The sequence below is a fragment of the Vulpes lagopus genome, chromosome 1 (genome assembly GCF_018345385.1).
Source record: "Vulpes lagopus strain Blue_001 chromosome 1, ASM1834538v1, whole genome shotgun sequence".
In the NCBI taxonomy this organism is placed as follows: Eukaryota; Metazoa; Chordata; class Mammalia; order Carnivora; family Canidae; genus Vulpes; species Vulpes lagopus.
Window position 1 is genome coordinate 52,881,272 of NC_054824.1, and position 1,153,433 is coordinate 54,034,704.

Consider the following 1,153,433-nt stretch of genomic DNA (forward strand, 5'->3'; position numbering starts at 1 on the left):
ACCCATTCTTAGGTCCTTGCCCCAGCCCGAGGACTTTTCCCTCTTCCTCCAATGGTTGGGGCTGTTCTACTTGATTTCTTCAATGATCTCTATTATTAAAATTTGAGTATTTTCACTCCTTCCTTCTCTCATGTTTCTTCTCCAAACACACTCCAATACCAAAAAATAAATGTAATTTAAAGATCCTTCCTTAGATCCTCTATATCCCCCAAGACAACATCCATTTCCCTTTTCCTCACCAAACATCTCAAAAGAATAGATTACGTACTCACCTCCTTTTCTCATCTTCTACCCACTGGTAAGCCCACTCCAATGTCCAATTAAAAATGGGCTCTCAAAAAGGGGGTGCTCTCAAAGGCCATAAGAGGGGCTTCATTTTATTTGCATCTTGCCTGATTTACCCTACCCTTGTGAAAAGCCTGCGTCATGGCTTTCTACACTGTCCTTTTTTTCCTCCTCCCTTCTCAGCTCGGGGTTCCCTAGCATGCTTCTGTCCTCAGGCTTTTTCTCACTCAGCACACTCTCCCAGGATCACATACTTAACCTCATGGCTTCAACAGTCCCATTGCAGATGAACCACAAATACCTTTAATTCTGGGTCCCCCCCACCCCCGCCCACACACACCAGTCCATCCATATTTTACCTGATCTGTCAAAGTGGAGATCTGGATGTCTCGTGATTCCTCAAGACCAGCTTGTTCATAGGCGAGGCCATCTTCTCCTCTCCTAGGCCTGCTCTTTCTCTGTTGTTCCACATAGATTTTTTTAATGGTCCCACCATTATTTATGTCATCCCAGCCTTAAGTTTTGACTCCTTTAACTCCTGTAGATCTTATATTAAGCAGTCACGAAATCTCACTAAAGAGGTCAGCTGGGACTACGGTCATGTGGGACTGCGGTCATCTGGAGGCTTGACAAAGGCTAGAGGATCTGCTTCCAAGGTGGCAAACCTGGAAAATTAGTGCTGGTTGTTGGCAGGAGGCATTGGTTCTTGACCATGTGGGCCTCTCTATAAAGTTGCTTGAGTATCTTCACAACATGGCAGGTGGCTTCCCCCAGAACAAGTGATCTAAGACAGAAAGGGGAAAACCAAAATGTCTTTCATGACATTTGGGATGTCTTGGGAGTCACACACCATCACTTATGCTGTATTCTATTTGTTAGAAGTCATCTGCTAAGTCCAGCCCACATTCAAGTGGGGAGGGATTAATTGTTGCTTCTGGAAGGGAGGTATATCAAAGAACTTGAGGATGTATTTTCAAACTATCACAGATGGATCGTCTTTTCTTTCTGTCCTTGGTAACTAGCGCAGTGGCGCTCAGTAGGTGCTCAATAGATGTCTCTAATGGAATGATGTGTTATACCGGAAGCAGGGTATCTATGGGATTGGTGTGGGCCAGGTGAAGAATGATGGAGGTGGGGTTTGTTGGGAGGTTGTTCTGAGGTGCTGAGATTCCTAGGATTCATGACTGATTGCATGAGGGGTTGGGAAGAGGTCTTGTTTGGGGTTTTGAAACTGGGACTTAGAGATGCCTGAGGTGGTTGAAGTAGGCATCTAGTGCTTCCTTCATGGGTTGCAAGGTAATGAATATGGAACCAAGCACCTAAGAACCCTTTGTCAAAATTGTTTGATTGCATTTGAAAAGACTCAGGGCTGGCAATCATCAGTATGAACACTAAGCTATCCCCCTTACTTCAGGTTTCTCATTTATAAACATGGCAGTTATAATACCTAACTATCTCTCAAAGACTTTTGGCCTGAACACAATGCTAAGAGATTGGCAATATCCCACTTTTTTGCAAGAAATTCCCACCATGATATCCTCTACAAATAGTCATGGGGAAACACAAGGAAAGTATTAGGTTGAACTATCTGAAACGCTAGTATTCTGGTTTTGACCTATAAAGAAACTGATCGCATAGGGTTCAACCTAGTAGATTTGGCTGCAGTTTGAAAATGTGAACACCTTTGACAGATGGAAAATTAAGATGCTCTAGAGTTCTTGATCTTTCTAGTCCTCATGAGACTCGGGTCTGACTTTAAGAAAGTTCAGCCTTGGGGGGATCCTTGGGTGGCACAGTGGTTTAGCGCCTGCCTTTGGCCCAGGGCGTGATCCTGGAGACGGCGGGTCCCACGTCGGGCTCCTGGTGCATGGAGCCTGCTTCTCCCTCTGCCTATGTCTCTGCCTCTCTCTCTCTCTCTTTCTCTCTGTGTGACTATCATAAATAAAAATTTAAAAAAAATTAAAGAAAAAAAAGTTCAGCCTTGAAATTAAATGAGGTTTAGTCCGACCTAGGCATTACTTTCACATTTCCTGAAGTCAGATAAAGAAGCTAAAAGACCGAAGCCTCTATGCTAAATACTGCCAAGTGAAGAAACTTCAAGTTTAAAATTTATCTAGAAGGTCAAGATCCGTCCAGTCTCAATCACATTTCACGCATTGTGCCATGTTTAAGAAATCATATTTACTCAGACATGAAATAACTGTGCACTCAATGAGAGAGAGAATAGGAATTAAATAGTTCTGTGTTCATTTTGCATTTTTTGCACATCTAGAAAGCGATTAGTTGACTCCTTCATTACTGGTAGGAATAAATCCAATATTTGCCTATATAAATCAATTGATTAAAAATACATTTTGTCCTTCCCAGGAGTAGTCTTAAAAACTTAATATTAAACAGAAACTTTTCAAGAGAAGGGGGCCTTCTTCTTCTTCTTTTTTTTTTGACTTCTTCAGTGTTTATTCTTCAGATCAATGAACATTTAAGGTAGACTCTGGGTAAGGCGCGTAAAACTCATTTAGAGTAGCACAAACGTCTCACGAGTTGGCAGAACTGCACCCACCACCCATGCACCCATCCGTGCCCTCCACTCCCGTAACTGGGACACAGGCTCCCCCGGGGCGGGCACGTATGCATGTGTTCTGCGTGTTGGCTGCGGGCCCCCAGCAACCCGAACCGTGCCCAGGTCACTGCAAGCGCTCAGCAGCCACCTGGTCCACGAGACGCACCGGCGGTCGCGCCCCGCGCGCGGCCAGCGAGGGCCCCGCCTGCAGCCGCGCTCCCTGCGCTCCGCCCGCCCCGCCCCGCCCCCGCCCCGCCGCTCGCGGCCCCGCAGCCCCGCAGCCCCGGCGGATCCCGTGCCCCGCCCACCCCCCGGCCCGGCCGCGGCCTCCCGGGCCCTTCCCTTCCCGCGGAGGAAGCAGCGGGCGCCGCCAAGAGGGAGACCCGGGCCCACTTCCTGTGCCGGCCGGTCGGGCGGCGGCGTCCCCGCGGCCTGCTCCGGGGCACCGGCGGCCCCGCCCCGCCCCGCCCCGCCCCCGCGCGTCCCGGCGGCGCGAGGGTTAAGCGCGCGGGGGCGGGGCGGCGGCGAGCCCGGCGCGGGCGGAGCGGGCGGAGCGGGCGGAGCGGGCGGAGCGGGCGGAGCGGGCGGAGCGGGCGGAGCGGGCGGGGGGGCCGCGGCCGGGGGCGGTTCCGGCGGGGGCGGGGGCGGGGCGGGCGGAGGAAGGGGGCGGGGCGGGCCCCAAAGTTGTTGGGCGCTGGGCCGGCGGCGGGCGGCGGGCGGCGGGCGAGCGGGGCGGCGGGCGGAGCGGGCCGCGGCTGGGAAGTTTGCGCGGCGGCTCGAGAGCGCAGGGTGCGGGCCCCGCCGGCCGCTGCGCGCCCGCTGCCATGGCTTTCCGCAGGAGGACGAAAAGTTACCCGCTCTTCAGCCAGGAGTTCGTCATCCACAACCACGCGGACATCGGCTTCTGCGTGGTGCTCTGCGTCCTCATCGGGCTTATGTTCGAGGTGAGCGCGGCCGCGGACGGCGTGGCGGTGGCCCGTCCCGTGCGTCGCCCGGCGCAGCCTGCAGCCCCGCGGGCCGCGGTCGGGCTCCCTCGGGCGCTCTGCGCAGCCCGGCTCCGCGCCCCCCGCGCCCCTGTGCCCCCCGCGCCCCCCGCGCCCCCCGCGGCCCCCGCGCCCCCCGCGCCCCCCGCGCCCCCCGCGCGCCCCGCGCCCCCCGCGCGCCCCGCGCGCCCCCGCGCCCCGCGCGCCCCCCGCGCCCCCGCGCCCCCGCGCCCCCGCGCCCCCCACGCCCCCCTGTGCCGTGCGCGGTGCCGGCGCTGCCCTGCTCCGCCGCCCGCTGCCGCGCTCCCTGCAGCCCCGGATCCGAAGCCGGGCCCCACACCGACCGCGACCGCGGCGCTGCCACCCTGGCCCGACCACTGGGGTTTCCTTTCTGGTGTCCGGGAGCCAAGCCCGGAGACTCCCGGACCCGCGGTCATTGCACAACTCCCCCTCCCAGCCGGTGGCTGCCAGCTCCTCTGGGCTTTCCAGTGGGAGGGACCCTGACTCTTCCACGTCCCACCTGGTTTTCCGGGTCTCATGCATCCTCCCCTCTGGACCACGCTCTGGGTGCTCACGTGCGGCCCGGCCCCATCCCAGCAGGACCATCCTCCTGCTATTCCCTACCCCCCCCCCCGCGCCCCTATTTTTTGGCCCTTGCCTAAAGGCCAGGTTTCATATGCCCCTTATTACCCTGTGGACTGTTCCTTTAGATCCATCTGAAGCGGGCCGAGAGCTTCTTCCCCGGTACAGGGGCAAGGAGAAGGACAGGAATATTCTCTGCTTTTAGGGGAAAGGTGGTTGTCTCCGAGCTGTCGGGGGTCAGGGGGCAGAGAGGATGGGGTCCCACGGAGGACAGCAGTGCCCTGGTGTAGGCCTCAGCAAGCAGAGAGTTGTAGTCAGCCCGCCCGGGGCTCAGAATCCAAGGGGGCTGATGGGAATGACTCTCTGCCCCGGAGAGGGAGAAAAATGTGATATCCAAAGTGGGAAGGACTGGGGGAAAGTGAGTATAGGGCTCACTGTGGTGTATCTCATCTCCAGAGCGAGATTACGGGAGTGACACTCCCCTCTCTCTTTCCGACTGTCTCCTTTGAGGCATGCCTCGTCCTCCTTGCTGGGTATGGTTGCTTATCTGTTTTCTCAGGGATGGAGTAGGAAGCTGTAACCTTCAGAAACTGCCTTGCAGATGGAGCATTCCCAGTGTGGCTCGTTGCTCCTTCAGTGTCCCTGTCTCCTCTCTGAGGATGGCAAGGGTTCTCCTTGGCTGTGAAGCTGCCCTCAGGCTGGGGACATTCCTGTGGGTTGGATATGCCAGTGTGTCCTTGGCTGGGCTTCAGCATCCATGGGAACTCAACCTGGACCTGGGACGGGGATTGGGGATGGCGGTCTGCGCTCCAGCTTTTGGTAGTGCTCCTCTGCTTCTGTTCCCCCCTGCTTCCCTGCACCCCCACAGCTCTCATGGTATATGACCCTAACTGTGTCAAGCCAGGGCCCTCCCTGGGTCCCAGACTCTGCTCTGTCACTAGTCAGACTAAAAAAATTGCAGCCTCAGTTTCCCCTTCGCTAAAGAGGTTAGGAAAATCTGTCATCCTCACAAGGTTATTGGACGAGGTTTAAGTGAGATCACGTAAGCAACAAAAGCCAGAACAGATTCTACAAATGTGAAAACAAGCTGCTTGCTCCTGGAGCCCTGTGATTATTGATCATCTTACTAGCTTAATGAAATGAGAATTTTGTTTTGTCCAGCCAATACCCACGGTATCTGTTTGCTGTCCTCTGTTCTCAGAGGTCTCCCGGTGCCCTGTCACCAGTCTTGGAGGGTGTGGTTGGAAAGACACACGTGACAGCCGTAGCCCTCGGAGCCACACGCTCTTCAGCGAGCAAGGTCTGTTGCAGAACATTGTGGCTCTCTCCTGTGTTTTCAGGCAAATGCGGCTCTGTGGGTTTTATCTTTGCTTAAAAGAGCTGCCTAGGGTTTGAGCTCGATGCCTCCTTCCCTCTCCTCCCATTAGTTCCGTGGAAAGTCCTCTGCATATAGCCTGGAACTTTGTGGGAGTTGAAAAGTGCTAGGAGCCCTTACTGCCACTACCTGACAGAAGAGAAAGGTCCAGAGTGGAAGAAATAACAACAAACGTGCCTTCCCCCTTTCCTGTCTCGGGATGGGCCTGGGGAGTGTGGCAAGGGCCCTGGCTGCAATGCCTGGGATTGTTGGTGTTTGCCCGTGGGTGAGAAAGAGGGCCATGCCCAGACCTCCCTTATGAAGGACACACGTTCTGCTGCGTTAGGCACATAGGTCCTTGTCTCCACTGAGATGGGAGAGGGAGTTAGGTTTTTGGAGCTCTGCTCTCCCTCCCAAATGAGAACAGAAATAGCTCAGTCCTCAGGACCTCAGAGAAACACATGTGGGCATCTTCACATTTGGAGTAAAGTCAGGGGTGACACCTCATAATCCAGCACAGGACTTACTAGATTTTACTTAGGGCCTTCTGGGTTCTCCCCTGGAGCTATAGTGTGTATGTAGGGATGCAGATGGGGTGGGGGGGGCAGTCCAGCACTTAACAAGTTTTTTCCTAGAAGTGAGAACAGAAGGAGGTGGAAAGGGAAGGGAGAGACAGGGAGAGAGGATGTTAGTTAGGCTCTTGGGTTTCTAATTTGGGCAGGGCTAGAGTTCCTTCATTCAGAAGCTGAGTCAGGAAAACAGAGTTATGATTCTTCCCACAAAGAGTGACTCCCCTGGCTGCTCCTCCCTCTGGGGTCCCTGCCCAGCCTCGGCCAATGAGCTGGACCCCTCTGCCCCCACCCCAGGCAGCCACAGGCCCTCGCATCCCCTCCACCCCCCACAGGTCTCCATCTCATCCCTGCCTTGCCCTTCCCCACCTCACCCTCAGCTCGACAGCATTTAGGGGGGCTTTCATTCCCCCCACCCCCAGGGACCCTGGGACTTCAGTTCTATCTCCTGGGAGATGGTGACTCCAATTCTCCCCTCTGGGGATCACTTCCTTTGGGGAACACACTTGTAAGTGCCCCTCCCTCAGCCTTCTGGTTGAGTTTTGGGCCGTCCCAAAATTCCTTCTCCCATTTCCAAGGCAGGGGGCAGGTTCTTCGCCCTGCACCCAGGTTTTCTTTCCACCCTGTAAGGCTGTTTGGAATAGAGCTGTTCTATGCAGCCACAGCACTTGGCTAAAAAATGTCAGGAATGTGGAGCTTTATTTTCCCCCTCCTTCCCTTCCAGCTTTCTCTTTCTTAACTCTGCTTTCGGGGGAGTTGGTGCAAGTGGGATTTTTCTCCCCGGCGGTTTGGATCTTCAGTCCTGGCTGCGGTGGAATGGAATCGGGCCTGACCCTTCTTCAGGGGGCAGGCAGCCAGCTTGGGGGTGTGTGAGTGCGTCAGATCTGAGAGCAGCCTTCTCCTCCCCTGTCCCTTTCCAGTGGCCTGTCCAGTGCCACGTATCAAACTGAAACAGGCAGGGGAAGAGGAAAACTCTCTCATTAGTGAATGGAGAAGGAGAAAAAGGCAAGGGTGGAGGGGGGCATCAAACAGAGAGGAAGCAATTATACATTACCTCTAAAATGTCCCTTTGAAACAAACTTTTTTTTTTTTTTTTTTTGGTTTTCAAGCTCGTTTGCAGGCTCTGCTGGCTCTGCTGGCTCTGCGGCAAGAAAGTGTTTCTAAAATTCTAGGCCTGTCACTTGTAGGTTCGGTTCCTGTTTGGTCTACGATGATTTAAGGGTTCAGGTCCCAGAGAACTTTCCTGGTAGGGCTACCTTCTTTCCTGTCTCCGACACCGCGATTGACTTATTGGGATGATGTGTCTGCAGCATATACAATGGGAGTCCTGTTAGTGCATGGATTCCATGGCACCAGTTCACATCCTCCCAGACATGTGTGTAGGCATGATAACCTGAAGCCAGGCTGCTGGTCCTGTTGTGAACTAGTTCTGCTTCTGTTGTGTTTATATGGAGAAGAGGTATGTAAATGGCACAGACATGCATCTGTGGACATGTTATTTCTTTGACCAACTTCTTTTTTTTCTTTTAAAGATTTTATTTATTCATGAGAGACACACAGAGAGAGGCAGAGACACAGGCAGAGGGTGAAGCAGGCTCCATGCAGGGAGCCCGATGCGAGACTCGATCCCAGACCCCGGGATCACATCCGAGCCAAAGACAGATGCTCAACCGCTGAGCCACCCAGGCGTCCCACTCTGACCAACTTCTAATGCACTTTTGAAGATGTTTCTTGGCCAGCTTTTATAGATTTTGACTTTATGCATCATCTTCTCTAGGCTCTGCCATCACCCTTTAGTGGTGTTCTAGAGAAACTAGTCAAGAGAAGCTGAGAAGGGTTACTTATTCTCTTGGGTGCCCTTGCTCTGTGGTTGGATTTCTACACATCACTTAGTGATCTGAGCAACGGAGCAGAAATTTGGAACTAGTTTTTTTCCTGGTCAGGCCTCAAGTGTAAGCCTACCCTACGGGATGTAATGGCCTATCAGCCCTCCGTGTTTCTTCCCATGGCAAAAATGTGATATCTAGAAAGGTGGTGTTGATCAGTTAGTGAGTTTTTATTTTTTAATTTTTAAAAAAGATTTTATTTATTTATTTGAGGAGGGAGAGAGAGCAAGAGAAAGAATACAGGCAGAGGGAGGGGCAGAGGGAGAGGGAGAAGCAGATTCCCTGCTGAGCAGGAAGCCCGATGTGGGGCTCCATCCCAGGACCCTGAGACCATGACCTGAGCTGGAGGCAGACCCTTAACCGACTGAGCCACCCAGGTGTCCCACTTAGTGAGTTTTTAACTCTGACTTCAGAATGAAGACTAATACCTGTAAAAATGCCAGGCCCTATGCTCAGCACATGGGCACTAGATTGATGGTCTCAACAACCACACTGATCACTGCTGATCTTGGCTTCGTGGTCTAGTCTGTGAGTACATCTTCCACCATTGTATTGGCTCCCTGTGCACCGGGGCTGCATTTCATTTTATTTAATTAATTAATTTTTTTTGCCAGTGACATCCACTTTATTGCGTTGGGGCAGCGCCGACAGCCCGGCTGGGGGCAGAGCCACCCTCACAGGTTGCTGAGCTTGGGTCTCGTCGAGAGTCTGGTGAATCTCCACATTCTCCTCCTTGGCACTGGCCAAGGTCTCTTCCAGGTCATCGATAGTCTTCTCCAACTTTGCCACAGACCTCTCGGCAAACTCTGCTCTGGTCTCAGCCTCTTTTAGCTTTCTCCTCCAGCAGTCTGATCTCCTCTTCATATTTATCTTCTTTGGTGGAATACTCCTCCTCTGAGGCCATCAGGGACTTGAGGGCCTGGTCCATGGTTCGGAGTTCCTCCTCCAGCTGCCTGGCTCGGCTTTCAGCCACCTCTGCTCTCTCTTCTGAGCGCTCCAGCTCTCCTTCCAGGATCACCAGCTTCCTTGCATTTCGTTTTAGATGTGACATGTTTTGCAATGAGACCTTGCCCCCAGGTTCTCCAGTGCTGGTCATCTGCTCACCAAAGGGAATGATTGCTTTATACTGGCTGGGTCCCTCTTATCCCCAGGGAGCCTGTGGGACAGCTGCTCTTCAGAGAACATCTGTTTTCTCTCTGACCTCCCTCTCGTTAGAATGAGGGCCGTGGGTCTCTGTGCAGCCACTGTCAGCCATGTGGAGGAGTAAAAACCGGGAGGAGACTGCCCCGCACACTAACTAGGTGCCACTTTTCTCTTGCTCACTCTGTTGTCTGAGGCCTGGGTTGCTCGTTTCTCGGGGGCACTGTCCGGACCAGTCACAACAGAGCTCCTCAGTCCTGGCTGTTTGTAGAGTACATGTGTTGCTATGGTGAAAACTTCACTCTGGCAGGCATGAACTCCCTTTTGATCTGCTTCGTCGTGGGCAGGGGCCCCAGAAATCACTCTGTGGCAGAGCTGATGTCCCTCCGGTTCCCACCCTGATAAATGACGAAGCCAGAGGGTTGATAAGACCGGATTAGAGTTTCCAAATGACAGAAGTGCTTTCTAATCAGCCAGAGCGCTATTAGCAGGCTTCGGTGGGAAACTGCGCCGATGCTATCTCTTCACCTTTTCATCCAGTGCTCTGTATCTGGTATCCATTGGTACCTAATGGTTAAAGAAAGGGGGGGGGGGGGAGAAAAAGAGGAAAAGAAAACAGTAAAACTACTAGCATGGCTCCTGACACAGCCCTTCTTCTTTTAACAAGCAGACCTTTATCTTTTACACAGTCTCTTGCTTTGCCTTGATTTACCTCCACCGTCTCAGATGTCCCACAGTAGAGGAGAACCCAACCCAACCTAGTCACAGCTGGTTGATGTTGCAAGTTCACCTTATGGTTTAAAGAGCTTTGCAGGCAGCTCTTCTGGCCAGTGTAGATTCACACCGTGTTCCTTGCTTTTCAGCAGAGGAAATGGAGCCAGATTGTGAATAGGGGGGCTCAGAGGCCCCCGAAACCCTCTGGTGAGTTTGCGGGAGCCCAGGGTTAGGGGAGGCGCTGCTCTGTGGCTCTGTGCCCGAGCCACGTTGCCTCTTGACGGCTTCCCTCATTTGTCTTGAGGGGTTGGCAATATTTTACATCTGTGAAATGCTTTACTAGCCTCACCCTGTAATCTGGATGGTTTATGGGGGTTGTCATACCCATCCAGAGCCTGGCTTGCCGAGGAGAAACTTGGCCAAGGACCATTCCCTCCTAGTTACAGTTGGAGCCAAAATAAGAATTCAGCAACGTCTGGCTCACATTTAGAGCTCAGCCCTAATGCTTCCATGAACGGGGAGTCTGTGGAATGTAGCCACAGGCTGCTTTATTTTTCTTTGTCTGAGTGGAATCTGTTTATTACCTGGAAGTAATGTCTGCAGGTCATTGTTCCACTTGGAGGCTTTTCTTCCTGGAGCAGTCACCGAAATGTGCGTCTCCCTGAGAGAAACTACAGAGAATGACCCAAATGTGTGTATCACATGTGAACATAAGCGAACGGGCAGGAGCTTTACCTACCATGAAAGTTACTACCTGTCGTTAGCCTACATCTGGGTAAGCGTCGCTGCCTCTGGCTGTTCTATTTTCATCGTCCTCACCCTCAAGTTAATATTGTGGCCATAGCTCAGAGGCACATCTTTCCTTTGCGTTTCACAAGTTGAAGGGCTAGAGGGAAACCTAGAAGTCATCTACTGTGTTTATAGAAAAGGAAAATCAGACTCTCAGAAGTTGGGAGATTTGCCCAGGGCAGTAGAGGGAATTTTTGGCAAATGAGGGGCTGGAGCCTATATCTTCTGACTCAAGTCTGGAGAATTTTTTACACGTTTGCCCACTGGAATTCTCGATGCTACCTTCTAATGCAAGGGTATGTGTGGAAGCCTTGCAATTGATCTTTCTTAAGGGTGCTACATTCGTTGTTAACTTGGCAGCTGTTACTGAATTCTTGCTGTGTGCCTGTGTTGAGCCCTGGGAATGCAGATGAATAAGGCGGGGTCCTTGTCCTCAAAGAGGTCACCACGTGGTAGCTTCAAGCTGGTCAGCTGTTTGTGGAGGGGAATCAGGTCTTGAACTTGACGTAAGTGGCAGGTGCAGCTTGCAGAATGTTGGGCCTCAATCTCAAGCTACTGCTGTTGGTGGAAGGAAGTAGTTTATTAAATTGACACCCAGTGCCCTGAGTGTGGGGGTGTCCGTAGTTAGACGACAAGAGAGGTGGTTATTTCTAAAGAGCTTTAGAGCTGATACTCTTATACTTTGTAGCTTTGAGAATAAGTGAACTGATCAAAGGCTGTGTGTATGTGTGTATGTATGCTCGTGAGTGCATGTGTGCACAGATGTGATTTCTAGTAGTAGGAGGTCTCTTTTTTTAAAGATTAATTTATTTATTTTAGGGAGAGAGCGTGGGGGCAGGGACAGAAGGAGAGGGGGAAGAGAGAATTTCAAGCAGACTCCCTGCTGAGTGTGGAGTTTGATCCCAGGACTCTAAGATCTCTTAAATGATTTCTTGAGATTTTGACCAGATTCCAATATAATGTGAAATGTTCCTTTTGGGCTAGTGGAGGTAGCGATCATATCTGGGGTATGAAGGACATAATACTATGAGTCTCAGTTGTCCTCTCTTTGAAGAAAGGAGGGCATTTCTTAATAAAGCTCCTGAAGTTTGCAAAAGCAGAGTATTTTCTTCTTTATTTATTCATTTTATAGTTTTTTAAAAGTAGGCTCTATGCCCAACATGGGGCTCGAACTCATCTGGCATGCTCTACTGGCTGAGCCAGCCAGGCGCCTTAGGGCAGGGTATTATCAATTAGTTTGTTCCTTCATTTTTATTATAAAGATATAGATACACTCTTTTTACAGAGACTAAGAGACTTTTTGGTGACCCACCACTATTATGAAGCTTTCTGTGGCTTGTGGGGAGGCAGAAGGGTGTACCTCCTTCAAGACAAAGGACAGAGGTGTGATTTTTACAAATACGCTTCTCCTTCCTCTGTTGCCCCCCTCCCCCCCACCCCTCAACCCTACTTGCTTTGAAGAGTGCTCAGGCCCACACTGGTTAGTCAACAAGTGTTTATAGCTTGGTCTGTGTGCCTGGTCAGTGTGGGATCTGCCAAAGGATAGCGTTGTGAGTTGGTGAGAATGTGGCGTAAGGTTTAGAAGTACCAGGGAATGTATTATTGGCTCCTCTCCTGAATGTTACGAGCAGTCTGGGGGCTCCTGACCTAAAGGAGCCATCCTGGGGTAAGCAGGCCTCCCCTGCAGTAATTCCTGGAGTCCTACAGGAAATCACCGGGCTTGCTTCACAATGCCTGGTTTCCTGCTGAGAATTCCTTGGAACTTGGAGCAGAATTGAACTGTTCAGACCCAATGCTTCTGGAGTTTAGAGTGTATTTAGTTTGTAGTCTGACTTTGCACTGGATCAACTTTTGACCTCTTGGGCAAGGAATCACTGGTTCATATGGATTTAGTGACTGTTACCCGGAAGCTGGGAAAGAATAGTTGATAGCTGATTTGTTTTTTGTTTCTGTTTTTTTTTAGTTACAGTTTGCTCTCTGGTTTGGCATTAAGTGTGAACACGTGCTCCTCTTCCAGAGTCCTCGTTGCTTGAGTTGTGACCCGAGCATGGAAGCCCGTGCTGGCAAGGGCAGGGATGAAGGCTGGGTGCCCTGGATTCTCCCCTGGGCTCTGCCACTAAATAGCTGTGGGGCCCATGCAAGCCCCTCAGCTTTCTGAGCTCCACTAGCTTCCTGGGGTGTCAACTATTGTGTAGCTCAGTCACACCTTTTCAACACAGTTACACACACAGAACAGGGCTGGGGATGTGTAGACGACATAAGTTGCCAGTGAGAATTGGGAGGGGAAGGAAGGAGGCACCTTCCCTCCCCTCCCCACCCAGCCACATAGGTTTAGGATTAGACAGGCTTAAGTTGTGCCTCCACTGGGTTAGGTGGTCTCCACCTTTAATCTTGGTTTTATTTCTAATTTGAGTGGAAATCAGGGTCTAGCCTAAATTTGGGTTTGATGTGGAGTCCAGCTTAGTGGAACCAGTGTTGGGGAAGGAGAAAATCCTTCTATTAGGCAGGAATCATCTGGGGCCGGGAAGAGAGGGTATGTTTTGTTTGTGACTCTCCAAGGCCAACCAGGGAGTGGGGAAGAGCAAGAAGAGTGGCCTATGTGCTTTTGCTCTGCCATGTGGGTTTTACCATTCTAGTCCTCTGAGTGTGGTTGGAGGCCCTGCCTTTGAGCAGATCTTCATATTCAGTGATGTGATTGTCACATGCACATGCACCCTTATCTCTGGCTTTTTTTTTTTTTAATTTCCTGATCAGTAGGGTGAACCTAGCGTCTGAAACCTGAACTATGCTCTACCACTTTCATCACCCCGCCTCCAGCAGTGCTCTCAAGGCTTTTCCTGGCCAACTACAACCACTGCAAGCTACTGCTTCATTTAGAAGCCTCTTCCAGCACTCTGACCAAATAGCATACTTTCTTTCTCAAAATTACGAGTGAATTAAAACCCATACAGGGTGGAGAAGAGGTTGTGCGAGATGTGGCAGGGCTTAATGACATTCTTCTGATGCCTAACTCCAAGTAGGAGTTACCCATGACATTTCACATTTTAAGTTCAGTGTTTGGCTCATCAAAAGTGGTCCACATTGATGCCATCCAAAGGTGACCACCAGCCACGTGTGGCTGTTCCAGTTCACTAGACTGAAACAAAATTAAAAATTCAGTTCCTTTGTCACACTGGCCATAGTTCACATCTTAGGAGTGTAGATAGAGATAGAGCATTTCCATCACCGCAGAGTTCTGTTGGACTGCGCTGGTGTACACTTTGCTTTCTGAGTGCTTGTTTCTGGTTTTTTTTTTTTTTTTTTTTTTTTTAGTAGTAAGCAGTATCTTGTGGTGTGGTTCTGTGGGGGAACTGTTAGAAGCCCCGGATCACTGTGGCTAAGGTCAGGGTCCTACCTCTAGTCTTCCCAACTTTGAATTCTGGTTTTCCATGTCCTCACCTTGTCCTCTTGGTAAATGCTTAATCTCTCTGTTCTGTAGTGTATTCATCAGGAAAAATATGCCGTAGAGTTGTTGGAAGGATTAGAAGCATTGATATAAAATATGTTAGAAATGTTGATATAAATACAGTGCTTGGAAGAAGGCCTGACACAGGGTAAGTGCCCTGTACCTGCACCTGTTGTTCTCACTACACTTGACCACTTGGACAGCCTTCGAGTGACACCTTGACTTTGCAGAAACCCCCTTTGCTGCTGCTTTATCTGTTTGGAACATAGCTACATAGCTGAGAAACAGGATGGTATGTGGAGGTTGCAGAGGGAGGTCCCGTAACAGCCCAGTGATGGCCCCAAACCTTTGTCTTGACACACACCTAGGCTAGTCGCTCAAAGCCCACTCATACTTACTTTCCATACAGTTATATGAACCTTGGTTACCTGGTTCCCAAGATTACAGAACAAAGAATAAGTTAAAATGGGAGAAGTGGCTGGGGTAGCTGACAGCTAGGAGGACTATCCATTACTAAATAAACACTTAAGAGTCATAAGAAATGAGGGACCCCTGGGTGGCGCAGCGGTTTGGCGCCTGCCTTTGGCCCAGGGTGCGATCCTGGAGACCCGGGATCGAATCCCATGTCGGGCTCCCGGTGCATGGAGCCTGCTTCTCCCTCTGCCTGTGTCTCTGCCTCTCTCTCTCTCTCTCTCTCTCTCTGTGTGTGACTATCATTAAAAAAAAAAAAAAAAAAAAAAAAAAAGAGTCATAAGAAATGAAAAAAAGCCATGCAGACTTGGTGTCAGTATATGCACAAACAATTTCTGTAGATTTTGAGGTTACCATGATAGACTAATGCAGTATGGTACTTGACCATAATGATTATCTGCAGAAAAAGTGAAAGGTATGCAGTATGCTCACAAACATTTTTAGAAACATTTCTGTCCACAAGGACTAATGTTAAAGTTTTGGTACCTAAATCTTTAGCAATAGGGAAAATTTGGATATCCAGAATGATCCAGCCCCAGAAATTTCTGGCAAGCCACAGTTTGTTGTGGGTTGTTTTTTTTTTTTTTTTACAGTCCTGCAATAAAAGGCAGAGTGGGCCTGTTGTGTAGTGCATGTTCTTACCCAAGAAATGTGAAAGAAACTTTTTTGACATTCTTATCATCTAGCCTGGGAAATACCTTCATTCAACACTATTCAACCACCTGCCATTCCATTTTCTTCTTTTTTTAACCATTCAGTAAGGACATCTATTCCATGCAAGATTCTGAAATCTGAAATGGAAGCCAGGGCAGCCCCGGTGGCCCAGCGGTTTAGCGCTGCCTTCAGCCCGGGGTGTAATCCTAGAGACCCGGGATCGAGTCCCACGTCAGGCTCCCTGCACGGAGCCTGCTTCTCCCTCTGCCTCTCTCTCTCTCTCTCTCTCTGTCATGAATAAATAAATAAAATCTTAAAAAAAAATGAAATGGAAGCCAGCTAACATATTTGCTGCCATGACTTGCTCTCCTGTGGTCATTTTCGGAGTTTTGAAACAAAGGAAATGAGGTGCTTTTCAGTCACTGTTCCTTGAGTTTCATGGGTCCAGATACTCCAGGTTGACAACTGTGACTTCATCAGATTGTCACTGGCAACTTACCACACCTTTAGCCTGCAGCTTTAGCCAAGTGTAACTTGACCAACGTTGCTGGCTTCTCAGTCCTATCATTTGGCTTCTTGCTCACATGGCCCAATGGATGTGAATCTGGCCTGAGCAACTTTTGATTTCTTGCCTCCTCTTTCTACAAACATTGATTAGAGAGCGCTTTTTTTGTGAGGCATTGTTCTAGAAGCTGGGAACACAGGGGAAGGACATGTTGCCCAATTACAGGGAACATACCTTACCATCTAATAAGGAAGACAGATAAAAGGAAATGAGTATAGTCTCTTGAAGATGGGTGCTCCAGCTGAGCTGCCATATTGTTTTTTTGTGTCTAGTACACAGTGGTGTTCATTAAATAGTGGTCTTCTAGAGGGGATGCTTTGGGAACATGGTGAAGGGTTCCTTGTCCAGAATAGGGGTAAGTGGATGCTGGGTCAGGCCAGGAGAGAAGAGGATGTGAGAGGACAGAGGCCAGGGGAATCAACACATTCTTGTGAATGCACAGCTGGGGCTGGCATGAAACATTCATGTACTTACTCTTTGGGCTAGTGTCATAGGGTGCTTTGGGTGAGATTGGAAACGAGGAGTCTAGTCAGGAGGCTGTGGCACTGATCTTTGTGAGAAACACCCCCCATCACAGAGTTTCAGTCTCCACTCCAACCAGGAGGAGGGACCAGGACCCCCACATCTAAATTCTCTGATGTTGATTCAGAGGCTGCTGGAGTGGCAAGGCCTCTTCTCTCTCAGTTCTCTTTCTCCAGGCATTTGATGTGACACAGGCAAGCAGCACAGCAAGGACAGCTAAAGCTAGGAGAGAGGAGCAGCCTTTCCTTAGACCTTATTATAACCCTTGCATTGTCCCCCCACATCTGACTCCCAGCAGTTTTATCCTCGATGTGCTCCCAAGTCCCCTCGCACTCTTAACTGTTCTTTGGCCTTAGCTCAGGCTCCTGAATGGTTATGTGGGTCCTGTCTTGGACCTCAGCCTTTTGTCTCCTCTCTGGTCCCTTTCCACTTAGCTACCACTGATTGTCCTCAGACACAGAGCTGAGCCTGGGGCTCCCTTACTTAAAGTCCTTCCATGGTGCCACCTAAAGTCCAGGCTGCTTAGCATGGCATTCTAAGCTCCCCCGAGGTCTGACCAGCCTTTGGCCTGGATCTCCTGTACTCTTCACTCAGACCTGGCCCCTGCCCTGCGCTCCCCTACCCCACCCCTTTCATTGCAAACCACCTACCTGAGTTCCAGATCATCCTCTTTCTATGCCTGCCTTTGTTCATGCCCCGCCCCCCCCTTTCTCTTTCCCTCTCTCAGGTAAGCCCTCCTTCTCCTTGAACACCTGCCTCCCATATCACACAGGCACCACCTGCTCCGAACCTTGGCCCCAGCCCTTCTTCCCTAGCAGAGTGCACTCCTCCTTTCTGTCTGTCTCTGTATTTCTCTTGTTTATCATTCAGCCAGACTCAGGCCTAGCATTTCTCTCTGCCAAGCACTGTTCTTGGAGCTAGGATAAAAGATGAAAAGGTAAAGATTCTGTCGTCATGGAGGCAAGAGTCCTTAGGGAGGTGACAGTGTCACCACCACTCTTGTGGGTAGGAGGTGAGGGTCAGAGAGGGGAGCATAGTTCTCCTGGGAGGATTAGGGACAGTTTATTTGCAAATGGAGAGGAAGTTTGAGCTGGGCCCTGAGACCTGAAGGGCATTGGCCAGGCAGAGAGTGGACATGTGTAAAAGGACAGAGAGGTGCAGTGGGGATGATGTGGCGTGTGACTCCATGCTACCAAAGAGGGGTGCAGGGTGGGGGTCAAGGAAGGAGGTGATGGAAGATGAGCCTGGACTGTCAGGCAGGGTTTTGCTCAGGGTGGCCCTGGCTCAAAAGTTTGGATCTACTTCTTAGCCCAGGTAATAGCTTCAATAGCTTCAATAGCCATTGAAGTTTTCCGAGCATAGGAGTGACTTCATCACATTTGTTCTTAGGGGTCGCAGGCAGTTGGGCCGAAGCTTGCTCCTTGCACTTGCTGTGAGCTCCTGAAAAGAAAGAGTTGTGTAATGTTTTCTCAGTATCCCCAGCACCTCTGTGCCTAACATGTAGCTGGTGTGGATTGATTGAGGATGGTCTAGTGCACACAGGATAGTGTGTGTCTTGGGTTGCCTTTCTGCTGCTGGTAGTCATTTGCAGTTTTTCTATCCATGCTGTCTCCTTAGGGTTCTTGGGTTTCCATAAGAGATGCTTGTGAGCATATTAGGAGTGCCTGCTACTCTAGCGTGTGCATGCAGATAGGGAATCCTATCCATTTAACTTTCTTTTTTTTTAATAGCATTTGGCAGTACAGTTACATTGTTCAAAAATAAAAAACATAAGAAAAAGAGCACATTGAAGGTGTCCCTCTCTGGCCTTTTCTCATCCAGCTGCCCTCCCCTGCTCCCAGGTACCATTTTCATTAATTTTTGTGTATCCTTGTGTTTATTTGTGCAAATACAAGCAGCTATAAATTATATGATAGATTTTGCATATATATATGTAATATGCATACAGATATAACACACGCGTATATATGTGTGTGTGTATACATATATATGTGTGTGTGTATGTGTGTATTCCTCTCTCCTTTCTTGTGAAAAACAAAGTATATTATCTATGTTGTTCTGTACCTTGCCTTCTTTGGTTAACAAAATATCCTAAAGCTCTTTCCATGTCAGTACACAAAGCATTTCCTCATGGCTGTCTAAGGTTGCATAGTCTTACATCGTGCAGGTTTGCTCTAATTCATTTAATCAGTCCCCTTTCGATGGATACTTGGGTTGTTTCCAATCATTTCCTCTTATAAACAATGCTACAATGAATATCTTGGTACATAGGTCATTTCATGCCTGTATAGCCATATATCTCGTGGCATGTCTTTACTGGAAGTAGGATGATTGGGTCCAAGCCATAAGTGCATTTGCATTTTTGATAGAAATTGACAAATTGTCCTTGTCCTTGTTAATACCATGCTGAAACCAAGGAATCAGCCATAGACTCTTTACCATGTCTCACTGGAAACGTAATAACAGCATTCTGCATTGATCTCGTTCAGTGTTGTATTCTCAGCAATTAGCATAGTGCACATCATAGGAGTCAAATACTTGTTGGATTTATAAGATTACATTATTTGGCACATTTGGGTAATGGTTATCTGGCTATTGGTTATCTTTCAGCTCTTCTATGCTGTTTGTCTCCTTGTCTGGCCACCCGCCCCCCACCCCCAGAAAAAAATCTTTTAAAAGATATTTTGTTTATTTATTAGAGAGAGAGATTGTAAGAGCACAAGCAGGAGGGAGGGAGAGAAGCAGGCTCCTCACTGAGCAGGGAGCCAGATGTGGGGCTTGATCCCAAGACCCTGGGATTATGACCTGAGCTGAAGGCAGACACTTAACTGCCTGAGCCACCCAGGCATCTCTGTCTGTCCCTTTATTCAAATATTTCTGTCAGGAAGCTCTCCTGCTTTTACTCGGCCTCTATTCCTCATTCCTGAGGCCACAGCCCACTTTTTCTGGAACGCCCTCCTTTGCCTCCCCTGGGTAGGGTACCTCTGCGTCAGCAGTCAGTTCCCTGGGCTCCCCTGTCCCCTCTCTCTTTGCCCTGCCTCTGTGGTGTGTGGCCTTGCCACTCTGCAGGGCTTGACCGTGTGATCTGCTGGGGCAGGAGAGGATCTTGCTCACCATTCTCTCTCCGGGGCCCAGCACAATATGTGGCATGCAGGTGGTTCTCCTATAATATTCTTGCAGTAAATAGGTGGCAAAGTGGAATTACCCACTGACAACCAGTTTTCGAAGGACTTTTGTGTATTTAATTGAGATATAATTTATATGTCATAAAATTCACACATTTAAAGTGTACAGTTCAGCAGTTTTTAAGTATATTCACCAGGTTTTACAACTGTCACCACTATTTAATTCCAGAACATTTCCATCATCCACCAAAGAAACCAGTGAGTGGTCACTTCCTGTCAGTCCCTTGCCCCCAACCACTCATCTGCTTTCTGTGTTTGGATTTGTCTATTCTGGCCACATCATGTAGATGGAATCATATGATGGCTTTCTTTTACTTAGCATAATGTTGTCAAGGTCCATCCATGTTGTAGCTTGTGTCATTCCTTTTTATGACTAATATTCTGCTGTATGCAAATGCCACATTTTGTTTATTCCCTCCTCAGTTGATGGACATTTGGATTCTTGCCACCATATTACATGAATAATGCTGCTGTGAACATTCATGGACAAGTTTTCATGTGGACATAATATTTTCAGTTCCCTTGGGCCTGTATCTAGGGGTGGAATTGCCGGGTCACCAAATAATTTTAATACAGGAAAGGAGCCAGATTTGAAATTATAATTTGAACAGCTTGTCTTTTGGATCTGAGAGTTGTTATCTCAAGGGCCAGCACTGCAAATATTGCTCATTCTTATCCAGGCTTCTCACAGTGGTGTTGGCTATTGAGAGTTACATTTAATCGACTGTGGCTCAATAATCATCTGTGATTCTGAGGCAAATATTGTCAGAGTTTACACAACACAATTTACTGAATTCTTACCACGTGTACTGCGCTAACTCTATGGAGATGCCAAAACACACAGGACACAGCCCTTGCCCTAAAGCCATCATTCATTTGAAACAGCCTAAATATCCATCTAAAGTGAATCAATTAAGTAAATGATGGTATAGTTGTACACTGGAATCCTCTATAGCTGTTTAAATGAGGATAAGGTTAATCCTTAGGTAATGACATGGACTGATGTGTGAGGAAGAAAACGGGCTGGAGATTAATATGTACAGGGACAGCCTGTTTTAATAAAAAACTGGTGTTTATATATACACGGTCAAAATCTGGAAAGATCACAGATGACTGTCAACATTTATTATGTATCTAGATGGTAGGTTATGGAAGACTTTAACTTTCCAGTGTAACTTGTTTCCCTTAAAATTTTTTTTTTTACATTAGGCGTATAGAGCTTTTCAAACTTAATTAAAGTCGTTAAGTTAATTGAATAGAATTTGCCCAATTCTATTTTGGAAAAAGAGCTTGAGGTAAGAATTATATGGGAAAACGCTAGAAAGGAGTGTAGGATCTGATATGACACATCAGCATATGACTGAAGCTGAATAAATTTGTGAATAAATAATCTCATGAATGGTATGAGAGGACACTGAGACTCTGAGAGGGGAGCTTCATGAGAAAAGGGTGGGCCTTTGCTGGGGCCATAAGGGATAGTGACATTTATATAACACTTCACAGTGTCTGGGGCCAAAGAATAAATACATTTCAAGTGCTGTAGTAAGTCAGCACTTCACCTACCTTCTCTTACTCAGTCTGCAGTGTCCCTGGGGGGTGGATACCATGGTTACTCCCATTTTACAGATGAGAAAACTGAGGTTTAGAACGACAGTAACCTGACCAGGCCCTCATTGGTCATTATGTCAGAATCAAAATTCAAAGCCTGTTTGTTGGACTTCAGAGCCTGTGTCCTGGACTCCATTTTAAAGGGGAGACACTGAGGCTTAGAAAATTCGAGTAAGTTGCCTAAGATCACGCAGTTAGGAAACTCAGAAAATTCCCCTGAAATCTCTGAGGGTGGGGGCACCTGGGTGGTGGTTAAGCGATGAAGTGTCTGCCTTTAGCTCAGGTCATGATCCTGGGGTCCTGGGATCGAGCCCCATATCGGGCTCCCTGAGCCTGCTTCTTCTCCCTCTGCCTGCCACTCCCCCTGCTTGTGTGCACTCTTCTCTTTCTCTCTGTCAAATAAATAAATAAAATCTTTTTTTTTTTATAAAAAGAAATCTCTGAGGGTGGCAATGGGAGGGTGGGGGGTTCTGGGTCAGAGAGGTGTGTGAAACTCTGCATATCATGCCCCCTTTGGAGAGTCACGTACCATGTACACTTACTAAAGTAGCGTCCTACATTTCTGACCTACCTGACCATGTCTCTCCAGCAGTATTTAGTAACACCCCGCAGATCTCACTTTGTGAGATACCACCCTCCCATCCTGTCAGGAGGCACGAGGGAAGGTGGGTTTGTGAGCAGCTTTCTCTCTCAACTTTAATAACTAGGAGTGCCAGCTTTCAGGTCAGGGTTGGAAGTGCCCGAGGAAGAGTGTATTTGTTGGAATGAATGCAGTGGAATTCCCTGGATGTATCTGAGGCCACCTCTCTACCCACCTACACAATTTACCGACCCTTCCTGCTTTCAAACACCTGGAGGAACCTACTGAGTGTGTCATCTTTGCCATCTTTTTGTGACTTTTTGTTCAGTAAACTGTTTTGATAACAGCTACCTCATTAAGCCTTCCCCCATACTTCTTAATACTCAGATCACCCAACCCACACTCTGTTCTATCAAATTTCATAAAGCATTAGAATTAATGTGTGCCACCTCCCCTCCACCCCATGATATGTACTATTATTTTTTCTAAAAATTGTACTGAGATACTCATAACATAGATTTTAGTATGTTAACCATTTTTTAAGTGTGCAGGTCAGTAGTGTTAAGTACCTTCACATTGTTGCACAATCTCCAGAACTCCTTTTAATTCATTCTGCAAATATTTATTGAGCAACTGCTCCTTGAAGGTGCCTGGGACACTCTGATGAGGAAGATGGTTAAAAAAATCAGTGGTTACAGTTTAGTATGGTCAGAGTCTTGACGTGTTCCTTATAGGATTGGGTCCCTGGGGGGCTTCTGTGCTTTGGGATGGGACTGCATTACTCAGTGATATGACAGATACGACATAAAAGCACACAGATATGACACTCAGTGCTTTAGGGCACCTTCTCTTCTGGTTTCTTGATGGCTACTTGCTGGTTGTCTCTTGCCCAGTTGCTCCCTCGAGTAGCTTGCAACCTCTGCTCTCCAGAGCTTGGGGAGAGGTTGGTAGACGGTGCCTCTGTGAGGGCCAAGCTCTGTAGCTGAGCCCATGTGGTGTGGAGTGGGGGCAGGGTGGGAAAAGGGTGCTGTTGCCAAAACCAGAGCTGTACCAAACCCCAAATCAACGGTTTGCCCAAATATAGTATTCTAGACCTTTTCCATGTGGCGTGTTTAAACCAAATGTGCTGTCCTGCAGCTTGGGAGCTCAGCATCCTCCAGAAATGACTTATGTGATTATGCCTAAGTGCTATTAGCCCGCTTTACTTTTAAAAACTGACCACAGTGACGTGGCCGAAATCCCAGACTGAGGGCACGTCAAAAACTAAACAGATTGGCTTCAGGTCGTGTTTGGTTTTGTGCATTTCCATGGAGACCTCTTGGAAGTCAAAGACAGCCCCAGCATTCTTGTATAGTCCATAGAGCTCCTTATAGAGAAGAAGGTTTATGATGATGATTAACTCATAGGCTCTCCTTCCTCCAAAAAATAGACTGCGGGTTTGAGGCTAGTTGCCTTAGCCATCTGCATATGCACCCCGATTCCCCACTGCACGGTGCCAGATTGTATTGGGCTCATAAATACTGTGATGTGTGTACACATTGGGAGTGCAGGCTTTGAAATCAAATTGCCTCATTCTTTACCAGCTCCCTCACTTCACTAGATAACTTGATTAAGTTACTTAACCATGCTCCATTTTTTTTTTTTTTTTTTTTTTTTGGTCAGCAAAACAGGAGTGAAGATAATTGTGCTTACCTCACGAAGTTTTTGGAAGCATCAAGTAAGCTAGTAATGCACATATAGCACTTTCATGTAGCCTAATACCACATCAGGAATTCACCGATGTTAGTTATTCATGAATATTAATTAGTCAATTCTATGACAATTTTAGCCATCACTAGTTAGCCCATTTTTCTGTGCCTTCATTTTCTAATTCCATATTAGTTATGTATAATCTATACATTCTGGTTTATCCATTCTGCACCAGATACACCTTTCACACTCAGACTTTGCTGCTTGGGCCACCAAGACTGTTAAGAAATGTGGGGATTGAGTCCATCTGAGGGCTTCTCCTTGGGAGGGAGGCTCTGAGCCTGAGCCCCCAGTCCAGGGTTCTCCCTATGAATGCCTTTCCTGTCCAGAATTACATCTCCCCTTTTCCCTTTCTCAAAGATCATATGGCTTCAGTACTTCTGTCTTCCTTTGAAAACTAAGGTTAAAAATAAGGTTAAATAAGTGGTTAAATAAGCTACTTGAAATATTTTACATTGAGGCGTGACCTGTCGTAGTATCTTTTTAGACAATAGGGATTTCTGCATTTTATGAATTACTTCTGTTGAAAGACTTCTTTGCTGTTTGAATACCACCTTTATAAACAGATTTCCTCATGTTTTTCCACAGAACACAGTTGATTTAACTTCTGTTCTGTTCTTATGCCCAGACACTATGGTTTTTGTAATTGTAATAAAAATAAAACGACCAGATTCTGATTTTTTTCCACTTGACATTATGTCCAAATAGTTTGAGATGTTAGCATTTTTTAAAAGATAAGGTTGTTCCCTAATGCCTCCTGGTAAGGAATTGGTTAAATTTCAAATGGTGACATACATTGATATGCAGTGTCATTGAACAGTGTCCAAAACATATGGCTGTGCTTTTTCAAAAACAGATTACAGAATGCCATATTGTTGTGGGATTTTTTCTGTAAATGTTTGGATTTGTTTTATTTTTATAAAAAGATATCTATAAGGATAATCATCAAAATTTAATCAATGGTTTTCTCTGTGTGGTAGAGTTACAAGTAAATTTTTTCTCTGTACATTTCAATTAAAGGAATATTATTTTGATCATCAGGAAAGGCATGTGAAAGCTGTTTTCATTTGGAAATAGAAAGATGGAAAGGTGGGATCAGTGACAGCCTGTTGCTTGGAGAGCAGGAAAGGTGAATGGAGAGAGGGAGGGAGAGAAGCTGGGATATGGAATTGGAGCTGGTGTGTGTGTGTGTGTGTGTGTGTGTGTGTGTGTGTGTGTGTGTGTGAAAGCAGGAGGAGGAGCTCCAGCAGAGCAGCTAGGGGGATGCTGTAAAGATTAGCCCTTGCTCTTGATCTTAGAGATGTCATTCCCACCTGCTATAAATAAAAGCTTTGCTTTTCAGAAACCTTTTGAAGAATGGGTCAGAGGGTGAAATAGGGATATTTTAAAACCATTCAGAGAAGCTTATACAAAAGCATCAAGAAAAACGCAAGTCAGGATTGACTAGAAGTGGAAATGAAACTTCTCAGTTCCAGATATTAACTGGAAAAGTCACATGAATGAAATGGCCTCTGTTGAAAATTTAAAGTTTGTTTATTTATTTTTAAAGGATTTTATTTATTTATTCATGAGAGACACAGAGAGAAGCAGGAGCATAGGCAGAGGAAGAAGCAGGCTCCCTACAGGGAGCTTGATGTGGGACTTGATCCCAGGACTCAGGGATTATGCCCTGAGCCGAAGGCAGACGCTCGCTCAACTGCTGAGCTACCCAGGCATCCCGAAAATGTAAAGTTTAAATCCCAGTACAGCGGCCCCTTGTTGCCCAATTGTGGGGCTGTGGAGATGGGCCACTCAGGCCACTTTTGGGTGACACCTGTTCACTTTGGTTTACAAAGCCCATCCCCCCCCACCCTTCCTAGGGCCTAGTAAACCAGTGTTGGGGGGCAGAGCAGGACAGCACAGTCCAGGAGGTTCTGTGAAGTTATAGGAGTCTACTGCCTTGCAGAGTCTCTGTACTGACAGCTTCTTGCTCAGTTCTGAGAGTCTGGGACTGGTGGCTCTATTTCCCTGCTGTAGATATACATTTACCTGCTGTCTGGTGGAGGATGGAGCTGTTGGTGGTGGTTGCCTTATCAACACGTATTTGTTAAACCTGATTTATATGTAGAGGGAGAGGTAGGCAAAGGGACAGCACCTAACTGTGGGGCTTCCGGTGACTTCCCATCTAGTAGATACACAGAAAATAATAAGTGACAAAACCATGATAAAAAAATAAGAAAAATGACCAAATGTTACTTATTGAATACTGTGATGTGCCAGGCCTTGTGCTAGACTTGATCTTCTTATCCTGCTAATCCCCTCAATAGTTCTCTTTAGTAGATTCTATTATCTCTGTCCACACCAAACAAGCTAAACAACTCCATCTCAGAGTTAGTGAGGGCAGATTTGGGATTTTAATACAGGTCTTTCTGAATTCAAAAACCAGGCTCTTAACCGTTGTGGGCCCCTGCTTCTCAGCAAGGAGGTACAGAGAGCAGGTGCTTCAGATGAGAAGGAAGGAAGCAGCATGGGTGCTGGTGGTAGGATGGGGGAGAAGGAAGCTTCCAGGGGAGGTATGGTGAGAACTGGCCCCCCAAAAAAGGCAAAACAGAGACATAAATGGAAGGCAGAACAGAGGCCTAGTATTTCAGGCAAGAAAGGGTATTCTGAGAATTGAAGAAAGCAGTTAATATAATGCTAACAATAAGTTCTTGGGCCATATAGGCTTGGGAAATGCTAAACAGGTTGGTTTACTGCAGGACTTGTCAGAGCCTTTAATATTGTAGTAATGAATATTGTATATCTGCATCAAACCTATTTGTTGACTTTGGAGAGTATTTCATGGAATAATAATCTAGCATATCCTTTGGGACACCCGGGGCAGTTGTACCTGAGTTTGTTTAGGGGAGTTGTGATAATCAAAGGAGGAGTGGGAAGGAGGTTCAGGAATGTCAGATTAAAGAGATATTATCCTGTAAGCAGCAGGGAGCCTTGAAGGGGGTGTCTGTTGTTTATATTATGTGTGGCCTGACTGTTCTGTCTAGGATGGTGGGAGGGGCTGGAGGGGGTGGAGTACTGAGGCAAACCGTCTGTCCAGTTAGAAGCCTCTTCTATAGGCTGATGTGAGATGAGGGAGTGAGGCTTTCTAGTAGCAGTGTGGGTGGAAATAATGGATTTACTAAAATAATAAAGGAAAAAGCCAACAGGTGGCTGGCTGTAGGGGAAGATGGGCAGCCTGGGACATGGGCATGTAGAATTATGTTTCTTAGGCACCAGCTTTTGGAATAAAGATGCAAGGTTCAATTTGGGGTGTGCCGAAGTTGGCTGTGTGCTGTTTTGGTAGGGATGCAGGACTATCCTCCAGGAGAAAGATCTGAGTGGGGAAAGGTGGATTTGAGAGTCACTGGAATAGAGGCAGGGATTTCCAGGGGAGCAAGAAGGGCCTGGGCTTGAACTCTGCATCTGGAGGTGAATCCCTATCCTGGAAGTGTGTGGAAGCAGAGGCACTTCTGTGAACACCAGTTAAAAAATAAGAACCCTGAGGCCTAGTGAGGGGGATGGGAGTAGCCTGAGGCCTCACATCTGGTTTGTGGCCCAGCTTCCCCAGAATGGGTCTCCTGCCTCCTCCCAGTGCTTTTTTCTCTTTTGCTCTTCAGGGCTGCTGACTTCCTCTTCTTAGTAATATATATATAGCCATCTGGGGTTAGAGACCTGCAGGTGCTTCAGAAGGGCTGCAGGTGGCCTTCCTAACAGGTGTGGCCACAAATGCCCACCAGGACTTTTGACTTTTCTGCTTTTGTCCTCCAAGCAGGGACAGCAGAAAGGCCCGCGTGGCCTGGCGGTCTTGCTTGGCGGGCGGTCTCCCCTGAAGCCTTGGCCCCACTGCCCACCGCCGCCGAAGTGTCCGTCCCTCGGGCTGGAGACCAGGAGGGCTGCCCGGACCGCTGGCTCTCTGTGCCCTCCACCGCGCCTGGCCCCGTCTGAGGCGGAACGTGGCCGAGAGCCGGCTTGTCAGCACGTGGCTTGGGTTTCCGTGTTAACGTTCCCAAATTGGGATCCAGAGGATTGAGTGTCCGCGCTGTCTGGTCACGCTGAGCCTTCTCGGGCAGGCAGCTGCGAACCTTTCAAAGGGCCGTGTGTAATTGGTTTGGGAGCCGGTGGCGGGGGAGGGTGGGGACCGAGATGGGGACAAAGAAGTCAGTTTTTAAAAGAAAAAAAAAATGAACATAACAGCCTTGGGACATTGGGGTGGGGCGTGGCGCCTGGATACATTGAAACCCCTTTCTTCTCACCTTCCTATTTTTCCATTTCCAGAGCTCCCGCCTCCCTTGGCCATTGCCTTACTGACCCCTGCAGGCCCCCTCTGTGTAAATACGGCCTCTGCCTCCCACCCCCTCACTCATTACACATTCCTTTAATCTGACCCATCTCCAGGTCGCCAGCTGGCAGAGACTCAGCAGATTCCAAACCCCAGCTGGTGCCAGAGTGTTTACACGGGCGGGCGGGGAAGCTTGGCAGACAGCTTGCCCCCAGGCTACTCAGCTGTAGGAAAAGGTAGAAAGACATCCCAGAGATGAGTGGCCCGTTTGTTTGCACACTTACCCTCCTCCCTCATTCACCTTCCCCCCTCATGCGCACCCTTACTCCAATTCTTGTTTTATCCTGAAAAAATAAAAGGAAAAAGGATCTCTTTGTGTCGGAGGAGGTACTGGGCTAGGGCTCCCCTGGCTTCCCCCCTTCCATCTCAGGAACCCTCAGGTATCACCTTGAGCGCATAAGGCAAAGACCCTTTTACTTCCTGACCAGAGCAGGTCAGATATTATTTAAAAAGACATTACTTGTCAGTATAAAGTCAGTCCCCATTCCTAGTGGATGTGATTTTCCACAATCGATCCTAAAAGCTGTGTGGTGGAGTGTTTGTGATGCCAGGCCTGGGATTTGAACGTGCAGCTTGAGGTCGGTGGGGTCCTCAGGAGCCTGTGTTTTCCTCTGTCCTCAGTAAAGGTGTCCTGAGACAGGCAGGTGGTCACCGATCCCCAGTGCAGCTTGTCTCAATCCAAGTTTGTGAGAAGTTAATTCCAGGCCACCCTGAACAGATAAAGCTAGACGTCAGCACTTTTGGGCATTCAGCACTCATCTGGCCCTGAGGGAAGAGCTGGTTTCCCCTGGAGTAGTCCTGGTATGTGTGCCTGGGAGAGAATATTGCTGATTTGAAGTACCCTGTTGCCGGTGGTTGTACAGATGAGGTTCATTATGATCATGTGCTGTTAGTATTATTCGTTTTTTTTTTTTAAGATTTTATTTATTCATGAGAGACATGGAGAAGCAGACTCCTCACAGGGAGTCCAATGTGGGACTCGATCCTGGGACTGGGATCACACCCTGAGCCAAAGGCAGACAGTCAACCACTGAGCCACCCAGGCGTCCCTATTATTAGGTCTTTTATTTGAGAAACATAACTGCATTAGCCAGGGTCCTGCAGGAAATAGATGAGGTGATTAAAGGAAGGTTAGTGGAGGCACTATTAACAAGGGGCATAGACAGGTTCAGGGGAGGCCGATAAGGGATGGTAAAGCACCCCAGGGTTTGCAGAAGTGGGGAGATAGCCCTAAGCCTGAAGGGCCCAGGGATGGAGTGGATACAGAGCTTCTTAAGATGTAAGGAGTTTCGAAAGAAAGGATGAGCAGGAGGTAATGCCAGGAGCTGTGGCTAAAGTCTTGAGAGGGCTGGACCTGTGAATCTAGGTCAGAAGGCTGCCACGTCTGCCCATCAGGCAGGGAGCCAGGTAAGGAGTGCCCTCCTCTTGCCCTCTGACCTCCTGCGGATTCATCTGAAGCCAGCTGTCCGGGAAGCCCATTGATGCGCTCCAAAAAGGTCATCTGTTCTCTGCTCTGGGGCACAGGGCAGGATGGAGAGTGGACCTGGAGGGGCAAGTGGAGAAGTGTCCAGCCCAGTAGCACGTACAGGCTCTCTATTTCCTATTCGAATCCTGCCTCATTTATACCCACAGGCAATCGGAAAAGGTGGCAAAGCAAGACTGGCGCCCCTGAAATACTTGCGAACTCTGACAACAGGCTTTCTGGACAGATGTTTCCTGATTGCAATAAGCCAAATAGCGTAACATGTCCACTTTCAGCTACTAACTGCTCTGGTCTCCGGTGAGACCAGGATCACCCTTGCTTCTTAAAAGTGGCAGTACATCAAATGCCTCCACTTCCATCTTTTGCGGCTAGCTCAGATAATACTCAAGTACCACTTAAACCCATTTCCTTCTCTTACCCAGTGCTTTGCATGCTCAGCCCTCAGGGACCAAGAGGAGTTTCCAGTGTAGCATTAATGGGATTCTAATCGCGAGTCCAGTTACCACTAGCCTTTGAATATTGGTATCCCAACAGGAAATTACTTTCTTAACAGTTTCACATGGAGGAGCTCAGAATCACTTGTCCATTAGGTAACTGATAAAATTTAATTGGTAAATTATGAAATATGGGAGAGCTTTTAGAGTTTTGTGGCTGGAAAGGAAAGAGTTTGAATCTTTATGTTACAGTGTTGCTTCCCTTACTATGAGGGAAGCAACTGTTTCTTTATCTGGGCTTGAGTGGTTTGGGGAAGCATGGTTTTGAAATGTATATAGTGGGGGAATGGGCACATCTCTATTGATGAACTCAGTAGATGGAGTTAGTTGACTTTGGGGCCCAGTGGCCTTTACAATAAATGAATGGATGAATGAATGGATAAAAGCTTTAAGGAGTCAGAAGGCCAGGTTTCCTTCTCTTTTCCCATTTTAGATGTGTTTGAAACAGATGAGGACGGCTGAGATCTGAAGTTGGCCCACACAGTAGATGGTCCCTGCAAACCACCATGACTACATTAAGCTGGAAGGTTCCATCTGGAGTCCTCCTCTTGTACTTTCTCAGCACAGTAGTGACTCTGTTCTAACCCTGAGCCCTCCTCTTTACTTAGCTGCAATCTGTATCTTCCCCGGCCCCACACTTTGTGTCTTGCTAGTTTAGCTCAGTCCCTCTCAGAAGTCTTCTCAGAAGAGATTCATAAATCTCCAAACCCAGAGCACTCAACTGATATTTTTTGAGTCCCTCTATTGTGCCAAGGACTGTGGGGTTGAGAAATGAAAAGAACCTTCACTTGTCCTTTGCCTAATTGTGTCCTGCTCCATGACATCTTTACTTGGCTTAAAACTAACTTCACAGAGCAAAGTCTTGCTCTGATCATTAGTTTTTAGAGACATTGCTTAGTAGCTTACCTCCCATGGTAGGTAAGAATCCAGACGTCACAGCCCAATGGATCTTGAGATCCAGACAGCCTCTGGGCTTATTAGCTGTGTGCCTTTGAGCAAATGTCTGAAGCTTCCTGAGCCTAACTTGTTCTGGACAGTATGGCCTCTGGGAGGGTGAAATGAGATAATTTCTGTAAGAGTTTAAAGCAGTTCAGTAAATAATAGTAATTGTAGCAGACGTGGCAGCAGTTTTTCTAGAGTGGGAGATTAAATGAGGTAATCCTGTTTGGTGTTTAGCACAGTGCCTGGCATTTTTTTATTCTTTTTTTTTTTTTTAAATTTTTATTTATTTATGATAGTCACAGAGAGAGAGAGAGAGGCAGAGACACAGGCAGAGGGAGAAGCAGGCTCCATGCACTGGGAGCCTGATGTGGGATTCGATCCCGGGTCTCCAGGATCGCGCCCTGGGCCAAAGGCAGGCGCCAAACCGCTGCGCCACCCAGGGATCCCAGTGCCTGGCATTTAATAAGATCTCACACATAAGTCTTTTCTTCCTGGAGTTGTTGAGGGTTCCGTGAGGTAATCATCTAAAGTGGTCAGTTTTATCAGTTCTGAAATGAGGGAGCTGGACTTGATTGATGACCTAGCTCGTGATTTTGGTCTCTGAGGGAAGGAAGTGGGCCTTAGAAGTCTGTCTCCTGTAGCACTGTGCCTTGCCTAGAACATGCACTCAAATATTTTGTGATGGAAGGGTTGAGTTATATATTTTTAATTCTGGTTTTCTAGAGATGTCACTAAACAAAGGTGTGTTTCTGGAGTGTGAAAAAATGTCTTAGCATCTAGATTTGTTTGCGTGTGTGTGCTGCTTCCCTTGACACATCCGTTTAGAAAACCTGGTGTGGCCATTATAAGATCGAGGAAAAAGCCCCAGAATCACCCCTGTGGCTGTGGCAGCGGTCACTGCAGGTCTCAGAACGTGGGCCCTGGCCCATGGCCAGAAGCTTATCTGTGTGTCCGTAGGTTCTGATTCCGAACCTGATCAGTCCGGCCAGAGCCAGCTCAGGCTGATGAGATGATAGGAAGCCAGAGGCCTCCTCATGACCCTCTGGCCAGCACTGTAACCATTTCCCCCTGGGAACCCACAGAACAGCCATCCTCTTGTAAATCCATCCAGGTGGCCCGGCCTCTCCCTCTTGGGAAATGAATGAAAGTTACGGCCACTGTGAGTAATAGGGTAGCACTGGTTCGGAAGAATTGATTAGGGGAGCCTGGGTGGCTCAGTCCGTTGAGTATCCGACTTGTGGTTTACCCTCCGGTCATGATCTCAGGGCCCAGGGATCTAGCCCAGGGTTGGCTCCATGCTCAGCCAGGAGTCTGCTGGAAATTCTTTTTTCTCCTCCTCCCTCTCCCCTTCTTCTCCTTCCTCTGCAAGCGCGCGCGCACACACACACACACACACACACACACACACACACACACACAGTCTCTTTCTCTCTCTCTCCTGGTCTCTCAAATAAATAAATCATCTTTGAAAGAAAAAAAAAAGAATTGATTAAATAGAGGGCAGAAACATTTTCTAATCTTGCTCTGAATATAATAGGGGGATTAATTTTGGTTTTGCCCCCCCCCCTAAGTTTTCGGTTGTCTTCTTTCACTTCTGTTTCCCTTCTGAGTTACATCGATTTGAGGCATACTGATTGAGCATCTTCTCTATATCTGGTATTTGTATCTAGGCTCTGTCAGAACTTCAGAGGGAGGGCAACCCTGGGGTGGCTCAGTGGTTTAGTGCCACCTTCATCCCGGGGTGTGATCCTGGAGACCCGGGATTGAGTCCCACGTCGGGCTCCCTGCGTGGAGCCTGCTTCTCCCTCTGCCTGTGTCTCTGCCTCTCTCTCTCTCTCTCTCTGTCTCTCATGAATAAATAAAATAAAATCTTTAAAAAAAAAAAACTTCAGAGGGAGCGGGGATCTTGGGGAACCGGGAGGTGTGGGGCCTGAAGGGGAACCCGCTCAGGGCCAGTGCTCCTCCTCAGGCATCCCTCTCCTGTGGTTCTAGATGCTGTTTCCTAAAGAAATTTCCCTTGGGTTGATGTATTCCTCTCCAGCTCCCCCTACTTTTCTGCATATCTGACCACTCTTCTCTCCATGGTCTTTCTCCTTACCATGCTTAGATTCCAGCTTCTCCCAGCCCTCCCTGACCTCCCACCCCCTTCCCACCCCTGCCTCCTGTCTAGCTCCCAGCCACCCAGACAAGCAGTACGGACCCCAGTCTGCACTCTTCCACTTCACATTCACCCGCGTACAATGACTTCCGCCCCTCCTTTTCTATAACATTTACTCTTTAGAGTCCTCAGTCACCTTCTGACCCCCAAATCTGATGGACTCTTCATGCATTCATTCATTCATTCCACAGACACTTACTGAAACCTCACTCTGTGCTCTGAGCATCATTCCCACCGCTTGGGACCCATCAGAAAAAAAAAAAAATGAAGATTCTGCCCCCCCGTGCAGCCTGCATCTCAGTCCCAAGTTGCCTTGTTCTCCCTGAAGGTCTCCCCATGGTGAGCATGGACTCCTTGCTGCTCACTTTCCTTGGCTGCTGGGGCCCTTTGGGCTTCCTTTGGCCTCTGGCTGGTCTTCCTCAGTCCCCCCTACTAGTCCTGGACTTCTGCTGTTTCTTTCTTTCTTTTTTTTTTTTTTTTACTTCTGCTGTTTCTTGTTGATGATACCACCAGCTATGATATTTTTTAAAAAGATTTATTTATTTATTTTAGAGAGAGGGAGAAAGAGACAGCATGCACACGTAAGTGCTGGGAGGGGGGTGAGAGGGGCTGAGGGAGAGGGAGAGAGAACCTCTAAGCAGACTCTGTGCTAAGAGCAGGGTGTGGAGCCCCACATGGGGCTTGATCCCAAGACCCTGAGATCATGACCTGAGCCAAAATCAAGAGTCAGATGCTTAACCTACTGCATCACCTGCTGCCCCTACCATCAACAACATTTTGAGTAAATATCATAACACCTTGCATATATTTATTTATTTTTAAATATTTTATTTATTTATTTATTTTTAAATATTTTATTTATTTATTCATGATAGTCACAGAGAGAGAGACAGAGAGGCAGAGACACAGACAGAGACACAAACAGAGACACAGAGGGAGAAGCAGACTCCATGCAGAGAGCCCGATGTGGGATTCGATCCCGGGTCTCCAGGATCGCACCCCGGGCCAAAGGCAGGCGCCAGACCGCTGCGCCACCCAGGGATCCCACCTTGCATATTTTTAATAAAATTATGTTTGTGTATCTGCTCCCTGAGCATGACCTGAGCACCACTCTTGAGTACTTTTTCACCTTAATCTATTGCACCATCGAGTCTTTGGAAGATCGCCCATTGCTGTCTTGTGTCTGTGCTATTACCATCATCCAGGCCCGCATCATCCCTTCTAGCAGCCCCCTTCCTAAGCTTCTCGCATGGCCTGGCTTACCTCCCCTTCCCTAGCCCACTTTTCACACTCAGAGTGCAGTGTGCTCTCTGCTGTGCAAATCTCACTGTACTATCCCATTAAAAATTGTAGTTGGCTATCTCCTACATGTAGGAGAAGATCCACTTTTTATACCTGCCATAAAGGACCCTTCACAGGCCTGTTTCCTGCCAGCCCTCCAGCTGCATCACCTTGTACATACAGACCATTCATTTTTCCTGGGAATCCTATTTCCCCAACTTCTCTGCCTTAGTGCAAGTAGCCCCTTTTCTGTCTTCTCTTGGCCCATCTATTCGTTCAGGATACGGGTGATACAGAACCTCACTGGTGATGTTTTCCATGGGACAAGGTGGTTAGGGGGGAGCTCAGTCCCGTCAGGGGCCCTCCTCTGGTCTCCTGAACTGCTTGTGCATGCAGTAGTTTCCCCCATCTGTGTGGTCTTAATTATCCAAAGTCTGAGGCAGTGCAGAAGCAGGTGATCCTCAGACCAGCATTAGTAGCCTAATGCTAGGGCACAAGGCCCACATCATTCCCCTCACTTAATCTCATTACATAGGCATTTTATCATTTCACGTCATCACAAGAAGGAGGATGAGTACAAAACACTAAGATATTTTGAGAGAGACCTCATTCACATAACTCTTATCACATATTGTTATAATTGTTTTATTAGTTATTGCTGTTAATCTTTTATTGTACCTTATTTCTAAATTAATATCTATCCTGTGATGCCAGGCAGGGAGCTTGAGTCTCTCCTAGGCACTAGGGAGTCATGGGGGACTGTAGAACAAGGCCTGCGGTGCTTTAGGAAGATGGATCTGTCGTCTTTGCCAGTGTAGTCGGGAAATGGCAGAAAGAGCATTTGAGGATAGTCCTTTAATCTGCCCTCTGCAGGCTATGGCCTTAGTTCCTGCTCAGGGCGAACAGAGCGCTGGCTCAAACTGTGAAAGGAGCAGACCCACACCCCCACACCCGAGGCTGTTAGGGGGGCGTATTTCCTCTTTGCCTCCTACTTTGTATGTGTCTGTGTGTGGCTATGTCCTCCCCTCCGTCAGCTCTCACTGTGTGATTGTCTTGCATGGAGATTATCTGGGTTTCTTGGCCAGAGCTTAAGGTCGCTGATGTCCCAGGCAGTTCTGTTCCTTTTTGTGTTCCCCTGAAAGAGAGCTGCCCAGTAGGCCCTGGACAGGGGATACCTGGCCTCTTGGCTCTTGCTCCAAGGCCTGGATTTCTTAGCAAATGGGGTGTTGCACATCAAGCCTTGGATGAGGGTGCCTGCAGCCTCCTGTTAACCTCTGAGTTAATCAGCTAACCAGCTGTGAGTTCAGACTGGGGTCCAGCCTCTCCCTCTGATGCTTGGTTTTCGTCCCGGGCTATCTTTACCCTGTGTGAGGTCATACAGGCTCCTGGGGTGCTGAAAGGCTGGGCAGAGAAAAAGCATACCAATTTTTAGATATTATTTAAAACTCATTCTTTTCTTTATTCAAGATTTATTTATTTATTTGAGAGAGCATGAGTGGGAGGGGAAGAAGGAGAGAGAGAGACTGAGAATCCCAAGCAGATGCTGCGCTGAGTGTGGAGTATGACCCGGGGCTCGTTCCCACAACCCCGAGATCACTACCCTAGCCAAAACCAGCCATCCGTGCCCAACTGACTGTGCCACCCAGGTGCCCCTAAAATATTACTTCCTATTAGTAAAATGAGTTCTGTAGTAATGTATAGAGCAATTATCTTAGTGTGTGGCGTGGGTGGGAGGAGACAGAGAGGGAAATATCTTGGAATATGACATTATACCTAAATATTGACATTGGCCCAGATTTTATTAGGTTTACGGGTATGGAGAGATTGGTTGGTGGCACGGTGTGGGTAGTGTTTACCCCAGCCTATGCCTTTGGGGTTAGATTTGTGTTTTCTGTTTATCTGTAGCACATTTTTCTGGGAACTCTTGCCTTTTATGTGGTTATTTTCCTCTCTGCTTTGAAGATGATTTGGAATATCCCCTGTGAATATTATTTGCTGACAAATAGGGATATTTGAGTGCTAGATGTTTTTCATTAGCCTGGTTGGCCTTGATTTAATCCACTTGAATCAAATCATCATCATTAAGCTCTGTTCATCAGGTGCTCTCTCATTCAGGTGGTCCTTGACAGGTCTTTGTAGACTCATGCAAAACAAACTGGATGCGAGCCTAGAATGGAGGTATAATGAATGTCCCATAGGAGTAGGAGGCATTGTTGTAACACAGAGAATGGTAGGAAATAAAGGTGATGCAGAATCAAGGTGATGCACATAGCAAAGGCCTTGTGTGGAAGGGTATGGTTCTTACTGGTAAAATGGCCCACTTGCTGGGACCCATCATCTAATCTCTTTTACCTCTCAGTGGAGTAGGGGTGTGCAGAAATTGGGACAGCAGAGGTGATGCATCTGAAATTCCTACAGAATGGCTTACTTTAAAAACTCATTTATTTGCCTTTTAGTCCTGGTTGGCTCAGTTTAAATATGGGCAGTTTAAATATGGGCCTCCCTTCAGGAGCCCTGACACGAATAACTAGAGGAATCTGAAGGCTCCCTGGGGGAATCAGCCGTCAGCCCCCTGATAGAACTGGTTCATGGCCCCGGAGGTGGCTTCACTTCACTCCATCCCTGTGAACTCACAGTTCATTTTTCTATCAAGCTCTAATCCACATGCCTGGCTCTTCAGACAAAACATGGGGATCGACACACTGCTGTTCTGAGTAGGAAACTTTCCAGATGGTGGAGAATAATTAAAAATGGTTGCTGCAGATAGATCACTTTCTGTTCTCCTTTTCCTTCCCTGAGTGTAAACAAACAGGTGAAGGCAAAGTCACCTGGGCCCTGCCTGGCCCAGTTATCGCTGGGCTTTGGAGCGCCTGGGTAATCCTTTCATTTCCTGAAATACCAGGAAACGCCGTAAGTGCCTTGAAGATGATTCTCCCTGGCACCCACTCTTGACGATTGACAATGATTAGTGACTTGCTGTCGCAGACACATCCGTGACCATTCGAATTACCCCCTCTTTGTGTGTCTTGCTTTATGGAGCTCAAGCTTCTATAAAAACTGTGGTTGAGACGACACTGTGGCACTGGCGGGGACCCCTCTTCTGCAGTCTAGTCTGAAATGTTACCCAGTCTTCACTTGCAACCTGAAATCCCACACTCCAAAACCTCTTCATTTTCCTGTTTGGATTTTTAATCTTTATCTATTTGTTTAATATTTATATTGTCTCTTGGGATTACATTTAAAAATATTTTATTCAGACCAGTGTGTGTGTGTGTGTGTGTGTGTGTGTGTGTGTGTGTGTGTTAGGAATATCCACAATGTGGCCAGTAATTTGAACTCTGCCAATGTGGCATGAGAGAAATACATCTGAAGAACGGTGATTTTTAAGCGATTATTTTGTGTGCATACTTCTTTTTCTTTAGTTTTTTGCTTCCACAAGGAATGGTTTATGAATATGCCATGCTGTCCAAATGCAGGGAAAGCTACTGGAAAGGGGGTGAGGAGAGTGAAGTATGTAATCAAATAGGATACTAGAAATATTGATCTAGGGGTCTTTTTTGGGGGGCAGGTGAGGATATATATAATTAAGGCCTTGAGAGAAGAAATACATTTTATGAGAAAGTATATGTGCTATCTAAGGCTGTCTGTAAGGCACCTCGGAGGTCAACATATGCAAGCTTAGATTGCTTAAATAATACAGTCTTCTTGAAGTTATCATTCAGTTTCGTTGTAAAGGCAGTGGGGAAGAGCTGTCCCTAAGTCACCTCCTATTTTTCGGTATATAATTAACTTCCTAAATTGGGGATGGATAGCATGACAAATTCAATCTTCAGATGCATCTTTTTTTAAAAAACCCAACTTCAATGATTTTTAGAACTCTGTAAGTGACCCTTTCTAAATTCCTATTTATCCCAATAGAAAATTTATATCTTGGGCCTGATGTGTATAATAAAGCAGGTAGAATAATTTTATCATGGCCATTCTGATTATGGACTTTTCTCATAAATATTGTCATTTTTTACTCCAATAGAAAACTGTGATCGTGACTGTTAAGGGTGAGTCTGTTCAGCCTTGTGAACATGGGCTTTGTAGAAAATCTGTTGTGTGTGTATTTGTGTAGCTTTGCTAAATTCTTATATCAAGGCAGTTTTTCAAGTGAGAAAACCAGAATCTCTAGGTGTTGCTCAAAACCACACAGAAAGGTACTGTCAGAACTCTGCCTCCTGGTTTCAGACGCCCGGCCCTTCCAGCCAGCTCCTGGTCATCCAGAACGGAGAATTTCAGAGAGCCGGAGTGAAAAGCATCTTTGTTTCAGCTGTATCTGCCTTTTCTTGAGTGACAGAGGGGCTGCAAACCGGGTACATCGAGTCCCAGTCATGAAAACGTGCGTGCAGGTGACCAGCTGGCCTCCTGGGGTGCTCCCGAAGCAGGAGCCTCAGGGAAGAACCCTCCAGGAAAGAGGGGCTAAAAGACTCTTTATTTAAAAAAAAAAAAAAGTCTTCCCCACCAATTGGGCGTAACTTTCAAATGTTTTCCTGTCTGACTGAAATTTTCCTATCCACTGCCTCAGCAGAGAGATGCAAAATCACTTTTGGGAAAGTCTGGGTTGAGACCATTTGGCTTTCAGCAAGCCAGCTGAGCTGGGGGACCAGGATGTTTTGTTTGGTCCTCCTCTTGCTCCCCAGGAGGAGGGACCCTGTGCCCACTCTCCCCCTATGGGGTCAGGGTTCCCCACGTACTGCTCTGTGTGTTGTCCCCCTAGGTGGGAGTAGTGGTCGTGGGGCAGCAGCAGCCTTTGGAACAGAGCTGCTTCTGTGAAACAGGCCCCACACCCTCTCCCGTCCTCAGTGGCTCGTCTTCCAACCCAGCCCCTTCCAGGTGCCCATGTGTGGTTGTGTCTGCCAAGAAATGAAGAGAACCAGCCAGACCTGAGCATGAAATGTTCCCTAAGAGGAAAATGATGAGTCTGCTTTCATTGCATTTCTTCTCTCTTATCTTTGGTGCCTGGATATCCACTTGCATGGAATAGACAACAGTTCGGGGCATTCGGAAGCCCAGGTGCTCCTGGGGACCTGTGGCTGGCAGGCTGGCGGGTTAGCTCGTGAGGACTTGCTCCCTTGCTCTGTCAGATAGAAATGACACCCAGGTGCCATCTCCACAGGGTGGAGAAGCAGTAATATAGTTCAGACTTTGGGGATTAACTGCAGCAAGTTGTCAGTGTTGCTCTTGGGGATCGATGATAAGTGGGATCCAGAAATGATAGACTTTTGGAGCTGAGGGTGGAGAGAATCTCTCAGAACATCCATTCTACCTTAGTTGGCCTGATCCTTTCCACCTTATCTGTAAAATGGGAATATTACTAGTTTTTATCCTGTAGGGTAGTTGTGAGGATTCCATGAAATAATTTATGTAAAGCCCTTGGAACCATGCCAGGTGCCGACTAAGCGCTGGATAACTTTAACTGCCATAATTGTTGTTAATGGATGAAAACACTGGGGTCCAGAGAGGTAAAATACCTTGCCTGAGGTCACCCAGCTGCCCTGGAGCAGAAGTGGGACTGGAATCCAAGTCCAGTTTGCTTTGCCAGAAGCAGCTATTTGGCTGGCATCTGTGGTCTGGTTGCGACCAAGAGCTCAGAATCATGTGCCCCTAATAGAATATGGCATGTGGAATGGTTTTAGTTTTGTTATGGCTACACAAGCATGCTCAATGTCACTGCCTTTGTGCATGATGCTCTGTTTTAGTTAAAAGTTCAGTGAAGCTTTCTGTGTGTGTGCGTGCGTGCGTGCGCACGTGTGCACGTGTGTGTGTGTGTGTGTGTGTGTGTGTGTGTGTTTGAGAGAGACGGAGGGAGGGAGATGTGGTTCCTCCTACATAATTTAGTGTTCTCCTTTTGCATTAGTGTGTTAGCACGTTTTCACTTTTAACCTTTCACCCACTGAGCCTGGCATTTAAAATGCTATTAAACTCAATAATGTTTCCTATAAACAGCCTTAGAGGGATGGGAAATAATTGGAATGACATTTTTAATAGGCTCCTGTTTCTCAGCCCTGTGTGCTGTCTGAACCCAATGAGAACTTGCAGAGAGGAGCTTGTTAGTTGTTTTGTCCTTGCTCTGAGGTTGGCGGAAGGTTATGGAGTGAGGTTTTGGGGTGCCAAAGGACCTTTTAAAGCACAGAGAGTGGTTTTTATGCTGGAGAAGTGGAACTGCCTTTTTTTTTTTTTTGAGTAGTCTTTTTGTTTTTTAAATTAACAAACATGGTGAATGAAGGAGCAGATCACTCCTTCCTCCTTCAGATGGCTTCAAGAAAAAGCATAGAGCCAAATTTCTGGCCACGCTTAGCCAATGAGAAGGACTTCCTGGACTGCATTTTTGTGGATCAGCTTTGTTCCTTACTCCTTCTCTTTGCCTTCAGTAGATATTTTTTGGTCCTCTCCTGCTTCTGTCTTACATTGTCATTCTGTGTTCTGTGCCACATATCCTAAATTTGTTTTGGAAACAGATTTTTCAAGAATCAAATTGAACGTGCCTTTTCTGTCTATAAAGTTCTGAGGTCTTGGGAGGCCACTGTATGTGTGTGGGCCCCACGTTTATCTTCATCTATAAAATAAGGAAAGAAGACATGAGCTTGCTTAGACATAGTAAAATGGGAACAAGCAGGGCTGCCTACAAAGAAAGGTGCATGGCTTAGAATGGCTTCTCCTGCTGCTACCCAGGGCTTAGGGATGGAAAAACACTGGAATTTTGTGTTTTTGCCTTAATCAAAGTGCTAGATCCTATTCTCTGAGAATCGTGTTCAGAAAACATTTGTTAAGCATTCATCTGTAGTTACTATGATGGCTGTTTGCAGTATTAGTTCATCAAATAGGTATTTATGAGTTACCCTACTACAGGCCTAGCCACTGGGGACCCCAGGGAGGGAGCGAGGACATGGATAAGAGTATAAATGTGGGCAGTTGTTAGGCTGGGGGTCAGCTAACTGAGCACAATCCTGGCTACCCTGTTTAATTGTTGTTTTTATTTAACAAGTGCTTGCTGAATGCTGGCTGTGTCCAAGGCACTGTTTCAGGCTATCGATTGAAGATAACCAAGACAAGTAAGATCCCCACTTTCCTAGACCTTCTATTCCAGTGAAGGAAGAGTTTAAAAACAAGTAAAGATATACCCTATTAAGTTGTCCCCTTACAACAGGTAAGGGTAAATTTTATGGTCTGTAAATTATATCTCAAAAAGGTGTTAAAAAAAAGAAAAAATCTTGGCCCTCATAGAGCTGGCAGTCAGGTTTGCCCCAACACAGTTGATCCTCATTCTTCACACATTTTGCGTCTGCCGTTGCTCCTACTTGCTAAAATTTATTTGTAAGTCTAAAATCAACACTCAGCAGTTCTGCAGTCACTTGTGGACATGCACATAGCAGTGGAAAATTTGAGTCACCCAATGAGCACGGCTCTAGCTGAAGTCAAACAAGTTTGACTTCTAGTTTCAGCTTTCCTGCTGTAAGCAAGTGTCTTCTTTGTGGTTTCTGTAGTACCACATCTCTTTTGCATTTTTGTGTGTTTTGTTGCTGATTTTGGTGTTTAAAATGGTCCTTACCCCGGGTGCTCAAGTGCTGTCTATCGTTCATAAGCACAAGAAGGCTCTGATGTGCCTCACAGAGGACATACGTGTGTCAGATAAGCTTCCTTAGGCATGAATTATAGTGCTGTTGGCCATGAGTTCAGTGTTCATGTTTCAGCAATATATATTAAATACAGCATCTTTAAACAAAAACACACATAATCAAGGTTGTATATTGATTGGCTGATGGAAATATTTGTGACCAGAGATTGTAGGTACCTAACTCTGTATTTCCCCTGAGAGCAGTGGTCCAGTGTCACACTGTATCTGCAGTGACTTCATTGAACACAACTACTCTGAGTAAGAAGAATTGACTGTATCTTCAGGACTAGGGAAAGAATGTATGTACAGCCCATATACCAAATGTCTATCTTCCTCAAAGAAAAAACAGGATGATTCTTTGAGTAGTTAGAGTAGTGGACTCTAGACATTTATATACACTCTCAGATCCTGTTTTATTTAGCTGAGCTTTTTGGTGTCAAATATTAGTTCCAAAGGAACATACTAATGAAAAGTACTAGAATGTGTAAGGAAGTTTTTATTATATAACCAGTTATTTGTATGTTGGCATTAGCGAACAAAAGTTGACCTACACATTTTCCATGTAGCTAACTATATACTTCAAATACTTTGATGTATGTTGCATAGATTTGTAACTTGGTCTACGACATACTACAATAATTATTTCATTAACAGAGCTAAAAATATGATTTAAATGTTATTTATAAGGTGTAGCTCTTTTTAAATTTTTCACTCTCTCATCCCTTGTGTCAAATTATATAAACACAGTTCAAGTTATGATGTCAAAATAAAAAGAAATAAATTCCAAATGGATACACGCATAGGAAAAGCTCTCAGAGAACTGGCATCAAATATGTGGAAGGAGATGTGAATACCAGCTGCAGAAGGGAGGAAAGCAAAGAACATAGAGGGGATTTAGGTTTTTTTTTTGTTTGTTTGTTTGTTTGTTTGTTTTTTTTTAAATTTTTTTTTATTAATTTATGATAGTCACAGAGGGAGAGAGAGAGAGAGGCAGAGACACAGGCAGAGGGCGAAGCAGGCTCCATGCACCGGGAGCCTGATGTGGGACTCGATCCCGGGTCTCCAGGATCGCGCCCTGGGCCAAAGGCAGGCGCCAAACCGCTGCGCCACCCAGGGATCCCGGATTTAGGTTTTTATGTATTTCTCAATTGTTCAGTTTTTCAAAGTATTTGTGTTTCTTTTGAAGTTAAAAACGTACTCAAGACACATTTTTAAACAAAGATTTATTTATTTGATAGAGACACACAGAGAGAGGCAGAGACATAGGCAGAGGGAGAAGTAGGCTCCCTGAGGGGAGACCGAATGGGGGCTTGATCCCAGGACCCCAGGATCATGACCTGAGCTGAAGGCAGATAGATGCTCAACCACTGAGCCACCCAGGTGCCCCAAGACATGAATTAATTAAATAAATTCTATGAAGGGCACAGGAAAAGTTCCAAGACAGAGACTGGCCTAGTAGTCACTGAGAAGTTGGTGAGGACTAGTCTCTGCACGAGTGGCTTGCAGACGTGCTTGCACATGGGAACGCTCCGGGGAGCTTGGGGACATGCCGATGCCCCAGGGGATCAGGTTTAATGGGCTGGGGTGACCCAGACATAAAGATTTTTTTTTATTTTTATTTTTTAAAGATTTATTTATTTATTCATGATAGACATAGAAAGAGAGAGAGGCAGAGACACAGGCAGAGGGAGAAGCAGGCTCCATGCCGGGAGCCTGATGCGAGATGCGATCCCAGGACTCCAGGATTGTGCCCTGGGCCAAAGGCAGGCGCCAAACCTCTGAGCCACCCAGGGATCCCCAACTGCTGAGCCACCCAGGGATAAAGATTTTAAAAGCTTGCCCAGGGATTCAAATCCACGAGCTAGAGTTGGACACCAGGACTCTACACACAGAACTATATTACAGAAGTAGACTCTGGCCAGCTTAAGGAGGCTCTCTAGGGGGTTCACACAATTGATGGGAGCCTGGGGCACCCTAGGGCAGGGCTGTGGGCACTGCAGAGGAAGAACCTGAGTAGGTATACGGCACTGACCAGCATGTTCCTCCATTCCTGCCCCAAATTCAGAGTCTAGGATAAGGTGTCTGATTGGCTGGTCTTCTGTCCTGGCGAGAGGACCTGGCCCCATCATCATTCCAGGAGGAAGCTGGTCATCAGAGTAACCACTTCCCTCAAACACATGCACATGTGTGCACACGTGTGCGCACACGTGTGCATATACCTAGCTGGGGAGAAGGGGAGAGGTGTTTCCCCAGGAAATGCTGGTGCCTTCAGGAAGCAGGTCAGCCAAAACCTCATGGGGGCCCACTCTGCCCCATGAACTTGAAAGATGGGTATGTTTTCCCGGATGAAACTGAATGGAAATCTGTGCCTGGAACATGTGCAGTGTTTGGCAAATACTTTCTTCCTGCCTGCCTGCCTTTCCCCTCTCTTCTCTTTTCCATTGCCACTGGCTTCCATGTCTTCTCTCTTGGGGATATCAGCCTGAGGAGACAAGGGTTACCCTCAAAGGAGTCATGGTGGACAGTAGAGAGTCAGGCAGTTGGGTCAAGGGTGACCAATGTGAGTGGCATTCAGGAGGGGACACCACTGTGGCTGGAGTGGTTGTAGTGTGGCTTCATGCTGGTGTGGGTGCAGGTGGTTTAGCAGCCAGATGGTGTCAACGAGAAGGCCGTGGTGACAGCGAGGTGATGATGAGTATAGCCAGAGTGACAGCAGTGGGTCAGCTCCTGCTGAAGAGTAGGCAACAAAAGAGTTGAGTGAAGCAAGCCAGCACAGACTCGGCTTTTGGTTTTCTATCTTGTCCATTGAGTAGTAACTGAGCCCTTCCTGTGTTAGTCCCTTTGTGCAAGGAGTGGCACCTGAGAAGTCCAAGGAGTAGACAGAAAGGGTGGCATGGGGGCCATGGTACAGGACGCTTTCCATGGAAGGAGGCGTCACACCCTATGAGCAGTTAGGGAAGGCTTCGTGGAGGGCCACGGGTGAGCTGGGTTATGATGGATAAATGCGATTCTGATCAATAGATTTTGATTGTGTGTGTGTGTGTGTGTGTGTGTGTGAGAGAGAGAGAGAGAGAGAGAGAGAGAGAGAGAAGTAGGATACAAAATGAGAGGAGCTAAAACCCCCAAAGGAAATAGTGAGCAGCATGTTTCAGCTCAAACACTGTCCATCTGTTCTAAAGGAATACAGGCAATTGGGCTAGAAGGGAGGCTGGGAGCCCCCTGAGGAAGGTCTTGTGGATCACCAGTAGTAAGGTTTTGGGCTGGAGGTGGGGGGAGACCTATGTGTTTGGATAGGGCTTTGTGTTTTCCAGAGCGCCTTCTTACCCTCAGTCCCATTTGACTTTTTCCCTGTGAGCGTGACTGAACATGTCCCAGACGACAGCACAAACACATGAGAAGGCTCACACATCGCTGTGTACAAAGGGCAAATGACACCTCGCTGCAGAGAAATAGGGTTGTTGACAAGGGCAAGTGGCCGAGGATGGTCACCTCTAACTGGGTGTGTTGGGAGTCCACCCGGGGAGGGTCTGCGGTGTGTCATTCGCTTGGTTCCACACTGCTGTGGTCGTGGCCAGTATGTTCCCCCCACACCCACAGTACAGCCTGCACACCTTTTTGTTTAGAGGAGAACCGGTGAGTGTATTGCTGAGGTGTATCCAGGGGCCTCCTGGAGAAGGCCTGGGTCTGGGCCTCCTCCTCACCTGGCCTCCTCCCCTGCTTCTGAACATGTGGGTGGTGCTTCTCAGCCCCACCTGTACATCAGAAACATCTGGGGAGCTGGACCTCACTGGCAGCTGGGCCAGTGCCACCCAGACCCACTGGGGTGCTACACATGTCTCCAATCTTGTGGACAGGGAGACTGAGGCCCGGCGTGTCAGATTACACACCTAGCAAATGGCAGAGGCAGCCTTTGAATCCAGGTAGCTGGTCCTTAAATCCAAGCCTTGAACCCCTACATTTGGTCCCCTCTTCCCTGCAGGCTGAATTGCCAGAGTCTGGATTTGGCTCTTGCTAGCCAGGTGACAGCCATGGACTTGGCCCAGCACAAGTGAGATTTTCAAGGCAGCTTTCGAAATAAACAAGCCAGCAGCATGGGCTGTTCTGTCTTGCCCCGTGCCCCCCAGCACAGCAGATGTGAAATTAGCAGCTGCAGGGCTCTGTTTCTGAAGCTCAGGGGTAGACTTTCAGGGCTGCTGTCCAGTGTGCAGTTAACCGGCTTGCCGGGGAAATGTTAACCAGGTCGAAGCTTCTTAAAATCTTGAGTCCTCATTTTCTACCAGGTTCTGTCCTCCACAGGGCCAGGTGCCTAGGACTAACTTCCTAAATACTTGAATGGTGGCCTCAGCTTGGGAGCACTTGGCTTGGTTTCATCTGCAGCAGTACAAGTCTAGATACCACCCAGGGACCAGCATTGTTTTGTTTGTTTGTTTGTTTGTTTGTGTAGGTATTGGGAGGCATGTCATTAAAGAAACGTGGGGCGGGACGCCTGGGTGGCTCAGTGGTTGGGCGTCTGCCTCTGGCTCAGGTTGGGATTCCGAGGCCCGGGATTGAGTCCTGCATCGAGCTCCCCACAGGGAGCCTGCTTCTCCCTCTGCCTGTGTCTCTGCCTCCCTTTATGTGTCTCTCATGAATAAATAAATAAATCTTTAAAAGAAGAAAAGAAACATGGGGAAACAAACAAACAAATGAGGCTGACTCCTCATTAGGTAGAAACCTTTGTGGGACAGGTCTGTGGGTCTGAGATGCAAAAGGGAAGGGCACCCGGGGCTGGTAGCAGGACTACTTGTTTTTTTTTTTTTTTTTTTAATTGATGTGACCCAGAAGCAAAATTGGAATGTTTTTCCTTTATTTTACAGGTCACCGCCAAGACTGCCTTCCTATTTATTTTACCTCAGTATAACATTAGCGTGCCTACAGCAGGTAAGAAAAGCACGAGTCTCTGTCTTGCCCTCGTCCCGTTAACACTGAAGGACTCAAAAAACTTCCTTGTCCTGTGTCCATGCATGATCTTTTTAGATATCAGAGCTCAGCCTGCCGCATCGTAGCCCTGCTAAGAGACAGCCTGGGGCCATGTGAGGCCCTTGGCCCATGGTTCGGCCTCTCGGGGTTCCCAGGCCCCACCGTCAGGAACCAGGCACTGCACCTCTCTTTCAGTTGCAGAGCGCTGGGCATCCTCTTAATGAATAAGGGAGGAATTTTTGTTTGCTGATTCTAGTTCATTCTTTAGTACAGAGGTGAATCATCTTGACTTCAAAGTGAGAGTCTCCCCTTTGCCTCACTCTCCCAGGGACTAGCTGAAGGGTTCTGGGGGCAGAGCCCTTAACCCATGGCCTGCAGAGGACGCAGTCCCTGTAGCCAGACTCAGGGGAAGCGGTGCTTGGGGGGCCGCCAGTCAGTTCCTACATCTGAGACTCAAGCTGAGGTGTGTTAGCAAGAGAGGAGGAGAACTCTGGGCTCATGAGAGAAGAGACAGGAACTGCCATGGCCAGGGCAGGTGGTCAGGAGACAAGACCAATGCTTGCTCATCCCCAAGCGCCCTCCGGCCCTGGCAGGCACAGTGGGTTTCTGTGCCCAGTGCCATGTGGCCCAAGGTCTGGTTCTGTCTTCTCCATTCCTGCCCCTCCGCTCTTTTTTAAAAGACTGAAGTAAAATTGGGATGCCTGTGTGGCTCAGTAGTTGAGCGTCTGCCTTCGGCTCAGGGTGTGATCCTGGAGTTCCTGGATGAGTCCCTCGTCGGGCTCCCCACAGGGAGCCTGCTTCTCCCTCTGCCTGTGTCTTTGCCTCTCTCTCTCTCTCTCTGTGTGTGTGTGTCTCCCATGAATGAATAAATAAAATCTTAAAGAAAAACATAAAAATAATAAAAAATAAAATTGAAGTAAAGTCAACACATTGACAGTACATTAGCTACTCCTGTCTCTTGAAAATCCTAGTAACTAAGGCACCTCTAGATCAAATGCGGCTCATTTAATTATCTTTTTAAAAAGATGTATTTATTTTAGAGAGCAAGAGAGTGTGTGTGAGCAGGGGGAGGGGCAGAGGGAGAGGAAGAGAGAGGATCCTCAGGCAGACTCTATGCTGAGCACAGAGCCCAACATGGGGCTTGATCCCAGGACCCTGAGATCATGACCTGAGCCAAAATCAGGAGTCAGATGCTTGACCCACTGAGCCACCCAGGCGTTCCTTTCTTTTTCTGTTTTTAAAAAAAATTGTGATAAAATACACATAACATACAATTTAGCATCTTAATGCTTTTCAAGCATACAGTTCAGGGGCGTTACGCACATTCACACTGTTGTGCAACCATCACCACCACCCTTCTCCAGAACTCTCTTCAAAACTGAAACTCTGAGCTCATTAAACAGTAACTCCCCACCCTACCCCCATCCCCAGCCCCTGGCAACTATGGTGCTGCTTACTACTGCCTCTATGAGTTTGACTATTCTAGGTAGCTTATGTAGGTGGAATCATACAGTATTTGTCTTCTTGTGTCTAGTTAAAGTTTATATTTGTCTATAAACATTTTTCAATATGCATTTGTGTGATACATGACCCTCAGAGGAAATTTATAAAATGCAGATAAGCATAGGAAGATAAAAATCACACGATACCACCACCCAACTAACCACTCCAGTTAGTATTGATTCATAATGATCCACTATTTTTGCTCTTAGTATATGATGAGCCTTTTTTTCCATGCCATTAATTATTATTCTTTTCAATAAGATATTTTGGAAAGTTATAGTGTGTTTCTTAATAGGGATTACCACAAATTATCTATTCAATCCCATATTATTGGATATTTAAGTTTCCAGTTTATGTTGTAAACAGTGCTACAGTAAACATTCTTGGGACTAAATTTTTACATGCATTTATGGTTATTTTCTCAGGATAAATTCCTATTACTGGAATTTCTGGGTCAAGTACTATGTATATTTTAAAGGTTTTATATATGCATTGCCAAAATATCTTCTGTCATCTAATTCTTATGACCCATAAATTCTAAGTTTTTAAGTTTTTTTGCAAATTTAAAATGGACAGGCTTTTTAAAATGTCAGAATGCCAGTGTATTAGTTTATAAAGAGAGGTCCAGCTATTGAATATTGTGTTGATATTTTCATTGCATTTCTCCCTGAAGTCAGTTTATATGGGATGCAAGATCATAACCCAACACTGCTTTATTAATTTACCATGAGAAAGTGTTGTCCTGGGGGCTGCAGCAGCTGATATGCATGTGACCAGGGCATGCTTTTATTATAGGAAGGGCCTCTGAGATACTGTGGGTTCGGTTCCAAACCATTGTCATAAAATGAATAGTGCAGTAAAGCAAGTCAGATGAATTTTTTGGTTTCCTGGTGCATATGAAAGTTATGTCTACACTCTCCTGTAGCCTGTTAAGTGTGCAATAGCATTATACCTAAAAAGCAGAGTAGACACCTTGAATAAAAAGTAGTTTATTGCTAAAAAATGCTAACCATCTTCTGAGCTTTTAGTGAGTTGTAATCTCTGATCACAGATGGCCATTGCAAGCATAATCATAATGAATAACTTGGAAATATTTTAAGAACTACCAAAATGTGACACAGAGACAAGTGAGCAAATGCTGTTGGAAAAAAATGGCACCGATACACTTGCTTGACACAGGGTTGCTGTCAGGCCTTTGGTTTGTAAAAAAAAAATGCAGTGTCTGCAAAGTGCAGTAAAGTGAAATGCAAAAAATTGAGATATGCCTGTGTTTGTAAAGCCAGATCATGAGCAGAGGGTTAATTTTTGAGTTTGCAGCTTTCCCAGAGAAATTAGGAGACAAGTGATATCCTAAGAGAAATCCATCTCCAGCTGGGATGAGAAGGTAGACTTCATGCTCCAGAGCTGAACCTGGAACCTCTGAGCATAAGAGCTTCCCACTAGGGTTTGGAAGTATGCCACTATTGATCATATCATGCTCTCATTTGGTTTTTCGGTTTTTGTTTTTAAAAATGTTTATTTGAGAGAGAGAGGGAGAGGGAGAAGGAGAGAGAGAATGAGAGGCAGGGAAAGGGGCAGAGGAAGAGGAAGAGAGAATCCTTAACCAAACTCCCGGCTGAGTGTGGAACCCGAGTTGGGGCTCGGTCCCAGGACCGTGGGATCATGACCTGAGCTGAAATCAAGAGTCGGACTCCTAACCAACTGAACCGCCCAGGCACCCCTCATTTATTTGTTTTAAATAACTAATTGATCAATCCAGACAAATGTTCATGTGCCTCCTGTGCTCCAAGCACAGGTGTTACGTAATTTATAAAACAGGTCTGATTTCTTTCTTCCTTTTTTAGAAGAAATTATTGTTTTAAGATTATTAAAAATCAATCTGGGAGGGGTATGACTTATTTATAGATGAGCAAAGAGGTAAGAATTATGTCTGAGTTCTCCAAAACTATGAATAAGCAAGAAGAGAGTGAAGTGAAATAAAGTTTTTAATTTTAATTTTCAACTTTAATTTTTCAATTTCTTTTACTTGGGTACAGTTGACATTGAATGCTACATTAATTTCAGGTGTACAACATGGTGATTTGACAAGTTTATACATTGTGCTAGGCTCATCACAGGTGTGGTGCCACGTGTCACCATTCAGTGCTGTTACAATATCACTGACTGTATTCTCTTTGCTGTGCCTTTTATTTCCATGACTTATTCATTCTGTAACTAGAGGCCTGTGTCTCCCCTTCCCCTTTATCCGTTTTGCCCCATACTCTTCCCTTCTCCATTCTGGCAGCCATCAGAGAACAATACAGTTTGTTCTCTGTATTTATAGATCTGATTCTCCCTTTTCTCTCCCCTTCTTCTTCCTTCTTCCTTCCTCCTTCTTTTTCTTTCTTTTCTGTAGGCTCCTTGCCCAATGTGGAGCCCAGCATGGGGCATGAATTTAAAACTCTGAGAGCAAGACTTGAGCTGAGGTCAAGAAGCAGATGCTTAACCAGCTGAGCCACCCAGGAGCCCTTGATTCTGCTTTTCGTTTATTCATTTGCTTTGTTTTTTAGATTACACATATCAGTGAAATCATATGGTATTTGTCTTTCTCTGACTTACTTCACTTAACGTAGTACCCTCCAAGTCTGTCCTTGTTGTTGTAAATGGCAAGATCTCATTTTTCTTTTTATGGCTGCATGGTATTCTGTTCTCTCTTATATTCTGTTTATGTATATATTCACCACATCTTTCTTATCCCTTCACCTATGGATGAACATTTTGGTTGCTTCCATGTCTTGGCTATTATAAATAATGCTGTAATAAACATAGGGGTACATATATGTGTTATTTTTGAGTGTTTTCATGTTCTTTAGGGAAATCTCCAGTAGTAGAATTATTGGATCATATGGTATATTTATTTTTAATTTTTTGAGGATCCTCCATGCTGTTTTCCACAGTGGTCGGACCAATTTACATTCCCACCAACAGTGCACATGGGTTCCCTCTTCTCCACATCCTTACCAATACCTGTTATTTTTCACCATTCTGACAATGGTGATGTATTCTCTCATTGTTCTGATTTGCATTTCCCTGATGTTTAGTGATGTTGAGCTACTTACCACGTGTCTGTTGGCCATGTGTATATCTTCTTTGGAAACATGTCTATTCAGGTTCTCTATCCAGTTTTAATTGGATTATTTGATTTTTTTGGCATGGAGTTGTAGGAATTCTTTACGTATTTTGGATATTGACCCCTTACCAAATAGATCATTTGCAAGTATCTTTTCCCATTCTGTAGGTCGCCTTTTTGTTTTGTTGACGCTTTGGTGTGCAGAAGCCTTTTATTTTGATACAGTCCCAAGAGTTTGCTTTTATTTCTCTTGCCTTAGGAGACCTATCTAGAAAAATGTTGCTATAGCACATGTCAGTGAAATTATTGCCTGTGTTCTCCTCTTGGATTTTCATGGTTTCAGGTCTCCATTTAGGTCTTTAATCCATTTTGAGTTTATTTTTGTGATGTGAGGAAGTGGTCCAGTTTCATTTTCATTCTTTTGCATATGTCTGTCCAGTTTTCTCAGCACCACTTATTGAAGAGATGGTCTTGCCTCCATCGAATATACTTGCCTCCTTTGTCATAGCTTAATTGACCATATAAGCATAGGTTTATTTCTGGGCTCTCTATTCTGTTCTATTGATCTGTGTGTCTATTTTTTTTTTTTTGTTCACAAAACATGTCTGATTTTTTACTCCTAGAGCTCCTCATTTATTAGGGGAGGATAGATAATAAACAAGTAAACATTAAAAAATTACAGTTGTGGTAGGGGTAGTGAAGGGAATAGACAAGCTTATGTGTGATAAGGAAAAATGAAAAAGTAAGGACAGAGATGTCGCCAAGAAGCTGACATTGGAGCTAAATATGTGTGGCAAATTGTGTTGGGGACATAGGGAGAGGGTCCAGGCAGAAGAAAGAATGTTCCAGGCACAGGGATTAGCATGTGTGAAGGCCTCAAGTGAGAAACAAATATCTTGGCACATTCTAGTGACTGAACAAAGGCCAGTGTGCCTGGAGCCAGCTGGGTTTGGCATCTTTCTAGGGTGGGGTTATTGAATTCTGTTCCTGGCATCGTCCTCCAGGCCTGGGTAAAGGTGAAGGTACATTATAATCCATACTGAAATGAGGAGGATTCAGTTACATTAGAACGAGAGGATAAAGTATTGTTAAGTAGCCTATCTCTTGTTTAAATCTTGCCATTTGGGGCTATTCGAAATATGACAAGCAAATAATCAAGAGAGGCAGTGAAATCGGAATAGCCTGCTTCATTTTGTATTGGGCCTCCTTAAGCACCAGCTCGGTATGGTCATGTTTGGTTTGTAAGTATGAGAGGAAAGCAAACTTTTCATGGGAAAACAGCAGTTCACAATAATGGGTCTGTTAAGGTTGTGATTTTTTAGAACCCTCCTCCCAAATCTCTTTAAGGCTGAGCTGAGGGTGCTTGGGCACGTATCCTTTTTGCATAACCTGGGTAAATTCTGATTTCTAAGGTTTCTTCTTTAAATCCTCTGTAACTGGCTCAATTCATCATTTATCTATTTATTTTTCAATTTGGCATTTAAATTTGAATCTTAGTAGAACCGTGGCTGTGTTCCTACAAAGCGGTCTACCATTTCTGAATCCCCACGTCTTTCCTTGCCAAGGTTTCAGGTTCGTTTCATGGTAACGTTGATGAGTTTCTCACCTCTGTCCTTCTCTCTTCCCTCCTCCCAGCTCCTTGCATCTGTGTATAGGGCTAAGGTCACAAAAGTGCCACAAACTGAGTGGCTTAACAACAGAGTCATTGTCTCACAGTTCTGGAGGCAAGAAGTCTAAGATCAAGGCGTCAGCAGGGCCATGCTCCCTCTGCAGGCTCTTGGGAAGGGTCTCTTCCAGCTCTTAGTCCTGCCTGCTGGTTCTCTGGTTCATGGCAGCAGAAATGCCAGTCCCCGTATGGCATTTGCTTTGTGTGCGTGTCAGTCTCCACGTCCGTGTTTCCCGTTTTTATAAGGACATCAGTCACATTAGATTAGGGGCTCATTCTACTCCATTGTGACTTCATCTTAGTGCACCTGCTACAATGCTATTTCTAAATAAGGTCACATTCTGAAGTGTTGGGAGTTAGGGCTTCCAACATATGAAGTTGCCGCAATGTTTTTCAACTCATAATGCTAGCCATAAATGTATGATTTTGTCACAGTATAATGAGCTGGTTATGAAGATTAAGCCCCATTCAGAGGGATGAACTAAAAGAGGAAGTAGGCATTATTATTGTAGTAATAAATTGTTCATCCTGATGGCATGCCAGCCATCCTTGTTTTTCTTTAGGGTCAACAGCAATGAAGCAGGAAGTGTTCCTTGTTACCAATGAATCCATACTATCCTTTTTCCCATTACTACCTGTTAGGGTTACCAGACTTAGCAAACAGAAATCCAGGACCACCAGGTAAATTTGAATTTCACATAAAGAGTGAATATTTTCTTTTTTAGTTGAGTATATCCCAGGTTATACATGGGACATAATTATACTAGAAAATTATCCTTTATCTGAAATTTGAATTTAACTGGTCTTTTTTTTTTTTTTTTTAAAGTAGGTTCCACTCTGGGCAGGGCTTGAACTCATGACCCTGAGATTAAGACCGGAGCTGAGACCAAGAGTTGGACACTTAACTGACTGAGCCATCCAGGTGCCCCGGTCATCTTATATTTTGTCTGGAAACCATACACTCTGCCCAGCTCTGGCAAAAAATAAAATGTCTAGTTTCTGGTCTTACTAGACACTGAGTTTTCTTTCTGAGGAAAATAGCACAAGGTGTTGATGTTAGCGCCAGAAATATATAGAACCTAAAAGCTCAGAGAAAGATTTTTTATACAGATTCTTCCATCTGATCGAGAGCAGGTAACTCCAAATGGGTTGAGCACTTGCAAGATTGTTTTGGGTTGTGCTACTAATTTGCTGAATTGTCTTGGGTGGACCACTTAACATTTGTTGTGTGCATCCTTCATCTGCAAAATTGACAGCTATGGTCTCAGTCTCAATCCGAAGTGTTTCCTGAATACAGGAAGTCCTGAAAGTCCTCTTAAGTGTTTGCCACTCAGATTGTCTACAGATCCACACCATTCACATCACCTGGGAACTTGTTAGACATGCAGATTCCCAGGCCCCACCCCACAACTATTACATCAGATCTTGCCTTTTTTTAAAAAAAAATATGTTTATTTGAGAGGGGTGGGGGAGGGACAGAGGGAGAGAGAGAGGATCCTCTGGCAGATTCCCTGCTAAGCATGGAGCCCAACTTGGGGCTTGATCCCAGGACCCTGAGATCATGACCTGAGTGGAAACTCAGAGTCAGCCACTTAACCAACTGAGCCACCCAGGTGCTCGCAGATCTTGCTGTGTAAGGAGATCCATAGGTGATTCCTGTGAACACTGGAAGTGCTGTTCAGCGCCCTGCATAATAAAGTACCAGGCAGGCTTTCAAATGATCCTGTGCTTCCGACCTCAAAGGTAACACAGGGAGACCCACTAAATCCTGTACCTTGTTTGTGTTTTCCTGTTTTCTTCCACTTTTAGTTTCTCAAGGACTCTGTGGTCTGAGAGGTGGAGGAAGGTGAAGAGTACCACAGGGTGGATTTGGTTTCGAGCTGGACCGCAGCTCCCCAAGAAGTCACAGCTAGGTTTGTAAGGCAGTGTGGGCAGGGGTCATGGTAGCTTTACATTCCTGGGCCTGTCTGTTGCTGCACACCTCGAACAAAAAAGCTGAGATGAGGGACCCCTTCAGGAGAAGGGTTTGTTTTGTAGTCCTCACAGGTGACAAGGACACATTCCCTGGCTCATACGGTCCTAGGTGGCTTTATGGCAGCATTTTGCAGCTAGTGATGCAAAGGCCAGGGACCTCCCATACCATAGCTTGGCTGTGGTTCTCCTAGTCCCTGGTGGGACGAGACACACTGCCCCATAAAACCACCTCAGACAGATGGTTTTCAGGCCTCATTCAGCTGAAAGCCTTTGTCCAGGGCTCAGAGTGTGTTTTTGTTTCTTGCGCTGCCTGGCAGGAATTCATCTTGTCTCCTGCTTGTATCATGTACTTGAAAGCCTGGCATCACATATCGGACTGAGCCCCAGTTTGTAAGATAAGCTTGTGGGGGACAAAAGGGAAGAGACAGGTGGGCAGCAGTGGCTCTGGCAATGGAGCCTTGCTTGATTACAGAGCAAGCTACCCAACCTGGACCTGCGGCCTTCCCAGATGGAGGGTATTTGAGGCTTACCTAGCCTGGCCCCATCCTTTTCCCGCTGAGGGGGCTGAGACAACTTCCCAGGGACATGCCACAGGCTGGGCTGGTCACACCCCATGCAGCACCAGGACCCAGGCAAGCCATTGGAAGACTGGGTTTGCTAAGTGGGGCAGGGTGGGGGGGACCTAACCAGGGAGGCAAAGACTTAGCTCTGTCCTGGCCTCTCTGGCGAAACAACCACCAAGGTTCCCTTTGGCCCTCAGGTCCTGTCTATATGAATAAGAAAAGAAATCACATCCCCCAGTGTCCCTGGCCTTATTGGTCAATCATCTGAAAAAGAGTGGGAAGCCTCTGACCAGGACTTATAGCCAATCCTGGATTTGATTCCACCTCCCTACAGTAAACCAAAACTTGTTATTAAACTTACTGCCTTCCTATTTGGTCTGCTCAAACAAAGTAACAGGGAGCACTGTGGGTTCCCTTATAAGCCCTAGTCTCATCCAGGAAGGCTTCACCTCGTGATCTAAGCCTCCCTAAGGCCCCTACCTATAACATCGTTGCATTGGCTGTAGGGTGTTAGGACTCCAACATGTGAATTTAGAGGGGTGGGGGGACACATTCAGACCAGGGCACCTGTTATTAAGCATCACAGTTGTGTAGAAAAGTCGATGGACCATAAGTGGTCAGCTCAGTGAATTTTCACAAGGTGAACCAACCCATCAGCACTTCAAGTGACCCCTTCCAGTTTTTTAAAAGCTCACGCTTTCCGTCCCAGTAGGCATTCTCTCCATGTTGTATGTTGTCTGCCCAGGTGGGTTGTACATAGAAGCCTCATATTTGTGAACTGTAGTGTGGGCTGAGTGTGTGCTTGGCATCTAGGAGTTACTGCTGTATTTCTTCCCTGAAGGCCCTGGGGGCTGGGGTGGGAAGTGGGGATTGCAGCCTTGTAAAAAAGGAATGGTACATCAAGGAAATAATTCCAAAGTTAGGCCCTTTGTTTCCGGCTTCTCTTTACTGCTTCTCTCATTTTGCTACATCTTTTTACATCATCAAAGTATTATTTCCTTGTCTCTCTTACTAGAAAATTGGGGAAGATCTATCCCAAGTCATGTAATCATCCGTGATGATTCCTTGGCTAGATCTTTGGTTAACTGGGGTGGCGGTGGGGGGTGAGGAAGGATTGTATAAGGGTATATATTTTTTGCTAGGGCTGCTGTGACAAAGTACCACAGACCAAATAGTTTAAATAACAGAACTTTATTGTCTCACAATTCTGGAGGCTAGAAGTTCTAGCATCAGGATGTTGGCAGGCTGATTCATTTGAAGGCTCTGTTCCAGGCCTCACTCCTTGGTATATTGATGGCCTTCTTGCCTGTGTATGTGTCTGTCTCTATGGCCAGTTTTGCTTTTCTGTAAGGACACCAGTCAAATTGGATGAAGGCCCACAGTAATAATCTCATTTTAACTCTATGACCTCTGTAAAGACCTGTGTCTCAATGAGGTCATATTCTGAGGTGGTAGAGGTTAGGACGTAATCATTTTTGGGGGTGGGGGAAACCATATTTCAACTCCTAACTGCTGAGTGCATGTGAGAACCACGGTGGTGGGTGTAGTGCAGGTGCCACTGGCCACATCTTCCGTCTGGAGGTCAGGGAGGGCGTGGCCTGGCAGCGTGGCCAGACAGAGTAGGGGTGGAGGTCCGAATGCTGCCCTTCGAGGCTCTGTGCCCCCTGCCTGTCCTCAGCCCCACTCTCTCCAGCACCTCGGGGAGAAGCAGACCTGCAGGGTTTAACGGATACACCATCTGTGTGATTTGAAGGGGAGTCTGGAAGCCAGAAGGCATTGGCCCTGTCATTGGCAGCATGGTTGGGGTCTTGGCCCACCCCTCACTAGTTGCTGGCCTCTAGCCTTCAGCTGCTGTCTGTGTAAAATGAGAAGAATACTCAGGATTCCTGTGAGAGGTGAATGACGTCACTTACAAGATATATTCACTACAGCGCCTGGCAGAGAGCATGTGTTCAATAAAAGCCTCGTGGTTGTCGTTTGTGATCTTTACCCTAAATAAGCACCCTAATGGGAGTACTTTTTGTGTGTGGTGCATGGTGACACTTCTGTTCTTTTGCCTTCTGATTCTGAGGGAAGTGGTCCTAATGATGCCATCTGTTTGTGTAGCACTTTACAGTTTATAAGTCAGTTATCTGTTTCATCCTTATAGCTTTGTGAGAAAAGGTAGATGGTATTATCCTCCTTGTCCAGGGGGGTAAGTGCAGGCAGGGAGACCCTGGATCACTTGATGGACAAGTAGCTGCTCCAGAAATGAGCTTCAGGTCTCTCCATGCCTGGTCCGGGTCCCTGTGGTTTAAAAAAAAAAAAAATCAGTGAGGTGGGAAAGACATCACATTTTCATTTTATCCATACAAAGCAGAAGAATTTGAACATTTAGTTACTTAAAGATTATTTTTTAACTAGAAAATACATTAACCTGTCCAGAAAAGTCAGTGTGACAGTTTTGTTCCTACCTTGAACTCTCTTCCTTTGACACCTGCATCCCCTGTGGATAGTCCCTGTTGTTTCCTATGTGCCCTTCCTGGATTTCTCCTCTCACCTTCTACTATTTCTTTATGCACACACAAATACACGTTTCTTTTCTCTTTTTCCTCCTATAACCAGTAGAATACTGTATGTTCTATACTTTTTTTCCCCCACTAAAGTAATTCATCCCAGATACCTTTCCACGTCAACATGTGGAGAGCTTCATTGTTTTCTTCACAAATGTATTGGGGTATAGCACATGCAGCGAAACACACATGTTCTTTAGGGGTACAGCATGTGCATTTGTACATAGGTGCACACCCATGCCACCATCCCCTAGATCAAGATATGGTGCTCCCAGCTTCCTCCTAGCCAATACCCCTTCCCAAGCCACCATTATTCTGCTTTCTTAATCTCCTGATTAGTTTCCCCCATTCTTGATCTTTGTTTCTTATTTTTAAAAAGAGCTCCATTGTTTATGTCAATACTTCTTAAATTTCGGTGTGCATCAGAACCACCTGGAGATGTCATTAAATGTGAAGTCCTGGGCCATCCCTGGCATTTTCTGACCCAACAGGCCTGGGGTAGATCTGCACCAGCATTCATTTTGGAGCTTACAGGTGATGCTGGCGTTGCTGGTCCACAGCCGCAGTCTGAGTGCTCCAGTGCCTTGGAACCATCATCTACTTAACTAGGCCCCAATAGATGAAAACAACTTGGATTGCTGCCATTACTTTATTGTTAAAAACAGTACTGTGGTGCATAACCTTGTACGCATGTCATTTTGAACATGGCAGGTATTACTAGAAGATAAATTCCCAGAAGTGGAGTTGCCACATCAAAGGGTTGATACACTTGTAATCTCAATAGAAATTGCCAAATTGCCCTTCCAAAGAGGGGGTCCATTTTGCATTCCCATCAACAGTGTGAAACAGAGCCTGAGTATATTGTCAAGCTTTGGATTTTTGCCAATCTGATAGGTATGAACTGGTAGCTCACTGTAGTTTTAATTTGCATTTCTGTTCTGCATAGGGTTGAGCATCTTTTTAAATGCATAAAGGCCTTGTATCCTTTCTCTGTGAATGGTCTGTTCTTATCCCTTTGCCCATTTTTCTGTTGCAGTTTTGATCTTTTTATCTCACCCAGCTTCAAATGCTGGGTGCTCTTTACATATTAGCAAGATTAGAGCTCTTCGTTCTGGGACACCTGAGTGGCTCAGTGGTTGAGTGTCTGCCTTTAGCTCAGGGCGTGATCCTAGAGTTCTGGGATTAAGCCCCACATTGGGATCACCCACATTGAATGATCATTTTGCCTCTTGATTTTGATTGTGGCGTTTTTTTTTCATATCTAAATTCTTCTTTTATTTTTTATTTTTTTAAAGGTTATTTATTTGAGAGAGCAAGCGAGCATGAGAGAGCATGAGCAGGGGGTGGGGAGAAGGAGAAGCAGGCTCCCCACTGAGCAGGGAGCCCAACATGGGCTTGATCCCAGGATCATCACCTGAGCTAAAGGCAGACTCAACCAACTGAGCCACCCAGGCACCCCTGAGTTCTTCTTTTACAACTTCAAAATAACATGGAAACAGAGTTGGCCATATGCACAGAAACCAGCAGAAGTTTTGTCAGTCTGGATGTGCAGGCATTAGGAAAGGCATCAAGAACCAAGAGACAGCCAGGTTGTGCAGTGATGCTCTTTGAGCGGCCAGCTTTTCACACAAAGATACAAGTCTTGTTGGCAAATGCCTAGACTCTAAGGATCTGAAAGATGGGCAGGATGGCTGCAGGTGGCCACCAGTCAGCTCAAGTATACAAGGAGGAAGTGCGAGACCATGTGGGAGTACCCAGATGAGATGGGAACACATAAGGCAGACAAGAGAAGCTACTTACAGGTGACACCAAAGGAAACAGGAATGTGCCTCTTAGTCATAGGAAGCAAAACAGGATGTCCGTAAGAATATTTCTTCTGCCGAGGGACAGCTGCTGACAGAGGTGGTCAAAACAGCCAAGGCTCATATCGATAATTCTAGCTCTCTTTTGAAACTGTGATCAGAGGTAAGCCAAGCAAATGCCACATTTGATGGGAGATGAATAACTCATCTACAGTTGGAAGATCATTACTGAAGGTGCTTTCTTCCAAAGCCAGATGAAAGCCTACAGAAGGGCATATTGACCTACTCTGTGGGGGTGTGTAGGAAGGGAGGTGTCAGGATCATGTAGGCTGGAGGCTACATATTGGTGGCTCATGGTCAGAGATGGCCTGCAGATCTATGTTCTTTGGCCAGTCTGGTATTGGCCCATAAAGTATTTTTTTGAAATCGCAGATTAGTCCCCAGTATTTTTTCTATTTTATTATTTTTTGATTTTTTAAAATTTAAATTCAGTTTGCTAGCATATAGTAAAAACCCAGTGTATATCTCATCATGTGCTCTCCTTAGTGTGCCAATCACCCAGTTACCCCATCCTCCCATCCACCTCCCCTTCTGCAACCCTTTGTTTGTTTCCCAGAGTTAGGAGTCTCTTATGGTTTATCTTCCTCTCTTCTTTTACCCTGCTCAGTTTCCCCCTTCCCTTATGGTCCCTTTCACTATTTATTATATTCTACATATGAGTGAGACCATATGATGATTGTCTTTCTCCAGTTGACACTGACACTCAGCACAATACCCTCAGGTTCCATTCACATCATTGTAAATGTAAATTCATCCTTTCTGATGACCAAATAATATTTTAAAATCAGATGATTTCATGTAAAAAATGTCTCTTTGTGTCTGGAATATCAGGAATCCAGCCACACTGGGCTGCACCCCTCCCATAGCCACAGTCTCTGAGGAATAACTTCCCCACTCTCTCATCACCTCCGGGGGACACAGGGTCTGCAGCCTCCCACTGTCATACTCCCCCCTCTGTGACACTACCTGTCAGTTACTGTGTGTTCCAGTTTTAACTGTTTGCTTTCTAGTAAGGTGGAAAGTGGATATTTCTTTTTTTCTTGTGCTGAGAACTCTTTTTTTTAGATCTAATTTTAGTTAGTGAATATACAGTGCAGTATTGGTTTCTAGAGTAGAATTCAGTGACTCAGCACTTATATATAACACCCAGTGTGCAGCAGAACAGGTGCCCTCCTAAGTCCCCATCACTCATCTAGCCCATCCCCCAACCACCTCCCCTCCAGCAATCCTTAGTTTGTGTTCTATCAGTAAGAGTGTCTTATGGCTTGTTTCCCTCTCTCCTTTTTTTCTTTCCCTACCTCCCATAGGTTCATCTGGTTTCTTGCATCAAATTCCACATATGAATGAAATCATATGGTATTTGTCTTTCTCTGACTGACTTATTTCACTTAGCTAAGTACCCTCTAGTTCCATCCGCATCATTGCAAATGGCAAGATTTCCTTCTTTTTGATGGCTGAGTAATACTCTGTTGTATGTTTATACCATGTCTTCTTTATAAGAAAGTAGTTATTTCTTAAACTTATCCCTCTCTCAAGGTAGAAATGTGAACAATAGACCAAGAAAAGTGCCCCAGTAAACATAGGGGCACTATGTTTAAAGAAAATCTGCAGGAGGCATACTGTGGAAGTGGAGATGTTACCTGTGTAATGCAGCAGACCTCTGTGCTGAAAGGTTTGAACTTATGAGACCTGGGCTGATTTGCTCATTTGGTTGTCCACCTGGTACCTGTAAGCATTTTGCTATGATTTGTGACTAGGGTGGCCTCTCTGAGCTCTCTCAGAGATGTGCTGCAAGTGACTTTTCTGAAAAACTATATAATAGGTTACTGCCAGATTATTGCTTTCTTTTTTGAGAGCTCATGCAAGACAGGGCAGTCCTTCAAGGGCAGGAGCTCCAACTTGGTTAGTGAGAGGATTTTTTTTTAAGGTTCTTAAATTTAGATTGTATTTATTCATGAGAGACACAGAGAGAGGCAGAGACATAGGCAGAGGGAGAAGCAGGCTCCCTGCGGGGAGACCGATGCAGGGCTTGATCCCAGGACCCCAGGATCACGACCTGAGCTGAAGGCAGATGCTCAACCACTGAGCCACCCAGGTGCCCCATGAGAGGATTTTTATAAGCATTAGTGAGCAACCAAAAATCTAAAAAGGTATATCAAAAACATCGATTTCTTGATAGTCTCCTGGAAGATCACAAAGTTCTAGCTTCCTTTGCTCTGTGGAGAACAGAAGGAGCCAAACCAGTTTCCTTTGTTTTGATCAAAAGTGGGGAGAGTGGGTCAGGGGAAAGCACCAGAGGTAACGTGTATGAATCAGAGTACAGCTTTCGAGTATTTGTGGATGCTACCACTTGTTACCATAGTAGGAGAAAGGCCTCAGAGGAGCAGGTTATGCTGTGGCCCTCCCAGACCCCCGCTCCCACCTCCTTCCCTTTCGTTCCAGCCTCCTCTGCCTGGGGTCTCTGCCGTAGCCTGGGCTGGCTAGCTCTGCTGTGTCTCCTCCTCCAGCCACTGTCTGCCATTGTCCCTCTGAGCGATGCTTCTGCTCCCTGCTCCCTCCCCTTCAGCCTTCAGTCCACTCCTGAGCACTTCTTATCGCACTTGCCATGGGTGGTATTTTTTACGTTTAAATATACATAAGATAAAATTTACCACTGCAACCATTTTTAAGTGTACAGTTCTGTAGTGTTAAATATGTTCATGTTGTTGTGCAACTCATATCCAGAACCCTGTTGTTGCAAAACCACAACTTGGTAGCTATTAACCAGCAACTCCCTACTCCGCTCCCCCTCCCCCTCCAGCTCCTGCTACCCAGCATTCTGGTTTGGGTACATGAATTTTACTACATTCACCTTCTACCTTGTATGATGGAATGCTACAGTATTTGTTGTTGTTGTTGTTGTTGTTGTTTTGTGATTGGCTCATTTCACTTAGTGTCACGTCCTGCAGGTTCATCTGTGCTATAGCATGTGACAGGATTTCCTTCCCTTTTAAGGCTGAATAATATTCTGCTGTGTGTGTATACTGCAATTAGTTTACCCATCTGTCAGTAGACACCTGGGTCATTTCCACCTTTGGCTATTGTGAAAAACGATGCTGTGAACATGGGCGTACAAATACTTCTTTGAGATCCTGCTTTCAGTTGTTTTGAGTATATACCTAGAAGTGGAATTGCAGGATCATATGGTAACTCTATTTTTAATTTTTTAATGGAAATATACTTGACATACAATGTTATGTTAGTTTCAGGTGTATAATGTGATTTGATAATTCTGTACATTATGCTTTGCTCATCACCATAAGTGTCGTCACCATCTGTCACCATATGATGTTAGTACAACACTATTGCCTCTGTTTCCTATGCTGTACTTTTCATCTCCATGACTTATTTTAACTGGTAATGTGTACCTCTTAATCCCTTTCACTTATTTCATCCATCCCCCACTCCCACCCTCAGGCAAACACCAGTTCTCTCTATATAGGAGTCTGTTGCTGGTTTTTTGTTTTTTATATGCCACATATAAGTGAAATCATAAGGTATTTTTATTTCTCTGACTTCACTTAGCACAATACCCCGTAAGTCTATCCATGTTGTCACAAATGGCAGGATCCTTCTCCTTTTTTATGACTGAGTAATATCCCATTATATGCATACCACATCTTCTGTATCCATTCATCTTATCAGCGGACACTGAGGCTGCTTCCATAATGTGGCTATTGTTAATAATGCTGCGGTAAACATAGGGGTGCGTATATCTTTTTGAATGAGTGTTTTCATTTTCTTTGAGTAAATAGTAGTAGAATTGCTGGATTGTATGGTATTTCTATTTCTATTTTTAATTTTGGAGGGAACCTCCACAGTTTTCCAGAGTGGTTGGAACAATTTACATTCCCACTAACAGTACACGAGGGTGCCTATTCTCCTCATCATCACCAACACTTACTTCTTGTCCGACTCTAGCCATTCTGACAGACATGAGGTATTCCTCTCATTGTGGTTTTGATTTGCATTTCCCTGATGATGAGTGATGTTGAGCATCTCTTCATGTGTTTCTTTGCCATCTGGGTGTCTTCTTTGGAAACATGTCTATTCAGGTCCTCTGCCCATTATAAATCAGATTATTATTGTGTGTGTATTGACTTGTATAAATTCTTCATATATTTTGCATATTAACCCCTTATTGGATATATCATTTGCAAATATCTTCTTCCATTCTGTAGGTTGCATTTTTGTTTTGTTGATGGTTTCCTATGCTGTGCAGAAGCCTTTTATTTTGGAGTAGGCCCAATAGTTTATTTTTGCTTTTGTTTCCCTTACCTCAGGGGACATATCCAAAAAAATGTTGCTAAGGCTGATGTCCAAGAGATTACTGCCTATGTGTTTGTTTGTTTAGGAGTTTTATGACTTCAGATCTTTTAGATCTTTCATCCACTTTGAGTTTATTTTTAATTTTTTAGGAACTGCCATACTGTTTTCCACAGTGACGGTCCCATTTTACATTCCCCACAATCAATGTACTACAGTTCCAATTTATTTGTCTCCATCAATACTTGATATTTCCTATTTTGGGTGTTTTTCTTTTTAACTGTAGCCATTCTAATGGATGGGAGATGGCATCATGGTTTTGATTTCCATTCCCCTAATGATAGTGATGGTGGGCACCTTGTCCTATACCTGTTGTCCATACACATGTCTTTTTTTAAAAGACATTTTAAAGATAAAATAAAAATAGACATTTTAAATATCTATTCAAATTCTTTGTCCATTTCTTAATCTGGTTGTTTGTTTTTGTTGTTGTTGTTGTTGCTGTGTTGTTTTATTTTTAATTTTTTTAATTAAAAAAAGTTTTTTAAAGATTTTATTTATTCATGAGAGATACAGAGAGAGAGAGAGAGGCAGAGACACAGGCAGAGGGAGAAGCAGGCTCCATGCAGGGAGCCTGACATGGGACTTGATTCCCAGTCTCCAGGATCCCACCCTGGACTGAAGGCGGCGCTAAACTGCTGAGCCACTGGGTCTGTCCTATGTTGTAGTTTTAGCCTCTGGTTTTTTAGTGTGAGAATTTGTTGTGCACCCACTAAGTTCCAAGAAGGCAGGGCTGTGCCCACCTTGTTCACGGTCTTCTCCTGGCACCCAGAATGGAGCCCTGCCCGTGGTTTATTTTTGATGAAAAACCATGCATGTAGCTCTCAACAGTGAAGGGACAAAAGAATGTATTAATTCATGCACTCATTCTTGTTTCAAGAGGGATCTAAGGCTATGGTCACATCTCTTTGGAACCATGGTGTTTGGGGTGAAGAATGGCAGGTGACCCTGAATAGGCTTTAAAGAGGATAATCCAAAGCCCTGATAGGTGTTCTCTCTTTACTTTTGGACCATGCTTGTTTGGTTGAGCATAAATCCTACTTTGCTTGGTAATGCTGGCCTCCATGAAACTTTGCATGTGTTTAGTTATTTTCTGGTTTCAAAATATGCTGCTATCAAGTTTGTCTCCTTTGGTCCTCCCTCTGCAGGAGGCAAGGCACATGTCATCCTAGCTGTCCTTCTACCTCCTGTGCCTTCTCCTCCGGCCCCCATGCCTGATGCACACCCCCACCCCCCCAAGCCCTCAGCCCCTAGGTGAGCCTGTCATTGTGTGCTGCTCGTTCTCTCACTGACAGTCCTCCTCCCTACTTCTCCTCTCTCCTCCTGCCTTACTTCAGGCCTCATGGTTCCTTAGGTGGATCACTGCACTGGCTCTCTGACTGGTGTCTTCACCTCCCGGCCTGACACTGTTCACTGCTGCCAGAGTAAACTTCCCCAGACTTATATTTCATCATTTTCCTGTTGAATCTGAATTCTTCAATGTGTCTGTATTGCCTTCAGGATAAAGTCCACCCCCTTTCACATGGCACACAGACATTCACAGGGGCCACCCCAGCCTCATCCTCTGCATCCTTTGCAGATGCCACTGCCTCTGCCTAGATGCTCCTCCCCCACTTGACTACCTGCGCTGATCGCCAGGTCCCGACATCCTCGACATCCTCGTGTTCACCCTAAGCAACACCCCACCACCACCTACCCCAGCCAGTGTTGGGCTCTGGCCTGCCATTGCTTGCTGGGGCGCTCTGTCTACCTCTTGGCCCCGTGTGCCCATCTGTAGGCTAATTGCAGGTTTACTTGTGCATCTCCTTACCGGTCTGTGTGCTCTGAAGCTGGGCCAGTGTCCCTTATGTCCACACTTCGGCAGCTGGCTCAGTGCCCGTCACAGAGCAGGTCTTTAGGGGTTTTTTTGTTTTTGTATATTTTTTTATTGGAGTTCGATTTGCCAACATATAATATAACACCCAGTGCTCATTCACAGCGTATCTTTGTGGGGAGGAGGGCAAGGAAAAAGCCTGTCTGACTTCAGAGTTCCCATGTTCACTGCCCTCCTGCCGCTCGGTGCCAGGGACCATCCCATTCTCCCAGTCCAGGGTGGCAGGGGGCGTGGCTCGACCCCCAGAGCGACCCAGTCAGTTCTGCTTCATTCTGTGGCCACCCTGAACCTCACCGACCCAAGTCTACCTTCTGGTAAACGCATCCCGGCAGAGAGCGATGACTCATGTGTGTGTGACTCAGCGTGAATGCAGCACAGCTGGAAAGGCAGCCAGTGTGTCTGCTTGGCCGAGTCAGGGGGGCCGTTTCCAGAGCAGCAGAGATCCAGGCCTGGGTTCACGAGCCCTTGCAACCCTAGCCTGCTAACTGGAACGAAGGTAGAAATGCTCCTCTGTCCGTGGAAGACGAGGCTGCCACCGCAGAGCTTTACAAGGCTTCTGTGCCTGGGGTTCTGTCTAGTTCATTACTATTAAATAGTATTTTAATCAACAACCATTTATTGCATGCTTGCCATGGGTGTAGACAACTGTGATCAGCATCTTGCATACAAATTATTTCACTTGATGCTCACACTAGCCCAACAACAACAAAAATAGTAACAAATACAGATACTGCACTTACGACATGCTAGAGTTCTGAGCACTTGCATTGAAGTCCTCTGCTTCTCACAGGAACCCTACAATACAGAAACTGCTGTTGCCCTCATTTTATAGATGAGGAAACTGAAGCACAGAAAGGTCACAGAGAGAGGTACCCCAAAGTCACATAGGAAATGACAGAGCTCTGATATAAACTCAGGCTTTGAGTCCACACTCCTCCCCATCACTCCATGCTTCCCTGATGAAGGCTGTAGTCCCATCCTCCAGAGAAGGAAATTGCGACTCAGAGAGGTCGGTCACTTCTGCATAGTCACACAGCCAGCGTGTGCGTGAGATTGCTGTCTCCTCTCCTAGCTCCTAACCACTGTGCCCTCCAGCCCAGAGCCAGAGGAGGTGGTCATCATGGTATACCCTTAATGCTCTCCATTGGCACTCCCCAAGGCCATGTCCAGAGGTTGGGTAGGATTCTAGGGAAGAAACTTGCTGCCTTGTCTAGGGGTGTAGTGCAGCACATTCTGCCTCAGAGGTCTCTTCATTTTGGGGTCCCACAGCATGTCATCAGCCCAGGGATGCTGACCTGGCTCTTCTTACCTCCACAGACGGTGAGACTGTACACTACCACTATGGGCCGAAGGACCTGGTCACCATCTTGTTCTATGTCTTCATCACCATCATCCTCCATGCTGTGGTTCAGGAGTACATTTTAGATGTGAGTGATGTGTCTGGGTCCCGAGATCAGAAGCTGGAGAGATGCCATGGGTGGTGGGGCCTCACCTCGGGGGAGGCTGCGGCTCTGGGCCCCTTTGCCTCCTCTTATTTGTGTACTTTGATTGGTCCTATTAACTGGACATCCCCCACCACACACCGTGGTTTCTGTCCTCTCTTACAGCCTTCTTAGCATGTGGGACGGCAGCATTTATGATGGAGGGCAGAGCTGCCTGAGATGGCAGGACAGCATCATTATGGGTCTGTCCTATGCTGCCTGATTGGGGGATGTTTTCTTCACACCTAGGCTGAAGACCTCCATCTTGCCACTCTCTCAAAATGCTTGCCTTGAACTGAGTGCTCTGCGCACACAGCAGGCTTACGCTGGATAGCCCGGGGTCATGGCCAGGAAACTGCCCTTTCGTGGGTAGAAAATGGAAGTTTGAAGCCTGCCCATTACCAATCCACCTGCGTACATTAATATGCAGGATTCTCTTTATTCCTTAGAAAATCAGCAAACGGCTTCACCTCTCCAAGGTCAAACACAGCAAGTTCAACGAATCTGGGCAACTGGTCATCTTTCATCTCAGCTCGGTGATATGGTGCTTCTACGTGGTGGTGACGGTGAGTGGCCCTGGGGACTGCTGGAGCTCAGAGCCTCGGCTGCCGGCCTCGCGTCTCTTCTCCAATTTCTAATAAAACAACCGTGCAGGGCTGAGCAGGGAAGGAAAAGAGGAGCAGTTTATAAAAACTTTGAGCAGTTTCTTGGAACTGAAGCTATTTTTGCATCCTCATGGTAAGAGAGGGGCTAAATAAACCTATGCCAAAGGGGTATAGATGCTCTTTTGTAGCTGGAGAGAGCCTTCTTGTCCGAAAATAAACCCACATTATTGTTATTCTGTGATGGTACGGTAATGATACCATACATCTCCATAGGGCCACCTCATTTGACAGGGCCCTCCACCCATGCCATCCAGTGGATGAGGCTTATGTTTATTCTGATTCCCATATTAATGGATTGAAGACATCTAGGATGGAATTTTGCTGTGTCCGCCTGCCTGGTCACGGGGTTTGGGAGCAACAGGGACCACACTTGGACTTTGGAGTCTGGTTTCAGGTCTAGCACACTTTCCGTTTTACCACATTGGCCTCTTGCAAGTAAGGCCAGAATCCTCCTGTCCGCACATCAAATCCTGTGAGAGTCTGGGCCATTCCCATGAATGTCCGGAGGACCAGACAACTGATCTACCTCTCCTTTCTACACAATAGGACTCTTATTTCGAGCAGCCCTTGGTAGCATAGAATTCCTTTGTAGCAAGGAATGTGGACAGCCCTTTGAGGGTCACCCGTAACAACACCTGGCCTGTGGTACATGATGTTAATTAGCAGCCCCCCCACCCCCCCCACCCCCCCACTGGGAGCACCTCCTGTCTCTTTCCCTAGAGCTAGAATTGTCCTGTGAGAAATACAGGCCTGAGCCTTGGAAAATTCAGTAACCCTGTGATCTTTGAGAAGTTCTCTTCCCTATCTTCCACTGACCTCTCACCCGCTTCCTCTTCCTTCAGTGATCGTGATGAGCTCTCACATCCTAAGGAACTCCAAGTCCAGAGCTGAATGCAGAATTCATACCCTGAAAGCAGGAGTCAACATGTCCTTTCGTATCTTGCTTGTGTTTCTATCATCATTTAATCATGGAACAGCTTTCCTAGCCAGAACATTAGGAGTTTTAAATGCCAGGACCTAAGGCTTTTGTCCTCTCAGGAGGGACTGCCCTGTTGCACTGTCCCTGGGGGGAAGACCTGCAGAGCGCCCCCTGCCATTGTGCAGTGAACGTCCTGACCGTCTCGGATCTGGGTAACGCTGCATCTCAGACCTCTTCCGCCAACCACTCTGTGTTTGGTTCCTGTAGCCTGCGAAGCCCATGGGGGCTTTGAGGCAGAATGGCCTCAGATCTTTCAGAAGAAGCCTTGCCTCATCTCTGGATCACGTATACCCTTCCTGCCTCACCCCCAGACATTCCACCTGAGCTGTGATGCATTTAGGCTAGATTCTGGAGGCCAAAAGCCATGTCACTTAAACACCCTTTCCAGAATGTTAAATGCCCAGTTGCTCTGTCTATGCTTCTGTCAGGCCATTGAGGGCTTGAAAATGATGATGCTTGTTAGTCTGGAAGCATGTAGCACTTTACTTGGGGAAGCTCATGACAGGCTTTTATTACGGGGACGGCCATTTCCCCTGCTCAACATCTTCAGTAGGAAGTGGATACCAGGGGGACCCTGGAAAGCTCCAGTGAACCCCAACTCCTAATAGCACCATGGTGCCCTGGGCCCTCATCTCCTCCATCTGTACTGTCCCGTGGGGAATGAAGGTGATTAAAGAAGAGGAGAAGGTAGTTATGTAAAAGGAGTGAAAAATACCTAGTATTTTTTTAAAATGCTATTTTGCTGTTAGGATGAAATCTTTTGGGATTCTTCTCTTTCTTTCACCATCCGCATTCAGTCCATCAGTGGGTCCTACCCACCCCCCACCCCCTGCAGAGCCCATGGGGTGGGGGGTTCTGCACTGCTTTCTCCCCCACTGTTGCCTCAGCCCGCAGTTCTCCGCAGGGGACATTTGGGCCCCCAGGGACACTGGCAGCACTCCCAGCATCGGGCTCGGGGAAGCCAGGGATGCTGCTGAGAGCCTGCCATGAGCAGAATGGTCCCCACAACCAGGAATTATCCGGCCCCAGGCATTGGTAGTGCTGGCGTTGGGAAATCCCAGCCTGCAGTCCAAGCTGCCATCATCTCTTGCCTGGACCCCTGACCATCATCCTTCTAGAAGGAGGCTGTTTCTGTTCCTGTAGCTCACCACCCAAGTCCATTTCCCACTCAGCCAGACAGGTGTTTTTAGGACATCAATGAAATCCTGCACCCTTCTGTAAAAGCCCCTATCCTACTTTCAGTGAAATCCTTTCCTTCCTCACTCCTGTGACCCGGGTTCTCCTCCTCTTACCTCTCCTGGCTCTCGGGCTCTGCTTGGGCATTTCCTCTGCTCAGACGCTCGATTCCCCTGAATCCCGTGGCTGGCTCCTCCCATCCAGGTCTCCACCTAAATGTCCCCCTCCTCGGGGAACCCTCCCCACCCCAGTTCCTACTGGGTGCCCTACAGCCATGGCTTGTTCATGTGTGTGTTCTCTGCTGTCCGCTTCACTAGATCCCACGCAGCTTGTGAACAGTCCGTGCTCACTGCAGTGTCTGGTGCAGAGCCTGGCAGGTACTAAGTGCTCCCTAAGTAGCCCTTATGAGAATGAAGGCATAAACTTGCAGGTGCATCTTCTTGCTCTGACCCTTAACGGTTATTAAAATTATGAGTCGCTTGTTTTTATAAACTTCTAGATGATCATCTATAAAAAGTGAGCAATACACAAAGTTTTTTTTTTTTTTTAAGATTTTTTATTCACTTGAGAGAGAAAGAGAATGAGGAGCAGAGGGAGAGGGACAAGCAGACTCTGCAACAAGCACGGAGCCCTATTCTGTGCTCCATCCCAGGACCCTGAGATCATGACCTGAACTGAAGGTAGCTACTTATCTGACTGAGCCACCCAAGTGCCCCCAGGTTTTTTTTGTTTTGTTTTGTTTTGTTTTTAAAATAAAAATTTGCCCCAGATCCCCCCCTAGAAATAACTGGGTTTTGGGAGGGTGGTATTTGATTCAGACCTTTCTCTCTACATTTATACAAGCAGAGTGATGAGAGTATGGCCAGACCAACCAATAACGTATGAGTATGCCAACCTACTTTTAATCTACCTTTGAACTCCTATTGATTGTTCAGAAGACAAAATAAAACGTCAGCACTCTACTGGGGGAAGCAGGGTGGGCAAGCATTGGGTTTCCCTGCCTGATTTCCTTAGGATGTCTCACTTTGTATTTTAAAACCTGGAGTCTGGGGGTACCTGAGTGGCTCAGTGGTTGAGCGTCTGCCTTTGGCTCAGGTCATGATCCCGGGGTCCTGGGATCGAGTCCCACATCGGGCTCCTCATGGGGAGCCAGCTTCTCCCTCTGCCTGTGTCTCTGCCTCACTCTGTGTGTCTCCCATGAATAAATAAATAAAATCTTAAAAAACAAACACCTGGAGTCTGGTGCTCCATGAGAGCCTGGTAGAGGGAACGCCTTTCAGGCTGGACTGATTTCTATTAACAGCTTGGCCACTTAGAGCAGAGCTTGAGTAAATGATTGTTCCTGAAGGACAAATGATGTTGGTATGTCTGAGTCTAGGTAGCAACTGGCTGTGTTATGACTGGATTCTGCTGTTTCTGTAGTTCTGTTTGCCCGTTCACCAAAGAGGAAGGCTGCTGGGGCAAAGGGAGAGATTGTTCCAGTTTGCTCAGTCCTCCCCTTAGTTCTTAGGAGCTAAAGAGATAACGAAGGATTTCAGGAGTTCCCCCAGCCCCTCTGCCAGTGCCTGTCGGGGACCCAGATTCAGGCATGGTTGCCGTGCTCTGCCCCCTGGGACCTGAGGTACTCGGCCTGCTGGAGCTCAGAGGGCACCCCAACCCCTGGCCGCCCTCAGGCAGCTGCCTGGCCCGAGGTCTGGAAAAGGCTGTTCTCAGAGCAATGAGTCACCTTCCTCTGCCTTTCCCGCCCTCCTCCCTGCAGTCCCCGTGGACTGGACAGTCACAAGCAGGCCGCATTTTTCTGGGGAGTTTCTTTGCTTGTTGGCTTCAAAGTTCTGACCTCCTTGTCCCCTGAGGAAAGAGGCCAAGCCGAGGAGGCTTCCTGTTTAAAATCACAAGATCATCTGGGCTTTACATTTCTCTCAGTGCTGCTTATGTTGGCCAGTCTCTTTTTGGGCAGAAATTTCACTCCCACCTGAGTCTCGGATGTACCATTTGCCTCCTTACGTACATCACTGCTTCCTCTAAGAAGGGATGTTCCCCCCGGAGATGTCCCTGAAATGAGGTAGAGAATGGAAGACTGTGTACACTGCGGTGTACCCCGATCCTTGTGAGCAGCAGAGAGGGCAAGCAGAGCCCGATAGCTGGAGTGTAGGAAAGCCCTCCTGTCATCCTCCAGAGGCCCCAGAGCCTTCCCTCAGTGCCTCAGCCTCTGTGTGACCAAGGGAAGAAGGCAGTGGTAGAGAGAAAGGACTGGGACCGAGGCCACGAGAGGCTAGGGTGATCTAAGCCACCATGACCACATTGGGAGGACATGTGACTGACTGGGCCTGTCAGTTTGGTCACAGCACTAATGGGGCCCCAGGTTGTGGGCTGGGGGCCAGGGACCATACCCGAAACGTCCAAGGCATTTAGTGACTCGTGGGTGGGAGGATCAGCCTTCACTTGGAAATCCAGCTGAGGATCTATTAGGCTGTAAATCAGTGTTCTCCCTGAGACCCATGCTGGCTTCCTCCTTCTCCAGAGCACTGCTGACCCCCTGACCTTAGTCCCAGGGTGTGATGTTTGTGTCTATCTCCTCATCAAAGCCACCAGCTCAGTGGCTGACTTCTTGAGGAACCTGGCTTGACGTTACTGTCCTCAATTGAGGCTGGTGGCCCAGCTCAGATTTCAACCTATGTTGCTGAAAAAGCATCTCATTTCAGGAGCTACTTTCTGTCTTTTCCTTCATTTCCCTGTTTCTGAAATGGAGTCATACTGTCCTAACCTCTCAGGGACAAATCGAGCCCTGCTCTTCCCTTAGAAGAGAGAAATTGCCTGAAGCACTCATCATTGATTCATTCATTCAACCAACAAGTTTTTATTGGGTTCTTGTAATGTCAGCCAACTCTTGCTTGTGGAAGAGTTTTTCCTGTTACGTTTTGTAATTTTGGATCATAAACTCATCCTCAGCAAGGTTTTATGCATGAGAATCTTGTGCATCTTTGGATGAGAGTATGCCCCAGTGGTATCACTGGCCCACAGTATTATTAATACTAATTTCTTAGCTTGGTGGTGCTCGAACCATACAAGTTGTATAAATTTGAACTCTAAACCTATGTGAAAGTAAACCTGGGGTTACGGATTTTCAAGGGATGATATATTTTGCTTTTAATCCTAAGCCCAGGATGAACAGAAAGCTTAACTCCCTTTTTTGGTTGTCAGACTAAAGTCTACCCTTTCTCTAGTCTATCCCAAACTAATGCAAACTCTAGTCTAACCTTCTTTTGAAGTTTATAGCCTTTCAGGGGTCCTGATTTTATACAAGCGTCTCAGGTTCCACCTCTAAGGGCTCCATCTTCTGTTCCCACATGGGCATGAACACCCTAGTGTTCAGACTAGTGGCTTCTGTGTTGTCCCAGCCTCCCCTTACTGCTCTGGCTTTTAGCCTTCTATCCCTTTGAGATCCCTTTGCATGCAAAAACCCGTTGCATTTAAAAGATACTTGTTAGATTTCATCCAGCATTTCTAGATGTTTTGCTAAGGGAGGGTTTTTCAGGTTACCTCCCCTACTCCATAAGAGGCCCCAGGCTAGGTGCTGAAGGTATAAAGAAGGGCATAAGACCCTGGCATGAAGGCACTTGTTGAGTAATGGAGACATCTCTTGAAAGTGACAAAGTGTGGTAGGTGTTACACCTAATGAGGCCCATGGGATGAGGCCTCCTAGGGAGGCCTGTGCAGTCCTGTGTTCTTCTTATTCATAGTGATGTAAAAAGCCAAACTAGGCTTTTTGCTTTTCCAGTGGATGGTGATTCTAGAGTCTACTTGCTTATTCATTCTACAGGCATTTCCTGAGTGCCTGCCTGCATGCCAGGCATAATGCTAGATGCATAAACATAAGCTATCACATTTATTTCTAACAATAACCCTGCGAGGGTATTTTTATCCTCATTTTCAGATGAGCCAACTGAAGCTTAGGGAGACTAAGTTTCCCAGAGGGTACAGCCAGTGAGTGATGAACCCACATCCAGACACAGGTCTTCAGGCCTCAGACTAGGGCTCTTCCTCTTATATTATGGCTTTTTCACAATAAAGAAGCTGGCTGAGGGCCGGGTGGCTCCCATGCAGACAGATCCTTCCTTTTTGTGATTCCTATCCTATCCTCTTTCTGGCAGCTTGGAATTGGGTGAGCCCCTGACCCCTGGCCCAGCAGTCTCATATCCACATGTCTAAATGCTGTCTCTCCTTGCCCACTACAGGAAGGATATTTAACAAACCCAAGAAGTCTCTGGGAAGACTACCCACACGTGTACCTCCCGTGAGTATTCTCATGACTCAGTCTCCAGGGAGAAGGAAGCTGGTCCACTGGCTTCCTCATCCCAACATGTGGCCAGAAAACCATGGGCCAGCTGGCATGAGGATCAGCTCATACCCTGAGCTTATTTTAGGGCGAAGGATTATAGAAGGCAGTCTTGTCTGGGAGCCACTTGACTGGAGAATCTCAAAATGGAATGTCTCTTGGGCTAGCCTCTATCACAGAGATAACATCTTGGCTTGGCCTGCTGTAGCAAAACACCATAGGCTGGACGATTTATAAATGATACAACAGAAATGTATTGCTCATAGTTCTAGAGCCTGAAAAACCCAAGATCAGGGCATTGGCAGATTTGGTGTCCACTGAATGTCTGCTTCCCAGTTCACAGAGTCCTCACGTGGAGAAGGAGCTCTCTGGGGTCTCTTTTCCAAGGGCATGAATCTTACTGATGAGCTCCTGGCCTTCATGACTAAATCACCTCCCAAAGGTCCCACATCCAAATACCATCATGTTAGGATTGAGTTTCAGTGTGAATTTGGAGGAGACACATGCATTTGGTCCATAGCAGGCCCCTCCACCATCGGAGATGGAGAATGGAAGCAGAGCATCTCTGTAAAGTTCTCTGGGCCTTGTACCTCCTTGATGACTCACACACCTTCACAGCACGTCTTCCTCCCAGCCTGGCATGGCTGGTGCCCCTTCAGAGGCAGCACCTCCTTCCTTTCCTGCCCCATGCTGCCCAGACACCAGGAGGCTCAGCCTCCCACAGGAGACCCTCCCTGCCTTTCCCAAGACCCTTGAGAACACCAGCACCAAAGGGCTTCAAGCTGAGTGAGAGGCCGCCTTTGCTTCTTGGCTCTGTTCACTCATCAGTATATTGACGCTCCATCCTCATTGTCCATGCTCCACCTTCCCTTCTCCGAGCCAGGGTATTCTCACCATTTTTGTTACCCTCCATGGACTCTGTGTCCCCTGAAATGTTCTCATCTGTGGAGCGGGGTTCCCTCAGCTCAGGGCCTCCCTCTGGCTCCTGGACTGGCTCTTCCCACAGTGCTCCCCCCGCCCCTCCCCCATGCATAGGGAGTACCTGCAGGGAGTTCACTCATCCCTCCCTTGTCTCCAGCTTCCAGGTGAAGTTTTTCTACCTGTGTCAGCTGGCATACTGGCTGCACGCACTTCCTGAGCTGTACTTCCAGAAGGTACGGAAGGTGAGTATTCCCCATCCAGGAAGCCCTGTGACCTCCCCTCCCCCCGGCCCCATGCTATTCCCAGTGCTAAGCTGTGGAGCCTTCCTCTAGGAGCAGGGAGCTGGGTGGTAACCCGAGGCCTGTCAGCGGGTTGTGCAAAGCGCTGAGCCAGCAAACCCTCCCTGAGAACAGGCCACCACTGCCTCTCCTGCCTCCCACACTGGACACCTCTCTTTAAAGAGGTCTGCCTCTTGTCTTCTGGATAGCAGAGCAGAGGTTTTTTGCCTTTCTCAGTCTTTATTTATTTATTTATTTATTATTTATTTATTTATTTATTTTAAAGGTTTTATTTATTTATGAGAGACAGAGAGAGAGGCGCAGAGACACAGGCAGAGGGAGAAGCAGGCTCCTTGCAGGGAGCCCGACATGGGACTCGATCCCGGGTCTCCAGGATCAGGCCCTGGGCCGAAGGCGGTGCTAAACCGCTGAGCCATCTGGGCTGCCCTTATTTATTTTTTAAATAGCCTCCTTCTGAATTACTTCCAAGAGCCCTGTTCCCTAGTCCCTGTCTCTGCTTTCTCAACCCCATCCAACCCCATGGACCTGAAGCTGGTGCCTTACCCTCTCACTTTCCAGCAGCCTGGCACATGGGCCTCTGGCATGATCTAGGACTGGCTATGTCAGAGCAGCCCTGCCCGGGCCCCCCTCGTCTCCCTGGACCTCCCCTCCATTCCTGCATCTTCAGTTAGGGAATGAGCACATTCACCGTCTGCTTCTCTTGTTTGCAGGAGGAAATTCCCCGCCAGCTCCAATACATTTGTCTGTACCTGGTCCACATAGCTGGAGCATACCTCTTAAAGTGAGTATGACCACGGAGCTGGTCACATTTCCATGCCCTTTTATGTCCGTGTGTCTCTCCACACATGCGCTCAATTAGGAGGCATTTATTAGACCCCTTCTGTTTGCCAAGCACTATGCTAAGACCTGGGAATGCACAGGTGGTGATTCCTGTATCTTTAGTGCTTCATGCCTAGCCCAGCAGGAGAGACTGCTATAGGCACAGGTGAGGACTGCTTAGTGGGACAGGTGCCATGCTACAGTATGTATCCTCTGCCATGGGAACCCAGAAGCGTGACTAACTCATCCTGATGTGGAGCCAGGGAAGGCTTCGAGGGACGTTGGCACTTGAACCAACGCTTTAAAGTTGAAGGAGCTGCTGTAGTGTTTGGCCTTAAATGTCGCTTAAAAAAGAATACTATTGATGAGTAGGATATGTCGTTGGTAACTTGGAATTTTCTTAAGCTTTATCCATGTGGGATAGGAGAACACTCTGCACTTTCTCTGGGCCAACATTTTGAGGGTTGTATAACTTTCTGCGAGGCTCCCTGGAGGTCCTCGGGTCCATCGTCCCCAAGGTCCTCACAGCTGGTGTCCTGTGAGGATGGCCGACCTGGGGTGATGGAGTTAAGAGGAAGGCAGCTCTTGAATCTGCTCTCTTGTCTCTGGAGGCTGAAACGGCGTCAGCTCCTGGTTGGGCCTTTGGGGGCGCAAAGGCTATATGGGGGGACCAGTTCTGCTCTTGTGCTATGCCCAGCAGCGTGTGGCAAGGACACAGGTGAGGCTGTGCAGGCAGGACCTTGGAGAAAGCTGCCTGCTATCAGGTCCCTACTGTATCATCACTCTTCCTCCCAAAGTAAAGTCTGTTTTTTTCCACATCTGACGTGTCCTAGGGAAGGAGATGGATAGGCATTTGACCCTGTTTGGGCAGAGTCCTGTGATCCTTGTTTTGGAATCAGAATAGAACCAAGAGGGCAGAGAGCAGCAGATCCTCCAAAATGAGGCCCATTCCATTCCCCAGAGATGCTGGCACAGCCGCCTCTGTGCTCACGTAGGAACCATGACCTTTCTTCTCTTCCATCCTTGTTCTGGTTTGCAGAAGTGAATGTGGGGAAAGGAGAACCCCTTAACTACACGATTTCCCAGGGAAGACCGATCTTTGACTGATGCAGGGCCTTGATTTGGTGAAGAGCTTAACTTTTAGAGGCCTTCCCTCACTCAACATATCCGAGCTCCTCCCCTGGGCCAGGTGCTGCTTTAGGAGCTGCTATCACATCTGGGTGAACGCAGTCCAAGGTCTTGCTCTCCTGGGGTGTCCGTTCCAGCAGGTGGTAGGCCATTAAGAAAATTGAGTTTCTGAGCACCTGGGTGGCTCAGTTGGTTGAGTGTCCAGTTCTCAATTTCAGCTTAGGTCATGAGCTCAGGGTCGTGAAATCAAGCCCCACATTGGACTCCATGCTGAAAGGAAAGAAAACAGTTTCCTATGTTGGAAAGTGCGATGAGAATAATAGAGCTGGGTAATGCACGAGATTGACTTGTCTCCTTGGCACCTTTGTCATGGGGAGGGAACTCTTGAGAGGTGACTCAGGTTTGAGGTAAGGTCATAGGCAAGACCATGTTGGACTTTCCAGGTCATGTGAAGACATTGGCCACTTTTCACATCCTTCTTTCCACCATCCTCAGGATCTAGCCACCCTCCCAGTCAGCCTTGCCCTGCCTTGGTCTTGTTGGGTGGAATTGGCGGAAGCCGTAGTTAGCGCTGCCTGTCAGAGCGCTCCCACATTATCTTACTTCCTGAAGCCCCTGCATGTTCAGCAGGATCTGCAATTGGACTTTGCAGTCTTTCTGCATTTCTTTGAACTACAGTTGACTGTCGGTAGCCAGCTGCCTAAGAAAGTAACAACACCGTGCCAGGAATTGAGCAGAGGGGGAATGTCTGAGTGGGCGGTGCTCATTTTTTAAGAGGTTGGTTCATTAGCACATATTTTTGCGTTATGTCGAGTCTTGCTTCTTCGTGTACCTCTTAGCCATGAAGACTTGGATAATGAACAGCCACACAGTAGGAATGCCTTGTATTTCTACATGCAAAATTCAGCCACTTGTTCTGAGCACCTTTTATGTGCTTGGTCCTGGGGCAGGGTGCATGCAAGGTGACAGGTGCCGTGAGAGCCTAAGCTAGGTTCACTGTGGGGGCAGGGAGGGGCTCCTGACCCAGACAGGGCAGGTGGATGGCCAGGGGATTCGGTATTATCTTAAAGGTCAGACAGCAGAACTGGATCCTACAGGATGAGGAGGGCCAGCTGGGGAAAGCAGGCGTGGGAAGCATGGAACCCAGGGTGCTGGGCCATGGCCTGGCCCCTGCTCTCTGCGGCATCCTGGGGGGACTGTGAGGCCTGTCTGTTTCTCCCAGCCTGAGCCGCCTGGGCCTCATCTTGCTGCTGCTGCAGTACTCCACCGAGTTCCTCTTCCACATGGCTCGACTCTTCTACTTTGCAGACGAGAACAACGAGAAGCTGTAAGTGGTGTGAGGCAGGCGTGCCTGCTCGGAGGTGCCATGGGCGAGGCCTGGCTGATGGGAGGGTCCTGCCCTGGGTATAAACTGCCCCTTACCTGTAGGCGGCACCCCAAGAGTAAGATCCTGAGACATCCTACTCAGCTACCCTTGCATGATCTTTCCACTTAGAGTTGCTTCTGGAGAAGTGGGTGACATTTCCCTCCCGGGCCCTAAAGGCTGACAGTCCCTTTTCTACCTCCACGAGCAGGTTTAATGCCTGGGCTGCTGTATTTGGAATCACGCGCCTCTTCATCCTCACACTCGCCGTGTTGGCCATTGGCTTTGGACTTGCTCGTATGGAGAACCAGGCCTTTGACCCCGAGAAAGGGAACTTCAACACCTTACTTTGCAGGTGAGCTGGGAACAAGCCCCAGGGAGGTAAATCAAGGCCCCCGAGCACTGCCAGAAGCCTCCTGAACTCGGCACAGCTTTGGAAAGACAAGGGGCAACAGACCCCCGAGTCTCCCACACACGGATGTTTAGCTGGAGATCTCTAGCCAGCAGGCCTGAGGGGAGAAGGAATACCAGCCTTCTGCTTCCAGCAAAACCATCTCCACTGCCGGGCCGGGCCTGGGGGGGACTGCAGTCAGGGTCCCCCCGGGGGAGTCCCCTCACCCTTGTCCAGCACCTCCTGGGGCACCATCAGGATCACGTCTAGCTCCCAATAGATCGTGACAACCATGCTGGGGACTCTTCACAGTGATGTGCTCAGCACTGGGCCGGTGGCCTTCCACAGTGGCAGGGAGGAAGCCATTGTGTTTCCATACCAGCCTTGGGCCTGTGATTTGTCCCGTGTTGCTCAGCTTTTAAGTGGCATATTAGATGGGAAGCTGCTCCTCTAGAATCATTCTGCTGTATCCTAATTCAGTTCATCTGAATTCTTTCACTATATAGATATGGAGCTTAAATGAGTCCTCTTCTATGCTACCGGTATGAAAGAGGCCAGGGAGCAGTGTGTCTATGGAGCTGGACGTGCGTCTGTCACCTCCTCCTCCGTAGTCTCTATGCCTCCCCGCCCCCCAATTTGTCACCAGTCCCAAGGTGTGCCAGAGCTGAGGCTGGCTCTGAACCACTCTCCCTGGTACTGGTGGTTGGATAGGGGCATGCTGCTGCCCAGGGTGATGGCCACGGGAGCTGCAGGGTTCCTGCCTGATGTCTCTCCCCTTCGGCTCCCGGGGCCACTGTGTCCCCCCGCAGGCTCTGCGTGCTACTGCTGGTGTGTGCCGCCCAGGCCTGGCTCATGTGGCGCTTCATCCACTCCCAGCTGCGGCATTGGCGGGAATACTGGAATGAGCAGAGCGCCAAGCGGAGAGTCCCAGCTGCCCCCAGACTGCCAGCCAGGCTCATCAAGAGGGAATCTGGTGAGTGCCAGGCCCACGGGCAGGTAGCAGCAAAGTCTGTCTGGGATGGATGGGGAGGAGCCCAGACCTGGCACCTCAGGCTCTCCCCAGACCAGTCCTGCCGCTCGTCTGTCCTTCCCGGGGCCCAGGCTCTTTGGCTCCTGCCAGGGCCTGACTGGCACGTGGCTGGGCATGGGCCAGGGCCCCGTTGTGGGTGAGGCTGGCCCTGACTAGGCAGGGAGCCCTCCTGGCCACGGTGGGGCAGGGCAGCAGCTGGGCGGGGAGCTCTGGCGGGAAGCGTGTCCTCGAAGTGGCTTCTGAACACCAGCCAAGATCTGTCGCCTGTTCTCTGCACGGCACAGCGGCTCTGTCCTCGCCTGCCCTCTTGCTCTTCATCTCGGCCTGCGCCTGCCTCCCAGGCCGCTGGCTCCTCCTCTGTCTCCACGAATGACTCAAGGTGACACAGTGTTGGGTGGGCAGCAGGGGTGGGACACCCACTTCTCCTTTGGCCCCGGCCACACACCAGTAACCACCTGTCCCAGGTCCCAGGTCCCAGGCCACTGCCAGCCTGGCCCTTTCTGTCCAGCCTGGGGGCCTGTCTGCACCAGGCTCTGTTCTCTGACTCACCTGCCCTGCTCCAGGTGTGGCCTGCTTGGCAAGAGCTCCTGTGTGTTTGAAGCAGACACGTGCACGGCTGGGTGTGATGCGTCAGGCCTGGCTAGGAGTGGATGTGGGGCGCGAGGCTGCAGCCCGAATGACTTTGAGCAAGCACAGGGAGGGGTTTTCGACAACAATAGAATGACAGCACAGTTTTTTCTGCCAGAGGAGTACTGGGCCTCTGAGTAATACCTGTCCCTGCAGCCTCTGCTTCCTCCTCTCTGTTCTCTCCTCCCCGGGAGTGGTTGCCAAAGTGGCTGGTGCCCTGTGGGGCGCCGAGAGAAATAGAGGCCACTGGTGGCATCTGTGGGATTCCACCTCAGATCTGGCCCAGCCTGAGGCTGGGGCGGGCAAGCGGACAGGCCCCAAGCCTGTTCCTGGGTCACCACTGAATGTCACCTCTGCCCACTTCCACTAAAGGACAGAGACCACCCACCTCTGGCAGAGTCACCCCGTGGGAAGCAGGACCCCCCAGGAACCGTGTGCTGGTTTCTCTTTTCGGGGGGAGCCACCTCAGACACCTCCTGACCTGTCCCGTGTGTGCTGCCCCCGCCCCCAGGCCCCTCTCCGTGTGCGCGGAGCCCGGGGGAAACACCACGTCTGTCTGTCCCCTTCACTTCCTAGGTTACCATGAAAACGGAGTGGTGAAAGCGGAGAATGGGACCTCCCCACGGACTAAGAAACTCAAGTCTCCTTGAGGCCAAAGTGCCGGAACAGGGATCCTGTCGTGGGCGCCCAGCAGGAAGGTGGGGAGCCCGGCCCCCGCCACTGCCTCCCCCCGCCTGCTCCTGATGCTGCGTCTCAAGCAGCAGGAACCTGTCTTCGAACGGGGCTTTTCTTCTTTCTTCTTTCTTGGTTTTCTCTCCTTCCTCTTCCATAAACCATTCTCAATAAAACCAAAACTCTTCTTCTTTCTCTCCCTCAAGCCACCTCATGTCCTCACCTCTGTGCTGTGTTGGGTTTCTAGAAGCCCAGGTTCTCGTTGTCTCTCTGCTTGCCTCCTCTTTCTCTTCCTTCATGGCTGCTTCCCCTGACTTTTCACCGTATTGTGCAATTTTTCTGTGTCTGATTTTTACAATGAGAGGGAGCTCAAATTGCAATCCCAGCCATCCAACACCCACCATCAGTCCCCAGGACCTGTCAAAGTCAGAAGCCTCGTGCCAGTGAGCCTCCACCCGGGGCTGGTCGCAGGCCCCTGGGGGGCCCTGTGTTGGGGCGAGGAGAGGAGAGACCAGCCCTCTGGGATCATTATCTCCAGGTGCTGATTAACCCAGATGTATGGTTCCAGTCCAGAGGCCTGGTGGCGCCACTGCCCCTTGGCAATGCCGGGGCATTTGACTGTTGGGCATGGCGACCTGTGACTCCTGAAAGGTGGTGGTAACTGTGTTGGGTCCCGTGACTCAAGACTGCTTCCTGGTGGCCAGTCCTGGATGGAGGCCAGTCAGCCCCCACTCTGCTGGGGAGGTGCCGAAGGAGGACAAGCCTTCCCACCCTCTAGAGCAAGAACAAAGTGGACAGGGCAGCAGGCTCTTCTGGAAAGGTAACGGTGGCAGAGATGATGGAGTGGTCGACCTAGGCCTCTCTTCAGCCCGGGCTGCTTTTTCAACTGTTCACCAGCATTCAAACCCCAATTAAACCACAGTTCACAGAGCAGTCTGGAGATGCGGGTCCTGAAGCCCACATGCAGGCGGCCCTGCGAGGGGCTGGCCTCACAGCCTGCCTTCGTCTCTCTTGCTGCAGGAACACCAAGGTCCCCCCACTGGCCCCCCTGGTGCCGCAGGGAGGGTCGCCCAGCTACTTACCTGCCCGCTCATCTGTTAAGTGGTCGCCACCCTGTGATGTTTGCTGAGCGTACCTGCAACGTTTTAGGCTGTACGAAAGCAGGACTGACTCAGATGCATCCACAGGGTAGATGAGCAGACACAGCGGTGCCACAGGGAGGCCCCCGCCCTGCCCCTCACATAGTCCTTCCCTCTTCTCCACCCAAAGACAAGGCCCCCAAGTCTGTATGGGGCCTGGGGAGGACTTCTAGAAGGGGTCAGGCTCTTAGGCTCTTAGAGTTGTTAAGAACTCTTGAACTCTGCGCTGAGGTGTGGGGAGCAGTTTTCAGTGGGTGTAGAGATGTTGGTGTCATTTGATGTGCTGGTCCTCTATTCTGGTATCACAGTAGAAGCTAAACCTTGGATTATTATCCTCAAAAGGGGGAGATGGGCCTTTTCATCATGGCAACTCCCCTTTCCCATGTTGCTTGTATCAGAGATAGATTTAATTTTCCAGGGTCTGCAGGATTTGTACCCGAACACCATCGTATACCCTCCTCTCTGTCCAGGATAGGGGTGTGGAAATGGGAAGAGCTACCCTTGGCCTCTGAAGAGCCTTAGGAAGCAGGATGGCATTTTTGGATAGATGCATTTCTCCCATCTTCTCTGACGCTTCTCTGGGCCATAGAGCAGAACGCTGCCAAGCAGGTGGCTTGGTGTCAACCCGGCAGATGAGCCAAGACCCCCTTTAGCCACTTGACCAAATATCCGCACCCAGGCTGTGGTTTTGTTCACACCCCCTACCTTGCCCTGTGAGGCCAGCAGCCTCCACACCTGCCCCATCGGCCACACCGCCCATCCCGGTTCTCCCCTGGCTGCGTCCCGGCAGCGTGCTGCTCCCCGCCAGGGGCCACTCCCCCAGGTGAGCCCCCGTTCAGCTTTGGCAGGTACACATGTGCTGCAGGCCAGGAGGTGGGGAGAGCGGCTTGAGGCATGCTGTCAGACGGCCTCTTTCTCACGTCCATAGACATACTAAATATTTGTTGTTTGAGACCACATGGCCTCATGTTTCCTAAGTCTCCTGCAAGCGTCTGGTGCTGTGGCATGTGTGGTTCAGAGGTGGCACCCCTCCCCCACCCCCCCAAGTGGCTGGGGCCAACATAGGCTCTGTTTCTTAAAGGACGGGTGTGTGCTGGGCTGAGGGGTCATAAGATTTTTTTTTTTCCAGCCATGTCAACACCCCTGAGACTATGAGTAAGGCTCCCATGTCACCAGCTGGGCCTTAGGCATGATTAGAGGGCAGGGGCGAGGAGAGTGACTGTAGGGTGCTTTGTCACCCCACTGGCATCCCCGCCACGTTTCAGAGCAGAGCCTGGGCTTGGCAGGCTGGCTCCGAGCAGGTTGCCAGGGGCGGAAATAACCCCAGTTCGTCCTGAGCTGCTTGTGCTGGCTTGTCCTGATTGGGCCACCTTGGCTGTCTTCGTGGGTCTTCAACACGCTGTTCTGTGCCCAGGAGGCCAGGCCAGCTCCAAGTTTGAGAGGAGGGCTCGGCAAGAGCAGGAGAACAGACGCTCATCTACCTCAGCACCAGCCGCCTCTCCCCAGACCTCCCCTGACCAGCCCGGGCACGGAGGCGGCTGAGCAGGTGGCAGTGGTGGGAGAGGCAGGCCATGTGGTGGGGCTGGGGGACCCTTTGCTGCTGGGGTTCGGTGGTGAGAGAGTTATTTTACCATCAGGCTCTGATAACTGCACTATTAATAAGTTACACGTGTTCTTTTTGAAGGTAGAGAAGTTTCTGGAGGAGAGGGGTGCAAGCAGAGCCAGGAGGGGAGCTGCTCTGCCCCCATCCTAGTGCTTTCTCACCCTGTGTGTGCTGGGGGCAGGGGGAGGCCACCAGACCTAAACGGTTGCCAGGAGCCTTTTCTGTTTCTCTCCCAAGGCAGGGCTCACTAACGTTTCAGAAACCAAAATAGACCTTGTGGCTCTGGCCACTTTGCAGGTGCTTCTCTTGACTGGAATCCCTCGGCACCTAGAGACCCCTGAAGCCTGGCCTGGGTGTTCTCGGGGGAGTGCGCGTCTGGGTTCTCCTCTAAAGACCTCCTTCCTCAGTACCCTTGGGCTTTTTCCCTAAGTGGTGAAGGAGAGGTAGGGGCAGAGGATACCCCCTCCCAAGATTCCACAGGAGCAAATTCTGTTCCCTGGATGCCTTTTAAAATTTGCAGTGGCTTGCCAGGCCCCATGTGGCTATGGAAGGCTTGGTTTGGATTTCCTTCACAGGTTTTAGCCTTCCTGGTCGAGTGTTCCTCCCCGGCCGCAGGCCTCAGAGACCCAAGGGAACGGACTTCATTCCCAAATGTCGAATGTCACGGCTCCCTGTTCCTCCCTGACGGAGGCAGGACAACAGAGTGGTCTTTATTCCCTCCTGCTGCCTCCCCCGCCCGTGGCCCTGCCCCTCAGTAGGAACTGTGGGCACGACTGGGGACCCGGGTCATTGTCAGATCGTGTGAAACTTCAATAGAGGCCCTCCCCGGCCCAGCTGGCCCCGGGAGAAGTCTTCACCGACTCCCCTCCCTTCACTCTGGTGTTCCCAGCCATGGAGGGCAGCTGCCTCCCCTCCGGCCCACTCCCTCTCTGTAGAGCGGCCTCAGAAAAGCATTGGGACTTCTGTGTCCTGGGCTGACCCTGTGCTCGGTGACCCCTGAGGGCTCCTTTCCTGAGCAGACCCTCAGCCTTTTTATGTAAGAAGTGCCTTACTTGCTGCACAGTCTTCCAGCCTTGGCTTGTGCTGGGTGACCTCCCCACACCCCCCTACCACAGCCAGGCCTCGAGCATGGTTTGTCACGTGACCCTGGACCCTGGTACATGTACTCGAAGAGGGGACATGGACTGTGACAGTTTGGCCTCATTGGTCTTGGTCCCCTCCCTCCATGGTGTTGGGGTCCAGAGTATGTTGTAGGTTTTGTTCCTGGTTTCTCCCTCGTGTCGGCTTTCTGGCCCACATGGGTGGCTGCAGAAGCCCCGACAGCCCAGCTGCAGGCACCCGCACCTCCTACCTGGGGTGGGAGGCCCAGAGACCTCGGGGAGCACTAGGCCTCAAGGGGCCAGCGCCCCCCCCCCCCCGCCCCGCCCCAGCACACCGGATTAAAAAGAAAGGTAGCCTGGCTATAACCTCCTCTTCCCATTCAACCCCCAGCTGATACAATAAAGGTGTTTACTTTTTACTTCCCAGTCACAAGTGTTTGCTCACAGAGCCTGGGCTGACCGTGGGTCTCATCTGGCTGTTGCAGAATTCCTTGGCGCTCCTAATTCAGTGTTCCCTATGTTAGCAGCAGCTGCCTGCCTTGCTCCTCCGGGTTGTGCAATAACTCTCCCAGCCGGTGGTCTTTCCACGGGCCCCACTGTCCCCAAACACCCTGCGGTCGGGGAGGGAAGGGCCCCGGGGGAGGCTGGTCGTCATCCCCTACAGAAGAAATGGGTGCCACTTTCCCTTCGTTGCTGTCATTGTCTTCGTCCTGGCTGGGTTTCTGTGGCACTCTACTAGAACACTGTAGCATCATCATATAGTTTAACAAAATTCTGATGAAAAGGAAAAAAAAAAAAAATCCCACCATACTTACGATGGGGCATTAAATAGGTGTCTGGGAATAAGATCTCTTGTCACACCTGAGATGTCACCGTCATTCTGCCTAAAAGCATTCTAGAGTTTCTTGTTTGTGTGGAGAGGAAGGAGGTTGTTCTGAGAAGCAGCCCTGTTCACCTGCTAGGAGCTGGCTGGGCCTGAAGTACCACCGTTTCCTTGGGTACGGACGCGAGTGTTTATGTGATGAGACCACACACCTCATTTTTCACTTCTTGTTTATTAAACACCTGAAGGATGAGCTGAGGCTGCTGGTGCCATGAGCAACTCATAATGCAAATGTGGACAAGTTGTCTCTTTGTTTTTCTACTTTAGCCTGTTCATGTTATGGACCAAATTTCAACAAGGAACTCAAGGAAAATTTGTACCTGCCGTATTTATGCTTTCATGTAAAAGGTTTTGTTTTGTTTTGTTTTTTTTGGGGGGGGGTTCTTTTTACTTTCAGTGAACTTTTTTCAAAAGCCTTTTCCACGGTTTCTGTCTGGTTTTAAAACAAATTACAGTTTTGTATGGATTTTTTTTAAATGTACATTTTGAAAAATCAACAAATATTTTTGAAATAACTGAATAAAAGGCATAGAATTATCAGTCTAATTGTCTGTTAATATTTCCTTCTCTTGCTTTTTAATCTGGATGCTTCCATTTGCTTTCACTTGAAAAATAATTGTCAATTTTAGTCTCATTTACATTGTTTTTCACTATGAATCCTTTCTTGTAGATCTTTCTTGAGCTGTATTTGTTCATTTTGGTCATGTGGATGAGGGAATTAGAATCAAGGATGGAGAAAAGTTATCTCGAGTGCTAGGTAGTGATAGGCAGTTTTGAGTCTGTAATTATAAAGCAGAAGAGTGGAAAGGAGTTTTGACACAAGGTTTGCAGACAAGCTCCCCGGGGAAGCACCGCAGACTCATGCCTGCTGCCTTGTGAGGTCCCAGGCTTAGAGATGGAAGCAGGCATGCGTGTAAAATATTAGCGTTGGTGCCAAATAGTATTAGTAATGACGGGGGGGGGGGCGGGGGCGCGGATTGCTGGTGTCAGTTCTGTGGCCTACTCTTGCCTGCAGCAGTCTGAGCTTTCCAGAGCCATCTTTAGAGATCTCAGGAGAGGAGTGCAGTCATAGGTGGTGGTTTACACCCACCGCGCATGAGGATTCTACAGGATGCGTTCACCTGAGGTGAAGGTGAATGACACCCACAGAGGCCAAGCTCTGGGGCAGACTTGGGTTTCCGTGTCACTCTGCCATAAGCAGCTAGGTGACCTTGGGCAGTAAACCTTTCTGAGCCTGTTTGCTCATCTGTGTTCCACAGTTCCGGAGGCTGTGTACTTGCTGCTTGTTTTTGCAGGGAGTGGTGGTGGTGAGATTTGAGGGATAGTGAGGCTCAGTTCATGGTATAAGTAAAGCATTTAATTTTTTTTTTTTTATGAACACATGTACTCAGGTGCCAGCAGGATATTAATGAGTCACTCACCCTAGGGACCCTTGATTCTCTGGAAACATTTAGAGATCTCTCCACCTGTTGGTCCCAAATACCCTCCAAGCCTATAGCTGTGGTCTGATACACCATAATTAGATGGTATTTTCAATGCCTCCTGGTGCGGCAGACAGTTGGGTCCAGGCCCAAGGCCCGAGCAGTGGTTAACTCGGAGCACTCTTTGCCGTCAGGGCAGCTTTTGCTAGCCCCAAGTGCATAAGCCACTCTAAGTGAACCAGTGTGCACTGGTTAGAGTGGGTAGCTGCACTGTTGGCCTCTGGGCCGGACGCTAGTAGTGAGGTCGCTTGTCTCCCCTCCCTGGTGACCCCTCACACGGGGCCAATGCTCCTCCCTACGATACTGCTTGCTGCAGGCCAATGCTCCGCTCTTCTGTCACCTGAGCCAGGACCCCAGCTGGGTGCTGGGTGGGACTGTCGCCTGGATGACGTCCGATGGCTGCGGCACCACCAGAATTCACTAGGAGAAGGATGTACGAGTGTGGCTCCTCCACTCAGCTGTCGTGTGGAAATCAGCGGGTCTGAGTGGGGAGCGTGCAACCCCAGCATGACCTGCTGGCTCTGGTCTTCTGGTAAGTGGTCTGTCCCAGGAGACAGAGCAGACAGATCCCAAGCATCTGTCTTGGTTAAGGCTGGAAGCGAGGAGCAGACCGTGAGCTGCAGCGACGTGTGTGAATGCTGCCTCTGGGGCCACATCTGACCTTCACAGTGGGGCTTACATTTTTTCATCCTGCTCCCCGCTGCCATGGGGCTGGGACAGGGAACCAAAGGGAGAACTGTCAGACGAGGTTAGATGGGCTCAGAGCCTGGACCACAAAAGGTGGTAGGAGGGCCTTTTCCTGAGGTCTCCATCTCAGACAGATGGAAGGCGGTGGGGATCTCTATGTGCTGCAGTCGGTGCCGGTCCATGGAAGACTGAGGATCCAAACTTCTGTGACCTTCCCTCTTGCGAGGGCTGTGGGGAAGTTACTGGGGTGTGGTTTCTTGAAAGGGGCTGTAGAGATGCTGTAGGGCTACAAGCTGAGTGAGGGAGGTGCTTTGACAGACTCTGGGTTTGACACGTGTCCCCTGGAATTCAGAGCATGTGAGATTTAGGGTATCTGATTCCCACCTATGGTGCATCTCCAGGAGAGGGACCAGCTGAGCTGAGCCATCTAGATGGACACACTGGGTCAGGGTGAAGGCCCTGGAAGGGTAAGCCCGCGGGGACCCCCATGCATAGGCCTCCAAGGGGATGAGGAGGAACCTGGAGGGAATGTACTGCTGGACCAGGTGCGCTGGGGACTGGGCATCTGTACCGAGAATGGTGCACTGGGAGGTTCCTGTGGGAAAGGGTCCTAAGAACTCACAAAAGCTGCCCTGGGAGAGAGCAAGAGCCAGCCTTTCGGCACATGACATGCTCAAAACCCTGACCCAGATTAGGGCTCCACCTGCCACAGAAATGAGACTTTGCCCTCTTCCTCTTCTGGTATCCCCTTCCCTCCCCTTCCCTCCCCTTCCCAGGTACTGCAAAGGCCAGAAGCAGCGGGACAGCCAGATGGGGGCAAAAGGAACAGAAACCAGAAGGAAGAACAAACCCACTGTACCTATCCTACTATCCTAGCACCCACCCTCTCCCCTCCCCCCCCCCCCCCCCCCCCCCCCCCCCCCCCCCCGTCTCACACACACACACACACACACACACACACACACACACACACACACGCTTCTCAGCTTGGGCAAGCAGGGTATAGAGCTTAGTATTTTTACCTTAGACTGAAATGGACTTCTGAATACTCAGAGCTTAGGCTTTCAATAGTTAAGAGACTGCAGGTAACATTTAAAAATGAGGTCTTGAGATACCGACCTGGAGTAGGAAAGAAGTCACCATATATCGTCTTGCAGTCCTTTTAATAAGCTAGAGGTAGTTTGGCTCCTCAGCAGAAGGAGAATGGCAGGAAAGGTCCCCACCAGCTCTGAGAGGACAGCTGCCCCTCGTTTACACCACTGCCCAAGGGAGGAAGAAGGGAGGAATCTGGGCTAGCATTTATAAAGATGGGGGTAGTGGTGGACTTTAACTTGGAAACAGCCCTGCTTCTAAAAAGCTGAGGCAGAGTTCATTAGATAACTATTTTTCCTCCCATCTCAAGACCAGGTTCTTGAAAAGCAGCGTTTTTCTATCTATATATATTTTTAAACTATAATTCACATCAAGGAATATGTTTTCTATTAGGACCCAATAAATACACGCTCAGTTGAAACAAAAGTTTCGTGAAACAATGTATAACCTACTATTTGTACCACACTCCTATTCTTTTCCATTTTCTACTAGTGAGAACGTGAATTTCCCTACAATATTGGGGTAAGCAGGCACGTGGTGGTGGGGCGGGGGTCATCGGCTCGCAGCAACAGCAGTACTGAGTGCTTATTTCCAACACCCCAAATGGTGCTTCTCTTAGCTTTCCTTCTGCTCTTAATCATTCTATACCTGTATTAGGCATTCTATACCTTAATCATTCTATACCTGTATTCTATACCTTTCTCCAGAGAAACGGAACCAGTGGAACATATGAGTAGAGAAAGAAGTTTATTATAAAGAATTGTCTCACATGATTATGGAGGCTGACAAATCCCAAGATCCACACTCAGCAAATTGGAGGCCCTGAGAGCTGACAGTGGAGCTCTAGTCTGCAGGCCAGGCCAGCAGGCACCAGACCTAGGATGAGCCACTGTTTAGTGGGAGTCGTAAGGCAGGAAGAAGTTGAGGTCACAGTTCAAAGGCAGACAGGAGGGATTCTCTCTTCCTTTGGGAATGACCAGCCTTTACTATTCAGGCTTTCAACGGATTGGATGTGGCCCACCCACGTCCAGCAGGGAGGGCAAGCTGCTTCACTCAGCCTACTGATTCAAATGTTAATCTCATCCAGAAACAGACACACCCAAAAAAAATGTCTGAGTCTGGGCACCCCGTGGATCGGACAAGTTGATGCACAAAATTAACCATCACAATACCCCCTCCTCCCCCTAAATAAAGCACCAATCTTAGCTCTTAAAAGACCCAATTTTAATTTAGACTTAGGTAGGATTGAAATCTAAGAACCAAAAAGCAGAATTTTAAGAGCCCTGTAAACGCCTCTATGAAAAGCACAAGGGGTTTCAAAACGTAGGGCTAACCTCAAAGCCTCGTCCTGCGTTCTCTCGTCAGCCAGGTCAGTTTGAGAAGGCACGCACGAAGTCATAGTAGTTAATCTTGTCTTCTCCGTGAGAGCAAAGCCTGATCAGCTGCGGAGAGAGCAGAGAACAGGTGACGCAGAGCTGCAGGGTGCGCTTAGCAATAACCATCCGCAGCCCTTGGAAGCCAGGCCAGACTCCCTATCAGCGGTCTCTAAGATGCTCCTGTGCACCGCGCAGGGAGGCCTGACGTAATCCCCATCTTCAACTTAATGAAGCTGAAGCTCAGAGGGAGGCAATGGCCCGCCTGAGACTTCAGGACTAACATTTATGAGAACATTGTCATTTCTAGAGCACTTTTAATTATTTTTATATTCAAATATGAGCTTTGTCCACCAGTCTGCGCAGAGTAAAACTCATAAAATAGCAAGCTGCTGTGATCACAGCCTAACAGAAGGATCTAGTTAGGTCACTACTCACTTGGTCTTAGTCAAAAGGCCGAGAAGCAGTGCATCACTGCTCAAACCATGTCCCCTGATGCTCAACTGTAGAGGGTAGTGGTAGTGACCTGCTGTGGTTACCTTTATGTGTGCAGATCCTTGCCACCCACACCTTCCCCACCTCGCTGCCCGCTGACTGCAGTTCCTCCTATGTCAAGGTCACAGCACAAATGAATTAAAAATCAAAAGCGGGCAAGCTGTCAATGTGAGCTTTGGGAAGCTAAATGGGCATTTTCCCAAGTGAACACATCTCTTCTGCCATCTTCGCCCCTCCCTTGCTGATGTTCCAGTATCTGAAAAATCCTCATCTCCAACCTAGGCCCTACAGCCCCACAGGACAGACTCCCCTAAATGAGTCTTCACTTCTAAACATCCCCTTTTTGCTAAAAGATCTTTAAGAAGGTCTACAGCAGTGGTTTTTATCAGCGAGAAGTCTCCATGATAAGTCATAGTCACTGGCAATTGTGGGAGAAATTTTTTTCTGGGTTCCAGGGAAGCTCTGGCTAAAGGGATTTCTAATGAAACCCTCTTCCACTCACTCATGAAAATTCTAGGAGAATGTCCATGACCTTTCTCCATTTGCAGCTGGCCATGTGTGTCCCCTTACTGGCAGAAACCACTGCCACCTGGCAGTGGTCACACCTTCTCCCAGGCTAGCTATCCTGCTGGGTTACATAAGCACTGGCTGTCGAGGGGGTCATAGGCTCCTGCTCAATCTAGTTTCCTCTGAGTCTCCCTTCAGGGCTGCCCCTCTTGGATCACCTCTGTAGCCCTCCTTCAACCGGATATGGCTTATCAGCCACTGTGTGCCATCTAGCCCATACCCACTTAAAGAGAGGCCCTTCAGCAGCCATTAGCAAAGAACCCCAATGCGAGAATCCAGGGGAAACATCATAACCAGGGCCGAATAAGAGATCTGATTTGAACATCTTAAATTTTCCTGTTAAAATATACAATTGCCTCTGGAAGAGAACAAACAGGTGTTCACAGCCTCTGCAATCTACCCAGAAGAATAATTCATACTGACCTCCTTAATCAAGGAATCATCAATCGGGAGGTTGAGAGAGTCACAGATTTTAAAGAATCTTTCTTTGTCAACAAATCCTGAAGCTTCCTGGTCATAAATTTGAAATGCTTCGTGAATGTTATCTTTGCACGGGTGATCTTTCAGTTGCTTCTGGATTGTGTCTATTAATGCTTCCAATTCCTGCACACCTGGAGGATCCTCTCTAGTTTGCTTGCTGTGGAAAGGAAGGAAATACCTGGGCATCTTATTTATTCTTGACCAGTCTTCTCTCAGTGACCAGAGTTCTTCTCTGGTGATGTTGAGGAAGCTTCTAGTGACAAATGGCTTTGACACTGAGCTGACCGGTAACTGACCACCTGCCTACCGGGTTTGCTGATGACTGGGGAGCCTGAGTAGAGCGTTTCTGAACTCTAGCTCCATTCCCCGGCTGCCACCTGTTAAATCACTGCACCCCACAGAGCCAAATCTACTGCCTCCACCTCCCTAAGGTCAGGTTTTGTATGATTCACCTGCTGCTGCTTAATGCTATTGCAGATCCATACCATCTATGTTACATCATCTAAAAATAAGTGTTTTAAAAATTTACACACACGGAGTCAGGAATCTCTTATACTTTTAACATTCTCCAGTTTACTCCTAATTTTATGAAAGATGATAGATTGAGAGGTGTAGGCTTAGCATTTATTGAAATGAAAAGAGATTAGTAACACAGCTTTATAAAGAAGGAGGTTGTCCCTTCAAAACACAACCAGGATAAGCAGAAACCCACTTTTTATTTTCTCTGAACACTTTGTGTGTACTGTTTGTACTGTTCCAAAAGATAAAGAATTTTAGAGCTGGAAAAGACTCACATTTCATCTTTACAAACCTGCTTTGGGAGAAAATGAGGGCCTGAATAAACTCAGAAAGCACTCCTCCTCCTTTCTCGATGATGAAGGAACAGACTCAAAGACCTTAGAGACTTATTCCAGTTGTCCCTTCAGAGGCAAGACTGGAATGGATATTTCACTTGGGTTCTGATGTGTTCTTTCAAGTATGCCCAACCACCTCTTGCTGACCCTTCTCCCTCCACACCATCACAATACCTGTCCACCATGGCTTTCTTGTTCCTACTTCCTTCTGCACATAATATTCAAAAGGTTCACTGTTCTAAATGGCCTCTTTCAACTTAATTCCCTCTTGACCTGTTGGCAACCCTTGGTGGGAAAGGTATAAATTGCTAGGACATTTCAGAAACAATTTGAAAAACATGAAGCAAAAGCCCAGCGAAGAATTTAAAATAATTTATCCTAAGGAAATAATCATGAGTTGTATATAAAGTTGGATACAATCTAATAAAGCTGTTTTGAAACAGCTAAAGGTCTAAAAAAAATCATCCAAAAATCAGGAATTAAGTTAAGCAATATCCAAAAACAGACAATATAATAATAATTCAATATGGACAATGTTGCAGGAAGATTAGATGGATTTGTTAGTGAGAAAAATCAAAAGTGGATACAGAAGGCTGTATTTTGCATAAAAGTTGGGAAGGGAATAAGAACATATATTTAAATTTGTTTATAATGTGCAAAGAAACTCTGGGAAGATATTTTAAAACCAACAAAAAGAGGTAGTTACCTATGGAGAATAGAGAATAACAACCAGGTAGATGCAAGACAGAGTGGGAGTAAAACTTTTCATTTGTCCCTTCAAAGATTTAATTTTTAAAATTTTAAAATTTTGTTATATATATATATCACATATTTTATATATTTTATTATATATATAACATCCCATAAAACATCAGAAATATTCGTGATATACTAGCAAGTACAAAAAGCTAGTTAAATACTAAAGGATTATTCTATTTTATATGCATATTAAAGCAATATTGGAGGTAATCATCTCTGGGTTAGATTTTAGGAAATATTTTTATTTCTATTTTCTAAATGTTTATTCCCTGGATATTATTTTGAGCATATGTTACTTTTATAAGAAAAAAAAACTATAAGTTCTAATAAAAATCTCTAGTATCTAAATGCTGTCTGGCATTATTATTGAAGCAGAACATGCGTATCTGATGGGTATACCTCCAATTCTATATACTACACTAAATTATGAATGACTGCCAGGGAGCTATTTTAGTGGCAGAAAGCAGTCAAATCTCAATCTTCCATATCTTCCCAAGAGTAGAGCCATAGGACATATATATTTAAAATGTGACTTCTCTGGGGCACCTGGGTGGCTTTGGCTCAGGTTGTGATCCCGGGGGTCCTGGGATCAAGTCCCGCATTGGGGTCCCCACAGGGAGCCTGCTTTTCCCTCTGCCTAGCTCTCCCTCTTTCTAGGTCTCATGAATAAGTAAGTAAAATCTTAAAAAAAAAAAAGGGGGGGGATCCCTGGGTGGCGCAGCGCTTTGGCGCCTGCCTTTGGCCCAGGGCGCGATCCTGGCGACCTGGGATCGAGTCCCACGTCAGGCTCCCAGTGCATGGAGCCTGCTTCTCCCTCTGCCTGTGTCTCTGCCTCTGTCTCTCTCTCTCTCTCTCTGTGACTATCATAAATAAATAAAAATTAAAAAAATAAAAAAAAGTGATTCTCCAATCATTTTGGGAAAGAAAAGATAACTCCCTTTTCTGAAGGGGCCAGATGTTCACACTGCTTCATACAATAGGGAAAATGCTTATGGCATCTGCTGCCTTTGAGTATGATGGAGTTAATTCAAACAGAGCTTGCTATTTAAGACAGCTAGTGAAAATTACAGCCCCTATTTTATTGGTCCAAACCAGGACCATTCTCTAGAAAAGCTGTAATACCCATGTGTTAACAAAGGACCACAGGGGCCCAGTAGTTATCCTTAACAGGGACTGCCAACAGAGAGGTGGCTGGGTTCCCATCACTCTAGGTGCAGACTGTGTACCAATCCCTCCAATGCCCTTCTTTTACTTTCCATAAAGCAAACAGGAGTTTTATAGGGTGATTGATCTCCCGTAGGTAAGAAAGACATCAGGGTTTCCATTCCACTCTTAGAATGTTTTTCTAGGAGCAACTTGGCAAAACCCTCTACTTAGCAAAATGTAATGGAATTCACATATTTTCTTCAACAGCAGAGAGCCTTCAACCTTGTTTTTTTTCTTTAATTAAAGATTTTTATTTATTTATGAGAGACATAGACAGAAAGAGGCGCAGAGACACAGGCAGAGGGAGAAGCAGGCTCCATGCTGGGAGCCCGACGTGGGACTCGATCCCGGGACTCCAGGATTGCACCCTGGGCCAAAGGCAGGTGCTAAACCGCTGAGCCACCCAGGGATCCCCAACCTTGTTTTTTCTTATATTGGAGTGGGGTTGGTTAGTGGGCAACTCTTTGATGCATTAGAACTTTAAAGTGTGGCCATTTCACTTGCAAAGGTTCAGCATCAAACCTTTGGTCTGACCTTAGCTCTTGTTCCACGCTCCAGGGTCTCTCCTTGGCCCCAGTGAAGGTAGACCCACTCTCAGGACAGGCAGTCCCTTGCCCAGAGAGTTCTGGATAATCAGGAAGCTGAGCAACATTCTCGATTTCTTGGTGCTTTTCTCTGGTGAGACAGAAGAAATTGTAGTAAAGAACATGAGCTCTAGAATCTCACTTGTTCAAAAGCTGTTTTACCACTTAAAGTCAACATGATCTTGAGTAGATTGCCTAATTGTTCTGTGCCTCAGTTTCATTATCTGTCATATGGGAGCTTTGAAAAGAAGCCACCTCATAAAGATTGTTGTTAGAATTAAGTGATTACATTTGCAGCACTTAGTACTTAACATAGATACATGCAAATGTCAGCTTTGAACAAAGTTCTTTGACAGTCTTAGTAGAAATATTCTCTCATCTCACAACTATTTATTGACATGTATGGCTCAATGTTAGAAGGAACTTGTCTCTAGTAAGGATCTCTGCTTTCCAGAAGGAAATTAGGACATGGACTTTAAAATCATTCACTGAAGGGAGAAGATGACCATTACCATGTAGAGGAGGTACAAAGCCTGAGAGGATCAGGAAGGGGTGAACTAGGAGGTGGCATTTGACCTATAGCCTTGAAGGATGTGAGGGCTTGGACCTACAGCATGAAATGTAAGGAACTGCGGACAACGGGGAACAGCCTGAGAAAAGGCATGAAGAAAGGAATGCTGGGGCTTAGTATAATAAAACTGTTTATCTGGGGTGTAGAATGTGGAAAGGTAAGCTGGAACTCAAGTTACATGGGCATACGGAGACACACTATGGAGGTTCTCAGATACCAGATTAAGAGCTTTAGAGTTCAAGTGATGGAGATCTCTTAATAGTAGTATGATGAAGAAATCAAAAGAGATCAAAGGGAAGTTTAAAAAATCTTGAAACAAATGTAAATATGACATATTAAAATATGGGATGCAGCAAAAGCCATTCTAAGAGAGAAGTTTATCACAATAAATGTTTACACTAAGAAAAAGATCTTGGGGCATCTGGGTGGGTAACTCAGTCAGTTAAGCATCTGCCTCTTGATTTCGGCTCAGGGTTGTAAGATCAAGCCCTGCACTGGGCACCATGCTGGGTGTGGAGCTTGCTTAAGATTATCTCTCTCCTCCCTCCCCACTTCCTGCTCATGTGCTCTCTCCCTCTCTCCCTCTTGCTGTCTCTCAAAACAAAAAACAAAAACTCAAAATACCCTAACTTTATACCTCAAGAACTAGAAAAAGAAAAAACTAAGCACAAAGTTAGCAGAAGGAAGGAAATGATAAAAATCAGAGCAGAACAATGAAATATAGACTAGAAAAATGATAGAAAAGATCCATGAACCAAACAGCTGGTTTTGTGAAAAGATCAAATTGACAACCTTTTAGCTACACTGAGAAAAAAAGAGAAGACAAAAATCAGAAATTAAAGGAGCTATTACAACTGATATCACAGAAATACAAAGAATCATAAGAGATCATTATGAACAATTATATATCAACAAGTTGGATTACCTGGAAGAGATTAATAAATTCGTAGAAACAAAGCCTAATAAGACTAACTCATTGAGCTAGAAAATCTAAGCAGACCAATAACAAGTAAGGAGGTTGAATTGGTGATAAAAAGTCTCACAAAGAAAAGCCTAGGATCAGATGGTTTCACTGATGAGCGCTACCAAGGATTTAAAGAAAAAACTTAAAAAGCAATCCTCCTCAAACTCTTCCAAAAAACTAAAGAGAAGGGAACATTCCTAAATGCATCTTATGAGGCCAGCATTACCCTGATACCAAAGCCAGACAAAGACACTACAAGAAAATTACACATCAATATCTTTGGTGAACTTAGATGCAAAATTTGTCAATAAAACACTAGCAAATCAAATTCAACAGCACATGAAAAAGATCATATTCCATGATCAAATGGTATTTAACCTTTGTATGTAATGATGGTCTAACATATACAAAGTCAATAAATGTGATACGCCATATTAGCAGAATGGAAATAAAAAATCATATGATCATCTCCATGAAGAATAAAGCATTTGAGGGGATCCCTGGGTGGTGCAGCTGTTTGGCGCCTGCCTTTGGCCCAGGGCGCGATCCTGGAGACCCGGGATCGAATCCCATGTCGGGCTCCTGGTGCATGGAGCCTGCTTCTCTCCCTCTGCCTGTGTCTCTGCCTCTCTCTCTCTCTCTCTGTGACTATCATAAATAAATAAAAATTAAAAAAAAAAGAAAAAGCATTTGACAAAATACAGCATTCTTTCCTGATAAAAACTCTCAACAAATTAAGGATAGAAGAAACCTACTTCAACATTATACAGGCCACATATGACAAACCCACAGCTAACATCATATCCAATAGTGAACAAGACAAGGATGACCACTCTTGCCACTTGTATTCAACATAGACCTAGCCAGAGCAATTCAGTAAGAAACAAAACGCCTCCAAACACAAGAGAAAGGTAAAACGGTCTCTGTTCACAGATGACATGTACTATGTGCTGAAAACCTTAAGGACTCCACCAAAAAAACGTTAGGACTAAATCAACAAATTCAGTTAAGTTGCAGGATTAAAAAAAAAAAAAAAAGTATAAAAATCAGTTGTATTTCTATACATTAAGAATGACTTATCTAAAAGAAAAAATTCCATTTACAATAGCACTGAAAACAATAAAATGCTTAGGAATAAATTTAAGGACATGAAAGACATGTACACCAAAAACTGTAAGACATTGAAAGAAATTAAAGAAGGTGCAGAAACGAATGGAGAGATATCTTGTGTTTCTGGATTAAAAGAATTAATAGTTGTTTAAATCTCCACACTATGCAAAGCGATCCACAAAGTCAATACAATCCTTATCAAAATTCCAATGGCATTTTTCACAGAAATAGAAAAAAAATCCTAAAATTTGCATGGAACCACAAAAACCCCAAATAGCCAAAGCAATCTTGAGAAAGAAGAACAGAGCTGGAGGCATCACACTTCCTGATTTCAAACTATCATTGCAAAGCTAGAGTAATCAAAACTATCTGGTACGGGCATAAAGAGAGACACATAAGCCAATGGAACAGAATAGAGCCCAGAAATAAACTCATTCATGTATAGTCAACTGTCTTTGACAAGAGTGCCGTGAATAAGCAATAAGGAAAGGACAGTCCCTTCAATAAATGGTGCTGGGAAAAATAGGTATCCATGCAAAAGAATGAGACAGGATCCCTATGTTATAGAACTCACAACAATGAACTTAAAATGATTAAAGACTTATAAGACCTGGGACTGTATAACTCCTAGAAGTAAACAAAGGGAAAAAAGTGCCTTAACATTAGTCTTGGCAATGATTTTTTGGATCAGACACCAGAAACACAGTCAACAAAAGCAAGAACAAACAAGTGGAACTACGGCAAGCCAAAAAGTTTCTGCACAGCAAAAGAAATAATCAACAAAATGAAAAGGCAACCTATGAAAAGGGAGAAGATATTTACAAATTGTCTTAGTCCACTCGGGCTGCTATTACAGAATACCAGAGCCCAGGTAGCTTATAAACAACAGAAATCTAATTCTCATAATAATGGAGACTAAAAAGTTCAAGATCAGGGCACCACAGATTCCATGTAGTGGCTGGTGAAGGCTCTTTTTGGTTCATAGCCAGTATCTTCTGTGTCTTCACACAGTAGAGGGAGGCTAGCAAGTTCTCTGGAGCCTTTTTTTTTTTTATAAAAGCAGTAATCCCATTCATAGGGTTCTTATGACCTAATCACCTTCCAAAGGCCCTCCCTCTTAATACATGACATGGCCTGTTAATATGGACCAGGATACCAACATATAAATTCTAGGGGACACAAACTATCAAACCACAGTGCAAACCATGTATCTGATAAGGGGTTAATACTTAAAATATATAAGGAACTCCTACAACTCAATAGCAAAAAAAATAAACAATCCAATTAAAACATGGGCAAATGACTGGAGTAGACATTTTTCCAAAAAGGATATACAAATGCCAGTAGATATATATCAACATCACTAATCATGAGGGAAATTCAAAGCAAAAACCACAATGAGATATCACCTGTTAGGATGGTTATCATCAAAAAGAGATAATAACTTGGGGAGGGTGTGGAGAAAAGGAACTCTTGTACATTCCCACTATAGGTAGGAATGTAAATTAGTATGGCCATTATAGAAAACAGTTATGGAATTTCCTCAAAAAATTAATAGGGGCACCTGGGTAGCTCAGTTGAGCATCTGTCTTAGGCTCAAGTCATGATGCCATGGTCCTGGGATTGAGCCTTGCACTGGGCTCCTTGCTCAGTGGGGAAGCTGCTCCTCCCTCTCCCTCTGTCCTGCTTTCTCTTTCAAATAAATAAAATCTTTGGAAAAATTAAAAATAGAACCATAATAAGATCTAGGATCTAGGCCACAATAGCCAAACTGTGGAAGGAGCCTCGGTGTCCATCGAAAGATGAAGGGATAAAGAAGATGTGGTTTATGTATACAATGGAATATTACTCAGCAATTAGAAATGACAAATACCCACCATTTGCTTCAACGTGGATGGAACTGGAGGGTATTATGCTGAGTGAAATGAGTCAATCGGAGAAGGACAAACAAGTGTATGTTCTCATTCATTTGGGGAATATAAATAATAGTGAAAGGGAATATAAAGGAAGGGAAAAGAAATGTTGGGAAATATCAGGAAGGGAGATAGAACATAAAGACTCCTAACTCTGGGAAACGAACTAGGGGTGGTGGAAGGGGAGGAGGGCGGGTGTTGGAGGGGAATGGGTGACGGGCACTGAGGCGGACACTTGACGGGATGAGCACTGGGTGTTTTTCTGTATGTTGGTAAATTGAACACTGATAAAAATTAATTAAAAAAAAAAGATCTAGGATCTAGCAATCCCACTTCTGGATATATACCTGAGGGAAATGAAATCAGGATCTCAAAGAGACATGTGCACTCCCATATTCACTGAGCATTATTCACAACAGCCAAGATTTGAAAACAACCTAAATGCCCATAGATGGATGAGCAGATTTTAAAAACATGACACATACATAAGAAACATGGCACAATGGAATGTTATTCAGCCATAAAAAAGGAAATCCTGCCATTTGTGACAACATGGATGAACCTAAAGGATATTGTGCTTAGTGAAATAACCCAGAGAAAGACAAATAATGTATAATCTCATCTATATGTGGAATCCTAAAAAAATTAAAAAAATTTAAAAAAAGGAACTCCTAGAAACAGAATAGAAGGGTGGTTACCAGGGGCTGGGCGAAGGGGATGATGTTGGTCAAAGAGTACAAACATTCAGTAACAAGATGAGTAAGTACTGGAGGGCTAGTCTACAGCATTGTAACTATTATTAATAGCATTGTACTGTATACTTGATATTTGCAAAGAGATCTTAAGCATTCCCACCACATACACAAACACATACTCCTAATAAATGATAGCCATGCGAGGTGATGGATGTGTTAATTAACTTGATTGTGGTAGTCATTCACAATGTATATCAAATCACCACGTTGTAGATTTTAACTATACACAATTACACCTCAAAAAGTTGAGGGGAGAATAGTCTGATGAATTTGGAACCAAGTTCCAGGGTGACTGGTCTGATAATATATGTAAAATGGATTAAGGGAAAGAGTAGATGTGGGCAGATACACGAGGAGATATTGTGGAAGCCCAGGTAAGCAATGATGGAAGTATGGCAGACACCAGTGGTTCCAGTGCAATGCAACATTCAGCCTCTCCTTTTCCTAACAGTGCCCTTATCTTGTTTGGAGCAGCAGTTAGGAGTGGCTGTGTGACAGTCCAGAGAATGAGATGTCAGCAGAAGTTGCTAGGTGGGGCTCTTGGATAAACCCTTTAAAAACAGGAAAGACATGGTGAGATTGGCTGTTCAGTCTTTTACCCTTTGTCCTTCCCCTTCTTCCTGCCTGGACTACAGATGCAATGCTGGAGATGGAACATTCACTTTGTGGAAAAAGAGTGAAAAGTAGAAGGACAAAAACTACTTGCTATGGATATCTGAGGAGAGAGAGAGAGAGAGAGAGAAAAAAAAAAATCAAGTCTCTATTGGCATTGCAGAGCCACCATACTAGCTCTAGACTGCTTCCCTCCAGATGTTGTATTCCAGGAGGAACATAAAACTCCACTGGGTTAAGCTAATATAAATCTGTTTTTGTTGTTATTATGTGCAGAAAATGCAACTCCTAACTGATTGAGTGCTTTAAATTAGGAAATGGTGGGGAGAATGAAAATGAGAAGTCAGAGGCAAGATCTATTATAGAATAAAAGAATTTAACATATTGAATATGGTGCAAAATAAAAGAGGTCAAAGGTACCTCCAAGGTTTCTAAGTTAGATGGAACACTGATGTGATTAAGAGAAAGTGGGCAATTAACATTTAGTGCTTGCCTTCTGTGTGCCAGACACTATACATATGTATCACAACTCATTGTTATCACCACTTTGAGACAGAAAGGAAGAAAGAAAGAAAAGTAGTGTGCTAGAAAGATGAAAAGGATAATGGCCTCATTTTTTGTGTGTTGTACAAACTGTGAGGTACTGTGGCTCAGCTTGATGAGGACACTGAACAGGGCAACAGGAATCTAGGCCTAGAATCAGGAGAATGGTCAGGATGGAGAGCAATTTATTTAGACACTGTGCAATGACGTAAGATTGTCAAGAGAGTTTAGCAAAAGCAAATAAGAGGACCAAAAATAGGATCTTGAGAAACACCAATCTAGCAGACAAAAAGTAGCAAAAAGATACAAATAGGCTTCCAGAGAAGTAGCAGGAGTATCAGAGACTCTGACTTTCCAGAACTCAAAAGATGGTTTCAAAAAAAAAAAAAAAAAAAAAAAAAAGGGGGTGATAAAAGACTTCCAGGGAAGATGGTGGAATAGGAGGGTCCTAGGCTCACCTCAACCCATGGATACACCTAGATAATACCTATATTAATGTAAATAACCCCAAAATGACCCAAAGAATGGCAGAACAGATCTCCACTGCTATATGTAGAAAAGAGGCCACACTAAGAGGGTAGGAAGGGCAGAGATGTGGTTGGGAGCTAAAAAGACCCACGTGACTATCCTTGGGAGGGAGGGACACCATCAATGTGGACAGAGAGAGAAGACCCCACCCCAGGCAACCAGGCACAGAGGACTCACAGAGGGTTAGAGAATCCCCATAACATTTGGTTTTGAAAAACAGAGGGCCTAATAACCATTAGGGCTTAAATTTAAAGATCAGCAGCTTGGCTCTGGGAGAGCCAGGAGGGCAATAGGTAACTGAGTCTCTGCCCTTAAAGAGACAGCACAACAAACAGCCCCACTGAAATACAGCATAGAAGCAGCAGTTTGAAAAAACACCTGGGATATAAATGAGGGGGATTTGTTTACTAATCTCAGAATGTGCTAGAGGAGTAGGGATGTTTGAGAGACTTCCTTAAGAATAAAAGGGGAGTGGGGCCCCGGTGGCTCTGTCAGGTAAGTGACTGACTTCAACTCATGCTTCAGTTCATGACATCATGAACTCAGGGTCTTGGAATCAGGCCCTGCATCGGCTCCAGGCTCAGTGAGGACTCTGCTTCTCCCTGTCCCTCTGACTCCCTATCTCCGCTCATGCCACACCCCTTCAAATAAATAAGTAAAATCTTAAAAAAAAAAAAAAGAGAGAAGGCACCATTCTCCTCCCCATACCCCCACCCAAAATAAAAGGACACCTGTGGGAACCAGGGCAGCACGAGCACTCTCCACCTAGTTTGCTAACAGCGCACCAGATCTGTGGGTTCTCCTGCAGAAACTACCTTTCCAGCCCAGGCGGGGCAGGAGTTTTAAGCTCCAACCCCTTTACACAGAGGACCAGCATGGACTTGCTGGCACAGTACAACCTGTCCCCTCCAACCTGACCTTGGCAGGAGTTCATCCAAAGTTGTGGCACAAGCCTGGCAAGGTGCAAGCAGCCCTAAGAGTTTTCTCTCAGCACCACTCCAAAGTGACTTCTCCTGCTCCAGGGAGAGGAGAAAATAACCACACACACCATTTGCACTATGATCCCAGCAGTGGGCTGGGGGCAGACATCTGATCTGACTATATAGGTCCTGCCCATCAGTGAAAGTTTCTCAGTATACAACAAAGGAAGAGTGCCCTGTAGTTTAGTGCTACTGAATCTTTGGCAAACACCTCATCTGACTCAACTCAAGCCCAAGGTGGCCCCAGACTGGCCCACCACAGGGACCAAACATTGTATACAACAGGCAAAGAGAACCACTGCAGACAAATGGACTGAAGAAACAGAGTTAGACAGAATGAGGAGACTGAAGAATATGTTCCAAATGAAAAAGCAGATAAAAATCACAGCAGGAGAGCTAAATGAAACAGATAGGTAATATGCCTGACAGAGAATTTAAAATAATGCTCATAAAGATATTTGCTGTACTTGAGTGGATGACCTCAGTGAGACCCTCAACAAAGAAATAGAAAGCATAAAAAAGAACCAATTATGGATGCAGAACTCAGTAACTAAAATTAAATATGTATGTTTATATAATACTTCTATATTTATATATTAATATTATATATATTTTATACACTAGAAGGAATAAATACTAGACTGAACAAGCAGAACAGATGAGCAATCTGGAAGAGAGTTACGGAGCACAATCAAGCCAAACAGGAGAGAGAAAAAATAATAAAAAATGAAACTAGACTAAGGAACAGAAGAACACCATCAAGTGTAATAATGTTCACATTATAGGGATCCCAGAAGGAGAAGAGAGAGAAAACATGGCAGAAAATGTATTTGAAGAAATAGCTGAAAACTTCCTGAATTTGGGGAAGGAAACAGAAATCCAGATTCAGGCAGCATGGAAAGCCTCCAACAAAAATCAACCTAAGGAGTCCACACCAAGGCACGTAGCAATTAAAATGGCAAAAAGTAAAATAAAAAAATAAAAAATAATAAAATGGCAAAAAGTAATAAAGAGAAAAATCTTAAAAACAGCAAGAGAAAAGAAAAGTTATATACAAAGGAATCCCTATTAAGCTATCAGTTAATTTTTTAGCAGCAATTTTGAAGGCCAGAAAAATATTCAAATTACCAAAAGGAAAAGACCCTGCAGTCAAGAATATTCTATGCAGCAAGGCTATCATTCAGAATATATAGATTAAAAATTTTTCAGACAAACAAAAGTTAGTAAAATTCATCACCACTAAACCAGCCCTGCAAGAAATGTTAAAGGGTACTCTGAATGGAAATGAAAGACTGTAAGTAGGATTAAGAAAAGTGGGAAGCACAAAAGCAGTAAAATTAAGTATATCTATAAAAATCAAAGAAAAGGGATGTAAAGTAAAGTAGAATGGATTCCAACTTAAGTGAACATCAACTTAATATAGACTGCTACCTGCAGAAGATGGTATAAACAATCTTAGCAGTAGTCACAAATCAAAAACTGGTAATAGATATGTAAGAAATGAAGAGAAATGAACCCAAGTATATCATTAAAGAAAGTCAGAAAACCATGAAGAGAGCAAGAAAGGAGCGAAAAAAAATACAAAAACAATCATAAAACAAGTAACAAAATGGCAATAAGTACAATAATCACTTTGAATGTAAATGGACTATGCTCCAATCAAAAGACAGGTTGATGGAATGGATAAACAAGCAAGACCTAGAGGTGCCTGGATGGCTCAGTCAGTTAAATGTCTGACTCTTGACCTTATCTCAGGTCTAGATCTCAAGGTTGTGAGTTCAGGCCCCACACTGAGCTCTATGGGTGATGGGAAGCAAGATTTATCTATATTATATTGCCTATAAGAGACTCATTTCAGATCTAAAGACACATACAGACTGAAAGGGAAGGAAGGGAAAAGCATTTATCATGCAAATGGCAGTGAAAAGAAAGCCAGGGTAAAAATACTTACCTCTGGCAAAATAGACTTTATTTATTTTTTTATTTTAGAGAGATAAAGAGAGAGTGTGTGTGTGTTCACATGTGTGTGAACAAGAAGAGATGCAGAGGGAGAGAGGAAGCAGATGCCCTGCTGAGTGGAGAGCCTGATGCAGGGCTTGATTTCATGACCTTGAGATCACGACCTGAGCCAAAACCAAGAGTTGGATGCTCAACAAACTGAGCCACCCAGGTGCCCCAGAAAAAAATAGACTTTAAAACAAAGACTCTAACAGGAGATAAAGAAGGATACTATATAAAGGGAATAATCCAACAAGAAGGTATAACAATTGTTTGTTATTAACTGCTTTTTGTTATGTTATGTTGGGGGCCTAAATATTTACAAAGGAAGTACACAGTAGTAAAGCAATGTAATATAAAGGACTTTAATACACTACTTACATCAATGGATAGATTATCCAAACAAAGTCAAGAAATAGTGGCTTTGAATGATACACTGGCCTACCAGATGGACTGAAGAGAAATATTCAGAGCATTCCATCCTAAACAGATTATACATTCTTTTCAAGTGCATATGGAATGTTCTCTAGATAGACTATATGGTAGGCCATGAAACAAGTGTTAGAAAATTCAAAAAGACTGAAGTCATACCATGCATCTTTTCTGACCACAACACTATAAAACTAGAAATCAACTATAAGAAAAAAAACCTGAAAAGAATAAATACATGGAAGTTAAATAATATGATGCTATTAAACAATGAATGGGTCAACCAAGAAATCAAAGAGGAAATAAATACGTAGAGATGAAAATACAATGGTTCAAAATCTTTGGGATGCAGTAAAAGCAGTTCCAAGAAAGAAGTTCATAGCAATACAGACTTACTTCAAGAAGCAAAAGAAATCTCAAATAAACAAATTAACCTTAAATCTAAAGGAGCCAGAAAAAGAACAAACAAAACTCCAAACCAGTTAAAGGAAATAATAAAGATTATAGAAGAAAACCAAAATAGAAACTAAAAAACAGAACAGTATAATGAAACCATGAGCTGGTTCTTTGAAAAGATCAACAAAATTGATAAACATTGACAGACTCATTAAAAAAAAAAAAAAGGCCTAAATAAATAAAATGAGAAATGAAAGAGGAGAGAGAGAATGGACACCACAGAAATTCAAAGGATTGTAAAGGCATAGCATTTATTATAATATTCTAACAAATTAGATTACCTAGAAGAAACAAATTCCTAGAAACTTATGAGCTCTCCAAACAATCAGGAATAAAAATTTGAACAGACTGATCGCCAGCAATAAAACTGAATCAGTAACCAAAAGCCCTCAACAAAGAAAAGTCCAGGACCAAATGGCTTCACAGGTGAATTCTACCAAACTTTTTTTTTTTTTTTTTTAAGTGAGGGGAAAGTAGGGGCAGAGGGAAAGGGAGAGAGAAAATCTTTTTTTTTTTTTTTAATTTATTTATGATAGTCACAGAGAGAGAGAGAGAGAGAGAGAGAGAGAGAGGCAGAGACACAGGCAGAGGGAGAAGGCAGGCTCCATGCACCGGGAACCTGATGTGGGATTCGATCCGGGGTCTCCAGGATCGCGCCCTGGGCCAAAGGCCGGTGCCAAACCGCTGCGCCACCCAGGGATCCCAGAGAGAGAAAATCTTAAGCAGGCTCCACACTCAGCCCCATTGACATGGGGCTCAATTTCACAACCCTGAGATGATTACCTAAGCTGAAATCAAAAGTTGGACACTTAACTGACTGAGCCACCCAGTCGCCCCAATTCTACCAAACATTTAAAGACTTCTCAAACTATTCCAAAAAGTAGAAGAGGAAGGAATGCTTCTAAATTCATTCTATGAGGCCAGCATTACCCAGATACCAAAATCAGATAAAAACATTACAAAAAAAGAGAACTACAGGCCAGTATCTCTGATGAGCATAGATGCAAAATTCCTCAATAAAATATTAGAAAACTCAATCCAACAATATATTTAAAAAAAATCATTACCCGCAATCAATTTGAATTTATTCCCAGGATGCAAGGGGTGGTTCAATATTCACAAATCAACGTGATACATCACATCACTAAGAGAAAAGATAAAACCCATAGGATCATTTCAGTAGATTCAGCAAAAACATTTGACAAAGTACATCTATGCATGATAAAAATCCTCAACAAAGTAGGTTTAGAGGGAACATACTTCAACAAAATAAAGGGCATTTATGAAAAATCCACAGCTAATATACTCAGTGGTGAAAAACAGAGCTTTTCCCCTAAGATCAAGAACAAGACAAGGATGTCCACCCTCACCACTTTTATTTAACATAGTACTGGAAGTCCTAGCCGTAGCAGTTAGACAAGAGAAAGGAATAAAAGGCATCCAAATTGGTAAGGAAGAAGTAAAACTGTCACATTTGCCATCACATACTATTTATAGAAAACCCTAAAGACTCCATTAAAAACTACTAGAACAGATACAGAATTCAGTTAAAAAAAAAGTCACTGGATACAAAAATCAACAGAAATTTGTTGCATTTCTATGCATTAATAATGAAGTAGTAGAAAGAAAAATTAATAGTCCCATTTACAATTGTACCAAAAATAATAAAATACCTAGGAATAAACCTAACCAAGGAGATGAACAGTCTGTGCTCTGAAAACTATGAAACACGGAGGAAAGAAACTGAAGATCACACAAACAAATGGAAAGATATTCCATGCTCATGGATTGGAAGAATAAATAGTGTTAAAACGTCCATACTACCCAAAGCAATCTACAGATTTAATGTAATCCAATATCAAAATACCAACCACATTTTTTGCAGAACTAGAATAATCCTATAATCTGTATGGAACCACAAAAGACCCCAGATAGCCAAAGCAATCCTGAAAAAGAACACAACTGGAGCTATCACAATCCCAGATTTCAAGATATACCATAAAGCTGTAGTAATCAAAAGTTTGGTACCAGCACAAGAGTAGACATATAGATAATGGAACAGAATAGAGAGCCCTGAAATAAACCCACAATTATCTGGCCAATTAATCCTTGACAAAGCAGACAAGAATATGCAATGAGAAAAAGACAGTCTCTTCAATAAATGGTGTTGGGAACACTGGACAGTTACATGCAAAAAAGAAAAACTCAAAATGTATAAAAGACCTAAATATGGGACCTGAAACCACAGGCAGTAATTTTTGTGGGATCAGCTGTAGCAACATTTTTCTAGAAAGTTCTCCTGAAGCAAGGAAAACCGAAGCAAAAATAAACTACTGGGAATACATCAAAGTATAAAAGCTTCTGAACAAGAAAACAATCAGCAAAACCAGAAGACAACCTACTGAAGAGAGAAGAATTAGTAAATGCCATGTCCTATAAAGGGTTAGTATCTAAAATATATAAAGAACTTATAGAACACAAAAAAAGCAAATAATCCAGTTAAAAATGTGCAGAAGATATGAACAGATAACGTTTCCAAAGACATCCAGATGGCCAACAGACACATGAAAAGATGCTCAACATCACTCAGCAGAGAAATGCTATTCAAAACTACAATGGGCTATCACTTCTCACCTGTCAGAATGGAAAGAAAAAAAAAAAAAAAACAAGTGTTGGCAAGGATGAAGAAAAAAAGGAACCCTCCTGCATTGTAGGTGGGAATGCAAACTGGTATAGCTACTGTGGAGGTCATACAGTATGGAGGTTTCTCAAAAATTAAATAGAATTAACATAGTAATTACCCAAAGAATATGAAAACACTAATTTGAAAAGATTTATGTACCCCTATGTTTATTACAGCATTATTTATAATAGCCAATTCATAGAAACAACCCAAGTATCCATCAATAGATGAATGGATAAAGAAGGTGTGGTATACACATTCTCTCTCTCCCTCTCACGCGCATACACACACACACACACACACACACAGGAATATACTCAGCTATAAAAAAGAATGAAATCTTGCCATTTGCAACAACAGAGAGAGCTAGAGAGTATAAGGCTAAGTGAAATTAGTCAGAGGAAGACAAATACCATTTGATTTCACTTATACGTGGAATCTAAGAAACAAATGAACAAAAAGAAATTTAAAAAGAGGACTTTTAAATTTAGACAACAGACTGGTTACCAGAGCAGAGGAGCATGGGGGATGGGTAAAACAGGTGAAGGGGATTAAGAGTACCTTGTGGTGATGAACACTGAGAAATGTATAGAATAGTTGCATATACCACACACCCGATACTAATGTAACACTCTATGTTAAATTTTTTTTAAGAAAAGAAAAGAAAGTAATGGAATCTAAAAAGTGGGAATTTAAAGAGTGACTTACATGTAGATCAAAAAAGACTAAACATTAAACCAGGGACTTGGCAAACTACAACAGCTCAAAACCAACGTGCTGCCTATTCTAAATAAAATTTAATTGGCATTCAGCCAAACCCTCATTTACACATTGTCTATGACCACTTTCACCCTGTAAGGGCACAAGTAAGTGGTTCCAACAGAGACGGTATGGCCCACAAAGCCTAAACGATTTACTACCTATCTCTTCACTAAATATATTTGCCATCCACTGTCTTACACTACGAGCTCCCTCTTCTCTCATATACTTGCCTGAGCGTTTATAAAGATCTGGCACAAGGTGCAAGCTCACGTATCTGAGGTAATGAATGAATGAATAAGAGACCATTAGATTTGGAAGGAATTGATGACCTTTAAGAAAGCAACTTTTGAAGCATGGATTCTAAAGGAGACAGAAAAGAGGTGGTTATAGATCCAAAACAGAATTAAATTTGGAGAAATGGGATCTACTTATCTTTGACAAGAAGGTAAAGAAAAGATGAGTAACAGTTTGGAAACTTTCTAAGGTGAAGAGTGAGAAAATTGAAGGAACTTACTACCTTGGATCATTTGATCTTATATTTGAGACCAACTGCAAATTGAATATGGAAGGGCTTGGGGCATAAAGAAGATAGAAAAAAGACTATTGGGGAATGCCTATATGGGAAAAATGGCTAAAAGTGGAAAATCATGAAAAAGCTCACTAAGCAGGGGAGGAGGGTCCTCTCAAAAATGAAGAGCACAAATGGGATGCTAATTAAGTGATAACATATGAACGCGTGGAGATGTCACATGGAGGGGTGGATTTATGAGCATTTTTAAAGCAAGTCTGAGTTCCATATACCTCAATGAGGACCAAAAACCCAACAAGAACTTCAGATAAAGTCAATGCTCAATTACCTGTGCACTTTTTAATTTTCTGGCTCAGAGAAAGAAAATGGCTAGCTGCAAATATTATCCTCCTGTGACTGACACTTGACATAAGTACTCAGGTCTGACAGATACTTGAGATCCCCTTTCATTATTCTTAGCAATGATTAGTCAAATAAATGATCTGTATCTCTGTAGAGTGGGTTCTTTACCAGATGGGAGGAGTTAGGATCCAAAGACAGAATGGCTAGAAGACATGGAAGGGGCGGCACAAGGGTTCATATCACCTTCAAGCACTTTCTGTCACTTATTGGTCTAACCCATCACAGAAGAAGAGAGGGAGGATGAGATGAGGGTGAAAGCAAGGACAGCAATGGAACTCAACCTAGAACTTGAATTTCTCTTTACTTTTATTGGCATTTTATACTAAGTGCCACACACTATCTTTTCCTCATTAGAAAATCAGAACGAAAAGGGAGAGAGATTCTACGGGTAGTGTGCCAAAGCAAGAAGCTTCCCAGTGTTGCTGGTATTTGCACAGACATGGGGAAATTACAGAAGAAACTTTGGAGAAGCACCTGAATTAGATATAGGACCATGAGTCTCCCCGTGGCCCCGAATGCTGTGCAGTCACTAACACATGCTTCTCTAGTCCATGCAATTCCCAATTTCCTAGACAGCTGCCATATTTCATTAGGCCTGTGGCATTTGTTTCACATTTTTTAATATGTCTGGAAGTAGGAGGAGTTTTTTAATTGATGATGAATGACAATTATAATTATTTCTTAGATAAGTTATGCATTTATTTTTCATTTTTATATTTTGTTGATATGTAGTCAATAGAATGGTACAATTCACAACTCCTCCTCTCTCCTGAAATCTCCCATCCTTATTCTTCCTATGGCACTGCTACTCTGAAAAGGACACACTTGGTTAGATCCATCATCCATATCCACCCACCTCCCAGGAGCTACACCCACACACTCCACTCGACCTTCCTGCTTCCTGCTTGTTGCCATACGTCAAGGTTTTTTTGTTTTTTGTTTTTTGGTTTTTTTTTTAGGTCAAGGTTTCAAAGAGTGATTCCAGGACTCCCAGAGGCTCCTGAGATCCATTTGGGGTCTGTGAGGTCAAACCTATTCTCATAATAACGCTAAACCAGTATTTGCTTTTTAACCTTTGTTTTCTCACAAATGCACAATGGAGTTTTCCAAAGGTTACATGATGAATGAGATCCAGCAATCTGAATACAGAGGCAGATGAAAATCCAGCTGTCTTCTGTTAATAAAGTCAGACATTAACGTGACTTGCAGAAATGTAAAACAAGGCCATTCTTCTATTTTTTTTTTGGGAGGGGGGGTTTGGAAAATAGTTATTTTTTATAAAACACTTGTTCGTGTTAACATGAAATGAGTTTATTATTTTTAAAAACTGATATTTTTAAATTTCTCAAATATAATTTTCAACATGGTAAATATCAATAGATATAAAACCACACAAAGACTCACTGTGGTCCTCATTAATTTTTAGGAGTATATAGGTGCTCTGAGACCAAAAAGTTTGAGAATTGCCAGAAATGAATGCTTGGTGTTTCGATCTTAAAGCCCATTCCTCCACCAGGTATGGAGTCCCATCCTTTCACACATTTGTCAGTTTCCCTCACTGCAAAATCATTCCCATTTATGTATAAACAGGCTGTTTTTTATTTTTATCTTAAAAATAAAAACTTCTGCTCCTCTGTCAACTACCGCCCATGTCTCTTCCCCTTTGCAACAAACTTCCTCAAAAGAGTTGTCTATAACTCTGGTCTCAATTCCTCTCTTCCCACTCATTTTTTTTTTATTTCAATATTATTGACACATGATGTTTGTTTCAGGTGCACAACATGGTGATTCAACAAGTTTATTCCTTATGTTGTGCTCACACAGGTAGCTGCCATCCTTCTACTCTCTCTTAAATCCCCTCCCTGGGGCAGCCCGGTGGCTCAGTGGTTTAGCACCGCCTTCAGCCTGGGACCTGATCCTGGAGACCCAGGATTGAGTCCCACGTTGGGCTCCCTTCATGGAGCCTGCTTCTCCCTCTGCCTGTGTTTCTGCCTCTCTCTGTGTGTCTCTCATGAATAAATAAAATCTTTAAATAAATAAATAAATAAATAAATCCCCTCCCATCAGGTTTTCCTGCCCTTCCCATTCCACTGAAATGGGGGGATCCCACCTGGATCCCCCCACATTGCTAAATCCCCATTTGACGCAATGAATCATTCCTTGATATACAGGCAGCTGTCCCTCTGCAAGGCTCTGATGAGTGTGATTTTCAGTTAACACTGTTTAGTTAAATAACCCAGTCCTTCAACAACAAGGTTCAAATTTCAGTTACCACAGTTTGTGAACAGTGAGGAACTGCACAAAGCACAAACTCACTGTTGGCTGGTCAGTGTACGGATCAACACAAAAACAACACGTGCACATCGACTGGTGACAATCAGCTCATGTTTTTCAAAGTCTGTCAGTGACTGGTCACTTGGCAAAAATGTGTATCATTGAAAAAGGAAATTGGCAAAAAAAAAAAAGTGAAAGTGAAGCAAAGACACAAAAAGTGCTAGCACTGGAAGTAAAATATCGCCTCTAACATAATGGAGGTATAGCAGTAGCTGATGGGTGCCATGGTCCCCACCACCAGTGGGATTCCCAGGGCAGCGCACAGCTAGGGGAAAGGTGACTTAAGGCCTGCATGAGGACAGAGGGTGCGTGGAAAGGACAAGCAGCTCTCAGGTGCAATGAGAAACTTCCCATTGATAGAACTCTTGGAGGCACTTCATGGTTATTAAAGGAACAGGAGGAGGTATTTCACAACATGGAGAGCAAAAATAATAAAATGATGAAAGCTGATCCAAAATTAGAAAGGAATATGTCAATTTGCCAATGCATAGGAAAGATATTTGCTCTGGTTATGTGACAAGAACGAGGCAAGTACTGTTCAACCTTGTCTCAGCAAGTTGTTTCCCCGCCCCCCTCCCTCGCCCAAAGAAGTAAAGCACTTTGATTCTTAATGTTGCCAATGTTTTATTTTTAGATTTATCTTAGAGCAAGAGCACACACATGTGCAGGCATGCGAGTGGGGGCAGGGGCAGAGGGAGAGACTCTCAAGCTGACTCCCTGCTGGAGTGTGGAGCCTGATGAGGGGCTGGATCTCATGACCCTGAGATCATTACCTGATCCAAAACTCAAGAGTCATACACTTAACTGACTGAGCCACTCGGGGGTCCTGCCTTTGTTTTAAATTACGGTGTACCAAATAAAAATTGGTTTTACTATTTTTTTTTCACTTCTTACACGTATATAACCATGGAGTTTTTCACGTTTTGACAGAAAATTTTAAAGGTCACAGAATAGTTAACTTTACCATTGATTATTAAGATTTTTTGCCTGGTTGTTTTCAGAGTTCCGAGCTCAATGCAAAGGGAGAATGGCCTACATTTCCTTGATCTGACTTCAGGGCACCACACCCACTTGATTTTCATCCAGCCTCACTAGTTGACTTCCCAGTCTCCTCTCTCAATGCTCACAGTTGGGGGACATCAGAGCCCAGTCCTTGGAGCTATTCTCTTTATTTGCACTGCTCCCTTAGCCAGCCCTGTGGCTTAAAACATCATCCGCTTGTGTCAACAACTTCCACATTTACATCTCCAGCCCAGACCTCTTGCCTAAAACCCAGGTTTATATATCCAATGGCCAGTTGATACCTCTACCTGGATATCCAATAGATACCTTAAATCTAGTGTATCTATTAGAAGATGGAGAGTCAGTAAAACATCCTCTATAACGGAAAGGCACTTTAAGACTGAAACACAAAGCAAGTGATTCCATACCATTTGTGCAGTTCCTTTCAGGGTAACTTATGGGAGAATCGAGTAGACTGATCCAGACAGGATGGTCCAGGCCACACGCAGCTATTCTCTGCCCCTATTCTCTGCCCAGTCAGGACTTCAATCCCCAGCTTTTATGGAGCAAGGAGCGTGGTGGTGAGGTCACAGGGTAGTTATCTAAAGTGGTGTCATTTGTGCACCAAAGGATCTCTACTAGTTACCTAAAGTGGGGCCTTCTGTGCACCAGCCATCTCTACTAATTACCTAAATCGGGGCCCTCTGTGCACCACTTTGGGGAGGATCAGAATAAGCCTTCTTGCAATCCCATCAGGGCAGACATTAGCCTCCCCAAGGGCCAGGAACATATAGCCTCGAAGAGGGACACTGTGTGAGAATGAACAAGATGGGGGGCCTAAGATGGAATCACTGTGGTCAGCACTCCTATAATAACCAAAGCCAAAATCCTTCCCCCAACCAAAATAACCCTCCTCTACCCACAGTACACATCTTCCCCATCTCAGCTGATGGCAACTCCTTCCTTCCGGTTGATCAGCCCAAAGATCTTGGAGTCATTCTTAATTACTGCCTTATAGCCTCTGTATAATCTGTCTGAAGTCCTACAGGCTCTACCTTCAAAATTCATCCAGAATCAGACCACTTTTCCCCACGTTCACTGAGGCACCTGGTCCACACACCCTCATCTCTTGCCTGGATTTCTATAACATGGTCCTAACTCGTTTGCCTCCTGATCTAGCCTCTGCACAGCAGCCATGGGAGTTCTTTTAAAACACATGTCAAATCTTGCCATTCTTCTGAGAAACCCGCCTCACCCCCTGCCCTGCGGCTCTCATTTTACAAAGAAAAGTCAACATATTTCCAAATGGGGACCCAGTGGGTCCTACCTCATCCAGCCCCTTCTTACGGTGCTATGTTCTAATTCCATCTCCTCCTCTTCCACTCACATCCTCAGTCTCGCTGTTCTCACCAGCCTGCTTCTTCCCAGTACTCTAGGCAGGCTGGGCCTTCACACTCACCAGGCCCTCTTCCTGAGAAGCTCCTTTTCTTTCAAGTGTTTGCTCACGGTCACCTTCTCAAGGTGTACTCGGCTCCCCAGATCAACTACAGCCCACCATCACCCTCCAGAAATTCTTATCACTCTTATTGTTCTCCATTTTTCCATTGCACTCATCCCCTAAGGTACTGTATGATTTACTTGTGTTGTTTATTTGTTGCCTCTCTCTCCTGTTGCTTAGAAGGCAAACTCCATGACAGCAGAAACTTTTTGTCTATTCTGTTGACTGGCAAAAGCCCAAGGGCCTGCTGATAGTATCTGATACATACCAGGCATTCAATAATTATTTGCTAAATAAATGATGTTACTATAATGGACCCAGAGAACCTTCCTTGTATGTCTGATAACTCCCATCTGGTGAGGGAAATCTGAAAATCTAAAATGTGATTACCCACTCATCTTATCCAAAACTATCTCCTAAATGTCTTACATGTTCCAAAGTCAAATTGGACCTTAGAGAGTCAAACATACTTTTCCAATTCTGGTGCAGGAGCTTCTTGCTTTTGAATCCGGTTCTGAATAGACAAGAGTGCTTCTGGCGAATACTGGGCAGCATTGTTCTCCATGTACTTCAGAACATAGTCGTCTGTATCAAGGATGATGAACCGGTGGCCAAACACTGGGGAGAGGGTGGGAATACACTTAGCTTGATTATGATTTTAATCATGCAATTAGGGGTAAAATAATACTGATCCTCCAATGACAAGTTCACAGATAGGCATCTGTGACCTAGACGAATGAACTTCCAACAACTCTCTAAACTAATAGGCAGTAGTCCACTCAGTGTTTAGGAAGCTTGAGGTTTCCATCTATAGCCCATGAATGTGACCAACTTACAATTTAGTTGATATGAAGGGGATCAAAATACTGTATCACACATACAAGAATACTGGCTTCATTTCAGGTGGAATGCAGCCTGATGCCCTCTTAAAAGAGTTAAATGAATTAAATTCCCACAAGGAAGCACCCATTCACCTGGTAGGTAGGAAAGGCTATGCTGTGCTTAGACCTACCCTCAATCACAGCGCCAATGAAGAAGTCAGTTGGGCCATAGTAGATGGGATCTTCTGCTGTTGAGGACGGTTTAGCAACCTTAGTTCTGCCAAGGTACTTGCCACCGATGATGCCAGAATTTCGAACAGGAGGTTCAAAGATACTAATCATATCACTGGCAAGAAAATAAGAGAAGACAAATCGGCGGTCTTTGTCTTCTGGGATGGGAGATTCCTAGAAAGGAGAAGAAAGGAAGCAAAAGGAAGGTACATGGTCTACTCAGATGTTCTAAATTTAAGTATCTATAGGACTAGGTAAAAATAGACACCTGGGTGGCTCAGCAGTTGAGCATCTGCCTTTGGCTCAAGGTGTGATCACGGTGTCCTGGGATCCAGTCCCACATCAGGCTCCCCACAGGGAGCCTGCTTCTCCCTCTGCCTCTCTCTGCCTCTCTCTCTGTGTCTCTCATGAATAAATAAATAAAATCTTTTTAAAAAAGGACTACGTATAAAATATAAACCAAATATACAAAGTATAATGTAAGTGAACAGTATGGGGGGAGGGGAGGGGGGACTCTGTTGGCCTGGAAAGGACATGCCTCATCTAAAGGAGGCTGCCCCAACTCAACTCCTTGTCTGAACGTAAGCCCTATGTTGCTAGATCTTCCCATTTCTCACGGGAAGACAGAAATCCAGGTGTTGTATGTAAGTGATGAATCACTAAATTTTACACCCGAACCTATACTACACTGTATGTTAATTAAATGGAATTTAAACAAAAACTTGGAAAGAAAAAAAAACTCTGATTTTAAATGTTGAACTTAACTCTTTTAAAGTGCCATGTGGGCCAAAAACAAAAACAAAAACAAAACAAAACAAAACAAACAAACAACAACAACAACAAAAAAAAACGTGGGCTACATTCTGCCCACAGGCTGCCCATAGTTTGAGACCTCTTGGCTGATACGATCAACTTCACAGACACTAAGATGATTATGCAAAGTTTAGTTCTTCAAAGAAATCCATTTATATACATAATTTTAAAAAGAAAAGTTAAGAAAGGTTGGATGAGTAATATAATGTCATAGAGTTGAAATTGATTCTGAGATACTACCTTGTAGATAAGACTGTTCCTACATCTAATCACTGAAGAATGATCACATAACCCTAAGAAACCAATTCCAGGTTGAACAAGCCTAAATACAGACATGCTTATTCTTGACTAAAATTCTCTCAAATTGCAACTTCAGCACATATCTTTTCATTTACAATATGGAATTTCTTGTATGATAATTTCTCCTTTATCAAAGAAAGTCACTGGGTTTCCTCTTCACAAAATAATTTCCTATACCATTCCCAAATCCAATATTCTCCAAACTTTTTTGATTAGACACTCTAACAACACAAAAAAAATTTAAACAAACATCCACAATGTAGTTAATAAAAATCAAATCACATCACCTCTTGGCTCTCAAACCCCAGAGGATTCCCATCACACTGAATAAAATGCAAAGTTCTGAACACAGCCACAGGCAGGGTTGTATCAAGTGGGGGAGGTTTAATGATTTACCCTGGCAGGAGTACTTTAGGAGTATTTTAAAAGTTAAAAAAAAATCTTTGTTTTTATTTAGAACTGAAGACTTAAAGTTGCATAAACAATATAGAATTTTCATATACTCCTCACAAAACTTCCCCTGATATTAGCACCTTACATAACCACAGTACAATTATCAAACCCAGAGCAATGGTACAACAGTAATAGTAAATAGTAATGGCACAATACTGTTAAATAAATTGCAGTTCTTACTCAGATTTCACCTGTTTTTCACTTGTGTTCTTTTTCTGTCTCAGGATCTTATCCAAGATCTCACATTATATTTAGTTATTCTTTGACCTCCTCCAATCTGTTACAATTCCTCATTCTGTCCTTATCTTTCATGACCTTGACACTTTTGAAGAGTAATGGTCAATTATTTTGTTGAACGTCCCTTGTGGATCTGATATTTGCATCTTTGGCAAAAATACCACAGACAAAATATCGTGTCTTTCTCAGAGCATACCAAGGAGGACACAGTATTGATGTATCTTACTATGGGTGATGTTGACCTTGGTCACACGGATAAGAAGATAAATCCTGGGTTTCTCCCTTTTAAAATTACCATCTTTCCCTTTGCAGTTGATAAATATCTTGAGGAACACACCCCAAAACTATGAAAATCCTGTTTATCCTCAAAGGTTTTCCTGTATTTAGCAACACTGATGGATCTTCTCTACAATTCTTGCTGTGGTGTGTGCTTGATGGCAGTTTTTTATTGCTCTCTTCTGAAATTCTACTGTATGGAGGCACGGTCTCTTTGAGGATTAGTATTGTATTGCTAATATTTAGAATTACAGGCACGCAGTGACAGTAAAGGCAGATCAACTTTTGGGTTTATTTTTAAGTTGTCTGCAGGCTTGTTACCTAAATCCCTTGTTGCCAGCACCATGGGTGACTACTCCCACCACTCTATCCCTCGGGCCTTGTTAGACCACTGGCTGCAAAGCTCTGAGCTGGTTCCTGATCTCATCTTTGTTTCTGTCTTTCTACCCTCCATTCCCTGTCTATGACCTCTGCATGAAATGCAGTTTCCTCAGATATGCTGCTGGCTAGCCCCCTTGGACATTTTTTCTGGTCTCTACTCAGCTGTGCACTCTCCGCCCCCAGCATTTCTCTTATTTACCAGTATAAATGATCCCCTCCCCATCTTTTTCTCCTGCTTTACTTTTTACAGCATGTTTACTACTTGTTCTTTGATGATATATTTACTCTTGACCAGAATAACCTCAACTGGAATGTAAACTCCATGAGGCCAGAGATTTGTCTGCCTTGTTTTTCCATTGTACCCTCAATGCCCGGAACTATGCCAAGCCCAAAGTAGTTCTCCTATATTTGTTGAATGAATGAATGAATGAATGAATAATTCAATATATGTTCTGCATAAACATGTTCTGTGCCCTACAAAGCAGATATAAATATCAGGTGCTATAAAATAAATGTACTCATATAAATTATGAACAGAGGCTATACTGTTTTCTTCACATCCTGCATGGATTACATGCTGTCTGCAGGCTCCTTGGAAGGCCAAGCCTGCTGCTGTGCAGACCACTGCTCAAGTGGCATTCTTGAGCTTTCCCAAGCCCCCTAGGTGGCACTTCACCCTGAGCCCCAAATACTTCACTAGCCATAGTTTCACTTGGGCCCCAACCCCCTGGCTGGGTTTAGCAGACTTTATTTCCTCATAACACGTACAGGGGGATTGAACTCTGAACTCTGAACTCAAGAGGATTCCATTGAATTTGTCTCCGAGCATTTCTACAATAGACTTCCCTTCTTTTGAACTTCCATCTTTTCTTCTGAAGTCCCCAGCAAAGCCCCTTCTTACTGTCAGCCACCCTTCTTTCATCCTCAGAGCTTCATGATGAATTTGTCTCCGAGCATTTCTACAATAGACTTCCCTTCTTTTGAACTTCCATCTTTTCTTCTGAAGTCCCCAGCAAAGCCCCTTCTTACTGTCAGCCACCCTTCTTTCATCCTCAGAGCTTCATGATGAACTAAATGAAGACACCCTCTACTTTGCTAAATAGGTCAGGGAAAAACGTTTAAAAATTACCATGACCAGAATATCACCTCTTTCTTCTTGCCTGTGGGATGATAACCACTACTGCTTTACTAATAGTTCTGCTGGTGTATGTATGTATGTATGTATGTGTGTGTGTGTGTGTATATATATATATATATATATCCCCCTTTTATTTTCCTTTAGTGCTCTAGCTAGGGCCTCCAGTACAATGTTGAATACAAGGGGTGATAGCAGTCTTGCCTTTTTTCTAATCTCAGAGAGTACACTTTCAACCTTTCATCACTAAGTGTGCTGTTTGAATACTTAGTATATTTTTGGTAGATACTCTTTATCAGACTAAGGAAATTCCCTTTTATACCCTATTTACTAGAGTTTTGTTTTGAAGCCACAGTGGATGAATTTTATTAAGTACTTTTCTACATATAATTTTCCCCTTTATTCTATTACTGATAAATTTTCAAAACTGAAATACTTTGTTTCTTGTTCTCTGTTAGAATCTTCAATCTTATCCTTTTATCTTCTTAAACATAGTAAATATTGATTTTTTTTAAATTTGAATTTGGTAACATCAGTATTTGAAGCCCCTATGGATCAATTTCTATTGTCCGTTGTTTTTGTTCATTTTCCTTCATGTCATCTTGCTGTACGTCTGTACACTGTATTGTTTACATATTTTAAAAATAAATAAACTATATTTCTTACATTGTTTATAGAAATAGAAGCCTTTGATGATGCTGTCTTCAAAGAGTTTATATTGACTTCTGTCAGATACCTTGGGTCATCAGTTATCCAGGATCTTAATCTGATTTCTGGAACTGAGACAACTCAGGGACTGAGATCATTCAAAGCCAGACAATAGTCCCTTTAAGGATTATCCATTTATGGATTAAAGCACAGAGGGTTGACCAGATGCTTCTACCTTTAACAGGCCCAAATTACAGTGTTTGCACTCATAGAGGAGGCTTCTGTAATTAGCAAAATTCCCTGAGGAGAAAAGGCTCCATCCGCCAGGCTCACCCTCTGGTTTTCAATATTTTCCTGGTTCTTGCTCAGTGATTCTTCACATCTTGTTGTCCAGCACCTTTAAGCAGTAGTACATAAACACACACGCAAACACGCACACATGTACACATACACACTGGTTTTTCTAGGTACCCTCAGCAAGAGGGAAGATCCGAATTACCCAGTCATTATCATTGCTTCTACTGACTCTTCAACCTTTTGCGATATATTACATTTGCCCTGATTATTTGTGAGTATAGATACTGCAGTCAATATAAATGCATTTTTTTCTCCTCACTTAGCAATATTCAACATTATTCATAGTAATTTTTGTACTCAATTATATAATAATTTTTCCATGATTTGTGGGTATTAGACATAAGCTTAATACTATGTAGTTTACAAACTCATGTAAGTTCTTTTCCCTTTTCGTAACCTAAACATTGTACTGGCTCTTGATTAAAAAAAAAATGCAGGACTGAGGATTCTCAGAGCTGCAGGAATAAGATTTGTTTTCCAACTTCCTTTCTTACAGTGACTCTTCACGTTACCTTTTTGAGGACTTTGTTAACTTTCTCTACAGGAAAAATACCTGTGATATTCTCTTCTACTGCCTCACTCATATATTAATTTGATCATTGTATTATAATTGCTTATACTGAAGGTACTGTCATATTTCCAAAATTATTTACATTGTCACTGCAAAATAGAAATATACTGCTAGAAAAAAAGAATGCTGGGTTCCAGTTCTGCCTCTGCCAGTTCTCAGCATGAGATTTCATGCATGAGGTCTCATGCTGAGACCTGGGACAAGCCAACTAGCCTCTTTGGTTCTTATATTTTGAAACATAAAATGTGCATATTATACTGCCTAACTCATGGATAGTGTATGTGTAAATAAACTCATTTACCCATTCAACCAAAGTTATTGAATACTTAAAATTGTAGAAAGACCTGATCCCAGCCTCAAGGAGCTTACAGTTACTATATATCATAATTCAACAAGCCTCTTAAACTTTAACAGTAACTGAGAGGACTTGGTGATAATGTAAAACATTCATTAAGTAGAATTTTTATGGTTTGGAGTATACTAGTTGGCCTAGAGTTTGCTAGGATTCCTTTTTTATTTAATGCTTTGTTCAACATTTTTCGAAAATATAGTAGTCAACTATGTCTTGATTTAATTTTTATTTTTTCAAATATATGCATACAGTTTGAAAAATCACTTGGCCCACCTCTCCACACTCCCAATTCCTATTCCTGCAAGTAACTTATTTCAATTTCTATTGTTATCCGTATTTCTAAATAAAATTCTGATATCCCTATTTCTACATATTTTCCATTTTAAAAAACATTGCCCATTGTCCTATCAGTAATTTGCCTCAGGTAATTCAGCCAATGAGTGGAGTATTCAGTATTTAAATTTATGTCTGTTTCCAAACACATGCTCTTAATTTACCAGCCATATGACTTCTCAAAGGCAATACCTATTAAATTGGTCTGATTCCATTTATTACATTTAATGAATACAAAATACATCAAGCTAGACGTCAAAGATAATGATAGTAAGATATGATCCCTACTCTCAAGGAAATCACAGTACACTCAATTGCACATAAGTACACAAATAATTCTACTATGTCAGGCTTTCATAATTATGTAATAAAAAAAGGTAAAAAGTCAGTCAAAATTTGAGGGGTAGAAGGGAGAGATTAATGATCTAACAAAGATGTTTACAGGAGATAGGACTAGAACTAGGTCTTGGTTTAGGACACTACCCCCAGTACTATCCAACCTGTCCAAAGGCTGGGGACTGGATCCCACAGCTGTTTAAGTAACATACAACTCTAACAGCTGTTACTCAACAGCTTACAAACAAAAAGATAACTGGGCACAGTAGTGAGACACAATGGAATCTTAGTACATGAAAGTCATCCTCACCAGTGCAGCCAAGTAACGAAGCACCTTGTTATCGTTCACCAGCATTTTAATAACATCTTTTTTTGGAGCCTTTGGAATGAGAACGAAGCAATTCTGAACAGAGTCTTCAATGAGTCCAAAACCATTGTAAGGAGGTAATTCCTGAAGAAATACAAGAAGTGAAGTAAATGTTGTTTGTGTTAAAATTACATTAAAGGTAGCAAAGTTTCTTTTTTAAAAATATAGAAGACATTTATTCAAAACCATTTCTATATATACAAATGCATAGTAGTCAGAAAATATTACATTATATATTTCATTCCTTTTTATATATAAACTTTACACCATGATCACTGCTCATAGGAATGACTGATGATGCCACAGAGTAACCTTCAGGGCTACAGTGGAAGTACAGTAGTGCCCCTTACCCCAAGATTCCCCATGGATGCCTGAACCCTATGTACACTATGCTTTTTCCGATACATATGTATGATAAAATTTAACTTATAAATTAGGCACATTAAGAGATTAACAATAACTAATAATAAACTAGAACAATTATAACAACCTACTGTAATAAAAGTTACGTGAATGTGGTCTCTCTCTCAAAATATCTTACTATGCTGCACTCACCCTTCTTCTTGTGTTGACATGATGATAAAATGCCTACGTGATAAGACTAAGTGAGGGGAATGACATAGGCATTGGGACCGAGTGTAGGGCTACTATTGACTTTCTGATTATACATCAGGAGGAGGATCACCTGCCTTCAGACTGGGGTTGACCGCAGGTAACTGAAACTGTGAAAAGCAAAACCATGGATAAGGGGGGACTTGTGTGTTGCTGATGTCCACTGATCCCTTACCGCCAGAGCAGGACCTGGCCCTACTCCTGGTCCCAATCCTGGTCCCTGTAGTCATCCTACCATGGAAAAGTCTAAGGTCTGTGACTTCTTTGTTCTGGGGCGTGGGCCTCAGCCTAAGGAATCTGGAAACTGATTTCTCAGTTTACCCAAAGTGTGTATGTGTGCGTGTGTTGGTGTTGGGGGAGGGCAGGATTTAGTTCGTGCTACTTTTTCTCCTATTTATCTCCATATTCCTAAGATTTTTATTTCTTGATTTTTGCCTCACAAAACAGGGATGGCAGCCATTCTTTACTGAAAACTCAGACTCCTTGTCTACACAGAATTCTCCTCTCCTAATGAAGAAGCAAACTCAAGAGACCAAACTTCTACCAAGAAGGTTTTTGGTAAGTTAATGTGAAAGTACAGAATGAGCTTTTATTTTTCATGTGGTCTCCATGAAGAGCTGAAAACATCACTGTAGGAGTCTAGGATTTGTTGGTCTACAAACTTAAGTAGTTCAGTGGCTGTTTTCCTCTCCTTAAGGCCAGGCAGACTGTAGCAGAGCTCTTTCCTTTGGACTTCTTCTTACTAGGCTTTCTCAGCAAAGTCAGCTTATTCCATACTTTTCACTTGTAGATACCTTCCCCAAATCTTTTTAGATACTGTATTCAGGCACTTTGACAAATTAGTCTACATGGTCCATCTATAACAGAGTATTCCCTCAAATACCTGTGACTACTATGCTCACCCAAGGTGTAGTGCCTGGAACACTACCTCTTTGCCCACTTCCTGGGGCTGTAGTTAATGTGATTATCGTGGTGGAAATGTGACTATCAGATCCAGTAGATGGACAATGATCTAACTTGCTCCAAATGCAAAACCACTTCTCACTGAATATACAAATTGCTATGGACAGAGGGACCTTGGGTGAGACACCACATGCTGGGCATCTGAGTTACTCTAGAGGACAGAAATACACAGTGGTGGAATCTAAACTTCCTCCATAAGCGCATCAACATATTCTGAGAGCAGCCTGGTTGGGGGTTGGTGGTGGAAGTTGAATTTTGAAATAGGGAGGCAAGCCTCCAAGCACCTTCCTCTTAAATTCCTTTTTGTGTTTCAACAGAGTTCAACCTATTTTTTTCTGAATTGCACCTCATGCCCCCTGTTTGAAATGAAGACCTTCCCTCAATATCAGCCCCTGAGCTTGGGGTCCTGGCACCATGCTTCTTGTACTCCCAGCTACTGTCTGTGTCCTGTTCTAAACCAGATGAGCCACTCTTCTGACTGTGGACATTATCACTCCTAGATAATCCTGCTCTCATGACCCACCCACATTATCTTAACAAAGCAAGTACACATGGAGCTTGAGAGCCCCATAATCCTTCAGATAAAGCTAGAGGCCAGGTCCATAGCAGATTGGCTCTCCTACTTCTGGATTCTTCCTCTTCCCCATGGCAGGTCTCCAGATGGAGACTCTGAGATGGAACAGTAGATGCATGTTTACTTATTCCTAATCTAACAGATTAGCCTGACCTAAGTGTCATGGTTGTTGAATTGAATATATCCACTTCATATCCATTCTATCCCTGATCATTGCATTGGCTTTATCCCGCTAGACCCAGCTACAGCTTCCCATCTCTGCTTTCCCACTATGTTGCTCAGGGTTTAAATGACTGAAGCGTGATGACTAAGGAGAGCCGAAAGGTATTTGCTGTTTGGTTAAGTGGTGCTCTCCTACTCATTTCCAACTAAGACTTTCATGGACAGAGAGAGCTTACTTGTAACTGTTTATTGTAGAGAATTTACTGAAAATAAACTGACCAAATGCTATGACTAATATGCTATATGGATGGATGTAGAATTGGTTTTATTATACCAGGTGACTGAGACAGGGCAAAACAAACAAACTAAAATCTACAGTGATTCTTTGGTTCACTCCGTTTTCTACTAAGCCTTTTCTTTCCTTTCTTTAGAAGACAGGTTAGGAGAAAAAGATGATAATAAAGGGATGGGTAGCAGGGGTGTTCTAGGACCCAAAACTTTTATCAGCTTCAAAAGATGGATCAAAGCCTTTTCACTAAGAAAAATGTATTGTAATCCCTCCCCATCCTACCTCCTGGTTAGATCAGATTCTTTCTTGTAAGAAGGTTTGACATTTAATAGATTCACCCTTGTACTTTGCAGTGTGACTTTGGGCAAGTCCTTCGGACTGCTATCTCATACTATACCTATCTATAAACTAAAGTGATGGAATAGTTTGCTTGATCAAAATCTAGATCTGCCCTGTGGTACTTTTTCCTGTATATTGAAACAAATGGCACCCCAAAATTTGGGGATAGGAGCAAGGGCTTTATAATTCTTAATCAATGAGCCCATTCATTGGGAAGGAATCCTATCAGAGAAAAAACTGACAGCACTTCCTTCCAAAAGTTTTATTTCCCCTGGGAAACTCATAGCACACCAAAATCCAAATCTTTCTTTGTAACTGTTTTTATGAAATGTTGATTCTAAAAGGCTTGCCTAAGATATCACTTGCCTCCTTGGGAAACAAATACATACATTCATAGTCAGTCTTCTTATCTAGTTCAAAAAACATACCACGTGGGTCCTATTTGCTAGGCACTGAGTTAGGGGCTCCTTGCCCCCAAGGAACTTACAGGCCAGTAAAAAAGATTCTTTGACAGATACTTTAATATAGTAAACAAGTGCTAGCAGAGGGAGGCACAGACCCCAGGAACACACAGGGGAGAGGTGATTAACCCTGCTAGGAGTTTAGAGAAGCCTTCTTGGAAGACGGGAGGCCTATACTGAGTGTTGAAGGATAAGAAAGGCTGCGTAAAGAAATGATGGTAAAGTGGTTCAAGCAAGTGGAAAAGCATCAACAAAAGTCCAGGAGAGTGAAGCAAGATGCTGTATTGGCAAAACCATACCTACTTTGCGTAACTGGAGGCCAAGTACAAAAAGCAGGGCAGCCAATCAGCGGAAAGCAGAAGCCTGGGCTGGAGGAATTCATTAATTCCATCCTTCCATTCACATCTTTCTTTGTAAAAGAAAGAGCCATGGCATTATTTTACACACAGAAGGGTAATATAAAGTTAGGTCACGGGTATTAATATCCAATTTTATACATAGGCAACAGACCAAAGAGATCGTATGCATTGCTCCGGACCCAAATGCATGTAACAGGAACCTGCGCTTGCAGCCTGTGATACTGTGCTGCCTTAACACATCAGATACTTCTTGAATTTGCTGTATAATGTGTAATTTTTAACACATGCAATTTTTTTTTTTGAGAGAGAGAGCACATGCACAAGTGGGAGTTGGGGGTGGGGAGAGGGGCTGAGCCTCACCTGGGGCTGGATCCCAAGACTGAGATCATGACCTGAGTCGAAATCAGTCAGTTGCTCAACCAGCTGAGCCACCCAGGCACCCCTACATGCGATTCTTATTTGAATTTCTAAAATATGGTGCTGAATCACATTGAAGGCACAAGACTATCAGATTACTATGTTGGTGCATTTAAAAGCACCACGGCCTTACTCTCAGATCAGAGTGGACTTGGTACGCAGAACCAGATTTTATGGTTAGTGTAATTCTAGGGAAAGCTATGTTGCAATGAAAGAAAGCCACCTTCCAACATCTTCATTAGTCAGCTTCTATTTGCTCCCCATCAGTTTTTAAGTAAAAGGTTCTGATAAATAGGCAGGGAACAGTGAGATCCCCTCGCAGTCTGAAATTTTAAGAGATGTCTTTTTCTAATCAAAATTTTAAAAATTATAAAAGTAATATGAGATTTGGTATAAAAGGAGAAGTTCAGAGCACACAGAATATGAAAGGAAAGGTCCCTTGTCATCTCATACTTCCCTACCTCCCCCTTCCCACATGCTGGACTAACCACTGTGGACAGTGTAGGTGGTCATTGCTCCAGGCCTTCTCTTCAGCAAATGCAAGCAGGTACTATATGCAGCAATTGACACAAATAGGGCCATATCGCATAAGTGCCTTCATTCACTTACAAATGTGATGGACATTTTTCCATGTTAATATGCAGAGACTGACTTCCTCTTTTTTCTTTTTAACCAGTCTTACAGCCTCACAGTCTTCTCATTGTACTGTAGTTTATTCTCCCAATTTCCTTACACTTTCTCATAAGTAGTACTACAGTACACGTCCTTACACATATCCTTTTATAGTCCCCATGCCAGATTTTCTAGGTCAAGAGATAGGTAATATTTTATTTTGAAAAAATTAAAATGATGACACTGCCCTCCAAAAAGGTTTCTCCTTTGGCTCTCCTACTAACAGTATATGAAAATGACCATTTCGGAGTATCTGGCAGGCTGAGTCAGTGGAGCATGGGGCTCTTGGTCTTGGTGTTATGGGTTCAAGCCCCACAGTGGGTGTAGGGATTACCTTAAAAAGGGGGAAAAAAAAGAAATTTTATCCAATTTTATACATAGGCAACAGACCAAAGAGATCGTATGCATAAAATTCCCTTACCTTCACATTAAGGTAAACACTGGATATTGTGAGTCTTTTTAAATCAAATTGATCCAAAACCTCATTATTTTCATCTCTATTTTCTTTGATTACCAGTTAAGTTGAGGGTCTTTTCTTTCTTTCTTTCTTTCTTTCTTTCTTTCTTTCTTTCTTTCTTTCTTTCTTTCTTATAGTCACAGAGAGAGAGAGAGAGAGAGAGAGAGAGAGGCAGAGACACAGGCAGAGGGAGAAGCAGGCTCCATGCACCGGGAGCCCGATGTGGGATTCGATCCCCGGTCTCCAGGATCGCGCCCTGGGCCAAAGGCAGGCGCCAAACCGCTGCGCCACCCAGGGATCCCGAGGGTCTTTTCTTTTAAAAGATTTTGTAAAACACTTACTTATTTATTTGTCCATTTTTAATTGGGTATTTACATGAGAGTCTTTTTTTTTCTTTTTCTTAAACCTCTATATCGAAAGATTAATTCTCACACTACACTTGGAACGAATGTTCCATTACCTGTTTTACAGGAGGTGGTTCCTTCTTGCTCACATCAATACGTGGTAAATCAGAGATTCCAAATTTTTCTTTGTAGTACTGCCGAGTAAAAGGATCGCAATCATAGATGAAGAAGGTTCTCCCAAGGATAGTGAGTGGTTTCCCCACGATGAAGTCTTTGGCAGTATACCATTCCAATACTTCTTGATCAGAGATCTCCAGCACACACTGAGGGAAGTTCTCTAACATGAGATAAGAGGGACAGCAAAGAGAAAAGAAATGAGGATGAGGAGAAAGACTGACACACAGCAGCCAGGCACTCTTGAGAATTTGAGGGAGCATGGCTTCTAGCTCTGGTCAAGGGTCAGGGAGTCCCCTATTCTTCCAGCACAAAATAAGGCTGCATACTTCCATCTGTTGACAGGACACAGAAATCATATCCCAGATGGTTTTTGTGAAGTCTCTCTCCCATATTCAGCTTGAACTATCAATACAAGGTCCCTAATCTTAGGAGAACTCATGCTTAGGGGAAATTACCACAGGAGGAAAGAAGAAATGCCTTTCTGTAGAGTACTAGATCTAAGGAGGGATTCAGGTCATTCAGTTCAACCTTCTATCCATTTACTAATTCACCCAACATATTAGCTATAATCACATATATCATGTACCAGGTTCCCTGCTAAATACTGAGATTATAACAATAAATAATGTAGGTGAAATTTCTGCCTTGATGGAGAAAACAGAATGATTCTATTTCCTTAATGGTTAAAGACATTTGGTTTCTATTTATTATTGGACAAGGTAAATTTTTCTAAAAATTTGCTCATTTCACAAAGAAAAAAAAGAGACAAACCAAAAAAACAGACTCTTAACTATAGAGAACAAACTGATGGTTAGAGGGGAGGTGGATGGGGGGATGGGTGAAATAGGTGGTGGGGATTAAGAGTGCACTTATCTTGATGAGCACTGAGTAACACATGGAAATGCTGAATCACTATATTGTACACCTGAAATTAATATAACACTATATGTTAACTATACTGGAACTTTAATTTAATTTCATTAAAATTTGTTCATTTCATCTAAGTGAAATTAATTTCCAAATACATGAATTTTTTATAGCTCTAAAATTGAATTCTAACTTGTGTTAAAATTAGAAAATATGGTATAAGATGCCAGTCTTTAAAAATTTGTTAAGACTGACCCATTTTTATAAGTGTTCTATTTGTGCTTGAAAAAAATGGGGATTCTCCAGGTGTTGATAGATATACATATTCATTATATCAACACTGATAATTCTATTTTTTGATAATTCTATTATTTAAATCCTATACATATGTACCTATTGACTTATCTTTTTGATCTAACAATTATAAAGAGAAATGTTGTAATGATTCCTTCTACTTTAATGAATTTTTCCATTCTCTCTGCATAATAATGTTATACATTTTTGTCTTATATGTTTGGAAGCCATGTTACTACCTGCATTCAAGTTTAGAATTAGTATATTTTCCTGGCAAATACAATTCTTACAATATGTAATGATATTCTTTACCTCTAGCAAGGCTTTCTGCCTTAATATCTATTGGCATTTTAGTAATATAGCCTTATCAGTTTCTTTGGCTATTCGCTGGTACATCTTTTTAAACTTTTCTATGTTTCTGTATCTTATGTTTGTTCTTAAAAGTAACATTTTTCAAACTTTGTTGTTTTTTTAATCCTATTACTTCCTTCTAGGTCATTATTGTAATATATCTCAGTTCTACCTTGATATTTTTTAACTCCCAGAAATTCAACACTGTTCCTTTAGTTTGTATAGTCAGTGTTTATTTAGATTTACCCATACTTTGCCATTTTCTTCTTTTTTTAAAATCACTTCTTATATCTCAGACCTTGCTTCTGGTATAATTTTCCTTCTATTAGAAGTACACTCTAAAATTTTACTAGTAAGTGTCTTTTGTTAGTAAAATCTACTTTGTTTGCTTGGAAATATATTTCACTTTCTTCTTCAAAGATAATTTCTCTAGGTATGAAATTCCATCTTCTTCTCAGCACTTTGAAGGTATTATTACGCTGTCTTCTGGTAACTAGTGTCACTACTGCGAGGTCAGCTGTCATTGTAGCTGCCTTCCTGTATGGATAACCTTGTTGTTTGGGGCTGCCTTTATGATCTTTTTGAATTTGGTGTTCTTAAGTTTGAGTATAAATATCTAAGTGTGGATTTATGTTGTTACAACAGTATGGAGGTATAATCTACTACAGTAAGTTGTACATATTTAGAGTATACAATTTTGTTATTGTTTAACATTTGTATTTACCAAGAGAAAGGCAAGATCAAAGGATGCAATCCAGTCTAAAGGATAATTAACAGACTTTCAGAACCTAGAACCTTAGGTTCAACAGCTGAGTAGAAGGCTTTTGGTGACCTCCTTTTGATATTACTCACCGCATACTGGTAAACAGAGATTATGCTCAACAAAGGAAGAACTTTTATGATTCCTGAAACTTTAACTCCATCCATTATAAAAATAAAATTTTAATTCATCTTTTTTTAAAGATTTTATTTATTTATTCATGAGAGACACAGAGAGAGAGAGGCAGAGACACAGGCAGAGGGAGAAGCAGGCTCCATGCAGGGAGCCCGACATGGGACTCAATCCCAGGTCTCCAGGATCACACCGCAGGCTGCAGGCAGCACTAAACCACTGCACCACCAGGGCTGCCCAAATTTTCATTCATCTTAACTACTTAAATGAAGGCACTGGCAGAGAGAACTTCTGAAAGATACTCCCCTAACTGCCTATTACTGTCCAACACAAACTTTGCCTAGCCACTGTCTCTTGGATGCCCCCAAATGTAAAGACTTGTTCCTAAAGCCCAACTTCTGCTCTTGTTCTTCCCCAAAGTGTACTTAGTTTCCCTTTGCTCCCTACCATGCTAAATCTGGGTCCAATCTCAGTTCTCCCACAAAGCCTTCCTCAGTCTTTCTAGGTCACATCTCTTCTTCTGAGCTCTGTCTACATGACATAACTAATTATATAGTCAGATGATCTGGTACACTTGTGTTATTGTTACACAGCTTGTATATTTATATGACTTGGCTCCCTAGGCACTAGAAGTGACTGAAGGGCAGGGATTCTAGATCTGGAAGTTACATTTTGATTTTATCCTCCGCAGCGCCTTACCACATAAAATAGTTCCCTTGGTAGATATTTAACTCTTGTTTAATTGAATGTAATTAAAATAATCCATGCCTGTGAGAGTCAATTAGATGCTACCTCTTCAACATCACAGCTCTAGTTAGGAATTATTCAGCTGATAGAAGCTTAGCTTTTTCTGTCCTGCTGCTGCGTGACTAACAATAACTTTTATAAAAAGATATGTTTCCTGTCTCTTAAAAGGACCTTACAGCCACCAGACTGCCTCTCCATATAACTTTGGTAAAATTTTTGTTAAAATTTGAGAAGTTATAGGGGTGCCTGGCTGACTCAGTTGGTAGAGTGTGCAACTCTTGATCTTTGGGTCATGAGTTTGAGCCCCATGTTGGGTGTAGAGACTACTTAAAAAAAATGAGGACGTTATAAAAGAGGATGATTACACATTTAAAATTTTAAACATAGGCCACATTGATAAGGCAGAGACAAACATAGAACTCAAGTTTTTAAGGGGTTCAGTTTCAGTGATACTTTTTTCATGCCTGAATAAATTCCCATTCTTTCTCTTAATCTACTGTGAATCTAATAGTTGTTAGCTCTAGATGGCAGGAATTTCAGGCTCATTGTAAGCATTATGGAAGGCTTAAATTAGTACAGTAGTCCCAGTATCCTAGAACTCTAAGAGGGTTCTACAGGAGGCCAAGAATAAGAATATGGTTGACAGCAGCCAGACTATGTTGAACTGGGGCTCGAATCCAGTTGCTGCTGAGAATGCAAGCTATGATAGCAATTATTCTCCTTTCTCTTAAAGAGATTTTTACTGTTCTCTTAGTTTTAAAATCAAGACTATTTTTACCATTTTTAAATCCTTTTCCCGAATCTCGTTCTCCTCTACCTCACAGACAACTATTCTAAGTGCAGCTTTTTATGTATGTACTATATAGTTTTATTTGTATTTCACTTTACAGAAATGTTACTGCATCATATCTCATCTTCTTTTTTCTACACAGCACTATGCTTTAAAGTGAATCAATTTGCTTTCTTTACATTTAGTTATTGCTTCTAACTACTATTTATCAAGATATATCTTCACTACATTTTGTTTATCCACTCTCCCAATGATGGAAATCTCTACCTCCTTGCCTCCAAGTAACACTGCATTAAAAAAATACTATATAGGCAAAGTAATATGTGTAGGTAGATTAAATTTAGCCTTCAGACTGCCAATTTGTGTATAACTTCTAACCTCAACTTGTTTATAACCTCTCAAACCTCTTGCACAATACCTGAAATTTCTTATCTCCTAGTTCCAAAAAAACAGGGTAAAGAGAAAAAGAAAACTAACAAAAGTATTTACAGAGTTCTGTCAGCTATCCAAATGTGAGAGATGTCATTACATGTGACCAAGATGACATTTTTACAAGAGAAAATTCTTAAACTACTAAGTCAACAACCAAAGTTAAGTGTACTTAATTCCAGAGCGTGGTGGGTGTCAGCTGCACTTAGTTGCATTCTCCCTCTCCAGTCACTAGGTTATTTTACACCAGCAAAGAGAGCAGGAACTAACACAACGGGGCCCCGCCTCTATGAGTCATAGACATGCTTTTTTTTTTTTTTTTTTTTTTTATTTATTTTTTTTTTATTTTTTTATTTTTCATAGACATGCTTTTTTCCAATCTTAAGTTATCCCACATACAAACTTCCTATTTAGGAAGTATTGAGGTGAGAAGGAAAATCAGGAAAGAACATAAGGAAATGGTAACCTATACGAAAACAAACTTGTTTAAAAAATGCATTAAAAATCTGATATTAAGTTGCTTTACTTCAGAAGCCTTGCTCTTTGGCACTTGAAATGAGCCTCCCGCTGCTGTTTTGGTTGTTTCCTTGATTTGGGTATCAGTCATCTCCACCAGACCATTTTGGAGGCAAGCCTGGACTGTGGGGTAAGCAATGAGGGGAGTTACGGGAAAATTATTTTTTGAGTACCTATGAGAACACAGCAAGAGCCTCCCAAGTGTAAAGGGAATGACCATACTGATTAAGTAACTCCTATGAGATCCAAAAGATGTCCCAATTATGGAGGATAAACTAAATCAAACATACTTGCATTCTTCACCAAAACCTTTGGCATGCGCTGGCGGTTCATCAGGAGTGGGAAAGGATCTCGCCCATTATTCCGTTCATGGACTTCTCGAATTTCAACTGTATCATCCATAAGATAGTAATGAATGACGTAAGTTCGACATTCACCAAACATGCTGTCTGTATCATCCCAGATTGCATAGAATCGAAGGACCTTTGAAGAATCCAAAGTAGTGACTTAAGTAAGAATTCTACAAGTGGAGAGATTAACTTAGTCATTTTGGCATTCATATATCAAACAATGATGAAAAGATTAACTACAAAGACTATGAAGTAATCTCACGTGGTTAAAAAAAATTCACCAAAGATACAAAAACATCTGAAATTATATACCAGATGTCAACAGCTGGAAAGTATTAAATAACAGGCTTATAAGTTTGTACTGAGAAAGCAGAATTCACTTTGATCCAAAAATATTAGTCAGTGAAAGAGAAGCTGGATTAAAAGAGCAATGGAAACTATAAGACACTGATGAAAGAAACTGAAGAAGACACAAATAAATAGAGAGATATTTCATGCTCACAGTAAAAGAATTAATATTCTTAAAATGTCCATACTACTCAAAGCAATCTGCAGATTTAATGCAATCCCTATCAAAATTCCAATGGCATTTTTTTAGAGAACTAGAATAAATACTTCTAAAATTTGTATAGAACCACAAAAGACCCTGAATAGCCAAAAAACTCTTGAGAAAGAAGAAAGGTAGAGGTTCCTGCTTCTTGATTTCAAACTATTCTATAGCACTATAGTAATCAAAACAGTATGGTACTGGCATAAAAACAGACATATAGACCAACAGAACAGATTAGAGAGTCCAGAAAGAAACTCATACTCTCTGGTCAATTAATTTATGACAAACGAGGCTAGAATATACAATGGGGAAAGACAGTCTCTTCAATAAATGGGGCTGGGAAAACTGGCCAGCTACATGCAAAAGAATGGAACTAGACCAGTTTCTCACACCATACACAAAAATAAACTCCAAATGGATTCCAGACCTAACTGTGAGACCTGAAACCATAAAACTCCTAGGAGAAAACATAAGCAGTAAGCTTGCTGATATTGATCTGAGCCATGTTTCTTTGGATGTGACTCCAAAGGCAAGGGAAACAAAAGCAAAAATAAACATATGAGACTATATCAAACTAAGAAGCTTCTATACTATGAAGAAAACTATCAACAAAATGAAAAGAAAACTATCAACAAAATGCAGCCTACTGAATGGAAGAAAATATTTGCAAATCATATCTGATAAGGAAAGGGTTAGCACCTAAAATATATAAAGAACTCCTACAAATCAAAAACAAAAGAACCACACATTCTGATTAAAACAAAAACTAGGGCAGCCTGGGTGGCTCAGTGGTTTAGCGCCTGCCTTCAGCCCAGGGCCTGATCCTGGAGACCCGGGACTGAGTCCCATGTTGGGTTCCCTGCATGGAGCCTGCTTCTCCCTCTGCCTGTGTCTCTGCCTGCCCCCCCCCCCCCCCTCTCTCTCAAATAAATAAATAAATAAACAAATAAATAAATAAATAAAAATCTTTAAAAAAAAATAAAACAAAAACTAGCAGGTCTGAATAGACATTCTTCCAAAGAAGATATACAAATAGCCAACAAGTACATGAAAAAATGCTCAACATCATTAATCATCAGAGAAATGCAAATCAAAACACCAAGGAGATATCACCTTACACTTGTCAGAATGGCTGTTATCAAAAAGACAAGAAATAACAAGTGTTGGTTGGAGAAAAAGGAGCTCTCATAGACTGTTGGTGGAAATGTAAATTGGTGCGACCACTATGGAAAACAGTATGAGGTGCCTCAGAAAATTAAAAATAGAAATACCATATGATCTAGCAATTCCACTACTGGGTAGCCTCCAAAGAAAATGAAATACACCCTATGTCCATGGTAGTATTATTTACAATAGCCAAGATTTGGAAATAACCTGTCCAGCAATGGATGAATGAAGGAAGAAGATGTGGTTTATACATAAAATGGAATATTACTCAGCCATACAAAAGAATGAAATCTTGCCCTTTGCAACAACACGGATGGACTTTGAGGGTATTATGCTAAGTGAAAGAAGTCAGACAAAGACAAATATTGTATGATGTCACTTATATGTGGAATCTAAAAAAGTAAAACAAACAAAACCAAACCCAGCTCATAGATGTGGAGAACACATTGGTGGTTGCCAGAGGATAGGGAGCTTGGAGTGCGGGTGGTGGGGAAATTGGTGAAATAGATGAGGGGGATTAAGAAGTATAAACTTCCAGTTATAAAATAAGTAAGTTGTAGGAATGTAATATACACCATGGGGAATATAGTTAATAATATTAAATTAACTTTGTAATCTGACAGATGGTTACTAACTTATGGTGGTAAAAATTTTGCAATGTACTGTGGAATCACTATTGTATACCTGAAGCTAATATACTATTGTATGTCAATTATACTTCAATAAACAATGAAAAAACAAAAGCAAAAAGAGTGATGTGTTTTATACAGGGGCTCACATATTAATAAAGGTATATGCAAAGATTTTATATGTAATTAATATGGAAAGAATTTTCATTTATTAATCAGTCTTTTTTTATCCATCAACATACACCTTCTAGTAACAGCATCAACAACACAATTTTAAAGATAAAATAATAACAGATTATATGATTGATATGAAGAATATCCTTGAAAGATGATGCTCGTGGTAGGCAAATTTTTCTTAACTAAAAGGAATTACATTTCTGAGAGAAAACTGGCAGCAAAGGAACACTGAAGTTGATCTCTCCATCTTCTCTTTCCCTTTTGTAAAGAAAGGAGAAGACCAAATCTGCCCCCCCACACCACCTCACAATGGGAAGGATGGGATAGTTGGAACAGAGCTGAAAAATACCCAGAATATTCTGTACTCAGACATTCATATAAAATTTAACAAGGAAGCATCTGCAATAGGATTTCTGTGAAATTACCATTTTAATATTAGAAACCTACCTATATGCAATAGCTTTGAAATTTCCTAATAATTCACTTAGGGTTTCCCAAAAGAGGCTATGAAATTAACTTCTATTTGGGAAAAGAGATAGTTGGTTGGAAATGTAAGGTGGAAGCAGACACAACTCTTGGAATTGCTTTGATATTGAAAAGTTTGGTGGAACTCCTAAGACTTAACTCCACAACTTCCTTTGGGTCTCTAATACAAAACTTGAGCATTCCTGTATCTGTAACTCTAGATGAAACCAGAAAGATAGCACTGTCTCCAGATGGTTAAATTACAAATGTAATATTTTAAAACACACATCTACCAGAACAGCTTGCTAATAAACATGCACCACATCTGGAAACGAGCAAACCCAGTGAGATGCTATATCACTTACTTGTTTGTCAAAGGTAAGAAACTGCTTCAATTGGTCAAAGTCTGATGGGGTGACATATTTACGAAGAGGCTGTTTCCGGAGTTCAGTGTAAGGATCAAGAGCCATCTTCTCTGGTGGATTTAATTCAATTCCTTGACTTTCCAAAAATACCTAACTCATGCAAAAATAATAATGATCATCTTTCTTGAAGCTTCTGAAGTATTAACTGGTGGTGTAAAGATAACTGTAAAAATAATTTCTATGCCATTGTCCAAATTAATCATTAATTTTCAGTTTGAGGTACATCTTAGCAGCACCAAACCTCCAACTGACCCAAACCATAATGCAGATAACAACTGGTAATTACCGTAAGTCTGCTGTATTATAAAATGGCTAGGCAATATGCTAAGCTAACGGGAAGACATAATAGTAAGGTAACTGGCTCCAAATATGAATTTAGACCAATGAAATTTAATTAAGTGCCCAAGAACAGAGTTAAGTCCTAGGACTGCCTACATACACACATCTGAAATCCAACCACAGTTTCAAACAATATGTAATTCATATCAGGGGGCAAGCTACACAATGGCAAAGTTAAGCTGAAATCAAATTCCCAACTTTCCAACTCTGCAAAAATAAGTATGTGATGAAACCCCCATCTCCAACCCCCCGAAAGGGAAAATAATCACTGGTTATTTTAGACCAGGAAATATTTTAGCAAAATAGGAGACACAAACGAAGTACTCAAGTCTCACCAGATAAAGTTAAAGAAAACATCTGAATTTGATATGATCTTGTTTAATTTGCTAATTATAAGTAGATATATTTTCAGTAACTATATCTTTTAATACAACTTGGCATTTCTTCTTCTTTTAAGCTGTACTTTTTTTGGTAATCAGAAAAGAACAATGTGATGGGATCTGTTTACATCCTGGAGCTAGAAATTAATCTGAAATCTAGGTTTCTCTGGGGAATTGTGTGATTTGCTTTTGGATAATTCAATAGAAAATATATAGGACTCAGGGCCAAAATATTTGGGTTCTAATATTAGCTCTGCTGCTAACTGGCTTGTATCTTAGTATTTAAAGTTTCACTAAGCAGTCTCCAATATCCTTTCAATATTAAAATATTGTGACCTCAATATCTATTAAAACTACTGAGCTGAAGATAATGACTAATAATATACTCCTCTCCCTTGAGATGATGTATTAGTGTAGCAGGATTATTGATTGAGGTATTTAATGAGGGTTTTACTCCTTTCTGTTGCTTTCAACAGATAACCAGGCCCTTCGTTAACCTTACCTTAGGGATTTGGGCAGGAATGCAGAAGCTTCCTGAAGCTGACTATTCTTCCTGTCTTTTAGAAAAAGCCTAACCTCTTTGAAGAGATTATTCTAAAGTATCCCAGAAGGAGGGGAAAGAAGGAAATGTCTTTGAAGGCAAGGAGAAAGAAAGGAGGAAATTCTCCCAGTCTGGAAAGCAGACACAAGTTGATGGGTCTCAGAACAGCAAGATCCTACATGTGCTCTTAGGGATGCTCAGAGCACATGTGCAAACAATCAGGCATGTCAGTCTCAGGCATTTGGGGTCTCAGTATATGACCTCGCACCAGAGCACAGAGCATCAGGGAGGTGCTCTTGGTCATTAACAGCCTATGTACCCTGCCTACACGACCACATTAGGCCTGGGTGCGCCTTCATGTCTGGCATAGGGCTTGGAATTTTTGGCAAAGCTGAGGGTGAATAGAAACAGCAGCCCAATTGAATGGGGGAGGGGGGCTCAAGTAGGTTTTAAGTTATTTTTAAAACACAAAACAATATTTCCTGTACACTTGCTTATGTGGAGAATTCATATCTGCTATACTATTGGTAATACTCTAACAAAGATAATAAACTCTTGATCTCTGATTTCTGAAGTTTATTTTTGTAATATGTTTATTCTGTCTATAGGACTAACATTTATTTGGAGCAGTGAAGAGGAGGTGAGAAGGGAGGTGTTGGTGATATATTTGATTAGAGGTGGCTCCTCGTTCAAACCTACACCGTGAAGACAACCATCTTTTTTATCCACTCATAGATCCATCCCTAATGAAAACCACCAAATTGGATGTGTATAAATTTTAAACTGTTATAGGAGCCAATTTCTAACAAATCGATTACTGAAAACTTTCCTCTGGGTATTTCAATGTAGTCAAGTTAAGATGTGTGAGAAAGCGTACAAAACAATTCTTGGGGCACCTGGGTGGCTCAGAGTCTGCCTTTGGCTCAGGTCGTGATTCCAGGGTTCTGGGATTGAGTTGTACATCAGGCTCCCCACAGGGAGCCTCTCTCTGCCTATGTCTCTGCCTTTCTCTGTCTCTCATGAATAAATAAATAAAATCTTTTTAAAAATTCCAAAAAAAACAAGGTTATAGAAACCTAACTCAGTTACTTCTCTTAGAAGCAATGGATTCATGTTATAAGGAAGCAATGGATCCATGTTTGCCAATTACAGTTTGTGGAACTATAAGGAATTATAAGGAACTATGCTATGTTCTGTTCTGTTCTAGAACAGAACTATAAGGAAAAATGAGAATTGACTCACCGACCTAGACCACCGCTCAGTAATGAACTGCCAACATTCAAATTGTTCATAAAGAGATGATTGTAAAAATAATCATGATACCTGAAATTTACATAACATTTTATAATTCCTCATTTTAGGTACAATTCTGAAACTGCCTATGATAAAAGGACCTCAAAAACCTAAAAAAATGAGAAATCAAAACATGTTTTTTCCAAAGATGGTCTAGCACCCTACCTTCTACACTGTTTTTCTCTGTTGCTCTGGAATGGCATGGATGCCAGCACTCCTTTCTTCACTTCCTTGAGGTGCCTGTCCATCTGTCTCTTACCAGTGAGGCCTTTCCTGACTGGCCTCTATGCACAGCAGTCCCTTCACACTCTCCTCCACTTTCTTCAGCTCTAGTTTCTTCTTCTGCAGCTCTAATCAGCATTTAACATGTTATATATATTTGTTGGCTAGTTTTTGTCTCCTCCAGCCAAAATGTAATAGCTTTCATAAGGGCAAGTCTAGGTACCTGGCACCTAAAACCATGCTTGGCACAGAGCAGGCACTCAGTAAGTATTTGCTAAATAAGTTACTAAATGCAAAACATAATTGGCATGAATTCAAGGAATCGGTGCATGGTACAGATTAATCACATGTGGCATTTGGTAACATGGGATTAAAGGCATGAATAATTCAGGAACTATATCTTGGCTTCTAGAAATTTTTTAGCAAGACAAATTTAGAATTGACTTTCTAATACCTACATTTTGTGTTAAAGAAAGGACTCTCTGTGTTTATATATATATATATATATATATATACACATAACTTTAAGAAAAGTTGTCAAAGGGATGCTTGGGTAGTTCAGTGGTTGAGCCTTTGGCTCAGGTCATGATCCTAGGATGCTGGGATGGAGTCCGGCATAAGGCTCCCTGCAGGGAGCCTGCTTCTCACTCTGCCTATGTCTCTGCCTCTCTCTGTGTGTCTCTCATGAATAAATAAATAAAATCTTACAAAAAAAGTTGTCAAAAATCCATACTTATGAAATAGATGAAATGGAAGATTCTTCTCAATATAAATAAGCGTTCTCCTTTAAAAATGGTTTTATTTCAGGAATTCTTTAGATAGCAAGTTTCTCCAGAATATAGCAAGTATGATTTAAAGGAAAAATATGAACTGCACAAAAAATGTTAAGCTCGTAACTGCTAATAAAAGTAAGACCACTTTTATAGTCCGAACTTCAGATAAATCGTCCAATGCCTCTTTCGTATTTCTATCCCATCAAGGGTGCTACCTCCACTATCCTCTGCTTGCATGGGCATGGGAACTGGTTTCTTATCAAATGATTCAGCCACGATGTGAGTTTAATTTTATTTGAATGGATATGTATTGATGTCCCTGTGAAAAAAGTGATGTCACCACACAGTGTTGAAACACATAACGCCCACACAAACACCGAATTAATCTACATAATAATCCATACAGGACAGATTACCAGTGTCCTCCTCTTACCCTTATATTTTTATGTTTAAAGATTTTATTTATTTATTTATTATTTATTTATTATTTTTTATTTTTTTATTTTAGATTTTATTTATTTATTTGAAAGAGAACACAAGTTGGCGGTGAGGGAGGAAGGGAAGAAAGAGAGGGACAGGCAGGGAGTCTGACACAGGGTTGAATCCCAGGACCCAAAGATCATGACCCAAGTCAAAGGCAGATGCTTCACTGACTGAGCCACCCAAACACCCCTCCTCTTACCCTTATAAATGAAATGTATCCTTCCATAAATTAGAATGATGCCTCAGACACCACAATTTCCAGTACTTCCAGCATATACTTCCAGAAGTATATACTATACCTGTGTGAATCGGTCGCAGTCAACAACGCGGAAAGTTCTGCCATAAATTGTAAGGTTTATTCCTCGATTTAGGTCTTTCCAATGGTAATGGTCTCCCTGGTCATTCTTGGTTAGCCGCTGGCGTTTGATTAACTTGCCTTGAGGGATCCCAGAGTTTTCCACAACAGGCTCCATGACAGACATGCTGTCATCTTCCAGGTAGTAATAAATGTTCACTTGACGAATCCTATAATGTTCCTCAGTTGACATAGGAACATCTTCTTGGAAATAGGCATCAAATTTCAGCACCTAGACCACATGAGGCAGGGAGAAATGGCATTATTAGTCTCTCATCCAAAAAAACATCCAGTACCCTCCTATAAAGAGAACCACTCCAGAAGAACTAAGTACTCATCACTCCTATTTCCTAAATCGAAGGTTGCTAAACTATGGTCCGTGGGACCCATCTATCCCTGCCACCTGATTTTATATGACCTCCAAACTAAGAATGTTTTATCTATATATTTAAATGGTTAAAAAAATCAGAAGAATAAAATTTCACAACACATGGAAGTGACATAAAATTTGAATTTCAATATCCACAAATAATTATGTAAATAATTAGCAGATACTTGCCAATGGCTGCTTTCCCATTACAAGGGCAGGATTGAGTAGTTGTGGAAGAGACCACATAGGCTACTTAAGACTGAATTCTGTCCCCCCCCAAAAAAATTTGTATGTAAAAGCCCCAACCCCTAATATGACTGTGTGTGGAGACAGTCTTTCTTTAGGAAGTAATGAGGTCCTAACAATGAGGCCCTGATCCAACTGAACTGGTGGCTTTGTCAGGAGAGGAAGACGTCTCTCTTAGCATACCCACACTAAGGAAAGGCCACATGAGGATATAGAAAGAACGCAGCTATCTAAAGCCAGGAAGAGAGCCCTCACCAGAAACCCAATTGGCAGGACCCTTGATCTCAGACACCCAGCCTCCAGAACAGTGAGAAAATTAATCTCTATTGTGTAAGGCACCAGTATATGGTATTTGTCAGCTCAAGTAGGCTTAAGATAGCTACAAAGCCTCAAATACTTACTATTTGGTCCTTTACAGAAAAAGTTTGCTGACCTCTGCTCTAGATACTCAAACTACATATAGACTACATAGTAATGCGTTCCATGATGAGACGGCTTAAGGACCTTAACTCTACTAGCTTAACTTCTGTGTCAAAAATCTCTCTTAGAATTTGGGTAAGACTATAATGTTTGGTTTCAAAATGAAAATGAAGGCTCGGGCAGCCCAGGTGGCTCAGCGGTTTAATGCTGCCTTCAGCCCAGGGCGTGATCCTGGAGACCCAGGATCGAGTCCCATGTCGGGCTCCCTGCATGGAGCCTGCTTCTCTCCCTGCCCGTGTCTCTGCCTCTCTGTGTGTGTGTCTCTCATGAATAAATAAATAAAATCTTAAAAAAAAGAAAATGAAGGCTCAAGTCCATTTCTTTAGGAGAGTCCCCTATAAATGTGTATTGACATTCATTGTTAGAGAATATATATGAATGAGGCTCAAATTATCAATCCACCACAAAATCTTTGGGTGGCATGTAAATACACCCTCATTGTACTCAGAAACATATATGACAGATGGAACAAACTCTAGGTCCTCTGGGGAGCAAGAGTGGGAAGTCAAAATGGCACATTCTATTGCACATTTAAAAATATTAAAAGCTTGTGTTGAGAAGCTTTGGGATTAATTTGAAATTTTTCTGTTATCCTGTCTTTATTTTTAATATTTCCTCTCATGAAGAGAAAAGATTAGAACAGTGTAGATAGGCAAGAGTGTTAACCTAAACCTCCATTGGAATTAGAGGAACAAACCAAGACAACCTTTTAGTGAGGACACAAAAATGGCTTGATGAATGGGAAGACGAATAATTTTATACATGAGTGCTGTCCTTAAAAAGGTTTGGTGTCTACTGTGGAAAAACAAAATTAAAAACCAAAAGAGATCGGGCAATCGCATAGGTGAAATATGAATATAATGGAATAAAACCTTAAAATTCTTAATAAAAAGATTAAATGCATGAATGGAATAGAATGTTTAAAGGAGAAAGATAATACAGTAAAAGCAAAAGACAAAAGATATTTTTTTTCTTTAAATATTTTATTTATTTATTCATGAGAGACACAGAGAGGCAGAGACATAGGCAGAGAGAGAAGCAGGCTCCTGGAAGGGAGCCCGATGTGGGACTCGATCTCCAGACTGGGATCACGCCCTCAGCCAAAGGTAGATGCTCAACCACTGAGCCATCCAGGCATTCCAAAAGATCATTTTCAAAAAATATTTTAGATCGACTGCAAAGAATTGAAATGGAGACATAATCACTATAAATGGGGGCACAATCAGTAATTCATGCATGAAATGGTCTGTATTTGAGCTACACATATATACATACACAAAATGTGAGGGCCAGAAATGATCAGCTAATTGAGCCTCCCTCATCTTAGGGAGACTCAAGGTGGTAGAGTGACTTGCCTGAGGCCAAACTCAGGGTTAAGGGCATAGCTAGGGCTAAAACTATCTGTAGAGTGATAGAGAAGCAAGAAAAAGGTAAAGAAATACCCAACCATATAACTGATACTGTTTAGGTTCAGCCTCTGCATGGATATATGAAGGTGTTCCTATTGGATGAGTTCACTGGGATGGGGAAAGGAGAATGCTATGGAATCTGGCTGACACATCAAAAAAAAATTAAAACTAAGTGATTATGAATGTAAATGGTATAGTTCCACCACCAGGTTATTTTGTAACTTCCAGCCTCTGGTTTCAATAGGTACTCAATAAAAGTTGACTAGTTGGATGAACACAGTACAGACATTTAACAAAAAGAATAAAATGAAAAGAAAGACCAAAAAAAAAAAAAAGACAGAAAATAAGCTAGGAGTAAATTAGAAAAGCTATCTTGTAAAAACTGGTCAGTAATTCTCAGACTCAGTTATACATAAAAACTATCTGGAAATCAGGATTGATGAGGGTTAGGGTGACATCCCAGTTTCTTAAAAATCCCTAGGGATTCTGTTGCATGGCCAGGGTTAGGACTACCTCATCTTAGTTAAAAGAGTACGCTCACTGACAAGGAAAATCAAGGATGATATGGAAATGTCAACAGATGGAAATAAAATAGCTCACATTAAAAAAGCATAAGGGTAAATGAGACACAAACAAAAATGTTACACTATCCTTTGGTTACATTATGCCAAACCTGAAACATTCCCTGAAAAATAAAAACTTATGGAGACAGCCTGGAGAAAACTGACAAAAGATGAAGTTGCTGTTGTGATGACATTTTGCATTTCATAGAGGCTAAGGATTTGCCATCAGTACAGATAAGGCTTTCAAAAAATAGCACAGAGCAGGTAAACGTGGAGCAATATGAACTCAAGAATTCAGAATTCATCCAACTTTTCTTTAACTGTATTTGGAAAATATTTCAGTGAAGTCTACAGGGAATTATTTTCTGTAATAGGCTTCCTGACTAAAGAAAGCCTCTTTCAATCCTGAGTTCAGCTGTCTATGACTAAAGGTTGAGGCATTTGAACAATTTTCTCCTCAGAGCACTCTGGAAAACCTGTGGTTTGCTGTTGACTTTTCTGCAAACAGTTGGCTCTCAGAAATCTGAATTCAAGGGGTACCCTGAAATCCCAGATGATACCTTTTTGTCAAAAGCTACATGTGCAGGAATAAATTCTGCCGGTGGGGCCTGCTTAGGCTGGCCATAAGTTAGAATTGGTGCCTTGTTGGCCAACTCATCCAGCTCAGCCTGGGACAGCTGGTTGACCTGAAGCCTCTCCCCGCCTATCCCAACTGTTGGACGTCGAACAACTGCATAGCCATTCTTGTAGCTCAGCGTCTGGCTTCTATGAAATGCTGTTTTCTGAAGAAGAAAAGAAATGTTTCATTAATAATATTTTATAAATATGTGTTAGTTAAGAGAGCTAACTTTCAAAAACATCGTAACTTAACCCTTTGCTTATAAACATCACAAATCTTATATCAAAAAGCTTACTTATATTCGAAGATTCTTATATTTTAAGCTAAAACACCTGGTCAGGAACATGGAGAAAAGCAGCAGCCTGACCTTAAAATAAAACTTAGAGCCCTGCTCCAGAATGCCCAATTTAATTACCAGCTCACTTTTCATAAGAAACTAAAATATTATCTTATCTATATTTTTAATCTTTCACTTAATTCTTTCCATGTTTTTAATCTTATCTAGTGCTCATAAACAATGGAACCTAGACCTGACTAGGTGAAATGAATTTTCACCTTAAAAAAAGTTTCTTCTTGTTATAGTAACACTGATACATTTATACAACTCTTTGGAAGGTGGTGAGTATTTTATATTTAAAGTCTTAAACTCCATAATTCCACCCCTGATCCTTTATTTTAAAAATATAATACAAAATTATGGGAAAGAATTATGCCTAAAGCTGACCATTATAATGTTAATTATAATAGTAAAATGCTGGAAACAATATAAAAGACAAACGTATGAGTTAATGATGGAAAACTCACTTAATGGACTGTGATGCAGCCATTAAAATATTGGTTTTAAAGATCATGTGTTAATCTGGGAAAAATGTGTATGATTTAATAAGCCCAAAAAAGCAGCATATAAAATTATAAGTATACTATAATTAGAAGCATGCAAACACATGAACAAAAAGAAACTGGATTTGGACAATGTTTTCTGTATTCTTCCTGAATTATGTTGTTGTTGTCTTTTTTTATAATGAACATATTTTTCTTCTGGTAATGGAAAAAACCCAAAAGATTAAATAAGAAAAGAAAAAAGTGGAAAGGAAGTATTTTTGAAGACAGAGACCAAAATGGTAACATAAGACACCCCAGACTCCTTACCCCTCCACAAAGTTCAACAATTAGAGTTATCCATGGAGAAAAACAGCTCTGGAAGAGTTCTGGAGTCCAGTTAGGAAGTTTTAGGAACACAGTGGAACAAAAATCCTGAGAATAACTACACAAGGAGAGAAGGAAGACTTCATTTTGTCTGCAGCATCTCATCCCCCAAGCCAGCACTGTTCAGTGTCAAGAGGGAACTTCCCAGCCAGGAAGAGGTCCTCTGGCCAGGAAAGAAGAGTAGGGTGAGCGACCAGCTTCTCCACTCTTTTGGAGCAGTCCACTAAGGTCCCACTTCAGTTTCAGACCAGCAAAGCTGAAGTATATTAAGTCCAGCTAGGCACACAGAAGCAAATAGGGGCTACTGATAGCAGCTCTCAGTGGGAGTGCCTGTGGTGTACAGACACCTGCTCTACAGACAAACCCAGCAGATCTTACCACTGACTCAAAGCAAAGGGCCAGGATAGCTGCCACCACTGGGTATCCCCTGCCCACCACCAGCTTTCATCCCAAAGGCATTCATTATGCCAGGCATTGGAACCCCTTCCCTTCCCCACCCTCCCCATTTCCCCACCAGAGCCTGGGAACCACACTGGAAGCCAGCTCTGGCCTCTGCAGCTGCTTAAGTGCAAGATGCCAGCACAGACACCCTCTGGCTGACCCCTCCCCCATTCATACACTTCAAACCAGCCCCTCCAGCTGTGCATCTGCACATGGGCCTCATCACAGGCCTCATCACAGGCCTCTACTGCAGTGTGCATGTGAGGGGAGAGTGTGCAGCCACAGGAGGACATGCCAACAACCAGCACCTCCCACAGCTGCCAATGAGTCCATAGTTGGCTCTGGCCCTTTACTTCTCTGGCTCCCACCACTATGTGTGTGCCTGTAAATGGCCCCTGCCACTACACAGGCACCCATAGCTGGCACCCTGCAGCCAATCATGTGTATCCCTACCTGCTCCAGCTACCATTACTGCTTGCCCTGGTCCCTAACTGCTGGACCTAGAGGTACTGCTAAAGACCCCAACAACCCTTGCAGCCACTATGGACCCCCATCACACCTGTCAAAGACTACACCATTATCAATGCTGTAGACCCCAGTGGCAGGAGCCAAAGAGACATGATGCTCCCCAGATCTGAAACCAGTACCACCATACATCCCTGCACTGGGTGCCCTACACTACTAGGTCCAGAATCACAGCAAGCTTCAGCATTCCTCCACCCATACGGGAAAGTCATCCCTTACCAAATCAATCCATAAAGTCTGGAAGAGGTAGCTGCATCCTCATGTGAAGACACCTATACAAGATACAGGAATCATGAAGAATCAGGAAAACATGATTCCACCACCTATAGCACTGGCCCCAAAGAAATGGAGAACCAAGAATTGCCTAATGAAAAAATATCAAAATTGTCCTAAAGATGCTCAGAGACCTACAAAAGAACACAGGCAATTTAATGATATTGGGAAAACAATAAAGGAACAAAGTGAGAAGTTCAACAAAAGATAGAAAACATAAAAAAAGAACCAAGCAGAAATTTTGGAGCTGTAGAATACAATGACTGAAGTGAAGAATTTAACTATAGCTTCAAAGGAAGACTTGAACAAGGAGAAGAAAGAATCTGTAAGCTAGAAGACAAATAAGTTGAAGTTAACCAACTGGAGGAACAAAAACAAAAAGGAATGAAAAGGAATGAAGAAAGCCCATTGACTTACATGACACCATCAAGAAAAATCATGTATATATCACTGGACCCTTCTCTAGGAGGAGAAGAGAGAAAGGGGTAGAAAGCTTATTTAAAGAAATAATGGCTGAGAACTTCTCAAACCCAGGGAGAGATTTGGACATTCAAGTTCATAAAGCTATAGGTACTCAAAATTTCAATCTAAAATAGTATTTTCCTGGGGATCCTGGATGGCTCAGTGGTTTAGTGCCTGCCTTCGGCCCAGGGCCTGATCCTGGAGTCCCAGGATCGAGTCCCACATCAGATTCCCTGCATGGAGCCTGCTTCTCCTTCTACCTGTGTCTCTGCCTCTCTCTGTGTCTCTCATGAATAAATAAATAAAATCTTAAAATAAAATAAAATATTATTTTCCAGGACACCTGGGTGGCTCAGTGGTTGAGCGCCTGCCTTCAGCTCAGGGCGTGATCCTGGAGTCCCAGGATGGAGTCCCACATTGGGTTCCCTGAATGGAGCCTGCTTCTTTCTCTGCCTACGTCTCTGCCTCTCTCTGTGTGTGTTTCACATGAATAAACAAATAAAATCTTAAAAAATAATAATATTTTCCAAGACACATAATAATAAAGCTGTCTAAAATCAAAGACAAAGAAAGAATTTTAAACGCAGTAAAAGAAAAAAACTCCCTTATACAAGGGAACCTCCATCAACTTTCAGAAGATTTCTCAGCAGGGATCTTGCAGGCCAGGAAAGAATGGGGACCATCCATTTAAATGCTAAAAGAAAGAAACTGCCAACCCAGGATACTTTATCCAGATAAAATGTGCTTCAGAAAGAAAGGTAAGATAAAGACTTGCCCTAATAAAATATGAGAGGATTTATCACCACTAAACCTGCCTTACAAGGAATGCTGAAAAAAGTTCTTCAAGCTGAAACAAGAAGGTGTCAATTAGTAATATGAAAATATACAACACATGGGTAAAGGTGAGCATATAGTTGGATTCAGAATACTCTAATCCTGTAACATGATGATATGTTCATTTCTTAATTCTAGTATAAAGATTAAAGGACAAAAGTACTGAAACCCTCTCTAGTTCCAATAATTTGTTAGTGGATACAAAATATAAAAAGATGTTAAATGGGGACATCAAAAAAAACATAAAGCAAGGGGGATAAATAAGGGCAGGATGTTTATACGTGATCAAAGTTGAACTGCTATCAGTGTAAAATAGACATATATATGTTTCACATGAGTCTCATGGTAACCACAAAACAAAAAACTACAGTAACTTCACAAAAAATAAAGAGAAAGAAATCAAAGATATTACTACGACCAATCATCAATTCACAAAGGAAGACAGCAAGACAGAATGAAAGGAACAATGGTACTACAAAACAGCCAGAAAACAATGAAGTGGCATTAGTAAGTCCTTATCTGTCACTAGTTACTCTAAACGTAAATGAACTGAATTATCCAATCAAAAGTCAAAAAGCTGGATGATTTTTAAAAAACCCCACAAGATCCAACTATATACTGCCTATACTATAAGAGACTCACTATGGCTTTTCACAGAAAAGCTGAAAGTGAATGGATGGATAAAGATAATCAATGCAAGTGGAAACCAAAGGAAAGTACGGGTAACTATACTTATATCAGACAAAACAGACTTTATGCCAAAAGTGGTAAAAGAGACACAGATGATCATTTTATAATGCTAAGGGGATCAATTAATCAAGAAGCTATGTCAAGTATCTGAAACTAATTTAACACTGTGTGTTAATTATGCTGGAGTTAAAATAAACAAATGGGAAAAAAGATACAATGATCATAAATATATATGCACCCCATATCAAAGGACCTAAATATATTAAAGAAATGACATGACATGAATGAACATGACATGACATGACCTTACATTCAAAAATCCCTGAAGACTCCACCAAAAAACTAATCAATGAATTCAGTAAAGCTGCCGGATACAAAATCAATATACAGAGATCAACTGTGTTTCTATACACTAACAATGAACTATCTGAAATTGAAATGAAGTAAACAATTCCATTTACAATAGCCTAACAAACAATAGAATACTTAGGAATAAATTTAACTAAGAACATGAAAAACCTATACACTGAAAACTATGAGACACTGACAAAAGAAATTAAAGAAGGTACAAACAAATGGAGAGATATTTTGTGTTCTTTGATTGGAAGAATTAATACTGTTTAAACGTCCACACTATCCAGAGTGATCTACACTCAATGCAATCCTTATCAAAATTCTAATGTAATTTTTCACAGAAATAGAAAAAACAACCCTAAGGGACCCCTGGGTGGCTTAGCTGTTGAGCGCCTGCCTTTGCTCCAGGGCGTGCGTGATCCCAGGGTTATGAGATTGAGTTCCCCATCTGGCTCTCTGCGGGGAGCCTGCTTCTCCCTCTGCCTGTGTCTCTGCCTGTATCTCATATAAAAATAAATAAATAAATAAAAAGAAGAAACAACCCTAAAATTCACATGGAACCACAAAGACCCAAATAACCAGAGCAACCTTGAGAAAGAGCAAATTTAAGGACATGAAAGACATGTACAACAAAAACTGTAAGACATTGAAAGAAATTAAAGAAGGCACAAACAAATGGAGAGAGATCTTGTGTTCCTGGATTAGAAGAATTAATAGCTGTGTAAATGTCCACACAATCCAAAGTGATCTACACACTCAATGCAAACCTTATCAAAATTGCAATGTCACTTTTCACAGAAATAGAAAAAACAATGCTAAAACTGACATGGAACCACAAAAACCCCAAATAACCAAAGCGATCTTGAGAAAACAAAGCTGGAGGCATTACACTTTCTAATTTCAAACTATTGTAACAAAGCTAGAGTAATCAAAACTTCATGGTACTGGCATAAAAAGAGACACATAAGTCATGGAAGAGAATAGATGGTCATGCATATATGGTCAACTGTCTTTGACAACAGTGCCAAGAATACACAATGGGGAAAGGATAGTGCCTTCATAAATGGTGCTGGAAAAACTGGGTATCCACACAAACGAATGAAATGGGATCCCTATTTTATAGAACTCACAAAAATTAACTCAAAATGATTGAAGACTTGAGCATAAGACCTGGAACTGTAACACTCCTTGAAGAAAAAAAGAGGAAAAGCTCCCTGACATTGGTTTTGACTATGACTTTTGGATGTAATAGCAAAAGCACAGTCAGCAGAAGCAAAAATAAACTAGTGGAACTACACAAAATTAAAAAGCTTCTGTACAGCAAAGGAAGTAATCAACAAAATGAAAAGGCAACCTAGGGAATGGGAAAAAAATATTTACAAACTGTCTTAGTCTGTCCAGGGTAGTCTAACAAAATACCAGAGACTGGGTAGCCTCCCTGCCCCTCATGGTCATTATGGTTCACCCTCTGAATGCTTTGAATGTTAGGCACACCTACTTCTTCAGGGCTGAATAAAGATAGTGACTATGTTTTCCAAATTTCAAAAAAGGCAAATAGGTTGACACTTGGCCAGTGTATTTAAAATAGAATATAAGACCAATGCACAGTTTATCTTATATGAAGTAGAGCAACGTATATTCTCAGAGCCTGGCAACTCCAGTCTACACCCTTGTAATCCCCCAAATCGACTCAACTTTGCCTTGTGGGTAACCCACACTCACCAACACCAAATGCTTAGGCTGCTCCTGCACAGGGCAGGAATGTGCCTACATTTTACAACTTACATAGAATGGAAAAGTCCACTGAAGGAAAAGTTCTGATGCCGTGTCTTAATGCAGGGATAATTATGAAGAAGAGACTCAGAATCCAAACTCCCTCACCAAAATTTCAATTTCAATTTCAATTCATCCGCCCAGAGAAAATAGATTACATATTTTATCTTACCTTTATACCCATGGAAAGGAGCTTATAGCTTAAATTATTAAACTATACAAATTAAAGTATTATTCTCTGATTTATGATAGTCAGCTTACTAAATCTCAACATTGATCTTCAAACATATATTTCAGTAGCCAGGTTAAAATTAAAACAAAAACTTAATAATTTTGTCAAAGACTAAGCTATGTCAGGAGGAAAAAAAAATCAAGCTTTTATTTTTTCCTCTTCAATTTTGTCTACAGAACGAAACTAAAAACAGTTAAAGTAGGGAAGGAGCAAAAACAATCTAATCAGGCATCTTTAATTAAAATGTTAGAAAAGAATAGGACTAGGAGAAGAAAAAAAATAGCTAATCAATTGTGGTTGAAAGACTGGAATGGAATTATCTCCTACAGGGCATGGAGGGATGTTTTGGGGCAAAATAGGCAAGTGTTGGGGTGCATGGGTGGCTCAGGCTCAGGCAGTTATGCATCTGCCTTCAGCTCAGGTCATGATTTCAGGGTCCTGGGATCAAGCCCTGTGTCTGGCTTCCTGCCCAGCGGGGAGGGGAGTCTGCTTCTCCCTCTGACTGTCTCCTCAGTTGTCCTCTCTCTCTCTCTCTCAAATCAAACTTTTTTTTTTTTTTTTTTTTTTTTTAAAGAAGAAGATAGGCGGGCAGCCCCGGTGGCTCAGCGGTTTAGCCCCTGCCTTCAGCCCAGGGCCTGATCCTGGAGACTGGGAATCGAGTCCCATGTTGGGCTCCCTGCATGGAGCCTGCTTCTCCCTCTGCCTGTGTCTCTGCCTCTCTCTCTCTCTCTCTCTCTCTCTCTGAGTCTCTCATGAATAAATAAATAAAATCTTTTTTTTAAAAAAAAGAAGATAGGCAAGTGTTGAAAATCTAATTTTTGAAGGAACAGCAATTGAGAAGGAATATAAAACAGGACTGGGGAGAAAGTGGGGCTAAGTTGTAAACAAGTCAGAAGTGCTGAACCGAATAGGGATGGGGCTAGGTAGAAGCATAAATGCAGAGGGCAGAGAATGCATAAAAGAACCTGGTGGAGGGGCGCCTGGGTGGGGCTCAGTGGTTGAGCGTCTGCCTTTGGCTCAGGGCGTGGTCCAGGAGTCCTGGGATCAAGTCCCGCATCAGGCTCCCTGTGAGGAGCCTGCTTCTCCCTCGCCCTCGCCCTCTGCCTACCACTTCCCCTGCTTGTGCTCTCTCTCTCTCTGTCAAAATAAATAAAAGCTTTAAAAAAAAAAAAAGAACCTGGTGGAAAGAAGAGAATGAGTGGAAATGATACATATATGTAAGACAGGAAACGGAGCTGGGAGGGGGCGAGATTAGCGGGTCCGGGATAAGGAAGAGGAAGAAGGCGAGCAGGCAATGACGGGCGCGGGGGATGGGTGGGATGGGGCTGCGGGAAGGAGGACGAAGATGCAGGCAGGCTGAGTGGGAGAAGGGGCTAGGCTGGGGGCTGAGGGCGGTTACGAAGGGAGCGGGGCGGAGAGGAGTACAGTGTGGGAGAAAGAGCTGGGGGGGGGGGCGAGCCAGAGCTTGCGAGGAGAAGTGGGGAAACAGCGCTCTAGAGGGAGAGGAGGCAGGGGCCAACGGCGCCGCAGGAGGAAGAACGCGGCCAGGACGACGAGAACCAGGGAGGCCCACACACTGCCCGGATGGAGGGAAACCACCAGAGAGGCTGCAGCGGAGCGCAAAGGATGAGGCTGGAGCGGGAGGCCGACGGAACTGCGCGGCGGGCAGAGAAAAGGTGGGGGTCTGCAGGGAGAGCGCGAGGTTGGGTAGAGAAGGCAGGTGCACTGCGGGGCGAGCCCTCCGAGGCCGCCCGGGCCGGGGCCGGCTGGGGCGGGGCACAGAAGTCCTCACCGTGGAGTCCTTAAAGGACGTGCCGGGGAGAAAGGGCAGGCCGTGCACCGGGTTGGACACCATCGCGGCCGCCGCCGCCGCCGCCGCCGCCTGGGTCTGGTGTCCGCTTCCTCGGTTGCCCCGGCGACGAGCCGCGTCCGCCGGCCACGCGGAGCTCCATGGCAACGCCAAACATCCGGAGCGTCGCGCGTGGGGGCGGGGCCAGAGGCGCGGGAGCGACGGGTCTGCGCGTGCGCCGCCCGCGGGCCAGCGTTCCGGGGGAGACGTGGGAGCTGGTGGGCGGGGTGGGAGGAGGTGGCTGCAAAGCGGCCGCCGTCGTCGCCGTGACGTCCGGGGGTGGGATCCGGCTCTCAGATGAGTTACAGTTGGGGGCGGGCGGGGAGGTGCTTCCTTCCGTCCACCCAGTCCTCGCCGGCCCCGCCGGCGCCGGGAACTCCAGCCCTGTCTCTTCTCCGGTCCCGATTCTCACTAAAGTGTAAATGGTTGGCTCTGGTTGAAAGTGGCACTCCGTGCTTCTTGGGGGCAGGGGCTGCAGATTATTCGTGGGTGTCGCTCTTGCTCAAGGATGTTCAAAGAACTAATGCAACCGTCTCGTCCCTGCTGTTCCCCCTGCCGCATTGTCATTTTCCATCTTCACCGCTCTATTCTACGGTCGGCCGCTGCCGCTCTGCAGCCTCTCAGTTCTGGAAGGCTGCGCCTTGCATACTCGCCCCCGGGACGCTCAATATTCGTTGACTGTCAAGCTACAGGATGCTTATCTCAATTCTCCAGCTCTCTTTGCCTATTGGCAGCTGCAATGTAAAGATCAGAACCACAAGGGGAAACGCATCTCCTTCAAAGAGAGAACTAAGTCATAAAGAAGCAAACAAAGTAGGGTGAAATAATTGTCAGGATCATAGGTATTCTCACCTTTGGTGATTTTTATAAAACTTGTTTCAATTATTATGCCATAAAAGAAACATAATTCTGTTCCTGAAACATTTTCAGGAAAGAAAGAAAGAAAAAAAACCCTATCAGCACCGAGGAGCTAAAAAAAAAAAAAAAATAAATAAAAAGCAAACAAAACCCAAGTGCCCAGACATGGGATTCATTAGGTCTGAAATAGAGCCCAGGAATCTGATTTTTATAACAGCTGTTTCTGATAATGAGCTAATTTAGGAATATGATAGAGTAGCAAGCCTGACACAAAGCATAGTGTACGTCATGGGTAGTTTACTGCTAATGCAGACAGCAGCTTTAGCTTTATTGCTGCATGTCAGAGCAAATCCCCCTGTTGGGTTTCCCTAATGCGCATGAACCTCAGGGGGCCCAGGACATGAATCCACTGGTGGCACCTGAAGCAGTTATTGGTGGCTGTCTACCACATCCTGCCCAAACAGTTTTTCTGCTAACCCCTCCCCTCTCTTGACTACTTCTGTTTCCTGTTCTTGTCCTCTCCTCCTCCCTTTTATTACCTTTAAAATTTTTGTCTGTTTTCTAATAGTACCATAATGCAAGCATTTAAGACTTTCAAAAAAAATCAATGAATTACCATTGTTGAACTTATTAAAAACTTTAAAAGAATATCTTAGCCACTGACCTAGGATGCAAGCCAGCTATTCATTTCAAAATGACAAGTTCAACCTTCAAAGAGTGAAGATGTCTCTGTCACTTCTCCCCACCTCATTGATGCTTAGTACCTAGAAACACTGGTAGCTATAATCCTTACTGACTCTTGATGATAAACTTACATTCTTACCAGTTATATGATCCTGCCTTTCCCTCTATCTTAATAAAACTAAATCCGTGGCACTAGGATACATTTGAAAGAGCCCCTCTGGACTAACTGCATGGTTGCACTTGGGTCTATATTCCCTAGATTGGGTAGGAAAGGAGTTCATGGGGGCTGGAAAGGGTAGGTCATGCCTAAGCCCATTGTCCATGTGGCACCTGTTACTGTTTGAGGAGTGGCCTCGGCTCAAATGCCTTTCTGTTCCAGAAGCACACAATAGTTAAATGGTTAACTGTGTTTTAACTGCTTTCAGACCCTAGATATGCATGGTGAGGAAAACCTTTCTTGTTCTATGATCTCCTAAAAATGCCACAACCTCTGAGGAGAGGAAGCCAAGCAGTGTTGCATCAATCCTAAAAAGCACAGGGACAAGTTTGTAAAGAAGGGGGAAAGAAATAAAGGTAGGGCTTTGGAAAACTGCTTGAACCATGAGGTTTTGTGTAATGAAGAGTTTATATTCCATTTCTCCCAAATAGGACTCCTCAGCATGGATCACACTTCGGTTTGCACTCACCATTTTTAACTGTGCAATATATAGGAGAGAGCAGGAACCTGACTATCCCTGGCAGCTAAAGTAAAAAGTGGCATGGTCTGAAGGCTGTGCATTAAGCCTGGACTCAGAAGAGCACAGAGACATTGCATGACTTTAGAAGGTGTTTCAAAACATGGGGAAAGAAAAATATGGAAAGATCAGCCAGCCAGCAGACCAAACCTGAAAGAGGGCCTCATGCTGGATCATACCTCCCATGGAACTGAAAGAGGCTAAAATAAAGCAGTTGCTTAAAATAAGCATCTCCTTTTCAGCACTTTTCCCCAGAGCACTGACTTTACCCAGAATTTGTTTTCAAACCTATAATATTATTCTTCAGGACCTAAAGTCACAGGACATATATTGAGCAGGTGTGTGTGTGTGTGTGTGTGTGATAGTGTGCAATGATTTTGGGTGCTCTATTTCCCTCTGTTGGATAAAAATGGTACAGCATGGTTTCTGAAAAACTCAATTATACACACCCGTAAGTTTGAAAGTGTTAGGGGTGTGGCTAGTTGTGTGCGCATAGTGGTAAGACCTTGCAGGGGAGTGTCTCTCACTCAGAATGCCATCTAGAATTCATTTCCACCACTCACTTCTTAGTTTCTGGAATCCGTTATCTAAAAAGAGTACCCAGTCAAGCCACCTCGATCTTTGCAAAGTATGGTAGAAGGAGAGAGAAACATCAAAAGGGATTTCCAAGTAGTTACAGGAACAGATTTAGGACCTCCAGGAAATCTTCATTTGATACAAATTCATACAATTTAGGTTTAGACTGTTTTGGCCTTGCAGTGGGTTCCTGACAGGGATTTAGAAAAACTTAGGTTTCTGCTGTTTTTTTTCTTCCTTAGGTCAAACCCATTCTATGACTTTAGCTGATTCAGTTGGATTTTCTTCTCTCCAAAAAAGCCTACCAAACATTACCTCACAGAGTCAGATATTTCACAGGTTATAAGCATCATAAAGATAAGTTCTTTGTTTTGTTCATTGCCATTTTCCTGGATCCCATTACAGTGCTGACACTTCATAAATACTCAACAAACAGTTGTGAAATGATTGCCCAGGTAAATGAGTGAACGACTTGGAGATCACCTAGTATTTTTCAAACTACCAGTCTCCATTAGTCGGTAGTAAAATCAATTTAATGGATTGTGACAACAATCAGAATTTCTTTTATTAAGGAAGAAATAGAATGCAAATTATTGGGATGCATCCCATGTTATAAGGGTAAGAATAATTTACTGAAAAAGTTTTTGAGATAGATACATACACATTCATATTCTGGGTAATTTTTTTCATGGTCACAATAAAAAAACTTGGAAATTGATTGAAACCATCCAGCCTATTCATTTTACTGATGAGCAATCCCCATACCAAAAGAGATTAAGAAACTATCAACTAATGACTGGTTCCCAGTTGAATATTTCTTACATTCTACCTCAGTCTTCTTCTGGAAAATGGAAAAGATATTCCTCCTGTGGCACATGAGGGATCACTGACCTTGCCATCCTGCTTGTGAGATATCTCTGATCCAATCTTATAATAGTACGGACAAAGAGAAGTATGAGGGCAATGAGGCAGTAATGTCCACTATAGTTGTAGATTCTGATTGTGGACAGGCAAGTCCATTAATTCAGGTAAATGGTAACCTTGAAACAATGGGAAAGTATTTTTGGTACCCTCTCTCCTGCTGCATTCCTCAAACACTATTCATTTTTCCCATAGGGAGCATGGAACAGAAAATGAAACACCAGGTTGGGGTCTTGAGACCCACAGTCATGTCCTCACTGTGTCATGAATATTTGTGTGAGCTCAGAGAACTTACCTACTTGAGATTCTGGGGTTTTTTTTTTTCATCTCTAAAATGAGAAGCCTAAACCAGAATTAATGATCGTTAATTGTTTTGAGGTCATGAGGTCATCTTGAAAACCAAGTGAAAGCTATGGATCAAAACATATGCAGAACCCCAGGAAAATAAAATGTGTATTGATCTGTTATGAGTGGAGAGAAATCCCTCCCAAGGGAAGAGAGCTCCCACTCTGGTGAGCTACCTCTGAGAGCCCATGGAAGGGGTTCTGTATAGAACCCACAGCACCCTGCTCCGCATGAAGTGATAGAAATACTGATAATTATTACAGTGCTTGCCACTAGTACTTATTGAAGGTGAACTTTATGCTAAGGTATTTTTCCCACAGTACAATTAGTCAGATTCCAAAATGATTTATTCTTGTTGGAAAAAAAAAAAAAGAAACACTGAGTGGAGATGCTTTGCATGTTTCTATAGTTGTCCTTGAGAAAAAGAAATTGATTTAGTCCAGAGTGGTGCTCAAATTCACTTTAATGAGGAATAGGATATATTTAATAGGTCCTGAAGACGAGGAAGGATTCACTAGAGAAATGTAGGGAAATAATCAAGGATAGTCTGTGGTTCTTAGAGCTGGTTTGAGTCCTCGAAGTTCTTCCAGATGGTCACAGATGGCTTCTGAGACAGACATTTGTAATGTGACTAGGGCTGCATTGGATTTTAGCAAAAAAATACAATTAAGAATTTCACTATCCATACTGCTTCAGCAGTAACAGCCTAAGGACATATGCTTGACCAAAGTGTTTAGAAATGAAATAAGAACTGCATCTTTAGGTTGATTTCATTTATGAGGGCAAAAAAAATTCACATTACATTTCCTTCCCAATTCTATACTTCTAATGCACACAACTGGCAGTGGGGAAGCTAGACCAAAAGACCTTCTACGTTCACTTTGTTTTGGTTGTTAAGAATATGGACTCTGGATTCAAAGGCCCAAGTTTCTGTGAGATTGCATTACTTACTGGCCAGGTAGTCCTGGGTAAGTTTACCTAATCTATCAGTTTTCTCATTTGTAAATGGAGGCAACAATATCTATCTCATAGGGTTGTCTGATGGGTTAAATGAAAGAATCTAAGAAAACAGCCTGGCTAAGGACTGGGCAAGGAGTGAGCACTAGCTAATGTGAACTGTTAATGTTATTATTATTCCTAGCTTATAGACCCCACCCTGAGTGTTTCGTTGCATTTTTGCCCAGAGGATTATCCAGAGTCCAAACCACTGTTAGTAGAACAAGGATACATTCAAAGCCTATCTGGGAAGTGGAGGTCAGCATTCAGAGCTGACTTGAGAAAATGCTAAGAATCTGGGAAGAATCCTGCAAGCACCAGAGTGTATCCACAGGAACACACAGAGTCCATGTTGCCAGGACCACAGACAGAATAACCTAATGATGATAACCTGGTTTTGTGTAGACTGAAGGACAGGATTTACTCTATTTTCTATGTGCAAGGTAATGTGTAATTAGTAATTAATTAGTCCCTGTAGGTAAACAACAACCCTGAGTTTTCTTGAACAGAATTCTTCCCCAGCATACACGGTCCTGAAGTCAGAGTAAGGGCCAAAGTGCTTACAAGGCTCTCACGATCTGTCTGCATCTCCTACTGCCCTCCCTCTCTCCGTTCATGCTGGCCTCCTGCTATTCCTAGTGTGCTCTGGCCTCAGGGCCCTTGCACTTCTTCCCTCAGCCAGGGAGAGAAACAGAGCCGAGCCAAATCCCTTTCCTCTTTGAAATTCCTGATCCTGTTTGAAATTGCACACCCGCCCTACCCCTCTGGGCTATTCTTCCTTGCTTTCTATTTCTCCTTGGCACCATCCCCTTCTAACAGACTGTATAACTTGCTTCTTTAGCTCATCATCTCTCTCACCCCTACCTGCAACCCTTGAATGTAAGCTCCCTAATGGCAAGGGTTTGTGTGTTTTGTCCATTGCCATATTCCTGGTGCCTAGAACAGGGCTTGGCACCTGGTGGTGTTCGGTGTTTGTGGAGTGGTTGTCAGTGAATCCATATACTCACCAGTTCAGCAGGCTAGGCCTCCCCTCCAGTGAAGGTCTTTCTAGCAGAATACTCTCAGAGGGTTGGCTTCGGGAGAGGCATTTCAAAGGATTCTTTCAACACAAGATAATGTATCATTGGCCTTGTCGCATGAGCCAGTATCTCAGCCACAGCATCATCAAATCCCCTACATAGTGTAATGTCAGAAGGGAGTATAATGTTACTATATTGGTATTCCTGTAAACTGAGCCAGAGACCATTGATTTTGTATTTCATAGCATGAAAGTATTAGGTTGCTTAAAATTTATGGCTCCCAATTTCCGTTTTTTTTTTTTTTCAGGAAGCTTTATGTGACACTTCTAATTTACTTATAATTGATGACATCTCACCATACCCTTCTTTTTCCTGTGAAGAGATTTACTTTAGTGGTGGGTCCATGGATTATCATTTTCCTCTATTTTTCTACATTTTCTTTAAAAGCAGATGTTACTTGAACTGAGAAATAAGGGCTTTTGGGGGACTTTCTGCTAAGACTGTATAACTTTTATAAGGCAGAGAAGAATTTTTTTCGAATCCCAAAGGTCATATCACTTGTCAAAATCCCTGGGAGAACCAATTGTTCGAAGAACTGATAATCCCAGTGAAAGATGAAAGGGAGGGCTTGTATAATCTTGGCAAGATTATCAATACTAGATGTTTCTTATCCAAGGAATCAAAGTATTTTCAAGAATCTGTGACTGGAGAATGAGATTTGATGTTATACTCTAGGCCAAGTGCCTGCTGCCAATGACCTTTTGGGCTCTGAGAAGATTGTGAGGTGCAGAGAATGCTTTGTTTGGCACCAAGGACATGGTGTGAAGTAAGTCACTTTAACCTGCAAAGAAAACAATACAACCCTAGCTACTGGTGAGGTATTTAGGAACAAAAGTTAAAATGAGATTAGGTTAAAGTATGCCCAATAGTAAAAGTGCTTCACACACTATAAAGGGCTCTGCAAATACTGGGTGTTGATGTCTGAGCCCTGGACTTATCTAAAAAAAAAGTGCATTTGAGTTTAAACATTACAACTAGTTATGTGACTTTGAACCAATCATTCCACTTTCTTAGTGTATTTCCTAGTTTAGTGGAGATCTTTTTGGCCTTACTTCACACAGTTATTTAGAAGCTTGAATGGATGTGGAAATGTTTTGGAAAGCATAATGCATGATAAGATCTGAGGTGTTACTCTATAGAGTTGATCAATGCCTTTTGAAGTCTAAAATATAGTGCATATCTCTTCCTATGAGATCATGTTAGGTAAGAAAACCCCTTACCTTAGATACGCTCTCAAAGTTAATATTTAAATGAATTTTTTTTATTGCAAAGCTTTTCCTTTCATATTATTTTAATAAAAAATTCCTTAAGGGATGTTTGTTTGTTTGTTTTGCTTTTGGTTTGTTTTGTTTTTTTAAAAGAGGCAGCCAGAGTGCAACATGCTGTTTCCAATACACTAAATCAGGAAGCTGTACTCAGGTTGGAACCCTACATGCCCTTCCCTGAAGGATGGGGCTTTAATTACCTGGGACTTTAATTACTGCCTGTGGAAATATAGGGCTCCTCTGTGTCCAGATGTGTCAAGATGTCTGAGACTGAATTAAACACTAGAGGACAGTGTAAAGGGCTAGAGAAGCAATGGAAGTAGAGTTGAAGTGACCATACGTGACAACCTTGTTAGTGGGAGAAATAGAGGACAGTGTAAAGGGCTAGAGAAGCAATGGAAGTAGAGTTGAAGTGACCATACGTGACAACCTTGTTAGTGGGAGAAATGTTTCTAGGGGCCAAAGGGAGAGAGCTCAATCCCTTTGAAAATGTTCTGGCACAAAGCAAGTCCCAGCCTCCCCTGGGTTTGGCCGGCCATCTGGCCCATGGATTGTGACTAGGACCAAGATCTAGAGGGGGATCCTCTGATAGTATACAACATGGGAAGATACTGGTTCTCATTTAGCATAGTGAAAACTCTCTGTGGAAGGGTCCCTGCTCCCCCCACCCTCACTGTAGTATCTCCAGAATCAACATGGGTACCTGCTACCAATAGGGGCTCATAAATACTTGATGAATAAGTAACTGAAGAATGGTTAAACCATTAACAGTGACAACAGAAGCATTTGCAAACTGCCTATGGCCCCTGTTGATCATAAAAAGGATTTGGGCAAGGGGTATATCCATAATTCTATCAGTGGCGCCTCAAGCCAGACAGCTGCTGTTTTCTTACTGCTATGATAGTATTATGGCCCAAAGCTGGAGCAGTTTGGAGAATGACTTTTTTTCACAGCTATGAAACCTAACAGGCTACAAAATCCTTTGGTTGATAGGTGCCACATTTCATGACATATCCATTATAGTAGCTGTTATAGTATAATTATAATTCATAATTTTTGTATTTAAGAAATGTGATTCATAAATTCAAAATTTTGGAATCTTTAACACTATTTTCCATGAAATTAGAAGTATTTATTCAATTAGATGGAAATCCTCAGAAAAAGCAACTCTACAGCTTTTGGAGGGGGGTTGGGGGCAATGGCATTAATGATCTTTTCACAAGTGGGGATTTACAGTGCATGTGTGTGTGTATTTGGGGGCCTGGGGTATGGAGATTTTTAAAGAGCTTGTACTTTTCTACTTCTAGGTGGATATAAAGTGTCCTGATCTCCTCCTGGCAATGTTTGTCTAAATAAAACCTTTCTATAAGGTAGGCCTTATCAAAGAAACAAGATAGCTGTTGACAGTACAACAATCCATATATACAAAATCTGTTTAATGGTCATTCATGTTAGTAGATTTATATAAACAGAAAACAGTTCCATTTTTTCTTTGAGAAGCAATCAAGCAAAACACTAGGACCAATACAATTAATAGCTCAAAGACTTGGATACAATGGCCACGCTGAGTAAGACATGAGCGCCATCTGGAGGATCCACTTGAAACTACAGTGCAGCATCTGAAGAACCTGTGAAGTATTAAGGTACCATTTGTGGATAGAGTTAGGAATGAGCTACCTTTATGCCACAACCTGAACTCCTATTATTTCAAGCTTCCACAAGAGGACTGAGAATATTGTGACTGAGTGAAGTGCTTTTAGCAGAGATGGGAAATGAAATTTTAACATCTGAGGAGTACTGACGTTAGCTCATTAGTAAATATAAGTCAGAAGTACTAGGCAAGAGGGAAATTGGTAAATGAGTCCCCAACCTACTGTATCCTGATGCCCCATCTCCTTGCCCTGAGTAGGGCCTCATACAAATCCATCAGAATTTTTAATCACAAGATGTAAATGACTCATAGTTTAAGTTTTCCAGAGGCATTTACATTTTAATATAGAGAGATAATGGGGAGAATCTCCAGATGTCAACTGTTGGGGAGGCTATGGTGGAGCAAAACAATCACCTCCTATAGCAAATACTTAATTCTTTTAAATAAACTAGGCCTGTTCCTTGCTGATACACTCATTTTAATGAAAATGTTCTAAAAGGGAACTTAATCACTCAAAAGTGTGAGTTTAAAACATTTTCATTTTCTATGTTTATATATTTCTAACAAGACACAAATTATTCTATTTATTTGTCTGTTTGGTTTTTTTTAAAGATACTGGTATTTTAATGAGATACCTAGTCCCCAAAGCTGTCAAATAGCTCTGGTGAAAAACTTGATTTTTAAAAAACTTCCTATCACTTGAGGGACCAATACCTGTGTATATTAAAGTGATAATTTCATGGCAATATCTTAGAGCATAGTCTATCTGAACTTGTCACAGACTGTTTAGTGTGTGTCAACTGGCCTTAGTCTGTCGACTGCATGTGAAGATCATTGTTGCTGTCCTATTTCCTATTTTCTAAAAAAATACCTGCATATGACCGGAAAATCTCTGTCCATCAGGACCATCACTATATTCAAGAGCCTGACTTACACCTTCCTCCCAACTTTTAGAAGAATAAGGCTTTTGAATCCATAAAAAAGAACATTTCAAACATTTTCTAGTCTTCATTTTAAAGTGACCCTCTTCTTGTGATGTGTTTGTACAACTCTAATTCCCTTGTTTAGTTCAACTGTCTTCAGTTTTGCCAACTTTATTTGTGATGAATTTGGCCTAGACACCAGGGGATTATGTAAGTAAGACACTTGGGTAGCACAGAATTTCAGGTATTTAAATATTAATAGGGAAATCCATCTAGGAAATCCACATAGAAGACATATACTTTCTTGATACGAAGATTATAGGAAAGCTTCAGTTGAGGTTGTATTTTTTTTTTTAATTTGTTTTGCCAAGATGCAGATCGACAGTATCTTTTCTTTCTTTTTTGTTGACAGTGTCTTTTGATAAGTAATTTTGGTTTTCTGAAATTTCTCACTGGTTCAAATCAATGAATTCTTTTTTTTCTTATCCCAATAACCCAAAACTGAAAATTCCATATTTTACATATATATATTAAGGTGTTCATATGTTTCCATTTATAAGGCATAAAATCCACAAATCTCTCAGAGAGAAAGGAAGAAAACAAAGACCTGAAGATAACAAAATAACCTATTAATAGTTTCATCAAACTGGAGTGAAAACAAAGTACTTCCCTTTGTAGTAAAAGGGACCTTATACTGATAGGAAACAGCCTCTGAGAAGGCTCCTATGGCTCCTCTGTCAACACACCCCCCTTCACTGGATTAATAAGTATATAAATCAGTCCTCAGAGAGGGCTATGTGACCAGAACACATCAATCACTAGTACCACTTATCCTATAGAAGCTACGGGGCAACAGAAAATCCTAGCTACAGGGCACCTTGTTCACCATTCTTACCCAAAGGAGCCTTCAGGGACCAACCCATAGTGAGCACATATGCTCATCTGTCCTGGGGCTTGATTAAGGAATTATCTCTAAGTTGCAGCATAACCTCCTGCCTGAGGACCCTGAACTAGGATAGTTACGTGGGTCCTTTACGTGGTAGCATCTAGTCAAGAGGTTGGACCCTGGGTTCCTCTTGAAATAATCAGATCCCTAGAAGGACCAGAACCAGTTCACTCTATTAGGGTTTTGGGGTTTTTTTTTTTTTTTTTTTTTGGTCTTTTAGAAACATGCTGGTTCAAATCTGGAGAAGATTGCCTAGTGCAAGCCCCAGATTTTCTGGCCTGCAAGGCAGCCCTAATAGATCTCAAGTACTGCAGTCCACAGGTATAATAAAACAGAAGGGTCTGGTGACACAAAACATTATCCATGGTTGTTGGCTGGGCATCCTGATGGCTCTTGGCACTGTACTTTCTAGTACCGTTTAGTAGTAGAGGAGAATAAGCTTCCTGAAAATGTCCACATGGATCCAAGCATTTCCTGGAAATAGGGCTGCTTCATAGTCCTCTATATTACCATGCAAGGTACAGATGGGAGTGAGTGCACTGTAGAGAAAACAGCCAGGCAGCAGTCATCCTGAGAAAAGGGTCAGTGTCAGAGTGGGCGAGAGAGAGGGGACCAGAAATCAGACGAAGCGAATAATTCATTATGTCTAAGGGTTTCACTGAATCATCTTGAAGATTCTGACTTCTCCACCCTGGACAATCTGAAAGCCAAATGAAATCAAGTTCTTGGGACAGTATACTCAATCAATCACCAAAGACCAACATAGTACAGTGGCCATTCCAATTCGGTGTGGACCAGCCACGCACTTACTTTCCAGTCCAACTTTATCATCCCTTTAGCTCCAGGACTTGCCCCTGGAGGCCACAGTCAGAATTCCACTAAATTTTCAGGCAGAATGATCGTCCTTAATTCAGTGTCCCATGAATCCCAGCCCACGTCCCTTCCTTTCCTGTATCTTGTAAGGCTATGACGCGGAGGGAAAAGTAATACTCCTTTTGTTAGCAACAACCGTGAACAACGAAGTTCTTGAATCCTTTGGCTTTCCAATGCCGTAGCATACCCTTGGAAATGTGTGTTAATTTAAAAGCGACTCGTAAAAACAAAAAGTCAACTCCTAACTGTTGTACTGAGTTCCCCATCCCCCCACCCCTCCAAAGTCTCCACAGGCTGCCTCCAGGCCTCACCCCACCTGCCAGCCTCAGGAATCTTTCTTGGTCAGTCTGGCCTTGACTTTGTGTCTCAGGAGGGCCGCAGTGGCCGCGCTGCAGGCTGCCAAGAAGAAGAAAGACAGGCAGGCCATGTAGACAGACAGGGGGCCGTGGCGCTGCAGAAAGATCTCCTGCCGCCCCTGGTAGTCCAGGAGGATGGCCTCCAGCTGGGAGAGTGTGCAGACAGACAGAAAGGCGTGGAAGATCTGATGCCCGTGGCCCACAATGTCACAGGAGCCCGGGAAGTACTTCTCGGGCACCGGGCAGGAGAAGAAGTAGGCGCTGACCAGGAAGAAGAGGATCTGGAGGGTGTGGTACCAGGCCGCCTGCTCTTGGCAGCCAGCCAGGTGGCACAGGGCCACGCGGTGCGCCACGGGGCTGATGTCCAGGACGAAGGCCAGCCCCGCCGGCACCACCTGACACAGCTTCCTCATGACCGGGTAAGGCCTGCGGTAGCGGTATTTGGCGTAGCAGCAGCCCGCGCAGGACAACCAGCCGCAGAAGGCGGCGGCCGGCAGGAAGAAGAGCCAGAAGAGCTCGTACCAGGCCTGGTCGGAGCTGTAGAAGAAGTGCGCCAGCGCGCTGCCGTACTGGTAGACGCTCACGCCCACGTAGTCCACGAAGTAGAAGGTGTAGTGCGACAGCTCCGACTTGGACTGCAGCAGGTGCGCCAGGAGGCTGCACGTGAGGTACGTGAGGGACGACAGGATGAAGAGCAGCAGCGGCAGCGAGCGCGTGGCGGCCCACGGCAGGGCCTCGGCCTCGGCGAAGGCCCAGAACCGCAGGAGCACGGCCAGGGCGGCCAGCAGGTGCGTCCACACGTTGACCACCTCATTGTGCTTCTGAAAGAGGCTGAAGAAGTAGTAGCGCCACTCGCGGCCCGTGGGGCGGTAGCCGGTGCGGATGTAGGGCTCCCGGAAGAGCTGCGGCACGTCGGTCTCGGGGACGGTGCAGGGCATCTTGGGAAGGCCGTCCTCCAGCAGCTTGGGCAGGCGGCGCAGCTGCTGCCCGCTCACCGACAGCGTGCTCAGGCGCTCCAAGATGGCGGTCGTCATGGCTGCGGGCGCGGGCGCGGGCGTGCGGAGGACGCGGAGGACCAGGACGGGGCTGGGGGCGACCTGCGGAGGACACAGGAGAATGGCACACCGGGCGCCTAGGCCGTGAGGGGAGCCCGGGGCGCAGCGTCCCTGGGCCTCACGTTCGCTTCATCTGTACGCAGTGAGGGGGACCAAGAGCCCTTCCCACCCGACACGCGCGCGACACGCGAAGGTTGCGGTTTCCTCTCTGTGGCCCACTGCAGCGGGAAGCGATGGCGCTGCTAGCCAGCCTGGTTTGCCCATAGCCACCGGGTAAGTGAGGGCGCCCTTAGAGGCCTCCAGCTTCCCTAGAGGTCATTAGGGACGCCTGGGAGGCTCAGCGGTTGAGGGGCTCAGGTCAGGATCCTGGGATCCTGGGATCCAGTCCCGCGTCAGGTTCCCCACAGGGAGCCTGCTTCTCCTTCTGCCTGTGTCTCTGCCTCTGTGTGTGTGTGTGTGTCTCTCTCATGAATAAATAAATGGAATCTTAAAAAAAAAAAAAAAAAAGTCATCAGACAGGCCCTAATAGTGTGAGATATTATCTTGAAATATAAAAATTGTAAGTACTGATGTTACTAATGATGGCCTACGTTTCTTGAGCACTTCATCTTAAAATATACACTAACTTCACCAGTAACTTGAAATTCTGAGATAAGCAGTACTAGCTTGAACTTCAAAGCAGTGACAGGCAAATGACCCGCGAATCTGGTTGGTAAAGACCAATACATATTCTGGGAAATACTTTAACAGTTAAAATTAACACGTGGCCTAAATTTAACATAAAATCTAATTGTAGGGATCCCGGGATGGCGCAGCGGTTCGGCGCCTGCCTTTGGCCCAGGGCGCGATCCTGGAGACCCGGGATCGAATCCCACATCGGGCTCCCGGTGCATGGAGCCTGCTTCTCCCTCTGCCTGTGTCTCTGCCTCTCTCTCTCTCTCTGTGACTATCATAAATAAATAATAAAAATAAAAAGTAAAAAAAAATCTAATTGTAAAGATTGGGGAAGGGAAGTACTTTTTGTTTTCTTTTTAAATTATGCTCTGGAAAGTAAATAGTTTTGGATTTGTCTGTTCTGAGTACCTCAATCTGTATTCCATGAATTTCAGACCTCAGAAATGCTTACCTTACACTTGGAATTTTTACATGACAGATGAGCCATATGAGCATACCAATTATTTCAGGAAATATTTCATAAAATAGCTGCAAAATTTCATGTGATTTTTTTTGGGGGGGGGTAAAGAAATAGATTTTCAGCATATATGCAGCTGCCTTCTGTACTTCATATTTCTCAGCCTCTTTTCCTCAGAGAAGTCCAAACCTGATTGATTCATCTAAATGGGCCCCTTGCTTCAGAGCCCTTCTGCTGGGAGAGATACAGCAAGTGCTACTCAAGGCACCACTAAGTTTAGTGAAGAAAATTTCATCTTTCTACTCATATTTCTTATTATTGAAAAAGAAAAAAATATGTCTAAAATGTAAGACCTAAAAATTTATAACATGTCAAAAAAGTTCAGGGAGACCTGGAGTCAGTCCTTGGTTTGGTGCCATTTCCTGTATAACCTTGGCAAGTTCTAGAACTATCTAGGTTTCAATTTCTTCATCTGTAAAGTGAGAGTAATGATTCTGCATCAAGTATGGGTGGTTATGATGGTTAAATGTGAGACTCTAAAATATAAAATGATTGTTAAGGATTATGGAGTCAGAAGGACAAAAAGAGGGAGAGTGGGAGAGAGAAAAAAAAAAAAACCTGTCATCAGAAATACTTGAATTTATTTTAAAACAAAGAAAAAGCTAAGAGTGCTTCTGCTGGCAGCCAGCAGGGGGATCCAAGAGCCTGGTAGTTAAGTTCTAGATGGAGACCTCCAACTGACCTCTGTGGCTGTTGGTGACAGAGCATAGAAGCCGTCAGGGAGAGGGAAGGGAAGGTGGGAACAGGTGGAGTATGCTGGCCCCAGGATCAAGTGGATCCACTGCATGACTGTGCCTGGGACATGGGACAGTGTTTCAAGTTGTCCTGTGGCTACTGGCTGAGAGGTATGTGGCCTAGGGGAACTGGGTTCTCTTGGAGCTCCAGGGAATTAAAAGCTCTATTCTTTAGATACAGGCTTTGACCATCTTTTGTGAAGTAGAGGGTTAAATCAGATAGAAATATTGGTCTGATTTAGTCGTTGAGAGAAAGAGAGGTTGAGTCACTGGAGATACGAGCTACAGAGAAGGAATCCCCAAAGATGCTCCTGGATAGGCCCCACCGTAGTATTGCTGTCTAAGATCAAGGGTGTTTCCATCATTTCTGGGTACCCAAACCAGCTGGAGACAATTCCACGCTTAAGTTAAAGGACACATGATTGCACAACTTCTGCTCATTTTTGTCTCCTAATACAGGGTTTTTAGGACAATAGCAGGTTCTTATAAACTGACAACGCAAGTAAATTTCTAAAGACTGAAAACTTGGGTTTTTGGTTGTCTGATGGTTGGAATAGAGCACAGGGCAGATGTGGGAATCCACTGGCATCTGTCTGTTCTGAGGGAAAAAGGACAGATGCTGCTGTTGCTTTATTGTCAGTTTCCAGAAAACCCCATCTGCCGAGCTCTGACCCCAGGGGTTCCTCCAGTCTTCATATCACCATCCTCACCTCATGGCTTTATGTTGACAAGTCCTTTTCAGAAAATTATTTCTACTTCTCTTACTTACGGAAAATAAACTAGAAGAGGTTTATAGAACTAAGAAGCAGAGAAGTACGAGATAGAAGAGTTTTAACCAGCTTCAAAGGAAAAGATGCACAGGAAAAAAAAAATTGGCAGAATCATCATTTCTCTTGCAAATGAAGCTTTCTTTTTCCAAGGATCTTTAAAATGCCATCATGCCAGTATCAGGGTCTCCTTAATAACTCCATCCTCCAGAGTCTGTAGCGCAACACCCACAGAGAGACCTGGTTGTTGCAGGGACACTACCACAATGGCCTCTGACTCAAGATACGATCTCTTTATCTCTGTCAGCGATGAGGGTGTTACAAAGATCTAAATCATCTGTCTGTGGGTGAAAAGATCTGAATTCCTCTTTGGAAGTGCAGGGTCATGAAAAATTCTAAACTAATGGTCAGAAAGAGAGGGAATTATTTGTCCTCTGTTGAGCAACTGCTCCTTCCCCTGCTATAAAATTCTCCCTTCTTCTGAGAGCAGCCCCCACAGCAACAACAATGGTGATAAGGTGTAATTTTTTCTTATCATCAACTTCAGAAGCCCCTGTCCAGTGGAGTCCCCCATTGTCTGCCCCCGTAGACAGCACTTACTTTCACTGAACCAGAGTGTTCTGTGTTTCCAGAAATAGGCTTCAAAGAGCCAGCTGTAAAGTTTGAGAGCCTGTCTGGGAGGAAACCACATATTGGTCTCATGACATTGGTGCAGGCACACACCTCCAGCTTTCCTGGTGCTGGCTCTGAATAAGGGTCTTCCCCTCATTCCTGGCCTCTGTTCCCATGCACTCCTCCCTGAGCTGATGTGGTCACCAGCAACCTTAGAATAATCTCTTGTGCACAGGGTATGCTCCAGCTCCTCTGCTGAGACAGCTGAAATGTAATCTTCCTGAAGAATCCTTATGAACTGGCTAAGCTCAAGTCATATTTTGGTCAACCACAGAGCTCTTCTGGAGCAAAGATTGCCTGCTCAACAATACTTCAGACTACAAAGGCCATGAAGGAAGAATAAAAATAAGACCCCTTACCTCAAACAGCCTATAGATTCAAACTTCCTGAATCTGTAACCAATACCGCCAGACTGCATATAATTGGGTATTAAGTAGAGTGAAATATAAACAGGTCTCCAGAGCAGAGCACGCTTAGGGCACGCTGGGGCTTAGATACAAGGAGCAGGGCATTCTGGGAAAGAGGGGACTATGAGCGAGGGAATGCAGTGGCTTCTTTGTGGGTCCATGAGCAAAGGGGCCGTTGGAGAGTAATAAGGCAGTGAGTGGGGTCGGTGCAATGGTAATAGGAAAAGGAGTTTAGATTTGATGTTGCAAAAACCTTTTAGCTTGTTCAATCATCTCACCTCGGCTGTGGGGATTCATGCTGCTGACCGATGCCCCCCTCTCTTGGCTTAAGTGACACTATCTTCTCTGGTCTGTTTTTTGTCCCACCACCTCTCTCAACTGTGGGGTTCCCAGCCATCCACCATCTGCCCCCTTTTCCACATCCACAGTCTCTCTCACGTGGTTACTTCTCCCACACCTTTGGTTGTCTTCAGCTAGCACCTGTTATCAGACGATTTCCACACATACATCTGCAGCCAGATCTTTACTGAAATTGGATTCAAATTCGTAATGGTTCTGGATTTCCAAGTAAATATCTCACGGGCACTTCAACATCTTCAAACTTTTTCAACCCAGAGTTGACCCTCCCCCTACATCTAATCAGTCATTTAGGCCTGCTGTTTTATCTCAACATTTCTGGAATCCGTTCATTCTTTCTACTTCTGCTCTCCACTTGGGCCTTCAAAATGAACTTATGCAGAGGATGAAAACAGCAGTATCATAACTGATCTTTATTCCTCAAGTGATGGTTGCCCTGCTTCATGTCTCCCAGACCCTCTCTTCTCCAAACCACTTCAGGGTGATAGTTTAAAAATGGAAATCTGACCACCACTCCCCTCCCCATATTCCCCAGTAGCTCACCATTGCTTATTTATAACACAGACTCCAGGCCCTTAACAGGCCTACTTCTGTTGAACTCCTTCCTCTCCTAGGCGAGGACCCACAACCCCTGGCCACATTGATGGCCTGGATCATAACACTGGTTTTTCAAAAATGCCACACTCTTTTTATCTCCAGTGCATGCTTCTGCACATGATGACAACCATTCAGTCCAGCAACCCCCACTCATCAACATTCTGCCCAGGAACCAGCTCTGCCAGGAAGCCTTTCCTAACCCCCAGGCCAGGTTTAAGATTTTCCCCAGCAACCATCTACCCTAGCCTTGCCTCTCCCAGCACACTTCTGTCCTGGGGTTCTAATGGTTGTTTTACTCTGCTCACTCCCCCATTCATGCCCAGCTCCATTTGGGACAGGGACTGTGTAGTGTGCAAGTTCCCATGTCAAAAATGGCATGCAGCATATAAAATAATTATACCCTAATCATTATTTACTGAATGAATAGTTCTTTAGGCCCAGACATATGGCACCAATTTCCTTCTGTTGAGCAAGGTTAAGGGAACAGAGAAATAATGGTTTGGGAGTCAGGGGGTCTGACTGTTCCATATTTGCTCTCCTCAATTAGTTGTGTGGCCATGCCCAAGACATTAGACTACTCACTGTGGGATGCCTGGGTGGCTCAGTGGTTGAGTGTCTGCCTTTGGCTCAGGGGGTGATCCCAGTCCCGGGATCGAGTCCCACATGGGGCTCCCTGCAAGGAGCTTACTTCTCCCCCTGTCTGTGTCTCTGCCTCTCTCTGTGTCTCTCATGAATAAATAAATAAAATCTTAAAAAATAAAGTACTCATTGTAATTTTCTTCATTAAAAAAAGGTGGGAGGTGATTTCTTGTCTTTCCATCTCTCAGAAAAATAAGAGGATAATGATTAAAATGGGCTGTAGTTGGATAGTGCTTTGAAGAGACAAAACATGCACATTAAAGTACTAGTAATAAAGAACTCACAAAAGGATTATAACTTAGCAATATATCATTTTTCTGCCTTATATTTTATTTAATTCAGTCTTTAAAAACTGAAAAGGAACTTAACATTTTTGGTTCCTTTCTAGAGAGCCTCATAAAACCTTCCCCAGCTGCTTTCATAGAGTTTGAATTAGACTCAGATTATAATGTCATTGGAACTTGAAGTTCTATCTTAATACGAACTATTATTTAACTCTATTTTAATAATAGAAGTATGATATCTGTACCATGAATTCAGGTAATATTTGTACAAGAAAGTGTTTAAAAGTGTTACATCATGTTTTGGATTATTTAGGAGTCCAATCTTAAAGTTTTATTTCAGATGCTCTTTTAAAATTATTTAGAAAAATTAAAGATAATTACTGTTAGACAAATTAGAAAGAGAAGAACAAGTAAAGCCTGTTTAGGTTTGTGGCAGCACTGTATCCAGCAAGTCTGTCAGCACTATTCTTTCCAACAGCATTTGCTCACTTTGTGTATGTTTCAATTGGTAATTCTTGTAATATTTCCAACTTTTTCATTATCATATTTGTTAAAATGATCTTTGATCAGTGATCTTTGCTGTTACTATGGTATTTGTTTTGGGGTGCCATGTATGGTCCCCATATAAGACTGCAAACTTAATCAATACAGGTGTATATCGATTGCTCCATGGACTGGCCAGTCCCTAGTCTCTCTTCCCCTCCTTGGGCTTGCCTCTCCTCTGAGACATGACATATTGAAATTAGGCCAATTAATAAATCTACAGTGGCCTCTAAGTATTCAGGTGAAAGGAGGAGTCACACATCTCTCACTTTAAATCAAAAGCTAGAAAAGATTAAGCTTGTGCAGAAGTTGAAAGCCAAGATGGGCCCAGAGCTGGGCTTCCTGCACCAAACAGTTAGCCAAGTTGTAAACGCAAAGGAGAAGTTCTTGAAGGAAATCAGAAGTGCTACTCCAGTGAACACCCAAATGAAAAGAAAGTGAAACTGCCTTATTGCTGATGTCGAGAAAGTTTCAGCAGTCTAGGTAGAAGATCAAACCAGCCACAACATTCCTTTAAGCCTAAGCCTAAACCAGAGCAAGGCCTTAACTCTCTTCAATGCTATGAAGGCTGAGAGAGGTGAGGAAGCTTCAGAAGAAGAGAAAAAAAGTTTGGAGCTAGCAGAGGTTGGTTTTGAAGTTTAAGGAAAGAAGCCATCTCCATAACATAAAAGCGCTAGGCGAAGCAGCAAGTGCTGATGTAGAAGTTGCAGTAAGTTACCCAGAAAGTCTAGCTAAGATAAAGAAGGTGGCTGCACTAAATAACACATTTTCAGTGTAGATGAAACAGCCTTCTATTGGAAATTCCATTTAGGATTTTCGTAGCTACAGAGAAGTTAGTACCTGGCTTCAAAGCTGCACAGGACAGTCTGACCCTCTTGTTAGGGGCTAATGCACCTGGTGATTTTAGATTGAAGCCAGTGTTCACTGACCACTCCAAAAATCCTAGAGCCCTTACGAATTATGCACAGTCTACTTTCCCTGTGCTCTATAAATGGAATAACAAAGCCTGGATCATAGCACATCTATTTATAATATGGCTTATTGAATATTTTTTTTAAGATTTTATATTTATTTATTCATGAGAGACAGAGAGAGAGAGAGAAGCAGAGACACAGGCAGAGGGAGAAGCAGGCTCCAGGCAGGGAGTCCGACACGGGACTCGATTCCAGACTCTAGGATCATGCCCTGGGCCGAAGGCAGGCGCCAAACCGCTGAGCCACCCAGGGATCCCGGCTTATTGAATATTTTAAGCCCACTACTGAGATCTGCTACTCAAAAAAAAAAATATTCCTTTCAAAATATTACTGCTTATTGACAATGATCACCCAAGAGCTCTGACAGAGATGAGATGAACAGCAAGGTTAATGTTCTCATGCCTGCTAACACAAGATCCATTCTGCAGCCCATGGATCAAGGAGTAAATTTAATTCTCAAGTCTTATTATTTAATTCATAATTAAATTCTCTAGTTTGTAAATAAAGTTATAAAACTGATAATATAAATTAAATTATATATTATTTAATTCACATTTCATAAGGCTATAGCTGCCATAGATACAAATTCCTCTGATGGCTTTGGGCAAAGTAAACTGAAAACCTCCTGGAAAGGATTCATGATTCTAGATGTCATTAAGAACATTCATGGAAAGAGGTCAAAATAACACTATTAAACAGAACCACATGCTATAGAGAAATCGTTCATGAAAGGAAGAGTCCGCTGATGAGGCAAACTTCATTGTTATCTTATTTTAGGAAATTGCCACAGCCACCCCAGCCTTCAGCAGCCACCACCCTGATCAGTCAGCAGCCACTGAGCAAGACCTCTACCACCAAAAAAGATTACAACTCACTGAAAGCTCAGATGATGATTAGCAGTTTTTAGCAATAAAATTTTTTTAAATAAAAGTATGCACTTTTTAAAAAAAGACATAATGTTATTATATACTTAATAGACAATAGTATAAATACAACTTTTGTATATGCTAGGAAACCACAGAAATCATCTGACTGACCTTATTGCAGTACTCACTTTACTTTGGTTGTGTGGAGCCAAATCTGCAATATCTTTGAGGTGTGCTTGTATAATCTCTGTCCAATAAACTGTAAGACCCTTTGAGGGCTTGAGAATCTTTTATCACCTACCACTATGCCTAGCACATAGATGTGCCAACAAATTTTTGTTGAATATATGACTGAATGGAATGAAAATGTCAGAATAATAACAAACACTTACTGGTGTGTTTATCACATGCCCAACAGTATTCTGGGTATGCTGCAAATATTAGCTCATTTAAACTTCCTAACAACTGGGAAGCCTGGGTTTCTCAGTGGTTGAGTATCTGCCTTTGGCTCAGGGCATGATCCTGGAGTCCCAGGATCCAGTGCTGCATTGGGCTACCCTCAGGGAGTCTGCTTCTCACTCTGCCTGTGTCTCTACCTCCCTCTCTATCTCTTTCATGAATAAATAAAATCTTTTTATATATAAAAAAATAAGCTTCCTAACAACTATCTGGCATTAGTACTATTGTCATCATTCCCATTTTACAGTTGAGGAAATAGAAGCACAGAAAGATTAAGCAATTTGCCTAAGGCTATACAATAAGTCCCAGAGCCAGCAGGTAACCGAAAGCAGTTGTCCCTAGAGTCTGAGCCCTTAACCATTATGCCCTCAAAAACTGCACTCTAAATCCAGATTATGATATGAAACTTCAGATATGCTGCTGTAAAACTGCTCTGCTCCATTAACAAAGATAATTTGTAGTTGGCCTTACAAAAGCAATCAGTATCACAAAACTCATTGCATTGCCACTGAGTTTATTTGTAAATCAGATTCTAAGAGAAGAAAATGTAACTTCCATAAAATCTAACTGAAATCCATCGGACAATCCAGGTAGGTCTGTAACCCAGATAAAAGTGGTCATAAGCCCAGTGGGCCTCTTTCATCTTATGTCTGGCTTTGCAGAACTGGTGTGGTGAGACATTCAAATCATAATGACCATAAACTAAGGTCATTTATCAAACTGTTGGAGGAAAGCACACAGATATTGAGAATAGTCACTGAATTCTGTTCTATCTGTAGCATGTTAATCTAAAAAGTCTTTCCTTAAAAAAAATAAAAATAAAAAATAAAAAGTCTTTCCTTGATTAACAAAGTAGAGGATTAAATGAAAAGCTCTATATTTGGCAAACAGACATAGTACTGATGATATGGTATCTGGAGGCTAAATAGAAGTGCTTCAAAGCAATGGTGTTGCCTAGTCTATTACCTACTTTAATGGAATCCAAGCTTGGAATAGCTGATTCCCTAGAAAAGCACCAGATGAGAATGTAGAAATCCCAATTTCTAGGGGTGCCTGGGTGGCTGAGTTGGTTAAGCTTCTGACTCTTGATTTCCACTCAGGTCATGATCTCAGGGTTGTGTGATTGATCCCCAGCATGAGCTCTCCACTTAGTGTGGAGTCTCTTGAGATTCTCTCTCTCCCTCCCCCTCTACCTCTCTCCCTACTTATGTGTGTGCTTTCTCTCATGGATGAATGAATGAATGAATGAATGAATGAGTAAGTGAATGAATGAAATTCCAACTTCTAGTTCCAGCTCTACCCCTAACTATGGGACTTTAAACAAATCACACAACCTCTCTATACTTGGTGTCCTTGTCCATAAAAATGGGGTTAATCTCTACAAGCTGTAGAATTCTGCAATTCATCTAGGCTATGTTTTGCTTTGTATGGGAGATCAAACAGTGTGCTGAAATCACCAACAAACAAATCCTATGACATCACCTCATGTCACTGTGGGGGGGTGGGGCTCCCACAGATGGCAGGAAGGTGGCCTGCTGGTTGCTGGACAGAGAACAAAAGAGTGGCAATTTCCATCAAAGAGCCGAAGAAATGCTTCCAGAATCCACAGAAGCCCAGCGTCACACATCAATGCATAACTATAAAGGGTTGAGGAAGAAACAACAGCCAAAACTCCAATTTAGGGTCCATTTGTAAGGACTAGAACTTTGCTTTGAACAGCCTTTGGCCTAACAGACACAGACGTGAAGTTGCAAACAGCCTCAAACACCTCCAGGATTTCCAGGCATCCATCAAGTGAGAGGCTGCTGGCCCCACATTGATCTATGTAGTCACATCTGCCATGTAGCTTATCAGTGTTTATAAAGTCATTTTAAAGAGTGGCACTAGCAGCAGAATCTTGTTATTAGCAGAGATAATTTTGACATGAATTCAGATTCACAAACGGTCAATGCATATTCTCTCCGTATTTAAGAAAACCTAACAATCATAAATAACATCTCAATATCTAACAATAAGAGATCGGACTTCATAAATTCTGATAAATCTATACAATAGAATACTATACACCTATTAAAATAATTATGTAAATATTTAACATTTATTGTTCTAGAAAGATTTATGTGAAATATGAATGTTTTCCCTTGTTTTCTCCCTGTAGTCTCCCCTGCACTTAGAACAGGGACTGACTAGCACACAGTAGGTGCTCAACAGGGATTTGCTGAATAAATAGAATGAATGAAGGACATTGTTACAAGGGAGAAGAAAATAAAAAGAATATGTCCCCTTTTTTGTAAACATATACATGTAGCACAGAATAAGTATGCAACTGCAAATAATCAAAACATTAATACAGACATTGTTAAGTGGTAGGATTATGGGGAATTTTACTTCTAGGGTAGATACTATCACTAGAGTATTTTAAAGATTTATTTTTGAGGGAGTGCACACGTGGATGTATGAGTGGGGAGGGGGAGGGGAAGTGAGAAATCCTCAAACAGACTCCGCAATGAGTGTGGAGCCCCACATAGGGGCTCAGTCCCAGACCCTGAGATCATGACCCTGAAATAAAGAATCAGAAGCAACCGACTGAGCCACTCAGGCGCCCCTCGTTACAGTACTTTTTAGCAATGAACATTTACTACTTTTGTAACTGGAAAAATGGTTAATGCTATTCTACACATAGGAATATTTGACATAAATATGTAAACTTGGTAAGACATGTTTAATTAGTACAATACATCTTAAGACACTCTCCCTTCCCCCTCCCCCCAAAACACCTCAGTATTACAGAGAAATATACACTTATTTGCAGTATTCTGTGGATTTTGAGCTCTAGTACTAGTTAGCATTCCATACAAATAAAACTATTATTAGAAGCAACCTATCTATACTTGCCATAATGTAAGCTAATGGTTGTATGGGATTTGAAGGGGGAAAATATGTAACCATCTACTGTTAAGGAGGCAATCATGTTCTCTTAGATTGGGAAAGGCTGCAATATTGTCTAACGACTTTATCATAGCACACAAATCCAAATGGCTTTAATATGTCAATCCCTGACCACATGGGAACCTGGCATGGCTGAACCCTGCCTGTAAAAAAAGGAGGTGCTCCTGAGTGCCACAGATAAGCCAGAAACATGTGTCACCTTCTGGGATCAGTGACCTTTCCACCTCTGAATCTCTTCTTCTGTGGATCCCCATAATATTGATAGGAGAAAGAAAAGACAACATTCATTTGCTGCTGTGCTCTGGGGAAGATGAGCAGACTGTATTTCCTCCTAGTTTTTCTTTCCAGCTGAAACCCTCTGGCTGGGATTCCTGCATTTTCTTTATTGTTACTTCCTATACTTCCCAAGTCTCAGGTCATCTTCTCACTTGAACAGGTACTGTTTTCACAATGCATCATTACAGACACAGAACACCCCTTCCATAGGCAATAAATAGTATCTGTGTTTAATTCTAGTGGGAGGATTTGAGGGGAGCTGGGAACAGTTTAGAACACATCAAACAGTCCAAAGTCAATCAACAGGTTAGCTGGGTGTGATGCTCGCTTTTCTTCAGAGACTTCTTGTTTGGGTAGAGGTAAGCTCTGCTGTCTGAAATGCCTGTTAATTAATGCCTAGGGACAGGAGTCCTCCCAGACTTTCTGTTAAGAGTGTAACTACAGGCTTTGTTAGGTATGGTCTGGCACAGTAACGCAGCCTCTCAGCTTGGTCCAGCCTCTCGCCTGCAGGAAGCTTCATCACCCACCCGCAGTTCTGCTGGGACTGGGGCCAACCCAGGTGAACCCTGAAGAGAGCTGCAGATTCCACTGGCAGGAAATAAATCTGGGAAATGTACTTTCCATAGCAGAAGAATCTGATAACAAATTAAGCCCGGGTTGGAGCACAGTATAAGGAATGCAGTTTCCCTAGCAATGAAACATTAACCCTTTTGCAGCTAATGCAGTCCACTCTCTTGGTAGTCCCAAGACCCAGACTTTTTATTTGCTCCCAAGCAAGTCACGTTGTTTTTTTTTTTTTTTTTGGCAAGTCTCTTCATTCTCAGTTTCTCTTTAGATATTCTCAAGGCCTTAATTCAATTCTACATTGACTATGAAGGTCAACCTCCAGGCCACCTTGATTTCTCCCTGAACACTTATCTATCTATTCCACACATTTGGTAAGCAGAATATCCAGACCCAAGCACTATTTCACTGCTGTGTGTATAGAAAGCCTTGTCTCTCCTATGTATTCAGTTGCAAGCTCCTTGAGACAGGAACACTGACTTACTCATCCTTTCTCCTATCAGCAACTATCACAGTAAAGGTGCCCCAGAATGTGTCAATAGATCATTGTTTAAGACAAAGGGAAATAAGATTCTCCTTTGGCCCTCTTTGCTTCTAAAAGTAAAACCAGTGAGATCTTTGATAACGGAAATGTGAAGTATTTTTCAAAAGGAAACAACATTTGAGTTGGATGTTGCATATCTCTGTGTGGTTCATCTACGTGGTAGGTATCCATAGCAGTGTTTAAACTATTAACTGATTTCTAGTCACCACGTCACTCTTGGTCTATCTCCTCTTACCACTGGTACTTTTGTGCCCAAGAATACCTAAGCAAAGATGCTGGAAATAGAGAGCCCACGCAGAAAAAAAGATAAAGTAAAATAACATTGGAGCAAGAGTTAGCAGATTAGGAAACCTACTTTTTTATCCTTGTTGCATACAAGAAGCCAGAACAGACTGTCCTGGTTCCCTGAACAAGCACACACTTTGCCAGTGTTAGCTGTACCCCTCTATGCCTGGCAAAGCCTCATTTCATTTCTACCTTGGCCAGCACTCTTCACCCTCTAGCCTTTCGCTGGGTCAGCCCCACCATGATTATACCATATTTCTCTCTTTCCTCACCGGCTACTATGTACCACTAGAGACAGTCATGAAGTATTATGAGACCATTATGAATCCATGCCTTTTAACCTCCACCAAGACTCCACATTATACATTTGGATGTCCCACATTAAGCATTGTGTGTTTAAAACCAAACAACTGATGTACCTAGTTTTGTGACTGGTATGACCAGTCTCCCAGTCACCTAGCCTTGAAATCAAACTGGAATATTTCCTTTTCCTCCTCCTTCCTTCAAATCTGTCATTAACCTTCTACCCTACCCAACTTTTTTTAAGTTGCTGCATATCCAAAACCTATTCCTTCTTTTCATTCCCCTGGAAGCTCATATACTCTCCCCAAAATATTATGGTGATAAGTTCCCAACTGAGCTTGCATCCTCCAGTCTCTGGCCCCAGTTCCATATTATTTGACTTGACTAAAGTTTGGTTCTGATGATGATATGCCCCAAAGCCACTGGGAGTCTTCTCCTCTCTGCCAATGAGAGCTCAAATTCCCCAGGCTGGCAGTCAAAGCTTTCTGTGCCCTGATTATAATCTACATCTTCAAACATCATTCACTGCTTCAATTCATGCAGAACATAACAGAGTAAATAGAATAGAACATGTCAGAGTGCAATTCACATTAAGGATAAGTACCGTCATGCAACTCCTGGTTCCTAAAATAAAGCATATTTGTTACCAAGGGTGATGTTGAAGTTTGAAAACCACTGATCTATGCCATTTGCTATTCCTAAGCATGCCTTGTGACTTTCTTTCATTTTGAAATTATGAAATATTTAAAGTATACAGACTAATTTGGAGGATAATACAACAAACAATTGTCAAATCTTAACATGTCACATATACTTCAGATTTTAAAATGTATATGTGTATTTATGTGTATGGGTGTATACACGACTGTGTTTATGTGGAAGTGTCTATATATATATATAGACATATATATGCATATATATGCATATAGAACATGTATATATATATATATATATATATATATATATATATATATATGCATATAGAACAGGTAAAACTGAGACTTAGCCTCCTGAGTCTACCCACTCCATCCTCCTCTCCCACCAGCAGTCTCTATACACTAAATTTGGTGCAGATATTTGCCCAGAGCAGATCCCAGGGAATGCTGATTGAAGAAGCCACTGAGCTTCCCTTCTTTTGGTACCAAGCACTGCTATCACCATCTAATGACATATAGATCTCATGACAACAGTATACACCTAGTGGCTGCTGCATTCCTGTGCATTATCATTTCACCATGAGGGTAAAGAGAAGCCCATCACTACCATCAATACTGTATATGTTGGGAGAAAATGGAAGTACAATTTACAGACTTAGACACAGGAGGCTAAGTCTCAGTTTTATGTGATATATATATATATATATATATATATATATATATATAAAACCTTAAGCTTGATAACTTCTTGGGGCTAAATGACCACAGGCAGCATCTGTGTATAAAGATCAAGGCAAATACATTCAGATGTAAAAGAAATCAAACATTGAGCAGATAACTACGTTACAAACCGGTCAACCAAGGCTTACTGCCATCAGTGTTGGCAGGACTTGGGAAGGAATCCATTTCTCCTCTTTCTATCTAGTCCCCAATAGTCCCTAGACCTCAGCAATCACTGCACAACTCTAGCTTGGGGAGAGAGGCAAAGATAGCATATGTGTTTCCAATGGCTGCCAGTGTAGCTCTAGAATCCTTGGCCAGGGACAGGATTGTGGTGAGACAAGGTGCCTGTCCACCCATAGATCCAAGTTCAGTGGTGTGGGGATGAGGGCACTGTGAAGGACTCTTCCTGATTTCAGAGCAGAGATACATCCTGATTATACTTCTTTTGTTTTTACTAGCCATGGAAAAGATTAACAGGTGAGATGTGGGAAAATCAATTCAAGAACCCAATGCTGTAAACCTCTTTGCATTTTACTCATGAGTACAAAGTATTGGTTTAAATGATAGCAAGTTGATACCTATTTATAACAGCCTCATAAATTAGTAATAAAACATGTCCAGGTCACAGGATTTTTATAAGCAGCTCACCATTCCATGCCATATGACCTACCAGAGAGACAGTAACTAAAATAAATACTCTTGAGCTACTCCCCCCCGCCCCACCCCAGTTATGGGTTGACAGAAAGGTCAGCTGAAGCCCTGAAAATTCTAGTCCTGTGAAGGAGCTTAAAACTCATATTGGAAATGGGCTAAACAACACGCAAACTTAGGAGACACTAAAAACTCAAACTCCTGATTGTTGTTTCTAGGTTATGGAGTTTGATTTTAGAAAGGACCAAGCATGAGAACAACCATTTCTCTTTACTGTAACATGACCTCGAGTCTCAGATGACATCTGATTATAATCTGTGCAAGTGCCACCTGAGTGCCTGGATTGTTTTTCCAACTGAGTTGAAATGCCCACAGCCATGGTTTCTGTGTCAGCTGCCTGCCACCATAAACTGTACAGCTATGTACCACTTGGTCACTGCGTTGGCATAGCCACACACCACCTGTGGGCCCTGGAAGACATAGACTCTGACTATAACAGCACCAAGAGAGAATTTCTCCAGTCCTTGCTCAAATTGCTCCTTCTTAAAGAGGCATCCCCACCACACTACTGATTTAATATCATTTGCATTCTCCCCAGCCCTCTAGAAGCCCTTACTCTGCTTTACTTTTTGTTTTCTGTAGTACTTTTCACTTCGTACATTACTTTCTTTCTCATAGATTTTTAATTGTGGCAAAATATACCTAATGAGAATTTCCAGCTTAACCCTTTATAAGTGTATAGTACAGTAGGCTAAGCACATTCACATTGTTGTACACCCAATATCCAGAACTATTTTCATCTTGCAAAACTGAAACTCTATAGCTATTAAATAGCAACTCCCCATTCCTCCTTCCTCCAGCCCCTGGCAAACACCCTTCTACTTTCTGTCTCTATGAATTTGCTACTCCAGATACTTCATATACATGGAGGCATGCAGCATTTGTCTTTTTGTGACTGGCTTATTTCACTTAGCATCATGTCCTCTGGATTCATCCATGTTGTAGTGTTTGTCAGAATTTCCTTCCTTTTAAAAACTGAATAATATTTCATTGTATGTATATACCATATTTTGGTTATCCACTCATCTGTCAGTGGACATTTGAGTGCTTCCACCTTTCAGCTAAGGTGAGTAACACTGCTATGAACATAGGTGTGCAAGTATCTCTTTGAGAATCTGCTTTCAGTTCTTAAGAACTTGCTTTCTGCAGTTTAAGTTTTGGCAGTCAACTGTGGTTCAGAAGCAAATGATTATCCTTCTGATGTATCCTCAGAAGGTCCATAGGAGCCTAATGCTACATCACAATGCCTGCGTCATTCACCTCACTTCATTTCATCACGTGAGCATGTTATCCTCTCATATTACAAGAATGCTGAGGACAGTACCACAAGGTATTCTGAGAGACAGAACACATTCACATAACTTTGTTATAGTATATTGTTAAAACTGTTCTATTTTATTAGTTATTGTTCATCTCTCTGCCTAATTTATGTTAAACATTATCATAAGTATTTGTGTAGAGGATATACATGGAGTTCACTATGTATAGTGACCAGGCAGTTTCAGGCATCTACTGGGGGTCTTGGAATGTAGCCCCTACAGATACGGGGGAGGGGAACTACTATATACTCAGAAGTGGAATTGTTCCATCATTGGTAATTCTATTTTTTTGAAGATTTATTTATTTATTTGAGAAAGAGAGACAGAGAGAGTCGGGGGGAGAGGAAGAGGGAGAAGGAGAGAGATAATTTCAAGCAGACTCTCCACTGAATGTGGAGCCCGACATAGGGCTCAGATCTCATGATCCTGAGATCATGACCTGAGCCAAAATCAAGAGTCAGATATTTAAGTGACTGGGCCACCCAGGCACCCCAGTAATTCTATTTTCTAATTTTTTGAAGACCTGCCATACTGTTTTCCATACTGCCTGCACCATTTTACAATCCAGGGAATAGTACACAAGGGTTCCAATTCTTCAGCATCTTTGGCAACATTTGTTATTATCTGGCTTTTTTTTTTTTTTTTTTGTAGCCACCTTAATAGTGGCTACAAAATAATCTATTATTTTTATTTATTATGTTTCTTGTCTGTCCTTCCTGGCCTGGCTACTAAACCAGCAGGGGGATTTTTGTCTATTTTGTTCATGGATGTATCCCTGAACCTAAAACAGGATTTGGCATATAGTAAGTAAGCAGTAAATATTTTAAGAATGAATAAATGAATTGGTGAAAGAAAGACACACTGACAGTATACTAGTCTTAAATTTCCTAGTTTCTATGTCAACATCTCAATCTAGCTATCTATCTGTCTATCATTCCATCCATCTATACATCCATCTATCCATCCATTCGTCCACACATTACCTTTATGCAAGCTACTTAGCACCTTATGAAAGCAATTATTCTTTTAAAAAATCATTGGCCGAGTGTCCACTATGTGCCATTATTTTGTTCAATATTGTTCAAATAGAAATTCTGAAGCACATGGAATTCAGTGTTTTTGGAGAGCTCACAAGAAATCCATAAGAAAACCAAGGAGAGGGATGCCTGGGTAGCTCAGTGCTTGGGCACCTGCCTTCAGCTCAGGTCATGATCCCAGGATCTGGGATCAAGTCTTGCATTGGGCTCCCTGTGATGAGTCTGCTTCTCCTTCTGCCTATGTCTCTGCCACTTTGTTTCTCTGTGTCTCTCATGAATAAATAAATAAATCTTAAAAAAAAAAAAAAGAAAGAAAACCAAGGAGAGAATCTGTAGTACACAGAAAACTTAGTTCTTATCTGGCATGTCCATTTATTCTCAATGTCCATTTGATACCTCTGCTCATTTGTGCATACCTCAAAATGAACACAACTAAACAGAACAGAGCTGCTTCCTCCACTGACCTTCCTTCTGTCCCATGCTCCTTGTTTCTATCTCACTGAGTAGCTCCCAGAAACCAGATATATATTTTTCCCTCAGTTTAACCTGGTACTCCTTTTATCCAGTTGCCAATAATAACTATTACTGACACGTATGACTGACATATAGTAAGCTCTTACTCTATGCGAGGAACACTTCTAAGTTCTTTGCATCTTATTAACTTGTTTATTCCTCACAACTCTATGAAATGGAGTACAGATGAGGCAAAAGGTCAAATCTCTTGCCCAAGGGAAAGGACCACCTGGCTGGGAAGTGGTAGAGCCAGAATCTGTACCCAGATGGTATTGCTCCAGAGGCTATGCCCTGAACTTCTATACTACTCAAGAAATGCTGTTTCAACCTCATTTATTCTAAAATGTATTAGCTAACTTTCCTAAATGTGTAAGTGAAAATAATTTGTATAATTCAGAACTGTGCAAGTCCTTTAGCTCCTTCTAGATATCAGTGATCATTAGATAGCTTGGATAACGAAGGTACCAATGATCAGAAAGATTGTGGACAGTGTCTACGGTGTGCCTAGAGCCTTACTGGGAAGTTGCTTTCAAATAAAAGTTCTCGTAGGACTTTATTTTCCTGTTTTGATAGTTTTTTTTTTCAAAGTGGAATGTGTCAGTAACAATTAGCTTAACTGAAGATTTTGATTAGTCAAAACTATATTGCAGTAGATACATTATCATTAATCTAAACAAGGCATATCCATTATGTAACTACTATTTAAAAATGGACAATTTTTTCTACTTTGAGATTGTATTGATCTTGGAGGCCAAGGGCACCAGAAGGCAGAAGGCCCAAATCCTACTCAAATTAAATGAATCACATACTTAAAAATAAACCACAATCCTTCTGGCACCAACAGTGCCATCTGTAAACGGAGAATAATAAAGGCCAACAACTTGAGATTCCTGAATTAAAGTTGAAAAAATAAAAAAAACAAATGTAACTATAAGCCTAAGACAAGATGACTGCAGGTCCAGAAAGTGTCACTTCCAAATTTCAAGCTGATTTTGTGTATAACAGCCCACATTATTTAAGTTCATCCTCCATTTCACATTCAAACAAGATCCTTTTAAATCAGATGATTTTAACTCCAAAGGGATGCACTTTCACACCCCAAGAGTGCCTTTAGAAAACAAAAGATGCAGTACCAGCCAGAAGCAATTCAGGCAAGTTCCATAGATCATATGGTCTTAGGAAGAGACAAGCACTGATTGTTACCAGAAAACTCAAGGTCAGTACTTGCAGTTCCATTTCCACCACCCCGGCGCTCCCTTCCACAAAGGACAGTAGTATCTACTGAAAAGTTGCAATTATCCCCCAGGCTTGCTATTATTTCAGCCTCACCAGCCACTCATCCCAGGCAGAGAATTCAACTACTTTGGACATTCCCAAAAACAGCAAATGATGGTTTTTGGCCTCTTTTTATATGACATCCAAAAGGATGGAGGAGGTAAAGAATGGTTGTAAACAAGAAGTGATTTCAGTTGAAGTATGATTTTTAGATAAGCATTGCTAGATAAAAGCAGGAAGCAGGGCTCTAAACCTAACCTGATTTTTAAAAAATACCTTTAAAACACTGGGCCAGAGTAATGCTTTGTTGACCTATGTGGTTTTTCCCTTTTCCCTACCCCCTCATATCCAGTTGTGATTTCTGAGGTAGAAAAGGGCCTCTGCAGATCTGCTAATAAATCAGAGCATTCCAAAATGAACCTTGGTTTGACTTTTGCTTGCAAAAGAATGTACTGTTGGTTAAAACAAGAGAAAACCACACTTGACACATACAGCCTGCTCTTGACCACCCAGAGGGCAGCCTGGCCCTCTGTCAATCTTCCTAGAGATGGCCAGGCCTGGAGCAGCCCTCACAGCCTCTGCCCACACGGTTTATCAGAGGGTAATTTTTTCTAGTGACTATAGAATGGCCCAGGCTATTCCTACTGTTTAGTACATTATCTATAATATGATCATGAGTACTTAAAACATCTGTCAAGGAAGTCTTGTCGCTTCACAGGCATTAACTTAACAACCTCCAAATTTCTTCAGAAGTAAAAAGGATTGTTAGCTGAGAGTAAGTTAATTACAATGAAGCACAAAGTTTCTTGTTTTCACTTCTCATTCACTAAATTCAGCTTAATACAACTGCTAGATTAGGAACTCTTAAGGACAGGCTCTGGGCTGCCATTTCCTTTCTATGCCCCTTAAGCATTAAGCATTCCATTTCTCCCATGAAAAGAATGATCTTAATTAGTCTTACTGACTAACCAACAATCTACAAACTGAATCCACTTTGGGTTTGTGTTATGGAAATCCACAGGAACCTACTATGGATTGGAAAGTCACCACCTCCAAATCTTCCATGAACCATCAACATTTAAAACATTTTCCATTATCATCTGTTTTCCAGATGGAGAGGTGGTAACCTCTCCCTCCTGACCTTTGATCTGATTCTGGCTGAAAGAAGAGAGCTGGTCCCTAACTGTTAAAGACTGAATGTGACCCAGGCAGAAAGGCCCAAGGGATTGTAGTGCAGGGAGAGCTTTAAAGACCATTTACTTTGGAGACAGCAAATAGATTTCAACTCTCATGCCAACCTCTTTGGTAAGGGCTTCCTAGAGTCCTGTGCTGAGAGACATTCTAGGCCTGAGCTGAACTCAGAGGGAAAAGTGCTGTGTTTGATTTACAGCCATAGGCTCTGAAGGGACACCAGGCTCAGGCGGGAGCCACGGCACAGAGCCATGTCTTTGCCATCCCCAAGTTGATTCTACAATAGAGAGCTAAGAGATTTGCAGTCCACCACTTTCCCCGCTTGACTTTTTTTAAAAAGTATAAGTTGGAGCAATCATGAAAAACTGTTTTGAAATATTGATGAAATAAATATTTAAAGAAAATCCATACGCCCTGAAAAGGACATCAGCTGAAGTCCTTGCTGGCATGTCCCAGAGAAAGCCAAAGGAGGAATTTATTTTTTATTTTTAAAAGATTTTTATTTATTTGAGAGAGAGAAGGGGGCGGGGAGGGGAGAATCTCAAGCAGACTCCATGCTGAGAGTGGAGTCTGACCTGGGTTTCAATCCCACAACCCTGAGATCACAACCTGAGCCAAAACCAAGAGTCAACGCTCAACCAACTGAGCCACCCAGGTGCCCCCAAGGGTGGAATTTCTAAGCTCTTGCTCACCGACACCCTGATAGGTGTCATATTTTAGAGCTCCACTGTGAGACGATTAAGTAGGAACTGTGTAGTTCTCCATGGGTTATGTGGCTTCTGTGATAGGACTGCATGGGGAATGATGAAGAAAAAAAAAGACAGGTTTGAGAGTCAAGTAAACGTCAATGATTCCCAAAGACAAAGGAGAGTATTAAGCAGAAAAGTCAATGTGATGCTTGTTTTGATAAGAAAAATAGGGAATCAGTTTCTTGAACTTGAACCAGCGAAGCTCTCTTCTTCACACAATCAATAGTATTTACTTGCTTTCTGCTCTGCTCCTAACACTGATGGGCCAAGTGGGTGCAGACAAGGCAAATAGCATGGTTCCTTTCACAGCCAGCTTATATAATTTCTCTCCCTCTCCCCTGAGGTGGGCTTGGATGCCAGAAGCCAAGTTAACCCTCTGGAGAGACAGAGTTGGCCTCCCAACATCTACTCTGTGTTGTCAGCCAACTGGCTCCCAGGTGAGGAGAACATTTTTGGCAGTAACTGTAGTACAAAGCAAGCAAGAGACCTTAAGAAAAGGCAAGGGAGAGGAGGCAAGCATGTGATTCTGAAGACAAATAAACACAATTAGCTGTGCTAGAAACAAACTGAAAAGCCTCAGTGGGAAGACTGAATCCTTCTGCCAAGAGAAAAACCAAAGGGAAATTCATTAAAAAAATTAAAAAACACCCTTTTGCTTCCCTTGGCAGCTGGGGTCCAACGACAGTCATATTTTCTATCAAGTCCTTTCCCTTGTGGGTTTCTCCAACATCTCAAATACTATGGCAATAATGGTGCTTTATCAGGTTTGCTGCCCAGAGAGAATCCACTAATGTTTCAGGCTGATCATGTCATTCAATGGAGATGACAATTCCAAGCCTTTTAGAGCCATTCTGTCCCTGTGTACCGAAAGAGAACCCAATTTGCAGCAGTGGTCAGGTGGGTGAATTCACAGAAATCAATAGTTATATCCCTGAACATCTGTTCTTCCACCCCAAGATCCAATTGTGTAGTGTAGGATTGGCTACAGCAGAGAGGTTTAGAGGCAACCACCTAGCATGGCGGTTAACAGAACAGGCTCTGGAGTTAGGCAACTTGTAAGACCGCCACTTACACCTTGGGTGACCCTGGGCAAGTAATTTAATCTCCTTGTGCCTCATTGTCTCCATCTATAAAATAAGAATATAATAGTACCTGACTAATAAATTTAATTGTTGTGAATTTTAAAGAACTATAATGAAAGAGTCCTTATCTTTTAGAATTTCATTATCTTTTCCTTTCTCCAAACACCCAACTACCCAATCTTTTCACCATCAAACCTACTTTAAATTATTATTCATTTCCTATGCTTTGAAAGTTTACAAAACCAACTACATCCAATAAATATTCATTATCCCCTATATTTTAGTTAGATACACAAGTCAGGGTTTGAGTCAGCTTTAGATGAGCTGATGATTGGCTCCAAACTAAGTTGCCATCACCCCAGCCCACGGCAAAGCACTTCCAAGCTTTAAGGGCCTGAGCAGCACACATATATGCAGTTTTGCAGGTGTATGAGATAATGAAAAAAATGCCCAATGTATACCTCCACCACCACCTCTACCCCTACCTCTCACCCCCTACCACCAGAGTCTATGCCTCCAATACGTTCAGGAAACCGCATATATAAATTCAGAGTCAGTTCCAGAAACTTCCAGTTCCTGGAATCCCTTAGATAGGGTGATGAGCTGGATGGACAGGAAAACCCACCCTGGACCAATTCCAGGCTAGATATACACTCTAAGGGAGTCCTTAAGTAAACTCACACTCATCCAATCCATGCCCTCTTACAAACAAGGAATCATCCACCCCAGCTCTGACATTTACTAACTATAATGGCCTTGGGCTAGCCATTTCATCTTTGTTTTCTCCTTTGTAAACTGGGATTATCTCCCTTCCAAGGCTGTTTTAGGGATTAGAGATAATGTAAACAAACTGCATTGCACGATGCCTGACACAGGTAATTCCTCAGTACAGTAGCTACTTTATGTTGCTCTATGCCTGTGTGTATGCGTGGGTGTATTATTATGCACCCATATCCTTTGGAATTTGGTTTGTATTTTAGGCCCAGTGGTTCCCCAGGCCATGAGACATACCGAGGCCACATAATTATAGTTTAATATTTTCTGTCTCTTTCATTTGACAAAATTTTGATGCAGCTGCATTCAGTCTCCTCCACAGAGCTAATGTATAGGTAACTATATTACTGTCATCAATACCTACATGTCCTCTCCTGCTTGATTCGCTTTTTTCCTTCCATAAACATCTTGTGACAATATCTTTTATTTGAAAATATTATAAAAAGTAAAAAGGAGAAAAATGTGGTACAAGTCTAGCAAGGCCATTCTTATTACTATTGTGAAGTGTTTGCTAAATGTCCATGTCCACTATATATATATACTGTGTAAAGTCAATGGATGAGATGAATATTAATAATAAAGCCAGAACTCCATTAGCAAAGACTTCAGTAATGATCCAGTAGCAATCCAGGCTTCTCTAGGGAAGTTTGGGGCTAATCGGAAATCTTTATTTTATTTTTAACCTTACCTAAAACCAGCAATCTCTTTCCCCTCCTCCTGAGTTATTTTTCTTCATAACATTTTTCACTACCTAAAAGAATATATTTCCTGATTTTGTTTATTGTCTGTCTCCCCACAAGAGAATATATGTTACATGAAAGGGATCTTGATCATGTCTGTATCTCTAACAACTATAATAATGCCAACCACAGAGTAGGCCCTTGAAAAATATTTTGTAATTATTTCATTATCATTTCCTTTCTCCAAACACCCAACTACAAAAACGCATCTATCTAGATGCGTCTATATGCGTCTAGATGCGTCTATATGCAATCCTGCCATATGTTTTCCTCACATAGCTGACCACTGCGACCCACTGCAGAAGACAGGGTATAAACACCTAAGCACAGAGTGTATGAAGTGGTACCATGTGAGGTGAAGAAAAATGAAGCAGAATGAAGTGATTCCCTTAGGGCCTTATGTACACCGCATAAAGGTATCATTCTGATTTTTGGCCTTGTGCTATTGGTTAAGCTTTCCCCCATCAGAAATACCTACCTCTGTAACCTAACCTAACCTAAATGTTACCTCTCTTCAAGATCTCACTTAGGTTGTTTCTCCTGAATTATACTGACTTTAAGAGCTCACAGTGGCTCTGCCCTTTGCTATCCAGTGCTTTACAGCCCTGTGCTTAACTATAAGCAGTTTAAGGTTTTCTTTCTTTCTTATATGAGGAAAAAACTGTTTCTTCAAATGTTTTACTAACTATATTACAGGTTCCTTAAGCACAAAATCATGTTTTATCTTTCTCTTAAATCCTTCAAAGTAATTAGCACAGTGTTGGGCACTTATTGTGTCGTCAAAACCCTATACATGAACTGACAGATTTCCAATTTGAATCCCACCTCTGCTACTCTGGCATGATTTCATTTACTTCCCCAAGTATATGTTTTCTTTTTTTCCCTCATCCTTCCAAGTGCTCCTCTATCATAATGATTCTCCAGTTGCAAAAATCTAAAATATTACCATCTTAGATAAGACAAAATTGTTGAGGACCCTGAGAGCAGCAAGTCAGAAGGTGCCATTACATTCTGAGTTGTAAGCCATAAACAACAAAGTCATCATCATTCAGAATGTTTTAAGGGGGGGGGGGAGGGAGAAAAACGCAAGAAATACCTATAGCACCTCATGAATTAACCTGAACCCTTCACCAAGCCAAGATCTGATGAATCATTTTCTACCTGAAATGCTGCCCAGTTTCAATGACATTCCTGCAGGTTTACCTGAACCTGCCTGGGTGACATTCTAGTACCACAGCCAATTCCGACCACGGCATCTGTGTATGTAGGAAACTAACTTCATGTTCTGAAGTCCTCAGGGCTCCTGGCAGCTCGAGAGAACAATAGCAGCGTCTTTATTTTGTTTAAGTGCAGGAATAAAAAAAAACTAAGCTGGAACTCTTGGAATGAATTCTTTGGACAGACTTGAATAGACTATGGAGAATATAAATTTTCTAATTCAAGAGCCAATACACTTGATATGCATTGATTTTACATCATCCTCCCTTTTCGTCCTTTTTTTTTTTTTAATTCCTTACCAATCCTCTGCAGAGTCTAAAAGAAAAATGAGAAGGTAGTTTTCACCAACAGAAGGTTTATTTCTCACAAAAGTATGATCTATAAGCCATATTCAGCAAGTGTTTTAATTCGTCTTCAATTGGTTGGAGTAGGTGCAGCCCTCCTCCAGTTTTACACCTGTAGACTTATCTTTGACCTCTTGGGTATCCTCTTAGACTCCAAGAGCAGGTGTTAAGGATAAAGTAAATACAGGGGATCCCTGGGTGGCGCAGCGGTTTGGCACCTGCCTTTGGCCCAGGGCGCGATCCTGGAGACCCGGGATCGAATCCCACGTCGGGCTCCCGGTGCATGGAGCCTGCTTCTCCCTTCCCTCTGCCTATGTCTCTGCCTCTCTCTCTCTCTCTCTCTCTCTCTCTCTCTGTGTGTGTGACTATCATAAATAAATAAAAAATTAAAAAAAAAGGATAAAGTAAATACAGAGTTTGAAGCCACTGATGAAAAGCAACAAATTCTCTATTCCTTGAGAATAGAAACATGTTTTCTTCTCTGCTTTTCTTAATCTTGGATTGCATCACCCTGGAAGGATAAATGTCACTGCCCTTAATGTTAGCTACATCTCAAGACCAACAAAAAAGTCTTAACATCAGCAACCTTTGCTTTGAACCTCAAATCCTAGGAGTTGGGAACTGGTTAAACTCAGACATCAGCTCAGCCTGGGGATCCTTGGTACTTCTCTGGGTATACTCATCTCAAAATTTTGACATCTCCAATTATCTCTACTATATATTAACATTCATTGTAATTATGATTAATTTACTCACTCAACAAATTTTCTTCTTATATAGTATTGAATCCTCTTCACGTAAGAAAATACTTTATTGACTGTCTAGATGGCTTGGAAGCTTGTACCCTCCTGGACATGCAGAGAAGGAAATTCTTCCTGAAGCCCCAGGCTTAACTCAACCTGATCATCCAACCCCATTGACTTACAACAGAGAGCAGCAGTTCCCCACTTCTGCAGAAGTGTGGTTTCTCAATGTCACATGGGATAATATGAAGTCTAATTCTTCCACTCTAAGCTTATCAGGAGGTAACCAACCAGCCCTCTCCTATTTACACTTGACCTGAACTTTGCATTGCTCTGGTCATTTTACCCCCGTGTAAAGGTATTAGAAAGACACAATAAATACTCCCTCCTCCTCAATCTTTAAAGGGGAAGGTCATCTCTAAAACTTACCTGCAAACTGCATCCTCCATTCGGGCAGGGACAGCATTTTTTGCTCATCATTCTATCTCTACTGTTTAGCATGGTCCTTAGTATTTGATGAATGAATGAATGAATGAATGAGTGCATGCATGAACAAGATGTCTTTGGGTTCCAGACCACTGAGAAATCCATCAAGATCTCACTCCAGGGTTAGTGTTCAGGTTCCTTTGCAGCCAGGACTACCAAAGCCCCATCATGAAATTTCAGCAATCATGGCACTGAGCATCATCAACAGTCTGAACAAGGATCCATAAAGTAGCTCAGGTGGCAGAGAAGGCTTTCCTCACTTCATCACTGTGGGTGTAGACTTCTAGCCACATGCACAAGGAAAGCTGAGCGGAAGCTACAAGTACTAGACTGAGTGTTTTGTTCCCCCAAGTTCCATTTATGTGGAAGCCCTAACCTCCCATGTGATGACTGATATTTGAATGTGGGGCCTTTAGGAAGTAATTAGGTTTAGATGAGGTCATTAGGACTCGGTCTCCATGATAAGATTAGTGTCCTTACAAGTAGAGGAAAAGAACTCTTGCCCTTGGGCTCTCTTTCTTTCTCTCTCTCTCTCTCCCCCCCCTGCCATGGGAACACACAGCAAGAAGGCAGCCATCTGTGAATCAGGAAGAAGGAGGGCCCTCACTAGGAACTGAGTCTGCTGCACCTGGATCTTGGGCTTCCTAGTTTCCAGAACTGTGAGAAATAAACTTTTGGTGTTTAAGCCACCCAGCCTATGGTATTTTGTTATGGCAACTTGAGCAGACTAAGAGATAGAGCCATTTCTCTGTTATTTAAACAATCCCTAGAGGCTGGAATCTAGAAGTTAGAGAAATGGCAACAAACCAGTACTGAGGCAATAAAGAGCACACATAAAGAGTGTGGGTTTGCTGTCAGGGCTCAGTTCTGCTCCTTGGGCAGGTCACAACCTGTATCTTCATCTGTGCAATGGGGCTAATCATAGTACCTATCTCATAGGATTGTTTTGAGAATTAAATGAAGTAACACAAACACATTTCTTGACACTAGCAAGTGCTAGTCAACAGTTATTATTTTTACAATGTTGAAGCCGACTCATGCTCTAGTTGTATCTTTCTCCTAGGGTCTCCTAATCAGAAGAAGCAGTGAGATGTGGTGGACTGAGCCCTGTAGCAGTCATCAGAAGCCCTGAAAGTTTGAGTCCCTGTTTTAGACATTTTCTCATTGTGATTTTGACAAATGGCTTACCCTCACCAACCCCAAGTTTCCTTCATCTGTTAAAAAAAAAAAAATATGATGATATCTGTTCTCTAGGCCTCCACTGGACGGTTGCAAAAGTTGTATTTGACAAGAAACATAAAAGCATTTTGAAATCTGTCCAGCAGGTGCTCACACAGGAATATTGAGAGAGGTAAATTTGTCAATATTCTAAAACAATGTTTTTCAAACTTTTTGACTGAAACCCATTAAAAGAAACATTTTACATTGCAAACAAACATCCATTGCTAAAACAAAAGCTTAACAAAATAATTCTTATGTTATTTTGATATTTTTAATTAGACTCTCTTTCTTTCCCTTCCCTCTTCCCTCCCTTGTTTTCTTTCTTTCTTTCTTTCTTTCTTTCTTTCTTTCTTTCTTTCTTTCTTTCTTTCTTTTTCTTTTTCTTTCTTTCTTTCTTTCTTTCTCTTTCTTTCTTTCTTTCTCTCTTTCTTTCTTTCTTTCTTTCTTTCTTCCTCTTTCTTTTCTTTCTTTCTTTCTTCCTTTTTCTTTTCTTTCTTTCTTTCTTTCTTTCTTTCTTTCTTTCTTTCTTTCTTTCTTTCTTTCTTTCTTTCAATGCAGACCATTAATTTCATAAGGCATGGTCCTAACTTTCAGCTCTCACTAGGCATCATAATAATTTCAAAAATCTGATGTTTATGCCCTACCTGTTGAAATTCTCAATCAATGGTTTGTGGTGGGATGGAGGCATCAGCATTCTTAAGAAATCCCCAGTTGATTTTACTGTACAACACAACTAATGGTTTCTAGCTCACAGCTTAAAAAACCACTGTTTTATTTACATCCTGGTCTGCTAAATACTCTCTGCACCCAGAATGGCTGCCCCACCCCCACCCTGTGGAGGCTTCCTTGCTTACAGTGAGCTCATTACTCACTCAGTGGCTCCAGTGTGCAGGAGGAAAAACACAGAAAGGCAAGAAGATCAAAACAGAGCCTGGGCTTTATGGGAGGTCTCCTATCTCCTTCCAGATGGCTGGTAACTCCACACAGAGCAAAAATGAGTGGACTTAGATGATTCCTTAAAAAGCAAAGGGACCCCTACAAGAACTTGTTGCTTGAATAGAAGAGGCTAAGGAAAATAAAGGGAAACTGCCAGACCTTGCTCATAGCCTGCTAATGCAGCAGAGAAAGCTTTGACCAGGCATATACAAGGGTCTGAGTAGATCCTGAACATGAGCTCAGTTGAGGGGAGTTTCCCAGCTTGGCTACCTCCTTCCTTGTTTAGCCCAGATGTAACAGAAAAGGCCTCCACCCACAGTGAGCCTTTCCTCTACACAGGGGAGGTGTGCGGGACTGACTGTCCTGTTCATTTGGTTAGAGTTATCCTTAGCCTATACTTAGCTGCCCAGCAGAACCAGGGCAGAACCTGGGCCAGAATGCAGAAGGAACCACGGGGACCAGAGACCATAAGTTTGTGTCTCTGCCCTACACTTGGACACATAGATGGGATCAGGAAGCCTGGACTGGTTCTGTATACAATGGATTAAATAACCAAAGCTGTCTGTTTGAAGTCTAGTCTCTAGATTTACAAAACAGATGTAATACTAAGAGTTACCATTTACTGGGCACCTTCTGTATACTAAGCACTTTATATACATTATCTCATTTAATTCCACAATATCTATCTCTTCAGACACGAGTTTTACAAAATCTCAGGTTTAAAGAACTTGCCCAGGGATATGCTAGGATGCTAACGCAGGTTGATGCCCACTCCAGATCCCATGCTCCAGTCCAGAGTTTCTTTCTTAGCACTACTAATGTTTCAGTTGGTCATTCTTCGTTTTGAGGGCTGTCCTCTGCATTACACTGTGCTTAGCAGCATCTTTGGCCAGTAACATCCCTCTCCCCTCCAGCTGTGATTATAAAAAATGTCTCCAGACATTATCAGATATGCAGAGTGGGGGAGGGGACCATTAGAGTAGAACCTTTACTCTGATCTAAACCACCTTGCTGTCTTGTTTCCTGGTACTTTATAAATACATCAACCACTACTCAGAAGACAGACAGAGCTGGAACCAAACACTACTATGGAGGTGATAATTAGAACACTCTAGAACAGTACTGTACAACTATAATACCACCTTATGCTATAGTTATATATCACTTACAATTCACTAAGACTTTTATAGCCATTATCTCCTTTCACGGCATATGACTGCACAGCAGGATCTAATTCTGAAAGAGTTAATTCACTTCAAAAATATGAACACTGTTAAGAGATCCATATATTTAACCTTCTCTAAGAAATTGAGGGAAAAGAACATGTAGTGAAATCCACATTAATCCTTAGTCCCATAAGCCATTAGGAGAAAAAACTTTTGCTACCGCATGGTCCTAAGGGAACACCTTATGTGAACTCTTAGAGGACAGATCTGTTTCGACCTTTATCTTCTGCACACACCTGCCTAAAACAGACAACTCTCACTGAATGTTGAACATTTCATGAAACATGTATTTCATAGTAACCCTTAACTATCTGATTGATTAAAACTAAGATAAAATTCTTTTCCCAAAAAATAGGGAGGAAGACAAACCATGAGAGACTCCTAACTCTGGGAAACAAACAAAGGGTTGCAGAAGGGGAGGAAGGTGAGGGGATGGGGTAACTGGGTGACAGGCACTGAGCAAGGCACTTGATGGGATAAACAATGGGTGTTATATGTTGGCAAATTGAATTTAAATTTAAAAATAAAAAATAAAATTGTAAAAAACAATCTTTTCCCACATTTTTATATCTCCCTAATTTATATTTAAACAAAAATCACAGAATCAGAAAAAAATTAATGTCAATATTTATGAAAGAGCCGAGACCTTAGTGCCAAGTTATTCTTCCATTTAATTTAACAAAGCAGATTGAAATTTAAGTTTAACTAATACAAATGTGCACCAGAATCATCCCTTTTAATAGAGGCCCACAGAATGGTACCTATTACATTAGAATAGTAATTCACCAATCAAGGAAAATAATTATAGGAGGAGCTTTTAAAGTTTTTACTTCAGATTTTCACCAAACTGTTATACCTAACGTACAAAAAAAGTAAGAATGTTGGTTTTTTAAAAAATCTAAACTCAAAAAAAGCAGGTAGCAATGGTTTTTAAGGTTACTTTAAAAACTCTTGAGAAGCTAGGAGAGTAAAAACAAAATGTTCCCATTCACGTATTCATTTGCAAAGCCCAGCAAAATTACCTGGGAAATGGTAAATTTATACATGGCTTCAAAGGAATCTTAGTATAAAACTATCAATAAACAATATTAATAACAAAGATAGCTAGACTCTCTTGAGCACTTATGTGTTGGGCACTGGACCCAGTGTTTTACATGCAGAAATCTCATCATAACCTCCTGGGGTGCACACTCATTAGCATCTTCATTTTAAGGTAAGAAAACTAAGGGTGAAAGAGATGAAATCACTTGCCCAAGATCACAGCTAGATCAAGATTCAAGCCCTGGGTGTATGAAGCTTCATGTTATAGAACCTTAAAAAAATTGATAATTTAGGGAATAAATGGAAAAAGGATATGTTAATTTTTCACATTGTGTGCCCTGGAGTCCCAAAACTGAAATGGATTTGCAGAACTCACTCTCCTCTCCTTACTTCTATATAGATCCCTTTCACATAAAAGCTCAAGTACCAGGCATTAACTACATGTGAGGTAGGTGACCCTCTGGGTACCATATTTGTGTGCATGAGAAAACAACTCTTTGTTTGTTTTGTCTTCTGTAAAAATGCAGTGATAGGACCTGCCTGGTAAAGAATACGTTGAAAGAGAAAAGAAAGGCTTATTTTCTCTAGCCCAATAGCCATAAAGTATAACAAGGGGTGACAGGACCAGTTTTTTTACACACATATGAGAGCATATATACCCCAATAAAGGTTGTAATTCAAAACAATTACTTTCCTATCCTAAACACATTCACATACCTGTACTGGATGCCCCTTCTAAGTCCACCAGTCAGTCCTTCAAAAGGACTTTCATTACTTTAATAGGCATACTTCCTATTACAACCTCAATTCCTCACCTCAAAAACCAGAGTTGGTCCCACTTGCTATTTGGCTGTTTCCCAACTAAGGAAGGTTTGCCATCATGGAGGCAATTCAGTAAATGTGTTACAAATTCTGAAGGCAACTGCAAGGTAGGAACTCTAAAATTATGCTCAGCAATGACAGCATGACTAGAATCAGGCCACAGCTTGCCAAGATGAGTCTTCTGAAGGGGAGAAATATTCATCTGAATGTATAAAGACTGGCATATTTATTTTAACATTTGGATAAAGAATAGAAAGAATCAGCTAGCTATGTCCAAGTAAATAAATATGCTGTGCAATAATGATAATGCAGATTTTGGTGCAAGGTTCTGACCACCCTCTTAATGAGAAAAAAAAAGCCTGTCCTGAAATGATACTTGTAAAGTGAATAAATCACTTTTCCATTAACTTGGATAATTATTGAAGAGATTTCCTTCTCATGAAGAAAAAAAAAAAAAGAGTCCCAACATAAGCTAGTTGCCAAAATAGCCCTTGGTCCTCCCAGGAAGCTTAAATCTTAGTATATGTCATAATATGAACCTATATCTATAGCACAGAAGAAAAGGAGTGGGGATCATCTCTTTCCTCCTGCCCCTCAAAGCCCAGGATACGTCCGTGGATAAATGAACTGAATAGGATTCCTGTCCACCCCACCCCACCCCATCATCCTGAATTAGCTGTTATGTGAAATAATTAAACTAATTACTATACAAAACTAACCATATGGATAAGTTATTATACAATGTCAATATTATTTAGCTAACTGAAGAGAGACAGAGACCCAAAACAAACAACAGGGGAAAAAAAAAAAAAACAAAATGTACCGGTCATTTGTTTATCTTTAGACACACATTTGGACACCCCATTCACTGAGGTCCTAAGCAGCCTAGTGTCCTGCCAGGTGACCTTGGTGAAGCAGCTCAGGGCTGGGTACAGACTGTGAGCACATCTTAAGAGCTAGAGTGCAGGTAAGGGCAGCCCACCTTCCAGGCAGGTAACTTCCTACTAACTTCAGTAAAGGAAGCCCTCCCCAACACACACAATCCCAAACTGTACAATATTTCTCATGTCTACTCGGCTGCGGAATGCAGTGCGTTTGTGGGCAGTGTGTGTTCCTGCGTGTGCGCGCGCGTGCACGCCCCCCCCCCCCCCCCCCCCCCGCCTGCTGATTTCCCTCCAGTTTTTACTCAGAAACAGCTTCTCCCAGAGTATAGGGGAATGGGGAGCAAGTGCCACCCGTGGATCTAAGAATTAAATGCACCTTTATTATGAGTTGTGCCCAAGGCGCACACACAGGTAGAGCTGCTCTGCAGATCTGAAATCTCACTCCTTAACGACTCTTGGAAGCCCCGCCTGTGCTCAGTGGGTCCCTGGGCAAGACGCCTTCTAACCCAGCTTGGAAACGGGAGGTGCGGCCAAGGCCCCGTCCGGGCCGGCGGATCTGCCCCGGCGCGTCCCGCCCCAGGTCCCACACGGATGCCCGGGAAGCCGGCGCCCCCGCGCGGGTCAGCGACGTGCGCCCCTCCCCGGTCCCTCCCGCCCCCCGGCGGCGGTGGCCCGGCCCTGCTCGCCCGAGCGAACGCCGTCTCGAGGCTTCCATGACCCGGTTCCGCCGAGAGGGCGCGTCCCCTAGGCCGAGACGCTCCGCGAGCCCTGCCTGCCCCCCCCCCCGGGCACCTCCGATGCCCGCCGCGCCGTCCCTTCCCCCGAGCCCCGGTGCCCCGCCACTCGGCCCTGGGCCCCCGCACAACTCCGCTTCCCGCGCCCCTTCCCCGACAGCCCCCCTCCATCCTTCTCCCCGAGGAGCCCCGACCTCTCCGGGGCCCCCCTCCCCCCCGGCCGCCCCGGGCTTCCTCCCCTCCGCCCGGGGAGGGCGCCCCCAGAAGGCCGACAGGACGCCCCGGTTCCGGCAGCGAAGCTCTCCCGCGTGGCGGTGCTGAGCCCCCTCGGTGCTCCAGGCTCGGGCCCCGGAGTCCCGCACGTCTGGATCCTGACCTGCAGCCTCGGGCCCCAGGGCTCGGGCTCTGGGACTCCCCAACCCCGGGGCACTGACCCGGGCCCCCGCGCTCGGCTCCTGCTCGTCGCGATTCTGGACGCCCTCGGGGTCGGGCGGGGGTCGGGGCCGGGGCCGGGGTCGGGGCCGGGGCCGGGGTCGGGGCGCCCCACCCTCTGGAGGCTGACCTGCCCGCCCCCTCCACCCGCCCCGCCCCGCCCCGCCCCGCCCCGCCGTACGCGAGCCTGGGGCTCCCCATCCGCACGGTCCCGACCTCTCGCCCGGCCGGCGCGGCTCCCCCGACTCACCGCAGGGGCGGCGGCTGAGCCCGCGAGCGAGCCCAGCCCAGCCCAGCCCGGCCGGCCCGGCCCGCACTCCGGCTCGGGTCCCGGCTCCCAGCTTCCCTCCCGCAGGCGGCGGCGACTGCGGCGGGCGCAGCTCCGGGGAGCGGCCCGGGGGCGGGGACCGCCCGGCTCCGCCCCTTCCCGGCCGGGGGCGGGGGGGGGGGAGCAGACCCGCGCGCCCCCCGCGGCCCGCGACGCCGCCTCGCCCCGAGGACGTCGAGGACCCGGTCCCTTCCCCCGGGGTCAGGCCGCACAGTCCCCTTTCAGCTGGGACTCGAGAGGTGCAGAGGACTCGTTACAGAGGGACAGAGAGACGCGTTAACTGCTGTCCTGTCGGTTCGAAGAACCCACTCCAGGGGCCCGTTTCTGATGGGATTTTTGCTTTCTTGTTTTGTTTTGTTTTTTGGGAAGGTGTTTTTGGAGGACGGTGAGGGCAGCGACAACAAACTTCATCTTCCATCCCAAGAGCGATTCACATGCTGGCCTCTCCACCACCCGCGTCTGCACCTTCAGGGCCATCCTGCCTGTGAGATCATGTTGTAGCACACCCAGGAGGGCCCTGGCAGACACACATTTTCACACCCCTGAGATACACCCGTGAAGTTCTCTCCTGTGACTTAAGCACCACACAAACACACCTCTTGCACTGTCATGCTAGGAACCCACGTCCATACCCCTATATGCTCAATCCACAGCTCCCTAGCCAGTCGGCAGTATCCGTGACCTACATCCACAGGGCGACAGGGCAGGAGGTGAAATTCCACATGTAGACCCAGACCTGCCACCCTTGCCCGTAATTTCTGGACCTTTTACCAGGATAACAATACACTTAAGATGTAAGAGCATCAATTAACAAATCAAATTGGCTTTGCTATTAAAAAGCAGTCTCCATTATCTGGAAAAAAGAAAAACCGATCAGATCCTGAGAACATGGCCTGAGCCGGTGCTCCTGCAGGAGATTCATTTGATTTATGTTATTGCTTTTCTGAGACACTGAGGCCTAACTCTGGTTTGGTGATACCTGGCAATTTGCCATTATACCACCCTGCTGAACAACAACACCTCACTTTTGTACTGTGTTTTCACTTTTCAAAACATTTTAAAATCCATTATTGTCTTTATCTTCAGCAAAACAACATGAAGCAAAGATAGGTTTTCCAACAGAAGTTATTTGAATTTCATAAATGGAAGACTTAATAGATCCAGCAGTTCAGTGACCAGGTTTGAAGCAGAGTCAGGACTAGGAAAGAGTAAGGGGCCTGGTCTTCAGGTCCACTGCTCTTCCCACAGAATCACAGGCCCAACACACATAGATACTGGTGGAAATGTCACAGTAGGCCCTTGGCAGATTTGCCCTCTCCATCTCTGCTTTACCTCAAAGATGTCAGGGAATTCTCTATTCGCAAAAATGAAACCGCTCAATATTAACAGGCATTTATTTTTCATCCAAAGATCATAAATGTACAGCAAAGCTGATTGACAGGGGATAAACAGTCCTTTTTTCACCCTCTCTCTGCCACTCTAAAAACAAAATTACAGGTCAGCAAATATGAAGGCCCAACCACAGGCTCAGTCTAACTGAAGTGAGCTATCAGTGAGAGCTGATGAGTCTGTGAGATGCATGCTGATTATGCTTGCAGCTTTTCTTCTCCCCTGAGACTCCCTCCACCTGGAGCATAGAGAAGGGTTCTCTTGTCTTAAAAGAAGACCAACAAGTCCTTTAAGGCTTTCTCAGTGTCACAGCAAGAAAATGGTAAATGTTCCTTTCCTATGAACCTTTATCTAGGGAGCAGGCATCAAAGTGCAGCATGAAGTGTAACGGGTGTCAGGCATTTTTATCTGTGGGCAGAGGGTTCTGTTTACAAGCGTTGCCATCCAGAGCCACTAGATAAAAGACATGGTTCCTCATTCATCTTGCCTCTTTTTCTTTTAAGTGTGGTAAAATGCTCATAAATGTTACCATCTTAACCTTTTGAAAAAAAACTTTTAATTGTGGTAACATAAACATAATATAAAATTTGCAACCTTAACCATTTTTCAAATGTACAGCTCAGTAGTGTTAAGTACAGCCACAACCTTCATGCCTTTTAAAACTACTTGGATCTTACACTAGCTTCTTCCATTTTTTTACTCAGAGGTGATGGCTCACTGATGGCTCACTTCAGTTTGGGCAGTACAAGTGACATCTTTGGTAATTCTGGAAAAAAGAGTCCAAAAGTGACCTTACTATTTTTGAGTTAATAAAAGCCTTCTGGATTTTTCATAAAGGATAGTAAGGATGGCCTTTAGTACATAGAAATTCACAGCCAACCTCCCTCCATGTAATACTTTCATCTGGCAACAAAATTTAGACTTTTGGTTTTTCCAGAAGCTGAAAATAGGCAAGATCTGGGATATTACAGAATTTCCTCTAAAAGAGAATGCTAAACTGCTAACCCAATCAACATTCTATCAGACGCATTTCCCGTTCAGATTGCCCTTGAGAGCCACAGATGCAGCCAATATACAGTGTAATTAAAAAATAAATATGCAAGATTAAGGAGCTACTTTTGTACCAAACTCTTAACAAAATAATTTGGTCCATTTTATGTTGTATACATACCACACTGACACTGTTTTTCTATTGCTTTCACAGTGTGTTTATAAAGCATTGTTTTCCAAGAAGCTCCAAGTGCATGCGATGACATCGTATCACTAAACTTCTTACATTTTATGTGAAGTAGGAAAGGGGTAGGAACTGTTAGCCTTACAGTGACATGAAGAAATGAAAGTACGGTATAGTTAAAACATCTGTTGGAACATCTATTCTGGTTTATACTGGTCTACCCTGAAAGACCTACTCCTGAAAACTCATACAAGAGAGTGTTGTTTAAAAACACTAGTTATTTTTATTTTCTTTTTACATCTTATGGGCAAACAGAGGGCCATGAGTGTTTTCACTATCTTGGCAGAGAAAAGGAGAAGCACTTTGCACTGTGGACCACTATCCTATACCATACACAAAAAATTACTCAAAAAGAAACTAAACTACTAAAAGAAAACATAGGCAGTAAGCTCCCTAATATGGTTCTTGGCAATGTTTTTTGGATCTGACTTCAAAGGCAATGGCAACAAAAGCAAAAATAAACCAATGGGACTAGATCAAACTAAAAAGCTTCTGCAAGGCAAAGGAAACCATCAACAAAATAAAAAAGCAGCCTACAGAATGGGAGAAGATATTTGCAAATGATATATCCAATAAGGGGTTAATATCCAAACAACATACAACTCAGTAACAACAACATCCAAGCCCCAGATGGTCCAATTTAAAAATGGGATTTAAAAATGTGAAGATCTGAATAGGCATTTTTCCACAGAAGACATGTAGATGGCAAACAGGCACACGAAAAGATTTACTAATCATCAGGGAAATGCAAATTCAAATTCACAATGAGATATCATGTCATACCTGTCAGAATGGCTATTACCAAAAAGATAAGAAGTGGGATCCCTGGGTGGCGCAGCGGTTTGGCGCCTGCCTTTGGCCCAGGGCGCGATCCTGGAGACCCCGGATCGAATCCCACGTCAGGCTCCTGGTGCATGGAGCCTGCTTCTCCCTCTGCCTGTGTCTCTGCCTCTCTCTCTCTCTCTCTCTCTCTCTCTCTCTCTCTCTGTGACTATCATAAAAAAAAAAAGATAAGAAGTAAGAAATGTTGGTGAGGATGTAGAGAAAAGGGAATGCTCTTGTGCTGCTGGTAAGAATGTAAATTGGTGCAGCCAGTATGGAAAACAGTATGGAATTTCCTGAGAAAACAAGAAATATAACTGCCCCGTGGTCCAGCAATTCCACTTCTGGGTATTTCTTCAAAGAAAATGAAAATACTCATTAGGAAAGACATATGTGTTCCTATATGTTCATTTGCAGCGTTATTCACAATAGCCAGGATGTGGAAACAACTGAAGTGCCCATTGATGGATGAATGTATAAAGAAGATGTGATATATATATATATATATATATATATATATATATATATATATATATAAAACAGAATACTACTCAGCCATAACAAAGAATGAAATCTTGCCATTTGTGACAATATGGATGGATCCTGAGGGTATTATGCTAAGTGAGGTAAGTCAGGCAGAGAAAGACAAATAGTGTAGGATTTCACATATAAGTGGAATCTAAAAAACAAAACAAATGAACAAACGAGCAAAAACTCAAAGGTGTAGAGAACAGATTGGTGGTTGCCAAAGGGGAAATGGGTTTGGAAATGGGTGAAATGTGAGAAGGGGTCCCAGGGGTACAGACTTCTAATCATAAAATAAGTAAGTCATGGGGATGTAATGAACAGCATGGTGACTATGGCCAATAATATTATATTGAATATCATGTAACTTTATATGGTGATAGAGGAAACCAGACTTATTGTGGTGATAATTTTGCAAACTATACAAATATTGAATCATTGTGTTGAATACCTGAAATTAATATAATATTTTACATCAATTATACTTTAATAAAAAAAAGTATGGGCTTGAAAGTCAGACCAAGACCATCTTGAGTCTGAGCCCCATTACCATCACTTAGAGTCTTTGGTACTGTACTTCAGTACTGTAAAATGGAAATAAAAATTGTACCTGCTTCATAAATTTATTGCTAGGATTAAGTGAAACAACATACATTAAACACTCATCATTGTACTTATCACATAATGAGGGCTTGATAAGTGTAGATAAAAAAGCAATGGCTTCATGTAAATGGTTCTTTATAGGATCCTTGTTCTAATACTTCCTATTTGATGAGAAGATATACTTATTCCAGAGGACTGCATAGGAGTAATTTGGAGAAACTTGAATATCTCTATTTTTAACACTGAAGTCAAACCTATCCATTCCTTAATATTCCATCATCAGACAGACATCCATACTTAGCTTGTGTGCTTGCTTGCTTTCTTCCTTCTTCCTCCCTTCCTTCAGCAGGCACCACACCCAGCATGGAGCCCAACACAGGGCTTGAACTCATGACCCTGGAATCAAGACCTGAGCTGAGATCAAGTGTTGAACACTTACCAGAATTTCTCAGGAAATTTTTTTTTTAAGCTTTCACAATTTTTATTAAATCCTAATCTAATATAACAGTATCTGATTTTTTTATAGACATCATCCCATGGTGAACAAGTTTAATAAGTGAAAGCAAATCAGACAACACCCAGGTGCCCCCACACTCAGCTTTTCTATTTAGACCCACTGCCAGGTGGAGAAACAACCATGGTACTAATTTCACACACAGAATTCTAACGAGCTGTGGTTGGATCAAGTTAAAAATTAAAATAAGAATAATGGTTTTCCTGTATTGTGTGTCTATATTATCTTATTTAATAGTGGAATGGTAGGGGTTCATTAATTTGATTTCATCTGGAGTGGTTTATCCCTGTCTGTCCCTAGAATATTTCTTAATGATAACAATCAATTAACAATTCAGGGAGCAAACCAATGAACACATATAGACAAGAGAGACAAAATGCAGCAATTGCTCCTGGGCATGTGTGAGGTTGTGTCGCCTTGCATTTGACTTCCCACTCTGTTGCAACTTGTGCCTGGCTGAAGAGCTTCAGATGGGAAAGTGCAAGGAGCATGATAAAATGAGCAACCAGTTACCCTTTATATAATCAATAATACAATATAAATTCCTACATTCCAATAAGGTTTGATGTGTATAAGTGTTAATTTTAACATTTGTTCTAAGACTTGAATTTAGAAAATACAGTTTATAATTTGATCATAATAATCTAATGGCAAATAAGAGTGTGGATATTAAAATATGAGGCCTTTACTTATTCTTTAGAAGAATGAAAAGACTCAGAGTTAATCACCCAGTTGCTCCCCTCTTGAAAGGTCCTAACAATTATGTTTCTTCCCTTCACTTTGCTCCTGATTCTTAGTCATTATATTAAGGGGGAGGGAGGAAGATGGGGGCAATCCCTAACCCAGGGGAAAATCAGAGGAATTGAACTTCAAGGACTGAAGTCAAGGGATGCCTGGATGGCTCAGTGGTTGAGCATCTGCCTTTGGCTCAGGGTGTGATCCTGGGATCTGGGATTGAGTCCCACACGGGCTCTTCCTGGGGAGCCTGCTTCTCCCTCTGCTTATATCTCTGCCTTTCTCTGTGTGTGTCTCTAATGGATAAGTAAGTATAATCTTTAAAAAAAAACTGAAGCCAAAAATTTGGAGGGGTAAACATTTTTTAGTCTGCTCAACTCCAATTCAATCTGAACTGTGTTCTTTTTAAAAAATTTTTTATTTAAATTCAATTAACCTATAATGTATTATTGGTTTCAGAGGTAGAGGTCAGTGATCCATTAGCCTTATATAACACCCACTGCACATGACATCATGTGCCCTCCTTAATGTCCATCACCCAGTTATCCCATCCCCTGCCCTCCCCTCTAGCCAACTATGTTCTAAAGGGAGATTAGGACATTTCTCAGCTTTAGGACTAGAGAAAGAGCCATGAGAAGTCACTCAGGATGGAAAACAGGCTTGTATAAAAACCTCTGCCTTTGCCACGTCTCCCACTGGTGTGTTGCAGGGGGAAGTATACAACCCCTTCTAGCTCATTTCTTTCTATTATCTGTCATGTAAGTCAGGTTGATGAGCAAAGGCACAGACCATCCTCTGTTAAACAGTGGTGGGGTAGGGCCAGAATCCCTTACTGTGGCAGAATGTTCCATCCATTGCCTTTTAGTTCATGTTTATCTAAAAGAGACTTATCCTGGCTCTCAGTTCTTTTTTTTTTTCTCTCTCAGTTCTTTTAAAGAGCACGGAAGGATGAAAATGGCAATCTTGGACAACATGACTAACAATTGCATTATTGATGCTTGCTTCTGACTTGGTTTCAGGGTTTTAATGATTTTAAAAAGGAAAAAAAAAAATCAGTGCAACAATTAATCAGTTTAAGCCGGCTCATGTTCACTGAGTCTGTCTTTACTGCATAGGGGTGAGCTAGGGATCCAGAACTGGCCCATTCATTTGGCCATCTAGAGATCTAGAGCTATACCCAAAGATATGTATAAGGGAGAAAAGAGGAGATCTAGGTTTATACTCAAGCCCAGACCTCAGGAGTAGAGTAGACAAACTGGAGTCTTCTCTAGTTCATGTATATACCTCTCTGAATAAGCCCAGTGACCTGAATGTTGAGCCAGGCTTAAAGTTATAAGTTTGGTCAAAAGTGACCTTTAGTCTAATGAGACAAAGCATCTTGATTGGGCTGACCTCTCTTACATCATTACATCATTTTGTAATTCCCTGTCTTTTTTTTTTTGGCTTCTTCACTAGACTGTAAGCTCTTAGGCAGCAAGGTTTGTGGACATGTCATTTGCTGCCACACCCATAAATCTAGCCCATAGTATGTGCTGGAAAAAAAAAATCACCCAATAAGTGAATGAATAATGTGAATGCTCTGCATATTTGGAATCCAGTTAGCCCAGGAGTCCATGATCACTTACTCTAGATCCCTTAGAGGATGGTAGAATAATCTAGAAATGGACTAGAAAAGAACATGGCCCAGGGATGGGAACAATGAGGACAAGAAAAAGAAACTGAGGAGAAGCATGTTTTCCCATTTGGAGAGAGAAGGAAAAAGAATGAGCCAGGGTAATTCTGGGTCCCCAGCAGGACATGCTACAGAAATAGACCACTCCAGTTTTTTAAATCAAACTGGATTGAACTGAAGTAAACGGAGTTGCAGGAATTCATCCTATGGAGGGGACATCTTGAAGAGTTCAAACTAAAGTAAAATTCTTGGGGTCTGGCTCAGTAGCTACAGCATATGTCTGGCTCAGTAGCTAGAGCATATGTCTGGCTCAGTAGGTAGAGCATATGACTCTTGATCTTGGGGTTATAAGTTCAAGCCCCACGTTGGGCATAGAGATTACTTAAAAATCTTAAAAAAAAAAAACCATAAAGTAAAATTCTCCCCCTCCTTTATTCTCCCTCCCAATTAAATTAAATTTCTCTGGTTACTCTTCCCACTAGACTATGACTCTCCAGCCCTGAAGATATCCAGGGATGAACCTGGAAGCCACTCTAGGCATAGAGATATAACTTTATTGGGTCTTTCTCCCCAAATGTTCCTGAGAGTCTTCAAGAATTACCTAACAGCCTGTGTATTTTGACCAGAATCTTAGAATCCTGTTAATGCCAATGGGAAGTTTCAGCAGGAATCACATAGGGCAAATAGTCTCTGGGGTAAAATATGATATCTGAGTCCTGACCAAATTGACTAGGGTCCATGCATGAGATGGAATACTGTACAGTCTTCAAAAATCATGCAGACCGCATGGCATACAGAAACTTGCAGTCTGCAGTTCTGTGATTCAGTAAAACAGCAAGTTATGTAGTGTGATCCAACTTTATAATAAAGACATATATGGGGGCACCTGGCTGGCTCAGTTGGTGGAACATGTGACTCTTGATCTCAGGGTTGTGAGTTTGAGCCCCACATTGGGTGTAGAGGTTACTTAAAAATAAAATCTAAAATAAAATAAAATAAAATCTAAAAGAGAGAGAGAGAGAGAAAGAGAGATGCACCACAAGAAAAAAAAAATAAAGAATGAAAAGAAAAAGAAAGTTGTACACTCATAATGGTGATTTCTCAATGGTGATATTCCAGGAGAAAATTTTTAAAAATAATTTCCAACATTTTTCAAAATATCCTTAATTAAATACAAACATAAACTGATGGCTGTTGTTCATTGTTCTGCACCTAAGTTTAATTCTAATGGAATATAATTAGTTGTAGATTACAGTAGGACAAAAATGAAATGAAGTTAATTGGGACATGTTGGTGCTTCTGAAATCATAACAACAAATGAGTATTCTTATTCTCTTTTTAAAATAGGTATTAAAAGAGGTAACTTGCTCAAGGCAATCATAAACTGTGTCAGAGTCACTCCATCATCAGTGGTACTGGGGAAGCGGGTGACAGGGAGGTCAAAATGAACATGCTTAGATTCCAAGAACCCAAGGTTCTTGGAGGGGACACTGAGTGCAAAAGGCAATGTGTCCCATCTCTTAACAGCCACTAATAGGCATGACTGGCTCCTTTGGCCAGCTCCTTTGGATGTAAACAGTTTCTCTTCCTGCCATGCTCCTCTTTAATGGTGCATTTGACATCTCTTGTCCCCTCTATTAAATCAGGGCTGGAAGAGAATGGTGCTAGCTGATCCAATTTTATGGAGATTGAGTCCAGTAAACTTTGCAACAAGATGAGGCCTGGCTGCTTTAAGTCTCTCTCTCTCTCTCTTCTCTCTTCCTCTTTAGACAGATCCAATTAGCCCTGATCCCTCTACATTTTTGACAAGGGGGTCAGCAAATCGTTTAGGGCAGGAGGGAAATACCTTATTTGGATGCTATGAGGACACTAAATAAGATTTAGTCTGGAGACAAAGGGACATGTGCCTATTATCCAATATGCAGTAGTCTGTTATTAATTCTTTCATCTATTCAGAAAATATTTATTGAAGACTGCCTTGCCTCCGTGCTAAGAGCACTCTGCTAAGACCTAAGGATAAAGAGATAAATTTGATGCAATCCCCATCCTCCCATCTAGCAGAGAAAATATTTATACAAATAATTATGAAACACTGTGGCAAGGGTGGTTAACAGAGGGATATGGGATGATTTTCCCTGTATGAAAAAACAGGGGAGGAGCACCTAGCTCCCTTAGTCATCTAGCTTTTTAGTGTTGGGAGGGTCAGGAAAAGCTCAAGGTAAGTCATGAAGGATGAGGTCTAATAAGCAGACAAGAGGAGAGGGAAACATTCTGGCCTGAGGGAACAGCAGGGACAAGCTGAGAGGCACACAACAGCACCACACTAGCAAGGGATGACAAGGGCACATATGCATGCAACCCCTGCTTATAGCCTTCAACGAGGATGGAAGAGACGGTACAGTCCATAACCTAATAGTTTTACTGTCATTTAATCAATCACACACATGGAATACTAAAGAAAGTAAAAACAGCCCTTTACTTTGGGTTCAAGTGGCATGTTCCAGAACATATAAAATCCTCAGGGGAAGAGATATTCCGGAGCAGCTCCTCTTACCTCACCAGTTCCTCTAACTAGCACCAAGACTTAGTATCAACATTCGCAGTGGCCATGTGATCTGTACCCGGAGTAAGTAAGGACAGGAGGGTTATTTCTCCCCTTTGGACTCTCTTCCTCCTCTCTTCAGTCCTCTTTTTTTTTTTTTTTTAAGATTTATTTATTTATTCATGAGAGAGAGAGAGAGAGAGGCAGAGACACAGGCAGAGGGAGAAGCAGGCTCCATGCAGGAAGCCCGATGTGTGACTCGATCCCGGGACTCCAGGATCATGCTCTGGGCCGAAGGCAGGCGCTAAACCACTGAGCCACTTTAGCCCTCTTTCTTTGGTACATTTAAATAGTTTCATTCTCCCCATGCCCTGCTCTACCCAGCATCCCACCTCTTCTGGTTCTTAGTCTTGGGAAGGTTGTCAGTCACTCCATCCACTTCTGTTGCTGGACTGGGTCAGGGGCTTCAAATCAAGTGAGTGGTGGATAGAGCCCAAGAATTGGCCTCAGGGTCAAATATCTGAAAGATCTTCAGACATTTCTTGTGGCCTCATTTATCCATTTGCTAGCAAAGCATTTATAAATTGTTATATTAAGCCTGTCAACTTCTCTGCTTTGGGGGGCAGTCTCAGCTTGGCAATGTGTAGACCACGGGGTTTGGGAAAGTTGGAGAAAGAAAATCCATCGTACTCCATGAGAGGGGCCACGTCAAGGAGTGAGACTGGAGAAGGAAGCAGGGGTCACATGATAAAGGGCTATGCATGTCCTGGGAAGGACCTTGAACTACACAATGATTCTCCACCAGAGTCAGGGTTGGGGGGCAAACCCCCTTCATGTCATCAATCTCTCTGCTATCATGGGCTCCTGTTGTGGTGGGAGCATGGTATGGCCCCCAGGTGTGTTGGGTCACTACAGTAGATAAGCAATTATCAACAAGGAAATTATATGAGATATTTTCTTTTTGAAAGATCTTTCTGGAGGCAATGTAAGAGAAGGAATTGAGACTGGTGAGGCTGGAGGCATGAGAAACTGGGACAATGAGACTGTTAGGAAGCAGTTGCAGTTATGTAGGCATGAGCTGCTGAGGGCTTGAAGGAAGACAAGAGTATTGTGGTTGAAGAGCAAACACCAGATTTAAGAAGTATTTAAAAGGTGGTTAATTGGAGGTAGGAGGTTGGATCCCAGGAGCTGTGTGCTTGCATACAGATACACATCCCTATATTTCCCAGGTATTATTTCTCATCTCACTGTGTTGCGATTCTTGATTAAATAGTCTTCCCAGGTCCTCTGCAAAGGTTAAACCCATGTACATCTTGTTCCCAGCACACAGAACCATGCCTGATACATAACAGGTCTTTAAAAACATTCACTGAAAGGATAAATAAGCAAATGAATGAATGACATAAAGAATGGCCCACACGTGGATGGATTAAATGACTGGATGGTTAGGGGAGCTATCAACTAAAGGAGGAAATACAGGAGGAAAATGAGAGCCAGTTCCAGAACTGTAATTTTATTCTCCTTATGTTGGGTTTGAGGTGCCTGTGAGATCTTTGGGGAAGATGTTCAACTGCAATGGGAGCCCAAAGAAGGGTTCTAGTCTGGCATTGTAAATTAGGTGGTTGTCAGTGAATAGATAGACATTCACAGCATAGATATAGGAAGGATAAGTATACAGAGGGAAGCAAAAGGGGCTAAGAACAAAAAAGTTCTTTCTAACCAGAAGGCTGGTGGATTTTTTGTTTGTTTGTTTGTTTGTTTTTCTTATTGTTTGTGTTTTTATTAAGATATAATTCACAGGGCACTGGGGTGGCTCAGTTAGTTAAGTGTCTAACTCTTGGTTTTGGCTCAGGTCATGCATGATCTCAGGGTCATGAGATCAAGAGCCCTGTTTTGAGCTCCATGCTGTGCTCAGTGGGAAGTCTGCTGGAGATTCTCTCCCTCTCCCCTCCTCCCACTTGCCCACATGTGCTCTCTCTCTTTCTCTTTTTCTAAAATAAATAAATAAAATCCTTTTTTATAAATAAAAATCTTATACATAAAAAGTATATAATTCACATACCATACATTTCAGCATTTTAAAGTGTGCATTTAAGTAGCTTTTAGTGTATTCACAATGTTGTACAACCATCACCACTATCTAATTCCAGAACATTTTTATCATCCTCAAAAGAAACCCCATCTTTATTAGCTATCACATCCCATTCCCTGTTCCCTCCAGCTTCTGGCAACCACAAATTATCTTTCTGTTTCCATGGATTTGGTTATCCCAGATATTTTATGTAAATGGAGTCATCTAATATGTGGCTTTCATGTCTGGCTTCTTTCAGTTAGCATAATGTTTTCAAGGTTCCTCTATGATGTAGCATGTATCAGCACTCCATTCAGAGGACTGTTTAATCTTTGCTAAAGATTAAGCACCATTCCCATCTTTGCATTCCCATCTTTGATTTGTAAGGCTCTCTCAGACCTTTTGAGTATATTCCTCAAAGTTGAAATGGTAAGTCCCTTCATTAATCTACTGAATTTCCTGAAAGGAGCCATAAAAAGCATCCTCAGCTACTCCCTGAAGGCATCCCTGACTTCTCTAGCTCACAAGGATGTCTTCTTTTTCTGACTCCCAGGGCACACACTGTGTGCACTATGCAATTAAATGCCTGGTTCTATAAATTTTCCATCTTCCTTCTCAAATCAGAGTGAAAACTTCTGGGGACAGAGGGTAGGGAGTGTCCTGTGCTATATTTTTCTTCTATTGTTTGCAACACTTAATACAGCATTCTATGGAATTATTCCTACAATCAAATAGAAACCAAAATAACACTTACATTATTCCTCTAATTGCTAAAATGTTTCCAGGGACACTATTAATTTTTAAAATGGATTTGACTTTTTTTTCTCAGACTCTAATAGACCGCTCTTATGACTGTCCAGTTCATGATTATTTCCCATTCTCTAGAAACTGGTTCTCTTCTGTCCCCATCCCAGGTTGATATCCATCTAGCATGCCCTTATCCAGCTATAGTGATTCTTCATGGCTGATGTTCATTCTCAGTGGTTGATGCTTATCCCATAGTAACTGTTAAATATTTTCAATACCACTTCTGTGCTACCATTTACACTGTAGCCACAATGGTATACAGCAGGGTCCCCTCTGCCCCCCACTGCAACATGACTATGTCACTTAGTTAGATAGGCCAGGAAAAGCCACCTGACCCAAACTTTGCCAATTAGTCCCCTTCATAAAGAATTCGGATTTGGTTCATTCTTAATCTATGTGATGTTTTGACCAACAAAAAAAGTAAATTCAGGAGATATTGGCAGCATGCAAACTGAAAAACTATACAAAGCCAGTTAGAGAAATGAAAGAAAAAGAAAAACACAGTGAGGGAGTCCTTCCTACAGAGAGGAGCCTGCAAAAGATGGATCTAGAGTCTTAATGCTATCCAAACCCTTGATTTTAACTCATCCTTATAGGCTGACTATATCTCTGCCCTTGAGTTCCATTAAAAGTCTATGTATCTTTGTGTGTTAATTTATTATTCAACATTCTTGTTGAAAAGAACCAGAAAGGAGAAGAGCTACTTTTGTTTCATTCTTTTCCCCTTGCTCCTTATTTCACCAGCTCCCAACCCCTTCCATGCAGACTGACGGTTCAGCTGGTTTGCACCTTTTTGGCTGTAGTGGGTATTAAATATTTTGTATCATATTGCTTCTCAAATCCTCATCTCTAAACCCTCACATACCCTATCTTGCATATTCCTGCTGGCACAATGGGATGAAAGATCAGAATCAGATTTTGTTTGAGTCAAAGGAAATCTACTAATGTGCCATTCCTTGCATACTACAGTTTCCAACAAATGTCTCTTTTTAATTTTACCTAGTTCCAGTGACTTTGTTATTGATAACAAAGAGTTCTAACTGAGAATGCTTTTATTTTTAATTTTTAAAAATATTTATTAAAAATTTGTTTAAAGATTTATTTATTTTAGAGAGAAGAGGTGGGGGGAGGAGGAGAGGGAGAGAATCGTCAAGGAGATTCCCCACTGAGGGCAGAGCCATCATAGGGCTTGATCCCATGACCCTGAAATCATGACCTGAGCCAAAATCAAGAGTTGAATACTTAACCCTCAGGACCCTGAGATCATGACGTGAGCTGAAATCAAGAGTGGGGCGCTTAACTGACTGAGCTACCTGAGTCTCCCAACTATTTTAAATATAAACATTATTTTTTTAAAAATGGAGTTAGAAGAGACTTTAGAAATCATTCTAGGGAATCCCTGGGTGACTCAGCGGTTTAGCCCTGCCTTCAGCCCAGGGCCTGATCCTGGAGACCTGGAATCAAGTTCCACGCCGGGCTCCCCGCATGGAGCCTGCTTCTTCCTCTGCCTGTGTCTCTGCCCCTCTCTCTCTCTATGTCTATCATGAATAAATAAATAAAATCTTAAAAAAAAAAAAGAAATCACTCTATCATTTGACAGATGAAAAAACAGATTCAGAAAGCCAGAGAACTTGTCTGGCATCACACTGATATGTGAGACTGGAGACTGTAGATCCCAATTGTATTCACTTGGGTGTCTTTCCCTTCAACTACTCCCTCTCCTTCTCTGCTTCACACCCCTGGCATCATGCATCATTTAATGGCAGAAGAAATTACAGTAATCAGTGCTTGTGTTACTTGCCCTGATAACTGCCACTGATAAGGAGAGTACAACTGCATTTTGGAGGGGTGTGGGCCACTTTGAAACTATCAACGATCCTGGTTGACCTGCTAGATCTTGACTGTGGCTGACAAACAGAAATTGATGCATACCATATGGTGGTTTAATTCAGTAATTACCAAATAAAGACAACTCTTAACTGCCTAGCACACATTAAGAGGATTTTCTGCTCTTTGTTTTGATACTGCAAGCTCTCTGACCACCCCCACCTGACAGCACCACCATATCATAACACATTCTCTTCTCCTTAGTATTACCACTTCCACTTTTTTGCATCCTCTGTCCTAGTCTACACTTGGCAAAGAAAAGTGAGGAAACCTAGAATATCTCAAATAATCAAAGATGTCCTGTATCACTGGTTGTGAAATAGTTCTTTGATTGGCCAAATCCCAGCCAGGCTGCAGGCAGCATGTGTTGCCTGGCACAGCAAAATGTCTCACGTCTAGCCAGATGCTTTGAGCAAGCCAAGGTGAAACATGATCAGAGTCTGTAGATACTCTGCATGTCTGCCAAGATGGAGTACCTTTCATCTTAGGGCATGAAACACCAAGCTGGATGGACTCAGAGGTTTAGTCCATGCTCCAAGGTAACAATCTGTCTTTTGACCCCACTTCTGTCACTGTTTTCAGTACAGCTGCAGATACATCATTTAAATCTTCTCCATTTCCATTTGTTTATGCAAAAGCACACTACTGACTTACTTCTGAGTCTCTGTTATTCAAAATCTCATGGCTTTGTCCATGCTATTTATTTTGTTAAATATTTTTTTAATTTGTTACCAAAAGAATCATATTTAGCCAAGTAACCAATGTCTACCCTAGGCTGTAAATTTCTTGAAGGCAAATACTATCAATTATTTTGTATACTGCCAGGAGCGCAGCATTTATAAATCCATGAAAACCTTGAGTATAACTACTTCATGATACTTCAATTCAATTTAGCAGCAATGTAATGACTCTCTTCTGCAGTGGCTGTTTCTGCCAGCATCTTTTCCTTTGAGAACTCACCTTCCCTCACATGCTAGTGCTGACAATCACATTGCCCCCTTCCCATGGGTCCCGTGAGTCAAGAATAGACCCAGAATGGTTGATTAGAGTTTCTTAATCCCTTGGCAATAGGCATGAACATATAACCCAAACTGGACCATTTGACGTTTTCTCTGGGACTGGCAGGAATCATTAGTAAAGAGATACACATCTGCCTAGTAAGGACCATTCAAACCCAGTGCTTGAGGGACTCTGCCTGAGAATGAAACCATAGACCTAGTTCTGGCTATGCAACTTAAAGAAAATCTGCTGGACTTGGCTCTGGAAAAATTTCTGTTGGTAGGGGAGATAGTCATGGTCCTTTTTATTTTTCTTCCCTTCTGACTTGCATGCATACGTCATGTTTGGAGCTGAAGCAGCTATCTGGAGACCATGAGGGAAAGACAAAGAGAATCACAAAGATGTCAATACTGACATCTTCAAACCCTCCAAACAATAACTAGCAATTAGCTTACTCCAGCCAAGCATTGGCAAACTAAGATCCTCAAACATAATTTGTGTTTGTATGGCTCAGGGCCACTGCCTAAGCAGGCTAGCATGGTAAGCTGAAGAGACCAAACCAGGGCATCCTCCTCTGCCCCTACTTCCCCTCTCTGGTCTTGGTACTTGGCTCTCTGGCCAATAGGCAGGTATGCATCACCAGTTTCTAGGGTCTAGCTGGCCATCACCAAGATATTAAGGACTCCACTGTTGGCAACAGATGGGTACTGAGTGGTGGACTCTCAGTCTAGGGATTGGTGACCGTTAGTCCCCTTGTCTCTGGCCAGCTGCCCAAGTTGATATGCTGGGTTCACAGGAGTATAAGATGCACAGGACTCTTGATGTCACTGGGGCAGAGTGATATTAACCAATGAGGTGGCCATCCCTACTACCCATTGGACCAAGCCCCTCCCACTTATCGGAAGAGCCGATAAGCTCTTCCTCTCAAGAATGTCTGCAGCAGAAGGCAACTGGATGCAAACTATGCCCACTACCCACATGGCCCCTGCGAAAAAAAGTGGAGCAGGCAGGAGTTTTCTCTTTTGTTATAGAAGTGCCTACATAATATCTTTGATTTTACTTTTTAGCCCACAAAGTCTAAAATATTTACCATTAACTTTTTCTATAATATTAATAGTTTTTTTTAAAGTTAGCAAACTTTTTCATAATATTAATAGTTTTTTTTACTATTGCTCTAGGCAATATCTGTTATGGGAGAGAGAGGGAAAAATCCTGTAGTCAAATTTCTTGTGATTCATAGCCAAACACATATCTAACTTATTTTAGTAAGTAGGACTTCACTAGACAAAGATGTTCTAGGTAGAGCAGTTGGGACACAAATGATAGCCTAAGCAGGGATAGAGAAATAGGAGCTTATGAGCCAGGTGTGAGGAAATGAAGAGCTCTAGGGTGGCTTGAGAACCAGGTTAGTAGTAGGGCCAAGTAATTAAAGACATCTTTTAAAATTGTATGTCAACCCATTAGTGGATCATGACATCAATTTGTGGACTGCAACCAGCATTTGTTTAACTTGGTTTTGTTTTTCACACAAGTGTTCTTAGAAGCTTTATTCATTATAGATAAAAACTGGAAAAAATCCAAATGTCCTTCACCAGAGAATGGTTAAATAAACTGTCAGACATCTATATTATGGAGTACCACTCAACAATAAAACAGAATGAATCATCAAGGCAGGCAACAGTTTGCATGGATCTCAAGAGAATTATGCTGAGTGCAAAAAACCCCACTCAATCTCAAAAGATTATAGACCAAATGGTTCAATTTATATGATATTATTGAAATGACAAAATTATAGAGATGGAGAACAGATGTGTAGGTGTTATAGGCAAGGGCATGAGGGAAGGGCAAGAGCTGGCTGTGGCTATTAAAGGGTAGCACAAGAGTCTGCATGGTGGACTGTTCCTTATCTTAAATATGATGGCGGACACACAAATCTACACCTGTGGAGTAGCCTGGGTGGCTCAGCGGTTTAGCACCGCCTTCAGCCCAGGGTGTGATCCTGGAGTCCCGGAATCGAGTCCCACGTTGGGCTCCCTGCATAGAGCCTGCTTCTCCCTCTGCCTGTGTCTCTGTCTCTCTGTCTCTCTCTCTCTCTCTGTGTGTGTGTGTGTCTCATGAATAAATAAATAAAATCTTTAAAAAAAACTACACCTGTGACAAGCTGTATAGAACTAAATGCACACACACGCAAATAGATGAACACAAAACTGGTTAAATTTGAACAAGGTGGGTGGATTGCATTTGTGTCAATATCCTGGTTGAGATATTGCACTCTAGTTATGCAGGATGTTACCACTGGGGGAAACTAGATAAAGGGTATATAAGATTCCTGTGATATTTCTTACAATTGATGTGAATCTACAAATATCTCAAAATAACAAGTCAAAAAATACACAGAAAAGAGATGGTAGCCTTAGTTTGGCAGGGTCTATGAGAAATCAGCACAAGATGTTGAAGAAGGGTGGAAGAATGTGTTCATAACAGAAGTTGGGAGTGCTAAGAATCTGGATACATGGCAAGCCAATCCTTTTCAAATAGAACTTGTTTTATCAACACTACTGCAGACTTCATTCATATTCACTGAACTCTATTTCAAGTATTTGAGGACCTGTTATATTTCAGGCAACTTGATAGAACATTTTCTACTGGCTTCCTTTGAACTAAATTATAAAATGAGCTCTTTTGGGGGAAAAAACTTTTAAGATACAAGAACATTGATTTATATCGAATATGCTACTTAATTTCCTGCTCATGTATGTAGAAGACAAAAAAGAAACTTTTCTAAAAATATTCAATGTCAGTCACTAAGCAAGTGATTCTTAGAATTAAAGACAAAAGGGAACCCCCATTACTATAATGTTTCTCAAGGTGAGGTATGTTCTCTCAATGTTTTTGCATCAATTGAATATAAAAGTTTAAAACTTTGTTGCAAATCAATAATAAAAAGTAGCCCTGTCTCAGGGCCTTTCTTGCTTAAAGAAGATGAAGTCTGCGTTTTTTTCTACCTTAAAATACCTAAAACACTGTCTGTAGAAGGAATATTGGCAATTTAAAAAGATTACAATAGTTCTTATTTGTGGTCTATATAATGGCTTTCCCATGAACTTCCAAAATTTTCAATTATTCTACATACACCACAGTTAACTATAAAGTAGTAATTTTAGAGGATGCTAAATATCAGCTCAAATTATCCCCACAAAGAGAGTGAGGGAAATGTTTGTGTATAAAAATACATTTTCATGATTATTAGCTTAAAAATAAAAGAATCCCGGAATGATATAGTGTAGCAGTACATAAAATGTTGTCTTTGCAAATACTATGTTCTGTTTTACATGCTTTGCAAAGGCACTGCCTTTTCATTCTCATCCTCATCCAACAAGTCACCAAGTCTCTTGCTTGCTCTCACGTGTGGTTATTGTACATGTTTATCTTTCTTTGCTTTCCAAACTTGCTCTCTACTTCAAATGTAGATGTCTGGTCATCAAAAGTATACTGTCCCATCTGAACATCCTTAAAATGCTACTGGGGAACAGAAGAGGGAGGATTATGTAGATGCCTATGAGTTGAGGTCTGGTTCTCTCCTGCTTTGGAAGCCAGTCCTTCAGGGAGAAATTCCTCTCTCTTGCTGAATTCTTTTCATCTAGGATTGTTAGCAGGTTCCCGAGGAGCAGTTATTCAGTATTTGAGCATCTTGGTGTACCCTGGGGGTCTGTCCAAGAGAAGCTGATTGAAATCATCCCCTGTTCCTTGTCATCCATTTCTGAGCCACAGGGGCTTATAGTTTCTGCCAAAGGCTCAACCTCATCCTCAGCTGCAAACTTCTTAAATCTAGAGGCAGGAAACTGGACTCCAGATTCTCTCCCCATAAGAAAAGCCCTGGTTTTGGGGCCCTCATCATGGCATAGAATATCTCGAACCCTCTATGGCCATAGTGACCACAGGACAGAGCACAAAGCAACTGCCACTTCTCACTCTGGTGAGGAGAGAAGCACATGGGCTGCAAGCAGCATTTTAAAAAAGAATCAATCAATCAATAAATAAATAAATAAAAATGAAAAAGAATCAATAGAGTAAAAAAGAAGGAAAGATAGTGTATTATAAATAGTAAAGATAGGTATAATTTTGTAAAATGTTTGTTTTAGTTATATTTGTGTATATATATATGTTAGGTCATAATGTAAAACACACATATATTACATATATACTATATAATATAAACTATATAATATTGGATATACTATATATACAATATAGTATATATAGTATATATAGTATATAATTATATAAATATTTTTACATTTGATCAGGAGGGTAACAGCATAATCAGATGCAGAGAAAGAACAGATTAAAGAGTGAGAGACAGCAACTGGTAGGCAGTAAATTAGGCAAGTACTATCAGGGCAGAAGACTTTCTTACAGGGCAAGTGATAGATATTCAACTTAAACTTGAGTAAACGAGAGTTTATTTCTGGGCTGGCATAGCTGAGAAGAATGTGAGGTTATTTTACAGAACCAAACGATAACGAGCTATAGGAAAACAGAGCTTGGTGGCAGCGTGGGAACTCATGACTGCTCTGCCCCTCCCTAGTTTGGCCTCATCGTTTGCTGCACAGAGGCCCTCTCAAAGTGGTGGTAAAGACAGCCTCTAGCAGCTTAGGATCCGTTTCCTCCTCCAGCTTAGCAAGTCTGCTGGTCTTTGTCCAGAACTTGGACATCAATCCCAGTGAATGACTCTAAAAGACCCTATACCTATTCCTTGTTCTTTTTTTTTTTTTTTTAGATTTTATTTATTTATTCATGAGAGACACACAGAGAGAGGCAGAGACACAGGCAGAGGGAGAAGCAGGCTCCACGCAGGGAACCCAACATGGGACTCGATCCCAGGTCTCCAGGATCATACCCTGGGCTGAGGCCTGCGTTAAACTGCTGAGCCACCTGGGCTGCCCTCTATTCCTTGTTCTGAACCTTTTACAAGGTTTTAGTTAGAGTGCTCTTAGCTGGGAGCTATGGAATACCCATTTAAAAGCAGTTTAAAGGGCAGTCCTGATGGCTCAGTGTGGTTTAGCGTGCTGCCTTTGGCCCGGGGCCTGATCCTGGGGACCCTGCATGGACCCTGCTTTTCCCTCTGCCTGTGTCTCTGCCTGTGTGTATGTGTCTGTCATGAATAAATAAATAAAATCTTAAAAAATAATAATAAAACTAGTTTAAATAATGAGTATAATGAAATATTTTTATTATAGTTCCAAGTTGGTTGGTTAAGATAGTGGTGCAACAAAATTAGTTAGGGTCTCAGGTAGCTTCTTCACTATTCTCTTGACTTTCCCTTCAAAGGCAAGATGGTTGCTGCATTTCCCAGGATCACCTTGTTACAAAACAAAGTTCAGGGGAGAAAGAAGCAAGTCTTTGACTTGCATCGATTATTTAGAATGAGGAAAGGTTTCCCAGAAATGTCCTCTTAAATTTCTTTGGTTGTGATTGTGTCCTATGTAGGCATATTTAGTCCATCAGTGGCAAATGGGATAAACAAGACTGTTAAGACCAATCAACCAATACCCCCTAGGGTTGGAGATACCCACGAAGCACATGAATGCCACCATCTAAAACACAATTAGTGTTCTGAAAGAGAGAACAATGGTTAGTAAACAAGCAACTAGCATATCTACTAAGCAATGAGAATGAAATACTGTATTAGTTTTCTATGGCTGCATAAAAATTTGCCACTAAAATAGTAGATTAAAACAAGACATGCTTCTTATTTCACAGTTTCTATAGGTCAGAAGTTTGAGGACAGTATACTTGAGTTTTCTGCAAGGCTGCAGTCAAGGTCAGACAGCACTAGGTTTTCTTCTAGAGGCAAAACTGGAACAGCGTCTACTTCTAAGCTCACTTTTGTTAGTAAAATTTATGTTCTTGCTCTTGTAGGACTGAGGTCCCTGACTTCTTGTTGATTGGAGATTACCTTCAGCAACTAGAGGCTGCCCTCAGTTCTCTCCCAAGTGAGCTTCCCCATCATAGGCACTTATTTCATCAAACCAGCAAGAAAAATCTCTAGAGTGAGTCTTCTAGCAAGATGGGTCTTACAAAATATAAACATGGGAGTGATACTCCATCACCTTTGCCATAGTCTGTTGGGTACAAGCAAGTCATACATACTACCTCTACTCAAAGAGAGAGGATCACACAGAGGCATGAACACTACAAAGTGGGAATCACAAGGGGTCATTCTAGCAACTTTCTGCTGCAGATAGCTTGGATAGCAAGGCCTTGGTCATATACCAGCTCAGTTACCAGAAGATGGGGATGGGAAAGCTTTCTGGAAAATTAAAGATGTAGCTTCCAGTTAACATAAAAATTAAAGAGACATTCTGAAAATAGAATTATTAAGATATGGCAACCATTTTGTATGGTATAGGAAATGGAAGAGAGAAGCATGACTCAAAGGCTTTAGAGCCAGTGACTGGAAAGAGTACAATGCTATTACTGCACCTGGAGACTCAAGCAGAATGACAGAGAAGGGAGGAAGGTGAAGAGATTCATTGAGGTTCTCATAGGTGTTCATCTGGAGCTCAGGGCAGAGAAGCATAGGCTTGGATATCATCAATCTAGGGGTAGATGACATTGACACCTGTGGGAATGGATGGTATATTTGTGTATGTAGCAGCAGGTAATCATGGCCACACACTCTTCTGCTGAAAGCCTTTCACATTTCCAATCAAACTCCTCAAACTTCCAAAGTCCTTCATGGTTTTATTCTTGCTTACCTCTCTAGACTCTTGATAGACTTTTTCCTTAGAACAGTATTCTACTTTTTATGGATCTCCAAAATGTCCTGTGCTCTGTATTTTCTCTGAGACTTTTCTTGTTATTTTCCACTGCACAAAACCCTCTTCATACCTTTCTATATCATTGCCTGGCTATGTATCTTTTGGGTTTCCATGCAGATTATGCTCCCTGGAAAGTCTTCCATCATTCCCTGAGACGTTGAAGATACCCCTCTTTGTGCTTCCAGAGCAGGCTATACTACCTCTTTCTGTAGTTTTAATGGCACTATACCATCTTTACTTACTTTGTTGTCTCTTACTAGCTTCCTTAAGGCAGAGATGGGTTTCACTCGCAATTGTACCTCCAGTTCCTAGTACAGTCTTTAGCACACAGAAGATGCTCAACAAGCACTTGTTGAATAAACAAGGAGTTAATGCTAACATATTTCTTGGTTAAAATTTGTTTACTTATAAGTATCAGAAAACTCAATCCAAAAAGGGGATTAGTGCTTAAGCAAAAGCAGGACTTAATGAGTAAACAGAGAAGTCCCGGTGTTATGTTGTTTTTAGATGTGACGTGGTGCGGAGGCCCAAATGATTTCACCAGGACAAATTTTCTTTCTCTATCCTTTGGTTTTGCTTCCTCTAGCTTAGCTCTATTCATAAGCTGGGTCTCTCTTGTGGTAGCAGGATGGCTTCATTTGCATTCAGTTTTATATCTTCATGCTTTCAAGCCCAGGGGGGAGAATGCACTTCACTCCCAGAAGACTTAGCAGAAATCTCCTAGAGTCTCAGTGATTCTGAGTGGAGGTCTCCTGTCCACTCCTGAGCCAATCACTGTTTGTCCAAGCGAATGAAAGACTCTGCTTGGTCAGGCCTAGGTAACATGCCATGCTCAGATCTCCTGGAGCTGGAAGTTGGGAAGGTGTAGACTCTCCAGACAGAAATCTTGGACTTGTGCTGGAATTTTGTGGAGGAGATCCCCGCAAAAGCAAATTTCCATTAAAGCGATTCCTATCATTCAAGGGATAGGGAGGATAAATACCCAGGAAAGAAATTCTAAGTAAGAGACATAGCCAAAAACTAAAAAGAATGTTTAGTGTTATCAAAGGGAAGGACACTATTAGTTATTTAATACCAACTACAGGAGAGAAACTTTTCATGTAATATCTCCACTTAATCCTCACAATAATCCTGGTACATAGACTTTTTAAATTCTTGGTTGACAGAGTCTCAGGGTAAACTGAGCCTGAGGGGATCTGTGACTCACCCAGACCACACAGCTAGTAAGTGGTGTAGCTGGGAACAGGGACTCTCTGTCTCCAGAATACCAGGTTGCTACAGAAGTTCAGTAAGATGTCAAATCCAGCAAAATGGCCAAGATAAGTATTATGATGAGGACTGGATATTTGGAAATAGGAAGTTCCAGCAGAGTCATTGTGTCTATTTCAGAAGAGTTGTGAGGGCCACAGGGATTGAGAAACAAAGAGGGGACTATTCTTCCAGGAAGTTTGACAATGAAAAGAAGGAGAAAGAGGGCATATATATATATATATATATATATATATATATATATATATATATAAATGTGTCTTCCTAGCCACAAAGAGTGCTCCTCAAAAGCAAAGACTTTATTTGTTTTTATGTCTCCAGCCTAGGAGAGGCCTTGCCCACACTGTCAATCACTGAGCATTTGGGAAATTAATGAATAAATGACTGCATGAATGGAAGAAAAAAAAAACTATATCCCAAGAACAAAAGAAGATAGAGAAAGAAATGTAAAGATAGAATAGATTTGAACATGTTTCTAGGGCAAGTGCAAAGAGGTTGACAGTGAAAAAGAGTTGATGAATGAAGCCAAGTCCCCTGTGTGGTTCAAATCCCATGGAAGAATGAGCCTTACATAAAGATTTAATTTTTCTTTCCCCAAGGCAAAAGAGAGGGAGGAAAGTATAGGCTATGATCTTCAGAAAGTCTAGGGTGGAGGGGAGAACCAAAAGCACTTTTATCTATTTCCCTCAGTGTTCACTGTGAAATAGTCAAGGTGCTTATCTCTCTAACTCTATTGAATGTACCTTCAAGGCAGTCCCAATGTTTCAATTCATGTCTCACCCCCAGAGTCCCAGGCATAGAATAGGAGCTAAAATAAATGTATAAACTTGGTGGGCTGAATTGAATAAAATTAAATTATCTTTTAAAAGAATTTGAGCACAGCCTACAGAAAGGACAGCCACAATATATAATCTTGATTTGGTGGCTTGTGGGGGTTTAGTAGGGTGCTGTGGGAAGATGGAGGAAGGCAGTACAATGTGTACATGTGATCTGCTCTACAGAATGTATTTGCTGGGTAAATACCTCCTTATCTTTTTCCTTTTAAATACAAGCTTACGCCCCACTTCTTCAGAACATCTGGGCTTGGGCAGTGATGATTAGGTTGAGTGCTTGTAATCACAGGTCTATTTTGGGAAATTATAAGGTGTGAAGTCTCAGAGGTTAGCAGTCAGGAGTGATTTACTGATCCTCCCATGGGCCAGCACCAGCCCTCCCTCTTAGTGGATTGACTTAGCCAGCACTGACACCTGTTCAGCAGGCCACACTGCCTCTGACCACATGCCTCTTCTGCCCTCTCTCAAAGAGACTATGACAGCAGTCAGGTGAATAAGGCCTAGGGCCACCAGGGGTGCCTCCAGCTGCAGAAGGTAGCCTGACCTTGAACTCTAACACAGCTTTAATTCTTCACTTTACAGAATGAGTTAACAGAGAAAATGGATGATTGATGATTTGAATAATAGTGAATGGAAGAAATAAAATGATCCACGGAGAAAAACGCACTCTCCTATCTGTATTGAGTCTCTGATGGGAATAAGGATAAAGTTAATGGATGTGGTAGAGTAATATAGGAGGTGGGTCGAAAGTATCAGGAGGTCCCTTAGCCATCAGTAGGCACTCTTATGGCTGTATTCCTGTGAAGAGAAACAAAGAAAGGGGGGCTGCAGAGAATGGAAGGTAATTCCACCTCTTTGCAGTAGTGGAGAGCCAAGAGTAGGGCTGGTCTAGGCAGGGAGGCAAGAGGAACTTACCTGTCCATTTCCAGGGATTTCTGAGCTTCCTATTTGTACAAGCAGGTGGTCTATCTCCACGTACTGTGCAGAAGGCCAAGTGGACTCAGTATGTCCGTTTGCTAAAAGATCTTTTTTCTTTTTTAAACGTGGAGGTTTGGAGACCTATTTTACAGAACTAACAGAGCTGGGGTTACAGCCTTCTTGAATAAATGAAGTCAGAAGACAAATTCCTACCTCTGGAGGGATTTGACTGCTATGCTGGATTTTCAGGCACAGTAATAAGCATGAAATAATCTTCCTAATATCCAACTATAATACCTGACTCTTACTCCATAAATTGAGACCAAATTAAATGAAAAAACCTCCTAAATCTCTTGCAATCTGGCTTCCTCTCCAACTATTCCACTGAAATTGTTCCTGTCGAGATTGCCTGTGAATTATTTTACTTTACATTTGTACCTGTCTTGGCTGCTCTGCAGCATTTAACTGCGGACCACGTGTTGAAATGCTCCCTTCCCTGGATTTTGGGGCAGCAATCTTTCCTGGTTTTCCTCCCATTTCTCTAGCTTCTCCTTCTCAGATGCTTGCAACAGGCTCAGATTTATCTGACTATATCTTTTCTTGGTTTAGGTACAAAGGGAGGAACCCACCCTTGTCAGTTTAGGTAGAAAAGGATAATTAGAAGGTACTAATTGGCTTACAGAATCAATGGAAGAGTTGAAGAAGTAGATTCTAAGCAGAGTTACTAGGAACAAAACCACACTCAGGACCAAGTTGCCAAGGAAGCTGCTGCTTCTGCCACAATCGGGAAGTGCTTGCTGAGATAGGAAACGTAAGCTATAGTGGCCCACCTGGGGTCCAGAGTCACTACACTCCATATCAGCAAAATGGATACCTTCTGCTCTGCCTGGTCCCCCATGAATTCAGCTCTGAAGCTGGAGTCTTAATGTGAGTGTGTCTAATTGGCAGAACCTAAATCACATCCTTGGAAACCCTAGAAGCAGGGAGTCTCAGAAGTGTTTTTAGCTTTCCAACTTTATAGCACAGGAAGGAGCACTAAAAGGAGATTGAAATAGATGTTGAGTCATGTAGTCCCTTAAATTTCAGTGTTCGTCAGAGTTATGTTCTTGGCCCTTTTCTTTTCTGGTGCTAAGACTATCTCTCAGCAACTCATGGCTTCAACCATCCTGTGGGTTGTCTCTAACTCTGAGCTCCAGACTTGAATGTCCAGCTGGCTGCTAGACAGCTCTGTCTCCTCTAAAGTCACTTCCTCCCCCATATCTTCTATATCAATGAATGGCGTCACCATCTATCCAGTAATCCAAGCCAGAAATTAGGGACATTGCTCTGCCTCTCATCTGCCTTGCGCAAATGGCTGTTGAGGTATGCAATTGGCCTATATTTTCTAGTCTTCCTGCAATGAGGTTGGGCCATGTGACTGCATCTTGGCCAATATAATCTGAACATAGGTGATGTGAGCAAAGTCCAGGTGAAGCCTGTGGAAACCTTTCATATATTATCTGTGTTCTCTTTCCACATCTGCCAACTGAATGAATAGAACTTTAGGATCCTAGAGGAGGATAGAGCCATAGATATAAGCAGCCTGGGTCCCTGAATGACTCAGTGGAGCTTTGCAACTCCCAGAACTGATCTGCATTGTACTACGATGTGTGGGTGGGCTGGGGAGGGGAGTGGGGTCATGAGAGTGTGTCATTCAGATCTACTGCAGGGAGAAGGAGACAAGATTTACTATGACCCCAGCTGCTGCCACACTGGGCCTATCACTGTGTTTGTGCCAAGGCTACATTTCCCATGAGCTTCTACCAGCCAAGGACTGAGCATGGTGAGTGTAGGAATTCAGACCCGTTTCTGCAAGACTCAGGATTCCTCCAGCAGGTAACTCTGACTCCTGGAGTCTCCACTGGCCTGGATGAATTTTTCTTGGAACTACAATGAAGTCTGGGTATCTTGCTACCCAATTCTTCCTTCCTGTGGCTCTTCTTCGGTGGTGTCAGGTCTGTACTGTGGTCTGAAAGCTCTCCTCTCCTCTCATGACATCTTTCTATTTATCCTTCACAAGTGTTTCCCCTAATCAACCAAGTCTTGTACAACTAATCTCATCCGGGCATCTGCTTCTCAGTAGCCCTGAACCAGCACAGGGGAGAAATGAACCTTTAATGTATCATACCACAGAGATTTGGGAGTTGTTTGCTACAGCAGTTAGCATATTCCAGTTAACCACCAAGTTTTGAATATTTCTAGAAGTTAGTTTCTCTCCTCTTTGCAATCGTGTTTTTTAGGCCTCCTGAGCTGACTGCTCATCTTTCTGAGTGAGTCTTCTGTGCCTGCTCTTGGTAAGCAACCCTGTTTCAGAAACTACCACCTTAACACAGCATTCTTACAAGAAAATTATTAACCTCAATTTTACACAAAGGGAACTGAGATTTAGAGAAGGTAAATCTTCCCCAATGCTATCTCAGAAGTAACAGAATTGGGATTTGAATCCAGATCTGTTACCAAACTTTGTGTTCTTTGCACTACCCCAGTGAATTGGATTTAAGTATTTTTTCCTGTGCAGTAAGTATATCATGACATTCATATGCATAACCACTTCCTTGAGTTTATCTAAGTTCTGATGCAAATTTACCTAGAAAATGAAGCAAACAGATCACAGACTACTCAGCGAAGAGGTATTATATTAATAAAAGCATATTCTAAATATGTAAGTAGAATATCCACTTAATGATATTGATACTTCTCTGCATGTTCTCTTCATTTCCATTTTCTCTCCTTTTTAAACTAAAAATATAATTATTGGAAAAATAAAGATAAAAATATAATTATTGGAAAAATAAACATAAGATTATAAATAAAAAATATTTTAATCTCCACTGGTATTAGAGGTTATATCAGGAGCCTCTCTGAAGGTTAGAACTTGGATAAGCTGGGCAGGGAGTTATGCATGCTATTTCCACAGCTCTGGAGAAAATGCCATTCAAAATAATATTTAAAAGCAAGTGGCTTAGAGTGCTATCATATAAACATTTAGTCAAGTACGTATTTTAATTTATTTAAAACTAAAATTTATTAAATTTAAATTTATAATTTTGTTTATAATTTCAATTCTTTATTATCGTTTACAAATTTTAAATGCAATTGACATAGAAGCAATCTTCATGCATGAGTGTGAGGACTCCCACACCTCACCATGCTACATGCAAATCTGATTATGTCATGCCTGTTAAATAGCTTTCAGAGGCTCCACAGCCTATTGAGGATAAGGAGCAAATTCCTCAACCAGCATTCCAGCCCTTCTGTGAACTGGCCCTTGTTTCACCTCTTGGGACTGTCTCCGTATCTACCCTCCACTGCAGCCCTAGTAAACCAGTGACGAGCTCACCAACCCACCATGCTTCCTTGTGTCTCTCTGTCTTTACAAATGCTATCCTTTTTGGAGGGAACATCTTTCTCTTACTCTTGTCTTCTGAAATACTAAGAATTTCCCAATATACGGTTTATGTACTACCTTCTCCCAAAAGCTCTCCCTGAAATCACTCTCAGCCATACCTACCTCCTAGGCTGAATCAGGTGCCCTCTCTACCACCATCTCCCCTTCCCTTTCTTCCCTGAGGCTTCCACAACGTCCTCTGTCCTATCACACTAGTGTAATTGTCTAATTATATATCAGTTCTCCCCATGAAGTGGCTTCATTCTTAAAGTTAGAAATTGATTTTAAATAAATACATTACTCCAAAATAGTAAGTGCTTAGCAAACAAATGCTTGTTAAATTCATTTAACAGAGGAAGGAAGGAGGAAGGAATAAAAATGTTGGCTTCTCTAGTATACAATTTATGTATCCTCTATGTAATTTATAAAGATGAATCATTTGCCATATAAAAAAATGGAGTTTGTATCCTGTCACAGGCATCAAGTGTATTATTGGCTTAGCTAAAATTTAGGGGTCAGAATTTTAGGAACTGAGAGTTAGGGAAGGAAACTAATTAAGTGGTTATTAACAGACTTACTGAAGAGTCCATGAACTCACCAAAGTAATATGCAAAACTTTGTGCGTCTATGCACAACATTTATGTGTTCTCCTCTATCAGGCAGGTGGGCAAGTTTCTTTGAAAGGACAAATGGAGGGACACCTGGGTGGCTCAGCAGTTAAGCATCTGCCTTTAGCTCAGGGCATGATCCTGTAGTCCCAGGATCGAGTACCACATCGGGCTCCCTGCATGGAGCCTGCTTCTCCCTCTGCCTGTGTCTCTGCCTCTCTCTGTGTGTCTCTAGTGAATAAATAAATACAATCTTAAAAAAAAAAAAAAAAAAAAAGGAAGGACAAATGGAAAGCAGCCTGATTTATTCCAGACAAAGCACCATGGAAACATTCTGATGGGCAATGAGGGGAGAAGGAGGGATAGGCCATTATAAGAATAATGAGATGGCAGCTCCAAAGAAAGGGTGATTCATACATTTTAATTTATTATTGGGTTCTCATTTGGTGAAGTGTTTCACCATCAAATAAAGTATTAAAAATATAGTATATTTACCAATTCAAGTGTGACAGGTCAAATTTTACCCCCGCCCCATCTCTGTTCATGAGTCTGTTCTGTCCTATTCATCTACTGAGGGTAATGAGGACAAGAGAATTGGTAAGTGCAGAGAAAGACAAAATTGATTTACATACATAAAATTGATTTGTATTTATACTTGTGAAAGAAAGGACTGAATCCAGAGGTGAAAGAAAGGGTCTTCTAGAGTTTTGCCAGCAGGAGAAAGGAGAGATTCAGAAAGCAGCAGCTTGAAGACATGAAACCTAGGAATGAGCTGTCCCCACATGATTTTTAGGAAGTGTGATTTTTTTAGGAAGTGTGTCCTTGACACATTTTCGCCAGGCTCAGTAAAGACATGAATTGCTTTTCAAGGTCTTAGGCATCAGATTTATGTTTGTTTTTAGTGTGGGTGCTATGTGACAACAAGCTTTCAAGCAAGCCTCAATTTATTTGTTCAGGTTACACAGGTTTGCCTGCCTGTTCTGCTGTGAAGTAGCCTGAAGTCTACACTTGACACACCTTTTGGGTCTGGGTTGGGTAGGTTGGGGGATGGTGAGTCACGAGAGGCTAACTGACCCCCTATCAGTAGTTTCACTGACCAAGCCACTCCCAAGTTTCTATTTGTTTTATGGGACGTCTGGGCCATTCTTCAGGTGGGGAAATCTGCCCCAGGAAAAACCACTAGGTCTCTGGACAAAGGTACAGAAAAGATGAAGCTGTTCACTTCAGGCCTCTTTTCCTTTAGATAGCTGCAGGGAGGGTGGATAGCTGACAGTTCCCAGCTAACCCTCTCTGCCTTGAGATTATCCTCTGCTGAAGTGAACAGCTTCATCCAAAGTTTTGTTCCCTTCTCGGAGGCAGCCCATACCCAATGGCTGGTCAATGTCCCCAGAGTAAGGGTAACCCTTTGGGGCCATCTCAGTTCCAGAGACTCTCTTGCAATCTGTGGAGGCCTATGTTGTGACAGCCTCACAGTCAAACTTCTCTGCTCAATCCTGCTTCTTTACACTCCCACAGATGTTGATCCAAGAGAGCCCTCCAATAAGCTTCCTGCATGCTGCTCTCCACTGCAGATGCTGTCTCCCTGGAAGCCCAGCTTGTGACAGTTGACTGGAGGAACAGTGCAAGAAAGCAGATGTTAAATCTGCATCATCCGCTAGTTATCTGGAAATAAGGACCCCATTACGTTGGTTGGTAGAACATGGATAAAGCCAGGTCCACAACAGCAGTGTGATCACTGAGATTCTGGAATGATACACTTTTGGAAGGGAATGCATTGGCTGGGGCAATGGAACCAGTTTTTGAGAAGCATGAGGAAATTGGTAATTAGAAGGGCAAAAGATGCTCTGGAGAAAGACAAGGAAAGGCTGAGTGTGATTAATTAGCAATTAAAGGCTAAACATAAAAGTCAGAGGAGAGGGCCTTCTTGTAAAGAACAATGAGACTCTCATCTCCAATAGCTGGAGGGCATCTAAAACGGAAGATCAGGCTCAGATCTAACCATAAACTTAGCAGAGCTCCAGAAAACCTGAAATTCTCAGTGGCAGGTCTGCTACACTTAGGTCCAAGCTCTAATTGGGAAAGAGCAGGATTCTGATAAATGAGAGGTAGATATTTGGGTTGATGGAAATCTTGAATATGCATATTCCCCTGAAGCCTCTAGGTATGCAGAAAGAACCCACTCCTCCCTGTCAAAAGCTGGTACTCATCCCCCCATTAAGGATGGTTACTTAGGCCTCTGACTTGCCAGATAACATGTGTTCCCATGTGAATCTGCCACCATTTCCCTTCTTGCCACCAGGACCATCATAACCCATTACAGTCAATAACATAACCCATTAAATCACAGCAAATGCAGTCATGGATGCACTGGGTCTGTGAGAGGAGGAAAGGAACTACACCCTGAAGGAGCTGCAGGTCCTGGGCAATGCATACTAGCAGAGCTAAGAGAGGATGTGGAATCAAGGGGAAGTAGAATATAAAGTTGGCTAACAGAGTGTTAATTGATATGGGAGCATTCTCCTGGGCTATATAGGATTATTAGACAATGGCAGGGACCCCAGTGTACACTGCTAAGATGGCTCTCAGATTCTTGGAGAAAGTGATGCTCACATTCAATGAGGAGTGAATGCCAAAACTTGTCTTGCAGACAATGGAAAAATGGATCAAATGTCTCATAGAAGGAAGCATGCTTGAGTGGATTTGTTATGTGGGGCTGAAAACTCCACCAGATGACTGTTTTTCATGTGAAGGCTCAGAGGAAAGACCAAAGAAGTAAGGAAGGACCTGGTAAGAGGGACATCAGATTCACTGAGGAACTCACTGGTGGCTCTCCTTTATAGTCCAGAGCTTGTGGTTAGAGACGTCATTATAGAACTGGACCCTTGATAATGATAGGGATGATAACAACCTGAAATATCAGAGGCAGTGACAGTGCTTAGCTTTTGCTTTTAGAAGCCAAATGGGTTCAATCATTAAAGTGAGAGGCAAGGTTGCAGATGTGGCAAGAGGGGCTTGATCCATAGAAAGCTATGGAGAGGGTTATCAGAAAAGATTATCCTTATGGGCAAAATAGATGGACAGCCAATAGGACTATTATTCAATCGACTCAATAAAAATAATTAAGGATGAAAGATCAAGAGGCTGAGGGCAGAAATACCAATAAGAATTCATGATCCTTTGCCCAGCTTCCATATCTAGGTTATTTTACACACCCAGAACTCTTACCTGAACCACAGAACACAGTAAGCATTAAGTAAACAGAATGGCTCAGGCAGTTGACATCAGCTAGCCTTTGTGTTGTGACTCAGTGTTGGTACAACAAAGTAGCCATGGCGACAGGAATGGGAGATACATATGGGCTCAACAGTAAGGGTTCCCACTCACCAAGACTGCTTAAGCTATTGCCACTACCAAATTTCTGATCTTCCAACAATAGAGGCCAATCCTATATTCCTAATATATCCCCATCACTTACAGGAGATCAACCAGTCATTTGGTGTCAAGTTAACTTCATTGGACTCCTTCCACCCTGGAAGGGGCAATAATTTATCTTGACTGAAATCAACAAGTACTCCAGCTATTAGTTTATCTTTCCTGTTTACGGGCCCCTGGACAACACCATTATCCAAGAGCTCATAGAGTATTTGATCCATTAATAGGGAGTTCTACAAAAGATAACGTAGGAATAAGGTGAGCTGTAGTAGTGAGTATATGATCATAGGATCCACTGGCCCTATCCAATCCCATACTGCACCACACAGATAAAGCAACAGAATAACTTGTTGAGGTACAACTGAAAGACCAGGCTGGAGGTGATACCTTACAGTATATACCCTAAATCAACAACTACTGTATGGTGTGGTGTCCCTCGTGGTTAGAAAACATTGGTCTAAGAAAGAACCAAGGAGTAGAAATAGAAGTGTCCCTGCTTACTTACACTCCCAGAGACCTACTGGGAGAATTTCTGCTCTTGTTCCTGAAACTCTGGGCTTTATGAATTTAGAGAGCTTAGCTCCCAGGGAGAGGATGTTCCACCAGGGTGCACAGCAGGAATCCTATTCAAGTTTTGTCTGCTGCCTTGTCACTTCAGTTTCCTCATGCCAAGAAATCAGCAGGCATAGAGAGAAGTCACTTCCCTTATGGGGGAAATTGACTCTAAATATCTGGAGGATATAGGGAGGCTTGGAATAATATATTTGACCCCAATATACTGGTAACCACTTGGTACTCTCTTGCAGCAGCTTTAACTCAAGGAGGGCAAGGTGACCAGGAAATCAAGATCCTAATGCACAAGAGTCTGGGTGACGCTACTTAGGAAAACCACCTAACCCAGAAAAACTGCTACCTAAGGGTAAGTGAACTTCATCATGGATAGTAGAAGATGCAGTTAATGAGTACTAGCTGGGACCTCGAGACCAGGTGCAGTGGAGAAGACTAGTTTTTAGTTCTATGTTAATGAACCTTCCTCTAAGTTGCCCCCAGGTGCTGATCACAAGGAGGATCAAGAGGTAGAAATGTCTTACATTCAAATCTCCATCTCAGACTCTGCTTTCTGGGGAACTCAAATTGTGGCAATTTTTAATTATATCAGTTCCTAATACATCTATTTTATTGTTTTCTGTGTTTCTCCCTAGTTGATACATATTTTTGCAGGGTGGGTAGGGGGCCTGATTATCTTCATGTACATGTGCTTTTGTGTTTATTAACTTAACACTGTCATAAAGCACTCTTTCCACATATTATTACACAGTCTTCATAAATCTGATTTTAATGTGGATATAACATTCCCTTCAATTGATGTAGCATAATTTTCAAAAACCATCCTTCTATTGTGGGTCATTCAGTTTTATTTTTATTATAGACTATATCTTACATAAAATTAATATCTTCCTTCAGATGACTGTCTTATTCAACTGAATTAACTCCTTATATCAATCCTGAGTAGTAGGATGATGGAATAAAAGGGGGTAAACATCTATTTTTAGGTCTCTTTTTATCTGTTACCAAATTGCTTTCCAAAAAAATTATAGCATTTATACTGCTGCATCAAGGAGCATTTCAACACAATCTTCTGTCATTAGAAATTATTACTATAGAATTTGTTAGTAGTTTAATAAATGTGAAATAGTACTTCATTATTGTATTAACCGGGTATCTATTCTATAAATTCTGGCTGAGATTTTATTGTTTATTATTACTGTAATTTCCTTTTGTGTGTTAATGTTCCTGGGAATATTGACAACATTTTTGTAAACTAGAAGGCACTCGCCACCATCACCAAAATAGAAGAGAACTGAAAGAGTTTTTGATGAGTTAAATTCAAGTAGAAACAACATGGTAATCTGCTAGAAAGAGCACTGGACTTGGAATGAGTACATGTAACCTCCAGTTTCAGTTGAGTCTGTTACTACTTATGGTATTTTGAGAATATTTTAGATTAATAAAAGAAACTGAGAGACCTCAGAGTAGTAGGCCAGATCCTATTTTGATTTTTTTTTTTTTGCAAAGATCTTTAAAAACAATAGATCCAAATATAAAACTTATCTGAAGGATTTCAGTCTCCGGTTTATGCTCTCCAGAATTACTCACATTACATCTGCCCTACACCTGGAGGGTGGAGTGTTCAATTCTCCAAGTTGTCCAGGTCACTGGAGCTGACCAGCATGGCTCACTTGTCTCAAGCAATTGATATTTGGTGATAGAGAGGTTACCAGGCTTCTGAGGCCTACACTTGGTTGGCAGAACAGAGAACTAGGCCAAGGAGAGGTGTTCAGACCTGAAAAACATTATTTTATGTTCCATGGTTTAGAAAAGTTTAAGAGAAATAGGGCTAGTTGACATTAATAGACACTTTGGAAATCATAGTTATTTTTACCTGTTTAGGATTATTTGGTTTTACCTGTTTTTGGTTTGTGGTTATTAGATTATTGATTTTTCCTTAATTTTCCAACATTTATTGAGGCACTAAACTAAGTGCCAGGGATATAAAAGTGAATAATACAGTCCTTGCCCTTAAGGAAGATCATGATTTACAATGGAGATAGCCACTTACAAGATTATAACTACAATATGTAATTATAGGAGTATGGTAACCACAGCTGTAAAAGTATACTCAACAGCTTTGTTCTCCTGTTGTGAATGATGTGTTTCAGAGTTTTAGTGTTTTAAAATATCTTATACTTTTGCTTATTAAGTAAAATAAAGAGATTAGGGACTGAAAGCTGAAGCAAAAATGTCATTATTTGAAAGTTATAAAACTGCAAATTTGAAAACCCCAAGAATATCAGCTAAAAAATTACCAGAGCAGTAAAAGAATATAGTAAGGTGGTGGCATTCAAAATTAATATACAGAAATAGTTAATCTTCATACAGACAAACAACAAGTCAGGAATACACAGGAAAGACCCCATTTATTACAAAAATTAAGGATAAAACCACCACATATAAATTAAACAGTAAAAGATGCATAATACCTATAGAAAAAATTTTTTAGAACACCAGTAAGGAACACAAAAGATAATTTGGAAAGTCAAAACACATTCTTGGAGAGGGTGATGGCTCAATATCATAGATATGTCTTTTTTCTCTAAATTAATCTATAAATTTAATCCAGTCATCCTCACCCATCCAAATTTAATTAGCAAGCTGATCTAAAGTTTATATAGAAAGACAAACAAGCAAGAATATCCAGGAAATTTTCTTTTCCAGGAAAAATTTGAAGTTAATGAGAAGGGACTAGCTCTTGCATATATTAAAGCATATTATAAAACTATAATTTTTAAACCAGTATACTAATGATGTATGAAAAAATTAATCAGTGGAATGGAATAGAGAAATCCAGGAATGGACCCAAGCATATATGGGATTTTGCATATAATAAAGTTAGCAAAGAGATGCATTAGTTACTCATGTTAGGAAGGCAGTGTAATGGATGCTGTGGTGTGCCATCTATATTCCTGGTTCAGGGCCAAGGCACTGATTTCCCCAGCTGCTGGGAGTGCTGTTCACTGAGGCTCCTGGCTGAGCCCCTCCCCAGAAATTGCTCTCAGCCAAAGGCAGCTGCCTCATTTAAAGTATACCTTAGGGTCAGTAATATCCAAGGACTGGTTGATGCAGGAATACAAAAGCCTGGACCTCTTTGCTCAATTTAAGACAATTCTGTAAGGACATTCCATATCCAGAGCTCATGGAATCAGATAAAGCTTTGTTGCCACTGAATCTTTTTTTTTTTTTAAACATTTTTTTTAAAATTTTTATTTATTTATGATAGTCACAGAGAGAGAGAGAGGCAGAGACATAGGCAGAGGGAGAAGCAGGCTCCATGCACCGGGAGCCCGATGTGGGATTCGATCCCGGGTCTCCAGGATCGCGCCCTGGGCCAAAGGCAGGCGCCAAACCGCTGCGCCACCCAGGGATCCCGCCACTGAATCTCAATTCAACTTCTTCCTCTGCCCAGTTCTGCTTCCTTCATTGCCTTACAGGTATGATTCCTGAGAGTATTTCCCAACAAACTTTTCGTGTTCAAATCTCTGTCCCAAAATCTGTCTCTTGGGGAACTTGATCTTCAATATGACTTTCTTCTTTGTTGGATGTAAACCTTGCAAATTCAACTAGAATAAATTTCAGCTGAATCAGAGCTTCAAATGTAAAATTTTAAAAATTAAGCTATAAATGTAGAACAAACTAGAGAAGAATTTGTATACCCCTTATTAGCATAAATATTAGAACTCATTAAAAAGATGGATTTTTCCACATTAAAATAAAATTCTGATGAATGGATAAACAAAATGTGACATATGCATACAGTGGAATATTATTCAGCTTTAAAAAGGAAGGAAATTCTGACTGATGCTACAACATAGATGAACCTTGAAGATGTTATACTAAATGAAATAAGCCAGTCACAAAAGGATGAGTACCATGATTCCACTTATATGAGATCCCTAGAGTAGTTAAATTCACAGAAACATAAATTGGAAATAGTGGTTACCAGCGCCAGGGGTGGGAGGGTAGTGGGAAAGGAGGAAAGGGAAGTTGTTATTTAAGGAGTTTAGAGTTTCTATTTTGGATTTCTGTTCTGGAAATGGATAATGTTGATGGTTATACAACATAGTACCTGTGCTTGATGCCACTGAATTATACACTTATAAATGGTTAAAATCATCTATTTTATGTTACATATATTTTACCATGATAAAAAATAAATAAAATTGTTTGTCAAAACCCACCAAAGTGAAAAGAACATTTGCAACTTCTATCAGAACAAAGGATTAATTGTCCTATGAAGCAATACGGAAAAGACCCAAAGTACAAAAGAAAAATGGGAAAAATTGTAGGAACAGAGAATTCATAAAAGCAACGAAATTGGCTTTTAGATATATAAAAGTATACTCAACTTCACTCATAAAAAGAAATACAATTCAAATTACAGAGATACTACCTTACACCTGTACCATTCAAAAAGCCAATGAACGTATGAGGAAATATGCATGCATTGCCACCCCATTGAAGGAACATTGGCAATATTGATCCAAATTATAAAAATGTATATTTTTGACTCCAAAATTCTACTCCCAGGAATTTACTCTACAGACATACTGTACTTACATACTGTACTTATTATATAAGAATACAAGATTACACATTGCACTGCTTTTTAAATGATAATTAAAGTTTAAAAACAATTTGAATATAACAATCAATTTATAGCAGCATTATTCATAATAGCTCCAAATTGCAAACTATCTAAATGTTCATCAAAGTTTGTGAATGGATAAACCATGTTATATATAGCTATACAATGCAAAACTACTCAGCATTAGAAAGGATCAAATTACAGATGAATCTCAAAAACCTTATGCTCAGTAAAGAAGCCAGACACAAGCAACCACATGGTATATGATTCCATTTATATGAAACATCTGTAAAAAACCAAGCTATAGGGACAAAAATTAGGTATGTGGTTCCCCAGTGTGGAGAGCAGGGAATTAACAGCAAACGGACATGAAGAATCTTATTGGGGTGATAAAAATGTTCCAAAGTGGATTTATGTTCATGGTTGCACTATTTGATACATTTACTTTAAAAATCACCAGATTGTACTCTTAACGTGCAAAATGCCTCAGTAAAATTATTTTGAAAAAGTTCCAGTGGAAGATGGTGTTCAGTTGGGTGGCTTGCATACCTTTAGAATGAGGAGGCTCAGTTGAGGCCCTTTCCTTATTCTCCTACCTTACGTTTTGCTTTTTTGCCAGCTAGAATCAGCCTGAACAAGGACTGGTGGATCCCCAGAAAGGGTCAAGGAAGAGGGTGGACTTCCTTGGAGTGTTGAAGACTCTCCTGCTCCTGAAGGAGAAAATAGGAAAAGGCAGAGTTAGTTCAGAATCACCTGAGCTTGGGTGGGGTATCTTAGGAGCTTCAGAAGAAAAACCCTTTATCAGCCAGAACCCAGAGCTGGAGCAATGCACGTAGGGACTAAGGGCCCAGCGGGAAGTATAAACCCAAGTTGAGGCCAAAGAGGAGCACTCTGCCAGATAAGCAAGGAAATGGATTCCCCGTATGGCTTGGGGTCGGTGAAGTTTCCAGCCTGGTTGTGTCTTCCTTTGGTGTGGTGGAGGGAATAGCTCTGATACTGAGCCTGTAGAGGTAATACTATGCTAGGCAACTCTACTAATGATATATGACACAAATTCAGAGTGGATGAAGCAGAAGATGCATAAAGTTCTCTCTCTGTAGTTTGATAATTTCACTATTCTGTGGCTGATTCTGCAAGGTTCCAGTTAGAACATAGAAGCTCACCAGTAATCATTCTAATAATTACACTCCCAGGACACTTCCATGGAACTAAGTGGCAGGTAAGAGAGAGATGTGAAGGGGAGTGGAGGATGTTGAGAGACATTAAGAAGAATGCTAAGAAGGAAAGAAAGGCCAGGATACCATCAGAAGGGCACAAGGTATAACATGGGAACTGGGCACCCTGGCTTTGCCATCACAGACTGGATTCTAGGCCAGGCTACCTCTCACTATTATGTGCTTGTCCTTGAAGAAGTTGCATAAAGTTTCAGATCTTCAGCTTCCTCACGTGTGAAATGGAGACCTGGCAGTGCCTTCTACACAGAATTCTCATGGGGATAAAGCATCCAAGTGCTTGGCACAATCCCAGGCACATATTGTTGCTCATTAAGCGCTAGAAAGTTGTATTATTATAAGTTCTCATCTCAAGAAAAAAAAATTAGTGACTATGTGTGGTGATGGGTGTTAACCAGACTTACTGTGGTGATGGTTTGGCAGTGTATACAAATATTGCATAATTATGTTGTATACCTGAAACTAAAGAATGTTTTATATATGTCAACTATACCTCAATTAAAAAAAAAAAGCATTATTGAAAAAATGCATTTACCACGTGGTAAAAAGCTGATGCCTCTTGCCTAATAGCTAGGACCCATTTGCCATCCAGATGGGCAGGCCACTTTGAGAGCAGATCTTCCAGCCCAACTCAAGTCTTCTGATGGCAACAGCTCTAGCGATTAGCTTGACAGCAACCCCACATGAGACTTTAAACCAGAACCATCCAGCTAAGCTTCTACTGAGTTCCTGACTCAAAGACACTTTGAGATAACAAATATTTATTTTTTAAGCAAAAAAAAAAAAAAAAAAAAAAAAAGGTAGTAAGATCATGTAGTGGGGGAACATTAGTGAGCCATCTCCTCTTTCACAAGCAGCAAATAAAAGTCAAAGCACACTTCTGGTTAGGGTTGATGTTTCTGGTGGGTATACCAAAGACTATGTCTATTTCTCACCCTGTCTCTCTAACCCTGAAACAAGTCAAAGTGAAGGTATCTTGCTGACTTATAACAACTATCTGCAGAGGGGACAAAAGTGCTTTCTGCTTTGGTCAGAAGAAGAATTCATGAGCTGTTTGTATCGCAAACTGCTTAATTAGACTGCTAGCACTGGCTCCTTGCCTGATGCCTGAACTGTTACCAATAATCCATTTTAACCCCTCTTAAGTTCCTAACGGCAGCTTCAGTAACTGTGAGAGTTTGGGGGGGGGCAATTTTTGAGCCTTAAATATGTACAAATAAATCAGGTGACTTTAATATTGAGCATGTTAATCTGTACTTGTAAAACAACAGATAGAATATATGCATTATTTACAATGTCCTGTGGACTCAATTTTTTAAGATTTATGAGACGGTGGATGTTTTCGTGCTTAAGTTAAGTTAGGAATAGCAGTTATCATCTGTATCATGTAAACTTAATTTACCTGTAAGGCCATAATATCCCATTTTTATAGTTAAGTATGCCTTTATCCCTCAAAATCATGCCAAGGTCGCCCAATTGTGCCCTTGCTCAGCCAGGACATTTTCACTAGCTGGTTTCACTTGGAAGGCAACTGAATCTGAACTTCATCAGGGATGTCAGTTCTGCACTGTGGCCTCCAAATTCAGTTTTCACACCCTGAAATATTCTATGACCTTCCCAATACTTTAAAAATAAACCCAGGGGTACCTGGGTGGCTCAGTTGGTTAAGAATCTGTCTTTGGCTCATGTTATGATCTTAGGGTCCTGAGATCAAGACTCACATTGAGCTCCACATCAGGCTCCCTGCTCAGCAGGGAGTCTGCTTCTCCCTCTCCTTCTACCCCCACCCTTGCTCATGCTCTCTCTCTCAAATAAATAAAATCTTAAAAAAAATCAATTTATAGGAGGGTTGTGGTGGGATGGGCAAAATGGGTGAAGGTGAGTGGGAGATACAGGCTTCCAGTTATGGAATGAAAGGCACAGCGTAGGGATATAGTCAATGATATTGTAATAGTGTTGTATGGTGACAGATGGTAGCTACACTTGTAGTGAGCATAGTGTAATGGATAGAGATGTTGAATCACTATGTTGTATGCCTGAAACTAATGCAACAATGTGTGTGAACTACACTCAAATAAAAAATAAAAAATTAAAATTAAAATAAACAAAAAATCTATTTTGTATTTAAAATAGCCAGAATTTGGGATGCCTGGATGGCTCAGTGGTTGAATGTCTGCCTTCAGTTCAGGGCATGATCCTGGAGTCCTGGGATTGAGCCCCATATCGGGTTACCTGCAGGAAGCCTGCTTCTCCCTCTGCCTACCTATATGTCTGCCTCTCTCTCTCTGTATCTCTCATGAATAAATAAATAAAATCTTTAAAAAATAATAAAAAAATAAAATAGCCAGAATTGGCTACTTTTTGCTCACTATAGAGAGCCCTGACTGATATATACTTCTCACACATCAGTTATCTCATGCAAAATGTGAGTAGTATAAATTACACATTATTAGCCCTAAATTAGATTTAAATGTTAAATAAGTAATCTAAATATCTCTCTTGCAAATAATTACCAGGAAAATTATCTCACATTTAAAAATGAAATCAGACTGCTTGCTTCTTTCTCCATTTTTTTTCTTTCTTTCTTTCTTTTTTATTTTTTTATTTTTAGTTTTTTTTCATTTTTTTTTCTTTCAAAGAAATTTACATGTATTAAAATAAGAAGAAAATGTCTGGGTGCCTGGGTGGTTCAGTTGGTTGAGCGTCCAACTCTTGGTTTTAGTTTAGGTCATAATCTCAGGGTTGTGAGCTTGAGCCCTGCAGCAGGCTCCATGCTTAGCATGGAGTTAGCTTGAGATTCTTTCCCTCTCCCTCTGACCCTTCCCTGTGCACATGTGTGAGTACAAATGCACATTCCCTCTCTCTCTCTAATAAACAAATCTTAAAAAAAAAAAAAAGAAAAAATGTCTGTGGGTGAGTTGGAAAGTTATTTTCTTTAAAAAAAACAGCTTTCACATCCTTTGGTAATAAAAATATTATAATATCTTGAACTCTATGGATATTAAAATTTTAATTAATGCAAGATATTATTTTAGAAAATGTATAAGAAAACTTTGATCTTCTAGGAAGAAAGATGATATAAAATATAAGATACCATCATTAAAAGATATTACAATAGGCATATAATGGACTTAGACATATGTGCACAGCCAGCTGGAAGAGATGGCAGGAAATGGAGTCTGTTCCAAGGGGCCAAGTGACCAGCTGATCCCTGAGAGATGTACAATATGGATGAAGGATAGCATGCACATGTGGGTCTCTGTGACAAGGGCTTCTTCCATATCAAAAAATACAGATATTGTTATTTTTAACAATGCACAGACATTTATATTTCACATTCTCTTTTAACTTGAGGTCATTTTCAACCTAGTTTTATGTAAGCATTTTTCTCACCTTGTTGGAGTTCTATTTCAAAGAGAAACTTTTAAGGAACTAGACAGGATGAGGCAATACATGGAGAGGCCAGGGGTAAACCCAGTGTCATTCAGAACCTCTATAAACTAGTGATTAGTGCTCAGTAGGCAAATGATGCTGTATCAGAGAGCATGAGGCAAATGACAGTGTTATCTGGGCAAGAAACACAAAATATAGTCCTGATACTCTCCCTCTGTGCCCCTATTCTCCATATATGCATGGAGTCTGAATAATTATTTCTTGATTTAGAGAGGAAAAAAATGCAAACTTATGCTCTAATTACCCCAGATATTCAATGATAAAAAATAGAACAAAATAAACTCATGGTTGAACTTGAAATTTTGAAGGAAATGTATGCTTGTGTTTTCACAGTTTTTTTCCTTCTAATTTAAAGATTAATTAGTGTATCCATGTCAGATTATCTCAATTTTCTTATCTGTGGTTCAAACTTGAATACTTAGAATTTAATAAGGCATAGTGATGAATATAAAAGAATAAAAAATAGGATTCCTGCTTTCAAAGAGCCTTTAGAATCTCAACCATGGATAACTGCAAGGGTCTGCTGGTCCATCTTCCTGAACCCTGTCTTTGTTCTTTGCTGAGTTTACCATCTACCCCACAGTTGATCTCTACTACTTCCATCATGTCTCACTGCTACTGCCAATGACTCCGTATGACTCTTAAAACAACTTTCAAGCCCCTCCACAGTATGGTCTGAACCCACTGTCTAATTTAGTCTTCCACCATTTTCAAGTGGGAATCAGGCAGTCAAGCTAGCGTTTCAACTGTTCTGAGACCAGTAAACCTATCTTTACAACCAGGCTCCTCTTCATGCTGCTCTCCCAACTCAATGCTCAGTCCCCTTCTCCATGTAATCAAATCCTGTCTATTCCACCTCTCTCTACTCAATTGCTTCCTTATAGGTCCATGTCTTATTTCCAATTTCCCTTTTTTTGGGGAAGACTTCATTTTTTGGAGAGCAATTTTAGGTTCATAGCACACCTGAGCAGAAGGTACAGGTATTTCCCATATATCTTCACATAATGCATAACGACCCTCATTATCAACTTCCCCCACCAGGGTGGTACATTTGTGAAAACTGAAGAACCTATGTTGACACATCATAATCACCCAAAGTACTAATTTACATTAGGGTTCACTCCTGGGTGTTGTACATTCCGTGGGTTGTACAAATGTATAATGACATGTATCCACCATTCCTATATCATACAAAGTATTGTGATCTCCTTTCAATTCTAGACACTTTCACATTGCTATTTATTTACTTTAGGAGTGTGTGCTCTTTCAGTTATTAAGCAAATATTTCATAAACACTATTGTCTGACAGTGTAATTGACACTGGATGTATAGCTATGAAAAAAACAGACCTAGTTTCTACCCTCCTAGAACTTATAAATGAATGAGGCAAGATAGACTGTAAGTAAATAAATAAATGAATGCAAATAATTCAAGTGATAAGAGCTGCAAAGGCAAAAAAAAATAGAAAATTATGAATAACAGAGGGGCCTAAATTAGATGGGGTAGAGGGTGGGGACAGGGTGTGGTCAGGGAGGGTCTCCAAGGAAGTGACATTTAAACAGATCCTGAAGGATGGATTAGGCAGCAAGAAGGGTGGCAGTTATCTGCAAAGGCCCTGAGGTAGGAAGGAGCTCAGTGAATTTGAGGAAGTGAAAGAACCCAGGGGAGGCAAAGGAAAGTGGGAAAGATGAAGCCCTTTCTTGCTATCTAGACCTGGAACTCCTTAAGCCCAGAGACCCCATTTTGTCTTTCATATATTACCCTTCATTCCTACCCTGAGGACCAGGCACAGTATTTAACATATAGTAGATACACCAATACATTGATAGATTTGACTACTTTACTTATTTACATTCTTACTAAGATATCAAGAGTTTACTTAGGGAATTAGGATAAGTTTAAAATAATGCATAATCAAGTAGAGTTTTTTAAGACTTTTTTTAAGACTTTAAGGGTAGAAACTAGGCCTGTTTTGTTCATAGTTTTAAGTCTTTGTTTTAAGACTTTGTTAAGTCTTTGTTTTAAGACTGGGGTAGGAAAAAAAAAAAAAAAAGACTGGGGTAGGTTCCAGGCACTCTCATTTTCAGAGGCCCTACTATCCCCACATTATTCCAAACGTGTTCAAATGGGCCCATAGTTTACATCAAACATTGTTTATATGTTACCACCTAAAAGTAGAGTTGAGTCAAGTTGTTTTTCATGATGATAAATTTGTGGACATTTAAAGACACACATATTAATTTTGATTATGCAAGGTTTTTTTAAAGTTGATTTACTTTCAGAGATCTCAAACATTTTTTTAGACCCTAAAAAGAACTGTAGGTCCTAAGCATTTTGCATAAGAGGTACAGCCTGCAATCAATGGTTGAACTGGTTATAAAAACAAATGCACAGGGATTTTGAGATAGGAAAGATGAGGGAAAGGAGATGTCAGCAGAGCAGGTCTCACATGCGGCTTCTGGTAACCTGCTGATTTGCCTGGCCAATACTACTACTCCCAGGAAACAGGAAGTAAGAGGGCATTTGGATCCCAAAGCAGATGCTAGTGAGTCAATTGAAAGCACTAGGAGTCTTGGTAAGAAGTAACCATATCTTTTTAAAAATTTTGGAGTATCCAAGGACAGACAGTCAGATTTTATGAAGGCAAATGTCAAACCATTCAGGAAAAAAAGTTAGGTCTGATTACCTGGCCAGAGACACTGAACAGAAAGATATCTCTAGAAGGTGAGAGAGCTGTCAAAAATCTGATACCGAGGACACAATGAACAATGTGGATGGCAGGAAGCTGAGAGCTACAGACACTGTGCAGGTTGAAATCCAAGCTCATTGAGGTCAGATTTGGAAAAGACCAACTGGGAAAGAGAAGGCATAGATACAAAGACAGCGTCTTTGTTCAGACTGCCAGAACATAACACCATTGACCGGGTGGCTTACACAACAGACATTTATCTCTCACAGTTCTGGAGGTTAGAAAAGAAGTTCAGGATGAAGGTGCCTGCAAAGTAGGTGTGATTCTGAGGCCTCTCCTTTTGATTCTAAGTTGCTCGCATAACCTCCTCTTTGTGGGCAAGGAGGGGGTGGAGAGCAAGCTCTCTGGGGCGTCTTCAAATAAGGGCACTGATCCTATCATGAGCACTCCACTCTCATGACCTCATCTAACCCTGAGTATCTCCCATATACAACCACTGGGGAGGGGGTTAAGGCTTCAACATGTGAATTTTGAGCAATATAATTTAGTCCACAGTGGAAGGGTACACCTAAAAGAGGAGCAAGGGGATGAGCTGAGACTTGAGAAAAATAAGCACAGTTCTTTTTTTAAAAGGCAGTGTAATAATGAAGAAAAGAATAGGGACTTCAGATTCACACAGTACTGACTAAATCCCATTTATTAACTATGTAGCCTTGGACCAATTACTTAACATCTCAGTTTCCACAGCTGTAAAGTGAAGATAAAAATGCATACAATATAGGGTTGTGGTAAAAATTAGGAGATTGAGGGGTTAAAGTGCCTGACACAGAAAAAAGGCCCTTTGAAGCTTTTGATGGAGCATGGAAGGCACAGGAGTGTGCATCAAGAGCAGAAGATGTGGTGGTAATGCGTGACAGAGAGAAACTGTTGAGTGCTGAAATGCACTGTTCACGAGTACCAGTTCTAGTGAATGGGAGGCAGGACTGGGCAGCTTCTCTAGTACCTTCCAACTCTGAAGTCCCATAAATCCATTTACCTGTGAAGAAGCAGATCTATTCATCTCACCTACTTTGCTGTAACTATCAATCCATTTGTCTCAGCACTCTTCCAAATATCTCTTTCAATCTTCCTTATGGTCTGACAACCTAATAATAGTAGCTATTATTATTCCTATTTTACAGAGGTACAAACTGAAACTCAAAGAATTGGATCACTTACTTAGCCCAAGATTATACTGCTGGAGAGTAACAGAATCTGGATTTGCATCCAGGACTTCCTGGCTTCCACCTCAAAACACCAGCTTTCCTGATCCAACTTTCGTGAAGTTGAATGTTCGTCAGACAAGAATCAGTAGGAAGACACTGGAGCACAAAATGAGTGGGATATTGTAAGAGAACGCCCAGCTTCGAATGAGCTTATGTCTCAAAGGTTGAACAAATTCCATTTGGGGTACCAACAGAATTTATATATGAAAAGACTGTTGGCAGTTGTTCAGGGACTGTGGAGCCAGGGAGGGGTGCCAGAAGGCTGGATGGGTACACACTGTTCCAATTTGTGAAAAGGGGAAGAAAGTAGATTTTGCAAACTATAGATGCCAGTCCTGGGCAAAGTTCTTGAAGGGCAAGTTGTGAACATAAAAAAAAAAAAAAGGAAGGAAATAATTATTAGGTGCCAATGAGTTTTCAGTGAGAAGAAATTATTCTAGATAAACCTTTCTCCCCTCTGTGATAAGGTAAAATACCGCTATGTTTTTATTTAGACAAGTCATTTTGTTCATTCTGATGAACAAGTTAGAAATGTATATACTGGGGGATAGACAAATGGAGTCATAACAAGTTAAAAACCATTCTTTTCAATTTAATAAATAATTTTAAATGTTATTGTTTCCATGAAAAATATAAATTTTGGCTATTCATTTTTTTCATTTCTTTCTATCATTCTTTCTCTTCTTTTTTTCTATCATTCTTTTCTTCTTTATTTCTGTCACTCAATAGTTTTTGAGCATCTCTATCCATCTGGAGAGCCACAAAAAGGCTGACTCAGTGCCCTAAACTCAAAGTGTTTCAAGACACTAGGGTTCCCACTCTTAATTCAAATCCTGGGCTCAAATCCCACCTCCATCAGCTCACTAGATTTGTGACCTGTGGAAATAACTTGACCTCTGTAAGCCTCAGCTTCCTCATTCACAAAATGAGGATAAAAACAGTACTGGCGTCATCAGGTTGCCTTGTGTACAGTAAGCATTCAATAAATAGAGCTATTTTTATTTTCAATAAACTGTTCTAAGTTATGGCACTTAGGGAAAAAAGCAGCACAGGATCCCAATGTTAATCATGGCCATGTCCTTTCCTATGTCTTTCGAGATTCTTTTATCAGCTCCTTTTTATTTATGTGGATAAGTAATTTGTTTAATTTTCTAGGCCAAACTTACTTCCTTTTGTGGTCAGTTTCCATAGGTTTTATATCAACTGAGGGCTTCAACTTGGCTTCCTAGAACATTATTTTCTTATGCTTACGAGAGGCAGATCAAGGCTCCAGTGTGGCCCTATGAAGTACAGGAGGAGACTAAGTAGAGAAATCAGGGTCAGCCTTCTGGGAATGAGTGCTACCTGGGGTTAGACTGGGGGTAGAGTACAGGCCCAGTCTCAAATACCCATGGACACCTGACATGTAGGAATGTGTGAATCTGGCTTGGTAAAGACTGTATCTAGTAACTGTCTTTTGTTGATTTGTGCAAAATGTAGGTCCAGTGTTGATGGCATGTATGAATCTTTTTTTTTTTAAAGATGAAAATACAGAGTTTTATAAGAAATCTCCTAGTATTTCACTGTTAGCAACTAACTTAAAAACGAAACAAGTCTGAGAAGCAAGATTCAGCCCACTGGCCATGAGCTTGGCTCCTGAAAGTGTTCAGTGTTCCACGGGCTAACAGCCTCCCCAGTCAGATCTACGCCCTCCCCTACAGAGGAGAAAAGGGACTCTGGAAGTCACACAGCTAATTGTAGAAGCTAGGAGACTAGAACCAAGCTGACAGAGGCAGAGTAACCTTGTAGTTACAGGTTGAATTTAAGCATTTATTTATCAGTCAAAATCCTCTAGTGGCCAGCTTCTTGCACCAAAGAACCAAGTTTCTGTGAACCTTGTTTTGGAATTACTGGGGAGAGTCTTTACTGCAAAGAGAGGAAGTGGGAAGCCAGAACTTCTAGGTTTTATTTTTATTTTAAGGGTTTTAAAATTTCTTCCACTCTCCTCTCACTTTTGCCTATCTTTTTCATTTTGAGAGCCAAGTCCCCAAACTGCAGAATCCAATTCAGGTGGTCCCTTCCAGGTGTCACTCACATGGTGGACCTGTCTCTGCTTACCAACTCTCCTTTGTTGCAAGGATCTGTTTTCAGCTAAGAGTGTGCTTGGAATAAGTCTGATAAATTCACTCACTTCAAGTGTTAATAGCAGCAAGGCCCAGGTATCTGATAAGAATAAGAGCCCGCAGTCACCTGTTATCTCTTCTGGAGGGTTTTTGCGTTTCACACTCTTTTAACTTCAAAGTCAAAAAGTCTGTCCCTGTAAGGGCAGACCCCTAGATAGCTGGCTGGGAGAGATCCTTTCGTCCGCCTGGGGAGTGAGAGAACTGTTTTCCCACAGAGGTTAGAGCGTGGCCAATCCGGCAAAAGAAGACAATTGAGGATTTTCAGGAAATGCAGATAGGAGTCCCTCCAGCTATTTTTAAAACGTTTCCGCAAATTGGACATATGTATATATATTCATATAGCTATATGATATATATTAATAATTTGCATATCTATACAATATAGAGTTATATATAAATATATTTATATAATATAAATTATATATGTGTGTGTGTGTGTATATATATATATATATATATATATATATATATATATTTTTTTTTTTTTTTTTTAAAGCAAGTAGACGTGGCTTGGAGGAAGCAAGGAGGAGAGAGGGGCCTAGAAGAGCCAGGGAGGAGGGACGGTGGGCGGGCGGAGGGCGAGCGCAGGCGGGAGGGGAGGCCTTGGGGCCCGCGCAGTGGTGAGAGGCGCGCGCCCTGCGCGGGGTTCGGGCAGCGCGTAGGTCCGCGGGGCTGTCCCCCAGCAGCGCTGCAGGGGAGCTCGCGCTAGGGCAGGGCGGCTCGCTGGCCCAGCGCTGCCGGTGACCCCGCCGGGGCTGGGGTCCGCAGGTTCTTACCTGTCTCCGCTCAGAAGCCGAAGTTCAGGTTGGGTGAACAGAGCCCGGCTCAGAGGTGAACCAGCGAGTCAGGTCAGTCCTCGGTTCACTGCATCTGCGCTGCAAGGACCTGGTGCAGGTTTTCGAATTTATCAAAACCCCCTTTTCCTGTAGGGACGGCCCGGAAGCCGTAACGTGGGCGGTGCTGGCGGAGAGGTAGAGCAAACCTTGGGAGAAGGGACAGAGTAGAGCAGTCAGTAAAGGTGATCTGGGGGCAGCTTCTGTGAAAAAAGCTTCAAACCAGAATGGAAAAATAAAATTTTTAGACTGTCCTCATCCATGTACTGTCCTTTTTTTTTCTTAAAAGTTATGTGTTGCTGGGGGAGGAGGCATTGGGAGCATTCATTTTTCTTCCTTTCCACTTCCCACCAACCAGTTGATAGCAACTAATTAGGAACAGGACTTGCTCAAAGGTAGGCAATGGGATGCTGAGAAAATCAGCTGGAAACTCCTCTTGCCTCCATCTCTCCTCGTGGGGTTCAATGGGACCAGTCTATGACTGCTAAGGAGAACTTTAAATGATTTGTGAAAAGACCTGACATCTAAGGTGGTAAGTTGAGTTAATGATAACAAAGGAGGAAGCACTAGGCACTCAGTTTTTAACATGTTAGGAGGAGGTATTACTAAAGACTGATTGTGAAGATGTCTTACATCAAAGGAAATAGGCAGAAAACGCAGAATAGAAACTCACATTTCCTCTTGATCGATGGGGGTTGGTTTAGCTGTTATTTCCAAGTGGAAGATGCCAGAAAGTTTAGTAAGAGAGCAGTTTTCCAATAGGTGGACAGAGAATATACTATTAAAATGAGATTACAGTGAGCCCCAAGGTTGTGACCGTAACTAATAAACTTCTTCCCATTCAGATAGGAGATATGTTTAATTACTACATGGAAGGATTCATCTAAGTTATAAAACCCCGAGTGCCAGAATATTCAGTCCTGCCCAAGTCAAGAATCAGCCACCAATAGCAAGCACAGACTTTCCATTTACAAACAGCCACCTAGAAAGGGATGAGTAGTCACTGCATTTTCTTTCTCTAAACTGCTGATCTAATAACCAAGGTGAAATGTAATCCCTTGTGCCTGTTGGAATTCCTAGCACATAATAAGGCTCAATAAATATTTGTGGAATGCATTGCTGAACTCATAATGTTTACTACATTATATATATATATATATACATATATATCTTAAGATTTTATTTATTTATTCATGAGAGACAGGGAGAGAGAGAGAGAGGCAGAGACACAGGCAGAGGGAGAAGCAGGCTGTCTGCAGGGAGCCCAATGCAGGACTCAATCCCGGGACTCCAGGATCATGCCCTGAGCCCAAGGCAGGCGCTAAACCACTGAGCACCCAGGGATCCCTTACTACATTGTATTAATTAGACTTGCTTAGAAATAAGCTCCGAGATGCAGTTTTAGCCATCTTTAGCTGATATGGGATCTGGCCTTTTAAATTAGTCCAAGGAGGGGAGCCTGGGTAGCTCAGTTGGTTAGGCAGCTGCCTTTGGCTTGGGTCATGGTCCCAGGGTCCTGGGATCAAGCCCCAAGCCAGACTCTATGCTCACTGCAGAGTCTGCTTGTTCTTGCCCCTGCTCATGTTCTCTCTCTCTCTCTTTCTCTCAGATAAAGTAAATAAATAATCTTTAAAAAAAGATATAAATTAGCCCAAGGATGTAAGAGCAACAACGTTAGGGTTAGGTGAGTCCACCCTATTTGCTTTACAAGGAGAACACTTGACACGCACTGAGAGGAGGTATCTTCCCTAGGCACATACAGCCTATGGAGCTGGGATATGAACACTCCTAATCCTACGTAGGACGGACACCAGCTCTTAGAAAAAGATCAGCCCAAAGGACACGTGACGATATAGAAGTAGATTTTCATTAGGGAAAAAAACATCAGAAGAGGCATTGCAGTGATGTGTGAAGTCCTTAACAGTCTCTCAGTCCTGACATTAAGCCCTCATAGGGTCATTAGAAGTGACTTGGCAATGTGGAACTCTCAAATCTAGAACTATAAATGCTAATGTTAAAGTTATTCTGTCTTGTGGTTGTTCATTCTGAAAACTCTAAGGAATAACTGATCTTTTATTGTGCTTCTGTGAAGCAGGTCCTTCATAATAAAGAAGTTGAAATCCAGGGTGTAATTTTTAATTAAAAGCCAGGCGCCTGAGATTGAAAAGCATTTTATCTTCTTGCCCTCCAAAAGATTAACTGATCATTTCTTCAGGTACTTCCTTGTGGGAGCATCAGATGATCAAGACAAGTGAAGGTCTTTGTATTTTCGGAGTAATCCTTGATTTTAGTGTGTGGAAGGGGACTTCCCATAGAATTTCACCAGTGTGTTTGCTTTGTGAAGAGATCCAGAAGCCCAAGAGAAATGAAAAGTCCTCCAGAAGGAGTCATTGAGAAGTCTTGTCTGTGAAGAAAAGAAGGCACACTAAGAACCTTGTCTAATTTGCTCTGAGCTCTTTTACCATAGCTGGGTTGCTGACTCAGTCTGCAAGAAAATGAACAGAAGTTGCTGATGTGTGGTTACACGGATGGAATTACATTCGTTACATCCAGTTCATAATGGCAGGCCTGATATTCATCAGCTAACTCAACCTTGAGCTTCCTGATGCCCACACCTACATAGGGGATAAGAATTTCATTGGCCATCATTAGGAAAGACATATACAGCAACATATCACTCTGCCTAACTCAGCTCAGTGGCACCCACAAGCCCCAAAGCACGCTCTGTGAATTCAGCCCAGGGGGTGCTGCCGCTGATTATGTAAGCCACCCTGCAAATGGGAGCCACTGTTGCCATGCTTGGCTGAGAGTAAAGAGGCTGACAAAGAGGCTGCCCTGGCCCAGGCCATGCAGGTCCACCTGAATCAAGCTGTCCTCCATACCTGGATGACCCATGCAGTCATCCACTCTCTGCTCAAAAAGCCACCGAAGCCTGCTATGTCCCAGTCCTTTGGGAGAAGAGCACACAGGACTGGGGCTCTCCCTAAACAATCCATCTTTGGCAAGAACTCTAGGCAGACAGACTTAGCCTTCACAGATGGAGGCAAGCCTTCTGGATGTCTCAGGAGACATTTTATGGTATCTGCAAAATCTGGTCCCGAATCTTCAAAGGGAAGCCACCCACACGAAGCTACCTTCCTCTGTGTCTCACAAAGTAGCTATTGGAATGTATCTGCTGGCCTCCCTGGTGCCTCTGGGCTGTGTAAATGAGCTCTCTGAAGTGGGCAGAGCTAGTTTTGGGTGTATTGTCCACCAGGTTGTGGATGCCATCTGTGCTACCTTTCGGCACCTCCAAGAAAACCAGTCTGACTTGGAGGAGGTCATGGAGAGGTTCTGGACAACAATATGGCTTCCTGATGTGTGCCGGGGCTACTGGAGGCACACATATCGAGGTGTCCTGCCCCAAAGGGCAGAAAAAGAACTATACAAATAGGCATCTGTACTTTTCAGTAATTCCTCAAGCTGTGGCGGGTCCTGATCTTCATTTCAGCCAAGCATTTGTTGGCTGCTCAGGGCAAGTAAAACTGACTGGATCCAGCCTTAATTCACATGTATTGAAGGCAAGTTATTTTTGCCCTACGGGAGGTGCAGGCACTCTCCTCTATCCAAAAAGAAATGGGGAAAGCCTTGTGGCCATAAAGCTTGTCCTTATGGGTGAATAGAACATACCTTCTCCATCCATCATGGCTGGCAGCCTCGTAACACCAAATGATCACTCATTGTATTTCAGTAAGTGGCTCTTGGCTTTCTGGGGGCACTATGGAGCAAGCCTTCAGGAACTTGGAAGGGTGGTGACAGTGTCTCCAGGGTAAGGTATATGTCAGGCACAGAACGTTTATGATATGTTCACTGGCTGTGACTGGCTCCATAATCTGTGTATCCACTGACATGAGGTCTTCCACCTAGAGTGGAACCAGTGCCTCCCACCCTGACTGTGGCATGGAGTAGAACTAGACTGCAGCCTGCCATGCAGACAAAGAGGCACAAAAGCAGCAGGAGTTCCAGGTGGGTCAAGTCATCAGGGCACCTGCTTGTCCCAAACCCAGCCAATTCAAGGTGATGACTATCTACTCTGCTTTTTCACTTGAATTTCTCCTTTAGGCCCTTTTTCTTCTTTCCATGTTAAGCTTCCCCTCTCCCAAAGGATAAAGCACTGCTATTAATGTTTGTCACACTCCAAAGGTGCTGTATCTTTCTATAAAGTGCCTGGAAAGGCCATGTAGGCTGGTCATCTCCAGAGAAGAGGAACAAATTGTCTGCACTGTCCCAGGGGCACTGTCACAGAAACTTGTTTCAGGTGTGTGGCTGATATACAAGCGCTGAGCAGTTTATAGTGGCAGATCTGCTCACCTGCTGGTCCTGCTTAAGATTTCCTTAGTGCTGCTTTTATCATCAATAAAGGCATAATGCATTTTCATGTACATTTACAGTGATATATACACACACCTATGCTTCTCTGGATCCATCCTATTCAAATAACAATAATCTATATTAATTTTCTATTGCTGCTGCAATTGCTATTGCCACAATCTTGGTGGCTTAAAACAACACAAATCTGTTATCTTGTAGTTCTGAAGGTCAGAAGTCCAAAATCAGCCTCAGTGTGCTAAAGTCAAGGTGTAGGCAGGGCTATGCTTCTTCTGAAGGCTCTAGGGTAGAGTCTGTTCCTTGCCTTTTGCAGCTTCTGGAAACCACCTACATTCCTTGGCTTATGGCCCCTTTCTCCATCTTCAAAATTAGCTGCAGAGCATCTTCTCTCCTTTCTGACACTGCTTCTATTGTCATATCCCCTTCCCCATCCTGCTTCTCTTGAGCTCTGAAGTCCTTTCCATATCTAACAATGATTCCATGTTCCCAAACTCAGAGAAAGTGCTTACAGCCAGGAGAGGATAGACATGTGCTAAAGTTGCCCAGGGACCCTTCAAGGCATGAATTCATCTTCCAAACAATGTCCTGGGCAGCACATGTACTGTTGAGTTCATTTACTAAAAGTTTTTTTTTTTTAATTTTTTAATTTATTTATTCATAGACACAGAGAGAAAGGCACAGAGACACAGGCAGAGGGAGAGGGAGAAGCAGGCTCCATGCAGGGAGCCCGATGTGGGTCTCGATCCCAGGTCTCCAGGATAACACCCCAGGCTGCAGGCGGCGCCAAACCGCTGCACCACCGGGGCTGCCCTAAAAGTTTTATGTGCTACAATGTATTAGGCACTAGATATACAAAAGTGAAAAATATATAGTCCTTGCCTTCAAGAATTCCAGTGGGATGAAAAGCCAAGCAACTGGACAGTTACACACAGTAAGAGAACTGTTGTGGAGGTAAGATCTGGGCATATGGCTGCAGAAGAGGGGCAGCCAATTGCGTAGACCTGTAAGAGTTTGCCCTTGAGCTGAGTGGTAAAGGACAAGCATGGGAGAGGGAGCTTGAGAAAGTAGGGCCTGCAGAAGGCACAGGAGTGAAAGCAATGTGTTGCTCCAGGAGAGTTGCAGGTAGTTCTGCAAGCTAGAGGCTGGAGTGGGGTGGCAGAGGCAGGTGGGGACCTGCCTGCCAGGCTAAGGAGGCTGAACTTCCTGTAAGCCAAAAGGAATCATTGATGGAATTAAGCAAGGCGTGACATGGTCAGTTTAGCCTCTTTTTTTTTTTTTTGGTAAGAATTTATTTATTTATTTATTTATTTATTTATTTATTTATTTATTTTAGAGAGGGAGAAAGAGAGTGGGAGAAGGGGCAGAAGGCGAGAGAATCTCAAGCAGACTCCCTGCTGAGGGAGGAGCCCAATGAGCAGGGCTGATCTCAAGACCCAGGAGATCATGACCCATAGATCATGACCTGAGCCAAAATCAAAAGTCAGAAGCTTAACCAAATGAGCCACCCAGGCGCCCCTCAGTTTAGCCTTTTAAAAGACAATCCTTTGTAGCACAGAGGAATGAGTTAGAAGGGGAAGAAAGAGGGCAGGAGAATCAGCTAGGAAATCAATGGGGAATATATGAAAGCTGGAGGCTGAACTGTATAGCTGTGTGTGTGTGTGTGTGTGTGTGTGTGTGTGTGTGTATAGGGGTGGGGTGGAGTGCACTTTATTGGATTACCCAGAAAGTTTTGCTTTGTTTAGCATCCACCCTCTTCTACTTGTGATTGGCTAGTGTAGCTTACTGGATGATGCAGCTGTCCATTCTCTGCTTTGGGGACTCCGAAGAAGATAGAGTTTCAGCAGCTGCCCTGACCTTTCAGGCAGTTTTCTAAAGGCAAGTATCTCCCCCCACCCCCCAAGCTGCCAGAGTCCTCTTCTATGCTGAGGCTCACCCACCCGCAGAGGCTGGAGCTGGCTAGAGTGAGAGGCAAACTGGGGACTGGAATTCCATAGAACTGGAGGAGGAGCCTCAGCCTCTCCATTTTAAGAAATGTAGCCAGACAAACCCAGCCATGTATCCAAACCCAGCTGTGATTTTGCTTGTTTTTGCCCTGTGCCCCTCCATTTTTCTCTTCCTCCCTCACATAATTTCCTGGAAGTAAAAAACCTCACAAGAGTCCATGTGGGGTGAGGGGTAGGTGGGGAGGATTTTAGGGTGGACCATGAGTGTATGAGCAAGCTCTACTAGTTAAAAAGTGTTCTTTAAAACAAAGTTTTGAATAGTCTTTTGAAAGATCTCTTTTAAGATTTGAGGGTCACCTTGGGGGTGGTGGTGATAGGTAATTTAAAAATGCTTTTTAATATTAATGATAATAAGGCAGAGAGGAAGCCTTTGTTTTGGTTGGGGGACATGAGGAGATAGGACAGAAGTTCAGTTATTTGTTAATATGGGGGTGAGAAGGAAGAGGAAATGACATGTTCTTGAGCTGTTTCAGGCTTGAGGGGTGAGGGAGGCTGGTCTTAAGGCCCCAAGAATTCTAAGCAATTGCAACCAGTGACCAGAGGAGAGGGCGTGGCACTCAAACCGTGGATGGAGAAGAGTAAAATCACAACTCAGGCCCATCTTTTGCTTACTTCTGCATTCTACCAAGAGATTACTGCTAGAAAGATAGTGGTGGGGCTCTGGTGAGATTAAGGTAAGCTTTGGGTGAAGCCTAAACATAGAAAAGTTCTGGAGTCCATCTCCTAGGACTCCATGGTCTTGGAACCTCTTCAGGTCTCAACTTCTTCCTCTGCCTGAAGCTTTAGCACTGCTTCACTTCTAGTGTGAAAATGTCATTGTCCTTGCTCATTGTAGACCTAGCAGCATTCTCTGAGGCCTCAGACAAGTTTATGATGATCAGGTGATCAGATCAGATCAGATCAGATCACCCAGTTCCTGGGGTGGAGACTTTTCAGCTACGTGGTAGGAAAGGAAGAGGGAAGGAGGCCTGCTTCTCCTGTCCCCTGCCATTCTTAACTTTCTGGAACCAAGGAAGGCAGGTGCTTACCCAGAGGCCGGGGTCATGGTGACAGCATGGCCCTGGGCAGAGGGAGGAGCTGAGCAACTGAGTGGAGGTTGAGATCATCAAAGGTACAGAAGGAGAGAAGCTCCACCAATGGTTTTATCATTATTTGGTGAAAAAACATCAAAGGTAAACCCTCTTACCTCCAGGAAAAAGGACAAGTCTTTTCAGGGAGTTTGAAAATATCCACTAAAACACCCACCTCCAAGGATTAGTTGGAAATGGCTAGAGAGAAGCACTTATGAGTTAAGTGTGTGTGTGGAGCTCCTACTCTCTGCACAATAACTGTAAATGAGATACTAAAGATGTTTTGAGATACTAAGGCAGTATTCCTGCTTACAAAGACTAAAAAAAAAGTCATACACAAAAGACTTAGCATAATACCATACAAAAAAAGAATGCTCTGGTGTAGGCTCAGGCAATTGTCACCCTCAGCCCACTCTGTGCTGTGCAGAGGGAGAAGGGTTAGTTGGCCTGTGTTTGCTAGTGGGAGACTTGCTACCACTGCCATATGTCACCTGCAGTGACCAGGGTGGTGAATCTGACTACTTTAGATACTTCATAGAAACAATCATATAGGGCAGCCTGGGTGGCTTAGAGGTTTAGTGCCGCCTTCAGCCCAGGGGGTGATCCTGGAGATCCAGGATCGAGTCCCACGTCCGGCTCCCTGCATGGAGCCTGCTTCTCCCTCTGCCTATGTCTGTCTGTCTGTCTGTCTGTCTCTCTCTCTCTCTCTCTCTCCCCATGTGTCTCTCATGAATAAATAAATAAAATCTTTAAAAAGTTAATCAACAATCATATAGCACTTGTCCTTTGGTAACTAGCTTATTTCACTTAGCACAAAGTCCTCCAGGTTCATCCATTCCATAGTATATGACAGGATTTCCCTCATTTTAAGGCTACATTGTATTCCATTGCATGTATAGACTGCATATTGTTTATCTATTCATCCACTGAGGGGCATTTATTTTGCTCCAATGTCTTGGCTACTGTGTATAATGCCAATGAACATGGGTATGCAAATACCTCTTTGACATCCTGATTTCAATTCTTTTGGATATATACCTAGAAGCAGGATTGCTACATCACATCGTAGTTCCAGTTTTAATGTTTTAAAACTGTCCTACTGTTTTCCCAAGATGATGTGCATTTTTATCACTAATGAATACCAAATCCTGTACTTAAGATAATGGTTGGGCATAAGGTAGACCCTCAAATGTCTTCGAATGATAACAAAAAGGACTTGAGGTTAACAAGAAAATTGACCTAAGCTTCACCACCATGGCCTCTCTTGGCTAAGGCCTGATTCATTAGAAGCCCTGATCCAGAAGCTTGTCCACCATTTGCTATGGGGCTGAGATAGAATGAAAACATAAGGAAGAAACCTAAAACACTAGCTGCTTTTGAATCAAGATCTTTTTATTAAAATTCTAAGTTTCTTTACTTCTTATTCACATTTTTATCTACCCCTTTCCTCTATTTAATTTTTGAATTTCTTCTAAAAGAAAAAGGAGAAAAAAGAAGCAAGAATCCAAGTCCCAATGGAGAAATCTTCCCAAAGTCCTGAGTACCTGAGTATGGCAGAGGCTGTGGTCTGTAGGTCTCATTCCTGGCCCAAGTGGCCTAGAGATGTCCTTAGGAGGGCTCTTATGGACATCCTCCTGGTGCTAGGTATAACTCTGTCTAGCCAGCTGGACCAGAGCTGCCATGTGGGTATTGTGCTATTCTAGCTAAGCAGCTGGCTCCTGGGCGAGTTCTCTGTTCACTGCCATTTCAGCCACAACTGTGCCACCACAGTTTGATGGTGCCTGAAGGTCCTGGCTGTGCTGGAGCTTGTGTACTTGGGCCACCTGTGCTTCAGGGTATACTGTAGACACCCCTGGAAATTTGGGGGCTGCTAATGGAGTCTTTCCAGGAGGATAGTTTCGGTCTGGAGACTCTGGCCTCCTCTGGAGTTCTGCTGGAGAAACAGAGAAAATATACCTACTCTGCTCATCCCATTCTTTTCAGACCCCAACTTTAAAACTAAAAGATTACCATGATGACCAGTTATCAACTATATTTAAGACAAGATCCAGTTAAAAGCCAGTGGAAGGATCACTGGACTTGGGTTTTAGTGTCAGCCTTAACACTGACTGGCAGTGTCACCTTCTGCAAATTACCATCCTTTGGCTAGGTTTTCTCATCTATAAAATGCTAGGGTTGAAGATAGTCTCTAGCTATTCCTTAGAGCTTTAATATGTTGACTCCAACATGTAGTGAAACCAGGCTTTCTTAAATTTTCAGGAGCTCTGACTCCTTTGAGGGGATCCCAACTTTTATCACTTATGACTTCCTTCTCCACCCAGTCTCATGTCATTAGGGCTCTGATAGAAGATACTTGGCTACTTATATGCCCAGTCCCTTGGTCATCCCTTGGGTATCCTTCATCTCAGTTGTCTTATTGGTCTCGGTACCAGCTGGGCTTCCAGGGCTGAGGTCACGGGACAGCTCTAACACTTCTACTTCCAGCTTAAACTGATACTCTGTCTCTATCTCCATTTGTGGTTCTGGTGCCTCCAGCTGCTGCTACCTGGGAGAGTATCCTTCTGCTAATCCATATTTCTGCTCATTACCTTTTCTCCTCCCCTGGGTTGGTAGTGGTTGAGATCCCATGGATCTGGTCTGCTCCCTGAGGTTGTCAGGCTGCTGTTGCCCATGATCTGCCACACCTGACCTATCACTAGTGCAGAATGCCATGTGGGCCTTCTTGTAGGCCCCGAGGGGTCCTTGAACTTGATAGAGCCCTGTGCATGCTAGACACATCCCTGCTCCTGAAGGTACCTGGCCACATCTTTGAAGATCAAAGTATTATAGTGAAACATCTTCAGGCACCTCTTGATGGCAAGCTCCTTTATGATGGCAGTGGATGGCCAGATGGATCCTGCTGTGGTGTCTGGATGGTTCCACTGGCTCCTGGCCTGGGAACATGAGGGTTGAAGCCATCAGTGGAAGTCCTGGCCTGGTATTACCAAAAATAAAGAGCACTAGATACTTGTTAAAGGTGGCAAGGCAGATTTTGTTCAGACTACCGCAATAGGGAAGAGAGACTCCACTGTAAAGTGAGCTCAATTAAGACTGAGGGTTTTTTTAAGGGGCTAAAGGGAATTAACCCCTTAGAGGTAACTGAAAGGGGCTACTTGATAGTAAAAAAGCAGGAACACAAGGGGAGTAGGACAGACTATGGGGAACTAAAAAGGGGGCCACAGGGAAATGGAGAATTAATAAAGTGGGTAAGTGGAAAATGGTTGAAAATAGTTTGGCAATGTGGGTTGGGACAAAGTACATTTTCAAGTTTGGCAGAGTTTCATTTTCTTGAGCAAAGACTCAACATGGGGGCTGGGGTCACGTTTAGGCACACAGCCTAATGTAGGCAGAGCCAGGCTAAAGTTTGATCAAGTTTCTTAGCACAGTGTTTGGGCAGATCTTTTCTGCTGTGTGGGAGTTCAGAGTCCATTGTTGCTTTCCCGGGCATAGCATTTCTATTGGAGCAATTTGGAAGCTAGGAGGACAGTAGGCTGGGATCCCTTTTCTTTCTTTACAACCCCAATGGGTGATGGGATAGTCAGGGTGGGCTATACTGAGGTCAGCTAACATGAAAGGCCCTGTACTCTGTTTCTACCCCAGAGTGCTTGGAATGGAAATAGGGGAGAGACAATGTTATTGAGGAAAGAATGCCCAGAGAAGCCCCCCACTCCTGTAGAATTCGCTATGGTTGCTGTTTTTTGTTGTTGTTGTTGTTCCTTTAGCTGCTGGAGATTATCAGGGACGTGCCCTGTACAATAGATGATGCTATGGAGGTTTCAAGATAGTAGAGCTTTCTAATGTTGTAGGCCCTTGTACTCTGCCCTATTTTGCTCAAGCTAGAGCTTCTGGCAGGGAGGGACAGAACCTACAGAGACGGTTCATTCACCCAGATGAATCAGAGACCCCAGACCTGCCCAGGATCTAAGAAGACTGGATATGAGGTGAGGAGTTAACTTGGCCAGCCACAGCCATCTCAATCTCAATCTCAATCCTTGTTGACAAGGAAAGGTAAGTATGCACCTGCTGTCTTGTGCCCTCTTGAAGCAAACAGCAGGCTTCCTCAAAATAAACCAGGGGTGCACTGCCCATGTGTTTGTTTCACTGCAGTGTGCAATTCTCTGAGTTACATTCAGCTATCCTGCTTATTTGCCTCTGCTTCAATATGGCTCCTGTAGAGCTCACTGCTGAAAGACACTAGCTGGCCAATAAGCAAGCAGGCCCAAGGCAGGGCCAGCTACCCCCCAACAGACTGTTTGCACAAACATCTTTTTTTTTTCTTTCTTTTTTTTTTTTTTTGCACAAACATCTTTGTAGGAAAATCCCTTCAATGACAACCAAGCAGAACAGACCTGTTTCCACAGCATAGATGATAGAAATATCTTGCCGGCCAGACTGCTGTCTCTGTTAAGATAGTACCACCCACAGCTGTAAGGAAGAGCTGTTTTGTCTTGAAAAGAGAGGATTGTTATCATGAAGACAAAGGCTGGCTTTGGGAAACCAGAGCTGGGAGTGAAAAGGTGGGTGGAGGACCCACACTTCAGCCTGGGACACAGGGGAAGAACAACATGAACCCTAGGTGTCAGGGACTGCCACATCCCTGTCCTTTATCCTCTTGACCATGACTCCCCGACACGGTTCCCACAAAGTAGAAAAGTCAGGTTCAGGATTCTGTGGCACTCCTGGAACATCCCCAGAAAATCCTCATTTCCAGACATTGTTCCCAGTCTATCTCCCTTGTCTTCCTGATAAAGCACTCACTCTGTGGGCCACCTAGGTGTGGGTTTCTGTCCCAGCTTAGAGGTGGGCGGAGGCTTAAAGGTTTCAAATTTTGAGAGCCTGAAAGAGAACCCAAGAAGGCGGTAAAGCAAAAGACAAAGGCTTGGAAAGCTTAAACAAGAAGCCAGGAAATCACTTAAGATCTGAAATTTTGTATTCAAAGTTAATTCAACGACATTCACTAAGACATACTCTGTCAGGCATGTGCTAAGCACTCAAGGTAAGAAGTGGAATAAGACTTGCTCCATGGGGACCAATTATGTAAACTGTAATTTTAATACAATGAAAAGAGAACTAATAAAAAAAATGCCAAAGCAATGAGATGAGGTCGTTCCACCCTGCTTTCTTCTATAGGGATATGCTGGGGGTGGCTTCCATGTAAGCAGTCAATTGGTAGCCCTCTACCATAACTGTTTCTCCTCCCCCAATTCCTCCCCCTATTCTTTTCCTTTACTTCTCTCTGCTTTCTTCTTTCCCCACAGCCACCAGTGGCACCCAAGAGTACTCACTCATCCCACTAATAGAAACAGTGCCAAATAAGTTCTGACTCCTGTCCTAATGAAACAGAACTTTCCAGTGGAATTAGATTGTCTAGCTCCTTGGTCCTATGGTGTGAGGAGGACTCGTTATGTTAGATTATTATTTTGTGGATAGAAGTTTCCTAAGTGACAAAAAACCAAGTTCAAGTCGTAAGACCTAAATGAGTCAGATAGAAACAGTCTAACACAGAGAAAAGAGGAAAGGATCTGGGTGGATATGTTTCTTTTGAACTTGAATTTTTATTTATGAAAAATAGTTTCAAACAATATAGTCTAAAACCCAGATACTCACCACCCACATTTTATAGGTTGACACTGTCATATTTGCTTCAAATATTTTCTTAAAAATATTTAGATTCAACTAAAGATCTACTCCCTGTCCTTTGACCCTCCTCCAGAGCAAATCATTCTTCTAAAGTTGAGTTGTGTCATTCATTTCCATGCATATTGTTATAGCTGACATATTTATATGTTAATAAAACATAAATACTACTAGTTTATGTTTTAAAATTTTACATAAAAGGTTTACTACTGTACATATATTTTTCTACCTGATTTTTTTTTTTTTTTTTACTCAATATGACCTGGATATATGAGGTTCCATTAAAATTCTGTATTCCACCATAAGAAGAAACTGGTATAGTTCTTATTTATTTCTATCATATTTCTTATGCTTTCTATTTACTATGCTTTTCTTTGATTTCTTTTTTTCCATCTCTTTTTCCTATCTTCTGTGTATCAATAGTGTTTTCTTTATTCCTCTTTCCCTCAACTAATTTGGAAACGATACATTCAATTTCAATTTTTCTAGCCTCTATCCTTAAGTTTTTATCTTTTTTTTAAGACTTTTATTTATGCATGAGAGACATAGCGAGAGAGAGAGAGAGAGAGAGAGAGAGAGAGAGAGAGAGGCAGAGGGAGAAGCAGGCTCCATGCAGGGAGCCTGACGTGGGACTCCATCCTGAGTCTCCAGGATCATGCCCTGGGCTGAAGGCGGCGCTAAACCACTGAGCCACTGGGACTGCCCTATCCTTAAGTTTTTAATATGAATAACTCCTTCCAAAATGTCCCTTCTCCTTCCAAACAAACAAAGACCTTAGAATATTTACCTTTGATCTGCTCTAGCCACTTGCCGTGTTATTATTGTGTAATGCTGTGTTGTCTAATGTGGTAGCCATTACCCACATATAGCTACTTAAGTTGAAATTAATATTAAATATAATTAAAAATTTTCTTGGTTGCATAGCCATGTTTTAAGTGCTTCAGAGCCACACGTGGCAATTGGCTACCATATTGGACAGAGCAGATATAGAACATTCCCATCATTATAGAAAGTAGTATTGGACAGTGCTACTTGTTTACATATAGTTTTAGCCCTCTCCAAATTAGTTATTAGTAGTACTGATTTTTAGATTTACCTTTGTGTTTACCAATTTCTTTGCCTACCTTTGTTTTTTTTTTCCTTACTTTTGTATTCAATTTCCTTCCTTCTGAAATTATCCTATAGGAGTTTGCTATGGACTGAATTGTGTCCTGCTCAAAATTCATATGCTAAAGCCCCAACCCCCAATGTGATTATATATGGAAAAAGGTCTTTAGGAGATAATTATGGTTAAATGAAGTCATAAGGATGGGGTCTTAATCCAATAGGACTGGTGCCCTTTTTAGAAGATGTTCTGTAGGAATAGATGTTTTTGTGATTTGTCCCACATAACCAACCACCTGGACCAGCATATACACAAGTAGGCTAAGGAGTATTGTTTGTGATACTCATGTTGTGTGAATAACCTTGGGAGCCTAGTTCCTTGAAATATATTATGTAGCCTCCAGGTCAGACTGGCCCTTCTGTTCTGGACACCAAGAGCTACAATTTTGTCTCACATCCCCTCCTGCTTCAGTCTGGGATGGCCCCCAGAATGGCATCAGGGAGGGGAGGCAGATACCTATAGCTCAGGGTCCTCAAAAATACAGAAACATGATAACATAGAAATATAGCTTGCTCCAAACTGCATGTAGGTGAACAAATATTTAATTTTAAACCCTGTTGTCTGCCATATGAATATGGGCCTTATGGGGACGATCAGTTGGAAGTCTCACCTGAGGGGAGAATGCTCTGCCCAGGCCTCTCAATTGGTACTCTAACCTGCTGTTTCCACAGAGTTTCCCCAGCTGAGGCTGGATGCTGTATCTGATCTGATGTAACTTTGTCTTATTTTCGTTTCTTGCCTTCATCTATGTATAGACTCCTTTCCTCTTCTGTCTCTCTTAGGTTTCAATAATAATAAAGTTTTCTTACCTTTTTGAGACTGAAATATGACTATTATGAATCTATTATTCGGAACAGAAGAGGAAGAAAGACCCTTCTTTCCTTCTCTCTCTCAATTTCTCCTTCTCCCTCTACATATGCTTATAGGAAAGGTCATGGGAGGACTCGACAAGAAGGTGGCCATCTGCAGGCCAGAAAGAGAGATCTCACCAGAAACTAAACCCTGTCAGACCTTGATGTGGGACTTCCAGCCTCCAGGACTGTGAGAAACAAGTTTCTATTGTTTAAGCCATCTAGCCTGTGGTATTTTGTTATGGCAGCCCTAACAGACAAATATAGTCTGTTCAACAAAGGTCTCAAGTGTTATTCTGAAAGTCTTTATTTTGCCCTAACTCTTTAATAACAGTTTAGCACGGTATAGGATTCTAGGCTGTCAGTTATTTTCTTTGGGAATTGAAAAATATTATTCCATTGTTTTTTAGCTTTTGTTGTTCTAGTTGAGAAATTTGTGGCCAGTCTAAAAATTTTTTTTGGATTGCTTTTAATATTTCCCCCATATTTCTGGGTTTCATTACAGTGTGTCTAAGGGAAGATGTGATTTCATATTCCTTGCTTCAGGTTCATTGTGATTCTTTAATCTGAGGATTCTTATTTTTGATCAATTCTGAAAAATTTTCACATATTATTTATTTTCTAAATTTTTCTCCATCTAGAATTCCCATCAAATATATTGAAACTTTTCATTCTACTATTAATTTCCCTTAACTGCTCTTTATATTTTTCATTTCCTCTACTCTTCTGCATTATGGCAATTTCTTTATCTCCACCTTCTAGTTTACTAATTCTCTTTTCATATTTGTCTATTCTGCTTTTAACCAGTCCATTAATTATTCCTTCCAATAACTCTATTTTGCAATTCTAAGAGTTTGGTTTGCTCAAACCTATCTTTCTTTCAGGGTCTTGTTGTGTACTGAGCATTTCTCTACCTATTTATTTTAAGTGTATAGATTTTAGAATATAATTGAATTTCTCTGGACTTTAGTTGTCTAGATTATGAACTGTGGCTTTAAATTAAATAGCCTCTACAACTCTGCATTTCCAATCAATGAAGGTGGCATTGGAGCCTGGCAGTGAATAAAGAATGATTATTTTAAAAGCCACCTTCCCCAGACCTCTAGGGCTTTGTGCCAACATCTTCCATTTTCTCATCTCCCCTTCCTATATTAGCACAGAAAGAAACAGGTGGCCAACCAGCTGAAAACAGGCCAGGAAAAATATCCATCTGGGTTTGGTTTCAGATCAGAGATATTTTTTGGAGACTCATCAAAGAATCCAGTTGAAAGGCTGGGGAAAAGAGATAAACACTATACCTCTCAGCTTTTCAGAGATTTTTGGATTGATTGTTGTAGTACTTAAAATATAAAATTAGAGTGTTCGTGGTTTTTCTACACTCTCTGGAATATTGGAAGGCTCAAGGAAGGATAATGAAGGCCTGTATTTCTTTTTATCTAAAGATTACCACAATTGAGCTAGAAGAATATAAGGTGCTGGAAGTGAACTATGGATTATAAATTGGGGTGAAGAACGTAGGATGTGATCTTAATATATTTCTCTAAAGGGAAAGTGAGTGATCAATACAACCATCTCTGCAGCTTGTATCTCAGAGTGCCTCACAAGCATTTCAGATTCTGCTCCTATGATGTCAAATGTTCAGTGAGTAGAGGATGCAATGAGACTCAATCTGTGAATGCTGTAGATACGACCTGTAGGTTCTTAGGCAAATGGAATAGAGCCAATTAAAACTGATGTTTGGCTTACTTCAAAAGGCACTGGCTTCCCCCAACATCCCCCCCACCTGACTGGATGCAGTCATGCTGCTTTTATGATTTATTTCCTCTGCTTAGATTTTTAGAATAAAGTTGATTGAGGCATAATTTATGTACACTTTGCTTTACTGAGGTATAGTTTATATATACTTTGTTTTAAGATTCAACAAATATAATTTTCCTTTCTGTTCCATGCTGTACTAGACAAAGTTTTGGAACTAAACGTCAAAGTTGTATTCCTCTCCTACTGATGTTTTGGAAGAGGTGGCTGCCTCTTAAATTTCTCTGTGTCTTAACTGTGAAACAATTATTCATTCTAAACAGAGATCTAAATAAAGATCATTAGCAACTAAATGCTTTTTATAAGCCCTTGAGACATTGTGTGTGTGTGTGTGGCATATGTGTTTATTCTAAACCAAGCACAGCCTTACTCTGCTGGTCAGTGTCCTCTACAGTCAGGCCCAAAGCAGCCCTGCTTCTAGTCCTACAATGAACTCACTTGCCTTTGTACTTTGCTTAAAATGTCATTGCTGTCACATTTCCCTGCAGGAAATATTGCCCACCTGTTGAGGCTCAGATCAAATCCTATCCCCTTTCTTTAGCTTTCCATCATCACTCTTATCCAAATTCATATCTGCCATTTTGAAACTCCTATGGCACTTTGTACCTCGCCTAGAAGACATGTTGCCTTTTCCCATGATAATTTATGCTTGTGCCTTATTTTCCATACTAGACTGTAACCTTGTCATCTTATTCATCTTGGTATCCTCCTAAATACCTTGCATATAATAAAATACTGGTAGTATTATTTGTAGTATGAATATTCACATCTCAAAGCTCTTTTGGCTGAATAAAAACAGGCATTTAAATAATTTGAAACTTCAAAATTATGATATACAGTTTCTCTGTAAATTAAATAAAATAAATTTAATTTATTATTAAATTTATCTGTAAATAAATTTATCTGTAAATAAAAACTGATGACAAATAACATCTAATTTACTGTGCCATACATAACTGACACATAATTGATTAAATGAATGAATAAACGTTATAGGACACATATAGACACTAGCCTATCTGTAAACTAACACAAGGTATTCATCATGTCCAGAGAAAGTCTCTTTGTACTTTAAACAAAGATGAATAAGAAAAAGTATAATGCACTATGGAAAAATATAATACACTGTCTTTTTAACTCAAGTGAAGTATTTTAAAATATAAAATACTTGTTTGTTTATTTTTTTTAAGATTTATTTATTTATTTATTTATTTATTCATTCATGAGAAACACAGAGAGAGAGAGATATAGGCAGAGACACGGGCAGAGGGAGAAGCAGGCTCCATGCAAGGAGCCCGACGTGGGACTCCATCCCGGTCTACAGGATCACACCCAGGGCTGCAGGTGGCGCTAAACCACTGCGCCATCGGGGCTGCCCTACTTGTTTGTTTAATATTTAAATAAATTCTACTGAGTCTGCTGGGTCAGATTCTGCATTTGGATCTTAACATACTCATTTGTTCTTAAATGAGTATTCAATATAGCCATACAGGCCTGGGTTTATATCCTACCTCTATCCCTTACTGGTATGGGATTCTGGGATCCTTAAAGCTGTAAGTCCTCTCACCTGTAAAATGAGGATTAAATATAACCACATTACAAAGTATTTTAAAGATTAAATGAGATTATATAGTAAAGTGCTTAGCATAGTGTCTGGCATATAGTGCATGTTCAATAAATGGTTGCTATTCTTTTAAGTTAAATTAAATTAAATTAAATTAAATTAAATTAAATTAAACCTATTTCAAGAGATAGATTTTTGTATTCTAAAGTTGTGCTGTCCAATGTGGTAGACACTACCCACATTTGGTAATTGAGCATTTGAAATGTGGCTAGTCTGAATTGGGATGTGGCTAAGTATAAAAATCACACTGGATTTTTTTAAGACTCAGTATTAAAAGGTAAAATATCTCAGAAATTCTTTTTATATCAATTACATATTGAACTGATAAATTGGGTTAAATAAAATGTATTGTCAAATTAATTTTCACCTCTCAAAAGTAAAAACTGTTTTTTTTTTTTTTTAAAATTTTTTTTTTTTTTAATTTTTATTTATTTATGATAGTCACAGAGAGATAGAGAGAGAGGCAGAGACACAGGCAGAGGGAGAAGCAGGCTCCATGCACCGGGAGCCCGACGTGGGATTCGATCCCGGGTCTCCAGGATCGCGCCCTGGGCCAAAGGCAGGCGCCAAACCGCTGCGCCACCCAGGGATCCCTAAAAACTGTTTTTAATTAAAAAATAGGTACTAGAAAAAACCTTACATTCTATATGTGTCTTGTATTTCTATTGGGCAGCACTGAGCTAAAGTCTCTGGTCAAGAAGAGAATTAGGTATACAGATGTTCCACTAATATTTGACTGGTTAGTCGATATGGCTAAACCTCTTCATCATTTCATTACAATGGCACAATTAAAAGCATAAGAAACTGTATTTTTTAAGTGCCCACAAATCAAGACAGATTTACAGAATGGTTATTATTAGAGAATCTCATGTGTAAATGAGTTATTTACTCAGTAACTTTTTGGTGATTTTCTCCTGCAAATCATTAAGCACTGAAGCAAAACTCTTCGAACAGCTTTAGTGAAATTTTTGCAGTTAAGAATGGGAATGACGTTTTATTTGTCAATAATACCTCAGTAAGGCTGAAAAAAACAAAAACGAACAGAGATGACCTTTCCAGGACTAAGAAACCCAATTGCTGAAATTAACTTTGGCCAATGACAATGAATCACAAATTGTCAGCAGGCCAGCTATGTTGTCAAACCTAATAGGCAAATCAGGATCACTGAATGGCCTCTGGCTCCTGTATTTTCCTGATCTTTATAGCATGTCTAACTGGAAGGATTCCAGGAAGCAAAGGATGGGGGAAAATGCTGAACACTCTCCTGTCAGTATAAGACATACTGGCTAACTCCAGAGACCATTTGGTCTTCTTCCATAATGTTCCTTAAGCATGGAGCATGCCTCTGATGGTTTTCAACACAGGCAGAACTGGAGCCAGATAACATCCTATGAATGTATTACTCCTTTAGCCGATTGTATTTGCAGCAAACAAGGTCTCACTGAAAGAAATGCCTGGATTGGTTCCATCTAAGCTTTTGCTGGGAGTGGAAACGGGCTTCAATATGATTGTTTGAATTGTTACAGAATGCACCAGGGTGCATGCTCCCCTTTCCCCCCAACATCTCTTGACTCTTTCCCAACCACTAATGCCTCTACCACCATCTCACCACCAACACCAGTGGTTAACATTTACTTAATGCTTACTGCATGCCAGGTACTTCTCTCTCTCTCTCTCTCTCTCTCTCTCTTTCTCTCTCTCTCTCTCTCTCTCTATATATATATATATATATATATATATATATAATCTGGTTATTACCTCACTGAATACTCAAACTGTTCTTTAAACTAGATACCAGGGCAGCCCAGGTGGCTCAGTGGTTTAGTGCCGCCTTCAGCACAGGGTGTGATCCTGGAGACCCGGGATTGAGTCCCACATCAGGCTCCCTGCATGGAGCCTGCTTCTCCCTCTGTGTCGCTGTCTCTCTCTCTCTCTTTCATGAATAAATAAAATCTTTAAAAAAATTTAAACTAGATACCACTTCTAATTTTCAGGATGAGGAAACTGAGGTACACAGTAGTTAAGGAGGCTGCCCACAGTTGCACAACTAGTAATTAGAGCAGCCAGAAAGAGAAATGAGCCTGCTGATGGAGGTACTCAAGACCCTAGACCACAGCAGCTGGAGAAGATTATGACTAGTCCACAGAACAGAAGAGGACAGATGGGCTTCATCAGGGCAAGCCTGGACCTGTAGATTATTCCTTAGGCTGCTCTGGCACCTAGAGGTGTAGGGTTTTTGACCTCTGGTCTTTTGTGGCCTCTGAGTGAGTGCCAAAGTTCTATGATGGTATATGCTATTTTCCTGAATGCCTAAAGCAGAGTATGGTTTCAAGTTTTGCAACACATGATAATTACTCATTGGTTTGAAAAGAGGTACATATCATTTAGTGAGAATAAATCATCTTATTATGGTACCTTTGGGTGCCATAATATCCCAAAGTTTTGTGTCCGTCCCTAGGACATGGAAAATGGAAGTATTACATACACTTTGCAATCTTTCTTTCCCACCATCTTCCTGCATGTTTTTTCTCTCCAGGGAGCCCCCTAGTGTTTCTTTAGCTTGGAGACTGGCAAAGGCCCATCATACAATTGGGTGGAGAGAAAATGGAAACAGAGGGAAAGCATGAATGTGAGCAATAATAGAAACCATTGATCCACTACTTCATCAGGTTACATGTGCTTCCTCATTCTGAGTGAGTAGTAGAGGAAGGCCATTGGCTAAGCTCAGGTAGGCTCTGTATGAGATGTGTTATAAATGCTTCTAAATTATTTTTTTTCAGTAACAACCTGATTGATTTTTCTTTCAGAGTAGTTTAGAGGAGTAGGGAATAACAAATGAAACCCTTTCTTTACTCAGAGATATCATGCCCTCATGAAAGAGAAAAACACCAATTAAATATCCACATGTCCTTCATGATGGAAGATTATGACATTAAGGCAAACGAAGTCTGTATCAAGGACCACAGCATGATTAATTTTAAACTGAATTGTCTTTACAGTTTCCAAGTTTGCCTTGGGCTCATGGAATGTTAGAATGGGATAAATCATTAGGAATTTTCTAATTTCCTCATCTTTTATATGAGGAAACTGAAGTTGGCAGAAAAGTGTGTTAGAGCCGAGGATATGGTTTTCATACTCCCACTCCTTTGGGCTTTTACTTTGAAAATGAAATTATTTGCTTAATTTGCTTGCTTCAGCTAAGCATCCTGGTTCTTTTAGTATTAATTTCAACTTGTTTCCAGAGCTGAGAATATTGTCAGTACCACCTTCAATATATTAATAAAATGATAGCTATGATCAAGGGATAAAGGCACTCTTAAGTTAATAAGTAATTATTTCTTACTGTATAATTGCGAACAGATCCTCATATAGAATTTCTAATTTTTTTAAATTTTTGCCTGTTAATATATACAAAAGCCAGCAGTCAGATGACCATCTTTTTTCCTTGATTAAGGATCAATGTATCTACCCTATGATGACACCAAACACATAGAAACTATAAACTGTAAAATAACTAAAAATGCATGTTCACATACAAATAGGTGCCATATATATTTTTTTTGTTTAGGCAGATTATACTTAGAATACTTATTAGGTAGGACACAGTGAGTCCTGAGACCTTTGAACATAAGCTGATAATTAATTGGCTGACATTTCAGATATAGAGTTAACAGGTGTCTCGTCAGTTCAGTAAAATTAAAAACATTCTGGAGACAACGGGACTGTTCTTCACCGTGCACCGGGTGGGTATACACATAATAAAAATCATTGAACTGTACACAAGATTTGCCCATTTTATTGTATATAAGTTATGGCCCAAGAATAAACCTAAAAAATATAGACCACAAAAGACTAAAAACAAGCAACAAACAAACACAAATCTTGGACATGCAATTGATCTTCTAGTTGTTTGTCATTTCAGATTTTCTGTCACTTAGTTACGACAGATACCTAAGAGTGGCTTGAAACACTTTTCTGTTTCTTCCGTGTAATTAGGTGTCAATGAAGTAAGTTACATTTAAAGATCTTGTGATCTCCTTAGAAGGAGAGAAAGGCTTTAATTTACCCACTTGCAAGTAAGATGGTGCAATGATCCTGTGCAGAATTTTGTGGACTAACACGAGGCCATCCCTAGGGGGCGGAGTACAATACTGGAAATGTTTCCTCACCTCGCCCTCCGCCGCCGCCTATTTTTACAGAGTCCTTCAGGCCACAGTATTAAGACACAGCAAATGGAACGCTGAACTGAAGAACCTTTCCCAAAGATGCTATCATTCTATGTCCATCCCACAGAGTCTCAAAATTCACTTTTTTTTTTTTTCTCGGAACGCTACTTGCGGCCAGTTGCTTGAGAAACGCATCCAGCACACCTGATTTGAATACGTTTAAAAAACGATTTGCTTTTATGTTTTTATCTCCTTGTGTATAAATTCCCATTCTCTGACGTTTAGGTTGCTTTTATTTTATTTTTTTTTACATTTTTAAATTTTTTTAATTATTTATTTATTTATTTATTTAGAATAGGTTACTTTTAGTAAAACCGCCAGGCTGGGGTCCTCTGCGGCAAGTCAAGGTACCGCATCTTGAAAAAACAAAAACAAAAACAAAAAACTACAAAACTTCCGGCAAATGGGGGAAGACTACGACTCCCAGAATGCAGCGCGCGCCCCGTCTGGCCCGGCGGCCCAATGACCAGCCTCCGCGAGTCTCCTCTCCCCCCCATTGGTCAGGTTTCCTGTTCGTGAGGGGGCAGAAACACAGGGCTCCGGAGGTCCTGTTTCCCGCCACCGCGAGGCCGGGCTCGGGAAATGCCGAAGAAGAGCAAGTTCTCGATTGGATGCCTGCTATTCTCGCGTAAGAGGAATCAGCCAATCAGAATGTGTATATTCTCCGTGAACCCCTCGCCCCTTCGCGACGTAGCCTCTGGTGGCGGGAAAAGTCCGCAAGTTTTCGCGCCGGGGCGGGGCCGTGTGGAGACCCTCGGCGCGGAGCTGGAGGAAGCGGTTCTGTGGCGGCGGGCATGGCGGGGACTGTGGTGCTGGACGACGTAGAGCTGCGAGAGGCGCAGAGAGATTACCTGGATTTCTTGGATGACGAGGTGAGGGAGGCGCGGGGGCGCGAGACCCTGGCGCTTGGAGCCCCTGGGGACGCTGACGGGCTGTGGAGGCCACGGCCGCTGCTGCTCCACGCCGAGCCGGGTCAGGCCCGTGAGCCCCCGGGAGGTCCGCCGGGGCCTCCGGGCTGTGGCGGCCGGCCCGCGCCTCAGGACTCTTCCACCGGCGACCGCCTCACGTCTCGAGGGGGAGTCGGTCGGTGGTTGGTGTCGTGGGTGCAGCCTTGCGGGGGCCATCCTGTCTCCTACGTGCCGGTGACCGCGGGGTCTCGCGAAGGGCGAACGGTTTCTTTCAACTGCAAAGAAGGTGGCAGAGCTCCCTTTGACCTTTCCTAAATCCCTCCCCACTCTGGATTTGGAGGGAGCGTGGGGGAAAGAATGCTGTAGAGCGGTAGTGACCAGCCACCTTAAAGACCCGCAGGTTTTGAGGACGGACTTCCGGGCGGAAAAGACTTCCTCATTTGGCCATATTCCTTTTCAGTGCCCAAGAAGGTGCAGAGGAGCAGTGTTTGCTAAGCTGGGAAGGGGGGGGGGGGGGTTGTACGCCACCCAAGATTGGAGGCCGTAGAATATTAAAAATTTTTTCTTATTGGAGTTCAATTTGCCAACATGTAGCATAACACCCCGTGCTCATCCCGCTGAGTGCCCCCCTCAGTGCCCATCACCCAGTCACCCCATCCCCTGCTCACTTCCCCTTCCACTACCCCTTGTTCATTTCCCAGAGTTAGGTGTCTCTCATGTTTTGTCACCCTCACTGATATTTTCACTCATTTTCTCTCCCTTTATTCCCTTTCACTAATTTTTATATTCCCCAAATGAATGAGACCATAAAATGTCCTTCCCCGATTGACTTACTTCACTCAGCATGATACCCTCCAGGTCCATCCACGTCAAAGCAAATGGTGGGTATTTGTCGTTTCTAATGGCTGAGTAATATTCCATTGTATACATAAACCACATCTTCTTTATCCATTCATCTTTCGATAGACACTTAGGCTTCTTCCACAGTTTGGTTATTGTGGACATTGCTGCTATAAACATCGGGGTGCAGGTGTCCCGGCGTTTCACTGCATCTGTATCTTTGGGGTAAATCCCCAGCAGTGCAATTGCTGGGTCGTAGGGCAGGTCTATCTTTAACTTTGAGGAACCTCCACACAGTTTTCCAGAGTGGCTGCACCAGTTCACATTCCCACCAACAGTGCCAGAGGGTTCCCCTTTCTCCACATCCTCTCCAACATTTGTTGTTTCCTGTCTTGTTAATTTTCCCCATTCTCACTGGTGTGAGGTGGTATCTCCTCGTGGTTTTGATTTGTATTTCCCTGACGGCCAGTGATGCGGAGCACTTCCTCATGTGCTTGTTGGAGGCCGTAGAATATTGGTGGGTAAAGCACCTTGCAGCGTTGTTAATGCTGTGTCTGTAGACAAATAGGAAGGCTCCCTATTCCTTTAAGTCTGGATGTGAGCGAACTCTTTCCTTTACCACACAGCTGATGGGAAGAGAAAGTATTTTAGTTCCCTACATAATTCTTAAATGAAAAGGCGCTTTAATATGCAAGGTAAGGTTTTGACAAGATTTCTACTTGTCCCTTTAGATTTCTTGTGAGCTTGTTTTAATTCTCCACTAGAAATGGAAAAATGACTGCATACAGGAAAGCTGCAGATGATAATAGAAAAACAATAGCATGGATGTTGAGGAGATCATTATAACTCCTGCAGCTGCATTTGGAATCTCAGGCTAGTGAGTGAAAATGTGAAGAAATCGGAGGTCAGTTCTTCTGCAGAGATTGATTGATTGATCTTGCTGTGGGAACCGCCTCTGTGTAAATACTGTCTTTTTTTTTTTTTTTTTTTTTTTTTTGATTTGTGGCTGTGATACGTACTGGTTATTTTGCAGGAAGACCAGGGAATTTATCAGAGCAAAGTTCGGGAACTGATCAGTGACAACCAATACCGGTTGATTGTCAACGTGAATGACCTGCGCAGGAAAAATGAGAAGAGGGCTAACAGGTAAGTGGCAGGGCTTTCCAAGAGGATATCCTGGCTCTGAGTGATAGTGGCTCCCTTTCTCTTCCCCAGATTGATTGGAACAGGCTTCCCAGGAGAGGACCTGGATGAAATGCTTTTGATTTGTTGCCTCACCAGCTTCTGTTTTTTTTTTTTTTTTCCCTTCTTCCCAAAGTAGGTGGTGGGTGTTTTCCTCTCAAAAGCTCCGCCTTCCATGTTTAACTGAGTATCGTTTCTGCATCTTTGAGAAGTTGAATTAAAGTTAACTGTCAGTTCTGATGTATTTTCCCAAGTCTTCTAGAACGGCAGGAGAAACTAGGAACTAGATTTTCTTACCACTTCTGGTTTTGACGGTCAATTTTTTGAAATTTTCTCTCTGCCTAATTATTCTCTCTCTTGCCGATGTGCAGCCTCCTGAGCAATGCCTTTGAGGAGCTGGTTGCCTTCCAGCGGGCTTTAAAGGATTTTGTGGCCTCCATTGATGCTACCTATGCCAAGCAGTATGAGGAGTTCTACATAGGATTGGAGGGCAGCTTTGGCTCCAAGCATGTCTCTCCTCGGACTCTTACCTCCTGCTTCCTCAGCTGTGTAGTCTGTGTGGAGGGCATTGTCACTAAGTGTGAGTGGCTTCAAGTGGGACCAAGGGAACGGAGGTGGGATAGACTTAGAGGGCTGGGAAAGCAGGAAGGTAGAGCTACTGAGTAGAGCTAGGTAGTGTAGAGCCTTAAACTGACAGAGGGGAGCTGGAAGCAGCTGTGAGCATATACAGTGATGAGGGGGTCCAGAATGGTGAATACTGCTGAGCGTAGGGGAGTTTCGGCCCTTGGCAATCTCCTCATTCTTAACTCTGAACTATTATTTCTTGGTCAGGATTGGTTGTACTTGAGGTTTTATATAGATATGTTGATGTTCTAAATATAAAAATGAATAAAATAAATATTATGGAAGTAGCTTAAACTAGTCAGAAGAACACAGTATTTAGAGTCAAGATAGACTTGCCTGGGTCAAGTTCCACCTCTCTTGCTTTCTTGTTGCATGACTTTATATGCATGTGTTCCTTTGCTAGGCTCTCTAGTTCGTCCCAAAGTCGTCCGCAGTGTCCATTACTGCCCCGCTACCAAGAAGACTATAGAGCGACGTTATTCTGATCTCACCACCCTGGTGGCTTTTCCTTCCAGCTCTGTCTATCCCACTAAGGTGAGGGGAATGAATCACTTGGGGTTCTTGGGAAGTTGGAATCAAAGATGTCTGTTTTAATGCAAATAATTGATATCTGAAGTCTTCTAGAAATAAATCAGATGAAAAGTAAGGATTAATCTAAAGGAAAGATTGATTGCTAGCTAGAGTTTAATATGGAAAGTCTTCAATTCTTTTTTTTTTTTTTTTTTAAAGAGAATAAAGATTCACTTTAGAAAACCTGGCAAATTATAGAAGGATTGAAAAAAGACGCTCATCTACATTGATCTTTTAGCAGGGTTATATATAACTTTATCATCTACCTAAAGTAATATGGGAGAGTGTTTATGCTATAATGTTACCATGAAATCTTTGCAGATATTTTATTTTGGGTTTGAGAGAAGAATGGCATTGGGAATAGCTTTTTACTTAAGTGTTCAGATTGACCTGAACTGAGGACAATGGGAGGCTCTCTTAATGAGACAAGATGATTAATGTTGGATACTTATCTGAATTCATTCTATCAAAGAATACCTGTCCCTGCCGTCAAATTTTAATTGAGAGCCACTGTATCCAAATAATTATTAAGCACTGTGGAGGATACAAATACGAATGAGACCCAGTTCTTATTTTCAACTCAATTGGTGCAGGAATCTTAACATAAAACAAAAATGAGTATCTTAGAATTATAACTAAAGCATACTTTAGAATCATTGAGTCTGTCTGCAGGTGAAATGCTGAAATTCAGAGAGGTTAAGTGACTTGCACATGGTTCCAGTTAGTGATGACCCTAAGGACTAGGATTCATGTCCTTTTACTTTCAGGCCATTTGCCTTTTTTAAGTCATCCTCTTTTTCATTAAGATCCCTCCTTCTAGAATGTCTTCATAAGTACTCAGAGAGTACTCTTCTGATGATTACAGGGGCCAGGCTCCTTTGCTCAATACCTGAAATACGTTGGACTCCTGGAGGTCGTCTAGTGTGGTATTGAAGAATATGGCTTTGGAGTTAGACTTGTCTCGAGTCCTGGTTCTGCAATTTCCTATGTGACTTGGGGAACTTACTTAAACTTTGCCAGCTGCAGTTTCCTTATTTGTTAATGTGAAAAATATCTGCTTTACTGAGTAGTTGGGATGATTACATGAGATCATCTCATAAATAACAGCACAATGCCATCTACATAGTAAGCACTCAGTAAGTGACAGCTGTTTTATTTTTAGAAAATTCAAATAGCAGGCAAGTAAAAGTTTATAATGTTTTTTACTAAAGTTTAATATACATACAGGAAAGTGTATATAAATATACACTAAATATATACCTATAAAATCAGCATCCAAACCAGGAAACAGTACCTTCCTAGCACTCAGGTATTTGAGGACCCACACTCCCAAAGGTTAACCTTATTCTGATATCTAGCAACATGGAGTACTTTTGCCTGTTTTTATATTTTATCTAAATACTCATATATTGGGCTTCCTTTGTTCATCAGATGTTTTTGAGATTCATCCATGCTATTATAGGTGTATTTTATACCTTTTCATCACTGTATAGTATTTTTTTTTGGGTGGATATACCACATTTATTTAACCATTCTGTTGATGGCATTTGGATATTTTCTAATTTTTGGCTATTGGGAATAATATTGCTATGAACATTGTAGTATGTGGCTTTGGAAAGATGTTTCTGTTGGGTATTACCTAGGAGTGGGAAATACTGTGCCATAGTATAGGGGGAACAGGAATCTTAATTTAGGTGTTAATAGAGCCATGGTTCCTTTAGGATATGTCCCTTCCATTAGATGATTTGTTACTAGAACAGATGGGAATGGAAAAAAACTGGAGAAGACATTTGGCTTTTTTTGTTCCTAGATACTAAAATCTCCGGAGGTCATTTCCAAGTTATATTTGCTTCCTATAAAAAATGAGTACGGGGATGCCTGGGTGGCTCACCAGTTGAGCGCCTGCCTTTGGCCCAGGGAGTGATCCTGGAGTCCCTGGACTGAGTCCCACATTGGGCTCCCTGCCTCTCCCAGGCAGAGAGCCTACTTCTCTCTCTGCCTCTCTCTGTCTCTCTCTCTCTGTCTCTCTCTGTCTCTCATGAATTAAAAAAAAGAAATCTTTAAAAACAAAAAAGTCAGTATGGCATTTCTAAGACTGGGGTGAGATAATGATGCTTTTCTGTGTGTCTGTTTCAGGACGAGGAAAACAATCCCCTTGAGACCGAATATGGCCTTTCTGTCTACAAGGATCATCAGACCATCACCATCCAGGAGATGCCAGAGAAGGCCCCAGCAGGCCAACTTCCCCGCTCTGTGGACGTCATTCTGGATGATGACTTGGTAGATAAAGTGAAGCCTGGTGACCGAGTCCAGGTGGTGGGGACCTACCGTTGCCTTCCTGGAAAGAAGGGAGGCTACACCTCAGGGACCTTCAGGTAAAGGGGCAGTTGTGAGGTATTTGACATGCTGCTGGCAGCTTGCATTTCTGGTAGTATTCTTTTTTTTTTTTTTTTTTTTTCTGGTAGTATTCTTGCTCCAATTTTGCCATATTCTGGAGCATCACAACAGACAGGTGGAGCAACCTTGCTACATGGGAGATGGGATACCTCTTTTTCATCAGATAAAACTGGTAATAGTATCTTATGCTAAAAGTGGGAGTTACTGGTAACATGGTCATAGCCTCATGGCTTACCTGGGAGTTCACGTATTCCCACCTCCGTCTCATCCACACTTCTGTCCGAAGATCTGTGGGGCAGCAGAGGATAAATTCTGAGGTGAAGAATTATCAGCATATTTGTGTCACAGACTAAGATTAGTCAGTTGCTGAATTCAGAACAATTTGTCTTTTTTCTTTATTGTTTTCCGAATTGCTATTGGCTCTGATGTTAGGATTTGAAAACCGCAGGCTTCCTCTTATTCCTATCTTTGTCCCAGGACTATCCTGATTGCCTGTAATGTGAAGCAAATGAGCAAGGACGTTCAGCCTTCATTCTCTGCTGAGGATATAGCCAAGATCAAGAAGTTCAGTAAAACTCGTTCCAAGGTCTGAGCATCTTTTAGGAATTTGAGGGTGGGGATTGATTTGTTAGGGTTGTGTTTGGCATAGGACACCTTTTATCTTTGCACTGGATCATGAGGAGGGTCAGGATTTTTTCTCTGAAGCATATGGTCTTAGCTTTTAGTTTGACCCAGTCAGTAAGCAAGAGGGTGTTTTTGCTGTTCAGTATTTCTTTTGTGTTACCTGCTGGGTTGCTAAGTGAACCTAAGACAAGTACTAGAATAAGAAAATATCAATGTACCAATAAGTCCATGCAGAAGACAGTAGTGATGCATTGTTACCGAAGTTTAAAATAGGTTATTTTTTTTAGTTCTCTAATTTGTTTTTCTTAAAGACAGAATGTCCACATTTAGAGTTGAAGAATATACAGTTGACCCTTGAACAAGAGTTGAACTGTGTGGTTTTGCTTACTTGCAGATTTTTTCTGATAAATACAGTGCTATAAATGTATTTCTCCTTCGTATGATTTTCTTAGTGACGTTTTCCTTTTTCTGACTTACTTATTATAAGAATACAGTATATAGTACATACCACACAAAATACATTAATTGACTGTTTTTATGTCATTGGTAAAGCTAGTCAACAGTAGGGTATTAGTAAAGGTTTTGAGGAATCAAAAGTTATTTCTCATTTGTAGTCTGAATTTTTGATTACATGGGGGATTGACACCCCTAACTTCTGTGTTGTTCAAGAATCATCTGTATATGCCTGTGTGATAAAGGTTACTGAAAAAACAAACCCAAACCAAACCAAAAGGTTATCGGAATCACAATGCACATTCTTATTAAACCGAAAATGTTTTGAACCCGGCAATACTCTTTTCCTTGAAGATTAAACCTCTAAGCAAGTTTTGGAATTCAGACTTTCTCTATATATGTTCTGTTAACAGTCTGATCAATGTGATTTGTCATAAGAAAAGGTTTTACAATTAGAAACAATGTCTACATTTGTGGATTTCTTCAAGCATTTTTATAGACTGAAGTATGAAGCAGAGTTCAGCTTCATTGAATCTCACCAGGCTTTTGATGCCTCTGGTAATTCCTTCTTAGGATATCTTTGATCAGCTGGCCAGGTCATTGGCCCCTAGCATCCATGGGCATGACTATGTTAAGAAGGCGATTCTCTGCTTGCTCTTGGGAGGGGTGGAACGAGACCTTGAAAACGGCAGCCACATCCGTGGAGACATCAATATTCTCCTGATTGGTATGGCATTGGAGATTTACATCAGACTCTTGGTCTTCTCTTGTGGAGTGTGGTTGTGGGAATCTATAATCTGTAAGATTGTGTATTCTCTTCCTTTTTTTTTTTTTTTTTTTTAAGATTTTATTTATTCACAAGAGACACACAGAGAGGCAGAGACACAGGCAGAGGGAGAAACAGGTTCTATGCAGGAAACCTGACGTGACTCGATCCCGGGTCTCCAGGATTACGCCCTGGGCTGAAGGCGGTGCTAAACCGCTGAGCCACCTGGGCTGCCCCTGTATTCTCTTCCTGGTGTATTTCAGTTCCATCAGAGGGCAAAGGGCTAAAATGAATCTTTTCTTATTATTATTCTCTATTTTGGGGTTTCTTTATTTATAATGTCTAGAATATATTCTTCCATGAATGTTAAAGCGAAAGTGAAAGGATACTATTTACAACCAGTTACTGTAAATTTCTATTATGGCAGGAGCTGTGCTAGAAAAGTAGAACTTGCTGAAGTAGGGGTGGGAGTGGGGCTGGGGGAGGGGTTTCCTAGCAAGTCATCTTGCCCCCACCCAATTACAGGGGATCCATCGGTTGCCAAGTCTCAGCTTCTACGATATGTGCTGTGCACTGCTCCCCGGGCTATCCCCACTACTGGCCGAGGCTCCTCTGGAGTGGGTCTGACAGCTGCTGTCACCACAGACCAGGAAACTGGTAAGAGTTTAAGGGTCTTTGGCAAAGGTCTCACAGTGAAACAAGTATAGTTTCTTTGAGTTTGCTCTCAATACTAACTTGTACTGGGAAGATACACTAGTAAGGTTAGTTTGAGCCAGACTGTAGAGGATTGAGTATTCTCGGGCAATAGGGCACGAATGATTTAAGTCTTTGGGTGGCCCTCTATGGATAAGAATGTCTCCTAAGAAGATACTTTTTGAAGGAGAAAGCTTTGCAAATTGGAAAGAAAAAAGAAGGTTGTGCTATTTTATAAATTAGAGGAAGGGATTGGAAGACTAGTGAAGAGAGAGCAGAGATCCAGCTAGAGAATCACTTGAGGATGAACATAAAAAAAAATCTATGAAAGAAGTTTGTTGGAGGCTGACTGCTTGGGGATCATTCACATTGGAGCTAAAACGGTTGACCCACTAGGGTATTTCTCTTAGTCTCTGGGAACTATTGCTCCTCACTATGTTCTCATGAGCTGCAGTGAGTGTTTAGGAAGGAGATTGAAATCTCTCCCCTGGTCCTCTACAACCTGAATAGTAACACATATCTTTATTTCCTCATTTTTCCAGGGGAGCGCCGCCTGGAAGCAGGGGCCATGGTCCTTGCTGACCGAGGTGTGGTTTGCATCGATGAGTTTGACAAGATGTCTGACATGGACCGCACGGCCATCCACGAAGTGATGGAGCAGGGTCGAGTCACCATCGCCAAGGCTGGCATCCATGCTCGGCTGAATGCCCGTTGCAGTGTTTTGGCAGCTGCCAATCCTGTCTATGGCAGGGTAAGTGGAGTCAGGCACTTCACTGTTGTCCTCACTTTTGGTTTTGCTGATTAGGTGGGCCATGAAGTTGATTCTTGGTGCCTGGGAGGAATAATAAGCCAAGGACTAATAAGCTCATCCAACGTTTTGTTACTGTCCTTGATTTAGGGCAGTGGTTCCTTACCTTTTCATCCACATCGGAATCCCCTGGAAAGTATTTAAAGTAATTTTAAAAATACAAAGAAGAAAATAAAAGCGACCTGCAGTCTCAACCCAGTAACCTGTATTGTCATTACAACAAAAATACCACCTGCAGATGGTAGGATGTATAAAAAGAATATAGAGTGCAGTATAGACATTAAAAGCCTTCCTTTTCTCTCCTATATCTTCCCTAAGAGATAACCGCTAACAACTCTTGATGTGTTTGGAAACAAAAACTTAAGTGGGTACCAACAACTACACTGGCTCCTTGTTAACAAATTAGTTTATCTTTGTTTTTTACTATGATGATGATTTGCTAAGGTGTATCTTTTATCTAGCTTTGGGGTTGCTGAATTTTGCCTTTATTTTTTCTTTTGTGGGGGGCAACTGTCTTATATTCCATTGTATGGATTTATAGTAATTTGTTTAACTTGTTTCCATTTGATGGGCATTTGGGATTTTCCCTTTTCCCTCTTGCTAATTATGAAATGGAGTTGCAGTGAGTATTCCTTTATGTGCATTTTGTTATACATTTAGGAATATATCTGTATGATATATACCTAGTAACAGAATCACTAGATTAAAGAGTTACATGGATTTTCATTTTGGTAGAGATTGCCAAATTGTCTTCTTTTAAGATTGTACCATAATAGGGATCCCTGGGTGGCGCAGCGGTTTGGCGCCTGCCTTTGGCCCAGGGCGCGATCCTGGAGACCTGGGATCGAATCCCACATCAGGCTCCCGGTGCATGGAGCCTGCTTCTCCCTCTGCCTCTGTCTCTGCCTCTCTCTCTTTCTCTCTGTATGACTATCATAAATAAAATTAAAAAAAAAAAAAAAAAAAAAAAGATTGTACCATAATAATACTTTTAAGTAAGACTTACAAATACTTTATATTTATCAACTTCTTTTATCTTCACAGTAACATTGTAGGTGGTAGTTATTATTCTCATCTTACAGGTGAGAAAATGGAGGCATAAAAGGTTAAATAACTTACTCAAGAGTCACAAGCTAGAAAACAGCTGAGCCAGAATTTGAACCCAGAACCTAACTGTGCTTTGGCAATTTATGATTCATTAGTGTATGAGGATACTGGTTTTGGTGGAGTTTGTTTATTTATTTATTTATTTATTATTTTTTAAATTTAGCTTTATTATTTTTTAAAAAATTTTATTGGAATTCAATTTGCCAACATATAGCATAACAGCCAGTGCTCATCCTGCCAAGTGCCCCCCTCATGCCTATCACCCAGTCACCCCAACCCCCTGCCCACCTCCCTTTCCACTACCCCTTGTTCATTTTCCAGAGTTAGGTGTCTCTTATGTTTTGTCACTCTCACTGATATTTTCACTCATTTTCTCTCCTTTCCCTTTATTCCGTTTCACTAATTTTTATATTCCCTAAATGAATGAGACCATATAATGTTTGTCCTATAATACCCTCCAGTTCAATCCATGTCGAAGCAAATGGTGGGTATTTGTCGTTCCTAATGGCTGAGTAATACTCCATTGTATACATAGACCACATCTTTATCCATTCATCTTTGATGGACACCGAGACTTCTTCCACAGTTTGGCTATTGTGGACATTGCTGCTACAAACATCGGGGTGCAGGTGTTCTGGCGTTTCACTGCATCTGTATATTTGGGGTAAATCCCCAGCAGTGCAATTGCTGGGTCGAAGGGCAGTTCTATTTTTAACTCCGAGGAACCTCCACACAATTTTCCAGAGTGGCTGTACCAGTTCACATTCCCACCAACAGTGCAACAGGGCTCCCCTTTCTCCACATCCTCTCCAACATTTGTTGTTTTCTGTCTTGTTAATTTTCTCCACTCTCACTGGTGTGAGGTGGTATCTCATTGTGGTTTTGATTTGTATTTCCCTGATGGCTGGTGATGCGGAGCATTTTCTGATGTGCTTGTTGGCCATGTCTGTGTCTTCCTCTGTGAAATGTCTGTTCATGTCTTTTGCCCATTTCATGATTGGATTGTTTGTTTCTTTGCTGTTGAGCTTAGTAAGTTCTTTATAGATCTTGGATACTAGCCCCTTATCTGATATGTCAGTTGCAACTATCATCAACCATTCTGTTGTACAAGGTTGTCTTGTAGTTTTGTTGACTGTTTCTTTTGCTGTGCAGAAGCATTTTATCTTAAGTCCCAATAATTCATTTTTGCTTTTGTTTCCCTTGCCTTTATGGATATATCTTAGAAGAAACTGCTTTGGTCAAGTTCAAAAAGGGTGTTGCCTGTGTTCTCCTTTAGGATTCTGATGGATTCTTATCTCACATTTAGATCTTTCATCCATTCTGAGTTTATCTTTGTGTATGGTATAATAGAATGGTATAGTTTCATTCTTCTGCATGTGGGTGTCCACTTTTCCCAGCACCATTTATTGAAGAGACTGTCCTTTTTGCAGTGGATAGTTTTTCCTGCTTTGTCGAATATTAGTTGACCATAGAGTTTGAGGATCCACTTCTGGATTCTCTATTCTGTTCCATTGATCTATGTGTCTGTTTTTGTGACAGTACCACGCTGTCTTGATGACCACAGCTTTGCAGTACAACCTGAAATCTGACATTGTGATGTCCCCAGCTATGGTTTTCTTTTTTAATATTCCCCTGGCTATTTAGGGTCTTTTCGGATTCCATGCAAATCTTATAATGATTTGTTCCAACTCTCTGAAGAAAGTCCATGGTATTTTGATAGGGATTGCATTAAATGTGTAAATTGCCCTGGGTAGCGTTGACATTTTCACATTCCACGGCATATGGGGATACCTGTTTTGGTGGAGTTTTTAAACATGCAGGTATCTAACTCCAGTCCATGGTTTCTGAATTCACTTTGGGTTGGGGCTATTGGTCGCTATGGTTTAGAAAGGCTCCATAAGATAGGTAATAATGCCTAGCTTAGTTTGAGAACCTTGGTTTTTAGATTAATGGTAACATATTTATGTCATTTTGAAGAATTATATTGGGAAATTTGGGGAAAAAATTGCAAGTCCTGAAATGGGAATGTGGTCAGAATCATTACTAATGTTACCCACATGGTTGTTAGGCCCTCTGACTGTGAAGTTTCTGCAGGTGGGTAGCCTCATAGGCCCAGAATTGAAAGATGAAGAGGTATACAGGTTCTTGAAGACATGATTTAAAGATTGTTGTCCATTTTTTTTTTTTAATTTTTATTTATTTATGATAGTCACAGAGAGAGAGAGAGAGAGAGAGGCAGAGACATGGCAGAGGGAGAAGCAGGCTCCATGCACCGGGAGCCCGATGTGGGATTCGATCCCGGGTCTCCAGGATCGCGCCCTGGGCCAAAGGCAAGCGCCAAACCACTGCGCCACCCAGGGATCCCTGTTGTCCATTTTTGTTGTGATTTTACTCATTCTTTTCTGAGTAAGGGACTCTAAAGTTTCCAAATGTTTTTGGCAGAGCCAGCTTATCAGCTTTATAACAGATAGAGGAGAAGGAATCATCTTTCAGGGGTAGTCCTATCCTGGGAATGACAGGAGCAGAATAAAGCTTGGGAAGGAGGAGGCTGGTTTTGAGATCTATGATCAGCCTGTTAGAGGCACTTCAGCTAGGAGGTGGGGCTCTTGAGTTCTCACAGGTCTCCCAAACTTCCTTGAGAGAAGGGTTGGTTGCAGGGAGACGAACTGAATTAAGTATTTTAATAGCTTTAAATAGCCTCCTTTTCCTCTCCCAATTTGATTTTGCCTCCACTGTCCTTTTTCCTTCCATTTCACAGTATGATCAGTATAAGACCCCTATGGAGAACATTGGGCTGCAGGACTCACTGCTATCCCGATTTGACTTACTCTTCATCATGCTGGATCAGATGGACCCAGAGCAGGATCGAGAGATCTCAGACCATGTCCTTAGGATGCACCGTTACAGGGCCCCCGGGGAACAGGATGGCGATGGTGAGGCCATGGGAAAAGTCAGGCTGATTAATGGAGGGGGACGTAAACGGTTGTGGTTATCTTAGACTTGGCCCAGGTCGTGATGGGTGTTGCCCTTTCTGGGTTGATGTTGAAGGTGTCCTTGCCTGCATGGCCACTCTCTTCCTACTCGCTGGAAGTTATCCTGAGGTGTATCTTTTGTCCATTTCTGGGTCTAGGAACAACTCTGAGCATCTTATGTGTGCCGGGTGGTTCCACTTTTCTTATTTGTGGGTTCCACATATCTGTGTGACTTTGCTTTGTTAGTCTTTTCTCTCTTCAGAAGAAGCAAATTCTTACTGTCCTTTCTCCCAACTTGGGTTTTCCAGCCATGCCTTTGGGTAGTGCCGTGGATATCCTGGCCACAGACGATCCTGATTTTAACCAGGAAGACCAACAGGACACCCAGATTTATGAGAAGCATGACAACCTTCTGCATGGAACCAAGAAGAAAAAGTGAGCGTTCTTCATACTTTCTCCCTTGAGGGAACCTGAGATTTGTGTCATATTTGCATGTTTTTATGTGCTGCCCAGGCGAGGTCATGCTTAGATTCATAGCCATGTGAGCTTGTTTTCTTTTCTGGATCCCACACTTAATATACCCTTTTCCCTGGCCAGTTCCTTATGTTTGTGGTAATTAGGCTTAGGTTCTAATCTTTTCCTAAAATGAGAAGTTTTGATAACATGTGCTCAACCGATGGTGGGTATTTATGTTGTCTTCGTATATGAAGTATTGCACAAGTCTTGTAGCTGTTTGTGACAAGCTTATGTTGAAGGGACAGCAGATAACAAGCCCTGGGTGCTGTGTAAGTAGATTTGGATAAAGGAGATAAGGGATCAAGTGTTTAAAGCATGAAATGTGAGATCTTATACCTCTGTTTAGGGTTATAGTATGGTAGAAAGCATATAGTTTCAAACCTATCATTTAAGAAAATAGAATTTAAAGTCAGCAAACTGAATTTGAGTCTTTTCTGAGCCATAGTTTTTACCGATTAAATAAGGCAGATAATACCTAAACTCCTATCTGTACTGTTTACCTCACAAATAATATCTAAGTAATAGCCACAGAATTCAATAAATATATGTGAAAAGGTCTTATACACGTTCTGTATGAGTGGGATTTATGATAATGGATTTTAGATTGAATCTCTACCACTTGACCTTGACTTCTGAGGAGAGGCCAAGCCCCCAACCCCCAGTCAGGTGCCAAGGTATCGCAGAGAAGAAGAATTCACTGTGTGTGCATCCAGGGAGAAGATGGTGAGTGCAGCATTCATGAGGAAGTACATCCATGTGGCCAAAATCATTAAGCCCATCCTAACTCAGGAGTCAGCCTCCTACATTGCAGAAGAGTATTCACGCCTGCGCAGCCAAGACAGCATGAGCTCGGACACTGCCAGGGTGAGTCCCCACAGGGAAGATGGGCCTAGGAATTCCTGAAGTAGAAGGCTGGGGAGTCCCTGTTATCTGGGAGCTCTAAAAGCATTTTAACTTAGTGGTTCCTTACCTTTCTCTTTCTGGTCTGAAGGACTTCCTGTTCTATAGTTCTAATTTTACAAAGGAAAATGAAGTGAGAATACCAGAGTTACCTATAACTCATTAATTCAGATGACATTGGCCTCCAGAAGCTATGATTCATTCAGTAAACATAAGGAGCAACTTTTGGGAACTGAACTGGTGTGTGTTCTTACATGCAGGGTTAAAATAGGAAGAACTATCCTCAGATACCCAGAGAGCTCAGATCTGGGACTAGCAGGCAGGAAGGTAGATGGAAAGATCTTATATGCATATTTATAAATATCTACCACAGGGTGGTACCTAAAAGAGAATGAATGTGAAAGATGATTGGAGTATAGATGAAGAAACTATTAGTTTTTCCTTTAGATTATAGAAGGGGTATGAATTTGAGGGAAGAAAGGGTGATATTTGAGCTAGACTTTGACAAGTGATTAGTTCGGTAACCATAGTGGTTATCCAAAGTCATTTCTAGAAATCTGCCTGTGAATTTATCTAAACTTTTTGGGGCAGTATAGTTCACACTGGATTTCATGGCAGCAAGACCCAAGTCTAAGACCATTATTAGGTGCTATAGACATAGACCCTTGGATTTAGACATGATCCTAGGTCACCTATTCCACCTTCACACCCAGACAGGACTTCTACCTTCTGGAATTTCTGCTAAGACTTCTTGACATCTCTAGTGGCAACATGCCTGGTACATCACTGCATTGAAATGTTATAACATTCTATTTATTGGGCTTAAACTTACTTCCACATGACTTAGACCCATGGGTCTTAATTTTGTTTTCTGGGGATTGTGTATGACCTGTCTTCTTCAGGTTAAGCATCCCCTTTCTTTTTAATTGTTTCTCTTGCCACGTGAACACATTCCAGTGTGTCAAAAAGCCTTCTCATTGAACGTAAAACACTTGAAAGGAGAAATGACCAGATCAAGGATCATACAATGCGAGATGTGGGTGTGACAGAAAGAAGTAGCTCTCTGTACTGGTCCCAGGTCTTTTCAGCTAATATTTGGGCCTTACACAAGTCTCTTCACATCTCACAGGTCATAGTTTTTTTATCCGTAAAGTGAGGATGTTGGATAATGTTAGGGATGTTTAACTAGGTGGGCACATCACAATCACCTGAAACTTAAAAAGAATACATGTGCAGTCTGAAACACATACATTCTGACTCATTAGACCAGAGATGCCGTTCAGCCAATAACATGTAAAAACGAAAGAAGCACACCAGTTTGGTATGCATCCACCCCCATGAGAACCGCTTGATGAGAACATGCCAGATTTCTGCTCCTCCTCTGCACTTGAATTTATCCAACTTCAGATGACCTCTTTCACACTCCTCCCCTAGTGTGACCTTGCACAAATTACTTGAAGCCCTGAGTCCCATTTCCCTCATCCAGAAAACTTGGAGAAGTTAAATGGCACAGTTGATATAAAAGCAAAGTTCCTGGAGCGTTGCAGGCAGACAGTAAAGGATTATTTTTCTTCCTTATTGTAGTCTTTCTAGCCTTTTCTCTTTCCAGCTATAAGATGCCTCATTTTCTTCCCTGTTCAACTATCCCTTTATCCCTTAACACTCATGTTTCCTTGGTTATTTTTATCTGTGAATTTTATGTGGTGTTTATACAGAATACAGAGGTCTGAATCCTTTGCTTTACTTCCTAGAATCATTCTGGTACTATCTTGACATTTTCCGTACAGTGGGAATGATGGGCATGCTTAAGGAATTCTGGACAAATAATCGTCCCTTGTTTTCTTCCCTAGACATCACCAGTTACAGCCCGGACGCTGGAAACTTTGATTCGATTGGCCACAGCCCATGCCAAGGCTCGCATGAGCAAGACCGTGGACCTGCAGGATGCAGAGGAAGCTGTGGAGTTAGTCCAGTATGCTTACTTCAAGAAGGTGAGGGTTCAGATGCTTGTGCGTGAGAGATTCTTCTGAGTAAATGTTGGTGCTTGGGCTGCCCAGCCCTCCCTGGTGACACTTGCATTTAGGTCATCAATGGAAAGCAGCATCTAGCTGCATGCCAGGACCAGCTGGAAAGCTTTAAAATACTGATGCCAGATCCCCTAGTGGTCCCAGAGATTCTGATTTAATTGATGTGTTACATAGTCAATTGACTGCTTCTCTGTCTACTCATACTTCCTTTGTCTCTTAAAAAAGTGGATATTTCCAGAGGATTGATGTTGGTGATCTTCCTCTTCCCTCTATACCTTTTGCTTTGCCAGTCTCTTCCAGTATCCCACTGGCATCTCAACAACTCACATCAAAACTCTCAATTCTCAAACATGGCCTGTCATTCTGTTTCTGCTTATGACAGACATTGTGTTTCTGTCATTTTAGACACCAAGCTTTGAGGCCTTCATTATCTTTTCATTGTTGCCCATCCCCTCCCCAATTTAGTGAATTGTAGCCCTTAGAGGTTTAGTTATTGGTCTGATTGGCTTTTCCTGCTTACTCTTTTTTTCTGGGGTGGGAGTTGTCTTAAATTTAAATTAACTACCTGATCTATAAAGAAATGAATTATTTTCCACTTAACCATTATGGGCTGAACTTTCTTTTCATTCATTTCTTTGTTCCTTAAACCATTGAATACCTACTATGTGAAAGGAATTGAACATTCCTCTCAACATTTTTTTTTTTTTTTTTTTTTTTTTATGATAGTCACACACAGAGAGAGAGAGGCAGAGACACAGGCAGAGGGAGAAGCAGGCTCCATGCACCGGGAGCCTGACGTGGGATTTGATCCCGGGTCTCCAGGATTGCGCCCTGGGCCAAAGGCAGGCGCCAAACCCCTGCGCCACCCAGGGATCCCCTCTCAACATTTTTTTTTTAAAGATTTATTTATTTTAGAGCACAAGAGCAGGGGCAGAGGGAAAGGGAGAGAGAGAATCTCAAGCAGACTCCCCACTGAGTGGGGAGCCCCAAGTGGGGCTCCATCCCACAACCCTGAGATCATGACCTGAGCCGACAATAAGAGTTGGATGTTTAACTGAGCCATCCAGGCACCCCACCTGTCAGTATTTTTAAAGATAGGTATCAGCCTGTTCCTCTGCCCCTGGTTCTGGGATTCAGGGACAAAAGAGGCTCAGCCATTAGACCCATGGAAGTTATTTCTGCTGATGGTGTAGAAGGGACTCTTACTCAGAGTTCTTCATTTAGTTTCTTGGCATGATTGACCCTTTCCGCCCACTCATACTTGGCTTGGTCTTAGGTTCTAGAGAAGGAGAAGAAACGAAAGAAGCGAAATGAGGATGAATCAGAGACAGATGATGAAGAGGAGAAAAGCCAGGAGGACCAGGAGCAGAAGAGCAAGAGGTAAAACAGAGCAAAGAGAAAAGAGGTAGACTTCAGTTGGGGTTGAGGACAAGGGAGAGGAGTGGATCTGTACTGCTGGTTGACATCAAGTTTGTTTTGGGAAATTCGGGTGCCAAAGACAACCTAGGCAAAGTAGAGAGCTTAGCTAGCTCCTCTATTCTCTGGTATGATGCTTTTTTTTTTTTTTTTTTTTTAAGATTTATTTATTTATTCAAGATAGAGCATGTGCATGTGTATTGGCGGTTGGGGGCAGAGAAGGAGGGAGAGAGAAACTTTAATAGACTTGTGCACTGAGCATGAAGCCTAATGCAGGGCTCGATCCCACAACCCTGAAATCAGGGCCCTGAGATCACGACCTGAGCAGAAACTAAGACTTGGATGCCTACCTGACTGTGCCACACAGATGCCCCTGGTATGATGCTTTTGACCTCTTTCTGCTAAGGCAATGTTTAGTGGCAGGAGCACTAACTCCCACAGGTTTTTGAGTGTATCTTTCAAAGCCCTTTCCTCATGGTAAGGGTTTCATGCCTGTGGTTGAATTTCTAAGTGGATGATAGAGAAAAAGAGCACTGGGAAGTGGGGCCTGTTTGTGTTCTGGTCCAGAGACCTTTGGTCTCTTTTAAGAAAAAAATTTTTTGTCCTAGCATTTCACTTTGATTGTAGATCTAGTTCTTTTTCTCTAGTCAGAGGTACATGATGGGTTTCCCAAAGCCTTTCTCTTAACTGCTGTGGGTATTCTAGGAGAAAAACTCGTCACCCTGATGCTAAGGATGGGGGCTCCTATGACCCCTATGACTTCAGTGACACTGAGGAAGAAATGCCTCAAGGTGAGTGAATGTCTCCTATTGATAAAGAGTTGGTTCCTTGGACTGCTGACCTTAGTTGCTTGTGTACTGCATTTTCTGGTGGGTTCACATTTCGTTCCCTGCTCAGGGCCCTGTGTCCAAGAGGTTTGTCCCAAGAGAACCTCAGGAAACCCAATCAGAACTTTGGAAACTGGGCTTTGCTCAGTTGTTTGCTTCCTTCTTGATGAACTGTGCTCTTTGCCAAGCCTGGCATAAGCATCCCAGATAACATGTTGAGGATCTTTTGTGTGACTCAATTTCTTTACCCTGGCTGGCTCCAGAAGAACCCTAGGAAGTGAGGCTGGGCAGACTCAGTGAGGTATGGGCAATGGAGATTACTTGTCTGGTGTTTGTGGAAATGGCTTCACCATATTGTCTTCCCATTATCTGCAATCATTTATCATCTAAAGTGCACACTCCAAAGACAGCAGACTCACAGGAGACCAAGGAGTCCCAGAAGGTGGAATTGAGTGAATCCAGGTGAGTAGGAAATGAATGCCACATGCTGCTGAAGCAAGGACTTATTTCTGGGGAGAGGGTATGAAACAAGCTGGCTATCAGCAGAGCTCAAAATAGTAGGCCCAATGATTTTTAGGACAGTTTATATTCTGATTATAATTTTGAACTTAAAAATTACCAAAAAAAGTGGCAAAAATAGTATAAAGAACTCTTCTGTACTCTTTACACAGAATCTCCAGTTGTTTACATTTTACCATTTGCTTTATAAACAGTTCTCTATGGGAATTTTAAATATAATGTCCTTGGGAGTTCAGGTAGGAGGAGAGTAGAGTCTTGAAGCAAGGACAAATTTTTTGTCTTACTGTAACCTTGGGTTCTTTCAGTAGGGTATACACACACATACACACACACATTTTCTTCACTGAATTGTTGTCCTTTGTTCTGGGGTGAAAATTCTTTACCACTAGAGGTTCAGAAACTGTTTTATATAAACATTTTTTTTAGAGCTTTTTTTGTTTATTTTAGAAAGTGTACATGGGTGGGGGGAGGGGCAGAGGGAGAGAATCTCAGGCAAGCTCCTCACTGAGCACAGTGCTGGATGTGGTCCTGAGATCATGACTTGAGCTGAAACCAAGAGTTGGTCACTTAACCGACTGAGCCACCCCTTATATATAAATTTTTGTGTTTACTGAATACCAAACAAAATCTATGCTTAAGGTTCGCTTTTTTTTTTATTATTTTGAACTATATTTTAAAGCACTTTCTGAGTCAGCTTATGTAGATTTTTTTTTTAATGACTGCAGTTTTTTCCATAGTATGGATATATAAAATTTTATTTGAATTTTCTAATGATAGGCTCTTAGGTTCTATAAAGCTGGTATTGACAGTAAAACATACTTATCACTGTATTCATGCAAATGTGTAGCTATAAAGTTATTTTTAGAAATGGACTTCCTGGGACAAAGCATATGTACTTAAAATTTTTAGTGTGTGCTGAATTGCCTTTCAAAGGTGCTGTTCCAGTTTATGTCCCCCCCCCCCTTTTTTTAAAGATTTTATTTATTTATTTATTTGAGAGAGAGAAAAAGAGGGCATGTGCTGGGGGAGAGAGGATCAGAGGGAGGGGGTAAGAATCTCAAACAGACTGAGTGGAGTACAACTCGGGGCTTTTCACAACCCTGAGATCACGACCTGAGCCCAAGAGTTGGATGCTTAACTGAGACACCCAGGTGCCCCCCAATATACATTTCTATGGAAACACCAATTTCCCACATCTTCATAGGCCCCTGGTTTTTAAAATAGTATTATTTCTTAGTATGCAGGAAGCTCTTTAATAGAATGTTGAGGGGATGCCTGTACTATATTAATACTTAGATAGATCTTGCCTGAGAGCATTTGGGTTTGTTGACTTTTCACCCTCACCCATCTTTTCCTGACTGGGCAGGTTGAAGGAGTTCAAGGTGGCGCTCTTGGATGTGTTCCGGGAATCTCATGCACAGTCGGTGGGCATGAATCGCCTCACAGAATCCATCAACCGGGACAAAGAAGAGCCCTTCTCTTCAGCAGAGATTCAGGCTGCCCTGAGCAAGATGCAAGATGACAACCAGGTCATGGTCTCTGAGGGCATCATCTTCCTCATCTGAGAACTTTGGGGCCCTGCCAAGAATGTTTTTTCCATATTTCCTCTCCCTGTTCCCGCCAGTCTTTGCCTTCATTCCCTGGATAACAGTGTTAATTGAATGGAAATTGAGGGACATGTGACAAAGCTGAGCTTTGGGAATGGGTAATGAAAGCTGCTGTAGGATAAAAAGAAGAAAGTGGGCAAGGACTACGACTGTTTTATCTTCATTCATTCATTCTCCCTATCTCCCACCCAGAACAAATCAAACTATTGTTTGCCGTAAATAACATCTAACTTCTCAGAATATGGGGGGAGCACAGCTGATTTCTGCTCATCCTTGTTTGTTGGTTGTTTTCACTTTCCTGGGCATGTCCATCTAGAACAGGTTTGGGGGCAGCCCTGGTGGCTCCGCGGTTTAGCGCCTGCTTTAGGCCCAGGCTGTGATCCTGGAGACCCAGGATCGAGTCCCACGTTGGGCTTCCTGTGTGGAGCCTGCTTCTTCCTCTGCCTGTGTCTCTGCCCTCTCTCTCTGTTTCTCATGAGTAAATAAATAGATAATTAAAAAATAAAAATCATTTAGAACAGGTTTGGGCTGTTCTGTGCTGGTAAAGTTCTGAGGCAAGTCACAAAGGCCAAGAACACTTGCTTTTTTGTAGCACCAGTGAAAACTAATACATACTTCTGACCTAAATATCTGATACACTGAATAAACTTACCTATTTTTAAATTATACACATGGCCTTAATACTTTGTGCTTTTGTGGTCAGGTTTAATTTTGTTATCCTTGAAAGCTCTGCCCTGCAGGATTTGCTCCTTCCACGTTTGCACCAAGTCACCACATGGTGGCAGCAGGCTGCTGTGCTGTCCTTGGGGGTTAGGTCTTTAGGCAGTTTTCTTCCTCAGGGACACCAGCATTTATCAGTTAAACTTGTGCAAGCCAAACTTTGCCAATTCGGAATACCTAAATGGCTACAGGAGGCCAGTGAGTGAGAGTCCAGGAGAATTGACCCTTTGCCTGCCTTTTTTGAGCATGGATCAAAACACATATTCATTACTTCACAGAGAAGTAATACCTGGTATATCAGACATCTCAGTATTGTGAGTTCTTACTCATAAAAAGATCCCCCTATGGGGTCTTTTTGAAACCACTTGCGCCTGGATGTTCAGCTCTTAGTCTTTTTGCACAGAAGTTTATGGAGGGGTCAGGATGGGTTCTTCCTGCTGTAATCCTTTGAGTAGCTTCCAAGGTACTTTTTAAGATTACTTAAATTAAAAAAAGAAATGTGACTTTATTGGGGCCTATGTCGCATGAACTGGAGGCTGCTCTGAAAAGGAGGTTGTGTTGCTTCTCCACTCTAAGATTGGTGTACTTCCTCCTTCCTTTTTGATGAGGGGAACATCTTACCCTGAAACCATGGGGCAGAAAATGGAGAGTTCTAGTTTCATCTTTGATTTTTTTTTTTTTTTTTTTTTTGCTGATGTGAAAATCCAGGTCCTATCAGAAGTAATCTGGAGAGTCACGAGAGGGCATTTGTATCAGGGTGAGGAATCTGAAATTAATTGAGCACTGGCAATGAGTCCTATGTTGTGCTGTACTGAGCAGTGGGTGCAAGTATGGGACTATGCTCTTGAGGCCTACCAGTTGGGGATTCATATCTAATGTGACCACAAGAAATTTTAAAATATAATGAGAGCATATAAAATAACTACAGGAATTGAGGGGGCTATGAGAGTATCAGGAAGGGGTGCAGACTACCATGGGGTACTGGTGTAAAGAAAAGCCTAAGGGCTTTTAGGGATCTCCTCAAATGATCATTTCCAGAAAGGTCCAGCATTTTGTCAGTAATACTGACTCTTGCTCTCTGTCCTTCATGCCTGGAGAAAGTGAAGTAGAGTAGGAGAGTAGGAGGACCCAGCAGTCTGAGATCGCTATAAAGGCAAGTTTCCCTTGCTAACGTTTCAGTGCTCTACAAGCTAACCAAAAGAATTGAAGGAGAAGACCATGTATTCTGCAGCCACAGTAGATGCTAATTGTGTTAAATTGACTGTTAGGAACTCAGTAACTCTTTACACTGGGTTTTTAAAAACGTGTGTGTGTGTGTAGTTTCCCAACTTACAGAAACATTAAAAAGGTTGGTAAGCATTTAAAGGATATGTTCCTATTCAGTGTCCTTATGTCCTTGTTCTGCTGCAGGAACTGACAGGCTGCTTGTACAGACATTGACTTGTCTGCAGGTCATTCCCCCTGAGGGTGTCGCTGTGCCACACAGCACTGAGATGTAGGGTGGCCCAGATTCACCAGGACAAAAAAATACACACTTCATTATCTACATGCTTCCCTCAAAAAGAGATGTCCGTTTGCATTTAATTTTGCTATTGAAATAGTTAAAATAATTTGTGGGCCTTAGAGAGATATGTCCTATCTTGGAAAATTTTATGCTACTTTATCCCTTAACTCTCCTGGATAGGTGAAGTGTCAATATGAAAAGATAGTTGTCAAAAAAGACCATTTATTTATTTATTTTTATTTATTTATTTATTTTTTTAAAAAAGACCATTTAGTAAGAGTTGCTGGAATGGGGTCTCTCCTCTGCCACATACCAAATAACCTAGGGTAAGTATTGAGCTGCTTGTTATTTTATCTGTAAAATGGAGGTACTTCATGCCTTGAAGGGTGCTTGTAAGACATAACAGCAAGTGGTAAGTGCCTGCCAGCATGGAAATACTCCATAATACTTCTGTTATTACTGTAAATTCCAACTTTCACTAAAAATGTTTCCTTTTAGTATGTTTGCAGAAAATATCCTTTGGTCAAAGCCACTTAAAGCAATCACCCTCTTGTTGAGTTCCTAAATTATGTTCCTTTCCCTGCCCTTCCATATGTGGCTCTGACTCAGATACTTCTCACAGGGATGACCCTTACCTCTAGCTCATGGCACTGGGTTCATTAGCCTTCTCCCAAGGATGAGGATCCATCTGCCTGGTGTGGGCAGTGTTTCCTTAGCCCTCCCAACAGCCCTGTGAAGTATAGTCATTAGGAAAACAGAGTAGGAAGGTAAGGAGGAGAAAGGCTCACAGACACCAACAATAGGTTATGCCCTTCTCATTTTTCCTGAGTTTTCATACTATACTCAGTGGTCCTAATGATGCCAGAACAGTTTTTTTTTTTTTTTTTTTTTTAAGATTTTATTTATTCATGAGAGACCTAGGTAGAGGGAGAAGCAGGCTTCCCTGTAGGGAGCCCAATGTAGGATTCGATCCCAGGACTCCGGGATCATGACCTGAGCCAAAGCCAGACACTCAACCACTTAGCCACCCAGGTGCCCTGATTCCAGACTTTTTGAGGCCAGATTTATTCTGTGGGTTTGGTTGGTGGAATAAGGCAGGTCTGAGTCCCCTGTGTGCTGGCCACCTCCCTAATCCGTCCTGTCAAGAGCTCTGTGGGAGATGTCTGCCTCCCCTCCCATCATCGCTCCCCAGGAGCCAGGTATCACCACTTGAGCTTCAGAGTCGGGAAGTAGGGAGTTGAAGTGCTGTGCACAGTTGCACAGGAGATCTCTTCTGAAAGCCTAGACACAGGAAATGAGCCCCCTCTGGGAAGCAAGGGAACTCCCTTCAAGTCCCTCTTCTGACAGCATGTGGCTGAATTAGTGAGCCAGGCTGGGCAAGCCACTTCCTTAGAGGGAAATGCTTGGTTTCTTTATCTGGGAAGGGAGGTGGTTGAAATAGGTGATCAGAGGTCTCTTCTGGTAATGCATGACTCTTAACACCCAGTGTCAGTTCTACCCACAAGACATGCTCTTGGCCCTGGCACCACTTGGAGGCAGGTCAGAATGAGTCTTCTATCCTCTTGTTAAATATCCTTTTTGAGGGTAGTGATTTTTGGGTTTCTCTGTTTTGTGGGTAGAACGCTGGATGTTTCCATTTATCTGAAGGGGTTTTATTTAATTCCTAGAAAAGTTTTAGAATAAAATCAGTTTTTGTGTAATTTCATTTTAATTTAATGAAATATAAACGTAGTTCACGTTCTTTTTCAGATCTGGTGCCTCAGTAATGAATGCTGGTTCCTGCCTAGTCCATTATTAACCAGCATATAATCCTGGCTCATTCTCTTCAGTCTTTTCCTCAAGGGAGGGAATTAAGATTCTAAATTCTTTTCCTAAATATTTTTACTATTAAACCCTGAATATGTTCTCACAGCCTGTAGGAGGATATTAGCCTCTGCTGAGATCTACCATACTGGTAATAGTTCTCCCAGCAGGTACTTTTGATAGTAAACTTAAGCCTTTCTACCTTTAAGTATCAACATTTAACCTTCACATAGAAAGGTCGGCTCATGCCATCTTACATATGTGTGCTGCTATTCTATTTAAGTGGATGGAGTCCTGAATGAGTTGTAATAAAGCTGGATAAAACCTGCAAAAATATAGCCTAAAGTTGGAGTTGAACTATGTGTATAGATTTATTTTTTAAATATGTTACTGTGACTAATAAAAGATAATAGACTGTTTAGGAAAATAGAGAAAAAAAATTATTTTACCATCTTACTATAACTATTATAATTTATTCTTGATAAATGTTCTTTTTTAAAAAGATTTTACTTATTCATGAGAGACACAGAGAGAGGCAGAGACATAGGCAGAGGGAGAAGCAGGCTCCCTGCAGAGAGCCCGATGCAGGATTCAGTCCCAGGACCCTGGGATCATGACCTGAGCCAAAAGCAGACATTCAACCACTGAGCCACCCAGGTGCTTCTATTCTTGATGAACTTTAAAACCAGTTTTGAAAGTGACACTCTTCCATATACCCAGCAGTACCAGCAAGTTACAGAGTAGGCATTTGAGATTGAGATTAATGAATAGTGGTAGGGATTTAGGGAGTAAGAATGTTTTGAAACTTTGATTTTAAAGTCAGAGTTCTGAAAATCCTGCAGAAGAAGTGAAAATACATGTCACATTTAACTCTAGTGGATAATAAAAAACTTAACAAATTAGATTTAACATAGGGATGCTGTGTACAGGTTCCAACCTCCCAAGCAAACTAACTCCCAGAGACAGCAATTCCATGCACTTAGTGATTGTGGCAGTTGAGGAGGGGTGGCCCTACTAATAGTGGTCATTTGTTAAGAGTTTACTATATGTACTAAGTACCATGTAAATCATCTCATTGAATTTTCCTTACCATCCTCTAAAATGAGTTTTACTCTCCCAATTTTTCCAAAGAGGGAGTGGCCTTAGGTCAGAGAATTAGCCCAGGCCCCCTTAGCTAGTAGCCAGCAGATTCCAGATTCAAATTCAAGGCCGTCTTGATTCTTATTCTTTTTCTTTTTTTGTAAAAATTTTATTTATTTATTCATGAGAGACACAGGCAGAGACACAGGCAGAGGGAGAAGCAGGCTCCATGCAGGAAGCCTGATGCAGGACTCAATCCCAGGACTCCAGGGTCACACTCTGGACCAAAGGCAGCACTAAACTGCTGAGCCACCCAGGGATCCCCTTAACTACTGTATTCTAACCATGCTATTGTTTTGCTGCCTTCAAAGGGCTGAAAACGGCTCTAGGGAGCTGGAGGTAGCCACAGTGACATCTGTTAGTGGAGCTGGTGTGACAGCCCAGGTGCCAGTGTGCGGAGTTGAAATTGAAGACTTTCCATTATTGGTGATACTCTCAGCAATTTGCCCTTGGAAGTCTATTTGGTAATGATTGGTATTTGCTATTTCCTACCATCTCACAAAGTTTGCTCTGTGGTGAGCCCTACAGTTGCCAGGATATTACTGTTCTGGAACCTGTTTAAAAATTTTTTTAACTAAAACAACTAAAGTATCATTTTTTTCTCATTATGAAAACAATCTTGTCATTAGAGAAATCCTAGAAAACAACTGTAAGAAGTAAATAGGAGCACTTGTAATCTACCCAGAGAAAATATATTTTGGGTTCCTCCCGGACCAGATAAGTCTATATATATGCCTATGCAGTTGGGCACTTGTTAATTAATTTTTCAGGATTATATATATATATTTTTTTAATTTAATTTTATTTTTTTAATTTATGATAGTCACACACACACACACACACACACAGAGAGAGAGAGAGAGAGAGAGAGAGAGAGAGACAGGCAGAGACACAGGCAGAGGGAGAAGCAGGCTCCATGCACCGGGAGCCCGACATGGGATTCGATCCCTGGTCCCCAGGATCGCGCCCTGGGCCAAAGGCAGGCGCCAAACCGCTGCGCCACCCAGGGATCCCAGGATTATAAATCATACTGTAGTGAATAGCCCTGTTGCCAAATTTTTATGTACCTACTTATTTCCTTTGGATGATTTCCTAGAAGCTGGATAATATGAACATATTTAAAGTTTTTTGATATATTTCATTAAGTTATCAATTTATACGCCCACACATATCCAACATCCTTGCTGACATTGGATATCTTGCTCACGCCCACCCACACCCTTTTTATTTATTTATTTGTTTGTTTGTTTGTTTTTCACACCCTTCTTAAATTGCCAAATTTACTCTGGTTAGGATTTGAAATTACCTTTTTAAGCTCTCATACTATGTACTTACCATATAATATCTTTAGTAGTATTTGCAATTCAGACTTAATAGAATAGTTTAAAAAATTCTCCCTATCATTACAAGCAGTAAGTGCAAAGAAGGCAACTTCCCACTACCATCTAATCTTTGAGAACTAGAGATGAAAAGTTGGTAGAGCAAGGCATCTTAAGAGCTGACACCAAAACCATCTGGCCTTCCCTTGTTTCCATTTATCTTGTTTACATCCAGATAAATGTGTGTAAGACAATGTACAAAGGCTAAAAATAAAAAGGGCAGAATAAAAAAAAAAATCAAAGACTGATTTTATTTCTTCTCCTCTTCAGAGAACTAGCAGAGTCACTCAGGTGTCCTGCTTCCAGTCCAGATATCACTTAGAAGATGCTGCTCACTCTTCAAGTCTTATCCTCTGACAACTGCTCTCTTCTCCACTGTGCCTTGGGCATCTTTGTTTTAAATTTTTCTCCAGCCTGCCTCTGCACTGCTTCTCTGGGCTTGGGGTCAGAAGCCCTGGTTTGTATTTCAAACTCTGTTATTTGATAGCTGCATGGCTTTGGACAGTTGTCATGCACTTTTAGGTCTCAATGTCTTAAACTTGTGAAATGGAGAGATTTATAATCTTTTCCTCATGCAACTGTGAGAATCAAATAAAATCAAATATATGAAGAGGCTTTGTGAGCTGCATGGCTTTACCTACAATGTTAAGGCTATCAATATTATAATCATTTTCCTTCCTTGACAGCACTTTGTTAAAGAGAAAAATGGCTCTAGAAGAGTTGGAGAGAGGGGCCCCTTTATTTGAAGATAGATAGTGGAGGGAATCAGGAGGCCTTAGTCCAGGCTGGGCTCCTCCAGCAGAGGGGGTCTGGAGGGAAGCCATCCAACCTCCATCATCAGCTGAGAGGGTTGGACTTGATTACCTCTAAAGACCTGCACAGCTCTGGAAATCTGTGATGCAGGCCAACAGCAGAGGTAGAGATGCTTCCCTGCCTTAATGGCTACTGTAAGTTGGCTGTTAGGTGAAGGGGTGCTCTGGACACACACATTTGCAGATGTGACAGGTGTCATGCAATAAGAAAGTCAGCAGTTTTGTTCTCTGGGTTATTTGCTAGCATAAAACCTGGGTAATGGGGGCACCTGGGTGGCTTAGTGGTTGAGTGTCTGCCTTTGGCTCAGGGCGTGATCCCGGGGTCCTGGGATAGAATCCCACATCTGTTTACCTGCAGAGAGCCTGCTTCTCCCTCTGCCTTTGTCTCTGCCTCTTTCTCTGAACTGTCCCTTGCAGGAAACCCATTTCATCCTGCCATTCTACAGTGTTTCTTCCAAAATGAGGGGAGCCCTGAGATAATTCTGAGTCAGCCAGTCACTGAGTGAAAGTAAGACATTTTCCAGAAGTGTAGTTGTTACGGTGCTCTTTCTCTGGTCTTTCCCCCACCCCCAAGTTATTCTCTTCTTAACTTGGATCTTTGTGGGAAACATACTTAGGAGTTTTAGCATTTTGGAGTCATGTGATTGTTTTCCATAGAAAGAGGAAAAAACTGAGGAAAAGGGTAGAAGATACATTACTGTATTCACCCACATACACATTCATAAATACCCCTACTCCAAAGGCTGAGATTGTGGGTATGTTTAATTAAAATATCTATCTTTTCTTTCTTTCTTTCTTTCTTTCTTTCTTTCTTTCTTTCTTTCTTTCTTTCTTTCTTTCTTCTTTCTTCTTTCTTTCTTCTTCTTTCTTCTTTCTTTCTTTCTTTCTTTCTTTCTTTCTTTCTTTCTTCTTTCTCTTTCTTTCTTTCTTTCTTTCCTTCTTTCCTTCTTTCCTTTCTTTTTCTTTTCTACCTTTCTACCTAGTTTTCATAGGATCCCAAAATTGAAGAGACCTTGAAGGAGATCCAGGGTAAAGAGCCCCCTGATATACAATTGCCCTCTGGAATGTCTCTACCTGATATTCACCAACATCTTGGTATGACCTTCTGGTGACAGTCTAATCTCTCTCCATTTTATAAAACTTCCAAATACTTGAAAACAATATTATGTGCCTGTAAGTTTTCTCTTGTTCAAAATAACCCTCTTTAATAATTTATTGGGCAGCCCATCTGATCTATTAGGAATTGAAAGTAATATAGAGGAGGAAAAACTTTCTTCTGCACCCTCTTAGGTTCTTGTCCCGGGTCCTGTAATTTAAACTGACAAAAGACAGATTTTTTTTTAGAGATTTTATTTATTCATGAGAGACACACACACAGAGAGGCAGAGACACAGGCAGAGGGAGAAGTAGGCTCCATGCAGGAAGCTGATGTAGGACTCAATCCTGGGACCCCAGGATCATGCCCTGAGCCAAAGGCAGATGCTCAACCGCTGAGCCACCCAGGCGTCCCCAAAAGACAGATTAATAGTAGAAGGGGTTTGTTATTTATGCATATGGAGGCCTTCATAGAAGAGATACGAAAGACCAAAGAAGTGGTCAGACCTGGGGACTCATTCTATTTTAACGAAGAGTGACAAACTATGGAGAAGTAACTAGACCAAGGGTTGGATTTCTAGGGGAAGTAAATTTTGGGAAGATAGGTATATGAGGGAAACTAATAAAATATGAGGATAATTAGTAGGTTTTGTTATGCAGACTCAAGTTGCTACCTTCACTATTGATAAAAGTTGCCTCCCATGATTAAGAGTTATCCTCTCTCCCTAATATGAGAGAGGGAGACAGCTTTACAAAGGGAAAAATTTATACCCTGCTTTTAGACAGGGGGAGGGCAGAGAATTTTTCCTGCATTTTATAGTGGCATACTCTGATCCCCTTCATTAGCAAGAAACTGGAAAGAAATAATAAACTAGTGTCAACATCAAATTAAATCCAGTGAATAAGCACTCAGAGTACTAGCTATGAGTAGGATATTTTGCTAGGGATGTGGGAGTGGAACATAAAGCAGAAGTCACAGTTGTCTCCTTTAAAGAGTTTAAGATCCAGAAAATGCATAAGACCCAATAAACACTTGAAAACTTAAAAAGCCAAAGCACCTACAAATAGCTGTTCAAAGGGACAGTAGGAAAGTTGTCTCTAAGTAAATGCAAAGTGAAATGCCATGAGAGTAAGTTGAGAGATCACAAAAAGAAAAGATACCAGTGGGTTACCAGTCAGAGGTGATGGATTTTGAGGAAGAGGCTAAGAATTTGCGGAGAACCTAAATGCTAAGCAGAAAGAACTGAAAGTTCAGTCCAGGGAAAAGGAACTGGCCCAGAGAAAGCAAGGGCTCAGAAACAAAACATTCTGTGGAGCAGAAGCTGAAAATCGAGTTTCCCCTCATGTGGCAAGTTTGGGAAGGTGACTTTATTTAATGAACTGGGCTGGGTCCATGCATTAGACTTAAGCCAATGTCTAAGGAATTGGAAATTTAAACTAGATGCAAGAAAGGAGGGCAAGGTCATCTTTCTGGCGCTAGACTTGCCATCCCAATTCTCTACTCCAGAATACTGCTGGTTGTCAGTGTGACAACAATGGGGAAGTCCAGGAGCAAAAGTCACTGATCCCTGGTTCCTGTATGACCCTGGTGGAAAGAAGCTGAGGAGAAATTTTAGTGAGAGGAAGCCAGGAAAATTCGACAGCATTTGATAGACACTCACTCGGGCTTTCCCCAGGCATCGGCACCCGGGTCTTATGTTGACTAATTCCATCCACCTCGATGCAGGAAATCAGCTTGGCTGCTGAGTAAGTGAAAGTCTGCACGAAACCTGAGTTGCTTACAGCTAGCCTGTGGGTAGCTTGGTTAGGCCACCCCAAAGCAGCTGTTACTGAATTATGACATGGTACAATCTCACTGTCCTGTATTGCCTTCATCCTACCCTCACCAAGGAACGTTATGGTTCTTAGCCATGAGAGTGTACAGCTTTGAGATTTAAGGCTCAGGTTTTCCTATCCCATTCACTTTTCCAGGGCACTTGACTATTTTTGTTTCAGTGAACGTAATGCATCTAGTGACCCCACTATGATTTTACGGCAAGTCTCGCATTTCTTAAATGTTCTGTCGTAAAGCAGTGTGTCCCAGACTTTCATGTGATGTGATTCTTGTGAAAAATACAAAGTCTGACTTAATGGGTTTGAGGTGGGGGACCGAGATTTTACATTTTTTTGCATATATTTTTAGGCACTTTTCTATGTACCTTTACACTTCTGTATATACACGTATACATATATAGTATGTATGTATCTATACATACAAGGTAAGGTCATGCATTATATGAATTGTGTCTTGATATTTTCAACAAATGTTAGAACAGGGGTATTTTTAAAGTTATTAAGTTCTCTTGGAAAACAATTTCTTTTTTTTTAAATATTTATTTATGATAGTCACACACACACACACACACACACACACACACACACACACACACAGGGAGAGAGAGGCAGAGACATAGGCAGAGGGAGAAGCGGGCTCCATGCATCGGGAGCCCGACGTGGGATTCGATCCCGGGTTATTTCTATTTCAGTTTCTAATGGTTGAGCATCTGCCTTCAGCTGAGGGGTCCTGGGATCTAGTCCCACATCAGGCTCCCCACAGGGAGCCTGCTTCTCCCTCTGCCTATGTCTCTGCCTTTCTCTCTTAAAAATCTTTAAAAAATCTTAATAAAATTAAGATTTAATAAAATCTTAAAAAAAAAAAAAAGGAAAACAGAGAGAGAGACACGCACAGAGAAAAAGGAAAAGAGGGCTTTTCCATGTTTTTTTTTTTTTTTAAATTTTATTTTTTTATTCATGAGAGACACACAGAGAGAGAGGCAGGGACACAGGCAGAGAGAGAAGCAGGCTCCACGCAGGGACCCTGACGTGGGACTCGATCCCAGGACTCCAGGATCACGCCCTGAGTCTAAGGCAGAGGCTCAACCACTGAGCCACTCAGGCATCCCAGTTTTCCGTGTTTTGTTTTTTTTTTTCATCCCGTTGTCCTAAGCCCCACATAATTTGTATGCCCACAAACATTAGTGTATGAGAACCCTGGTGCTGTATTTTCATCTGACAAATGATCATTATTATTAGCCCTTTCTGGTGGTTAAGTCAAAAGTAAAGTTGTTTTGTTCTTGAAAGTCTTTCACAGTAAAAATTTGTTCAACTTAAAAGAGGGGAGTTGGTTGCTATGAAGTGTGATTTTCTGGAGATTCTAGAAAGCACATAATGAGTCTGAATTTGACTTCAAACAAAATAGGTAAAACTCAATTAACAGGCACAAAAAATCCTGGAGCCAGAAATAACCCTTTGCATTCAAAAGGGAGAGGATTATGTGGAGTTTGTAGAGTCTGTAGCTTTACATCTGTAACAGATGCGGTCATATTACCACATGGTTTTCTTCAATAGGGAACAGAGAAGTAAGGTTATAAAAGGGAATGGGGCATGGACTTTCTGAATGATCTAGAGGTTAAAAAGACAGATAAACCATGTTATCTGATTAGTTTGAATAGCCTAAGCAGAGGAAGAATTTTTATGATGAGGAGAAGAGCTACAAGAAATTTGAGGTTTGGCATTAAAAATCATACTTGAAGGCCATTCTGACCCAGTGTTTTTAACCTATATTCAGTAAGGTCTGACTGTCATATAAATAAGTGCTTCAGGGAAATTAGAAAGAAGTGTTTTAACATCATTTGGAGATAAGACTGGGGTTAAAGTAAATTATAAGACTAATAGCCTGTGTTTAGTGAATAAGTTATTGAATGATGGTCTCAGTTTATTTTTTGTATTTGATTCCTTACAATATTCTTTAGATTTAGTGTATTATAATATTGTTTAACTGACTATTTTGATAAGGAGTCAGAGCGCTGATAAAAAATGAAAATAAGCAGAAAAGTCTGTAAAATTATTTAATATTCCTATCAGTCAGTTGAGACTGGGATAAAATACTTCGATTTGGAAAGAGAAAGAATGGGAGGTACGTAATAGTTTTGGTCTGGGGGTGCCTGGGTGGCTCAGTGGATGAACATCTGCCTTTGGCTCAGGTCATGATCCTGGCGTCCTGGAATCGAGTCCTGCATTGAGCTCCCTGGAGGGAGCCTGCTTCTCCCTCTGCCTATGTTTCTGCCTCTCTCTGTGTGTCTCTTATGAATAAATAAATAAAAATAAAATCTTAAAAAAATAGTTTTGTAGTAACTTTGAAGACCTGCTTGTGGGGATCCCATAGCCAGCGCATGTGGGATGTTCTCTGATTAGACCCTGATTTTGTTTTTTGAGAGGGGCTTACCTCCCAAGTATTCATATAGTCCCCGGCTCTACCTCTCGAAAGTATTTCTCCCCCAATAATATCTGGCCACAGCTGAAATAGTATGGTGAATAAGCCTTCCTTGGGGCCATACTTCCTGCTCCTAGATGCTTACAGGACTGAGAGTTGGTTTGTGACTAACTTTCAGAACTCTCTCGAAAACTTAGTAAACTTTATGTAAGTCAGTTCTTTTTGTGGTAGAATTTCCAGGACATCGCCATTTCTTTGCTTTTTCATTCCTGGAAATCTCTCTCCCTCTTTGATTTAGCAGTGGATTACTAGAACTATACCCTTAAATACTCCACAAAAAGAACTGACATTACCCAATTGAAAGGAGTTATTAGATGCTTCATTTTGATTTTTGCCTGTAGGAAGTTTATTTGGTTGAAAGGTGTTACTGGGCATTACTCTCTTAAAGCCTGTTGCAATCTCATCTTTTGTTTTTGGGGGATAGATGTAGTTGGGCTTTTTTTTTTTTTTTAAGGCTTGAATTCTGGACTCTCTTCATTCTCTTGCCTTTTGTACACTTGCCAACTCTTTCTTGTATTACCTTGTCAAATGCAGACAATAGTATCTAACATACACAACTGACATTCTGATTTCCAATATCTTCTTCTAGAGCTCTTATTGTACCTCCAGGTAACTGCAGGTAATAATTTTACTAAATGTTTTGCCATTCCATAACATAAGTCATGTAATGTTATGCAATGACCTATGCCCTGTCATCGCATCCTGGTGCCGGACCATTAGTGATCATGCCACTCTTTTAGCTTTCTGTTGTGGTACTCCTGACAACATATCTTGATCAGAGCCAACTTTTTTGAGGATAAAATCTCTCCAATGTAAACTAAATGTGTACATTTAACTATCAATATCCCCAACAATCTCATGTTATTATAGTATTGATTAATATATGTATATTTACTTTCTTTCCCTAACTAGATTTTTTTCAGGATTTTATTTATTTATTCATGAGACACACACACACACACAGAGGCAGAGACATAGGCAGAGGGGGAATCAGGCTCCGCGTGGGGAACCTGATGCGGGACTCAATCCCAGGACCCCAGGATCATACCCTGAGCCGAAGGCAGTTGCTCAACCACTGAACCACACAAGCGTCCCCGCAACTAGATTAAAAAAAATTTTTTTTTAAATTTTTATTTATTTATGATAGTCACAGAGAGAGAGGCAGAGACATAGGCAGAGGGAGAAGCAGGCTCCATGCACCAGGAGCCCGATGTGGGACTCAATCCCGGGTCTCCAGGATCGCTCCCTGGGCCAAAGGCAGGCGCCAAACCACTGCACCACCCAGGGATGCCCCTGGTGACTAGATTTTAAACTCAATAAGGTAGAGATTATAATAGTACAGTCTATTTCCTCTAACAGTAGCCCCAACAAACATGTAGCATGGCTTCTGTCACATGGTAGGGCATAAAAAGCCTTGCTAGTTTGGATGTTTGACCAGCTATAATATTTTACCACACGTGAGTCTATAACTCATTTTTGGAACTACGACATCTTTTGCTGTCTCCTTCTGTGGGTTCTTGGACTTGTGTGTAGAGTGTCCTGGTGGTCAGTGAGTTAAATAACAGTTCCACTTGTATCATTGAAACTCTAAAGGTGGTAACAGCTTTGGTCATGGGTGGTACAGGGATAGTCAGTGAAGGGGTTCCACCATAACCAGCTGTGTGTTAATCATATATTCATTATTGTGTCCCTAGTATTAGCACATAATTTACAGTGTAAGAAGTAATTAGTAAATGTTAGATGAGATAATGTTCTGGATCTGTTGATTAAATTTGAACTTGGGGATAGATGGTTACTAGTTTGACATCTTGATGAGTTACTTGTTTTTACCTTAATGAGGGAAAACTTTGCGACTTCTTGGGTATAAAAGGTCAGTTTCCTTCTTACATAAAGGGCCATTTAATTCTCTGCAATGCAGCAAATCCTCTTGTGTTGAATCAGGGACTTTTAAAAGATTTAATTAATTTATTTACTTAGAGAGTGAGAGAGAGAGAGAGAGAGAGAAGGAAAAGGGGTAGAGGGAGCTAGAATTTCAAGCAGACTCCCTACTGAGCCCAGAGCCTGTCTTGGGGCTCAATCTCTGGACCCTGAGATCATGACCTGAACTGAAATCAAGAGTCAGATGCTCAGCTGACTGAGCCACCCAGGTGCCCCAAATTAGACATTTTTAATTCAAAGTGACTTACTTGTTCCTTCTTTCAAGAGAGCTAATGTAGTCTTCTATGTATTGAGATACAGCTCTGTATACAGAGACCACCAAAGAAAGCGAGTCACTCAATACACTCAATTTAATATGCTCTTAAGGGTCTATTGCATATATTGCTGTGGTAGCATGACTGATAATTAGCTATTTTGAAAACATGGCTCTTGATTTCTAGCTTCTCTGAGTATATGGAAGGGCCTTGGAAATTCTCTATAAGTGGGCTTAGGGACTTCAATCTGCTGGAAGGGCCTGTCTAGGGGACTCATCTTGAATCTATATATGCATAGAAAATGCACTGTTTTAATTTAGGTCTTAGACTTGGGGATGTATATTTAGAGAAGAAGGCTGGTAGAGATCATTGAGAAGGAGAAACTGAAGTTACCCTAAGTCCATGAAGACCTCAGAAAACCATTCTAAAATATATACACAAGTAGGAGAGAGACTAAATATGAGCACCCGAAGTAACAAGGAAGGGAAAGATACCTGAGGGGATAATTCAAGGAAACATTCTTTGGGAGTTAAACTTCTCATTGATCCAGAGGAGAGGTGCAGAGAAGAATCTACAGGTATGGGAAGGAGAAATATGGATTAAAGGATGAAATATGGATAGAAGAATTTCTATCAGTATTAGAGGGGCTTCCAGTGAACCCAAGAACTACTGCCTTTTCATTGCCTTCATTTAAAGAAAATGGAGGAAAGTTGTTCAAACATGTTGTAATAGAGGAAAATGACTTGCCCTGCTAGAATGTACCCTGCCTTTTAAAAAGAGCATGTGCAATCTTCCCTGATCTTACTGGGGATAAAAAAAAAAAGGTAAATTACTGTTATTTCAGAAATATCTACGTATCCCTAGAATACATATACGAGACATAGAGTATGTGCATAATAAATGTTTGTTGACTTAAACAGAACTGAGAAAAATTAACTTTCTGTAGGTCATTTAAAATTATGTTAGAGCATTTAAACGTTCCATGTGCTAATTCATTTTTGTTAAAAAAATCTTCAATCAGAGAGGGCCAAGATAATGGTCATTTATATGTTTTATGAAAATGATTATTTATTAAGCATCAGCAGGATTTTAAGCATGGGTTAAAATAGAATTTGTTCAAGGAGCCTATGAAACTACCTGCGGATATAATTCTGAATCTCTTACTGATGTCATGAATTTCTTTGGATTTGTTTTCCCATTCATAAAATGGAGCCAAATATAGTCCTCTCATTTAATACTAAGGACCCTCTAAGGATGACATATCTCCCACTTAAGTCATGGTTCATATTGCATGACTGGAAAGTAGAACATACGGTATGTGATGAGAGTCATTAGCCATTTGTGGAAGAATGTGAAAGATCATTACAGCAATTTGTAATTTGGTTAATCTCTGTAGTAAATTAGTTAAGAATTTTGCTGTAATATGAGGGCAGTGGGGGTGGAAGAAAAGGACCAAATCTTCCTTTGGTCCCTCTCTGATTCCCCTTCAGGAAGTGGAATAGAAAAAAAAACCAACTACATTCGTCAGTAACTCTGGGGTAACCACAACTTAGACAGTAAGCAGGTCAATCGAAATAAGGACAGTGATTGCTATAAAACCATCAGATACTCCAATTGACACAGCACAAGCATATACAGCCTGACACACACACACAGGAAGGATTTACTAACAAAGCAGACAACCAGAGCAAAATGACAATGGCCATCCTGCGCAACACAGCTTTGGTGAGTAAAAATCGTTCCTGTTTAGTAGCAGTCATCCCTAGGATTTTAAGAGAGCAGATTTCTAAGGAATTAGGCTTGATTGGCATCTTTTTTGGGATTATTTCTTAAAAACAGAACTAACTTTAATTTTGACCCCTGTCTAGTGGAGAAAAAGAAAAAATAACTAGAAGTTATAATGGGGTATAAAACATAGCTCCTAATATGGTGGCTTTTGCATAGGTAGTTGATAGCTTGTTCACCTCTGGTGTCACAGACGTAATCTCCCCTGTGGCTGAACATGATCTCCCCTAAGGATCATGATCTGAACATGCTCTTCCCCGTGGCCATCATTATAGAGTTAGATTAGCCTAAACTCTTATCTCATAGTGAGGACTTCTAGCCTTTTAGGATATGTACATATGTATTTTAGCCAAGGAAAGTGGGGCCCCAAAAGTTTTAATGATTCCCCAAGACTACAAGTAGACAAAGAGTGCCCAGGATGAAGGAAGTAAAATCACTCAAAGCTGAACTTTGGATAGCTCCCAGAGGAAGGAAATTTGCAGTGTCTCAGCTGATTATTTTGTCTTAGTCTTCATGGAGGAGAGAGGGATGTTAGTATGATGGAAATTTAACTCTCCTGGGCCTAGAATCTTGCCTGGCATTAGTCAGGTAAAGCCTGGGAAGAATCTAATTTAGAGGAACTTGAAAACACAGTTTGGGAGGGTGCCTGGGTGGCTCCACCAGACGGGGGTCTGCAAAATATAAAAAGGAGGTCCTTTAAATAGACATGTCTAATTACCTCCCCTCCCCTCCCTTAACCTGTAAAAAGTATGAGCCTGAGTAACATTAAGCCCAGAGAATAAAAGCAACTTACTTTCAGCTCTTGTTCTGCATTACGTTGAGAGTGGGTGATGGGCTTTATCCGTCTCCAGTAAGAGTTGGTAGTGATGGTGGGGTGAGTAGAATGTGGTTTTGACAAAGGGAAACTGGGGAGATTTTTAGCTCTTCTTTTAGGTCTTCACAGAGCACTTTCTTTGTGCATTACTGTAACATCAGATAGACCAATATTTTGATGTAAATATAAAGAATATATGTTCCAGAGCTAAAGACAAAGAGTTTCCATATTTTCTGTGGTTGTACATAATTAGTGGCCCTGCTTCTTTCAATTAGCATGGATAATTGGAACTTTGCTGTAGTTGGTTTTGTGCAGTGTTTTTCTTAATACTTTGGGTTTAACTGTATTGTTCATTCACTCACCCACTCTTCCATTCATCAGAAAGTATTTGTAGAACATCTGTTCTATGATACATTCTCCTGCAGGAACTTACAATCCAGTAGGTGTCTGTCTGACCTGAACACAAATAGTACCTTTCCAGACAATAAAGAAATGGCACTTGAATGCTCTGGCCTTCAATGCTAGATGGCAAGTGCTTTATAATTCAAGGAAAATGAACATATTCCTAATTGAATGACTTTAGAGGCAGTTCCTGGAGAAGACCACTTCTGAGTGGGGCCTTGATGGAAGGGTAGAATTTGGATAGGTAGAGGTGAGGCAGTATATTCTAGGTGGACAGATGGCTGGGAGGAAGGATTTTGTGGGAAATTCATGAAATATGAAGCTGTGAATAAAAACAAGAACTACCATTAATCTCTTATTTTTATTAGATACATTTATTGGTTATTTACATAGAATGTCACACTTCATCTTGTGAATATTATTATAAAGCAAGTATTATAATCCAGTTGGAAAGAAGAGAAATCCAGAGGTTCTGGGATGAGGCCAAGTCAAGATTAAACCCAGTCCTAGATCCTGATACCTTTCTATCCCACTGTTGAGGAGCTTTCAGACTGTTGGAGGCTCAGTTACCAGGCTAATGAATTTACAACTCAGAGAGGCACTCTAGTACCTTCCAGTATGACTGTTCCCATTTCCAGGTGAGGACCTAAGAGAGCCGTGGTCCCATAAAAGACTGAGGATCCTGAGTTCAACTAGAAATGGGGTGCCTCTTGCCAGGAAATAACACCAGGGTCTCTAATCCACTCAACCGTTTCCATTTTCCAGGCCAAGTCCCTGCTACTGTTGGTGTTGGGGCTCACCCTTTTGAGTGAGGTGGCAGCTCGGAAACATCTAAAGGCAGGGGAAACTGCTCTGTGCCCTCCTCTGGAGGATAATAGTGTGAGGGTTGACATTCGCATCCTCAGGCAAAACCGGGGTATTTCCATCTCAAATGATTTCCAGAATCGCTCCAGCTCCCCCTGGGACTACAAGTAAGTGTTAATGAGACTGATCTTCACATTCTTTTGAAAAAATATGTTAACTTATTCTAATCATAAAGTAGAAAATTTAGAAAATGTAGAAAAAAATAAAAGCCCCAAGATTAACTCTTAAATACAGGAATCTCACTTTGCCTGGGAGCTCATAATTTTTTCCTGCTGTTTTGGGTGAGGTCCTCCTATGTGGTCAGAGGTCCTGCTATTTTGCTTCCAATTTCTCATTGACTCAAATGCCTTTTCCTGCTTCGTGAATTCCCAAGTTGGAATTTACAAACTTTCTGTGTTGGGAGAAGGAGCTCTTTAAAGCAGCCCACATAATGATCTTTGCATGGGGATATGTGGGAAGCAGAAAAGTCAGTGTGGAATGATCCAGTCAGATTAGAAATCAGTCTTCAAGGAATGGGGAGCAGGGAAGAGTGGACAAGAAAGGCCAGTCTGGGAAAGGGGATGGGAGATGGGGATGAGATATTTGGGTACTCTCCGGTGATATCATCTGATGTGTCAGATCTTAGAATACCAAGCACTCATCTATATGCTCCAAATAGAGGCACAAAAACACATTCCAGGGATAATTAGAAGTGCTTCTGGGGCTGCCTGCATGACTTCCTCCAGGAAGGAAGTGTGTATGGTGGCAAGTTGGCTGGTGAGGCTTTGCTCCCTTCTTGACTCTTGGTAGAAAGGGCTAAGAAGGGAGAAACCTAGAGAATGTGCTGGATTCACAGGACCTCTGGGGCTTTGTTTTTCCTTTCCAAGCAACAGGCTTTGCAGGCTGTATATTAGGAGACCCACTCTTATTGTCCATAAATCTACGCAAAGGATGAATAATAATTATAACAGTGTAATGAAAAATGAAAGATCTGCCATTTATTGAATGCCAACATGTAGTTTTTCGTGTGCATTTACATCACTGAATATTGTCAATAGTCAGATGAAAGAGACCTGTGAGAATCCCCATTCTAGAGTGGAGGAAACAGGCTTAGGCAGTTAAGCACCTGCTGGAGGGCAGTCATGAATCCAGGCCATCTGGCTGCAGCCCTGGGTTGCTTGGAAATGCCTCCCTGCAAGCGAGTGCCCAGTGCTGTGGGGCACCCCTGTCCATCTTTCTCTCCCTTGTCTCACCATCTGCTTTTGTCTGCTCTCCCTGCAGCATTACCCGCGACCCCCACCGGTTCCCCTCAGAGATTGCGGAGGCCCAGTGCAGGCACTCTGGCTGCATCAATGCTGAAGGGCAGGAAGACAGCTCCATGAATTCGGTTCCCATCCAGCAGGAGTTCCTGGTCCTGCGGAGGGAGCCCCAGGGCTGCTCTCGCTCCTTTCGCCTGGAGAAAGTGCTGGTGACCGTAGGCTGCACCTGTGTCACCCCCATCGTCCGCTATGTGCGTGCCTGAACGTCAGCTTGGCTGAGGAAGCCCTGAAATGCCCCTCCTTACCCAGCGCTCTGCAGCAAGTCCAGTGTGGTCCCAATTCTCTCCCCTTCATAGGCTTCTTGGTAAGACCTGCCTGGAATTCTCAAAGCTCTGTATTAGATATAGTGTTAGCTTCTGAATCATCACGTAGTCCTGAGCTGTTCCATTGTCCCAACCCCTTGAAAATGAATGGAGCAGAATGAAGACGCCCATGCCCTCTCTGTTTGTGGGCAGTGATAACTACTGCTTAGCGCGGCAGTCACTGTGATATGGGGCCATCTCCTGGGAATTCTGTTGGGAAAATGGGGCTCTGTATTCTGTGTGGATGAAAATGTAGAAAATGTAACCACAATATGGGTATGTGGGAGGGCCGGTGCAGGGTGGGGTGGGAAGGATGGGGATAAGGATCTAGTACACATGTTTATTCAGAGTTGCTAAGTAAAGAGGTTGGCCTGATAACTATAACTCATATTTGTAAGGAAACTGTCCATCTATTTATGGTATATTGTTATATAAAATTTTAGGAGAAAAATTAATATATCAAGTACTAATATAATAAAGTATTAATGATTGAAAAATTCTTCAAGTGTTTGTTTCTTGTCTTGGCTTGTATTCACAGAGCTCATACTGCTCAAGATTTTGAAATTCTAAACTTGTCTTTTGTTTTTCATATTTTCTCATCAATTCCTTATCAGAGGACTACTGTTAGAATTGTTTTATTATTATTATAAATATTATATTATTATTATTATTAATAGTAGTAGTATTATGTGGATGTGTGTGTGTATATAGTGAGAACATTTAAGATCCACTCTCAGCAAATTTCAAGTATACAATACAGTATTGATAACTATAGTCACTATATACACTAAATCCCAGAACTTAATCATCTTACAAATAAGTTTGTACCTTTCGACCAACATCTTCCCATTTCTCCACCCCCACCCCCCAGCTTCTGGCAACTACCATTCTACTCTGTTTCTGAGATGGAGAATGATTTTATTATTAATAGTACTTGGGGGCTACATGGAGAATTAAGGAAAATGGTGTAAGCAGAACTCAGTTTCCCTGGTAACTCTTTACTGCTCCATGTTCCTGGCTACCTTATTTTACAAAGTGAACATTTATTGGCCACTGAGCTAGCCACTGGAGATATAGAGACAAGTAAGAAATGCATATGGAAGAACCACAGTGTTGGGACTGGCCATCCACAGAGCTCCGGGTCACTGGGGCCATGCAATCTCTTTGTGTTCTCCTCATTCTGACCTCTGGGACCTTAGGGTTACTAGTTGTCTTTCATTAATATCTTATGCTTCCTGGGGGCACAGGAGCTTCCAGATTCTGGTCTTCGTGACATTCTGGGGGAAAATTCAGAGGTTCTCTCATACAACCTTTGCTTCTTTGTGGCACAGCACATTTTCTCCTTAATGCTACCACTGGCTCAGAATACAACTACATTGCCTCTGCTTTTCAGATCCAAGAGAGGAAGTGGGGCACAAGTTCTCACTCTCACCTGAAACTTGGCTTGAGAATAGGCAGGTGGCAGAAGCCTGACACCTATTTTTAACTGGGGTGTGGGCAACTTTATTCTAGTCTAGGTGAGAGTGGGAATAGAGTAGCTGGGTATGCTGGGTCTTCACCTCTTGGCTGCAGAATCTTTTGCTTATGGTATAAATATTGATATTTGTACTTAAAATATTCAGGCTCTTGAAATCTAAAAAACATTTCCTGTCATAGCTTGCATCTTCATAAGTTTGCTATGAATCTCACATGTCCATTTTGGTGCTCAGATTTGTGTAATGAATCCTCCTTTCTCTGTTGATTTTAGCAGTAATTGCCTTATCCTGAGGGTAGCACATATAAAAAGCCTCCGAGTGGTAGAAGTATACAGAGGAAGGAAATTATAGAGGGAAAAATTACACCTCTGAGTGTATCAAGATACTATCATGTTGGGGCACCTGGGTGGCTAGGTGATTGAGCATCTGCCTTTGGCTCAGGTTGTGATCCTGGGGACCTGGGATCGAGTCCTGCATCAGGCTCCCCACAGGGAGCCTGCTTCTCCCTCTGCCTCTCTCTGTATCTCTCATGAATAAATAAATCTTTTTAAAAAAGCTATTACCTTGTTACACATATACACATGTCACTTTATTTTATTTTATTTTTTTTAAGATTTTGTTTATTCATGAGCTACACACAGAGAGAGAGAGACAGAGACACAGGCAGAGGGAGAAGCACGCTCATGCAGGGAGCCTGTTGTGGGACTCGATCCCGGGATGCCCTGGGCTGAAGGCAGGTGCTAAACTGCTGAGCCACCCAGGGATCCCCCGACACATGTCATTTCAAAACAATGTGCTACATACTATGATCAAGGCATGAAATGTTAGGAAGACACAGAGGATGATAGCTCTCCAGGAAATTTTGGAAAGGAAAAGATGTACACTGAGATGAATATGTGTCAGTCTGGTGGAAAATGGGAGAAATGAATTCATAGCACAGGGAACAGTATAAGCAAACAAAGAGGCATACAGAAGCCTGGCATGTTAGGGGAACAGTGAGTAGTCCCATGTGCCTGGATAGTGTGGACAGGGGGACGTGGTGGGGAATATGTAGTAAATATCTCTTGAAAGAATGATTGAATGAATGAATGTGGAACAGTAGGCAAACGGCCTGCTTATGAATGGTTTCGTGTGCTGTATTACAGATGTGATAAGAGCATAGCTGTATCTTATAGTTTTAGCAGGAGTGAACAAACAGGATCAGAAGCTGAGGCCAGTTAGAAAACCAGAGAGGTGGCAGTGTCTCTCCTGTGGTAGATTCACACTGTTAGAACTGGATGGGCTCTGGCAGATCACCTGGTGGACCTTTTGCATTTGCAGATGAGGCAGGAGGAATTAGGTGACTTGTTCAAGGTCACGTGGAGTAGTCAGTGGCAGAAAGGAACTCAATGACTCCAAGTTCATGACTTTTTATGTTGGATTTGCAGTACTCGATCATGTTTCCAGTAAATATCCGTGATTTTTCTGTGAGGCCTAGGGCTGGCTCTGGGAGTGGGTGCAGAAGTACCTCCACATCTCACACTTCCAAGTATGTTGCACACAGTGCCCCCTGGGGTCTGAGGCCTGCCTTACAGCTGCTCTGAGGGCTGGATGTCATTCAGGAAATTGCACATCGTCTCCAGCTCACAAGGTGGCACAACACACCCATAGGTAAATGGCACCCTTTGTGGGGCAGAAATCTGTCTCTGGTAGCCAGCTGAGGCACTGCTGAGACAGAATGAACAGCCTGTGTTCTTCAGGCTGAGCCTCGCTTTGTTTTGAATGCAGGAGAAAAGGTCTACGTTGAGCAGTCTAGATGTTCTAGAATACTGCATTGCCATCATAACGTGCAGAGAGAGGAACTTCTCGTTCACATGGAACTTGAAAGCATATAGTCTTTTCTTTCGATATCCAGTTCTTATTTATGACGGCTTGGCTGAGGGGAAATACGTATTCTCTCTGTCTGCCCTTCCCTCGCCCTCCCTCCCCTACTCCCACATCCAGACAAAAATCACCTATGTTTGTAATGCTCCAGGGGCGAAATTTAACTGGTAATATACAGTGAGGAAAATGGTCACAAAATTGGTTTTCTATTCATTCATTCATTCATTCATTCATTCATTCGAGACACAGAGAGAGAGAGGCAGAGACACAGGCAGAGGGAGAAGCAGGCCCCATGCAGGGAGCCGGACATGGGACTCGATCCCGGGTCTCCAGGATCACGTCCTGGGCTGAAGGCGGTGCTAAACCACTGAGCCACCCAGGCTTCCCTGGTTTTCTATTTTTTTCTTTTTTATAGAAAAAAATGCATTTAATACTTAGCTTTTGGCTTTGAATCCTGATTCTGTGATTTTCTGGTTATATGAATTTAGGCAATTTAGTTCTTCTGAGAATCAGCTTATTCATATGTTAAATGGGGAATAATCTATTTTAAAGAGTAGAGTGTCGGGATCCCTGGGTGGCGCAGCGGTTTGGCGCCTGCCTTTGGGCCAGGGCGCGATCCTGGAGACGCGGGATCGAATCCCACGTCGGGCTCCCGGTGCATGGAGCCTGCTTCTCCCTCTGCCTGTGTCTCTGCCTCTCTCTCTCTCTGTGACTATCATAAATAAATAAATTAATTAAAAAAAATAAAGAGTAGAGTGTAGGGATGCCTGGGTGGCTCAGTGGTTGAGCATCTGCTTTCAGCTCAGGGTGTGATCTTGGGGTCCTAGGATTGAGTCCCACGTCGGGCTCCCTGCAAGGAACCTGCTTCTCCCTCTGCCTATGTCTCTGCCTCTTTCTGTGTATCCCATGGAAAAAAAAGAGTAGAGTGTAAAGTAATTGAAATTAAAAAAAAAAAAAAAAAAAAAAGACGGGATCCCTGGGTGGCTCAGTGGTTTGGCGCCTGCCTTCCGCCCAGGGCGTGATCCTGGAGTCCCAGGATCGAGTCCCACATCAGGCTCCCTGCATGGGACCTGCTTCTCCCTCTGCCTGTCTCTGTCTCTCTTTCTTTCATGAATAAATAAATAAATAAATAAATAAATAACCTAAAAAAAAAAAAATAAAAGACAAAAAAAAATAAAAGACTTAATATAGTACCAAGGAAATAATAGGTTCTTAGTACCTGGTTGTCCTTAGCCCAAGAAGTACAGAACTTATGTTTCCCATTCGCTTGGCCCCAGGAAACTCACAACCAACTCTTTTGCTTAAATACCACAGCTCTATTATTCCTCGTGGTTATTAAGTTTTTGCTCTTCATTTAATCTCTCTATATACACATATAATTTAAGGTGGTTTAAACAAAAGATCTAGACATTGCTCATATTATTATATAGATCCTTTGTTCAATCCACTTTAAATTAATTTGACAGGAATAGAGGAACCTATAGATTTGAGACATTGAAACAAAATTCCCCTTGGCCCAAAATGTTCATTGTAGTGTACTCCACTGGTATAAATTGGAAGAAAAGCATTTTTTGGTCCAATTAGTCCCAGGAGCTGTACACTTTCCTCAGGGTATGAAACAATACACCATTTCTCCAACACTGAAACATTCTTTTCCACAGGCTGTTTGGTGCCACAAGAATCGCTGAGAAAGTGGTAGCTTCTGAACCTTGTTTGTACCTCTCCACGTGTCATAAAGGACTACAAAGACCCAGCCCTTCCTCCTTGAAGCATGCCTAAGAAGACAGAATTCCTTCAGTTAATGAGAGAAATCACATGTGGGGTGTTGGCCCGCTGGCAGTGAGGAGAAACAGTTATGTATGGAGGGTTTTCCTTCACTTGTTCCTTATGTTCGTGAATATGGTTACCAGGGAGGTGGCACTTACCAACTTATAACTCTGCATCTTCTTATGTTCAAGGCAGGATTAAATTGCATTTGCAACAGAACCTTACTTTCCTTTTTCTTTTCTTTTCTTTTCTTTCTTTCTTTCTTTCTTTCTTTCTTTCTTTCTTTCTTTCTTTCTTTCTTTCTTTCTTTCTTTCTAAGATTTAGAGAGAGTGCTCACACCCCTGTGCAAGCAGGGCCAGGGACAGAGGGAGAGGGAGAAGAGAATCTCGAGCAGATTCCATACTGAGTGTGGAGCCCATTGTAGGGCTCCATCTCATGACCCTGAGATCATGACCTGAGCCAAAATCAAGAGTTGGATGCTCAACCAACTGAGTCACCCAGGAGGCCTGTCAGAACCTTACTTTTCATGTCTGGAGTACTAGTGTGGCCCTGGGGGCCAAATTCAATAACAGTTCCATTGAAGGTTATTAAACATAACAACAATAGCAGCTCATATATCCTCAGTGTTGGCTATGTATACTGTTTTATATACATCTTAATCCTCACATGGCATGAGTTTGGAAAGATTATTATCCCCATTCTACAGACGAGGCAACTGAGGAATTAATTACTTGCCCAAAGTCACAAGAGCTAGTAAATATTAGCCTCAAGGTTTAAACTTGTATCTCCTGGACTGAAGACCCTCTATTGCCTGATCATCTCATTGTTCCATTTGTGTAAAGTTGAATAAATTACCTAGTACTTCTTCACTTGATTTTTTTCTGTCAAAAATTAAGAACAATTACATTTCTTACATAAGTCACTCACTGGAAGTTCTCAAGATTCATTCTTGATTTACAAAGAACATTGGAGATCCACTACTTACTGCCTTTCCAGAAATACATATCTTTTTAAAAAATTATTTATTTATTTATTTATTTATTTATGAGAGAGAGAGAGAGAGAGAGAGAGAGAGAGAGAGAGAGAGAGAGGCAGAGACACAGGCAGAGGAAGCAGGCTCCATGCAGGGAGCCTGACATGGGACTTGATCCCAGGACTCCAGGATCACGCCCTGGGTCGAAGGCAGGTGCTAAACCACTGAGCCACCAGGGATCCCCAGAAATACAATCTATTTACTAGTACCAGATGCTTGACCTTGATCTTGTAACTTTATAATAGGAATTATGTGAAGTGTGTGGTTTAAAAACTCTGATGTACTGGGGTGCCTAGGTGGCTCAGTGGGTTAAATGTTGGACTCTTGATTTCTGACTCATGGTCTCAGGGTTGTGAGATCAAGGTCTTCATCAGACTCCACACTGGGCATGGAGGCTGCTTAAGATTCTCTCTCCCTCTGCCCCTCCTGACCTTAAAAAAAAATTGAAAACTGTGATGCACTACTCTCTCACTAATAGCCCTTAGTGGGTGCTGATTTTAAGAATTTTGCTCAGTAGTGAAAAGAACATATGTTGAAACTAAGATGAAATTTTAAAAAAAGGATAACTCCCATCTGAGCATTAAGGTGTTCTTGCCTACACAATGGCCACCCCTTCTCTTAAAATGTAGAGACATCACAGCAGTATCAGAGATCACAGAGTAATGGCTGAGCACATGGGCGCTGGGGCTAGATGCCAGGTGAAAATGCCAGCTCTAGCACTTACTAGCTACACCATTACTAGTGACCTTGGGCAAGTCATCTAACCCCTCTGTGCCTTTCTTTTCTCTACTGTAGAATGAGGATGATAGCAGTACCTACTTTTTAGGGTTGTTGAGAGGCTAGAGTGAGATAATATACATAAGGTGCTAAGACTAGAACCGGTATGGTACATGTATTGTCCAGTATGTTATTTAAAAAGTGAAAAGTCACCCAGTATCGCACCTCAATTATGTATTAGTTTTTATATCTTGTTTTCTCTTCTGCTCTTTTGTCTCATCTGCTTTATACACTGTAACCATAATGTATCAATGTATTTGATATTTTTTACGTTACATTTTACACATTTTCTATGTTTCTGTATAGTGTTCAAAATAATTTTTAGTTGTTTCATACTACTCTTACAGATTGATGAACCAGAATTTATTCCTTTTTTTAAACCTTTATTTTTCCCCTTACAAAAGTAGATGCTTGTTGCTATTTTAGTGTCTTTTTATGATGAATTATATAATGTGGATGGAAGAGTATATCTTTATATATGTACAGTTGCCTTCCATGTTAAAATTTTATGTGTGTGCATTTTCATGTCTACAGGCTACGTTGGGCCAGTTACTTAATATATTTGAGCCTTGTTTTCCTCAACTATAAAATGCAGATGACAATAATACTTGTCCCCTAGGGTTTTGTGGTGTAGATTAAAAAAATAAATATAAATCATTGCAGTAGTTCTAAGTTTAAACTAGCTGTTACTAGTCTTACTTACTGGTTTAATACAACACCTTAAGCAGAGCCTATGGATACATACTCTCACCCTTTAATTCTTGTTAAGAATTAAGTAAGTAGGGATCCCTGGGTGGCTCGATGGTTTAGTGCCTGCCTTTGGCCCAGGGCGTAATCCTGGAGTTCCAGGATTGAGTCCCGCATCAGGGTCCCTGCATGGAGTCTGCTTCTCCCTCTGCCTGTGTCTCTGCCCCTCTCTCTCTCTCTCTGTGTCTCTCATGAATAAATAAAATCTTAAAAAAAAAGAATTAAGTAAGTAAATCAATGCATTGGACAAAGATGGATTTATGAGTTGTTCTGGGGTTGTGGCTGTCACAAAACTTACAGACTTCCTACTCCACTGGCTTACCTCTGTGGTTTCCTTACATGCTGTCTGTAGGTGACATACCACAGCCCTTTGCATGGCCTAAAGGCAAGGGCCAGACCTTGTTTATAGTGGTGACAACACCAGAAGCCATGCAACCATCTCCCACAACCACATTCTCGTGACTTTGACAGAGATCAGATCTGGAAGGCACTGTTCTGGATGGGCTACATGTGCTGGATGTTGGAGTGATTGCACCTTGTTTCTTCAGATGGGATACCTTGCTCATGGGAAACTCCAAACTTCTGGGATCCCAGGCATTTGCCAACTCCACACTCCTGGGATTTTCAACATCTAGGAGAAAAAAAGACACAGATTTATTGTCAGATCACTCGTCAAAAACCTAATTGCCTTTGATGGTCACTCCAAACCCTAAGTGAGATCCATTAAGAAAACAAGATTTGCCTCTACCACTTGCTTTGGACTGTGTGTGCATAGGGAATGCGAAGCTTCTGGATACTATATTTGAAAACATGTAGAAAATAGAATGAAGTATAAAAGAAAACACATCCTTTGGATCTATGGATCTAAGCTGCTCAGCTTTTGAAATCTACTTCTATAATTTGGGCTTAAGAATGTAGATGAATTGAGGTTGTCATATGAGAAGGCATTTACTGGGTGAAGAAATGGTTGAATTACTTCCACTGTACAAAGGTGAATACCAAGAAATTCCCAATTATTCTCATTAGTAGCAGAACCCTTTATAATGAAAGCTAAGATTTGTTGAATAGAATAGACTCTCTTCTAACTTATATACATTTACTCATTCAATTATGAAAATGCTTTGATTTAGGAACTATTAATTAGAAGTGTAATTGTACAGAGGAGAAATGAAGGCACAGATTGGGTGAATACCTTTTATGAGTTTACAACAGACTCTTGTCTGTCATCACTAGCTACATTGTATCTCTGTAAGAGATCCACCAGGAATCCCTTGCCTGTACTGAAATGTCTCAACCATGGAATCTTCTCAGAGGATCCTTTTCTGCAAGTGGTCAGAAAGAACAGGTGAATTACAGTATTTGGTCATCCTATTATAGAATTTTATGGGAAGCTCACTGGAAATGTAATCAATAGATCCTTGACTTTACTAGCTTCCATGAATACCTCACATTGTAATGGCTTTCATCTTGTTTGTGTATAGGAATTCTAGTCCTTTACCAGGTCTTCTTCCTCAGAGGTTCCTGGGAATCTCTGAGCAGCATCCTCATGTCTCTCTAATGTTTCCTGAGGTTGCTTACTTACTTTGGTCAATTGTCTGGCTTTGAACAACCAATCTCTGCCCTCCCATCCTCCCCTCTTCTCAATGCCCCCTCTCCCCACCAGAAGAGGCCTGGTAACTTCTGTCAGGCTTTATGATTTTCCAAGGCTAGGCTATCAAAGGTTATGCAGCTTCCATCCGGTTTTCTTAAGAAGCTGATTCCAGTGGAAGGCAATCGCCATGTAAGAAGTCAAGCTACCCCGGGAATGCCATGCTGGGAAGGCCATGTATAGATGCTCTGGTTGACAGGCTTGATGAGCTCCCAGCCAACAGCCAGCATCAACTCCTAAGCATGTGAAAGAGCCACCTCAAGCACTCAGCCTAGCTGAGATTTTTTTTAAAAATAACAATCAAACTTTATTTCCTTGTACATAATATTGATTGACAGGAAGATTTCTAAGTAATCATCCCTTTATTTGGTTTAGATAAAGACTTCCAGTACAGAACACTATTAGAAATTAACCATTAGGAACCATGTAAAAGAGATGTAAGGCACGTACTATATAATGACCAAATAGATAGAAGTAGTTTTAATTTTTCTACAGAATTTACTGCGAGTTACCACGTAATGAAAACAAAAGTAGGTTACTCTAAATGTGTCGAATTTGTTTAGTAATTTAAATAAAAATACATGGCTCCCATTACACAGATAATTCTAAATCTACTCTGAAAAATAAATCAAGAAATATCTATCAGAAGATGACATACCTATCATAGCATACCAAAAATAAGGCTGCTCTCTTCACAGAATATATGGAGAATGAGTAATCAACCATCAACACAGTGAAAGTTCTAATATTTGGGGGAATATTGGAAAATTATTTGTTAAAAAACAAATTTCTCTCAATATTGTTTATCTCGTCCTTGTAAATCCAGATGAGATTAGTCTAGAAAAGCAGTCTTCTTGAGTCCAGAAAAATCTTCAGTCCAGGATAGTTCCAGGCTAATCAGATACTAAAGAATCTTTACAAAGACAAACAGGCTTGGAAATCACATAGTCTTATTTTGAATTAGCTTGCTTAGTCAAAGGTCTTGGAATTAATGATCAAGTACCAGGATTTTCTGTAACGCACCCAATGCCAAATGACTACTGATTGACATTCTACTTCCTACCATGATGAGTCTTTGATTAGAGGTAGGTGGGAGGCATAAAGAATATGGTGAACTAACTATAAAATAAATTGTGCTCCAATGACCAAATCTCTAAAGATAAATCTTGTTTTTTAATATAAGAAATTCACTGAATCTAATGAATGCTGATTAGAGCAAAGGTAGTGTAAGTATAACAGGGGCAGGAGATCTCTAATTGCATTGGAAATATATGAAAGAATGAATCATTGTAAGAGAATCATTCTAAGAGAAGAATCATTTTCCCAGTTGCCCCACTGCTGTGGATGATATTTTTGTGAGCCTGGGCCACCTTCTCCAGTGAATACTGAGAACCTATCACAGGTTTCAACCAACCAATTTCCATTCCAGCTTGAAGGGCCATTGCAAATTTGCTAAATTCCTCCTTAGTTGATGAATAAAGAGCAGTTTCAATTATACTGGTTTCCTTTGGGATGGTATCCCATGGGTTTAAATCAATAGGACCTCTGCTGCCAACAACTATTATTTGTCCTCCATAGGACAGACAATCCAAATCATTACTAAGATTTAAATTAGCTAACATTTCAATGATCACATCAATGCCTTTTCTCACCAACAGATTTCTTGATTTTATCAATATAATTAAGTTCTTGGTGATTAAACACTTCATGGCCTCCATTCTGCAAGACAGTGTTTTGTCATTCCTCATTACCAGCTGTACCCAAAACTTTTAGGCCATAAGGCCATAATTTGGCACACTGCTATTCCAACTCCTCCACTAGCCCCATGAACCAGAACACTTTCTCCAGCTTTCACACGGGCACTGTGGAGCGGAGCTCGGTAAGCAGTAATATATGGGATGCCGATGGCAGCTCCTTGTTTCAAGTCCAGTTTCTCCCGCAGTGTGTACACAGTGTGATATGAAGCAAGCGCATACTCAGCATTGCTCCCAGAGATGGTGGCGGTAGTGAAATCTCTATCACCTTTCTTGAAAGTAGATACATTATCATCAATATTATCCCAGCCACATCTGAACCCGGTGAGTAGGGTAAGAGTGGTTTTTTTCTGTAAGTACCAGACCGAATATATGTTTCCATGGGGTTTACACCACATGCGTGGACTTTGATTAGAACCTGATGGTCTTTTGGAATTGGTATTGCAACATACGACCGGAGTTTCAGCACTTCTGGTCCACCAAATTAAAAAACTCCAGTCGCTCTCATCAACTTCCCTCCAGTTGCCATGGTGATCTGGTTCTAGAGTGGGGGAGGAAACCTGCGGATGGCTCACTGGGTGAGATCCCACCTAGCTGAGATTTTTAATTCACTGCAGCCCCAGTCGATATCAGAATGTAATCTCATAAGTAGGCCCGGTGAAAAATTAAAGCACACAATTCCAAGATGTCAAGCAGAGTATTAAGCCAAGTGTGGGGTCCATTTAAGAACAGGGTCCTATGCAACTTCACAGGTTGTACACGCATGAAGCCAGACTGCTCACAAGATCTCCGGAGAACTCCGCTGAGCCTTTCCCAAAGTTTTGTGATCAAAATAAATCAGCACAGATTTATGCTGTGCTGATTTATTATAGGGCCACAGTAATCACATTAGCCCTAAGGATAATTATTTCAGTTCACCATTGTTAAACTTTCTAAAAGTTCATTTAGCCTTAAATTTGTGAGTGTAAGTGAGCTAGGCTATAAATATAGTCCAATTCTTTTTATTGTTCTGTCCTCGAGTGGGAATTGAAAATTGTGCTTTGGTATCTTTACTGCATTTTTGACTATTTCAACAATATTACTAGTTAAAAGCTTGCAAACACACATTTGTATGGTAACAAGTAACAGTGCACAGCAGCCCAGGATATTGATAGTTCAAAAGGCATTTTTTTTCTACAAAGGACATAGTCTACAGAGATACAACTCTGCCAACGAGATAAATGGCCTTAAAAATCACCTTCTACAAAGAGAAATTTAATCCCCAGGTACCACAGCTTCCCCAAGTTGTTCCACTTTATAGCTGCATAATTAAAAGGCCTAATTGCATGCATTTCTTAGAAAACAAATGGGAGTTTCAAGACACATCTTGTGCAAGGCAAAAAAAAAAAAAATTAAAAAAAGCTTGCCTCTTGGAAATGCAGATTTCTAAATTCTACTATTTGCACTAAGTTTTCAAAGATTTTAGGGAACTCTTATTGAAGGAAAACATACCTTGTAGTTTATTCTGAAATCGAATAGAGCTGACTCTCTGGTTTTATTTATTTGCCAGAATTCTGCATTAATAAGCACTTTTGTGACCTTAGAATCTGATGGTAAATTAATATTCATAGAGAGAATAATTTTAGGTGTTGCTTTCTTTCTTTTTTTAGGTGTTGTTTTCTAAATAATCAAGAGATTATTATATTCCATTGTGTTAGGGTGCTGTAGAATGTCTCTGATTGCTTTCTTCTCAGAAAATCTTGCATGGGAAATAGGCTCAATATTGACCTCCAAATATATCCATGTCCAAATCTCGAACCTGTACTTGTTACCTTACATAGCAAAAAGGTCTTTGCAGACATGGTTAAATGAAGGTTGTTGAGATGTGAAGATTATCCTAGATTTTTATGGTAGACCTGAAATGTAATCACAAATGATTTTGTAAAAGGGGTACAGAAGGAGATTTGACAACAGAAGAGGATACTGTAATGGATAGAGGAAGGGGCCACTGATCAAGAAATGAAGTTCTGGAAGCTGGAAATGGCAAATTCCCTGGAGTGTTTGAAAGAAGCATATCTCTGCTGACAACTTGATTTTGGCCCAGTGAACTGTAAGGGAATAAATATGTGCTGCTTTAAGCCACCATGTTAGCGGTAATTGGTTGTGGCACTGGTAATAAACTAACAGAGTGGGTGTCTGATTGCTTATTTCTTCTTTGAAAATTTTTCTTGCATGGGAAACTCTTCATCAGCCTGATTGTTTGCCCCTAAGCATTGTATTCCTGGGCTGGAAGAGCACACATTAGGAATTATTAGGCGTGATTTACCTGTTGGTGATCTCTGGGTCACTATCCTTGATGCAGAGCAGGAATTGAGTTTCATTGTGTTCAGGCCTCTTGTTAGCCTATTCTGGACAATGTATTTTATCTCATGGCCAACGCAATTGAACAGTGTCTTGGGTGACAGCAGGAGGTGCAGACTGGGAAATGCCTCTGACTCACCCCTGTGGTGGGTCAGAAAAGGTGCAGAAGGATGCTGTTTCAGGTTGACTGCTATGTGCCCCGTGTGGGAGATGTATGAAGAGCATTCTGGGACACAAAGTTGGCTTCTCACCATCTGATCGAAACGAGCAACTTCTTACAGTAAGCTCAGGGGAAGGAAGTCAGTGTTGGTGCAGTGCTCCTTCCACGAACTTAAGCCCAGATGTCTGACCTACATTTTCATCCTCCAAAATGACCTTCCTTCTACTGTGGTGGTTCAGGGTTCAACACAGAGAAGTAAACAGTGCATAGTAATCATGTTTGATATTAAGATTATTTGAAATTCTTTGGCTTCTCAAACTCTTTGAGTTTGATATATTAAAAGGCAATAGGGCAAAAAGTTGAGTGGGTCATTATTTGTCTTGGTGGGTGTGATTTCTTTTTAGGAAAACTTGCCTCCCTCCACTTCCAGAGCTTCTCATTCTTTGTTTCTGACCTCATGTGGGATTGTCAGCTACGATTGGGTCTCAGGCTTAGCAAAACAGACCATTTTCTATGTATTGTGGTTTGTGGAGCACTGTGAAGGCATTCTGCCTCCAAAATAGATCTTTGTGTTATGCTCAAATCCTCTCTTCGAAAAATCACTTTTGAGGGCTCTCCTTTTTTTAAATACACACCTCCAGGAGGTTGATACATTGGGGTGGTAAGGTAGGTTAAAGTTTTGTGACATCCTCCCCAAACTCTCCTCTTAAGGGTCCAGCACTGTACCAACCCAGTATCAACCCAGTAGGGGAATCAAAGATCAGGAAGCCAAAATTGATCTCTTTGTAAGAGATCTAATGTGCTTTTTGTTTATTGGTTTGTTTTTGTTTTTTCTTTTTTAAAAAAGATTGTACTTATTTATTCATGAGAGACACGAGAAAGAGGCTGAGACTTAGACAGAGGGAGAAGCAGGCTCCTTGCAGGGAGCCTGATGCAGGACTTGATCCCTGTATGGAGATCACGCCTTGAGCTGAAGGTAGACACTCAACTGCTAAGTTGCCCAGGCACCCCTGTTTTTGTTTTTCTCCAACAAACTACTAGAAATAATAAGGGTGAAAGAAAATGACTATATATGATAGAAGATAGAGAAAATAGATGTGGCTTTTTTGGGAAAAGGGATGGTATGAAGGGTGAAGTTTCTCTTTTTTAAATTTATTTTTAAAAATATTTTATTTAAATTCAATTTGCCAACATATGGTATAACATCCAGTCCTCATCCAATCAAGTGCCCTCCTTAATGCCCATCACCCAGTTGCTCATGCCCCCACTCTCTTTCCCTTCTGCAACCATTTGTTTCCTCTCCAATTTTTCCCCACTCAGTTTCCCTTCCTTCCCTTATAGTCCCTTTCAGTCTTTCTTATATTCCACATATAATTGAAACCATAAGATAATTATCTTTCTCTGATTGACCTATTTCACTCAGCATAGTACCCTCTAGTTCCATCCATGTCAAAGCAAATGGTAGGTATTCATCCTTTCTCATGACTAATACTCCATTGTGTGTGTGTGTGTCTATATATACACAACATCTTCTTATTCATTCGTCTGTCAAGGGACATTGTGGCTCCTTCCACAGTTTGGCTATTGTAGACATTGCTGCTATAAACATTGGGGTGCAGGTGTCCTGCCATTTCACTGCATCTGCATCTTTGGGGTGAATCCCCAGTAGTACAATTGCTGAGTCATAGGGAAGTTCTATTTTTAACTATGGAGGAACCTCCACACAGTTTTCCAGAGTGGCTGCACCAGTTCACATTCCCACCAACAGTGCAAGAGGCTTCCCCTTTCTCCACATCCTCTCCAACATTTGTTGTTTCCTGTCTTGTTAATTTTAGCCATTATCACCGGTATGAGGTAGTATTTCATTGTGGTTTTGGCTTGTATTTCCCTGATGGCAAGTGATGCAGAACATTTTCTCACATTCTTGTTGGCCACGTGTATGTTTTCTTTGGTGAAATGTCTGTTCATGTCTTCTGCCCATTTCATGATTGGATTGTTTGTTTCTTTGCTGTTGAGTCTAATAGGTTCTTTATAGATCTTGGATACTAGCCCTTTATCTGATATGTCATTTGCAAATACTTCTCCCATTCTGTAGGTTGTCTTTTAAGTTTTGTTGACTCTTTCTTTTGCTGTGCAGAAGCATTTATCTTGGTGAAGTCCCAATAGTTCATTTTTGCTTTTGTTTCCCTTGTCTTCATAGATGTGTCTTGCAAGAAGTTGCTGTGGCCAAATTCAAAAAGGTTGTTGCCTGTGTTCTCCTTTAGGAGTTTGATGGATTCTTGTCTCACATTTAGATCTTTTAAAATTATTTATTTATTTATTTATTTATTTATTTAAAATTTAATAATACATTTATTTTTTTATTGGTTTTCAATTTGCCAATATACAGAATAACACCCAGTGCTCATCCCGTCAAGTGCCCACCTCAGTGCCTGTCATCCATTCACCCCCCACCCCCCGCCCTCCTCCCCTTCCACCACCCCTAGTTCGTTTCCCAGAGTTAGGAGTCTTCATGTTCTGTCTCCCTTTCTGATATTTCCTACCATTTCTTCTCCCTTCCCTTCTATTCCCTTTCACTATTATTTATATTCCCCAAATAAATGAGAACATATAATGTTTGTCCTTCTCTGATTGACTTATTTCACTCAGCATAATACCCTCCAGTTCCATCCACATTGAAGCAAATGAGAGACACAGAGAGAAAGGCAGAGACACAGGCAGAGACAGAAGCAGACTCCATGCAGAGAGCCGGACGTGGGACTTGAACCTGGGTCTCCAGGTCCAGTATCACACCCTGGGCTGAAGGTGGCGTTAAACCACTGAATCACCAGTAGTACCCGGGCTGCCCGCACATTTAGATCTTTCAACCATTTTGAGTTTATCTTTGTGTCTGGTGTCAGAGAATGGTCTAGTTTCATTCTTCTGCATGTGGCTGTCCACTTTCCCCAGCACCATTTATTGAAGAGACTGTCTTTCTTCCAGTGGATAGTCTTTCCTACTTTGTTGAAGATGAGTTGACCATAGAGTTGAGGGCCCATTTCTGGGTCCTCTATTTTGTTCCATTGATCTATGTGTCTGTTTTTGTGCCAGTACCACACTGTCTTGATGATTACAGCTTTGTAATACAACTTGAAGTCAGGCACTGTGATAACCCCAGCTTTGGTATTCTTTTTCAACATTCCTCTGGATATTCAGGGTCTTTCTGGTTTCATACAAATCTTAAAATGATTTGTTCCAACTCTGTGAAGAAAGCCCCTGGATTTTCGCAGGGATTGTGTTGAATGTGCAAATTGCTCTGGGTAGCATAGACATCTGCACAATATTTATTCTTCCAATCCATGAGCATAGTATGTTTTCAATCTATTTGTGTCTTCTTCGATTTCTTTCATAAGTGTCTGAGTTTTTAGAGTATACATCCTTTACTTCTTTGTTTAGTTTTATTCCTAGGTATCTTATGCTTTTGGGTGCAGTTGTAAATGGAATTGACTCCTTAATTTCGCTTTCTTCAGTCTCATTGTTAGTGTATAGAACTGCAACTGATTTCTGGGCATTGATTTTGTATCCTGCCACACTGCTGAATTGCTGTATGAGTTCTAGCAATCTTGGGGTGGAGTCTTTTGGGTTTTCTATGTACAGCATCATGTCATCTGCATAGAGGGAGAGTTTGACTTCTTCTTTGCCAATTTGAATTCCTTTTATTTCTTTTTGTTGTCTGATTGTTGAGGCTAGGACTCGTAGTACTACGTTGGATAACAGTGGTGAGAGTGGACATCCCTGTCATGTTCCTGATCGTAGGGGAAAGGCTCTCAGTGTTTCCCCATTGAGAATGACATTCACTGTGGGTTTTTCCTAAATGGCTTTTATGATATTGAGGACTGTTCCCTGTATCCCTACATTTTGAAGAGTTTAAATCAGGATGCTGTATTTTGTCAAATGCTTTCTCTGCATCTATTCAGAGGATGATATGGTTCTTGTATTCTCTTTTATTGATGTGATCTATCACACTGATTGTTTTGTGAATGTTGAACCACCCTTGCATCCCAGGGATAAATCTCACTTGGTCATGACGAATAATCCTCTTAATGTACCATACAATCCTATTGGCTAGTATGTTGGTGAGAATTTTTTGCATCAATGTTCATCAGAGATAGTGATCTGTAATTCTCCTTTTTGGTGGTGTTCTTTGGTTTTGGGATCAAGGTAATGCTGGCCTCATAGAATGAGTTTGGAAGTAGTCCCTCCATTTCTCTCCTTTGAAACAGTGTTAGTAGAATAGGCATTATTTCTTCTTTTAATGTTTGGTAGGATTCCCCTGGGAAGCCATCTATCCCTGGACTTTTGTTTCTTGGGAGGTTTTTGATGACTGCTTTAATTTCCCCACTGGTTATTGGCCTGTTCAAGTTTTCTATTTCTTTCTGCTTCACTTTTGGTAATTTATACATTTCCAGGAATGCATTCATGTCTTCCAGATTGCCGAATTTGGTGACATATAGTTGCTCATAATACATTTTAAAAATCATCTGTATTTCCTTGGTATTGGTTGTGATCTCTCCTCTTTCATTCGTGATTTTATTGAGTCTTTTTTCTTTTTAGTAAGTCTGGCTAGGGGTTTATCTGTCTTATTAATTCTCTTGAAGAACCAGTTCCTGGTTTTGTTGATCTGTTCTACAGTTCTTCTGGTCTCTGTTTCATTGAGTTCTGCTCTAATCTTTATTATCTCTCTTCTTCTGCCTGGCTTGGGTTTTATTTGCTGTTCTTTCTCCAGTTCCTTTAGGTGAGAGGTTAGCTCGTGTATTTGAGATTTTTCCAATTTTTTGAGGGAGGCTTGTATTGCCATGTATTTCCCTCTTAGGACCACCTTTGCTGTATCCCAAAGATTTGAACAGTTGTACTTTCATTTTTGTTAGTTCCTTGAATCTTTTAAATTCTTCTCTAATTTCCTGGTTGACCCATTCATCTTTTTGTAGGATGCTCTTTAACCTCCAAGTGTTTGAGTTCCTTCCAAATTTCTTGTGATTCAGTTCTAGTTTCAAAGCATTGTGATCTGAAAACATGCAGGGGGTAATCCCAGTCTTTTGGTACTGGTTGAGACCTGATTTGTGTCTCAGTATGTGATCTGTTCTGAGAACGTTCCATGTGCACTTGAGAAGACTGTGATTTCAGTTACATTAGGATGGAATGTTCTGTATATATCTGTGACATCCATTTGGTCCAGTGTGTTATTCAAGGCCCTTGATTCTTTGATGATGTTCTTCTTAGAAGATCTGTCCTGGGATCCTTGGGTGGCGGTTTAGCGCCTGCCTTTGGCCCGGGGCGCGGTCCTGGAGACCGGGGATCGAATCCCACGTTGTGCTCCCGGTGCACGGGAGCCTGCTTTTCCCTCTGCCTATGTCTCTGCCTCTCTCTCTCTCTGTGACTATCATAAATAAATAAAAATTAAAAAAAAGAAGATCTGTCCTTTGCTGAGAGTGCTGTTGATGTCTTCTACTATTAATGTAGTATTACCTTTTTTTAAATTTATTTATGATAGTCACAGAGAGAGAGAGAGAGAGAGAGAGAGAGAGAGAGAGAGAGGCAGAGACACAGGCAGAGGGAGAAGCAGGCTCCATGCACCGGGAGCCCGATGTGGGATTCGATCCCGGGTCTCCAGGATCGCGCCCTGGGCCAAAGGCAGGTGCCAAACCACTGCGCCACCCAGGGATCCCAATGTAGTATTATCTATATTACCTATGTATCTCTTTATTTTGACTATCAATTGGTTGATATACTTGGCTTGTTTGATTATGGGCATAAATATTCATAATTGTTAGGTCTTCTTGTTGGATAGACCCTTTAAGTGTGATTTAGTGCCCTTCTTCATCTCTTATTACAGTCTTTGGTATAAAATCTAATTTATCTGGCATGAGGATTGTTACCCCATTTTCCTTTGGAGGGCCTTTTGAATGGTAAATGATTCTCCACCCCCTCATTTTAGGCCTGGAGGTGTCCTTAGGTCTAAAATGAGTCTCTTGTAGATAGCACAGAGATGAGTCTTGCTTTTTTTATCCAATTTAATACCCTGTGTCTTTTGATTGGGTCATTTAGCCCATTCATGTTCAGACTAACTATTAAAATACATGAATTTAGTGTCATACAGTCCCTGTTCCTGCAGATTTTTCTTGGTTCCCTCCTTCGCTTACAGGGTCTCCCTAGATATTTCTTACAGAGCCAGTTTGGTGGTCTTGTATTCTTTCAATTCCTGTCTATTCTTTCAATTCCTTCCTCTTTAGAGATAAAGGGATCTCTCTTTATGTCTCCTACTATTCTGAATGACAGCCTTGCTGGATAAAGTATACTTGGCTGCATGCTGTTCTCATTTAGTACCCTGAATATATCATGCCAGCCCTTTCTGGCCTGCCAGGTCTCTAGAATGGTTTGTTGTTAATCTCATATTTCTCCCCATTAGGTTAGGAATCTCTTGTCTTGATCTGCTTTTAGGATTTTCTTTTTATCTCTGAAATTTTCAAGCTTCACTCTTATATGTCGGGGTAATGATTGTTTTTTGTTTATTTGGGGTGTTCCTCTCTATCTCTTGGGTATAAGTGCCTATTTCCTTCCCCAAGTTAGGGAAGTTCTCAGCTATGATTTGTTCACATATACTTCGTGGTACTCTCTTTCTGTACATATTCTGGAATCGCATAAGATGAATATTATTTCTTCTCAAGCTATCATTTATTTCATGAAGCCTCTCCTCATGCTTCTTAATTTTTTTTTTCACTTTTTTCCTCAGCTTTCTTCCTTTCCATCAACTTGTCTTCTATGTTATTCACTCTCTTTTCTATCTCCCTAACCCTAGCAGTTAGAGCATCCAATTAGACTGCATCTCAGTTAAAGTATTTTTAATTTTGAGAATCTCCAGAGTCCTTTATCCATTTTTTAAGAGCCACCAGGAATTTTATAATTTACCTCTAAAGTGTATCTCTGATGTGCTCCTTAAATCCACATCTATTAGGCCTGTGGCAGAGAGTATTACTCCAGTTCTTTCTTTTGTGATGAATTTTTCCTTCCAGTCATTTTGTACAGTGCAGAATAGATGTATGAGTGAGCAGAGTCAAAAATATCAATCACGACCTAAGAAAAATACACCCTAGACAATTCTAAAGAAGTCAGGGACCAAATAAAAGTGAAAGAAAGGAAAGAAAAAAAGACCATTAAAGTGAAAAACAATTTTTTTAAATAGTAAAAAAAAGAAAGAAAGAAAGAAAGAAAGAAAGAAGGAAGGAAGGAAAGAAAGAAAGAAAAAGAAAAGAAAAGTGATGGAGGAGAGAGAATATAGTGTCACAGAGCGACCAAGAGGGTGATCCTCTTGGTCTGAGTGTATTTTGTTCTGCATGTTAGAAGGTGCTAAATTCTATATTTATATCAATCAGCACAATAGCAACCACAAGAACGAAAACAAGATAAAAGAAGGAGGCAGAATGAGAAGGAAAAGAGAATATAATTTCACAGAATGGATCAACAGTGTGCTCCACTTGGTTTTGAGTGTATTTTGGTCCATATGTTAGAAGGTACTAAATTCCAAAATTAAAAAACAAAACAAGACCGAAAAAACTCAAATCCATAACATGTATCTACAAATTTAATTGAATACTTTGAAAGGAATTCAAAAATAAAGATATATCTATGACATATAATTATAAAATATGAAAGCCAAAAAGGAAAAAAAACCTTAAAAATGAAAAGTTGATAAAATATTGTAGTTAAGGCAGGAAAAAAGAAATAATACTGGAAATTTTTAACCCAAAAGAAAAACCTCGCGTTCTATTTGCTGTTTTCCCTCAGTCCTGGAACTATCCAGGGCTGCTTGGTCAGTAAACTTGCTCTTCCCCTGTTCTTCCAGCACTTCTTCTGGGAGAGGAGCCAGCTGCACTGATTCTCAGGTGCCTGTGCCTGGCAGAGATGCCGTGCCCTTTGCCAAGTGGCAGGACTCCATGTAAAGCTGCTTGTCCTGTGAGGCCTTTGTTCCCTAGAGGCTTTCCTCTTACAGATGAAAGGAGAAAAAAGAAAGAAAAAATGATGGCAGCCAGATCTCCAGCTCCAGAGCCAAGAGCTCCCCTCATGTTCCGAACTACAGTCTGTCAGTGCACACTGGCTTAGATTCCCCCCGGGGGCAGGTTCAGGGGCACTGATCTATACCAATTGAAGGACACCTAGTGGTGGGAGAGCTTTCACCATCTTGAGCCCTTCCTGGTTCTGCCTGTCCTGAAGGGAACGGGAACAGAGCATAGTCCACTTCTGTCCACTGCCAGGCTCTTGTAAAAAGCAATCACTTTTGATCACTTTTCTCTCTGTGGGGTTCCAGCTGTTCTCTCTTTACATCTTAGGTTGAATTCCAGGTGTTCAGGATGATTAGAAAGTTATCTAGGTAATTTGGGTACCATATGAAATGAGGATCCCTACTCTTTCGCCATCTTGCTTTCCTCGGGTGTAGGTTCATTCTTTCTCTTCTCTCTCTCTCTCTCTCTCTCTCTCTTATTCTCTCTCTCTCATTCTCTCTCTCTCTCTCTGTCTTCTCTTTCTTTCTTTCTATAAGGAAAAAACAAAGTAATTTTGTCCTAAAGTGAAATGACTGACCCAGGATGGAAAAAGTATACAAGACAAAAGCTGAATGGATATGGAAATTTACAGATGGTTTGTGGAAAAAGAATATATATATATTTGTGTGTGTGGAAAAAGAATATTGATAAAGGAATATTATGTGCAGTTAAAGTAAGATTGGAATGGGTTTGTATAAGTTAAGAAGAAAAAGAGTTTTAACATCAAATGCATACTGATACCAAATTAGAATTTTGTTTCCTCCCTGTTAAAGGACAAAGTTTTCTTGGACTATTGGTCTGCTCTTGGTAAGAAATTGTAAACAAAGGTTTTTCTTTACCTTTAATGGTATCTACCTAGGAAACAAAGGTGCTGTGTTTTGTCTTTACCTGGTCTTTGATTGCTTAAGAAACTGAGTATTTTCTATTAAAAAAGGTCAAGTTTTTTTTTTTTTACAACTATGAGACTTTTTGTATAGGTTAAATTTCATGGGAAACCTTGTCTAATAAGAAACAATGTAGACTTTCTTTAGAGTATATTTGTATGAAATTCCTAAATCTGATATGCCCTGGTATCATGTGTCAGTCATCATTTGAAAATGTATGTCAAAGAAATAACCAAATTTCTTGCCAATTGGGACAATGAGGAACTCTCATCAGATCTTAACCATGGACATTTTAAGGCTTCTGTCATTTGCAGACAGTTATTGCTTTACTCTGATGCTTTGGCAAAAAGTATTTCTGCAGAAGTGCCTCATCTTCAAGGAGATTCATGGAAAAGACTTTGACAATTACAGGTTTCTGATAATTAAGATAAATTTGCCTTCTTTTGGGAGGGACACTAATGAACCTTTCAAGTATTTCCCCAAGGCTACCTGCATAGCCTCCCAGTACCCATGTGATGGTAACTTAAGATGTGTCCCTATTCGCTTTCCCTATATCTGTCAAATGGACCCATTATATCAATGATATAAAGTTAACATGTGAATGTTTGTCTTTGTTGCAGGACAAAACCCTGCAGGCTTTGCTGGAACATCTGTGAGGGAGAAGATGTGTCAAGAATCCACAGAAAATTCAAGGCCCAGGCACTGCCATAAGATTTGAGAGTTGTGTGGTCAGGTAGGATGCATGTTGTCCGGAAGTTGTGTTTTATAAGATGCAAACTTATCCAACCCCTATGAACATAAAGAAGATACAAGTCTTTGTAGGGATTTTAGGGGTTTAGAGGTCTTTTAGTCAATCAGGAAACTGATGCCATTGAATATCTGGATACAAGCCCTAGCTAACCCTTCAGTAGATACAGGAGACTGAGTGCATAGGAAGACTGGCCACCACAGTTCCTGGGTGGGATGGTGTTTTGCCAAAGAAGCCAGATGGCCCTTGAAATACAGTGACTTGTTTAATGCAGTAACAATATGTTCTGTATGTTCCAAACAATGTCCAAGGCAACTGTTAAAATGGTCTGTGGTCATCCACTAGAATTCCCAACTGGTAAGGGATTGGTAAATTGATTATATTGGTCACCATCCTTGTGAGTGAGGATTCTAAATATGCCTTGGTCTGTGTGGACACTGCATCTGATTTAACTCAAGCTGTCTTTAGTCACTGTGCAAACCTGGCTGCTGCTATGAGGGGATTAGAGAAGCTAAGGACCATGTACAGATACCTTGTTGAATAGACAATGATAGGAGGTCACATTCCAAAGGTCATGATACACAAGACTGGGCAAAAGAACTTGACATTGAATGGAGGGTCCATCTCCCCTATAACCCTCAAGCAACAGAGTTGTAGAAAGGACAAATGGGATATTAAAGCAGGAGATTAAATTACTAAGAGTTAAAACCACCTTGGCCTGGTGGATTAAAGTATCATCCCAGGCTTTAGTACATTTGAATGATCATCCAGTAGGACTTCATATGCCAGACTTCAGATCTCTGCCGAGGCCCCATAAAGACATGGAAGTCATGGAAAACATGCATCACCCTGAGTCACACCATGGATCAAGGTGCTATACTGCTGAGAACACTGAGCCCCATCATGCCTGGGAAAGACCGTATCTACTGGAATTTGCAATGAAATGTCCTACTGGGATAGGTGTTATTTCACACCCATGGGTGGGGGGGAACTACTTTTTCTTACTGGGATCCAGTTGTCCTGCTACAAGTTAGGCCTGTTGAAATGTACCATGCCTGGAATGGGACACATACCGTTGGAGAAGGCAAGAAGGTGGGGGTCTCATTCTTGCAAACCCCACTCCTAGGCCACTGCCTCATGTCTGATAAGGCTGTCTTCCCCAGCCAACGTGTATGGTATATACAATCCGGTCAAGTTCCTAAAGCTGCCAACTTCCTTCTCCTCAAGGCCACATTCTGTTTTCCATTGGTATTCTTTCTCTTCCCTCCCCTCCTCTCCCCTCCTTTCCTCTCCTCTCCTCTCCCCTCCCCTCCCTGTCCCCTCCCCTCCCTTTCCCTTCCCTTCTCTTCCCTTCCCTTCCCTTCCCTTCCCTTCCCTCCTTCCTTCCTCCCTCCCTTCCTCCCTCTCTCGCTCACTTTCTTTCTTTTTTGTTTAGGGCCTCTTTGAACTTGCTGATATGCCAGTGTTTGAAGAAATTTAGAAAAATTACAACTACAGTAGCAACTCAGGGGTATTTCAGGTTGGGCCATGATTGTGAAAGCTTTAACTTTTTCTAGAAGTAGAGAAAAGTTATTTCTGTTTAATTTTTTCTTTAGCTCTGAACTTGAAGCTGATGCTGAGGGCAGGCAAAGGGTTCTAAAAGGTGGGGGAAAGGTCTCCAAAGAGATGGGCACCAGACTAGCTCTCTTTCTGGCTGTGCTAGATTCACTCATATTATTATTCAAGATGAGAATTTTGACTTCGCTGCAATGAAGACAGCACAAGATTTGTTTCTTCCTCTTTCTCTCTGGATCTGAGAGAAAGGGTTATCACCTTCTTGTGGTAAGCAACACTATGGTGAGGCATCAACTAGTCAGGAGGGTGTAGACAGTCTGGTTAACCACACAGCTTACTGAGACACAAGGTAGACAAAGCCTGGAGAGGACAGGGCTTGTGGGAGGAGCCTTTGTTGTGACACAGAGATAAAGGCTAGATTATCTGGGACAGGGGAGAACTTTATAAATACTCAACAACAATATCTATTCAAGGACAAAAGTGAAAACCAGATCCTGTACTGTGTAGTCCTCTGTCATTTCAGAAACTTTGGCAAATCATCTGAAACCCTTGGTTAAGGAAATATTGAACAGATGTGTAAGTTTAGTTGCAGATACTGCACTCCTGATAGAAAACTGTAATTTATAAAATTAAGTGTAACCTGCAAATATTTCTGTTCTTCTTTTCCAAAATTTTCCCTGGGGCAAAATTCTTTGCTCATCACAGTCACAGTGAAATGGTAGACTGAATGCATAATTTCCAAATATAATTACAATGACAGAGCTTCTGCTAAAATTTGAGCAGCAGGTAATATGAAGGTATATTCTTCAGCAATTGGCTACTTTCATGTTAGCATGATGCTTTTTAAAAAAATATTTATTTATTCATGAGAGACACACAGAGAGAGGCACAGGCACAGGCAGAGGGAGAAGCAGGCTCCATGCAGGGAGCCCCACGTGGGACTCAGTCCTGGGTCTCTAGGACCACACCCTGGGCTGAAGACAGTGCTCAACCACTGAGCCACTTGGGCTGCCCAGCATGATGCTTTTAAGATTCATTCATATTGTTGTGCATCAGTGGTTTGCTCCTTTTCATTATTGAATAGTATTCCGTTGTATGCCTGTGCCAAAATTTATTTTTTCTTATACCAGTCAATAGGCATTGAGTTGTTTACAATTTTTGGCTACTATGACTAAATTTTACACCTAAATCTTTGAGTGGACATACATTTTCATTTCATCCTAAGAGTAGGATTGTTGGGGCTTATGGTAGTGTATGTTTAACTTCTAAGCTATTTTTAAAATGATTGTGTCACTTTGTATTCCTGCCAGAAACATATGAGAGTTCCAGCTGCCGCCACATTCTTGTCAGCACTTGGTATTGTTAGGTTTTAAATTCCTATCTCTCTAGTGGGTGAGTAATGGTATTTCAATGTGCTTTTATTTTCTATCTATCTATTATGTATCTATCATCTATCTATCTATCTATCTATCTATCTATCTATCTATCTATCATCTATCCGTCTTATCTTTTTAAGCAGGCTCCACGCCAAATGTGGGACTTGAACTCATGACCCTGAGATCAAGAGTTGGATGCTCTACCAGCTGAACCACCCAAGCACCCCATGAACATGCTTTTATTTTGCATGTCATACTATATTGATTTAAACATTTGGGACACCAAAGAGCTCTGTCCTTTCATTTAGGTGTTACTGTTTATAGTAGCTTGTAAGCACAAGTAGTCAATCCCATGTACCAGCAATTCTGTCTTAGAAAATTCTTTATCAGAAAAGTTGATTTTTCATCTTTTATGTCAACTTGTCCCGATCTTGTGAGGATTCCTTTGAGCTTCTTCACAGAATACATTGCATCTTGTCATGTGTCCTTCAGTGATCAATCTGGTTCCAGTTTCATCCTTTTTAAGTATAAGTATACCTTTCGCCTTTATCTTTTCTCCTGATAGACTGGCATTTATCTTATTCTGAACTCACCCAGGTGATACAGGGCTTTTCTGGCTTTCATGTTTGTGCCACAGTCACTCCACCATAGTCCTATATTGAAAGCTTCAGTCAGTCATCACTGATTCTCTTTACTGATTTGGTGTTATTCACAATGCCCAGTGACCCTAATGGATCTGCTCCATTAAAAATAAAATCTTGAGATGGGAAGCCTAAACAATAGAGTCCTGGACAGCTGAAGTCAGATAATAGGGACTGAAATGTAAATTTATTTTTTTAAAATTTTTATTTATTTATGATAGTCACACACACACACACACACAGAGAGAGAGAGAGAGAGAGAGAGAGAGAGAGGCAGAGACACAGGGAGAGGGAGAAGCAGGCTCCATGCACCGGGAGCCTGACGTGGGACTCGATCCCGGGTCTCCAGGATCACTCCCTGGGCCAAAGGCAGGCGCTAAACCGCTGTGCCACCCAGGGATCCCTGAAATGTAAATTTGAATGCCATCTTTATATAGAGACAGCTGAAGTCACAGATCTTGGGAGTATATCCACATTTAGGGCACAAGACAAAGAAGTAAAACTGACATGGAAATAGAAGAAATTAATAGGAAGATGAGGTCAAATGTCACAGAAACCAAGCCAAGGGAGAGTTTTAGGAAGGAGAAGGTGTTCAATAGGGTTAATCCTGCGCAGAGGCTTAGAAGGAGAGAACCAAGAAGGTGCTGCTGAATTTGAAAGTGGGAGGTTATTCAAGATTTTAGAATGTGCAGTGACAGCAAAACAGTGGAGTCAGAAGCAAGAATGCATAGGATCAAGTAATGAGAAAGTGGAGGAAATAAGGACAGACATGTCTTTCAATAACCATGGCAGACATAAAGATACTTCCATCTGAGCCATCCTTTGCTTCTTCCGATAGGGGAAGAGGTGGGCATCTTTCAGTGCTTTGGATTTTATTTTCCTTTGCCTGAGGAAACTTACTCTCCTAAACTGTCCTCTGTCTTCAACCTTTTGTCTTGAACTCACAACCCTGAGATTTAGAGTCGCATGGTCTACTGACTTAGCCAGCCAGGTTCCCCTCATATTGCTTTTGATCCATGGCTCTATGTATGACAGTTGTTACATATGAGGAAAAAAGTAAACTGTGTTTGGTCATTTGGATTTGCCTTCAGGGAGAATAACCAAGAAGAGCTGTTCAGTTGAAGAAAGCAGCTGCTCTGTGACACTTTGTAAGCTCTGCTCTACCACCAGTGTTCTAAGATGCCTCCATGTGGTTCCAGCCCTTGTTGTCTGGGCCCATCAGTGTGCTTTCCTTATTCACTTCTGTTTTCTCACAGTGCCCCACCCTCCATCCCACCCGAAGACACAAGAGCACAAGAGGTCTGAGATTTGGATCTCCACGATGGATGTTCCCCATGAATGTGAAGGGAAGAGTCATCGTTTTTGTTGCAGAACACAGAGTCTGGGGCTTGAAGTGTGAGGATAGGAATGAACAAAAGCAAACACAAGAATGTTTCTTTTTTTTAATTTTTATTTATTTATGATAGTCACACAGAGAGAGAGAGAGAGAGGCAGAAGGAGAAGCAGGCTCCATGCACCGGGAGCCCGACGTGGGATTCGATCCCGGGTCTCCAGGATCGCGCCCTGGGCCAAAGGCAGGCGCTAAACCACTGCGCCACCCAGGGATCCCCACAAGAAAGTTTCTTACAGGGCCCCTGGGTGGCTCAGTTGGTTGAGCATCTGCCTTCAGCTCAGGTCATGATCTCAGGGTCCTGCGATTGAGCCTTGCCTTGCACTTCCCAGTTAGTGGGAGTCTTCCTGTCCCTCTGCCCTTCCCCTTGCTCATTCTCTTTCTCTCTCTCAAATAAATAAGTAACATCTTAAAAAAAAGTGTTCTCAGAGAATCTGTCATTCCTTCAGCATAATCCATCTGAGGTTCTCAGTGACTGAGCCTTGGAACTTAAAGGAAGGAGATGCTATATTGAGACAGGCCCTTCCCAATCTCAATCTATATCATATTTTCTATTTAGTTCAGAGTAAGTTGGCTGGGGACTCTGTGTACTTTAAGACTCTGAGTGAGAAAATTTGGAAAAACAATTAGTCATTGAACTGCTTTTGGATGAAAGTAGTGGGCTCAGAGCCTGCTAAGTTATGTCTGATTGGGTTCATTTGACTGATAAGATGATTGATGTTCAGAGAATTTAAGTAATCTACCTAAACTCATAGAGCTAAATAACAGATAGATATGGGCTAAACCTAATCCAGCCAGGGCCGTTTGTCGTTTAAGCTCTAGTACATAGTGCTCAGGGTTTATAAACTAAAAAATGTTGAGATGTGATAAAAGGAGTTAACTGGCTCCAAAATGTTAAAGGAAACTGATATCAAAAAAGCAAAGTTAAATTTTATATTGTCTTTTTTTAAAAAAAAATATGTGCCTTCACAGAATCAAGCATCATGTCAATTGGTCAGTTGCATTTTATCACGTTAAATAATTCTATGTAAATTATATTTATTGTTGGATATAGATGAATTTTTATGGTTGGATCTCATGTGCAGTGAGGCTTCAAAAGGAAGAGTGCCTAAGGCTTAGGAAAGTTGTAACATGGACCTATCTATTCACCCTAGCCTCTGGAGAAGCTGTATCTTTTGCCCTTCTTGGAGAGATTTTATTTCAGACAAACAAAAAGAAAGCAAGAAGGAGAAGATGAAGTAGGGGCAAGGGAGGTGAGGGATAGGAGAAAAGAGAGGGAGACCTAGGCACAATCAACTCTAGGAAGATGGTCTTATGTTTCCTTTTTACTACCATAAATGCTTAGTTCAAATTAGGCACAGATTAAGCATCTAACAAAAATACATGAAAGAAGGAGAAAACATTGATAAAAAAAAAATTGATGCGTTAAATCTCCCAGTTCCTCTTACTGGAGTTTGATCAGGGTTGAGAAGAGGGCAGCATTCATGGTGCAGACTGACCTCCAGATGGGACCCACATCCAATTAGAAGGGAGATGAAAGGCTTTTCCAGCAGAAGAGGAAAACCCACCCAAGGAACAAGACCAAACATATAATGGCACACATCGACTCAGCTGTTTCTTAGTTTCGTCCCTGTACTCCACCACAATATTAGTGGGGGTTCAGAATTTTCTGTTCACTTTTATATATAGTATAGCCAGGTGGCCAGTCAATATAAAAAACAGATGCAATAGCAAATCATTTAAGTTTATTGAGCCATTTCTATACCCTAGACACCATGACCATGCCAACAGTGTAATGAGCATTATCAAGGATATCCAGAATGACTAAAGCTGAGGCCAGGTGTCAACCAGGGCTGCCAAAAGCAAGTTTACACTTGTTATCATATGCTCTGAAAAAGGTAGATAATTATTTAATGTGAATTTATTTGATTATTAATGTTGGTTAATGTTTCTGCATTGGTTTCAAAGACATTTTGATCCATTATTATTTTTTCAGTTTACATCTTCTGTCCTTTGAGGAGATGATCTTAATGCTTGCCTTATCAATTAACATGAGCTTTTCATATTCATTCAGTCAACAAATGTCTACTTGTAGTACAGTATAAGTGTCTACTAGAGTTGTAGCTGGGATGCTTCTGCTCATGCAGGGGTCTCATTTCCCAGCACCCTCAGAATCCATCAGAGGGCAAGAAGACTGGGTTCCCAGATCTCCACATCCAGGACCACATGGAGGTCCACCTGCAAGGTGCCAGACATTGTTCAAGGCACTGGGGATATAGCATTGAACAAGGCAGACAAATATTCCTTCCCACAAAGAGCTTTGATTTCTAGTGAGGAGAGAGAAACAAAACCAGAATAAATAGGTGACACAGTACACACCATGGAGAAAAAGAAGTCATAGAATTTGGAGGCAGAGTGCCAGGGTGGTCAGAGAAGCCTTCACTGAGAAAGTGACATTTGCCCAAAGACAAATTCTTTTTTTCTTTTTCCAAAGACAAATTCTAATAAGGGAAGAGAAGTTCATGAGGAGGAAGAGTGTACTGGGAGAGGGAACAGCAAGGATGAAACCCTGAAAGTGGGAGTGTGTTTACTTCTTGGACTAATAATCCAGCTATTAATGTCTTGCAGTATTTGTGACAAATATTTTCTCAATTTGTGGTTTTCCTTTCAGTTTAACGTTTCAACATATAAAAGATTTACAGTTCTGTGCAGCTGAATCTATGACTTTTCTCCTTTGTTTTTTCCCATATCTTTAAAAAACTTTTAATTGTGAAATACATAATGTATGCAAAAGAATGAACAAAATAGTATGTGTACAATTTAAAGAACTAAATAAAAACAAACAAAATCCCAACACCTGAAATCATGGTACCCAAGTTCAGAAGTGAAATATTACCAGGACTTGAGGTTCTGGTGCCCGTCCCCTCTTCCTCTTTTCCTCTAGAAGGAGCCGGATTTTCATGTTACTTTTGTTCTTGCTTTTAAAAATAGTTTATCACACTTATGTTTACATCATATATATATATATTTTTTTTTATTTTATTTATTTTTATTTTTTTGTAAATTTATTTTTTATTGGTGTTCAATTTGCCAGCATATAGAATAACACCCAGTGCCCATCCCATCAAGTGCCCCCTTCAGTGCCTGTCACCCAGTCACCCCCACCCCCCTCCCACCTCCCCTTCCCCCACCCCTAGTTCATTTCCCAGAGTTAGGAGTCTCTCATGTTCTGTCTCCCATTCTGATATTTCCCACTCATTTTTTCTCCTTTCCTCTTTATTCCCTGTCATTATTTTTTATATTCCCCAAATGAATGAGACCATATCATGTTTGTCCTTCTCCGATTGACTTACTTCACTCAGCATAATACCCTCCAGTTCCATCCATGTTGAAGCAAATGGTGGGTATTTGTCATTTCTAACGGCTGAGTAATATTCCATTGTATACATAAACCACATCTTACTTATCCATTCATCTTCCGATGGACACCGAGGCTCCTTCCACAGTTTGGCTATTGTGGACATTGCTGCTAGAAACATCGGGGTGCAGGTGTCCTGGCGTTTCATTGCATCTGTGTCTTTGGGGTAAATGTCCAGCAGTGCAATTGCTGGGCCGTAGGGCAGGTCTATTTTTAACTCCTTGAGGAACCTCCACACAGTTTTCCAGAGTGGCTGCACCAGTTCACATTCCCAACAACAGTGCAGGAGGGTTCCCCTTTCTTCACATCCTCCCCAATATTTGTGGTTTCCTGCCTTGTTAATTTTCTCCATTCTCACTGGTGTGAGGTGGTATCTCATTGTGGTTTTGATTTGTATTTCCCTGATGGCAAGTGATGCGGGGCATTTTCTCATGTGCTTGTTAGCCATGTCTATGTCTTCCTCTGTGAGATTTATTTTATTTTATTTTATTTTATTTTATTTTATTTTATTTTATTTTATTATTTTATTTTATTTATTTTACTTTATTTTATTATTTTATTTTACTATTTTATTTATGTTTTTAATAATAAATTTATTTTTTATTGGTGTTCAATTTGCCAACATACAGAATAACACCCAGTGCTCATCCCGTCAAGTGCCCCCCTCAGTGCCCGTCACCCATTCACCCCCCCCCCCTGCCCTCCTCCCCTTCCACCACCCCTAGTTCGTTTCCCAGAGTTAGGAGTCTTTATGTTCTGTCTCCCTTTCTGATATTTCCTACCCATTTCTTCTCCCTTCCCTTCTATTCCCTTTCACTATTATTTATATTCCCCAAATGAATGAGAACATATAATGTTTGTCCTTCTCCGATTGAGTCATTTCACTCAGCATAATACCCTCCAGTTCCATCCACGTTGAAGCAAATGGTGGGTATTTGTCATTTCTGATGGCTGAGTAATATTCCATTGTATATATAGAACACATCTTCTTTATCCATTCCTCTTTCGATGAACACTGAGGTTCCTTCCACAGTTTGGCTATTGTGGACATTGCTGCTAGAAACCTCCGGGTGCAGGTGTCCCGGCGCTTCATTGCATCTGTATCTTTGGGGTAAATCCCCAACAGTGCAATTGCTGGGTCGTAGGGCAGGTCTATTTTTAACTCTTTGAGGAACCTCCACAAGTTTTCCAGAGTGGCTGCACCAGTTCACATTCCCACCAACAGTGCCAGAGGGTTCCCTTTTCTCCGCATCCTCTCCAACATTTGTTGTTTCCTGTCTTGTTAATTTTCCCCATTCTCACTGGTGTGAGGTGGTATCTCATAGCGGTTTTGATTTGTATTTCCCTGATGGCAAGTGATTCTGAGCATTTTCTCATGTGCGTGTTGGCCATGTCTATGTCTTCTTCTGTGAGATTTCTCTTCATGTCTTTTGCCCATTTCATGATTGGATTGTTTGTTTTTTTTGCTGTTGAGTTTAATAAGTTCTTTATAGATCTTGGATACTAGCCCTTTATCTGATATGTCATTTGCAAATATCTTCTCCCATTCTGTAGGTTGTCTTTTAGTTTTGTTGACTGTTTCTTTTGCTGTGCAAAAGCTTCTTATCTTGATGAAGTCCCAATAGTTCATTTTTGCTTTTGTTTCTCTTGCCTTCATGGATATATCTTGCAAGAAGTTACTGTGGCCAAGTTCAAAAAGGGTGTTGCCTGTGTTCTCCTTTAGGATTTTGATGAAACCTTGTCTCACATTTAGATCTTTGATCCATTTTGAGTTTATCTTTGTGTATGGTGTCAGAGAGTGGTCTAGTTTCATTCTTCTGCATGTGGATGTCCAATTTTCCCAGCACCATTTATTGAAGAGACTGTATTTTTCCAGTGGAGAGTCTTTCCTCCTTTGTCTAATATTAGTTGACCATAAAGTTGAAGGTCCACTTATGGGTTCTCTATTCTGTTCCATTGATCTATGTGTCTGTTTTTGTGCCAGTACCACACTGTCTTGATGATTACAGCCTTGTAGTACAACCTGAAATCTGGAATTGTGATGCCCCCAACTAAGGTTTTCTTTTTTAATATTCCCCTGGCTATTCAGGGCCTTTTCTGATTCCACACAAATCTTAAAATAATTTGTTCCAAACTCGTTCTATGAGGCCAGCATCACCTTAATTCCCAAACCAGACAAAGACCCCACCCAAAAGGAGAATTATAGACCAATATCCCTGGTGAACATGGATGCAAAAATTCTCAATAAGATACTAGCCAATAGGATACAACAATACATTAAAAAGGTTATTCACCATAACCAAGTAGGATTTATCCCCAGGATGCAAGGCTGGTTCAACCCTCATAAAACAATCAACGTGATAGATCATATCAACAAGAGAAAAAACAAGAACCATATGATCCTCTCAATAGACGCAGAGAAAGCATTTGACAAAATACAGCATCCATTCCTGATCAAAACTCTTCAGCGTGTAGGGATAGAGGGAACATTCCTCGACATCTTAAAAGCCATCTACAAAAAGCCCACAGCAAATATAATTCTCAATGGGGAAGCACTGGGAGCCTTTCCCCTAAGATCAGGAACAAGACAGGGATGTCCATTCTCACCACTGCTTTCAACATAGTACTAGAAGTCCTAGCCTCAGCAATCAGACAACAAAAAGAAATAAAAGACATTCAAATTGGCAAAGAAGTCAAACTCTCTTTGCAGATGACATGATACTGTATATAGAAAACCCAAAAGACTCCACCCCAAGATTGCTAGAACTCATACAGCAATTTGGCAGTGAGGCAGGATACAAAATCAATGCCCAGAAGTCAGTGGCATTTCCATACACTAACAATGAGACTGAAGAAAGAGAAATTAAGATGTCAATCCCATTTACAATTGCACCCAAAAGCATAAGATACGTAGGAATAAACATAATCAAAGAGGTAAAGGATCTATACCCTAAAACCTACAGAACACTTTTGAAAGAAATTGAGGAATACACAAGGAGATGGAAATATATATATATATATATATTCCATATATATATATTCCATATATATATATATATTTAGATTTTATTAATTCATGAGAGAGAGAGAGAGAGAGAGAGAGAGAGAGAGAGGCAGAGGGAGAAGCAGGCTCCATGCAGGGAGCCCGATGTGGGACTCGATTCCACGTTTCCAAGATCACACCCTGGGCGGAAGGCAGGCACTAAACCACTGAGCCACCTAGGCGTCCCCTTATGTTTATATCTTAAATGACGTATTGTTTAGTTGTGAAAAACCAAGGGGCAAACACAAACCTAGCTAGTGAGAGGCCACATCACCACCATTGCAGGAGGCACCCAGGAGCTGTGCGATCCTTTATCTTGTTTAGAATCTGCCTTTAGCTTTCCTGAGAGTTTGCAAGAGCACCTGGGGAAGGCAGAAGTGGACCTGGGAAACTCTGAGAGTTGTGGGTTTGGGCCAGGGAAGCCAAGTGGCCAGCTGCCTCCAGAATCTGGTACAGAGTTCTAGCTAGGATGCTTCTGCTCATGCAGGGGTTTCATTTCCCAGGACCCTCACTATCCATGAAAGGGAAAAAGGACTGGGCACCCAAATCTCCACATGGAGGACACAGGCACAGGGACCAGGAACACTTCACTTGAAATCTCATGGGATATTTCAGTCCACCTGGGCTGATGTAACAGAATACAAGATTAGATGGTTTATAAGCAACAGAAACTTATTTCTCACGGTTCTGAAGGCTGTGTCCCCACATGGCAGAAAGGATGAGGGAGCTCTCTGGGGCCTCTTTTATAAGGGCATTAATCCCATTTATAAGTGTTCCACCATCATGACCTACTTCAGTCCCAGAGGCGCCATCTCCGATACCATCACACTGGGGATTAGGTTTCAATGTACAAATTTTAGGGGAACACAAGCATGTCTACCACATGTGAGTGGGGATAAAGTTCTGTTCTACCACCAAGCATTCTGGATCTTGCCCTCAGCCATTTAGTCTACCCTAACAGATACTGCACATTCTCCATGTCCGTTGGAAAGATAGTCATGGTAAGCAAGCTGCTCTGTATTGTCTATTTCTGAGACTACCAGGCCCAATCTCCAGTTTTCAAATGTAGATCAAAACAGATCCTTTGGTGACAGGGAGATGAGTGTCTTAAACCAATCCAGTCAGCAGAGAAAGGAGCTCATCAACTCATAGCCAAAGAAGCCAAGTACAAATAAGAATCTGGGATAGGCCTATCCAGCTATTCTGTTCTTAAAAGAGAGCTCTGTGGGAGTGGGAATGTTACTGCTAACAGTCTTTACTATGTGTGTCTCTTAAATCATATGGCTCCAATCTAGACTCGGTGCCCTCCATCCCTGGTACACAGCTACCATTCTGGCATCTTCTTTGCCCCTTCCCTATGTTGATTCCCTTTTCCCTATATTTCACATCTTCTATGTCTTAATTTATGCTCTTGTTTTGATGCAGCACATTGTTATTATTTTTTTAATTTGGCTATAGTTGACACACAATGTTACATTAGCTTCAGGTATACAATTTTGAGGCTTGACAAGTTTATACATTATGCTGTGTCCACCCTTTACCCATTTTGCCCATCACACCATCTTCCTCTCCTCTGGCAACCACCAGTTTGTTCTCTGAATTTATAGGTCTGATTTTGCTTTTTGTTCATTAATTCATTTTTTTAAAGTTTCCATGTATGAGTAGAAAGATGTGGTACTTGTCTTTCTCAGTCTGACTGATTTCAATCAGCATAATACCCACTAGTTACATCCATGTTGTCTCAAGTGGCATGATCTCATCCTTTTTCTGTGACTGTGTAATATTCCATTATATATATCCCACATTTTCCTGTCTTTTATATCTATTATCAATTTGTATTTGTCACCTATTTGTTACTTTGGTACTCTTCTTCTGTATTCCCAGAGAACATCTCAAATTGGTCTTCTCCAACAGTCCTCTCAAAGACTGGTCTGTAGGTGGTTTCCAGACAGAAAGTACCACCTAGGGATTTTTTAAAAAAGATTTTTTTTAAAAAAAATTTTTTTTAAATTTTTTATTTATTTATGATAGTCACAGAGAGAGAGAGAGAGGCAGAGACACAGGCGGAGGGAGAAGCAGGCTCCATGCACCGGGAGCCTGATGTGGGATTCGATCCCGGGTCTCCAGGATCGCGCCCTGGGCCAAAGGCAGGCGCCAAACCGCTGCGCCACCCAGGGATCCCTAAAAAAGATTTTATTTATTTATTCATTAGAGAGAGAGAGAGAGAGAGAGGCAGAGACACAGGCAGAGGGAAAAGGAGGCTTCATGCAGGGAGCCCAATGTGGGACTCGATCCTGGGACTTCAGGATCATGCCCGGGCCGAAGGCAGGTGCTAAACCCACTGAGCCACTCAGGGATCCCACCTAGGGAGTTTTTAAGTATAGTTTCTCAAACTCCGTATCCAGAGATATTTATACCCTTTTAAAGGTGATAAGAAATAGATCAAGAAGGACATTCCAGATCAGCAAGAAGTATAGGCAAAGCCCCACATGTGGGAAACAGTTATGCATGGCAATGAGTGCTAGTCGTGGAGAGGGATAAAGTGATCTGGAGCACTGTGAGAGATGGCCTGGGCAAGGTCATGCAGGAGCATTTTTGTCATGCAGTAGAGTCTGTGCTTTATAGTAAGGCATGGGGGTGTTACTGAGGAATGATCAGGGGAACTATGTGATCAGGTCTGCATTTTAGAAAGAACACCCTTGAACTATGGAGAGAAATGGAACAGAGCAATGATTATTGCATGGTAACAAAACATAGTTGGTTAACAGGTGCATCAGAAAAGTTGGTTGAGAGGTGTAACAGCAATGTTACTTGTTTTGTAGTATGTTAAAACACCAAAATTCGTAAAGAATATTTTTAAAAAATTAGAGTAGATTCAAGATTATTTATTAACAATATCACTCTCAAGTGCAATGTAGGCTTTCTTACACTTGAAAGTGGCCATGTAACGGTCCAGCTCTTTGGAATTGTATAACTGGGAGTATATCATGACTGAACCTTCACTCATATGTCCTGTGGCAGACAAAATGCTCTGTCTCACTAAATCCCATTTCATTTCCCTTTTTTTGAATATGTAGAAAGACTACATTACTCAATCTTCATTGGTATTTGGGTTTGTGTGACTGAGTTTTGACCAATGAAATTGGCTCTTAAAAACTGTACATATAGTTTTCAGCCTTCTCTTTTATTTCTTTGGCTACATGTCCAACAGAAATATAATGCTGGCCACATTTTTAATTTGAAATTTCTAGTAGCCATATTACAAAAAGTAAAGGGGCAACTAGGTGGCTCAGTTGGTTAAGAATCTGACTCTTGGTTTTGACTAGGTCATGATCTCATGGTCATGAGATCAAGCCTCGCATGGGTTTTGTAGTGAGTGTGGAGCCTGCTTAAGATATTCTTCCTTTGGGCTGTGGCCCCCACCCAAATTCTCTCTCTCTCTCTAAAAAATAATAATAATAAAATAAAAGGAGAAAGAAACATGAATTTCGAGTAATTTCAGTTTTAATAATATATGTATATATATTTAAGATTTTATTTAATTATTCATGAGAGTCACACACAGAGAGAGGCAGAGACATAGGCAGAGGGAGAAGCAGGCTCCCTGTGAGGAGCCTGATGTAGGACTTGATCAGAGGACCCTGGCATCAAGACCTGAGCCAAAGGCAGACGCTCAACTACTGAGCCATCCAGACGCCCCAGTTTTAATAATATATTTAACCACCCCAGCACATCTCTAAAATATTATCATTTCAACATTTATTAGTATAAAAGACAGAAAGATATTTTACATTTAAAAATATTGAAATGGGTGATGGTGGTCAAATGGTACAAACTTCTAGTTATAAGTTAAATAAATCCTGGGGATGTAATGTACAGCATAGTGAATAGGGGTAACAATACTGTATTATATATTTAAAAGTTGCTGAGACAGTAGATCTTAAAAGTGATCACCATAGGAAAAAAATGATTGTAACTGTGTGTGCTGATGGACACTAACTAAACTTATTGTGGTAGTTTTTTGCAATACAAACATATATCACATCCTTATGCTATGCACCTAGCACTAATATAATATGTCCATTATATCTCAATTTTTTAAAAAGAGGAAAATACCAGAATCGCCAGAACTAAGGAGCCAAAGTGGAAAACAAGCATTGCAGTGTTCCACAGCACTAACTCCTTCAAAATATTAAGAGTATTTGTCACAGTCCCCCTAATATCTTATATCCTTCCCATCTGTAATAAGATTGCTCATGCTTTGTATTTAGGAAGAACGCATGCTAAGTGTACTGTCACCCTTTCTGTATGAGCCACATATGAAATTATGACCTTCACAACTAATAATTGAGCTCTTGCAAAGAATTGCTCTCAAAAATAACAAAAGAATTCTTTGAAATAAGTATGTATTTTACATATAACACAACTCAATTAGGATTAGCCACATTTCAAATGCTCAATAGCCTAGTCTGTCTGTCTTTCTTTCTTCTTTCTTTCTTTCTTTCTTTCTTTCTTTCTTTCTTTCTTTCTTTTTCTTTCTTTCTTTCTTCTTTCTTTCTTTCTTTCTTTCTTCTTTTCTTTCTTTCTTTCTTTCTTTCTTTCTTTCTTTCTTTCTTTCTCTCTCTCTTTCTTTCTTCTTTCTTTTTTTCAAGGGAGAAAGAGAGTGTGCTTGCACTCCCAAGGGGGTAGAGAAGGGGTTGGGGGTCAGAGGGGAGAGAGAATCTGAAGCAGGCTCCGGGCCCAGCACTGAGCCTATTGTGGGACTCAATCTCACAACCCTGAGATCACGACCTGAGCTGAAGTCAAGAATTGGACACTTCACTGATTTAGCCACTCAGGAGCCCTGAGACAGTGCAGTTCTAGGTGGTGCTGCTACAAGAAAGCAGAACCTCTGTCAGCCTGAGTTCCTGAATGTCTGAATGGAGCAAAGCTCCGTGAGAATCCCTGCTGGATAGAAACAAGAACAAGAAATAGACTTTAGTTTATTTGGGCATTGTCTATTACAACTTTTTTTTTTAAAGATTTTTACTTACTTATTTGACAGAGAGAGAATGAGGAAGGGGAGCAGCAAGCAGAGGGAGAGAGAGAAGCAGGGTCTCCATTGAGCAGGGAGCCTGATGTGAGGCTTGATCCCAGGATGCTGGGATCATGACCTGAGCTGAAGGCAGATGTTTAATGGACTGAGCCACCCAAGCCCCCCTGCAACAGTTCTTAATTATTTATACTGACCAGGTCACAGAAAAGTTTGAGAATCATTGAATTATGAACTATAAGAAGCAAAGCCAAGAGACCATTTAGAGCCATATTACAATGCAACTTTCAGTAACTTTGGAGTTAGAGAGGGGATAAAAGACACAAGATAACTGATGAGAGGTTTGTCACAGATTGGCTGAGAGGAATGAGTGACAGAGAAATTGGATTATTTATTGCTCAGATGAGTAAGTAGTTGCTGACATTTGAGTTGATTAAAAAAGGCAGTAGGAGAACTAGCTTGAGAGTAAAGCTAGTGAGTTTAGTCCCTGTTGACTTTGAGGTGCCTATGGACTATTGGTTCAAAGTTTACTTCATTATTGACTGTCAACTACATGCCAGGTCAGGTGCAAAAGGTCTAGCTCTCAAGGAACCACAAACTGGTGAAATAGATAAATCCAATATAGTACATATGAGGAGTGATAAATGATGCCCACAATGCTCTTAGACCCACAAGAGAGGGTACTGCTCTGGAGTGATGTCTCTTTAGAGGAAATGATACCTAATGGAGTCTTCAAGCATGTGTGGAGCAGTGGGATAGGGCAGAGGGGTCAGGGCAGGTGTTTTAGGCCATTTGCACTTCTGTAAAAAAATACAACATATGAGGTGGCTTATAAATGACAGAAATTTATTTCTTATAGTTCTGGAGGCTGGAAGTCTGAGTTTGAGGGGCCAACATGGCTGAATGAAGGCCTTCTTCCAGGATGAAGTCTTCTTGTATCCTCACCTGGCAGAAGGAAAGAGGGAGTTCCTGGGGTCTCTCTTATAAAAGGATGCCACTCCTGTTCATGTGGGCTCTGCCCCATGATCTAATCATCCACAGTGGTTCCACCTCTTAATCCCATCATGCTGGGGGTTAGATTTCAACATATGACTTTTGGGGGAGACATACACATTCAGATCGTAACAGAAGGGGATGAATGGAGGAACAGGAGGGAGAGAAGGTGGTAAAGGCTTTCAAGGTAGAGAGGATTACATGACACGGGCATTGAGTTCAAGAAAAGCATGGTGATCACAACAAGGAATTCACTATGGCTAGAGGGTAAACATCAAAGAGGAAGCAGGAAATAAAGCAGGTGTAGGAGCAGGGCCAGGTTACAGAGGGTGACTATTGTTGTGTCTGCTTTTGTGCCATAGACAGATGCTGGAGGAGGGACTGGGGAGGATGGGAGCTATAGCTGCCAGGACATCTGGGAAACAGTTGCAGTAACTAAGGAGAGAAATAAGAAAAGATGATGACTTAAACCTGGGCAGGGAGGGAATTAATTTTTTTAAAAAGATTTTATTTATTTACTCCTGAAAGACACACAAAGAGAGGCAGAGACATAGGCAGAGGGAGAAGCAGGCTCCCTGTGGGGAGCCTAATGTGGGACTCGATCACGGGAACTGGGATCACACCCTGAGCCAAAGGTAGATGCTCAACCACTGAGCCACCCAGGCGTCTCAGGGAGAGGGTTAATTTGAGAATGTTCAGAAAGTGAAAGTTGAGTTTCGTGATGTGTGGGCATTAGACCTGAGGAGGAGGAAGAGGGAAGCCTCAGGGATGCCTCACAGATTTCTAGGTGACTGGGTAGATGCTGGAGCTAACGGGGCAAGAGGGAGACAGAATAAAAGCAGCACCTACTGGAGGGAGATGCAGGAGGTAACTCCTTCTTCCCACCCACAGAACTCTCAGGCATACAGTCTAGTGGGAAAGAGTCGATCAGGACTGTGGATACATTTGCCCATTTCCTGCTTCCATCCCAAAACAGAAACAAATTTTTATTTTTACCGCCATCATTCAGGGAAAACTGGGAAATGAGCAGCAGGATTTAAACACAAGGTTGGTAAGTATGAAGGTGGTAAGGAACTGCCAGGGCCAGCTGCTTGTGGACCTGTTACATGAGGACCAGGACAGGAGATGGCCAAATCAATGTGGGCACACAAATGACACCAGAAGGAGGGACCCCTGGGTTTGGAACTGGAAAAGAGCAGAGAGAAGTCAGGGACCTCCTAGTGAGGCTGGTGCATGTGGGAGAATGAAGGATCTCACAAGACAGACTTTACCAAACAGGGAGAAGTTGGACTGGCCTGAGAATTTCCAGAGGCCTTTAGAAGTAGGGCAAGACAGTGTGCCAGGCCATGGTGGGGGAACAGGATTCTGACTCGAAACCTGAAACTACTCTGGGATTGAATATGATTCAGTTTTTATTTTACTTGAGCTAAACATTTCTCATACTTGAAGTTTGTTTTGCCTCACTGGCTCTTTTTTTTGTATCCTGAGAGCATTGGATCAGAGGGCAGGAGCAGGAGGGGTAGTCCTGGGGTGTGGCCTGAGGAAGAGGAAAATATTCCTCTCTAGATCTGCAGTTGTTGGCATTAATTTCAAAAGAAGCCTAAGTTTGGGGAGAGAATAGACATTCTAGTCTGAAAACAATGTTTTTTTTTTTCCCCTCAGCCTTTCTTCCTGTCAAACTTCAGGTCATATTTTTGGGATGGTCTTGTCTTTGTAAGTTCTTAAATAATGATGGGCTATTTTCACAGGTCCCTTATTTTTACTTGCTTAATTCATTTTGGAATGCTGGTGTCCACAGCATGGGCCAATAGTATGAAAGCCTCAGTCCTCTATTGTCTGGAAGGCTTATAAAATTGAGTACTTGGACTTGGGTTGGGTGGGAAGCTATTACTCAAAGGCATGCCTTGTTTTGTTCTGTCAGCAAAATTTCAAACTCTTTCAAATAGGGAAAAGCTGAGTTCTCTGAAGTACTTTTAATGAGAAAAAAATGAGAAAACAATTTTCTTTCCAAACTTTATTACAAAATTTTTTTATTATGAGGGTTTAACAGAGCAGTTAGACTTGCCATCTCTCTTGTGAAACCTCAACAATTTACAAAATTAATAAATATGAAACTAGGTTTAGTCTTTAGTCATTTTTTAATAGCCATGTCATCCACTTGTAAAGCACAAAGAGGAAAAAGAATCCTTTATCCATGTGTAATACAAACTCAGAAATTTTCAACCGCCATTGAATTCTCTGTAGGATTTCCCTAGGCAGAACAGATAATCACACTCTTTCACCTTTCTATAAAGACCTAAGACACATAAATAGATCCATAAATAGTTCATATAAATATAGATTTTACCTGTTAAATAATAAAATTATCAAGTCTGGAATCTGGTCTTAAAAAAGTACAAAATAAGGCATGTAATTCATTAAAATGGAAACTTTGGCCCCAAAGTTATCTCAGGGTCTATTAAATACATAAATAACTTAAAGCCCTTAGAAAAGCACATATAAAGCAAAGTGGTACTCAGTGAAAACTTTCATCTTTGGGGAGAGGGAAGGCTCATTCAGATTTTATCTCTGCACAAAAATGTTACCTCTGAAACTTCAATTGGATGAACTAGTTTAAGAACCCTAATGAGTTTAGTCAGAAATGGGGCTGGGTCTACTTTCCCAGAAAGCCTGCTCTGGGGAGCTGGGATTAGATCAGAAGCTCTTAAGCCACATGGCGAACAATGGGGGTGACACAGGTGCAGCCCACAGCCACCAGCATCTTCTCTAGCCGGAAGGAGTGGGGGCAGTGCTGCGACTCCCTTCGCAGAACCAGGATCTCTTGCTGGATGGGGACGGAGTTCATGTGGTAGTTTATGTTCCCTTCATTATTGACACAGCCCAAGTGGCGGCACTTCGCCTCCCAGATCACAGAGGGGTATCTCTCAGGGTCCTCATTGCGGCTGTAAGGAAGACAAAAGCAAGGGAGGAAGTGAATACCTGGTAAAGCAGGAAGGAAATCAGACAGGAATAAATGAAGGGAGGCAAATTCACAGGGTGACAAATGATAGGCATTGCAAATTCTTGAAGTATTGCTAGTCTGAAAAAGTAGTTTGGGGAAAACTTGGAGTTGTAAGCATATGAAATGTTACAGAAAAGAATGATCCATTTTTCCCAATTTCTTTGAAGACCAAACCAAATAAGATAGACTTAGACTGCAGAGGGAATTTCAGTTTGATACAAAGGACAATTTCTTAGGGTCTGTTTAATAGAGAAAGGCCAAGGGAATCATCTAAGATTATGAGAGCCATTAATCTGATTTATTGAAGACTGTCTTTGAAGCAGGGAATTTTATCTGAAAGCACATTCATGGGAGAAAGCCCAGATCTGACACGAAGGATTGGAATCTCTATAACCTTCTCTTCCCTCTCTTCTCCAGCTGAGTGAATAACTTGTTTTGACTTTTGAACTGACTTATTTGAACTGTTCTTAGTAATGGGAGGAGAAGAAACCACAGTCAGGTGAATCTATAGTCATCACATAACTGAGGCTTATATGCATGAAATCAAAGCACTAAAATCCATTTTGTATTTAGTCCTAACGGGGTCTAAATATTGGATGTATTAAGGTCATGGCAAATATAATAGGTCTGTTGGTGATATAGATAAAGACTATATAACTCAAAAAGGGGTGGAAATATTCAACATGATATTTTTCTTCACTGGGATTCAAACTATGTTATTCCACTGCTAATCTGACAAAAAAAGGCACAAAAATCCCAGTTAATTACTAGTTACTTTCAACAAATCATCTTAATGGTAGGTCTGGTAAAGAGAATTCAAGCATTAATCCTCTATGATAAATTTCTATTTTTAAAAAATAAATTAATAGATTTGGGGTATCATAAATATTAGAATAATGACCACCATTAATTTGAGTGGGTTTTTAGTGTTGGTGACACTGAGATCTAATGGATAGGTATTATGGGGGAGAGGTGGTCCTATGCTCTATCAAAGAAGTCTATCGAATAAAGTTTGAGAATCATTGCTTTGCACAATGGCCATTCCAGATTTGATTGATGATTTTGAGTAAAATAATCCTCAAGGTGACTTAACTGTCAATCTGATGCATAAAAGATAGAACAACACAGAGATTTTTATCTGGGGCCATTACGTACTGCAGATTCCAAGGTGAGGTAGATCGGTTGTAGTAATCTGAGGGCCTTCTGGAGTTCGTATTCCGGTTAAGGATATTTAGATTGACCTTCACATGCTGAGGAAAGTTCTTGTCCTCAGTATTTCGGCATCCTGGATTTTGTGGGAATGCTATTCCTGCCTTTATGATAGCCACCAGGCTCAGCAGCAGCAACAGTGACTGGAACTGAATGAGAAGGAGAGGTAGGAGATTGAATTAATGTATGGTTTTTGTTAACAAATTGTGCAGATCACTGTATTGTTAATCATAGAGAACGTACAGTCTGTAATAAATTTTCAGATCAGTAAGATGAAAAACTGGTTATATGACCAATTATATATAATAATGTTACAGACCATGGAGTGTTTACCAGTCTTAAACATTCTCCTTTCAACTGAGGAGAGTTACCTTTTTTATTGGTTGGCAGTAATCTTAGTAAAAATGACAAGTCATCATCCTGTCAGTACATGGATCTCTGTCAGGCCATTAGATTAAAATGGCTTTAGTTTTCTGGGAGAAAATGTCCTCCTATATCATTTATCTCTGTCCTAGCATTCTTGAAGTCCTATGTGAACCCAAATGCTCACCTTAGAAGAAAGGCCTGAAGAAAATTCATGTCACGTCACATCAGTATTCATGCAAGAAATGCTGGGCAGATGGTCCACCCCAAACTGATCCCCCCCTTACGATTTAATAGTGAAACTTGCAAATTCCAAAGTAAAGAGAAAATTCTTAAAACAGCAAGAGACAAGAGATGCCTAGCTTATATGGCGAGAAATATTAGATTAACAGAAGACCTCTCCACAGAGAACTGGCAGGCCAGAAAGGGATAGCAGGATATATTCAGAGTACTAAATGAGAAGAACATGCAGCCAAGAATACTTTTTCCAGCAAGGCTCTCATTCAGAATAGAAGGAGAGATAAAGAGCTTCCAAGAGGGCAGCCCAGGTTGCTCAGTGGTTTAGCGCCGCCTTTAGCACAGGGCATGATCCTGGAGACCCAAGATCAAGTCCCACGACGGGCTTCCTGCATGGAGCCTACTTCTCCCTCTGCCTGTGTCTCTGCCTGTCTCTCTCTCTCTGTGTTTCTCATGAATAAATAAGTAAAATCTTAAAAAAAAAGGGCTTCCAAGGTAGGCAGAAACTGAAAGAATATGTGGCCACCAAACCAGCTCTTCAAGAAATATTAAGGGGGAACTCTGTAAAAGAAAGAGGACACCCCAAAAAATACTCCACAAAAACAGGGGCTGAATAGGTATTATGATGACACTAAATTCATATCTTTCAATAGTAACTCTGAACGTGAATGGGCTTAATGATCCCATCAAAAGATGCAGGGTTTCAGAATGGATAAAAAAAAGCAAGGCCCATTTATTTGCTGTCTACAAGAGACTCGTTTTAGACCTCAGGACACCTACAGCCTGAAAATGAAAGGTTGGAGAACCATTTACCATGCAAATGGTCCTCAAAAGAAAGCAAGGGTAGTAATCCTTATATCAGATAAATTAAAGTTTCTCCCAAAGACTGCAGTAAGAGATGAAGAGGGACTCTATATCATACTTAAGGGATCTATCCAACAAGAGGACCTAACAATCATGAATATTTATACCCTTAATGTGGGATCTGCCAAGTATATCAATCAATTAATAACCAAAGGAAAGACATACTTAGATAATAATACACTAATACTTGGAGACTTCAACACGGTTATTTCTGCAAATGACAGATATTCTAAGCACAATATCCCCAAAGAATCAAGAGCTTTAAATGATACACCAGACCAGATGGATTTCACAGATATTTACAGAACTTTACATCCAAAAGCAACTGAATACACATTCTTCTCAAGTGCACATGGAACGTTCTCCAGAATAGACCACACACTGGGTCACAAATCAGGTCTCAACTGACACCAAAAGATTGGGATTATCTTCTGCATATTTTCAGACCATAATTCTTTGAAACTTGAACTCAATCAAGAAGAAATTTGGAAGGAACTCAAACACATGGAGGTTAAAGGGCATCCTACTAAAAGATGAAAGGGTCAACCAGGAAATTAGAGAAGAATTAAAAAGATTCATGGAAACTAATGAGAATAAAGATAGAACCATTCAAAATCTTTGGGATACAGCAAAAGCAGTCATAAGAGGGAAATACATGGCAATACAAGCATCCCTCAAAAAATTGGAAAAATCTCAAATACACAAGCTAACCTTGCACCTAAAGGAACTGGAGAAAGAACAGCAAATAAAACCTACACCCAGCAGAAGAAGTGAGATAATAAAGATTCGAGCAGAACTCAATGAAATAGAGACTAGAACTGTAGAACATATCAACAAAACCAGGAGTTGGTTCTTTGAAAGAATTAATAAGATAGATAAACCATTAGCTAGCCTTATTAAAAACAAAAGAGAAAAAAAAATTAAAAAAAAAACAAAAAAAAAACAAAAGAGAAAAGACTCAAATTAATAAAATCACGAATGAAAAAGGAGAGATCACAACCGATGCCAAGGAAATGCAAACGATTTAAAAAACATATTATGAGCAGCTATATGCCAATAAATTAGGCAATCTAGATGAAATAGACACATTTCTAGAAAACCACAAACTACCATAACTGGAACAGGAAGAAATAGAAAACCTGAACAGGCCAATAACCAGGGAGAAAATTGAAGCAGTCGTCCAAAACCTCCCAAAACACAAAGTCCAGGGCCAGATGGCTTCCCAGGGGAATTCTATCAAACGTTTAAAGAAGAAAACAATACCTATTCTACTAAAACTGTTCCAACATATAGAAAGGGATGGGATACTTCCAAACTCGTTCTATGAGGCCAGCATCACCTTAATTCCAAAACCAGACAAAGACCCCACCAAAAAGGAGAATTATAGACCAGTATCCCTGATGAACACAGATGCAAAAATTCTCAACAAGATACTAGCCAATAGGATCCAACAGTACATTAAGAAGAGTATTCACCATGACCAAGTAGGATCTCCCAAGGATGCAAGGCTGGTTCAACACTTGTAAAGCAATCAACATGATAGATCATATCAACAAGAGAAAAAACAAGAACCTCTCAATAGATGCAGAGAAAGCATTTGACAAAATACAGCATCCATTCCTGATCAAAACTCTTCAGAGTGTAGGGATAGAGGGAACAATCCTCAGCGTCTTAAAAGCCATCTATAAAAAGCCCACAGCAAATACCCTTCTCAATGGGGAAACACTGGGAGCCTTTCCCCTAAGATCAGGAACATGACTTCTAGCACTATGTTGAATAGCAGTGCTCTCACCACTGCTATTCAACATAGGGCTAGAAGTCCTAGCCTCAGCAGTCAGGCAACAGAAAGAAATAAAAGGCATTCAAATTGTCAGAGAAGTCAAAGTCTCCCTCTTTGCAGATGACATGATACTGTACATAGAAAACCCAAAAGACTCCACCCCAAGATTGCTAGAACTCATAAGCAATTCGGCAGTGTGGCAGGATACAAAATCAAAGCCCAGAAATCAGTGGCATTTCCATACACTAACAATGAAACTGAAGAAAGAGAAATTAAGGAGTCAATATCATTTACAATTGCACCCAAAAGCATAAGATACCTAGGAATAAACCTACCCAAAGAGATAAAGGATCTATACCCTAAAAACTACAAAGCACTTCTGAAAGAAATTGATGGAGACACAAAGAGATGGGAAAACATTCTATGCTCATGGAATGGAAGAATTAATATTGTGAAAATGTCAGTGTTTCCCAGGACAATTTACATGTTCAATGCAGTCCCTATGAAGATACCATGAACTTTCTTCAGAGAGTTGGTACAAATCATTTTAAGATTTTTGTGGAATCAGAAAAGACCCCAAATAGCCAGGGGAGTATTGAAAAAGAAAACCATAGCTGGGGACATCACAATGCCAGATTTCAAGTTGTACTACAAAGCTGTGATCATCAAGACAGTGTGGTACTGGCACAAAAACAGACACATAGATCAATGGAACAGAATAGAGAATCCAGAAGTGGATCCTCAAACTCTATGGTCAACTAATATTCGACAAAGCAGGAAAAACTATCCACTGCAAAAAGGACAGTCTCTTCAATAAATGGTGCTGGGAAAAGTGGACACCCACATGCAGACGAATGAAACTATACCATTCTCTTATATCATACACAAAGATAAACTCAGAATGGATGAAAGATCTAAATGTGAGATAAGAATCCATCAGAATCCTAAAGGAGAACACAGGCAACACCCTTTTTGAACTTGGCCACAGTAACTTTTTGCAAGATACATCTATGAAGGCAAGGGAAGCAAAAGCAAAAATGAATTATTGGGACTTCATCAAGATCAAAAGCTTCTGCACAGCAAAAGAAACAGTCAACAAAACTAAAAGACAACCTACAGAATGGGAGAAGATATTTGCAAATGACATATCAGATAAAGGGCTAGTTTCCAAGATCTATAAAGAACTTATTAAACTAAACAGCAAAGAAACAAAACAATCCAATCATGAAATGGGCAAAATACATGAACAGATATTTCACAGAGGAAAACATAGACACGGCCAACAAGCACATGAGAAAATGCTCAGAATCACTTGCCGTCAGGGAAATACAAATCAAAACCGCTATGAGATCCCACCTCACACCAGTGAGAATGGGGAAAATTAACAAGACAGGAAACAACAAATGTTGGAGAGAATGTGGAGAAAGGGGAACCCTCTTGCACTGTTGGAATGTGAACTGGTACAGCCACTCTGGAAAACTGTGTGGAGGTTCCTCAAAGAGTTAAAAATAGACCTTCCCTATGACCCAGCAATTGCACTGCTGGGGATTTACCCCAGATATACAGATGCAGTGAAAGACCGATGAGACACCTGCACCCCAATGTTTATAGCAGCAACTGTGGAAGGAGCCTCGGTGTCCATTGAAAGATGAATGGATAAAGAAGATGTGGTCTATGTATACAATGGAATATTACTCAGCCATTAGAAACGACAAATACCCACCATTTGCTTCAACATGGATGGAACTGGAGGGTATTATGTTGAGTGAAGTAAGTCAATTGGAGAAGGACAAACATTATATGGTCTCATTCATTTGGGGGAATATAAAAAATAGGGAAAGGGAATAAAGGGGAAAGGAGAGAAAATGAGTGGGAAATATCAGAGAAGGAGACAGAACATGAGAGACTCCTAACTCTGGGAAATGAACAAGGGGTAGAGGAAGGGGAGGTGGGCGGGGGGATAGGGTGACGGGGTGACAGGCACTGAGGGGGGCACTTGGCAGGATGAGCACTGGGTTCTATGCTATATTTGGCAAATCAAACCCCAATAAAAATATACAAAAAATAAAGATACTTTACTCTAAACCATAGTTACATGTGTATCTATTAGAATAAGTAGGTTTGGCATATAAGACTATGGTATAATAGGAGCACCTGAGTGGCTCAGTAGGTTCAGTGTCTGACTGGATTTTGGCTCAGGTCATGATCTCAGCGTCCTGAGATTGAACCCTATGTTGGGCTCCATGTTCATTGAGGATTCTGCTGGAGATTCTCTCCCTCTCTTTTTGCCCCTCCTCCATCTCCCTTCTAAAATAAATAAATGAATCCTTTTTAAAAAGGCTGTGGTATAATAATAGAATAATGGAAAGGAAAATCAGTGCTGCAATTAGTTAAATTCTCAAGGATACTGTCCTATTTTATTAGGGAATAAAGAAAAATGCTGTGGGAGAATTATATTAAGTCCCTTGTACTCAGAAAAGCAGATTTTCAATAAACAGTCTTTCTCACTGCACAGCATCATGTGACACTTCTCATGTGGTTTAGCCTTAATCTAACTATCTTTCAGTTTTAATCTCATCTTTCAAACTGATGTATATCAGTTCTTGAAAATGCTATAAAATGACAAGTATCTACCAAAGCTTTTGTTTCCTATCCTGTGTATGCAGCATTCTTGGATCTCCATAGTTAGAATCCAGAATGTCAAGCCTGCAGTCCAAAAACATTATCTGGTCCAAATCAACAAAAGCATTGCATATTAGTGTAGGACTCACCATGGATGAAGTTGTCACCAGAGTCATTGTAGTTTCTCCCAATTGACTGGAGATGGATGAGCTTGTGCCTGTTGCGAAATGGACAAAGTGTAGCGCTATCTTCTCCGTTTTTATAGGACTTTGCTCCTCTGTGGTCACTTACGTTGACGTGTTGAAGTGGGTTCAAGGATGACACCATTTTAGTTCAAAGTTCCATCCTCAAATGAGGTCAGAGAAATTTCCTTTCGTGATGGGTAAAGAAGAAAATGTAGCTGGCTCAGGTTTGAATATCTATTGAGATGGGGGAATGCAGGATTGAGAATTAGGATGCCTGGGACACTGGACAAAAGTCACTTTTGTGTTCATTGCAGCTCTGCCATTAATTACACATGCCCTTGGGTACCTCATTACCTTGAGGTTCAATTTCCATTTTAATAGAGTGAGTTTTTGGGGCACCCAAACTCAAATTGAGATGGCTCAGTGGTTGAGCATCTGCCTTTGGTTCAGGTTGTGATCCTGGGGTCCTGGGATCGACAGAGACAGAAAGAGAGAGAGATTGAGAGGGAGAGACCATAAGCAGGCAGAGCAAGAGTGAGAGCAGGAGAGGGAGAAGGAGACTCCTCACTGAGCAGGGAGCCTGATGTGGGTTTCGATCCCAGAACTCTGAGATCATGACCTGAGCCAAAGGCAGATGCTTTTGAGCCACCTAGGTGCACTATTCTACAGCCTTTTTAAATAAAAAATAACAATAGTCTGTCTCAGTATAGGAAGAGGCCCCGTGCCATCATTAGTGATCAATATGTGTTAACATTTGAGGTTATGGCTATCCAAAGATGTGCATGCCATTTTATTTAATGCCATGAACGTCAATAGCAAAACTCCTTTTCTCTTGATTTTTTTATTTTTTAATTTTTTAAAAATTTTAAAAATTTTTGTATAAATTTATTTTTTATTGGTGTTCAATTTGCCAGCATATAGAATAACACCCAGTGCTCATCCCGTCAAGTGCCCACCTCAGTGCCCATCACCCAGTCACCCCCCCCCCACCTCCCCTTCCACCACCCCTTGTTCGTTTTCCAGAGTTAGGAGTTCTGTCTCCCTTTCTGATATTTCCCACTTATTTTTTCTCCTTTCCCCTTTATTCCCTTTCACTATTTTTTATATTCCCCAAATGAATGAGACCATATAATGTTTGTCCTTCTCTGATTGACTTATTTCACTCAGCATAATTCCTTCCAGTTCCAATGGATAAAGAAGATGTGGTTTATGTATACAATGGAGTATTACTCAGCCATTAGAAATGAGAAATAACCACCATTTGCTTCGACGTGGATGGAACTGGAGGGTATTTTTAATTTTTTTTAAAATTATTTATATAGGAGATACACAGAAAGAGAGAGAGAGAGAGAGAGAGAGAGAGAGAGAGAGAGAGAGACATAGGCAGAGGGAGAAGCAGGCTTCATGCAGGGAGCCCACTGCATCCCAGAGCCCACTCTGGGATCATACTCCATCCCAGAACTCTGGGATCATGCCCCAAGCTAAAGGCAGTTGCTCAACTGCTGAGCCACCCAGGCATCCCCTTTTCTCTTGATTTTGATCTAATAGAGAGAGGAAATAACTGTAGTGTATCCTCTTGAGTTTTATTTATTTTTATTTTTTAAAGATTCTTATTTATTTATTCATGAGAGACACACAGAGAGAGGCAGAGACAAAGAGGGAGAAGCAGGCTCCCTGCAGGAAGCCTGATGTGGAATTTGGTGCCAGGACCCTGGAATTACAACCTGGGCCAAAGGCAGATGCTCAGCCACTGAGTCACCCATATGCCCCTCCTCTTGAGTTTAAAATCTGGAGGCCAGATTTTACTTTGAAAATGGGCTAACATCAGCAAGCAACATCAGACACTTCAAATGAAAACATGATATTAAGGGAGAATGTTTGTGATAGTCATCTGGAAGGCCTTGGAGAATTGCCAAAGGCAAGATTTAATTGAGATCCAGATTTATATTCAGCTTATCAAGGTCTAGATTATCTATCCCCAACTTCAAAATATTAATGGTATTATGTACCAGAGGCTTAGCTTTGAGCTTAAAGCCTTTGTCTCATAAGAAGCAGGACTTACTATATATGAATTTAATATGATTTATTAACTAGGAAATAACAGTCTTAATGTCAACCTGATAGTATCTTTGTTCCTCTCCAGCATATTATTGTTAGGTATCCACAGTGGCTGTGTTTCTAAGGGCCATCCTGAATGATGTATTGTTGGGTGGGGATATTGTAGAGGTAGGTTCCTCTGGAATCCCTGTTGGAGGAATTTCTCCTCCTTAGTGACATGATGGATTGAAGAAATGATTGACAATGAGGACATCTGAACAGGGTGATTGTTAATAGGCTGGTGAAGGCTGAGAGATGAGAGATAGAGTCCTCTTCAACATTTGGATTCTGTTTTATCACCATTGGTCATTCCAGCTCTTGGGGGGTTGTTCTTCCCTGATGAAGATCTGTGTGAGCAGCTTCTTTGAGAACTTATTTTCTTCTACTTTTGATTTTTGATACTGCCCCATATATAGTCCGGACAAGACTACTTTATCTGATGGAATCAGATCATAAAACTGTTTGAACATCTTTACAAAATAAACCTAATCTATATGGTCAAAACAACCACTACATTATCCATGTGAGATATTTGATTCTGTTCCTGGTAACTTACAAATAATGCATAATGACTTTATCATTTATCTCAGAAACAAGACTCTCTTTACACATCTTTTCCAGCCCTAAAGCACTGAGATAATGCCTGGAATCTCTGTAAAAGACCGAGTCATGCAAGAAGGAAGATACCTCACAGTACGTCATCTTAAAACAACCGCAATCTATCAGTGTTTCCCCAATCCCTACATTAAAATCCACAATCAAACACATCATATAAGCATGTCAATTTCTCCTTTGAGTAATAACTGGTAACCTCATGGAAACCAAGCCTCCTCCTTAGGTGGGTTTCTCACTAGCCTTTTACTGAAACACTGATTTAAAGTGGGTCAGGAAACTTTCCATTTCTTTTTCGAACAAATAAATTTAGAATTCTATAACTATACATTAGCAGGCACATGCAAATTTGTTTTACGGTGGCCTTCCCTTTGGTAATGCTGACTTCATCTTATACCCCGAGAATCAAGGTCAGCAAATGATTGAAGTTTCAAGTCTGAACGGATGTCGCTGAAAAGTAAGGTCTAAAATTAAACAAGCAAATCAAACCGCACACTAAGGGTGGGCTACCAAGATAACATCGTTATTTTCTGTTCAGAAATTTTGAAGCTAATGTGATTTAGAGACAACCTCAGAACGTATTTAAAAAGAAGCATATAGCATATGAATTGCTGACTGGTTTTTCTTCTCTAGGAAATACAAAGCATGATACGGTGATGTGGCAACTCTGTGACTAGGAAAAATGGTAAAATCAATAGACAAGTCCAATAAAAGCCAATATAGTTACTCTAGTTGAGGTTTACATTTGCCTCTGAGCTTCCTGGTAGCCAAATCAAAAAAGTAGATACACTCAGTTACATAGTTCTCATTATGAGAAAGGAAGAAGCTAGCTAACTTCTTAGAGGAGATGGGAGTTTTTCCTGTAGTTAAATTTTGAAGAGAATTTTTTGTCTGGGGCTTTTAAAGGGCTCTTGTTTAGTATATTGGTTAAGGACAAGTTTTTGACATTAGACATTCCCGTAACCAGATCTCAGCTCCATATTAGTAGCTGTGTGCCTTTGGGAAAATTATATCTCCTGTGACTCAGTTTCTATACCAACAAAATGGAGATAATAATAAAACATGACTCATAAAGAGTGGTGAGGAATGAATTAGATAATATTTGTGGGATAATACATATGTGTATTAAGTGCTCACTCAATGTTGGTAAAATGTTAACTTATATCAGAATGTCAGGGCATGAGAATTTGTTAGATTTTGTCAAACTTTTTTTGAGAAAAGAGCCATTGGTTCTGAGGGATACTACATGTCTGATCACTTGAATGTCTATTCTGTGAGGATAGGGGAATTTCTTCAGGATTTCATAATGGTCTGGATGAAATAACCATCCATCCAATGAAAGTTTCTCAAGTACCCATTACATGCCAGGCACAGTGCTAAGCTCTGAGGATACAGTAGGGTAGAAAGAGAAAAGGTCCTGTTTCAAGAGGCTGACATGCAGGGTAATCCAGGACCTATATTCATGTTCTGTGCTTACCAGACTATTTGCTAATAATAAAGTAGGCTTTTTAGGTGTTTAGATAACCTGAAAACCAGTGCCCTGGACAGTAGAAACAGGCATTCTGATTAGTACAAAGAATAATTCCTGTTATGACTTATTAATTTGACCTTCTGGTTTATATATTATTGTACTGTCAATAAAGGAATTTCAAGGTTTATATATATTGTATTGAACTTAGTGAAAGGGAATATAAGGGAAGGGAGAAGAAATGTGTGGAAAATATCAGAAAGGGAGACAGAACATAAAGACTCCTAACTCTGGGAAACGAACTAGGGGTGGTGGAAGGGGAGGAGGGCAGGGGATGGGGGTGAGTGGGTGACGGGCACTGAGGGGGGCACTTGACAGGATGAGCACTGGGTGTTATTCTGTATGTTGGCAAATTGAACACCAATAAAAAATAAATTTATTATAAAAAAGAGCTGCCATCCCGTATATATTTAACAATATATTTTCTATTATCTATCTATCTATCTATCTATCTATCTATCTATCTATCTATCTATCATCATATACCTTTCTACACATGTGCATACACACACACACACACACACACACAGTTCTTTCAGACCATGAAAGTGATATATGCTCATTTATTATACAAAATAGTGAGGTGGGGAGGGAGGCAAGATGGCAGAAGAGTAGGGGTCCTTGTTTTATCGGGTCCTCCAAACTTAAGCCTAGATAACTTTCAAACCATCCTGAACATCTATGAATTCAACCTGAGATGTAAAGAGAGAAGATCTAGAATGCTACAGAGAGAAAAGTGAACACTTCCTACAAGGTAGGAGTGTGAGAGAGGAACAGAGTGGATATATCAGAAAATAAACAGCTGTGGGTGGGAGGGAGCCTTGGTAAGCCACTGCAGGAAGGTGGTGCGGTGCACAACGGGGAGATTTAGAAATCTCCTGAGAGTGTTTTCCCTGTCTGAAAAGTGCTCAGTAGGGAAATAGGGTAGATCACAGGAGGGGCAGTAAAATCTCAATATTCCTGGAGAAATAGTAAGAATAGGGTAGTCTGGGAGAAAGCCCACCACAAACTGGTCAGATCGTAGAACAGATGCCTCGTACGTCCTGGTAAAGGGCTGGCATGCAGCCACCCTCCAAGGGCATCTGGGAGAGGCAGATCAGAGGCTCAAGTCCAGTGGTGCAGGGCTCTCTGTCCCAATGCCCAGCAGTGGATAGAAGTGAACAATCCTCTGTTCACTGTTCCCTCTGGTACAGGCAGAACCAGGAAGGGCTTAAGATGGCAAAAGCTATCCTGCCGCTAATCGCCCTTCATTTGGTGCAGACCAGTGCCCCTGCACCTGCCTCCAGGGGGATCTAAGCCAGTGTGCACCTACAGACTGTAGTTTGGGACATGAGGGGAGCTCTTGGCTCTGGGGCTGGAGATTGGGCTGCCACCCTTCTTTCTTTCTTTTTTCTCTTTTCATCTGGAAGAGGAGGCCTCTAGGGAACAAAGGCCTCACAGGACAAGCAGCTTTACATGGAGTCCTGCCACTTGGCAAAGGGCATGGCATCTCTGCTCAGGCACAGGCACTGGCACCTGAGAATCAGTGGAGCTGACCCCTCCCCCAGAAGAACTGCTGGAAGAGCAGGGGAAGAGCAATTTTACTGACCAAGCAGCCCTGGAAAATTCCAGGACTTTTTCTTTTCTTTTCTTTTCTTTTCTTTTCTTTTCTTTTCTTTTCTTTTTTTTTTTATCCAACAGTTTATTAAAGTTACAGGCAAAAAAAAAAAATAAAGTTACAGGCATTCATGTTGTCCACAAATTTTCCAGAGAACATCATTCTAGTTTTAGCTAAGTCAATATTTGCTATCTTGTTAAGTACCATGCACACTTCCAGATGCTAATTTTTGGTTATTTGACCATTCAGTGGGTAAGGAGGTAGGTATTCACCTCTAAAAATGAAAAACAAGAGAACAGCACATTGATAAACCAGTCCCCCCAAAAAATTCAACCCAACTTTGCTAGTGTAGATCTCTCTAAACTTGTTAACTCATACTGGATTCTGCAAATCCACTCAGTAGTAATTGCCAATGTCACCTCTGCCTTCATCCAGTATTGACTTGGCTGTTTTAGAACTCTGTAGAAATAAACATTAACTTATAGAAAACTCATAGCAATGCAAATAATTCTTTCATGTAGACATGTACATAAATTTCATTCAGTGAAATTTCAAGTGAACACTCTGAACAAGAAGATCCATTTCCCAGATGGCTTTTCCATTCTTATGTCTGGTGCTTTGGTGTGGATGGCTGGAGGACTGGACTCAGCTGCTGCTGTTGATGAGTGAACCTACATGTGGGCTTTTAGGTGGTTTGGAATTCTCAGAACTTCACAGCTGTGTCTCAGGAGAAATCATCTAGACACCAAGTATTGCAAAGGACCAAAGCAGAGACTGCAAGTCTCATATTGACCTCACTGCAGAATTTGTATTTCTTTCTGGTCAAAAATTTCCAGTATTATTTCTTTTTTTCTGCCTTAACTACAGTATTTTATCAGCTCTTAATTTTTAAGTTTTTTCCTTTTTGACTTTCATATATTACAATTACATGTCATAGATATAGTCTTCATTTTTTAATTTCTTTCACCTATTCAATTTAAATTTGTAGATATATAAGCTATGGATGTGGATTCTTTATGGTCTTGTTTTGTTTTTTAACTTTGTAATTTAGTATCTTATAGCATATGGACCAAAATACATTCAGAACCAAGTGGAGCACACTGCTGGTCCATTCTGTGAAATTATAAATTGGATGCTCTAGCTGCTAGGGTTAATGAGGTAGAAGAGAGAGTGAGTAACAAAGAAGACAAGTTGATGGAAAGGAAAGAAGCTGAGGAAAAAAAAGAGAAAAACAATTAAGAAGCATGAGGAGAGACTTCAGGAAATAAATGATAGCTTGAGAAGGAATGATATTCGTCTTATTGGGATTCCAGAAGATGTAGAGAGAGAGAGAAGTACATTTGAACAAATCATAGCTGAGAACTTCCCTAACCTGGGGAAGGAAATAGGCATTTATACCCAAGAGATAGAGAGGAACACCCCAAATAGACAAAAAACAATCATTACCCCGACATATAAGAGTGAAGCTTGAAAATTTCAGAGATAAAGAGAAAATCCTAAAAGCAGCTCAAGACAAGAGATTCCTAACCTAATGGGGAGAAATATGAGATTAACAGCAAACCATTCTAGAGACCTGGCAGGCCAGAAAGGGCTGGCATGATATATTCAGGGTACTAAATGAGAACAACATGCAGCCAAGTATACTTTATCCAGCAAGGCTGTCATTCAGAATAGTAGGAGACATAAAGAGAGATCTCCTTATCTCTAAAGAGGAAGGAATTGAAAGAATAGATAGGAATTGAAAGAATATAAGACCACCAAACTGGCTCTGCAAGAAATATCTAGGGGGACCCCGTAAGCGAGGGAGGGAGCCAAAAAAACAATCTGAAGAAACAGGGTCTGTATAGGTAAAACTATGACACTAAATTCATATATTTTAATAGTTAGTCTGAACATGAATGGGCTAAATGACCCAATCAAAAGACACAGGGTATTGGACTGGATAAAAAAGCAAGATCCATCTCTGTGCTATCTACAAGAGACTCATTTTAGACCTAAGGACACCTCCAGGCCTAAAATGAGGGGATGGAGAGAACCATTTACCAGTCAAATGGCCTTCAAAAGAAAGCTGGGGTAGCAATCCTCATATCAAGTAAATTAGATTTTATACCAAAGACTGTAATAAGAGATGAAGAAGGGCACTATATCATACTTAAAGGGTCTATCCAACAAGAAGACCTAACAATTATGAATATTTATGCCCATAATCAATCATGCTAAGTATATCAATCAATTGATAGCCAAAGTAAACAGATACATAGGTAATATAGATAATACTACATTAATAGTAGGAGACTTCAACATGGCACTCTCAGCAAAGGACAGATCTTCTAAGAAGAACATCATCAAAGAATCAAGGGCCTTGAATAACACACTGGACCAAATGGATGTCACAGATATATACAGAACATTCCATCCTAATGCAACTGAAATCATAGTCTTCTCAAGTGCACATGGAACGTTCTCCAGAACAGATCACATACTGGGTCACAAATCAGGTCTCAACCAGTACCAAAAGACTGGGATTACCCCCTGCATGTTTTCAGATCACAATGCTTTGAAACTAGAACTGAATCACAAGAAATTTGGAAGGAACTCAAACACTTGGAGGTTAAAGAGCATCCTACAAAAAGATGAATGGGTCAACCAGGAAATTAGAGAGGAATTTAAAAGATTCAAGGAACTAACAAAAATGAAAGTACAACTGTTCAAATCTTTGGGATACAGCAAAGGTGGTCCTAAGAGGGAAATACATGGCAATAGAAGCCTCCCTCAAAAAATTGGAAAAATCTCAAATACACAAGCTAACCTCACACCTAATGGAACTGAAGAAAGAACTGCAAATAAAACCCAAGCCAAGCAGAAGAAGAGAGATAATAAAGATTAGAGCAGAACTCAATGAAACAGAGACCAGAAGAACTGTAGAACAGATCAACAAAACCAGGAGCTGGTTCTTGAAAAGAATTAATAAGACAGAAAACCCCTAGCCAGACTTACTAAAAAGAAAAAAGACTCAATAAAATCACGAATGAAAGAGGAGAGATCACAACCAATACCAAGGAAATACAGATGATTTTTAAAATGTATTATGAGCAACTATATGTCACCAAATTCGGCAATCTGGAAGACATGAATGCATTCCTGGAAATGTATAAATTACCAAAAGTGAAGCAGAAAGAAATAGAAAACTTTAACAGGCCAATAACCAGTGAGGAAATTAAAGCAGTCATCAAAAAACTCCCTAGAAACAAAAGTCCAGGGATAGATGGCTTCCCAGGAGAATCCTACCAAACATTAAAAGAAGAAATAATACCTATTCTACTAACACTGTTTCAAAGGAGAGAAATGGAGGGACTACTTCCAAACTCATTCTATGAGGCCAGCATTACCTTGATCCCAAAACCAGACAAAGATACCACCAAAAAGGAGAATTACAGATCACTATTTCTGATGAACGTGGATACAAAAATTCTCACCAACATACTAGCCAATAGGATCGTATGGTACATTAAGAGGATTATTCATCATGACCAAGTGAGATTTATCCCTGGGATGCAAGGGTGGTTCAACATTCACAAAACAATCAGTGTGATAGATCACATCAATAAAAGAGAATACAAGAACCATATCATCCTCTAAATAGATGCAGAGAAAGCATTTGACAAAATACAGCATCCATTCCTGATTTAAACTCTTCAAACTATAGGGATACAGGGAACAGTCCTCAATATCATAAAAGCCATTTAGGAAAAGCCCACAGTGAATGTCATTCTCAATGGGGAAACACTGAGAGCCTTTCCCCTACGATCAGGAACATGACAGGGATGTCCACTCTCATCACTGTTATCCAATGTAGTACTACGAGTCCTAGCCTCAACAATCAGACAACAAAAAGAAATAAAAGGAATTCAAATTGGCAGAGAAGAAGTCAAACTCTCCCTCTATGCAGATGACATGATGCTGTACATAGAAAACCCAAAAGACTCCACCCCAAGATTGCTAGAACTCATACAGCAATTCGGCAGTGTGGCAGGATACAAATCAATGCCCAGAAATCAATTGCAGTTCTATACACTAACAATGAGACTGAAGAAAGAGAAATTAAGGAGTCAATTCCATTTATAACTGCACCCAAAAGCATAAGATACCTAGGAATAAAACTAAACAAAGAAGTAAAGGAACTATACTCTAAAAACTCAGACACTTAAGAAAGAAATCGAAGAAGACACAAATAGATTGAAAACATTCTATGCTCATGGATTGGAAGAATAAATATTGTGCAGATGTCTATGCTACCCAGAGCAGTTTGCACATTCAATGCAATCCCTACCAAAATTCCAGGGATTGTCTTCACAAAGTTGGAACAAATCATATTAAGATTTGTATGGAACCAGAAAAGTTTCCGAATAGCCAGAGGAATGTTGAAAAAAGAAAACAAAAACTAGGGGTGTCACAGTGCCTGACTTCAAGTTGTACTACAAAGCTGTGATCATCAAGACAGTGTGGTACTGGCACAAAAACACAGAGATCAATGGGACAGAATAGAGAACCCAGAAATGGGCCCTCAACTCTGGTCAACTCACCTTCGACAAAGCAGGAAAGAATACCCACTGGAAAAAACAAAACAAAACAGTCTGCTCCATAAATGGTGCTGGGAAAATTGGACAGCCACATGCAGAAGAATGAAACTAGACCATTTTCTGACACCATACACAAAGATAAACTCCAAATGGATGAAAGATCTAAATGTGAGACAAGAATCCATCAAAATCCTAGAGGAGAACACAGGCAACACCCTTTTTGAACTTGGCCACAGTAACTTCTTGCAGGATGCATCTATGAAGAAAAGGGAAACAGAAGCAAAAATAAATTATTGGGACTTAATCAAGATAAAAAAGGTTCTACACAGCAAAGGAAACAATCAACAAAACTACAAGACAACCTACATAATGGGAGAAGATATTTGCAAATGACATATCAGATAAAGGGCTAGTAGCCAAGATCTATAAAGAATTTATCAAACTCAACACTGAAGAAACAAACAATCCAGTCATGATATGGGCAGAAGACATGAACAGACATTTCTCCAAAGAAAACCTACACATGGCCAACAAGCACTTGAGAAAATGTTCTGCATCACTTGCCATCAGGGAAATACAAATCAAAACCACAATAAGATACCACCAAATGTATATATATTTATCGTGCAATATGTGTGTGGTGTGTGTGTGCTTGTGTGTGTGTGTGTTTCCAAAATGCTGGGCAGAACTCTCATGCCACTGGTAGCACTGGAAGCTAACTCTGAGCACTCACCATTTTCTAGTGGAGTATTACAATGGATTATAATAACCATGTATGCTAGTAGTTACAATGGAGTATTAGTCAATCATCAGAAAGGATGAATACATACCATTTTCTTCAATGTGGATGGAACTGGAAGGTATTATGCTGAGTGAAATCAGTCCATTGGAGAACGACAATTATCAAATGATTTCACTCATGTGTGAAATATAAGAAATAGTGAAAGGGACTCTAAGGGAAGGAGGGGAAACTGAGTGGGGAAAAATTAGAGAAGAAGATAAACCATGAGTGTCTCCTAACTCTGGGAAACAAAAAAAAGGGTTGCAAAGGGGGAGGAGAGTGGGAGGATGGGGTAACTGGATGGTGGGCACTTGATGGGATGACCACTGGGTGTTATACTATATGTTGGCAAATTGAATTTAAATAAAATATTGAAGAAAATTTCCCCAAATACTGGGGTGAATGAAGAAAGTAAAGTAAAAATTAAAAAGAAGAAAGCCAAATTAATCCATAATCCTAATTCTTAGAAATAAGCTTGGAGTATACTGCTCCTGTAATTTTACAAGACTGTGATCATTTTAGGTGTATTGTTCAGGTTTTGTTGGTGTTGTTTTAGTTTTTAAAAATACATTTAAAACACTATGAATATTTTATGTAATGAATTGGGCCATGTTATAATACTGTTTTGTAACTTGTTTTCTCACCTCACAATGCATTCTAAACATTTTGTCCTCATAAGCTTCTTTTTGTTTATGTGTGTGTTTGAAACAGATTGGCTACCTAACCTCCTGAGAAATGAGTGAACAGCAAACCATTTAACCGATTGCCAATTGTTAAATATTTTAGCAGCTTCTAAATTTTAATTATGACTTTGACTTCCTATTTCATCCCCCCATAGCAGTGACATATCTACTACCTGGCTGCTCAGTAGAATTCCTGTGGAGTTCTATACTTCCAAAGTGACTGAATTTGACTGAAACCAATATTCTCAGTATGTAAAAACAATGAAATATAAAGGGCAACAGGGTTATACATGCTTGGTTGTGAAAGTAGGGTGACCTTTGTGAATTCATAACACTGGCAAATTACAATTGCCTTTGATGATGGCTTGACTCAGAAAGAAGCAACTCCAACTAAAAGAACAACTTAATCACAAAACCCAACAGGATGGGTTAGAAGAGAGAAGTTTGCTCTGTAGTTACAGTAGTATGAAAAGTGTAATGATAATGGGACACATTCAGTATTTTAATTGTTATGGCAGATAAATCATTAAATGAAAGGATTGATTTGTTCAGGCATCACTGCATTGCAATTTTCTGACTTTCCTATGGTGGAGAAAGGAGTGAATATTTTGGGTCAAAATACTTCCTCAGCAATTTTTGCTTGGTAAGAATAAATAGAAATTGTGTTAATGTTAACAGATTTGTTAAGGAAAGTATGCTATCTGTCCACAACAATATGAATATAATGTATTGTAATCTATTCATAGTTGGATGACAATAACATATAATAATAAAAATAATGCTGAAGATAAATGGACAGAAATCTATAAAGCTTCTTAAAAATCCTAGGTGGTTTTATTACAAGGGCAATAGCCATTAAAGTCATCAACAAAAATATTGACGATGGAAAGGCCTATGAGTATGAAAAACAGTAGCCAACATATGGTAGGTATCCAATGTCAATAATATACATTTTGTAATATCACAGAGCAAGACGTTTTTGGTATTTATCTATTCATTAATTTAATTTAATTTAATTTCTACAAAAATCCTATAGTACATTATTATTGAAATTTATAGAAAAGAGAACAAAGTTTTGGTGAGTTTCAGTAACTAGTCCAAAGTCACCTAGTCTGCAGGTGGTGGCCCTGAGATGGGTCACAGATAGGGTTGATTCTCAAGTATGTGGTCTCTTCATTCTGACAAACTGAAAACACTGATAGTGAAACTTTTTTTTTTGCAATTTTATTTTTTAAAAATTTTAATTCCAGTATAATTAACATACAGTGCTATATTAGTTTTAAGTGTACAATACAGTGATTCACCAATTCTACATATTACTCAGTGCTCTTCTGGATAAGTGGATTCTTAATCCCCTTCACTTATTTCACCCACCCCCATACACCTCCCTTCTGGTAACCAACAGTTTATTATCTATAATTAAGAATCTGTTTCTTTTGGTTTGTCTTTTTTTATTTTCCTTTGTTCATTTATTTTGTTTCTTGAATTCCACATATAAGTGAAGTCATATGGTGCTTGTATCTTTCTGACTGACTTATTTCATTTAGTGTTATAGTCTCTAGATTCATCCATGTTGTTTTAAAAGACAAGATTTCACTTTTTATGGCTGAATAATATTCCATTGCATATATATGCCACATCTTCTTTATCCATTCATCTACTGGTGGGCACTTGGGCTGCTTCCATATCTTGGCTATTGTAAATAATGCTGCAGTAAACAGAGGGGAGCATGTATCCCTTCAAATTAGTGTTTCCATATTCTTTGAGTAAACACCCAGCAATGGAATTACTAGATAATATGGTAATTTTATTTTTAACTTTTTGAGGAACCTCCATACTGTCTTTCACAATGGCTGCACCAGTTTGCATTCCCACCAACAGTGCATGAATGTTCCCTTTTCCTCACATCCTGGCCAACACCTGTTGTTGATGTTGAAACATTACAAAAATTTATTCTGCAACTTATTCTACTTTCTAAAAGTAAATTTCTGTTATTTTTGGAGCTTCAAAATTTTGAAATTTTAAAAATTATAAAATTATCTTTTGTTCATCTACTTGCAGGTATCAACCCCCTTCCATTTACCCTTGTCTATTACCTGTGTTTTATGACAATTTCTCTCTGTCTGGTGTAATGACCATGTATAGATTAAGATATCTCTAATATACATTTATTTAATGACCCTCCCCCAAGGTGTAGATTTCCATAAAAATAAATGAAGGAGGAACATAGAGAGGTGTCTATATTTCTATCTTTCACTGAGGGTGGAGGTAAAATGATCAGTACTTAATTATCTGGCTTAATTTCTGATTAGAAGATTAGTAACCTTTATTTTTCTTTTTCCCTAAAAATGGGGGCATTAGAAATATAATTTAAGTGTGAGAACCACATATTACATGTTGACTATGAAAGAGATTGTTTTTCTATTTGACCTGAAGAACTAGAACATTACAGTCATTGTACATTTCTACTATGGAGAAAAACTTTGCAGGAGTCATGGTTTAGAGCATTAGACCAGTACTGAGCTAAACCTCATGAACCTGATGCCAAGTGTAAGATGATAATAGGTGAAAAACAATTAATTTTGAAAAATGTCTGATGTACATATTATTAAAAATGTTTAGTCAAAGTTCAATTGTATTTATATATCATTATTCATATATTTAGTTTGTTATGAATGTGCTTTAAATTCATTTCAAATTATTCACTATTAATACAGTGATAAATATGTTATTAGTTAGATCTTTGCTCATCTACATATTATTATTATAGGACACATAGGGGTTGTATTATTGTCTCTATTTCATTAAGAAAATTTGCAGATTATATAGTTTCTTTCCCTATACTAGAAACTCAGTTGAGCTGGCTTAAGCAAAAACATGAAATAATTGTAAGGATATAAAGATGGCTCAAGGAAATCAAGGATAGGAATTACAGCATGCATTTAGGAGAGTACTGGGACAAGTGCTAAAAAACAAACAGGAGTCAAGCAATTGTTTCCTCAATCTCTCAGTCTCCCCCCCCCCCTTTTTTTTTTTAAGATTTTATCTATTTATTCACGAGAGACAAAGGCAGAGGGAGAAGCAAGCTCCATGCAGGGAGCCCGACATGGGACTCGATCCGAGCTCTCCAGGATCAGACCCAGGGCTGAAGGTGGCGCTAAACCACTGAGCCGCCCTCAGTCTCCTTCCTTAAACTATGTCATTACTCTCTGTGAATACCTTTTCTCTATACTGCTGGCTCTCCAAGTTCACATATTCTCAGGTCCACTGATAGGCATTTCTCCAATCCATGCCAGAGTCTCAGGAAAGTCTGATTGGCTTAATTTGAGTCATGTATCCAATTGGCTATCCTTGTGAGGGATCATTTGGTACAACCAGTGCTGCTGGGGGTCTAGCTTTGTGATTCAGTTAGCCCTATTCTCAAAGAAAAGGGCTGTTGGTTGGGAAGACATCCTAAGTAATGTGTGTACTCTAAGTAAATTCCCTCCTATGACAGAGGAAAGACATTTGTAGGTGACAAGGTAGTTTCATCCATACCATCAAATCTTGGCAAAGATGCCCATAGTTCTTTGAGCTTTATTATTCCTGGTCAACCTGAAAATGATTGTTTTTATTTTGTTGATGGCATTATTTTTTTTTCAAATTTTTGAGTTCTAGTTAGCATACAGTATAATATTAGTTTCAAGCATATAATACCATGATTCAACACTTCCATACATTGCCTGGTGCTCATCACTAGTGCACTCCTTAATCCCTATCATCTATTTCACCCATCCCTCCACCCACCTCCCCTCTGGTAACCATAAGTTTGTTCTCTAGAGTCAAGAGTCTGTTTTTTGGTTTGTACTCTCTTTTTCCCCTTTGCTTGTTCACTTTTGTTTCTTAAATTCCACATTTGAGTGCGATCATATGGTATTTGTCTTTCCTCTGACTTATTTTGCTCAGCATAATACCCTCTAGCTCCATCCAACTTGATGTAAATAGCAATATTTTATTCTTTTTTATGGTTGAGTAATATTCCATTGTGTGTGTGTGTGTGTGTGTGTGTGTGTATACCATATGTATATCTTCTTCATTCATTCATCAGTTGATGGACACTTGGGCTGTTTCCAAAATTTGGCTATTGTAGATAATGCTGCTATGAAGTTGATGGTATTATATTTTAAATATATATGTATATACTTTATATATGTATGTATATATATAATTTATATGTATATATGTGTGTGTATAGCCACATATGTATCCATATTTTGTATATAAAATATTTTTAGTCTATTTTCATGAGACTTAAACTTATTAAGTTGCAGTTCTTAGCATTGTACAAAGCATATATTGTAGATGTTTAATACATGCCTGTTTATTATATTCTCAAGAGCATTTCCCTGCCTGAAAAGGCTAGCTGTAGACCTATTATCTATCACTTTTAAAAGTAATTATGTTTTATATAAGTCTGTGTAGATCTTGCTGAATCTATGTGGTTTTTAAACTTTTCTTTGATAAGATCTGCTGCATAAAGCATGGGGACCAAATGTGGTAAGCTTAATACCTGAAAGTGAGATATAGGGAACCAGGGTCATATGTGGGCTCAACAGAACATCTGCTAGATATGATGAGTAAACAGCCATCAAGGAAGTGGTTGACAGACCATTTGACCAAGGTGAAAAACTCACTTATCTTCCTTTATGCTCATTGCCAGAAAAGATACTTTGGCAGGGTGCCTGTTGTATACATAGGAAGGCTCTAGAAATGCTTTGTTTTTGGGAGCTAGGATCACAGCAGAAATATATTACTTAATTTGTTAAATGTCTCCATCCATCCACCCATCCCATCTATCCTCTAATAAACATTTATTGAGCAATTATTATATAAAAAGCAGCAAGAATTAGTTTTAGAAGGAGCACTGGTTAAGACTCACTTAGAGTTCACAAATACATAGGAAAGCTTTGATTAGACACCTCTGTGACCATACTCAAGTTACATAATATTCTTTAAACATCAAGTTTCTCATCTTTAAAATGGCAGTAACAATAATACTTATAAAGTCATGGTAAGGGTTGGAAGAGATACTGCATGTAATGTTTTTTGCACAGAGCCAGAAATATTAAGTATTATTATTTTTAATCATCAAAATCAAATTCATCATCGACTACAATGAGTTCTTATAGGAGCTCAAACTTTAATGCATTGTGAAATATATAGAAAGAAAAGTTCTGCCTGCCACAAGTCATCGTTCTAAGGAAATTGCTTAATGTAGGATGTGCCCATAAAATAAAAAGATATCTGAAGGAAGAAAAGATAATCAGAATATTTTGCCTATGTGTTGCCAAATTTATTTGCCAACTTTATTTGCCAAATAAAGTTGCCAACTTTATTTCTACTACTGTATCCAGATGGGCTAATTTTTTTCACTTTGCATTTGAAAATATGGACAGTATGTGAACATGGCCTTAGACTTAGACTTACAGAATGGAAAATGGAAACAATCCAGAGAGCTTATCCAATCAGTAGGCATTCTTGAAAACTTGTCTGAATATCTATGCTTTATCTAAACACATTCAGAAAGAGAGAGAGGTGTTATAACTGCCTTTGAAATTTATCCTTATTTCTAAACAAACTCCTCACATATGTAAATTCAATTAATTTGTTTTATTTTATCTTTAAGGAATATCTTCCAAGTTAATGAGAACGCTTCTGCTTGCAGACTATCTTGCTCACTAAAACCACGTCCATCTTCCTTAATCATTGCTCTAATCAAAGCATTTTTTTAAAAATGTGAAGCTATTATAGGATAGATGAAGTCTGGACTTCTCTGTCGTACATCAAGATCTTCCACCTGAGGGACCGTCCTTCTTGTCCAGCTCTGTTCTTTTTAATTCTCAGCGCTGCCTCTGTCTGGTCATTTTCTGTCTTGCAAGCATAGAGCTCCCATTCTTTCAGCAAGTCTTTGCTCCTGTAAGTTATTTCTGAAGAAACTAGACAACCTCTCACTTTTGAATAGTATGTGGCTAAATGGTTTGAAAAGTGAGCAGTTATAAATGTTTCAACATTTGCTAGTAGTTCATTATGGAAGAGAAGAGTTGAGAGGGTAAATGGGTGACAGAGTTTAGGGATGATAGTCATCTGTTTACACATGAGCTGGGAACTGTGTGTCTTTCTCAGACCAGGACATGGGAAAGATGGGAGGTTCCAAGACAGGGATTCTTAATTTATGGTCCGTGGATTTCTAGGAAGTCTATGGACAGGATTCAGAGACCTGGGAACTTACAAAATTACAAGGAAAGATTTATGTGTATGTGCATGTATTTCAGGGGGGAGGATCCATAACTTTCATTAGGAGAAACAGGACATTTGATGAGAAGCAGCTTTGGTTAGGGATTTGACTGGCCAAAGGGATGTAGGATGAAGCTGGGACTGAGCACTGCCAGGATGAAACTCGTCACCTTGTACCACCTTGTGATGAAGTCTTTGCTTGGATACTGGAGAGAAACTCAAGGGGCAGGAACCAAGGGTCACTAGACTACACCTGTCATCAGCGCTGGCCAGGAGGAATCTGTACAAAATGATCTTAGAACCTCCTGAGTGTCAGAGTGCCCAAGATTAGGCTGAGACTAGAAAAGGGTTTTTTCTTAGTTCCAGAAGTCAGAGATTAGGCAACCACAATTTGGGATGGTTTAGAGCCCTGATTTTGAAGGCAGGATGGAAATTCTGGTTGAAGGAAGCAGGGGGCCATATGGAACATGCTTGTGAGATTAAGAATTGATTCTGGAAAAAATGGAGATCCTTTTTAACAGGGCCACCCACAATGGTTTTAGGTGGGAGTATCCTTGTAGGTGGAAAGAAGAGTAACTTCTATGTATGTAGACCATTTTGTCGAGTAAGAGATTTGTTTTTTTTTTTTTTTTGAGTAAGAGATTTATGATGAGGGTTTAGCTATCCAAGTTTCCTATTATCTTATACGTTCAACATTTTTTCTGTGTGTACGTTATGTTTATTGTAATTCCTCCTTGCAGTGTTTTATAAAGACTTTGAAGTTGTGAATCTAAGCTGTTTTGAAGAACCAGAAACTTAGGAAAGTGATAAGGTTTTGTGGGGCAGATGAGAGGTACTATCTTATCTGGGCAATGGAAAACATGTGGTGCAGTTAGGAGACCCCTCTTCCTGCAGCTTCCCTCCATGTATGCCACGTGGGTCCCCCACTTACAGCTCTTCCACCCCCAGATACCCACCTGTTGCCTAACTGTCCTTCTGTCATATGCAAATCCATGAGGCTGCAACTCCTTACTGAACTTCTGGCAAATCTCTTGTTTTCTCTTCCTAGAGCAGTGGTTCATCATCATAAAATAGATTGGGGAGATTTTACAAAATAAACCCTTACCACAGAGTCCAACTGAGGACACATATTGTGTGTATCACTTGTTAAAAAAATGATTTGACATTTATATGTGTGTGGTTTATTTTCCCTAATAATACCCTGAGTACTCACAGGGTTGTTGGAGTCAGACACATGGGTTCAAATCCTGGCTTTTTACTCTGTGCTATTTAATATGAGGTATGCAAGCTTGCTAAACCATGGTTCTTCACCTATAATTGATTAAGTGCTAATAGATGGTAATGTGACAACCACATTATAAGCATTTGAAAATATTAGGTACTGGGGTACCTGGGTGGCTCAGTTTGTTAGGCGTCTGACTTCTGCTCAGTCATGATCCCAGGGTCCTGGGATTGAGCCCTTCATGGGGCTTCCTGCTGAGTGTGTGTGTGGGTGTCTGCTTCTCCCTCCGCCCCTTCCCTCTGCTGGTGCTCTAACTCTCTCTCTCAAATGAATAAAAACAAACAAAAACCTTTAAAAATGCTGAATACTAAGAAGAATGGAGTTGGTAATATTTAAGGGTAGAAAGAATGCAATGTATTCTAAATTCGCTATCTACTAAATATAAAAAAAGGAAGGCTTTTTTTTTCCCCTCAAAGAGATACTTCAGAAATAAATGAATCTAAATGAACTAAGTGGAATTCTCTGGCAAATTAGATCCTGTGTTAGACTTATAAGGTATAAGAGGAGAATGGCTAACAGGTTTCAGGCAATTAAGCCCAAATTAGGGCAAGGAGAAGAAGCATTTAAAGTTTCTTTGTTAAGAAACACTATTAAAATTAATAAGGGAAGAAGGATCCATGGTTTATATCTCCTAGCAGGAAGATCAAATGTTGCTGAGTTAACAAAATAGGTTAATACTATAATTTAAACTGCCAGATTACAACAGCAGTTAATCTTTGAAGGTTAGTGAACTAACTGGATCAGTTAAGATGATTTTATGACCTATTTTCTAAGGAAATAAAGTTTCAAGTTTACTTACAGAAACTATGCAAATGAAAGAGATCATAGCTCAATAATGACAAACTGAGAGAATGAGAAAGGTAAAAAGATTGTAATTTCCCTACAAAAAGATTTTCCGACCAAAGTTAAAAATTTGACAATCCAATCTCTACGAGAAATAAAAAGATATACATTGATGAAGTTAGCAGATGGTTTAGAAGCTTTCAAGACTTCTGAATATAAGAAAAACAGCATGTAATGGGAAAGATATATTGAATAATAAGAATCTAATGATTCTGAATTTATGTTTCTAACAAAATAGCAATTAAAAAGACAGCTTGGAAAACACATCAAAGATAAATGCTGGAAATGTAGGGAGGAATGAAATTTAATCGAAATAACGTCTTCCCTGTTAGAACAATAAAGATTTTATGATTCGTGTCTAATAGAAATTGAAATATTTACTTGATATCAATACAAATGGAAAGGAAAAATGGTCAGAAGATACAATATTTTGCCTTAAACTAAGAATCTGTTATAGAAATGGATGTAACTGTGAGCTTTGTTCTTCAGATGCCTTTTTTTTTTTTTTAGATTTATTTGTTTATTCATGAGGGACACACAGAGAGAGGCAGAGATACAGACAGAGGGAGAAGCAGGCTCCTTGCAGGGAGCCTGATGCAGAACTCGATCCCAGACCCTGGGATCATGCTCTGAGCCAAAGGCAGATGCTCAACCACTGAGCCACCCAGGCGTCCCTTTCAGATGCCGTTGATGTAATATTTTGCAGAGTACCAGCATTTTAGCACAACACAGGAGAAAACAATCCTCTTTCTTTCCTATGACACATTAGGAAGCACCAGGTACTCTTATATGTCCTTCGGGCATCTGAGCAAAGGACTGCCAGGTCCCAGAGCCTGGGTTTACCCAAGGCATTCATGGTCATCAGAATACATGCTTCCATAATAATAAGAATCTTCTGACATGGGAGGGGGGATCCTCTTGGAAAGCCATACCCATCTTTGTTACTCTCTTGTAGCTGCTGAAGAGTGAAAACTTTGTTGCAGATGTGCTTGATTAGGTACATGGCTCTTAGGTGCGATGCTGTAGGAGGGATCCTGAAGGGGGCTGGCGATGGAGGAAAACCAATACAGTTGAGTTTTCTTCAGCGAGATTCACTCCACATTTGAGTGAGTCTTGAGGATCAGAGTGGAGATTGAAAAGTCACATGGGTGACTGAAACCTTCTTGTTGTCCACAGAGAAAGGAGTCTGAATGTGCAAAGCGCCAGACACCACAGCCTGGGGCTGCCTATGCATTTAGGGAGACTGGAGGCACATTTTCAAAGGATTGTCTGGTCATGACATTTCTGTCACCAGGCAGTCATGATAGTGTTTGGAATGATGTTGTTGGAGGTAAATTTCTTTGCCTATAAGTTTTGCCCAGTCTCTGAAATTCTTTTATTAAAACAAGTGATGTTAGGGGTGCCTAGGTGGCTCAGTCAGTTAAGGGGCTGCCTTCATGATCTCCGGGTCCTGGGATCCAGCCCCACATGGGGCTTGTTGCTCAGCAAGGAGTCTGCTTCTCCCTCTCCTCCCTGCTTGAGCACACTCTCTCTCAAATAAATAAATAAAATCTTTTTAAAAAGTGATGTTAAAAAAAAAAAAAGTGATGTTAAATTAAACACATGGTTGTGGGTACTCCTTTCAAAGAGACTTTCTTGATACTCCAAGGGCACCTAGGAAGCCAGGAGAGAAAGCCTGGGGGTAAGGGTAAGAGGAGGGAAGGTGCAGAGACTGTATTGAAAAGGTAAAGGATAAATTTTCCTGATCCTTGGTTGGTTCTGAGACCTGTCTTTTGTATTCCCAGTTATTGGGGTTGCAGGCTTGAATTAGGCACTCCATGACCTGTAGTTACTCTTTCTTTTTTTTGCAGTGACTATGTATGTATATATGTATTTATTTATTTAGCTACTCTTTCAAGGTCAGCTGATTATAATCCTGAAAATCTTTAGTCACATGCCCATACCTGTTGTTACTAGCTTGGAAGAACATTAAAACAAATAATACTTCTATGTGCGTTTTGAAAAACTGGAACTGGCAGAAAAATATTCATGTGAACAAAAAATTCACCAATCACCCCATCAGCTCACAAAAGCATCACAGCATTCACATCTCTCTATGTCTATCATCATATGTAGCTGAAATTAGTCTGAATACACAGTTTTATATCTGACATTTTAAAAGATTAAAATTTAAAATTGTATGATATAGGTTTCCCCATATAATTAAATATCTTTGTGAATATTTTTAATGAGTGCCTAAAATTTCTTTTTGTGGCTATACCATAATTTAATATTTCCATATTATTGCATAATTAGACTATTTCTAGTATTCTGCTATATAGTAACACGATGAACATCTCTGCATGTAAATCTTTGTCTCCACTTTATTTTCTTAAGATTCTAAAAGTGAAATTGGTAGAGTATAAACATTTTTGGAAATCGTGTTACATATTGTCAACTTACTTCCTGAAAACCTGGGTTCCAATTTCTATTACTACTACCAAGGAGAGTACACACTATTTAATTTATTGAATGAATTGAATTGAATCCTTCCTGGCACTTTATCATAAGCAATCCACACTAAAAGAGAAAAAGCATAACATTAATAACAGTACATTTCAAGCTAATTGATACAGAAAGAATTGCATTTAGCTATTATGATTGACATTTCCTTGAAGACTGGTATACAGGGAAAATTTTCTTACATTTATTAGTCCTGATTTTTGCTCTTCTGGGAATTATCAGATGCTTTTCTGGGTCCAAATATTTATGGAAGGAACTGATATCTGGTGCTGTTTGGAGGAAGGCTAACATTTGTAATTTGTATGTGGGAGACTGGCTCTTCTTCAACTTGCTGTTAGTAAAGAAAGTCTCTAAAATGGGCTTGGTTGCAAATGGATATCTCAGAGCTCTTCAAAATCTATTGGAATCTCCAATGATAGCAAATCCTTGGGACATAGTGCTTACTTTGTCCCAAGGATGTTCTAATTGACCCACTAACTCCTTCCAATCACTCTCATGGGTAGATAGTATTATTATGATCATCCCTATTTTACAGGTGAGAAAAATAAAGAATAGAGTGGCTAAACAATGTGCTAGAAATCACACCACTAGTTGACCGCGTGTTTGAGTGTTGAACCCAACAGTCTGCACCCAGAGTCTAATTTCTTCACCACTATTCTGCTTTGGCTTGCCAAGCATGTCAGAAAGATCTCCCAGACAAGACGTGTGATTCTGTTCTAAGCCTTCTTGGCATCCAATGTTTCTTTTCCCTACTTTGTACTAAATTAAATATGATCTATGCAATGTTTTCTTAAATGTCTCTTCTGCCAGAAATTAAGCACCCCGAGGGCAGGAAGCTTTTCAGTCTTATTAACATCCTATCCCTAGCATCTATCATGTGCTTATGTACAGTATATAGGCCCAAAATATTTGCTAGATGAATGAATGAATGGTGTCAAGTGTCATCTTTCAGTGGGTCTCTGGCTAGGGATTGGGTTAATATCTGTGTGTGGTCAGATAATGAGGGTGTGTGTGTGGGGGTGGGGAGAGAGCTGTGTGAGCACCCAAGTGGATGAGTGTACATACTTTGTCACTCCACTGGGTGAAGGTCTTGTGCTGGTTTTTCCACTTTCTGTCCATGCTCTCCTCCTTCACTGCCAAGGGCATCTCCAAAATGTTATTTTGCTGTATTTGCGATTGTGGACCTGCTTTTCTCTGACCTGGAGCAGGACAGATTCTGATAAGTTGGTTTAATCATGAAAGATTACAATATCAACAGATCTTAGTAAGCATCTAGCCCACCTGGAATGAGGAAGCAGGTATGTCACTACAGAATTTGGTGGCGGTGCCTAGGGTGGCTCAGTCGGTTAAGTGTCTGACTTCAGCTTAGGTCATGATCTCAGGGTCCTGGGATCAAGTCCCATATCAGGCTCTGTGCTCAGCAGGGAGTCTGCTTCTCCCTCTCTCTCTGTGCCTCCCTCCCCCCACCGACCTCCGCTGGTGCATTCTCCTTCTGTCAAATAAATACAATCTTAAAAAAAAAAAAAAAAGAATTTGGTGAAGGCTAAGGCTAGTTTATGAGCTTCCTGATGTCTGACTCCCTAGTCAGTGCTCTTTTTACTGTAACACATGGATTTAAGTAGTTGTGCTAACAAAATTTAAGCTGATTTTTGTGACTTGTTCTAATTCAAGCTTAAGCAATTCACACATAAGCACAAATGTGTAGTACCTGGAGTGTGAGGGGTCAAACAAAATAGAGATATTCTTTCACAGGTCATATACAGAAAATAAATACACACTGAATGATAAGTGTTAGTAAAAGGAAAAGAATGGGGTGTTGTGGGAGCCTTTGGAAGGCACCCAAACTCAATCTGAGAGGCAAGGGAAGGATTCCCTTGGAGAAGGATTCCCTTGTTCTCTATTGTATCCTCAGAGCCTTACACATAATATTTAGGTAATGATATAAATAAGACTAGTGGTAACTGACATTTATTGACCACCCACTAATTAAAGTTCACATAATCCTCAGTTAAAAATTTTTGAGGGTCAGCCCAGGTGGCTCAGTGGTTTAGCGCCACCTTCAGCCCAGGGTGTGATACTGGAGACCTGGGATCGAGTCCCATGTCTGGCTTCCTGCATGGGGCCTGCTTCTCCCTCTGCCTGTGTCTCTGCCTCTCTCTCTCTGCTTCTCTCATGAATAAATAAATAAAATCTTAAAAAAAATGTTTTTGAGAAAGATAGTATCATTTCCATTTCATAAACCAGTAAATGAAAGCTAAGCTAGGTGAAATAAATTTTTTAAGGACAGCCAGATAGCAAATAGCAAAGCCAGAATTTTAACTGGAATTGTCTGATTCTGAGCTCATATTTTCAATGGATGGTCTGGTATACTCCATGAGTTGTACGCTCCAGCGGAACCTTGGACTTGTTAGCCTAGAATTCCTCATGTCTGGCCCAAGGGCTCAGGAGGCTAATTTGTATACCAGCTCTCTGGAGCAAACTTCCTGGCTCCTTCTCTCTTACTCTCTTGACTTCTACTAGTAGCCACTGACCCCATAATTTAGGCTGGAAGGACTGAGCAAAATCTGGATTCACTCAATTCTTTGGGTTTAATCAGATTCATACAACCCTCTGTTCTATATAAACTCTACTTTCAATGCTTCAATTAAAAGACAAATGGGGCTAGAAGCTGCTTTCTTTTTGATGCTTGGGATCTTATTTTGTAAACAACTGCTCCTATTGCCTTGGACATAGCTTATTCACTGTGATAATCTGTGAATTGTATGTATAGTTTCTAAATATTTATTAGCACTATTCCCTCAAAATGCATATTATTAGAGTGTTCTATATTTAAACCTTTGTTATCCGGACACACTTTAGAGTAGAAGCTCTAGAGAGAAAAGGAAGTTGTCCTACTCTTTGGCAAAGATTTACAAACATATGTCTGTAATGAGGCATGAAGGGGTGTTCTTTCTGATATTACAAATGGAGGAAGAATTAATCACTTTGTTGTCCAAACTGTACTTCCTATTATCAACTGCTGTCATCTGGTGGCAAATTTTTTAAAAAAATTCTTTTTATTTTTATTTTTTGTATATTTTCATTGGAGTTTGATTTGCCAACATATAGCATAACACCCAGTACTCATCCCGTCAAGTGCCCCCTCAGTGCCCACCCAGTCACCCCAACCCCCCACCCACCTCCCTTTCCACCACCCTTTGTTTGTTTCCCAGAGTTAGGAGTCTCTCATGCTCTGTCACCCTCACTGATATTTCCCACTCATTTTCTCTCCTTTCCCCTTTATTCCCTTTCACTATTTTTAAATATTCCCCAAAAGAATAAGACCATATAATGTTTGTCCTTCTCCAGTTGTCTTATTTCACTCAGCACAATACCCTCCAGTTCCAGCCATATTGAGGCAAATAGTGGGTATTTGTCATTTCTAATGCTGAGTAATATTCCATTGTGTGTGTGTGTGTGTGTGTGTGTGTATACACACACACACACACACACACATATATATATATATATATATATATATATATATGCCACATCTTTAACCATTCATCTTTGATGGACACTAAGGCTCCTTGCACCGTTTGGCTATTGTGGACATTGCTGCTATAAACATTGGGGTGCAGATGTCCTGCCATTTCAATGCATCTGTATCTTTGGGGTGAATCCCCAGTAGTGCAATTGCTGTGTCGTAGTACAGTTCTATTTTTAACTCTTTGAGGAACCTCTACCCAGTTTTCCAGAGTGGCTGTACCAGTTCACATTCCCACCAACAGTGCAACAGGGTTCCCCTTTCTCCACATCCTCTCCAAACTTTGTTGTTTCCTGTCTTGTTAATTTTCCCCATTCTCACTGGTGTGAGGTGGTATCTCCTTGTGGTTTTGATTTGTATTTCCCTGATGGCAAGCGATGCGGAGCATTTTCTCACGTGCTTGTTGGCCATGTCTATGTCTTCCTCTGTGAGATTTCTGTTCATGTCTTTTGCCCATTTCATGATTGGATTGTTTGTTTCTTTGCTGTTGAGTTTAATAAGTTCTTTATAGATCTTGGAAACTAGCCCCTTATCTGATACGTCATTTGCAAATATCTTCTCCCATTCTGTAGGTTGTCTTTTGGTTTTGTTGACTGTTTCTTTTGCTGTGTAGAAGCTTTTAATCTTTTTTTTTTAAGATTTTATTTATTTATTCATGAGACACACACACACACACACAGAGAGAGAGAGAGAGAGAGAGAGAGAGAGAGGAGAGAGAGAGGCAGAGACACAGGTAGAGGGAGAAGCAGGCTCCATGCAGGGAGCCCGACATAGGACTCTATCCTGGGTCTCCAGGATCACGCCCTGGGCTGAAGGCGGCGCTAAACTGCTGAGCCACCTGGGCTGCCCAGAAGCTTTTTATCTTGATTAAGTCCCAATAATTCATTTTTGCTTTTGTTTCCCTTGCCTTCATAGATGTATCTTGCAAGAAGTTACTGTGGCCAAGTTCAAAAAGGGTGTTGCCTGTGTTCTCCTCTAGGATTTTGATGGATTCTTGTCTCACATTTAGATCTTTCATCCATTCTGAGTTTATCTTTGTGTATGGCGTCAGAGAATGGTCTAGTTTCATTCTTCTGCATGTGGCTGTCCAATTTTCCCAGCACCATTTATTGAAGAGATTGTCTTTTTTTCCAGTGGATAGTCTTTGTTGACCATAGAGTTGAGAGCCCATTTCTGGAATCTCTATTCCGTTCCATTGATCTATGTGTCTGTTTCTTGCCAGTACCACACTGTCTTGATGATCACAGCTTTGTAGTACAACCTGAAATCTGGCATTGTGATGCCCCTGGCTCTGGTTTTCTTTTTCAATATTCCCCTGACTATTTGGGGTCTTTTCTGATTCCACACAAATCTTAAGATGATTTGTTCTAACTCTCTGAAGAAAGTCCATGGTATTTTGATGGGGATTGCATTAAATGTGTAAATTGCCCTGGGTAGCATTGAAATTTTCACAATATTAATTCTTCTAATCCATGAGCATGGAATATTTTTCCATCTCTTTGTGTCTTCCTCAATTTCTTTCAGAAGTGTTCTGTAGTTTTTAGGGTATAGATCCTTTATCTCTTGGGTAGGTTTATTCCTAGGTATCTTATGCTTTTGGGTGCAATTGTAAATGATATTGACTCCTTAATTTCTCTTTCTTCAGTTTCATTGTTAGTGTATGGAAATTCAACTGATTTCTGGGCTTTGGTTTTGTATCCTGCCACACTGCCGAATTGCTTATGAGTTCTTGCAATCTTGAGGTGGAGTCTTTTGTGTTTTCTACGTAGAGTATCATGTCATCTGCAAAGAGGGAGAGTTTGACTTCTCTGCCAATTTGAATGCCTTTTATTTCTTTCTGTTCCCTGACTGCTGAGGCTAGGACTTCTAGTACTATGTTGAATAGCAGTGGTGAGAGTGGACGTCCTTGTCATGTTCCTGATCTTAGGGGAAAGGCTCCCAGTGTTTCCCCATTGAGAATGATATTTGCTGTGGGCTTTTTATAGATGGCTTTTAAGATGCTGAGGATTGTTCCCTCTATCCCTACACTCTGAAGAGTTTTGATCAGGAATGGATGCTGTATTTTGTCAAATGCTTTCTCTGCATCTATTGAGAGGATCATATGGTTCTTGTTTTTTCTCTTGTTGATATGATCTATCATGTTGATTGCTTTATGAGTGTTGAACCAGCCCTGCATCTGGGGGATAAATCCCACTTGGTCATGGTGAATACTCTTAATGTACTGTTGGATCCTATTGGCTAGTATCTTGCTGAGAATTTTTGCATCTGTGTTCATCAGGGATACTGGTCTATAATTCTCCTTTTTTGGTGGGGTCTTTGTCTGGTTTTGGAATTAAGGTGATGCTGGCCTCATAGAACGAGTTTGGAAGTATTCTGTTCCTTTCTATATTTCAGAACAGCTTTAGTAGAATAGGTATTGTTTCTTCTTTAAACATTTGATAGAATTCCCCTGGGAAGCCATCTGGTCCTGGACTTTGTGTTTTGGGAGGTTTTGGATGACTGCTTCAATTTTCTCCCTGGTTATTGGCCTGTTCAGGTTTTCTATATCTTCTTGTTCCAGTTTTGGTAGTTTGTGGTTTTCCAGAAATGTGTCCATTTCTTCTAGATTGCCCAATTTATGGGCATATAGCTGCTCATAGTGTTTTTAAAATCGTTTGTATTTCCTTGGTATTGGGTATGATCTCTCCTTTTTCATTCGTGATTTTATTAATTTGAGTCTTTTCTCTTTTGTTTTTAATAAGGCTGGCTAATGGTTTATCTCTCTTTTTAACTCTTTCAAAGAACCAACTCCTGGTTTTGTTGATCTGCTCTACAGTTCTTCTGGTCTCTATTTCATTGAGTTCTGCTTGAATCTTTATTAACTCTCTTCTTCTCCTGGGTGTAGGTTTTATTTGCTGTTCTTTCTCCCGTTCCTTTAAGTGCGAGGTTAGCTTGTGTATTTGAGTTTTATCCAATTTTTTGAGGGATGCTTGTGTTGTGATGCATTTCACTCAGGACTGCTTTTGCTGTATCCCAAAGATTTTGAATGGTTGTATCTTCCTTCTCATTAGTTTCCATGAATCTTTTTAATTCTTCTCTAATTTCCTGGTTGACCCTTTCATCTTTTAGTGAGATGCTCATTAACCTCCATGTGTTTGCATCTGGTGGCAAATTTGAGGAATAGCAGAAACCTTCAGTAAGTAATTCCATAGTAATTTTCTCTTTTCATGTTCAGCAAAGTGTATTGAGTGTGGTCATGTGTTTGCCTGTAGTATATGATCAAATGAAGCATTTTTTCACAAAGCTAGCACTTACCAGAAATTAATGCCCTCAATCATTTGACAAAGCTAGCACTTATCATAAATTAACACCTTCAATCATTTTTCTTCAGGTTATAATAATAACCAATATTTAATGAAAGTGTATTAGACACCAAGCCCTGTTTTAAGTGCTTTTCATGTATTATCTTATTTATTATTCATGAGACTTCTGTGAGGTGGATATCATTATTCATTTTATCACATTGTGGCATCCACAGGTTGACTAATTTGTCTACTCACACTGCTGATAAGTGATAGAGCTGGAACAGTAACCAAGAGATCTGCTTTCTGTATGCATGCTCTTAACCACTACTTTGCAATAGATGCATAAACTAAGATGGCCAGGGAGGGAGAAGATACTGGAAGTAGGAGATTTGGGTGTGAATTTTAGCTCCACTGCTACCTTGTTTATAATAATTGCTTGGTCCAAAAATGATTTACCTCAACAACATCTGATCTTGGTCCTATTTCCCTTCTCTGGGTCCCATTTTATTTTCCATAAAAACTTGGAAGTGGACGGGATCATTGGTTTTCAAGCTGGTATTTGTGATGTGCTGGTGGTTCCACATGTGATGAGACCAGTGGGAGGGGGATGAGAAGGAAGGGAGTGCTTGGCTGGTGGGATTGGGACCCTCATTCCTACCACTTTTGCCTCCACTTCTGTTACATAGTAGCCTTTTAATTAAAGTTTTGGTTCTACAAAAGACGTAATACTTATGAGAAAATTTAGAAACAACATGCCCCAAGTCTTTTGGGAACTCTCAGAAATACCTGGTAGAGAGAACATGGCCAGACAATTGTGGAGAGAGTCATTGAAACAAAGTTCTACTGATCTTCAGGAGAGAAACAACAGAAACTCCATTCTCATGTGGATTCTTCCAGCCCAGCATTCTGAGATATTGTTGCTTCTCTGGAATATTAAGAATGTATATTTAAAATATGCTCAAAATATTATAAAGAGCTTTGTCTATGGAGAGAACCTAGTTCTATATTTAGAATAGGAAACAGATTTAAAGGCAAAACTTTTACATGAAGACCTTTTAAAACTTTCTCTTTGCAGTGTGTGGGGTGCAGGCTTTAATTCAGTAGAAGAAACAAAGCAAATCATGTACTATTTGTCTTAATGTTTTTGGCATTTTTTTGCCTACCAAAATGTATTAATATAGACATATTTATATCATTAAAATTTTTAGACATATGTTTCTTATTTTATGTAGTATTTCCTCAGTTATGCTAGACTTTGGTTGCTGATAAAGTCTGAGAGTTTTGGTCCTAAGTGTAGATTTTATGTCATTGTTGAAATTTGTGCACATTCTTACCACAGTACCTAGTGCATAGTAGGTGCCCATTAACTATTGAAGGAATATTGCTGGCTTTGCATGAAGAAACATGCTAGATTGGAAGCTACACAATTTAATTCTTTGGCTTTTGGGCCTACTGAATATTTATTGGCTTATAAAATTGATTTTTCCCCATTTACTGCTTTCCCCAATTTTATAGATCTGGAATGCCAGGGAAATGGCATTGTTCCAGAATATTATGGGAAGTTGGTTAAAGAGAATCAAAACTTAGGTTTTCCTAATGCCTCTGTATCAACTTTCCAAAAATCAATTTCCTGAAAGTCATTCATCAATTGATCAGTGCACCACATTTACTTGCTTTTAAATATTCAGTTTCGAGTGACCTACTTTCATAACTTTGTTTTAAGGGTTCTTAAATTTGCTCTGACCCAAGTTCCTGCTGCTGCAGTTGATTGACATGGAGTAGAAAGAGGTGGAAGATGAATGGAGATGTTGGAGGGCGGGGGTGGTGGTGGTAGTGGTGGTGGTGGTAGTGGGCTCAGTCATTGACAAAAGAATATAAGGAATCTTTACTTTCAAGAGTATATTAATGTTTCTTTGTGAATGTATTTTCTTTTCCCCTTCTTTGGAAAAATAGGATCATAAGATTCTCAAATTATTAAACATTCTCATTAAATTGTCTCAAAACCTCTCTCTCCCTCTTTCATTTTATTCACACTTCTCATCTTCCCCCATGCCATCCAAGGCAAGCATTAAAATGAGCTTAATTTATATCTTTTTGCTTTTGTGTTCTTGCAGCATGGGTGTTGTTTGTGCATGTGTATTTTTCAGTTACCCAAATGATATTATGCTGTAAATTTCATTCTGTTTCTTACCAGCTCACTCAGGATTCCATCATAAAAGACATTCAAATTATTACTAGCACCCTTTGACCAGTGTTTCTGACCTGATGGTGCACCTGTTCCACATTTCACCCAGCTCCTCTCTCAGTGATGGGTGCCAGATTGCAGTCAACTCTCCTCTGCCTACCACTGCAATAATAATACCCTTGAACATGTGCTTCTACAGATTCTGGGTGGGAATTTCTTTAGGCTCTATGTCTAGGAGTGGAAACTCTGCATCATCAGGTGTGGTTGTATCAGTTTTACTGAGACTTGCCAGAACTCTCCTCAGCCTTTATTTCTTTCAGAACACAAGGGTTTCTCTGTGCAGATCCAAATGTTTTGCAAATCTAGTATGTGTTAAGTCATATCTCACGGTTTCCATTAACACTTCTGTGATTACTAATAACTTTGAACATCTCTTTTTAGGTTTGTTAACTTTTTAATTTTTTTGTTTTATTGCTGAGCGATGGAATTTCTTGTATACTATAAATATTAGTTGTTTAGCCTTTGCAATACTTGTTTTATAGTTTGCAAAGCACTTCTGTCAATTTTTCTATTCATTAATGATTCTGTGGAGTTCCTTACTGAACAGAAATCAGTAATTTTGATGTAATTTGATTCATTCCCCCCTTTTTAATTTTCTGTTTGAGACTTTAAGAAGCGCTTCCTCACACCTAGGTATCAGAGTGTTACTCTGTATTTTCTTCTATTGACTTTAGAACTTTACTTTTAGCATGTGAGTCTTTAATCTACCTGGAGTCTACCTACCAATTGTATTTCTTTCTATAAAATGATCTGTTTTCTCTACATAATCTTCTTAATAATCCACCTTTTCCCATTCAATATGGGAGCTATTTTGATAGCTATTAAGTTTTCCTATGCAGAGGTGTGCCTCTGAGTTCTCCAACTGTTTCATTGGCTTATTTCTCTTTTTGCATAAATACTACACTGAACTAACTTATGGTTGTGGCTTTCTGATAAGTACTTTCTTTTCCTTTTTCAGCTTCATTGAGATATAATTGTCAGATAACATTGTGTAAATTTAAGGTGCACAACATGATGTTTGATACATGTATATATTGTGAAATAGTAGCAAACAAGGTTAACAATTTCATCACATAGTTAACTTTTTTTGTGGTGAGAACCCTTAAGATTTATCCTATTAGCAACTTTCAAGTATATGATATAATATTTTTTTAAGTATATGATATAGTATTATTAACTATAATCATCATGTTGTACATTAGATCCCTGGAACCTATTCTTTTGTAACTGAAACTATGTACCCCTAGACCAACATCGCCCTGTTCACCCCATCCCCACTCCCTGGCAGGCATCAATCTACTCTCTGTTTCAGTGAGTCTGGTCTGGTAGGCCTTAATATCGAGCAGGGCAAGATATGTACCTGTTTTTTAAGTTGACTTAACTTGCTATTAATAATTATTCTTTCATTATTTTTGGACTAAATGCAGTTGGTTCCTAAAAAAATAATAAGTAATGCACCCCAATGTTTATAGCAGCATTATAAACAATTGCCAAAATATGGAAAGAGCCCAGATGTCCATCAACAGATGGATGGATAAAGAAAATATGCTATGTATATACAATGGAATATTATTCAGCCATCAAAAAATGAAATCTTACCATTTGCAATGATGTGGATGGAACTAGAGGGTATTATGCTAAGCAAAATAAGTCAATCAGAGAAAGACAATTATATGATTTCACTCATAATGTGGAATTTAAGGAGCAAAACAGATGATCATAGGGGGAGGGAAGGAAAAATAAAATAAGAAGAAATCAGAGAGGGAGACAAACCAGAAGAGACTCTTAACTATAGGCAACAAATAGGGTTGCTGGAGGGGAGAGGAGTGGGGAACTGGGGTAATTGGTGATCGACATAAAAGAGGGCACTTGAAGTAATGAGCACTGGGTGTTATATGCAAATAATAAATCACTAAACTCTACCTCTGAAATGAAAAAAATTTTTTTGACTTGAAAAAAAATAAGTAATCCAAACTTTATTTGGGATTACATTAAATGTGTAGATTAATGGGAAGAAGAGATTTCTGTATGATATCACCCATATGGGTCAAGAGCAAAGAATGCATCTCTACTTATTGAAATCATTCTCTATGTTTTTTTACTGAGCTCTTAATTTTTCAGAAATAAAACATTTCAGTTAAGAGAGTAGTTTTATTGTAACACCAAATGGTGTCTTATTTCTAAAACATATTTTGCAGTTATGGCTGATGTTGAAAAATTCTGTTGCTTTTCTTCTTCTTTTTAAATCTTATATCCTGCTACCCTGCTGAACACTTTTTTTCTTTTCTAATAGCTGGCCTGTTGATTCTGTTAGTATTTATAGAGGTGGGTAATCATATTATCTGCAAATACTCACAGGTTTATCTCTTCCTTTCCAATTCTTAAACCTCTCCTTCACTCTTCTTTTTTTTTAAGATTTCATTTATTTAATCATGAGAGAGAGAGAGAGAGAGAGAGAGAGAGAGAGAGGCAGAGACATAGATAGAGGGAGAAGCAGGCTCCATGCAGGGAGCTGGATGTTGGACTTGATCCTGGGACCACAGGATCATGCTCTGAGCCAAAGGCAGATGCTCAACTGCTGAGCCATCCAGGCATCCATCTCCTTCACCCTTCTATGTCATCTGGGTCCAATGCCATGTTTGACTGTAGTGGTATGGAGGAGTTTCTTTACCTTGTTCCTTATCTTAAAAGAAATGGAACAAAGTTTCTCCTTAAAGTATTTGGAAGAGGTAAATAATTGTTTTTAGGTGTATAACTTTTACCAAGTTAAAATATAACCTAGTTTATTAAGAATTGTTTAAAAGTTATAAATAGTTGATGAAATCTGCCAAATGCCCTTTCTACACCTATTGGGATAATTAGATAATTTTGCTTTTTTACTGTATTTTGTAGTAAATTATATTGATAGATTTTTAAAATGTTGGACTATGCTTGCATTCCTTTGGAGAGGGAGGAAATGTACCTGTTCATAATATATTATTATTATTTTATTACTCTTTAGATTTGCTTATCTGATATTTTAACCAGGATTATCACGATTATGACCATTATCCATAGTCATAAATGAAAATAATAGAATTTTATTTATATCATTCATAAACAGCTTCAGAGTCAAGATTATACTAGTTTCATACAATGAACTGGGAAACATTTGCTCTTTTTTTTTTTTTTTTACTTTCTGGGCAACTTTAAATATTAATTCTGTTTTGTACTGTTCATCTGGAGAGGCTTTGGCCTTTTGGGTGTTCTTAGACCTCCATTTACATTTACTTAATACTTTCTTATTTTGTAAGAAATATGAACTATAAACTATATTTATCTGTGATAAACTATTTATCACAAATATGTTTATAAGAAAAATGTATTCATAAGAGGAATATACTCCTTGGAGATTTTTTTTCCTTTGGAGATTTTTGTAAACAGTTGGCATGTAGATATTGGTGAAATGGCCTATTTCTTTTCTCAGCCTTCTATTGAGATACACATTTTTTTGTACATTGAAAACTGTTCTGTTATTATTTTAAGGAAAACAATACTAAAAAGTAGTACTTTTCAATAAATCTGAGAATGCAGGTTCTATGGTATTGATGTATTAACATGAGATGGAGGGAAAGATTTGCCCACTGGATTCTGGTGAGTCAGATGAGGTTGAACTCCAATGGTGCCCTGGCTCTTTGAAGGAATTTCTTTCAGCAGATTTCTTTCTATCAAGCAAATACATATGATACCTTAAGCAATAGCACTAATGATTGAAATGTTAAGTTATTTAGTTTGTTGAATTTTGTTGTATTTCTCTCTGGCTTTGGCTGCAAGGATGCTCCTGGTCAAGTTCAATGCCTGATTGTAGTGCACGTCTTTTCCTGGTTTGGGTTACTTTCTTCATGTACGTGTTTCAGATCATGTGCTCTCCTCTGACTTTATCTTGAACTGCCCCAGAACCTTTCAGACTACCTCTCAAGTACCTGTTTTTTTTTTTTTTAAGAGATTTTATTTATTTATTTGAGAGAGGGAGAGAGAGAGCACAAAGGGAGAGTGAGAGGGAAAAGCAGACTCCCTGTGGAGCAGAGAACCTGATGCAAGGCTCCATCCCAGGACCCTGAGATCATGGTCCGCCTGAAGGCAAATGCTTAACTGACCAAGCCACCCAGGAACCCCACAAGTATCTGATTTTGTAATTTCATCATCTTTAAATGGAGATAAAGACACCTATATTGTTGTGAGGCTTACATGAAACTATGGAAGAAATGAGAACCCCCAAGCTGAGGGGCAGATGCAGGGCAACCCCTTGGGGCTCACTTACTTCTTAAATGACTCACTTCCATACACTAGCCTCTGGGAAGGAGCACAAATTCCTGTCTCAGAAGAATTATGAATCACTACATCATGGGCTTTTAGAGTCACTTATCAAAAACCCAAACTACAAAACTGAAGGTTGAACTGTATGTGTTCGTTGGGAGAAGTAGGAATGGCATAAATGATAGGAACCATATGTCCCTATTGGGGGCCGTGGAAGTAATGGATGCCCTTAAGAGGCCCCAGCTAATGCTCACCTCAGCTCTCACCCCCAAGGACACTTTTGGTTTTTCCCAGTCTAGCCTTATTTGTCCTCCTTCTCCTTTAGCTGATTAGAGGGAAGAGTTGCTGGCTCAGCTTCACTATTTCAGCCAGTTGGAAGCTTGGGGATGTCCCCGCACATCACTGCAAGTCTGAGGACTGGACGGGAACCCTGGGGGTGATGCTCAGACTGTGACCTGTTAGGGCATGTGGAATTGAGGCGGAGGCCTCCAGACAGCCAGAGAAACACAATGGGAAAGATGCAGGGGGTGAGCAAGACAAGTGAGAGGAGATAATAGGGTAATAGAAAGATCTAAAGCGAATAATGTCTAGGGCAGTTTTTAGTGTTTATTCCTCACACTGGGTTTTTCTTTTCTGAATGTCTGCCTCCATGGTTCCCCTGATCCATTTCGCTAGAGATCTTTCTGAAATCCTTTTCCATCAAGAAAGACTTCTGTGGATCAAGTAGAAATACATTACATTATTGGAATTTGAGAATTGGCATTTGAGAAGATATTATTGCTTCCTGCCTAGAAACCCATGTGCAGTGAGGTATTTGGAAGATCTACAGTTCGAGAACACAGTGTCTGTTCTCAATATTTAAAAATATATCCCTTTTAGGGCGCCTGGGAGGCACAGTCGGTTAAGCATCTGACCCTTGATTTTGGCTCAGATCATGATCTCAAGGTCATGAGATTGAGCCCTGTGTGGGGCTTTACACTGAGTGTGGAGCCTGCTTGAGATTCTCTCTCAGTCCTTCCCCTTTGCTCCTCCTCCCTGTTCATTCTCTCTCTCTCTAAAATGAATAAATAAATCTTAAAAAACCTGTCCCTTTCTTTTTCTCCAATTTCTTCTCTATCCTTCTTTCTTCACTCTTCTGCACCTCAATTCACACCCTCCTGCCCTCACCCCCTCCTCCCATGTATGTCCATGGTGATGAATAAAGCACATTGATCAGATTCAACAGAGAGTGACTGAAGGCAGCATTTGCCACTTGGAAAGGCTGGGAGCCAAAGGAATGTCTGTAACACAAGAAGCATTTTTTTTTTTAAAGGATTCTCTTTCTCTTCCCATCTCTGGGCTTTATTTCTCTACCCTATATATGTGTGTGTGTATGGGTGTGTTTGTGTGTGTGTGTGTGTTGGAGGGTTCTATTGCCACAGGCAGTGGAAAAAGTTTCTCTTTGTTGTAGAGTGTGTTTTATTTTGGCATATGCCCCTAGCCACCATGCACATTCCAGTTTGGACAAGTGAGGCAGAACAGTGGTCACTCTGGCTAACATGTTTTACTGAGTGCCCTTGGTTTGGGGGTGGGGTGTTTTAAAGTTCAGCAAAGGCAGTCAACAGGTGGCTGTTTTTCCAGGATGCATTTTTCCAGTTCTCTAAGATGCCCACAGTTACTACCTCAGGAAGAGGATGTGGAGGCTGGGGGGTGGGGGCAGAGGGGGTGCGGGGAGGATCGGAAAGGAGACAGAGGTCTTGAGGACCATCACATATGCTCAACAGCTGAGTCTGGCAGGGTCAGGCAGTAACAAGGATGTCACTCTGAGCTTAGGTCACTGGGTAGAAGTCTTCTGACCAGTAGTCTGTCTCCATAAAACCTAAAAAATAAAGGGAATGGGCCACCTGGGTGGCTCAGTGGTTGAGCATCTGCCTTCAGCTCAGGTCGTGGTCCTGGGGTCCTGGAATTGAGTCCCACATTGGGCTCCCTGAAGGGAGCCTGCTTCTCTCTCTGCTTATGTCTCTGCCTTTCTCTGTGACTCTCATGAATAAATAAATAAAATCTTTAAAAATAAATAAAGGGAAAAAAGTGTGCAAATTCCCTTAGAGGATACCACTCTGCAGACTTCAGTTGCTGTCAAACAACATTGGGGTTTCTTCCTTCAGGTACCTTCTGAGGTCCTGGGCCCTAATTCTACTTTTGGATATGTTGACTGAAGGAGTATTTTTAAAAACCATTGTGGTGTGGCCCCTGACAATTCCAATGAGAACAGAGAAAGGAGCTTTGAACCTTTAGCATTTTTTAAAAAAATAAAAACATAAATTACAAGTAATCTGCCTACATCACCTTCATTACATCCTTCTTCTCTGAATGACCCCATAGGGGTGGATACAAGTCTGGGATTGGAGGAAGTTCAGGGATGGGGTGTGGTAAGGCTCAGGGAGGGGTGAGTGTGGCTATATATATAATTTGGTAACAAGGAAAAGTCAAACATTTATTTAATTTTTAAAAATAAAAACAGGGATCCCTGGGTGGCGCAGCGTTTTGGCGCCTGCCGTTGGCCCAGGGCGCGGTCCTGGAGACCCGGGATCGAATCCCAGATCAGGCTCCCGGTGCATGGAGCCTGCTTCTCCCTCTGCCTGTGTCTCTGCCTCTCTCTCTCTCTCTGTGACTATCATAAAATTAAAAAAAAAAAAATTAAAAAAAAATTTAAAAATAAAAACAATTTTTAAAGAGTCATGAAACAGTGAAGTGTCCAAACATGACTAGGCCTTGGGAATAAAGGGGTCCAGGACAGCTGCTCCAAAGTGACCATAGTAAAATGTGAGGTACTCAGGATAATATGAGAAATTTTAAAGGGCAACAGTCAAGATGCATAAAGTTATTTCTCTCACACTGATCTTTTTTTTCTCCTCAAGAACTATAAGAAAACAGAAATTACTTTGCATCCTTGCTAACAGAAAAAGCTCATGGAAGTATTTAAATCTGGGAGGAAAAAACTACTTAGGCATGGCCCCCTGGGACAAGCCATGGGATATCAGGAAGTTCAGGATGCAAATACATGTGCTTCTGTATTTTCTAAGTGTGCTCTCATTAGAATACCTTTTATTTATAACAGTATGCTTTTCTGTGAAAAGAACAAGAATTCCTAATGTTTTAGTGGAAAATTCTATAAGTATGTGAGACTTCCTTCCTTATTAGCTCTCTATGAAGAAAAGACCAAAAATTTGGAGGGTGGGGGTTGAATGGAAATGTGGCTACTATTGATTTCCCCAGAAAAAAACTTGAGAAGAAATGAGTTTACACAGTAGGGGGGATTTTAGGGGAATATAATGAAGAGTTTTCAGCAGTAACTTTCCTTCAAGAATGTATGAAGCTTCTTTCCTTAGGTTGTAGGATGGTCATCTCGGCAGGGTCCACATTGGGCCACAGAGAGCCCTCTTCACTGACCCCCTCCCACCCTTCTCCCAGGTCCCTCTGCCTGCAGCGATTCCAGGGGTACTCCACAGTGCTGGAGTCATGTCCCAATTCAGCCCTACCCTTTGAGGAGCCATCAGGCTTTTGCCCTACATAATGGTTATGTTTGTAGCAAGGATGGCCTGATCTGACTCACAGAACATTCCCAAATTGCATTTCCAAAGACCTATCTCCAATGACCCATGTTTTTCTTCAAACAGTATTTTCGATTGCTTTAGATGTGGATACCTATGTTGGAAAAGAAGCTGGGGATACCGCAGAGCACTACTGTTTTTCATGTAAAGCTTTAAATACCTAAACTTTGTATGCATGTGCCTTTGAGAAAAATTTAAGAAGTATGTACAAATCTAAAAAATCTCTGCTGCTAACTTTTTGTTATATAAGTAATACATGCTCATTGGACAAAATTCAGAAAATTTAGAGAACTACTCTCGAGATGCACCATCTAGAATTAGTTACCACTGAAACTTCGTAGTAGATGCTTTCATATTTTTCTCAACACACACATAGATGTATTCTTTTTAAACAAAATTGGATCAAGTTATTTTGCTTTGGTCACTTAACCATATTTATTTTGTTTATAAGTGAAAGAATTTCAGTAGTAAGTGCTGTAATAGGGATACAGGATATAGGGACTGGGCTTTGGGAATAAAGCGGTCTAGGACATAAATGCCTCTGGGACTCTATATCTCTTCTCATTTTGTTTTTTCAAATGCAATTGGTTTATTCTTCTCTCTTAGTGAACGCCGGGAGGGACATACTAGGACTAGTTATGGAGCTTTCTTTACATCTTCCCAAGTTAGCTCTACAAGGAACTATATACCTTTTTTACAGACCACAGTCCAAATTCCCACAAAAGGGCTCCCTGGGATTGCCTAACTGTGTGTAAGGGCTCACCAGGATTTCTTAGCTGTGTGTAGTCATGAAAGGTTTTTGTAGAAAACTGGTGAGTGGAGTGGAAGAAGAATGTTAAGGAGAATTTTAAGGAGAAGGAAGAGGGTCTGAGCTGTTAACAGAGGCAGGGAGGGTTTGGGACAGGGAAATAATAGCATCCTCAATGCATATGTGTTGATAAATTATGCTCTAGAGAGTATCACCAATAGTCACTCCCCACTGCAGTGTATGAGCTGCCTGTTGGCCAGCAGTCTTGCCAGGGATGGAAATTATCATCTAAAGGAAGGCCTTGATGAATTTTATCTAATGGGATCATCCTGTTTGTTCTGAATCTCTTCAAGATACGTAATAGCCCCAGCACTATTTTCTATCAACTCCTGTGGGAAAGAGCGCCTTCAGCACTTTCCATGCTATCGTTATTTCCCTCTTAGAGATAACGCTTGCCGGATGTGGGGGTGGGATCCATTTTGAAGGTGAGCCAGAGTTGTCAGTTGTGACCACCGTGATGTCATGTGCTGCCTCTTCCTGGCACAGGAATGATAAATATACAGGAACATTCATGAAGGGACACAGGCTTCATGTAAGTACAGCTAGAGCAAAACCACATGCCCCACTGGGTGGCCTAACCTAGATTTCTGCCCTGAAAAGGGGCTGTGGCAAGATGAGCAAGAGCAAACCCGGGGCATGATGCCCCAACTCTTGTGACTGAACTGAATTCCTTACCTAATGCAGAGTTCAGTCTCATGACACTGCCGAGCAAAGTCATCACGAACATTCAAACTTAGCAGAAAATATCCATGTTCTGAAGGGTTTTGCCTTTCTTTTTTAGTGGCTAGCAGAAGCAGAGATGCATTTCCTCTTCTAGTTATATGAAAATCATACAGAAACTTGCATTGCAGTTGTATTCTTGGGGCCAAGTACATGGGGCCATTAATGGAATCTTGGATTTGGAGGCAGGCTGTGGCTAGAACTGCTTTCATGCTGTGGGGAGGTCAAGGTCAAGGGATATTGAGATTGACATATTTACCCCGTGTCTTCTGACCCTTGTCAGAAGTCCTATGACCTGCAATCGGTACATAGCTGCTTCCTAAATCACCCAGTAGGAGGGGGTTTTCAAGTCGAGTTGCATGTGGGTTGCTTCTTCCTAACATAGAGGAAGACGTTATTTATCTTAGACTTACATGGTGCTGTCCAGTTTCATCAGGTATTTTGGCCATAAAATCCCCAATTTGAAAGTGGCCTTTTCTCCTACCATGTGGACCTGCCATCGTTTAATCTTTAGTGACATGACCTCTGCTCTCCCAGAGATAGAAGGTCTTTTCTTGTCAAGTCCATCTAGTTTTTGACTATGTCGTATTTGTTTTCACATCATTTAACCCTTCTGTTCTTCTGGGTATCTGCTTCAGAGCTCTATCACTGTGCTTTAGGTCCCCAAGAGGCATGTGTCTAGCTTTGGGGGTGGCTCCATCACACTGCAGAAAAGGAGAGAGGGGACTGGCCAGCATCCCACTCCTTACTACTGGTCTGCCCCAGTGTGCTGTGTTTAAAGAGAACAGCAGAAATAGTTGAACCAGAAATTCTATGATCCCACAGTTTGTGTTTAGAATACAAAAAGAGAATAGGTGATTTATTAAATAAGTGTTTATTGAACACCAATTTAGCTCCAGGAACATTTCAGGTACATTATCAAAGATAAAAATCCTTAAAAACATATTATGTACCCATCACTAGTTTTATTCATTTCCATGTATTTTTTATTTCATTCTTACGAAAACCCTACAAGGTAGATGCTATTATCAATATCTCCATTATACAGATAAAGAAATAACCAGAGAGGTCAAGCAGCTTGCCCAAAGTGGCGCAGCTGGTGGGAGTGGGTAGGAATTCTGGGATTTGAGCCCAGGCACTCTGCCTCCTGTGCTTATGTCTAAACTCCACACCTTTGGAATACACACTCTGTGGCCTTCATGTACTCAGGAGGACGTATGGTTACAGACTAGCATCTCAGTACTGCTCACAAATGAAGGCTTCCCAGTCAGGAAATTTCTTTAAGATCAGTCCCATGTATGAAGCAGTTTTTAATAGTATATTTTATTACATACTAGTAACACATGTAAGTGTGAATGCATGCTACATGATAATAGAATTAATAATTGGAAAATAAAAAGATCCTGTAAGGAGGTTTTATTTATTTTTTTAGTTCTTTTTTATTTTATTTTAAAAATCTCATCTTCCCTTTGTCAGGTGCCTGAGGACCCAACATCAGCCTTGAGCTGTTGCCATGTACAATAGCAGAACAACAGGTACTGTTTCTTGAGGGCTTATATTTGACTCTTTGTAACCATCACCTTTTAAATCTTTAAATCAGCTTTAAGTATCATTGTCCCCATTTTGTGGATGAGGAAACTAAGGTTTCTGCAATGTTAACTAAAGTTCAGAGAGGCTGTCGCAGAGCTAAAAAGTGAGAGGGGCAGGATCCAAACCTGGGTCTCCCTGACTCCCAGGTATGTACGGATAAGCACCACATCCCCTGTGTGGAGGTGTGGTGGGCTCTTGGCATTGAGACCACACTGTCAGAGCACGGCATGTGAAAACACGCATGCTTCTGGAATTCAAACAACAAATGTTATGAGCTTTAGCTAAGTTCTGGGTACACTCCCAGGTGCACTGTCGAAGAGATACATTTTGGAAAAAAGACAGGTCAGGATAACCCCCTTAATAATCGATAACAATTATTGAGAGCTTTCTAACTCCTTTACATGTATTCTCCTTTCATTCCACATAAAACCATATGTGGTAGGTGGTATGTTTATTATCCCCATCCCACAGATCAGGGAACTGAGTCATGTGCATATTGCTTAGTGAGTAGATATTTGTGCTTTGACTCGCAATTCCACAAATAACCATCCACCTCAGGAAAAGAACCTTACCAATACTGCTGAAACTTCCTGAAGCCATTTCCCAATTTATCTCTTTAGTTTCCCCTCAGAGGCAACTATTATTCCAAATTCCTTTTCTAAAAATAATTTAAATGTTATTTTTAATAGTTTTATCATTTATGCATTTATTGCTAAACAATATATTGCTTGTTTTTTATATAATAGTACCATGCTTCAGGCAGTCCTCTATGACTTGGTATTTTCACTTAAAATGGTATTTGGGGCTGTATGGATGGGTAGAGATTTGATGGCGTGCCATGTGCCAGGCATACTTGGTGGACTATGTGAGAAGAATTATGTTTTGGAACTATCTGTGCTTTGACTCGAAATTCCATTGAATTGTGCCATATTCATGAGTCTAATTTCTTAGACTGTTGGCCCCCTGTGAGCAGGAGCCCTGTCTTCTAGGTCCTATACTCTTCCCCTGGCTGGCATAAATTCCATCCTCAAAATCTTTGCTGAATGCGTGTGTCAAGAGCACAGGAACGGTTCTAGTTGTGGTTGCAAGGGAATGGACCTCTATGTGCAGAGCATGAGACTCTTCCTTACTTTTGAACACAGGGCTCCTCTCTTCTCCCTTCCCAGGAGCATGAGAGTATATGACAAAATCAGAGTCATTCCTTAAGGGAAGCATTCATAAGTAATTTCAGCTTCAGGCGAATCTCTTCTGTTTCTCCAAGGACTGGGTATTGCCAGCCCTGCTGTAGCTGGTTGAAGGGGACCAAACCTCTCAGGAAGACGGACTTGGTTCCGTTTGACCAGCCAGAGCAGGGGGCAGCTCCCTTGGGAGGTGACCGTAGCCTCCAGGGTGTAAGGATCCTTTGGTACCTCTGAGTATCGGTTGTACAAGCCTGCAACATAGACAGAACCAGCATTAGAATGAATCAGATCCCAGTAGCTCACCATGTCTAGGACGTTCTCTCACAGGGCTTGTGAAAGCCACACGAATTTGTACTTTGCATTACATGACTTTGTTTTATCTTCTGTCTTTGATTCTTATTCATTTTCAAATAGAAACAGTGTGAAGAACTGAAATGATATCGAATTGTATGATATGAAAAATGAGCCTTCCATAATTCTCTCTTCTCCTATATTCCAAAATAAATGTAATATTTTGGTGTCTATTCTTCTGAATATTAAGATTATTTTAAATATTTATGTAATTTATTTCAAAAATTAAAATGTATAATTTTTAATTCAAATATGATGTACAAGTAAAAAAAAATCCATGTCATGCATATGTAAGCTATGACATGTAATGATGAAACCAACACCCACAAATAACCATCCACCTCAGGAAAAGAACCTTACCAATACTGCTGAAGCTTCCTGAAGCCATTTCCCAATTTATCTCTTTAGTTTCCCCTCAGAGGCAACTATTATTCCAAATTCCTTTTTAAAAAATAATTTAAATGTTATTTTTAATCGTTTTATCATTTATGCATTTATTGGTAAACAATATATTGCTTGTTTTTTATATAATAGTACCATGCTGCAGGCAGTCCTCTATGACTTGGTATTTTCACTTAAAATGGTATTTGTGAATTTATCCATATTGATGAGGCAGCTGTAGTTTATTAATTTTCATTTTTTATGGTTTTCTATTATGTGAATATATTACAATTTATTTAGTCATTCTCCCAGCAACAGACATTGAGATTGTTTGATTTGACAAGTGGGTAGAATTGGCAGAACAGTTCTCAAGGGAGGTGGGGAAATCTTTGATTTTTGTAGTTTCTAAGGGAGAAGTCTGGATTCCAGCATGTAAGAATTGTATGTTGCCCTTGCAGAGGAAAGCAACATTTATGAGTCTACAACGCTGGGGGTGAGCCTGGGCATTTGTGTAACCTGCCCTCCAGGAGATTCCCATGCAGCTGAAGTTTGAGAGCCCCCGGACTTGCAGAGGTAACCCCTGGTTTCTGCCTATTTCTGGGAAGGTGTGATCAAGAGGGCAGGAAGCTGATGAGGAAGGAGACCTTCCACAGAAAGGCCTCCTGGCTTTTGTAATGATGTATTTGAGTGGGTAGGGGATGAGGCAGGCAGAAAGGAGAGTTTGAAGAATGCCAGAAGGCTGTCCTCCTCCCTTGGGGGATACTCTTGCCTATTCTTTTAATTTCCTCTCCCTGATGAAGAGAAGTGGAAAGCAAGTGGCCTGGGAGTCACACTTATCTGGGTTCAAATCCCACTGATGTTTCCTGGTTCTTTTGCTTTGGAGAAGTTACATAAATTCTTGAAACCTCGATGTCTACATCTGTCCAGCGGGGGAGCACACCTACCTTGTCTCCTCTTGTTAGACTGAATGATAACAAAGGCAAGGTGCTCAATACAAAGTGGGGGACACAGTAGACAGTTTCAGGGGTTAGGGGAAAAGTCCTAGAGACAATCATGCCTGCTTTTGAGGCCAAAAGTCTCATTCTCCACTTCAGGCTGTTCTTTACATATTTCCCTTTCCAGGGCTGCAAGTATTTTCATTTCATCTCTGAAGTTGTAAAGACCACTGATGAGGAAACAGGGCTGGTTTACGTGGCCAAGCAGATTTCTGCCAAGTGGACTGAACCTGGGGGGTCTGTCTGAAATAAGTAAGTTATTGCAGAAGTCAGTGCAGTCAATAAGGCACCGTAGATGTGGCAACTAGGGAAAAGCATGTTGTGGTGTGGTGGTGGTGGCGGGGGGAGGGAGCAGGAGCTGCAGCAGCTATGGCTTGGCTCTAGATGGTTTGTGCAGGGCCATATTGCAGCTTCTTTCTTGTGTGAGTCCCCTCTGCCTTGGCATGCATCCTGCAGCTCTGCCGTCAGGCATCTTACCTTCTTCCTCCACCTCCTGTCAATGACATAGGGGTCTGGGGGCTACTGCCCACTGACTCTTCCTCAGGCTAACCTAGTTCTTGCCCAATCCTCCTTCTCAGCTGCTCCTGGGGAGCAAGGGAGTAGGCAGCTGTGGGGGCGGGTGGGGGAGCAGCCAGGCACTACATGTGTCCCACTCATCAAGTCAGGACAGACCTCTTGCAGGGCAATTTCTTTGAGTCAGGACAATATCCTTCATCACCTCTCCCCTCTCTTCACTCACGTCCTGCTCCACCTGCACGACGGCCCCCCAGTTTCTGGGTAGATGACATGAAATCAATCTCAGGGGAGGAAAAGGAGAACTATCTTTGGAGCAGATTTGATGTAGAAGAAGGAAGGGTTGTCACTGCGAAGAAGTAGAGCTTTGAGTCATCTGCCTATTTTAGAGACGTGAAGCCTGACCAACATCTGGACCAGAAGGGTAGTAATTTTCTTTGGAACACTGAGTGTGCCATACTATGCTGACTTCAGAGGCCTTGTTCATTCAGAGCATCGCAATCTAGAGCAGGGTTTCTCAATCTCAGCAGAGGGACACTTGGGGCCAGCTAAGCCTTTGCTGTGAAGGACCGTCCTGTGCGTTGCAGGGTGTTTAGCCACTAGATGCCAGTAGAATTCCTTAGCTGTGACCAGCAGGACTGTCCCCCACCCCAGGCATTGGCCAATGTGCTCTGAGGGACAATGCCTCCTGCAGCTGAGAGCCACTGATCTAAGGCTCTAAGTCTCTGTGTTCAGTCCTGCAGCTGCCCCATCCCTGGTCAGCCCCTCACGTTCTTCTGAATTCTCTCTAGTCCCCTAGGAGTACAGGCCAGCATGCCCTGGAAGGCCATTAGACCCCCACCTGGTGTCTGGAAGAGGTAGTGGGTGGCGCTGCCTGCGCTGCAGCAGCCTGATGGGGCCCGCGGCCTGGTGTGCTGTGGTGCAGTCACCTGTGAGGGGGGTGGTCCCCTCTGCCTCCTGCCACTCTGCATTCGCCCTTTCTTGTCCTCTTCTGCCCCTGCCCTTGTCTTGTGGCTTCTCAAATCTGTCTCACAGTCCCCTCCTCTGCAGCCTGGGCATCTGGCCTTGTGTCGGTCAAATCCTGTGCTTCTGCTTATGAACTCACAGTAGAAATACAGAGTGGCCCAGCCCTCATCTCTCTCTCTCTCTCTCTCTCTCTCTCTCTCTCTCATACACATACACACACACACACACACACACACACACACACACGAACAGCATGACAGGAAGCAGAGCTGTGGAAGGCACAAGGCCCTCCTGCAGCTGGGGTTTAAGTGAGGGAAAGGGTCCTTTCAGCTTCCTCCCTTATTCTGAAATGCTGGGGTAGGTGATGGCATGAGCCTTGGGTGACTGCTGTGTCTCCTTGTGCCCAAGGCTTCACTCTGTGAGTCCAACTCCTTCTGAATGTGGGTTTGAGAAGGGCCCTCTAGGGTCAGGGCCAGAGATGTAGAGGGTCAGGGCCAGAGATGTAGGGGTTCAGGGAAGAGGAGGGGAAGGAACTCAGCCACCTGGATGAGTGACTTGCTATTTGAGTATTCTGACCTTCTTGGCAAGCAGCTTCACCCAGCACTGCTTTGCAACAGGGCTGTGATGTGAGGTGGAAAAGGTGACAGAGCAGGGCCAGGAGGCTTCTAGAGACCCAGACCATGGTTTCCCCATCCTCACAGCACCTGCTGACCTGCAGGGAAAGCCCTGGAGCTGCGCAAAGTGCCATAGACTTGATGGTCCTAAAGGGAAGTGATAGAGATAGATGTGAAGGAATCACAAGTCAGTTTGGTTAGTAGAAACCTCTCATTTCAGGAGCAAAATGATTGGAGGGAGGAACGTGGAGGGTGAAGGCTGACTGTGTGAAAAGCCTTTAGGAAATGTGATCTTTCTGCCAATGGGCATGGGGTGGGGGGTAGTCTGGGAGGCTGGCACAGCCATCTGCGTGCCTGGAACCTGGCCTCAGGAGGGAGAGAAGGGTGAGTGGGAGAGGTCCCCACAGGATCCAGAGGCTCCTGCTTGGTTGCAGATGGAAATACCTGGGGGCGCAAAACCCCCCAAGAGGAAAGGGCCAGACCTGTGCCAGGGGCTGGTGTGGGCCTGTGAAGAGGCACTTGCCGAAACCACACACTTCCTTACATTCCATAGCAACGTAATCCGTATGGGGATATAAAGAAGCATGTGGCCTCGGGAAGCAGTCTTGGCCCTGGCCCGGCTTCTCCTGTCATCCAGATGCAGCCCTGCACATCTAATGGTATGGTACCTCTCCACCCTCAGGAAATGGGAACTATCTGAGGCAGGACCACTGGGAAGTACCTCCACCATCCTATCGTGGCCCCCCAGACCATCCTGGAATAACATGCTGTGGAACGGTGGTGCTCTGCGGGCCCAGTTTCTTTCCCTACCTTTTATTCAGAAATAAACACCACCCAAGTGGCAGTTGCCTACTGTGGTGCAGCCATCATCTTGTTATTGTTATTGCTATTATTTTAATAGCTGCTGCTTTATATATGTCGATATGATTCTTTTTTCCTGTTTGGAACCCTATAAAGGCAAAACTTTTTTTTTTTTTTTAAAGAGAGAGAGAATACAGCAGAAAACTGTTCTTCATGCGTGGGGAGTGCATCTCCCACGTCGAAACACAGCGGGCCCTCCTGCGCTGCCTATTGTACAGTTGTTGTGGGCACACGTTGATGGGCCGCAGCTGCTGGCCCAGCATTCCAAGCACGATTGTTCATTGTGGGAAGGATTTTTTTGTTTGGCTTCTGCTCCCCCTGGCCCGTCACCTGCCCCACAGTCTGGGAGGCCAGGGTGAGGGTGAGGGACGCTGGCAGCTGTCTTGCCACTCTGGGTCTGGACAGGCCACCCTGGCTGGAAGGAGATGGGGTTTTCAGCTTCATGGCATCTGATTCTCTACTAGGAAACGCGGAGGATGCCTAAAGTAGAACTGCACCCCAAAGGAGGTTAGAGGCTCAGGGCAGTTAATGAACTCTACTAATAAAAGTACTGAACATGAGAACAAGCTTTTTTTTTTTTTCTGAGCATATTCTGTGATGGGGATAATTTTCTGTGCTTTGCAAATACAATCTCCTTAAATCTTCACTACTCTATGAAGTAGCTATTATTGTTATCCGGCTTCATAGGTAAGGGTCATAGAAACAAATTGGTTTACAGATACATACATGGTAATCCTTAACAAAAAACTAATTTGGTTGGAGGGACAGTCTCAAACAACCCATGGAGACAGGCCTGGAAGGTAAAAGTTGAGAAAGAAGAAAGGGAAAGAAACACTATGGGCCTTGCACTCTCTGTACATTTAATTCCTCTGTATTTGTGTACTTGGGGTGCTGCTGCTGCTACTGCTGGTGATGGCTTAGAAACCATAATTTTTTCTCAGGAAAATAGGAAAATGTCCTAAGTGCCCCATTCAAAACCTTTACTGGCTGGTCTTGGGAATTATCCATTTAATCCAATCCAATGACTATATAAGCTTCTGCTATGAGAACTTGGCTCTCCCCCATAGTCAAATGCAAGCTTCATATGAGAGAATGTGGGGTTGTTCTTCCTCCCCCAGGTCTGGCGTGGTGGTCAATCAAAAGCAGGAGCTGATGAGAGGAAAGAAAGCGGGGCCAAAGGAGATGTGGCTGAAAAGAGGAGACTGTCTCATCTCTTCCAGTGAACCAGGGAACTTACCAGCTAAGTAAAGTTTCATTTTACTGTCAGATCAAGATCCCCCGAAGTGTTTGGCAAATCAGTTTAAAGAGTGAGGGTTTGCACAGAAGAGAAAGATCACTATGTTTTTTGGTCCAGAAAACAAGAAAGAGTAGCTTTAAAAGACTTGCCATTCATGAGTAAGCTGAGATCCAAAGGTGATTAATTCATGTAAGATTACAAAAGAAAAAGATTTCCAGAGAAATGATGTGAGGTAAGCAAGATGTGATGTGAGATAACTTAACATTAGGGTGTGAATTTCTTTGTCTTTATCAAGTCCAACCTTATATGGTCAAGAGTTTGCTAAATTAAAAGTTTACTTCAAAATCTACAGGAAAAAAATAATAACAAAAAACTTTTAATAATCAATTACTCTGTTGTTCTTGAGTCCAGGAAACTAATTTCTTTTCAACTTAGAATGCACAAAGAAGTGGTACCTGGGTGGCTCAGTGATTGACCATCTGCCTTTGGCACATTGTGATCCCAGAGTCTGGGGATGGAGTCCCACATCAGGCTCCTGACAGGGAGCCTGCTTCTCCCTCTGCCTATGTCTGTGCCTCTCTCTGTGTGCTTTTCATGAATAAATAAATAAAATCTTAAAAAAAAATACATACACAAATAATTTTGAACCTGAAGGAAAAGTTGGAAACGGGAACAAATGTGTTGTCTAAACCCTATGATTAAAGTGTTGTCTAAACCCTTGTGACCCTTTCCCTGATCATCCAATTTAACATGCAAGGAAAGAAATTCATGGAATGGCTTAGAAAATGGAGCACAGGTAGGCTGGAAAGACAAAAACGAAACAATCAACCGCAACAGAATTAAACGATTTCAGGTCAAGCATGATTAGAAGTAAAAAATCAAGTATGGGAACATAAAGACATGTTTCTCTGAACTTTGCAAAGGGCATTGATATGGAAATTGAATGTAGTTTTTTTTTTCACACTATCATTTAGTGTCCTGCCTCCCCAAATCTTCTGACTTTAGTAGGTAGTGTTAATAGGAAGAATGGAGAAGGATGATGTGTCTCCTGGCCACTTGTGTGCTGGGTGATATTGGTGACCTTTCTGTCCCTTATCCCTGTACCAGATCCCATGCCAGTTATCTGCAAATAACTGTGTAACCCCATCTGCCCACCACAGGATGGGTTGAAGATTAATGGGATAACACATGCGAGGGTCTTGAATTTCTCAGAACAGACTGATGACAATAGAAAATGTCACTCAACATGTTATTGAAAACAAGATTTATTTCTCCCTCCCTCTGTCCTGTAATCAGACAAGTGTTCAAAACCTTAAATGAATAATAAACAGTCCTTTTCCTCGTTCCTGGGGAGCAAGTATCGTTTTAAAGCTCCCAGAATTTAAGGAACAGTAAAAGCAGGATCTAAAGTATAAGTTGCAATCACATGCTTTTTTCCCCCTTTCCTCTATTTCTTTCTCTGAGCTGGGCAGCATTTGCACAAAAGTGACTAAGGCACAGCACTACGGGGAAGTGGGGATAGGGATTTCCCATTAATGGTCAGCAGAAAGACTCTTGGATTTGGGACAAATCTAGGATGTGTTAAGACAGGGAGAACACCGTGTAACTAACTAATGTAAGTAACATGATGTACTCTTTAGGCAGAGGGCTGTAGGAAGGAAGGCCATGGCGTGGGCACCGGTGTATCTGTGCCTCTAGCTCTGTGACCTTGAGCAAACTACTTCACCTCTTTGAACCTCACTCTCCTTATCTGTAAAGTGAGGATAATAATGCTTACTGAGTAGACCTCAATGAGATAGATTTCTGTAAGGTGTCATGAACAGAGAATTAACAGTCTAATAAATGGTCTCTTACTGTGATTACTATTATTTGATACGTGCTTACTACAAAGACGGCAACCAAAACTACTCACTGCATGGAAGTCCCTATATTTGCTCTACTTTAAAGAGATTCATTGACATAATAATTGTTATTATGAAAGGGGTGGTTCTAAGATACTTGAGAAAGCTTAAATATTATGAAAAATATTCCCCCCCCCCGGCAATTTTGGTTTGCCTCTTTTTTAAAAACAATTTTTTATATTCTCCAATGTCTGAAAAAGATTTGTTAAGGATTCATCAGTGTCATTTCTGATAACAATTATTATAAGGTTCTGAATATCCGGGGCTCCAGTCTCACTTGCAGGACTTTTATGAAAAGAGAGATATGGTGAAATGCTCAGACTGTTCCCTTATTGGCCACAAGGCCTTGGGCCTCTGGCGACAGATCCTTAGTCAGTCAGCCCTTTGCTGGATGAGGGAAGGAAAACAGGACTTTTGGCAGAAAAATCACCTGTGTCTCACTCTGAGTATCTAATACAGGCAACTTACCTCTCCCTACTCCTTCTCCACCCCACAGTCAAGCTTGCAAGTCTTAAATAACCAATAACTATCTCTTTTCTTTTTTTCTTCTTAGAATATAACCAGAATTGTATGCTTTTATGGGAACTAGGACCCTGCTAGTGTCCGTAGGAGGAGTGGCCTGCTCAGATGCATCCACCCCCAAACCTGAGCACTTGTGACCTTCTGCACCAGTATCATTACTCGTGTTCTTGGTAACTGTCCATGAAACAGAAGCTATTCTGGAGTTCACCAAGGTACAGGCCAAATTATTTGGGGCTTACCATCATCTGGCTGAGGAGGTAGGAAATAAAGCAGAGGCCCCTCCTTTTAAGGCAAGCATGGGGTAGTATGTCAGGAGAAGACCTTATTTTTCCTAAGGCTCAGCCAGAATGTCTAGCTATTTTTAGAGGCCTGGCCAGTTCTGGGTGTTGATTCCATCATGGGCATGAGTCCCATTTTAACTTCCCAGGGCAGCCAAGAGCAAGGCCACTCCAAGAGCCCATCTTGTGTCCCTGCAGGCATCCTGCCACCTTTCTCTGCAGAGGTAAGTACTGATGGCCTTTCACCATCACTGTTGTCCTTGCCCTGCTTCTCATCAGAGCTGGAGAGCCAGAGCTGGGACTTCAGGGGAGATGGAACAAGGGGTAGAGAGGGAGTCAATGTTATACTAAGGCAGTTACTTATTTATACTTCCAGCAATTCTGTGAAGCACATTTTATTGGACAGGAGAAGGCTGTCTTCAGCAGGTGAAGAATTTGGAGGCACAGAATAGTTAAGAAGCTCACCCAAATCACACAGCTGGCAGATGGCCAACCTACGACTTACAGTTGCTTTCTAACCCAAAGCATACATTCATTCTAACACGCGGTGTTTTCCAACCTTGCCTGATCCTTAGTGTCACAGAGGCACTTAATAAAACCCCTTTCCCTCTACCTCACTCCACAGCCGTGAACTTGGAATCTCCAGGATGGCCAGGTGTCCATATTTTTAACAAGCACTCCCAAGCGATGCTCCGCAAATTTGGCAAAGAAGAACTCCTGAAGCATTGCTTTCAAACTTGAGTGAACATTAGGATCACAAGGGAGCTTCTTAAAATGCAGATTGTTCTGACTTGCTCTCAATAATACCAAAATAAGCCAGTTGGGCTAGGGCCCAGGAATCTGCACTTTTGCAAGCACTTCCAACTTATTCTGTTGCAAGTGGACAGAGGACTTTGAAAATCATTGACCTAATAATATATATATATATATATGAGAGAGAGAGAGAGAGAGAGAGAGAGAGAATGAATGTTAAAGTAAAAAAATTGTTAATACTGGAAAGGACTCATTTTACGAAAGTCTCAGGAAAGTTGTATAGTTTGGATTAAAGGAAGATTTTCTGCAAACATTGTGACAAATGGTTAGACCCAGACACAGGTGATGCCCCTCTGCTACATGAACGGCTACTATATTAGTAACAGAAAGGGGAGCGGGCACTCAGGCGCCAGGTGCTCAGCAGCCACCTACAATGTTCTTTTCTCTTAGCCCGTCTCTGCTCTTTAAAATTTGTCTCTCTTTAAGCCTCAGTTCAAAAGACACATCCGCCACAGTTTTCTCCCAGTTGTCTCGTTCTCTTCTTAGTTCTTATTGTGTGGACCTGTATCGTGTCTTATTTTGCTGCTCCATTCCTTGTGCATTTACCTCTAATTTCAGATACCTCCTCTCCTCGGACCAGGATCCTGGCTACTTCCTTTTTGACTTCCTACACCACCTAGTGAAGGCCTTTTGCACAGGAAAGGTGGAACAGGTAAAACAACCCCCACCTCATTTAGAGAGCACTCACTGTACACAGGTACTGTTCTCAGTGCTGTAATAAGTAACTTCTATCAGAAATACTCCTATTTTGCAGGCCAAAGACACACAGCATTGACTGAGAGGTGGTTATTTGTGGAGGGGTCTCTTGAGAAGCAATAGCAATAGGCAACTGGAATCACCCGTGTAAGGAGATGTGAGCTCTGTGTGTTATTTTAAAGCATTGTAACCTCCTGATTCAGTGTTTCAGAGTCATCTGGAGGTCTTGGTCAAGCACTTGTGCCTGGCCCCAGCCCCAGAGTTTCTGATTCAGGAATTCTGGAGAGGGATCTGAGAATTTGCAATCCTAACAGGGTTCTCAGGTGATTCCGATGCTGCTTGTCTGGGGACCACACTTGGAGAACCACTGCTCTAGTTTAGAGTTTCTGATGTTGAACAATTCAAGGGTCAGGAATCGGCCCTTACATTGTGAGCTTCCTGAAAATGGGGAGGTAAGGAAAAAGAGTAAAGCCACACAGAAGCCAGGATGATGTAAATCCTCTTCAAGGGTAGGATTGTAGGAGCTTTCACCCTTGAGGGTATAGACAGACGATCAACACCCCAAAGAGAGGGGAACCCCTGTCTGTGAAGTTACAAAGTTGCTAAATGACCAAGTCACCCCAAGTTTCTGCTTGGGGGCTTGTACATGACTGGGGATCGTCTCTTTGGCTCCCAAATCTTATCAAACAAACCTTGGCTGGAGTATGGTGAAGAATGGATATAAAATGAAGTGCATGTTTTTCTTGGGAAAGACAGCCCAGCAGGGGGTCCATTGACTCACAGGATCTCGTATCATATTTGCAGAGGGATGGCGATGATTATATAACATAATGTAATAACACAGAATAATGATGAAGCTCTTTAGCTCCAAAAACTCTTTTTAAAAAAGTACACCTATTACATTGAGTGAGTAGTAAGAATTATTTCCAGGGGACATGTCAGAGAAACTGGTTCTTGTCCTAGTTTTCCAAAGAAATACATTGCTCAGGGGCTTAGCTTCTTGGTTTTTAAAAAAGATGTAACAGTTCACATTGTTTTAGTGTGTGTCTTTGGGGTCATCCGAAGAAACCACTCTTTTTGCTGATGGAGTATTTGAGATAAATTACATATTAGAAATAAAGTCCTTTGGGTAACTTTGAAGGAAATTTCAACACACATTCAAAGTATTTTACCAAGGCACTGAAAAGACGAGCCGAAAGTTCAAGGTCATATGGCATATGCTGTCAAATTTTCATAGGTCACTCCTAAAACCCTAGCTCTTCTTTAGTAATTGACTAGCTCCTAGGGTGCTTGTGCCAGGATCTCCCCCCTCGAGCTGCCCTGCGTTGCCCTGTCCCCCTGTCTCCACACACACCCTCCTTGCCTCTGCCTTTGCTTCAAATGCCCACACACGGAAACAAGTCCACTGTCAGCATAGCCAACAAATCATTCCTACGCACTGAGAATTGGGCAGGGGTGATTTCTCTCATTGATTTCCCCTCGCCCAGCTCTGCCTCATGGACCTGGATTCCAGCAGTCCTCCCCCCCACCCCGCCCATGTGATAAGCAGAATGTGGAGCTTCACCTGCTCGCATAGACACTGCCTTGCTGGCTTCAGATGACAGAAGCAGATCGCCTGCAGGGCTTCCCAAAAATTCACAAAGAAAGCAAGACAGATGGGCAAGCAGGAACGGCCAGGGGACAATTAGAGGAGAAAGCAGCACAGGGAACAGCTCAGTACATACCTGGGGGAAAGTTGCAGGCAGGTCCCTCTTCCTCTGTGCGCCTCCTTCCCCTGCAGGCTTCGGCCCCATTGAGGTGTTTAGAGCATGGGTTGTTATTATTATTATTTTTTTTTTTCAGAGCTGGCAGTGTTGGCTTGCATTTCTATGCCTTCTTGTCAGAATTCTCTCAAGGAAACAGCAGCTGGTGAGCTCAGAAATGTCAGTCAGAATCTTGGCCTAGTTTGGGGCCTTGAAGATTCTTACAGAAAGTTAAAAAGGTTTCTGGGCCAGTGTCTCCTTTGGGTTTTCTTTCTCCTGCTTCTCACCTTTTCCATCTTCTATTTTTTTTTCTTTTTTTTTTTCTTTTTTTTTTTTTTTTTTTTTACCTCAGTAGCTAGCTACTTAAATTGCCTGCCTGTGTCTTTACTGATGGTCCCCTCCTGGGTATGGCTGTGGGGCTTCTTCAGCCTAACAGCCTGGTGATTTTTGAAGCATTTAACTGGTACCTGTACTCTTATTACTTATTTTGTCTCCTTACTTATTCCCTGTTTTCTTTCCTTTTACCCTTATCTTTCAAATCCCTAACCTAGCCATCTTTGTCTTTCGGTATATATATATATATATATACCCCCTGCCCCGATGAACTGTCATCTCTCCCCTGGGCTCCGTCCATTCATCTGTCTTTTGCACAGGTCTGTCCTTTATTGTTCCTTTCCCTCCTTTTGGGTCCTGTTTAGCTGCGATCTTGCCCCCCATCTCCTCACCCCTCCTCCTGCTCCTTGCCAGCCTCACACTCTGCCTTCTCTTGTCCTTGCTCTCCAAGCGAGCCTCCCCCTTTTGTACTCCCCAGCCCTCTGCCCACCCCCAGCATACTCTCCACCTGTTTGTGTCTTTTAAGGGCCTTGGTCATGTCCATGCCTTCTGTCCACCTCAATCACCCCAGTGACGGGCCTCTGAAAGCCGTTAAATTACACCTCTTCAGCTGTCCCATGGCAAGGAGAAATGTCCTTTGCTAAATCCCTTTGCAGATAGGCAAATCTATATTAATGCTTCAGTTAATGGAATATACTGAAATGAGGCATGTATTATTTTAAGGAGTGAGAACATTCTTCTTTTTTTTTCAAGTGAATGAATCCCCATCCTTTGATACTGGGTTTCTTTTAGGCTGTGTCAATATATGCCACTTCAGATACAATCATTTCAGTTTGTTTCTAACTTGTTTTGGTCATCTTTCAAAGGGGAGGATGGCTGTAGTAGAGCTATAGAAAATATGGCTAATTTGTGGCTTGACTAGATTCAATAATTTATGTTTAGTGAGTGTCTGCCAGTCTTGGTGTACTGTGCTGAGCCCTGGAAATGCAAAGACATGTCCGTGTTCCCTTCCTTGGGAGGCTTAAATAGGTTCTTTTGGAGCTAGAACCTATATCTAGAAAAATATACAAAAAAAAAAGAATATGATAATTGCAAAGTGATAGTACAAAAAATAAGTATTATTAGCATTTAGAGGCAGATATTGTTAAGTGGTGAACCAGGTAGTGACAGCTTAACGGAGGACATGTGGTTTCAGCTGTGTCCTAAAGATAGGGAGGCCTTACATACCTGGAGGGGTGACAGAAAGCCTTTCCTAGATGGGGGAACAGCTAGAGCAAAGGCATGGAAGCTGGAATGTCCAGAGTGCTCCAGAAATACTAATTAACCTGTGGCTGGATCCAGTGCTTTGTAGAGGGGTGACCCTGGGGAAGGCCTTGGGCACAAAGCAGCCATGTTGAGGAAATATACTCATAGTAGGAAATCTCTCTCTCTCTCTCTTTTTTTTTTAAAGAGTCCTTTGGACCACACATTCATAGGTAACCTAATTTTAAAAGAGTAATGCTATGTTGGTATGATATCTACAAATTAAACAAATATAAATTTGGATTCTTTGATAATCATCATCTGGAAAATCATGGTCTGAAATCTGTTGCTATTGAATATGGAGATAAATAAACATTCTATCTCCAAATTCTTTTTCTTATTTAATTCTGGCATTTGTTATGAAGGTCTGCTGTTGAAACTGCTCATCCCACTCATTCACAGTCTGTCTCCAGTTCTATCTTTTTCATATAGCTTGTCCCGAATGCTAGTTAACACCATCTTTCCTCTTTCTGAAGACTCCATCCCAACCTAGCTGGGTTAAGTTATTTGCTATAGCTCTATATACACTTTACCATGCCATTATACTGTTTTTTTTTTTCCTTTTAAGATTTTATTTATTTATTTGAGAGAGTGAGAGTGTGTGCAAGCTCACACACTGGGGTAGGGGCAGAGGGAGAGGGAGAAGCAGACTCCTCACTGGACAGGGAGCCTGGTGGGGCTGGATCCCAGGGTCCTGGGATCACCACCTGAGTTGAAGGCAGATGCTTAACTGATTGAGCCACCCAGGTGCCCCACCATTATACTGTTTTAAAATTTGTTTTACAATTTTTTTTGTGTTTGTGTAAGTCTTGAATTCACAAGACTATAAGCTCCTGGAAGTCAGATTTATACTCATTTTAATTTCTTGCCTCGTCTTTAGTACAAGGCACACAGTGGGCTCCCAATAAATGTTAAGTAAACCATGTAAAGAGGTTTGCTAAAATTCTACAACAGATTATAAACCCATGTAAAGAGTTAAGTAAACCATGTAAAGAGGTTTGCTAAAATTCTACAACAGATTATAAACCCACCAGCCACCCCATTGATAGGTAGACAAACATCTTTTTAATGTTGTATCAATCTTTCAGTTTCTCTGAGATTTATCTAGGATCAAAGAGGGAAGTGAGGGATCCCTGGGTGGCACAGTGGTTTGGCGCTTGCCTTTGGCCCAGGGCGCGATCCTGGAGACCCGGGATCGAATCCCACATCGGGCTCCCGGTGCATGGAGCCTGCTTCTCCCTCTGCCTGTGTCTCTGCCTCTCTCTCTCTCTCTCTCTCTGTGACTATCATAAATAAATAAAAAAATTTAAAAAAAAAATTAAAAAAAAAAAAAGAGGGAAGTGATTTTAGGTGAGGAATTCTGATTTCTCTGATAAAGTGCTACTTTTGTTTCCTTAAAATCTTCAACAAACCAGATCATTGTTTTGTTTTTGTTTTTGTTATAACGTGGGACTCAATCCATGGTCTCCAGGATCACACCCTGGGCCAAAGTTTGCGCTAAACTGCTGAGCCACCCATGCTACCCAACCAGATTGTTTTTTTAACCAGGAAAATCGATGAGTGAAGTAGAGACTGGAGTGAGGGGTGACTAGGGTCTTTTGCCGAGATCTTTCCTAACGAGATGCTCTTCCCTGTGGAAATCTCCAGAAGCCAGGAAAAGGGTAAAATTAAAGCTGGTCTGAGCAAGATTGTATTCAAAATTAATCTTGAAGATAATCCCATTTACGTCACTTAATACAGGAGGACACCAAGACTCAGCAGAGACTTGCCCTCCATCACAGAATGAGCACCTCTTGACTGCTAGGTCAGTGCTCTTTGTATGGCATCCTAACTGCCTCCTATTTGGTAGAGAGCCCTTGAAGAGGTCCCCTCCCAAGCCCCCCTCACCCCCCCAGGGTGACACTGGGACAGGGCAGTGGTGGCAGAGGCAATACTCAGACTGACCTGTTTCTGACTGCAAGGTACCTCTTAGAGCCCTCCAACAGTGAGCAGAAATGAGGGGAAACCCCGCAACCATGGAAAGAGTGTTCCATGTTAAACATGGGTCCAGTGCTTTGAGTGGGCTCAGCTACTGAATTTCATAAGGATGATAATAATAATAATGAAATCATGGGATGATAATAATAAATCCTTTGAGATGCTGCCAGAACTACATATCGCAAGCTTTAGATGCCAATGGGCAGCTGCTTGGCTAAATGTGGTCCCCAGTTGTCAAGGAGAGACCCACCCCGATACGGGAGAAACAAATCAACAAGGGTGTGCAGGGCACACACAGGGCAAAGCCACTTGGAGGTGAAGATTTCAATTTAGACACCACTCCTTAAGGAATTAGCAATTTGAAAATGTGCTCAAAATGTCAAGTTTGACAGAGAGGCATTTATGACTCCATGAACTGGCTTGCATGGATCAGAGATCAAATAAAGTATCGGGTGCCCCAGTTGATTATCCTGTTTTCAACCAAACAATTGACAGTTGTCAGCATTGGAGAGGCTGGACACACATGAAGGTGGTGTTGGCAGTCAAGTTCTGTTAACTTTTTCGTTTCCAAGATGGTTTGATTTCCTCAAATGTAGAATATAGGACTTTGTTACTTTCTGTGTGATTGCTAGAAATTCCTGAATATCACCTCAATTTCTTCATCTAAAAAATTGATGTAATAATATCTGAATTACTTCCCTCATTAGGTTTGTTGGGAGGAATAAATGAAGTAGCTTATTTGCTATGAGATATCCCAAAGTGGTTCTTGGTTGGTTGGCTTTAGTCATATTGGGGTGGGTAAATATTCAGCAGTATGATAAAGGTAAGTTTGAATTTCATTCGATGGTGGATGGAATTGATGGGGTGGGGGTGGGGGATAGGTTGCTTTGAAGCATTTGTCCATAAATATTTATTCTAAGAGGAGAATATCTAGTATAATCTTCTCCTTTTGTACTAAAGGAATAAAGTCCTGACTGAGTCTTGGAGTGATTTTGTCCCCCCCTCCATGTTGTTCATGGAATAAGCATCAGAGCTAGGGTCAGAACCCAGGCCCAGATCTTGGGCTCCTGATTCATAATGTTACAGCGTCTGCCAGGTTTGTTCAAGTGAGACCAAAAGAGATAAACACTTATGAGAATTATCTGTCAGTGAAATAATACTACATAAATGTGAGGTGTTATTTTAATGAAATGTGTCCCCCAAATCCCTGTACTGCAGACAATTACTCTTTGCCCTGAGTAAAGGCAGAAATGTGGGGCCCTGGACACCAGCTGTTCCCCAGGAGGTTTTCCCAGCTGCTGCTAGGGCCAGTTCTGTGGCGGAGGAGCTCAGCAGTGGGGGATTCCAAGAGTGCAGATTCTATATAGGATGGAGCCAAAGCAGGTCAAAGGCAGAACAGTTGAAGCTGTTTGCAAACAGGTGGGAACAATGGAACATTCATTTGGTTAGATGTGCCCTTAAATCAACACAAAGGTTATCCCAGTTGCTTGGTTTGGGAAGACACTGCATATAGTGTTTAAAGGCTTTCTCCTTGTTTCTTTTTTCACTTCCCTCTTTCCTTCTTTCCTTCTTTCTTTCCTTCCTTCTTTCCTTCTCTTCCTTCCTTCCTTCCTTCCTTCCTTCTTTCCTTCTCTTCCTTCCTTCCTTCCTTCCTTCCTTCCTTCCTTCCTTCCTTCCTTCCTTCTTCCCCCCCTCCCTTCCTCCCTCCCCTCTTCCTTCCTCCTTACTTCCTTCTCCCTCTTCCTTTCTCCCTCTTCTTTTCTTCCCTTCCTTCCTCTCTCCTTTGTCTCTCTTCTCCTTTTCCTAGTGTTTATAAATTTAACATTTGAGGCTTGATCAGAACTTAAACTATAAAGGCGATTTCACTCTCTTTAGCTTACAAAGGGATGTTAAATGAAAGTTGACTACCAGTCATTGATTTTCCCCCCTGTTTTATAATATGTGATTTCAATGCAGAAAACATTTTTTTTAAAGATTTTATTTATTTATTCATGAGAGACACACAGAGAGAAGCAGAGGCACAGGCAGAGAGAGAGAAGCAGGTTCCTCAAGGGGAGCCCGATGTGGGACTTGATCTCAGCACTCCAGGAGCATGCCCTGAGCTGAAGGCAGATGTTCCACCACTGAGCCACCCAGGCACTCCAGAAAAAAAAAAATTTTTTTTTTGTTACATGTAAAGGAAACTAAGTTCTATCAGGCTTTTGGCCTGGGACAGCTCCATGCCTTCCCACATGTTTTCTCATTTAATCCTCACAAAACTGTTTACTCCAAAGACATGTTAAACTCCCTAATGGCAAAGTTCTTTATCTTTCATATTCTGTCCTGGCTTTCAGCGTTTCGAGTATTATTTTATTTTATTTATGTTTTTAAGACTTAAAAAAAGGTTTTATTTATTTATTTGACAGAGAGAGAGAGAGAGAGAGAGAGAGAACGAGCAGGGGGGAGAGGGGCAGAGGGAGAGGAAAAAGCAGGTTCTCCACTGAGCAGGGAGCCAGACGCAGGGCTCCATCCTAGGACTCTGAGCAGAAGGCAGACACTTAACCCATTGAGCTACCCAGGCACCCTTAAGTTATTATTTTTAAAAATGTAACCTATGTCGTTTTTATCCATGCACCAGTTAAAGTAATTTTGAAAAAAGACATTTTCTCAAACACATTTTAAAATTTATATTTGGGGTTTTAAATTATAATTACTTAAAAGACTCAATTTTTGGCCTATTATACATACTTATATTTTAAATTCAAATAGTATATCATTATTTTAAGTGTATCCAGTGAAACCTAATCCATAGCAATTTGACACTCATCATCTCTCATTAAAGGAATACAAAAGTAAGCTCTTTGAAGCAGTTGAAATTTGGTAATATTCATTCTCTTTCCCTGAAACCTGTTACCCTATTTTATTTGTTAACAACACATTTTATCCTAATGCAGTGCATTATGTTTGAAAATATTTTATTTATTACTCTATCAGATTTTGCTTATTGGTACAAAGCTTGAAATTAAAGTAAACATAAAAATATTTATTGGAAATATATCTCATGAAATTTATAGGGCTTTAAAAACTTTCCAAACATTTCCATGAGTTCATCTATCCCTGATGGATATTACCAATTGTTGGGGGGAGGTTTGGCATTGACTCTCTTTTATTTTTCCACCTATATTTATGAATACTGAGAGTACTTGATTGCATAACCAAGAAAATGGGAGGGGAAGGAATTTTATGATGGCAATTTCTCAAAATTCTTTGATCCGCACTTGAGTTTTATGCCAGATATTATGTAGTATTCTATTATAAGAATTATGATTCATGATCCTTCACTCACAACTTGCTGAGGTACTCCTTCAATTTTGTTGAAAGCTAGAAAAATGGGACCTATACCATTTGCAGAAGAACCTGTTACTCAATTATGAGAGTATTCTGTTGGGAGAGGCAGTCTGCTTGGGCCCTGAGTGTTCCTGAATATTCTTGCGGGGTCTGCAAAGAATGCAAGGCTCCTGCTGCTTTATATCCGGGCCATTTCTCAGGACAGTGAGCAACCCTGAGATGAAGTAACAACTCTCCCCAGATAAAGAGCAGGCTTGCTTCTGCTTGCTATAAGAGTGTTGAATCCCCCAGGCTTCGTGTGATACAAACCCACAGCATACACAGCATGCACCTAAGTCCACCCACTGACTTGCATTCCCTCCACGAGATTTGGAGGACACCGGAAACCAATGCAAACCAACCAAGCTCATGCTTCTCACTGTGCTGAGGGTATCAAAGGTCATAGCCTCTGACCATCAAGTTTCATGTCTTTTGTCTGCTTCCATGAAACCCTCACAGATTAGTTCATTAACTTTTAAGTACGGTAAAATCCCAGATCCTTCACAGACCCTGACATATTTATGTTTTTAATTTCTGGGAACACTACCAAAGAAGACATTATCATGGCTCATTGAATGACTGTTAATTATAGTAGTTACTGTTTCACATGGAGGCAGCCTGATGACTATAATACAATCAAAGTGTTGGGGAAAAAAAAATCTAAATATTGTTAAGTTTAGTACACACTTGTCAATACCATAGTTTTGAAAAACTCTGAAAATTTTATCATGTATTTTGAATATACAGTCCTTAAAAATTGGGAACTGTAAAAAGAAAATTGGAGCCATAGATTTAATTCATTCAAGTTTTAGGAGTCTCTGCCATTATAATCTAATTGGCAAAACGAGCCTTTCTAGTCAAACCAATCAGTTAAGATAAACTTACTCAATGTGACCTACCTGTCTTTATTTTTTCAATACAAATAAACAAGTTAATATGCCTTTCTGGGGCACCCATTTTATTTCCGAACACAACAATAAACCATCTCAAACAGCTCAAATTGGTATTATCTCAAACATCTCAGGAAGACAGAATTCAATGCCCCTAACTTCACACCATTCGTTATCCGGGAGATCAGCATCCAATGCTATCCAAAATTCTGGAAGAATTCAGATTCAACCATTTGGTAAGTCAAGCTTGTTCATGAATAAAACAAGGTTTCATTAAGTTTTAAAGCATAGATCTGAGCATTGAAGCCCCTCTTGTGCCTGGGCATTGCAGCGACTCTATAGGTAGACATTCTTATTCATTCTCCCCAAAGAAAGCCCAAATCAACGCAAATAAAAGGAGGGAAATTTGAAAAATTATATCTTCAGTTACAAACCTAGAAAAGCCTTTGCGTGCTGTAGCATTTAACAGGATTGTTAAATACAATGTTGTTTCTTTTGCTGGAATGGTGGACGTATATTATTAATTGGAAATGGTTGGAACTGTCCCTCGGTTTACCAATCTATAAGGCAAATATTTTTTATCTCCTTCAATTTTCAACATAATCTGCTGAATGGCTTTTCAGTGAATTACCATGATATCTGAATAGAGAATCAGTTTAATTGTAGGAATGCTATTCCTTGAATTCTGGAACCATGCGATCACCTACCTGCTGAATATCTTCCTCCTCATTTCCAACAGATATTGCAAACTTGAGATCTGTAGAACTGAACTAGTTTTCAATTCTAAACTTATTTTTTCATCGTCAGCCTTACTGATCTCTGTTGACAGCAACTCCATCCTTCTAGTTGCTTGGGCCAAAATCCATCCTGGGAGTCATCCTAAAATCCTCTTTTCATTTTTATCCCAAGTCCAAATTATCAGGCAATCCTATAGGCTGGACTTCAAAATATATTCAGAATCTGGTCATTTCCCCCAACTTCCACAATCTCTGTCTGTTCTGAGACACTGTCTTTTTTTTGCCTAAATTAATGCAGGTCAGCCCGGGTGGCTCAGCAGTTTAGCGCCCCTTCAGCCCAGGGTGTGATCCTGGGGTTCTGGGATCGAGTCCCACGTCGGGCTCCCTGCATGCGCCCTGCTTCTCCCTCTGTCTGTGTCTCTGCCTCTCTCTCTGTGTGTCTCTCATGAATAAATAAATAAAATCTTTTAAAAAAAGTAATTAATGCAGTAGCCTCCTAACTATTCTTGCTGCTTCTGCCTGTGCCCCTCTACAGTTTATTCTTAACACAGCAGCCCAAGGGATCATTTAAAAACATACATCCGGGCAGCCCAGGTGGCTCAGCGGTTTAGCCTACCTTCAGCCCAGGGTGTGATCCTGGAGACCCGGGATCGAGTCCCACGTCGGGCTCCCTGCATGGAGTCTGCCTGTGTCTCTGCCTCTCTTTCACTCTCTCTGATGAATAAATAAATAAAATCTTTAAAAATAAATAAAAACATACAAGCAAAAAATAATAAAAACATTTTGCCCATCCTCCACCTAATGCCCTGAAATGGTGCCCATTCACCCAGAATAAAAGTCATTATCTTTACAGTGGCCTACAAGATCCTCCTACATGATTCCCCCCTACCCTCAATCCCCTGACCTCATTCCCTACTATCCTTCCTTTTTGACCTCTCCCCTCACCACTGACTAGCTGCTTTGATGTTTCATCTGCACCCCAAGGGTTCTCCCATTGGGAGGGGGCTTCATTCTCACTACTTCCTCTGCCTGAACTGAATTCCACAAATATTCATATGGCTGACCCATTCACCTTCTTCAAGCTTCTGTTCACTTGTCACTTTAATGAGGCCTACAATGAGAGTGCTATTTGAAATTGCTACCCATATTACTTGGCTTAGCATGCCCAATTCCCCTTTATACCTTTGGCAGGCCGCCTCAAAGATAGCCCCTGCCATCCTCACCTCCAGGTATTCAGGGACTTGGGTAATCTCTTTCCTTCAAGTAACTTGTTCCTAACTAATAGACTATGGCCAAGTTGAGGAAATGTCACTTCCATGATAGGATTATATACAATTTTAACTTCTATCCTGCTAGCAAATTTTTTGATTGCCCTCTTGACTTGCACATTTTGATGACGGAAGCTGCTCTGTGAGAGAAGTGTGTGTGTGGCAAGGAAGGGAGGAGCCTCCATCAGCAGCCAGATAGTAACTGATGATCACAATCAAACAATCTGTAAGGAACTGAGTGCTGCCAACAACTGCTGAGGAACCTCAAAATTGGATCTTTCTCTGGTCAAGCCTTCAGATGAGACCACAGACCCTGTACTGACTCTTTGATTGCAGCCTCATGGCAGACGTGAAGCAGAGGGTCCAACTAAGTTGTGCCTGGATTCCTGATCCACAGAAACTGTGAGATAAAAAATTTGTTCTTTTAAGCCACTAAATTTTGGGAGTAATCTGTTACTTAAATAACAAATATATCCTCTGTACTTTTCCCTGCTAGAATATAAGTTCCAGGACAGAAATCTTTCTTTTATTACTAATGTATCCTAATTACTCTGAATAGTGCTTGGAACATAGTAAGTTCTTATATTTTTTTGATGAATAAATGAATGAATCATTGAACTAATGAATGATACTCTTGGTGTCTAGCTATTAAAAGTTTCGTCAACTTTCTAGCTGTCACCAGTATACCAAGAATTAGAACTTTTTCAACAATCATGTAACACTTTCCATATTTTGCAATGAACAGTGCTAATTTGTAATAGGTTATCCAAAGCTGACTTTGACGACTATTTGAAAATGTTAAAGTCATTTACATTTTTGCCAATGCCCTTAGTTTTCATCAACAAAAAATGTGTAGTTTTAGTTTTTAAATCCGGATGTTTGAAAAGAAGAGACTGCAAGATAAGTTTGTACCACCCTTAGTCTCTAGAGTCACAAATTCCCCATCAGGAACAGTGTATTTTTTAATAATAGGGGATCAGAGAGGACATTAAGATAAAATTGGCATCACCAGTCTACGCTATATCTAAATTCAACACATCCACATATTGGCCCAAGTGCCCATTTCTTATGTTATACTTTGCAGTAACAGAATTATGTCAAGGAAAGAAAGAGAGGCAGCTCTATGACAGTTTCATAGGGCCTTGATTGAAGCAGGTTTTGCAGATTTCTAACATTTCAAATGTCCCCCCCTTTTTTGGTCATCTTTGAGGTTTTTTTTTTTTTTTTCAACTCAGGAAAATTTGCCCTCGGAAGAATCAGGTGGAATTAAATACATGATGTCTTTTTGTTGAGTGCAAAATATCAGGCTCTGAAAGTAGTAGAAGAGAATTGGACCAAGGTGGTAAGAAGAAATGAGATTTAGCAGAGTATATGTAGGAGCCAAGGATCTGGGAGTAGTTTCCTAGAACTTTCTATATCCATGTATCTGATAGGAGATCTTTGTTTACTCCCATTTCCATCCCTCTGATCTAATCAACTGAAGAGGGTTTGCTTGGGGTTAGGGTGGGGGCCAGAACAGTTGAGGAACCAAGTGGCTGTTTTCATAGTGCTCTAGGCTGACTGCCTTCAAGTGAAAGGCTTACCCTATTGTGGCATGGAGCTAAGTGAAGAAAATGTTAATCATTCTCATAGCCCATAACATTTGAGAGTCACAGATTTTATATAATTAAATATATTTGCATCTAAAAATGGAGAAATAAGTTCACTCCAGTAGAAAAAATGTCTAAGGGTACAAAAGCAGGCAGAAGTCTAAATAAGAGGGAAAGTCCAAGTGACTAATTTTTCCTTTTTTCTTTGTTTTAAAATGTTTTATTTATTTATTCATTTTAGAAAGAGAGAGAGAGAGAATGCATGGTGGGGAGGGGCAGAGAGAGAGAGAGAGAATCCCAAGCAGACTCCACACTGAGTGTGGAATCTGATGCAGGGCTCAATCTCACAACCCTGATTATCATGAGTTTAGTGTTTCAGAAATCAAGAGTTGAGTGTTTAACTGGCTGAGCCACCCAGCCGATCCTGCATTTTTCAATCACAATCAAAAGTTGACTTTATTCATAATGTCAGATTGTCTTCCACTGTTTTGAATTATACTTTTTATTTCAGTAACAGAATGATAGTTTCACATATCACTAACGCCTCCTGCGAGAGTTGTCACATAAGTATAAACAAGCCACATTTGTATCTTTCTAATTTTATTAATATTTAATGTATGTATGATGAACAAAAATTAAGTTTGGAGAATGGTTTGGTCAGAGGGGTATATAAATTGTACACAAGGCAGTATGGCACCCATTTCTTAATCTGTAGTTCTCAAGGATCTGTCAGTTGTATCTGGCAGAGGCCTTTGGTAGCTGGAGCACTTATTTGTGAATAAACAAACAAATAAATAAAAATCTCCCTGGGGAATCTCAGAAATTTTGACATACTTGGGGGAGAATCATCAGAAGTTAAAGTCCTGATGAGCACATAGGTAAGGGCAAGGCCCATGACATTTTTGTTCATGACACCTCATTTGTCATTACATTCCAATGTGTGTGGCTGTCCAGTGAAAACTCAAGTTACAGACAAAAACCTTAGTTCTTGTTGAGTGGCAACTGTTGAAACCCCTTCCTTCTTCTCTATCAGCTGCTTCTGAGTTACCACATCCCACACCCCTCCCCCACTCTTTCCACAAGTGGCTAGGGCTGAAAAGTACCATTTTGGCAATGATTTGGGGGTGAAGTAAACCTTTTTCGTGTTGATTTTTTTCTCAACACAAAATCTATAATCTCCTGTCTCAGGCCTCTGATAGACCTAGTTGAGATGGAGTCCCAGACCTCTTGAAAATCATTTCAAGGAGAAATGAGGGAGTGGTCCTTACAGCAGCAATAGGAAAATGACTAGTACAGCCTGCCTGACCTTACTCCATTGACAGAAACCAACACTCCCACCTGTTCCCCGGACTTGCTCTGCCCTTAAAGCTCAAGACCAGCAAGTTGCCTAGTTAATGTTTAAAACAAAAACCTGTTCAACAGAAAGAAATTCTCCCAAAGGGCGAAAGGCCTTCATGCTGAAACCCCCTTCAAAGTCTTTCCTGGGCAGAGAACACTAGATGTATAATCTCAAATAATTTTTGATGAGATGGCATTTTAGTTTCTCAGGGAAGAATATTATTAGAATTTAGGTCAGGAAAAACAAGATTCTGAGTAAAAGCCTAGAATTTCTGTGCAAGGGGAGGGGGTACTGAGAAGATTAGTGGACCCTAGACATCAGTGTGTTCAGAAGAGGGTCTTGGGCCCTTTGAACACAAATCACCAGATTGGCCATGAGTTGGGCCTACAGAACAACTGGATGTTTGATGGAGAAGTCAGTCAAATAGATTCTGAGGAAGGCCATCTTCTCTGCTCTTTTGTGATACACAAATCATTAACTAGCTCCAACCACACTGGAAGAATGTTTGGGAATTTTTATCAACTGTGGTTAATGTGGGCAGCAAGAAAAAAATACCCAAGTAAATATTTGACATTCAGCCTGTGATCTGAGGAGAGGAGGCAATGGAGGATCCTACTAAAATAAATGGTATTTTATTTTTAATTGCTTGATAAGAATGAAAGAACATTGTGAGAACATGTAAAGTCTATAGGCCTTCATCCTCAGCTTGGAGTGCCTTAGCAGACCCCTCACGAGCATTCTTACTTCCTTATTCTGCTAGGAGTTAGATATAATCCCCTAAGGGATTATACATGACAGGGGTATATCAAAGGTCAACCCCACAGCTGGACAAATAAATAGTTATTTGAGGACGTTTTCCTGTAGGATCACATTCCACCTATGCTGTATCTAGAGAGTAGATAGGTAGGGCTTGTATGCATAGAAAGGATGATAGCTAAAATATGAATTCTTTATTTGTCCATGGATATATCCTACATGCTTAGAACATCTCTGTGTTAAATGAATGGCTCTATTCATATGATGAGATGGATAGCCCACCAAGACCAGCACAGTTTCTAATGCATAGGTGCTTCTTACAGTAGTTGCTTTCCTAGAACAATGCTCCTGTATCTTTCAGGTCATGGCTCCTTTGCCCCTCATCTTAGCCTTTTCCCACTAAAAAATCAATAAAAGGGTGACTCTACCCCCTTTCTCTTTCTTTCTTTCTTTCTTCTTTCTTTCTTTCTTTCTTTCTTTCTTTCTTTCTTTCTTTCTTTCTTTTTTCTTTCTTTTTCTTTCTCTTTCTTTCTTTCTTTCTTTCTTTCTTTCTTTCTTTCTTTCTTTCTTCTTTCTTTCAAAAAGTATTTTATTTATTTATTTATTTATTTATTTATTTATTTATGAGAGACACACAGAGAGAGGCAGAGATATAGGCAGAGGGAGAAGCAAACTCCTTGCAGGGAGCGTGATGAAGGACTTGATCCCAGGACCCTGGGATCACACCCTGAACCGAAGGCAGATGCTCAACCACTGAGCCAGTCAGGTACGCACCCCCTCTTTTCTTCTTTTCTAACTGATAGCATTCCTGCTCTCTGTCTTAAGGTAGTTGCCTCAATCCCTGCAAATATACCCAACCCAAAGGGGAACCACCTTTATAGTTTTACAATGAAGGAAGGGGAAAAAAAACCCCACAACTCTATCAGGATACTTGCCCCTGTGAAGTCTGAGTGTTCTCTTCTGTGTGCTCTTATCCTTCATTGCATTTCTAAAGGTGCTTAGGGAACAGAGATGCTACTTATGGAGTGTTTTATAGGGTAGAAGAAGTGAAAAATCTTTATTTCTAAGGAATAATACTTGGCCTAGTATCAGTCACGTTGATATGTCATGTATATATCCCATGCTGCTACAGAATTCAGGAACAGGAAAGAAGAGAGAAATTATAAACTGGGAGAAAATATTTGTAACATGTATATCATCTAATAAGTAAAATATCCAGAATATATAAAGAGCTCCTATAAATCAATATCATAGTAAAGATTACAGGGTAAAAACAGACAAAAGTTATTTTATTGGTCACTTCCTAGCAGGAAATAATGGCTTACTCAAAGATTTCAATTAAGAAGTTTAATGAAGGGACTATATACAGAGATAATACCAGAATTGAGGACAAAAGTAATGGTACCAGAAAGATTAGGAAGCCATTACCACTCCTACCTCTGGAGGCATAAGGGGAGGGAAAGGTTTTTTGAAGCTTGGAGAGAGCTGGGGTTTCCTGTAGGTTCTGGATCCCAGATCTGAGCCTGAGCAGACGTGCAAGGCAGGGCATAGAAAGGTAAAGAAAGGGTCTGTGGTGGGGCTGGAGGAACAAAGAATAAGCAGGATAGTCATAAATAGAAACCCACAGTTTAAATATAAATATGTAATAAGTATTTAATTTATTTAAAACTCAACCTTGTTAATGAGCAGTGGAATATAATTTTAACAATAAGATACTATTTTCTCACATCAGACTGGGAAAATTGAAATAAAGTATTTAATTTAGTTGGTGAGGATGGAAAGAAGTGAGAACTCTCATAAATTATTGGTGGCATAAATTGATAGTTGTTTTGGAAAGTAATTTGGCAGTAATTATCCATGTAAAAAATACTCTGACCAAGCTACCCAACTTCTAGAAGCAGCTTACCCCACTGAGAGTGTATTAAATTTTTGTGTTCAGAAGGAGACCCCATCCCTGTCCCACTCCATTCCTGGAGACTGTAGTCTCTGAGGGAGGATAGCCATTTCTCACTCATTGTTCACAGTTTGTGTCTCAAAGATGTAGTTTAGCAAATATTTATGGAGTGTCTACTTTGTGCTAAGGTCTTTACCAGGCACTCAGGATAGAAAGGGAATACACATGGCTCCTCTCTTGGAGGGCTTATGATCAAGTAGATAAGAAGGTTACATAAACAGATAATTTGAATAGGAAGTGCTAAAAGGGGACACCTGGTTGGCTCTGTGGTTGAGCATCTGCCTTCGGCTCAGGGTGTGATCCAGAGTCCTGGGATCAAGTCCCATATCGGGCTCCCCTTGAGGAGCTTATTTCTCCCTCTGCCTATGTCTCTGCATCTCTCTCTGTGAATAAATAAATAAATAAAATCTTTAAAAAAATAAAGTGCTAAAAGAGGAAACAGACATTCACAGAATAATATCAAAGCAAAGAGGTGGAAGAGTGTTACTCACATGGAATATGTCCTCAGAGAAGTTAAACATTTCTATTGAGTTTTGAGAGACAAACAAGATTTACCCAGGTGAATAAGGGATCAAAGGCACTCCAAAAAAGAGGGGAGAGCATGAACAAGGCATAAAAGCAGGAAACAGAAGAGTATGTTGGAGAGACAGAAAGTTAGCTTAGTACAGACTAAGATGGAGTAATAGGGGTCAGACTTACCCTCCCACCTTTAAGAAACAAAACACCAGACAAAATATATAAAGCGTGGTTTTCAGAACACCAGATATCAGGTCATGGACAGTGATCTCTGAGAGATGGAAACAAATGAGGCTTTTTTTTTAAGATTTCCTCAGCTTACTGCTTAGAGACAGGCACCAGGCTGTAGTGCAGGGACAGGGAGCCCAACTGGAGCCCAGCAGACTCTGAGACTCTTTTTTGTTCTTTCCAATTTTTACCAGAAAAGTGGTGGATGGCTGCGATGAGCATAGCATGTCTTTCTGACTCTTTTCTGGTTTGGGGGGGATGTGGAGAATAGGTAGACTAAATTAATTTGCTAATTCATTTAAGAAATGCTGTGTGCCCATTTTGCTATCTGCTGGTTGGGAATATAGGCAGGTAAAGGGAAAATTATGACAGTCTATTAGGTGTGGGGACCATGGGAGTGGAGAGCACTGGGCATGAACATAGCAGGGCTATTAGACCTCAGCGGGACAGGGAAGTAACAGGTAAGTAGGAATCAGCCAGTGACAGAGAAGAGGATAGTCAGGCAAAGTCCTAATGGGGAATGCACAGGTGCCATTTTGGATTTCAACCTGGAATTCAACCTGAGGGCTCTAAGGAGTTGTTAAAGGGTTGGAAGTGGGGAAAGCCACTATCCTATGTAGCTTAGAAAGAACACACCGCCTCAGGGTGACAAGGGTAGAAAGGAGACAAGGCTTGGGGAAGTGAGGGTAGTTAGGAGGTAGGCAATGAGGGTAATTTAGGCAGAAGGTGATGGTATCCACATGAGGGAATGGCCGTGGGATGGTGAGAGGTGGCTGGGTTGGAGAGACAGAGGTCTTGGCTACTATAAGGCAGTTGGAGGGGAGGGAGGGAGAAATTCATGAAGACACCCATTTAGGATGGGAGTTATGAGGGCAGATTATGGGTTCAGTTCTAGCACGGTGTGATGATATCCAGTAGGACGCATGATAAATAGTTTGAGTCATAAGAGAAAGAGAACATTGTTGAAGATGAATGTTTAGGAATTAGTAAATCTTCACTGTACCACAGGCAAGGAAATTGACAAGTTTTAAACGACCAGTATACTGTTCTCTTTGGAAGTCAATGCTGAATATCTAGTGTAAGGGCTTTAGCCATGCAGTAAGCAATGACTTTCTGTGAAAGGTCCAAGAAAGAGTTGTAGTGGTAGTCTCTGAAGAACAGCTCATCCCATCTATTGTTTAGATACTCTATTTGAAGGGTATGGGAGGGAGGGATTGGAGAAGGAATTTTTTTTTTCCTTTAAAAGTTTTAATGGCCAGGAATGGTATAGAATACCTGCCAAGTCACATAAATTAACTTTTTTGTTCAGTTTGTGATCCCGGAAAGAACACTCAAACGGCCGATGCAAACTGCATGGGGATTTCATCAGTGGTTGTCTGGGCGCGTGACTGAGCGTGGGCCATGGACCAATCTTTACATGGTCCAGAAAAAAAAGCAGCTGCCATGTTTGGCAGGCTTCAGCTCTCCCTCTATCTCAGGGTTGGGCTCTGGTCTTGGTCTTGAGTGATAGGGATTCTCCGGTAAAGGCCGATCTGTTTTCACTTTGGTGACCTTGGACAGCTCTCCCAGGTCAGGTTGTACCCAGCCCAGTTTGTCCAGCACATATTCAGCTGGCAGGTATTGACTTCTGACAAATGATGTTGACAAACTAACAGAGGATCGCGGGGGCGAGGCTGATAATGTGTCAGGCAGTCACAAAAAGAAACATACAAACAAGACCACCAAAACAAAAGAAGCTTTAACAAACTCAAGAAAAAGCTGCTTTTTATTCATTAATTTTATCAGCTGTTTCTGTATGTTTGCAACCAAGAAGTAGCAAATGCGAAAAATTTAAGAAAATGTTATATAATTAAAGCAAATCAAGGGGAAAAAACTATCCATTGAGATAAAAAAAAAAAAAGTTCCGCTCAGAGGCACATCTTCCATGCATTTGTGTCAAAATAAACCAAGATGTGGGTAGCACTATCTATGCCACTGAGTGGTGTAAGTCCATCTTCTTAGCTTCTTCCTGACCATGGCTGCAGAAAGCCAAGTTCATACTCTATGCTATTTGATGCTAGAGTGGAGAGGGAGAGACCCATTAATCTCACCCTATCCCACATGTAGAACATCTGCTGTCCTTATGATGGGGGTAGCTGGGAGCACACCTCCTAAGCCCCCACAGATATAGGAGGTCTGCATGGGGCTGAGCTGATGGCTGAAACCAAAGAAGTCCCAAACCTGTTGTCAAAGCAGCTGCACGAGCCATAAATTGCTTGCAGAAGCAGACCCAGTGGCTTTCTAAGGGGAGGGAGTGAAATGGGAGCAGCTATGATTGAGATAGATTTCTCTTTGGTTTTCTTATCCAGCTCAGAGCTACAGAATTCCAGGTTCCTTCTTGGAGACAAAAAAAAATCCATGGGCTGTATTTTCCTATAGATTCCCTAAGTCAGGCTTGTCTTCACCATCACCCCGGTGAGTAGTTCTACCACTGGGCTGATTCCCATTTCCAAGAGAGCATTGAAGAGCCTTCTCATTGTGAGGTCAATAACAGAGCATCCCTTCTCTGGGCCCTGCAGGGGCTCCTTATCATATTGATCTTTATGATGTCATACATATCTTTTTACAAATGAAGAAGAGCAATCCTGTAAATTTATCTCTACTTCATTTTCTTCCCTGGCAGATTATAAATAAAGATCTTGGCCATCCAAGTGGGGTCTCATACCTATCTCTATGAGGGCCACACATCATACATAAATTGTGTTTTTATGTAAAGTGTGTGTGTGTGTGTGTGTGTGTGTGTGTGTGTGTTGAGGAGGGATGGCTTATTCATACATTTTAATTTTATTTTTATTTTTTCACATTAACATTAAACTAAGAATAGTTTATTAATCCTCTCGTGAAAAAATCTGCACAATCACCACAGATAAAGCCACTGCAGAATCTTTACTCCTTCTGTTTCCAATCTCCAGTTCACTTCTTTTTACCAGCACCAACATTGGCTTTTGCAGTCCCCCTGACTTTCTTCATTCTATTCTTGCATTCCTTTCACTGTTTTCTTGACATCTTTTTCTTCTCATTTAGGCCATGTCTTGCAAGTCTATGTTTGGGTTCATTTTTTTTTGCATAATCCAAGGAATCATAAATCATGCCAAAGCCAGTTGTCTTGCCACCACCAAAATGGGTTCTGAATCCAAATGCAAATATGACATCTGGTCTGGTCTTATACATTTTGGCTAGTTTTTCCCAAATTTCTATCTTAGGTACTGTCGCTTTTCCAGGATGAAGAATATCAATAACCATCTGTTTCTGCTGAAGTAGTCAGTTGGTCATGAACTTCCTGATTCGGGTAGTTACTGTGTCATTCATGATGGCAGCCGAACTTCAAGCAGCTGGAGAGGAAAAAAGCCATACATTTGAATTTTAATGAGTGTTTTAGTTTATTTCCTGTTACTGAAGAGTTTTAAAGAAAGGAGACATATAGAAACTCGCACTGGTCATGAAAACTATAAGGGCAGCAATCTTGCATCTTACATAATTCCTTGGCTCCTTTTCCTTCTGTCCTTCCTTCCTTCTTTCCTACCTTCCTCCAACAAGCTACTAAGTAGTCCCCATGTGCCTATTATAATCCTAGGTGCTATGGATATTGAAATGAATTAGGAGCCTTTCCTATCCTTGAAGAATTGTCTACACTTGCTGTGTATTGAGAGCATTCCCTAAATCTAGAAGGAGGCTTATTTTGTGTGTCAATGAACAATAACCAGCTGCCTATTACATTGATGCTGCTGCCAATCCACCCTCTTGAACCTGTATTTGGAGTTCTTTCCCAGTTGAGCTAATTGGTTTGAGGTGATCCGCCTGTACTCTAGCATCCAGTTCCTGGTGACTAAGGACACTCTTCTCCCCTGTGACTGGCCACAGCTGGAGGCACAATCTGTGGTTCTGGAGGTAGGAAAATGAACTGGAATACAACCTTGGGAACTTGAAATTAATTAGGACAACGCCTGAACACAGTGTGGTGGCCCTTGTTGAGAATCAATTTCTTTCTCTCCTGCATCATCTATTTGTGCCATACAAGTGTGCTCCAAGATCACCACTAGCAACAGCAAAAACCTGTCATAGAGGCATCTCCATGTGTATACACCTAATCTCAGTTGGTCCACCTGAGACCCCCTGAGTGCCAACCCTATTCCCCCACGTGGTCCCATTTCTGCTCCAACAAGATGAAAGAGACTATCATGAACCAGGAGAAACTCCCCAAACCGCAAGCACAAGTGTGCATTGGTGGGAAAGGAACTGCTTGCCGATAGAAGAAGGTGGTTCATAGAACAGCTACAGCAGATGATAAAAAAAAAAAAAAAAACAACAAACTTCAGTTTTCCTTAAAGAAGTTAGGGGTAAACAATATCTCTGGTATTGAAGAAGTGAATATGTTCACAAACCAAGGAACAGTGATCCACTTTAACAACCCTAAAGTTCAGGCATCGCTGGCGGCGAACACTCTCACCATTACAGGGCAGGCTGGGACAAAGCAGTGGACAGAAATGCTACCCAGCATTTTAAACCAGATTGGTGCAGACAGTTTGACTAGTTCAAGAAGACTGGCTAAAGTTCTGCCCAAACAATCTATGGATGGAAAAGCACTACTTGCTACCGGAGAGGATGATGATGATGAAGTTCCAGATCTTGTGGAGAATTTTGATGAAGCTTCCAAGAATGAAGCAAACTGAAGTGAGTCAACTTCTGAAGAAGATAAAACTTAAAGAAGTTACTGGGAGCTGCTATTTTATATTATGACTGCTTTTTAAAATTGTGTTCATGGATCTGATAAAATCTAGATCTCTAATATTTTTAAGCCCAAGCCTCTTGTACACTGCAGCTCTTTTCAGTTTTTGCTTATACACAATTCATTCTTTGCAGCTAATTAAGCTGAAGAAGCCTGGGAATAAAATTTGAAACAAGATTAATAAAGTTCTTTGCCTAGGAAAAAAAACCTCCAAAACCTGTCATAGCAAAACTTCTTGAAAAAGATGTCTTTTGCCTCCTTCCCATGTTTTTACCTCTTATTCTCTTCTCTTCTTAGCAGTTGGACTTTTTTCCTTTCTGCAGTGAAACCCTTGCAAGGTCACTAATGATATTTACCCTGCCAAATTCAACTATTGCTTTCTAGATCCCATTCTGGCTTCTCGGCAGCCACCATTCACTTGCTTACTCACTGCGTCTTCTCAGTTACTATGTCAGCTCTTTCTTTTTTGCTTGGTCTAAAAATATTAGAGTACCCTGCTGACCCCTAACTCTTCTCTAGTTGTAATCTCTCTCTCTTTTTTTTAAAAAAATTATTTATTTATTAGAGAGAGAGCATGAGTGTTGAGGTGGGGCAGGGGGGGAGGAGCAGAGTGAGAGGGAGAAGCAGGCTCCCCTCTGAGCAGGGAGCCCAATGCAGGGCTTGATCCCAGGAGCTCAAGATCATGACCTAAGCCAAAGGCAGACATTTAATTGGCAGAGCCACCCAGGTGCCCCTGTAGTAATCTCTCTTGGGGTAATCCTGTATAGCCCTGTGGCTTGACCAGTATTCATCTATACAGATGACCCCAGATTTACCTCTCCCCAACTTTCTACCTCATATATCCCACTTTCCACTTGACTTGTCCATTTGGATGTCAAAGAAGTATCTCAGATTTAACATGACCTAATTGTAACTCTTAACACTCTATTTTATATTTTTCCCTTTCTCTTCTTCACCTCAGGAGATAACATTCAGTAGTTTAGGCCCCAAATCCAGGTTGGTGTCATCCTTGCTTTATCTTTTTCTTCTCTCTTCACTTCTGGTCTGTCAGCAAGCCTTCCCAAATATATTCTATATCTGTCTCTTGTGCATCACCACTTTATTCCAATCCATCAGTAAGTCTTATCTGGGCTATGACCACTCTTTCTTCCCTTTGATCAATTTGTAACTAATTAGCCGTGAGATTTTGCAAAACACAAATCAGAATGTTTTATTTTATGGTTTAGGCCCCTCTAATAGAGTTACGTTTTATTTAAAATAAAATCTTAAAGCCTTACCATGATCTCTTTTATAGCTTATGCAAACCCCACCAGCTTCTCTTATGTCAACCGCTATCACTTCTCTCAATGCTCTATTCTCCAGCTACGCTGACTTCCCTTCTGTTTTTTAGACGTTCCTGTTCATGTCCAGTTCAGGCCTTCTGCAGTTGTTCCTTCATGTGGAATCCTCTTCCCCCATGGCCATCTCCTTCTGGATGTTTTGGTCTCTGCTGATATATCATTGCCTCAGAATATTCCCTGGATATCTAAAGCTGCTAGACCTTGTAACCCCCATTACATCATCTTGTTTTATTTTAATTTTAATTTTTAAGTAATCTCAACACCCAGTGTGGAGCTTAAAGTGGAGCTTGAACTCACGACCTTGATATCAAGACCAGAGCTGAGATCAAGAGTCTGATGCTTAACCAACTGAGCCGCTCAGGCTCCCCACCTTGTTTTATTTTTTATTACTCAGGTTTCTCACCTTCTGAAGTTATTTATTTATTTATTTATTTATTTATTTATTTATTTATTTATTTATTTTTACTTCCCCTGTCTTCTTCCAAAAGAATGTAACCTTCATGGGAATAGAGACATTGTCTCATTTAATTCCCTATCTCCAGTGCCTACAATGGTCCCTGGTGCGTACTGGGTGCTCATAAGTCATTTCTCTGCTCATTATGTTTTACTTCTTTTCATTTTAAGGTAAGTCAAGGTCTTGTGCATTTGATGACCTACAAGGTCCTATACAATTTGCCACCCCTCCCTGTTCCCCAACCACCAATTCCCTGAGCTCATCTTTCTTACCCTACTCTGGTCTCATTGGTCTGCACACTAAATATTGAACAGTGACACCTGGGTGGTGCAGTCAGTTGAGCATCTGACTCTTGCATCTGACCTGGCTCAGGTTATGATCTGAGGGTCCCGAGATTGAGCCCTGCTTTGGGTTCTGTGCTGAGGGCAGAGTCTGCTTGAGATTCTCTTTACCTCTCCCTCTGCCCCTCCCACTGTGCACATTCTCTCTCTGAAATCGATTAGTCAATCAATCAACCAATCACTCTTAAACATTGAACAGACAAACAACAACAACAACAACAACAACAACACTGAACAGACCAAGCAGATGCTCTAGGGGATTTAAACTTGCTGTTCCTCTGATGGGAGTTCTCTCACCTGAGCCATCTGTAGGCTTGCTCTTCATCTTTCATGTCTTCATCTGGGGACTTCCTTCCCTTTCCTATCACAAATTTTAGCTCCTACCCTGGCATTTCCTTTCTTCCTTCCTTAATTTTCCTCCTTGGCACTTAACACAATCTAACTTGGTATATATTTATATTGTTCTCACTGTCCTTGTTTATTTTCACTCTCTCCAGCTAGACTGCAGTTTCTAGGAGGGTTAAGGTTTTTTGTCTGTTTTGTTCACTATTATATCCAATGCTTGGGTAGTGCTTGGCATACAGTCATTCTCAAATGGCAAACATTCGTTGAGTGGATGAAAAAAGGAAAATCCTGGTAGGTTCCATAACAAATTCTGGATTTTATTGGGAAGCCATTGAGTGATTTTAAGGAGATGAATGTCAGATTTCTATTGAAAGAAGATTGCTTTGGAGATCTGTGACAGATGGGGAGAGTAAATATGGTAATTAGGTGACAGGGTAGAAGGAACTTGCAGTAGTTTGGGGGACAGATATTCATAGCCTGGATTAGGGCTGTGGCAGAGGAGATGGAGAAAGGCGGTGAATCTGAGACAGTTAAGAGGCTGAATGTATAAGAACTGGTGAGTGATTAGAAATGGGAAGCTGAGCTGCGTCAAGAAACAATCTAAGGTTTCTAGAGTGAGTACCTGTGTGAATGGTTGTTCTATTCCTGGAAACAGAAAACCCTAGAGAAGGAAGAGACTTCAGGCAGAAGATCAAGGGCTCAAAGTATCTGGACTCGCTGAGTTTCGCATGCCTGGGAGATAGAGGAGTGGAAATACTGTGTTGGCAGTTGGATATTCAGGTCAGGAGCTCAGAATAGTTGAGTCATCGGCTCATAGATAGTACATGAAGCCATGGCCGTAGGTTATAAACAAAAACCAGTATCAGGTTGCATCTGTGAGACCAAAAATTCATTGAACGTTTTTATGGTTCTAGCATTTATGGTTGTTTTTTTCTGAGAAGATTTGTTTGCTATGTCACTCCTATACTGAGTGTCAGAGTACTCTTAATCTCCAACTGGAGCCTTAAACTTTCTGTTGAGTCCTACCTGTGACCCTCCCACCAGGGTTAGTCTGGACATTAGTGCAACTCTGTAGTCTCTTCACTGCACTCTGTTTTCGGATTTCCCTGCTGCATCACTTCTGAGTTTTCTCCACCAACCAACCTGGCTGTGAAGAAAATACAAGGGGATGGTGATAGTCATCTAACCCAGCTGCAAGTTGGAGCAATTTTTTCTCGAAGCTTTTGGAGCTGTGCTTGGACCACAGTCATTTGGTGTTATGTGGAGGCAGAGGACACACAACCAAGAAATGAAGAGCACAAGGCTAATGGAAATGCCTTAAATTGAACACAGATTTTGCTATCGCTCCATAAACATCTTTGACATTATCGTATCTTTGTTTCACTCTGAATTAATGGTGATAGGAAACTATGCATTTGTTTTTGGCTTTTTTATCATTTTCCTTTTTAAAATATATTTTTTAATGATGTATTTACTGTAAAAAGTTCAGTATAGAAGGGTATAAGTGAGAAATACAAGTCCTGTTTCCTCCTCTCCACCTTTTTTCTTTTTTAACTGGTTCAATCGGTTGTCTTGTTAAATTATGTTTTAAATTCAAATTTGGTTATGTTCAACAGCTTAGCATGATTCACTCTGGTTCCACTCAGGTTTCTTTGTAGCAGCTGTTTGCCATGAATGAATATCTTGCTTGTGCTGGGGTCTTCTATGTGGCTTCTCTAGGCAGCTTTTGACTGAAAAGCACCTGGGAGTACAATCAGATCTTAATTCTTGGGCAGGAGGTGGTGTGCTCTGAGAACAGGCAGCTGCCTCCCTTTGGGAGGAGTGGGAGCAGGTGGGGGCAAGAGGGCCACATGCCACCAAATCCCTTGCAAATTTTCCCCCTTCCTCAGCAGAGGCTGCCAATAGGGCTGAATACCATAGGGAGATTTTTTCCACTGTGAACAACTGTCCCAGGACAGCAAGCTGGGATCATGTTTCAGGAATCTTGTGTTGCCCTTGAGAAGCCATGCGGATGGCTGTCAAGTGTGTTGGGGATAAGAAGACTCCAAAAAGAAGTGATGAGTCATGAGGCACTGGGGTGAAAGGGGGTCTTTTGGTGGGGTTGGGGGCAGAGTGCAGTCAGATACCTCCAACTTCTATTTCAACTTTTTGTGAAAGTGAATTATCAAAATGGTAATGACTCACACTTTAAAAAATTAATTATTTGTTTCATCTAATTTTTTCCTTTCCTTGAAACTTTTTTATTTCATTTCAATTTAGTTTCCAGTCAAATTTGAAATATATGAAATTTATTTAAATTTGAATTATGAAATATATCATAAATGTAATTTCATAAATATGAGATAATTAGGAAATATTTCATAAGTTCAATTATGAAATCTATTTATATTTAATAGTTTATTAAAATTAACTGGACACATAATATCGCTGTGCTCATTTTCTTTCTAATTGCTCTTTGGCTTTGAACTATATCATTAATCCCTTCATTACTAGGACCATCCATCCCTTTTTAAAAAATTACACACATTATGCATGAATACATCTTATAAAATTTTCCAATAACACCAGTTCTTTGCATTTGAGGGCACTTTACAGTTTGCAAAGTATATCACAATTATTTTCTAATCTGATCTTCAAAAGAAAAAAGTCACCTTTATCTGGTAGATGAAGATTCTAAAAGGCAGAGAGATTGAGAGATTTGCCTATGTTCATCCTGAAGTAGGAGTCAAAACAAGATCTTCTGTGTTCTCTATAGTAGCTTCTCTGTCTTTATGCGTACAGAGTGGATCAGATCCCAAGAGGGTCATTTCTCTGGTTTTGGATAACCTTGATTATGTTTTTGTTTGATATTTATTTATTTATTTTTAGAGAGAGCAAGTGCACATGTGTATGCGTGAGCATGCAAGGGGCAAGAGAGAGAGGAGGAGAGAGAATCTGAAGTGGACTCCACACCTAGCATAGAGCCTGACATGCAGCTCAGTCTCACAACCCTGAGATCAGAACCTGGCCTGAAATCAAGAGCTGGATACTTAACTGAGTTACCTAGGTGCCCCAGCCCTTGACTACCTTTTGCTTTACACCCCCCTGATGCCTTCCTCCCCTCTTCACCCCAGGCTCCTTTACCCTCCCACCCATCACCAGTGAAGATCTAGCCACACTGTTCCTCTTCTAGACCTAACCCCTGTCATTTGGATGCTCCATATCCTCCGGAAATGGCTCTTGCTAATGGGCTGCCTAGTGATGATGACTTTGCTAAGCTGCCTCAATTTCTTCCAGTGATGGAGAAGGACCATCTGAAGAGATACACTGGAGCCAGCACACCTTTTTTTTGACCACCTCTTTGTAGAAGCATACTTAGACATATGGGGTCTTCCTGGCTTAGAGATCCATGAGAAGAGTCCTATTTGTAGGAAACGGTGGCATTTCATTATCTACTTCTCAGAATGTCTGTAAGCTCTTGCATTTGTCCTATATGCCAGGACTTTTAAGATCAAATATCTCTGCTCCTAGCCCATCTCTTAAGCTCTTTGGTAAATAAAGGATGCACTAGTAATCAGAAGGGTAGACCAGGCACCTAGTCCTGGAGATGATGAAACTCTACCAAACTATAGAAAAAGCAATTTCTGAAATCCCAACTGGTGTTTGTGGAATACGTTGCTTCTCTCAAATTAACATACTGGGGCTTTTTGCATTTAACTCTACATCAGATGAGATGAGAAAACTTTCTCCTAGGTACTTACTCTCAACATTATACTGTGACACTACTTCATTTTGACACCAGATGTGCAGGTTTTCCCAACATTAAGCCATTCTGTTATACCAGCGGGGTGTCCTACAATTTAACTCAGTTCTAATACTATTTATCTGGAGACAGTATCAGATCCCACAGGTTAAGGCATCAGTCCCACAAGGCTGCTCCCACATTAGATGCCAATTGCAAATCCAGGTTATTACCTGTAATTCTGACCAACTGGCTATAAATCAGAAGTTCCCGTGATCCCCTCTTCAGGCTCAATTAATTTGCTAGAGTGGCTCACAGAACTCAAGAGAAACATTTCACTTACTAGATTACCAATTCATTATAAAGGGACATAACTCAGAAGCAGTCAGATGGAAGAGGCGCATAGGGCAAGCATGTGGGAAGGAGCAGAGAGCTTCCATGTCCTCTCTGAGGGCACCTCTCCCCTACATCTCCACCAACCCAGAAACTAGCCTGAACTCTGTTCTTTTGGGGTCTTATGGATGCTTCATTGCTTAGGCATGACTGATTAAATCCTTGACTACTGTGATTGAACTCCATCCTCAGCCCCACTCCCATTCCTGGACATCAAGAGAGTAGGGCTGAGAGTTCCAACCCTCTAATCAGAAGATTGGTTCCCTTGGCAACCAGCCCCCATCCTTAGGAGTTTTTGAAAAGTTATCTCATTAACATAATCAGATGTAATTGAAAGAGGTTTGTTATGAATATCAAATGACCTTTATTGCTCTTACTACTGCGGACATTCCAAGGATATTAGGAGTTCTGTGCCAGAAATGGGAAGAAAACCAAATATGTATTTCTTTTTCTTAAAAAAATTATTTATTTATTTTAGAGAGAGTCCATGAGTGGGCAGAGGGAGAGAGAGAATCCCAAGTGGACTCCACACTGAGTACAGAGGCTGACTCGGGGCTTGATCTCACCACCTTGAGATCATGACCTGAGCTAAAACCAAGCCTCAGACGGTCAACCGACCAAACCACCCAGGCACCCCTCAAATATACGTTTCTTGTTACAAATCACAATATTACACCAGAAATTCCCAAGAATGTTCAGAAATCCTAGTTGCAGGCAAAATGATGGATCTGTGATGAAGTTGTTGTGAGATACTTGAACATCTTAAGTAGGATTCCTTTCTGCAGGACTTCTCAGAGGCTTTAATAACTCAACCTACTTTGTAAGTCTTTATGAGAGGGGATAGTTCTTAGCATTTTCCAAACTTATTTGTCTGCAGAAGTTGTTTTTTTTTTTATGGATTTATATATGTATTTATATGTCTTTCTAAATTATTCAGATGTGCAAAATATACTTTCTAAGACTCCTTCAAATGAAAGAAGTTGCTCTAATGCTGCTCTGTGAGGTTGGTTGGTGTGTAGATATTTTGGGCTAGACTGGGCACTGAGGTGCATGAAATTTCACATTTTGAATGCCTATCTTTTCCTGATAGGTATTTGCTCACAGCAGTCTGGTTCTGTGTTTATTTTCAAGGGCTCAATAGTGCCCCCCAGTGGGTCCAGTTAGATCCTGGCTTTTCTGTGCAATAGTCCTATGACCTTGGCAGTTTCTACAAAACAAAGTCTTTTAAAGTCACAAAAAAGATAATACTGTTATCATACAGGATATCATTTAAACACCCTTATGACACAATAATATGAGCTTGTTTTGGAACAATAATATTAAGCTAAACAAAATAAGAATAATTCACAATCTTACGGCTCAAAAATCGACTATTAATCTTTAGACATTCATATCCTTCTAGTCATCTTTATTTATATGTATACATAAAAATTCATATCTCTCCTGCTCCTAAGTGAAAAAGTTTTTTTCTAGCTTGTGTGTGTGTGTGTGTGTGTGTGTATTCATTTAAACATCATTTTAAATATTTTTGGTCCTTTTAAAAGAGGCAGGAGGGGACACTTGAGTGGCTCAGTGGTTGAGCATCTGTCTTTGGCTCAGGGTGTGATCCTGGGGTCCTGGGATAGAGTCCCACATTGGGGGTTCCCCATGGGGAGCCTGATTCTCTTTCTGCCTATGTCTCTGCCTCTCTCTGTCTTTCATGAATAAATAAATAAAAATCTTTAAACAATAAAGGAAGCAGGAGGAGAGAGAGGGTGAAGTACTGATGGAGTAACTCAGGAGCTAAGTAGCTTGCTATGTTTTATGGGTAATTGCATCAATGTCTTCCAAGAGAAACATACTTTAACGGCACCCAAAGACAGCTTTCCTGGCTGTGTCAGTTTCCTGTGGCTGCCGTAGCAGTACCACAAACCTAGGAACTTAAAACAATATGGATTTATTATCCTACAGCTCTGTGGCTCAGAAGTCCAAAATCAGTCTCATGGACCAAAGTCATGGTGTTCTTAGAGCCGGTCCTTTCTGGAGGTTCTGAGGGGATCATCTGTGTCCTTGTCTTTTTCAGCTTCTAAATGCCACCTGCATGCCTTGGCTCATGGCCCCTTTCTCAGGTCATGTCAACTTGGCTTCCATTGTCACTTCTCCTACTACTGACTCTGGTCCTCCTTCCCCTTCTATAAAGACTCTTGTGATTACATTTGGCCCACCTGGACAGTCCAGGAGAGCCTCCACATCTCAGGATTCTTTTTAAAAAAATATTTTTATTTATTTACTTGACAGAGAGAGAGGAGAGTGAGAGAGCGAGTGTGCATAAGCAGGAGGAGTGGGAGAAAGAGAAGCAAGCTCCCTGCTATGTAGGGCTCAATCCCAGGACCCTAGAATTATGACCTGAGCCAAAGGCAGACACTTAACTGAATGAGCCATTCAGGTGTCCCCCATCTTTGAATTCTTAAGCACATTTGCAAAGTCCCTCTTGGTGTGTAGGGTAGTATAGTTCCCTACTATGAAAACAGGTTCCGGGGATGAGAATGTGGGTATCTTTGTGGGGAGAGTGTTATTCAGTCAATTCAGTCGACCACACTGGCTTTTTCTTTCTTCTACTGCTTCTTATTTTATTTTTTTAGAACTTAAGTAAGAATTATATATTTTTTATTTTCTGGAAATCATGGTCTCTAAAGGCTTGGATTAGTCTGATAAAGATGAGAGTTTGTCAGAAGGTGGCAGAAAGTCAAATAAAGCATCACCTGCCTTGGCTGAAAGTCGCACTTCTGGGATTGACATAAAGGGTTTGGCCATCTATGCACAGGGTTAGGGGGAGCAGACAACTGAGCATTCTTGGCATGGTTCAGAGCTGGAGTCTAGAAGTCGTTGTGTACCATCCCTTCCATGCTGTATTTGAGAACTTAGCATTTCAGAGTGTTCCCGCCACGTCTCTGGTTTGGCTGTGTGCCCCCTTTGAAGCTCTGTAGCAGTTGCTGTCCATAAATAAGGCATGCCCGGCACCATCAAAGTTCTGAGATGAAGGGCACGACTCACAAGAACACTGGAAGTGCAGGGCAATGTTAGGGAGCCATCCTGGTTTCATTCGTCTTTGCCCACCTCCCCTCTATCCTCCCACCTCCAACTTTGTGTAAAAAATACATGAAGGCCCCAGAGAGAATAATCAAAGCTCTGTCACACTTGGCAGACTCTCTCCTGCTTCCCTTTAATGAGAAGGAAGAGGGAAGAAATGAGCATTTGGATAAGAGCCCAGTAGCCAACATCAGTTCAGACTTTTCCTGAGCTGCGGTGCCTCCTGGATGACCCTCTGGGTGGTAACGCTAATGATAACTGCATTTATGGGGGCTCACTTCTGACTCGACTATACTAGGTTTTCTCATCTCATCTTTATGACATCCCCCTGGAGTTGAAGTGTAAGAATTTCCATTTCACAGTTGAAAAGTCAGGGCTGCAGGGAGGTGAAGCAGTGCTTTCCCCAATTTTTCACTCCTAGGCACACCATAGACAGTGGTAACATTTGAACTTTACCCTGAGGGAAAATGATAGAGATGCTCAGGGAGAAGGTGATGGGCCTTGGCCTCCAGGTGCTGAGGTACCATCCGCAGTGTGCTGAAGTGGGCGAGACCTCAGCATACCTTAATTTTCCCGAGACTCCAAGGCTCAGAAGTTGTAGATTGGAAGCCATGTTTGTATGATTCTTGAGTCCAGATTCCTTTTTGTGTGTGTGTGTGTGTGTGTGAATACTAGGCTCTCTGGAAGCATCTCGACTAAAATAACCACTTTGTCTTTAATTTATCTTCTCCTTCCAGTTATCTTATCTTGCTGCCTGTCTCAGGTCAGGTTCCCAAGAAGCAGAGCCTGTGCCATCCTTGGGCAAGGTGCTTTTTGATACGTGACCGCAGGAGATAATGTGTAAAGAAATGTGGTTGAGGATCCTGCAAGGCAGGCAAAGATGTGGTTGAGCCTGATGGGGGAGCTCTGGAATACCACAGTACCACAAAGCCCTTTTAAATCCAGAACTGGCCTTTTGAACTCCACATCCATCAGTCAGTGGCTTTGGGCTGCTTTGGGAGGAGACCTCCCAGGCATTCCAGGCAAGGTGGCTCCCCGGGCTGTGGGGTGGGCACAGCTACAAGGGAACCTACACTCACAGCAGCAGGGGGACAGGTGCGCCAGCCTGGGATCTGAGTTGGGCATCACCAGCCTCCACCTCATGTCTCGGTCATCAGACAACCTTTTGTCCAACAGCCCAAATAGAAACGCCAGGCTCATCGCTGCTATTTCTTTCTGTTACATTATGTCACTGGTTAAGTTCTCTTGAATCTATATTAGAAATGCCTTTCAGGGTGCCTGGGTGACTCAGTTGGTTAAGCATCTGTCTTTAGCTAAGGTCATGATCTCAGAGTCCCAGGATCGAGTCCCATGTCGACTGTGGGGAGTCCCCTGCTCAGTGGGGAGCCTGCTTCTCCCTCTCCCTCTGCCCCTCTCCCTACTTGTGCTCTCTCACTCATTCACTCTCTCTCAATAAACAAATAAAATTAAATTAAAAAAAAAATAAAAAAGAATTCCTTTCAAACTTGTTCTTCTCTGGCTATTGCTGGAGTTTAGGCAACCACTATTTTCCTATTAGTCCATTTTCCTTGAATCATACCCAAGACCTCATCACATTTCTTCCAGCATCCATTTTCTTCTCCACCAGCCTACACAGATGCCAGTTATTCTTTGTGTCAGTTGATGTCATTTGATGGCCAGAAAAGGATTGGCAGCTTTCCAAAGCTTGTAGGATAAAATGATTGTTTCTGTAGCATGGCCAAAAATGCTCTTCCCAATTTGGCCCATCCCACCTGTCTATCTGTATCTCTCGCAATCTCCTAGGGCACCTCTGGGTCACACAGAAATGCTCATTTTCCCCAGACATCCACTAAGTTTATGTTGGATGAATTAATGAATGAAGACTGATGGTTTTGTACAGAGATTCACAGTTCAGGTTAATATGGATGGTTTGTCTCTTTCTGAGGGACTATCTGAAAACCAGGATACCAGGACTGGAAGCTCTGTTTTTAATTCCAAGTTTGAAACGTGTTACCATGGCATAGACTCTACTTTCTCATATGTTGCATTTGTTTTAACTTAAAATAACTCCATGAGTGTCTTATCTGATTAAGGTTTATTTTCTTGCAGGGCACCTGGGGGCCTCAGTTGATTAAGCATCCTACTCTTGATTTCTGCTCAGGTTGTGATCTCAGGGTCTTGAGATCGAACCCTGTGTGGGGCTCTAGGCTGGGTGTGGAGCCTGCTTGAGATTCTCTCCCTCTCCCGACTCATGCTTTCTCCTTCTCTTGCTCACTCTAAAAAAAAAAAAAAAAAAAAAAAAGGTTTATTTGCTTGCTTGCTTTTTAAATATGAAAAAGTTGGAGATTATTCTATAATGATCAGAATTTTGGCTATTTTGAATCTGCACAGTCTCTGCTTCTGCCACAGCAACGAAACCATTCTGCTTAGCATATTTTAGGGGTCCAAACATGGTTATCAATGTCTAAATTGAAAAGATAAAGAGAAATAATTTATTTCTCAAGGCGATGCTATTGGTATGTACAGGTAATAACAAAATAAAAAGCCAAATATAATTATTTCCCTGCAGCTTTGGCGAGGAGTGGGTGAGCCTGGCCGAGTTTTACAGGGTGTGAAATTAAGAAGAAGGTGGGAAATGCTGCCCAAAGGTGAGTGTGGGTCCAGTGCCACATGAGCCACCCCAATGCAGCATTATTTTGAAGTGGGCTAGAGGGTGAAAAGCAGGTCTGAGTTAAATAAATCTGTGACCACAGACAGATGTACAAAGAGAACAGGTTTGCGGGGACTGAGGAGGGCCTTTGCCTCAGGTTTAGGGAGCTAGCCGAAGCTGGATCAGGTCACATTGCACCTTTCTTTTTTCAATGATCTTTTTCTCTATGTATCAACCTGCTTTTTAGAAAAGTTAATTTGCAATGTTAATTCTTTTCATAAACAAAGATCTTTTGTTTCTTTTCTCTGCACATATAGCTGTAATGTTCATGGCAGTTTAGCTGTTGGATGGGACTACAGAAATCTCTGAGAAAGCACAGGGCTGAGGTTTGGATGTCCACACCACACCAATAGTTTCAATGTCCATACATTTAAACCTTCCACTGCTGCCTCTACCCAAGACTAGCTGACCCTGCCCTAGTTCTGCAGCTTTCTTTTTATTTTGTTTCTCAGCATGTAGCTTTCAACCTTACTTTTGAATTTCCTTTTTAAAGAAAGTCTTTCTCCTCTCTCCATCTGTAGAAATCTCACCCATCCTTTCACATCCCACATAGGTGTCAGCTGCTCCAAAGGCCTCCCTGAAGTGATTACTCTGGATTTATCCCTCATTCTTCTACGGTGTTTCCAACATCTTGCCTTATGTTGCCTTGTTTGTTAAGTGTTCTATTTTTTTTTTTTTTTCAAGTAGATTGAAAGCTTCTGAGGGCAGAAGTTACATTGTGGCCCTCACATCACAGGTACTACATCAACATTTACTTTTTTTTGCTTAATGGGATTGGGTTAGAGTCAGAAGTTATGATTTTCCATCCCCCAATTCAATTTCTTCATTAAGTGAGAAACCAACAAATGCAATTAATGACAGCACATTTTCCTTATAGGGCTAGTTCTTCAGGACTGCTGCTGAGTGTCTGTCTGCATTGGGATATTCATGTGGGCTAGGAAAGAAGTTTCTAAGTGTATCTCACCCCACAAAGTCAGCCCTAAGACCACCTTATGCATTGGTGCCTATTGGTCCTCACAGCAGAAGGCATATACCAAATTCAGTTGGAGAAACACATGGGGGTCTGTGATCCAGGGATTTTGGTTTCTAGTCCTTATTACACATGAATTAACTGTGACTTTAGAATAACTTGCTTCATATTTCTGAGAGTCACAGTGAGTACAATAGCCATTGGACTGTAGTAAGGATTATATGAGTTAATGTGTGAAAAGAAAAGAAAATCTTGAAAAAGTAAAAAAAAAAAATTAGGCATTATTTTAGGATATGAATGTTCCCAGCATGATGTGTCTCAGTGCCTCAGACATAGTCTACATAGCAAATGTGTTACTGTAAATCTTATTCATGGTCTGTGACTTTATTAATGTATCTATTCATCTGTCCATCCATCCATTCGTTCATCCACTATTTCCTTTATTGAATGCTTATAGTTTATCACATATGATGTACCAAAATAAATAGGCTAACAGCGTATGGTGAGCCTGGGTACCCCACCTGTGGAAGACTGGCTAGCATTCAGTCTAGTGTTCAAGGGCAGTTGTGCTCCCCCTGACAGATTACTCAAGGTCAGGATGAAGCGTGGTTCAGAAACCTGATTGGCCAGCATAGCAAGGACTCTCTGCTTCTCAGGTGAGTTTTAATTCACTGAATCCTAAGTGACTGCTCAGTTATCATCCAATACTCATTGATTTGCTCGCGATAAGGCAGATCCTGGCTGGCGTAGCTCTCTTTTTACACCTGTACCCCAGAGCCAAAATATTTACTTGGTGGCATGGAGTCAGTCCTGGGGACTGGATATAGGATTTGAATGTTTTAGGGCATCCGGTACTACCTGATGCAACTTTCTCTACACAAAGTGGAACACATTAAGATGGACTGGATTTTTTAAAATATACTTTTATTTTTAAATAGTATAAAGGGCAAGAAATTACAAAAATCAGAGTTCCTATGTACCCTTCATCCAGCTTTCCGTAAGGGTAACATCGTACACAACTATAGAACCTTTGTAAAACTAGGAAATTAACATAGATACAATGCTTTTAACTCAACTGCATGCTTTATTCACATTTAACCTGGTCTGGATTTTTTTTAACAAATAAGCTGCAAACTATGAGATACACCTGAAGTGTTATTAAAAAGCAATAATAAAGATTTGATGAGGGGGATCCCTGGGTGGCGCAGCAGTTTGGCGCCTGCTTTTGGCCCAGGGCGCGATCCTGGAGACCCGGGATCGAATCCCACGTCGGGCTCCCGGTGCATGGAGCCTGCTTCTCCCTCCGCCTGTGTCTCTGCCTCTCTCTCTCTCTCTCTCTGTGACTATCATAAAAAAAAAAAAAAAAAAAAAAAAGATTTGATGAGCATGATTGAAGGCAGTGACTAGAGCAAAAGAAATCCATTTCACCTCCATCAATAATGATGTATACAGAGTTTAATACATCAATAATAATTATTTAAATATAATCAGATTAAGTGCTACAATGAAGAAAAAAGATTTAACAAGTATACAGAATGGAGGAACTCATCTGGTCTTGGAGGAAAGCTTGGGGGGATAGTCATTTGGAGATCTCAGGATGAGTAGAAATTAGCAGTCAGGTAACAGGAGTACAGAGTGGTTCTTAATTCAGAGTTTAGAAGATCACATAAGTGTTTATCCCTGGACCCACCTATTTCCAAGCTTCTTAGGGCTGATTCTGGTTACTATTGCTTCATAACAAACCACCCTACAAGTAGTGGCATTAAACAGCAGATTTATTGTAGTCACAGATTCTGTGAATCAAGGCTTTGGAAAAGGCATAGCAGGGAAGGCTTGTCTCTAATACACCATGTGTGAGGCCTCTGATAGGAAGATTCAAAGGTTGGCAGTGACTGGATGCCCAGGGTCTGGAATGGTGTGAAGGCCCATTCACTCATGCGTGTGATGTCTGGAACTGCAAATTAGAGTACCTACAAGAGGTGTCTCTCTGTGGCTTGGCTTCCTCCCAGCGTGGCAGCCCTAGAGTAGATGGAGTTCTCACAGGGGGGACTCAGAGCTCTGAGCATAAGTAACTGTTCCAACATACAAGGCAAAATTGCATTGTGTTTTCTGACTTAGCTTCGTAAGTCAGGCCGCATCATTTCTGACACCTTCTATTAGTTTTAAGTGAGTAACAAGCCCCTCCGCTTCAGGGGGAGGGAGACGTGGACTCTGCTTCCAGTGAGACAGCTGACAGAGAATTTGTGACCATTTTTGTAGAACTGCCACATTACATATCTTCACAAGTAGGCCATCTGAATGGTGTTCTTTAGATGACTAGCCATAAATCTCACTGAGCAATTTGATCCATTATCTTGTTTCTATTGTTGAATTCTGAAGGCAATCTTCTTTCTAGGTTTTTGGAATCCTGTCCTTTTGATCACCTGTATGTCCCTCATAGTAAGTATTGCACTCTCTGCTGTTTTATCAGCTGTGTAACATTTGCCAGGGAAGGGGCAAGTGCTTTTTTATCTTTCAAACAGTTTCCTCTAAGATATAGAACTTGACAGTATAAGAATATTCTGCTGCTAAAGCAAGCACTCCACTGGGCCGCAGAAATGTCTGACTTCAGTGTCACTCATCATTTTAAAATTAAGCATGAGATACACTTCTGAAATCTCAGCTGGGCTTCTGGACTCAGAGAGTAACATGGTACCACACTAGAAAAAAATTAATTGCTTCCGTGTTGTTGCTCCCTGCTGGTATGATTTATTTTAAATTCCACTGAACCCAGGGAGAAGGAGCTTTCCTGTAATTCAGAAACTGACATGTGCTATTTCACCCACATCTCTCACAGATGCTCCAAATTCAGAGCAAAGGATGTTTTGGCAGTCTGGAAGATGTTGGATATTGCAACATCTATTTTATCCGACAGGACAAGAATCGAGTTACTCCACATAAGTACGTTTTATGAGCAACTGAAGTCTACCCCCTTCGAGTGCCAATGTATTTTATAAAATATTTAATTTTTCTAGAATAAGGTCGAACATGTACTATACTCATTTCCCCATTTTCTTACATGCAGCATGATCAACTGTCTCGCTTTGTCTGGGACTTGCCCTGTTTTAACATCAGAAGTCTCACATTCCAGGAAAGGTCCTAGTTGAGATAAACTGGAAGAGGTGGCCACCCTCCACTTAGATATACACTTAATTTCACTACTTTCCAATTGCTGGGTTTGGTTGGTATGAACATTCAGCTGTGTTGAATGTTATAATCCAATGATGCCCTCAGGGTGATTGAGGCATATCACTATGTGTCTTCAAACCCTATGATGTTAGAGTCGCTAGTTAGCTCTGCTCATTTCTTTGAGGAACTATCTACAGTTCAATGTCACTCCCAAGTGTGCAGCTTTATAAGCTACTGTTCAATGTCACTCCCAAATGTCCAGTTTTGTAAGCTGTTTTCGCCTGTGCCCCACAGGGGCCTTGTTGGTTTTCAGGATTCTCATTGAGATGATGGAGGTCACTACAGTCTGGCTTCTGAATAAGTGGGGTCATTGTTATCAAAATAATTTAATGAGCAAAACTGACTTAAGACAGAGGCAATAATGACATTATTTTTGAATAATTTTATTTAGTGGGAAAGAAAATTTTCTGAAGAAATTGTGAAGCAGGTATGTCACCTGTAACTTAGACCCTCTGATGGAACAGATTTGTTTCCCCCCAAATTGGAATACCTGTATTCATTTATCTTTAGGATCTCAATTTACTTAGGAGTATGATATTAAACCAGAGAGAATATCATTGCTTTAGTTTTGTTTTGTTTCTCCATGGAGAAGGGATACCAGGAAGACTTGAGGAAAAGGAAGGAGGACAAGTTGGGTCTATTTTAGACAGGTGGAAGAGGAATTGCCTGGGGAGGATTCTTCCAACACAGAAACAGCATAGCAGGGCCATAGCTCCATGGCTGGTCACATAGGACCTGTCCCTGGAGAATGACAGCAAAGTTTGCTTCAGAGCTCCTCTTCCTCATGCTTCATCTAAGTAAGGTGAAGTTCTTACTTAGACTAAGGGGCCATGTGAATGTCCTGCTCCATGCTCTGCCTCTGCCTTCTATCAGAAACATGTGCATAATTTGAAGAGCATATAAAAACCAAGTTTGATGGAGAGAAAGCAAAAAAGCAAAATGCACTGAGCATTCTCGGTTTCTACTTAAAACCTAGTTTTGGCTTTTGCGGCCTTCATCTACTCAGTGTTTTTTCTCAGATGGATTTACAAGGCATTCCTGTGTGTTTTATTATGCCTACACTATATAAGGTACAGTGTAAAATGTTCTCTGGGTACAGAGAAATAAAGATAATTATTTTCCTTAAGAAATGCAGCATCTGGTCTGGAAATGACATGTATAGCTCAAATGTTGCCAGGCATCACCAGCCTGTGCATATTCATGAGGTCACATTTACAATAGCATCTAATTTTTGATGACTTGGAACTCTACATTTTCCCACTTGGGAAATTAGTTATCTCTTAGTTAGGTTTCCAGTAGGAAGCAGATGGACATTCAGCCTGAAAAAATAATAAAGGAACTATTGTAAGAGATGTGACCAAGGCTTAGGAGAAGCAATAAAGGATGGTGTACATGCAAACTAGCCAAAAATAGGAGCTGTTAGTCTTGGGCCTGAAGGGACAAAGAGAAGGGCTACCAGAACTTGCAGAGAGGGTAGGGGGAAAGAGAGGCTATATGAAAAGGGTACCTTATCAGAAGCTAAGATTAGTTGGGAAGTAACTGGGGGAAATACACCCCTTTATAAAATCTTGCCCCTCTGCACCTCCCCCTGGGCTCCTGGTACTGTCCTCCATTTGTGAAACCAACCAGAAGCCAATGGGCAAGGAAGACCACTGGCATAGTCCACACAGGTCACTCTTCCAGAGCACAGAGCAGAGTGGAGAAGGATAGAGAGTAGATCTGGGGGGTCAGATGGAAGATGTTAAACACACTGATTTCAGAAAGTTCCTAAGATGATACTCCCTTGTTCTTCTTCTTTTGTTCTGGCTTCCTCTGTTTAAGAACCACAGCCTACAAAATGACCTAGGATTTTCATCACTGACTGACACTTCTGCTGAGGTGACTAATAACATGTCTGAAGTTCTTGCCAATGTGTTTTCTTCCAGTGTACCTGTGTTAGTCTGAGTCCTCTGAGAAATAGATGCTAAGACAGGATTAAATGCAAGGACTTTACTAGGGGAACTGCTAAAGAGAGAAAACAGGGATGAGCCGGCAAGGCTGGGAGAGTTGTCAGACTGATCCTAAGTGAAGGAGAGGTGGATAGAAGTATCTTAGGCTGCTATCTAATCTAAGGAAGGTTCTGCAAGATTGTTGGGGAGCCTTCAAGCCAAAGACTTTATGAGAGGAGTCCTGTACCTTGCTAGCCCTGTCCCATTCACTCCTTGGTTGGGAGCAGCCTATAGAGTGTGGCCTTGGCCAAATGTGGTGATGAACTTCAGGGCACAACAGCTAGACCCTTATTTGATTATACTTTCCATAATTGGGGATCTGTAAAGTGCCTTCTCATGGGCCCCCCTCCCCCCACTTCCCAAAGCTGCTAGTCCCCAGGAATTCAGAGTGATGTTAGAATCCAATAGAAAAGGGTCAGAGAATGACTTTCTCCCTTGACCTCCCTGAGTTTGCTTCATAGCCCTGAACAAAAATTTCTGTGCCAAGGTTTCATAAACTCTCATAGATATGGCTTCCTGTAGGATGGTGTCAATGTCTGGGAGTGGGCATGGCTACCTGTGTTGCGGTGGCAGGGGAACAAGGGTCAGGCTGTCTTCTGAGGAACATTTGTTTTCAACATTGAGTCACAGACCTGAGCTCAAGACTTTATTTAGATTTTCTCTATGAGGGAATTTGGAGTATGTTTAGATGTCTAGAGATTGTGTTTGCTTGGCAGACTTAGATCTGTACCTAGATTTGAGGATCTCAGGTGGACCAGGGAACTCACAAAGGGGAGTACTTGATGGTCCCCAAGCTTCAGACGGTATATTACTCCCTGTAGGGTTACTCCAAGGTCTTAGAGCAGTAAATGGCTCATTTCTCTTCATTTCTTTAACAGTAGAGCTTGATTGCCCACCAGGAGGCTCTTAGAGCACAGAAGCCAAAGTCATTAGGATTCTTTTGATTAAGAATGGAGAAGTAAATCCACCCATAGGAAAATTGGATTGCTTTTGAATAAAATCTTGACAGTAAAGCTGGCCAGAAGAGTTGCAAATATCTATTAGAGGCTATTTACCCAAGAATAGATGAGATTAATTTCTGGAAACCTTTAGCAATAAAGAAGCTGGTGATGTATATTGGAATGGATGGTAGGACAGAAACAGAGAGGTCAGACATGAACCAATGAAAAAAGTGCCTGGTGTTGACTTCCTGGACCTATTCTCTGATTCTTTATCAGGAGTCAAACCAAGGACTGAGACCCATGGTCTTGGTCCTACTAGAAGCTGGTGAGTAGAGGTCAAGGACCTCATCTTCTTGGTCAAGAAAGTGTGGTCAGAAGGGAGGGAGGAAAGTACAACAAAGAGGGCTAGTGGGCCCTTTCTTAGGAAGACTTTGAATAAATTACTTCTTTTTTCTGTTTCTTTAGCCCCACACCCCTGTAGGGAGAGTGTCAGCCCATAGCAGGGAACTCACAAATCATTCCTCTTGATGAAAAGAGGACTAGCCCTCCATTGGCCCTTTGTCTTGGGCCCTGTGTTTGGTCACTGACTTACTGGCAAATTCTTTCAATCATTGAGTGCCTGTATGTCTCACTGGGTGGACTTTTACTTAAAATTCTTGTCTGGGCACATGCAGTAAGTGGAGAAAAATGTAAGACAGTCTTTGATCATTAATAAAAGTCCCGGAGGTAAAAGCCTAAGTAGCTTGTGTTAATCATTAAACTCGCCCTATGGTCACTTCTGAACTTTTATTTTGGTGCATTTTTGGCCAGGACACAAACGAGTTAGGTGAGTTACAGTCCAACACGAGGGGTGACCTGTACAGTAGCTACAGGCTGGGCTCTAACCAGATAACACGGCCATGGGTTCTTATCAGAGAGAAATGAGATTATTTAGAAAGGAAAGATCATCTCTCCCATGAGTTACAACAAGACAGAAGCAGAAAAGGTACGTGCAATTCAGAAATGTCTCTGCTCTCCATTCTCTAGATACTGTACCTCTTGCCAATGTCCTGGTGAACAAAGGGAAATGGAGGATCCATATTAGCAACCTTACTGCTCTGTCTCTGAGTTCCAAAGGAGGGGAGGGTGACAAGGAGGGAAGAAAAGAGGAAGGGGAGGAATGGGAGCAGAGAAAGACAAAGCGAGAAGAGACTTGACCAAAAGCACACAGCTCTTGTTTGGTTGGAAATTCTCTGGTTAAGAGAATTAAGTGGAGGCTGACTTTATCCTTAGGAAGAATAAGTAGATTCATCATGTTGAGAAAAATTACACTTATTATTGCTTTGATTGCTCCATTCTAGAGGAAAAGATGCAGGTCTGAGGATAGAACTTTAAGAAAACCAATGTGTTAAGTATTTACTTCTGTTGTTCCGAACTAGGAAGCAGAAAATATTAAAATCATGCCGTCAGATTGAAAATAGACTCTCCCGTGCTGAGGATATTCCATTGGGTATAATAGGCAAGTCAGATCCTGTTCTTTTGACTGAGTAGCAAATACTCCTGGGTACCTTTCCCTATGCAGTAGATGTATTTCTGAACATCGGATGTTTTAAAATAGAATTCTATTCCAAATAGTTGTAAAAATGTAGAGAATTTTGCAACTTATAGGAACACTTGTTGAATCCGCTTGGATATCACAAATCTCCCTTCATAAATGTTAAGTAGCCTCCATTTCTATCCCACCTGCTGGGGACTTGAAGGCACATACTCAGATTGTTTCTGTTTTCCCAACTCCTAGCACAGTGCCTAGCATATACTAGGAATATAATAAATGTTTGTGGAGCTTAATAAAATATAGATTATTTCATATATTGGGTTACCTTAATCAGGACATTCCTCTAAGTTCATTCTAAGTTTCAAGCAGCTATTCTTTTATCTGGGAGTTTTTTGTGACTTTTCTATTTTCTGAAATGGTATAACTATTTTTGCTAGTCTCAGTGTTTTCTTAAAAATGTAAATGAGACATATATTTAGTAATATACACATTTAATTCTGTAAAATTTTAAAACTTCGTTGTTATTATTTTTAAATTTAAATTTTAATTCCAGTATAGTTAACATACAGTGTTATATTAATTTCAGGTGTACAATATAGTGATTCACAATTTTGTATATTACTCAGTGCTTATCAAGATGAGTGTACTCTTAATCCCCTTCACCTACTTCACCCATCCCCCCACCCAACTCCCCTCTGGTAACCAACTGTTTGTTCTCTGTAGTTAAGACTCTGTTTTCTGGTTTGTCTATTTCTTTCCCTTTGTTTAGTTTTGTTTCTTAAATTCCACATATGAGTGAAATCATATGGTATTTATCTTTTTCTGACTGGCTTATTTTGCTTAGCATTATATTCTCTAGGTCTATCCATGTTGCTGATGGCAAGATTTCATACTTTCTTATGGCTGAGTAATATTCCATTATATATATGCCACATATTCTTTATATATTCATCTATCAGTGGACACTTGGGTTGCTTCCACAATTTGGCTATGGTGAGTAATGCTGCAATAAACATAGGGGTGCTTATATCCTTCCAAATTAGTGTTTTTATATCCTTTCAAATTAGTGTCTTTGTATTCTATGGATAAATATCCAGTAGAATTTTTGTAACTTTTAGAAAACTTCAGTGTCAATATATTTCAGAGGATTTTGTCTGTCCTCTGACTTGGGTATGCCGGGAGGGGGTGGGGGAGCTCAGCAGCCTCTGTAGAGCAGTCATTACGATGTTATCCAAGGCATATGGCTTTTTAGCTGGACTTCCATGGATTCTGCTCATCTTACATGTGTGAAAGCCATTTCTTTCAGATTAGGTAAACCAGGCATAGAGTTTTAATATATATATTCACCAATTAGAATTTACTGAATACTATGTGGGACCTTTGCATAGAGATGATTGTGGAAATAGAAGAATGGGCTGTAGACCTCTTTGAAGAATGAATAATTTAAAAGAAGAAGTGTATGTGCCACCCTGTGGCAGAGAGAAGAAATGAATATTTGCCGCAGTGGGCTGTCTGCTGTGGGCAGTTTGGCCAGATTACCCATGTCCAATTACAGGTGGAAGCTAAAAGTTAGAAATTGGAAGAAGAGCTCACATTAGAGAAAGATGTCCAGGTGTCCACTACTCTGCTGGCCCTGTGGCTGACAGACAAAGTGGAAGAGCAGGATAATAATAAGGATAATAAGGATAATAAGTTGGAGAACTTTGTGTGCTCTTTTGCAAAGCTAGGAGGGCACAAAATGCCATGGATTAAGATGCCAGCACTTATGACAAAGCCTGATTGGGATGCTAAGAGGTGGAATCCCTGTGGAAGTGAGGAGAGCAAGGAGGAGGATGTTGAGGGGGATGTTGTGAAACAAAGTGACCCATGACATCCTACCTCTGATACAAAGGAAAGCAAAAGCACAGCAACAGCAACCCCAGCCAGCTGGAGCAGCCACCAGTTCAGGAAACACTCAGGATGAGAGAACATACTCCACTACTGAATTTATTGATACAGATGCCAAATTCCAGCAAAGGATAAGTATTCAGGCATGGTTAGTGTGGCAATGGGATAGATACAGGGGGCCGTGTCATTTCTCTGAACAGGCAGGAGACAGAGAAGATGAGCAATGTTGCCATATACTTTGCCTTCTAGCAGTGCCTGCATGATGTTCAGGGGCTCAAGGGACTCAGTTTCTCATAGGTTGGATTATTCTAGCCTGTAGGGAGGCTTAGCCTAACAAGGGGACTTTCCCTGGGCACAAAGTGTCATGGAAATCTATAGACAAGGTATCACAAATTCTTAGGGGATTGAAAATAAGACAGGGAATCTATCCCCCTGTCTTTGAAGGCCCCAATCAGGCCACATTCACTGCAAGGATGAAAGCCAACATACTTCAGTGTGCCCTTAGCACCTGGTATGGGACACTGAGATCCATGCTGAGTCCAAAGGTGGGACAAGACATTTATGATGTTGGGCAAGCCATTGATGATCTAGGAGAAACTGAAAAATCCTGAGAATGGGCATGGGCTGTGGGAAAGGCTTGAGGCAGAAAGGAGATTTATAAAGCTGTTCCAACTGGCTATAAAGGGTCTAATAAAATTAATGAGGATGTAACTGTGGTTTGATGGGACTCCACCTGAAAAAATTGACTGGCAATCCAATGCTGTGTTGGTCAGCCTGGGGGAAATCCTTAAAGCCTGAACAATAGTTAAGCCCAGTTCCATTGGCCCCTACCATCCCTGGTGCCCTGGCTCCGCCAGCAGAGGCCTCAGGGATACAGTCCTATTTGGGTTGGGTGCCTTCCACACCTACTGTATAGGATGCAGTCCAGGATTGCCTCCAGATGAGGGGCAGTAAAGGATGTTGGAGGTCTCATGTTTAGCTGACTGTTCAGAGATTATCAAAAGGTGATGACTCCGGTGGATACTGGAGCTGAATGTACTCTAATACATGGTAACCCTCAGAAGTTTTCTGGCCCCCTTAGTGCCACTGAGGGTTACAGACGACTAATGTTTATGGTTAGAAAGTTCCCTTTGCCACTAAAAATTGGGTATTCTTCCCCCAAGGATACAAGGTTTTTTGTTTTTTGAAAGATTTATTTATTCGAGAGAGAGAGAGAGAGACAGAGACAGAGAGAATGCATGTACACGGGCACAAGGGGGAGAGACAGAGGGTGAGGGAGGGAAAATCTTAAGCAGACTGTGCTTAGGGCAGAGTCTCACATGGGAATTCGATCTCATGACCCCAAGATCATGACCCCAAGATCACGACCTGAGCTGAAATCAAGTGTTGGATGCTTAACCGACTGCACCATCCAGGTACTCCAAAGATACAAAGTTTTAATCTCTTCAATAACAGAACATTGGGCATCTGTATCCCACAAAGTCAAACTCTGCGAACCATAATCGGTGAATTCTGCCTTCAGGTTAGAGGAATCAAACTAGTGCCGAGGGGAGATGCCAGCTGGAAATTGGTACATCTATCACCCACTTGAAAATGCTAATTGTCAAACAATTTACATTGAGGGGGACACAAAGAAATAGAAAACCTCTCCAAGAACTGCACTGAGTGGATATTATATGCCCTGCTTGTAATGCTTTCAATAGCCCTCTATGGCCAATAAAAAAGCCAGATGCTTCATGGAGGATGATAGTGGATGACCAAAAATTGACTAACGTCGTACCCCCCAACCATGTGGCTGTACCCAACACTGCCACCATCCTAGATACTTTGGCCACAGTCCTAGGAATGTACCATGCTGTTCCAGACTTAGCAAAAGCCTTTTTCAGTATACCACTGGCCAGAGTCCCAAGATCAATTTACCTTCATGTGGGAGGGGCAACAATGGATAATTCAGGTACTACCCCAAGGCTACTTGCTTAGCTCCACAGTATGTTACCAAATGGTAATCTCGGACCTGTTCCTGTTCTCCTTCCCCACATCAATAAAAATGGGCCTTTTACATTGAAGATATTATTATTTAAAATGTGAGGACTAGTCTCCACTGCAGGACATTTTGCAGGATATGCTAAAACATCTTTGTGGAAGAAGATGGGCAGTGAACCCACAGAAAATTCAAGCCCAAGGCATTGCCATAAAGTTTTGGGGAGTTGTTTGGTTGGGAAAAATGTATGTTATTTTGGAAGCTATGATTGATAAGATGCAAGCCTATCCAACCCCTAAGAATATGAAAGAAATGCAAGCCTTTGTATGGATTTGGGGGCTTGAGGGGACGTTTATTCTGTACCTGACATAGTACCTCAATCCCTTGCACTGCTTAGTAAAGAAAGGGCACATATAGAACTGGGGATAGAAACAAGAAGCTGCCTTTGAGAAAGTGAAAATATTAGTGAAGCAGGTTAAAGCACAGAGCCTCTCCTGTTTTAATTAGAGATGTCTGTGGCTCCATAAGGTATGGACTGGGCACAATTAACAAAGACAGTGGAAGGACAGAGTACCTCTGGGATATTAGTCTCAGCTCTAGAAGGGGGTAGAAACCCAATTTACCTCCATAGAGCAATAGCTCCTAGCAGTATACCCCATGCTCTTCCAGATAGAGCCTCACATGAAGGAATAGCATATCATGGTAGAAATTTCCATTCCCATCAAGAGATGTGTTAAAAATATGTTTCACTGACCCACCTCTGCCATAGTTCAAACATCCACTTTGAGTGGTGTGCCTGTTTGCAGCAGAGAAGCAGCCCACCGTCTCAAAAATGTAGGTGCTACTAGGCCATGTAGAGTATGTAGAGCCTCCAGAGCTCCCCACATTCCTCCTAGGGCAGCCCCTGAGGCCCAGGCAGCCTATAAGAGAGGACATGGGAGAAATTCCTGCTGATGCATGTATAGGGTTGGGTCTGGTCAAGGTAACTTTTCTATAGAGACTGCAGCTGCCATTCAGCCCAACACTGACACCATCTGGATGGAAACCGTAAGGAAACTCAATAGCTAGTGGGCTGATCTCAGTGGTTTGGCTGGTGATCACTTATGCATCTTGCCTGTTAACTCTTTGCACTGACAACTGGACTTTACAAAGAGATGAATCCTATGGCTTAAATAATGGGAAGCCAAGGGATGGATGATCATGAATAAGCCCTTGAGGGGTCAGGATATGTGGAAAGACATTTGGGTTCATCTGCAAGAGCTGAAATAGTCCTCACTGTCTTCCACATCCCACATAATAAGGCACTGACACCCGGTGGCAATCAGGAAACTGATGCCCTAGCCCAGGTACAAATTGTAGCAACTGATCCATCAGTAGATAAAGCAGATTGGGTACATATGAAGAGAAGTCATCCTAGCACCCAAATAAGATGGCATATTGCCAAGGATTCATATTGCCTCTGAAATACAGTGACTTGGTTAATGCAGTAACAGCATATCCTCCTGTATGTTCTAAACAACACCCAAGACAACTACTACAGGAGTCTGGGGCCATCCACTGGAGTTCCCAACTAACGAGGAATTGGCAAGTTGATTATAATGGTCCCCTCTCTTTGAGTGAGGGTTCTAAATATGCCTTGTTTTATATGGTAACTGTAACTGGCTTAACTCTAACTATCCCCTGTTATAGCACAAACCAGGCTGTTATTGTTAGGGTATTAGAGAAGCTAAGTACCATGTACAGATACCCTTACTGAACAGACAATGATAGGAGGTCACATTTCAAAGGTCATGATGTACAAGCCTGAGCAAAAGAACATGACATTCAGTGGAGGGTCCATCACCCCTGTAACCTACAAGCATCAGGACTGGTAGAAAGGAAAAATTTAATATTAAAGCAACAGATTAAATTACTAACAAGCAAAATTATTTGACTGGGTAGGCTAAAATACTATCCCAGGCGTTAATACATTTGAATGATAAATCGGTAGGTCCCATTGCTCCATATAACAGACTGGGGACCTTTACTGAGACACCCAAAATGGCAAAGATATGGAAGTCATGGGAAGTAGCCATTGCCCTATCTCTCACTGTGGATCAAAGTGCTATGCCGCTGAGAACACCAAACCCCATCATGCCTGGGAAGGGCATTACCTGCTGGAGCTTACAATGGGATGCGTTACTGGAATGGGTGAATTACTTCGCATTCCTGGTAAATGAGAACTACTCAGTCTCCTCTGGGATCCAACTGTCCGTGGCAAGCTGGACCTGTTGAAACACACTGTGCTTGGGATGGGACAGGCACCATTGAAAGAGGCAGGTAGATGATATGCACCAGATCAAGTTCCTAAAGCTACCAACCTCCTTCTCCTCAAGGCCAGGTGAGCATGTTCTATTTTCCACTGGAACAATCATTTGCCCACCCTTTGTCCCATCATTGGCCTGGAGGACATCATAGCACACATAGAAACCCTTACTACATTCTGCCAGCAAACCTTAAATGATAACTGGCAAAGTCTGTCCTTACTGAACACAGAAATGTCTCTAACGAGAAAAACTGTCCCCCACACTAGGAGGGCTTTGGTCATTATAATTGCCTCAAAAAGAGACACCTGTGCCATTATCCAAATAGAATGTTGTATGTTCATACTTGTTAGAGTCTGCTAATTAAATCACAAAGACACAAATGAGTGCTCTGAGTGATTGACCCCTAGTCTAGGGGACTTAGTAAATGAATGGTTTAGATCATGGAGCTCTTGATGGAAAAAAATTACTTATTTTGGAAATCATTATCTTAATCTATGTTTTCTTTTGCATGTGCCCATAGTGTTGCTGCAGTATCTGCCTCTAAGTGCAGCTGGATAGCTGCCAAATGAGTCACCCTGGTGCTAGTGGAAGCCCCTGCTGACTATTCAGGGCACACTGCAGAAGAAGGGGCATGTGAGATGGTTAGGAGGGGTGGAGTGCTGGGAGGAGGAATCATGGAGGGGATGAGACCTCCGGTTGACCAGAGAGCTGACCTGGGCAATCAGAGTTTCCTCACCCCCTTCTCTGTCCTTGAAACGTACACTCCACCCACCTTTCCCACAGTGACAACCATTTTCAAGGACACAGCCCTGAGAGAGGAATGTGGGGCTGAGACTACCTGCCTGGCATAGTTTGAACCCAGCTGAGGCCTCTATTTAAACGTTGAAGATTGTGGCAGGCAAGTGAGGAGATCTACTCACACTGAGGATGCCCAAGACAAGCCTGTCTGTAAGTTTCCTTGCTTGTTGAACCTGCTGCTTTCCAGCCTGGAGTGGTGTGTCTGTCTTTGCCTCCATCTCTCCTTGCCTTACGGGTAAGGGGGCAGCAAACGAACGACCCCGGGGACACATTCCATGGAGGAGGTAGCTCCCGAGCAGGTCGTGAAGGAAGGCTGGGGTTTAATTACACTATGAGAGAGTTTAGGGAGTGCAGAAGGTGGCCGCAGGAACCAAGGAAGGGGCTGACCTGACCAAGGTTTGTCTGAGAGGTGATGGGGAGAATCATCTGGCGGAGTGCAGGGGTCACTTTGGAGAGTCATGGCAGGGAAAGTTGGAAAGGCAGGGACCAGATGGTGGCCGACTGGAGAAGTCAGAGACAGGGTTTTGGGTTGGAAATAGAGAATTCCTAAAAGGAAAACTAACATCCCTGAGGTGTCTCCTTTGTGCCAGGCCCTGTGTTAATTTCTTTGTATATATCACCTCAGTTAATTTTTAAAAAATATTTTATTTATTTATGAGAAACGAGAGAGAGGCAGAGACATAGGCAGAGAGAGAAGCAGGCTCCCTGGGATCACGCCCATAGGCAGAGGCTCAATCACTAAGCCACCTAGGTGCCCTACCTGAGCTAATCTTTTTTTTTTTTTTTTAAGATTTTATTTATTTATCCATGACAGACACAGAGAGATGCAGAGAGAGAGGCAGAGACACAGGCAGAGGGAGAAGCAGGCTCCATGCAGGGAGCCCGATGTGGGACTCGATCCTGGGTCTCCAGGGTCATGCCCTGGGCTGAAGGTGGCACTAAACCGCTGAGCCACCTGGGCTGCCCTGAATTAATCTTAATAAAGCCACACCTGGGTGGTTCAGTGGTTGAACATTTGCCTTCGGTTCAGGGTGTGATCTCGGAGTCTCTGGATCGGGTTTCGCTCTGGGGTCCCTGCTTGGAGCCTGCTTCTTCCTGCTTCTCTTAAATAAAATCTTTAAAAAGTATATCTCTAAGGTCAAATAAATGTCTTTAAAAAATCCTGAGTATTCTTTTTTAGAAAAATATTTATGTATTTATTATGTATTTATTATGTATTTATTTTAGAGAGAGAGAAAGAGAAAGCAAGTGCTAAGGGACAGAGGGAGAGAGAATCTTAAGTGGACTCCACGCTGAGTGCAGAGCCTAGATCAGAGCTCGATTCCATGACCTTGAGATCCTGACCTGAGCCAAAATTAGCAATGGGCTTGCTTAACAGTCAGAGCCACCCGGGTGCCCCACTGATGGCTTTTCTTATCATTTTATGAACAATGGAGGTTTTGCACTGAAAAGAAAAAAAAAAAAACATTAAGGAGAACAACTGCATGATAAAGGCAATGTTTGGGCAGCCCCGGTGGCTCAGCGGTTTAGTGCAGCCTTCAGCCCAGGGCATGATCCTGGACACCCAGGATCAAGTCCCACTTTGGGCTCCCTGCATAGAGCCCGCTTCTCCCTCTGCCTGTGTCTGCCTCTCTCTCTCTCTCTTTCTCCCTGTCTCTCATGAATAAATAAATAAAATCCTAAAAAAAAAAAATAAATAAAGGCAGTATTTAAGGAAGATAACCTGCTGAACTGGGCCAGCATTCCACAGGAATGGGGTAGAGAGACCCTGGAATCATGGGGGGGGCAGTTTGGGAGGTCTATTTTGGAGGGTCCAGCTTTTTCTTCCTGTTTTTTTCCCTCCCTTTCTCCTCTGCTGCGAGGACAAGACAGTTTACCCCCAAATTCCTGATGAAGTTTTGGAATATAGGTGAAGTTTGATGGGGTGAGTTCAGGAGCCAGTGACCAAGAAGAAATTCTTGAGACATCTTTGGTGCAAAATGGTGGTTTTATTAAAGCACGGGGACATGAGCCGTGGGCTGGAAGAGCTGTTGCTCTGGGCCTGTGAGGGGAGGCTGATTATATACCTGGGAGTTGGGAGGAGTTTGAGGATAGTGTACTCTCGAAGGAATTTTGGAAGAAAGGTTTCCAGGAGCTAGAGGGGGCTAGCTATTGTTGGGAAAATGTCACTTATTACTGTCTAATAAAACCTTAGTCATGAGACTCTTCAGATATATATTGCTGGGCCCTGTGCTTGGGAAATGATCGCCAACATGTACCTTGGGGATTTAGAGATAAAGGAAATTTCTAAAGGAATTTTTATATGTTAAAGTAGATTTATAGGATCCTGAGGGTTGGGTTAAGATTGCCTTTTGCCCTTAGCGAAGTATTAACATCAAGGCAATTGAGTCTGTAGAGGAATGTCCCTTTGCCTGTTTCAAGGACTTGTCAATGTGTTGTCTCAGGCTCGGGCTCCTGCTTTGTCTTCAGCTGGCCCTGTGTTCCCCCATCATTCCCATTAGTACCATTTTTTATTTTAACCCAGTACCATGCTTAACATTTGCTTTGTTAAACTTTTTACTTTTTTTTTCAAAGATTTTTAATTTATTCATTCATGAGAGACACACAGAGAGGCAGAGACACAGGAAGAGGGAGAAACAGCCTCCCCAGAACCCAATGTAGACTAGATCCCTGGACCCCGGATTCACGCCCTGAGCCAAAGGCAGATGCTTAACCACTGAGCCACCCAGGCATCCTAAACTTTTTTGTATTGATCGGTTTCTTGGAGGACGGAGACTCTTCTAGAAACAAAACAAAACAACCTCCCCATCCCCCCTCCACAATCACTATGTAAGTATCTTGATATCTAAAAAATATCCAAAATAATAAATTCTAGGTATTTTTAAAATTAAACTTTTGTTCAGTAATGAATTAATTGAAGAGGCTGTTATTATTTACCCATCTCAAACATGCATAAAATCAGTTGGTGGGAGGAGGGATGGGGTGGAATAGGGATGATTTTATACAAGATTCTTAGATTATCCTTTTCTTCTGAGCTTGGGAGGATGGTAGGTCCCCATGAAGACTCTAGGGCCATGTTGGTCTCACTTCTTTAATTTCCTGAGTTTTGGCATGGTAAAGTAGTTGTATGAGAACAAAAATGATAGTAATTTTTATTTTATTTTTTTATAAAGCACAAAAGCTACACTGCTCCTGCAAAATTGAAAAGGCTTTTAATGTCTGAGCCATTTTGAGAGAATTGATTTAAGTGGACAGGATGACTGTCTGGCTGATCTCACTGATGAGTATTGAAATACTACTACTGGCAGGTGAGTAGGTTGTATTCTGAAGGGATTATAGATAGAACACAACAAGTTACATTGAGAACTAGTTTATCGGTATTTAAAATATTATTCAGGGGAAAATCTTGAAGTATCTGCTCTGCGTTTAAATTTTCACTGCTTAAAAAGTATTTTTTTCTGTTTAGTAATTGAGGCTATATATTAGTTATTAATATATACTTTTATTTTTGAATGGCCAATGGAGGTTGCTGTTATAGTCTAGAGCTTCTCATAATGACTTATAACCTTCTTTTTATAATTCCTTTTTAAGCCATGTGATATAATTCTTTTTAGATCTTATTGCTTTATCTTCCCAAAGGGAATAGCTTATCTTGTCTTAGCGGTTAATGACTGTTGGTATCAAACTCTTCTTTTCTCAAATCATGTCTCTAATTTTCTCTGTGAATTTGGTTATCCTCACTGTCTTTTTATGGCATTTGTTTTTTGCCTTCTTTAGAAGTATCTAATACACTTTTGAAGGATAAGCATGGGCTGATCTGGCAGGGTCTGCTATAAATAATTGTGCTGATGTGAATGATTCCCCACCAGCCTTGGTTATGCATTATGCCACCTACATAACTGCACATGGAAGCCCTGAGCTAAGTGGAGTTAGCATGGCCTGGATTATCCTTGATCTTTTCTGATATAGGAAATGAAAATTGTTCTATAGATAGCATTTTTTCTATATGATTTCATTGAGATGTTGACTGATTTTTGATGGCTCTTTGAATTGTCTTTGCCTTGGCTAATCCACATCCATGAGCATCTTCAAAGATAAGAATTTGATTATTATGCTCAGCCAATGATCTCTATGGGAGAACCAATCTAGCCTAGCATGTATAGTCTAGAGTGCTGGGGTTCCCCCCCAACCCCCGCCAAGGAAATTCCAGCACTGATCCATGCCTCAGCCCCTCTCTAAGAAAGCAAGGCAAAAATTTGGTATCCTCTGTAGTACAGAATTTTGTATCTATCCGGGAGTCATTCTGATCATATACTCAAAAGGAGGAAATCAGAAGATGGTATACTGAGCAGGAGGATTGAAGTAGGGACAGCTTCTAGAAGTTTCTCATCTTCTCTGAGAAGTGGAATTACAAGAAATAGGAGGTGATTTTACAACTAATGTATGACTACTTAATTAAAGAGTGAGAAAGAGAGAAGAGGTATTATGTGTTTAGTTAGGAGCCAAATGTGTCCTTGAGGCCCTTTCCAAAGGAAGTAGAAGTTCAGGACATTGGGCTTTTGGATGTCCAAAATAAGAGGATCGGTCAGAAATTCTCTAAAATGAGAGTTTTGAAGGTGTGATCCCCAGACCAGTAGCAAGAGCAGTGCTTGTTCAGAACTGTAAATTCTTGGGCCTTATCCTATACCTGCTAACTCAGAAACTCCGGGGGTGGGGCCCAGCAATCTGTGCTTTATCAAGGCCTTCTGGTGATTCTGAGGAATGCAAACTTTTGTTTTTTATAACATTGGGGAAACAAGTGTATTGAATCTGAGCTTCAAAACCAGTGTTTTTCCTTACTTATCTACAGGGCCTACCCTGAGTTTCCACATTGAGCCCAAAGAAGGTAGTCTTGCAGGAGGAACATGGATCACAGTCATTTTTGATGGTAGGTTTGTGTCTTACCAAACACAAGTTTCTTATGTATTGATATTAAAAATCCTAAATAAGATGAGTCTTTGGCTAAGGACAGGTATGAAAGAGGGCCTGAAGGGTGTTGGACCCACTGAGTGACTTCTGTGTTTCCAGATGCTTGCTTGCTTGCTTGCTGAGGTCACAGGTCCTCTTTCTTCTCTCAAACTGTGGGATGGGACCTTAGGGGCCCTAAATGACACGATAGGGAAGCATGTGGCAGAGTCCTTGGCGACTGTTCCCCAGAATCTTAGTTATCTTCCTAGCAGATGGTTTTATATGTGGGAATTTCAAAACTGCAGCTTAGCTGACCATCTGTACCAGGGTAAAGTGTCATTTTGAGGTCTGAGAAATTCCTGGATCTGAAGAGAGAAAATCCTTTTAACAAACTCATAAATGAGAACACTCATTTATACAGCAGTCATAAATGCATTTGGAAATGAGGAGTAGTAATTTAATCCTTAGGCAAGCTCAGCATGTCACATTGCCCCTGTGTGGCCAAGTTTCTATATTCTCCTATGTAGATTACAACTCTACTCAGCCTGAGATTCCCCTTTTTCTTGAGTTTAGGTTTGGAGTCGGAGCAGCTCTATCCTACCAATGGCTCTCAGTTGGAGATACACCTGGTGAATGTGGCTGTGCCTGCCCTCCCAAGCATCCCTTGTGACGTCTCTCCTGTCTTCTTGGATTTGCCAGTGGTGATGTGCAGGACCAGGTACACCTGTCTGGGTATGAGAAGATCAGATAGGGCGAGTGCTTTGCTTATCTTGAGAGTTTTTTGGGGCAAATTAGAGCAACTCCTGCTATGACTACAGTTATCAGCTATTGCTTTAAAGATGTTCCATGTGAATATATTTCTTAAAAGTCCCCTATCAGGCCTCTACAGCTTAAGGGAGGATGAAGGTTATAGGAAAGAATTTTGAGAAACTTGAGATATTTATAAGGAGGGCTTGGATTGTGTTTCCAGCTGTGTTTTCTTCTTGTTGTTTGCAAGGAGCTCTATCGCTATTAAAATTTCAATAAATGGGGGATCCCTGAGTGGCTCAGTGGTTTAGCGCCTGCCTTTGGCCCAGGGCATGATCCTGGAGTCCTGGGATCGAGTCCCACATCGGGCTCCCTGCGGGGAGCCTGCTTCTCCCTCTGCCTGTGTCTCTGCCTCTCTCTCTCTCTCTCTCTCTCTCTCTCTGTGTGTCTCTCATGAATAAATAAATAAAATATATTTTAAAAAAATTCAATAAATGTTACCATTTTGCCATCAAAGAACTCATCTAATGATAGATACACTGTATGTTAACTAATTGAATTTAAATAAAATAAGTTGAAAAAAAGAAAAAATAAAGAACTCATTTGAAATAGGCATAATTGTAATGATTGGGCATAAACCCAAAACTAGATAGAAAGGAAATTTGCTTTAGTCCTCAGTGTATTTTGTTTTGGGTATGAATTGCACAGGATTCCGGGTAATCTGTGTTACTCAAGTTTTTGTTGGCTTATGAAGTTTCCACGAATTCATTCTTTCCCTACTTATATCTTAGAGATGCTGCGTGAAAGTGGATCACTGCTTAAGAGAAAAAAAAATGGTCAATTTCTTCTATTTTCTTCTTTAGGAAGTCTCTCTTTCTTCCATCTCTGCCTACTGAAACCCTAACCTGCGAATGTCACCTTTTCCCCCCGAGCATACAGATGAGTGTGATCTTCCCCTTCCTTTAGAGGGGGACACATAGGGACCGAAATCCAGGCAATGGTTGCTGCAGCTTTGAGAAAGGAGCACCTTCTATAATTTACACAGAAGCGTGGCACATGTAGCCTCAGTGGTCCCGTTTCCTCGGCCCTATATTTCTTATCACACTTATGTCAGTTGTTCCCTTGTTAGCTTCATCCTAGAATTAAGCGCATTGGGGACAGGGGATGTATTGCTACCACTCTTGCAGTCCTTATGGTACTTAGCACAATACCTTATGAGTAGAAGCTGCTCCATAGGTGTTTTGTGAACTGAACTTCTTTACAGCCCTTAAAGCTCTTGGTTTTAAAGCCTTGTGGTATGTTTTACTTACATTTTTTTTTGGTCAATAGGGACATAGAGTTCCTGCAAGAACTTGCATGAGAGAAATCAAAACTCTGAAGTTTTATATGCTCTATCTCCTCAATCGTGTCACACTAATGATTTTCAGGTGCACCACTGATTTTATATAATCTTTTTAGAGGAAAGAAAACAGTATGCTCCTACACTTACCCATTGGTTGCAAGCTGAATATCAAATTCAGTTAACACTTAAATGTGAAAAAATGCACATTTCATCATCAATGAAATACCGCCACATTCGTTATCATGAAGGCATATCTGCTTTTACCAAAACAGATATAGGATATATATTATATATATATTATATATATATATATTATAGCATCTAAATCAGCACTGTCTAATCAAAACATTGTGAGCCACAAATGTGATTTAAAATTTTCTAGTAGCCACATTAAAAAATCAAAAGAACAAGTGAAATTAATTTTAATAATATATTTTATTTAACTCAACACATTCAGAATATTATTGCATATGGAATCAATATATAGATTATTAATGATATACTTTATATTTTTTTTGCACACCAAGTCTTTGAAATCCAATGTGTATTTTACACTTACAGCATATTGTATTTGGGACTAGCCAGGTTTCAAGTGCTCAATAACCACATATAGCTAATGGATAACACATTGGATGATGCAGAATGAAATATTTAAAGTTATACTGAAGATTTTGGTGAGAAGGTTTGGCGGGGAGGCGCTTCTTAACTGTAGTTCCTTATTCATCATATTCCTGCTCTTAGAAAAATCAACTTGAATGGTCACATGAAAGAGGCAAAGAAATCACTCTGATATCTGTGAAAAGAGAAGAGGAGGTCCTGGACTCTCTTGATATATGTATGAAGTATTAATGGACTACTTGAATATTACGAAGTCAAGAATTTTTTTGGCAATATGTAAAATCAATGCTTTTTATCAGAAAGAGTCTAGGATTCAAGCCCCACATTGCCCCTGACCTATAGTATTTGCATACGTAAGTTCCTTCATCTATTTGGAACTGTCAAAAAAAAAATTTAAGGAAACTAGGATTAGATTTTTTTATCAATGTCCCTTCCAACTCTTAAAGTCCTAAAAGTTCTATGGTTCTGAGGAACAAGACAGACTTTTTTTTTTTTTTAATTTTAAAGACTTTCAGTAAAATATAACATTTTGCTGAAGGATCCGATATTTAAAGTCTAGTAAGTGAGTGGATCTAGATGGTGAAAAATAAACATAGGAATCCTTGTTTAGCTCTGTTTTGAAGGTGTGGGAGGAAATTTGAAGTGGGAAGTAAGGCTGCTGGCTTTGGTAGTACATAGTTTTTGGGTCACAAGCATTTCCACTTTCTGCCCTTAGATCGCTGCTGCCTGAAGTACAAGAGGGTCTGTACTACCTGGAAGCGCACGCTGGGGGACAGGTGATAGGCAGCCCAAGTCCAGGACTGCAAGACAGTTGTACTTTCAAGGTGGGTTCCAAAGATGGAGAAATGCATGTTTGCCTAGTTTGAGGGTAGGCCTGTACTCTAGACAAGCAAGTTATAAATCAGTCAGAATCTGCTTTGTAAGGGTAAGAAGAAAGAGGGATGGTAGGTGTGGCATTTCTGAGACTATACCAAAGAAAGTTAAGTATTGAGCACTTGTACATCAGGCTCTGTGCTTTACGTACATTTAATTTGATGCTCACAACAACTTTATGGGGTAGCTATTTTTTATTTTGGTTTTACAGATGAGTGACTTAAGGCTCAGAGAGATGAAATAATGTGCTTATCTCATCATTAGTTTGCCTGTGTCATCCAGGTAGTAAATGGCAGAACTAGGATTTTAAAAAATTAGTTTAATTTTTAATTTTTTATTGACATATCATATCTTATTAGCTTCATATGTATATGATAGTGATTTGATATTTTTGTACATTGGAAAATGATCTCCATGATAAATCTAGGTTACCATCTGTCATTGTATGGAGTTATTACAATATTATTAACTACATTCCCTCTGCTGGTGGGAATGTAAATTGGTGCAGCCACGGTGGAAAACAGTAAGAAGGTTCCTCAAAAAATTAAAAACTGAAATATGATCCAGCAATTTCACTTCTGGATATTTACGTGATAAAAATGAAAACACCAATCTGAAGAGATGTATGCTCCCCTATATTTATTATTTATAGTAGTCAAGATACGGAAGCAGCCCAAGTGTCTACCAATAGATGAATAGATAAAGAAGATGGGGTATATATATATACATAATGGAATGTTACTCAGCCATAAAAAAGAATAAATCTTGCCATTTGTGACAACATGGATGGAACTAGAGTATTGAAATAAGTCAGATAGAGAAAGACAAATACTATGTGATCTCACATATGTGGAATCTAAAAGAACTAGGATTTGAGCCTGCATCTGACTCTAAATCTTACCTAAATCGAAGCCCATAGAGGAGCCACAAAGATTATCATTGTGGGTTAGTGTTTCATTCTACAGCTGCAATTCTCTTGAGTCTCAGCAGGAGGAAGGACTCAGAGATGTAAAATTTACCTCCCTCTCTGCTTCGTGGATATTTCTACTCTTTCCAATCCTAGATTGAAAGGACATTTGCTGGTGCCATTCTTCTTCAAGTGCAGAGCTGAAAGGAAGCAGAGATAGGGAGACTTTGAGTTCGTGCCTAACTTGTTTTGGAGAAGCAATACACATACTTAATTTTATGTTTGATTCGGCCTGTTGTCCATTTCAGGTTAGTCTTACGCTAATCTCTGAAAGGGTAGGTCCTAGACTTTTCATAAAAGGCTGAGGTTTGACAGTGCTCCTTTGTCATGGTTGTCATTCCATAGGTTGCCTCTGTTAAAGAGCCATTCATAAAAGCATTACTCATGAATGAAGGCTCCTTTAGAACAAGACTTCACCTCCTAAATTCATTCCTGTTATGATCCACATTTTATATGGGCAATCCACTTACAAATTAAGAATTTGCTGTCAGTTCACATTTAACAACTTGTTTCTGACTCCAAGAGACTCTTGTTTTCTGGAATTTTGCTTCTGTGCATATGCGGCAGAAAGAAAAAACAAAATCGTTCTTTCTTATTAAGACCCACACCACCACCTCTCCATGGTCTCTGTGAATGTAACAGAAGATGGATGGCCAAGCCCCCTCCCTAATCACCAGGTGGTTTTTGGTTTTGATGTTCCTTTCACCCCAGATAGTAGTTTTCCTACTTATTAAAGATCGGAAAAGAGAGCAAGGGGAGACAAGAGAAGCACTTCCTAAAATTGCACATTAAAGAAAACAAGTCCTCGAGTGCTTCTCCTAGCTCGGAGAGCTGATGAAAAATCACCAGGGGACGCAGTTAATGAGAGGCATTCCAAGCTAAATAAAACACGGTGTGTCTCTTTGTTTTGGGACTGGGACTGGGGGAACCATGAGTATTAAAAATTAATTCCATCTCGCCAGTCCACTTCAAAGAGCCGGCTGCAGGCGCTGACAGGTTTGAACAACCCGCAGAAGGTTTATCAAGCAGCTGGTGGCTGTGGCTTCCCTCTCCTAATCTGCTGCTTTTCCTTTTCCCCATCTCGCTGCCTCTGACCTCACTGGGGCTCAGGGATCAGCATGCGGGAAGCTTGATTTGGAAGCTCATTAATTTTTCACTTTGTCGTGTCTCTAGCTTGGTGGGTGAACACGGCCCATTTTCCTCAGAAATGTACCATTTTTATGTCGTGTCAGCTCACAGGGAATCACAAGTAAAGCTCTTTCAGAGATTTAACTCTGAGCCACCCCATGAGGCGGAGGAATGAGAGGGAGTGATCAAGGAGTCACTCTATTGCCCCCACACTTCTGGTGCAAGGCTCACACACTGAGTGGTAGATCTTACATTTCAAGCTGCAAGTCCAGAGGCACGTTTCCTTATTTGGTTTGGAGCTGATTGTTCTTTTGCCTCAGTTTCTAAGGTCTGTGAGAAGGAGCAGTAACCACTGCTCTACCTCACGAAGCTCCTAGGATATACTTCCAAAGGGAATGGCAATGGCACGAAGGGCGCCCCCAGTGAGAGAGGAAGGTGGGGGGGGGGTAGGAAGTTAGGACGCCAAGGTAGGGAATTCATGTTTGGCAGGTGTGTGTGGAATTGGATTAATCCTTATCTTTTGGTGAGATCAGAGCCTGCTCCCAATCGGTGAGGTCACAACATTCTTACTTTGACCTCCTGACTGTACATAATTTCTGTGACCTGTTCTCTAACCCTCTCCTTTAGAAAGGAGGAAACTGGCCTTGATGACAGGCTGTACAGCCATGCCGATCAATACTTAAAACTCACACTTGCCAAGCCACTGTCAGCTTTGTTGAAATGTCATTGGCCCTCCCCTCTGCTTAGGGCTGTCGATTAACAATGGAGTTATTCTTTGTTAATATTCTTCCTGGGAAGGTGGACTCCTGGAATGCTGGAAGCAGACCATGCAAAATAATCTGCTGTCATTGGATTTACAAGTGTGAAGCAGTGTATTTTATGGGGAATGAAGGCACTCTAGGTATTTAGAGGAGGTTGGGGGTGAGGGTGGCAGGAGGGGGACACCAGGTCTTTTCCTGAGTGACATTGGCTCATGGGTCAAACCTTGGTCTGGTTAGTCCATCCTTCTGCTTTTCTATCTGTTCACACTGGCCCTGGCCATGTAATGCACTAATCTTGGGCTAACCAAGATGCCAGGTGAGATGGAATTCCTGGAGTTGTCCTTTTCTCTCATCTACTTCCAGGCACCATATCAATCATCTCACTTGATGCCACTCTATTCATTCACAAAAATTTGAATATCTTCTCTATCACAGGCTATGCATAAGGATATGATCGTGACTGAATTCAGCATCGTCCCTACATTTCTGGAGCTTATAATGAACAGAGAATGTGTTTTGGGGGAGGGGGCATAGAAAGATGATTTGGAATGCCATGAGCAGGCTTCCACCTCTTCCATCAGTGCTCTTTTCCTTCTTCTCAGAGAGTAAGGCTGCTTCCCATTCCTTTGAATCATTTGAATCCATTTGAATCATTTTTCTCCGAATAGGCACTGTCCATTTCCCCAACAAACACCTCACTTGGGTGCCTGCCCAACTTCCAAATTTTTGTAGCTCGCTAATTCCTGTCAAGGTGTTGGGTGATAATAATTTCAGTTGCAGTCCTTTCAGTTTAAGTAAAGAAACTCTTTAGAAAAATTTTAGAAAAATCCATCAAGATTCCAAGATACCAAGTTGCAATAATGGGATTCTCAAGTCTGGCCTACCTACCTTTCTTCCTGGTAAAATGTGTTCCTGGGTATGGCAGGTGGGCAAGTAGAAACAGACTTGCCAAAGTTTGGACAATATGGTGCAGGACAGAGAGCTATGTGACCTTGTTTAAAATTCCTTTGGAAGAACTAGAACAGTATCTGTCATCTCTGCTTCACAAATAGATTACGAGGATAAAAAGAAATAGGTGTAAGTTGATTTGAGGAAACATAACCATTTACCACCTTAGACTAATATTTGATGAGGAATGACTTTTGCTTCTTGTTTGTGGTTGTGATATTCTAATGAAGTGCTCCCTTGTGATGGCCTTCCCTGACAGTTTTCCAGGGAACAGACACCCATTGTTTACCAAGTTACACCACCAAGTGGAGTTCCAGGTAAGAAATCTCCTAAAATAGGAATAATTATGGATCCCTTTGCCAAAGCTACTGCAAACTCTTCTACCTAGGGGGCTGCTTTCTATAAATGGGTGCTTTCTTTCAAGTGCTGTTTTGAAAATAAGTGTTAGTCTCTGGTTTATCTTTAACTGGGCTTGGTTTCACCTCTGGACACTTTGTCTCTGTTACTTCACTGATAACAAAAGGAACCCAAATATGAAAAGAAAAAGAGGCAGAAGGAATCAAACCAGGTCCTGCCAGAGAATGGAGGGAATAGAAATCATCATCGCTCTTAACCTTATAATCATCTGCATGATAGCAAACCTTCATTGCACCTTACTGTGAGCCAAGCACTGTTCTAAGCTTTTGACATGTGTTATCTTATTAGATCCTCACAAAAACCTGATGACATAGGGATGATTATTATTCTCATTTGCAGATGAGAAAATGAGATACTAAAAGGTTAAGTAGCTTGCTTAAAGTCCGCTAGTCTGTGTATGGCTGGGATTTGAACCCACATGGGCAGAATCCAGAGTGGGCAGGTATACCCAACATTTTGTTCTGCGTTGAGCAGTGTTGCATACCACATGGGAGGCCAGCAACCCTGATATTTATCCTGGGGTGGTATTTATGAGTTAGAGGTCACACACACATGCCAAGGCCAGGGGCTAGAAGAGAAGAGAGAGAAAGCTGAGATTTACATAAAAGAGGATTGTAGGTAAGAAATAGATTCAAGAATTGCTAAGCCTGCCTTACAACCAACTAGTAAGCACAACTAGGATTATATGTAATCCGCTGTCTGATTCTTGGCAAATCCCTATGTCTACTTCAGATTTTTCCTTTGTTCAGGGTTTCCAGATGGTGTAATTACGAAAATATAAGTCACTAAATGTTTATATATAGTTGTGTCTAAATGCATAAACTGATCTAGTTTTGAATGGCTTGCTCAAGAATGTCAAAATGAATATCTGAGTTGCTGAAAATTGTTTGTACTTTCGTGTGTGTGTGCATGTGTGTATAGACGCAGATTATGTATGCATGTATTTAAATTATATCCTGAAGAATATATGAATCTGGTATGATTTTATTAATGCAGGTTATTCAGAGATCTGTTGCTTTCCATTTGTCTGAGTGATCAAGGCATGATCATGTTTTATTAAAAAGACATGCATGTGGTCTAAAAATCACATGCAGATGTTTGGGTCCCTGTTGGTCTGGGGTTAGAAAGCTCTTGTTTAAATGGCAGAAGGCCACAGGGTGAGGGATGAGGAAGGAGCCTGCCATCAGAGGTGTGAAATGGGATGTTGGCTCACCCAGATCTGTCAGGCCCGCCTCTCCTGCTGAGTCTGAGTGTCGCAGATGGTCTCCTCCACCTTCTGGGGGAATGATTGGTGCCTGGCCTGGGTGGAGTGGAGTGCTCCCTCCAGGCAGGATCCACACGGTGGCATCTTAGAAATCACTTTCCAGACAATTACTCTCGTTTCATTTGGGAAGCCTGCCCAGAGTGGCAGCCAGGGAGATGGGGGAGGTGGTGGGGACAGGAGAGGTGGGTTCCATTAGCAGCTGAATTTCTATATGTGGTTAACAGTCCTCCACTGTGACATGGAATCCTCCAGCACCATGGGCAGGCTTAGCCATTTCTCAGCTTCTGTTGGGCTTCTTTGTTTAGAAATAAGACAGAAACTCACAGAATTCCCGATTTTAGAACTTGTTACCAATTTTTAAAACTGTGCCCATCAAAGCTAGAAATCATGCTCACCAAAGCCAGGAAACCAATAACTTAGCTCTATTCAAACAAAGGGAAATTATTTTGCCAGTTGTTAATAGTAGCAGAGAGCTCCAGACTCTATGCTTTCTTTGTGTCCATGACCTTTGGCTAAGGTCCCTTTCTACCTACTCACCGTACAGTGGCTCTCATACTTCTTGAAGTCTCCCACACTTCCAGTGCCAGTCATCCTATGACCCCGTATGAAAGTCATCTTGTATCAATAAAACACAAGCACAATGTGAAGGAAACAACTTGGTGATGTTCTTTTGTGACTTTGAATGTGGCTATGAAGGGATTCAAAGCCTACTGTACTCGGTGACCTCATGAGCCCCCATAGGTATTCTTTTCTTTTCCAACTTTCAGGTTTTACTTACCGACCAAAACCTCTCTCACCTCTTAACATCATTTGTGATGCTCCAAGACTACAACAAGCTGGTCAGATTCTCTAATTATTTGGAAGGCACACATTTCCAGGCTGTAGGGTTGTCTGGTGAACTTTAACTACATCACCTAGCTATGGTGTGTTTGCTTAAAACCTTGCCTCATGTAGTTCCACAGAGCTAAGTTTAGGTATTTTCAACGGTGGAAGAAATCAGCTCATATAGCATCCGGGAGGGGCCCCCAAACTCTTTTTGAGAAAGAGTTACATCAGATTCCTTTCTCACCTCCTGTGAGCAGAGTGGGTAGGGACAGTACCGAGAATGCACCTGGCTGAGAGGGGATTGCTGATGCCTGCACTTCCTCTTGAACTTGAATTCAAAAGAGGGGAGTATTAAGGCAATGCTTGTTACCCAGTGGAAATCCCTGTGAGTCACATCGAGGAGCTCAGCAGTAGAAGTCAACTGTTTGTCAGTGAGCAAGGCAGACACCAGCTGTTTGCAGATCCCCAATTTGCCCAATCTTTGAACATGAGCATATGGGTTGAATGAATATGTGCAATTGCCCATCCTTTAAGCCATAACTCTGTTCTATTTCATTCTCTCCTTTCTCAGTTCCTGTCCTTTTGGGTCATCCTTGACATTTCTCTTTTGTACTCTGAGATATGGAAAAAGTTTAATATCCTGAATATCCAACCAGATTGTGTGATAGGAACCTTCTCGCTTGTCCATATTAACAAGTGTCCAGAGGAAAGTCTCTAGAAATGTGAGGCACCCCAAGGCACGTTGTCCTTAAATCTCGTGTTAAGTGGATGGTCTATACATAGCCAAGAAAGTAGAATGAGGCAGTGTGTGGAAACTGATACCTTCCTCCTGAAAGCCTCATACTTTATGGGACTGTGAGGAAGACCTGTTATTGTTTCTATGTTCTGTACATAGATGATTATGTCAGTGATTGCAATAATTGGTTATTTTAGCCTTTCTAACATGTAGTGTTGATCACTGGATCATACTTGGCACTCTTTTCCTGTTGTACGGTTTGTAAAAAGGTGTTAATATTCTGAGTCATGACCAATGTGGCTGTATTAAATAGATGAACCAAAAAGAAATAGTTTATGTTATAATTTACATTTTGAGCTAAGTGTATTAACTTTTTAAAAAATCTTCTTAAAACAGGAAAAATGATACATGTGTATGGCTGGATTATCACTGGAAGATCAGAAACCTTTGATTTTGATGCTGAGTACATTGATAGGTAAGTGTGTGTTTGTTTCGGTGTTCAACTAGCTACAAATATGCTGGATTGCTTCCTGAGACCAGCTTCCCCAATAGCAATAAATTCTGAGCAGTTGGCACAGAATTGCCGTTTTCCTCTTTGCGGTTTATGGTCCCTGGTGAGCTGGGCTTCAGCAAACTTTGTTAATGTAATTGCAACTGGTCGATTAAGTTGGTCCATTTATTTACTGACAACTAGTCACTCTGGGCTCAGCATGAATCGTGCTGTAATTGCATCTGTGGGTTTTCTTTTGCGATTCTTACCCTGTGCCCCATGTTTCTCAGGCTGAAATAAATATTTTATAAAACGATGTGTGAACCCAAAAGACCATCATAACTTCCTTGTTTGGTTGGTATGCACTTGTGCATTTAGAAACTGTGTTAGCGTGATCGGAGGAAGATATGGGAAAAGGTACTGAGAGTTTTACTGTTTTCTGGGAATGATTGGGATTGCCAACATGACTTTCTTCACCAGAGACTCTTTAAATGGAAAGTGCTGCTATTAAATCATGTGTTAGGAAAAGAGGAGAACCAGGGGGTAAGTATTAAAGTTGTGTTTGGCGGAAACTTTAGCAACTGTGATTACATGACATCTGAATTAGTTTCGGTGAGGATTGATAAAGTCGAAGAAAAACCTAGTCTTACTATAGCTGAGCAGATTCTATATACTGTGTCTCATTTTCCTCATCCTCCTAGATGGGGATCTCCTCCTCTGTTCTGTTCCTTCTCTGTGATTCTGCCCTAGTTGAAGAGGACATGATATGGCTACTCTCAGGATCTACATTCCTGCCATTAAGTCATAGTCTACTTGTCTTGAAAGGAAATGACTCTTTCTGTGGAGTCTAGAAGGCCCAAGTACATACATAATATGCCACATTCACTGCTTGGTCCCATGTCAGCCTGGGTCTGGGATAGAGCTTTGGGAAGTGGGAACATAGGCGTAAATTCCACAGTAGTTCTGTGTAGACCCAACATAGTCAATGTAGACATGACGAAGATTTGGGGGGAAAAGGGAGATGCTCCTTCTGCAGTGTCAAATGTGGCCCATGCAACAGTGCTATGCACTCCTACCTGCAGTAGATTTAACATCTCCTCAGGGGACAGGCTTCGGCCACCTGCAGAATGCCCCATAAATCCAGAGAATGCTTATAACAATGTTTCCTGTGAGTTTTGCCAGGAGTGTTTACTGGAGCCTTACACTATTGTCTCATGTCTTTTTTCCCCATTTAAAAAAAATCAAGCCCACTGATCTTGGAAGCTCAAGGAGACAAATGGGTCACAGCCTGCTCTCTTATAAACAGGCAGACAGGAAGCTGGTGAGTGTCTTTCCTGCCTACATACATGCTATTAGCTTCTTCCATGTGGGTTTCTTTCTCTCTCTCTCTCTCTAACCTTCCCCCCACCCCACATCTATTTTTTTAATGTAGATAACCCATAACTGCTGACTGCCTTGTTTTTAGACTTACTGGAAAATACATGGTAATTGATTGAAAATGCAAACTGAAGTGAATTCTGAAACTGTTCTTAAGAACAAATAGCTAACACTAAGTGCTCATTCTAGGCCAGGCCCTGCTCTAGCACTTTTACATTTAAGTTACCCAATAGCCTTATGAGGACATATAGTTATCCCACTTTATAGAGGAGGAAACTGAGGCATAGAGGGGTCTAGTAACTTGCCAGACTCCAAGTTCATGCCCTTAACCACTCCACTATAATGACTAGCCAAAGGGAAAAAAAACCCCTACGATTTGTTTTTTTATGTATTATAATGACAATTTTTAAAATGAGTGTCTACATGCTTGCAAGTTTAGCTAACCAACATTTTGCTGGATTTTCACTTCACTTAGGACTGAGTAGATTTAACCTTCTTGTGAGGCCATCACAAGGCCATTTTATACTCTATGGTTCAGTTTTTTAGGACTGGCATTTTGTAGAGCCAAATTCTATAATATAGTTTCTTCCTACTGTCTTCAGTTTGTTTGCTTGGAATCGTTCTTTTTTTGGGCTGACATTTTTTTCTCCAATTTTTTGTTTAAATTCTAGTTAGTTAACAGTGTAATACTGGTTTCAAGAAGAGAACTTAGTGATTCATCACTTACAATATAACACTCAGTTCTCAACATAACAAATGTCCTCCATTTAAAAAAAATTATTTATTTATTTATCAGAAAGAGAGAGAGAGAGAACAAGCAGGAGGGAGAGAAAAATGCAGACTCCTTGTTGAGCAGGGAGCTTAATATGGGGCTCAATCCCAGAACCCTGGGATTATGACCTGAGTCAAAGGCAGACGCTTAACTGACTGAGCCACTCAGGTGCCCCACAATTGCTCTTCTTAATCCCTATCACCCATTTAGCCCATCCCCCCACTTTCCCTCCATCAACCCTCAGTCTGTTCTATAGTTAAGAGTTTTTATGGTTTGCTTCCCTCTCTTTTTTTGCCCCTTCCCCTATATTCAACTGTTGTGTTTCTTAAATTCCACATATGAGTGAGATCATATAATTGCCTTTTTCTGACTGATTTATTTTGCTTAGCATAATACACTCTAGCTCCATCCACATTATTGTAAATAGCAAGATTTCATTTTTTTAATGGCTGAGTAACATTACATTGTGTATATATATCTGATAATTCTCACCTCAGGTTTTGATTCTTTCTTTAGCTATCCTCTTCAGGAAGACCACGGTCTTGGGACTCTGCATTGCCGTGTGGAAGGCAACTACATAGGTCTGTTGAAGAAGTAACACAAATTTAAAGTCTTACCTGTTTCTTTTTTTGTAACAGAAAAATACGATTTTAAGAATTTGTTCTCATAACGATGATAATAGAAACTACCACGTATTGAGAACCACTTAAAAAGCTATACAAACAGCTTAAATAGAAACTAATGTAATCCTCACAATAAGTGGATTGGTGAGGTTGGTAGAATTATTTTCGCTTTATAGGTGAAAAAATTGTGGCTAGTAGCCAGTGCAGCCAGACTTATGATGTTTAGTGTAGCTGCAAGCCTGGGCTCTTACCTGCTATGCACTACTACATTTATCCTTTTATTGTTGTGAGTCAGCACTGATGGTGCTAAGTCTCGGCAGTGTTTCTTTTGGGCACTATTAAAGAAATTCCAGGTTTAGGTGGTCAGTTGGTGATACCTGGTGACCTTGGGTTTATGATAGCAATGGCATGTCTCATACACGGTGATATATGCAGACTCTGGTATTAATGTCCGTTTTTTTGTTGTTGTTGTTTTTTTGTTACAGGTTCCCAGAATGTTAGTTTCTCAGTATTTAACAAAGGAAAGTAAGTAACTGGAAGCAAGTAAATTTATTTCCACCTTATATTATCTCTTTCTTTTTTTTTTTTTATCAATCTCTTTCTTGTCTTGCTTATTTTTTTGAACCTTTTATAATGTAAAATTCCAAACATATAGGAACAGAATAGCATCATGCATTATGATTCTGAATGATTTCTGCATGCTTTATCTAATGTTGAATTTTTCAGGGGTTTTCCTGAAAAGCGTACTATATTATAGCTGATATTCATCCCATTATGGGACATAATGTGACACATTGCCTATAGCTCACAGCCCCAAGTATGGAGGTTCTCTTTCTCTCAAATTTAGGAAGTAATAACACTAATTATCTATTAAAGATCTATTCTAAGCCAGCTACTTCCCAGGCCCCTTTATGTTCATCTTTCCCTAATGCTTGTGATTATGTGAAGTAGGTATTACCATCACCATACAAAAACTTTCTAAGTCACAAAACACGTCACCACATTGGTATTGTTCTCTACCAGTGGTAAAGAAACTGTTCTGAAGATCAGGAGAGATTGGCCCCCAATCTTTATTTTAGGTAGCCAGTTTAAGAAATGCAATCTCAAATGCTTTTCTCATCTAAACCAAAACTTTGTCTTGGAAGGTCCATGGTACACAAGAATGCATGGCTGGTCAGTGCTAAACTGGACCTTTTCCTATACCAGACATACTCAGGTATGATTTCCTTGCTCCTTCCCTCATGCCTCACTCAGTGTTGGATCCTCCTTCCCTTTCTCCTGGCCATTTCTCTTGGCCTTGGGCACCTTAAGGTGGTCCCATAATGATGAGTGATCCTTGGATTTTGGGTGAGAAGTTGCTTGTGTGAATGTCAGCTTTATTTATTTTTTATTTTTTGGAGATTTTATTTATTCACAAGAGACACACAGAGAGAGGCGGAGACATAGGCAGAGGGTGAAGCAGCAGCCTGATGTGGAACTCGATCCCAGGACTCTGGGATCACTCCCTGAGCCAAAGGCAGATGATCAACCGTTGACCCACCCAGGCGTCTTGCGAATGTCAGTTTTAGTTGCTATGTTATCTATATTTAGTTGCTTGATCATAGACTTCTATACAAAGTTTGTGGATATAAACTGAATGGAAGAAAGGAAGTCATCCTTGTTCTATATACTGAGAAATAACAGAAAAGAGGTGGCTCCAAAAAATACAAAAGTGCATCTTTCCAGTTACTTTAACACCACCTCTGAGCATCACCCAACAATTTATGACTGGCTGATACTGATGCTAAATTATGGTGTTGTTATCTGATGAGCAAACCTCTGTGTTAAGAGATGAATGCTGAAAATTGGCAACTTGCATGAAATTGGGAACCCAATTCAGTAGTAGAAAGTTGACCACTCAAGAAGAGTGCTTAGATTTGAGTCTTGAAGATGATCATAAAGCCATTGAAGACGAGTCTGTGAGGAAGGTGCAAATCCAGGGACAGCAGGATCAAGCCTTTGCCAAAAGTGCAAGAAGTTTTACAGATCATGGGGCAAATGCTGTTCCCTCTCTAGATAGTCTAATTGTGTAAAAAGCTGAATTTTGACCATTGTCTTTATTTTCTTTAAACTAGTCTCTTTGGGAGTGACTTTGAAGAAGCCACCTGAGGGGGTGATGGCAAGGGCCACGAGAAGTATGGCTGGCCCTTGCTGACTGTTTTACATGCAATCTCAATATTTATTTAATTCAACCATGAGATAGCTATAGTACTAGTCTCATTTTACAGATCCTGCAGAAATAGACCCAGAGAGGCAAAGAAACCAAAATTCCTAGTGCTAGAAATGCAGATCCAATTCAAAATCTTATGCACATTACCAAGATACAATGGGAAGTACACTTGCCTGACCACCCAAAGCTTCCTGGTGAATGTGCCTAACACTATTGAACCCTGAATGCCAGACAGGCTGACAGGTTTCTCCAATCACATAGCTATTTTTGGCACCAACATCGTCGGGTGAGGACTCTTGCACCAGAACTTTCTCATAGCAGAGGAATCTACAGGAGAGGAGATGTGGACAGTGACAAAGTGCTCTGGGCAAGCTTCTAAGGGCTGGCATTCAATTACACCTTGAGTTTGGTTAGGTCATTGAGCCTTTCTGAGCTGTAATTAAATATCTATGAACTGGAAAAAAATGGTGTCTGTCCTAACTCCAAAAGCTGTCAAAAGAAGTAGATGAGCAAGAGTCTTGGGATTAATCTACAGTTTTCTTCCCTTCCCCTGTTTCTAATCCATTTAGTTACCAGTTTCTGCCAGCTTTACCTCATATCCATTTCTTGATATGGTTTTATATTATTTACTGCAATTAGACCTCCCATGGATTTCTTAAATATGATGTATTCACTCTGTCTCTACAACCATTGCCTCGAATCAGGACCCCATCCTCTCTTGCCCGGCCTGCCACAATGGTTCCCAGGGTCCCTGATGTACCATCTGTCCCCTGATGGTGCATGCTTTACATCGCCACCACCATGCCCTATACCAAACATACATCTGATGCCTCTCCCTTGCTGGGTGCCCTCTATAGGAAAGGGTACCAGATACCACACTCTGGTGTCCTCCTCATCTGCTTCTCTTGCTCTTTCTTTCCTTCTTATATTCCAGCAACACTGACATGAACTTTAAATGCAACTTCTCTCCATACTCAGGCTATTGCTTGCCTTTAAACACCCTTTCCCTTCTTCTCTTTCCTCCACTTGGCCAGTTCTAATTTATGCTTCAAAATTCAGCTCAGGAGTCATTTCTAGACATTTCTTTCATTCACCAGACCCTCACTCCACTCCTAAACCTCCCCTGTGCACTTTCATGTGCTCTCTCTAATTTCACTACTCCAGAATGCCCAGATAATTATACTGTGTCATGGGCAAAAGCATTGTGTAAGAAATGTCCTGATAAAATCCATAACTATTCATGATTAGCTTCTTTGTATCTTTAGTTTATTGGAGAACACAACTCCTCTTTCCTCTTGAGGGAATGGAGCTCAGAATGGTCAAAGTTGGATCATAGGAGAGGAAAAGATTAGAAAATCTTACATTCTGGTAGATAGATGGCATATGACAGTGAGGTTTTGAAAGCAACCAGGAGGCAGCATGGAAGAACAGGTTTGAGGTGGTGAGTGCACATGGGGGAGGAGCATGTGGGTTGGGGAGGAGGCAAGACAAAGACAGTGGTGGAATTCATTCTTTTGCTTAGTGCAAACTGCAGACTCATGGGTGAACGGAGGTCTTGCCTGGTACATCCAAAGTTGATTCCTCCATAACATATAACCTACTATTCTGTGACTTATAAATTGAGTACTTGATATCTGGTGACAGATTTCCTAAGAAAGCATCCTGGTATGTAGGGATTTCTGCTGATAGCATGAGTGATTCAGTCACTTTGAAATATTGATCCTGTATTATATGTATTAGTGCATATTGTTATAGATGAGACTTTATATTATGCGTTTTAAATAGCTACTAGAAAAAATTCTAACCATTGCTTGTCTTAGAAAGTTCAAGTAAGGAATACATTATTGATAGCTTTCTATTATTATACTATTCTCTGTGTCACATTCTGGCCTATATTCAGAAGCTTACTCTTTTTTTTTCTTTTGCAGAAATACTATCAGTGTTTCCAGAAACTGGAAGCCTTGGGGGAAAAACAGATATCATAATTACAGGAGACTTCTTCGACAATCCTGCCCTGGTTACCATAGCAGGTAACTAAGTTGAAATGGCTGAAAATAGTTCATAGTTTTAACTGCTGTAGGAGATTATGTATTTCTAATGATATGGAGAGAGTGGGGGAAGCAATTTTTGCCTCTTCGGACTCATCATGCCACCCTGTTCTATGGTATTTTACCTGTTTGGTTGAGACTAGGTGGGATTGCAGTCCCGCAGGAACAGAGTATTCTGTGGACACACTCATAATTCATGGGCAATTCCCTCAGGTGTCCTCATTCTGGGAATGAAGAGAAGGGAATAGTATAGCTGCATCTTCACAAACGTCCACTCCTGCTGCAAGGCAACCTCTCTCCCCAGTCTCCTTGCTTAGTTCTCTCTATAAGTTGAAGTGGGCTAAGCAGAGTCTTCTGGAATGCCTACTTGGCTAATCCTTTTGTGGGATTCTTCTAGAACCTTCAGTTCTGCCTGGTGGGAGTTTCCTTCAGTTGGCAACACCAACGGTGCAGGAAAATATCCTCACCATCTCATGTCACGCTTAATCTCCTACACTCAGCTGAGTGGTTTGGTGCATTCTCAGTGAATGGCACTCTTAGCCTATTTTCTTTCTGATTACTGTAAGCTGCCCTGTGTCTAGTTGCCCTGAACTCTCCCTTTCCTGGCCCCCTTCATTTGGGAGGACAACATCCAGTTCATTGCCTGATAATAGGAGCTGTCTACTTCAATGTGGTCATGTTGTCCTGCCATCTATATACCTCTATATACATCTATATACCTCTCTCTTTCTCTTTTTATCCATTTCTCTAATTTCAAAAATTCTCTTTAGGTGTTCCATGTGATATCAGACACATGTCTCCCAGGAAGATTGAGTGTACCACTAGGGCTCCAGGAAAACGGGCAAGACTCACTGCTCCTCAGGCAGGTAAGGAAACCACCATAGCTGTTCAGTGACCTACAGTCATGACCATGAGAGACTGGGTAATAGAAATGAGTGTTTGCCATCTCAGCTGTTTGAATGGTTAGCTTGGTGAGCCCTGGGCCCGTGATACCACTGTCAGGGCTTTCCTTTCAGAGGAATAAGTCAATCTGAGCTTTGTTCCAATATTGAGTGACACTGTACTTCCACCCCCAACCAGATGAATGGCCAGGGGAGACCCGATCTAGAAAGCAGAATGGCAGTCAAGACATTGTGGTAGCTACTGGTGGGAAGACCCTAACTTGCCTCCCTTCATGCCATGGGTCAGTTGTGAGCCCTTTGTCTAAGACATCGGGGCGTTAGAGTGCCCTCCTGTGCTCATCATGACAGCAGTAGGCAAGGCTAGGGAGCAGGGCACAGTGGAATGCATGTAAATGCTTTTTCTCCTTCCCCTGGGGGAAGCTGTCTGTTTTTTTGAAAAGTAGGGATGTGTTGCACCATTGACTCAAGTTTATGCATGGTGTGGGCAGAAATAGAGGAGGCAAGGTGGCAGGTTCTGCTTGTTCTTTTCTGTTTAAAGCTTGCACGTCATGGCTGCAGATCAAAAGCACACCACCAACGCACCTTTCTGGTAAGTGTTAGAATTGGAAGCTCAAGCATAGTTAGGGACTAAGGGCTGTTGGCATGTCACGTAGCCTGGAACCACAGGCTGCACATCTTGTGTTCCTCACCTGCCCCATGAGGGGCTGACTTCATGGTTAAACTATAGACAGGGAGATCAACTCCAGGAGCTCAGCACTTACAGGCAAAGTAACCCAGCGTGGGGCAGAAGAAGCCTTTCTAAAGAAAGGCCATTCAGGTGTGAAAATGCATGCAAAGCTTTGGTTTGAACATTCCCCAGGTCCCAGATCTGCAATTTTTACTCAGGGAAAGCTCCCATCCAAGAAAAGGAAACTCCTGAAGCAAATGATAGGGAGAATGTGTGTTTCCTGTCAGGAAATAGAGAGCTATCCCCTATTTGAGTAGTTCCTGCTTCAGCTACTTGGGTAATGGTAGGATAATTTCCTGAATGCAGCTGTTCTTGGGAGTTAAAGTCCTTTATGAAGACCTCTTGAAGTTTCTTCTGTGAAACTAGGGCAAATTATTATGTAAAGCAGGAGTGCTCTGTGGTCCACAGGGGATGTTTGGCAGCAACTGGTAGTTACAGCTGGGGTGATGGTGGCGGTGGTGGCACAGCTGGCCTCTCTTGAGTGGAGGCTTGAGGTGCCCAAAACATCTTTCCTTGCACAGCACAGGCATGAAGGCAGCTCTCCATTAATCTAAGTTCTACATTAAAATATTCTCTTATTGAAAGGGGAGCCCTCTTGCACTGTTGGTGGGAATGTGAACTGGTACAGCCACTCTGGAAAACTGTGTGGAGGTTCCTCCAAGGGTTAAAAATAGAACTGCCCTATGACCCAGCAATTGCATTGCTGGGGATTTACCCCAAATATATAGATGCAGTGAAATGGCAGGACACCTGCACCCCAATGTTTATAACAGCGATGCCCACAATAGCCAAACTGTGGAAGGAGCCTCAGTGTCCATCGAAAGATGAATGGATAAAGAAGATGTGGTCTATGTATACAATGGAATATTACTCAGCCATTAGAAATGACAAATACCCACATTTGCTTTGATGTGGATGGAACTGGAGAGTATTATGCTGAGTGAAATAAGTCAATCGGAGAAGGGCAAACATTATATGGTCTTATTCATTTGGGGGATATAAAAATTAGTGAAAGGGAATAAAGGGGAAAGGAGAGAAAATGAGTGGGAAATATCAGAGAAGGAGACAGAGCATGAGAGACACCTAACTCTGGGAAACGAACAAGGGGTAGAGGAAGGGGAGGTGAGTGGGGGCTTGGGGTAACTGGGTGACGGGCACTGAGGGGGGCACTTGACGGGGTGAGCACTGGGTGATATGCTATATGTTGGCAAATTGAACTCCATTAAAAAAATTTAAAAGGGAAAAATATGCTCTTATTTTTCTGCTTGTTCCATATCTATTTCCTTTTTTTGGATTTAACAAGGAAAAACAGTAGGAGTTTAAAATAATAGTTACCCCAGCTCTCCTTTATTGAGTACTTACTATATTTTAGGCTCTTTGTGTATATATTTTAAGCTCCCTTAGTCTTTTTTTTTTTCTGAAATTGTCAAATTGACTCATTTCTTCCCCCAGCCTTATTGAGAAACGATTGACTTATAACTCCATCTACCTTAGTCTTTAGTGAATGATCTTGATATTGTTGACCCCATTTTGATGTGCAAGAAAATGAAGGCATTAAGAAGTTTGCTCAAAGCTGCACATCTAGTAAGTGGCAGAGCTAGAATCTGAGTCCACAAACAGATGACTCCATTGCTTCACTTTCATTCTGAGTTAGCATGCAATATTGATTATATTTGTACCTTTGGTGTCAGGGTTTGCTTAATATAAAACACAAATTAATAAGTACAATATCCTTGAAAATATCATGTAATGGTAGCATGCTACATAATTTGTCCCACAAATAGGGGCCATGACATGTGAAAAAAATTAAAGATTGCCAATATGCTGGGGGAAAAAGTGTTGTAGGGAATAGGATTCCCAGGCTGAACTAGACCTTAAATGATACTGAGGGGGCACTTGGGTGGTTCAGTGGGTTAAGCTTCTGCCTTCGGCTCAGGTCATGGTCTCAGGGTCCTGGGATCTAGCATCAGGCTTCCTGCTCAGTAGGGAGTCTGCTTCTCCCTCTCCCTCACCCCCCAACCCTGTGCTTGTGTGTATGCTCTTTCTCTCTCTCAAATAAATAAATAAAATCTTAAAATACTTAAGTTCATTCTTGAACAGAAGTCAGAGCCCATGATGACGTTGTCCTCCTTTACACAGTCATAGCATTTGTTTGCTCTGTCAGTTCTCCCCATGATTGGTTTCTCTTTCCTTGACACTCCCATTAAAAAGGGCTCCCTACCCTTCTGTAGTCCTCTGAAAATATTTCCCCTTATTGCTCCTTTATCAAGCATCTTTTTTTCTAAGAGACTCCGTCCTACAATACACAATATTTACTGCTTTCCAGAACATTTGTGTTATCTGTAGAATTTCTCATGGGACTACTCCCTCTAGGTCTCAGCTGACTCACCTTTGTAGATAGTACCTGGATCACCTTCACTCTGTTGTCCAAGGTAAAGTAGTTCCCCAATTTGGGGATGGAAGTCTTCTGATGCTTATGAGGCATGCATGTCTTACAGGAAATCGAGGGCTTCTGTTTGAAGTTGGAGAAGCTGTCGAGGGCTTGGATCTCACCGTAGCCACCCCTGGGTACCAGTGGCAGATTGTCCCTAATGCCAGTTCACCGTTTGGATTTTGGTTCAAAGAAGGGCAACCCTTCAGGTATGCTGTAGGAAAAGTGGGAGTTCATATTAAAAGTGTCTTTACTAGCCTACATGAGACTAGGAGAAAATAAGCAATGAAATTCCCAGGGGAAGAATTCTAACAGCCACCAATTCAACCACAGCTCATGATAGTGTAACACAAGCCTTTTATAGTGCACATGAAATTTTGATCAATAGATATAATTGATATTTTCTACAAGCCTGCTTACAGTCTGCTTTGGGAGATGACTATTAATTGGAACATTAAGCTGGATAAGCCCAGAAACTTGGTAGAGAGCAGGGTAAAACTTGATGTCGGTACGTGGCTAAGACATGAAATCAACATGTTGATGCCAAAGAAAAAAGGAAGAATATGCTCTTTGGTCATTTGGAACAACCACCCGGTGCTGAAGGTCAACCAAATGGCTGGTGCATAGCAGAGGAAGCTATTATGGGCCCTAAGAGACATTGTTTTCTAAAGCAGTGACGGCAAATGTGAGTATGGTTTTCCTATTAGTGTTGTTCTGAGTATTTTTAATCCCTTCAAGGACATGGTCAAAATGTCTAACTTTTTAAAGTGGTCATAAAAATATAAAAAGTTGAGAATTGCTTAGACACACTGTTTCCTTAGTGTGCCCTCAATGTATATACAGAGGGATGGATTCTTTACTGTGTGATGAATCTCTTCTTCTTTCAAATCACTTCTCAAAGAGGTTGGTCATGACCTCTGAATGTGAATTCCAGCCATTCTGGGACTTCCTCCAAGGATTTGGCCATTTAAATTTCAGCTAAATTGTGGAATGAAAGACTTTGTTCCTTATTCAGGGTATTACAGACATCAAAGAAGCCAAGTAGGGAAGAAAATCTTTGAACAGAAAAGAGTAGTTTCTATTGTCCCAGAAGCCTAACTAACTAGGTATTTAACCACCAATGTATAGTTTTAAAGTGGCAATCGTGTGGTCCCTTGTGACACCTAATGATACATCTTTATCATAGTTTTTGAGAACTAACAATAATGTTCAAAGGAAAACCTTTCAGCTATGTTCAGTATGTGGGGGAATGTTAAGGAAAGAGTCAGATCACCTCAAAATACAAAAGGGCATTTTGACTGTATGGTATCACCTGCAGGAAATTTTAACTGCCATTTGGGAGTGCCACAAGCCAGAGTAACTCTTCCCATTCTCTCTGTCCTTCATTTCTTTAAAATTATTAAAGCATTGAACTATTTATCAATTAATTGATAAATTATTATATTAATGAACCCTTAAAATAGTTATTTTCAAAATGATTTTCAGAACATATTCTTGGTATTTATTGAGATAGTTTAGTAATTTTCTTAACCATATCTCTAATACTAAGGTCTCTACAATTTATCTTAAACATTAAAAAATATGGTCATGTTTTTAAAATGTTTCATAAAATTACCTGCTATCTTCTTTGAAGCTGTATGATGTCTTTTAATTCAAAATCATTAACTCATTCAGCCGATTTTTCTCTGTGGGCCATAATATTTTTAATTGGAAAAATAGTCTCTGTAGGTAGTGAGGTATCTGGTAAGCTCACAGCAAATCACCCCCCTCGTTTGTTGAGATAACGTTTAATGGATAAACCTTCAGATAATGAAAAACTGCTTACATTACACACAACATTGTGTTCGGTATTGAGAGGTTTAGAAGGTAGAGAGCAAGGTCATGATCTTGAAGAATGACCAGCCTTGTCATGTTCATGTACAGCCACAGAGCAAGGTCAGGCAGCATGTACTAACATTCCTCAGCATATCCGGTGTGTCTGCTCGTCTTTTGATTCAGTTCAACTGATGCTCATTGGCTTATTTCCATACTCCAGGCCTTTGAAGACAAGTTAGTTCATGAGGAGCAATACTGAGGAAGTATTTATAGGTCTAGTTTGCAGATGAGGAATCATAGTCCCCAATAGGTAAAGTGTCTTTCTAATATTATGCAATTGTCAAATGGCAGGACTAATCTCTGAATTTTTGGGATTTCAAGTCTCATGATTTCTCTGTAAATCCACCTACACCCCATTATGGCACGCATCCTTCTTCACCCATAGGAATACGATACTTTAAAGAGACACACGAGTCTGAAACCTCACATGAACACCTGCTTCTGTGAAATTAATGGCTAATATGAAGAAGACAAAATAAAAGCCTCTCTTAATATCACTTGGGGCCATGTCAAGTCTATTACTCCCTTCAAAAATAACTTTAAAGTGTTGTCTACCCATCAAGTAAGATTATTTGGCGGGAAACACTCTTGTTGATTTATGATTATCCACGTATACTTAGAGCTGTGCACACACACACTTGTAATGTGGCTAATCACTGGCTTTTGCCAGAGAGATTATCTAACACACATCATGAAGTATGATGCATTGGAGTAGGAGACAAGGAACAAGGTTTCTAGAAGTCAGAGCAAATTCTGATTGGTGATCTCTCTTTATTTCTAGTAATCAGAATAATATTTATTATTAATTGAGTGCCTATCATGGGCCAGGCCCTGCACTGTTAGTAAATGTTCTCAGCTAAGCCTCCAGGCAGCCCTGTGCTGTGGCTACAACTTTCCCAAAGACACATAACTGCAAAGGGAGTCCTGGCCATAGTGAAGGGTTGGGTTGAGATATTGACTGCAAGTGCCACAGGAAGAGCTGTTTAGAGAGTACCCTGACTGCTCAGGTGGCACAAGAGTTAAGCGTTTCTTCCTTATTTTGCCATAAAGAAAAACAAAGTATGAGGGAATCCAATTGTTGGGTCAGTGTTTCGGGCGTGGGTTTCTCTCACTTCTCTCTGTTTCTGTGCTTTCCAGAGCACGGCTCAGTGGGTTCTTTGTGGCCCCAGAGACAAATAATTACACTTTCTGGATCCAGGCTGACAACCAAGCTTCCCTATACTTCAGCCAGTCAGAGGACCCAAGGATGAAGGTATTCACCTCCTTCTTATGTTTTTTTTTTTCTTCTTCCCTGAAAAGAAAAAAAAAAAAAAAAAGAATAAACTCTAAAGCTCTCATATTCTACTAATAGTTGTAACATGCCACTAAGCAACCAGGGGTTTTAACATTTCATTTTTCGTGTGTGTATGTGTGTGGGGTATTTTTTTTTTATTAATTTGTTTTGAAAATTGAGATCTAATCGACATGATTTTAATTGTTGAAAAAGAATTTGGTTGAATGTGTTGCATGTTTTTGAGCACTTACTATACGCCGGGCATTAAGCTACCTCTTTTATGTACTTTGTGTCTCATCTTCACAGCATCTCTGTGAGCTAAGTATACTTATCTTCATTTTCCAGATAAGCAAATTGAGACTGAGAAGGATTGTATGGCCAATCCAGGGCCACTTGGGCCAATCCAGGGCCATGTTCAAATTCCTATCTGTCTGCCTCTAAAACTTGTGCGTTTTCCACTGATTTTTGGGTAGATATGTAACCAGTGTTAGTTAGGAATTTCCAAGTCAGCTTTGAAGGATAAGAAAAGGTGCTTTTAACAAAAAGCCAAAATTCACTAGTGCCATTGACAGAGAACCACATTTCCTTCCTCAAATTATTAACATGCTTCTATGAAATTGCTTTGCAAGTTGGCTAGAGGAACATCATAGATTTTGATGTGGTCGAGTCATTTTAGATTCCTCTAAAATGTCTTTAGACTGGCTTAGTACTATTTTATCCATAGTATCATGTAAAGCCAGGCTTTTAGGTTGGATGTTTCTGCTCTAAACATGATCCATCCGGCCTCATCTGAATACTATTTATTTTTATTTTTTAAAGATATTATTTATTTATTCGTGAGAGAGAGAGAGAGAGAGAGACGCAGAGACACAGGCAGAGGGAGAAGCAGGCTCCATGCAGGGAGCCCAATGTGGGACTTGATCCTGGGTCTCCAGGATCACACCCCAGGCCAAAGGCAGCGCTAAACCGCTGAGCCACCTGGGCTGCCCTGAATACAATTTAATAGACTGAGATAGAGTGAGGAGGGAAGAAACATACAAAATCACAGGCTAACTGTTGGAAAAGCAGACCAGTCCAAAGACCCTGTTAGTAGCTGTCCAAACACTTGCTGTTTGAGAAAGAAATGCCCATAAGCTTCACAATGTTGATTATGATATGCTTCTTGGGCCACAGGTGAAAGTGGCTTCCATCAGGGTGGGTACTGCTGACTGGTTTGACGCCTGGGAGCAGGACAGGAATGAGGGGGTCTGGCAACGGAAGACTCCCAAGTTGGAGCTGGTTGGTGGTACCAGGTACTACCTGGAAGCAGAGCATTATGGGAGAACCCCCAGCAGGGGGATGAGAATTGGTGTCCAGATCCACAACACCTGGCTGAATCCTGATGTGGTCAGCACTTACCTCCGGGAGAAGCATCAAATCCGAGTCCGTGCCCAGAGACTTCCGGAAATCCAGGTTTGTGTCTCTTCTCTGTGGGGTTAGATTCAGAGGCTCAACTCTGGAAGGAACATAGTGGAAGGATCACTAGCCAGGAGCCAGGAGATTTGAGTCATAATGATAATTCTGCAGCTAAAGAGATAGGATATCTATCCAAAAGGTTGTGAGGATGTCTCAAAAAAAAACGCAGTGTCTTATTAAAATAATTTTAATCATGGTCTTAGTTTTAGGAATTTAAGTTCCAGGTAAATCTTCTTCTGGAAATTTATTCCCCAGAGTAGAGATAAAGTCCTCTAAACTAACACACCCATGTATGCATGCACATTAGTGTACACACAAGTGATTGCATTGCTTTTACTGATTCAGGTCCTATCTCCCTGTACATGACGTTTTCTACATCTACTTTTTAAAGGTCAAGGCCTTTAGGTCTCTCCGCTGTGCCCCATATTTTCATTGAACTATATATCAGTGTACTTTCAGTTCTTCACTTCTTGGTATACAAAGATGAGTCAATATGGACTCTGTTTTCTTTTAAAAAAATCAAATTATTTGTTTGTTTATTTATTTATTCATGAGAGACACACAGAGAGAGGCAGAGAGATAGGCAGAGGGAGAAGCAGGCTCCCCACAGGGAACCCGATGCGGGACTCAATCTTGGGACCCCAGGATCACGCCCTGAGCTGAAGGCAGATGCCCAACCACTGAGCCACCCAGGCCTCCCATGGACTCCGCTATTAAAGCTTACAGTCTAATAGTAAAATATGTACACAAAGAACCATAGAACAAAGTAGAAAGGACTGAGTGATATAAGATGACCAATCTTACTTCATAACTGAAGTACAGTGTGCCTGTCGGGGAATGTGCTAGGAGCAAAGCAGAGACTGAATAAGCTCTGAGAGAGTGTGGCGTGCTGCGTGGCTGCTCCTGCCCACCAGGCCACCCACCCTGGGAGAGAGCACTTGGTGATAAGGGCTGAACCGAGGCCATTCAGTGGCAACATTGGATCTCACACCCTAAAGGAAACAGGAGACACAGATGAATACAGAGATAGACATATAAATGTTTTCATTTGGTGCTGACCCTTGGGTTTCCAGATATTTGTAGATGATAGTGAGTGTAGACCAAACTGAAATTATAAATAAAAGGAAATAGCCAGTGGAGGAGATAGGGCCCGAGTTTCTCCAGCTTAATTGGTACACGTCATTTATTCCTGTCACTCTTGACATCTCAGATGCTGACTGTGTCTGGTAGAGGGAGCTTCTTCCTTACTTGGGACAATGTCACTAGCCAGCCAATCCCTGAAAATGCCACAGCCCATCAGGTAGGAAACTTCTTCAAATAATGACAAGTAGGGGAGCTGGGAGGTCTTTATGCCCATGGTATAAACTCTTGAGGGGTTTTTTGGTTTGTTTGTTTTTGTTTTTTAAAACAGATTCAAACAGCCATTGAGGAGTTACTTGCTGTCAAATGCAAACTGGAACCGCTTTCGGCTAACATCCTACTCTGGCTTGGGTTTGAGCAAGGTGTGCTTTCCCTGGTTTGACAAATGCTGATCCTCTTCTCCACCATTGTCTTCTCTTTCTTTTTTTCTGTAAAATGGGAGCAATCTTCATTTCCTACTACCAGAGTCAAGCAAAGATATGGAAAGTGGATTTGGACACCTAGTGGTTAAGATAGTGACTACACGCGTGGGAGGAAGCCACTTGGTGTGGGGGTCAGAGAAAGAAAAGGCATCCTCCCTGAGCTGTCGGACGAAGCCAAATGCTACCATTCTGCACAGTGGGGAAGGGGCAAACCATACAAGCAGGAACAAAAACCGCAAGACAGCATACTTTATTTAATTCAAATTGTATCCAAATAAAGGAATTGTTACATGGAACAGTTGTTTCACCAAATTCTAAAAATGTGAGGGCATGTTCAATGTAAAATATTACAGTGAACTAAATTACAGTCAGCACTCCTTGTATCTTTGCTTCTCAACAGTTTTTCATGCCATAGGACACAGAAAAAATGGTAATAGATTTTCGATGCTCCATGGCAGACAGAATGGGGTTCTCACATCTTCAAGTCTTCAAGCACAAGTCTCACCCGGCTCACCCAAGGGCTCAAGGGCTGCTGCCATGGTGAACTCATAACTCACCATGTTGGTAAGCTCTGTCTTATTGATCTCTATGCCAGTCTTCCTGTTTTATGTGCATCCAGGCCCAGAAGGATCCAGCTTTGAGGGGGACCTCACCAGTGGGACAGAGCCCTTCTGTGGGAGGTTCAGCCTCCATCAGCCTCGACGACTTGTCCTAACACCCCCAGCTGCCCAGAAAGACTACTGGCTAGATCGGTACACACATGTAAGTAGCAGTGCTCACGCTCCCAGTGAGGTGGGTAAGGAGGGGTTGGCATTATTCTCTGGGGTTAGACTGAGCTGTGATTTGCCAATGCATTTTGAGCTGAGGTTCCAGGTTTCTTAACTGCTGTTTCAAATAGTGAACAGACACCTCTGATCCTTCATTAGTTATTACATGGAAATGCCTTTGTCTTAGCTATGGATGTTCTTATGTCCGCCAGTATCTTTGCTCGCTAGGTAAGAGTGTGGACTCTACAGTCAGACTATCTGGCTTTGAATTTTGACTCTACCCCTTACATCTTCTCAGGGTTTCACTTTAGTTTACTCTTCTGTGAAATGGATAGTCATCTGGTCTAGAATTATGGTGGATATTAAATGAGATAATCCACTGACATGCACTGGTTAGGATTCTGTTTAATGCTAGTTGCTGTTATTTATTATAGGTTTTTTTTGTTGATGGATTGACTGGCACATTCCTTGAATAACTTATATCCTTTGTGTCAAGTTCTACCAACTTTCATAAAAAGAGTGCAGTCTGTTTGCTCTTTGGGAGCCAGATGGAGCCTAAAAGTTTGGCTAAATTCATGGCAGTGCTTAGGGGTGGTGGCAAGAGGAGTCTCTTTCAGCTCTGAGATCATGTCATTCTTTGATACCCCTCAAAATTCTGTCTCCTATGTGTTTCAGTGTTCAGTGGGTTCTTTGTGGGACTGCAGTGGGACCTGGGATTAGATGGGTCAGCTTGGGGGCACCACCCATCGCCTGTCTTAGGCAGTACAGGCCCCCAATAGGGGCAATTTTGCCCACTTGGGAAAGGTTGGCAATTGTGGAGACACTTGGTTGTCACACCGGGGGAAGTGCTACTGGCATCCAGTGGATACTTCCTAGGAATGGTGCTAAACATCCTACAATGCACAGGGAAGACCCGTCACAGAAAAGAATTATCCAGTCTGAAAGGCCAACAGTGGAAAAAAATGCTAAAATAAAGTCTTCTTGTGACAATTTTACTTAACTCAGAAACCAAGGATGCCACTGAGTTTGAGTTCAGGACTGAGGTTCAGAGGGGTCAAGTGGCTTGCTCAAGGTTGCACAGGTAACTGGGTCGGAACAGGGGTTTTCTACTCGAGATACTCTGAAGTTGTAACTGCCAAACACAGCGATAGGCATTTACTAACTCTCTGTGGAGTCAATAACAATTTGTCTTTCTCGGGAGACTAGTAAGCTCCAGGAGGAAGGGAACTGGGCTGACTCTCTCTCACAGCACGAGGCGGTCTCATAGAGAGGGGGGTTCTCCTAACTGCTGGAATGACTGCCTCATGCACTAATCAAACTTGTGCACTTATCTGGTACCCATAGTTGTGCATTGCATACAAAGGCCGGATGAAAAACATCCTGAAGGTGACCGTGTTTTTCACAACCGATTTTCAAAACTTCATTAAGAAGAACATCACCTGTGACTGGAATCTTGTGGGGACTCGTCCCAACAGGTAGCTAATCTGTGGGGAGGTGTGGTGGGCATTCTGCCAAATGGGATGATTAGCTCTCTTGGGGACCGGGGCCCATATGAGGTATTAATGATCTCTTATTCTGGGCTTCAGATACTAACCCGGGGTTCTTCTTCTTCTTCTTCTTTTTTTTTTTTCTTGAAAGATTTATTGGTTTATGTTAGAGATAGAAAGCACGCACACAAGCAGGGAGGGACAGAAGGAGAGGGAGACTCTCAAGCAGGCCCCAACTCACCGCTGCGCACGGAGCCTGAGGAGGGGCTTGATCCCACCACCCTGAGCTCATGACCTGAGCTGAATCAAGAGCTGGCTGCTTAACCGACTGAGTTAGGTGCCCCTTGACTTGGGATTCTGAACACATTTTATTCCACTAAGAAGTTTGATTTAAGAGGAGTTCATTGTTAGGAATATAATACTTAGAAGTACTCTGACACTTTTCGCAGGGAGAGAATGATAGAAGATCATATTTGGAAGAGATTTTAGGTGCACACAGAGAGGTCCATTTCTGCTCTGGGCTTGTTTTTCAGCTGGCAATTCACTTGCACTGACCTCTGGGAGACTTGTGTGCACCACTCCATGTATCTCCAGCCACCTCTGGCAGACTCCCCTGTGCTGGTTCATCGGATTGACCTCTTCCCTCTGTCTCAGGAGACAAGTGGGTTCTATGTGGATGAAATTATTATTGCGGACACAAACATAACAGGTGATTATCGAATCTGCTCTTGTCAATGAGCCTATCAAATGCTGACCCCAAATTTTTCTGCTAGGGGCTGCTCTTCTTTTAATGCAGAGGGAACACATGATTCCCCATCTTGTCTGCCTTGGTTCTGGAAAGACGATGCGTTCAGGATTGTGTGCCCTTGGTCCCTTTCTCTCTCTAGCTAATTCCCTTTTCCCCTATTTATCCAATGCTTGCTCTTGCTTCTGTTCTCTTACACCAATTCTACCACTTTCATCCTGAGAAGGCTTGGTTTCCTCATCTATAAAATGGGCATAATCAGGGCCCCATCTCATTGATTTACTGTGAAGATTCATTGAAATATAGCATGTAGTGAAGTCATTACAGGTCCTGGACCATAGTAAATGCTCAATAAATATAAGCAATTATTATTACTATTATCAGTATTATTATTATTAGGCCGGCAAGATTTCTTCACCTGTCCATGAATTAATATTTGTCACTCAAAGTGCTGGAAGGAACAAGACAATATCTGGCCTGTAAATGCACTAATGGTCTCATTTGCACCTTTAAGGCAGAAAAGATAGAGAGTAAGTAACCACGTCCTCATGAGAATAGGCTTGTCCTGCTTTCTGCCCATCCACATTCCTCCTACTCACCATTTGGAGCTCATGGCCCGTTCCTCCATGAAGTCCCCCTTGATCTCCCTTAGGCACAGCGGCCTCCCCTGGCTTCGCTTGTCCACGAGTCTTAGGGACAGAGAGCTAGCTCATCAGGGGTCCTCCTGACGCTGGCCCAGTATGACATGCACTCAGGGAAGAGAAGCCCATGGCCAGGACAGAATGGTGCCATCTGTTTATTGGGGCTTTGAGGCTTCAAGCTTTTGCTCACTTCCCCTTTTCCCACGTTACTTTCATTTGAAAATTGTAGAGCTGAGGGCAGGAGATCTTGGGGGTGGATGGCAAGAGGACTCACTTTCAGCCCTGAAATCTCATCATTCTGTGATACTCAAAATTCCATCTCTTATCTGTTTCACACACTTAAGCATTTTGGGGCATCTGCGTTGGAAGGAGGTATTACTGATTTCAAACACTGTTCATGTTATTTCACACTTAGATGATGATAATATTCAAATGATGTACTGGGGTAACCACCTGAATTTCTTGGGGCCCAAGGCAACTGGCTGGGTCCCTTGGTGTACCCATCCTGGACCTTAAGTGCTGTGCAGATTCCCGGAGTGCTGAGGGGATCAATATTTCAAGCACTGACTGGGAACTTGGGACAAGATGATAAATACTGTTTCCCTTCTCTCCAAACCCCTGAAGCCCAGGAGCCAGAGCCCCTTCTCACTGCCTTTACCCTTTAGCCACCAAATGCTCCATTACATGGAACCATCTACAGGTGAGGTGAGTGGGGAGGGAGGGAGACAGGGGCGGGTTAGGTGAAACAGCCTCCTTCCCACTTTGTCTAGTTTCCCTGTTGGTGATGATTTTGCTTTGAGGATTATTTAATGGCAAGATGAGCCCTAAACAATTGGGCCAGAGAGTCATAGTTAATTGAGATTCATCTCATCAGCTTCACACTTTATATTCCCTCACTTAATCTCTTCTATGAAAGTTCCTTTTATCTACTGATGCCTACCACTTACTTCTCATTGAGATCTTGGGAGTCCATGAAGTGGTCCTATTATCTCTGTTCTGTAGATGAGGAAACCAAAACTAAGAAGGGTTGAGTATCTTGTCCAAAATCACAGAGCTGGGATGTGGGAGAAATTGGAATCTGGACACCAGAGGCAAGCCTTCAATGATTCTATCCCCAGCTGAGCAAATGAAACATTTATTGAGCTCTACTGTGTGCCTGCTATTGTGCTAAATAAGCATGGGACATGCAAAGATGCTGCCTTTACACTGTCCACTGTTTTGATTGTACAGTCTTGGGGAAGATGCGTCCTTTACCCAGGGGAAGAGGATATTATATTGTGCTGGTCATTTTGAATCTGTAATCCTACTAAACTCTTCCTGTCATGCAGATTGATGTGTTATGATCGCCACTTTACAGATGAGGAAACAGTCTTAGTAGAGAGGTTATGTTGATCAGCCAAATAGTTACCTAATGGAAGTGGAAAAATCAGGATTTGAACAGTAGTTGGTTTTAAAGTTTGCACTTTTTCTGCACACATGCTGAGTCCATGCTGTGGATGAGCACCCCCATCAGGTGCCTGTGTGCTCTGTGTTCCTGAAGAGGATCAGCTGTATGTACCCAGAGTTGCCAGAGGCCTTGGGGAGGAAAAGAAGTAGGGATAAAAGTCCACACTGCAGTAGATCCTCTGTGTGGAGGTGCCTCCAATAGTATCAGGAGGGACATTTGCCTAGTGTGAGGCTTATTAAACTTTGCTATGGAATTAGTGTTTGTCTCTCTAAACCATGACCTTACATTTTCCATTTGGTATCAAGCCGAGTCCTACTGCCTCCTCTTCCTTTGATTTTCATGGTGGCAGATAGGTAGGATCTCTGCTTGAAGTGTGAGTGGAGATCTAAGTAACTCAGCATCTATGGTTGGGATTTTCCACCAGACATCAGCTCTTCCATCTTGAGTCACTTGCTAATGATTGGATCATTGGTCTCTAGTTTCTCAAGCAGATTCTGAAACAGCTCACCCAGGTGGGAATCTGGTAGAGTCGCTCTGTGTGGTGGGATCCCCTCCAGTCTACAACATAAGCTTCTGGTTGGTGGGTTGCGGCCAGGAGCTCCCACTCATCACTGCAAGGTAGGGAACAGTCTTTGCTCATTTGTCCTTTCTTAGGATTTTTCATTGGCCTTTGGGGACACAGAGGTTGGGACTTTTATCAGAAAGAGCCACCTGACTTGTTGCTTAAAACCACGGTTCTCAGGATTCTCAGTTGTAGGAATGCAGCAACAGACTCACCTGGAAATCTTGTTAAAATGCAAATTACTGGGCCCCAACCACTCTGTCTTTAACTCAGTAGGTTTGAGCTAAGGCCCAAGAATTTGCATTTCTAATGAGCTCCCAGGCAATGCTGATTCTACTGGTTTAGGGACTACACTCTGAGAACTAGTTTCTAGCGAATTTCTGTGTTTGTTTTTTTAAGATTTTATTTGTGTATTCATGAGGGACACACAGGGTGAGGCCGAGACACAGGCAGAGGGAGAAGCAGGCTCCCTGAGGGGAGCCTGTTGTGGGACTCGATTTTAGGACCCCAGGAACACACCCTGAGCCAAAAAGCAGATGCTCAACCAGTGAGCCACCCAGGTGTCCCTCTAGTGAATTGTTTTAAAGTAGTTGTATTTTTATGCTATTCAGAGTATCCCATTCCCACTGTTTACGTCCCTCATTCCATCTTCCATATATTAATCTTATTGGAATCTTTTGAGGTGAAAGGAAATACGCCATGGGACTAAACCAGCTATTTCTAAGAACTTAACACCAGATGGCACTAGAGGCCCATAAGAGTGGCTTCTCCTTAATTGTCAACAGAGTCTAGCTGCAGTTCATAAAGCAGTAACTACGGATCAGTCTCCTCCCAACTCTTTGAACACACGTATGCTCTAATTCGTTCTTTCAATTTGTCACTTAAACCCCAATAGGATGAAAGAATTGAGATGCTCTGCCTTTAACATTTTTCTTTCCATCTTTTTTCTAACGTGTTTCCAGTTGAGTTCTACTCCTATGACGTTTGTGATGGTGTATAAAAGGCAGGTGCAGAGAGCTTGAATCTGTGGTCTGCTCTCTTTGACTTAGTGTTCCAGGGCCTGTTGGGCAGGAAAGATGCGAAAACCATCAGGAGAATCAAGGAGTGAAGGAGCTATGGAGGTGGGGAGGGAGCCTGCCATATTAGTCAGCCTACAGTCCTGTATTCCAAGTGCCTAAGCTTTAACTCAGAAATGCTAGAGGCTAATTTGGGTTTCTCTGAACAGGTCCACAATAGAATGGTCCTGACAATCTTCCTTTCTGATATTTCCTCAAGTCCCTTAAGTCCTTCTGGAAGCCTCCCACCTCAGCAAGACAGGACCCCCTTGGACTGGCCCCTACTGGCTTCATCCCCCAACACAGCTAGTATCACCCTGTTTCTGTATAGTTGTAATTATGTATATCAACATGTGGTTCTTAAATAATATTGATAAAAAGAATATATGCTCATTGTTGAAAATTTGGAAAATACAGGAAAAGACTTAGAAGATAAAAAGTCACTCATAATCCCTCTCCTTGGAGATAACTTTTATTGACATGTCAGATCCATATTCTAACTCCCTTTTCTTAAGCAGTTTTTGTATACATATATATGTATATATTTACTTTTTAAACCTCAAATTGGGACCATACATTGCACACTATATTTGGCAACATGCCCATTTCACCTAATGGTATACATTGAATATTTCCCTGTATCATTAATGGGGAATGGTAAGATTTTTCTAAAATATCATTTTATTGGTTGGATGGTATTCCATCTCATGGTATGTCATGATTCATTTGACCCATTTATGGTACTAAAGCAAGATTATGCAGGCAGTGTGTTTGCAAACAGGCAGTAGCTAAGAAGTGGGCCAGAAGGAGTGGCCTGTGTTTCAGGTGGGGATACAGAGTGGAGAAACATCTGTGGGACAGGTACTGCCTCCTCATTTCATGATGCAAATAGTTTAGAGAATATCAAGTTCTTTTTTCATTCTGTGCTTCAGGGCCAAAGCTGTGGAGGCTGAAGTTATCACTTTTTTACTCTAGGCCACTGTGCTTCCAGGATCAGTGCAGGGGCAGGGTGGAACATTCTGTAAGAATCCTAGTATTTACACTACACTGTATCTGCTGTGATGCGACAGGGATATCCAATATCTGGGAGGTTGACATTGTGTCCTGGAAACATGGCAGACTATATGGTCTTTGGGATGAAGTTAAGTTCTGTTTACAGTGGCACTTCTGGATGCTTACTGTGGTTAATACTTTGTTTTTGACATCCCACAGCTTTGTGCCCACTGGAGGAGAAGCCAGAAGATCTGGGTTGGTCCAGGTGACAACACAGAGAATACAGAAGACAAGCCCACCTTTAGGAGGATACTTTCACATCCAACTTCCTACTTCAGTGATACCTGGTAAAGAGGCAATTAGAGTGCACCGATTTCTCATTTCCATTTTTAGGGGCGTTCCCAGGCAAACAATATCCTGAGAGATTGTCAGGCAGGGTGATAGTCTTAAAGCTATTTTATTTTCCAGCATTTGAAAGTGACCCTCATAAAATTAAAGATCTAGACAATAACCATACCATATTATTGTTAATATGACCCAACCTTTTGGTTTTGTAGGTGTGGTAACTGAGTGAATTAGCTTCCTGGGGCTGTCATAACAAATCACCACAAATTTGGTGGGTTAAAACAACAGAAATCCATTCTCTGACATTTCTGAAGGCTAGAAATCCACAATCAAGTTGTCAGCAGTGCTACACTCCTTCTGAGGGCTCTAGGGAAGGATCTGTTTCCTAGCTCTTCTAGCTTCTGGTGACTTTCCATATTCCTTGGCCACGTCACTCCCAGTCCTGCTGCCATGGTCACATTGTTTCTTCCTCTTCTTTCTCAAAACATCTTGTCTCTCTCTTACAAGGATACATATGAATGCATTTAGGGCCTACCTGGATAACCCAGGATAGACTCCTCCTCTCAAGATTTTTAACCACATCTTTTGCAATGTAAGGTAATATACAGTTTTTTGCTTTATAAGGAAATATTCATAGGTTCCAGGGATTAGGGCATTGACATATCTTTCAGGAGCCATCACTGAGCGGAGTATACTGGAGCTTGCCCAGAGGTCATATAAATAGTTGATGGCAAAGTCTGGATATGAACTCAGGTATTTGACTATCAGGTCAGTCCTATTCTCTCTAGAGTTTCCTAGGCCAACTTCCATGGTAGCCATGGTCCATCCAAGTTAAACTCCATAGTGACACCATTTGCTATTAGAATTTTAGTGGTCATAACAGTGTAGAAAGAGGTTTCAGATGTAATTTGCATGACACCTTTTCTAAATCTTTAAGGGTATGCACATTTTACAAAGGATAAGGAATAGAAGTGATTATACTATTTATTTGGTAAAACACAGAAGAATCAGAAAGGAGGCTCAGAAGAATTCAAGAGTGGCTGTATAAAAATTGGCACATGGTCCAAAGTCTTCCGCCTTTGGAGAAGAAAGATGTCTGGGTTTCCAAGACTCTTTTTGTGTGGAAGGAATGGTGTTTTTACCCTAACAGAGCCACTTAGGACAAAATGAAGGCCACGGACTATTGGAGACTGAAAAATGGCTGTGGAAGCGGTGCTCTGTATTTATGAAGTCCATTCCTGGGTCATGAGTTTCCCTTCTCATGAGCTGCAGTCTGTCTACTACTACATCTACTCTCGATACCAACATGTTCTGTCATGATGCTCTTCAAATCACTGCAAAGCAATCCAGGAAAGGCAGCCTTAACCTAGCCTTTAGAAATGATAACAGCCTCAAATTATGTAAATGTAGAACAAGCTTTCTTTTTTTTAAAGGATAATTTTGTTTGCATGGTAGAAATTCAGTGGTATTTTATTAACACTCCCTGGCTATGTGGAATTCAAGAGGAAGATCCTTGAGTAGTTAGGAAGCATCCTGGGTTAAGTGTGAACTCATCTTGCTTGGCTGGCAGGCTTCTGAATCTCCTTGGGTCTCATTTTCTTCATCTCTAAAGTAGGCATGAGGATACCTAAATGGCTCACTCACAGGGCTTTTGGGAGTAGCTAATGAAATGGAAACTTTTGGTAAAGCGAGAACTGGGGTTCAAACGCAGGCAGGGCTTAAGCACAGAATGCTATTATTTCTCTGTGGGGATGGGGAACAGGGAAGCAGGTGGTTGGGCTTAAAAGAATTCTAATAGAGAAACCAAAGTTAAATGCCAACATTCCTCAGCTGGGTTGGCTAAGTTTTTATGGGTGTCAGCTGCTGTGTGCCTCCCCGACTCCCTGTGAAAAGTGGCCAACTTTTCTCTGTTCACAGGGCCAGCTAAACTTTTCCAGGGAAAAACCACTATTTAATTAGGTTTTCAGGCATTACCAGGGTGTCTGGAGTGTTGGAGTTGACAGTGGAGATAGTTTTGTCTGATGTGCCTATGCTCCCTGCTTGCTGTGAGATGGGATACTGATTAAAGAGATCACAATATTTAAAAAGTAGGCATCTACTTGTATTTGCCTTAGGAAACACATGGTTAACTGGACTGGGGTTTCTCTTGAAAGCATAGTTTGAACTTGAGGATCTCCTGCATAGTCGGTAGACATCTTGACATTTATTCTCTGTTATTTTAATGATGAAACCCCATGCTGTGGAGTAATTAGTATCTTTTTTTAATATCAAACCTTGTCCCACAGATGTCCCTGTGCATATTTCAGCTAGTCACCTTCGCAAGCTCTTGCAGAACAATGCTGATAACTTTACATCCAGGTACCTCAACAGCAGTGACCTCACTGTAATGGAGGATCTAAAGTCTTGCTACGAACATGAGTGGACCCTCTCCTGGTCCAGCCAAGTTGGAGATTTGCCCAATTTCATTAGGGTATGTATGGTAGTGGTGTGGATTTGGTGTCCTAGAGCAGTTTTGTAAAACAACAACAACAACAACAACAAAAACATAAAAAAGACCCCTCAGAATTATCTGAATGAAACTGTCATGAATTATTAATTTTGTTGGAATATCCAAGTAAAGGGGGTTCAGTGATCTTCTTTTGGGAAGTTTTCAAGGCATGTTTTGTATCTCATGTTCCTGATAAAGCAACCCAACGTCTCCTTTCCTAACAAACTATAGGTAGAAGTTGTTGGTCAGTGTCCACCATACAATAATTCTACATCTGTTATTGGATAATTTAAGCAGATGTGATTGACTTAGATTATCATGGAGGCAGATGGCATAGCAGAAGGAAGTTTAGAAAAGGATTTGCTGTCTGTGGGTAATGATAAAACCAGATGCTCTTGCATATTTAGGGTTTTAAAAAATAATCTAATGATCATCTAGCATTTGGTTATTATAAAATGAAACTCAAGATAAAATTTTATCCCTGTTATATGATATTGTGGGTCATCTGGTTTTCAAACAAAATACTGGGATGGAGATGGAGGATGGATGAGGAGTCATCTCATAGCACTTTTTTCCCTGACCTTTTATTTTAATATTTTGGATTGCAAACATATAAAGTAGAAAAGCACATAGAAACAAAATATCTCAAGACAGAAAGAAAAGATTGTTTTATGTGCCTTTTTTTTTTTGGCAACTCTACTTGCAGATAAATACTCCTCTGTCTACTGGGGCTTTTGTTAGCTGTTACTTACAGTTAGGTTTCTAGGCCTCAACCCCTGTCACCCTATCTTTGCTTTCTAGCTATCTGGTTATCTTAAATAAAATGTGAAAAGACCCTTTATCATTAGATTTAGACTTCTATTAGATTAGACTTCTATTCCATGACAGAATTCATCAGAAATTTAACCATCTCAGGTCTCTGATGCAAATCTAACTGGAGTGAACCCTGCTGCAACCGTGCGTGTAGTATATGATGGTGGAGTTTTTCTTGGACCTGTATTTGGAGACATGTTGGTTACTGCCAACCAGCACACTCAGGTGAGAGTAGATGGGCCTCTCAAAGTGCAAGTACCAGTTGCAAGTGTCTCAGCCCCTTCCTGATTTGTAATGTGAGCCAATTTCAAGGATAATTTATCCAATCCATAAAACAGAGACAATTATGCCTATCCTCTTTCTCTTCCATAGTGCATGAAAAACCTTTGAAAATAGAAATGCTTTGCAAACACAGCATCCTACTATTATAATTATCAATGCTATTATTATGGTACAAAAAAATGGGGAACCTCTATAGCTACATAGAATTTATACTTCCAGACAGTGATCCTAGAAAGTAAATGAGTTAAGTCAGTGCCTTTTGTCTTTGAAATATATGTTTTATCTTTCCAATCTGCCCATGTTCCTGTTATAAGTCATCTGCTTTTAATTTGAGAACATTTTAAAAAATGAAAACTATACAGAATAATGTAACCATCACTTCGGTACCCAAACCAAAGTTTAATAATTGCCAACATTTGGATAATGTTTTTTGTGTGTTTATGAATAAAAGAAAACATTAAAGATAAAATTGCAGTGTTCTTTGTCACCCATGCTTTCATGCCATCCCCCACCTCTTCTCTCCATAAGCGAACACTATTATAAATATAGTGTGTGCTTTTGATCCATGTTTTATAGAGAGAGCATCAAACAAGTCCTATCTTTTTCACTTTCCCCATCCCCAAGTATTGTACCAGATTAATACTGAGATTAACAGTGAGAGGAAGAATCATATAGTCTGTTATTGGGGACTTACCATTCTAGGACAAAAAGACCCCAACCGAATAAATGCCCAAATACACTATTTTCCATTTACATATCCACATAGTATAATTGAAGAAAGGTGCCTATTTTGTTGGCATGTACCAGCAAAGAAAGGACTTTTTACAGGTATCCAGTTGAGTATAATCTCAAGTGATTAAAAGTCCTTGGGCAGTTTGAATTTTATTAAATTTACTACAGAAAGGAAATTTTCTCAAGATTTAGGATATTTGATTATAGAAATGTTAGGTTTCAGTATAACTACCATCATTTTAAGAAAACCTAACATGTTCTGATTCATTCACTAAGGTTTGTTACTGGGAAATAGAAGAAAGAAAAAAATGAATCATTAAACATGTTAATTTGGACAGATTTCAAAAGTGCTTTATGAATACTCTTGAGCACATGAAATTCACACATTTGTGTTTAATTCCTTTGCCTTTTTTCAGGTGGTTGTGCGAGTGAATGACATACCAGCTCATTGCTCAGGTTCCTGTTCATTCCAGTACCTCGAAGGGTCAACTCCCCAGATCCACTCTGCATGGTATTCCCTTGGTATGATTTATGATTTGACATTGAAATGGTCATGAACTTCAGACTCAGAGTGATTTGTTAGAGGCCATGTACCTGGTGATGGGTGGACAGAAGGTGCATTGATTCATGGGGTGGATGTTGAGTGATGCAGCAGAAAGTATATATATTTTTTCCATCTAAATAAATGGAGACAGGTGGAGGTTTTTTGTTTGATTTTTTTTTGAGAGAGAGAGTGTGAGCAGAGTGAGTACATGAGCAGAGGAAGGGCAGAGAGAGAGGGAGAGAGAGAATCCCAAGCAAGGTCCATGTTGAGCATGGATTCCAACATGGGGCTCAGTCTCACAACCCTGAGATCATGACCTGAGCCAAAACCAAGAGTCACTTAACTGAGTCACCCAGGTGCTCCAAAGACAGGTAAAGTTTTGATGACCTAAAATATCTTATTCTCTTTGTCCCTTGTTTTGAAATGTTGTTTGATATGTTTTCACTCTTTAAAGTTGATTAGTGATCTCTTATTCCTAGTTTGCTAAAATTTCATATGGGGGCTGTACATTGCAATAATAAGTATAGGAGCTCAATATTTGAGTCAGCACTCAACTCTTTGAATTTTGGGAGAGGAAGGTGAAAGGGAATGAGCATTTGACATAGAAAGAGTTTTCTTAAATGAAGTTACATCACTGAGAGGTGACTTTGTTCTTTTATTTTTTTTTTCCTACTTTAAGATGGTGACATCAGCCTACTGGTTTATATTTTTGGAACCAATTTCTCTGGTGACCCCCAGGCCTTGGAGATTATGGTGAACAAAACAAATTGCAAAGTTATTTTCTCAAACCAAACGAATGTGATCTGCCAGACAGATCTACTACCTGTTGGAATGCATCGGCTCTTCATGGTGGTAAGGCCTTTTGGTCGTGCCATCAACACTAGTGGAGAAGCCCTCTTCCTAAATGTGGAGCCCAGACTGGATGCTGTGGAGCCTTCCAGAGCTGCAGAGATTGGTAATCTGGGGAGCACACCACATTGCATCTGACCCTCTAAAGCTAGCACTCTTTAAAAAAATTTTTTTTATTGGAGTTCAATTTGCCAACATATAGCATAACACTCAGTGCTGTGCTCATCCCACCAAGTGCCCCCCTCATTGCCCATCACCCAGTCACCCAACCCCCCGCCCACTTCCCCTTCCACTACCCCTTGTTCATTTCCCAGAGTTAGGTGTCTCTCATGTTTTGTCACCCTCACTGATATTTTCACTCATTTTCTCTCCTTTCCCTTTCACTAATTTTTATATTTCCCAAATGAATGAGACCATATAATGTTTGTCCTTTTCTGACTGACTTATTTCACTCAGCATAGTACCCTCCAGGTCCCTCCACATTGAAACAAATAATGGGTATTTGTCGTTTCTAATGGCTGAGTAATATTCCGTTGTATACATAGACCACATCTTCTTTATCCATTCATCTTTCGATGGACACCGAGGCTCCTTCCACAGTTTGGCTATTGTGGACATTGCTGCTATAAACATTGGGGTGCAGGTGTCCTGGCATTTCACTGCATCTGTATCTTTGGGGTAAATCCCCAGCAGTGCAATTGCTGGGTCGTAGGGCAGGTCTATTTTTAACTCTTTGAGGTACCTCCACACAGTTTTCCAGAGTGGCTGCACCAGTTCACATTCCCACCAACAGTGTAAGAGGGTTCCCTTTTCTCCGCATTCTCTCCAACATTTGTTGTTTCCTGTCTTGTTAATTTTCCCCATTCTCACTGGTGTGAGGTGGTATCTCATTGTGGTTTTGATTTGTATTTCCCTGATGGCCAGTGATGCAGAGCATTTTCTCATGTGCTTGTTGGCCATGTCTGTGTCTTCCTCTGTGAAATATCTGTTCATGTCTTTTGCACATTTCCTGATTGGATTGTTTGTTTCTTTGCTGTTGAGTTTACCAGTTGAGTTACCAGTTCTTTATAGATCTTGGATACTAGCCCTTTACCTGATACATCATTTGCAAATATCTTCTCCCATTTTGTAGGTTGTCTTTAATTTTGTTGACTTTCTTTTATTGTGCAGAAGCTTTTTATCTTGAAGTCCCAATAATTCATTTTTGCTTTTGTTTTTCTTGCCTTCATGGATGTGTCTTGCAAGAAGTTGCTGTGGCCATGTTCAAAAAGGGTGTTTCCTGTGTTCTCTTCTAGAATTTTGATGGAATCATGGCTCACATTTAGATCTTTCATCCATTTTGAGTTTATCTTTGTGTATGGTGTAAGAGAATGGTCCAGTTTCATTCTTCTGCATATGGATGTCCAATTTTCCCAACACCATTTATTGAAGAGACTTTTTTCCAGTGGATAGTCTTTCCTGCTTTGTCGAATATTAGTTGGCCATAGAGTTAAGAGTCCATTTCTGGGTTCTTTATTCTGTTCCATTGAACTATGTGTCTGTTTTTGTGCCAGTACCACACTGTCTTGATGACCACAGCTTTGTAGTACAACCTGAAATCTGGCATTGTGATGCCCCCAGCTATGGTTTTTAAAAGCTAACACTCTTGCTAATATGCAGGAATGTAGTCCTGTCACTTGATAAATTCCATATCCCCTACAATTTATAGCTTTTTGTTTTCTGCCAGCAGCATTTTTTAAATGAGCAATAGACTTTGAGCCCTTAAGTGAAGTCACTTGCCATATAGAGGATCATAGTTCACTGATGGTGTCAGGCATAACTCGGTCACTGACTCATGGGACAATTTGGTCTAGTGGAAACAACACTAAATTGAGAGTTAGGACATGTGCCTGGATTTATGTCCTGTGAAAGTTGTGTGAACTTAGGAGTTTTGGTTACTTGTATGAGACATAGTTTCCTAGTAACAATGATGACAGGCACAGTATCATTTATTGAGTACCTCTTCTGGGCAGTCACACTCTCTAAATGTCTAGAGCTGCCCCATGGGATGGAATTGTTACCCATTTTTTTTAGATGAGATAATGGTGGTTTGAAGAAGAGTGACTTGCCCAAGGCTTTCCAATGGAAAGAAGTGGAGCTAGATGCAAACTGGGATTTTCAGAAGCTCAGTCTCCTGCTTCTTCCATGGTGCCATGCTGTCTTAGCTATGCAGCAGACCTAATGATGCCTAAGTCATAAGCCTCCTACTTTTGTGTGAGATTAAAATGAGTCAACAGGTGGGACAGTACTTTGAAAAGTGAAAAAAATTGCAAATATGAAGTACAGGTCTTATGTACACAAACGTTTGTGGACTGATGTACAGTTGAATACTTGGCTAGCATGCAAAGCCAACTACTATTTGAGTAGGGAGGTAAACAGAGGGCAGTGGGTCTTAATCAGTATAGACCCCATGGATTGTAGGTTCGTGCCATGGAAACCAAGGATCTCTCCATGCCTTTGAGGGGGCACAACCAATTAAAAACAACCCAGCCAGGTTGTAAGAATGTCAGGAACATTCATGCTTATATGTGTTAATGTATGATTTTTAGAGCATAGAACTACTTTCCTTAATGTCTCAGATTTTTGTCATTGTTTGTTCACTTGGTCAAAGAACTGTGGCTTAGAACACTTTCTTAAAGCAACATTTCCAGCCACAGAGTCATTGCAAAGGAACAGCTCATTTCTGATTTTACTTTGCCTAATGGAGTGAATTATAAGGCCCACCCTGCCTCATCTCTGCACAGAAACAAAGCAAGTTTGCTTTTATTTCTTGGTGGTTTCAGGAAGAGGCCAGATGATATGTGGTGCTCAGGGTGAAAGGTTATATTCTCTATGAACTCAATAATTATTGGTTTGAATTTAGAGTTCAAAATAGTCTTCTCCCTAGATTTATAAGGGGCTTTTGATCTTCCTATAAGATAGCTTTTGAAGTTCGGGTCATATAAATCTTCTTTGCCCTAGCGTGCTTTGCCCAAGCAGGGTGGCCAGCTGTCCTGTTTTCTTGGGACTGAGGGGTTTCCCAGGACACAAGACTTCGAGTTTTAAAATGAGGATGTGAAACTCTTAATGCTAAAATTTGGAAAGTCCCAAGCAAACCATGATGAGTTGCTCACCCTATTAGGGTATGCTGCACCAGCAATGCATAGTGCAGGGATTTGTCTGGTAGGATTGAACTTCATCCCTGGAGACCTTAGTAAAAGGTGGAGAAAACTCCAAGAAGGGTTAGTGTCTTATGGGTGCAAGTGAGCTTTTAGTAAGACTAAGGAGAAAGGGCAGGAGAGAGAGAAAGAGAGGGAGGGAGGGAGAGGGGCTCTAGCTCCTACTTTTCTAATTATTGGCTATAACCTTCCTCTTCCCTGCCACTTATTTAGTATCAGCTAGTGTCAATCAGTTAATCAACATTATAAAGCCCTGCGCTGGATGCTGAAGATCTTGGCACTCAAAGTGTGGTTCTGGAGCAGCAGTATATGCATCATCTGGGAGCTAGTTAGAAATGCAGAGTCTCAGGCTCCACCCCAGACCTCCTGAATCAATTTACAGTTTAACAGCATCCTCAGGCAATTTCTATGAATAGTACAATTTGAGAAATGCTCCTACTGGGGGTTTAAAGAGTACCAGATCAAGGCCTACCAGCAAAAAATTCACAGAATAGCTTAATATGTAATGAATACCTAAAGTAATGTAATCAGTAACATTTTAAATCACCACTTGCACATATGTCAAAGCACCCCTGAAAGGTTTTTTTTTTTTAAGAGAGAGAGAAAGTGCAAATGGGGAGAGGGGCAGAGAGCGAGAGAGTGAGAGCAAGAGAGAGAGAGAGAGAGAGAATCCTTAAGCAGATTCCCTGCTGAATGGAAAGCCTGACATAGGGCTCTATCCCAGGACTCTAAGATCATGACCTGAGCTGAAATCAAGGATTGGCTGCTTAATTGACTGAGCCACACAGGCCCTCTTGAAAGGGTTTTTGAGGGAAATCTTGGTATTGTCTTATGTACTTCCTTGGCCCATTTCTGTGCTGAGATAGAGTTGCCTTCTCCTTAGGTACAGATCCTTGTGAGGCCCCTCAGCTTTCAAAGGGAGTGGTACAGTTTCATCTCCTCTGCAACTTTTAATTGTTAACACCAACAGTAACAATGATAACAACTGATTTAGCTCTCATTCTGTGCCAGGCACTACTGGGGATGCAGTCCATTAAAACTAAGTACCTGCTCTTGTAGAGGTGATGGGAAGTGTGTAAGAGAAAAATCAAGCAGGGAAAGAGTGGGGGAGGGGTGGTGGCTGTGATAGGATGATCACTAGCTTTGGAGGAGTGACACGGTAGCATCGGAGAATGGAGACACAGATGAAGTCAAGGAATGAGTCCTGGGAAATCTTGAAGAAGAGAGTTTTAGGCAAAGGGAACATCAAATGATAAAGTCTTAAGTCAGAATGAGCTCGTCTTCTTCCAAGAGGAGCAAGAAAGTTGTGGCTGGAACAGCTTGAGCAGAGGTGAGGAATAAGAGATGACTGGGAGCATGTCAGATGGCTCCAGGGACAATAAAAGGTTACTGGCTCTTGTTCTGAGTGAGATGTGGGCCGCTGGAGGGTTTTTAGTGAAAAAGTAACATGATCTGATTTAGGCTGCTGTGAGAATATTCTGTAGGGAAGCAAAGGTGGAATCAGGGACACCAGTTAGGACGCTATTGCAATCATCCAGGGGTGAGACAGTGTTGGGTTGGACCGGGTCAGTATCTCAGAAATATATAGAGTTGCCCTGGTGGCATTCTCGTTTCGGCTGAGGTCTTCTTCTTCTTTTTGAAATTAAAAAAATTGAGATATAATTCCCACGTCATAAAATTCCCTTCTTAAAAGGATACAGTTCAGTGGTTTTCAATGTAAGTATATTCGCAAAGTTATGCAACCTCACCATTACCTAATTGGAAAACATTTTCATCACCTTGAGAAGAAACTTTTCTATCCATTAGGAGTCGCTCCCTATTTCTCCCCTCTCCTGATGTCTGGAAACCACTAATCTATTTTCTGCATCAGTGAGTTTGTTTATTCTAGATATTTCATATAAATAGAATCACACAGTATGTGACCTTTTGTGTCTGGCTTCTCTGCTTAGGATAGTGTTTTCAAGGTTCGTCTATGTGGTAACATGCATCATTCCCTTTTATGGCTAAATAATATTCCATCATAGAGATACACCATGTTTTGTTTATCTCTTCATCTCATGGTGGACATTTGAGGTGTGTCCACTTTTTGATATTAAGAATAATGCTGCTATGAATGCTTGTGTACAAGGTTTTGTGTGAATGTACATTTTCCATACTCTTGGGTATTTACTTAGAAGTGGAATTGCTGGGCCATGTAGTAACTCTATGTTTAACTTTTGAGAAGCTGTTAAACTCTTTCCAAAATTACTGCATGATATTGCATTCCCACCAGTAATATATGAAGGCACCAACTTTTCCACATTGTTACCAATACTTGTTATTTTTAAGCTTGTTGCTGTTGTTAGAAGCCATTTTAATGAATGTGAGATGGTATCTCATTGTGTTGTTTAAAATTTGAGTATACTTGACACACAATGTCCTATTAGTTTCAGGTGTACAGCTTAGCTTATACATTATGCCAAGCTCATCACAAGTGTAGCTGCTATGTGTCCCATTACTATTACACTATCCCTGTATTCCTTACACTCTGCTTTTTATTCTGTGACTTCCAGAACTAGAGGCATGTATCTCCTCCTCTCATTCACCTATTTTGCCCAACCCTCCCACTCCTTTCCCTTCTGGCAACCACTAGTTTGTTCTGTAGTTATAGTTCTTATTCTGCTGTTTGGTTATTTTTTTAAATTCTATTTATGAGTGGAATCACATGGTGTCTTCTCTTTCTCAGTCTTCTCTCACTTAGCTTAATACTCTCTGTGTCCTTCCATATTGTCTCAAATGGGGCGATCTCATCTTTTGTTATGGCTGTGTAACATTCCATTATGTATATATACATATGTATATGTATACATGTCATATTAATTTCAGGTGTACAGGTGTAGCCACATTTCCTATCCATTTGTCTGTTAATAGATATTTAGGTTGCTTCTATGTCTCTGTTATTGTAAATAATACCCCAATAAACATAGGGGTGTATATATTTTTTCCAAGTCAGTGTTTTCATTTTCCTTGGGTAAATACCTAGTAGTGGAATAACTGGATCATATAGTAATTGTATTTTTAAGTTTTTGAAACTTCCATACTGTTTTCCACAGTGGCTGTTCCAGTTGGCCTTCCCACCAACAGTGCACGAGGGTTCCTTTTTCTCTACATCCTGGCCAATATCTGTTGTTTCTTATCTTCCTGATTTTAGCTATTCTAATAGACATGAGATGATATCTCAGCGTGGTTTTGATTTCCATTTCCCTAATGATGAGTGACGTTGAACATCTTTTCATGTGTCGGTTTGCCATCTGGATGTCTTTTTTGGAAAAATATCTATTCAGATTCTCTGTGTATTTTTTAAACAGATTGCTTCTTTTTTGGTGTTAAGTTTTATGAGTTCTTTATATATTTTGGATATTAACCCTTTATTAGATATATCATTTGCCAATATCTTCTCTCATTCAGTAAGTTGATTTTTTTTATTTTGTTGGTTGTTTACCACATAGAAGCTTTTTTATTTTTATGTTCTCCCAATAGTTTATTTTTGCTCTTATTTCCCTTACCTCAGGAGACATATCTAGAAAAATGTTTGCTAATCGTTGATGTCAGAGAAATTACTATCTGTGCTTTCTTCTAGGATTTTTGTGGTTTCAAGTCTCATGTTTAGGTCTTTAATCCATTTTAATTTTATTTTTGTGTGTGGTGTTAAAAACTGGTCCAGTTTCATTCTTTTACATGTAGCTGTCCAGTTTTCCCAGCACCATTCATTGAAAAGACTGTCTTTTACCTATTGTGTATTCTTCCCTCCTTTGTCATAGATTAATTGACCATAAAAATGTGGATTTATTTCTGGGATCTCTATCCTGTTATATTGTATGTGTGTCTATTTTTGTGCCAGTACCATACTGTTTTGATTACTACAGCTTTGTAGTATACCTTAACATCTGGGACTGTGATCCTTCCAGCTTTGTGTTTCTTTCTCAAGATTGCTTTGGCTATCCAAGGATCTTCTGTGATTCTATACAAATTTTAGTATTATTTGTTCTAGTTGTGTAAAAATTAGTATTTTTATTTTTATTTTTTTTAATATTCATAAACTTTTTATTTTTTTTAATTTTTTTAAAAATTTTTATTTATTTATGATAGTCACAGAAAGAGAGAGAGGCAGAGACACAGGCAGAGGGAGAAGCAGGCTCCATGCACCGGGAGCCCGACGTGGGATTCGATCCCGAGTCTCCAGGATGGCGCCCTGGGCCAAAGGCAGGCGCCAAACCGCTGCGCCACCCAGGGATCCCAGTATTTTTATTTTGATAGGGATTGCATTAAATCTGTAGATTTTTTTCATTAATGGGACATTTTGACAATATTAATTCTTCCAACATATGAGCATCTGTGTTATCTTCAATTTCTTTAATCACTTTTATAGTTTTAAGAATACAGGTCTTTCAGTTCTTTGATAAAGTTTATTCCTAGGTACATTATTCTTTTTGGTGCAAGTGTAAATGGTGATGTTTTTTAAAATTTTACTTTCTGTGATTTTATCGTTAGTTTATAGAAATGCTACCAATTTCTGGGTATTGATTTTGTATCTTGCCACTTTACTGAATTTGTTTATTATTTCTAGTAGTTTTTTGGCAGAATCTTTGGGATTTTCTACTATAGTATCATGTCATTTGTGATTAATGACAGTTTAACTCCTTTACCAAAAGGATGCCTCTTATTTCTTCTTCTTGTCTGATTGCTGTGACTAGGACTTCTAGTAATATATTGAGTAAAAGTGGCAAGAGTGGACGTCCTTGTTTTTTCCTGACCTTAGAGGGAATGCTTTCACTTTTTTACTATTGAAGATGATGTTAGCTGTTTTCTTTTTTTAAAGATTTTATTTATTTATTCATGAGAAACACACTGAGAGAGGCAGAGACATAGACAGAGGGAGAAGCAGGCTTCTCACAGGGAACCCGATGTGGGATTTGATCCCTGGACCAGGATCATGTCCTGAGCTGAAGTCAGACACTTAACCACTGAGCCACGCAGGTGTCCCAGCTGTGGGTTTTTTTTTTTTTTTTAATATATAGCCTTTATTATGTTGAGGCATGTTTCCTCTACCTCCACTTTGTTGAGAGTTTTTATTGTCAATTTTTTCCCTGCATTTTATTAGGATATCATATGATTTTTTTCTTCATTTTGTTGATGTGGTGTATGATGTTCATTGATTTGTGACTTTTGAGCTATCTTTGCATCCCAGGAATAAATCCCAACTGATTGAGGTGGCTGATTTTTTAATGTATTGTTGCATGTGGTTTGCTAATATTTTGTGGAGGATTTTTGCTTCTATGTTTATCAGGGATATTGGTCTGTAGTTTTCTATTTTTTTGTGGTTTTTATCAGGTTTTGATATTAAGGTAATACTGGCTTTGTAGAATGCATTTGGGAGTTTTCCTTCCTCTTCTATTTTTTTTTAATAGTTTGAGGAGAACAGCTATTAACTCTTTCTTAAATGTCTAGTAGAATTTATTTATGCATCTATCTGGTCCTGGACTTTTACTTTTTTGTAGTTTTTTGTTACAGATTCAATTTCCTACTTGTAATTAGTCTATTTAGATTTTCTATTTATTTCTGGTTCTGTCTTAGAAGATTGTATATTTCTAGGAATTTATCCATTTTTTTCTGAGCTGTGCAGTTTGTTGGCCTATAATTTTTCATAGTATTATTCTATTATAGTCCTTTGTATTTCTGTGGCATCAGTTGTTACTTCTCCTCTCTCATTTCTGATTTTATTTATTTTGATCCTTTCTCTTTTTTCATGATGAATCTGGCTAAGAATTTGTCAATTTTGTTTATCTTTTCAAATAATAAGTTCTTGGTTTCATTGATTTTTTTAATTTTTTCTTTTTTTTAAGTTTCTATGTCATTTATTTCTGCTCTGATCTTTATTATTTTCTTTTTTTCTACTTGCCTTGGATTTTGTTTTTTAAGTTACCTTAGGCATAAAGTTAGATTTTTTATTTTAATTTTTTCTTGTTTCTTGACATAGGCCTGTATTACTATATACTCCCCTCTTAAACTGCTTTTTGCTGTCCTGCAGACTTTGGACTGTTGCATTTTCATTTTCGTTTGTCTCCATGTATTTTTATAAATTTCTTCTTTGATTGCTTCATTGATTTATTTGTTCTTTAGTATCATGTTGCTTGGTCTCCATGTATTTTTTTTTTTCAGTTTTCTTCATGTGATTTATTTCTGGTTTCATACCATTATGGTGGAAAGGTGCACGTATTTCAATCTTCTAAAATTTATTGAGGCTTGTTTTATGGTCTAATATGTGATCTGTTCTGGAGAATGTTCCATGTGTACTTGAAAAGAATGTGTCTGTTGTTTTTGGATGGAATGTTCTGTGTATATCTGTTATGTCTATATGGTTCAATGTGTCATTCAAAGACATTGTTATCTTACTGATTTTCTGTCAAGATTATCTGTCCATTGATGTAATTGGATTGTTAAAGTCCCCTACTATTATTGTATTACCATAAATTTCTCTATGTCCTTTATGTATTTAGGTGCTCCAAAATTGGGTTCATAGATATTTACAATTGTTATATCTTCTTCTTCATTATGTAATGCCCTTCTTTGTCTCTTGTTACAGTCTTTGTTTTAATGTCTATTTTGCATGATGTAAGTATTGCTACCTTAGCTTTTTTGTTCACTTCCATTTGCATGGTGAATATGTCTCCATCTCTTCACTTTTGGTCTGTATGTGTCTTTAGGTCTGAAGTGAGTCTCCTGAAAGGCAGAATATAGATGGGTCCTATTTTTTTTAAAGATTTTATTTATTCATGAGAGACAGAGAGAGAGAGAGAGAGAGAGAGAGAGAGAGAGAGAGAGGCAGAGACACAGGCAGAGGGAGAAGCAGGCTCCATGCAGGAAGCCTGACGTAGGACTCGATCCCAGGTCTCCAGGATCAGGCCCTGGGCTGAAGGTGGTGCTAAACCACTGAGTCATCTGGGCTGCCCCCTCCCCCTTTTTAAATCCATTTAAAATCTATCTTTTGATTGGAGCATCTAGGCCATTTAAATTCAAAGTAATTGTTGATATTTTAAAATTTGTTTTCTGGTTGTTTTTATAGTTCTCTGATCCTTTCATTTTCTCTTTTCTTTCTTTGTGATCGCTGAGTATCTATGGTGTTTTGTTTGGCTTTCCATATACTTACTTAATTAATTAATTAATTAATTTATTTAGGCTTTATAGAGGTTTTGGGTTTGTGGTTATGATTAGGTTCATATATAACATCCCAAGTAAATAGCAGTTGATATTAATTTGATGGTCATTTATGTTCAGACACATTATGAAAAAATAAAAAAAGCATAAATGTCATATTTCATATCTTTTTATTTGTATTTTTATGTCTAATCATGACCATTCCTTTCCACTTAAAAAGTCCCTTTAACATTTCTTGTAAGCCTGGTTTAGTGGTCATAAATTCCTTTATCTTCTGTTTGTCTGGGAAAATCTTTATCTGTGCTTTAAATCTGAATGATAACCTTCCTTGGTAGAATATTGTTGGTTGTAGTTTTTTATTTTTCCCTTTCACACTTTGAATATAACATGCTCCTTCTTCTGGCTTGCAAAGTTTCTGCTGAAAAATCAGCTGATAGTCTTATAGGTTTTCCCTTGTAGGTAACTGTTTGTGTTTCTCTCCTGCTGCTTTTAGGATTCTCTTTGTCTTTAACCTTTGACATTTTAATTATTATGTGCCATGGTGTAGACCTTTTTGGGTTCACCTTGTTTGGAACTTTTTGTAGTTCATGGACTTAGATGTCTATTTCCTTCTGCAGGTTAGGAGAGTTTTCAGTTATTACTTCTTCAAGGAAGTTTTCTATCCCTTTCTCTCTTCTTATTCTGGGACCTCCAATGTGAATGTTTGTTCACTTGATATTATCCAAGAGATTTCTTAATCTACATTTTTAAAAATTCTTTTCTTAAAAAAATAATAAAATAGAGGTTTTTTAATTTTTTTTATTTTTTTGCTGTTGCACTTATATGCCTTCCATCATCTTGTTCTACCCAATGGCTGATACATTAGTCTGTATCCTCTAATCTACTGTTGATTCCCTCTAGTGTGCTTTTAAATTTCAGTTATTGTATTCTTCAACTCTGATTGAGTTCATTGAGTTTTGCTTCTTAAAATATATTCTATTTATTGAAGCTCTACTGAGTTTTTCCATTCTTTTCTCCAGTCCAGTGAGTGTCTTTGTGATCATTAAATTCCTTATCACATATTACTTATCTTGGTTTCACTTAATCTTTTACTGAGTTTTTTTCTTGTTCTTTCTTTTGGAGAGCATATTCCTATCTCCCCATTTTGCATGACTTACTATGTTTGTTTCTATGAATTAGGCAAAATGGCTACTTCTCTGTGAAGTTGGGTATAGTAACCCCTGTGCAGACTGTCTGTGCTTCATGATTCTTGCTGACTGAAGCTGTGGATGTATATGCTAGTTACTCTTTTAAACCATGAGTTTTTACAAAGAGAATAAAGAAACAAATAATAATGAAATTTAAAAAATACAATGAAAGCAGAAAAAAGAAAAAAGAAAAAAGGAGAAGAAAGGATGAAAGAAAAAATAGAAAAAAAGAAAAGAACAAAATAAAGAAGAAAAAATAAAAACAAGACAAATTTTAAAAAGTAAAAATAAAATAAGACAGTATAAATTAAAACAAAGAAACCTTCACACAAATCCATGACTTGTTTTCTTTTCTTTTTAAATTTTTTGAAAGATTTTAATTATTTATTTGACAAGAGAGGAAGAGCACAAGCAGGGGGAGCAGCAGGAGAGGGAGATGGGAGGCTCAATCCCAGGATCCTGGGATCATGACCTGAGCTGAAGGTGGATACTTAACTGACTGAGCCACCCAGGCGCCCCTCCCTCCACAGCTTGTTTTCTGTGCCCCAGCACTGCAGAGTGGCTGGTGCAGGCTTGTGGCCCTTAAACTTGCTGAAGTCACAAGTTCACCAAGATGACTGAATGTTCCACTTATGTTGTCTCAACCCTACTCTGGTCTAGGCTTTTCTGGCAGGATGAGAATGTAAACTGTGTCATTCTCCAGTCCCTGTGACTGGAAGAGCTTTCTAGCAGCAACTTGACCACTTGGCAGAGTTGTTGTGTTTCTTTTTTATATGCTAGCTAGATGCTCTTTTAAACTACAGATTTTTTTGGTGTCTCCAAGGACAGAGGGATCTGTTCCTGTTCCTTCAGTACTATTCCTCTCCACAGCCATTTACAGCATTGGGAATGGGGGTTATTTTTGTTACTGTCTTTCCATATCTCTTATTGTTCTCTTGCTATTCTCTGTCTTTTGTTGTTACTGTTCAGTCAGCTCTCAGTTCTTCTTCAGGTGGGACAGGTATATTAGCAGGTATAATTTAGTATGTTTTGTGGAGGAGGTGAGTTCAGAGTCTTCCTACATTGCCATCTTGAACTGGAACCTATCTTCATTATGGTTTTGATTTGCATTTTCCTAATGACTAACGTTCAATATCTTTTCATGTGCTTATTAACCATTTGTATGCCTTTGGAGAAATGTTCACCCAAGTCCTTTGGCCATTTAAATAATTGGGTTATTTGTCCTTTTATTATTGAGTTATAAGATACATATATATATATATATTACATAATATATATGTAATATATATATTATATATACTACTATATTACCTACTATATATATTATATATATAGCAGGTAAGAGTCTCTTACCAGACATGTGAGTTGAAAGTATTTTTTTTCCCATTCTGGGGATTGTCTTTTCATTTTCTTGATAATATTCTTTGGAGCACAAAAGTTATTTTTTTAATTTTTAAAAATTTTAATTCCAGTGTAGTTAACATACAGTATTATATTATTTCAGGTGTACAATATAATGATTCAATCATTCTATATATTACTCAGTGTTCATCATGATAAGTGTACTCTTAATCCCTTTCACCTATTTCACTCATTCTCCCACCCACATCCCCTCTGGTAACTGTTTATTCTCTACAGTTAAGTCTGGTTTTTTGGTTTCTTTTTTCCCTTTGTTGATTTGTTTTGGTTCCTAAATTCAATATATGAATGAAGTCATATGGTATTTGGTTTTCTTAGACTGGTTTCTTTTGCTTAGCATTATACTTCCTAGCTCCATCCATGTTGTTGCAAATGGTAAGATTTCATTTTTTATGGCTGAATAGTATATATATATATATATATATATATATATATATATATATATATATCTGGAAAGATGTTGTTGTAGCCAGTGACAGAGAAATGAGCACCTGTTCTCTCTCCTAGGACTTCTGATGACACATTTAGGTCTTTCATCCATTTTGAATTTATTTTTGTGTATGCTGTAAGAAAGTGGTCCAGTTTTCCAGATCTTGTTGTCCAGTTTTCCCAACACCATTTGTGGAAGAGACTTTTTTCCCATTGTATATTCTTGCCTCCTTTGTTGAAGATTAATTAACCATATAATTGTGGGTTTATTTATGGGCTTTCTATTCTGTTCTATTCATCTATGTGTCTATTTCTGTGCTTACTATACAATTTTGATTACTACAACTTTGTGATATAACTTGAAATCTGGAATTGTGATACTTTTAGTTTGCTTTTTCTTTTTCAAAATTACTTTGGCTGTTCAGGGTGTTCTGTAGTTCCATACAAATTTTAGGATTGCTTGTTCTCATATGAAAAATGCTTCTGATATTTTGACATGAATTGCATTAAATCTGTATATTGGTTTGTGTAGTATGGACATTTTAACAATTTTTGTTCTTCCAATCCATGAGCATGGAATGTCCATTTATCATTTTCAGTTTCTTTCATTAATATTATATAGTTTTCAGAGTACAGATCTTTCACCTATTTGGTTAAATATATCCTTAGGTATTTTATTAATTTTAGTGCAACTATAAATGGGATTTTAAAAAATTCTCTTTCTGTTACTTCATTATTAGTGTATAGAAATGCAATGGATTTCTGTACATTGATTTTGTATCCTGTACCTTTACTGAATTCATTTACCAGTTTTAGGATTTTTTTGGTAAAGTCTTTAGGATTTTCTACATATAGTATCATATCATCTGCAAATAGTGAACATTTTATTTCTTCCTTGCCAGTTTGGATGCCTTTTATTCCTTTCTCTTGTCTGATTGTTATAGCTAGGACTTCCAGTACTATGTTGAATAACAATGGGAAGAGTGAACATCCCTGCCTTGTTCTTGACCTTAGGGGAAAAGCTCTTAGTTTTTCACCATTGAGGATGATGTTAGCTGTGGATTTTTCATTTATGCCCTTTATTATGTTGAGATATGTACCCTCTAAACCTACTTTGTTGAGAGCTTTTATAAATTGATATTGTACTTTGTCAAATACTTTTTCCATATCTGAAATGATCATATTGTTTTTATCCTTTCCCTTATTGATGTGATGCATCATTTTTATTGATTTGTGAATGTTGAACCACCATTGCGTCCCAAAAATAATTCCCACTTCATTGTGGTGTATATTTTTAATGTATTGTATGCAGTTTGCTAATATTTTATTGAGGACTTTTGAATCTATGTTCATTCAGAATGTCAGCCTCTAATGATCTCTTTTTGTGGTGTCTTTATCTGGTTTTGATATCAGGGTAATGCTGGCCGAATAGATTGAATTTGGAGGTTTTCTTTCATGTTCTATTTTTTTTTTTTGGAATAGTTTGAGAAGAATAGGTATAAACTCTTTTTTGAGCGTTTGGTAGAATTTGCCTGTGAAGCCTTCTGGTCCTGAACTTTTGTTTGTTGGGAATTTTTTGATTACTGATTCAATTTCATTGCTGGTAATTGAGCTCTTCAAATTTTCCATTTTTTCATGCTTCAGTTTTGGTAGGTTATATGTTTCTAGGGATTTATCCATTTTGTCTAACTTGTCTAGTAATTGACATAATGTTTTTAAAAATAATATTCTTGTCCAATTCTTTGTATATCTGTGGTGTCAGTTGTTATCTTTCCTCTTTTATTTCTGGTTTTGCTGATTTGACTCTTCTCTTTGTTTTGACAAATCAGGCTACCAGTTTATCAATTTTGTCAGTCTTTTCAAAGAACCAACTCCTGGCTTCATTGATCTGTTTTATTGTGCTTTATGTTTGTTTGTTTCTATTTCCTTTATTTCTGCTCCAATCTTTCCTTCTGCTTGGTTTTGGGCTTTGTTTGTTCTTTTTCTAGCTCTTATAGTTGTAAGGATAGGTTGTTTACTTGGGATTTTTCTTGTTTCTTGAGGTAGGCCTATATTTCTTTAAACTTACCCCTTAGAACTGCTTTTGCTGAATCTCAAAGATATTAGACCATTGTGCTTTCATTTTCATTTGTATTTTTTTATTTCTTGGTTGGCCCATTCATTGGTTATCAACATGTTATTTAACCTTCATATATTTGTGATTTTTCCATATTTTTTCTTGTGACTGATTTCTAGTTTCATAGTGTTGTGGTCAGAAAAGATGCATGGTATGACATAATCTTTATAGATTTGTTGAGATTTGTTTTGTGGCCAATTGTATGATCTATTTTGGAGAATGTTCTATGTGCATTTGGAAAGAATTTGTATTCTGCTGTTTTAGGATAGATTGTTCTGAATATGCCTGTTGGGTCGATCTGGTCCCAGATATCATTCAAAGATACTGTTTCCTCATTGATTTTCTGGATGATTGGTCCATTGATGTAAGGTGGCTATTAAAATCCCCTACTGTTATTGTATTAGTATCTACTATTTCCTTTATGTTTATAATTAACTGTTTTATATATTTGGGCACCCTTATGTTGGGTGCATAAATATTTATAATTGTTATATCTTCTTGTTGGATTGTTCCCCATATTATTATATAGTGTCCTTCTTTGTCTCTTGTTGTAGTTTTCTTTTTACAAATTTATTTTTTATTGTTCAATTTGCCAGCATATAGAATAACACCCAGTGCTCATCCCATCAAGTGCCCCCCTCAGTGCCTGTCACCCAGTCACCCCCACCCCCCGCCGACCTTCCTTTCTACCACCCCTAGGTCATTTCCTAGAGTTAGGAGTCTCTCATGTTCTGTCTCCCTTTCTGATATTTCCCACTCATTTTTTTCTCCTTAGTTTTTGTCTTAAGTCTATTTTTTTCTGATATAAATATTACAATCCTGGCTTTCTTTTGACATCCATTTGCATGGTAAATGTTTCTCTGTTTCCTCACTTTCAATCTATATGTGTCTTTAAATCTGAAATGAGTCTCTTGTAGGCAACATAAAGATGGGTCTTACTTTTCTATCCATTATGTCACCCTATGTATTTTGATTGGAGCATTTAGTTCATTTACATTCAAAGTAATTATTGATAAATATGTATTTATTGCCTTTTTGTTACTTGTTTTGTGGTTATTTTTATAGATCTTCTCTGATCCTTTATTCTCTTGCTCATGTCTCTCACAATTTGTATAGCACAATTTGTGCTTTTAAATTTTGATGAAATCTAGTTTGTCCTTTTCTTGTTGGTACTTGTGCTTTGGTGTCATATCTAAGAAATAATTACCTAACCCCTTATTACTAAGATTTATGCATATTTTTCCTGATAGTTTTATAGTTTTAGCTTTTGTATTTAGCTATTTTATTTATCTTAATTTTTGCTTATGGTGTGAGGTAGGGGTCAGTGTTAGTTTTCTAGGGCTGTTTATCCAGGTATCAGAAATTGAATGGCTTTAACAATAGACATTTATTGTCTCACAGTTCTGGAGGCTAGAAATTAAGAATCAAAATGTTAGCAGAGTTGATTCCTTCTAAACCAGCCTATGAAGGAGAATCTGTTTTATGCCTCTCCCCTAGCTTCTGGTGATTTGCTGGCAATCTTTGGTGTTCCTCGGCTTACAGAAATATCACCCTGATCTCTGCTTTCATCTTCTATGGTGTTCTCCTTGTGTCTTTTCTGTGTCCAAATTATTCCTTTTTATGAGGATGTCAGTCATAATGGATTAGTGGCCCACAGTTCAGTATGACTTCGTCTTAATTGATTACAAGTGTAATGAGCCTATTCCCAAATTAGGTCACCTTTTGAGGTACTGGCAGGTAGGACTTCAACATATGAATTTGGGGGTGGGACACAGTTCAACCCCAAACAGGATCCAACTTCACTTGTATGTGGAAATGTAGTTGTTCCATTTTGTATATATGTGAAAATAGTAGCATAATTTCTTAGAAGTGGAATTTGTTTAGAAGTGACTTGGAGGGCAGCCCAGGTGGCTCCACGGTTTAGTGCCGCCTTCAGCCCAAGGTGTGATCTTGAAGACCCGAGGTCGAGTCCTGCATCGGGCTCCTTGCATGGAGCCTGCTTCTCCCTCTGCCTGTGTGTCTGTCATGAATAAATAAATAAAATCTTAAAAAAATAATAAATGACTTGGAAGTCAAGAGGTTATGTACATTTAAAATTTTGGTAATACTAAAATATTCTCTTTAGAAGTTTTATAGTTTATTCCCTGTAGCAATATATATGACTATATACTTACTATGTCTTCCTAGCAAAGTGTTACCAATTTTTTGATATTTGCCTATTTTATAGAAGAAAAATAACATTTCATTATAGTTTTACTTTGCATTTACTTTAAGAGAGAAATTCATAAATTTAAGAAGCATTGTATTTTCTTTTCAGTCACCTGTCTGTTCATCTCTTTAGCCCACTTTTTTTCAATTGGGTTATTTTTCTTTCATTGATTTTATGAGCTTTAAAAATACATCATGAATACAAGCCCTTTGTATGTTTGTCTATTTGTTTACCATTTTTGTAATTTATAAATACTATATTTATACAGTAAGTGTATCAATCTTTCTTTTATGGCTTTAGGATTTATAAAATACTTAGAATGGGCTTTCCATCTCTAAATTTACATAAAAATAAGTTTTCCCATTTTGCCTTCTCTTTCTTTAATGATTTCCTTTTTTATGTTTAAATAAAAAATATTTGATCAGTTTGGAGTTTATTTTGATGCGGATGTGAGGTAGGATAACAGATTTGATTTTTTCAATACTATTCATTTATTTTATTTACTAAAAAAATTCATCTGTTTTTCACTTAAGTGAAATGCCACACTTATTATTTCCTATAGCCTCTTACTTTTTTGGGTTTATTTCTGAACTTCCTCTGCTGCTTATTGATTTGTCTATATGTGCATGTTTTATTATTATGTTTTAATTATAGTTGTTTTATAAGATATTTTAATGTCTGGCAGAAGACCCCTTTGCTCTTATTTTGAAATTTTGTATTCGGTCTATTGCTTTTAATTTTTAAAAAATTTAAAGGTAGCTTACTAAGTTAAATAAAAAATTCTGTTTAGCCCGGCTGCTGTCTGGCGGGGGAGGAGCTGCAGACCCGGAGCAGCCCCGGCGGCCCTGACGGTCGGCGGCCCGAGAGCCCCGAGAGCTCCGCTCGTCCAGAAGAGCGCGCGGGTGTCAGCCCTGGTTTCAGGCCATCCTCGAGCCAGCAGGACAGGATTTCCAGCCAGAGAAAGGCAACATCCGAAGTCCCAATGCACAGATCAGCCCCCAGTCAAACCACCAAGAGGAGCCGGTCACCATTTTCCATCACCCGTCGTAGTTGGGAAGACAGTGAGAGCTCTGGAGCCAGCCTGAATGTTGATAATGAGGACTACTCCAGGTACCCACCGAGAGAGTACAGGGCTTCAGGTAGCAGAAGAGGATTGGCTTATGGACATGTTGACTCTTTTGGGGCAGATGATAGTGAGGAGGAGGGGGCTGGGCCTGTTGAGCGAGCACCAGTTAGAGGGAAAACTGGCAAGTTTAAAGATGATAAGCCCTACGACCCAGAGAAAGGGGCCAGGTCTTTGGCTGGGGTGGCTCCACAGTTCTCTAGCTTTAAGCGTGATGTGAGAGAGGAGCTTGACAAGTTAGACCCAGCCCCTGCAGCAAGATGCTCTGTTAGCAGAGCTGAGTTCCTGCAGCAAAATAGCATGGCCTCTCAGACATCTGCTGAAGGCAAGGTGTCTACCCGTGGTGACAGCCGGGAGAGTCAGAGACGGGAGCAGAATTTCCCTGCACATCCCAGCAGGGCTCCTGTGAGTATTTGTGGTGGTGGGGAAAACACCCCCAAGAGTGCAGAGGAGCCGGTGGTGAGGCCTAAAATCAGAAATCTGGCGAGCCCCAACTGCGTGAAACCAAAAATATTTTTTGATACTGATGATGATGATGATATGCCACATAGTACTTCCAGGTGGAGGGATACAGCCAACGCCGAAGGCCACTCGGATGGCCTAGCAAGAAGAGCCAGAGGTGAGAGTTCAGGTGGCTACTCTGAGCTGAAGTACCCCGAAGACAAGAGGGAAGCCAGGAATGACCAAGTGAAGCCAGAAAAGGTACCAAGACGGCAGCGAACCATGGCTGACCCTGACTTCTGGACGTACAGCGATGATTACTACAAATACTGTGATGAAGACTCTGACAGTGACAAAGAGTGGACTGCTGCTCTGCGGCGGAAGTATCGAGGTCGAGAGCAGAATCTGTCGTCCAGTGGTGAAAGCTGGGAGACTCTGCCAGGGAAAGAAGAGCACGACTCTGAGCAGGTCAGAGTGAATGCTGGCGCCGGCGCCAGTGCCAGCCCGGGTACCGGCGCCAGCGCCAGCAGCAACAGCAGCAGTGAACTGGAAGACCTCCGAGGACCATCTCTTCAGGAAGAGGAACACGCATCCCCCAGAGAACGAGAAGCTCCTTGGCTCCAGTACAACGAAAATGAGAGTAGCAGTGAGGGGGATAATGAATCTGGTCAGGAGTATCTACAGCCTGGGGTGTTCATGCTCGATGGAAACAACAATCTTGAAGATGACTCCAGCGTGAGTGAAGACCTAGAAGTGGATTGGAGCCTCTTTGATGGGTTCGCAGATGGCTTGGGGGTGGCCGAAGCCATTTCCTACGTGGATCCTCAGTTTCTCACCTACATGGCACTTGAAGAACGCCTGGCCCAGGCAATGGAAACTGCCCTGGCGCACCTAGAGTCTCTCGCAGTGGACGTGGAGGTGGCCAATCCACCGGCGAGCAAGGAGAGCATCGACACTCTCCCTGAGATCCTGGTCACTGAAGATCACAGTGCAGTGGGGCAGGAAATGTGTTGCCCCATCTGTTGTAGTGAATATGTGAAGGGGGAGGTGGCAACTGAGCTGCCTTGCCACCACTATTTCCACAAGCCATGTGTGTCCATCTGGCTTCAGAAATCAGGCACCTGCCCTGTGTGCCGCTGCATGTTCCCTCCCCCGCTCTAAGGCCAAGGCTCTTTATTCCTGGTCAGATGATTTTCCCCATCTGAAATACACAATACTGCAGGAGCCCTCTCAAAATTAACAATTGAAATGAAAACCAATCAGTCGATTTATCCACACCTGTCATTCCTTGTGGTTATTTCCAATGTGAAAGTGGTTGCATACTATGATTGCATTAAAAAATCATAACTGTCTCTTAGAGGTTAGAAAAGGAAAACTAAACTTTCTAAATGCTACTCGAGATTACAGTAAAAACATACATTTTCTAACCTGAAAGCTGAACTAAGTTGCATTTGTTTTCTTCAGTAGAATATGTTGCTGTTAACTGTAACGACAGGTTTATCTGTCAAATATGTCCAGAAGGCATCATCATTTCTATTGCATGTTATGGGTTAATATTCCTGTAATTGCAGTGCCGTAAAAGCTTATTAAAGTTCTCCTTTTGGTTTAAAAAAAAAAAATTCTGTTTATATTTTTATCAGGATTATTTAGTGCTTTAGTTTATTTAGAAAGATATACCACCCTCATGAGGTTCACTCTTTCTACCCATTTTTTTAATTTAAGTTTTTTTTAATTTAAGTTTTAATCCATCTATTAAATTCCCCAGTGACATTTCAGAGTTTTCTTCAAATTCTTCATGTTCTTGAATATTTCTTGTCAACCTTGTTTTCAGATATTTTATCTTTTATGTTGCTATTGTAAATTGCCTCTTTTCTTCAATTTTATTCTCTTCCTCTGAAGGTAACTGCAGTCTTGCTCTGAATCTTTAGGGCAAGTTCATATATTTAACTTCAACGTTTAATTCCATCCACTCACATTCTCCTGAGAGGTGTTCATCAGGTTAGATATGTTTTGCTCTCTCACCCTGATATGCTTGGGGAAGAAAATCTTGCTTCTGCACCCATTTCCCACTCTCAAGGTGTATGTGTCCTGATTTGGTGGCTTTCCTGCCTCTCTTGTATCCTCTTTCTGGGGAGATGGCAGACTGGAATCATTGCCCTCAGGAATAATAGGTGAGCTTTCTATTTGTTAGCTTGATCAAGTGTTGGCCCTCCAAATGTGTGGCATAATTATCAATATGATTGGTGCCATGACTCTGCTTACTGATGTCTGCGGCAAGGAGAAGTTTATGTGTTTGCTCTTTAGTGGTCAGTACAGAAATCCTGATGGTGGTGGGTGGTGGTATCAGTCACCTCTCCAGCATCGTGGAGACTAGAGCCTAGTATGTATGGTATCAAATCATGAGGTTGGAAGAGCAAAGGCTGTCATTTAACAATGAGGGAACAAAGGCAGCCCGGGTGGCTCAGCGGTTTAGGGCCGCCTTCAGCCCAGGGCATGATTCTGGAGACCCGGGATTGAGTCCCATGTTAGGCTCCCTGTATGGAGCCTTCTTCTCCCTCTCCCTGTGTCTCTGCCTCTTTCTCACTGTGACTCTCATGAATAAATAAATAAAATCTTTTAAAAAATTAAAAAAAAATAAAGATGAGGGAATGAGAGCCAGTGAGTTCAGGGACAATGCTACAAATGATCTAGTATAAGTGGCAGAGTGATCTGTGGCCCTGACTCTGGGTCCAAGTTCTTTGTACCATCATGCTCTCTTTTTTTAAGATTTTATTTTATTTTATTCATGAGAAACACAAAGAGGCAGAGACATAGGCAGAGGGACAATCAGGCTCCCCACAGGGAGCCTGATATGGGACTTGATCCTAGGACCCCAAGATCACAACTTGAGCCAAAGGCAGACGCTCAAAAACTGAGCCACTCAGGTGCCCCCATGATGCTCTTTTATACTTGAGTCCTTAGAAAGAGAATAAGCTTTATAGGATTGGGAGGGATAATATTTAAAACTCTAGGGAAGGAAGAGTTTTCAGAGACCATCTACTTTACTTCTCTGACACTTGGCAGTATTTATGGTTTTTTTTTAAAGATTTTATTTATTTATTCACGAGAGACACACACACACACACAGAGGCAGAGACACAGGCAGAGGGAGAAGCAGGCTCCTTGCAGGGAGCCTGACATGGGACTTAATCCTGGGTCTCCAGGATCATGCCCTGGGCTGAAGGCATCGCTAAATCGCTGAGCCACCTGGGCCCCCCTATGTTTTATTTTTAAATATTTCCAGGACGTGTTACTCCTGTCTGCCTTTTAAGCATCATTTCTCCCTGTTTATATACTAGTTTATATATTTAGCATCAGTCTTTTCCTGCAGTTTGAGCAGGACTTGTGTTTTGACTAAGGAGCTTCATATTTTAATTAATTTCATTTTATTTTTTTGTGGATAATTAATTTTTGTCTTCCTGTATGGCTCTTCATTCCACCTGAAAATGCTTTCTTTATTGCAGGAGGGCTCTGGGCCACCATCCAAGGCTCTGGTTTGGAAGATGTGAGCCTGGTGTTATTTGGATCTCAGTCTTGTGCTATCAACATCACCACAAGCAATTCACGAAGAATTCAATGCAGAGTTCCACCCAGAGTAAGTGGAATCTCCTCTCTGGGTGGGTAGCCATTATTAACATGTAGTGTAAGGTTTTTCACGAATCTTTTCTTAGAACTTAATTAACATGACTTTCTCATCATGAGAGTATGCTAATATTGTTTATATTGCCTATGCTGCAATAAAGTGGGAGGCTAACTCCAATAGTGGAACTTGCAATTAACATCAGTTGATCTTTTTTAAAAGAAGATACCAGGCAGTCCCAGTTCATACTCTCAATGAAAATAATGCCACAGAATAAATGAATTTATCTAGTGTATATATTGATTTGGAAAACTTCCATATATTTTCATCTCATTTCTCTTTCAAGCAAGCAAGAATAACTTAGTTTTTACAAATAATTTTCTTTTTTGGCATGGATATGAATAGTGGAAATTAGAAACTTCTAGAATGCCTCTTTCCTAGAAAATATTTTCCTAATTATTCTCTACTGCTTCTCTTTTCCCTTAAAAACGAGTCCCTTAGCTTTCTCTTTCTTCTTCAGTTAGTGCTATCAAAGCCTACTAGGAGATTTGAGTCCACATTCTTCCCTGGTGCTGTTGGCAAAAGTCATGCTCACAGTGGAAGTTGAACTATCTATTCACAGTTCAGTGTCATTAGCATTCTCAGCACATTCATGACCCCAAAGGATGACTGTTTACTGAACAAATAAAGACCCCTAGAAGAGAAATTTCAGAATCATCTTTGATTTCTGGCCCCACATTTTTATCTTATCTAGTTATTCAAATATTATGAAATGCTCACATTTACATATAAACCACATGGAATTACAATATATAGTTGTATGGTAATTTGTTTAACTCTTCCCTATTATTGGACATTAAGATAATTTTGAAAATATTTTATTTTAACAGAATTTGAGCATCCCACTAACTACATTTTGGAGCATATTTATTTTTCTCAGGATATATTAATCTAAATTCTAATGCTTTTGGTATGTAGTATCCAGTTATTTGAAATTTCTTTTGGTAAAATTTGCATGGTTTGGATTCTTTTGCTAGAGAGAATAAGCATTAAAAAAACTTCAAATTTCAATCAAAGTAATACATGCAAAGATTAAAAGAAAAATAGTAAAATAATCCTGCTCTCCTGCCCCTCTGGATTCTTCTTCAAGTTCCTTTTTTGGAAATAACTACTTTTAATTCTTTTGAATGTAGTTACAGTACCATTTCTTTGTTAAATCAACAAACTGTGTTTACATTATCATAACTATTTTAATGATGTGGGCAGAATCAGATAATGTATTTTTTCTTTTATAGTTTTTTTCTTAGAGTTCTAATTTTGTATCCTAATATGTTTTCCTCATAATAAAAATCCTCTATCTTAAAAAAAATTCCATCACATTAATTAGTCTTTTTCCTTGAGGTTCTCTATTCTCTTGCTTCATCTAATTTTTTTTTTTTTTTTTTGGTTTATTCTACAGATTTCATCCTAGCACTTCCCTTGATTGCTCTTGTGGGTAGATTCACTCTTTTGTGGCTGTTGTTTATGTTATGAGGCCACAGCCTGAAGAAACATTCTATGCTTCTATGTGAGAGGGAAGACTATGTGAGAGGGAAGTTTTCTGAGTACTTACCTGTCTGAAAGTATTCTCACACTTGATGGATAGTTTAGCTAGGTATAGATTTTACTTGAAATTGCCATTTTTTCCAAAACCAATTGTTGTGTTAATTGCACATAATTCTTATTTAATTAGTTGGATGCCACACTCGCCTATTCTAAGTAATTGTCACCATGTATATGCGTGTGTGTGTGTGTGAAAGAGAAAGAGAGTGAGAAACTTGAAAGTAGCAATATACTTAAAAAATAATTTTCTTGAAATTAACCTTTTAAACTAACTCGATATAGGCTTCTCTCAAGTTAGAGGTTTGATTTTAAAAACCATTTTTTCAGGGGAAAGATGGACCCATTGTGAATTTGACTGTGGTTACAGGGGACCATTCTGCAGTTCTTCCCATGGCATTTACATATGTCTCCTCTTTGAATCCAGTGATCACATCTCTGAGCAGAAACAGGAGCAACATAGCAGGTAAATACATGATACTGCAGCATCTTTTTCTTTTTAGACCGTTGATCCTATAAGAAAGGCAAATAGTGGTCTCAATTATATTAAAGATAGCATTATATTTTGAATGGAAATTATTTTTCTGAAAGCTGGACTACTGCTATTTTCATTTTAGCTATCACTGAACAAATCTCCTTATATCTATTTTTTTCCTCTGTAATATTGGGACCATTTCCATCATGAAAATGGCATGAGAATTTAAAGGTAACAATTCAATATATACTTATTAAGCACCTACTATGCTGTAATGATAGCATAGACATTTAATAGACTTTAATCTCTGCCACTAATTTATAGGATGATAAGTGGTTGAAGCCACAAACCCATATCACAGAGGCTAATGGATTCTCTTTAATGCAGGAGGTGATACCCTTTTCATCAGAATGGCACTTTTGGTGAACTACACAGACCTGGATGTGGAGGTTTGCATCCAGAACACGTTGGCTCCAGCTCATGTGCAGATGCCTCAGGGCCTGGAGGTGGTACTGCCCCCATTGCCCACCGGTCTCTATAGCATCTCAGTCTCCATCAATGGGATCAGCATTCGCTCACCAGGGTAAGGTGGACACTTGCCATTCACTTTAGGTCTGTTGAATGGTCTAGTGATTTAGTTGAGGAAATCTGGTTTTGAGTTAGGTCTTCACTTTTTCCCCTTCTTCTGAAGTTGGGAGATAAACACAGGAGAATCATACAGTTGGAAGAAGTCCTAGAGACCCTACTAGATGATTTGATCTCAAGACCAATCCAAGGGAAATGTTTGGCTTATTAGTTTGGGAACAGAAAATTTTCTGAGATGAGGATGTCATGGCTTTTGATTAAGGTGGGGGTGAGGTGAGCATTTATATGTATTGGGGGGAATATTCTGTGCTTTAATTAGAATCTGTGATTAAATATGACCTTTAATAAGATTGTGTCTAGGATTTTGAATAAATGGCTTACAATTATTGCACAAACTATGCTCAGATCCTTTTTGCCCCAGAGTCCCCCTGCCTGGTATTTTCCCAGAAGTTTCCTCTTCTCAACCAGGAAGTTAGCTAAACTGTATGGGGCTGATGCCACCACCAGATACCAGCCCAGGAAAGTGCCCCACACAACACTTCCCTCCACCATGTCCTTTCTTTCCTGTGAAGCAGTGCCATTCATATTTGCTTTCCATCACTGCTCTCTGGGTCTGTTCTCCCCCAAATACATGTCTCTTTGTCTTTCTCCTCCATTACTCTCTTTCTAACTCAGTTATTTTATAACAATTTTCTACAGGGTTGATCTTCACATCCAGTATGTCACAGAAGTTTTCAGCATTGAACCTTGCTGTGGGTCCCTTCTGGGTGAGTGGCTCTCATATCACTTATTCAGCAGATCTACTCACTAGATATTCAGGTTTTGCTCCTGGATTTGAGTCAGTGAGACCGGAGATGGGGCAACAGGGAGAGGAACCTTCCTTGTGCTCTGGGAATTGACTGGTGTACTTTGAAGGGTGTGGAAACCGCTGATTTGTTAGCCCCGTGAGCTCAGGAAATTGAAGAATTGTTATGACAAGAAGATATGCCTGGTTTTGTTTTTCCAATGAAAAGAGGCTGAAACATCCAATGGGTAACACGTCTCTAGAGGATATTAGAAAAATAAGAAAAGAGAACCTTATTTTATCCTTTTAGATCCTGGATGTGCAAGAGGAGGAGGAATGAATCTGGTGTCTTCATTTACCTCTAGGGGTGCAGATGAAGGACCCAGAGGGAGTTAGAAACACAAATGGTGATATGGCAGATGTAAGGATAAGACAAAAAAAACCTGGAAAACTATGCATTTTTAGAAAAAAAATTGAAAGCTATATATCTGCATGTGAATCATCATTGTGACAGTGCATGCAGCAGTGCTTTATCTTTTTTTGAGTATAGGAAAATCCTTTTTAAAGCTGCCTGTCTAAAATTGAACTCGAATAAAAAAAAAAAAGCTGCCTGCCCATACCACAGGTTTGGTCATGATATGACCAACCCCTGTCCTGAAGACAGGGCTTGCTTGTCCCTCAATTAGAGAGACAAAATCTAGGAATATACTAGCAGGATCACAAGCATATTTTAATATTTCAGTGGCTCTTGATATATCTCAACATATACACACACACACACACATACATACACACACAGACATATGCCTATATAGTATATAGACTATTGGAATATCACTTAGAATAATATAGAAGATAAGTATAAGACTTCAACAAATTGGATTTTTATCAGTACATAAGTTGAATATATACAGAAAAATCTATATACACTCTACATCATAACATATATAATAATATGGAATAATATGTGAGATCATATGGCAAATGACAAGAAGACTAAGGAATTTGATTTTCCAATAATGTAGACATTATACTATCTTTACATGATGATTATATAGAACGTCATTACAGACTTAACATACCAGATAACATAGCAGTGACAAGAATACTTCAAGAAGTTAGATTTTTCCTTAATGTATAAATTGACAAGAGTGGATTCTAGGATCTATAAATATACTTGAAAATTTTGTCTTAAATATTATAAACGTCCTTCCCTATATAACAATTTATATTGTTTTACTATTCTGTGAATTTCAGCTCATCTAAATCCTGCCAAAATGATCACAAATGGAACACTGATGGGTTGAGGTGAAGTCACTGAAGTTTTGCTAACACCTCACCATCCACTTAAATTGCACTGGGGTTTGTGCAGGTGCTGTGAGTTCATAGTTCTGAATATTCACTTTAAGTTTTGTTTTTGATGTTCATGCTTTAGGCGGAACCATCCTCAGCATCTCAGGAATAGGATTCATCAGGGACCCCACTTTGGTTTGGGTGTTTGTGGGTAATCGGTCCTGTGACATCCTGAACTCAACGGAGACAATCATCTGGTGTGAGACCCCGCCTGCTGCCTTGCTACCTGATTCCAACATTCCTGCTATCCCAGTCCCCATGGAGATCTGGGCTGGCAATGTGTCCTTTGCCAGAGAACCCTTACTGAACCTGAGTTTCACCTTCCTGTATGAAGCAGCAATGACACCAGTGGTCACTGCCATGAGAGGAGAAATTATAAACAACAGCCTGAGGTTCTACGTGGAAGGAAATAACCTCTCCAACTCAGTGATCCTTCTGGGGGTCTTACACTGTGATCTTGAGACACAGTCTTTAAGGAACAACGTGAGCCTCTCTGCGTGCTCCTTTCCTCTCCACAGTTTGGAGGCAGGCTTCTATCCTCTCCAAGTACGTCAGAAGCAGATGGGATTTGCTAACATGTCTGCAGTGCCCCAACAATATGTGATAACACCTTGGATAATGGGCATCTCACCGACACATGGGTCTGCTTGTGGCGGGACTGTACTCACAGTGAGGGGGTTGGCTCTCAGCTCTAGGAAGAAGTCAGTTCAAGTTGACCTTTTGGGTCCATTTACTTGTGTGATTTTGAGCGTGGGATACCAGACAATCCTATGCCAGATTAATAAGGTGAATGACCCCTTCCCTGATGTTTCCTTCACTCTGAACGTCACAGTCATGGTCAATGGGCTACCCAGTGAGTGTCAGGGGAATTGCACTCTTTTCTTGCAGGAAGAGACAACTCCCATTGTGGACTCCTTGACCACCAATATCAGTGGGTCTCTGACCATGGTGCTGATTAGGGGTCGGAAGTTAGGCATCACAGCAGTTGAGCCAATGGTGTTTGTGGATGATCACCTTCCCTGCATTGTAACTTTCTTTAATGCAAGCTATGTGATCTGCTGGATAAGTGACTTGACCCCAGGACTCCACTATGTATCAGTTTTTCATGCAAGAAATGGATATGCTTGTTTTGGTAATGTTTCCAGACACTTCTACATTTTACCTCAAGTGTTTCATTATTTCCCTAAGAATTTCAGCATACATGGTGGAAGCCTCTTGACCATGGAGGGCACAGCTCTGAGAGGAAAGAACAGCACACTAGTCTATGTTGGCCAGCAGGCCTGCCTGACAGTGAGCATCAGCACCGAGCTCATTCAGTGCATTGTTCCTGCAGGGAATGGCTCTGTTGGCCTGGTCATCGAAGTAGATGGACTTTCATACCAGATGGGAGTAATTGGTTACAGCAGTGCCTTCACTCCACGATTACTCTCTATTTCTCAGACTGATGACGTCCTAACCTTTGCAGTGGCTCAGGTCTCAGGAGCTGAGAACGTTGACATTTTTATTGGGATGTCACCCTGTGTGGGTATCTCTGGCAACCACACGGTACTCCAGTGTGTGGTTTCATCCCTTCCTGCTGGGGAGTACCCAGTCAGAGGGTATGACCGCATGAGGGGGTGGGCCTCATCTGTCCTGGTGTTCACATCAACAGCCACTATTTCGGGAGTGACTGAGAACTTTGGTAAGTCAAGCAAATAAGGCAGGCCTCTTTTTCCTATGTAAGTGAATTAATAGCTACAACTCTAAAAGATAGAAAATCAACCACAGTCTAAAAGACAAATGGAAAGAGAAGCCTAATTGGAATCTTATAGTCCCCATTTTCTCCTCAATCTTGCCTTTGTCATGCACCCTGTAGGAGGCTTTGTTTTTTATCAAGGAATTTTTTTTTTAAAGTTTTATTTATTTTTATTTATGATAGTCACAGAGAGAGAGAGAGAGAGAGGCAGAGACACAGGCAGAGGGAGAAGCAGGCTCCATGCACCGGGAGCCTGACGTGGGATTCGATCCCGGGTCTCCAGGATCGCGCCCTGGGCCAAAGACAGGCGCCAAACCGCTGCGCCACCCAGGGATCCCTTATCAAGGAATTTGTGCAGATTCTGTAAGTGTGATTTTATTTTAAATTGATTCCTAAACCCAATTTAATTTGTGTCTTCAATTTCATCTCTAAGAGCTCATAATTTAATCAAATGAGTAGTGCATAGATGCCTTCACCTATTTTTAGACCTATATGTCAATTTGAATTATTTTAAGTTTATTAAATATCATTTTTATTGTTTTGGAATATTTCACAGATGAATTCACATTCTAGCAATTGTAGGCCAGTTAGTATGATTGCACTGGTTGAACTTTGTTCTCTCTCTCTCTCTCTCTCTCTCTCTCTCTCTATATATATATATATATATATATATATATATACTGAAATTTGCCTTGCCTTTTCTTCCAGTGATGGTTTCAGTTTCTGTTCAGGTAAAGCCTTACTACACTTGAGATAGCTCAAATTTGATTGTGACGCAGAAGGTACAGAGGAAATTATGAGAGCTGAATCCTACACTGATGAAGTGCTAGCCAAGCCAATTCTTAGGACAAATTTGTCTGGTCTTGGCTGGGTGGAATGCTCTAAGTCCTGGGATTTGGGTCCTGGTCTGTTAGTAATTGAGCTGGGTACCTTTTCTAAGGACAGAGGGGTTTGGGCTGGATGCTCACTAGTTCCTCTTTCTTCTAAGATTCCATGATTTTTATGATGAGAGAGCGGGGCTACGAAATGCACCCCAAGCAAAGTGGTATCCTGAGGCTTGTCAGGTGTCTGTGAGCACCATCTGGACTTGACCTGAAGGCAGTAGACACTGGAACTCTATCTCAGTGTGGACTAGAGGTTGCCACATGTCTGAGAGTCCAGGTCATATTTACCTTTATTGATTCTTAGACTGAAGCAAAACATGTTTGTTTAGAATTGTTATACTTTTACCCATCAGAGATGGGTGCCGTCATGTGGTGCTGGTAGGAGTATAAACTGGTGCAACATTATTTTGGAGAGATATTTGGCAATATCCATCAAATCTAAAACCTTACTTTTCCTTTGACCTAGAAATCTCACTTCTAACAGTTTGCAACAGTTTTATGCCAATAAATGTACAGTTAGTTCATCGGCACCATTAATAATAGCAAGAGAGGAGAAATAAGGAAAGTATCATTTAGTAAAAAAATTACTAAATAAATTGTGGCATAATCATAATGGAATTCTAAGTAGCATACATACATGTATGCATACTTGGAAAATTGTATATGCTGTATCTTTAATTTAAAAAAAACAAGTTGAATATGTATAGAAGAAACAAGAAGAATCTGTGTAGAAAGAATTTTTAAAAAATAGTTCCATGCCCAATGGAGCCCAATGTGGAGCTCGAACTCAAGATCTAACTGGGGATTTTTAAAAAATAGTTCCATGCCCAGCATGGAGCCCAATGTGGAGCTCGAACTCAAGATCTAACTGGAGATCAAGAGTCAGACACTTAACCGACTGAGCCACCCAGGTGCCCCTAGAAAGATTTCTTTGTATAAAAATATATATGCTTAAAAATTCTGGAATTATTCACAAGAAACCAAATGTGGCTACCTCTGGGGAGTAGCTAGGTGGTTTAATGGAAATTTACTTTCACTGTATAGTTTTTGGCATAAAAAATTTAAGAACGATAAATAAGCATTACTTTTCTATATAAATGCTATTACATTTTAATAGATTGTTGACTACAGTTGGAATCTGACAGAACAAGGACTCTAGGCTCTGGAGGCTGGAACTTAGTGGGAAGACACTAAGGATATTCGGGACCTAACGCCATTGTGTGGATTCTAGAGGGCATAAAAAGAATGATGGGCAGCAAGAAAGTGTGGATCTGAATTTTGAATTAAGTAAAGAAAGAGAGATTTGTGTCTATAATCATGAACTTGTATTTTGTTTTGAAGGCTGCCTGGGTGGAAGGCTTGTGCATGTGTTTGGAGCAGGATTTTCTCCAGGGAACATGTCAGCTGCTGTGTGTGGCGCTCCCTGCCAAGTCTTGGCTAATGCTACGGTGTCAGCCTTCAGTTGCTTGGTTCTGCCACTGAATGGTCTGTACAAATGCCACATATTTTTAAAGAGTGTATATAAAAATGGTATTCTTTGGTTAACTCACATTTTTGTGATCAATGCTGTAAAGACCTTAATTTTTCTGTGTGTTCCTGGGAAGAGGATTTCTGTGTCCTCCATCTAATATGTTAGATGGGACTGCCTATTAGAATGTTTCATAGTAACTTTAGTCATATTAATGGCAATGGAAAATTTATCACCTGTGTTCTTGATTGTTGTCATACAATGATGGAGAAAGTAATTGTGCGTTCTGAATTTTAGTTTCAGTGACAACCTTAGACATCATGGGGAAAGCAATTTCTTGGTCTTATTCTGAGGTGAGATTGCTGAAAGCATCTGCTTATTGGAGACACTAGTGAAGGGATGGGATCAACAAGCTGGATATCTCTTGCACATTTGCCTGGTGCACCCAGTTCTGGAATTCTTATTGTAGGTGAAAGAGCCGACACCAACACCATTCTCTTATTCTGTAATGCCCAGGTGTTTACTCAATAGAACGCTATGATCTCTCACTGTTTTAAGCTTCACAGCCATCATGTAAATCATGGTACAGGAAGCTGTGGCTTTGTTAGAGAGAAAGGTACAAAGCTTAGATAGTCCCATGATGGGGCTTTATAACAGTGGATAATTTCTCACTGAGCTTCAGAAAAAAAGTCAGAGAAAAAATTGCCCTTATCACTATAGGACCAGCTTAGCCAGGTGATTAACTTGTTTGCATAGTCATAGATTTTGTATCTGTGTGCTTAGGAACCATTTGTACACATGCTTTCAGAATAGTGCTTTATTTTTTTAAAAAAAGATTTTATTTATTTATTTATTTATTTATTTATTTATTTATTTATTTATTCATGAGAGACAGAGAGAGAGAGAGAGCGAGAGGCAGAGACATAGGCAGAAGGAGAAGCAGGCTCCATGCAGGGAGCCCGATGCGGGACTTGATTCTGGGACCCCAGAACCATGCCCTGAATTGAAGACAGACCCTCAACGGCTGAGCCACCCAGGTGTCCCTTTAGTGCTTTAAATTATATTCCTAACTTGTGTGTCTGCAAGTTGAATGTGGGTGAAGGATTTACAAAATGATCAAAACATCATTTTATTTGAACTTGGACAAAAATCCCGTGGTGGGTAATTAGTGATGGCAGTTTGCAAGAGATTGTCTTAAACAAGATGGGGGAGGAGGAGAAGGAAGGGGATGGAGAGAGAGAGAGGAGGAAGAGTGATGATCCTTGTTTAAAATACAAACTAGAAATGGAGTTTCCTATTAACATCATATATATAAGCAAAGCATTATGGAAGAGAGGTGTATTCCACTGAAGATTCCATGATGGACACTTAAGATATAATGGAAGATTTAATTTTAAGGCATTACCTGTTGGCTCCTCCGCTCTACCTCCTGTGCATAGACCAATGCTGGCACAGTGTATGTGCAAAATTAATGCTTGATAAAAGAATAATGAATTGGGAAATCGTGGAAACAGAAAACCAAGATTCCATATTTCTAGGTTCTGATATTTAACAAATAGGGCTACAGTCTTTTTAAAAGACTTTCACACATACACAGCTTAAATTAACTTTCTAAAACTTCTTGGTGTTAAAACTGTCAAGACACAGTTTTGATTAGAAGTACAAAATAAAAATCACAGAGGTTTCTGGGGCAGGTAAATTGTGATATTGGAAATTTGATAAGAAGAAGAAGAAGAGACATTGGTATATTTTAAAAGATTTGATTTAATTTTAGAAAAGGACTTTTCAAAATTCCTTGATTTCTAAAAAAGGAAAACAGAAGTTGGAAGCTGTAACTCTAGCTTTTGCCACTAGGTGTCACCAAACACCGACTGATTGTGCAAGAGCAGCTCATTTGCTCTTGGGAAATGGATAATTGGGCTTATTTTCCTTTCATAAAAAAAGAAAAAATCTTTTTAAAGACTTTTAATTACAGTATCTAAAAATAGAGAGGAACTTATGAAAGCCAACTCTATTGATTTCTTACTTAAGATCCAGGATGGTATTCAAGGATTCTATCAATATCCTGAGTTGGATAAAACGTTTTGAGTATAAGTTTGTGTGTTTTTTTTTTTTCCCGGAGAGTAAGTCTACAACGAACATCAAATGATCAAACAGAGTATGTCTCACAAATGGTTAGAAACTGCTAATAATTCCCGTATTTCATATAGGATTGCATATTTACCAAGGTAAATAAGATTTAAAAATCTTATTTTTTAAAAGTTTTTTTTTTTTTTTTAAAGGTTTTTTTTAAGAGGGCTATTTCAGAGCAGCAACCTACTGTTAGCCGTGTTTCTCAGTTGCCATTGTCAGAGCAATCCCTCCTTTCACTTAACCGATGCTCCCCTGCACACCTTTTTTCAAACTTTATCAGGCCTTCAGAATGCAGAATAATCTTGGTCCTTCTAACACAAGGTTCTGTATTATTACTAAGAATTACATTATTATTGAGAATATCATATTATTTTTAAGAATTGTTTATTTATTTTGGGGGGGGCAGGAGAGGGAGAGAAATTCTCAAGCAGACTCCACTCTGAGCCTGGACCCCGATGTGGGGCTTGATCCCAGGACCCTAAGATAATGACCTGAGTGAAAACCAAGAGTTGGAGGCTCAACTGACTGAGTCGCCCAGGCTTCCTGAGAATATCATACTAATGTTGTTGCTGGAGCAGCAGCAGTAGCACCTAGGAGTTTGTTAGAAATGCAGATATTGAGGTGACCTAATGAATCAGAAACTTTCCAACAAGTAAATATTTTGGCATTTCTTTTCTGAGCCTTCTCTGAATTCCAACCTTTTTTCCCCTAATTTTAAGTCTCAAACTAGGTAGCTCCTCTGCGTAAGACAGTTCTGGCCCTATTGGGTAGCATCAGAAGATTGCCTGCATAGAAGCTGGCACCGTATTTGTTTTTACAATTACATCACTGTCTTGCTGGTTTTTAATCTTGCTGTTACCTACGATTGTTCCAAGGTGGTTTTTTTTTTTTCTTTCTTTCTTTCTTTCTTTCTGCCATGCTTGTGCACAGCTGGACATTCCTCATTTGATATTTACACGAGTTTTACTTTTTTTTTTTCCTGTGGTTTGCTGCCTTACTATTTTCATTTTTTTTTGTTTATTTCTGTAATTTCTCTAATTTACTAAGGTCACTTTGAATTCTGACCCATGTTCCGAGTTTTATTCTTTAGTGTGATTTTGCACACTAAAGACAGTGATGTTTCTCATTCCAGGTTGTGGATGATGGCTTAGAACTCCAATTTCCCTAGTGATTGTTTTCTTGTTCCCATGCCACAGAGCTCATGTGTTTTCTTTCATCAGTGGGGCAGAGACAGTAAAGGTAGAGCTCTGAGGATGTGCTTTTGCTGCTCTGGTGTCTTCTGTATTTACGTTTCTCTTAGTTAACGCTTTTAACAAAAGAAGAACTTTACTTTTTCCTATGATGGGTTGCTCAAACATCTTATTCACAGGAACTAATATTTTGTATTTTTTTAAATCAGCAAAATCTTTGATGTTCATGTTTCTTGAATTTATACCTTGAATTATATGGCATGACTTCTTCATGGAAACTTTAATTTTTCCATGAGGCATGAAAAGCTAAAGTGATTAAAGTCATACAGTTATATTTTGTGGTGGAACCATGGATTCTGATCCCCAGCCCTGGGCCCTTTTCATAGTCCACCTTGTCAGTTTGCATCCACTTCATCACCTGTAATGAGTTCATTATTTTATAGGTGTTGAGCCTATATATTTGCCCGAAGGCTTACTAACTGGAAAGTTCTTAGGTTTTTACACATAAGAGTCCTACTGTCATTGCTGTAATTCCTACAGTCCTGCTGTAATTTATTCTGAACACATTCACAGAGAACCTACTATGTGTCACATGCTTTGGAATGTACCAGCAACAATAATAATATTTGTGTGTGATTGAACAACTGTAAACCTCACATGTGCTTATCTCATGTACCCCTTGCTGCACACAGCACTCTGACATAGGTAGGGAAGCTTGGATTCAAACCCACAGTCCTTGGTAATTTTTGTTGCATATTTGTTTTGACAGGTTAGCTGCAGAGGTAGAAGACTGAAGAGATTTTCTTTTTTTTTTTTTTTCCTTTTTTCCTTTAGTACGGTTTTCAAACAGAGCTGCTCCCAGACCATCTCATGTAGAGACTTGTTGATCTTCTTGTTAAAGGTTATTGCCAGTCTACCTTGTTGATGCCTTTTACATTGTGTCTCATGAATGAGACAGAAATGGCCTAAGGGTCATAGGGCTTCAAATTATTGCTTTTCTTCTTCATACAATATTAGTAGTCAAAATTGTGTAAAAATCAAGGACTTCCATTAATCAAGAGATCCCATCCAGATAATGAAAAGACTAGCTAAGAACCTGGAAAAGATATGAGTAACCATATAACCTTCTAGGGTTAGTACCCAAAATATATAAAGAGCACAAATCAATAAGAAAAAGACAAATATTCCAATATAAAAAAGAGCAATGACAGAAAGAGGAATTTCACAGAAGAAGAAATATGAGTTTTTACTAAACATATAAAAAATTGTTTGACCTAAGAAGTAATAATGCAAATCTAAATTAAGGTTGCAATGAGATGCCATTTTATTTGTCCTGGACTGACCAAAATTAAGAGTGTGATAATCCCAAGTGCTGACAAGTTATGTAGAGTATTGGAAACCCATTAATATAGCTGGTAGGGATGTAAAATGGCACAAACACTTTGAAAACAATGTGACACTATCTTGTGAAGTTGAATTTGTGCCTACCCTATGAACAAGCAATTTTCTTTAAGGCATATACCCTAGAGGAAATTGAGTATATGTTTGTAGTAGCAAAACCTGGGAAATAGCCAAAAGTCTATTGGTAAGAGAATAGATAAATATACTGCAGTAATTTCACACAATGCAGTATTGAACAGCAATGAAAATGTATTATCAAGTTTTATGTGATAATTTGAAACTTGGTAAATCTTCAAAATGTAATATTGAGTGGAAAGGAGCAGTCCAAAAATATGTCATGTAGTCTATTGTATAATATTCAAAAATAAGTGAAATTCAAGTCTTTCCTTTAAGAATACTAACTCATGTGAGAAAGTGATTTAGGAAATGCAAGTGGTTGCTTCTGAAGATGAGATGTAAGATGATGGGCTTGACAAAGAGACATAGATTTGAGAAAAATCACAATTGTTTTAGACCTTATGTTGGCTTATAGATTCATATGAGTTTTTCTTATTATGATGATTCATATTTACAAAAATGTTACTTATGTTCTATGTGTGTGTTTTGTACACATAATGCATTTTTAAGAAAAGTAAACTGGTAACTTTATTTCCCTATTGGTCAAGGAGCAACACATGAAAATGCATTTATGTAATGGTGTGAGGCCTTCAGTTCTTTCTGTGGTCGCCACCTAATCTAATGGTGAGTGTTTCCTGCAGTGTCCTTGGCTTTCCTGTGTGGCCTGAAGCACTCGGAGGAGAGCTGTGAGGCTTCTAGCAGCACCTATGTGCAGTGTGATTTGACTGTCACTGTGGGGACAGAGACACTGCCCCAATCATGGCCTTATCTCTACATTTGTGAAGAAAGTCCCCAATGCCTCTTTGCACCAGATCATTGGACAGAGTCAACGTTTCCATGGTTCTCAGGCCTCTTCATCAGGTAACTCTGTCCTTTACCTTCCTGGCCTTCCCCACAAATGCATGGCCAACTAACAGATGGAACCATCAGAAACTGCAGGCTGGGTAGATGTGGCCCCCAGGGCCTACAACTCTTGTTAGAGGGACCATTCCTTGGTGGATTCCAGCCAGCCTGCATATCAAAGCATCTCCTGTCTTTTCAAGTGTTTGAGAGAACATCTGAAAAATCTGCCCAGTAAACAGCTCGCTTTGTTCTTGCTTAGATTTTAATATTTATCTTCCGATCCAAAGCAACATCTGGTGAATGCCAATGGGGAAAAAGATTAGACATTATGAAAAACAGAAGGCTCTTTTCCCCTTTCTTTTTTCTTTTCTTTCCAAACAGATTCACAAGTATGAAAAAAAGTCATAGAGAAATCCAGCAGATTGCACAATGTTTATTCAAAAGAAGGGGGGATGGGCAGGCAGAAATACTCTACAGTAGATCTAGGATTTAGAAGCCATAAGCTTATAAAATATTTTTGAACTTGACAAATAAATAGTACCACTTTCCAGGTAAAAGCCTCTTTTCTAAACAAATTTAAGGAAAAGGTGTGATCATGTTGTTGACTCAGGACAGCCTTAATTTCTACTAGCAGTTCTTTTCCCATGCTGTGTGATATTTCAGAGCAAAATGTTGCCCTGCACTTTTTTTTTTCTTATCTAGATTGAGTGGCCACATCTGATTGTTTAATGAAGGCCTATCTTTCCATTCAAAATTAAAACTAAACATGGCTAATTACCCAGAATGAAAGAGCTAACCAGCACTTTTCATGGCAGTCTTACTTTTTGATGTCCCAAGGCAGCCTGTGTTTTAGTATGAATTCATCACCAGAGAGAGGTTTGTGTTTAGCCGTTGGAAGAGAGGAACCTCTTTGGCCAATTGCTTTCTAGAAGGTGTGAAGTACCCTGTTTAGGTCATACAGGAAACGAGATACTGGAGGTTGTACTCAGGCAGGCGTGGGTTTCAGAACTCACAAATGCTGGATACCAAAAAGCACATGTCAGGTTCTGGTTCTATTGAATTTGAAGACTTCACAAAATTCCCACAACTCTTCTTTGAAGTTCTATGTTGTTCTCTACTCAGGAAGTCATTGAGGGAATAGCCTCAGACCCTGTTAAAAGTTACACCCTTCTTATTTATATCATTTAGCAATATGCACAAATAAACCTCTAATTCTCCCTTCCCTGTGTTCTAGTAATTCACTTCTAGGATTTCAAGAAAGCAGTTAGAAATATGTAATATTTATGGAAAACTACATTTTTGGAAGCTTTCAGTATAATAACAAAAAAAATTTGAAATGAAGTCTTTAGTAATAAAGGATGAATCCAAATACTAATGTATTAGGAAACCTTTAAAAATCATGATGTAGACTATTTTACTGAAGCAGGAAATGCTTACAGTATGTTGGGAAGTAAAAGGGACAGATCATAAAAGAGTGTATAGATTTAATCTTAATGGTGTATATAGTACATATGTTTGTATACACATATAACAGGTAATTAGAAACAGGACTCGAAGGATGTATTCTTAAGGGTTGGGTGCCTACCCTAGGTGATTGGAGTATTACATTTATTCATTGCATTTTAATGTATTTTTTTCAGTGAACATGTACTAATTTAATGACAGTAAATACACTATAATTATACAAGGTGTATTAAGAAAATTATATGACAAACAGCTTACCTTAGTTCCTCTTAAGATTATGCTTGTGAACCTGAAGAATTACTTGCCGTTATCTTTGCAAGGAATCCATTTCCATTAAATGCCTTATCCTATCCTTTGCCAGCCACTACCTCTATGGATTTGATGTCATTTGACAAAGGTAGACATGTGTATCTCTGGTAAAAATATGCTCAGTTCATCCATCCATCTATGCAAAATTTATCAAGTGTCTACTATGTTGTAGGTACTGTGACAGGAGCTGGTAACTCAGTGAGGAATAAGATGGCAAAATTCCTGCCTTTAAGGGTAGAGGAAGAAGCCAGAGAATAAACAAGCTCACATACTGTGATAAGAGCTATAATGTGATTAAAAAAAATAATAGAGGACTCCTGTATACAATGTGCTCAGGAAGGCTTCTCTGGAGTATCTTTTGTGGAGCTGAGAAGAAGATGTCATTGTGGCCAATCAGGCAGTGGGGGCAGCATTGCAAGGGCCCCATCACATTTATAAACTGTCAGAGGCCAGAAGGGCAGGAGTAGACTAAGAAGGAAGGAAAGTTCTCTACATGAACTCTGGGAGGTATTTAAGATCTTGGAGGCCATAGTAAGGAGTTTAGATTCTGTCCTAAAGACAGACTAAGTATCTTTCCAGAGTCACACAGTCCAGCCTTAGCAGTGTCAGGTCTGGAACCCAGACTTCTCTGACTGACAGTGTACTTGGCATGGTGCTATGCCTTCAGTGTCAGGGATGAGAGCCTCGACTGAGGTGTGTGATTCAATGAGATTCCAGAACCACCAGTAGCAATTTAAGGCTAAGTGAGGGAGACATAAAGACAGCAAGTGTTTTTGATGCCTATCCTAGAGGGTGCATGCAGGATAACCTGCTTACTACTTTTGGATCTGATCAGACCAACTGAGAGAGCCATACCTTAGGACTCAGGAAACAGGTTCTAGAAGTCTCTTTGCCACTATCCATACCAAAAATATTTGCCACATTCCCTCAAAATAAACATAAATATGTGTGCATGCACAACTGTATTATCTATATCTATGTATGTCTATATATACACGTATATTTACATTTATATTTATACTTAACTCAGAATTATTGTGGAAGAAAACATGGAAAAGTATCTTTTTAGGAAACTTTGAAATTTCATAAATGTTGGTCTATTTTTGATATCATGGTATCTCTGCTAATTTTGATGATGGACTTTTTTTTTTTTTTAAGAGAGATCTTGGCTTTGGAGTTTGTAATTTTTTTTTTAATTTTTTTATTATTTATTTATGAGAGTCATACAGAGAGAGAGAGAGAGAGAGAGAGAGAGAGAGGCAGAGACATAGGTAGAGGGAGAAGCAGGCTCCATGCACCGGGAGCCCGACGCGGGATTCGATCCTGGGTCTCCAGGATCGCGCCCTGGGCCAAAGGCAGGCGCCAAACCGCTGCGCCACCCAGGGATCCCTGATGATGGACTTTTAATGAAAAATAATCTCTAGTGAGATAACCAGGGACAAATACAAAAATAAATATGACCTAAAGCTTGTAAAAAAAAGTCTAAGCTAACAGAAAATGGTTTTAATTCTATGAGAGCAAAAAGAACATGATTAGGGAAGATGGTGCATTGCCACCGATGAATGAGAGGATTGCTGAGGGGCTTAACCCATTTTTCTCTAGACTTTGCTGATGAAGAGCCTAGAGAAGAAGGCTCATTAACAGGGTAGAAGCTCAAGACCAGAAAAGGTTGTACGGGAAGCTGGTCACGCCTTTCCTTTAGTTCAAGTCTATGTCTTAGATCATTTATATACATGTATATACAGTATATACAAAATACTTGCTTGCAGGAGTGAGGATCATTACTTGCTGGTAGTGAACATGGGAGGGGGGCATACAATAGAGTAGATGGACAACTATTTTTTCCTTTGCCTAAAAAGGGAAAAAGGGGAATTCTGGACATTTAGACAACTCAGCTTCTGTTATCCCTGACAAAATTCTAGAATTCATTACTAATCAAATGGTTTGTGAGCTTTCAGAAACAGAAGTACAGATCTCCCTCAACTTACAACGGAGTTATGACCTAATAAACCCATTGTAAGTTAAGAATACCATAAGTTGAAAATGCATTTAATACCTAACCTACCGGACATCATAACTTAGCCTAGCCTACCTTAAACATGCTCAGAACACTTATATTAGCCTGCAGTTCGGCATAGTCATCTAGCAGGAAGCCTGTTTTATAGTAAAGTGTTGAATGTCTCATGTAATTTATTGACTTCTGTACTGACCATGAAAAACAGAATGATTATATAGAAAAAGGATGACTTATAAGTGTATCAGCTGTTTATTTTTTGTGATTGTGTGGCTGACTGGGAGCTGCAGCTGCCCAGCATCATGAGAGAGGATTGTACTGTATATCCCTGTCCGGGAAAAGATCCAAATTCAAAATTGGAAGTATGGTTTCTACTAAATGCCTATTGTTTTTGCACTATCATAAAGTAAAAAAAATCTTAAGTCAAACCATTGTAACTCAAGGACCGTCTGTAGTTATCTGGGTACCGATTCATAAGGAATGTGATGGAGGGGTAAACCAACTTTATTTCCTTCTTGTTATATTTATAAGTGATTTCTGATGGAAATATATATATAGAGAGAGCTTCTCAAACTATTCTAACAACTCCCGCCCCCACCCACATGGCAAAAGGAACGTTCTAGCTGCAAATCCCAAAGTGGCCTGACACAAGCATCAAGTGGCTTTGAAGTCAGGTGTTTTGAAAAAATATGTAAACTTTGCATTTCTATTTCAATCATGTTTCCATTTTTATCTGAATATTATATTTTAATTTAAAATTTAAATTACTTTTCTTTTCTGAAACTTTGAGTACTAGTGACACTTCAGAGCAAATGCTGTATTTATCCTCTAGCTCTGTCTACCCCCTAGATCATGGCTCAGCTAAATGGATTTGTAGTTACAAGAAAGGCTCCAGGTCCAAAATGCATTTGGGCAACGGGTCCCTATGAGTGAGACAGCATGTAATTCCCACATTTATATGTCAACAATAATATCGCTACCACCACCACCACCAAAAACTATAACAAGAGCAGCCTTTATTGGACACTTACTGTGTGCCAGATTCTTTGCAAATCACTTTGTAGGCTGCACTTCACCCCAACCCCTCAACACCTATGTAAAATAGGCACTCAATGATTATAACTCCATTTTATAAACATGGAAACCAAAACGTAGAGTCACATCCTACACAAGGTAAATATCTGCTTGAGAATTCAAACCTAGCTGGTCGCTTCCAAGCCTAACCTCTGCATGCTAATGCTTCTCAGAAAATCAGTTGAACAAGTAAAACATGGTGAAATCCTCAGGTGTTGTGGCTCTGAGACCGAGTTTACAACCATCTTTATTTAAGCATTGGGCTGCAAAACAAGCACAATGTTAGATGTCATGGGAAGGAGGACTCAGGTAAGAGGAGACCGCAGCCCCAGTGGTCAGCTCAAACTGTGTGTGTTCAGTTCTGGACCACATGATGTTAAAATGTGAACAATCTAGAGTAGGTCTAGAGCACAGTGGGTATGAAAGTCCTGACCTGGTGAATACAAAGGTGGGAATATTTTACTGTGAAGAAGAGATTAAGTAGATGTGGTTACCCTTGGTATTTCTAGCAAATTGTGGGAGAAACCATCTTGACATTGATTTGGGAAAAGATGCTCTAGTTTGACATGATTTATAGTTTGTCAAGCAGTGACCTTTTGTCCTTTCCATGGCCCTGCCACTTTTCCCATGGGATCTGCCTTCTTTATGCTGATGTTCAAACAGCATTGTAAAACTTGAGAGTCTTGCTTTAGGAAACAGGACACCTGGGTTCTAATCTTGGAGCTGTCGCACTTTTGTTTTTGGCTTTACGCAAATCTCCCGATCTCTTTAGGTTACATTTGTTATGCCTGTATCTACTTTACTGGCCCAAATGAGATCATACAAATGGAATTGTTAAAAAGTATGAGACATCATGCTTTATCGTTACTAATAATCTTTGAGTTAGTTGCAACAATGCCTAAAACCAGGATTGTTTTTGAATAAGTATCACACCTGTTGGGAACAATAGCCTGCAATATCCACACTTTCACCTCCTCTAGACAGCATATTTTTAGACTTTCTGTAATGCCACACTGCTGTTTTTCATTTTAAATCCAGTCTGGCTTCTCTCCTTAAAGCAAGAGGACTTTTAAAGTGAGTGGCTGGTAGTATAACTGGCACATATATCGAATCTCCTTAGTCTGGGCTGTTAAGTAAGTTTAATTAATTTACTAAGTTAATGTTCCACTGCTAGCAACAGAGCCTCATTGCCATCAGCTGGGGAGAGGGAATTGAAAGCCTAAATGAGCTCATTTTTTCACAGTTGGAATTAGGGACCAGTTAGCCAGTTGTGTGGGTTTTCCAATTTCTCCATCTGCCCTGGGGGGATTGAGGCAATTCACTCCCCCAACACTAAGTGTGAGTAAGAACAGAAAGAGGGAAGGGGAAAAGAAAAAAAAAAAAAAGAAAGAAACACCTCTGCCCAACATTTGCTTCCATTTTTGGAACTGAAAGTATTGTGTGCACATTGCTTGTTAAGTTGGGATATGGAGAAGCTTTTGCTAATGTTCCTAATAGATTTGGAAAAGAGAAAGGCCTCAGTGAAAGATATTTACCATGTGCATTTTCATTGCAGCGTGTGCAGATAAAAGGAAAACAAATAAACAATAAAAGAATGGAAACAAAATTACAGAAATTTGCAAAATTTGACAAATGGTGGCCTGTAGTTGCCACAAGCTAATGGCTTGCAATGATTAATAAGAGTAAAAATAATTGCATTTCATTAAGATTGATGACACCCCATTTAACCTCCCCTCTCGTTTCAGCCCTAAAGTGGAAAGAGATGAAGTTCTCATCTATAATAGCTCCTGTAACATTGCCATGGAAACTGAGGCAAAGATGGAGTGTGAGACGCCTAATCAGCCAATTACCGCCAAGATTACTGAGATACGGAAGAGCCGGGGCCAGAGCACTCAGGTATAATCAAATCTTTTTTACAGACTGATTCAAACAGCTCAAATTAAATTTGTAATATTGTGTACATTAAAAAAACAATTTAGTCCAAATGGCAGCGATATATAATATTAAATGCTCTCAAACTTTGAGAAGCGAGTCTAATGCACAACATCTGAATTCATAGTTAACTATGGTTAATCATATATTTTCTCAACAACAAATGAGTGCTGCCTGGGCTCTTTTAAAGCAAATTCTGAACAGATAATCTCCGCAGCGTTTTGTCCTACTTTCCATGTGCGTGTTGGAAAGGGGCTCTCTGTGGTTTATTTCTTCATGAAATAAATGGCCCTCAATTTAACCAGGCCCCCCTGGAAGGTTTCCAGATCACTCAGCCATCCTCAGTTGGTGGGATGGTGATGTCTGCTGGTTCATCCGGCTCATCTGTTCCATGGAGAGCAGAGTGGAAGCTTCAGCTTCCGAGGGGAGATCAGAGCTGGAAAGCACTGCTGGGACATTTGGTCTACCCTCTTTACTTTGATTTATCTGCTTTGAAATCATCTTAACCACCCCTCCAAGTGGCTCCCCTAAGGATGTGTTCTTAAATGTCCCCACTGAGAGATTCCACAGCCTCCCCAGGGCATTTTCAAGGCTTGAAATCAGAGACTGAGGGCTCTTTGGAAGTATATCAGATAATCTTTTACAACTCTCTGGACTTCTCAATGATAAATGATAAAAAATAGTATTGATAAAATAATATTTATTGAGCACCTACTCCCTTAGGGGTTTTTTTCATTATGAAACCACTTCTCGGTTTTCCTCTTTTTGTCTCTTTTATTTGGAACAAACATTTATGGGGTGCCTATTAGGTGCCACACACTACATGAGATTCTCTAGTGAATGCTCCTTCATTCAATTAAACTTTGCGAATCCCAAACTATACTTCCTGGGTTCGTGGGCATGGGTTTTTTTGTTTTGGGGTTTTTAATAATTTTGGACTAGTGTCAAAAATGTATGCAATGACAACATAACTTTTCAGTTCTTTCTTAACTTTTCCCTGCCTGTCTCCTCCCTCCCCCACGCCTCACAACCTCCTTATCCTCCCCTCACGCCTCCCCTCCCCTCCCCTCCATTCAAGGAAGATTGCACCAGCCTGCCCCTTCTGGCTTCCTGTGTCCCCCAAATACACCTTTTCCTTTCAGTTCATTGCCAATTTTATCATCTCTGGGACCATAGTCCTCTGATCATAGACTCCACCTTGCTCCTCTGTCCCTTTCTTGCAGTTGGCTGTCAGTAACATCTCAAATGTTTATCATGAGGCAGTGGGTGTGCTGAGTTGTGTTGTGTATCAGTGTTGTGTAGTGGAATGAGAGCTGTGGGACATTGAACAGTTTCTAAGTCTTCCTGAGCAATAATGTGAGTTGTTGGGATGCCCATGAGAGCAATGCCAGTGAATGGGAGGGAGAGGCAGGTTGCATAGTGCTTAAGTATGGGCCTTGGAGCTAGACTGTGGGGACTTGAACATATCATTTGCTACCTGGCAGCCTTCAGACAAGTTACTTAACCCCTCTGTGCTTCAGTTTTCTCATCTGCAAAGTGGAAGTAATAATAGTACCCACCTAATAGGATTGATTGGGGGCTGGTATCCTAAGATCTGAGCCACTGAAACTGCTCCTCCAACTGAGTAAATGTCCAGTGGTAGCCATTACTGGCAGTGCTAGTTTGCTAGTAGGAGTGCTAGAAAATGATACCGTGTTATTTCTCTGTGGTGCTTGCTGCTTTGACCAGATCATTTTGGTTCTTAGATTTCATTTAATTTTTCACCATCTCAAAAAGTAATTTTGAATTTTTCAGTGCCTTAGTTGTCTTTAAATATTTGTGCAGCATACATTTATTGAGTTATAGACATGTTCAAGGTTATCTGCCATTTTCTGAAGGAGAATAGTAACCTGAAAAGAGACCCCTTTAGGGGATAATAGGGAGGAGAGGCCATCTGGGGATTAGGTAAGTCTTAAAGGACATATAGAGTCAATTCACTACAGTAGGAGGGAATGTTGTGTTATCATCTAGACAAGCCCCTTTATTCAAGAGATGAGTTCACTGAGGTCCTTAAAGAGAGGTGACCTGATAGAGGTCACACACCTAGTAATTTGGCCTCATAGCCCATGTGGCCCTAAATCATTATGAGGGAATCTTTAGGAACCAGAAGGGCATGTCTGTCAAAATCTACTTGGCTTGTGTCAGTGTCTGGGAGACTCCAGTCCTGGGATGCATGGTTACCCTATAGATGTTGGGATGTCTGGTTTCCCTGCACAGGTATGGGGATAACACGTCACTTGTATTGGCAAACACAGTTGCTTTATCTGGACCTGGATCTGATGAAAACCAGTGCTGACAGGTGCTTAACTAGCACTAGAATTCAGGTCTCCAGCTCTAAATACTAAGTGAGAACCTTGGAACACACGTTTCATGGAATGTTAATAAGTATTTTGTGATAAAAGTGTTCCAAGGTCAAATACATTTGTGAAAGCTGGGTTAAAGTAATAGGGTTTTTTTTTTTTTTTTTTTTTGTGGACTTTGAGAGCCTTCCACATGTGACAACATAATGAGAATGTTGAGAGAACTTTTGTATTATCCAAATTTGTTTGTTCGTGGAACACTTTATTTTCAGAATTGAAGCTCCTCTCTGTCCTGCTGTGCTTGCTTTGCAAAATGTTGCTTATGCCGTGCTCTCCCCCTACCATCAAGTAGGGGATCAAAGGTGGGAAACATTACTTCCAGATGGGGCAGCCATCTAGGTCTGCTGAAGTAGACAGTATTTGTATTTTGCCTTCAAGAATGGGCAGGGTTTAGGTTCAGGGTTGCAGAGGAAAGGCATTTCTGGTGGAGAAACCAATATGCACAAGTCTCTGAGGCAAGAGCCTGTGGGAATAGTGCAAAGAACATGATGTGTGTGAATGGGACTAGTGAGTTATAGATTTGGGAAGTAGGCTGGAATTAGGATGGCTGGTTGAGTGTGTGGCACCTTGAGTTCATCAGGTGACAGGTAATCTTTGAGGAGGCACTGCATGATCACAGGTGTGCTTTAGTCACACTGATCTGGTTGTGGGGTGTGGGATGCCTTGGGGATCCATGGGAGGCAGAAGCATCTCAACCAAGAAAGTTATAATTGAACTAGGGAAGTGGTGGAGGGAATGGAGAGGAGGAACACACAAAATAATCTGCATTTGATAACTTGTGTTAGTCAAGGTGTTCAAGGATATGGAAAATGAATGATGGTAAGTAGAAAATGACATGCCAACTTTCCCAAATGATCTTTTCAAATCTATGAACTCTCTCTCTATATATCTCCATGCTCATGACTCCCATATTGTAATCTCCATCCCAGAGCTCTCTCCTGAACTTTAGATTCCCAAACCTTAGGGCCTACTGTTATCTTCACTTGGATATGGAAGTGGCATCTCAAGTCTAGGAGATTATAAATTGAATTTCTGATCACCACTGCTTGTCCTCTGTTTCCCACTGTAGTCCTGGACCAAGTTTGTGGCAGCTCTGTCTTTTCAGTTGCTCAGGCCATGGAAGTATCCTTGGTCCTCCAAATTCTATATCAAATCTATCAGGAAATTATGTTGGCTTTACCACTAATCTGACCACTTTGTAGCATGTTAGCTATCATCATCACTCTCACATTTTACTGAGTATTACAAGGCTTACCCAACTGGTTTTCTACTTCCATCTTTACCTCGCTTCAGTCCGGATTAGAGGGGCCCTGGTGATATTTCAAAATATGTCTGATGATTTCACTCTTCCCAAAAACATTCCAGTGGCTCCCAAATGGTCTTGTAATTAAAAGACAAGTCCTGGGGGATCCCTGGGTGGCTCAGCGGTTTAGCGCCTGCCTTTGGCCCAGGGCGCAATCCTGGAGACCCGGGATCGAGTCCCACGTCGGGCTCCCGGTGCATGGAGCCTGCTTCTCCCTCTGCCTGTGTCTCTGCCTCTCTCTCTCTCTCTCTCTCTCTCTGTGTGTGACTATCATAAAAAATAAATAAATAAAAGACAAGTCCTAACATTGACTTAATGGGCCATTCTCTGCACTAATCCCTTCCTCCAATTCCTTTCTGCCTTCACCACTCACTTCTGTCACCTTGTCTGCTCTGTTCCAAGATTGTTGCCTCCTCGCAGTTCCTGGACCATGCCAGGCTTGCTTCTACACTGAAACCTTTGTATTTACTGCTCCTTCTGCTTGAATACTCTTCCTCGTCCTTTTTTTAAGTACCACTGTTCACTTTTAACTTTTTGCTGAAGTTACTTCCTCGTTGAGGTCTACCATTACAACCCTATCTATAACTGCAACCCAGTGTTGCTCACTACATATATCATGCTTGCAATTTCCCTTACTCTTTCCTGTTTTCCTATAGTCCTTATCACCTGCCAATATTCTATATAAATTTGTTATATTTATTTAGCATCTAGCTTTTCCTGCTAGAATATGATCTTCAAGAAGGCAGAAATGTTTGCCTGCTTTGTTCACTGGTATATCCCAACTACCTAGAACAGAGACTAAATCAATTGTACTAATGAACAATATAGAAATGCAAATGATGAGTTAAAACAAGCCAAATCACATGTTGCTTCTCTCATACTATCCTCTGGTGATTATATCTGAAAGGACACACACACACACACACACACACACAGGTGTACATGCGTACATTTGCACACAAAGATGTTATTGCCTTATTTATATTGTTCTTCAACTTGTACTTTTTTTAAGACCTCATGGCACTCTGGGATATAAGCTCCTTGAATAGAGGAAATTTGTTTTGCCACTAATGTTTCCAAATGCTTAGAACTATGCTTAATAAACAGCAGATCTCATTAAAAATTATGGAATGGATGAATGGATTTATAAATGAATGAATACATCACGGTCTTCTTTTCATTTTAGCTCAGGTACATTTTTCATTTTCTTCACAAGACATTGATTGTGCCTACCATGTATCACTGTGATACATCAAAACAAGAAAAAATATATGAGGACAAAGAATCTGAAAGAATGCTGGAAAACACTGTAAGATGCTATGAGGCAACCAGTGGGCTTGAGAGGTTTCTGAAGGACATATTGGGTTGGATGGGTAGAGAAACCAGAGCAGAATAAACACAAAGCAAAGTAAATGTAGAGAGAACTGATATAATATAGCTATACTCTTCTATAGGGCTCTGGAAGAAATTCCAAGCTTGAGTCAGGGCATACCCTTAGGGTAATTAATGAAGGGATTGCTGTGGGAATTACTACTGGGTTGGCATTTCTTCCCTCTCTCTCTCTCTCTCTCTCTCTCCCTCCCCACCTCCTTCTTTCCCTTTGGATCTATGGCTCTCAAGGTGATGTCTTAAAAGTAGCTCATAGAACAAAGAGGAGTTATTTATTTGGGAGCAAGAGATAGGTTTGGTCTACTGTGGATGTTAGGACCACTGTTAAACTCGGTTAAACCCATGCAACTCTGAAACTCCAGGGAAAGAGGGAGGGTGAGAGCTCAGCATCCTCTCCATTTCTGCCTCCAAGAAATTCCTTTACGTTCACTTGACTCATCCAGATGTTTTACCCAGCAATTTCAGTTGTGATAACTGGAAGAATTTTCTCTGAACATCTGATCTGCCATATTAGTGGAAAAAGAAGTCTGAAAACAATGCTGTTAAAGTTATCTGGGAAAGGATTTTAAACCTAGAATCCTATATGCAGTCATATACTATTTGGAGTAAGAACAAAATAAAAACATACATGCTATACAGAATTCAGAAAGTTTATCACCCTTGTGCAGTCTCTGAAAAATTGTAAAAGCAATCCAGAAATGGAGATGATATGGGATTCAAGAAATGATAATGAACTAATGGCTTCCCAAAAGCAGATAAAAATTGTTGAAAATGTGGCTGTGAAGATGAACATAGCTAAGAATGTATTCTTCACCATAGTCAGGGACCTGTTTCACATAGGTATAATCAAAGGAGAATAGGAAACAGAGACATAAATCTCTTCTTTGATAAAATGAGGAGACATTTCAAACACAAACATTATGTGAAGATGAAAAGTAAGAGAGGCATAAATGATTTAATGGGATAGAGTGGAGGCAAGTCAAAATTAAGCTCCTGCAAAGGGAGCTTAATTTTGATGAAAATTTAGATGAAAAGCAAGACAGTTTGCCCCAAAGAACCCTAACGAAGCTTTAGGTTTAGAAAAATCTAAGTAAAAGGAAATAGGTCTGAGGCAAGATGCTAAAAGGTATGCATGTGGGTGGTTATTTGAGGTTCTGAATGAAAAAAAATCTTTAAACAACATTCTCTGGAAACCACATACTTGCTGGTTGAAGCCAAAGTTCAACTTTACTACAAAACAAACAACAAAAAAACTGTAAAGAATGGTTAGATCCCTAGAGTACTGCTCCTGACTGACCCAACCAGATATCTCTTCCTACTCTCCCTACAGGATGCAGAGGCATAATTTGTGAACAAATTGAATTTATAAGATATTGATTAGGCACTTGATATCAAGCACAGAGAGATGGAGATGTAGGGTGGTACTGAAATCTGGCAGATGAATGGAAAGTCTGCTTGCTCTTTAGAGAGAGGTCAACTTCTCCTGATCCCACTAAATTCTTTCCTCTGCCCAGCTTGGAATCCTGGCAACCCAAGTTCTCCTCCTTTTAGAAAGGAGACAAAGATTCTTCTTTGGAAAGATAAAATCAAAGTAAAGATCCACAGATTTTGACATTTGGAAGCCTCATGAAGTTCTGCTTACACAGATCATCCACTTAGATTTTTAGTGCCTTACTCTTATATATGAATGGGTGGGCTTCTGGTTTTGGCCATGAGAGAATAACGAGTTTCAGACCGCCCTCCTGCCATACCCAACTACATATCTAGTTGAAATGTATTAGATAACAGCACAAGGCTGTGATCCTTGAGAGAAGGGGAACACACTAGGAGAGTGGCTTTCTGTCTGGGAGCACATTCCCAAACACAGCGCTGGGAAATAGAACCCAAGAAGAGAGAAGCCCAGTCTCACTGGTAGGAGCTCAGGGCTGCTTAGGTAGGGAGCTAGTAGGTAGAATTTAATGAAATAATGGCCAACATTTTTTCAACTTTGATGAAAATTACAAACCCACAAATATAAGAAGATAAATGAATCTAAACCAGTGGAAACATAATGAGATCCATTATTGGAGTTCTCAGTAATGTTAAGATGTTAGTTCTTCCAGTTAAGTTGTATGCTCCAAGGTAATATTTAGAGTCAATGCAATTCCAATAAAATATTCCAACAGGTTTGTTTGTTAATTTCTTTCTTTCTTTCTTTCTTTCTTTCTTTCTTTCTTTCTTTCTTTCTTCTTCCTTCTTCCTTCCTTCTTCCTTTTCTCTTTCTTTCCTTTCTTTCCTTTCTTTTCTTTCTTTCTTCTTTTCTTTTTTCTTTCTTTCCTTTCTTTTCTTTCTTTCTTTCTTTCTTTCTTTCTCTTCTTTCTTTCTTTCTTTCTCTTATTTCTTTCTCCCCTTTCTTCCTTCCTTCCATAGAAATTTCGAGGTTGATTTAAAAATTTTATGGGAACACAATGAATAGCCAAAACTGCCTTTAAAAAAAAAACAAAATTTGAGGACTTAACAGTGCCTTATTTCAAATCTTACCATAAGACTGTGGTAATCTATTGGAGCTTTATGATCTCATTCGAAAGAAGGATTCTCTTGCTAAATGTATGTTTGAAAGCTCTTGCCACAGCATCATGAAAACCAGGAGAGGGAAAGGGTTGAAGGAAGGTGTGATGAGATGTATCAAAAATAATGTGATCAGGAGATCCTTAATAACATTTGAGGTGGTAGGATGGTATTGGTGGGGAAAAAACTCAGATTTTCTATGGTTAGGGAGTGGCAAATAAATGCAGGTAGGTTGTATTGATCACAAGCAGGAAGAGAAAAGAAGGGTGCAGATGAGTATTGTGACTGGACAGCACCTTCCTTGTGCCCAGAACTCACCATCACTAGCACTAGGGATGGTTTCTTCAGTTGAAGGTAATGGATTAAAGCTGTGGTTTTCAAGGATGTTCCTCAACTTGACAAAACGCAAACCCCCAAGCTTCTTACCACATCCATTCATCTAGTGACCACAAAGTAGCTCCTACATAACCCTGATGTCATATGGTCAAATCACCAGCATCTTTTGGGAAATATTTATATTTTCAGACTTACTTGGGTAATCTTCAATGTATACATCTCTCAGGAAAATTTTATTTTTCTTAAAATTGAAGGATTTTCCTCTTGGGAAATCCCACAATACCATATCATACTCATTATAGGAATTTATCTTTTAAAATTATTTAAATTATGTGTATTTATTGAAATATCTTTTCCCTCAACTAGATACTAAATTCTCTATGAATGAGATGCATATTGGATTCCTCCTTGATGGATGGGTGGATGAAGGTATATATCTGTACTGGATTATTATTTAAAAAGCAAAATCACATTGCTTAATCTAATCTTTACTTTCTGTTGAAGGGGATTCTTCTAGAAATTGGTGTAATACAGTGATGTGCCAGATTTTACATTTGAAAAATAATGTGTATAGCTAGATAAGAGGCCAATCTGAAATGACTTTCCATTCCCTGTTTTTTTCCCTCCTATTACTGAAACACACAAAAAAATACTTTTCTGCTGTGTTTTCTTCTCTTCTCTCATTATTTTCCTTCCCTATTCCTTCTTTTCTTCTCTTACTTTTTTCTCTTCTCTCCTCCTCTGCCTCCTATCTTCTCCCCCTTCCCTCCCCTCATTTCCTTCTCCTTCTCTCTTTTTTTTCCTATTCCTCTCTTTCATTTCTAAGCATTTTTATTCCTTGTGTATCATCAGTCTTGTGTGCCTGGGGAGGTAGGTGCTATTGAAAGATGGGTTGAGCTGGTTGTTAGGCCAGAAACCCAAGATGTAGGAACCCAACCATTCCCTTCCTGTCTTGGAGGAAACTTACAGAATCCCTTGTGCTTCTAGTTTTTCTGTGAAGTGAGGCCCCTCATGTGTACCATTTCCCCTACTGTGAGGGCAGGGTGAGTTGGGAAGGCAAGTGGCTTCACATCTGAAAAGGACTTTCCCTCCTTAAAAGAATGATGTGGCAGGTAGCAGAGACAGATGGGATACGTGATGAACAGGACTCCTCCAGCCTGACTCATAGTTCTAGAAATGTCCTGTCTGATTTTGAGTGTGTGGCAAGTCACTTAACCTGTCAGTTGATTAAGGTTAGTACTCCCTGACTTCCAGGTTTTGGATAGAGGAAGACAATTGATACAAAAGGGTAGTGATAGGAGGAAACTAAGAATTCAAGATGCATGATGCCAGAGTAGTTATGAGCTTGAGCTCTGAATAAAAACTGGATTTGAGGCTGATCCTTCTACTTACTTATCATATAAAATTGGGCAAATTTTCTTAATTTCCTTCCATTAATTCCTATTTCATACACATAGAACACTTAAAGCAGTGTCTCACTCACAGGAAACAGTCAGAATGTGCTGGATATTACTACCTCTGGTTAAAAACAGAGTGGGACTACATAATTAAGAAAGAAAGTGAGTGAGTGTTCTGCAAACTGTTATGAATGGCTAAGGTATTATAATTTATGGCATTGTTTATTGCAATTTTGTCATAACCAGAACTGGCTATGTAATAGAAGCCTTGCCACATTTTTGAGCTCAAGACTTTGAAGGCTTCTTTCTCTTGCTTTTTCTTTAAGAAGAGGGAATTCAGGCAATTTGTAGCCTGAATGCAGGCTTAAATTCATCTGAACAAATTAATTGTGCCTCTCTGTTTCTCAAAGACTCTTTGTATTAAATGAGTTCATGCCATCCGCCTGTTCCTTTCCCACCAAGGTATTTTAACAACAAATGAGGTTATGATTTCAAAGACTCTATCCCATTTTGGTCCCCAAAAGTCCTTATCATTCTTAGATATTATAATATCACCAAGTAATTATTACAGTACCATACAAGAGTTTGAATCATCTTAGGTAAATTTGTTCTTAGCTTTTATCTTAAAATAATAGTTTCTGTTCTCATTGGAAAACAGTGAGCTTTATTAGCCCTGTGAAAATGACTCTATTAATGACAAGCAGAGGGCAGTCCCACTGGGACATGACATGATTATTTTCTTCTGAAGTACAGCTTCGTAAATGGAAACCATTCTGGTCTAAATAAATACTGTGTGGAATTTTCTCAGGGAACCTCATATCATGCAAAAATACATGGGCTCATTTTGGGTCTGATTATGGGAGTGTAATGATCAGATTTCTTCTGTGCCTTTCCAAATATGGGACTTTAGCCTACCAAGAGGTGTAAGTGCTAAGAAATTGCTTTGGGTAGTAGGATGGCCCCATAATATGGCTCTTTGGATTCTACAGGGGCACTGGGGCTGGGTGAATGAAGAACCAGAAATGTTTGAGTTAGTTTGTTCACTGACTCATTGGTGACTTTGGACGATTTAGTTTTCTAATCTTGGTCTCAGTTTCCCCATCTGTGACATGGATGGATTATATGGAAGCTCTTAGCAATGGAATGTGAGGACTGTGATATATGAATATGTTACATTATCAGTATATTGAATTCTTCATCTGATAGAGAAGCTTGCTTTCTCAGAGGTTTATTAGTTCATTTCCTGGAGACTTTGTTGTGAATCACCATCTTCCTGAACCTGATGAAGAAGTAAGAGAGCACTCAACCATGAGTAGGCTCCCTTTCCAGGCCATGAAGGGTCTCAGGTAGTAGTTGAACGGATTTCAGAAATTAGATATAGATCAGATGTGTGTGTGTGTGTGTGTGTGTGTGTGTGTGTGTGTGTGTTAGTGGTGGTGGTACTGATGTGGAGGTGTTTGTGTTGGTGGGAACAATATGAGTTTCATAAGTGTTTGGACATGTGGTGTCTTACTAGGCATGTTAAACATTTTTAATTTTGCTGCGAACTGTTATCAGTTTTGAGTCTAATATATATATAGCATTTCTATTTGAAACAGCAAACAATCACCTGTCTTGTAATATAACAGGCAACTCAGTGAATTTGGAAGAATGGGGTTTTCAACTCAGTGACATCCTCTTTGAAATCTTGTTTGCTTATCCATTCATTTCTTTTTCAAGATCCTTGCTGTTAGTGCCACAACTCTGAGGTTTATGCTTTCTCCAAAGAGTCACAGTACTGCCTCAAAAATGCATGTTGTTATGAAAGGAGTGTAGAGAGCCTTGTCTAGCTAGTGATAGTACCAGTTGGAGCCCTGAGGGTGAAGAAATTTGGGTAAAAGCTATAGGAAGGACATCTCATTTTGCATGAGGGAGAATGTGGTCGTTCAAACATCGAAAGTGTCACGGAAGCTGACTTCATCGGTTGGACATCCAGCTCTGAGAGAAAGAACTCTTGTCTTTCAGGGGCTTGCTTTAGAGGTGGAGAGAAGGGGGACCAGAAGGAGAGAAACGGGTGTTAGGTAGAATTAAAAGAGTACTGAAGTGCATTTTGATTAAAAACTATTATGGAGATGGAGGTCCTCTTGATGGGATTGCCATTTGTATGAATCAATTGATGTTAACTTGTTTTTGAGTCTATGAAATGGCTGTCTCAGGCATAAGCTCTCTTACATAAATTTGGACATTCTGCTTCTTTTCCTACTGGTTCATTTCAGTTTTGAGGGGATTGAACTAATGTCACTGGGCAGATCAATGAAGGGTACATAGGTCCTACTCTGTATTGTCCTGCCATCTTCATATGTTGCTTTGTTCCTGGGTAGGGCTGTTGGGCAGGACCTTTTGTGGCCCTTCATTGTTGACTGAAGTGTGCTGATGACAGACTCCTGCCAGGATATTGATGAAGGTGTATTTGACCCCAACAATGGTTTAAGTTCTCTCTCTGCCTGCCCTTCTCTATGGAACCATCATAAATGCAAATCAAGGTATGTGGATGAGGGAAGATTTTCTATGAAATATACACCAACAGATCACCTCAGCTTTACTAAAATGAGGGACATGTGTCCTTTCTAAAGGAGGAAGAAAGGAATTCTCTAAAAGCAGCCATTTAATGAAGGAATATATTGCTCATAGAAGCTTATACATTAAAAACCATAAAAAATGAAAAACAGGAAAGGCATGTATTGATTCTGTTGATTTGCCAAAGGAACTTCTGGCCTTTCTAGGATATGATAACCACTGTACTAGTTTCTTCAGGTTCTTTTGATGGGAGATGCAGATATAGCTCAGGAGAAATCCATGTAAAGTATTTCCTTACTTCCAATTAAGTGCCAAGAACCTCCTACGATTAATGGGTATTTAAGTGATTTTCCAGAATCGTCTCTCTGTTTTAACTAAGAGAATGTATCACAGTTCTGCATTTAGTCTCCTCTGTGATAGCCATCTCTATCTAATATCCAGTTCTCAACTATTTTGAGCACAAGGAAGCTTTGCACTTTCCCACCCTTTTAAGGTCTGATGGGGCATATGAGTTGCTTAGAATGTGAGTAGAAGCCTTTAATTTCTAGGGCTTGGCTCTCTAGCTAGCCCTTTCTTTTTCTTTGCCATGATGACCACATGGCTCAGAGCATGAGGTCAATAACATATAGAGGACAGTTGTTTTACCCTGGAGAATTGCTAACATTTATAGCCGTCTTTGTGTGATCAAGAAATAAATGTTTATTGTATTGTCCAGGAGGATTTGAGATAATTTATTACCACATATAATTTAGCCCAGCCCTAGATAGTGGCTAACCATATCATCTTTCACCTTTAGCTTTGTGGCCTTCCCACTACTTCCACATGTTGTCTTTAATTCTTCTCTCTGACCACAGGGAATCATCACCCAGTTAGTGCAATTGCTTGGTCATAGGGTAGTTTTATTTTTAGCTTTTTGAGGAACCTCCATACTGTTTTCCAGAGTGGCTGTACCAGTTTGCATTCCTACCAACAGTGTAAGAGTGTTACCCTTTCTCCTCATCCTTGCCAATATACCTGTTGTTTCCTGACTTGGTAATGAGGTCGTATCTCATTGTGCTTTTGGTATCTCATTGTGGTATTTCCCTGATGGCAAATGATGTGGAGCATTTTTTTCATGTGTCTGTTGGCCATTTGTATGTCGTCTTTGAAGAAATGTCTATTCATGTCTTCTGCCCTTTTCTTGGATTTTTTGTTTTTTTGGGTATTGAGTTTGTAATTTCTTTATAGATTTTAGATGCTAGCCCTTTATATGATATATCACTTGTGAATATCTTCTCCCATTATGTAGGTTGCCTTTTAATTTTGTTGATTGTTTCCTTTGCTATGCAAAAGCTTTTTATCCTGATAAAGTCCCAATAGTTCATTTTTGTCTTTGTTTCCCTTGCCTCTGGAGATGTGATCTAGCAGGAAGTTGCTGTGACTGAGGTCACAGAGGTTGTTGCCCTTGTTCTCCTCTAGGACTTTGATGGATTCCTGTCTCAAATATAGGTCTTTCATTCATTTTGAGTTTATTTTTGTGTATGGTGTGAGGAAATGGTCCAGTTGCATTCTTCTGCATGTGGCTGTCCAATTTTCCCAGCACCATTTGTTGAAGAGATTGTCTTTTTTTCCATTGGATATTCTTTCCTGCTTTGTCTAAGATTATTTGACCATAGAATTGAGTGCCAATTTCTGGGTTCTCTGTTCTGTTCTATTGATCTATGTGTCTGTTTTTTGTGCCGGTTCCATACTCATGCTCTCTTATTTGTCTTTTTATATTTTACTTAAAAAAATTGTTATAAAGACTTTAATCACAAGGGAAGAAACACAACTCAAATAGACTTAAATGATAGAGAATCACAGGATGGCTCACAGAATGGGAAAACTCAGGAATCATAGATATGGCCTGATCCAGCAGTTCAATGCTCACTAGTGGGATGGCTCTGCCTACCAAAGGGTCAGATTTAACCTAGGCCTGCCTCCTTCGTGCCCACAAGATGGCTGTCAGAAGCTCCCAAGGCTACTTGCACTCGTCTTCATATTGCATGGGAATGAAAGGGTCTTTCATTTATGGGAACAGTCTCAGAAAGAGGAAAGTGCTTTTCCAGAATCCTCCAACAAATATCTCCTCAAGAGTCATTGCTCCAAGTTGAGTTACTTGCCCACACTGCTCCATGCATGGGGAGATAGGCTTCAGTGGTTGTTTTTGGCTGACAAGTGTCCACTGTGGAACTTAGAATGGACCTCATCCAACCAACACCTGGGTAAGAATATGAGACCAGTGATGCCTGGAAGAAAAATCTTGGGGTTATTGATGAAGGGAAGCTGGAGAATGGAAATTGAGGGGAATCAGCCAATGCTTGCCTACAACACCTCTTTTTCTCTTAATGGCTCTCAATTAAGGCCTCTTCCTCTGGTTCTCCTCACTGATCCTTTTTGATAACTTAACACATTGCTATTACATGGCATTTTGACAGGTGTGAAAATAAAGCACCTTTTCTGTATAAGAGAACTGGCTCTAGAGGGTATTATGCTGAGTGAAATAAGTCAGTCAGAGAAAGACAAATACCATATGATTTCACTCCTATGTGGAATTTAAGAAAAAAAGCAGATAAGCACAGGGGAAGGGAGAGAAAAATAAAATAGGATGAATCAGAGAGGGAGACAAACCATAAGGGACTCTTAACTATAGGGAACAAACTGAGGGTCCTGGAGGGGAGGTGGGTAGGGGATGGGGCAACTGGGGGATGGGCATTAAGGAGGGCATCTAACTGAATGAGCACTGGACTTTACATAAGACTGATGAATCATTGAACTCTACCTTTAAAACTAATAATATACTCTATGTTATATAATTGACTTTAAAATTTAAAAACCCAGCAAGATCCCCTTATTAAAAAAAAAGAGAGAGAAAGAATTGGCTAAATGAGAAGGAAGCATAGACTTGGTAAATCTCCCTTAGAATTCAGTAGAGTGTTTGCTTTTAACAAATAAGTAAACAAGCAAACAAAAGCATACAAACACATAAAAGCATATACACCTTCAATAGCATGCAGAACTGCAAAATCAGTTGTTTTTTGGTGATGTGCAGTGTTCCTGATTCAAAATGAAAGTGATTGTTTTTATGATGTACCAGCTCCCAACGGGGGTGGCTCATCATTCAGTTCTATGTGAGACAGCCCTCCTCTAATAATAGAGAGAAGAGCCATCTAAGGAAAGAAATGGTGTGTCATAACGTTTGTTTCTCATAATGGGTCCTCCCAAACACTATACAAATACTAATTAACTAACCTTTCAGTGTCCCTGCGCAATGAATACCTGTTTATATGGAGTGAAGTTGACAGAGTCAATTGACTAAAGCCCCCGCCCCCTGAATCTCAAAGTAAGAACCATGATTCCTGGGCTCACAGCTCCTGTACCCATCCCCCAAAAGCACTGCCATTCAACTTCTTTCTCTTCCCAGAGGGGAAAAGTATGCACAGACAAGCAGAAGCAAATCTATTTTGTTTCTGCCTGACCCTGATTTTTTTAAATTTTTTAAAATTTTTATTTATTTATGATAGTCATCACAGAGAGTCATCACAGAGAGAGAGAGAGAGGCAGAGACATAGGCAGAGGGAGAAGCAGGCTCCATGCCTTGGGAGCCCGACGTGGGATTCGATCCCGGGTCTCCAGGATCGCGCCCTGGGCCAAAGGCAGGCGCTAAACCGCTGCGCCACCCAGGGATCCCTGCCTGACCCTGATTAATATGAGTTTGAAGGACACTACTTGATGATTTTACTCAGATGTTGAATGAATGGAAGAACATGACCAACGGAGAGGGCAAGTTACTCTTGCACCAGGAAAATGAAATTATGGTCCTTTAATCCTCCTCAAATATTGTTGACAGCTCACTCTCAAGATGCCAGTCAGTGTATTAGTCCCTGGATGGGATTTTTAGATACTTACTTTGATACATAGCAGAAGACTGTGAAACTGTGAAGGTCTTGGATGAAATTCTGTGTTCAACTTTGGAAGGATCGTGTTAACTCTGCAGGTGAATAAGATACAACCTCAACCTGGAATGTACTGTTTGATAGGAGAGTTATAAGAACCCAATAACTGGACTGTGAGCTAAGTGTCATAAATGTGATAATAAAGGCATTGCATTTTGCTATGGAAAATCATTGAAGGCCAAGAAATCATCAGATGGAAAAATCATTACCTGGAAATTTCCTGGAGGGTATGGCATTTTAGCCAGGCCTACATTTATTTGGATTATAAGGAGAAGGGGAGACAAGGAGCAAAGGTGGATACTAGGGAAGAGACAATTATTATGGAGTCCCAGAAGTGGGAAGACACGGTTTATACATAAGTCATGATATTTGATTGGAATGTAAGGTTTGAAAAGAAGTAGCAGGAAAGGGAGTGACTAGAAACAAAGGTTGGGGAACATGAATGGTCTTGATGTCAAACTAAGGAGTGTGGTTTCCTCCAGGAGAAACTGTAGAGCTATTTGAGGCTTTATAAATTTCGCAGCTACCACTTTGTCTCATAAAATACCATTTAGAGCTCCTATCAGAGTCAGAATGCTAGTCTGGCTCAAGTGTGGTCTGACGCCAGGTTAGTTCCAACACAAGTTAACTGCTGTTCTCTTGGGGCTCAGATACAGGTAGAGAAAGGTCAATACTGAGGCAAGAGAAGAAGGAAGTGAGGCATCTTCGAGCTGCAGCCAACAGGGTTGAGGATGGGTATTCTGAAGGAAGTACAGAGACATGCTGAATGACTTACTGAGTGAGGGGAAGCATAGAGACTCTCGTTGGTGTTCTGGATTCCTGGTAAGTTAGAAAATGCTGTAGTGGTCTGAGAGTCGCTAGTCTGGTCCTACCTTCTGGGCATGGATGATACCTACCTGCGAGATTATAGGCAAGTCCTGAGGAAAACCTGTTTCGTCGTCTGTAATGAGGAATGGGACTGAATCAGCATTTTCACATGTGAGTTCCGTGGACAATCAGCAGTGAAGAATATACCATTGGAGAATAAGGCTCTGTGGTCAAATAAGCATGGGAAATGCTGCAGACACTCCCATTCCACTCTGGGAGTCCTGACACCCAGTGACACATTAGAGGCGTGCGGAGTCCTGCAGAAAGGAACACAGTTTTATCCTGTCAAACTGGCTGTCCCCCAGCCTTCTTTGGTCTAAAGAAGTTTATTTATTTATTTATTTTTCCCCATGCAACTCCTATCAGCTCCCTGTGGAAATGTTGAACTATCATTGTAAGAGAAAAGTCTCATTGTCACATTCTCTGATTCTGGGTCATCACTGAGGGTGATGGATTTTCCAGATTTTCCAGATCCAAGGGAAGTATTCTCTTCTACTCTCTGGTTGAGTGCATTCTCCTCCCTATAATGGAGGACTTACCATCATTCCCCAAGCAACTTTGCCTCAGAGTTGAGGCAAAAAGTTCTTTCACAATGTTTCTTAAAGCGCTTTGAGGTCTTCTGATGAAGAAGATCCCTGGTGGATTTGTCACCTGACTTCATTAGAAACCCTGCATGCTAAGAAGCTATCAACTTCAGCTTCCAGTTTGGAATCATCATATTTCTAACTTACTCTATTAACCAGGAAAGAGCTGAGGGATTATTTTTTTCTTCTCTCTTTTGCATCTGTATATAATGTAATTTAACCGAGCAAAAAAGACACTGATTGTCTGTCCCCCAGGACTTCATTAACTCCCAGCTTCATGGTGTGCCGCAGCAATAATAAGAAAAGGGAAAGTTCGGGTGTTCCCTACCTGTCCACTTCCACCTCTGGTGCATAATGAGATGTCAGGAGTGGTGACACTGATGAGATGTGTGAAACGCGCTGATTGCAGGAGGCGCCCAGCTGCCTGCTTAGCTCCTGGGAGCTCTGGCCAGGCTGGAAGCGCCGCGGATCGGCAAGCAGCTTTTTCCCCATTCACCTCCCTGCCACCTGAACGGTGGTTTTGTTGACCTTTAGCTCTGCCTTCTGCACCCCGGTGGGATGTTATGACAATCGTCGCGGGGCAGATGCTATGTTTATGAAGCTGCCTGTAGCGAGTCGGACTGGTAGTGCGGGATCTCCCAGCCAGCCCTCAGGGGAGCCCATTAAGAAATTGCAAGGCTAATAAAAATCATGCTGGATGAAATTGCAGTCCTCTGGTGCCACTCCGTGATGGGTCCAATCTGGTTTTAAATTTTAATGGGGGCAGGGACAGAAGGTTTGAACTGGGACCCTTGTACCGGAGGCGCTGAAAGTTGTACCTTCTTAACCTGGAGCTGGAACCGTTCAGTGAGAGGACACGCTGGCTTCTCTCCTTGTGCGACGTTTCTGCACAGTTGAGATAGGAATTTATTAATGTTTCTTATATGCTAACAATGCACTGCTCCTGGAAAAAAAGGCCTCACTCTGCCAGGTGGCATGCAATTTGGGCTACAGTTCGGGTCCTCTGGCCTCACGCTGATGGAAGCCTTGTGTGTCCCTGCCTGAGGGGGCCTTGAAAACACATGGGCAACAGCTCCCAGCTCCTCATCTCAGTCGGATTGTCCTAGGACTTTCCTGTGCTGGTAGCTTCTCGAAAAGGAGACTGGGTGAGCTCTCTTGGAGAGCCATTCTAGCATTTAAATTCATCTTCACACTGGACTCCATCTAATCTGGACCACTGCATCAGAAGGTAGTTCTTCATCCTTTGCTGAATCTTTTCTCCCAGAATTCGTCACTTCCCCTGGTTACACCAATGGCTTTCACACAGTAAAATTAAACAACCAAACATCTAAGTGCTCTTTTGGTAAGACTGAGGAAAGTAGGAGGAAAAACGTGATAAGGTGCTTCGTTGCTGGGTCTGACACCATGTAGAAAGGTATATTCTGTGTTTTATTGTAAAGAAACACTACATCTACTGAAAGAAAGCAGTGGCAGTCACTGAATACTTACTTCTTGTCAGGAACTGAGTGAAGCCCTCAATCCCAACTGCCCATTTAATCCTCAAAATGAAGCTTTGAAGTGATTGCTGTTATCATCTCTAATTCATAGATTAATAAGTGCTCAGAAATATTAGTGGCTTATTTCGGGGCCCACAGCTTATGTAAGTGGCAGAGTGGGGACTCAAAGATATAAGAATTCTAAAGCCCATACTATTACTGCTAATTTCTTTTGAAAAAAATATTTCAAAAAAAAAAAAAAAAGAAAAAAAATCTATTCTCTTTTGTAGACATTTCCCAAAATAAATATGTGAAATTACAATATCAATGAGTAGAAGTAAATCTCAGGGTAGTGGAGAAAGCATAGTATATTAAAATTTATCTCCTGAGCTTCAACCTCAGTTATGAGCGTGAGTATGGTTCTGCCCACTTCACCTACCACAGCTTCTGCTTTCTTGTGGGTATTACCCTACCACTTGTGTTCTATGTCCTTCCAGTAAGATTTCCTGCTTCCCTTTTCTTTTCTCTCTTACAGTGATTTGAGGGGAAGTGCCTCTGTGTGTGTGTGTGTGTGTGTGTGTGTGTGTGTGTGTGTGTATGTTTAAAGATTTTTATCTACAGGCAGCCTGGGTGGCTCAGCAGTTTAGCACTGCCTTCAGCCCAGGGCCCGATCCTGGAGACCTGGGATCGAGTCCCACATCAGGCTCCCTGCATGGAGCCTGCTTCTCCCTCTGCCTGTGTCTCTGCCTCCCTCTCTCTCTCTGTGTCTCTCATGAATAAATAAAAATCTTAAAAAAATAAAGATTTTATCTATTTATTCATGAGAGACAGAAAGAGAGAGAGAGGCAGAAACATAGGCAGAGAGAGAAGCAGGCTGCCTGTTGGGGAGCCTGATGAGGGACTTGATCCCAGGACCCCAGGATCATGACCTGAACCAAAGGCAGACACTCAACCACTGAACCACCCAGTGCCCTGTGTGTATTTTTATATGCATTTATCTTCGTGAGGTAGTATGCAACATAAGGCCCTAGCATTTATATCTTCTCTGTAATGACCACTGGAGGAAAGTTTTATTAAATGAATACATGCATGAACATAATTAAGGTTAATGGTCACTAGAATTGAAATCAATTCCCAAAACTTTCATTGTGAAACTTTCAGAAACTATTTTGAGACTGTAGACATTAGGAACCATCAAAGAATCATACTATTACTAAAGAAATGGTATACAAAGGGCAGTTTTATTCAGAAGGGCCCTCCCATTTCAAAGAAAGGCATTTAGTCTTACTATTTACTACCTGGGTTTTCCTATGGGTTGCAGAGGTGGAAGATGTGCTTGACATAGTTGACTTTCTCATGGTATCTTTCGGAACTCTTTTACTAAGTCTTGATAATGTAAAATTTAGTAGAAATTACTTATTTGCAGTATAGAGAAAACCTCATAATTTCTTTGCTATATTATTTTAGTGAAGTGATGGGAGACCAGGTCTGTAGTTCCAGGATGTGCACTTTAATTTTCCTTTTTAAATTTTCTGGGGAATGGGGCAGTACATCTTAAGGTAGAGAGGAATGGTATTGGTGTGGGAGATATAAGTTTAATAAGGTTTAAACATTTGCCAATTTTACATTGCCCCGTAATTCCAGCTTCACTCTTCCTACCATTATGGGCTCTCTACAATATCACTTAAGTGCTTTAGTGTGCAAAACAAGAGAAAACACGTTTCCATCTTGTTACAAAAATGTTACATGCTGCATAAGTAGAAAATTTAAAAGAAGATAATAGAGACAAAAAAATATCCTTCATAATTTTAGCATCAAGTTTCTTTGATTCTGGCCAAGGAAATGTTGACCAGTGATGTCAAGAGCCATTCAACGATTCCTTGGCAGCTTTACCTTGTAACTTTCAAGCTGGAGCATTTAAAGATGGCAACTCCTGATTTTAATGTCTATAGACATGATGTAGAAGTATGATAATTTGGTGAAGTAATTAAAAGATATTCTCTGCAGGATGAGTAAATTTGGAAAGGTCATAAGTTTAATGTTGACAATGCATGGGGTGATATATTTATATCTATGACTATATATCTTTCCATAAAATTCAGCATTAAAACAATTTTAAAGATTTCTGTGTTCCATCTTAAGAAATTATCCCTCTCAGAATCATGGGAAATTGACCCTATTCTTTACTGGGATGTCACAGACTTCTATGGTAAAATTGGAAGAACAGTACAATTGGTCTATTTTTTTTTGTTTTTTTTTTTACAATTGGTCTATTTAAGGCAATATACTTATTAAGGCCTAATTTTTCTTCAACTTTTTAATGAAGAGTGTGTATTATTTTTTAAAAAGATTTTATTTATTTATTTGAGAGAGAGAGAGAGAGAGAGTGCATGAGAAGGGGAAGCAGCAAAAGGAGAAGCAGAGTCCTTGCTGAGTGGGGATCCTGATGTGGGGCTGGATCTCAGGACTCCAGGATCATAACCTGAGCAGAAGGCACATGCTTAACTGACTGAGACACCCAGGCACCCTTTTTAGAAACAATTTAAAATACAATTGACACTTGAACAGCTGGCTCCCTGTGCAATCAAAAATCTGTGTATAACTTCGACTCCCCAAAACTTAACTACTAACACCGTACTGTTGACTGGAAGCCTTATCAATAGCATAAACAGTTGATTAACACTTGATATAACAGTTGTTTATTATATGTATCACATACTATATTCGTACAATAAAAGAAGCTAGGGAAAAGAAAATGTTATTAAGAAAATCATGAGGGGGGGTACCTGGGTGGTTCAGTTGGTTAAGCATCTGCCTTCAGCTCCTGGGGTCCTGGGATGGAAGACATCTCAGGCTCTCGGCTCAGTAAGGAGACTGCTTCTCCTTCTATCCCTCTGTCCCTCCCCCTTATGCGCATGTGCATGCAAGTGCTCTCTCTCTCTCTTTTTCTCTTGCTTGCTCTCTCTCTCAAATAATAAAACCTTACAAAAAAAAAGAAAATCATAAGGAAGAGGAAATACATTTACAGTGCTGTACTGTAAAAAATCTGAGTATAAGTGAACCTGTGTTGTTCAAGGGTCAACCGAATATAAAGGTAGAGAGAATAACATAATGAACTCCATGTACCCATTACCCACCTTCAACAGCTATTAGTTTATTTACTTTTGCTTTCTTCACTTCTAATTGAAGACTTTTTTATATGGGTTACCTTTGAAAATGGAATCTGCTAATGGGAATTTTAAGGATAAAGGCAATTTTTAACCCAGAATGTTCATAGTTGAGTATTTTACACAGAATATATTCAGAGTGAAAAGGATGACCATATTTCACATTTATTGGCATTTATAGGAACAATGAGGCATCTGGAGTTTAGATTAAAAATTGTTCATATATGTGAATATATAAGTATTCACATATATGTGAATATATAAGTAATGCAAAGTATTGCATTGAGCCTCTTTTCTTTCTTTTGTTTCTGCTTTCGTTCCCATTCAACTCCTATTTGAAGTTGAGGTCTAAAACTCTCCAGGTGTATTTGCATTTTATAAGAGAATTCTTGGAGACCCAAATACTGGAAGGTATACTAGTAGAAAAATAGACAGTGAGGATAATTTTTGCATATGGTGTGGGGCATGCTTGTTACCCTGTCAGATTCCATTGCCTGAGCAACTGACTGACTATTCAGTAACTTTCAGGGAATAAATAGTAACTCAGATATATTGAGTGTTTATAGGTAGTTGATACATGCTGTATAACTATTATGTGTACATTGTTTTCACAGCACTATGGAGTATATATTATTAGCTCCATTTTACAGATAAGGAAATGGATGCTTCTAAAAGCTGAGAGACTTGCCCAAGGCCGCATGGCTATAATATCGGAGCAGGGATTGTGAAATGCAGTCTGCCTAGTGTTGAGCTTTCTCTTAACCATCATGCTCCCTGTCAAATAAGTTACTAAAAATGATAGCAAATGGTATGTCAGGGGTGGGGGAGAGAATGAGATAGCGAAAGGATGGGGTAGTCTGGAAAACAAATTTGAGTTAATCAAAATAAATTAATAAAATCTCCTGTCTCGTAAAATTAGAACAATGCTCTTTGGATGCTGTATAAGTTCAAGGGCATGGCTTTGTATTTACTAAGGAACAGAAATGTTTCAGTTTTGTTTTGAAAATTTTGGCACAAAAGAGCAAGATGCTTTTCACAGCCCTGGCCCTGGAATATGGAAAGGCTCTGAAGAAAGGGAGGGGCTACCCACGCTGATTTTGTATGAAAGGATGTCCACTGGAATCAAACAAAGAAAAATGCCATGCAAGGGAAGAAAAGGACTTGGGAGCAGATATTATCAATGCTGGGAGAGGCAACATCTGCGCCAGGTTGTTAAGATGTAGCAAGTCAAGATGGCCGCCAAAGTAACCACAGGCTATGTGAAGAGATAAATGGTTGACCCCAGCCCGTGTCAGCCTACGATTGATGCCACTATCAGCCCTAGTGCCTTCCCAATGATTTTTTTAAAAAAAAAATCTTTGATAGAATGTGTTATCTAGTTACTGGCATGAGGGCAATAGCCCGGAGGGGTGAGGGAAAAGGAAAGAATAAAAGGTCACTCCAGGAGGACAATCTCTGTCGGACTAAATGAGAAAAAAGGATCTAGCTCAAAAGGGGAAGAAATAAATAAATAACAATAAAAGCAGCTGCTAGGTGCATGGATGGGATAAGAGAAATCACTGTTTCTTCCTTCCTTCCTTCCTTCCTTCCTTCCTTCCTTCCTTCCTTCCTTCCTTCCTTCCTTTTTCTTTCTTTCTCACTCTCTTCCTTCTCTCTCCCCTTTCCTTTGAAATTAAGAGACCCTGAGCTGTACTGGGGAATTTAGCAGATGTATCTACAGAATTGTTGTTTTCCTCTTCAAATTTTTAAATGGACTGATTGAGATTGTTAAGTCTCTTTTTTTTTTTTTTTAAATTTTTAGGAGAGATGAAATTAAAGACATTAATTACCCTGCCACTTTGTCTGTAAAATAATGATAATTCAAGAGTGAAAATTCCAAAACAAATAAAATGAAATTCCTCTAGACAACAGAAAAATAGCCTTTGTAAAATGCTATTGTTCATTTATTTGTGGTGGATATGGGAATTCGATCGTGTAATAATTCTCCTGTCTTCCTCCTCATGCACTGCATGCACACCCGCAGGTGTGCCCAACATGCAGTTTTTTTTTTTTTTTTTTTACAGGCACCTATACATACTTTTGGAGAGGCAGGAATAAAATTGCTTTTGCTCAGTATTTGTTGCACCAACAGAATTCTATTTTGTGATAATAGAAGCTTTAATTGGCTCCCTTTAGCTTTGAAACAAGTTTTGCAGGGGGGGTAAAAAAAAGGAAGAACTGAATTTTTTGTCTAAAAGAATATGGCTTTAATTAGTGTGAATTTTTTCTTTTTATTTGACCTGGAAAAATCCAGTCCCCCCCCCCCCCCCCCCCCCCCCCCGCCTTCTAGAGTGTTTATAGAAGGTAAAATGTTGGTTCTGGGGCCAGGGGTCTGAGGGCTGGAGTGGATCCATGCCATTCTCAAAGAATGTTCTCCTTTGAGAAGTCATGTCTGATATAAAAATATTGGTCCCCAGAAACAACTCTGGAAAGAGTAGAGAAATTTATTTTAGGCAAATTTTTATCCTTTTCTAAGGCCAAAGGAGTTTAACAATGTGACCGTGTGGCCTACCTCCTTGGTTCTCACTAGCCGGTGCTATTCAAGGTCATCTTTAATTGGCACGAGTTGGAGGGCTTCCCTTTTGCTTTGCCATCCCTTTCCCTGTCAGAGGCATCAGTGTAAGGGAAGAGCATGAGGCTTGCTTTTGGAAGACTTGAGTTCTAGTCACAGCCAACACCATCTTACTAAAGAACCCCAACTCAATGACTTTGTTTCTTAGAGCCATAATTGCCCTTATGTATACAATGGCAGTACTGCTTCATAATATCTTTCTGCAAAGTTTTTGAGATTTAAATGAGTCTACAGATGTGAAAACCTTCCAAAAGTATTAAGGCACTATTCAACTCTGACATTTCTCATATTAATGTGGATTCCAGTGGCGTACTGTGGAGGTAACCACCTGTAATGTGGCCAAGCGCCTGCATAGAAAACTGTAATGTGGCATTTGCATTATAAAGCAATGAGACAGCAGTTCTTAGAAATTTCCATGCGATTGATTAAAGTGGAAGCAAGGTGGAGAAATGAAATTTTAGGGCTAGATGAAAAATATATGGTGTGGATTTTTTTTTTTTTTTGTGCTTTTACCAGTTTCTAGTTTGACGATATAAAATATATGCTGTGTAATTTGGCTGGCTCATAGAATTAATATGTTTAAGATACTAAATTTAAAATTAAAGTTTGTCTTGTCAAGAATTTATCTTCATAAAAATTGAGGTGTAAATTATATTTATTAAAATGCATTGATTTTTTTTAAAGATTTTATTTATTTATTCATGAGAGACACAGAGAGAGGCAGAGGGAAAAGCAGAGGGAGAAGTAGGCTCCATGCAGGGAGCCTGATGTAGGACTCCATCCTGAAACTTCAGGATCACACCCTGGGCTGAAGGTGGGCACTAAACCACTGAGCCATCCAGGGATCCCCAAAATGCATTGATCTTAAATGTATATAGTTCATTGACATATGTATACCATGAAGCCCACTTTCAAGTTAAGGGATAGAAAATCATCACCCAAGGGAGTTGGTTTTGCTTTAACTGTTTTGATTTTTTTCCCCTATTTTGCAATAATTTAAGAAGTGTGAGAAAAGCAGGGATTAAACAATGACACGTAGTAAACACCTATTATTTACTAGGCACTGAATTAATCTTCACTTTACTACCTCAGTCATTATAATAACCCTTGAAAAATCTCCATTCTGTGGGTGAGCACTTTTTGTTGTTTTTGTTAAAGATTTTATTTATATATTCATGAGAGACACAGAGAGAAAGGCAGAGACATAGGCAGAGGGAGAAGCAGGCTCCCTGTGGGGAGCCCAATTTGGGACTCGATCCCAGGACCCTGGGATTGCAACCTGAGCCAAAGGCAGATGATCAGCCACTGAGCCATCCAGGTGCCCTGAATGAGGGACTTCTAAGATCACATAGTAATGGTGAGAGTGGGATCTGAATGTGTGTTGCTGACTCCAAAATCTCTTTTCTTCAACTGGTAAGAGAAACCAATTGCTGTGATGTGGGGACCAGAGGATTTTCCACAGAATCAGAGATACTGAAAGTTTATATTTGCAGGAAAAAAAAAGGTCTGAAGAAAAAGAACTTCTCCCTCATGAGGGGAAAAAATGGAGTATAACTTTTGATTGGCAATTAAGTCTAACTTGAGAACTTTCTATTTCTGGGGCTGTTATTTTTCTCATAATTTCAGCTTTCTGGAAACTTGGACTATTGAGACAAGTATTTATATTGCTCTAGATCGTTCTTTAGGGCATAAGCTCCTAATATCTGAAAACATAGCTCTGAAGGCCTGGCTCCACCACTTTTAGCATTTTGTCTTTGGGTCTGTGCCTTTGGGCTTTGACAAGTCTCAGTGTTCTCATCTGCAAATAGGATGAAGAAGATAGATCCCTGAGAAGGCTATTGTGAGGTTTTAAAAGCGTTGTGGAAGTAAAGGTGTTGCTTGGTGTCTAACAAATTCTATTGGTGTTTATTATTATTATTTTTTGGTGTTTATTATTTTTATAATTATTATTCCTCCCAGACTCATGCCTTCAGCCCTGAGCATCTTAATCATTTCGGTTTTTATTTTGATACTTTCCAAATTCAGATCAATTTAAAATGCTACCAAAATGGGGGGCCTTGAGTGAGTGACCAAACAACTGGAATCTGAGACTGTATCAGGCATATGCTTGCCCCCTACAGCAGAGGGCTTTCCCGTTCTGCTGGTTGGTGCTCCATCATGGTACCTCCATGCCTTCTGTACCCATCAGAATACTCAGCACCTGCTAATATACTTGTTTCCCATTAGATTACTTGCCCAAGGGGAGTAGTCTGGGCACCTAGTGTGGTGCCTGGAGTTTAGTGGGTGCTACACCACTATTTGTTGAATAAATGACATTTCTAAATTTCATTCCTGGACCAAAGTCCTTATTCTTCTATTTTCCTTGGGGAATGAGGAATAATATGGGTGTTAATTTTCTGGGTGGCCAAAAAAATTCCCTTTACATTCCAAGCCATGTTTATTTTGTATGTTATCTTATAAAACAATAAAGGTGCTGCTTCTTTGGCTGAGTATAGGCAGTAGAATAAAATGTTTTCTTGATGCTTCTGCATCATTTGCATAAACATCAGTTATTTTACTTTAAAAAATAATACCTCTACCCCAGGTGGTATTGGAATTGCAGGAACATGTGTGCTCCTCAAATAAGTGGCCCATGACTGTGCTGATATGTTCTGGCCCTTCCTTTGCTGTCAACTGTGGGGGTCAGGTGTCACATCTGGTTGCTTCTGTTCTCCTCTTCATCAAGGGACAAGGTAACAAAATCTTAATAGATATGTGCACAATCAGAGTAAAAAGATTCTGAGCACAGCCTTAAAAGATACTTCTTGAGGAAGTGCATAAGGTTTAGTGTGCAAACACTACGTCATACTCTCCTCCCCTCCCCCATTTATCATCTTCAGGACTGAGTTTGTGGGGCATTGGCTCTGCACCTTTCCACCATCAAGACCTAGTTCAGTGCTCCTATACAGCTAGAACCAAATGCTATACACTACTTATATTTATGGATCTTTTTTTTTTATGGGTCTTTTTAAATATAGGATACCGGGTTATTATAGTTCCGCGCATTTACAAAACAGAGTGATTCCTGTTTATCTTTAAACTTTTACACCAGTCTGTCAATTTCATCAGTGGAAGTATGCTAAGATGAAAAATAAATTGGTGATGTGACCTGTGCCATTTGCTAAGCCATAGCTCTCAAAAGTGCACTCTGATTCATTGATGATGATTATCAGTGATTTTTTTAAAAAGCTGCCCATGGTATAACTTTTAGAAATAACTTAGAAGTCTTGTAATATATGACAATTAGGGAACATACAACAAAGATTCTATGTGGTATTTTAAAAGAACTACAATTGAATAATGGATTTTTCTATGAAAAAAAATCTAGTAATGACAAAAATATCTTTGGACACAGAGCCCACCTTTCCTGCTTTTTCTTTATTTCTTCACTTGTGACCCACAAACTATCTTCATGATTTGGTTTCATCCTTGAGCATCTCCTCATTTCTGTTGTAGGGGTGGCCCAATGTTGGTCTGGTGAAGGAAAGTCTTGAAATCACATGTGCTTTCTAGTTCACAGATTCTGAACTTCCTTTTCTTTGTAACTGAAATTCCATCTGCATTCCTCAGAGGCATTCCAGATTAGGGTCTAATTTCTCCTTTTACTTTTACTCTTCCTTGGTCCAGGAATGCCTCAGGCAAAGGATACCCCTGCATTCTTCAGCATAACACTGGCTTCAGGGAAAGGGTGGTGACTCTGAGCTTCATACTGATATTAGCATCCAGGCATGTTTAAGGTCAAGAATCAATACAGGATCTCTGGCCACACAACTGTGTTCCTGGGACTGTGGCATGAGATTCAGAGTCATGCTCCCACTCTATTTTAATATAACATGGAGGTGGAGGCTGACAACCTGCAAACTTGGAGCAAGAGCAGGGTGTGTATGAGTATATTTTCATTTCAAGTTCATTCCTCCCTTTCATCATACTCCTTTTTAAAATGAGTCAGTGTGCCTCCAGCCTTCTTTGGTGAAGAGTAAGTGAATTGCTCCCTCATAGGCCTTTCTGTTGGGGGAAACTACTTGGTTAACTACTTGGTTAAACTACTTCCATTCAATGAACCCGAATTTTACCTAAGAAGGATCCATGGCATCTTCCTAACCTCATCAGTCTACTCACTAAGTTCTCTTTTGGAAAAGAATATTTTTTGTGCTATTGACAAAAAAAAACCCCAGTATTTTTGTCTCACCTTTTGAGTGAGCTGAAGTCTCTCTGTGGGTTCATTCCTTTTTGCCTTGTGGCCTGCCCCTCTGTCATAACTCAAAATTTTCAAATCTGTCCTTCAGATCCAGGTGCTGTAGAGCAAAGAACTTCATTAACGTTTTCCTGCTCGACTTGAAAAACAATTAGAGTAGTGACTTGAAGGAGTTAAAGAAAAGCCCCCAAACCCTGAAACCAAACAGACATCACAGGGCAGGGATAGCAGGTAAAGTGGTTGCTATAAACACTTTCCCTTGAAAGCTGTGTCTTTTCAATAAACACACCGTTAGGCCCTAGCAAAATATTTCCAGTTGCCTTCATGGGTGGTGCAGCGCTGGAAGCTGTTAGCTCATGCTCAGTTAAATTTCAAATGTCAAAGCTCATTAATAGTGATTTTAGCCAAAGACAGCTTGTAAGGAGCTGTGCAAACTTAACTTCCTCAAATAAAATGAGAAGAAAGATGACCATTTAACATTGCTTTTCCTCCCCCTGCTTTCCTCACCTCCGCTTCGAGTTTGTTTTAGGTTTTATTGACAGTAGGTTTCAAGTTTATATTCCGCATTTCCCTTAATTTGCCTTGTCCTTTTATCCCCCCCTTGGGAAATAGGCCTATTACAAAGGTGTTGCGATGTTTCTTTGAGTTTTAGGAGGAGTGTTTTGTCTGTTTGAAGCGGGCCTGGAGGAGTCTGTGAAAGTGTTAAGGCAGAAGGTTCAGCTTTTGAGGGGGAGAAACACACTCTGATATGATTATGTGTTCAGATGCTGTTTCCAGCCTCGTCTGAACACAAATGCACAGGGAGATTCCGTTGACACAATAATGGGGTTTCTGAAAGCATCAATACAAGCAATACGAAAATGAAAATATTAATACAAGCAAGCACCCCCGGTACTCAGAGTCTGGTTGGTTCTCTCCACTGTGATTACCTAGAAAATCAAATGAAAACACATTTTTAAAAGCTTGCTCTCAATTTGCCTGTGCAGTCATGACTGTGGGCTGGCCAGCTGTGTTAAATTCTACGACAAAGTAATTAATAATGAAGCCACCAAGGACGAATTTGACATCAGTGAGGCCTCCTCATTGATCCTGGGTTTTTCTAGCAACACACTGTAGTGTGCTTCCTTCCTCAATCCTACAAGTCTTCCTGGGTGTGGAGTAAGCAAGCCTGCATTTCAGGGCATGGTGTGGTAGGTTTAAGGAGTCGGGGCAGATGCCTCAGAGGTGGTCTGGTATGGATATCTTGGAGCCTCTCTTATTGGGATCCCGTGGCCACAGTTGTCTTGAGGAATTTGGGCTGGGGTTGCATTGTGGTTTTATGTGACTGATCAGAGGACCTCTGTAGAGGGTCATGAGGAGAATATGTAGAATGAAGGTGTAACAGGGGATGGTGCTGTACCAGGGATTTCTTCAGAGGAGTTATGCTGATTCTCTTGGGGGCAAGCATGAGCCCCAAACAAAGGTTTGTGAGCTTTGTGGCTTTTTCCCATTTTTTCATCAAAACAAGGGAACAGTTTGTTTAGATTTTTTTTTAAATTTATGATAGTCACACACACACACACACACACACACAGAGAGAGAGAGAGAGAGAGAGAGAGAGAGAGGCAGAGACACAGGTAGAGGGAGAAGCAGGCTCCATGCACCAAGAGCCTGACGTGGGATTCGATCCCGGGTCTCCAGGATCGCGCCCTGGGCCAAAGGCAGGCGCCAAACAGCTGCGCCACCCAGGGATCCCTGTTTAGATTTTTAAAGAAGCTGACTGATTTGGACAGATTTTGCCATGCTACCACAAGTCATTAATTGTAAGCAGTCTACCATCTTGCTGTTAAAAGGAATCTAGTTATATTCTTTAAATGGATGTGTGTTCAGTTATTGTTTGTAGATTTCAATGATATTTGACTCATAGATAAAGGTTTAATACTATGGGATCATGTTGAGTGGGCTATATTGTTTAGAGTACTAAAAGAATGATTTCCTTTTAAAAACCAAGTAATTATGTTTCTGCAAGTAGGATCGTAATTGAGGAGAGTATTCCTAAAAATACCCTTTTAGCTTTTATCTTCTCTACATTTTCCCGTAAACATCCAGATTTTGCCCTTTTAAGAAAAGAAACAAGTGTTTGTGCTATTATAAGAATCAGCTTATATGTTAGTTTCTTATAGACAGTGAGCTTCCTGAAAGCAGGGAATTATGTTATTTATCATTTTGTCCTTAGGGCCTACCACAGTACCTACTCAATAAATGTTTATTGGTTGAATATAGTAAAACTTCATTAATTGATACATTAACAAGATTCTAGGTGGAATATTTAACTTAAGAGAAAAATCAATTTTATGGACTCTAGCACATTAATTATTTGCATGCAAATGGGAGTTGCAAATTACAAATAAGTGCTATCAATTTATTGAAGCAGCGCTGGAGAAACTTTGCTAGCAGACACAATGCCAGCAATTTGAGTTCTGCCTTGATGAATATATTCTGTAATATTCTGAAAAACACTAAATAACTTTAATAGAAGATAAGAAATTATAAAATTCCAAGCAAGAGAAAGCTTTTGGCATCACTGTAGTCCACTGTTTGCTGGCTGCCTGTTCCACATAGCTGGTTTAATTTATTAATTTGGTCTAATTAACTGGTAAGTGCCCGCTATGTGCCATGTACGGTGCTAGTGACTTGTAATACATAGGTGACTCTGGGCACCTGGGTGGCTCAGTGGTTGAGCATCTGCCTTTGGTTCAGGTCATGATTCTGGGGTCCTGGGATTGAGGTCGGCATTGGGCTCCCTGCGGGGAGCCTGCTTCTCCCTCTGCCTGTGTCTCTGCTTCTCTCTCTGTGTCTCTCATGAATAAAAAAATAAAATCTTAAAAAAAATTCATGGGTGACCATGATGTAGTCCCTGCCCTATAGAACTTACAATCTAGCAAGGTAAAACATTAATGTAAATATGGACCACAGAAGCAGTAAGAGCAAAGTGCAGGGCAGGTGCTAAGACAGAATAACTTCTCAAGAACCTAACAAAGTCATCACAGGGAAATTTAAAATGGGGCCAGATCTTGAAAGATGATTCTTCTGTCCAGGAGAGAAGAAACATATACATAAGCATGGTCACAATATGTTTAGGAGGAACTGTGGCTTTTGGTATAGATTAAGGACAGGAGAGTTCCCAGTGGAGGCATGAGGAAGAGTGGGAGATGAGGCTGGGGAGACTAATTATGGGGTGAGAGTTATGTTAGGAAGCAGAGTCATATACTTATTTGAATCAGCACTGGGAATCAGCTGTCTTCTAAGCTTCATACGTGTGTATTCTAAGTGTGTCAGGGGTGGGGGGAGCAGACCAGGTATGTCTGTGTATGTGTGTGTGAGAGAGAGAGAGAAAGAAAGAGAGAGTTGGGGGGAGGAGATAGAGGGAGAAAATATGAATTAATGATGTTCATTTTTCTAGAAAGAGAATATTAGCTGTACTAGCTGTGGAGAAAAGAGTGGAAGGATGTGTGCAGAGCAACAGATAAGCTATTACAACCAGTGGTCATTCATTAAGCATCCATCCATTCATTTAATGAGCATTCATTAAAAATCTGCTGTGGGCCAAGTACTGTGCTAAATTCTACATGTACAAACAGACCTGCTCTCCACCCTCAGGGAGCCTGTAGTCAAGAAGATCCAGATGAGAGACAAACACCTCCTATAACCCACACATTGAAAGGAGCAGAATGAACGGAGAGGCATTTATGAAGCAAATGGTCACAGTTTGGTGACTTACTGGACGTCAGAGGTGAAGAATGGGAGGAGTTGTAGGTGATTGTATTTTTGGTGTAAGGGAACTCTGCAATTTGGTGGATAGTGGCATCATTAAGTGATATTTTAGGTATTGATGGATGAGTAAGTGTGTGGGAAGGGGAGAGTAGGTTTACACAAGCTCCATGTAACATACAAATGGAGGAGAGGGTTCAGTGTTTGGGACATCTATTTGAGAAGTGCTAGAAGGTAGGTGATAATAGAGGCCATGGGAGGTAGGGACAATATCCAAGGAGAATGGATAGGTGAGGAAGAAGGGATGGATGCATGGGGACTGCCAGTGCTCGTGGGATGAGCCGAGAAGGGAAGCTGGTCCCTGCCTGTGTGTCTAGACTGCCTCCTCTTCTACCTTGGCACCATTTGGTGTCCTCAATGGCCCCCTCTCCTTTGTACATTTTCTATGTCTCTTGTTTGGTTAGCTCATTTTCCTCGGTATATAATCTGTTTAATCTGAATAAAAGAGCTCCGAACTTCCCCTAATCTTCCTTGGACCCTGTGGCTCCTTTTACAAAGTGGTTGTATTTATTCACTCCTTCCTGTCCAACCATGCTTGTTGAAAGGGTAACACTGTTGCTGTTTCCAGTTCCTGACCTTTGTTGCATCTTTCCCCTCAAGTTTCTTGGCTTTGATAGCCCCTCAGCGCTGAAATGGTCCTGGCTAAGATCTTCTGCAACTTCTGACTGAGTGAGGACTATGTTTAAATCCTTATTACCTGCTTTTGAATGTGTTAGTCTTGATGGCTCTAATTGGGCTCTAATTATTAGCTAACTCTAATTCAGTCCAGTGTAATTTCCAAACCTCAAGCTTTTAGACATTTCATAAAGATTCCCTCACCCTCAGATATCTTGGAAGCCTTCATTTGGGGGAACAATGATTTCTTCTATCTCCTTCCCCACTTCTTCTAGCAGTTTACTTGGGGCAAAGGAGTGTGAGGGTACAAGGGCATATCATATGTGTTGGGCACAGCTGCACGTATTCAAGGACGTCAGTAGAAGGATTTCCGATGAGCCTACAAAAAAAGCTCATGAGAGAGCTAACAACTCCAACAACGTCCATGAACTGCAAGTATCTCTGAATGGTTGGCCCATTGCTTTTTTGTAGTGGGGGGCTTTGCTTTCCCCCAGTGGTCCAGCTTACCCTTTGGAAAAAATCTATTCCCTTTGATGGGACTTGCAGTCACCTCTGTTTGTCCAGCAATGACATACAGATTGCTTCCAACCCTGTGCCCTCTTTTCCCTCTGCTGCTGGCCAGGGACAGCTCCAGCCCTAGTCTCTGCTATAGACTTAGAAGGTGTGAATCAAACGCTAGTGCCTTTGCCATTAAGTTCTCCCATTGGTTTCTTTGAATCTCTTCTCATTTGGCTTAGATGAGGTGGGAGTGGAAATGGAAAATATCACAAGACACTAAATATTGTGAAGTGAAGCAGTATGTGGCGTAAGTACAATAGAAGTAAGTGCAAAGCCCAGGGGAAGTAGAAAAAAGAGGGGAGGGAACAGCTCATTGTGCTTTTGGGTGAGGGGGACACTAGCAAAAGCCTCATAGAAAAGGGAGATGACCTGGCTTTTGAAGACCAAGCAAGCATTTGCCTGGAAGAACAGGGTTGAAAGGTGATCTAGGCAGAGGTAGTAGAGGTAGACCCCCATGACAGAAGGCATAGAGCTGTGGAATAGCACAGTGTGGCTGGGACCTGCAGGAGATTTCTTTGTGTGTCACACAGGAAGTAGGTGAGTAGAGTCTCCAGAGAGGTGAACAGAGACTATAGCAGAGAGGCCTTGTAGACAGGCACATGCACACATTCTCACATAAACAGTGGACAAACCCACACTCCGCAGAGCAGTTAAGGCAAACATGTATGCTGACACTTGTCTTCTTTTTTTTTTTTTTTTTTGTTCCTTTATCTGGTTTTATCTAGGACCTTGAAAAAAGTTAGTTAACCTCTCTGGGCTCCAGTGCCCTTATCTGAAACGTGAGGAGACTGGGTGTTCTGAAATTCCCTAATACCTAGCAAGGCTCTACAGGAGCACCAAAACAATTGGCAAAGTTTCATTTTTAATCTGTCACTTGGTCTAGAGAACTAGAGAACCCAAGAAGTTTAATGATTTAAATACAAACAAAAAAGTCTTATTCCCCCCAGTTTTTAAATTGTGGTAAAACACATAAAATAAAATTTACCATTTGAATTATATTCAATTATACAGTACAGTTCAAATATATTTATATTGTTGTGCAGCCATCACCACTATTTCCAGAACATTCTCATTTTCCCCAACCGAAACTCTGTAGCCATTAAAGGATAGCTTTCCATGCTTCCTGTCCCCAGCCCGGGGAACCACCATTCTACTTCTTGTCTTTATGAATTTGATAGCATAGATAACTCATCTAAGTAGAATCATATAATATTTGTCTTTTCGCGGCTGGCTTATTTTTCTTAGCATAATGCCCTCAGGGTTCACCCATGTTATAGCATGTGTCAAAATTTTCTTCCTTTTTTTTTTTTTTTTTTAATTTCTTCCTTTTTAAGGCTGAATAATATTTCACTGTATGTATATGTGGTAACATTTTGTTTGTCCATTTCTTGTGATGAAGCCGTGGGCTGCTTCCACCTTTTGGGTAATATAAATAATGCTCCTGTGAACATGGGTGTACAGATATTTGAGTCCCTGCTTTCAATTCTTTTTCATGTATATCTGGAAGTGAAAAGGTCAGGTTGTATGATAATCCTATGTTTATTTTTTAAAAAATTATTTATTTGTGTATTTATTCTTTATTGGAGAGAGAGAGAGAGAGAGAGAGAGAGAGAGAAGTTGTGCATGCACACCTGAGTGAGGAAGGGGCAGAAGGGGAGGGAGAGTGAGAGAGAGAATCCCAAGCAGACTCTACTGAGCACAGAGCCCAGTGTGGGGCTTGATCCCACAACCTGAGACCATGACCTGAGTGGAAACCAAGAGTTGGGCACTCAATCAGCTGAGCCACTCAGGTGCCCCATCCTATGTTTAATTTTGTGAGGAACTTCCATATCACTTACATAGTGATTGCCTCATTTTACATTCCTACCAGCAATGCACAAGGATTTCGGTTCTCTACATTCTCACTAAAGCCTGTTATTTTTATTTATTTTACTAACGGCCATCCTAATGGGTGTGAAGTGGTATCATTATGGTTTTGATTTGCATTTTCCTAATGGTTAGTGACCTTGTATATCTTTTCACATGCTTATTAGTTATTTATATATCTTCTTAGGAGAAATGTTCTTTGAAATACAGTTGTTTGGGTTTTTGTCACCGAGTTGTAGGAATTCTTTATATATTCTGGATATTAATCCCTTATCAGACATCTGATTTGCAAGTATTTTCTTTTATTCCAGGGATTGCCTTTTCACTGTTGTTACTGTCCTTTGACACACAGAAGTTTTTAATTTGATGAAGCCCAGTTTATCTATTTTTGTTGTTGTTGCTGTGCTTTTGGTGTTCTATCCAACAAATCGTTGCTGATTTTAATGTCATGAAGATTTCTCCTGAACCAAAAAAAAAATGTTTTATATAAATTATATTGACCTAAGTTTCATATTAAAATCCAAATCTCTTACATGGTCTGCAGAATTTAATTAAGCTTCATTTATTGTCTGTTTTTGCCTCCTTGCCTCTAGACATTCTTTGGGTACCTTTTTATCATCTTGGTTGCTTAGGGAACCAGGCAAGGTGTCAATTGTAAATTTGTCCATTACATTGTCTATAAATGTTCTCCTTATGTTCAAAGGCTTAAAAAATATTTTCAACAAAATCAAGTTTAGGTTTACTTTGATCTGCTCATATGAGAAGCCTAAAGACTTACAGATGAAAAATTACCTTCCCATCTGAATTTGTTGAGTACAGTGGGGAATGGGAGGGAATACCATGGAATAGTTCTTTCTGTTCTGTGTGATTGATAAAGAGGTAAAGTCGTTTTTTCTTAATTTTCTAAAACAACAATAAAAACTCCTTTGGGTAGATCCCAGACAAGGGAAACTTCAGCTGTAGAGGGGGATGTCAGGAAGTTGTCAAATAGTAAGAGAGGGAAGTGATAGCTGTACCCACATGCTTGCCGGCTTTTTCATGGGATCCACTGGGGTGGCTCATATCTCCCCAAGAGTGATTGCTCCATCAAGAACATTTTAAAGGAGCTCCTTATACTATGTTAAATTAAAAAAAAAATAAAGTACATGTCTTTTGGTGGAAAAATAAGTCACTTTGATTTGGCTTTTATCCTAACCCTTCTCCTTGATGCTGTGGGTAATCTTGCAGTAGTTGCTTTATTTTTCATTTTTGAAGTAAGATACAGTAGTTCCCCGTTAAGTAGTTCTGCTTTCCATGGTTTCAGGTTCCCTTGGTTTCAGTGTCCCACAACAAACTGTGGTCTGGGAAGCAGATGTTCCTCCTGACTGATTGTCAGAAAGTCAATAGAAGCTGAATGCTGTGTCACAACATCTCCTCATTCACCTCACTTCATCTTGTCACTTAGGCATTTTATCATCTCACATCATTACAAGAAGAAGAGTGGATACATGATAAGATAATTTTCAGGTGGAGAGAGACCCCATTCATATAACTTTTATTACAGTATATTGCTGTAATTGCTCTATTTGTAGCTATTATTAATTTTTTACTGCATCTAATTTATAAATTGAGCTTTATCATAGGTATGCATGTATAGGAAAATGCATAATATCTGTAAGGTTCACTGCTATGCATGGTGTCAGGCATATATGGTGGAGGAGTCTTAGGATGTATCTCCATGGGCATTGGGACAGATATCTAAGTTTTTTTTTTTTTTTAAGATTTTATTTATTCATGAGAGACACACAGAGAGAGAGGCAGAGACATAGGCAGAGGGAGAAGTAGGCTTCCTGCAGGGAGCCCAATGTGAGACTCAGTTCTGGAACTCCGGGATCACACCCTGAGCCAAAGGCAGAGCCCAACTGCTGAGCCACCCAGGTGTTCCAATAACTGAGCTTTCAACAACTTGAGGTAACTAGAGGGACTTATGGAGAGCTTTATTTCTTCCAATTGGGAAAATGGGGAAAGGAGAAATTTCTATTTTCTAAGGCAAAACAGAGGCCACATGAATAATTAATACCTCACCGCATTAAGTAAATGATTTTCAGCAAGGGGCTAATGCCCCAGAGTTGAGAGAATTCTGCAGAAAGACAGAGGGGTTAGGCCTCTGATTACTCTCTTTATTGCTTATTGAGTTAGTCTGGCCTTGAATCCCTGTGTAGCCGATTATTGCTGCTTTCAGGCTCATTTCATAGGGGTCTTTGTGGCTATCAAACTTCTAAACTTTGAGGAGCTTCTTGAGTGATAACTATGCCTGTGGATTGTTTGGTATTTGTCAAGTGTTCTGAATTTTCTGCCTTTAAAGACATATATGTAATAAGGAAAGCTTTTCAAATGTTTATATAAACTTAGGTGTATATGTTATAAGCCCATGTTTCTACATTATGTGCATTGTATGCAATGAATTCCAGGTGTAAAGCAAATGATTAAAGTGCATTTTTTTTCTATCTGGAAATTCTATTGAGCTTTATGAATTTTTGAAAAGGCTTTGAAACCCTTTTGCTTTATGAGGTTTTCCTCTGAAGAAGAGTTTGCTAGAAAGGAAAATGCATACATTTCATTAATCTTATTTATCAGCAGTCAAAAAGATAAATTATATATATATATATTTTAAAGATAGCTTGAAGCATAGTGCTTTGATATACTAAATAGATGGCAGTTGATTTTTGGATGTTTTATTTTTAATCATGGAGACATTTAGATTATGTCACCACCTGCTTGCCACTACCCATACTGATAACTGGCATAAGAAATTTTGGAAAAATAAAACACAGATATTTTTCCATCATGTCAAAATGGCATGTGGTTTTGATCCTGAGAGTGGAGGGTTTCCATCAGACTACCCTATCTGAAATCTCTGGGTCTATTTCCTCCTTTGCCTGGACTGCTGTTACTGGTAGTTGGTGTTATTCAATTATCTCTACATTTTACCTTGGTGTTTACCTCTAATGTCACTCAAGTCAGTAGATGATTCATCGCATCTGGAACCAATAAGCAGAATTTGGCAGAAAAGGGACAATGTGTGGCGGATGTGTTTGGAGTAAAAGGAACAATGCACTTGAAACTGGATGCTAAGGGCTTAGAAATTCAATTAGGCATTCGTGGGTACAGGGATAGGTACCACAATGCCTGGCCCATAGTTAGCACCCACTGAACGTTCTTGAAGATGATGGTGATGATTTTAATTAGCACAATCAATAATATATAAAAAAGGCATCTGCGCTTTAGTGCCTAGGCAAGTTCCCTAAATTCTAGATACTTGGGATTTCATCCCATCTCTGAAACACATCACTACATCTTTCTCCTTCCTCAGATAAGATTGATAATTTTGTGGTAGTAGCTTTAAAATGAATAACCTTTTGCATCATTAAATACCAGGTAATATATACATGAATGCTCAAAGATAAAACATGATGTTGTTTTGATATCAGGAGAGCTAAAAATCTAAACATTCCCTTTGTCCTTCCTAAAGAGTAGATTAATCTCTACTCTGAAGCTTAAAGAATGAGGGAGAAGTTATTTAGTCAAGACCGATGAAGGTATCAGGTAGAGGATAGATTTCTCTGGTCTTAGAGCTTGGTTTTCTCCTGCAAAGTGTTGCTCTCTCTCTCTCTCTCTCTCTCTCTCTCTCTCTCTCTCTCTCTCTCTCTGTGTGTGTGTGTGTGTGTGTGTGTGTGTGTAAAAGGCAGTCCCATGTTCTTTCCTAAGGAAGCAATGCAAGCCAAAGAGTAGTGCTATTAAAGTCAATTATATTCAAATACTATTCTCAGAAGTAGAGTCAGAATATGGACTTTTAAATATTCTTAGTATCTCCTAAAGGACACACATTCTGGCTGTGTTCAGGATCAGGAAGGTTTTGCATTTCTTCGGCTTACAGACAGAAGGGTTGTGAAGATAGCAGTCTTGTGGCGTTTGTGGGCTCAGTAGTCTTAGCTCCTCCTGAACAAATGGAAGGGCTCTATCAGGTATTAATTTAAACTTCTTGACATCATAAATTTAAAACAATTTATACTTCATGTCCTCTCTGTGTGTGTGGTGGGCCAGGTCACTGAAAGAACAACCTGGCCATTGGCCAGTACTGCCATCCTAGCTTGGTGTGTTGTTATCCACTCTCTTGAGTGATAAGTTCAATGAAGGTTGGTAAACCCAATGAAAACAAATGAAAATGACTCTCCAGAGATGGCCATGATGGTGGCATATTCACTTTCTATTGCTGCATAACAAATAACCATAATCTCAGTGACTTAGAGCATTGCCTACTTATTATTTCAGTTTCTCTAGGTTGGAAGTCAGAAATCGGGGCACAGAGTAGCTGGGCTCTCTGCTCCAGGTCTTACAAGGCTGAAATTATTAAGGAGTCAACCTTGCTACCAGCTCAAGGTATTCCTACAAGCTCATTCAGGTTGTTGGCAGCTTGTTTGCTTGTTATTTGCTTGTTAGCTATTGGCCAGGGACCATTTTCAGGTCCCAGAAGCTGCTCTTGTTTCCTGGTCCTCTTCATGATATGGCACTTTGCTCCTTCAAGGCCAGTGGGGTTATCTCTCTTTTAAGGGCTCTCCTGAGGGGGATCCTTGGGTGGCTCAGTGGTCTGGCACCTGCCTTTGGCCCAGGGCGTGATCCTGGAGTCCTGGGATAAAGTCCCACGTCGGGCTCCTGGCATGGAGTCTGCTTCTCCCTCCTCCTGTGTCTCTGCCTCTCTCTCTCTATGTCTATCATAAATAAATAAATCTTTAAGGGCTCTCCTGAATAGATGAATCCCATCTCCTTTTGATTAAGCCAAAGCCAACTGATTTTTGAACTGAATTGCACCTGCAAAATTCCTTCACCATTGCCCAGACCTAATCATGGGAGTGCTATCTCACTGTATTCACCAGCTCTGTTCCTACTAATGGGGAGGAGATTATGCTGGGCTTGTCCACAGGGTGCAGGAATTCTGGGAGGGGGGGCACCTTGGGATTCTTTTTTAAAACAGGTGGTATGCTTGAGTTGGGGAATTTGAGAAGGTCTCTAGACTCTGCCTTTGTGAAAGCCAATTTTCTACTGGCATTGTGGTGATCTATTCCATGTCTCCCTGGCTTCTACCTATTTCATTGAATCTTGAGCCCTCCTGGAGTACCAGGGCATGCTCCTAGTCTGGGTAATTTCTATTTATGGAGACTTTAATGAGGCTGTTAGTTCTAGCTTCTCATGAGGGGTTCAGGTCTTGGGTGGCCTCCCAGGATCTCACTCAATGAGATGACCTGTACCCTTTTAAAAATATATTTTATTTATTTATTCATGAGAGACACAGAGAGAGGCAGAGACATAGGCAGAGAGAGAAGCAGGCCCCATGCAGGGAGCCCAATGTGGGACTTGATCCCGGGACTCTAGAATCATGCCCTGAGCCAAAAGCAGATGCTCAACACTGAGCCACCCAGGTGCCCCTGATCTGTATTCTTAATAGAATATCCATCTCCATATTCAGTATTTCTCAAAGGTGGACATGTCTGATGCCAACAAAAAGGCTGACAGAAGACTTGGCTTTGTCTGTTTCTGACCCAAATGTAAGGAGCTGGTATGAAATAACCTCCGACCTAGAAATGTGCCTCATCAGCTCTTTGCCCTTTAAGAGCTGTAGGCATGATTCTTCCAGAGAGGTAGGAAAAGGAGAGAGTAGGAGGGAACCACAAAGGAAACCCAATTTGTTTGTGTTAATCAGAGACCTACCCACTTTCCTAATTGATTGTTCACTACAAAGTAGCTTGATGCTTCTTTAGCCTGGGAGCTAAATGTAATCAACTTTTGTTTGTTTCTGTTAAATTTTTTTTTTATTTTGCCCTTAAGGAGATCATTATTCCTATTGTATGAAGATAGTAGCCCAAACATTAAAAGTAATTAGAGCAGATGGCAGTGAATACTTCTATTGTAAAATACACTGATGTTTATAAATGGGTTTTCCTTCTCTGGCTTCCTTCTTTTCCCTCTGCCGCCACATACTCATTTTGTTTCCCTTCAGGTATAAAGGGGAGGGAAAAGAGAAAAGGAGGGGAAAAAAGGTTTCCCCTGTGTATGAAACTGAGGAGCTGTCAAAGGTTCATAGCAGGGAAAGTGTACTCCCGTGTATTCAATCACTGAAATTAAGTGTTTTCAAAGGTGGTGTAGTCATGGGTCCATTGCATGGGGAAATAACGTGCTGTAGTCCATCACTTAAAATGTTAACCTTGTCTCTTACTTGTGACTGGGAACAGAAACACATGCTCTGTGCTCGCTGGTTAAATGGCAGTGTGTCAGCTCTGTGGAAAAGGCTAGCATGTATCTGTCAATCTTCTGATTTGGTTCTATGTGCGTATGTGTGCATTGACACATGTGTGGTGCGTGCATGCATGCGCGCACACACACACACTTATTTGCATTTATGTAGCCTTCAGAAACCTGGATTATTGCTTATTGGAAAATGAAAAGAATTGAACCAGTTTCCAGCATTTTGATGTATATCATTTACTAAGAATTTTTTATCATTCCCCAAACTCCTAAGTAGCTGTATTATACTGATTTATTTTTAATTATAGACAGTTTTATCTTGAATATATTTAAATCTTGATGAAGTATATAGATGTCCTGTACCGAGTGTATTAGAGGTACTTGGGCAATATCAATCCTTATTACTATGCTGATTGTATGAATTGGAACATACCAGGAGTCAGCACACTTTTTCTATAAAGACCCAGATATTAAATATGTTAGGTTCTGTGAGCAATTCAATCGCTGACACAAACTAAAAGCAGCTGTAAACAATATGTAAATGAATGGTCAAAGCCATGTTCCAATAAAAATTTATTTATCCAAACAGTGGGTGGGCCGGATATAAGCTGTAGTTTGCTGATCCTGTTATTTTTACGTGATTCTTTTCTCTGTGGCATATGAAGAACTTGAAGCCTGAATGCAGTGGCTTGAAGAAAAACAAGCGTCCCACTGCATCAGCAGGAAGGTCAGAGAGCTGTGCAGTCTTCCTTCGGACAGCCTCCCTGGCCATGCCTGCCCTCTTTGCTGACCCCGAGGCACTCCGCACACACTCCTTCCTTAAGCTCTTCCCCAGATAGCCTCTGGCTCGTACTCCACTCCTCTAGTCCAGTCCTTTAACAGAGGTGCAGTCCCTGATCACTAGATATGAAATAGCCCCTTCCACCCTGGCACTTCTGATACTCTTCACCATGTTCTTTTTTTCTTTCAGAGCATATTATTTATTTGTTTATTTATGATTTTATTTATTTATTTGAGAGAGAGTGAGACAGAGAGAACAGGAGCTAGGGGGTAGGGCAGAGAGAGAGGGAGAAGCAAGCTCCCTACTGAAGAGGGAGCCTCATGTGGGGCTGGATCTTGGCACCCTAGGATCATAACCTGAGTATACACTTAACTGACTGAGCCACCCAGGTGACCCTCACATTATTTGCTCTATATATTTAACTTCACCTCTCTAAAATATAAGCTCCATGAGGTCAGGGATTTGTTTTGTTTTGTGCCTATACCAGTGTCTGGTAGGTAACATAAATATTTGTTGAATCCAGAGACCCATCTGCTCAGTGGTTCCAGGCAGGAAGACTGAAAAGAGAGAAGAATTATGAAGTGGGATTATACTTGTTAGGTACATGCAAAAATATTTAGCCATTATTATTAATTTTTAAGATTAAAAAAACCCTTCAAATTTAAAGTAGGGTAATATGTGTGTTTTTCAGTTGTGAGGATTCAGTGACACTGTAAGTAAAATGTCTAGTGCTGTGCTTGAGACATGAGAGGCAAGCAAGGATCTGTAGCTGTCATTGTCATTACTTTCTCTGGCAAGTGGAATAATCCTCTAGTTTATAATTCAGAAGAGTCATTGTTAGTGGAGATCTGAAGATTCACACAGAAAGGAAGATAAAGAGCGGCTCTGTAAATTTGTTGTTTGCAGACTGTCATAGTTCCCTGAAGCTCAAAAGTGTGGAAATAACTAACATGTAAGAAGCATTAACTTAATATAAATATTTGTTGTGAAATAATGGGAGTTTAGGATATGTATAGAACTGAGAGGTAAGCTAGTAAATTGCCCTGTTTTCTAACAGGGACAGTGGGTAAATTTGAACTGGGCACATGTATCTGGCAAAAGATATTGGTGCCATTTCTTTGAGGAGTCAATATGCTGAAGGATGTAGAAGGACTTTCTCATGTTATCTCATACTCATGAAGGGTTTATCAGCACCAAGAAAAGAAAGTGATCACTTAGAGCCTGCATGAGCTCAGTAAGAACAAATTATGCCAAACTAATTTAATTTCCTTTTTGTTCCCTTAGGAGTTATTAGATTATAGGTCAGAGGCTCTATTCGTAATCCTGGATTTGTAGATGGTTGACTTTTCTAAAATAAGCATTTTTTGTTTCATAATCAGCTGAAATAATCTCAGCCTGTGTTAATTTATCTAGAGTCCAGATTTTAAAAAAAAGGAAAGGAAGAAAAAGTGGTTAGTAAGCTGGATTGCACCTATAAGGAAGTCTCCACCAGGGTCAGCCAGCTAATCTGCTGAACTCACATAGCACCGTGGTTATTATTTTAGTTATTACACATTATATTAATTATTTGGCTGTTTGTCTTTTTCTCAATGATAATATGAGCACCTTAAGAATAAGGGTGAGGTCGGGTGTACCTGGAAGAGATGCCTTTACATTAGCTCAAACATAAAAGGTTTGGGATTTTAATTGGCTAACAAGTTTACTATCACCCAATATTATAATACTATTATTAAAATAGCCAAGACTACTAGTTGGGAGAGCAAATGCTATTTAATAAATGATACGATGACAGTTCACTATTTGGCGGAAAAACAAAAATGGAAAACTTGTCACCAACATAAATTCTAAATTTGTTGAGGATTAACATGCAGATATGAAACCCTATAAATCAAGAAGAACATACAAGTGATGTTCTATGTCAGAATGAGAAAAGGGTGTCCTGTGCGTCAAATAAGAGGATGTCACAAAAGAAAATATAAAGACATTTGTTTTATAACACTTAAAAACATTTCTATGTGAAAAAAGGTTGAAAACAATTTGTAGCTTCACATCCAATTATTTTAGTTATTAAAATGATACTTTAAATGATGGCATAGTGATTAGGAGCCCAAATAAGAGTCGACTGGGGATTCAAACATATTTTGAGGGTGCCCACCACATACCAGGCATTGTAGGAATTGGGGGTGCAGCAGAAATTCCAGAAGCTCTCAGGAAGCTTATATTTTATTGGCGGTTGATGGACTATAAACAAGCACACGGTATTTCCGTGATGATAAAAGCTTTGGAGAAAATGAAGAAAGGTCAGAGGTAGAGAAAATATTGGTCGCAGGGACCTGTCTTTTCCTGTTTCCTGAGCTTGCATATTCAAGAAGGCATTCTGGTGAGGTGTCAAGACAGTTCTTCCTTATCTTTGTCATCCAGGGGCACTGGAACTAGAGAGATTCTCACACTCTGCCTTCTCCAGCACCCCAGCTTGACACATACACTCACAAATAGGTCTCTGCTGTGGTTGGTGTTCCAACTTGCTGATCAATGACTCCTTTCAAGATGACTCTGGTGGTGTTGCAAGTACATTTAAGGTGACATGTAAGATTTGCCGACACTGCACATTCCCTGAAGTTCAGAGAAGTGCTGACATGCTGTAAGAAGAAAACAAATTGCATAAGCTTCCTCGCTGAGGCTGGAAAGTTTTTGCTCATATTTATAAGTATATAAGTTTATATATATATAGGTCTATTTGAGGTTGTATGTACTGAGGTAAAGATGAGGACATGTTCTGGATAGTTCTTAAATCTCTGTTTCCACTCTCACTCCCACAGTCCTGTGAAGAAATGGTTTTGAGGATGGGGATGAGTAATTTGTTTATCTCAAAGAAGAAAACTAAAGCGAAAGGTTCAGTATTTTGGGGACTAGAGTGGAAAGAGCTTGTATTTAGTGGAAGTGAAACTTGCATTGACCAATGAGCTGGGTTGGTGACACACAGCATAGGCCTTCACCAAATACATCACACTGGTACCAACTGAGTGGCTTTCTGTATATTGACAAGGTGTCTTTTATTTTATTTTTATTTTTATTTTTTAAAGATTTATTTATTTATTTATTTATCTATCTATTTATTTATTTATGATAGACAGAGAGAGAGAGAGAGAGAGAGGCAGAGACACAGGAGGAGGGAGAAGCAGGCTCCACGCTGGGAGCCCGAGGCGGACCCTATCCCGGGACTCCAGGATCGCTCCCTGGGCCAAAGGCAGGTGCCAAACCGCTGAGCCACCCAGGGATCCCCGACAAGGTGTCTTTTAAAATACCCTTGGCAGGGGCACCTGGGCAGCTCAGTGGGTTCAGCGTCTGGCTCTTGGTTTAGGCTCAAGTCATCTCAGGGTCATGAGATCCGGGAGCCACTGGTAGGGCTCTATGCTCAGTCCGCTTGAGATTGTCTCCCTTTCCTGCTCCCTCCCCTCTACCCCTCCCCCCATGCTGTGCGCCTGCGAGCTCTCTCTCTCTCTCTCTCTCTCTCTCTCTAATAAATAAAATCTTTAAAAAATGCCCTTAGCATTCTTTTTTACTTAATTGGATTAAAGTAACAGGAATTAGAAGATAAGGATGTTGGAGGGTGAGCCACTCCCTCTGTTTTCTGGAGTGTTGCCCTGGTAGTCACAAGACTGCCACTGATGCAGGGAATGATACTACCAGTGTGTCACCTGTAAAATTGTCAAGAGCTAAGATTGTGTGTTTTTACCTCCAGGTTCAGTGACAATTTGTAATTATGGCGATACGTTTCTCTTCCACTTCCCCAGGTGGCTGCTAGATAGTTGAGGTGCATTACTAGAGCTTTTAGTATTTAGTCATTGTTTTGTACTAAAGCATGAACCATCAATAAAAATGTACACATCTTAAGATACCATTATTATGCTAAGGAGAAGTCTGGGCACAAAGGAGGCTTGGGTCTCTTAAAATGCTTCACATTTACATTCATTTGCAATCTATCACACTAAATTGAGAAACTGAAGGTGAAAGAAAAAAATGGTAAAAGATTTCACAGGGAGACAGAATTTGAGTCTTGGGTTTTAATTTGGGTACAGTCACCATCATTTGGTTTAAACTAAACAGCCTGAAAATGCAGAAAGCAATGTGAAAGCATGTGGGCCAAACCCAATGGATGAAACCCATGGGCTGCAGATTTTTAAGTATTCTGAATTTCCACCTATTTGTTCACCTACTCTATCAGGAAGGTGGTTGTACTCACAGGCCTGTGTGTGTGTGTGTGTGTGTGTGTGTATTTAACATCTGTAAATGCACATCTGGGGTTAGCAGTTGGATGATTCACTTAGAACATTATTTCATTGATTTTCATTGAGCGTCTACTATGTGTCAGATATTTTTAAGTGGGGTGGGGATATAGCGACGACCAAAACAAAGTCCTTGCTTTCATTTGGGTAAAGATCAATAGATGATAAATACATACAAAATTAAAGATCTTAGACCAGAATAAAGCAGCTTTGGGGAGAGGGAGTGATTGTAGGTTCTATTTTATCAAGGAGTTAGGGTAGGAGGTATTATTTGCTCAGAGACCTGAATGAAGTAGGAAGGGGAGCTGGCAGATATTTTGAGAACTGTGTTCTGAGTTAAAGTGATGAGTGAAAAAATCTGATTTGGGAGCTTACTCTGCATGGGTCCCATCTGTTTTCACCACTGTGACACATCATTCAAACTATTTGAGCCTTTGTTTTTGCAATTGTGAAGAGAAGATAATAATATTTAACCTTTCCATTTGGCAGGGGGGGACTGAGTGTAGCAATTTTTGAAGGTGGCCAGGCTGGGCCAAGGTGTTATAACACCTGGAGGACAACACGCAGGTACTTCAGAACAAGAGAGAAAGTCTTAAAAGTTCACGCAGAGCTGGATAACAGGTATTAGTGCTAATTTTAAGTGTTAAGATGTTCTCAATTAATGGAAGATACCATGGAATGGCCTTCCTTTGACACCCTTACATACCTAATTGTTCCAGATCTTTCCACTGTGAGGGTCATGAGCCTTGTTTTTTTTTGTCCTTCTGTAGCAGGATATGGATCTGATTACCAGGTCAATGTCTCAGGAAGAGCTAGGATGCTGAATCCTTCAAACTCCTTACAACTCATCCATTTCCCATCTCACTGGGCTTGTTGGGCTTTCTTATGACCCTGAGTTTCAGGGGCTGGTTTGGAGGAAACATATCTGGGTCCCCTTCTGGGATATATCTTCTTCTCCTCTAGCCCTTGCCCTGAGTTCATCCTCAAACATTGATGGGGAAGTGGATGGACAATTAACATGACAGTTCCCTGGGCCCCACCTCTTGGGCTTCTGTTTGTCACAGTGGCCAACACTTTCTGCACTTTTTTTTTTAACGATTTTAAAATTTAAATTCAATTTGCCAACACATAGTATGACATCCAGTGCTCATCCCATCAAGTGCCCTCCTCAGTGCCCATCACCAGTTACCCTGATCCCCCCCCCCACCTCTCCTTCTGCAACCCTTTGTTTGTTTCTCAGAATTAGGAGTCTCTCATGGTTTGTCTCCCTCTCTAATTTTTCCCACTCAGTTCCCCTCCTTTCCCTTATAATCCCTTTCACTATTTCTTATATTCCCCATATGAGTGAAACCATATGATGAATGTCCTTCTCCACATGACTTATTTCACTCAGCATAATACCCTCCAGTTCCATCAATGTCAAAGCAAATGGTGGGTATTTGTCTCTTCTGATGGCTGAGTAATATTCCATTGTGTGTGTTGAGTGTATGTGTGTGTGTGTGTGTGTGTGTGTGTGTGATATTACATCTTCTTTATCCATTGATCTGTCGAAGGACATTGTGACTCCTTCCAGTTTGGCTACTGTGGACATTGCTGCTATGAACATTGGGGTGCAGGTGTCCCAGTGTTTCACTACATCTGTATCTTTGGGGTAAATACCCAGTAGTACAATTGCTGGGTCATAGGGTAACTCTATTTTTAATTCTTTGAGGAACCTCCACACAGTTTTCCAGAGTGGCTGTACCAGTTTGCATTCCCACCAACAGTGCAAGAAGGTTCCCTTTTCTCTATTCTCCCTCTCCAACATTTGTTGTTTCCTGTCTTGTTAATTTTTGCCATTCTCATTGGTGTGAGGTGGTAAAAATTGTGGTTTTGATTTGAATTTCCCTGATGGCAAGTGATGCAGAGCATTTTCTCATGTGCTTGTTGGCCATGTGTAGGTCTTCTTTGGAGAAATGTCTGTTCATGTCTTCTGCCCATTTCATGACTGGATTGTTTGTTTCTTGGGTGTTGAATTTCATAAGTTCTTTATAGATCTTGGATACTAGCCCTTTATCTGATACGTCATTTGCAAATATCTTCTCCCATACTGTAGGTTGTCTTTTTGGTTTGTTGACTGTGTCTTTTGCTGTGCAGAAGCTTTTCATCTTGATGAAGTCCTAATAGTTCATTTTTGCTTTTGTTTCTCTTGCCTTCATGGATGTATCTTATAAGAAGTTACTGTGGCCAAGTTGAAAAAGGGTGTTGCCTGTGTTCTCCTCTAGGATTTTGATGGCTTCTTGTCTCACATTGAGATCTTTCAACCATTTTGAGTTTATCTTTGTGTCTGGTGTAAGAGATGGTCCAGTTTCATTTTTCTGCATGTGACTGTCCAATTTTCCCAACACGATGTATTGAAGAGACTGTCCTTTTTCCAGTGGATAGTCTTTCCTGCTTTGTTGATATTAGTTGACCATAGAGTTGAGTGCCCATTTCTGGGTTCTCTATTCTGTTCCATTGATCTATCACATCAGTAAGAGAAAAAACAAGAACCATATGATCCTCTCAATAGATGCAGAGAAAGCATTTGACAAAATACAGCATCCATTCCTGATTAAAACTCTTCACAGTGTAGGGATAGAAGGAACATTCCTCAATATCTTAAAACACATTTATGAAAAGCCCACAGTGAATATCATTCTCAACGGGGAAAAACTGAGAGCCTTTTCCCTAAGATCAGGAACACGACAGTGATGTTCACTCTCACCACTGTTATTCAACATAGTACTACAAGTCCTAGCGTCAGCAATCAGACAACAGAAAGAAATATAAGGCATTCAAATTGGCAAAGAAGAAGCCAAATTCTCCCTCTTTGAGATGACATGATACTGTACATATAAAACCCAAAAGACTCCACCCCAAGATTGCTAGAACTCATACAGCAATTCAGCAATATGACAGGATACAAAATCAATGCACAGAAACCAGTGGCATTTCTGTACACTAACAATGAGACTGAAGAAAGAGAAGTTAAGGAGTCAATCCCATTTACAATTGCACCCCAAAGCATAAGATACCTGGGAATAAACGTAACCAAAGAAGTAAAGGATCTATACCCTAAAAACTACAGAACACCTTTGAAAGAAACTGAGGAAGACGTACCATGATGGAAAAACCTTCCATGCTCATGGATTGGAAGAATTAATATTGTGAAAATGTCTATGCTACCCAGAGCAATTAACACATTCAGGGCAATCCCTATCAAAATACCATGGACTTTCTTCACAGAGTTGGAACAAATAATCTTAAGATTTATATGGAATCTGAAAAGACCCCAAATAGCTAGAGGAATATTGAAAAAGAAAACAAATGGCAGGGGCATCAAAATGCTGGATTTCAAGCTGTATTACAAAGCTGTGCTCATCAAGACAGGATGGTACTGGCACAAAAACAGACACATAGATCAAGAGACTCTGTAGTTTAAGCAGCTCTAAGCTGTCCCTTTAAAATGAAGGCACAGGATTTCTCTAGTCTTTCCATTTCTGATCTCCTAGGAACTTTTATCCTTTTATAGTGGACTTGCAACCAATGTGAGCAATGGTCAGGTTCACCTTCTCTGCCGTTGACTTTACTGTCTTCATCCAGTTCAGCCCTTTCCACCTTCTCATCACTGTATTGCATTCCAGTTTCCTCCTACTCATTTGCTTTTCCTCTTCATGGATTTTATGAGAGTGAATTAAGGGATCCTAAGAACATATAATGTATAGCCTGTTAAGGACCACTTTGAAATTTTACCCCCTTTTGCATAGCTTCAGTGTGAAATCACTAGAGAGCTAAAATTCTCTCTACTATTTGAGTCTACAGATGGTCATGGTAGGGCTGTGATTCACAGGGCTCACAAAGATGCTCACACACCACCCTTTCTTCTTGTCATGGTGTGGTACTGCTTATCACTATGCTTTATGCTTCTCTGTCTCTTAAATTAAGAGGAGTCACTGAATTTTTTCTCCTTTGTAGGTGTGGCTGCTTTTCTTTATGCAAAAGGCTTGTTGGTGATTGGGTTGGGTATACAACTCAAGACGATTGTGCTGGGGGGTTAGTACACTCACCTGGAAAATCTACTGGCTCTTCTGGCTACACACTTTTCTGTTTTCTCTCTCAGAAATACTCCAGGGTACTGTTCTCTGTGTAGATGTCGTTATTGGTATTATAAACATGCCTTCCCTTCTTAATGATGTTCTCCCATCTGCCTCTAATATTTCACAAGAGGACCTTATAAGAAGTTCTTTTATAGGGACTCAGGCTTCACATTTGGTTGGAATCTGGGCAGGAAGAAGAAGTTTGTGGGAAGAGGCAGACACATGTTGTAGGTACTACCTTGAGGGAAACACCTTGTTTATTTTGATTTGATTATACTTATAATTATAGTTCCATAAGTGTACAAGACATTTAGACATGTTCTCGGCCTCTTTGCATGAGTTGAGTACTGCTTTCTGTGGTTTTACATTCCTCTTTTGAAAAACATGTGACTTTAGTGTGATAATAAATCAAAAGGAAAGCCAACAGTTCTAGAAGGGAGACTGGAGGCTGGGCTCATCTCAACCTCGCTCTCTGTGCCTCACTCAAAGGTTCTGGGCTATCATTTGAAGTCAGTGGGCCTTTCACCTATGTATTTTGTTTTCAGCACTGATGCACCAAGTTCAGAGGGAAAGACAACAATAATGTTAAAAAAAAAGTGGGGGGATGGATCTGAACACTTGGAAAGAGGTATGTTCCTATAAAACAGGGATGCTTGGTAGTAGAGCCAGTGAAAAATGATACCAATTACATAAAGCAAAATGCCACCCATCAAGCAGAACATTTTAATTCTCTCTATTCTAGGCTATTTATGACTTTTTGTTCAAGACTCAATACATGTCTGTAAAAATAAAAAATGGAATCAACTCTATTAGGTAGACTGGGGCTTGTCTTGGAAGAAAAAAAAGGTAAGAAAACATGAGCAGCATGATATTGTTGGGGAATTCCAATGGCTGACAGAGACATTTCAAGTGTAACTTTGCCCCTTCTGTATTTTTCCCCTTTCGAGTTAGTGATATGAGGAAGAGAAAGTGACTAATTTTATTAAGACATTTGACATTTTATTAAATAATTTTCATTTAAGAAGTTTCCATTTAGATCGATCCCCCATACTATCTTACTTTAAAACAAAACAAAACAATAAAACTGTTTTCCAGGGCAACTTTTCCTTACAGTTCTGCCTGAGGTGGTCAAGGACTCACAGCTGGTTTCCCGAAAGAGTGCCACAAGATGGCGACAACGTCACGGTGGAGAATGGCCAGTTGCTACTGCTTGACACCAACACAAGCATCCTCAACTTACTGCACGTTAAAGGTTTGTAGAGCATGGAGGTCGGTGGTGGCATTACTGTATATAATTCTATCACTTTTGGGAAGCAGAAGGGAGGGGAAATTTTTGGATAAGTTCCAGCACTTGCTTGACAACTTATTCTGGGAACGGATTGAAATTTTACTCTAAAGGAAGAAGTGGTCAGAGGGTTCAAAACGAAGCCCCTTTCTTTTGGCTCTTATAAGCACAGAGCTTAATTATTTTATTTTTTCAAATACAAGAAGGTTAGCAGTGTTATCAAAGAATATGCTTCTTTATGCAAGTACTTTGTAGTCATGCTTGTCCAGGGCAGCCCCCACAATACAGAAAAATGCTCTGAAACTGGTTAATGCTGTTGCCTTTGAAATTGCCTGCCAAGAAAGCAATGTCTTCCTGCTTTTACCCTGTTGTGGTTTTGACTTCCTGGTCCCATGGAAAGTCATATAAATAGGCTTCCTTATTGCAGAGCTGGCCACGTAGCTCTAGGGTCTGGGAAGTTGGACGAGACTGAGAATTCAAATTTCAACTCCTCCACCACATCACCAAGTGACTAAGTCACTTATTCCACCTCTTTGAGCATTTGTTTCCTTATCTGTTAAATGAGAATAAAAATCATTGCCTACTTCAGTGGCTGATAATAAGGAATGGTTATCAAAGTGACTGTCTTCATTGGCAAATGAAAATAGCTTTGAGAATAGGATTAGTTATGGGTTGCTATAAAACTCTGCACTAAAACCATACTCTTTACTAAAATGTATATTTAACACTTACAGGGGCATTTGCTCTTGTTACTGTAAGAGCATGGCTACATAAGGGAAAATAAAATATTTTGAAGGCATAAACCATTGTAATATTGATATCTGTCTCGTATGGATGGAATCAGGTTTTTTCTGATTAGGCATTTTACATTCTATATTTTAGAAGGTCTTTTTTTTTTTTTTTTTTTTTTTTTACCTTGGTAGCAAAGAAGAAGTTTTCAGGCAAATCAGTTAATTGGTACCTTTTAAGGAAAATGGTCTATCAGCTTGGGCTCTTGACCTGTCTTTGTGCGTGTGTGTGTGTGTGTGTGTGACCAGTGGCTTTGGGAAATGCTGACTTGTTGATGGACATCAACTACCTAAGGACTAGCAATGATACAGGAAAATTACAGACCTAAAAACTCAGTTTAAAGATGCTCTTTGTTGACCTTTTAACTAGGAGTCAAATGCTGCTGGAGGATGGGATGAACTTTAGGCTCTCAGGGACTTTGCCTTATATTGATATCATTTGGGATCATTGTAGAACTTTCGTAGCTACAATTCTTGCCCCACTAAGTCTCTGGATCTCCCATTAGCTCCAGGTAAATGTTCAATCAAGGAAAGGTGTTGATAGGGCCAGAGACTGAAGATGGAGAAGAGGCATCAGAGAGAGCAAAGGGTAAGGCAAGGACATGTGGAATATACACTTGGCTCATTGCTCTTGGAGATTTCAAGATCTGAATAATGCAAATACTTGCCCTGACCTGTCACCTTTCAAAAGTAGTTTTTAATAATATTCCCAATCCAGGCAATATATTTAAGTCTCAAATTATTTGAAATAAGTGAGCTAGGTTTGGAAGAGCAAAACCTCATTCTGTGGAAAGGGAGAGTAAGTTAGCTATAGGATTCCCTCTTTCTCTTGGAGAGTAGGGCCATTAGTAGAAATATGAGGGTAAGTAGAGGACACCAGTTTCTTACAAATATGTACAGGAGTTGTTGGAAGGGAGCAGGGTTGCCTGGAATGAAGTTGAAATTTTTCATATTTCCATATATATGGAAAATTTTCAAATTCCATATATATATATATGATTCACAGCTTCTAGAAAGAATGAAAACCAGGAAAGGACACAGGTCAAATTTAATTCAACCAGTGATCTGTGGATACTTAGGAAGTGGCCTAGGAACTCTTAAGAGATACGAGAAAAAGTGAAGAATAATACTTAATGTCAATAGTCTGCATATCACTAAAGAAATTAATTAGGGAGCAAATATTTAAAAAGTAACATTTCTAATTCTAAAATGTGTATTACAAGCAGTGAGGCAGAATGTAGTTCAGGGACTCAGGGTATTGAGGATGTAAGATTAGAATTGAGTAGTGAAAAGGAGATGAAGAAGAGCCTGTCATTTATGAATAAGTTTTGACCATCCACATACATAGAGAATCTAAAGTTGAGGAACTTCTGCATCTTGCTTATTGGAACTATAAATGTCCAGTGGCTTGGGCCAAAAACCTTGGAATCATCCTGGACTTCTTTTTATCACATCCCATGAACAATCCATCCATGAATCTTGTCTGGACCTTCAACATGTGTCTTATATATATCAGCACCTTCATTGGTGCCAACTTAGTCCTAACCAATATAATTTTTGGCTAGGACCATTTCAAATGGCCTTGTAACTGGTTCCCATGTTTATGATTCTTTGCTTTCCTTGGTAGAAGGAAGTCCAGTTCTTATTTGGGGAAGCAATGTATCCAGCTAAAATGCTGTATTTTCTGCCCTTCTTTGTAGTTAGATGTAACCTTGTGGCTAAGAGCTGGTCAATGAGATATAAGGCGAGGTGTGGTACAGGACATCTTGGAAATGTCCTAAAGTAGAGTGGACCCATTAGAAGACATGTCCTATTTGTCCATCTTTCTTCCTATTCTTTGCTTCTTGAAATGTGAATGTGATAGCTATATTTTCAGCTGCCATCTTGGATAATGAGGTGATTCATGAAGAATGAGGCAGCAGAAAAATGGAAGAAACCCAGGAGCCTGATGACTTTGGAGTTGCCATAGTAGAGTAGCAACTTGGACTGCTCACCTCTGAAATTATTTCATATGTTTAAGTCATTGGTATTTAATTTTTATGCCATATGCTAAAATAAACCCCCAGCAGCATATTGTACACATCCTTTAAGAATGTATCAGATCACTTCTTTCTTCTAACTTCTTTCCTTTAACATACTCCAGTAGTTTCCCATCTCATTAGGAAAAGAATCTAAATTTAGGATTATCAACCTCTGATCTCTTCGTTGACCTGTCTTCCTCATTCACTCTGCTGCAGCTCTTCTATAAATATACCAGGCATACACCTACCTCAGGCTTTGCACATTATGTCCTTTGCCTAGAGTATTCTTTCTCCAGATATTCATGTGACTCACTTATTTTGTTTGCTCTTTGAGAAAATATCAGCCTATCAGAGAGGCCTTGCTGGTCATCTTTTTGAAATTGCAGACACTTATTATTCTCTATCCTCTTATTTTGCTTTCTTTTCTTCATAACATTCATCACCACATAACATATTATAAATTTACTTATTTGTTTACAATCTGCTTCTTCTGCTAGAATAAGTTCCAAAAGGCAAACAACTTTAGTGATTTATTTACTACTGTCTCTTCAATGTCTAGGACACTGAATATGTGTTGATGGTTGAATAAAACCATGTGTTGAAGGTTGATGGAGAAGTAAAATGGTGCAGAATTCAGGTCCTGGATGAAATTTAAGAAGCATAATTTGTAAACTCTTGATTTCTTAATTATTACTTTTTCTTTTTTTCAAGATTTTATTTATTTATTCATGAGAGACACACAGAGAGAAGCAGAGACATAGGCAGAGAGAGAAGCAGGCTCCTCACGGGGAGCCCTGTGCAGGACTCGCTCTTGGGACCCCAGGACCATGCACTGAGCCAAAGGCAGACACTCAACCGCTGAGCCACCCAGGCATCCCAATTATTACTTTTTCTAACTAAATTTTTTCTAATTAATTTTTACTGTCCTTAATTGTTCTCACATATATAAATATTTATGTGTACATGAGTACACATGTAAACACATGTATATGTGCACACACATACATGTATGTATTTACACACATATATAGACATATACCTATATACACAAATGTATGTAATTATGAGTTGTGAGAAATGTAAAATCTATTGATAAGTTATCTTTCTGTTTCTAAAAGACATTTGAAACTGCTAAAGGACTCCAACTCTCAAAAATCTGGTTGCTAGCATAGCTCTAAACTTTTGTCTTCTCTTGTCTGTAGTATGTATGAAAGTTCTTAAGAGATAATAAAGTTATTCAAATATAAGATTGAATCATCATTATCATCATCATCAGTGGTAATTCAATCTCTGAATCTCTGTTCCTCTCTCTCTTTCTCATATCTATTTATGGTACCAGAAAAGTAGCTGAGTGGAATTTTCTTTCTTTTTCTGATACCATCTATGGGCCACAATAAAGGACAAAAAGCTTCAAGCCCCCAAATAATTTCTTTAAAAGATTTGAACAAATGAAATAGAAAGTATTATAGTGGAAGAACTTTATCAGCCATTCCCACAGTATTACAAAGGTGACATTCTACATGAAGTATGTATGTACTTTCAAAGGATTCTGCTATGTAAAAGTGAATCTAGATCACCTAACAACTATATTTAGAACTACTTTATGAAAATATTGCATCCTCTATATTATTTTTCCAGCATCCTAATATATCGAAGACTAGGCCCCTACATCAGGAAACCCAATAGTTCTACATATGGCCTTCAAGAGTCTTGAATTCTCTGTGCCTTATTTGTGTTTCCATCTATAAAACAGAATTGACATTCTTTTCTTATTAGTACAACTTATATAGTAGAAAGGAGGATTATACATTTCTTTGAGGCAAAATTTTCACCATTATTTATAAGGCTGTACTTATTGACTCCTGAACTTTATTTAAAAATGGCATCTTAATTTTAGGATCGTAAGAGCTATAGTTATATTTATCATTTTTTTGCCTTAATTAGCAAAATATCCAGAACTCTCATTTATTTACCATCTCTACTTCTTCTTTCCATTTCTTCCTCCTTTTTTAAAAATTATTTTTAGGGGGTACTGTTAAACACAAAAGAGAATTAACCCAATCAATTAATACTAATGAGCTGGGATAGAAATAGGCATATTGCCTTAATTTAGTTAATTATATTTTTCGTTCTTTTATGTTAAGATGCCCAACAGCTATAGGCATCTCTGAATTAAAATTTATTATTTTATCCCAAGTAATTATGATGAGCCATAATAACACAGGAGGGACGTTACCCTCTTGTCAGAGCCATTATGCATCATGGACAAGGATCTTCATTTTGTAGTCTGTAGTTGGAGAAATATTCGTATTTTCTGAATGAAGGAATGAATTCCTCTCTCTTCTGATGGCCAAGCAGTTTGACATAAAGTGGCCTAGAAATAATGGTTAAGACAGGGCCAATTAGAGGAAGATGAATTCTAGGAACTCCTCTTCCCTTGGTGTTGGGCTTTCAAAAGGAAGACATTTCAGTTTCTTACTACTTACAATGCCATCCCTTTAAAATACTTGAGCAGAGACTTGTTTCTAGTCTCTGTTGCTGCTGAATAGTGCACTGGTTTCTTTTAATGTGATTTTTCTATTTCTTGGTCTGCTAGTGTATACCAAAGCAGTTAAATGCTTGGCCGTCTTTTGAGCCAGAGAGAATGGACTCTGAATCTGAGTTCTGCTTCCTACTAGTCTTGTGACCTTGGGCAAGTTGCATAGCCTCCGTAAACCTCACATTTCTCCTCATGAGAGTCATGCTTGATATAATGGCAGCAACGGTAACAATGATGGCTAACTTTTATTGTTTGCTATTGTGTGGCAAGTCTACGGTGTATTGCCCAGCTCAAATGGATGTTTTGAGTATTAGATGAGGGAGTATATATGTAAGGCCCTTAGCACTGTACCTGGTCCAGAGTAAGTACCCAATTAATGATAGGTTTTGTTTTGTTTTGTTTTTTTTTTTCCAGACTGATGGGGATAACAGAAGAGAAGGCTGAAATATCAGGCCTAAGTTGCAAACTTATTTACAGATAGTGGCTGCTTTTATATACAAAGCAAACTAGATTACTGAAAGAATTAGCTTGGTAATAAGTACTTTGGATTGCTTTTGCCTCTGTTATCTTTGGAATACATATTGAAGTGCTGTTCTTTCTATGGAAGAGAGGGAAGATACAGAGATGGCAGTAGCAGAATCTGGTCGTCTCCATTTTCCTTGTTATTCTGACTTCATAAGAGCATGTTTTTCTGGTGCTTTTTGGCACGTGTTCTTATTTTCTCCAATTTTTTTGTGGTCTACAGTTTTGAAAATACTCAGATCTTTCTAGTCTATTATGTTTGGGATTTCTGTGACATGCAAATGCATATGGGCTCACTAAGATGAGTCACCTTCTCTTGACCCACTATCAAGTTCATTGCAGAGTTTCTTCATCCTTTTTTTTTTTTTTTAAGATTTTATTTATTTATTCGTGAGAGACACAGAGAGAGAGACAAAGGCAGAGACACAGGCAGAGGGAGAAGCAGTCTCCATGCAGAGAGCCCGATGTGGGACTCAACCCGGGACTCCGGGATCACGCCCTGGGCTGAAGGCAGTTGCTCAACTGCTGAGCCACCCAGGCGTCCCGAGTTTCTTCATCCTTGCCAAGGATTTGCGGATTTCAGAATAAGGCATTCAGTGCTGTACCCAGCACAGCCTTTTTAATCTCAGGGATTCTCCACTGGGTTCCTTCTAGTGAACACTGAGTCAGGCTCAGTTGCAGTAGGTACATGCTTCAGATAACACTTTGCAGTGCTGTGGTCTGGGAATGCTGTGAGGCAGGACTTCCCTGGGACATAACTTGTGGTTTATTTGGGCTTCAGGTCTGTGTGAGTCACTGGGCAGATTACCCTAGGCATGTAATTTCAACTTCACAGATATCAGCATGGATTTAAAAGAAATCTAACTGCAGGCAGGCTGGAGTTTTGCTAAAAATGAAGTACCCTGAAATAATACTTCTTTTGTAACTATATAACATCCTAGTCAGCAGTAGGAAGTTTGGGGGGCTGGTAAAATTTGTTACAAATTGGTGAGTTTAAAATAATTTTCCTGAAAGCTGGCTGAAAAAGATCAACTGAACTGCCTCCTCTTCCAGTTGAACCATAGCTACCATTCAAGGCAGAGGGAAGATGATGAGGTATAGACAGTGTAGAAAGGTGGACTTCTTGCAATTTGGTCAGGAAACTGGGGGCCTGAGTTGAAATTTGAGGCAGCCACTGATTGTCCTTGAGCTTTGAATCAGGTGCCTGTCCTCAGATCAATGCAGAAAATGCAAACAACGGTGACTCTCTCCCCTTTGTAGGAGGGAAGTGCAGTAAAGGAGTTAATGTACTTTCCTCTATCTTCAAGCATGGTGCTCCAGAAGAGGCTGGGCTTTGCAGTAGGCAAATGGTGAAGCCTGATGAAGAAGTCTGTATCAAAAAGAAATAGCCCAACTTTTTGTGACACCCACCGTTAACTCCCTTTACCTTGTGTGTCTCTATGTGTTTGTCTTTTCCTGGTGACTACATATTTAATATTAGAGTGTATTTTTTAATTCCCTCTACCTTTGGAGAAGGTGCGGTGTAAGACTATAAGCTTAAGAGAGCAGGAACAGGGTCTGCTTTTGGTCATGTCTATATTGCGGGACCATTATATCTTCAGGCACATAGTAGGCATTCAAGTAATTGTAGAATGAGTGAATTAATGGGTGAAATTCTGACCTAAAGAGGCAGATTAATGTTAGTCGTGGATTTCTCTATAATCAGAGTCCTTCCTGGTATTCTCAAATGTTAGTGGATTAGTCCAGACAGTGACCAATTTCATTTACTATTTGTGTATCAGGAGATCAGAGACAAAGGCTTTTTACTGTGGGGGACACTTGGCTCTGAAACCCCTTATTTTTCCCAATCAGACAATGGCTTACATTATTTACCTCCAGAGAACAGTCCCAGACGCACTTGATTAGCCTTAAATGAAAGATAAGCCATTGCTATGAGAAAGGACATGCTTTCAATAGATAGGCAAACAGACAGATAGATAGATATTAAACAATTTACAGTTTTATGTCTTGACAACTTGAATGTTGTAACATGAAAAATGCTACCAAATGGGATCAGTCCCTTCCTAGCAGAGAAGCTATAATATTTTCAGTAATGAAAGATAAATATTTCAAACTTCCTTACTTAAAACCCTTCACTGGCTTTCCATTAGCTTTTGAGATCAAGCCTTAACTCCTTAATATGGCTTATAGGGTCCTTCAGGGTTTGGTCTCTCCTTACCTCTTTACCTCATTTGTTGATTAATGATTTCCATATCCTGTTTATCCAGATTGAAAGCAGAACTAGAACTCTGGGATGCTTATGTATCTGGGATTCTTATACATATAAAAATATATCAGAGACCAAGCATTTCATCACTTTTAGACTACGATATTCGTGGGGGGTCAGGAAAAGATAGGAGGTATTCTGATTTTTTAAATAAATAAATCCTATGAGGAAACAACCATGATCTTTCACTCATGAAGTTATTATGCTATATCCAGGTTATGTTTACAATATTCAGAGAACAATTATATTTGGAACTTTTTGAATTGCTTAGAGAAATGTATCAAACTGGAGGGCTTATTCAAAAATGTGATTGGGTCGATGCTAATTTGATCTTTGATAGAAGGGAGGAGATTATTTGAATGAATGAATGAGTACCTTGGTAGTGAAGGAGATTTTTACATGACTGGTAAAAATCAGTCAGTTCTTTAAAGAAAAGATGGGTTTTTGTTGGTTTGTTTGTAGTTTTGTCCCCCCTTGGTCTTCTCTGTTTCTCCTTAGAAATAGCTTTCATTCTGAGATCTTAAGAGACTTTTTAGAAATCCACAGAAAATTTGAGGGCCTTATGTACTTAAATGCCAGAAGCTGTGTTGATAAAAGGAAGTGATGATTTTGTGGAGATAGAAAGGAATCAAGGTTTAGTTAAGTAACAACAGATAATAATAACTGTAATGACAAAGGCATTTATTTGTATCTGTGTGTCAGTTCCTTTAAGTATTTCTATATAGTTTCTTTGCCACAAATATGTTTAAATGTTGTAATTAGTATACAGTTAATTTATAAAGTTTAAGAGTTTTGTGTTTCATAGAAAAAGTAAAAGCTGACTCACAATCTTTATTGTCTTTCTCAAATGTCTAAAAATGGCCAAGCCACTAAAACCAGGGTGTTTTTATTCACCTGGAGCAATTAGACTTCACTTTGATCTTGTGGCAATAGAGACTGTATTTTTCACATTTTCAATTTCAACATCTAGCAGAAAGTCTGGGAAATAACGCAGATGTTGGTTGAATGATAAAGTGAATTAATCCACAATCCCAGCCTTGTATTCCTCCACTTATTTTCAGTGATAGCAAACAACACAAGATATGGACACCTAGATGAATCGCTTTATTTACCTAGAATAGTGGTTCTGAAAGTTTGGTCCCTGATCAGCAGCATTAGCATCACCTGGACACTTGTGAGAAATGCAAATTTGGGGGCCCCACAGCAAACTAACTTTGGGTATGAGGCCCACCAATCTGTGTTTTAAGACCTCCAGGTGGGCAGCCCTGGTGGCTCAGTGGTTTAGTGCCGCCTTCAGCCCCAGGCCTGATCCTGGAGACCTGGGATCGAGTCCCATGTCGGGCTCTCTGCATAGAGCCTGCTTCTTCTCCCTCTGCCTGTGTCTCTGCCTCTCTCTCCCTCTCTGTGTGTCTCTCATGAAAAAAAAAAAAAAAAAAAAAAAAAAAAAAGACCTCCCAGTGATTTAGATGCATGCTGAGGCTTGAGAACTACTAGCCTAAAACAATAAAGGGAGCCATATAGAACTGTCGGGACTGGAAGACAATTTACCTAGCCCTGCTACTTTTTTCCCCAAAGGCTATGAGACCCTTTGCAAAAAACAGTGAAAATTCTGGCTGGCCACATTGCATGGGCCAATCCTGAGCATGGCACTTTTTGTTAGCTGTAGTTCTCTGCCCTGCCAGGGGAATTGGAGCTGATGAAGATGATTTCTTTCAACTACTATTGTTTGTGAACAATTTTGTTGGTGATTTTGTTTCAGATATGCTTTTCCCCTCTCCGTTGCCCATTTGACGGTAGTACCAGGCTAATTAAGGAATTAATATGTGACATCTATTTCGAGGAGGCATGTGATTCTTTTCCTGCATCCTGAGAACATTTTTGCCCACACTTTCTAGTTCATATTTTCTTTTTTTAATCAGGCAGAGACATTACAATTAAAATACCGTTAAAGCGATTCTGGCAAGTATTGCAATAAGCATGTTTTTTAATTAAAGGAAGAACAGGGGGATGCATAAGCAGCATCGGCTAAAGGGGAAATTTTCATTCGATATCTATTTTAATTGAAATGAAAAAAAAATCGGGAAAAAGCAACAGCAGCAGCCTGTGCGTGCGTGCGTGCGTGTGTGTGTGTGTGTGTGTGTGTGTGTGGCTCGCTCCCAGGTTGCTAGGTTTAGGTGTTCTGTGCTTGATTAATTAGTAGCCAGTCAGAGAGTCCATTCCCTTTGCCCCCAATCCTTAAAGCCTGATTTATGCCTCACATCCCCCATGAATATGTGAGGGCTCAGGCATCTATTTCCTGAGCTGCTAGTGGATAGGATTATGGAGCGTGCACTGAGCTCTTGGGGGCTCTCGTTTGCCAGCCAAATTGATTTTCCGCCTTTCTGGCCGGGGACAAGCCCACCTCGAAGGCTTCCAGGCTCTGCTCCAGTGGATCAGGCACAAGCCTAATCCGGATCTTGCCAACAAAGGAAGCTGTGTGCATCCCCAACACAACACAGGCTTTAGGCTGTGGCTGCCTTCCCCATATACCACCTTTCCCCCCTTCTTTCTCACTTTCTCCTGATGCCCACGTCCACAGCAGTGTAGTATGATAGGGTGCAGCAGTGTGCCTGCATCACTCAGCCAGCCCTTCTGACCATCCTGAATGGATAGTCATCTATAATTTTCTGGGGAAAGGAAATTCCACAAGCTTCTGTATCTATCTGACTGTGTAACAACTGTAAAGGTAACCAAAATACAGGCGGCTAAACATTTTAAGGAATTATTTGGGGTTGACACAAAAAACTGAATGAGGGTTAATCAATATAAATAAGTAAACTGGATTGTTTTCCTATACAAATTTAGGTAGTTCAAGCTTTGAGCAACGAATTCTCTAGTTTGGATTATAGATTAATTTTATTAATTGAGGTCTTCAGATGCCTGCCTGGGTCTTACCTCCATTCACCTCTGGCTTTCCCTCTGCTTGACCCTGGAGTCATTCTCCCCGGGCTCATTTTGTCACCTCGCATTTGCCTAAACAAGTGCATTCTTGCTCTGCACCCTTTCTCCCCTGAGCCTCCTAAAAATGACATAATGACATCTTCATCCACCACCTTCACACTTCTTAAAGTTCTTCCTAGGGCCTCTGTCACTACGACCTTCCAAATGCTCTAATTCACCCAATTCTTCGACCCACACTCAAGAATCTTGCTCCTTTCTCTCCTTATTCTAGTTGTCAAATATTAGTATTTGACAGTGTGTTTCTCTTATTTTTCTTCTTCTCTCACTCTCCATGTTCTCCTTGGGAGACCTCATTCATTTATGTCACTTCAACTGTTCCTTATTCAACCAGTATTTGGTGACCACTTGCCAAGTCCCCAATATGCCAGGCACTTTTCCAGGCACAGCACTATAGTTGTGAGGGAAATGGACCAAAATTCTTGCTCTCATGGAGTTTATGCCTATAAAGAAAGTAGTCCAGGGAGAAGATTATATTTTTGTGAGATTTGCTGAGCAGCATGGAGAAAAACGCAGCAGGAATGGTGGTGGTTGGCGGGATTTGCACATGGCGAGGCAAAGACTGCAAGTCAGTGGGAATAGGAAGGTCAATACATCAGGAGGACTCTGAGCCTGTGGCAGAGCAGAGTGAGATGGGCCCAGAGAGGACCAACTCTGAGTGTGGTGGGAGCCATTTGAGACTCTGAGCAGAGAGGGACAGGAGAAAGTTTACATGAAAGAAAAAAGAATCACACTGGGTGCGGTTTTGAGAGTAGACCCTGGGGTGGGGTTGGGGATAGAAGTAGGGAGCTGAGTGGAGAGGCTGTTGCAATAATCCAGGGATGAGACGAGAGTGACTTAGACCCCAGTGGTAGACATGGAAGTGGTGAAAAGTGGTTGGATCATGGGATTTTCTGAAGGAAGAAGGCACTAAATTTCCTAGAGAATTGGTTTTGAGTGAAATATCAACCCTAGGATTTTCTGACTGAGCACTTGCAAGAATGGAGTTGCCACTTGCGGCCTTGGCAAGGACTGTGGGATGATCCATGGGACAAGGCGAGGAGATCATTTTCTGGATATACTAAGTTGCGGGTCTGTGAGACATCCAAGTAGAGATCTTTAGAGGTAGTTGGGTGCATGAGTTTGAGCCGAGGGCAGGGGTGGGTCTTGAAGATATAAATTTGGGAGTCATCAGCAATTAGCCTGTGATGGTGTTTAAGCCCCAAGGACAAGATGAGACCACCAATGCACTATTCATGGAATAATAGGAAAAACGGTGGAGACACTCCAAGTGTCAGGGTACCCCCAACTGCCAGTAGTTGGGAAAATCAGGAGGAAATTAGGTAGAGGAGACTGGGAGGAGAGGCTTGAGGGGTAAGAAGAAAACCAGCACTGGCAGGAGAGGGGAAGGAGTTTCAAGAAAAAAGGAGTGACCAAATGTGCCAAATAGTGCTGGTCACTCAGGACAGGTGAGAACAGAGCTTTGAGCCTTGGATCCAGCTGTGTGGTTGTTGCCATTGTGACCTTACCAGGACCAGTTCTGATAGACTTATCAGGAAAAGGCCCAGCTGGGGAGGACTCAGGAAAGGGAGAGAAAGAATTGAAGATAGAAAGTATAGCCGGCACTCTGAGTCTTACTGTGGGGTAAAATACTTATAACTCTAAATTTTTAGTGTGAAGGGGAAAATAGCTAGAATGGTGTTGCCGTTTATTTATTTTATTTTTTTTCAAAACAACAGATCATTTTGCGGTTATTACAGAGGATGGCTAATTGTAGGGTTAGCCAAAAGCAGGTTTTGATGTGCTTTGCAAACATTAAGCTAGCTGCTAAAAGTCTCTTTGACTTCCCTTTAAAAGAAATAAAAGGGATGTTTAATGGAAAAAAGTGATTACATGTAAAAAGTTGTGTTCATTTATTTATTTTAGAGGGGAAGTAACAATAATGATGGTTGATTGATTTTTATAAAATTACCCAAGGTTACTTGTGGGACAGACTCGGCTTTCATGAACAATCATAACAAGCAATGTAAGGGTCATGGCCACAGGCCGTGTTCAGCCCTGCGCTTTTTTTTCAGTGTTCAGAAATGTGGTCAAGTGCTATAAAGTGGACGAATAAAGTCCTCCCTCTGCCCTCCCATACGCAAGCACTATGCTCTGCAGCAGCCCACTGGATATTTGTTTTAAGCTAATAAGGTGTGAGGATAAAACACTTGGGGCCTCGGTGCAGGGCTAGATTGAGTATAAACCTTACATTTCTTCACACTAGAAGCTTTCATTGTGCTTATCACTTTTAATTATTTCAATTAAAAAGAGCTGAATTCCTCATCACACTCTCTTCTTAATTTACCTAGATTTCCTTATCCTTGCCACTGATAAGGAAGGAGGGAGGGCTTTTTAGCCTGGAATAATGGTTATCATATTAATTAATTAGTCCTGTTTTTAGTACTCTTGCCAACACAAATCATTCATTTTCTTTGGGTTGAGATTTCTCCCTTCATTAGCGTCATTATTAGTTCCCATCAGTAAATGACGTTTTTAAATTTCTACCAATTTGTTTTAGTGTGTTTAATAGTTTGCTTGATGTGACAAGGAACAAAGCCCAGGTTTATAAATTTACCCACTAATCCTTGTAATCTGCCTCAAATCCTGTTTGGAATGAGGCGAGGTATATCTACATTAACAAAATGAAAATAAATCATATATAAACAAGCCACAGGCAAACTTAACTTAGGTTAACACATGTTTTTCCTTAAATGTAACTATGATAATTATAATGAATAAAAAAGTAACCTGGGAGGGTTTGTAGAAGTGGATAGAGTAGGAGCTCTTCTGACAGGGGCTCCTGGGCTCTGATGCTTGCTCTGCTTATTCTAGGCTGAGACAGACCCCCCTCTCCCAGCCCGCTCTCTGGCCTGTGAAACATGGAGTGTGTAGTGACTTCCTGAGCTTGTTTGGGTGGTCATTTCAGATGACATGTATAAAGATTCTGACATATGGTAGGTGTTTCCTAAGTGTTAGCACCCTTTTTGAATTTGTAGTATTATTTGAATTTCTGATAGTGTATGTGATACTTTTCTCATGTGTAACTCAGAGTTCCCTGCAGCATAGGTGGTGTCAGGGAAACATGAGCTCTGTGTCTCCGTCAGTATTGGCACACCGGAGTGCATCCTTGAAGATGTAGGTGTCCAGTGTTCTAGAGGTAGAAGGAGTCTCAGTGAATGCATGGTTCTGTTCTGTACATGAATGATGAAAAAACACATCAGCCCCTGGCACTGAGTAGGACAGGTCTGGAGACCGGGTAATCTGAGGCCTAGCAATCTTATGGGACTTATTGCGGGTCATTCAGAGGCCAATAGATGGAGTCTGTCCCCTGTTTCCACCTCTTGCTCATCAAGGTCAGTTCAAATTTCCTGACTGTTTATAATGGAGGAATCATGCCATGCAAATCCATGGTCCACCAGTTGAAGATAATTAGTTGGGACATTAATGACATGTGGCTGTGAATGAAAAAGTTTTAGTAAACAGGTCACATTTCTTCCCTCTTGTTCACAGCAGGATTAATGATTATTATTGCATTTCTTTTTTTCTTTTTAAAAGATGTTATTTATTTATTTGTTAGAGAGAGAATACACACGTATGTGTGGCAGCACAAGCAGGGGGAGCTTCAGGGAGAAGGAGAAGCAGGCTCCCCACTGAGCAGGGAGCCCAGTGCAATGCTATGCTGTGTGATGTGGGACTTGATCCCAAGATCATGACCTGAGCCAAAGGCAGTCGCTTAACCTAACTGACTGAGCCACCCAAGTGTCCCTATTATTGCCTTTCTAATGATTATTCTTGTCATCATAATGACAATGGAACGGAAAATTAAAGTCAAAATCACCAGTAGGTCCTTTGGAAGCCTGGAAGCCATGTGGTGCTGCTCAGAGCATCAAGCCTATAGATCAAAGGATAGTTTTTCACTTCTCTCAGGTTATTTACCTGAGGATGTGATTGCTGTGCCATATTTCAGAAGGAAAGGTGGGCCTGCCAATGGTGAGACATTGGAAGAAGAGGGTCCAGTAGTGCTACCACAATGGAGGAACTGTGTAAATGAGAAGTAATGGCAATAGTGAGAGACGTGCAGATGATGAATGTTTCAGTAGCCACTGATATGACTCTGTTAAGTGTCTAATAGGTGTCAGACCCAAGACTAGGGATCTTTAAGCATTACTTCAAGAAATCTCATCATAGCTCTTTGAGGGAAGAATTCTTACCCCACACATTTTACTGAGGGAGAAACTGGATACCCACATGGGGTATGGTGTTCTAAATTGTGGCTGCAAGGAGAGAACACTTTCAGGGGTCAGATCCACATAAACATCCTGTGCCTGTTGCTGATGGTGTGTGGCTTGGGCTTTAGGAGGCAAGACTAGAAGGTTTGATGAAGAGGATGAGGGCAGTGGAAGAGCAATGTTGGAGCAGAAGGTCAGGAGTGAGGTGGCTTCCACATCTGACTATTGGGTCAAATGTTTATTGATCACTATCTCTGCATGAAGATGGAGGTAAACAAAAATGACTAAAGGCACGTTAACCTTTTTCTTCTGCCCCTTTCATTCCTCCAGTGCATGTTTGAGTGCTTCCAGTTGTGATTTCTAGAGAACAACAATCTGACTCAATAACTTGGCACATTGGATCTAGGACTAAATTTAGCAACCAAAGGAGTCTTGGTATTCACTGCCGTTCACTCACTGAGACCCCCTCTTACTGCAGAAGAAGCTGCTTTTTGAGCTATTTCTTTTCTGACATGTTGCCTCTTCACATCCTTGGCCTCCCTTTGGTTCATTGAGACAATGTATGGATTTATAGGTTAAATGTGATAACAACATCCTCTCTGAGAAAATGAGAGGGTGTGTGTTGTGTGTTGTGTTGTGTGTGTATCCATAAAGGAAACTCAGATACTTACATTGGATTCTTTAAAGTGATATAACCATTTATTGATTTGTTCCGGAATTATATAGTGAGTGCCAACTACCTAGCAGTCATTGCTCTAGACCACTGGCGGGACAGAGGTGAACAAAACAGAGAAGATCCCTCATGAAACAGACATTCTGGTGGGAAGAGGGCAGACAATAAATATGTAACTATAAAATATGCCTGATGGTAAGTGTTACGAAGGAAAGTGTGTTTGGATGAGGGGCTAGCGTCTGTTCTTTTATATAGACCAGAGAGGGAAGGCCTCTGTGAGAAGTTAACATTTGACTAGAATGACAGGGAGTGAGTGAGTCATAGGGATGTCTGACAGAAGAACACTGCAGGTAAGGGAACGACAGGAGACCTGTCAGACACCTGACATGTTCAGGGCACTTGAGTGCAGGAGTGAGTCTTACAAGAAGATGGTGCAAGGGAATTGGAGATGGGTTGGTAAACCACGAAGGGCTACTTGCAGCCCAGTATATGGAGACTTGGACTTTTATTCTGGCTGAGATGGGACATAGTAGTATGGTATAGAAAAGAGGACCCCTGGCTTTTCCAGTATGAAGTCACAACTCTGACCATGTTACAGGATAGAAGAGTCTTGTCCAGTACTTTTGCAAACCACATCCAGGAGAGAGATAGTTTTAGTAACTCATGCAGTTTAAAGTGGTTATTTATTTGGGATACATTAGTTATTTTGGCATTACGGGGAAAATATTGCTTGAAATGCAAATATTCTAAGTCTCTTTAAAGAGAAGTATGTTTTAATATCTTAAGTATTTATTCTTACAATATAATTTTATTATAAAATAATATTCCTACCTTATAGAAAATTTGGATATTAGAGAAACATATCTGAATTGGTTAAGGTTATTTGATTACAAATAACAGAAGCCAGCTTTCTTTTACAAAAGGAAATTTATTGAGAATGCATTAGGTTACTAAGAGAATTGATGGAAAAGTCTGGAAAATCAGATATAGAAGTAAGATCAGGGCATTTAAGAATGTATTTAAATTCAATTTGCCAGGGGATGCCTGGGTAGCTCAGTGGTTTAGTGCCTGCCTTCAGCCCAGGGCGTGGTCCTGCAGTCTGAGGATCGAGTCCCACATCAGGCTTCCTGCATGAAGCCTGCTTCTCCCTATGCCTATGTCTCTGCCTCTCTCTGTGTGTGTCTTTCATGAATAAATAAATAAGGTTTTTTAAAAAAGAAAAAAATAAATTCAATTTGCCAACACATAGTATAATATCCAGTGCTCATCCCATCAAGTGCCCTTCTCAGTGCCCATCACCCAGTTACCCCATCTCCCCCACCTCTGCTCCTACAACCCTTTGTTTCCTAGAGTTAGGAATCTCTCATGGTTTGTCTCCCTCTATAATTTTTTCTACTCAGTTCCCCTCCTTTCCCTTACAATCCCTTTCACGATTTCTTATATTCCCCATATGAGTGAAACCATATGATGAATGTCCTCCAATTGACCTCCAATTGACTTATTTCTCTCAGCATAATACCCTCCAGTTCCATCCATGTCAAAGCAAATGGTGGGTATTCATCTCTTCTGATGGCTGAGTAATATTCCATTGTATACATATACAACATTTTCTTTATCCATTCATCTGTCAAAGGACATTGTGACTCCTTTTACAGTTTGGCTATTGTGGACATTGCTGCTATGAACATTGGGGTGCTGGTGTCCTGGTGTTTCACTACATCTGTATCTTTGGGGTAAATACCCAGTAGTACAATTGCTGAGTCATAGAGTAACTCTATTTTAAACTCTTTGAGGAACCTCCACACTGTTTTCCAGAGTGGCTGTACCAGTTCGCATTCCCACGAACAGTGCAAGAGGGTTCCCCTTTCTCCACTCTCCCTCTCCAACATTTGTTGTTTCCTGTCTTGTTAATTTTTGCCATTCTCGCTGGTGTGAGGTGGTATCTCATTGTGGTTTTGATTTGTATTTCCCTGATGGCAAGTGATGCGGAGCATTTTCTCATGTGCTTGTTGGCCATGTGTAGGTCTTTTTTGGAGAAATGTCTGTTCATGTCTTCTGCCCATTTCATGACTGGATTGTTTGTTTCTTGGGTGTTGAATTTCATAAGTTCTTTATAGATCTTGGATACTAGCCCTTTATCTGATACGTCATTTGCAAATATCTTCTCCCATACTGTAGGTTGTCTTTTTGGTTGGTTGACTGTGTCTTTTGCTGTGCAGAAGCTTTTCATCTTGATGAAGTCCTAATAGTTCATTTTTGCTTTTGTTTCTCTTGCCTTCATGGATGTATCTTATAAGAAGTTACTGTGGCCAAGTTGAAAAAGGGTGTTGCCTGTGTTCTCCTCTAGGATTTTGATGGCTTCTTGTCTCACATTGAGATCTTTCAACCATTTTGAGTTTATCTTTGTGTCTGGTGTAAGAGATGGTCCAGTTTCATTTTTCTGCATGTGACTGTCCAATTTTCCCAACACGATGTATTGAAGAGACTGTCCTTTTTCCAGTGGATAGTCTTTCCTGCTTTGTCGAGTATTAGTTGGCCATGGAGTTGAGGGCCCATTTCTGGGTTCTCTATTCTGTTCCATTGATCTATGTGTCTGTTTTTATGCCAGTACCACACTGTCTTCAAGCTTTGTAATACAGCTTGAAATCCAGCATTGTGATGTCCCCGCCATTTACTTTCTTTTTCAATATTCCTCTGACTATTCGGGGTCTTTTCTGATTCTACACAAATCTTAAGATTATTTGTTCCAATTCTGTGAAGAAAGTCTATGGTATTTTGGTAGGGATTTCCCTGAATGTGTACAGTGCCCTGGGTAGCATAGACATTTTCACAATATTTATTCTTCAAACCCACGAGCATGGAATGTTTTTCCATCTCTTTACATCTTCCTCAATTTCTTTCAAAAGTGTTCTGTAGTTTTTAGGGTATACATCCTTTACTGCTTTGGTTTGGTTTATTCCTAGGTATCTTATGCTTTGGATGCAATTGTAAATGGGATGGATTCCTTAATTTCTCTTTCTTCAGTTTCATTGTTAATGTATAGAAATGCCACTGATTTCTGTGGATCAGTGGCATTTTGAAGGGGCTTCGCAGGTGGGAATGGGGGGCACCTCAGCAATAGGAGCTCTTCTCAGGCTCATTTAGATACTACCACTGGAATTGCTAAAATCTAAACATTTCCAGTCTTCTATTCCCTCTTGTTCCAAATTTCCATTTGAAGCCTGGGTACATGACTTAGGCTATGGAAGGATGGGATGCTGTGATTGATAGTCTCACTTAACCCTGTTCAGTGGAATAGAGCAACTTCTTAAGGAAAATTGGATCTATTATCAAAAGTTAAGTAAAATCGATGGTGGGGCCAGCTAAAGTGGGGGCAAATGTCATGCTGGTAGTCCTAATTACATTTCCTTTTACCCTAATTCTAGTAATTTTGGCCTATTTTCTTCTATTCCTATTTCTTATTCATTTGTTTCTTTATATTTCTTTTTTTTTTAAGATTTTATTTATTTATTCATGAGAGACACACAGAGAGAGAGACAGAGACACAGGCAGTGGGAGAAACAGGCACCCTGCAAGAAGCCTGATGTGGGACTTGATCCCAGGACTCCAGGATCACACCCTGGGCCGAAGGCAGGTGCTCAATCGTGGAGCCGAGCCACCCAGGGATCCCTGTGTATTTGTATTTCTAAGCTTAATTTTATTTTATTTTATTTTATTTTTTTTAATTTTTTATTTATTTATGATAGGAACACAGTGAGAGAGAGAGGCAGAGACATAGGCAGAGGGAGAAGCAGGCTCCATGCACCGGGAGCCCGACGTGGGATTCGATCCCGGATCTCCAGGATCGCGCCCTGGGCCAAAGGCAGGCGCCAAACCGCTGCGCCACCCAGGGAACCCTCTAAGCTTAATTTTATAGGCAATTTTCATCTGCTGCTAGATGGCTAAAATGGTGACCTTCTCATCCTCATTTAACCGGTCCTAAACTGCTGGAATTTAGCATATTGTCATTAAAAATAGCATAGTTAGGGATCCCTGAGTGGCTCAGTGGGTGAGCATCTGCTTTAGGCTCAGGGCGTGATCCTGGGGTCCTCGGATTGAGTCCTTCATTGGGCTCCCTACAGGGAGCCCACTTCTCCCTCTGCCAGTCTATGCCTCTCTCTATGTGTCTCTCATGAATAAAGAAATGAAATCTTTAAAAAAAAAAGAGAGAGAGAGAAATAAAAATACCATAAATAAAGATATAGTGAAGAGTGATAACTAACCTCAACTGGCTTAGTAGCATAGTGCTTCTACCCCTGGGTGGTCCAACCTATATTCTATCACTCTTCTAGAAGAGAGAGCAAGATAAAATAAGTTTAAATTTCATCAAAGTATATAAATTGAAGAGGATTTCATCAGATATTGGAACTGTCAAAAGGAGATGAAATTTATCCTCCCAGGGACTGACAATATTCTCTTTGGTCATTAGGAGGCAAGCTGATTTTCATGGATCCAGGGCCCATTGAGCTGAGGGCACATGCCATCCTCATTTCTGATGGTGGAGAGCTCCGGATTGGATCAGAGGACAAGCCCTTTCAAGGCAAAGCTGAGATCAAACTCTATGGGAGCTCCCACTCTACCCCCTTCTTTCCATATGGCGTCAAGTTCCTGGCTGTGAGGAATGGAACTCTTTCTCTGCATGGTGAGTGAGACACTTGACGAAAAAAGGTGAGGTGGAATGGCTCCTAGACAATGTACTGGTGATGAGTAAAATGGCAAAAACCTCTTAAAAATCTTTGGCTGTTAGGTACTGAGGCAACAAAGTTAATTATAGCATGGACACTATTTCTTTAAATAAGAAATATCAGCTGTTATGATTCTTGTGGCAGACAGAGTATATGTGGTTCCCAATTATTTATTCCTCTTCCTGGAAGAGGATTGTATGCTTCCACCAACTGCCAGGTGACTTTCAGTGCCTCCCACTGGGTGAACCATACTTCCCTATCCCACTGGGACATGGGCTTAGCCTTGGACTTGCTTTGGTCAAAGAATGTGAGTGGAAGTGATATACCACATGGCCAAAGAGAAGTTTTAAGAACCGTTATGATACTTTGGCCATCTGTCCTTTTCCTTCTGCTTGAGAATAGCCTGTCCCAAGTAGGGGTGGCTTCTTCAGCTTGGGAACCTGAACTAGGACATTAGGGGCAGAACTGCAGCCCACTTGGGGAATGATCTTTGGCAACTGAAACCATGGAGATTTGTGTTATAACTGCGGCATAGTACAGTGCAAATTGACTGATGAGCCATGTACACTGATGGCATCACAAATCAAATAGAGACAACTTTATTGTTGTCATGGATGTCTTCCCTTCCTATAAGCAGGGTCCGGGTAGAGTTCTACTGAGAATCTTGCCCCAGAGGGGTTGGGTGCTTATGGATTTCTGGGGGAAAAAACCAAAAAACAAAAACCAAAAAACCAAAACAAAAAACAAAAAAACTGGGTTACATGTGCTTCTGCTGCAGTTTTGCCTTCCAATCACCTAGTCTCACTTGGCAAAATGGGCATGTTCATTTTCCTTGAGATTCAAGAAATTACTAAGTGTGCCAGGAGGATATTTAATATCAACTAGTAAGTGGTTAAGTATAAAACGAGGAGCTTTAAGTATCTTTCAGTTGCTACTTATATACTTTTGGTTACAAAGCATGAGCCCAAGGGAAATCAATAGGTAGGCTCCAGATAGTGGCTCAGTCCAGAAAAGATGATGTTATCTCTGTTGGTGTTTCTATATTGGCGTGACAAACTAAAACCCCATTACCTATCATAGAATAATTACTCTAGACATGGGCTTGTAGCTATGCTGAGGAATCTGTCATTTTGTTCTGTCAAGGCTCTATTTATTATATAGTAGTCCTCCCTTATCTGTAGGAGACATGTTCCAAAGGCCCCAGTGGATGCCTGAAACAGTAGAGTACCAAACCTACAGATAGATAGATAGATAGATAGATAGATAGATAGATAGATTAGATGATAGATAGATACACACACACACCTATGATAAAGTTCAATTTGTAAATTAGGCACTATAAGAAATTAACAATAGCTAATAATAAAATAATTATAACAATATAAGGTAGTAAAAGTTATATAAATGTGGTCTCTTGAAAGATCTCACTATTCTGTACTCACCCTTCTTGTGATCATGTGAGATGATAAAATGCCTCCATAATGGGACGAAGTGAGGTGAAAGACGTAAGCATTGTGATGTAGCGTTAGGCTACTAGTGACCTCCCAACCATATGTCTGATGGAGGATCATCAGCTTTCAGACTGAAGTTGATCCTGGGTAACTGAAACTACAGAAAGCAAAACCGTGGATAAGGGGGGACTAGTATAATCTCTGGGCCTCAAACATAGTTTACTAAAATGTAGTCTTTTGCCTCTTTTGGCTTACTGTGAGAGGAAACGAAATCTGTTCATCAAGCACTTATTAAGTGTTGACTTTGCACCGGCCAGGCTGCTATATACTGAGGACAGAGTTTGCAAGGCTTAAAAACCCATATCTAGACAGAAATTCCAAATGCATACAGTACTGATTCTTATGTTCTACTTTATGGAAGGACTCTTCTCCCATCTTCATCAGCAAGAACTTACATTGATGTGGTAGTCTAGTATCGTGAGGGTTTTCTATTTGCACATCAGCTGTGGTCTTCAAATGTTCGCGCCAGTCCAGAGGCCACTTAGGCTACCATTCCAGTGTACTTCTGTTTACCACTGAAAAACACAGCAGAAGAACAGTAAGAGGGCACAGATCAGTATTTTTTATAGACCATCTGAAGGACCCTGAGGCTTAACGGTGGTCCTCTGGTTTGAGAGCCACTGTCCTATACGGTGCAGATGCATACCCCTTGCTAGAAATGGAAATGCAAATGAAGAAGAGTGAAGACTCCTAATTCTTTTACTCTATTTCTTTCATTCCAACCCATCTCATGCTCATGTTCTATTATGAAGAATCAGCAAAACAATTCATAAATAAACTTCTAGGAGCACCTGGGTGGCTCAGTAGTTGAGCATCTGCCTTTGGCTCAGGTCCTGATCCCAGGGTCCTGGGATCGAGTCTCACATCGGCTCCCTGGAGAGAGCTTGCTTCTCCCTCTATGTATGTCTCTGCCTCTCTCTGTGTCTCTCATGAATAAATAAATAAAATCTTCAAGAAAAAAAATAAACCTCTTTTGTGCCTGCATTTTCAAAGTATCCTGTGCTCCTAAGCCTTTGCGTTTAAACAATTGTCAAGTTAAGAAAATCCTTAGTTTCATTGTTTATAATCAATCAATATGGGGCAACCAAAACAGAGTAGATACTTCTAATATGTTTTGAGAATTCTGAAAGTTATAAAACAATGTTGTGGCTTTAAGCCCTGTGATGTTACTGGATAGTGAGAGTGCAGACACTCTCCTCTGTTCTCTCCTTCTCTTTCTTCTGCTCCCTCCACCTCCTCCCCCTCTCCTTTCCCGCATTCCCAGGGTTAGGTCATTATTAACAACTGTTTTACCCATTTCCGCATAGCACTGCCAGTGTGGAGGTAACTAGGATCTCTGGAGAACCGCAGCACTTGCACAGTGAACACTTGCAAAACCAAGCTATTTTCATCTCTGAAATGATGCCACCACATCTCATTCATTTGAAGGAAACACAGTGTGGGAAAGAGTGCAGTTAGTGAGAGAGGGTTTGCTTCCCTCAGTGTCTGTCAGAGTATCCCCAGCCCAGCCTGCAGCTCATCAGTCCTCCCCTTTCCCTGTCTCCTGAACACCTGAGGTCTCAGAATCCCCTCTGGCGGGGCCATATAGCATGGCTAAAATCATTACGTAATTTCACTGGCCTTTTCTCAGGGCCAGACGTGGGTCTGGTGACACTGGGGCTTTAGGGAAAAACTAATTTTCTTTTGCTGTCAAGTATGCAAAACGGCGAGCAACTTGATTCACTGCTTCACACCCAAAGTCCCTAATGACCGAGCCTTCACTCAGCTTCCTGGCATGATGTAGTGAGATTCACCACCTAGTGCACAGAAGACTTGTCTCCAGGAGATTTTTAAAATCCAGGTTTCTGGGCCTCACCCCCAGAGTCTGACTTACTCGGTGGGCCCGAGTCGGCCTAGAAGTGTGCATTTCAATGGGATCCTCAGGAGATCTGATTCAGAGGGCTCACTATGTACTCTTGGAGAAATGCTGGTTATTAGTGGTTCATAGTTTTGGAATCAGAAATCTGTCCAGTTCTGGACACTTACCATCTATGACCTTGGACAAATGAAGCTCCATAAAACCAGGAAAATATGGTTCCCACCTTGTAGATCTACTGCTTATGAACTACTCTAAAGTGTTTGGCACAAACTAACACACAAGCAGAGTTAGTTATGGCTATTTTAGTATATTCTTACCCGCTAGCCCAAGCACTGAGGACCCAGTGCCAATTATCTCATGTTTTCTTTTAGTGGGGAGAGGGTGAGGGGCGTCTGTCTCAAAATTTGGCATAAGGCCAGCCCTGCCTAGAGATTTTTCTACTTATTAATTTCCTTGTCTACCCCTTCTGGTCAGAGCAAGAGAGAGGTTTTAGCAATATTACCAAGCATCTTCTATTCTGTTCCCACCATCCCGTAAACACCTTTTGATTTTAATCTCTGGTGGCACAGCTGCTTCCCAGCAGTGGAAAACCACCATTCCTGGGTTTGGTTATAAGAAAGTCTTCTGGAAACCATTTGCATGGGCCCTAGAATAGCCAGAAGCAGAGCACTGCCCAGTAATGAGGCCTTTTGTAGGCATTTTATCCCTCATGTTCAACAGTGAGAGGCCTGACTGATGGGTATTAATTTAGCTCCAGCTCAGGTCACAGAGAATCACACAAATGGTCTGCATGTCAGGACTACAGCTTTCCCACCTTCCCTCTCCTATCACATTCTTCACTGCCGCCCCTGGAACCCTTCTGCTCCAGCTGATTTCTGTCATGGATTCATATAGCTAAGCAAACAGGCTTTTCTGTTCAGCTGTCATGAGGAATGATGGAGTTGAAAGTGCATTTCATGTTTTTCTTTTAATGTAAGAAAACTCACACACTTGTACACACACACACACACACACACACACACGTAGCACCATCTTTCTCTTTCTTGGGATTTGGGAGTGGACTGTTCTGTTCAGAATCTCTGCTGGGTTTCAGATTGCTTAGGAAATCCTGTCAGTGGCTCACTGGGATTCTAAATGTGACTCAAGGGTCTCAGGACTCCTCCAGAGTGGCAGTCTGGGTCTGGCCAGTTGTAGTCAATAAGGAAATTTCACTCGTGCTTTTTCTTTTCCCCACTCTGTCTGCTAGTCCAGGTTCACTACCCCAAACCGAGTGTCAATCACTTGTCACTTTTCAAGGGGGTTGCTGTCAACCTGGGTAACTTGAATTTTTGACAATGTAATTACGGCCCTTGCTTCCACAGTGGGAGTCTGAACAGGATGGTGGGGCTTTTATTGATTGTTCAGCAGGGAAATTTATCAATGTCTCTCACTTCATTTCCAGTTCCTCCCTGAGAAATTTGGTTGACAGTTTCTTAGGAGAAAAAGCAGTCTTATGGCCTTGAATGGACTTCTGCCTTTGTCCTTTTCAGTAAATTACAAGATACAGGCATTAAATATACATGGAAGTTTCTGAGTAAAGCTGGTATGTGGGAGCATGGTTGAGGAAAACACTGGTACAATCATTATGAACCTAAGGATTTGGTAGGAACAAGTAAGGAAAAAACTAGTCTAAACAAGCAAGTGTAGATATGGTTTATTTTCCTTCCAAAAGTACCAACTACCTTTATTTAAATTCCATGCTTTTTATAAGTATTGTATGATGGACACTATTTTAGTTGCTAAAGCCGGTCGGGTTGTCTTGAAGCATAGTACCAGATATGTGGAGTAGACACGCATTTAGGAGCATATTCCTGGTTTTCACCCTATGCTCTGCAAAATCTAGATGTTTCCTGGAGGAGCTTCAAGGGTTCCTCAGACAACAAAAACCTTTGGGGGGCGAGCAATAATGGTTTAAATTGCTCAAGAAATCCATTTATTGCTTATCTCTATATTTGTGTTTTAAGTAATATTTCATTAGAAGAAAGAGTTCCATTGCTAAAATAGTGATTAAAAGCAACTCTCCTAAACTCATCCTTTTAACTGTGGTGTGTAGATACTTTTGAGGAATTCAGGGCTCCTCTTTGTCTGACTCTTGCTTTCCCCAGAACTGATAGAGCTCAGGGACTTTTCCTACCATCTACTCTGATGTAGGGTAAAACTTTCCAGAGCCTAGTTCATCTTAGAATATTTCTTCCAATAGAATTTTCAGATCTCTGCTTTTTTGTTACCTGAACAGCCACTTCCAATTCAGTCTCCTCTACATCCATAACACCTCCTCTTGACCCTGCCTGATATCTATTTCTTCTAGACCATGAGTCTTCCCCTTTTTTGTCTCTTATTCCTTTAGCCTGGAATATAAACCATTGTGGTGGCATGGCATTTTTGTGTGTAGCTTTACTCCTCTTAAATTGCTTGGTGATAAGGGACAGAAACCCCGTGCAACAAAGTTAGAACAGAGAACTTATGAGTTTTTGGTCAAGCTGCAAGGTGGACGGGAAGACCATGGGCCTGAGGTATGACTGCCTCCAGGGTCTCCATTCTGTCAGGACTCACTCACAATCTCTCACCTCTGCATCTCTGTGCTTGTATTGGCTTCACTTGCTCCTACTCCTTACTGGCTACTTCTACATGGCTACTGCATTTTCTGGTTTCATGTGGACTTCAGTTTTCCACCACCAAAGAAAAAAGGCTCTGGAAGCAGATGATGTATCTTCAAAAGGCCAGTAGTAGCATAATGCCACATCACAATGCCTGTGTCCTTCACCTCACTTCATCTCATCACATAGACATTTTATCATCTCACATCATCACAAAGAGAAGGATGAGTACAGGTATTTTGAGAGAGAGAGAGAGACCACATTCACATAACTTTTATTACAGTTGATTATTATGATTGTTCTATTTTATTAGTTATTATTAATCTATTATTGTGCATAATTTATAATTAAACTTTATCATAGGTATGTATGCATAGGAAAAAACTTAGGATACTTAGCGTTTGGTACTATCTGTGGTTTCAGGCATCCACTGGTGGTCTTGGAATGGATAGCCTACAGATAAGGAGGGACTACTAGAAATGCTATGGTTTTTCTTCCTCCTTTCCGAGGATCTTGGATTTCTAAGGGGGTTCTTGATATTAAATAGTTGCTTTGTCTTCCCCTAGCACTTTTTACCACAAACTATTGCCTGAGATCTCATGGGAATCTGGAGCTGGTGGTGTGTAAATTGGCCGTAGGTCTTTGCAAATGGAAGAGGTACATTTTTAGGGGATGTTTGAGAGACTTGAACCTTCCAGACAGAAATCTGACTCAGAACAGACTGTATTTTTCACTAATTACTATCTTTTTTTTTTTTTTTTAATGATAGTCACACAGAGAGAGAGAGAGAGAGGCAGAGATAGGCAGAGGGAGAAGCAGGCTCCATGCACCGGGAGCCCAACGTGGGATTTGATCCCGGGTCTCTGGATCATGCCCTGGGCCAAAGGCAGGCGCCAAACCGCTGCGCCACCCAGGGATCCCCACTAATTACTACCTTAATCCCATTCTGATGGATCTTTTCCCCCTTCCCTTGGACACTACCACCTTGGGCACCATAGCTTTCCAGTTGATTTAAGACATATTTTTTAAAGATTTTATTTATTTATTCATGAGAGACACACACAGAGAGAGGCAGAGACATAGGGAGGGAGATGCAGGCTTCCTGTGGGGAGCCTGATTTGGAACTTGATCCCAGGATCCTGGGTTTGCGACCTGAGCCAAAGACAGACACTTAACCACTGAGCCACCCAGGTGTCCCTACAGTGGATTTAAGATATTTAAAAAAGCCAGTTCCAACTTATTTATTTATTTATTTATTTATTTATTTATTTATTTATTTATGAGAGACACAGAGAGGCAGAGACATAGGCAGAGGGAGAAGCAGGCTCCCTGCAGGGAGTCCAATGCAGGACTGGATCCCAGGACCCTGGGATCACACCCCGAGCCAAAGGCAGATGCTTAACCACTGAGCCACCTAGGTGTTCCCAACTTATCTACTTTAAAACTTCACTCTCCTTCTCATGTAATGCTCCTTTCTCCTTCTCAAAGCTCTGGCCTGAGGCATTTGGAGTAGCAGGGGTTTGGTCTGCTCCTTTGCATTTGTGTCTATTTTTTTTTTACCTATATTTTCTTGGTGCTGCGACAGGTAGACAAGGTGAGGTGAGAAGGCTCACTGAAGGCTTTACTGAAAAAACTGTGTCTTGTATCCTCTGCTAGGTGTGGCTGGCTCTCTGGATAAAAGTGGTCGACTATTGATTCTCTTCCTAAAGATTTCTATACAAGATCATTGGAGCCTTGTAGGAGACCTACCCCCTGTTTTCTAGTGTGGAGGTATGCCCCAACCCCCACCCCTGGGTTTGCAATGCCCTTAGATACCACCTTAGGTCCAGTTAAGATGGAGTACCAGAAAACTGGCTCACGGAAAGCTATCTCCCCCAGAATCCACCTAATCAGAACAAAGTTATCGAACTTTGCACAGGAAAGATGTTCCACTCACCACCTCTTGCCCTGCTCAGCTCTCTTTTTCTAATTATCCTTTTTTCTGTTCAGATAGGTACAGGTAACCCATCAACTATGCTGCATGTGCAGACATCTAACCTGGGGGAATGAATCCAGGCTCCTATCCTTGCAGGCAACCCTATGCCTGGTACTTTTGAAACCCCTTTTCTCTAAGTGGAGAGGAGTACCTTCAGTCCTCCCTCTACGGGAAGGAGAGGAAAGGACATGGCCAGTTTACCCAGGCTGATGACTCATTCCCATTTCTGAGAATTCCTTTGAATGTCCTCTTTTAGTTAGCTCGTATAGCCTGAGGTGGGGTCTGTCAAGGGATGGCTCAGATGGCAGAGTTAGATTAGTCTCCTTTTTCTAACCCCCAAGGAAATGTCTGCTCCCTAACTGTTCATGGCTCACTTAAAATGTGAGACGTTTATCATCTCTTTGTTTCCTGCTTGGGCCCTCTTGGTTGCTTTAGGGGAGCAGAAGTCCTGCTTGAGAACATGCTACATTTGCACCCGTATGAAAGGGTGCCCCAAGGGATATTGGGTTGAAAGGGAGAGCAGTTCGACATTTGTGCTTTTGTGTGTGTGTCTGTGTATTTTGCTGTGATTCATTTTGATTTAGGGGTGGAAAGGAAGTAAGATAGAATTGTAGGGAGAAATGGAGGAAGAAGGATGGGGAAAACTTAACACCAGTTCTTTGCTTTCTATAATCTTAAATTCAAACAAACTTCAATACAGCCTTGGGGTTCTAGTCAGCTTGTATGTCATGGAGGATCATCGTTATGTGGTCAAGTTATCTTGGAACCCTTAGCGTGGTAGGAGGGCTAGTGATGCATGACTCGTTCTTCCTTTTGAGAGGGGGAAGATCGGTCCTTGACTACATACATATCTCTCAAAATATAACCAACCCTGCCAATGGAAGGTAAGGTGAGGATTTTCTTTATTCTGTGTCATGCTTCAAGGAAGTCCAAAATACAACTATCCTATGCACAATGGCAGAAATGTTTCTGGTAAAATCTAATTGATTTTTTTTTTTTTAAACTGAGACAACTTAAAATCTGTAATTCCTTGATTTGGACAAGAGTGACCTTGGAACAATCTATATGAAAGAGTTCCTTAATTTAAGAGTATAAACTACACTTTAAGGAACTTATTTAAACACGTTAAAGTGAACCTGCTGTTTTTAAGGTCTTTAGGATTTTAGGTGTTTACATGTAAATGCATACTGCTAATTAGAAATGAGTTCTAGCTATTCAATAATCCAAGTACAGCAGGAACCCCACTTAGAAACACATTGTAAGATACTTTAGGTTTCTATATATACCTGCAAATGTTGGCATTAGTCAGATCTTTTTGGGTTGCAAGTGACAGAAAACCCAGTTTAGAAAAAAAAAATAAGGGTATTTATTGTCTCATATAGCTGGAAAACAAAACAAAACAAAACAAAACAAAAAAACTTTGAGGCAGAGCTGAGTCCAGGTGCTCCAATGAAGTCATCAGGACTTTATTTCACTGCAACTCTAAGCTCTGCTTTCCTTTGAGTTGGCTTCATTTCCTTCCTTCCTTTTTTTTTTTTAATTTTTTATTTTGAGATAGAAGAGGCACGTGCACATGAGTGAGGGGAGGGGTGAAGGAGAGGGAAAGAGAGAATCTTAGGATCCACAGGATCCACACCCAGTGCTGGGCTCCATCTCAAGACCCAGAGATCATAACCTGAGCTGAAAGTTGGACACAACTGACTGAGCCAGACCCAAGTTGGATTCATTTTCAGTCAAGCTCTCCTCTCCTGGAGGCAGAAATGGGTCTCTGAAGCTACAGATGAAAAAGCAACTGTTATCTACCTGCTATTTGACCTCTGAGCAAATTCTAGTATTTCCTTCCATCAACATTCACATCTCTCCTGTTCTTTGCCCTAGTTTTTAACACTAATGTATTACATACAGTTTATTTATCATATTTATTGTGCTTGTTCTAGAGTCTTCCATAGTAGAATGTTTAGATCATGATGGTAGGGAATTTACTGTTTTGTTTTGTTTCATTCATTTACAATATCCCTATAACTTACAATAGGGCCTGGACTCATAGTAGGCTTTCAAGAAATATATATTGTGAACTGAATAAAAAGCTTGAACAAAAACCTCAGGATTAATTTTGGCCCTGTTTGGGTCATAAGCCTATCACTAAAACCACTGCTATGACCACAGAGGTGGTATTCTTTGGGCCAGGAGAGAGCAAATGTGTGCACAACCACCCAGAACAACACTGTCTGAGGTGGAGGCAGGATAGTTTATTAACATTAGAGATGTGTTATCTAACCAAAATAAGGGAAGGGACAGGTAAAAACAACAGCTTGTATACTTTTTAAACATTTGACCATCTAACATTTTTACTACTTTTACTAATTTGCTACTATAAATTAATACAATTTTATTGGATAATAAATTTCAATTTGTTTAGTTTGGCTAGGGATAAAAAAACCAACAAACCAGTCAATTCACTGGTGAAAATGTGAAAGTGAAACCACAACTGATAGAAACATAATTAATAGAAAATTTAGAATTGAGGAATATATAACATTTTGATATTTTCTAGATTTGATTATGCCTAGAAAGTGTTAGTAAAAGAATGAAGTTGACTTTAAGATCGTTTTCAGTTAGGGGATCTAGGACCACATGAATCTTTATCTGGATTGGTCACTTTTTTGGTGTAAATATATACATTAAAGGCAATGGCCAGCAAAGGCATCAATCCTGAGTGTAGTTGGCCCTTGAACAGTGTGGGGATTAGGGGCACTGATCCCTTGCACAGTTGAAAATCCATGTATAACTTTGACTCCCCCAAAACTTAACTACTAATGGTCTACTGTTGACTGGAAGGAAGCCTTATCAATAACATAAACAGTCAACACATATTTTGTATATTATATATATTATACACTGTGTTCTTATAATAAAGTAAGATAGAGAAAAGAAAATGTTATTTAGAAAATCATAAAAGACAAAGTACACTTGGAGTAATATAGTGTAAAAATTTTGTGTATAAGTGAACCTGTGTAGTTCAAAGCCATGTTGTTCAAGGCTCAACTATATTGGGACTTGGCTGAAGCCATAAAGAGGACCTCTAGTGAGCAATGATGTATCACATGACTAATTCTTCTTGACTAAGCTAGAAGGGGATGGGCAACAAGCTTGCTTTCCTTCTCTACTGCTAAGACCACAAAAGACATTGGGGACTATGCTGATTAACAAATGTAAGTCTAGGGCAGCCTGGGTGGCTCAGCGGTTTAGCACCACCTTCAGCCCAGGGCCTGATCCTGGAGACCCTGGATCGAGTCCCATGTCAGACTCCCTGCATGGAGCCTGCTTCTCCCTCTGCCTGTGTCTCTGCCTCCCTCTCTCACTTTCTCTCTCATGAATAAATAAAATCTTAAAAAAAAAATGTAAGTCTAGTGTAGCCACTGAGTTTAAGAAGAGAAGAGAGCAGACTTGTCTCAGTGTTCAGGGGAGAGCCTGTCCAACCTATTTACTTTAGGCCTTGCTAGATTTAGGAGAAGATTCCAAGGAGCTGCCTCTTGAAACTTTTTCCCTATCTCTATGAGGGAGAAGAGAGTAAAAGTGGAGACTCCCCTTTGTTTGGCCTGGTGAATTTTCCATTCCCTAGGACTATGCCAAGTATAACCTAGAAATGAGTGAGGGATTGAGAGGGTGGGGCAGGGAAGAGTGCTGTGGATATCTCTTAACTACTAAGGAAATTATTATTTCCTATCAAAAGCAGAGGCATTAACATATTATAAATTTTAGTACTACAATAGAATGTTTAGGCCACACAAAGATAAATTGGGAAGGTATTTTTCAATTTAGAACAATAGATTTTTTTGAAACTGCGTGCTACTTCCTTCTAAAATCCCAACTGTTAATAAAATGAACTATGGAAAGATAGTATCTAAGGCCTTAAATTTCCTATGTAAGCCCCTATAGTTCCAAAATATTTGCATAGATGTATATATCATATTGGTTCTATTTATCTGGAGAACTCTGACTAACAGTGATTTATTCATTCAGGAATAACATAAAAAAATTCAGAGAAAAACTTTGGAATCATAAGATTTTTGATAGGAAATTTAAGGCCTTAGATACTATTTTCACTATTTAATCCTATCAACAGTTGAAATAGATAGATAGGTATGTAGATGACAGATATATCATATTAGTTATATTTATCCTGAGAACACTAATACTGTGGATTATAATAAGATTTTTATAAGGAATTGGCTCATGTGATTAGAGAAGCTGAGAAGTCCCAAGATCTGCAGTCAGCAAGCTGGAGACCTAGGATAACTGATGTATATAGTTCTAGTTTGAGTCCAAAGGCCTGAGAACTAGGAGAACAAATGCTGTGAGTTCCAGTCCAAAAGCCAGAAGGCTTGAAAGCTAAGAAGAGCCAGTGTTTCATTCCAAATCTGAAGGCTGGAGAAGACCAATGTCTCAGCACAGCAGTTGGGCAGGGCTTTCCTCTCACTTAGCCTTTTTGTACTATTCTGATCTTTGATGAATTGAATGAGGCCCACCCTCATTAGGGAGGACAATCAGCTTTACTTAATCCATTCATTCAAATGTTAATCTCTTCCAGAAACCTCTTCACAGACATATGAAAATAATGTTTGGCCACTTGTCTTTGGCCTTAGCCCAGTCAAGTTGACACATCACAATCACTAACATGGATCCCATTTTCTATAACTGACTCTGTATCATATCTTGGACACCTAATCCAGGAAGAAAGCAAGCCTTTTATCTTGACACATAGTTTCCCAAGGGGAAATACTTATCTCTAAGATCCATTTTTTCCTTTCAATATTTCTATAGTTTATTTTCTCCTGTTAGCACATGAGGATCTTTGCTGGCATTCCGCATCTTCTCCAGATGAACTTGTTCTGACTCAGAGAACACTCACTCACTCATCTTCCTCCTGATGAATGTCAAGGGTTTGGGCTCTGGAAGTAGACTGCTTAGGTCCAAATGCCATCTCTCTCACTGGTTATCTGGTGGAACTTTAAAGTCAATTCCTCAATGTTATGGTTTCCATATCAAACTGGAATGATTCTAAAACATTTTGACCTAGAAACAGCTTCTTGGCCCCTTCTTGAAGCTCCATCAGGGTCAGCCTACTCTCCTTCACCCCAGCCTCCATTCCAGCCTCCACCATGTCCTTCAGGGTGACCCAGAAGTCCTACAAGATGTCCACCTCCAGCCCCCAGGGCCTTCAGCAACTGTTCCTACATGAGTACACCTGGCACATGTATCAGCTCCTCCACCTTCTCCTGAGTGGGCAGCAGCAGCAGCTTCTGGGGTGGTCTGAACAGCAGTAGGAGTGTGGTCAGGGGCTACGCAAGGTCAGAGGTGTGAGAGGCATCATGGCTATCTCAGTGAACCAGAGCCTGCTGAGCCCCCTTAAGCTGGAGGTGGACCCCAACATCCAGGCTGTGCACACCTAGGAAAAGGAGCAGATCAAGACCCTCTACAAGTTTTCCTCCTTCATCAACAAGTTGCAGCACCTGAAGCAGCAGAACAAGATTCTGGAGTCTGAGCAGGGCCTACTTCAGCAGCAGAAAACTACTTATAGCAACAAAGACAATGTGTTTGAGAGCTACATCAACAACCCTTGGTGGTTGCTGGACACACAGTAGCCTCGGAGAAGCTGGAGCTGGACATGGAACTTGGCAACATGCAGGGGCTGGTGGGGGACTTCAAGAATAAACATAAAGAGGAGATCAAAGAACATCCAGACATGAAGAATGATTTTGTCCTCATCAAGAAGGATATAGATGAAGTTTACATAAACAAGGTAGACCTGGAGTCTCTCCTGGAAGCTCTGACTAGTGAGAATAACTTCTTAAGGCAGCTGTATGAAGGGGGAGACACATAAGCTGTAATCCCAGGTCTCAGACATGTCTTTGGTCCTCTCCATGGACAGCAGCTTCTCCTTGGACCTGGACGGCATTGTCACCAAGGTCAAGTCCCACTAAGAGGAAATCGCCAAGTGCAGCCAGGCTGAGGCCAAGATCATGTACCAGATCAAGTATGATCAAGCTACAGACATTTGCTGGGAAGCAAGAAGATGACCTCTGGTGTGTGAAGATGGAGATTTCTGAGATGAATCAGAACATCAGCTGACTTCAGCCTGAGATTGAGGACCTCAAAAGCCAGAAGGTTTCCCTGGAGGCTGCCACAGCTGATGCTGAACAGCATGAGGAGCTGGGTGTTAAGGATGCCAATGCCAAGGTGGTTGAGCTGGAGGCTGCCTTACAGTGAGCCAAGCAGGACATGGCGCAGCAGCTTCATGAGTACCAGGAACTCCTGAATGTCAAGTCACTGCCTACCACAAGCTTCTAGAAGGCAAGGAGAGCCAGCTGGAGTCTGGGATGCAGAACATGAGTATCCATGCTAAGATCACCAACAGCTACTCAGGTGGCCTGCACTTGGCCTATGAGAGGCTCACAAACCCTGGCCTCAACTATGTCCTGAACTTCCAATCCAGCTTTGACTTTGGCAGGGACTCTAGTCCCTTCAGCCAGGGAAGCTTGTTCAAGGTTGTAGTTGTGAAGAAGGTCAAGACCTGTGATGGGAGGCTGGTGTCTGAGTTGTCCAATGTCCTGTCCAAGGGAATAGCCGCTGTGGTCTCTCCCAGCCTCCCCCTTTCTGTGCTGCCATAGAGACTTTGGGGGAAGGAGGTGTACAGGGAAGTGGTGAGAACAGGAGACCCACCTAGGGCTCAGCCCCAGTCCTCAGCCTACCCTTGAGGGGGGTCTGCTGCCATGGGTACTCCTTCCTGCCCATGCCTCTTAACTCAAAGCCAATTCAAGTGTCTGTTCCAAAATAAAGCTTCAGGTGGCTCTGCCAATCCCCACCCCCTCTGCCTGCAATTAAAAAAAAAAAAAAAAACACACACACACACACACACAAAAAAACCCACAAACATTTCTCATGGTACTCTATGGTTTAAATGAACTAAAACATGTAAGGCATTTAGCCCAAGAATAAAAATCAAACAACTACTCAGTAGATGTTATTTATTGTTGTTATCATGTGCCTACAGTTTTTTTTTTTTTAAAGATTTATTTATTTATTTATGATAGACATAGAGAGAGAGAGCCAGAGACACAGGAGGAGGAAGAAGCAGGCTCCATGCCGGGAGCCCAGTGTGGGACTCAATCCCCGGACTCCAGGATCGTGCCCTGGGCTAAAGGCAGGTGCTAAACTGCTGAGCCACCCAGGGATCCCCCATGTGCCTACAGTTTTGATGTGATAAAGCTGCCTCATTATTATTCTAAGAATGCTGGGATGACATTGTTTTCCAGTGATCCATTACCTAGAGACCTGGTTGTTATTCTTAATTTCTCCTTTTCTATCATTCCCTATATTGTGTCCATCACCAAGTCCTGATTTTAATTCTTGGACAATTCATGAACCCAGTTACTTTTCCCACCCCCATTACTATCGCCTTCCTTCACGATACCACCAACCTGTGTCCAGACTACCGTTCACGCTTTCTGGCTTATCTGTTAGTTGCCATTTTTGTTTCTCTCCAGTTCATTCTTTACCTTGGAGCCAAGGTGGTCCTTTAAAAGCACAGATCAGTTTATATCATGCTGCTGCTCAGAGAAAGCTCTCCAGTGGTGTCCCGTCCAAGGTTTCTAACACAGTTCTGGTGTTCTATCTGTTGTAGTCTCTGGGTACTCCTTCTGCTGTCTCTGCATGCCCCTCCTACTCTGCCCTCCTCACTGCAGTGTTCCAGTCTTGGTAAACTTCTCTTAGTTTATCAAATGGTTAATAATAGTCTTGACTTGACATTCTTTACATTTTCTAGTATCAAAAACGAATTCAGTGTTGCCAGGTAAATGGAATGTTACATGGGCTGGAGCTTGTGATTTTTTCCTTCAAAGAAAATTCTTCCATATATATCATCAAAGCAGTACTATTAATAGTATTGCTTTCAGCCTGGTCATGGAGGAAGAGTATTGTTGAATTCGGCATTATATGCAGTGTTTGTTAAAATTGGATTTTACCTACATCCTGGCACTTTATAATTTTCAAAACTCCTTCCCATTCTTTCCTCTCATTTAACTCTCACAACAACTTTATGAAGTGGCAAAGACTGGGATTATTACTTTTGTCTTACCAATAATGAAACCAGGTCCAGACAGGGAGGTAACACTCATTCCATCCTTTTCATATGCTTAAGGTACACGTGGCTCACTTCTATTTTGTGTACCCATAGCTGTGGCAGAAAGACAAACTGAAGATACTCCTTTCAGGTTTCCAGAATAGTCTTTTCAATTTTAATTTTTCACGTTATTAGCTCTTTTTGTAATTTCTTTTTCCCACCTTTGTAATATTATTGATCGGGGCATAAAGAACCTGTTTCTTTCCCAGTTATTTACCTTCAGTATTTTTATGACATTTTCTGACCTGTATAATAGCAAGTCTACAAGTCTTTTTCTTTTTTTTCTTTTTAAAGAAAGAGAGAATCTCAAGTAAGCTCCATTCCCAGTGTGAGCCAGACATGGGGCTTGACAGCACAACCCATGAGATCATGATCTGAGCCAAAATCAAGAGTCTGACACTTAACTGACTGAGTCACCCAGGCACCCCAGAAAACTCTTTTATGGATGACATAAAAATTTGCCTATTTGTTTCCTGGTTTGTTTGTTTGTTTGTTTATTTATTTATTTATTTTTTATTTATTTATTTTTCCACATTAAAACTGGTTTTACTGAGCTAAAATCAAGGCATACATAGGACTGTTTCCTTTTGGAGACTCTGAAACCAGAGTCTTAAATTTAAACCCAGTCTTTAATTCAGAGTTGGCAAACTATGGCCCATTGGTATATCTGAACTATTACCTGTTTTTGTAAACAAAATTTTATTTCACACAGCCATGCCCATCCATGTGTTTAGGTGTTATCTATGGCTGTGTCATGCTGCAGTGGCAACACAGGCCTCCTGGCCTACAAACCCCTAACAATTTGTTATCTGATTCTTTACAGAACACCTTTGCCAACTTCTGCTTTAATCTATCTAGAATTTATTCATTACTTTATTTATTTATTTATTTATTTATTTATTTATTTATTTATTTATTATTAAGTAAGTTACCTGACTTAAATGTTATTTTTCTTCAAATGGTTAGTTAGTTTTCTTGATACTGTTTATTTAACAATGCAGTTTTGCTAGGCTGACAAATGGTCCCAAATGTGTTCATGTCTCAATTCCTGGGACCCATGAAGTTTGCCTTATTTGGTCAAGGGAACTTTTCAGATGTGATTAAATTAAAGATCTTGAAATGGAGAGATTATTGTGGATTTCCGAATGGTTTTAATGTAAGTACATTGGTCTTTATCAGAGGGACGCAGGAGGAGTCATACAAAAAAGAAGATGGGGTTGAAGGAAGCAGAGATAGTAGGGATGTACCTTGAAGAACATGAGTCCACAAGCCAAGGAATACAAGGTGGCCATTAACAGTTAAAAAGGCAGGGAATCAGATCTTCTTCAGAGTCTCCAAAAGGAAATAGTCCTATGTACGCCTTGATTTTAGCTCAGTGAAACCAGTTTTGGAATTCTAACCTTTAGAACTATTAGGTAATATATTTGTGTTGTTTTTAGACAATATTGTTGTGCTTATTTGTTACTGCAGCAGTAGGAAACTAATGCAGCAATATTTCCTTAGAATTTTAAATGTTACCTTTATCACATGCTGAATTCTTATCTGACTTACATACAGATTAACATCTTTTATAAACAACTTTTTAGACCAAATTTAAAATCTGGCAAAGAGGGATCCCTGGGTGGCGCGGCGGTTTGGCGCCTGCCTTTGGCCCAGGGCGCGATCCCGGAGACCGAATCCCACGTCGGGCTCCCGGTGCATGGAGCCTGTTTCTCCCTCTGCCTGTGTCTCTGCCTCTCTCTCTCTCTGTGTGACTATCATAAATAAATAAAAATTAAAAAAAAATAAAATAAAATCTGGCAAAGAATGTGAATAGACACATCTGTATAATTAATGCAAATGTCCAGTTAATCTGAATGCATGTGGAGAAGGCTCAGGTTTATCTTATGTTGACAATGAAAGAGAGATTCTTTTTGGTTTTTATGAGTTTTCTTCTACCTTCTCCTCATTTGTAATCTAAGAAACACAAATTAAAACAAAAGTGATTTCTTTTTCCATTAGTAATCAAATTGACCAAAACCAAAACCAAAAAAAAAAAAAAAAAAAAGTAGTAGAAAGTATGAGGAAGGCAAACATGTATGCTGCTAGTAAATATAGAAGTTGTGAGTCTTCCTGTAAGGAAATTTGGTAATTATATCAATAGGCTTAAAACGAGGTATGTACCTTGATACAGCTATGCCACTTTTGGGAGTTCGTTCTAAGGAAGTGATCATGCCCCCTCGGATGTGGCTGGAGCTGGAGGCGCGCAGGGCCGGAGACGCCGCAGACCCGGGACCCGGAGCAGCTCCGAGGCGGTGAATAATAGCTCTTCAAGTCTGCAATAAAAAATGGCCTCCAATAAAACTACATTGCAAAAAATGGGAAAGAAACAGAATGGAAAGAGTAAAAAAGTAGAAGAGGCGGAGTCTGAAGAATTTGTGGTGGAAAAAGTACTAGACCGCCGTGTCGTGAATGGGAAGGTGGAGTATTTCCTGAAGTGGAAGGGATTTACAGATGCTGACAGTACTTGGGAACCTGAAGAAAATTTAGATTGTCCAGAGTTAATTGAAGCATTTCTTAATTCTCAAAAAGCTGGTAAAGAAAAAGATGGTACAAAAAGAAAATCTTTATCTGACAGCGAATCTGATGATAGCAAATCAAAGAAGAAAAGAGATGCTGCTGATAAACCAAGAGGCTTTGCCAGAGGTCTTGATCCTGAACGAATAATTGGTGCCACAGACAGCAGTGGAGAATTAATGTTTCTCATGAAATGGAAAGATTCAGATGAGGCAGACTTGGTGCTGGCAAAAGAGGGAGGCAAATATGAAGTGTCCTCAGATTGTAATTGCATTTTATGAAGAGAGACTAACTTGGCATTCTTGTCCAGAAGATGAAGCTCAATAATTGTTTGCGTTGCTTTATATATATATATGTATATATATAAAATCTGGGTCTTTGTTTTTTGGTTTATTAGTGTGAAGAAATAACATTCTAATGAAAATCAAGTTTGATATGTTTGTTTTGAAGTAGTATTGGGGGAGTTGTTGGGTTTTTTTGCATCTATAGCACTGGTTACTTTGAACAAATAAAAGCTTTCTGTAGTTGTTTCCTTTATCAGAAAAGAATATTTGAGACCATGGCATATTATCCCCCTGCATCAGAAAACACCTTTTCTAAATGTTGGGGGAAATCTTCATAGTTGTTACTCAGTCAGAATTTGTGTTTAACTCCTATATGCCTAAGGACCATTCTGGGTTTTTTGTTTATTTAGGGCTTTTTGTGTGTATACTTAAAAGTACATACATAAGTGGTTTTCTTTTCTTTTTGTTATTTTTGAGACATTCACCAAAACAAAAACAGCATTTTATAACCATGGATAAGGCCATGTTTCTGGGATGCTATCATTTTCAGCAACTTAAGAAATAAATCACTTAAAGTTACACTGAAATTTTTCCTGAAGCCTTAACCTTTCAAATTTTGTAATTAATTGGACAATTTAAATATAATGTAGAGAGTTTAAATTGGACAATTTAAAAGCAGCCATATCAGAATCCATATCCCTAGTTACAGTCACATAAATGCAAGTTTATTTGCAAGATCCTTGAAAGGAAAATTTTAATCACCACCAACAACCCCCCCACCCAGAGGGCAAAACTAGACAAGTTTTGGTGTACTTTAATTAGGTAAGCAAAACTTAGTTAAATGATATTTAAAGGTTCCTTCTAGTGAACCATTCCTTTTCAAGAAGTTGAAAACCCTTGTGCTGTATTGACTAAAAGGTCATGATTCGTGGAGCGTCTAAGACTTCATTCATGGGAACCTGATCATAACCAGGTGGTTAGAAATGTTTTGCAATTTAGCACCTGCTGGAATAAATGGGTGGACAGACTTCTATAATCCAAATTTTTGACCTGCATGTTTTTTCTTCACCCCAACTCATTCCTAACATGTAGGCTCAATCTTCTCAGTATTTGAACTACTGGTTCAGCAGAAACCAGGAAAAACGATAACTTTGTAGTCAGAATGTTACCAACTGTATATTGTTTACTTTATTGTAAATACTGGTAAACAGTGGTCAATAAATAGTTTTATATTCCTTTAAAAAAAATAAGGAAGTGATCATGAAGCATGCATAAAAATTATGCTCAAGAATGTCCATGTTTGCATTATTTATGGGAGCAAAATATTGAGAAGAAACTGAGTACAGAGGAATAAAGGATTAGTATACAAAATACATAACTTTTAAATGGGATACTATGATACCATTATGAAGTTAAATAATATATAATATAGCTATTTTTAAGTATAATATTAAATAAAACATTAATATATATTATATTAAATATATTAATATATTAATATTTACTAAATTAAAGAGAATTTTCAAAAATGGTATGTTGAGAATCATAGCATAATTCTATGGTATGTACTGAATTAATTATTTATATATGACATTTTGTCAACTTGTGAGCATAAGAAAGAAAGGATAGGAAAGAAAAGACATTTATTAGTCATTGCAAGATTGTGAATGCTTTTATTATCTTCATTTTGCTTCTCTATATTTTTATATTAACATTACTTACCAGTTGCTTTTCTAAAAAGAAATTATGCCATTAAAAATTAGCCCTTTTCCCCCTCATTGTTGCCTCCACTCCAAGCAATGATTATCAAAAATACTATCTGGTCTGAAATATATCTGAAGTTTTATGTATTTCCTGGACAATGAATAGGAGTGGGAATTAAAGGCATACTGCAGAAGCCTTTTGCTCATACCATCAGGATTTTGCACCTCTACTTTAAGTAAAGGACTGGCCAGAACAGTTCTGTAAGGCCTAAGAACACCATTTATTTAATTGGCCTGAAATCCTTGAAGGAGCTAGGAACAGTGTTACAGTTATTTCCATGTATCTTACAATTTACTATTTCCTGGGTATGTTGAGCTTTATCTTTATATTCTTCTCAGTCACTTATTCTTAATCACAGTAGCAATAGTTAAGCTCAGGTTGGGTAGAACAAGGTAAGCCTTTCCTTTATGCCTTGGCAATGGCCTTCAATCAAAGCATGGCTCACTGCACCATCCAAGTAACCTTGGTTAGCCTTGGTCTAAACCCCTATGCCAACAAAATGGAAGACTTCTTCTCAGCATTGGGAGCAGACTATGCCCAATTCCCTTTCATCACAGAGTAGAAATGTTACTGCTCAGCTATGGATGCAGCCAGCTGATCTGCACATTAGAGGATTGCTCTGTTGAGCTGCCTTCTTCCTGCAGGCACATGTTCCCTGCTCCATCAGTACCACCGGAGATTAACCAGTAATGATGCAGAAGGCTCACAGTGTACACAGAGAGCTGAACTCATGCAGGATTCCCTGGCCAGGTTTTATCTTCAACCAGCAGAGGTATCATAGCAAGTGGTTCTCAAGGGCAGAGGAAAATGATACATGAAAAATGCCCCATTACATCTCTTAGGTCTGCCAGATAATCTTATGTTAACGCTAATGTCACAGTCTCCTCTTCTAAAGTACAGTAAATTGGATCGCTTCCAATTCACAAATGGTTTGAGTTCAAAGAGTTCCCTTGTAAGATGGCTGTCTGGAACTTAGAGTGCATTTTTCTCGAAGAAATGCTGATAACCTTTTGGTTAAGGATGCAGGCAAGCTCTCAAAGGCCAATTTCACCGAAATTTCCTTGCTGTCTAATGTTAGTGGGAGTATAGTAGCTGACCACTGAGTATAAGACTAATTGCGAATATCTTCTCCCATTCTGTAGGTTGTCTTTTAGTTTTGTTGACTGTATCCTTTGCTGTGCAAAAGCTTCTTATCTTGATGAAGTCCCAATAGTTCATTTTTGCTTTTGTTTCTTTTGCCTTCGGAGGGTATTATGCTGAGTGAAATAAGTCAATCGGAGAAGGACAAACAGTGTATGTTCTCATTCATTTGGGGAATATGAATAATAGTGAAAGGGAATATAAAGGAAGGGAAAAGAAATGTTGGGAAATATCAGGAAGGGAGACAGAACATAAAGACTCCTAACTCGGGGAAACGAACTAGGGGTGGTGGAAGGGGAGGAGGGCGGGTGTTGGAGGGGAATGGGTGACGGGCACTGAGGTGGACACTTGACGGGATGAGCACTGGGTGTTTTTCTGTATGTTGGTAAATTAAACACCAATAAAAGTTAATTAAAAAAAAATAAAAAAAAAAAAAAAAAAAAAAAAAAAAAGACTAATTGCGTGGGGAAGTAGGTCCATTTCCACTATGGGATACCAGGGAGACCTCTCTCTCCATTTGGGCTCTACTATCTTAATTCTTTTCTTACTGAGTACTAGTAACAGAGAATGGCTTTCTCAGTCCCTCTGCCCTAAGAGTGGCTTCTGTGGGCTGGAGGTGGACTCCTGGCACAGTGTGGTTTCTGGGAGCAGAGAGAACCAGCTCAGATGCATGGTGGAATTATAATAGTCAGCCTTTCCCAGTTTCTCTGGTTACCCATCACCCCTCCTATTGTTAGAGATAGTATATGACTGGAGAATTTGAGCCAAGTGTTGGCAGGAAGAAGGGAGGAATGAGAAATGGTAGAAGGGCTGTGTTTTCTCTACATTTCTTTCCTCTCAAAGCCCATATCCTGCTACTCTGTAGGAAGAAGGATGAAATGAACAGTGAGGAATAGAACTCAAGCACCAGAGACACTGGGCAGGGTGCCCAGATGTTAACAATAATAAAAGAGTAAGGAGATGGGGAGGAATGAGTGTCTCTTCACTGCATTGTTTAGTTTAGTTATGGGCAAGTGTGTATCTTCATTTTTGGTTTTCTTCCTTCTACTGCCCCTTTTAGGTTTGTCTTCATCTACTCAGTTTTGGAATGATGAAGTTCCCATGGGCTTGGGCTTGGATATTCTTCATTTATAGCTATATACTCTCTCCCAAGCAATCCCACTCATTTCCGTGGATTAACGTCTCTTTATATGTTTCTCTATCTAACCTCAGACATTTATTCTGAGCTCCAGACTTTTCACTTGGATATTCTCTTTAATATCTAAACTGTAACCTGCCTGATGTCTAAAGCTTAGTATGTCTAAAAGCAAATGCTACCTAGAATATAAACCATATGAGGGCAGGGATTTTTGACTCTTTTGCTTACTACTATATTCCAAGAGGCTAGGAGAACACATGGAACATAGCATAGTAGGTGTTCAATAAATGTTTATTCCATGGACTCTCTATCTTCTTCCCCAGATGCCCCTGCTTATCTATCAACTTGCTTCTGCTCTGGGCCTGTGAGGCATCATTGGCATCTTCTCCTTTACCTCTACATCTAATCACCCAGTCCTCTTGGTTCTCCTCCAAAAGATATCTCAAATTTTTATACTTCTTTCAAGAGGTACTGCCTAACAATTAATCAAACTTACCAAACATTTTGTCTGAACTACTGCACTCTTCTACATTTATTTCAGCAGCCTGCTACATAGACTTCTCACTTTCCCTTCCCTTTCCTTCACTCAACAGCCTTTTAAAAGGGTAACCTTTTTAAAAACAGAAATTCGATCACATAACTATTTTGAGTTAGATTTAAGTCCTTGAAAACAGGCCAATAAGGTCCTGTGCCATCTTTCCCAGTCATGCTGTGCCATCTCATTTGTCTTCTCCAGACCCTCCTATCTCCATTTAGTTCCTGGAACACACGAGCTTCCTCTTGCCCCCTGTCTTGTTCATCTTAGGACTTGACTCAGGTTTTTTCTCAACCTCCCAAATGTGCAGTGAATACATTTTCTCACTAAGGATTCTCTCCCCTTAGTTTAATATGTGTACTCATGGTCTTAAAATATCACTAGTCTCACAAAAGTGTGATTTCTTTGTTAGGATCTTGAATATTCCTTTGGTGGTTACTTTTGGGATAAACTTTTAGTTCTTTGGGAGGGCCTGAGAGTCCCTTTCTGAGTGGGTCTTATTCACCTTTCCAGGCTACTCTCACTCTTTCTTTTAATTTATTTTATTTTTTAAAAAGTTTTACTTATTTATTTATGAGAGAGAGAGAGAGAGAGAGAGAGAGAGAGATACAGGCAGAGGGAGAAGCAGGCTCCATGCAGGGAGCCCAGCATGGGACTCGATCCTGGACTCCAGGATCATGCCCTGAGCCAAAGGCAGATGCTCAACCACTGAGTCACCCCGGGATCCCATACTCTCATTCTCATCAGCAACACCCCCTTCTGTATATGTGCATTCTGCCCATGCCACAATACAGCAACTATTTGAATGTGTCATGTTGGCCCACACAATCATATACATCATTGCCTTTCCTGGGAGTGCTTTGCCCGTTTTCTCACCTGGCCCACTGTGACTTATCCTTAAAGACCCAGCTCAATCATCACTTCTCCTGGGAAGCAATCCCAGAAACAACCCCTCCTCTTGTGTGAGTGAGGTGCTCCATGGCTGTACCAGTAGACCCTGGATACCCTTTGTCTTAACACATAACATGGTGCATTTGTGATTTTTGTCTATTTCCTGTACTGGCCATGGACCCTGGCAGACAGGGACCCAGTTCTCTTCATGTCTGTCTTTTCTAGTGCATGAGAAATGTTCATCTACACATACAAAGGAGACAGCGTTCATCATTTTACTGTGCGTAATATGAAGCTCATGTAGAAATAGGGGGAAATAATTTGCATGTATTTCAGAAAAATATTTCTAGTTCTTCTGTGAATTCCCTTATCTTTCTATTTTGATGTGAACATTATTTTAATGAAATTATTCTTTCTCTCCTTCCCTCCCTCTCTCTCCCTCTCCTTCCTCTCCTCATCCTACACTACCTCCCCGCCCCCAGTGATTTGGAAAGGTCTTGGCAGTTATTCACTTGGAATAAAGACTGAAGTCCTGCAAAATAAACAGAGGGCAATTAGTGATTTTAAAGTGTATTAACTCACAAAGATTATTTTCTTTCTCTCCATGCCCATTTGGTAAGATGGTTCTCTGGGACTGTGTAATTATGGATGAATGGCACTGAAATGCTTGGACAATAATTTGTAGGAAATACAATTATGAGTCGAAGTCATTAGTGGGACTAAATGAATAGTTTGTTGGTTAACAGGTCAATGTTGAAAGCCCAAAGTGGTTAAACATTGTATTAAATTACACATTAAGAGCTTAACCCTTTTCATTTGAGCATATTCATAAATTATTGAGCTTTTTAAACTGTATTTGTATGGTTTTTGATTTGTGGTAGAGAAAGGAAGGGAGCTGCCCAACTTGGGTTTTCTAAGAGTTCTTGAAGTGAAATGACTCACGTTTACAATGTGGGCAATGCTTTCTTCATCGCAGAAGCCAGCTAGTTTGCCTTGTAAGGCACTTAAATAACATTTATGAAATAAGGAAAATAATTTTTTGAGTACACTGCGATCTGGGTACAGTTAGTTTAAAGTTATTTCCAGAGGCTGGCAATTTGATTATGTGTCCAGTTCTTTGGTTCTGGATTCAGAAGCCCTGGTTTCAGAACTTGCTGCTGACATCTCATTACTGTCCAATCTTGTCCCTGAAGCATTTCAGTTGTGTAATCTGTACAATCTGTCAAAGGAAAAAAACAACAAGAAAAAACAAACAGTTCTTACTTTGAGTGGAACTACTTAGCCTAGGTTGGGTTTATTTGGAGTTCTTAATAAATGTTTGTGTTGTTTGTTCTGCTTTGAAGCATATTGGATATTATATAGTCATGTAGGCATATATCTGATGGGAGTTTGCAAGTGAGTATCCAGAAGAGAGTATTCAAATAGTTAATTTAAATCCTTATGAATTGGGACACCTGCGTGGCTCAGTGGTTGAGTGTCTGCCTTTGGCTCAGGTTGTGATCCCAGGGTCCTGGGATCAAGTTCCACATCAGGGTACCCACAGGAACCCTGCTTCTCCCTCTGCCTATGTCTCTGCATCTCTCATGAATAAATAAATAAAATCTTTAAAAAAAGCCTTATGAGTTGAATGCTAATTGTAAGTCCAGGACTGGGTTAGGAATTGTGACATATATGAAGGAAACATGTAAAGTGGTGGCCCTGCATTCAGGTAGTAAATGTTGAGTGGGAGATAATGCATAAGCACTGTACTAATTATGAAATAATTTAATACTGAAATGTATGGTACGAACTATAGATTACATAACTTGTCTCTCCAGCCCCCATGCCTAGCCTTCTCAGCCTGTGTATATTTCAGCAGTAATACTAAAAAATTTATTGCCCTCCCCTACCCCCAACTCTCACAGAATCTCCAGCACTTTTCAGTATTCCCCCATACTTGTTATAGGTATTGTCATGACAAATGTCATGTGAGTTCATCAACTAGTCTGTCTGTTGCAGTCACCGTGAGACTTCTTTCGTGCACCTTTTCTTCCATTTTGGCTTCCTTGGTCATTGTCCTCCCTTCAGGAAGATGCTGAGGGCTGGCCTGCTGCTCCTGCTGCGAGTCCGTGCCATGAGAGTACTCCCCACATGGACGCTGAGGGTATAAGCTTTCACTGCCACTCAGGTGGTCAAACCCCTGAGTATTGTGGGAGTGTTGTGTCCCATGATGCAGTGTACTGACCACCTCTCCTTGCCACTTGGGGTTCCACCTGGTCACCCAGACACCAAAGCTTTGGGGTGCATGTTTCTCCATGTCGCAGTCATGATTTTCCTCATTCAGCACACATCTACTGAACACCCATGATATGCTAAACACTGTGACAGGCACTGGTGCTATGGTGGTGAGCAAATGTAGGTATAGTTCCTGCTGTCCTGTGCACTAGGAAAGACAAACAGAATTACAGTAAGAAGTCAAACTGCAGTGGGTTAAGTGCTAGAAAGGAGAAAAGCACCATGATGTGACAGATTATACCAAGAGGTTGGACCCAGTCAGGTGGTCTCGGAGGCTTCTCCAAGGAACCAAGCTGAAGATAATGCTGAAGAAGGAGGCAGAGTGAGTTAGTGCTAGAGTTCCAGGCAGAGAAGCATCAGGTGCAAAAGCCACCTGGAGAGTTCTCAGGCTCAGTCATGGGTCCATGGGCTCAGGAAAGAAGGCCTATATCTGAGACAGACCTCGTCAACCTGTTTTTCCATCTGCTCCTTTTTATAAGCTTCTCCTCTCATGCAAAGCAACTCCAACAAGTGGACCACTGACTAGCCACAAACCTGGGCATGACTAAATCCCAAGTATAAACAAATCTTTTGCTCAAATACGAACCCCACATCACTACAAGGTCTATAGGAGGAGGTGGGCATCATCACAGACTGAAGTGCTCCTTGAAGTCCAATGGAAGAAGTGGGGCTTGAGCTTCATTTTGGAAGACTAGAAGAAGGAAGGAAGGCCAGGCATATAGGTGGAAGGGGATAGAATGGGTAAAGGGATAGAGGAAGGAATGATCCTGTTAAATGAGAAGAGGTAAACAGACTTGGCTTCCTGAAATAGAGAGTTTATTACAGTCAAAGACCATAAAGTAGAATCAGATTACAGAGTCTTAAGAGTCAAGAGGGGAATTTGGGGCTTTGTTACTATTGAGTATTGTAGGCAGATTCTGTGGGTTTTAAGCAAAGAAGGGATGTAGCTAAAATAACTTTGCCAAGTTTTTTAAAAAAGAAAAATACAGAATGATCAGAAGAGAAAAAGGTATATCCAGAGGGTCTAGCTCAGGTAATTGTTATAATTATTCTGACATTCATGAGTTTGAGGAAGCAGTAGCTCATCCAAACATCAGTATCCACCACATAGCTGGAAAGATGCTGCTAGCATTGATGAAATATCCAAGCTCAATGTTTCGGTCATTCACATAGATTTGTGTTATTTTGCCATGAGAGTGAATAAGTTATGAGATAATTTTACTGCTTTCTAGAAACTCTGTCAACAATTGAAAGGACATATGTTTATGTTAATAGTAAAAAATGTACTTCAAAGATGCTATGTGACTTTTTCATTCATTCTGATGTGACTATTATTTATAATGATGAGTTGAGAAATATCACATACTCTATTCTAGGTTCCGTCACTTATAACCTGCATGTTTGTAGGTGGAGAGTAAGTGTTTTTTGCATATTGATTTATTACTATGAACAATTGATCACAGAGTTTAAGAGCATCTTGTCTTTGATAAACATTTTCTATGCTTGGCAGAAAATTTTCTGTGTGGACATTCAAGAACAGATCATAGAAATTTGCATATATATCCATATACATATAAATAGACTTTATTTTATGTTAGTGTTCCCAAAGGTTAAAACATACAAACAAGGAATAAAATTAAAATTATTTTCTTTTGGGATGATTTATGTCTTAATTTCTACCTGCCCTATAATTAGAAATTCTGAACTCTGTAAATTATTTCAAGATAAAATTATTGCCCAAGTAAACTTCAGAAATTACATTATTAACCTAGGGATCCTTCTAAGCCTAGAACAACGTTATTGGTACAAGTGCCCATGCACACACAGGCACATAAATAAAGAGGGAAGTTTAAAATAATTTGAAAATGATTTATTGTCAGCTACCTCTGTAGTTGGAGATTCAAGTATTATTACTTTGCTTTAGTGCAACAAGGGAGGACAGTAAGTTGCTGTGGGCTAAAGGTAAATTATGATCTATTGCAAAGGAGGAAGGAAATGTACTGAGGAAAGAAGAAGGAGTTGGGAATAAGCCATGTATTTTCTGAGGTATGGCTTCAGATAATGGCTTGAAGAAAGTCTTTGCCTTGACCCTTGTTGGGAAAGGCCAGAGTAAACTGTGAGACAGACTACCTTCTTGAATCTTTGATAGTTAAGGAGTATACTGGCATGGGGAGGATCAGATGGATGAGCTGGAGCCTGATATAAATCAAGATTTCTGGAGTCTCAAGTTCAACTTTGCTCAGCAAACCCATTGTGGACACACCCACTTTAGAGTTTGAAGGGATCATTTGATACATCAAGACTGAGAACAACCAATCCAAGGTAGTTTTGATTCCACACTCTACTAACCCTATTTGTAAACTGAGTTGCAGTCTTCAGATTAGAGATCTGTTTTGAACTTTTACATCAGAGAGCCTAATAGCCATTTAATTTTATTTGGAATAAGAAATAGGTAGTACAATTTTATTCTCCAAACAATGTGATGCCAGGAAGGGAAAGACTAAAATATGTTTTAGATCTATTATGTGCAAGGTCCAAGCTAAATGTTTCAGAGTCCTCCTCGCATTTAGACCTCCTAACCCTCTGTGGGGAAAGGCCTCACTACTTCTACTTTGTAACTAAGGAAACTGGAGCCCATCCTTGAGTATATTACCCTTGGTTAGAACGTGGCAAAACTGATTCAATTGTCAGTTTAGTCTGACTCCAATTCCTGTGTTTTCATCCCATGCTATATTCAATCCTACATTATTTTTATCACAACATGTAGCAGATGAGAAAACTAATATCCAAGAAAAAGTAAAAGCATTGATGCTTATCAAGCCTGAATCTTGTTTTCCCAGACTCTTCTTTCAAGGATTCCTTGGTTGAAAAACATGATACTCATATTAACTATTAAAATGTGTAAGGCAAGTTTTCCTCGTTCGGCTTTAGGTTTGCTACCAGAAGTGACTTTCACCCATCTTCAAGCAGCTGCCTATGCCAGTGACACAGTACTGGCTCTGGAGGATGCTGTGGATTGGCACCCTGGGGATGAAGCTGTCATCATCAGCAGAATAGGTGTTGGAGGTGCCAAACCCATGGAAGAGATTGTTATTGTGGAAGCTGTGCACAATACAGACCTTTATCTGAGGTCACCTTTGAGGTAATGAACATCAGCTTGGCTCTGTTTAGACAGATGATGAGGACTTTTTTTTAAAAGGTTTTATTTATTTATTCATGAGGGACACAGACAGAGAGAGGCAGAGACATAGGCAGAGGGAGAAGCAGGCTTTTCATAGGGAACCTGATGCGAGATTCGATCCCGGGATCCTGGGATCATGACCGAGCCAAAGGCAGATGCTCAACTGCTGAGCTACCCAGGTGCTCAGAAGATGAGTTTTTAACTGTGTTGGTGTCTGGACACTTGTTTGTCTTTCAGTGGTGTATTTTTACAGTAAATAATGCTAGATGTGTTGATAAGAAAATTAGAAAGCATGAAACTTTTGAAAGATTTAGACTTTTTTTTAGGATTTTATTTATTTATATGAGACAGAGAGAATGAGAGAGCACAGTGGGAGGGATAGAGGGAGAGGGAGAAGCAGACTTCCCACTGAGCAGGGAGTCTGATATGGGGCTCGATCCAAGGACTCTGAGACTGTGACCTGAGCTGAAGGCAGATGTTTAACCAGCTGAGCCACCCAGGCATCCCTGAAAAATTTAGACTTCTTAAATAAGTTTTTCCTGTATGACTCTGCAACTTCTGTCTTACGATGCAATGCACCTAATTTTCACATACTTGTGCCTATAATTCAACTCTTCTGTGTCTGAGTTTGTAAAGAAATAGACTCCCAAGGGAGAATTAGGCTAATCTAGTGGCTTACTATTCTAATAAGATTTGGAGGAATATCTTCAGATGTGTCTTTTCCATGTTTTTTTTTTTTTTTCTTCAGATACTCTCACAACTTCACAGAGAATTGGGTGGCTGGAGTACTCCATATTTTAAAAGTCACAGTAGTGCTGCTCAGCAGGAGTATTACCATACAAGGAAATCTCACTGCTGAGAGGATGAAGCACCTTGCTTCATGCCAGGAGGCCAGTGATTCAGAAGGTAGAGAGAGATTTTTCTGGAAAGTCAATGAGTGAAAAAGAATGTTCTTACTCTCAAACAATATCTAGTATTGTCAACTTCTTTCAAATGGAACAAACCCTTAACCTTTGCATGCCCATAATATTCTTTAGTTTTCAGAATGCTTTTGATAAATTGTCATTTCATCTCCTACCTTCCACAGCCCTGGAATGAGGTAAGCAAGTGTCCACTTGTGAAATTATTTCTCTGGGAAAAAAAATCCTGTTAAATAATTAAATTCAGAGAGTCAGGTTAAATTTCTAAGGAAATTTGTAATGAAGTCTCAATTCTCATTCTAGGCCCCTTCTAAAATTCTCAGGAAAACAGTTTAATGCTAGAATCACAGACCCAGGCAGCACATTCTTACTGATTAGACTGATAGGGTTCTTGTGTCTGTCCCTACCCCCAACCCCTACTTTTAGAGTTTGTTTTCTGAGTGAACTACCACATACTTTAAGTAAGTGGTTGAAAAAGTCAATTTATCTTCTAGAAGAATAACAGGCACTGAATCACACTGATGTGCCTATTAAACATCTATTTCAGGGATGGTTAGTTTAGTAGGTTATGTTTTGGTTTCCCAGGCTGTAGATTATGAGGCTTTCACATGTTGTGAAGATATCATTTGTCAACTTTGGTTTAGGATGGTGTGGGTGTCAAGGATGACTCCCAGGCATGAGCTCTGGATGGATGATGAGGCTATTTAGTGAGATGGGAAGAGGAACAGCTTTTGGAGTGGGAGGCTACAGATCATGACTTTAATTTTGTACATGTCGAGACAGATGCCAGGCCAGGACCTGAGCAGAGGTGCCTGGTAGTGTCTGGGGCCTGGAAGAAATGTCATGGCTAGAGTTAAAGATTTGAATCATGTCTACATATAGATGCATGTAGGTATAATGTTGAAATGTAGTTGGGTGAGAGGGACTTTGACTCTACCCTCCACCACCAGTCACCTAGCTCACAAACATTTCATTCTGAAAAAGGTTTGGATACTGTGGGTTTGAACTCAATGATTGACAAACTTAACAATTTTGATAAAATTGAATATTCATTCTATTCAGACTATCTCAATACTCCTCATATAGGCATTCTCAGATCATATTCTCTAAAACACTGCATTTGATTATGCTGCTAGAGAGACCACACTTCTCTATCTCAGCCATTATAAATCTGTTGGCTCCTAATGGAAAAACCCCTGATTTCATCACAACTCTTCAATGTTATTACAAAATCCTCAAAGTAAAACAAATCCATAGACATTTATTAGAAAGAATTACATATTACTTGCCCTTTCTTTGTGTGGGGCTGAAGTGTGGAAATGAGGTAGCCAAATAAATATGGGTCCAGGCCACTCAAAATATCATGGATCCTGGGTAGAAATCATCAAAATTGTGATAAATCTTGCAAATATGAAACATCTCTTCATTTACCTCTTACATATTTATTCCTGGGTGTAAGCAAATTTACTGTGAATTATTCACTGTGGAATGATACATCATTTCATATTTGTGGCCCTTTGGTTTATTAGCATGGATAATAAAGAAATAGTTCAAAGTATGATTTCTTATCCATTCCGAGGTTAGTTCACACCACCAAATGCCATGTGTCAATGAAAGCATCCTGGATCCTGAGGTTACAATACTGCAAAGGTAGCTGAGTATAATGTAGGGTGTTGTCCTCACTAGGGAACTGGCCGGGAAGGAGGTGGTGGGGATGGGAGTGTGGCGGATACCACTCAGTTATTTCTCTGGAGCCCTTTGCCATTTCTGCATTTAGTAGTTTGCTAAGTCCCCAAATGATAAAGCAACAAAATAAAGAGGAAACCCCACTGGACAGCTAAAGACTAAAAAGAGCTGTGATTACATTCAGTGCTCACATTTCTGCCCTACAATTATCAACCACGAGAAGGTCATTTTATTGCACACGCCCTCCAGGGGATCTTTTGGATTGAAATAAGCATCTATTTAGGTTGAGTTTGTGGGTTATAGCCAGCCTCTTTGTGACAGTAATTAAGGTGATTGATTTGGGGGCTTCTGGAAATAATAGAGTGAAGGCAACATCATGTCCTAGTTATTGGATGTTTTAATTAATAATCCAAAGAGGAAAATCGAAGTAAAAGGGAAATAAGATTATTAAATGAACAAACAATAATGGTTTATCCTCTGTACTTACAGTACCTTTCATACCAGATGATTTGTCTAGAAGCATGTTGCACATGCTTCAGTTCCCCCCCAACCCTGACTTCATTCTGCGTTTCAGGGAATTTGCAGGACTGTTTATATTCCAAGAGTGAGAAGATGTTGGGATCCAGGGATCTGGGGGCCAGAGTCATCGTTCAGTCTTTCCCAGAGGAGCCCAGCCAGGTCCAGCTGAGGGGAGTGCAGTTTCGGGATCTGGGGCAAGCCTTTCGTAAGCATGTGAGCTCACTGACTCTGATGGGAGCTATGAGAGGTAAGCAGGTCCAGGCTTATGACTTCTCATTTTTCTCTCTTCTTCTTTGCTCAAGTCTTTGCATGCAGGGGTCATGATAGGTGACATATGGGGACATGGGAGTTCAAAGGTGGATAATTATACTCTAGATCTGTGGTTCTCAAATTTTAGTGTGCTTAACAAAAATTATTTGGGGAGTTCACTAAAATTTAGGGCTATAGATTCTGCCCTGAAAAATTCTGGTCTAAGCTAGGCCTCACAATCTGAATTTTTAAAAGCAAACTTTGTGATTCTAGAACAAGAAGTCCAAGGAGTACCCTGTGACAACCATCAGTAGAGGTATAATAGACATGGAGTGAACCACACACATCAGTGTTTTGAATCCTGCTTCTGTCATTTACTAGCTTTTGATTACAGGCAAACTGATACTGAATACTATAAATAATCTGTGCTATGAGAGCCCAGGCACAGAAGAAAGCATTTCCATACGAAGTTGTCCTAACTTGAAGATATCTTCCATCTGGGAAAATGGGAGAGAATGGGCTGAGAACCAGATACTTTTCCTGGGTGCCATGGAGTAGCCAGAGCGTGCAGATCTTGGCCAGAGCTAAAGATACAGGAACGGGGATGCCTGGGTGGCTCAGTGGTTGAGTGTCTGCCTTCAGCTCAGGTTATGATCCCGGGATCTGGGATGGAGTCCCTTAGCAGGCTCCTTGTGGGGAGCCTGCTTCTCCCTCTGCTTGTGTCTCTTTCTCTCTCCGTGTCTCTCATGAATAAATAAATTCTTTTTTAAAAAATAAAGATATAGGAAGGGAGCAGGAAACAGCAAATGCAGGTGAGAACAACTAGGTGAAAAACAAAACCAGAACCAGAAAGGAAGCATGTAACCAGATATAGAGAAAGGTTCTGAAACCAAAGTTAGAGAGACATAGAAGCATCCAGGGCAAAAGCCTAATACCAGATGCAGACATGCAGAGATGCTAAGTAATGAGGATAGCAGCTTCCTTTCTGAATCATCCTCCCAACCCCCAGCTCCTCCAATACCCACACGTTCAAGCTTTGCCTTCCTTGAAAGGGATGGTGCTCTGGGAGTGATGTCTAACAAAGAGTATCAGGGCCTCCTTGGAGGTTCAGATGAGTCTTGAGAGATGCTAGGATTTCAGCAGGCTAAGACAAAGTAATCCTTGAGGTCCTTGAGGGCAGAATATTGTCACCTGCAGCATTTTTTTCCACATCTCAAATTGTCTGCACACCAAGGATGTCTATTTATACTAATTTTCCAGATCTCCTCCACATTATTTATTTTTGATATTCATTTAGGGAGATGGTTCCTAATATGGCTCCTCCCCTAGCACACTGGGATGATCAGTATCTTTGTGCCCTACTCTCTAATTCTTCGGTCTCCTGGTGCTTATCATGCTGCAGAAAGTTTGATGTGGAACCAGTTCTTTATAAATCAGGATAGCCGTCACATATGAGTTCTCAGTTGAACATAAACAAATGCTCAAAAGTCAATCTGCCTCTGCCAGCCTGCTTCAGAATATCTAAAGTTTTATCTATTTTTTAAATTTGGTTTTAGTTGAAAAGGGTTCAGTGCTTTAAAAGGTTTGAAAATCACTGAATGAATACATTATCCCTTATAGGTCCCTGTTAATATGCAATTGTCTTTCCTGGGAGGGGTTAAAAACTTCTGGCATGCTTGCCAGAGAATCTTTTATTGTTTCATGCCCTGAAGACTCTTGAACCCTCTGTGGCCAGTTGCCTCTAGCCAGGGGAGTTAAAGGGTGTTGAAATCTTTGCTACTTGTGCAGGTAAATCCCTGAATTCTGCCCATAATAGCTCTAATCATTAGTACTTATTGATTGTTTGAGTGGGCAGACCTAATTGAATGAATGATATAGTAGAGATCTGGAGCCAGGAAAAGTCTGCAACAGGCAGTGTTTCCTACAGAGGTAGGTATGGATGGGTTAACTTATTGGGGAGTAATGTGAGGGTACCATACCAGAGGAGCTGAGTTCAAGGGGAATGTGGAGGCTCTGTGTCTATAGTTACATTATAGTTGAGAATTTGCTGGATAGCTCTAATTGAAAAGTCAAATTATTCCATGAAGCAAAGCAAATTTTTCAGTACTTCAAACATTTGATATTTATATAATATATCTCCCTACCTGAGAATAATACAAAACTCCTATATCAGGGTTTATCATTTAATTATCCATTATTATTTTATTCTATTTTATTTTTTTTAAAGATTTTACTTATTTATTCATTAGAGACACACACACACAGAGAGAGAGAGAGAGGCAGAGACACAGGCAGAGGGAGAAGCAGGCTCCATGCAGGGAGTCTGACGTGGGACTGGATCCTGGGTCTCCAAGATCATACCCTGGGCCAAAGGCAGTGCTAAACCACTGAACCACCAGGGCTGCCACCATTATTATTTTAATGTAAGCTTCCTACATCAAAATAAGATACACAAGTGCAGAATTTACTTAGTTTTGTTCACCTTTGTCTCTAGCAAAATGCCCAATTCCTGAAATACATAGTCAATACTCAGTAAATATGTATTTATCAACTGATCCAGTGGACATAACTTGATGGGGGGGGGGGCGCATAAAATATGCCCATGGAGCCAGGGTAATGATTTTCCTAAGTGTCAATTTCTTTTGGCACAATATAGGTACTTGCCCTTCATTGTCTTAAACCTACCACATTCAAATGTGAGAGTCATGATCCTCAGGTCAACCTCTGTTTTTGCTTTCATTTTGCAATAAGAATCTCTGGCTGTCTTGGGCCAAGAATATAATTGCCTGGCAAGTTAAAAAAAATTATGTCATAGCTTGAAGAAATAATGACTGTATCTTCTGATTATGGAAGATGTGATTTGCAAAGATCAGATTTGTTCCTTCAGAAATACTCTTTATATTGTCCTTGACTTCTCATTAGCCACTGTCAGCCATATTGTGATAAGAATAGATACCAAAGATGGTAGTCAATTGGAAACCCTGACAGCCATGAGTCCTTTGGTAGTTTGGCCATATTGTCTCTTTCTCAGATGGTTTTCTTCTTTCTAGCACCTGACTCTCAGATTCTACTTTGCTTATCTCTGGTATCTTTGAGGGACATTGGCCTGAGTTACCCATCTTCTTGATTTGATTTATTTTTCCAACTCCTCATTTCCTGATTTTCATCATTGTATGGGAGAATGTTCTCAGTTATATTACAGTTTGCTTTGGAAATGATCAACAGAATCTGAGGAGCCATCAAGACTCACTTCAAATGTTTGCCTTACTCTTTCCTCTTCAGATTCCTATGTACAAGGCTGCACAGTGTGGAGCTCCTTCAATAGAGGCCTCAGCATGTCAAGGACCTTGGGCCTGAAGGTGGACAGTAATATATTCTATAATATTTTAGGCCATGCACTGCTAGTGGGTAAGAGATGAGCTTGTTTCATTTAGGCATTCTTGATTAGGACAAATCATTTTTTGAAAGGAATTTTACCAAAATTTGAATTCCCAATCTATAAAAACTTTAGCCTCTGATCATTGGAAGTAGGACATAGTTAAAATTCTGAATTTAAATTTACCCATGACTAACTAGTTCCCTAAACTTAATCACAAGGAAACTGAACTTTTAAAGATGACATTTCAATTAAGGTTAATAGATATGAAAGGGGAGGTTTTCAGATATACTTTCAGCAATTTTCACAATAATTCAAAGTCACATAAATAAATCTCTATACAGTCTCAAGGAATGTCAAGCCTTGATGTTGACAGGGAGTTAAAAATCCTGAATTCTGTTCTTAGCTTCTCCCATGGCTTGCTAAAGAATCTCACGTTTGAGAATCTTCTGCTTGATCACTTGTATCTACTTTTTTCTCCTAAAGTTCATTCCCCTTGCAGAACCCAGAATTATCCTTAAAAAAACTCAAGTTGCATCATATCACTCCTATGTTTTAAACTCTTTAAGAATTTCTTATTGCTCTTAGGATACAATTCTAAGCCCTCAACTTGACTTAGAAGACTCCTTTAGTGATTTTTGTCTCTATTAAGGTTTTTAAACTTGTCCTGCTCTTTTGCTATTCCTCTGTACTCTAGCTACACTGGACTGTTTTAATTCTTTCAAAAGGTCACTTTTTTTTTTTTTTTTTTGCCTCAAGGCCTTCGCACAAGCTCTTTTCCTCTCGTCAGACTCCTCCTAGGAAGTTCTCTCCCACACACTCCCAAGTCAAGGACCTTTATTTAAGCTCTGAGCACCAGTCATTATTTATTGATTTAAAATTACATATCATGTTCATGTTTCTGATCATCTGATTGATGTCTATTTGTACCACCAGATTTCATGTGAACACAGTTTCCTTAGCATGGAGCACATTAATTAGTACACATTAATTAGTGCATTGTAGGTGTATTTGTTGAAAGAAATGAATGAATTCGTAAACAAAAGGTATTTGAATACACTGAAATACAAAAGGAAATCAGAGGTTTTAAATGGAAGTCAGACTATATTTGTTAAATAGTGTTTTATATTTAAATTAATTCTGTGATATCATCATTGGAAACACATATGTGTTTCATTTAAGAACAATCTGTTAAGAGCTGTAAAGTTCCTAATCCTGAGAGGGAAACTATTCAGTGAGAAAATATGGATCATATAAGCTTGCTTTAAAACAAACTCCAGCTCTAAAAGACAAAGAACTAAAGACAATAGTGACAATCAGGTGCAGGGAGTTCTTTTGTTTGGAAAAGAACACCTACAGGGCAGTTAAACTAACAGATGGAGGGTTGACTTTGTCTATTCTTACTCTTGGTTTGTGTAAGGGAAAAGTTTGCTGAAACCCAGAGCAGAAATTCAGGAGGGTACACTAACAACATTACTGTAGCAGAAAACAATTGTATGGAATAGACATTAACTAGGCAAGGAAGAAAACCTGCAGGGGGAATTTAGCCTTTAGAGCTTTTTGTGAATTTGAGGCTCTTGACATCTATTATACCGCAAGTGATGAAATAGAATATTTGTTTTTTCTATTTGTGCAGTATAGATGAAGTGCTTAATTTCATGCAAAATGGGATTGTAAACCCAGTTCATGAAATGACATGGAAACCCATATACCTAGATACCTAAAAAGGAGAAGGTTCTGTGGGGCTGTTCCTTATTGATGCCACATACGTGGCTAATCAGTCTCTGTGGCATGGTCCATGCTCTTTTATTCTCCTCTATTCCAGACCAGTGCAGGTAGTTGGTGGCTGATACGAATAGCTAGGGAAGGGATTGGAGCTGACACATGCATATATGGCATTTGACTATGGAGACAGTCATTTTTTTTATAATAAATTTATTTTTTTAATTGGTGTTCAATTTGCCAACATACAGAATAACACCCAGTGCTCATCCCGTCAAGTGCCCCCCTCAGTGCCCATCACCCATTCACCGCCACCCCCCGCCCTCCTCCCCTTCCACCACTCCTAGTTCGTTTCCCAGAGTTAGGAATCTTTATGTTCTGTCTCCCTTTCTGATATTTCCCACACATTTCTTCTCCCTTCCCTATATCCCCTTTCACTATTATTTATATTCCCCAAATGAATGAGAACATATAATGTTTGTCCTTCTCCGATTGACTTACTTCACTCAGCATAATACCCTCCAGAGACAGTCATTTAAGACTCTTCCTAAGAAGTAAAATTGTACCTCTACTTCTTTGTTCTTTATTCTGTTTAAAATGAACTTAGCATTCACTATAGTACCCCAGAACTAAAAAGCCCATATAATCTATATCTCTTTGGTCCATAAATTAAAAACACAAAACCAAATTTAAATAAAGAAGAAATAGTGTGGCTGTATCCCTCATTTTTCTGGGTGGCATAAAGTGTGCTCAATGAAGTAACATGACCTTTTTTTTTTCTCAGGTACAGACATGGACATAAAATATATCTCTTGGGAGGCTGCCCCTGAAAAAAAACCTGGTAAATATGTAAATTGTTTTTTTTAAAGATTTTATTTATTCATTCATGAGAGAGAGATAGAGAGAGAGAGAGAGAGGCAGAGACACAGCCTGAGGGAGAAGGAGGCTCCATGCATGGAGCCTGACATGAGACTCCATCCCAGGTCTCCAGGATCATGCCCTGGGCTGAAGCTGGTACTAAACTGCTGGGCCATTGGGGCTGCCCTGTAAATTGGTTTTAAAACTAGTTACACTCCACTTAAATTGTCATATATTTTATAGACAGGTCTGATGGCAAAATGTTAGATATCTTAAATTGTGGAACATACTAAATGTTTTTTAAATATACGTATATATATTTATATGCATTATTTAAGCTATAACATGTATTAGTAGAAGCAAGACTGTTATGTAAATTTTAATTATATTTGTGATTCCCCTGGGTTTGATTTATCTTTTCTTAAATTAGACTGGTCAGAACAGGGAAATATAATAAGAAACAATGTGATCATCAGTATTTCTGGCACCGAGGGACTCTCTAGTCCTGAAATGTTGACACCATCTGGGATCTATATCCTCAATCCCACCAACGTTGTAGAGGTAAGATCTGGCTCCACTAGGAAAGTCAGCGCTGAGAGGCCATAAAATTCACTACAAAAGTTATTTGGAAGTGGCAGCAGTAGTAGGATGGTATAACATGTTTACTTGTGGCATACTGGTATTGAAAAACAACTTTATGATTTTATGTTAAACAAGTGCTTTAGAATAAATGTAATCATTTCTCTCAGAATTCCTGTGAATACTCTTTGAAGCAGTAACTATATGTAGCAAAACAAAGTAGATAATGATTATTTTCTGGTCCTTTAGGTTAATGCACACTACAATATCTTTCTGAGCTGTCTGCTATGCTTGCTGATTTTTGTCTCGAGTCCAATAATTACTTATTAAGTTTTCATTATCTTACTATATCAATTGGTCATATTGTTGCCTTTAAGAGTATTCAGAATGAGAGATCAGCAATCATGAGATATATGAGATCATGTCAGATTCCAGGACAAATAAAGTACACTCTGATGGTCTTTCATATCCCATTATGTAGTACAACTGAACGTTACTTTTCCTTGGTAAATTTCTCTATAACCACTTTAAGAATTTTTTTTTTTGTTTTTTGAGTACAGTTGAACCAGAGATCCATGAATGAAGAGTTACATCAGAGTAGTGGAAAGGCCATTTAGTTTCCCTTTACAATGAGTCTAACCTATGGATGGATCATCTACCGAGAGGTTAAGGGCCTTAGTCTTCCAGGACATTTGTCTGAGCATCTATTGTATCGTGGCAATTATGCCAGATTTCTGAGGAACCAAGAAAATGAACTTCTCTCTTTCTCTGATCATTTGTTTTTAATTACCTTCAGTTGAATAACCCCTAATAAAAGTCATGGTTATCTCCTCAACCTTCCTCCAGACTCTTAATTACGCTTATTCCAAGCACAGCACTTACACACCATTTTAGGTGCCTAATAGGGGCAGCTAATATGCCAGTGAGGAAAGGAAGCAGAACTGCTTTAGATTGAAGGAAACCAAACTCTAGGCCCAGAACAACAAGAGTAGCATTTAAATTGTTGGTGGCTAGGAGGCTTGTTGTACCGTTATGCCCACAGCTTTAGGGCCTAAAGAACTCTGTTGCTGTTGTTGTTGTTTTTAAGATTGTATTTATTTATTCATGAGAGACACAGAGAGAGAGGTAGAGACATAGGCAGAGGGAGAAGCAGGCTCCCTGCAGGGAGCCTGATCGGGACTCAATCTCAGGACCCCAGGATCACGACCTGAGCCAAAGGCAGATGCTCAACCACTGAGCCACCCAGGCATCTCAAAAACTGTTTTTGTATGCTTTCTCACACAGCTTAACTTGACTACATTGAAATACCCAGAGTCAAATAGGTCCTTAGGACCTCACATGAGGTTGGAATGTATCTAAGTCCTGCATTGGATGGCAAGTGTAATGCCCATCTGACTTTGCTTCTCTGGGTAGCACACTTGTCTGCTGGCATCACTGAGTTGGCTATAGGTGCATGGGACTTGGGGGCCATCTAAAAAGCTGATAGGTTGCCTGCGCTTTGGCAGACTGACCTGTGAACAGTATCAAGTCAGCAAGGACAAAACTGAGTCTGAAGCAAGTTCTTTGTTTCTCATTAGATGCTTTCCATTTTTATCCATTTATTTTCTCTGCTTATATTCACTTTATGAAAGTAAAAAAAAAACAAAAACAAAAAAGCAATGCGTATGTTTTGAGAAGGAGGCTTTAGTTTAAGCTGGTAGTGTAGATTCATTAAACATATTCATTAGGTGTATTCCTGGCATTTTCATCTTTGATGACCTTAAAATTCTGCAGTTGTCTTTTCATTAGCTTATTAGCTTTTACACCCTAGCACAGAATCTGAAGCATAGTAGTTGCTCAGTAAAAATTAAGTATAGTGAATTAATGTATGTAAGTAGAGTACCATAATCAGAGAATGGAGGGAGGAAAGAGAAAAGTAAAGAATAGATTCCAAGATCCCACAATTATTCTGATCACTGAAAAATAAGATGTTTATCTGATCCAGCATTTAAATCCTGTGGGACTTATCTCTCAGTGTTAAATATTACACAATACACTGCAGTTTTTTAGCTGCATGTCACTGGTGTTGTGCTATGCTGTCTCTTTTGAATCCTGTTGTTTAGAATGTATCATGACTAAAGACATAGGTGGTAACTGGTGTATGTGGCAAAACTTAAAAATTATGAACCTCTCTTGACCCTTAGGGCCAATGAAGGTCATTTCAGTCATTGAGCAAACAAGTTCATTAAGTGTATCCCATGTGAGTGATCCACAGAGTACTTCGAAAACTATATTTTAGAAATACGCCGTAGTTCCAAAGGAATGATAAAGAAGCTATGCAAACAATGATGTATGTGCATGTGTAATATGTGAAATAGGAAGAAAACCTTCCCTCTTCCAGGGTATTTCTGGTATTTAGGAGAGAAACATTCCTGTACTCTGAGGAATCATTTCATGGGTTGTGACTTCTATGTCCTGCTATGTAAGTGGTTCAGTCAGACTACCCCTAACTGGAAGGTCATCAAGTCTAGGGTATACTCAGGATTTGTATCCTTTTCTCATGCCTTGCTTTGAAGTTTTATTACAGCCTGGCAAAATATTTTTTTAAAAGTAACTGTATTTTTGTAATATCTTGGGATTTTTCTTTTCTTGTTTTTTATTTTGAAATAATTTTAGACTTAGAAGAAGTTGCAGAAACAGGAGTTCCTGTGGGCCCTTCCTTCAGCTTCCCCCGTGATACTGATGGGGAACAGGGCTAGCTGAGGACAAAGCACAAGCTGATATCCCACAAAGGACCCCCATCCAGAGTGGGATATGTATGACATTCCTCAGGAAGCTTCCAGTTGTTTTAATGTGAATGCCCTGCTAGAGGGAAAAGCAGTCTTTAACTTGACAATGACAAGGCCTCCAGTATCTTGTAGGTCCTCCTTAGCATGAAAATCCTTTTGAAATCTCCTTTTTCCTTACCTTCCCCAGTTCTTGCGTATATAACCAGCTACCCCTCACAACCCTGATGCAGCAGCTCTTCCTGCTCATGGGTCCTGTCCCCTAGCTTTACTAAAACAACCATTTTGCACCAAAGATGTCTCAAGAATTCTTCCTTGGTCATCCGGCTCTGGACCTCACCCCACCAAACTTCACCTATATTCCAAAACTTCATTACTATCACCATAACCATTGTCAATCCCTCAGTAATACCATAACTACAACCATAACTGTCACCATATCAACCCTCGCCATAGCAATATCAAAACCAGGATGTTGACAATGGGACAAAACCATTAACTAAACTAAAGCCCTTATTTGGACTTGGAGAAGGTGACTTAATCCTAGTTGCTGGGCAACCACTTCTCATAGCCTAACCTCTTCTCATATACAGGAGTCTGACTTTGAAATCTGTGGCTTGGCAGACAGGCAGGGAAGAAACCATTGATCCTTAGGTGTCTGCAGTGATTTATGGTAACATGTTATTCCCAATTGCCCTGACCAGAGCCTAGGACCAAATGCTCTGCCACCAGGCAAGGAATTTGCCTTGGCTTCTAGTCAGCCACCTCAACCTGGCACAGTAGAAGGGGATTTCAAGTGTGATATTCCTTTGTAGATTTCATAGCCACGAGTGGTCTGTCTGCCTCCCTGCCCAGGCTGCAGCCAAACCAAGCCCAGGACAGTTTCTCTCAGAAGCAGAACCTGAGCTTTGTGTCTTTTTGCCGGTGATAGGATAGTCAAGCGTGCTATTCCTGTTTCAGTGTCTGAGGAATTTGAGGTATTCCTCTGAGTACTCCTTAGGTAGTAGTATTGAAAAGGAGTATTGAAAAGTAGTCTACTTTGCCATGCTTTTCACAAAGAGATTGGTGGTGTGGTTCTTTGGTGCTTCACCTATGGCATTTAGAGCATTCTTTTATTTCTTTTTGTTTTAGATTTTATTTATTTATTCATGAGACTCATGGAGAGAGAGGTAGAGACACAGGTAGAGGGAGAAGCAGGCTCCCCAGGGGGAGCCTGATGAAGGACTCAATGCCAGGACCCTGAGATCATGACCTGAGTCAAAGGCAGATACCCAACCACTGAGCCACTCAGGTACCCCCATTTAGAGCATTCCATTTCCAGGCTGTCTTCCCTTGACTCCGCAGCATTTGAATCTGTGACTGTTTAGGGAGATTTCTTGCTATCTGTCTAGAGGCTCCATGGTTCCATCTTTTCAGTAGACATAACTTATGTCAGCCTCAGGTTGGAAAGTCTTTGCTCTCAAACAGCAAGGGGCTGTTCACTTCCAGAGCTCTAGACTATCCCATGTTTCTGTAGGTACTGGAAATTTCCCATGACCAGACTCCTGTTTAGGATAGTCCGTGGAAAAACCCTGCAGACAAGCCCTTTGGAAACATCCATTTAATTTGAGGGGAATTTGTTCTGGTTTGTGAATCAATTTTGTAAGGAATTCTGTGTTTAAAGGCCAATTTCAGTTCTCTAGCTCTCCCTACTCAATAGCTAATGTATATTTAAGAGCTGCCTGAAGGGTTAACTCACTTTTTTTTTTTCTAGTGATTATAGATGCACACCTCAAGGAGCTGGCTTACTTGGGCAGTTAATTTCTCTCTGGAATTTCTCTTGCTTGAATGTCCATAATACATTGACTTCCGCAAAGAATTGATTTCCACACAAAATTCCCTGCTTGCCTTAAACCTTTCCCCACAAGCCGCCGGCTGCCTGCATAAATATGTGGTTTTTCCTCATGAATCATTTGTAGCATACCCAATTGGAATGGAGAGTAAAAAGGGCTGGGAAGTAATGTGATCTGACTGTTCAAGTGCTTCTTTTATAAGAAAAGTGAGCCTTACCAGCTAACAGAAGACCAAAGTTACAATATCCTGCCCAACTATAAATGCACTTGGAAAGCATTTCTATTTATATATGTTCACCCAGATGTTCCATAAATGCTAATGACACTAGGGCAGGTGATTCCACAAATCTATTCCTTTGCTCAAAATATGTACTCTCTGAGCACCTGTCTGGCAAAAGTAATGTATATGAATGTAGTCCATGGCATATATTATTGAAATCCCAGAATCTTTTTCCCTTCTGGTAGAGTCTTGGTAATGAATGAGCATTTCATTGGTAATGATCTAGAGGTGTACGTGCAAATGAGATGTGCCTTTCTCAGTGTTTATATACTTGCAGAAAAGGTGGGTGTTTAAGAAGTCTCCACTCTCTAACTCTCAGTGCTTATGTACTCATGTCTTTTCCCATGGCTCACAAGTGTGCTAGAGACACAGTTAATCCATGCAGGCTATGTGGAAGGTTGAGCTTCACCTGGACTTCTCTGAGGAAGGTTCCAGTTGTGTAATCATAACAGAATCAGTAGCCATGTTACTTCCTTGTGTTTCTATGAGGGCTAAAGAGATAATGGATTTGATGCTAATTAGTAATTATTTTTGGGAATGCGTGATGTCAGATTTAAATGTTTAAAAAGACATGCATATCCTCCTAGTAAAGACTGTCAAAGTATTCTTACTGTAATTCACCATGTTTTTATATTTTGGTGGTCTTTCCATCAAAATTTAGAGATTTACTGAGGGAAAGCAGGCATGGGTTGTTTCCACAACCTATAGCACTAGTCTGGATTAGGGGTCCTCAATCATGATAGTATTAGTAGTTTACGCACTAATTCTTTGTTGTGAGAAGCTGTCCTGTGTACAGCAGCATTCCTGACCTCTACCCTCTGAAGATCAGTAGCATCCCTCCCCTTCTGTTTGTGACAACTGGGAATGTCTCTAGAGCGTTCCAAATGCTCTCTGGGAAACAAAATCATCTCTGATTGACAGCTCCAGCTCTAAACTCTGCCACTTCAAGATGATTGGAGTCTTAGAGATGGCCCAGGTTTCCTGAAGTCATGCTAGCATCTTGAATAGTAATTCATCCTCATATTATATGATGTCCCAAAGTCACTTGTGCCGAGTTCCGTGTGGTAGGTGAGACCTGTGATTAGAATCTTAAATGGCCTCAGGAAATGGGAGAAGTGCTCGGAATCCAAAATAAGGAAGTACAGGAGAGAAGGGGCCACTAGTCCACAAAGAAAGAAAATGTTCTGTAACTGAGTAAGAAATGAGGTATGGTGGGCTAATTACAAATGCCCAGGATGACAGAGCCTTCCAGCACACAGTGAATAATAAGCTAAATTTATAGCTGGAAATAGCACCTTGGTTGTGAAATAGCACCTTGGTTGTGTCAGCATGTGCTGGCTCCCTGGTCAGGTCTTTGTTGCTCCCTGCCAGCCATGTTTGATTAACTCTGGCCCTCAGTGACGCTTCTCCAGAGGCAGGAGACCTCAAGGGACTAGAGCACTGGGGCATTGGCTCCTCTTCTCACATGAGGCAGAAGTTGAGTATTGCTGGTTTTAAAACAACCTGTTAAAAACAAAGACAAAAACAAAAACAAAAACCACAACAAAAAAACCCAACCTGTTTCAATTTTTCCTCCACATTGACTTTGCTTGGCTTTGTGTGCACGTGTGTGCACATATGTATGCTCCTCGTGGAACATGTAGCACACCCAGAGAGGACAAGTTTTTAAAGTTCCCTTCCATAGGGAACACTGCTATCGAATGATGACCAGTGGTCTAGTCAGGTTCAGAGAGCTGCCTTTCATAATACCTCAAATTCTTTCATTTAGGAATTGAAGTCAAGAAAGTATTAGTCTAGAATGACTGAAGCTATGGGCTGAAGTAATTTTACTCAACCTAAGGATAAATAGGGAACAGCTACAAGTAGAAGAGCGTACCTGCAATCTCTACCATCAGTCCTCCCTCATTCAGAATGGAGTAAAACTCCTGAGCCATGTGAAAGGCTGTGAGAGGGCTCTGGCCTGAGTAACCAGAACTCCCTCCTTCAGTTCTGACCTTTTTCGTGTGTCCTGTCCTAATATCCGTGTTCTCCATGTGTGCATTAGCATTCCATAGGCTTTGCAGACAATCTCAATCTTTTCTTCTGTTGTTGTTGTTCAAAAAACTCATGTCAGCAGCCAGTCCTAGTTAACTTGATGCCTATAATATAATGTGATAGTGCTTAATGCCTTAATGCAGGAGTTTCAGACCCCCCATCCTCCTTAAACATAGTCTTCAAAATGCCATGTCATTTCCTGCTGACCAGTGGGATGTGGCTCAGTTCCTCACCCACGTGTCTTTCTGTGTCCTCTGAGCTGAGTGTGCTATTTTTTCCCCTTTGGTGGGAATGGAAGGGGTTTTATACTGGGATTTGGGTGTGAACAGAACAACTCTTTAGTTAACTCTGACCTGAAAAATGCTCTCTAATTTGAGGAAACCTATATTTGTGTAGCAATACCATAAACTATTCCAGTCTTGTGCACAGATTACTTGGTGTCTGAAGGGTTAACTTACTTTTTTCCTGTGAGTATAATGGTGCAACTTAAAAAGCAAGTTTACTTGGACAGTTAATTTCTCTCTGGGATTTCTCTTGCTTGAATGTCCATGCCACATAGACTTCTGCAAAGAAGGTTGCTCAATATATTTCATCCACTATTAGGAAGACCAGAACAAACTCTCCAGTTCTGCCCTTAATCTGGTGATGTGACTGCATTGCACTGTACTGTTTACATTTCTTCACTTATGGCATATTGTTTGGCGTCTTGATTCTGGGTCTTGCCTTCATATCTCTACTTTAGTCTATAATCTCTGACACTTTCCGGTTTGGACACAAATGGAACTGGCTTTGAGTTATTAGCTCTGCGACTTTGAAGAATTTACTCAAATTCTCCAAGATTCAGTTTCTTTGTCTGTGAAATTATAATAATAACATATAACTCAGAATTGTTGTGAAAGTAAATGAGACTAAAATCTGGTACCTGGACAATAGCAGCTTCTCTAGAAATCTTAACTATGGAGTATTACTATCATACTAGGTTCTAAGTTAAGAACAAGATAAATATTTCTAAGGAAAAGAAAAATTCAACATAAATGCAACTTGCAGGGGTACCTGGGTGGCTCAGTCAGTTAAGTGTCTGCCTTCAGCTCAGGTCATGATCTCAGGGTCCTGGAATTGAGCCCTGCATCAGGCACTCTGCTCAGTGGGGAGCCTGCTTCTCCCTCTCCTCCCTCTTGTGTTCTCTCTCACAATCTGTCTCTCAAATAAATAAATAAAATTAAAAAAAAATAACTTGCACTGAGTTGGATGATCTTTTTGCTGGGGATCTGATAACAGATTCCCATCTTGATTTTCTATATCTCTATCCTCCTGCAGTTTTCTATAGTGGCTTCCATATGAAGGTGGCTCCCAAGGCAGCTGATGGCAAAATTGCCAGGAAGTGAATTCTTCCAAGTGTCTGTCTCCTCTTTGAACATCTCCTGGAGCCCTTGATGACTAGACAGTACACTGTTAGTATCTCAGTCACCTCCAGAGAAGTAGTTCTCAAAATGGGGTTAAAAAATCACCTCTATTGGTGATCACCACCTATGGTGCTCAAGAGTACAGAAAATTGTTCTCCAACTCTTCACCATCACCTTCAGTGCCTGCTATGTCAGAGTATCTACTGGTGGGGGCCTAGAAATCTGTATTTTTTATACTGCCTCCCCCTTTGGGGTTTCCAAACAAAATACAACATATGTGGCTAAATTTAAATTTCAGAAATGTAACTAATTTTTAGTATAAATATATCTTATACAATATTTGAGATATACTGAAAAAATAGTTGTTTCTTTCAAATCTGAAATTTAAATCTTCCTTGGCCTCTGTGTTTTTGTTTGCTAAATCTTATAGCTCTATCCTGCACATACACTGAAGTTTGAGAAACTGTTCTAGCAAGTCACTCACAACATAGTCCCACCAAGTCCTATAAAAAGGCAACTATGACACTGAAATATTGTTTCATAGAAAGACATTTAATGCCTTGTTGGTTGCACAGCATCATGATCCTTTCTGCTTTCCATTCTCTCTTCTGGGACTTGATGCTAATGTTCAGGATGAGCTGTCCTAGTCCTATAGCATGTACTCTCAGGAGATGAGTTGCTCACAGATAGGACACTCCAGTTTTCTTGTTTTCACACTGGTAGGCCATGTCAACTCCCCAAGTGATCAGGAATGAACTGTGTGGAAACTTCTGGAGCTCCCTTTGTCCCTGGAGCACAAAGCTTAGGCCTGAGGCTGGCTGAGCAGCTTGTTTCTTGACTTCTATTCTCTAGGTAGACATGGGCATTTGGCCTCAGACGAACCTCTCAGGCTGAAAGAGAAAAGATGCACATAATTGCATAGGAAGTAGTCCAGCAGCTTGGTCTCTTGGCCCTTCACTCCTACTGGAACATAGAAGAGCCAACATACCATCTACCTTACTGCCTGGAGTTAGAGGTTGCAAATTCAAATACCCATAGGTGCTAGGCTGGTATCATAAATCAGTGAAAGAGGAAGGGTAGGGACTATGCTAAAATAATCATAATCCAAGAAAGCAGACACTTCTTATCTCCATCTTGTACATGGCTACCCCACAGGAATTTGGGCTCTATATTGTTAAAAAACTGAAAGCCTGAACTTTTATATCAAGTGTCCCAATTTTAAAATATTGGAAGCAAAGTAACAATTTTTATAAACATTGGGTAGGCCAAGTAAAAATACCTCTGTATAGAATAATAGACTTTAAGGAGTTAATTTTCTACTCTGCTTAAAGTATACTACACAGTGATGATTCTACTGTAGGTATTTTATTGAGTTTATAAAGATAATCCATTGTGTTCAGTTTAATCAGAATTAAATGTGGTCCAATGAAGAATTTAGATTTTATATGAACGTATAAAGGACATCAAATTATTTAGATAGGAAATCCTATATAGAAATATTAAGGTGATTAAGATCATCTAATCAGGATAAGAGTACATTGAGGAGATTTAAGTTGTATTTAAGCTCAGGCACTGTATCTCAGAACCAAGATATAGCCAGTACAATCATTGGTCTTCAAATCAGCCAAATCATTGTTCAAAGGATTGGAGAGGACACTTTGTGTGTAGACTTGGCTTTAAGGTGTGCCTTTGCCCCTGTATACTGTTGCATACACTAAAGAGGAGGGCTTGGATTGATGATGAAGTAAGTGTCTTACTATGGAAGCTTATAAGAATGTTTTAACATGAGCTACCACTTATTAAGGTGGTCAAATTACAGTTTAACTGAGCTGCACAGAGGAAGAAAAATGAGAGTATACCTGATTCCTGGGGTAGTGGGGGAATGATTGGGGTGTGTGAAGAGTAAAATAGTCTGTGAAAGTATCAACATATTTTGACAAGAAGTAAATAGAAAAGCAGAATGAGCACATAGAAGAGTCTTTCTGGCAACCTTACTGTATCTGAAATAACTATTATTTAACTATGCTTAATTTCTGTAGGGAAACAAGGTGTATGTTGCTGGTTTGGGCTACTTTTTTCATCTTTTGACCAGCCAAACATCACAAGCTCCACTTCTCTCCTTCACTCAGAATACTGCACATTCTTGTACAAGGTAACCTTGGGGAAATTCATCTACATTTTGGGTGTGAGGATTATGGTTTAACTTTTGTTCTTTTTGTACAGCACTCTCAGGGTGTAATTTGGGGCATCGATGTCAGATTTGATGATGTTCCTGTGTAAGCATTTTGGATCATAAAAGTTGGGTATTGAAGGGAAGGAAAGGGACAGGGAGATCATTTGAGAGGGAAGCAGGACAGAGTGCATCTTTTGCACCCAGAGGTGAATTCAATAGAGCAGTTAAAATACTAAGGAGTTTGGAGCAACCTGGAGGCAAGGGTGCCTGGCCTCAGGAGCTGAGTTGGGTAAAGAGCTTTGGGAAGAGGCTCTTCACCTGAAATGGGTACTCTGTAAGAGGGGAGGGGACTTATTCAAAGTCTTTGGTACATGGAGGTAAGGTCATCTGCTAAGATCCAAGAGCTGAGAAGCATGGTGGGGACATGGGAAAAATGTGGACTTCAGAGTCAGTCAGGCCCTGATTCAAATCTGGTCTCTACTCCTAAACAGTTGGCTTTTTTAAACAAAGAGTCAGATCCCTCATTTGTAAAATTTCAGATCTAACTTTCAGAAACTGAAAGTTTGTCGTGATACTTAGAGATGACTCATATCATGCTCCTAAGAGAACATCTGGAATATAGTCGGAACTCAATAATTGATAGCTATAAATAATTATGATAATAATGGTATAGTGATACTGCTATGATTGACAGTGAGAGGAGAGTGGAATCAGAATTAAGAATGCTGCTCCGTGTTGAAGTGCCAGCTGAGGCTGGGATTAGCACATGTGCCATGAATTTATCATTAAGATTATGAAGTTTTACCAATGAGCTCTCAGCACCCCTGTAGTGTGAGCAAAAAAAAAGTATGCAGAATCCTGTGAAAGTGAGATATTTCCAGGAGAAAAACAAAAGCTGGAGGAGTAAACATGCTCATCTCCACTTTCCTAGCATATTCTAATGGGCTAGGCATGGGTCTCCAGACCCTTAGGAAGGGGTGGACCTCAAGAGAGGCTGGGAGAAAAGACTGGAATCACGGCGGTTTGCATCTGCTGAGATGCAGGAGCAGGTCATGGAGGTAACAGAGAGTGGAGGCTGAGGGATGGGTAATGCTGGTCAGAGAGAAGGCTCACAGGCTTCATTTCCACTCCTTTCTTCATTGCCTTCATTTTATATTTCCCAGTGAGAAAATGTGGGACATTTGAAACATGCAAAGTGGCTGATTTTCACTCTTTGTTTTGCATTCAAGGTATGGTCTCTTTATATACCCTCAATTTCAGCCTCCTTGGGATGATGGCAGAGGCCCCACCCTGTTCCAAAACTTCACAGTTTGGGGGAGTGCAGGTGGCGCCCGGGTAAGCTATGTTCGTTTTTCATTAAATTGTCATTTGTTTTCTCACTGTAATTTATTACACATCTTTATTTAGGGGGAATGGCTAGGGAGCGATTGCAATATTATCATAGTTGTAAGGAGCAAACTGCATCATAGGTGTGTGGAAAAGCTGTTGAATGAACAAATTCCTACTCAGTAAGCCAGGGTCAGTTCATTTCCTTTATAGTGTGACTTCTCAACAGCTCTAATGGAACCAACAAAATCATAGAGGTTTACGAGCAGGAGGAATTGTAGAGGTCATCTGTTCCTCACCTTCCATGCCTATTTAGAGATAAGAAATGAAGGCTCAGAAAATAAAAGTATTTGCCAAAGGTCACACAGTTAGTAACACAGCCTGGTGTAGGATCCAGACTCCAAATCCTGTGCATCTGATGCCTTAATATACTGAATCATGCATGCTTTAGTCTTAAAAAAAGAAATGCTGTTTATCATTGAAACACAAAAATTCCAGCTCAAGGTGCCATTCTTACCTTTATCCACAACTACATTTTCTTCAAAAGGAAATAAGTTCATGTTCAATCGTTCACTTTTCATTACCACAATGACTTCTTATAAGGAAGCTTTGGATGCTAACTGTTAACAGCAGCATACAAAATTATTCAAGGCCACTATTTGGTGCTACACAGAGTAAATTACATATACTTGGTCTCAGCCATTTAGCAATCTGGAGCCTAAGATTCATAGATGAAGAAATATGTTTACAGGGCATTCAGGAACTAGAATAAAAACATATAATTAAGTTACATTAAAGTTAGACATTTATTTCACATATCCAACAAGAGGAAGACAATTGTGGATGCAGAAAACCCAAAAATATGTAATTAGGGTAGCTAACAGGAAGAATCCCAATTGTATTTAGTGTTTGTTCTTAGTTCTTATTTAACTTTATAGAGTACTTTGTGGCCCATAAACATTATGAATATAGGGGTGACAAATCCAGTAGAAATGCTGACTGCCATCTTAGGCAGAAAAGTAATTCATGCCTTATAGAGACTTATACTATGTCTCCATGCTCTTGAATAGCCTTCTAAAGGAAATAACCTTCTAAAGGAAATAACCTAATATGAAAATATTAAAAGATGATTATTAAAGTCAGTTTTCTCAAGTTCTGCAGTCAGAAGTGCTAAATCCATGAAAGAAAACACAGATCCTTGAAGATGAAACTCTTGTATACTCCAATTTAATTAATCAAAAAGTTCAAATAATGAGAATGCTTTTGGAACTTTACTTTTATGAAGAGAGTAAAGGAGAGTAATTAACATGATAGCAGGAAGTTTAAAAAGTAACTCCCACCAAAATAATCCTGAAGAAACATAGAGAGATTTACACTTCCTTATTCCAAAAACTACTACAAGGCAATAGTAATCAAGACAGTGTGATATGGGCACAGGATAGAAATATAGATCAATGGAATAGAATTTAGAGTCCAGAAATAAACCCAGAGAACTGATTTTGGATAAGGATGCCAAGACCATTCCATGAGAGAAATAATAGTCTTCTCAACAAATGGTGCTGGAACAACTGGATAGCCACATATAAAAGAATGCAGTTTGTCCTTATTTCATACTATTTATAAAAATTGATTCAGTAATGGATCAAAAACCTAAACTTTGGACAAAAACTATAAAACTCTTAGAAGGAAACAAAGGGGTTGGGATGCCTTGGTGGCTCAGCAGTTGAGCGCCTTCCTTCAGCACAAGGCGTGATCCTGGAGTCCCGGGATCCAGTCCCACATCAGGCTCCCTGCATGGAGCCTACTCCTCTCTCTGCCTATATCTTTGCCTCTCTCTCTGTGTGTCTCTCATGAATGAATAAATAAAATCTTAAGAAAAAAAGAAAACAAAGGGGTAAATCTTCATGACCTTGGATTTAGCTAAATATTCTTAGGTATGACATCAAAAGAATATGCAACAAAAGAAAACGGATAAGTTGGACTTTATCAAAATTAAGATTTTTCATGTTTCAAAAGATGTCATCAGGAAAGTGAAAACAAAACCTATCCAATGGGACATAATATTTGCAAATGATATATCTGATAAGGGAATTGTACCTAGAAATAGATCTCTTACAACTCAACAGTAAAAAGACAACCTGACTTAAAATATGAGCAAAGGATCTGAATAGACAATTTCCAAAGAAGATACACATATATAAAAGATTTTCCATGTAATTAGCTAATGGAGAAATACAAATCAAAACTATAGTGAACTATCACTTCACACCCACTAGAATGGCTAGAATCAAAATGATAACAAGTGCTGATGAAGCTGTGGAGAAATTGGAATCCTCACACACTGTTGGTGGGAATTTTAAATGGTCTAGTTGCTTCAGAGAACAGTCTGGCAGTTCTTTACATGGTTACATATAAAGATATCATATGATCTATCTACTTTACTCCTAAATATATATCCAAGAGAAATAAAACCTAGATTCAGAGAGAAACTTTTACTCAAATCTCTATAGCAGCATTATTCATAATAGCCAAAAGGTGGAAACAACGCAGGTATTTACCATTGGACAAATGGACAAATGTAATGTGATATATCTTATAGATATATCACATAGATACAAAAGATACAATAGAATATAACTTAGCTATGAAAAGAAATGAAGTGTTGATACATGCAACAACATGAATGAACCCTGGAAGCTTTATGTTCAGTGAAAGAAGTTGAGTCCTATTTGTGTGATGTTGGGCAAACACCATGATTTTTCTTACTTCATTTATAAAATGTAATAATATCTAAGGATAATAATATCTAAAGGATAAGTTTGTTTTAAGGGTTAGGTAAGTGCCTGCATGCAAAGTGCCCAGAAGAATGCCTGGATCTTCGTAGGTACATAGTAACAGCTCTTATTCTTACCATTGTTAGTAAACAGGAGTAGGTAATAGTTATAGATCAATGTTAACTATAATGTCTCTGGAAATTTTACCATTGAGAAATGCCTTCTGCATCCATCAAAAATGCATTGTGTTTAGATTTAATAAATTTTCATTATTAGATATATTTGTATTTTGGTCATTAGACATAAGGTCATGTATATAGATACTTGTTCAGAAGATTCCATTGGATAAAATTCCTATGGTATGTTAACATAAATTTGTATTTATTTGATGATATTGATAGCTTGATAGCTAATATTTTTGGATATTTTCTCATTTGTTCATCTTAATAACCTTGAGGGAGCTTCACCATTATTATACTCTTTTTTGAAGGTAAGGAAACTTTCTGAATAGGAGTTAAAATACTGCTAAAGTCATACAGCTGGGCAGCTCAGGTAGCTCAGTGGTTTAGTGCCACCTTCAGCCCAGGGCCTGATCCTGGAGACCTGGGATCAAGTCCCACATCGGGCTCCTGCATGGAGCCTGCTTCTCCCTCTGCCTGTGTCTCTGCCTCTCTCTCTCTCTCTCTCTGTCTCTCATGAATAAATAAATAAAATCTTAAAAAACCCAAACCTTCCTTTAAAAAAATTCTCCCCCTTCTCTAGTTAATGACAGGTGCAGGTTGTTTTTAAATATGACCATATAAAAATAAATAAATAAATAAATAAATAAATAAATAAATAAATATGACCATATATTCCAGAACTTGGGCTGATGCCTATAATTAGGTCACAACTATTGTCAAGTTAACAGTTCATATTGTACCTATTTTGTTTAAACAAACCTCTGTGTCTTCGGAGACCTATCATTTTATAAAAGCTGTTGGTATGTAATCAAGCACAAAGATTGATTGATAAATAGGAGCATGATACTATGATAAATCAAGGCTACCTTGGCCTTAATTAATAGGAAACTTCCACTTGAAGATATGAAAGTAAATATGATCCTATTTAATAAAGAAAGGAATGACATGTTAGGTTAATTGCTAGTCCAGACCTCCACCTTGATTTTAAAGATGGTTGAACTGAAGTCTAGGAAAAGATAAATGTCTTTCCCTAGTTGGCTAATATCAGTGCTAGCTCAAAACCAAGAACTCTGTCCCCAAACTAGAGGGAATCTTTCCACTCTACCAAGCTAAATTTGTTAATATTCAATCCCTGTTTGGCCCCATTAACCCAAGTTGTCATGAGTATATATGCACATAACATATTTTGAGTCTGTAGTCATACTGAATCACTTATTTCATATTTATAATTTTCTGATAATATTAGTTAATACATACTATACTGAGCAAAATAGGAAGCACTGGAGTTCCTGGATGCTCTAGTTTTCTCCATTAATTTTGTGTGATTTGACAACTGCAAGTTTATTCTAGATATGTGAAGAATTCACACTGACATTTTTAATATAACAGTTATTATGAGGAGAAATGGAAAGTACAGAGGGGATGTTACCAAAAGGGACTAGTTAGTGCTGACCTCACGGCAACTTTGGGATGTCTGTACAGATATTGATGGACAAAAACTGCTTAAATATGGCATAGCATGCTTATTTATACTTAATCAATAATTAAAGAGGCTATAGGAAGTCTGTGAAAAAAACCAAGCTGCAGACCTTTGCCATAACATATGCTATTATTTTATAGATTTCTAGAAGTAGCAATCTTCACCTGAAAAACTTCCAAGTTTATTCATGCAGAGATTTTGGAATTGACATCTTGGAAAGTGATGCAAATACTTCAGTTACTGACAGCTTATTACTTGGCCATTTTGCCCACAAGGTAAGTGCCTTAGTGTAGTTGTTTTAGGCTGTCCATCAAAACAGAATGTGCTAGGTTCCCTGGTGATCCAAGATATGTAATTTTCATAGCATTCTTCAGTGAATCTTGTGTTTAATTGGTAAAAGTTGGGAGAGCTTTATATTTGTAGCAATGGTGATATGATAAAATTCAAATATACACAAGGTTTCAATATAATGAGTCCATATAAATTATAAAAGTCATGAGTAGCTTGAAGAATTCTTACTTGGTTGCTACTTAGCATCATTTTCATACCAATTCAATAATAAACCTAATAATTTTAGGCTAATTTAACCTCATAAGGATTATGGAATGGCATAACTTCACATTTTCTCTTTGTATTATGGTTTGCCAAGTTTTGACACCAACATTTTGTCCATTGGATCCTTATTCTATTTAGGGTGACCCCCAAAGAAGTAGCATATACTTACATTGTATACAGGGTTTCTTAGATGATTCCCTAATATTTGCCTAAGTGTGGGTTTCTACATGATAAACAACAGACTATAGATGACTTCTCTGCTATTGCATGGCCAGGGTTCCAAAATGTAGATGAGGTAAAAAAAAAAAATTTCCAGATGTAGAACTAGGACTACTGGTTCCCCTTAAGGGAAGTCCATGACTGCCATTGGTCTCAGTAGGCTTCAGATCTGTAATGGGTCCCCTAAGTTCTTGTTCTTGAAGGAGTTACATGCATATTCATTTCACATTGTCATAATATTCATAGGTGGAAGAGATCTATAGTATTTCTGGAAACCAACAAAAGAGCATTCTCTTCAGTTTGTTCCTCAATACTTGGACGAATTGAAATTTAAATAATTATTGCCCTTTGTACTTCCTTTGGAGGTTATTTTATAGGTATAGGTATAAATATTAAGATTAAAAAAATAATTTTCTTGGGGCACCTAGGTGGCTCAGTCAAGCATCTGTCTTCATCTTGGGTCACGATCCTGGGGTCTTGGGATGGAGCCCCACATCTGGCTCCCCACTTAGCACAGAGCCTGCTTCTCCCTCTCTCTCTCTGCCTGCCAGTCTCCCTGCTTGTGTTCTCTCTCTCTGTCAAATAAATAAATAAAGTCTTTTAAAAAATAATAAAAAATAATTTTCTTACTAGGCTTCATTTTCCTATGTTTAATCCTCAAATTTAGTTATATCTTTTTTGAACCATCCTTTTCAGGAGGGAAATACCTGCCCATTTTTCCTTTTCTCTGAAAGGATTACCACCTTGAAAGATGAATCTTCTTTTTAGACTGAAGGATTTTCAAGAAAGGATGGAACCTAGATTTAGATTCCATGATACTGATAGATCAAAAGCTCTTAACTACCTCAGAAATAACCTTAGAGAAGATGCCAAAAACAAAATGAGTCACTAACTGTCCTAGTAAATTAATGTCACAACATCTTAATTGATACTAAATAGACACTGTAATTAATGGGAGAGTGACACAAATTAAGATATAAATTATGACAAAAGGGTGCTTATCATGAGATAATGAAAAAATAATCCCCCCTCTGGGGTGTGATTCACCATGAATGCAATGTGGCCAAGTGAAGATCTCTTCTCCTTAGAAAAGTGCAGGTCAAAAGTCCCTGAATAGGAGATCTTAAAAGGTTTGTTCTAGGAAAGATCTAGAGCCTGGTTAGGCATCCAATCATTAAAAACATGGAATTTTAGAGCTAACTACTCCCTGAGAGTTGATCTAGTTAGAACTCCTGAATTAACAGGTAAAGAGATGGAAGGTTTGGGAACTCTAATGGTAGCCCAAGATCTATGCTTAATATTATGGATCTAGGACCATGGCATATCCTGCTACATGTGGCTGAGTACTCTTCCAGTTGCACATGGAAAATAGCTTTGACAACGAGCATTGCCTAATCCAACATTTTCCAAAGTGCTTTTCATGGAAGGCGAGTCCCAAGAGGAGTTCTGAGGAAAGCAAGATTCTTAGGTTAATTACATTTAGGATATGCTGTTATAGTACCTCCATTCCCTGAAATGCATACTGCATATTCACCCTCTAAAGGCTCTGTGAAGTTCTAAGGTCAAAAACAAAAAAAGGAAAAAACATCTATGAATCTCTATTTAATGCAAGATTGCTCAGATTTATTTGGGAATCACTTTATTGTCACATGAAATTGTGTCAGTTGTTAAAAGAAAAAAGGATGACCGACCATCTGTGGTTATAGAACTCGGAATTTAGCTTCTGTCTGTCATGCCTGCCACTCCTCTAGGAAATAAGATATTCAGAGACTGTGGCCTATCCTTTCTTAGACCTTCCACCCACACATAATTGGTGACACGCAATTACCAGTGAGTCCTGTCCTAAAACAAACACTAGTTAATAGGACAACTTTTCATTAAAAAGGATTTTTCTCTTTTAAGAATATTTGTGTATATGTTGGTACCCTCTCACTCAACATTACCTTTATATTGTTATATTGAGGTTGGTGGTATAACTTTCAGGGAGGATGGCTTTAATATACGGGGAAAAAGAGATGCCTTCTATTACTATGCACCCCAGTCTGGGTGGTCTGTGGTTTATACCTTGTTGTCCTTAAGTCCTATTTCATTAGCATCTCCTTTCACTCTCAGAAATGTCCTGATTTGGATGTGAATTGTGGTCACCCTACTTTGGGAAGTATCTGTGGGACAGTTGCCTTCTTATTGTTACTGAAATTCATTTGAGCAGATAATAATACTTTAACATACATCTTATTCAGACAGATGCTGATGGATGGCTTCATTCTTCTTACTATTTCTTGGCGGGGGAGGGGGGTTACTTCCTATTTTCTCTTGTGGATTTATCTTCTTAATTTAGACCTTTCATCCTTTTGTTTCTCTAAATTCTGTTGTACGGTCTGTTGTTTCTCAATGCACTTGCTCTCCCTGGGCAAAATCTCATTTTCTCTAGTGGCTTCAATTATCCACATGCTGATGTTTCCCATATATTTGCATTTATTTTTACCATCTTACTTTGTACTCCGAGTTGGCAATCCATTTTCTTTCTTTCTTTCTTTCTTTCTTTCTTTCTTTCTTTCTTTCTTTCTTTCTTTCTTTCTTTCTTTCTTTTTTTCTTTTCTTTTCTTTTCTTTTCTTCTTTTCTTTTCTTTTCTTTTCTTTTCTTTTCTTTCTTTTCTTTTCTTTTCTTTCTTCTTCTTTTCTTTCTTCTTTCCCACTTTTCAAACTTGATCTGTCTTGCATTAAAGAATATCTTTTCTATATTTACTTATTTGAAAGTTACTCATTTTGTTATGATTATGTTAGTTATTGGACTTAAATTTTCAACATGTCCTCTCGTCTTAAGGCTAAATTACAATAGCCCTGTTAAACTTAACCTAAGCAATGCAAGGACCTGAAACTCCTTTAACTTCTTTCTTTCCTCTCATCTTGTATGTTACTTTTCTGTCTTGCTCGTTCCACTTCTTAAAATAAATGTCTTATGGAAATAGAATGTTTATGGAGAAAAGTGCACCAATCACAAGTGAAGAGCTCAATAGATTTTTATAAAGCAAAAGCCATGTACATACCACCCAGGTCAAGAAATAGAACATTACTCATTCCTTTGAAGTCCCTTCAGACCTCCTCCCACCACAACCCCCCTCCCTAGCTCCACCAGCTAAAGTGGAACGTGGAACCATTACTCAGTGGAACCATTACTCAGACCTCTATAGACATAGATTAATTTGAAGTCTGTTTTTGAACTTTATATAGATGGAATCATAGAGTAGTAATTCTTTTGTGCCAGGCTTTTTTGGCACAATATTATGTTCGTGAGATTCATTCATGTTTTTATATATTTTTTATATGTCACAATAATTTGTTCTTCCAATCGTTATATAGTATTTCACTTCAGGACTATACCACAGTTTTTTTTAAAGGCATGTTGCTATTGATGGACATTTGAAGATTTTTAGTTTTGGGCTACTAACAATAATGACATCATGAACATTCTTTCCTGTGTCGCATAGTGTTCATGTGCATGTACTTTTGTTGAATATATGCCATATTATAAAATTGCTGGGTCAGAGGATATCCCTTCAGCTTTAGTGAATAGTGTCAAAAAAACAGTTCCAAGTGTTTACAAGCGCACCAGCAGTTTTGGAGAAGGGGTTTACAGCTGCACCCTGAAATTTCTCTTGACCAACATCCTAGAGCTTTCCTTCATGTCTCCCTAGTATTGGAACTTTTATTTCTGATTCAGAGGAATCAGAAAGATTCCTTCTTTCTGGTTTAATACCTCATTTTTATTAGAATGTAGCCAATAGTAACCTTCTGAACAAAGTGGAGGTCTATGGAAGGTAAATGTTTGGAGCTACCAACAGAACCCCCCCCCCCCTTATTCATAGGTTGTCGGTTATGGAAGAAGAGGTTGAAGTTCATTTTGCCTTGACACTTTGAAGGCAAATGCTCCATTGTCTTCTAGATTCTAGCACTGCGGTTGACTAGTTTAATATACTGTGACCTAGGTCTATTTTGTAACATTTTAGATTTTCTTCTTCGGAAATTTTTAGAATCTTGTCCCTGGTATTCTGCAGTTTTAAGATGATGTCCCCCGTGTAGCTTTTTGTTCTAACGACTGTGTTAGGCACCACATTGGACTTTGCAATTTAGAAAATCTCTCCCTTATGAGAAGTTTTCTTCAGTCATTTCTTTAATAATTCTTCATGTTTCTCTTTCTCTCTCTCTCTCTCCCTCTCTTTCTTTCTTTTTAAAATTATTATTATTTGGGTGTTGGGCCTCCTTGATTGCTTTTCTACTTAATGTTCTCTCTGATTTGTCAATGTCTTTTTATTCTGTTTTCAGGGGTATTTCCTCATTCTTTTTAAATTAAATTGATTATTTCTGCTCTCTCATTCTTTTTAAATTAAATTGATTATTTCTGCTCTCTCATTTTTGTTCTTTTTTTCTTTCCTGAAAAAATCTCTTTTGGGGCTTCTTGTTTCATGGATATAATATACTTATTTCCTTGAGGTTTTTAATAATAGTGGTGAACTGTTCTTCTGATTTGTATACTGGCTTTGTCACCACTGGTTTGCTTTTCTTTCTTTCTTTTCAGCACTGTCTTTCATGGTGGAGGCCCCTGACAAATTTTTGGTGATTCTCAGGCATACAATTATTTTTAAGAGTAGAAGAGTATAAAAAACACTAACAACTTGATTAGATGGAGTTTGTTGAAGAGATTTTGTGGAAAATACTAGAAGCAGTTTTTGTTTCTTTTTAGATTTTCTAATTTTTATTTTTTATATTAACATCCAGTAAAACTGAGTTTTTTTGATGTACCGTTCTATGATTTTAAGCATATGTGTAGATTAGTGTAACCACCACCACCACCACCATCATAATGAAGATACAAAACAGTTGGTTCAACTCAAAATTACCTGCCTCAAGCTCTATCTTTGTAGCCACATCCTCCTCTCAAGTCTAGCCTCAAGGGAGTTCTAATCAATTTTCTGTCACTATAGCTTTATCTTTTGAATAATCATCTAAACAGAATCAGATAGCATGCAACCTTTTGAGCCTGGCTTCTTTCACTCTCAAATGTCTTTGGGATTTGCCTAACTTGTTGCAAGAAGCAGTATTTTATTCTTTATTATTGCTGGGTAGTATCCCACTATATGGATATACCACTGTCTGTTTAATCCATTCATTTAAGACATTTGAGTTGTTTCCAGATTTGATGATTATAAATGGAACTGTCATAGTCATTTGTGTAAGGTTTTTGTATGAACATAAGTTGTCATTTCTCAAAGGTAAATACCTAGGATTTGAATTGCTAGGTCCTATGATAAGAGTTTATTTAACTTGATAAGAAACTGCCCACCTGTTTTCCACAGTTGCTGTGGCCACTATGGAAATTATCAGCAGTTGATATCATCACTATTTTTTATTTAATCATTCTCATTCGTGTATAGTGCATCCTATTGCGATCTTTTGTCATGTTTGTGATTTGTAAATATTTTCTTCCACTCTCTAGGTTGTCTTTTTATTCTCTTATTTTTATTTGTGCATTACAAATTTTATTTCATGTGGTCAGTTCCCTTCTTTTTTTTTCTTTCTAAATTACAGGGAAGCCTGTGTATGTCAGCTGGGATCAAAACTCCCAAAAGATGGGAACTGATAATATCTAACACAACCTTTGTTAATTTTGATCTTACTGACTGCGTGTCCATCAGGACCTGTTCGGGCTGTTCCCGGGGACAGGGTAAGTTGTTTGAAGAGATAAGATAGGAGATAGAAAGGCCAACATTCAAGTAAATGTGATATACAGTGGTAAAACCTTTGTGATTCATCGTTTCTTTCGGTTATAAGATTGCATCAGTAGAAACTGCTCCTCTGATCTAAAAGAATTCCCAGAGGAGACTAGGTGCTCCCAATGTGACTCTTGTAGCTCCCCTTTCTTTCCCTGTGATGGCATCTGTCTACTCCATCTTTTTTTCTTTTAAATATTTTATTTATTTATTCATGAGAGACACAGAGAGAGAGAAGCAGAGACACAGGCAGAGGGAGAAGCAGGCTCCATGCAGGGAGCCCGACATGGGACTCCATCCCGGGTCCCCAGGATCACACCTCAGGCCGAAGGCGGCACTAAACTGCTGGGCCACCCGGGCTGCCCTGTCTACTCCATCTTTATGGTGCCATGTCTCTGCTGGACTCTGAGCTTCATAAAGGCAGGGACCATGTCTCTCCTGCTCAGAGGTTTAGCATTAGTACCCAGCAGCTCGGTGCATACTAGGCAGTTCATTGATTGAATAAGTGGAGTTGGGTGGATAGACATACGGATATAAACTAACACACATGCAATCTTTCCTAAAAGAGCCAGAATTCAGTACTTTATGTTTTCAACAGCCCAAGGCTTATTGTATACACAGAGAAAACTGTAGGAATTCTCGTTCACTTGTTAACCACATCTCTGAGGTGGTGACAAATACCTTGGAGGACTCATGGGCCAAAGTGAAAAGAAGCAGAGAGCAATCTAGTTGATTTGATCATTGTAAACAACCAAACCAAGTAATTCAAGTAAATATGCTCTTGTGGTTTGAATCACCAATTTAGATAATTGTTTGTTTTTTTAATTAAATGAATAATCAGCAAGTCTCCGCTTTACTTTTTTTCTGTTTAGGCAGAGTCAAAAATTGTTTTTATTTGGGTGGCATCTGAGTTTGAGATTGTAGAAATAATAATAGGAATAAAAAATTCACTTCAAATTACAATACCTCAGTTCTTTAAAAGCTTCGCTGTTTCATAGCATTTGTAAGACACTGAAGAAAAGCATATGACTCCTTATGACCTTGTATCTCTTCTCACCAGATGATCTGGACTGAGCTCTTTTATTTGTTTAAGAACTGTCCATTCTAAGTTCTGTCTGAGGAACTGATGTGTACAAAGATGAAAAACACATAATTCTTCTCTTCCAAGAGTTCTTGATCTAGCCATAAAAATGTTAAGCTAGTCACTGTAGTAAATGACATGAGTACAATCCTAAACAAAGTCAGTGAAGGGAGAAAGATAAGGGTCAGGCAATATTTTATAGAGGTGGCTCTTGAGCAGGGTTTTGAAAGATGAGCAGGAATTCACAAGGGGGCAAATGGCAGAGAAAAGCTTGTAGGAATTAGAAACAGCATATGCAAAAATTGAAATTCTAGTAGGGCTGAATGGTAGAGCTGTTGGTGGTTGTGGTATTAGATGAAATATGGAAATTCTAAGAGGTAGAATCCTGGAGTCTTGAAGTGCATGACTTAATTCATTTCGTGGACTCTGTTGGGATGTGGAATGAAAACATTGGGGCCCCTAATTATTGATATCTTATTCTTTTTATTTCCCTTTTGGTATATTTTATAATGCACATAATGCAGAAATATTGTAGCATATGTACTGAGGCATGTAGACTCAGTGTTTGCATTTTAATGACAGGGGGGTGGGGTTTAGAGGCCCCTGCAGCTGAATCAGCAGCAGTACCGATGAGTCACATGGAAGTGGGGTCAGGGAAAGACTGCAAAAAGTATAGCCCTACTGCTAATACTGCTACTATTAGTATTTGCCCATATGGTTGATTGAATGTTGCTTTTGAAAGAAAATGTTTAAAATATGAGCCTCATAAGAGATAGGGTTAGGCTTCCTATGAAGAACTAGAGCAGAAAGACTGAAAGACTGAACCACACCTTTACAGTTAGTAAGTAGTAATTTAGTGTTCTGCATCTGTATTTTTCATTGTATAGTTTCTCACCCTTGGCACTATTGGTATTTTAGGCTGGATAATGTTTGGTTGTGGAGACTGTCCTGTGCAGTGAGGATGTTTAACAGTATCCCTACCTCTACCCACCAGATGCCAGTAGCACTGCCATCCACCCAGCTGTAACAGCCAAAAATGATTCTGAACAGTACCAGGTGTCCCCTAGAGGACAAAACCACCATTGTTGAGAATCACTACCCTTAGAATATAGGCTACAGGAAGGCAATGCCAGTCCTACCCTTGTTTCCCTCTATGTCTCTAGCCCATACCACAGAGCCTGGCATACAGCAGACACTCATGATTTTTTTTTTTGAATAAATAAGTGAGTGAATTGTAACTGTATAAATATGCACTTTCAAGTACTAAAAACATCCCAGTGAATTTAGTGGTCATTTGTTATAATCGTCTTTTGTGCCATGTGTTAACAGTCTTTCTGTTTTCTAATTTATAGGTGGATTTACTGTGAAGACCAACCAGCTAAAATTTATAAACTCTCCAAACTTAGTAGCATTTCCATTTCCTCATGCAGCAATTTTGGAAGACTTGGATGGGTCTCTGTCTGGGAGAAATAGAAGTCATATTCTTGCTTCTATGGAAACCCTTTCAGCTTCTTGTTTGGTCAATTTAAGCTTCAGTCAGATTGTTCCTGGCAGTGTCTGTGGGGAAGATGTTCTCTTTCATCATATGTCTATTGGTTTGTAAGTGGACTTAACCATACTTTTCAGCTTCCCAGTGAGCATCCATATATTGTTCAGGCTGTTGAGGTTTATAGAAAGGAAACTGTTTTCCAGATTCTATTAGAAGTATTGAGTTCTATAAAAGTGATATTGGAATACTTTTGACAGCTGTCAAATCAAAGTCTATGGTCATTTTAGGCTGACTCAAATGGCAGCTAACTAACTTTCAATATCAGTGGACCAGGTCACATAGCCCATGACCTCTTATTGACATTTTGAGCTAACAGCTTCTTCTTGAAAAGACTTGCAACCAATGGAGAATTTGAAAAGTATTTAAATTTGAAGTATTATTTAAAAATTCCAATAATGTCCATTCTCATTTATATACATGTACTCTCCCCAACCTCTTTTTAAGTGTTCAGTATGCTCTGGGGAAGCAATTGCTAATGCCTTCCCATTACTTGCAAAGTTGCTCCACTCCAGTTCATTTTCCTTGTTAATTTCATGAACTATTGGATTCGTACAATACATTTCCTATTAATATTGGAGCAAGGACTCCATGGTTTTGCTAGTCAAACTACCATTAAGTCAGCAGCTAGGCTGTTTATAATGCATAATAGGATTGCTTCTGCCCTCTTTAATTTCCAGGTAATGATTGCTGAGTGTCTAGGGTTCTATCTTTTACCTATTTCAAATGCATTGCATATATTTAGCCACACTTCTTTCCTTCCATTGTTTTAAGTGTCCTGACTGCATGAATATTAAGCCAAGTGATTCAGCTAGACTATGTTGGCATCTTATTTAAACAGGTAAATTCCACAGTAGGTCAATGCGATCAGGATTACTAAAATGCTAAGTCTGCGTTTTGATTGCACATGAAATCAGTATCCTGACATTCTTTTTTCAAAACCTCAGCAGTACGTTGCTAGCATTGACTAGTCTGAAAGCTTTCCCCTTTTGCTTTCTTGACTATTTATTATTCTATCAAATGTTAATGGCCCTAATTCTAGTGAGCTAAATAGCAATGTAGAAAGAGATTTTCATTTCTAATCATTTCGATTGTGCACAGCATACTTTCTGTTTTCATTCTCAGGGATGCATCCGAGTATTACTGCTATTTTAGTGATTTTACCAAAGATGTTTTTAATGGGTGTTTGAGACTTATACAAGTTATTTATCTCTTAGATACATTTTTTTTTCAAATGGGGGAAAATTAAAATAGATTTGTGTAGTTAAAAAGAACATGAGAGGCTTGAGTATTTATTTCTCTGTATTCTTTATATTCCTTTTTTATGCTCTACTTTGAGACCTACTGGAGACGGTCTCTTAGAAAGGTACTTAGCAGGAGAGTAGGAGGTACAGGCTTCCAGTTATGGAATGAATAAGTCACATGGATAAAAGGTACAGAACAAGGAAGGAAACCAATGGTATTCTAATTAGTGTTGTATGGTGGTACATGGATACTAGACTCGTGGTGAATGTAACACAGAAAGTAATTGATTCACTATCTTATATATCTAAAACTAATATAACATTGTGCACCAACTTGACTTAATTAAAGACATTAAAAAAATTAAAAATGAAAGGTACTTAGCAATATGGTGTTAAAAGGTTGGGCAGATGTAATCTTGTCGAAGTATCCATTCTTGGAGGACTTTAGGACAGGATACTTAGGTGCTTGCCTTCATAGTAGGTTATGATCCCAGAACTCAGGGACTGACAAGGTAAAAATGATAATAGTCCTGATACAATATAATGAGTAGATTCAAAATTGTCCTACTAGGATAAAAGACTTATCTTGGTTGGTCTGGAATTTTCCTGGTTTTAAAATAGAAAATCTCATATCCCAGCCTTGAGGAAACTAGGATGGTTGGCCACCTTACCTACTCCCTATGCTTCTATTTTAAAAATTTCAGGTGGATCTAAGGTCTATGAATGAATGCCCAACTACCCGAAAATAATCCTCAGGGAAGTTTCAGCAGGCTCTCAATTATAAGTCTCTTGGCTCTACTGTCCTTAACTCTAGGTTAAGGCGACTAGATTCCATGATTTCTTGGACCTTGCTAGTCAAAGTGCATCAGCATTACCTGGGAGCTCTTTAGACATGGGACTTCTCAGACTCTATTGTGGACATCCTGAATGGGAATTTCTAGGTGATTTGTGTCAAAGTTTTAGAAGCACTGCTCTGAGGTCCTTATAACTTTATTTTTCTATGATTCTATCTCTAGCTATTTGTGCTCAGTGACTTGATCTCTGTCCCAGAGCATTATAACCTCATTAGGAACATGTCAGAGCTAATGAGCAATTTGAATTCAGCATAGATACAAACTTTGCTGCATTTCATGGAGAAAGGATTAATTTGTTGTGCTATTTGCCCTGAAGCAAGCACCCTAAGAGTTGATTTACAAAGCTCTCACAGTCACGATCTTTTGGGGTTGCATGTTGATGGAGATCTGATATGGCACAAGCACCCTGCTGTCTTCCCTCTCAGCTCTTGCCTCCCTCCCCCAGCACAGGTCCCCCAAGGGCAGGGTGTGAGGCCTCACAGAGCTGCATAAACAAGGCATCCATTCCCCCTTTGCTAACAACCAGTGGCTGGAGTGTGATTTCTTCCTGGGAAAGCCCCCTTTATGGTCCAATTTCACTGTAAGTTCTTTGTTTGACATTGGACACCTTCTGTTTCTGTCCCTCACTACCTTATTTAGGTCTGATTTGTTTCCATATTTGTGGCACTTCCTGTTTTATTGCTTCCTCTGATTCCAGCTATTACAGTTGGGTTGACTGAGACATATGTATATATTTAAGTTGGTAATAATATTTAATACTTAGGTAAAGAAAAATTCCCACCCTCCACAAAGCAGTCTAGTGTTAAAATGACAGTGTGCTTGATCTGCATAAATGCTGCTTATATTCTCTCACTTACCAATTGTAAAAACATTTTCTTTTTGTAGGAGCCACAGGTATTCTGGATAGTGATTTTGTTTGTTGTTGTTGTTGTTGTTGTCCCCACAGGGAGCCTGATGCAGGACTTGATCCCAAGACCCTGGGATCGTGACCTGAGCCAAAGGCAGATGCTCAACCACTAAGTCACCCAGGGGCCCCTCTGGATAGTGTTCTTTTTCCGGCTTCTTTCACAATAAGTCTCATTCTACCAACCTCATCCCTCCTGATAAGACAAGGGTGATGTTAGCCCTATTATGTAAGTCAGGACTTCATTTCAAATAAATATATCAGTGATCATTTTTCTCCAGAGGTCCCATATGATGACATGCTTCATATACCTCATTGATTTATTGATTTCCCCCAAATTTAGTTAGATATTTTCTTCTGTATAGGGCTAATTACATGGAACACAGATAATATTACCAAGAGTTTGTTGTGTGCTCTTTCTGTGTCTCCCTTGTAAGTTCTTCTTCCTGTCTCTTAAATGCTAATATTGGAGCAACTGGCTAGCTCAGTTGGTAGAGCATATGACTCGATCTCAGGGTTGTGAGTTCAAGCCCCACATTGGGTGCAGAGATTACTTGAAAAATTTAAATGCTAGTGTTCCTTAGGGCTCTGTGAAACACTTTCCTTGCTTTTTAAGTAACACTCTTCTCAGGTAATCTGAATTACTTTACCACTTCAGTTAATATACAGCGATGCTTCCAGATTTTTTTTCCTCTAGTCTATACTGTTCTGTTGATCTCCAGACCCATTTATCCAATTCCCCTTAGGATCTGCACTGTCAATATCATAGCCACTAGCCATATGTGGGTACTAAGCCTGAAAATGTGGCTAGTCCAGATTGAGATGTGCCATAAGTATAAATCATACTTCATATTTCTAAGATGCTATAGGAAAAAATGACATATCTCAATAACTTGTTTATTTTATGCTGAAATAATAATATTTTGGATATATTGGGTTTAATATATTATTAAAATTAATTTTACTTATTTCATTTTACTTTTTTAATGTGGCTGCTATAAAATTTAAGATTATACCTGTGGCTGGCCTTCATGGCTTTGCATTATATTTCTACTGAGCAGCAATGCTTTCTACTAGAGTAAATAATAGTCATCTCAAACTTGACTTGTCAAAACTGAATTTATGCTCTTTATCCATAGACTGTTCCTCTCTGGGCATTGAGAATTTCTGGATGTTCAGGCAAATGCTTCAGTTTTCTAAACCAGAACCATGGGGTCACCTTTGACTCATTTTTTGCCTTATTTCCCACAAGCACTGCCTACCAAGTCCTGTCCATTCTCTCTTAAAAAAAAACAAAAAACAAAAAAAAACCTTCTTGCATCTTTCTACTTCTTGCCCACTTCACCTCTCTAGTCCTCTCACCTGTAGGATCAAAATAGCCTCTTAGCTGGCTACCTTGTTGTGACCTTATCCTTGAAGTTAGTGAATGCAGATCTTATCTTGCCATCTATTCATTCCCTTGCTTGGAAATTTTTAAAAGCTTCCAGTGCCTCCCTTAGAGAGTCCCACATTCTTATTGTCTCTCAGGCTCTTCATGACCTGCTTCCTGCTTATAATTGTAGACTCATCTCTCAATGCTCTGCCCTCCCCTCCCTGCAGCCCAGGCTTCAGCCATGCTCAACTCTCTGTGCCTTTCAGTTCATAAGGTTCAGTTTCCATGAACTCAGCATGAAGGTTATTTTTTCAGGTAAGCTTCCCTGAGTTTCCTGTACAGGTTTTGGTAGCCCTGCTGTGTGCTGGCTCTCTATATTTGCTCTATCCAATACTCAAAGCTCCTGTACAGCTCTATAAATTGTCTGTCTCTTGTAGAACACAGTAACTCAATAAAATTAGTATTTAATAAGTGAATATAGCTTTAAAAATTACGGACTCCCCTAAATTTTCCTCTCACGTTTTTACTGCCCATTTCTCTGTTAGGACATGTTTGTGAGGAGTTCATGGCACTCAATTTTTGTTTATAAGACCCAAGATTAAAGTACCATCCTGACTTTATTTATAAAAATCTTAGGAACATGAAATACTTAAGAATGTTCTTTCATAATGTCTTTTGGGCTTTTGCTTCCTGAGGCTATCAGTTGACCAGATGATGTATTCTAACTGCTGATTCCTTCTTCACTCCATTCCTATCTCACCCCAATGGAATTAGCAGTTTGTCAACATTTGTAGTTGTTTTCCTTCCCTGGTGGTTTAGATGCATCTAGTTGTGATGGGGAGAATAAGAACTCAACCCTCAAAATTACCACGTGGGAATTATTATTATTATTGTCATTAGTAGCAGTAGTAGTAGTAGTGTAGAGCACTCTATAAGTATTTCAATTGTCCTAGACTTATTCAAATACAAATAAAACAAACCCTGATCTCTCTCTAGTTAATTGTCTTGTACTGACTGTGGGAGAAATTAAGAGTTTATAAGGTGTTGTAATTTGGCCAACCAGTCCCTCCAAGTTTATAGGATGTACATAAAATAGTTAGGACACATGCATGTATTTGAAATTATTTTTCAAAGACTAAAGAATGGAGAAGTAAGTAAGAACTATTTGTGGGTACCAGGTGAAGCTCCCTACCCCCTTCCTGAGGGGTCTTTTTCTGGACAAATTACCCCCCCCTTTTTTGCTTTAGCTCTCACATCAATAAAACGGACATAATGGTATTTATCTCAAAAGGTCACCTGGTATATACTGAGTATTTAATAAATGTCTTTAAAAAGTCTCTATTTTACAGCTGTGATTTACAAAACAACATGTGAACATACTGCTAATTGAATAAAATACTATAGATTTTATGTATCTGAGAAACAAATGCCTGGCAAGGGAATTAAGTGAGCTCAAATGTAACTTAATCCAATTCTTGAAAAATAAGGAATACTTTCCAAGGGTCACATGACGTACCAATCTAGCAAAACCTCCCAGCTAATCATAGAATGTGGAGTTATTCAGGACAGTTTTTGATTCATTTTGCTCCAGTACCTTCTACGTCTTTCTTCCTACTTCTGGAACAGAAAAGGTTAATGTTCTTGTTGATCACCTTGATTCTTAGATGTTGCTTAACATCCTCTCCTGTAGTGCTTGCGTTCAGTTTTTACCTATGTAACTGCTCTTAATGTGTCAGTGTTCAAAGTATGAGGCACCCCCTGCCTCTGTGAATGCAAAAGTAAAGAAGAGTTCAAATGGAAATTTTGGCCTAGCTTTTCCTTTAATAATCGCCTAACTCTCTTTCCTAGGGATAAAGGCGTAGCATCACTAATGGTATCTATTCAGACTTAAAAAAGAAAGTGATACAGGGAAATTCCAAGAAATATCTCCTTTCTTGTTACCAGAGGTTACAGAAGTAAAGTAGAAAAAGCTCTAAAAATCATAATGGACCCCAGATTGAGGAATATCCACAACACCACATAGTTGTTAAATTTCATGAATAATAAAGGGGCACAGTAGCAAGCCAGTAAATGTTTAGCAACTAACTTTCTAGAATAAAAAGCCCTGATTTGTAGCATTTGCCCAATTCCATGGTGAAAATACTCATAGGACCTATTCATGGCTACCATCATGCTGTCACTGAACATGTTGGGAAGAGAGACTGACAATAAGCTCCTGAGTAGGGGTCAGTCAGCTCTACCATGGCACTAGAAGTGTGTGTGTGTGTGTGTGTGTGTGTGTGTGTGTGTGTAAAAGGGTTGACAAGTTTCTTAGTCTAACTCCCTACCTGATGTATAAAATTGTTTTTCAGTATCCCTGACAAGTAGTTGTTTACTTTCTGGGGGCATAGCTCCAATGGTAACATTCACATGTTCTGGCAAATCAAAAGAAGAGATGCAATAGTGTATGAAGGGTTTTCTTAGGTAGGATAATAGGCATCTATTGCTTTTCTTCATGAACTAAGATATAATAAGCAAACAGTGTTGTTCTAAGTGTGCTGCCAAAACTGTAGATGCTACATTTGAGGAGGTGCTAGGTTGATTCCAGGACTTCTCTATAACAAATTATTATTGCTTTGGCAGACTCTGAAAATAGATAAACAGAAATAGATACTTGCCTAGTCACAAGGGAGTGATGTTGGGTGTGGCTATCAGAAACACAAGGATTTTTAAATCACAGGGCTTCTTCTCTGCTTACTGGTTCTGTTTTGCATGTGAATTTAGGGATTTAAAAGTTTGAGGGGAAACACTGAATGTCATAGCTTTCTTCCTCTTTTTACGTGTCTTTGAAGGAGAAATATATTTAAGTGTTCTTCAATCAACAAGGGTATATAATAGTTTTTATATTGATACATATAAAATAGTACTGGATGGTGGCAGGTCAGAGGTAGGAGAGTGGTTTTCTGACAAAGACTTGTTATGAGTACAAGGTATTTTAAAGGATGTTCAAGCAATGCTGTGCCACACACAAAAAAATTGTTGGCTGTGCTTAAAATTCCGATTTCACCTTCTTTGTGTAGTACAAAATGAGAGTGACAGCAGCAAGCCCTAATATTCAGGAGATGCAGCATCATCTGAGGCTAGTTATTAGGATGTGTATGGCTTAGGAGATGTGTAATTATAAAGGATTTATTTCACAATTGTTCTGAATTGAGAGCATTTAGAGCTCAATACAATATTTGTCTTAATACACAGGGATATGGACCCTCAGGAAAAGTAAGTTAATGGTAAACACAAACCAGGGAGTTAATATTTGTTCTCATTGGTATTGTTGATTGCCTGACAAATCCTTTGTGGGCAGTATACATTCAACAGTTCCACACTGTGTATGGGCACTAAATTACATAACTGTTTACACAACTAGTATTTTAAATTGATACTTAGGCTGGGAAATCTTATCAAGCGATAGTGCCGTTATTTTTAAAGGAAAATATCCCTTAATTAAAAACAAGCTTGGTTATTTAAAAAAAAAGAACAAAAATTAAGGTACCCCCTTGAACAGGAAAAGAAAAAGCTTGTAGTCCTTTTGTCTTTTTGATTATATATAGAGCTGTTGCTGATGCAGAGGTAAGGGTTAATATTTAAAATGGACTGGTTGCCTCCTGATTTCTTGCACATAAAGCCATGAGAAGTTCAGAGAGAGACTTCTTCCCCTAGTAATGAAGCTCTCTGCTGCTAATGGCCCATGCAGACTCCCTTGGCTCCTCCAAATTAGAAATACTTTTGTGCTCCTTTGCTTCATTAACAGTAAAGAGAGGGAGATTGGTGGCTATTTAGGGCACAGGGAAATTGGTGGCTATTTAGGGCAAGTGAAAATTGTAGTCATTATCGTTGGTAAATTCTCTTCATGGTGTTCTTTGAGACTTGATGTTCTTTTGGTGCTTTTCAGAAGAGCCCACCATTGTCACTGCTGGCATTTGGCCTACAAGGGGAGGAGATGATTTGACTTTGGGTTTTTGGCCTCCAGTGATGGTCAATACAAGGTGTCTCACCTATAGGGAGATGGATCTTGGATGTTTTGATTTTCTTTTCAGAATGTACCATTTCCACTACCAGCTGTAGTAAAGATATATTTGATAACTTCCTTCTCTACTTGGATTGTATTACACAAAGGTGCTGCACATTTAGTACTGGTAAAATTGCATCCCAACTAAACCTTAGTTGAAATGGTTGGGGTGGCTTGATAGGATCAGGGCAATGCATGAGGAAGAAAGAGGAAGATATAATTTAGGATCATGATGTGCTATGGTGGGTCTCTGTTTGATCAGGTGCTTAGCATCAGATTGCTGGATGCTGCTTGGAAGGAAAAGGGCATCAAAAGGAAGGTGTAATAGTCCCAGAGACAGGTAGAACTGAATGACTGTTAGCATTTGGTGGTTTTACAATATTTGAAGAGGGGGTCATGTTTATAAGAGCTTTTAGAAACCTGGGACTATGGTCTGGAAAAATGGCTCCTTCAATAATTGAAGTCACAATCAATAGAAACTGAACCCAGGAAAGATTGTACCCTAAAAATTGATTTATAAATGTGGTACTGATAGAATTTGAGAACTAATTATGTCTAGTTAGGATGACCAGGAGGACTCTGGGGGCCATGGGCCACACTGCTGAAATTAGGAACCATTTCTGGTACTATCTACCCAAATGATTGTATTGTAACATATTGAGGCAATATTTTCATAACACTCAAGATGGTATGCATGATATCTTAAGAAAAGAATGAGAAACATAGATTGCTAAGGCGAAGTAAGTGACAAAATATAGGTTAGAGGAACTAAATGTGAAGAGATGGATGGATTTGAACAAATAGAGGTCTATAATTTTTAAAAAATTGTAAAAGTGGTTTGAGAGCACTTGACTAGGGTAAAAGAAATAGTTTATCAGGAAACATTAGCACTTTAAAATTTTTATTCTTTTTACTCAGCATTTTTTTTAAAGATTTTATTTATTTATTCATGAGAGATACAGAAAGAAAGGCAGAGGCATAGGCAGAGAGAGAAGCAAGCCCTATGCAGGGAACTGGATGCAGGACTTGATCTGGGGACCCCAGGATCACGCCCTGAGCCAAAGGCAGATGTCCAACTGCTGAGACACATAGGCATCCCTTTCCTTAGCATTTTTTTAAACCAGTCTTACTAGTAGTGTAGATTGCTTATATATGTCCTATTTTCTGACCATTAAATATAAGTGTTTAAGTCTTCATGGCAAATATCCTATTGATATGGGGGTTGGCTGTATTAAGCTCTGATAGCTTATAATTAAGTTACTTGTTTCTTCAATTGTTAAGTTTATAAGAAATCTTCTTACCCTTGTGTGGGATTTCCAGGTAGTCTTCTCTGTTGGGGAGAAACATCACCTAGTACTGGTTTAGAGTGTACTGGTCCATTTTAACACTCACTCATTCATTCAACAAATATTTATCAAATACTGACTATGTGAAAGGAAACCTTATTTCTTACTGTGAATTATTAAATGGGAATTCTGATTTATCTATTAGTCTCTCTCCTGGATTTAGTTCTTGTGATTCATTTTCCCGGATCCATATATTTCTGTGAAAACTGAAAGGTTATACTTTCAGAATCTGAAATACTCTGAATCATTCTCTGAACTGTAAGGAATCCCACCCTACATACTGATCATGACACCTACTGTAGCCAACCTATCGACCACTTTGGTATTTCTTGGTTCCAACTTTATCTCCTCTTAACACATTTGTGTTACATTTATTTCTCAGAAGACTATTTTTAAAATGTATTAGTTGGGCCAAACTGTGCTGGATCATCTCCTGGGACCCTGGGATGTGTGGTTCCAAGATCTATCAGAGAAAGTCTTCCACCCCGAGCTTTCTAAAGCTTCCTGCATCAGGAAATCTAGGGAAAGAGTAGTCATGGTTTTTATTATTTTTTGCTTGTTTTTTGTTTTAATTTCCTAATGCTCTGAACATTTTTCATCCCTTTCATTTTATTAGTTAATGAATGAAAGAAACACATGCATTCTTACAATAAGTATGTATCAAATACTGCATTGTCAGGGCCACAGCTTTGTACCATGAAGAGTTTTGAGTGTGTTTTTAAATAAACTGCTAAACATTAAAACAAATAGTACAGAATGGCAAATCTGGCACATCTTAAGGTCTATTCCCTTTTTTTAAAAAAAAAGATTTACTTATTTATTTGAGAAGAGAGCACCTGAGTGAGTAGAGGGAGGAGTAGAGGGAAAGAATCTTCAAGGGCACTCCCCGCTGAGCATGAATCTCAATGTGGGGCTCCATCTCAGGACCCTGAGATCATGACCTGAGCCAAAACCAAGAGACAGACGCTTAACCTACTGAGCCACTGAGGCACCCCCGGAGGTTAGTTCTTAAATGAGTTGTGGGTAGATGTGAGTGGGCTTAGTGATTAGTGGGTTACTGAATACATAGATTATCTCTAAGTTTCACAGTCTTTCATATATGAAAGATACATACTATCTGCCTTCATTTGTTGAAAAAGGAAAGGAAAGCTTAAAGAGGGCCAGTAATTTGCCCAAATTCATCCACCTCATGTACATAGATAAAGATTTCCAGTTTATGGCCATCTAACCATTGTGCCTAAGCATTTCAGACTAAAAACAGTTTCTTTTTATAAAATCCACCGGATTGTAAATTGGCTTTGGATATGGTCATGCCACACCTCACTTTGAAAACCCAACATCCTCCTTCGTCTCATTTCCCTCTACTCTGAGAATTTAATTATCTGCCTGCAGCAAAATGCCACAGTTAAAAATTCTCATGAAAACCAAACCAAAGGGGGAAGGACAGTCATAATGTGTATTGATTTTTTTTTTTTTTTTACTTTTGCCTTTTATTTTCTGTCCACTTTGACTTTCTTTTAGGGTCTTAGCATGTGGCTAAATCTGTTTATGTTCTAGTGAAGTTTTAAAAATCACTCTGGAGTGGGCTGTGTAATTTGTAGAAAGTAATACATTTCTAGTGCTGCCTTGTGACATTCTAATAATACTTTTGCCATGCTCTGCCTCAATTTCCTCATTTGCTAAAATGCACTTGTAGAAATGCTTTCTAAAACTTAGGAAATTGGCACCAGCTGCTCTAGAGAGAGTTCATCCAGCAAGTCCTACCTTGATATAACAAACATGAGTTGAGTACCCATTGTGTGCGGGCCCTGTGCCAGGGTGGAGGACACCAAATGGACAAAATCTCTCTAACTTAAAGATCTCACAGTCTACGTTAACCAACAAAAAAACTGACACTAGGTGCGGTGGTAGGACTGAGCGCTGGGCGATATGCAAGCCCATGGGAGAGGAGCCAGGTTACTTTTTCATTCTAGGGAAGGCTACAGCAGCCATTTCTGCCCGGCAGTTGGAGGTGGACTTCTGAGAGTCTAGGCACATTAGTTTCTGGGTCTCCGTCATTGCTTCCTATGAGAGTATCTAATAACTATATAATATATTTCCTGATGCTGATAAAATAGGTCCATGGCAAGATTCTGAACATGGATATTTCTTTAGTAAAAGAACAATATATAGTCCTGGCCCTTATGAACTTGTTATGGCATTTATTAGTGGTCTCAGATCTGAATGTTAACTACCTTCAACCCACCAGGCCAGTGGAAGGCACAAATGATCTGTGACATCTGGGGGCTGTTTTGACACACACAGTGATTGCTAAAAGCTCCCTAGATGTACAGACAAGATGGCACAAGCGCAAGAAATACATGGAAAGAATAAAAGATGAATTACCACTGATGGGAGAGGAGTGTATTAAAGCCAGAATGGACAAATAACTTACCACCCATTTTTTTTTCTTTTTAAATCACCCTAGAGCTAATGCTCCAAATGTTTCTTATGATTTAACCATAACCGACAGCAGAAATAAGACAACCACTGTCAATTATGTACGTGACACATTGTCTAACCTATATGGCTGGATGGCTCTGCTCTTGGATCAGGAGACCTACTCACTGCAATTTGAAACCCCTTGGATCAGCAGATCCCTGCAGGTAACCCCAGGAATTCATTCATGGGTACGGTCTATTCTCCAGGGGTTCTTATCTTTCTACCTGTGAAATAGCAGTTTGCAGGAATTAGCATCTTCTGGTGCTGATAAAGAAAACTGCCACAGTGTTGTGACCTGATGAATGTAATCTGAATATAAGATGTGGTGGTTATTTTTTATTTTAATTTTTTTAACTTGAATATATTAGAATCTGTTTGAATCTTGTCTTGAGTAACAGAATGGTTCTGCCTGAAATTTTAACTTTATTTATACAATGAGAAATACCTTCTAAGCATTCTATGGAATTATATTATTAGATAAGGGATTAAGAACCAATTTACCCCTCAGGGAAGTGTTTGTAGCCAGAGAAAAACGTCTTAACAAAGCATTTTTACATTGCATACTGCCACCTTGTGGTCAAAGATTAACTTGCAAATAAAGGTCTGGACGTTCATTGGGGTTGGCTAAAGTGTCAAATGGTTAGGGGCAGTGAAGATAGGAATAGCCATGTGGAAAGTGGGTGCATTTTCTGGAAAAAAAAAAAGACAATCCAGTGGATTTCTTCAAACTTCACCTCTTTCTTTTAATACATTCCTTTCTTCCTTCACATTCTCCTTAAAGTCATGAGAGCAGATCTTGGGTGTGGTATAGTTCGAGGCAGAGAATCTCCTTTGATCTTCTCACCACCCTTCTCAGAAAAGAGAGCTCTTTTCTTTCCTTGAGGTTCCCGTGAAAACGTTTTGGGGAATTTTCATAAGGTGACGGCAGCAGAATGTTGACTGTAGAGGTGGATACTCTTCTGTCTTTCCTGGCTCAGTACTCCCCTGCTTTGTGGTGTGGGGCGAGTTACTGACCCCCTGTCTGCCTCAGCTTCCTCATCTGTAAAATGGAGGCAGTAGTAATGACAATGACGAGGAGTCTTTGAAGGATTGAATGCTTTGGTGTGAATAGAACCTAAGCATGTAACAAATGCAACAATAGTGCTAGCTGTTGGTGTTATAAAAGAATGGGCCTCCTATCATTGCCTGCCTTTTTAAGTTATGGGAAAAACTGGAAAAGAATTCTAAATCTGGCTCTGTCTTGGCTAGCTGTTCAACCTGGGACAAGTCAGCTTACTTGTCTAGGTTTTCTCCTCTGTTAATTGAAGTTGTTAAGAGACACTCAATGGAATCTTTCAATCCTCATGTTCCATGATCCTGTGGCTCTGGTTATGAATTTATTATGGAATGGATTCAAGTAAGCCCATTTCCTGCAAGGAGAGTAGTCTAAGTGTGAACTGCTGTATTTCTAAAGTACTCCATCTGTGTTCTTTGTAGCTCTTGGAAAGCCTTCCTTACTAAATGAGCATTATTGTATTGTTCTCTCACTTCAAGTACTCAGCCACATTTGGCAGCTTTGCTCCTGGAAACTACCTCCTGCTGGTGCACACAGTCCTATGGCCTTACCCTGACATCCTCGTAAGGTGTGGGAGTCAGGAGGGACGGTCCCTTCCATCTCTGCCATTACCTGGTCAGGACCAAGGTTGCGACTGGTTCTTCAATACCCAGTTGAGGCAACTCATCTACCTTGGTAAGTATAATTGGATGAGCATTTTGAGGGCACATTGTTGGAAACTACCATTCACTCTTGAATTCCAAATATTTGTGTTATGAAGCTATGAGGAACTGGAAGCGGGAGCTGTATGTTACAGTTAAATGGTTGGACTCTGAAATCAGACTGCCTGGGCAGTTGTCCTGACTTCCTCATCCATCTCCCTTGTGCTTCAGTGTCAATTGAGCCTGACCTATACTTGAGCCCTGGGACTATTACATTTTAATAGCACTACAGTGGAGAGTATGGTAATTCCCTGGTATTGTTCAGTCTTTGCCAAATGGATTGTTGTATATTTTATCTGCCCTGAATTGTACCATTTGAATTTTATTTCTGATTTGATCAACCATAAATGTAACCTAAAACTATAAAGACTCAGGATGGACAGAGATCCCTGAGAATCTTTTTGTTATTAGAGCTGAATGCAGCCATTAAGTAAGAATAAATAGGTATCATTAACTTTAAGTATGACTGTTCTCTTGATATATATTCTATAACAAAATTTTAATTCCAAATGGTTCTCCCATTACTTAGCATGCTTGTGAAGAGCCTGTCTTGTCCATTGGTCAGATTTTGTTCATGAACTGCAAACTAATATTTTTAAAAGATTTTATTTATTTATTCATGAGAGACACACAGAGATAGGCAGAGGGAGAAGTAGGCTTCTTTCAGGGAACCTGATGCAGGACTCGATCCCAGTACCCCAGGATCATTCCCTGAGCCAAAGGCAGATGCTCAACCACTGAGCCACCCAGGTGCCCCCAACTGCAAACTAATTTAAATGACCCGATAAGCAAAACATGGTAAAGGAACATTTGTGGCATAAAGGGAAAAAAAAAATCAAGTCATGCAACTACATGTTTTCTTCCCCTTTGTTATCATTATTTATTGACTTAATGGCAAGTTATACTCTGAGACTATTTATACACATACATGGTATAAATGCAAATCTGCCTAAGTATGAATATTTATATATTCATATTTGTAAATATGAATATTGTATATATTTGTATATCTGTATGTCTATATGAGCAGATATATGATACGGAGGCATTTTTCAGTCTAAGACATTTTTATTAGGTAGATAGCCCTTATTAATTTAAAACATTCTATTTATCAGAATACCTTAGTATCTCCACCTTTAGGTAATATGAGTTGGAAAAGGAACAGGAAATCACAGAGGGTTGGTTGAATGTTTAATGAACATGGAGACCCTTGTTCCTTAAGAGGATTCTCAGTGCTCTGTGTACTGGCTTTTGTGGTCATTTGTGCCTTCTATATCCTGTGATTGGGGTAGGTAGGTGGCTAGAGCCACTTTGGTTCTCATTTCTGGGCTGGTACAGTGAGGATATGAGGATTCAGGGGGAACCCAACCTTGTACTGCTCCTCGATGGTGGTGTCCTGTGCAGCTATGTTGAATTGGGTAGATTCGGTTATATTTTGGACATTCTCTGTGTCAAGTTTACAACATTGTTGGGAAGGCTGATGATGCCATAATGGCAGTGAGGTAGTTGAAGCTGGTATCCCAAGACCCCAAGCAATAGAGTTCTAGCTCTCTGCTGTGTGTTTTACATATTGATTAGTTTGTTACTTTCACTTAATTGTTTTTTTGGGACCATGTGACTTTATAGGTCTGCGACTGGGAGAATTTACATAAAATACGTTTAGTCTAAGAAGAAAACAAAAGTCAAGACCTCACAGTCAGTGTGGACATATTCCTGAGATAAAAAAAAAAAAATGTGGGGAGAGCTGTATATACAGAAGTTTCATTTTATCTATTGTAGGGAAACTGCTTGACCTCTTTCAGGTCCATTGAATTTCCTGCCAGACTTTCAGGGGTGGGGATGAAGAGACCCTGTTCCTATTCCTGGCTGGCTTTTCGTTCAGAGTGCCGCTTCACTGACAATTGGCTGTGTTTCATTAATTTGTTGACCACTTCTAAGTGGACCATCTTTTTTGTATTTTTTGTTTCCAACCTTACCACATCCCCCAGGATAGGAAGTTTCAAACAAAATCACAATTATCTCTGTTTCCTCCATTTGGCTACTTTGTGTGTGATGGAAGATACCTGACTAATCTTAGACCCAGCTGAGAAGGCAAAAAATCAGAACCCAGGCATTCTAGCTCCTGGCTCTGGATCTCCCCACTAGAGTGTGCTGCCCACTAAATAATCATTGATCACTGACCAAATAGGGTAGGGGGTGCTAGGCAGGATTGTGGGAGAAAACTTCTCACTGATCCCCAGTGACAAAGAAAAACAATCCTGTACGTAATGTTTTGAGATTATTGCTCTTCTCTACCAAGGCAAGTTTTGTCTTTCTTTAGCAAATGTCTTTTATGGTATGCAGGTTCTTTGGAAAGCTCATGGCCAGAGATTAGGGTTTAGGGTTTTAATCAGTGGCTGGCTGGCTGTTCCACTTGGGGCATGGAATTAAAAATGCTCCATGACTCAATGGCTTCACCTATACAATGAGGTTAAGAATACCTACTTATCTCTTGGAATTGTGGTACAAAATGCCCAAATATCTTCAAATGTGATTAGTATACCCTGTTACTTTACCACAGGTTTTCTCAGTAGATTATTTCTCTGGATTTTTTTTTTTCTTTTTTCCCCAGAAGATTAACAATGTCATATGCCTTGAACTTAGCATACACGTTGTAACCTTTCCGAAAGGGTCTCATTCTATTTTCCTTGACTAGATTTTGTAAGATAACTGAGATTCAGGATAATATGACATATTGATATATTGTTTCTGTGATTGAAATTTAATACCACTTAAGCAATTGTTACCCACAGAATAAGATAACCTCGCTCATTTAAAAATATCTTTTAAGGAGATTGGTCAGGTTGCCTTTCTAAAGCCCCTGAGAATTTTGCCTTAAGAAGCCACTTGCCTACCAGACCATAGTAGAGCACTGCTGTGCTACAGTTGGTGTGAGGACCCAGGAGGAGCGGTGTTTGATGGGAGAAGTGATTCCGAATGGCAGCTCCGAACTGTAACTTCTACGCCACGCTTGGGAATGGGTGAAGACTGCAGGACAAGTGTTCTTTTACATTTTCAGAATCGGAGTCAAACCCAGGAAGCCCATTTTTCCGTTTATGCGATTTGATTAACTGGCAGCTCTTGTCTCTGCCTTACAGAGCCAGTTCCCCACTGCCTCTTTCCCCGCTGTTTTTTCTTTTTTTTTCCCAGGGATGTTTCAGTTCATGGTTAACTATTTTTATTTCTTAGTTACATTAACGCTATGAAATAATTAGTCAGCTAATTAATCTGGTTTACAAGCTTTGTAGGATTCTTCAGCTGCCAGTCAGGCCCCGGCCTGAGGCCTACATCTCGTCTCAGCTCTCTTGCCCATGTGATTCCCGTTGCCATGGCTACTGGCTACATCTGCTGACACCCCACTCTCTATTTATTGCTTAATTAAGAATTTCACGCTCAGCCCTTATCTGCCTCTAAGAACAAGCGCACACTGTTAAGAAATTCCAAATTTAGGCCCAGGCACAAGGAAAGCCTTTCTTGCAGGCTTGGCTGGATGGAGCCTCTCTAACGATCTTCTCGGCATCCCAGCCGCCACCCTTCAATCAAAAATCATTAAATGGGGCAGAGATAATGAGCATGTAGCATATCAAAAGAAGGATGTTTGCTTGGTCCAAAGGAGGAAAAGCTGCTAGGCCCCATGCTCAGCTCCACTTCAAAGGGAGATGAGACCCCCTCATCACTGGGGCCTGATAAAGCCTCATTTGTTCTGGGCTTGACTTATGAAAAAGGTCTGGTGTGTCAGGGTCCCGTCTCACAGACGCAGGATCCCCCCTCAACCTTTCGCCTCCACCTCCACCGGCCCCCTCCCTGGCCTTCCGCACACTCGTGTGTCAGCACTTAGACAGCTGGGTCCCTCCCCCAAAGCATCAGGCGGAGCGTATAATCACTGACTCTCCACTCACAATGGCCACTTGTAGGGGGGTGGCCAGGAGGAGGTCTTCATCACAATAGGAACACAATTATTGCAGCTGCCAGGGAGGGCTATGCTTCTTCCTGTAGGAATATAATAGGACTTGCCCAAAACAGGAGGAGAAGGTTGGGGGGGAGGTGGAGGGGGGGTGATAGGGGTGGAGGAAACAATCTTGAGTTGATTATTCATATTCTGACTCTTGGAAGCCCGATGCGGAGCCAGTGGGGTTCCAGCAGCTGCTCGTGCACAGTCCCCTCCTAATAATTGTACATTCTGTCAGGGGTCAACTTACTTTTGACCCTGTCCTTTTCTATCGGGAAAAGGCTCTTTAGGGCAAACTGTTGGGTTGTGGCAGAGAGCATTCAACACCCCCAGCCCCTTCCCCTCGCTGTCTGCTGTCTGCCTCGCCCAACCAGCAGCCGGTGATAAATTCCTGTCAGATGCTGAGCCATTCAGAGCGGCCCTCCCGGGTTCACACAGCCACACTGTCGCAGAGGAGAGGCGGCCGGCGGGGATATTGTGTGGGGCGGCAGCTGAGCAAGCGCCTGCTAGGCGCAGAGGCTCCTGCCTACCACCCTCTTCGGATCTGCTGGAGAGGAAGAAAAGCCACGTCTAGCCAGGCTGGCCAGTGCCTGTCTCCGAAAGGCCCCTAGCCGAGATGAAGGCAGGCTGTTTGGCAAGAAGCCGGGGCCGTTTTCGATGAGGGCAAGGGGGCTGTGGATAGAAAGACAGATGGACCTCATTGTCTGCACCCGTCTCCCTGAAGAAGTCGAGTCACATCACACAGAAGGCTCAGGAGAGATGCTGCTAACCCGGGAGGTCCTGAGAATCCCAGAGTTTGCGGCCAGGAGATCCTGGGCACTGCCTGGGTTTCTCTTTTCTCCCCAGTGCCCAGGGCACAGGCACGGAGCAGGCTGCAGCTGCATCCGTCTGGGGTTCAGCGGGGCCTTCCTTGGGAAGGAGCTCCGTTAGCATCTGCATCTGCGGGAGAGGACTCCACTGGCCGCCCCGAGCATTTGGGGAGTGGTCCATAAGCAGAGCAGAATCATAATCCTTCGAAACTTTGCTGCCATCCCCACACTGAGGCCCTCTAAGGCAATCCATAGCACTCTAGTTAATAAATTAATTTACATTCTCACGGAAGACTCATTCCCCGAAGATCTCCAAGGATTTTTGCCAGTAATATAGAGGATTGACTTTGGGGAACTGCACTAACCTTTATGGCAAAAACATAGAGAATGGAATAGGAGCTGGCCATGGGAAAAGGAATTTTGCCTCTTGGTTGCAAGCAACTTCTCTCCCAAAAGGAAAAGGAAGGAAAAAAAGGAGAAAAGGAAAGAAAGAAGGAAGGAAAACTTAGAAGTCAGAATCAAATATTTTTTTCTAGGCATCAGATTAAGGAGCTAATTCTTAGTGATGCTGATGGCTGGCTCTAGTTCACATAGAGCATAGGTGGTGTAACCAGCATTCAAACTCAGCCTTTCTGACCCTAGTTCAGTACTTTTTCCAGTACACTGGTGTTTTGGGTTTTTTAATCCAAACTTATACATACCCTTATAAACCAGTTCTTCTTCCTCTACTTAAAGGAAAAACTTGGGCCTTTTGAGGACTTTATGCTTCCTCAATTTTAGATATTTGAGATCCAGCTTCACTCTTTGTCGCATCCTATAGCTCTTGTACTATTATTTACCTTAGAGTTTTCTTAAATCAATACCCATGCTGTCTTTTTAAAAAAACCTAACCTATCTTTAAGTAATAATATTCATAAAATCATGGGTTTAATGACCCAGTTGTTTTCTCTAAAATATGTTAGCATCCATAGCTATTAAAATAAAACATTAATGCCACTAAAATCATCATCTCAGATTTTATATTTTGGGAATATAATGCAGTCTGCAAGTTTTGGGTATAACTGATGGAAAGTAAAAAGTGTGAGCCCAGGGATTTCTTTTTTATCTGGGTCTCTTTTCTCACTTGCTAAGAACACCTGCTCCTGAGAACAAGCCACGTTTTTGAGAGAAATTGTAAAATTCCTCAATTTGGAACTTTTTAAATATGCCTCATGGGCAAACAGCTGGAATATTTGTTCCCAGGCTGCCCTGTTGGAAGTTCTGGTTCTGTAGATCTGCATGGGGCCCAGGACATCACATATGCCCCATGCAAGTGTAGCAAACATCTCTGAGTCAGAATAGCAATAGTTATTGTTTTCTGAGTTAATTAAGAAGGTTTAATTGATGTCTTAGGACTGCAGTTAATGTACATATATCTGTCAGTGTCTTGCATAAGTTCTTTTACTATTACACCTAAAAAAATTTATACCCTTCCATGAATGAATACTACTAGGGCTAATGGAAGACTCAAAGGTGATTGTAGGATTTTCATGTAATGTTTCTCTGAAGGATTTGGAAAGATCCTGTGTTATGAGGGACAGAGTGGCTCTGTGGCTGCCCCCGTGCAGCCGGAATCAGACAGAAGTATGTTCCTGTGAATCAAGCATTAGCTGCCCAGGGATCAGCTGGCAAGTAATTCTCAAAGGTTAAGTGAAAAAGGCTAATTTCTGGGGAATGAGGTCAAGTTCACTGAACAGGGAGGGAGAACAGAGCAGGAGTGTATGGGTGTGAGAGAAAAAGAGGTGGAAGTGGTAGATAGGGCAAAGCTAAGCTGCAGTGCAGAGAGAGGGGACCACACCCAACATCTGGCTCCTGAAGACAGAGCTGGAGCCTGGGTCCAACATAGACAGAGACCTAGAAAGAAGGCATGAGTCAGGGAGAGAAAGGGTGAAATCCGCAGACACAGATGCCGTCACTGTTTTAAATTCTCGTCATGAGTGGTCAATTGCTGACTCATACTATGTAAATATGAATTGAATGAAAGGTCCAAATATGTGTTAAACCTCAATGGTGAAGTGCAAATGGGAATATGGATGAAGAATTAAATAGGAAAGGAGCAAAGGCCCACTAAGATGCCACTTACTTTTTCCTTTTTAAATAGATAGGTGCTTAATTCTCCCTTCAAAATTACAAGAGAAAATGGGACCTACTCAGGAGAGAATTAATTTTTCTCTTCCCTAGTGCCCTAGTGAAGACAAAACCTGCTGGAAACAATACACAACGGTGGAAGACACTAGTATATTTGGCTGAGTAACTCTTTCCTCTTTCTTGGCATATTTCTCACTTTCTTCTGGATCTCTGCATTTATAGCAACCTTACATCATATAGCACTCATCGGAATAATTTGACTAAAATTGACCTAAAGACTTCTTTTCTTTTTGAGGACTAACCAGATAGTCTTACAACCTGGGAAGGATCAACTGCAATGAGGCTCCATTTATAAACAAAGTAGATTAACCACTCTCAAATTACAAATACAAACTCAGAAATCATAAGCACTGAGAAGACATATGCATAATATCACACTCGTGTAAGGCTTTTAAACTCTTCCTGAGTCAATACTTTTATTCTCAAATGATTTTAATCCCTCTTTGTATTTATCCAAATTGGAAACAATGCTTAACATTTACACTGTCTTTTATAGAGTCAAAGCACTTAGCAAACTAGCAGATCTGGTTAAGTTGCTTACAATTCTGAATACTATGGCTCATCATGATTAGGTGCAGCTGTAAAAAGAGTAGAAGCATATTTCTTGGATTTGGTTAACTGGATGCTAGAATCATGAGCATGCCATGATAACAGTATAGGTAATGACTAGCATTTATATGCCAAGCACTGTGCTAAGCATGTTATATAGGGATTATCCCATCTTTTCTTTCAGATAACGCTAAAGGGTGGATAGGATGACTATCTCCATTTTTCATGGGAAGGAAGTTTCAGAAATGATGGAGAACTTATTAGTTGCTCACATCAAGGAACTGGAAGACCCAGTATTCAAACTCAGGCTGTTGGACTTCAATCAGCACCCACACTCCTCCCAGTGACTGACTATGGCTCTATTCTCAGGGTGTGGAAATGGTATTTGGGAAGAATAGCCAGCCCTCTGACCCACACTCACATTTCAGAACAAGTCTGCAGGGGGCCATGTACATGTGGTGGTGAAGGAAATCAGACTTTCTCAGTCTTTCCTACTTTTGGTAACTTTTCTCCATTTCTTTGGATACTGAAACTACTCCTTTTCTCAGAGTGAATGGTATTCTCACATTCGCTTTAATAAAATGAGTGATAGCTTTTAACATATATTTTGGGGAAGAGGATCCCCAGGAGGTGGGAAATATTTGTCCATGTGTAGAGGCTGGAAAACAACAACAACAACAACAACAACAACCACAACAACACAGTGGTCATGCAGTTCAGAAGCCATCAGTGTAGAGCTGCAGATATGATAGCACAGTCGCCAGGAAGCCTTGAGTTACAAAGAACAGAGCCTGGGTTAAGTTAGTTCCTGAATGGAAGGACAAGTGGAACAGTCTATATGGGAGTTGGCTATGGTGGGGGTTAGCCTTTTCAGTCGTTGGGTTAATTATCACCATGACAGTTACAATGCATGATGCAATATAAAATGACTGCAGTAGTTTTGAAAAAGATTTTGTCATGTGCAACTTTACTTTTTTCCTTTCTTTATTTCAGTGGCTCTGTCTTAAGGAAGAGGCACAGGTGTTAAGAAATCTACAATTACTTGGAAGCTGCTTTTAACAAGGATGATTTATATAAAATCTTTAAATGAACTAATAACCCTTTACAAATGATTCCTGGAATTTTTTCTAATTTGCCTTCTTCAGAGTTTGATTCTATTATATTATTTAAGTCCTTCTTCATATGGAAGAGTGCTCCTTTGTTAAGAGTCTTTTTCATAGATGAATGGATAAAGAAGATGTGGTTTATGTATACAATGGAATATTACTCAGCAATTAGAAACGACAAATACCCACCATTTGCTTCAACGTGGATGGAACTGGAGGGTATTATGCTGAGTGAAATAAGTCAATCGGAGAAGGACAAACAGTGTATGTTCTCATTCATTTGGGGAATATGAATAATAGTGAAAGGGAATATAAAGGAAGGGAAAAGAAATGTTGGGAAATATCAGGAAGGGAGACAGAACATAAAGACTCCTAACTCGGGGAAACGAACTAGGGGTGGTGGAAGGGGAGGAGGGCGGGTATTGGAGGGGAATGGGTGACGGGCACTGAGGTGGACACTTGACGGGATGAGCACTGGGTGTTTTTCTGTATGTTGGTAAATTAAACACCAATAAAAGTAAAAAAAAAAAAAAAAAAAAAAGAGTCTTTTTCATGTTTTTAGATATCATCTTGTCCATATTCTCTTTTGCTTTTCTTTATAATGGAGTCTATTCTATTATTTTGTCGTTTAGTTCCTTTAAAAGGGTTGTTCCTGTCTCTATTTGCTCAATTGGTTAAAATTGTCAGTTAAATACTGGGTATTCAGAGTAGAGCCCTATAAATTTAGCATCTCCAGGTTAGTTCATAGTAAGTATCTACATGTCCAGCAATGTCTAGTGTCCTAAGGTACTTGAGAAAAGTTCCTCCCTCCCTCTAAGATTTAGAGACAGAGCTAATGACTGATGCAATCTGAAATTTACCACAGTTGATGCTTGATAAATATTTGCTAAATTGAGAGCAAGCTTGGGATAAATATCACCAATATCAGTATGAGCATGAGTGGGTGAATTAGACATTATAGAAAAAAGGAGAGATAGAACATGGGGCTGGTGGCATTATGTTTATTTATTAAGAAAAGTGAGTGAAATATGCAACAGGCTAGAGAAACAATATAAACAAAACCTTGGAAGTAGTGATAAAGTAGAACACAGAGAGAATATGTTGGTCATTGTACCTGGTCTCAAAATATGTAGTATAAGGAGAAAGCCACTTTTTATAGTGGGAAAAATTTTAATGAGAGTAATTATCAGAGTAAGAATAGAGGGATTGGAAACATCTCATCATGAATCCCCTTGGGGATTATCATTATTATTTTTTGTAATCTGAAACTTTTGCTTTGCAATTAGAAAAAAATGATCCTTGGTCTAGTCCATCCTGTGATGAAGGAAAGGTTTAGGGCTCCATGGAAAGGCAAATGGAGAGCATGGGTTTGACCAAGTCCTCAAGCTTTGGGCCCTCCAGTGGTGGGAGGTGTTGGCTCATGTGACATCTGATAAGGCAGAAAGGTAATTAACCAATAAAAGACAAGGTGTTACTGAAAAGTGGAGTTGGCGCACCTGATTACTAATTAATCAGGCGTGAGAGCACCTTGTAGATGCATTCACTATTTAATTATAGCAGCCTCTCTTGGCAAAGGAGCATATGTTCCCAGCTTAATCTACTGGTTTATACTGACATCAAATTGTCATTATCAGAAAGAATCAGGCCTTTTGATTATTTCCACTAATTTATTGAACACTTAAAATTAATGAACCCCAGGCCTTTTAAATGTGCTCAGTTGGTTTGGAAGATGGAGGAGAAAGAGGGGATGGAAAAAAGCCTTCATTAAAAGGATAATTTGTTTAGATAAAGGTAAAGCAAATACATTTCATGGGTGATCTGAACTCTATTGAAAAACACATGAATTCTAACAGCCAACCCTTCAAAATGATGGAGAGGAAAAAGGATATGAGGTATGCCCTGCTGACCAACATTGGCCTCCAAAGAACATATGGCTAAAGAGTTTCCCCCCTAATTTATTTATGTGCCAATTCTCTTAAAGACCTCACTGAAGTTGAGTTTAATCAAATAAAAGCAATCAAAATCAATTGTTAGACTAACGAGGACTTCATTTTTTTATTTTGAAAATTTAGTTAGGTTGGGGGGAATTTAGCATAAAGCCATCTTTATCACATAGGAATATCTTTTGTATTAAAATGTTCTTTGGGGATGCCTGGGTGGCTCAGCGGTTGAGCATCTGCCTTCAGCTCAGGGCGTGATCCTGGAGTCCGGGATCGAGTCCCACATTGGGCTCCCTGCATGGAGCCTGCTTCTCTCTCTGCCTCTCTCTCTGTGTGTCTCGCATGAATAAATAAATAAAATCTTTTTTAAAAAATGCTCTTTGCATCACATCCAAGTTTTGGCTTTTTGTATTCAGTTTCAGGTGAAGGCCAAGTTCAAGTGACTCTCCAGGTGAAGGAAGGAGTTCCCCCAACTATTTCAGGTGAGTATTAACCCACCCACCAGATAGAAATGCCTGGTACCGCAGAATGTCCTCCAATAATAGTTCCATAAATTGCTTCCATCAAATTGTTTATAACAGGTAGGTATCAGCCCTAATGCTGTCATGTCTAATGACTTGCTATTGTGTCACCCCAATAGCTGAAATGTGCATCTGCATTTCACAGAAAGATGTAAGAAGGCTACATTTCAAAATATTGGAAAATAAGAATTAAAACGTGTAAATAAGCACATTTCATAAATTATGGACCATATGTGCACACAGGAGTCCAGATCTGCAGATGGGCCATTAGGCCTCTACCAAATGGAAAGAAAAATTCAGGCTATCTCAAAACTTTAATTGTTCCCAGTAATTTCAGGACATCAGGGTAAACAAACCCTTCCCAAAAGTCATATGGTTCTGTGAAATCTCTCTAACTCATAAAAGCCAAATTCTCAAAGACTAAAAGACTCATACGCACCTTCTAATGTATTTCATTGTTTGTTTTTGTTTATCCTGAGCCAGTTTAACTATGCATTTGCATCAGGGACAAGTCTTTTCAAAGGCCAGGTTTTCCTTTGATTTTCAGTGACATTTTTGTGATATGTCAGAGCAGAGCCCATGCTAACCAGAAAATCATCTAACTCTTCCATTTAAATTAATAAGTAAATGAAGTAAAGGCAGTAGAGTAAAACTCTGAACTAGATGGACTGGTGGCTAATGCTCCATACTTATTGGACTGGGAAGAATGTGGTTCTTTGTTTTCATAACTGTTTGTGGGTGACCATAGCATTTTGTTCTCTATGTTCCCTGTCCTTTATCCTTCCTTTCCTTTAGGTGGCTCACAACGCATTATTTATTGAGTGCCTCTTGTGCAAGATGTAGGAGGCTACAATGATGAGAAATGGTATTTGACTCCATGGGGTCTTATGGTCACATGGGGATCTCAAACAAATGACTAAATAATCAATGAGTAAATCTCCGTTAAAATGACTGTTACCAAGAAAAGTATCTTGCAATTCTTTCCTCTCTGATAGTTCTGTGTTCAAATTTCCAACTGATTGGGTCAGTCTTCATTTGTAGAGAACATATCTGTTGGGGGTAGTTCTCATGCCAAGCCCCTTTAGGGATACTGGACTATTTGTGGGTGGTCATTCCTCATTCAACCAGCTATATAGTTAGGGTACCATGCCACTCAGTACTTAGTGGGAAGATTTTCGTATTACGGACTCTTTGGAAGGAGACTGTCAGTGGCCAGAGGGGTTCTTAGGAGGGGTCGGTTTAAATGAAAGATGTTTCACTTGGCTAATCAATTACAACATGCTAAACAAATAGAAAGCTTCAACAAGTTATAGAATATTAATAAGTTATAGAACCTCACAGGCTATCCTATCCAATTGCCTCATTTTAAAAATAAGGGAATGGAAGCCTAGAGATTAAGTCGTTTAGTTAGTCACACCTATTCAGTGGTTGAACTTGGATGAGAGCTCAGGTTACCCAACTCAGTCCAGTGTGTGTTCTGCTATGCCAGATAAACTCTAAGCTGTTTAAAATATGTTTTTTGGCATATATTAATTTATGACTTGATTAAAATTAATTGTATTTATTCAGTTTTCCTAGCCTACATAATTTAGAACAGAAAACAATCCTAAACACAGGGAGTTACAGAATTCATATATTACCATTTGTCAGGAAGAAATTTCAAATACTAATATGCTGCCAAGACATTCCCTGATTCCTGTTGTGTGAGTAAATGTGTTAATTACAAAATTTGAATATGAGTGTCTATTTTGCTTAATGAAAAGTTCTATGGAAAACAGTAAAGGGGCACCTGGGTGGCTCAGTGGTTGAGCATTTGCCTTTGGCTCAGGTTGTGATCCTGGGGTCCTGGGATCAAGTCCCACATCGGGCTCCCTGCAGGGAGCCTGCTTCTCCCTCTACCTATGTCTGTGCTTCTCTCTCTCTATGTCTCTCATGAATAAATAAATAAAGTCTTTAAAAAAACAATAGAATTATTACAATATCAAAAATTCTTTGACAAAACAATGGAATGATTGATTAATGGAATTCTATCTATATGTTAACTCACTCAGAGATTCAATATGATCTATAATGCAGATGAGACTTTGGTTTAGAGTGTTCTGCTGCAGAGTCTCCTAGTTGACTCAATTGAAGATTTATTCTGAGTGTACAAGATTGTGCTGGACACTTATGGTTAAATCGTGGACAGGATCCAGAACCAGAACCAGAATCCAGAACCAGCAGAAATTAGAGTACATATTGGTCAACATTAAAGAGAGGCAGAGGAGGTGGTGGTGATGCAAGTTGTTGAATGGATGCTTAGTGGGTCTGCAGTGAGGATTTATGCTAATTTGAGTCAAGATGATATCGATGTTTCAGAACACTCCAGTGCAAATCATTCATATTCTTCCAACACTGTGCCCTTACTGGTTTCCTCTCAATGTGTGCAATGCTCTTTAAAAAATGGGAGACAGGAAACAACCCACTTCAGTGGGGGAAGATAAAAATATTTCTAAAGAGCTTTTACCTCAAAAATGTTATCTTTTCAGTAAGGGCTAACTGGAAACATGGTGCATAGTTGTATGGGACAATTGATCAGATTATTATTTATTTATTTATTTATTTATTTATTTATTTATTTATTTATTTATTATTTATTCATGAGACACACACACACACACACACAGAGTGAAAGAGAGAGAGAGAGGCAGAGACACAGGCAGAGGGAGAAGCAGGCTCCATGCAGGAAGCCCAATGTGGGACTCGATCCCGGGACTCCGGGATCATGCCCTGGGCCAAAGGCAGGCACTAAACCGCTGAGCCACCCAGGGATCTCGTCTTATATTTACCATCCTTCCCCCACAGATCTAAGTTTATTTCCTTTCCTCAGGTTTCTAAGAATCTGTCAGCCCTTCTCCTATTTAAAGTCAATTCATCCTTTTCAGCATCCTCTGAACTTTGTTCCATCAGTAAATGACTCTGTCTTGTGTAGTTAACCTCTATTTTACTGACTCCTTCTGATCAGTACCTGTCAGTTAAACCAAACCAAAACAAAACCAAATTCCTGGTCAATGAGTCTTTCTCTAGTTGATATCTCTGCTGCAAACTTCTCAAAAGACTAACCTCTTGGTACAGAGCCATAAAATGCAGGGCAGATGAAGGTTGAGGTGCAGAGGACAATATTTGGCTCAGATATCAAGTTGGAGACCCCCTTAAATTGTAGCTGTTGCTGAGTGACAGATTTGTAGAGGAAAGCAAGGTGAGGCTTCTTCACAAATGTTGGTCCTGACCAAAATTGATGGAATCGGGTTTAGAGATAAGATTCATTTATCTAAAGATTGGAGAGACAGATCAAAGCCTGAGCATCTCAAATCCTAAAACTGTTCATTCCTCAGTGAGCTTTTGGGATGACCTGACCTTGTTTCTTCCCTTCCTCACCTCCTGTGCATTCCTCAGTCCACTGTAATCCACACTACTTACCACCTCGACCATTCTACTGGAGCCACTCTCACCTGGATCATCCATGCTCTGGTTCTTGAATTCAGTAGTCACTCCTTATTCACTCTCTTATCAGAACTGCTGTTGACAAGATCACTTTTGCCCTCTGGACATATTCTATCTCTTAGGCTTTCAAGACATTCCTCTCTCCTGGTTCTCCTTGAACATCTCCACTTCTTCTTGAACTCTTGTAGGCTTCTTGTTCTCTCCCCACCTTTCTATATTAGTAATAACCATATAGAAACCTGATGTTAACTATAGAAATCTGATAATTTTGCAAGAGACTGAAATGTGTTAAATTCTCCATTATGTGTTCCCATCTGAAGGCAGAATGATATAGAATGATCAAATTCATTCATAATAACAACTTAGAATAAAGATTAGCTTGTTCAATTAAAGACAGTTTTAGCCCTCTTATAAATGAGATTGAAGATGACAAAGTGAAGAATTTGTTTCCAACATCTATGATATAAAGAGTTTTTGAATCCTGGTATAGGGTTTTGAAGAGGCTAGTCATTGCCCTTTTGAAATATCACTGGAAATAAGGCACCAGAATGTCTCTTTCTGGCCTTTGTGGTGCTTAGTGGCCACTTCAACAAAGCCCCCACCCCATCCCCACTTGAGTATTTAGAGTATACTGTTGGAAAGGAGGCAAAATTGGGAGGAAACTAAGTATTATAGTCTTAGTGTTTATAAAATATTTATAAAGCCTCTTTCTGAGTGAAGCTTGTGCCAAGACCATGCCTGATTCCCATGATGTGGGGTTGATTGTGTGCTAATTAAATTGCCTAGGATTTCTACTTGACCACAATCTATATACTTCTCAGTTATCCCAGGGCTCTAAGGAGATCATGATTAGGAGGGAGTTGGGTTCCGGTAGACAAAGTAACTGGGTGTTCCCCAAAGTTCTGACCTCAGGCATTTTCTCTTTTCACATTATAAGCCTCTGGAGCTATCACAACTCTTAGAGTTTCAAATGTGACCACCAAATCTGTTTCTTTGACTCCGAGCTCTCTCAGATTCCTCAGATTCATATCCAATCCCTTCTTGCTGTGTATCCCACCTGGAGGTCTTTTCAAAGACACTCCAAATTCTTTACGGCCTAAACTGAATTCATCAATGTCTGTCTTAATGGACATCTCTGCCTATTCCACCTATGTTGGAAACTCAGAGATCATCTTTAGCTCTTCCATCTTTGTTACCAATTGCACCTGGATCTCTGCTTATTTCTCCAGCCTTATCACTTGCCTCCTCCCAGCTCTGTGACTGAGCACTCCAAACTGCTTAGAGATCCTCCACTTAGCCTCTTATTTTTTGCCATTACTCCTGATCATCCCTCTGTCTAGATTGCAATTCTCACCACAATCCCCTTTACCTTTGTAGCTCCTAAGGCTTTTAAAATGCAGCTCAGAGGCTCCCTCTCCAGGAAGCCTCTCCTGGCAAGGTTTCACTTATTCTCTTTGTTGGGTACCATTAAAGAGAACTCCCTTCAGAGTTCTATCCTCCCAATATTTATTTAGACAACTTATACAACATTGCTAGCTCCTTTGGGGGCAAGAATGACATTTTATTCCTTTTGGTGTCTCTACTTTTCAGGAGATGTTGGTGGAGAAGGCACTCATTCTTTGTGCTTGTGAAATTAGTATACTGGATGCAAATCTGCCTTCTCTCCCCAGTCATGTGAGATCCCACATCACTTGAGTTCTTGAAACTCAAAGAACATTTGGAGTCATCTATGAATCTTTTCATCCTCTTTTAAGAGTCTCTCTCTCTGCCTTCTATCTTTGTGCTAAGGATCAAACTCCAGAAAAGAATCTGTGGGTGCAGTTCAACATGGTGTTGTGTGTGATGAATACTGTGCGGTCACCACTGGAAATTATTAGATTTGTGTTACAATTCCTGATGAAGAGGCTAGTGAGGTGTTTGAAAAGAAAATCCCATTTGATCATCAGTGGCAGAATCAATAAAACCCAGTTGAGACATATGAACTGTATGTAAATTACTGTAATGAGAGGTGTCCAGATTATTATCTTGCCTTTAAAATGCATTAAGAACTATGAAAAGATTATACCTTTTGACTAAGTGATTCCATTGCTAAGATTCTATTTTAAGAAAAAATAATTGTTATTGGCAGATTTATGTAGATATATTTAACACTGCATTACTTATAATTTTAAAAGAGAATGGAAAGATCCTAAATACCAAACATTAAAGATTGAGTAAATGATAAACTTTTCATATGATAGAATATTATGTAGCCATTAAAATTATGTTGACAAGGAGTTTTAATGACATTAGAAAATGCATGTTAAAACTAAACTAAGTAGAATAAGAACTGAATATAAAATTGCATGTATGATGTAATCTCAATTATATAAAAATGCTGAGAAATTCTGGAAGGAAATGCAAAGAAAAGATTAATGGCAGTTATCTCTAGGTAGTGAGATTATAGGCCATTATTATTATTTTTCTTTCTATATTTGCATATTTCAACTGTTCCATGATAAGCATATGGTCATATTTATATCAGGCAAAACACAAATGTTTAATAACAAAAGTTAGAATATATTTACTCTAGAAGTAGAAGTAATTGAAGGATTGAATAATTACTTGCTTTACACTGATAAATGATTTTTAGAATGTTATAAAATATCAAAAAGCAGCTACCTTGGGAGGTAAGAATATCATCAATATCTTAAAATAAAGGTAGAATTTTCAAGTTATTATAGTGAATCAGATTTTCATAGTTACTTTGCTGTTTTCTTTTTGTTTTGTAGCTTCTACTTCTGCACCTGAGTCAGCTTTAAAATGGTCCCTTCCTGAAGCATGGACAGGGATTGAAGAGGGCTGGGGAGGACACAACCATACCATTCCAGGTCCTGGGGATGACATCCTGATTTTACCCAGTGAGTAAAACAGTCCACAAATTAAATAATCACAGACAGACTGAACTAGGATAATCCAATTGGGGATTACCTGTCATTTAAATATATTGTACAACAAGTATAGAATGTTGGCAATCTTATTTGTGGGCACTTATGTCTACAACCTTCTTTTTTGAATTTTTGTAGGTGACAAATTTCATAATCCTATGAAATCCGGCAAAAATAGCTCAGCTTACCTTCATTAAAGGTGGAATAAGCAGTCACAATGCCACAAGGAGTTAGACTAATCCACTAATGGGATATTCTTCTTATGTGTCAGAGAACAGATTTGCAGAAAATTCTAGGGTCCTTAATTTGGAAAGACAGAGTGTTTGGAAAGAAGCAATTTGCAAGTGCTTTCTTTTCCTTTGCCTTTTGTGGATCTTTTAAATAATAGAACTTTTAAACTTTAAATATAGAATCTTTCAAATACAGAAAAGTAATGAATAAGTTACTCTGTTACCATGATTTTTCAAAGATGCTAGAAAAGGAAACTAATAAAACAGAAAAATAAAAGTCCATGTATGTATGTATACATGTATGTATATATGTATGTATGTATCTATCATCCATCTAGAACTCTCTTCCCACATAGACACATGTGGAAAAAAATGAGTCTTCAGATAAACAGAAGCATAACATAATTATAAAATTCTTTCTTTTTAAAAAAATATTTATTATTATTATTTTTAAAGAATCTCTATACTCAACATGGGGCTCAAACTCACTACCCTGAGATCAAGTTGCATGCTCCACCAACTGAGCCAGCCAGATGTCCCCAAAATTCTTTTTTTTTTTTTTTTAAAGATTTATTTATTTATTTATGAGAGACACAGAGAAAGGCAGAGGGAGAGGGAGAAGCATGCTCCCTGCAGGGAGCCTGATGTGGGTCTCCATCCCCGACAGGGATCACGCCCTGAGCCAAAGGCAGAGGCTCAACCACTGAGCCACACAGGCATCCCCAAATTCTTCTTTTTAAAGAGAGAGTTATTGAAACTCCTAGAAAATCTCTCTAGCCTGAGAAGTAGATGTTTTTCGAAGAGCAAATATATTTTCCCCAGAAGACCTAATTTCATTTATGGCTTAGTTCGAATTTCCACAGTACTACTGAATTTAAAAAGATCCATATTGTAAGAAGAAGGTTTGGTCATCTGCAAAGTGATAACAATGATAGTATCCGACATTTATTAACAACTAACAACATGGTAGGAATGATTCTCCGTATGTTAACTCATTGAGCCCTCAAAATAACTTCTTTGTGATATAAGTGATATTATCATCCTTTTTTTTTTTTTTTAAGATTTTATTTATTTATCTGAGAAAAAGAAAGGGAGAGAGAATGCATAAGCTGGGGAGAGGAGCAGAGGGAAAAGTAGATTCCTCACTGGACTGGGAGCCCGATGTGGGGCTCAATCCTGGGACCCCAAGATCATGACTAACTGACTCATGACTCAACCAACTGAACCACCCAGGCATCCCTATCATCTCTGTTTTTACTGCTGAGGAAACAGAGGCCCAGGGCAGTTGAGTAACTTGCAATTTGCAATTCAGCAATTAGGAGTTTAAGCCAGGCAGTCTGACTTGAAGGCTATATTCTTAACCCATCAAGTACATCTACTCCTTTTCTAAAAGGACCAAGAGGAAATGACAAAGAGTAGTTGTGGTGCTTGTTTTATTTAGGATAGAGAAAAAAAAAAAGGCAGAATGATTAAAACACTAACTACATCTGGGCATTGGTGGCGTGCTGGTATAGCTGTGCATAGAGAGATGAGGGACAGGAGGGGGAGGGCTGACCAGCACGAACTTGAACTATTATTATCATCCAACTCCCCTATCATCCACCTCTTTCAATGGAGAATGTAACTTTTTGAATAAACAAGCTCATGAGTCATTCTTGTACGGAAGGGAAAAATCTGTTCTGTCTCAGCCATTTCTTTGATGAATGTAGCCAGCGGATTGGCCCTGGGCTATGGTTTTTCCCACTAAGCAAGCTGTTTTTCCCCCACCCCATGCAGGAAGCAAGTAAAGCTTTTGAAGGTTGCCAAGCTTTTAGTATCCTTTGGGACCTTTATGCTGAGAGAGGAGTAATCTTAGCTATCTTGCTTGGCACTGCAGTTGACTGTATCTACTGTGTGCCCTGAGTGTTGGGAGCCCCTGGCGTTCTCCATCATTCTTCATTCCATTGTTTGTGCATGGTAGGCTTATAAAATGGGCCTGAATTCTCCATGAAGCTGCTCTTAAATAGCACAGATCAAAAAATAAATAAAATAAAATAAAATAAAATAAAATAAAATAAAATAAAATAAAATAAAATAAAATAAAATAAATAATAAAATAAAACAAACAAAATGCACAGATCAGTGCTTTGGAAAAAAGTGGGGTGTTAGGGGGAGGTGCAAGCATTGGATGTATAAAGTATCTTTCCATTGGTCCTTCAGTCTTATTGTGAGAATCAGAGAAGTTAAGATCTTTAAACCATGCAATTATTGTTCATTATTTCTGGTTTCCAAATGGAAAGATCCATGAATGAACACGGGTGTGTAATATGTAATAAATCAAGTCTTACTCTTATTCTGTTGCCTTTTTTTCCTCCTCTTATAAGTTTTTCTTTTAACTCCAATGAATGATCTTATAGTGGCCAGCATTTTAATCCATTGTTGTGTTCTTTTTGGAGCTATTCTGACTTACTTTTCCCTTCAGGTTTTTGGCAAACCCTGATATTTTGACCTCTGATGGGACTTCGGTTGAATTTACCTTCTCTTTCTACTTGTGGTTTTGTATTCTTGACCTTTTCCTGGCTCTCCTGGTTTCTTTCATTGCCAGTCTTCCTTGAATCAAGTAAGATTATTCACCACTAAGGGTGGCACAAAATAGACAATATATATTGCTTGAGTGAAGTGCACCATCTCAATGTTGCCACCTATAATTTAATATTAGAATTAAATATTTGAGTTGGATGGTTTTGACATAGTACAATATAAGATTGTACAGGTCTGTGAAAGAGAATGTCTTCTCCTTTGAGTAGATATCTATGAATTAAGATATTTATGATGATGATATTGATGATGATAGCAGCAAATATAATTTGACTGCTTGGTGTGTGCCCTGCCCTATGATCCATTGTTCCAAAAGGATTTTCTCAATTAATTCTCATAACTACTTTACGAGGTGAATCTGCTGTTGTCCCTCTTTTTTTTTAAAGATTTTATTTATTTATTCATGAGACACACGGGGTGGGGGGACAGAGAGAGAGAGAGAGATTGAGAGAAGCAGAGACACAGACAGAGGGAGAAGCAGGCTCCATGCAGGGAGCCCGACGTGGGACTCAATCCCAGGTCTCCAGGATCACACCCTGGGCTGAAGGCGGTACTAAACCACTGAGCCACCCGGGCTGCCCATGTTGTCCCTCTTTTGATAGTTGTGGAATCTGAGACACAGGCGGTTTAGTAACTTGCCCAAGTTTCATCCAGCTAGTCAAAAGGCTGGGTCAGGAAATCAGTTTGATTCCAGAGCCCTCATTATACTGTAATTAAAAACAAACAAACACACATACAGATGCACAAAATTCACCATCCCTGCCTATTCTGATTCATCCAAATCAGATGACATATTATATAGGATTTGTATTTCTCTGCTTATTGTTCATATTGCCTCCTCCAGTTGGAATTAAAAGGGGGAAAAAACCCTCAACTATTTATTGACTACCCAGCATATGTCAGATACTCAAAGAATTCTATCTTACCACATCCCCATTAGTACATACACTTGGGAAAACTGGAGATACTTCCCAAAGAGGTATCTGATGTAATGAGACTTTAGTAAAAGCATGTGCTTTGCATCTGGCAGCAAATGTAGTTGTAATTCAAGTTCACACTTCTTTCCAATTCAGTTTGACCAACATTTACTGAACACTCACTCTGCTCAAGGTACCGTACTGGGTGCTCCTGACCTGGGGCTCCGAAGGAAGTCAGATATTCCGTGACCTCCAATAGCTAGGGATTTAGTTGAGTAATAAAATACAGAATACATAATAATACATCAAATGGCTGGAATTAGCAACAGAAGTGTTTTGAATCAAAATGTCTTGGGTGAATGGAAGAGATACGGCTTCACAGAGGAAGAGGAACTAGAAAAATGGAGTAAGAATCTGAGGGACAGTTAGGCACAAAAGCATATCGGACAGTTAGTGATGCTTCAGGACATGAGAATGGTCTGTTGACTAGGATAAATCTGGGTTCACATTTGGATTTTGACATCATGTGACAATTGTGCGACATTGGACAAGTTTTAAACTTCTCTGACCCTCATCTCTAAAATGCGGGCTCTAATTAATATGTATGTCATGGTGTTAAAAAGATGAAATCAGGTAATGTCAGTACACATGACCACTGCATAGAGTATTGGCAGTAATGGAATTAGAGATGAAAGCTGTGATTTTTAATGTATCAGTTGCTCTTTTCCAGCATTTTTCCATTTGGCTGCCCCCTTGGCCTCTGGTATTAGCGACACTTTGTATTTGCTTTCCAATGGCTTATTATTTAATTTTCACAACATCCTTGGGAGCTAAATAGGTAATAACTATTATTACAGTAAAAACCCATTTTTACATAATACGATTTTAATGGAACTGCTGATTTTACAAAATGAAAGTGACTGGTAAAGAAGATTTAAGTGATACTTTTGAACCTCTAATATAATTTTATGGTGTTTTGTGTATTTTAATTCATTAATAAAGGAAACGTGTAGAACATTCCCATCATTATTCAAATAGAATAGCATAATTTTTCAATAAAATTCTTAGGGTAAATTGCCTATTTCCATTTTCTGGGAAATCAATTTTATGGAATGACCTCAGACCCATCCTATTCCATAAAAATAGGACTTTACTGTACTAATAAAAGATATCACTATCTTAAGTATGGTACCATTTTCCTCCAAGGCGTTCTGTCTTTATAGACATTGGATTTTGAAAGAGCTGTAAATTCTACTCGGTGGTATTATATGGAGTAAGCTAAGGTAATCATGAAGAATTTTCTTTGCATTTTAGTTTATAACTTTGCTTCCCACAAACAAGTATATCTGATTGTCTTTGCCTCCTAAATATTGAGAGAATTGGTATAAATGCATTCTAGGCATCTTACAGAGTGGAAACAAGTTCTATCTAACACGTTACACAAATCACACTTTCACAAGCATAGCTGGTCAATGGGTGACATAATCCTGCTAACCTATACTCCACGTTTTGTCCTAAAATGACCTAAGAGGATTTGTGTAAGATGCTTCCAGTGCTTTTTCTGAAGGAATTTCAGCCATGACAAAATGACACCCTTTTCAAGCAGAGCAGGCTTAATGAAAGGAAAATGTGTTTTAATTCCAAATGATAGGATTCTGTTTTGAAGGGTACAGATATGATATCATATAGCCTCCAGCGCAGTGTGTGTGTGTGTGTGTGTGTGTGTGTGTGTATGATAGCATTCACTGTGTTCCTTTTTGTGTATTACTTTGAACTGTCCTTATTTGAAGAAATGAATGGGAGAATACTGTGTTTCCTTTATAATAGTTCTTCTGTTTGTTCTGATTTTCAATACTTGGGTATTTTAAATGGCAGAGAAGCTCATCAAAGCCTAGTGATGTACAAAGATGGCAATATTTAATGCATTTCTTTGTTAAATCACAAGGCATTAAAATTGGTGATATGAAGTTAAATGATTATAAATCAGGAAGCAATATTGGGGGGAAGAATTTCTACAGAATGTTGTAATCATAGCATTATTAGCTCGATTTACCTTTTTCTTGAGATTATAACTAATTGAGGATAAGACATATATAACAGATTTGAGTCTGCAAAATCAATTATAAATCAGACATTATAAAACCTATGTTCTATCTCTGTAGCTTGAGTAGTTTTCAATATTCTGGTCTTGTCCCATTTAGTTGAGTCTTGCAAACCATCACCCCATTTATTCTGGATTATTGGTAAATGGAAAAGGGAAGAAATTTAGACTTAAATTACTGGGGTCCCTTTTATTGTGTATAGCATCAGAATGGTGACTGACATGTTCTGGAAATCTATTTCTACTTAACAAACCACCTAGAAACTTAACCTAAAACCCACATTTTATTTTGCTCTCAATTTTGTGAGGAAGGCTAGACTATTCTTGTTTGGGATCTTCCAGGCCCTGTAACCAGATGGTGGCTGGGATGTAGTGATCTAAAAGCTCAACTTGGGTGCATAGTTTAAGATGGCTCACTCTCATGGCTGGCAGTTGATGTTGGTTATTGGCTGGGAGGTCAGTCAGGGCAGTCAGCTGAGAGGTCTCAGTTTCTTTCCATGTGTGTTTCACTGTGGAGCTTTTTGGGCTTTTTCTCAGCATGGCAACTGGATTCCAAGAAACAGCTACGAATGAGTTCTCCAAGAGTGAGCAGTCCAAGAGACCTCGGTGGAAGCTGCATGTCTTCTGAGCCAACCTTAGCAACCTCAGAATATTATGACCACCACATTTTCTTGGTCAAGTGAGGCCCTAAAGACAGCCCAGATATAAAGGAGGAGAATTGGGCTCCATCTCTCAATGGGAGGACCAACAGAGAACTTGCAGCTGTTTTAAATCTACCACTGTGTATGTGTTTATGTGTGTGAGTGTGTGTACACGGCATGTAATTGGGAGCAGATGTACCTGACTTAATTCAAAAGGTTAGAGTGTTTTAGGGTCTGCTAAATTTGTACTGTCTTCCCACTCTTGGCAGAATATATTTAGATTCTGTTGGCTTACCTGAATTAGAAACTGAGGAACACCAGGAGACAGACTGGCCAGAAGATTTTAGTTTCTTTATTCTTTACAACCTATACGCTTGGTGGTCTCGTATTGCCTCTTTGCTGCCTTAAAGTAGGATTCTTCAACTCTCCAAACATAATTATGGGCCCCTGACCTGGGATTGCTCACTTTGAGTGGGTGTTGGATGACAGTGTTTGGGCAGCAGCATGTGTCCAACTCTTTCCATGCACCACCAGAAGCCTTTTCTTGGGAGAGAGGAGTGTGCTGGGGTGGGGGGAACAGAGCACAAATATTTTGAACATTTTTTTTCTCTCAGGGCAGAAATTAAAAGTGCACTGGGATGACAGTCAGACTGTTCTTTTACCTTATTTAGAATATGAATGGGAAAGCTATTCTTTAAGATTTTATGAGGAAGAACAGATGAATATGATTCTTTAAGAGGTAGCTTTGACACAGAAACTTTAATCAATATTATTGTCAAATAAAAATAAATAAAAAGAAAATCTGAAACCAAAGATCAAAGGATCTTTAGATACTGTATAAATCTCCTTCCTTTTAAGCAGTTCCTTGGAGGAGAATATAGACCGTGAACATTGCTTAATGGTAAGGAGTGTTAAGGCCATGTTCTTCCCACAAGAAGGAAAACTCAAAATCTCAGGTTTCATGGGGAAAGTATTTCCATAGACCTCCCCCAAATAGTTTTGAAATATTCAATGTAAATTGACTTTTCATATATCCATTATTTTGAGTATACTTTAGAATATACTATAGAAGCTCACTCTTCAAAGCAATCTAAATGTAAAATCCTTTGCAGTATGGAATCCTTTGATGAACTGAATGGTTATCTAGGAATTTGTTTTATTTTGGAATGTCTCTATGTGGATTTACTTGTATTAAATAAATATTAATATATATATATATACATATATATAGATACATAGCTCTGTTGTAGCTCCTAGGGAATTTAGTGGCTCTCTAATCCAACTAAAATGAGCTAAGGTATTATAAGTGTTTTAGAAATTGTGAAGCATTGTGAAATGCATTATTATTGCCCAGACTTTTATGATATTTTGTACCAAGGATAAGAGCAGAATTTCTTCTCCTTGTTCTCAACCTAGTGTTGCAAATTGTGTCCTAAAATTTATAAGAAGGGATATTGTTGTTTTAGATTTCTGTTTCCTTAAAATAGGATATCTCCAAGACACGGTTGGAGCCTAGGGAATTCCTTCTAGTTGCAATGACCGTGATTCAAATAGCTTCTTACAAATAACAGTAGTAGTACCATAACTACTGACCAAAGCCTGTAACAGTCCTTACAAAGTATGGACAAATCAAGCAGGAGTTGGAATTTAAAAATAAAAAGAATTATGGCTATATATGTTTTCTTTATAAAAATTAAAGTTTAGTTAAAATAACGGCAGAACAGATTTTTTATTTCCTGTAAATGACAAAAGGAGCATTATTTTAAAAATATTAAAATAGGTTGATATCCTTCCATTGATCTCAATTTGTCAATCTTTGCTTGACTCAGTCATGGAATTTGTTTCTGGGCTAATTAGAAATCACTTAGAATCTTCTCTTGGGACCCAAAGTCATGTAGGCCCTTACACTCTTTATGGCTTGCTAACTTGCTGGAACTAATTAGAGTTCTACTTTAATTGAGTGGTTTTTCAAAGCCCTTGCTGTCATTACACACCTGAGAAACATACTCATTATCATAGTCCATTAGTATTAGTATCATAGCAATTTTTTAGGAGGGGACATACTTCTTCAGGTTTGAAGATCGTAATTTGGGTGAAGGGGCAGAGTGGCATTGGCAAGTGTGAAGTATGTAAGAAAGAGACCCAGGGCTTATTTTGGTATTCACACCCACCTTGAGAATCACTGCTTTTATAAGTTTACAAACTCCTGACTCCAGGCTTCCAGAAGTATGACCCTTCTGGGTACCTTATGTTCCAACCTGAGAGGAGCCTAACAGGTTTGCCTGTAAAAACACTCATAGTGCTTTTCCTTCAATTGCAATAGGTGTGATTTATTTGCTACTGTAACAACTTCTCCTACATAACCTCTGTATACTTCCATGCATAGTATAATATTACTTTTTAAAGAAACTATGCATTATCTTCCTTAGAACTTTTAAGTATACTTTGACCTTAACAGTATAAACCACCAGCTTCACAGTAGCAATAAATGCATTGGTGGTTGCAATGAAATGGTGCTGCTATGGTGGGAAGCAGAACTGGCAGGTCTTGGCATTTTATTAATTGTGAAAGGTAAAGACAATGAGTCTAAAAAGAGTACTTTTGTGCATGGGTGAACATCTTTTGTGCATGGGTGAACAGGTAGGGAGGCCATCAATAGAAAGGATGCAAGGGAAGGAATAGATTTAGCAGGGAGGTTAATAAATTCCCTTAGACATATACTAAATTTCATATGCAGATGCTTGAATGGTAACAGGAAATGTGGACCAGAAGTTTGGGAGGGAAGCCAGTTGGGAATCTGAATTTAGATTTGGTAATCCTCAGAAGAGTTGACTGGGACTGAAGAAGCCTTGGGGATTGGCTCTAGGGTTAGAGCCAACAGGAGAGCCATCACACACAGCTTTAAGGAAAGGATAGGAGGCAACATCTTGGAAGAAATTCTAATTTAAGTGGCAGAAAAGGAAACCAGAGAAGGAGCAATCATGAAACTTGGAAGTGAGCTGGGACAGCAGAAGGCAAGAAGAGAGCAAGACCAAGATGTTGGAGGTGGTTAACAGTAAATGTTCCAAGGAGGACGAGAAGGATGGTCATTTATGGGCATCCTGGGTGGCTCAGCATTTAGCGCTGGCTTCAGCCCAGGGTGTGATCCTGAAGACCCAAGATCGAGTCCCGGGAGTCTGCTTCTCCCTCTGCCTCTCATTCTCTCTCTCTCTCTCCCTGTCTCTGTCTTTCTGTCTCTCTCTGTCTCTCTCTCTGTGTGTGTGTGTCTCTCTCTCTGTCTCTCTGTGTTTCTCATGAATAAATAAATAAAATCTTAAAAAAAAAGAGAGAAGGATCGTCATTTAGAAATTGCCCAAAGATAAACTATATACTCCCTGAAAGCTGCTACAAGTCAAATGCAAAATATAATGCTTGTCTTGTCTTACAATTTCATGCATTTACATTGGAAACCTTTATGAAAACTCTTGTAGAGATCGATGTCTTTAAGGATCTCCCTATCGTTGTGAAAATTAAAGCAATTACTCTCAGATGAGATGGCAGCACTTCTAAGGTGGCAACCAAGTTATCTCTGGTCACTCTCTGGTTAGAATACTAAGTGTTCTAAATTAATAGTCTCCTATGATATGTTGATTCCAATAGAATAGGTCAATTTGTATAGTTCAATCAGTTTGGGAAAATAGAATAGACTATAACCTCTAAGATATCAACTGTCACTTCCTGAAGAGGCACAGTATTAGACAAATACAGAACAGGACAAAAATAATTTTTAAAATATTTAGAGGATTGTTCATAATTTTTACAATGGGTTTCATTTGGAGGTAAGAATTGAAGGTCGTATTTAAGACAGGCAGCAGTAGGCCATCAGAGCACTGCTGGTAAATAGTATTTAGAACTAGAGGGTCCTTTTCTTTTTCTTTTTCCATTATAACTCATTTTTATATCAGACTAAAAATTTCCAATATTTTTTCTCTTTCCCTACCGTAACTACAATATTTTACTGGCTCTTCATTTTTTTAAAATTTTTATTTATTTATTTATTCATGGAGAGACACACACACAGAAAGAGAGAGAGGCAGAGACACAGGCAGAGGGAGAAGCAGGCTCCATGAAGGGAGCCCAACGTGGGACTCGATCCCAGGTCTCCAGGATCATGCCCTGGGCTGAAGGCTGCACCAAACTGCTGAGCTACCCGGGTTGCCCCAAAAATCACTTTTAATGTTCCTTCCAACCCCATATTCTGTGATTTGCGTTGCTACAAATTTGCTGAGAATTAATGAGTTTTTTCTTGCTTTAAATACATAAACTGATGTTTTACCTAGTTTTATTCCCTCAGGAAGTTTGTCTCATGGAATTAATATTCTTTGAAGAGACACAGGCATTTCTTAAAAGAGAAGGGGACCTGAATGATTGCATATGCATTTTGCCCTCCTGGTTGGGGTTGGGGAAGTAGAGCCAAGTTAGGAACAGCTGCCCATGGGGCTCTTAATATAGAGCAGGGCTTTTTCACTTGTTCTAATTGAATTACATCTTTTTCTCTTTACTTCATGGTCTGTTTTTCCATGAAGATATTCTTGGGATGTAGAATTAAATAATTCATGATTTCCCAATTATTGGTTTAGTAGGTAGAGTTGCCATTTCTTGAGTTGATTATACATACTTTCCTGAGGTTGCTTTTGGAGTTTCTTCATATGCAGAGCTTTACAGGTAAAATAAGTGTGACCAGGGAGAAGGTGATTATGGTATAGCCCAGCCAGCAGGAGCAGGAGTAGCACAGGGGCTTGCTGTCAACTCCCGAGTCACCATGCTTTTATACAACCCAGGAGTTCTTCACTTTTCTTGTACTCTAGGTCTGGTTGGCAGTCTGGTGAAGCCTAGATCTATTCTCCTAATAATATTTTTCATACATAAGATAAAATAGGATTATTTTCCTGACAGAAAAGTGCTTAGCAGGGAAATCGGGCAGAATCACAGGAAAGGCAGTGAAGCCTCAAGATTCCCAGAGTCATTATAAAAGGAGGGGCACCCGGGGGAAAGCTCACCAGAAATCGCGGTCCGATTTGGGTAAAGGGCTGGAGCGCCCTCTGGGGCACTCTGGAGAAGCCAGTCGGGTAGGCAGGCTGGCTCCAGACAGGAGTGGCTGTACAGCATTCCTTTGGGGAGAGGTGGCCCCCAGGAGTGCCAGTCCAGTGGCACAGAGCCCCGGATCCCAGGGTGCCCAAGAAGATAAAGCCAGTGATCCTCCATCCCCCTGGGACAGGAGGAAGCAGGGAGGGCACAGGACAGCGAGAACTCTCCTGCTGCTGGGCACCCCACAAGCTGTGCAGATAGATCAGTGCACCCGCGCCGGCCTCCAGGAGCATCTAGGCAAGTGCAGACTGGAAGACTATGGATAGTTATCCAAGGGGAGCTTGACTCCAGAGCTGGAAATCTGTCCCCTGACATTGTTTTTCCTCTTTGTTTCACCTTGTGCCTGGGAGGGGCGGGGCCTCTAGGGAATAAAGGCCTCACAGGGTAAATAGCTCATACTGAGCTCAATACCTGGCAAGGGGCAGGGCATCTCCACACAGGCACATACACCTGAGAATCAGCACAGCAGGCCCCTCCCCGAGAAGAACTGCTGGAAGAACATGTTTATTGACCAAGAAGCACTGGAAAGCCCCAGGACTGAAGGTAAATAGTATTTAGAACTAGAGGGCCCTTTTCTTTTTCTTTTTCCATTATGACTCATTTTTATATCAGACTAAAAATTTCCAATTTCTCTTTTCCTACCGTAACTACAATATTTTACTGGCTCTTCATTTTTTTTTTATTTTTATTATTTATTTATTTATGATAGGCACACAGTGAGAGAGAGAGAGAGAGGCAGAGACACAGGCAGAGGGAGAAGCAGACTCCATGCAACGGGAGCCCGACGTGGGACTCGATCCTGGGTCTCCAGGATTACGCCCTGGGCCAAAGGCAGGCACTAAAACGCTGCGCCACCCAGGGATCCCCTGGCTCTTCATTTTTAAGTTTTTTCCTTTTTGACTTTCAAATTTCTACAATTACATGTCTTAGATATATTTTTCACTTCTGGATTCCCTTCAACATATTCAATTTAATTTTGGTTGATATATGAGATATGAGTATTTGTTTTTTGTTTATCTGCCTCATTCTGTTTTACAATGGTGGAAGTTAGTACCTTATCAAATATGACCAACATACACCCATAACCAAGTGGAATACTGTGTTGGTTCATTCTGTGAGATTATATTCTCTCTTCCTTCCCATTCTGCCCCCCTCTTTTATCTTATTTATGTTTTTGTGGTCAGTGTTGGGGCTTTCTATAAGTATTGCTGGTTTATATAAATTTGGGATTGATCATCTTCTAACATACAGAATAAAATACACTCAAAACCAAGAGGATCACCCTCTAGGACCCCTCAGGTAGATGACGTTCTCTCCCTGCTACCATTTCCTCACCACCACCACCACCACCCCCTTTTTCTCTTTTTCCTCTTTACTTTTTTTCTTTTTATCTTTTCTTCTTCTTTGTTTTTGGTTTTTGGATTTTTATTTTTGCTACTTTGTTTTTAGTCCTTTTGTTTTATTTTGTTCTGTTCTTTTACTTTCATTTTCTGATCTCTGACCTCTTTGGAATCATCTAGGGTGAATTTTACTTAGGTCGTGGTTGATATTTTTGACTCAGCCCACTCAGATAGCCACTCTGCACTGGACAGAATTACTAGAAGGAAGAATTCATCACAAAAGAAAGAAACAGAAACAGTACTCTCTGCCACAGAGTTACAGAATTTGGATTTCAATACGATGTCAGAAATCAATTCAGAATTACAATTATAAAGCTACTGGTGGCTCTGGGAAAAATATAGAGGACTCTAGAGACTTCATTACTGCAGAATTGAGATCTAATCGGGCCAACATTAAAAACAGGTTAAATAAGATGCAATCGAAATTGGATGTTCTAACTGCTAGGGTTAATGAAGTAGAAGAGTGAGTGACATAGAAGACAAGTTGATGGTAAGGGAGGAAGCTGAGGAAAAAAAAGAGAAAAACAATTAAGAGCCTATGAGGGAAGGTTTAGGGAAATAAATGATAGTTTGAGAAGGAGGAATGTATGTCTAATTGGGATTCCAGAAGAGGTTGAGAGAGAGGACCACAAAGTACATTTGAACAAGTCATAGGTAAGGACTTCCCAAATCTGGAGAAGAAAACAGGTATTCAGATCCAAGAGATAGAGAGGACCCCCCCCCCCCAATCAATAAAAACCCTTCAACATCTTGACATTGAATACTGAAACTTACAAATTTCAAAGATAAAGAGAAAATTCTTAAAGCGATTTTTAACTATGGAGAAATATCAGATTAACAGTGGACCTCTCCACAGAGACCTGGCAGGCCAGAAAGGGCTGGCAGGATATATTCAGGGTCCTAAATGAGAATAACATGCATCCAATAATACTTTATCCAGCAAAGCTCTCATTCAGAATAGAAGGAGAGATACAGAGCTTCCAAGATAGGCAGAAACTGAAAGAATAGGTTACCACCAAACAGGCTCTGCATGAAATATTAAAGGGGACCCTTTAAAAGAAAGAGGGAGCCCAAATAAATAATCCACAAAAAACAGGGACTGAATAGGTATTATGATGACACTAAAGTAATATTTTTCAATAGTTACTCTGAACGTGAGTGGGCTAAATGATCCCATCAAAAGACGCAAGGTATTGGACTGGATAAAAAAGCAAGACTCATCTATTTTCTGTCTACAAGAGACTCTTTAGACCTAAGGACACCTCCAGCCTGAAAATGAAAGGTTGGAGAACCATTTACCATTCAAATGGTCCTCAAAAGAAAGCAGGGGTAGCAATCCTCATATCAGATAAATTAAAGTTTATCCCAAAGACTGTAGTAAGAGATGAAGACGGACATTATATCACACTTAAGGTGTCTATCCAATAAGAATCATGAATATTTATGCCAATGAATATTTATGCCACTAATGTGGGAGCTGCCAAGTATATCAATCAATTAATTACCAAAGTAAAGAGATACTTAGATAATAATACACTCATAGTAGGAGACTTCAACATGGTACTTTCTGCAAATGACAGATTTTCTAAGCAGAACATCCCCAAAGAAACAAGAGCCTTAAATGATACACTGGCCAAATAGATTTCACAGATATATACAGAAATTTCTATCCAAATGCAAATGAATACACATTCTTCTCAAGTACACATGGAAAGTACTTCAGAATAGACCACATATTGGGTCACAAATCAGGTCTCAACTGATACCAAAAGATTGGGATTAACCCCTACATATTTTCAGACTACAATGCTTTTTTTTTTTTTAAATTTTTTTATTTATTTATGATAGTCACAGAGAGAGAGAGAGAGGCAGAGACACAGGCGGAAGGAGAAGCAGGCTCCATGCACTGGGAGCCCGATGTGGGATTCGATCCCGGGTCTCCAGGATCGCGCCCTGGGCCAAAGGCAGGCGCCAAACCGCTGCGCCACCCAGGGATCCCCAGACTACAATGCTTTGAAACTTGAACTCAATCACAAGAAGAAATTTGGAAGAAACAAACACATAGAGGTTATGGGGCGAACTACTAAAAGATGAATGAGTCAACCAAGAAATTAGAGAAGGATTAAAAAGATTCATGGAAACTAATAAAAATGAAGATACAACCATTCAAAATCTTTGGGATACAGCAAAGGTGATCCTAAGAGGGAAATACATCAGAAAACAAGCCTTCCTCAAAAAATTAGAAAAAAATCAAATACACAAGCTAACCTCACACCTAAAGAAACTGGAGAAAGAACAGCAAGTAGAATCTACACCAAGCAGAAGAAGACGGATAATAAGGATTTGAGCAGAATTCAATGAGATAGAGACCAGAAGTACTGTAGTACAGATCAACACAACGAGGAGTTGGTTCTTTGAAAGAATTAATAAGATAGACAAGCCTTATTAAAAAGAAAATAGAAAAGACTCAAATTAATAAAATCACAAATGAAAGAGGAGAGATCACAAGCAATACCAAGGAAATACAAATGATTTTAAAAACGTATTATGAGCAGCTATATGCCAACAAATTAGACACTTAGAAGAAATGGATGCATTTCTGGAAAAACAAAAATTACCAAAACTGGAACAGGAAGAAATAGAAAACCTGAACAGGCCAATAACCAGCAAGGAAATTGAAGCAGTCATGAAAAACCTCCCAAGACACAAAAGTTCAGGGCCAGATGGCTTCCCAGGGGAATTCTATCAATCATTTATAGAAGAAACAATACCTATTCTACTAAAGCTGTTCTGAAAGAGAGAAAGGGAAACTCATTTTATGAGGCCAGCATTACCTTGATTCTAAACCAGACAAAGACCTCACCAAAAAGGGGAAGTAAGACCAATATCCCTAATGAACACGGGTGCAAAAATCCTCAATAATATACTAGCCAATAAGATCCAACAGTACATTAAGAGGATTATTCACCATGACCAAGTGGGATTTATCCCTGGGATGCAAGGTTGGTTCAACACTCGTACAACAATCAACGTGATACATCATATCAACAAGAGAAAAAACAAGAAGCCTATGATCCTCTCAATAGATGCAGAGAAAGCATTTGACAAAATACAGCATCCATTCCTGATCAAAACTCTTCAGAGTATAGGATAGAAGGAACATTCCTCAGTATCTTAAAAGCCATCTACAAAAAGCCCACAGCAAATATCATTCTCAATGGGGAAACACTGGGAGCCTTTCCCCTAAGATCAGGAACATGACAGGGATGTTCATTCTCACCACTGTTATTCAACACAGTACTACAAATCCTAGCTTCAGCAATCAGACAACAAAAATAAAAGACATTGAAATTGGCAAAGAAGAAGTCAAACTCTCCCTCATTGAGATGACATGATACTGTATATAGAAAGCCCAAAAGACTCCACCTGAAGATTGCTAGAACTTATACAGCAATTCAGCAATGTGGCAGGATACAAAATCAATGCCCAGAAATCAGTGGCATTTCTATACACTAACAATGAAACTGAAGAAAGAGAAATTAAGGAATCCATCCTATTTACAATTGCACCCCAAAGCATAAGATACCTAGGAATAACTTAACCAAAGAAGTAAAGGATCTATACCCTAAAAACTACAGAATACTTTTGGAAGAAACTGAGGAAGATGTAAAGAAATGGAAAAACATTCCATGCTCATGGATTGAAAGAATAAATATTGTGAAAATGCCTATACAGCTCAGGACAATTTACATGTTCAGTGCAATCCTTTCAAAATACCATGGACTTTCTTCACAGAGTTGGGACAAATAATCTTAATATTTGTATGGCATCAGAAAAGACCCCAAATAGCCAGAGGAATATTGAAAAAGAAAACCGATGACAGGGGCATCACAATGCTGGATTTCAAGCTATATTACAAAGCTATATTACAAAGCTGTGATCATCAAGACTGTGTGTAGTGGTGCAAAAACAGACACATAGACCAATGGAACAGGATAGAGAACCAAGAAACAGGCACTCAATTCTATGGTCAACAAATATCAACAAAGAAGAAAAGACTATCCACTGGAAAAAAGGATAATTTCTTCAATACATGGTGTTGGGAAAATTGGATAGCCACATGCAGAGGAATGAAGCTAGACCATTCTTACACCATACACAAAGATAAACTCAAAATGGTTGAAAGATCTCAATGTGAGACAAGAATCCATCAAAATCCTAGAGGAGAACACAGGCAACAACCTTTTTGAACTTGGCCACAGCAACTTCTTACAAGATACATCCATGAGGGCAAAGGAAAGATAAGCAAAAATGAACTATTAGGACTTCATCAGTATAAAACACATAACCTCTATGTGTTTGTTTCTTCCAAATTTCTTCTTTGCTGTTCTTTCTGCACAGCAAAAGAAACAGTCAACAAAACTAAAAGACAACCTACAGAGTGAGAGAAGATATTTGCAAATGACATATCAGATAAAGGGCTAGTATCCAAGATCTATAAAGAACTTATCAAACTCAACACCAAAGAAACAAACAATCCAGTCATGAAATGGGCAGAAGACATGAACAGATATTTCTCCAAAGAAGACCTACACATGGCCAACAAGCACATGAGAAAATGTTCCGCATCACTTGCCATCAGGGAAATACAAATCAAAACCACAATGAGATACCACCTCACACTAGGGAGAATGGCAAAAATTAACAAGACAGGAAACAACAAATGTTGGAGAGGGAGAGTGGAGAAAGGGGAACCTTCTTGCACTGTTGGTGGGAATGCGAACTGGTACAGCCACTCTGGAAAACAGTGTGGAGGTTCCTCAAGAAGTTAAAAATAGAGTTACCCTATGACCCAGCAATTGCACTACGAGGTTTTACCCCAAGGATACAGATGTAGTGAAACACCAGGACACCAGCACCCCAATGTTCATAGCAGCAATGTCCACAATAGACAAACTATGAAGGAGCCATGATGTCCATCAAAAGATAAATGGGTAAAGAAGATGTGTGGTGTGTGTGTGTGTGTGTGTATATATATATATATATATTCCACTCAATTCAATGGAAATACTCAGCTATCAGAAGAGACGAATACCCACCATTTGCTTCGATGTGGCTGGAATTGGAGGGTATTATGCTGAGTGTAGTAAGTCAATCAGAGAAAGACAATCATCATATGGTTTCACTCATATGGGGAATATAAGCAATAGAGAAAGGGATTATAAGGGAAAGGAGGGTGACTGAGTGGGAAACATAGAGAGGGAGACAAACCATGAGAGGCTCTTAACTCTGGGAAAAAACAAAGGGTTGTGGAATGGGAGGTGGGCTGAGGGTTGGAGTAACTGCGTGACAGGCACGAGGAGGGCACTGGATGGGATGAACACTGGGTGTTATACTATATGTTGGCAAATTGAACTTCAATAGAAACAGATTAAAAAACATAAAACAAAAAAAAACAAGAAAATAAGATTATAAAAAAACCAGTGATATTAATATATCTATCAAAATATTAAAAAAATAAAATTTGTGATATATATGCTTCTTTATTAGTGTGTTAAATGATAATATCTAGTGCTGGTTCTAATTACTATCATAATGTAAATGTTGTAGCTATTCTTCAAAATGTATTGCCATGTATTCCTTCTCTCTTTGTACATGTGTGCTATTCTTCCCCTGGAGAAGTTGGGGCTCACTCCTCTTCTTCTGAATCTGAGCTAGCCAATGGAATATAGTAGAAGTGATGATCTGGGACCACCAGAGGTACATCATTAGAACCCTTATATAAGAAGACCTTATATAAGAAGACCTTTTTGCCTGAACGTCTTACTTGCTGTTGGGATGCTCCTTTAGGGTATGGGAATCCCAGGTCATGTGGAGAAGCCATGTTTTTCATACTGATTGCTAGCCCCAGATAAGCGCTAGCTTGTGGCCAACACCAATTTCTAGCCTTGTCAGTGATCTATCTTCAGACATTCAGGCCAATTAAGCCCAAAAGGGGGTCTTGCTGACAAGTCTGAGAGATTTTTTTTCCCTTTATCTGAAAACATCTTAAATCTCCTATTTTGTCCTTAGGTTGGCATTACTCAGGATTTCATGTCTAAACAAGTCTAAGTACTTATTTAGAAAGAATATTCCAAAGTTTTGTCCATTAGGATTCCACATGGGCCCTAGAGGAGTTAATAGCCTCCATGCTATCCAAGAGAGCAAAAAGTGGCAAAAGCTTCTGAAACTGAACACTGGATCTTTTCTCCCCAAATTGATTTACACGTATTCTATCATGCCATTTGCACAGTGTGCCTGACATTAAAGCAGAGTTAAGGAATTATGAATGTATTGATCAACTGCTTACAAGGTATATGATTTATTATGTGCCAGGCATTTTGCCTTATCATGGGGATAAAATGGTGAGCAAAGCACTTCTAATACTTACCTGGAACTTACTGCCTAGTATGAGTGACAGCAATGTAATCACACATACAATTATGAACTGATAAAATTAACAACTGTGGTGTAGGAAATATTTAAAGAGTTATGAAACCATATACCATGAGAGCCTGAACTGGAATGGAAGTGAATCCAACTAGGAGAACCATATTAAAAGGCTAAAAACAACCATTTTTATATTAACTACTGCAAATAATTAATTTATCCAGAATTTCTCAAATCATTTCCTATGAATTTATGGCTCATGGAAAAAGATAAAGTCCAATGAGCTTGGAAAATTTTGGACTAAACACAGGTAAATAACTTCTTTGCATCTGGTCTTTTCAAAGCCTTTTATATAGTAATACAGATCATGTAATTTCCACAGGAGACGTGGTATATGTTATTTTTCAATGATGTTTAACCATGTAATCCTTTTATTCACAGAGAAGCTCATAAGGCCAGAGTTTTAGGGAAACATTCTGAATACAAAGTAATCTCACACTTAATCTTAATCTAATCCTTACAAGGGCTCCATGGGGTTGGTTATTCATTTGGATTAGGTAAGATTAGGTATTCTGTGAATAACAAAGCCCCGAGAAATAGAAGTTTATGTCTTCTTAAAAAAAACAGTCTATTCCACAGGGTCAGGGGCTTGGACTCCATTTATCTTCTTGCATCACTATGTGTTGCTTCCATTCCCAAAATCACTCTGTTGTTCCAGTATGGTTGCTGGAGTTCCAGCCATTGCAACCACATTCTAAGTAGGAGGAAATATAAAAGAATTCTTCCTGTAAGTCACACACGACACCTCCTCTTACACCTTATTGGGCAAAACTTATTCAAATGGCCATAACTAACTGGAAAAGAGGCTGGGAAATAGAAACTTTTGACTAGGTAACAAAATATCCAGCTGGAAACTGGAATTTTTGTTAGTAAGGAAGGAGAGGGAAAATACTAAGAGGCAGCTGGTGGTCTCATTTTACAGCTGAGAAAAATGGACCCCAAAAGTGTGCCTAAGATTCCTCCAAGATGGTAGAGACAGCACAGATTCAAATACAAGCCTCCAGATTCCTTGAGTCTCTTTAATTCATTATACTGTTTACATATTTGGGGGAGGGGATCAGAATAGAGCCTTTGAAAGGATGTGATATAAACAGGTAACAGGTCTAAACCTGGTGATTTAAATAGATAACAGTACTGCTAAGTATATTTTAATGGAAAGATAGGAATATATCCCCATATTTGGAAATTAGCAGCATTAGATTAACAAAATGTGTAAGTGAGATGTGATTGCCTTTCACTCTGGATATATTATTAAGACCAGTATTCTGTTTGTCAGGCTGCTGTGCACGCCATGGCCTGCTCAGTGTCAAATGGGTTGTCCTCACTTTTCTGCATCTGTAACATCAGTGATGCTCTCCCAGCCCTGAATCCTGTCTGAAGCCATCTGTTTCCCTTTCTTTAGTTACATGATAACATCACCTCATGGCAATTTGGTGTCTGGATAAAAAACATTGCTCCTACCTAGATTGAGCTGGGTCTTTGTCTGGCTTACTGACAGTGGGCTAATCCCTCCGACTGCACTTCCCAGGCAGTGGGAGTGTGCACACCGAGAATGTCAATCAAGCCTGCACAAAGACAGTGAACTTATTGCACTCTGTCAGGACTGGATGGGCTGTGCTTAGCAGTGCAAATGGCAGACATCACTGCTGTCTTGCAGTACATTGTTGGTACCCATGGGAACTCATCATCTTTATGCTCCCAGTGTCCAGGATATGACACCTCTCCCAGAACAGGGGTGGATGCTCTTTGCATCTTTGTTAAGTAAGTGGATGAGTGAGTGAGTGAGTGAGTGAATGGTGAATTGGATAGAGCACCAATTGAAGCCTAGCTCCCCTCTTCCATCCATATTGATGGCACAATTGCTGAATCTGGGACAGTTGAGCAGGAAGTTGCTTGTTGGCAAACGCCTCAGGTGGTTGGGCTCTAGTTCTGAATCAGTGTGGACACTGATGATCCAGGTCCCTCCCTTTCCTTTCAGCCCCATCTCAGGGCGGAGGCTTGGGTGTGGAAATGCTTTCTTCTTGAGAGCTCTAGGGAATGAATGTCTAGAGCAGAGTTTCCTCTCACAGATGCAGGTATTTATATTTCCAATTTTTGTCATTCTGGCAGTTTTTCTTTCTAAAACCTTGTAGTAAAAGGAAGTGGGCAGGATCCTATGAGTAGGATTCAAACTTAGCAATACTACTTCTGGCAAAGTAATACAGACATGTTCCTCTGATATAGGGTGAGTTCCAGAGTGCTGACTCCTAGATCCTCTTGAGGGACAGCTGGAAAATTAGTCCCTAGAAATATGACTCTGTTTCTGAGATTTTAGAGTTCTGGTAATACAAGAACAGAGGCTATCATGGAAGCTCTTGACTCCCCCTCACTCCTCAGGTGAAATATCCTGCCTCTAGTCCTCTAACTTCACCCAGGTTGCTTTTCTTGTGCTATAACAGGATGGAGGGCTTGCTTCATAATTTGTGCTAGCCATAAGCCTGATAATGACCCCAGAGAGTTGAGGGAAGGGTGTCAAGTTATGATCTAGTGCCTTAATCTCTTATCAGCTACACAAAGATTAATTGGACTGGAGCATGTTATGTCATCACCATCTTTGATTACCCTCCTTGTCTCTGTTTTCCTTCATTTAGTTGATTTGCTTTCATGAATGGCATATTTACATATCTCTACATGCATATATGAGTGTAGTTGAGGGGGGCAGTCTAGGCATTTGTTAGCTATCTAATGGAGTAGCTTCCAGAATGGGGCATGAAAGATAATCCATGGGGAATGCCTGGGTGGCTCAACAATTGAACGTCTGCCTATTGGCTCAGGGCATGATCCCAGGGTCCAGGATGGAGTTCTGCATCAGGCTCCTTGCAGGGAGACTACTCCCTCTTCCTATGTCTCTGCCTCTCTCTCTGTGGGTTTCTCATGAATAAATAAATAAAATCTTTAAAAAAAGATAATCCATGGAAGAGCAGATAGGAAATATGAAAACCTTTATTGTAATTTACTTTTTATCCCATCCCTTGAAAGTTTTACTTTTGTATATGTTTTCTTATGTAGATAATAGTTACCAGATTAGTATTGTAATATATGTATATAATTTATCAATTTACCATTAAGTTTATAAGTAAAAAATATTGAGAATATATGATTAAAATTTTATTCACCTAGAGAAGGAATATTTGACATTTATTTGAATTTTAATACCATAGTAAATATAGTGTTTAATAACTAGTAAAAATCCTCTTTAAAAGTACTTATGAGTAAAATATGGGCTGTATATGTATGATACACGTCATTCTATCTGTGTATATATATATATATATTTTTTTAAGATTGATTGATTGATTGATTGATGAGAGACAGAGAGAGAGACAGAGGGAGAGGGAGAAGCAGGGTCCTCAGAGGAAGCCTGATGCAGGACACCCGGTCGTTCAACCGCTGAGCCACCCAGGCATCCCTCCATCTGTATATGATTTTACAGAAGCTTTTAAAATTAAGTGATAGAATATAAAGTTAGAAATTTGACTTCAAGAAGTTTAAACATAAGTTAACCTTTATGGAAATCTGGAAAATTTGGTTAGTCAAAAGCAGCAAGTTTTAATTTTCCTAAGGCCTTAGTCTCTTCTTTTTTTTTTTTTTCTTTTGAGATTTTATTTATTCATGAAAGAGAGAGAAAAAGGAGGATCAGAGGGAGAGGGACAACCAGACACTGTGCTGAGTGTGGAGCCAGACATGGTGCTCGATTGATCCTATGACCCCGAATTCAGGACCTGAACTGAAATCAGGAGCTTGAGGTTTATCTGACTGAGCCACCTAGGTGCCCCAAGGCCTTGGTCTTTTGTATTGGTTTTGTATGTTATTTTAAGAACTTCCTGATGCTTTCAAGGTAAATCTCAAAATCACTTGTTCCACAGGGAGCCTGCTATAATCTGGCCTCATCACCCACCACTTCCCCGTGTGCCTTGCAGCCCAATCAAACCCATCTGCTTACTGCTACTGTGTGGAATCAACTCCTCCTTTCCCTGCCTCTGTGCCTGGCTTTCCTGGCCTCTCCTCCTGGCTCCCTTCCCCTTTCCACCCTAACATTCTCTTCCAATTACTCCTTTTTTGTCCTTTCACACTAGATTTAGTGTCCCCTCTTTCAGAAAGTATCCGAAATCCCATTTGATTTCATTCTCCTCCCCTGTGTTCCTACAAAACCTGGGGCATATTTCTACATGTGCCTGTATTCTGAAATTATTTACTTGAATGTCACTTTGAGGACAGAGGCCACACCTCATTTGACTTTTTATATCTCCAGGTGAAAGCCTGGGATTCGGCAGGTAGTGAATGCTAGTGATTTCGAGAGTGAGATGCAGGAACTGTCCAGCCAGTTCCTGCTCAAGTATTTCTAGGGACTCAGGAAACTGATGGGAGAGAGATGTCACTGGCTTGCTGAGAATCTTGTCAAACAAGGGATGGGTGGAGGGTGGTGGGTCCCTAAGGACCTTAGCAATTGACTGGGAGGTGCTGACATGTTGGGGAGCTCTGGTGCTCTGCCACAGAACCATTCAGTCTGGGAACCATTCAACTCCAGCATTTATTTAGAACCCTTGCACCAGAAACTTGTCCTTTGTGAGATGTGCTTTCCACCTGTATGAAGCTACTCTTCGCAAGAGAGCTCAGGCTCATTCCTTTTCTTAATGGAGTTCTCTGAACTCTACTATTCCCAGTAGGTACCTCCCATTTTCTTTCTCCCCTGGTGAGCTGGTGGCCTTACATTGAAGCTACTCCTCCACACAGCTTGCCTCCTCCCTCCTTCCTGCACCTTCCACCTGCACAGTTAATGGGCCTCCTGCAGATCGGCACCTGAGGAACGGAGGGGCCTGGTATGGCTTGCCAATCAGGAGTTGAGAGCACTCTGGGGATTTACTGCCTTCCCAGCCTGCAGGCCTCCCACAGCTTAGCATCTAGGCGGTTGACACACCTCCTGTGGTTTTAGCTAGCGAGCAGCTTGAGGATCTTCTGTTTGCTGTGAAATGGTTTCAGAGGTTACCTCTTCTCATTTGCATAGTGTGCATGCACCTGTTTGTTTTCTTTTCTGGCAAAAGGAAGAGTGTAAATGGGAAAATACTGGTGTGTCGGCTTCGAGTCATTACGTTGGCTACTGCAAAGGACCCAAGTTTTGCTATTTGTACAAAAGTTAAAGTCTAAATCACAGTACTGGTGAGGAAGTCATTTGTAAGTGAGGGGATGGGAGAGGTATGGTGGGTCTTTTATGCTCCTAGTGTTTGCATCTGGTATGTATTTAATGCTCTCTCATGGGATTGAATGAATTAGAGTGGCTTCTAACACTGCTTAGGTTATCTCACTCATTTGGAAGCACCACTTGAGAGGAGGCAGAGCAAGCTGGCCACATGGCTCAAGTAAAAAGGGAAGGAAATAGTTAAAGGATTTTAGACTGCTAAAAGAGGCCTTTCCATTTTTCTGGGAAAATAGCAGTTTGCATGGAAATCACAGCTTTTATACATTAAGTACGGTTATGAGTCTCTTCCCCAAAGCTGTGTGAGAAATGTGCTTTTTTTCCCCCTGGATGGAAGAGCAGACTCGGATCAAAGGTGCACATATCTTCATGCTAAGGTTTTTCTGGTGACAAAGTGAAGGGAGAGACGTGTTAGTATTCAGAAAATAGAAGGTTCCTCGATAACAACTCTGCCACACCGGCCAAGTTCAAGCCTCACTCCAGGAGGAAAACTTTCACCATTTTTTATGGTGAAAGTTTTAGTATCTTCTCTTTTCCCATTTAATTCCACCGTCTCCTATCAGAGGCAGATCCAAATCACATCATGTTAGTAAGGAGCATGCCAGGATATTGCCAAGAGCTGAATGTGCCTTTCAAGATCTCAGGTTATTAAAAAACAGTGGTCAGAGAGACTCGTCTGGTTGACACCAGAAAGCCACAAACAATTATTGGCAAGAAATGATATACAAAAATAGCAGAGGTATTCAAATTTATTTTTTTGAGCCAAAAAAGAACATAAATTATATAAATATAAGGCTATAGAGAGATACGCCACATTGAGGATATTCAGATTCAAGATATTCAGATGGAGCCTGATAATAAAACGCTCTGTTTGCTAGTAGTTTGAAAAGCTATATGTTATACAGGTGAAAACGTACAATAGAGAGAATCATATAATTCCAATTGAGAATAGCAGATATCTGAAAGGGGGCAAGAAGAAGGGGTTAAAGAATTCTTGGATATTCTGCTGTGTGTATCTTTATATTATTTTGGACAAGAAGGATTTTTCATGTATTAAGTAAGCTTTTTGTGAAATAATAAAGTTACAGAGGCCAAAACTAACTGTAACGATGTATAAAATTGGGTGTGTAAGGCAAGAAAGTAAAGTATTAATCCTTCATTTGGGTACAAAGCAGCATGAGAAAAAGTATGTATAGGGCAGCAGGGGTTAGACAGATCTGGATTTGATGCTGACTCAGTCTTTACTGGTTGTGTGATTTAAGGAATGTTACTCCAAGCCAGGGCTTTCAAGTGTGTGGTCTATGGTCTATGGCACCTTGCTTCGTTACTAATTGCAGAGTTCACTCAAAATGCAGATCACTAGTATTTTAAAACCATCTCAGGTGATTCTTATTTGCATGTTCAGGTTTAAGAAATTCTTAGTCTTGGGATCCCTGGGTGGCGCAGTGGTTTGGCGCCTGCCTTTGGCCCAGGGCGCGATCCTGGAGACCCGGGATCGAATCCCACATCGGGCTCCCGGTGCATGGAGCCTGCTTCTCCCTCTGCCTATGTCTCTGCTTCTCTCTCTCTCTGTGACTATCATAAATAAATAAAAAAATTAAAAAAAATTAAAAAAAAAAAAGAAATTCTTAGTCTTGGCTTCCCTGTGTGTACAGTGTGGTGCCAATGTCACAGCATCTTTATGATGCTTTGGTTATATAAAGAATAATGCAATGCCTGGCACATTAAAAAACTGAATTCATATAGTTATCATATTATTTTAATGGGCATATTATTATTATATGTTACTATTAATACCATACTATTATTATATGTTACTATTAATACCATACTATACTTATTGCCAGTATTATTAGATGCCAATGTTACAGCATCTCTATGAAGCTTTGGTGATATAAAATGAATATTAATGCAATGCCTGGCACATTAAAAAACTGAACTCACATTATTATCTTATTATTTTAATGGACACATTATTGTTGGTAATACTACTATTAATGCCATACTATAATTACACTACTATTAAGTTAGTGCTACAAATCTTTCTTGCCCATCATAACCATTTATGATGAATATACTTTGTAACCCTCATAACCAACTTATGAGGCACTATTATTATCCTTCCTTATCAGTCAAGCAAGCTGAGATTTAAAGACCATAAAGCTCATCTGTAGGGGTACAAAATTTGGACCACAAATTCTGGTGCTTTTACCTACCATGCTAAGGATTATTTCATTTCAGATGATTTTTAAGAAATTTAACAATATATCTTGGTGATACTATCGTATCAGTAAAGAGAAAGCTATCGTATCATTTTTATATAACTGCATAATATTCCAGAGTAGGAATGTAACATGATTCATTGAGCTATCTTACTGATGAACACTAAAGGTTTTCATTTTCTTAGTTTTTTGCTTTTACAAAAAATATAGTAGCAAAAAATATCCCTTCTTGTATAAGTGGGATTTTTTTAGGCCAGTTAATTCCCAGAGTGGAGTCTATAACCTATCTATATCTGAAATCACTAGGCTGCTTCTTAAAGAAATGCAAAAAATACCTTAAACACATAATAACCATATTATAAATTTTCTGGAATTTATTCCCAATTTATTCTCAAGGCTATAGAATTAATTTTAAAATTAGACAAAGTTAGCACAATGAAAGAAAATAGGGGCTAATCTAATTGATATTGATGAGAAATCTTAGCAAACCAAATGTGCCCATACTTTAGAGGACTCATAAATGATTAAATAGGGTTTGATCCTCGGAATGCAAGGATGGTTCTACTTCAGGTAAAGTATGAATTAACATAATTCACTGAAGCAAAATTAGAACTTTCTCTCTTCCTTACCGTAGACTGCACTTTGATTCTTTTTTATAATAATGAGTCATAATTTTCACTATATGGAGAACCAGAGAATGGTAAGAGCTTAACTTTCCCTCTTCCCACCTTATCAAGTACAATGACAGTCTCCCTCTACACCGCTCTGTTCCTCTACGCAAGTATGGGATTCTTAAATACCCTGACTGTCCAAACTCCAGAGCCTACAGGGTCTTGTGAGTTAATGATGGAAGTGTTGTCTATTGTAGGGAACTAAAAATGAATGAACAGAGAAAACTATTCTAGGGACAGAGAGAAGGATGGGATAGGAAGGGCTGAAGGAGGAACAGACAAATTGAAAACAGAAATTATGAGTTTGAAAAAAAAGAAAAGAAAAGAAATTATGGTTTTAATATGATCCCATCACAATTCTCTCAGCATATTTGGGACAATGAAGGGAAAATTTCTCTAAGTTATTTCATATGAGAGTTACAGCAAATAAATATAAAGTCTAAGCATCTTTTTCAAGCAAGACTTTTGAAGATATTTCATGTTCTTTTTTTTCTTAATATACAGGCTCTCTCTTGAATGTGGCACAGAGCTATTTGTATGCCTTGACTAAAGACAAAAGCTAATAATCACAGTGTGTCAAACTTATCTGCTTCCCACTTGAAGGAAAAATGATTACATAGTGGTTTTGAGAGGATTTTTCCCAAAGGCTGCTCGATCTATAAAAGAGAAAGTATTTAATCAATTTCAATAACTGCTAAACAAAATTATGAGGTTAGAAGTAGAAGGAATTTTCTTTAACTTGATATAAAATATTTACAAGAAATCCATAGGAAACATCATAAATAACCATGAGAGATTAACTGCATCATATTAGAGTCAAGAACAAAACATGAATGCCTAGCATCATTTTTATCACTGGCAGTACAAAACAATGCAATAGAATAAGAAAAAATATAATAAAGGGCATAACCATTAGAAAGAAGGAAAACCTACATCTTTTTTTTTTTTTGAGGAAAATACAACAGATTCAGGTGAAATACTATTAAATAAGAAAGATTAGTAAAATGACTGGAAATAACACCAACATATGATGAGCAATAGCATTTATAATTTAAAAAGGCAATAGGCAAAATATTCTACTTTTCATTAAAAAACGTAAAAGACCTAGATATAAACATAACAAGGCACTCATATATCATATGAAAAAAAACAAACTCTCAAAACTTTGGTGAGTAAGTAGAATGACATACCAGTACAGGAAAACACTATTACAGAGATTCCCTTCTACATGAATCTAGAAATTCAAGTGGTCCTAATTAGAACTGCAGCTAGTTTTTTTAAAGACAGAATGGGAAAAGGTGATTATTACATCTTTAGGAAGAAGTAAACGGACAACAGTAAGTAAGAATTTTTTAAGAGGAGGTTAATTTGTGGAAGCTTATTCTAGATAAAGTTCAGCAATCAGAGTGGTGTGGTATTGACATAAGAATAGAAAAATAGCTGGAAGTGAATGAAACAAAATAAAGTCCAGAAACAGATCCATGGATACAGGAAAATTTACTCAATGGTTAGGATGGCTTTTCAAAGCTGTGGGGAAAGACTAAATTTCAGTAAACAATGTTGGAAAAGTTAATTTAAAAAGTTAGATATCCTTTTTCAGCTCCCAGATTAGCACAGATTACTGAGATTATAAAAATTAGCTTTTACTGAGTACTTGCTGTTTGCTATATATGTGCTTTAAACATTGACATTCTTATACTCATAATAACCTTATTATATATATTAGATATGTATGATGATTATCCATACTTTATAGATGAGGATTTAGTTGGAACTGTTACTGTATTAACATTATACCTTAACAGTTAGAACTCTGTAACTTGTACTTGATTCTCTGCATACTACCTTTCTTTGTATCCCACATCTACCTCTTTTCTGGATTTACTTTTTGTTTGCTGACACATACCTTCTAGTAATTACCTTCTAGTAATTCGTTCATAGAATAACTAAAGAATGTTGATAATCTTGTCCATTGTTTTCTAGCACACAAGACTGAAATCCATTTGGTTTTTATTTTTATGTGGGTAATTTGTTTTAATCTTTGGAAAACTTTAAGGATTTTCTCTTACTCACTTGACTCTTTTAGCATGGGGATATATTTTTCCTTGACCATGGTAAACCATTTCCTTAATAGTTTTTCTTCCTGATATTTTGCTTTTTTTTCCTTTGGAAACATGTAAGTAGATAGATAGGACTTTAGGGTATCTTAGTATGTTCTATAAACTTCCCCCCTATGCCCTTATTTTCTATCTTATTATTCTTTTTGTTTTGGGTAGACTCTATGAGCTTGATTTTGTGTTTCAAACTTCTAGCACTATCCATTGTACTATTTATTCACTCTACTAATTAATCAAATTTTGTTGATGATACACAGTGTATGGGAACTATACTTCAATACAGTTTTTTTGGTTAATGATAATTTTAAAAATGCCATATATCTAATTGGGTTTTTTTCATGGATATAGTTTCTAAAATATCTTTTGCAATATGCTTAAACTAGATTCTTCTATTTGCTCTGTTTTGTGTCTTTTGATACTAGTTCTTGGGATTATTAAATTGATTATTGATTATTTAGTATCTCTCTTTTATGATTCTCTGCTTATGTTTGTATTTACAATTCCTTGTTTGCCTATCCATGAATCCTTCTTTTATTAAGTTGTCTCCAGTGACTCTGGGTGAGTAAAAATGCAATATGGAGATCTTTCTGAAGAGCAGTGTAATCTCTGGAAGGTACTGAAGTTTGGTTTTGTCCAAATATTAATTTAGCATGCAAAGTGCTGAAATCAGAACAAGTTAAAACATTGTACCAAACTCGAATCTCAATGGCAGAGTCAAAATTTTCCTGGATTCACAGGTACTCAGCAATGGGAGGCATTTCACAAATATCCAAATGTAAAAATGACCAAAATGGAGAAAATGAGAAAGGAGCACTGCACACCAAAATGTAAACTAAGGACACTAGAAATAGATAGTCAAAAAAAGCAAATCAAGTAAGTAGAGACTGCATATTTAACTCTTTTCCTCAAGGCTTTGCTAGCAGTGGAAACAAAAATTAAGTCTGGCAAAAATGAGAAGAGAATTCAAGAAAAGACTCTCTCAATCTCTCTTCCTCTCCCTCTCCCTCTCACACAGACAAATACATACACACATGGGATTACAATTTTGCCTATAGCAAATAAAAGATATAACAAGTTTATTTTTAATCGTGGTTAAATTTTTTTAAATGTTCAAAAACAGTGCATTCATATTGTTCAAAATAAGAAAAAAACACAAAAGATACTCATTGGAAAGTCCCCCTTCATCTTCTGTCTTTCATCTAGTTTCATTTCCTAAAAACAACAATATTACTAATTCCTTGGATACCCTTCCAAAGATATTCTACTGCCTATACAAAAAAATTAAATTATACATACATGCATATATCGTTCCTTAACCATTTCCTTTACATAAATGATAGCATATTATAAACTCTGTTGTACCTTGCTTTAAAAGATATTATTTGAAGATGTTTCTATATTATTAAATTAAGTACTTCTTCATTTTTAAGAGCTTTATTGAGGCATAATTCACATTCCATACAATTCATCCATTTAAAGTGTACAATTCAAAGACCTTAGTATTTTACAGAGTTGTGCAATCATCACTGTAATCAGTTTTAGAACATTTTCATTATCCAGCAAAAATAAAAAACAACCTGTACCCCTTAGCAAGCACTCCCAGTCCCAAGCAACCACTAATTTAGTTTCTGTCTCTCTATAGATTTGCCTATTCCAGAATTTCATATAAATGAAATTATACAGTGGGTTTTTATACTTTGTGTAATGTTTTCAAGGTTCATCCATGTTGTAGTATGGAACCAGTTTCTTTTTGAGAATGGACAGATGGCTAAAAAGACCCCATATGTAAAAAAAAAATACATGTTTGGTTTGATATATGGGTGTATATACACATATATTGATCACATTAATAATATCATGCATTTATACAACACTCATCTTTATGTATTAATTCTTAACAATTGCTTTAAAATGAATCCTCTTCATATGTTGTTAAGTTAACACAGTTTCTTAGGGAGATACTAAGCTCTGATATATAGATTTATTTCATGCAAAGAGTTCTGTAGTAGAGGTCATTCCTGATTGATTGTTGGCAGGTGGAATCCAATATTTCTATTATCTGATTTAGAGGCAAGCTGAAGGTATGTCCTAACTTCACCATTTTTCCAAGGTGTTTAATTTTTATGGTTTGTACCAATCCTCAGTTTCCTCTTGAAAGGAAGTGAATACATAGAGATGGCTTGTGCTCTTCTCTTCTCTCCTGTTCTAATAGAGAAACTGCTTTACCTTCGCCCAAAGGTCAGTGTCACCTGGTGTCCTCTGCATCCGATGTACTCCAGCCTTCTACATACCTCAGGTGTCACTTTTCTCTCTATCTGCAGGCTTTTCCTCCTTCAGGGTACTTTCTAGCAGTATACTTGTATCTTACATAATTAAAATAATTCCCTTAAGCCCTCATTGACCTCTAGATACTGATTATTCTCTCCTCATTCTGTCTTTGCTTCTGTGGGGATTCCTGAGAACATAAATTTGATAGTTGTCAACTTAAAGTCAGCACTGGAAGCCAGTAAAATCTTTTTGCTTTTGCCAAGTATCAGACCCATATGTCCAACTGTCAACTTGAAATCTCTGCTGGGGTGACTTAAATGTATTTTAAACCAGAACAACCCAGAGAGGATCCTCTGTATATATCCTCTTCCATCCCTGAAGCTGCCATTCCCAGTTGCCAACTTGCTCTTCCTCTAGCTTTTCCCATTCCAGTACCTGGCATCATTTTCCATTATCAATTACTTTGAGTTGTTCTTGACACTTCGGCCAATCTTGTATTTCCTGTTCCTAGCTCTTTCTCAAATCTGTCTGCTTTCCTTATCTCTTCTCTCACCACCCTAATAAATGCATTATCACATCTTGGGTAAATCACTGGAATCCCTATTCCTTCTCTCCTGCTACTCTTGCCCTCGTCCACTCTACTGCAGCCAAAGTGATCTTTTTAAATTATGAATTGCTTATGTCATTTCCCTGCTTACAAACCTTTCCTGGCTTAATGTCATTCTTAGGATAAAGTCTCCAGTTGTTTCAGAGCCTCCAAAGTCCTGCCTGATCTTCTTCCTCCCTACCTTTCCAACCCCATGTCTCACCGCCCTCCTCTGGATTCTTTTTTTTTTTAAATTAATTTTTATTGGTGTTCAATTTACCAACATACAGAAAAACACCCAGTGCTCATCCCGTCAAGTGTCCACCTCAGTGCCCATCACCCATTCCCCTCCAACACCCGCCCTCCTCCCCCCTTCCACCACCCCTAGTTCGTTTCCCCGAGTTAGGAGTCTTTATGTTCTGTCTCCCTTCCTGATATTTCCCAACATTTCTTTTCCCTTCTTTTATATTCCCTTTCACTATTATTTATATTCCCCAAATGAATGAGAACATACACTGTTTGTCCTTCTCCGATTGACTTATTTCACTCAGCATAATACCCTCCAGTTCCATCGACGTTGAAGCAAATGGTGGGTATTTGTCGTTTCTAATTGCTGAGTAATATTCCATTGTATACATATAAACCACATCTTCTTTATCCATTCATCTTTCGATGGACACCGAGGCTCCTTCCACAGTTTGGCTATTGTGTCCATTGCTGCTAGAAACATCAGGGTGCAGGTGTCCCGACGTTTCATTGCATCTGGATTCTATAGTCCAGGCACTTCTACTGCTTTTCAGTCTTTCGAATGTATGGGGCTCTTTTTAATCTCCCACTATTCATATATATTACTTTCTCTCTCTAGAGCATGCTAACTCCATAACATCATGCATTTTCCTTCTTATCACTTAGTACAGTTTCTGCTGTATAGTTATTTGTGTGTGATTATGGTTAAATGGCAATTTTCTCTAAAATATTTTAAGTTTCATAAGAACTATGCCTCTCTGGATCACTGAATAGTAGAGAGACAGGTATAGAGTGGATACTCAAAAATATATATTGGGTATACAAAGCAGGTGATAGCTAATAATTTTTTTTCTGTTATGTGCCAAGAACTGTAATACTTTTATATGTGGCATTTCACTAATCCTTACTATCAGCTCCATGAGGTATTTCTCTTATTTTGGACTTGAGGAACAGAAAATTAGAAGAGCTAAGCAATTTTTCTTCAAGGAATGACTTATGTGGATTCCAACTTTGGTCTGTCTGAATTCTAATCTGGTGAGCATCCCATTGTACCAGATTGCTTTTGGGGCAATTAGTAGTAGATGAATTTGCCAGTGTATTTGCCCTATGCTAATTCTTTATTAGCTAGGTGTCTGTGAAAGGAGCTGAAGAGAATGAGCACACAGTTGAGAAGTGACAAACTATAGAAACACTTAGACCCTGGATATGTATGCAGTGTAGGCAGGTGGGGGCATCAGTGGGATTCTGGCCATTAGGGAATTATGAGCAGATGAGGGCACTGAGTTCTTAGGGGGTGGATGGGCACTAGAGGGAAGAGAGAAACAGATATAATTTTCCTTACTTTGAAACATTACCTAGACCTTGTCATGATTATTTTGGTGGGTATCAGAAATAAATACTAAAAATGATTCAGATCTACTTCTTCCTTCCACCCAACCAATCTCATGAAAATATTCACTCTATGTGGAATGAGAGCCTTGTTTTATTTATATTTGTTCCTTTGGCATGGGTGAGTACCTGGCAAGGCAACTTGATAATATTTGCTAAATGAATGAATGGATGAATAGATATATTTACTGATCAGTAATAATGCTTTTCTTTACATATCATCCTTCTCCTAGGAACTTCTAAATATCTTGGATCCAAAAAAGAGATTAACACTAAAGATGGGGATTTTACTACCTTTGCCAGGCAACATGGAGATATTTTAGAACACTGGGGCTTTCGGCAGAGGCTGTAAAATCTGGATATTATTATTGAAATACTTAGCATTGTGAGTAAAAGTTCTAGGAAACATTATGGTCTCTGGGACAGTATATGAATTCAAGGGGAAAGGAACTTATTTTGGAAACCTCAAGCAAGAACTCTTTGCATTAAATAAGTATAATTTAGTGGAATTTATTAAAAAATTCTTAATTCGAGAAATTTGAGAATTTCTAGAAAATATAACCATGGAAACTATGGGAATGTTGACAACAGTGAAGGTCTCTACAGAAGTAATTTTCGTATTTATATAGAATATAAGCACTTCACGAATTTAGGAAAGAAAATAGTTTGCACCAAAATTATAAAATTTTGATATATTAAAATCTAGAATAGAGGTAATTTACTCAATATTTATTAGTCAGGTACTATATTCTAATATTTCTCTTAGGCATTAATTATGTATTTTTGAAATAATAGATAACTTTTTAAGCAAAAAGGATATAAACATCTTCCTAAGAAATTTAATAATGTTTTAGGGTTTTTTTGGGTTTTCTTCCCAGTTAGAAGAAACAATTGAAAGCTTAAGTCAAAAAACAACTTTAAAAAAATGAAATCTCACCCTTTTCTGGACACATTGCCTTCTTTCAGGTGAAACAGAGAAGAGAGGATTTATTTTCAAATAAGAAAATATTTGATGGCGGAAATAAACTTATTGAATACAATGTTTGCTACATGGGCTTATGCCTGAATAGTCTCTTTCAGGAACAAATCATTTATTTTATGGATATTCACTTTTTTTTTCTTCAGGGTTAAGGTGTGAAAATATTTGTTAACTAGCAATTGGTCTCATTATTTTTCTTAAGTAAACAGAAACCCCACATAGGAAAATAAGTTCTCTGCTTCCTTTGGCTTTGACACTAACTGTAACATGTAAAAATGTGATAATTCCATCTCCTGAGAGCTACTAGTTTATGCCTTTCCACATATATAAGTATCATTCACTATAATTACTGAAGAGGGATTTTGTTCCCAAACTTATGGTTAGTATACATTCATCAATACTCTATAGAGGTAGTCGAATTATGCAGATAAAGTCAAACTGTAGTTTAAATCTGACCTCAGGTTTATCAAAATGTATAGTTTTTACTTTTAGGTCTTCTGATGATTATAAGGCCTAGAGTTTTTTTTTTTTGTTTTTTTTTTTTTGAGACTCAAGACATCTAAGCCATCAGAGCAAAATGGACCTTCTTTCAAATGGCAACACCAATGAACTTGGGAATGAGATAGTTCTCTAAGAACTTGTCATTTCTTTTGGGTTTATATCCAGAAGCGCAATTGCTGGATCATAGGGTAGTTTTATTTTTAATTCTCCGAGGATTCACCATACCGTTTTACATAGTGGTTGCACCGATTTACATTCCCATCAACAGTGTACCAGGGTACCTTTTTTTTTTAATCTTTTACTAATACTTGTTATCTTTTTTTTTCTTTTTGAATGAAAGTCATACTAACATGTATGAGGTAATATCTCATGGTGGTTCCGATTGCAATTCCCTGATGACTAATTAGTAATGCTGAGCATCCTTTTATATTACTTGTTTATTTGTATGTCTTCTTTAAAGAAATGTTTATTCAGTTCCTTTGCCCATTTTTAAATTTAAAAAAATTAGTTTAAAAATTTTTAATTAAGGGAATTTTAATTTAAATTCCAGTTAGTTAACATACAGTATAATAAGTTTCAGGTATACAATATAACGATTCAACACTTCCATACAACACTTGGTGCTCATCACAGCAAGTGCCCTCCTTCATTCCCATCACTTATTTCACACATCCTGCCACCCTGCACCCCTCTGGTAACCATCAGTTCTCCAAAGTTCAGAATCTGTTTCTTTGTTTGTCTTTCTCTTTTTTCCCCCTATGATTGTTTGTTTCTTAAATTCTACGTGTGGGATCTCATTCACTCACCTATTTTTTTTTAATTGAGTGATTGCTAGGGACTGGGAGGAGGAGGATATGGGGAGGTAGTAACCAAAGGGTACAAAGTTCTGTTTGCAAAAGGAACAGATCCTAGAGATCTTCTGTACAGCAGAGTGCTCACAGGAAATAACACTGTGTTGTATACTCAAAAATTTGCTGAGACAGTAGATTTAGGCTAAGTGTTCTTATCACAAAATAATATAATCAATAAAAAGGGTGGGAGGAAACTTTTGGAAAGGATGGATAGATTTATGATAATGGATACATGGATGTATACCTATCTGCAAACTCATTAAGTTGTATACATGAAATATATACAGCATTTGTATATTGATTATCAATATTTTTTAATATTAAAGTTGTTTTTTAAGTAAGGTAACACCAAGTTGGTCACTCTGAATTCTTTGAGGTCTAGTGGAGAGGGCAGGGGCACAACACCATCTCAAGATTAAAAAAAAGAGAGAGAGCCTGGAATGAGAGAAGGCACAGATTCTTTTCTATTTTTATGAAAACAACAGCACCTTCTGGCATTTTCCTTTCAGAATTTGGGATTCAGAGGATTGATCTGATACGGTTGGTAATTTTACTTAAAGACCTTCCTATTAAATAGATTCAAAATATTTTTGGAGAACAGATGGTATAGACTAGAGGAAGAGATAAACATTGTATGTTAAACATTTTATTGATCAATTAAAATATCATAATTTAAAATGTTGATTCTATTATAAGAGTTATGCACGTCTGTGTGTGATTGAGAAAGAGAGTGTCTATGAGGAGTGGGATAGGTATTTATTATCCAAAGTTAAAGCCACCCCTCCCTGAAGGTCCCCCTCCCGCACAGGCAGGCAGGCAGATGGTTTTTCTTCAAGGTGTTAAGGAAGCTGCATTTCAGTCTTGAATCATGTGCCTCTAGGAACTTTGAAAACTGCCTCTTCTGCCTATTTTTAAGACCAGTTTGAAAAAAATATATATAGGCAAAGTAGAATAAAGAAACCACCTGTGTGGATTTGATAAAAAGGCAGACTATAAAGTTACCAGCTCTTTGAAAAGAATTTACTAATAGAAAAAAAATGCATCCTTACCTTCTAGCACTTCTTTGTTCTGCTTTTCCTACAGGAGAATGAATTCTTGATAAATGAATACCATCATCTGTGTAAATTAGTCTACTTGATACTAATTTTCAATCACTTTAATCTTTCATCTCTGTGAATGATTTATTTGTGAGAATTTCCATTCTATCTTAGGAGTACTTTTTTTTTTTTGGACGTACCAGCCCTTCTCATAAATTGTGTAGACAAAATATTGGATAAATTGTTAGTCCACCAAAAGTTAAGCAAGACTACAAAGGAAAGAAAACACCACCAAACACTGTTTCAAATGGCATTAAAGCTTACTTTTTCATAGGTTCATATATTTATGGAAAAGTATTGTGGGTAAGGCTGAATGTAGAAACAATTATGTTTAATTGTTAATTACGGTAGGTAGAGGAAAATGACAAGCCCACAAATAGTCCTTGTTTGTCCTGCTCTGCCCTTGCATGCCATCACCCTCCCTCAGAAGTCTGAGCTATGTCCAAAGTTGGTTGTAAGCTGTGTTTCTGACAATAGCAGGGTTGTAATGGAAACTGTCTTCACCACCTAAGTTATGGGGCCTGATACAGTGAATACCATACAAGCAGTGGGTCTGCCTGCTCTAAATTATGTCTGTTAATGTGACCCCATCATTATTCCCAGGATCTGTGCCCTTCGCCCTTGATCTCATTTCTACAGGATTTAGACAAGTGTCAGACCCTTGGAATGCTACACAATAGTGACCTTGATTCCTTGACTTTGCTGGAAAATTTTTTTAAAAAGTTTAAATCTAGTGTTGAAATGATATGGAATGCTTTATAACCAGATTAGTCCTGATACAAAAGAATCCCTTGCCCTCTGTCAGACATCTGCCTTTTGATTTGGTTCAAGCTTTCTGGTCATAAGTGTAGCTAGTGCATTTATAGAAGACTAAAGCCTCTTTGTTGTTATTGTTGTACTTAATACACGAGGAAATTGAGGATATTCCTCCTTAGGGTTAACTTTCCAGGTATTTATTTTTAAAGCTTTGTCCTTAAAATTGTCAAAATACAACTCTATAAGGGGGGAAAAACACTGCTTGGCAAAAGATGCTAAAATAAAGATGGTGAGATGTTTAGTGCTTGATAGATGAACGAGTGGAAAGGGGGTGTAATTCAGAACCAAGAGGCACCACCCCAAGGCTGGTCCTAAGCTCCTTTGGGGGGGAAAGGCAGTCTTTAATTACATCTGGTACTCGTTAATTCTTTTTGGAGTCTCTTTCCAGATCTGTTCCCCCATCAGCCTCCCATTGAGCAATAGAAATTCCAGATGGTTCCCTCCATATGCCCATGCTCATTCTCTCAAGTAGGATAGATTGGTCACTGACAGAGTAGGATGGAACAGCCTTGGTCAAAGTAAGGCGAGATGAAAACAGTGGGTCACAGTTAATTTAGAGATGGTCTATCACTCATGTTTTTAAATGGGTTGTATAAATAACTTTCCGAGTGATTTTTTTCTGAAATATTTTGAACAATTTTATGGAAATGAAGCTACGTAGAGAACATGGCATATTGATCCTAATTTTCATACCTGGAACAGAGAGAAATCCATTACAAGCTGTCATTATAGTTAAAGGTTGGTCAGTTTGAACCTGCAGTTGATCTGCTGTGGAGACTAACTTGGAATCTATTGTTTTGCTTGTGTTACTTGCAATGATAGCTGCAGTCTCTGTTATTATGATGTGAAAATTCCTTTATAGAAATATTTATAGGGCCTATGTTTCTTTCATCTTAACAGAATTTTGTTATTAGGCACATTGATAGACTTTCCCTTTTGAAGTACTTGGGAATAAAGATGAGATCAACCTCCATATAACGAAAAAAATATACAGTTGACCTTGAACAACAAGGGAGCTAGGGTGTTGATCCTCCACCCTGTGCCGTTAAAAATCTGTATATAACTTTTGAACCCCCCAAATGTAACTAGTAATCACCTACTGTTGACCAGGAGCTTTACCAATAACATAAACAGTTAATTAACACATAATTTGTATGTTATATATGTTATCTACTGTAGTTTTTCAGTAAGTAAGCTAGAGAAAAGACAATGTTATTAAGAAAATCATAAGATAAAGGACACTTGCAGTAAATACTGTATTTATTTTTTAAAGTCTGTGTATAAGTGGACCCATGTAGCTCAAACCCATATTGCTCAAGGGTCAACTGTTTTATCATTATCATTCAACTGTGTATCACATTGTGCTTATTTGTTTATCTGTCATCATCTGATAATGGGAAACAAGTCTTACTCATCTCTGAATTCCCACCACCCAACAATATTTGGCACATCATGGGGAAGGAAAAGAAAGAAGAAAAGCTAAATAGATCCCAGGAAATTTCAAAGTGGAGGGTGTCACTGAAAGCAATAAGAGCAATGGTCTTCCTCTTATCTTCATCCTATAATTCTCCTTATAGCTATTTGATATTATATGCCAGGAGTAGGGTGGGGTTGTGCTCTGTGTTCTTTGCTGCTATTTCTGAATATCTATAGTTCAAGGTCCTCAGAAACTAAAAATGAGAATTGAAGCTATGGTCTCTGTTCTCCTGGTTCTGGCAATAGTTAGGCTAGCTATGGTTTGTGTGAAATTTGTTATATTTGGAGTGGATAAGGCAATTAAAAGGAATATTTTCTTCTAAGAAGGATATGTGATAAAGACCAAAAGGGAAATTTTAGATTCTGTGTAGTTGTCACATTTTAACCAATAAGTTTGTTAAAAAGAAGCCTAATATCATGCTTTTATGAATGTGAGTACTCTGTGAATGAGAGAAAAATTTTTTTTGAAGCAGTTTAATCATTTTGTACAATCAGGTTCAGCAGCCAAATTAGTAGTTTGGGCCATGGTTTGGAAGAGATAAAAGGCCAGTGGTATAGAACTCTATTTTTTTTTTTAAGGTGCTGACTTCAAATAATTTCTGTCTGGGTTTTGAAGACATATAAAACCCATGAACTCACGAAATGTGTGTTAAACCTCAAACATTCCCTAGATATTTTACTCTTTGAATGTTTTTAAAATACCTGAGATTAAATTGAAATATACACATTTATTTGTATCTGTTTAGCCTGTTTTCTCATTTTGTATTAGTTACTAATGTGCTCTTGAATTTAAGAGTGTGTAGGGAACCAAACTCAGCAGACCTGGCAACAATTATTTAATAACTTTATCTTTGATGTCACAATAAGCACCAGGAATTTTTAAAAACGGGCGGTTGCTTCCCCTAAGAGAGTTACAGTGGGTGAGAAAGACATAATTATTCTCAGAAACAGCCCAGTGACAGTTACCTCCTTACATATACTAATTATGGATATAATTATAATAAGCATTTTAATGTTCTATTATCAGAATGTACAGAGATTTCCATGGGGGAAGTGGTGGGCCCAGTGGGATGAAGACTGGAAATGTCTTACTAGCAGAGCTGGAACTTGGGTTGATTCTGATGAGTGAGGATGGTGCTGATGCTTTTGGACCACAACCATACCTTGAGAACCATTGTCCTACTGTCCAACTGAGACATAAGGGAGAGGAGAAAGTATATGCCAGAGAATTTATGGATTAGGCCTACAGAGGTCACACTTCAGTTCTGCCTGCATTTTATTGACTACAGCTCAGTTATGTGGCTTTACCTAACTACAAAGGAGGCTGGAAAAGATGGTCTAATAGTGAACCCAAGAGGGAAAGGGAAATAATTGGTTTATAATCCTAGAATCTCTGCTACAGGAAGATGTGGCAGTCTTATAGCTAGGGAAGTAGTTAGGGACTAGGAAGACAACCTATGAGACATTAATTTGGAAGGCAGGTCCTTAAGAATACAGGGTACATTGTTTCCTAGAATGAGACATGAGATTATATTAACAAAATTCCTTAAAACCTTTACATGTGTCAGTGATTACGGTACTTGAGATTTAAGCAGAAACATTTATTTGAGATCTTTAATTTGTGTTGAATTACTACTAAGCCTCAGAAAGTAACACTTAATACTTTGGCACACATGAAATATTTACTGTTTTAAATGAAAATTTTTCTTCATGCATTGCCCTATTGTTACTTTCAGACAAAAATCTGTGATTCTTTCTTCTGAAGTTATATGGAAACTCTATGAAAGGGGAGAGGAAGAACAATGGTTTTAAGTTGTTCAGTGAACTCTACAAGCATGCCAAGCTAATTGACAACAGTTCAGTAATGAAAATACCCAGCATTTCTTGAGCACACATCAGAGCTTTGCTTTACGTGATAGGAATCTGGAGATTGAGAATAATTTGCTAGTATTGTTTAAGCACTTTAGGTCTATGAACTCATTTAATCCTGACAAAAAGCCTATGAATGGAGCAGGTATTTTTATTATTCTCATTTCACAGATTAGATAACTGAGGCACAGAGAGGTAAAGCTCTTGGTTCACATGGTTATAAGTAGCAGAGCTGGGATTCATATCCAAATAATCTGATTTTTAAAAAAGTAAAATAAAATAAAACAAATAATCTGACTTTAGGGGCCAAGGTCATAACTATAGTTCTCTACCTCTCTCGAACTACAGCCAAAGTGAAGGGAAGGGGCAAAGGGTAGGGAACTTACCTGTGCATTTGCACTAAAGTAGGCCTGGGAGTTTGGGGCATAAACACTGCCTTTTGGCCATAACACTTGGTTTCTTAGGTAATGGAAAAATGTATTAATCATGTGTTTTTTCTTCCTGCTTCCTTATTAAGACCTAGTCTTTAATAAAATATTTGTTCTGGTTTTTCCATCTGTCCTGCCATGGGTAGCAATGTAAGCATCTCCTGAATTGCCTGGAGAACCCCAGAGTAAATCAATGGAGGAGAGAAGGCAATTCTTGGTTTGCTTATGTGTCTGAGCAATTTCTTTTGTTTCTGCAGACAGGACGGTCCTTGTGGATACAAATCTTCCATTCCTCAAAGGACTTTATGTGATGGGGACTTTAGAATTCCCTGTGGACAGAAGTAATGTTCTGAGTGTGGCATGCATGGTCATTGCAGGCGGGGAGCTGAAAGTTGGTAAGTACAGAGCACAAAGATTGAGAATTACCTCTATGAGAAAAGCCTTGGCAAATGGTGGTATCATCCAGCAAGTTGGTTAATGGAGTTTGGGGAGGGTTAAGGCAAAGGGCGAGTTTACTAGTAAAGCTTTTCCTTTACAAGCTTTAGACAACATAGACAGAGGTAACTTTGGTCATTTTTGCATGACCACCCATGGTCATCAAGCCATGTTTCTGGCCCTAGGATCCCCATGCTGCCGCTCATAGCAGGGCTCTTGGCTTCCTTCAGGCCACAAATCAATTCGGTCTTCAGTCCTCTGTATGAGAATTTACCTATGTGTCTATTTTTGTGCCAGTGCCATACTTTTTTGGTTACTATGGCTTTGTAGCATATTTTGAAGTCTGCAATTATGATATCTCCTGTTTTGTTCTTTTTCAAGATTGCTTTGGCTATTGAGGGTCCTTTGTGACTCCATACAAATCTTAGGATCATTTGTTCTTGTCTTGTGAAAAATGCTGTTGGTATTTTGATAAGGATTGCATTAAATGTGGAGAGTACTTTGGGTTATATGGGCATTTTAACAATATTTGTTCTCTAAATTCATGAACATGGAATTTCTTTCCATCTCTTTGTGTCATCTACAATTTCTTTCATCATTATTTTATAGTTTCAGAGCATAGGTCTTTTACCTACTTGGTTAAGTTTATTCCTACGTATTTCATTATTTTTGGTGCAATTATATACATGGGAATGTTTTCTTAATTTCCCTTTCTGCTCCTTCATTATTAGTGTATAGAAATACAATGGAATTCTATATATTGATTTTGTATCCTGCGATGTTACTGAATTCATTCATCAGTTCTAAAAGTTTTTTGGTGGAATCTTTAGGGTTTTCTATATATAGCATCATAACATATGCAAATAATAAAGGCTTTACTTCTTCCTTACCAATTTGGGGCCTTTTTATTTCTCTTTGTTTCTGATTGCTGTGGCTAGGACTTCCAGTACTATGTTTAATAAAAGTGGTGAGAACACTGTCTTGTTCCTGACCTCAGGGGAAAAGCTGTCAGTTTTTCATCACTGAGTATGATGCTAGGTGTGGATTTTTTCATCTATGGCCTTTATTATGTTGAGGTATGTTCCCTCTAAACCTACATTGCTGAGAGTTTTTATCATGAATGTTTGTTAAATGCTTTTTCTGCATCTGTTGAAATGATTATATGATGTTTATTCTTTCTCTTGTTGATGTGATTTATCATATTGATTTATTTGCAAATACTGAACCATCCTTGCATCCCAGGAATAAGTCCCACTTGATGGTGAATGATTTTTTAAATGTACTATTGGATTCAGTTTGCTAATATTTTGCTGAGGATTTTTACATTAATGTTCATCAGAGATAATGGCTTATAGACTCTTTTTCTGTAGTACCTTTATCTGATTTTGGTATCAGGGTAAAGCTGACCTCATAGAATGAATTTGGAAGCTTTCCTTTGTCTTCTATTCTTTTGGAATAGTTTGAGGAGACTAGTTATTAACTTTTCTTTAAATGGTAGAATTTGCCTGCAAAATCATCTGCTTCTGGACTTTGACTTGTTAGGATTTTTTTTTTTTTTTTTTTTTTTGTAACTGATTCAATTTCATTGCTGGTAATTGATCTATTCAAACTTTCTACTTCCTCATTCAGTTTTGGAAGGTTATAACTTGCTAGGAATTGGTTCATTTCTTCTACAATGAATTGTCCAATTCGTTGGCATATTTTTATAATATTCTTTTATGTTCTGTATTTGTGATGGTTTTTACTTCTTTCATTTCTGATATTTTTTTTTACTTTCTCTCTGTTTTTTGTTTGTTTGTTTTGAAGAGTCTAGTTAAAAGCTTATCAATTTTGTTGATCTCTTAAAAGAACTAAATCCTGATTTTTTTTTTTTAATTTTTTTTTTTAATTTTTATTTATTTATGATAGTCACAGAGAGATAGAGAGAGAGGCAGAGACACAGGCGGAGGGAGAAGCAGGCTCCATGCACCGGGAGCCCGATGTGGGATTCGATCCTGGGTCTCCAGGATCGCGCCCTGGGCCAAAGGCAGGCGCCAAACCGCTGCGCCACCCAGGGATCCCCTAAATCCTGATTTTATTGATATGTTCTATTGTTTCTTTGTTCAGCTTCTATTTTGTTTATTTCTGCTCTAATCTTTATTATTTCCTTCCTTCTACTGGTTTTGGGTTTTGTTTGTTCTTTTTAGCTCCTTTTAGGTGTAAGGTTAAGTTGTTTATGAAGATTTTTCTTGCTTCTTCAGTAGGCCTGTATTGCTATAAGCTTCCCTCCTGGAATAACTTTTGCTGCGTTCCAAATTTTTTGGGCCATTATGTTTTCATTTTCATTTGTCTCCATGTATTTTTTAATTTGCTTTTTGATTTCTTATTTGGCCCATTCGTTGTGTAGTAGAATGTTACTTAACCTCCATGTATATGTGTTTTTTCCAGATTTTTTCTTGTGGTTGATTTCTAGTTTCACAGCATTATGGCTGGAAAGATGCATGGTACAACTTCACTCATTTTGAACATGTTGAGGCTTGTTTTGTGACCTATTGTATGATCTCTTCTGGAGAATGTTCCATGTGGACTTGAAAAGAATGTGTATTCTGGTGTTTTAGAATTAAATGTTCTGAATATATCTGTTAGATCCATCTGGCTTAACGTGTCATTCAAAGCCACTGTTCCCTTGTTGATTTTCTATTTGGATAATCTATCCATTGATGTAAATGGGGCGTAAAATCCCCCTACTATTATTGTATTACTCTTGACTACTTCTTTTATATTTGTTAATAAGTGCTTTATGTATTTGGATGTTACCATATTGGGTGCATAAATATTTTTTTTTTGGGTGCATAAATATTTACAATTGTTAAATCTTTTTGTTGGATTGCTCTCCTTATGATTATGTAGTCTCCTTCTTTGTGTCTTGTTACAGCCTTTGTTTTAAAATCTGTTTTGTCTGATATGAGTATTGCTACCTTGGCTTTCTTTTCACCTCCATTTGCACAATAAACATTTCCTATCCTTTCATTTTCAATCTGCATGTGTCTTTAGGTCTGAAGTGAGTGTCTTATAGGTAGCATATAAACGTGACTCATTTTTTTAAACATTCCATCATTCCATGTCTTTTGATTGGACTATTTAGTCCGTTTGCATTCATAGTAATTATTGACAGGTATGTACCTATTGTCATTTTACTACTTGTTTTATGGTTGTTTTTGTATTTCTTCTCTGTTCAGATAAATGCATGTTTTAAGGTCCTTGATACATGTCGTCAAATTGCTTTTCAGAAAGATTTTACAAATTTGTGCTCCCTTCACATATCTCAGAGTTATGAGATCCCTCATGCTCCTTGACATTGCCTTTAAATACCACTTTGTTCAATTCCTCTGAGAGTATAAAGCCAGAGGGAAAGAACTTTTCCTGGGGGGACCCTGACTTACTTTGAACAGAGTAAAATAAGTATAGCAGTGACAAGCATGGGCCCTAAGTCAAATGGCTTGGGATCAAATCCAGCTCAGTTACCTACTTGCTGTTTGACCTTAAGCAAATCACCCTCTGGACACATCCATTTATTGATCAGTAAAGTATATGGCAAAATAGAAACTTCCTTGGAGGGATCTTAAAACATTAAACATAACAGCTTTTTCTATATGTTTGGCATGTAATAGGTATTTGATAAAAAGTTTACCTCTAGGAGTTCTGGAAGGAAATAGGTGTCATACTGCATTGGACAATTTGAGGAAATGTTAATGAAGAAAATATTCACAAAAATATGAATAGCATGGGAATTCCCTAGGGCTAGTAACAGCAGAGCATCCTTACTACCCCTTGCTTTAAAGGAGTGACAAAAGGAAGTAATTTCTGGAATTAGAGATTAGGGGTGGGGTGGGGGTGGTAATGTGTGGAGATGATTGCCAGACAGTGCCACGACCTTTTGTGTGTCTGAGACTCACTCAGACCAGGAAAGACCTATGGGGAGAAATACCTTGATCTTACTTCCTTTTCTCCCTCATCTCTTGCTTATGCTATCATTTAGCTAAACCCAACTGAAGCTCAGAGTGAAGGAGAACTTAATGTAGTGTATGAAAGTCAACAGCATCCTGGGGAACTGAGCAGAGAAAAGAAAGGCAGAGTTTGGAAAAGGAGGTGTCAACAAAAGCTCTCCAGCACAATCAGGTTCCAGCTACGATAATACATACCACCCTTTTATTAATACAGCCAAACTTTAAACTAATTTCTCTGTCCAACCCTTCATGCTGTTGGTCCTGCCCACCTCTACTGTCAACTCTAATTCCTATTGTATTTATATGTGTTGCCTCTACAGGTACATATCTCTACATTGTACACTTGTGTAAGGATTATTTTGTTTTTCTCTGAGTTTTAGGGGGATCTAAGTATAATACTTTTTAACTTATTTCTTTACTTTGTCATTTCAATCCATTTTTCCATAGTGGGGAAATCCATTTAGATTTTGATCTTTTCCTCCCAGATTAATATCATTTGCTCATTTATTTAATATTAAATGAAATTCTCATTCAGCTGATAGAAATACTTAATAAAACTGAGCTTCGTTCTTCTGACTGGAAAATGTATTTCAGGTTAACATCTATTGCTCAGATTAGTCTTTTTATATATAGATTGTTATTTAGGTCTTTAAGTTCACTTATTATAATAAAAACTTGTTTTAAAAAAATGTACCTTTGAAGGGAAGTAACACAGACACTTTCCAGTTTTGAATTATACATTTCAAATCTTATTTTAAAATTTGTCTATTCTCAACTGTATTTTTACCTATTAGTAGACAATGGTGTATTATTTTTCTCCCTGCTTTCTGCATGTGTTCCAGGCCTAAAGGTTGATTATTGGAATCCATCTGCCCAATTTTATGTGTTTTATGCCTGAAGGAAGACTTTCAACCCATCTGTCTAATTCTGCCACACTCTAAGGAAATAAATAAAAAGACTGGTTAATAAACAAACTTAATATATATGGACATTGGCACAGAGCACTGCCAGAGTATGTCTGCTGTCTGATGCCATCTGATACAAGTCCTAACACTGTCCTAACACTGGGATTATATTTCTTGGTGGTCCTGCTTCTAAGTCAACTGGTGCTGGTAGAAGGTATCAACTGACTTTTAGTAGAGTAAAAAGATAGATTGCTATAGAATTAGAAGGGATGTGTAAGATCAAAGCTATGCTTAGAGGTTTATAGCTGCATCATACATGCCAAACTCAAGTTCACTTTTTATTCAATGATTGTCTCACTAATCCGATAAAACACTTGAGATAAGCTTAAAGTATTTCATTTGTGTGTCCATTCTTTCATTCATCATGTGTTTGCTCATTGCCTATTGTTTGCCCAGTACCATGGGAGAAGTTGGATGTCCAGAAACCCTGGTTTGCAAGAGATGTCTCAGTAAAATAGTGGAGAAAAACAAGTAAAAACATAATTGGAAGAACCCTATCTGCCAACCTGGCGGGGGCATAAAGATAGAAGAGATCTGAAAAGGCACATCTTTGGGGAAATGCATTATACCTTCAGGAGATTGTATGGAATAGCTAAATCTGAATTACAGGATTTATAGAAGATGGTATCTGATAAAGTTTCTTGGCCTTATGTATTATGTTAAGGAGTTTGGATTTTATCACGAAATCGCGTGATTTTATCGCGTGAGTGGATAGTGACTGGATAGCTTTAGGTAGGGAAATGATGTAATTAAATTTGGTCTTAGAATGATCACTCCTGGCAGTGTGGATGGTGCACCGGAAGGGGCACGGTGAAATATGAGAAGCTACTGAGGTGTTTTGGGAGACGAAAGGAATAAACCAAGGCATTGGAATTAAAGAGGGGGAATAAATTACAGAAATACCAAGACTATAAAAAATCATTAGACCCTACTAGTAATTTTTATGTGAGATGAGAAGAAATTGTTTAGAATACATCCCACATTTCAAGTTGAAAGATCTGGGTAGATGATAGTGCCAGGATGGAATCACCTTTCTACTATTTGTTAATTGAGTAGTTAGTTAGGTGAGTGACAGGATCTGTCTCTGACTCAGTTTCCTTACCTCCAAAATGAGAATAATAGTTCTTATTTCATGGAGTTTTATGAGAATTAAATGAGGAGTATTTATTAAAGTGCTTGAATAGTGTCAGGTACATAGGAAGCCCTTACAGTTGTTTGTTGAACACATAGACTTATACACCTCAAAATTAGATTTCTTTTTTTTTTATATTTTATTCAAAATTAGATTTCAATGGAGTGTGTGTGTAAGTGAAAAGAGAAAAGAAAGGGGAAGCACCAGCCTTTTAAGGGTGTTAGAAGAAGCTGGGCTCAGGAAGGAGGATGGAAAAGAAACAGCAATGTAGGCTGAAGGAAAATGAAATGATAAGAAAATAATATTTTGAAACACAAGAGGAATTTACAAGAAAGAAAGAGTGGCAATTAGTATAATACAGCAGAGAGAGCAAAGAAAGTAGGAAAGGAAATTGGCCATCTTATTTTGCTTTTTGTGTGTGTGTGTGTTTTTTAATAATGGCTGTCCAGTATAGTTTTGACACAAAATGGTATTTTGCATGTGGAACAAAGAAAAAATTCAACACATTATTTGAGGGACAGTAACTTTTAATGAGCTCAATACCATTTACCTATTCTTTAACAACTTCATTTTTTTTTTTTTTTTGGCTTCAGTATAATCTTAAGTACAATTGAACATATTAAATCTCATGTTTAAAAATGGACAGTAATCCATATTAAGAGTGATGTCATGAAACCTTTATATGCTTTCATGAAATAACTTTCCTTTGGATGATAAAATGTGGGAAATTAGTAAATATTAAGGAGAAAATTATTTCTCTGATATGATGACTGCCCAAAGTTTCATTTATAGATTTGTCTCTGTCTCTGTCCCTTTCCTGCTTTCTTCCCTCCCTTTCTCTTTCATTGAATGCCAGCTCAGGGACAGCCCAGGTGGCTCAGCAGTTTAGCACCTGCCTTTGGCCCAGGGCCCAATCCTGGAGTTCCGGGATGGAGTCCCACATCAGGCTCCCTGCATGGAGCCTGCTTCTCCCTCTATGTCTCTGCCTCTCTCTCTCTCTCTATGTCTCTCATGAATGAATGAATGAATGAATGAATGAATAAATAAATAAATAAATCTCTTAAAAAAAAAGAATGCCAGCTTAGCGCCACAAATTCTTCATGGAATTTGAATACTCAGCAGTAAGCAAGACAGATAAGATTCCTGTTTTAATGAAATTAAGTAAAGTCCAGGTGAGATCTAGGCACCATAGATTAGGTAGTTAGTTAAAGCCTTTCTGAAAAGTCATTGCAACCTCAGACCACAGACCTAAGAAAATGCTAGACTTGTAAAGATTTGGACTAGAGGTTTCCAGACAGAAGGAAGATCTAATGCAAAAGTGCCAAGGTAGAGCGGGAATGTGCTTTACATTGTTGTAAAGCAGAGTGGCAGCATAGTAGCTGGAGAATACTGAGCAGTAGAAACGAGTTTCATGAAGAAGGCTGGATGTTAAGCAATGTAGTGTTGCTTTCTAAAGTATTAAAGACAAAAATGAGCCCAAATTGTGCTGGAAATCACTATTTTTCATAATCACATGAGAATAACTTTAACAATATAGAAATTAGTTGAAGAACCTCATAAATATGGCCATTTTGGAGACCTATATTATAATTCTAGTTAAGCAACTTCTTCTACAACTTTTGGAAAGTTCTCTCATTTTTAGATTTATTATAGTAGTATCATAGGACTCAATGATTGTGTGAATCATCTGTCTCATTGCTTGGATTAGGAAATTGAGATCCAGAGGGATTACTGATTTGTTCCCAGGTCTCCTAGCTGATAAAGACCAGCACCAGGATTAGAGGCTATTTTAGTTACCTTAAATACTCGAAGCCAATGCCCAAGGACTATCTTCACTGTGAGTACTTCCTGACTCCATTCACTAGGTTTCAGTATGTCTTTTCTTTTTGTTCATTCTATTAGTTCATATTTTCATTATTGCTATCATTGTGTTGCTATGAAATGGTATGTTTTCATGAATGCCTTCTATATATTAGATGATAGAATTCCTCAGACATTTTGTAACTGAAATACCTAGTGTAGAGCAGGTTTCTGATACTGTTCTTTGTGATTGATTAGTGTATCCATAAATGAATGGATATTCTAGCTCTGTCTTTCAGCTCAATGCCTTTTTCTTCTAACATGTTCAGTGTCCCCAGACTTAAATGTCTATCCCAGCGAGAAAGGAATTATGGTATTAATGTGTAAATGACTGCAATGTTTTTCCCCTCTGTATGAAAGGAATAAAACAATGGTGAAACACATTGGAAAAGTTGGTGATGTTTTACACATCCAAAGTATTTTCAATTTTTAGTCTGTCTAGGAGAAGAAAACTCATAAAAATGCCCAACTCAAAGCCTGTTTAATAAACATTGATTTGTTGATTGTTTTAAATTGTGTATTCCTTTAACCATTAGTAGCTGTCTGAACTCATCTTTTTCACTGGTATCTCCTCTTAGAGGAGACGTCATTCCTATGCATTAAAATGTGTTCCTTGTTATCTTAGATCTAGTAATGTTAAGATGCTATTCATCCAAATGTTCAACTCAGTAGAGAGTGATTTATTTATTTCTTCATTTAGAAAGAAAGAGAGGTTAGGGAGGGGCAGAGAGAGAATCTTAAGGAGACTTCATGCCCAACGCAGAGCCCAATATGAGGTTCATTCCCATGACTCTGAGATCATGACCTGAGCTGAAATCTAGAGTCAGACTCTTAACCAACTGAGCCATCCAGGTACCCCAGGAGAGAGGGTTTTAATCTCATGGTTCTAAAATTGCAAATGGACAACTCTCTTCTGATACTTTGTTGTTATTTTTTTTTCTCTTCTGATACTTTGTAGGTGGATTTCAGAGAGGGATTACCAGTAATAATTAGTGTCTTTAAACGTTAATAGAACCCTCCTTGATCTCTAGGTAAGCAATGACATGACCCACACATCAATTTCCCTGAGGACATGGCAGTTCATTGTTTCTTTGGCCTGTCACAACCAGGTCACATGACATGCTGCCTAGTTGCTCAGTAATTATGCTAAGAACTGGGTTTTTATCCTAAAACTTGTCACATATTGTTTTGCAGAGCTAGTGATGGGTATTTGTCAGCCCTGTCTCACATTTGTAGCCAGGAGCCTAAGGTCATCATTAGCACATGACTTTGATTGTCAGGAAATGAAGTACTAGGTGTATGGAAGTTTCTTTCATTGCTTCCATGATTGGGACTTTCTCAATCCTAAAGAAGAAAAATCCATACACAGTTTATTGCCTTCCAAACTGACAGTTCTGTAAGGCTCATTGGATGATTAAGTAATAAAAAGGAGACAAACCAGAGAAAAGTGTAGATTAAAACATATCCTCTGGCCTAAAGCAACAATACTCAGTAGTTAAACTCAATGAGTAGCCAGAGAGAATCTTGTCGTGATGTTTAAAAATAATACATTAAGTTAAAAAAATATGTATACTCTTTTGAGTTTAACCATGATTATAAAATAATACAAATGATCACACACTTAATATGTAAATATGACTATAAGTATATATAGATGTCTGCAAAATAGATAATTTATGGATTAGCTAATATAAGTCATCAATCAACTAATCAGTTTCTGTTTACACTGACAGTTCTCTAATTAAACCACTTGTTAGCTTGTAAAATAAAAAAATGACACAAAAGGGATGTTACTTCTAAATATTGTACTTATTTAACTAATAAAGATAAAAGCACAAAAGCTTTGTTCTTTACAGATTCAGGAAACACTGAACTCCATTTCTGGGAATCTCTAAGAAAACTGACAGCCAATGTTTAGCATGTGTCACAAAATGAAATTAAGCACAGAATGTCTTTATTTTCAGATGGATATTAGTTCTCTAACAGATAAACACCACTTTATACTTAAATATATATGTATTTGAAAGCAAAACGTTACCACAAGGAATGATCCTTCTGTTTTGTCAGGCTATCAGTTTCTACTAAATGATAGCATCTTTCCTTTAATATGTTAATATTTTCTAAGTTGGTGTTTTTCCAACTATATTTTGGATTTTTGAATTTCTGTTACAATAACATAAAATTCCTTAGAAATTTATTATTTTTAAATGATTAAGTAGTGGTTTATAAAATAAATAAAATTACTGTTAAATATTATTTATTTTTGCATGGAAAAATGAATTATTTTAAGCAAACAGGTGACTAAATGAATGAATGAGTAATCTGTTTCCTTGTTTAGAAACCTCTCACCAGAGTGTTTAAGATAAATTTACTTGTATTTCCTGCAGTTCCTTAGGCTTGACATTCAAATGAGTAGTCAACTAATGTTTTTATCATTGGAATGTCTAGTTTTTAGCACTTTAGAAACAGTTACTACTTGGGAAGGGCTTGCCTTTTTTCTTAATTTCTAGATTTAAATGTTAATTTTAAAATGTTTCATTTCTCCATTGTTACTACTACTATTTTTTACTATTATTACTACTAAGAGCCAACATTTTAATAAACATTTAAAGCATTTTATGTTACGTGTAGACACTGTGCCATGTATCATTAACGTGTAGTACATCTTTTAACTCTCAATAAATGTATGCTATTATTGTGCCTACTTTATAGTTGCAGAAACCATGGCTTACAGAAGTGAATTAGCAATTTATAAAGTTTTAAGGGTTTTTATACATTTTGTAAGTATGTGAATGGATAAATCATGTATTAACTTTATTTTAATATTCTGTCAATTGTTGGACAAAATTACAGGTCTCATCAATGATAAAAACTTGTCAGCCTGAACAAAATCACTCTCAAAGGGATTGCAAATTATCATTACATTGTGCCTACTACTGACTGTTATGACCAATCATTATTTCATTGTACTGAAAGACCCTCTTTCCTATGTTTTGTTTGTTTGTTTGTTTGTTGTTTGTTTTCACCCAGGTTTGATTCTATTGGAGAGGAATGTTTTAGTGATGGGTGGGTCAAATGGACACTAGGAATTAAAATCTAATTCATAATAAAATCTGCTTCACAATTTAACTGGTTTAGCACTATTTGTCAGTTTGGGTCTGATAGTAAGAACATTCTAGAGGCTCTACTCTGAAGAAAATAACTATAGCAAGACAGAGAAAAATAGTTATGCTCCAGTTAGAAGCTCAATTTCTGAAGTCATCACCATATAACCTACTTCAGAGGACAAAAGAAAATGTGCAAAACTGATTTTGGGGGTAATTCCATAAACGTCTTTCATGTGTGATCACAATATTTCATGGAATTTTAAGGTTTATTTGCTAAGATATACAAATTATTTAGAAATACAATTTGCTGCTTTGGATTCAATGAAAAAGACCTGAAAAGAAGATATGTCTAAAATGTTAGTATATATTAAATATATGTAGTTTTTGTGTATCAATTATATCTCAAGTTGAAAAATATTAATGGTATGGAGGAACAGTAAAACAAATATAATTTTGGCCAGTTTCCATTCTTTTGATCAACAAATACTTATTTGTGAGTGTCCCTGAAATATAATAATCAGTTAATAAAATTTTAGTTATTGTAAAATATGCATATATAGGAAAGTATATGAAATAAAAAATACACAACTAAATTAAACATAAGTCCATTCTAGCAAATATGTAGAAGAATCTCATTATTGTTTAATTTGCATTTCTCTCATTTCTAAACATGATTGAGCAATTTAAACATTTTTATTGTCTATTTGATATCTTGTTTTGTGAAGTAGATGTTCTCTTGCCCTTTTTAAAATAATGAATTATCTGTTTTATATTGATTTACTGAAGTCATTTATATATTGCAGAATATACCTTTTGTTGGTTATATTACTGCAAATGTCTTTGCCCATTCTGTGGCTTGCTTCTTCACTCTCTTAATGGTATCTCTAGATAATTGGAAAATCTTTATTTCAATATAGATCATTTTATAAACCTTTCTCAATATGAATTGTATACTTTTTAAAAAATATATTTTATTTATTTATTCATGAGAGACACATAAAGAGAGGCAGAGACATAGGCATAGGGAGAAGCAGGCTCCCTGCGGGGAACCTGATATGGGACTCAGTTCCAGGACCTTAGGATCATGCCCTAAGCAGATGCTCAACCACTGAGCCACCCAGGTGCCCCTGAATTGTATACTTTGATTGAACTGTGGTCAGCAAGCACATACTATAGATTCTGGTCCTTTTAAATTTGTTAAACTTGCTTTATAGTCACCATATGATCAATATTTGTGACTCTCTTGTGCATGTCAGCAAAATGATATGTATTCTTTGTGGGTTCAGTTTTTCATCTATGACTATTATGTTAGATTTTCCCATCGCATTATTCAAAACTGCTATGTGCTTTCTGCTTTTTGTTTGTTCTGTGAGTTGTTATGTTTCATTTTCCACTGCTATTACTATAGATATACCTATTTTCCTTGTAATTCTGTCAACTTTTGCTTCCTTTACTCTGCAGCTATGATGCTAGGCACATAGATACTTAAGATTATTTCAACATTAGTGAACTGGGTATTTTCTACTCTGGAGTATTTCTCTTTATTTCTCATTGTTTTCTGCAAGCAATAAGATTGGTTAAAATGACCTATTTCACCATCTCTGTGATAATATATAAATGAACTCTATTGGCAGTACATGGCCTTTTCTCTCTATTAGCTCACTGTGAAGAGAAGGAGGCCGTCAGGGAGCAGGCACTTAGGGCATAGTTCGGAAGTACTGAGATAAGCCATGGTATGCTGTGACAGCCCAGAGGGGGCCTCTTAGCCCAATCTTGGCTAACAAGGAAGGATCCCAAAAGAGGTGGCATCAGAGATGGCTTTGGGCTGGTTTAGGGATTTAGGTGACTCAGCTTTTGAGCATGTCAAGGAAACTGGGGAAAAGGGATAGGATCTAAATGGACAAAGTTGTTTTCAATCGTTTGTCTCAAAATCTGCTCAATTGTTTGCTACCATAAATAGATAACACGGCAGTGAAGGACCTGGAGCATTCATCCTTGTCCATATTCCATACTACTTCATTAGGACAAGCTCCCTGGGGGAGAATTACTGCAGCAAGGGGTGTGGGCATTGTTATGCACAAAAGAGGGCTTCTAATTCAAAGTCCGAGAAGGCTGTTAGAAATAAATTACAGTGGAGCTGAGCCTTGAGGGATGATTAGGAGTTAGACAGGACAATGGTGGGGATGCTAAAGCCTGGGACTCTCATGTGCACAGAAGAGAGAGCGTGGAGAGAATGGTAAGTAGTTCAGTGTGTGTTGGCTTAGTTACAAGGTGTGGGGAGTCATGTTAAGAGAGTGGGCTTAAGTGTAAACTAGGTTTATACTTGATTCCATCAAAGAGCTTTAGTTAATAAAATAATATAAGGTTCTTTTCCCTTTTTCTTACCTTTGAAGTTCATGGAATCCATTTGTACCGTATTCCTCAAATCATTATAACAGTTATCTTTTGTATACCAGAACTTATTTTCTTCCATCTCCCCAGGTGATTTTAGCATCTGGAACACATTCTGTTTCCCCTCCATTCCCCGCCATCACACTAAGTAATGGCAACCTCCCTTTACTTCTTTCCTGATCCCCTCAGTCCACATGTCTGAGGATGGTACCTATTATGTCTAAGCCGAGGCTCACTCACTTACGAGCTGTGTAATTCCTGACAAGTTACCCTCACGAGAACCTTAGCAATCATCCACCAGAGGGTTGGAAGAACTCAATGAAATCATGAATGCAAAAACACTTGGCATGTCTGCAGCACAGCAACAACGATTTTCCCTCCGTGATGGGTATAAATTTGTCCAGGTTGAAAAATGCCTTTTGCTACGCTTGAGAGCAGCTTGAAGCAACATGAAAAGGGAAACCCAAAAAGGCACTGCATTATCTTGAGACGTTTCTCTCAGAGGTGGCTACTGCCATTTAAGAATAAACCCAAGCTAGTGAGAGCCTTCACCTTTCTTTTTGCTAGATTTGAGAATAAGAGAGGAGCCTCTTCTTTAGGGCTTCCTATTCACCAGCTTTTACAAATTCAAGAGGCATTGCATTTTAATGTTAAAATAGCATAATTCCCCCCCCCCCCCTTAGGTCATTCTTGTCTTCTTTCTTCCCAGTCCCAATCCTCTATCATTCCTTCCCCCACATCACAAGAAAACACAAGAAAATTCAAACTCTGGTCATTTCAGATACCAAAATATAACAGCAGAGACTAATTTTGCCCAGACTTTCTGTGAATGCTTACATGTGCTGCGTTTGGGGGTTGCATAATTGATTTAATCTCTGATTTTAGAGGAACGCTGAACTCTCTTTGTGGGACTCTGCATACATTTCTCTAGGGCAAAAACTGTCCTACTTTTTTCTCTCTGGTATCTGTTTAGTGCTAGGCCATTCTTCCCCCCAAGAATCTAAACTACCCTCCGTGAAATAAATGAAATCACAGTTGGAAAACGGCTTACTGGACAGACTTAAAACTGCCAGATAAGAGCTACACCACACACATTTTTCTTAACATTCTCCTCCTCCCCTGCTTTCCTTCTTTCTGCTCTAGCACATCTTTGTTTGGGCCGAGAGGATGCATTAGTCACTCAACTGAGGATTGGCCTTGCCTACGTGGAGCAGCAGCAAACTTCAGCAATTCATTGGGAATACACAGGCTGTTGGTGCTAATCCTTGCCCACTGACCTGCAGTGTGGCTCCAGGCAGATTTCCTTCCCTTTTTGAAGCTTCCTTTCAACAGGGCCTCATGGACTAATGGCTGTGAAAGCTAGACTATAAAGATGTAGCAAGCTGCAAACTCACTCACATTGGAACCTTCTGGCTGACCAGGTACATATATGGAATGCCGACCAAGGAGGATGATTTTGTGCCCCCTGAAAGACCACTTAAGCAAAATAAAAGCAATTTTAAGTTTACCAGTTACTTCATACTTCATTTGGCAACTTCAGTTTGGGTTATGTTTTTAGGAATTTTGGAACTAGAAAGTCTCATTTGCTAACAGATGTTCTTTGTCAACTTGTCTGATCCAGAGTATAGTTTGGGGACGACCTTCACACTAGTTGCTTCTCGAGAAACAAAGTCTTTGTAGTACTTTCTGTATCTTATGATGTGTGTTCTGCAGAAAATACCCTTTGTTAGGTTGATGTGAACACTATTCTGGCAAAATTCCCTGAACAATTCTCATGCTGTAAAAGTGACTGAACTCGGGGCACCTGTGTGGCTCAGCAGTTGAATGTCTGCCTTTGGCTCAGGTGGTGATCCCGGGTCCTGGGCTTGAGTTCCTTGTGCCTATGTTTCTGCCTCTCTCACTGTGTCTCTCATGAATAAATAGATATTTTTTTTTAAAGTGACTAAACTCCTCTGTTTGCATCAATAGAATGAAGTCAAAAGTCAAAAGTAATGCTGACCTTTGTAGGCTGAACGGATTGTCTCCTTATGCTGCTAAAAGCATTTAGGCGCAGCAAAGAACCTAGTACTAGTTTAATAAATCACGTGGCATAAATTATTCAAATTCATCAGTGTTAATATCAGACCCTTACTTACTAGTTGGAGAAATTTGGACAAGTCCCTTGACTTCTAAGCCTTGTCATGTCTGGTTTTTAAAACTGAAATAGAGCCATACTTGCTTCTCAGGTTTGCTGTGAGGATTAAATGGAAAAATGCATGTAAATTTTAGCAATTTAGACATCCAGCCTCAGCCAGTGTATCAGCCAGGTTTTGCTATAATAATGTGTAACAAATACCTCCCAGATCTCAATGGCTTACAACCACAAATATTTATGCTAGCATCAGTTCCAGTTTATGCATTCTATTCAAGTGTGCTACTGAGGACTCTTCATTCAGGCACTAGCTGTTATTTAAGGAGTTCTCTTTTCATGATGAGGAGCATAATTGCAAATGATCTGGTAAAAACTGGTGAAGTATTTGAAAGCATCAACTCAGCTTCTACCTAAATTTCATTGGCCAAAACAAATCACACGCCAGGCTAAATTTTAGTAAGTCAGGAAAGTATACCATACCCTAATGGAGAAGGAACAGTGAATATTTGCTAGTCATACAGTCTACCTCTGAGAAGTTTTCTGCATCCCATTTTCCCCCCTTTTCTTATTTCATCTATGTGATCATTGGCTTTTTTCCGTATAGCTTACGTGATAGCATCTACTTTGCATTCCCAAAATTACATCACAATTTCCTTCTCTCTCTTTTAATTTCAAATTAACTTAAATGATATACTTTTCTTTGTAAACAGGTACTCTGGAAAATCCCTTAGAGAAAGAACAAAAGCTTCTGATTCTCCTTAGAGCCTCAGAGGGAATTTTCTGTGACCGTTTGAATGGAATTCATATTGATCCAGGAACAATTGGTAAGAATATAATATAGTTTTTTATTAAAAATGAAATGAAATATGTGTGTTTCTGATGTAGAAGTACCATTCATAGAACATCTACTAAATTCCAGGCACTCTTCTAGATAATTTATATTTATTATTTCACTTACCCGGTCTTTTGTAACAGTGTTCATTTTACCGTTGTCAAAAATAAGACTCAGAGATGATGAACAATATGCAGAAAGCCATATATCTTTTGGTGTCAGAGCTTAGATTTGTATCCAGATTGGTCAGACACCGAAGCCTAAAGAGTCTTATCAACTGTAAATACTATGTGGTTGTTGATATATCTTTCAACTGATAGATCTATAGATTGCTTAGAAACATTTGCTGTTGACAGTTTCTTCATTTGATACTGCCATAGCACCAAATCCTGTTTTAAAACTGACTAGTAAGAGCACAGAAGCTGGGACTGGGTTTGCATGACAGGGATGTGAGAGCCGCCCTAACTCCATTCTTAGGGATAGGTATAAGAGGCTGTTTATTCTAGCATATTCTCACTTTCTTTCTATGGCATTACTAATTTTCTAAAATCTCAGCAACTCAGCAAAATGGAAGCAATCCTATTAGGACAGTATGAAGTTTGATAGCCTAGTTTCATAATGTATGGCCATTGCCAAAAAGTACTATACTTTGGCGGGGCTTTATTGTTTCTGAGGGATTTTTCATACATGCTTTTATTTTTTAAAGAACATGAGATTTTTGCTTTTTTCAAGTTGGCAAACTAAATGGCTGATAAGAACATTCAATTTATTTTTTGTGTGGTGTCCACTGTGTTCTACACAGCACCACATCGGATTAAACTTTGTTTTAAGAGCATACAAGGATGCTTGTCTTAATCTTTGGCTCCAGCCATATGACTAAGCTAATGTTTTTGAGATTCTCTCCAATATTAAATTGAATAAGGAATGATATATTTATTTCATTGGATGTTTAAAATTTTGTGACATCATAAGTAAATGACAGATCTTAATTTAAATATTATAATTTTGAAACAACTAAGAAATGGTTTTATTTTACAGTAAATCTTTGATGATTGGAAATGATCAAGAAATCTACTTGTCTGGCCAATCTAATTTTCTGCACAACTCAAATTTAAGGAAATTACATCTTCGCTAAAATCTTTTGTTGAAAATTTCCCTAAATTCCTTCACATTCCTCCCTTTCCTAGTTTACTTACCCATAGTAAAGAAGCTAGAATTTTTTTAAGATGGTGATGATGATACCACATGAAAAAAATATATATAGTCATATTTGTATGACTATTATTATGAAAGATTATTCCAAGACATGTCCTGAAAGTGAGAATACTTCTTACATTTCCAATAATCCTAATTTTAGTGTTATGACTTTTTTTTCTGAATTAGAGTATGGAAAAAATATAAATAATGACATAAACAGTGGTTAGGTTCTAATTGATTGAGATTTTTGTTGTTGTTGTTCACATTGGATTAAAACCCAAGGCATAGTATTTGTACTTTATAGGTAGTGTTTGGTTCTTTTATTCATATGTTTTCTGCTAAAAATTGTGAAATCTTTAGATTTCAAGATTAGTGATTTACAAAATATGCTATGTACCAATCCAGGAGTATGTGGACAATCTGGGTTAAGGAAGAAAATATTTTGAACTTCTAATTCAAACATATGTGAATATATTCATATATCTGTATTTTTTTCTAAAAATAAATAAATACACATGCGTTAGGGGTGCATGATCATAATTTTGTTATGGCTTGGGTTCATGCTCAAAACATTTGAGACCACTGGAATATGAGGAATTGTGCTACATGTGATTTTAAATGGCAATAAAACATGTAAGAGGAAAGACCTGAAGGAATAAAACTGGACTGCATCAAGCATGTCCCTGGTACGCCTTTAATTTATGAGTCTGAAATAAATTATATTTTGAAACAAAGGAGCTAGAGATCTATCCTTTGATATCTATAATACAAAAATATATGAAGTCCAACCACTGAAAACAAAGCTAATAGCACCAAATCTGTTTCCTCAGGGGATAAAATTACCCTTGCCTTTTGGAAAATGAAGCCTATAACATAAAATATCAAAACCAGTTAACTTTGAACAGAATTGCAAATGATTTGGAGTCACTTAATGGTAGAACTTAACTAGTTAGCCGTTTAGAGTGGTCCATTTCCCAACTTTCAGATTACTAGATGTGGTGTAGCATTTGTTTCTCTATAGCTTTTGAGAGAATGAAAGTGAGTTCCATAGCCATGTGAGATATATACGATTTTCTGAATATAGAGAACTTAAATATTCTTTGATACGGTGGACATCTTCATATATAGTTTTCATATCACATATCTTGCACAATAAGCTCTCTAGAGGGTTTTCCTTGGGTGGCCTTAATTCCTCTGAAAGTTTCTTATTCAACTGTTGGTCCTTTTCATTTCAGGGGTATATGGGAAAGTCCAGCTTCATGGTGCTTGTCCTAAAAAATCTTGGACCCGTCTTGCAGCTGACATCGCCTCGGGCAATGAGAGGTAAGAAATGAGAGTAAATTAGGGAGGTATTTGCTTGTTTGTTTTACTGATGTCTCAGGTTCTATTATAACAAAAAAATTAATTAAATATTAGATTAAGACTCAAAACTCAAGGATGAACAAATGGTAAAATAAAGGACTGGACGGGATTTAAAAAAACCTCTGTAACAGATAATATAAGAACAAAACTGAAACCAAAAACAGAGGAGTCTATAGTTTATTTAAGGAGTAAAGTTTACGTAATACATTTTTACTCCTATCAATAAATCTTTAAAAATATGAATTCTATGAGATAACAGATGAAATGTAAAGTGACATCCTAATAGTCTGAGTTGAGATGATGGCTGGCTAAGAGATAGAAATAAAATAAAAATGAGATAAAGTATGAGAATCTTATAGAATTTAAAATGCAATAACAGAATTTTAAAATGCATTGGAGGTAGGAAAGAATGAAATTGCCCCTGCCTCAAAGTGAATAAGCACCATTAAGAGTGAACTGATGGGATCTACCTGCATGTGGAAGAGAAGAAGATCAGGAGATAAAAATCATAGAAGAGATGGTATTAGAAATAGAGAACAGAAAATGCAAAATACATATAGGTAATTGCTCTTTTTAAATAAGTGCCCACAGTAATTACAACAGAAAGTATAATGAAATTCTACCTAAAATACACATAGCAAACCTGAGAGTACTTACATATAATTTGAAGAGATGAACATCAAAAATAATGATTGCTACATAGCCTCACAGTACAAGAAAATGTGGTGAGCAAAATAAAAGAAAAACAGAAAGGAACATAAAGCTCGTTAACCTTAGAATTCTCTACACCATTAAATATAGGAAAATAGTGGTGTGAAATATATACACATTTAGGGAAAAAATATATACATGTTTACAGATTTCTAATCAAAGAATTGGACACCCTGCTAAGATTACTGTTTGCATGTGAAAACAATACAAAACAAAACAAATGTATATCTTTTGCTTTGTAAGAACTGAAAAAAAATGTAAAAAAAAAAAAGTATTTTAATAAAAAGATTAAACTGACTTAAAATGCATGAATAAAAATAAAATTCAGGAATCTGTAAAGGTACATAAAGTGTCTATTTTAAAGGTAAGCATTGGAATAAGTTAAATATAATACCATAAATATGGCTGTTAAAATAAGACAAAGTCTAGTTATTCTCATAAAAGAAACTACATAAAATTTGAAAGGTTAATGTATTAGTCAGGATTCTGTTGTGTGTTGTATATATGTAAAATATATAATATATATGGTAGTATATATAAAGAGATGTATTTTAAGAAATTGGCTTACATTCTTATGAGGACTGGTAGGTTGAAAATTTGTAGGGCAGGTTGGTAGGCTGCAAAGTCTTGAACCTTGTCTGGAGGCAGAATTTCTTCTTTTTCAGGGAAACTTTAATTTTGCTTTTAAGGCCTTCCAGCTGAATGTGAGGCCACCCACATCATTGAGGGTTACTTAAGGTCAATTCATTGTAGATGTTAACCACATTTACAGAACACCTTCGAACAAGCACCTACATTAGTGTACAGATTAGATAGAATTACTGGGTACTACAGCAGAGCCGACTTGACACATAAACTAACCATCACAGGTCGTAATTCTCAGATAAAATGCTGGGTTTACAACCTGGGACTATGGCCATAGGAATTTGACAATGGGACGTGAGTGCCATATGAAGTAAATATGAGTCAATTTGTTTTAGCAGAATTTAAAACAGGATATATACCTTCCAAATCACCAGAGAGAAAAAATAATGAAAGAAACTACACACACACAAAAAAGTAAAAGACAAGAAAATTAAATAGTAAGAGAATTAAAGCAAACAAACAAACAAAAAGCATAGAAAGACAACAGAAGTTTAGAAAGTAAGGCTAAATTTTCCAGTTATAAAAAGAAAATACGATTGTTAAAAATGACCCCACAGGGCAGCCTGGGTGCTGTGATCCTGGAGACCCGGGTCGAGTCCCATGTTAGCCTCCTTGCATGGAGCCTGCTTCTCCCTCTGCCTGTGTCTCTGCCTCTCTCTCTCTCTCTGTGTCTTTCATGAGTAAATAAATAAAATCTTAAAAAAAAAAAGCTGGGTAATAAATCAACATGTAATCACAACTTTTTTTAATAGAGAAAAATGAAAGCAATATAGAAAAAAATTAATTAAATATCAGATAGAATGAGTCATTGAAATAAAAACAAAGGACTCAATTATAAGAAAAGAAAAATTAAGTGAAAAAAATAAAAACATTTTATATTAATAAAAATTTAATCTCCAGAGAGACCTTATTAGTCAGGAAAGTTTTATACCAGATAACATAATATAGAAATATATAAAGTAAATCTCAAAAAATAATGAATTGACAAAAATGAAAATAATACTGAAAGTTTCTTTCAATTTTTTCTTTTCTCTCTCTCTCTCTTTTTTTTTTTTTGAAAGAGAGAGAGAGAGAGAGAGAGAAAACCATGAGTGGGAGAAGGGGAAGAGGTAGAGGGAGAAGGAGAGAGTATCCTAAGGAAGCTCCACATTCAGTGCAGAGACATGGGGCTCTATCCCAGGACCCCAATATCATGATCTGAGCAAAAATCAAGAGTTGAATGCTCAACCAGTTGAGCCACCCAGGCACCCCCCTTTCCATTTTAACCTTTAATTTAGATTAAAAATCATAAAGAAAACATGACAAAGTCTGAATAATATAATAAAGGAAATTTGATTTATAAATACAAAGAATATAAATATAACTTATCCCAGAATATATATATAGTTAAAGCCTTAACAAATTTTAGTAAACAGAAATGATGTAGAATATGATCACAATAAAAAATGTAATCTTGACCAACAATATTAATCTCTTGCAAGATTAAAGAGCAGAAAAGAAAAAATAAACCTTTTCCTAAATAATTTTTGTATCAAAGAGGAGATTCTCCCTCAGTAGAATGCTAGCAAAATAGCAATAATGACAGTATTGGATGAGACATAGCCAATATGTCATCACATTAAATGCTTTTATTGCTTAAAAATAAAATACAAAAATAAACAAAGATGTCAATGTGAGAAACAAGAAACAAAATAACCAATGAGTCTAATGAAATTAATTTGTGTAACATATAAGGCAGAGATTAGTGAATTAGGAAGTAGGAAAGTAGTAGAATTGAAATTTTTTTTAGAGATAGTGGTTTAATCTTTAATAACTTTAATTATACAAAGAAAATGCTATATAAATTCAGAAATGAAAATTCAAATATAACAGACCAAAGAGACTAGAATTATAATATAAAAATGTATATATCTACAGAGTGTAATTGTGAAATTTAAAAAACTAAATTATATGTGGGAATATAGTTTATTATAATTGGCTAAAGGAGCATATAACTGAGAGAACCAACAATAGCAAAAGACATGCCATTATCAAAAATTTGTTCCCAAGAATAAATTTGGCTCAAATAAATTGATAGTATATTCTTTCAATCATTCAAATATCAGACACTTTTTATGTTGTATAATCTGTTCCATAGCATAAGAAAATATGTGAAGTTTTTCAATTCATTTTAGGAAGCAAGCATAAAATATTTTTAAAATTATTTATTATTTTTATTTATTTATTTTCATAAAATAATTTTTAAAGCAGTTACTAGAGATAATTCAAATAAAGAATACTAGGGTAACACCTAAGGATAAATTAAATGCAAAAATTCTAAATAAAACAGCAACAAATGAAATCCAGTATGTTATTAGGAAAAAAATCATGGTTGGGCATGATTTATTCAACTAAAGAAGGATGGTTTAAAATTAAATAATTTCTTAATAGGGGATCCCTGGGTGGCGCAGTGGTTTGGCGCCTGCCTTTGGCCCAGGGCGCGATCTTGGAGACCCGGGATCGAATCCCACATCGGGCTCCCGGTGCATGGAGCCTGCTTCTCCCTCTGCCTCTCTCTCTCTCTCTCTGTGACTATCATAAATAAATAAATTAAAAAAAATAATAATTTCTTAATATAATTTATCTAAGCAATACATATAAAGACTTAGAACATGATTAATTTGGTATAAAACAGAAACACATTTAATAAAATTCAGCTTGCATTCTTAGAATAAACAATAAATTAAGACTACTAAAATATTCCTTTATTTAATTTTTTAAAGGATATTCCTTTAAATCAATGTTTCTTTTTTTTTTTAAATCTCATTTTTATTTATTTATCATGAGAGACACAGAGAGAGAGGCAGAGACACAGGCAGAGGGAGAAGCAGGCTCCACGCAGGGAGCTCGATTTGGGACTCAATCCCGGGACCCCAGAATCAAGCCTGGGCTGAAGGCAGGTGCTAAACTGCTGAGCCACCCGGGATCCCTAAATCAATGTTTCTTAATAGAGCGGTTTAGCCATTAGTTGAGGATCGCTGCTTTAAATAAAAATACAAAATAAATAATTAAACATCCCTCTCAAACAAGCAACTTTCTATTTTATGGAAAACCTGACGTTAAAAATTATTGTGTATTACAACAGTCATTAAATATTATTATTAAAGTTTAAGCCAATGCATTGAGTCAAGAAAAAAAATGCATCAGTTACTACTATTAAAAGGAATCCAAATTGTCAGATTTTTGTAAATTATATATATTTTTTCCTTGAACCCTAGAGAATCATCTGAAAAACTACCATTGCATTCAGTAAGTGCACAAATTAATAGTTTTTAAATATTTCAATGTAAAATCCTATTTAAATATCAATTTAAAATATCTAAAAATAAACTTAAGGAAAATTACAGGAACAACAGAAACAAGACTACAAAACACTAGTAGAAGGCATAAAAGGAGACTAGAATAAATGGTGATGCATATCATCAATGCAAAGGCTCAAAATTTTAAATATATGAAATATTTTTAAAAGATTTTATTTGTTCATTTGAGAGAGAGCAAGAAAGCACAAGCAGGGAAGCAAACTCCCCACTGAGCAGGGAGCCCGACTTGGGGTTTAATCCAAGGACCCTGAGATCACAACCTGAGCCAAAGACAGATACTTAACTGACTGAGCTGCCCAAGAGGCCTAAAGATATTAAATCTAATGAAGCTTTAACAACGAGTCAAATATATGCATTTGAAATCTGGTTCACTATTTCTAAGTCTTTTGGAACAATAAACACTTGAAGATAGCCAACATTACCAGTAACTTCTTGAAAAATATATACCTGTGTATATCTTGGGGCACATGGGTGGTGCAGTTGGTACCTGACTTTTGTTTTCGGCTCAGATCATGGTCCTAAGGTCCTGGAATTATGCGCTGCTTTGGCTTCATGCTCAGTGTGGACTCTCCCAAATAAACAAATAAATTATATATATATTATATATATATATATATATATATATATATATATATCCCAAATAAACAAATCCCAAATAATATATATATCTCCCAAATAACAAATAAATTATATACATATATATATGTATGTATGTATATATATATATATATAATCACAGCTTTAATCTGAATAATTATCTTATTGCTATTGGCACCAAAACAGAAAAGAATGCCTAGCAATAGACTCAGGTATGTATTATTACTTAGAATTTGAATAACTTAGCATTTCAATTTAGTTGCAGACTTGTGCTGGAGTAATTGGTAAACACTTTGGAAAACTATAAAATTAGATTCTCAAATTATGCTTCACTCTGAAAAAGTTATAGCTAGATTTAAAAAAAAGTAAAAAAAAAAACCAAAACCATAAAATTATTTGAAGAACACTTAAGTAAATATTATATAATATTAAATTAGGAAAGACCTCTCATTATAAGAAATGAAACTATAGCAGCAAGAAGTCATAGATTTGACAACATAAAAAAGTCAATATTTAAAAAAATCAGTATTTTTGCATGCCAATTACATAATGCAAAGGCAGATAATAAACTGGAAATATTTGCAATTTATAATAGTACAGATGGAGGGCTAATATTTTTATATGTAAAGAATGCTTAGGAATAAAAAAAAGATGAACATGCTAGAAGAATAATCATTAAAGAGTTTGAATACATGAGCCACAAGAGAAGACATACATATGATTAATAAACATATGAAAAAATGTTCTTCTCTACTAGAATTGAAACAAATGTTAATTAAAACAAAATTGAGCACTATTTAAAAATATTTAATTATCAAAGGGGAAGATGATTGAATTCCATGTTGACAAAGGGGAAGAGATATGAGCATTCAAGATAATATTACGTATTAGCCTAGTTTTGTAAATAAAGTAAAATAACATTTATGTATGCATATATGTGGATAGAGGATGTCTGGAAGGACATACACCACAGCAAGGATCCCTGTAGGAGAGATGATAGCTGGCTACTGCTTTGGTGTGATTTTTCTCTCTGTACAGAATTTCTTCATAGAGTAGTTATTGCCTTTGCACATTGTTATTGTTTTTTAATACAATTTTTGTATACTCTTACCCTACATCAAACACTGAGTTATGGGGCCTGGAAATACAATAATAAGTAAAAATTGATATGGTCTCTGTACCTAGACATTAATGAAATAAATATAAAGTAAATGTAAAATTACTTATGTGACAAATGCAATGAAGGAGGGCTTTATAGGAATCTGAAAACTTGAATATGAGATCTTGAGGCAGTAATGGAGGTTAGAGAAGGCTTCCCTGCAGAGTGATTTCAGAGGTGAGAACTAAAAAATGAGTGGGCTTTAATTAGGCAAAGTGGGATGGGGTATGTATGGAAAGAGCACTCCAGCAAGAGCAAACAGCATTCAATCATTCAACAAATATCTGATGGGTACTTACTGTGTGCTAGTGTGGCTGTAAGCACTGGAGATGTAGAAGTTGATTTGAAGAGATCACTGTCCTCTGAGACTTTATATCTTCATGGAGAAAGGGACAATAAAGAAGCTAATACAGAAATATAAACAACATACTTGCATATTATAAAATGTGCTAGTAAGGAAATAAACAGGATGGTATGATTGAAAACAGTTGGGTAGTGTACAGGGTACCCTTTTAGACTGAAGGGAAGACCTCTTTGGGGAAGAAAAATTTGAGCTGAGCTCTCAATGGTAGGAGGCATCCTGCTGTCTAATGAGAATGGACTCGAGAGCTCACTGAAGGAGGGACATCTAGCATTGTCTCTGAAGTGGCCTTTGGGGAGTGGGAGACAGAGAGCAGGTTACTATAGTTGGACCAGAATAAGCAAAGGGGAGAATGGTTATTATATAGTAGATGCCACATCACATGGTACCTAGTTTAGGTGTGAGAGTTCAGAGGGAAAATCACTGAGGGGTTTACAGAGGGCAATCGATAGACTCTGACTTGTGTTTTGAAAACCACTCTGGCTGCTATATAGATGATGAGCGGTGGAGAAAAAAGCAGAAGCTGGGCTATGAGTTAAAAGGCCAGTTGAGACCAAGTATCATGGTGGGTAGAATTATAGAGGAGGCAATGGTGATGGAGAGAAGAGATGGCACTGTCTGGACATGCCAATGGACTGAATGTTGATATAAGGGAAGTGCTTCAGATTTTTTTATTGAGCAATCTGGTGGGAGGTAGAAACATGCACTGAGATGGGAAGACTGGAAGAGGAGCAGATTTGTCAGGGTGGAAGATGGGACATGCTAAGTTGGAGACACCAAGTGGAGATGTCAAGAAGGCAATTAGATTTGTATTTTAGGGCTAAGGTAAAAAATGATGGGGAGTCATCCAGGAAGTAGATGATGCCACTGATCAAGAAGATAGGAAGAGGAGAAAATTAGAGTCTGTAAATGAAACTGGGCCAGTCTAATTCTTCAGAAGTTGATAGAGTCAGCAAAGATGATGGAGAAGCAGAGGTCCAACAGGTGATTCTGTGGTGGGAGGAAGAATGGGCAACATGAGTGACTTGGAGGAAGGCCAAGTTGGTTGACCTGGAGAGCAGGGATCGAGCACAGTAGGGTTCCCAGGAGTAGTTAGGGGTCAAGGCATATTCACTGGCAATATCAAGAATTTAATTTTTTACCCTCCAGGAGCATTGTGTAATTGTTTTAAGTTCCTAAGAGGATAGTATAGATGGGAGGTAAAGCTTGTAATCACATTCCTATATCTAAAAAAAAAAAAAAAATCATTCTAGGTACAATGCAGACAACAGGAGTCAAAAATGTATGTAGGGACACCACTTAGCAGGTCCAAGCAAAAAATAATATAACCTGTAGTCAAGAGCTGATGTGTCGATGGAGAGAAGTGGGCAGATTTAGATACAGGAGATAAAAATCTATAAGATATACTGGATATGATGGACTCTCTTGGTTTCTGGATTGCAGAGGTGTATGTGGTGCCATTCACTAAAAGAGGACTAAATTGGAAGAAAAAGATTATGAGTTCAGATTTGGTCATGTTGACTTTGAAGTGCCTGATACCCAAAAAGATTTGTGAAGTAGGCGTTTCAAGGAGGGATAAATACGAAACTAATGATGAGGTTAGCAAGTTGGAATCTGGCAAGAGCTGTATGAATGGATTTTTCTTTAAAGGATGTGTTAAGAACCTCATTCAGTCAGAGCTATAAGCTCCTTCAAAGGAAATTCAATTTTATGAATGAAAACTATCTATAGTAATTCGCTACCATTTATTGAGTTCTTATCATGTTCATTTACTCATGTGAGGCATTACCAAGCATTTTACATATATTGATCTCATTGAAATGTTTCAGTGCTATGTTAGGTATTATTATCTGCATTTACACATACAACAACTATATAGAAAAGTTGAGTAAAATTTCTAAATTTATAAAGCTAGGAGTTCCTGGGGTTGACCATTTTTTTATCATGATTTGTCTGATTTTATTGTTTGTGTTCTGGTGTTCTATATAATACAAATATTAAAAGCAAAATTTCTTGTATGAGTGTCCTGATAAGGAGTTTTTAATGAATTTATATGAATGGTATGTAATTACCGTAGTGCATCCACTTAATGGAGAGCCTTCCTTTTTTTAACCTTCTAAAAAATGTGAAATAATTGAAGCCTCATGAGAAGTTGCAAAAATAGTACAAGATTCTCATGTATCCTTCACCCAGCATTCCCTGATGATATATTTCATAACCTGAACATGATGAAATCTAGCAAATTGATATTAGTATAGTATTAACTGAAATACAGACCTTATTCAAGCCATTTCTTTAAACATTGATCTATGGTTTTCCTTATGTTAAAAGTCAATTTAATAAGTCTTTCTAATGCATTGTTATAGGAGCAGATTTTACTCAGTCTTCCTTATGGATTTTTTACCAACAGAATTACATGTCTGAATTTACTTGTGTATAATTGATTCATTTTATGAAGAACACCGAAGTGAAATCTTCAGAGGAAAAATTTCATGTTGTTTATAACTTAAACTACCACTGATAAAAGTAAGCTTAGCAAGATATTTGAAACAATATTATTTTCGTTTGTTACACGTTATAATTTAAATTTATTGCTAAGTTACTCTTTACTGTCACTTGCTCCAGTTGACTTTGAGGAAGACTGATGAACAACATGTTGGATTTTTTGGACTTTAGCTAAGTCAAGAGAAGCTATACTGAGATTTGTACTTAGATTTAAAGACATTGGTTTTTACTCATTATAAGCATTAAGTAGATGTTTTACTGTGAGTCATTTAAGGGTGACCACATGTTCTTTGTAATTAAATGGTTACTCAATCAATCCTATGCAAAGCTTTTAGTTTTTATCCTGGTCATTACAAGATTTTAAACGGCAGGGACCCGGTTCAATTCATGTTTTAATATGGTTCCGGCTGTGTGCAGAGTTGACTGTTGGTGAGGACAAGGGTGGGAGCAGAGAGACTGTTAGGCCAGTGTTCTAACATTATAGCCATTTAAGTGACACATGCTGGTGGCTTAGATTACGGTAGTAGTGAAGATGGAGATGACAGAGTGGTGAAATACCTGTGGCAGACAGGGGAAACGTGGAATGCTGATAGATTGGGTAAAAGAAAAAATGAAAAATCAGAGATTACCATAGAATCTTTGACCTGAGCAACTGGGTGAGGAATGCTCTGATTTACTGAGAAGAGTTGAGGCACCTGGGTGGCTCAGTGGTTGAACGTCTGCCTTTGGCTCAAGTCATGATCCCAGAGTCCTGGGATCAAATCCTGCATCAGGCTCCCCACAGGGACCCTGCTTCTCCCTCTGCCTATGTCTCTGCCTCTCCATGTCTTTTATGAATAAATAAATAAAATACTTTTAAAAATAAGAAAAGAAGAGAAAACTGGGGGAAGAGTAGGTTTATGGGGAACCTTCCTCAAAAGATCTCATATTTTTCTTATTCCTTTTCTCATTTAGTTTTTTTAAATAATAAATTTATTTTTTATTGGTGTTCAACTTGCCAACATACAGAATAACAGCCAGTGCTCATCCCGTCAAGTGCCCCCCTCAGTGCCCGCCACCCAGTCACCCCCACCCCCCGCCCTCCTCCCCTTCTACCACCCCTAGTTCGTTTCCCAGAGTTAGGAGTCTTCCATGTTCTGTCTCCCTTTCTGATATTTCCTACCCATTTCTTCTCCCTTCCCCTCTATTCCCTTTCACTATTATTTATATTCCCCAAATGAATGAGACCATATCATGTTTGTCCTTCTCTGATTGACTTATTTCACTCAGCATAATACTCCCCAGTTCCATCCACGTTGAAGCAAATGGTAGGTATTTGTCGCTTCTAATTGCTGAGTAATATTCCATTGTATACATAAACCACATCTTCTCTATCCATTCATCTTTCGATGGACACCGAGGCTCCTTCCACAGTTTGGCTCTTGTGGACATTGCTGCTATAAACATTGGGGTGCAGGTGTCCCGGCGTTTCATTGCATCTGTATCTTTGGGGTAAATCCCCAGCAGTGCAATTGCTGGGTCATAGGGCAGATCTCATTTAGTTTTTAAAGAAAGATAGTGTTATAGAGCCTTATCCAGTCTCTTGGTCCTATTATTTTTCTGGGTTTCTTCTGTGACATACTTTTCTTCTGTGATGTACTCACTCTGTTATTTATAAGAAAATAAATCTGAACTAAACAACACATTGTCACCTCAACTTTGCCCCAGGACCATGGCCTTCCACTTTGACCTCATCACTGACTTCATCTAATTTGCTATCTCCTGTATCAAATTAGTGATTATATTGTTGGAATGTACTTTGTTTGGATACTTCTTGTTCTTCTTTCGAGTACATTCCCACTTCAAACATGACTGTTCATATAGTTATTTTTACTAGACTTCCTAAATGCTTGATAAATAAAATAAGGGTGTACACAGTGCTCTGGAATCTCTTCTTGCTTTACACTCTCCGTTTGTCCTGAGAATCCACCACATCTTCTACAGGCTTTTAATCTCCCCTCTAGCATACACTGACTTTCTTACCATCTGGATTATAAAATGTGGTTTTCTGATTAATGATTTTAATAAAAGTATGCTTCCTGGTTGACTGATACTAAACTACTCAAGGTGTCTGTGTCTTGTTCCTCCAAGTGGCTTCTACAGGAGCAGGAAAATACTGTTTTTTATTGATTGTGTATATTACTTAGCATCTAGTACACAGCAAAACACAAAGAAAACTTCTAGTAAATGCCTGCTACCTTGCATAGATATGTCTTTTCTGGAAATCAGAACTTATTGAGCCTCTTGATTCAGAGGTAGATCATCTAAGAAATGAGAATCTTACATTTATTTTTAAAAGTCACTGTAATTTATCTTGCTTACTACTCAAACTTTATTGCTACACTATGACAATTTAGTTCAAGTAATATTAGAATAAAGAGTTGGTGACCTTATTCATTTATTGGCAGGAGTTCAGGATCATGTGTGTAGAAGATCATGTATGTAGAAGATGGTTCTCTGGTCCAGTGAGCTAGTGGGGTCCTGGTCTCAGATTGGCTCTTGCCTCCATGCTGGGAATAGGCACAAGAGGTAGGAACATAAGGTGGAAATAGTGTGGTACCATGAACACAAGCTGGAACTTTGAGGGAAGACAGACTGCAATAATTCTTTTTTTTTTTTTTTTTAAGATTTTGTTTATTTATTCATGAGAGACATAGAGAGGGGCAGAGACACAGACAGAGGGAGAAGCAGGCTCCCTGCCGGGGGCCTGATATAGGACTCAATCCCAGGACCCTGGAATCACTACCTGAGCCAAAGCCAGATGCTCTACCACTGAACCACCCAGGTATCCCCAGACTATAATAATTCTAACTGCATGATTAGCTAAATGTGTAATTTTGAGTAAAATTTCTGACCCTCAAGTTCTTATTCTATGATACAGGAAGAAAATGCTAATAGAGTAGCTAGAAGGATTAAGCGAATTAATATATGTAAAGTGCTTAGCCCAGTTTCTGGCACAAAGTGAGCCTCAAGACATGCCAGTTATTGTGGTAATAGTAAAAATAAGTAAAAGCAGCCTTTCTCAATCCATTTGGGAGATTGTGGCAGACCTTCTCCCAACCTCTCCTTGTTTCTCTATTTTGACTTCATTTGCATCTATGGAAGAAAAGTTTTCTACATTCTGTAGGGTATAAGTGAACCCAGATCTGTCAGGCTTTTCCTAGCTTTACCACAAGAGAGTACATTTTTTCTCTCTCCTTAATTTCAATTCTGAAGTTCAGGCAACCATCACTGATGGCACTGTATTATATCATTGAAATCTGATGAGAGTAGAACAAGGGTTCCCACACACAAAAAATAAATGTGTGAGGTGTTGTGTGTGTCAACTTGATGAGAAAGTCTTTTCATAGTGTGTGCATCTATCAAACTGGCACATCGTGCACTTTAAATATCTTATATTTTGTCAATTAATATACCTCAATAAAGCTGATACAATGAAGTCCAAGGGAAGGATTTTCAAAAAAGCAGGTTGGATCCCTTGCACACCCTTTTGCAGAGGGTTTGTGAGGCTATATTCAGCAATGCTCACTAAGACACAGAATTAGGATGGTGGTTAAGGAGACCAGTTATCAGAAAAGATATGGTGAGGGGCACATGGTGGCTCAGTTGGTTTAAGTGTCTGCCTTTGGCTCAGGTCATAATCCCAGGGTCCTGGGATCCAGCCCCATGGCAGGCTCAGTGGGGAGTCTGCTTCTCCTTCTCCCTCTGTGTGTGCTATCTCCCCCACTCAAATAAATAAAATCTTAAAAAAAAGAAAAAAGATGTGGTGGATTTTGTGGGGAAAAAAGGAGAAAGGAGGCCAGGTAGACAAATAGTTGACATTTATGATAGCTTTTCTGACTATTATCATCAGTGTCGGCATCGCTACGGCTATTTTCTTTCTTCAATGCTTCTCATTGTCCCATGCAGACTGACAATCCACAGTATCTTTTGATGTCACTGAAGAAAATGAAAGAAGAAATTTTAACTGAAGTTTAAAAACAAACCTTCAGTGTTAGTAGAGTTCAGAAATCTATAGCTATCCCTATTCCTGGGAAGAAAATATCTTGGCATCCGGACACTCTGAGTCTGTGGTCAAATGCAGCCATCATTATGAAGACCTCCCCAACGTTTAGTTAACAAATCCATTTAAGTGGTAGGTGTTTATATATAGATGCCGTATGCCTGGTTGTAAAAACTTTTTAAATCAAATTGGAAAGCATACATTTTTTTTTGCTTTTTTGTAATTATGTTCTTTTGACCAAAAGTATTATATTTTCTCAAAACTAGATAGAATGTTAGTGCCAAAATAAAGAAAACTGTGCTGACATCTTGTTTATATATTTTTAAAGGTTTTCTTTCAGGAGACTTATTCAGAGTTTCCTCTCTCTTTTCATATGGTTTTCATTTAGGTCCAGTTATGTTGCAAACAGCTCTTTTAATTTTTTTGTTTATTTATTGTTTTAGGTGTGTTTTGCTCAGAACAAAAAGGTCTATCCTCTCCCCTGTAGCTGTAGGACTCTTATTAGTATTAATCAGACAGCTGGGCTTCAAGCAGCCCTGAAGGAAGGATTTCTCAAAATGGTTGAAGGGTGATTAAATAATGGAAGACTGTAAGAGGAAAGTGTAGATGTTGGAACTGAAGAAAAACTGATACTTGACCGCCAGAACCATCTAAGTTCTGGACAACGGGGATCACAATATTCTTTGAAGTTACCACTGTTGCTGTGTGGACACAGAAGTGGAAGGGACCATACTCCTTTGCCATATGTATACAGTCTTTGTGACATATGGGTTCCCAAGGCTCCAAGAGTAGGCGGGGGAGATGAATTTTCAAGAACCTGCAAGGTTTCAGAAGCCTTAATGGAAAAGGTCAGCTTCAGTTCATTTATATTTTTTAATATGAAACTTGGACTAATAATTTCATTAGTTCTTTTTTCTTTTTGTCAAGAACATTGCTATGTGCTATGCAGTTTATATAGCTCAGAGCATACTTTTTATTGAGAGAGAGCACAAGAGTAGGGGAGTAGCGGAGGGAGAGGGAGAGGGACAAGCAGACTCCATGCTGAGCACAGAACCCAAAACAAGACTGGATTCCAGCACTGTGAGATCACGACCTGAGCCAAGGTCAGACGCCTAACCGACGGAGCCACCCAGGCACCCCAGTATTGCTTTTTATTACATTTAGTGGTGGAAGGACTACAAGTCAGACAGGTGAAGCAAAGTGATTTAGTGGAAAGAACCTGAACTTAGTCAGGAATCTTGCTTTGTCCTAATCCAACCTCTGACTCCATTCAATGACCTAATTTTGAGCTTTGCTATTTCATCTCTCGGGCTTTAGTTACTTTGCCTTTAAAAACTGGCAGTTGCTTTAATATTCTGTATCTAGGATGTCACTCCAAATCAGAAACACAGGTAAGACTAAATTCTTTCATTAAAATTACCACATTTGACAGTAGCCTTTTTTTTTTTTTTGTGACTCACTCCATCTGTCTATAAGGCTCAGTTGTACAGACTAGAATTAGTTATAATTTTTGATTCATAGCAGAGTCATACCATTGACCTACAAATGATCCCCTATTAATTTATTGGGGTTTTTTTTTTTGGTGTTAATACTACATTGTGTATCTCTCCCACCCCTTTGTAGTAAACTCTTTAGGGATATCTACTAGCCAAAATCTAAGTTGTCATTTTTAAAAATGCAAATGACATATATTTTATTTACCATTATGCCTCTAGCACCTACTATAGTGTCTGGTGCATACCAGTTGTTCAATCAATAAATGTTTCATGATTGAATAGCCTTCACATGGACCTCTTGCCTGGGTGAATATTTATGGGTAGAGGAGAATCTCTTATCAAAGCTTGCTAAAATGTGGACATTAACGAAAGAGGCAGGTTAAAATAAACTTATGCCACTGATGTTGGTAATGACTGTGAATGAAGAATAAAGCAGACATATTCACTAGGAAAAGCTAGGCAACAGTGAAAGACTGAAGAGAAGTTTTATTAAATGTGAGTTTAAAAAATGAAAATGAACAAAGCTATCATTGTTTCATATTGTAGTGAAAGCACAGTGTTTGGAACATAGCACACTCAAGAAATGTATACTGTTAGTTCCTGCAGTAACATGGGGATGTCAGGGGGGAAGCCTTTAATATTGGCACTTTTCAGATGAAGATAGGAAACTCAGAAAAGTGACCTCTTAAGGTCACATAGCTAGTAAGTGGTACCTCTAGGATCTACATTATATCTGCCTGACCATGAAGGTATAAGCCTTAATACATAATGATAAATTGTCCATAAATGGCACAATAGTTCTTCAGAAAATTCAAGAAACGATTTCTTGTGAAACATCTTTATTATTCAAACTGTTTCCAAACCAAGGAGGAATATGTCTGTTAAGAAACCATGTGTAGTCAGCATATAATAAACCCTGGAACTTTTACTATTTCTTGTTTTTTTTTTGTCTTGACCTTCATGGCTACAGAATATCTTTGCTATCTTTGTAATATATACACATAAGCCAGATCATGGACTCCATGAGCATTAAACTTTTCACAAAAGCCATTTTTTCTCTGTCTTGACTTGTTATTACTAAGTCAATCTCCCTGGTGGGAATTGGTGGTTGCAGTGGATTTCCTTTTCTCTTTGGAGTTAGTAGGTGATCCGTGTTGCACTGCCAGTATACTTGATCCCATTTTTATGCTGTTACAGAATTATAGTAGAGGACACAGTGGACTGGCGACCGCATGACAAAATTGTCCTTAGCTCTTCTTCTTATGAGCCTCATGAAGCAGAGATCCTCACTGTCAAAGAAGTCCAGGCTCACCATGTTAAGATCTATGAACGGCTCAAATACCGGCACATTGGTAAGGCTTTGTTTTACTGGGTAAGGGAAGTGAATGGACCAGGAAGAATGTGTTCAGCAACCTGCCTGCGGATCTTATGTCCAATGGCCATTCAGAGGGGATGGGTAATACCTTTCTGCTTTCTAGACTCATCCTAGAAGGCTTTACCTCTATTCCTTCTTTTTTTTTTTTTTTTTTTTTGCCTAACTTTTAAAGAATATTTAGATGTGAAGGAATTTGTTGTTGTTGTTTATTTGCTTTTTACATATCATGGCAAGTTTAGAAGTAAGCAAAAAGGTTAAGCATCTGGTTCAAGGTAACTGGGCATTTTCATGGCTAAGCCAGAATAAACCTCAGGGGGACTGAATTTCTAGTTTATTTCTTGTCACACTGAATCACACAATCACTTAAAATTTGGCAGTTATTATAAATAGTGGCTTCTTTTTCCACACTCAGGAATATGTCCTTCCTGACACTTTATGTACTGACGACTACTACTATTAAAAAAAAAAAAAGATAAAAAGCCAAATACCTTTTTTCTCAACAAAGGTATATTTTTATAGGCTATCCACAGTTAAAATATATTGACATAAATTATAAATACCCAGGAGTTTCCTGGCTCAGTCCAATAAATACATTTAATCCAAGAACTCTCATAAGTAATAAAACACAGAAATAGAGGAATTAGGGAATATCTTTTTGTCTTTGATATGGGAGAGGAAAATACATGTATGTAACAAGATTCTGTCTAAAACTATTTCTAAATCATACTTCCAAGGATAATTTCTTTTTAAAAAAAGTGGAAGAGAAAGGAGAAATCTTTGGCAGTCATTGCCAGTAAGATGTAAGGTGCAGTGTAAATGGAGGGCAGTGGGACACACCAGCAGGGTGCTCCTTTCCTGCCCCTGAGGAGGCTCCTTCAGATAGCACTACAGTTAAGACCTATCAGGAGGGGACAGCGCTGCTGCTCTTCGTCCCTTTACTCCTATACATTGCTGTTTTAGCTCTGTCACCACCTCAGTTGGTCTGGGATTCTTCATGCTCATGAAAGAGGTCCACGGACAATGCACAGCCAAACACTCAAGTCTTACACCTATGAATTTAAGGAAGGAGGTTGGGGACTCCACTAATTGGACAGGTGTGCCCTGCCTTCCTTGTCCCAGTACCCGCAGTTATTAAGGAGAAATGAATTCTCGCTTGAACACTCTCACTCTGATCCCAAAGAGAGATATGTGAACGAGCTTTTCATTTCTCAGCTGACATTTGTGGAGAATGCCTGAGGAAAAGCAACCTTAATGTTGGTAGGACTTCTGAGGGGAAAGGAGTGTTTTCATTTGTCAGGTTCTCTGGGTCCCCAGCTGGCAATTTCCGAAATAGGTTTTTTAAAGTTTTTTTTTTTCTTGCCCAATTCCTATTGCCCCAGGAAGCGTCCATGTCACGGAGGATGGCCGATGCATTCGTTTGGCTGCAGAGGTTGGACTTCTGACCCGAAATATACAAATCCAGCCTGATATATCATGCAGGGCGAGACTACTTGTGGGGTCCTTCCGAAAATCCAGCAGTAAAGAAGAATATTCAGGTAAATGGAATCTTAAGTTACTAAGCCTTACCAATTGGAGCCTATTCTTCTGGGACAGTCAGGAATTCCAACTGTGAGAATTTTCATTTCTAAAACAAAATGTTCAAATTAGATGGCTCCTTTGTGCTCTGAGAAGCTATGAATTTTCAGTTCTAATCTGTGCTTAATTATCAGTGTGATGTTAAAATAATATACTAGCGATCAGCACATATGCACATTTTTACCTCAAAGAAAACATTTTCAGCAGATGTGAAATTTCCTCTGCTTTGAAATTATAGATGATTTAATGACCACTTGAATTTTATCTCTTTCCTGATTTTCTATTACTCTTTCCCAGTAGCATGCTATATCTGATGGCAGGCCTCAGCTCATGCTATAAATTAATAGCGTAAATTTAAATAAAAATGATTTCCATATTCTAGACTGCTTTAAGGATCAGTTCAATCTTTCTCATTTCTTTCAAGCTTTAACTCTCTTGGAATGCTGCAACCTTATTTGATTAGGACCTTATTCTTAAGCTTGTGTTCCTTAGATATTATTCCATAATTATTTCCTGGTCAAATAAATTTCAGGAAAGGATATCACTGTAGCTCCATCTTAGAAAGTTACTGAATACATGAATATAATAAAGGCTCAGAGAAGGCCTAGAATAAAGGATCTAACTACTTCCCAAATATATTGAGCATGAAACACTTTTGACACATCTGTTCTACCAGTATGGTAAAGGGCGGTGTTTGCACCTTAAGTCAAAAGTTCAGAATTTCTGGCCTGTAGAACAAACTCTCTCTCTCTTCATAGGCTCTGTGTCCATGAGTCCTCAACAGCAGTGACATTGCTTCCCCCCTCCCCCCAAAAGACATTTGACAGTATCTGGAGACATTTTATTTGTTACAACTTGGGGGAGCTTCTGGCATCTAGTAGGTAGATGCTAAACTGCCTATAATGCAATCTGTAGTCCTATAAGGTGAGGACAGTCTCCCACAGGAAAGAATTCTCTGGGGCACCTTGGTGGCTCAGTGGTTGAGCATCTGCCTTCGGCTCAGGTTGTAATCTGGGGTCCTGGGATCGAGTTCCACATCGGGCTCCCTGTAGGAAGCCTGCTTCTCCCTCTGTCTCTGCCTTTCTCTCTCTCTTTGTCTCTCATGAATAAATAAATAAAATCTTTAAAAAGGAAAGAAAGAAGAAAGAAGGAAGGAAAGAGAAAGAAGAAAGAAAGAAAGAAAGAATGAATGAATTTGAGTTCTTTCCAGTTTTTGAATGGATGCTTGTATTGCGATGTATGTGAACTGGTGCAGCCACTCTGGAAAACTGTGTGGAGGTTCCTCAAAGAGTTAAAAATAGACCTGCCCTACGACCCAGCAATTGCACTGTTGGGGATTTACCCCAAAGATTCAGATGCAATGAAACGTCGGGACACCTGCACCCCGATGTTTCTATCAGCAATGGCCACAATAGCCAAACTGTGGAAGGAGCCTCGGTGTCCATCGAAAGATGAATGGATAAAGATGTGGTCTATGTATACAATGGAATATTACTCAGCAATTAGAAACAACAAATACCCACCATTTGCTTCAACGTGGATGGAACTGGAGGGTATTATGCTGAGTGAAATAAGTCAATCGGAGAAGGACAAACAGTGTATGTTCTCATTCATTTGGGGAATATGAATAATAGTGAAAGGGAATATAAAGGAAGGGAAAAGAAATGTTGGGAAATATCAGGAAGGGAGACAGAACATAAAGACTCCTAACTCGGGGAAACGAACTAGGGGTGGTGGAAGCGGGGAGGAGGGCGGGTGTTGGAGGGGAATGGGTGACGGGCACTGAGGTGGACACTTGACGGGATGAGCACTGGGTGTTTTTCTGTATGTTGGTAAATTGAACACCAATAAAAATTAATTAAAAAAAAAAAAAGAAGCCCTGTCAGAAAAGTGAAAAAAAAAATACATTTTTTTAAATAAAATTTTAAAAAATCAAAAAAAAAATAAATGTGATGTGAGGTGTCTGCTAATTTATAGAATTATGAGTCTTGGAAGTAAAACATCACATCTTTAATAAAAAAAAAAAAAAGAAAGAAAGAAAGAATGAAAGAATGAATGAATTCTCTGGTCCAAGATGTCAATAGTGCTGAGATTGAGAAAACATACTTTAGAAGATGGAGACACAGGCTAAGTCCTGGTCTTCTGGAAATGAGACAGATCTCATTTACCTGAAACTGTGGGCAGTCCTGGAACATAATCACAGGATAGAAGTCCAGTTCTGATGGTTTAGCACCAGGCCAGAGCTGAATGGGTAACAAGGTTGACATGATCCTGAACTTCTGGCACTGCTGATCCAGGGTTTCTTAAATTCTTCCTGGGGAAAGGGATGTTATACACCAAGATTAATGCAGGTTTTCATGCCTATTTTGTTTCATGCAATTCTAAGATCTTTGTGAGAGAGACATTTTTATAGATGAGGAAACAAAGTCTGTAATAAAATCGCCTGCTTATGTGTGAAACTCACTTATGAGCTTGTGAACAACAACTTGAGGGTAAGATTGGGTCTTTCATCACTGGCTTTCTAATATAGTTAACTGTATTAAGTGCTATGTATTAAGTGCTCCATAAATGGGAATGAAGAAAAGTAAGTGAAGAGTGAGAAAAGTCATCCAGCAAGAAAGTATCAGAGGTAACATTTAAGTTCAAGTCTGATTCTGAAGCCCTTGTTGAATATATTTCTAATTTTGTAATCATTTTAGATTTATGGAAGAGTTGCAAAGATAGTATGGGGAGTTCCTGTGTACCTTTTGCCCAGTCTTCCCTATTGTTATTATCTGACGTATCTGCTATATTTGTCAAAACCAAAAAGTTAGCATTGATGCATTACTCTTAACTAAATTTAGGATATTTTCCAGATATCACCAGTATTTCCACTAGTGTCCCTTTCTGTTCTAGAATCCAATCTGGTTTCCCACACTAAATTAAGAAACTTTGCGTTTTTCTGTAAATATACACCAGAGCCTGGATGAGGTGAAATCTGCAGGTGTAGGTCAAGGATGCTAGCTATGGATGTTGAACAATTTTAAGTTAGAAAATGTGGCCAGTACTTAAAATTTCTATTTAAATTGGAGGCCCCTGTCATTCTTTTTCTGACCAATAACATCCAGCAATTTGTACTTAGAATTGTGATTTTTCAAAAGGAAAAATAGACCAATAGCTGTGAACATAATCATTGCTTAATGTTTCACTTAAATGTTCAAGACATTTTAAGTATTTACTATTGATTAGCTTTCAGCCATTGATTAATATGTACATGAGTAAAAAGATCTTATATGATTTATAACTATGAATTATAATCATGTAAGTATAAGACATAAAAAATCCACAAATTAAAATAATACTGATATATTGCCTTGACTGAAATTCTAGAACCACTTTCCATTCTACAAAATAAGGTATTTATGTGTGGGATCTAGCGTCTGGTATCCTTTGGGCTGCAGTCCTATGGTGACAGGATCCATAGCCCTTTCAGCTGTGTGCTATTGGTGAGGGACACCGTAAAAAATGTTATCATCAGACAAATAGTTTTTGACCATTTTTTTAAAGATTTTATTTATTTATTGATGAGAGACACAGAAAGAGAGAGAGGCACACACAGGCAGAGAAAGAAGCAGGCTCCATGCAAGGAGCCCGATGTGGGACTGGATCCCGGATCTCCAGGATCACACACTTAGCTGAAGGTGGTGCTAAACCGCTGAGCTACCTGGGCTGCCCAGTTTTTGAGTATTTTGTCATTCTGTGAATATTTCTGCACCATCCACCAGTGCCTCCTTAATTGGTGTCATTTGAGAAATTTAGATATATTGGAATCCTGTCATCTAGCAACAAAGAAAGACATATGTGGTCTCTTTCAAAAAAAAATATATATATATTTACTTTAGAGAGAGAGGACATGGAGGAGGTGCAGAGGGAGAGGAAAAGAATCTCAAAGAGACTCCCTGCTGAGCATGGAGCCTGAGGTGGGACCCTGAGGTGGGGCTTGATCCCAAGATGCTGAGATCATGACCAGAGCCAAAATCAAGAATCGGCTACTTAACTGAAACACCCAGGCGCCCCAGAAAGACATACATGGTCTTTTACTTCATCCGTCTTCTAGATGATGGTATGATCCTTCATGGTACCTGATTCTTAAGGGTGTTAGTTTCTCCTCTGTGAAAAAGAAGTGGGGAAGGTGGAGGGTTTAGGCTGGACTACTTTTGAGCTTTAAATGCTATTCCTGAAACACCATAGCTCCCTCTATTTTTTAGTGAGAGAAATAACTTTATAGTTCACCTTCGGCAGAACTTTTTAAAAAGAAAGAAAAAAGAGGTGCCTGGGTGGCTCAGATGATTGAGTGTTGGACTCCTGATGTTGGCACAGGTCATGATCTCAGGATCATGGGACTGAGCCCCATATCTGGCTCTGAGTTCAGCAGGGAGTCTACTTGGGACTCTCTTTCCCCTTTTGCCCCTTCCACTTGTACTCTCTCTCTATATCTCTTTCAAATAAACAAATAAATCTTAAAAAAAAAAAAAAAAAAGAAAGGAAAGAAAGAAGAAAGAAACAACACGAAATACGAAGTTGGGACCTATGTAGCTAAGGGCACATGATTAACTCCTGGCACATTAGGTGTAGCCCCATTGCCTGAATCCCAATGCAAAGCTGCTCCTTTTATTCCTCTGCATCTCCCACTCCCCCCAGCATGCCTGCTTGAGGGTTAACAGTGTATCCTCTGCATGCATTTGCCCCCATCCAAGTCTAATGTGTTACTTAAACCTTTCTACCTCAGTTTCCTTATTGGTAAAATGGGGATAATTATACCTACCTTATAGAATGTTTGTTAAGTTAGGAGTTTAAACACACACACACACACGTATGAACATACATGCTATATTGATGTATGACTTAGAACAGTACCTGGTACCTAATGAGTGCTAAATGAGAGTTAGGTGATAAAGTTATTAATTTGCCTCATTATTTTCTATAATCATGTTCTTTTTTTAATAAATTAATTTTTATTGGTGTTCAATTTACCAACATACAGAATAACACCCAGTGCTCATCCCATCAAGTGTCCCCCTCAGTGCCCGTCACCCATTCACCCCCACCCCCCGCCCTCCTCCCCTTCCTCCACCCCTAGTTTGTTTCCCAGAGTTAGGAGTCTTTATGTTCTGTCTATAATCATGTTCTTAGCTATTTTACCAAGAGGATATACGTTGACATATTAGTGCATTATATATATATATATAAATAAAGATTTTATTTATTTATTCATGAGAAACACACAGAGAGAGGCAGAGACACAGCAGAGGGAGAAGCAGGCTCCATGCTGGGAGCCTGATGTGGGACTTGATCCCAGGTCTCCAGGATCACACCCCGGGCTGAAGGCAGTGCTAAACTGCTGGGCCACCGGGGCTGCCCCAGTGCACATTATATTTTTAAATCAGTCTAGTGGCTGCAGTTCAAACTGTGTTTTTGCAATATCTACTTAAATTAGTACAAATAAATTTCTTGGTAAGGCTAAATAATTCTATCCTCTCCTGACATAAAAGATGTAGAGAATCTTATTATTGTGAAAAAGAGATAGGGACCACACTGTGGTGAGGATAAAAATACAGGAAATATTTTACCATATTGTTAAAATGTCTTAAAAATATGTTTTATATAACTGAGTATTATATTCCTTCATGCAATGTCTTTATGGGAATGGTAATAGACCTTTCACTTGGGATCCCTGAGAGGAGACATGCCATTGAGGTGAGTGGCTGGGAATCCATATTTCCTTCTTCATTTTCATCCGGGTCCTTGACTAGCCCAGCAGAAAAATACATGGAATCTGCCAGCTAGTGTGCTCATCTCCAAAGCCTATCTCTCTCTTTCCTATCTGTCCTTCCTCTTCCCCATCCAACTGACAGACTCTTCAGACTGCACATGAAACCTTGGCAGGCATTCATGGGATATTTCTAATGATTCATTTGTTATCAGCAAGACTCATGGTGTGAAATATAGTGCTGGTATTGAGAATAAACTATTATATTAAAAAAACTTTTTGCATCTCCTGATGCCCACAAATGGGCCATCCTTTTGCCTTTTGTAGGGAAAGAGAGAGTACCTGATGATATGCATTTTGTTTGCAGGTGTCCTTCAACTTTCAAATGTGGAAATTCAGAACTTTGGGTCACCACTGTATTCATCCATTGAATTCACTAATGCATCGGCAGGATCCTGGATAATATCGTCTTCTCTGCACCAAAGCTGCAGTGGGGGCATTCGTGCAGCTGCCAGTCATGGGATCATTTTAAATGACAATATAGTGTTTGGCACAGTTGGCCATGGCATAGATTTGGAGGGTCAGAATTTTTCTCTCTCTAATAACCTTGTGGTTCTGATGACACAGTCAGCATGGTCCACCGTTTGGGTGGCAGGAATCAAAGCGAACCAGGCAAAGGACATCAACCTTTATGGCAATGTTGTGGCAGGATCAGAGAGAATTGGCTTTCACATCCAGGGTCACAGGTGCTCTTCTCCTGAAGCTCGCTGGTCTGACAATGTGGCCCACTCAAGCCTTCATGGCCTTCATCTCTATAAGGAAAATGGGCTTGACAACTGTACTGGTATCTCTGGCTTCTTGGCTTTCAAGAACTTTGACTACGGTGCCATGCTACATGTGGAGAACAGTGTGGAGATAGAGAACATCACTCTGGTAGATAATTCGATTGGTCTCTTGGCAACAGTGTATGTGTCTTCTGTTCCAAAGAGTCACATCGAAAATGTACAGATCGTACTTAGGAATTCAGTCATTGTAGCCACTAGCTCCTCTTTTGACTGCATTCATGACAGAGTTAAGCCTCGCTCTGCCAACTTGACATCATCAGATCGAGCTCCTTCCAATCCAAGAGGGGGTCGAGTTGGTATTTTGTGGCCTATATTCACTTCAGAACCAAATTGGTGGCCTCAGGAACCATGGCACAGAGTGAGGAATGGCCATTCAACTTCAGGAATTCTGAAACTTCAAGGTAGGACATTTCAGCTCCTAAGCAATGTAGTGCATGGGATCTTCATACATTTGTTCATAGGATCTTCAATGGTGTTCTGAAATTATATCAAGAGTGGTCTAGTGTTTACCATCCAATGGATAGCCTGCTGGCTATTGATAATCACCATGGTGATTGATTGATTTATTTTTTATTTTAATTTTTAAAAATATTTTATTTATTTATTTATGAGACACACACATACACACACACACACACACACACACACACACAGGCAGAGACACAGGCAGAGGGAGAAGCAGGCTCCATGCAGGGACCCTGACATGGGACTCAATCCCAGGTCTCCAGGATCAGGCCCTGGGCTGAAGGCGGGGCTAAATTGCTAAGCCACCCGGGCTGCCCCACCATGGTGATTTAAATGACAGTGAGTGACTCCTTTAAAAAGTCATTACTTTATTTCTGTTGAAGAACTTTCACAGTGATCATTTGATTATATGACAACTCTCTAAGTAGGTGTTCTTTTTCCTACTATAAGCAGGAGAAAATAGATGCAGAAATTGTGCTTCACTGAAGTTGTTCAATAGTTGATGGGGCAGCCTAGATTAGAACCAGTTATGCCACAACCTATGATGTTAATCCTCCATCAGATTTCTTTTGTGCTATTGTACTCACTCTCACTGGATTGTGATCAAAACTTTGATGAAAAGTAGAGCTCTTAAGACTTTTTTTAAAAAAATTATTTATTCATGAGAGACACGCAGAGAGAGAGAGACAGAGACAGAGACATAGGCAGAGGGAGGCAGGCTTCATGCAGGGAGCGCGATGTGGAACTCAGTCCTGGGACTCCAGGATCATGCCCTGAGCCGAAGGCAGGCCCTAAACCACTGAGCCACCCAGGCTCAGTCCCGAGCTCTTAAGACTTTAGTGTGTTGGAATACTCTCCTCTTTTGCATGCAATATTCATGTCTTGAAGAACTATAGATATTTTAAGTCAGGGTTTATATATTAACTCCTGGAACTACCGTGGATAACTTAAATTTACTCCCAGATATGTGTTGATATAAGAATATTTAGTTGTGTAGTCTGTATTTGTGGTTGATAGTTTATATTATCCAATGTTATGATATATTAACTTTTTTTTCAGATGTCACATTTTCTAATTTTGTGAAGAGTTGCTATAGTGATGACCTAGATATCTGCATCCTGCCCAATGTGGAGAACACAGGAATCACGCATCCAATAACGGCAGAGGGGACCAGGATGCTAAAGATCAAAGATAAAAACAAGTTCTACTTTCCTCCTTTACAAGCTAGGTACCAGTTTTAATATTTATAATAAGCCATGTTTATGAAGTGTTTGGCAATTCCTCTAATCCTTAAACATGTTTAGAAAAAAAAAGAATACAAAAAGAAAAAAAGAATAAAATCATCAATGTGAATAGAAGTAAGTTTTTCTGGAAAGAAATGGTAGATTGAATGGCCCCAGTTCTTTATTTACCTATGTGCATGCCCTTTGATATAAGATTTTTAAAAAAAAAATATTTTACTTATTTATTCATGAGAGACACAGAGGCAGAGAGAGAAACAGGCTCCCTGCCGGGATCCTGATGCAGAACTCGATCCCAGGACCCTGGGATCACACCCTGAGCCAAAGGCAGATGTTCAACCACCAAGCCCAGGTGTCTCTCAATATAAGATTTTTGCGATATCTCTCACAACAGAGGCTCTATTTCTCTCTTGAATTGGGCTCAGCCATGTGAGTTTTCCTGACTAAAAAAGGGAGCAAAAGTGATAGAATGCAAATTTTATTGATGTGTCATTATTTTATCTTTATTAGAGATATTCCTTTGGAATGTTTTCAAAATCACTGGAAAAAAAAATTACCCCAATTCTTGACTCTTCCATGGAGTATGGTGTCATTAGTTTTTGGAAGAAGGCTCAGGAGGCCTTGTGCAGGGACTAGGATGGGTTACTTTCTTTCCCCCACAACATTGGGGAAAACTCCTTTAGCTGGAAGAAAAGAATCAAGAAAAATTGCCCTAATTAGAAAGTTAATATGTTTGGCCCAACATCAGTCCTTTTTTAATACCCATCCCTGAGTCATGTTTTCGGTACCTAAACATTATGAGGTTTGCAATTTGTGTTATTCTGTCATTTTTTCTTCTGCCCAATTTTCCTTCGGTTCATGTCTTACTTATGGGATGAAATAGTTATAAAGCTAAATGATATTAGCTTCTGATTCTTTGTATTATTAATACCTGACACATGGTTGGCATACAATAAATATTTAATATTATTACCAATGGTGCCTAAAATTATTAGACCAGGGGAAATCAAATAAATGCTCTATAATTCAATGCTATAATTGTCTATAACTTGTTTATATAACCCGTCTGACTCTCAATTCTGAAAGTATAGGAACCATGTCTGTCTTTATCACCACTGTATTCCCCAACATGTAGATGTAGGTTTTCAATAGATATTTGTTGAATGAAAATATCTATTTTTACCTTGTTTGTAGATAGCACAAATAGAATTGATATTTATAATAATAATCTTAAAGTCCTGCAAGGCCTCAAAGTTTCATAAAGAAATGATTACATTATGCTCAGTAGATATTAGAGGTAGGAACGTTTTATTATATCTTGCTTCTTACAGAATTAGCAATTGAGGCAAAGATTATATATTCAGATATCTTGAATATTTGGTTAAAAGAATGTCTTTCTTTTTGCCCATATAACTGGGAAAAAACATTTTCTAAAGCTTTTTAGTTTGTATTTGTGTAGTACATTATTAATAAAATCCTGTTGAATTTTTCTCTCTTTTGTAAAAGATTTTGTTTATGTATTTTTGTTTGTTTGAAGGAGGGAGGAGCACAGGGAGAGGGACAAGCAGACTCCATGCTGAGTGCAGAACCTGATGCAGGGCTTTATCTCATGACCCTGAGATCATGACCTGAGTCGAAATCAAGAGTCATATGCTTAACCAACAGAGCCACCCAGGCACCCTGAATTTCTTTTTCATGTTAACACTACCAATATATGTTTTCTCTGTGTTGCTTATCATGGAATGAGAGAGTTATTTTCTGTCTTTACAGGAAAGGTTTAGGGATACTGGTTTGCCCTGAGTCAGATTGTGAAAATCCAAGAAAATACCTCTTTAAGGATCTGGATGGGAGAGCCCTGGGTCTGCCACCACCAGTGTCTGTATTTCCTAAAACAGAGGCAGAATGGACTGGGTCCTTCTTCAATACAGGTTGGTTATATCTGAACTTGATGCCTCCAGCAAAGGGAGCATGCTGGTGAAGGAGCTGGTTTGTTGGCTGGGTTGTCTAATACAAACAAAATAGCCAGGAGAAGAACTGAGCTCAAGTTAGAGTCTATGCTATCACAGGGATGCTGAAGGATTAAGCAGTGTCACTATAGCATTGTTATTCCCTCCACAAAATCACTTATGTCTTTGTGTAAGGCACAGATTCCTGACATGCAGCTCTGTGCCCAGGTGAGAACATCCTCTCACTAGTATGGTCACCTGAACCTGAAGCAGGATTCTTTCACAGTCAGCCATGGAACCAGCTCCTCTGCCATCTGAGTCCACATTTCTCTTCCCTCTGAACTTAAAGGCTCTTCCTCAGGAGAGGGTGGAAGAGTAGAAGGCATGCAGCTTTCCTTCCTTTGCTTTTTCATTGTCCCTGGGGGGCTATAATAAAAAAATCCGTCTTCTTGCTTATACAACCAGAGCCCATTTAGGGATCAGTTTTAATAACTGGAACCCCAGACAGAGATCATTGTCCTTCTATGTTCACAAATAATGGGACTCCGAGTCTCTGTTGGGTTCAGGTGGAACCTGCTGCACATAAATCTGAAGAATTTCCCCAGATTTCTTTCTGTATCAATGTTAATTCTTTCCACACTTCTCTTTCTAGTCTCCTTTTCCCTCTTTATTTTCTAAGTGAATGACTGTCCCAAGACAATGTTCTCAGATGTATTTTATTCCCTCCCTAATCTTGCTAAGTTGAAGGTTGAAATCTTTTCTACTGCTGATGAATTCCAGTTTATATCTCCAGCCCTGAACTTTGGTCTGACATATCCAACTGATTCCATTGGGAAGTACAATCAGCATTTCAGATTCAACACACTCTAAAAGGGTTCTTGAGCTCTGCCTGCATCCACAGCCTGCTTCTTGCCTAGTTGACCCTACCTCCATAATTGATATCATCATTCATGAGGTTATTTGAGCAAAAAATCTAGGAGCAGTTGTTTATTCCTTTTTCTGATATAAATGTTCTCACTTGTAAACAATTATCATCTCTCATTCAACAAGGGAATAGAATAGCCTTACTTGGTCATCTTTCTTCTGTTCTTATATTCCACAATCTATTTTTCACGTGGTAGCCAGAGTGATCCTTTCAACTTTCTGAATGTTTTCCATTCCCCTAGAATGAAATCCAAACTACAAGCCTATAAAATCCTGTAGTATCTGGTCCCTGCCTACGTGTGACACCTTTTTGACTTATTTATAGTAGTTGTATGTTGTTTTTTTTTTTTTTAACGTGCTAAGTCTATCCCTACACCAGGGCTTGCCTTTGCATTGACTGTTCCCTCTGCCTGAAATATACTATTCTCATTTCTTTGCAGAGCTGGCTCCTTCTTTTCAGATGATAGCCCCTCAGAGAAGCCATCCTTGGCCACCCTTTCCAGAATAATTATTCCCCCACTATTCTCTAGCCCTGCTATGCCTGCTTTATTTTTTGTCAGAGTTCCACTACTTGAAATTATATTATGAATACACTTGTTTACTGGTTGATTTACTATTTGTCTTTTAAAATGCAAACTTAGTGTGGGCAAGAATTTTGTCCTGTTCATTGCTGTGTATTTGTGATACAATTTAATATCATATCAACAAACATTAGTTGACACATTGATCAAGTGAATGAATTATTGATAACCAAGGAGAATATTAATGTTTTTTTTTTTTTTTTGCCACAAACCATTCAAGAATGTACAGAAGAAATTGAAGCTTAAATTTGGGTCATTGGTTTAAGGATTATCCATAATAGGAGATCTGGAACTGAGACTTTCCTAGGTCTCTTTTTACTTGTTCCCACCTTTCTTCCATTTTAATTGCTGCTACTTTTAGTGTTTGGCATTTATAGAAGTTTTTATATAAATCTTTTAATTACCATACAATTTTTCATGCTTCAATATTTTTGCACATTTCTTTTAAATATTTTCATTGATTGAAGGCTTATCTTTGCAACAGGATGACAAGCTGTGGGGACTTCAGTATAGGTTTTAAAAAGTCAGTGCTGAGTGTATGGAACCCGCAAAGTAAATATTCATTTGGATATGTTGGTCATATCTGTTAAATATAACCCGCAAATACATTTTTGCACAGAGGAATAAAATTTGGGTAAAATATATATTGAGAAATAATGTGCAGAGTAGTAAAAGGAAAAAAAAAAGATAGGCAACTGCTCTCTCATTTAGCACTATATCTATTCAAATAGCTTTCTATAGTGAGTTATTCTGTTGGTTAAGAATCATCCTACTGTTATAGGTGTTTACACCATGGAGAAAATATCCTCATGTTTTAAGACAAAGTATAGGCATAATTGTAGGGCTTTTCCACACTTGTGGTCTTTGGTGAGGACCACATTTCTGTGGAATCAGTACCAAGGGACATGTGTCCTAGACTATTTAATGAAAAGCACATTTCAGAAAAGAGTAAGGACTGAAGCAGGTCTTAGTGTGGATTGCTCCAGAGGCAGACAGTGAGTGATACAAGGCTTAGAATCTAAAGTTTTATGTGAGGAGGTGATCTCGGTAAAGCGGAGAAGTGGGGAAGTATGACAGGGAAGGGGATGCATCCAGGAGGGATGTAATCAAACTGGTTACCACTATGGACTGCTGGAGCTCAAGTCTGGGTGGGAGGGGGGTGAGAGGATCCAAGAGACCCTGGACCCATGGCTGAAATGTGTCCCTGCTAAGCTGTGGAGAGACTAAGGTATTTATAGCTCAAATCCCCACTTATCATTGGCTGAAGTTTGCTTCTGGGCATTAACTCTCCAGCCTCTTGGCTTTCCCTGAACAAAGGCTAACTATACTCTTTCCTCTGGCCAGGAACAAACCTCTCTCAGAAGGAAGTGGTAGGGTTTTGCACTAGTCATCTTTGGTGGTGAAGGTGAATGCTAAAAACATATGGCCGTGGCACTAAAAATGTCTGGTACAAGTAGGAGCTCTAAAATGTTGATCAAATACTTCATGTGTATGGGTGCCTGGGTGGCTCAGTCAGTTACACATTTGCCTTTGGCTCCAGTCATGATCCTAGGGTCCTGGGATCAAGCCTTGCATTAAGCTCCCTGCTCAATAGGGAGTCTGCTCCCTCTTCCTCTGCTGCTCTCCTTGCTCATGCTCTCTTTCTCTCCTCACCCCTTTCTCTGTCAAATAAATAACTATACCTTTTAAAAATACTCCATGTGTAAATGATGAGGTGGTTCGATGAACTCAGATGGTTGCTTACCGTGTGGTATAAATATGCTGATTAGGCATAAACGTCCTCTTGCGGCTGGTTGTATATTTTATTTTTCTTAACTCTCTAGCCTGGTTGTGAAGTATGATTCAATGGTAAAACTCCAGCAGGTGTTACAGTATCACATACTGCTTAATATCAATGTGTAGACAAGCATGAGTGTGTGTGTGTGTGTGTGTGTGTGTGTGTGAGATTGAATGTATATAAGAAAGTGTATATGACTGACTACTTTCAACTCCTGATGTTTTAAAGCTTTACAACATTTTAAATGAGGTTGCTATAGGTACCAACCGCAAGGATTCCCACAGTAGAACCTGCTGTTTACTGCACTAAAAATACAATCTGTGTCTTCTTGCAACAAAAGAGACAGCACATAGTATAAATGGTGCCTTCCTGGTGCTGACAGGATTATGGGGTGTTTCCTTTTATTTCCAAAATATGAATAGATCCTCCTTCCCTGATTCAAGTCCCTTTTTATTTTTTAAACCATTCAATTCTATGCCACTTTCCAATTCCCGAACACAATCTGATAGATGAGAAAAGCACAAATTTAATCTGAAGAGGAGTGTCTATTTTGTATTTTTCCTCTCGGAGACGAGAATCTATAATCTTCTGAGGAACAGGAAGAGGAGTGCAGGAGAGATGAAAATGGAGACCACTGGAACCAACTCTCATATTTATTCCAAGTGACATTGAGTGTGACACACCCTTATGTTCTTTCTCAACTTTGTTAATAACCAGTTTGGAGTCCATTGCCTTTGAGGGCTATTTTTAATTTGAAAAATACAGATTGTATTTGCACATATGAGTTCACAGCAAAGCTACCAACCCAGACAGATATCCATAGGTCCCGGCACATTGTCATATACTCTGGCATTAGAAGCAAAAATTATCCATGTGGATCAGTTATAAGGAATACTGTGCCAGTGGGTTTTGCTATCTGTGTGATGCAGGGTGTGTAGCCAGGGGAAAAGTGAGCTGTTAATTTTGATTTGTACTTATCTGTAAGTTTGCATTTGCAGCCAACTTTGAAACATGCATGGCAATAGAGTGCAAAGCAGCTAATCCCAAGCAGGAGATGTTCTGAGAACCATTTGCATTTTATTCTGGAAAGGATTTCTTTTGAGTATGGGAGCAGCTAATGATCTGAAGATCCAAAATCATTGAGAAAAACAAAGTCTTTTTTTTTTTTTTGAGAAAAACAAAGTCTTGAAATTAAGGTCTACTTAGGTGGGACTAGACAGGTGCCAGAGCTTCGCACTCTAACATCTTAGTCATTTCCAGTCTGTCCCAGGCTACAAGTGGTTGGCTTTACCTCCCAGACCAGTGCGTATGCACGGAGTACCTATATGGTTAAGTGGAAGAAATCAGAGCTTTACTTTAAATGGCATTTAATAATTTCTGAGCCATGATGAAGAAAGTAGAGGGGAGATACAATGGAAGGTAGCATTCCATGAGTGACTTTTGCATGCTACATGTTGAAATTGACATTTTCATCCACTGTGCAAATGCATTTTGGCTGCCTACAGTCTACTAAGGCTTCCAAGATTGGGAGCTCTAGTTGTGAACACTCCTGCTTTCATCAAGCTTATGTTCCAGTAGAGAGATATATATAAAAAAATAAATCAAAATACTCCAAAAGTGAGGGGAAGTGTGAAGAAAATAGTATAGGGTTTTGGATTTGAGAGGCAGATTGAAGGGTGTACATGTGTGCATCTGTGTGTGAATAAGGCAGTTGCTATTTGAAACAGAGTTACATTTCCAGTGAGACCTGAATGAGGAGCAAGGAGTCAAAGCTCTGAGCAGAGGAGAAGCCTTGTAGGAATAGAGAACAGCCAGAACAGAGGCTTTGGGACAAGAATAGCCTCAAAGTGTATGAGGGGTGGGTGAAAAGGAGATCAGTGCTACCGGTGTGTGATTAATGGGAATGGGAGTAGATGCAGGTAGCCAGCACCCAGCTCCTTCCTAGGCCAGGGTCATTTGATAAGATGATATTGGAGGGTTTAAAGAAAGGTGGTGATAAGACTTTGTTCACTCTCTGGAAAGATGGGATATACAGCCATGGAATAAATGGACTGTGGGAGTCAGACTCAGGGCAGGCAATGCTGTTAGGAAGCTACAGCTAAGGGCGGCTTGGGGATGCATGACCCCACAAGTGTTCTGCTCACGTGTGCTGGCCCACAAAGTCTTGCACTAGTCTACAGTGAGATAATTACATGAATGGATCAATTAGAAACAACACATGACAGTAATTTTATATCTGTTGACGCTAATCAGTAGAACTTGGGGCTTTTATTTTGTATGATTTGTCAGATAATTTATATATTTTTTAAAGTATTGGTCCTCAATGGACTGGAAATTTTAAAACAAACAAAATCAAATGAATGAAACAAAAAAAAAATCCCTTTTCTCCTGCCAAATATTTTTCAGTTTAAGAAAATATTTCAGTTTCAGAAGGTAAATTCAATGTGTTTAGCACAGTGGCTTCTGTAGCTGACTTACCATCAGAATTACCTAGGACATTAAGCATTAATTTGCATGTTGGAGGGGATTCAGGAGGTATGTGTGAGGCCCAGGCCTTTGTATTTAAACATACGTACACACATGTACACACTCACTCACACACACAATCTCCCCAAGTGATTCTGCTGTGCTAAGGTTTGAGAAACACCAGCTAGAGACTAATATGTTTGCTTTGAAGTAGATAGATGGGATGTTATGAAGACAATATTTTTAATTTAAAAAGTGAGCAGTCTCAATCTCTCACGAAAAATCAAAAATTTACTATCTGTGCCAAATACCAAAGGCATAAATATACTCACTTATATACACACTGGATGTATTTCTGAAAAGAAATAGGATATGAACCAAAAAGATATAGGAATATTTACAATCTAAATTAAGTCTTTGAATAGTAACAATTAAACTTTTTAAAACGTAGATTACTTTTGCTAGTACTAGAGTGAGTTCAATGACCTCAAAATGTCACCTTAATAATAAAGCATTGGATAAAAATGAGTTCAGTGCTAAGTTTATTTTTTGAATTCTACATTGAATCATTATATTAAAAACCTAAACTCATGATAAGCTTTTCCCACACTTTCCTTGACGTCATTCCCAGCAAAGTACAGTGGTCTGACCAGGACTTCTGACCAGATCCACCTTCCAGGCAGTTGAGAGTTTCCCACTCTTTGCCACAAGAGGATAAGAAGTATTTTTCAACTGGTGTTCCTTCTTGGTCGCTTCTTGAGAAAGAAAGTTATAAACCATTATGGAGACCTTAAAAGTGACTGGCCTCAAATCAAAAATGAAAGATTAGGTTGATAAAAAAGAAAATAAAGCTGGCATTTGACTGTCAGCCCATGGGGTGATGAAGTGGTTTCCGACTGAATAACGGGAAGGCTCCAGCAACGGGAGACATACACTCAGCTGCTTGCAGACGGAATGGCTAACATTTTCTCAACTCTTTGTTGCTAGATCTCGAAATGTATCTTTTCTTTAAGCTTTCTAGGCCTCTCTTTCTTCCCATTTGTCCTGGGAATGACAGCAAGATGGTATTATAAAATGGGAGAAGGGAGAGGGAGGGAGAAAATGAAGGGACAGAATGTAGAGAGGAAATGGTTTGTCTGCCAATATCTGTGCTTGCAGAGGTCTTTTTCTTCTAGCTAGAGGGGGAAATACCATTCTCTTTTCCCAAGCAATTATAGGCCCCCAAAATTGAAACTTGGTATATAGCTCTTTAATCTCAGCAGATATTTATGGTTAAACATTAGACTTTTAGGATTCCAGATGTCAGGGTATTAAAATATAAAGGCACAGTAGAGTCTCAGAAAATATTAGAATCTTGGGGTGTGTGGCTGCAGGGATTTTTCTCCCAAGCAGAAGAGGGTAAAGCTTTCAGTGATCCTTTGTGAGACCCAAAGAGCACCTTTCCTTCACCTGATTCTCTCACTCCCACATGACTTGCCCTGTCTCCAGGCCGTGAATGGCGTAACAGTGTTTGATAGCATTTTGAAATCGTCCATACTGTGAGTTGGAATGCTTTTCATGTGTAATTTGTAAAGGGTGATGTGAAAAGGCATATGAGCCATGGGCATAATTTCTGTTGCTTCTCCTCAATCTGGACACTTTATTCCTGAGATTTTCTTGATCCTCAAATCTTCCATTAGAAGCTAATACTTGTGGAGTAGTCACTATGTTTCTGACTCCGTGCTAAGACCGTCAGATGAATTATCTCATGGAATGCCATCAACAGAATATATCCTATGAGGTAGACATTCTTCTTCCCTACCTGATAAAACTATGGAAACTGATATAGAGATATTAGGTAACTTGCCCAAGCCACATGACTAATTAATAGAAGATTATGGACTGAACCTGTGTTTTTAACACTACATAATACTGTATATGGTACCCTATTGCTAAGTTTTTTTCCCTTTTTTCTTTACATTCTCCAGTGTTAGTTCTCTTACATCTATCAGCCATTCTCACACACAGATTCCTGTCTACACAGAACAAAGCAAGCTGAGACTGTGCAATTATTCCAGCAATTATCCACCCCAACTAGCAATAATAATAGTTACCAATTATCTAGCATATTCCATGTGCCAGGCATTATGCTAAGTGGTTTATAGACATTCTCATTTATCCCTTCAACAACCTTAACATGTAGGGATTGTTATCCCTTTTCAGCATTTGAAGAAATAGGGGTTTAGAGAAGCTAACTAATTTTTCATGGTCCTGCAGCTAGAATGTGCAGAACCAAGATTTAAATCTATATTTGTCTGATTCAAAAATCTGGGCTTGGAATCACTTCTAGATAATTATCATCTTGTGGTCTGAATCATCTGGTGAGGAACTGCACAGAGGGATATTTAACTCAAGAATTCACATATTTCCATCTTATATTATAGCAACTCAATTTTTAGATTTTAAATTATAACTGTTAATTACTGTAACATTTTTGAAAGGCAATGGTAATAAAGATCACAAGAAAGCCTCACTTAGTTCCTCTCCTTTGTATTCCTACTATTTCCAATGTGCAAAGTAAATGGACTTTGTCACATCCAAGAAAAGCATTTTGTCAGGGTTAACCCATGGAGTTGTGTGACAACCATAGAGCAAGCAGTATGAAGTAGAAGCTTTGGTCATGAGATAAAAATTTTATTATGGTAATTTTTCTGTGGCTTCCCCTTTCCTCCAATAAATTGAGGTAGGGTTTTTGTTCTGTTTTGTTTTGTCCAACTTAGACAGATGTTTACTGAAAGTCCAGGGAAAGCAAAGTACTATGTACTATTGGGGTATCCTATAAGATACAGCAATGTAAATAAGAAACTATCCCTGTCCTTGTGGATGGGTGCAGGGGGGCTAAGCTACATGATGGAGAAAATTAGTTAATATAAAATTGGCACAATATACACTGGAGAGTCCATGTGTACCTGGGGATATAGACAAAGGCTCTAGGAAGGAAATAGAGTTTGCCATAAGCCTAGAGCATTGGGAAAAGCTTTAAAAAGCATATGTGAAAGACGCAAGTACAAGGGGGTGTTTAGAAGCAGTAGACACAGTGTTTGACAGTGTGGCCGCTCCCCTGTGGAACACTCCCTGGCTTTCAGATGCAGCTGGGGCTCTGACTCTTTATGTCCTTGCTCTACCTATCACCAAACTCCATTATAGCACATCTGATGCTCTGCTGCCATCATCTTCCAAGCCTGTCATCTTACCAGACTATGAATATCTTAAAGCAAAGATCCTTGAATTTTTAGTACAGTCCCTGGGACGTAATATATGCTCAGTAAATGTTTGCTGAGTGAGGGAATGCATGAATAAATGAGTAAAAAAGTCAAGAACTCAAGTTTAGGTTGTCAGTCAACTGCTCCACAAAGTAAATCGTATCGATTTACTTAATACATAATTTGTTTTAGCGTTCTCAAAGAATGTTCCCTATTCACTCACCTCAGGAGATGGTACAAATTGTGGTCGTTGGCTAAATTTTGAAAACTCTAATTCTTCCCATTTTGGAGATCTATCTTGTACATTAAGATATTATAGGATCTGATAAGTTCTGCAATTAAATTTAAAAATACTATTTAAATTTGTCTTATTAACTATTTCTCAAACTTCTTAACCAGTGAGTACTTATTCATACTACACAATTACTGTACTTCAGAATGCATTATGAGAAACATTAGCTCATATTAATTCATTAGTTTGTAGGGATACATGCCAATTGGAAAGAAATAAGATTACAGGATGTTTACTTTAGATGGTTCCTTGAAGGTTAATATGTTCCACTTCCCATTCAATGCATAGATGGTCTCTACCTTTAACTTTCTTGGGAAGTGAGAATTCACTTGCTTACAGGGCTACCTAATATATTTTGAATAAGTTTAATTGTTAGGATTCTTTTTATGAGTTGCACCACCAGTGACCTAGTGTGCCTCTTGGTGTGACAGAGTACAGGTCTAATTCTTTCCATATTACAGCCTTTTATTCAAATCAGTAAAACAACGATCTTATAATAACCCAGTATGCCTTTTGCAAGCAAATAATTCTAAATTCCTTCTGTTAGTCAACATATGACTAAAAATTGTTTTAGGTCTTCATTTTCTAAATTTATTTTTGGTATTCTTCAATTTGTTGATGATTTTTCCAAAATGTCAAAGCCAGAATATTACCTATCTAGACAGCATTGTCCTCTAGACAGAATAATGCAAACCCTAAATGTAATTTAAATTTTTTAGTGTATAGGCTAAAAAAGGTAAAAAGAAATAGATGGAATTACATTTAATAATGAATGTTATTTAACCTACTATATTAAAAATATCATTTTAAGATTAAATATAAAACTGAGATATTTTGCATTTGTTTTTTCATATTATGTATTTGAAATTTTGTTTGTATTTCAGCGTTATGGCATATTCAGAGACTATATTTTCATCAGGAATATGTTATGTGTGTCTAGATTTCATAAACTTTCCAATTGAAATAGTAGATTCACATGTACAAGTTGTTCCAAATATACCTAAATATTTTCCAATAATTAATCATTTATGCAGTTTAACTTCTAAGTAGCTAAAATCATATTCAACTTAAAATTTAATTCTCAGTTGCACTAGTCACATTTCAAGGGTTAAATAACTATATTTAGCTATGATTACCTTAATGGGTATCTTTCTTCCCTAATTCTGGGAGGTCAAGTAAAGAGAAGTGTTTTTTTTTTTTTAACCTATGTACTACTACATAGATTACATACTACATGCTTTATTCATCTCTTAAATTTCATTTTTGTAAGTCATTTTTATAGATCGTTAGATACAACTTCGGTTTCTTTGGATTAGACACTAAGCCCAAAATTAGACACTATTTTACAGACCACCTAACTGGTTCTGGGTATATAAGCCAGTCAGTAAAAGAAAGAAGCTTATCAGAATTATCTGCCATTAGTAGGAGCTACTGTTCAAATACCCAGTTCTCCAAAAAGCATCAAGGATTTCTGAGACTGAGAATTTTACCATTCAAAGACCTTTTACTGAAAAGTCTATTCACTTTTCTATGCTTTGTTGTATGAGAATATTGATAATATCAGTGTTTCACAAGAGGGGCTATTTTTGAATATCTGTAACTAAATGAAATTACCTGAGTTTTGCTGTGATAATGTACTGGCTCTCTCTTTTTCCTTAGTTTTCTTTATTTTTCTCTCTTTCTTTGCCTCTGCCCCATCCCCTATTCCCTCTCTTGAGATTATTTCCAGACTTCATTGAATAGTCAGCTGTATTTCTATTTTTTAAATGTTAATAATGGAAAAATCCTGCATTGCTGTGTTCAATCTTTTGGTACAATAAAATTGAAAGATTTAGAAGGCAGAAGCTCAAACTTTAGTTTATTTTACACCTAAGACAGATGGATGTTGCTTGTTCTATTTGTATGATTATTTTATATATTTTTATGTGTGTTTGTGTGTGTGTGTGTGTGTGCACCCACATGTGCATTTTAATGAAAGGAAATACTTGAACAGTTTCATCAGTAAATAAAATGCTTGCACCTTACCAATATGTACTAAGCAAGTTTGTGACTCAGACCTTATCATTTCAACATTATGTATCTGGAAATTTCTTTGATCTGGTTCTCAGTTTATTCTGCATATATTTTTGCACACTCACTAGATGTAAAAACTAATGCTGCTTTACAATGGTTTGAGTGTAATTATAAATATATCCTGAAAATAGATGTGTTGAAGGACCAAAAAAACTTTTAAAGATCAGAATAGACCTAAAGTATTTGAGAAATTAGTTTATAAAAAGATGACATTTTTAAATCATGAGAAAGTAGAAATTATTCAATTAATGACATCAAGACATTTGAGTAGTCATTTAAGGAAAAAATTGAGGAGTTTATACCTTTCTTTTTATAAAAATAAATTCCATATGGATTAAAGATGAAAAAATTGAATATATAGAATTACTAGAAAATATTGGTGAGATCGTACTCTTCTAGTTACAGAGACCTTCCTTAGCATAAATCAAAACCAGGAAACATTAGATAAATATTTGATAAATTTGGCTATTTAAGAATTAAAAAGTTTTGCAAAGAATATCAAAAACTAAACTAAAAAACTAGGAAAAATTTACAACTCCTAGAGAAAAGAGCTAACTACCTTATAATACAAAAAAATTCATAGTAATATTTAAGAACAAAAAGGAACAAACCAATTTGAAAAATATTCAAAGGATTCCCAAAATGTATTTAACAGAGAAAGAAATACAAATGCCAGTAAACATAAAAAAAGTCCAATTTCTCTCATAATCAAAGTACTGGGTTTTTCCACTGAGACAGGCTGCCTGGATTGTATCCACTTACTAGATATTCAACTCCAAGCAAGTTTCTTAGCCTCTCTGAGCCTCAGTTTCACCACTTAGAAGGTGGAGACATCAATATTATGTGCTCATGATTATTGTAAGGATTAAAAGAGAGAAGCTCAATGAAAGTGTCCACCACTATTACTAAGACAATGGTGACTACTGCTACTATAATTACTATTAATATTGCTTTAGCAATTGTCTTGGCAGTGATTTAAAAAGTTTGATCATTCATCTCTGTGTTGGAGAAAGTGCAGAGAAATAGTCCTCATACTTTGTTCTCAAATATCATTTGATGTAGCCTCTTGGCATCTGGTACCCATCTAACAGTTCTGACTCAGCAATTCCACTTTTAAGACATTATCCTAGGGATTTTTGTTGAATGAATAAACAAAACGGTAAAACATAACACTGAGAAAGAAAACACTCCCTGCCTCTTAGCCCTCTTCTTTCCTGATCTTCATGCTCAGAGGGAACAACTGTGAGGTTGCCATGTTAAAAAATCATGTATATGTATAACTTATTATTTTAATAAGAATAACGATAGTAAAACTCATTTATATAACAAATGGAATCTGGAAAAATGAGTTGGTTATTATGTAAAGCATGTCAAGAAAAGGGACACAGAAGAAAAGAAATTTTCGTAGACCTAGAAGCCAATCTTTTTACTATGGAATTAGGGACTCCCTGTAGGACCCAATTCCAATTTGCTTAACTCCCTCACAGGAGAAATATTAATACAAATTGAATGTAAGTTCCTGAAAGTAATTGCCATGGAGAAAGGGAGTTGAAGCCGATTTTTTTTTAATGTGGCTGTGGATAATAATCTCTTCCCTTTTGGGTAATGTTGGTAGGATGCACCTCTCCTTGAGCATTGCCTGTGTGGAAACCAGACTTTCCCTACATCTGGGCCATATTCTCTCTGTTTGAAGGCTTCCCGGGCAAAGGAGCAGACCTTAGAGCTATAAAAGATACAATGTACATAAAATACTTAGTCCCAAACCTTGACTGAGATAAGCACCAAGTAAATACTCATGATCACTATTCTGTTGCCACCATTGACCATGGCTCTGTCTGGGGCAATGACTTCCAACATTTCAGGCATCACATTTCAATGATTCTTGTGTGCTTCTTTTCTATTGCTGCCATAATAAATCACTACAATACCCATGCATTGTTTCATAGTTCTGCAAGTCAGAAGTCTCTTAGACTTGGTTGATTCTCTACTTTGAGTCTCTCAAGGACCAAATTAAGGGATTGGCAGGACTGTACTCCTTTCTGGAGTATCTAGGGATGAATCCACTTCCAATCTCACTCAGATTTTTGGTCAAATTCATTTCTGTGGGATTGTAGAACCGAAGTCCCCATTTCCTTGCTGGTAGGCTTGGAGGTCACACTTAGCTTCTGAGTCTCCTCACTTTCCCTGACTTTGGCCCACTTAACCTTCGAAGCCGGCAGGGGTAGACTTCTCTTACAGGGAAAAAGTGAGGCTTCGTTTGTCTTGCTTCAGAGATATTATAGAAATACGGAGGATTCTATAGCTGTTCTGCAGGGTGAACATCAAGGCTTGATGGAAAAATTACCAGTGTAACCTGATTTATTTTGATGTGATTATGCAACATTGTAATTCATAACCTGATTTTTGTCTCATTTTTGTTATAAGTTGAAACAAGAAAATGTTATTTTGCTATGCATTTAAATATATCCTTTATTACATGTATTTTAACTTCAACTGTTTGCTATACCCCACCTTTGATATATTTATTTCCTGTGCTAGCATTTGCCTCCTCTACCAATTGCCCCTGAGTGAAGGGAAGCAGAATTTAGGCATTAGAAACTCCTGGATGTCCAGTGCCTGATGATGCTCGGTGACACAAATGTGAACTTCCATAATAAAGGAAAGCAGCTCATTTTCCCTGGCTCTCTCAGATACTTCGATGGCCCACCTAAATAGCTGAGTATGAGCTTGCAAAAGCTTCGATGAGGGAGCACTGCATTTTGCAGCAATTAATTTTGCAGAGAAAGCAGTCTGTTTAAAGACGCCTGCAGCGCTCACTAAAATGGGGGTTGTTTTTCAAGGCCACCAGAGCTGCAGTGGGCTTAGGCTGGCTCATCAACAAAACAACAATGCTAAAATACGGCCTCCTGGGTTTTGCAAAAGAAGGGACTAGAGGGGCAATGAATTATGCTCACCTGCTAGAGCTGGATGAAGACTGTGATTGTTTAGCCCCCCAGCACTACCCTGCAAGGGTTAAAATGACAGAGATATTAGTTGGAAATGGCTAAAATTGTTGGTTTGAAGCTCTCGGCAATACGCACACTGTTATTTACCGGACTTGGTCGATTTACTTCTTAATGCAATAATGACCTGTGAAATGAAACGTGAGCTAGACAATTGTTCCTCATTGTTTCCAGTAAAACATTCTTTCATACCCCATTAAACCACCATTAATTCCATGTGAAAGAGAGTCACGCACAAGCACCCGATGTTCGCTCTCTCTCTCTCTCTTTTTCTCTCTCTCTCTCTCTCTTCCTTGGACTTCCTTGCCCCCATGTTACTGCTTTCTTTTTCTTTTTTCTTTTTCTTTAGTATTTTCCCTCTTCCTCCCATTTCTCCAGATGGAGGAGGGACATCATGAAGCACATGGTGGGAAATTCTTTTGAGGGACATCCTGGGTGACATTTCCCCTGAAATAGGGAAGGTTTCCATTGCAGAGCCTCAATTTGGCTCTCCATTTGCCTTGAATGTGAAAACAGCCACGGGAACAGAAGTTTTTCAAACATGGAGCACCTCTTTAGGCTTGTTTTTAAAACGGTATGAATGCCTATTTGAGTGAGTAGGCATCAATTCTCCCATGCTGGTGGCTGAATAACCACTATGGAGAAGGCAACCATGTAAACTGGTGGGGCCTCTTCACTGGCTGGGGAGGAGGGGTCCTTCCCTCAGCAGGAACACACAGCAGTCACAGGAAGCCCCTCTGTTTTCCAGAAACCTAACTGTGGACCGCTTTCCCTTTCCTAGGGACCTACTCTCACTTCAGAGCTAAAAGTCCCAACCAAGAAGCACTGAACCACATGGCTTGAGAGGTGCTTCTCTCCATCCCTTTTCTCCCTACAACCTCATGACTGGGGCTTGCCTTAATTTCCTTCACTGTGCGACTGGGATGTTTTGCTATCCATTTTGCCTCTTGCTATTTGCGTGGTCACTGCATCACTCTAACTTCTCCTCTTCTGTGGTTAAATCTTCCCTGGCTTCCCTGCAAATGTGAGGACATTTGTGATTTATGTTTAGAGCCCACCAGGATAATACAGGATAGTCTCCCCACCTCACAATCCTTAATCATATAAGGCAATGGTCATGGGGTCCAGTGATTAAGGGATGGAGTTCTTGTGGCCATTGTGTTCAGACTAACATGTTTGGTGATTCCAAGAGTCCAAAATGAAATATGTATATTTCATTTTGGAAAGTACAAATTTGGTAATTTAGAGTGTAATCTTTCCCTTTCTCCTCTTGAAAGGGATGAAGGAGAATGGGGAAAGAAAATCTCCTGAATTGCCTAAATGAATCTCTCTCTCACACACACACATGCACACAATCACAACAAATCTGAAATAACATCTCACCATCAATTGTTTTTCTAATATTCTTTGAACATTCTTCACTTTTGGTTTCGGAGGTCAGTTTATCATCACCATTTGAAATTCTTAACCATTGATTTTCCCACGTCTTTCAAAATTGTTCCAGCTGAACCTAAATTGTTCTTGAAGGGCCAGTTTGTAGACATGAACTCTGGCACTGGTCTATATGATAGTATTCAGTCACTAGAAAGGCTACTAAATTCCCCATCTTCCCTTTTAAGGAGGGAAATAGCCAACTGGGTCATCCCCTCACTCCTTCTAGTTTCCTGTTGAAAGCATTATCTGACATTTTGCTATTTGCAGCTGGTATCATGGAGGTCCCAGGAGCAAAATGATTTCTTTATAATCATACAGCCTATTATACCAATCTTATAGTCTTCAAGCCAGAATTTTTCCTCCTGTATTAGAATGCCTTTTAACAAAAAGTTAATTAAGAAATAAATCAGTAATTAGTGAAGTAAGTAAATGATTAATGGCTCATTTAAAACAAGCTTCTTTTTTTTTCCTAAAAAAAAGAAAAAGAAAAAGAAAAATGATTGAGAGTAACCCTTTACTGTTCAGACTAAGCCTATTACTGTTGCTATTCCAAATTTCCAAAAAGTTTTTGGAGAACCTACCTGTCTTTTGAGGGGATGCCCTCTCCACTCTAGGACCAAATAAAGTCTTTCTCCTCAGAAAACCTTGGAACTTACTGGTGATGTCATCATGATACTAAACTCGGGGAGTTCTCAGGCCCTGAGACCTCAGTCACCAGCCCATGCCAGGTTCTTGACTTTGTTGTGAGAAAGAATTCCAGGACAAGTCAGAGTAAAGTATAGCAGAAGAAGCTTTATTGCAAAGTGAATTTATACTGTCAAGATGTAAGAGTGGGTGAGTTTAAGGGAGAGCTTGGCCCCTGGGGTTTGGGTTTCTTTTATTGACAGTTGTTAACAAGGGAGTGGAATATTCATGACTTGAGGAGGAATTTCTGGGAAGCAGGGTTATGTGCTCTTTCTTTTGTATTTGGTCAAGGGTTTCCTGTCATGGCATCATTAAGGAGGAGATTTTAGTATGTTAACATAGTATAATGGAAGAATAACGTGAGCTTTGGTCTGCATTGTCACCCATCTTGGGCCTATCTGGTTTGATCCAGTTTCCTGTGGTTTTATTTTAGAGTGCTGCCCAGGACAGGCCTCTGACTTTCTCATAGTTGGCCATGACTTCCTCTTTAGTGTCCCCGGGGATCCTGTTAGAACCTAACTAAGTGCCTCTAACAATCATTCATGTTGCATTTTGTTTAGAACGCTTAATTATGTTAGCATGTAAAGGTGACTTCTTTCCCCAGTTTGATTATAACCTCCTGGAGGACAGGGCAGATTTATTATGCTAATTTTAGTTGTTTAACCAATATGTGTTCATTCTGTATTACTAAGTAATAATTCATTCTGTATTACTAAGAACTACCCACCATTCTGTATTACTAAGTAATAATAAGGATGGCTGGCTGGCTCAGTTGGTAGAGCCTGGGACTCTTGATCTTGGGGTTCAAAGTTTGAGCCCCACATTGGGTGTAGAGATTACCTAAAAATTAAAAACTTTAAAACAATATAAAACAAAGTAATCTATTTAGTGATACTACTATTGTGGTAGCTTCCATTTACTGGGTGCCTCTCTCCTACCAGCCATTGTGTTAGGTGTCTTATATGTCATATCTTTATAATAACTTGCAAAGTAAGCATCATTTTTATCATTCTAAATGAATGAAACAGGCTCTCAGAGTTTAAGGACTCTGTTTAAGATGATATGTTCAGTGATAAGTCAGGATTTATACCCAAATCTGTCTGAATTCAATGCCTAAGTTTTTTTTTTCTTAATGCCCATGACCCTTTCTGTATATAGGCTGTCTGGGGAATTACATGTGAGATTCATCTTTGACCCTCAAGGAGATACTTTAGTATAATAATCCAAGCATCTGACTATAATATGAAGCAATATATGATAAGCACCTGCAAATACCTGAAGAATACTTTGAGCGGACTGGATGGATGGAATTTTGACAGAGAAAGAAAGAACTGCCCACACTGGGGCATGAATAAAGGACATAGATAAGACAGGGTGTAGGTGTTTTCATAGATTGAAGTATGGGAAACATTGAAATAAAAGGGAGACCAGAGCCATATTTTTGGAGAGCCTTGAATGCTGGACTTAAGTATTTCTATTTACTTTAGTAGCTGCACAGGAGAAGTGGAGTAAACTTTGAAGATTTCAGAATAGAGGAGGAGCCTATAGGGAGCTATAGATTACAAAAATTATTCAGACTGTAGGAAGCAGAGTGAAGATTGAGTAGGAGCAGGGACCAAATGGGAAGACTTGTTAGGACACTGTTTCAATTGTTTAGATTTAGAGTAAATGCATTGAGTATGTGAAAGAGATTGATGGAATTGGAATGGAGAGGATGGTATAGATCAAAGAAATGCAAAAGAGAAGTAGAAAGGGCTTCCCTACTCCTGACTGCTAGGAACTGATGAGAGGAAGTCAGCATGGGATATTTGGGGGAATGGAGGTTCCAACAGCAAATAGGGGAAGTAAGATAAAGTGAATGGTTGCATAAACTTTGCCTTTAGTGAATTTGGGGTGCCTACTGTATGGTACCACATAGGCAGCTGGTGGCTAGAATTTCAAGGATTAGAGACTGGAAGATAAATTGCAGCTAGAGATAAAATAAACTTTATTAAGAATTAGGTGGTTGGTGAAACATTAGGGGGAAAGAAAGATTCCAAGGAAGGGAGAAAGCAAGTAAACTGAAACCAGAGTGTTGATGAATGCATGCCATTGAGGAGAGCCTTTGAAAGTGTACAAGCAGTGATACATGGTATTTATGTCTTGTTACAGAAACAAGGAGGCACAAAGGTAGAACTACCCACCATGGGAGCAAAAGCTCTCACTGTATGCTTACTTGTTGACTTCTGGAGTACTTATAGGAAAATAATAACTGTGACAAAGATGAGGTGGGGTGTCATCCATCGGGAGAAGACTATATGCCAGTCTTGTGCGCTGATGGAGGAAATAGGTGCAGATACAGTGTGATGTAGGGGATTTGTTCACCCAGGGTCTTACCAGCCCCTAAGTACTTCCCCTACCCATACTGCCTTCTCCTTTTTAGCTTGGAACTGCTAACTTTGCTGTCAGATATTTTCCTTTGGAAAGTCATTGTTAAGATATACTCATTCATTCATTCATTCATTCATTTATTCAGCAGAAATTTATTGGCAGCTACTGTATACCAGGTATTGTGATAGAGCTGTGTATACAAAATGTCATAATTCCTGCCCTCATTTTATTAAGGAAAGTAAACAATAAGAGACAAATATATACATAAAAACAAATGAAAACATAAATTCTATATATGATAAATGACACAAGAGGAGTGTCATGAGTATACTACTTTAAAATGGTAGGGTTGGGTGGTAGGGAGTCAATGAAGGCTGCTCTTGGAAGTAATATTTAAGTAAGACTGAAATTGAGTAGACATTCACCAGGTTGTGTGTGGAAGGGAAAGCTTTCTAGGCTGAGAGAAATCCCAAGGCAGGAGAGAATATTGGAGGAAGGAAGGCCAGAGGCACTGAAGAATGGTGAGGACATATATATGTGAGTAGCCTGTGATGAGGTTGGACAATGGATGAGAGCCAGATCCTGAGGAGTCTTGTGGGACATTTTGAGTGCATGAGATTTTATTCTACTTGCAATGGAGACTGACGTAATTGACTTTGCATCTTTAAATCTGTGGAAGAATAAATGGAGATTTCCAAGAATGGTTAACAGAAAGATGAATTAGCAGTTCTGCAGGGATCCAGGTGATAAAAGATGGTGGCATGGACTGCTCTTGTAGCAGGGGAAATATGCTAATTTTTTGATAATTTGGAAAATATTTAATAGAAGATACAGAACTATGATTGGCAATAGAATTGAGTGCTTTGTTCTTCAGAAATATCCCCCTTGCCCTGACCCATGCACATACATCTGAAAGCTTTCCTAATATTTGAAATGCCACATAGATGTCATTCATTGAGATTCACTAAAGTTAAAGCATTCTTTAACATATACATAGTAATATCTCTTTTAAGCATTTTTAATACATAAAGATTTATGATGATAACAACATGTGTCAGGAGCTGTATTAGATATTGGGGATACATATGTGAATAAAGAATGATCCTGTGCTTGAAGAACTATCAGATCTTGCTTTATTTATGAATTTTGTCAAGGAGGTAATGTTTTTACTACAAGAGAGCAATGCCATCTATTGTACAGTATAATCAGTCCAATTAGAAGATGGGGAAATTAGGTCTGCTATTATAAGAGACATCATAATTATAAAGGAATTTACACTTTATAAAGATAGCAACAGATATTATCTCTTTTGATTCTCAAACAATCCTCCGAGTCATGGTTCTCAATGAAATGATTGAGTTTGTCCCTGGGGATATTTGGCATCCCCCAGGGGGATGTTTAGGGTTATCTTTCATAAGTTGAAAATATCTTGAGTCAAAAAATGCATTTAATACACCTAACCTACTGAACATCATAACTTAGCCTAGCCTCCTTTCAATGTGCTCAAAACAAATCAGCTCATAGTTGGGCAGGATAATCTAACAAGAAGTTGAATATCTCATGTAATTTATTGAATACTGTACTGAAAGTGAAAAATGGAGTGTTTGCATGGGTACAAAGCACTGTAAGTGTACCAACTATTTATCTCTGTGATCATGTGGCTGACTGGAGAGCTATGTTCACTGTTATTGCCCAGCATCACAAGAAAGGATTGTCCTACAGATCACTAGCCCAGGAAAAGACCAAAATTCAACGTTCTAGTTATGATTTCTACTGAATGCATATTGCTTTCACACCATCATAAAGTAAAAAAAAAAAAATTAAGTTGAACCCTTCTAAGTCAGGAACCAAATGTGTTTGAAGACATTGTATTAGTTGTCATAACTGGTAGGGTGCTACTCGCATCTAATGTATAGAGACTAAAGAGGCTGCTATACATCCTATAATGCATAGTGTAGCTCCCCATGACAAGAATTATTCAGCCCAAAATGTCAAAAGGGCTAAGGAGGGTGATAGACTTTGCTGTAAGTTATTTCCTTTTTTATCTCTAAGAAAAATAATTTTAGCCTAAAATATAATCTAACTCCTAATTTGACACATTCTGTATTATGCTGCATTACTTGTCCTAGAAGTTTTACAATCTGACTGACATTCAAGTTAAATCTGTATTCATATATGTGGTTAAAATTGGCTACTTCTTATGCATTTCTATGAAGCAACCATGTCAATATATTGAGACCTGGTCAGTAGGCTATCGACTGAATTAAATAAAACATTGAAATGTCTGAATAGCATAAGCACAAAAATACTATAACCCTCGTGCTGTATTATAAGTACTTAAATGATAATTTCCCACAACATAAATAAGAATCCAAACACATGAACATTGGGTTTGTATTTCCCTTTGTCTTGATATGGTGCACTTGTATGCATCATCACACTGATCTGCATTATCAACTTAAAATGCTGTTGCCATGCTTTTTTATTTGATTGTATCTCCATTTATACTTGTTTCATTTTGTGTGAAGGAGGTGGGAAATATCATAAATCACTTTCATTGAGACTATCTCTATTTATCTACAGATCAGATGACAGATAATAAGTGTTATTTAACGGATCTGATATAGCAAAATCTCTCCATGCTCAACCTCAAATCTCACCAGTAATACCCTTATTGCTTAAACTTCAAGAAGATAATCTGCAAAGAAATTTTTAATGTATTTATGTATCCTTTAGAGATTTTACCTCCTAAACCATAGTGACTAGATCCATATTTCTAGGCTGTGAACATTGATGACAATATTTCATGATTTGGTTCCATGAGGACAACTTTTTCCTTTCCCCCATTTTTTTTCCCCAGGGGAAGTAAGCATCAGAGAATATCAACTGTTTTTATGGTTACTAGAAGTATGGCCCACATCATTGGGGGGATGCAGTGAGGTGTACGCAGTGGAGGAGCACAGCTATTGAGAAAACATGGTGTGTGTAGGCCTTGCACACAATGGTCCTCACAGCATGATTTAAAGGACCTTGAAAAATGGTTCCTCTCCCTCCTTTGACTTCAACTCAACCCACCTGCCTTCAGGCCCTGTGTTCCCATAGAAAAGATTGATCATTAAGTGTAATGAAGAATTTCTTGGCTTGAACAGGCCACTATTAAAATGTTAATGCTCTGAGATGCAGCAGAAATGTTTAACTGGTAGCAAAAAAAGACTTAGATCATTTAACCAGAGGTTTCTGCACTGGAATACCTTGGTGAGATATTTTGACCTTTAGAAATGAGACACATATGGTAGGTAATTGTAGTGAGGTTCAGAGTAAGTAACTGTTTTCTTGGCTTGAACTTTGCTTACAATGCTGGCTTTATTTCTTAACAGACCCAGTCCCCTTGAACCTAGGCTACCTTCTCTAATACTGCCTCATGCGTTCATGCCTGTGTCCCTTCCACTCTGTTCTCAAAGTCCCCTTCCCTGCCCTGCCTTAGGTGATTGCTGACTCAAAATATCAATCAGGGCAAGGAAGTGAATCAGTACTCTGAGAACCTTAAGCAACATGTAAATATTTGGCTTGTGCCTACAAAGAGGATATTGCAATCCCTGGCACAATAGCAGAAAGAGTTAGAAGGATCTGAGCCTTGAGGACTACTAGGAATTGGATCCAAGGATTTAATGCTGTCAGCCCCGCTTTCTGCTGTTGCTGCTTCTCTCGGCTCCTTGAGACTCTTGACCTCATTCTCTTCTTCTGCCAAAGAACCTTTTTCATCTAGTTCAGCTTTGTAACCCTAGCTGAAAAGGAATTTTGTTTTCTCCCAAAATCTATGTATCAGGCCTAGGGAAATACTGATAATTCCTATTTGTCCTTTAGGCCTCTTTCAGGACAAATCACTGGGTCCAAAGGAATGGGGGAATATGATTGGAGAGAGCTTGGTTATGAGTCCATTTAGTCAGAGGTCAGCTCCCAAGACCCATCTGAAGAGATACTTTTTGAACGTTCTCCTGACCCTTCAGTGGGAATGGGCACCATTACCTTATGCCACTGCCTAACAATAAATCCAAACCATTCATTGTACTAGATTTGTGTCTCTACCTATATTTACACTGCAAGCTTGCTAATGTTAGTGCTTTTGGAATGTTTTCAGATAAATGCTGCATCTCTCCTTAGCTCTTCCTCCTAAGATTCAGGAGTGTATCAGTGACTGGTGTGAAGGGTGAGGTCAAGCTAAATGACAAGAACGTCATTTCATTCATTTCCATATCACATTTATAGCCCACTTGGGTAAAGCCAGCCCTATTCAGAGAACATTCTAGGTTTTAGCCTTCTGTTGGCCTAGAAAAACACGTGAGTGTTGTGTTTCAACAATTTAAGACCAATAAGCCTATAAATCTGTGTCCCAGCAAGTGGGTCTTTACTAACTTTCCTTCTTTATCACTAAAAGTTGATTTTGAAGGATTTTATTGTTCGATGGTATTAAAAAAAAAACTACAATGAGCACCCATATACCCACCATCATCTTTAGAGGTAAAACATTACAAACTTACAAAGGTAGTTGAAGACCCTTTAGGCCCCTCCATGATTTCAATTGAATCCCCTTCCCTGTCAGAGATCACTATCTTGAAGTTGGTATTTCTTATTCCTATGCATTTCTTCATATTTTGTCTTTATTAAATTTGGTTGCGAAAGAATGAATAAACAAGCTTCTACTCTGCACGGGAAAATATCAGTATTGGTGACATTTCTCACCCTGTTATCGTCTGTATTCAAATGCCTTTCCATATTGGGTCATACATTTCTCTGCATGTCCTCCCAAGGAATTGGCATTAACTCTATTAGTAATATTGAATAAATGATATGAAGCTACAAAGAGACAAAGTGAGAATGTGCTCAAGGACAAAACCCAGCTCCCAATTTTGTTGAGGAAAATGGAATACCTCTAGTATATGTCTTTCATGTTCCTTATCAGACCAAGTGCTTCTCAACATCCTGCTAATAGAATAGCTTTTATTTTTTTTTTTTAGAATAGCTTTTAATTTTTAATTCTAAGCATACCAGATATCTGAAATAATATACATGATGGATAAGTCAAAATTGTGGAAGTCTTTGAAAGTGACTCAATTCAGAATTTCTGCTTTCTTTTTATGTAGTAAGAATTGATTTTTTGGAATTGTCTGGCCTTCCAGGAAAAAGTATAATGAAGTAGAAGAAGCTTGGGTACACTGGCTCTCCCAGTTACTGACTCTGTGACTTTAGGTATTTATGTTCCCTTGGTCATTTCCTCATCAATAGATACAATGATACCTGTTCTGCCTAATTTATATAGTTGCTTTTAGAAAAAAAAAATGAGATTAACTCATGTGGCTCATAAACTGTAAAACACCATAAATATAAAGGAAAATACATTTGGTGGACACAGTTCTGTGTCCCATGATGGGGGCAGAAATGATGGAAATGTTTATTCTGCCTGAGTAAATATTTTTTTAGACTTGAGGCTCAATCATGAGAACTCTAATTATTTCCATTTTATCTAAGATTTTAGCATCGTGAAAAATGGTCTTCTATTCATTTGCTTTGGCATATCCCTAGTCCAGAATCCAGATGTCAAAATCTATCTACTTACTGATTATGTAAAAAAGTGGTAAATGTGAATTTTCTCTTGTATTGTAGCTTTAGGAGAGACTTCATGGGCTGGGAACATAGCAGCAACAACAAAAAAATAATGACAAAAAGTTCACCTTCTAAAGTGAGGTGCTAGAGCTCCAGCTTTGTCCATGGAACTTTCTGCAATGATAGAATTTTTCAATATCTATGTTGTCCACTATAGTAGCCACCAGCCACATGTGAGTATTGAATACTTGAAATATGGCTCAGGAAAAAAAGGGACTAAATTATATTTTATTGTATTGTGGTTAGTTAAAATGTAAATGTACATAAACACAAGTGGTGGGTGGCAACTGTGTTGGACAGTGTAGACTAAGACAGTCGATGTTGACCTTGCAAAGGAAGTGGCTAAAATCTAGTACAGCCCCTGCCTACCTAGTCCTCGTGTACTTCCAGGATATGTAAGAGAAAATGTACATTCATTGAGAGTTGGAAGAAGCTGTTCTGAGCATTAAGTTACAGATCATTTCAATGTGCTATGAATTCTCCATCTCTTCTCACAGAAGGGCACAGAATAGTGCTTGCCCTCATGTTTCTATCCAAATGAGTTAGTGTTTAAAGCACAACGAGGAGAGTTTTACAGACAGAGAATGTTGTCAGTCATGCTGAAAAGTCTGAACCTGAGAGACTGGCTTAAGTGGATGATGCTGAAGAGGGCTCCTCTTCCCAGTTTGCTGAGCAAAGATGGCCAACAGTAGACCAGGTATGGGCCACTTAGGGGAGAGGGTCAGGCATAATTTCAACAGAGAACCACCCAAGAGGTGTGAGGTGACTTCAACTGAGAGGTAGACACTAGACAGCAGGAATTACCAAATAAGTCTTAGACAGTAGGAATAGGCACCACCATGCCAGGCATGCAACTGCAGATCTTTGGTATAAATCCTTGTGGAACCCTCAGGAGGACCTAACTCAAAAAAGACTGTTTTAGAAATTCACAATACTCAGACAACATCAATGCTGGATTGTAAATGTTTTAGTAAAGGAAGACCTCTTCCATCCTAGGTTGCTCTTCCCTCTCTTAACCCCAAGCTTCAGGCTCAACCCTGGAGAATTAGTGGCTTCACAGTGAGTGGAGGAGGCAGAATCAAGGGAGGGAAGTGGTGCAAAGCCAACCACACTTCTTTTCATCACAAATTTCTCAGCCTGAGGCAGACCCAAACTGAGGGAAGGAAGACATTTTCAAAAGAATTTGAGATTGGATTGGATTGGACTGGAATTTTTCATATGTGAAAGTAATCAGAAAAGCTATGTCATCTACCTAGGGTTTCATCCAGGATCTGAGAAAAATCATTTGACAGCATGAGTTTAAATGAGAATTGGTTAGAAACACTGAATTTCTTCTCAACTCATTCGATAAACTGATTACAATACTAAGGATAATTGTACATTATTAATGATACATTAATAGTGATGGTGATGAATAGCTAACATTTATCAAGTGTTTACAGCCTGCTAGGTACTCTTCTGAGCACTTTTTCTGTTTTAACCCCTCAGTTGAAGACACGTATAGAGCTGATTCCTCCCTATCTGAGGTAGTTCAGAAAACTGAACTGTTAGATTTTTGGTCTCACTGGAAGATAAAAATTATACCTACTGGATAATTACTATCATCTAATATTTATTAAGCATAGTTATCAATTAACCTAATGGAAATTCTAGTCTAGGCTATTGGGCCTCAGTGTCTTGCTTTTTGTCCATATACTACATAGGAGGAAAGGACCCATGCTCACCTATTTTCTTTTCTTGAAAACAAGTACATTAATTATAAAGAACAAGAAAATGTCTTGCTGAAGCAAAAATTTAAACTTTAAATTGGTAAATTTGAATATTGCAAAAACACTTTGGATACTAGTTAATAACTAAATTTGTTTTTTCTCTTGCCCCAAACTCTTAAATTTAATGCGGGGAAAAGTGAATACAGAACATGGCTCAAATTGACATTTAATCTCTATGACTGCAAATATAGGAAAAACAAAAGCAAGGGGCAACTCTTCATTTCTGACTGCCTGAGTACTCTTGATCCTTCCAAATCTTCTTCCTCTCCACTTTATTTCATTGTTGTTCTTAAAATGAATTCCAAAACCCAAGAGAGGGATAAGACTCTTACCAAGAAGAAAAGGAAGAAGCTATGCTGTTATGGTTCAGTGTATTTTGAACTCTTGAAATTTGGGGCCTATTTATACTTCAAGACAAACAGAGATCATGTTAACAATAGCAGATGTTGTAAGGAAAGGATAGAATTTTTTATAGGCAGATCTATGTGGGGTCAGAAGCAATAGGCTCTTCCTGTGGAGGAAGTCGGATGGGCAGCTGCAGTTTGGCTAGAAAAATCTGGTTATTGTATTACAGTCCAGGCTGAGAGCACAGTGCAGTGCCCATCTCTGTTGGTTGGATGCTTGTGCAAATTTGCTACTCCTCACACAATTTTCTGCTTGTCCCAGGCATTACTTCCAAAACTGAGTAGGTGGCTCAAATACAAGGAAAACATCTAACCATTTTGAAGGAACTAGGAGATGCCTCATATTTGCAAATATGATTGGAAGCATTTATCTTTCCTCCCCCCCCACATCTTCTAAATATTAGCATTTAATAAAATACACATTTCTTTCATTTATTTTGAACTCCCTCCAAAGCCAGCAAATACCAGAACCTCAAATGTTATGATAGGATAGGTTCTTTATTGGTTTGTTTTCTTTTCATTCTTTCTGTTTTTACTGTGTGATTCTTTTTCATTATAAATCCTTATGTTTCCAACTCAAGGAGCCTGACTAATCAGAAGGGCTTCCAGCAGAGGTAGACAAATATTCTCAATGCTGTCCTGAGACCCTACAGATGCAGATAGCTCTGCTATTCACAGGAAATGAAGAAGTCAGGTCCATCAGAGACAAGGGATTTCCTCTTCAGATAAAGTATGTTAGCTGTTGCATATTAGTGATATAAAGCTCAGGAGTAGAGACAAGATGGTTTCAGATGGTGAGGGAAATGGCCCCTTCTTATCCTGGATGCCTCTGAAAGCAAAGCTTGAGACAAAGGTTATTTATTTGGGAAGTGATTCCAGGGAACGAATGTGAGGGGCAGCAGTAATGAAACAAAAGAGAGAAAGCAACTCAAGATGCCTACAGGAGCTACTTGATCTTGTGAGACCTTCTGAGAACTTATGAAATGTGTCTCAATATTAACCATGGACAAAGAGAAAAGGCTCAAGACAAAGTTCATGTCTCTGATTGGTCAAAAGTAGCCCCAACTCAAATACTTTCTGGTTATACATGTGTGAATGCAAGGTGGTTCATCATGCAGTAGTATCAGAGACACCCAGATGCAGAAGGCAAGTAGATCTCTCTTTAGATTTCTCCTGCGTAGAACTGAGAGCCATGTCAGTAGCTGGAGAAAGAGTTGACATCATGGAGATTTGACGTGGCATACAGAGTTACCCAACAAAAGCGTCCCCAAGAAATGGTAATTATAGGGTTGTGGCTCAGAGTCAATTCAGAAAGATATGAGTTGAGGCTCCACCTGGATTACTTCCCAGCTGTATATCTGGGGCAAGTCATTTTCTCCTAGCTCCAATTTTCTCATTTTTTAATTAATGGCATTTATCTGGTTGTTGTGATGAGTAAGTAAATCACATAAGCTTAGTGCCTGGTACATTGCACATATTCAATAAATTCTATCGTTGATATTTAATAGTATTAATATTAAACATATATTTGAGGAGCCTAGTCTGCGGGTCAGACTGTGGTGGCAAAACACCATTTAGAGAAGTGAATAGGAAATTTTGAAGAGATGTAGGGTTCATATCTTTCATTGGATAGGTATGATTCCTGTATGGGAAGTGTAGTACAAACTAACATTCTTTAAGATGACTCTCAGGCATGAAGATCCCAAAGTTATTCTAAATTATTAAAAAAAGGAGTACAATGTAAAAAGATATTTTGTTTTAGGTATGTTTAATTTTATTTAAATTCACGGGAAAAAATTTAAACAGACCTGTTACTGATTCCAAAGGAGCCTGATACACTGCAGGAATATTTACTTCCCTTGCCCTCCATGAAATAAGGGTGGTGAACTTGAACTAGACCATTATTAATTTCAATTCTTAAATTTTGTAATCCAAATTAACTAATTTTATCATTCCTACATTTTTATTAGCCAGAATATCTAATTTCCCAGTCATGCCCCCTCCCAAAGTGACTCACCTGTATATAGCATGGACGAGAAAAGACCTTGTAAATATGTTCATCAAATGTAATTCTACTGAGTGCTCCAAATTCAAGATGGATTGATTTCCCAACATTTGTTATTTACAATATGGGATGTGTTTTCACACAGTGATTACGCTGGAAAAAAATAGGCACATCTCCAGGTCAGTGAACAAAAGCCTATTTTAATCATGATGTTCCACAAGCTCAGTATTTCACTAATATTTTTCTGGATTCTGAACATGGTGTTACAAGGATTCTTTTCCCCATATGAAGAGCTCTACACTTTGATACAAAAGACACTGTAATTTCTGCTCCAGTGGTTTTAGGAAGCCTTCCTTTCCCAGGGAGTAGGACCTGTGATGTATCCCCAAGTATCCTATCTTCTTCCAAAGTGGGATGCTTTTGAGAGGGAAAGAGGGAACTACTAATAATTTTGCTGAGATGACAGGTATAAATCATCATTGTCCTGACAGCACAAGGATGTATGGTTGTCCCAATTATATGCCCCTGAAAGTACTTCTGTGGCCTATTTATAGACACAGTAATATGGAAGCTGTCATTTATTTTCATTTTCATTTTGGCTCTTCTCCAATGTTTCCTGGGAATCTACCATGTATGACATTTGGGGATATAGTATGATAAACAACATGGTACCTGACTTTGTCAAGCGTGGAGACTAGTTTGAGATGGAGATATTAAATAATTGCAGTAAAGCATGAGTGTGGTAACTGAGGAAGTCCAGGGTATCAAGGGAGCACACAGTAGGGGGCCCTCAGCTGACAATATAAGGCAGGTCTTAGCAAACTTTTCTGCAAAGGGCCTAGTAAATATGCTAGGTTTTCACTATTTCAGGCTTTAAGGGCCATATATGGTCTCTTTCCTCCTCTTCCTTATCTTCCTTTTCCTCCTCTTTTTCTTTTAAGTAAAATCCTTCAAAAGTTTTAAAACCATTCTTAGCTTGAGGCCTATAACCAAACAAGCCAGGGGAAAATTTGGCCCATGGGCCATAGTTTGTCAATGCCTTATCTAGGAGATCAGGAAAGCTTTCTGGAGCAAGTGACATGTAAGCTTTAGTGTGAAGTATGAATGAATGAGTTAGCCAGATACAGCATAGGAAGAAGGATATCAGATGGAGCAGTAATATGTGCAAAAGCGCAGAGATTATATTGTGCTTTTAAAGGATCAAGAGAAACACAGCCTGGCTGAGAATGGCCCAAGGTGACACTGAGATGTGAGAGTTCTGTTTGTAGAATGTTTTATAATCCATGTTAAGGATTTTAGGCCTAGATCCTGGTGATCTAGACAGATTTACAGAGGATTTTACATGAAGGCGCATGCATCATGATTAGATCTGCATGAGGGCAAGAGAAATAGCAAGGAGTCTAGTATGGTGGCAAAAGTCCAAAGGAGAGATAATGAAGCAGCATAGACAGGGATGATAAAATGACAAATATATGGGTTTAGTGAGATTTGTGAGGTGAAATTGGCTGGATTCGTTGATTGATTGAGTATAGGGGATGAGGGAGAGGCAAGGATGACTTCCAGGTTCTTTCTTAAACTATGAGTTAAACAACTAGGTGTCTAGTGGCAAACTTAACCAAAAATGCACCCTGGAGAAAGAGCAGGTTTGGAAAATAAGAATGTAGTTTTAGACATGCTAAATATGAGGTATATGTTAGATATCCAAGTGATGATATCTAATGAGTTAGATATATGGCTCTGCTGTTTACATGAGAGGTCAGAGATTTGAAGATCATCATATAGGTGGGAACCAAGACCACAGAACTTAGTGAAACCACGTATATAGAATAAGAAGAGCTTCCCAATGTTGAAGGAATGGCTAGGCAAGGAAGATCTCACAAAGCATACAAGGAGGAATAGACAGACCTGTGGGAGGAAAATTGGGATATTGTAGAGAACTAAATTCAAGGAATGGAAGCATTTCAAGATGGGTGGAATGGTGCTAGTATAAAATACTACAACTAGGGAAAACAAAATAAGATTTGAGAAGAAATTATTGGATCTATTAACACAGACTTCATTGGTGATCTTAATACAAGCAGTTTCAGAGAAGACTGAACTCTTCTGGATCAAAGAGTGAGAGTACATAGAGATAGTGAAAGTAAAACCTTGTATCAAGAAGCCCAGCAGGTTGAAACATTGGAGGGAAAAAAAGAAAATAGGATGGTAGCTAAATCTGGATTTAGGAATGAGGATGGGGTTTGCTAAAATAAGGGAGGTCTTGAACATGTTTTAATGTGCATGAGAAAAAGTCAAAGGACATAATGTTAGGGTACAGGAGCAAAGTTGTATGAGAAACCAGAAGGATGTAGGATTCAGAGCATAGCCCTTTGGGCTAGAGGTGGCCTTATACAGAAATAGGAACATCTCAAAGGAAGCAATAGAAAGCAGAAAGGATGCATGAAGATGCTGCTCTTTTTTTTTTTTTTTCTTTCAGGCAGAATTTACAGTTCAATATTCTTCCTTACTGTGACTCCTAATCTTTTTAACTGGGAGAATGCCTCCACCATCAATGTCAAAAACTTATGACACTGTCACAATAGTAATCATTTCTTAATTCTCTATTAATATTGGAAAAACACACATTGACATAAAGCTCCTATATATTCAGCAAATCTTTTAAATGAACATACTTTAGTAATCACCATACAGCTATGCAAATTTTTTAAAAAGTGGGAATCTGTGTGTCAAATACTACTTTTCCAGTCTACACAGTGCTTGGTTAACACATGAATTCTCAGATTCTTTGCAATAATTTTGATAATAATAATTCTACTTATAGTAACTTAGCCATGGGTCAGACCCACAAGCTAGGGTCCTAGGCTCAACTGTTGCTTTTGAGAAAGGCAATCTCATATATAAAAGGTAGTAGTACTTCCTTGACTTTCAAAGAATTGAAGTGAAATTAATTTTTATTTCATAGGAGAATCAGATTCACATTTTTCTAGGCATTTCATATAAGTGTCTGGCCAAGGATGGGACTATAGAGAAAAGGCATGAATGGATAGGTGATAAAATGGGACAGAAGTTAGAGCCTGAAGAGGAGTGTCGTAATTGAATATCTAGAAAGTGGTTTTTGGTGTTTAAATGAATTTTCTTCCATCTATTCCATTTGCTACTCTTCCTCTACATGCTCCTCCTCTTCTTCCTTCTCCTCCCTCTTTTACTGGCCATGCTATATATTTTCTACCAATATAGACCAATCCTGGAGTGACATAGGATTTATAGATGGTTTTTGAACTTGTCCTTCATAGGGATAAGAAAGGACAATCAAATGCAAGTGGAATGGAAGGTCCTTCTTGGGGCTGCAGTAGCTCTTATATAGGTTAAAGGTATTTTTTCTAGTTGCTCATGTGTACATAGGGACATTTATACATTGTACATACATAAATTGTATATGACCTTCTTTCAGTATATGAGAAAACAAAACAAGGATCCAAAGAAGGAGAACTTGGGATGGGGATAGCAGACACAACAGACACAAATGTAAGTGAGTTGTTTCAATTTTTGAAGGAATTAAGAGAGGAATGTGTAGGGGAGGGAAATTTTCTATCTATCTTAGGTTCATGGGCAGGGATCCAACAAATTAGACCAACATAAGACAGATTAACAAGAAAAAAAAAACAAGTCTACCAACATGTACATCACCTATATACGTGGAAGACTCAGTGATGAGTAACTCAAGAGTGGTTAGAACTTGAGCTTATATAGCATGTTAGCAAAGAACACTAATTGTGTGGAAAAATAGCAAGATAAAATAAAGAGACTTTGAGTTTCTAGAGGTGGCAAATCGTGGGAGGCAAATATATGGAGAAATTAATGGCAGGCAAGGGTTACATAGTAAAATTTAATATGTGGATTCCTCTGGTATAATCTCTAGGCTGATGGGGGTGTCTAGAGTCTCAGATGATTAACTTCAATCCTTCCTGGTAGAAAGGAGGCAGATATATCTCTTATCTTTAGGTGAAAAGAGGGAATGCAGAGAGCTTTTTAAATTTCTGTTATTTCTCAATTGTCTTCAGCTTGAAATAACTGATATGCCAGAGTGGCATTTTTTTGTGAGGCATATGCTGCTACCTTTCAAAAGGTACTAGGTTTCACCTAGTAACCACTGTCAGATTTAGATTTCCTCATATCCTTACATCACTTCTGTGATTGTAATGAGGGAAAATTGCAATTGATTCCTATAAGTTTGACCCTGGGGCATTTAACAATTTTAGGCACCATCTATATCTCTTGAGAGATTTCATTTTGATGCAAATTAGTATTACTTTTTTTAAATTGAATTTTTATTCTTAGAGATTGATAATCTATGTATGATGCCTCCCTGTATGTAGGATGTGGAGGATAATTTCAGCTCAACAACATCTGTGGTTAAGTGTTCTCTGCCCATTACAGAACACATGTAATTTTCTGGCATTACTAGTGCCTGCATCTGGGGCCAACTCGGGCAAAAACTATGAGGTAGGCAAAGATTTTCTTTGGCTTTTTCCTTCTTACTTCCTCTTTCTACTTTAAGCGTCTATCCTGGCCTCATTTCCAGTTGTCACTTAGGTATTTGCACTGTAATAGAAAATTGCTACTAGGAAAAAGTCTTCAAGGCTCATCCAGAGGATTCTTTCCTAGCAGACTTTTAGATGGAAATGGGGCCCTGCAGGAGAGGCATTTTCTGGAAAAAGGCAGCCGTGAGCTTGTGCTGTGGGCAGTACAGGCCTGTCACATGGCATTCCAAGCACTAGCTCTGAGGCAGGCTCTCTCCTTGTGTCTTCAAACTATTCTTGAGGCCCCTTGACTCGGCATCCGCCATGGTTACTACCATATTTTTCATTTCTTCATAGTTGAACATCTTCAAAAAGAAGCCTGCCCTCATTGACTCTATCTTACTTATCATTTCATCTTCACCCACTTATTGTCACTTCTTCCCCCATTACTTCATGAAAATTGCCCTGGCAAACACCAACAAATTGATCAGATGTTTTCTTATGTATATGATCTGCTGAATTTGACTCTGAGTCTGATCCCTGATTCTTAAAATCCCATCCTCTTTATGTTTCTTGGCAAGGGAATGTGCTCCCCTGGTTCTCCAACTTCTCAGTTTTAGAGGAACTACTGAACCCAGGGTTGGGAGTAGGGGTGGGGAAACATAATGTCCAGCAGCATTCCTTGTTTCTTGATATGGGTTACTGGGTTTTCTCAATTCGTATATCAAGTACTATGCAAACAAATATTCAGGCCCCTTTCTGACCTGATTGCTGATATGGATCCTGTTGAATGGAAATTTTGGAGCTACCTCTGGCTATGTATTGCCTCCCCCTCATATTCACCATCTGAGTCTTCTTCTATTCATATCTCTAATGTTAGTGATCACTAACGTTTTGTCAATAATCACCTTCTTTTCCTCTTTTTTCCCCATTCTGACCTTATCAGTGCCCTGACTTCTGACTCCAGGGTCCCAAATCTCTACCTCTATTCAAGGCTCACCTCCCTTCCACACCTGACTATCCAACTACCTATCAGATATCTCCATCTACCCATTTTAGAATACCTTATCTTCCACCTCCACCCCATATCCAATCTCCCAAATTAGTAGTCATTCTTGGCTACTTTGCCTTTTAATGTGGCTTCCCTTATGCAGTCCCCAAAACATGCTAAATCTCTCTCCTTAATAGCTGCCTATTTTCTCACTACTGCCTTGGTGTGAGCCTTTATCTGAGCTAGAGGAGTAAATGCTGTTCATTTTACTATTTTAAACCTCTATAATTCTAAAATTTGCACAAGGAAGAAGTGCTTTTTCTAAAATGCAAATCTGATCTGTAAACGTTTGCTAACCTGATGTTAGTAACGTTTGTAAACCTGCTAACCTGATTCCCTTTATTTTCCAGAATAAAATCTTGGTTTATTAACATAACATCTGATGTGCTTTGTGATCTAACCACCTTCACAAAACTCTAGCTTCCTCTTTCAGGCACCACCTCCTTTCACAGTACAACCTCTGGACAGCATGTCCTTCTGGACCATTCTCTTAGTTTCATGACTGTGTCTTATCTACTTATCTAGAAAATAGACTCCATGCTAGAAGGGATTGTGGAGTGAATTCCCTTTCTGTAGGTGTGACTAAAGCTCATGTCGGGAAGGATAAAGAAAGGCAGACCATGTATCGTTTCTCACCTGGTTACTACTGCCTCTCATCAAGATTGGTTGGACTAGCCTGACTCTGAGGTACAAATAACTTCAGAGATGTCCCAGGCACCCTCCAAACTAGGACCATCAGAACAGAGATATGAATAGCCTCTATTCCTCAGAAACAGCATTGCATCTTAACTGCTAGACCCTTCTCTTTATGTCTATTGCCAGATAAGCTTTCCAGGATTTAAAACCAAAGGTGAACCTTTAGTTTTGAAAGAGTCTTCAATACTTCATCAATCAGGCATGTTGCCCAATGGTAGGTAATATTTTACCACAGGCCTCCCCAGGAGAAAGGAGATAGTAGACTTTGGTTTCCTTCTGAATTTTAAAACAAGTGTGTGGCTTGGTGGTTTATTGCCTGTTGTATGTTGTTGCTTTGAAAGATAAAAAAGATACTATTAAAACTTTCTCCCTCTTTCTTCTGGCTTGGATTTATAGTGAATGATCTGGACTTTTGTTTGTTTGTTCTTATAAATTCTCATTTTAATTTTTGAAACTTCTAGAGGGAAATTTTCCACTAGTTAGAGTTCTCAAATAATCAGAATCTTAATTGCCAGTAAGAAAGAAAGCTTGCTCTGACAGGTATCACAATAAAATCACAAACAAAATAACTTCAAAAAAAAACCCAAATAAAATAACTTCTTGATTCTATCTTCATTGTCCCTTCCAATTCGAGCAAATCACCTGGAATGTCTACCTCTGTGAAGTTAAACAAAGAAAATGGGTCAGAAAGGTTATTCAGAAGCAAAACTGTAATTCTTAATCAAATATTCTGAAGGTTCAATGTCTTTATTACTAAGACTGCAAGGAAGAAATATACATTTTTAGAAAAACTTTCAGCAATATTTTCATAAGCCTCCATCTGTGTTTATGAAGCACTTTATATAAATTTTTATGTAGCACTATATACCTACTTTCATTGCTGCACACATTATATGACATTATAGTATTTTATCTATTTGTCTCCCCTCGAATTTTAGTGCTTTGAAGTTATGGGGCCATTTCTCTTCATGTCCTCATCAGCTAGCACAAATTCCACAAGAATTATAGTAAGTATTTCTTTGATACCTATTGATAGGTATCAAAGTATTACTTTGATACCTATTTAATCAAAGGCAGCTCCAAGCAAAAAGAATGAATTTCTGATAATTCTTGGTCCCAGAGAAAATTTGCTAAATTTGAAATCTCTATTCTTCATTGAGCTTTTATTTTTTTTTTCATTGAGGTTTTAGAAGATAAAATATATAACCATTACTTTACTAATTACATTCTCTGAGATATGTAAATCTGAAACAAGCTTTGAATCTCATCAATAAAAATTGTGGAAATCTGTTTTCTTTCTTATTATATAAGTATGCATATAATATTCACAATTTTGCCTCTGTCTGCAAAGCCTAAAATACTTACAGGAAAGATTTTCTGACTTCTCTTCTATAAAATACTTTCTAAGCTTAAGAAACAACTAGTCTGTAAAAATTTCCCTAATGTAACCTTATAACACTAGCCTGGTCATTGAAATCTTGAATTCTGCTTCTCACCTACATTTCTGTCTGACCCTTCTTTTCTACCTTATTTGACTTGGCATAGAGCTGAATGCATAATGGGTATTTCATAAAAAGTGGTTAATTGATTTATTTCTCTAGCTGCTCAGTGTTAGGAAAACACTTTACCTTATGCTATTAGAATTTTAATTAATGGAATCCTAAAAATTCAATGTAACACATATTTATAATGAAGATTAGTTTAAATGACTGGGCTGAACTATGAGAGATATGCTCAGAAATAAATGCTAGAATCATCAGATTTAACTTTCTGCCAAACATTAGAAGTTGGTGAAATCTGTGAAGAACTAGAGGTGATAACTCAGCCTAAGAGATGCCTCTGAATTAACACATTAGGCCAAATGGGTGGGTTTTTGCTTACTTTTAATTTAATCACTTTAAAAGCAGCATTACCAATGACATCAACCATACAAATATTTTTAAAGTTCTCAAAATCAGTTAACTATGTAGCAAAGGAATTGCATAAGGTAAAATGAAACCTAGAGTTTATGCCTTGGCTATTTAAGGTTAGCATTTTAGTGAAACTTCTCTTTTTCCTTTTTTGTTTCCGGGGAAGTCCTTGCTAATTTCACTGGTTAAGAGAGTGCATTTTCCACTGCCTGGATAAGATGGGTTTATTGTAAATCCTGCCTAAATTTAGTTTGAATAAACCAGTCAAGAATTTAACCTATGTTTGACAAACTAATTGGCTGGGGGTTTAAAACCATCAGTTATGTAATAAAACTGTATGCAATCAATTACAGTGAACTGACTATGTTCAGGCGGCTTCATTTCTGAAGAATCCTGTTAGCAGTAGAGCTCTGAGTTACTTGCCTAACCCTTAGGAAGCAACTCAGCCTTCTTATAAGCATGAGGTTTTCAATTCCCCGCCAATTTCACAGGACTTTCAGGTTGCATTTTACCCAACGGAGCAATGTTAAGTGCATGTGAGAGAATGGTTCTGGCATATTATCCTTTCCTCAGTGAATCACAAATGAGCTCTTAATATCTGGTTCCCTCTCTAGATGGCCCAGCAAAGGTGCTAGGAAATCTGAGATGGGGACAAATGCGGTCCCTCATGGGCTGGCTGTCATCTAACACTGGGAAGATGCAGATCTGATCCAGAGCCAGCAATCAAAGGAGTTAGAGAATAAGAACCCTGGTATGATCCTTAATAATGAGATAGAAATGGAGAATCTAGGCAAGGAGAGAACATTCAGAGAAAGAAGGTGGGGGGAGGGAGATAGAGTCTGATGACACTTTTCAGTAGAGGGGAGAATTAAGTTTTAGCTATCAATGACATTAAAATGCTCTCTCCAGGGGCACCTGGATGGCTTAATCAGTCGGGCATCTGACTTTTGGTTTTGGCTCAGACCATGATCTCAGCATTGTGGGATCAAGCAAGCCCTGTATTGGGCTCCATGCTCAGCCTGGAGTCTGCTTGTCCCTCTCCCTGTCTCCCCCTAAAATAAATTAATAAATAAAATTCTTTAAAAATGTTCTCTCCATTTATCAAAAGAGGTTTGATATTTTAAACTATCATAGTTTTCTTTCTGTTTGTATTCTAGTTCTGCTTTTTCCAGAATCTTGCAATTGAAGGGCTTTGTTCAGTTAGTTTCTAATGTATATTAATTTCTTAGTCTCTAATAAATATTAATTTATCAGAAACACTTGTTAATTTCATTATTTGGATTAAAGCACAGTCTCCTGTGGGTGAGTACCTGACCCTGATCAAACCAAGACCAAGTTCTCCTAAAACATCTTCAGATAATGTTTCCTATGTAGATCTTTAGGTTGACTACTCATGCAGTTAGTTATTTTATATATATTTATAAGATGAGGACAGATACCAAGTCTGTCATATCTATAACTACTCCTAGGATATTATTCCTAGGCTAATAGCTCTTACCAAATATTTGTGAAACTAATGACTGTGGTTCTGGTCCTTGTAGCAGCCCCAAAAGCATGGAATCCATTTTTATAGTTACCATAGACACAAAAAAAGAATTAAACAAGTAGTTCAGGGAATTGGTCTCCTAACAAATTACTTAACACAGTTTTAGATGATCTTATTATTTGAATACAACATTGTATTATGGTTTCAAATATTCGATATCAAAGCACTTTCTACAAAACAATTTATTGGGAAATAATGCTATTTCTTAGTTGGAGAACTAGTTGCTTTATATTAAGCACAGTTGATAAAGTTGATATAGTTTATATAACAGTTGATAAAGTTTTTTTTTAATAAAGCCATTTTATTATTCTTATACTGAAACTGTCAGCCTAGAGTACCAAGTGCTGGGGGAGATGTGGAACAAATGGAACTCTCATACACTGTTGGTAGGAGCAAAATTACAGAGATATTCTGGAAAAGAGTTTGGCAATTTTTTTTAATAAAGTTATACATGTACTTAACATATTCCTGAGCAATCCTGCTTCTGATCACTTACCCTAGAGAAATGAAAATTTATGTTCACACTAAATCCTATAGACAAATGTTCAAAACAGCTTTATTTGTGGTGGTCAAAAGCTGCAAACAATCCAATGTCATTCAACATTGGCATAGATAAACAAGCCATGGTATATCTGTACAATAGAATACTACTTAGAAGTAAAAAGGAACAAACTATTGACATATATTGATATTATTACATGTAAGATAGATAATTCTCAAAGACCTGTGGGAGTGAGAGATGCCGGTATGAAAAGGCTACATACGGTATGATTTCAACTATGTGATATTCTGGAAAAGAGAAAACTATAAAGCCAATGAAGAGGTCAGGAGTTGGCAAAGATATGGGCATGGTGAGAATATTACTACAGCGGTATAGCACAGGGAGTTTGGAGGCATAAAGGAATTGTTTTATATCTTGACAGTGGATACATTATTGAACTCCAGGTAAATGAGCACCAAAAGAAGAAAAAAAACCACCATATGATAATTAAAAAAACAAAATCTCTCAGCTGGTAAGATTTAGGTAATTGTTTAACCAATTGAGACAGTCAGGTGGTAACTTCTCAGGTACAACACAATTATGGAAGGTAGAAATTCAGCTATAGTATCATTTTCTAAAATTATTTAAAAAAATTAAACTCTATGCCTAACGTGAGGCTTGAACTCACAATCTTGAGATAGAGAGTCACTTGCTCTACCAGCTGGGCCATGCAGGTGCCCCTTTAATAATTTTTTCAAAAAGACAGCATAAAATACTACTGTCAAAAAGTAAACTCTCCTATACTTTTTCAAAATTTGAAGCAGAGTTGTGGAATCTTGTTTGAACCCATCACTCTGTTGCCCAGTTATGTAGATTTCCCCCTCTGGTGTTTATTCTGGCATTAATTAATATAACAGAATTTGAAAGAAAGATTAGAAATGTGTTATGTTAGACATAGCCTTGCTGTAAGGGACATGCATATTGATATGCCAGGAAAACTTGGGCAATTTTCTCACTGCTAAGATTTTCCTTTTTTTTTACCCAGTCTGGAGTCCAATGGAAACCACGTATTTATTAAATGATTGATGTTTGTGCTCCTTAAGAACCATGGGAATTACCATCCTAGATCACATCATTAGTCTGCCTAGTCTAACATCTTGCTTCTGGCTTAGGTAATTATCTGATGCTTTTGAGGGACATTTAAATCTTCCTTTTAAAGCATTGACCATTGTTTCAAAGAGTGTTGACTCTCATTGCCGAGATGTGGATGAGAAAGCTGGGCTAAAGGAAACAATATAATACAACTAAGTTCTTTTATATTTTTAAAAGCTAATTTTATTTTGACCATTTGATGATACTGCTGAGGTCCCAAATAATAGGAATGTTGTGATACACTTGATCTAATTCTCAAGCATTTGATTTTCTACTCTACTGTGAGGCTGTGAAAATTAACTAGATACAATCTCACCTAATGGGTTTTATACATTTGAAGTCTCATTTTATATGTGGAAAAGCAAATAAGGTGCTGTGTATTTGTAATATGATTGTTCAGTGCTTATGTGCTATGGTCTCAGAATGAATTATTCCCAACCTCTTCCCAGGAGTTATCAAACTTACATGTCTTTGGTTACTTTTTACCATTTTCTCTCTAATATATTGGTTTGATTCCTTAAGAATGAAACAGTTTAATTGGCTGACTAATATAAGTTGATCTTTTTGGTCTTCCTATCACCTAGGTAGATGTTAAATGTACAGGCATTGTTTTAGGGCCAGCAGCAATTTATTTAGCATCTATAGCTTCCTAACGAAGAATTTTTTTTAAATGAATGCCAGATAAGAGACAAACTCTTCTGCAAATACCCAAGAATTGGAACACAGGCATTCTACTCAATGAAAATATTTTTTGTTGTTGTTTAAGCAGAGGTCTAGCTGACATAAGAACCTGATAAGAAGGCTCTTGTTACATGAGCAGTAAGTGACCTAAGAACCATGTATGTAGAGAATCCTTCTATAGTAGTGACTTCTCAACTGGTATAACTTTGCCATCCAGGGGATGTTTGGCAAATATGAAGACATATTTGGCTGCAACAACTAGAGGCTGGGGGGAGTATACCTACTGGCATTTATTGGGTAGAGAACAGAGGTGCTGCTAAATATCCTGCAATGTGTAGGACAGACTCCACAACAGAGAATTTATCCAATCTAATATGTCAGTCATGCCAAAATTGAGAAACCTCAATCTACAAAATGAAGAAAATGTGTTTTTAGCATTGAGCACATTGTCCTGAACATGGTAGGTACAGAATATGTATTGAGGTGATTTTCACAAGGGACTTCTCAAATCAGACTCAGGGCAAAAAGGAGAGTATTTATTATTGTAATCAAGCAAATTGCAAAGCAATGTTAATCTAACAGAAACTTCATGATATGCATTACAATTATTTTGCAGCATGTTTGATTAGGCACACATGGAACACAGCTCATTAAGAGGACTATTACCAGTATCATAATTTAACCTGTGTGAATAAGCATTGTTTTCCTCTCTATTATAGTTAGTTTTCAAAGATCAGTTCTTCCTCATCTGTTCCTATCAATGACACCAGTTTCTGGGGTCCACATCCTATCAGCTGGGGTTGCCTTGCTTCTACGACAGTTCTCCAGGGCTACAGTTATCAGTTTTGCCTCTAATCTTCTAGTTTGCTAATCCTCTGTGTAGCTGTTTGATCTTTAAACTTGAAGGCTATTGGAGCAGAAAAATCCTGCTGATTTCTTCTCTCTCTCTCTCTCTCTCTCATTTCTGGATCTTGTAAATAAACTCTTTATATTGAGATAGTCAATAGTAGGGTACCTGAACCAGAAAATTATTTTATATAAATAATCAACTGTCGAGGGGAGAGTGCATAGGGGAAAGGAGGAGGTATCTCAGTCCTTGGTTTGGGACTAAAGAAAACCACTTCCAGAACATTTGGGCAGATTTTTGTGTAGTCATGCGCCTTTCATAAATTTTGCTATGTTGCTCCTAGAAGCTAGCCTTCTAAAATCTTCAGGCCCATTCCTCCCTTTCCTGGGCATCAACAATGTATCTATGGGCTGTATAGACCAGCAGCTGTTGTGGCTATCTTGGTGTCTGTCCATCACTGCCAAATTCTTTTCTTTTTTTTAATTTTAGTTTTTTTTTTTTTTTTCAGCACCAAATTCTTAAAGCAGAACTGGCTTCAGATTCAGCCTTCAGAATGCTAAGGGTTTGCAGACTAGGGAAGACCCCTTTCTAAAAGTTATAGCTTATAATTCCTTTACTTGAAGATAGACTTTTAAATCCACTGGAGAGTTTAAAAGTTCAAATTTGTAAATGGAAACTGGGAATGCTAGCTTATTAAAACAAGTTTTCATCAAAATTCAAATAAGGATAGCAGATTCTTTCTTCTTCTGTAGGAAGAGAGGATATTTTTGGGAACCCAAAAGTGGGAGAGGTTGTTTTTCCAGGAACCAAAAGGCCATCAAAGGCAAACTTTTCCTATTTCACAATTTCACTTTGGGCTTGTGCCATTTTCCTTCTACTCTTCACATCCAGATGTACAGCAGATACAAGATAGTAAGGCAGGAAAGAGAAGGAATTAAGATTTCCATTCTAGAGTTCAGTTACATAATAGAATCTTATACACGTTACAGTCTGCAAAACCCTAGAAGTTTATAATTAATGTACTTCCTAGAGATCTCCACATCTATCCATAGTGTTATTATTTTAAATCAATGATATTAAATAGCCATCAGTTATCAATTTCACAGCCTAGGGAAAAAATGTTCTTGAGTATCAATTTCTGAGACTCAGGTAAATGCAACATTGGTTCAAGCTGAAGAACTATAGAAATGAACCCTAGAAATAAGTGAAATAGGTAGAGGTTTTTTTCTTGATCACCAATAATATAATAGATTATAAACTTCAAGATTTCATTTTTGGCAAGTTGGTCTTTATATCTCAGAAATAACAGTATTAAATGCTATAGAGAAAGGTTAGAAGGTTGAGATTGAGGTTGCATTAAAAAGACGAGTTAAAAGCTTTAATTTATACTTGAGAATAACAAGATATGAAAGGATTTTACGAAAATCCTTTGTTCATTAGATAATGTTTATTTAACAAGAAATGAGTGTTTTCAATGAGATTAAACTAAGGATTTTATTGGAAAGACTTTAAGAAGTAAGGTCTCTGTTCTTTAAACCCTGCTGATTTAAAGAAATATTACTAAATACTTTTAAGTCCATTTTTATTCAGTTCTGTCTACTTGCCATTGGTTATATAGACTTACAGCCTTAAATCATTTTTTTTTATTCTTCATTTTCTGTTTTAAAATTTTGGCAAGATTGTTTTCTTTGTACTTGTTGTTATTTGAAGGCCCCAGCAGAATTCCAATTCTTGTGTAGTCAGTGCTATTGGGAGAAGCCATGATGTCATTGCCAGTGGATAAGCTGTTAGCTAGGAAATCTGAGTCAACAACGTGGTTGTGTAGCTATATTGAGTCTTCTGTGGGTCTAAAGTGATGTGGCTATCACTCCTGTTTGCCTAGGACAACCCAAATCTATATTTGCTGCCCCAGCATGATTCTAAAACAGCCACTTTCAAAAGTGTCTTGGTTATAAACAATAAGTTACATGGTCACTCCAAACTTAGAAAGCTGTATGCAGAGAGTGGTAATGGTTCAAGTAGTTCTTATTTTTTATGATAGAAGTAGTGTGTAGCTTGTAAGAAGATTAGTAAAGTTAGGTTATCCAGGATGAAACAGAATATGGTTGGATTTTGGGGGTACTGAGAAAGAAAATATTTGCAGATAATTGTTAAAAACTAATAAGCCAAAACATGGAAGAGGAGAAAAGAATAAACAAGTATTATAACAGCAGGGCTATAAATTATTGGGGCAAAGCCAGGTAGTGTGGTGATGCTATAGAGGGAAGAGATGCATAGCAACCAGCATTCAATGCTACTTGCAGAAACACAATAAAGTTCTTAAATAGCAAGAGAGTATAGCATAGAGGTCAAGGACATGGGCTTTGGAAAAGACTGCCTAGTGTTCATTTTTCTCAAGCTACTTGAAAATGGAGAAGATGTTTAAACCATATATGCCACATTTCCCTCATCTGTAAAATGGGAGTAAGAGTAGTACCTACGCCATAAAGTTACCATGAAGATTAAATGAGCTTATGCTTATAAAGCACTTAAAGCAGTATCACATTGTAAACACTTAATCCATGTAGTCTGTTATTGTTGTTGTTGTTATTTTCAGTGAGCAAAGGAGGTAATTGCTATATCCCTGTCATCCAATACTTTAAATAAAACTGTTTCCTGAAGGCAGAATCACACCCAGAACAGGTCTGCAACCACACGGGCCGGGTACCATCCATGTTTCTATCTTACTTGTTTGGCAAATTTCTGAATTCCTTAGTTGGTCTCTACATCTTTAAATGGAGATAAAAATAGCATAGACTTTTAGGTTTGACTTACTACAGTCCTTATACAATTATTCCATGCAATCTCAGGGGCATACTCAGTGCTTCAGTATTAGAAGCTGTTCTATTGGAATCTCTTCTAATAAATTTGCATATATGATAAGGAATAAGTAAGCTACTGACTTTCTGGGTCTCTTAAATCTAATCATTTCTTAAGTAACTAGGTGTGAGCACATAGTTCCTCTTGAAGCATGGAGTGGTTGCATGGAGTGGATGCAGGAAACACACCTATGTTTGAGGTGTGTGTGAAATGCCTTGAAAGAGAGAATACTTGACACTACAGTTTTGTCATTAAAGAGAGTTCATGAGTTTAGGGTCCATTAGCACATGAACTCTAATTTGTCTCATGCTTTCTGTCTCTATCTCTGGGCTGTATACTTTTTCTCTCTGTCTTCCTCTGTTGTCTCTTTCTCTCTATCTTTTTGCGTGTATGAGCTTGTCCACAGGGCATATTTATTAGGAGAAGGAGGCAAAGAACTGAATCCTGAAAAACACCTTCCTTTAAAGGATTGGTTGAAGAAGCCCGTCCCCCACCCAGGGAAACAATAGCAGTTGAGGAGGCACAGAGATAAGAGAGAAAAAGGAGATAATGATGTTCTAGAAATTAAGGCAAGAGGGCATCTCAAGAACAGCAATAGCAAATGCTGTAATTATGTCAAGTATTAAATCAGAAAAAAAGCAACTGGACCTTAGAACTGGATCTGAAGCTTAGGTTCTAGTAACATTACTGGCAATAGTATTGGTAGAATGATTGGGGCAACGTGTAGACCTCAGTAGACTGAGACCTGTCTAAAAGATGAGAAAAGCACAATAATAAGTAACATAAATCAAAATAAAAAGAAAACCTTTATTTTCAAGGAATTTGAGAGTAAAGGAAAGAAAGAAAAGAAAGATAAGAAAGAAGAAAGAAAGAAAGAAAGAAAGAAAGAAAGAAAGAAAGAGAAGTGTTTATAGTATGGGAAACTTATATATGCTTCTGGCTGATGGGAAGAAGTTTGAAGATCCAAGAAACAGCCAATGATTGATGAGGGCTAATTTGTGGTGTTCAAGCAGGAGGAGATAGGGATAAGGTCATCTGTGTAGAGGTTAGCTTGGGAAATAGGGAAGATGAGGAGGATATAAGAAAGAGTGAATATTTGAAAACATTAGGGGTAAAAGTGGGAGGATTAATTCTCTGTGTCCTTAAATATATTTGTGAAGGACATGACTTGGTCATGAAGGTAGAAAGAGAACACCAAAGCCTTAAACAAACTCTTCCACTAGAGGTGAATGAAAGATGGGTTGATTAACATGGAAGGCTTGATTGAGATTGGAGATAAAGCACTTGCAATAGCACCAAATAACACAGTTCTTGGTTATAGATGGTTTTATTCTTTTTTAATGATGTGGTTTTCTGTAGGTTCTTAAACTTCCAGGAGAAAAAGTGATGGAAGTGGATGCATTAGCTTTGCCAAATTCAAGGATTTTATACATGGATATGGACAGAGAATGAGGGATGAAAGAATGAGAGGTCAGAAAATGCTGATGAGAGAGAGTCCAAAGCAGTAATGGAAGGAAGTAGACATTATGTGAGTAACGGAAGGAAGTCAGAAGATAGCTGATAGACCAAGGCTAAAGTTTCAGTGAGGTAAGCAAATAGATACAGCAGGAACATAAATACAAATAAATTTTTAATTAAAAAGTGTAGTTTTTGATTGGAGGATGAGTTTTCTTTTCTACCATGTCAAAGGTGGATAAATGAAAGGGCCAGGATCCAACCATTAGAGTGGCGACGAGGAGGATGGTTTCTAAGTGATAAAATCAATTACATGCTGAATGTTGAAAGTGATCTCAATAGCTTATTTAGTCCAATATCATTTTTAAGATGGTAAGTCTGAAGTTCTGAGAGCTAAGGCAACTTGTTTAAGAACAGTTGATTTTGGGGGCGCCTGCATGGCTTAATTTGTTAAGCTTCCACCTCTTGATTTCAGCTCAGGTAATAGTCTCATGGTTGTGAGATTGAGCCCTGTGTAGGGCTCTGTGCTTATCCTGGAGTCCACTTGGATTCTTTCTCTTCTTTCCTCTGTCCTTCCTCCCTAGTCATATACATTCCCTCTCTCTCTTTATCTCTCTAATAAATAAGTAAAATATATTTTATAAAAGAGCAGTTGATTTTGGCAAAAGTGCTAGTAGAACTCAGTTCCTCTTGTTTTCATGTGAGAGTGTGTTTAATAAACCACAGGGTTATATACTTATATACTTATACTTTCACTGTAAATGAGGTCACACTGTTACAAAATGACTCTAGATAATGCTTAGAAATTAACAAACCAATATGGATACTTCATCAAATAAATCCATAGTGTCAAATTCTGGCAGCCTATTGTGACCAATGACTTGTACATCAGAAAGAAAATGTAATCCCAGTGACATGTGACATAAAAAGGTCACATTGCCCAGCACCAACCCTTGCTTAACTCTAGCTAATTAGTGGTGCAAAATTTTTGGTTAATTCAAGTGGATGGACCTCAAGGCAATACTATTTATAGAATTCAGTATGATAGTTACCCTCTATGTTTTAATTAAAAATGTTTTTAGTATTAATCCACATGGTTTGAAAATATAAAAATGATTTCAGAATCACTTTGGAAATGACAGAATCATGCCTTGACTGATATTTTCACTCTTTAGTTCACCCACTATGTGGGTGATTTTGGGTGACTATAGGGTAATACATTGGTTTTATAGCCAACGCAAAGATCATCAAGTTGTGGCAAGACTATTGTACTAAGATGTCAGGAGAATAGTATTTCTGATCAATTCACTCAATCTTTGGCAAGTACTAAACTATCTGAAACTCAGTTTTTTCATCAGATAAAGGGAAATACCCTCTCTCATACCCACCTTTTATAGTTGTTGTAAAGAGCAAATGATGACAGGTAAAATGGTGGCAAAGTACACAATACAGCAACTAAAAATGGCTTTAGATGCTGACTCTGCCACTGAGTAAATGGATGTTCATGTTATTTAACCTCTCTAAGCATCAGTCTCTTCATCTGTAAGATATGTAATGCATGCAATATATCTGTTCATACAAGTATCTATATTCTCATGTAATAGCAGGAGTTATAATTATTTGAATATTAAAAGGCACAAGACAAGAGTAAAGTTCTTTTACCTTCCAGTTCTTGTTGAAACCTTGCTGCAATCCAGGCAATCTGATGAAATCATATACCTAACTTAATGACCTTCTTGCCTCATGTTTAATTCATTCCCCTCTATGGAGAAAGTACTGGGAATACTATCATCTATTTGTACCTTGCTTCTGTTTGTCCCTCTCCTTCTCATTCACTTTTTGCAATGAAATAGCTTATGTCTTTATTTGTGGTATTAGGATTTTAGGAAGCTAAGAATATCAACTTTACTGAAAATGAAGGGAAAATGGAATATCTGAGAAAATGTAAGTTCCTATCTGACACCTGAGTGACATATGGCAACCTTGATACCCAGTCCTTCTTGGAAAACATTTTTAGGAAAATTTCCTTAGGAAATTTTAAATATATACCTTTGGGGCGCCTGGGTTATTCTGTCAGTTAATCATTTAACTCTTTATTTTGGCCCAGGTCAAGATCTCAGGGACATGAGACAGAGCTCTAAGATGCTTGGGCATGGAGCCTGCTTAAGATTCTCTCTCCCTCTCCCACCACCACCACTGTGTGCTGTCTCTCTCTCTCAAATAAATAAATATTTTTTTAAAAATAATAATAATAATAAATTAAGATAAAGAAGCTTAAAAAGAACTAGATGTGGATTGGTGAATGGAATTTGGGTAGAATTCTGGATAATGGACTATGGTTAGAATTTGGATATGTGGACACGGAGAGCTCACATAATACATAAGAGGTGTTAGTATAGCAGATATAGTGGTGTTTGTCCTGACAGCAAGTTTTGTTGAGACTCCCCTGTATATACCACCTCTCACCCCAGCAGACTGCTAACTTATCATAGCACTTTTCTACTGAGTCCTTACATGGCTTAATAATCCTTTCTAAGACAGTATTTTGGCAGCTGCTGCCACAGATAAGCACCAGCCCTCAAAGTAAAACCTTTTTGCCATTTGGGTTAGCTGGCTAGAACAAAGAAGTTACTTTGAAGAATAGTTAAGTGAAGTTTGCATAGAGTACAGAGGAGCAATTGACAAAGGTTCTCGGGGTATAAGGTGAACCAAGTACCCGCAGGTTGATGTAAATGCAGAACAGGATCTCTGGATCATGAAGTTACAAAAGTGAACAGTCTTAGAAGCATTGAGAGACAGGAATAAAAATTTTCACATTTTAAAGAAGTGGTAAAAATTCTTTTATTTTTTCTTTACCTTATTTCATATGAGAACAAGTATGCTCTCAATGAAGTTAACAGTGGGGAATTTTTAAACAAATAAAAGGAAATACTTCTACACTTAGCATATAATCAGTCCATAGACTTTTCTGTTGGAGGAGGTCAGGGAGTCAAATGCTAAAGAGGAAAAGAAAAGAGAGGAAAATCTGGTTAATTTTATGACCAATAATAACATTATAATTACGCCCTAAGATAAGAATAATGAAGTTGAAGCTTTGGGGCATAAAATGATCGTCTCAGAGGAGAAGGAAGGAATTCTCCCACTCTTACCCCTAACAATTTGAATGGCACCAGAGAATTGGCCAGATGCATTATGGGCTATAGTTTTTCTCAGGAGGCAGCTCCTATTAACCTATAAAACCATTCTTGAAAGACCAGTGACTAGTGTTATCTGGAAAATCCTGTCATTTCAGGAGAAATCAGCCTTGATTCCAAGCAAAAAGAACTTTGTAGTTGGTGGAATGATAAACTTTCCAATTATGGAGATGGCCTAATTTTGCTTTTGACCCAATGTGTGCATTTCTCTAAATATAATATTCAGATGACTAACTTAGTGTATGGTACTAGATGGAAATAGGCTTTAGACACAGAGCAGGTCCAATAAAAAGCACATGATGTATCCCTAAGGAATTATAAGTATGCTCTTGCTCTTTTCCCAAACTTTTTTTCAAAGTATAAACCAGGTACTTAGAGCTTCTACTTTTCTTTCTTGGCATGCAGTATGCTGCTCGCTTTCTTGTATTCCAGACCTTAGTGAAGCTGAATTTTTAGCTGTCTCTAAGAGCTTCCAAGTTAGTTTTGAGCTGGCTACAAAGTGGAGATCATTTAGAGTGTAAACTCATCTGTAGCCAGTTCTCAGTGAACTTCCTTTTTTTTTAATAAATTAATTTTTATTGGTGTTCAATTTACCAACATACAGAAAAACACCCAGTGCTCATCCCGTCAAGTGTCCCCCTCAGTGCCCGTCACCCATAGAGAGCAACACTCTCACTAAATGGAGCCTCCTTAAGTGGTAGGTATAGTCTAGGTCAGAAAATGTCGGGCATTCAACCTTTCCTCTTAATACTACTTCTAAACCAACTCGGACCTTACCCTTGTTTGTTCTTTATGTCTGTGTACTTATTCGTTTCATTTGCTCGTATAAAACACAGATATTGTGTGATACCGAGTAATCAACTCCAGTTAACAGATAACCCCCAAATCTCAATTGTTCAACAAAAGGACAACTTTTTTTTTTTTTTCCCATTCACATCTCAGCCTAAAGAAGACTGGGTGGCTCCCTTGGCAGCTGTGATCCTGGTGGTGACTCAGGCATCTAGGCTGCTTTTAGTCTGACTCTGCTATTTTTTTTTTTTAATTTTATTTATTTATGATAGTCACACAGAGAGAGAGAGAGAGAGGCAGAGACACAGGCAGAGAGAGAAGCAGGCTCCACGCACCGGGAGCCCGATGTGGGATTCGATCCCGGGTCTCCAGGATCGCGCCCTGGGCCAAAGACAGGCGCTAAACCGCTGCGCCACCCAGGGATCCCTGACTCTGCTATTTTGGGGTCCCTACATTCAGCTTCAAGTCCAGTTTCTTTATTTGGAAAAAAGAAATGATAAAAACATAACTCTCAGCTTGGCATGATGACTAAGTAAAATAAGACATGATGAATGACTCCTTGAATACCTGGCCCATAAGGACACATCCATAGAATTTTGATGTTTCTTCCCTTTGACTGTAACAGGCTCTGGGACAGGAGCAAGACTTGCCAAGATGAGTAAGGTGGATATCTGTACTCAGATTGCTCATGATGAGTTCACTATCTGAAAAAGAAAACTTTTTTTTTTTTTTTTTTTGGTACTGGAAACTTGATTCTAAGTAAGTTCCATGACGGCAACTATCGTGACTATCTTTTATTTTTAACTACGTATTACCAGAGCCTAGATCATTATCAGGATAATTATTAATGTCCCAAATATAGTGTTAAATCAGTGCTTAAAATGGCAAACCTGTACAATGAAGTAGCTAGAAAATGATACTCAGTTCCTGTTTTCCTCTCATCACCCTCCCTTCCTCCAGAATTTACAAAGATTCAAGATGATAAGATAATGCATAGAATGATTATTGATTTCCTGATTCCATACCAGACTTCATCCAAATTGAAGAGTTCATCTTGAAGTATCCCTACATGTAAACCATAGTACATGACTGTTAATAATTTTTAAATCTTACATATAGTTGAGTATAACTAAAATTTTTCTTAATCAGTTATTCTTTCCCATGTTGAATCTCTAGATAGTGTTTATTGGTATCTATAGATATATTTTGCAGTACCTATTCTTATAGCTCCAGACACTACTTTGCCTCCAGTTTTTATACAGCCCTTGCTATGAATAAGCCATCTTGTCTGAGCTCATTGTGCATCTCAGTAGTCTAGTTATGTTTTGTTCCTCCAAATTAAGTTTCAAAATGTCCTTAAAACTCTTTTAGCCTGGTGAATTGTTTGTACCAGTTTTTAAGAGGAGCCATTGAACTTGAAAGGTAACTTGGAAGTAGCTTACCTGGGAGCCCCTGGTCCAATATCTTACTTGTAAAAAACCTAACAAATTCTTTGTTCAAATGACTGAACAGTACCAGGTTAACCTCATCATGTGTACTATCCACTCTCCCTCCTGGCTCATACCTATTGCCCTCAGTGGGAAGATTGCTTGGGTTGCTGCCTCTTTCAATTCCCTTTCCCCTGCAGTATGTCATAGACATTAATGCAGTTAACTTTTTTACAATTTTTCTGTAGGTAAATATCCATGTATATTGCTCTATAATGTATGATAAGTCAACTGAGATGCATGGTAGTCTGTTGTCAAAGTTATCAAGAGTAAGAAGAATATAAATCAGAATTGCCATCTTCAAACTAGTGTCCCTATCCATCAGATCACAGCACTTGTCTTGGCAAGATACCCTTTGGCTTTCCCTTTGATGGCTGACACTAGGAACATGATACTCTCGTAATGGCCTCTATCACTTCCTGCTTTCAAAGAGCAGTATCAGTGGCAGGCTATCCCATCAACTTGTACTTCTGTGAGGTTGAAAGAGACCATGTTGTTTTCTGCCAAAAAAAGTACCTGCTTCTTTTTCCCCCAAAGGAGAAGATCTGGACATAGCAAAATGAACAAGTAGAGCCAGCTGTATGCATTTTCTACTGTATCAGAACTGCCAAAGACCAAATGCAAGAACTCATTCTGAAAGACATCAGCGTGCCAATTCTGGGCTTACAGAAATCTTTTTCTCTAATTATTTCAACAATCTTCTGTACTCAATATATTGAAGAAATTTCATCTTTACATGGCAAGGAAGGCAGGTTTGTGGAGATTTGTGGAATAAGTTTTCAAAGAGCTTTAACAAAGAAGATTGATTCTCAGGTATTAGTTGAAGGAAATATTGAGATAAACTATATAAAGAAAATTTATGTTTAGAAGGGGAAAAATTCCAGCCAAATGTTGACTGAGAACTCAAACATTTCATGTCCTCATCATGTCTCCTGAGGACAAAAAAAGAGAATAAAGTCCTCTTATGCTTTTCATTCCCTTCCCTAAAGCAAGATATATTATGTATGTGCAGAGAAAAAGATACACATGAGAATAGTAAAGATTCTGTATCCATCAGAGTAGGCTAAGTTAGGATGTCATAATGCACAACTTGCAAATCTTGATAGCTGAAAATAACAAAGGTCTATTTCTTGCTTATTCTTCTTGTTTATCTCTGGCAGGGACCCAGGATGAGAAATAAGCCTCCATCTTGTACTTTGCTGCTCACTGCTTCAGAGACAAATATAGAACTCTTAGAGCAGGGATTGGCAAACATTTTTTATAAAGGGCCAGACAGTAAATATTTCCAACTTCAACTTCAAGTCCATAGAGCTTCAGTCACAATTACTCAAATCTGCTATTACAGTGCAAAAGTAGAGTTTACATTAGTTTATAATAGGTAAACAAGTGAATATGGGCTGTGTTTCAATAAAACTTTATTTACAGTAGCTAGTGGGCTGGCTTGAGCCTATGGCCTATGTTTTGCCAACTCTTTCAATTAAATTGTATGGCCCCCAAAAGTTCCTTGTTACCTCTGCTCAATGATTGATGACTAACAAATGATTCTACTCAACCACAGGAGGATAGGGAAGTACAAACCTGTCACTTCCTGTGACAAGCCTAACTTGTATAGATGTTGACACACATACACAGAAAATTATGAAGAAAGAGCTGAGCAGTTATTTTCATAGTTCCACAATGCTTGATGAAGCTACTGCTCTTTTAGAATTTCTTTGCCCTCTCAGTTTTCTCCTTAACTCAGCAAAACAGACTTTAAAAGGTAGCAGTGTTCATTTTCTATTTAAGAGGCAGTAGGAGTGGCCAGTCAATCACAACGAGCACTGCTCAGCTCTGTGTTTATTCATCCCTGGTGGTGCTGTGGGGTGCAATTATCCGGGGTTATCAGCTGCATAAAATCTTCACGTTTGCAACTCCAGCAGTGAATCAGGATATGCATCCTAGGAGCCGATCTTGGGAAAGGACTTGGATGTAGTAAGGAAGATGTCTTGTTACATGACATTCTTCAACAGTGAAGGTCCTAGGGCACAAAGTTATTTTCTCACAGACCAATTTTGGAGACATTTCCTAGATGTAGCATTGCAGCCTGTAACCTGGAGCAATGATAAGATGGGGTTGTCTGTTTACTTTACTATATATGGAGTCTCCATTAAGTCTATTTTACCACAGGATGATGTCACTTTATGTATTTGGTTTTCTAGCAAAACTCACCTCCCCAAATCACAGTCAACCCTATTTTGCCCGCTCCTGGCTCGTTATTGTTTTATAAAGCCAAATGGTTCCTTAACTTCGGTTGACATACTTCTTTCCATTTTTAGGTACTGCTCTAAAAGCAAAACTGAAAGAGTCCATTTAATTTTGCACAGTTCAATTCATTCATATTTCTGACTTTCTCCACAGAAACAGTTGACTAGATATAGAGAAATATATATCTAAGTGGATTTCTCAGTCAGTTAAAACAGACATTAGGAATTTACTGTGTAGGTAGTAGACTCTCTAAGTTGAACTATCTCTGTTATATTAATTATAATCTGCACCTTCTAAAATGTTAAGGCACTTTTGCATATTATCGCACAAACAAAACATGTTAGTGAAACATTTTAATAAATAACTTTTAAAAAGATAAAAACAGAGAGTGGGACATAGACTCTAAGATCTGTTGTTAGTTGGGGATAGCTCCAACTTTTATTCTCCTAATCAATGATTCTTCTATTGAGTATGAGAAAATTCTAGTGGCAAAAGTTACTTGACCATGACAAAGAGCACTACTTTAGAAAGAGTGAAAATAGCCTACAACTCAAAAAATATTTTCAAAATCCAGATGATATTTTTATTAACAATGTACTACATCGTATAATTAATTGCAATTGAGTTCAATGAAAGTACTATTATGGTTTTCCCCCACAGGTTTTAAATTTTATTTATATTATTTTATTTACTCATGAGAGACACAGAGAGAGGGGCAGAGGCATAGGCAGAGGGAGAAGGAGGCTCCTGCAGGGAGCCTGATACAGGACTCAATCCCAGGACCTGAGGATCACAGTTTGAGCCAAAGGCAGATGCTCAACCACTAAACCACCCAGGTGCCCCTCAGGTTTTAAATTTTATTTCCCAGATAAGCTGCCAATATCAAGCTATCCTAGAGAAGAGCTCTAGTGGTTTTAAACCACTATTATCCAAGTTTCTTTGTTTGGAATAATAATAATGACAACAATACATATTAAGTCCTAGCCACTCTTTGATCCTTTTATCCTCTTCTCCAGCCTCTGGCAACCACCGTTCTATTCTCTGCTTCTATGAGTTTGAGTCTTGTAAATACCTCATAGAAGTATTATCATGCAGTATTTATTTTTTTAAACTGGCTTATTTCACTTAGCATAATGTCCCCATTTATCATTTATGTTCAGAGCCCTTTAAAACACACTTAACTGTCACAGCTACCTTATGACATACCATTTTTCTTCCCACTTTGCAAAAGTGGAAACTGAGGCACAGTGAAGCTAAGTTACTTGCCTAAAATCACAGAGAGTAAGTATCAAAGTGAGGATTTGAATCTAGGCAGTTTGGACCAGAGTCCATAGGAATAACTATTGAGCTATAAGGTCTTTCACAGGGACATCTGGGTGGCTCAGTGGTTGAGTGTCTGCCTTTAGCACAGGGCGTGATCTCAAGGTCAGGGGATCCAGTTTCACATCGGGCTCCCTGCAAGGAGCTTGCTTTGCCCTCTGGCTATGTCTCTGCCTCTCTCTTTCTCTCTCTCTCTCTCTCTCTGTCTCTCATGAATAAATAAATAAAATCTCTTAGAAAACCCAAAAGACAAAAAAAAAACATCTTTTTTTTCACACCTGGAATAATGAGGAGGTTATTGAGATTCCAGTAGAGGAACGAAAACATTTAAGGACTTAAACCAACGAATCCATGTAACTGAGAAAAATCTTTTTTTTTTTTTTTGTACTTATCAGAATTGACCACAAATTCCCCAAAATAGACCACTTCATTTTACTGGGACTGTAGAAATAGAGGGAAAATGATGACCCCCCCCCCTTTCTTTCAACAACCTTTTTTGAATAAAGGAAACATGAAAGAAAAGGAAGCCCTCCTAGGCTCTGGTTTACTTTCAACAGGTAATCAGTGGGATGGGGTCACTATGAACTGCCTCCCTTGGTGTTTCTTTCATAAGTTCCTTTGGAAACTCTTTACCATACCTGAGTTCCCCTACGTGACACTCTTGCCTTGTGAAGAAGAGTAATATAAAATATCAGGCAAAGGGTTTGTATTCCCAGCCCAGATCTTTATCTCAGAATAAAAGAGGAAAATTTATCTCTCGTGAATCATGGGCACTGAGAAGCTGGGAACATTTTACTGGCAGGGAGGGTTGGCAAAAACAGTCCTAGTGGATTTCAAGTTTATTTGACTAATTCTTTCACCACTTGTCAAACGAAACTACTTTTGTTTAGGTAACAAAACAAGCTGTTTCCTCTGCCATTTCTCCAGTGAGTAGTATAGGCACTTGTGGCGAACACACATTACTGCTAACTGTTATGATGTTTGCTGTCAAATTCATTTATTTATACAACTGCTGTAAAAAGCCTGAGGCCCATAAGCAGCCATGAAAGATTTCAGAGTCATGGTGTGGGGTCATGAGAGGGAAAAAAAAAGTCTCCACTGGTTATGAGAAAGGAACTGACACAGGAAATGGTCACATATGGCGCAGATTTATTGTGTCCGGGGCTTCCCATTCAAATCTCATTACAGCCACAGCTCAGAGCTGGGCATGGCACAGTCACATTCATTTTAGTTTTGGCATCCAGCAGAATTACTGCTGCAGCTTCAGACTGAGGGCTGGAGAGGTGATAAGTTTATCATTCTGGGGAAAGAGCGTGCTCAGATTGTATTTGTAAAGAAGGCTGTTGGCTGCTCCTGACTTTAATCTAACCCCTGAACATCACTGTGGTCAAAATGGCAGGCAAGGGTTGCTAGCAAAAGGAAATCAGAGGGTAGAGAGAAAGGGGAAGTGAGGTGGAGAATATTACCAAACTAATGAAGGAAAAAAACTAAGATTAGATGGAAGGGTTGAAACCATCTTGCATTTTGCAGGGTTTTATTAATTTTTTGATTGGTGAAAAAAACAGACATTCTGCTTATAGACATGTATGTGTGTGTACATTTCTTTCTTGCACATATTTTCTAAGATCGTAGATAGTATATCTGCTTTGTAGCATTTTCTTCACCTGTAACCTCTCTCTTTCAACATTATTCATTATGAATACTTGCAACACTGGCCGGTGCTGTTTCAGACTAAAAGGCACTGAACGTTATTAATTTGTGATGAGGGTAGTACCAAAAAAGGCAAAAGGAGAGTGGGAAGCATCTTAAAGAATACTACTTTTTTTAGTATGGCTACTGTAGCAACTTACGTCTATTAGCACGTTTGTTTCCAACATTCATCATTTCATTTAAACCTATCCATCAGCCTATGGGTTGGATGCTATTTTCAGTCTCTTTTACAAATGAGTTAACTGGATCAGAAAGAGGGTAAGTAACTTGCCCTTGGTCTTGCAGGTAGAAAGTGCAATGCAAATCTCTCTGGCTAGAAAAATTGATGTCTTACCTACCAAGCTGTTTTTCCTGAACTTGCATTTGCTTTGGCTGTTTTCACTGTAGTAGTCAAAAAATAAAAGTCATAATCGAGACCATACCCATTGGTGTTTGCAGGGCAAATCATAATACAACAAAATAACAAAAATATAAAAGCATTTTTAGGTCACTTATTTTAAGTAGAAAATAGATGACATTTCAACTTAGTAAAAAAAATACAAAGTAGTCTTCTGGAATTGATTTGAATGGACTTATCTATAAAAATAAGTGTTGTTTATTTAAAAAAAATACAAACAGATTGATTCAGAAGAAGGATCTATTTGATATGTATCTAATGCTCATCCCTCATCTTCATTGTCTTTTTATCACATACTTTCATCTCCTGATCATTTTTCCCTCTCAAAGTAACACTTCTATTAAAAGGACCCAAATATTTGGAGATACTCATCAAGGGATCTTAGTAAAGATAGAAAGATCTTTCACCAAAGGCCATATGGGCATCCTGCTTCAGGTAATGGTTAGTTTTATATAGTTTTCCCTTTTTTTCAGATTAGGTTGGAAATGTATTCCCATCAAAAATAGACCTAAGTTCAAGGACTTTGGTGAGATTTCTCATGAAATTGTGGCAAATCCTATCATCTAGAGCCCCTGAAGTCCATCTCCCATTCTGTGTGCCTACAGAGGTGTGCATTTCTCATCTAGCACCTTCCTCTTCCTGTGCAGTATCTTCAGTCCTGTACTGCTATTTCCACACCAGGACCTCTCTTTTCTACCCCCTCAGGACTCCTACACATTGGAAGCCACTGCACCATGCGGATCACCAGCTATAAGAGTGCTGTCTTTTTCAGTAAGAATGATGCCAGAGGAGACTACATTCCTAAGCACCACTGTTCAATGAATTATGAAAGCCAAGCTGAAAATACCTTAATTTTGAAGCTTCCAGTCCTGAACTTTGAATACATAAATTTTTCAATTTAATAAACTTTAAATTTCTCAAATTACATTATCTTATAATGCCATCTGTGTATGTCACTGTACATATATACATATCTATCTTATCTCTTTTATGATTACTAGTACTACCATATTGTGGTCACTCAACAGAATTTACAGACCTCTAATTCTAAAGCAAGCCTATGTTTTCTGTCATCCATATTGAATCTATGATGCATAAGAACATCATTCTCAATTCACCTTACAGATAAAACGCACAGCCATTATTTCTGAAGTTAAAAAGATAAAACAGAACTCTTAGCAAGAATTCCTCATTCTAAAAAAGTGGATAGTTTTTGTCTATTATTTTTAGTATGACGAAAATGTTTCTTTCATATTTCTTTCCAAGATTTCAGCTACTCTCTTTGTATATTTAGGAACACAGCTCTGAGATTTTGGAGTCTCACTTCATAGCCCAACAACGTCTATAAATGGGGATAAATTCAACCTGTCTACACTTTATTTGATCTGTGGCCATTTATATTTGTTAAATTAGAAATAATGAGGTGTAAATGTTGTTTGACAGAAAAGAATTGTAAATGATTTCATTTCTTGAAAATAAGAGAATGATTATATATTTTGTTTTTGTCAAAATCTCCTATACTTTACTGTACCATGAATTGGGAAATCTATCACAAAATGGCTAAAAAAATTATTGAGGGAAATGGTGATGTTAACCTCGAGGAAAAAAAAATCATTAATGTTGATGTATTTCATTCAATTTTAAACATATAAATTTTTTCCTTTTGTTGAAAGGGGAAGATGGAAGGATTCTATGTGCCTTTGAGTCAAAACATTTATTTTAAAAATACTTTTTTTTTCTCTTTCCTTCTGACCCATTTTTCTAAATAAAGGATAGAGGTTGTTTCTTTTTTTCCCTTTTCTTTTAATTTTTTTTCCTAGCAAAGACGACCCCTTTGGCATATTTTCTTTTCAAATGTGAAATGAGGTGGAAAATCCTCATTTCACGACAGGAAGGACAAATATTGACACAAAGTTAATATTTGTTAGAACCCTGGAAGCAACCTGAGTATACATACATACTCACACACACACATACCTTCTTTTTTTCTCCTCCTTCACCAGACATACCTAATTCACTTTTTTTCTTGGTTGTTAGGTCTGAGGTCTCCAGTCAAGGGAGAGGAAGATGGAGGATATTGTATGTCTAGGACGTTCTAGGATGTTAAAGTATACACAAAGCCAAGTGTTCATGTGCACACATGCACACACACAAATACAACCTGCTTAATCTAATTTCCCCCACTTAGAGAAGAGCTTCTGGACTTTATCACTGTGCTTGTCCATCTTGAATGCAATAGCATATGCCAAGCCAATACTCACTGGTCACTCAGCATTTATTAAGTCCTGTCCACTCTTGCCTGTTTGAGAGGAATGCCCTGGGGTGACTGGGCGGCCGGCCCTGACAGGCTGTGTCACTTATCTCTTCACATTGATTATGAAAGTCAGCTGTGGCCAGACCTTGCTTTTTTTCCTCTTCTCCTCTCAGCCCCTCTTACAAGCACCCCTGCCTGGATTTTCATGAGGAAATAATCAGATTAGGCCTTTCACGGTGAGTTCATATGGAGTTCTCTTTCTCCAGTGTGCTACTAACTGAATAAACGTGTTTAGTGGTAAATTGTAAATGACATTATGATTACCAAAGCCAGCATGGGTTTCATTTAAAAGTGATCAGAATTGCAGACCACAAAAATTGTGACTGGCAGATAAGGCCATTTGGAGAAGTGGGAAAAGAAAAGACAGAAACAAGTGAGAAAGATAATCATTACTCAAAACTAAGCCTTCCCCAACTGAGAGAAGCAAGAGGGAAAGAAATCCAGAGGAAGAAAAGATGGAACACTGTTGGGAAGGGAAGCCAGATTGTCACCGTGAGCCTCTGCCAGCTGTGGCCAGGACAGTAAACGATGATGCCTGCTGGCCGTGTGCACACCCTTCTCTTAAGTCCCGTGTTTTCTCCCCTACAGTTAAGAACCATGCCCATTTAGCAGGAACCCTAATGCATTGCTTACATATGCTTTATTTTGCGTCACATTAAAATTAAAATACTAGAATTGATTAGCTCTGGAGATGACCTAGGAAAGTGGGTGGAAAGAGACTGATGAACCACCCTGTCTCTTAGTGCTAAATTCTGGAGGAATAAAAATAAAATTTCTTATTTATGAACACCAGGACTGCAAGTTTGGCTATAAAATAATAATCAATGTTACTTGCTGATAATCTTTAGACTGGTGCCTTTGTTAAATGTGTGGTTGTGTGTTTAGAGTTCTGGGATAGTATGCTAAAATATTAAGAAGACCAAGTGGCAATATAAAAAAGCAAATGGACTCTCACCAAATATATGATGTGACAAATAATAACCAATCACTGAAAACCTCTCCATAAGTTGCTCTCTCTCACTGTGTAGAGAGAACTCCTGATGATCGTGGTACTTCTTGGCCAGTATTACTCATCACAGCTGACTCTACAACTAAATACAACCCAAAGTGAAGTTATTTGGATTATGTTGCTTTTCTTTTCCCCTTTCTCCTCATTACTGTTACTACATAATTATGAGTTAAAATTGTGAGTCAGTTTTTCTGTCTATGAACTAGGGATAATAAACTTGCCACGGAGAAGTTTTAGGTAAAGGAGGTTATGGAAGGAAAAAGGAAGGGAGGAAAAGAAGAAAAAAGGAAGGAAAAAAATAGAGAAGGAAGGTAGGATCACCAATCTGATGGCTTGAGGATATCTTCGTAGGGAAGTAAATATTCCTCTACTATTCTAATCTCTATCCCATCCTGTTCCTCTTCCAGATACCACTTCCATTAGGCTGTGGACCTGCTGTCAGATATTTCTATACCTGAAACTCTCCTGAGCAACCATTTTATATTAGTTGAAACAACCATGAGATGATCATCTTCTGGCCAACAAGACTAATTTAAGCAGTAACTAGAGTCCCCAGTTGACAAGCTGTGAAATCCATAGAACCCTTCTGATAGTGTCCAACTTCCACACCACATTAGAGAGTATAAGGGTATAGTGTATTTTGCTTAGCATCCCTGCCTTCCGGCAGTCGCCATCAGAAGTCCACCACATGTTATTTACACCTCCAGAATACACATGTCTTTCCTGATCATTCATGAGGTCAACCAACCTTTGACTCTTTCTCCAAATCTTGCTCCTGGTGCTATGTGAAATTAGCTCTGAAATTAGATTCAACAAACTGCTTTCTGTTTTCATAGTGTTCTTTAACCCTTTTGCCTCAAGCCTACCTATTATCACACTCTCAAACCTTCACATTTCAATGTTATTCACATGCCCTATGTCATATCCCTTAAGCAAAAACCCCTGCTTCTCTGTGGCTGATGTCATTAGGCTCACTACCTGTGTCATATTGACATGGTAGGCATTGCTTTTCAGTCCCTGAAAGCCACTGAAACTAGTTTATGGTTTCCTTGTCCATTCTAACTATGTCATCACTCTTATTCCAGGTAAATAACTCATCTAAAACCTTGACTTCTGTAAAAATAAAAACTAAGACCAGGGCGTGATCAACCAAAGGCTCTTTACCTAGATTTGCTATATCAAGTGAGTTAGCCACCATCACTTGCATTTGGCAGAGGCTCAAAGGCAGAGAGAGTGAGAAAGCTTTATGGTGGAAAAAAGGAAAGATTTCAGGTATATCCTGATTGGGTGCTGTTTTTGGCATGGGGAAGCTGGAGGTAGGCTACTTAGAAATGTGACATCCTATGCAATTGATTAGAGGGATGTGTTTGGCTTTCTTCATTTGGTCCTCAGTTGGACAGTTGGACAGGGGGAAGGAAACTGGGGAAGTTGACAATTATTAATCAGGTGCTAGCTATTTGGGGCTGATTTTTTCAGAGGTTATTTTTTGGTCATCCTGGACTAGATACAGATAGAAATGTGACCTTCCTCAACTGGTTGTGCTAATAACAAACCGGTTTCTTGGCCTGGTCACTACTGACTATGAATCAGAGTTCTGTTTTCATGTATGGTATGGCTATTGTCTGTTGGAATATTCAGTCTCTTACTGTTCATCTCATCTTCAAGGCTTCTCTAGGAGAATACCTGGCACAGACAAAGTCTTCCATAAATGTTGGTTGCTGTAATATTTTTTCAAATATTATTTGTATATAACATCCCTTACTTCATTTCTCTCCTTTTATAGCAGAGATGTGCTATGCTTCATATGATTGGTTTTTTGAAAATATCTTTAATACCTGTGACCCTCTGCCCCTTCTTCTCAGTCACAGGCAGAAACCTAATCTCAGTGAACCCAGTCATCCTGTTTTCCCATGATATCTTATTAAGCATATCCAAGGCATTTGCTCATTGGCTCTCTACAATCCAGGCTGACTTACTGTGAAGGTGGTAAAGTTGAGGTTTCAGGGTCTTTGCTTACACAGGCCACTATCAAGATTCCAGAAGGAATGCTAGCAATGAGTTTGCATGGCCCTATGTTTTTTTTAAGGTTATTTATTTATTTATTCATTCATTCATTCATAAGAGACACAGAGACAGAGAGAGGCAGAGACACAGGCAGAGGGAGAAGAAGGCTCCATGCAGGGAGCCCAACATGGGACTCAATCCCAGATCTCCAGGATCACGCCCTGGTCAGAAGGCAGCCCTAAACTGCTGAGCCACCTGGGCTGCCCATGAATGGCCCTATGTTTTTTTTTATTTATTTTTATTTATTTATTTTATTTATAATAGTCACAGAGAGAGAGAAAGAGAGGCAGAGACATAGGCAGAAGGAGAATCAGGCTCCATGCACCGGAAGCCCGACGTGGGATTCGACCCCGGGTCTCCAGGATCGCGCCCTGGGCCAAAGGCAGGCGCTAAACCGCTGCGCCACCCAGGGATCCCCTGGCCCTATGTTTTTTGTAAAATTTGCAAATTTGAGGTATTTTAATGAAAATTTAAGCTAACACTCTCCTGGCTCTAAATTCTCCTCCATCATAAGCACTGAGAGGGTGGGTAACAATGGATACAAGCATTTTTAAGATCTAGCTAACAGAGAATTGAGCTGGACACGCACTTGGTATGGGTGCAAGAAGGTCTGTTTTTTGTGATTCGAAATCACTTCTATATAAAGTTCTTACTAGCCATTTATGTCAACTTGCCCATGCTGTGATAAACAGGAGCCAGACCCTGGGTCTCCTGTGTTACTAAATGTATCCTAAGGCATGAGAAGAAAGTGAGAGGTGGAGGAGAAGTAGGTTTTTTAATTGACCGTGCCACAAAAGTTATTCTATAAAAAGCTATTCAAATATTACAGCTCATACATGAGGAAAACTTCATAAGAAATTTTTCCACATTTGACAGTTCTAAACATGTGGGACAGAAAAACACTCTTTCATAAGCTGAAAATATAATTAGTAGATTATTTATTACAGATTTTTTACAGTGCTATTCCTAGAATAGCAAAAATTGTAGGGTGTATGATTTTGGAGGAAAAGTATTTCATTTGTTTTATATTTTGTCAAGAAGACCTGAAACAAAGAAGTAATTTAAGTATTCTTTTTACTTACGTTGGATCAAATGTGTTTGTCTTCCATCTTATGGGGGTATAGGAAGGAAGGCATGGGGGATAATATTTTATAATAACCAATGTTTCATGAAACTTTTTTTTAATGTAACTTAGGAGATACTAATTATTGACTTTGTGGAGGTCATGGGAGTAATTCTCCAACCAAATGTCTCAGCATCAGAAAGCATGTGTTCCTTTTAGTGAGACGTTCACACACAAAGCTTCAAAACACACACAAAAAGGAATACATTAGGAATAGAAACAATGTGTGTAATTGGCATTGCACTACTCTGAATAAGGAAGTTAACTACGTTTAAATAAGAAAATAATTCCTACATATTTGAGTAGCCATATGTGCTTAGCATTTAATCTTTATCACATCACAACGCTTGATAATACAGAAAGGCAACTCACTCCTAACAATGAAGAGAGAAGAGACATAGTAACAAAATCTTCCTGTTGACAGGTTAAACATGCACAGGGAATTCAGTAAATGTTTCTTGAATTTCTTGCCTGGTTTTTGAGGTTCATAATCTAACTCCTACAAAATTCCAACAGGTTATAAAAATTTGACGGTGACTTCTATTCTATCACCTTATACCTGAGCTTGCTTTGTAAAATAAAATAAATTGTAAAAAAAAAATTCTTTGTAAAAGAATATTTGAATCACATTAGAAATCCTCCATTTTTGTTATTTTAGCTTTAGAAGGCACTTGCCATCAGGAATAGAAATAAATACTCATTTTTCTACATGTGTATTTATATAATGAGTTAGTATAGGAAAAAATGCTTTGTCATAACATAATTCTTTTGCAAACAAATCAATAATGTGTTTAGGAACATAAGAAAATTCATATAAATATAATCAGCCATAATTTCAATCTTATGGTTTCATATGAAATAGATGGATTTCTCAGTGTATTGAGCTTTGTCATATATTAAAGGGGGCGAGTCTCATAATAAATTTTTGTAGTATATTCTGTTATTGTTGTCATATGTTGGTTTAAAATATATTCAAGCTATAGAAAAATAATCTTATAACTAGATACCTGGAAATAATTGATAAAAATTATTATTTTTTTAAAGATGTTTTTTAAAGATTTTATTTATTTATTCATGAGAGACAGAGAGAGAGAGAGGCAGAGACACAGGCAGAGGGAGAAGCAAGCTCCATGCAGGGAGCCTGACGTGGGACTCAATCCAGGGTCTTGAGGATCACACCCTGGGCTGAAGGTGGTGCTAAACTGCTGAGCCACCTGGGCTGCCCTAAAAATTATTTTAAAAATAAGAGTTTTGAAAAGGACATTATACATCAGTCAACTAATACATATTAAGAAGCATCTAAAAAAAAAAAAGAAGCATCTACTGTGTTTGAGTTATTGTGTTAAGCCCTGTGGTAATAGGAGATATAGTCCCTCACCTTGAGAAATAACCCCTTAGAAGCACTGACACTTACAAATTCTGTGTAACTTATCAAACTACTTATAGTTAGTAGCAGAGAATGATTGAGAATTGTATCAAATAAGAGAGTGATTAGTTTAGTTAGGGATAGTTCCTAAAATTTAGCAATCTGTAGAGATCACTTTAAAAGATGTTATATCTCCTGAATCAAAACCAGGAGGAACAAAAACAGACATCTATAAAACTGGATAGAATGTGAATGAATAATTGACATCAACATGGCTAAAAAAGAAAAAAAAAAAACGTGTTAAAAGAAGGAGAGTCGGCTGTAAAGTTTAGAAAAGGAAAGTAGTGTGATTTTTCTTTTTTTAGGAAGGCCCCCTAAATATCTCATTTCAAAAGGATATATCTATAGTAGAGCTGTTTATCAGAATCTCAGGGCACAATTTCCATATCTGTTAAGATCATGGAATTAATTCCCTTCATATTGGTTCCATGTTTTTGAAAATAATTCTTGATTTACATTAGGGTTTCCATATTATATGACCATAGGGAGAAAACATATTATGTTAAAAGTGACCCTTCTTTTATGTTTGATAATTGAATCTCTACTTAAATTAATAATTTAGTATTCAATTTAGTGAATTCAATTACTTTAAAGAGTTATTATAATTTGAATTTTCTGTTTTATTCTGTATCTGATTTCTTTTTGTCTATTTCATCTACATTGTTGAATTTGTTAGCATGAAGTTTGTTTTAGTAGTTTCTTAACCTTTGTCTGTAGGATCTGTAGTAATAACCACTCATCCCTGAAACTGGTGATTTATGCTCTTCCTTTTTATCTTTATCAGTCTAGTGAGTGGGTTAAATAATTAATTAATATTTTCCAAGAATCAAATTTAGCTTTGTTCACTTTTATTTTTGCTTCTTTGTTTCTTTCTTTTCTATTTCATTGATTTCTGCTGATATATTTATTATTCCTGTTCTTCTATTTACTCTGGATTTGCTTTGCTTGTTTTCTAAATTTGTAAGGCAAAACCTTAAATCCACAAATTTTGATGCTAAGATTTCATTATTATTCAGATGGAAACATTTTACAATTTCCTTCATAATTTTGACTATTGTTGCTATTATTATTGAGGCAAAATTAAACCATGTGGCCTACTCCTGAAGCAACATGTTGGTAATTAATTTTATGGATATCAAAGGCAGCTTTGGCATAGATTTCTAATCATATCATATGGAAGGAAGGAAATAGGAGAAGGCTAGATTATGCCCAAATGTAGTAATTTGATTTTTTGGTTCCAATCCTGAGGCTAAGTAGGACTAACGGATAATGCTATTTCTCTAAACGTCTTGATTAGCCCCAATCATCCTCAACTTGGGCTCTATTTAGTATCAATACCCCCAAATTACTACTTTATTCTTTTCCTCTTCTTGTATTTTTAAAAAATTCTTCATATTTAGAGAAAAGAGAAAATGAAGACAATCATATAGTCTGACATCCAAACTTTTTCACACCCTTTCACAGTATACCTCTTCAATTTTAACACCTCCATATGGGCACCTGGATGGTCAGTCAGTTAAGGATCTGCCTTTGGCTCAGGTCATGGTCCCAGGGTCCTGGGATGGAGCCCTATGTCGGGCTCCCTGCTGAGCAGGGAGCCTGCTTCTCCCTTTCCTCTACTCTCCTTTCACTTCCCTCATGCTCACTGTCTCTCAAATAAATAAATAAAATATTTTAAAAAATACACATCCATAAATTATTCCTTCCAGCCCCCTCAATCTACCTCTTTTTTCATTGACTGAAATATTATTATCTCCTTCTCCCCTATCCTTTTTCTGTTATGGAGGCCTTATTGATTATTCCTTTTCCTTAATTATTTGACTCAATTCTTTTTTTTCACTGAACTATTATATCCATTATTACTCTTGATTTTTATTTATTTATTCATGAGAGACAAAGAGAGAGAGAGAGGTAGAGACGCAGGCAGAGGGAGAAGCAGGCTCCATGCAGGGAGCCCGATGCAGGATTTGATCCCGGAACTCTGGGATTATACCCTGAGCCAAAGGGAGATGCTTAACTGGTAAGCTACCCAGGCATCCCCATGATTACTTTTAAATAATGTATATTATGTAACATGTACACTTAGGTTATCAATAGCTGTTATTTAATGTATGTACCCTTTCATATTTTATCCAGAGTTCTTTACACACTCAGTATCTAGCACACTTAAGAGTTCAATAAATGTTTTGTGAAGTTACAGATGATAATAAGGATGATAGATTGCAAATTATCTTTGAGAGATTGTGGTTTGTATATTACTTATTTTCTTTTATTTTATAGGTACATTTAGAGAAGAACAGAAATGTACATACCGAGCCCTGATTCAAGGCTACATCTGCAAACAGTCTGACCAAGCAATTCTAATTCTTGACAATGCTGATGCCACTTGGGCAATGCAGAAGTTATATCCAGTTGTATCTGTTACTCGTGGTTTTGTCGACACCTTTAGTAGTGTAAATGCCAATGCTCCCTGTTCTACTTCAGGGTCTGCATCTACTTTCTATTCCATTTTACCTACCAGGGAAATCACCAAGGTCTGCTTTGTGGATCAGACTCCCCAAGTGTTGCGTTTTTTTCTCTTGGGGAACAGAAGTACCTCCAAGCTTCTTTTGGCTGTATTCTACCATGAACTTCAGAACCCCCGTGTTTTCATAGGGGAAAGTTTCATTCCACCCATTATGGTTCAATCAACTTCCTCATTGCTAGATGAGTCAATTGGTTCCAACTATTTCAGCATCTTGGATAACCTCTTGTATGTTGTCCTACAAGGACAGGAGCCCATTGAAATACACTCAGGTGTCTCTATTCATTTGGCCCTCACTGTGATGTTTTCACTTCTAGAAAAAGGCTGGGAAATCATCATCCTTGAAAGACTAACTGACTTCTTGCAGGTTAGCCAAGATCAAATCAGGTTTATTCATGAGATGCCTGGCAATGAAGCAACCTTAAAGGCCATTGCTGACAATAAAGCAAAGAGAAAGCGCAATTGCCCAACTGTGACTTGTGCTGGTTCTTACAGAGTCGGTCAACGAAGACCTCTTATGACGGAAATGAGTTCATATAGGGTCCCATCACCAACCATTATGGAAACTGCCTCAAAAGTGATAGTCATTGAAATTGGTGATCTGCCAACAATAAGGAGCACTGGACTGATTTCATATTTAACAAGTAACAAATTACAGAATTTGGCTCACCAGATTATCACTGCTCAACAGACCGGAGTACTAGAGAATGTTCTGAATATGACTATTGGGGCCTTACTGGTAACTCAGCCAAAGGGAGTCACTGACTATGGGTGAGTACTAATTATGATAACATCTAGACAAGGGCTGATTTCTTGGGCACATATTGCAAATGTCAGTCGACTTCCACTGAATCACATAACCTGTATGCTTCTTAAGATAAGAATAAAAACTTAGAGAGTCACTTACAGACTTAATTCTCAATTTAAAATTTTTTTATTAAATCTATATTTTTCATGACTATTCTATATTTTGTGTAGTTGAAAATGTTCTATTTTGGTATCTCAAAGTGAAAATCATGTAGGAAGAAATTTTTCCAAAGCAGCTTGTTTTCAGTTCATTTGTTCATTCACTTATTCATGTAATGAATGTAAGTGGTAGGCTAGATTCCTGGATTGCTAAGGTGAAACAGATATGATCTTTGCCTTAAGGTACAGAAACACTACCTATCACAATTGAACAAGCTACAAGCTAAAAATTGAGTATTGAGGAGGATGATAATAATTCTTCCTATAGAGCTGGGGAAGGGGCTAATGTTTAGGAAAAATTTGGAGGTGACTAGAAGTTTACTAGGGTAATGCAGTGACTGATTGGGTCTTATTTAGCCTAGAATTATAAAGCCCTGAAGAGGATGCCTTTGTCAAATTGTATGACCAGGAGTATTCCTGTTGCCAACTACATTTATGACACAGACCTGTATAAGATCTGTAACACCCCTTGTGCTATATTATTCTGACTGTAAACACTTATGTTTTGGAATCCTCCACCAGATTTCTGTTAATAGATGTTTCAGAATTAAATTTATCTGAATGTTTTTCTGAGCTTAGTGAGTGGAAAAGCATGGGAAGTACACAATAAGGGAAGGCAAGTGTAAATTACTCTCAATTTTATAGATTGTGTTAGCCAAGGGATAAATTTGACTAGCCCAAGTTCAAATTAGCCCAAGCCTAATTTGACTTAGCTCATTTTTAGGTGTGAGGGCTGGTGTCCCTCCATGTGAGGGGGCCGTAGGGGACAGTGGGATTCAGCTAAGGCAGGGAGCAGGAGGATATCTCTGATCATCAGTGGGGAATTCCAGGAGGTCAAGTGAAGGGGCGGGGTGGGGGTCCTTTCTAGTGACAGGAGGGGGGATCTGAGCTCTCCTTGGGAGTCCAAGGAAACGGTTACTGCAGCTGTGCTGAATTTCAAACCACAGAGTGCTCAGAATAGACAACTGCACGTTTGGACGATGCTGGAGGATTCACAGTGTTCCCACCGTACACCTTGTACTTTCCTTACTCTCTTCTCCCCGCAGCCCTGTGACCCGGTTGTTGTCAGCGATGCACCCAGAGGGGCGCGCTGAAGGTCCCGGGAAGCATAAAGTATCTCTCATAAAGTAAAGACTGTGAGTCCCAAGCTTCAATTTTTAGCAGATGCAAAAGAACCGAAAAATGATAGCCCAGGTTGAGAGACAAAATGAACTTGTTATAATGCTTAAGAAACATATATAAATGAATATTACTAGTTAAAATGGGCTAAAGGTGGGCAACATAGGTATTCCCTACAAATTTGTCATCACCACTAGAAAATAAGCTCAAACCAGTGCATATTTTCAGGTGATACTGGGTCCCTGGTATAGGTAAGATTATTTATATTCTGAGCTATATTATTCAATGAGATTTTAAAGCATTTGTATTCTTTTAGATTATTCTGATGTTACTGCTTTTTCATCTTATTTGTGGTAGTATTAATAAGCAATTGATATTTAATGGATATTAGTTACTTCCATATGCCCTCTTCAATGAATATGGGATTTGGTATAAAACAAAGTAAAAACAAAAAAAGACACCTTCACATTGTTAGTCATATTTAACTAATATACTTATTGCCTTTTTTATATATAGAGCAATATATCCAAATGAAAGCTCAGCTAGTGTTTTTGTGTCATACTTTACCTGAATTATAACATAGGTAGATGTTCATCTTCCAGACAGTACATTAATATGTATGAGAGATATGAAAAGAAAACTCAAGCAGTTTTTTCCCTTGAATTCTTGTTGAGTTGAAGGAATTTAGGAATTATCTTAGAATTAAAAAGTAAAAAAAAAAAAAAAATTAAAAAGTACTCTTAGTTATGTGGATTGCTCAGAATCTATTAAATCTTGGCTATTTTTACCAAACAACAAACCTTCACCATGTTATCAATGCCATTATGCTATATATAATGAATGCATGGTAATATAAGAATCAAGAATATGAAAAAAAATGATGCCAATGCATCTTAGCTTGTATTTAAATATCTTTTTCCTTTAGCCCAATTTCATTTAGATCCCATTGAGTTCTTATAGATATAATACATGTATGACTGACTGACTAGAGAGAAAAAGGGGCCAATCCATTGCCTAAATTTATTTAGATTTTGCAGTATTGAGCTTTTCTAATAGGTCATCATTCCCAAATAACTGATTTTTGTGTGATGTATAAAAAAAGACTCAGTGAATATTTAGCCTTTAACTACAAGGAGAGAAAAGTCAGAGTAGAAGCAATGGATGTATAGCAGAGGAAGCCCAGCAAGGAGAATAGAACCAGTACGAGTTTAGGTACAGACACATATCTGTGGGCGATATCTTTCTATTATGAAGAGGTGAGACAGCTTCAGAGAAGAGATCACCTTTATGGCCTACTATCCATCATAGCCATCACGTTTTCACTTTTGACTCAGATATTTCTGATTTAATAAGAAGCTGCCAAACATGTATATTATAGCATCGATTTTCTGTTGGGATATGTTCTATTCCCTTATCTCTTTGTGTCCCTCTAGTATTTTAAGAGAGATTTCAAATGTAAGGCAAAAAGCAAATCTGAAGATAAGGAAAAGCTGCTTCTTAAGTATATCTGAATAAATCTCTACAGAATAAGAAATGCCTTGTCCTAAGGGATTGAATGAAAATTAGCAAGATTTCCCATGGTCCAAAGAATTGCACAATATGCTAAACAACCCTGGAGCCCTATGCAGGCCTCAGGCCAGCCCTGTTTCTTTCAACTTTGATCAGTGTCAGTTGGGACTTCCATTGAACTCACTGGAGAGCCATTGACAAGCTAATGAACTGACCTTGACACAGCAGAATCAGCCCAGGAACGCAGGCCTTTCAGTAAAAAACACCATAGATGTTCTGGAGAGGTTCACTCTTGCTAATTTAATGGGTTTGCATGCATTTCAACAAATTGAGGCCATATTGGACATTTACTTTTCAAGCGGAATACTACCTGCTTTCCAAAAGCTACCAATTTATTTTTGAGGAGGAGAAATGGAGTTCGTTCTATTTTTTAGTTAAATGATACACAGTGAATTGGCCTCTCCTGGTCTTTATTCTCTCCTAGAGGCATCTGGATTTAAATTTTGTCCAATTGGCTAAGTCCATTCCAGGAACTTGTTTTCCACCTTCCAAAATTTCATTGACCTCTTGTCAATACTTCTCTCTTCTCCTTCTTTGTCTTTATCTTTGTTAGTTTACAAAACCATTTATGCTAATGGTTCACACCATTTTATTTATATTTATGCTTTTCAGTAATTTCAGTGGAGTTGGGGGCACAGAGATAACCATAAATTCAATCTGCCCTTTTTAAACTAAGCATTCTCCACAGAAGTCTTATTTATATATTGTTTTTCATCCGGAATCCTGGCAGGACACATTTTACATTGCTTACCTTTCTTTCAGTAGGAACTTGATTTTTGCTCTCAAATGTTTCTCCTTTCTTTCCCTTTTCTCTCCCTTTCCCCTGTTTAATTAAAAAATATTTTTAAACACCTTTAAGTAATGTTCTTTGTCCTACAGTAAAATTAAATATATCTGTATCTTTTTGGATGTTTAAATATTGAAATGCCAAGGCTGTTTATTGTTGGCAAAATTTCTAAAATGGCTTCCCAAAGTTGTTCTGCCCTGATCCCAGATATCTATGAATATAGTGAGATAGAACTTCATTCAATACAGAACGTTATGTGGCACAGTTGACCCAAAGATAGAACATCCCAGATTATCAAGGTGGGCCCAAATAATAGCATGAGCCCTTTAAAGCAGAGAGCTTTCTCCTCCTCTGGCCAAAGAGGAAGACAGAGGGATTCAAAGTGTGAGAAGGGCTTAAAACCATCACTGGATTTAAGATGGAAGGGACAACATGTTAAAAAAAAAGCAGGTGGAATAAATAGAGAATGGACCTTGGCTGACAGCCAGTGGGGAAATATGGACCTCCATTCTACAGCCACAAGGAAATAAATTCCACCAATAATCTGAATGAGTTTAGAAATTGGTTTTTCCTGAGAGGCTCCAGAAGTAAACCCAGCCAAGCCTGTTTGGATTCTTAATCCATAACCCGAAGATAATAAATTTGTATTATTTTAGCCACTAAGTTTATGGTAATTTGTCATGCAGCAATAAAGACCTAATATGCTATCTCAAATAAAGTTCTCTGTTTATGACATTGCCAGGATCCTTGGCTCCTGAAAATGGTTCTAATGAGGGTGAGCAAGACATTGTAGGAGTGCCTTTCTGTATGTTCTTGAACCCATCACCTTAGCATCTTTTTAAGTTCCCTTACTCTGTAAATAGCAGCTTCTCAAGTGGACTTAGAATAGAGAAGAGAACTAGCTCAGACCATTGGTGAGACTAACTAGTCTATTGATGTGCAGTCTCATTTAGCATCTTCTCTTGTATAACCTCTCCATATCCCCAGGCACCTGCTTTCTAGGAAACAGCTATTGAGTATACAAGAACAGAATTTTCTGTCAACATGGGAGGACATTCTTCTCAAGGCTGGCAGAAGGTTCATCCTGGAAGATATTTCTGTACTGCCAGCTTGTCTCTTTCCTCCTTCATGGCAAAAAAACAGTGATCTGCCATTGAAGAATGTTTCTGTGCTCTTTCTTCTTTTTGCTACCATACAAATTCACTGCTTTGTTGAGCTAAGTGGATGGCGAAATTGTCTTAATGGTATCTCATATATCTGGCTTTTTAAGGAAAATAAAATGCTTGCATAGGCAAACTTTCCATTTAATTAAAAATTGTTCCTTTCATCACTACATTTTTAAAAGCATTCATCACTTAAACTAAAAACAAAACAAAAAAATCCCCCACATATTATTGACCCTTATTAAGTGGGAAATAATGTAGATCATTCACAATTTATTGATGACTCCTGGTTATCATTAAAATTATCATTTATTTCACAGTCTTGTTTCTGCAGTGATACCCTTAGGGACCATTGTTCTTACACTAATTGGCCCCAGACCACTAAATCCTTGACTCTACTTCTGCAGGTTATATTTTTCTGCTATTTTCCTTATAAACAGGATGTAACTGTAATCCATTGCTACCACTCACATATCTGTATCCAGTAGTTCCTCAATCACATTCGCATGTAGCTCTAACTCTAAAATTGAACCATGCTACCTTAAAATCAAGTAACTAAGATCTCTGTGTACAGATGGTGAAGTTGTAGGTAGATATAATAAGGACTCATAAAAGCTTAGATTTCAATATCTTTTAGTTCCCAAACATTAATTGAATAGCTATTTTATCCAGAAAACTATATGGCTCATATGAAAATCTAGAGATTTAAAAATTAATGGAAAGGCAAAACAAACATTTGTACAACTATTTAACAAGAATATGTCATATTGAATCTAATTCTATGTATAATTATAAAGAAATTAATTCAATATGAACCTGCTTCACCGTTAGTCTAGTTTTTTATAAAATTAACTTTAGTTATATTAACTGTAGTGTATTTTTCTCTTTGTAATAATTATTAGGTGGTCAATGCTTCAATTTATTATTATATTCCCAAGAGTGCCTAAGCATAGAGTCATGCAAATAAATAACCATTAAATATTGGTTGCAGTGAAATGTAACCTGTTTGGCTTCTTCGTTATTCTGATATTCCTGTGTAATCAATATCCTGTATTAAATATCTCCCAGCAAATAAATCTTGGCTCTTGTTTTCCTGGCTGCACTATGACTGCTACAGCACCCTAATGCAAACAGAACATTTTGAATAGTTTGTGTGTGATCTTAAAGAATGTATTCAGAGTTTCCAATATTCCAGATAAGATAGTCATGATAGATTTATTACAAAATATTATTTTCAATGAGTTTCTCTACCTAAAATGCTTAGATTTTAACCCTTGGGTTGACCTTGTTGGAAGATATGCCATGTTTATTCTCTGCCTTTATATACTCCTGGCACACTGCAACCTACACCTAGGGTTACTGGAGTCTCAATTTGAAATGAGTAATTTCAAAGAACCACAGAGCTTAATAATAAGTACTAGAGCATAGCACAAAGCATACCAAATGAGAAATATACCAGAACTTGAGATTGGCCAGTCCAAGATAGGTAATGGCTTTCCAGAGGCATATAAAGACCTAAGAGCAGAGAAATGCATGATGGGCACTGATCTGTCATAGTGTTACTACAGTAACATGTATTAGGTGCTTACCATGTACCAGGTTTGGAACCACTCTGTGTGCCAGAAGGAAACCATCAGATCTTAAGCCATTTCTTCCCTCTTCTCTCCCTAGGAGTTGACAGCAGCTAAATGCATCTGGCTAAGTTTAATAGGGAGAACAAGGACTGGGAAATATAAGTAAAATGGTACATGTGTACTCCGGAAAGTCATTCTTGCCTTGCAAACCATATAGGGAGTGGGTGGGGGGACTCTGTTCCTGAGTGACAGAGGTCATGGTGTTTTATTTATGTTTGCACATCTCACAGTGCGTAGAACAATGTTTGGACATAGTTGGAAGGGTTAACGTGTTTGTGAAACTGAGTTGACTAGAGAGCTTACTTTCTTCTTCCAGGTATGGAATCTTGCAAACTTCTTTGGAATTCAAGTCACCTCATGCATGGCACATATAGATTCTGCTCTATCTAGCCTACTTAAAACAGGAAGAATTGAAAATACAGGACAACTGAAACATTTAATCGAAACATGGGGCACTTTTATAGAAATCTGACTTAACTTTGAGGAGGTGAAGGTTGAAGAAAGAACAATAAAGTATCTCTAACAGTCCTACCTTCAGCCCACCCCCATAGGTCTTGCCCAGAACCAGCTTTCAACAGAACTTATTTGTTTATTTGCCAAGTTTGCCCTGCAAATAGAAATAATCCTTTCCTCTTGAAAAAGTAAGCATTTCAGATCTGGCAGACTGAAAATCAAGAGCTGGAGTGAATAGTGGTGATCTCAGAATTGGGAAATGCCTGTATTCTCTTGATCTTTTTTTTTGTTGTTGTTTTTTTTAGCTTGTACTTAAGCATCATCAAAGGGGGGAAAATTCTTTCACATACTTGACTGGGTATTGGAAGCTGTTATATAGTGGTTAAAACTGGGAGGATTGGAGGGCACTTTCCTCCCCCATTTTTTAAAGTTTGGCTGTAGGTCCTTCTGCCTGCAGGCTACAGTCACATTAGCAGTTGGAAATTGGATAACGACAGCACAATGACAAATCCAGGTTGCTTGCAATAAGTTGCTAATCCCTTTGCTTTAATATCGGAGCAGCGTCTAATGATGTTTGGACATCACTCCAGTTTACTGACGACCCCACTGGGGCCAGCAATAGAACCTTACAACTGTCTAACAAGGCGTCAGGTGACTCCCGTCGTCACAGCAACGGACACTGGAATCTAATCTTCCTTCCATCCCTTCTAGCACCCAATAACGCCTAGATTATATAAGTGGCCCATCATTGCTTGGTAACTTGAATCAATTAACGTTAATTCGCACAATGCTATGATGTATTGTGATCACTTTCATTTCAGGGAAGGGGGAGAAATTGCTATAAGTCACCTAAAATGAGGTTGTCTGTGGTGCTGAGGTATTAATTGGGTGTCCATATTAAATGCAAAAGGAGCCCCATCGTGAAAGGAACGTGGATGAGTGACTCTCTTGGCTGCTATTGACCTATCAGAAGAAGACAGTGCCCTTTTCTTTTGCTTTTATCTATTACAGTTTTCCCTATTGCGTGTCAAGTTGATGTATTATAAAAAATTCATTTGGTGACCTTTCACCCCCTTAGCAGATTAAACAATTTCACTTCGATGGCATCATTAACAGGACCCTGCATTTAATGATGATTTCTCTAAAAGGCCACGGAGATTCGATTTTAAGCTAACAGATTTATTGCACTATTATAACATATCGTAAAAAACTGTACCACCTACGGTCAGGTTTTAGGATAGAAACTGCTTAAGAGTTTATGCGGAGCTTAAAGTGGTATTACCTTGGGATATGCTGTAGCAGCAAGTCTCTGACCTCCAGTGAGATGCTGTTTACATTTAATAAGAGATGTTTGCTCACAATAAACTTTAAAATGTGTCAGGGACAAGCCTTTCAGCGGGTTTTCAGGCAGTTGACTCCCATCTCTTCATCTCTAGACGGCAATGTACTTACGTCAGGATCTGCGCTGGAGTCTTCTGGCTTCCTTAACCCCATTGCTAGCCTGCACCCTATCCCACATCAGAAAGCATTTAAGAAAGGAGTTAGGGGAGAAATAGGATCTGGTAATAATGTTAGAATTTTCCAATAATCTGGGCCCCATGGAAGGATAGAATTAATAGCATGGATTTTAAAAATCTGATTTAAATAGTTCCCCTTAAAAAAAGAAAACTCACCCATTCAGGCTAAGCAAACTAATAAATAATGATTAAACTAATGTATGTTGAATTCCCAGTAAGTGGTTCTAGCACAGAGGTCAGAGCTTTAGCCAGTAGATGACCAAAGGGGATTCCTAGGACCACATACGACCACCCTGGCCTTGTTCACCCAGGATTCTCAGGGGAGGGAGAAAATGCTTCTTACAGAAACTTCGTAGTTTGTGATCCACTCAATTTGCTCTTTTGCTCTTCCACTCTTTCCTCTTTTTAGGATGAATCGTCATCATTGCCCGACATACACCTTCCATGTTAAATAAATATTTTATCCTTTTCTCCTTAGGTGAAAGAGGAAGAAAAAAAATGGTTAGGGAATAAAGAAGCATTTAATTGGGGAAGAGTAGCTGTCTCCTCCTCCTCCTCCTCCTCCTCCTCCTCCTTCTTCTTCTTCCTCTTTCTTTTTTAATCATAGCCTTGTTTTAACTGACCTAGGCTGTTTTGAGAATAAGTCAACAAAGGATGCCCTCTACTAGGGTAATATGTGTGATATATGATTTCTATTTCTCCATGTAATTGCTAAAAATCTATTGCATGGCTGTGATGCATAATACACAATAGGCTTAATAGGACAATGGATATATAATCTATAATATTCTTTTAATAGAGCTGTATTGGTCATCAAAACACCAAAGCTTGGCCACCTGATGGCTCAGTCACTTAAGTGTCTGCTTTTGGCTCGAGTCATGATCCCAAGGTCCTGGGGTTGAGTCTCACATTTGGCTCTCTGCTGGCAGGGAGCCTGCTTCTCCCTCTCTGTCTGTCTGCCTCTCTGCCTGCTTGTGTGCTTGCGTGCTCTCTCTCTCCTTCTGTCAAATAAATAAATAAAATATTAAAAGAAAAGAAAAGAAAAAATGCCAAAGCTTTGGGAAAAAAGATATTTTGAGGTATCATGAATTGCAAAACCATTTTATGTTTATTGTATTTTATTACTGAGTCACATTAGCAATTCACATGCTTGTAAGAGGTGAAAAATAATATAGCTCCTTGATTAACTGCTCTAGACCTTGATCATTTGTGAGACCTTTGACAAGTTACTTAAACCCTTTTGGGTCTCAGTTTCTTCCAGTTTAACTGGAAGTACCTACCTCACAGTGTCATTTTAAAGATGCACTGGGTTTATATGTGGAAAGTTTAGAATAGTGCCTGGTACACAGTAAGTGCTCAGCATATATTAATTTTAAGGTATTATTCTCCCTAAGGGCTTCATTCAATTAAAATAAATTAATCAATTAATTCCACAGTTATTGAGCCTATTTAGTGCGAGCACACTGTGGAGAATGTAAATATGAAAGGGTTGTTGTGAGGAGTCCTTAAGCTATTCTGTGCAGAACGGTGCTACTGTCAGAGCTTGCTGTCAGGCATCTTTTCCAATTCTTTCAGGGACATCATTTTGGTCCCTCGAATCAGCCATGGTAGAAGTCTTTATACCACAAAAATTGGAAAATACCACAAATCATAGTTTTGGGGGGAGAGCTGGCTTACGAGCAGATTAGTGAACATATCTACACCTTCTAAACATTTTAGTCTGGTAAGGCATTCTTGGGGCCGATATTAAGGAATGGTGATAAAAATCCAAGTTTGTAATTTGTGCTTCATTCCACCCCTCCCACACACCAGTCCATCCTTTATCTATGCTAAACAAACACAGAAAAATAAATATTTAATTATTGTTTGATTATAAGGTCATATTTTCCATATAATACATTATGAAGTTTCTAGAAACAACAGCTAATGTAAATATTTTCACTGGTAATAATGCACTTGAGAAATTGTTATATCTGTAACCTTATGGATGTGTTCTATTTTTGTCAACATGTGCCAGAAATGCAAGCAGCTTTAAAACTGGGAACTTCATATATATTCGGCCCTATGCTCTCTCGGTCCTCGTCCAGCCTTCAGACGGAGAAGTGGGAAAGGAGCTTACAGTACAGCCACGGCTCGTTTTTCTGGATAAGCAGGTAACTGGTTCCCGGGTACCCATCTCTCTTAGAGCTGGGAGCATGTCTTATGGGGCACATGTCACACATTTACCGAGTGGCTGTCTGTCTGCTGCCCTGAGAACCTCTGTGTACTTTGTCGTCTGCCTTCTACCTCACAGCTGAGGTCTGGCTTCCTCTCGCTTCCTGTGAGTGCCCAAGATCTGATGAAAAGCAAAAATAAAATCCTGATACTTTCCCTCCCCAAGCAAATTCTTGAAGCAGGTCTTTCATATCTCCTGGAAATCTAGCCTTCCCAAAGAAATCATTCCATATGCTAATGAAGGAATGTCTGTTATCACATCTGCATTACAGTTTTATGTTATTTTAAATGATGCCTCTTATATGTGGTTAAGTAAATCATCAACAGAGGCGTCTGTGTGATTCTAATTTTAGTGTCTGTGTCCTCTGATTCTATCTTATTTCTTCCATATTTACTAAAGTCATGTGGGGAAGGAAGGGAAATAAAGTAGTGAAATAAGCTTTCTACTCTTAATTGTACATATATACCCCTGACATGATTGCATGGAGAAGAAGGTGGTGAGATTGAGGTCAACACTTGGAAATTTGTCCTTTTGAAAGTATAATCTGGCACTCAGACAGCTGGGCCCTGCTTCCTTTGCTCAATCATACCTTCCTTATTAATCTTCAATGGAAATACCACTGTCCTCTCCTGTAAGGTTAATTTTCTCTTCACCTCTTCACTGACCTGCCCCAAATACTCCTACAATAATCTCCATTATCTTCTCTTTTATTTTTTTTTCGAAAAATTTATTCGAGAAAGAGAGAGAGTGTGTGTGCATGCACACTAACAGGGGTGGGTAGGGGAGGGGGGTGAGGAGCAGAGAGAGAAGCAGACTCCCTGGGAGCAGGGAGCCACATATCAGGCTCAATCCCAAGATCCCAGGATCATGACCCAAGCCAAAGACAGATGCCTAACCAATTGAGCCACGCAGGCACCCCCCATTCTCTCTTTTTTATAAGCTAATTTTGATATATTCTTAACATAAGAAAATATTCATCATTTTCCTTCCTCTACCTATCTCTACTGAATATGTGTTTCATAAAAAATTCTCTCAGGGTCCTTTACTGTTTGAGATAACTTCATAAAATTCTCCTCTCAATTCAACTCCCCCCACCCTGTTTTTCTTATTCCAGAATCAGAGAATAGAGTCCTTGGGTCCCCCATCAGAACCTTGGGCCATTTCTGTTTCCTTGGAAGGGACATCAGATCCAGTGCTGAAAGGTAGGTACCTGTGACATGCAGACACCTGTTAGTACTACATCTGAAAGAAAATGTTTGCAGTGATTTGAATCTTTAGCAAGGTCAGTAATACTCAATATCATGGGTAGTTTGGAAGAAATTTCCTTTATCCCCAGTCTACAATGCCATATCTGTAAAAAGGAAGATTAGACCAGCAGTAAATACTTAAGAAGCCACCTCCTTTTCTCCCTTTGCATGATGAGGACCATTTTGTCATAATCGTATCCTTAATATGATATAAGAAAAAAAGCATGTCCCCAAGACAAGTGATTCTGGTACAGTGTCATGGATTGTCCCAGAGAGCAAGTCACAGATATGATATTATTCCTTTTTTTTCCTCTTAAGATATATTTATTTATTTAAAAGAGAGAGAGCGCATGACATGGGGGGAGGGGCAGAGGGAGAAGGAGAGAGAGAATCCAAGCAGACTCCCTGTTGAGTGCAGAGCCCACACAGGGCTTGATCCCATGACCCTGAGATCATGACCTGAGCCAAAAATCAAGAGTCGAATTATTAATCAACTGTGCCATCCAGGCAGCCCTATGGTGTGGTTTCTATAGGAAAATAGAAACACTCTGTGTTATGAAGGATAAATGCTATGTCAAATGCAAAGCACCTGGCCCAGAGTAGGCTCTCAGAGTTTACGTCTCCCTCTCCATCTTTCTTTCTCTTCTATTGCCCCCCTAGTAAGTCCTAGGACCACTGCTAACTTCATTTATTTTCCCTGCAGCTTGTTCATATAAAAAATAAAAAAAAACACCATTCTATTCTTTGCTTCTATGAGTTTGACTATTTTAGATATGACATAAATGGAATCATGCAGTATTTGTCCTTCTGTAACTGGCTTATTTCACTCAGTATCATATCCTTGAGATTCACCTATGTTGTCACATATTTCTGAATTTTCTTTGTTTAAGACTAATGGATAGTATGCTATTGTATGCATATATGGCACTTTTTAAATCCATTCATCTGTTGATGAACATTTAGATTGTTTCCATATCTTGGCTAGTATGAATAGCACTGTGATGAATATGGGAGATTTGGATACCTCTTTGAGATCTTGATTTCAATCCTTTTGGATAAATATCTAGAAGTGGGCTTGTTGGATCATATGGTAATTCTATTTCTATTTTTGTGAGGAACCTCCATGCTGTTTTCCATAATGGCTGCACTATTTTGCATTCCCATCAACAGTGTATAAGAGTTCTAGTGTCTCTACATCTTTACCAGCTTGCTTTCTTTCTTTCTTTCTTTCTTTCTTTCTTTCTTTCTTTCTTCTTTTTCTTTCTTTCTCTTTTTCTTTCAATAGCCATCCTAATAGATGTGAGATTGTATTTCATTGGAGTTTTAGTTTGCATTTCCCTGATGATTAGTGGTGTTAAGCATCTTGTCTAACTTTGCTTCACATGTCCATACTACCCAAAGCAATCTACAGATTCAGTGCAATCTCTATCAAAATCTCAATAGTGTTTCTTTACAGAAATAGAGAAAACAATTCTAAAATTTATATGGAACCATGAAAAATCTTGAATACCCAAAGAAATCTTGAAAAAGAAAAACAAAACTGAAAGCATCATACTTTGTAGTTTTAAAGTGTATTACAAAACTATAAAAATTAAAACAGTATGGTACTGGCCTAAAGATAAATGTATAGACCAATTGAGCAGAATAGAGAGACTAGAAATAAAACCTCACATATATGGCCAACTGATATTCGACAATGGAGCCAAGAATATACAATGGGGAAAGGATAGACATTTCAACAGATAGTGTTGAAGAACTGGATATCCACATGGAAAAGAGTGAAATTGGAGCATTATTTTACACCATTTGGAGTATGTAACTCAAAATGGATTAAAATCTAAAACATAAGACCTGAAACTAAAAAAAAAAAAAAAAAAAAAAGACCTGAAACTAAAATAAAAAACCCCTAGAAAAAATAAATGAAATCTTGACATTGGTCTTAGGAATAATTTCATAGATCTGACATCAAATGCACAGGCAACAGTTAGAAGCAAAATTAGAGAGTGCATTAATAACTTTTAAAAAATGAGCTTATCAGCTTTCTTATGTACCTCATGAGTTGGTCAAGACATTTCTATTGGTTTTGGGTTGTCTGTAATTTTTTTTCCTCAAACTTGTAAATGAATCATCTACCAGTTCAAAATATCTATAAAATTGCTGGTTTCCAAGAATAAGCCATGACTTTACTATTATTTCTTGCTATATCCTGGCTATGAGCCTAAACTCTTTCAGATGGATTCTGTAAACTATATGAAACATTAAAATATATAGGAAGAAATCCATTGTAGATATAAATGCTAAATCTTACCTCTCCTGCTAGTTGAATTTATTTTTTGGCCTGAACTATTACTGTCATCTGGTATAAAACACCTGTCTCTCCTGAGGATGTTGTCCTTTCATTCTTTGTGATTGTCTTGAAAAAAAGGAAAGATATAAAATTCTTATGATAAAGTTTCTAAGTTAATGAATTATCACTCAACATAGTTTTTAATGAATTAATCCCAGAAGGTTTTTATATCACTACCTATTTAGCTTATACATTTTGTTTTCCTGCAAAGCTACCCCTCATCAACTCCAGAAAAACAGAATTAGTCCCTTCTGAAAATGTTCTTGAGGAGGCAACTGACATTTCATGATTAAATATTTCATAGCTTCAAAAACCCTGTCTCAGGTTTGTTTCATTCTCTTCCTTTCTTATTAGAGCTATAAATTTCTTTGCTATCTTTTTTCAAGTTGCCTTTCAACTATTTTGGCCTATAAATTCCCCATCCTATCTACTTATTTATTGAGAAACTAAATCTTTTCAGCCTGTGCACAAAAATTATTTCCCCAAACTTTCATAGTTTTGTTACTCTCCTGAGCATCCTGTCCACTCTTCATTTGTACAATCCAACTTTAAAGGCCCAGGTAATTCTGCTTATTCTGTGAGACTCACCTCACAGACTCCATATTTTCCATTCTTCCACTCATAGCAATGTATATTTTACTCACTTTGGTGAACACCCATAATGCTGACTCATATTTTTGCTATTCTTGGTCATTTTTTTTGCCAAAGCAGTTAAGCCTGAAACACCTTAGGTTTAAAATCCCAAGGAAAGAGGACAGCCCAAAATTATAAGGACATGCAAATTCACAGAAACAAGCCACATCATAAAGAAAGCAAGGTAGTTAAGCAAAGCTATCCAGGATTGGCCAATATGAAAATTAAACATTCAAAATTGTATTATCAGGTAGTTTTAAACTGCCTGCTTTGATGATGTCATTCTGTCCATTCTTCAATGCCATGTAGCTGTTGGTGTCATTTTGCTATGAGATTCAGAAGACATAACAGTAATTCAGAAGATGTAACAATCCCTTCTAATCTTAAGACGACAGTGTCAAAATACCAATTTTCTGCTGTTTTTCCATGTTTCAGTAATGTGCACATCAACTGTCCTCACCTAGATACTGAAGCTCACCTACCCCTAATCCTCTATTTCACATTATACCCATATTCCATGCCCATATGGATAAGAATCCATGCTCCAAACTTTATACACACTCCAGATCTGTCTTTGTCTTTTCAGGCTACTATAACAAAACACTGTAGACAGAGTGGCTTATAAACAACAACTAAAGGGGCACCTGGGTGGCTCCGTGGTTGATCATCTGCCTTTGCCTCAGGTCATGATCCTGGGATCCTGGGATCAAGTTCCATATCAGGCTTCCCACAGGGAGCCTGCTTCTTCCTCTGCCTATGTCTCTCTCTGTGTCTCTCATGAATGAATAAATAAAATCTTAAAACAACAGCAACAACAAAAACAAAAATTTACCTCTCACAGTCCTGGAGACTGAGAAGTCCAAGATCAAGGTACTAGCAAATTTGATGTCTGGTCATGGCCAGCTTCCTGATTCACAGGTGGCCATCTTCTCACTGTGTACTCACATGGCCCAAGGAGTTTCTTCTTCTCTTTTCTTTCTTTCTTTCTTTCTTTCTTTCTTTCTTTCTTTCTTTCTTTCTTTTCTTTCTTCTTTCTTTCTTTCTTTCTTTCTTTCTTTCTTTCTTTCTCTCTTTCCTTTCTTTCTTTCTTTCTTTCTTTCTTTCTTTCTTTCTTTCTTCTTTCTTCTTTCTTTCTTTCTTCTTTCTTTAGAAGAATAGGACACTTAATCAACTGAGCCACCCAAGCACCCCTAGAGTTTCTTTTATAAGAGCACTAATCACTAATCAGTCCACAAGGACCCCACCTCCAAATTCCAGCACACAGGAGATGAAGTTTCCACATTGGGATTTTGGAGGGACATGGACATTAAGTCCGTAGCAATACCTTATCCATACTCTATAACTTACCCATATCCAGTACCTCATTCATACTCCATGCCTTACCCCTACTTCATATCTTTAGTCATACTCTATACCTTGCCCATATTCCTTCTTTAAAAAAATGTGGTAAATATATACAACATAAGCTTGCTGTCATAACTATTTTGACATGTACAGTTCAGTTACCTATACTCCCTTAACCATGCTTCATACCTTTACCCATTTGTTATACCTTACTTAGACTCTATTCCTTACTCATACTCCACAACTCTTCAAACATTACCCATACTCATCACCTTATCCATATTCTGTTTTTTTTATCCATCCTCCATACCTCATTCTGTACCATACCTTACTCATCCTCCATGTTTACTTTGCCCCACTCCTGACACCCTGTCCCAATCATTCATTTTCTTTCAGTTATTCCAAAGATATCATTGACTAGCTTAGAATCATATTGTGGCCATGCAAAATGAATTAAACTGTTTGCTCTTTTATTCAATTAACAATGTCACACTCAGCCAGCTGACTCATCTGGATTAATCTTGGGGGATTCACCGAGGAAGTATGAGGAATGGGCTGAAGTTGTTTCTATGCACACATTTGTGTGTGTGTCATGAAGTAGAGAAACAATTTTACAGAGTTGTGTGTTTTTAGAATGCCTACATCACCAAAGCACCCTTTTTCATATGAGTGAAAGTATCTCTTGAAGCCATCATAAAATGCTTCTCTTACACTTCAGAAAGAATGGAACCAAAACCATTTGGGATGGATTACCTAGCTTATTCTAAGTATTTCCCGGTGAAAGACAAAATAACAACAAAACCATATCTGTAGGTCTAGTCTAGTCTTTTATTCTATAATTTAACTTTATGTTCTTTTGTATCAGTAAATCCTCCTAAGTAAAAAAGGAGGTTATAATCAGTTAACAAAAAAGGTGAATTTATATACTGGAAGATAATTACTTAAGAGTCCTATAGACCCTTTAATATTTAATTATAGATTATAATAGGAAAAAATACATTTTTGATATTAAAAAAATAAAGTCTCAATATTAATGATGTTATCAGTTTGCTAATATAGCTAGGGGTGAAAGGGATGACTGTAGGAGAGAATTAGGGCTGGAAAGTATTTTGGAAACCATAGGCCCCACAGAAACACAATCAGTAGCACTCTCTGTTAAGTCATGGAGTCAATTTCAGTCTTGCTTCAAGCCCAGCATCCCATCTCATCCCAAGTTCCCCCAGCCAGTACATTGCTTATACCAGCTTGATCAGGGAGCCTGTCGATGGCACTTGTATATTTTACAATTACCATTCCAGAGATATGATGAACCCTGGAGTAATGTACTGTACTTGGCAACAACTGCCTCAGCTTTTGGGCACATATGCTTCAAATCTGAGAATATCATAGATATATATGGGAATCTTTGTAGAGATCTCTGAGGCAAGCTGGTATTTAACACAAAAGCAAACCCATTTGGAGCTAAAACACTTTCCATTAGGCAGTTTGGCGGCTGTTCTACGAGGCAAACTCACTGTGCTCGACGGACACATTTCGATTAAATGCTGCTTTGTATTCCTCCAAAGATGGGAACAATAAGGACGTTTGTCAAAGGAAAAACTGCAGCAAACGATTTCATGTTGAACATCTGTACTCTGCAGTTCATTGTTTGCAAGAGTTTATTGACCATAATTTTGATGCATATAGGTTTTAAAGAGTATAAACTGCATTTATCTTGGGCGCCTATCATTTATTTGAGTCTTGGCTTATTTATTTCCATTTTTCTGGGCATTTTATTTATTTCGGGATGCTGAAGAGATGAAGGAAAAGATGTTTTTGAAAAAGGAGTTTTCGTTAGCTCTGCAAAATTGATGAGGAAAGACAATGTTGCCACAAAAAGGATTAAGCAATTGAATTGAAAAATGTAACACTAAGCATATTATATCTTTATGATACCTTTCAGCCTTAAAGATCTCAAAACAATTTATAAACTTTAAGATCACTCTTCTAACTCATTGTCCATCATATCAATCATAGTGACATTTCCAGAGTGAACTGTAGCAGCTGTTAATTAGCAAAGTAATTTGAGGATGGTGGAGTCAGAAAACTAATTAATGACATTGAGAATGTGATCCTGAGTTAAGTTGCCTTCTTCCACTTTAAAAATGGATGGCCTATTGTTAGAAGACGTAAACTTTCTTTTTTTTGCATTTTATTCAAGGAAACCACAGTGCAAGTAACCCAAGTTGCTAAATCAGGGTAGCCTTTCTCAGTCATGATTTGATGCATTGCTGTGGTCCTGCTCTATTGGCCTAACTCTGCCACTACATAAACTACAGATCCCTTGAATAGAAGAGAGTCAGAACCTAGAAAGTGACCACCTATAAGATAACAGACTTTCTTTCTTGACAGATATTTAATAATAAAATAATCAATATATAGTAGTGGTTAGGAATGCAAACTTTCAAATCAGGCGGATGTGGAGTTATAATCTGAACACCGAGTAATTTCCTTCCATAAGCTTATCTATCTCCTGTTGTGTAGTTTATTTAAAATGATGTATATAAAGCACATTATCTGGCCTAGAAAACTTTCGATTACTGTTGTTATTATTATTCTCTCTTAGATTATTTGGTTCCAAGATTTATCTAAGAAAAGCCTGATGGATTTCATAATCTCTTTCATTAAATCTTTTTATTTTCCATTATTGTCCAATTGCCTCTTTACAGAGAAGACTTGAAGAAACTGCTCTTGAGTAGGTAACACTTTGTGTTTCTGTGTTTGTTTGTAGGGTGTACTCAGGCAGAAAGTCAAGATGGTTATGTGAGCTTCTCCAACCTGGCAGTTTTGATCTCTGGGTCAAACTGGCACTTTATTTTTACTGTCACTTCCCCTCCAGGTAATATCAGCAGAGTAAGTTTTTACTATCTGTTTCTTTTTTAAAAAACAAAAAATAGTCCCTTCTCTTTCATGATGAGAAGAGCTCCTATCATGAACAAGAAGTTGTCACAGCTTAGAGAAAAAATTCACTTGGTTATATCATTAAGGTTTGAAAAGCAAGAACACATGTAGAAATTAAGCTCCAGAAGAATTCTGGTAAGCAAGGATCCAAATGTACATTTTCTTCTAGTTGTTAAAATTTACTTTGAATGCTTTTCTTAAATTATTATTTAATATTTCTCTGACATGTAGTGGTATTTGGTTAGATATTAATTAGAACATTTCAACTAATAAGAAGAGTCATGGGATATTGAGTATATATTATGATTTCTGCCCTCCTTAACCACTGCCTCCTCCCAACTCCATAAATGGCAATCATATCCATTCAAAATCCTGGTACTTTAGAAGTAAAGATATATAAGATGTGTATAAATTGTCTATATGCTCCAGTTCTTCTTGACAAAACCTTGAAGTCTTCCCCCTTCTTGACAATTTTTACTTTATTAGAAGGCAATACTACTCAATAAGTTTGAAGTAGATAACATGTTAATTAAACTTCAAATGAGCCCATGCAAAATATTCCTCTCTCATTTCCACAAAGAATAGAGCCAAGTCTTCTCCTTCAGAGGAGTGGTAAGAATGGAGGTTTTTGTTTTGTTTTGCTTTTTTGAGGGTTTTTTTGAGAGTATAGTTTTTGACATCCTCTTTTTAAAATATTGGGCTCTAATAGAGACACAGAGTAATCCACTGGGGTGGAGGAGGGGGAAAGGAGATTTAACTCTTCCATTTATTATTGTGATTTACCAGAAAAAAAAATTCCTTAGCTAAGAGAGTATGAAAAGAATTCTAAAAATGCTAACACCACATTTGAACTAAAAAAGTACAATTGATATTTGTAATCAATTATTAATTTGGGGCAGAAAATTAGTCTGATGTGAAAGCCACGCAACTGTGGAAAGCAATTAATACACAGGTGTGATAATGCAAAGTTTTATGAAATACATTTGAATAATCATTACTGGATTTAAACCAGTTAGTTAATGGAAATGGCCAGAAGAATCCCATGTTTTGATGTGAGAGATCCAAAGCCCAACAACAAATGTTTAAGTAAGTCCACATATTAGTTATCCCTCATGAAACTTAAATTCAAACTGTCATAGTGTACTTCTCAAAAAGTGAAAAATATGGCTCTTGTGAAAATATGTAATGAGTATTTGTCAACAAATTCTTTACCTCACAAGTGAGGGTACCAGGAAGATGGCAAATCTGGTTTAAAGAATATTTGAGATTATCTCAGTGAAAAAGTAAGCATAAGACAAAGAGCATTTGAGAGATATGGATCACATAGCCAAGCTGAAATAACTTTGCCACATTGCATACAAGACAATAAAGCTGTAACCTTTGAGATGACATGTCTTTTGATACCATTTGCACCTTTACTGGAGCAAAATCATTTGCAGTTTACTAATTTACAAATTAACAAGACTGGGCATAATTAATATTAAAAAATATGTTCCGGGGAATTTGATAAACTTAAAGTCTCCGGTATGACATTGATCAGATCAGTAATCACTTTTATCCCTTAATTCCAAGTCTTGGGCAATTTTTCTGCACAAAGGGATTAGCTTCTGAGGTCAAATATATTATTATCAATTTTAATTTTGCAAGGCAAATAGCCTTTAAATACCTATGAAAGTGTCCTTATGTTAAGTATAGATCCATGGAGATCCATGTTCAGTGTTCTTGACCACGGGATTTCCAAGTATATATTTTGAAGGGCAACACATGCAGAGCTGGATATTTTGACCCATATTTGCCGGATTTTTTAAAGGACCTTTGTCCTTTAATTTCTTCATTGATAGACTAATTACTTCATCATATTTATTGTAAGGAATAAGTTATAAAGCCAGATATAAAACGTGGTGTAGACAAAAACTTCTCAATAACATTATTTTGTGCCAGCCTTAGTGTTCATGTTTACTGCACTACTACTTTATTTTAGGTTTCACTATAACTTATAGAAGAGGCTAACTGAAGAATTATCTTGAGAAGTTTTCCTTTTGGGAAGCCTAGGTGGCTCAGTTGGTTGAGCACCTGCCTTTGGCTCAGGTCATGATCCTGGGATCCTGGGATTGAGTCCTACATCAGGCTCCCCAGAGAAAGCCTGCTTCTCCCTCTGCCTGTGTCTCTGCCTCTCTCTCCGTGTCTCCCATGAATAAATAAATAAAATATTTAAAAAAGAAAGTATTTCTTTAGCATTTTTCCTTAAATTAATCTTCATAATTCTCAAAACCACATCTATGAGGTGAGGCTCTGTCAGAATGAGATTTACAAGCTTTGCGTAGTGGCAGTATCATAGCCAATGAGGTTTATCTGAGGCGTGATTATTGCTAATAGAATGATATTTACAGTCTAAATTAGAGGAGAATGGGTGGAAGACAGAAAGTCATATGTAGAAGAACAAATCATTACTCCTATTTTAGAAATAATAAAATTTGAGAAACTGAGCAATTAAAGGTCTGGCCAAATGTGTATGGGACCCTCACAAGTCTTTCTAATATGTTGACTAATCCAGCTCACTTTTCAGTATAGAACGTCCTGAGGCACCACCAAGAGAGAAGGCCTTCTGTGCATTTATTCTACTGGCTTCCCAGCTAGCCAATTTCTCTTCGTTAGCACTCCCATGATCTGGCTGTGGTTTCTCTGATCATTCCTTGGAGCCACGGGAGCTTGTAGGGGATTCTTGGGGGCTGTTGGGCTGAAAAGAGTCTGAAGGAGCCAGGGCTGCTCCTGGCCACCAAATCCAGAGAAACCCTTGTTGTCATTGCCATTGTCATGCCTGGAATACTCTTTCTCCTGAAATTCACATGACTCCGTCATCATTTCACTGAGATTTCTTCCCCAAAGTTCCCTCCAAAGAGAGGCCCTTTCTGCATCACTCAGGCTGTACCACCACTCTTCCCAACCCTGCTCCATCTCCAGTCACTCTCTGCCAGCCTCACTTTGGTCTTCATGGCTCTTACTGTTACATAGCATCAAGGTTATTGGGGTATTTGCTTGTCTACTGCCTATGTGCTCTGCCCCTCCCCCATTTTAGAACCTAAATTCCAAAAGGAACAGGAATTCTGCTGAGTTCAGCGCTATCTCTTCAGAGTGTAGAAAAATCTGGCACAACACAGGCACAATTTGTTTATAAGTAAGGATATTGAGATTATGTCAAAGATTACATTTTTGTAATGTTCTGCTGCCAGAAATATTTGAAAGCTGGTGGTCTATAGCCTTAGACTCACATACATCTAAAGTGGATTCACTGACTTTAGCCCTTCTGCCATTATATGTGTTTGAAACCCTTCCACAGCCTGATCTTCTATATCTCACTTGGTTCATGCCACTTCCCAGCTCAGAAGTTTTCCTTCTTGACACCTCATTGCCTTCAGAATATGGTCAAGGATCTTTTGCTGACATTTACTGCCCATCAAAATTTATCTCCAATGCTTTCCAGCATTAATTCTGAGTATTTTTCAGCATTAATTTCCTAAACGATTGCTCCTTTCTCCTTTCTGTCTTTATTTGCCTAGGCTTCAAAGCCCTACTTAAATATTCTCTCTTTTGGGTTGTTTTCCCTGACCATATTGATGAGAAATATCCTTTCAGAAAAATTGATTTGCAATATTCTTTTAGCATGTGTCACATTCTGATTTGTATTATAAATGTTTGTACATATATCTCATTTTATCTAGTAGCTTCTAAATATCTTCAGAATGAGAACAGTAACTTATCCAGCTAGCAAAGTAAACAATCACTGAGCAATCATTTGAAAATGGATAAAAGCATGAGGCATTTTGTTTTACTACTGCAAAGCCCTAGTAAAATCCACCCCCTCATCTCTAGGCTAGATTTATCTTATTCAGATGCTCATAAAAAAGCAACTAATTAATAACAAATAAGCCAAGTATGTATCAAGTATAATATGTACACACAGGAGAACCATTTCTAGCTAATTTTGTTATGGTAGCTTTGGGACCAAGTCAGCCAGGAGTCAACAGACTGAAAACCGGACTGTGACTTTCAATCAAATTATCAGATTCAGCCCAAGGAAAGCACAGAAAAGAAAAACACAATGTCTCCCTGAGAAGAGAAAATAAAAATTCTTTTTTTGCCTGCATTATGCAGATGAAAGCAGAGGTTTGGTGTGGGTTGGTTTGTTTTGAAACAAATCACAGGCTATAACTAACTCATGTTCATAGGCAAACTTTTTTTTCTTTAACTTTTCATTTTGTATTAAGTATAATTGACATATGATAAGCTATACATATTGAAAATATACAGTTTCATAAATTTTGATGAATATATACTTCCATGAAACATCTCCACAATTAAGAAAATGAACATATCTATCACCCTCAAAATTATAGGCAAATTTAAAATTTTAAATTTAAAAATAATATACATTAAATTAATTGTATATGTTTTTAGGATTCAAATACATTAATAGATTCATCTAATTACCACTACAATCAAGATATAGAACATTTCCCAGAAAAACTCCTTTATTCTGTTCCTCTGTCCTCACATCCTCCCCTTCCACTACGATTAATGCCTGACAATCACTTACCTGTTCTTTATCAGTATAATTTTGTCTATTCTACAATGTCATATAAATGGAATAATAAACTATATACCCTTTAGAGATGGATGTCTCCCACTTAACATAATGCCTTAGAAGTTCATCCCAGTTGTCACTTTCTTACTAATAGTTTCTTCTTTTTTCTTTCTTCTATTTCTTTTCTTTTCTTTTTTCTTTTTTCTCTTCTTTTCTTTTTTATTTTCCTTCCTGCCTTCCTATGTTCCTACCTTCTTTCCTTCCTTCTCTTTCTTTTTCCTGCCTGCCTTCATTCCTTCCTCCTTCACTCCCTCCCTTCCTTTTTTGGTTCCTTCTTCTTTTTCTCCCCCCCCCCTTTTTTTTGGCTGAGTAGTATTCCATTGTCTGTATAAACCATAGTTGGTTTATTCATTCCTGTGTTGAAGAACATGTGGGTTGTTTACTGGTTTGAGTGATTACAAATAGAGGTGCTATAAATATTTGTGTACCAATTTTGTGCACATAAGCATGCTTTTATTTTTATTTTTTTAGATTTTGTATGCTTTATTTATTTTTAAGATTTTATTTATTTATAAATAAAGCACAAGCAGGAAGAGCAGCAGAGGGAGAGGGAGAAGCAGGCTCCCTGCTCTGCAGGGACTCAATCCCAGGACCCCTGGATCATGATCTGAGCCGACTGAGCCACTTAGGTGCCCCAGATTTTGTATGCTTTAGTTCAAAAATAATAATGGAATGAGAATGAAATTCTTCAGACTATTAAAGAATTTGAGATGAATTCTTAGAAAGATCCCATCTCTAAAGGAACTTGTCCACTTTGCTCCACCATCATGACCAGAATGGCTTTATTTATTTGCCACTACTCTACTCCTAGTTTTTTAGGTAACAAAATTCTCATGAACATTAGCAAATTCTCCTGGCTCTATGGTAGGAGTCTCTGTTCCCTGTTTTGATGTGTTACATGCCATTTTTAAATAGGATACATACATTAGAGCAAGTAGTTTCACACATTCTGGAGCTGAGAGCATTTCTGTTCTAATTAGTGGAACATGAGAGTGAAATTGAAATTTTGCATTGGTGGAAAAGGTTAGGGTTAGTCTGAGACTAAAAGGAGAGAATTGGAAGAATGCCCCATCAATAATGGACAGAATTGGAAAGAACAATTGCATGTTATTGTTGGAATTGGATTCTTGTCGTTCTTCAGAAATACAAATTTTGGATTTATTTTTGGTTCATTTAATCGCTTAATTCAATAAATATTTGTTCAACCTACTAAGTGGAAGATATCGTTGTAAACATATCTCTTCCAACATATTTTTATTATATCAGCATCTTTTATCTTATTGATATGTTATTATTGTTTTTTTTAATAGGGGCCAATTTTACAGCTCGATCAAGGTCATTCACTGTCTTACCTGCAGCTCCGTCAGAGAAGTCAACCATCATCTTGGCTGTTTCCCTATGCTCAGTGGCCTCATGGCTGGCTCTATGCTGTCTGGTGTGCTGTTGGTTTAGGAAAAGCAAAAGCAGAAGTATGTAGATTTTGTTTTTAGAATGAAAATATTGGTGGGGAAATGTCATCATGTATAATATATTAACATTTCTTTTTCTTCCCCCAAAGAGAAATTTTTATGAAAGTGCAACATATTAAACCACATGGAACCAAATTATTCAATGCATACAGTAGAGGCAAGGATTACCTAGCCTTAAATAATAATAGCAATAATAATGAAAGCTCATATTGATTGAATATTCACTATGGTAAGTACTTTACATGCATGGATTTATTTAGTGTCCACAAAAACTCTATGGAGTAGGTATTAAATACTATGTCTGTGTTATGGAAGTGGAGCATGATGCACAGTAAGGCCAAGTAACTTGCCCAAGGTCGCATAATCAGGAAAAAGCTAGACAGTTTGGTTCCAGATCACACTATGTTCCACTGCCTGGATAATCCTCCAAAAAGTATGTTTAAGAATCAAGGGGAAGGGAATCAGAAGAAGGAAGAGAATGCTTGGTGGGTTTTTTTCCCTCTAGGAGCATGAAAACTATATTCTTGGACATTCTCCCAGAAGCAAATAATTTCTTTTAGGCTGGAGACATAGAGAACACTGAGGGAAAGGAGTTCTGGAAAAGAAGCTTCTTTTTTTTTTTTTTAAGATTTTATTTATTTATTTATGATAGAGAGAGAGAGAGAGAGACAGAGACAGAGAGAGACAGAGACAGAGACACAGGCAAAGGGAGAAGCAGGCTCCACGCAGGGTGCCTGATGCGGGCCAGGATCACGCCCTGGGCCAAAGGCAGGCGCTAAACTGCTGAGCCACCCAGGGATCCCCTAAAAGAAGTTTCTTTTTATCTTTCTACATAGAAAGCAGAAGTGAGGGAGATAGGGAGGCAGACCAGGTAGTGGAAAATCACTTACTCCACCCAAATAAATGGGGGGCTGAAACACTTGTAATATTAGGAGATGCTAGGAAACCAAAGTGATAAGCAAGCATGAGTACAAATGAGGTTAAGCAAAGAGAGAAAGTCAAAATAAAGAAAAGAAAGAGGGAGAAGCATGGTACCACAAATAGAAGATTCACCAAGCTTGGGTTTCTGAGAGATGCTGAGGAAGGGAAGCTCCAGGAGATGCATTCTTTATTTTGAACAAAGTATCAGCATGATATCCCTCTTCTCTCCCTGTCTTGATGGGGCTGGGAAAACTGTCTTTCTCAAGAAGAATGGGATTTCATTCTGGGTTGTCACCTGTGATTTGTTGAATGCAGGTTTTGGTCTTTGCTTTTAAATCTAAATGTGTGTGTGTGTGTGTGTGTGTGTGCACGCACATGCATGTGTTGCTTTCTGGTTTGAAAGCAAAGATCTTTCATAAGTTTTAATTTCATGTGACTCTGTGAAATACCCTATTTATTTCTTGTCCTCCATTTTACAGGTATGTGCATCAGCAATGGAGGGACTTCCCACTAAGCTCTGCTCACCCCATCTCTTCACTTTTGTTCCCCAGTTACAGAGGAAGCTTCTTCCTGCAGTTACTAACATATCATTACTTCACTATCCTCTTTTTTTGCTCTTTCAACTTTTCAGTATCTGTGGACACATTTCTCTGTATTAAATTCACATACTTTCCTGACTGGATGCAGACTCCTAATTTTCTTTACAAAAATGTAAAGAGATCAGGAAGCACTTTATGAAAAAATGGTAGAGTAATCAGTTCTGTATGAGTAATTTGTATTTTCTTCTTTATATCTTTCTGTGTTTTTCAATTTTCTATAATTAGCATTCATTACTTTAGAATAAAAAGTATCATTCCCCATCTTCCTCATGAAACAGAGTTCTCTGATTCAGCTGTACGGTCTGTCAGCAGTATACAAAATTTTGATCTGGGGACCTCATTCCACTTTCAGTAATCATTAAAAACCCAAAAATAATTTTTGTCAATGTGTGTTCATAGATTGGTATTTCCAAATAAGAAGTTAAAAGAGCAAATGTAAAATTTATTCACCTTAAAATAACAATAATACATGCATGTTAACATAATTAACATTATTACATTTAAAAATTATGTTTTCAAATATATATAATGAAAAGAATGCCATTTTTATAAAACTTTAATGTCTGCCTTAAGAATTTATATTTTTTAAACATTTTTTAAAAATTCATCTTGTACTTTCAAGCATGCCATTCACCTCATCTCTCATACAAGGAGTATGTGCTCATGTGTTTGACAATTTGGGAATATTACAACAAATTGAGAGGCCCGAGTGGCTCAGTCATTGAGCATCTGCCTTTGGCTCAGGTCCTGATCCCAAGGTCCTGGGATGGAGTCCCCCATCGGGCTCCCCTGCATGGAGCCTTCTTCTCCTTCTGCTGGTGTCTCTGCCTCTCTCTGTGTCTCATGAATCAAAAAATAAGCTGGATTCACTTAGCAGCTTCTGCATTACATTTGCTGCAACGTATTGTTTTTTGGCTGAAGTATATGAGGAAAATTCAGCAGCACACAGATACATAATAGAAGGGGAAGAGTATTTTAATAGACTTCACAGTTAATTGTGGGTAATCTTCTTTGATACTGCACCCAAACTGGCCAATAGATAGTTACTGAAAGGTACATCTCGAAGTACTTTTTGTACTTGGTTACAGGAAAAACTACTAATCTGTCATGTTCTTTGAGTGGAGATTTATCTATGTGTGATTTTGAAACATTATGCTTTAGCCATTTGGAAAATATTGTATCACTGAGTTATAAAAATTTTCCAAATACTGACATACTTCACAGTATAATTTTTTAAAAACTGCATTTGTTAAACTTTAATAATTAGATATCTACAAAACGTAAGCTGTCCAAAATTCTAAATTTGCCATGAGAGCTTCAATTTGATCACTGGCAGCAAATATTGTCAGTTGTTTCATAGAAGTTACAGGCTGGTCATTCACTTTAAAAAATCTACCAGATATCCAAGTTTGAATAACCAGAATCTGTCTTTTGTTCTTCCAAGTTCTTTCAATGTAAAAATGGTGTTCTGTGAAAAAATCAACTATTTTATTATTTCTATTTTTTTAAAGATTGTATTTATTTATATAAGAGAGTGAGTGAGTGAGAGAGAGTAGGAGGGGGCGTGGCCAGAGGGGCACAAGGAGAAGCAGACTTCCCACTGAGCTGGGAGCCTGATATGGGGCTCATTTGGGAACTCCAGGATCATGACCTGAGTTGAAGGCAGACACTTAACCTACTGAGCTACCCAGGCACCCCTAAAATCAGCTATTTTAGCTAAACTCAGTCACTAAAGTGCTTTTCCATGAGAAAAATTATCATATACCATGGCCTGGCATCATTTGAAATTACATTTACAATTTTTATTGTCTGCCCTCCAAAGCAGAATAAAAGCTCTGTGAGAGCAGGGACTGAGTCTTTCTTACTCATTGTCTTTCCATTGCCTAGAATAGTTCCTGGCATGAGTAATGTATATATATTTTTGATTATGATATTTAATAAATAAATGAATAGAATATAAAACATCCCTTTGGTCAAAAGTAGGAGTCTTCAATCAAATCACACAGCTGCATGAGATCTATGGATTGTTCCAATGTCAATGTCTTGGTCTTGATATCATACTACAATTATATAGTTTGTTACCAGTGGAGGAGGCTGGATGGGGGTGCATGACTTCTCCCTATACATTTCTTTGCAACTTCTTGTAAATCTATCATTAATTCAAAATAAAAAGAGTTAAAAAGAGCATTGTAACAATCCATACCACCTCAATCCAGTGAAAGCATAATATGAACTGTGAGGCACATGATGTAATTTTCTAGTATCTTTTTAACCTAATATATCAAAATTTATTTCAACATGGAATAAATATAAAAACACTAGATATTTTACAGTTTTTCAAAATCAAGTGTATATTTTATACTTATAGCACATCTTAATTTGAACTAGTCACATTTCAAGTGTTCAGTAGCCATATATGATGGCTGTTGTGTGGTTCAGTATGATACCTCAAAGTTGCCGGTAAGTATATGTGATTGTATTTCATTATTCCTTAAGCTCTGAATATATTACATGCATTTTAGTGTGTGTATATCACAGTCATTTTGTTGAGGCATAGAAGAAAAACGCCTTAACACTTAGGACCTGTTTACAAATAAAAATGTCTTATTCTAAAAAACAAGAAACATTCACATTTTTTTCTCATTAATTTAGAAATAAAAAGTGAAGATATTTCTGAATTCAAGACTAATGATCAAAAGAGTCATATTCACATGTCATCCAAACACCCAAGATCACAAGAGACTAAAAAGGAAGACACCATGATGGGAGAAGGTAAGCTTGGACAGTAGGAATGATTCCCACAAGAGACACCTATCATGGATGAGCCGTGGCCTCCTTCTCCCCATGGCTGTCAGTTTCTGAATCAGTTTATTTGTTAGTGCCTTCTTTAGTCTTTGTTACTTCTTCTCAAGGAAATTATACCCCACCCTAAGAGTATACAAGTCCCGCTGATTCACTCAGCTATTAACCAATTATTCAAGCTGACGTTCATATTTTTTTCTTAGGAGATGATAATTGGTTTAACAGTTGAATTTGCTACATAGAAAAAGGAAAACTAAAGTATAGGCATATCATCTTTCCCTTAGCTATTGCAAAGCTGCCAATCTGGCAACATTATTGAATTTGGGAAATAAGACAGTGGAGTTGCCAAATACCAACTATGCAAATTAGATTGAATATGGAACCCTTAAGAAATGAGTCAGGTTTGTTAAGCTCTGCTTTGTTGTTTAGTCATACTTTTAGCAAAATGCATTATTTGCTTACATTGTACATTATGCTAGTTGATTTTGCTCGTTATGTTTTTTAATTGCCATTAGAATTGGTGACAAGCAAAGAAAAGGTAAGCATTTACTTCAGACCACTGCTTTGCCCTTGTCCTTCTAAGACATAGAAAATAGGAAGATAATAGAAGACAAGATGGATTTGCAAAATATGGATATGGTGTATGAAAAATATTCATATAATTTCCATGGATCTGTAACACTTTGTAGGCTTTACTCTAAAGAAAATAATATTTTTATTTATTCTAAGCAATAGTGAATATTCATGATATTTTCTGCTTGAGAAAGGAATATGATTCCAATGGTTCTAGTACCATGTTTAACAAAAAAGTAGCAATTCAATGTTGTTCTGCCTCTAACTAGTTCAATGAACTTTGGGGGGTGTGTGTGTGCGCGCGCGCGTGTGTGTGTGTGTGTGTGTGTGTAAAATATCAGTTTGTTCTCCTGTTTGTATTTTTTCACATGGAAAAAATGAAGTTAATTTTTTAGAAATGTCCCAACAAATTAGCCAGCCATACTCCAGCCTAGACCTATACCAGAAGATGGTAGGAGGTTTAGAGTGAGTGGGTATGAGAAGAATGAAGAGAGAGAAAGAGACAAGAATTCTTTCTGGATTCCATCTAAGACCATTTTAATTTGGTTTCTAGAAACCTCTTGTCCATATTATTGCAATCAAATTCAGGACAAGTGTTCAAAAATGCTCATGTGAAATCAGCACTGCAAAGAACAGCATATTCAGCTGCATTCTTAAGCAAACAGCAAGAGTGATGCTAATCTCTCCCTAATCTAATATGGCTATCTACATGAATCTCAGTTGCTCTACTTAAATTAACTACATTAAGCAGTCCACAATGCCTGGGTGTTTTATTAAGGAACATTTTTTATATGGTGGCTTATTAATAAATTATCAGGAATGAGATAAGGGGCAGGGTTCCTGTGGAAAAGTTTAGATTGAAGAGATGGGAGTATCAAAGGCCATTTTATTGGGACATCCAGGTTAAAAATAGAAAGATATGTTATCCAAATCCTCCCCTAGGGATCATAGCAGATTTGTTTCCTTATTTTCTACCCTTTGTCCAAATCTAAAGAGCATCCGTTCCAAGGCAAGTAATGATGCATCTCCTACTTTTCTTCAGGAATTATTACCAGCTATGAAACAATTAATTACTGCTAGCTTCGAATAAGTTTGGTTTTGTTTCAATATTTCCATGGCACTTAAGCTTCCCTTTTTCCTCTTTTTCTAAACTCTTGGCCTTTGCTGATCAAAAGATTGGCTCTGTCTCTCATGAGCACATTGCATTCACTAAGTACTACCCTGGCACTAAAATTATTTAGCTGGTGGAATTGAGTGTTTCCACTGCCCAGTAGATTCAGACTGTAAACTCATCATGTTATGGCTTTTATGAAAAATTGCATGGATGCAGTAGGGATGGTGGAGAGTTACAATGGAGGAAGAAAAGAGTGGTGCATATATTCTTCATATTTTACTGTCACCAGCCATACATATAGAATCATCTGAACCAGACTTTAACATTCATAATTGTGCTCATCACCTTGCCAATCAGATCTAATGAATTCCCAGCATTAGCCGGAAAGCAGGAGAATGTGACAGTTAACAGCATGAAAATCAGGAGTCAGATAGAGCAAGTTTAATTCTAACTATCCTATGGCTTGCTTCCTGGTCTCAAGGAAGCCAACTATCCTCTCTGTGTCCATCAGCTCCTTCACTGGTAAAGTGGCCATAATAATACTGCCCACACTTATAGTTGTGCAGATTAAGTGAGTTAAGATTTGCACTAAAGTGTGCAAACAATTGCTGGCATATTGCATGTAATATATATGTGTTATTTATTTTGGTTCTTCTTGTTATTTAAGACTCAAAGCCTTCCAAGCCTGACTCCATCCTATCTTTGTAATCTTACTTTGCAATTCACCTTCCTGCCCTCTGCTCATAATCCCCATACTAGCTCACTCATTCTGACATGTGTCTAATATCTTCTCATCCATTTGCTTGCACAGTTTCTTCCAGCTGGATTGTTTATCTTCACCTGTTAAAACCTTGCAAAACTTTTAAGCGCCACTAAATACGTGTGTTTTTTTTTTTCCATAAAGTCTTTCCCAATCCCTCCTACTTCATTGAAAATTAGTATTTTCCTCTTTGGATGACAAGAACATTAAATGTGTACCTCCATGATAGTACTTGCATTTTTTAGAATGTATAGATAGATAGATCTTTGTTCCCACAGGCCAACGGCCCCTAACCAGGGTAATTTGGGCCCCCAAATAGGGTGGTCACCTCATCCTGGTTATCCCAAGACTTTTCCAGTTTTAAAAATCAAAGTCTTGTGTCTCAGGAACTCCCTCAGTCCCAGACAAATTGGGACAGTTGGTCATCCTACCTCCAGAGGACATTTGCAATGTCTGGAGACTCTTTTTTTTAAAGAGACAGAATGAGCACAAGAGGGTTGGGTGAGGGAGACAGAGAGAGAATCTCAAGCAGGGTCCACCCTCAGTACAGATCCCAATGTACGGTTTAATCCCAGGACCCTGAGATCATGACCCAAGCTGAAGTCAAGAGTCAGATACCCAACCAACTGAATGACCCAGGTGTTCCTGTCTGGAGACATTTTTATTGTCACAGTTTCACAGGGAGGGGAAGATACTTCAGGCATCTGGTGAGAAGAAGCCAGGGATGCTATAAAACATCCATAATGCATAAACCACCCTACAATAAAGATTATTTGCCTCAAGATGTCAATAATGTCAAGGTTGAGAAACCCTAGCAGAAGCTATTATTTGTCTTTGTAACATGTAAATGGAAGATGCTGGAATGCCTTGATAAATGCAGTTAGATTATGTCTCCGAATAAATATTGAATAAGTATTTATTTACCTTATAATATTTATTTAATACCTTATGAGATCTTTGCTGTATAGTTGCAAAGAAGTGATATCTGGTCCCCTGTCTGTGATGAGTTTGCAGTATGGTTGGGATGTAAGAATAATATTAGGGGGTAAATGAGAGAACAATCCTAGGCAGCAAATAATTAGATATAAAGCAATCACAACAAATGACATGTATTCAATGAGTTTACAGATGGGAGAGAATGCTCCAAGAGAGAAAGAATATCATCAACTTAAGTTACATGTTTAGTCCCTCTAGCTCCTAAATCATATCACATTGTTTCAAATCCTACTTGCCTTGGTTGTCCAATCTTCACCCACTCAGGTTTATAGAAATGTCAGGGAGCGAATCTAACTTTGCTCTGTCAAAGGTCAATTTTGTATCATTCATTCTCAACTGTTCCCTTGCTTCCCTAATTGGGTGAACCAGGGGCCAATCTCCCAGGAGAGATACCTCAGAATCTTCACCTCCTCTTGTCTCTGTACCACCCTGTGCATTTGTTCGACTTTGACCAATTCCACCTCTGTAACATCTTTGGTTTCCATCTTCACCCACTCTGTTTCACAGATCTATCATCAGTTCAGTTTCAGTTCACACCCCCCCCCATAGATGTCCACTCTACCACTCCTTCTTTTCCCTCCAGGATGGTATCTCCTCCTTTTCTTTTTTTTTTTTTAACTCTTATCTTCAAATCTTTCCAGATTTCTTTTGTTTTTTTTTAAGATTTTATTTATTTATTCATGAGAGACACAGAGAGAGAGCGAGAGAGGCAGAGACATAGGCAGAGGGAGAAGCAGGCTCCATGCAAGGAGCCCGATGCGGTACTCGATCCTGGGAGTCCAGGATCATGCCCCAGGCTGAAGGCAGGCACTAAACCACTGAGCCACCCAGGGATCCCAATCTTCTCCTTTTCCATTGGTTTGTGTGTTTGTGTGTATGTGTGTGTTTTGAGTTTTGTTTTGTTTTGTTATAGCTAGAAGGAATGATCAATCCCCTTCTCTTAACTTTTATAACATTTGCCTCTTGTTCACTTAACACCCTTTAAATATAATATAATTGTGGTGTTTATGTGGTCTAGATCCTTTTGTAAAAGTTCTATATCTTTTCTAATTCCAGCAGCACTGTTACCATAGGGCGTTAGGATATTAGACGGCTTATAATAATGGTTGCTGAGTGAAACATGAAGTTAGGGATGAAGTGAAACCCCTTCCTGTCCTTTCCCCTCTCTAGAGAATCCTGGATTCCAGCAGTTTTTTCAACTGCTATAGGAAAAGCCCTCTATCTCTTCTAAAGGAAATGTGGAAAGCTTATTTGGGTTCACAAAATTAACCACAGGATAATGACTTACATCTTTGGGGTCCTAACAACTGGCAAAATGTGACTTCTTACTTCCAGGCAAAATGCTTGCTAGGACCACTTTAGTTTCCTTGCTACTGCCTTCCTCTTTGAGGGACAGCTGCTGCTACAGAACTCAGTGCTTCCTTCTCCTGAGCAAACACTGATCTTTGGTCACTGGCTCCTCCTCCTCCTCCTCCTTCTTCTTCTTCATTCCATGTACCCAATGTTGGGAATTGTAAATTGTCATGTAAAAATGGCAAGATATTATGTATGTGTGACAATAACCATCAACTTCAGGGATTTATGTCTCCAACTTTAGAGTCCTATTGACTATGTATGTTGTATTTTATGAATATGAAATAAAAAGAACTATCAGTTTACCTTCATAAGTACAAATCTATAAGAATGACAGGGAGAGGGGAGGTTGCCTCAAGATGTCCAGAAGCAGGGAAAACAAAACATCTCAGGACTACAAATTGTCCCAAGTTCCCAGGAAAGTAAAACTATATTTGGAAATTATTAATAAATAGCATGCCTGCATCATATAATTTAAAAGATATGAATATCTCCTAATTTAAAAATGTGAATAAAACCTAGCACTTAATTCCTTAAGAAAACTTGTAAAAATAGGAATAGTTTTTAAAATACTAGGAATAAGAGGCTTCCTGCTAAATAAGATGGAGAGTTCCAATGCTCTTGGCAATCAAGATCCAATATCATGTTTAATGATGGAATATTAGAAGTACTAGTCTCATGAAGACAAAAGCAAATAACTCATTATCACAATTTTAAAATATATATTTTAGAATGCTAGGAAATACAGATATAAAAACAAAATTAAGGCAGCATTAGAGAAAATAGGTGATGGTTTTCAGATGATATAATTGTTTAACAGTAACTTTAAAGATTCAACCATTAACTGCTATAATTTATAAGTAACTTGAGTAGCTTACTCAAATATTATGTCAGATTATGCAAAAATAATGTAAAAAAATCAATGGTATACAGTTAGGAAACATACTGAAATGAATAATAGTGACTAAAGAATATCCTGTCTTGGAAAACAACCTTAAAAAGAGATGTATTGGACTTATATAAAAAATAAACTATATTCTATTGAATTGTTTAATGGGGAGACTTGATTTCATAAGGAATTGCAACATGCTTCTAATTAGATTGACTAAAATTGCAAAGACATCAGTAATTCCTAAATTAACTTTGGTTAATGCAGCTGCAATCATTTTACACTGAATAGAACAGCATAAGATGATTCTAAAGTTCTTCAGAAAATACAGATCAATGATACAAAGCCAATTTTTTAAATAAGAAATTGACTTTATGGCAGGAAGGATGGGTAGCTCAAAGGAATAATATTTAGGTTACTATTTTTAAGGCAGTGTGATACCGACACAAGAATATGTGGAGATATTAGTGTAAATAACTTCAATTAGATATAGTTATTAGATATATAAATGTAACAAATGATAAAGGGAATAATAAAAGCAAAGGAAAACAAGTGTTAGTCTATAAATGGGGTTAGTAAATTTGACTATTTAGAACATTTCTCAGTCCTAGATTCACATTTCAAAAACTACAGCAAAGTGAGGTGCCTGGGTGGCTTAGTTGGTGAAGCATCTGACTCTTGATTTTGGTTCAGGTCATGATCTCAGGGTTGTGAGATGGAGCCCCAGGTCAGGATCCATGCTCAGTGGGGAGTTTGCTTAAGATTCTCTCCCTCTGCTCCTTCCCCCACCCCCGCTTGAGCTCACACTTTCTCTCTCTGTCTCTCCCTCTTTCTCAAAAATAAAAATACACCAAAGTAGATTCCATATGGATTAATGAGTTAAATCAAGTTTACTAAAACATATTCATTGCTGGAATATTATAAAAAATTAAATGGAAATCATTCATGATATGATATAGGATTAAATGCATTTTTCTTTATCTTTTAATATTCCCATACCTTCTGATTTGCAGTGCATTTCTTATTAAAAATATATAATTTTTCACTTTGAGGAAAAAATAATTTAGATTCATTCATCTTAATTATTGCATTTGTCTTCTTCAATATGTAGGCAGGACGGTTGCTTTTATTAACAAATGAGGAACCAAGGAGGAGTGCATTCTTTTTGTTGGTTGATCAACTGTCCATCTGTCTGCCTTAGACCCTATTTAGGCTCCAAGGTCCAAATGATTATATTTGACCTTCTATGCTGAATCCAGGTTATCCAACACAGAATGCAGGTCATGGGAAAATATGGGCAGTGAAGGTGATGGAGGGTGAGGAGAGATTCATTGTTGATGTTCTCCTTGCAAAAGAAGCTAGTGAGTAGTAGTCACACAAATTTAAAACAATCACAGGCACACTATATACTTGTTGCCCAAGAAAGTTTTGGAAGACAAAGGAGGTTAAGGATAGCTGGAAAAGTTATAGCTACCTATGGTGAACTGGATCCAAAAATACTGAATCTTCTTTTTAATAGAAAAGAGATATATAGCCCCATATTTTATCTCATTCTTCCTAAAACTTGATCAAACCCACTAGTGGGACTGTAACTGGCATTTGAAATCTTATCTTTCCATTTTAATGGGGACTGTCCAACAAGGTGGAAGTAGAATAGAGACATTCCAATTCATATGTTTTGATATTCACTATTCTTCCTTCCCTAAAACCCAAATATTCAGCTGAATGCCTTAGGACACGTATCTGCTATAAATTCATTTTTTATCTAATTTGTCTGAGATCTAAGCTTCCTGTGGAGGTCCGAGATCAAAGGATCTGATTCCTTCTGATGTCAGTGCTGACATATAATGTGTGCCGACTTAGTTCTGTCTATAACCTCACAGTGGGAGGTGGCCAGCCTCCCTGGGCACCTTTACACAGTACACTTTCATTTCGACTGGGGAGTCTGTCAGGTATGTTGCTGATTGGAGCTTCCATGTAAATAATTCATGGGAGATTTTTAAATGTTCTGGGGCCCACAAAGGAAAGAGACTCTTGTGTTAGTCTTTTATGAATAGATGCAGACTTGAAGAACAAGGGAGAACAGATCTCCAATGACGGTCTCTCAAAAACAAGACAACAATATCTTCAAGGGGTTGAAAATAGGTGGCTTGTAGTGTTTAATTCCTCTTCTATGAAGTGGTGTTGGTTTTACCAAGGGATAAAAATTCGAAGTCTTCTCCCACCCCCTTTTTAAGTTTACTTCTATCTGACAATTTATTCTTCTTTTTCTTTGGTTATTTGCTGATCTGAATAAACTATATCTTTTCTTCCAGGGGGAGCAGTAATTATGGAGATGACACCAAGCTCAGTAGTTGGCATAGGACTGGGCGTAGTAGGGAGACAAGGTTGATGGCATAAAATGGTCCTTCCCAGAACATCCCAAGAGGAAGAAGAGGCTGTCATACAAGGAAAGGTGATAAAAGCAGTTGCCCAAGTCAAATGAGAAACTTTAGTCATCAAGTATTGAGGCATAAATTGATATAGTCTGAGCTGTTCAAGAACAGTTCTGGAAGGATCTGAAGATCCCATAGGGAAACTAGGATAATCGGAAAATTCTCATATCTCTAGGCAGGACAGTCATCCCATAGTTAGGTCATATCTCACAGCAGATACATGCCAGGGAAAAGGACTCTGGAAAAGCACAGAGAAGATAGGTATAACATGGGTGTGGCAGCGTATTAATTGGTGTATTACAGAAACAATGTAAACAACATGATTGTTGTCTCTCGTTTGACTGCTCCACATCAAAAGTATATCACATATATTTATATTATGTCATTACTCCTCCTTTCCTCACCTCACTTCCCCTTCGTTATCAGATTAAATTGAGGCAGGAAATTGATACCCTTTGCCCCAATACTGTCTCTTAGAGTATGATACAGACAAGATCACTGTCTGCTAATGCTCATCAAAACAGCTCTTGGGAAACAGAGAGCAGATATGACACAGGTTAACAAATTAGCATTTATGTTACACGTAAAAAGGTGATTAAGGTATTTGAAAGTGAGATATAAGGAAAGCAGGGATAGGAAATGTTCATGACAGTATTGCCCCTTGCCCAGAAACTCATCCTTTGTTTTCACCATAAAGCACATGAAAGATGACATTTGCATACATGCATGTATCCAACCCAACATTCTTCCTTAACTCTCTGCTGCTGTCCTCAACTTTGTACAGTATTATGTGGTGCTTAAAGTATAGACTCTGAAGCCAAAAATCTTGAATTCTGTAAAGTAAGTAAGATCTGTCACTACTTTGTATGTGGCCTTGGGAAGTTACCTAATTTCTCTGTACTTCAATGGCTTCCATTCTAAAAGGGAGATAATAATAACACTTACATCAGGGGTTTGTTGTAAGTATTAAATTATACATATGTATAATTAGTGCCCAACATGTGATAATTGCTCTAATTGCTATTTCAGTGTTATTTTCAACTATTAGCCTGTTCCTCTTCAAAAGACACACCCTGGAACGCAAATGAATAAGGGTATCATTAATGGAACAATCTTGAATTCCTTTTAATTTGGTAAAAAAAATTTATAATTTAATAAAACTATTTTTTAAAGACTTATTTATTTATTTATTCATGGCAGACACACACACACACACACACACACAGAGAGAGAGAGAGAGAGAGAGAGAGCCAGAGACACAGGCAGAAGGAGAAGCAGGCTCCATGCTGGGAGCCCGTTACAGGACTCGATCCCGGGACTGCAGGATCACGCCCTGGGCCAAAGGCAGGCGCCAAACTGCTGAGCCACCCAAGGATCCCCACTATTTTTTAGATCAAACCATAATACCTTAATGTGTATAAAAACATATTGATACATCCGTCTATATACAACGTGTTGTGACAATAAGAAACACATGAGTTAGGAAGTCCTTTCTGAAGGAAGTGAGGCATTTGGGAGATGAATAAAAGACAGAGTGTGGAAAGATAAGATGAAAAAAATATTTCAGACCTAGGGTGTTTTAAGATAATTCTTACAGGTTGAAGATGAGGTGATTAGGGAGAAAAAAATCAGACTTCTGGGCTCAGAAGAGGATGCAGCCAGAGACCCAGCACTATGTGTCTTTAAAGTACTTGAAAAGAATTGGACTTGAACACTCAGCTATAGGGACATTAAGATGTTGAAGCTAGAAAAGATTATACTTTTTTTAGAGCAATGTTTGTAATGAGTAAGCCAGTGTGTACATTAAATTTCAGTGAAATGCTCATATGAATGGTTCTTCTGTTTCTTCCTCAAGTTGTCATCATCACCACAATAACAACACAACCGTAACACAACAGCTGAGCTTTGTAGGGTCCTTCATTGTTTACAAGGTGCCAAAACATTGGAACTCAACTGCTTTCATGACAATTTTAGAAGATAGCAGACCAAATTATCCCATATCACTAATAAGAAAACTGCAATTAAAAGGGTCAGTTTTCTTTTCTTTTTTTTTTTAACTGTTTGACTTTTTTTAGGGTTTTATTTATTTGTCAGAGAGAGCACAAGCAGGAGGAGCAGCAGGCAGAGGCAGAGGGAGAAGCAGGCTTCCTGCGAAGTAGGGAGCCCAATGGGGACTCGATTCCCCACCCTGAGATCATGACCTGAACCAAAGGTAGACGCTTAACCAACTGAACCACTCAGGCGCCCAAAAGGGTCAGTTTTTCTAGTCAACCAAGACATGGGTTCAATAGTTTGTCCCATTCCAGAACTTGTGCTCTTTCCACCTGCCCTGAGGTCATGTGCAAGTGTACACACACACACACACACACACACACACACACACAGTTAGCACTGGCCAGAATGTGAAATTAGGGCCTTTGGTATATGAAATCCCTTTCCAGATATATCATATGAGAAAGTTTCCCACTTTCTTAAACATTCCTTTTAACAAAAAAGGAAACTAATATCAATGCTAACAGTGAGATAATTTCTACAGAAGATAAAAGCAGAGTGAGAGCAAGCGCATGTTTTCAGGAAGGCTATAATTTCTTGGAGGAAAATGTAAAATGTATTAATGTCCTTATATTTATAGTATTCACTCAAGAAAAATTAATTAGCATCCATAGCCATCAGAAAGTTGGACAGCCACCAGTAATAGAGCTCGAGAGGAATATTTTTATTTTCAATCGGTTTATTTTCCTGTGCACCAAAGAATGTTTTGTGTTTTTTTTCTGATGCAATAGAAATACACTGTGTTTTACTTTCTCTAGATTACAAGATTTCTTCTGTCTTCTAATCTCTCATATATAAATGGGGATAGTTTTTAAGTCCTTGGCCTGTATGTAGATGTTTAATAAATACCAGTCTTCTTCTCTTCCAAACCACTGTTGTAACGCATACTCAGAATCTGTCTATTCTGCTCTTCAGCATGTTTGACTCTGGCCTACTGTTCTTTATTATGTTTTGCTCAGAGTATTGCAATAGTCTTTCAACTGACCTCCACCAGTCCCTCAGAGTTCACTGACTTCATTATAGAAAAGCAATTCTTCCCAAGATGGAAATAATATGTCACCTCCCTACTCCAAAAGCACCTCCCCATCTTCTATGAAATAAATTCCAGATTCCTTATTAGAATTTTCAGGACTCTTTATTTATATTATGGCCTCTATCAAGTATGATTACCTTTTTCTTTTACTACCCCTGGCCCCACATCCACATCCACATCCATATCCACATCTATATACACAACCTCAGTTCTCAATGTCTGGAGCTATTTTCAAAGTCTCCAACACATCTTTTTTGTTCTTGATACCTTGCTTTTGCATGTGCCATACTGTATATCAGAGTGTCTTCCCACCATATTATGCCTAAAAATTTGTGAAGTCTTCCTAACCTTTCAGGCAGGGTTAAGTAATTCCTCTTTTGTCTTCCCTAGTATTTTACTTACACACTTGCTACCTACACTTTAAGACTGTCACCTTAATCAGCATAGAGATCTGTTTCCTGGAGCCCCTGGAAAGCAGTGGTCATGTTTCTAGAACCTTTGTCATCATAGGACCTAGAACAGGCTCCATGAATTTTCTGATTTATGTCTGTCTCCACTACTAGAGCATAAACTCCATGATATTAGACTGCCTCTTGTTCATTGCTATATTTCTAGGTCTACCACATAGTAGGTGCTCAGAAAATAATGAATGAATGAATGAGTGAATGAGTGAATGAACTAACAAACCAGTGAGAAAATAGATGAGCTCAATTTCATCTGGAGGCTCCAATGAAGAATTTCTGGAGGCTCAGAATGATTCCTTTCGGAATCTAGTTTGAGCCTCTGAAAAAGAATTGCATAAATAAAATGGGTAAAGAGAGTAAAGAATAGAATTTGGGAAAAATTTGACAAGTTCATTCTTTTGAGATGTCAAATCTGAGGCACTTTTGAAACTTCAGAATGAAAATGTCTCAAAGCTTAAGCAACCAAGATCTTTGACAAATAAATGCAAATCTAAGAGCTGACATTTAAGAAAATTTGTGAGAATGGAATGTATATACGAAATTTAAGCAAACTTGGAAAAAAGATACTCCCAAATAAGACATCTAGAGTCTCTCTTGTTGATATTGCTTGCTTGTTTTATTTTAATGTGAATTTGTATAAAGTTTATATCTGTGCAAAATAAAGATATCTACATGGATATTAATTTAGGGTACATTTTTTATTAAGGTAAATTGTAGACAGCATCAAAAGGATGCATATAGAGTCCTATTAAATAGTTATGTTAGATGGTCAAGACCATGGGCAGCCCCGGTGGCCCAGCAGTTTGGTGCCGCCTTTAGCCCGGGGTGTGATCCTGGAGACCCGGGATTGAGTCCCACGTTGGCCTCCCTGCATGGAGCCTGCTTCTCCCTCTTCCCCTCCCCCGTCATGAATAAATAAATAAAATTTTAAAATAGGGTTAAAAAAAAAAAAAAAGATGGTCAAGACCAGGCTAGCTAAGTTCAAACTCATATCTACACTTGGAGGCTTTGTGAATTAGGACAAGGAACTCCACGCTCTCTACCTTTGTTTCTCCATCTGTAAAATGAGGACAATGATAGGACTAGCTGTATGGGGTAGATATGAGGATTAATGAGTGAATGGGTATAAAGTATTAAGAACAGTGCTTGGCAGGGATTAGTACTCTGAACATTAGTGATTTGAATTATGGTGATGATTATTTTATCCAGTCTACCATATTGTAGATTCTGGGTGGTGCTCAGCATGATTCATCTTACTGAACCTTCAAATAGTCTTATGGGGAGGATACTATCAACATAACTGTTTTACAGATGAGGAAACTAAAGTACATAGAAAGTTAGTACAATCCACACATGTGTTCAGCGAGTAAGGGACCAACCAGGAAATTTAACTATATTGCTTGATTCCAAGCCTGTATGTACTCTTAGCTGCTTTATTCTGTTGCTTCTGGGGACCATCTCTCACATATTAAATACCATAAACATCTGGTTTAGTAGGTTTTACTTAACTGTTTCAGTAGAACTTTATATAGCTCTAATTCATCTTTATTTATTACCCATGTAATATGATAGGTTAGTTAGCTCATTCACATATGGCATGATCACATTTTAAAGGCTTAGAAGTGTTATGGCTTTTATAATACATCCTATAAAGAATTGGGATGGATTAGGGCAAAAGTACCCAGATCATCTGTTTACCCTAGCCAGTACCAATGTTGTACTCTTCTGAGTTGAATATTCATTCTGCTGAATAGGAAAGTAAAAAACAAATGAAATGTCAAGGGAAGAAAACTGTAATTAAAACAGAACTGCTAAAATTAAACACATTTTAGTAAACTGTGTAGTAGCACCTGAGAGTAATATGAAATTATATAACTGAGGTCCAGAGAGGCTAAGAGACAGAAAGAAAGTCACAGAGCCAGCTAGTAGGGAAGGGGGAATTTTACCCTGGTTTTGTGACTCCAGTCTAGTACTCCTTCTCTCTTTCCCCTGTTATACAACAATATATGTACACACTCATATGGATACATGTTTATTGATAGATTTAGGTTATCTCTACATGTGTTTATATTCATGTTTTACAAAATCAAAGATACTCAAATTGTGAATTTGCCACAAAAACCACAGTGTTAAGTAAGACTGGCTTTTGGAGCTCAAACGTCTTAATACAAATGTGAGTTATCCTGTTCTGTAAGGCCTGAGTATGGTCTGGTTTTTGCATGTAAGCCCCTGTGCTTACAAGGAGAAATCGTTGTTGACCTATCCACATCGTAAAAAGTGTTTTTTGGGGAAGTCATATTATCAAATATTCATTTTCTTACTTGTATTTCTTTCTTTCTTTATTTGGTGGAGCCCAATGCAGGGCTTGAACTCACAGCCCTGAGATCAAGGCCCAAGCTGAGGTCAAGAGCTGGACACTCAACCCACTGAGCCACTCAGACACCCCTATCAATTTTTTATTAGATAACTGATATTAATTATAAATTAGGTATGGGATACAGTGGGGTTTTATGGGAAAAATATATTTCTAAAGATATTTGGAAATCAATAAGCTAATACAATTCAATCTTTAATTGACAGTATCATTTTGGGAATGCTAAGTATGTAAAGTGATGGTTCTTAACCTTGACTGATTTGAGAACTAAATTCATTTCTTCCCCTACTTCTTTTCTCTCACAGATATGAAGATTAAGGTCATCATGGACAAGGTGAACCAGCTCCCCCACCAATCACTGAATGGAGTGTCCAGAAGAAAGGTCAGCCGTCGCGCAGTCCAAGAGGAGGGTAGCAGCCGAGAAGAGGATGTTGTACCTGCTCCCAGGATTATCAGCATCACATCCCAGGGGCACACCTGTGTTCCAGGCTCTCCTGCTCAGCAGATATACCTGCAAGAGGCTGGAAACTGGAAGGAGGCCCAAGAGCAATTGGTTAGATATCAGCTGGCAGGCCAAGATCAGAGGTTGCTGCTCTGCCCAGACCTCAGACGAGAGAGGCAGCAGTTACAGGGGAAGAGCCAGTTGGGTCAGGAAGGAGGAAGTGTGGGGCTCTCTCAAGAGAAGAAAGCCTCTGGTGGTGCCACCCAGGCATCCTGTCCTCATTTAGTACACCCAGAAACTATTCAGGAACAGCTGTGACTCGCGCATGAAAATTGATGTTCCCATGGGCTTTGCTGAGACTTCAGTTAAGGACAAAGCTATAAAAACAGTAAGTTTGGGGAAGGAAATTGTCCATGGACCAAAGTTACATTTTTAAATAGTTCTTTCCATTAATAGCTGGGTCAAATTTACAACTAGAAGAAAACTATTTTGGGAGACCAGAGATAACCAAATGCCCAAGCATATTATTAGTGAACTCATATTTCAGAGCACTGATTTTTGGAGAAGATAATGCATACAGCTGCCCAATGAAGGAGGGAAGAGATTCTATCATATGCAACCTCTTTAGTCTGTGTGCTGGGAGTTCTAATGAAGACCAGAGCAGAGGGTCAACTGGTAACAAGCTGGGTAAGGATGCTAAAGGCAGTTTCACCTAATTCAAACATTTATAGAATGCTCCTAAATGTTCAGACTAGACACTTCCCAGCAGCTTGATTGTTTCCTTGGCTCTGGATCCAAAAGGCCTTACACTCTAAGAGAGTAGAGCAAGGATGGCAGAGATGAGGAGAATTTCCAGAAACAACTTATTCTCAGTTTTTCCCAAAATATAAACCAGATTTTTTCAATCTCTGAAAGATTCAGAGGCTGTCCTATGTTGGAATTAGAATAGAGAAAGGAAACAGACTCTTCTATTGCAGCATTTTAAATGATGGTGCCCTGGAACTACTCCCATAGTGGGTACTCTGGCAAAAAAGTCATCATCTGCAAGGCATCAATGGGAAAGTATGTCTTACCCTACTATGAGTTTTCAGGAACATTCTTTTGTCCATTCATTAGATGTATTATAGACATCTCAAATCGTAATGCTGCCTTGAAAGGAGGGAGGCAGCTTTCTCTGTGACATGGTATTGGATTCTGAGGGAGATAACCATCAGGTGTCAAACTGATACTCTCCAAGAAATTTCAATCCAGGCTGTGTTTAAGAAGGGCATTGATGGGCAATGTGGTCTATAGAAATTTACTCTGGAGGTACAAACTAGCTTCCTGCAGATTAAGTCCTTTTTGTGTTTTGTTTGGGCACTAACAACGTTTAAAAGCATAACAAAGAAAAAAATAACTTGATTGACTTAGACTAGATTTTCTCTAGTTTAATTAGTCTGCTATAACCTGTCCCTTATCTATTTTTTATAGTTTCCTGGTCTATGAAGTTATTTGTATTTGCAATCTTTAGTATATACATTGAGTCATCAGAGATCTATAATCTTTTGCACAAAAGCATTTTAGAAGTTAAGACTTTTGAGAATTATAAAATGACAGCAGTCTTAGCACTACTGCTGTGGGTTTGTCTATGCATTTTCCCTTTCACTCCCGTGACTTCTTTTACCACCACAAATTCCAGCCCAGATTTCTTTCCTTTCCTGAGCTCTACACCAAAGAGTTAGCTACCTACTAAGAACTTCCACTAGATTATCCCACATCCATTAAGAAGTTACATGGCCTTAAAACCTGCTTCTCCTCCTGCTCGCCCTCACACAACCACACAATATCACTGCACTCTGCTTGGAAATCTGGATGTCAATCAGGACTCCATGTTCTATCTTATTCTTTCCAGTCATTTCCCAGCTGTTATTTCTACTCCTTCTTTACCCTTCTTCCAACCTTTACTAGCTTCTTATCATCTTCATTGTGCCAAATGACTGATCTTTCCGGAAAGCAACTTTGAGACTATCCCTCTGTTTAAGAACAACCGTTTTTAATCTATTAATACTCCCTTAACAATGCTTGGGATCCCTGGGGCCAAAATGGACTCCTTGGCCCTGAACAGCAGCCAGAAATATCCAGAGTAACTTGCAGGATTCTAGCATGTGTCATGGAAGTTCAGATTCTAATTAGAATCCTCTAACCCATAATTAAGCCAGTCTTCTTTTTCTTCTCAGAAAATGGGAGAAATGGGTAAATACTGGAGGCCAAGACAGTTGCTCTTGGGTCATTTATGTCTGGCAATGAGCTGATTAGATAAAGCACCGCTTTCAGCCAACCCTAAACTTATTCAAACCATTAACACAGGTGGCCAAGAAAATAATTCCCAGCAGCGACAGGCCTTACTCTTTATTGAAATAAATAATTGAGATACATTATTCCTCTGTTATTTTGAAGCAACTCTTCTTGCTTCCCTTCTGATTTTTTACATATGGCAGATTCTTTTCCCCAAGATACTGAACAAACTAAAATTATTAAGAGTTCAAAAATATTTATAAATATTTCTGGATGTTAAGATCAAGAGGGAAGGATGAAGAGAACTAGGGTAGTTTCCACCATCTGTCAAGTTTTAGGGGTGTGCTCAGAGAAGGTACTATACACTTTGACAGAACTTCATGTCTCCCTCAGAGTGACAGACTGAGCCAGTCTGACTAGGGTTGTGTCCTGTTGCAGGTTTGCCCATATTGTTGTCCAATGAGGCTACTGAGAACCAAGAGGCCCAGACCTTTCAAGGATTTTTTAGTGAATGGCTCTTTTCCATCTAGCAGTATAAATCCAAATGTATGAAATTACTATACATTGAGATGTATGCAAACTCTATGCAAAACTGAGTATGGGGAAATTGAATGTAAATCACATGCAAATATTATTCAACCAAGCTTCTATAAAATCCTACATGTCAATAACAGTAAAGGATTTTAATTAATTCTATCATTTAAAATTCATGCATTTATTCCATATTTTGTTTCCAGAATTTATAATGTATTCAGTGTCAATTTTGAAAGCACTATACACGGAAGGAATTACTCTGCTGAGTGTAGAACAGTTGATTTCAGCCTACACGATAGCGCTGCGATGAATTGCAGATATATTTAAGACACAGATAACATTTTCTGAATGTAATCTTTTAAAAAATTATAAGCCATTTTTATAAAGTTAAATGATACTTAAGTGGTAGAATATGGCGATTTGTGTATTTACAAATATTATTCTAACATTTGTTACTTTTATACATGAAAAAAGACCAGGGTTCTCTGTGCTTGGAACAACTCAAGAAGAGGGATTTCTCTGCACATCAATCTGGTCTCTTTTGAGACAGAAATTTATTTAATGCATTTGGAGGACTGTCTAGAATTTACTAGGTTTTTAAGAATTTTCTCTTTTCTTATTTCAGTCTCAAAATGATGATTCATTATTATAACCATGTATTTTATTTCAAATTAGTATCTTTAACAAAGGGAAAGTTTATTTCCTTTTGAAGAATGTGGGAAATGGCCACTTGTCTCGCTACTTTATAGATGAAGAAACAATCAATTGCTAAACTTTTGCAAGGGTCCAAGGCAAAATTGGAAATTTGTCTGGACTATATCTGATTCTATGTAAAATGCTCTTAAGGTAATGGTATGTCCATCCAGTAGAATGACTGATACAGAAAATTATTCTAGGTATACTATTAAGCTAAAAAAAAAGCATATTGCAAAACAATGTATATATTATGCTTTTACCTCTAGTTTATTTATGTATAGAAAAGTTATGGAGAGATGGCCAATAACCTTTTGAAAATAATAGTTATCTTTAGGGAATGGAGCAAATTTGCACTTCAAATTTTATATCTTTGTATTTCAGTGTTTTATAAGACATATTACTTTAATATAAATTTTCAAATTTAAAAAATTTAAAAAAATATTTTCTGAAACTTATGGTTGACCAGAAGTTAGCAATCTCTTTAGTTCTCATCCAAGAGTAGTACTTGCTTATAGAAAATGCATTTAGTTCTTGATGGAAGGTATAGATAGATAGATAGATAGATAGATAGATAGATAGATAGATATAGATGATAGATAGATAGATAGATAGATAGATAGATAGATAGATAGATATAGATGATAGATAGATAGATAGATAGATAGATAGATAGATAGATAGATAGAAAGAAAGAATGATGAATGGGTCAGAAAGAGAGGCCAAAAAGGAATAAGAGGGAAAGGAAGGAAAGTCTCCAACTTAAGAAAGGAATGCTCCTTGGTGGACAATGGTTAGAGTACTAACAAATCTGAATTTTCACACAGTATCCCTGAAATATCATATAGGGCAGGCCACCTAAGATCCCATCCATGTGAGGGACCTAAAGGAAAATCTGTATTTGGCTATGGATTCAGCATTTCTTAGTAAGATTCAAATATAAAAGAGCCACCCTCCCATCACCCTTATGGAGTATACACTGTGAAAGCAGATGCTCACCCTAAGTCATGAGTAGGCTCAACACAATACCCATAGCTACTGAGATGTGCCGACTGGATAGTATGCCTCTCTCTATCAGCTTAGTGCCATACTCTATTCTTCTTCCAGCCCAGCTCCATAAGAACTTATTCTAAATCCATACCATGTGGTATTAAGACCTGAACACAAAAGGCTGACTGTTGGCAGCAGCTATCACAGAACACTTATTAGGCAGATTCCACAGACTCAGAGATTTATGATAAAGTTTTAAATTAAAAAAAAAGCTTTAAATAAAAAGACTGTGGATTTTAATTTCCAAATCATGGATGTGGCCTGAGAAATAAGATGCTCCAAAATTTTCTTAAATTTGGGGATGAATAAATAATCCTGTATGCTTAGCTACAGTTTAAACAACTCTATAAGTGCTATAAACTTGGACTATATGTCTAGTAATACCAAATTTTCTCTTTAGTACTCTTTTCTGTATATCTTCATTCTGTTTCCAAGGATGTCACTACCTCAACTATCAGCTATCTTTCAATATTATCAATCTCTCCCCATCTACTGGATATTCCCATTACCATCCAACATAGTTAAGTAGCTCCCATAAAAAATTAAAGAGAAAGAAAGAAAGAAAGAAAGAAGAAAGAAAGAAAGAAAGAAAGAAGAAAGAAAGAAAGAAAGAAAAGAAAGAAAGAAAAGAAAGAAAAGAAAAGAAAAGAAAAGAAAGAAAAGAAAAGAAAAGAAAAGAAAAGAAAAGAAAACTTTCTTTGATTCTATAGGCCCCTTCAGTTCTCTTTTTTCTACTCCTATTCCAGCAACATTGTTTAAAAGACTTTTGTTCACACATTCCTCAGTTTTCATGAACTCTAACAGGCATTCCAGGATGCTTTCTGACCATCTACAGAACAGGGACTGTTCCTGGGGCAATCCTAGGATCTTCCATATAGCCAGTTCTAAAGAATAATTCTTTCTCTTCACCTTATATGACATCTCAGGAGCATCTAATCCAAACTTTCTCTTCGTCTTTTTGAACCATTTTCCTCTTTTAGCTTTTGTAATGGCTCTTCTCCTTGATTCCCTCTTAATGTCACTGAAGACAACTTTCTCAGCAGTAGAGTGAAGGCTCAAAGCTGGGTTTCTGATCCCAAATCTTGTGATCCCCTAAGAAGAATATCCAATTGAGTCTTCCAAGTCTTTTGACTTACAGAACTAAGAACTAGTATATGGGTAAGTTGATGTGTCTTTCCAAGCCTATCGTTTTAGAAGATGGTTTCAGACATGTAACACCACTTGGCTGAGTATAAACATTGGAATCACAACCTTTGCTTTGCAAAACTGTGGAAACATCATTCCAGTATTTTCTGACTTAATGTTTTAGAGGAGAGGAGATGTCAGAAGCCATTCTGAGTTTTGTTCTTATTTAGGAATGGTTGGACAACTATAAGATCTTTTTTCTAAATTATTTTAAATACTTTGAAAATTCTCTCCATATGTCTGTTTGTATACTAGCAATAATCACTAAAAAGAGAGGATAATATTTTTTTAAATAAGAGAAGAAAAGCTTTAAAGGGAAGGAAAATGTAAGTAAGCCTTTAGAAAATAGATAGGACTTAAATAAATTTTTTAAAAGATGACATTTCAGATAGGGGGAAAATATAAATTGGACTGGAAGAGTTACTTATCCCCAGATCATGGATTGTTCAAAGAATGAAATAATGCTGTTAAACACAGGAAATAAAAGCCTGAATGAATAATTAATAACCATTTTAAGTATGTGAAATTATATTAAAATAATGGTAGAAGTGATTTCAACTTAGATTGGGCTAGATGGAATTATACCCACCATATATGAAGAGATTAGGCATTAGGAAAGAAAATGATTGCTTGAAGAAAATATCAGTAAATATTACAATTCTTTTTTTAATAATAAATTTATTTTTTATTGGTGTTCAATTTGCCAACATACAGAATAACACCCAGTGCTCATCCTGTCAAGTGCCCCTCTCAGTGCCCGTCACCCAGTCACCCCCACCCCCCGCCCTCCTCCCCTTCCACCACCCCTAGTTTGTTTCCCAGAGTTAGGAATCTTTAGGTTCTGTCTCCCTTTCTGATATTTCCCACACATTTCTTCTCCCTTCCCTTATATTCCCTTTCACTATTATTTATATTCCCCAAATGAATGCGAACATATAATGTTTGTCCTTCTCCGATTGACTTATTTCACTCAGCGTAATACCCTCCAGTTCCATCCACGTTGAAGCAAATGGTGGGTATTTGTCATTTCTAATGGCCGAGTATAAATATTACAATTCTTTCAGCATCCTACTCTTAAGATTTTTAAGACATGGTTAAATGCTACTTTGCTAGTCTAATAAATATAGTAGGAGATCATGGAGTAAATGACCTCTACATATTCTTTTTTTAAAAAAAAAAAGATTTTATTTATTTATTCATGAAAGACACACAGAGAGAGAGAGGGGCAGAGACACAGGCAGAGGTAGAAGTGGCTCCATGCAGGGAGCCCGATGTGGGACTCGATCCCAGGTCTCCAGGGTCACGCCCTGGGCTTAAGGCAATGCTAAACCACTGAGCCACCAGGGCTGCCCACCTCTAGGTATTCTTATTTCTTCATCTGTCAAATAAAATCGTGGTCAAGGACATATAGCACCCCAGACAATACTGCCCTTAGACTCAGTGAAGAAGAGTATCCCCAGGCTCTGGGCTTTAGAGAGCTCCATTTGGACTTCCTCTCATCTGCAGATGCCTTCTTCCCCATAGTTAGAGAATCCATGAGGCCAAGATGATGTGCCTAATCACACACGATGCCCACCATTTCTAATCCATTCACTGACGGCCCAAGACTGAATTTTCTGTCCAAACAGTCCTGAGCCCTCCATCAGGGCTTCCAAAGGCTGTTTAGATTCCTCCTTTGCTTGTCACATCAACTTTAGTGAAAGAAGAACCATTTTGACTTAGTGCTGAGAAATGTGCCAAACTGGCGTTGATATGATCTTTCTGATCAATACAAAGTAATTGTAATTTCTAGATCTTGTTTTTTCTTAAGGACACAGATTAAGACATTTATAAATATATTTTGGCTTAATGCCTTGCTTGCTACCCTTCTGGATCTCCAGAAGTTTCTTCTAGCTTCTCAGAAACCACCAGCTAACGTCAGCAACTATTCTGTTTATCCTGGTCTGGCACCAAGAGTCACACATAAAACAATATGGCAGGCGGAGTTTTAAGATGGCCTCCACTATCTCAGTCACCTGGTGTCATACCCATGATTACATTAAATAGCAAAAACAATAATGCAGTTTTGATTAGAGTTGCTAATTACTTGACCTTAAAATAGAGAAATGTATTTGGGTGGGCCTAACCTAATCACATGCACCCTTTAAAAAGACACAGATTTCTCTGGCTGGTGGTAGTAGAGGAAGTCAGAGATATGCCAAACTTGGGAAGGAGTCTGTGTCATTGCTGCTTTGAAAATAGAGCAGATGACCTGGCAAGGGATCCAAGTAGCTTCTGAGAGCTGAGTGGCCCACAGATAACAGCATAGAAACAGGAATCTAAGTCCTTTGACCACAAGGAAATGAATTCTGCCAATAGTCTGAATGAGCTTAAAAGCTGATACTTCTCCAAAGCCTCTAGATAAAAGCTCAGCCTGGCTAACATCTTGATTTTGGCCTTGTGAGACCCTAAGAAGAAAATTCAGTTGAGCTGTCCCAGTCTTTTGACCTACAGAACTGAGAGCTAATAAATGGGTGTTGTATTTTTGGTTTTAAGCCATTTTAGTGATGTGCAACTGACATGCAAAAAGCTGTATGCAGGGATCTCTGGGTGTTTCAGCGGTTTGGTGCCTGCCTTCAGCCCAGGGTGTGATCCTGGAGTTCCAGGATCAAGTCCCACATCAGGCTCCCTGCATGGAGCCTGTTTGTTCTCCCTCTGCCTGTGTCTCTGCCTCTCTCTCTCTCTCTTTCTCTCTCTCTGAGAGAAAGAGAATAAACAAATAAAATCTTTTAAAAAAAAAGGTGTATGCGTATTTCATGTATACAACTCCATGAGTCTGGATATAAGTATCCACCTGTGAAATTATCACCACGATCCAGGCCATATTGAAATTTCCATCATCTCCCAAATTTCTTCACTTATTATTATTGTTATTATTATTATTATTATTAGTAGTAGTAGTAGTAGTAGTAGTAGTAGTAGTAGTAGTGGTAGTAGTAAGAACAAATAATACAAGATTTATCCTCTTAGAAAAGTTTCAGTATATAATATAGTATTTTTTTGGTATAGGCACTATGCTGAATTGATAGATCTCAGAACTTATCTTCTAGAACTAAAAGTTTGTACCCTTTGATCATCAGCTCCCCATTTCCCTTTCCCCCAGCTTCTGGCAATCACCATTCTCTGCTTAGTTCTGTAAGTATGACTATTTTAGATTCCACATATAAGTGAGACCATACATTGTCATCTTTCCAGGTCTGGCTTATTTCACTGAGATAATGTTATCCAGGTCCAACCACATTGTCACAAATGGCAGGATTTCCTTCTTTTTTAAGACTGAATAATATATATTGTGGGTATTGTTTTAGGTGGCCAAAATTGGGGATAATTTGTTACACAGCCATAGAAAACCAATATAGAAACTATGGTTTCACTAAACAAAAAGGGAGCCTAGTCCTCCTCTCTTGTCTTTTCCTGGGCTTCTTCTGATCTCTTTTTCAGCTAACACAAATCACTTCTAGTCCTCCAGAACTTCAACTCCTCCTTCCATCCAGAGATTCCTTCCCAACAACACGGTTGCCTACTGTGGGCCGCTGAGTCCTATCAGTTGTCAGGTGCCTTCCCAATTTACCATTGGCACATGCACTCCCTCTTTATAAAATTTGCCAGCTGTCAGGTCCTTGAGCCACTAGAACCACAAGACAAAAAACAAGCCAGATTGTTCTTTTCTCTATATATCCTTCTGTCTTCTCATTTCCCAGTCTGTTTCCCCAAGTAGATTCTGACAAAAGTTATTTGCGGCATTCCCATCAGTTCACTGAGTGACAGGAGACTGGTGTCAAGTGAGAAAATGAAATGTAAATTTTATTAAACACCCCCTCTCATCTCTGCGTATCAATCCAGATTCCAGCTGAACATAGCAAATCAAATCCTCTCTATGCCAGGCCTCAGGGCACACGGAAAATCACTTCTCCTTAATACCATTCCCTTCTAGTAAAAAATATTGTTCTGTTTGGTGAATGAAATTTTTAAATGCAAACCCTGTTTTAATCCCAGTAAAAAGTATTTTTTCAAATGAACATTTGAAAGAGGGAGCAGAAAACAGAAAAGAGACAATTGGAAGGCAAAGGAGAAGGAGAAGGGAATTGGGGAAACAGAATCGCATTTAGCTGTGTCATGTCTGGTGGCTGCGCAAGGATGCATATCTGCAGAATAAATGGTGACATTCTTTGAAAGCTTGGACTATCAGGACATTTATCTACATGCTGTCCTGTCTCAGAGATAATAAAGATCTTAAATCTGATACACCGCCTTGAAATAGCATTAGAAATATAGATGTTTCATTCTGGGTGTGAATATGTGGACAATTACCAGCGTGTCTGGGGTTTTGACAGGTGGCATCTGACTGTGTATAGAGAAAATCTTGATTTGGAACCTTAAAAGTGTGATTAGCTTCAAAATGATAAAAGCACATTTTGATTGCTCACTGAAGTAAAAATAAGACTAAGTAAAATTTGAGCCAATGATAAATGTTGAAAGCACCACCATTACTTAAAATACATTCTATTTATGCATATGCCACTTAATAAATTTAAATAAAAATTATACATACTGCTCTATGTTAAAAGAGAAGAAGATAATTTAATGTACCTTCTTTTAATTTGCTCATTTTAAGTGGGTACACCATTTTTGAAATGATGTTTCATCAGGAATATGTTTGTACTTACCACCTGCATAACCCCTTGTCCTGATGTGCCCAAGTCTAAGGGGTTTCCCAGGATATGGGACGGTTAGTTCTAAAGCTAGGACACCCAAGAAAGTCCCAGGAAAAATAGGATGAGTTGGTCACCCTAATATATTACCATTATAATTAATGTAAAATAGTAATTTCTTATCCTTAATAAATTATTAGTATCATGGACTTATTTTTGTAAAGTGATCTTGAGCTAAATAAACTTATAGATGTATCTGGAAGTGAACTTGATTTGCTCAAACTTGGTAGATAGAGTTCAGACTTCCAAAATATGTGAGGTTGCAGCTGAAGCATTAATATCAATATCTGAAAATAATGTCATTCTTATCCCCTACTTTCCCTGACTTGTGGTTAAGCTCAAAAAACATTCTTCTTGATATAACTATAGTCTGTAAAGGAACCTGAGTTGCTTTTCAGATACTTAGGAATGTGCTAGAAGAACCACTGATATTGCATAAAAATATCTCTACTTATATTTTAGAATACAGCTTAGATGCATTAATGTATTTAAGATCCAAAAATATAAATCAAGTGTTGGGCTAAATAGTGCATTCACTTCCCAAAGGAGCTATAACATTTCTCACCTTAGCAGAAGTCTAGCTTCTGAGATAGAAGGTGCTACATTTAGTATTAAAAATAATAATAGGGATCCCTGGGTGGCGCAGTGGTTTGGCGCCTGCCTTTGGCCCAGGGCGCGATCCTGGAGACCTGGGATTGAATCCCACGTCGGGCTCCCGGTGCATGGAGCCTGTTTCTCCCTCTGCCTGTGTCTCTGCCTCTCTCTCTCTCCCTGTGTGATTATCATAAATAAATAAAAATTAAAAAAAATAAAAATAATAATAATAATAATGCCATGCTTCCTTGTGCACAAGAAGAAAGTTTATATGGTAATGTAGAAATTTTAACTTGAGTTGTTGTATCTAGGATCCATAGCCCTTGGATGCTTAATTAGATATGTTTGATTTAACTGTTCTTCCTCTTTAGTATTTTTTTGCACAAGTTAATTAAAATGGAGTGTTTTGCTTTAGAAATGGGTATAAATTATATATGTAAAGAGTATGAAAGCAGGGCTAACTTGAGGCAAAACTGTGGAATTATCAACACGAATGTTTGGGGCTTGCCCTGACCTTTGTCCTATTTTATTACTTCTAATCTCAGTCTCCATATCTTCAGTGCTGAGAAGAGCTCATCTCAGATGTGTTTCACGCTCTAAATCTACTCCTTCTCCATCCTTCTCATCAAACTTAGGCTATTCAGTGACCTGTTTCTTCCAGAATTTCTAGATAGTTTCACAGAATAATTCACGCATAATTCATAATTCATATGCTGTGACATTTGAATATATCATACCCACTGGGAGTATTTTTATTTTTACAGATTTCTCAAGCCATGGCCTAAAAGAATATATCTAAAGTTGGAGTTCCAATTACTGGAGAAAGCTCTTTTAGGAGAGTTACCTTAAATAATGTACTTGTGTCCTATTGCTGCTATTACCACAAACTTTGTGCCTTAAAACAGACCAAATTTCTTCTCTTAAAGTTGTGGAAGTCAAAAGTCTGATATCTGTTTTGCTGGGCTAAAATGATAATGTAGTCTAGGCTGGGTCCTTCTGGAGTTTCTAGAAGAGAATCTGTTTCCTTGCCTTTTTCAGCTCCTGGTGGTTGCGTGTATGGCTTGGCTTGTGGTCCCTTCTGTATCTTTAAAGCATATCTCCAGTGTTGACTTCACTTTAACTTCTTGTTTCATATCTCCTACAGTTTTTTTCTGATCTCCTGCCTCTCTACAGACCCACTGTGATGACATCTAGGGTCCACCTGGGTAGTCCTGGGTAACCTTCTCATTTCAAGATCCTTAATCTTATCAGTTGTATAAGTCCCTTTTACAGTGTAAGCTAACATTCCCAGGAATTAGGAGGGGGATAGCTTTGGAGTGGCCACCATTCAGCCTACCACCAATAATAACCTCGCTGGTTGTTTATGTCTATAGGTGTGATTGCCTCTGTAGGAAGGAAAAGCTATAGTAATGACAATCCTGCCTTAAGCTGAGAGTATAATATTTAGAAATTAAGGATGGAGTCCTTCATTATGATACCTATCTCTATATATACCTTTATAGTCCCTGTGGTAGGGAGGTTGGAGAAGTCACAAAGTGGAGCCCCTCTGTCCCCTTGTCTCCAAGGTCCCCTCTCAGTCATACTGGAGTGGAGGTACCAAAGCTGAAAGAAAGAACCACAGACACAAACATGAAAGTCATTGAGCCTATCGGATCTTGAAGCAAAAGGATTATATTTTGAAGCTCAAAAAATTACAAGAAAGAATACTTGTGTGTTTTTCTTCATAATTTTCCCTTCCTTTCCTTCTACAATTCATGTCCTATATATTCTTCAGAGCCCAGACAGGGTCTAATTCTGATCCCTCATGCCTCAGTGAGATTTTCCTTGCCTGAGATTGCCTATGCTGCCCTCATTACAATATAAGGACATGCCTAGGTGATGAGTGACTGCTGGCATTTTATAGAATGTCTATCTCCCCAACTAGGTTGTAAACATAGTGACAGCAAATACCATGTCTCCTGTATCATTGAATTCTCACCACTCCTTATACAGTAGGAATCACTGTCTTAATACAATACCTCAGTAACAGAGTGGATACAAATGTTGAATGAATGAATATATGAAAAAAAATTGTTTTCTTAAATCAGACTCAAGGCAAGATCTGTCCTTTTAACATATTTATAAATAAATATTTTTAAATATTTGTGATTCTTCTAGGCAATCAGAAGTAGGTGCTCAATAAATATTTGTTGATTGATTAATAATGTAAGTTCTATAGAAGGAAAATTATTCTGGGTTCACTTTAATGACATTAGCTGGCTTAATATTCTTTTTTCTTAAACATTCTATATCCAAATGGTTGGAGTTTTAAATGTAAAATAAATTTAAGATGGAGCTTCCAATAATTTTTTTCTCTTTTATACTGATCTAAAATACTGCAAGTTAAAACAAGTACTCTACAGAATTTTTTTTAAAAAAACCAAGTACTCTGAAACAAACAAACAAACAAACAAGTACTTTATACATAAACTGTGGGTAAATACTATTTTAAAACCTAAGATTTAGGGATGTCTGGGTGGCACAGTTGGTTTAGTGTCTGACTCTTAATTTCAGCTTGAGTCATGATCTCAGGTCATAACCTAAGGGTCATGAGATCAAGCCCAAGTTGGGCTCTGTGCTCAGCATGGAATCTGCTTAAGATTCTCTCCCTCCCCCTTTGCTTTTCCTACCACCCACCCTATCCCTGTGTGAGCTCTCTCTCTCACAAGTAAATAAATAAATCTTCAAAAAATAAGTAAAACCTAACTTTTATACAATCACATGATGCTTTAGAAACCATTGGTCGAGATACAATAGCTTACAGTTGATAATGTATGTCATTATTACATCCCTTTTAAATTTTTTAATTTAATGCTACTTCAAAGATAAAGTCACAGGATAAAATTACTTGTAAGATGTAAAATAAATTTGAATAATTAAAAGCCTTTTAAAACTCCTTAGGAAAAAAATAACCATGGAAAACTCCCCTCAAAACTAAAAAACATACTATTTACAATAGGACAAATACAAGCAAGTAATCCTGTGAAAACGTTCAATTCAATAATAATGCAAATTATAACAAAGTGATGCCACATTTCACCCATCCATTTGGCAAACATTTAAAGAAATGATAATAGGATATGGGAGCACTCTTTAATGCTGGCAAATATACACTCTGATAACCTACCCATGCATTCTCTGTGTGGCTATCAGTTGGTAAAAACTTTATAGAGGGCAATTTGATCATTATCAAAAGACTTTAAAATGTGCATATATTTTATATAAGTGACTAAAAAATAAAAATGGAATGAAATAACTTATTGAAAAGTATGAGGCAAAATATATACTCTTCTCATATACCAAAACAACAACAACAAATTCCCTAAACTATCAACAAAAGAGATAGAACTAAATCAAGATTGGTATGTCCACATAATTAAAGACTTTGATTCATAAAAACTATGTTTTCAAATAATTGCATAAGAATCTCAATTTTTAAATATTAAAGTCAAGCATATAGCATGTAAATAGAGTATAATCTCACATAATTTTGTGCATATGCATTTATGCCTTTTAATGTGTGTGTATGTGTTAACAGAAATAATCTTTGAAAATTTGTGTTTTTTCTTTTTGTTTTATTTAGACTTCAACAGGTTACTTTTGATGGAATTTTAAAAAGTAAGTTTTCTTTATTTTTTTAAAAGATTTTATTTATTTATTCACGAGAGACACACAGAGAGAGAGGCAGAGACATAGGCAGAGAGAGAAACGGACTCCCTGCAGGGTCCTGCAGGGAGCCTGATGCAGGACTTGATCCCAGGGTTCTGGGATCATGACCTGAGCCAAAGGCAGACATTCAACCCCTGAGCCACCCAGGTGCCCTAGTAAGCTTTCTTTAAAAGAAGACTAGAGACCCCCAACCTCTGCAGTAATAAATAGAGCTCTCCTCTGCTGACCTTGAAAATGCTTACCTGTACAAAAGCACTTTGTACTGACGTGCTACCCTCTTGCCCCACTGTGGGAGAATCGGCTGGAGAGGACTGAGCTTAATCTGCAGCCAGAAAGAGATCATGGAACCCAAGGCCCCCTTGGCAAGCCCCTCTCATTTTTTGCTGTTATTCCTCTTTACCATTGTCACCCTTGTCCAAAATTAGGGTGAACATAGTCTGCTCATTGCAGAGGTTTTTCCACCAGACCCAGTGGGGAAACATTATTCTTAATACTCTTCTTCCTACAGTCGCCCGACTAGGAAGGAGTGGAAGAAATGTGCAGTACTGTGCAGCTGGCAGAGGATGGAAGGGTAATAAACAGGAGCATTGACTAGACTCAATATTAGTGATGGTGCTGGGGAGCCGTCCTGGCTTTGGGCTGCCCGAAGGCAGTGGTGATCCCCTGCTTGTCCTATCTGTCAGTCTATTTGATCTCCAAATGAATTGCTTTTGATAACAGCTATATAAATGCAGAACTGATCCGCTGGGCCTTCTTAAATGAGACTCCTCGCTTTCATCTTCCAGTCATTTCAAAAAGCAGATAGACTTGTTAGAGGTTTTAATGCAATGATTTATGTTTTATCTTGCCTGGTTTGAGGCAGCATTTATTTAGCACTAAATTCTTCCCAAGCCTCTATGTGAGGGGAGAAACGTTTGAACACACAACATTTGAGGTTTCTTTTTAAAAAAATAAATTCAATAATATGTTTTTCTCCTTTACTAGGAATAGAAAGGCAGTAAACTTTATCTTAAGGAAGGAGGAAGGGAAAGAGTCACCATACAAAATACTTTCACTGCTACACCCTCAGCAAAAATTATAGGGAACTGCAAAGGAAAAATATCAATTCTCAAAATGTGTAAAACAAATCAAGGTTTCTGCACCCAATGACTGTAAGAAAAAGAAATCACAATTTTTTAAATTTTTTTTTAAATTTATTTATGACAGTCACACACACACACACACAGATAGAAAGGCAGAGGGTGAAGCAGGCCCCATGCACCGGGAGCCCGACGTGGGATTCAATCCCAGGTCTCCAGGATCGCGCCCTGGGCCAAAGGCAGGCGCCAAACCACTGCGCCACCCAGGGATCCTGACAATTTGTTTCAATTAAAAAGAAGACAAGATTTCTTACAGTTTTCCATATATTGTTTGTGTTATCTATAAGAGAACAGTTTGTAGAAATCTTAATTATTTTTGTCTCTTATATTTTTCTCTTCTTACACTGCATTTTCAAGATCCTTTCCACTTTTACCCTTTCCCATCATATGAATGAGGAAACTTTTCTTATTAAAGAGAGTAGAACACATTCCTACTACATAGAATCTTTGGTAAAAAGTTTTACTAGTTTACCATTCATATGCTATACGTAAGCTTATTTAAGAGGGTGTACTTAAGGGGATAGACACAGCCTATTGCATCCCAGGAATGAAATAGAGCTTGATGTCTCCTTCATCGGAAGAATTCTTCCCTTCACAAAATAATAGCTGTTAAGAAGCACAACGCAAATTGTTTATGTGTGTATCAATCAAACCATCTAAATGAATTGTGACAACCTATTTTATGATTTTCAATCAAATAAATTATGATTTTCACAGAAAATGTATAATCGCCAAAATCTGAATTTTTTTTATTGATTGTATTCGGTTAAAATGAGATCATTCTCTTATGAAACACCATGCCAATTATTCCAATCATTGTACTAAGACAGCCTGCAACAACATCTTATTAAGAGGAATATATAATAGAGAAAAGGAAACCACATTGTGTGAAATACTTGACATCTCTATCGGAGATGAAGTTAATTTTTTGAGAGGTGAGGGGACTCATAATTCAAAAGTGTCAGTGCTAACTGGAGATAGGTTAAGACTTTTTCTATGTGGTAGAAAACACATTTGTATCTTACATTGGGCTTTTCCTCTGTAATTTGCTTTTGAATCCCAAGAAAAGATAAAAGAAGCCTTTTAAATGCTTGAACATTTGGTTAAAGCAGCTATCTTGTAGTTCGAGCATTGAATGCAACAGGTTACAGCTGCTAGTGATAATTAGATTGCCCCTACAAATTTTTTTTCTTGTTACTCTTTCTAAATGTTTATATGAATATTGTAAACTTATTACGTTTCTTGAAACAGAATATCCAAGTTAAAGGAAAATTGACAAGTATATGATTTTCTTGGGGAAAAAAAAACCCCTTTATATTAGTAGTAGATTTAAGCAAAGGTCACACTCAGCTCAGAGATAGTTATGACAATTATATTATCTCATATTCACTTTGCTCCCTTTCCATTAGGACACCAGATAGCTTATACTTTTTTTTAATTCAAGCATTTTGATTGAATATAAAGTGTCATATAAATAGCCCTAGGAAAGTGCTTTCTTAAAAGGTATGGTACCATTTTATATTCTATAGAGAGAAATAATTATAATAATGATCTTTCAAAGGTTTATAAATCACAAATCTAAACTGATCCACTCTGAAAATCAAACCATTTAATAAACAGAGTGACAATTATTAATCCTAAATTATACAATGTGAGGATTGTATTGCTATGATTATTTTTTACTCTTGAGAATATTGAAGCTCAGAAATGCAAAGTGATTTCTCTAACATAAGACATATCAGGGCTAGTTGCATTTTGAGTAAATTTGGCTCTCTTAACTCTAAAACCATGCACCTCCCAAGATACCAATGCTTTGGGTAAAGGGCAGTCAGGCCATTCTTAAGGCTGGCTCTTCTAAGTGGATGCATGATGATGATCTGTGCTCCACTTTTGCATGACATAATCCAAAATTTACTTTGGGAAGAAAATTGTATTATCCAAATATGTTTACAAGAAGATATCCATTTGGGACTAGATCATATCTCAACTAAAATGTGTTTTACACTTTCTTTAAACTGTGCCATCTTCCTCACTCCACAATATGAAACATATATGACATCTATTTATATGGCTGTATACTTTCTCTATTTCTATTGTAAATACATTCTAAATACACTTCTCTCCTTTTGTCTATTAAGTTTGAATTCATAGGTGTCTGGATTTGCCATGATAGATTTACAACATAATGGACTTAGAGAATTATAAGGAACTTAAAAATCCTTCCCATCTAATACCCTTGTATTAAAAATAAGGAATCAGATTTAATAGGTTAAATCATTAAATTCTTCAAAGAAACAAAGACAATTTAAAAGTCCCTAATTAGTAAGCCTTCTACTTATCCACTCACACAGTTTTAGTAGTGGGTTTCAAAAATCATTAGACTGCCCTTAAAATTTTATATGAATTTCAACCATAAAGCAACTTCTCTTCCTCCCTATTTTCTCCAGTTGGTCCTTTACACCTGTGCTTACCCTAACAGAGACAGGTGCTATAAATTAGTTTAGTGGTTAGAAAAGGATGCTTTGAAGTTAGCTAATGGGGTTTGAATCTTCACCACCTTACCAGCTCTTCAATCTTGGGCAAGTTGCTTAACTTCTCCATGTCTTGCTTTTCTCTCTTCTTTTAAATGGGCATAATTATGACAACTACCATTTGGATTGTTATAAGGTGAAATTAATTAGTTTATGTAAAAGGAACAAGAACATGCCTGAAGGTTGGTAACATTCAAAATATGGTAGCCACTACTATTATTGTAACAAATAAATGGAATAGCATGGAATGCATAATAATCAAAAGGCAACTCATGTTTATCTTTTACCACTCTTTTAAACTTTGTGGGTAGAAAATACCTTTACCCTGTCACGGGATGAAATATCAGACCACATGATTTTTCTGTTCCTCCACAAGTATTATATAGTTCTATATTCACTTTACGATATACAAACACAGATTTATTCAGAAAAAGATAGTGTTCCATTCGAGGTACCAATCAACATTTTGATTTAATTGAAAAGTAACTTTCCTACTTCCAACCAGCTTGCACTGATGGACAGTTTGCATTGGAGAAAGTCGATATAGGTGGCTTTTGTTTCCTTACCCTGTTATCCCTTCCTCCTCTCACGAGCTTCTGGGACCAAAGTGACACATAAGTAAGGACAGGAAAGTACCTTTTGATCAGGCAACAGATACCATTGGAAGTTGACTTTTTTCTTCCTTGTTTAAGAATTTCTCCTTTGTTTGTATTGAAGTATAATTAACATAGTGTCATATTAGTTTCAAGTGTAAGATATAATGATTCAACAATTCTATACATTTCTCAATGCTTAAGATAATCCTCCCCTAATCCCCTTTATCTATTTTACCACCACCACCCCCTTCCCCTCTAGAGAACAAACTGAAAGTTGACTTTTACTCTTCCTGGGCCATCCTCATTGGGCAGACTTTTAAAGCTGATTTTGTGGTGTTGGAAGATAATTCTTGGTGTGTCTCTTCTGTTTCTGAGCATCTCATGAGCAAAGCCATTGACTGTCTTTGTTCCAGACCATCTTTCCAAGAGTATTTACATCATTAGCATCCTTAGAAGACAGGAACAGTGTTTCCTGCCAAAGAAACTGATAGGCATATTTACTGTCCAAAAGAAAAGGTTTAGATTCACTGAACTCAGGGTTCCTCTTCTGTAATGCAACCTATTGCTCAGAGAGCTGCCACATGACCTTTTTTTTTTTTTCAAATCCCTGTGGAAACTGGGGCTTGGGAAACTAGTGCAAGAAAATGCTGATGCTCTGAGTATTGCTACTGATGTGAGTAATAAAGTCCTTGGTTTCTGACCCCGTAGTCTTGTTCTACCATTATTCATGAAACCCTGGAAAGCAAACTCACTAACTTATAAAAGGGTAAAATTTCAAATCTTTCACAGTTCTTAACAAGGACATATTCTTTGGATCTTCAGTGTCCTCTACTTCGAGAAACCTCTATACTACATTTCCATTCTCAGGTAATGCATTCCTTGTGACTCCCTACTCCCTTTTCAGTGCCCAATTTCCATAAATTCACTATACAGACTCTCCCTCTTAAAATGTATTCACTCTTAGAATAGAACTGAAAATCTCCAAGCTGGTTCTCACTCCCCTGCGGCCAACATCTGGTGCATAGAAAGTACTAAGGCATATGTACTCAAACCTTGCAAATATAAGCCAATTCCAATATTGACATATGCCACTTTAGCTCTCCTAAGCATGAGTCAGGCACCAATCCTCCATGTTACACTGAAGAGCAAATATTTCAAGTTCTCCAAGTGATTTGACAAAAACCACTTTAATAGTTAGCAGTCCTATCACTTCCTAGATTTGGCCTCATGAGATGGCAATGGCTTTCTTTAAAGAAAACTGCTCACACATTTCTCCTTATATAAAATCCTCTTCACACTTTTCAAGGATGTGAAATGATATACAGTACAAACATTAATGAAAAGACAGCGGAATGGCTATCTTACCAGACAAATTGGATTCAAAGCGAAGAAAATTACTTAGGGAGAAGAGACATTATATATTGATAAAGGGTTAATTCATTAAGAAAATATAACAATGCTGTTTTTATACCTAACAAGAGACATTAAAAACTGGAAAAAATCTAGAACTGAATAATGCCATCAACTAACTGACATTCATAGAACATTGAATCCAACGGCAACAGTACTTTTTCAGTTATACATATTCATGGAGAGAGACCATAAAACATACCTGAACAAACTAGGAGGACTGAAGTCAAACAAAGTATGACCTCTGATCACAATAGAATTAACTTAGAAATAAACAATATAAAAATAGCAAGAAAATCTTCAAACACTTGGACATTAAACAACATACATCTAAGTAATCCAGGGGCCGGGACGCCTGGATGGCTCAGCGGTTGAGCATCTTCCTTCAGCTCAGGTCATGATCCCGGGGTCCTGGGATGGAGTCCCACATCGGGCTCCTTGCAGGGAGCCTGTTTCTCCCTCTGCCTATGTCTCAGTCTCTCTTTCTTTCTCTGTGTCTCTCATGAATAAATAAATAAAATATTTAATAAATAAATAAATAAATAAATAAATAATAATCCAGGGGCCAATTAGGGAAGTTTCCAAGAAAATTATGAAATATTTTGAACTGACTGAAACTGAAGATGAAACTTATTGAAATGTCTGAGATACAGCAAAAGCAATACTTAGAAGGAAATTTATATAGTTAGATGCTCACATTAGAATAAGAAAAGTTCTCTTCTAGTTTTGTAGTTTCAGGTCTTACATTTAGGTCTTCAATCCATTTTGAGAATTTTGTGTGTGTATGATATAAGAAAGTGATCAGTTTCATTTTGCAAGTAGCTGTCCAATTTTCCCAGCACCATTTATTGAAGAGACTTGCCTTTATGCATTGAATATTCTTGCCTGCTTTGTTGTAGATTAATTGACCATGTAAGTATGGATTTATTTCTGGACTCCCTATACTATTCTATTGATCTGTGTATTTTTATGCCAGTACCATACTGTTTTTATATTATACCTTGAAATCTGAAATTGTGACACTTCCAATTTTGTTCCTCTTTTTGAAGTTTGCTTTGTCTAATCATTTTGGTTCCCTACAAATTTTAAGATTGTTTTTTATTGTTCTGTGAAAAATACTGTTGGTATTTTGGTGGGGATTGCATTAAATCTTTAAATTGCTTTGGGTATTTACCCAAAGAAAATGAAAACACAAATTTGAAAAGATAGATGCATTCTTATGTTTATTGCAGCATTACTTATAATAGCCAAGATATAGAAGCAGCCCAAATATCCAACAATAGATGAATGGATAAGGAAGATGTGGTATACATTTACAATGGAATATTACTCAGCCATAAAAAATAATATTTTTCTATTAGAAACAATGTGGATAGACTTGGAGGGCATAAGGCTACAGGAAATAAGTCAGGGAAAGACAACTACCATATGATTTTACTCACATTGGAATTTAAGAAAGAAAAAATGTACAAACAAAGGCAGACTCTTAAATACAGAGAACTGGTGGTTGCCAGAGGGGAATTGGGTTGGGCAATGGGTGAGATAGATAAAGGAAACCAAGAATACATTTATTGTGATGACAATGAGTAATGTATGGAATTGTTGAATCATTATATTGTACACTTGAAACCAATATGATACTTTATTAATTAATTATAATTCAATTAAAATAAGAAAATATCTCAAATCAGCAATCTAAACTTTCATCCTAAGAAATTAGAAAAAATATTAAAGGAATAAACCTAAGTCAAATAGAAGGAAAGAAATAATAATAAAGATAGTAGAAGGCAATATAATTGAAAATTGAAAACCAATAGAGAAAAATCAATGAAAGCAAAAACTGGTTAATTGAAAACATCAATAAAATCGATAAATCTCTCACAAGAGCAAAATAAAGACACAAAATACCATTATCATGAGTGAAAGAGTGTTCCTATAGATTCCATTGTATTGTATTATACTTATTTATCACATTACATTACAAAGATTAGTAAGCGAAACTACAGATAACTCAATGCATATTGGACCAGTTCCTCCAAAAACAGACTAATTAACCAATTCCTCCAAATCTATAGACTGCCAAAACGTAACCAATATGAAGTAGATGGTCTGAGTAGTCCTATAATAATTAATAACCTTGAAATTATTGTTTAGAAATCTCCTGAATAAGAATCTTCCATGCCTAAATGATTTCACTGGTAATTCCACAGAACATTTAAATAAGAAATAATGGCAATTCTGGATAACAGCTTACAGAAAATAAAAAAAGGAGATAACACTTTCCAACTCATTTTATGAAACTTGCTATACTCTGATACTAAAACCAGATTAGAGCACTTACAAGAAAATTATAGACCAATACCCTTCATGCCCGTAAATATGGGCATCCTTAATATCAAATCAAAGCCAGCAATATATAAAGAAAATAATACACCAAGACCAGGTTGGGTTTGTTTTGGGAATGCAGACTTGTTGAATATTCAAAAACACATCAATATAACTCACCATATCAATTATATAAGAGAAACAATATGGTCTTATCTTTTGATGCAGAAAAAGCATTTGACAAAATACAATATTTATGATGAAACCTTATTTCCAACTAAGAACAGAGATAACTTTCTCAATCTGATAAAGGTATCTACACAAAACCTGTAGGAAACATTACACTTAATTGGGGAAATACTGAGTGATTTATCCCCTAATATCAGTAGTAAGGCAAGAATCTTCACTCTTAAAACTTCTGCAGTGTGTCTTAGTGAAACAAGGCAAGAAAAGAAGTAAAAGGCATACAGAGTGGAAAGGAAGAAATATAACTGTCTTTATATATGCAAACGTGATTTCTTATGTTGTAAAACCCAAGGCAGTTTCAAAAACTGAGTTTAACAAGGTAATAAGATATAAGATCAGTACACAAAAATCAATAATTGTTCTACATATACTAGTAATATACAGTTTGAAAACAAAATTTAACAGAACATTAACATTATTGATTTGAAACCTTGGGAGTTTCCCAGGTGAAACCGAAACTGGCCCCTATGAACAGGGCAAGGAGAGACTGAAGAAAGGAGCAGACTGCTCCAGATTGATTAAGAGGGAGTTTTAATAAGCAAAGGAATTTACATACAAGGCTTGTCTTGAGTAGCTGCACTCTTCAGAATCTTAAAAGTTCATGCAGAGGCATTAACTGGATTCAGTTACTTACTCTGTACATGTGGTCTTAACAATACTTTACTCTCTCAAGGCTACATCTTTGAAGGAGCTCCAGCTATTTAATTGGAGGGTGGTGGGCGGAACGTCTATTCCAAGGACAGAAGAGGGGGCGAGGAGCCTCCAATTGCCTGAGTCCAGCCCTCAAGTCAACTGGTACTCATAACCTCTCAATGACGTCCTTCAATGAACATTTACAAAAATTTCCAGAAAATTAAATATTTAGGTATAATTCTAACATAGCATATGCAGAAGCTGTATGCTAAAAATCACAAAATGCCAATGAAAGTAATATAAAAAAGCCCTAACTGAATGGAGGGACATCAGATATGCTTGGTTTGGAAGAATCATCATAATAAAGTATCAGCTGTCCCCAAAGCAATTTATAGAAATATCACATCAATAAAAAAAATTTCAGAAAGATTTTGTATAGATATAGGCAAGATGATTCTAAAATGTAAATGGAAGGACAAAAGAAATAGACTATAGCAGTTTCGAAAAGAAGAAATAAGTTAAACCAAATTACAAAGCTCTAGTAATCAAGACAGTGTGGTAATGTCAAAACCATAGATACAGAAATCAGTGGAAAATTTTAGAGAATCTAGAAATAGATTCATATAAATAGAGCCATTTCCTTTTGCAAAACCCAAAAAGACAAGTAAATCAAGAAATAAGAGAGTTTTCAATAAATTATGTTGGCATAATTGGGCATCCATAAATTTAAAAAACCCACTTTGACCTAAAACTCCTACCTTATATAAAATATAACTCAAAATGGATCGTAGTCTTTAAAATAAAGTATAAAAGTATATTTTTAGAAGAAAACTGAGAGAAAATCTTCATGAGCTAGATTAGAGGAAAATTTCCTAGACATTGATGTGCTGAATGAAAGGAGCCAGTCTCTAAAGGTCGCGTGCTGTATGATTCCATTTACATGACATTCTCAAAAAGAAAAATAATATGGAAAGCATATCAGTAGTTGTCAGAGATCGGAGCAGGAGAGGATATGACTATAAAGATGGAACAAGAGGAAGTTGTGGAGTGATGGAACGGTTCTGTATCTTGATTGTTATGATGGTTACATAAATACATATACATGTGTTAACATTTACAGAACTGTACAGAAAGGTTAATTTTATGATATGATCATTTAAAAGATAAAATTTAATAGAGTGGATTTCATTTTAAAACATTATTAAAATGGGGCTCTTGGGTGGCCCAGTCAGTTAAGAATCCAGATCTTGATCTCAGCTTGGGTCTCGATCTCAGTATCTTGATCTCAGAGTCTTGATCTCAGGGTCCTGAGTTCAGGTCCCATGTTGTTCAGGCTCCGCGCATCATCGAGCCTACCTAAGGAAAAAAAAAAGGTATTAAATTTCTGAAAAATACCTATTTTTAGATATTTTAGACCATTAGTACATGAATCTGTGTTTATTTTCAGAGTTAAATTAAGATAATCTATTGCTCCTGCTTCAAAACTGATTTTATGATGGTTAACAACTTCTAGTAAAAGTTTACCATTCACTTAAGTTCTTTTATAAGACCTCAACAATACTCACCTTCAAACAAATAACTCATAATTTCAGCTTTTATCTACTATCTTCAAGCTCACAATTTACTAGGTAATAAATGTAACATACTTGGTATAGCACTGAGCATTATTGAACACTCAGCAAATAGTAACTATATTTTTCATTTCACTTTCCTTGGGTATGGAAGAGCCAGAGTTGAGTCTTTAGCATGGTATGTCTTCAAGTCTAGCCCATATGTACTTCTGAGACCCTGTTCATTTGAAAGGATTAGTATCATTAAGACTCTGACATATACATATGTTTTCTTAAAAAACATATTATGGAATCTACCCAATTAGGCAGAATAATCCTGAATACAGAGGTAAATTTGATTTGGGACTAACAATGGATATATTATTTTATGACAATATGTTTATCTTATAAATCATGAACTATATTATACAGTAGTACACTAATTCTCAGTAAATGAATGGATTATATTTTGGTATAATTTTTCTGAGTCAATGAACATGAAACCAGGACTTTTCTAATAGTTCTTCAGAGATATATTTTATACTCATAGGAACAATAGATGTGTATAATTTGGGAGATCTTTTTTGGGCAGAGGGGGCATTTTTGTAGTTGGAGGAAGAAGAGGAGTAGGATATTGATTGATTGATTGATTGATTTTTAAGTAATCTCTATGCCCAACATGGGGCTTGAACTCACAATCCCAATATTAAGAGTTCAATGCTCTACTGACCTAGTCAGCCAGGTGTCTCTGATTGGTGTAATTTTTCTAATAAAATCACTTAGCAGTATGATTTAGCATCCATCACATTTGAATTTTGTGGCATGATAACAAAGAAAGTAATTTTGCAAAAAATAATTTTATTTTGCTTTATCTCATCTATTTCTGCCAAATTTCTGGGTATAGTGGGTATAGAATTCTAGACTGGAAATCACTTCCCAAGGATTTTGAAGTTGTTAAACTATTGCCTTCTACTTCTTATTGTTGCAGTTTGAAATTGATGTTATTCTGATTTTCACTTCTTTTTCTTTTCAGAGGTTTTTAAACCTCTTTGTTAGTGTTACCTTGAAACTTATTAGTGTGTATATTCTTTTCCTATTTACTGTATTCAACACTCAGTAGACCTTTTCAATCTGGAAGTCAATGAATTTCAGGTCTGACAAATTTTCTTGACTTACTTCTTTGATGATTTCTTTTTGTTTTCTCTATTCTTTTAGGTACTTACATTTGTTAGCTATTGAATGCCTAATATAGATTCTGTAATTTTATTGCCTTTTAAAAATATTTTATTTATTTATTTGAGAGGGAAAGAGTACAAGCAGGGGGAGGAGCAGAAGGAGAAGCAGATTCCCCTCTGAGCAAGCAGCCTGATTTGGGGCTCAATTCCAAGACCATGAAGTCATGACCTGAGCCAAAGGCAGCCGCCTAATCTACTGAACCACCAACGCATCCATGTAATTTTATTGCCTTTTAAAATTCATCTTTTTTTGTCTTTTTCTAGTTTTTGAGAACAGTCCTCTATTATTCTATTCAATTTTACTATTTTTTAAATACATTCTGATTTCATATTTTTCATTTTCAAGATCTCTTTCTTACTCTTAGAATATCCCTGACTTATAGAATCCTGTTCTTGGTTCATGAAGGCCTGAAAATAATATCTCCTTATCTTAGTTCTCCTAGGATAATAGACACACACTCATACAAACATACTCTCTCTCTCACACACACACACAGAGTTTTGTTTGAACACTCTCTATCGTTCAAGTTCTAATTTTTATTTTTAGTTTCTTTTGGTATATTAGAAGTCTACCTTAAAATTTTGGCAATCTTTGGCTGTACGTTTATATTTAAAATGAGGTACTAAAAAGGTGACTATAGAAGCTCTGTATGCACAAGCGAGCTCATAAGGTTCACTGTAAGTTGATTAAGCTTGATTTGAATATTTGCATTGAATTCCTAATTTACTACCATTTGTAGTTTTTTTTTTTTTGAATGGAGTCAGTTCCTCTAAAAAGAAGTTCTACTGATCTTTACTTGAGATTTATGAGCAAAGATGCTGTTATTCTGAGAGCTGACCAGGAAAGAATGCTAAGAAATTTTCAACATCTAGGATGCAGCTTTACACTTCATCCACTTGCATGCCTGAATCTCAACTTTCTCTAATTCAATCTCTCTGGAAAGAAAATCCCCTGTATTCCTTTGAGATTGGGAAAAGATTCTGAGGGCTCAACTATTCCCTTACACACTATCAACCAATTCTCCTTATTTTTGACTACATACCATTGTTCATCTTTCAGAGATATTGGCTCCTCCAACTTCTAGATCTTTTGAGGTTTCTGAAGCTGGTATTAAGTCAGCTGGCTTCCCCACAGAAGTTTGGTTTTAGCTTCTTGGCTCTACTAATTCAATTACACACATACATCTAGTTTCCATTTCAACCTTTTCTTGACATTTTTCATCTCTTATCATCTCCTTTTCTGTTATCTTTGTTTATGTGAGGTCTTAAGTATTCTCTTCTTCTGCTGTCATTTTAGTGTCCTTTCTGAGAAATGCAAAGATAAAATCATGCGTTCAATATGCCACATTGAACAAGACATCTTCACCACAAATATCTCATCAAACCATCCCTTCCTTTACCTCTGTCCTCTGATTCCATTATGTTTTATCTTTCCTCTTTTGTTTACTACCAGCCTCTCTGTTTTCAGCTAAAGTCTCTCTTTTCTATCTTCCATACTGCTTGGAAAAGTGATCTTTATAAAAACAAATTCTGAAAATGCCACCACCTTGTGTAAATTCCATAAGTGTACTAGCAGTAGGTAATTTATAACTAAGATACTAGGTCTTTCATGAATCTAGTTTCTTAGACTTTTTCCTGATCATTTCCTTGAAATTGTCCCATTCATATTAATCTCCTTGATATTCTCCAAGTGGATTTACTTAATTCTCTACTTAGAATATACTGTCCTCTTTCCACCTGACTTGTGTCTATTCTTCTAACAAAATTCAAATCAGAAATCATCTCCTCAAGAAGCCCATCTTCAACCATGAGTACTTCTGTGTATCCCCACAGCGTCTTCTACATGGCTCACTCATAGCAGTTAGGTGAGTAAGTAGAGTTTTAACACTTTCAATACTATATTCCTTGTTCCAATTAGAGTATGTTACATAAAGTAGACAGATAGTAAATGTTTGATGAATAAATGAATGAATGAATGAATGAATGAATCAGCTATTGGGTTGGACTGGAGTATGTTGTTGGAGATTAAAGAAAAAAAATATACAAATACAAGTTAATTAACATAGTACTTCATCCAAATTCATCAAAGTTATTCATCACTGGTTTCTGGAAGAATTCTATGACTGTAGTAACTTAGATTTAGACATTCCTCATTTTATTCTTTATTATTGGGAAAACATTTTAATTGTTTGTAGCAAATAGTGATAAAGACAGATGGAGCTTGAGTGGAGAAGTAGTTTAGAATAGATAGAATTAAGAACGTATTGGAAAACAAGAAGTTGTCCAAAGTAAATGATCTCCAGAGTCCATGATTCTTTGATCTGGCAAAGAGACCTTAGTCACTGTTCATGTTGCATCTTAGCTCGCACACTGCTTTGTGTTGCTGGAGGAAAAATGTTCCTTTCAGGAAACTGTACTGGTTAACTTTGTTTCCATTTTGTTGAGATTTCTAAAAGACTATTAGTTGTTGTGGGTGAGGAGAATAGACAAATCCATTTGTTTTTGCCAGTCTTTTGTTGATACATCCCTAGCCACTCTTCAATAGTAAATAATACAATTTTCAGTATTTTTGCTTGATTTTAGATAAAAGGAAGTCAATATCAATTTTACTCCTTGTTTGATTTGACTTTCCTTCCCTTTTCTTGCTTTTGGGTTTAAACAACCTCCTTTTTTTTCAGTGTCAAGGAGGTTGAGGAGGTTGCTTTAAAATAAAGAGGGTAGAGGAACAGGCCATAGTGCTTTTGTATTTCCCCCTATGTATCACTTATTAAACTCCTGTTGCCCTGACCATTGTTGCTTCCCACTGAAGTCTGGTTTATTTACTTGAAAATCTGATTTGTTTCATTTTATTACTGTGTTTGCGAAGTAACTGATATCAGATTCGGAGGGAAAGAACTGCCATTTACCAGCAGGCTGTGATGGCTTTGCCTCGGTCTGCACGCCTGATTTTGAGGCCTCGTCTGCCCTGGGGCTCCCACAGAAATAAGATTACTGGCAATAACTGCTTCAACTGCTTTGAATAACAGACACAACTCAGAGAGCATAAAATTAGCATAAACACAGCACTAGTGTGTTCCCTCAGCGGATATGAGACAGGCAGGCTATGGAAAATTGACTGAAATGGGGTCAGACAACGTAGAAATCTGAAACGTAGGAAATACCGCCTAAGAGATATGAGGTATTACTACCTCTCTCGTTTGCTTTTATCTCTCTATATATATATTCATGCAGTTTTAATGATAAAATGTGAGAACTGATGAAAATTAAAGATGCAAAATCACTACCCCCCTATAATGCCTGCATTATCTTTCTAGACAAATTATTATTAATCATTTCTCAGCTTTTTAATCCTGAGGGTAGAAAAATAAACACATTTTCACAGTCGTTTTAAATTGATTTTTGGGGGATATTAGTTTGAGGATAGAGAGTTTGCTTCAGAGAGGAGGTGAACAGCTGAAGCAGTACAGGATCGTAGCTTGAAACAATTCCTCCTATATCTATTTATCAAATATTAAAATGGAATATGCTGCCGACAAACGCAATAAAGTCTAACATTACAGGGAAAAGAGTGACGCTGTGCATCTCAACAGGCAGATGGAAGCTATGATTTTGCTGTTTTAATAATATGTTGTCACATATGGAATACAATTTTCAATACAGCTGCATATAGATGGGTCTCGTTGCCTATTTATTTTTGGTGTGATGTTGGCAAAGGCTCAAGTTACCAACCCCCAAAATGGAATGCCTTTGGAACTTAACATTTTCTGATCTTATCCTGATCAAAGATAGTTTCAAAGGTTAATAATATAGCACTTCAAATTTGGATTATGGGGAAAAGATATAAATGTTTAGTACATATCTTCCAAAAAGACTAGCTTTAGGTCACTCAATCAGAGTCTATACATATTCTCTTTCATAGCATTTTTCATATTTGGAAATGTTAATAGTTAATAGTTCATGTCTGTCTCCCCCATTAATTTGTAAATTCTGGGATGCCTGGGTGGCTCAGGGGTTGAACATCTGCCTTCTGCTCAGAGCCTGATCCTGGGGTCCGGGATTCTAGTCCCACACTGAGCTCCCCACAGGGAGCCTACTTTTCCCTCTGCCTGTGTCTCTGCCTCTCTCTGTCTTCCATGAATAAATAAATAAATATTTAAAAAACATCTTTAAATCCCATAAAGTGAGGGACCATCACTTGCCTTATTCCCTACCAGATTCAGAGGGTCTAGTACTGTGCCTAGTATTTATTTATTAAGCACTCGATAAATATTTAATGATTACAAGAACAAAATAGGACTGAGTGACCAGGGATATAATATTGTGAAGGATATAAACTTTAGACAGTGATTCTTACAGTGTCTATAAAAATTTTGATTAAATAAAGATGATATATCTTTAAAATATATTAAAATGAGATGTCAAGGAGCCACCCCTGTAACACTTAACATCAAAGATAGAAAATATCCATCACACAATAATTCTAAGGGAGCCTGATGTTGCAAAGTGCAACTGACATGTGACTTGTTTCCTTTCACATATTCATAAACAGTCAACAGTTTAGGTTGTCAAGTTATGCCTATGTACCATAATGGTATCAGAAAGTTGCAGAGTGCCAGGTACCATCTCACTCTATGCTGCAGAAGATTTTGGTGAGTTACTCCTTTTTATGTTTGCAAGTATTTCTATGTGTCCTGTCAAGCACTCACTCTGTGGTTAAATAGAGAAAACTCACATTTCCTTTTTGTCTAATGATTATATATGCTTAAAACTTGAGATAGGGCAGCCTGGGTGGCTCTGTGGTTTGGCGCCGCCTTCCGCCCAGGGAGTGATCCTGGACCAGACCAGGGATCAAGTCCCACGTCGGGCTCCCTGCATGGAACCTGCTTCTCCCTCTGCCTGTGTCTCTGCCTCTGTGTGTGCGTGTGTGTGTGTGTGTGTGTGTGTGTGTGTGTCTCATGAATAAATAGGTAAAATCTTAAAAAGAAGAAGAAGTACCAAAAGGCAGACACCATGTCAAATGTTGCTAGTATCTTCAGATCTTTGCATTTTGGTGGTATGTATCTGAAAGGTAAGTAGTATAGACAGTATCCTGACTTACTTCAGCTCCCACTTATTAAAACACACAATATGCACACAAGAATTCTGAAAGAGGGAAGCCAATCAAGGACCCTACTATATGCATATTTAATCTCAACTTAATTTCCAAAAAAGTTCTTTTCAGCCAGATCTTTTCTTCCTGCTCAGGAGTACATAAGCCACCAGGCATGGTTATATTTGTGCATGTGTACTAGATGAGATTAGGAGAGTCGGGTGCTGTGGGTTGAATTCCCTGTGCCCAAAGTAACAGCAATTCACATTGTGGGGCTCTCTTCTTCGTTCATAGGTCCATTTGAGTAAATACCAAGCAGCATAATTGCTGGATCTTAGTCTTATTTCTATATATGGAATTTTGAACAGAAGTTTTGCAAGGACCAGGGCAGAACATATATGTGTGTACATTATTCATATTACAGTCTATGGGCAAGTTGTGAACTATCGTACGTATTTGCCACATATAAACCAATCTGATTGATTATATTTTACCACTCTTCAGACTATTACCTAAGTTACATGTACCATCATCTTCCCTGCACATTGTACTAAATTCAATCCAATTTAGTAGAAATCTATAAATGCTAGGGTTACCACATAAGATGGAATAATGCCTGGAAACAGTGATTTTCCTTCCAAATAAGTGCAAGAACAGTGTGTGCATCTAGCTCAAAATAAATGAAAAACTTTTTTAACTTTTAGAATTATGGAAATGTGAGTGGAAAATTGTGTCAGATAATGCCGGCTCCTTGTCCCATGTTTCTGCCTCTGGATACCTTAACTGTGCTTCCTGCCCAGTCTTGGCTATTCATGCACAAACTCTCTCTTCAGGTAAAAGACTCAACAGCTAACCATTGCTTTTAAAAAGTTGATTCTGGGGGTCCCTGGGTGGCTCAGCTGTTGGGCGCCTGCCTTCGGCCCAGAATGTGATCCTGGAGTCCCAGGATCGAGTCCCGCATTGGGCTCCCTGCAGGGAGCCTGCTTCTCTCTCTGCCTGTGTCTCTGCCTCTCTCTCTCTCCCTCTCTCTCCCTGCATCTCTCATGAATAAATAAATAAAAATATTTACAAATAAATAAAAAATTGATTCTACACATGTCCTAGTTTCTGCATGGGTAATATGCTGTGCCAGGCACAACATCAACAAGAATCTTAATTCATAAGCCCCCAATAAATACTATATTCCTGGGTCAGAGTCTATGTTCAATGAATATTGAGTTGACTCAACAAATATATACTGAGTACCTCTTTCTCACCTAGTAAATTTCTAGGTACTCAAAGTACAGAGTTGAAGGAGACAAACAAGGTCCTTGCTCCCTTAGGGTCCACAAAATTAGATGGTCAGGTGGACCATTCATTAGTAGGATTTCCCCACACCACTGTGTGTTAAGGCTACCCCTGAGGCTATAGTGTAGGGCAGTCTGTTTTTAGTTTGCATCCTCATACCAAGCCAAATCATTTGTGAACCAAGCTTGACCTTTTCTCTCTTCTGTCAGCTGGTTATTAGAGACTACACCCCATGTGGCCACAGGTATGAGCTGACGGAGAAGTGTGATGTAACAGTGATAGATAATAGGAGAGTCTGGGCTGCCTACTTGTGCAGCTCACTTGTAACCCTTTGGTACTGCGTATGTTTCATCCTAGATGAGCCACTCTCATTATTCGGGATTGTTGCTGAGCCTGGACAACCATATGACTTAGTGGCTCTGACCAACGTCAGCTCATGGTGGGTGATTCTAGCTGCATGGTCACTTTATAGTCAATTGATTGCGTGCTCCTTCTTAACCAGGCCCCAGTAGCACACTAGGAGCTGATTTTTGAAAGGTGCATAATTTTCCAATGCATGTGGCATTGCCCTGTTTCAGAAACCCAAGGGTCTTTTTTGTGATTCCATTAAGCCTCCGTAAGGAAGGAAGGCTTAACATGCTACCTTTCCCCACCATATACATTCCAAGCTCATTGGACCTACTGGATCATGTGGCCCAGTGGGCGCAGCCACATTCAGAGCCATTCCTGTTTGATGCTCACCTCAAACCATTCCACCAGTGTATCAGCTCAGAAGTGTTCCCAGGTATAGAATGTGCTGCCTCCAAAACCTGATGAGGCCCACCAAGCATTCTGCTTTATTTTTCGTGGCAGGTGTTGTGACTACAATAGCTTCACTTTAGATAAGCTGTTCTTGCATGTTCCAAACCACCACCTCCCTGAATATTTCACTGATGCAGGGGATCCCTGATTACCCAAGCTTTGTCTTACCCTCTGGAAACATGTGTACTACTGCACATATCACTTCCTGCTCCTACGGTCTAGTTAGCAGGATGCCATCAATGAAGTGGACCAGTGTGATGTTCTGTGGGACATCCGGGCAATCCAATTCTCATTATAATAATGCCTCCGTTAATGCTGGACCCATCACTATCTAGTCATGCCCATCACTATCTGTGAGCCCTGATCTAGAGTAACATCTCTCACCTCCTACTGTAAAGCTCTCAGTGATTCTGGTGCCCATCTCATCAGCACATTTTCTGTTATTTTAGCAAATGAAGTATCTGCCGGACTCCCCTGTAGGACCATAATCTTCTAGCACATTTACAACCTTATACAATGTACATCCACTCAGGCATACTTACTTCTCTGAGCTTTTTGATTCCTTCTTCCTCCATCAGATATGGAAATTATGACATTTACACTTCACTTTGTATGGAGCTTCTGTAAGCCATTCTAGCAACACATTGGCATCATTTCCTGGGTTCCTTGCCAGGAGATTAAATCCTATGTTGTGGGAGATTGTTCTCCCTTATCCACCATCATATTCCACCAGCTTTAATATGGCATTCTCGGGACCAAGCTCCACATGAGCTCTCCAGGGTCCTGCTGGTGTATGATGGCTAGGTCCTGGAGCTTCTTTGTGGTGTCGTCCTTTACTCCCCTTGGCAGGCACATTTCCCAGCTGACTAATATGTGACTTAAACCTAACCATTGGCTTAGGGACTGTGAGGAAAGATGAGAGTACATCTTGAGTGGGATACTACTTGATTTGAAAAGTAGAGGTCTCTGTACTATCTTTAAGCAAAGATGTGCCCCAGTCTCTAAAAGGGAGGATAGGCCACTCCCGCCAGCCCTGAGAATTTACAGCAACAGTTGCCAACCTGGGTAATTTCCCTCCACCCCCAGTAGATGTTTGGTAATGATTGTCACAAATGGTTGGGGGGAAGCTACTGGCTGCTGGCATTTAGTGGATAGACCAGAGATGCTGCTAAATACCTTACAATGCACAGGACAGCCTCTCTGACCCCTCCCAACAACAAACTATCTGGCCCCATATGCCAATAAAGCAGAGATTGAGAAGTCCTGGTTTAGGGGAACTTGGGGGTTTGCGGTGTTCAATACATAATGCTCAATATTTCATCACTTATCTTAGGGTCTCATTCTTCCTAACCAGGTTCCGGATCTTGGCATAGAAGACCAGCTCAGGTTCTCTGAAGTTCTGCCATTCTTATGGCTAAATCTTGGGCTGGTCTTTATGTTGTTCTGCTTTTCAATGGTGCAAGATAGATCTAACGTTATATGTTTCCAAGAGGATTTTCTGGCTTTCATACCTAGCCTTTAATTTATGATTAATCACTCCAAGCCTTCCATTATTTGCTTTCCAAAGATTCAAACATCCCCCAGCAAACCTACTCAATTTCATCGTTCCTATAGCTATTATTGTCTCTGAATTTCCCAAGCGCCTAATATATTACACACACTAGTGCATTTTCTTCCACTAGGGTACCATTGCAATTTACCTCAGATGGAAGTTTTAACTGCTGTCTTATGCTTTCCACCAGTAATAGGGAACTCCTGCCCACTGGCTGGCAGGTGAATCAGCTCCAGAATCTCATGCCAGCATCTGCTTTCTCTTACTCCTGCTACTGTTATCAGTCAAGTTCCCCAGGAAGGGAAAGGAGACTCCTGGATGAGAACTTATCTACAGAAGATTTCTTAGAGAGTACTGATGGATTGAGCACCTGTGGGAGAAAGAAAGGCAGCAGAGATGGGTGAGAAGTTGGCTCTGGTGCAGACATAGTCACAACAGTGGACTCAGACAATTCCCAGGGAGCTCTGTAGCCAAAATGGTCTTGCAAGGTTGATCAGGTTGAGATAAGGATACTGGTCCTTTGTCGTCCTGCATTAATCCATCATCAATTCTATTGGCTGCCCCCTGGAAAAAGTAAAACTTTGGGTCAAGCAGCTCTCTTCAGTGGAGGGCAATTCCTGAAGAGAGCAAAAATGCAGAGGGTTGAATGTGAACTTGTACGTCCCGCAGGTGGGCAACAGATCCTTCAATCCAGAGGGAAATCTGGGTAGCAGGGCACAGCATGCATTACAATGGGTAACACCCTCTGGCTGAATTAAATGGGGTGACTGGTTATCTACTCTCTCTGTAGCTACAGATGGTAAGGCAGTCAAGAAGAGAGTGAAGTATTTTCAGATTTCTTTCTTAAAAGCTAGAAGTAAATAGAGGGCCTCTTCCCTGCTCTCTGATAGCAAGATCATGTAGCAGTCTGCGGGGAGGATACATAGTGGTATTTTCACTGGGGGCAAAAAGATGAGAACTGCTTCAGCTCTGTCTCAGAGCTGATAAGAAATAATAGTTGATGGATGTGTAATAAGGAAATAGTAATGTTCTTAATAAATATTGCCAGAACTCTTCTTAGAATGGAAACTACCTTTGTTTGGAAAACTTCCTTGATAATCCGCTTGGGATAGCGTGAGGCTCCACACTTATGAAAATTCACAGGGATCTAAACAAGGGATGGTCATTAAAATGTTTTATATGATTTTTTTGTTATTTTTAAAGGATTTTATTTATTTGTTAGAGAGAAAGAGAGAGAGCACAAGCAGGGGAGCAACAGAGGGAGAGGGAGGAGCAGGCTCCTCACTGAACAGAGTCTCATGCAAGGCACATTCCCAGGACCCTGGGATCATGACTTGAGCTGAAGGCAGATGTTTAACTGACTGAGCCACCCAGGCACTGCATGAGTTTTTAAAAACTCATGTTTTTAAAAAGGAAGAAAAGTAGGTTGTTTTGTTCCTCAGAGAAAGCACAATTGAAAAGAGGACTGTAATCCATTAGGACACTTCCTCCCCTTAGTAACAAGAATCTGATTCAAATAAACTTAAATAGCAATATCTTATACTCCAGGAAATACAAAGGTGGTGCAGGTGCTAGGTATGAAATCAGGTATTTTCTGTCTCTTTGCTCTGCCACTCACAGCTTCTTCTTTTTGGTGTGGATTTTATTCAAACAAAAAAAAAAAAAAAAAAAAGAAAGAAAGAAAGAAAAAAAAAAGAAAAGAAAAATTTAATCTAAATGGAAGAAATAAGTCACAGACTCCTTAAAAAAAAACAGTACTTGACATGGATTTCTATCAAAACATCAAATGAATGACATAAACTAAAATAATTTAGGAGAATAAGAACTACTTTTATCATGTAATGATTCCTTTTTTTTACTTAATAAACCTGTTAGTCTATAATTATTCAATATCCACTGTATCAAACTTTTCTTGTACTGCAGGCAACTATTGTTCCCAGTCTATAGATAAGAAAACTCACACCTTGAAGTCTCTAAGGACCCTACAAGTACAGTGTCTGATTGGCTTTGTCTTTCCCAAGATCCAGGAGAAAAATTCATTGCAGATCTTCTAGCTCTTTGAGTATTTCCCATCCTACATTTATTAATATCTGAGCAACTGCAGAGGAGAAACTTCTTTTGCATACCAGACATTTTCTATGAACTCAATAATATATCTCACATATAGTTAGTTTTTCAAATATATGTAGATGTTAGAATAAATAAAATTTAAATTTATTTAAATCATTACTTCATAGAACTTCAGTTTTTTAAAGTATGTTTTCCCAGTTAATAGATACATTTAAAATATAATTACTGTCAATTAAGGATCCAGAACAATTTTTGGCATTAAATCTAGGTCTTCAATCTTTAGAAGATTGGGAAAATGAGGAGCCTCTCTCATTTTCTGAGTGTTGAGGTTTGAAAGGGGGAGAGTTGTATTCATGTTGATAATTATAAGATTATGTAACAAACCACCAATTTGTCAACCAGATAACCCCTCTCTCTTCACAGTATTCATTCACACAGTCATACATTTATGAATAAGATGGTTACACTGATTCAGGTTTACACAGGAAGTAAAGGTAATTATTATTATTATTTTTATAACCTTGGGTAATAGGAGAGTGGTTTAAGATAGTGACATAGGAAGATCCTGAACTCACCTCCTCCCATAGATGTACCAAGTCTATGGCTATATTTAATTCCCTCTGAAAAAACCTGAAAACTGGCTGAAGAGCTCTTCCACAGCAAAGGATAAAAGGGCCACATTAAGAGAGGTAGGAAAGGCAATGATGTGGTCTCATAAAAAACCATGCCCCTAACCCGAGTGCAGTGACCCATAATCTAGAGGGATCAAACACAGAATTTTCCCCTGAGGAGTAAGGGATTCATATTGCATATAAAATACTCCAAAATTTGGTATCTACACTAGAGAGAGAGGCCCCCAAAACATCTGGCTCTGAAAAGCAACAGAGCTTATATCAAGAAGACCAAAAGGCTGTAGGAAATAGAGTCCACTCTTAAAAGGTTTCACACAGACTCTTAAAAGCAATAAGAGAAAAACAATTTGCTACATACAAGGGAACCACCATAAGATTGGTGGCTGATTTTTTAGAAACTTTGCTGTCTGGAAGAAGGTGGAAGGATGTATTTAAAGTGCTAAGAGAAAAAAAAGAAAACTTCCAACCAAGAATACTCTACCTGCCAGTGCTATCATTCAGAACTGAAGGAAAGACAGAGTTTTCCAAATAAGCAAAAACTAAAGGAGTTCATCACCACTAAATTAACTTTATAAGAAATGTTAAGGTTTCCTCTTTAAGCTGAAAAGAAGAGGCACAAACTAATAAGAGTAAAACATATAAAAGTAAAAATCTCACTGCAAGGAAAATAGTAAAACTGGTGAATTAACTACTTATAAAACAAGAATGAAGGCTAAAAGACCATAGTAGTTAAATTAGCTATAACAATAATAATTAATTAAGGGATACCTAAAATGAAGAGATAAAACATGAAATATAAAAGTTAAAATGGGGGAGGAGAAGATAGAGTTTTTATTAGTGTGTTCAAACTAAAGTTGCTATCAACTCAAAATAAACTTCTATACATACAGGCTGTTATATATAAACCACATGGTAACCACAAAACAAAAACCCATAGTAGATATACAAAAGATAATGAAAGAAGAAACTAAACACAACATTAAAGAAATTAATCAAACCACAAAAGTGAGAGAAGAAAGGAACAGAGAACTACAAAAACAGATAGAAAACCATTAACAAAAGGGAAATAAGTACATACCTATCAATAATTACTTTAAATGTAAATGGACCAAATTCTCCAATCAAAAGACATAGAGTGGCTAAATGGATTAATAAAACAAGACCCATCTAAATGTTGCCTACAGGAGACTCACTTCAGTTTTAAAGACACACACAGACTGCAAGTGACAGAATGAAAAACAAATTATATGTACATGGAAACAAAAAGAAAGCTTGTGCAACTATTTTTATATCAGACAAAATAGACTTTAAACCAATACTATAGAGGTGCCTGGGTGGCTAAGTCAGTTAAGTGTTTGACTATTGATTTCAGTTTAGGTCATAATCTCAGGGTCATGAGATTGAGCCCCTTCCCCTCCTGTTTGCATTTTGCATTCTCTCTGTCTCTCACTCTCTCTCTCTCTGTCTCTCTCTCTCTCTCTATATATATATATATATATATATATATATATACACACACACACATATATACACATATATATGTTCATATATATATATATGAATGCTATAATAAAAGGCAAAAGAGTGCATTATATAATGATGGGGGCCAATCCAGCAAGAGGATATAACATTTGTAAATATTTATACACTTAACACAGAAGCGTATAAAGCAAATGTTAATATACACAAGGAAGAAATTGATAGCAACACAATAATAGTAGACCATGTAGACAGAAAATCAATATGGAAACATTGACCTTAAATGACATTCTCTACCAGATAACTTAATGGATATGTACAGGACATTTCATGGAAAACAAGCAGAATATGTCTTCTCTTAAAGAGCACATAGATGATTCCCCAAGACAGATTATGGTAGGCCATAAAATAAGTTTCAATAAATTTAAGAATACTGAAATCATACCAAGTATGATCCAAGTATCTTTCCAACTACAATAATATAAAACTAAAAATCAATTACTAGAAGAAAACTAGAAAACTCACAAGTATATGCAGATTAAACGACATGCTACTAAACAACCAATGGTTCAACAAGGAAATAAAAGGAGACATAAAATATATTTTGAGACAAGTGAAAATTTAAATAGAACATTCCAAAATCTATGACATGTAGCAAAAATAGTTCTAAGAAGGTAGTTCATAATGATACAGGCCTGCCTCAGTAAAGAAGAAAAATCTCAAACAGTTTAACTTTGGACCTAAAGAAATTAGAAAAAGAAGGGCAAACAAAGCCAAAAGTTAGTAAAAGGGAGGAAATGATAGAGATGAGAAAAGAAATAAATGAAATAGAGACTAAAACATAATAGAAAAGATCAGTGAAACTAAGAGCTGTTTCTTTGAAAAGATAAAATTGACAAACCTCTAGGCAGACTCAGTAAAAAGAGGGCTCAAGTAAAATGAAAATAAATGAGAATTTACAAATGACAGCACAGAAATACAAAGTATCATAAGATATCATTATGAACAATGAAATGCCAACAAATTGGACAATCCAGAAGAAAGAGATACACCTACAAACATACAATTTTCCAAGACTGAATCATGAAAAAATAAAAATTTGAATGGGCTGATTTCTTGTATGAAGATTGAATCAGTAGCCAAAAAATTCCCAGCAAATAAAAGTCAAGGACCAGACTGCTTCACTGGTAAATTTTACCCAAACATTCAAAGAAATACCTATCTTTCTCAAGCTCTTTCAAAATATTGAAGAGGAAGGAACACTTCCAAACTCATTCTGGAAAGCCAGCATTACCCAGATACCAATACCAGACATACCACAAAAAAGGACACCACACACACAAAAAAAAAATAGAAAATTAGAGGTTTATCCCTGATATACATAGTTGCAATAATTTTGGCAAAATACTAGAAAAATAAATTCAACAGTACAGTAAAAGGATCATACGTCAGGACCAGTGGGATTTTACTTGATGCAAAGATGTTTTGACATCAATTAGCATGACACGCCACATTAACAAAATGAAAGATAAAAATCATATGATCATTGCAATAGGTGTAGGAGAAGCATTTGAAAAATTCAGCACCCACTTATAAAAACTCTCAACAAAGTGGGAATAGAGGAAAAATACCTCAACATAATGAAGGCTATAGATGACAATCCCACAGCTAACAGTATACTCAACACAGGACAAAGATGCCCATTCTCACCACTTTTATTCAACATAGAAATAGAAGTCCTAGACAGAGCAATTAGGTAAGAAAAAGAAATAAAGTCATCCAAATCAGAAAGGAAGAAGTAAAATTGTCATTATTTGCAGATGACATGATTCTATATATAGAAAATCCTAAAGACCACACCAGAAAACCATTATAACTAATAAATGAACTTAGTAAAGTAGCAGGATACAAAACCAATATACATAAATCTGTGGCATTTCTATTAGCTAATAATGAACTATCTATCAGAGAAATTAAGAAAAATTCCATTTACAATTCAATCAAAAAGAAGAAGAATATATCTAGGAATAAATTTGATCAAGGAGGTAAAAGATATGAATATTAAAAAATATAAGACATTGATAAAATAAACTGAAGAAAAAAATAAATGGAAAGATACTCATGCTCATGCATTGGAATAATTAATATCAAAATGTCCATACTTCCCAAAAAACTATAGATTCAATGCAATCCCTACCAAAATCCCAAGGCATTTTTTTTTCACAGGACTAGAACAAATAATTCTGAAATTTGTATGGAACCACAAAAGACTCTGAATAGCCAAAGCAATCTCAAAAAAGAGGATCAAAGTTAGAAGTATCACACTCATTGATTTTAAACTACAACACAAAGCTATAGTTATCAAAATGGTATGGAATATAATTGTGAGAGCACAGAAATAAATCCACATATAGAAAGTCAATAAATTTATGATACAGGAGCCGAGAATGTACAATGGGTAAAAGGAAGTCTCTTCAATAAATAATATTGGGAAAAATGGACAGCCACATAAAAAAATAAAAGTAAACCATTATTTTACATTATATACAAAACTAACTCAAAATGGATTAAAGCTTAAGTGTGAGATCTAAGACCATTCAACTCCTAGAAGAAAATATAGATAATAATCTCCTTGATATACATCTTGGTGTCAAATTTTTGGATAAGACTTCAAAAACAAAGGCAACAGAAGCAAAAATAGGCAAGTGAGTCTACATCATATATCATACTACATAAAAATTTTTGCATAGAAAGGAAATCATTAACAAAATGAAAGGGCAACAAAGGGTACCTGGGTGACTCAGTCAGTTAAGCATCCAACTCTTGATTTCAACTCAGGTTATGATCTCATGGTAATGAGATCAGGCCCCACATCAGCCTCCATGCTGAGCATGGAGCTTGCTAAAAATTCTCTCTCTCCTGCCCCTCCCCACCACTCTTGCTTTCTCTCTCAAAAAATAAAAAATAAAAAATAAATTTTAATTAAAAGCCAATCTACAGAATGGAATAAAATATTTGCACATCTTTTATGTAATCAAGGTTTAACAACCAAAATACAGAAAAAAATCAACTCGATCACAAAATGAAACCAAAGCCAACAAAAAGTTCAAATAAAAAATGGGCAAAAGTTATAAGTAAACATTTTTCCAAAGAAGACACACTGATGGCTGATAGGCAGATGAAAAGATGTTCAACATCACTAATCATCATGAAAATGCAAATCAAAACCACGAGATGTCATCTCATACCTGTCAGAATGGCTATTATCAAAAGATAAGAAACAACAAATATTAGGATGTGGAGAAAAGGAAACTCTTGTACATTGTTGAAGGGAATGTAAATTGGCTTAACCACTATGGAAAACAGTTTGAAGATTCCTTAAAAAATTAAAAATGGAATTACCATATGATACACTGTTCCACTCTTGTGTATTTATCCAAAGAAAATGAAAACACTCATTTCAAAAGATATATGCATCCCTAAATTCATTGCAGCATTATTTATGATAACCAATATATGGAAACAACCTAAGTGTCCATTGATGGATTAATGGATTAAAAGATGTTATACACACACAGGCTACACACTGGAATACTACTCAGGCATGAAAAAGAAAAAATCTTGCCATTTTTGGATGGATGTTGAAGAGTTGTGCTAAGTGAAGTAAGTCAGACAAAAAAAGACAAATATCATATGATTTCATATACATGCAGAATCTAAAAACAAAACAAACGCATTAACAGAACAAAACTCATAGTACAGAGAACAGATTAGTGGTTATCTGAGAGGAAGAGGATTGGGGGTAATTGAAATGATTGAAGGGGATTCGTTATATGAGGTGATAGATGGCAATTGTGATGATGGATGATGGATGGATGTGGTGACCACTTTGTAGTGGATATAAAACTCAGATTAAGGCAGCCCTGGTAGCTCGTCGGTTTGGCGCTGCCTTCGGCCCAGGGCATGATCCTGGGGACCCAGGGTCAGGTCCCAAGTCAGGCTCCCTGCATGGTGCCTGCTTCTCCCTCTGCCTGTCTCTCTCTCTCTCTCTCTCTGTCTCTCATGAATATGTAAAAATAAAATCTTAAAAAAAAAGTAAAAAATAAAAATCAAATTATTATGTTGTACACATGAAACTAATATAACATTATATACCCATTTTATCGCAATTAAAAATGATTTACTTAAAAAAGAATTTAAAATAAAAGATATAAAAAACCTCAGATAAGAGGCAAGAGGCTTTTCTTTTCTTTCTGATGCCTGCAGAAAATTCTGTATGTGTGTGTACACTAATAAAATAGAAATATAGATAAAACATATTGAAGATATGTCAGATGAAGAGAAATCACTGTATGAAAATATTGACAGTATACTTGATGTTTTCCTCAGTTTTCTTCTCCTTTTGGTGAGATGAAAATTGCTCTGGTGTGGACACTAGATAAAAGAGTAATATTTCTCTGATTTTAATGACAATACTGAAGTCTTAATTAAGCACAGTGTATAAGGAGATCATTAACAGATTTCAAAGTCTCTTCTCCTCTAGGCTTCAAAACATGTGGATGCCACTGTCATTTCCCAAGAAGCCAGTCTTTTGTTCCATAACAAAACTAGCCAAATCTATTTTTCCAACCCATAGATTGTACACTGTTTCAGAAGCATCACTTAATTAATCTTAAAATATCTTCACCACACATCTACTTATAGTACAGTGCCTAATATTAAATAGGTGCTAATTTTTTTTAACAAATGAAAAACTATATTCTCAATTTCCAGATAAATTCCCCTGATTACCTCCTTCCATGGAAAATCACGGAGATGCATTTTCCCATTTGCACTTTAACAAATTACCAGACACCTTGAATCAGTTAATGATATTACTATAGATACAGAGAGCAGAACATCTCCAGATTGGTATGTAAATAATTACTGCCATAATAAACCAAATAATCAATAAATAACAAAGTTATTGATGAAGTTATTATTGATTTCTTAAATGTATGCATCAGCCACCACTTTTATTTCCTCAGCTTTGTCTTCATATTGTCAGGAGTTATTTCAACTGATTTAAATTTAATTGATCTAAAATTTTTGAGACAGAATTTTTTTTAAAGGATTCTACTTCAGCATTTAAAAATGATGTGATTTCTAATTTTTCCTATATTTATAATTATACAGATGCATTTCTAAGCACATTTACATATATTTTTTAAATTAACAAATACTCTTTACCAGTAATTTTTGTGAACTCTAGAGGAACAGAGTTTAGTAGGACACATTACTTTCAGAAACTCACTACTGGGGCACCTGGGTGGCATAGCTGGTTAACACTTGGTTTCAGCTCACACAGTGATCTCAGGGTCATGAGATCAAGCCCCTGCATCAGGCTCAGTATGCTTAAGACTCTCTCCATCTCCCTATGCCCCTCCCCACTGTGATTTCTCTCTCTCTTAATAAATAAACAGATATTTTAAAAAAGAAAAAGTAACTAACTCACTATTATAAGAATGTATAAAGATGCAAACATACAAATTTAAAATCATGGTTTCATTTAAGTATTCCTAATCAGAGGATGGGGGTAAAAGAGGTATCTAGTAGGTTGAGGCCAATGCGGTAACCGAACATCCTACAGTGCACAGGACAGGCCTCACAATAAAGAAATGTCTCTTGCAAATTGTCAATAGTGCAAAAGCTGAGAAATAGTAGGTTTAAGAAAAAAAGATACTGGATGTCCAGATTAGAATTCAGATCTGTTGACTCTGATGTGACCATAGGACAAATTACATCATTGTGTCCATCTCTCTGTGAAATGTATAACAAGTCCACTTTGCCAACATGGGGGAAATTATACCTACCTTAAAGAGTTCTTACAGGATTAGATGAGATACATTTGGATATCCTAAAATTTTCTGTTAACCTTCTACTCTAATAGGAGCTCCGACTCCTGTTAAGGACCCACCCTCTAATATTTTCTAATTTGTATTTTTATATTTATCCTTTGATAATACATTGTTTGGTTCTACCTGTTGTGGTTTTACATAAACAAAATATTTTCTCACATCATATTTTTGGGGTTTTCCTGTGTTGAAACTTGTAGTTGACTTTATTCATTTCATTAATATTTCATTTTATGAATTCATTGTTATTGATAGTATATTTTGTGAATAAATATACCACAATTTACTCATTTTACACTGACAATTATTTCGGTAGTTTACAGGTTTTGCTACCACAAATAATGTCTCCATGAACATTCTGTACTTTTCTAAGTGTATACCTAGGATAGAGTTACTGAGCATCAGAGGGTGCATTTATTCCACTTAGATCATTAATGACACTAGCAGAAGATGAGAATTTTTATTACATTAATCCTTACTAAGGCATTTCTATGCTTTTCTATTTGTTTTCTAATTAAAAGACATGAAATGTTTGTGCATTTGGGCTTTAATTTGTTCACTTATAATTAACGAGATTGATCTCTATTTATGTTTATTGTTTAATTGTGTGTCTTAATAAGTCAAATGCCAGCTCCTAGCTATTATACATATTTTCTTCCTGATTTATAGGAGTTCTTTCTATGTTCAATATACTAATCCTTTTGTTATACATATTGCAAGTATTTTGTTGCCTTTATGGTATCTTTTGTTAAATAGTAAACCTCAAATTGAATGAAACTATCTTTAGTCCATCTGGAATTGATTTTTGTGATGTATAAGCTAGGATTTAATTTAATTTTTTCGCAAAATATAACTGAGCTTTTCTTCCATACCTCGTTTTATTTTTTTTAAGATTTTATTTATTTATTCATGAGAGACACAGAGGTAGAGACATAGGCAGAAGGAGGAGCAGGCCTTTACTGGGATCCTGATGTGGGACTCAGTCCCAGGATTCCAGGATCACGCCCTGAGTCAAAGGCAGACACTCAACCACTGAGCCACCCAGGTGCCCCACACCATCCTCTGCCCAATGATATGTGACATGAACTTTGTCATACATCGAGGTGCCATAAATGCATGGGCTTGTTTTGTGGCTCCACATCAATTCCCTTGGTCCTTTTATTAGCCAACTCTACCTAAGTCAATACAATAATATCTTTAGTAGTTTCTCATTGTTGGTATGTATCATGTACCCCTCATGTCATACATTAGTTCTTTTTCTTCTTCAGGAGTGTTTGGCTTTTTTAAAATGCTTTTCTCTTCCATTTAAATTTTAAAAAGGAAGCATCTAGTCAATTCTTAGTCAATGCTAGCATTTTCACTGAAATGTCATTGAAATTGTATATCAAAAATGAGAAAATATGACCATATGATATTGAGTTTTTGGCTTCATGAACATAGTGTATGTCTCCATTTAGGTTTATAAAATGCTTTTCAATAAAGTATATAACATTTTTCATAAAAAGTTTTACATATATTTTTATAGCTTCTTAGCTATGTCATTTTTAGAAAACCATTATAAATGATATAGATCTAAATTAATTTTTCCAACTGTTACTGATCTAAGGAAATGTAATTACTATAGAGTGCCTGGGTGTCTCAGTTGGTTGAACAACCTGACTTGATTTAGGCTCAGGTCATGATCTCATGCATTGTGAGATTGAGCCCCACATCGAGCCCCTTGTTCAGTGAGGTGTGTCTGTGTGAAAGAGTCTCTCCTTCTGCTCTCCTCCTGCTCTCTCTCAAAATAAATAAATAAATCTTAAAAAAAGAAATGTAATTACTATGTAACATTTTCTAATTAGTATATGGAAAAAAACAATGGATGGTTTACAATCTATTGATTATACAGCAAGTAATCAGCTTTCACCTTGTTATAATTTTATATATTTATTATCTACCTTAAAAATAATGTTGATGTTAAAAGATTCTCTCTCATTCTTGGGTGATATTCACTAGGATGATCATCCTACTAATACTAGGCATCAAATTTTTTTTTTATCCAGAATATGTTTCACCAATGAAACCTGTTACAGAGTATTCTCTTTTTATTTTGTGAGGACAACAACCTAACTTAGAATCAAATTCTTAAATGGATGTCTTATATATAGTGACATATAGGAGCTATTACTGATATATTTTAACAAATAAGGTGAATTAACTTATTGGGTTATGTATATACTTTTATTGGAACCTACATAACAATTTGTTTAAGTCAGTGTCTCACTTGATTACATTTATCATAGTCTCTCCTTAAGAGTGAGTGTACTTGAATTTCACAAGAGTGTGATTTTTCTCGTTTGACATTTTTATTGTCGGGAATGCCTCCAGACCTAGAGGAACAAGGTCATTTCTTTAAAATGTTAAACTCTTCCCTGGTCTAAAACTTTATTCTTCTTTGCAGTTTTTTTAAAGGACTTAAAAAAAAAAAGGTCCAATTAGTAAATTTTCTGGAGAATGCCAGATGTCCTGTCTTAATTTACCACTTTCACCTTTACTTCCTGTCCTTGCAGCCATACACCAGCAAAGGGAAATAGATAGCTCTGTGTTGTCTCAACAAATACAATTTGAGAAATAATATTTGGGGGAAACCTTGATAGTTTAAAGTCAGAAGATGTACCCAAACTAACTTCTATTACTTATGGGCAGGCAACAAAAAAATCAAATAACCAATAACCCATTCTCTTCCCAGAGCTGCAGGCATTTGACTTACATTTGGGTCCAGAAGCCTTTCTTTAGCTAATTCTGTTTTTATTGGCCAATTCTTTCATTATTTTTATATAAACTAATCAATGTAAGCTCTAGTCTAGACAGCAAAATCAGCAAGTCCCTTCTATGTGCCTCTGTCTGACATCCATGGGGCTGCTACCCTGTATCTCTAAAGGATACATATTAAAACTTCCTATTATGTTTACCAGAAATAGAATTAAGGATTAAAGGAATATTATATAGTTTCTGCCTTTTGATACAAAAATTTTGCCTCTATTATTATTATTTCTAGTTTCTATTTTTATTTATTTTGTCAAGCCTCCTTCATGCAGCCTTTTTAGTACAGTTTTGAACTAGCAACTAGCGAGCTAGTGATAGTTACATAGTGACAAAGAACCCATATTCTCCAACCCATTAGGAGAAAAGAAGAAGCACATCTGATATCCTTTCCTGTAAGTAAGTCTTTGTTAATATTCTCCTTGATCTTTGAAGGCTTAATCCAGCAAAGGTAGAGGGACTCCTGTGTGTTTCCCTCTTTGCCACCAATCTGTGTTTTATGTCCCATTTCATCAGGCAGAGCGGGAGAGAAGGAAGTTTCCTTCCGTTGTTTCTCCCAGGCCAGATGAAATAAACCTGGCAGGAGCAGATGTTAAATTGAAGCCTATGAAAAGTTAACACTATCTTCTGTAATTGAAACCTTAGGGAGGAAGGCTTGAGACAACTGCCAATGGACATAGAATACCAATGCAAGAGTTTATTCCCAGGGGCATTTCTTGTACCCTCTCATACATGAAAGCAGAGTAACCAATAGATGGGCAGGCAGTGATGGGTCCATGTGAATAGAAGGCTTCAAAAGATACTCCAGGCTTAGTTCTAGCTGTACCGAACCCCACAGTGAGCCTTTCTCAAAGGTTCTTCTTCGAGACCTTTCTTTCTTTCTTTTTTTTTTAAAGATATTATTTATTTATGTATTTACTTCTTTATTTATTTATTTGAGACACAGAGAGAGAGGGGGGTGAGCAGAGACACAGGCGGAGGGAGAAGCAGGCTCCCTGCAGGCAGCCCAACGTGAGACTTGATCTCGGGTCTCCAGAATCACGCCCTGAGCCAAAGGCTGCGCTAAACCACTGAGCCACCTGGGCTTCCCTTCAAGACCTTTCTGAGGCATTTCAGGCAAGAGAGCCCCCACCAACTTGCCTCTCCTTTATCAAGTGGATTCCCTTCCAACTTACCAATTAGAAGCCTTTGTAGAGTGTATCCTCCATTCCAATGTGTGCCTACGTGATGAACACCTACAGCTTCCAGCTAGGCCAGAGCTAATAAAAAAAAAAAAAAAATTAAACTAAATGTTTAGAAACATGGTCTTTGACCCTTTTTGGTGATTCTTTTAGTGCTATTGTCATATCATTAGCACTCAGCTTCTCCAGATCTTTATCATTAAGTCCCTCATGACTATATAAATTGGGTTTGTTTTCTATAACCCTTTCACATGGACACACACAGAGTGCTCATTTTGCATAAATCACACTGCTATGTATTTGTTGCTTGTGAGTGTGGGATGTTTAGGCAATGTATCTCACTCCCTACTTTTAAAAGTTAAAAATTCATTTGAAGTTATTATGATTCAAGGATTGTGAACTCAGGCACTAGAATTATTGCTGCACCTCTTCCTACTTGTGTAATCTTGAGCAAACCACTTCTCAATGATTCAATGTTCATATCTGTAAAATAAGGATAATTATCCCGTCTACCCTTTATTTGATTATTTAAAGTGTTAAGGCATGAAAAATACCTTCAACAGAGCCTGGATCATAGTGAGATCTAAAAACAATTACCTATTGTTGTTATAATTCTTTTACTTGACTTGCATCATATAAACATAATAATGGTTCTAGTATTTGAAGATTTAGGATATAATGACTCACTATTACTAAAAGTGTCATCTACCCTGTGTCACACAGAAAAAATGAGAGCAAGCCCAATAGGATTTTGTTTGTTTCTTTTGTGGAAAGACTCAAGTTTACTTTAAATATGCAGGTGAACAGAATAGCAGAAAGAAGTACAGGACAAAGTATAGGGCCAGGATTATCCTCAACCTTCTCTATATTTGTGGGTTTCAATAAAAAGTATAAGGATGTCCAACCACTAGAAACAAATGATAATTGTGTAAGTTGGTAGAGGTGTTAATTATCACTGCAGGCATTCATATTATACTATCTAGAGGTATCAAATTAACGCGTACACTTTAAATTTACACCATGTCGTATCTGAAACACATATCGAAAAAATTGTCAAGTGTGATGATGAGTACTCTTCCAAGCAGGTATGCCTAAAAACAACTGTGCGAAAGTTCTGCTGGGAGAGTCATTGCTCCCACCATCATCCCATCTCATCCGCAGGTGAGAGTTACACTCAGGTTTGTCTCACATCTCAGAAGACGTGAGAGAAGAGAGGGCAGCAGAGGATGGAAGTGGACCCAGAGCAGGGGATGCTGAAGGCAAGACGTGGCCTACTGGTGCCCATGTGTTCCAGCACAGGGAAAACTGCATGAACTTCATGAGACACAGAGGACAGTTCCCAAAGCTGTTTTCTTCATCAGCATTTTCTGTATTTCCCTCTGTATGTTTCACCTGTTACTAGGAAATCCCCCGACTTCCCCATATCCTTCCCACCCACCCGTTTTACTAAGTCCGTATTCTTTGGCACCTTCAGCTACTGCTCATTTTAATTATTTACCTCATTTGCCTCTTTTAAAAAATATTTTATTTACTTGTGAGAGACACAGAGAGAGAGGGGCAGAGATATAGGCAGAAGAAGAAGCAGGGTCCCTGTGGGGAGCCTGATGTGGGACTCAATCTTATGACCCTGGGATCACGACCTGAGCCAAAGGCGGACACTCAACCACTGAGCCACCCAGGTGACCTTCATTTGCCTCTTTAAATGTAGAGTTTGGGCTTCCGGTTTTGTGCCAGGTCCCTTTGAGTGCTTCCATGCTCTTATCCCTCACCTTACTAGGAGGAAAACTCTGCACAGAAATATTCTCAAAGGTGTAAGTTACACCTCACTCGGCCTTGTATTTTTGTCTTATTGGATCCTAAATCGTTCTGGGACATAACCATGCAAGACCTATTCTTAATCATGGCCCTATTAATGGAGGACCTAGGGCACTCTCCCAGTTTAAATTTTGCATTCCACTCGATTCTTGCAGTGTCACACAGTCTTTCTCTTTTCCTCTTTCATTTACTTAGATGTGACTTTACAGAATGAGTGAGGCATCTGCAGCCAGGGGGGCAGATCTCTCAAGCAGCATAGTGTATCCTTTTCAGAATTTGCCAGTGGCATTCGTCTGCCTGGCATGGAATTGTGAATTACCTGTACCCTAATTCTCCTGCTGCCACCAGCAGGGCATCCAAAGGATAGGCGATGCTCCCAAGGGGTTTCACCTCTGCAGAGAAAGGTAATAGTAGGAATCCACCTATTTATACATGGGCAGAGTAGGGTGAATGGCCGTGACAGGTTTTCCAATTGTTAACTGTTCATCCAGTTTTCCTTTCTCATCCACCAGGGGAATAGGAGTTTGGCTTTGGGAAATGGAGTAGATTTTTCCACAGTGCTCCTCTTTTTCCACTTGTGAAAGAGAGAAAATGCGTTTGAGCAAGAACTTCAGACACAGTAGCTTCCTTGAATTATAAATAGAAAACACAGAATCAGTTGGCTATTGTGGCAGTTAATGAGAAGGAGAAATTATTTTTGTATTTCTCACAAAACTCCTGGCTCCCCTGGGCCTGGTACAGTACTTAGGAAAGATGATTTTGAAGGATTTTTCAGTTTTGTATTTTGTTTCTAAGATAATGGATGCTCTGTGAAGTTCATCTTTCTCTCAACAACTCAGAAACGTGTGTATTCATTCTTAAAACTAGACAATATTTTACTAGTAAAATTGCATTATTTATAATTAGATACTTACCTTACTATTTATTTTTAAAAATGGAAAAGTATAGAGATCTTGGCTGGGCATTCAAGAACTCTTTAAATTATCTTTCCAGCTTCTCTCCAAATACTTCTCAATATTAGCCAAACCAGTTGGCTTTTTTTCCCATCAGCATTTTTCAAATGTTACATCCTTATCTTTTGTATTGTCTTCTCACCACTGCCAAAATGCTTATTATTCAACACCAAGTTCAAATTTCACATACTGGGTTACCTTTCCTGAACATCTCAACTAAATATAATCTCCCCGTTCTGCTGTTTGCTTAGATAACTTCTAGTCCTTAGAAAGGATTCTGGCAATTTCATATAATGCAAATATTCACCAACTTTGGAGTGCCAGTAAAAATGCAGCTTCCAAGGCTCTATCCTTATGAAATTCTGTCTCAATAAATCTTGGGTGGGCCCCTGGCATATGCATTTTAACAAACATGCTAAATGCGTCTGATACAAATCATGTGTTGAAAAGTTTCAATGTGATGTTTTATATATTTTTTAGTTGTTTTTTTTTTTTAAGATTTTATTTATTTGACAGAGAGAGAGAGAACAAGCACAAGTAGGCAAAGTGACAGGCAGAGGGAGAGGCAGGCTCCCCACTGGATCCCTGGGTAGCACAGCGGTTAAGCGCCTGCCTTCCACCCAGGGCATGATCCTGGAGTCCCGGGAACGGCCCCACATCAGGCTCCCTGTATGGAGCCTGCTTCTCCCTCTGCCTGTGTCTCTGCCTCTCTCTATGTGTGTGTGTTTCTCATGAATAAATAAATAAAATCTTAAAAAAAAAGATTTAAAAAATATTAATCAATATTAATAGCACTAATTTAGGGGCATCTAGGTGACTTAGCAAAGCGTCTGACTCTTGATCTCCGCTCCAGTCTCAATCTCTGGGTCATGAGTTCAGGCCCTACAATGGTCTCCATGCTGGGCGTAGAGCCTACGTTTAAAAAATAATAATAATAGCACTGATTTATGTAATTCTCCTTAGACATGTCAAAATCAATTTTTTATGCTAAGTGCAATATTAGGAAGAAGGTTGATCTGTAAAGTTATTCAAAAGAGAAAAAGCAGCAATATTGGAGTTTTTTATGATAGCAAGAGGACAAGAAGAAGTTTCAAACTAATGGTTATAATTAAATATTGATTTACTCGGGGTCAGATACTCTCCTAATATTTTGGTACACTTCCTTTTAGGGGACACCTAGGATTCTTTATTTTCTAAATGTCATCCCTTGTGGTAAAAGTGAGTACTGAAAACTGAAACCTAAAAATTATAAGGCTGCCGTAGGACATCTTGTTGAAGGGAAACCAATTTTCCTGGTGAGAAACTTGGTTTCATTTTTTATTTTATAAATGTTGGCTTAATACTGATTACGTGTCATGGAAAAGCCCCACAACATTCACTACATCAAATGCTGTGAAAATTATCCAGCTCATATTATACCTCTAAGCACTTCACCAAAATGTAATAATTTCCTGAAACATAAAAGAAACTTTTCCCCATCTTTATTTTTTGTCAAGTGAGAGTACTGTGTTTGTACTTTAGTTCTCACTTTCCAAACTAGAGGCCATGAGTCGCCTTGATTTCTTCTCCCTGGTAGTGAAGCTAGAGCTTTGAAATCTCTGCCCCTAGTCACTGGTTCCAGCTTCCTGGGTGTCAGTGGAGGAAAACCATCTCTAATTGTCAGACAAAATGAGAATCCAAATCACTGACTTACAGAATGAGAAAATCCACTTTCTGGAAGGTTCTATGTCTGTCTTTCCCTGATCTGGAAAGAATTATGTAAATATTCTATAGAAGTAGTTATAAACTCTCTTCTGGGAAAGATGGCTCCACAGCCTCCCTGAAGCCAACGGAGATGGCTTGACATCTACTCCTGGATCTAGATTCTTTTTCCTAGTGATCACCTCACATGTAGTGCTTTCCTATTTAAGCTCATTACAATGTACCCTAGAGATGTGGGTCAGTGGAAGAACTTTAAAATGGACACTCATTCCCTCGGTGAATACACTGCCAACAAGAGGCACTTTGCAAACATGTCTGCCCAGCTCTCTGAGGTCCCATCTCTGGAGGTGAGTAGTTTTGACTTGATATTCCTTGAGGGCTTTTTTCCGTTTTCTTCTTCTTCTTCTTCTTCTTTTTTTTTTTTTTTAAGCTTAACACTCCTGAGTGAAGATGCTCTTTTTTGAGAAGTCTGAATGACTGCTACGCCTCCTGCTTAGCTGTCTCTTATCATGACTTAGTTCACACACTGTGTCTTAAAAGAGTGGAGGTCCACCTACTATACTTTGGGTCACATTACACCTTGTATTGCCTTCCTCAGAAAGGCCTAACTTTGGTTTCATCATGCTTCTTAGTCTTCATAAGAAAGTTCTAAGACTTTCAGCCACCCTCCCAGCAGATTGCCTGAGGCCTTATATCCCTGAGACCATTTGCAGGTTGAAAGTATGGTGATAAAAGTCTTTGTTATACAACAGAAGGGGTTAGATACCAGAGTTTCTTTTCCCAAGACTGATGTTCTATAGAAGTGATTTTTTTTTTCTTGATCTCTATTCTCACCCCTTCCTTTCTTTGCCTTATTTTCTTTTCTCTTTTCTTTCCTTTCTCCCTCCTTCCCTTTCATTCTCTTTCTCTATCCCCCACCCTGTCTCCTCTTTGGTTTTCTTTCTTTCTTTCTTTCTTTCTTTCTTTCTTTCTTTCTTTCTTTCTTTCTTTCTTTCTTTCTTTCTTCTTTCTTTTCTTTCTTTCTTTTCTCTCTCTCATCTTCCTTCCTTCCTACTAAAATTTGGAACAAGATTATTTTCGGTATCTCACTTGAGAAACCATAATCATTCCTCTAATTTTTCAATTTTCCAAATATATATGTAATTTTTACTCACCTTCTTATATACTATGTCTTTCTTTTCCTACTCCTACATGTCAAGTATCTATTTTCCCCTAAGAGTATCATTTGGTGGTCTTTATTCCTTCCCTCTCTGAAGATTGCCTAAATATCCATTCTTCAAAAGGATTGTTCTAAGTCAATCATGGCTATCCCAGGGTTTGGTTTTGTTTTGTTGTTGTTGTTTTTGCTTGATTGGTTTAGAAATGGGCATGTGACCTCATACTGGCCTATGAGATTGGAGAAGTCCAATAGGGGCTTTTGGGAAAGCACAGTTTTGCATTTCCTTTTTACTGGGCAGTCTATCAATGCCACATTGGAAAAGTCATAATTTTTTTACAAAAAAAAAAAGTATTTGTATAGGACAAGTAGCTAATTTGCTTAATTACTTGAATGTTGAGCAATAAACTGCACCATTTAATTATTTCTAAGTTTTCACTCATATATATGTTTTTAGAGAATACTCACTTCTTTTAAAATGTTATTTAAATTATATTCCCAGAAGTGGAATTACTAGGCCAAAACTAGACAACTTTTGTTTCTTAGTTTCCAAAAAGTTTATACTAACTTTAGGTGCCATTAGTAGTCTTGAAATTTTGTCTATCCACAACTCTGAAAGAAGCAGGCATCATACCTTTTTACTAATTTGCTTGAATGTGCTTTTCTTTGATTCTTGGCGAGTCTGAACATTTTCCCTCTCACATCTGTTAGTTGTATTTCTCTTTGGACACTTCCCATCCATTTCCTTTCTGACAATTATCTATAGGGTCTTATTTTTCTCAAATAAATATGTGGGAGCTTTTGATGTAACATAGTTATTGGCTCTTTCCTTATTTGCTGAAAATACTGTGTACTTTCCCACTTGGGATACCTTATTTTGACTGCAAAAGTTTGAAGCCTTAATGTCATCAAATTTGTTTATTCTTCACATGATTTCTTTTACTATTTTCCAGGGTAGAGAGTCCTCTCTCAAATCCCCCAAATCCAGTGAATATTAAATTCCTCATCTGGTTTCCCAACATTTTATTTTCCTATTTAATTATTTTATCCAACTGGAATTACTTTTCACCAGTATTTGGAGTTTCGAGTTTTGATTTTTTTTTTCCTGAAATGCTAAGCAGCTATTCAACTACCATTTACTGAATAATCCTTTGCTTCCCTGCTGCTTTGATAAAATAAATCTTGTATATAATAAAGTCTGTTTTGAAGGACTCTCTTCTGCTCCATTTAGCTTTGCTTTGTAGTTCTCAAGACACTTTAACATACATTATCTCATTTCATCCTTCCTACCCCACACTGATTGCCTGGTTCACCCCCTGCTGCTTCCCCTGCAATGCAAACATCAAACAATCTGACTTGTCCCCTCTCCCTCTTCTTAGATGGAAAACAAAACCCTGAAAGGTGAAGCCACTTATTAACCAGGCCTCCCAGCCATTTAGTATTGGGGAGAAATGGAAAATTTCAGTCCTCACTTAGCCCTGAGCCCTGGGACACCTCATCCTGACACTGGGGAAAACATGGATCGCCATTTGTTTGGGCTTCAGGATCACATGCAAGGCTCCTTTGGGGTTCCCACCCCTTAACTTCGAACTAGGAAGCATTGCACACACTTCCACCTGGCAGGATACTGGAAGCCTCTGCTCCTCCTCCGGCAGAGGGCAAACAGGCAGTGGGCGGTGCGGAAACAGCCCCCTGCATCTGTGTTTCGCAGCCTGCGTGTGCTTGGCACTAAGAACTCTGCTTCTCTGTCAGTGCATTTGTGCGGTGACACATATTCTCCAGTGATTAGATTAACGCTGGCAAAGCCAATATGAAAAACCCACACAGATTACCACTGTCACCCGCAGTAATTACATTTATTCATTTCCATTTAGCCAAGTTTTTACAAGCCGAGCAAGGGGCCAAATAAGCAATAAACACAGAGGCAAGAAATTAAAATGCTGATCTGTTTGCTGTGAAAACAATCAAACTATCATCTTTCTTTAGGCACCTCATTCATCATCGGATAGGGCCACACTGGTGAAATGGAGGTGGGGAGCCTAATGTTATTACATGTAAATTCACTAACATGAAATTACTGCCCTTGATGTGATTTTACTAATAAATTAGTTCATTTCTACCTTTTCGCTAGAGACTTTAGGGACCGTGGAGAATGTACATGTGTCTCGTAATCTTGCCTGCTTTATTTCAGGCCAGCTAGCTGCTAAATTTCTATTTCTTTTCACTCCCTCCCATCTGATTCCTTCGTTTCCTTGCTATGCCTTATTGGATAAACATGCCATACAATTTGTTGTCTTCGCATGTAGTTTAGAAATAAGCAGCTTAAGGACAAATTCTCTTTCGCAGGCAATGAGAACAGCATCGGGAAGCATTATGAATATAATGGGTCTTGCAGCTAGTTGGCAGCTATTATTAATTCATTGTTGGGTGTGGTGGTTTTTCTCATTTCTGTATAAATTTTCAATTTGAAAACAGAATGGAGCCAAACTTTGCCATGTCAAGTTGCTATTGAAGCAAGGAAATCAATCTGCAAGCAGCTCCCTCCACTTGCTCCCCTTCTGCTGTCTTCAGAGTAGCAAAGGGAGCACAGTGGAAGGGCAGCCAATGGCTCACAGAAGACTGATGTGGAGCCGCCGATCCGCTCCCTCTCTGGGACTTGCACGGTGCTTCCCTTGCTTATTGTTAATGGCCCATGTCCGAATGTAGAATATTTCACTTATTTTTTAAGATTTCATCTGCTCAGCTGTTTATTCCCAACCCAATCTCGCAATTCATTTTTTGCAAGATTACGAATGGTTTCTATGAAAGTGATTTTGATGCTACAGATGAAGAAGTGGAGATACTGAGAGAACTGGAGAGGGAGGGAGAGACGAGGCTTTGTGGGAACCCCTTCCCCCTCCCAATTCTCTACCTGCCCCCAAATGGAGATTCTGTGAGATATGGCTCAATGCTAAGCCTTAGGGAAACATAAAATATGCACAATAGTATATTCACGCTTTATACAGTAAAAATGTGTTAAAAAAAGAGTTTCTTTGATGCAGTGGTTCAGTGAAAATCCAAAGCTCAGTAATGGTAGACATTATACATAACACTCACCTCACACATGATCATTGGATAGAGTTCCCTCATCCCCTCCATAGAGTTCTGAATAGAGTTCCCTCATCCTTCCAATTAATGAAATTGGCATATTGAGGAAGAAACCAATATGAATAGGAAATAACTTTTATGCTTTTTGATTTGAATTTAACTTCACACCATGTGAAGTTATATAATGAGGGAGATTGTGCATCTAAATTTTTTTTCTTTTTTTCTGGAAGAAAAATGAGAATAATCTGTTTACCTAGAATGATTTGGTAATTGGCTAATTGACTATTTTCATTAATGAGTGAAATAGTTGGGGATCCCTGGGTGGTGCAGCGGTTTAGCGCCTGCCTTTGGCCCAGGGCGCGATCCTGGAGACCCGGGATCGAATCCCACGTCGGGCTCCCGGTGCATGGAGCCTGCTTCTCCCTCTGCCTGTGTCTCTACCTCTCTCTCTCTTTGTGTGTGACTATCATAAATAAATAAAAATTTAAAAAAATTTAAAAATGAGTGAAATAGTTGGATCACCTATTTGAAAATAACTCTAGTCAATACGTATCTATTAATCAATTACTGTGTACAGAATCCTAAGCTAAATGTTGTGCCATAAAACCAAAATAAATAAGTCCTGCTTTTGGGGATTTAAGATAAGATTCTTTTAGCTCCTGAGGCCACCACTGGGACCCACATCTCTCTTGGTACAACCAGAGAGCCTTAAACTTTTCCTTCATAGTTCTTCCTATACAGTTGGACATTTTATTTTATTTATTTGTTGATTTCCTTAGTGTCTATATTCCCAGTTTGAGTATATTCTCCAGTAGAGCAGGGACTGTTTCAGGATTTTCCATAATTGTGTCCTCATCGAGCACATATTAAGTATTAAATAAATAGATATTGGACACAGCTAAATAAAGTACTGGAGTGAAGTTTTCTCAAAAGGAGAAAAGTGCTGCTTGCCAACTAGACACTTGGAATAAAATAGATGATTTTATTGGAAAAAAAAAGCTTCATCTGGAAGCTCCAAGGGTTATTAGTCAATTAAGCATCTGTGTTGATAAATTCAAGGTGTTACTTTTGCTAAGTCATGATTTGTGAGGAAGTGTGATAGGCTCAGATGAAAGACTTGAGAAAATGGGGAGCTGCAGACATGTGTGTGCTCATGTGTTGGGCTTTGGATTCCCTCCATGAGAGAGGAACATACTGTAATTTCTTTCTCCTGCAATGTGCTGTAAGAATGAGTACCACTACTCCCACCATTTCCCTCCTAATCCATGGCTTTCGGGGTTAATTATGAAGATTAGTACATGGATGCACAAACCCTCCACCACATACACTAAGCAAAGGTGTGGTTTGGTGTTGGTTTAATAATATAGTGTTATCTTGCTCAACAACTGTAATTTCCATGTTCTTATTGATTGTAATTTATAACATCATTAGCTTTCTAAACTGCCATTAACTAATGATGGACTCTGTGGGCTAAACAGCTCTTTGAAATCAGTTACTGACAAGTTGGCCCCAGAAGCATTTATCAAAAGGGTAATGGATCCCTATTGGAGTGACAATAAATTAGGTTATGCTCTTATCGAATTAAACAATGGATGAAGGAAAATTAGCTATCAATAAACATCTATAAAGCCTTCCCGATTATTCCCAGTCAATTATATCAATTAGAGATCAAACAGGGGACCCCTGCAGTACGTTAAATAGGACAAACCAGAGCCCAAAGAGGCCAAATTGTGTTACAAAATGCAACACCAGGGGCAGCTGCAAAAGAGGTCATCATTACTGCCATTGACAAAGGGGCTGCTTTATTAGAACATGGGGTATGCCTGGAGGCTTGCTTCTGGCTAAAGGACAAAGACTCCCTAATAAAGGCAAAAAGAGGGAGAGAAGCCAGAGAGGAAGAACAGGAGGAAGGAAAGGGAAAGTTATGTGAAGCACAGCACACGGTAGGATGAGAAAGGGGCTGCAGAATTGTCGGTGTATGGGCAGCCTATCCTTTCTGATACAATGAAAGCTTTCGGCTTGTAAGGATGTTTCCCTAGCTCTCTGCAAAACAATGACTTTTGTGGAAGCCATTATCATTTTTAGGAAGTCTTAATCATGCATGCATATAGATAAATGTATGTGTGAGTATAGACAGATACACAGATATGTGGATAGATACACACGTAGATATACAACCACACTCCTCTCCATTTCATGGGCTAAGGTCTTAATAAGCTTGAGCTGATTTTCTTTAAATGTCTTGATTAAATTAGAAAGCTTAAGAAAAATGGAACAAAATGTTTTCAAGTGATTTGAAATCACTGTTGTGGTTCAAGGGGAACTGGGAAACCTGATTTTTTCTAATAGTCATACATCAATTTCCTTATGCTTCGTGCAATAGATTCTCAATAATCACTTGTTGTTCAAATCTGACAAAAGGCCTGAATTTTACATACAGGGAAGAGGAAATCACAAACACAGAATAGTGTAGTGGTCATCCGGGGCTGCGAATCCAAAGTTCTTCTGACATATGTGCCTTTTGGTCCTGCTGACATTTTTTTTTAATAAGGGATGTATATCTTTTTGCTCCATGTCTTTGAATTTTATGGACATTTATCATGTGTTTTAGACATATTCCACGTTCCATTCCATTGTTCTCCGGTGAGAAATCGCTCACCAGGAGCCACCGCCGATGCTGTGCCTCTGCATATTTTGAACATTTTTAGGAACCCAAGATGATATCTATCTAAGAACCTTAAATAACTTATTCCCATGTATGACCCTTACAAAGCTCTGTTGGGGCTGGCTTTACAGTGAGCGGAAGCTAAAAAGACCTAAATAGAAGCTAAATAATGAGAGGAAGGAAAGACTTGGGGAAGTCAGCATGACTTGATGCAATGGCCTTGGAGGCAGGCAGTGAGTCTTGAACTCAAATTCCATTTCTGCCACTTAACAGTTTCCTTGTCTGCCGATTTGCTTAACTTTCTCTTTATTGTATGATGGGGATGCAAAATTAAACTGTGCATAGTTGTCCTGATGGTTGGAGGTGATGTCTGCACAATGCCCACTATCCCAATCTCCTTTTGGATTCTCCCAACTTGGAGCTTTCATTCAGCCTCCGTATCTGTGAGGTAGAGCAAGGATCCCTGATATCTTGCTGGGTTGTAAGGCTCAAAGTAATAATTAATTGGGACAACACTATGTCAACCGTAAAGCACTAACCAACTGCTAGCTGCTATGAAAATCATAATAACCATTACTGCTATCTCTCAGTCTTAACAAGAGAAATGGTTCACTCACCTAAATACACATTTCCGTAAGACCAAGTATCTTATTCCTTTACTGTTTCAGGATAGATAAATTAGGGGAAATGTCCACAGCTGCAGAAAATGAATTTGCAAATGTAGGCAACTACCTAAGATTAGATTCTCCAAAACAAAATACACTACATTGAGTTTCAATAGCTCAGGAAAATGTGAGATTTATTTCAAAATATCTGAGAAGATGACTCAGTGTGTAATTGCCCTTTGTAGTATAAAGAGAACTTAAGAGTTGTGTTTGTACTGAGATAAAAAAAAAATTAAGTTGGGAAAGCTACGTCTCAGTGTTGGCGCTGCAAAAGGGTCTTGGCAAATGCATGGCAACTATGGTCTTTCCCAGGGAAAACCATAGTGCTTGTGTGTGTGTGTGTATATGTGTGTGTGTGAGCCACCTGTGCCTCAGTTTCTCCACCTACTAAAGGGGCAGAAGATTGTTATGACCATTAAATGAGATCATACAAAGTGATCCCCAGAATGCTGGAGAAACGGTAAAGGTTTCATAAATGCAGGTAGTGTTTTTATTGGTAATGATACTGAGTTAACATGCATCAAGTTTCTACTGTGTGCTAAGCACTTTAGACCCTTTTCTTTTGCAAACCCTCTTGAGTCTTTGTTTCCTCATCTATAATACGAGGATGGTAGTACTTATTTAAAAGTTAGTGAGTGCTAGGGTGCTCAACTGGATCAGTTGATTAAGCGTCTGCCTTCAGCTCAGGTCATGATCCCAGGACCCTGGGATTGAGCCCTGTGTCAGGCTCCCTGCAGAGCAGGAAGTCTGCTTCTCCCTTTCCCTCTGCCCCTGCCCAGTGATAAACATTTATCACTCGTGCTTCCTCTCTCTGTCTCTCTCTCTCTCTCTCTCTCTCAATAAATACAATATTTTTTAAACAATAAAAGTTAGTAAGTTCCAATCTTTTAAAGATGACACAGTTTGCAAGTCTTGCACAGTTGCAAGACTTACGAACTGCCACACTTGTTCTACTACCCCTTGCTGTCTTCCAGCAAGATCTGTTGTGAGCCCTATCTTATAAATGTTTTTTTTTTTTTATGTGCTCATTACTTTTACTAAAGCTTGGACCAATCCTTTAAATGAACTTTATAGTTATTAACTCAAAGGAAATGCCAATTACGCTTAAGAGGAGAAAGGAATGTTAACTCTTCATCCTTCTTGTTTTAAAAATGAATAACTACACTTGCCTGCAAATAATGGAGCCAGTCTTTTCCAACATTTATTCTAAATCTTTTGTGTTCATGGGTGGCATAGCACAAGCCCTTACTACTAATAAGCATCAAATGCATACATGCAATCTCACAAGCGGGATAAATTAATTGTAAAAAGATTCGGCCCTTCCCTGGAAAAGTGGGTAGCTTAATAGCTGTAAAGCTGCCTGGAAAAGAATGGTTAATCTCCACTCTGGGGATATGGTAATCTTGTAGTGATAGTGGCATGCCTATGTCTCTATACAGAGGCCAGAATTGGTAGGCATGCTCAAATATATACATATATATATATATAATCTAAGTTTTTTTTTTAATTTCTGTGAACAATGATTTGTTCAGATTCTTTCAACATGCATAGAACTGTTTTATACACCAGAAGGTGTCAGTGTGGGAAGGGATGATGTGTCTGGGGGATAGTGGGATAGGCAAGGACCATAAGTAATTATCTGAATTTGAGAAGCTTGCAAGTAGGAAAGAATGAACATATATGGAATATAGGTGGAAGTTTTTAACATTTTATCAATTTAGGCTATATGATAGTAAAGAGAAAGGGATTATAATACATATTAACTCTTCAAAAATGCTTATAGACCCTCTGAGTTACATTGGATTGACTTGAGTCCATTTGCCAATAATATCCTTTTGTTTTGTTTTGTTTTCTTTTGTTTTTGGCAATACAGCTGCACTGTCTGAGTGGTTACATGTGGACACCAATTGCAATATTTCAGCATCTCTCCCCAGACCACATTTTCTTGCTATTCTAATAGGGGAAAAGAAATAAAAGGAAGAATTTACCAAATTCCTATCAGGCCTTCCAGTCTGGGATGCCCTTCCATCTGGGCCTATGCATGTGAGGCTTTGCTTGATGGCTCTATGATCTGATAGGACAGCCTTTAAAATATACAAAAGAAAAAAAAATCTAGTTAACACAAACGCTTCTTAAAGCATAAATATGTATTTAAAACATTTCTAGTTCCACTTTACAAAATGCATATTAATGATGGCAGTAGACAAAATGATACACAATAAAATGCAGATTTTAATTCAATACAATGTCTAAAATTAGCGAGTTAAATTAGCTACAGTAGTTAAGGTTTATAAATTAGCTTCAGTGAAGCTACACAAGATTTCTGAAAGAAGCATTAGCAGTAGAATGTGCATTTATCACTCTGAAATAGACACACTCTGCCACGTTGCTTTTGAAATCATCTGGGCGGCCTTGAATGAACTTGTGGCAGTTTCATTAAAGGCTTGCTAGCATAATTTGGTCTGTGATTTCAATTTGTTCAACTGGCCACTTTAAAGAAAGTTAATTTCTCTGCACGTTTAAATTTACTGCTTGGTGCTCCTACATTTACACATCAGATTTCTATGAACAATTTCTGCCTTTGATCCCTAGGACTTTCCCCTAGACTCACTTAAATACATGTCTATTAAGCACCTACTAAGTGCTGGATATTGTTCTCTGCCCTGAGGATACAGCAGTGAACAAAGCAACAATTCCTGACCTTATATGCTTTTGTTCTACTTGAGGGATACCAATGATAAGGAGGTAAAATATAAATAATTTTATGCTTATCAAAATGTCTATAAGAAGAATAGAGCAGAGTTAAAGGATGAGAAGCATTCACGGTTTGGGAAGGGAAAGGAGTGTTGAAAAAGTCTATGAAGGCCAAGGAAAACTCCCTGCGAAGACAATACTGAAGCCAAGACCTAAAAGAAATAAGAGAGAGATCCACGTAAATATCCAGGGAAACAGAAGACAGAAAAAATGGCAAGTGCAAAGGCCCCAGGGCAGGAGTATTTCTGAAGTGCTTAAGGAACAGTGAGGAAGCCTGAGTGGCATAACTGGGAGACTATAGGAGCCAAGGTCAGAGGGGTAAGGGGAACACTCTAGCTAGGAACATGTCAGCTGTGGTAAGGATTTTGGCTTTTACTGTGCAGGAGATGGAAGGTAATTGGAGGGGTTTGGACAAAGGAGAGATGCTTCTATTTGACTGTCTTTTAATCTTTTGAACCAGAGATCAGTACATACAGTCAGATGAGTGAACCAACTGGTTGCTGTGTGATCATATAAAGAAATAAAGGTCCTAAGTTTGGTTAGAGGCAGTAATAATGAAGCAGAGACCTTTCTGCTTTCTGCAATTAACTCCGATGTTCATGTATAGCCAGCAACACATCTCCTCTCCAAATTTCCTCTTTTCCTAAATCATCCAGAATTTAAGATGAAGCCAAACAGCAAAAAGTCCTTGTAAACCTCCATTCATTGATTCCACTAACTCCAAATGTTTTATTGAAATAAAATTTTGCTTAATAGAATATAGAACTGAAAATGACCCTCCAAAAAGCCCCAGTCCTAAATAATAAAAAAAGTCTCTTAAAGCAAATTGCTTGATTTTTTTTTAGAACCCACATGTTTTCCTTCATATCATTAGCTGCTTTGCAAATGGCATGTGAAAATAGTCAATGGCAATGTTTTAACTATCCAAGCTTCTCTTCACCTGGGAGGCATCTAACCATAAAAAAGAAGTGACATATATATTTGCTAACCTTCACCTGGTATAAATTGTTGCTATCTTAGGCAAGTGACTGCATATCCTTTGTAGGACAGGACTGTACACAGAAAGTTTGATAGTAAATTTTTTTCTTAAATCATGGAATGTATCAACAGCAGTATTCATGAACTGAATCGGGTCCTGAAACTAAAAGAAACGTGGTGCCATATAGATGACTATGGGGACTTCTTGGCTTGTTTGATGACAGTAAAGCAGTCTCTGATTTTTGAAGGGGGTAGTTTCCCAAATTATCCTCTTATCCCATAATTTGGAACTTTAAAGACATATTCCCTGAGAAAAAAGATTATTGATAGTGTTTGGATTCCCAGGTGAGCTCCTGAAGCCTCCTTAGCCCCAGAGGATGGTTAGATTGTAACAAAGATGTGATATCAGAAATGCTAGCACAGACAAAAGGCAGGAAGGTGGAGAAGGAAGAGGAAGAAGAAGGGTTTCTTCCCTCATTCAGAGGCATTGAGACAAACCAGGCCACATTTAGAGATTGATGATTTGTCAGGTATCTGCCCCCCCTCTTCCAATAGACACCTCTTTCTCTTACCCAGCAGCCCTCTTCCCCGGCCTTTAGGGCTCTTATGTCTAATATATGTCACTCTCTGGCCTGCCTTTCCCCGAAGTGAGCCACAATTCCAAAGGACTCATCTCACCTCCACCTCAAACAAAATTCCACTGTCTTCAAAATAGCTGGTTGGAGCTACAAGTTGGGAGGTACGGTGACTTCATTTCAATGAGCAAGTGATTGATAAATCAGTCATGTATGAAGTCTATAAAAAGGGGGAAAGGGGGAAATTTTTTTTGCTAAGAAATTTAGGATTGGTGGAATTTCTGTCAGTATGGCAATATGAAGTGAAAAAAAAAAGTGTCACATTAGTAGAGAATGGAAGAAGGAAGTCCACCAGGAAGCTGTGCCCAGAAGTTGGGTTTTCCTTAATGGGCCTTGGTTTCCTCAGAATATCCTCTCCCTCTCATTTTGAGCCTAGGTCTAGAGTTTTAGTTGTGCACAAAGATACAACAGAGGTAACAGTGTTTATCGTGACAGATCTGGGTTCCATGTGCCTGGGAATGTGGGGGAAGAGGTGGGCGAGGTGGTGATATTTCATTTCAGTGTCAACTCCAAGGATAAACACCCCCAAATCCCTGAGAGCCACTTATGCTCATTTATGTTCACTTTACTCTGTTGTTATGTTTTTTCAGACCCAATGAGTATGAGTTTTGAACAAAATAAGCTGTTTTAAAGGCAACTTATTGTTAGCCTCATAAAAACAAAGCATTACGATAACTTATATGAAGAATATAAAGCATTTCTCGCATCTTCTATCATGTCTTGGTGTCTGCAAGCTAGTGATTTTATGACACTTTTCTTTTTAAGTAGAATATTACCTTTCAGCTTGGAAATGAATCGTAAGCCCCAGAAGTTTTCGCTGCATGGAAATAAATAAGAATCATGCCTAAAATAAGAACCTAGGATAGTTATCGCTTTAAAAAAATAGCAGCTGAGCCACTACCATAAAACAAGACTAGAAGGATTCCAAAAAATAGTCAATTTATAGCTGCACTCAGTGGCATAGTTTAAATTCCAGAGCCTCCAAGCATATTTTTGCATAGAAACTTGGCTGTAGTGTCTGCGGCTCCTTTTCTATGCACCCCATCTTGCACCCCCACTCCCACCACAAACAAAATGCCTCTGTCATAAATCAGAGGTCTGTCCCACTCTCACAGCCCCTTACCAACTACTGGGAGTGCCCAGGCAAAGAGCACTCATAGCAGGGAGCTCTATGAATGCAGTTGGAAAGGAAGACTTGGACTTTTTATTGACGATTCTCTTCCTCCAATTTCCATTGCTTTAGCATAAGTTGCTAACAATCAAATTAGTTAACATTCAGGCCCTTGAAACTTGTGAAGTAATCACTCCTTTCTAAAGAGCACAGTGGGGGTAATTCTTCGTTTTATTTGTTTTCTTTTACATTCACTGTATCTCTTTTTTTCCCTTCCTTAATTCATGCTCCTATGGTTTTCCCCTCTGTGCCCCAGCTATATATTGCTTTGAAAAATCAATAAATCCTTTGCACATAATAATGCTTACCTACTCTACCTCACAGGGGTGCTGTGATGCGTAATTAATTAATGTGTGTAAAGAGCTAGGGGCTCGTGCGACGCGAGACACCCTAGAAGTGGGAAGAATCATTATTAATAAGTGTTATTACCCAATGCCTCTAGATGTCAGCAAAACATCTTTTTAAAAATATAATTGGGCCGCTAGTTTTGCAGAGCCCAGGTTCATTCTTTCTCCCGTGTAGGGCAGACACAGAAAGAAGGGCATCAGTAGCAATGCTGGTGGAGCTTCTTCTTTTGGCCAAAGGAGGCTCATTTAATCTTAGAGTATGAACTTTGAATAGAAGTCAGCATCGGAACAAAGCAGCACTTGAATGCCTTGAGGTCTGAATGGGTGGCAGGCTGCGTCATTTTCTGGACAATGCGTATGAAAGATCGGTCTTTTCTCTAAAAATAGCATTTCATTTCCTCATCTCTGAAGCAATTGGTGTTGGCGGTGAATGGATGGGAGAAGAATATATAGATATATAGATATATAAATAAGTATCTATATCTCCTGTTTGTGCATATTTGAATGTGTGCACGTTTTCTCTGTCCACATTTGCGTATGTGTATATATATATATGCAGATGTGCTGGCTTCATTCCCTGACAGTAAGGTGAAAATGACAATTATGGCAGTTTTCCACAAAGTGCAGGCAATGACAGCCCAGACTGATTTGCAACAGAAAATACAGAGCAATCTAAATGACCAACTACTGATGCTTATCTCAGTAACCAGTTATTCACCATCTCTGCTTTCTTCTTGTCCATCATTTGGTCCATCCAGGGGGTGGAATTGTGAACTGTGACGCAGGAAAGGAAAGCCATAGCCAGAGAAACCTACTGAGAGACTCCTCAGGTGTGCGAGTGCTACGTGGTGGCCAAGTGTGAAGGAAGACAATAAACTCAGTTGGGAAAGAGCATTCCATTAAACTTATTTTAACTCAACTCAACACAGTTTGAGATTTGTGATCGGCTGCAATGTTTAGACCATTTAGCTTAGCAAGTACTTTTTAGGGAGGTAAAAGTTTTATTTCAAAAGTGTTCACAATTTAAAAAAAGGGTCCCTGTGTGTTGTGCTTAAGTCAATAGAGGAAGTTTCAAATTATTTTTTTCCATTACTCAATATCACACAGACTTTATTTCTCAAGGGAGCTTCACAAAGAAGAGGTTGCACTGTTTATTCTGGTTTTGTGTTAGGTGATTAGGGAAATTTTTTAAGGAGTCTGGCTTCCCAGGGCAGAGCAGATACCAGCCCCAGGCTGTGCACCTGTGCACTCATACGCACCTCTTGGGCAAGAGTGGAATTGCCCTGGATGAATCTGGAATAGCTTTCTCCAGCTAGACCTTGAGTCTCTGACCACTTTGATAGGATGGAACCAGGTGGGCTTGGCATTGACAATGAATGTGATCATTTGCTTTACTTAATTGCGTCTCATTCTTGTGGCTGACAAATATGAGCCCCAGAGAGGTGACCAAAGAGAGAGAGAGAGAGAGAAGGTATAGCAAGACAGTGAAAGGAAATACAAACATTGTTTAATCAGAATTTTCTTTAGTAAATTTAAAATCACATCTAGAAGCATGAATCACATAGAGCATGGCTATTATTTCGGAGGGACAGACATAAAATTCCACCAGAACATTTCAGAAAGACTCATATGAGAATTTCCTCTAGGTGTGTGGCTGGTGGCTGGTGGTTGGTGGCTGGTTAGAAAGGTTTCAGTGCACATCTGCCATCAATCCCTCTCTCTATTTAACCTCCCACCCTGTCTCCTCCTACATTGTTGCCCTGCTCCTCCTGACAGGTCTCCTTACCTATGCAGAGATTAAACCAATCTTTCAGTTTCCAGGTTCTCCTCACGGGATTGTCATAAGGCTTAATTAAATAGTGTTCATAAAGCATTCGGCTGTTCAGGTGTCCCTGGATAAAATGCAAAGCACAATATTATTGTGATTATTATTAATTAGGATGATCCTGTCTGAGGCAAGGGATGTTTCCTGCCAGCTTCGGAGAGTTCCACCATGGCCTTTAGCTCTGCAGAGAGGATTTGCAATTAAGATGGCTGAATTTGTAATCCTTGGTCTTAGAGGAATCTTGGAGAACAAGAGGGATGCCAGAACTGATGACCAGGAGTTGCCAGGGTAATTTTTAAGAGGAATAATTTTAAAAGGAAAGTTTTGCAAACAACCTACTAAGGTCCTTAATTCTAGTATTACTGCCTCCAGAATAATCAGGATTTTTTATTAAAGGGCTGGCTTAAGAATCCTAGGGTATGTAGTAGTGATCATTAAGAACCAACACGGGGTCACCTAAAACAAGCAATTTCTACAATCTACAGTTCTTCCTTTGGTAGGATCCTCAGACCAAGAATTAGGGAAATATAACCGACATAAAAGAAAGACTCCAGGAAAAATTTGAAAAAAACCCACATGAGATCTTTGGTGGACAAGTTTGAGGACTAAAGATTATAAATGCATATAGTTAGCATCCAAACAACAGAAACCATAGGGAACATGTTAATGGATAGGAATGGTACCAGGGGGCAGGGCTTCAATGGGAACTCCGCTTTGTCTAACATTTTAAATGGATGACTTAAAAATGTCATTTTATTTGGAATGACAATGAATATATTGAATATTTTTAAAATGTTAATAACTGGGGCTTGATAGACTGTCTTAGAATATGAAATTCAGCATGAATGAAAATAAAGCTCTTTGCATCAAAATGCCAAACTCTGGGCAGAGAGAGACATAGCTAAGCACAGAATATGTGAGTTTGGACACTCAGCACCTGGCTGTGGCAATCAAAAAAGCAAGCTACAATCCAGACTTCATCAACCAAGTACGTTGTTGAGTACTAGGCAACATACAAGGGGAAGACAACAAACTGGGGCATGGTCTTTGAGGGTAGAGGCTATACCTTATGCAGAGTGGTATCACCACAGACTAGCTTACCATGGGACAAAGTCAAGACTCAATCAATGTTGAACGAACAAATTTAGAATTTGGAAAAATGCCATATGAAACAGGACTGATGAAAGTTATGGTATTTAACTTGGAAAAGAGAAGACTTGGAATAATATGATCACTATCTCCCAGTATTTGAAGGAAGATTGCCATGTGACAGAGGGACAAGATAGGTCTTAAATGGCTCAACAGATCATACAGGGAGTAGGGGAGCCAGGGGTACTCAGTTGTACCCTTTGGTGGCAGCGTTCACATAGAAAATGGCTCAGGAGCCCTGAAGATGTGCAGTCTGCAGCCCACACAGCTGTATAAGCAACACTGAGAGTGTGTAAGTTTGAAATTTCTTCCTATTTTGAGCCAGAATGAAAGCGAGCTTTACAAAGATACTATGAGCTGCCTTCAAATCTAGAGATAAACTGTTGGCCTGGTTTTCCAAATCATGGAATTTGTAAAGATGTTCCAGGAAATTTCTGTTTTAAAAGGTGGTAATGATGTCAGTTTCAATTTCAATTAAAAAATAATTATCTAAATGTTTGCTCTTAAAGAAGGAGGAGCCTGAACATATGCAAAAAGGGACATAAATTTGCATGCTGACTGATTCTATGAGCCTGCGTGTGATCCAGCCACATTTTATATGTGAACCATTACACATTTTAAAATCATTTTTACTCTTAGACATCAGGATATAATCTATACAAGCAATACACATAAAAAATGCTGGTATTTTACTTTTAATACAAATTAGTGAGGAGAATATAAATTTATTAATTAATATATGTATAGTGTGCACCATATACCAGGCACTGTCCTAATTGCTTTAAAAATACTAATTAGGAGCCCCTGGGTGGCTCTTTTGGTTGAGTGACCAACTCTTGATTTTGGCTCAGGTCACGATCTCAGGGTCATGGGATTCAGCTTTGCATTAGGCTCCGCACTCAGCAGGGAATCTGCTTGGGATTCACTCCCTCTCCCTCTGCCTCTCCCCTACCCCACCTAAAATAAATAAATAAATCTTTTAAAAAATAATAAAAAATAAAAATATGAATTAACTCAGTTTTCTTAATAATCTCAGAGGGTGGGTAGGCAATATTATTATCCCAATTTTATAGATGAGGAAACTGATGCTCAGAAAGGTCAAGTCACTTGCTCAAAGTCACACAGCTAGAAAGTGGAAAAGGTAGATTTAAATTCAGGTGCCCGGCTCCAGGATCCTCCTCTCAACATCACATTATGCTAGCTCTCCCTGAAAAGGCTACCCAGAACCCACAGGGTACACTTACCTCATCAGAGTTCCTGCATTACCTTGTCTCCAGTCTTGTGAAACACATGGTGGAAACACAGCATGGCCAATTTGGCTGTTCATTTTTTGGGAATAGACTATCCATATCTAAGATGTATTATTTACAAAGACAATGCAAATAATAGCCAAAAATAGCCTTCTCCATTATCTTTTCCTTTAGAAACACAAGGAAAAAAATTTAAAAATAACAATTACTTGAGAATAAAGCATACGAATTCCAAATAAGAAGTTATAATAGCATTTTTAAAAGATTTTGATGTTGTAAAACACTTAATTTTTAATTCATGTTTTAATACAGATGCCCCCAAACCAAATTCAACACATTTTTAAAAAATTAATTTGTACACAAATGATGCTTTTTCTTAAATAATTAAATAGTAAAGTAAATAGTGTATATGTATTAAATGGGGAAAAGTAAAAATTAACTCTTTTGTGTCATAAATATTATTAAATATTATATTGGAATGTATCAATTTTGAATTATAGACTGTCCTTAAATGAAACATTGTTTTAAAATCTCCTTCTCCTGTGCCATGAAACATTGATGATATGATTAATAAATTACTCAGGGGGTTCTCAAGATTGATTTGTTTTTGTGAAAAGGATTCCCAGTTTTAAAATGAAATCCCATTCTAGACTAATCAAGAATAGAAATGAAATTGAAGTCACAGGATGTTGAAGGCCTTTCTCATGCGGTATTCTATGATATGACATCACCAAATTTTCACTCAGTTTGCTTAGGGGGCGAGTTCGTGATATTAATGGGAGCCTATCAGGTTTATTCAAATGAGAAAATAGCCAGGACTTTGGGGATTTTCTAAAACATAGAGCCAAATTCGCTCATAAATTTATAGTTTTGGAAAGAGGGAGACATTTTAAAATGGCTTCTTCAATCTATAACAGTTGTCCAAATCCTACTTATTTTTCAATTCCCAATGATAATTTCAGCACAGCCAGGCCATTTCTGATTACACCACCCTTCTTGATCTTCTGTAGGACTTAACCTGGCCTCTTAGTCACCTGGTGACTTGCATTATTATTACAGGAGGGACTGCTGACTTTCTCTTATAATCTCCTTAAAGACATTTGTCATCCTCAGGGCACCTCAGGGTGACTCAATTGGTTAAGTGTCCAACTCTTGATATCAGCTCAGGTCATGATATCGGGCTTGAGAGACTGAGCCCTGCGTCAGGCTCTGCTCAGTGGGGAGTCTGCTTAAGACTCTCTCTCCCTCTCTCTTCCCACCCTCTACCCACTCATGTGCACATGCTTACTCTCTCTTAAAAAAAAAAAAAAAGACATTTGCCATCCTCTCTGGTATGGCTTTAAATTTAGGTACCTGGCTCCAGAGTCTCCCTCCTTTTTAATATCTTTTGAATGTTTTCTTTGGAGTATGATTATATATACCTCAGTGCTATGCACATAGTAGGTGATCAGGTGGTTTTGGCCTTAAATTGAAGACTAGGTGATATTCCTTAATCCTACATTTCCTTACCTTACTTTGCTTTTAGCACGCATAATAAAAAATAAAAAACATCACTACCAAAAACAACAGTGTGACTACTTGGAGACTCTGTACCCCGACTCTCTGCTGGATGGACTTTAGTGGAAATAAAAAGGCAGCCAATGTGCCTGAAGACTTGAGGGCAGGAACCCTCTCCTAACTGGGAAGATTCCTTTGGGTCTCTTTGCAATTTGTAGTGCTAATTTACTGCCTGAAGTATTACCAGAACCATCTAATCTGTTTAATTTCATAAAGTTTCACTTCCTTTTCCTCCATAAATCTCCTCATTCCCAGTTTTATGCCAAGGATGACTCCGAGGCTGCATTAACTAAAAGAGTAATGGAAAGTGAGAAAGGGACTAACGACCCAAAGTTTCCTGGGAGAACTTTAAAACATAGCCCCGAGGACTGAATTTCTGATCCTCCTGCTCTCACTGTGTTTCGAAAACGCTGGCCCTACCTACAAATGTCTTCTTCACTTTAATGTATTTCTGTCGCAGTTTGGTTAGAAAACTATTTCTGTTTATTGAAAAATAGCAGCAAAAAATCAGGAAAGGACAGAAGTTGGGGATGGGAAGGCAAGAACAAAGACAAATGCAATTGAACAGCTGCAGAAGTAGGACAGAAAGAATCTAGAAGATTCAACTGGCCCGATGATCTCTCTCTCTTAGCTTTTTTTTTTTTTTTTTTGCCAATTTCTGTGTGTGTGTGTGTGTGTGTGTGTGTGTACTACGTGTGTCTCTCAACAAAAGCCTAAACAGTTAAAAATGGAGACACTCTATGCCACTTAATAGCATCTCTGTTGATCTTTCTCCAGTAGGTGTAAGCACTGAGAGCAACAGCACCTCTTGTCACCAGCTGTGGATGGGGAGTGGCTGCCTCAGGGGGAGCTGAGCCTAAAAAATCCACCACTGAGAAAAGGCAATAACAGAAGTCTGTTGCTGTCTAACCTGCCATATAAATGAAACAATCAAACAAGACAACAAAGGAAACTCCAGTAACCACCAGAGGCAAAAGCAGTTGGTGTAATATATCCTGGCTTCAGTGACTATTTTTAGTGTCTCTTCCCATCCACCCCCCCTTAAAAAAAAACCCTCTAATTTAGATTAACTGGAGAAAAACATTAAATAATTCAAGAGAGTCAGAGATAGGGAGTAAGAGAGACAGGGAGAGCACGCATGTGATGAAATAAAAAACCACAATGATACCTTGAAATGTATGTGTGAACGTGCTTGTAATCAATGGATATTGGCGATTGTTTAAGAATCAAAGGAGAGGCCACTCATCAGTTTCATCCTCTGTTCCTTTCTTCTCATTCAGGAGTCTGTGCTCTACATATACTAAGTCACTCAGAGAAAGGATTTTCATGAATGGAAGGAAGAAAAATAATCATTTATCCCCATTATTTTTATTAGCTGACTGCCTTGAGCTCCCTCTGGGCACATTAATGAACATGTTGGACCAGCAGATCCAAAACTGTCTCCCAGGACTTTTGTGGGAAAACTGCACGCAAATGTCACTGAATTATTCTTTGCCAAAGCATATGTTTGTTTGTTTTTTAAAGATTTTCTTTATTTATTAGAGAGAGGAGAGAGAGAGAAAGCACAAGCAGGGGGAGGGGCAGAGGGAGAGCGACAAGCCGACTTCCCACTGATCAGGGAATCCAATGATACAGGACTTCATCCAAGGACCCTGAGATCAGGACCTGAGCTGAAGTCAGAGGCTTAACCAACTGAGTCCCCAGTCACCCCAAAGCACATGATTTTTTAAAGATATTTTATTTTATTTAAATTCTATTAGCCAACATATAGTATAACACCCAGTGCTCATCCCATCAAGTGTCGTCCTTAGAAAGCACATGTTTATAATACCACTCGATCAATACTCTAGTGTCAGTGGGAAGGATGTTAACTGAATTTTCAATGAAGCTGTGGAGTCTTGAACTCCAGGAAGATTTGAATACTTCAAACACAAATCCATGGAATTTCATATGTATAATTATTTTAGGAGGACTCTGGAAATGATCTTGTTGGCATAATCAACATCTGAGAATAACTGAGGCAGAATAAAACTTCCTCAGAATACTGTCTCATTGTATCTCATTTACTGCAAAAGGCTGCCTCCCAAGAATTAAGTCCTGATGAGACAGCCTGCTTACTTTCTCTCATTACAAGGTGACATTTGTTCCAATAAGAACTTCTTCACACTGTACCATTTTGTTCCATCTGGTCAAATCTTAAACACTATAAGGTGTTGGATCCCCTTTCACTAATTTCCCCCACATGTTCATTAATGGCTTAATTGAGGGTACTCCTCTGAGAGGCATTTACCTTAAGAATATCTGATGGCAGGATTTCAGGCAGCGAGTCAGATGAAAGGTGGTAGAATGGAGCACCATGGTGGGGTATTGTGCTCAACAAAGGACACCATGAGGACGTTGGGGGAAGGGAAAAGAACTTCAGAAGTGAAGAGAAGGGTTCTATGTAGGAGAAGGATCATCTTTCAAGACTGCAGTCTTTAACATGATGGCCACGAGCACAGAGCGATTGCAGAAGGTACTGAGGGAGGCTGCCTACACCCCCTGAAGTGGAAGCCCTGTACCTGGACTAGGTCAGGATAGGAGCATAGGTAGCAAAGAGTGTGAGAAAGCAGAAGTTGAGCTAGCTATCTAGAAAATAGCGATCCAGGGACACATTAAACACTCCTTCAAAAGAGACTCAACAGAAGAAGATCCCAGGAAAGAGGACCATGGCTATGTGAGCAACTGTGAGCTATGGCTGGAAGGGAGAGTCCCAGAGCCAGAGGAAAAGGACCATGGCAGGATTTTACAGAATCTTGTGGTCTTTTATGTGGCAGGGAGGAAATGGTTGAGGGCAGGTCTCTGGTTTAGTTACCAAAAGCAAAACTTCCATACAAGAGGGATGGCATGAAGAGGGATGGCATGAAGTGCTCTTTCTGGAGACCTAAGAACATAAATCTTTTTCTGGAGATCTATCGTAAGTGCATTTCAATGCATTTCCATAATTTTATTGTGTGGCATAAAATCATGCTCTTTAACTTGAGTTTATTTATTTAAGGGCATGGTATGATAACTTATTCGTATAATATGTAGAATTAGCCTCCATGCACAATAATGGCAATTCTGTCCCTGCAGGTGGGAAAGCACCTGACATAGGACTCTAGTCTATTTTGGCTCTGAACTATAACAAATAATCATTTGTTTGCAGTGATAACCCCCATGCTTATTTTTCCGGAATAATATAAAGTCTGCCCTTTTATAAGCTACCCAGGGCTGCTTTTTGCTTATTCTATGTATTACTCTATGCCTTTGTAGCTCTGGATATCTGTCTATCTCTTTCTCTTTCCCCCACTCCCAAATGCCTCTGAGTTTGTTTTCTATTCATTCATTCCATGTCTCTGTGTTTCCCTTACAGATGATACAAGTATAAAGTTCCCAGATGTAAAGTTACCCACACTTAGCAGTAGTCATTGCTGATATTTACGGATATTTTGGACATCAGGGACAGATAGTAATCATTGCTGACATTTATAAGGTGTGTTTGGGTATGTCATAGATATTAATTCTTTCACTCCTCACAATGGCCCTATCATAATAATTAAGCAGCTACCATGACAAATGAGGAAACGGAGTCAGAAGTCTTCGAACCAGGAAGTGGTAGCTCTAGGATTTGAACCCCAGCAATCTGCTTTGAGCCCACGTCCTTAAACTTTACACAGTATTGCCCCCTTGATGAATAGCTTATGTTCAAAAATAGCCCCTTGGGGAACATGACCTTAGGTTTATCTTTAATGCTTTACAGCTCATAAAATTCTTTTGCATACACTAGTTCATCTCTGCATCCAGAAAAACATCGAGGGTGTTATTAGAGAAGTGGAAAGACTTACTTTTTCAGGATTCTGCAGAACTAAGGTTTGGATCCAATTTTTATGATCTCAATTGGGTGCTTTTTCCACTTTTCTGCTGCTTTAACTGCAGACTGGGGCCTTCTGCTGGCAGGATCCAGATGGCTATGGAGGCTGCATGGACAAACTGGGTGCATAGGAGGAGGTAGAGCAATAGACTGGTAAAAGAGGACATAAGGCAGATAGAAGAGATTTGGTGGAGGTCTAAGTTCAAGAAAGCCCAAGAGCTTTCAGTGTAGACATTCATTTAAAAAACAAACAAACAAACAAACAAAAAACCTTTCTCTTAAAAAGCATTCTTTTTGGTCTGGCTTTAAAAAAGCTAATATGTATGGGAATCACCTGGGGATCTTATTGAAATGCAGATTCTGGCTTAGGAGGGCTGTGGCCTGAGACCCTGCTTATCTAGCAAGTCCCCAGGGATGCCCTGTTGGCTGGTCAGGGACCATACTGCGAGTGGCAGCTTCTCCTGCCCTACTTCTCTGAAACTCATGGATGTTTTTTGAATTCCCCACCAGTCTAGCAATTCCTTTAGGTCACAGTCAACCTGGCCACCTCCCCCTGGTAGAAGCCTGCTAGGCTGAGAGCCTAATTCGGAAACTCCAATTATGGAAACAAACTACAGCTTTCACCCAGGAAGCATCTGCGTCACGTGGCCATTAGTCTCAGACACCGAGGAAGAACTTAACATCTTTCTATGAGTTAATGAGGCAAGGGCATTTACTGACAAGATCCCCACCCCAACCCCTCCCAAAAAAGAGAAGTTTCTAGAAGTTTTTTCTATGCCTGAGGACACAACCTGCCCTGAGTGACCCACATTGAGGGATGTAGGTAAGCTAGGAATGGACCCCTACCCCCAGTGCCAGCCCTTCCTCTCTCCTGGGTGCCCAGAGTTTTCACTCACAGATCACACAGGACTGAATGGCGCTCCTCGGGTGCCCTCCCCACTTTGACACAAGCCCTTCGAAATGATATTAGCGCTGGCTAATGGTCTGTAAATGTGTCAGAATGATGCCACCCAGTGCCACGGATGCCATTTTCCCTTGTGAAGTCACACTGGCTGCACCACAGCAAGCCAGAATATAATTAGTGTTAATTTGGGTTTTCACTGAATGACTACAGCACAGTATTCATGGTCTCTACTCTTTGCTTATTTGGGGGACTTTTTTTTTAACGTGCTCTGGGGTTGGGGCAGGAATGTTAGGGTGGGGGCACTGCAAATTTGGCCCCTTTTTTGGCAGATGTCTTGCAGGTGCTTGATCACTATATGTTAGTGAAATGTATGCAATTTGATATTTTTATATTTCTCTCATTTTTAATTTGGTGGCTCTAATATGTCTAGAAAGAATCCCAGGGAGACAGATATTCTAAGTCCCTCACTCTATCCCTCTGGGCAAAATAGCACCCCCAAATTTCTAGGTAGACCCGTACCTATTAGCTTTATAAACTAGTTCAAAAAGCCTTAAAGGTGTAAATATGCTTACCAACAACAGAATCTGATTCATGTAATAGTGCCATTAATTTGAAGTACATTTCTAGTGCACTAAGGCCCACATTATATCTTCCTTTTAAATTAATATTATATTGCTCTATTTGGTTTCTTTAAGACTGGATTTTTTTTTCTTTAGTAATTTCAAGGGTGGTCTAACTTATTAAAAGTTCTTATATAGCCTTGTAAGTTATAACACCTTCAGTGAGAAAGCTGATCTGAAAGTATAACTTGCAATTTTTGTTATGACTTGGTTTGCCCATTTCTTCTTGTGTGGATTTCAGGAGAAATAGAGAATATACAGATCCATGACTCCCAATTTCTCCTATCTACCTGGTGATGGGCCAAACCTGGGTCTTCCACAGGTTAGCATGTGATTTTGCTTGTGGAAATTTCCCAAGAGTTTGTGTCTACATGTTCAAAGTCTTGCAAATAAGAACTCTCCAGATGCTTTGCTGTGTTTGGTGTGTGTCAACCTCTGGGGACCACCAAATAGCAGAAGTATATCTAGTACACAGTCCTCCAGAGCTAGTAGTGAATACTTTGAAATACATCATAGAGAGTCCCAAATATTTCACCTACGATTCTCAATGACTTAAGGAGAAAAAAAAAAATACCTGGGAACAAATCATTCTGACTTTGCACTCCAGATTTTATAGCTTACTAAGATGAAAGGGATGTTGTATGTCACGATGGGGATCTTTGAACAATGGTAGGGTTATATCAGGTCAGACATGATTTGCCCTTTCTGAGGAAAGCCAGTAGCACAGCACTTCAAGATTTAGGTTGAACTCTAGGCTGAGAGTGGCCTATGTGAAGGTACAAATCACTTTCTCATGCTGGGTCACAGTCCTATGGAAACACAGAATTACCTCACAAGTAGGGACCCTACTGGTGCTGTAGCTGCTACATCCTTTTCAAAGGACTATTTTATTGTTACTGGGGAAGGCAAGTTCCAGGAATTGTAGCTTCTCCTGGTCACTACAGGTATAATAGATCAGAAATTAAAAACTTCATAGATCAGGAGAGCGACAGCAGAAAATCCAGGTGATAAAGAAATCTGTGGAATTTAGACCTGAAGTTTAACTGGAGAATTTTTTTTTTTTTTCTGTGACTGAAATTCCTGAAGAGGTATTAGCATACCAAGATCTCCAAATGAATGAGCCTTCCACCGGACTATGGAGAAGAAAACCCAGTGTGAGGAAAGGACACCTCAGTCATACATATGCTTTCCCTTTAATACAGCATCGTGGATTCTCAGGCTTTGAATTTTTCTAAGAAGCCAATATAGTCTAGTTTCTGTGAATCCAAAGCATGGACCTCTACTAAGGCATTCCTTATAGGTAGTTATCCAGCTTGCAGGTGAATTACCTAAGGGATAAGAGAGTCTTTCTCAAGGTAGTTTATTTCCTTCCTATCTCCTAGGACAGTTGTGAGGCAACTAATACGGTGGCAAAGTTCAAGCCTTGACTCAGCCCTGCAATCTTGAGCAAGTCTCTCCCTCCTCCCTCCCTCTGCATCCTAGTATGCTTTCAGCTGAAGTGAAGATATAATAAAAAATTTCCATTAGTCTCTTGCAAAGTGTAAGAACAGAGACACATTCAGGCTAACTTAGTTAATGATGAAGCATGGAAGAGCAGGCAACCATCTTGTAAGCTGCAGGGTGAGGCCTCCCAGAAAATCATTTGGCAGTCTGATCATTTTGTGATCTCCCAAGCAGGAAATTTCCACTCTCCTCCACTCTAATGGACCACCAGTATAGCGACATCACTTCTAGCTCTGCTTCCACCTCCCCTGGTGCTGACAGCCTTACTCCCAGTGTCTCCAATTCACAACATCCCAATCCAATTGATGGGTCCAGTCCCTCACGATACAATGATGACAATCCTGAATCAGCTGAGCTCTTGCTAGGCACTCTTCACAGCCAATTACCCTTGGTTCAGACATTCACAAGGTGACTGGGAAAATATTTACTAGACCCATTCTGCATGTCACACTCTTCTTTAGGCACTAGGGCTTTAGGGGTGAGCAATTCAAAGTCCCTGTTCTCTCAACAGGGAAGAGAGAATAGTGAGTGAACAAACCAGTAAGACAGTTTTAGACTATAACAGAATTTTTGAGGAATATAAAAAAGAGATAGGAGAAGAGACTTGGTGGTGACCGCTGAGGCTCGGATGGTCAGAAAAGAGCTTTCTATGTGTATATGTGTGTATGTGTGTGTGTCGGGGGTATTTGAGTTGAACCCTGAAGGAGTGGAGGTAGCATTCTAGGGTCATGAAGAAGGGTGCTTGAAGCAAAGGGAACAGTTACTGCAGAGGTCTGAGACTAGAAAATGTTTGGTGTGGCTAAAGACAGAGAAGGGTCAAGGGGTCTGAAACTAGAAATTGAGGAGACAGTGAAGGGGCCAGACAAAGCAGAGAGGGGAGAAGGGGCTTGCAGGCTATACCAAGAAGCTTGGATTTTTTTTTTTTAAAGATTTTATTTATTTATTCATGAAAGACATAGAGAGAGAGGCAGAGACATAGGCAGAGGGAGAAGCAGACTCCCTACAGGGAGCCCAGTGCAGGACTCCATCCCAGGACCCCAGGATCACCCCCTGAGCTGTAGGCAGACGCTCAACCACTGAGCCACCCAGGTATCCCAAGAAGCTTGGATTTTATGCTCATTGAAATGAGAAGTCATTGAGTAGTTCAAGGAGGAAAAGTTTTGTTTGATTTTGCTTTGAAAAGATGAATAAAATCTGAAAAAAAGATCCTAAGGGTTGAGAATGAATACCTAAAGGAAGCTATTGCAGTGGTTCAAACGAGAGATGATAGCTCTTCAACTAGAGATTTAGAAGTTGCAATGCTAAGGAGCATTTAAAATGAGGATTTATTTTGGAGCTGAGCCAAGAGACTTGTTTTTGATTCAGATATGGAATATGAGGATAAGGGGGAAACAAGATGACTCCTAGGTGTTTTATTTAAGCAGATGAGCGGTTAGTGGTACTATTTATGGGAGAGTGAAAGACAGTAAGAATTCTGGATTCACTACGTTAAGCTTGAGATCTGAGTAGAGATGTGACATGCAAACATGGTGCAGGGATGCTGACAATACTGACTCCATCTTTGGCCCTCTATCTTGTTCACTTTTGCTCAGTGACCTCTTTTTGGCTACATGTTCTAGGCACCTTGGAGATGAATATATATACCTTAGAAATGCCTGCCAGGGCTGGGATGGGGGGAGGCTTGTTTTGGCTTCCCCTGAATCTGTTAGAGATAACATGGTCTTTTCCCTTCCTGATGCGCAGGTGGTGCCACAAGATCTAATTAGAGGTTAGCTGTCACTTAGGTGCACACAAGCCCTTTGAGGTATGTGTGAACCCTTTGGTCTCACTATGATGATGTCCTTCTATGTATCCCCTTGCTCTTTAAAATCTGGGGGCTAAGGTCTGGATTTTGTAAAGCATAACTATGCAGCTACCATGAATTGTCCTCTGTCTGATTCCCCTAGTCAATAAGTTACCCTGAATAAAACTCTGTGTAAACTGGGTGGAGTAGCCTGTTTTGTTTTCTGGTCTTAAAGTGCCATCTCAATTTGGGGGATACTTTACTGTCTCCAACATGTCTTTTACATGTCTTCCAACATATGGCACTCGGGGGAGAGGTCAAGCTGGAAATGCAGACTGAGAATTCATCAACCTAATCATTGCTCTGAAAGATGGGACTCTGAATGAGACCACTGAGGGACAAGGCATAGATGCAGGAGAGGGTTTGGAGGATACATGGGGGTACCCCAACGCTGACAGGGGTAAGAGAGATGAGGAGTCAGCCTACAAAAGAGATAAGATGGCAAAACTCATGGAGTGAGGAGACTTGGAAAGAGCAGGTGGTGCAGAGACCAAGAGAAGAGAGAGTTCAAGGTAAATGTGACAGGCTATTCCATACACTGCAGAGAGGCCAAGGGTTTTACACAGGCCCACCACAAACCACACAATGAGTGCATGTGTGAGCCAGTTGATGCGAGGTCATCACACTGTCCTGGCTTTCTCCAATACCTGTCCATTCTCTTGCCCTCTTACTAGGGCTCCCCTAGCATCACCAGGATCATTTCTATTCTTACAGTCAGGAAGGCTTCCCTGAATTCCCCTCCCTGCCACCACCACCCAGTGTACTTAGTAACCCTTTAAGGCAATTTCTATATGCAATGCTCAAATTGCACTAATACACAGTTTCATAATTATATATTTGTCAATTACCCCACTAAAAATTTTTTTAAATGTGCTTTTTATCTCCTCATTTCCAATGTCTGGCTTGACCCAAAGTTGCTCGATGAGTTTGATGAATTGGAGTGCTCCGAACTGAATTTGCCTTCTCTGGACTCCCTCGATAGCTCCAGGTCTTCCAACTGGGCTTGTGTTATTAACACATCCCCATCGGGTCTGAGTGCACTGTCCAATGGCTGCAGCCTCCATCCATGGCCGACAAGGAAGGAGAGGGAGTCAGGAGCTGGTGTAGGCTTAAATCTCAAGTATGACCCATACAAAATAGTCTTTTTTGCATACTTTTGTTTTGCTCATTTCTGAGTGATATAGGCTGGATCTTCAACCCAAAGCAATGTATCATCAGAGCAGCCAGGGAGGCCGTGGCCAATTAGAACCCTGGAACTTGTTTATCAGTCAGTCAACAACCGTTAGCGGAACCCACTGGGATGCAGGGTACTGTGCGCGGCGTGCAGCAGCAGTTATATTGGAGTTAGGCTGAATTAGTTTCATTTTCACAAACATATAAAGTCCCTACGAATCCTCACAAACTGTTAATTCTACTCTTGTTTTACGAGTGGACTCATGGGGCAAACAGATGTAAACTACAGCAGACTCTAAAGAAAAAAAATAATAAAGTGATTGTGAATTTAGCACAAATACTTCTGCAGAGGGTGCCTGGGGTGCTCTTGTAAACTCACTCTCAGAAGGCAGCCTTCAAACACTGCCACCTGTCAAGTATTAACCAGGCTAGTTTAAAAACAGAGAGCCCAGTTACAATTTTAACTAATGTAATATCGGGGATTCCCAGCTGCCCAGTGCTGTGAAAAGAACCTAGAATCCCAGGAGGACAATTGGAATAAAGTGGAAACAAAATATTGCCACCTATAGCTGTCCAGGGTATAACTTACTGGACAAAAAATATTTATACTGGATATAAAAAATATTTATATCTTGGTGTGATTACATATGCATATACATATACACACACATAATTCATTATACAAATAATTATATTATATATACAATCATATATACATATGCAATTATAGCTGATCTGCCCTAGTAAGTCAGCTTTCCTAGATGCAGTGAGAAAGCTTGGGGAGTCAAACTCTTGTGTTCAGATGTCAAGACTTGTATTTTCCCACTTATTTACAACTCATTATTGACTATAAAAGAGATGGAATGGCATCTTATAGAAAGAAAGTGTTGTGTCCATGTGCCTGATAATTCTAAATCTTTCTCCGGAGTTGCTGATTTGTGGTTTCTTATTAGATGACCTTTTCTCTTAGAGCTTTGACAAAATCCATGTGTGGACTATCCCATGTCTCCTCCCCATTTTTTATTATCACCTGATTTGTCATGTCTTGGCATAAAGGATTTGGGGGGTTGTGGCTCATATATGCACATGCAGTTTCCCCTTCTATTCCTCCCTCTGAATTGGCCTCAGCTTCTCAGGAGTCAAATATTCCAAGAAGATGCCCAGAGTTCCAGATGCTACAAGAAACACTAGCATGAGGCTTTACAAAGTTATTGGTCAAAATTATGAAAAGGAGACCCCATAATCATTCTGAAAATCAACAAGAAGAATATAATTGGAGATAAGGCATATGATGACTGACAAGCAATGCAGGCTTTAAAGAAAGTGTCTTGAGGAATGTCTGACTCTACTCTACATGTGTTGGACACATACTGTGAATGGTAGTGGGCCTTGGGTAGGCAAATATCAGCACAGGACACAGGCCCTGTCCTGGAGGAGTTAATGTGCATGTCATATAGACAAACATCACATGCCTAGTAAACATTGACTTTCAGGGTTCTGATGGCTGCTCTAATATTGGTATTCTCTGTAATTCTCTGTTTAGCTTTTCCTAAACACATGCAGTTGTTTGTCAAAGACAAAGTAAAGAAGCTCATTGTGCAATCTTGGACATGACTAGATGCGTTTCTTAGAAATCTCTCAACTTCTGGGGACTGTGGCTTCAGGAATTAAATGCCAGACGTCCCCTCTCTCCCTGAGTAACCAGTTACTCTTGTGGCTCTGCCTGGGATGGTGTTTTTGGAGGCAGCCTGAGTTTGGGTTGGACTAAGGTACCTGTGGCAGAGGAGAGCAGCATCCTGGGGCTTCATAGAGGGTGAACCCTTGGAATCCGTGGAAGCTGAAAGTTTCTGAAGAGGACTTCTGATAATAAGGGTGAGATATCTACTAGCCTTCCAGAAATAATGGAACCAGCAGTTTCCCTATATCAAATGCAAGTGGTAAAAGAGAAAAGATTAGGTGGTGTTTTACCCTGGGTTGGCATGTCCTGGAGAATATGTGTTATTCGGTGAAGTTCAGTGAGTAAACCCCCAAAATCATGTCTGGGTCTAAACATCAAATTATTTTCTTAAATTTAATCATGCTTCTCATCCCATTGCTTCCCACAGCTCTTCAACACCATTCTATCTTTCAGGCAAACTTATCTCTTGAATTCTGACTGGGAAAAGAAATCAGAAGACATACACTGCTAACTCTTAATAAATGCAGTCTTCAGGGATGGAGTTAAAACATAGACTGCTCCAAAGCCCATTCTTCTAAAAGTTCTCCCTAATGACCCTGGGTTTTTTGCATTGGGGTTTCAGATTATCATTTACTCAGTGGCTCTTCCTGACAATTACTACAAGCACCCTATCCTCAGAATTACCAGAATGAAGAGGAGATTCTAGTTATTGGCAGGAACATCTACTTCTAGAGCCAGACTGCTCATCCTTCCTTAGCAATGTGGCCTTGTACTTGTCTTAATTTTTTGCACTTTCTTTTCCTTGTTTGTAAATAATAAGAATAGTGGAAACATAATATCAAATTTATAATAGTGAAGTGAGCATCAGCTATATATAAAGGACCTATCATAATGTCTAACTCATGGTTGTTTTTCTATGACTGAGTTCTCTTCTATACCATTAAAAATAAGTTAAAAGATACACTGGAGGGAGAGGGTGGGGGATGGGCAAAACAGGTGAAGGGGAGTAGGAGGTACGGGCCTGCAGTTATGGAATAAGTCATGAGGATGAAAGGTACAGCATAGGGAATATAGTCAATGGTATTATGATAATGTTGTATGGTGAGAGATGGTAGCTACACGTGTAGTGAGTGTAGCATAATATACAGAGTTATTGAATGACTACGTTGTACCCCCAAAATTAATGTAACACTGACTATCAACCATACTCAAATACAAAACTAAAACAAAAATAAAATAAAATATATACTGGGTGTTTGAGCACCCGCGTGTCTCAGTTGGTTAAGTATAGGACTCTTGATTTCAGCTCAGGTCATGATCTCAGAGTCCTGAGACAGAGCCCTGTGTTGGGCTCCATTCTCATCATGGAGTCTGCTGAAGATTCTCTCCTCTAACCCTCCTCAACTCATGCTCTCAAGCACTGTCTCTCTCTCTCTCTCTCTCCAAAATAAACAAATAAATCTTAATACACACACACACACACACACACACACACACTGGGCCTTTAGTAACTTCTGCAAAAAGAACAGACAATTAGGTTTTTCCTCCCTGACAATTCCCACAAATCAGAGATCTCAGTGTTTCAAGGTAGCTGTCACTGTTTCAGGCATATGGTGTACTCTCAGTACATATTTTGTGAATGAGTGGATGAATAAAGTATAAAATGTGTTGCAATATTAAAAAATGCAAGTTAGAGATACAACGATAGAACAAAACCAGTAGATCCTAACATGGGCTGGCTTTACTCTTACATTGTTTTTAATTTTGAGAAGTTACAGCAATACAGAACAAAACAAAATCCCACAGCCTTATCAGGACTGAGGTCCCTTGTTAAACTGCTATCACATCACAGTATGCCACAAGAGGTTAGGAGGGCAAGGGCTTGGAGTGTTACCTGGGATGGGCAGGTGTTGGGCTATCGGTCTGCTAGGTGAACACTTAGGACATAGGGGTGATTATACCCTAGATTGCCCTCATCGACTGAAAGAACATTTAGCTTCTAGAAGCACCTGGCTAATTGCCCGGGAAGAGCTTACTAGGCCAGCTAACCTGATTCACTATGTCATTATCCTCTCTGTGAGGGACTGCTTCTATCTGTAGCTGTTTTACAGAGCAGGATACTGACCTAATGATCTCTGGACTCACGCCACAAGCTAACAGTGGCCTGGCCAATGAGCTCTGCAGCAGGATATCAGCTCTGTAAAAATATCTGAAACTGTACAGTGATTTATATTCAAGCATTTATATATGGGTCATCATGGTGAATATTCAATGCATAACCACCAGTCAGGAAATATTAGAGGCCACATAGTGTAGTAATTAAGAATGTGATCCATAGAGTCAGACTTCCTAGGTCTGTAGCCAAGCATGCCCTGCACTAGCTGTGTGACCTTGCACTATGCTAACACTCCTTATGCTTCAGTTCCTTCAGTTGCAGAATCAGTGTAATAAAAGTACTAACCTCGTATGATTGCTGTTTCAACTAAATAGGATAAAGCATCAAGGGGCAGGTGGCCAGTAGAAATCATCTATCATCACATAAACGAAAGGGTGTTCTCTATTGCCCACTAGTTCATTAAATAGTAACTTGTGTTATGAAAAAATAATTCAAGACTTGAATAAATTGGATGAATAGTGCATTAGATAAACTATAGATAAAATAAATATTAGTCATACTACAACCACAAATTTCAGGTTTCTAAATTGCTAAGCTCCTTGTCTGATAATTACACTTACCAGAAAAGATTCCCAAGTAGGTGCTCAGCAAATACAGTTACCGTACTTAGAGCCACAAAGCTTCTTTTAAAATTTTTTGATATCTATTTATTTATTTTAGAGAAAGCATGTGTGAGAGCATGAGTAGGGGGATGGGCAGAAGGAGAAAGCAAGAGACAGAGCAGCAGACTCCCCACTGAGTGTGGAGCCCAGAGCCCTATGTGGTAGCCACAGAGCCTCACAAACAGGCACCCCTTTACTGGGCTAGAGCAAAGTGATGTTAGGGACTAGCACCATCCTCATACACAGAGACTCCCAAATTGCCTTGTACCAGAGGGAAACTGCTTTTAGTGAATAGCTGGGTTAGAGAGCAGGAGAAAGAGATAAGCCCATCAAAATTCTGGTGTCCTGAGCTATCTCTGGAAGAAGCAGATTCTTCAGCTCAATCCAGTGTCCTGACCTAAAAGGCTTCCCATGAATGCCCCTAAGACTCCCCTTTGTTAATAAATGGCATTTTATTACTTAAGTCAGAAAAATATATAGACCACTATCTCACAGGTGGTGGACTGTCAACAGCACATGTGATAATTTTCATTCTTGGAATAGTTTACCACATACTATAGGTCTAATGAAGGTATTCCTTTATTGCAAAGGTTACCCCTAGAGAGGTATAAAAATCAATTAAAATTGTGCCCCAAAATTACACAAGAAATATTAGGTTGATTTTGAATGTTATTATACTTAGATAATCCAGCAAAATTCAGTTGGTGGAAAACAGTATATGGCCTACTGAGGCAAGTACAGTAGGTGGAAAACTTAAATCTGCAATTAACTTTTCATTCAAAGGGAATCTAATGATTCATAATGTAGACCATAATATCCATATAATCCTCATATCTTCCTGTTTTAATCTATGCTAGTATGTAATAGTCCTGGGACTTAGTGAAAGTCAAACCTGTCACTGCTTTGTTGGGTATCTGTACACTTACTTTCATGGAATGCCTAATTCTTTGTGATAATTCCACTTTGGATCACATTTCAAAACCTATCTCATAGCATACAGAATCAAATAAAAAAATTGATAGGAAAGTGTTTCCTTCTTCTGCCCCCCAAATGACAGATTATTCATCTACAAAGTCAGTCTCCTACCACTTATGATTTTAGGAACACCATGGAGAAGTTCCACTACTTCTCTTTCCCTCAAAATAATCCTCCCTGTCCAAGAGCCTAATTGACCCTATATTTCTTTGGGTTCTGAAGCTGATATTTAACATGAGCAGATGCCTTCACTTGTATTGGTTGACGACAGATTTACAGTGGGTTTCAGGGTATTGGGCACAGATCTAGTGTTTGGGATGAACTGAGAAGATAAGGTGTGGAATGATGTTGGAGGTGAGGCTGGGAGTGCAAGCATGAGCAGGCATTGGTGGTTGAAGGGACCACTGAAATATAAAGCATTAGTTAGGGCTGCTTAGTTTTAAGTAACAATCACCTCATCTTCTATAACCAAAAAGAAAAAAAAAAAGGATTTACAAGTTTGTATGACTGGGAAGTTCAAGGGTCATTCAAACTAGAGTTTTATCTCTCTCTCCTTCACTTGGCTTGTCTTTTCACTGTATGTTGGCTTTATTCTCAGGCAAGCTCTCTGCACTGGCAGAAATGCTGGCCCTGGCAACACTAAGAACTTGTGAGCTGAGAAGAAGAGTTCATTACTCTCTCTGATACAAATTTTTGAAAATTCTGGGCAAGGGCTCCCATTTGCTGAGTTTGGACTCAGTATTTCCATCTTCAGATCAGTCATCGCACTCTGGGAAATAAAATACTATAACTGATCCAGCATTGGTCAATTGCAGGGGTAGAGGACAGAGAAAGGGATGATGATGATCATTGCCAAATTCACCAGGGCTCCACAGAGAGGAGAAGGATTCCCTGAAGGTAAGTGTGCTAGGTGAGGAGTCCAGATCCTGACCAAAAACTTATGTGTGACTTTTCAGACTCTACCAAAGAAAATTACAAGGGCTCTACGTGGCAGACCTCATGGGGAAAGTGGCCCTACCCACACCAGACTTGGTGCACAGCCAATGGACTCCCTCCCCTGGCTAGCCATACTCTTAGGCATGTCTATATTCCTTCATCCGGTCCCAGGTCCACAGAAGCCTTTTGTTTGAGGCTCCTTTGGCTGCAAGACTACCTCCGTGTCTGTGTTGATCCATCTGATCTTTTACAGGTGCCATGCAATGGGGAGCAAGCAGATGAAATATGGATTAGTTGACACTTTCTCTGGTTTAGCCTCTTGTTTATGCTATTGTAGTGAGTGATTAAAGTCTTCACTATTACTTAAATTTTGGCTTTTTGTAGTAATCAGCGACTCTGACTCCTGACTCTGACACCTCTCTCAAGCTCAACTGAGCTCCTGATAATTGGCACAATGATCAGAAGAGTTGATTAGACACAATGCCACTCTAGAAAAACAAAAGGCCCGAGAAGCCCACAGGTACCTTTGGGAAATGCTATTAGAGTCCGTGGGGGCATCTAGAGGTGTGTGACAGATCATTTTCAAGAGTCTGAGATCTCGGGGGGTACTTACCAATGGGTCTTGGGAAGTGCTAGTGGACCCTGAAAGACACTTCACCACCATGCCACTGGATCTCAAAAAGTGCTACCAGAAGCTTCTGGGCATTGTTTGTGGGTGCTAGTGGGTTGTATATATAAGCTTTTCAGTTCTGAGTTAGATCATTGGTCATTCATTTTGGCCCCTGACCCCCCACTTGAACTCATTTGGTAGGTCAGATTAGAAATACAGCAGAAGAGTTTGGAGAAAGCTAGGGAATAGTTTCTTCCTAGCCACTGTGTAGAGCCCTCTGACAATAGGATCAGAGCTGGTCAGTGGAGCTCCTGTGAGCTGAGGAACTCCAAGCAGGTCCAAGGTACCAATAAACTTTACCTTGTGGTATAGCAGCACATGCTAGAATTTTAGAGAAAAAGAAAAGAACAAATCAACCATTTGAGATCACGTTAGCAGCCTCAAAGAGACCTTAGAGCTTTCATTAGATCCTCTCTAGCAGTAATCTTGTTGAAGTTAGTAAAAAGGGAGAGGGACCAAGACATTTGGATTGGTCCCTCCAGAGCAGATTCTCTTGACCTCAAACTCAACAGTAATATTCTAGGACTGTATGTTAAGAGACAGCTGACTGAGCCAGTGGAATGCAGAGTGAGGAATTAGAGACTATAAACTTAGAATAATTCTCAGATTCTGTAAGAGATTCAATCGAGAGGAGTGCCCACCCTTTTCTTAAAAAGAGAATTTTTCTCCATGGACTCATTTCTGGGATCTCCAAATTTAGATTTATAATAGTCAGTGGAAGCTGCTCAGGAATGGGCAAATATTCACAAATGAAATGGTGTTATGTCTTAAGAAAGCTCTATTATATATTGTGTAGCTTGTAGAGATAATGATCAGAAGAAATAAATACTTTAATCCCAAAGAATTAAGAACTGTTAGTCCTATAGACCCAATGTAAGTATTTCTAAGGCATCCATTGTTTTAATGAATTAAACTGTTTCTTGAAATATACACAGTGTCCATACAAACACAAATAATTTGGAAAATATTGCCTTCCCTACTTTATATATTTAATATTTAGATAAATATGCAATTCCCAACAGACTGCAACTCCATAATTGATCAATGAATCATTCAGTTGTAATGATTTACTTTCCCTCCCCCTCCCCTAATTGCTCTAGACACTTGAATGGGATAAAGGGGCTATATAACATAATTCCTCACCTCGAGGAACTTAGTGTTTACTTGAGGGTAACAGAGGATAGAATGTATAGAAACAGAAATAAGAGATGTTCAGTCCATAATGACTTGCCAATGTGAGTGATAGAGGTCCTAAAGATTCTAGAAATCCAAAGAGGCAAGATTAAAGTGAAGGAATAATCAAGGAAGACTTCCTATGCCATGGTCTCACTTCCTCCTGCTGCCTCTGACACTTTGCTCCATCTACATTCTCTTCTTCATCTCAGCCAGCTCCCCAATTATGAATCTATCTCTCAGCACACAGATATTGAAGTCGATGCTTCTGTTCTGTGTCTCCTCCTCACCACTCTCTATAAGCAAGAGTCATCTTTGACCAGTCTCCATTTCTTTACCTCTTCCTGATATTTTTACAAGCATAAAAAATGGTTACTTTCACATATAACAATTACATTTAGCATTATGCCTCATCAATTTCTTGCTCATCTTTGTCTTCCGTTGGGGCAGTGTATGTAGTAGTTGAGCATGTGTCTACTAGAGCCAGTCTGCTGAGGTTCAAACCCCAGGTCTGCAGGTTCCTAGCAGAGGGAAAGTTATATACCCTTCTTGTGGATCAGTTTTCTCAACTGTAAAATAGAGGATAATAATAGTACCTGTCCTGGATTTTTATAAAAATTAATTAAACTAGGGGGGCCTGAGTGGCTCAGTAGATTAAGTGTCTGACTCTTGGTTTTGGCTCAGTGAGGGTGAGATCGAGGCAAGGTCACAAGATAAAGCCTCAAATTGGGCTCTGCCCTCTGTGCGAAGTCTGAGATTCTTTCCCCATCCCTCTCCCTCCCCCTCTGTTCTTTCCCCTGCTGTACTCTCTCTCTAAAATAACTAACTAAATTTTTAAAACAATTAATTAAATAATGTAATCACTCAGAACTGTGCTTGACAGAGAGTAAATACTCAGTAATTGTTAGCTGTTATTTTTATTATTCTTGCTTTCCACCTGACTTTTCTTCCTGTTTAAGAATATCACTTAATGATTGTTTTAGTGAGTTTGAGGTAAACTTTCCCAGTTTTGTATGTTTTAAGATGTTTCTTTTTTCTATCTTCAGCTTAAATGATAATACATTTGGATATGGAATACTTGGTTGATAATTATTTTCCCTCAGTGGTTTGGAGATATTATTCCAAAGGCTTTGACATTTATTGTCACTTCTAGGAAGTCTTTAGTTAACCTAATTTTTATTAATTTTTAAGCAATATGCTTTTTCTGATAGCCTTTGAGGAGTTTTCCTTGTCTTTAAAAGACTACACACTTCCACTGGAATCTGTCTGTATGTAGCTTTATTTTTATTTATCCTAATCAATGACTGGAATGCACTTTTGATTTATATATATACATTTTTTATTTTGGAATATTCCGTAGTATTTATCACTTCTCTGTAATTCTCAGCATTTTCTTCTATGGGAAGTCTTATTAAATATTTGTTGGACCCATTCAATCTTTATTCAGTAAACAGTAACTGATATTTCATATCTTTATCTTCTTATCTCTTGGTGCCAGGTTCTGTGTTAATTCTGCATTAGTTCTGTGTTAATTTGGTACAGTTATCCTTCCTTTATCCCAATCCAGTTTATTTATCAAATTTTATTTTTTTATTTCAATGCCTTTATTTTTTATTTATAAGATTTCTAGTTGTTCACTTTCTATATCTTATTTTATTTAATTTTGATCTATTTCTGATTCTTTTCTTGTTTTGTTTTAAGTAGGCTCTATGCCCAATGTAGGGCTTGAACTCATGACTCTGAGATCAAGAGTCACATGCTCCACCAACTGAGTCAGCCAGGCATACCTGCCTTTTGTTTCTGTCTTTCTTTTTTAATGGAAGACATACTTTCATCTGTCTTTGAAAATCCCAAACATGAACTTATCTGGGTTTAATTTTTCTGTTTATTAGTATTTGATTTTTCAAATTTTGGAACTTTAGTTTGCAGGTTTATTTTGAGTGGTGTGTCTTCTGTTGTTTCCACTCTTCTCCCTCTAAACTTCTTTCTTCTGCTAGCTTCCCCCCTACACAAGTCCCCTCCTTACCTCCTTTTGTAAAATGAGATCTTCTAAATATGTTTTGGAACTCCTATGCTCTTAGTTCTTTCCCTCACCATTTATTTATCTGAATTGTTACCCAAGTTGGTGTAATGTTACAGTTGTTTCCTTGCCTTCAGTCTCATGCCTTTCCACCAGATTCTCTTCCCCCAAGTCCTACCCTTTTTTTGTGTTCTCTGCACTTCTATTAAAGTGAATTTTCTAGGAAAAGGAAACATGATCACCATACTCACCTCCTTAATGTCCATCAATGGCTCCTCATTGCTTTCTTATTTTCAGAATGATGGTTTTTGTATGATTCACAGAGTATTTCATGGTGGGTTTCTGGCAATATTCACCAGCCTCATCATTTACTGTTGCCCTCCTTAATACCATGACTGCCATACTGAACATTTTGCAATATCTTGAATTTGCTATTTTCTCAGAATCTGTTAATTTCTCACTCTAATCCTTCTGATTATAGTACTCTGCCCACATCTCCCTTACTCTACCCTTACTCTCTGTCTAGTCATGCATCAAAATACTATTCAGATATGACCTCTTCCAGGGAACTTTATAGATTTATCTTCCTACTTATCTTCTGTCCCCTAAAATCAGCTTCTGAAGAATTTGTGCCCAGCTTGCTTCCATCTTCATGTTTATTTGCTTGCTGTCTTCCTCATTACCTTTTGGGTGTTTTGGGGTCAAAACTATTTCTTTCCTTTATCTTTTTAAGCTTTGTATTGCCAGCACCTAGCATAGTACCTACCCTGAAATAAGTACTCAAGATTTGTTGAATTAATAGGTAAATGTTAAATACATGAATGAATGAATGAATGAATGAATGAATTAATGCCAGAGCCATTCTGGTGTCTGCTACATTAAGGATAGGAAAACAAGGGAAAGCCTGGTGGGGACTTTTCTTCTTTAATTCTTTTCCAGGATAAGGAATCCTGGAACTTATTCACAGAAAGGCCCTTTTAGAGTTCCTGGACACCAACATTATTGACAAGGGACTTACTTGTCAATAAGGGATTCACCTTGTCATATGGAGCCCCACATATCTCCTGATAGATGGTATGTGCCAGGTTCCACCATAAATGTTGAGACACAGGCATGAATGAGCCACAATTTCTCCCAAGTCATGGTCTATGGTGGAGATACAGATGAATAAGATGATAATGCCAGTGCAACAGAGAAATGGCTACAATGGAAGAATGAGTGAAACATAGAGAGAACACATGACTTCTTATGGAAACCAGAAAAGTCTTCATGGAGGAGGCAATTTTTCAAGAGAATTTTCAAGGATGAGCAGACATTTTGAGAGAGAAGTGGATGAAGATCTTGAATATGAGAGAGGTGAAGAAGACCATTGGTTAGAGCTCAATGTGCTAAACACATTGGGATATTTTTAAATTATGAGATACAGAGTACCACAGACTCCAAGCTTTAGTATTTGAAAACCTGGGCTCAAGTCCTGGCTTCCTCCTTGACCAGGTATGTTACCCTGTGATAGTCTTTGTTGAGCATGATGTCAACTTCGGCAAGCCTCTAACTATTTCTGAGTTCCAGTTTCCTCATTTGCAAAATAAGAACAGCCTTTTTTTTTTTTTTTCCTGAAGTGATTAGAAGCATCAAATTAGTTAATGGTTGTCAGAGCTTTTTAGAAACTCTGGAGTTTTTCTTTATTTTGATTAGGATAATAAACATTTAACTAAATAAATGATGAAGTCTTTAGCTTTAGCCAGAGTGCTGATGATTCAATAGGTCACATAGATTTTAATGTGCTGCAGCTTAGAACCAAAATAAAACCCAAATAATCTAAAAACAAAATCCCTCAGACTCTTTCCCTTCTCCCTGAGAGCTGAGCAGTCATCGTTTTTCTAAGTATTCTGATCTTCAACGAACTGGCAGTGCTTCAAGGCCCAATTCAGGCGCTTCTGAGTTCAAAAGTCTCAACACTTCTAAAAAGGATGAAATTTCCATTTCGCAAGTGCCATTGTGCCACAAGGGGGTAGGGGTGCTCTGTGTAAGTCTTTGCCATGTGCTCTTCCTAGCCAAACCTTTTGACTAAAAATATGATTTATATAAGTTGAATTTTAATAACTGTCTTCTATGCCATATACATTTCTACTAACATTTTTCTTATAATTAACATCTGTCCAGGAGACATCAGCAAAGACGTCAATGTCCAACATATCTAAGGTCTGTCTTTTTGTCTAAGGTTCAGCAGGACAGTTGTAGAGGGGCCAGAGATGGTGACCCTAGGGTTGGGAGATTTGGTTACAAAGGCTACCTTTCATTCATCTGAACAGATAGCCACAGGGCAATGTGAATCCTCCACAACTGGATTTTATCACAGCAAGTTCCTTTCAATGTGAGCACATTAAAAAGAATGCAATAAAAAAAAAAAAAACTTGTTTTTTTTCTCTTCTGTTCATTACGCAGTTCTTGAATGAAGAAGAAAATAAAATGATTAGATGAAAGAGGAACCGACTAATCCCTTAAAGCATGCATTAAAAAGTTGTTCACAGTGTGTTTGCCTCTTAAGCAACATGTTTAAAAAAAAAAAAACGAGTTGAAACATGCAGGAGTAAGGCTATGACATCATTTCTGGATAAGGTGTCTTTCCTCAGTGCTGAGGTTGTCCAGGGCATAAATCCAGAGGTAGTCTGTGTGGAAGAGAAAAACACAGCTGGGACACTGGGGAATTCCCCCCAGGATCTACAAAGCAAGTCCGATCATTTACCTCCAGTGTTACGGAGCTAATAGATTCCACCTGCAGCATGCTGGCTATGACACCCCCTTTTCTTCCAGGGTCCTGCAATACTGAACCTCTAGCTCCCACCCTTTCTTTGTACTTCTTGCTCTTTAGCTTGGGATATTATCCCATCTGTACCTTGAGTTCAGATGGTCTCATTTGTTTGGTGAACTTCAACATGATGTCATTAAGAATTCACATTGTTGTTCTTTAAGGGCTCAGAGAGGAAAAACAAAGCTCTGCGTACCCCGTGGCTTGGGTGGAGACGCAGGCGGTCACAGTGTTTCCCCATCCCCACGGTGGCACACAGCCCTTCTGGGCCCACGAGCAATCTGTCTGTAATAAGTGACAGATTCCGCCTCCTCTAAAGCAAAGGGCCAGAGGAGAGCAGCGCAGACCTAGTACAATAGCAAGGCAGGTGCTCCGGTCAGACTCCACTCTACCAGGAAACGCTTCTGGAATGCATGACCAATTTGGTTTCAGAACAGAATACTCGCTTTAATGGACAGAAAACACTAACCTTTTCTTTTTCCTTTTCCCTTCCCTCATACCCCCACCCTCCTGACTCCCTACTTTCAGCCCCCTTTCCACTTAACCCTTTCAAAGGAGAAAGGGCCATGCTCCAATCTGCACACACCCATCCATCTATGTGTTGCCTTGCTGACAACCCAGGAAGAAGAGTAAAAATTCATTAGCCAGGAGAACAAATCCGTTCTCGGCCAAGGAACACAGTGAAATGACGGGGATGGGAGTATGAGTGTATTATTAACTTGGTAAAACCAAACAACTACAAGTTTCACTTTTATTTCTGGATTCTCATGCAACCTTAGGAAGCATACTTTTAGAGAAAGGGGTGGGGTATTAGAAATCTGGAAGTAAGGGCTCTGAAAGGAAGAAATACACTATGAAATTTGAAATAGTCAAAATCACAGTAAAATCACACATCCTTTTAGAGATAACATAGCATTTGAATGAAATAAAAAAAAAAATCTCACTTTAAGGAGTGTCAGGTGTGTCAAGTCAGCATAATAGTGATTGAATCAGATAACAAATAATGATATTATCATCATGACATCGGGGTTTGCTCACACATATAGGTGGCATCACTGGATCATGTATTATTCAATATACCCATTTCCCAATATACAAAAGAAAGTACTATAACTTGGGAGGGGATAATTATCCAATTTTCCAATTAAATTCTTACATATGCTTACCCTGACTCTATTGACAACAAGATGTAAGGAGTCTTGTATGGTCTCTTTTCCATGCAACAGTATTTGAAATGCAATGATAGAGAGTAACGTATATTAACAGTAATAAGGGCTTCCCCTCAGAGAGTTATTGTAACTTATCTTTGAAGTTAAGCTCATTTATCATGGGGAGAATAGACCCCAAAAAGTACAGCAGCCGCCGCATCCTGCCCCAGGCAGAGTTAGAGATTTCCAATAGCTGCTGTAAAGAAACATTTTGAAAATGCGCATTCACTACTGCACCAATAAATCTTAAAACAGAAGAGTTTTAATTACAGAGATGGCAAAGCCAAGATTTTTCAAATGAACCCAAAAGTATGACTTGAGAGAGCTTCCCCCCATATTACCCAACCTTTGATAAATTTCCGTGTTCTTCATCTGGGAACAAAAATCTGCTTTTAAGCAAGACTTCTGGAGGATATCTTCATTTGTAACATAGTAGCAAGAGAAACAATGGAAGTGAAATATAGTAAGCCAATCTATATGCATGTGTGAGGAGTGAAGAATATGATAAGTGCACCGTGAATTCTTTGGGGGCATATTGCAGATTGTATGTACAGAAGAACGTGTTATGCATGTGTATGCAGCTTCCTTCCATGTATATATGGACATGTGTTCCTATATGGCTTGATCCTCAATAGACTACTTCTTTAAGGAAAGAAAAAATATTAGTGTCATTTGTGTCCTACTACCAAAAATGAACTCTTTTATTTCTAAAGGAAAAAAAAATTAAGCCTAATGAAATTAGGGGTTGTTTAAATCAGACGCAATTAAAATGCACACATTTCTTTTCCTGGAATCTGCAATTGTATTCAACGTTTGCAGTACAACGCCTGCCTGTAGGATAAATAATTTAATGGGTTTTGTGATTTGGTACTAAAAGCATAACAAAATCCTACAGCTGTAGCCTCATTTTTTCTCCACACTCAAACTGCTCCCTTCTTAAATTGCATATTTTTTACAATTTTTTTAAGAACACAAAGTAGGTTCTACATCTTTGAGAACCAATTTCCGACATAATAGGTAATTGCACATAATTACAGGAGTTTCAGAAACTGAAACAAGAAAAAAAAAAATCTCTCTTTACTCCAAACCTTCTTTCTTCAAGATTGGAGTTAAATCACCATCTGATTCTATTCAACTTTGTCTGCCCTTTATTACTATAAATGATGTATGCTGAGAATAGCCCAACGTGAAAACTACCCGAAATGCTTCTGTTTTCTAGTCATTCAATATTAATTTAGCATTTTGATGATACAAACATGAGGATGGGTTTTTATAAATTGCTTCATTTTTACATGTTGTGTGCTATAATGCAAAGGAATGTGGTCCGTTTAAGGCTTTGGGATAGTGTGGGCTGCATTTTTGATTACCTTGCTATTTTCTGCATCTACACTTCGAAGTGCTTCCTGATATGCATTAACCTTCACACACAAAATGAGACCAAGGACCAAAAGAACACCTGGCTTCCGTTGCCCAAGAAAGATGACGTCGAACTTTCAAAAGAGGATATGGCAGGCAAGTATAGGAGCGCACAAACTCTGTCTTCCCTCATCTTTTCCTATTTCTTCAGGGATGTGATTGAAGTAGGGTTGGTACCTCAGGCCAAGGTAAGGTCTTGCTCCAAAGCCTTTGTGGGTGTGAGAGATTCACAGCTGAAAATCAAAGCCTATAGGGTTGTCTCCCTGATTGTGGAAGGCTGGTGGCTACCTTTTCTCTCTGCCCCCTCTCCCTGACAGGAGATTGTAGATCAGAGGTTGAAAGCATTGTCGGACTTCCTATCTTTTCCCACCTTTCCAACTAAAAAACAGACACATCTCATTCAGCAGATGGGTAAAATTAGCCAGAATGTCTTTATAGTTTCTGTTGTGGCTATGAGGGCCGCCTAGTGGCTTACAAACTGGTAGCTGCTCAGGCTCTAGGAGGAAGTGGGAAAGGGACTTTAGTCTTAGAACCCAGAAAATGGACAGAATTCTATTTACAGGGTGCATCTTCAACTTATTTCTTTATATGCTATGATACCCGTATCTCAGGGTCCTGGGATTGAGCCCCATGTCGGGCTCCCTGCTCAGTGGGGAATCTGCTTCTCCCTCTCTTTATGCCCCCCTCCCCACCATTAGTGCTCTCTCTAGCTCTCTCTTTCTGTCAAATAAATAAAAAATAAAATCTTTTTTAAAAAGTGCAAATCAGAAGTGTGCAGATATAGTTTTTCTTAAACCACATGCTTAAAAATCAATGGGTTAAGCAAATGTATAGGAAGAGTGAAATTTATCAGAGAGCTCAGGTCACACTCTAGCCAATCCAGGGGACATTATGGATATTGGCGATTCAACATTCATCTCCTTATGCAGAGTTAGAAATGAGGGAACAGGTCTGTGGGCCTGATCATAAGGACAAAGTTTGAAGATTCTAATCCTCATTGATTAGTAAATAATTTCACAATTCATAAAACCCAGTTGATACAACAAAACATGAATAGTCAAGGAGTCAGCATTTCCAGAACAAATCACCTTCAACTTCAAAATGTAAATAAGACAAGACAGTGTCATTCCTCCCATTTTTCAGGTCTGAATGATAACACAGATGACAGCAGATCAGAGATGGGCTCAGAAGATAATACTCAAGAGAGGCAGTATGGGAGAAAAACAATTGTCCTACTCTTAAAGAATCTAGAGTAACTTCCTTAAATAGGGACTTTGTAAAAGTCTCTGGACCTCATTTCTCTCAACTACAAAATGGGAGTAACAATAAAATTAATGAGTCTATAGGAAGGCAGGGATTGGACCACATTATCCCTTTAGCATATGTCATGTTGTGCTTTGATTGTTGGCATGTCTATATCCTGTTACACTGTGAGGTTTTCATCCATGTCTCCCTGACCCTTCCAGAGTGTCTGGCACAGAAGCATTCCATAGTATTTGACAAATGGCTAAATGATGGCAGGGTTAACTCTCTTGAGATCCCCAACCATTTTAGGTCTGTGACCTTATGACAGTCTATTCAAGAAAGCAGAAGTCAGATAAGCCCTTTTGTTTTGCATATGATCTTACAATTGCTTCTTGCCTAATTCCCCCAAGGCACCCCATCCAAAAAATGATTGAATTATTGAATGTGCTGAACTTGTCAGACATTTTTCTTATATTCCACGTAATGCCTTATACAATTTAGGAACTTATTAAATACATGTTGAAATGAGTTGAATAGTAAACCTATAACTTAAGTCAAAGTTGGCAAACTAGCCCAAGAAGGCTTAGTCCCTACTTTTGTAAAAGAAAAAAAAGGCTTTGTTGGAACACAGCCACACTCATTCATTGATGTTTGTTCATGGCTGTTTTTGTACTATAATGGCAGAGTTGAGTAGTTGCAACAGAGACCATATGGCCTGCAACACTGAAATATTTGCTATCTGGCCCATTAGAGAAAACATTTGCTAACTCTTGACTTAGAGGATTAACTCCTTTCTCCACTCGTATTAATTCACTGAGACTGTGAATTCTGGTCTTTCATCTCTGATCAGAGAATTAAAATCAATTATATTAATAGTAATGTGATTAACAGGAGTTACTCACCATGTCCATGAATAGACCCTTAGCTAAAAGTGAGCTAGTTTTACCATAGGTTCCTCTGACCTCTCAAGTAATAGAGGCTCTCTTTTTCCATCCTCATCAAATAGTTCTCAAGAAACACCACATTGTCTTATATTTAATTTTGTGACATGGCAAGTTTCAAGCTGTCAATGTATAAACTCTTATAAGATCAGATAACAAATATTTTTTAGAATGTCATAGCCTAGACATGGATGACTCCAGGAGATGTGAAGAAAGGTTAGTTTGGGAAACAAGAGTAAAAGATCTAATAATATATGCCTATAAATGTTAAGAGAATGAAGTTACTTTTCATCATCCTAAAATCATCTTTTTTTCTCCACATAATGTTTATTATTGTCAGACTTTTGAAAGTGATATTTTAAGATTTTAGAATGGAGAGTAACATCAAATATGATTGTGTTTATTACTGTATAAAGGCATTCAGGGTATAATTTTAGACTGTGTAGATTGTGGTTTATGTATCACAGGCAAAGCATGTGTACCCATTTTGTGGAGACACATATGTGGATTAGGGTTAAATATTGACATTTTAGCTAGTATTATAGAAAAGCTCTTATGTTCACAATATGATGTTGTGAACCCATAAAGTATAGTTACTGGATTAGAAAAGAAGCAGGTAGCAATATTTCAGAATCCTCCTCAAGTTTAAACACACAGTCTAAATCTGGGGCTAAAGGGTAAAGATATGTCTACATGGACACAAAGCATGTTGATAACAGTGAAAAAAAATTAGCATAGTTTCTGAATGGAGAAGTTATGACCCTGGGGTTAGTACTCATACACTCAGACCCTGACTTTCAGTCTTGGCTCTCTTCTTAGACTATGAGCAACTATTTACAGGTTACTTAACTATTCTGTTCCTCAGTTTCTTCATTTATGAAATGGGGATTCTACTAGTGCCTCCTGGTAATATTGTCTTAATAAGCACATGAGTTGATATAGGTGAGGCTTTTAGAATTGTGCTTAGCTCGACAAATGACAATTACTACTTCTGGTCCCTGAACCAGCATGAGCCTGTCCTTTCAGAACCTTATTTATATTTTCTAAAATGGAGTTTATGGAAGAATCATTTATCTACCTTATAGCTTTCATTTTTTGTTACATATTTATGGGTGATGTAAGAAGAGGTCTAGAGATTAACAGATGATAGGGGAACTGGGACAGTCAAAGCAGAGATGATAAAGCTAGCAAGTATAGCCATAGGTCTGCACAAGGACCTTAGTATTAACACACACGTGGAGACAAGCACTCACATACCCACACACCATACATGTATGCACACACACACACATCCACCCCATGCTTGACATCAACATTTATCATATTGAAGAAACTTTGATGTTCCAATCTTAGACACCAGCCTCCAAGGAGTTCCTTCTTAAGGTAAAGTGAGGTTTGTTTTTATTCTCTTATACTTGTTAAAAAAAAAAAAAAACAACAACGACAAAAAACAAATCTTTTCTGAAAATATAACAACCAGATTTTCCCATGCCAATAAGCTTTTAGGAAATGGTAGCTTTTAGCAAAATACTCCAAGGCAGAGTTTAGAAGGGACACGTGGATTCCAACACATCTAACCTTATCTGAACATACAGAGAATCCAAATCTCTTTTCGCAGGTAAGTGTAAAATTAGATCATACAGAACAATCTTAAGAGTTACTAGAAAAATGAGAGTATCTGGCTGGTGCAGTCGGTTAGGTGCCCAACTCTTGATTATAGCTCAGGTCATGATCTCAGGATTCTGATGTTGAGCCCCTTGTCAGGCGTCATGCTCAGTGTGGGAGTCTGCTTAAGACTCTCCCTCTCCTTCTTCCCACCTCCTCTTCACTCACTCATGTGCCCTCTCTCTCTAAAATAAGTAAATAAATCTTAAAAAGTAAGAGTCACTAGAAAAACAGTCAATATCTTGAAATTGAGTTTTTGAAGTAAAAAAGATTCAGGGGAATTGCAAACTCTTGAAAACATTTTGCAGTGAGCTGCATTTATCATTAATTAGACTCATCTATCAGAGGTCATTGGATGTTTGGGTGACATATTTCCCATCACTGTGTGAAATGAAAGTTTACCACACCCTCTGTGCTTTTTAAACAAATTCAGTTTAGTTTCCCCCAAAAAAGGTTTAAAGGAGATGAAGACTTTTGGAAACCATAACACTTTGCCCTATGATAGTTTGTCTTAAGAAGAACTATTTCATCAATCCTATTGGGGTATTGGAGTCACTACTGACCACATGATAACATAAAATCAGGAAAAGAATTTGCTACAAATGCATATTTTATAACCATGCTACCTACTTCTAGTTAATGTTACACGTGCTGTGTTAGCAAAGTAACATTTTTTAATTAATATTTCAGCTCTACAACTTACTATGTAATCTTGAGAAATCATTTAATACTTGTGAACCTCAGTTTCTTTAACCCGTAAACATAATATTACTTATCTCATTGTGTTATTGCAAAGACTAATCAAAATACTCCCTGTGTATTAGTTATCTATGTCTGCATAACAAATTACCCCTTCCTCCGAAACTTACTGGCTTTAAAACAACATGTATATCATAGTTTCTGTGGGCCAGGAATCTAGCCATCGCAGAGCTGTGCTCCCTTACTCAGAATCTCTAACAAGGCTTTAATCAAGGCTGGGGCGGTGGTCATCTCAATGCTCAAATGGAAAAGAATTTACTTAGACTGATGACCATATTAGTTATTCACTGGATATTGGTCAGAAGCCACCTCCAGTTGCTTGTCATGTGGGTCTCTTTTTTTTTCTTAAGACTTCATTTATTTATTTGAGAGAGAGCACAAGCAGGGGGAGAGGCAGAGGGAGAAAGAGAAGCAGACTCCCCACTGAGCAGGAAGCCCAATGCAGGGCTTGATCCCAGGACCCTGAGACTATGACCTAAGCCGAAGGCAGATGCCTAACCGACTGAGCCATCCAGGCACTTCCCATGTGGGTCTCTTCATAGGACCATTCACAACATGGCAACTCCCTTCATCAGAGTGAGCAAGTGAGAGGCAAGAGTGCGAGGCAGACAGAAATCATAATCTTTTATAATCTAATCTCAGAAGTGCTTTCCCATCACTTTTGCCATATTATATTCATTAGCAGTAGATCACTTGATCCAGCTCATTCTCAAGTGGGAGAGATTTAAACATGGGCCTTAAAACCAAGGGGTGGAGATCATTGGAAGTTGTTTTAGAAACTGTCATGTCACATAAAGTTGTTAGCACACTAGTTAGCACAGAGGAAGTACTCAATATTTTTTTCTCTGAGTCAGGACATATTTCTAAGAATTTTGCTCTAATGGCAAGTCTAGAAGCAAAGAGGTATGAGGTCAGGTTTAAAAACTGGGTTTAAGGTCCTTGTAAACGGACGTAGCTTCTCTTTGAATTTCTGTATTTGTGCCTCAGTTTCTCTTCTGAATATATATTCAGATAAAGTATAAAATGATTATGTGAGCTAAAGCAAGTGGGATGAGCCACTCAGAATTTACTGATGAAGAATAATATTAATATGGGCATTGTTATTCTTCGCAGTCCTCCCAATCCAGCCATAGGGTATGTGGGCTGAAACCAGAAAAAGGAGAGCTCCATGTGTCCAATTTGTTTCCCAGTCTTGTCCTAATGCCCACTCCAAGCAAAACAGGAAACTTGCTGGCATGTTCAGTGCAAGAGTAATGTCTAACCTACATCTCTGAATGGCTCTTGTGGATTTCAGATTCTCATTATATCACTTCTAGTGCCCTGACTCCACTTCTTCAAACTCAGTGACCTTCCTACTCTGTTTCTGCAGATGCCTGAATGTCTACGTGTCAGAACCATCACTCTGCACCTCCATCTATGTGATCTTAAACGCTGAAATAGCCCTCCCTGAGTATGCCTTTAGCACTCTCTCATTCCTGTCAAACTTGGTCTTCATCCTTATGGAAAACTCCAACCACAGCACCCTTTCACTCAGTTTTGTCATCTCACTTTTTCCTTGCTCTTCTTCCATTTTGCAACCTGGGATCAGCAGTTTAATTCCCTCAATTCTAATCATTTAAATCCTCAACTAGATTTCTTAAATTCTGAATTTATGCCATTTTCCTAATCCCGGGTTAATCCTCTAATTACTTCTGTTGCTCTAGTTTCCAGGAGACTAAGAATTCTTGAAAGTTAAAAAAAAATGTTGGGGTGCCTGGGTGGTGTATTAAGTTAAGTATTTGACTCTTGATTTTGTCTCAGGTCATAATTTTGGGGTCATGAGATTGAGCCCCAGGCACTACACTGAATGTGGGGTCTACTTAAGTTTCTCTCTTCCTTTGTCCCTCCCCCTTCTCTCTCTCACTCTCCCTCTGCTTCTTCCCTTTCTCTCTCTCCCCCCTCTCTCTCCTCTTCTCTCTCTTCCCCTGTCCCCCCAAATAAATAAATCTTTTTTTAAAAATCTCGATTTGGTCCTCTGCAGTTTTTGCTGGGTAACTGCAACAATGATTCCCAATACTATATAAAGGTCCATACTTCATAGTCAAGTAAACATGTTTAAATTCTGAGTCTGGCAATACGAACCTCCTCAAGTTATTTTAACTCCATGTCTCAGTTTCGTCATCTGTAAAAGGGAATGGAATACAACTAGAAGATGAAACAAAACAAAAAACTACTTTCTATGTTTTTTCCACTTCAAACTCTCTGAAGCATTTCATTGTTTTGGCTACTGGCTCCTTTATCAACATTTCTTCTTCTTCTTCTTTTTTTTTTTTTTTAAAGATTATATTTATTCGAGAGAGAGAGACACACACACACAGGCAGAGGGAGAAGCAGGCTCCATGCAGGGAACCTGACATGGGACTCAATTCCAGGATTCCAGGATCACATCCTGGGCTGAAGGCAGCGCTAAACCGCTGAGCCACCCAGACTGCCCAACACTTACTTTACTTTTTGTCACTGCACTATCCTGGTTCTTCCTTTATCTAGGTGCCAAGCCCTTGACAAGTTTTTGCATAACTTTTTATAATGTGCATTATAATCATGGTTGGTATGTTTTACTTAGTATCTTCTGATCACAAATGCCCACCCCCCCAAAAAAATCACAACAATATTGACCCAATTTTATTGTAGTACATTTGGCCTGTGCATATGATTAATAGTTAATAAATGGTATTGAGTAGGGATGGATTTGATATTTAAGATACTTGCCTACATGCTGTTTAAATGTTGGCATTCATTGTATGTATAAAGCAGAAGATCAATTCTCCTCTCCAGTTTTCTAAATGCCATACACCAGTCTGAAAAATCTGAGGACCATGCTTATTTTGGTTCATCTCTGATTGGTAGCTGTTGCTTTACTTGTGAAGAATATATCAAAAACCAGACTCTAACACCAGAAAATGAGCTTACTATCCAGGTTCGATTTATCCCAACTGCCACACTGTTTGATAATTTCAGATCACAAGATCATAAAACACAAGAAGTTGTGAAAAAAAAATCACAGCATTTTGCCCTCCCCACCATGAGATCAAAGTAGTTTTCATTTAGAATTGGGAAATGACACAAAAGTAAAACTAGGAAAAGTGACTAAAAGTATTCCATTATCTAATATCAAGATATTACCTTGTTTGTAGATAAACTGAGAACACTCCAGCAAGCGAACTAGATAGCTCATTTTGATATCTTACATTGTTGAAATTCCTTCCAGCCAGAGCTTAAAAAACTAATATTTGATCATTTTAATTTTCAAATGCTCTGACACCTCTCTGCACCTTAGGAGTCAACTGTAAACTTATGAATCTAGAAATGATCAATTCATATTTCTTTCCTTAGTAACTTCTTATCAGAACTTGCCTGAAGCAATGTATCTTCCTTAGTGCATGTCCAGGAAGTCTGAAGCATTTTCTCCTTTGTGACCCAGATTCTCTGATCTGTGTGTCTATATCTAGCTTCCAATTATGTAGAGCATCTCCTTGTACATGCTGTGTAGTCCTTATTAGTAACTTAGAAAAACAAGTAGCTAAAATATGATATGCTGTATTCTCCAAAGGACACTTGAAGGAAAAATGTGATTTAGTATATGGGTTTGTTTGTGGGTTCTTTGCCATTTAATACTTACACATAAAATACGAGTAACCAATATTTCTCTGGCTATTTCTCTCACTGTTCCATGTAGAACACCTGCCCATTCCAAAGTCCCAGTTTTAAAGTACACTTGGGAGTTTTGAGAGGGTGCGTCACATGTGCCCGCAGCGAGTTATCACCCACTGCTGCAGACAGGTCCCACTGCCACCTGTTCTAGGCACCCCGTTGTCCACTACACACTCATCTTCCTCTGGACACCATACATTCCTACTGGGTATTGCTGCCAAGGCACAGGAAATCTAATGGTGTCAGAGCCACATGAGTGCTTGAGGGAAAGTAGAGGGAAGATCTCTCTTATCCTATCTATGGCCTGCTCTGCTAAAAGGATGTCGGGGCAATGCTGCGTTGCATAGAGTTTTAATTCAATTAACTCTTCTCAGTCGCTGTTATTTTTCCTGCTTTCTCCCAGACCACTCTAGCTTCACAGGATTCAAACATGACCCAGATGTTATTCTGGCCCAAAGGCAAGGCTGAAGGGCAACAATGTGATACTCAGATGACTGAAGCTTTGTTTCTTGGTTGAGTTTGTCTTGACAAACCCCATTTTTACTGGGTTGTGTTCTTTCCCAGATGTTTTCTCAGCCCTTGAGGCAAATAAACACCTGGCAGCTTAGCCCTACCATTTCACCAAGCCTACCTGGGCACATCAGAACTCCCCATTTCAGCTCACGCTGCAGTGCCTGCAATGACTTACATGAAATGACATGGGGGCACCAGGGTGGCTCAGTGGTTGAGCATCGGCCTTTGGCTCAGGTCGTGATCCCAGGGTCCTGGGATCCAGTCCCACATTGGGCTCCCACAGGGAGCCCGCTTCTTCCTCTGCCTATGTCTCTGCCTCTCTCTGTGTGACTCTCATGAATAAATAAATAAAATCTGAAAAAAAAAGAAAGAAGAAAGAAAGAAAGAAAGAAAGAAAGAAAGAAAGAAAGAAAGAAAGAAAGAAAGAAAGAAAGAAAGAAATGAAGCGACATGACACATAAGAAAATGCTTAACCCAGAGCAGGTGCTTAGGTGATGCTCTCGCCTGATGCAAATACTTTGATCACAAGCAATGTCAAGCTTCTTCAAATGGCAATATCATCAAATGTGAATTGGTTTTGTTCCTTTTTTACAGAATCCTAGTTAGTAGAAGAGAGAAGAAGAGAGAATACTTGATTTTAGCATGACTCAGTGTGGATAAAAGACATGTGATTAAATAGTTCAGTCATTAAGTTTAGGGGGCAGTGGGGTGCCATTTGTAGAAGAAACTCAAAGAGAGAGCAAAATTGTACTCTGAGGCCCCATAGGAGTGCGTCACTGAGTTAGGGGCCTGTTTTGGTGCTGTGATTCCCTGGAACACTTTATTCACCCCACAGCTGTGTCTTTCTAACATTTTTGTGTGAGACTTTCAGCAACAAACAGATTTTTAAGGGATAACTCAGGACGACCCTCCCACACAAACACATATGCATATCTTCACATGTATGTGTTTGCATGTCTGTAGAACAAAAACAAGTTTCACTAAACAACATCCACTCTCTTTACATGTAACATATTGTTTCTGTACTGTGTTGTTTTTTTCCTTCTTCTCCTCCTCCTCCTTCTTGTTTTTCTGTCTCTGTGTCTCTTTTCACTGCTGTCAATCAGATCCATCAAAGGGTTGTCACTGCTGTCTTGAAAGCACAGCCCAAGAAGAGCTCATGAGGCCTCAGAGCAAGTTAAACCTATTTGAGAATTCTGGGGAAACTAGTAGTGACCTCCAAAAGTCTTCAAGGAGCCAGGTAGGTAATAATCCACAGACAAGATGCCTTCCGTCTAGCTCTAGCTCAATTTCACAAGCTCGAACATCAGGCCAGGTGGTCCTGTGGCTTTTTAAAAGAGTCTCCTCATGGATAAAGAAGATGTGGTCTATGTATACAATGGAATATTCCTCAGCCATTAGAAACGACAAATACCCACCATTTGCTTCAACGTGGATGGAACTGGAGGGTATTATGCTGAGTGAAGTAAGTCAATCAGAGAAGGACAAACAGTGTATGTTCTCATTCATTTGGGGAATATAAATAATAGTGAAAGGGAATATAAAGGAAGGGAAAAGAAATGTTGGGAAATATCAGGAAGGGAGACAGAACATAAAGACTCCTAACTCGGGGAAACGAACTAGGGGTGGTGGAAGGGGAGGAGGGCGGGTGTTGGAGGGGAATGGGTGACGGGCACTGAGGTGGACACTTGACGGGATGAGCACTGGGTGTTTTTCTGTATGTTGGTAAATTGAACACCAATAAAAATTAATTAAAAATAAATAAATAAATAAATAAATAAATAAATAAATAAATAAATAAAAGAGTCTCCTCATTTGGCAAAACACTGTTCAGTGAGAGCACAGGGACTAGGCAGGGGCAACTGAAATTTATGACAAATCCAACCTAACTTCTCAACTTGTTTGTCATCTATGCTAGTCCCCACCTTTGGAAGTACTGAAGGTGCCAAAAATTAGCCTTCTTTCTGTCTGAAAAAAAATGAACAAAGAGCTCATTAGGCAACTATTTCTCTCGTGTTGTAGGTGGGGAAAAAGCCTGAGAGAGGAGAGAAGGCCAATAAAGAAGACCTGTAAGGGTACCCGGGTGGTTCAGTTGGTTAAATGTCTGACTCTTGATATGGGCTCAGGTCTCAATCTTGGGGTCATGAGTTCAAGCCTCACACTGGGCTCCACACTGGGTGAAGAGCCTTCAATGAAAGAAAAAAAAAATCTTGAAATAACTGTTCCATCCATGAGTTTCTGGGACTCTGTAGTTAGTTCTTTTTTTGGCCCCCTACAAGAGAAGGGAAGCAGTTCAGGGAGTCTCACCATTTGGAAGCTCATAGAGTAGAATTCTTTTCATCCTCCACCCTTCATCTTCTACACAATAACCTTAACCAAGATTTACACATTCTAAAACCCATGCATGTTGGGGACAGGATTCTCATTGCCAGCCTGCTGATTCTTCCGGGGCACCTTGGATGAACCCCACTGTGTCCCAGCATCCTGGGGGCAGGAAAGAAGAAGGGGTCCTTCTGCTTAGATGATGAGAGGACTCAGTGCTTGCCCTTCATGGACCACTGGTAGGAGAAAATGAGGGCAACCCCTTACAGTCATCTAATACCTTCATCTCATCTGAACTGTTTTCCACAGCTCTCTATGGATCTTTCATTGATTCTCTCCATTGTTCCTATGGAGAACTCCCTCTGTAAACTCGCATTTCTCAGACCTTGAGGTGAAAAAGAGAGACTGCCCCTTGTGTGCACGCACTGATTGGCAGCCATAACGAAAAGCTGCCCCAACAGTATACACATATCCATGGAGTGAGAGTGAAAATCTTTGCCCAGGTCTGCTCAGAATGGAGGTTTTATTCTCATTAAGACTGTTAAAATTATGATGGTTTTTGCAATAAGATGGGATGGCAATCTTGAGGAAATGACCTCATAAAACACATTTTAAGATGTGTTTCTTTTTAAAAGACAGGGGAAATGGATATGATTGCTTTGCTTTCCAAAGTTCCAAAGGCTCAGATGAACTGATGGCCTCTCGTTCAGCATAGAGCAAGGCAGACAGTGCTGCATCTGCAGCCACCTCAAGAACATGTGTGCCTCCTTTTCTGGAAATTTGAGATTTCACACTGGCCATGTGGTGGTGCAAGGAGGAGCCAAAATTGAGATCCACATTTTGTGGCTGTCATGGTGTAAGTATATGGACCGCTGACTCTGCAGTGTGACATTTCCTTGTGCCAAAGGGACCGCAGCTCTGAGATATCTGGATTCCCAGCAACACACCCCTATTTCCAGGCTTCTGTCTACCCCACAAAACATCAAAAGACTGTGTTAAGCATTATGCTCTGCTCAGCAGTTCACGCGTTGTGCGTACTTGCTGGTACTGTTGATGCAGCCCTTTCACTGGGAGTCAAATGGACAGACATCTCATAGAGAACAGGACCCTGTCAGGCCACTGGGGGACCATTCCAGAAGTTGCTGCTTCAGTGTGCTAAATGGTAGCCTAGGGCCTGGCAGAGATTTCATGCTGCTTCCTAAACTGCCTGGTGAACACCCAGGGAGCAGCTTAGGTGAGAAGCTGCTTCATTAAACAGAGAAAGCTCAGTTTGAAATAATAAGGTAATATCTTTCTTATATTAAACCGGCTGCTTATTTCCAAGTGTTTTATAAACAATATCTCTGTCACCCACAGAACATCACCATGAGAGACTATGGGGAACTGTTCCTATCTCATCTGAGAAATAGCAGATAGCTGGCAAATGACTCCTTATCCCACAGCAGCCACAGGAGAAAATAACAGTCTCTTCAACTCCCTCCATCTCAGCTTTGCAGATCAGCCCCTCGCTCGCCCTCTGGGCCCACCCTCTGCTTCAGCCCCTCCAGCACAGTGCCTGGGCAGTGCTCTCCTACTGTCCTGCCTTGTTACTCACACCACTGGCCTTCTCTCCACTCTTTTTGCATAAAGCTTGCCAGCCCTTTAAGGCTCAGATCAAGTCCCACTTCCTTATTCAAGATTTTCAGGAGCCTTCCAGCCTGGAAATTCACCTTCCCTCCTCTAACAGCATTACATTATGTTGAATTCACTTACTTCCTCATGTGATCATGTTTTATCCTCCCAACTAGAAGAGCAGCTTCTTAAAGGCAAGAACAATCTTTGAAATGCCTCCTTCTATCATCACCAGGCCCCTAGCTGAGCTTTGCTCATGACAATCTCCCAATGCATACATGTCCACTCTTGCCATAGTTACTAGGTCATGGCATTTCACATACTCCAGAGGGAAGCTTATGTTTAGGGAGCTCAGATATACCTAACACTCAGATACTATTAGATGGCCCTGCCTTCCTGAATTATATTTACTGCTCAAAATAAGTGGCTCCACTCTGAATATTATCTTCCTGGGGCATGGGCCAGGCCAGCCAAAAGGCAGAGGAATGTCTGAAGGGGCAGATTAATGAGCAATCAGAGGGGAGGTTGTGGATGCCCATTCAAGTTCTTGGAAAGTATCTGTCTGTGGTGTGATGAAAGGGGCCAGAGGGTGAGAGTGGCTCCACATGTCCCCTCCCTCCTGCTGCTGTAGGCCTGAAGAACAATGATGAGTCAGGGAGGCAGTGGCACGTGGGAGGCAGCTGGCTCCAGCTGATTGAAAATAGGCCATTTGTCCTGTTCAATGCAGATGCAGACAGGGGTCCGCACGGTAGGCGCTGCAAAGCGGGACCAGGAGGCTGTTGCATTTATGTGTGCATGTGTGCGAGAGATGAAGCTCTCCTTTGCTTTTTAATTGGTTTTCCCCACTCAATAAATGACCAATAAGAATAGCCTATGATCTCACCAGTTTTTCTAGCTGGTAAAAACATAAATGCTCTAGGGAAAAAACAAAAACAAAAACAAAAGAAACCCCAAAACAAAAACAAAAGAAACCCCAAAACAAAACAAAACAAAACAAAAAACAACCCTTGGATTTGAAATCTAGGTGTTGGTAAGGGTCCCACCTGGTATTTCTTTCAATCCAAAGGAAGAAGAGTTGGTCAGAAGTAGTTAAGAGAGCCAATGCTGTTAAAGGTACAGCTGAATATTTTGGTTAATTGGATATCTGTCCTCAAAAATATTGCTTCATTAAGCAGGCATTTGTAAGGGTTAGAAATCCCTGCACTAGATGGAGATTTTTACTGAGGTGGTATTTGCAGCTGGCCCTGATAATCTGATCAGTAGTAGCAACTGTTAGGGGCTACTTACAAAATGTCAGACGGTCACTGCCTACAGCATCAGGTACCTCGGGTTCGGGGGGAGTGAGATACAGTATAGTCAGACTCTATCTGGGGAGATGCTATACACAGTCAAGTCCTATAGGAAGATTCAGTAAACTGCTGCTTTGTTTGTTTTTTGTTTTTTAGATTCCTTGTACAAATGATGTCAGGGCAGTGGCACCTGCCCACACATATACCCATTGTTGATGGCAGAGAGTGAGAGACTTAAAACACTTTATCTCTTGTCTTTCACAAGGATATTATGAAGGGACATAAGCTTTCACTCTGGCACCATTAAAAGTCATCCGACGGAATGGAATGTGGTCCAACCTCCTCATTTCTTGTTAAGAGATAAGTGAGGCCCAGATAAATTAAATGGCTTGTCCACAGCCATTCAGTGCCGTTTGTCCCTTCAATCTGTGCCAGATTCTTTGCAAGGTCAAGGGCAGAGCTCAACTCACCAGCTCTCCAGGCTAGAACTTTGTTCCACTATCAATGCTGACATAATCTGTCAAAGCTAGGCAGTTGAGAATCTGCCAAAGAGAGAGTCTTCCTTCATGGGCAGGTGTCTCTACTTCTGCAATGAGGCTAGTGATTCTGACCCAAGTGGCCAATTATCTGCTGGCGGCATTTATACGAATCGTTGATCCCTGTCATTGGTCTGGAGGTTGAGAGTTGGCTTATGTGTACTGGGCTGGAAAGCCCCAGCGGTTGAGGAGGTGTGCTACAGAGTTAGAACGGGATGGTTTTAAATTGCTTCCCAGGGCTGCGAGGCAGTCAGTGCTACTCCTGGAGTCCCTACAGCGATGGCTCTTCAGCTTTTCCTCTTGTCTTGCTTTTAAAAAAAATCTCATAGAGGTTATTGTAAAAATATCCCTATATTCTACTTTAAAATTGTTCTCAGTAATTTTCTTAAAATAAGGACATCAATTTTTCTTACAGAGTTACCTCTTGCATCAAATACTGTGTGCTGGTCTCTGATGTTCCTTCAGGAAAGCCTAAAAATTTAAGGGCAGAAGAAATGTCCAGTTTGTTCTGTTTCTCTTTGTTCTCCACGCTTTCAACTCAAGGTTGCTACCGGGAGGGGATTTGGGGATGCAAAAATCAGTAAGACACGGACTTGTGCTTCAAGAAATTTCCATCTTAGTATAGGAGATAACAAAAGCATATACATAAGTTCAATTCAAGGTAGGGGAATTTAAACAATATGGAAGGCACTGAGGAGGATCTCATCATTTCCTCATGGAGCCCTCAGCTAAGGCCCCGAGGAAGAGGTCATATTTGACCTGAGCTTTGAAATGTTGATAAGATATGAACATACAGGCAGGTCAGGGCAATCATCTCAGGCAAAGGTGCTATGGAAGCTTCTTGATAGCTTTTGCCAGTATAAAACTGTTTTTCAGAAGACCAAAGCTTCATTGTGTTCATAATTTTTCCAAAAAATATTCTTACATCTAATTCTTGGTTTCCGATACCTAGCCCAAATTGTCAATAAAACGTACACTGAGATAGGATTCCAGTTTGTCACCATAAAATACAGGAGTGGTCTCTTGGAAGCACGTGTTCTGGGTCTTTAGTGAAGTAAGGATACTAGAACACTGTCTGGCAGGGCACCTGGGTGGCTCAGTGGTTGAGCACCTGCCTTCAACTCAGGTCATGATCCTGGGGTCCTGGGATCGAGTCCCAGTCAGGTTCCCAGCAGGGGATCTGCTTCTCCCACTGTCTATGTCTCTGCCTCTCTATGTCACTCATGACTAAACAAATAAAATCTTAAAAGAAAAAAAAAAGAGCATTGTCTGGCACACAGAGATACTCAATACAGGATGATATTCCAGACTTCTCAGTATAGCCAGGCCCAGTTTTCAAAGGTTGACATCTGAAACTAATGTAACATTGCATATTTAAAATAGTAAATTAAAATAAAATGAATAAAAGCTTAACATCTATTAACTCCTTAACTCCCATAATAATGGAGGGGCATAACTTCAAGGTAGGTTTCTCTTTTTACCCTCACTTACAAATGAGAATACTAAGACACAGAGTTAAGTAACTTTACCAAAATCAGGCATTAGATGTTTGAACCAGGATTTGAACCAGGCAATCTGACTAGAGTTTTTGCATATAAACACTATGTCAGACAGGCACTTCTCTATATAAAAACAATTGCTTTCTGAATTATTTTGTTCGTCAAGTCTTCATTGAGCAACTACTATCTTCTAGGCACTAGGTTATGAGCTGAGAATGAGAAGAAAGTGCTATTTCACCTTAAACAGTCTCTCCAGAACCTTGGAAAGGGAAGCCATTATTTAAAATGAAGCCAATTGCTAACAAAGAGAGGACTGGAACTAAAGTCTTTGGGCTTTATTCATTTAGGTCCCATATTAGAAAGGAATAATGCTAAAAACCACAAAAGAGGCACTACTGAATCTCAGCAACTTAACATATTTCTCACTTAGTAATCCAAAAGTTTGTTCCTATTTGGACAACTCTCCAAGTGAGGATTCAGGAAGTCAGGCTTTTTCCATTCAGTGTTTTTGCCATCTCTCCAAGCTCATCTCCGGGGTTCATCTTTTCCTATCAGCTAGAAAATGTGAAGATACAAAGAATCATGCATGGTAGGATTTTATGGGACAGGTCAGGAAGTGGTATACATCACAGGCACTTAAAGTCCACTCAGTAGAAGTCGATCACATAGTCAAATCTAGACACTATGGAGATGAAATATAGGCTCACTGGGAGCCCAGAAAGAAGGGAAGATGGATTGATGATCACCTAGAGGTCTCCATGACATATCCCTACACCATCAACTTTCCAATTAACGGAACTCCAAATGATACCACTGTTCTGTTTGAGACTCTATATAACTTTTAAAATCCAGAAATGTTATGGAGATAGAATAGGATCTATCCTGTAATCCTCTAGTCTCTCTCCTGTTGGTCAACAGAGAACTGTTAGTATATAAGGGGCGGGAAGGACAGGGCTTTTACTTAATAGAGCTCCAATTCTTGGCTCTTTATCCTACTACTAGATATGGACTACTGTGCAAAACACTGAATAGAAATTCAATTGTTTGTGCATGATTCCATCTACTTCAACTACTCAGAAAATTTATGTCAAAAATATGTCATCAAAGGTATGGAAGATGCAAAGAAGATTAACAACATTTATTGAGTGTTCACCAGGTGGCAGCCACTCTTTCAGTTCCTTTGGTGTGACTGCTTTTAATCCTTATAAAATGTCATTATTAGACCCATTTAATAGAAAGAGCTTATTGTAGACTAGAACTTAAGTAACATGCCAGTATTGCATATACATAAATGGCAAAGCCAGGATTAAAAACCTGTTATATCTAATCTCTAAATTTTTAGTCACCCTGGGAGTGACTGAATTTGTTCAGTCTGAACAGGCAAAACAGATAATTTAATGAGGGAAATAACTCAGAAGGTTTCAATTTACAAACCTGAAGTGCCCAAGTAATGTCTACCACTCTCTGATGAACTCTACCCAGACAGACAATAAATGTTTATGAAGCAAAGTCATCTGCAAGCAAAGGAATTATAGTAACTCTGTGTCTCAGGAGGCAGCTCATCACAGATTGTGCTCATTAATTAACAACACATCCTGAGTGTGAATTGTATGCTACTCACTCCCAAGTTATGCAGTGATGATAAAAAGTCACAGTTTCTCCCTCAAATGCTCCCCCTCCCAACAAATGCAGGCTTAGGTGTTTCTCCCAAGAGCAGCTCTATAGATGCCTACTGTTATATCTATGTCATATGCTTTTGTACCTGCTGTTTCATTTGACTATATCCTACCTATTCTATTAATTCATGGATTTTGTGCTTTGCTCATGACGATTCCCACACCTCATCTCATTCCTGACATACAAGTGGCTCAGAAAGTACACTCTGCAATGAATGGATAGGTAGATGGTATAGTTCTGGGGAAAATAATGAGTAAAAGCAAAGGCATTAAGACACAAATTAGTGAAGTTGAGGAACTAGTAACAATTTCTAAGTGAGGTCAGGGCGAGGAATAGGGGATATGAAATAAACAAGATAAGAGCCAATTCAGGACTAGGAATTGTGGGCTTAATTCAAATATATGTGTGTATATATATATATATATATATTAATGTGCTTGATTGTTTGAAGATAATAGTTGAGGTGTCAACTTGGTAGATAATGATCACTTCAAAGCAGAAACTTTTTCTTTCATTATTTAATTACAGACTACTCCAGTTTCAGTGAGAGGTCATGGTTAAAGGCCAAGAGAAGGCTTTATTTTGTGGGACTGAAATGAAGGTGAATTATTTGAAAACTTAAAATCTTTCCAGTAAAGAGTTCCAGTATATTTGCTAACCTTTTGAGAGTGGATTAGGATTCTGTCATAAAGTAAACATTCATGACTAATAAAAAATATAATATATGATCGTTTAGTTCTTCATTACTGGTATTGCCTGGAGCACTGTTGGGTAAACACTTGAGGAATATATTTTGAGTGTGTTTCCTGTTCAGATATAAATCAGAGTTTACATATGATGGGGAGTGAGAAAGGAGGCAGGAGGAAAATCACGTTAATTGTGGTAGGTTAGGAGAAGTACTAGGATAGAATTTCAGAATTAAAGAAATCAGGCCAGCCTCAGAGTCCTGGTGAAAACAAACAATTTATTCTACTAGGTCTTCTCAGACTTCGCCTATACGACAAAACTGAGGTTGAGCGAAGGCCATGAAAGTGCTTTGTACTCAGAATCAGAATTTGTTCTAGATCTAGCTCTGCTGCAAGTAAGCTGTGAAACTTTTGTCAAGTGACTTGACCTTTCTGAGTCTGTTTCCTCATCTGAAAAATGAGGATTTGAAATAAGACTACTAGACCAGATAATCCAAGAAACCATGTACATCCCCAAATAAGCTATGAAGTTTTCAAAGCACATAATTTAATTTTTATTTCACCTTGACTCACAATACAATCTTTGGAATTATCTAGTGTTCAGTTATCCAACATTAGATCCCTGGAACTGGAATCTGAAAGAAGAGCAGATCCTAGGTTGCCACGCTAGGGTTTCTTAGTGATGCCCATTTGGTGGAATTCAAGAGAGATGAACTTCAATGCTCTACCAACTTCAAGGTCCAGCATCAGAAGCTAGTAGGAGGCCATATTGGCAGATGAAATTGTGAATTGGGTACAAAGCCAATAGAGATGAATGTAGGAGAAGGTGTCGTATATGCCAGCTGTATTAGTTTTCTATTATTGCTGTAACAAATTAACCACATAATTTAGTGGATTCAATAATACAAGTTTATCTTACACTTCTGGAGGTCAAAAGTCCAAAATAGGTCTCATTGGGCTAAAATCAAGATGCTGGCGGCCTATGTTTGTTTTCTGAAGACTCCAGGCAAGAATCCATATCCTTGCCTTTTCCCACTTCTAAAGCCTGCTCATGTTCTTGACTTATTGATCTCTTGCTCTATCTTCACAGTCAGCCACATTGTGTCTCTCTGACCCTTATTCTGTAGTCACATCTTCCTCTTTCACTATTAAGAGCCTTCATGATTTTACTCAGCCCAGATAATTCAGAAAAATCTACTTTAAGGTCAGCTGATTGGCAACATTAATTCCACCTGCAACCTTAATTCACCATGGCTATGTAACCTAACAGCCCAAGTTTCAGGGGTTAGAACATGGGCATCTCCAGGGGGCCATATCTTGTTTATCATACCTGTTCAACAAGGTCTAGGGGAGCACGAATATTTGATTACCACATCCCTGTTTGGTATGCTCCAGGACTACAGCCAGTCCCTACTAAAATGTGTGTGTATTATAAAAACAAACAAACAAACAAACAAACAAAACCACATAAAATAAAAACTAGACTTGGAAGTTCTAAAGAATTAGTATGAATCCTTCAACAAATTATTTCACATTTTATATCTGAAAAGGGACATAATAGTACATAGATAGCAGGATTGTTTTGAGGATTAAAATATTTGATAAATTGAATCTAGTTTCCTCATATGTTTCTATCTATAACAATTATGATATATATGAATGATTGTGTTTTGTCTTTCTTTTATTAATTTGTTTTTATTCTTCAAGACTAATGTAAATTATGGTAGAAGTCTTTTTTTTTTAAAGATTTTATTTATTCATAAGAGACACAGAGAGAGGCAGAGACATAGGCAGAGGAAGAAGCAGGCTCCCTACTGGGAGCCCCATGTGGGACTCAATTCCAGGACCCTGGGATCACGACTTGAGCCAAAGGCAGATACTCAACCACTGAGCCTCCCAGGTGCCCCAGTACGGTACAAGTCTTAATAATTCATTTCTTTTAAAAAATATTTTATTTATTTACTCATGAGAGAGAGAGGCAGAGACATAAGCAGAGGGAGAGGCAGGCTCCCCATGAGGAGCCTGATAGGGTACTCGACCCCAGGGTCCCAGGATCACCACCTGAGTCAAAGGCAGACGCTCAACCACTGAACCATCCAGGCATCCCGATAATTCATTTCTTGATTGTTAGAAAGTCACATCTAGTTTTGATTTTCGATGCTCAAAGGAAAAAAACAAGCTTTTAATTATCCTTCTGAGGAAGAGCACACAATCCATCATAGTTTTTCAAAGAATATATAGGTTTATTGGTCCAAGCAAGACCTAAACATTTATATATGAAGCCTAAGACTAAAATAAATCAGGCTCTTGGCAAGAGACAATTGTATTATACTAAAAATGAGCATTTCAACAGGAGATAAGAGCTGACTTGTGTGACTGGCACTAAGTCTGGAACAGTGATAAACATCTCAGTGCCTATTCAGCATTCCTATCCAGGAGATCCAAGGACTTCTGCTATATTGCTCATCAATCTTATGATGAAGAGACTCATCATATACAGAATCTAACACAATGATCAAACATTGAGAATTTTTCCAGCTCTCATTCTGAGAGCATTACTGAGATAGGAACTAGCCTTGTTTGGCCAGTCCATCAGTTAGTTTTGTCTTTGTGATTAAAAAATGTAAAAAGCAGGAAATTTTACTCATGCTTTTACTTCAATGGTCACACTCATTGTGACCACTACATTGTCCATTACAGGGTATCTTAAGTTGGCAATGTTACAGTATCTGTGGTGATTGACTACAAAATCACCAAATCAAAAGAAAACAGAGCCGTGTTGGGTCAAGGTTGAGAACAGGTAGCATGGTGAGTGAAACTCTGAGCCAAGAAACATGTCTTCAGAGGACATTTTGGCTATGGCTGCCTGTGTTGAGTCCTCTAGGCTTCACACCTTTGACTATGCTGAAGCTGCCTGGCTGGCATTTCCTGTTCATTAATTATAGCATTATGCCGACACATCTTTTTGCATGTTCAAATGGTAATAAACATGAATCATTCATTCGTCTGCTAATACTTGACCTAGCTCCCTTCCTCTGTTTTACTGGATGATATTAAACCAAAAGGAAATGGAATTGCTTTACTCAAAACCACAAATAAACTTTTTTACCTCAAAATTGTATTATTATTATTGTACTACCTACTGGTATTAAATCCTAGTATCAGTAAATATATTAAAAGCATACAACATATAAATATGGTAAAAGGGGACATATAAGATTAAAGAAAGCTAAGACGAGCTTTACCTTTAGGGAAATTACACAACTTTTTTTTTTTCCATTGTATCAGTATAGAAGACATTTCTTGGGAACTAGAGATGGATTTTGGAGACGTACAGTATTAGGAACTTCAGATTTGAGAGTAAGATCAAGCTAAACTAAAGTCATTGTTACTCTAGTTGGAAAAAAAAAAGAAATGTCTCATTTTTAACATTTTTATTCTAAATGTCTGTGATGCTTCAGATTGCTAGAAACTGTATTACACACGTAATGTGTCCAGAGCACATTTAATGGAACACTGTCACCATGCCTAGACAGAGAATGATACCACTTTAAAGAGCTCATTTGGACTTATGTTTAAGGATTTGTTTATGGAATCTTTTATTTTTATTTATTTTTTTAAAATTTTTTTTATTATTATTTATTTATGATAGTCATACAGAGAGAGAGAGAGAGAGGCAGAGACACAGGCAGAGGGAGAAGCAGGCTCCATGCACCAGGAGCCCGACGTGGGATTCGATCCCGGGTCTCCAGGATCGTGCCCTGGGCCAAAGGCAGGCGCCAAACCGCTGTGCCACCCAGGGATCCCTATGGAATCTTTTAAAGGAAAGATAAAGGCAACTTTGGTCTGATTGTCAAAGTGATCTGTAAGATTGGGGAGTTGCCAGAAAGAAAATCTTTTATTCATTGCTCAACAAAAATGGATTACAATACATATGAAAATATTTTAGGTAAATCAAATATCAGAACCGTCCTCTAGGGAGACTCTGCCCAAATCCTTGATAACTGCACTCTACATTATGAGATTTACTCATCCCCCCTCCTCTCCTTTATCTGTTGACCCCTACCAATTTTAGAGTGAATTCCTACAAAAGCAATGACTTCATCCTATTGTTGTCTAACTTGAAAGGAAAAAAACCACGAGAACAATTCCTTCCTATGGCACAAGGAAAAGGAGAGCAATGATTTTCAGGAATATTTTTATCTTAGAGAATTGTGCCACAAGAGAGGCTATGAGCATGTAGGCACCCAACACTCTTCAAGAAGATATTTCAGTGCCAAGAGACTCCTTTTGGCATCCCATTCTAAAGGTGATCCACTTACTACACACACTCCTGTGGCTGGTTATGGATCCTGGAACAACTTAGGAGATTCATGAGATAAGACAGGCAAGATACCATACTTGAATTATTTTTCCCTCCGTAATATATTCTGATAATAGCACTTAGCACTAGTGAAAAATGGGTTTGTCGGTCTTATAGTATTAATCAAATAATAAAATCTTCTGTGTGAAAGAACCAAATGACCATTTAGTTTGTTCACTAAAGATCATGAAAGGCCTCTGGTTCTCTGTTGTCTTTGGCTGGCTGTTTCATTATGCAGCCAAGCTTTTTAAATCTCTATAGTGAGTTATAGCTTGACACTACCTTTCAAAACTGCCTTTCCAGAATTTACTTCAATAATAACTTGAAGTTTCATCAACTGAGGGATTATCTTTAGGTCATTTCATTTGGTTTTAGGGGTACATTCATTTGTAAATATTTTTTCTTAGATATCCAATTTCCTTTGATATTTGATCTCACTACACTAAATTCCAAATTTTTGGATTCTCTCAAAAATATTTTTGAAATAGGAAAAGTGAAGGATGCCTGAGTGGCTCAGTAGGTTAAGTGTCTGACTCTTGGTTTTGGCTCAGGTCATGATCTCAGATCGTGAGACCAAGCCTTGTGTCGGACTCCTCACTGAACATGGAGCCTGCTTAAGATTCTCTCTCTCTATCCTTCTCCCTCTGCCCCTCCCCGATCACACATGTGCTCTTTCTCTCTCTCTCTCTCAAAAAAAAAAAAAGGGGGGGTTGAGAAAAAAGAAAATAAAAATTTCAGTTTGAACCTAAAAAAAAAAAAAAATTCAGTTTGGGATTTTAAGAGGTATTAGATACTTCCTGTGGTTCTTTTATTAATTCAGATTTTATTTGTGTGTACCTTGGCCAAGGCCCCTCCTTGTCTCCTTGAACTTTGTGCTACTTTAACAAAATATACCACTTCTGTTTGCTTTGCTTTGCTTTATATATTTACCTTCTTAGGCTGCTCTGTATCAGGATGTATCTTTATGCTGGTAGAATCATGATCAATACGGAAAGAAAAATTCAAATCCCAGCCAAACTAGGCTTCTCAACCTGCGTCCCACATACATTAAACTCTGGAGTCACATTGTTATGGGTGGGTGGGCCTCTCACCACTCCAGGAAAAAATTAGAAAACATGATATACGTTAGCATATTTTCCTTCAGCCCCCACAGCTCCCCATTCTAGGGAATTTGGGGAGCTTTTGTTTAGCTGGTTCTCTGATAGCTTAGTAGGTGACATAAACAGCCATGCAACCTGGCAAGAACAGATGGAGACATGCTAGTCATTTTGCTTATAGCAGCTAGCCTGCATAATCCCTTTACCTTCCACTTTCCCAATTTTGTAATAAGGTGTTCTTACTTTGATTTACTACTAGGGATGGGTTGGAAGATTGTGAGTTGAAAGGGTAAACTTTATCCTTCCCCCAAAAACTTAATTATGGAAATTTCAGACTGGCCAATATTTCTGCTATAAATACTTAGACCAATGAGATCCCACACTTGTTTCAAAACTCATTTGTGTCTCTGTACAGCAGTATGGCTGGACCAGACCCAGTTGGGGTAAAATCAACGCTCACTTTATTTACACCAGTTTACTCAAAGCTGTTGTTTTCTTCTGCCCAGTTCTGTCACTCCATATTTCTCCAGAAGAACCAGTTGCATGCAGGAGGCTGTCTAATGACTCACAACATATTCCAAACCAGACTTGTTTTCCTGCAAGACTTTAGTAGATTTCATTTCTAAGTGTAGAGTCATTGCTTTATGAATTGCTAATACCAATTTGTCTTTCTTTTCTTTCTTTCTTTCCTTTTTTCTTTCTTTCTTTTCTTTTTTCTTTACTGAACAATAAAGGGAATGGTTAGAGCTTTAACAACCAAGACATAAATAAGAAAAACAGCTCGAAAGCAGAACACTGTGTGGCTGTTAAACGATCAGCTCCTTTCAGATCCTCCATAAGGATTAAGGACTAAATGAATCTTTTCACATATTGTTACTCGGACACAAGGCACAGAATCAACTTCATTCTTCTCCTTTGAACCAAAACGACAATCATACTGGGAAGCCCCCCCACCATCCCCTGAGTCAATTAAAGATCCTGTTACTGGAGTTATTTTAAATGGGTGTGTATAAAGCGCTAGGGGACAGATTGTAGGATATAATCCTCAACTGACAGAGGGGAATGTACTAAAAGTCCCCCAGGAGATCACCCATCTTGATGTTTGTGAGACACATGGTAGCAGAGATGGACAAACCAATTTGAATGAGATAAGAAAAGCCAAGCTTTTTCTACCCTTCCCCCAAATCCTCAGCCACCTCACAAGCTGAACCTTTCAAATACACTTAGTGCTGAGGCAATTTGACATGGGTGGTAGATTAGCACACCCACACAATACAAACAGGGAGGGCACCTCCTTTATTGACGCCAACGTCGCAAAATCAGCTGCTGCATGTAGGCCAAAAGCCAGCTTGGAAAGACCAGAATTGTATCCTTAACTCTATCTGTCTTTATTTTAGGGCTCAACTGGGAGTCCAGGAGAAGGAAGTTCTATAGATTCTTGAAAAGTCCTGAGATGGACTAATTTTATGAAAGAAAAAAAAAAATCTTCAGAGTTTGCTTTTTTTTTTTTTCCTTTGCTAGATTGTGGTGGTATTCAGGAGCCACTGGTAGGGGAGAGCAGAAGGGGGAAAAGAGAACAGAATTCACCCAAATCCAGATATAAAAGCAGAAATCTTGCACATTTTTCTAATTTCTACATATCCTCTTATATTATTATTTATAACCTCACCATTCTTGTACCTTTACTTTCCTGGTTATATCATAATGCTCACAGGAAGAAACAGAGGGAACGTGTCCCCACAGGCATACACAGTTATGGGTTTCAGTGTCTGTTCCTCTAGCCCTGTCCGTATACGGTAGGAAGGGAAGGCTCACCATAATTCCTGCTGAAAAAGAGACCATAAGCATAAAGGCAGAGGAGTTTGGCATACCTCTATGATCTAATAAGGCTTTCTTGTTCTTTAACCTCTCACAAAAATAACAGGTTAGAAAATTATTTGAAAGTGAGTTGCTTAGAGGCCAGTTTCTCTCAGGCTGATGACTATGCATGTTTGTTTCCAAAGGTTTCATGTATCCGAAGCCCAAGCACATACTCAAGCCCATGTGCCCACTCTGAAATGTACGCATTCTACTAGGCTTTATCTTCTTCACCTGACATCTCCTATTTCTTGCATATACCCTCCCCAACCTCACATCAAAATGAATCGGTGGGCAAAATTTTAATAGCATCCATTTGAGTCATTACTATAGGATGTAGAAAATAAAAAGTAAGAATTTTGTTTTCTTCCCCTACCCCTAGATTTTAATATTTACTTTGATTAATAGTAGCCCTATACATTTTTTTGAAATCACAGTGTTACATTTTCTGTCAAATGACATTTAACTCACTCAGATTCACCACAGAATATGTTGTTTCTTCTTAATATTATCAAGATTTTCATTAAAATAGAGAATACTTGTAACCCAGGGGTTGGGATAAGAGACAAAATGTAGCTGAAAGAAGTAAAAACATATGAAGTGGTGAAAAGAATAAATGCTAAATGTGAATATGCACAGTGTCTCATACATGGTCTTTTCAAGTGCAGTTGGAAAAAGGAAGTTAAAAACAGCCTCTCCTCAGGAATTCGCCTCTGAAGAAATGGATGTGAAGTTTTGGTCAGGGTATTGGTGTATTCACTTTATGGAAAACCCAGATTTTCTGAGAGCAGGGATTTTCCCCAGGAATTCATGAGCATTTTTTAGAGATGACAAAACTCAAATCCAGAAATGGAGCTGATAATCTGGAACCAATAGACATGCTAAAGTCACATAAGTCCTTTCAAAACATGGTGCAAAGCTACCATAAAAATTTTTCAGCCTTTGGTTGGTGGGAGTGGGGGGTGGGGAACTTATGCAATTCCCTTATGAAATTATTTTGTTCTGCCCATCTGCATTAACTCATGCTATCAGAGTATATGTCTCAAAATTCTCAAGTACTGCCTGATAGTTCCACCAACCATTTACTGGTTTCCAGAAAGCACCTTTGATTTCATAGAATGCTACTATTTCAACACATTCTCTATCTTTCCTTTTCTTTCTTTCTTTTTTTTTTTTCATATATTGCTTATATCCTACTGACACAAGAACATCTTTTTGGAAATAATCATGTATTTTCCCATACCTTAGCCAATTATAAATAACTTTGAGGTGTGGAAAAGAGGGACAAGATCTTTATTTTAGCTTATAAATTGCTTAATAACAATAACATTAAAATTACTAATTGTAAAATAAGTTCAGAAATGCTTTTGACCATCTCTTTGAGTAAATAGGCACTAAGGAACTCATAAATCATGCGTCCTCATGCACTCATTTGCAAAACGATAGCCCGAAATATGTACTCCAACTATTTACGTACAGTTCTGCTTCTGTAGAAGAATATTCTTACATCATTAAGGTAATTATTCCGATGGTCTTGTATGCTGAATAGATGTGCAGTTCACAAAAGGTAACATTTTCTTTCAAATATATATGATTCCTTTTTTGTCATCTTTGTGTGTTATTAATTAATGATTGTTAGCTCTATTTGTATATGTATATCGGTATGATTTCCACTCTGTGTCATTAAATTACTTGGTTTACACAGTCTGCTAATGTGCCTAGCACAGAGCCTTGTGCAGAACTGATAGCAAATTAAGTTTGTTTAATCATGTGTCATTTCCCATCCTTTTTTGTTTATTCTTAAAATGTGATGGAGAGTTGAAGGAGATGAAAGATTCATCCTCCATCTGTACTAAAGGAGTCTCTTCCATGTTTGAATGATCTATGTAAATGAATTTCTGATATACACAGTACAAAATATGATAGCACACCTTCCCAATTATGGTCTTCATCTTGTGTCTAATAACAAAGAGATAGTATAAAACCACCTTTTCTAAAATGGCAGTCAAGTTTTTAAAATGTTTTCCTACTTAGTAGACAATTTTTTCCCTAAAAACTAAAAATACAAAAAGAAAAACCAAAACAAATAAACAAAAATCTAAAATTCTGCTTGTTTTGTGTTCTCTTCAATTTCTAATTCCATTGACTTAACTTCAGTGCACAGAACTACCCTCCCACCTTGGGCAGTCAATCATGCCACATGGAGCAAGAGCCCTCAAGCTGGGGATATTGGATACAGTGAAGAAAATACTATAAACTGTAAATCAAAGATGATGTCTAGTTTATGAGAATTTTGCCTGAAGACACATTTTTATTCCCCAAAGCCTCTTTGCTAAAGCATTTATTACAGATCCTAATTCCTCTTGCAAACTTAGTTAATACTCATGGATATCTTTTGCATACAGAGCAGGGCACATGCCATCAGAACTGATGTGTCTGTCTGGCAAGTGCAGAGCGGAGCAGAGTTGATTATAGAGAGGAAGGCGGACAGCTGAAAGACAAGCTGCCTAAACAAAATGCAGCAAAACTGTTCACTCTGTGAGCCATTCTTGACATCCTGCGCCTTAGTAACCCCTCCTTCATTCTCTGGAAAGTTCACACTTTGAGAAAAAGTAGCCCTCTACGTTCTCCAAAAGCAACTTCATAACTAGTTTTGAAATGATTAGAAAACTTTTGCTCTCTTCCTTCAAGTGTTTTTAATTCATATTTCTGAAGTTTTCTGGCTTGATTTCACTTGAAAGTCAACATTCTTGGCCTCCTCCCCTTGTCTCAGCGTGTTTAAGTTGAGATGGTGCTCTTGCTTCTTGTTTCCTTAAAAACTCTCGCCAACTCCCTGGGTATGTGTCTTCTGTTCTTCTTTTGGGAGTTTCCAATAAATAAATACATATCCTGTTTTTTTAAATTCACCAAAAACTAAAAGCTCACTTTCTTTACATGGGAACCAAATTCTTTTCATCCACAAAGGTGTCTTATATTTGTGCCTTCCCAATGCCTGGAAAAATCAAGCTTTGTAAACTAAAAATGTCCTCCATCCTTCTTCACCCCCTGCTCCACATCAAGACATGGCTGACTAATCCTCAAGTCCACAAGTTTGGTTGACCCGCCTGTGTGTGATCACCTGTCACATCCTGCTGCAACAGATCTCTGTCTACAGAGATTTCCATACCCTACTTCTAGTTTTTGCCCACTGACTTTAAGCAAAATTATCTACAACCAAATTCTGAACTTATAAAGGCATATGGATAGCTTCTTGAGAGTCAATTGAAATATATTTTGACCTGGATGGTAGAAAAATGTGTTGTTTCTTGGAATATGCAATATTTTCTCAATGTTCAGAAAGATTTTATTTTTATTTTTTTTTTATTGCACTCACATACATGTATCTCTTAGGAAAATAGTTCTGGAACCCAAACCAGCAAACCTCACTCCCTTTTGCCACATCTCACTTCAGTTAGTGTTTGTTTTGTTCATTGGGCAGTTGCCATGCACTGCCATTTTATTGTTTTTTTCCTCTCTTTTGGATGACATTTCCTTTTAAATCCAAGACCTATGATGGTGCCAAGAGTTATACCTCTTTTATATTAGCTTTTTGGATTCCCGACACTGGTTTGATCATTTCAATCATCCTTGGCACTAGATACTGCTTATGTGTATGTGATTGTGCTGCTGATACACAGGCCTGGCATGAAGCTCTGGCTCAAGATGGTGAAAATCAATGAGAAAAAGAACTGCTCACCGATGTATTGTAAACAGTCTCTTAGGAATTCTATGCTGGAGGTGAATCATCCAGGAGGGGAAAGCATGTCTAGCTTCAGGTAGAGTCTTTCCCTGCTTTTCCCTGGCCCAGTCTCCTTGAATTGATATATATAGGGCCCAGTCAAGAAGGGTGTTCTGAAATTTTCAGCACAAGCAACTAAAGAAGTAAGGAGATATTTGCCTGGACTTCTTTGGAGTCCTAAAAAAAGAAAAACCAAAGTCATAGGCTGAAGGACATCTAGATTATGAAGAGTTAATTTAGTTAATTTAGTGTCTTCAGTATACCAAAGCATCTTGCACTTTCCCTCCTGGAAGGAAAGTGCTGGGATTCAGAATTCTATCTTTTCACCTCTCCATCACGTACTTTCCCTCCTTTCAATGATGCCCCTCTCAGGTTCCCTATATCCATGTGCTTTCTCTCTCTCCCTCATCTATTTTCCTTCTCATTCTAAAATTTTTCATTTAAATATTAGATTTTAGCTCACACAAAAGAATAATGACTGATGACATCTGTGTGTAAAGAATGCAAATGGCATGCGTGATCTTTAAAAATATGAAAAAAGACTGGAACAGTTACTATGAATTTTGGGAATTAACATAGGGGAATAGAGTTAGGGGGAGAGGAGCTTAATCGAGATCCCTAACATCGTGTAAGGTAGGCAGTACTGTACCCCGTACATACAGTCTCTGCTTGAGAAAAATGCTTAATTTTATGGCACTTTTCCATGAGGATGCTCTGTCCCCTGCTGTACACCAGCTCTAACCTTAAAGGAGGTAACACATATGAAAAAAAAATATATGATTAACTTCTCTGAGAATCAGAGGCATTCTAATTGAATGGTGTAATCCAAAGAGCCATTTTATACTCCAATAGTTCCACATTCCATGTCAGACTTCCGGTGTCATCCTTCAAATCCTCTTCTTTTAATACACAGCTCAGATTTGGTGATTCATAAACCACCTAAGATCATCCATCTTGCCTGTAACAAGTGATCATTCATCCATTTTACCAACAAATTGAATGCTTTTTACTAGCTAGGAACTCCGATAGTTCATAGAATAATGTTTGTCAACCAAGATGTCCTACTGCACTGCAGTGTTTGTTCATATACTCGGTAAATATCTTTGGAGCAGGCACTTTACACCAGACTCCATACTTACTACTGTGAACACAACAGATATCATGGCAAAGACCTTCTTTGCATGTAGTGGGGCATTATTGTTTTTTAACAAAGTATTTCCAAAAACTTTTGTTACAAGGAATTTTCAAAAAAATTCCCAAGACTGCACCCTCACTTATTTGCATTCCAATACACCTTTCCAAGAAGATATTTGAATTATTTCCCTATGTCCCTCCATGAGGACTTCATCACACAAGAGAGTATTAAAATTAGTATTTTGTGCATGAAACATTTTTGGTGGTGACTTTTTAATTAAACTGAGTAGGCTTTAAAATTAACAACCCCCAAATCCATTAATTTTATATACTAAATTCAGAAAATGGTCTTTTGAATGATGGCAATACTCTGTACTTATTTGATTCTTCTTTGGTAGAAATTGATCACCAAATGCTTGAAATTTGGCAACTTTCCTAGCAAATCCAGACATCAGAGTTACAGTATTGGAAAAAAAAATAGAATTAATAACATGTTAGTCTTTGCTCGACCTTGTTTTCCTAACTACCAGGACTTTCTTTTCTAAAACCAATGTCTCCTGCCACTCCAAATCTACCTGAAGAAGAACTTGCCAGGTGCTAGGGAAAGGCTCAGGGCAGTGATATTATCCTCTCAAGGGCCTTGCATCGTCTAGCCTGCTTCATTCCTGCAGGACCTCTCTTGTCTGGGGCCCTCACTTCCTTTCTTATCCCTCTTTGTAATGGCCCAGTTGCAGCCTTTCTTCAATGCATGTTAACACAACTCTTTGATGCCAACAGAATTAATTAAATTATTCATTAAAAATTTCAACCAGTGGTGCACATTTTCATAGAAGCTCATGTGAAAAGCTACCCGCTGAGGACTATGTGTACAGGAGTAGTAGGCAACACAGCCTCACTCCAATGAATCTTCTGTTAAGTTTCAGAATCTCACAAAAGTGTAAATGCTGCACATTAGGGATGATTCATCATGAATCAAAGTGATAGAAAAAGATGGAAGAGAATGTGAATGCTGGGTAGTCGGGTAGTCCAACACTTCCCACTTGGGAAATTGTTTAGCACATTCCTAATTAGGGCCATATTTTATTAGCAAAAAAAAAAAAAGTGGCAATCAATCAAGCAAGGATATTTCTGGTGGGTATCTCTCTACTGGGGAGCCCACTGCTCTATGAAGATCTATTACGCTGCACTGCTAACTTTGAAGACTGTTGCAAGTACCATGTAGCGATCAAAGAGGGAAGAGGGAGAGTTTAAACGATGCCAGAATCTTAACATAACATTTGTGGGTAACTTCATGAATCCCAGATAACAAGTTTCTCAATATTTCCAGGAATTCAATATAATCTTCAGTAAAAATTGTGGGAACTTAGTGGAGTAGCAACAAAGGGGATTTAACGCATTTTAAAAGGTGAAAAAAAAACATACTGTCTGAAATGATTCGATTTAAAAGTGGTGAATTGGAGATCTCTGAATACACATAGACTTAGATTTGCCTTTTCCAAGAAATTTAGTCAGGCTTAACCACTTCTTATAATTTTTAACTTGTTATATTCTCGACTTTAATGCATAGGATCCCACATAATTCTGCCCTTGCTTATAAATTGTGTGTCAGTTGTTGGCTGTGTTTATGTCTCATTTCCTTTATCATGTTACGAACTAAAGCAGCAGCGTGTTTCCTCCTCACCCTGTGCCTCTTTTCGCATCGAAGGCTGCTGAGCTGTGCGTGGTGTGCAGTCAGAAATGCCTATTGAATGAACTTCTTGTCTATGTTGATCCTATTAACCAGATAATTGCCTAATCTCCACTTGGCTTTGTGCTCTATAGGCACAACATAACAGGTGAAGTGAATAAAAGCTCTCTTCAAGCAAATACGCTCATGAATGGGGTCTTTTTCTGAGAGGGCATGGTCGCCTGTACCTCTGGAAGACAATGATCATCTCACACCAATGAGCAGATTAGACTCAGAGCAAAGTTGACCCAAAAGATCAGATTTAGTATCAACACAAACAAATCTTTACGGAGGAGAAAGCAGGGGGAGGCTGCACACCCAACAGCACTTTTCCTTCCCATCTCCACTTTTCTCTGAGCAAACATCCGAACCACAGACATTCCAATCACCATCAACACTGTTTACTTGGGCTGAGGCAAAACTCAATAAGATCGATTCCAAGTTACAGAGCCAGATATACGGAGGAGGAGAGCTGTGGTATGAATGCAAAAGAAAAGAGAGAGAGAAGAAAGGAAAAGAAAAGAAAAGGGATCGGTGCTCACACAGACGATAGTCAGGTTGCCAAACATGTCATGAGTTTGTGGTGAATAATCCACCCCTCAACAGATCCATTGTATCTGAGTTAATCAGATACAGTTAACCGGCATTTCAGGGGACGTCCTACTATTCTTGAAGGTCGAGATTGTCCGCTTGAAGAAAGTTATTCAAGCAGCTACCTGTACGTCTTATATCCCGACTCTTGATACATTAAAAAAAAATAAATAAATACAGAAATATGTGGCCCATCGTAATATTTTCATATTGGGTAACTACAGAGAATATTTTGGCAAGGGTACTTAATCTAAAATGTTCAATTTTAATCAGTTTGAACTATGGTCTGTCTTTCTGTGAACTGAAAGCCACCAATCAATTTTCCTTTATCTTTTTTTCTGTTTTTCTTACCCAAGGCAATGCCTTTTGTAAAAGGGTATTTATTTTTAATGGATTTTTTAATGAATTTTTCAGTCAAGCTATTAATAATGCCATTAATTATAGGCAGCTTGTATTAAAGTGCACACTGGCCTCTTAATCCTGACCCCCAGCTATTGGCTTGCAGCTAATCCAGCCTGGTGCTTGGCAGAGAAGGGCAGGACTCAGCCAGCGGCTGCTAGGAGACAGGACGGGGAAAGGCAGGACCACAGGATAAGAGGGAGGAGGGCTCAAATAGAACGTTTCGTCTCTTCTTTGCCAGAGGGCCTGAAGTTTAAAGCCAGATGATGTGTGAGTGGGGTGGATAATCCCATGGATGCCATGCAAGCACTTAGGAAGAACTTCCCAGTGGAAGGGCTTTGCTCTGCCTTCAAGGCCTGGCCGGGTTGATAACCCCACAGGAACACTGCGCTCCCTCACCTGAGGCGGTTATGTGCCACTGCCTGGGCTTCAATCTGCTTAAATCGACCAGACAGAAGCCTCGGCCACATAATGGATTCCAATCCCTAGCTTTTTTTCCTTCCCCGCCCCAGCATCCCAGGGTTGGGAGAAGTGTTTAATCACCATTTGCTTTCAAGATAATTCAAGGTTCCAGGACCTCACCCATTAGTGAGAATGCTGCTGTGGGTTTATGGCGCGGGGTGTGCTGTGTATTTTTAGGAATGTTGGCAGGTAGCACAAGCAAACTATCAGGTTTCGGTGAGCAACAGCAAGCTTTTGGGCGTCTTTTGCTGATTGTTACAGTTGACATGGGAGCTCCATTTGAGAGAAGGAAGCCAGTTATCAGAAGCTGTGGGGAAAAGGTTGCAGGGGGCAATAACAACCCAAACCAGAGAATGGAAATGTCAACTAGGGAACAGTGCAAGTAGACATGCAATAGTGAAAGCACACAGCTAAATGGGATTTTTATCATGACCAAGAGACAAAAAGGCAGGAAAAGAGGAACTCAGGGTCTTCCTGGCAGCAACTTATTTTGTCTCTCAAAAAGGAAGTGGTTGCCTGTAATTGGTATGAGAGAAAATATTGTTTCTAATAACAAATCCATTCCAATCAAAATAAACAATAACCCAAGTGGCATTATTCTATGAAGGACAGTGTTAACAGCTCTCTTCTGGTACCACGATTTTGACATGAACCAAGGTGAAACCTCACTTTTAATAAATACTCCAAATAAGCCTGGGTTCAATTCCCTAAAGAAATTTTCTAAAGAAAATTTTAAGGGGTTTATTTCACATTGGACTGTGAACTAAATATTTATGCTATTTTGTAGAATGGAAGAGTTTCATGAGGAGTTGGTTTCAGAACCAGTTGGTTTATTAACGACACCTGACTTTTATTTTTTTCCAACTATAGGAATTATCAGTTTCTCATCTGGCTACAAGGATTCTTGCCATTAAAAATAAAACAATATATTAATGGGTTGTTTTGACAAGGACAAATTTTAAAAGCATCATCACATTAGATTAAATTCCTTTTCACGTAACCAGTGTATATTACATGGCTTGTGTGTGTCTGGTATTGTGCCACATTTTGTGGATGGAATGATGAACAAAAACAGCATACTTCTACCCTTACAGACTTAAAAGTTAACCCAGGTACCTTGGTAATGCCAACATCTACCCTCCTCTTCAAAAGATTTTTTTCCCCTACGTCTGCCAGAACCATAAAGGTAATGAAAATTAACTGCGGATTTGATAGTATATTTGCTACCACCAAATGTTCCTAAAGAATACTGGACATAGATTATAATTTATTTCCTCCATTACTTCTGCCTTTGATGAGTGGAGCATTTTTTGATGAACCTAAGAGCTCCATCTTGATTCACCTAAGACAATCTTCTCTGATGATATCTGATGAAGTTATCATATGGGAGAGTTTTTTGGGGCATTAGGTCACTGACACTGGGAGCTGCTGGACTTAAAGATCTGTCTGTTACATCATCTGCCAGGATATATACAGAAATTCCCTCTCTAGTTCATCATTTTTCTGACCTAAGTCCATGCTCTTTTAAGCTCTAGGTGCTTGATGGTCAAGTTGTATCCTGAACTCTAGACAGAGTAAACAGAAATGTTCTCCATATGCCCCAAATAGTTATTCAGTTTACCTTATTTTCTTGGTATATGGGAAAATTTGGTTTATGATTTCAAAGGCTAAAGAGTGTTCTCCTACGTATTACCAATAGTTTATATGTTTGCCTTCCCACCAAACTAAATTTGGGGGGGGGGGCAGTTTATCTTCTCAATATTTTCAGTCTAGCACAGCAAAAGACAGAGTTGACACTCAGAACTCCTGAGTGAAGAAGATAGTAGATGTGAAAAGCTTCTTCACTTCTTCCTGAGTGAAGAAGATGGTAAATGTGAAAAGCTGAAGATAGTAAATGTGAAAAATCATAATACATGATTTGAATATAAAGTAAAATGTAGGGAATTTAGTGTTTAGGGAGGTTGGTTCCTGGTAAATTGTAGTTGAACACTGGATCCTTTTATTCTTTATTTGACCCCTAACTTAAACCTCCACAAGCTGGATAAACTTGCAGATGTTGTTTAACCTCTCTAACCTACTGTTTACTCATCTTTAAAATGGGAATAAAAGTCTCTACTTCTCAGGGTAATGAATGCAAAGTCCCCATAAAAGACAATGTGTGGGAGTTCAGTATATGGTAGTAAGCTTATTATTACCTTGTTGACTTCTGACACAGCATAAATTAAAACCACATCACATGTGGGGGGCGCATGCCCTTTCCAGGAATAAAAACTATGCCTATTCCTTGATTTAACTCCTATGCTTTATTGCATGTGCTTGATTTAGCTGGAGATAAGCCCTCATGGTCTGTCATTTGACTGTAACAGCTTATAGATCTTGAAGCCACCTTCATACAATTTAAGAGATGCAAAGGCAAACAGAATTCTCTGCTAAACATTACTTATGTCCTTCTGAGTTCCTCTGTGATTTTCTACATGCTTAAAAATATGCAGACTCATTTTTTAATCCAAAGGCATAATGTTACAGATGGCTTATCAGGGTTCAAACTCAAGATCCATCTCAGTCGAGACAAAGCATTCCACTCAGTGTACTGTTGCTCTGCCACCTGACTGGAGATGAGGAAAAGACTATGTAGCTTTAATTTTATGAGCACCCAACCTGAAACTCACTAAAGGAATACTCTGTACTCATGTTTCTGAGCCAAGCATTCTTCTCACCAGATTAATGGGTTTGTAAATTGTGTCTTAAAACAAGCAGTAGAGTGAAGATAGATTACTGGTGACAGACACAAGTTGTTCTGGAGGCCCAGGCTATGTGGATGTGGCCATGGTGCCTCTCTCAAAAGATACCACAGTTGGAGGGAGCATCACTGTTGGTTTAGTTGTCTCAAAGTGTTGGTGGTTTTCTATGTCTGGTGTTCTGTATTAACTAAAAATTTCAAAGTTTTTCAGGACAAATAAAACCATAAATTTGCTTAGCTGATTTCAAGTCTATGGATGGTTTTATAATATATACAAAGTTCTTCCTGTTTTTTCCTCACTTTTTCCTGGGAAGCTGGTCTTCCTGTTGCTATGATGGGGACAACTTGAGAGTTGACTCAAAGCCCAACATTTGGTATTAACTTTGTTATAAGTCAGACCAGTCAGAGCCCTAGAAGGTTACTAGTTCATTTAGGTGTTGGTAGCACACATCAGAGTTGTGAATAAGTCAGAAAGTTGTTCTCTTATGCAGCATTCATTTTAGAATAGAGGACTCAGAGGCCTATTTTTTTCTGATTAAAAAAAAAAAGGCAACATTTAGTTAATTGAGTAATGTGTCTCAGTGAATATATATTTTATGTCTCTATTCATGCCAGCTCTTCAATGTCTTATTCCAATTTTACCTGCAGTTTTCATAATTTTATATTTTTATTGGTTATATGTAAATAACAGTACAATTTCTAGGACATTTTTCTAAAGAAAAGTTTTGTGAAACAAGTAGTATAATCTCTGAGTTTGGCTTAAATTTATATGATGGGTCATTGACTATATTCATAGTTCAGTGTGACATACTGTTGTTTTACACACTGTGGAAGCTGTTACAGAATATAAATCCTACACTTAAACAGATTTAAAATAAGTCAGGTACAAGATAAGATAAATATTTCTGAGATAAGATTGAGAAGGATCTAATTGTTTTCCCGAGGGGTACCAAATAAAACAGAATTTTTTGGTACATCAAGGTTGGAATTATCAGACAACGCCTTAAGGAACTTAATTTTCTAATGCTTCTGACCCTCTTGCTCCCACATCCACTCCCAAGTAAAGAGCATAATATACTTAGTTTCTGTCTGAAAAAGAAAGCAGACTGTGCTCATGGCTGGCATCCTGTAGAAAAGTTATGACTCACTTTCCCCAATTCCTTGTTCAATATGCTATGCCACTCTGTGAGATGGAATGGAATAAGCCCCTTGCTTTCATATGGCACCCTCCCTGGAGTCTACAAACCGCCTTTACATCATTCATTTCTTCATACTATCCATGTGATAACCATACGCAGCAGATAGAAAAGAGACTGTCATCACCACCTTATAGATTAGGAAATTCAGGCTCAGAAAATTCAAGGTAAGTTCACCTTCCTATAACTTTAAGTGTCAGAGTTAGGATGTGATCCCAGATCATCTGAGTCCCTATCCACTGTGCTTTGCATCATACCAGGCAATACTTGCAGTACTTACAGCTGATAGAAGGTAACTTGACTTCCTATAATGTGTGAATGTGCAAAGCTATGATAGAAACTGGGTTGGTAAGTTGAATTATATGAAGTCCAACTTTCTTTGCAACCCTAGCATTCTAATGGTGTGTCTAGACCATGCTGGAATATTTAGTTAATGCTGTGAGGAACATAAGGATCCCAACATTCCTCACAGGGCTTCTGGTTCTACATCAGATAAGAGAAGAAGCCATAGCATCTGCAGTAAAAGGCTATAAAAATTAAACATACATCTTTTTACAAAATCTAGTTCATTAAAATTATAAAGTAGCCAACCAAGGCAGGTAATTTCCCTGAGATATCTTAGAAAATCAAATAGTAACCCAAGAACACTGAAGGAAAAATCGGCTAAGATGAGTTAGCCTATTCCAGGTCTATCCAACTCAGTCCCTCATCCACCTGGTGGTGTTTGTGAGGGGTGGGGGAGGCCCAGAGGATGATGCAAGCTCTTTTACAGTATCCAACTGTAGGTGAATGATACGGGGAAATGACTCCTGTTCAGACACAATCAGGAAAAGGGAATTCCTTGTCCTGGACTCTTTCCTTTCATCTTTCAATTAACTTGTTAGTAGGGCAAACTAATGTGTTGCCAAACTCTTCCCCCTTTGTACATGGTCAGTCAGGTCGCTTACTCTCTTCCTCTGTCTTCTGTAACCCTCAAAGGAAATGTACTTGATAGGAGGACAGCGTTGCCAAAATTAATTTCTAATAGGTAAATCTATAATTATTTCAAATCCTTGAAATAGTTGCTTGTTTCTCTTCATTTTTTTTAAAAGATTTTATTTATTTATTCATGAGAGACACAGAGAGAAAGAAAGAGAGAGAGGCAGAGACACAGGCCGAGGGGGAAATCCGCTCCATGCTGGGAGCCCCATGTGTGACTCAAGCCCAGGACTCCAGGATCACTCCCTGGGCTGAAGGCAGGTGCTCGCTGAGTAACCGAAGGATCCCCCTCTCTTGTTCATTTTTGCCCTTTCTTTCTCATCCATCTTGATGGTGTGTATTTAAAAAATATTTTTTAAGGCTTTCTGGAAAAGAGTTCAATATTGTTCCCAATTCCACTACTTTCCTTTTCGTAGGGAAAATTCAAATGGCTGATGCTTTATTGCATGTCACTTGCTAGTCAATTCACTTTGACAGAGCTGGGTTATGGATTCAAGGGAAGGAAAGAGTAAAAGAACAAAAGGAATTCAATTCAATGCTTGAGATTTTCTGTCTTCCCAGTGGGACTGTGGTTTTGTTTGTTCTTCAGAGGAATGATGAATACTGATGAGACTAAATTTAAGACCCACAGGGAAGTTGTATGTACTATAAAATTCTTTGGGTCCCTAACAGGGTAACACATTTTATGATTTCAAAACGTGCTGATGAATTTCAGTAAAGACCAGTGTAAATTTTTTTTTTAAGGCAAAGTAAATAGAATGCCCAAAGGATTGGCGTTTCTCTCATTTCTCACTTCCTCTGTTTTTTTTTTTTTTTCTTAACTCTGGAAGCCCCCACCCTTCCAACATTTCTCCAGGGAGAAATACAATTCCCAGGGTTGTAGCAACAACAAAAATGACAATCAGTGAGCTTGCAGAGTAAACAAAGGCTGTGCTTGTGTACAGAATCTGTTTTATTGGCCCAATTTAACAAACTCCTTCCATCTCGTCCTATGAATAGCGAGAATTGGGACATGGTTCCTGGAATCCAAGACTGTGTTATGGATTCCAGGCAAGAGAGAGCAATTCAAACCTTCAGTTCTATCTGATTTCACTCATGCATATAGATATGGTGGTGTATGTAATTGTGGAATAGGTAGTAGAAAGACACATAGATACATACCTAAGGTGATTTGTGAATCGTATGAAATCGTGATATGCTTAACCTTTTTACCATATAGCTTGTCTGGCTATAAAGAATACTGGGATATCTAACAAACTTCAATATGTTCTTGAATATATAGATTTTATTTTATAGTCACCTTCAAAGGACAAATTGACAAACATTTATCTTTCTTTCTTTAATTTTATCTTTAAGTAATCTACACTCAACGTGGAGCTTGAACTCACAACCCTGAGATCACAAGTCACATGCTCTACTTACTGAGCAAGTCAGACACCCCTTGATAAACATTAATCTTAACTCATTTGAATTATCCACAAGAAAAAAAAAAGCTGTAAGTATTACTTCTTCATTTGTTTCATTACAATAGTTTCCCCATTGGCAGCGAGAAATTCTAGTATAGTACAGTCTAGTTTACCTAGTCTAGTTTAGCCTATCAGGGGTCAGTAAAGTTTCAGAAAAGATCCAGAAAGTATTTCAGTCATGTGGTACAAACCAGTATTTGTGGGCCATGTGATATCTGTCTGAACTATTCAATCCTGCCCTTGCAGTGCAAAAGAAGTCATAGACAATATGTAAGCAAATGGATGTTGTTGTGTTCCAACAAAACTTTATTTATAAAAACAGATGGTAGCCTACCCATGGGTCATAATTTTCCAGCCCCTTTCTACTTCATGGTCTATTAGGTATGGTGTGGAGCAAAATGCCTCCTCAGTTTTTGAAACTAGTATCAAGTTCACATGATATTATAGTTAATATAATGCGAAGTAGAATTCTTCAGTTAATCCTTCATCTGTAATATTACCTAGAAGGCTATTATTCAATAAGCCTGAATCTGTCTTTCTATTGACTGTCAAATCAAGATAAACTATATTGAACATGTATATCAATAAGGCATAATACTTGAGTCTGTAAAGAAACAAATGTATGAGATCAAATTCTAGATACCCCAAGAATCTGCAATCTGGTTAGAATTGTAAGGGATTAACTCCTTACTGCAATACAAGATATACTAAAAAAGCAAGTCATAGGTAAGGGTATTGATAATGCATTGTATTGAAATCCAGAAACAGTAGCAGTGATTGGTAAGGTAGAAAGGATACTAAAGTATCCCCAGATGTCAGTCAGTGTGCCAATTGCTTTAGCGTTCTATATTTCTCATATAATCCTGGACATTAACCTGAAGCTACAGCATTGTTCTTTTCACTTACCTCAGGTAGGAAATTGAGCCTCAGGAGGGAGGGACTGACCCAATCCAAGGTATTTTTTTATCCCTGTTTGCCTTTTTCCTTGAAGTCGTGGTAGCTCACCTAGGAATGTTTGATCATCTTTGCTCAGTACAATTCAGAGAAGTACATGAGAAACTCTACTTTTCGTCAAGGAGCCAAAGCAGAGACTGCCGGTGTGACTTGTCTCTAGTCTTGCAGTAACTTTACAAAAGAGCTGGATTGGAATTTGCAACTGTACATTTTGAAACCCCAACTGCACACATCACCATGTAAAAGACCAAGATCTAAACCACGGTAACCTGGTTAAAAAAAAACGATGAGTGGGACATGAGCTTAACCACTGTTGTAAGATTGGCATTTGGACTATTTTGAATGAAATGTCATAAATAGACCAGTAAGTATAGGAAGGCTCTGTGAACTGTTAAATTACCATGGGATGGTTACTTCTGCAAACCCTCTGCAATTCTCCACTACTGCAAAATGAATCTCAGATGCCGTGGAGATAATTATAGCAGTTATCTGCCAGTCTTTAGATTTTCAAGCTCATTATAAATGTCATTAGCTCATTAGGAGATAAGTCATTTCAACTCTGGATCTGTTTTCTCATCTGAAATGATAAAAAACTGCACCAATACTGATCACTAAGGTTACTTCCAGTTTGAAAAGCCAAATTCAACTGAAATTCTCTTACTTGCTCTTTTCTAAGCCTTTGTGTTACATACATGGGGATAAACCCACCCATCAGAGCCTTGTTCAAGCACTAAGCCAAAAAACACATGCCTAACCCAGAGCACATAGAGACAACACATATGCTAGTGACTGCTAACATACATCTTTTAAAATAAACAATTATCCCCTTTGGGTTTTTTTTATTGAATTAGAAATCCATTTTTTTACATATGTCTCATGACTGTTGCATTTTTCACGAATACTCCAAAGCCAGAGTTATGAAGATGTTGGAGCTAATGAAAAGGCTTCGAGAAGACAAAGTTCAGGCATGTGTCTTCCTCCTGAGCAATGCTGAGTAAACCTGAGGCCCAAGAGCAAGGAACCAGTTCACCAGGAGCTAATGGTTTCCTATCTTTCCGTTTTAGGAGATAGGATTAAGGAATGTGTGGTTTGTGCCCTGTTCCTTTTTCTTACATTACACATATTATTCATCACAGGAAAATCCTGCCTCGGCCAGCCAGACACATTGCTGGGCATCTCTATACTTGGCACAGGGAGTCTGATCAATTAGTCCATTTAACAGGAGCTCCCCAGCCAGCCTCCCTCTGGAAAATAGGTGAGAAATTCTTATATTCCTCTCAATATGTTAATCAGACAACTGGTATCACAGTTCTCTAACTGTGTAATACCAGTCCCCCTTGGCAGATATATTTTATTTGGATAATGATGTGAAATTTAAGATCTACGTTTCAATTGTGCAGAGCCACAGGCAGTTGTCAATTTTAGTGACAGACATAGACCTCGAGCTAAATTCCTGTGCACAAGCAAAAATTCCAACAAGCGTAGCACAATTCTGGTCCCTTAATAGAAATACATTTTCTCCCATCGAGGGGCAGTATTTTTAAACTGTTCATCGCATCTCTTGGTACCGGCAAATCATTAATGCTCTCGAATATTTCCTTTAACATGGGCATTGGTGACTTGAGCTATCAACCAGCCTGACAGAAAATCAGATGGTTATAACCTGATAGCCTACTCCTTCTCTAGAACAGTGCCAAACGTGCACCATCCTTTATCCCTCTGCAGCTTCTTGAGCAATGTTGCTAGTTAATAGATCCAAACTCCAAAGCGAAAAGAAGAGCTCGCACATGCTGAATTTCTGAGACCTTAGCATCTACGTACTGAGGAGAATTCCCACTGCTGATCTTGCTGTTGGCAATTACATTAAAGAAACAGCCAGCAAGTGAACTCTATGGCCTGGGGCAGCGGTAATGTGATGAGCGGCCTCTCACCTCTAGGTCACTGGTTCAAACCCGACCGTGGCTAACGGGGGTGGGGGGAGGGGGGCACTGGATAGTGTCTGGTATTCTAGGTAAAATTACTTGTTAGACTTGTGAAACACACATCAGATCCTCAGGCAAATGTACCAAAATAAACATCACAATTAATCCTAACCCATTGGCATTATGATTTAGCACTTAGTGAGTTTTAACCAGCAAAGTCGAGAAGGGAGGAAAAACAAGTCTGCAAAGTATGTGTTTCTCCTACAGAAATGGACTGCTTTGTATGTGTCCTAAAGGTAAATAAACTGGGGCTTTGTCTAAGTGGAGAACAAGGGAATTCCAGAGAAAAGGCTCCTCTTCCCCGAAATGCAAAGCAGGGACATCAGCAAAAAGAGCTGACTGAGTTTTCGCAGCTCCAGTACAGACAGGGAGAGCCACTGTCTCCCCCTGACCAGCTTACCCACTCCCACCCACGTGCCAATCTGGTGGCACAAACGGGAAAGCAAAGGATGTGAGGGCAGGGCCAAATACCATTGTTTCCTCCTGTGACCTGATTTCCTTATCTGTCATGTAAAAGGTTTAGGAAAAAAAAAAAAATCTCTGAAGCACCTACTAGCTCTGTGAGTCTGTAATTCTTTCACGGAGAGCTCTGAGCTCTCATCTGCAATTAGTTTTTAACTCTCTGATTAGGCTACTGTCACCACCATGCTCCAGCGAAAGCACATCCAAGGTCTCTGACATGAGACCCACACAGGCTTGGGAGTCACCAGGACAAGATCTGAAATTTGTCTCTGCTCATCCCAGCTGTGTCCTTCTGTAGGAGACTTCCCCTTCCAGAGCCCGAGACTCCTCGCCCATGATAGAGGGAAAGGCTCCCTCAAAGCTTGGTGGGGATTGAAGAAAATAAATAAAAGAACCTGGCACAGTGCCTGGTACGTAGTACATATACAATAAATGCTAGACATTTTACTAGTAATTACCTTTCACCATCCCCAGAAGCATAAGGTTGGTATTTCTTATTCACTCACTCCAGGGTTCCTGAGATTTGAACTTATTTTTTATTTATCAGATCTATGTAGTCAATAAAAGTGAACTACGTAGTGCCAACTGTTTACCATCACAAGCTCACTTCTAAGTAAAGTGAAGATGCCCACTCTACTTACTTGGAGGGACTTCCAAGACTTGGAAGGCAAAAGAAAGTGCTTTGAATATGCTTAAGAAAGCCTTTAGTTAGGAACGAAGAAACAAGGTATTTTTAAGACCGACTTTTATTTATTTAGTTTTTAAAGAGACTACTGGGGAAAAAGTCAACGATGAGCGGGTGATTGGAGATAGTTTTACGACTCATGCTCAGTGTCTTTCTGCACTGGACTTGTCGTTCTCCAGCCCATCTTCTTATATTTCTTCCAAGTATATACACCCACATTAATAACTGCAATGACTTAGCAACACTGCATGGATAAAAGAAAATCTTATGGAAGATAAATGAAGGTCTCCCTTGACTACTTCCATTCTTATCTTCTACCTCTAGATCTAGAGCAAAATTTTTCAATTTTGACACTTTTGACACTTGGAGGAGGATAATTCTTCATGTAGCGGCTGATCTGTGCTTCTTAGGATGTTCAACAGAATCCTTGGTCTCCAGACACAATCAGCAGGTACAAACAGCATATTCTCATTTGTCACAAGAAAATGTCTCTAGACATTGTGAAATATACCTTGGGGTGCCCAAATCAAGCCAAATGAGAGTCCTACTCCCCTCTTTAAGCCATCTGGGAAGATGAGCCTTTTTTAAGCCAGTGGAAGATGAGCAGTTGGCACTTTCCCGGAGAGCAAGGGAGCTCCAATCCATACTCTGTTTACTCCACTTTCAAGTTATTTGTAATGATTGTTTGTCTTTATGGTCTCCAAACCCTGTGTGGAGCTGTGGATAGGTACGTTGGGTTGTGGTACCTTTGGGTTTAGAAACAGAAACTAGAGTACTAGCATTTGTTTTTATTTGGGTTTTTGAGCTTCTATTGATCTTTGAGGTCCTCCAGATAGAACACACGAGACCATGCATCGAGTGGTTGATTTTTAAAAATACATTATTATACTTATTATATATTATACATATTACATATTATACATATTATTATAATATGTATTTTTAAAATCAACCACTGGATGCAAAGAAACAAACAATCCAATCATGAAATGGACAAAAAATATGAACAGAAATTTCACCAAAAAAGACATAGATATAGCCAACAAGCACATGAGAAAATGCTCTGCATCACTTGCCATCAGGGAAATACAAATCAAAACCACAATGAGATACCACCTCATACCAGTGAGAATGGGGAAAATTAACAAGACAGGAAACAACAAATGTTGGAGAGGATGTGGAGAAAGGGGAACCCTCTTGCACTGTTGGTGGGAATGTGAACTGGTGCAGCTACTCTGGAAAACTGTATGGAGGTTCCTCCAAGAGTTAAAAATAGAGCTACCCTGTGACCCAGCAATTGCACTGCTGGGGATTTACCCCAAAGATACAGATGCAGTGAAACACCAGGGCATCTGCACCCCCAAAGTTTATAGCAGCAATGTCCACAATAGCCAAACTGTGGAAGGAGCCTCGGTGTCCATCGAAAGATGAATGGATAAAGAAGATGTGGTCTATGTATACAATGGAATATTACTCAGCCATTAGAAACGACAAATACCCACCATTTGCTTCAACGTGGATAGAACTGGAGGGTATTATGCTGAGTGAAGTAAGTCAATCGGAGAAGGACAAACATGATATGGTCTCATTCATTTGGGGAAAATAAAAAAATAGTGAAAGGGATTAAAGGGGAAAGGAGAGAAAATGAGTGGGAAATATCAGAGAAGGAAACAGAACATGAGAGACTCCTAACTCTGGGAAACAAACAGGGGGTAGTGGAAGGGGAGGTGGGTGGGGGGATGGAGTGACTGGGTGATGGGCACTGAGGAGGGTACTTGATGGAATGAGCACTGGGTGTTATACTATATGATGGCAAATCGAACTCCAATAAAAAATATTTAAAAATATAGGTATGAATCTTATTTTGCTGGAATGCTAATTATACTACTTAAAAACCTGAAAGCTTTTAAAAAAAATAAAAATACATATTATAGCAATTTTCAATAAAAATCCAGAAAATAATGAGTGTAGCAGAAATCCAGCCACAAAGGAACACCACTGCAACAGGAAGTAGTAACTCAGAGCCATAGCATAACAGCTGGAGCCAGAGAGAAGGAAATCAGAGACATAAAGGATGTCTGCTTCACAAACAAAGCTGTGTACTTTCAGAACTCTAGGACAATAAATAGATTCAGTGTTCTCTTACGATTGACTGGCACTTAAACTTTATTATGAGTGAATATGTCAAGATACTAACAGAAAAGTGCTGCAAATATGCAAAGAAATTATTGCACAACAGCCTCCATAACTCAGAGGGAAGAAAATGATAAATGACCCAGCCATACCATCTGAGCAAGAATATGAAACTGGTTAAACTGGACTGGAGAGCTGTCTGCACTCTGCACCTCCCAAATGCAGGCACTGTTCTGGACCATATGTAAGGACATAAATGTATGCCATGTCTTGCAAATATCCTCCATTACCAGGTAACTTTGTCAGATACTTTGGCAGTTTGCCGAAACCTCTTCAGGTGTGTGTTGTTACATGTCAACTACAGAAATGTGTTACTGACTTTTTTCCCCCTGCTTTTGTGCTATGCACTGAAATAGTACACTCACAGTTGTCCTTATCATCTAACATATTTCTTAAGAACCAGACTTAGATGAGACTGAGGAATGATATATTTGGTAATTCATACCTTTAGACTTCCCCCACTTTGCTTGTGTCCCTAGACTGGGGAAAGAAATAGGATGATAGGAAGAGGGAATGAAGGAGATAAAAAAGGTGAGCTACATTAAAATATTTTCTACCCATTTGTTGAAAGATTCCCTTCCCCCTTGTCACTTGCCAGTCCTTTACTCCTTGCAAGAGAATGAGGTGTGTTTATCACTTCGGTGTCAACTAAGGACAATTCCCTTATTCCACAACAAGGCTTCCCTTCTGTAGGAGCTCTTCTGGGACTTGGAATTAACTAACTGATCAGCCATTTCTCCCCAATATCTTTTCCTTGCTCCCCATGAGGAATCTAGAAATAACCACTTCTCAACCCTCCCCCCAATTCCAAACTCCACCAATGCATTGTGCTGTTCACAAATAAAACATAGTACAAGGTCCTTTTTGAATCAAAGACAGCCATGTTGAACCTAAACTTGCAAAGGAGTCCCCAAAGGGTGGCTGGACCTCTCCCTGGGAAGAGAAGAGAAGGCGCTATTTGGATTTGCATCCACATAGAAGTTATAGGCAGACTCCTCTGCTTCCAAATAGAAGAGCAGCAACACATACATTGTAAGCACCTCAAGATTTCACAAAATACTTTTCACTCTAACAACAGTTTTGACAGGAACTATAAAAGGAAGTTGTGCCTGGGATTTAAACAAGGCAGGATGTTGGCTCCCAAACTTGCTTTCAATAGAGATGGAATGAAGATGAGCAATTGCCCTTAGTTAATACAACAGCTAGAGAAATTGTGTGGGTTGTTTCCGAGTGATCTGTAAAACAGAGTAATATCAATTTTCTTACAGAGTTGCTTTGAGGATCACATGTGATGGTCTACAAAAGCATTCTGAAAATATAAAAATGACTTTTAAGTGTAGCATGCTATTAACAACAATGGTTATTTGTTTAAATAGCAGCTCAGTGTCTAACGCACTATTTCAGCAGATCAGAGATGTGGAATGAAAGTAAGTTGGGTGATGCTCTGAAGCACATGTTCTCTCAGCTGCTACCTGTCAACGTTGTTCAAGAATGTGGTGATATGTTAATTGCATTCTCCTCTTCAGGAGTCTTCACCACCTAGATCACCGTTAAGTGCTTGAGGTTATTCGTGGCTCTGGGCTTGTTTTTGTCACAGGAGCAAAGGAAACCACTGAAGAGGGTGCAAGGTATGTGGAAGGACCAGAACACCACTCTGCATTCACATCTTTGTTATAACTCTTGCTTACTTTGTGACATTTTCTATTTGACAATTTTTGTGAGCCCCATCCTACTGCTTAAGGACTTAATATTAGAGATAGATAATTATCACGTGGACATGAGCAGTTCAAGTGCAAATATTAAAGGAACAAGTAAATAGATAACTCTGTGACAGACAGATCATATGCTTAAAAAATCTTGGGGTAGAGCAAGGCTAATGTGCATCATCAGGAAGAAGAGTAAAGAAACCAGAAGACTGCTCTTTATTTAATGTCCCTGTGATTTCTCTTTGGGAACCTCCTTAATTAGAAACATTTATTTCTCTGACAGTAAGGACAGAATCTCTACATTTCTCTGGCAATCTCTTTTCCCAGAGAAAAATTCCCACTTTTCAGATACTAAATGCATAATTTCTACATTTTACTTATAAGAGAGGAAGAAAAGGAAGGACTCCTTTCTGATTATACCACTTTGTATTATTACTCTAGGCAAGAAGATATTTATAGAGAATAAATATCTAAACTACTTAATTAACTAATTAATATATTTGAGTTAATACTTGTCCCAGGCATAATTACCAACATGGTACAATTCCTTCCTTTTTAATAATGACTTATATTTAAAGTTACTAAAACAATGATTTTTAATATACATCCTTAAAAAGAGAGGGAACACTATTTTTGCATGAAATCTGTATTCGATGACACTTGAGACCATCCTCATTCTAAGGGGTTTCTGCATATTTTAATAATTTCTAAGGCTGAAAGGCTAAAAAAGAACGACTTTTTCAAATACTGATTATCTTGTCCTCCATTGTGTTTCTTTTATTTCATGAAAGGTTTGTGTTTTTCCTAAGTTTTTTGAGTAATAATTTATAAGAAAGAAGAGAAAGCACTTTATAAAACAAAGTGGCAACCAGTATTAAATTATAGCTAATAAACAGAAAGTCTCCATAATAAGAGGAAGTCTGCTAATTTATAGCCAATTCATTATAAGGCTAAATATTAATACATTTCCGTTCTGCCTTCACTTAGAGCTGGTTCAATCATGAGCCTCATTGATGACCATTAGGAGCTCAAGTTAGGTCCCGTTCAAAAGAGAAAAACACAGACCTGTTTCCCGCTCCCTTGGGTCTCAGAAACTAATTTATAAAATAATAATGTGGGCAAAGGCCTTACAGACAACAGGAAAAAAATGAAATCATCATCTTTATAGGCAATATTTTGCATCATGTGCTTGTCCCATATGTAAATATTTTTAGAGATAAGGTAGCAGTACTCTACACATAGTAGACATTCAATTAATGTTTCCTGATTATAATTAAGAATTATTTATGGTTTTGTGGCCCAGAGCTATATTTCTAAAGCTCTAAAATAGACCCACTATTTGGTAGAAAACTGTTCAAGGAATCTGCAAGTGGTCAAAAGCCAAGACAAGCTCCACCCCAGTCAGTGTTCTAGGCCTCCTTAAAAAGACTTGACAGACTGCAGGGAGTGTCCTGTGCCTATAATTGTTCCCCTCATAGAAATGCAGAGAACACCACCATTGTTCTATAAGAGAAAGGGAAATGACAATAAGATTAAAAGCGGGCGGTGTTGATCATTACAGCCTGAGAAAAATTTTAATTCTCCCCCCAACAACTACCCTCCCCCAACCTAACAAATATCAGAAACCAATGGTACCTCCTTTGCCATTAGTTTCTGGATTCAGAATTCTTCATTAAAGTTGAGGGATTAAATATAGCACTTCAGCTAATTAATTATAGTTTGATCATTTTGACACCTCCAAATGACTCAGCCACATACCTTGAAGCTTTGTCAACTCAATTGCATCTTTATTTTTGTTGCCTTTAACCAACAATGAAGACTAATGCCACTCTTTCTAGTTCTCAATCACCTCTACAGAAGTGCTCCCCTGGCAATGTGCAAGGACAGACCTAATTAATCCCTCATCTGCCCTCCGTGGTGTCTATACATCACACTGGCAGTTGGAACTGCTGCTTGTTTTAAGGCTATTGCTGGAATGAAAAGCTCATCTGTTTTTCAATAATTTTACCACAGGTGGTGATTTGTAATTAGAAAGGGCAGAATCCAAATTTTGGTGTGTGTGTGTGTGTGTGTGTGTGTGTGTGCGCACGCACCCGCGCGGGCCCACTTGCTCATGCACTGGCATGTGCACGCGCTTGCATGTGTTCTATTTTACAATGGGCACTTATTGTAGAAGAGAGGAAAAGAATAGAAAGCAGCAGCACAGCAGGAGAAAAACATTTACTTTTGCATGATGCTGAACAGCAAGATTTTCAAAGAAATGTTTTTGTTGTGTTCATTCCTGTTTTTTTCTTTTTTCACATGGATAGAGTCACATGCAGGTTAGAGATCAAACACTTGGAGAAACTGGAAAAACTCTAAGATCCAGGAACCCTTAGGACTCGCTGGTGTTCCCCGGAGGGGTAGAGGCTTGTGGTGAGTGCATGGAGGTACATCAAGGAGGGTCAAGGTGAAAACCTCCGCTTTGTCTTTCTTCTCACTTGGCTCTCTGGTCTCACTCTGAGCGGAGGCACAGGCATTCTCTTTTTCATCGTAGGGGAAACCTGCCCTAACTGGCAAGAGAGTTCAGCATAAGCAGGCAGTCTGGCTAGCTTTAGCAAAGCAGCAGGGAGAGATTTGCTTTCAGGTGGATAAAAATGCTGTGATAAAGGTAACTTAATTTCAGGACTTTATCCATCAGCAGTCACTACATCACCATCCCCTGACACTAGCCTTGATCACTTTCCTTGCTCTTTTTGGCCTATTCAGATTCTACTCTTTAAACTTCAAGGCACTTCCAGGAAGCCTTCCTCCACCATTCCAGCCTGCCATTCATCTTATGCAGACCACATGGCTTAAGGCTCTTTTTCTGGCCTGAAAGATGAACAGCCTCGATTTCCAAATATCAGTGAAAGCATCAATATCTTGCCTCTCCGAGTAGACTGCATATCCATGGATGGCAAGGGGACTTTTTAGGGTTTCCTCTTAGTCCCAGAATCATAATATGTAGAGCTAGTTTATGTAAATATCATTATGCTTATGTAATGTATGTTCACATGTATATGTATTTAGATACATATAATTCACATATCTCAAAGTGAAATGGTCTTTATGATTCCCAGTGTGAACTGCGAGATGGGGACTGAGACAGTGCCTTCACTCCTCGCTGGAAGAAGGACAGTAATATCCAACTGTGGCAGGAAAGTAAAATGTAAAATACCTTAGGATTTTTGTCCGACAGAATCTTCCAGGCTGCAGGTATTATGAATTACTGGGAATGAATTATCAGCTGGTGTTTGTTTTTAAGAATAATCGGTTACTTTCTAAGTAGAATTTGCTTTGGGGAGGGTGAACCCAGAAAAACTTTGGTGTGGATTTTTGCTAGTCATAAGCTCTACAATTATGGGGTCTGGTTGTGGGGTAGATGTGGAGAAATGGAACACTGACTCTACAATGGTTTCTGCCAACTGACATTTATTTGCCTGGAAAGAAGCTATTTCCACCCTTTGGTACCACAGAAAGACGATGGCATATCCTACCGTAGAAATATGAGATCTATGTCAGAGGTCAGGATGCTCTTTCACATCACGAGGTTTCCACATTGAAAGAAAATCCATGCCTTGTTCTCTAGGGCCCTCTCTCCACAAGAGCAAGCTTACAGACCCTGCATAGAGCTGGTGGAGACACACTTCCCATTCTACCATGTCAGATTTGTGGGAATCTGTTTTGGGAACCTGGTGATTTGTGGGAATTAGTTCATCCAAACAACTGAAAGGCATCTGAATCCTATAACATCTTGTCCTCCCATTTAAATAGTTACTTTGTTCTATACTAATATCCTCACATTCTTAATTTAACAACATGAAGAATATTATCTGCTCTGTTCATTTGAAAAAGGGGAAGTGGAAACTATAAATGCAAAGAATAGCTTGGATCTTTTTTTTTTTTTTTTTAGCTACCTTTTTGTTTGGGCTTTATAGTTTAGACCTTGCGGTTTTGGGGGTATTGTTTTTTCCAAATACAATGAATCACTGTATATATATATATATATATCTTAGTTCAAACCGCTTACCCTGTTATTAATGTCTCCTCCTATTTTATATGCAATATTTATTTTCAGCCTGATTCCTCACTGTTTCCCTACATGGATTTTCCTCTGTAATTAGACTTCTGTTCTCACACCCTGCAGACATGCATATACATTCCTGTTTCTGGGCTTGTACACACAATTCCCTTCACTGAAGACACACTCCCTATCTCTTCTCATCATGTGAAAATCTTACCTTTTTTAACTGGACTATTCCAGTTGACCATGGTGCCCGCTTTTTCTGACCTCAATGCTCTTAGCTTGTGTACAATGTCATAAAGCTCTACTCTCAGTACCAGGGCAGTAAATCACGTTTTGCCCCAAGACATTTCTGTATTTTTATATTTATTGTTATTTTATTCTGGTAGCATCATTTTATACATCAATGCTTTATTTCCCTAATTAAATTATAAACATGTCTCTTCTTTGCCTTTCACAGTGCACACAACATTCAATAAATGTTTGATAATCTCTCTTTAAACATGATACTGTCATACTAATTCCTGAATCTACTTTAACCAGAGAAAGGAAAATATCAGATATTGAACATCTCTACAAAAGGATCAGGGACCTAATCCCTATACAGTACAGAACCAAAAGTACTGAAAAAAAATCATACTTTTGCAGAATTAAGAAAATAGTTCATACTTAGATGGAGCTGGAAGGTATATTAGAGCTAATTTCCTCAAACTTCTTCTTTCAGTAAATGAGAAGACTGAGACTCCAGAAGAGACGACTTGATTTTATGTCTTTTTATACTACCTGGACAAAATGGCCCATAATATTAGTACAATTTAATATACTTCATATTTTTCAAAGTATTTTATATACATCTATTTTTATTCCCATCATAGCATTGTAAGACATTTCTCCTCCTCCTCCTCCTCCTCCTCCTCCTCCTCCTCCTCCTCCTCCTCCTCCTCCTCCTCCTCCTCTCTTCTTCTTCTTCTTCTTCTTCTTCTTCTTCTTCTTCTTCTTCTTCTTCTTCTTCTTCTTCTTCTTTCTTCTTCTTTCAGATTACAAACTTCCAGAAGTTCATGTGCTCAGTCCATAGCAGAGGCAGGAGTAAGACTTGCATACTTGGCCATTGCCCCCTGGGTGATTTCTTCCATTCCCCCAAAGTCAAATATCTATTGCCAACTCAGAACTTGTCCTACACATATAGACACACATACAGAATCCAAGTGAACAGAAGTTGTGGGAATGGGGAGCAATTGAGATAAAGAGAGAGAGAGAGAGAGAGAGAGAGAGAGAAATATTTCCAGGCAGAAGGAAGAATATGTTCAAATACTTGAGCTGAGAGGGACCAGATGGACTCTAAAGAAGGAAATGAAGGCTGCAATGTTAAGGTAGAGTAGCAGAGAAAGAGAGAAGTTGTGTGCATGTGTGTGTAGGAGAGGGTGATCCTCCTCTTCACATTTCCATTTAGATGTCTCAAAAACATTCCAAACTCAATATATCCAAAACCAAACTCACCATGTTTACCAAACAGCCCCACATCTGATCTTACTCCAACATTTCCTCCCTTGGTGAAGAATGTCCCTATTCATGAAACTGAAAGTCTGACACTCATCCAGGGCATCTCTAACCCATTGTATCAATTCACCACCAAGGAGGCCTGGTGATTTTTCCATCTAAATATCTCTTCACTGCGCTCAGTCTCTCAGTGTAGGCCATCTCCATTCTGGCCCATGATGCTGTTTGCTCTTGCCTTATTCCACCAATATCTTGGTTGGAGTAGTTCTGCTCTGACCCCCCCACTCCTGTCTGTTCTTCCACATTATATCCAGGGCAACCTTTCAAAAATATATAAGTGCAATCATTTCACCAACCTGCAAATATCATGCAATAAATTTCCATTTCTCTAAGCACTGACTACAAATCTTTAATTAATTTTAGATCAATGTCTCTTGAACTTTAATGTGTGTACAAATCACCGGAGATCTTTTAAAAATGCTGATTCTAATTTGATGCATCAGGCTGGGCCTGAGATTCTGCATTGACAATAAGCTCTCCAACAAAGCAATGATGGCAGTCTGCAGATGACTAGCAAGGGTCTAGAAGCCCACCACCAGCCTCAGGAGTCTCTCCTCTGTCACTCTGTTTTCTAGCCACAATGGACTCTTTTCCATTCTTTGAAGTCAGTATGTTCCCTCTCAGCTCATGCTTGAATGTGTTCTTTCCTCTACCTAGAGTTTTTCTTCTCTATCCCCATTTTTCCTACCCCAAATTCCCAGGTCCCTGGCCTTCTCTTATTCATACCTTAGAATTTACCTTCCGATTCATTCTGCTGCCTATACTTTTTTTTTCACAGTACTTAACACAACTCATATTCACATTTTGTTTTTGTTTTTGTTTTTCTTGAGAAAGAGAGAAAGAGAGAGAGAGAGAGCATATGTGCATGCAGAGACAGCAGAGGGAGAGGGAGAAAATCCTAAGCAGGCTCCATGCCCAATGCGGAACCTGTTGTAGGGCGCAGCACAGAGCTCGATCCCACAACCCTGAGATCATGGACCCAGCTGAAATCAAGAGTCAGACACTCAGGTGCCCCTGTATTCACATTTTTAAGTTGTGTGATTATTTGCTTAATGTCCATATTTCTCTATCAGACTCCAAACTCCACAAAGATTGAACTTAGAAGTAAAACCAAGAACTGTGTTATCAGGGGTCCAAGTAGCTTTATGGGTCCTTCTTCTGACCCTTTAGGACAGAGTTGGATATTAGAAAATAATACTTCCTACTGGCTGAAGTGGCAGACGAGCGCCAGATACCTGGATATAGGTCAAAGATAGCAAGGAGTAGAATTTTCTGCAGTAGCAACTGAGGAGAGAGAGAGAGAAAAAGAGAGCAAGCAGACCTTGAAGCACCAGAGGCCAAGTGTGAGCCACAATGTACCACTCTATTTTGCTTACCATTAAATCCACATCTTGTTCAGTCCTTGGCACATAACAGAATTCAGTAAATACTCTCTGAATAAGTAAATACATACAAAAATAATTAAAATACATATCTTCAGATCTAGTCACCCCTCTAAATCAGCATAATGTAGATATAGTGTGAGTCATAATGTGAGCTAACTACATATGTAATTTAAAATTTTCTTGAAACCATGTTTAAAAATGTAGGAACAGGTGAATTTAATTTAATATTTTGTTTAACACCAAATATTACATATTAGCATATAATTGATATTTCACATTCTTCTTTCTTTTCATGCTAAGTCCCTGAAATACAGGGTGTGTTTTATGCCTATAACACAGTTCAGTTCAGATGAACCACATTTCCAGCGCTCAACAGATACATATGGCTACTGGCTACCATTACTGGACAAGACAGCTCTAAACCATTTGGCCTCTCCCTACCTGTCTCAAATGAATATGTAACCTGGTGCATACAAGAAATGAACCTCCAGAAAAGAGGGTAGCCAAAAACTGCAAACCTACAGCATCCCTCAGCCCACACCTCTTAAAATGAAGTCATCTCTTCCCCACTGATGTATGCTGTGTGTGTGCACAAGTTCCTCTCAGGTAAGAGCCCACACATAGTGTAAGCAACTCTCACTACTGAGAATGTAAAACACAACAGCAAATAGAAAGTAAACACTTTTATTTCTGTACCAATACACCTGAAGGGTAGAAACAGTTTTTAAAACATTTTGTACTTGATTTGGAATCTTGAGGAAGGTGATCGAAGGATTTCTGGTTTTACATCACTCACATGCTTCTAATGAGCCACTGACAATTCCAGGTATCATCTGCAGCCCGTATCTATTTACATGCATTAGTACTGGCTAGTGACAAGGAACAGCTCCTAATAAAAGATTGAAGACAAATTCCGTTTGACTGCTAAGAAAGCCATTCATAAATACATGTGTAATTTTGGAATTAATCAAATGCACTCCTTGATCGGTGCTGCACATGGTGAAAAGTATCATATAGGTTGTGTGCCAAACATTGTATATTTCCACATATAGCTCAAAGGATCTTAATTCTCCATATAAACTGACAGGCTACTTATTATTTATTCAGTCTATTCATTTATTCATTCTTTCAATGTATTTATTGAGCACTCTTGTGTGCATGCTGGTAACTGAAGACACAGTGACCCCAAAGGCATGATACCTGCACTTTACAGTCTAGGGAGTCTAATCTGGTGACAGAACTCTTGCATATTATTTATGTAAGGAATTTTTACATGTATTTTAGAGACACTGGAAAATAAACTGCTAATTAAATACGGCAGGTGTTTGTGTTAGGCCTGTAGAAGTTGCCCATGCCAACAAGATAAGCCAATGTTTTCTAGGCCCCACCCCAACATTCCAAAAGAAGGTCACTTTCACGGTTTGTCTACAGGTGTGCTGATCAACATTTCAATCGACCATGTGACAGGATCTCAGTAGCTTTCCCCAACACCAGCTGTCCTCAGTCTCTGGGCCATTAGAGGGGAAGGCCAAGGGAGAGATGTCTCATACAGCCTCAGAGCTCAGCCTCAGAGCTCAGCCTCAGCCACTGAAGTTCTGTTGTAAGCCTTCACTGAAGCCATCTTGCTATGTATTTCTGAGGCTTAACTGTCCACTTTTTCTGCTCACCCAGTGGGATAGGCCCAAATTAGGAATCTGCTTGCCAGGATTATTCTAGTCTCTTAGTTTCCCTGCTGTCACTCTACAGAACTCCTTGCCATCTTTTGGGTGTCTCCAGGTCTCCAATGTTCCCCTTTTCCTTGGTCAAGAGGCAATTACACACTCTTCTAGTACTAACACCCTTTCAGAAGGGATGCTCACAGCAGAAGTTCTAGGGTCCCCAGTCATCAGCTCTTTTGGTATGTTCCACTACACACACAGTCCTAGGATGGGTCTATATTTCTCAGTGAACGGGCTGGTTAAGGAAGGTTTGGAAATCTTCCCTTACCATATATATCCTGAATCACTACTAAATCTAAACCACTTTGCAGACACATGCTGCAAAGGAACGGATAGTTTTTCTCTTGATTTCTCTATTACCCCACTGCACTCTGGATTCAACCAAACCCTCCCACACCACCTCCCCAACATAAGCTGATATGTGCATACATTTAAACTTCAATGGTAGTCAAGACTCAAGTATTTACTCTCAGAGCTCCATAGCCATTGGTTAGACACTTGTTGTAAAAGACACCACAGTGTCTTTTAACACTGTGTGACAAGTGAGGAGCCTATGTGTGCCCAGAGAATGTGAGGGACTCTCAGGAGGTGTCAGCTCTCTCCCTGCCGAAAAACCCTGTTATGTCAGATGCATGCACTCTAAGTGTGTTGGGACCTTGGTGTTCATAAAGTTTAATCAACCTCTCAATTTCCAGCTTCTATTATTATGAATAGTTTAAATTTCCCTTTAATATATCCCCCAAAAGATGGTAATGGAATTTGTGTATGTATCAGACTGAGTCCGACATTCAAGTTAACTTTTTGTGTATGGTGATTGGAACACAGATTATATAATGCCATCCTAAGTAGTTGCCTAGTTGAGAAAGGAGCAATCATTAGAAGAATGGGGATTTTACTCTATGTGATCATCAAGTTAAGTAGCAAGACATTGATCCATTCTTTGATAAGCTGACTACTTATTTAAAAGCTAATAAGTATTTGTTATACACCTGCTCTTTGAAACTAGGCTTTTTATTGGGTTAATTTCTTTGAGATGGTAAATATATCCTTACATAGATCATAACACTCAAGGTGTATTTTTCCTGATAAAATAAATGAGTAAAGTTAAGGTCATATATAGGATCACATATTCCCATTGATGTTTATAGTCATTTTAGAGAAACTTTCATATGTGGAAGTTAGTAAGGAAAAACACAATAAAATTTCCAACTTTCCATTCCAAATGTATTCTGCTTTATTAGTATATTGCCTTTGTGGCTTTTATTTTCCTAATAAATTTTCCAGGAATTAGACAGATGGGTGGATGGCCCACATGAACTCAAGATATTCCCTAAAGAATATACATGTATGACTATGTAACTGGAGATCCTTTGGACTTCATGGGATTTGCCTATCACATCTGCAGTTCTGGCAACATTAAACTGAAAAAGTTAACTGAAAATTTGTATTCTCTAATATCTCAGATATTATAAAGTGTTACTGTTCCTCCCATTGTGGTTCTCTGTTTTCTGTAAATCTTGGTAGGCATCAACACTTGCTCCATTGTGATAATAGAGTATCACTAAACTCAGATCTGATGTAGAAGATAACCTTATCTTTGAGAACTTCAGTAGGGGGCAATCTTAAGTGAACTTTCTGCTGCTACCCTACCCTCCTCTAAGCTGCTGGGATGGGTAATTTGGACTGGCATCGTGTGGGAGACAGAACTTGGCATCTTTCCTAAAGAGAGTCCCAATCTTCCCCAAGTACTTTCATGCACAATGAGATCATTTCCAAACAGAACATTCAGTGGTATCCATATCAACTGTAAGCATCCATACTATTTTCCTACTCTCTACTTGTAATCACCTCTTATGTGCATTGTGAAAATACAGATGATTAAGTAGAAGAACAATGCACAGTCATTGCTTACCTTCTTAAACACCTACTCCTCCCATTCCCACTGGAGGGAAACAAGATTGAGAAGAGGATGCCAGTGCACATGCCTCTGGGCATGGCTTCTCCTCCAACTTTGGGATTCTTTCCCAAGTTCTAGTTTTACTACCTACCTGGTAAAGTAAACAACCAAGGGATTTTCTGAACATTTCTGCAAGGCTACCATTAAGATTCTCTATCAGCCCTTCTCTGTGTATGTTTTATGCCTTAGAGACTATTTGGCAGAGCCAAGGAAAACTTATAAATCACCTCTGGGTGACTTGGCCAAAAGTCCAACAGTCTCTCATTCCCCAAGTGGTTTACTTTGCCATTTATTTTTAGTCTAGTATCAGATGAGGTGGTTGATAAGGTGTAATCCTAACAATCAGCTGACCATGGTCTGACGTGGCTGCAGACTAAAGCTGATGTGTGCTAGGCCTGGTGACAGCCGCTATGTGACAGAGCTTGTTGGAAGCACAGGCAGGGCCTTAGGTTGTAAGTGTAGGCCTAACCCTTCCAGACGAATGGGAGCTGACAGGAGTGATCCCTGCAACATGGAATGGAGTCACGACACGAAAACAGTGACATGTTTGAGATTGAAACACCAGGCACAGATATGTCACTTATAATGGCCAGAGAAATGACAGGGGACTCACACTAACTCGACTTGATTTCTGTTTAAAGATGTCCTTTGTGCTAAGAGCCAGAGCTGGCTAGGAGTCATGCATTGGGAAAACTACTCCCTCCCCAACCATGCCCACCCCAATTTAATAGGAGCTACAAAATCACTGGCATTTTGTGTCGTTGCAACAGTGATCCTTGACCCTGGTTTCATATTAGAACCACCTGACCATTTAATGGCCTGGACCCTGGGAGGGAACTTCTGATTTGATTGGTGTGAGGGCGTGGGGTAGTGGTGGTGCAGGCGCTGACATGGCCTATCAGCACCTGCAGGTGATTTTGATATGCAGCAGTGATTGAGAACCACTACAGTAGAGGATTGAAAATGAAGAATAAATGCCCTGGAAAATGGGCATAATTTTCACCATAATAACACTATGAATCTATATTACCCAAGAAGCTCAAACTCTTACTATTTTATTATCTCATTATTATATTTTTAAATATTGGCACCTAGCTAAGCAAGGTTGAAAGAATTATCTTGTCTCATCCAAAAAGTCACTTGGTTCTAGGAATACACATTTCACCCCTTCCTTTGTAATGCCCTTACTTTGAGCTAGAAGTTAGTATTAATTGTGAGCCCCAAACAAGTGTTACCTTGACCCTAGCCTGATTTGAACTTGGAGCATTTGAGTGGAAAAGGTATATTAGAGTTGTTTAGTCAGTAATACAAATGTGCTGCTTTTTTTATGTGGAGGTTATACAGACCCACAGATGTTACAAATAGCAGATACTTTCTAATTCCTAATTTCCATTTTAACTGAGGTAGTAGTTTCCACTTTTTTTTTTTTTTTTGCATTTACATATTCTAACTCAGAGGTGGGGAAGGGTTTGATTGGGATGGATCAAGATTATGACAAAGACCAAACTGAGTTAATCCTTTCCTCTTCCACTACCCTGGCCTCTCATGTAGGATTGAGTCCACACATCAAAGCCTGTCTCCCAGAAGAATCCAAGAGATGCTGTTCCCTTAGCAAAACTGTTAACCATAACTTATCCAAGGGTGATTTATATTTCAAACATTATCTCTAATGTAGATTGAAAATAATGGAGACATGGGAAATTGGGTTAAATAGACTTTCATTGTTTGGGGTGCCCCATGGAACTCCACAACACAGGTAGCTATCTTTGAGTAGCTCTGAACATAGTGAAATGTGAATGAAAATTAATCCTTACATCTTTCTTCTGTGTAGCTTTACAGGTCAGGAGAGAATATATATATATATATATATATATATATATATATATATATACACACATATATATATATAGTAGAGGTGGGTTAAGGGACTTCAAATCATATCACTATCACTGCTTCCTTAACCTTCAGTAATCTGCCTAGTAGTAATTGCTACAGGGACATGAACATGAAACCAAGAATCAATGTGATAGGAATTGGAAGCAAAATTATAACTCAAACAATATTTTTTACCAATCCATTAAACATCAACAAACCATAATTTCTGCTTTGCATTTGTTAATAATAATAAAAAAGTGAATAGTGAAATAGGCTACTTGTTTTAGGAAGAATGGCTGTTTTATTTCTTGCTTGTGAGGACCAGCAAGTTAAGTTGAGAAATATGATTGCCACTGAGATATTCTTCAAATATAAAAGTTTTTTTCCAAATATACCCAGGTCTTGATTAGAAATATGTAACTTATTCATTTTAATCCACCTGAAAACAGAATAATAGACAATGTCCCAATTTTTCATTATACCAATTTTGTGGAAGAATTAACCTCAACTACATTATGGGTAGGATGAATTGTGAAATTTAGTCACCAGCTCATGTCAAAACCTATAAAGCAAAGTAACTCAGCTAAGCAAGTAGATGGTAAAAGATCACCAAGCCCACAATAACTGCCTCCATATTTGCCTACACCCCCCAAATTCACTTACATCAGAGAACCAGGTTACATCATCAACAGCTTAGCTTGGGATTGCTCCACTGATTCTAGTGTTCAGAGGTGTCTGCTTCACTCTTGAGTCCTCTGTTTTCAACCCCATCAGGACCTCTGTTGTGGTCCCTGTTTAAGAGACTCTGACATCCAACCTGCACAGACCAGGAGTGAAAGGTCATGAACACTCATATCCAGCATCTTGAAATGTGCATCCAGATTCCATCAGACAGAGGCAGGCAGGACAAAGGGAGCACTTTAGCAAAAGGAGACCATAGACTACTTTTTAAATATCCTTGTATAATAATCAACCCACCCAGAGTTAGTATCTGCAGAGGAAAATCACTGGCTGTGCTCAAGAAAATAGATATACCTGACTTTTCTGGAATAAAGAAAAAAAAATCCAAGTGCCAGACAAAGAGAAAAAAAAAAATTAATGAATTCAGGCTAACCTCAGACTTCTCTTCCTAATTGGAAATGTTCCCTATTGAAAAATATTCTGTGTTAATAGTAAACAAAGAGATGAAATTTATAATGAAATATGCTGCCAAAAATGTTTTAAAGACAAGGCTTCCCAAAGTTTAAGGCGGCAGGGAGAGAGGTACTCAATACTGTTGGAGGCAGTGTAAAGTGTTTTAGAAAACATTTTGGTTTCTATGTCAAGACTCTTAAAACTTTAGATTAAACTAAGAGAAAATTTATCCTCAGGGTGGAATAAGAATTTAAGACAAAGATTTGGGTATAAAGAGATGGAGCTCATCATGATTGGTTAAAGCAATAAAAGTGTGATAACTGAAAATAACCAAAAATTAATAGATGAGATAAATTAACTGTGGTACTCTTTTCTGTAAGGTTAGTATATCGTTCTTAAAAATATTTCCAGGTAATATTTTACAAAATTGCAAAAGCATCCATAAGATAATTAATGATAATGCAGAATACAATATATACATAAAACAATTCTTAATTTTAAAAAAAATCTACATTTAATATGAAATAATAAATAATCTGAGCCTGATCCATTTTGTTTTTCAAACATAGGAAAATCTTGGATGGGACTTAATCACTATACCTTGTGGTGGCTGTCAAGCATTATGTCTCTGAAATCAGAGGTCCTTTTATTCTTTTTTATACCATGCTATTTAGTTCATTTTTCTATCATAAACTAGTAATATTTTATGCTGAAAAAATAATTATATCTATTTCTAAGTAATAAAAAAATTCTTGACCAGCTAAATTTGATAGCTAGTTTCCTTCCTCTGAGAAGTGAGATAGCAAAAAACTTTCAAATAGAGCCAGAAAATGATAAAATGTCAAATGATTAGTATAGGGAATATGTCCTCTGGAAATTCAGAAGAGAGAGAGAGTTAGTTTCTTGGGGAAAATGGAACATCTTATGAAACAGAGTTGAAGTCAGATCCAGAAGACCTTGAATGCTAGACTAAGGAAGATAGACTTTATTCTGATGCAAATAGAAATGCTTGAAGAAATTTTTGTAGCCCTAATTAATGAATAGCCTTTGTTCTTCTCCATTAAAGCTGGTACCTTGAAAATGTATATGCATATGTGTATTCATATCTGAACGTATGTACACTGAATGTATTCACCCCTGGGCAGGAAATAATGTGTCTATAAAGAAGAAACAGGAGGAACGATTAAGGCATTCGTTAATTAGGGTCCATTTACATTTCCAGAGTCAGCTAAAATCGTCCACTTATTTAAAAGGAAATCTCCTCAGTTTATTACAGTCATTATTACTTGGCAGTAAGAGATAACTAGTTTGAATTTCACAAGTAGAGAAAATTGCATAGTCTGTTGCTTCTCTCAGGGGTCACTATTAGTCAATGTTTGAAATAAGAAATTGCAGTTCTTATTAAATGAAATTAACATTTATTGAAAACCTACTATGTGCAAGAGAGTTGGATAAATCCCCTTTATAATCTCCTTTACTCCTCACAGTGACCCCTCACATTGGTATTTATAATCCACACATTATAATGAAGGAGGCAGAGAAAGAGATGAAGAAAACAAAGTAATTGGCCAACGTGAGCCTAGATCTATACTCAGAACTGACCTCTCACTATTCAGTGTAAGCCAATGGATGATAATTCGTCACACTAGAGCCTGTCCATCAACTCATTAACTCATTTTCTGATATTATTGTTGAATTATATATTTTTGAGAATATGTATATAGATATGCAATATAGCATGTCATTGTGGGTATCGTGTGCATATATAGGTATTATAGACCTGTATGCTTATGTGTGATACATGTATATATTTATATATATAATGCATATATATATATATGGATTATAGCCACACAGTACACATAAAATTATAGCAACATATTGAAAACTTGTGCCATGCTTTTTATATTCATGTGTTACACGTAACTATACATAAACATATATTAGGCGATAATACATATAAATTATATATGAATGCATATGCATATATCATCTACACATAAAATTATATATGAAATAAATTAAGGCAGCTGTATTATACACACATGAATGGATAGAATTATTTTTCCACTGTCCTTACCTACGAAAGAAACTGATGGGCAACTGGAGAACCTATGTTATAGCTGAGGAAACATCACCCCTCCCTGCAAAATTAGTCCTGACTCTACCTCCAGGATTGTAGCCCTAAAGAAGAGCGTGTTAACGTTCACCTAGAATCGAGGGGTGTTGTGTCCCTAGGAATGACCTGAGAACCCCCAGGTGTCAGTGTGAAGGGACCTGCTTCCTCCTCTCTCCCAGCCCTTGTGCCCTGGTCACCCAATACCTGCCTCTCCAACACTCACCCAGTACAAGTCCCCGGTTAAAGGAGGGATGGAAGAGCACCATCAGCCCTGACTCTAATTCTATTCTATATACTCAAAAGATCAGCTCTAAATCTGATCCCTGCGGTGAAAGGACAACCACCTACTAGTTAAATTCATTCAGCTCTTTATTCAATGAAATGATGTAGCATTTTCATCAGTGAACCAATTGAACAATCAGCCCTGCAAAAAATAAAGCATCCACGAGGATAGAAAAGAGCCCTTGGTGGGAGTTTCTGGTTCTGCACAAAGGCTGCGGAGGCTGAGCTGTCACTCCCTTTCTTCATCCCAGTACCCCATGCATAGCACCAGCTCTAGCGTGAAGGGAAATTTAAAAGCAACTAAGTACATATAAACATTTCTCATTCATTATCTGGGGTTTCTGCTACTGGGTGACATATCATTAGTCCTAGTGTAAGGCAAGCTTTAAAAACGTAATTACTTAATCATGCAGTTAGCTTCCCATCAATCCTAGCAGCATTTGTTCTTAACTAGCTTTTAAGAACAAAATTAGGAGTAATTTGTAAACAAAAGTAATTGAAGAAAGGCAGATATTGCCAAGGTGTTGACAGCATTAGCAGACATTATTGTTTCCCTTAATGCCACCACAGCTCTGCAGCTAACAATAGGTAGCTGGCAAAAGGCAGCATGAGGGAATTAGTAGGTGGTGAGCTGAGGAAGCGGGCGCTAGGCAGACTGGTCCTTCCTCAGCCCTTACAGAGATTCAGCTCCAACAGGTAGTGGACCCCGTCCTCCTACATTGATTTGCTTTAGAATTCAGTGACTTGGAGATTTATGGCATTTATATTTTTAGCATGACCATACAAATAAACTCATCATAGTTTTCACACCCTCTTATTAAATATTGAGCCCAAGAATTTTCCTCTGAAAGGTGCAGTGCTATTTACATAAGCCACAGATATGCAGTTTCCATCTCGTGAGACCCACTCAGGCAACAATGAGTACTAACAAAAAAGGCAGAAGCCAGTCCTTTCTCCAAAAGAGTTTTGCCTGTCCTGATTTCTGGTTACTTGTAACAGGTTCAGTGAACTTATAGTGCACATCACTTCTGGGCCAGACCGGGTGCTAAACACTTGAGAAATAACAGTGCATAAGAACTGGACACCATTTTCAAGGAGCTCATCATTTTGCATGGAGAGAAAAATGGAAATAAAATGTGATCAGAAAGGTTTAAACCAAGTGTGTCAAAACCCAACAGTTGGTTTCTGACTTTGTCTGCTAGTGTTGAAGCTCACAGGGCTCCAACAGAAAGTGTGATGAAAGTTTTGGAGTATAAACAGGCATGTGAAGTCCAGGAATGAGGATATTCCTATCTTTAAGCTATAAATAATGTAACTGAGTCTGAAATAAATCAAATTAAAAAATCAAATACTAAAAATCATGCACATAAAGAGCAGCAATTTGAGATTCAGATCTAGGTACTTTACTTTTATTGTCACTGTTGTTATGATAATGAGTCCAAATATTTTTCCAGGATACACTAGGATTCAACACAAGGAGTCTAGGACCCAGAATCCGAACGCTCAGCTCCAATTCTGCCTCTGTAGCCTTCTACTGTGTGACTTTAAGCAAGTCATGAAAATTTTCTGAGCTTTCGTGTTTCCATCTGTAAAAATTTATGTCTTGGGACCTTCATTCTGTGGCTGCAAGGAGTAATGAAAGTGAAAGTGCTTTGTAAATTTTAAGTTCAGAAGGAAGGTGTTAAGACAGTAAGATTCCACCCATATGAAGTCCAGGAACAGGCAAAATGACCTGTGGTAAGCAAAATTAAAATATAGTTGGGCCTAGAAAGTTAAGAATTGGCTGGAAAAAAGGCACAGGGAACTTTCTAGGTTCATGAAAATATATATCAATTGTCAATATACATCTAGTTGAGCATTTAAAAAACTGTGTACTCCATTGTATGTAAATGGTGCCTCAAATTACATTGAAAAATAAGATATTTCCACTAAGGTTGCTTGGGTTTTGGGGGCGTTTTCTTTTTGGAAACTAAATATAGCTTTTCACATCGATTGCCACTATCAAGTGAATTGAAGACTAGTGTCCAAAATGGACACTCTAAGAGATTCGTCTCATATATCATTAGAAATCTGGAGAGAGAGCCTATACCTTTACATCCTAATTTAATTCAAAATAGATATCACCACTTCTTCACATCCTTAAAATCCAAAGCATTATGAGCCATCATAAACTTCCAAGCATATTAGCAGAGGATAAAAATTCATTTCTTTTTATATTTGTCAATGGGGTAAGGAGAATGTCAGAATTTAAATGTACCAACCAGAGAATAGTAATACTACTAAGTGTGGTCTGGGGATAGACATGAGAGGACTTTTGATCTGCTGGCATATAGGAAAACAGAAATTGTTACCAAAGCAAGTATGATGTCTTTCCACATCTCTCTGGGCTGGGTAAACGCTAGCTTATTTCATTTTTAAAAAGTGATTAGAGCAATTTTTAATCTCTATAGGTTTTATCATTCTAGCATAAATAAGGGCAAATAAATATATTTTTTCCTGGATGTTCAAGGCATTTGGCCTTCAGAATCATTAGGTCAGAGTTTACATATATATGTGTGTATGTGTGTGTATAACATAAATTATCTATCTATCTATCTATCTATATAAATTACATATGTATATGTACAAATTACTATAAGGATATATTTATAAAATGGCCTTAAAAAAGAAACAAATCCCGTCATTTGCAACAACACAGATGAACCTGGAGGGCGTTATGCTAAGTGAAATAAGCCAAAGCCATATTGCATGATCTCACTTATATGTGGAATCTTAAATAGTCAAACTCCTAGAAGCAGAGCGTAGAATAGTGATTACCAGGAGCTGGAGGGAGAAATGAGACATGAGAGATGTTGGTCAAAGGGTACAGAGTTTCAGTTGTATAAAATGATTAAGTTGGAGATCTAATGTACAGCAATGTAACTATAGTTAACAATACTTTTTTGGATACTTGAAATTTTCTAAGAAGATAAATATTAAGTGTTCTTAACAGACACACGCAGAAACGGCAACTATCATTTATGGGTATGGTGATGGGTATAGGGATTAGCTTCATTGTGGTGATCATTTTGCAATGTATATGTATATCAAATAGTCCAGTTGTATACCATAAATACATAAAACTTTTAATTGTCAAATATCCCTAAATTAAAAGGAAAAAAAAAAGACTCCCATTCAAAATGTGGGGGGGAAAAGGAATTATTGGCCAAGTCTTCATATTCAAAGGCAAACCAATCAACAAGTTTCCATTGAATGTCTGCTATGATCTCAGAATAGCAGAGTTAAAAAGGTTGAGGTAATTATCCAGATAATTATCTAGGCCCCAAAGTGACTTTTATTGGTTTACATAGATCATCTGGGCAGAGGAGGCTTTTCTCTTTTAACTATCCATAAAACGAAGTCACTATACTATAAAACTGGCCTACTTTTTTAAAAGATTAGATAAAAATTACTCATAATAAATGTAAACACTTTGGCTGGAAAATTATTCTACAAATCTTTAGAACTTGAGGGCAGGGGAAGTGTATCAGCTTTGTTAATGTCAGTTAGGTGAGGCTTGAAGAACTCTCCAATCTTGAGAACTGCCCAGCATGTTTTTCCTTCTTCATCTCACTTTCCCCTCCCTAAAATTCTTTTAAATGTGCTTATGGTGCTTATGTATTTATTACCTACCTTCTCCAAAGTAAAAACTCAGAGGAACAGAAGTCTATCTGGTAGTTTCTAGAAGAGTGTCACCGTTCAAAAACAATAATTCAATAAATAAGTGAAAGACTATTCTTGTATTCTGCTTCACAACCCACCCCCTCAACACTTGTGCTTAAGCTTTCTGAATCCCTTGTGTCACCTGAGAAAATGTAGATATTCTCTGCATGTTGGGGTTATCATAACAATGAAAGATAGTATGTGTAAAACCCCTAACACACTATTCAGTTGATAGATGTTATCTCTCTGGAGACCTCATGAACCAAATATAAAACTATGCCCTTTGTTAAGATGGTGCCTGAGCTGTTGGCCACATTCATTCTTCCTCCAAACTGAGATATTCACTCTGTGTGTGTCATTTGGGCCTAACCTACCTGGAATCAAGCAGGAAGAAAAAGAATTGACATTATCTACTAAATGTCAGATGTGCATCAGCATACTTAATTTTCAGAATAGCTTCATGAGGAAACCACATTTAACAGTCAAGCAGATTCAGGTTTAGAGAAGTGAAGTGACAGGCACATCACACACAGTGTATAATGCAAGTGGGCCTGTGGAGCCCAGGAAGGTCCTACTGCAACTTTCTTTGCCTGCCTGCCTCCCACCAGACTGGATGCTTTTGAGGACTGGGATCATGTCTTTAATTTACCCATGCAATCTCAAAGATCTATCATTATACTGCATATGCCTACATATATCTTGAGCAAATTTTGGCCAAGCAGATAAAAAAAAAAGGAATGAAGCCCAGTATTCCTTCTAATACATCCTGCACCCTCACTGAGTTCTAAGACTAACTCTCAATGCTGTAATGATGGGATACACAATGCAAAACTCTGGGAAACACATGGAGAAAGCCTCATCAGGATTAAGGATGGTGCAAATCTTGTGTTTCTTTCCAGGGAACACACTGTTCAGAAAGTGAAAGGATTAATTGCAAAGGTTTATCCTCAAAACATAAAAGCAAACAATTGGTACTAAATGTTCTAGGACCTTAGAGTACATTTAGGAGACTCACTTAGCATCAATAAATAAATTAATCTACTAGTATTTATTGTGCTGAGCCAGGGACTGCAGGGAATAAAAATAACAATTTACTTTTGGGTCTACACTTATAAATGACTCTTGACTATTAATCTACTTTCTCTTTAATTCTCAGTACAACTCTGCAAGTTGGGCCTTATTTGCCCACTAAATGTTACAAAAGAGAATACTGACGTTTTAAAGTTGTTTTGATTTCACTGGGTTGCATAGTGGGTTAGTGTCAGGACCTGGGTTTGAACTCATGCTTCAGATCCACACTTAAGCTCAGTCATCATCACTGCTGAGAAAAGAGGCTTAAGATATAGACTCTGAATTCCAAGAGTCAGGTACCTAGTCGTAATGACACCACGGTGCCTGAGAAACAGGACAACACAGTAAAGAATAATGAACAGATTAGAAGGGAAGACAGAATAATGAAGGTGGCAGACACTGAAAGAGGAGCATAACCTTCCAGAAAGGATTTTCTTACACTGTGCTATTTCATAAAATTTGGGAAACGGAAAGATGCTGCATCCTTCCAAAATCTTATTTTTGTGTGTTTCTGAGATAATTACCTGTGTAGAGAATAATTCCAGTGAAAAGCAAACACTTGTATCGTGCTTTGCTATTATTTTTTTAAGATTTATTTACTCATGAAAGACACAAAGAGAGAAAGGCAGAGACATAGGCAGAGGGAGAAGCAGGCTCCATGCAGGGAGCCCAAAGTGGGACTCGATTCCAGATCCTGGGATCACACCCTGAGCAGAAGGCAGATGCTCAATCACTGAGCCACCCAGGCATCCCCCATGTGCTTTGCTATTATAAGACACAGTACTTCCTTCTAGTCAAGGAAAAAAACTGGTTTCGATGAAAATGATGGATTTAGATTTGAACTAGTTACATTTAAGGAGTTGCTAGATTATCCAGTAAAAACGATCATTTGGGGGCAGCCCCAGTGACTTAGCCGTTTAGCGCTGCCTTCGGCCCAGGGCCTGACCCTGGAGACCTAGGATTGAGTCCCACATCGGGCTCCCTGCATGGAGCCTGCTTCTCCCTCTGCCTATGTCTCTGCCTCTCTTTCTCTCTGTGTCTCTCATGAATAAATAAATAAAATAAAATCTTAAAAAAAAATCATTTGGGTCCCATATTTAGGTAGAAACCAGAGCTTCAAGCTATAGCACTGTGATCTCTTAGAGGACAAGAGCTAGTTTTAAAAATTCATCTTATTTTCTCACAGCCATCTTTTTTATTCTGGACTCCACCCCCATTCTGCTGGCATATATCAGAGCTAACTAAGTATATATAAATTGATTGAATGAACAAATGCTTGATCTAATAATTATATCTGTTACCCTACCTGCAATCACAATAATAACAAAAAAAGCCTTGGATGCCCTCCTATCTCTCTTTTGAAGAGCGGTAATTCCAGGTAACAAGAAATACAACACAACTCACTGTCATTTTCTTATTTTCTTCTGTTTTCATGGGAAACCATATTTTCAGGCAAACTATTTGCTGCAAGTCAGATCTTCTCATCTTTTGTGGGAAGATGAGAGAAGCAGGGAGAGGCACAAACATTCTAAAATGCAGTGAAGGCCGATGTAGATCAAATGTTAATTCCCTCGTGTGCAATGTTTTTTGTTTGCTTGCTTGCTGTTTTGTTTGTTTCCAGAAAAATATCTAAGACCCTTCTACCTATTTCAGGACTCCCAAACGCCTTGCAATTTGCAGACCCTTCTGATCGCGGAGGATGGCTCTTGTTTAAAAACTGCACAATGTAAGTGGTATCTGGTATTTAATGAAAAGCACTGAAATTGTTATATGGTACCACAGATTCACTGCCGAACATGTCATGAGGCAACATTTTATAGGCGTTGTAAAATCTTTTTACCACACACAGCTGCATTACCCAAAATTACTCAAATCTGCAGGGCATCTGAAACTCACTCTGTAACAGTAATAGGCTTTGCTGCTTAAAAAGTGATTATGACTAATGCACAAAAACAATTATCACTAGACTTAATTGCCAAGACTTAAGATATATAGCTATATATTCCCTCTCACTGAAATTTGAGCCATCACTAGGAAAAAGTAAGATTTTCAAAACTTAAAGAATTCTGAAGCAGGACTGGGAAAAATGTTTTTAATCTGTCAGTCCATACAAGAAAGATTTTATTGGCATTATTTTTACAAGCCCTAAAATTCTACTGTTTTTAATATGTACTGTGGGCTAATTGGAGAAATTTTCAAATATATCGATGAATAAAACTGCCCCATAGGGCTGGCTGTACACCAAGCAGAGGTACCGTGAGGCACTGGATTGAGAAAGGGATAGAATCTGATAGACTAGGTTTCAGCCCCGAGCAATCCCTTTCCCTAAATCTTACCCTTTTGCTTACATACAAAGAAAACTTTGGGCTAAGTATTACTGAGACCTCTTCTTGTGCAAACCTTCTGCAATTTGATCTTACGTGACCTAAAGTAGCAGGAGTTTGCTGTCACCTTTGTCCTTCTTCTGAGAGGAAGAGGAGGAGAATGCTAGGGAAAGAGGTGATATTGTTGTGCCTTGCCTTGAAGAGTTTTGGTGTGAAAGAAAGTGATTTTGAGTCTTTTGGCAGAATGGACAGTCTGATATGGTAGAGACAGCGTGGTGGGAAATTACAGAAATGGTTCAAGAAAGGATTGAAAAGGTACACTGCCTTCATACTAGAGAAATTTAAGGTTAATAATGGTAGCTCAGAAAAGTCCACATTCTCGTCTTTTACTTATCTGGCCTCACTGTTGGTCTGTCTGTTCTAACTACAGAATGTGGCATGGAGGTGACCTGTCACTTTGGGGCCTGGTCCACAGAACATATCCCGGCACTCTCCTTGTACTCTTTCTCTTGGCCAACCAAATGGAAGCCCTGAGCAACAAATGTCTGGGTTTCTCAATAATTGTGTGAAGCAGAGCCACCCCACTAACCCAAGCCACTCAGCACTGCTAGATGAGCAAGAAATATGCAAAGTTTGAATATGGTATCCCCAGTGGAGCATTGCTGATCAACACAGTCAGCTGCCACTCACCTGCAGAGTAACTGCTATGCTGTGGTGGTGGCAGAGGCGAGGGTTGTGGGATGAAAAACTGGTTCACAGTGAAAAGCGATGAGGATAGACTCTATTTTCATGAATTCAGCAGTGAAAGGACAGACGAGTGATGAGAGGGAATAGCTGAGCAAATTGAGCATGTTGTTGGGAAGCCAATGGCTAGGAGTTCAGGCTGTGGAATCAGAACTCATATAAATGCTTGCTAAACATTTTGCCACTGAATCCTCGTATTGGCCCTCTTAGGTGGATACTCCTATTAACCCCATTTTAGAGATGAAGAAACTACAGAGCCAAGCATAGTGTCTGGAGTAATTTATGATAAAACAGTAAAGCTGCAATTTAAACCTGGGTTCTATCTGACCCCAAAACATAGAGTTGACATCAGTCAGGTTGTGGGACAACTAATAAAACATCTTCAAGATTAGGCACGTGCTCAAAACTGCTCCACAGTTGAGCTGGCCCATGTTATCTGGGAACACTGACAGGAAGGAGAGATAGTCAGAGGCCTCTGAGCACAAAGCACCATGGGCACTTTGATCACTGGGCCCATTACTGCCCCACACCACTTGAGGTGAAACTAATGTCCCTTGCCACAAAGCAATCCCGAAATAGCTACTGGAGACTGGAAGAACAAGTCATCCCTAACTCATGTCTCTGTCTCTACAGGTTAACTGCAAATAAATCATCACAGCACTTTTTTTTTTTTTTTTTTTTTTTTGCATTTTACTAATTTCTAGTTCAGTGTAGAAAGCAAAAGTCCCTGTGTAGCCTCTATAGGCCATCACTGGGTGGTTTTGATGGGCTCTGGTCGGATGGTTCAATTAAGTAGATCTTTTTTGTGGCTTCCACTGTTCCTGAAATCCTCGTCCAGGCAAAGACATGTCATTGCAGGAAAAGCCTTATCCAACATATATTAGTTGAGTATCTACAGTGGACTAGGCAGTTTGCTAGCAAAGTAGGATCCAGGGAAAACTAAGACATGGCTCCTGTGTTCGAGGAATTCCTAATCTGCTAGAGAAGGTGCGCAAGTAAGAGGCCATTTTGTTATGGTGAAAGCCTGAGGGCATGGAACCAGAGACAGGATGTATCAGTTTGCCTCCTAACTCTTCTAGTTACTAATGGAGTGGATTTGGGCATCTTACTTCCCTTCTTGGTGCCTTTGTTCTCTCAAGTATAAAATGGGAAACGCCGCCTCATGGGGTTGTCAAATTACTAAACGTTAAAAAGATAAAAATGAGTAATTTGCTCATCAACCTCATATGCTCATTAACTTCAATATACTTGAGGTAACTAGTGTTAGCTTCTTCTTCTTTTTTTTTAATGAAGGTCTGATGAGCATATGAAAAGAAATTACATACCCAGACTCATTGGCTTTATCACTCTAGGTTCCCACTGGAAGTGATAGCTGAGTTGAACATTGAAGACAGCATGAACCAGGAAGTCAAAGGTGTGAAAGCCTTTTAGGCAGAAGGTGATATGTATGTGGAGATTGTGAAAGAACCTATTATAATCTTAGGGAAAGAAACGCCTGGGTGGCTCAGTAGTTGAACATCTGCCTTTGCCTCAGGGCATGATCCCGGTCCCATGATCAAGTCCTGTGTCAGGCTCCCTGTGAGGAGCCTCCTTCTCCTTCTGCCTATGTCTCTGCCTCTCTCGGTGTGTGTCTCTCATGAATAAATAAATAAAATCTTTAAAAAAAATAATCTTAGGGAAAGTCCAAGAAGTCCTATCAGCTGGAGAGTCGTGTGTCTGAGGTAGATGATACTGACGAGGCTGGAAAGAAAGATAGGATCCAGGTCACGAGGAGGTTGTAAGTCAGGTTCAGAGGTAGACTCATTCCTAGAGGTAGGTGGAGCCACTGTCATATTTTTAGCAGGACAGTGATAGATGGACACCAGTGGATTAATGTTGGATCAACAGCCCTAGTAGTTGACTGAGGCACGAGCATTTGATGATGATGGGCATAAGGGCATAAGTGTGTGTTAACTCCCAAAGACTTGCTTTTATTTGTTCTACTGGTATGTGCAGATATAAAAAACCAGAAACATCCACACAACAACTGAGAAAAGTGAAGCCCTATTAACAGTGAAGTGCCCTTTTAGCCACTTTAGATTCCACCTTTCTCTTAGCCTCTTATAAATTTAAAACAGGAATGAGATTCTGTTTAGCCAGCTCTGATAGTATCTTTAGAGCAAAACACTAAATTCAGTGCAAAGGAGTCAAAAAAGCAAAAGGCAAGGCATTTGATATTATGTTTTAAGTGAAGGAGAGAAAAAAACACATAGAGACATACATGGAAATATATGTGAAAATTAGTTCTTTTTTTTAAGATTTTTTTTTTATTTTTAAATAATCTCTGCACCCAACATGGGGCTTAAACTCACAACCCTGAGATTAAGAGTTGCATGTTTTACCACTGACTGACCCAGACAGATACCCCAATAAAAACTGGCTCCTAAGAAAGTGATCTCCACATCTATAGCAGTGTCTCTTCAACATAGTCTGCAGGCACCAGCATCAGATTTACCTGGAACACTTGTTTAAAACGCTGGTGCCTAAGCTTGAATTATGGAATGAATAAGTCACAAAGATAAAAGGCACAGCATACTGTACTGTAACACTGTAATATGGTGATAGTTGGGAGCTACCGTTGTGGTGAGCATAGCATAATGGATAGAGTTATAGGATCACTATGCTGTATACCTGAAACTGATGGAACATTGTCAACTATACTTCAATTTTTTTTAAAAAAAAACTTGTAAATGACTGAGCTCCACCAAGACCTGATTAATCAGAATTTGTGTTTTTAACAAGTTTTTCAGCCACCCTGCAACATACCAAAGAACACCTAAATTATACCATTCCTTATTTTATATAATTATGCATGCTTACATGCATCTGTAATCAAAGAAATAGAATTACTATTTATTTGTTCGGGACTATTCTGTTCCCTCAACATTAGGGAGGAATGACTCTTATCCTTTTAAGAAATTCTCTTAGGGCACTAAAATCATTTCATCTTGTGGACCCAAGTTACCACTACAGAACAAGAGAACTGAATCAATTACCGGTTTAAAAGATAAGACACTTCAGTATTTTCTTGCCATTACTGTAAAGTTTGAAAGAGAACCCTGCTTCTAAAATGGCATCAATTTAGGGACAGCCTTTTTGGCTTTTCACCAGCCAGTATTATTGTCTATATATACCAGGCACTAGGTCCCAAACCCATGGATTACCATGAACAATAGGATATGATCTCCACATGAGGAAAACCATGGTCTTTTCTTCTTCTTCTTCTTCTTCTTTTTTTTTTTTTTTTTGGTCAGAGAAGGAGATGGCATTTGATAAAGATATGTAAATATTACCAGATGAACACAATATTAAAGATATGCTACAGGGGCTTTGGGAGGCCAGTAGTTGAAAACCTTAACATATCAGGGAAGGTTTCACACAGGCAGTTGCTTCTGAGCAGATACTGACAAAGGGGAGAGATGTTCTTCCCCAAGGGGTCAAGTGGAGGAAGGGAAATGCAGGCAGAGCAACTCACAGGGGTCACAGCTTCAGGGAAACACTAGTCTCTGCAGTTACAGCAAGGGCTCCCAGGACCCACCCTTCTTTTAAAACTTGGATGGTCTGACCAAAATAGTCTTAACAGATAATCAGATTTGCATCATTTATGTGTGAATAGGAATACTATTCCTTCAAACATCAAGAAGGAAAATACATCCAAATAATTTTGCTTGAAACACAGGCAACACCCTTTTTGAACTTGGCCACAGTAACTTCTTGCAAGATACATCCACAAAGGCAAAAGAAACAAAAGCAAAAATGAACTATTGGGACTTCATCAAGATAAGAAGCTTTTGCACAGCAAAGGATACAGTCAACAAAACTAAAAGACAACCTACAGAATGGGAGAAGATATTTGCAAATGACGTATCAGATAAAGGGCTAGTTTCCAAGATCTATAAAGAACTTATTAAACTCAACAGCAAAGAAACAAACAATCCAACCATGAAATGGGCAAAAGACATGAACAGAAATCTCACAGAGGAAGACAGACATGGCCAACAAGCACATGAGAAAATGCTCCGCATCACTTGCCATCAGGGAAATACAAATCAAAACCACAATGAGATACCACCTCACACCAGTGAGAATGGGGAAAATTAACAAGGCAGGAAACCACAAATGTTGGAGAGGATGTGGAGAAAGGGGGAACCCTCTTGCACTGTTGGTGGGAATGTGAACTGCTGCAGCCACTCTGGAAAACTGTGTGGAGGTTCCTCAAAGAGTTAAAAATAGACCTGCCCTACGACCCAGCAATTGCACTGCTGGGGATTTACCCCAAAGATACAGATGCAGTGAAACACTGGGACACCTGCACCCCGATGTTTATAGCAGCAATGTCCACAATAGCCAAACTGTGGAAGGAGCCTCGGTGTCCATCGAAAGATGAATGGATAAAGAAGATGTGGTTTATGTATACAATGGAATATTACTCAGCCATTAGAAATGATAAATACCCACCATTTGCTTCGACATGGATGGAACTGGAGGGTATTATGCTGAGTGAAATAAGTCAATTGGAAGAGGACAAACATTATATGGTCTCATTCGTTTGGGGAATATAAAAATTAGTGAAAAGGAATAAAAGGGAAAGGAGAAAAAATACGTGGGAAATATCAGAGAAGGAGACAGAACATGAAAGACTCCTAACTCTGGGAAACCAACTAGGGGTGGTGGAAGGGGAGGAGGGCGGGGGGTGGGGGTGACTGGGTGACGGGCACTGAGGGGGGCACTTGACGGGCACTTGACGGGATGAGCACTGGGTATTATGTTGGCAAATTGAACACCAATAAAAAATAAATTTATAAAAAAAAAGAAATCAATTAGCATCCTCATTTACTTTGTCCTGATAAAGAAAAAGCCTACATTTTCTTTACATTTACAGACATTACATTTACAAAAAGAGACCTCTCAAGACATCCTGTATAAATTACTAAAAGGAAAAAAAAGCATTATATTGTAATTAGGTTAACTCTATTTCCTCACTCCTCCCTCTGGCCACATCCTTCCCAAATAGATCACTGTGTAAAAAAGTAGCAGTTATTCAAAACAAAAATATGTTGGTGTATCTTGCAGCCAAATGAAATGGATCGACAAGGCACAACAATAGGAACCAACCTCAAATTGATAAATTTGTCCAGTAAAAAAAATTGTAGCCTGAGCAGCTTGTTGATCATTTTAAATGTTAATGGTAATATGCTTCTTTACTATTGAGATATTTATGACTAATGGTGTGATGCTATTTAAATTTACAACATTCATTAATTTTAGCTGTTTTTCATCATTAGGAAAAATAATTCAAAAGAAACTTCAATATTTTCCAAGAGCAGCATATGAAACAACACCAGAGTGCTATCAAGCACAGAAGGCCCCTTCCACACACTCAATTCTGCCAAAACCAGGCCCTCAAAAGTAGACTTTCTCTTAGCAATTTCTTGATTGTACTCGGATTTCCAAAGACTTAAAATAAAAAGCACTCTTCTAATTCCTCAATTTAACTTGGTATCAGAATATTATTAGTCCCATTGTGGTTATGATTAGTAATATATAAAGGCTACATTTATGCCCCATGTAAAAAAGGTCATATGACCAAAGTGATTTTTCCCCTTGAGTCTATGGGTGACTCAAGAGCATCGTAATGTTCACATTTTATAACAGGAAATAGAAAGTTAATTGATAGCTATTTAGAGCCTTAAAAAAAAATAGTTAGATAATGAAGAGTTACTTTGTATAAGATTAAAAAGATCATGGAAAATAATTTCTTAGGCCCAACTTCCATGTTGGTTGTTGAGCCAACAGACTTCTGGCGCTAATTGTTTACTTAAACTAAGTCACTGTAACTCCAAGTCAAAATGTTTTCCATAATTTGATATTGGCTTCAGCCTTTTACCTCCCTGAATTGATGGGCATGAAGGTTCCACAGGATATCCGTTCTATTTTTTTCCCTTGCTCTAAAAAGATTTTAATGTTATGTGAAGTCAGGGGCTTTATTTTATTTTTGTTCTGTTCTACATAATCCTGTCTTTATTCATGTCTATGGATGTGGAAAGAGCTACATTCATAGCCATGTTTATCTATAAACTTATTGCCTTGTTCATTCAGAATAAGATTAAAGAACCACAGTTTTTATTACCAGATACTTAAGCAGTAATGTACTAATATTAAGTATGCACTATTGCCAAAATTAATATGTACATAACAAATGAGATAATAAACCTTGGGTCATTTTGGCATTTTAAGAGGAAGGGCCCTCACTGTGCAATGATCGATTAATCAATGAACTGTCCCATGTTTTATGCTCATGAATAGCTAACTAGCTGGGATATAACATACATATCTACAGAATCATGGTGACCTAAGAAAGCAGTCACCAACTGTCTACTGATAAGATAAAACTCTTTTCCTTGACTAACAATGACAATAAAATACCAAAATGAAAATGCCTGAAAACTGCAAAAAGGAGGGGGAAACATTGAGAGAGAGCTGTAGAAGATAATGCTTGATCAGGCATTCTTCATGGTTCTTAGGAGAGATCACTGAGCTCAGTTCTGGAACATCTAGAACTGTAGAGGGTGACTTATTCTTGAATTTGAGCCAAGTGTATGTGAGTGAACTGTGCCTATTTCTATTTTGCAAACAAAATAAAACAAAACAAAGGCAGGAAGGACGGAAGGAAGGAAAGAAAGAAAAAAGAAAGGAACCTGAAATTTAGGGAAAAGGGAAAAAACAACAGGAAGTGAGTGATCAGTGATTCCTAATTTACCTAATTTGGCACCAGGAATATAGTTGTAATAGATAGTAAACATTTTGCCAAAAGAGACTGTTGTGGTTGACTACTCTGCCTTGTAAGCCTTCCCAAACTTTGTGGCTTACAATAATTTGTTATGTACCACACGTCTGTAAACTGACAGCACTCATCAAGACTCTTACTTAGGGACTCTCACTTACGGACTCTCATGGAATTGCAATTGGATGTTGGTTGGGACTTCAGTTAACCTCAAGTCTTGACTGGACTGGCCATCCAGGGTGGCTTCCTCATGGCTGGCAGCTGTCAGTGGGGGTACCCAACACATGACTTCTCTAATTGTTTACTAGCTTTGGTTTCACATTGTGTGGTGGCTGGGATTTTAGAGGGACGATTCCAAGAAATCCAGGGGCAAACTAAGAAATCTAATGACCTAGCAGCTGAAGTATCAAATCCTCATTTCTGCCACACTGTATTGCTCAAGCAAGTTACTAACTCCAGCCTAAATTCAAGGAGAGGGAAAATAGGGCTCTATCTTGACATGTAGCAGCATGTGTATATAGAGAGGAAAGGAATTGATACTAGTCATTGTTGAGACTCTCACAAACGCCTTATTTCCATATTGAGCATGCCAGATATAGGCCGCAGATCCTTTATGATGGGTATGGATTCTATGCACAATTATGTGGCCACAAATTTTGTTCTCAAGGGGAACAAAAAAATGAGATCATGTCACCCATCCATTTAAAACTAACCAATGCTTCCATTATACTAAGAATAAAATTCACACTTATCATGGCCTGCAAAGCCCTATGTGGTTTTCTCTATTCCAACTTTCTGACTTCATTTCCTTACACTCTTTTCCTTGCTTGCTTTGCTATAACCATGCTGACTTTCTTGTTTTTCTTCCAACAATCCAGGCTCATTCCCACTTTATAATCTTGTTAATTTCTACTGCCTATACCTGCCCCCAGATCTTTATGCATCCCATTCCTTCACTTAGTTCAAGTTTCTGTGCAAGTATCTCTTCAGGGAGAGCATCCCTTAACCATCCACTTTAATTTAACCATGATCCACTCACTGATCACCACATCATCACCATCCAAAACTACCTGTCCATTGGTCTGTTTAATTTTGGGTGTCAGGCCCCAGATTATGATCCCCACTAGAGCAGTGGTCTTATCCACCTCCATATCTTCAGAAGAGTGTCTGGCACATAGTGATATTCAATACATATTTGTTGAATATATGAATAAAGGTAGATCATGCTCAAATTTTCTTTTAATTTGATTAGAATTAGAAATAACCTAAATATCCTTAAAAATTATGCGGGCCTTATGTATAATTCATTCAACCTTCAATTTTACCTTTGATCATTCAGATGAGATATAATCTAAAAGGAAGAGAGTCATATTCCCTAACTTACCTTTATACCTCTCATCTGTTCAGGACTCATCTCTGGTTAGCCTATGGTTTTCTTTGTTTCCACTATGCTACCCAAAATAAAACAAAGTATCTTTCTGCCCTTCTCTTTTTTGAATCTTATATGGTCTTTAGGAAACTACAGACAGAGGGCTTAAAGAGAGAAGATAGGAAAGGTAGCATTTCACAACCTTTCAAAATTATTTTTGTATTCATTTTTTGATCCCATGTTGCCTCTTTCTGCTTATCATTTGGCATCTGTTGATTTAACATCTACATTACAGCCTCATTAAACTGTACTCATCCCTTTGAAAACTAGATTCTTTCTCTACTTTCTACCTTTCTGGAATGCTCCTTCCCCTTTTGTTCCTCTAGCTAAGTTCCTGTCATCCCTGAACACTTATTTCATATATCTGCCCATTTGGAAAGACTGACATTAACCACTCTCTCCACTTCCCATTTACCAACCGCTTCTGGATTAGATCTGCACTATAGTGAGGTAAGCCTTGTCTCCTCATCCAGCTGAACTCTTTGGAAGCATGGACATCATCTTGTTAGTTTCTAGAATATTATTGCCAAGTCCGATACCTGACATATAGTACACATTCCATAAGCACTTACTGAATTGGATCAATTTTAATTACTGCAAAGTAAAAAGAGAATAATAGGGAATTAGGACATTGGGAGAAAATGTCAAGGGGCTAAGAACACACTGCCTTCTTCCTTTACACACAGTAATTTTTTAGTGCAGACTCAAATATATATGCTTTTCTAGAAATGTCACCATTGTCTAATACATTAAGGAAAGAAACTGAAACTGAGTTATTTAGAGCACCGGCATGAAGTCAGGCATTTTTATACTTCTTTTCTGCCACACTCACCACTCCTCCTCTTGTTCATTGGCATTTTTCTTGTTCAGTCTGTGAGTTGCAGGTACGGAAAATAGGCACCAGGTGAAATCTATAGAATTCTATGCTATCTCTGACAAAAGATGTGATTGATCTATGCATTTTTATAATTGTAAATTCCCTCTGTTTCATATCTACTTAGATGCATCTACATTTGCGAAAATATATCTTTTGTGTCTGTGTTTTTGGAGGTATCTTTCATAGGCATATAGAAATTGGATGTGATATCCATCTCCAACACATAGAGCTGTGGTTGGCAAGGAAAGTTCTTACTTTAAAGGAAAGAGATTGATGCTGCCTTTCAAGAAATTATGACTCTTCAAAAAATATTGCTAACATGGTGCTTTTCCACTTTTTTAAAGAAAATGAAAACAGAAGCAGTCTGCTAGCAAGCTAGTTAAGTTGTAGCCTTTTCACTGCATACAGAAAGCAATTTGCAATAGTACCTAAGTAACCTTCACTTTAGCACAGCCATTCATCAACTTGTTAATAGCACTATTTAGGGTCCCCCTTTGAAACACCCCTGTGACTGAAACTTTCTAGGTGGGAAAGATAGCACAAGTCAAAATAACAGATTTTGCTCTGGCACAATGCTTGTAATGCTTGTGACTATTATGTTATTTTACAATGTGGCTTGATCAATAATTGTTGAACAAGGTTATCTGCAAAGTCTGAAAGATTGGGTCAGCTGGTGGTGGAGGATGGCAGATGAATTAAGTTAATGGAAAGACAAAATTAATGGTAGAAATTATGATTTTGTGGTAGTTTGGAAAATTGATGATTGTGCTTTTTGGTCCAAGATTTCCTATGAAATGCAAGTAGTTGATTAAGAAAATACATCAAATTTCTCTGTATCCATGTGCCTTCACTGAAAGGATAAAGCTGGTGTCAATTTTTTTTTTAATACCACAGTGATAGAAGTTTTAATGTATATTGTGGAAGTATCAGACTGAATCTGGCATTAATCCTTTCATTTCTAAAAAGAACACAAACACCCAGTCCCCTGCCTTGAAATGCCTACCACTTCCATTGGTGCATGTCTATTAGAGGCCAAGACAAATGTACCATATTTCATTGCTTCTCAGGTATATGGCTTACTCTGTAATCTAATGCCAACCACCATAAAATTCAAGCTACAGCAAGTAACCTTGCACAACAGGTCATTCACATAGCTTTGTCCCTTTGAGTTTATGGGAAATAGGAGGAAAATCAGTAGCACATATAAAAGTTTGGTGTAGACCATCAAATCATTCTCCTTGACTAATAGTAGACTGTTGGTCATCATTTGTGAAAGTCAGTTCTTAGGTCAGCCAGGCAAAAAGAGTTTCTAATAGATTTCATAATGTCTAATTTTTTTCATACTGGACACCCATGAGAAATATTTTTTTCCTAAACTTACATATAATCTGTACCTCAGTTTTTTTCATTTATCACATCAGGCCTCATAGAACATCCCTTATATCCTCTACTAGACTGAAAGCTCCAAAAGGGCAAGGTGTTTGTCTAATTCAGCTTTTTATGTATGTAGCAATGGGAGGATACAATGCATAGCATTATATATGATTTTCATTTAAAATAAGAATGAATGAATTTTGAGACCGTATGGCATGCATTCAATTTTAAATGTAGAAAGCCAGATATAATCAGTTCAAGCCTGAAGTTATATTGAAAAATAGTCTAATTTCAGTCACTTGATTTTGTGACCAAAGGCAAGTCTATAAAATATAAGAAACCAGAACTTATATACTTGGTATTTTACCATACTTCCTTAAGAGAAATTCAAAATTAGGTGATAGAAGTGTCAAATATTACTAATTGTCACACTGCTTTGAGAAGAATTTTCAAATAAAATCTGCCCTCAGCAACCAAAAAAATAGCAAGATTGATTAGCTGAGTCTGCCATTGGTACAGGGAAAAGTAGAGACATGCCCCTGAAATTCCAGATCAGATTCGAATAATTTATTTTTGAAATACTAGAAATGGAGACAAAAAGGCAGAGTCATCTTCCTAAAGTCCTATCAACAGCCAGTTGTTACCAAGGCTCTAACTAAGGGCTCAGTTCTCAACACCCTAGGAAGGGCCATTGTGGGGGAAGAGTTAAATGAAGAAGATTCTATGGGAAGAGTAAAATTCTTCATCCAACCCAGAAGAGCCAAACCTCTAACCTTGAGCTGCCAGCCTGCCCAGAGTTTCTATGGCTGTCACACCCACTGGATACAAAACTACAGGGATGAAGATGAGATAAAAACACTGGAGTGGAGAAAGAGGACTCATCCTAACAAGCCCAAGCCTCCTAATATAATGAAGACTATGTTCACAGGCAGAAGAGTTAACAGGGAAATCCTCAGAGAGTCCTCCAAATACCAGCATGTCTCCATGGCCAGCTTCTAGAGAAGCACCACCAACCACGGGGAGCTCTCCCTGGTGCTGCCACAGCATAGCGCTAACCCCTAATTTCAACATGGTTCGCTACTCAGCTCTAATCTCCCTTTCTAAGCCTGGTTTATCAGATACAAAACCAAATCAAACCCCATTTTTAAATGTTTTACTATGGAAAATTTCACACAAATTAAAAGTAGGGAGAGGAATTGATAGAATCTCTTGTCCCCATCCTCTAAAGTCTGTACTTGGTCATGCCTGATGGTGACTCCCTAGTCCAGCTTGCTATTTTGCCACCTGTGATCAATCCCCCAGCCTCAGTCTGTAATTTAGTCTGATCCACACCTCTGTGATTCACCATGACCTTCCCAAGAATTCTATCCCACCTCAACTCCAGACCAACAGGCTATAGCTCCAGAGTCAGTCCATTCATTCATTTGTTTTTAATTTTGTTTCCCAAACCTTTACTTAGTACCTACTAGATATTCTTTGCTGTTGATCGGAGGTCAACAATTGATAACCCTCAGCTTTTGTCCTGGTGGAGATAATATATGATGCAAGAGAGGTCTATCCATCTGCTAAAGGATGTTAGGAAGGAAAATGTGGGTCTTCTCCACTATGAATGAGACTGGAAAGTAGTAGCAGAGTCAGGACTGAAATCTAAATCTAAAGGTACTGCCTTTCTATGATATCAGTTATCTCTGAGAAGCACATGGTAACTTGTGATTGGGTACCTGTTACTTACTAGCCTAAAATGCAATTGAGCCAGTATTCTGAATGAAATAATTATTACCTCATTCATGGGACACATGAATGAACCACTCCTTTCAAAGGAAAGCAGATAATAAGTCCCAACTACAATAGAATCAGAAATTTGCTAGGAAATGGGATCTTCACACAACTTCTAAGCAGTGAGAGTGATATTGCAGGGAAAACCACATTATGAGTTACTGAGAGACAGGAGTTCTAGCATTGCCTCTGCCTAGAATTAGATGGTGACCTTCAGCAAGTAATTACTTTTCTTTAGATCTCTGTTTTTTCTACTGTAAAATAAGGAGTTGGATTTAATAATCTCCAAGATTTCTAGTAGCCTGTATGACTCTTCTGTTCCATGGTCTGATTTTAAGGTAGCATAAAGGACTGCCACCACCTTATAGCTCGGATGACCCATGTGTTGTGATTATTCCCCTGGACTCTAGTTTCTGGGAGCTGACACTAACAAATATTATGGGGCTTTCCACAAAGCCCTGCCTTGTAATTCCTCATAACTACATCATGCATTGTGACTGTCAGAATTCTCTCTCACACTCATCTCTTCCTACTTACACAGCTAGGTGAAGCAGCTATTCGTGCTCTCATGTTTTTAGAGGAGAAAACAGAGGCTATCACCCCCACCCAATACCACTTGAAAAGCCATTGTCTTTTCCACTGCTTCTCAAGTGCCCACATAGAATCTACCTTTCTGAAATAGATGCCAGCCAACCATTTCTGCTTTCTTTTTTTTTTTTTTCTTTTTAAAATCTCTTTGTTAGACCTGATGCTAGAAAAGGACTAGTCAGGGGTTTGGGTAAGTATAGATGCATCTCTGGCTCTGACAAAGATACGTGCTTGAATGATTATATATGAAGAGTCCTTTTAATCACATTTTTAATATGCTAAAGGCCTATTCAATAGAGAAGACTTCTGTACAGTGAATAATTACACTTTATGGCACTTCCTACCCCCAGTGATTTGTTCTGGAAACTCACATTTTCTATTATAATGTGTACTAAAGTAGAAGCATAGCTGCATTTTAATAGGATCCACATGGGCTTCCTGATGAGAACTTGTTTTGCAACATTCTACTGAATTTGGGGGTTCAGAGATGAAGCACCTTGCTTTATTTAATGTTTTTTTCCTGCTGTAGCACCTATTTGGAGGCCCTGTATTTCCTGGCAGCCATGCTGTTCTTACATCATTTTAAGTCAATTAAAATTATTAGTGTAGTTTTAATAGCCAGGGCTCCCTGAGGCCAAGTAACAAACGGTGCAATTTGAAGAAAATTGAATAAATAAAATAAGGAGGAGACAAATGAAACAATAGTCAAAGAAAGGAATAAGGAAAAAAATTAGTCAATTAGCAAAGCCACCTACATTAATAATAATAATAATAATAATAATAATAATAATACATCATTTGAAAAACTAGCCAGTACGCAGGACAGAACCAGACTTCAAAATAGATAAAACTGGTTACAGCTGATGATACTGTACTTTCAAGAACACTGGGAAAATCCCCAGAGCCCACCCCATCCTCAATAGCCTTGCTGGCATTTGAGAAGACAGGATTGATTCCTCTATCCTCCGCTAAGTTACCCTGTGGGAGGGACAATGCATTTTGCTTTATATTTAAGTTTTACAGGATGGACAGGATGTTTTTTTTATTTATAAGTTTATCACTTCCTTTTCACTTGTAAGTAAGGCAATTGTACCCACCTATTTGTACAATCTTTCAAGTACCCATAATGTTACAATCTCCACTTCCAGAAAGGAGTCAGCAGGGACATGAAAATATATATACATTTTTAGGACATGAAAAGGGGAAAGGAAACACAGATTGGGGCAATAAATTTAAGCAGATTGAAGCAGATTTCAGTAGTGGGGACAGTAGTCAGGGTCCTGGGATAAGAGGTTTTCCCAAATGCCATCTGAATTACTTGCTGGCTTTTAAACTTTGGACAAGTTATTTAGCATCTGTGAGCACCAAGATCTTCATCTAAAAGGTGGGGTTAAAGGAAGAATCTATTGTAGGAAGATGTTGGGATGACTAAACAATATCATATAAGCAAAGGACTAAACGCCGATCCTAAAGCATGACAAATACCCAATAAAAGTCAGTCATTATTGTCATTATAGTTTTTCACTCAACAATGGGGATAATTCTTGAGACTAAAGGGAAATATACAGAAGGATGAGGCTAGCAATCCTAGAGGCCACACTAGTGATTTTCTGCATTTGATGAGGTCTAGGTGGCCTTAGCACTCAGCTATTCACAATTAGTGTCAGCCAACATTTTGTGAGAGCTTCATTTGTGCCAGATACTGTTTCACATGCTTTCTATGAATTTTCTCACTTAATCTTCAAAATGACTTCTGATATGTGCTATTACTGCATAGCCATTTCATAGATAGAGAAACCAAGACATGCATGTTGGAATATCTTGTCCAGGATAAGAGAACTGCATAGCTAACAAATAGTAAACCCAAGATTCAAACTCCCAACACAGTGTGGCTGTGTATTCCTTGCCCCCTGCCAGTACATTGCATTACTGCTCACGCTGGCTGTAGCTCAAATGGCTGTTAGAGGTGTCATAGCCTACTCAAGCTGTACCAAATAGCCCTGGATTTGTGTGGAGTGTGAACCTGTGTGAGGATGGAGGGCTAATGTCCAGTGAGCGGAGGCAACTTTTTCTAATCTACTGGCCTGGAGGGGCCAGGGTTCTCCAATTCTCATAAAGAGCCCTGCCTGGACCAGGGCAGGCCTTGGGCCTATGCTGCCCCTTCTTCACATGTCCAGCACACATTCAGCCTATAGAGCCAGGCTCAGCCCTCTCATCTACAGCCAGTATTCTGTTCTCCAGGCGGTATGCCCAGGAAAAGACTAATCATCTGAAAGCGTTGGCCATGGGAACAGATGCCCTGGTGTCACTTGATCAAAGAAAACAGAATTGTTAATGTACCGGAGCACTCTTGTTGAGGAAATGAGTCACTCCACAGAGCCTGGCTGCTGCAGCATCACACAGAAACTGCATAAAAACGCAAGGGCCACTCTCAAGTGGAGGAGAGCTGGGCAGATGGCCAGGAAAAGGTGCAGAGGGTGCCAGACTCCTAATAAAAGAATGGCTTCATAGTCAGTCCTCTCACTGTAACTGTCTCTTCTGCTTTCTCTTTTTAAAGCTATTTTTCCTATTGTAAATAATCCCATTAAATGAGGACCATTGTCTCTCTTTCCACACAAGAGGCCCATTCAGGGCCTTTAGCAGCAATGAAAGGGAAAAGTACACACAATCAAAAAGATGAGGGGTGTGGTGTGTTCCATCATGAGGGAAGCAGGAGGAGGGGGAAGGGAGGAGCTGGGTTGAGTAAGGAAAGGCCCAGTGTGTCAACCTGCCCAGCCATTTGGAAAATCTCTTGTGAAATCTCCCCACAGTTAATGCTGGTTACGGTGGTGGAGAGGGTTGTGTATAGAATTTTTACTTGGGGGGGGGGCGGGTTGTGCATAGAAGGGAAGATGGATTTAGGGTGCAAAGTCTTATACTTTCTAATATCTTTGAGAGTCAGAAAAATAGGCAGGATAATGACTGATGCAAACAGAAGACCAGATTGAGTGACCAAACGAAAACATTTTCTGTAGCCTTTAGCACAAAGATACTATATGTCAATTAGTGTTAGTTTTTCTGAGCAGCTTTAGAATGAACTGTCATTACACAAGGTAGACATTTCATAAGATGGAAAATCAGCTGATCTTAAAAAAAAAAAGATATTTTAAAAGGCTAATGAGAAAGTCTGAAGTTCTTTCAGGAGTTGATTCTTGACAATTCTTACAGTCATCATTTTAGAATCAGGCATCAATATCAGATTGGCCAATCACCGAATTTTTCCTTTAATTTTCAAAACACAGCGGACACATTTCAAAGAGAGGAAAGAATGAGCTCAGGCATCAGCAGAGCATGCTGGCTAAAACAGAAGACCCTGGAAACAGACTGCATGGGCTCAGATTAGCTGTATCATTCATTAATGTGTAATCTTGAGGAAGTTACTAGACCTCTCTGTGCCTCTGTTTCTCCTACATAACTTGGAAATAGTAATTCAAAGTACCATGGAAGATTGTTGTGAAGATTCAATGGGTTAACAGAGGTGAAGTATTTAGAAGAGTAGCTGGCACATCATTAGTGCTCAATGAATGCTTGGGTGTTATTATCAAAGAATCACTGTCAACTGGGGAGCCAGCATCTCACCATACATTGTCATCTAAGATAATCCATGAGTAGATAAGACATAAGTTTATCTCTTTTACATATGGCACCATTAACGACTACGATTTTGTTCAGAACAAAATTGCAAATTGTACCTGTGTACTCTGTGACCTTGAAGCATTTGAATGTAACTTGTCACCCAAGGTGATAACCAAGGTGCCAGTCATGAAATCTTTATTCACTCTTGCTGCTGTTTAACTTTCATAAAGAGACACTGAATCAGAATGGTCACCTCAGGCCCCATTTTTGGAAATTTTAGTAATATCTGATCAGTGACCTTGAGATGAAGTAAATGAGTGCTAATAAAAGGTCTGTGAATCATATACCATTATTCTCTGACTTTCACCCCAAAATCACCAAGCCAAGCTGAAAGACTATTCTTTGTTGACATCCTTAAGATTATGAATTATGCTTTAGTGACTTTTTCTCTTTGAAAGTCATCCTTTCTTACATTTTTAATGTACTTTCCCTATGTACAAATGTTTCTCAGGCCATGGTGAACCTCATTAGTCATGAGATTGAACACTACATGGATGTCACTTATTGAGGTGGCTTTCTGTCTGAGAAGATCTATATATACCACTGTGGTCATGTCCTCATTGCTCAAACTATCTCATGGGTGGTAGGGTTAACATGCTGTACTTGCTCACATATTTTTAGACTACCTGGAATGGAACAAACATATCAAATGTGTTAAACCCATCTAAATTATTACACATATAAAGTAAAAGCTTAAAAAAACTCAAAATATGGAAGCCTATAAAAATGCTTTAAATGTGGATAGGAAAAAAAGGATGAATCTCAGAGCAACAAGTTTTAAATAGTACAATACTGCTCATTCAAATCCATTATTTGGAGAGAAGATGTGAATAAAAGCAATATTTAGTCCAATCCTATAATAGTGGCTTTCAATGAGAAAGGTCCAGCCTTGGTTGTGCTTTGGAAGTTTGCAAGGCTAATTTGATTGCCTCAGTGACTGAGTGTGCTACTGGAATTTAGTGGGTGAGATCCAAGGTTGTTAAGGTCTTGCACTGGGTGGATGGTCCGACAAAATGAAAAGTTGTTCTATATCCCTGATGACATTTTTTGTATTCTAGTGGACATCCATATATACAAAGATTTGGTAATGTGTTTGGCACGTTATTCCTACACCAGTTAGGGTTATTTCCCTCTTCCTGTCATAATATGCTAATAAATCTAGTCTGTTATTATGTTGCCTAATGCTAGTTTTTAGTTTAGTCTTTGCTTACATCTCTGTTCTTTCATTTTCTTGTGTAGCTTGACTGGAATGGCTTCTGATCTTTTTTACAGCTCTTAATCCAGAGTTAGTAATTTTAAGTGGGGGCAAAAAAATCTAATTCATCATCACAACCTCTAGTATAGTCATGCCCAAGATTTTCCAAATTGAAATACCTATTATTTTATTATCAATTACTTTCTTTCTATTTCTCCTTTGTAAAGGACATTTTATTAAATATTTAAATTATATGTGGAGTCACACTTTATTTATGAATTTTCAATTTAAAATAGAAAGAACATACTTATATGCATACATTATACAATATCTTATAAATTGTTTTGTATATTACATATATATTCTGAGATATGCCATATGTTTTATATTATATTTATATAAATATTTATAAGATATTAATATAAATATCATATAGTATAGGTTCATGTATGTTATAGATACATATGCCATATAGGTATACATATTACATGTGCATGGTGTAAATAGTATTTGTCACATATGTTAAATGCTTACTGACTCACTTAAACATGTTACATATATGTATATATTTGTGCACTATGTACACATGTCTTATAATGCATAAGTATATACATACATGTCATATGCATGGCATGCCTGTTGCCCATATTTTACATATGTGTATGAGCTAGCATCACAAATGTGTGTGCATGCACACATGTGCTGTACAGATATGTGACATAGATTTTAAATACATACATGTGTGTGCCTCATACATATACATGTTGATGGGTGTAAGTGCTTTGTACCTTCATGTAATCTATGTTTTCTATATTTATTTATCTTTTGTATAAGTAACATAAAAGGAAGAATATTTAGAACATATTTTTTGTGATAAGAAGATACTCCCTGAGGATAAAGTAGCTGGAGAGGCACTGCTGTGATGTTTATTTAATCTCTCTCACAAATGGGCAGTGATGGATTTGCAACTTTTAGGAAATCCATTGTATTTTTAGGGTATATTTCAAAGGAGATTCAACAAGTCTAGAAATATTTGAGAAGAAGAAAACAGCAATTATATGAATGAGGTAATATAATACTTACTGATTCATCAGCATTAACATGACCAAAGCCGTGTTGGAAACTAGAACATTCTAGCCAGTTTGCTTACATCCCATCTTTTCCCATTTGTAGGTCTGAGCCAGAGGCAAAAGGCCCAGAAATACCCATGACTCTCATTTGCATTTTCATATTTGCACATAATTCAATTTCCTATATCCAGCTAAGGCTAGCATTAGAAGCGCCCAAAGACACAGAAAAAGAGCAAGAGTTAGAGAAATTAGAGATATAAATTCATTGAAATGTACTGGAGGTGGAACAGGCCCAGAAGCCCTCATGGGAGTGCCAGCTCATACAGAGTCTGGCCCCCAATCTCCTCAGAAATTCTGTCAGTTGACAGACACCATGTGGATCTTCTACCTCCTTATCTTGGCATACAAGTCACTGCATTATCATATACAAGAAACTAATTCCTGTTCATAAGGCTTGATGCTAAGTGTGACTCAGATATTAGACCATCCAGTAGACCAGTAACGCTCCTCCATAAGTTAGCCCTGAGGTTGGTAATAAATTGTCCTCTTGGGCTTCATCTGGTAACAGAAAAATAGAATTTCTAAGGCTGAAGAAGTCTTTGAGTCAAGTTGTAGCCTAGTCAAAGCTATAAGATACATTGAGGCCTAGACTTATTCTTTTGCCTTGGCTTTTTTTTAGGCCAAGTAGAGATTTTTCTTCCCAAAAGCTTAGGGAGGGCTTGTACATTGTATTCCACCCTCTAGTTGTCCTGGTTCTCAGAGGTATCCTTGCCTAGAGGTGAGCAATATTATTAATTTTAAGCAGGCTCTACATCCAGTGTGGAGCCCAACCTAAGGTTTGAACTCACAACCTTGAGATCAAGACCTAAGCTGAGATCAAAAGTCAGACACTTAATCAACCGAGTGACCCAGGCACCCTGAGAAAGATACTATTAAGAGCTGCTGAAGCTGGATGATTAATTATTAACCTAGAATGATCAAACCTTTAGAGGATGTCAATTCCTTAGATCACCCACATTTAGTCTTTCAGGCAATCAAATTGGTAATGAAGGGCACAAAGAGAAGAGATGCAGGAAAAGGTATCAACAAATTCTTTGATATTTTACTGAAAGCCTGAGATCCTATCCTTGTGAGCACATCATGAGCACTCTAAAGTCCTAGCATTGACCTGTGTCCATTGACCTGTGTCATCCCAACAGTTCCATGACTCTGCATTAGTCTAAATACTTTTCACAGACAACTTTAACCCACTGGAAATGGCTGCCTGTAACTCAGCTGAGAAGGATTAGAAGCCTGAACCTGGACTCAGGCTGCGTAGAGGTGCACTTGTGTGTGCAAGAGTGTGTGGGTGTGTGCGCACATGTGTGCATGTGTGTTAACAGAGTACATAATGCATGATCCCTCAGAAACATTCCCATCCACTGGGGTAGAAAAGATTTGAGCTACAGAGTTTCTCTTTGTCTCCATTCAAAGCATCAGAATATCATTCTGATGAGATAGGAAGGGAAGGTGCTATCCTTATATATTATATATAAGGATACATACATCCTTCCCTTCCTTTTCTTTCACTCAAAGAGAGATTATAAATAAATAAAAAGGAAATACAATCCATATTCTATCATATGATCCTGTCTGACTGGATTGTAACTCTCAGTTACCTAGAGCTCTCCTGGTTAGCCTGGCAGTGTGTGCCTGTGGAAGACACTTTTGCCAGTGGTGGATGTAGCCAGGAGAACCACAGGTGGGGGCAGGGGGCTGATATTCCATGTGGCGAAAGCATGAACCCAGTGGAAAAGAAGGATACAGGTGGACTTTTAAGTATATATTTCCACCTCCTGTTGTATGTTTTGTAGAAATTATCTGTTAAAGTGCTTCTTTCTGCTCAGGAGAGAAGAGTAACAGAGACTGTGCCTTAATTAACTTTGTATCCAAAAACTTCCATGTAGTACCTGTCAATCTGTAGGTACTCACTCAATAAATAGTTATTGTCTGAATGAACACGTAAGTAGATGAGTGAATGTCACTGAGCCTCCATTTCTTCATCAGTAATCTGGGGACAACAACACCTCCCTCTGGGTTTCTGTGAGTATTTTGTATTATAATACACACAAAGTGCCAAACTCATAGAAGGCGCTCAATAAATATTGATGCCCATCCAATGCCCCATCAACTTAGGACCTGATGGAAACTAGGGAAATGGTTGCACCCAGCCAAAGAAATATGCAGATTTCAGTGAAGTATTCATCAGGCGTCACTACTGTCTAGTACGACTTTAGGTTTTTGAGGACTTGTTTTTCCCCTGTGAACTAGGGACATATGTGATTTAAGTGAGTATGGTCATTGATGTTAGAATAAATGCCTATAAAGATTTTTTTTTCACCATTTGTATGTGAATCTTTGTTTTTGCCTCTGGGTGTCTTCGTCTTCTCCAGTGGTACCTAGACACTCCAACATGACGCTCTATTTTCCATTTGCCATTCCAAGCCCACTTTTTACTCCTATCCATCCTTCCCTGCCCCAAGACTACATCAGTGGGCTCCCTTGCTGGCTTCCACTGATTGGATTCAGCCAACACAGGTGGGAGCAGGAGTGTGGATTGGGATGGCACTGGCAGGGGACTGAAGGATCATAGGAAAATGGGAGGAACATCGTGTTCAGGTGTTTGTACCCCAAATTCTCTTCCTGCTGAATCATCCCAGGTTGACTATCTGTGTATACCAAAAGCTACAATGTCTATCATACTGTCTTCTATGCAGGTTCTGATAACTCCTCACTCCTCTTTCCCATTCAGTTGAAGGTTGGTAATGGCTCCCTTGCTCTCACTTGGCCATGAGGAGCTGTGGTATCTCTGTTCCTCCTTTAATCTTTGTAAAGAGTCTGCATTAAATTAATCTCCATTGTAGCTTATGTGTGTCATCTTTTCCTGTTTTAATCCTAATGATACAGTATCTTTGCTTCTAATCTTCTTTTTTAGATACTATTTTCTTTGTGAAATATATTATCAGTATAATGACTATGGTAGGCAGAGCAATGGTCCCCAAATGTGTCTAGCCCTAATCTACAGAATCTATGAACATGTTACCTTAAAAGACAAAAAAGGCTTTGCAGATGCAGACACTGAGTTGAGGAGACAATGGGGATTACCTGGATTGGCCCACTATAACCACATAAGCCCTTAAAGAGCCAAGAACCTTTCCTGGTTGTGTTCAGAGGGAGATATAAGTATGGAAAAAAAGGTTGTAAATATACATTGCTAGCTTTGAAAATAGAGGAAGGAGGCCATGGGCCAAGGAATCGGGTGGCCCCTAGATGCTGGAAAGTGCAAGGGAATGTGTTCTCCCCTAGAGCCCTCAGAAAGGAGTATAGCTGTTGACACTTCGACTTGAGCCCAGTGACAACTATGTTGAACTTCTGACCTGTAGAACTGTAAGATAATCAAGTTGTATTGTTTTAAGTTATTACTAAGTGTGTGATAATTCTCATGATTGCAACAGGAAACTAATAAAACAATATAAATATTCTTTGGGATCCAGTCCAAAGATCTTCTACTCACTCAGGAAATGATGATCACACAGGTACCTGAATAATACTAAGTACCACTAATGAAAGGGCCAAGAAAAAAATAATATGTACAAAATTTGGAGGACACTAAGAAGCTCTTCTGTAGAAAAATGTTTCTCCTGCTGCTCATATATAAAACAGCACTATTATACAGTTAATTTTCATAAAGGTAATACTTGCTATTAAAAAGGCAAATGCCTCTGAGAAAGTTGGTGCATTAACACTTACCAGTTATTAGCACCATAGAGAGAGGTCGATGAATGTATAAATGTAAACTATTACTGTTATTAATAAGACTCACTACAAGAGTAGTAAACATCTTTTTCAGAGAGGTAAATGCCTTGGAGTAGGTTCATGGAGGAATGTGATCAAAACATGCATGACTGGGACGCCTGGGTGGCTCAGCAACTGAGCATCTGCCTTTGGCTCAGGGTGTGATCCTGGGGTCCTGGGATTGAGTCCCACATCGGTCTTCCTGCGTAGAGCCTGCTTCTCCCTCTGCCTGTGTCTCTGCCTCTCTCTCTGTGTGTGTCTCATGAATAAATAAATAAAATCTTTAAAAAAAAAAAACATGCATGACTGCATGTAGTGAATAGTCACATCATCTTAGGGAAAATAGAACATGGTCATGGCAGAAGAAGATGAGGGATGAGGACAAAAGAGATTCCCAAGTTAGGAAAACTGAAAACCTAGATCCTGGGAGGGGGTGAGGGATTAATTTAAATAATAGAACACAAAAATGAGGATATTGGGGGGTCAGAAATAAAATACATTTGATTTCAAATTTTGTCTAGGTCTGTCCTTGACAAGGGCAATATCCCCCCCCCATTTTTAAAAAGATTTTATTTATTTATTCTTGAGAGATACAGAGACAGAGGCAGAGAGAGAAGTAGGCTTCCTGTGGGGAGCCCAATGTGGAATTTGATCCCAGGATCCCGGGATCACACCTTGAGCCAAAGGCAGACACTCAACCACTGAGCCACCCAGGTGTCTCGGGTAATATCTTCTTAAAAGCCCATAAAACCCCCTCTGTTGCACCCACATCTCTATGTGCTGTGTTTCTTATTAGGCTTGATTTGACCCATTTATTAAACAACAAAAATTTACTATTATGTGCTTATCAATATGTGAAATATGGACATTTTAGAAATAAAATGCAACATAGTCCCTACTCTCCAGATTTGCTCTAGCGAGCAAAAAGCATGTGTGTCTGTAGTAAGGAGATAGAAAAAAAAAGGTGGGAGGGGTAGGGGGGAGTTGAGGCAAGTAGTAGATTCACCCCCACTCACACTCATGCAGGAGGGAAAATCTGAACAGTAGAGTTCTGTTACCCATTAACCCTCTACTTGCAGTAACGTGGAGGTAAGAAGACAACATATACCAAATACTAGTCTTGAAAACGATGAGGAGAATCTGCTTTAAAAAGCAGGTTGGTGACAAAATTTGAAGGCCAACATTAAGATCTTTCAAGATTTTCAAATATGCTTCCCAACAGAGCATTCTAAACCATACCAGGCTCTCAATTCTATGTTCCACTATCATTTTCTAAGTCCACAAATAGGATTAAGAATGCTGACTTTCTTGCAACACTTGGTAAAGTTTTAATGGATAGATCAATGGATAAAAAGACTATAATCAAAAATTCTAATTAATATTAGGAACTACCTTAGATCAAAAAGACAGTGACTCTAAAACCTCATTTCATATTTTTGTCCCTTTGTATATACTAACCTCTTGCTTTGATTTTTATAGAAAAATATTAATTCAGTGGGCTTACACAGACATTGCCATAGTCTGGTAAGTTCATGATGGACTCAGAAGCTTGGGAAGAATTTCAAGAGAACACCTAATCCCTCCTTTTTACAAAGCTGGAGCTAATAGACAATTATCTATCTGTAAGAATATAAATAGACATTAGACTATAAAATGGAAAATTTCTGTTGATGTTAATGTGGATCAGATTTGCTAGAGAATATGAGTACTTTTAAAACCAACACATTTGAGAACTAAATCTCATCTAGTGAAAGAGGGTGTAGGGTGAAAGAAGAATAAGAGAAGTGTTAAGAAAGATAGAAACTGGGGTGCCTGGCTGGCTCAGTCAGTGGAGCATGCAACTCTTGATCTCAGGGTTGTGAGTTCAGGCCCCATGTTGGGTATAGAGATTTACTTAAAAAATAACCAAAAATAAAATAAAATATATCCCCTAAATTTATTTTTATATATACACATAAAATATAATATTTATGAATATTTATTTACACATGATAAATATTTATAAATATTATAAGTATGTATACATATAAGAAATATGCATTATATATATAAAAGAAAGATAACAAACCAAAATGTTTAGACTGGGCAAAGTTATGACAAACCCTCAAATACTTACTTCCTTCTCTAATTTTCAGAGCTTCAAACCTTCTAAATATCATACATCAAATGAATGTCTCCTCATTGTGTTATTGGGGAACACAGATTTCTTTCCATTATACTTCAGACGTTATTAATTAGTCTGGTGCAATGTTATTATAAACTGTTGTTGATTATCTGACTTTTCTGGGCATGTGAGTGATGCCAGAATGTCAGTTTTATATTAAAAAGATGTCGTTTGTGAAAACTAACTACAGAAATAAAGTATGTGTTTAATTAGGGCTTTAATCTTCACTGAGTTCATTTTTTAGAAAGGGGGTGGTGTCCTGGATGCCTATGGGCTTGATAATGTTTTCCTAAAATGGTTCGTATTCCTATAATAAGTATTAGTAAACATCCGTTTGTGTTAGTAATTAACTTTAATGGCTTGATATTATTTTACCTCTCCTGATTGTATGTTCCAGTCCAGATACCTATAAATGGTGCCATCTATATATTTTACTGAGTTAAAAGAGAAAAAAAAAAAAAGCCATATAGAACTGCCCATGTAGCAGACACCTTTGAGCTGCGAAGAGAAGGAAGAGAATTTAAAAAGTGAGAAGGAAAGAAAGGAAAGGAAACAAGACAAATAAAATCCCATCAGAGCCAGGGAGCTGGGAAAGGAGAAGAAGGCCACACAGTGTTGGACAGAGGCCAGAATCCACTAATACCAGGCCCTACGTGTGTAGAAGGGGGCTTCCAGGTCTCAGTGACTAAGGGCCATAGGCAGAGTGGTTGAGCCAGCCTAAAGCTTGAAGCTGGTTCTTTCTGTGGGGAGGGTGAAGGTAAAAGGAAATGTCAGAAAATTAAGCCCACTACTAAAGGTTGTTTTCTTTCACAGATTTCCAAGAAAAGCTTTTTTTTTTTTTTTTTTTTCCCTGGTTAGCAGGCCCCATTAATAATGAAAACCTACAGGGTACCTAGGTGGCTCAGTGGTTGAGTGTCTGCCTTCAGCTCAGGTCATGATCCCAGGGTCCTGGGATAGAATACTGCATCAGGCTCTCTACAGGGAGCCTGCTTCTCCCTCTGCCTGTCTCTGCCTCTCTTTCTGTCTCTCATGAATAAATGAGTAAATAAAATCTTATTTTTTTTAAAAAAGTGATGAAAACGTACTCTGTACTCGGTACATCCCCTTCAGCCTTCCATGGGTCAGGCCTGTGAGGTTTCCTTCTCTCTCTCTGCCATCCCTCACCTGAACATCCCCACCCATGGAAAGAGTGGGGTGGCTCCAACAGAGCAGGTCGCTGGTGCAAGGTAGAGATCCATTTCCCCTCCTGTGTGTAGAAGAAGAGGCAAGAGAGTAGAAATAAAATCAAGCCAAGGGGGATGGGCCCTAGTGACTTAGAAGGGCTGAATGTGGCTGGTTTCAGAAAAACAAGTTCCTCTATCTTTTGTGAGAATAATCAGCAGGTATTAAAAAAAATAATAATCTCTTCCAAAATAGGTCAAATGTTGAAATGGCATTAAAAAATTCTATTTTATTCATTTTCTTGTTCCATCCATGGTCCTGGAATGCTTGCTGACATCGCCCCACTTAGGGTTCAGATTCCAGAGAGTGCCCTTGAGTTCTAATGATAACTGTAATGATATTTTGTGGGTTCCCCACTGCTTAAACAAAGACAGAATTTATAATGCGCCTCAGAGCATCAAAAATGGATGTTAGAAAACATTAATATTACTATTTTTATCACTATTTAGTGAGCAGTGCTGGAAGATATTAATATTACCATGATCATTATTACGGTGAGATAACGAAGACGGGGAACTCCATGTGGCAAAGAGATTGTCGAGAGGGAAGAAAATGGATGAGCTTATTTTTCTCTAAGTTTTTAAAATCAGGCTCAACTGGAAAAATCATTGCAAGTGGCTAACAGAGTCAGGAGTCAGGGTAATTAAGTGGGTAAATGAGGCCCGTGTCATTTGAATTTATGCATTTTCCTTCATCCCTTTGTTTGCTCTGCCTTTCTCTTAGCTGGGTCTCCACCGAAATGTTGTTTATTCATGGAGGGCATGCCACAGTTTTTAATACTGGGGGGAAAATCTGAAACCCTTCATCCGACTGGCCAATGTGTAGACTGGAGAGAACACAAGGGGATCAAAGTGATATGAAGACAACAGGGGTTTCATTAAAATGTTCCGTACTCTGCCTGAGGACAGAGCAGTGAGAAAAGGGTGAAAAAAAATCATCTAGCCCAAACAAGTTTAACTTAAAAAAAAAAGCAACGAACCACCTGTGGTCTCCTTGGAAACAGGCAAGCACACCCTCCAGCCACCTTTTAATGAAACCCCAGAGCCCCTTTATTAATTTATTAAAGAATCTATTTTCTGAAGATTCATAAACCACATATAACTCATATTCCAACACATCTCTACTATGCTAATGGAATGCGCGTCTATGAATAATTAATTATTTAATTAGTAATAATTAGAGGTTGTTGTATAGGTCAAATCATTGGACTGACAGCATGCTATTGTCAAAATGTCACTTAAATTAACGGAACAGCATTGAAACACAGAGTGATTCATCGTTTAGGGTGGTTACTCATCTACCCACTCCCTTCTCCACAGAGGGAAAAATGGCATTTTAAGATGTGTAGAACATGTGAAATGGAGCATTTAACATTGAGCATTCTACAGAAAGTGTGTAGCCTTCAATCCTTGGTTAGACACGTGGGACAGGGTGAGTTAAGTAACTGAATTTGTGACATCCAGACACTACAGCAACAGTTCGTGAGTTTACACCATTTACATATCATTTCTAAGGTGCTTTCTATTGCTGGGAACTAAATGCTCGTAAAGATCAAGATGCTCAGAGTGAATAACTGTTCAAATACATTTAAGTACATCTGTTGGGTAGCTCGGGTGACATAATCCTTAACAATGATTTTTCGAAAATAAGCCAGGATTATTCTAAAATAAGCCATATTTCTAAAATATGCTCTGGACTGTGCCAGGTCTTCACACTGGCTCTTGCGTGGCATTCAGTCTGAACTCCAACCCTGCCGAGAGAGATACTTGATCCCCACCAGACAGATAAGAGAACTGAGAACAGATCTTCCTAAGCTGTGAAGCCAGGCTTTGCACTTACTGGTCCTGTCACTCTAGCCATGTCAACCAAGCTCTTGAGGCCCCGGTTTCCTCACTTGTCACATGAAATCCAGGATATGGATGACTTTGTGAGGATTCAATGACATGGCCCATCTAAAAAAGACTGAGCTAAACACCTGAGTCATGATGAGTTCTCAATAAATTGTAGCTATTGCTATTTCACATTTTAAAGACCACTTTTCTACACACAGAAGAATGCCATAAATCATACAAGGTAGACATTTATGGCCTCTTTACTCAGATCAGGAATCCAAGCCAGGGATAAGCCAGAGGTCACAAACATTTTCTGGACGGCCAGTTAATGAATGTTTTTGGCTTTGTGGCTCCCGTGGTCTCGAGTGGAAAAAATAGTCACAAATGATACGTCAACAAATTGGCATGACTGTGATCCAATAAAACTTTATATACAAAAAAGCAGGTAGCAGGGACACCTGAGTGGCTCAGTGGTTGAATGTCTGCCTTTGGTTCAGGTCGTGATCTCAGGGTCCTGGGATCGGAGTCCTGCATCGGGCTCCCCTCAGGGAGCCTGCTTTTCCCTCTGCCTATGTCTTTGCCTCTCTGTGTGCCTCTCATGAATAAATGAATAGAATTTTTTTTAAAAAAGCAGGTAGCAGACTGGATTTGGCTGGGGAACTATAGCTTGCAAACCCCTGTTCTAAGCCATGTTGATAGCAGGTTGGCACATAGGAAGCACTCCTTGAATAGCAGTTGGACTCATGAAAGAATGAATGAATAAAAAATCTGGGACAAGACCCCAGTTCTTCATCTTAGTGCCATACTTGGCCCAGATAGCACCCCATTAACTAAATTTACAGTAACTTAAAACAGTGAAATTTACTTTTTGACTTTTTAAAAAAAATGTATATTTATTTATTCATGAAAGAGAGAGGCAGAGACATAGGCAAAGGGAGAAGCAGGCTCCCTGCAGGAAATGCAGGGAACCCGATATGGGGCTCAATCCCAGGACTCCAGGATCACGACCTGAGCCAAAGCAAATGCTCAACCAATGAGCCACCCAGGTGCCCCTACTTTTTGATTTTTATATGCAAAAAAAATTACTTGTGAGTATGCTGCTGTAGATACTCTTTAAAGGATTCCCATAATGGGACCTTTTAACAAAGGAAATAGACTATTAAAAATACATAAGCTTTTATAGACTTTTTTAAAATTTATTTATTTATTCATGAGAGACACACACAGAAAGAGAGAGAGAGAGGCAGAGACACAGGCAGAGGGAGAAGCAGGCTCCATGCAGGGAGCCCGACGTGGGACTCAATCCTGGAACTTGAGGATCATGCCCTGGGCCGAAGGCAGAGGCTCAACCACTGAGCCACCCAGGAGTCCCTTTTAGAGACTTTTTAACAAATATGTACAGCCTCAGTATTGGCTTCACCTTAGAGCTGACTGATGACAGGATATAGAAAACACTGCCTTCCATATCAAAAGAGCATAATTAATTTCATTCATTCTTCTCCTGGTCTTCCTTCTAGGTGTAGCAAAATATTTAGAGTAGGCTGAGGAAAGGAGCCTAAAGCAGGGCTGTGCCCCTTCTCTTCTGATCCTAGCTGGAGCCCCAAACTCTTCCTTGTTTTCCTTCCCCTGGTCTCCCACGATCCTGCCCTTCCTCGTGGTTTCTTCACAGCCTCCAAGATGGAGAGGCAGTAACAAACTCCTTACATAGGGAAAGTCTCTGAAGATGTGAGCAAAGCCCTGTACTTCAATTATTTAGTCAAAAGGATCATGCCAAAGGTCTAAAATAACAACAGAGCATACAGTGAATGACCCAGAATATTTTGTGGAGTTTTATAAATACAGAGGTGCAGCTGCTACATTAGTGGATACAAATGAGAGAATATTTCCAATTGAAGAAGTCAAAATGAACTGGACAACAGTATCTAGGAGTTAGAATCTACTCCCAGAAGATACTTCCAATAATTTCCATGTGTTTGTTGAAAATTTGAGCCAAGAAATTGTAACAAGGGGAAGCAAGTCATCCTTTTCCCCTATTGAAGGAATGCCAGATACCTGGGCTATTATAAATATAGCAACTAGAAAAATCTACTGAACTCCCTACTATTGCGCTATCATTTTATATGCTTTACAAATAACTAGATGCAGAAGATGTAACTGCATATGTATAGGATTAGTGAAAAAGTAACTGTCAGGTCAATTAATTCGGCCATACAAAAGCCACATGCTCCTAAAGCACATAAAAATGCAACCAACAGCAGCTGAAAGTTGAACATCACAAATACAGTGGCATAAAAAGTCAAACATTTGAGACTCCTGGATGGCTCCGCAGTTAAAACATGTCTGCCTTTGGCTCACGGCATGATCCTGGGATCCTGGATCAGTACCATATTGGTAGGGAAGCCTACTTCTCCCTCTGCCTATTTCTCTGCCTTTTTCTCTGTGTGTCTTTCATGAATAAATAAATCTTTTTTAAAAAGCCACACATTTATTACCTCACGGTGGTTGTGATTCGGGAATCCTGACACAGCTAAGCTATGTCCTCTGCTTAGGTGTAGAAGCAGCCAGGTCCGGGCTCCCAACAGAGACTCAGTTGAAGAAGGCCACATTTATGCTCCCAGAGTTCACTGGCAGATTCCATTTCCCTGTATCTGAGGGATGCATGACAGCTTGCTTCTTCAAAGCTAGCAATGGAGAGAGACACACACTCTCCAGCAAGTTGGCCAGCAAGACAGTCTACGTAACATAGCATAATCCCATAACTTTGCTATTTTCTGTTGGTTAGAAGTGAATTATCAAGTACTGCCCACATTCAAGGAATGGGATTTATACAAGGGTGCAAACGCCAAGAGTCAGGGATGATGGAGGACACCTTCAAGTCTGTCTGTCATGACTATATATGTTTCACAATAGAAATATGCTTTGAGGGTTACCTGGGTGGCTCAGTGGTTGAGCGTCTCTCTCTGTGTCTCTCATGAATAAATAAATAAAATCTTTAAAAAGAAAAGAAAAGAAAAAGAAATATGCTTTGAAAAAGAAATATGCTTTGAACATGAAAACCTTGTATATACCAGCTTTGTAACCCTAGAAAAGTTTCTTAACATCCCCAGAATTCACTTCCTCTTATGAAAATTATAGACAATAACACTGCGTTAATAAGGTCAGTGCATCTAAAATATATGAGAATGTGCTTTGTAAACACTAACTTCAGTGAACATGAATTGGTCAACCAGGTTCCCCTTTTCTTTGCATCTTTCTCTATCTTACATACTTTCTACTTATATTTTCATTAGACCTAAATCTCTATGATAACTAGATTCTGAATCTAATATCTAAGGAGATTTAAACTTTCTGGGATGATATCTGTAATCCATACCAAAGTATGAATAAGTAATTCTAAAGGACAGAGTTTTCCCCTCCAGAGACATTTTGGGTGAGTGGGATCAGCCCCACATTTCTCTTCCTGTGTGGTCGTTTTGGGGGCCCATCATGTGGCCAAGGCTGGTAACCAGTTGCTAAAGATCCATGTTTCCCTTGCGTGGTGTGGGGGTGTGCCTGGGTAGCAGCCTGGCCTGAAATCAAATTTTGTAGCCCTGCCTTATATGTGGGCAGAACTCTGTGGCTGGGTGCTGACCAATGGAATGTGGGGAGGAAATGATGCACCACTTCCGGGCCAAGACTGAGAAAACTTCCAGGAGATCCTCCACTCTCTCCTCCCCACTTTTCCACTGGATGCTGACACATTCAGAGTGACTTTGGAAGCTCAGTTTGAAAACAGCAGTTTCTGTCATCTCCATGTCCTGTGTAGAACATAGTTCCCTCCATCACTGATTAGACTTTAAGTTGAACAAGAAATAAATTTGCATTACGGTAAGCCACAGATTTCTGTATTTATCTGTCCTACCAGCCAATGTTGCCTTCATATGTATATACCTTAGAAAAGGATCGGAGGGATTTTTTAAAATACATATACTTCCTCTAACACAGTGTTTCTCAAACTTTAATATGTATAAAATTGACCAGGGGTCCTGTTAAAATGTTGAGTCTTATTTGTTAAGTTTAGAGGAGGGTCTGACTTGCTGCATTTCCGAACAGGCTCTGACATGATGCTGAGATTGGAACACACTGGTAGTAATAAGGTTCCAACACAATGGTTCTCAAACTAGGGTATCAGAATGCCCTGAAGGGCTTGTTAAGATATGGATTGCTGGGTTCCTTTCCAGAGTTCTGAGTGAGGCCCAATAATTTGTATTTCTAACAAGTTCCCAGACAAGGCTGGATGCTGTTGGTCCAGGGAGCACGTTTGAGAACCACTGCACTAAGCAGTTCTGGTCCACACCCTTTCCTGGCTTCTGTGAGACTCATTAGTCCTCAGGTCAGTGCATCGTTTATTACAAGTATGCTGAATAAGAAAAGAATCCTTACGGACCAATACCTTCAAATACCTTCATTTATAATCACCTGGTGTACCTTTTAAAATTGTTTTTTGTTTGTTTGTTTTGATTTGTTTTTTAAAATACTGATTCCCAAGTCCCAGTCCAGACAAATTTAATCTGAATCTTGGAGGGGAGGGCAAGTATGGGGCATTAATGTTTTTTTAAAGCATCTCATGTAATTCTATTAGGCAACTAGGGTTTAGAACCACTGCTTTACAGAAATGCCAAGTGTTAGCAATCTGAGAGACAGACTTGCTATTCCTTAAACTGTTAATTATTGATATGAAGACCAGGCTTATCTAATTCTCTCTAACCAGTGGGAGAGAGCTCAACTTCTTGAACATATGGTTTGTATCAACACTATTTGATTAGGTAACTCTCCGCCCGCCCCCTTGCCTTTGACAAGAAGTTAAGTGAGGCTGAATTAATTCAAAAGAAACTCAAGGGAAGTTCTCTAATTTAAAAAAAAAATGCAGGTGAAAGCTAATGAGAACAGGAAAGAAAGGGGAGAAGGAGAGAAATAAGGGATGACTGGCTGTCTGGAGACACACAAAGAGAAAAAGGAAGAAAAGGGAAGAGAAAGATGCATGTAGTAGTTTTTCCTGGGGAAATGGAAATTATTTTGCTCCAAGTCAAGAATTATTTCCTGATTCTGTCAGAAACCATTTAGTAGTTATGCACATTGGTGCTAACTAGAGTGGCTAGAGTTGGACCTCATAGTGCTCTGCTATTAACAAAACCAGGTCAAGAGGGATCCCTGGGTGGCGCAGCGGTTTGGCGCCTGCCTTTGGCCCAGGGCGCGATCCTGGAGACCCGGGATCGAATCCCACGTCGGGTTCCCGGTGCATGGAGCCTGCTTCTCCCTCTGCCTGTGTCTCTGCCTCTCTCTCTCTCTCTGTGTGACTATCATAAATAAAGAAAAATTAAAAAATATATATTCAAAACCAGGTCAAGAAAGATGTAGCTGTAGATTCCTTTGGAACGGACACCAAAGGAGATGTTTTCACCAAAGACAATGACTCAGGGTGATTAAAGTACATTCATATTTCTCCATAATCAATTGCAGAAACCACTCACTTCCTGGCATACACGAGCTACCAAATTATTCAGTATTATAGGAAGACCTCATCTTCTGAGATGCTCATACATTTTTCCTCACTGAGAGTTTAATGGATAATGGGTGTGATTGGTCACATCCTATCCTTGTGGTCACTAGCTGTGCACTATTCTGAATCAAGTGGGAGGTAGTACTCCAATCGTCATCTCAATGCCTTATCCTGACCCCTATGCCTGACAAGATCTCATCTTCCCAGTAACATTCCACGTAGCCAGTACATGAAGCCAATAAACAAGTCACATGGTGGCCCTTCCCAATGGAATTTTATGAAATTAAAAGGAGGTGGGGACAAAACAGCACTATGGGCAAGAGTATAGGCATTGAGTTTATTCTCATCAGGCTTTCAGTTGTGATTATGTGACTTATTATCTGTGAGAATCTGACCAAATTTCTACCTCTCCCCATGCCTATAGCTTCAACCACTAGACATCCGGTTGCAAATTATTTGCATAAAAATTAAAAGAAATGATAATTCATACTTGTAAAATACTTAGATATACCTAGACAAAGGATTATTTCCTTGTGAAGGTATTAGCAAATATCTCCCACAATATTTATGTTTTAAATATATAATAAAATACCACAATAATAGTATAAACAAAATATTGAGGAAGCTTTAAAAATGGGGGATCTGGGAAGTGGGGTGGGGCAGTTAATCATGAGAAAAGTGAAAGCAGGTGGGAGTGAGCCAAGGTCAGGAGCTAGATATGGGCAAATGCATGGTCCAAACCAAACACGTGAAATACCAAGAACCCAAGTTCTAGAGATTACTGGCAACTAAGATGGGCAGGAGGTGGTAAAGAGCCAGGACAAGATACACAACATTGTAAGGACTGGTTTGTTGTCCAAAGTCTTACTGATTCAGGGCCCAGAGAAGAGAATATCACATGGGGTCTCTTCCTCATAAAGACACAACACAAAGTAAAGTGATCAAAAGGCTGAGCATTAAGACTTCCAGCAAATGAATGTTGTTTTTTGTTGTTGTTGTTGTTGTTGTTTAATGAGTGTTTATTGCACATCAAGGCTTAGAAGTTGACCTTTCAATATTAAAAATACTCCTGAAAATTGAAGAAGAATATCCCCTGGGGGATAACTGAGCTCCCTGTGCCATGCATGTTCAGAACTTCTCTGAGAGATAGAGCCTGAACACTTTTGTCCAAAAGCTTTGCATGTCAGGCAAGACAACTATCTGGTTCACTGCTTACCAGTTCCTGGCTCACCAGTGCCTCTTATCTCTTTCCTTCTGGGTTTAATCTCCTTCATACCTACTTTAGAATATCTCATTCAGCAACTTTCTGTGAATGGACATCACTCAGTCTTTGTCTAAATGGATTTCTAAAGATGCACTTTTCCCCCCACTCAGTTCTATGAACATATTCCTCTTATTATATTCTTACCTTCATTTTGTTGATGAGAAATCCTTTCTACATATAAATGTTCCTTCCTCGGTTCTTCTTTACTTCATATTTGGTCTCTTGCAGTTTTTCCAAGATAAGTCTGTGTGGATGTATTTTTATTTATCCTGCTTGGTACTCATTTTGCTTCTTAAGGTTCATTTTTGTCACCTGCTTTAGTAAATTTTCACTCATTATTGATTCAGTTAAATGTGGTCTGATCACCACTACCCTTATTTTCTGATTCTTCTCAATTTATGCCTCAGTCTCCACATCATTTTGTTTTTTTCTCTCAGTGCTGCATTTGGTTTTTGGGTTTTTTAAAAGCTTTATTTATTTATTTATTTATTTATTTATTTATTTATTTATTTATTTAAGAGTGTGAGCTGGGGGCCAAGAGAGGCATGAGCAGAGTGAGAGGGAGAAAGAATCTTAGGCAGACTCCCCACTGAGGGAGGAGCTCATCTCACAACCCTGAGATCATGACCTGAGCTCAACTGACTGAGCCACTCAGGTCCCCCTCCATGCTGCATTTTGAATAATTGCCAAAATATGTCTTCCTGTTCATTAATGCTTTATCTAAGTTTAATCCAGATGTTTAACACATCAAATTTAGGTTTCATATGATTTCAATGACTATACTTTTTGTTTCCAGAAATTCTGTTTGGATCTTTCTCAAATATACGTCTTCTAGTTCATAATGGGTTCTTTTCCCTATGGCTTCCATGCTATTTTAATTATTTAAAACATTCTTAAAGTCTCTTTGGATTTTCCCACTATCTTGATATTTTAGGATCCATCATTTCCTCATGTGGTTTGTAATTTTTATTGTGAGCTTACCTTATGAGGTTTTATTCCCTCCTGGCGGGCTGGAAATTGTGGCAGTCTTGCTATGGAGAACTTTGCATTTGTTTCTTGCTGGCACTCTAGGAATTTCTCTGGTGCAGGATACATTTTACATTAATTTATACCCCTGAGGAAAGTCCTGTAGTGAAAATGCATGTAGTGAAAATTATAGTCCACACCCACAGCTTGTGCAGGCAAGCCTAGTTTTTAAATTTCTCTTAGAAGACTCTCTGTCCACCCATAGCCCAGGGCAGAAAAATACATTCAGGTCACTTCCCTGTGCTGGTAGGAAGAATCCTTCTAGTGCTATCACTTAAGGGTTCTGACTTTACGTAAGTTCAACTTCTCTATCTCACACAGGCTTAACGCCACATCTCTTGGCCTTATTTTGGTGTAGAAGCCCAATTCCTTAGCCCTTAAAGCCTCTATCCAATCTGATATCCCTTTTTAACATTGATGACATCAGTTCATGAGATTTGTGTTCTGGCTCTAAATTCCCTTTCCATTTGTGACACCAAGGGGATTTTTCCCTTACTTCCTCCCTTTTTCTTTCTTTCTTTCTTTCTTTCTTTCTTTCTTTCTTTCTTTCTTTCTTTCTTTCTTTTCTTTCTTTCTTCTTTTTCTTCTTCTTCTTCTTTTTCTTTCTTTCTCTTTCTTTCTTTCTTTCTTTCTTTCTTTCTTTCTTTCTTTCTTTCTTTCCTTCTTTTCTTTCTTTCTTTCTCCTTTTCTTTTCAGCTCAGTTATATATTTAAAGGTTTAGCCAAGTCTGACACAATGGGGAAAATGAGAAGTAAGGGACAATTCAGTGATCTCTCCTAAACAACAAACTGCTTCCTTTGACACTCTTAAGTATTCTGCAACTACTTGGGATCAATCTTTTGGCAATAGTGATATGAAGTGATTCTATCCTATGACTGTGATCCTAACTTATGACTGTGACCAGGCTGAAATGATGTCATGTGCCCTCACTGCCCACCACATGCCCTGCATTCATTCTTCCAAATGCAGTGCTGGTAACAGGAAGTGCTGGTGACAGAAAGGGAGCAAATCAAGAGAGTAGGTGGCTTCTACAGAAAGTACCCAGCTACGTATTAAAGGTAAATACTTGTCAAAGAACCAGGCATCTCATTTCAAGCCAGAGTGGCCACTACAAACCTAGCTAGGTGTCGTGGAACATTTTGTTTCCTATTGTCTCTTTTCTATTTTCCTGTCTCCAGCCACTTCTACAGCCTGACCTGGAAGACCTCAAAACTACCTACTCTAATATTATAAAATTTCCAAGTACACCTAACTGAAGAACTTATTTGCCATTTATATCAGTCTGGATAGGTTAGGTTAAGCTGTCCTAACAGAAACCCAAGAGTGAGTGGCCTGAAACAACAATATTTATTTCTTGTTCGTTCACATAACTTTCATCATACTGATATGTTTCAATCTTCATAGTTCAAAGCAAGTCATATGGCCACAACTAACCTCAAGAGTGCAGGCACTATTCCTACCACATGCTAGAGAGAAGGACTAGAAATATTTGGGAAACAGAACTAGGATTACCACACTAACATTTTGCCTAAGGACAGAAATCTTTGGGGACTACTCTAATTATCATTGCAGAGAAGACACTGGGCAGTGCTGTCTCTGGAGAGAGAGCTGCCAAAGAAGAACACCATGGTAGCCCTTAGCAACTTACTAGGCTTCAGACCAACTCTGAACAGCTAGGGGCTGGAAAGGGCATATACTATGTATTACATACACCTTGTCATAACTGTTTTAGCTTATTTGATTTAGAGACCCTCCACAAAACTAGACTTTTCTTTTTTCTTAGGCTAACTTTTCATATAAAACAGTCATATTTCCTCCTCAGAACTATAAAGTTTATGGTTTATGAGTCAGTTTAGTTGGATATTCTGAGAAGAAAATATCACTATCCTCATTTTATATATGCTCAAATTAAGACTAAGAGAAGAGGTAAAATTAGGTTTTCCTCAGTTTGCTCACCTGTCAAATGGAACTAATCCTATATACCTTGCAGGTCTCTTGTGGAAGAGACAGATATAACATATATAAAATTTACCCAGGATGTGAGTACTCAGCAAATATTCATTCCCTTTCCAATTCAGAGATATGGGAGATATGGGAGATATGGGAGATCCCTTTCCAGTTCAGAGATATGGGAGATATGGGAGATATGGGGATAGACTGGCTGGTTTCTTAACAAATGTGATGAGACTTGAGCTAAAGCATTTCACTTCATATAAAAGATTTTTTTTAAGATTTTATTTATTTATTTATTTATTTATTTATTTATTTATTTATTTATTCATGAGAGACACACATAGAGAGGCAGATACATAGGCAGAGGGAGAAGCAGGCTCCCTGCAAGGAGCTGGATGCAGGACTCCATCCTAGGACCCTGGGATCACACCCTGAGCCGAAGGCAGACACAACCATTGAGCCACCCAGGTGTCCCCGTATAAAAGATTTTAATATTTAGTAATATTTAAAATCAGCCACAGCAACGACAAAAAAATCATATGTACCCAGCTCTTAAAAGGACATTACTTCTTACAACATAAAAAGTATTTAAAAATAGCATTACTATGTGTACGTTTCCTTACAAATATTAACTCATTTAATCTCACTATATGAGATAGGTGACCATTGCTGTTATGATTTTACAGGTGATGACAGTGGGGCACAAAGAGGTTAAGCTATTGGCCCAAGGTCACACAGAGATGAACTGAAATTTGAACCAATCTGGCTTCAAAATCCATGCTCTTAACCAGTAGAATTTCCTAATGCAGCAAACAGAGTCTATTTAGAACTACAACTCCACATGAAAAACTGATTATTTCTACTGCTCAGAAGCAGTAAGTAAGTGGTATGTAGCATCCCTAGCAAAGCTGGGATGTGGCACCCTCTTCCTTCTTGATATCACCTCCTCACAATGTGGGAGGTGTCTCAGGCACACTGTGATCCTGGTGACTGATGAGCTGGAAGGCAGCAGTGTTTTAAAATCCATATGTCACTTTTCTTTTAACATCTGAGTTTCCACAAGTTCTTATCTACAGATGGCTATGAAATTTACAGACGTTTTTAGTACCTATTAAGTATTTTATACAATCTTTAATAACTTGCATCACAACTGGATCAAACATACTGCAATCCTATTTATTGGGTGAGCAGCCTAAGCACACTGTAACAACTGGGCTGGAATTTTAATTTATTTCACTATTTAGATATGGCCTGTCTTCCTTTTAACTCTACAGATGCTACAAAGAAAACCTGTAGATCTAATTTCAATGAATTGCACAAGTAAATATACTATTAAAGTAATTAATAATTATCTAGAGATTGGCCAGATAATTCAGTGTCTAATTCTCTGTCAAGTCTTTGTCAAAGTCAAAGAGTCCTTTGTTCATTTCCTTGCGCACTGGGTTTCATTTCTGAGGTCATTTCTAAATGGTTCTAGACAGATATTTTTGTGAAGTGATTGGGGAAGTAAACAGCCAAACAATAACTTCCCAGAATTACATAAAAACCAGGAGGTATTCTATATGTTGGCAAATCGAACTCCAATTAGAAAAAAAAAAAAAAAAAAAGCAGGAGGTATTGATTGAGCGAAACTGCCCAGGTTAAGAAGCCTTCCAATGAGAATTTCTGCCAAAGGAGATCACTAAATAAGTAGTCTGTGACATTCCTTTATTTGCATAAGCACTTCACCCCAATACAGGTGACTATTCCAAGAGAAATTAAAAGTGAAAGAAATATATGGAAAGAGACCTAGAGTATATTTACCACTGCCTAGAAAAGGACATGTAAAATAAATAAAACACAGCCAGGCCCTCCAAAAACAAAAAACTCAAAAAGCTCCTCCTTAATTGGCATTCAACCAATTAATTTTAATTAGACCTCAAGCCCCTCCTACTTACCACCCAGTGGTTGAGGGGTTAATGGAATTAGGGAGGGCTACCAGGATAGCTGATGAGTGATTCTTGCATGAATAATAATTCCTGAGTGGGAGTGAGATGTGCCACCTCCCTCCCCATCTCAAGGTACTTCAGGCTCAACTGGATATAAAAATTAGACGGTGTTCTTTCTGCTTCATACATCACCCAGCAGAACACAGCTGGCTGTTTGGCTCCGGGGCAAACACATTTGAATAGACAAAAATACAGGCTATGTTAGGGTAACTTGACTGAATTGCCCTTCAACCTGAATTTTCTTATTCGTTTTTTTATTTATTCATTTAATTGTTTGACAAGGTAGGAGGACTTTGAAAATTTCAGTTCCCACAACATCCCTTCTTTCAATAAGAAGCATTTCTATTCTGAAATCTTATTTTATCATTGATCAATATAACCACAGTCAGCATCATCTCCACGGATATGAATCTCAGAATGACAAGGGAGCTGCTGGGTTCTAAATTTAAGAAGGCTTCATTCAAAGTGGCAACAATCCAGGCTTATTCAATGTACCTCCCCCTTCTCTTCCAACTTTTAGGAATCATCATTGCCTTACAGGCCTAATGCCAGTCTATAAAGTTATAATCTCCTATAAAGCCTATGAAAAGTATCCCTGTAAGAGCCACCTGCCCCTCTTGGGGTTGTGGGGAGCTGCCCTGCTCACTTAGGGACAGCTTGATCTGCTGCCAAGTTGAAGATTTTACTGGCTGACCATTGTTCAAAAGTAAACACAGGATTTTCAGAGGGCAGGGGAAATGAATGCTGGAAGATAAAAAAATAAAATAAAAATAAAATTAAAAAAGGAGAAAGGGAGGCATATAAAAGAAAAAAATGGGCCCCTGGAATTGGTATTTCAGTGCTCTTGCCTCTTCTTTCCTGTAGCCAGGATGAGTAAAGGAACAAATCTCCCATTTTATCAAATCACAACACAACTCAATGGAAAATAAAAGAATTTACCAGCCCTGCTCCCAGAACTTTGTAGGAGAGAACACTAATAGATTGGCCTTACAGACTTCACTAGAATCAGATTAAAGAGATGAAAGAAATAACAGGGGGACAGACTCTACCAAAACAACAACAAAATTCTTTTCCCCAACTGTGATGAAATTGACTCTAGTCTTATGCAAAAATGTATTTGATAACAGCTCTGATGCTTCAGGGCATGTGAACAATTGCTGAAATACATAAGAGAGAGGGAAAAATTGTAGGTTCCTCCCACAAAGAGAAAACTACTCTAAGAGTTACATAATTAAATTTAGATGCATATTAAGATTATAATTTTTAACTTTAAAAAGACCAAAATTGCTCCTTTTTAAAAGTAAGCCCATGTGATGCTTCTGTACCTTGAATGTTGTCTTATAGTAGAAGAGTTTGTTCATTATTTTACTCTGGGATATGTATGTCTATGTATATATTATGCACATGCATACACACTTTAATGAATACTTTCTGTGCACACACAAAAAAAGACATTATCTTTGCATAAAAGCACATGGTGTCAATAAAATTATTATATTAAATTATCAAAAAATATTTTTGAAATCTACATTTATTTTCTTCCCTCCCTGCATCTTTTAAAACTTTACTCTTAGATAAACAAGTATTGACACTTCAAAATAAAGAGAAACCAATGAGTATCATGATTGCATAACTATTTTGCTCCTTCTAGTTCTAGCAGTTGATCCAAAACCCTAAAAAAAATCTGTTTTAAATCCATAAATGAGTTTTTGCATGACACAGGAGTGTAGGGATTTGGGCCAGAGAATATGTGGCAAGTAAAAACGAGTTTTTACATGGTGCCAGCAGAGTGGATATTTTCAGAACTGGAAGGTGGCCAAGAGTGTGGATCCAGGAAATTGGAGGGGGGTTGTCTATTGACTCCTGCAAAGAGATAACCTCTGTATGCCTGGAGGATTTGGATCTATTCAGTAATTGGTTTTGAAGACAGAGGGGGATGAATCCTTGACACCTCAGTTTATTGTAGTGATTCTCAATGGAGAGAATAATAACATGATACTTTCAAAACTGCACATGCTTCTACCCATCCCAGAGATTTTAATAGTCTCTATTCAGGAAAACATGTACCCCAACAGCAAAATCCTCTGGAACTTTGTTGGGTGGAATCAGAATCACAGGCTCTCATAGTTAAGAAGGAGTCAAGGAATCACAGAGCCAAGGCCTTTGGGATAGGCATTGCCATGAGGTTCTAGTAAGGGTTATTTTTTTTAGCAGTGTCCACAGACACTCACTTGACAGAGCTTTCTACTACTTCTTTGCTTCCACTACTTCTTTGCTGCCAATGGCTACCTTGCCGTTGCTCTCCTTCTCCACTCCTCTGATCTCTCCATCTTACTGTACCTACTCTACCATCCCAAAGCTAACCCTCTTTTAAGATTAGGCTCACAGATCACCCTCCTTAACTTTCCATGTCTGAGTTAAAGGCTTCTTCTTCCTGTCCTCCTGGCACCCCAGGTTCCTGTCTATGCACGTTAGCACCTCCTATAATTGATTTGTTTATTTACTTGCTTATGTTCCCATTATACACTGAGTTTTGTAAGGTCAGGGAACACGTTTTATTTACCTTTGAAATCTTCCTCTTAGTAGGTCCCAGTGCAAAATAAACAGAAGTATTTATGGAAATAAACTAAAATTCTAAAACAGGTTTTTAAAGATACAAAATGACAATTTAAAAAGACCTAGCAAAGAAGAAAGAGGAGAGAGAGGAACTTGAATTATTCAATGATCTTAAGTAATCACATCTAGGAAATATCATAACTATGAGCTATAAATTATTGTCAAAACTATAATTGAAAATGGAGTACAGATGACTACCAAACAGAATATTCAAGTAAATATTAAAGGTAATCTAAATAGATACTACTGAATTGGATATTTTGCCTTTGCATACATTCAATTTGGCATGACTTTCATTGTTTAAACAGGTGCACTTTCTGTTATCCCTTGCATCACCAAAGCCACAACAACCTAAGGTGTGGGAAGATTTCTGGAGTCTCTATGATCCTCTGTCTTTCCATTTTTTTCCTGGCTATGCCAAGCCTGAATGACATGGCTCACCCTACTCTGTGAATTTTGTTTGGGAAGATGGATTAGGTGAGTTTAGAAGACAGAGATGGAGAAACAACTAAATAGTTAATATTCACTAAGCGCCTGCTATGTGCTACAGAAATTTCCAAAGAATTCTATGTATACCAACAAATGTAAGCCTCATGGTGACTACTCAAGATCAATGTTTGCATCACCAGGTAAGGAAACCAAACCCTAGGAGTCATTCTTCTAGAACTACACAACAGGTGGAAAGCAGAGACGAAATAGAATCGAGGCCTACTGGGATCCCTGGGTGGCGCAGCGGTTTGGTGCCTGCCTTTGGCCCAGGGCGCGATCCTGGAGACCCGGGATCGAATCCCACATCGGGCTCCCGGTGCATGGAGCCTGCTTCTCCCTCTGCCTGTGTCTCTGCCTCTCTCTCTCTCTGTGTGTGTGACTATCATAAATAAATAAAAAAAATTAAAAAAAAAAAAAAAAGAATCGAGGCCTACCTGACCTCGTAATTCATGTAGGATTCCTATGCCCTGTGACCCCCAGTCCCACCTTCAGACTGGTCCAGGGAGAGTAATGTCCACCACTAAGGGCTGACACAGGAATCCCCTTCTACTGAGACAACACACAACAGAAATATTCAACTATACTCACAAAGGAGTTATATGACATAGTGAATATATTAATCTGAGGTGATAAATCTAGAAAATTGCACATATAAATTCATTCATTCAACCTTTATATCCATGTCTTCATTATAGGAGATCATCCTTCCTGCATCTTATACTGAGAAAGAGGATTTCATCCCATTCACGTTTAATAGAATAACTGAATGAGTGATTTTACTCCTTTTATGTTATGTTTAAAGTGTATTGTGATTTGTGATCATTTCTTCTTTTCCCTTTCTTAATATTTTTTGGCTTAAGTCTCTACTCATTTCCTTTCTCTCTGTTAATAATTTGGAAATTGCTTTTTAATGTGAATAGTTATTATTTTCTCATTCCTATGATATCAAACTTTTATTCTTCTATTATTATATTTGGGTTTGAGATGCAAGCTTCCAACTCCTCCTCATTGCACTGCAGCTCAACAAGATCAAATATTCCTTCCACAGTCACTTTCCTATGTCCTATCCTTCCTCCCAACTCTTAGATTTTGTTGAGATAAATTTTAGTTCCAGGTTATTGGCTTTGTTTTCTCCCACAACAGAATGCCTCCTCTGTTTCAAAATCTCATTATTTAACAAATATATATTTTTTTCTGACAGTTCTCAACCATTTATGTTAACTTCCATATTGCATGATTTGCTGCAAATTGTGCAGCAAAATTTTCACTTTTCTCAATTTTTACCTTGCAATCATGGATTAATCAATTATGTAAAATATTTTTGTGAATTTTTCCCTAGATCAAGGCATCTTCATTTAATTTCCCTCATTTTGTTCTAAGTGGTCACTGTTATTTCATGACCTTGGACTTCCAGAATTGTAGATGAAAACTCTCATATTACTCTAATCCCTTCTTCTATGTACATGAATTGTTCTTTCTGGGAAGAAACTTATGATACTTTCCATTTATCCTTAGATTAAGTCATATCCTGGATGTGTGTCTTTTATTTAATTCTGCCTGAGACTAAAGTCAGCTCAGTCAATTTCCTCATTCAAGGTCTTCTGAAATGAGAGACATTTTCTTCTATGGTCTACATAAATATCCCCCTTACTATCTCTAGAACTCCCATTGATGACATGTTAGTCCTGAACCTGCCCTCTCAGCCTCCTGCTCTCTCCTTGTGGTTTCTTTATATTTGCCTATTTTTGGGATGAGCTGTTTCATCTGTTGATCTTCCACACTCCACTTCTGTTTCCAACAGGGTCTATCTTTTCCTTTTTAAGATTTATTTATTTATTTTTAGAGGGGGAGGGACAGAGGAACAGAGAGAGTCTCAACCAGACTCCCCACTGAGTGCAGAGCCTCATGCAGGGCTCAATTACATGACCTTGAGATGATGACCATGAGACCATGACCTGAGCCAGAACCAAGAGTCAGACACTTTAACCAACTGAGCTACCAAGGCATCCTCAACAGGGTCTATCTTCTTTTTTCAAATCCTCTATTGGACTTTTTAAGTCATGGACCATGTTTCCTAAATTCAAAGCAGAAGTCCTTTTTTATGCTCCAATTTTATTCACTTGAGAGTTCTAATGTTTCTTACTTGGCACTTTTTATTGTCTCTACCTCAATGGGGGCTACCTGTTCCAGATAATCAGATGGGTTTTCCCCTCTCAGATTGCTAGTGCACTTGAGTTGTAACCTGTCTCTGCCTCATTATAAGCTTCGGGCAGTCCAGTTAAACTTTAAGATCTTTCGAACAATAGAAAGCCAGAAAATGGCAAATAGTTCACCCTTTGCCAAGACTTTCTGCTCCTGGACCTCCTAGCAGTATGTGACAGCTCTCTCCAAATCTCAGGAACTGGGAGCAACTCCACACACCCACATAACTGCCCTTACCCATGCCCTCTAGGGGCAGTTGGATGAGGCAGGCCTTTCCAAGA

General features: G+C 39.9%; 9 protein-coding genes, 1 long non-coding RNA gene and 6 pseudogenes across 28 annotated transcripts; 9 read left to right on the forward strand and 7 right to left on the reverse strand.

The window, feature by feature from the left end:
• The first annotated feature begins 3,522 nt into the window (after nucleotides 1-3,522).
• Nucleotides 3,523-82,512, forward strand: TRAM2 (translocation associated membrane protein 2). Of its 2 annotated transcripts, XM_041756104.1 has the most exons (12): nucleotides 3,523-3,789; nucleotides 5,612-5,710; nucleotides 46,873-46,936; nucleotides 67,760-67,869; nucleotides 68,373-68,489; nucleotides 74,979-75,037; nucleotides 76,158-76,242; nucleotides 77,010-77,080; nucleotides 79,469-79,573; nucleotides 79,821-79,964; nucleotides 80,810-80,973; nucleotides 82,234-82,512. In XM_041756104.1, exons 1-12 carry the CDS (start codon nucleotides 3,670-3,672, stop codon nucleotides 82,305-82,307), a joined length of 1,212 nt encoding a protein of 403 aa, XP_041612038.1. In that variant the 5' UTR covers nucleotides 3,523-3,669; the 3' UTR covers nucleotides 82,308-82,512. The 2 variants fall into 2 exon arrangements, with proteins under 2 accessions (XP_041612038.1, XP_041612048.1); XM_041756114.1 differs by lacking the exon at nucleotides 5,612-5,710 and having other exon boundaries at nucleotides 3,524-3,789.
• Nucleotides 8,802-9,332, reverse strand: LOC121491325 (annotated as a pseudogene).
• Nucleotides 82,513-91,082: 8,570 nt separating the features above from the next.
• EFHC1 (EF-hand domain containing 1) lies at nucleotides 91,083-155,625 on the reverse strand. Of its 2 annotated transcripts, XM_041723198.1 has the most exons (13): nucleotides 155,443-155,625; nucleotides 146,802-147,023; nucleotides 143,118-143,405; nucleotides 138,728-138,877; nucleotides 135,315-135,507; nucleotides 130,078-130,298; nucleotides 124,256-124,396; nucleotides 117,714-117,927; nucleotides 117,172-117,319; nucleotides 96,583-96,723; nucleotides 93,173-93,386; nucleotides 91,649-91,756; nucleotides 91,083-91,190 (listed from the first exon to the last, which is right to left on the reverse strand). In XM_041723198.1, the coding sequence occupies exons 1-12, from the start codon at nucleotides 155,503-155,505 to the stop codon at nucleotides 91,685-91,687; spliced, it is 2,067 nt and encodes a 688-aa protein (XP_041579132.1). In that variant the 5' UTR covers nucleotides 155,506-155,625; the 3' UTR covers nucleotides 91,083-91,190; nucleotides 91,649-91,684. The 2 variants fall into 2 exon arrangements, with proteins under 2 accessions (XP_041579132.1, XP_041579205.1); XM_041723271.1 differs by lacking the exon at nucleotides 93,173-93,386 and having other exon boundaries at nucleotides 91,083-91,756.
• Nucleotides 155,626-164,372: 8,747 nt separating this feature from the next.
• PAQR8 (progestin and adipoQ receptor family member 8) lies at nucleotides 164,373-253,373 on the reverse strand. 3 transcript variants are annotated; one of them, XM_041762343.1, is made up of 3 exons: nucleotides 253,250-253,373; nucleotides 242,269-242,382; nucleotides 164,373-168,803 (listed from the first exon to the last, which is right to left on the reverse strand). In XM_041762343.1, the coding sequence occupies exon 3, from the start codon at nucleotides 168,738-168,740 to the stop codon at nucleotides 167,676-167,678; it is 1,065 nt and encodes a 354-aa protein (XP_041618277.1). In that variant the 5' UTR covers nucleotides 168,741-168,803; nucleotides 242,269-242,382; nucleotides 253,250-253,373; the 3' UTR covers nucleotides 164,373-167,675. The 3 variants fall into 3 exon arrangements, with proteins under 3 accessions (XP_041618277.1, XP_041618289.1, XP_041618284.1); XM_041762355.1 differs by lacking the exons at nucleotides 242,269-242,382; nucleotides 253,250-253,373 and adding an exon at nucleotides 203,281-203,418; XM_041762350.1 differs by lacking the exons at nucleotides 242,269-242,382; nucleotides 253,250-253,373 and adding an exon at nucleotides 202,975-203,188.
• Nucleotides 253,374-276,726: 23,353 nt separating this feature from the next.
• On the forward strand, nucleotides 276,727-298,528 carry MCM3 (minichromosome maintenance complex component 3). Its single transcript, XM_041727504.1, has 17 exons — nucleotides 276,727-276,976; nucleotides 278,886-278,998; nucleotides 279,406-279,614; nucleotides 280,062-280,192; nucleotides 282,365-282,603; nucleotides 283,103-283,211; nucleotides 284,276-284,429; nucleotides 284,994-285,125; nucleotides 285,704-285,912; nucleotides 289,835-290,009; nucleotides 290,357-290,483; nucleotides 291,278-291,428; nucleotides 293,315-293,455; nucleotides 294,768-294,871; nucleotides 295,613-295,698; nucleotides 296,127-296,196; nucleotides 297,620-298,528. The coding sequence occupies exons 1-17, from the start codon at nucleotides 276,899-276,901 to the stop codon at nucleotides 297,816-297,818; spliced, it is 2,427 nt and encodes an 808-aa protein (XP_041583438.1). The 5' UTR covers nucleotides 276,727-276,898; the 3' UTR covers nucleotides 297,819-298,528.
• Nucleotides 298,529-314,515: 15,987 nt separating this feature from the next.
• IL17F (interleukin 17F) lies at nucleotides 314,516-318,206 on the forward strand. The gene is made up of 3 exons (XM_041747774.1): nucleotides 314,516-314,542; nucleotides 316,584-316,789; nucleotides 317,943-318,206. Exons 1-3 carry the CDS (start codon nucleotides 314,516-314,518, stop codon nucleotides 318,181-318,183), a joined length of 474 nt encoding a protein of 157 aa, XP_041603708.1. The 3' UTR covers nucleotides 318,184-318,206.
• A 10,685-nt stretch (nucleotides 318,207-328,891) lies between these two features.
• Nucleotides 328,892-329,876, reverse strand: LOC121484572 (annotated as a pseudogene).
• Nucleotides 329,877-361,705: 31,829 nt separating this feature from the next.
• On the reverse strand, nucleotides 361,706-369,253 carry IL17A (interleukin 17A). The gene is made up of 3 exons (XM_041744853.1): nucleotides 369,227-369,253; nucleotides 363,158-363,360; nucleotides 361,706-361,943 (listed from the first exon to the last, which is right to left on the reverse strand). The coding sequence occupies exons 1-3, from the start codon at nucleotides 369,251-369,253 to the stop codon at nucleotides 361,706-361,708; spliced, it is 468 nt and encodes a 155-aa protein (XP_041600787.1).
• A 42,114-nt stretch (nucleotides 369,254-411,367) lies between these two features.
• LOC121471787 lies at nucleotides 411,368-425,905 on the reverse strand. The gene is made up of 2 exons (XR_005982700.1): nucleotides 417,063-425,905; nucleotides 411,368-413,531 (listed from the first exon to the last, which is right to left on the reverse strand). It is a non-coding gene; the product is annotated as an uncharacterized LOC121471787 (long non-coding RNA).
• Nucleotides 425,906-444,357: 18,452 nt separating this feature from the next.
• On the reverse strand, nucleotides 444,358-444,753 carry LOC121495862 (annotated as a pseudogene).
• A 675-nt stretch (nucleotides 444,754-445,428) lies between these two features.
• On the forward strand, nucleotides 445,429-446,552 carry LOC121495867 (transcription factor BTF3-like). Its single transcript, XM_041763923.1, has one exon. The coding sequence runs from the start codon at nucleotides 445,815-445,817 to the stop codon at nucleotides 446,112-446,114; it is 300 nt and encodes a 99-aa protein (XP_041619857.1). The 5' UTR covers nucleotides 445,429-445,814; the 3' UTR covers nucleotides 446,115-446,552.
• A 19,936-nt stretch (nucleotides 446,553-466,488) lies between these two features.
• PKHD1 (PKHD1 ciliary IPT domain containing fibrocystin/polyductin) lies at nucleotides 466,489-944,014 on the forward strand. 15 transcript variants are annotated; one of them, XR_005990304.1, is made up of 70 exons: nucleotides 466,489-466,655; nucleotides 474,162-474,326; nucleotides 476,751-477,005; nucleotides 477,350-477,484; nucleotides 479,026-479,103; nucleotides 479,697-479,841; nucleotides 482,546-482,654; nucleotides 486,767-486,824; nucleotides 490,146-490,224; nucleotides 491,486-491,560; nucleotides 492,905-492,969; nucleotides 493,497-493,536; nucleotides 494,157-494,227; nucleotides 497,149-497,250; nucleotides 498,039-498,134; nucleotides 501,396-501,537; nucleotides 504,341-504,455; nucleotides 505,650-505,928; nucleotides 507,142-507,231; nucleotides 507,343-507,433; nucleotides 508,113-508,255; nucleotides 509,605-509,735; nucleotides 510,281-510,456; nucleotides 513,060-513,198; nucleotides 515,410-515,537; nucleotides 517,821-518,005; nucleotides 518,939-519,061; nucleotides 520,267-520,372; nucleotides 521,074-521,349; nucleotides 544,062-544,192; nucleotides 546,107-546,242; nucleotides 546,639-546,834; nucleotides 547,536-547,603; nucleotides 549,056-550,654; nucleotides 552,934-553,077; nucleotides 558,543-558,762; nucleotides 565,351-565,501; nucleotides 617,785-617,941; nucleotides 638,499-638,711; nucleotides 668,430-668,640; nucleotides 669,428-669,585; nucleotides 671,860-672,051; nucleotides 675,336-675,461; nucleotides 677,936-677,992; nucleotides 678,440-678,570; nucleotides 688,942-689,054; nucleotides 690,305-690,410; nucleotides 694,978-695,112; nucleotides 701,198-701,333; nucleotides 703,813-704,059; nucleotides 716,239-716,416; nucleotides 717,786-717,981; nucleotides 729,003-729,068; nucleotides 735,362-735,490; nucleotides 778,006-778,143; nucleotides 794,466-794,579; nucleotides 797,020-797,107; nucleotides 813,219-813,373; nucleotides 814,776-814,931; nucleotides 821,088-821,966; nucleotides 823,090-823,258; nucleotides 825,042-825,199; nucleotides 892,457-893,471; nucleotides 903,926-904,061; nucleotides 905,238-905,325; nucleotides 912,465-912,572; nucleotides 918,587-918,745; nucleotides 922,918-923,037; nucleotides 931,068-931,207; nucleotides 937,416-937,552. XR_005990304.1 is itself a non-coding variant. In XM_041771518.1 (69 exons), the coding sequence occupies exons 4-69, from the start codon at nucleotides 477,433-477,435 to the stop codon at nucleotides 937,868-937,870; spliced, it is 12,228 nt and encodes a 4,075-aa protein (XP_041627452.1). In that variant the 5' UTR covers nucleotides 466,489-466,655; nucleotides 474,162-474,326; nucleotides 476,751-477,005; nucleotides 477,350-477,432; the 3' UTR covers nucleotides 937,871-944,014. The 15 variants fall into 15 exon arrangements, 12 of the variants coding, with proteins under 12 accessions (XP_041627452.1, XP_041627500.1, XP_041627460.1 ...); XR_005990305.1 differs by lacking the exon at nucleotides 931,068-931,207 and having other exon boundaries at nucleotides 912,465-912,586; nucleotides 937,416-937,436; XM_041771518.1 differs by lacking the exon at nucleotides 931,068-931,207 and having other exon boundaries at nucleotides 937,416-944,014.
• On the forward strand, nucleotides 539,790-542,281 carry LOC121500154 (E3 ubiquitin-protein ligase Praja-1-like). Its single transcript, XM_041771634.1, has one exon. It carries the CDS (start codon nucleotides 539,977-539,979, stop codon nucleotides 541,717-541,719), a length of 1,743 nt encoding a protein of 580 aa, XP_041627568.1. The 5' UTR covers nucleotides 539,790-539,976; the 3' UTR covers nucleotides 541,720-542,281.
• Nucleotides 650,786-653,737, forward strand: LOC121500146 (annotated as a pseudogene).
• On the forward strand, nucleotides 657,108-658,798 carry LOC121500159 (annotated as a pseudogene).
• On the forward strand, nucleotides 914,947-915,111 carry LOC121475538 (annotated as a pseudogene).
• Nucleotides 944,015-1,153,433: the final 209,419 nt, after the last annotated feature.

Coding starts and splice junctions, on each gene's coding strand:
- TRAM2 (XM_041756104.1), top strand. CDS start 3,670: ATGGCTTTCCGCAGGAGGACGAAAAGTTACCCGCTCTTCAGCCAGGAG. Junction 3,790..5,611: donor TCATCGGGCTTATGTTCGAG/GTGAGCGCGGCC, acceptor CTCTGTTCTCAG/AGGTCTCCCGGTGCCCTGTC. Junction 79,965..80,809: donor TTCAACACCTTACTTTGCAG/GTGAGCTGGGAA, acceptor GTCCCCCCGCAG/GCTCTGCGTGCTACTGCTGG.
- PAQR8 (XM_041762343.1), bottom strand. CDS start 168,740: ATGACGACCGCCATCTTGGAGCGCCTGAGCACGCTGTCGGTGAGCGGG.
- EFHC1 (XM_041723198.1), bottom strand. CDS start 155,505: ATGGTGTCCAACCCGGTGCACGGCCTGCCCTTTCTCCCCGGCACGTCC. Junction 143,406..146,801: donor ATGTAGCTTTTGACAAAAAG/GTATCATCTGGG, acceptor CATGTGGTCTAG/GTGCTGAAATTTGATGCCTA. Junction 124,397..130,077: donor AACCACCTCCTGTAAAACAG/GTAATGGAACAT, acceptor GTATTTCTTCAG/GAATTACCTCCTTACAATGG.
- LOC121495867 (XM_041763923.1), top strand. CDS start 445,815: ATGTTCACAAACCAAGGAACAGTGATCCACTTTAACAACCCTAAAGTT.
- IL17A (XM_041744853.1), bottom strand. CDS start 369,253: ATGACTCTGGTGACAACTTCATCCATG. Junction 363,361..369,226: donor TGGTGACAACTTCATCCATG/GTGAGTCCTACA, acceptor CTTCTCATTCAG/TTCCAGTCACTGTTGCTGCT. Junction 361,944..363,157: donor ACCTCACCTTGGAATCTGCA/GTACGTAATGGC, acceptor TCTTCCTTACAG/CCGCAATGAGGACCCTGAGA.
- PKHD1 (XM_041771518.1), top strand. CDS start 477,433: ATGACTGTCTGGCTGATCTCACTGATGAGTATTGAAATACTACTACTG. Junction 492,970..493,496: donor TGTGGAAGGCAACTACATAG/GTCTGTTGAAGA, acceptor TTTTTGTTACAG/GTTCCCAGAATGTTAGTTTC. Junction 717,982..729,002: donor GAGGCAACTCATCTACCTTG/GTAAGTATAATT, acceptor TTTTGTATTCAG/TTTCAGGTGAAGGCCAAGTT.
- IL17F (XM_041747774.1), top strand. CDS start 314,516: ATGGCCATCCTGCGCAACACAGCTTTG. Junction 314,543..316,583: donor TCCTGCGCAACACAGCTTTG/GTGAGTAAAAAT, acceptor TCCATTTTCCAG/GCCAAGTCCCTGCTACTGTT. Junction 316,790..317,942: donor AGCTCCCCCTGGGACTACAA/GTAAGTGTTAAT, acceptor CTCTCCCTGCAG/CATTACCCGCGACCCCCACC.
- MCM3 (XM_041727504.1), top strand. CDS start 276,899: ATGGCGGGGACTGTGGTGCTGGACGACGTAGAGCTGCGAGAGGCGCAG. Junction 279,615..280,061: donor GGAGGGCATTGTCACTAAGT/GTGAGTGGCTTC, acceptor TTCCTTTGCTAG/GCTCTCTAGTTCGTCCCAAA. Junction 285,126..285,703: donor CACCACAGACCAGGAAACTG/GTAAGAGTTTAA, acceptor TCATTTTTCCAG/GGGAGCGCCGCCTGGAAGCA.
- LOC121500154 (XM_041771634.1), top strand. CDS start 539,977: ATGCACAGATCAGCCCCCAGTCAAACCACCAAGAGGAGCCGGTCACCA.